The sequence below is a fragment of the Temnothorax americanus genome, unplaced genomic scaffold (assembly GCF_048541705.1).
Source record: "Temnothorax americanus isolate GAGA-0224 unplaced genomic scaffold, ASM4854170v1 Scaffold2, whole genome shotgun sequence".
Taxonomy (NCBI): Eukaryota; Metazoa; Arthropoda; class Insecta; order Hymenoptera; family Formicidae; genus Temnothorax; species Temnothorax americanus.
Genome location: NW_027509338.1, coordinates 6,393,999 through 7,308,998, shown reverse-complemented (window position 1 = coordinate 7,308,998; position 915,000 = coordinate 6,393,999). Strand labels below are relative to the sequence as shown.

At 39.9% G+C, this 915,000-nt stretch overlaps 39 protein-coding genes and 4 long non-coding RNA genes across 98 annotated transcripts in view; 25 read left to right on the top strand and 18 right to left on the bottom strand.

Annotated features, from left to right (window-relative positions):
- Carpb (Carbonic anhydrase-related protein B) overlaps positions 1-57,683 on the top strand; it is a 114,829-nt gene extending 57,146 nt beyond the window's left edge. Inside the window, exons 1-10 of one of the 6 annotated variants that reach the window (XM_077405843.1) lie at positions 8,823-8,846; positions 53,381-53,492; positions 54,051-54,101; positions 54,222-54,550; positions 54,797-54,892; positions 54,990-55,056; positions 55,829-55,983; positions 57,110-57,238; positions 57,314-57,359; positions 57,599-57,683. In XM_077405843.1, the coding sequence (XP_077261969.1) occupies positions 53,429-53,492; positions 54,051-54,101; positions 54,222-54,550; positions 54,797-54,892; positions 54,990-55,056; positions 55,829-55,983; positions 57,110-57,238; positions 57,314-57,359; positions 57,599-57,615 (954 nt within the window). In that variant the 5' untranslated portion in view covers positions 8,823-8,846; positions 53,381-53,428 and the 3' untranslated portion in view covers positions 57,616-57,683. Of the gene's footprint in view, positions 1-8,822; positions 8,847-48,276; positions 48,402-49,466; positions 49,854-49,917; positions 50,463-50,785; positions 50,923-53,380; positions 53,493-54,050; positions 54,102-54,221; positions 54,551-54,796; positions 54,893-54,989; positions 55,057-55,828; positions 55,984-57,109; positions 57,239-57,313; positions 57,360-57,598 lie in introns of those variants that run through there. The other 5 variants (XM_077405844.1, XM_077405841.1, XM_077405845.1 and 2 more) reach the window with 5 other exon arrangements.
- A 1,411-nt stretch (positions 57,684-59,094) lies between these two features.
- LOC143897293 (leucine-rich repeat and fibronectin type-III domain-containing protein 3) lies at positions 59,095-66,375 on the top strand. 2 transcript variants are annotated; one of them, XM_077405837.1, is made up of 3 exons: positions 59,095-60,849; positions 60,923-61,172; positions 61,716-66,375. In XM_077405837.1, exon 3 carries the CDS (start codon positions 61,874-61,876, stop codon positions 63,902-63,904), a length of 2,031 nt encoding a protein of 676 aa, XP_077261963.1. In that variant the 5' UTR covers positions 59,095-60,849; positions 60,923-61,172; positions 61,716-61,873; the 3' UTR covers positions 63,905-66,375. The 2 variants fall into 2 exon arrangements, with proteins under 2 accessions (XP_077261963.1, XP_077261964.1); XM_077405838.1 differs by having other exon boundaries at positions 60,923-61,196.
- Positions 66,376-66,856: 481 nt separating this feature from the next.
- Positions 66,857-70,520, bottom strand: LOC143897297 (CAPA peptides). Of its 2 annotated transcripts, XM_077405848.1 has the most exons (5): positions 70,335-70,520; positions 69,409-69,450; positions 68,381-68,641; positions 67,659-67,808; positions 66,857-67,157 (listed from the first exon to the last, which is right to left on the bottom strand). In XM_077405848.1, the coding sequence occupies exons 1-5, from the start codon at positions 70,393-70,395 to the stop codon at positions 67,075-67,077; spliced, it is 597 nt and encodes a 198-aa protein (XP_077261974.1). In that variant the 5' UTR covers positions 70,396-70,520; the 3' UTR covers positions 66,857-67,074. The 2 variants fall into 2 exon arrangements, with proteins under 2 accessions (XP_077261974.1, XP_077261975.1); XM_077405849.1 differs by lacking the exon at positions 69,409-69,450 and having other exon boundaries at positions 70,335-70,517.
- Positions 70,521-73,017: 2,497 nt separating this feature from the next.
- On the bottom strand, positions 73,018-75,384 carry LOC143896879 (WD repeat-containing protein 18). Its single transcript, XM_077404998.1, has one exon. The coding sequence runs from the start codon at positions 75,120-75,122 to the stop codon at positions 73,854-73,856; it is 1,269 nt and encodes a 422-aa protein (XP_077261124.1). The 5' UTR covers positions 75,123-75,384; the 3' UTR covers positions 73,018-73,853.
- A 424-nt stretch (positions 75,385-75,808) lies between these two features.
- Positions 75,809-80,261, top strand: LOC143896880 (uncharacterized). The gene is made up of 6 exons (XM_077404999.1): positions 75,809-76,340; positions 76,417-76,582; positions 76,661-76,878; positions 76,963-77,124; positions 77,447-77,625; positions 77,717-80,261. The coding sequence occupies exons 1-6, from the start codon at positions 76,231-76,233 to the stop codon at positions 77,854-77,856; spliced, it is 975 nt and encodes a 324-aa protein (XP_077261125.1). The 5' UTR covers positions 75,809-76,230; the 3' UTR covers positions 77,857-80,261.
- A 5,770-nt stretch (positions 80,262-86,031) lies between these two features.
- LOC143897208 (protein kinase C-binding protein NELL1) lies at positions 86,032-161,185 on the top strand. 4 transcript variants are annotated; one of them, XM_077405655.1, is made up of 14 exons: positions 86,032-89,011; positions 128,481-128,693; positions 134,850-135,000; positions 136,316-136,598; positions 136,865-137,020; positions 137,298-137,520; positions 137,970-138,161; positions 138,999-139,118; positions 139,628-139,888; positions 140,670-141,047; positions 141,159-141,418; positions 141,627-141,869; positions 145,103-145,123; positions 148,190-161,185. In XM_077405655.1, the coding sequence occupies exons 1-14, from the start codon at positions 88,636-88,638 to the stop codon at positions 148,991-148,993; spliced, it is 3,681 nt and encodes a 1,226-aa protein (XP_077261781.1). In that variant the 5' UTR covers positions 86,032-88,635; the 3' UTR covers positions 148,994-161,185. The 4 variants fall into 4 exon arrangements, with proteins under 4 accessions (XP_077261781.1, XP_077261780.1, XP_077261784.1 ...); XM_077405654.1 differs by having other exon boundaries at positions 145,103-145,152; XM_077405658.1 differs by lacking the exon at positions 138,999-139,118 and having other exon boundaries at positions 145,103-145,152.
- A 1,371-nt stretch (positions 161,186-162,556) lies between these two features.
- Positions 162,557-165,533, top strand: LOC143896951 (uncharacterized). 2 transcript variants are annotated; one of them, XM_077405144.1, is made up of 6 exons: positions 162,561-162,955; positions 163,389-163,549; positions 164,191-164,325; positions 164,497-164,704; positions 164,902-165,046; positions 165,241-165,533. In XM_077405144.1, the coding sequence occupies exons 1-6, from the start codon at positions 162,865-162,867 to the stop codon at positions 165,428-165,430; spliced, it is 930 nt and encodes a 309-aa protein (XP_077261270.1). In that variant the 5' UTR covers positions 162,561-162,864; the 3' UTR covers positions 165,431-165,533. The 2 variants fall into 2 exon arrangements, with proteins under 2 accessions (XP_077261271.1, XP_077261270.1); XM_077405145.1 differs by lacking the exon at positions 164,191-164,325 and having other exon boundaries at positions 162,557-162,955.
- A 169-nt stretch (positions 165,534-165,702) lies between these two features.
- Positions 165,703-170,970, top strand: LOC143896950 (mitochondrial amidoxime-reducing component 1). 3 transcript variants are annotated; one of them, XM_077405141.1, is made up of 7 exons: positions 165,703-166,729; positions 167,292-167,396; positions 167,976-168,202; positions 168,679-168,930; positions 169,019-169,151; positions 169,661-169,866; positions 170,160-170,969. In XM_077405141.1, exons 2-7 carry the CDS (start codon positions 167,388-167,390, stop codon positions 170,347-170,349), a joined length of 1,017 nt encoding a protein of 338 aa, XP_077261267.1. In that variant the 5' UTR covers positions 165,703-166,729; positions 167,292-167,387; the 3' UTR covers positions 170,350-170,969. The 3 variants fall into 3 exon arrangements, with proteins under 3 accessions (XP_077261267.1, XP_077261266.1, XP_077261269.1); XM_077405140.1 differs by having other exon boundaries at positions 167,091-167,396; XM_077405143.1 differs by having other exon boundaries at positions 165,703-167,396; positions 168,005-168,202; positions 170,160-170,970.
- A 695-nt stretch (positions 170,971-171,665) lies between these two features.
- Naglu (N-acetyl-alpha-glucosaminidase) lies at positions 171,666-177,648 on the top strand. The gene is made up of 14 exons (XM_077405101.1): positions 171,666-172,128; positions 172,349-172,512; positions 172,614-172,792; positions 172,886-173,104; positions 173,184-173,411; positions 173,661-173,724; positions 173,795-173,940; positions 174,134-174,218; positions 174,579-174,728; positions 175,245-175,387; positions 175,595-175,754; positions 176,008-176,198; positions 176,663-177,048; positions 177,404-177,648. The coding sequence occupies exons 1-14, from the start codon at positions 171,975-171,977 to the stop codon at positions 177,511-177,513; spliced, it is 2,379 nt and encodes a 792-aa protein (XP_077261227.1). The 5' UTR covers positions 171,666-171,974; the 3' UTR covers positions 177,514-177,648.
- Positions 177,649-177,698: 50 nt separating this feature from the next.
- Impe3 (Ecdysone-inducible gene E3) lies at positions 177,699-181,554 on the bottom strand. 2 transcript variants are annotated; one of them, XM_077405103.1, is made up of 5 exons: positions 181,335-181,554; positions 181,110-181,276; positions 180,597-180,677; positions 178,574-179,328; positions 177,699-178,217 (listed from the first exon to the last, which is right to left on the bottom strand). In XM_077405103.1, the coding sequence occupies exons 2-5, from the start codon at positions 181,152-181,154 to the stop codon at positions 177,836-177,838; spliced, it is 1,263 nt and encodes a 420-aa protein (XP_077261229.1). In that variant the 5' UTR covers positions 181,155-181,276; positions 181,335-181,554; the 3' UTR covers positions 177,699-177,835. The 2 variants fall into 2 exon arrangements, with proteins under 2 accessions (XP_077261229.1, XP_077261228.1); XM_077405102.1 differs by having other exon boundaries at positions 181,110-181,208.
- A 2,105-nt stretch (positions 181,555-183,659) lies between these two features.
- LOC143897053 (uncharacterized) lies at positions 183,660-185,673 on the top strand. The gene is made up of 3 exons (XM_077405350.1): positions 183,660-183,766; positions 184,230-184,448; positions 184,996-185,673. The coding sequence occupies exons 1-3, from the start codon at positions 183,722-183,724 to the stop codon at positions 185,359-185,361; spliced, it is 630 nt and encodes a 209-aa protein (XP_077261476.1). The 5' UTR covers positions 183,660-183,721; the 3' UTR covers positions 185,362-185,673.
- A 3,888-nt stretch (positions 185,674-189,561) lies between these two features.
- On the top strand, positions 189,562-261,555 carry LOC143897209 (calcium/calmodulin-dependent protein kinase kinase 1). Of its 3 annotated transcripts, none has more exons than XM_077405661.1 (11): positions 189,562-190,026; positions 200,478-200,948; positions 216,362-216,431; positions 239,404-239,987; positions 240,359-240,505; positions 240,599-240,789; positions 243,727-244,087; positions 244,803-244,999; positions 253,442-253,804; positions 255,356-255,552; positions 256,039-261,555. In XM_077405661.1, the coding sequence occupies exons 2-11, from the start codon at positions 200,909-200,911 to the stop codon at positions 256,091-256,093; spliced, it is 2,205 nt and encodes a 734-aa protein (XP_077261787.1). In that variant the 5' UTR covers positions 189,562-190,026; positions 200,478-200,908; the 3' UTR covers positions 256,094-261,555. The 3 variants fall into 3 exon arrangements, with proteins under 3 accessions (XP_077261787.1, XP_077261786.1, XP_077261785.1); XM_077405660.1 differs by having other exon boundaries at positions 240,569-240,789; XM_077405659.1 differs by having other exon boundaries at positions 240,359-240,789.
- Positions 261,556-261,762: 207 nt separating this feature from the next.
- On the top strand, positions 261,763-274,988 carry LOC143896915 (uncharacterized). Its single transcript, XM_077405080.1, has 4 exons — positions 261,763-262,169; positions 263,342-264,013; positions 271,099-272,484; positions 274,892-274,988. Exons 1-3 carry the CDS (start codon positions 262,140-262,142, stop codon positions 272,404-272,406), a joined length of 2,010 nt encoding a protein of 669 aa, XP_077261206.1. The 5' UTR covers positions 261,763-262,139; the 3' UTR covers positions 272,407-272,484; positions 274,892-274,988.
- LOC143897210 (uncharacterized) lies at positions 264,750-270,461 on the bottom strand. Its single transcript, XM_077405662.1, has 5 exons — positions 270,054-270,461; positions 269,660-269,914; positions 269,305-269,553; positions 268,237-268,725; positions 264,750-268,146 (listed from the first exon to the last, which is right to left on the bottom strand). Exons 2-5 carry the CDS (start codon positions 269,849-269,851, stop codon positions 267,604-267,606), a joined length of 1,473 nt encoding a protein of 490 aa, XP_077261788.1. The 5' UTR covers positions 269,852-269,914; positions 270,054-270,461; the 3' UTR covers positions 264,750-267,603.
- On the top strand, positions 274,707-281,847 carry Jhbp-1 (take-out-like carrier protein). The gene is made up of 6 exons (XM_077405663.1): positions 274,707-274,988; positions 276,046-276,138; positions 279,523-279,673; positions 280,145-280,278; positions 280,746-280,895; positions 281,476-281,847. Exons 1-6 carry the CDS (start codon positions 274,934-274,936, stop codon positions 281,622-281,624), a joined length of 732 nt encoding a protein of 243 aa, XP_077261789.1. The 5' UTR covers positions 274,707-274,933; the 3' UTR covers positions 281,625-281,847.
- Positions 281,848-286,614: 4,767 nt separating this feature from the next.
- LOC143896954 (uncharacterized) lies at positions 286,615-288,829 on the bottom strand. The gene is made up of 3 exons (XR_013256802.1): positions 288,702-288,829; positions 287,774-287,956; positions 286,615-287,702 (listed from the first exon to the last, which is right to left on the bottom strand). It is a non-coding gene; the product is annotated as an uncharacterized LOC143896954 (long non-coding RNA).
- Positions 288,830-308,086: 19,257 nt separating this feature from the next.
- LOC143896872 (GAS2-like protein pickled eggs) lies at positions 308,087-370,206 on the bottom strand. The gene is made up of 8 exons (XM_077404988.1): positions 369,687-370,206; positions 357,903-358,092; positions 345,958-346,455; positions 319,724-319,925; positions 319,554-319,638; positions 318,453-318,855; positions 317,889-318,258; positions 308,087-312,156 (listed from the first exon to the last, which is right to left on the bottom strand). Exons 2-8 carry the CDS (start codon positions 358,071-358,073, stop codon positions 311,210-311,212), a joined length of 2,676 nt encoding a protein of 891 aa, XP_077261114.1. The 5' UTR covers positions 358,074-358,092; positions 369,687-370,206; the 3' UTR covers positions 308,087-311,209.
- A 980-nt stretch (positions 370,207-371,186) lies between these two features.
- On the top strand, positions 371,187-374,784 carry LOC143897274 (uncharacterized). Of its 2 annotated transcripts, XM_077405796.1 has the most exons (6): positions 371,187-371,761; positions 371,878-371,981; positions 372,236-372,502; positions 372,864-373,509; positions 373,787-374,008; positions 374,082-374,784. In XM_077405796.1, the coding sequence occupies exons 1-6, from the start codon at positions 371,538-371,540 to the stop codon at positions 374,140-374,142; spliced, it is 1,524 nt and encodes a 507-aa protein (XP_077261922.1). In that variant the 5' UTR covers positions 371,187-371,537; the 3' UTR covers positions 374,143-374,784. The 2 variants fall into 2 exon arrangements, with proteins under 2 accessions (XP_077261922.1, XP_077261923.1); XM_077405797.1 differs by lacking the exon at positions 372,236-372,502.
- A 3,752-nt stretch (positions 374,785-378,536) lies between these two features.
- Nipped-b (Nipped-B cohesin loading factor) lies at positions 378,537-389,749 on the bottom strand. Its single transcript, XM_077405786.1, has 3 exons — positions 388,964-389,749; positions 387,964-388,154; positions 378,537-387,737 (listed from the first exon to the last, which is right to left on the bottom strand). The coding sequence occupies exon 3, from the start codon at positions 387,729-387,731 to the stop codon at positions 380,964-380,966; it is 6,768 nt and encodes a 2,255-aa protein (XP_077261912.1). The 5' UTR covers positions 387,732-387,737; positions 387,964-388,154; positions 388,964-389,749; the 3' UTR covers positions 378,537-380,963.
- A 1,492-nt stretch (positions 389,750-391,241) lies between these two features.
- Tgo (Aryl hydrocarbon receptor nuclear translocator homolog tgo) lies at positions 391,242-427,060 on the top strand. Of its 6 annotated transcripts, XM_077405794.1 has the most exons (13): positions 391,242-391,516; positions 392,626-392,674; positions 408,648-408,728; positions 417,292-417,452; positions 421,517-421,834; positions 422,076-422,279; positions 423,260-423,451; positions 423,566-423,724; positions 423,854-424,022; positions 424,123-424,280; positions 424,664-424,842; positions 424,917-425,061; positions 425,516-427,060. In XM_077405794.1, exons 1-13 carry the CDS (start codon positions 391,480-391,482, stop codon positions 425,728-425,730), a joined length of 2,067 nt encoding a protein of 688 aa, XP_077261920.1. In that variant the 5' UTR covers positions 391,242-391,479; the 3' UTR covers positions 425,731-427,060. The 6 variants fall into 6 exon arrangements, with proteins under 6 accessions (XP_077261920.1, XP_077261914.1, XP_077261917.1 ...); XM_077405788.1 differs by lacking the exons at positions 391,242-391,516; positions 392,626-392,674 and adding an exon at positions 394,187-397,802 and having other exon boundaries at positions 424,138-424,280; XM_077405791.1 differs by lacking the exons at positions 391,242-391,516; positions 392,626-392,674 and adding an exon at positions 394,189-397,802 and having other exon boundaries at positions 423,299-423,451.
- Positions 427,061-427,514: 454 nt separating this feature from the next.
- On the bottom strand, positions 427,515-430,159 carry LOC143897273 (U3 small nucleolar ribonucleoprotein MPP10). Its single transcript, XM_077405795.1, has 4 exons — positions 429,964-430,159; positions 428,402-429,740; positions 428,055-428,163; positions 427,515-427,969 (listed from the first exon to the last, which is right to left on the bottom strand). The coding sequence occupies exons 1-4, from the start codon at positions 430,035-430,037 to the stop codon at positions 427,599-427,601; spliced, it is 1,893 nt and encodes a 630-aa protein (XP_077261921.1). The 5' UTR covers positions 430,038-430,159; the 3' UTR covers positions 427,515-427,598.
- A 2,325-nt stretch (positions 430,160-432,484) lies between these two features.
- Kst (spectrin beta chain, non-erythrocytic 5 kst) lies at positions 432,485-497,927 on the top strand. Of its 4 annotated transcripts, none has more exons than XM_077405717.1 (30): positions 432,485-432,854; positions 461,648-461,898; positions 462,182-462,349; positions 478,549-478,774; positions 479,355-479,632; positions 480,046-482,649; positions 482,740-483,056; positions 483,248-483,625; positions 483,820-484,485; positions 484,618-484,903; positions 485,653-485,871; positions 486,021-486,463; positions 486,720-486,773; positions 487,169-487,574; positions 487,641-487,841; positions 487,912-488,512; positions 488,600-488,943; positions 489,056-489,340; positions 489,649-491,382; positions 491,508-491,876; positions 491,998-493,080; positions 493,193-493,419; positions 493,505-493,608; positions 493,706-493,936; positions 494,018-494,295; positions 494,485-494,974; positions 495,114-495,263; positions 495,370-495,444; positions 495,963-495,997; positions 496,286-497,927. In XM_077405717.1, the coding sequence occupies exons 2-30, from the start codon at positions 461,779-461,781 to the stop codon at positions 496,526-496,528; spliced, it is 12,615 nt and encodes a 4,204-aa protein (XP_077261843.1). In that variant the 5' UTR covers positions 432,485-432,854; positions 461,648-461,778; the 3' UTR covers positions 496,529-497,927. The 4 variants fall into 4 exon arrangements, with proteins under 4 accessions (XP_077261843.1, XP_077261840.1, XP_077261841.1 ...); XM_077405714.1 differs by lacking the exon at positions 432,485-432,854 and adding an exon at positions 456,852-456,984; XM_077405715.1 differs by lacking the exons at positions 432,485-432,854; positions 486,720-486,773 and adding an exon at positions 456,852-456,984.
- Positions 474,027-518,048, bottom strand: LOC143897241 (uncharacterized). Its single transcript, XR_013256887.1, has 3 exons — positions 517,489-518,048; positions 516,891-517,345; positions 474,027-476,182 (listed from the first exon to the last, which is right to left on the bottom strand). It is a non-coding gene; the product is annotated as an uncharacterized LOC143897241 (long non-coding RNA).
- On the top strand, positions 498,418-500,097 carry Thoc7 (THO complex subunit 7). The gene is made up of 4 exons (XM_077405730.1): positions 498,418-498,561; positions 498,699-499,123; positions 499,218-499,394; positions 499,850-500,097. Exons 1-3 carry the CDS (start codon positions 498,489-498,491, stop codon positions 499,347-499,349), a joined length of 630 nt encoding a protein of 209 aa, XP_077261856.1. The 5' UTR covers positions 498,418-498,488; the 3' UTR covers positions 499,350-499,394; positions 499,850-500,097.
- Positions 499,437-500,810, bottom strand: LOC143897239 (putative RNA/DNA demethylase ALKBH6). 2 transcript variants are annotated; one of them, XM_077405728.1, is made up of 5 exons: positions 500,632-500,799; positions 500,380-500,556; positions 500,122-500,229; positions 499,857-499,955; positions 499,445-499,771 (listed from the first exon to the last, which is right to left on the bottom strand). In XM_077405728.1, exons 1-5 carry the CDS (start codon positions 500,677-500,679, stop codon positions 499,514-499,516), a joined length of 690 nt encoding a protein of 229 aa, XP_077261854.1. In that variant the 5' UTR covers positions 500,680-500,799; the 3' UTR covers positions 499,445-499,513. The 2 variants fall into 2 exon arrangements, with proteins under 2 accessions (XP_077261853.1, XP_077261854.1); XM_077405727.1 differs by having other exon boundaries at positions 499,437-499,771; positions 500,380-500,810.
- Positions 500,869-506,944, top strand: LOC143897236 (lisH domain-containing protein ARMC9). Of its 3 annotated transcripts, none has more exons than XM_077405720.1 (16): positions 500,871-501,489; positions 501,586-501,747; positions 501,846-501,975; positions 502,101-502,132; positions 502,305-502,526; positions 502,669-502,907; positions 502,982-503,360; positions 503,450-503,623; positions 503,705-503,953; positions 504,111-504,422; positions 504,571-504,701; positions 504,921-505,005; positions 505,084-505,322; positions 505,919-505,986; positions 506,446-506,476; positions 506,732-506,944. In XM_077405720.1, the coding sequence occupies exons 1-16, from the start codon at positions 501,445-501,447 to the stop codon at positions 506,850-506,852; spliced, it is 2,619 nt and encodes an 872-aa protein (XP_077261846.1). In that variant the 5' UTR covers positions 500,871-501,444; the 3' UTR covers positions 506,853-506,944. The 3 variants fall into 3 exon arrangements, with proteins under 3 accessions (XP_077261847.1, XP_077261846.1, XP_077261844.1); XM_077405718.1 differs by having other exon boundaries at positions 500,872-501,489; positions 502,071-502,132; XM_077405721.1 differs by lacking the exons at positions 504,921-505,005; positions 505,084-505,322; positions 505,919-505,986; positions 506,446-506,476; positions 506,732-506,944 and adding an exon at positions 504,848-504,878 and having other exon boundaries at positions 500,869-501,489; positions 502,071-502,132.
- Positions 507,131-509,318, bottom strand: LOC143897237 (uncharacterized). Its single transcript, XM_077405722.1, has 3 exons — positions 509,222-509,318; positions 508,763-508,817; positions 507,131-508,437 (listed from the first exon to the last, which is right to left on the bottom strand). The coding sequence occupies exons 1-3, from the start codon at positions 509,228-509,230 to the stop codon at positions 507,239-507,241; spliced, it is 1,263 nt and encodes a 420-aa protein (XP_077261848.1). The 5' UTR covers positions 509,231-509,318; the 3' UTR covers positions 507,131-507,238.
- LOC143897242 (uncharacterized) lies at positions 508,099-509,589 on the top strand. Its single transcript, XR_013256888.1, has 3 exons — positions 508,099-508,166; positions 509,186-509,400; positions 509,507-509,589. It is a non-coding gene; the product is annotated as an uncharacterized LOC143897242 (long non-coding RNA).
- On the top strand, positions 512,083-516,439 carry LOC143897238 (C3 and PZP-like alpha-2-macroglobulin domain-containing protein 8). 4 transcript variants are annotated; one of them, XM_077405723.1, is made up of 6 exons: positions 512,083-512,381; positions 512,819-512,979; positions 513,091-513,230; positions 513,348-513,472; positions 513,542-513,687; positions 513,866-516,439. In XM_077405723.1, the coding sequence occupies exons 2-6, from the start codon at positions 512,970-512,972 to the stop codon at positions 514,354-514,356; spliced, it is 912 nt and encodes a 303-aa protein (XP_077261849.1). In that variant the 5' UTR covers positions 512,083-512,381; positions 512,819-512,969; the 3' UTR covers positions 514,357-516,439. The 4 variants fall into 4 exon arrangements, with proteins under 4 accessions (XP_077261849.1, XP_077261852.1, XP_077261851.1 ...); XM_077405726.1 differs by lacking the exon at positions 512,083-512,381 and adding an exon at positions 512,396-512,591; XM_077405725.1 differs by lacking the exon at positions 512,083-512,381 and adding an exon at positions 512,396-512,743.
- Positions 518,049-518,305: 257 nt separating the features above from the next.
- LOC143897308 (uncharacterized) lies at positions 518,306-520,565 on the top strand. 3 transcript variants are annotated; one of them, XM_077405878.1, is made up of 2 exons: positions 518,306-518,867; positions 519,188-520,565. In XM_077405878.1, exon 2 carries the CDS (start codon positions 519,279-519,281, stop codon positions 519,687-519,689), a length of 411 nt encoding a protein of 136 aa, XP_077262004.1. In that variant the 5' UTR covers positions 518,306-518,867; positions 519,188-519,278; the 3' UTR covers positions 519,690-520,565. The 3 variants fall into 3 exon arrangements, with proteins under 3 accessions (XP_077262004.1, XP_077262003.1, XP_077262005.1); XM_077405877.1 differs by having other exon boundaries at positions 518,309-518,867; positions 519,191-520,565; XM_077405879.1 differs by lacking the exon at positions 518,306-518,867 and adding an exon at positions 518,961-518,983 and having other exon boundaries at positions 519,191-520,565.
- Csn4 (COP9 signalosome subunit 4) lies at positions 520,443-524,910 on the top strand. Its single transcript, XM_077405866.1, has 8 exons — positions 520,443-520,579; positions 520,649-520,728; positions 521,265-521,383; positions 521,478-521,614; positions 521,688-521,802; positions 521,887-522,076; positions 522,147-522,524; positions 522,615-524,910. The coding sequence occupies exons 1-8, from the start codon at positions 520,497-520,499 to the stop codon at positions 522,746-522,748; spliced, it is 1,236 nt and encodes a 411-aa protein (XP_077261992.1). The 5' UTR covers positions 520,443-520,496; the 3' UTR covers positions 522,749-524,910.
- Positions 523,109-527,065, bottom strand: LOC143897307 (voltage-dependent anion-selective channel). Of its 4 annotated transcripts, none has more exons than XM_077405876.1 (6): positions 526,905-527,065; positions 525,764-526,086; positions 525,556-525,677; positions 525,207-525,315; positions 524,911-525,119; positions 523,109-524,506 (listed from the first exon to the last, which is right to left on the bottom strand). In XM_077405876.1, the coding sequence occupies exons 2-6, from the start codon at positions 526,081-526,083 to the stop codon at positions 524,415-524,417; spliced, it is 852 nt and encodes a 283-aa protein (XP_077262002.1). In that variant the 5' UTR covers positions 526,084-526,086; positions 526,905-527,065; the 3' UTR covers positions 523,109-524,414. The 4 variants fall into 4 exon arrangements, with proteins under 4 accessions (XP_077262002.1, XP_077262000.1, XP_077261998.1 ...); XM_077405874.1 differs by lacking the exon at positions 526,905-527,065 and adding an exon at positions 526,523-526,674; XM_077405872.1 differs by lacking the exon at positions 526,905-527,065 and adding an exon at positions 526,505-526,663.
- A 1,213-nt stretch (positions 527,066-528,278) lies between these two features.
- LOC143897303 (SET domain-containing protein SmydA-8) lies at positions 528,279-532,012 on the top strand. 2 transcript variants are annotated; one of them, XM_077405865.1, is made up of 9 exons: positions 528,279-528,437; positions 528,795-528,853; positions 529,263-529,482; positions 529,739-529,989; positions 530,067-530,234; positions 530,522-530,748; positions 531,072-531,282; positions 531,457-531,602; positions 531,724-532,012. In XM_077405865.1, exons 1-9 carry the CDS (start codon positions 528,423-528,425, stop codon positions 531,912-531,914), a joined length of 1,488 nt encoding a protein of 495 aa, XP_077261991.1. In that variant the 5' UTR covers positions 528,279-528,422; the 3' UTR covers positions 531,915-532,012. The 2 variants fall into 2 exon arrangements, with proteins under 2 accessions (XP_077261991.1, XP_077261990.1); XM_077405864.1 differs by having other exon boundaries at positions 531,682-532,012.
- A 147-nt stretch (positions 532,013-532,159) lies between these two features.
- On the top strand, positions 532,160-535,765 carry LOC143897302 (SET domain-containing protein SmydA-8). Of its 2 annotated transcripts, none has more exons than XM_077405863.1 (7): positions 532,160-532,765; positions 533,163-533,355; positions 533,651-533,878; positions 534,051-534,335; positions 534,607-534,894; positions 534,965-535,175; positions 535,331-535,765. In XM_077405863.1, exons 1-7 carry the CDS (start codon positions 532,716-532,718, stop codon positions 535,630-535,632), a joined length of 1,557 nt encoding a protein of 518 aa, XP_077261989.1. In that variant the 5' UTR covers positions 532,160-532,715; the 3' UTR covers positions 535,633-535,765. The 2 variants fall into 2 exon arrangements, with proteins under 2 accessions (XP_077261989.1, XP_077261988.1); XM_077405862.1 differs by having other exon boundaries at positions 534,950-535,175.
- Positions 535,760-538,509, bottom strand: LOC143897305 (erlin). Of its 5 annotated transcripts, none has more exons than XM_077405867.1 (5): positions 538,430-538,509; positions 537,942-538,069; positions 537,672-537,861; positions 537,327-537,585; positions 535,760-537,213 (listed from the first exon to the last, which is right to left on the bottom strand). In XM_077405867.1, the coding sequence occupies exons 1-5, from the start codon at positions 538,455-538,457 to the stop codon at positions 536,793-536,795; spliced, it is 1,026 nt and encodes a 341-aa protein (XP_077261993.1). In that variant the 5' UTR covers positions 538,458-538,509; the 3' UTR covers positions 535,760-536,792. The 5 variants fall into 5 exon arrangements, with proteins under 5 accessions (XP_077261993.1, XP_077261997.1, XP_077261996.1 ...); XM_077405871.1 differs by having other exon boundaries at positions 538,489-538,509; XM_077405870.1 differs by having other exon boundaries at positions 538,365-538,503.
- Positions 538,510-538,963: 454 nt separating this feature from the next.
- On the top strand, positions 538,964-541,167 carry LOC143896977 (trafficking protein particle complex subunit 13). The gene is made up of 10 exons (XM_077405209.1): positions 538,964-539,133; positions 539,315-539,483; positions 539,572-539,656; positions 539,763-539,890; positions 539,981-540,098; positions 540,189-540,285; positions 540,352-540,578; positions 540,641-540,741; positions 540,817-540,964; positions 541,031-541,167. The coding sequence occupies exons 1-10, from the start codon at positions 539,091-539,093 to the stop codon at positions 541,148-541,150; spliced, it is 1,236 nt and encodes a 411-aa protein (XP_077261335.1). The 5' UTR covers positions 538,964-539,090; the 3' UTR covers positions 541,151-541,167.
- Positions 541,152-543,643, bottom strand: LOC143896980 (GPN-loop GTPase 2). Of its 2 annotated transcripts, none has more exons than XM_077405222.1 (7): positions 542,969-543,643; positions 542,785-542,892; positions 542,355-542,654; positions 542,078-542,283; positions 541,885-541,999; positions 541,595-541,739; positions 541,152-541,510 (listed from the first exon to the last, which is right to left on the bottom strand). In XM_077405222.1, the coding sequence occupies exons 3-7, from the start codon at positions 542,473-542,475 to the stop codon at positions 541,273-541,275; spliced, it is 825 nt and encodes a 274-aa protein (XP_077261348.1). In that variant the 5' UTR covers positions 542,476-542,654; positions 542,785-542,892; positions 542,969-543,643; the 3' UTR covers positions 541,152-541,272. The 2 variants fall into 2 exon arrangements, with proteins under 2 accessions (XP_077261348.1, XP_077261347.1); XM_077405221.1 differs by having other exon boundaries at positions 541,595-541,790; positions 542,969-543,630.
- LOC143896913 (proteasome assembly chaperone 3-like) lies at positions 542,492-543,036 on the bottom strand. Its single transcript, XM_077405078.1, has 3 exons — positions 542,969-543,036; positions 542,785-542,892; positions 542,492-542,654 (listed from the first exon to the last, which is right to left on the bottom strand). The coding sequence occupies exons 1-3, from the start codon at positions 543,034-543,036 to the stop codon at positions 542,492-542,494; spliced, it is 339 nt and encodes a 112-aa protein (XP_077261204.1).
- Positions 543,644-544,502: 859 nt separating the features above from the next.
- Positions 544,503-560,647, bottom strand: LOC143896976 (polycomb group protein Pc). Of its 2 annotated transcripts, XM_077405207.1 has the most exons (6): positions 560,294-560,647; positions 558,108-558,266; positions 551,606-551,649; positions 551,394-551,523; positions 549,267-549,680; positions 544,503-548,923 (listed from the first exon to the last, which is right to left on the bottom strand). In XM_077405207.1, exons 2-6 carry the CDS (start codon positions 558,165-558,167, stop codon positions 548,288-548,290), a joined length of 1,284 nt encoding a protein of 427 aa, XP_077261333.1. In that variant the 5' UTR covers positions 558,168-558,266; positions 560,294-560,647; the 3' UTR covers positions 544,503-548,287. The 2 variants fall into 2 exon arrangements, with proteins under 2 accessions (XP_077261333.1, XP_077261332.1); XM_077405206.1 differs by lacking the exons at positions 558,108-558,266; positions 560,294-560,647 and adding an exon at positions 554,533-554,739.
- Positions 559,738-734,776, top strand: LOC143896978 (ras-related protein Rab-37). 11 transcript variants are annotated; one of them, XM_077405215.1, is made up of 10 exons: positions 559,738-559,960; positions 588,545-588,590; positions 670,003-670,111; positions 672,534-672,812; positions 683,756-683,866; positions 729,090-729,200; positions 729,696-729,804; positions 731,648-731,758; positions 732,343-732,484; positions 732,758-734,776. In XM_077405215.1, exons 3-10 carry the CDS (start codon positions 670,043-670,045, stop codon positions 732,873-732,875), a joined length of 1,050 nt encoding a protein of 349 aa, XP_077261341.1. In that variant the 5' UTR covers positions 559,738-559,960; positions 588,545-588,590; positions 670,003-670,042; the 3' UTR covers positions 732,876-734,776. The 11 variants fall into 11 exon arrangements, with proteins under 11 accessions (XP_077261341.1, XP_077261339.1, XP_077261340.1 ...); XM_077405213.1 differs by lacking the exon at positions 559,738-559,960 and adding an exon at positions 588,141-588,298; XM_077405214.1 differs by lacking the exons at positions 559,738-559,960; positions 588,545-588,590 and adding an exon at positions 655,084-655,361.
- LOC143896981 (uncharacterized) lies at positions 620,485-631,405 on the bottom strand. Its single transcript, XR_013256808.1, has 2 exons — positions 628,972-631,405; positions 620,485-626,022 (listed from the first exon to the last, which is right to left on the bottom strand). It is a non-coding gene; the product is annotated as an uncharacterized LOC143896981 (long non-coding RNA).
- A 2,595-nt stretch (positions 734,777-737,371) lies between the features above and the next one.
- Positions 737,372-744,279, top strand: LOC143896878 (uncharacterized). Its single transcript, XM_077404997.1, has 4 exons — positions 737,372-737,828; positions 739,083-739,229; positions 739,318-739,416; positions 739,492-744,279. Exons 1-4 carry the CDS (start codon positions 737,634-737,636, stop codon positions 743,218-743,220), a joined length of 4,170 nt encoding a protein of 1,389 aa, XP_077261123.1. The 5' UTR covers positions 737,372-737,633; the 3' UTR covers positions 743,221-744,279.
- Positions 744,280-747,649: 3,370 nt separating this feature from the next.
- On the bottom strand, positions 747,650-830,343 carry LOC143896975 (uncharacterized). 2 transcript variants are annotated; one of them, XM_077405205.1, is made up of 4 exons: positions 829,989-830,343; positions 813,425-813,487; positions 770,298-771,274; positions 747,650-769,400 (listed from the first exon to the last, which is right to left on the bottom strand). In XM_077405205.1, exons 3-4 carry the CDS (start codon positions 771,026-771,028, stop codon positions 768,665-768,667), a joined length of 1,467 nt encoding a protein of 488 aa, XP_077261331.1. In that variant the 5' UTR covers positions 771,029-771,274; positions 813,425-813,487; positions 829,989-830,343; the 3' UTR covers positions 747,650-768,664. The 2 variants fall into 2 exon arrangements, with proteins under 2 accessions (XP_077261331.1, XP_077261330.1); XM_077405204.1 differs by lacking the exons at positions 813,425-813,487; positions 829,989-830,343 and adding an exon at positions 796,224-798,433.
- Positions 830,344-915,000: the final 84,657 nt, after the last annotated feature.

Sequence of the window (915,000 nt, the reverse complement as noted above, 5' to 3'; positions counted from 1 at the left end):
GCACATCCTTCAAAAAGTTGGGCCCATAAAAAGCGCAGGACGAAGGGTGGGGAACGATGCCGAAGACATTCTAGGAAGATCCTCGATCCCCTAAGGACATTTCGCTCACATCGAACGTCCTTTCCCTTTATCGCCCCTTCCGCCCTTCTCGCTCCTTTTTTTCTTTTCGTCGTTCTCGCTCCGAAAGAGGACACGTTAGAATCCTTTGCCATGCACGTTCTAACGCGCGAGTATCCCCTCCGCGCCGTAGTCGTCAATTCCGACTTTGATATAACACCTACCCCTTTGTACGTAACTCGGGGATCAGCTTCCTCGAGCGAGCGGGGTGATTTAGGCGCTGCCTTGGGAAAAAGCCCACGCCGGCCCGGGGTTGGAGACGGATGCGAGAGAGGATCGGCGCGATTCGCGAATATCAAATTGAAAAGTCGAATTTAAGGGGGGGGGCGAGAAACGGCCGTCGACGACGAAGTCGGCGGAGTGCGCGACGACGAAGAAGGGTCGAACTTCGGCAATCTCATTGTCAGTAACTCAAGCTCGAGGCCTCGCCGCCGTTTCTTCAAACTCGCGGAAGGTAGTAACAAGCGGGGCATCCCTTCGACTTAGGGAACTACCGAGATGATTCCGGGCTCGCGGATAGATTGGACCCTGGCCATTTGCCTACTTTTACAGCCGGGAATATCTGCGATTATCACCCGGAAAGTTGCTCTATTTTGGACATTATCACACCCTCCAGAAAATTATCGAAATAAGTTGAAGGTATACGCTGACGTGAACGGATCGATTTTTATTTTGCTTTAATACAGTTTGTATCTGAAGCACGATTACATAAACGAAACGAGTAATGGCAACTATATTATTGATGTTGAATATTTTTTACTTAGGATCAAATTAGGTACAATGGATTAATAATAATTTTCTATAAAGTTATAGTGGGTGGGTATAATAATCTTCCAGTAAAAGGGTGAAATACTGTAACGAATGGAGAGGTGTAAAATTAGGATGTGAGTTTCGTACTGAGACGACGATACAAACATGAAAAAATCGATCTCACGCTGCTGGAGTGGCCGGAAACCGGAGTCGGCAAAGGTACGATCGTGTGCCGGGCGGCACGGCGGCGCGCGGAACGATATTAAAATCGATGCCGGCAACAGATGTGCGAGGATAGCTTTACGACGTCGGAGCCAATAACGAAAATCATTAAATTAACCTTAACCACTGGCCGCGCCGAGTATTAACGGCGTGATAATTTTATTATGTGGCGTTTACACAAAACTCGCGGATAACCGATCGCGATATTTAGACGACGCCCTTTGTATCCCGGACGAATCGTTGCTCCTCTTTAACTTTTTGCACACTACGTCCATTGTTATTCCAACTTCAAATTTCTCATCAACCTAAATTGTGACTTTTGTTTTTATTTCTATATTTTTTGAACATTTCTATGACTTTTTAAACTTAATAAATATCTCATTACATTAGCGGAATTTCTTAATTAACACCTGACAGATATAAAATTACAATTTTATGATTAATAGATAATTATGTACATTTTTAACCATTCTCTAAATTTGCATTTATTAGTTTGCGCTATTCTTTCTCTCTCATTTAAATTTCACCAGGAAGCTTCAGAAAGCAAGAAATGAATGCTGCATTTGTGAGAATAATATTTTCATGTTTAGCAAACATGGCAGAATTGGAATAATTAAATTTTTATCGTGCCTACATTAATAGATTTAGCTTGATTAAATTAGAGACCGGGAACCATCAACGGCTGTCGATCTTCGCAGTTGAGCCCGAAACTGTGATTTAATTAGCAGCGGGCTTAAATTCGCTTCGGCAAGCAGGACTCGTCTCGCAGGACTAATAATAAAATGCATCCTCTCCGTGACGAGCCTTCCCGTCACGCAAATTCTTCCTTTTTCCCCCTATCGGCGCCCCGGTATGTTGCAAGTTGGATTAAAACTTCGGAAGTTTCTGGGATGGCGCGACGTGACGTGACGCCACCAAGAATCGGTACATATACTCGACACACGAAGGAACCAAGACGAGAGAATCCTCTGCGCTTTTTTCCCCCGTGATGCTACGCCACTTACAATTAGTTAATCGTGGAAACGAGCATTTTTTTAACAATTAAAAACATTATTGCGGCAGGCATTTTACGAGTTTGAGCATTATCACGCGAACTTCGTAAAGAAATTACTTACGATAAATTATTTTCGATTTTTTTCTAATAAAATTTTTAATAAAATCACAAATTTTTGAAATTTATAAATTACGGTTTATCTTTGTGTGTTTCCTTATTAAACTTATCTAATATTTTTAACAGACTTTTTTATTAATATAAATAAGAAAATGTTTTCATTATTATATAACAGGAGCTACAAAATTTCACGTTACGGATTGTTACGAAAAACAGCTCTTAGAATAATAAAAAAGAAAAAGAAAATTAGAGAGATGAATATATTATATGTAACGTAATACGTAAATCGCTTTATTTAACTTACAATTAGCATACCGCAGAAATCTCAATCGGGTCGAATTTGTCACTTTTTTAAAAACACCATGTACTGAATTGACATTTCGCTGTCAATATTGAAATCGTATTAATAAAGTAGACTGATATATTTTACGATCTGACGCGTTTTTCCGGTCATACAATTGTATTGCACAAACTTGCTTCAGCAACTCCAGTACGCTTCGAAGCCTTAAGAAAGACAACGCAAACTAGTTTATAAATAAATATTAGTAGACTTTTATTTTCTCTTGAAAATCACACATCTTTGTACAATCAGTTTTTAAATACTCACCTTATACTCGTCGGAGAGTTTGAGATTATTTAAATTATCTTTTTTATTGCGTCGCTGAAGACACGACTAAACATCATAGATTCAAAACGTACGATTTATAAAAAGAGCATGCGTGCAAAAATAATCAAGATGCGAGAGATTTTCAAGGCAATTTCTTTTCAACTTAAAATAAATATTCGTTGCACAAATATAGAGCGCATTATATAATCATCAATTTTTTTTTTTTTCAACGAAACAGAAAACGCAAAATATATAAAGTCAGCGGTCGCAAATTGCGATTGCACAATCAGCGTTTTAAAAATCGTCCGTTCAACGGCGATTCGTTCCCCTTGTCTCATTTCGCGTTCTCTGTAACAAAGACAAGCGCGGATAACAGGAACAAGTAAAATGCGAAACGATACGTTTCCGATATCAACCCGCTCGCGTGGAAATTAATTGAAACGGCGCGTCATATCGCGCATTTAACTTCGGTGTGTCAAATTTTACTTGAATCTGCGAACATGTCTATAATATCGAAAACAGCAGCAATTGCATCGTTGCAAAGATTTATGAATACAAATGATTCAATAATCAATATTATCGATATAAATAATCAAATAAATAAAATGTGAAAAGGACTGCGATGTAGCCTACATGCCATGGTGAAATTTTTTGAAAATATTATTTTTACAATTATTATATACCAAAAAAAATTAAATGTATGTTTAGCTATATAATAATTCCAGTCATAATTAACAAATCTACTTGCAGCCCGAAATTATTTAGCTCGTCATAACAAAATATTTCGCGGTTCAGAATTATTCGGTTTTCCAGACGTACAAAGAGGAAATGCCGTTGTAATAGATACGATGAAGATTCACAGTGGCAATACTTCGGCTGGAATCCGGGCCGGAATGCAGATCACACAAACATTGAGAATACTTATCCTTTGGGTATAACTCCGGCAGCCAAAGGACTCAGAAGAGGTGCGCATACCGGAGTTAATAAACGAAACCGACGAAAAGAAGCGCATGACGACGACTCGCTGGGTTGCGACGGGGAAGGGTGGGAGGGAGGGAGGGGGTTGGCGGCGGTGACGAAGGGGATGGCGCGTGACGCGCGGCTCAAGGAAGCCGCCGGGTATATACGTGCGCCGATCGTTCGCCTCTTTAACAATTCGCGGCGCGTCCGCGTTAACAGCATTACGACAACAAGCCGGAGTTGTAGAAACTTATAACGAGAAAATAATGAACCCGGTTCACCGAGTCTGCTTGGAATGCGAGCCGGGGTGCCGCTCACTTCTCCCTCTTCACAAAAGCCCCCCCTTACCCCCCGCGCTCGTTTCGCCCCCTACCGCTTTGCCTACCTTTTCAATCCTCCGTCTCTGTCTTTTCCCAATCCCGTCATCCTTTTTCCCTTCGTCTTTTTTTCTCCGCTGCTCTGATGCCTTTGGCTTCCCACCCTTATATAGGCTTGCTGATCACAGAGAATTTTTCGGAAGCGAGTAAGCTTCGCTATATAAATGCTGACGAAAAGAAAGGAGATTTTGCTTTTCATATTTTCGAGGATCTGACGAGTAATGTCTCTTGTATACGTTAATAAGATAGTACGCGAAGAATAAAAATTGTAGTTTTAATTTTAATTAAAGTTTTAATTTTAAAAAAGAATTTAAATTTTTTAAATTATGTGTCAGGTGATTAAGCTGGCAATAATATTTAAACTACATTTAGTTTCAGTTATCTACATAAATAACATAAAAGATGACATAATATTTTACTTGTAAGTCATAAGTGAACATCTATTTAAATATAGTTTCTAAAATTGTTTTACAAATTGTCGCAGCTAATGATTATGCACGAACTACCCTATACATTATCTGTCAGTATTTCTTCGCATTTCTTTCACTTCCGCAAAATTCTTCCATCAGCTATTCTTCAAGTTCTCTTTTTTTTCATTTTCACCCCCTTTACATTCTCGTTTTTACCCCTCTTCCCGTTCCTTGCGCGCTGCTAATTTTTCTCACTATCAGTCACACCCTCGATTTCCTCTCTTACAAGCTACGGTTGCTTCTCTAAACGTTTCTCTCTCTCTCTCTCTCTCTCTCTCTCTCTCTCTCTCTCTCTCTCTCTCTCTCTCTCTTTCTCTTTCTCTCTCTCTCTCCTCCCCCCTCTCTCTTTCTCTCCGCGGCATATTTCTCTCCGTCCATCTAGCGAGCCGACACACTTTTCGATCACACAAATTACTGTTTCTAGAGCTACTTTGCATCCCGATGCGCGACATCCAGTTGCAGCTGCATACAGTAGCCGGACAGCTGTAATCTTCGGGCGCGTCGAACAACAACGCGCTTCGGTGCTCGGCACTCGGCAAATGTTACCCCGGGTTTTTTTGTTTCCCCGCCACCGCTCCTCTTTCACCCTGCTATTGTTTTCCGCGAGTGTTTTGCGCTTTTCGCGTGCATGGTTATCTGGAATGCACCCCATGTCCCGGAGCGCTGCGGACCTCGTTTGTCGTGATATTTTTATTTACGCTGGAAAGTTGGACAATTCCATGCGTTATGCTCTTTGAAGTCTTTGTTTTTGTAAACTCTTCGTGTTGTAATCTTTTATTTTCGACTGTGAAGTTTTGCTTTTCAATAGTTTTACTATACAGAAAAACGAAGATTTTCGCAAAATGGATACTGTAATCCGTGATTTTATATAGAATCTGTAAAATTCTGAGTCAAATAATTAGGAATTAATCAATAGCATATACTTAATTAAAGAATGTATGACAATATGATAAATAACACATTACGAGTAACTAATCTTCAATTTAAATAAATTCATAAGGCTAATTAAAAATTAGTCTTATTAATCAATTAACCTGTTACGATTACTGGGGGTCCAGTGGATCCCAGACTAAGTTTACGGCTACATATCTGTAAATATAAAAAAATATTTATTTACCCTATATCGCTTGTTATATAAATCATCTTTATTTTTCATTTTTTGTCAAAATTCATTATTTCAAATTTTAAAATAAATATATTTTTTTTAAACCCACTATAACACTAATTTTTATACGAAAGTATATACTATCTCATCAGAAATACACCCTTAAATTGTTATCGGAAAATATAGAAAATTAAAAATTTGATGAATATTTTTCTATAAAGTCAATTTTTTCAAAATTTTTTTATTTTTTTTTTATTATGTTAAAATTAAAATTTTTTTGAAAGAAACTGTTGGATCATAAGCAAGAGACCTTCAGCAGATATGTCCAGTTTTTTTTAAACGAAATCTCAAATAGCATTCAAATGACGACTGATTTTTGACGAGAGATCCAATGAACCTTGTGTGACCTTTATGTAATTATTTGGAGCTGTGACCGTATCGGGGTAATTATTATTAACTAATAAAAAGCAGGCAATGCTATGGAAAATTTAAATTGGTGCAAATTGGAAATGTTGCTTTAAAAAATCTTTAGAAGCTTATTGTTTTCAGGGAGAATGAGAGAAATGCATTCTAAACACACATCTATATTTTATCTAAAAAAATTTTTTGTTCAGAAATTAACCATATCTTTTTAACTGTCGTTGGAGTTCTTTCGGCGATGATACGGTGAGTGTATCATTAGAACGAGACCCGAAGTCACTGAAAAGTCTCTCTCGTGTTCCGTGCGGTTCCAGAAAGTTTGCCCGGGCTAGCCAGCCGGGAAAGGACGGGATATCTCCACATCCGGAAGTTCGCTCCAAGTATCCTTCGCGCGCGACGTAGCTCCGGCGTTCGTTTCCATCCCTTTCCCCTCCGCTCCGTCTCTGCGTGCTTTGATCTTCCGTGAAAGTTCCGCAAGATGCGCGGACGACGCGCATATACTCGGGTGACTAAGTCGATGAGATACTTAACTTTTACCGCGTCGCCGAGCAGGGAGGTGAGAAAAGCAATTTTGCGTCACCGTATAGTGACGTCCTGCAAATTGCGGCGATTTATTCCGCGACGAGAGAGAGGAACGCCTCGCCGTCGTCGGGAGCGTGGAATTTTCGTTGCGTTTCTCTCTCTCATCACCAATGTCTATACCATTAATCAATTAACATTAATCACTTTTTTTTCCACGGCAATGTTGCCGTAATTGCAATTACGTTTTATTTCACTGTTATTTTAACCGAAGAAAATTTGCGTAGGAAGCACTCGCAGGTGATTCTGCGCGATTCATTCATTTGACTTTTGCGAGAACCGAAGATCGAAAAAGACGCACCGAATAATTATTCCCCAACAACTCTTCTCATTTTTATATAAGTATACCGCGATATTTACTCATTGTACTTATTTTCTCATCGATCAGCGATGTTGGCGAGGTAACCGGATAAATTCAGTGAGGCGCGATTATAAAAGGCATGGCATTCCTTTCGTATCGTACATTACTTTCCGCAGTCGGCATTATTCTTTATAATTGCGCGCGAAGCAATTTATCGCGTTTAAATAACATTACCTTAATAGCCGCGCGCGCGAGAAGCGAGCCTTGTTGCGGGCATTAAAGTAGCTCGTGGTGTGCGAAATGCGTTTCGCATTTAGTTCTCGGCTGGAGAGACGACAATGATCGATAAAAGCCGCGCGCGAAACATATTCATCCCGGTTGCTCGTCGTATATTTTCATACGTCGCGAATGCGATCTCACGCGAGAAGACATTAGCGCCGCTGATGTCTTGCAAACGTTTCCCCTTTCGATCGCTCAATCCCCTGACAGAGTCTCTCTCTCTCTCTCTCTCTCTCTCTCTCTCTCTCTCTCTCCCTCTCTCTCTCCCGGTCCGCGTCTCCCGTGCCAAATGCACCGGGAATGTATTGCCGTTCCTTTCGTGTGTTTTCAATTTCTTTTTTACTAACCTAAAGTCGACTTTTACCTAACAAAATTCCTACGTGAAAGACGGCTCGGGTACGTCCTGTGGGACGGCCCTGTATAATCTCGGTTATTTTATGCATATACTTCTTCGAAGTATGCGTCCAGCATATTTGTATGAGGAAGCACGAGGAAATTATATATCGAGCACAAATTGCCATACACGACGTTAGAACGCCTTCGGATAGCTTCATAATTCCATTCTGTAGGGCGGAAAATTCTTTAGATGCTCTTTTATCACTGTCCTCTCTGCACATTCCGAAATAATCTTCCTTTTAATATCGCCGCGCGACGTGTGTGGCCGTGCGCTTGAGCGAATGTGCGCGCGCGTGCAATCCTACGCTTTGTAGTCAGACTGCGGTGTATAACATGTTATGAGATTACAGTTATCTTACTTACTAAACCTAATTTCTGTACCTAATTTCTTGACAAAAAAATAGTTCTCGTATTCAAACTACTTAAAATTCCAACCGTGTTCGAAATCTTTTGAATTTACGCATTGCTGAATCTCCCTTGTCGGCAGTATTGTAACCGTTTGCAACTACCTGTTTTAGATGCTTGAAGCAGATTCATCCGGAAAGCGCGGAATAAATAACTCTTTCTCCCTTCCTCGATCTTCCGCTCGTTCGCTCTCTTTCTCTCTCTCTCTCTCTCTTTTTCTCTTTCTCTTCTTTTCCTTCCCTCCCTTTTTCTCTCAGCGGAATATTTGAATTTCGCAGATTCCATGTTACACCGACGCACGACGCTCTCCGGAGGGAAAGAGAGCGGACGTACGTCGAACGGGGACAGTATTTGTATTAAACGCGCGAGCGCGTGAGCGAATCGAGCCGAGGAATTTCTTCGGGGAATCTTCAGGGCCCGGACGTAGCGCGAAGACACAGAAGACTGATGCCCCGCGCTCTGTCGTCGTCTCTCTCGTCGCTCTCGTCTCGTGTCCTGGCGATAGGATGCCAATAGGAGGATGGCGAAGGCGTCGGGGAGATGAAGGGAGGGGAAAGAACGAGGGGACGTGGCCGTAGCCAGGAGCCAGGATGGGTTGCAGGATGCCGAAGGAAGTAAGGAGGATGCCGTAGGTATCCGGAATGGATTACGGAATCAGATGGGATAGCAGCCCGGAGAAAAGCCCTCTCTCTCTATCCGGGCACAACACCTCATCATTCCACCACGTTCGTCGGTGCGACAAAGGGGGTGAGTAGTGGAGGGAGGGTTAGGTTCGGTATCCTTCGACACACACCGCGCGTCGATCCTCCCCCGAGTCGTGCACGGTGATTTAAGTCAGTGTTTACGTTTTCGTGTTTTCTGCGCGTCCCTACCAACACACAACATCCGAGGATGCTTGGCCTCCGGTCTTGCAGAAGGTCTCTCGCGTCGGAATCCCTATTCCTGGCACCGTTGATTCTGCAACGCTGTATCACGCCGAATCTAGATCCGGGACATGCTCGATAAAGCCCCCGCCGTCTTGTATTCGCATTCCGCAGGAAACGCGAAATATTTAACACTATATAGTGTTACTTAATATATATATTATATACGTGCCACTCAAAAAATAAGCTTTTTTGTAATTAATAATATATATCCTAATTGACCAGTATTTATATAAAAATATCTATTTTGCAGTATAACTTTTTTTTATTAACACGTTAGTAATTCTATTCCGCGCATTTCTATTGATAGTAATTTTATTTCATGTCCAGATGAAGTTTCTCGTGTAAAATACCGAGATCCGGAAAAGGATCGGAGCAAACTAGTTTTCCTATTTACTATCAAAATTCTGATCAGTTTATCGCTCTCCGGACTTGATTTGGTGTGAGTGGATTTCATGTCTCTCTTTGCCAGTTAGTTCCAATTTTCATTTCTAGTCCGAATATCTTGCAGACTATGAATATTAGCAGAATTTTTCTGGCATTTTCTCTTGAAAATTACATTATTCTTATACATTCAATTTTTAAATACTCTGCACATACTCGTCGGAGAGCTTGAGATTATTGAATTTATCCATCGCTGAAGATGGCTCAAAGTAGAGTCAAAACATACGATTTATAAAAATTATTAATTAAATGTTACATAGCGTTAACTCACGCATAACTAATCGGGTTTGTTTAACTCTCAAAGTTCATTTTTCCATGTTACTTATTACTTTTCCTCGTTAATTTTTTAAAATTCTTTATCGATGAGGATATAAATGTTATTTAAAGAGTTAGTAAAAGTCGAAATGCGGTAATTACTGTCATATTAAATATTCCATTTGCGTAAGAGTAAAATTGCGGTAATTCATTACCGCAGCAATAATTACATATTTTGTTGCGCTGTAATATGCATATTGGGGTAATTAATTCGCATATATTATGCAAATAAAAGTCTGAAAAGATACATTTAGCAAAGAAAAAGAGAGGAAATTTAATATTATTTACTTATGTCGATATAAAATTTTATAACAGAGTCAATACATATTATTTACGATAAAAAAAAGTTATAAAATTCCAGGATAAAGGATAATCGTTTATTAGAAGAGAATAGAACGTCACATATATTATTTTAATAATTTTGCTTACACAGAACTTTGAATGAAATGCAGTTAGTGTTATTATTACAGCGTTTCCAGCTTTTATCAGTATAAATAATTGAATGCGTATATAATCAAAGCGCTTGTCTCCGTCAATGAAATTTCTAGAAACACTTTAGCGCAAATGCGCTGCAATTAAACTGCAGTTGTTCAAGTAAAAGCCTTCCTAAATACTTTCTTCGGTATTATGTATTACTCGGTATATGTACGTGACTTTAAAAGCTTTCTATATCTTGGCTCAACCTTGAAGAACCTGTCTGTATTGTTCCACTGGATAATTTCCGTCTGATATTCCCGTCGTGATTAACCGTACGTCCGCGTCGCGTCGTACCGTCCACGCACTTCCTCCTTCGCAAGTTTATTAATAATCACGTTACAAAAAAAGATTCGATTGATACCATGGAAGAATGCATCTAAAAGGAGCTTTAAATACTAATTTGTTTAAGGAAACATCCGCCGCCTCCAGCGTCCTTCAGCTTTTTTCACAACATTCTTTATATGAGCATTCAATAGATTACTTTATTTTAATTCTTTTTAAAAAAGTAGATCAGTAGAGAGAGAGAGATATATATATATATATATATATTAATGATTTTAAATAAATTACATACGTAGGATGTATACTTATTGTTAGTATGTATATAAGCTCTACGTATATAATTTATTTTAAATCATTAACCACTTATGTAATCGTCGAATTTACGTCTTATATATAATTCATGAATATAAATATTTTAGATTAATTGTATACGTCTTCTAGTGACTACAATTTTATTATTATATATACTTTCCATAGATATATAATAGATCGGAGATACAAGTGATGAGATTCCTATTTAGATTCGACATCAATCAAATGAAACACCGCGCTGTACGCGTTCTAGTGAAAACCGCGAGAACCAAAGTTTCCACGAATCAATAAATGAACTTCATTTCGCTCGAATTTCCAGAATTAATAGTGCACCTTACTTTTAAGATGCTTCATTATAGCTGCGCGTTGACAATACTTGCCGCTTTATTTCTCTTTGATTTCATTTAATTTATTTAACGTAAAACGTAACTTTTTTTTTTTTAAATCTTCAAGAAAAGATATTGATAAAATATTGATAAATTGAAACGGGATACTGCTCGCTGTTAGGCTATAAAGAAAAATGGTAATATAATTATGTATTTTATAGGGAGATTATTTACGCGCGCGGCAAAAATACTATTATCCGAGCAATGTAAAAGGATGTGAAACATATCAAATATACATCGTGTACAAGATATCGTTACGAGACATATACGTTCTTTTGTACAAAAGAAATTCCTGCATAAAATATTGACGCTTAAAATACTTTATAATATTAAAAAAGATTCTAATTAGCACGACGTTCTTCGGTGGCATGTATATATAACCTATTTCCCTTTAAGTTAAGTAGTCGCGCGCGTCAACCTCCTTTCCGACCGGCACAATCTTGATTCACCCACCCGTTGCTCTTTTCAAGTTTTTCTTCCACCCTCCTCATTGCGTTTATTAATAAGCGACCGAGCGCCTTTCTTCGTGTGCCATCTTCCTCACAGGAAAGTCGAGTCGAGATACAACTTGTCGAGGGAGAGGGCGATACTCATGCACCTCATCATTTCTTTACGGCGCCCTGCGGGATTATCGAGGAGCCATCCGGGCTTGATATACCGTGCCTCTCTTCTTATCGAACATGGAAGGACGTTATACGATCCTGAGGACGAACGTATCCTCTTATGTTCCGCACTTCTACTTTTTCTCCGGCAAACTATATACTACTATATACTATATAAAATCTTCACACTTTTGGGGCTCAAGCTACGCTCCGAAATTCATATATTTTATACTTAAAGAAAACGTAATTTTATTTATTAGATTCTAAAATGATTTTCGGTATATATGGAATTAGATATATCAATATATATAGATCTGTATAGATATAATTTTAATTGTAATGAATAATTTTACTAAATATTATATTGGATAACATTAAATTTATGATTTATCACCAAGTAGAGACTATACATTTATCGTATTTACAAATCGGTTGTCGTGTATGTCAATCGCGATTTAAAGCGCTTTTGCCGCGATATATTAAGCAGTCTCGCTTTATTTAAGCATATTAATACACATTAGATACAGCGATATGCACTCGCGTGAAGACTCGACAAAAACGCGCATTTGCGGGCGCGACCATGCCTGCCTGCCGATTGATTTCAGTTCAGATTAATCGCCTCGGGATTAAAGGGAAATTCATGCGTACCACTGTCGCGCGACAGTCGTTCTTTAAATAAAAGTGAATAGATGGTTTTTAGTATTTTTATTACCGATCTCGGCGCGACGGAGTTGCGCCGGACTGGAGGGGCGCAAGAGGCTTCCGCCATAATTAATATACTCGCAGCGAAATCGATTTGGTAGCCGCGGTCCCTGGGCGATCGCGCATATCCGCGAGAGAACGTAACCAGTCGTCAGACGCGTCAAAAGCAAAGCGCAATTATCAACAGAGAGCTTTCCCTTCCTGGCAGCATCCGCCGCGATATTGCGGCGAGCCGAATAAACCTCTTCTACTGGGTGTGTCTGACCAATTCGTGCTTCTTTTCACTTGCAAGTACGCACGTATAACTCTCTTGACCCGAACACGAATAAAGCATTCACCGATTGCTACTTCGTTAAGAGAGTGCAATACCGGAGAACGCAAAAAGTAAAATAAATAAAATACGTAAACAAAACGCAATTTTTTTGCAGCTGATAAAATAGCTCTTAGATTTTTACTCGGATTTTTATTAAGTAAAAGCCTGAGTAAAAGTGCAATCAAAAATATAGCAAAATATCTATATATATAAGTCGCGTCGTCTGTCTGTCTGTCTGTATGTACGCGAACTACTCATTCGTTAGTGGACCAAAATTTTACCAAAAGTATATGAAATAGGGGTAGAATTTCCCGGGGATGAAAATTTCACGGCCAATTTTTTGCTACCAATTTTCTGGATACCGATTTTTCTAATTTTTCTAATTTTTCGGGAAATAATTGACCGAATTTAAAAGAATTATATATGAAACAGGGGTAGAATTTTCCGGGAAGTGCTATAAAGTGTATAATTTTTTGTTGCCGATCTTTTTGGAAGCTGGTAGCAGAAATTATTTTTCGGGAATTAACCAGTCACTTCAATTCGTGACTGTCGCGAACGATTAAGACCGGTTTTTGGAAACCGGTTATGAAATTTTTCCAATTTCTCGGAAAATAACAAGTAGTTCGCGGTCAGACAGACAGACATACAGACGTCAGGTACTTATATATATAGATAGGGGTAAAAAGAACTAAAGAGAGAATGTAATAAAATTAGAAAAATTGCTAATAGTAAAGTGGTTTACAATTTCTGTTAAAAAAAAAAATATATACGTGATTGCTCCAATTTCCGCAAACTTTGAGATATCAAGCTGAATTTCTTTATGGATAATTTTTTTAATGAATAATTTTTATGGATAATTTTTTGTTACCAATTTTTAGAAATCGGTTTGGAAATTATTAAAATTTTGAGAAATAATAAGTATTAATTGACCGATTTTTTTTAAACCAGTGCCAAAATTTTGAAAATTTTTGGAAGATAAGTTTAACTTTTTATTAATGGATAATTTTTTATTAATGGATCGCTTTTCTTGAAACCGGTGCCAAAATTTTTTTAATTTTTTGTTGATGATTTTGATAAAATTGGTACCAAAAAATTACTAATTTTATGAAGATTGGCTACTATAGAATTGAAAATTGGGTTTTATGGGGTTCTATTGGTGCTTTTAATTAATGAGTGAGTTTGGGGAGAGGGGAGTAGATCTTGAGCCCGCGCGAAGCGCGGGCAAAAAATCTAGTATGTAAATATCATATGATCGTTGTACAAGTGATTAATTCGGCAAATAACGTATATGAATATCGAATTTTGTATTCGGCAATCAAAAACTGATGTCTCGCCTCAATGCTCTTCTCAATTACTCGTGCAGCATGCAATTTTAACTAGGTTGACTAAGAACACCCTGTACGCGAATAAGCTTCCTGTAATATCGTGCATATAATATACACGGTGTGCGCGCGGCTCGCGTTCGTATACGTACACGACGAGCGGTGCACAACGCTGGTGTCTGTACGATTTAAACTTGTCAAAGGCAGATATTGCCGCACCGCAACGAAGATAGTCGACCGTCCTTCCTCCAATAAATAAACTTCGTGCTCGCTATACAATGTTATATGCGAGACCGTCTGCATTAGCTTATATATTTGCGTCTCCTTATTTCGCCGTCTGAACTGCCGTGGAAGAATTTCTTTTGGAATTGCCGCAAAAGAAAGCGATTGTCTGATCGATAATTATAAATTGAGCTATTTTTTTAGAACACATTTTCTCAGTACTTATTTGATTCTTTATTCGTATAAATATCTAAGGTAAAAATTAGTATAGTCAGGCAATTATTCTTATACAAGTCTTATACAAGTATATACATGATTTTATAATAATTTATTCAAAATGCGTTTGCAATCTAGAGCTTCGTGATAATTCACGACGTGCTCTTCGGTTTTATAGTGCGAAAAGCACTTTGTTTCACTCAGTCCAGCCCTAATTGCTTATTCTAACTAATGAACCGAGAAACAACCAACAGCAAACAAATCAGGGACAAGATTACCAGAGGATTTCCGCCTAACAACGTAGGGTAAACAGCTAATGTCAGCGTTAGCGTCGGCGCCGCGCAACGATGCCACGTAAATTGCGGGATGCGGAAACGGGAGCCTGAATTCTGACGAAAATCCGAAATATCTCGGCGTACGGCGAACAAAGTCCGCGAGAAAAGCTCGCTAAGCTTTCATAGCGAGGTCGAGGACGCAGCGCGCCGCGGCGCCGTGGTGCAGAGGGAAGTGGAGGTGAAGTCCTCTCTGTGCGGGCACCGCGACGCGCCGCGCCGGCGTCCCTAGTGTCCCGCGGGAAGAATGAGCACGTTAACTTTCGATGTGGAGCAATTTAAGTTTGTAACAAGCGCGGCGTGCGGTCGCGAGATCGCGGAGCAGAAAGACCAGTGAGGGAGATAGGATAAGGGAAGGACACGGAACGAGGCGAAAGGAGAGAGATGGGGGCGGCGGGGGTGGCGGAGACCGGCGGCGCGGATTGACCGTGCCGTGTGGCGCAACTTGCCTCATGAATTAATTCCGCGACGGAATCGCTTGTATACTACATTAACTTTTAATTTGCTAAACGCCTCTCGGCCTCGTCGTCCCCGCGCGGTATTTATATATCGATCCTCTCTTTCACTTCCTTGCACCCCTCCCCAACCGCCCTCTCCTACCCTTCTTAACTCGCGTTACATTAATGGACCGCCGCGGGAACGCGGTTGTCCCTGACGGCGGGCTTATTGCCTCTTTCGTCTCCGCGAGTGCTCCATCCACTTTTTACGCCGTAAGGCGTATCTCATCCTTCTTTTCGAGCTTGAAGCTACCCGCGGGCGTACTTCCGGATCGTCCGTCCTGATGAGGTTTCCGGAAATTTAACAAGATCTTGGAACGGATCTAGCATTTAGATACCTTTCTTCTCCGAGAAAAGGGAGAGCCTGATGAGTCTGACACGATCGAATCTTTTAAAATATAATCCGTGAATTGAACGCGGTCTTTTTCTTTAATAACTTTGCTTTTCTTAATAACACAATCATGTATGTTACAAGAATTAAGCTGTCACCGCAATTTTTATATATTCCACGAAAGCATCTAAGTTAGAAGTTTTAGTCTCTCGCGCCTGCAATCTTCATTTTCGAACAAATTCCATTTACACTCGTGCAAACAAGACTTTCCTTTGAATTATAAGTATCTTCCATTTTTCGTCCTTTGCATCGAGTAATCTGAACGTCTAGCGAGTTTACCGTCGGAATAATACAAACAAAGTGCGAACGCGCGACTTATTTACCGAGCTAATAAGTCTCGAAAGGGAGTCGGCGCCCTTGGAGCAGTTACGCAAATATCGCAGCGAGGCGCGACGTTCTTAAGATGCATAAAAAATTTCTAGACCCGGCATTCTCCGCTTCGTATTCTAGGGAAATAGTCGATATCGCGGGAAAGAAGGGCTTGGCGATACCGTAGGTAACACGAGGAAGAGACTAGTCTTTTCGTAATAAAATCACTTGTTGGATTTCCGGCGATCCTGCAATCGAGCTTCTGATTTATGTTTTCGAACCGCCTTCGCCTCGGTATACGGAAAAGCGGAAAATATATCGCCGACTTTTTTTCACAGCTATATCATATCGGATGCGCCGCACGTCACTTTGAAACTTCTGACTATGGATTCTTATAATTTTCAGACGCATGCACAGCACATTTTTGCAATAAATTAAGATTAGCAATAAACTGAAAATTTGTAAAACTTTTATTTTTACAAATTTTTACTTTGTTACTAATCTTACGTTTATTTTTTCTGTTTTTAATGCTTCAAAAATTAAGAAGTTTTTTAATTAAAAAGAAAGGAAGAAAAGAATCTTTCCAATTCATACAAATTTCTTAATTTTTTAAGGCGAGGACATTGTAATTCTTATAATTATTTGCACAACTTTTCTCTCAAGCTATTTGAAAATTGCATTATCTTTGCTAATGATAAAAAAATATCATGTGTATATAAATAATGTAATCAAAGTTTATAGGAATATGCAGTTATATTTTGAGACACATCGCGACGCACAAAATTGATATTCTGCTTGTTTTTGAAAACGCGAGTGTCACAGTGTTAAGCAGCCCCCGTCGTGCGCGAAATTTCATCTCGAACTCGGCGCGGCGAGCCGGGAAAATCCGAGGAAAGCGCATTATTCTTTTTCCCCGGTTCTCGCGCGCGCGGCGTCCAACTATTCTCGACCATAATTACGCGCATCCGTGACCCGTTCCGTTCGTTTGCACGCTTTCGCGCGCGCACTTCCGCCGCCGACAATCTCCGCCGCCCTCGCACGCGCGCGTATAATTAACCCGAGCCAGCCCGTAACTCATCCCCCGTAATCCGGTTTTTTTTTTTTTAATAACATCGTAATATCTTCGCCGAGCCTCTCTTTCGGAATTATCGAGCCCATCCTCCGTTCTCTAACGCGCATAGAAGACTCCATTCCTCCCCTCTGCGAGGCGGAGGATACATCGTCGGGATTGGCGAAGGAAAGAAAAATCGTGGGGAGCCGGATTAAAACAATTACCAGCCGCAGAATGAGAAAAAGTGAAAGTTATAAAGCGCCGATCGCACCCCCGCAGATTTCTCATCTCCTATTTTCCGCCACCTCGAGCAGGTTTGACTATATACGCAGTATACACGCGAGGTTGTTTTAACCTATACCTTATACCCTCATACGAATTGCTACCTCTGCTGGCGCGGGGGCGCCCACCCAACCCCTGCCGTCCTGAGGTCGCTTAGCGCGCAATATAACCGACCGCAATAGCATAACTATGATATATACGCACAATTTGGAGTAATTCCGTTAAAACAGAATAATGTCGGCCCGAGGAGGAGGTTAGCGCTGCTGATGTTGGCCGGGAAAGGAGGGTGTAGAGATTCGTTTCGCGTCGCTTCGTAGGATGCACGAACCCCCGCGATACAGGGCGGCCCAGATATGCTGTTACGAGGAATGTCAACTGAAATGCATGCATTAGAAAAAATCTCTAAATTAAGGAAAGTACGATATACTTGAAAAATTCTGTATAAAGTATAAACGAATTTACTTATGATTTTAATACGATTAAAGTCATAACTTTAGTGAATTGCGTATGATTATACATAATATGTTCTACATAATAAATTGCACTTTGCTAATTTTACTAACATGAGGAAATAATAGATTATTGTGGATCACAGATATAATACAAGTATAATATTTATTTTGTAATGTTGGTAAGATTTATTGGAAAAACATTAGTAGAATAGTATTTTATTATATTATTCATACGAGTTTAACAGAAGTCAACAGGAAAATTGAATCGAAAAGCTGTTACTGATGAAGCCAATGACAAACGTTATGGCCGGTTGCAGCTTGCACAATACTTGACGAACTGTTATTTCTGAAGTGTATTGTAAACACACGGCGGAGTGTAGGCGGTTCGCCAATTGAGGTGCAACCCTCAGTTCAAGAGGGCCGTATATGAGAGCCGTTTGACGCCCTGTCTCTGCAACGGCCGTAAATTAACCCTCAGATGCGCGATTCAATTTTCACTTTATCTAAAAGGGTTATATGCATGCAGTATTATCACTTTAAACCATAATTAAATTTTTACATTATTTATGAAGTAAATAAAATGAAAAATAAATTACATCAAGTTACTAATTTATACCCAAAATTGTATCGTTAAAAATCTAAATATTTATATCGCACATTACGTCTTGTTTTTTATTCGAACTTCCAAGAAGCTCTGTTTCTTCGCAATTATATCTCTCCAATCATCCGTGTCACAGAGTTAATTTTTAACTATTCATACTCATTACTCATTTAAAACATTACCCAAACGTCTATCTCTAAAATCTTTTTCATTTGCAAAAGGAAATATCCATCTAGCCGGTCGTCGACGTTCCAACTTTTCGCGCAACCCTCTTCTGCTTGCCACGAATGCATTTGTATCGGTGACATATAGGATAGATATAAAATTAAGTTTTTATTTTAAATGCAATCAGATTAAATAGAATTCTTATTATCCAGTACAATTTTATCTACTCACAATCTGGTTTTACCACTTATATAATCAAACAGTAATATTTAAAGTAATATTAAAATATTTAAAACACTTGTGAGATTTTTGATTTACATTATAATTAATTATTGGTTTTTATATTATGCTCGAAAATAAAAACAATATGCTTATACAGTTACAATTGACAAGATTTAATAGTTAATATAATGCGATTATTATTGGTAAAGCTCTTTCTGAAATGAATTATGCTGTCACAGTTTTTGACGTGACTGTCGATATCGTTCAATTGTTATAAGAAAAACCATTACAAAAATAAAATGGCACTCCGATAACTCTATAAATATTGCTAACATTTTCCCCCATTTATGTCTGTATTAATATATCTTTTACACTGATTAAAATATATTCTTTCATATTTGCTCTCTTTTATGCGGAGTTCTTCTATATATAAAACGCTCAATTAAGAAAAATTGGGTTAATAATATTAAAATAGATGTCCACTGGAGATAATTGAGATAATAAAAATCAAGATGCACACACACACACACACACACACACACACACACACACATACACATATTAAACAATAGGTACGTATTATTTAAAAGTCATGCATGCACATCAAATTAAGATACTTTCTGTATCTTGAATTGAACACGATTTTAAATAACATGCACATAACGTTATTTCTATACTAAAAATTGCCAACTCAGACAGTTTGATCAGATTATAAATTTAAATAAAAAGAAGTCTGTCAAAATATCCGTCAAAATTAACTTACATTACTATTTTTACAATTAGCCCATTTGCTAAGCGACAATACGACACATTTACGTCCCGCGCATTCAACCTTCTCTCTACTTATCTCTCTCTTGTGTGTTGAAAAAGTGATCATTGCGTTATTCTCTCAATATTCGGCCGCGCGCAAAGTCGCGTCTCGTACAAACGAAGACATGTCACGAAGTCACGGCGAAAGTCAAATTTCGCAATTTTGCACGAGAGCCGGAATTTACGTTGTCAGCGGCACGAAGCACTCGGGCTACAAATTTATGGGTCGGGGTCTTCAAACAAGACGTACGTAGAGCACGATTCCCCGTCCGTTTCTGAGCGCGGGAGTAAAATTAATTAAGCAGTCAAGGACAAACTATCTGCTAGACATATCCAGGGATGTGAACCCGGCCGCCCAATTTTCAGTCGAGGCATATTGCGTTCCCCCCCCTTTCTCTCTCATCTTGCCCTCAATTTCCATCTACCTCACTTCCTCCTATCCTTTGTCGTTCTCCCTTTCTCCTTGTGGGATTATTCAAATGTCATCTTGTCGCGTGTCATCCTCGAGAATACTTTCCAAATTGGATGTCTATTAGCATCCCCTGCCCTTTTTACCGGCGTATTTTATTTTTATTGCGCCAATTCTCAAGGGACTCTGGATGGTTTCGTTATTGAATCCTTTAGAAGTCGATTGGCCGCGCACCGCCGCCGTTTAGCGCCGTATCGCGCTACCTCGGAAACTGAGCGTTAATTAAGACATAAGTCGGGCGAAAATGTTACGATACGGTCTGCGGAAATCCTTCCGCAAGACGCTGTAGAAAATGAAGATATTCGACGCAATTATCTTGTAACAATGAACATTAACTCCACCAAGAATATTGTAAATACTAAAATGTAGAACGTAAAATAAATTTCGCTGTTTAACGATAAAAACTTTATAGTCTTCAAGTTTGCGAACATGCGTTGTCGAAAAAAAAAATTATCGAAATTTTATTGGCCAAGGAAAATCCTTTTTCCGATACTAGATTCATTATTCGTGGTGCAAAGTGAATCAAGGGAGCCACTCTTACGGTTTATTTTTCTGTTTCGCGCGAGTTCACGTATTCCGACTTTGTTGTTCGCGATGCATCTTTTCATTTGCATTAGCCTGCCTTAGGATAAAACTAAGATTCCGACCTTCTATTTATCATTCCCGTTGGAGATTCGCTGTAACCGCTGTAACGCGTTGTTGACCGTCAGCTCCTCGTTATAATTTTGCGCGACTTCCGCAGACTTAACGTGATTGCGTAGAGAATTCTTTCACGTGAGGCTTTCGTAATCTTGCTTGATGATTTTGATATTTATACAAATCTATATCTATTGACATCTATATTTATAGAAATATGGCGATTATTATTTTTTATTGATTATCGGAAATTTTGATAAAAATAACTTGCGCGCGTGCGAATAATATCGATCATCGAGAATATAGCAATTATAGCTACTTGTTTTTTCTGTAAACATTAAATTTTCCTGTTAACGGTAAAATAAATTGTCGGTTATATCAAATTTTTTATTCCTTTAAAAATATTTTTTTTAAAACAATCAATAAAATAAAGAGAAAAACATATAATACTAATCCACGAAATTTTATATACATAACGTAAAAGTTTCATATTTCTATTTTTGCAGGACATTTAATTTAGGTATACAAGTGTATAGGTATTTTAATATTAGTTATTAATAGATATTAGTATATTTATTATATTAATTTAAAATAATGTAATCTTTTTTTTAAAATAAAAACAAAGAATGTAATTAATTATATTATATGTGTATATATATATATATATAATATTCGAAATTAAACAAGATCCATCGAAAACTTGTTCTTATCAAAGGTAAATTATTAATAATGTCTTTGCACGATGTCGTCTCAGCACGCATTACAGTCAAAGCATGCAACAGTGGAATATCGTTTTCAGCCGTTACAAGTATAAGAGAAACTCCTCTAATAACGGCATCCTCTTCTCAACTATCGTCATTAATCGCGTTGCTTGTCGTTCTTATGTTAAACATTCTTGCGGGAGTGCATGCATTAAACCCGCTGGCGTTTCTTGCGCTATCATTAGCAGCGCCTATCATAAACGTCGCGTACCTCGTATTGTTTTCCCGACATGTGCGAGACGGCCGGGCATTAACGTATATGATAATTAATAGAATGTTGTCGTGACATTCGACGTGCGAGAGATCTTCCCGTCTATAAGTTTCTATTACATACGCGCTACGAACTTCGGCATTATTCCAGCATCCGCGTTTTCGATCGTTCTTATTGTATTCCGCCGTATCAGTTTATACCATGCTCCCTTTTACATCGCAAAGTAAAAGCGAAGAATCTTCTTTTCTCCCTTCCTGATAAGATGTAATCAATAATGCATCAGATGTACATTATAAGCGATTCTACTCGCATCAAAGAGAGGGACGCTTTTATATTCTTTACTTCGAACTGCTGCTATAGTCGAAGGTTGTTGTGATCAACATTTCATTTTGTATAGAATGATCGAAATTGAAATCTATTACACACTTAAGCTAAAAATCTTTTAAGCTTTTGGTCTCCTCAAAAATCCTATAGATTATGTTGGGACAAGACGTGCATCCTTCTTAGATACGAGCGCAGATCCTTGCCGTATCGTCGCGACAACTCGCAAACACTTCCAGAACCCACCCTTAAAGTCCCATAAACGAGCGTAGGATCGTCAAATTGTTGTTGTTCCGCGATGATAACGCTCGAGAATCCGGCAGTTCTCAAGCAACCACCGACAACCCCGTCCACCCGACGGAGCATGCCGCGGCCAACATTCAGCCCCTTGTAAGTGAAAACCGAGAACACCCGGCGATTCCCCAAGTTTCTCGAGCGACTTCCAAGTTCTCCCCCCCTTCGCGACCGTCTTCTTCCCCGTGTCTTTCTCCCCTCCGTCCCCTACTTTACCTACACCCCTCGCAGGGTGCATCCCTTCGCGCTTGCATTCATCCCCCGCCTCCCGAGATGTGCAGCACCGCCGCGCGATGGTACCGCCGCCAAGTTGCGGCCTCATCTCCAGCCTTCTCCTCTTCGACCGTGCCAACCCTTTCCCCTAGCCCTTTCCAGCCCTCTCGGTGAACGGTTTCCACAGACGTGGCCCGTATATATAGTGTCTGGGCCGTTCCTTTCCCTTTCTCCCTCTTTCTCGTTTTCTCCCCGTCTCCCTTCTGCTTTCCCTTCGATCCTGGGATCTATCCGTCTTTCCGCTCACCCTTGCGCTTCTCGGCGCTTCGAGGGGGTTGGCCGACTAGCTGGCTGTTCGCCTGACTGCTTGCCCGACTGCAAATCCTCCCCGCTTCTTCCTCCTCTTCTCGGCATCCTTGCCCTTCCCCATCTTTGCTCTTCTATCTTGGTGTTTTCGTCTCTTTTATACCCCCTTAGATCTCCACTTCCCTTCCTCTACCTCTTTCTCTTTCTCGTTTTGGTTCTCTCTTGCTCCGTAGCTCGTGCCTGTAGCGCGAGCACTGGATATAATACGATTCGAAATTAAACTTCCGAGGCACGCGCGGCATCCGAATAACGCGAGCGGCTGCCTAAAACAGTAAAGATATTACGTATTATTACGGCGCTCGGCTACGGCCATCGCCGTGGCAGTGGTAGGTTTATGGTGGAAAACACGGAACACAGCATAACGTGCATGTTGCGTCATGGGTGAACCGCGATAAACAGGAAATCTGTTCTTCCTGATACGTTTGCTTCAGCGGCACGGTGCGTTGAAAATCTTCCGATTTAATCCTAAAAACGCGGCAAAAAGCTTAAAAAACTTCCAAGCAAAATTAATTTTCTACGTAACACTTATTCTTATTATTCTAAAAAAGTAGAAAAGGTTCCTCGCTCTCTCGTTCAGCATTTCTTTTAAAGCAAATACTTAAACGCTTCTTTCTTTCTTTCTCAAAATAAATACTTTAAAGTACATGTTTAAAATAAATAAAGGTTGAAAATAGAAGTTTTGGGAGAAGACAACTTTCATAATAAATCTTTAGTACTTGAAACTGATGCCGACGTTATTATTCGTCATTTTCATGAGAGATAAGAACAAAACGTAATTCAATTTCAATATTTTCCGATGAAAAATGAATAAAGCTTAGGCTTTTGATCTACTGAGAGTCCTATAGAAACTCAGACTGACGTCTCCCAATCCCACGTCGATCTAGAAATGGCAGTTTGACACGTGATCGATAATCGCGGCCGAGTAGCCCAGATTCCAAACTCATTAGCCGTATATTCGAAGAGAGGTGAAATCCATACTCGAAATCCGCCGTGGCTCGCGACTTGCGCCGAATGCACCGCGCTATACGAACGAGCGTCGGTTATTTGTTATTTAACGCGGTCGGAGTCTCTCATCAATCAACGACAACGAGCGCGACGTGTCGATTCGGCACTATTAATTTGTTTCCAGTTATTCGGAACATTACCTATATCTGTGGTCCGAATATCCATTACTGAGAGACCCAATTAGTTGATAAAACCAAAATTTTTTTGGTTTCTCAGTGATGTAATTATAGTTCAACTTTTATTTATTTATCTGGAATATATAAAATAGTAAAAATTAAGCATTTACAATCTCCGTTTACGTTTCTATTTCTCCTCCGAGAATTATTTGTAACTTAGAATCCGAACAACCTAATCATATTTCTTGAAATAAGTCTCTGAGAAAGTGAGAGAGGCGCCGTATACGTGTTTATGACGAGCAGAGAGAAGTAATCCTGATTGTCATGAATAACGCGCGGTGATTACGCAAAACCGCCGGCGAAATCGACTCGTGAATTAGACGCGATCGCATCAGTTAATCATTGATGTAATCGCGCCGCAATACGCCGCATATGCCGTTTCGCGTACTCACGCGTGTTTATTCGCCTATTACATCGCCGTCTATCGTTCTGCCATCCGCTTGACAAAAGTCCCGCGGAGGATTTACGAACTCTACCCCCTTAAAGCCTTCCTTCCCCGTCGAACAGCCCGTATACGTATTGCGAGCGCGGAGGTAGATGGGTAGAAATTATTTACACGCTCTCCCGTTGCACCAATGGCTCGCCCAATACCCAGGTCAGAGTGCATTAACTGTTCGTTCGTTTAAAGCGACCGAGTCGAAACCAATATCGCGGAGAGCGCAACGTTTGCATGCCCGATACCTATAGGGGGCAACCCGGCGCTAGTAAATCTTCCGATTTGCGCGCGAGAAAATTAAGAAGCTATTAATCCGATGGAAACCCGGCACGCACCGCCCGATCGATATACAGGGTGTAGCGGAAATCGCGCGCTCGCGTTCTCTCAATTACGAATTCTCCGACGAATTTTGCCGATCTCTTTTTCGCGGCGAAAAGTATCGTCGCAGAATTATTTAACACTGAAAAGAATCGTGAGTTGTCGACAAATTTGGTCCCATGGTCCCGCGGACGATAAATATACACACATTACAATTTAAGTACTAGCAATTTTCCGAAATGAAATTTAAAATGAGATTCGTATAAGATTTACGTTTTTAATCCCTCGCGAAATAATGTTCTACCGTCGCGTGAATTGAACACTGCAGTTTATTAAAGAAATAATTTTAAGTAGGCGGCGTATTAATGCGAATTATAATATTTGCAATTAAATTACTATTATAGCCAGCAAGAAAGGGCAGCTGAATTAAAAATAAACGAAAGTAGTCGCGGATCACAAAAAAGATAGCGCAATAAATGCGTTTCACGCGAAAGCCAGCAATTTGTACCGCAGGTATTGTTGAACGATGAAAAAAAAAAAAAAAACGATGGAACAAAAAACGCATTAAAGTCGTGTGTGCCCAAGCGCGATAAAATATCCGAAATTTCCACATTCGCGACCGTTCCCCGGGGGGAAAGTTTCGAGCGATGTTCCGGCATCAATCGCTAAGCAGCAATAAATACGCTCCTTCCAATTTCCGTAAGGAATTCTCCGACTTTCGCGATGCCGGGCGCTCACGACACTGCGGATTCATGGATTTCGGATATAGCAGGGGAGCGGCGAATGGCCGTTAGCGCGAACTATATAAGAAGCCGAGGAGAGCGGGAGTATGAAACCCGGGAGCGCAGGAAGGCTCAAAGCGCCGGAACTTCTGGGTAAGTGTAGTTTCCGGTACCATTACCGGGACGTACCCGCTCCGTTACCCCCGTCCGTACGTTTCTTCTTCTTCTTCTCCTTCTTATTCTTCTCTCGTGAGTTCGTGACTGGTGCGTCGGTTACTCTCTCGCAAATCTCGGGCTGCCAGATCTTGCGCCAACATCGGCTTCGCTACACAGGCTGCAAAATTTTCCCGCATTGATACAGTTTATCGGACAAAACGGAGGTCCATCTGAAAAAAAAAAAAACGGTAATATATCGCGACGTTCAGCCTGTGGTCTTTAAAATTGTATCATTATTTTTATATTACCATCAAAACATTCTTCACCAGTCCGACGTTATACCCAGCTATAAGAATATTGGCTTGCCATTAATGTAGCTCCGTTAGTGTGCATTCCGTTATATACGTAGGTAACCATATTATATATAATAACCAGTGAAAAATGGGGAAGGGAGAAAGGGCACGATTTGTGGGCGAATAAAGTGACCTGGGAGGAACAAATTGCCTCAAACGAAATTAGATCGGGTCCGCGTTTTTATTAGAGCGAGTCGAAATAAAAATGAGGTACGTGCGGGGAAAAGGAAGTCGCGAGGCGCGTACACGTCCGCGTCGGACCACCGATGCCGGAGCAACAAACAGTTTCTGGACTGTTTCAAACTGCACCGGACGGGGAACTTTGTTCCCGCAACCTCCTCTCGCTCGCGTTGCTGCGTTTGGTCGAGCCGCGCTCTTCATCTATCTAATCAACGACCTCGGGGACTGGCTTCTCTCTCTCTCTCTCTCTCTCCGTTCAAAAGAGAGAGGTAGAGAGGAGGAGAGAAAAAGAGAGAGGCAGCTGCTGCAATTTCGTTTCGCTTACATTCGCATTCGGGATTCGGGGCGTGTTCGATCGACATCGGCAACTGCGCTGCGGCCGCCAACACGCCGCCGGAAACGAGATCATCTTATTACTTGAATATTCTTCGCGATACACCCGGCGAATTTTCTACCCCTTTTATCGTTAGCGCGTTTCCCGACAAAGGGAGATCGAAGCGAAGAAAGTCTCGGGCGCATCTTCGAGCGGTATTCGAGGAGAAAACCTTACCGCGAGAGAAGCCTTCTCTTTTCGAGTTTATATTTTTCTATTTCAAGCGTAAACGGTGAACTCGTGCTGATTATCAACAACCGAGAGATTGTTTTATTATTATTAAAATTATATTTTTATAATATATAGATATTAAATATATTATTAAATATTATTATATTTTTTTATTTTTATACGCAATTCTGTGTATTATATGCCGCAGTTTTTTATGAAAAATGTTATGATAAATTCAGAAACTATAATACGTTTTTACCTGTTTGATTATTACAGAATGTTTATAAGATTGTCTGCGCTCCTTTGAGAAATCCTCGTAAAACACTTGTGGGGACTAAGAGCGACCCGTGACAATTTTATTTATGTAAAATGTAGTTAAATAATTGTAGGCCACTTTGCACCATCCTCTGATCTGCTTTCGTAGTAGCGCTAGATTCGAAATGGAGTATCGAGCATTACGGCATAAGACTTGCTAATGTCGAGCTGAAAGCTCGTTTCGGATTTGAGCGAAACGGAGCCAAAGGGGAGAAGTGGAGGGCGCACGTATATCCGCCGCATACGTCCCATGGCGCGATACGCTGCGGCCGTCGAAACGCGAAACGCGGCCTGGTCCGCATCACCCTTTCTCCAAAGGGCGGCCGGCCCTAAGTGGTTATGAGCCAGCAATTCCCATGCGAAATCCGAGGAGTGAGCTTCAAAGTTTTGTGTTGTAACTTATTAGGCGTAATGCATCTTGCTATTCCTTTCAAATCGAATTCCCGAAGTGAATGTATACATGCGTGTGCTATTACAATATTTCTACACGCGAATCGTCTCGTGAATATTTATTTTAAAAATCTATTTTGATTGTTCGCAACTTTAATTTCTCTCAAGCCACACTGAAATTAATTTGTAATTTACGTTATCAATTTGTCTTTTCACTTTATTTACTCTAATTTATGCAATATAATATTTTGTATAGATCTTTTTTGTAAATGCGAATACGAAAATTTAAGTGAAATAGAATATTTAATGAAAATCCTCAAAGAGGATGGAGAATTTATTTTCATAAAATATAGCCGGAAAAATACGCGAAATAAGCATGTATAAAAACGAGCCGCGCATTTACAGGTCGGCAAAATATATACCCTTTAAAGCTCCCGGAATAATTGATATCCGCGAATCGCGCGAAACCCTTTTCAGGGATATAACTAATGTCCAGACTGAGCGTTATAACACGAACGACCGAACACGAACTCAATTTGGAAACGTCCGTGCCCGAGCTTAATTGCTTAGGCGATCACTGAATAACACATGCGTTTCGTCGTTTGGCAGCACAATCATGAGGATTAGAGGATAACTCGATACAACTCGCAGAAGCAACATAGAAATTCCCTCGGTGTTTCACCTTAAAACTCGTCGATAATGACACTCTGGAAAATTAACGTTTCGTTTACGACAGCGCGGTATTTGCGAGTGTAGTATAAATGCGCGCGGTATGAGCATATCGCGAAGTATTAAACATAATCTGTGTGAAGCTTTGCGAAACAATGTGTCTAGTAACCTCGGTATATCAGAGGATCAACGACCACAGGAGACGCACACAAGCGCGTGTAAATTTCGGGATCTGTAAATTCAAGCGTAAGTAGAGTTCGCAACTCCTATGAATCAAAGAATCTCTGGTTTTAAGTGCCTAACGAATACGTTTCTGTGAATCAGTTATAAATTTAGGGATGCGAAACTTCGAGATTTCCACGTATGTAATGATCTTGAGAATCTATGTATCCATAAATTTTCGTCGATCCGAAGATTTACGAATTTCGGAACCCGTATTGAGTTCAAATTTCTGAATTAGGAGTAAATTTAGAGAGCAGAGCGCGTGTAGAAATATCTTGGAAATCCCGGAGCTTGTAAATCCAAAGTCTAGATTACACATCCGAAATTTGGACAAAGCTATACAATAGGATTTGGAGATCATGCCAAGATACTGCGGATTCAAATACTTGCATATTAAAGAATATTAACGTCCGAAATGAGTTTATGGATTTGTTAGCGTAAACTTGATGAAATATTGCATTTTTAGAATTTTAGTAATTATATGATGGAATTTTAATTCTTCTGTAAGTTTATAAGTTATGAATATGCATTTTTAGAATTTTAATACAATTAAATATAGAATTTAATTCTTCTGTGAGTCTATGAATTTATATGTGCATACATCTATTATATCAACAAAATATAAAGAATTGTCAAAATGTCCAAGAACTTTGAGATTTTTATTTAAAAATTCTAGGAGATTACTCTAACTTTGCCAAAAATTCCTAAAAAGAAAATACATGAATTCAATCTATTTATATAAACACGAGACTCTCTCTCTCTCTCTCTCTCTCAATAAAGTTCTAACGAATATACATATCCGCGCATTATACACAATTCTCGATGAATCGTACATTATTCCCGCAACGTCCGCGGAAACTGATATCCCTAAGCGCGATCGTGTTCCACTTTAGTACCGTCGCCGTCTCCGGGGGAATTGCCCGCGTTAAGTCTTAACGTCTCGCCGCAAACGAGTCGAGCGCGGCACGTCCGCGTGCCATTTGCTCTTGTCGCGGCAATAACTCGCCGCCGCTGAAATACTTGCGGGAATTTAAAAAAAACACGGAGTACACGGGGCGCCGGTTAACTTCCGTAGAAATTATTAAGCGGCGTCTGTGTTACCAGCACAAGGAGAGTTGTGCGCGAAACGTGCTCTCCGAGTGTAACGATCGCGAACGCGCCGACCTCGCGTGATCGCACCGTACGTCTCTCGTTCCTCTCCCGTTCTTCTTTCCTTCTATTTGTCCATTCTCCGATTCGAATGACCCTCCTCTCCAAAGGATATTGCGTCTCTTTGCAAGAGCGTTCTCGCTCATTCGACTCTTCTCGTTTCTGCTCTTTCTATCGAGCTCCTCGATACCCCGGCATAAAATGTCCACGCTGTTCTTCCGTGATACGTAAAAAAATGATAGGAATGCGAAAGCAATTTTATGGTAAATATTCCTTGATAATAGATAGTTCGGAAAAATTCCGTTATTATAAAATATTTTTTTAGCAAAAACATGCTCATATTTATTATTTATATATAATAAGAGATCAAATAATAAAAAGGAATGTCTTAATAGTTGAAATTAATTTATAGATATCTCATTGTCTGTCATATCCATATTATATATAAAATGTCACATATCAAAGTATCACATATAAAATAAAAGTAATTTAATTATATAAAGATCTATAACACTTTCCTTAAGAATAAAAGAGATACTTGTGTTATTAGTTATGTCTAAATTGTCTGAAATATTAATACCTTAACCAACTAAACATATTACATATAAATATCACTATTATTGTGAAATGACATTGCGGTGTGTCAGATTGCCGTTCCGTCATCATGTTACACTTGTCGATTTATCTGTACACGTATATCTATTCGGGCAGCTCGCTCGCTATTTACACTGAATCGTTCCCCGATGTTGGTCGGACCGAGCCACTCTCGAACGACCCCTTTCCGACGTCGTTTTCTTCATCCTCTTTCCCACTTTTGTCCAGAGCGCGCTCTCTCTTTCCCCCGATCTCTTCGCCACTTATACCGACAATTCTCTGCTCCCTCTTCCAACACACATTCGCATAGAGAGGCGAGAGGCCGCTACAGCTTTTGCGCCGAGAACTTTGCCAAAGGCGCAAAAATGAGCGCTCACCGCCGGCGAGTCTCGAAGGGGCGAAAAAGGCGAGCCTGCCTGTGAATGAACGATAACGGTTCCCCTTCTTTCTCGATCTGTGAGCCTCCTCTGACAGAGGTGGACCATGTGTGCGAGACTCAATTTGGAAGATTCTTAGGTTTTTCCCTCTTTCCGTAATGAAGGGTCGATGATGACTTAACATGTCGTCGAGGCGACATTGCTGATCGATTTAGCAGTCATACATATGTATTAACTTAATTCTCGATCCATTTTACAAAGTGAGGAATGTTTCTTATTTATTCACGGGATTTTTCCTTTTCGAAGATCTGAATTATAAATGATTTTTTTTATTTTACATTTTTTATAATATTTGATAGAAAAAAAATTGTTCTGCTTAATCGGAACCTAGCCCTATTTTTCATGTAAATCCAGTAGATGAAGACTTCAGTGCACCGAAATGTTGAGTTTATTTTATTACATGACAGCAAAAGTTACATGATGTAACAACACTATACATTTCTATCGTTAGAAATTTCGTGCAACCCAGTAACTCTATTTCAATTTTTAATGAAAAAATGTAGAAAAGAACTCTTTTTCTGCTCCGCAGATTTCACCGTACTCATGCGAAACGCAAAGATAACTTCAGTACGCCGTGTATTCGCGGTACTCGCCCGAAACGTCAAATCCCGGCGGTACGTCCGTTTAAAGCAGAAACGCGTAACATATATAACGTATATACTCATTAGCTCTTTTAATGGCATCCCGTCATATTTCATACAGTTCGCATGTATCCCGCCGTATCCCGAAAGTTCCAAGTCGCTCTCGCATAAGTTACAAGTCATGTGGGAAAAAAACTCCGCAACGCTAAAATGTTCCGCCTTGTTTCCCCCGCCGCATGGTACATCATAAAAACATGTCTTTATACCGCCCGAACTTTTAATTCACCGTTGCCGAATAGAATCGCGGCGCGTAGCTATATCTGTAGGTGTGTACCGTATTTAATCAAACTTGTCTAACTTCACGTAGTTGCAAAAATTTTAATCTGTAATACAACGTTTATTAATTTTAATATGCCTATAATTATATAATACGTAAAAGCGATTTGGATTTTTATAATGCAGCAGAAAACACCTTAATTGAAACGTTATGTTAAAATTCTCCGAGAAATTATTTTATATTCGCATCGCTTTGTTTTCTCAATATAAATATACATATACTTATATTGTCGCATAAATATGATTCATGATCAAGGAACGTCGTTACGCGGCTTACCCATCTGTCAATAACATTTTCCAGAAACGAATGAAGCCATGGTGCCCGTGAACTATAATTACCGTTAATGGCTAAATTGATAAATTGTCCAGCAGTATGCGCTCTAGTCACACAAACGTCAATTATTGCACCAATATAATCACAATAATCAGGGAATATTATGATGAATGGAAAATCTTTGAATTTGCGTGGACGTGTAACGTATTTTATAAATCTAACATTCTATTATAAATTTATCACAGTAATATATACATGCGAGACGATATATACGTAAATGTACAAGATAATAGAAGCGAATTTTTTCATTTATATGCGGAACCGCATCGACGTGGCGGTTTGCCCCAACGCAAAATAATAGCAACAATTAACGTCCGCATAAACGCTGCGTACTCGATGATCGACCGACGTCGCGTAATGACACCCTCGGCTCACGACGGTAATATCAGGCGCGCTCAGCTCCGGGGCGTGGTGACAAATGATCCACGAGGAGCGGCTCATTTACCACCCGTCTCTCGCAGGGAGCGACGTTATTTTTATTTATTCGCGGCTATACACCGTCGGCTCTATCCTCCTTAACTCGCTCGCACCTCACGCTCGATGGGGTGCGTTTATACGCGAAGAAGATACGCGAGCCATTTTCCATTCTTTAAATCCTTCGGGAGCCGTGGCGAATGCCGTGGCGTTTCCCCATCAGGAGACTCTTCGATGCCAGTTACGCGGGACGGCTTTAATATCGGGGCCGCGAAAAGGGAGTCCCCTTCATCCGACGACTGTACCACCTTACGTGTCACCCTTCTAAAAAACTCCATCCTTCTCTTCCCTCTTCCAACCGGCGCCGTCGCTTCTTTCAACCCTTCTTTCGCGCGCTGTCGTGCTCACGGGTCCCATCACTCCCATCGGCACTCGTTAAAGCGCCGGGCACAATGGAGATCGTGTGGAGATACGGTGGATCGATGACTCTCGCCTGGCCAAAGAAGATGGCCATGCGGCGAGACATGTTTGTTAACGCGCCATTTGAGATAAGGTTCCTTGTTGTTTAATTTCTTGTTTAACTTTGTTAACTCAACTACCGTAGTTAGATTTTATAATGCGGCAACGCGTTATATACGAGCTAGGTCCGACCGAAATAATGAAAACGCTTTCGCGTTTCGCGTTAATATGATTAGCAAGTATAAAGCTCTATTTTTCGTTGCCCGTCTCCGTTATGAATAAGAAAAAGATCGTCTCGCTTAACTGCTTAACGGGGATTTTCGAGGTTTCGATGGGTACGACTGTATCAACTGATGACTTAAATGCAAAATCCACGTGGCTTTAAAATGAGAACGAGAGAAGTCCATCAGGTGGCTCACAGCTTTTTTTTCTGCAATTTCCAAGAATAACGGATTATGCCGTTTCACTTTTGCCGCTGAAATGAGGTTGATGGTTCTCCGCTTATATTCCAACTATTCTCATCTTATCCTTCGACGCGGCATCAAGTTCAGCATTTTTTATCGCTTTCTCGAATAATACATTCAAAATCAACGCAACGTTTAATAACCCTAATACTCGCAGAGCTTAACCGCTTTGCCTCTCCGGTTGTAATGGTAAAATGACGATAACGATTGTTTATACGGCGCCCGGGGGCGTGCGGCGCGCTGTCGAAATCCTGCATCAAAGGATTAAATCCCCTCTTATATCTTCGCTCGAAGTGGCAATTTTCGAGAGAGTGCGCCGCTAGCCAACGATCGCAAGCGGAAAAGCCAACGCGGGGGCTTCATTTCGGAGAGGTACCTACGGCACAAAAATAGCCGGGGTGGTGCACCGCTGACCCTCATTCTCTCGTCGGCGATCGGAATCAAAGCTACAAAAGCTGCAGTGATATATTCGCTAGTCGACCGCAAAGCCGATCCCGGCAAATCATACGTATATACCGTATACACAGGCGATCGCGCCGCGTGTGCGATCTGCGTTCGTGTGTGCGTACGCGTACGTATATACCGTGCGCGGTTTACGTCCAAAGCCACACACGTAGGTACATACGCAGATGTACGAGCACGCAAGAGGAACGTCCCGCATCAGACAACGATGGCATCGCGTTCGTGGCATTACCTTAGTCCCAATTTGCATCGCTGCTCTCAGTCTACAATTATCGATACGTTGTTTGCTTATGTCATTTTCGATTGTTTGCTTATCTATACAAAGAGAGGGGGGAGAGAGAGAGATCGCGCTTTGATACCTAGCGTTGTGTAATTGGGAATTTGTTATATGTATCTTGCGAACGCGCATAGCAAGATTATTGTTCCCCTACTCGCGATATATTATAGTATATACCTATAGCGTAACGCAAACTACGTTCATTCTCGTGGAAATTTAATTTCGCGAGAATTTCCTAATCGCATGCAACGTTGTATCGATCGTTTGTCGGCGACAGACTAAAACAAAATTGAAATTTTCGCATCAAGTAGATACCATATTTTTATAAAGTTATCTTGAAATATATTAGGTATCTTTGATCTCTCTTTTTTGGATATTTCGCTTCTTTAAAACAGAGAAAATATTATTGAAACAGATTTACCTTTTTTTTAATGTTTTTAAATTTAATGTTTTTATAAAATAGTTAATTGAAATTTCTGAAAATAATAACACCGTACGTGTTAATAGATGGAATTGTGATCGGCTTGTATATATGCGCAAACATAAATATGCGGTTGTGTAAAAAAATTCCACGTAAAATGGTTATATTATTGCAATAAAGCAATTATTATGGTAAGCGATAAATACGCGGTCGAGATTATAGAAAAATATGTTACGGGCTAGTTATATAATACCGTAGCTCGTGTACACAACACATATTTCAGACAATACATTATGGCATTATGTGTTCAAAAGTTAAATTATTAATGTTAAATTTGTTAATTAACGTTAAATTATTGATGTTAAATTGTTCATCCCGTTTGAATGTATGTATTTACAAGTAATGCTTAAAGAAAAATCAAGGACAATAATTATTTTATAAAACATGTAAGATTATATTGCTTTTCTTCTCACTAATGTGTCTTTTTTATATATTTTTTGTAATAAAATATTTCGTGCATATATAGAAATGATTTTGTTAACGCAAAAATTAAAACTAAAAATTATTAACAATATTGAAAAAAAAATCAGTCGAAAGAGCTATGAGATACTTTGAATGACATCTACCATCTTCCAATTCAGGTAAACTCGGTAGATCAAGCAGTTGGGAGACTCCATTGGTAAATTTTAAAGACTAAAATTACAGTGTAAATAATATATATAAGTAAATACATTTATTTAACTAACGCGATATAAAACAACGGGTAACAAAATAAAAAATTGCGACGTCAATAGACATCATTTTTTAGAATATACAAAAAAGATCGTTTATCGGTACTTCCTACAGCATGAATAAATAATATTACTATCAGTCGAGAATATTGCGCGATAGTAGATAAATTTATATAAGTAAAATTTATAATACTATGATGAATCCGTGCCGCAAGGTTCCGCCATCGATAAACGTGCATCTGCACTTTCCACGTGCTGGAAAGCGAATCCTCGGTGTTTGAGTCGGTCAAGTCATCTTCGTTTTAATTAATAATAAAAAAGACAGGTTGAATGAAAATTAGAGTACATTCGGCAATTCTATAAACTCTGTACAAGACAGAAGTCGGTCTACCAACCTCGCGCATGCATCTGACAATAAGCTAAAGAGCCGACATTGCAGCTGCATACGCATATTTGTTCGCTAAGATGATTTCCGTAATTTGCCCGTTAGATCGACGAAAGGTTAATTAACCCGAAGTTCCGAACTGGAGTCAGCGAACTCCCCGGGAGATTGGTCGATTTGATACCCTGACATACGACTAATTAATCACGCGCTAATTAACTCTCGAGTGATTAACTGCCTGGGATTTTTTCCGCATGCAGATTTCACCGAGAGAAGAATCAAGTTTATCGCATGCATGTTGTATCCTCCCCCTTTTATAAATCACTCGTTTGTATTCCCACTGCGCGTGGAGATGAACGTGTAGGAGAGTCACGCGTGAATACATTAAAAACGTTTCCTACTGTAGACGCGATCGTAAACGACGATAAAAACTTTGTTAACGGAAATAAAACTACGACGATAATTGCCACGGCAAATTTTTTACGTGCAACTATATAGACATAAATTCCTCGCTCGACGGTATCATGGCATAATTTCGCGATGTTAAAATTAACTCGTGTAATACGAGAGAACGAGAACGAATTATTTAACATATATATTTCTGATAAAATTCCGTTGATAAAAATATTCCAGTTTAACTAAATATTGTATTTTAATCTTATAAATGAAATATCTATGCTCGAAGGAATTAACGTGCGGCGCTAACATGAGAATCGAAAATTGTAATCAATCTGCTCTTCGCCGCTATAAAATTCACACTCGCGCCGTATATAAGTTTTTATGTTTCTGATGAACGATCAACATGGGTGAAATATTTGCGGTGACCGTTATACGCCGCGGCATAAAAAGCGCATAAATTATCCTATAACGACTTGCAAGCGCGTGAATGTAAATTATTTAAGGACTTAATGAAAGCACCGAGCGAGGAATTAAACTTTCCACGTTGTCATTCGGTGAATGCAATTTCCTTTTTCGGAAGTTGCATCGGCATCCATGGGGGCGATATAAATGGCCCCTACGTGTCGCCGATCGATATGTGCAAATATTGGTAAATTGCATGCTTAAACAGTCTGATTTGTTGTCCCATAATTTAAGGTCATTACCAAGCACATAATTATGAAACACGATGGACTTGGGCGCGATTAAATTAAGGTTAGCGTAATTAAACCCCGTCTGCCATCGCGCCAACTTAATCTCTTGATCGCCATGGACTTTCAGAAATAAATTAGATCGTTTATTCTAATTAGAACGCTTCAATAAAATTGTTGATAAAATTATCTGCCGTGGAAAACGAGATTTTAATCAAGTTTGTTCACAAAAGGCCTATTATTTTAATTTATAACGTATTACTAAAAAAATATATAAGAGCATTACATACTTAAGAGTAAAAATCATTCAATATATTACAGCGATTTCGATTGGATGCACTCAGTGCGCACTGGTGCACCAGTAAAGCCGTCGTACACAAATAAACGTAAAGAGAGTGCATGTTTAAATATTATATAAACGGATTAAATCACGAAATCGTCAATATTCTTTGCGCTATTTGGTAGAATATGTATTGGACGTTTTAAGAAGAAGAGGCTACTTTTATACATTTGCGCTTTCAATTTTAAAAATTTAATTTCATCTTATTTTCGTATCGTTTATAAGCATTATGTTTCCTTCTATTTGAATTTCAAATTACCACAAAAGACGTCTCGCCAAGAATTCCCAGCTGTGAGATCCGCCCGAACATGCGGCAATAACAAGTAGTAGCTGCAATAAAAAAAGAGAGAGAGAGAGAGAGAGAGCGGGAAGGAACAGCCTCTCGAAGTTACTTCTTCGAATAGTAGCGATGAAACATTCTTTTCAGGAGTCGAATACAGAAACGTTGTCGGTCGCGAAAATCCAATAAAGACGGTGCTGGTAAAGCGAGGCAAAGAAAAGATTACCATACCGACGACAATAATGCACTATGTAACACACGATGGCGAATTATAACGGTAGAACGTCGTCACGTTCTTGGAACGTTAAGAAAAAAATATGACTTTTTAAGCTGCGATTTTATGTAAGACTGAGCGGGTCCAACGATTTCTGCCGCCATAATGTCCCTCGCGTGCCATTGATTCAATCTTCAAATAATTTGCACACGTGTACTAATCAAAAGATATTTTTACAATAATTTTTTTAACATATCTTTTTTACATTGTTTATAATTTTTTTACATTGTTTTACATTGTTTACATAGCGTTTATACATATAAAAAAATAAAAACCAAAATTTGGGTTGAAATATTTTGAGCTATACCTAAGCTATTTCGCTTTGAGTTATCTTTCGTTGGTATTGTTCCCTGATTTTATTTATTTTAACTTCTGAAGTATTGTGGCTCGGAAATACGACCGGTCGATATGCCGTACATAAGGCTACCGCGGCGCAATGTCCCTTTATGATTTCCTCTTTTCAGCAGCCACCTATACTATACTCTTCCCGGACTCCGCGCTTGAAAAAACAAAACACGCGAGTGCACATTTACGGATTCGATGCGCGGCACGGAGCGCGGAGGCGCGAGCCTAACTTGACAAAGACTGTGGGCGTCGGAAGTGAAATGCAGCGCGATATAATGGTGCGCCAGACAAATGTCGATGTGCGAGCAACAAGTGCCGAGAGGGCCGTCTACTTCTGACAATGAGCAGGAAATCTGGCCGGCTCTCCTGCACAGATATACGCGTGCAAGTATGGAGTGTAGGAGCGCGCCGCGCTGATGGTCGCAAAGAGGCATTGCAGTCACAATCACAATTAGCGATCACGCAAATTTAGGTCTCGTTCCATTCAGCGACAGCTCTACTCTATATATATGGAGTCCCCCCTCGACACTCGTACGTACCTATATCGCACGAGGCGACGAGTCGAAAGCGCCGCGAAGCACGAGAGCGCATTGTTGTGTAAGAAACGTAGTGGTGGAGCGCGAATTGAATCAGTCATTCCGAACGAGCCCTGTCTTCAGCGAAGTACGTTTTACGTTAGGAGGCGGAAAAGCCGGTAAAATGAACGATAAAATAATGTTCCGGTAACATAACGGAAGCGATCCGATGTCTGAAAGACAACGCTGGAACTTTTCATAAAATATATATATATATATATATATATATATATATATATATATTTGTGTTGTCTATATCGATATCAATAAGGAAAGGTCACCGAAACATCATCAATTCAACATATCTGAAACTTCGTAATAATGTAAATAAATTCGGATATGCAATTATTTCTTGCAATTGAAAAAATTATAAAAAGACAAATAATTATATTTCATACACGTATGACTAAAAAGTACCATTATTATCTACTTCATTGATTGATTTTTATTCACGAATGTAAAGACAATGCGGAATGTTAATTGTTTAATATGTATGTACGCACTTCCGTCGCGAGTATGTGGGTTTTTGTGCGCGTGGAGAGCCGTGTCATGAACGTTATAATTGGTAATTGATAATTGAGGAAATACGCGGCGGATGAGGGAAACAATAGCGCAGCGGCGAGCTTTGCGCGGTATAGGGAAGTAAACGATATATTAATCCTACAAATGTATACGCTTATCTACCTTCTCAATCGCGTTTTTACAGTTTACACGCGATACAGTCATTAAAAGAGAATTCGATATGTATCGCCGCGTCATTATTACACCGCCCGATTTATCGCGTACCCCCGTAACTCTCGTTTTATATTCGTGACAGGTGTAATTTAGAAATCGAACGGGTACTTAGTGCGGACCTCGGATGCGAAATATCACCCGGGGATCGTAAAAGAAAACGCTATATACAACGGCAGCGAAATTCCGCTGGAGCTTATGCGCTATATTTACTCAGACGTGAGCGGCAAGCATAAATAATACGGAAATAATGTTTAATTATGAGACGGCAATAAACATATTCGGAATGAATTAGGTCCCGCGAGTGTAGTGTAGTACGTTAAGCAGTAAATACCATGTGTTCCCCTCTCGACAATTGAAAAAAATTAATTACTAATTTATGTCAAAGTGTCAGCAGACATAACATTACCGCGCTTATAAAGTGTATATAATTACGTTATTTTAAGACTGATGTCGACATCGTGATTTACTTGATAAACATACTAGTATATACTATATGAAGTAGCTACGAGTGTGTTGTAAATTTAGCGAAGCACTGCATAGAATAACGAATAATTGTTTAATGAGCAACACATTTTTGCACGTCAAGTGATATTAACATCATCATAAAACGTATAATTACGTTACTCTTTGACACGTCACGATAAGTATGTACATCGTAGCGATATAGCAAGAATGAGTTATATCTTGTTCCATGAATATAGGTTGAAAGCCTTAATGATAGACGAGTCACGATTGCCAAGTCATATAGCTTATCGCGAATAATTAAATTTTCTCAGAGCCATGCGATCTGAATAGATAAATATTCTCCGTTATTGAAATTATTATGATCATGAATGTGTGTGAGTGAAAAAATAATATATCTATGAATCTTTTATTCCTTAATAATAATCTCAAAATTTTAGAGAAATTCAAGAAGATTTTAGAACTTAAGAATTATTGATATACATATGAAAATGTGAAAGATCCTTTGATACTTTCTGAAACCTGGAATTTTATCGTCAACGACCTTCTATCCGACATCGATTTTTCACTACTACATGATCAGGCGGGCATCTAATAGGAACAGTTATGATTTGCCGAGAGTCCGTTCCATTCCATTCTGATGATGGTGTCGTTTCGTTCCATTCCGGTGCCAAGGTCGGCGGGATCATTTCGGGCTCGGTGGTCGAATGTTGGTCTCGGTGGTCGAACAGGGAGTCGGTTCTGATGGTCTTCACGGTATCCTTGATTGTCTGCCCGATGTTGTTCAATGTGTTTCCGATATCATTCCAGACGGAACGCTTTCCTCGGAGGCTGCCGGCTTGTGCGACGCACGTCAAAGCAACGAGCAGCAGGAGCACGCTCGGAAAACGTTGAGGGAAATAAAATCTCATTTCTGTATCTTTCCTTGAAGACGCCGAGAACTGTCACCTTAAACAAACTTTAAACACATTCGGATACGTTATCGTGAGATATTTCCGCTATAGTATTACGTTGAAAAATCTGTCGTCTAACATTTTGTTGTTTATTTACACCCCCTTTTAAATTCTTTAATTTCGAACTCTTGCGAGTCATGAGTTATCGCGACGTTTCAACATTAAAACAACAATCGTCTCTCTTAGTTTATTCTCGAGTTTCCTAATCAAGAGGAATAGCGCGATAGTTGCGGAATACTCTAATGGCTATATACGAACATCTGTAAACACTCTTAGCAGTAGATTGAGTAACCGTGATATGATTAATGTTATCAATTTATTTCGAGCTTCTTAATATATAGGAATAATATGGGTACCCGAGGGTTCTCGAATGTAAAATTCGAGAAAGAAAAATATATTACATTATTACATTAAATTATATTATATTAAATTGAAAAATTATGTATTTTAAAAATTTGCTGTAGAAAACTTGGAGAATTTCATACTAACAAAAAAACTGTCGTAATATGCTGTACAACCAGAAATTGCAAACTTACAACATTTGTAATTATGCTTGGAGGTAACTGCGACAAGTGATATAATAGAAAACGTACAACTGTGGAATAGAAAATGTGTACCCCCGTTTTCTATATCTGTTCCGACTGCGTCTGAAAGTGGTGCGCAATCGTGGATAGAGTAGGTTACGTGCCGCGGAAAACGATGAATGGGTTGTCAGAAATGAGTTGTTCGGATCACGGTGGTGGAAGGTTCTTATCGTGCGGAATGAAGTAAAATACGAGCCTGTTCAGAAACATTTATGTGCACGTGCTCAATAATGTTTCCTCGCCCCTGTCTGCGCCTAGTCACGCGATTGCGCTCTCTCGTCTCGTCTCGCGCCCCGCGCCGCGCGCGCCCGCGGATTCTCTGGTATATGCAATATAATGCACACCGTGTACTTTCTGTGTATTATAATACAGCCGTCGAACGCGCTGTAATGCGAAACCGAATGTTATTGTGGCATATCTTCGTCCGTCTTCTCGCGAAAACAGATTTTGAGCCGCAAAGATATATATGTTACGCAATCGATGTTAATACATAAAATTGTGTATTGCCGCGCTTTCTTAACATTTATACTTCTCAGTTAACACTTTTTCCTTCTTTTAAGTATTAAAAGTATCTAAAATTTTGAATAGCAAAGCATAATCATGTCCAAATATTGCTTAGAATAATAAACAATTTCAGAAAAATCAGATCAGCGTTAAGTCGAAGCACGGCGTGAAAAATAAATGCAACAAAACTTGACACACGAGCATCATCGAGATAACTTCAAATTTATTCGCATGTTTTCACAAAGATTACGAAGCGTAATCGGTATTTTTGCATTTTCTGAGAGACTTTATGTTTATTCATTTGTCTCGTTTCTGCGTTATTTGATATCAAGAACTGATCTAAAAGCAATGAATGTTACCGTGAAGAATTTCTCACTTTTCTCCGAGCAGCTTACTTTTTTAATCACGGCGTTACAGTAATGGTAATTACATAGTCGCGAGATATCGATCAAGGCTTACGTGCCGAGGGTTTTAAAAGGAGAAATCAACACCACAGCACACAGTTTTTGACATATTTATAGTTGGCCTATTCTTAATATAGTTTCAGTTGATAATTAAGTAAATACTTATTTAGAAAATGCTTTAATAAATTTTAGATGAGTTTAGTAAATCCAGCTTTAAAAATAAAAACTGCAAAATTTAAAATTTTCTTGAAAATTTAAACTTTAAATTTGAATTTGACCCCATTTTATCGCGAATTTGAATTGACGTTTGATATAATGAAAAGATTACTACGCGAGATTGGCAATCTTTTTTTCGCAGACATTGACAAGTAATTAAATTTTCTCTTAGGAGAAATCGATTTGTTAAAGAATTACAACATATATATATATATATATATATATATATATGTTGTAATTTTTTAACTTATATATATATATATATATATGTATATATATATATATATATATATATATATATATATATAGCGATCCATTATTGCCACTTCTTCGGAGCGGTGAAGGTTCAGTTTCAGCTATACGAAGGTGTTAGATAAATGATGAAGATAAGAAAGCTGTGAAGAAGAGGACTGTATACGTCTAACGTACGCGAGAAAGGATTCCCTACCTGGTTACGTTTTTTGTACTTTGTATGCCAACGACGTTTTATATCCTGCCGGTGTCTAGCTGTAAAACCCCGCGTAGTGTCCGCTCACAATGTAATAAACTCACTTCCAGAACGAATAACGAACGTTATTCACGGGGGACGCAGCCGTGGCGAAGGCTTTCTTTGAGCGACGGCGAGACGTAAATGCGAGAGCTTTCTCGACCAAGTCTCGCGTTCGTCTTGTCGACGAGAACGTATCGTTTCTTTTTATTTTTTAACGAACGGGTTAAAGGGGCGTCGTTTTATCTAAACACATGTGTGAATCTGGAACGCGATAGACGTTATCACATTTTGCTTTCTCTCTTTCTCTCTCTCGCGTTTCCCATGCTTGAACCTTGCTTCCATTATCGGTTGGAATTCCTCGTTATTAGTTCGAGTAGTAAATTCCGCTATCTCCTTCTCGATTTTTCACGACAGATACGCGTGTGTAATAAGACCTGGAATGCTCTTACATGCTCTTACATGCGCAAGACGCTTTAATCAATCTGGAGTCGCTTTTGCGTAAACGAGGGAATGCCGATAACACCAACTAATAATAACTTTTACGTAAGAACAAATGAGAAAATAATTCAATTAATTATTTACTTAACCTCAATCTATTTTAAACCAACTTTTATTACTTTGAGAGGATATACATATTCGGAATTGGATGTTAGTTAACAAAAATCATTGAGTGGAATATATTTTGCTCTAAAAAAATTGTTCGTGTAAATTGGCTAAAAAATTTGTAGGCGAAGCAGAAATTTGTATACTTTTAATGAATGCGGTTTTTTCCCCCCTCGTATACGCAACGTGTTTCGTATTAAACGAACTTTCATGCATAAAAAAAATCTGAATTATTTGGTACAGCGGTCAAAGAATTCAGGCCGCTTGTTAAACCGTGTTACTTAACCAACGTGTACGTTTTTATTGTTGGATATCTCTCTCATTTTTGCCAGCCGTAATCTGACGCGACTGCAGGTCTCGCACGTGTATTACAAAATCCGTGTACACGAACAACACGTACCCGCATATTGAAAAGCAACTAAAGCCGTGCAGGTAACTATACGTCAGTAATAACTGTGTTACACTAACCGTGTGCAACGCGCGTTCGTATACATCGGTGTATCGGGTTTCACGTGTACCGCACAATTTAAGCTTCCGATATCATTGAAATCCGGGTGAACATTTTTTATCGTACAGATCTTATCAAGTTGAGACCCATAAAGACCGTTCATGAAGTCGTTAGGCGTCACTTAAAATATATTACAACGTTGTAAACATGTGCACACGTGTCACTTATCAAGAGGGGCGATAAAAGTGGCATAGCTGATTACACGCGAAGTAACGACCTTCAAATATATATACGACTGCGGAACGTATAGGGGAAAGATGCCGTGGAAAGAAAATAAATGTTTATAATTCAACTTCAATATATGGATCCGATACGTCCAACGGACATATTAATAAAATGTCGCTCAAATATTGTTCGCGTTAAAGCAATAACACATATAGTTTCCACTCGTCGTCGGAAGAAGCAGTCGTATCAATGAATATTGCAACGCGATGCGAAGTTCCGCGCTGCGAACGAAGATCCGATAAATAATGCGAGTTCAGTCTTCCGTGGAAGTTTCTTAAGATGTTTTCGCAAACGTCCGTTCGATATGCAAAATATATATTTCGCGCGTATTATTTTTTTTCTGCAGGAAACTCGTCATGCGCGATATAAACAACAATTTTTTTTTTGCTCTTCAGGCTTGTTTTGCAATTATTTATAGGCCAATAAAAAAATGATATAAAAGAATTATATATATATAAATTACTTCAATATGACCCCTTTTCATCGTCAAAGCGAACGGAAACAGAAATCTTGTGCTCGTACCGTTAGATTCGTTTCTCGCAAATTAAAATTTGTAGTTTTACCACAGCAAATATTGCTTGGAGACTGTGGGCATGCTAAGCGGAGTCTGCTCTTTATGGTCGTCCAACCGCCAGATAATTTCTTATAGCGCGCTCGAGAGCGAGAAATTTAATTGCCCAAGTTTGCTGCTTCACAACTTTTGTATCTTGTACGTTTCAAGTATTGCATCAAAATGTTTCGTTGCGCTCAAAACGGTTGCAGTCGCGACAAGTTTTGCGCGAGTTTTTCCACAGAGCGCGGTGAAGTAGTCGAAATTTTTGAGTCATTATAGAAACTCTGCCGACGCACGTAACTTTTTATTTCTAATAGCGAATTCGATTGGATGCACTCAGTGCGCACTGGTGCATATTAAAGCCGTTGTACATGCATTGATTTAATCACTGATCTTTAAAGTAAAATGCAAATATCTCGACTGATAAAACCTCTTCTATGAAAATTGGAGATCTTAAATTATCAGAGCATCTCGAAATCTGCTCTGTTTTGATTGATGCATTCTTTAGCAAATATAAAGTCAATTAAAGAAATTTCGAAGAACGTTATATTTGTCAGCTATTCCGCAATAAATATCGCAATTCTTGTATAAAATTCCGAGTCTATTTGAATTCAGATGGACCATAATAATTCATTGTTTACTTGCATCTGTTGAGTAGTTGTTCTGGAACTTCTCTTGGGAACATTTTGGGAAGCGTGCTGTCTACAGGCACGTATCAAGATATTTCGGATCTTATCCTGGATGTCTAGGTAATTTTCCGGACATTACCCATGACTTCGATTAACGGTTGGCTTCTAGTATCCGAGTTCAGAATAAAAATAACATCGCTCTTTGATTTAAAAACGGAAGAAAATATGTTACCCGTACAATGTAAAATATTAATTCTTTAAGTTATAAAATGTCGTTGCTCGGTTTCGTCTAAATTTAGCAAAGTTAGTTTGTAAATATGTAACTTATTAATATGTTTGAGTTATAAAATATTTAAAGCTTTAATACTGAAATAGAAAAACTTCAGGAATATTATAATTACCATTAGCTTGCTATAATTTGATCTTCGTACGATATTTCCATATGATATCTCCAGCTTGCAGGTCAAAATAAATATCTTTTTATAACAGTTAGTAAAATATAAATACAAATTTTATGCGATTTAAAAGACTTACGTTGTAAGACAGTCTACATAATTTTTGTGTAAAAAACGATACAATGAATTATTTTTACGCTGAGGTCATTATCTCTTTCTCTTATCCGTTATTCTTTGTCTCACTCATCCGCGAAATTCATATTTGCATTCTGCGCTGGATGACTATTAATAAGTACGATATAGGAAACTGATAATAATTAGATCGTTGCAGTCAAAGCTAATAATAATGCACGAATTACTTTCATAAGCCGCGCCATGCTTGTAGCATTCAGTTATAGCAATTACGCGCTCAAACGATCGTTTAAAGAGTTGAAAGCCCTCTGAGATATTTACCGTCCCCCGCGGCGGAAAAGCAGGATGCATGAATTGCCTAATTTAACTTCCAAAATTTGCAAGGTAATCACCAATCTAAACTCATACTTTCGGCTTGAGTAATCATATAGTAGCATTTTAGAACCTTGGCAAAATATATACGATACGGAAACGTTGTAAACGTTAATAACGGTTCTAAAGCTGCCCTAAAGTTTTGGCAGAACATATAATGTCACGTGACACGGCTAATTGCCTCTTTACATTTTCACAATGATGAACCGCTATCTCTCATGTAAGTGGAACAGTCTTGCATTAGTCAGACGAAGCCGAGGAACCTGCACCTATGATAAATACAAAGAAGTAGCGTGCACTCATAATTTTCACGCAAACGTTCATTTCTCATATTTTCTCGATCAAATTTTTTCGCTCGAACAATTTTATTTATGGAAAAAATATTATATGTAAAAAATTATCTATCCTATATTTTTCTCCTGTACACAATTAAGTACACATTTTTACGTATTAGGTATCAAAATTATGTAAACGCATCAAAACGTTTGCATAATTTTCTCTCCTTCAACATCCGTTTCCGCTTTATAATAGTTCCATAAATTTCCTCCTCTCGACACCTTTACTGCGCAGCTCCCTCTTTTTATGCCGCCTCTCGTCGTTAGACTATCGGACATCGACCAAAAACACCGCCCTGAATTTGTCCGATGGCCATAGGCTTTCGGGCCCCGGTGGCGTCTCTCGACGTGTTCTCCGAAAGAGGCGAACTAGTTTGCTCACGCTACGGCGACACGATCGCCGGTCAAACACTCCCGCCCACGTTGTCTGGGGAAGCGCTTTTTTACATTTTTGCATATCCATGAGCGTCCCGGTTCGCGCGCGGGGCGAGCTAAGTCCGCAATATCGATAACCCATAATCGTCCTCGCTCGTCGCCGCCGCCGCCGCCGCCTACGGCCGTCGTCGTTGTGGAACGTGCCGACACTAGGCTCGGACATAAGTCTCGCGGCAAATCCAATATCCAAACAGGCATGCACGTGCAACGGGCAATCAGATGCCGCCGCGAGAGTGCATCCGGACATTCGGACGCGTCTCATCGATTTGGCCGGTTGCACGATCGTCCCCAAAGATCTCCCTCTTTCCTCGCCTCTGTCTCTCGCGTGGACGACGACGAAAGCGTGGAGGACGACAGTGGTTCCGACGACGACGACGACGACGACGACGACGACGGCGACCTGCTGGAGAGTGGCGTTCGCGGGGGGGCAATGCCGCTTTGAAAATCGATAAGCGCCTCCGCGTAGAGTCGACCAGTCAGGGGCTTTTCGGTGTATCCGCGCGCCGGAGATCCTGGCGGGGGTGCCCGGTGACCTCGAAACGCCAACGCCAGAGGATCCCCGAGCGTAATTTCGCCCCGATGTGTCTATCGATATATACTCACCGGCGGTGCCGGAAGTCGCCCGCCGTAAAGTTCCGCGCGGAACCGATGTCGATGACAGGATTAACGCTAGGCGATATGCCGCCTACATTCCTGCCGGGGAGGAGCCGAAAAGAGTCGGGGAGAAAACGCGGGGAAATTCACGGAAATAGAAGCGCTTCGGCGAAGTTCCCGTTTCAGTGATATTCTTGGACCGTGGAATTAAATAACTGTTTTATTCCGGGCATACCGACAAAATTTAGAAAACGAAAGTCACTTTTTGTAAAATGCACAAAAAATTTATTCAGGATGTATATATATATATATATATAGGTATATAAATTTATTCGTTTGTGCTGACCCATTAATTACATCAAATGCGGATCAGTATCAAATGTCTGTATCAGTAATATTATTAGTAACAAAATACGTGTTTACATGTAATTGTAATAACATTTATCATAGATATATCTGTAATATTTTTCATAAAGAATCTACCATTTAATATATATATATATATATATATATATATATATATATATATATCCTGTATAGTTATAACCTGTTTCGCGTAGCATATAGGTACGTACAAAAACACATTAATAATCCACGCCCGCTATTAATAAATCTATGCCGATCAATTTAATTTCCGCAGTGCGATAATTATAATTCAAATATCCGTTCAAAGTTGTATATCTGTGTTTGTGGTGGTTCAAGAAATATCCAGGCGGGACGGGATCAGTTTGCCGATATCCCCGACGGATTCTATAAATTCCTGGCATACTTCTCCGGAAAGCGGGAGCAACCCTGGGATCGACCGACCGAACGCCCGATATAATAGCGCGCTCTGGTTACGCGCGGTAAGTCCCGAGAAGAAAAGAAACGCGAATCCGATGGTGAGAGAGGGACGAAGGGTAGAGGCGAGAAGGAGAGAGAGAGAGAGAGAGAGAGAGAGAGAGAGAGAGAGAGAGAGAGAGAGAGAGAGAGAGAGAGAGAGAGAGAGAGAGAGAGAGAGAGAGAGAGAGAGAGAGAGAGAGGAAGAGAAGAGGGATATGCTCCAAGATTTTCCAACCCTCGATCCCTCTCCTTTTTGTGCAATCGAGCGCCGCCGCTTGCATACAAAGGGAAGGGAAATTGAGGAGAGAGCGGCTTCGAGGTCGCGCTCTACGACATTGCGCCCTTATCCGGCTTACGATTCCGGACGCTTCTCGCAAGAACGGGCTCGCTCCTCCTGCTGAAGGAGCGCAGCCCACTCCCTTTAAGGCAAATAGGTCAATTCGCCGTAATTCGAGCCGGCTCGCGCGGGATTCCTTCATGACTGAAGGAGAAAGAGAGAGAGAAGCGGAGAAGCGTCTTCGAGGTGTCCCTTTCCCTTCGTGCTTCCTGCCTTGCTCATTCCTCTCTTGTCCCGACTCACGTCAGCAACGGCGTTCGAATGCGCAAACGTCCTGACGACGACGAGGACGAGGACGAGGACGACGACGACGACGACGACGACGACGACGACGACGATGGCTGCGAGCGAGCGTGCGAGCGTGCGAGAGAACGGAGGCGCACGAGGGAGTCGCGTCCCCCGTGTCCGGACGCGTCGATGCGGCGGCCGAACAAGCGCGAACGTAGCGAGCGAGCCGAGCGGGACGCGCAGGAGGAACGAATACGAAATAGATCGCGCGCGCGAGAAAGGATGAAGAAGGAGAGACAGGGGGGGAGAGAGAGAGAGAAGATGAGACAGACAGAGAGAGGACGGAGAGTACGCGCACGCGGAAGGCAGAGAGGAAGGACACACCTGGCGCGTGCGCCACGATACCCGTTGGGGGTGAAAGAGAGACCGCCGAAGATCGCCAGCGTGCGCGGGAAAGAGAAAAGGATTGCGCGAGAGAAGGGGGTGCCGGGGGTGAATACGCGCGCGCGAGGAGGGACGTATACAGTCGCCTCGTAGGGCAGTCGTTCCTCCTTCGTCGTTCCTTCGCCGCTGTGCGCTTTTATAACGAAATTATTCCGTGATCGGGGAAAAAAGAAGTCAGAACAGGTGGAAGTGGAGGAATAACGGAGGAAGCGGTGAGAATATCGAGGGAATAAAAGGACAAGGGAGTATCCGCACGGGAAATTCTCGGACGCCGGGCGCCGCGAACCTGCCGCGACGCGCACGGCGGCATCGTCCTCCGGCGGCATCGTCCTCGTAGGGGACACCGGCCTGCGTGGCGCGCGTCGTCGTGGCCGCGGTCGACGGCAAAATCGGTGGAAGAAGTGGTGCGCCGGCGGAGAAGGAGGAGGAGGAGGAAAGGAAGACGTCGTCCTTTTCGTCGTCCACGGTCAGTATCCCCTAGCGGCCTTAAGAGGGAAACAAGAGGCGTACCGTAACACAGGGGGGCTCTCTTTCTCTCTTTCTCTTTCTTTCTCTTTCTTTCTCCAGGGGATACCTAGAGTTTCTTTCGCCGGCTTCGCGCGCGCGAGATCGACTCGTCGACGACCGAGACCGGAAAGCGTCAGGACGGCCACGGGGAAACATCGCTCCCGCGATCGCCGCTTATTGATTTCCGCAGGGGAGACGCCGCGCGCGTTCCCCATTTCGCGTTCTCGTCACGCGAATTTTCGGCCGCACCGTTCGTTCGTCGCCGCGTCGCGGCGTTTCGCGTCGCGGACCCTGCGATCGATTCGCGCGCGCTCCTGCCCCCGTCGCACCTGCGTGTACCTACTCTCTTTCTCTATCTTCCTCTTCCTCTATCTCTTTCTTTCTCTTTCTCTTTCTCTCTTTCCCTCTGCCTCTCAATCATCCTCGATCAGTAACCGTAGCTCGCTTCCGTGTCAAATGTGTTGAAGACGGTTTTAGTTACCGTTGACAGGATAACGTCAGGATGTGTCTTGGTCGCGTTACTGCGCACGGCGTCGCGGAGGCGATATGAGAAGGCAAAACGATCCAGGTATGGGATAACGGGCAATTGAAGCATGAAGGTATAAGTAGAAGTCATCAAGTAAAAACGGGGGTACGAGGAAATGGGAAATAGAGAGAGACGTGTGGGGGGGGAACGCGGTGTACGAGAATACAGCGTGTATATAAAACAGAAGCCGATTAAGGTATGAAGGAATTGCGATTTACGAGAGGGAAGCAATCGAAGCGGAAACCGATCGAGAGATGTGTGCGAGAGATGTGTGCGAGAGAGAGAGAGAGAGAGAGAGAGAGAGAGAGAGAGAGAGAGAGAGAGAGAGAGAGAGAGAGAGACGATCGATATCCCCGGTGATAAAGGTAGGACCGTTGCTGCCACGCTCTTCTCTCTGTGCGAACGAGACACCCACGTCGTCGAGATTACCACCGCGTTGTCTGGGATTCGGAACGCGCGGATGGAATGTTTGTTGCTCAGGATGGAGAAGCTCGCCGGTGCGGTGGGTATACCGTCGTTCGATTAATCGATTAGCGGTGATAACAATTTGAGTTTGGCCATTCGCTCGGCCTGGAAACGCCGAAGCAACAAGAGACGAATGCTTGCGCTCTGGTTAATACGGTAAATCGATCAAGATTCCTCTACGCGCGTCGTTTCCCCGTAGGTCCGTCGGACCTTCATGAAATATCGAGTTGATCCCTTTCGAGTCACCGAATAAAGTCCAACGAGGCTGAATGCGTAACAAGTGTCGTTTAATTAATTCGAACGATAAAGCGATAATTGGATGTTCTTTATGCACGGGTAAAGTGAATAATTAAATCGACCAAATTAGATTAAATGATATCATAGCATAGAATTTTTCTGATTATGAACGTGATATCTTACAAAGAAATTATACATCTATAATTGATTTTCAAAATAAAAGGTTTACACACAAAATTAATTATACAATGTAATGATAAGTATAATTGTCATTGTTTTCAATAGTTACTGCCGAAAATGATATAGATAGGTTTTGTAAAATTGCATTTTTGTCAAAATTTGAATAATCAATTTTGTATTGTATTATTAGTATCAGTCATATAATATATACAATGTTTTAAAATAAAAATTAAGTTGTAACCAAAAAATCTACTTTTCCAAATATTACTGACATTTCTCTCAATTCTGAATTATTTATCTGATAGAAATAAATATGATGATGATAAATTAAAAAAAATGTCATAGCATCAAATGACATGATGCTATGACATTTGAAAAATGCCATAACATTGTGTCATAATATCAAATTGCCATCAGTTTTAAAACATATCACTTTAAAAATTTACACGATCGGCCGTTGAGACAAAAAAGAGCGTCAAATAATATGGCGGTGATTAGAGAGAGCCGGTTTTATCGATGCAATTAAGGATTGCTTTTAACCCAGACTAGTTTAATTCCCTTTTTCTATTTATATCATGGATAATTATAATATACCATAATATAGATAGGATATTATACAATATTTTTAACCGAGCAAAAGGATCAGTTTATTGTTAATTCTAATTTTAATCAATCCAATTGGTGTAAACGAACGGCTGCTATTTTCTCGTTGCACTCGTGTCTCCTCCCGACGGAGAACCATGAGAATTCAACAGTGAGCACGAACTTCTGGCGTTTTGGGAGAAAGTCCGTTTGTATCGGTCGATAAGCGACTAAAGCAGGATGAAGTGGCTACGTGCGAAGCACGATCGATGGGCGCGAAGGCTTGAGATATTTCAGCGGCGAGTTTCGATGCGCGATAAAAGTATCTATCTCGAAGACACATCGGCGAAGTCAAGGCGAGAGAGAGAGAAAGAGAGAGAGAGAGTGAGAGAGAGTGAGAGAGAGAGAGAGAGAGAGGGAGAGATAGAAGGAGATAGGGAAGAAGAGAGAAAAAGAGAGAAAGTAGCGCGGCTGACGCGGCGACGACGAAGAGTGGCCACCCTTTGAAATTCACGAGCACACGGAGAGCACGTACTCTCTCTTTCTTTCTCTTTCCCTGTCTATTTTCCTCTCTCCGGCAGGACTCTTCTTTTTCTTCTTTTTTTTCTTCTTCTTCGCGTGAACGGACGTGTGGAGATCCGATCGATCGATCGAAGCGAGCCGCGCACTCGAGTTTTCCCTGACCTAAGAATACACCGGCTCGAGTGCCGTGGAGAAACCCCGGGGTGGAGTGGACTCCAGAATGGACCAGAGTGGGGGATCGAACGAGAAGAGAACCCCGCCCCCGTTTAAACGACGTCGGACAACGATGACTGCGGATTTTGTCTCTTCTTTCTTGCTCGCATTTGCTCGGACTTGCGCCACACTCGGTACTTTCTTTGTCGCTCGCGCTCCACGACAATATCGCGATTAGCATTGCAAGAAAGAGAGAAAGAGAGAGAGAGAGAGAGCTTTTCCTTTGCTGAAGACAACGGATGACCGATCTGGTTTCGAACTCGTTGTAACGGCACGCCGATACGCGAGAATTCGCACGAACGACGATCGCCCGGCGAGTGTTATCGTGCCGCGCGATAACCCTCTCGTGCGGAACGAGCGTCGGAGATGCAAATTCGATGTCGATGTTCGTCGGCGACGGAGTTGTCGCGTTGCGTGACGCCGAGCGATTACTTAGATTAGAACCCGACGACGGCAGTTCGCGGATTTTCTTCTTCTTCTTTTTTTTTCTTCTTTTTTTGGGAGGGCGAGGGGGGAGGGCGACGCAGTTGACGGATCAATTACGTTATCGTGGATCGTCAAGTTTCTCTCCCTCGAAAGTTACCGGGCTCGTCGGGGTCTCTCGTGGGTGGGTTCGCAGGCTGTTGAAGTTACCCGAGAGGGCGAAAGTCGCGACCTCCGCGGGCCTCGGAGAGGAGAGGCACGTGAGAGGGTGCGCGACACGCGAGCACTTTCGTGTCTAGCCAGTGAATCAACTGGTTCTCCTTTTCTCCGTGTCGCAGAAACGAGCCGAATGATGTTCAATTGACGAAGACCGCGCAGTGCTAGGAATGGCCCCCTTCAGTTCCGTCTTCCTGGGTGTCTGGGGAGTGTTTGTTGTCATTTTGATAAAAGGTTCGTATGTCGAGCGCTGCTATGCGCTCTCTAATATTTTTCAACGCGCGATCTTACCCAAAAATATAGAAAAATCTTGAAAGTTTCGCAATCCTATAATATCAACTTTTCACAATATTATTTTTAACGCTTGCCGTAAAAATATCTTTTCTTTTTATATGAAACAGTATATTAAAATAAAACAAATGTGTATAAAATCCGACGTATAAAATGTTATTTAATTTAGCTGATATTGTATTTTAATTCTGTTACATTCATATGCACCTAATTAAATTTTACGCCATTATTATTAAATGTTCGCAGTAAGAAATTCGAGCGATTAAAAACTTATCGCTTCATGGAATTGGATCATATTTCGATGAATGAGTAATGTCCGTACTATTAGAAGCGATTATGAAGTCCGACATATTTACTTAATGCGATTCGATTTGCACAAAGAGTCCTTTGTCCCTTCCCTCGGCACGATACAATGCATTTGTGCAGCTCTCATAAAGTTGTGCTGAATTATCGAATTTCTCATGGAGATTATATCGCTCGTTAATAACAAAACATTTGCAGAATCGACACCCGTTAGCTGGGAGGAATGGTGGACGTACGACGGTATCTCCGGTAAGCCATCCGAATCCGGTTGTTCTTATAAATTTCTATCTCGACGTCGTTTTTTTTTGTCGACAATATTTCCTCTGTTATTTTAAATATATCTCCTTAAAAAATCCCTCATTCGCAAAGGTCCTGCCTTCTGGGGTCTCATCAACCCGGAATGGTGGCTCTGTAACAAAGGTCGAAGACAATCACCGGTCAATCTCGAGCCTACCCAACTGCTTTTCGACCCGAATTTACAACCGCTTCATCTCGACAAGCACAGAATCAACGGCGTACTGGCGAACACCGGCCACAGCGTCGTGTTCGCCGTGGAGAACGACACCCGCCATCCCGTCAACATTTCCGGCGGTCCGCTCAGTTATCGTTATCAGTTTCACGAGATTCATTTGCACTTCGGCGCGGACGATCGCATCGGCAGCGAGCACACCGTCGACGGACACGCATTTCCCGCCGAGGTACGGAAACGAATGGAGACAACAAACCTAAACAAAATATTTAAAAGAAAAAAGTACCGACATTCCTCGCGATCTTTTCAGTTTCCAACTTCAAAGCTTTTGTTTGTAGAAAATCAGGAATTTAATCCTAATTACATTCTCAATGATGCGTTAAGTAAAAGGATAGTACTGTTTTGTTGAAAAGACAAGAGAGTTCTTTAATCTTAAGTCTCTAAATACGTTTCAAAGCCCCTTTTGTTCTCGCAGCTTCAGATATTCGGCTTCAACTCGCAGCTCTACAACAACTTTTCGGACGCCCTGCACAAAGCGCAGGGAATCGTGGCGGTATCGCTCCTTTTGCAGGTACATGCCCAATCTCTCCCGTAGATGCCCTTATCACACGTCGAATAAAGATCGGAATGAGCGACACGTCATAGGCCGTCTCGATTTTTTTTTTCAGTTGGGCGATCTTTCGAACCCGGAGCTGAGAACGTTGACGCAGCAGCTGGATAAAATCAAATACGGAGGTGAGAGATTCGATAGCGTAACGAATGCTGGGGTAACAGTGCGACGCGGGGGAGTAGCGATCAATTTAGCAAAAACGATAATCTAGTTTTAGCTGGCGAATTTTAGCCGCGCGAGTTTAAAAATTCTCAGGGAGTTCCCATATCAGTCAAGATTAGCATATTGAATGAATTAACGCGGGATTATATTTCCTTTTATAGCGACGGACGAATATATTTTTAAAATATTATTTTTTGCACCGATACCGAACAGCGATGTATTTAATTCAAATAACATTTTAAAGAGGAATTATTCTTCGCAAATTAATAATTAAAAAAGACTGAAACACACACACGCGCACACATATGTATGCGTGTGTGTCCTTGCTTCTTCTTTTTTTTTTTTAATTTATGTCTTGATATAAAAATACAATTTGAATGAAAAAGTTGCAAGATTGATGTATCCTTCGAAAGTCTGATGGCGGCATGCGTTATAACTTTCTAAAAACTTCGCGCGAGGTATTGTCGCCAACTTTTTCGAGAGAAGATAAATCGATAATTATATACCATCATTCTTTAAGGGAGCGCGAGTGTTCCTTGACGTATGCAAATACGATCGAGCGGTATGCGCGATAACTTTAGCGATATACGTAACAATATACGTATATCAGCTGTGTGTACCGCGGTGGCGTCGGGCGGCAATCGGGCAGTATAACACGCGTATACAACATCGCACGTGTATTCATACGTGTATACGTGAACGGAGTTGACGTTATCGATCGTATGAATTGCACAGGGCAGGCCATGGAAATTAAACGTTTCGGGGTGCGCGAACTTCTGCCGGACACGAAGCATTACATGACGTACGACGGCTCCACCACGATGCCGGCGTGTCACGAGACCACCACATGGATCATCCTCAACAAGCCTATATACATCACCAAGCAGCAGGCAAGTATCGCCGTTGCCGGCTTTTATATAAAATGCACGCACACGCCTTCCCCTTCCCCCCCCCGCACTCGAGCGCGTTCGCGCGCGCGACGTGAAGTACGGCGGCCCCCCTCCCCCCACTCAATTATGCAATTCCGATCATTAAGGGGGACAGAGTCTTTGAGACATCGGAGGAACGCCGTGCTTCGCGAGTAGCTGAAGTAAGTTGCGAAATAAGGGTGGAAATGAGGCACTTACTAAGCTCGTATCTTGGAGCAATGCTATCATAAATCACACTCAACGGGTTTTACGGGAATCTCTAAGAAAAAAGCTGTATTTTATATTTACTCGTTTGTTCTGTCAAGCGTAAAATTGAAGGAGAGACATTTTGACTTTAAGAATAATGAATGAATCATTTATGTCGTAACAATAATGGAAATGTATAAAATCTAATTATTTGCGATAATCTTGTTTTAATAATGCATAAAATATGCATATTGGCGAATACATAATTAATTCATCGAGTCGCTACTTGTTTTTCCTCAAGTTAATAAAGTAGGTGACGCACACACACACACACACTTTATTGATAGAATTGAGTTTTATAAGAGATTTTATAAAAATAACTTCGCGTGAGAAAAACGGCAAATGTTTGTTTATGATGTATAACTTGAGCAACTTTCCAGTCATACAATAATATTTGTGTTGATCGATCATGTATTTAAATTAGCTGTCCCATCAGACTTGCAAATATTGCTATTATTGATATCGATCGCATTCGGCGAGGCAATAAAATCACTTGCACTTCATATACCATGTTATTCACTGACGAATATTGATTCGGATTAAGGATGTTTTTATTTTTATCTTTTAAGCATAATATTTATATGATGGCCAAGCTTACTCGTGAACATAAATACAAAAAAAAACAAATGCATAGTTAAATACAATTTTTTTATATAAATAAAAATATATTTTATTTATTTTAAAATGTTATTTTAAATTATTTAACAGTATTTTTTTTCTTTGCTTATTTTATACCCCAAACCCACTGTAAAAAAGCAATGACGAAAAAATTAAACTCTATGTTATTTATATTACGTTTTATTTTATAATTAATTCTTGCGTTTTTTCATAATTATTACAGCTGCACGCTCTGAGACAATTAATGCAAGGGGACGAAAAGCAGCCAAATGCACCACTTGCGAATAACTTTAGACCACCACAACCCCTTCATCATCGTCCCGTTCGGACAAACATTGATTTTAATGTTCAGGTGCGTCATAATAGCACAACATGTATCTTCTCTATTAGAAGAATAATCGTGCTAATTTTTATACCATGTGTTTAGGGTCCGAAGAATTGTCCGACGATGAACAGGGACATATATTACAAAGGTATTAAACAAAATTAATCGCAGACTCTTAGACAGACGTAAAAAATAGAGTTAATATCTATATACATTCCAATCGTCGCAAAATTTTTAAAAATTTTTTTAAAATTATTTTTTATCTTTAATTATGAAAATTTTTACTGGTTTATCAATATAATCTTTTTGCTTAGAAACTGGCACAACTTATAAAAAAGCATATTTTTTCTCTAATTATAATCTTATATATATTATCTGCTTTTTTAGCCAATAGCTGGAAATAATACCCAGCACTGCCGTGAAATCGACATTCGCAGTAACTACGCTTCTCCCCGGAACGAGCTGGAACTTTGCTGTAAGAAAAAAAATTGACATATCAATTACAGGCGGGTGACGCCGGGTCACAAAAAAAATTTACAGCAGATAGAACGCGCGAAGAAGACGACCGACGACGCCACAGTTGAGGTCGAGATTAAAAAAAAAAAAAAATGCTTCGTTGTACTTATTAGACGTGAATTGCCAAGTATGTTTCCAGTTAAATCAGAAGAAGAAAAACCAAATATACTTATAGATCACAAGTTAGACGAGATAAGCTAATCGTAAGATCTATTATTATATATATATCGGTAAACTATCGAAAAAAAGCTATGACTATCGTGGCCTGCGCGAGGGGTTGAGAGATGCAATTATATGTATAAAAATTCACGCGCAACGGAGAGCGCTATCGCGAGCAAAAGTTTATACTATATTCTTGTAATAAAAGCTTGAAAAAAATGCAGAAAACGAGACGTTTCCCGGCGCCTTTGCTTGATTCTTTTTTCACCAACCAATTAGCCGTTTTTATTCTGTGAAGGAATCGATTCTTTTCATCCTCATCGCACGCCCCGCGCTAAATCTGTTGTTTAAAAACATCGGCTATTTATCGATATCCTGGAAATGTTTTGTAATAGAAGCGCGGAACAAGTCGCACTTTGACTAGCGCGATTGAGTTCCTCTATCATCTCTAACTAGTCCATTTCCTATCATCTGCCATCATCGACTCTCCTTACTCCTCTCATGGATTTTGTTACCTAAACAATAGCTGTCCATTTATCTAGTTTAGATATTGTTGATAACTACGAAGCTATCCGCAAAGTAGTGATGCTACTGATAGGTCAGACCGAAGTCAAAGTTTGCAGGGACATGAACTCGTGAGTGCGCCTAGTCGATAACGCAGAATCCGCGGGCAGAACCCGGTTAATCTATAGCTCGACGTTCAAAACGTAGCCTTAATGTCGCGGCGGTTCCGAAGGGAAAATCGATCTCTCCCTTGAACGAAGTAGCTGCGCCGGCTGCGCCTGCACCAGTCAGACCATTATCAGTTTCCAGCGGATTCCGCGCTGTCGCGCCTCCATCGCCTCTGTCGTTCTTACTGCGACCAATTCCGCTGAGGTACGTGAAGTAATCTTGGCGGAATCCTTGCCCTCGCGTGAGATCAAGGCGCAAAGAAAGGTCTCAAAAAATGTTGAAGGGGCAAGTGGGAAGGGGCTTGAATCTAGGGAAGGGAGGATATTACTATCATTGAACCGCTACCCAAAATTCGACGGTGCTGCCCGCAAACAGTTATGCGACTAGGAAACCGGAAAGGGTGAACGGCACACAACGGGGGTGCACTGAGAGGGCAAGAGAGAGAGAGAGAGAGAGAGAGAGAGAGAGAGAGAGAGAGAGAGAGAAAAGGGGGATGCAAAGTGGGAAAGTTCGTGGAGGGGAAAAGGGTGAACGCAGGGGTGGAGGGTGGAAAACGGAGGGCGCAGAGGAGAGGGCGCCGCGTGCGCGAGAGAGGGACGGGTACGCGGATACAGATCCGTCGTGTCGCTGCGGCAAATCTGCGGCTCTCCGCGGCCGATCATCGAAAGACGGGGAAAACGAGTGATCGAATCGGGATCAGGGCACCCGGCCTGGATTTGGGTGCCGGCCGCGCTTCTCGCGATCGTCCGATCGGTGTCGCCCGGAGTGTTTCTCTCGAGCAGACCCAAGCAAGACTCCGTTCCCTCCCGGATGCCGAGGGATGATGAGGTGCTCCGATGATGGAGCGATCTCCGCGCGATCTCTGTCACGTCCATCGCGCAGTCCCTCGGCAGAGATCGAATTTGATCAGAGCGACTTGTGCGGACGCCCGTTGTCGCCGCGGCTCCGCCGGCACGGAGATTAATTGATCGGAGCGAAGAGAGGAAAGCGCGTTGGAGGACATCGATGTCAGTCGGCGACTTCGTGGCGCAGGTGGGGGATGCCCTCCCGTGAGAGCAAATACGGAGAAGTTCACGGCGGAGGATACGCGCGTGGTGAGGAGAAACGTCGTCGAGTGCGTGCAGCGACGTCGGAACGCATCGCCATTTGTTTCGGAGGAGGAAAGAAGCGATAGAGCGTTCGCTCCTTGCGTCTTCCGACGCCGAGGACAGTCGCGTCCGCGAAGATCGCTCGTCGTTCCCGATTGATCTCTCGGCGCGCGATCGCGGCGTTCGTCGTCAATCGGCGAAGTTTACGAGCAATCGCTGGACCGAGAAGCGGAAAGCTGCGGGAAGAACGGCTGCGCGACATGGAGTCGATGGAATTTCGAGGGTGTGAGAACACAGTGTACGCTCGTCTTTAAGGTCGGTGGGAGGCTGTAAGCGGTCCCGTGATTGGTTAAACGCGTCCGCGGGAATCTTTTTCGCCTTGTTACATGCGCTAATTCGCGTTTCACGAGGCGAGTTTACGTGCCTGAGGTAAACTGATGAGGGCTTGCGGTTGATGGCCGACCGACATCGCGTTCGTCAGGTCAGCCGAAGATCGGGCCGACACCGTGGGAGAAAGGGGGACAGGCGGAGGAGGGGGCCGAGGGGGATCAGTCCACCCCCCTCCCCCAGTTGATCAGCCGGAAGCTCGGCAATCGCGATCGACGTCGCTTAATTCGCGCCGTGACGATCTGTACGAGCTAGATGGACTCTGATAAACTGGAAACTATACCGCCACTGCTCGCCGCCAATTTGACGGGAAACTTTCGCCCAACTCAATTACGCCGCAGCCGTGTCATATTCCGCGCCTGCGAAAGCCAGCGGAAAGGTGACACCGACTTACTCTTTCGCCGCAACTAGGCTGCATCAGGCTCGTGTTCCATGAAAGGGCCAATCGTGATACTACGGACGCTTCTTCGCGATTAATTTATGATAAGTGTAGTAAGCCGCCTGGTGTGGATTACGACGCGCGCCGACGGAGAGGTGGACGGGGAGAGGGGGGAGAGAGAGGGTTGTTAGTAGCCCCGTTAGCGGATTCAGCAATTAATATGGCGAGACAGGCATATTCCCGTCGTTGATTAATATGCTGACCGCATAGAGAGGAGCACCGAGGCGGGATTTAAAATTCATATCGCTCGCATAATCGATAGCTTGTCACGCGCGCTCTCTTTCTGATTTCAACTCCACTTATGTGAGCGGCATATTAAATAAACAGCGTCGTGCGATCGTCGCGGGAGACTCGTCCCGGTGTACCTCCCCACGCGAGTAAGTGTTCCACCGATTCCGGCGATAACGTTAAAAATAGGATTTATATAAGACTCGTATAATCTTCTTCCAGATTAAGTCGCGGCGGCAGTTATAAAGGAGAGTGGCTGGCTGGCTTAAGAACCGCGCGCGCTTGTGGCGCTCACTTAATCAGGATGAGATCTGAGAATTCGCTGACAATGCTGCTGGTGCGACGGAACCCGGCGAACTGGTCTGCGAAATGAATACTTTTGAGGGAAACAATGGAAGCGTCCACGCGAGCATGACGGCCTTATTCGGTGTCGCGGATGGCACGCTTAGACGGCCAGAAACGAGACCTTCCAGTAAGACTGAGAAACTTTATACCCGTAATTCTGTTTTCTCCCTTTTGTTCCACTTGCGCGACATTGCCCGACGTTTCCATACATTCCGGAATCATCCGTTTTAAACAGCTACACGAACTTTCGTGCAAAAATATTAAGTTCTTGAATATAAAATTTGTCTTGCATATAGAATTACAGATTCGCTAGAAATCGAGGGTCGTGATGAACGATCGTTTTGTATTAGCTCTTTCCCGGCTCGAAACGATTCTTCTCTAATCTGTCGCGAGCTATCTGTTATTCCAGCAATGTAATATTTCTCCTTTTATGCGCGACATCTTTTGTACGCCGACGTTCTATTCTTCCGCCTATATTAAATTCCTATTTTCCGGTAGTGATAGCAGTTCGCACTCGCCTCCTTCTTTCGTTGAAACTTGTCTAACGGTGATCAACGACGATAAATTCGAGCGCGAATCTTTGATGAGATGTCGCGACAACCACAAAGTATCGAGTACACAAACAATCGATCACGAAGCAGTACGCTGATACGAGGCCTTTGTTTCGCAGGTCGTCAGTGAAACGAAGAAGTGTCGTCGTCATCATCATCGTCCTCGTCGGTGTCGCTCTGTTGCGGTGGAGCCAGCTGCCTGTTCTCGCCTCGAGGCGAGAAGAGGATCGGACGGGATCAGCAGATATCGGGTAGACACCGATAAAAGGACGGTGTTATGTTAGTGACAAGGCCTCACCCTCTAGGAGGGCGCATACTACTCGCCCTCTTCCTTTTAACGGGGTGTTTCGCCTTGCTGTCACGGGCGGCCGCCTTCCCGGACTGGACCGACTGTCCCGCGGTGTGCCGATGCAAGTGGACCTCCGGAAAGAAGTCCGCTCTGTGCCCGGACGCCGGCCTGACGTCGCTGCCGGCATCCCTCGACCCGGACATGCAAGTGCTCGATCTATCGGGCAACAGGATACCCGCTCTGCAGGCGGAGATATTCAAGCTAGCCGGCCTAGTGAATCTGCAGCGGGTGTTTCTGCGTAACGCCGGCATCCACAGTATCCACGCGGACTCTTTCAAAGACATGAGGATACTTATCGAGATCGATCTGTCGGACAATCACGTGACGGTCCTGGAGCCGAATACATTCCTCGGGAACGAGCGCTTGCGCGTTCTGATACTTAGCGGGAATCCGCTCGGTACTTTGCGTAATCTACAGTTTCCTATGCTGCAACATCTGCGGAATCTGGAGCTGCAGCGGTGCTCTTTAACCGAGGTACACGGACAGGCTTTCGCCCAGCTAGCCGGTTTGGAATTCTTAAAGTTGGACACTAACAAACTAGAATATTTGGAAGCCTCGGTGATATCCGGCTTGTCTCGGTTGAAAACCTTAACGCTGGATGGCAATCAATGGAGATGCGATTGCAGACTGCGAGATTTCCGCACTTGGCTTATTCCCGACACACCCAGCAAGCTCTACTCCGCGCCGCAGATCTGTTCAAATCCACCAAGACTGCAAGGCCGCAGGTGGGAGGACGTGAAAGCTACGGAATTCGCCTGCGAGCCAAAAGTATTCGTTCTGGCGAGCAGCATACAGGAGGAGACCAATGGTAATCTCAGTCTAGCGTGTCGAACGAGCGGCGATCCCGAGCCAGAAGTTTGGTGGCAACTAAACGGTGGACCGGTCAATGCTACGAAATCGACTGATCAACCTTACATGGGGACTCTCGTTGTTTACACAACGTCCGAGGCCGCGATACTTTCCAACGACAAGTCTGCGTCCAGAACAGTCGCGGACCGATGGAGCAATCTGACCGTTTACAATGCCAGCGACAGCGACGCCGGTGAATACGTCTGTTTTGCGAAGAATATCGCCGGTCTCGCGCGAGACACGGTCAACGTGGCGATACCTCGCGTCTACACGGCCCCGACTCTCTCCCAGAGCGACAACTGGCTGCTCTGGGTGAGTCTGGCCGGAGGCGGCGCGGCCGCCGCGTGTGCTTCCATCTCGGCCATACTGCTGGTTCTTTGTTTGTGCGGCGGAAGTCGACGGCAGAGCAAACGCGAGAAAGTGAAGCTGCAGAGCAGCGGCAGTTTCGGCGACCAGGAGAAGAAGCTGCTGGATCTGTCCGTGACCACCACGACGCCCGGCAACAGCAACGACCGCGGCAGCAATCACGACAGCCTCGGCGAGGCGTGCAGCACCGGTGACCTCGAGCTGGCGGAGCGCGGCTCCATTTGCGACCCGATGGCCGCGGCCGCGGTCACCGTCGAACGATTGCGACCCGCGGACAGCTCGGTGAACGCCATTCGCGCGGTCCCGTGCGCGGCCGCCGCCGGTGTATTTCCGCCCCCACCGCCGGAATTTACCACCGGTGTCCTGCCAGCCGGAATCTTCGGCAACATCTTCATCTCCGTGTCGCTCCCGCAGGATGCGTCATCGGAGCGCTGTTACCCGGACCTCCTCGATATCCCCGTCCACGCGGTTAGCGGTACCACGGCCACCGTGTCGGCCAGCAGCAAGACCGCGGCCTTGTCGTCAGCGGCGATCAACGTTTCTAGCTTCGCCACGCTGCCGCGCCGAGCCTTACGCTCCGCCGAGGTCGCCGTCGGCTCGCCTTACGACAATATGGGGCCGCGCATCACGGCAAACGGCAGTTCCGCGTTCTCGCTGACGGACATGACGGATCTGGACCTGCGGCTATCGCCGCCGCCACCGCCGCGGATCATTCAGCCGCCGCACGAGTTCGTTTCCCTCTAAAGCAGCAACCTTTCTCCCACGCCGATCCGTATTGTCGCGCAATATACTGATTTCGTAATCGATAATATTCCGCTAATGGCGTTATCCCAACATACTGCGGAGCAGTATGATGCGGAGCAATATAATATCCATTATCGGCCGGGTATTATTGGATAACAACAATTAGCGCGCGGTAATATTAACCGCGTCAGGAATATCGCTCACCGATCGACTCCTCGAGAATGCACGCGAATCGCTTCGAACGGGTGATCCGTATACGCTCCTCGGTGGAGTTTCAAAAATATGTCCAATCATTCACGTGTCGCAAATTTAACAGTGACATCAAATTAGAATCACATTGATTGAGGACTTTTGATCCCGGCGTTATGCATTCGCTGGATCATTAAAATGGACATTAAAGATTTTGCAGCGTCAAATATTGATCGCAACTCTAGACTGCCATTTATATCAAATCAAAATTTCGAAATATCATTTTATTTATAAAGATAAGTTACATAATATTTTAGCAATTAAAAGTTTTATCGTTAAATGTCGAATATTAATTGTGTCGCTTTTTATGCATCTAATCTCTATTTGTTATATAAATTATATAAAAGACGATATCAAACTCAATCAAACATCTGAGTAATAATCAAATGCAGATATAACTTGAATATTTAAAAGACATCGTAAAAGTGTCTTTGATATTTTTTCATCACCTTCTGGATTTCCGTACTGCGTTTAGAAAAATATAATGAGTATAGCATATCTCTAAGTAACTTTTCTCGAGTATTTCATTATACATTGACACAAGAAATATGTAAACAATTTCCAGGAAATGGTCAACATATGTCGATATACAATGGGTGTTTTCCATTCACATAATTTATAGTCTACTTGTCTCGACTTAAATTAGCATAAATACGATAAATGGAAAAAGTTATCACGCGCGGAAATTAGTGCACTTGTATACACAATATGTATAATGTTTCGAGCAACTTTTAAAATGCAGAAAATTAATTAAATTTTATAATAACGATATAATAGCAAATTGCTTTATAATTCCAATTGTATTTTAAATTTATTTATATATACTCGATTTAATTATAAATTATACTCGAAACATATATAATATTTATAAAATTCAAACAAAGAGCTTGCGAACTAGCTGGATGTTTGTGCTACCATAATATATTTTGAACAATAAAAATAATAACAAACATTTCGGCCATAACGTTATATTAAGCGAACACTCTACTAATTGTTTATAATATTTATTTTGTTTTTTGTAATTTAACAAATTTTTAGATTTTTTAAACAGATAAGTGAAGATTATTTGCTAATAATATGATTATTGACAAGTTGTCGGAATATAATCGTTTAGGTCTCTTTTTCCCTTTCCTTCATCTTCACTATCAATAGAATTAGTGCGAGTCGATTCGTGACATGGACTAAATGGGAAGCAAAAATGACAGCTCGGACAAAGTCTTGTTAATTGATTTCTATTACTGAATGGAAAGCACTCATTTTTGGTTGGCCACTTCGCAGATCGCATGAGTAGGTAGTTATCAGCGGGTAGCCGGACACTCCCTTGGGAAAGCGACGAGAGAATGTAGTCGTGATTAGACATCTCCCGCGGGTGCAGTCGACATGGTTCTTCCCATACAGCGCGAATGCGGAGAAAGCGCCGAGAGAGAAAATCGATATCACACCGTGTCGCGGTCGGCGTGTCACCGAGATTAGTATACGGAGCGTTCGATCGAGGGGCTGATATCGGCCACGATTGTCCGACCTATCGAATATCTGTCTGTCTCTATGCTTGTCTGCCTGCCTTGCCCGCTTGTCCGGCCAGCAGCTGCCCGCGGCCGCTTGCGCCCTACAATGAATGCGTGTGAATGATTGACGGGATGCGTGATGAGGAAACCTCTTAGGATCTAAGTCTCTTCTAGTCTGCTAACAATAACTCCTTCCCCGCGAAGCGAGGCGAGACTGTTTGTATATATTTCACAACTACTTCTTCAAGACGAATGGACCTTCGATTAGCGCGAGCGAATCGGCCGCGTCTCCATTATCTTCCCCTTCCATTCATTCTCCAAAGTGTATCACTAGTTTGTTACATATTCTCTACGTGTGTACATATTTGTTATTACATCACACAAACACACACACACACACATACACACACATTCGTGTACACCGCGCGACCTGGACGTTGTAAAATCGCGCGCGCGCACATGCCGGCGCGTTATACACGGAAATATTCATTATAAACACTTTGTCAATTAATAAAAACATTGAATTTTACATACATCTAGTTACTGTTGTGTATTGTGTCTCATTACGTTCGTTGTGCACTCCGTGTGCGAAAATGATGTATGGTACCGTATTATGTTCATATTCAAAGGACAACGCAAGTATTGAAAATTGGAACAATATGGCATTGTTTTTCTGTACCCAATTTATACGCTAACAATAAAACGAAACTATGAGGATTGTTTTTTTCCTATAAAACTTTACCTGTAATATATATATCATATACCTATATATATATATATAGGTATATATATAATTGGCCACGGTTTTTATTATGTATTAAAAGTATTGTACCAAATTTTTTTTTCAATTACCATTAGCAGTAGAATCTGTTTGTAAATTGTAAGTTGTTATATGTAATCAAGTAATTATGAGAAATCAAAACACACCATTTTTAATTAAGTTTCTCAAAAAATATGTACAAAACAGATCACCAATTAGCTCAGCGTGATGTAAATCAAACTTTTATTTCCACTATCCATTATTTTCATTTAAAAACGAACATTAAATTGAGTATCTCGGGATAGAAATCTGGGGGGTAGAATAGCATGCCGAGTCACGTCAAGATCGGGCCGTTCAGGGCTTCAAGCAGCTCCGAGAATTGCTATTTCGTGACGATACAAGGCGAGAGGATTGCGTGTAAGATTATAAACTACAGTATTTAAGTGTAGATTATGTATTGTGTTGCATAACTTGCGTACAATGTGCAAGGATAAAGTGGGTCGCCTATGCAAATAGGGGAAAAACAATCAGAAGCACCGCACGTTACGTTCCTGACGTATTTGACAGTAAGTTCCTTCCATTGCCTCTCGTCTCGAGTCAACGTCCGTCAAATCCGCGAGGCGCGAATCGTGATCAGAGAGATGGGGCATTGCAAGTTACAGGAAACCCGCAGCGTCGTGCTCATTCTCGCGACCCAGTCTCGGAGTGTACCCTCCTTGACCTTGACTATTTCGAGAACCTGAAAAGAGATCAATCACGTGACAGAGCGGAAAAATCGCACGTGGACCGTCTAAAATTTCTCGCACTTAAGGATTAATGAAGCAGTGACGCTCACACGAGACGCGTTTCTTTATGGAAAAAGCAATTCGCATAATGTCAAAGAACGAACATGACGTCGTGCATGACAGTCGATATTCGACATAGCGACGTGTCCCGAGTATTCCGAGAGAATATATTTAATTTAGCGATAATAATGTAATCAATACCGTCTGTAACATATAAAGATGTGTTCATTATTGCGAACGTACTGTTAGTCTTTTAAACAATGCATATATAGGGTTGAGAGGTAAAAATTTCAATATTTCAATTTTAACAAAGTCAATTTAAGGAACCAATTGATTATTTTCATAAATTTTAAATCGCAAATTGCGTTAATAAATCACGGTCTAACTTGAATCAATGGTTTAATTAACATTTTCGTAATGAAGGGTAAATGGAAAGGGGATCCTTTTATTCATACCTCGTAAAATAGAGTAGTACGATCGAGGCTCGTCGATTTTTTGTGCGAAACGAAGATCCCTGTATCCGTGTACGTGATCGGGCATTAACCAGGAGCCGTCTTTCTGAATTTTATCAGCATGTTTAAATGCCATCGGTCTCTCCGCATAGTCTGCATAAAGGAGTTAACAATTAAATGAATTCCCATTTGACAAAAATTATGTCTATATATGTTTCGTTGCATGCGCTTTATTTAAAAGCGATAAACGAGATCCTGAGGCGAGATCGTCCGTCGCAAGCGTCTCGTTCAAATCAACTCGTTAAAAACTGCGATCGCATGCGCGCATGCCACGTAATGCTGCATTGTTTCGTACATATGTATACGTTCGCGTTCGTATTTTTCCATAAATTTTATTCAATCCGCTAAAAGCCGTTTTAATTAATAACGGCATCGCGCGGATATTGATCTGACGTGAAATGCGTTAAACGTTTATTCTATACGGTAACATCGGTGCATTCGACGTTTGCATGCTAAAATATATTTTGCGGCAATATCGTCAAGCTTCCAATTTATTTAAAAAAAAATTCGTTGTTAATAATATTATTAAAGTTATTCCTATATAAATTCTAGTAATTCTCGTTTATAAAGATTATTTCTTCCCGATAATCTTTCATATGACATAATTCTTAAAGGTTCAATATACTTTGTAATATTTTGAAATTTTCTTATAAAGCTCCCCACACCTTCGTAATCAAGATTCAAGAGAACTTCGGGCTCCATGTCGCGTGCAATGTAGAACTCGATGTCAGCGTCGGTCGGTAAATCGTGAAATCGATTCAAATTGCCCAAGCTCGATTCATCGGATCGTCCGACTCTGGGCTTATGTATTATTCCGAAAGTACGCTCCGTTTTAGGAAAGCTCGGTATTTCCGAATTTCGGCCAATTCTTGGATAAGCCACCAATCCGGCAGATCGTCTATCGTTGATTTTCAATTTCTGGCCCTCTGAAATGTGAAGCGAGACTGACCGATTAAAACATCAATCGTTCGAAAATTATTTTGCTGTTTTTTCTTCGAAAAGTATATATAACAATCTTTTCTTCTTCCTGTGCTAACAATCAATTATCCAAGTTTATGCATCTAATCACTTTCTCATTACGCAAATAATACAATAACGTGTAAAAGTATAAAAAAGGAGACATTACAATTATTATTTTACCGAATAAATTATTTTCACAATCAATTCATACAATAATTAAAGCGAAATATTTTGTGCGTGTGCTATTATACATATATATGTGCTTCTCACTAAAAAGCATTTAAGAATAATATTTTATATAAAGGATAAAAAAATATTATAAATGTGTGAAATATATTAAAAATTATTGGAAGTGTAAATAACAATATTAAAGAAAACAAATAATTATATTCTTTATTAAAAAAGTTCAAATAAAAATTTAATAATTTAAATATAAATATATTTGAATAAAGATATAATTACTGAGTATTTATAATTTAAAAGAAATTAAATGTCACAATCAGCAACACGTTCAAGCGTCACAAGAAGTTAAAAGACGTCTGAAATACATTAAAAGAAAATGTAAAAGAGTAAGAACATCCTTTTGATTGTGACAGTAGTTAGAACGTTTGTGTGTGTGTGTGTTTAATATTTATGTATAAAATAATAAGAAAAACTATAGTCATAAAAACTTATGTCATAAAAAATGCCACAAAATTATGAAAGTATGGGGACACTCATGCGAGTTTCTTGCCTCTGGTGGATTCGTAGTGCTGGCCGATCGAGCATCTGGCAACTGCAAAATAAATAGGACGTCGTCGACGTTTTTCCATCAAAAGTCGGACATCATAATCCCTAACAATTTAATCTACACTCGCACTCGTGGCGCTTAACGATTTCCTGCGGGAATTCAGAGAGAGAGAGAGAGAGAGAGAGAGAGAGAGAGAGAGAGAGAGAGAGAGAGAGAGAGAGAGAGAGAGAGAGAGTATAATACTTTTCTTTTTTCGTCGCTACGGCTTTTTTGCACTTTAATTCCCCGTCCTATTTCATTTTTACTTCGCGTTGGGAACTGCTGCGTCCAAGTTGCTGTTTGGCCTCAATGAGAATGAATTATCTAACATATTATTCGCAAGAGAATAAAAATTGATGTGACTTTTAATACTAAATCAGAAGTTTTCTGCTCTGTCGCTCATTTTTTTTTCATTTACAATTTCTATGATATCAACCATTTTTAATGACAATTTGACACTGAATCGACTATTTCTACAATTTCTATATATTTCTATATATTTAGCTATTTTGAATTAAGGGTCGAGTTAAAATCCGAATTTAGTATCCGGACCAGGTGAATCGATTTTGTCGGTTAATTAAAAGTTAAAGCGTCTTGATAAATTAAGATCAGCTTAAATTGATCTTAATTTATCAAGACGCTTTAACTTTTAATTATGTAACTTATAAAAGTAATTAGCTATTATTCAAAAAGTTGTATTATATAAATATTCAGTATTTTTAATTAAAAAAAAAAAATCAAGTTTGAAAATTTTGATATAAAAAAAACAATGTTTCTCCAGATTCTTCTATTAAAATGTGCGACTTAATGGGACCAAACGTTAATGACTAAAGGTCAAAAGAGGAAATATATTTTTTAAGTTAATTGCAAAATTCACGATATTGACTTACGATTTAGCGACGTAGAAAATGCCAGAAGGATCACGAAGATAAAAAACCGGTTGTCCTGCATTTCTATGACTCCCGGTGATCGAAATTCTAAGTAGCGATGATGTGAAGCTTAGAATCGCACCGACACTGAATGCCTCCTGTTACCCGACGTCCGATTTTATACCTTGCGCCTCTCCACCCGATCACGGAGTTGCCACCCCACAGTTCGAACCCCTTGTCGCAGAGCGTCCGCGTGTGTCCTCTCACCCCTACTCTTTGCGAGACCAATGTATTTTTCGCAAGAGCGTCCCGTTGGCGCACATTATATATGTATAATTGTATAATATATATGCGTTTATGCACATATAAATACATATGTTTTATTATACATAATGTGCGCTATATCGAGATATGCTCTCTTTTTTACGATCTGCATAACACGCCATTAGATCTTTTTCAAGTAAAAAATCAATATTATCTCATCTCATCAATCTCATAATTTCGAAATCCAAAACGAGAACAATCAGAAATTATTTATTTAACCCTTCAGTGAGCGCGTGAAAATTTGAAACGTGCGTAGGTGTAAATTACACCTCACATTTTTTATGCTATAAATATATTAAACCAATTAATATTTTTTGTTTTCTGTTTAATATTGTTCATTGTTGCACATATCTTAAAATATATATTAAAACAGGTTGAAACTTCAATTTTAATGTTTTTTCGATAATAATCGGTTCTGTATCGAAATAAATCTAGAACACTTGTTAGGAATAAAAACCTGGGGTGTAAAATACACCCCACGCGCTCACTGGAAGGTTAATAGCAGAATTTACAAAACGCGAAATTATTGCCTTATAAAGACAAATGAGCCGATTTGCTTGATCAAATATAAAGACACACAATCAGCATGTACTAAAATAATACTTATAGAGTAAAAAAAAGTAATAAGGTAAAATAAATATAATATGGCGAAGACTCTGATAGATAATGATAATAATAACAATAATAATTGAATTATTATAAATTTTTATTTAATAAATACATACTGCGGACGTGTAATTTAAAGTTGGCAAAATAATAAGATTTCGTCGGAAGCAGCTTTTCAGTAATTTCGATGTAATTTTATTTCATAGCATTAATTATTATAAAAATTATTAGTATTACGGTATTACATTTACAACACTATTATATGGTAATCATCTTGATTGGTCTTACATATGACATAAAATTATAAAATACGAATGGAATATGTAAAGATATAGAATACATGAAAATATAAAAAATTCATTCTACATTACAAGGATATTTTCATGCGAGAGAACGAGCAATTTTTTTTCATACCGACTAATAAAGTCCATCTTGTTTTTGTCAATGTAGTATATGGTATTTACAACATTTCTGATCTCCGAAAACTTTTCGTTGACACGTGTCCCATATATGTATATAGCAATCGCGACTTTATACACAGTCGTATGAAGATATATATTATTAATTTTCACGACACGGTCGATTTTGATATAGCACGTGCGGACCCTCAGGGTCCTATTTATTATAAAAAAAAAAAAGTATTGATCCTTAGACGCACTTTCAAATATTCCAGCTAAAACGCCGCATGCGTCAAATGCGTCAATTACCGAGTATTACAGTAATTCGGTCGATGCTGACGTAGGTGTAAAAAGAGCTAGGCTGCAGTGATGCGGGATAACATATAGATTTATAAACGCGTGATAAGATTATCGCGCGACAGATTATGATGCATTATCGTGCGTGACATTTTCTCGACACGTTTTCCCGATCTTCCCGTCTCAGGATAATCTCCCTAACGTGTGTGAACGTTCTCGCGATGCTTTTTCGCGCTATTTCTGCAACATCCGGTCACGTTGGGTACATCCGACTCGACGGAGAAATGGAACATGGTTCTTCAAAAATGAATGGAAAAAATGTCAACCGGCAAAGCCAATTTACCCCTACGAAGATTAGGAATTTATAAAACTTTAGGTAAGGCATAAATAATTTAATTTATGTGGGTATTGCCTTCTCAGAACTGACACGTGTAAACGATGAAAAAAAAAATATATATTATATATTAAATTACACAGGGGTGATAAATTAATTTCTCGAAAAATTCTTTATACGCAGAAAAATTATTCCGTGAGAATTTTTCTCAGGAAAATTCATTTCGCTTTACGAAGAATTTTTCGAAGATAAGTGAAAAATCAATTTACTAACAGTATGAGAAACAAAAAGATTAATGATCGTTCTGCGGTTGATTGTAGTTTCGAACGAAATTGTGAGCGTCATTCATCGGTTTTATTATCTAACGACTGTCTTCCGGAAAAATAAATAAAAGCATGGTACGACTGATACGCCTAACATTTGCAAAGTCACGACATACCGGAAAATTAGATGAACTGATGGCTTATTGTCTCGTGTGCGAAGATTCCGGTCTCGCAGTTTAATTTATCCGCGATGGACGCGCGACATATACTGCTAGTGAGCGTTTCATTTGTATGCGCATAACGACTCATTTAAATACAAAGGAGCGTCGATGAGGATCGTATCTAACGTTTAGCACCAGCTTGCCATTTAATTAATTGTACACGTGTATTCTCATACACATACACGGATATGAATAGGGGCAGATATGGTGACATGCGACATGTGTTTAGTGAATTTATTTCGAGCGAAGAGAGTGGTGCAGATTGAGCTTTTCAAAGATTTAGAAGCTTTAAATTTTTTTTATTTTTTTTTATTGCGCATTTCATCAGCCGCTAACTTTTTACATCACTAAAAAAGGAAAATGCCGAAGAGATGGCGAAGAACAACATTGCTCTACCGTGCCGATGGTTCATTCAACATTGCAGGAAATAATAAGTATCTCTTATTCGTGCTTGGCAATAAAATGTTATTTTCGCCAATGCCTTAATTTTGTTGCGCATCAATAAAGGATTAATTATAATATCGTATTTTATGTGGGTTGATGAAGAACAGCTTCTTGGCGGATCGTTCGTCAGAGATATTAATTTTCGGTCTAGTATTAATTAATACAGGCAATTAGCTACATCCTTTGTAGATAATAATAAGAAAACGTAAATATCTCGCAAAATTAATTTGGATTATTTAATCTAAAATAGATTTTCTTAATCTATATTTGAGTAAATCTATGAATATTTAAGTATTTCTTTTAAAAAGTTATAAAAAGCATACTATAGATGGTAAATAATAAAATCTATCCATTTATTAAATTTGTTGAAAACGTAAAACAATTTATAAATAAAAAATATTTTCAGGTAAAAAAACAATGTTTTAATTTGTATTTTTAAATCTTTTTTATTACAATGTATAAGCTATTGCATATATCTTTCAACGAAATAAAACCTATTTTCATAGAAAGAAAGTCGTGCGTCTAACACATCACACATCATCCTTATATTATCCTATACATATATTTTACAAAACAAATTAAAATTTCAGTCTCGTAGAAAAAAAATATATGAATCAACGCGATCCAATGTTTCCTCTATTAATCGATTATCTTTAAGATGTGTTTAGGATATGCGTGACGCAGTACTTATATAGGCTGGCATTCTTATTCTTCAACTTCTGAATCTCTTTCTGCAGATCCTCCAACTTCTTCGACGTCTCCTCCGACCCTCGAGAATCGCCGCTGCCTTCCGCATAGGATTCGAAGTTCAAGATCTCCGCCGGGTTCCGTCCTCTGGCGACGACCTCGACGACGCTCTCCTTGCCACCGTCGTCCGACGTCCTCTGCAGATTGTGCACCTGCAAGCGCGGTTTGAGAAAAGGGGCGCGAAAATTGTCGAATCCCCTCGCAAAGAAGGCGGCGGTGACCGGTCCCTTGTGCTCGAACGTCCTGAGCACCTGCCGGCTGGCAATGTCCCAGACATGGGCCGCACCGTCGGTAGATCCGGACACCAGAGTGGAGCAGTCCAGGGATACCGACAGGGCGGTCACGTTCGACTTGTGCGCTTTAAACACAGCGCTCTCTTCGTCCACGTTGCTCGAGCTCACTGTAACGTGATGCTCGACACCGCGCGGCGGCTCGTGCAGATTACACAGGAATATCTCGCCGGTCGTGCAGCCGACGAAGAGCTCGCTCTCGCGGGCGTTGACGGTGACCGCGGTGAGCGGCGCGTCGAACACCACCGAGAGCAGGAGAGCTCCGCTGCCGAGCTCGTAGACGTTCGCCGTTCGGTCCAGCGAGACCGTGTACAATCTCGCGCGGGCGTCACCGTGGCCGAAGTGCAGGTCCCTGACCGGCAAGCTATGGTTGGAGAACGCGTGAACGGGGGAACAACGCGCGTCGTTGAGCGCGCCGTAGAGCGACCACGCGAACACCAGGCCGTCCTCGCCGGCGCTGGCGAACAATGAACCGTCCCTCGTGGTGGCCAGACAGGTGACGGTCTGGTAGTGCCTGGCCAGATTGGCCAGCAGCCTGCCGTTGCACGTCTGCCAGACGAACAGCTTCTCGCCCACGGAAGCGATTATGTAGGAGCCGTTCGGCGTGCAGGCCAAGGCGTTGACCCTGCCCGGCGTGGTCAGTCGGACGTTGGGCAGGGGCGTCGGGTTGTTCAGCGGCCAGATATGTATACGAGGCCTCGTGGCGTCCGCGCCCAACGCGTAGCTGTCGCTCAGAAGCTGAAGGCTCCGGTGTCCCAGCGCCGTCGCGTGCTTGTACGCGGACAGCAGGGAACCGTTCCGGGGATCCCACACCGCGGCGCTCCAGCTCTCCCCCGTGGCGTCGCTCGTCAGGATCACTTCTTTCGCGTCGGTTACTCGGTGCATCTTGGAGAGAGCCTTGCAGAGTTCTTATGACACCACGCTACACGTACCGTACCGTATCAAATGTCGATTACGGCCGGCTGAAGCCGACTTTGTCATTTCTTTCTTCGGTAATTCTTCTTCTCTTACGAATGTCAGTCGTCACTACTCCTTCGAGTTGTCGTCAATTAGATTTTCCAACTGCGCAGTGCGCCTGTGAACAATACGAACCGGTACGAGCACACTGAGCACGTGGTAATATGAGTAGGTTAGGTCTCGCAGATGATATTTAATTCAGATGGAGCTACCGCGCTACTACCTCGGTATGGCAGAGCGACAACCGGCCGCCGGCGTATTGTCGTGTCTGTCGGTCACAATCGGAATAGTTTAGATTTTAGAATACTTCAACTCTCTTCTATTGAAAGAAAATAGTGAAAAATACTGAAGATTGCGAAACAAGGACAAAAAAAATTACTTTATATTTTCGGTTGTTCGATTTATTCCCTTTGTTTTTCTAAGCAACTCTTATAAAAATCGAGATACCGCGGCGAGCCTCGAAGTTTCAACTTTTACTAAATTTTGGTAAAAATTGAAACTTTGAGGCTCAGTATCTCGATCTTTATACCGCAAGAGGTACTGAAATTTATACCACGCATAAAGCACACTTAAATTAACGTATATTCACAGTTTCAAGAAAATCCATAGAACTTCGATTTTCTCTAGTATAAGGACCAGTGAACGTCCTTCTTTTCAATCGCTTTCAAAATAGTATGTACACAACAGTGTCACGTGACATCTCTAGGATTATTATATTTCGAAATTTTGTGTGTGTGTGTGTGTGTGTGTGTGTGTTGTGTATATATTTTTTATGTGTGCTTACTTGCTCAGTCGGTTTCAAATCCCGTAATCTCTTGCAAAAACGTCGAAGGGGGAAGGAGAATTGATTGAAAAGTGATCTCTTAATTAATAACGCTGCGTGTCCGCGTAAAAACCGATCGCGTTTTATTATTTATCACGCAATTCGACTCCGAATTCGACCGTTAGGTTATGTCATGATTACGTCGATTCTCTTGATCGTTTTCACTTAGCCAAAACCTATCGGAGGATCTCTTCTTGGCGTCTTCACTTGCCCATGGGATTTATTGACGATGAATTGCAAGAAGTATCACAGCTTTGCCACAATGTCGTCGACGGAAGCCGCCTCGTCTCTTGCGTGCGGAGCATGGTCCGCGTTGAAATAACGTAAGAAAACCCCGCCTCGAGCTAACGTCAAAAATCGCTTCTCAACATTGTTATCTGTGATTTGTTTATCTTGCAGAAAGACACCGTTCAAGCAACTTGTTGTGTGCATTCAGTTCCAAGAGGATTATCCCGCATCGCCGTTGTTCGTCGAGTTAAAGAGTAAAACTCTGTCCGCGAAGTTGCTCGATGGATTAGCAGGGGTCTGCGAAAAGGAGTGCAAGCGTTTCTTGAATAAAGCACAGGTTTACACTTGGACTTATATATAGTAAACATCTATGTTAAACATTTATATTTTGCACCAAAAGTTCTTGCACTTGCAGATCTTGCCAGTTTTGAAGTTTATCAGGAATTTCATCGAGGAGAATGCTCTTATCTGCTGCTACGAGGAAATATCAACTCTGAAAAAGCTTTTAGGGGATAAGGATGAGTTAAAGTTAAAGCAGAAGAATTCTTCCATTAATTTAACACTGCACCAAAATTTGTATCATTTTAAGGCCAAGCTTGAAGTGCCGGATAATTATCCCACCAGTTGCGTGACGTACGTTCAGTGTTTTTCTGCAAAATTAATGCAGTCGTAACGAATTAATATCCAGTGTGATTGACTTACATCGTGTGTTTGCAGTTTTGGTAATGTTGATACAAATTTTCCACCGCTGTTCAATCGCTATCTAATTGGACAAGGAAGGGAATTAGCAAGGCGATGTGTCGAATCACCATTGAGGAAGCAACAAAAGCCGTTTACACCGTCACCATCATTAAACACAGTTGTTTCTTTTCTCATAAAGTAATTTTTTTTCTTACCTAAGCATATTTTTAGCTGTTATGGCCAGTCTACAATGAGTCGTTAGTCGTTGGTCGGATGTCGGAAGAGAGTCGAAAGAAATAGTCACAAGCGTATCGTAAGGCAATTGGAAGTCTGTAATCGGCGATCGTAAGCGATTGCCCAAATGCCATCTCTTATGATCACCGATTACAGACTTCCAATTGCCTTACGATACGCTTGTGACTATTTCTTTCGACTCTGTTCCGACATCCGACTAACGACTAACGACTCATTGTAGACTGGCCATTACAGTTCTTTTTAATTTTATTATGTTTTAATTTAGGAGTGTGAAAGCCTTTCCACTGGAACCCTGTCAACGCTGCAAAGTAACGTGCTTGCCAACGAATCCAGAAGAGGTTGTAACCGACGAAAATGCGGATTTCCACGCCGAAAGACTTTACTGTGGTCATCTCTTCCATTTAAAATGTCTCGTGACATACATGAAGACTCCGCCATTCCATGGTAAAAAATAAAATTTTTATTTAGACATCAAATTATATTATGAAACAATATAGAGAAAACATTCTTTTATTCTTTTATTATTTTGTTGTAGGGGGTAAGAAATGTCCGAGTTGCGGTCAACGCGTTTATCACGACAAATGGGGATTATCTGATAAACTGGCAGAAGACCGTTGGGCCCATCATGAAGCACGAATGAGGGAGTTGACGGAAGTTGAAGACTTTTTCAACTAATACACTCGCAAACTTGGGGAATGAGTTTCACGACAAACTTACTGGAAGTGCTATATATAAATATGAAGTTCTATATATATATAAAGTATGGCAACTAATATTTTGAGCGAAAAAAACGCAAACTAAGATTGAAAAAAAGAAACCCATCTTCAAAATAATAATACTATTTTTTCACAATAATATGTAAAAGATATAAATTTCTGGGTCGAACGTTTCTCAAGCACGGAGATTTAAAAAAAACTGTAGGCAAACAATATTTTTTGGTGAATGCCATCAAATTAGAGTTGTCTTAAGTGATTAGTGTTTCACGAAGGAATAAATCCGATCTAAATGATTTTGAAAGCTGGTTGAAAGCGTCACTATTACTTTTATTACTACTAATATTATTTTTTCACAAACTTGTACGATATTTGTTATATTTGCAAGAAAAGGGACAAGAAACATTGAAAAGAACATTGTAAAGAAAAAATACTTTTTTAAATACTTATTCAAAATAGGGATACTTATCAATTTTTAAATGTCAAAAATATTTTTGAATCAAGAAATCGAAGATGAAACAGTATCACTATAGACAGTAAATGGGCATTAAACTAGGGCTTAGTCGATAAGAATATCTCTTTAGTGGGCACATCAAGATTATGTTGCTTCATGTAAAAGCAATAATTATACATGTACACGCATGTTTCCAATTTTTTCCCCTTTTTATATAGTAGAAAAATCACTCAGGATTATTTACCAATTTCTATGATATTTTATCGGATCGGATAGTGATTTATATCTGAAAATTCTTTATAGGAGAATTAATATTCCTTTATTAGAAAATCTATCTTTAAATGATACAATTAAAAGCGGAATGATTTTAATAATAAAAATGTTAAAAAGACGACACAGATATTGGGAAATAATACACGTATAATTTGTTTTAATGTAATTAAATCCTTTCTTTTTTGATCATGATTGGTGTGAAAAGTAAGTATAGTTTTTACCAATATAAAACAGATAAAGTAGTTTAAGTACTTCCTTAGGTTATCAATATACAGGGTGTAATATAAATGTAGGCCGCTACTTCAGGGGTGTTCTACTCATCAAAATAAACAAAAAAATTATATAAATATACGTCCAAAAATGTTTGGACATACATATCGTTTTCACGTTACGATCATGTTTAAAGGGACACGCAAGATGGTTCATCAGTGGTTCCCTGGTGTCTACATGTTTTTTGGGACATCTAAAACAAATTGTCTACTCCCGGTTTGTTGGCAACATTAATGATCTTTGTCAGCGCAATGAAAACGGGTTCAATGAAATACGCAACACGGGTGTTTGTAAAAGAGTAAGAAGATCGCTAAGAAGACGGGCAGTGTATTTTGGCTGGAGGCGCGGGGTCACTTGAAACATTTGCTTTAAGATTTATTTTATTTTCTACTATTTTGTATTGTAAAAAATAAAATAATACGCTTTGTGTAATTGTCTTCTTGAGTTTCAACTCAAACATGTCTGTAACGCGAAAACGATGCATTTTTGGACATACGTTTACGTAAACGTACAAGACAGGAGAAATATCTGATAGGAGATTTATCTATAATTTATAACGCACAAATATTGCGAACGTTCTCTATTGGACCAAATGTAATGAGAATCAGGAATGCCTAAACCCTTAAAATAAATGTGAGAGAAAGAGATTGTCGGTCTCTGATCTGTCTTGTGTATTAAGTTATTATATATAAATACAATGTATATATATTTCATCTCGCAACATTTAATCTTGCGTTGACGCGCTATGTGAAGCGAGCCGACTCGGTCGATGATGCAAAATTATGATATAATATGCAGAACAATTATCTCAGAATATGATGGTCGGTATGGGGTGTAGTCACTTGTGTGTATGCACGAATAGTTATGACCGTGTTCGTGACGTATTGATCCTCGGTACCGTCTATAGTGATATTTTCTCCGTCTCCCTTTCTCTCTTTCTCTCTGGCCTCTCGTTTTCGTTTATTTTGTCGCGCGTTCACTTTGCCACCCCTTTCCTAACGGTTCGTGTTCCTTACGCGTATGTCCATTGTGGGACAATACTTCCGAATATATATATGGTATATTAAAGCAAAGAGAGAGAAAGAGAAGAGAAAGAGATGTTACGACACATATGATAGCCGATGAGTTACTGGCCATAAAAATGATTCTAGAGACTGCTTCTCATCGATTTTAATTACTATAGAATATTTGATAGACTTATGTAGTTAATAAAGGACACATATTTTTTTGTATATGTGCCTTAATATAAAATAACGTAAGGGTTGAAAAAGTTCTTTATAATAAGCCCGAATTAACTCGATGTACTTCAAACAAACAGAATATTGACAAAATTATAAAATTTTTGTGAAAAATAAATTCAAATAAAAATATACATTCTAATGAAAGAATTTTGTCATTATATATTATATTTTTTAGAAATATTATATTTCTTTAAAAACTAAAAATCTGAAATCTATTTTTTTCAGTTGAGAGAAAATAGTTCTTAAATATTATATTTCACCGTGCTGAAATTTCGATTGTTAGACGAGATGCAGAGAATACAAACAATTAAATTCATTTTCTCTCATTCATTAAGTTGCATATTATAATTTCTATCTAAAATTAATATGTTTATACTTACGCTTTTTGATAGATATTACTTAATCATTTAGCGCGCGCGGTTCTTCTAAAAGCCTTCAGCTTTTGAAGGATATTTCAAACTCCTAGATAATTTATAGTATTTATACACTTCTCTTGAAATTGTTTCTCGTGTTCAAGTTTCAGTCCATTATTTGTTGTTATTTGAATTGTCTTGTTTACACAACTTACAGTTTTCCTCCCACTATTAATGGCAATCGAGATAATGGAAAAGCATTATATAAAGTTTTCATATTTTATAAAAAAAGCTTTGCGAATAGAAATTAAATTATGATGTTAATCGATTGTCTCTTTCGATATTTGCAATGATATATAAACAGAACTCGCGCGAATACGCACGCCTTCCCCAAGGGCGATCGACTAAATTTTTCTCTTGCCGTACGCTCGCATTTAATTCTGGGAGACAGCCGGGCAGACTAATTCCCAGTTATCGATTCCACGCATACGTAGAAACGTACGCTCGTGTCGTATACTCATGTAGGGCGGACTATCACCGTATTCCTTACACCTGACCGAAACGAGCGATTACGATAACGATATTATTGGCAAATCTCTCTCTCTCGCTGTGCGAATTCGCTGAGAATAGCAACGTAAAAAGTACGTCGAACTTATCGTTCGATCGCGCCGGGAAGATTTCTGGATCGATTTCTGGGTCGATGGGCACGTCACGCGGGAGAACGTGGCCGCAAATTTCACGCGTCACGTGAACAGTTTCATTATCGCAGCGACGTTATTAATCTACGTTTGTGCTCGCATTTGGGTCGCTTCCGACCGTATACACTGTATACAGTTTGCGACTGTTCACCGGCTACGGGTTTGCGAACGATTGCGAGGGGTTTCCTCGGTGTATGCACCTGGAGTCGTTCACACCGATTTATCTCGCGCCAAGAATAGCCTGGCGTCTCTTTTCCATGCGACTAGCGATATATTAATATAGCTCGTGTTAATGTCAATGTTACGAAGATTTATATTATTAATGTCACTGTACCATCATAAATACGTATAACAAAAAAACATGGAATGTCCGAAAACAAATGTAAGATATCAGTTATTGGATTGCAATAATTAGTTTGCAATGTTATTTCTCGGAAAACGTTGTGGCTGTGAATGTGACAATAAATTCAAATGATAAAATAACTTTGCTAATATAAGTGATCGAACAGTTTTAAAGCCTCCTTGTATAATCAATCAAGGATCAGCGTTTACAAGGCTAATTTGCGCGACGCATTTGTGAGGCTCATCCTTGCGGGACGAGGATAATGCGCCCGGTGCGTGTTATATACACACGATACACCTATAATTGCACGTGGGGCAGCTTCGTCGTAACGCTTCGTGGATCGATAGCCGGGAAATGGCCGGAAGCCAAGTCCGACGACGACGTCGTTTCGAGTTTTGCCGTTGTCACAGTGCGCGAGGGCCAACCCCTTTCGCCACGCGAGTGTCCCACTTCTGTTTCAGAAACCCCCGACGCACCATTCTTCACCGCCCCCTCTCGAAACTGCCCCCCCTCTCCGAGAAGTCCTTCCCGTCGTCTCGTACTTTTTCAGACTGTCGAGATGCAGCTTGATATTCGACGACGATGCTGAAATGGAACTCACCCGAGGCTTGCACACACACACACGCACACACACACATGTTCGCCACAACGGAAATTAAATTGTTCGCGGATGTCTTATAATGTATTCGCGCAGTTTTAACAGATTGTTGCAGCAATCTGGTATTCGTATGGACCTTGTCGACTATTCATCATTTTACGAAGAGCGGATCGACCAAAATTTTTTTTTACAACATGCTTGAGAAAAAATCTGTCGAGAGAAAGTTTATTATAGATTGCGTTAGATTATATGAGAAAAAAAATCTGTCGAGAGAAAGTTTATTAGCTTGAGTTAATTTATATGAGAATCTACCCTGATATTATTGAGACGTTGCTTGATTTTAAATAGGTGACCCTACTTTTACCGACTTATTATAATGCACGCGATGTGCATATTTTTACGGTGAAAGCTGAACATTTTCGCAACCTCATTGTCATTTCTGTCAATGCGGGTACGGTAACATAATTTGCATGACATTTTAATAATTAAAGCTTCCGAATAGTCTAGAATGCATGTAATTATAAGATTAAGAACGTTCTCTCGTCCTTATACTAGAGAAAATCGATTTTCTTAAGATTTTCTTGAAACTGTAAATATACGTTAATTTAGGTGTGCTCTATGCGTGGTATAAATTTCAGTACCTCTTCCGGGATAAAAAATCAAAATACTGAGCCTCAAAGTTTTAACTTTTACTAATGAAAAGGTTTTCCAGGCCAAACGGTAAGAGATACGAGGTTGGCCAAGAGGACCAGAGTTGCTCCTCTCGTCGAGTTCTATAAGGAAAAAATGCCAAAATTAAAAAAAATTAAATTTTAAATTTTTTTTGAAACTTTGAGGCTCAGTATCTTTATTTTTTATCTCGGAAGAGGTACTGAAATTTATACCACGCATAAATTACACCTAAATTAACGTATATTCACAGTTGCAAGAAAATCCTAAGAAAATCGATTTTCTCTAGTATATAATTCTTATTATACAATAAAAACTTACGCACATGAGTTATGTATACATGTGAGCATAAATATCGAGTTTAAAAACGAGAGAGATGGGAGGTTGCTACACCACATTTCTTGAATCCTCGATTGAAAAGTCAACGGCTGTAAAAGGAAAGGGGACGTTATGGCGCGTGCCACACTCCAAGAGTATCATCCTCTTCCTTATTTTTGGAAGATCGCGTGACACAAGGTTTCACGCACTTCTTTCAGCGGTGTGATTGTACCTGAAGGAGGTGTCATTTCAGAATAACGGCAGCGGGTATACCGTAAATGATGCGTGAAAGCATGCAGCTGGTCCTTCGAGCTCTCCGTCTCCGATAGCGATCTACTTTTATTCATATTCGCGACGATTTAAAATAAAATTATGTCAAATTATTTGTAGAAAAATGTCGCTCAAGACACGAAAAGTAAAAACAAATAGGCGTTAGCAAAAATGGACTTTGGAATGCAAAAATAACATGTTTAGAGGAATTTGCTAACTGAACGTTACCGTTGCGAATAAATAAATAATTTTTTTTTCATTATTATTGCCGTTAAGAAACAGAATTAAATTGAAAAATAAGATTAGAAAAAAATGCTATGATATATACAATTTCATTCGCTGCGATGCAACTTAATATTGGTCGCAACTGCTCGTTCAATCGGTAGTTCCATCTGTTTCTATATCGCCCTCTTCACATCCACCCCCTTTTCGGCAAAATTTCAATTTTCCGATTTAAAATGGAAAACCCGATGTCCTCGCTTTTACGCAAAAATAGGAATACCGATTTATAGTGTCCACATACACAATCGTGAGTGTGGAACCACGCGAAAGAGGGTACGAAGAGGAGAGAGAGATGGTAGGAGGGCACATAATGGAGGGAGAAAGAAGGCCCACGTAGGTCGCGGGGTCCCGCAACAACAAGTTGCAGCCACCTGGCGAGGGTGATGCCGGCCACCCAGTGGTCCCTCCAGGTGCTTCCCCTGCAGAACCCCCTGCTTCGCGCTGCGTGTGCCTGCTGGCCGACGCTGACGCCGCCGCCGCCGCCGCCGCGCGCCGCAACGTGAAGCGGGGACGAAGACAAGCATGCACGAGGAGTCGCCGGTATCTCAAAGAACGAGGCATACGATATCGCGTTCGTTCGGGGATATACGCGCGAATCGACGACATCCCGAAATCGATACGCACATCTGCCGCAACGGGTCTATTGACTCCTGTTCGAGGGAACGGGAATCCCATGCGAATTTTGGAAGTCCGAAATTAGCCGGGAAATGCGCGTGTCGGAGTACCATCGTGTTTTGTTTTTCAATGTAGAACGTTTCAGCGAATTCGACGCTTCATATAATTTTTTAAATATTATATTAACTAAATCTTATATAAGATACGGAATTGATTCGCTTCGACAAGGTCTCATGCAAGTAGAAACGAAATAAAGGCATGTTACTTTCAAATCCACACATGAATCAATTTATAACAATTATTATTTAACTTTGGATATTATTAAGTGAACCACTCAGCTCTTTACTTCTTTAATTTGCTTAATTCGTTCTTTATATGAGAAGTTTAAATTAGAGAGTAACTTTCGACTTGCTGCAGTAATTCTTGCTGGCAATATTTCATAGCTGCAGACAGATTCTTTTTCTTTTACGTGTAACAAGAATGTTGCCAAAAATGTACGAATAAAAGAATATCTGTAGGTCGATTCAGTAGACTGCGAAAATAAGCAAACATCATCATATCCTTTCTAAAAAAAAAGCATGTTAAATCGATACTCTTTCGAAGTCTTCTCGAAAGTCTCGAATTGCTTTGTTGGCTCCTTTCCGCGATGCTGATTGATTCTGTTGCTGCGCTAACTTCGTAAGCGGCTGTCATAGCATATTTTGACAGTTGTGTGTAATATTAAAGCTAAATAGCGCGCGCAAAGCGCGCGTCTGTGATGTCTAGTATAATATAAAATTGTGATATTATTCTTATGTTACTTTCTTATCTTATATTTTATCTTTATATATTACTTTCATTATATATATTCCTTATTTACTTTTATCTTTATATTACTGTATCATTCTGGTCGATCAGAAATATCCTGAATATTCAAATCGAATTACTGGCAAAGAAATATAAACAGAAACGTTCTACATTTGTCGTCACATGCAGCAGGGGTACTCGTATCACCGTTGAAATGCAACCGTATTGCATTCTCCACTCTGTTGCCTCGCGCAGGGTTGCTATAGTTTCAGAAAATTCTATCGCTCCACCTATATGCATATTCACGCGATGCGATAAAAAAAAAAAAATGAAAGAACTTCCCTGCAAACTCCGGACTCAATATTGCGCGAGCTGCGTATATTACTTCTTATTACCCGCATATATGTATGCGCGCATATTATAGATTTTTTAGGAAGAAAGTTCATATTTTAAACATATCTGCGCAATATACATATATGCGGATTCCAAATTCAAGAATCTATAATTCGAGACAAAAAGTGCGTGAATCGACAATATTTCTTTTTATATCTGTTCAAAGATGGGGCTTTTCTATTTGACAAATATAGGGGGAACTCTCTATTTTTCTGTTGAGTAATACGCTACTCATCATGTAGGACGAGGCAATGCATATTTAAAAGCAACCGATAAATCGAAAGAAATTCCTTCCTCAGGATCTCGTCTCCTGGCACGTCTCTCCCATCCAACGTTTTCAACGGATCCATGTATTTGTACGTGCGTCCGACTTCGATTATGCATGAGTATACTTATGTATGAGTACTTCGATGGGGATAATGTGTGCACTGTATTGCCACATGCTTGTGTAACACTTCATACACGTACAACGTGACCAACCTTACACATAGCCATAAATGTACATTTATGTTGGTGCAATATACGTTTACATATAATATCAAGTATTAAGTGTTCACGATCTTCGCGGACGAGATTGTATGCATGGGGTGTTTTAATTCTATAAAACCAGAGATTTATATTTTCTAAAAGTGCGGAAGTACAAATAAAGCATAATTCGGGAAAATTTGGGGTGTTTCATATTACACTCTGTATTATATTAAAATTAAATAGGGAGAAAGCGCAAATAACAACAATTAATTATTCCATTTTACAGTTTAAATTATACGATTGTTCAGATATGCATTTTTCACAAGTTATTGTATGCATTTCTAGATTCCTCTAGCATGGAATCTTTTTCAAACCCCATTTTATACAATTGAAAAGGTATTTTAAGTTATTATTAAGTTTTCAAGAAATGAGAAGAAAGGACGGCTGCAACTTTCCGGAACATTTTCAAACATTAAACGGCCTTCGTGCAAGCTGAAGAACGCCGCGGGGCAAAATAGGACACCCAGTATCCCCGCGCCGGGGGTAAGGCGTGTGTGGTCGTGGTGGCGGTGGTGTGTGGCACAGGTCGCGGGGGTGCCGCGTTTCAGACGCCTCGTTGCGGGGCATCGATTTCGGCCCAGGCCGATGGCATCGACGGGGCGCTCCTCCGCGGGGCCATCGCGACGTCGTCGTCGCAAGCGTCGCGGCGGCGCTGCTGCCGCCGCCACCGCCGCCGCCGCCTCCACCACCACCACCGCCGCCGCTGCCGTCGTCGTCGTCGTCGTCGTCGTCGCAGGGAGCGAGAGAGCGAGGAGAACCACTCGCTGCCTCTACCTTAGCCGGCAACTGCTCGCTCGTAGCTCCGCCGACTAACGGCGTCGTCGCCGTTCCGCTCGACGCACGCCGACGCCGACGCCGCCTGCGCGCGAGGCCGCGCCGCGCCGCACCGCGCCGACACGGGCGGGCGGGCAGACACACATGCACTTACGGCAGTCGAGGGCAGTCGAGAGGCTGCCCGTCGTGCGTGGTGCTGCTTAGTAGCTGGCCGTGTGCTAGAGAGCTTCGCCACTGCTCGTGCTGCTGGCCTGCTGGTAGCCGGCGCGAAGGCGCGTTACCCCCCAGTCAGTGAAGCGAGAGAGCGCGGCAGTGCGCGAGCGAGAGTTCACGGTGACGGATCGCGGTCTGCTCCTCTGCAGACAGCGGAGAACGGAGCGCACCGTTTAAAGAGAGGGAAAGAAAGATAGTAAAGAGGAAGAGAGAGAAAGGGCAGTCGACCGGATTTTCGCGAAGAGACAGACTCCAGCTGAAAAAGGGGGCTGAATTGTCGGTCGAGACCGTCGTGAAAGAGTTGCGAACGCAAACTCCGGCGAATTGTACGAACTAAACTTTATAGAATTGCGAGAAAGGGGGGTAAGCTCCCCGCGCACCGGGTAGATCCCGCTTAAACGAACGCTGAACCACTGATTTTTGGTCTATACGCTACTTATTGTCTCTATTACCACCACCGTGCACGAGCGGAGCACAATTGCTCCGACGCGCCGGTGCACCACCAGCTGCAGCTGCCACCGCCGCTACTACCGTCTTTACGGTACTACCACCACCGCCGGTGCTGCTGCCGCCGCTATTGCCGCTACCGCCGCCGCCGCCGCCGCCGCCGCCGCCGCTGGCAAGACCTCGCAGAGGTGTCCACCTCGTGGCAGCCGACACTTCCTACCGGACGGTGGTAGTGTCCAGGCGCGCTGGACGACGCACGAGCTGTAGCAGTCAGTCGTTCGCTTCTCGACAGAGAGGGTGGAGGAAGAACGTGCCGATGGCGCTTGGTGGTAGTTCTTCGTCGCGCGAGCAAGGGTGGTCGTCGAGTTTCGAATAGAGAAAAGCAAAAAGGGGACAAAGACGATCGAAAGACTGAGAGAGAGAGAGAGAGAGAAAAAAAAGTGAGAGGGTGCTGAAGGGGACAGAGACAGTCGAACCCTTCTTTCCTTTCGCGCTCGACGCGTGTCATCGCTAATACGTAGCGCGTATATACGTTTGTAGGGTTTCTTCCCTCCGACGCGGCGGATATAATACGCGGATTCCTCGAGGCCTTCACCCTCGTCGGTGCGTCACGCGTCACGGTACTACGGCACTCCGGAGCGTGTGTCACGTGAAAGGAGCAGCGCGGCGCGCCAGGGTCGTCGTCCTGACGGCAGATTCGAGAACGGGAGCGCGTCCGTTCTCGCGAAACGGACTATCTTGTCACACCGCGGTCGTCCGCTGTCATTTCGAGACACGCGTTTACCACAGGGATAGTAAAACCGTCGAGATATAATCGCCGGCGGGAATACAGTGATCGGTAGCGAACTCGGCCAGGACCAGAGAGAGAGAGAGAGAGAGAGAGAAAGAGAGAGCGGGGGGCACTGGAGATCAGTGGTTGGTTGATCGGTTCGATTCGATTCGGTTCGGTTCGGTCGGTTGGTTGGTTAGTTGGTGCTGCGTGTGCCCGGTGGCTAGTGGTGGCTCGGCTCGGACGGCCCAGGTAGCGGTAATGCCTCGTAGCAGCGATCGTGTCGCCAGGTCGCACGGTGTCGCAGGCAGGGTGAGGGACTGGGCCGCCGAAGGTAGTACTGGCGCGGGTGTAGTTGCGGGCACCGCGGGCAGGATACGTTGACGAGCGCAGCCGACCCCGGTGGCACGTTGTTGGCCACCGTCGTCGTCGCTGCACCCGCAGGCCATGTATCGAGGCGAGCCGGCGATCGACCGTGCCGGCGGCGGCGGCGGCAACCGCAGTGCCGGCGACCCGCGCCGGGCGAGATCGCCGCGTCGACGTCGCGCATCGGCGGCCGCCGACCTGCCCGAGGACGCCGATGGCGAGGAAGAGTCCTACGGGGAAGAAGAGGAGGAGGAGGAAGAGGCCTACGTCGTTCTCGATGTGCAACCCCGACGATCGTACGGCGATTCCGCGGCGAGGGTGTGCTGCAACGACGACTCCTGCCGCTGCCGTGCCGCCCAGAAGAGGCCCGGCAGAAGACGGCGCGGCTCGGGAAATGCGCTCAGGATACTATACGTCGCTGCCGCCGCTGCCTTTCTCGCGCTTGCCGTCTCACCAGGTATGAAAACGACATATATAAATCCTGATCGATTGCAACATATCGCCACGAGCTTTGTTAAATATATATAGGATATGCACGTTGAGTGAGAATGGAAACGTCTTAGGCTGCTTTAATTTGGCAGAGAAAAGTTCCGTAGCACCTGCGTGAGAAAAGAATGAAACAATTTTACAGTTCTGTCGGGTACATTTCTTTCGTGAGGGAGAATTTGTTAGTGTCGCGAAAAGTGAGAAACGGAGAGACCAATATTTTTCACACGAATAATTAGAAAAATATAAAAATAATTGCAGTAGCAATTGGAACTTCATTATAATTTCAGGCTCTCGTTCAGAGAGGTCTTTATTGAATATTTAATAAATTATATTTCCGTGTATTTTTCAATAAGACGCGAGGAATAATTTGCTTGATATTACATTCGACTTCCGATGAACTTAAAACGCATGAAATTTGTCCAAAAAATTTATATTTCTCTATTTTATTCCGCTATTAACAATAAATAGACTTTCCTTCTTTTGGTACCTCATAAAAAAGGTTTTCTCTGCAGTGCTGTAACTCGTTATGCGTCGTTATGTGCTCATAACGACAGTTGCACAGCTTTTTTATTATATAGCATACCTGCGCAACTGTCGTTGTAAACACATAACGACAGCATAACGAGTTATAGAATCGCACTACTGGTATCGGTCGATTATTTCACTAATCCAAGATGAATACTTTTCGAATTCATGATCATGATGAATATCTGCTCGATCTTAACTTTGCTTTCTGATTCTTTGCCTGCCGAGTTACATTTCTATGCTAAAGAATAGGCAATAGAAAACGTCGATTTTTTTCTTCCAACGGCATCCAGCTGCGCGCCATAAAAGGTAGTTTCGTGAAAAAACAATAAAGTCGATACTTCTGTTCATCGGCACAAAAATTTTCGGAATACGAGCATCTCTTCTACCCTTTTACTGCTCCCAATAAATATTATTCATTGCTTTAACGGATTAGGTGTGTCGCTCATTGATTTTTCAAACATTTCTCAACGTGGGAGTAATCTTTAAAGCCGATTTCCACCAACGATCGTTCAATTCGCCGAACCGAATTGAATTGAATCGGGATTGAATGTTCGTATGTCTCGCGCAGTCGACGAACGACGAACGGCCATGGGATTTATCTATGATTGATCAGATCCCACGATCGAAAGATGACGTGTATCCCGATTTCCATGAAAATTCGTCGCGATACGATCACCCCGGGCCGACGACACACTTCACCCCGGTCTCTTACAAAAGAGACTCGCGAGAGCCCCAAATCGCGGCTCGCTCGAAATGCGAAGGATAAACAGGGCGGCCTTTTATCGAGGAAATAAGACAAATATTCGCGGCATACCGTGCGTCTGCATCGTGTCCACACGCGAGTATGCAGACACGTGTGTTATTAAAACACCGACGGGGCGAGATTCCCCGAGATATTCGTCCGTTTCTTCTACAAAGAATTCCATTCGCGCATCCGTACAGCCGTATCGAAACAAACCGCGCCGACGCGACGTCGAAATCTCGATGCGACTGCCGATCGAAAGATCAGAGAGCATCACTCGGCATTTTGCTAAAATAAATTATCGTTAACGTAAAAATTGTAACGATTAGAAGTGATAAAAATTGATAGAAGAGATATTTATTTCGGACAATTATTGTTTAATTTTGTAAATGTCCGAAAGATTCTAGGCATATTATCCTTAGACCGTTCTGGTCCTGAAGCGGGTAAATGAACGACGATCGCATGACGCATTGCGTCAGAATTCAATTGTGCCGGTGGTGTGATTCGAGCATCTCGATTTCCGCTTCCATTCGACGACGACAGAGAGGAGTTGAACGATCTTCACATTCAAAATGTATGAGGAGAAATTAATTAATCCTTAAATGGTTAAATTGTTAAATTTTGACATAACATATAGTTACCTTCAAAAAATGCAAGGAATTATAGCAATAAATTAATAATTTCTGATTGATAAGTTGAAAGATCCAACTTTATTTTTCATTATTTTATTTCTTAATTAACAAGATCAAATAATCATTGATAAAATTATGAATTTATTAGAATAGCATGAATTGCATAAATTGCTTTAAAAAAACTACGTTTTTTTTTTATATTTCGTAAAATGTCGATGTAGATGTCGAGTAGTGTAATACACTCTGTAAGAGTATATGGCATCATTATACAAATCAATGCGGAAAGTTATTTAACTACTAAAAGTTAATATCTCCCAGATATATATATATATATATATATATATATATATAGTGCATCTGCGATATTTATTAAAGAAACGAAAAAACAATGTAAGAGACATCTCTTTTGTGCTTTCCATGATTGAAATAAATCGTCATTGTATTCGATTGTTAAATCGTCGTTTCACGATCATCAAAATATACGCGACGATAGCCGCCTTGCGCACAATACGCGCTATATTTATTGGCTATAAATTATAGTTAGTCCGTAATTTGCCACCCGTGAGCTAATGACACGACGTCGTATAAATCACAAGACACACTCGGCAAGTCGCACTTCGGCGATATACCGGATGATTCGCGCTGTATAATGATTCATAATTGGCAATTCAGAAGCTATAATGCGGATTAATTCCAATAAAGAGATCACACACACAGTGCATTAAAACGAAAACCATTCCCATTTAACTGGTACACAATTTATTAATTCTATTTTATTTTTTCACTTATCGTTTATCTATATATATGTGAGAAGTTATACAAAGCCTGCGTTCGTTTATTCACATTAAGAGCTATTGGGAAAATAAAATCTATAATACACGTTATGTAGGCACCTCTTCTTTTTTTATTAAATAAAGTAAATGAAATAAATAGTTTGTGCAACCTATTTTTATTTATCTTCTTTTATTGCCTCTCTTCATTGGCAAGTGAAAATTCGGTAGCAGAGGCCCGACAAAAAACCGAGATGATTATCCAATTAAAAAGAAAATCTATTAATTTTTCCGCGTTAAAGTCGCTGAAGTTAGCTCGTTAGAGCTTGAGACGGAGCCGTAGCTAAAACAGCTTCGCTAATCAGGTGAGATTTTTTGACGACCGCGCGCATATATCACTCATGCGGGGCCGCATGCACCCCTACGGTTCGATCGTTAATTATGCCCTCTCCTACGTTCCCCTCTTCCCCCCCCCCGATGCATTCACCGCCCCCGTTCGTCGCGGGCTTTTCTATTTATCCCGACAACGCATAAATATCCCCGCGAGACGACAATCAAAGGGGGACTGCGGAGTAATCCCGTAAGGGCGACGCGCATTACTCCTACCTGATGCGCCATTAAAACGTCGTCGATGCACTTAAAACGTGAGTAAGAACTCTCCTCGTCTGTGTAGCACCGGCGTGTTTCCTTCCTCTCTCCCTTCCGCTCGCCATCGTTTTTTCTCTCTCGATCTTTCTTCCGTTCTCGCGCCGTCCCCCTCACGGATTCGTATGGTCCGCTCGCTCAATCCGCTTAAAACGTGGCGTGTGGCCCGTAGACATCGTCGAGGCGCACCCACGCACGCTATTTATCTCGTCTGCCGAAGCCGAGTGCCAAGAGAGTATTTTTTCGCATGCCGCCTCTCGGGGTCTCTTTCTCACTCTCTTTCTGTTTCTCGTTCTGGTTAATGCGACCGGGACCCCCGGGACCCCCTGGTCGCGCTTCTACGCCGCACGCTATCGCTTTCGCTCTCTTCCAGCTTCAACGTTTGTCTCGCCGCGTTACGAGGAAGCGCAGATGACGGGCCACGCGACGAAATCGTATCGAAGAGAGGAGTGAAGAGAGATAGTGGTGCCACTTCTTATATATATAAATTTAGATACTTTCTAAGAGGTATCCTGCTTCATCAACTGCTCTTAGCTGAGTTGAGATTGTACGTACAATTGCGAGAAAAAAAGACAAGGAGGTGAGAGGAGGGGAGAAGAAGTGTGTATGCGCGCGCTAAAATAAAAATAAGCATCTTTTATTTTGTAATTTTAAAAATATCTTTGATTCGAGCTTTAATTGAAATTTGAAAGACTCGGATCGAGGTACCGCAGCAGCCGGTGATCCCTCGTTTTCATTGTCATTCATCGTAAAAATATCATACGATTACAGATCACGTGACCACAAATTACTGGGCGCTACCGAGAAGCAACCGTTTCCTCATATATTTTTACCTCGTGAATTTATTTACGAGGAAAATCTAAAATAACGCGAACCCCTTTCTCTCTCCCCCGCACATGCGTGTAGCAAAGAAATGCAGGGGTCGTGCAATTAATAATTTCGCGAAGTCATCCGTCTTTCTTAAGTATCTTCTTTCTTAAGTATCTTCTTAAAACCAGCAGGCTGCCGGTCGCCACGCGGAGATGATCGTATAATAATCGCCACTGAGAGAAAAGTCCGCGCTCGTAAAGCCGCGCGTGTCGCGTGTCTCTCCGACTTCGTTTCTAGAAACACGATAAAACTGCGACGCTTGCACGCCGCAGAATTGCAACTCGAGCCACGTGGCTTAAAAATCATCATGGTGACAATGTACGGTATACCTATTTATAGATCTAGCGGAAAGATCACTTCCCACGTTAGAATGCAACCGTTAGCTTCGGCATTACCCCCCTATTCCCGGGAGAAAGCAATTAGTGCTCGTGTTTAGCGCGCCGTAATAATAAATACTTTTTCTCCGGGATTCTCCCGCGTCCGCGTGGAGGAGGATCTCTGAATTTTTATGAGAATAAGGTGAACACACTCGACGCCCATAATTCTCCGGATGACGAGGGTGAGTCAGAGGAGGACGCGCCATCGCCATCCCCCTTGTTCCTGTCTCCCGAGACCGCGGGTTGCTTTCCCGATTTTACCTCGTCGTGAATTAGTTACGCACACACGCGACGCGAAACGTCGATGGCGAGATCCGTATCGCGAACGCGCGATGCGCGATCGAATTTCATATTGTCTCGCCTTCGAGTGCCTTGAAATCTAATTGAACGCGGGCACCGCAATGGCTCTCGATTTTCAAGGAGAGCCTTCGATTAAAGCGGAACGAAGTGTTAACGGCAGTTATGTGTGTGTGCTTTATATCCGTCACACTCCAGAGTACCCCGGACTCGCACCCTCCTTCAAGTTCAAACAAATACGTGCTCGGATACGTGTAAACGTTTTGCTGGATGTAAATTAACTCTTGAAATACAGATGCATATTACACGATACGGCCTTGAGAGATGTTAATTCAGTCTGCATGCGATATAACGATGCGGATTTAAAGCATCGTAATGCCACAATGCGACGCTACGTACACGTATATTTGTAAAAAATATTTGGTTTTTATTATCAAGAATAATTTAGGAAAGACATACATAAATTTATGATGTACGAATAAAAAAATTAAACGTAAAAAGAAAATGCATTAGAAATTAAAAAGAATTCTGAAAAAGAGGTCATATAACATTAAATTAAAAATTTAGATAACAAAAAAGTAACAACTCTGAAATATACTAGGGGAAACCTTTACTTAATATAAAAATATATATTATCATTAATTTTTTACTTTCGTGTAAAATACTCATTAAGTACGGAAAGTCGCATGTATGTAAGTAATATGCGTCAGTTCAAGGAGACGCAGATATTGGGTGGCTCTGCTTAACGCTGCATTTCCAAGACGCGTAAGGCTATTACGACAGCTAACAAATATATCGTTAATAATTGCATAATTATTGAGCGTTTACCGATATTGCGGTAAGACCTCTCTTTGTACGCCCTTAGGCGCCAGACAAGCGGCGGTTACACTATTGCGGCTCTACGCGCATTAACAATCGCGATCACTGTGCTCCCCTCGCCCTTTATAATTTTATGTTCGACTTAGCTTCATAGATATCAGTGTCGTTCGCACTGAGATTGTGCCTTTCAGAGGCTACTTCGTAATTGGTCATACGCTATACTTTATCGTCGAGTAATACGAAAAATGATATCTGGCTTCTTTTTCGGAGTATTTGATCATTTAGTGCCTTCCATTTCGATTCATAAATCATCCTTATTACAGTAAGAAGACAAAGACTCGGCCGACGTTAAATCGGCCTTCGGCGGCCGAAGAAATTTCTCCCCACGCCTTTATCCGGTCGGCATCAGAATTACGTTAACTACCCCTTGGAATTGCATGCGCGGCGTGCATGCCGATCGGTCTGGCGGGCGTTTTCTCGATAAACGACACGAATTTTCGTGGAAGAGGAAATTGCTCTCGTCGTCGGTCTGCGCGCCGCGTGATGAAATTACGCACCCGCAAAGCCCCGCTCGCAAAAGACGGCACTGTCTCGAGGGTTTTTTTCGGGGTGGCATGACGTGGACTGCGCTGCTCTGCCTCCACCCTCTCATTTCGTCCCTTTAGGTGTATATATACCCTTCACGCACACCCGTGCGTTCACGAACAAACGAAACGAAACGAAGCGCGCGGCGATCGCTTGCCACGGTGCCCTTCCCACGGCACGATTTCGAAGTCTTTCCTGACCCTTAAGTCGCCCCCCCCCCCCTATATCTTCGTCATTGTTCTTGAACGATTTGTCCGCGGGCGAGTTCAGCTGTATCATCAATGCGTATCTCCCGTTTAGAGATACGTGAAGGAGCAGTTTTGCAATGTCCCCTCCGAAGGAAACTGGATACATATATCGTAATCCGAGATGTAGATATGTAGATATATGCAATATGAAAGAAGATATATTCGTGTATATTATACTTTTTAAAATATTATACTAATTAATTAATTTATTTATTTATCTCGGTTTTCACACAACAGAATCGATAATTTAGAAAGAGAAAGAGAGAGAGAAAGGGTACTTCATTTTCGTATCTTTGTGTTTTATTGCGTCTAAATGAATTTTGTTCTAATTGTAACTTTTTTTACGTCAGTTAATTATCTGACACAAATAATGTATAATATTTATAATTTGTGACAGATTTTAGTGGAATCGCAGTTCGGTTCGGCTCAGCGTACCCGGTTCCACATTTAGCGGCCTTGATTTGCCTTGGCTTTGATTCACTCGTACGATTTAATTCGAAGAAATGAGTAGTTTAAAATAGTACGCCCGGTATATTTGGACACTGCCATGTGTTCAAGGAAGTGAGCCGCTTATATATATATATATAGACGGAACTATCCTATTTAATTCGAAATAGTAAAATTTTTCAGCAATTCTGTGTTTTTACGGAAAAGAGTTTTTACATACTTATATTTTAATCGCGCATATAAATGTCAGATACGGGAAATCTTTTACGAATCGCGAGAAATGTATTTTACGAAGATAAAAAAAAGACCCGTGTTAATGAATGTAATAATTATGACACGGCCGGAATGTGCAGTCGTCAGTCGAGAGTTCATGTGTCTCCGTGCTTTCTCACATTATATAACGTAATCAAAGAAAATCGTACGATGCCCGTTTCGAGAGGCCACACGTTGATCCAGCTCTCGGATGTTCCAGCTCTGATTACTGTCGGGTTAGCATAAATTCTAGTGGCCTGATCCGTCAGCGAAACTGAAGCAATGCCTTGAGTTGCCGAGCTGCTTCGCGATTAATGTAATTCCGAGATGAAATATGAATCAGAATTTCGGTTCATGGCGATTAAAGAAGTGTGGAATAATTTATTGATTCAAATCTTTAAGATCTTAGCATTTATTTAAAAAAGAGAGGGAGAGGGAGATTTGTGTGTGTGTGAAAACACTTTCACTATTTTCCCTAAAGTGCCTATTTAACCAAAGAATTGTTTCGGTCAATAAAAAGACTGAACGAGAAGTGCTTATCAAAATTCAACGACAGTACAAAACAGTATAGAAACTTTCGTATTAGAACTTTTCTCCTTATCTCATGATAGTGTTTATAGTTTTCTATCGCGGCTCACTACAATTTAAAAGACTGCACTGCTCCTGCAAAGAGAGCATCGTTGTACGTCAAAGGAGGAGGATGCACTCTACATCGAGAAGAGGGAGGGGGATAGAGTTTCCTTTATTCGCATTCAATGCAGCTTCTCCTCCCAAAGTGTTTGAAGAAATGCAGGTCAACCCCCTTCCGCTAATTCAAACGGTGTGACCCAAATTCAAAGTGTAATACACGATGCGTCCTAAAAATGTAAAATATCGTATCTGAAACAAGTTAATCTAAAAATGCTACATTTGAGAAGGATATTTAATTATTCCATGACAGACATCCAATTTTTAAAACGCTTCTTTTATAGATCCAATCCTAATTATGGCATTTAAATTTAACCAGCTCACGAATTTATATTAATTGATAAAAAATATTTGTTTTCGGATTCGAGAGAATTGTACTCGAACCAAATTGCACAGAATATTATATCGTAATTGAAAAATCAAAATATAAAGCACGAGAGATTGCAAGGACAATGACGCATAAAATAGACGGATAGAGAAACGAGACAAAGAGGGCGAAACACCTGCAAATACGATGCCTATAGGAAGCGTCGTTGTGCGATATCGAAAAAAAAAGAGAAAAATGGAAACGCGGTACAATGGTGTTCGTGCGCTCGGTATATGACAGCTGCTGTCACGGGTAGTGCTCCGACCATGTGCTCGCCAGTGCTCGGTGCACGCCGAGCATTTCCACCATCCTCCCTCGACGCATTGCGAGAGCGCAGTACGCCTCAGCTATGATGAAAATCGCGATTGAATCGGGATTGAATATTTGATGCAGTTTATTATATCAAAGTCTGTGTATTATCATGCGCATGTAATTTTCTGTGCATTAAGTGCTTAACAAATTCTTGATCAAACGAAGAGGAAGCTTCAAATCCGTCAAATATTAACAGTGCTACGATGCGATGAGAATAATAGTGCGCCCTGTCATACGAAGTAAATTTTGTGCGTGTGAAAAACGTGAGAAACACTATATGCAAAATAAATTTTCCGTTGAAACCATCATTTCGCGGAAACAATCGTATGTTAGAAATGGGTTTTGGCAATCATGTTTATATCGCAGAGTGCAAAATAATTTATTGTTGTCTAAAAATAAACGTAGCCAATTATATATAGCAATGAAAATGTTTACGTGTTCATCCGAACGTTAAAATTTATCTGCCGATATTTATAAAAATATTTATAAACGACTTGGTTAACGCAAAAGCAGTATTCTGCGAGATATTGAGATTACGAATTCGCAATCGACAGCTAACATTTTCATTGAAATTGTCATAATTAGCCGCGAACTCTTCGAGACTCTTCCAGTCTCGTTTCAAAGGTAACAGTCAAAACCTCATCTCGATCGCGTTTGTTAAGTAGGTTGGCGATTCGACGGAAGAGCTGCGGGTCGATTCCAGCACTCGCGCGGCCAGATAGGATCTCAATTCCATAATTGCAGAGGCCTCCTCGCTGCCGCCCACGCGAATATGCACAGACCAATAGCGTCCGCACCCCTAGTTACGCAGGGCAGTGTTAGGAACATGGAACGATTCGCAGTTGGTGTTGCAATCTCAACTGGATTGTAAACAGCGTACCGATATTCGATCGATGCCGAGCTTTAGCATGTTGTTCGTTTCATTAGTCACCGTAAACGGTTCTATATTGATTGTTAAATTACCATGTAATGTCCTCTAAATCTCTGAAGCTACGTGCTTCCTCGAACCTTTAAGATCTTGAAAATTCAGATTTTTTGAAGTATTTTTTTTCTGTATTTCACATTTTGAGAAGTATTTTAGTTATGATTTTGTTTCTTTGCGTAATAAAGAAATCGTTTCTGGCATCGTAAAGTTAGCGATGATTGCTACGTGTATTTAATATCAGCAATCTCGGTGCGGTTGTAAATAGCGTATCGATACCTCTCCGATCGATGCCAGCTTTAGTGCGTTGTTTGTTCTATTAGGTTCCGTAAAGTCTCTATCGATTGTTAAATTATCGTGTTGTGTCCTTGAATACTACGAGCCTTTAGCCTCTGAATCTTCAACTCTGTAGTTACTGGGATCTCTTTGAATCTTTAATGTAATCTTTAATCTTGAACTCTTTAAAAGAACTCATTAGAAGTCTCCCGGTATATTACAAATGCATTGCTACAAAAAAAATATACAAAATTTTTATAATTACGGTAATTAGAACGTCTGTGTAATGAGTCGAATTTTTTTTGCCAAGTCTTTTAACCACTCTTAACGTTATTCATGATTCTAAATTACAACGTATTGCCAGTTTTTACACTATTCTCCTCAATAAAAGTTGTCTTCCTGTGTTCATTTCTGTGTGTGTGCCAAGTAAGTGATATAAATTTACATTTCCTACCGTCGGAATCAATTCGGTTATGCTCGCTCTCATCGACAAATATAGAAATAGGTTTGGGCCTGTTACTATAGTCGCGTATCCTGTTGCAGGGGTGGTTGTGGTTCTAGATAGCTATGCCACTGTGGCCTTGCTGGAGTCGGTCGTGTCGGTAATGGTGGGGTTGCTGGTGGTAATGCGTATATAGCTATATAGTGGAGAAAGAAAGAAAAAGAGAAAGAGAAAGAGAGAGAGAGAGAGCTTTGACTGGTCGCTCAGGAGGGTTGCATAATGCAGCGAGCGTCGAGCTGGCAGGGCGTTGACTTTATGCAGCATTACGTTTCTTTACCCTTTGGCTTTCTCCCTCTCCACCCTCGCCGCCGTTATCAGCTACGTTGCTCTTGTTTGTCTAGTTTTAATGCACGCGATAATTTACGCGCACGATCATACGGAATGTGTCCGAAATTGTTTTTACCGGACAGAATAAAATTTCCGTTCTGTTAGAATCCTTATTGCTCCATAAATGAAATAGTTAATAAATGATAAGATAATAAATAATAAAAGAAGAATTCTCTCGGTATTAATTTAAATAAAATTTTACTTTTAATTTTATAGCTAAGTTAATATTCATTTATCTCACAGAAAATGTATTTATTTCATAAGTACATTGGATCAATAATTATAATAAGTGAAAGTCTTATTACAATTTCAAATAATTATTAACGCAAGAATAATATGAGTCTGTATTTCATTTATATTACCAGCTATCCAGAACACGTTGTGCATTATGCTAATATATTATACTGACGCAATTTTCTCCAACAGTGGTAACAGTTATCATTTATCATTATCGATCCCCCGCACATAGTTTTTGTTTAACGAAAAGTCGGTTACGTAACGGGAGGAATGTCCTAAGACTTGACTTCCTTATGCACGCAACTGCATACAGTCCTTAATCTCCCTTTCTATCCACTCCGCTTATATTATCATTTTTATCGTTCCCATTTATTGCTTAACAGAGATAAATGATCATAAATTACTCCGAGTCGCGAAGTAGGGCTGGAATTAGGTGAAGTTAAAACTAGCCTCGACAAGTGTTCCCGAGAAAGAGAATAGCAAATAATATATATATATTATTATTATATTATATAATAATTATAACTTATTCAGAAAAAGAGATTAGATGAGCATTATCAGATCATCACACAAATACTAGAAACATTATTTACACATATCATTCTAGACCTCGGTCTAGACGGAATATGTTGAATCACACAATCTTGAACGCCAAGATACGCATAAGTACGAATCGTAACTCAAATGGAAATATCTCCGGCTTATTGCTCCCAAGAATTCATCGAGATGGCAATATTGCTTCCATTCTCTCGCAATATTGCTTCCAAGAATTAATCGCCGCGATTAATCGCTCTCTCTAGAAACTTTCGCATACGTATAACGCGCACCGAAATTTGTGCCCCCTACGGAACCATTGTACATACCCTTTCTCGACCGTTACCACCCGGGTTCTAATCAAACGCTTGAAAATCGCCGGGGTTAACAAAAGGGCCACGCCAAGCGATCGCCGATAATCCTAATCGTACTATCGCGCTACCTTTTCGCTCCCCTTCTCTGTCGGCGTGGTATGACGTTTATCGGCGTGCCCGCTCCTCCGTTTATTAATTTAATCGCTCGCGTCACGTCGTTGGTGACTTTTCGACCGCGCCGAATTCCTTCGCTGATACGTCTCGATACGTTCCGCGCCCGGCCTCCACTCTCTCTCTTTATCTCTCTGTCATATATCTTTTCGGGTGTTCTCACGACTCGATACGAAACGTGACATCATCCGCGCGGAATTCAGACGAGTGAGACGTGCTTTGATTTACCGCCAACCGACGACGGTGCGGCCGTTCGATTGCCCGTCAAAGACCGGCCCGGCCTCCGGACCAATATTATCGCTATTTAAGAGCGTTTGCCGGCCGGCAACCTCTACGCGGAATTCTTTTGAAATCAATAAGTAATATGACATCCAAGGAGGACACCGAGCTCGATTGTCTCCTTGAACATTTATCCTGCTCATTCGACCCCGAGTTTTCACTCTGATTGTCCCTAATGGCCCCACCGCACCGGTTCGGTCGGGCCATTTGGTCGGGTCTGTTCCTTTGGGGGAATTCTTGGGATTGCAGATTAACTCCTGGAGAATGCTTTCCGTTACATGCATTATTCGGGAGGATATTTTGTTCACGATTGTTTCGAAAGAGACGGCTATGACGAAACTTATCGAGTTATTGATATTATGTTTTTAAAGAGAACTGGTGCAATCCCGATATAATCGTGACGAGAGTCACGTGTTTGATACAATCAATTGGTAATTTTTCATCGTCGATTCCCCACGCTATATTACTCACCGTATACGTGACTTCAATATTGAAGTATAGATCTATATCTATCATTTGCAAAGCCTCCACGGTATCGAGAAAAGCCTCCATTCTCAACGAGACGAGGTCGAAACGTATCGACCTCTCGTCTTTAGCCGGCGCTAAAAGACCCGCGTCTTATCCCAACCGCATTTCTCATTTCGTTCTTCCTCTCGCCCTATTCTCCTCGGCCGAGTGCGCGGCGATCGCATGCACGTGCAAGTCGCGCTATTTGCACAACGTCGAATACGGGAAGAATGTACACACGACACGCGGGAAGAGAGCTACGTATCACATACTCGCGAACTCGTGTAACCTTCTGCCCCCGACCCAACACCCCCTGCCCGTCGACCGACCACCCTTCGCCATCCCCTTCGAAGCATCCGCCCCACGGCGCTCCTCTCCCTCCCTCTCGCCTCCTAGGCACCCACCACCCCAGGGCTTTTCCTCGGAGGTTCATCGATCGCCCCCAATCACCCGCACCTGCCATCTTGCCTCTCCATTCCCTTGAAAACCTCCGAAAGCTCCGATATCTCTTTGGCCTCCGTCGTTCTCCCTCGGGCCCTCGCCTCTCTCGCTTCATCTTCATTCGCGGCTTTTCGGCTCGCTTCGTGCGCGCGCGATAAAGCTCTTCGCGCGAGGCCCCCTCTTTGAGCCGGCCTTCCATCGAAATTAACTTCTGCGATCTCGGGATGACACTCGATGTCGCCCCTCGCCTCTCTCTCTCTCCCCCTCCTCCTTTGATCTTCGCCGCGCCGCGCGTTTCCCTCGGCGCACGTTTCTGCCTCTTTACACAGGATCGTGCTGAAAGGGGATACCGATTGCTTTGGTATCTTCATTTTCGCTTTCTTTCCGGCACGGGGCTTTTATCGGCGCGGTAGGAAATTTTCGCAGCTTTCCATCTCGGCTTTGGTGTCTTTTTGGGCGTCGAGCCTGGAACACGAGATCGCTCGGTTTCATTAAAATTAGTTTTCATTTCAAGTCGCACTTTCTTCACGTTGTCACTGGTCGGCTGCTTTCAAAAACGGAAGCTCGATTTCTTGCTTTTAGTTTCTCCTTTCAACGTCCTTTCGTATCTTACGATGTTGAACTTGGCATACAAATTTGCATGATTTGATATTAAAATAACACCTTTTTTTTCACTTAAAATATGAAATCGTTAATTTAAAATATTCCTATTCTTTAAGAATGGCTTCCAATAATTTGTAATTAATTAATCAAATGTTTCTTTGATGACACTGCATTAAAACTTCATCGACTTCGCCGTAATTCTTCTTGTTCTTGTAATTAACTTGCGGACAAGATCCTGACTAATTCTGTCAATTCTTTAGATTTTCGCGTCACTTTGACCATCTCTAACAAGAACTCGACCCTTCGGAGTCCTTCCAATTTTCAACGAAATTGCATTTAGGCACGCGCGTCCCGTCATCTTCGCCCCCCTCTCTCTCCCTCGATCTCATTACTTTCGTCGATTTTCCTCGATCTCGTTGAGCTCCATCCAACGATAATCCGGTGCAGCCACCCCAATTAGATTTACCGATGCATTTCTTTCGGCGAGCGGTCGATTCCGCGCTTTCGTTCGTTGGCTACTTTCCGCGATTCCCTCGAATTTCCCGGGGATATTAATTTCCGCTCGGGGCTCCGCTTGGAAGCCGTCCAGAACGATGATGAAAGAAAAGGAATTGGGTTGGAATGGAGCACCGGCACACACCGGCGCGGGGGGGTACGCGAGTCCGAATGCTCTAGAGGTTCTACACGGTTCGTGAATTTTCAGAGGTCTCGTTACGGCCCTGACCTTTCCAAATGCGCCTAGGCCTCGTGTGTATGTGCATGCTATGAATATGTAACGAAGAGGATATCGGAACTGAGGGCCGCTCGCGAGCGATACGACTTTAGCTTTCGACTTCCGCGTCCGCAATGTGCGATGATAATTGCTTAATTGAATGTTGCAGCGAATAATATTAGAGAAACGTAACGCGAGATGCTATAGCTCCGGAAAACGATAAGTATACACGGGGTGCAAACTGAAGAGTACAAAGGTGAAACGCATTTCTTCTGAGCTTGCACTTGTAGCGCGCTAAATTAAAAGTCTTTATAGTGGATTTCAAATAGTTGCCCACTTGAACTGGAGATATATCGTACACGAAGTCCAGATCAATATAGAGCGCCAGTAGCGAGAATGAGAATTTGCAAGAAATACTCGGCTCTTAATTCCGATTGCTATGTTGCCATGAAAAAAAAACGCTTGTACACACGCATAGCTTCGATCTCTAGGCTGGCACTTTATATTTTTAATTTCCGTCATATTATTAATATTACTATTATATAATCAGCTCCATATAGATGTAATCTTCGCAACTGAAATCTTGCGAAACTGTTCCGATAACGAGCTTCGTACAAAAGAAATCGCGCAGAATAGCCTAACTATAACTGTCTCTTTAAAAAAAATATGGAAAAATATTTTTTTTTCTCTCAAGGCTGACGATCTTAAGACACTCCACATAGCGCGATTGCCGCATCGAGTTCTTGCCTTCTCGTCTAATTTTCCTTTCAGGGCGCTCCTGACATTTAACTCGCGTCTTAATTATGCGGAATATGAGAGTAGTGCAGTGCGAGAAGCGTCCGGTCTGCGGCCCCCAACGTCCCGTACTATACATGTCCCGGATACGGCGCACGCAATTTTCTAGGTCGGCACGGCGGCAGGGAAGGTCAGGATTGGTTCAAGTCCAAGCCCTCGAAGTGGTCGTCGTGTTCTCGCCGCCGTCGTCGTTGTCGTCGTCGTTGTCGTCGTCGTCGTCGTCGGCGGCGGCGGCGGCGGCGTGAACGCGCGCCGCAGCGTCGACGGCAGTAGATCTATAATTAGCAAAATATCCGCGCAGCGACGCGGCATGACGGCGCGAGACGGGACCGAAAGGTATCGAGGTATCGCGCCTTCATCGGGTTGTGCGGGGAATCGAGATTTGACGGTGACGCGAGATTTAGACCGATATCCGCCTATTTCTCAATAAAATGCACGAAGAAAATTAATATAAAATTTACATAAACTTATTTAACATAAAATGATATATAATTGCACGTTTCTAAATATAAAATATTATTCATATATAGAACATATATATATACGCGAAAAATCTTTTGTCTGAGAGAAATTGATTAGATTCTATTCATTATCCGAGAATTAGTGGAACTTTCTTTAATTTACAAATTTTCTTAATAATTGTGTCGGTTCTGTGCTAATAACTAGAGACAGATTGCTGACATAACTAAACATTTAACTCCCTTTCAACTTAAACTCTATGTTTATTATCTTTATTAATTAACATGGGTGTAAATAATTGCTGTAATAGCAAAGTCGTGTCGATACTCTCGTTGGAATCCTCAAGATTCAGCTTCAATCCCGAAGATGCATTACTCCTTTGCTGTTCCTTTCTCCGCGCTGCGCTTGACGACGGATGTTTCCAGTCAAGATTGCGAACATGGAATTCATGAGTATTTGGCCACAATCATTTGCTCATGTTGCATCGCCACGAGAATGACAGCACATCTTTCAGATAAAAGACGCCGTGGGTTTATTGACACTATAGGTTGATTCTACTCTCGTTGACACGCGCTGTCTCGCATCGTTTCCGCTTTCTCCTCATCCTTCTCTTCGCGTCATCTTAGCGATGAGAGTCTGCAAGTGGCTAGGTCGCTAAAAAAATAAAGAAAAAGTACACTTTGCCTTGCGGCTGTCAGCCGACAAACGCACAATATGAAGAAATATTAGAATTAGATTTCAGAAGGCCAACAAATCCTAGGTTTTATTTCGCATATTGTATTATTATTATATTCAACATATTATACATATTATTATTTGTATAAAATCAAAGAAAAATGTGGAAATTTATCGCGTCTGAACGTTCCGCAATTCGATTCTTTCTCGAGCACCCTTACCGGCCTGATATACGGTCGATCGATCGCGCGTTGTATCTCGCTCGAGGAACCAGGTCGTTTCGTGCATGAGACATTGTCGGAGGAAGCTCCGAATTTAAAGCCAACTGGAACCTTTCGATCCGCAGTAATCACCTAGATTACAGTCCGATAAGACTACCATTTGAATAATGGCTATATCCGTGCGATGAGCCTTCATGCAAGAGGCCAGAGGAGGGTAATCAAAGAGTAACCGGCAAATAACAGAAACAGACGAGCGAGGAAGGAAGGAAGGAAGGAAGGATAGGACCGGAGAGGACCGAAAATAGGCCTAGACGTTGCGTATTTCCCTTTTCCGTCCCGCTCGATTTCTCCATCTCTCTCGAATATTTCTGTTTCGCGCGACCGTCTACGCGATAAGAGCCGCTCTGATCTTCCAGACCTGAGAGATCCGAGATAAATGACCGGCCCTGAAGCTCCCTGAAGTATATGACGGAAAAGGAAGAAATTCACGCGTGGCGCCGAGCACGACTCGAGAGAAAGCGCCGCACGCCGCGCGCCGTTGCGGTAAGATATTTGCGCCTTTCTCAACAAACAATAGTAGGTATAGTTAGCCATAACAATATTTCGGCCATTATAAATAGAGACAGGGAGAAACAAACGTCCGAGCTCGGCACGACGCAGTTCAAATAGTTCGGAGTAGGGTACGGCGGTTTCGGTAAAACTTTACATCGTAAATTTCTGGACCGTGTCGCCAATGCGCTACATGAAGAATGCGAACGCGAAATGTGAAGAGTGGTCAGTGCGCAGAGACACGCCTTTTAAACGCGGGGCAACGTGAGAGCCGCGCGGTATAGCTCCTTTAAATATGAAATACGAAACTATGGGCGCGCTCGCGCCGGAAATTTCGGTCGTAACCCAGAAACATCGTAACATGTAACATTCTACCGGCGACGATGCGTGAGTAACGGTGCGGCGGGAGTAATAACGCTGCTTAGCTGGCCGCCGCGCGACGGCGAAACCGTTGCGCGACCACCTTAGTGCAGGATATTTAAAAGATCGGATATCTGGCGGTTCACCCGCCCACGACCAGAGGGGAATAATCGTGCAGGATTAACAAACGCGCGGCGTATACGGCCACGCTGTGTGATGCCTGCATGCGGCATATAATATCACTCACCTCGCGCGCGGATCGTGGATTTTGCTAAACTGACCGTCGACAATGCGCATTCGGGAGATTTCTTTCGCAGCCGGTGCGCGCACAATTCGCGAATGTAAATCATCGTTCTGTACATCGTACACCTGGTACGCATCGCTGACCATTAACCTTGCCAGAAATATTTCTTATAGAATGAAATCTTCTACTTATTGTTTCAATGTAGCACACAAATTTCTCTCATTATTTCACGCGTTCAAAACGAAAAGCGACAAAATATCCTATCAATAAATTCGTCGCAATACTCATTATAATAAAAAAGTATATCAAATTCAACAGAAAAATTTAACACAATTTTTTTCAAAATTTAAAACTGAATTATTTCTAATAATATTCCGGTAGGGCATGACAGAGAAATTAACGTTCGTTGTCATCGTTTGAAATGATCTTTGAGCGTAAAGGTTCTTTTAACTCTTGCTTTCCGCATTTCACAATCCTTTGACGTTCGTTTATCGGACGAACGGTAATACCGTCAATGTAGGAATATCGGCCTCACGCGAGGGCGCATTGAGGGTAACGCGGATCGGGGCGCGATAATTCGTGCGCGCGCACGCGCGCGCATATGTGCGTGCATGTGCTCGGCGCCGTCGCGTATAGTGGTCCATCAATTTCGCCGATCCGGACGTTTACGAGACGATCGTAAAACGGACTCGTAATAGGCGTGCACAACTGTACAGACCGCCGCCGTCGCCGCCGCCGCCGCCTTCGCCGTAACCGCCGGGTGGCCGGCCGGTCGGGAAATTCGATCGAGCAAAGGGTTTTACGTAAGTCGAGGTCCTTCGATCGAAGATGTTTCCGCTCCTCCCGTAGGCATTCAGCGAGGTCCTAGCAGCTGTCGATCAATTTTACATGTGGCCCATCCGCACGACGAGCCATCGATTTCACGTAAATTTTTCACGGCCCCCTTTTAGCGATTTATGTCTTATTTTATTGCGAACGATAATGCGGTTGCATGATGAAGTTCTCGAAGGTCTCATTCTATAATTATTATATAATTATCATAACTAGGAGAGTATTCTGATAATTCAGTCAATCTTCAGCGCGTGTTGTATTATTTACTATATTATTTACAATATGTTTCTTTATGAAATAATTTATTTATCACTTTGCGAACAAAATTTTTGGATTTCTATATACGTGTGAATCTCGTGTGGGAAATTTACTCTAAATTTACTTTTAATCCATTTGTATTTGTTGCACGCGCGTTTATATGCTCGCAGCGAAAATTCGAAGTGGACTCCCCTTTGATTCTTTTTTACTCGCTTACTCTAGTACCGGGGAGAGAGCCGCGACTCCAAACACTTCTGTCTCGCTATAAAAAAAGATACAATCGTTCGCGAACGAGTGATCTTACTCGACGAGGCTCGTAGACACCTTGATTATTTTCTGGTGACTTTACGAGTGGGACGGGCTGCCAGACGCCGGTCAGACAAACCGCGGATCGTTTAACGTAGATAAATCCAACGGCACCCACGCTGGAGCTTCGGCGCCGTATAGGAAGACGGGGACGCGAATAAGAAACGGAGACGCGAGAGACGCGCGGAGTCAGAGTCGCATAGATAAATTGAGTGTAAAAAGGAGCTATATTTGTCGGTGTAAATGGCCGATCTGATCGTTTATACATATAAACTCGCGTTGCGACCGCCGCTTAATAATCGCAGCAATTACAGATACCTGTTACAATCTTCGATTAACAGTATAACGGATTATCATGTGTGTGTGATTACTCGTTTCTCAATTACTAATTGAGGTACTTTGGCGATGAAAGATTGATTGTATTACATCAACAGTATTTAACCCAGAGATTATTACGACTTTACAATGAAAAATTTACCGATTTCAGCTTACTTCTGACAAAAGTCAACGTCGTTGAAAACGTATTGTTTATAATACTCGTACTCTCTTGCTGTCACAACACAGGCCAGCTACAAATTTACAACAGCTAACATCACTAAGTGGCAATTATACTCTCGGTCGTGTAGAACGAAAATAAGCGTCCTAGACGCGGAAACAAAACTCGTAAGAGCCCCAAGAGCAACTCTTCCCGCGGACAAAGGCCAGAAGGAAAACGTACGCCTCACAACGAGGACTCTGTGCACCTTGCACGGAGTTGCACAGAGGCCCGATTCGCGCGAGAGCTCGGAGCAAAGCAAAGATGCAAAGAGGCGTCGAGTGAAATGACGAAAGCTATTCCGAAAGCTCTACATGAGGCAACAGCCGTCGACGACGTCGCCTGATATCTCGTCTCGCGTCGCCGATTTCTTTCGTGGAGTGGCGCCAGAGAAACGAGCAATTTTTCTTTTCGCGACCGATAAACATATATTCGCGACGATTCTTCTTCTACGTTTACTACCTCCTCCCGCGCTTGTTCGCTCTCCCCTTTTTCCACCCGTTCTTTCCCCTTTTCTTTTCAGTTTCTTTCCCCCCTACTGCGCGATATGAGTAATCCCGTCGAGACGATGCGTAATGATGGGCGACAGGTGTCCTCTTCTGAATATACGAACGTTTCCATCGTCGACGACGAAAACGCGTCGCGTTCTCCGGCGTATACACTCGACGGAGGTCACAGCGGAAAATTTACGATACATTACGATTTTAAGACAAAATTAAATTAATTTTCAAGAATCGTTTATTTCTGTAGTAATGTGTAGTAATTTTTATAAATCACTCTTTTGTTTATTCACAAGGTGTGCGAATAACGTATTTAATTATTCTGACGATATACGTATAATTATTTCATAACGTAAAAATTTAATGAGATTTAACGGCAGAGTTCGTAGATGTAAAAAAAAAAAAAAAACACACAAAACAAATACGTTGCATCTTTCTCCGGGAGAGAACATCACCTCAAGAAAGCACTCTGCGACAACGAGAATCGCAAGAGGCGCGTCGCCTAATTGGTGTATTTCATGTAAAAGCAGTCATGCTGCGATAACAGCAATTATCGCCAGCGATTTTATTGCACTCGGCAAAAGGAGAGTCGTCAAGAATCATTTCGCCTTTCCTTATGAACGGTAACGGTGATTGCCAACAGCTGGTGGCACCCTCGAACGGCCTTGTCTGCTCTCGTCAGAGACGATCTCCGTAATCGTCGAGTGAAATTTTCATGGACGGCGGAAGACAATCCCGGATAATGCGACAAGATGTTCGTGGCCGGACCTCGGTCGACGGGGGGGGGGGGAGTTTGTGATGAGGTAAATAAATTATACTTACAGATCTCATCAGATGTAATTTGCCGCGACCCTTGCGCGCTCGTTTCAAGATCGCTTCTTTTCTCAATTTCTTTTTCTTTTCAAATAATCTTGGACTAATTAACTGATAGCTACGCAGTTACATGTGAAACAGGTGACTTTTACGTCGGCGAAGGTCGGCGCGCCGTTTTGTGAATGACGCAACAACAACGTTGAATACATCATGATGATGCTTATCCGTCTTTTGAGACGCACTCGATGGGGGACAAGTAAATAGAAATAAATATATCTTAATAAAAAAATATATCCTAAAAAGGTCTTAATAAAAAAAATTACTATATTAGGAAAGAAATATCGAAAGTTTATAAAAATAAAGATTTTATTATTGTGAAAAATTAAGAGCGTAGAATTTGATGCGTAGAAAATTACAATCTCGATAATCAGAAATGACAAGCATCAGAAAGAGATTATAGGAATTGACATTAGGTGCGAAGACCGTGCTCACTGCAGAAGCTAATTGTCACTGACTGACTCGCTCCTGATTAGCGGTGGCTAAAATTTTATCAACGAGTGACGCGTCCTGAAAACGCACGGGGAGAGTCGGCTGCACGAAATTAGGGCCCAGTGAAGCCGAATACAATTATTTGGAAACGAGGAGACGGGAAATAATGAATTTAAGCCTCGTTTCTCTTTCTCGTTTGATCCCGAAGCGGAGGTGGCGGAGAACTAAGGGAGAAAGGAAAGTTCTGAAAGAGGAAGCTAGGATTATTCTGCGCCGCAGAATAACTCAGCAACTGCGACCTATTTAAATTCCCCGTCTCAAATTAAGGAAGCCTCGAATCTTTTCATGATCATCAAAATTAAGTTGAGTTGTCCATGATAATTGATATATCACAGTTAAACATGTGCAGCGACTTACAGCTTATTTTATTTGTTTATTGTGCATAATGCTTGAATTTTACACAAATAAATAAAATTTCAATGATGTTAAGAAAGCCTGGTAAATTGTTTTAAATATTGATATTTTAAATTAATTATTAAAAGTAACATCATCGAAAGTAACCGAATTTCTCCTTCTCTATAATGTATTCCATATACAATGCTTTATACATAACATGCCATTAATTCATGTGGATTCCAAGAGCGCACCTCCTGCGAAGGCAGGTGTTGGACAGGTAGATCGCACGGATACGCCGACACCTGGCCTGCCCCCATATGACGTTCTATACGTATAGTGTACACACCACTAAGAACGGACCGCGTTGTCAGTTCGAGAACGCGATACGACGGGATGTCGTACGACTCGTACGCGCGAATTAATAATTTCGGCGGTATCAGAGACCCGCGCGCAGCGTGTCTCCGTCAATTAGCGCATTCGTAACGGGAAAGTGCTAACGAATGGAGGACATGGGGTATCTGAGTAAATTCCCACGAACGTCGTAAAGTTCTGAGAACTTGGTTTTCCAATTAACAGGTCGTCACTTGATACGTCGAATTTGCGAAGCAACGGCGTTTGGATGACGGTAAAATAAATTTAAATTAGTCTCACGTTGGGCGAGACGTTGGGCGCCGTGAAGGCTTCGGTGTAATGTATAGGGTAGGTCATCAAGTTACTTGTCTTTCTAAGTACTCGAGCATCTTATTTTTTTTTATTTTCCTTTCTTCAAGTTGTTGAATTGCGTAAAGATTAACGTAATGACAACAGCTTTTTCTCTAGGATGTCAAGGCTATCTCCATTATTTCTGGTCTCCAAGTGGAACGCTACCACTTACGGAACGGACCACGGAGTAGAAAGTTTTACCGCGGAAATAAAAAAAAAAAAGATAACGCATCTAATGATCTAGAGATTAATATCAAGGCATTTCACATTTATTACGTCTCTTCTGTTCATCATATTAAGGGTAGTTAGTAAAAGTATTGTATGGCGTTTTATAAACGTTGGAGATACGAGACAAGAGATTCTCAGAAAACTTATTTAATTTTTGTCTCCGAGTTTTTTAAAGCTGTAGTAAATCCGTAAATAAGAGAAAACAGCTTGAGAACTTAGAAAACATTTTGTAGGAATATGCATTTAAGTAAACAACAAAAAATATAAAGAATTTATATTCATATAAAATTAATTAAACAAGAATTTTACATTATTGCAATTTCGTAAATCTTATTTCTTCATAAAATGAACAAAAAAATCGATACTTAATACTTCAATCAGTTATTATTTAATGTGTATCTGAGCTACTTCACAAATCACTCGAAGAATTTAGGAAAAACGAAGATAAACGACGAGAGAAGTAGGCAGTAAGACTCTTGCTGCAAACTTCTCGTAAGATTTACCGTTTCAATGGTGCATTAGAGATAGTTTAACGAATAAATATTGCATGTGAATGATGGCAAGATCCCTAAAATATTTGCACATTTTAACAGCTTTTTCAAGCTGTTATCTCCAGCGGTAAAAAAGTAAAAGAATTGTAAACAAGCCAGGTTCTTAGTTCTTACTTTCTGAAAAAAAAAGGAAAAAAGGCCAACTTTATCTAGACTTACATGTGTATGTTGATGAGATCATGGAGATGATTGGTGGCTTATCGCTTTTAATTTTTCGCACACTATTTTTGGTCGAATTTATTTTCCGAGGCTGATACGAGGGTGATCATATACGCACATACAATTATCGTATTTGGATATTTCTTTATTTTCTATCTATTGTGTACTATAGATATTTGTATAGACATTATTTTGAAATAGTAGCTTTTTTAACTGTAATTATCACATTTTTTTAAATAATATGGAATTAATTTGCGTCTCATTCAGGGTTTTATTAACTGTTATTAACTGTCATTTTACTCACCCATGTCATTTTAATATAAATATAATGAACAGGCGTATCTTTTATATGTATTATAATAATTTAATTTGAAATGCCTAAACGAAAGAAATAATGAAACGTATAGAGTTTCCAACATAAGATTGGATTTCGTGACTATATTTCCGTGCTTTCCTCGGCGTTTACAAACGAAATAGAAATGTTGATACGATCGCAGTTTATTATTCTGGAAATGGTGTACGGTGATGAATAACAATGTGGTATGGAACTCCACTCAGTTCCACTCGGAGCTTTATGTAATCCTTTCGTTTCATCGTAAAATACACGCCCACGCACGGTGAAAAGAAAACAAATAATGGAACTTATACCCGAAATTACTAAGCTGATCACGAAACTTCGTCCGACTTCTTCCAACCCTTTATCCTCGCAAAAACTTCGAAAATCGAAATACTAACTCAAGGGAAAATCCCATAAGAAGAGAGGACTCGAGAGGCGATAATTCTGGATGGAGACAGCAGCAGGACAAACGAAGAGATGGAGAAATGGAGACGGACTGATACTACTGGTGGGTTACGTCCGGGATTTCGTCGAGTTTACTGGCGCAATGCGGGGTGGCCAGACAACATGGCGCGCCCTTCTTCCACGCACGTATATACTGCACACCACACACTATGGCTCGTCGAGAGCCACATGGGAATTAACGTACCGGCACCTCTCAGTTGCTTTTTTTGCTCCTTCTTGATAGGGCGCGTGCCTTCTTCCGTTTTTTTTCCTCGAAGAACCCGGCACGCTCCTGTCATAGTTCCCCTTTGGGACAGGTGCGAAGTGCTTTGCAGGGAGCATCCCCTTACTCGTAATTAGATATTCGCTTTCGAGACGTTATGAGGATCGAGCTGGAAGTGTTTGTTAATTTAAAAGCCCGTTTTTCGTTTGTTACGTCGAATTATTAATAATTCTCTCTTGAGTTTTTTTCATAATTTTCATAATTTTTTAATAACAATTGATTATAAGTTAAAATATACCGTATGAAAAATTAAAAATGCTGGCTCAAAAACATAGCGGATCAAGATTTTAGTTTCTGAATAACATCTCACGTTTGTTGTAGTTAACACCCTCTAATAGAACTTTCTACAAAATTATCATCGTACCCCGATTTCGATCAAAGCGCTCGCAATCAACGACGATTACGCTTTCCAGAAATGCGGAGCTTCCACCGCTTAAACAGCCCTTAAGACTTACAAAAGGTTCGAATGAGCAAGATTTGAAAAAGCCGACATCCCGAGGGAGATGAAAAGTGTGGGTGATGGGCGACCGAGGGTAGAGACAATTTTCGCGCGATTCATTCTCGCCCTCGGCGAATCCGCAATTTCGGGGGAGTTGGCCCAGGCTCCCTTAAGCGGGGCCACACCACCGTGCCTGTCTCCGGAGGAGCCGCCGTGAAATCCCGACGGGACCTCGACGCCCCTTGCACGTCCTGACCACTCGATAATGAGCAATTCGCTCACCATTTCTCAGCCTTTTGTGTGCTCCCCCACACACGCGTGCCGACTCGACCCACATGCGCTTGCCAGAAGGGACGCCGTATGTTCGTTAGGTTGTTTCTCGGATCGGGCCTTTATTCGGTCGCGTTAGTCGCAAACCTGGCGGAATCTTAACGGCGGTCACCGGCGCCGTTTCCGCCCATTATGAATCAAAAAGAATGGCAAATTGAAAGTGTACATGATAACACTCCAGTATATGAAAGAAATTGCATATGATAGCGCTGATGGAGCTCGAGCCTCAATAAAATAAATTTATGCACAATTACTATTGATATATTAGATAATTTTATTATATTCATTATATCGCAATATTCTTAGAATATCTAGGTCAGGATCTTTTGAGAAATAAACATTGCCATTACTGAAACGCTTAGTATATATTGATCTTGTATTTAGATAATGAGAAGTTAACGATTATTCTAAAAATGATTTAATGTCGAACTTCATTTGTAGTATTTAAAAAATTTGTAATCCGCGTTTGTCGCACCATAAATGTTGGATCTTATCCTTCGGACCTTCGAACTCCACAATTCTGGTTCGATCAGTGGAAGCCTGCATTACATATGTATCCGTTCAACTTTAGAACAGAAGAATAAATTGTTTGCGCGGTAATTTACTTTCGCTAAAAACGTGAGCCGATATATGACTCTCATAAGGGTGGCATCAATTATTTCTAGCTTGATCTCGTGGATTATTTATAGGGCGACTCGCGATTTCCGACGTTCACGAAAGGCCGTCAGGCCTTAGGCCTCGTCGATTGTCCTCGATCGACTGTAGTGGTAGAAATGATGACTGGCAGATATGTCGGTCGATGAATGTGCTTCGCAATTCAAATGCGATTAGGTGTACAGATACACCTGTATAGATATGCGGGCATTTTAATTAGTTAGCAAATATCGATGAACGGAAGTGGATAGTGTGTTTCAATTCTGCTTACTTTCCGTGATAATGATATTAAATCTTGACATCAATAGAATATAAAAGGAAGTCAATAATTAAAATCCAATAGAGCGTTTATACGTATAAATTGTATGATAAAAGATTTTTTAACTTTTTTCAGCAATCAATTACTATAGATGTCGTTTTCTTGAATAAATTGCTTAATTTCTTTAAGAAATTGTTTCGAACTGCGCCTCCTTGCATCTCCGAAAACCATAATGCAACTTTTCCAGTGACTTCGTTGCAATTGCTTGTTAGATTCTCAAAGGTTGCATTCGTCCTCCACTTCGCCGTGTATGATCAATCCAGTTTCGGAGTCACCCCCGCGTTTCTAGCCCATATATATGATGAGGGCGGAGTGTAGCGACGGAAGTGATTCGTACGAATTTACGAAAGTGCAGCTCTTCACGCGTATTTCACTTCCCTCGAAGCCGGGCCGGTACCCTTCGGCGGCAACCACCCCCGCCGGCCTCTTCTATCGATCCGACCCTTTGCACCCCTTTTGCCGGAAGCTGTATACCCGAAAGGAGAATGACTGTCGATACGCGGCTCTGCGCTTCGTTCTACGGAGTCGCGGCTTAATGCACTCTGATTTCCTTATTGCGCTTCCTGGAGACGCGGGTGCGCCGGCGAAATGAAAAGCTGAGTCATGAAGGATCGGAAAGAAATCGGGTATTTCCAAGTGTTGTTAATATTAATAAATTGTCTTTGTAACACATATAACTTAGAATATATAGTAGCGTTAAAGATAATTACATCAGCAATTAAAAAAAAAAAAATTATTTTCCTTTTACCGTAGCTCTCTTTTATTTTTACAGATTTTTTCAAGTAAATTTTTTAATTTAAATTTTTATTGTTAGTCAATTATCTGTGATAATTTGTAATTGTGTATTATATATAAATAAATACAATGTTTTAAATTTTATTTAAGAATTGTGGAGAACTTGGACCTACTAGGTACTGTGACTAATAGTATTGTATGAACTATAAGTAAAAATTATAAGTAATAAAGTACATAGCGATACACAATTAATAACAAACTATTCATAATGGAAACGATCATATTTTACAGAATTTTCGAAAACGGAAGAGAATGAATGTTTAATCAGCGCTTTGCGATTTCGTGTAAACGTCTCGTATAAGCTTACGTATTTTTAGGTTCATGCATTAATCAATTCCTTTTTCTTGTGGGCCGTATTACTAGAATTTTATCTAAAAATATCCATTTTCATGAGAAAGGCTCGTGCCTTGGCGCTTTCGTGCGAGGACGTCGATAAAATCAGCTCGTACTAGGAACGTTCGACTTTGAAAGTGCTGATATTACATATCCTAAATTTTATAAGTATTGCTTTGCAGCAAGTACTTAAAATAAATAATCCTTTTGGAATCTCTATTTCCGCTTTCGTTATCAGAAATGACAAATCGTATGACGTTTGCTTCGCACGTATATATAACCAATTCTCACTTGCGAACTTGTCCGCAAAATAAAAAAATATCGATAACCACGTGGCCATAAATATCAAATGATTTACGCTAGCTTTAACACTAATTTAGTTCGCAACAAAGACAGTAGCGTACGTTCGCATCGATGAAATATAACTGATGTTCCGCGACAACATGGCACCTATAAATCTAACGGCTGCATGGAACTGACATCGAATTCCTCGCGGAAGTTATTAATTTCTCGGCATCACGCATTGCGGAAGAATTTTGACATTAACATCACCGTTAAATCAATCTTTCCAATGACGCATGCGAATCGAGCGACGGATCCTTAGCACGTGACAAATAAATTCGTTCGCTCGGAAATGCTGACTTTACGACGGACGCAAATTTACACAGTACTCTCAGCGAATACACATTTAACTTGGCGCATTTAATGTTGCGCTTCGCGCTTCTCGCAACGAATTAAACGAAAAGTGAGCAGTCTTAAATCTCGCACAATTGTGCAGTTTGTGTCTACCGCAGCGGCGTGATTTATCGCGAAATATATTACATGTAGCGTTTCAAAAATTAATCATACGCGTTCGTAACAGATTTGAGACCACCCTTGCAAATTAATAATTTGTAATTGCAGCAAATATTTCCCGAATTAAATGTAAGCATTCATTAATAAGATAATAAAAATCTGTTTAACAGAATTTTCTCCTTTAATAGTCAAGTGTTTAGTTAATTTCAGGACTAATATTTTTCAGGTAAATTCTGTTTTACATATAAAAAAAAACACAAAACCTATTTCAAATGTTCAAGTATTATATAATCAAAGTGGCAAATGGGAATATGGAGATCTGAGCAGGGTTAAGCGATCGAGCGAATAGGGCTTTGATCACGGAGTGGAAACATTGCTATAAATCCTCGTCGAAAATAATTTTCATACCGTCTCTCGAGTTATGTCTCAGTTATCCATTTTTCTTTCATCTCTTTATTCTTCCTTTCGCATTCTCGTTATTTCTTCGACTGGCGCCTGTTCCAGTCGGGCAATTTCCTTCCACTCTGGCGTTAACCAAGACGCATGAACGTTATTATATTTCTGTTTTTGCAATATTTTTCTAGCGGAGACACGCAAATTCTGAGAGGCTGGAGATGAATAATTGCTCGTATCACATTGTTTTTTCTCGGTTATGTAAGGTTATTATGCAGCTTCTGCTGTAATCTCAAGGAAATCTTTTCGGGGGTAACTGCCCCCCTTTGTGTGCGCGATTGAACGCATAAATGAGTTAATATAAGTATATGAAATTCTTTTCAAAATAGAAATACTTCTTTGTATAGTAATAATTTTAATAAACAGTATATTATTACCATTAAATATACATATTTTGACATTATTTAATGCTCATAATGTTAAAGTGAAAATTGAAATAATAAATTATAAAAATAATAGAAAATTATATTGCTATGTATAAAATTATAATTTTCAAAAAATCATAGTAAAACGGAACTAAATGTTATATTTCAAATTTCTCGATAATATTCGCAACACATATAACATAAAAAATAATTTCTTCCACAGAGTAAACAACAAAAATGATTAAAAGAAAAGTAATACGTCTATAATATAATATCGAGAAGTTGACTTTACAGTTTATTCAGCAGAGGTGTGTATAGTGCACGATTATATGAACGCGTTCGTATGTGAGCGGCGCCAAGGCGTCGAGACGCTGCGCGACCGATCGGTTGATGTCTCGTGAGTTCGCTATAATCCTTCCTTCCGTCGTACTTAAGTCGCAATTAATCCCCAAATATGAGAATTGCATTTGTTAAACGCCGCTCAAATTGCAGAAGAAGCGATTTTATTAATTTGCAAGCAAAAGAGTTGATCCTATTTTCTCTAATAATTTGATTTAACTTTTTTTGCAAATTAATTACTTTTTCAACAAATATTTACTTAAAAAATAGAGGAGACAAAAAATAAAACTTTTACTGGCTTTAAAGTAAAAGTCTGTTTTTTTTTCTTTATAGACACATTCGTTGGCTTGTGTACTTAATTCATTTTCCCCTAACGCGAATCGATACGCGCTTTAACGATTTCAGTTTGTCAAGCAACTGTGCGTCGCTTCGCGCGATAATTTGTTGTGGTCGCAGGGAAGTTTGCATGATCGTGAAATATTAAGCAGTCAATTAATAATACTCCGTAATATATTGCATCGACGATGATGACGATATTATGACCGTGAAGCAATACTTGTTACGAGCGTGTCCTCGGCAACACGCGATACGCGTGGCGCGGCGCAAATGACAATGGTTTTGACGCACGTATCATATCATTCCCGCGCGCCTCGAAGGCACTCGGCATAAAAGCGGAGCACTAGTTTCATTGCTAATGACGCTTGGATTTACGATATCGTTACCGTGTCCGCGACAGGAGCAAAGCCAACCGCAGCAGCGGCAACCAATTACAACGTCGTGTGCACTTGACGCGCTGGAATATAGATCGTCGCGATTCGTCAAACCGACGACGACTCCATCCAGTCTGATCGTGACGGACCACGATATACGAACTCGCTGTGAAACGATGAAACGACTATTAATCCCGGGACGATAACGGAAGTTCGGGAATAAACTTAGGGTGCCATCTTCCCCTTCGTCGCTTAAGATTACCTAATCGTTAAAGGGGAGAAACGAATTAAAAAGATTCTTAATTTAATGAGCGACTTAAAGAGCACAGACGAGAATACGAAAGAGTCGCAATTTTTATACGATATAAAAGCGCGGTCTAAGATAAAATCGCTGATCCTAGAAATCTCGAATTACACAGCAATGGATTGTCAATCTAAAAAAGGTATACGATATATCAAATCATAGATCTATGCCTGTAATTTAACGATGCGACTGCACGACGATGTAGAGATATTTACATCGCGGAGACACGCGGGCGTTTCTCACGTGCATCGTTGTAGCTGGCTTACGAGTTGTCGCAAAAATAGTGGTTTGGAGGGCTCGTAAAGCTTCACGCGTGATTTTGTTGCCCGTGAAACGCGCCCTATTCCCATTCCCGCCACCCTTTTATTTGCCCCCTCCCTTCTCCCCCTTTGCTATAATCCATTGCGAAACCTGACAACTTAACCCTTCATTATTAGCTTCACGACACGCCCGCGCTTTACCGAAGTGTGTACCGCGGCTTATAATATTCGTGCCTGAGTGACAACGTTATTTCGGGAATGGAGCAGAAAATGCGTCTCCTGCGTTTTATTCCCTTTAAATTAAAATATATTTCTGCGGGTGGAAAATGGAAAAGCTCTGTTTATACAATCATTATATGTTCGTTGCGTATCACTTTGTCGCGTTATTGATATAATAGCGCGACGCTTTACAGAGTCTTTGAATTCGATTATTATTATCTGTGCAAAGGTACTAAATTCACATACATTCTGAGTAAATTGGTTATATATTTAATTCCTCAATTATGCCATCAAATATCACTAGAAATAATCATTTCTTACTTTCGTAACTTTCGTAATGCTTTAGAAGTCGTAACCGTGAGTTATTGTAAGAAATTAACCAATCACATTCGAAGTTAAGGAGAATATTCAATCTGTGATTGGTCAATTTCTCACAACTCACGACTACGACTTCTATGTAGAATAACCTTAACGCTTCGTAACCGCCAGTCGTTACACATATAAATTAATAGCATTAAGTTCGTGACCTTTAAGACATCTATAGAGAATTTCCAGCAAATTTCGCGTATAAATTGCACATGTAAACAAACCGGCGCTCTGATTTCTCATAGTTATTTTCGTCTTTATTTTTATCGCGTAATTCGATGATCAGATTGGAGAAAAATCGTCGGAACTAAAGAACACGGGGTTACTGTCCTTCACCGCCGGAATCGAGAAGTGATATAAGCGAATTATACAGCCGTTACCTCGCGACCATCCCTTTAATTAAGCAAGGATTAAAGGGGTCGCCTCCATGATACATAATCCTCATCGAGTTTCGATTAAGCTCATCTAGCTAAGTAGATATACGTGACTGGAATATGACAGTCGACGATATATATTAACGATAACATATTAACGATATACATATATAATTTATTATACAAAAACGCTGCATTACATTAACGTTTAACGACACATTTTTATTTTATGAATTTTGTAGATTAGCTATTCTAGAAAACTTAAAGAAATAATTGCAATAATATTGTCGTATCAATTCTCGAATACGTAAAATTACTTATTAATACATTTATCGATAATGGAGAAATATCTGTGAATATACCAATAAATATCTCTGACTCGATGAGCTTGATCAATAGCCGACATACACGGGATGGTTTTGCGATGGAACGTAAATTGTTCGGTTGCTCCGCGTTTCGCGATTGGCGCTTAAATATTTTAACGCGTTAAGAACTGACGCGCGTAAAAATAACGCGAGATTCCTAATTGTGATTTTATATCTCACCTGTTTACACGAATGAATCATTCCGGGACGCGTGTTCAATTGCTGATCGAGTAATCCGATAGAAAGATGCATGCATTATTTTTCCACCGTACTAAAATATTGATATTTCTCTTCCGATTTTTGAATGTTTACGACGCAAACAGCGCTAGCTATATTCCTCTATCAATGTGCTGTATAAATACTTTTATATAAAATACAGAATATTATATTCGCGTTCGCGATATATTAAATAAATAAAATTATCAACTGCCTGTTAAATTTTAGCATAGCATTGAACTAGACGGATATCGCGTAATGTCATGTCTTTTACGTGAAGATGTTGCATATGCGGGATGATGCTTCTGTATAAAAGCATTGTCCCATTAAAATTGGACAGCGCCAGAAGAAAAACGAGTCCGTGTCGTGCGTGGGTTTTCCTTAGAGAATGGGCCTTCGATGCCGCCATAAAGAACGAATTCCCCCGAATTGCTCGAACGAAGCCGATCGAGCAGGAGAAGTGGAGAGAATCTCGCGGCGGCACCTCTATTAAGAATAGAACGGGGCGGATTTAGATATCCTCGCGCGCGCGCCGCACTCAGTCGCGGCACCTGACTGACTGGGGATGTCCACGCGAGAGAGAGAGCGTGGAAAATAGCCTAATCTCGTTTAGACAAGGGAGCCAGCCGGAGCGTCAAACATTGACGCGGCGCGTTAACACCATTGTTCGCGGCGCGAACGTACCACTAATGGATTCTTCGCATAGTTTCCCCATTACGCCCTTATCTAGTCGCGCGAGCTTATCTCATCGGGATCTCAGTGCCGAGATTATTTGAGCCAAGGTAGCTCCGAGCTGCCTCTCGTTGGATGTGTGTTTGCATAACGCGATAGCGGTAATCCCCTTTGTCACCTTTTCAGCCTTTGGTACCTTTTGATACCAGGGAGATGCACTGGAGTATCGTAAGAAAAATGCATCTGAGTTTCTTTAAAAATAGAAAAGCAGATTTGATCAACAAAATACTGTCTCTCTTATATTTAATTAAATTCTTAAGAAATTAAATGGTACTCGATATAAACATTTGTTAATTTTGAATAAAAATTTTATATTAATTTCCCTTTTGTATGTAACGTTATATGGTGTATATACGGTGCGGTAACGTGCATAGATATAGCGATTGCGTTATCGCACAGCGATTAGGTCAACGTGGCGAATCGTTGTGTCTTCAGCGCCTGTTGGGTGGCAATTCGTATGATAATAAAATCCATGCGCTATATTGGCTTATTTATAATATTCTGTTATTCGGTCGTTATGGCCGACGTTATGGCAACCGTATTAATAAAGGGGTCGTGCGTGTGTGTGTGTGCGCGCGCCGTAATAGAGGATTAGGCCTCCCCTTCATAGTGGATGCTCACCATGTTACGCTTCGCATTTATCCTGCCCTGTATATAATCTGCCGTATAAATTTCATTGCACAATCGTATAATCTGAGCCGCAAGCTCAATTCTCTGCATACCCAGCATCCGCATTGCGTCATGCACGTGAATTACTCTCCCTTCTATCAAACGTCGAATATAGAATTAAGATCGAACAATGTTTTCAACCGCGAAATATATTACACCCTAGATAATTCGATAATTAGCTTTAAACGCGTGCAGCTCGAAACGTAAATATTGAATTCTCCAAGACTATATTCTTATACCGTTCAGCGTGACAGACGTATGACATGTTCATGTACCCCCGTACGTACTTGATATTGCTAGATATATGCGCTATATTGGATAGACGTGTGACAGATTCCTCAGCCGTTGAAATATTGAGTATCAGACAAGCATAGATGAGCTTATGCCAAGTTATACCTGCATGCATAATGTTGCGTGCTGTTCTTCTGGGAATGCATTGTAATACGTCCTGAGAATTTCATTGCGTTTCTACTTAATCTATAATTCAAAATATTTTTCTTTCCCACACACAATCGTGGGATTGTGTCGGGAGATTCTTTTTGCGCGTATCGTAGAAAACTATTTTCCACTTTATAATATATTTTATTACCCATAAAAATGGATTATATCGGGCAACAATCGTGCGATGAATCATGACAGTTGTTTCTATGTGTAAATGCATCAATCGAACAGCCGCGGTGCAAGAGCATCGGTGATTGAGGGAGAAATTGGCCTTTGGGTGATTCGTTGCGGCTTTTATGAGGCTGCAAAAGCGATTACTGCAGATTGCTCTCATTAGAGGCGGCCTTGTCGACGACGCCGCGGCCGTAACCGCGGGCGTTTCGCATCAAAACGGATGCCGCGAGTGCAATTAGATTTAATGCAAAATTGAATTACGCGGAAACACCGATCGCAACGCGCCGCATTGTTTCACGACTAATCAACTGTCGCGTGTGAAACATATCGCAAAACTATATCGGAAAAAATTGCGATTTTTTAAATTAGAAAGCAAATATATTTTTAAAATAATCAAGATTTTGAAAAAAAAAAGTTATTCGAGCGGAAATTCTTATCTGCTTTTCTCGTAAGATTCTTTCTCACTCTCGCTTTTCTCCGCGACGTGAAAAAAAAAGGAAAATATCGAGGGAAGAGGGGCAACTCTAGCGTGAGGCGAGTCGTCGACCAACTTAGAGCCGCGACCTTGACCGTTTGATGATCGAATGAGCACGCGCGAGCGCGAGGTGGCGGCGGCCGCCGTATTATCGCACCGGCAAAATTCGACGATCCACTGCCGGGAAAATCGAACACGCGGCGGACGTCCGCGTCGCATCGCATGGCGACGGGTCGGCTCGTGTGCGAGACCAGACGTCGCTTTTTTACGCTGACGCCGCGAAATACCGTTGCCCGGCCGGCCAGGCGATTTCTGGCCTGCGATCGAAGAATCCCCCCCACCCCCTCCCCTGATGCCGAAGTCAGTCGATCATAAACTACCTCGATGGTACAGCAAAGGCCAGATTTCGCCGGCGATCGATCACGGTTTGTCGCGATGAGCGACACGCGGTGTATATCATTGATGTTCTGAGGTGACCGGTGGACAGAATGGGGTCGTGAAAATAATGGACGAGCTGGATCTCAACGGAATTTGTTATACCTTCGTCAATTTCTTTTGTTATGTCTTTCGCTTTAACATAAGCGCAGAGAGCACGGACAGTATTAAGTATTTATTTTGAATTACATCAAATATATATATGTAACAAGTAATATATAATAAAAAGCTAAAGAGAGTGAGCGAACAATCGTCATGTGATTATAAAATAACTATGTCGTCTCTCGCGTTGAGAAGAACAGTGTCATCTTGGTGTTTTCTTATTCTTGTGACAATAGTAACGGGACAGTTAAAGATAGGAAAGTTTAACAAACAGGAAGATGTCTTCAAACGTGAGTACTTCCATCTAATATAATATCAAAATATATATAATAACATAATTTCTAATTTATCAAAATCATATTATCATATACTTACGAATTGAAATTTTATCATATTTATGTATTAAACTCTACTTCAACAATTGTTTTAAAATAATTATTTATAAAATAATCGCAGCTTTACTATTATTATTTTGTTGGCAACATTCTTTTTAATTAATCAATTGATCAATTTAAACAAGACATAAAAAGAAGTTTATAACAATTTTAACATAACTATAAATTCCATATTTTATTACTTGTCACCAATAAAACTCGTTTCCTCGAGAGTTAAAGAAGCAAGGAGATCCTGTCGTTACACAAAAATTCCGGCGGCAATGTTTTCAGGGTGAAAAAGTTTGCCAAGTCTTGTAACGCGGAAAGCATGGAAGAACGAACATCTCGATACCTAATGTGCGCTCGTGCGTATCTGACGAAATTCATCGCCGCGCGTTTCGGTGTTCCCCGGTCTGTCTCCCCAGTTCCGGGCTTCCGGGTTTCCGGGGGCTGCGACCCCCTCGAGGAGCCGACCGCGAGACTCGTGCCAAGGGGGACCGCGGAGGTCGCGGAGGAACGGAAGGTGTCGATCGATGAGTCGTGTGCCGTGTACGTACATACGAGGACGGGTTGGTTTCCGCGCGGCTTGACCGTCGCGTGTTATCGATTCGCGAACGAGCACACACAGTCTCTGCATGGCATTCGGTACCGCCTCGCTTCATCGTCGCCGTGAATGAAAGACACGGTCATGCGACGATCAGCCGGTGCGATTTAACGACTTGATGTCGAATGGGTGTGATCGGTAACAGAGATAGGATTGCTCTTCAGCATGAGTTATTAAGCGAAACACGAACGTACAAAAATGAAAACATAATTTCGGTAATTGTCAGCTTGATATCTCGATAGAGTTATCAACATTTCGAATTATATTTCTAACGTAAATGTTATATATTAAATTTTCATCCTTGTGAATTATAGATATTTTTTATATCGCGTAATGTGATCCGACACATATAGCGTAAAAAAAGGTATAATTTTATAAATTAATTAAACTTTTATATTTACGAGATGAGAACGATGATGTCGCTCGGCTCTGACGTACTTACTTATCGATGTAATCGTAGCAGTCGTTGTGAATGCCAGAAATGTGACGGTGACGGTCGTGCCAGGAGAGACAGACACCACGTGTCACGTGTTCTCTCTTACTCTTTCGCTCTCCCTCTCGCGAATTTGACGATAATGCCGCGTACGGTTCGATACCGGGCGTCGCGACGCCCGGCAGTCTGCCACTGTTCCGTCCATCCTTCACCCAACGTCATCCCGTCTTAGAAGACGCTTACACGCGTTTTCTAGCACCGACGAAATCTCTTGTGTAACGAGTCACATAGGCGCCACCATTTTCAGTTTAGGTTAATAGAAAGTTACAGATGGCAATTTTACGAGTGCTATTATATTACTAGAGAAAGAGATATTTCATAAATATTCTATTAACTCGAAATACAATAAAAATAATAAGAATGATAATATGACAAAAATATTTATAATATAATATCATATGACTATATAAATTATTCTATTTCCAGCTGTACATAAAAAATAAACAGATTTTTAATAAAAAAAACAAATATACATTAATTTCCACTTCTATTCAATTATCGTTATTATATTAGATAGGAAAAATAGTCAATAATAGTCCTTCGAAATGTAACAAAGACAATATCTACAAATGGAAGTTCCGTATATATGATGTAATCATTGCAATAATCAATCGTGTTATGTACTCCCCTTAAATGTGGGTAGGTATTACATAAAATTTTAATATAATTCTATATTTACATAAAGTGTATAATAATTCGAGCTCTAACCACGGTATTGATTAAAAGATTCGTAAAATATAATTGTTAAATTAATCAAACATTTCGTTTATTTTTGCACGGAAATATTTTATTCAATTTAAGCATTATTATCATTAGGCATAATTATTATGTCTCTCTTAAGAAGGTTTATCGTATTCAATCAAAGAGTAGGAACATGTATTATCAAATTATTTTCGTAAGAAATTGGGTCTATCGTTTATGATGTAAAGAAACATTAGTTTGATGTGTTTGCCTAGCGATGTGTGAATCTCGTGGTGTTCAAAGAGGAGCGAGGAGCATATGTGCGTAAATAAACTTTGAGGACGCGAAATGATCGGCGGTGAACCTGCTTACAGACACCTGCCTGGTGTTTTCTTAACGCGGGCTAAAAATATCATTCTAGATTTCGGTGACTGCATTTAAACAAATCGTACTCTTGGACGCACGCCTTCCTGTTGGCGGTGAATGTTGCCAACACTGTTTATGTTCTGATTTATTAACTTCGCGTTTTCCTCCGCATATCTACTTATCTTTGTCTTCGATATTATTACAACGAATGCACTTGATTGAAAAACCCTCATTGCCGATCTCTCTGACATCGTTATTTTATTAATTCATTTATATTATCCAGAAGGGAGAGAGAGACAAAAGTTCTTAATTTTTAAATCATTAGAAAGAGTTGTAATTGGATCACATACGATATCGGTAAAAGTATTCACATCTTCGTCATTATTAATGTTTAATTGATTTTATACTAGTGCATACAGCCAAGCCAACAATTTATCTATTAGATTTAATTATACTGCTACTTTAGTCGAATTAAGCTAAATAAGTTATAAAACTATAAAATAAAAATATGTCAGAATTATTTTACGTTGTAGAAATAGTGATTTTTGCAACCTCAGAATAAAATTTCATTCACGAATGTATTCAAATTCTTTACGAAAAAAATGTTAAGAAAATGAATTTTTCAGAATAATAAATTTTGTAAAAGAATGAAAGATTTATATTAGATATTATTTTTAAAAAATTTAAACAATTTAAAAGCATTTGAAAGAATCAGATTTAAAAGAATACTTAAAAGAATTTTTTGTCTTCCATCAACATATATAGGATACCCCATTATAAATATCCGCCTTCGTCGTATCAGTTCTATACATCTTATCCATTAACGTTCTCTTTCGACTTTCCACCAATCAGTCTTTGTTAGAAGGGAAAAGTAGGTTTTCGTGGCGACCGTGTGTCTCGCGTAACTGAACATCAAGGGTTGTCGCTCATCGCGAAAGTAGCAGCCAGTTCAGCTGAGGGGTTGTCCGCCCAAAACCGACAGATCAAAAACTTTTTTTCACGGGACTTCAATCATTACATTATCAACGTGAAGTCAGCGCGACAGAGGCGGAATTGATTTCACTTATACAGAGAGAGAGAGAGAGAGAGAGAGAGAGAGAGAGAGAGAGAGAGAGAGAGAGAGAGAGAGAGAGATGCGATAGATAAAACAGGCTGTTTACGGGGCGGACGGTTTCGCGGAAGGGGTTGAAGGTTTCATGGAACGGGGAAAAGCACGGAAACGCCGATAACGAGCGACGCTGTGAAGAGTCGATCAATACCACCATTTCGAGAAGTCTACGTCATCTATGATCGTTTTCTTCTCCTTCTTCTTTTCTTCTTCTTCCTTTTCCTCGTCTTTTTGATTTGATCTGATGAAAGATTAGTTGTAATTTCATCGGAAAATTAACACTACTGGGGGACTTTTCCTCGCTAACGAATGTAACCGAAATCGAATAGTTGAGAAAAAAGAAGATAAATGAATAATTGTCCGATGAACAAAACAAATTCGAAGTCCTTTTATCGCGCAGAGATAAATTTTTGCATATTAGATCGAAACAATGTGATGTTGCTCGATTTACATAACATGAATGCGGAAATCTTAGAAGTGGGATAGAATTGTCATCTTTGATATAATTGACTGTCGTCACTGTCGTGTCATTAAAGTTTTTACGTAGCAGTGATATAACAAAATAATCAAACGATTGTTATAACAGATGTCTTAAATTAACTGTTTCAGTGTCTGGAACGACGAATAAGAAAGAGGAAGAGACGGCGGTATCTTCGGTCACGGAAGGACCTACCATAGTCCTCGGCACGAGAACGAGGACAGGGAGCGACCCTGGAGGAGGTATAGATCTATTAACAGCCCTACAGCTTCACAATACTACTCGACAGGGCGTTACGCAGGTGCCGGGTCTGGTTAGACTGAGACCAGCCTATTATCTTCAGGGTGAGTCAACTTTGTTCGGTATTTTCGGCCCGACTCGACTAAATTTATTCGAGATATTCTCAAAATCTTTAATCATCGTCTGCATGATGATAAAAAAAATTCTCGGACATCGCGAGATAGCGACTTTAATCTTAAATAATTGATATTCTGTATAGAAAAGAATCAATCAATAATCAAACATCACATGTTTCTTTTCTACGGATTCTAATTGAATTTCCCGCAGACAATTTAATTTCTCGACAAGAAGTTGCCTTAGAAGGAATGCAATTTTAAAAATGTATCTTACAAATGTTTTAATATTTGAAAAACATAATCGAAATAATAAGAAATGGGTTAAGCACGCTTTGTGCAGTCACGCTCGTATTGCTACAGATATAAGAGGAAATAAAACCTTTTACTTACTTGATTCACACCCCCTCGGAGCTATAATATATATTGCGCGATAAATCGTGGCTCGTACACGAAGCTGCCACTTCGGTAATGCTCTCTTAACCTGAATACTCTCTTAATTTGCATATCGCCGAGGCGTTCTTTGCGCGAGCGATTCTCCTCTCGCTCCTCCGTGTAGCACACATTGCAATTATTATGTCTCGTAAAGACGATGTTTGCGTTCTTTGAGTTATAACCCACGAAACTTATCTCCGTGCCACAAAATCCACCCCAGGAATTAAGTTGAGAACGACGGCATATAAAAAAAAATAAAGCACAAAGCAAATTATCTTGAAATAAGAATTCATAGAAATTTTTGTGATTTGATATCACATAAATAATGGCATCACGCGTTTTATACTACGAAATTATGATATTTAGAAAACAGTTTATGCATTTTGCAACAATTCACAAAATATGGAATATACATATATTTATATCTATAATTTCTTGTTAGATTTTGCATTTTCTTAATTTAATGCCATGTAGTAGGTACTGTAACGAATTGCATAAAATTTACGATTAATTTGCAATTCAACGGAGAATCCTGTTCCAAAATTAGTTGCTTGAAAAATGACGAACAAAAATTCAACGACAAGCAGGCTACGTTGCCTCTTGATGGATGCATTTGCCTCTCATTACACGATGCTGGTTATGCAACGTGCGATTAATCGATATTGCGAAAGGTCAGTTTGATAGCACCGCCTACGCGTCGTCTCCGCTCGCAGACGCCAAGAGGGTATTCCCCTGTGACGAGTATATCGATTGTTCTCTCGAATTTCAGAAAGTTACTCGTTTCAGAATGCTTTTGACAGCCGATGAATATCTAACTTTTTATTTATTTATTTATTTTTTTTTTTATACGACTGACATAATATAAACAACAATTATTCAACCATTGTTAGTTTTTTTATCCGTTACTTTTGCACGTGACGCGGCATGTGTACATGCTTTTTGAAACTGATCGCGCTCGCGAAAGAGTTAAACGATGTTCCTGTTAAATGGGCGACCCTTCACATCGACGAGCACGTCGTCTATTCAACCCCGTAACATGGTGTATCCAATTATATCGGGGCATCCCCGCGCCCTTCGGCGGCGGGTGGTGTCCAAGCCACGTGGATGTGTGGGCGGCAGTGCAACGGCCGCGGAAAGCGGACTTGGAAGCGGGGAGAGGGAAAGAAGTTGAAGTCGTGCCGCGGGAGTATAGGGTTTCCCCGAAAGAAATTTCAATTACACCGACGCCCTTCCTCGAGCTGCACCCTCATAGAAACGCTTTCGTGGAAGTTAGGCAAAGGCTCTTATCGTGGTTCGCAACATCGGGAATGTATAAAAGGGGGGAATCCTTTTTTGTTCCTCATATCGTCTGCGAGTTTTTGACGTTCCTGGTCCTACTCTCCCTCTCTGTCGCCTCTCTCCGTTCGCTCTCGCACGCACGTTTTCCCCCTCATATTAGAGAGATACCAGATGCAATCGTAATATAGTTTCTTTCTTGTGCCCATGCCGTTTGTTTTAATTCCATCGAATTTTTGTTATCTGATTCGAAAGATGACGAGCGACGAATCACGAATATTTATATCACAGTTTGATGACTGAACTCTTCAGTTAATGAACGAGATGAGATTTATCTCCTGATAAGAATTAAAAGCATCCTGCCGAGATTAAAAGCAAAGCTATTTGTATCATATCTTGTACTTTAACTGAATTGCTTCAAAAGCAATCATACTATTACATTAATAACACAATCAATAAACGTTTACAAAATTGCAATATTATAGTTTAATTTTAAAATCCACAATTAAAAATCGATTTATTGCAAACAGTACCAAGTTTCTAAAGAAATTTCATAATTTTATCTATCGAAAACAAGCCGCGATAGCAATGAAGAAATATTCGCCCCATTCCCTGTAACATTTTTATCTTTCGCTGCCGCATGCTTTCCCAGTTAAGCCTCTCACCCCATTTCGATCATTCTGGATGGACACACAGGGAATAGGAACTTCTTTGGGATTAGATTTATCTCGTATGAACCGTTGGATCTTAACAAGAGCATTCGCCGCAGGACAAAGGACTAGAATGATATACAGCGACACGTGTCGGAGTTTTCTCTGAATTTGGAAAATTGGATCTAGCGACCCTCCTTTATGCTTGGATAAGGGGGTAGGACGATCTGATGATTTCGGCGATTCGATTGAGAAAACCACGAAATTCTCTCTCTGACACGAATATTCATATTTTATTTGTCACCACTCACAGAATTTCTTTGACTATTTTTTGTGATATCCGGAATAAGGTGATGTTTCATATCAGCAATAAATATTTTCTTTTGATGCTTATTCAATTCTAGCGATGGAGTCACAGAACATAGACGCCGACAGAGAAAGAAAAAGAGAGAGAAAGAATAAGAGAGAGATTTAATCGTTTTATAAATATTTTACGACGCTATCATAAATTGATCAGATCGAGACACGCGAGCTTTGCGTTGTCGCGTTTAGACGATGTCTATCGATTGCTTGTAAATTTTATAAGTTGCTCCGACTTGTAAAGGAATGATATTATTATACTAGTAACAATAATATAAAAGTTTCATTGCGCACATGCAAATAATATATCTATTAAAGATAAAAATTCATTTTTAATTTATTAATGCAAAATATATGTCTTCTAAACGTTATAATAGCGCAATTTAAATTTCAGTGACAAAAAAACGTTAAAATTATTTTTGCTCTTCGAATCTGTCGAGTTTCATCGAAATCGAAAACGAGAGACTTTTTAGTTCTTTGTAAACATTTCGAATGCTTTCCTTATTTCCGCAATGCGCTAATACATGAAGGGTAAATAACGTTAACCCTGGCTAACTTACCCTACAGGAAACGATCATTTTTCCGCTGCTCGAAACTGCAGCCAGTCTTCGCGTAGCGAAAACAAAATTTCACGGTCAAATTATGGTTTCTGCCCGTGTCAGCTCGAGTGCAAGGGTTGGCTCGTGCGTGCCAATTCGCGCGGAACAATTCCCTTCGAGGCGAACGAGCAGCGCCCGGTAGGGGCTGTTTTCTCGCTGATCGGCCTAACCTTTCTCCTCCGCTCACCGAGGCCGGTGGTATTACATTATAATTAAGCGTGCGCGTACGTAATTGCTCGACGACGTTGTAGCCGCGGATCGACTGCCCCTCGGTTCGTCGTCGTAGGTGGCAAGACCCACGGGCAGAAAGGCACCGACGTTTTATTATCGGTCGGGGTATCCCGTTACTCTGTACACACCGGCGTCGCATCTGAAATTCGAAGCGCACTTTGCGCCGCGAGAAGCCAGCCAGCGGCAGTCCGTTGCATTTTGCACGCGGCAGTCGTGTAATGAGGTGTCCCTTATTTGGACAGCTCCTTCTCGTGAAGGAAACCAAGCATCGCTGCGTTAAAACTGAGCCATGAGCCATTAAACCTTCATCAAGAAAGTAAACGCAAAAATCTTGAGAAAAATTACTTTTTTTTTACGAATATAAGAGAAACGGGCTAATTATTTTTTTAATTGTAATTTAAATCTTGATTTATTCGGTAAACCGACGACAGTGAGATTGAAAGTTTAATTGTTAGGATTAACATCGTACGCGTGAATGCAATTAAATTTAAAAAGAGAAAGAGATGAATTTAGAAAATTTAAAAACCCACAATTCCGAAAGATAAAACCATTTCCTATTATATTCATCCTCTGATTGTGTGTGCACAGCTGCGGGATTTCTCGTTTGTACGTGACACATTACACGAGCTTAATGACAATGATATTGAAGCCGCGATAGACGGACAGTAGGATTGTCGATTGCAGTGGCTTAGTTGCGGTGTAATTTGCCAAATGGCCGTATTAATCTGTCTAATGGATAGCTACTCGGACAAGCAGTAACCATTCGGACGCGACGTGTTAATTGAATATCCACAAAGTATGGCTATGATCGTTGCACATTGCGAGCTTGGTGGTAATGATAAAATATTAAAATGATTTTTTATCCACGAAATAGGACACTTAGACAATACCCATTAAACTTTAAACTATTTTTCTAATGCCTTTCCATAAAATATAATGTCATTTTTTTTGGAACTTTAGTTTTTTGTTTTGAAACCGAAGTTACATATTTATGACAAATAAAATATTTTATAAGTTTGTGATGTTCTCATTTATAACTATAATTAAATTACGTTGATCTTAACGTTCCTTATAATAAAATAAAAAAAGCGCTGACTTTTAAACAGGTAATTATTTATAAAATATCCCGCTTTATTAAATGATTTTGTTATTCGATCATTCATTTCGTTAAACGTGTTTTCGTAAACAGGAATATGAAAGTTGCGAACAATAGAATTTCACGTCAATACGATTACGTAACGGGTGCGCAAAGAATCTCCAACTACCCTCCAAAAATTCGGGGTGGCCTACATCGCTATGCTATAATCTCTGTCGACGAGTCGATAGTCCAGTTCTCGCATTACTGCAGTCAGCAGGCGATTCGTCTGTTCCGCTATAACGCGTATGATGTTTTACGTAACATTAAAAGTGTTGTTATTTCACAACAACTTCGTGGGTGGAATTCTTTTGCTGTTTATTTCTTCGCTTACAGGCACTAAAGAAAATATAGTGCAACATGATAGAAAGTTATAGTTCTCGTAAAATTTTCTCATTTATGTGAAAAAACGTGTACCAAAGAAATTTAGTACTCAGTATAATATCTATATTTTTTTTAAAAAGGCAGACTGAATAATTAATTGAATATATATATTCATACATATTATTACTATTCATTGCACAATATCTGATGAACATTTGAATTTCATGAGAGAAACATATTAACATTAAGTTAAAAAGAATATTAGTAATATTGAGCGGTATTTTATATAAAAAAAAGACCCCTATTATGAGACAGGATCCTAATATGAGATATTTTAAGCTAAAAGGCCTTATATGGGCCCCATCTTTTGATCCCACCATGTAAAAAACCCGCCATCTCATATTAGGATCCTATCTCATAATAGGGGTCTTTCCTCTACCTCTGTCCAAGAAGATTTAGAAGATACATGTTTAGAGAGAGATATTATATAATTAATTCTTAGCGTTAACCGCTCGCTAATTACATATTAAATAACGCACACTCTCTCAATAAATTGTAGAATGAACAGTAGCCATAAATATATGCAACTCCGATTTAAGCAGTACCTTCTAGAACCCACACGTACTCGCTCAGTTCATCATTGTATTATTAAATTTCAATATCGCTTTCTTTCTCTGCACGACTGAGAAGCATATCTTCCCTCATAATATTGCTACGTAAATAATAGTCGCTCGCCGTGCTCTAAATTCGAGGCGGACCACTTTCCGGAAGGCGGTTTAACCTTACCTGGAAGCGGCCAGGTTAAAAATTCAAATCAGCCCCGCATCGATTTCGAGCACCGCATGCGACAGGCCTTTCTACAAGACAAGATTGCATTTAACTTCCCAAAATTCTCATATACATGTCTAATAGGGTATAAGCAATATGTAACATCTTTACTGTTTCTGTTTTCGCTTCAATATATCTGATTGGGGTCACAGAATAGAACTTGAGAAAGCGTCAAAAAAGTTATATATGTTGGATACGAACTCCCGCAAGGAAAAGAACGGTGTAAAATATATACAGTCAATAAATACAGAGCGCAGTCAGTTGCGTATTCCATCTTGCCGCACCGATCATCGTGTTTTACTACTTCCAGGCGAGGAGAGGGAGCTCCGACTGAACGAGGAGAACTTCGAACGGGCGGCCGCATTACTCCGGCGGGTTCCGGAATTTACTATAGCTGCCGCGCTGCGCCAAGAGGAGGCCAATTCCGGGACGATCGTCGCCTTTTCGCACGGGAACAATAGGTACGAAATACCGAAAAGTTCTTCTCCCCCCCCCCTCTCTTTCTCCCCTGTGTTTCACAACGCCCTTCGAGAATTTCGGGTGGTTTGTTCTAACTCGATGGTTGGAACTAACGACGAGCTGTGACCTATTTCAAACGCCGAGAATGATATAGATCTAAGCCGCATGGAGGAAAAAAATCTATCGTATTAATTAAGTGTATCAAAGGTTCAGATCAATAAATCAACTAAAGAAAGTAAGGAGTATAGAGCGCAACTTGATGCTCTTTCGAGCATATTATTTTATATTATAGAATATATAAAAAAATATGTATACTTGTGCGTGAAAAATGAGAGGTGATGATACTTTTACGGACTATTAGAATTCACGAGTGAAATGGTTGCAATACGATACATCTTTCATGAGTAACTGTAGAATATTCTGCATTTTATTATTTGATGACATCATCCTGCCCTAATGCAGCACAATAATTCTGCTGTCGTTTATATTTGAAATAAAGACGTCTGTATTACTCGGCACACATAACTAGGACAAAGAATTATTGCCCGCTCGACAATAAAAAGTCTTTACGGTTGAATAATATTGTCGTAGCCAGATTGTCAAACAATTGTACGTATGCTACATGCATTTTGTTTCTCGTATCGTCGCGCTTTGTTAAAAAATGCTTCTCAGTTTTATTTCTCAGCTCTATAGCTTTGTCGGTATGCATCGGCTATAAAAGAAGTTAGTGTGTCAATTGTTGAACGAGAGTGAAGGAGCGCTCAGCTCAATACTGCATCCTTCGTCCGCGGTACTCCGAGAATGCGGTTTACCTGTTTTCACCTAGCTGACACAAATTGGATAGACTTTCCCCCGTATATAGTGCACGGTATAAATTAAACGTGCCGCAACTCGGATTAATATAGATGAAAACTCAATAAGCTTCTTAAAGGCCAATAAGTTTCCCAGAATTTAATTACGCGCCGCCTGTAAGTACATGCCATTAGCGGCGACAGCATAATCTAATTGTTTTGCGATAAACACGTGAACCCGGATTGTGATGTATAAATTAAATCACTCTTAATAGAGTTTCAAAATTAGTATCGTCATGTTATTGTGATATTACTAACAGAATAATGAATCGAGAAATTTTTAATTAACAAGATAATATTATAAATAATATTATAGAAAATGTGCTAATTACGATACTTAATCCAATTTAAAATATTACATTACATTATATTGCGATATTATATATTATGACAGTTTCAGATTAAATCCTGAATAATCATATAAGTCTACAATCATCAGCAATAAATAGAATATAATGTGCGTCAGGTATTTGGAGCTGCAGAGCAGCGGACGCAAGGACGAGCTTCGACTTCATTACGTATCACGTCGCGACGGAACCGTACACGTCGAGGCGTTTCCTTTCCGACTTGCCGATGGCGCCTGGCACAGGGTCGCTCTGAGCATAAGCGGCTCGCAGGTCGAGCTGCTAGTCGACTGTCACCCCTTGTACAGGCGACTGCTGAGACCTGGTCCACCCGACACCAATTTCACCCTGCCGCAGCTCCAGCTCTGGGTAGGGCAGAGGAACGTCAAGCACTTTCTCTTTAAGGTGAAGCCGCACGTTTTACTGCACCATACGTCTATTCTTTTCTATTTCTTTTCTATTTAGTTGCAGCATCCAAGACTGATGTCAGTCAGTCATAAAATTTGATTTATAAAATTAGTATTTATAAAATTAGCTTATACTCCTGCTAATTCAATTTGTATCAGTAAAAACACAACCCGTTTTCTGTTTAGTTTAGTATTTCTTGTAATATTCACACATGATGATCTCGCACCCTGAACTAAGCTTTCCGTATGATTCTCGCGCCGCAGGGTGCTTTGCAGGACGTCAAGTTAATAGCGGGACCTCACGGTTATCTTTCCCAGTGTCCTCAGCTCGACTCATCCTGCCCCACATGCGGTCAATTTTCGATATTACAGACGACCGTCGAACAACTAATGCACAATCTCAACGAGTTGACTCGTAGGGTAAGTAATTTGCACGTTTGCACAAACTGGTGTTAAAGCGATACAAGATTCAGTTCAGTGCCATAAGTTGATGTACAAATTATGTAAATCCTATACGCACATATTGCCATAATTTTATTGTATAATTATGTATACAGAATGTTTTCTTTAATAATCTTCAATTTTCTAGGAAGTGCCCTAGTATAATAAAAGAATGCTCAACATATCGTTATTTTTTTTTGCTCATAAAATATAAATAAGGCAAATTGTTTTTGTTCATGGACATCCTTCCTTTCAGCTAGCCGCTGCAGAGGGCAGGATAAGCAAAGTGGAGGAGTGCGAGTGCCAAAAGTCCTGTAGGGTGAACGGTACCGTCCACGAGGATGGCGCAACCTGGGTAAGGGATTGTCAACATTGTTCCTGCGTTCATGGCGAGATTGAGTGCAGGCCGACGCTCTGCGCTCCGGTCACCTGCAAGAATCCCGTCATTCTTGAGGGACAATGTTGCCCGACCTGTCTCAGTAAGTGGAACATTATACTCCTGTCTTTTTCGTCCCTTTATCTTCCATTTTCAAACGTCTTTTCTTAACATTCCATAATCCGTGATAATTTTTAATAAGAAGATATTTTTTTTATTAAATGCCATTAATTCCTAAATAATTAACTTCAAAGCTTGACAAGAATCCTACAACATTTAGGATTTTTTTTTGTCTTTTGCTTAGCGCACAGTATATATAGTTTATCATTCATATTTCATATATTTCTTATCTTTAGAATATCGTATAAATTCTTGACATTTGAGAGGACAACTCTCTTGAGTAGTCTAATGTCGCTTTCACATGAGAATCCGTCTTTTACTTTCACACACGCAATCGACTGATTAATTGACGTAGAGTATTTCGTGTTCAGTCGACCACTTCCGTCTCGTGCCTCACGTTACTTATATCGCCATTCATGTTCGCCTCCGCAGAACAATGTTTGTTGCACGGCGTAATTTACGATCACGGCGAGAGGGTCTCACCGAAGCAGTGCGTCGAGTGCAAGTGCTACGACGGTATCTTCACCTGCACGAGATTCGACACTGACACCAAATGCCCACCACTACCGTGTCCACCCAGCGAGCAACTCAGCGTGGCGGAGGAATGCTGCAAGTTTTGCCCAGGTACGTTTTCGCTTGGAAAGCTACACGCGGAAACGAATATATATTCATTTAAATCTCATTTCTAAAACAAAATAACAAAGCATCTAATATTTCATATCTGTGCTGTATGATGTTATAACTCAGTATTGATAGTTTCGTCAAGAGAGTATTTCTTTCTTATAATCCACAGATTCTTATTATAAAAAAAAAGAACAAAAAATTACAAACATCTGCAGACATTGAAATTTAGTAGATAATTTTTAAATGGCGCATGTTATAATATTGGATCTGAAAGAATAACAAGAGAGCATGGAAAAGCGACAGCAAAAGCGTGGTTCGCATAATTCGTGTATCATTAACTCGTAACCCTCTCGTGCATGGAATTTCTTTTAAGCCTTCTTCCCTTCCGCTAATCTGAATAAATGCATATTATATTACGCTCATATAAACGCTTATATTAAGAGAAATAAATCGCTATGTATAGAGACAATATGAAAATGGATATAATAACTACTTATACTAATTACCCATACTAATTATTTTCAATTATTATGATAATTAAAAGTTATAAGATTATTGAACACGTATATAATATTATAATATTTTTAATTCAAGTGGAATGAGATAACATTAATTCATGAAATTGCTACTCTCTGTTACTAATTAATTATATTGATATCTATCGCTAATTACGATCTCTATTACTAATTAATTATAACTATAATAATTATAATCTAATACGCATGGGAGGGTTACTAACGTCAAATCAAGCGACAGTCTTTTATCTAAAACCGCTAGATCGCTAATTAAATCTTCTAACCGTCCTACGTATTTGCCTGGCTAACACAATTTAACCAGGGGTGGACTACTGCGCGAAGGGCCACGACTGTCATACTAACGCGTCCTGCATGAATCTCCAGACGACCTTCGCCTGCCATTGCGATACCGGTTTCCAGGGGGATGGCCATAACTGTCACGGTACCTAACGCTTACCTAACTTTACTTGCAATTAATCGTCCGTAACGTACCTACATCGGACTTGCTCTCGTACGAGAAGCATGCAAACTTTATGTTAAGTCAAATCTTCACATGATTTGCGCAAAGCTTTTATCTTGTTTTAATTGAAAACGAGTGTTCAAAAATTCTACTTTTAATATGTATTTTTACTTTACTATCTACTTTTGTTAGTTAATAGATGAGTACAAATTTAAAAGCGAGTTTTAGTGAGTTTAAGATAAACTGTTATCTTTTTAATTGTTCTACCTTTTTCGTAGTCACTTAATTTTTCAAATGAACCATTTATATTTTATGAAACTTGGTACATGTTGCTTTCCAACGTCATTTATTTTCCTGTGATTTCGCATGTTGTAATTAACCAGTTTATATTTTATTTTTAATACATTTTCGGAAGATGTTAAATATAATTATAATTTATAATACGATTTATCATACGACCAATGACGCTTTCTTTTCGTCTCGTCACTCAGACGTGGACGAATGCAAGCAGCAAGGTGGATCAAACGGTCACTTTTGCAACTCGAACACGAAGTGCGTCAACGTGATCGGCTCTTACACGTGCGAGTGTCTTCCGGGTTACTATAGAATGGACAAGTTCAACTGTGCCGAGCTGGACGAGTGCGCGACTGGTCAGCACTTGTGTGACGAGCACGCCACATGTGTGAACACTAACGGTAGCTACTACTGCATTTGCAAGGACGGCTATATCGGCGATGGCTTCACATGCAAACGTACAGTATATCGCTTTTATACAATAATATTATTTTAATCAATAATTTCTTGATATTTGATGTGATTACAATATATCATTTCAATTTTTTTTGCTTCGTTTTAATATATATATATATATATACATATATATATAAATTAATAAATCTATTAAATAAAGAAATAAATTTGTCTGCAATAAGACGCGAATAAAATAATAATCTTTATTATTTAAATTTATATTAATTAATCTATATAATTTGATATTTATATACCATTTTACAAACAAACTTATATAATAGTTGTGAGCAATTTAAGTGAAATGATTATTGAGTAAACATGCCAATCTATTAAAGACTCTTACGATGTTGAAAATAGAAAAGAAATCGAAAAGAATCAAATATCTTTATTGAAAAATTTGCTCTCCGAGTGAATGTGTACACAAACAATTGTTCATCGCGTGAGTAAATCGGTGAAAGAAGATTTGTTAAAGTGGAGAATGTTTATCTTTCTCCGACATACCATTTCGCAAGGAAACTAGAAGCGAGAAAAGATCGCTCTTTAAGGTTGGTTATTCGAATATACGAATTGAGTAACCCCTCTTCTATTCTCAGAGAAAATTAGTCTCACAGAAATAAGAAATTATTTCTAAACTAAATGATAATAAAACTACGTTGAATCTCATTAAAAATCAAATGTTAATTTAATTTCAATTAAAAAATGGCATTGGAGATATAATTGCACCTTTATTTTTTAAGGAAAAAAAGTCTGAACTACAAAGTAAAACTTATCTTGTCTTTGCAGCTGTGTGCAATCAGACTTGCCAGAATGGTGGCGAATGCGTGGCACCCGGAAGGTGCTCCTGTCGACGCGGTTACATCGGCAATAGCTGCGAGCTCGACCTGGACGAGTGTGCCAGCGATCTGCATCGATGTCATCAGTCATCCACGTGTTTCAACATGCCCGGCTGGTATTACTGCCGATGCAAACCTGGCTACAGGAGCGCTCTGCACGACAGTACTCAGGGCACGCAATGCGTCGACATCGACGAGTGCACCGATCGAACTGAAAGGAGGCACACGTGTCATCCTACCGCGAAGTGCGTCAACACCGAGGGCAGCTATGAGTGCGTGTGCCCGCCGGCGATCGATTTAGAAGAGTCCGGAAAAGAATGCAAACTCAGTGAGTTCATTCGTCGCGTCTAAAAAGATGCTTTTGTCTCTTAGAGTAAAACTACTCGAAATTGTACCGAGAATGCAAAACAATTGTTACATCGCTGTGCCATGATTCTAGGTTGCTGGTTCGAAGGTCGCGAAGTCAACAATGGCGACCCTTTAGTGCCATCCGGAAATCCTTGCAGAAGATGCATGTGCGAAAACGGTGTGATCACTTGCAGGGATCCCATATGTGACTGCAGCGTTCCGGAAAGTCGCCAGGACAAGTGCTGTCCACAATGTGATCCCGACGCGTCCTGCAGGCATCAGGAACTCCATAACCTAGTCTTCAGAAGCGGAGAACGTTGGATATACCAGTGTCAGACTTGCGAGTGCCTGGTAATAAACCTGTCCGAGCTACAATACACATCTGTCCGCAAGCACGACAGATTTGTGAATCAGAAGAATATTTTAAGCAACCAAACCCTTCAGCTCGCAAACCCCCCCATATCGTAGTTCCACTATAAGAACGTGATTTCTTATAACAAAAAAAAATTACAATAACTGATTTCAAACTTTCCGCGAATTATCACACGGTCTATTGCAGTACGGCGAAATAGACTGCTGGCAAATGGAGTGTCCACCGGTGACCTGCTCGAATCCCGTGACCGAGGAGGGCGATTGTTGCCCGCGCTGCGAGGACGATCCCTGCGCTCGTGAGGTGCCGGCGAACGGCACCTCGTACACGGTTCCTAGTCGTCCCCGGCCGTGCAGCTACGCCGGCATCATCCACGAAAGCGGCAGCTCCTGGCAGGACCCCTACGACAAGTGCACCACGTGCGAGTGCAAGGTAAGAAGAAGGATCGGACGTGTCATCACGCGTGTCCGTCACGTCGCAGGACCCGCGATCGGTCATTGAACCCGATCCCATGCGAGATCCGAAGGATACGGATAGGATAAAGGGGGGAATTAGCCGGAGAAGGACGACGTCATGGGCACGGAGGAAGTGAGGATGGTCGTCCGCAGAGATCTGCCGAGTCCTTTCCATATTCCCGTAAATTAACAGCATTCTATTTAATCTCGATAATACGAAATATGTTGTACAGTGCGATGACAATTAGTCTCACTTTTTTTTTCTTTTTTTACACGCCTTCAATATAGTATAAAATGATGTATTTTTCATGTGGTATCGCAAGGAGATTGTCCCGGTCATAAAATGGTGATGTATATTTTCGGTTTTTAATTGTTAACAACGCAAACAATATTTAAACAACGACGATATTGAAACTCAGACCATCCCAACGAGATCTTGGTACCCATCGCGCTTACTTCTCTCGCGAATTCAAGAACTCAAGGTCAGTAAATGAAAGGAAATATTGCCTCAATTTAGCCGTGAATCTGTCATGTGCCTATTAAATTGCGCTCGCTGTTCTATGCCGACGTAAGATGCAAGAAAATTGCTGTGCAGGCGTCCATCGCAGAATATGTATATGTATATATATACATGGCGGAGCATCAACGCAAATCGTATCAATCTATTTCATTTCCGTTCGTTGCGCATCTGAGTTTTTCCGCGATAAAAATTAGCGTTTATTCCCATCAGCGTTACCATTTTCGTAACAGAATGATTTTTACTCTACTCTAACGCACTTAAATACCATCACCAACCAAATTACGTGTTAACTCTGCGTATTAGTTTCTCTTAAGATGAAGAAATATTCCTTGTAAAAATATATTCAAATATTCAAATAACGGGAAATTAATTTTACTTCAATTGCTACCGAATCATACTCGCACATTTTACAATCCATTAAATTAAAGTCTCCACCTTCTTAGTACATACGATCGAAATTGCCCGCCATGCAAACATGAAATTATACACACAAGCATCCATTTATCATGTTACTTTTACTCGCTCTCTTTACACTCTGTCTGTCTGTTTTACTTGTCGTCAGTAGGTAATCCTCGAATAGTACAAGGTAACATACTGACTGTTCTTTTTTTTTTCGTGCAGTATGCCGTTTTTTTTTGCGGTGTGTATTAACGCGAATCGATTTTGCAAAGCTAAACGCTGAAATTTTATTAACCGTATGCTGAGAGAAGAGGAATAACGTTTATAACGTATGTTGGAAATCTGACTTCACATTCGCATGAATTTAACTAACCAAATTAAACTGGAACGCAAATGTATTTATATAAATTATATATAAAAAATATATAATATTATATTAATATAACCAGTATTAATATTATTGTACCCAATATTATCTTCTCTCTCAGCGTGCTCTAATGCGTCGTGCTGGCCTTGTCATTATACGATCTCAGCGCTGTACTCACCACTGTACATTATTCAAACTTCCTATTTTTATATATTGTTAGACACATCCAGGGGCGTCCCTAAGCTAGCCTAAAATAAACGTTATTTGTTTTTCGTTGCCTGCCTTGCACGTGGCAGCATTCGTCGTTCGTTTCTCCATGTGTGAGAGGAGAAACAGATATTAGATTATTAAATCTATATCTTAGATCTTAGATTATTAAATGACTGTCTCTTCCTAAAACCGTTTTTAAACCCGATTTTTATAATTTTATCATATGATTTATTGTTCTTCAAGGCTCATATCTTTATAACGCAAAACATTGAGAATTTATTTAATCCTCTCATGTCTTTAAAAAAAAAAAGCTGAAATGTCAATAATCTTATCAGCAAAATGTAAAGAAAAATACTGCAATTAATTGAATGCAGATGTAATCAGGAATCTAGAAGAGCATGATTTGCAAAATAATTCCTTACGTATTTTCCAATAAAAAAGAATTACTTTTTATGTATAGACATTGTAGATATGGAATGCGATCGAATACTGCCATGGCCGTGAGAATCCCGGTTCATACATATAATCAAATCTCAAAAGAAAACGCTGAATTTCGAGAGAACTCGTTGTTTCGCTTCTTCGCCGAGTGCTTTGCTCATCGTCATCCTATTGCTATCTCGAATATATAAGACGAGGTGTCCGTATTTCAGAAATCTCTGCTTAACTCAAATTTCAGTTGCAGAAACTATAAATTGATAATAGCATTAATAGCATATGGTTTGTCACGGATGGTTTTAACAATAATTTAACAATTTATAATTTAGATCGTTTATGAAACTTAAGAAATGCTAAGCTTATACACACATACACACATACACTTTTGTATAATCTCTATAATTTTTTTTTTAGATTTCATAATTAGGGTGACGATGAAATATGTATGGTGTTTCAACTTATCGTTTTATCTTTCAGACCGTATCCGAATTCGCGATCTTTTCTTGATATAAATTGAAAAATGTCTATTTAATTAAAATTTTTTTGAAAATTAATTAAGATCCGATCTCTGTTACTTCTACGGCTTAATTTCCCTTGTTTTGCTTTCAACAATAATTAAATTCCCAGTCACCGGCATCGAAATATCAATCATAAATTCTCCCTCTTCAAGTGTGGCTGATAGATAACATGGTAAATCCGGAACACCTCATATACGCCAAACCGAGATTGAGCCGAGATCTCACGATCGCGCGTGCTTCGGGTCGGCCCTGCATGGATCATTTTATTAGTGTTTACCGCCCGGCGACGATTAATAGAAAACGGACCTGACCCCTCATAGTGAGCGTGCATCACGACCTTGACCCCGCGCCGATCCGATTCGCGATCGCTTGATCGCCGGTCGACGACAGTTTAGTATATCGTGCCGCAAGTTCAATCAAGGGGATTGAATGGCGTGTGGGCACGATCCGCACGATTTCATCAGTGGATGACATTGGCAACGATTGGCCGGGGACTACCAGAGTGGAATTCGACTGATTCCGCTGGCGCCTAGGCCAATCATATCGATCTTTTAAGCCGCGACGATCGCGAATGTGGATCGACGTGGCGCACCAGAGAGGGTCCTGATCACGCATAGAAGAAATAGCGAGGGAGGGATATAGGAGGGGAGAGTTGGGTCGGGGAAACATTGTCTGCCTGTGATTATGCTGTTGTAAATTAACCCCGCCACCTTGCCCGTGATGACTAACCTCATATAGCCTAACAATGGGTATCCTTGCAGGTGCCGTACTGCGCCCAATTGGTGAGCAATAGCGCGTGTTGTGTGCATCGGTAATCACGTCACTTCTATCTCACCTATAATCTCTACTACCTGCCTCTTCTCTTCTGTCTTTATTGTGTGCTGATTAATGTACTACGACTAACGGAGTGCTCGAGTGCTTTCTTGCCCACCCCTTCCCCCTCTCCTCTATTCTACCTGCTTAGGCTGCGTTCGGAAAGCGCGCTATTAGCGCTATTGCATCATTCTATCTTTATCGCTCATCAGGTGTGAAACAAGGATAAAATAAGCAAATAGCACTAATAGCGTCTTCCCGAACGCACCCTTAGACGATCCTGTTTTTTTGTTAATTCTGACATTTTCTCTCTCTCTCTCTCTCTCTTTCTCTCTCTCTCTCTCTCTCTCTCTCTCTCTCTCCTGCTGCCTTTCACTTTTTTGAAGTTTCTATATTTTGCACCTTCGCTCGATACTTATTAGTGGTTCTTCTTCTGAGCCTTTTCTTTTCTTCTTATTAGGATCTGTTACCATCTGTTATCACCTGTTATCACTACGTTAATCGCCGCACGTTGATCACCAAAGCTTTATCACTATTCAATAATGGATATAATGTATATATATGGACATGGATATAATAACAACGAATATAATAATATAAATGTATCGCAAGCACGGAGCATGTGCATCTGGTCGCATTCGAAGGAGAGTGTTCTCGACGTGACGTTGGACGATCTTTTAGATTTGAGAGCGGGGCGGATTTCTAATTAGTTCGGCAAAATTTCTTATGACATTCATGTATCTACTAAAAATCACTGACCATTCGACATTTAACTATCGTGCTGCTGGGAAAAGTTCATCTTTACGATCTAATCTTATCATTCCGATTACACAGACAGTTGATTAACGGTACCCATTCGTTTGCTTTGCTAATTCCTTATCTGAACTCCTCATTTTAAATATTCATGTTGCTAAAAATAGCGTCTGCACGTGACACGCGCCGCGAAGAAATAATTTGCATGCCTTTTATCGCGTAAAATAAATTTTGGCCGACGGATCGAACGAGAATACGACGTATTGTTTTATCTCGTCCGTGGGAAGATCGATTGCACGTTTCCGAAATTTGCATGCGTCGACGCACCTCTCACGCATTCTACTTCCTACTCCCCAACGTTGCGCACTCTCACTTTTTTCTCTTTCACCTTTTTTTTTTACTTACGCACACTCCGAGACGCACGGTCGTTCATGCAAAAAGATATAAGAGAAGGCGATCGTTTCGGTCGGCGGATCTTTCTCGTGTCGATCGAGGAGCATGGCGCACGAGGTGGCAGACACATGTAACATACATACACATATACATGTGCACACACACATATACGGACTGCGTCTTGGATCCGCGATTATGTCTATTTTTATGTCTCTTTCTCTTTTCTTTTTTTTTTATTTTATTTTTTCAAAGAGTCGTTGTCGCACCTAAGCCTCCACTGCACCCTCCTCTGATCTGCATTCGAGATTCGGTAGACGCACCCCAAGAGGTCTCTTTCTTTCTCTGTATCGATTTATCAAGCGCCGATTCTGGCAAGACGGAAATTACTCGCACAAAAATGCAAAATGCGAACAATAAAATACTGAATACAGCAAGAAATTATAATGAGTAAAATCTCAGACTCTGTTAGACTTTAAATTAAATTTTTTTATTGAAATATTTAAGGTTGTCAAGTATTATTTTATAAACATTGTGCGAGTATCATGCACATATTATATACACGGAAGAAAAGGATTAGCTATATACTATAGCAAATATCTAGTCGTAAAATATGGGATAACTAACATTTTTTGTAGCGAGAACTATAATTTAGCAACAGTAGCGAAACGAGCAGCAAAATCTTTTTGCAAACTAACAATAAGTAGCAAAAAGTTCAGCAAAACTTTAACAAAAGGTTTTGCTATTGTTGCAAAATTATAGCTCTTGCTGCAAAAAATGCTAATTATCCCTACAATAAATGTAAATAATATAAACGTTAATTATCATGTTTTACGACTAGATTTGCTATAGTAACTAATCCTTTCTTTCCGTGTACATGCTATAAAAGTGTCCTGCCAGGATCGCAGCGGAAAGTAGTGGAAACTTAGAGATTTGTCGCCGGGTATCAAAGACATACTATGGAAATTCATTGTTTTGCCCCCTTTCGAATGTCAGCATGAGTGTCCTTACAGTTATTGTAATTGTGATCATGACCATTTACAAGTCGTCTTCTTGACTGAGAGAAAAGGGCGCCGCCGATGCGGGTGTGAGGAACGTCGCAAGGGAAGTTTCAAGGGAAGTAAAAGCGGGGGTTGGATTCTTGCACGTTGGTTTATTATCTCGCCACGGCGGAACTGATGCGGTATTGTTCCACGAAACAATGAATTACATACTATGGACACAAGTACCTGCCTCATTATTACAGGTTGGAAAGTCTTGGCGCGCCGAGTAATCGATTGATAGTTAACCCATTTGTTATTAAAATACTACGTCCGTGGTATGTGGAAAAAATAAAATTGTTTAATCCATTTGTTATTAAAATAAAAATTCTTGAACACGTATGTAAGAAAAACATAAAGAATGGCACTTATTGGAAAAAGAATTGATGAAATATAATCTGATCTATTGATAAAATTTTTAATATATTGCAAAAGTTACAAGGAATGGGTTAATTATGAATTTTATGATTCAAAAGTTTCTTTTTTTGTGCGAATATTAGAATGGAAAAGACTTCTTTTTTTGTTAGAAGCTAATTCAGATTAGCATAAAACGCATTGATATTGTAATACCGCAAAGAATAATTTCAAATAGGAATCAAGAAATATTCAGTTTTTTTATACTGTATATATAATACACGATCGGAAAGCAATTTCACACTCATGTCGTTTCATATAATTGCATTTTTCACTTTTGATGTATGTCATTCTTACGACGGTACCGCGTGCTCTCGTGAATCACGTTGGCCAAAACTTTCCAATCCGAAGTCGACGGACCAAGTCGACAATTACGAACAAAAAGCGCTTGATTCTCTCCGCCGTGGCTAACCCAGTCTCCCACGAACCTCTCCGTAGGACGGGCAGCTTTGCTGCAGCTACGATTACGGCTGCGCTGGCGATCTGGGCGACGACAAGCAGCAACATTCTCCAGTCGCTGTTCCTGAGCCTCTCGTACGCCATCCACCAGACCCTGCGGTCCAGTCGCTGGTCAACGGTGCACCGGAAGCAGCTCTACCAGCGGTCATCGGCACCCCCGGCACCATACGCACCATCACCACCGTCATCACCACCTCCGTCGCGAGCACCACTTCCCCCGTCTCGTCGCCCTCGCACTACTCGTCATCCTCCAGCATCAGCAACGACAACCCCCACGATCTCGGGCAAGGTTACGCAACGGGCTCGCACATCTCGGTCATGTCGCAGGCCCAGCAAACAGACATGGCCTATCATGCCGCCAGATCGCAGCAACAGCAGCATCAGCAGCAAGCGTCGCCGACCACGAGACACCAACAGTACGTCGAAGGCTCGACGACGTCGTCGACGACATCAGAACGGTCCGCGGCGCCGTCGGCGACGACGGCGAGAACGCCGTCCGCGACGTACATTGGCGGCAGGTCGACGACGTCGCGACGCGGCCCGCCGTCGAACACCGTCAATAATCGCGGCGGTGCCGCCATCGCCTTTTCCTCTTCCTCGTCGTCGTCGTCGCCGACTCTCGCAGTGGCCCTGGCAACCTCAACGATCGAGGAACCTGATCTACCACCCGCGAGCGTCCCCACGCAAATTCGCCAGCTGGTTAACCGCCGTCGGCCAGCTGGTTGGTCGCCAGCTACTGTCAAAGACAGAAGGAAATCTATGGTTCTTGACAGCGCCACTTGAGGGCCGTGGATCTAGAGGAAGATAGAAAAGAACGAACCCGACACACTTGGCAAGGCATTCCAGACGGGAAACCCGAAGGGTCTCCCGGTCGTCCGACGCGCGGTTGCCCGTCTATTATATCGTCGACGAAAAAGGGGAAAACGAGACCGACAGTTCGCGAAGAGCAGAAACGGGATTGTTGGCGGTACGGCCGATGTTTGCGGAGGATCGGCGTCGCCCGCGTTGCCACGAGGAAGATTCGTTCCTCTTTCTGGAGGAATTCCTGTTTCCGGAATTCGTGTTTGGCAATTCCGAAGCATAACGGTCAATACTTAATCAACGGAGCTAGATCGACGATCGCGTCGCTGACCTCGGCCCTAGTCCCGCTAGGCTCCAGGTTCTAAACGCTAAGATCTAGATCATCGATACTGTCAAACCTCGTCTCGTTTGCGGGTGAGATCAACGTAGTCGTTATTGACATTCGAACCTAGAACAGAAGCCGCGGGCCGGGCTTATGGCTGAGAGCGCGTATGCGTCCAGGACGTTCGCTTTTCCGCTTGAATCGCTCGCTCGAGCCGCGGTGGCCTTCGCCTTTGGTCGCCGTCATCAGACGAGCGTCGAGACGCGACGCTAATCGTTCTTCGAGAGATAATCGGTGCGGGAATAAATTTTAGAATCAACATCAAGAGTTTGCGCACGACGATCAACTTGCAAAATATTAAATATGATGTAGATGTATAACAGCCTGTGGTTCTACCGAGCTAAAAATGCAGGTTAATCTAAATTGATTTCGTTTGTAAACTTCCGCTGAAAGCGATATTGTCCACATATTGATTCCTCACAAAACTTGTTTGTAACTTCTTAAAGCACATTACATATATAAAAAGAGCACTTTATATTGTTGATACGAATAAATTAGAATTAATAAGTTAAAGTATTTAAATAAGAGTGAATATAAGAGTGTACACATCCAAGAGTTGAAGGCTATTTTTTGTGAATCTTCTATGAGATGTGTCACGTAATATGCAATTCAAAAACGAACGAAATTTGCTTATAATGATTGTTTTCCTTACATAAACTCTGCGACGATCACAATGGAACGACCGTAAAACTGTTATTTAAGGAAAAAAACTATCACAAGCTTACTAATTTACGTATAAAAAGTACTGCATATTTTGCAATTCGTATTTTTACGATTAAATCATACCAAGCGTAAACAATGTATCGTCGTATTTTCACGTAATTATCAAAATTGCAACAAGACGCATAAACTCAATAAATCACGTAATGTACGACTATCAAGTAGGTGTCATAAATAATTGCGTATAGCTATAGAACATTTCTGAATACTCCAAACAGAAACGTCTCGAATTCACACGAATTGATAGATTCGTAGTAACTATTTGATGATGTTGATCTTCAGCACCGATTATCGATCGAAGCAGCGCGTCCTTCGTGGATGATCGAGCATGATCGAGCGAACCGAGAGCGCAGATTCGCTTTCGCAGAAAAAGCTCCTTTCGCGTATTTGATTGAACAAGTAGCGCACAATATTTGGGCCTTATAAAGTAAATTGTTGATGTTCCGCTAAACCACATAAACACTTGTATGTATGTATGTACGTAAACGATGGCAAAGCAGGGGCGATATATATGTTTGTCGTAAGGAATTGATCCCCGACGGAGGGGAGGAGACACACAATAATGTATGTTATATGTATATATTATATGTGTATTATATACATATAATATACATATAAAGAGAAGTAAAAAAACGTATGTATTATATTATACCGTGTACTATATATGAGTAATTCCCGCGAATCCATCGATATCTCCAACCGAATGCACTGACTATGTCAATCGTTAAACGCCAATGATAACGCGGGTGGCTCTATTACGCTAGAAATATCCACTATGGAGGATCATATCTCGTGACAATATAAGCGATATGAGGCCCCGGAACATATACAATCATTGTAGCGTGCGTATCCGGCGATAAAAAAAAATAGTTACGCTTGCGTGGGAGAGTACGTTAAGGGTAATAGGGTAGATCGCGATCTTTAAACCCAAAGAGAAATTCAGTCTATCTTCTGAGGATTCGGCTTAATCCGATTCCCACGTTTATCCTTAGTCATCCTATGCAGGAAACGGACCTATGCTCGATTTACGGCTCTTGAATGAGGTGTCGGAATGCGCCACCGAGAGGCAGAGTAGCTTTCTAACTCACAGTATTAGCAATAAAAGAATTTCTAGCATCGTTACGTGGTACAATTGTTCACCATCGAGGTATCGAATTAAGAGTGGTGGTAAGTAACAATTAAACGACACAACACAGTTTAGTTCTTATATCATAGTTGTTTCTACGGAATAATGTCAATTGAAAAAGCGAATTTTGTAGATATATTGCATACTGTAGTTAAAAGGCCATCGTAGAAAGATCGGGCCCTTGTGGCCCTTCCTATGTCCTCACACGAGGTAAAAAATCAAGTATGTCCGCTACTCCGACGTTTCCAAACGACGGAAGGCTAAGCCTAGACTTTTCCTACGTGCATTTTGCGATCCGTGAAATGCGCGAAATCAACGGATTTTAACCTCTTGTCCGCGCTGTATAATTAAGCTCTCTCGGTGCTAAGTTCCGCAGAAAGACTGCCGTACTTCAGCATTTCGCCCGTTCGCAAAGTGTGCATTTGTAATAGAGTTGGTTCTTGCAGAGTTAAGCGTAAGGTAATTTTTCGTAGCAAAACGCGCGTGCGTGTGAATTGAATTCACGATATAGATATACGATGAATATTCCCCTGGAAAAAACTTAATTTGTTATCGCTATTTATTTAATATAACGAGTTAATGAGAGAGATAATTATATATATATATATATACCGAGTCTCTGAAAAAAATATCATTTTGCGTTCTCTTTCTTTCTTTCAGCAACTCGTCATTAATATGTTATTGACTGCCGCATCATTTTACACATTCACAGATCTCAGAGCAACCAAAAGCCCTAAACACGAACATCCACGATTCACATCAACGCGTAAACGCGAGCTGGTTATTGACGTCGTCGTAGACACTATATCTAATAGACTTTCGAAATTATCACAATAATTCGAGCGTAGCGCCTATTTGCAACTCGCCTACGAGCAATAGCCTAAGCGATCTTAATTATTAATCGAGATAATCAAGAAACGCGAGAACAGGCGAGAACACAACCCCACCTAATTTTAGAAATTACGTCTTAGCTGTAATCGCATAAAGAAGGGCCTAGCTAAACGTAATCATTTAACTTTGAACTCCTGTCAGTCAGATACCGAACGATCAAAACCGGACGTGTGCCGGTATGAACGATTCTTTATCTCGCTCAACCCTACATGACCACTACAACTACATTCCTCCTTGACTAACAATAAATAGGCACTAATGAGAGAGAAACATATATATATATAAATAAATAAATGAATATGCATATGTAGTCGCTCTATCACTTACGTCGTTCCTTTTTGCAAATTCTTTGACCAACTTAAAATAGCTCGTATATTTTGACTACTATCATTAATTACATTTTTAACTAAAAGATTAAAGCGAAGAATATTAATATAACAAGGAATATTCACATATAACATTATATATAAACAAAAATTTTGTCGTCTGAATTATTGTAATTTAAAAATTATTAAATTTACCAAAGATTCGCTGAAAGAAGATACAATAGAGAGAAGCAGGGGATCCTACATATATATATTCATATTATTGTGTATAAATACATATGCAACACACGGAGGATACGTACGAACGTACACATGTATACATGGACACAACGGAGAGAAACGATAGGAGGGAGAGAGTTAATTCGTAATTAAGTAGGACTTAACGAATCTCCACAGGCCGCTATTTACGTTCATTAAAAAGAGAAAAAGGGATCTTGTCGAATCTGAGGACTCAATGTAATTGTTCATTCAATGTGCAATAATTTAATAGTTAACACCACTTAATTTGTAATCGACTATTTGGATCGGAGCGATGTCGTGACCGGACGGACAATTATGTGTGAGGAGAAAAGGACAAGAAAAGATGAGAGATCGGAAAATGTGTCGACATTATTTCTCCGGCTCGAATTTGTCAACTCTATTGTCATTATTTACGAATGAAATAACTAAACATTACAATATATCTATCCAGAGAGCCTTTAAAAAATATAGAAAAGCGCTAAAATCAAACTTCTGTCAGCTGTACGTTATACTCACGACAATACGAAACAATATTGTATGTTTAGAAGTTTGAAAAATGCTGCCAATTTGAAATACGATTTACCATTATCTTGTCAGAGAGAATGTCGTACATCTATCAATATAGATTTTAATTGCTTAAATATATTTTAAATCATTTTAAACCGAGTTTACTTCGTAAAAGTTTAATATAAGGGACCATCATTTGTCGCAATCTTTTATTCGTTAACGTTCAATATTTTGATAACTAAATAAGCTCTTTGTGCAGGTAAAGAATAAAGTAAGCCTTTATCGATTTACATCTTGGAATATTTAACTCATTGTTAATTTAATACTTTGTTTAACAGAAATTATTATTGTTCTTGATACAAGAAAATGTTTCAATTCTCAATGTTTTAATTTTTTATTTTATCTTTCGTTATGTGACATTTAAATACATACTGCGAGTTTTGTATCCTCTGTGTAATTTTTATAACGTGCGATACTATTGCAGAATTCATCGGAACAAATGGTTAGAAACTGGGAACTTAAAATATAATCTTAGAACTATATCAAGTCTAATTGGCGTCCTGAACCAATTCGTCTTTAACTCAATTCTAGCATTACCTGATTTGGTATAATGTCCCCTTGCTTGTGTTCTACGATCTTCTTTTTCTGAACCATCTTAGTTCGCCAAGCTCTTGCTTACAGTTCTAGTTGACTTATTATCAACCAATCAATCAGCTACTTACCTGTAAAATAATTACAAAATAATTAAAACTAAATTATAAAATTATTTTTAAAAAACAAGTCACATTTTACAGTTATGTACATTTATCTTGCAACCATTTTCGTGATTTACGGGAGTTAAAAAATTTACGGGAATATTTCTGAAAGAGAAGAAAAAGATAAAGAAAAAAATCAGGGAGAAATTCGAGCTGAAAGAATATGAGTGACAGCAAGCGACACACGAAACACACATATAGACACACATAGACACGGTTGAAAACTAGAGATGAGCCATTATGTCCCAAAATCAAATTCTTTCGGAATTGGAACAGTCAATGAAAGACTGATAGATTTGTTAGTAGAACAAAATAGAGAATCTCACTCTTTTCAAACTCTCGTATAAGATTTTGCGATGAACCTTTTCAATCGGATGATACGAAATGCATTAAGAGATGAGCCAGTGTCTTAAGAAATAAAACGAAGAAGAAAGTCAGTTTAATTCTTCTTCATTCTTGTTTTATATGTTAAGTAACGGCAAACGTAAAAATATTAGGACAACTTGTCTGCAAACAATAAAACAACTAATCCATATTATAGAATCTCACGGACTTCCATCAGATTCTACTGACAAATCTTACTGACAAATCTTAATGATGGGATATAACGGGTTGTACTCTGCGCCTTAAGCACTTCGTACATGTGCATGAGCAACATAGCGTGATAACGCAGACACGCCGATCTATTGAAAAAGAAGGATTAGGCTAGAAGAAAATGAGAAAAATAATAGTATAATAATAATTATAATAATATAATAACATTATTAATATTATTAATAATAATATAACGATAACGATAAATAACACTGTTATTCTGATTGTATATATAGTCCTGGTAATGTTATAGTACCATATAGGAACGCGCGCGCGACAAATATACATATATTATATATAGTATGTATACATATATGTGTTAATATAATATATACATATATATGTATATATATTATAATTAATTAAATACACCACATACACCAGGGCGCGCACGTGCGCGAAACGATCGATAACGATTAATCATATGCTCTTAGCTATTATACACAAGATAAAAAAATTGAATCGTACGAATTTACGTATGGAGCAAACGATGGGAAAGGGAGAATAGTCAAAGAGGCTCTAAATCATTGCCGGTGTTATGTTATTTCGTATGACGATGTCGTTCGCCTTCCGGCTATTTTCTATGAAAATCGTCTTCTTTCTCGATGAAGCGTTTTTGTTTCAAACGGCGCAATGTAGCCGATGCTTATCACGAAGGGCATAAGTATAATTGATATTTTATACAGAACAATATTTTTTTGCCATAATTTAAATATTTAAGTAATTTGTGCCATAATCAATTATCTTACGTTCTGTTAGAAATTTATAATATCATAGGTCGCTTAATTTTTATTATTATTTCATGATTCATCATATCATCGTTTGACTGCGCAATCGGTTTCCTTCATATCATTGACATATAGTTAAGCATCAATAAACGTAATTTATTAAACATATCAAATAAGTTATTTTACAATACGAATTTAATATCTTAAGACATTAACTTTTTAATATATAATTGGCTTTTATATTGCGATTTTATTTCGTTTAAATATTTTGTTGTTATCTCTCTCTTCGAAGTAAATCCTAATTACAGAAAAAAAATATTTTATTCTTTTTGCCTTATGCCCTTCGAGTAATATTCAATTGTCTACAATTTAAGTAGACATGTGACTTAATATATTATCAATATACGTGTAAGTATAAACGATAAATGATTTTCGAAACGCCAATTTATCGGTGAATGATGGTTGACGATGGAGAACAATAGAATTAAATGATTAGTGCTGCATACTTTATAAAGTCAATAAATTAGTAACACAGAAATCGACCTCTTGTTAAAGAAAGACGTGTATTCGAAACAATATAACTTTGTTCCACGAAGTAAAAGAAATCGAGGGAAATCTTGTCGCCAACACAAAAAGAGACACGAAAAATCTTTTGTACGATTTCGAGATTGTGTGTGTGTGTGTGTGTGTGTGTGTGTGTGTGTGTGTGTGTGTGTGTGTGTGTGTGTGTGTGTGTGCACGCGTGTGTGTGTGTGTTCCTTGTATATAATACTTAATCAAAGGCGAATTTTGTGAAAATTGTACGTGCAAAATCAACAGTTGCTATATACAAACGGCGATAATTATTTCGATTTGTGTATTAGCACGGATGTAATTATTTGGAAAGAAAGAAATTACCATTACACCAGAAAATAATAAAATCATCGATATAAAGTATTCAAAAGTTTAAAAACATCAATCAAACGTTCGAGTCAATTCTATATAACGAATAATAATTTCGATTGTAAACATATACCAAATGTTGACCTCACATAATGAGAATTACACCTGAGAGAGTATGTCGGCCTCTTCAGATTAGCAATTTGTAAATTCATCTAGTAAGGTGATATTTTTAGACAGATAAATCAGGTAGGTAGATCGATAGATAAATCGGTACCTAAAATCAGGACGGCGATAGACAGTCAAATTCACTTATCATAGTGAATTTCTATGTACATAACACATTCATTGTCGCATATTTTGGAGCTTGACCCCTTAAACGGAGTTGACAAATATGCTCTTCACGAACTCAACACCGTATTATGTAAAGAGTCAATAAGATCGTTCCGAAAATTCCTCAATCTACACGAATATGTTTTACATAAAATAATATAATCTTTGGCCGTAGCTTAATCAATGACATAAAAATCAAACGACGAAAATATTTTATTAATCGGTCCACTTTGAAGGTTGGACGGAAGTATAACAAAGATAGATTTTTCCCTCAATGGAATTAAAAATCGGCTTCATAAACAGAAAAGGGGAGGGAGAGAGAGAGAGAGGGAGAGAGAGAGAGAGAGAGAGAGAGAGAGAGAGAGAGAGAGAGAGAGAGAGAGAGAGAGAGAGAGAGAGAGAGAGAGGGGATACGTTTCAAGGGGAAAATTGATCCGTTCGCCTTTCACCTTACGGTGATGAACTCGAGTCATTTGTGCAGCCTAGTGAAAGCTTTACGCGTGCCTCATACGATCAACATTACTATCAGTGCAAGAATTATATTACTGACTGGTTTCTATTTAATGACACAAGTCGACACAAACATCGTTCTATCTTTCTTGGCATTTAATGAGTAATAAAAACAGACGAGTCTTGTGTGTCAGTAAATGAAAACCACTATGATTACGAAATAAGCTTTACGCGATCGGTAACAGCCTCGATAATCAAGATTGTCAAGACTGTTGAGCATTGACAGTAATCGAAAGCGTTCGAAATTTCGTAGCTCTATTTAATATTAAAAGATATACTGTTACGTTTGATTAATAGTATGCCTAATCAATACCACAAACAACTACTACAACGACTACCAGTAAGCGCTTGTTGTGCAATTCAAAGAGATCAACTATCGAGAACTACTATTCCTCGTTCACTTTTCTATCACCTTCACATTGTCTAAGACAGAAAACTAATGGAAGTTGCTCTCATTATCCTGACAAAGTGGGGAATGATCGTGTCTTCTATTATACGGGAAGACTATACTTACAAGGGACATTGTTCAATTTGTCCAATTGTGTTTCCTTACAATATGTTATTAAACATTTAAGAGATTCTGTCCTTTCCTTACGCATGCCTAATTACAAGCTTAAAAGGCGAAATAACCTTCTAAAATTTCAAAGCTAAGATCCTTTTTTGACACAATATATTTGTGAATTTATTTACTTCGTTGAAAAAATTTAGATTAAAATTTGTTTAGTTTTGATCGAAAAGCCAAAAAGAATTATAAAATTATTATTCCGTGTTGATTTCTAATTTTTATCTCTCTGTTTTCCCAAAATTATTTATATATTATTAGAAGAATAATATAGTACTTTTAATTACGAAGCTAGCTCAAACAAGTTGATTACATATTTTTCGAAGAATAGGATATCGCAAAAAGATAACTCTTTGTAAATATTGCTGATGATAACAATCACTGTACGAAATCTAGTATGATGCCATATAAGTGCATCATGAATTATCGCAACTCTAATAACATGATTTGTTGCGGTGAAGTAATCGGCAAAAATTATATTTCAGACGAAATTCATATAACATTAGAATAAGCGTTGAATTAATGTATCGCTTTTGAATAATTTTACATATAACAATTTATTAGATATATATTAATAAATTATACACGTAAAATAAGTAAATTGCTTTTGCAATTAAAACTGTTATAACTTTTTTCTAATAAAGTTAATATATTTTGGAAAAACACAAATGATATTTTCTATAAAAAAAACACGAGACAAAAATTTTGTTATTTATTTGACTTTACGGTTAAAACTAAACAACACTGTTCTAAAACATTTTCGATTTAATAAATAGCATCAAAAATATCTCACCAGAAGATTTTAGTTTCAAAATTTTAGAAGAGATTACTTCAAACTTAAACTTAATTGAACATAAAAAAAATCTCTGGAAGTATCTCTTGGATCTTCATATTTAATAACATTTTCACTTATTTATTATTTAATAACATATTTCACAGATAGAAAAATTGCCGTTGGACATTTAGATAATGTCTCTTGTTGATAGTAATTGGCATTATCATCACTGCCGGGACTAATATACCGCTTATCGTGTTAAGTTACATTAGAACATCAATCAAAGTACAAGATCGCCTCGGAGATTTCCTCGGAAAAAATTATAAAGCAGATTATTAAAATGTAATATTGTTTCCTGCACAAATATTCCGCTATCGCGTACTTCATTGTCCCTTGCGGAATTAAATCCGCAAGTAGAATTGAGTTAATAAATGTTCAATTTTTTATAAATAATAATCAATACGTATGAGTACAAATTAAGCATTCAAATATCATTTTAAATTATGATAATTTCTATACTTTCTACGTAACAAACTAAAAAAAAAAAAATTCAATTATTCAATGATCATTGCTAGCTCAACTGTAAAAATGAATAGAGTGATTCGTATATCGAGTGAACATGATTACGGCCAATTAGCGCGCGAGCTTTATCCAAGTTACTTGTATCTGTGCAACTATTTCAAATCTTTTGATATTTCTGTGTGTGTATTATGTTCTCTATAATTAAATTAAATCTCCAGAATGCGCAATGGATATAATTTCATTTAACATTTAATTTAGGAGGACGATCACATTTACATTTCTGTTAAGATAATTATATTATAATGTAAATGTTAAAAATGCGTGTATCTAAAATGTCATAACTATCCGAACTCAAGTGCGAACTCAACTGCGAAGATCAATATATTCAGTACAAGTTTTGCGTAAGTCAATGATAAATTTTTGACCGATCGTTCCAGGGATTATAGAGATATATATAATGTAATATATTTAGATTAATAATACATAATTTTATTTAAATATTGAGAAAAATCTGTCATGCGAACCCTCAAGAACAAATGGTGCGCGCATTGTTGTGTTCTAGTCTGTATACTATATCAAATATGTATCGTTGTCATCTTTATACGACCATCGCGACGATTACCTATAATCATGATTATCATGGATAATCATATAAATAAAAACAAAGCGAAGATATACTCAGAAAGAAACTATGTCACTCTTATACAGATGCACTTTAACTCGATAATGTCGGCAAGAGGAAGAGAAAAAGCTGACGTCATTCGAAAATGTCTCGATAAATTTAACATTATGCTTGGAAATATAATAGGAAAGTTTGCTTAAAGAAAATTAGGAGTATAAATAATTTCGTAAGAGTTAGATTAATAATTTTCCGTATAATCGAAACCAAAATTAAATTAAATTGTCATCAATAATTATAGCTTATAAATCTTAAATTAAATTATTTAATTAAAGATAATTTGTACATATAACAAAAATGTTGTTCGTTATCGAGATTCAAGAATAATGCGATATTCATATAATTTGCGATTACGTGACGAAATGATTCTTACGCTCACATGAGTAACATGAATTTGTCGGCCACAGTTGATGGTCGACCTTGTCGACAATTGTCCGTCATATCATCAATGCAAGGCTTTATCAGAGTTAACCGATCTCAAGCCTCCTCCCTTCTCCCATCTCTCCCTACGTCGCACGAGTCTCTTCGGGCAAACAAAATGTCCTTGGCCGGCTTGGGATGTTACAAATTGCATTTACATAAAACAATTATCGGGCTTGACGCGCGCTGGGGAGGTAATTTATGAAAGATATACTTATAAATTGTGCAGATTCACAAAACATTGGAAATCGTAGCGTTTTGTGAAAAAGCGTGTCGTAATCGTCGTCAATTGATGGAAACAAAAATGATCGCTGATTTAAATTCGCCGCTACTTTTCAATTTAATTTTTATTTTATCGTTACCGTTTTACCGATTACAAACATGTGCGCTATTTCTTAGTGATTAAGTACGACATATCAGAATTAATAATATTTCCACATTATAGTCGCTTTTGATGATACAATATGTTATTTATGCACGTGATACATATTGATTTTGTCCCCTAATAATTTAAAAAGACTTAAGATAATATTCTAACTTCATTATTTTTAATTTTTCTTTTGAATAATATTTAATACAATATTATTAACTATTAATATATGGTCACTTCTAGAAATATATCAATAAAGACTCGTTTTTTGCAAGAGATATTTTATTACGTAATAAGAATATCCAAAGTATAATTTACAGAATGCATTATCCGTCAATTACGGCGACGTTCTCCACGCTTCCACGCTTGTTGCGCGACGAATGTTTCTATGTACGTGTACAATGTTAACCCGATAGCCTACGAATTGCTGTGCGGCGAATCGCGCCGTGTAGGAATATAATGGGGTTCATCTCTTGTCTAGTCAGGGTTATGGATAAACAAATTTGTCACTTAGTCATTTCACTTTTATCGCTGTGAATACGTAAGATATCGTTTTTTTATTGTTCGTCAAGAGCCCGAGCGAGCGGACGAAATTGATGATGATTTCCATACGTCGAAAGACGACGAGAACGATGATTAAACGTATGATGCGATTGTCCATATTAATGTATCGCCATTGATTGCTATTATTATTACTTGTCATTATTATTATCGATTACCGATTATTATGATTACGATTATTATTACTGATTATTAGTTACTATCACTACAGCTATATAATACCTTTGTAAATGAGAATCAAGACACACTGAGGGCTAGGGAAAAGAGAAACTTAATAAATTGAAATTCTATTAACCCAAAGGCGTTCGATTGTTATTTACGCCTAATATTTTATCCCCAGAACATGACTCAAGAAATCGAGGGATGAAGAAGTAAAAAGATGAAAGGTAAGTTGCATGCTAGTATTGTATGAGCTACGATTGAAATTATTTGCAAATAATTTTTTAAATTATTTATAATTAGAAGTATTTAAGATACAGCAGGTCAATTCTCGTGAAAATTTATTATTATCGTTTGTAATCTATGTAAACCATTTCGACCTAATATATAATTTTCGCCTTACGGCTTTCTATACTGATTTACATAGATCGTGTCCCTGCTTATGCATGTCAGTTTTAAGATACATCGCTGCAAAACGGCGGATGTATTATACGACATTGGTTCTTTGTGCGAAGACCTTTAAAAATTCTCCGAAATAATTTAAAATTCTAATTTGTGCGTTGATATCCGAAGAATTAAAATATAAGTATGTATGTTGAAACGCGACATATTCGTTAGTCGTTCGATTGTCGAAAAACTCGTCAAAGCTGCAATGTGGTATTGTTCGACTGATAATGTCGACATTATCGGTACATACTTATATTTTAATTCTTCGGATATCAACGCACAAATTATTTTTTAGATGTGGCGTAGTTTAGGCATTATGCTGAACTAATAAATAATTTGTATCCATACGCTTGAAAAGAACCGAAATAACGGTCGAAACGTAGCGTTTCAAATAAATTTAGCCATGCAGTTGGGTCGAGTAAACGACACTTACGCTGATTTTTTCAATATACACTGGCGATTTAAAATTCTCATTTGGTTGTTTCTATAATAGTTCTTTAAACGTTATTTTATCGGAAAAGAAACGTTCCATCACACACAAACGTTTTTCGAATGGACATTTTTACTAATGAAAAATGTTTCTAAAAATCGGTTATAAAACGTTTCGGAAAAATGCTTATAAAACATTTCTGAAACGTGTATGTGCTACCTGGGATACATATGTATACATATTTTCTTGTATACGCAAGTATGTATATTGCGTTTATATGGAAATTTGCGTTACAAGTAATTAACAGCAAAAATTATCAGCAATTGTATTATGAGCTATAAAAATTTAACAAGTAAAAAATTTTATGTTGGAAGAACATTGTGAATGTCCGAGATTTGCTGTTATCATTATATCAATATAATTTTTATCAATGGATACATATATCATCAAATTAATGTATTTGTTGATAACGCTGTTGATATAATGATAATAAATAGATCCAATATTTCTCTCACACGATTATGATCTTTCTACGTGTCCTCTCGTTCATTATAGCAATTCACATCTTCCACAGCATGCGCTGTTGGAGCATGCGCAAAGTAATAACTCGACTTAACTCGCGAGATTCAGATTATCGTTGGTGACGTCAAGAATATATCTACGTCGCGCATGTCGCAGACATAAATAACGCAAAAGTTGTATAAGTGTTCGTATAGACTTGGTCGTCAACGATGTTATCGAAAACACTCAGTATTGTAACTCGTATTCTTGCCATTTGCAAGGTTCACAATACATCGGTTAGATAGTGTGACAGTTCTTAAAAGTAGCCTCTGAAAGTTTGACCGTCCAGGAAGTCTCGCATCGTTGAGAGAATAGGATTAGGACCGCCACTTGAATTAGTACTTTAAGATCAAACGAGTTTACAAGACAACCTATCATGTCTAAAACCAAGGATATTACCAAGTTCTCGGCTGAACAATTGCGGGAGTTTCTAATGTCGTTCGACACAGTGATGTGCGACATTGACGGTGGGCAATAAAATTCTATTTTTCATAATGTTTAAATAAATTTGTGTGTGTGCAAATTGTAGAAACGTTTTAGAATGTATTTACGTTAATTTATAAGCCATTGATTTTTAGAAAATTATTAAAAATTAGAAAACTAAGAATTTTTTGATGGAAAATATGGCTACCGACTGATGCATTATGCAGATTTTTGGAAAATTGATATATTTAAATTGATAATACATTTATAAAAATACCAGATATTTTACAAAAATATATAAAAATACTAAATATTTGTAGAACTATATGTAATAGTTTCACAAAATACATTCTGTAATCGGATTTTAGTATCGTTATAATCGTTATATGTACATCTATGCCTGTGAACATATTTTTTCGGATTAAATAAATTATAAATAAATATAATTTCGTAAAATTAACAATATTCATTCTCTAGGAGTTCTATGGCAACTCAATAAACCTATTGAAGGTACTTCTGAGTCTTTAATGAAATTGCAAAACCTAGAAAAACAGGTGTTTCTGGTGACAAATAATAGTACAAAGACATTGGAAAATTATATTGAGAGTGCTCAACATGCCGGTTTAAATTTAAGTTCGGTAAATATTTTAGTATTATTAAAATATTTGATTAGTTTATATATTATTATCACTTTACATTATAAACACATAAATAGTTAAAAAAAAAAAATTATAAAGTTAAATTATATATTCTAATAATAGGAATTATAAAAAAATATAAATTATAGTTTTAAACCACTTCTTATATCACCTAATCAATTTTTTTAAAGACGAGAATAAGAATGAGAAAAAGAAGAATAGAGTATTTTGATGAGAGGATACATTAAAATAAATTATTTCAAAGATTCATGAATAGTCCATTAAGCAAAGTTTGAAAAAAAGTATTAGCGACAAACATCTACAGATTTTTTTGTAGTTTAAAATCAATGTTTCAAATTAGATGTATATAGTCATAATTTAATTTGTCCATCCTGAGACTATTCTTACGCAATGCAAAGCGTAAAAATTTATACTAAATAATTTTTAAATGGTATTTTTTAAATAAATTGATAATAAATACTTAAAAAATAGCTGTCAATTATTAAATTTTAGCAATATATAAATTCTTCATAAAATTAGTCACACATATCAACGCGTAGAACGTAAAATACTAATAGATAATTTACAAAATGTTAAAACCAATGTCATTAAAAACATTATTAATCAGTTGTATTATATAGGATCGCGTAATCAACACCATAAAATTAATTATTTGGTACTTAAAAAAGATTAATTTTTGCGACGAAGTATTCGCTATCGTTTCGGATATATCTCAGAAAATGTTAAGAGAGGCAGGAATACGATTAACAGAGCAAGTAAGTAAGTAAGTAAATAAATAAATTGTGCTCCCATCTTTTCTATAAACTCTTTCAAAAGAATGAGTTCCATGCAAATAACGCTAAAATATTGTAGAAGTTAATTTGTCTAGGATTATTTTTTGGTCAATCGTCTATTTTGTCAATTCTGATTAACTTTTTATTTTGCAGCCAAAAGTTTTCCAAACAGATCCAGCTGCAACTTTAAAACAATTGTTGGATCGACCATCCATTAAAGCTGTTATTGTTGATTTTGATGTCAATTGCAATTACTCAATGCTAGCATTAGCTATATCATGCCTCCAACGTAAAGACGTACTGTATATAACAGGAATAACAGAGGAATGGTTACAAGTATCACCTCAAATTAAAATCTTAGGTAAATATTGTTAAACAATAAAAATAATTTTTACACAAATATTTATATTATTATCAATGTATAAATTATAAATAAAATACAATAAGTGTATTTAACAGAGAAAAGAATTATATACGAATCAATGTATAATATATTTAAATACTTTTTTTAAATTGATAGAAAAAGAAAAGAAGAATACCACGTTTTCTCATCCTCAGGTCCTGGACCATTGATAAACCTTATCAGCACGCAGAGCGGAAAAAAACCAATTTCATGTGGCAAACCTAGTCAAAATTTAAAAGATTATATTTTAGACAAATGCAACGTGACGGATCCACAAAGATGTTTGTTCATCGGTGACACGTGAGTGAAAATTACGACAAAATATGCTTACTTCGTCTGTTTACTTCAAATTTTTATAAGTATTTAATTTTGAAACTCAATTCATTTTTATAATTATTCAAAATTTATATACTAAAATTATGTCGCATCCATAAAATTATCTTTGAATTTATACTGCAAAAAAATATTTTATTGATTCGGAAATATAAACGTAGGGCTAATCAGGACATGAAGTTTGCCTCGATGTGCGGATTCATAAAGCTTTTTGTCGGCACGGGATACGATACGCTGGAACAGGCACAAAAAGAAGATGATACCTGCCCGGATTACTATCTGCCTAATTTAAATCAACTATTTTCCGCCTATAATGATCCACGACGTATCGCCAACCACAAAAATAGCTAATATTTCATGTTTCGATAGAAAATTAGTTATCGAATCAATGAAAATATAAGTTGCTCAAATCGGCAATGTTATTTACAAATAATTACAAATTATTATAAATACATATAGTTAACATATTGGAATATAATTACTTATACCATAAATATTGAGTAGTATTTTTAACTAGTAATTTTATACATCACATTATTAGAATACTTTATATCGTACTAAATTTTGAACATTGTATCAAAAAGTGGTATAGATAAATTGTATCTTTTCTGTTACAAGTTTTATACGAATAATTTTTTTAGAATAATCGTATTATGCTATATAAAAAATATATAATTATAATATTAAAATGCTGTTAAATTATGTTAACTATATCATTCGTAATAAGGTCTAAAAATTGCCAACACAAGAACATAAAAATAGTGATAAAATAAAACAACTCTATTTTTATTTTTCAATACAATTACCTTTTTTCAGTACATGTTTTAAGGCCCGGTGCCCACGATGCAAGAACTGTGTCCAAGTTTCGGTTTAAGCCAATCAACTAGCAGCTCTTACAGAAAAGTAGCAGTTTCATTAGCTTAAACCGAAACTTGGACACAGTTCTTGCATCGTGGACACCGGGCCTTAAAATGATGAATTAATTTTTCTATACAACTTAAAAAGTATTCTAAATTTTTGTCTTTAAAATGATTTAACACTGCGGAGATCCTTCATCTATATATAAATAAATTCTTTTCCACGCAAATCAGACCTCAACTTTAAAAATAGAAAATAACTAGAAGCTAAGTCAGAGCTGTAAGACGAAAGATTTAGTTCTTGAAAACCATATGATTGAAACAGCCTTTGCAGCAACGGAAATATGCAGCGGCGCATTGTCGTGCATTTTAGAATACGGAACAAATAGGTCGATCTTGTCTCGGCTTCACCGTTATAAGAGTGCAGGTACTAAATTTCAAACACACCATAACTAGAACCTAAAGTAGGGATTCGACGTAGTAGTACCTGACTTTGTATTCGACTTATTCATGGGTCAGAACCTTTTAAATCTTACTACCTAAATAAGTAACAGTTCTCTAAGACTCACGTGTATGTGAAATTCTCTCCATAAAATGTCAATATATCTGAAGATACCGTTAAAATCAATACTTTTACGAAATATTGATAATGTTTACAATTTGCACGAATTTGTGTCTGTAAACCTTCAGAAGTGTTTAGTCGTGCATAATTAACTCATGATAAGGCTGCGTTCCATAACCACGCTCTTAGCGCTGTGAGCGTCCTATAAGCTCTGTCCTTGTTCAACTTTCCGTAAGTAATAACAAAGATAGAACGACGCTTGAGCGTTATGAGTGTGGTTTTGAAACGCAACTATAGTATACATTGTATAGCTATACAATACCGATATGACTTATTGGCGATTACACAAGCTTTATTAAACGAGAAAAGATCTAATAATGTAAAATCCTGTAAAATGCATTTAAAGATCGATGTTTAGATTAAAATCTTCATAAAATAATTGCCAAGCTGTTATAATTTATGTAGATAAGTGTATATCTCTGTAAGCTAAATCTCACTGTCAAAGATATCAAACGTGCTTCACCTTTGTATGACCACCTTTTCATAAGATATAAACAGCAAGAAAAACACCCAGGAAAATAAAATATTACAGACAAAATAGAATAACAAGGACAAACATCCAGTACGAAAATCACATTTATTGTGGAAACATTTATTGTGGAAACTCGACTGATCGAAAAGATATTATCATCAAATATAATAAGATCGTTGAAAGAAAACGAAAAAAGTTTTTACTTTGCTTGTAACCTGTTAATATTATATGTTTGTGAGATTACATACAATAATTTTACAGTACAAATCATATAGAATTTAAAGCGGAAGAGCAGAATGGTTAAAATTAAACTGGCATATTGATAAAATCTATTATTTCCTCCTAATAACCGTTACAATGTCCAAGGTATGTATAGATCATATTTCTACTTTATCTATTTTTCCATGTTTATTTATTTAAAATTTTTTTTATTTTAAATTGTTTATTTATATATATTATAAAACAAAGTGGTTAATACATTTTTGGAAATAATAATTTTACATAGTGCAATATATATATATATATATATATATATATATATATATAAAACTAATTTAAAATAAAATAATATATATCTAATATATTATGTGTATGTGTGTGTATATATATATAAATATTAAAAAATTTACTTGTATAATTTTGCAATAAAGATCGTTTGTTATTTTTTAAAAACATATTTTAATAATAATGTTTAACTATAGCATTTTGAGAGACTTCTTCTCTTTTTTATTCTACTTTTAACAAAAAATAAAAAATTATTTAAAATTAAAAAAAAAATGTATAAAAGAAAGATAGAAAACTGAAAAATCCTTTGAAGGTAGCAAAATATAATATATGTGTAACAGAACTTTTTTTATTAAAAGCTAAAATATCTATCTCATATAGAATAATACAGACAGATCCTAAAGAGCCAACTAATACGTTGTTAATTTAAAACAAATTTAGAAATTTTCAGACCAAATTTTGGTTAATAGGCAATCTGTTAATATACAAGATATTAACGGTCATCCACAATTATTCGATAAAAATTGGGTTAAAATCGGTCATGTTACACAGTTGTATATGTATCCATTAAAATCGGGAGCAAAAATATCCATATCATCTACCAGATGTAATCAATATGGAATGGTCAATTGGAATCAACGAATGCCGAATCTACAAATTTGGGACGGGTTAGTTTAAAATAACGAGGATATTGTTCAAGATGTATAATACATTATTCAATATAATATTTATATATTTGATAATTGATTCAAAGTATTATTTATTATTAAAATTCAATGTTATTAATTTTTGTAAATATAATTAAAGTCTAACTTAATTTTTGAAAGACCGACGCTTTACTGACTCATCATTGTTAAATAAAAGGAAGACATCTGTTTTCCTTATAAAAACTGACTGAAATAGACTAATAATTGCATTTGTTAACAAACATCGGTAGCTTTTGTACAATACTTGAAATCGATAACAGATACTTCGTGTATGACGATTTGTAAGAAAAAGAAAAAATATTGTAATTTAAAATGTTAATACAATATTTATTCACAATAGCGGACGCAAGTGCTTTTATAAAGTGCAATAAAAAGAGTTTATATTACACAATTTATAAAAGTAAAAATAACATCAAACTTTCATTATGCATTGCTAGGATGTTCCTAGTATACAATCAGAAGACTAAAACAATTGCGAACTTTGCGAATTATTGGAAATTGCTTTTGATAAACATAAATGTGAGCGAAACGTTCATGCAATTCAGCGGTATAGGAATAGAGAGTTTAAATATCGATATAAATAAACTGGCCAGAATTTCTTGCAAAGTCTTCTATTATTCATCATGGTATGGCGGCACACCGATAAAACTTAGAGATTGCGGCCCCAAAGCTGCCAAGTGGATAAACGAGTATGTAACAATTTTTAATATATTTTAATGCTCAACATTTATATTATCCGTAAAGAACATTAAATAACCAACAAATTAATATATGTAGGTATTTAGGAACCTCTGATGATCTACGTTTAGTTCAAAGAGACTGTAATCCTTTACTTGAAGAACAAAATTTTATAAGAGAAAATTGGACGGAATACAACATGATATATTCAACTAAGGCGGAAGAAAAGACAGTAATTAATATATGTTTCTAATTATGTTTATTTTATTATTACATGTATTATTTATTAATTAGGATTTTACTATTTTAATTTTATAACTTCCAATTGCCATATGAAACACTACTACCAAAAAGTAAACATCTTCTAGAAAAACGGGCATGTTTCAAAAATAAACTAATTAACTAATTTGCAATTCAAAAGTCAAATTTATAAAAATATATTAAAAACGTTATTTCATCAAATTTTTGTTCTTAGCAATTTATTTGGATCATATTTAATCGTATCAAGCAATAGATAGTACGCATATCTGCAATTATGATAATCAAACAAAATACAAATACATATATATAACTTACAAAAATAAATTAGTGATATAAATAGTAATATAAATAATCACCATTAATAAAATATTTTTTATATAGTTTAGTACTATGTACTAAAAATGTTAATTAGATTTGTTATTCAAAATAATGCCATATAAATATAAAAAATTTTAACCAAGTAATTTCTCTTCATTATAGGAAGCGTTCGCGAATGTAACGCGTTGCGTACTCATGACAACATCTACGTTAGATAAACTACAAAAGGAAGTAATACATGATGATGAACATCATTTGATTCGTCCAAATATTGTTGTTTCGGCATCTTCAATCCCTTATAGCGAAGAAGACTGGGAATGGATCAAGATAAAAGATATAATCATCAGGGTAATAAAACCGGTCCCGAGGTAATAATTACACCCATACATATATTAATTATATATTCCTGATTTCTTTTTATAATCAAATCTCTTACAGATCTAAAATAATTTTACTAAGTTTTGGATTTTACGGTTATAAATCTGATCGACCGTATAACAATTCCATTGATCTAAAAATCTTCTAATCATATTAAAATATATTTTTAGATATAAATTAATAAATTTATATGATTTTAGTTTCTTCGCATTAGTACTGCTGCTACTCTATGCTCAATTAAAACAATTTTTTAAATATGTAGTTTTTATTTCTTTAATTTCAGGTATTTAATAAAACCTTTTGCTCTACGTTTTTTGACCGTCTTTGCCCACGAGTTGTACACAAGAAACAAAGAAGAAGAAACAGCACATTTAGGAGTTTATTGCGCCTTGTTCAGTCCTGGACATTTACAATTAAATGATGACGTATACGTTTATAAGACTGACAAAGGATTATTCAGTTATAATTATTAGTAGTTTTTCGTTTAACATTAGCTCGACGCTCGTTTAATTTTTTTTCTATCTGTTTGTTCTTGCGCTTATACAAATCAAATTAGTGCTTTATTCAATGATTGTTTATATACGCAACTAAACATAATCTTATTTTAATAATTGTTATTACCAGTATCTTATTTTAGTTTTTTCATGCAATTGTCTGCTAATCCAGGTCTTTAAAACAAATATGTAAGATAAAAGGAAGAGAACAAAGAAAGACATTTTAAGATAATTTTGTTCTAAAGGATGGCCATCCTCGCGATCTGAAAATCCTTTCTTCAAATAAACTTTCTTCTCTTTAAATAAACCTTCTTCAAATAAACTCTTTCATTATTTTAATAAAATATCACTACTTTTTAAAATAATATATATAATATACCTTTTCAATTTTCAAAATTAATTTCTTTAGAAATGTGGTTTTCTATGATGAAATTATGCCAGTCATAAAATGTCTCTCTTTGCAATTTTATCTTGTATATTTTTTTTGAAAAATTTAGTTTGATAGACAATTGTATGGGAAAACTAAAGATTATTTTATAATATTTTTTAATTATTTATAAACTTGAATTATTTTATTTAATATATTTCTATATAACAGTTATAAATGTTTAAATTTAAAAAATCAACTCTTCGTTAAAGAAATAATAAAATATAGAACATATAAAAAAATGTATTTATATATATAAAATATAAAAAATATAAAATATATATTAAAAGTTGGCAAAGAAATTATTTGCAGTATAAAAATCGATTTCTTTTTTTCTCAAAAATAATGTATTTACATTTAATATTATAGTTGTATAGTCGATCCCAATAACCGTTTTCAAATCAAAAATTTATCGATTAATTATACACTATAATTAAAAATTTTACGCAGATATATAATATGCAAGTAAGATTAATAATTTGATTTTTTATTCAAATATATATAACTTTAAATTATTTTAAATTATAATTAAATCAAATTATTTTTTAAAAAATATAAGGGTATATATATAGTAAATAATATTTTAATATAATTTTTTAAAAATATTTTGTTATATTCTATACACAATATTCTCCAATATATTTCTTAATTCATAATAATTAATTATTACATAAACAAAATAATAAATTTAATTACACAATATATTGTATATTTATAATAAATAATTCAATTCGTAAATAGTGAATGAGCACTGCGAATACCGTATCATGAATGTAATTGTATCATCATAAGTCATTGAGAGACGGTTGTTACGTGGTCAGAGGCCTCAGATAAGAAAGTCAAAGTAAGAGTAGGGATGATAATGTTGCGTGCATGCCGCCTGGTATGCTCTCGGACTCCGAGCTGAAGCGTGCAACTCGTCTTTCCGTCAAGATGCGAAACATCTTTAGCAACAAGCTGTATTGATTTTAACAACAATTGACGGATTTTGTCTTGAGCTGCTGGACCGTTCAAACATGTGTCCGCGCTCTTCTGTGTCGCGACGATAATAAACGCTGAGATTGTTTTTCTATTAAACCGCAGTGTTTCCTTTATTTCCACGAGCGTCGAGAGTGCGAGCGCGTGAGTGTCTGTGTGTGATTGAGCGACGCGGCCAGCGCAACAATAATATATATATATGCGACAACGCACGATCGCTCTGTGTCCCTACTTCTATACGTCAGTCGATATACTGAGGTTCATCAAGATGGGTATCACAACATCGTGGTTTCGATTATTTATAATAATATTTGGATTGCTTGTACTGTTCTGTCAATGTCGCAATTTGGACAGTAAGTAGAATGGATTACGTTTTTATTTCAATGTGTGCATGTTCTTTTTGGAGTATAAAATATACCGAAGTATCAAATTCTACAAAATGTTTAATAATTATGCCTCTGAATAAATTATTCGATCAACGTACGTTGCATCTTTTATTCGTTATTAATAATTAATTTAACTTTTTTGCAAAATAACACTTAAAATTTCAGGAATATCTGAAAGCGTGAGTAGTGTTTCAGGATACTTTGGGGCATATAAAATCACGTACGTCGCCAGAAATTCAAGCAAAAGCAGCTAAAGATGTCGCGGAAAGACTGCTGGGCAAAGAGATATCTAAAATGTTTATTATGATGCTGGATACCGATTTGGGACCTGTTGGCAAAGATACTTTCAAGGTGTTCGTTCTCAAGTGCAAGAGCTACACATTCGTTCATGAATACCTATTTGCAAAAAAAAAATAATCCGGCATTGTGTTGAGTGACTTCTTTTTTGACAGATAACAAAAAATCCTCTAGGCGAGATCGAAATTCGCGGTACTTCCGGGGTGGCGATCACATGGGGTTTGCATCATTATTTGAAAAACTATTGCAATGTTCATATATCATGGGACGGTACGCAAATTGCGCTGCCAAACACCCTGCCGGAAGTTTACGTTAAAGTTATATCGAACGATAGGTGAGAACAAGCGATATTTGATTTGTGATAATCTGATATATCGAATCGCCCATGACACGGCGTATGTATTTACGTTATTCCGTAACTTTACAGATTCAGATATTATCAGAACGTGTGCACTGTGGGTTATAGTTCAGCCTGGTGGCAGTGGCAACAATGGGAAAGAAACATCGATTGGATGGCCCTTAATGGGATTAATCTTGCCCTCGCTTTTACCGCGCAAGAGGCGATCTGGCAAAAACTCTATCGAGAATTGAATCTGACGAAAGAGGAGATCGACGAGCACTTGGGCGGACCTGCTTTCTTACCCTGGTCGAGTGTTTATATTCCCCAAATTTCTCCACATAAAATTACAATAAATGAATAAAATATACTTATTGCGATAACGTAGGGCGAGGATGGGCAATATTCGTCGTTTTGGTGGACCGTTATCATCAAATTGGCATAATCACACCATACGTCTGCAGCACCAGATTCTTCGGAGAATGAGAGATCTCGGAATCGTTCCAGTATTACCGGCATTCGCCGGTCATGTACCGCGAGCTATTGCCAGACTTTTTCCAAATGCTAATATGACGAAGATCGACCCATGGAATAAATTCGAAGACAAATATTGCTGGTACGGTCAAAATAATCTGGTTATATTTCGTGCAATTTTCTCTTTCCCAATTGTGATCTTATTTAAAATAATTTCTCGTTCCGCAAAATATATTTATAACTATATAGCTAAAATGTTGAAAATATATCAATATTCTCATATTTGCTATCTATCGGATGAAAATATCTCGATAAAAACTTGTGTTTAATTATAATAAAATTAAATCAAATAATAAATTTTCGACTTATCTAAAATAATTGTTATTTTCAGTCCTTATTTGTTAGAACCGACGGATCCGCTATTTCGTATGATCGGAGAAAGATTCCTTCGAATGGTAAGTTAAAATAATTTCGATAGAGATGAATGATGTTCAGAAGTGAAGACATGAAATTTCATTGCTACAGTACATTGACGAGTTTGGTACTGATCATATTTATAATTGCGATACTTTTAACGAAAACGAACCCAGCAACAATGAACTTATCTATTTGAGAAACGTCGGCTACTCGGTTTTCTCGGCCATGAACGCGGTTGACTCTAAAGCGATATGGTAAGTAGGTAAATTGAAGAACATCAGATAGTTCTCGTTCCTCTCTCTCTCTCTCTCTCTCTCTCTCTCTCTCTCTCTCTCTCTCTCTCTCTTTTCGACATAAATATTAATTAAATATTATATATATGTACACAATATATATAATATAATAATCATGTTTCTACATCAGATACATCATGTGCGACTTTTCTAGGTTAATGCAAGCTTGGTTGTTCGTGCACGACATTACGTTTTGGACGAAGTCCAGAGTGAAAGCTTTCCTGACCTCGGTACCCACGGTAGGTTCGGAATATTAATAAATATCGATCGTACCTCATTGGCAAGTACGAAGCTATAACGTATAAATGAATAATTCCTGCAAGATACAGTAATAATTATCTTTCATGTTTTGTAAATTTATACTATTCATATAATAATCTAATAAATTCAATGTATCTTGCTAGTAGGACAAATTTAATATGTAGGACAGAGAAAAACAAGGTACTGATACAAACAAAAAAAATAGAGAAAATTATTTAAATACATATTTATCTGTTTTCTTTCTCATCAATTAAAAAATATTTTTTGTATATCGGCACATTATGTTATTTTACAACATTTAACGTGGCTTTAAATTGCTGTACTAAAATCAACCGCAGGGACGAATGTTGGTATTAGATCTACAATCGGAACAGTTCCCACAATATGGCCGATTAAAATCGTACTACGGTCAACCATTTATTTGGTGCATGCTGCATAATTTCGGCGGCACCTTGGGAATGTTTGGCTCCGTGCAGATCATTAATCAGGTATATTAGAAATCTATGTTGTCCTATGTCGCCTCAGTTCTTTTTAAGAGACTAAGAATATGATTGCCTTTCGCTATTTGCATTGTTATTTGCAAAACGCATGCCAAGATATAAAAGAATTATTTCAAAACTTTAACATAATCAATTCTTTTTCTTTCTCTCAAACGTATCTTAACTTTTATAATTTTATAAAAGATATAATTCTATATCGCTTACAAAATGTTTTATATTAAAATAATTAATCTTTTTCTTGTGCCAAGCATCGCGACAAACGTGATTAAACGATCGCTTTTTTTTAATATTCAATCCTTCACAAATACATAATTTGCTTAATATTTTATATATCTTTATTTAATAGTCAAGAATTAATAATCAAGAATCAATTCAAGAATCTTTTGATAATAATAATAAGCATTAAATTCTGGAGCATTAAAGAATGTCCTATCACATAGCCATTAGGATAATGAATTAGGTAGAACACAGATTGCAGAATAATCAGTCAACTCTTTCTTTCAGCGCACGTTCGAGGGTAGAAACATGAATGGCAGTACCATGGTGGGTACCGGTCTGACACCCGAGGGTATCAATCAGAACTATGTAATTTACGAACTGATGAACGAAATGGCGTATCGTCACGCGCCCGTCGACCTCGACAATTGGTGAGGACGCGCTTCTCGTGTAATTCAGAAACAGTAGATGCGACGACCGGTTTACGTTGAAGAAGCGTCGTCCGTTTTACCGCGTCTCGATAATCTATCGACAGAGTCGGCGTCTAATTCGCGATTAAAGCGAGGTTACGCAAAAAGCTGCTTAAGCTCGTTTGATCGATTAAATTGATACGACAAGAGGATCATTGTGATCGGCAGGTTCGAAAGTTACGCTACTCGAAGATACGGCGCATGGAACGAATATGCGGTGGCTGCTTGGCGACACCTCGGCAGAACAGTTTATAATTTTATCGGCACGCAAAGAATCAGAGGGCATTACGTTATTACCAGACGGCCGAGTTTAAATATTTCATCATGGGTAGACACATATATTAATAATCACAACTGATTTACGATCGTTATAGGATTATATAATTGCATTTCCAATAACGCGACAGGACATATATGCAAAAACTCGTTTTCATTTTAACGAGGGACAATTAAACGAAAAATGGAAATTGGTAAAAATTACGGGGACGTTGGGAGAAAAATTATTTGTATTAATTACATTATTTAAATTGCGTATCAACATTAAATTAAATTATGACATAAAATGATTTCCTTTAATGCAGATCTGGTATGATCGAAAAAATTTCTATTCTATGTGGAACGTATTTCTAAAAGCGAGATATGGTAGAGGGAATAATACTCTCTACAGGCATGACGTGGTTGATATAACCAGACAAGCTCTCCAACTAATGGCCGACGATATCTACGTGACTATATTAGACTGCTATAACAAAAAGAATATCACTGCTTTTCGGTGAGTATATTGATACAATGTAAATATATTTCACAATTATATAGACGTAATATTTTTTTAACATTTTTAAACACAGTTTAAAATCGAATATTATATACTATAACTTTCTAATGCCCATTTCTACCAATGTAAATTAACTTTAATATTGGTTTAACTTACTTTCTATCTTTTTCTAACTTTTACAACTAGAAAAAGATGACAGGTAAGTTAAACCAAGATTAAAATTAACCTGCGTTGATAGAAATGGACATAAAAGAGAGATTAGAGATAGGAAAAGAAAATCGTTAAAATATGTAATTAATATCATAAAATAAAAATATAATAAATATCTTTCAGTACGTAATTAACAGCTAAGTCTGTTAAGTTATTCGTTTAGTCAGCACATAATCATTGTTACATAAGAATATTGAGAATTCGCAATATATATTTGAAAAATGCTTTACAATTTTATAATAACTCCATAGATCGTCCGCGAACGCTCTGTTGGAATTGTTCGACGATCTCGAATCTATTTTGGCGTCAGGAAGTAATTTCTTGCTGGGCACTTGGCTAGCCCAGGCGAAAGATATGGCCGTCGACGAAGAGGAGAGACGATCTTACGAATATAATGCAAGAAATCAGATTACCTTGTGGGGCCCAAATGGCGAGATCAGAGACTACGCCAACAAGCAATGGTCGGGGGTGATGGCGGACTACTTTAAGCCTAGATGGGAGCTTTTCCTAAAAGCCCTCGAGAAATCACTAGTCCAAAGAACCAAACTCAACATCACTGAGATTAACGACAGAATATTTCACGAAATCGAACAGCCTTTCACTTTTTCCACGAAGGTTTATCCGATAGAGGCAAAAGGTATTTATAACTTTTTAATTTCGATTTTCCACGAATGTTATATCAATCATTTTTATTTGACTAGCAGAGTTCTTCGTTACTCTATTTCTCCGGTTGTTCAAATGCATTTAATTGCTTGCACTGTTTTGCATCAATTTTTTTGTGGATAACAATTCAAGTTATATCATGTTCCGTTTGTTTTATAAGATTATTGAAGTACAGTCTTTACTTATAGCAAAATATCTATTTAAAAAAATAGTAAAAAATATTAGTTTACCAACATTTAAAAAAAATTAAAAAGTAGCAAATAAATTTTTAAATTTATTTTTTATTAACTTTTCGAGAATCTAATCAATTTTACTTGCTCTCTTTTCAGGCGATACTATTGACATAGCAATGAAAATAATTTCCAAGTGGTTCAAAGAAGAATCAGTATCATCATCATTATCATCATCATTAAAATCATCAAGTATAAAGACATGCTAAAAAAAGATCTTTTTTCTTTTTTTATTTAGATATAAGATAAGAATTATATTTCAAAAAATATATCCAACACGACATAATATATATATAATAAATATGTTTAATAAATATATATATATATATTCTAATATTAATAAAATTTTTTCAGTGAAGTCGAGGTCATACTATAAATACGCATTTCCTAAGCTTTCACATTTACATTTATTGATCCATAAAAATATAATAAAAACCTTTTTATTTTATAAAAAAAATATTTTTTTTTATTGCAATGTTCGAAACCTTTATTTCTAAAAATTACAAAAACGTTGCATTTGTTTTAAAAAAATTAGAGCGTATAACGTAACGGAAACAGACGTCTCAGATCCATATTGAGCGCACTCGCAGGATCGTCCAGATCACGCAGCGCCTGCGACGTCTTCATCTTTGCGTCGTCTCTGGTCAGCTCGTTCCGCTCTACCACCTTCTCTAACAGCTGCTTCAGCTGCGGTCCGACGCCACCCTCGGCGGATGACTGCAAAGTTTTCAAAATATCATCCGTATAGCCAGCATACCGCGCGAATCCTTGCTTCCGCGCGTCTTTGCTGAGAGAGTCATAAAGGTTCGCCAGTTGTTGAAGAGCCGGCTTAGACGGCACTTTGGAACGCTTTAAGTACTGATTCAAACTTGGACGCGGCACTTGAGCTACTCTCTCGCCAAGTAAACAGAATCTGTAGCGACAAAAGCAAAGAAAAGCTTTATTAAATGTAATTTTTTTTTTTTTTTTTAATGCTTTTTGATAACAGAGTATTTGCGTACTGTTGTGCTTTCTCTTTCTTTTAAAGATAACACTTAGATTAAATCGTTCTTTTTATATTTAATTATACAATATACATTCTACTCATTTTTATTTCTAAAAATAAAAATTAGATACTTTTAGATGTAAATGCAAAATGTATATAAAGTTATTATATATATATATATATATATATATATATATATATATATAAAATACAAGATTCTATCCTTGAATCGTCTTCCTCTTGTATATGTAATAATTATAATTTTATAATAAAAACGCTATCACCTTGTTTCTTCTTCTTCGTCCTCAATTTGCTCCGACTTTTCAATCGATGTTCCCACACTCTTCGACTCGTCGCTACCGTCAGATTCCTCGCTAAATAAGGATGTGGTTGTCCTCACGATTCCGTGAATTTTATCCACGACGCTGTCGACGGACGGTTCCGTCTTTTTCTGATCATCCGACACTTGCGTGACAGAAGCCTGTGTCGATTGTTGTTGCGATACAACGTCGTGTCGCGGAGTTTGTGTTGTCGATACTTCGCCGGAGGAGCGTTCAGTATTTGGTGATTTTTCGGCGCTCTCCTCCGAGACTTCTTGATTCGGTTCTTGGGTCTCCTGTACGGGCTCCGGTAATTCGTGATTCGTTTCCGGAGTAGCCGGTAATTCGTAATTCGTTTCAGTCGTCTCTTCGTTCACTTCAGGTGGCTCTTTATGGTAATTATCGGATACAACGCTCGCTGTCGAAGTTACGAAGAGTTGAGCGATTTCTGTCAAATCGTCGTAAATCTTAGATGATCCTTGACTCGATACCTTATTCGCCTGAGTCGAAGTTAATACCATGGGAATATCTGTCTTCTGGTCATGGACTTTCGCGGTCGTAGCAGTTGGAATTATGGAAATTCCCTGAGGTGTCGTCGATTGCGGTTGCTGATCTTTCATCGACTGGGTCGTCGATGTCGGCGAGGCAGTTACTATCTCTAACTGCAATAATTCTTCCGCTTGGAGCAGCTTCAATTGCTCGACCGCATGAAAAATTACCTGATTCAGAAATGGATCATATAAATAGACTGGCTTTACCAATATTATATATTTTTTAAAAACTTGATGTATACAACATTTTACTGAAGTAAATAGAGATATAAAGATAAAAGAGTATACAGAATCCATATAATACTTTTACACCATTTTAATAAATTTTATTTTGTTATACTATATTAGATTAAAATTTATTAGAATTATATAAGACTTATTCAAATTTTTAACGTTTATATTATTTACTAGCTGGTTACCCGGGCTTTGCCCCGGAGGACATATGTAATAAGACACGCAAATAGTCTCTCTCTCTCTCTCTCTCTCTCTCTCTCTCTCTCTCTCTCTCTCTTTCTCTCTCTCTCTCTCTCTCTCTCTCTCTCTCTCTCTCTCTCTGTCTGTCTGTCTTTGTCTCTCTCTCTATCTCTTCGAAAAATTAATACAATTTTTGAAAGGTTGGTAACGAAAAACTATACAGTTTATAACACTTCCCAAGATATTCTACCTCTGTTTTATATACAATTCTTTAAGATTCGATCATCCTACATAAAAAAATAAATTGTTATCAAAAAATAATACGCATCATGGCTATTGAACCCATCCTCAAAAAATTAATAAAATTTTTGAAAGATCGGTAACAAAAAATTATACAGTTTATAATACTTTCCTAGAAATTTTACCTTTGTTACAATTCTTTAAGATTTGATCAATTATTTCCCAAAAAATTCAACAAATTTCTGATAATAATTTCCAAAAAATCGGTAACAAAAAATTATACACTTTATATCACTCCCCGGAAAATTCTACCCCTGTTTCATATATAATTCTTTAAGATTCGGTCAATTATTTTGCGTAAATTAAAAAAATTAAAAAAATCGGTTTCCAAAAAATAGATAACAAAAACCTATACACTCTATAGCACTCCTTGGAAAATTCTACCTTTATTTTATATGGTTTTAATAAAAATTCGGTCCAATAGTTTTCAAGTTATTAACATTCAAACATACACCACCCGTAAGGATTTTATATATTAGTGTATATATATAGATAAAAAAGTATAAAGTTAATAATAATATCTATCGCTACTAAAAATAATTAAAGCAAGGAGAAAATCAAATATGTATGATAACGATAACATGTTAACGAAGAAATATAAACACATAAAATATTTATACGGATTGTTACGCGTGAGACAAAAAATATCGCAATTATACGCAAAAGAACCTGATACGTTCAGAATTTCTTATCAAATTTAGTATAATGAAGTAATGACTCACCTGCATGGCAGCGGGGAGATACGAACTCGAATATACTGGTGTTGAAAAGGCCGGCGGTTTCCTAACGATTCCGGCGATAGCCTGAAGGAATGAGGAATTTTAATTAACATTTCCGCTAAAGCACGTGAATACACGTAGTTCTCCAAGCCGTTAGACGCGATTATAGCTGTATAAACAGGTATTTAAATAATTAAGCATAAATTAAGCGAGATTTATTACTATTTACGTTAAATATTAATGTTAATATTTACAGCGTAAAATTGTGCAAAATTAATTTACAAGTTGGATTAAGAATAAAAATTTACATTTTTCATATAAACATCTTAATTTTTGTTCAAATTATGTAATAAATTTTGGTTATGATAACGCTTTCATATTTTCGATATATTAAGGTATAAAAATAATTATTTTCTGTAATTTGATATGCAGCAATGCCGCTAAATAACGCAAAATCTCACTGATGCGAATATTAAATGTTAAAAACATATCATCGTAATAATAAATATCACTTACCTGCCGGAGAATCATTATCACCATCAAACTAGATAATATCTTCATGACGATTTATTTCCTTTATCAGTCCAAAATAATTTCCACGTCTTCAAAATGCACCTTTTAAAAGTTCACGAATTTGTTATATTCTCTAGCATAAGCTTATCACAATTCAGTAACAAGAATCACTAAAAAAAAATTTTAATGCCTAAAACTCAAAATTGATGTAAGATATATCACACTGACCTTGAAAAATCTCAAATCGAGATAAGAATTGATATTCGTGGACAATTCTGAAACCACTCAAATTAAACAATTTGAATCTGAAATATTTTTAAATTGTTTTGCGAGAAAATATATTTTCGAAGGTTTCAGACGACCGCCTTAGAAATCCACGATTTTCACGGACTATGTCGAGGTTCGCAGGCGGCCGTTGAGACAAGACTGGTCTCGAAAAGACTCATAACGGTCCCGGGTCGTCCTCGGCGTCGCGCACCTCTACACTCTTACGCGATCGCATATGTAAACGAGCGGGTCCCTATACAGGATTGTTAATTGCGTGACGAGCCGGCTAGGCGCACATGCGGCCGCGAGCCGGTGTTTATTGGTGCCGATGGGTAAATCACAGCATGATGCCTAAACTAAGCCATCGTCCGTATGCCATCCACGTTTCGCGACGCGGAGTTGACGTACTTTCCGCTATGCACTCGTCCTCGATCTCTCTCCAACTGAAATATACGGTTTTATATCAGAAACTGTGCATATAATTAGAATTGCATACACGCACTGTTGGAATAATATACCTAAAGCAACATTATCCTGATCAAAATCGTAACAATATCAACAGCTTTTTAAGTTACAATTAATTAAACATTTAGAAAATTTTGCAAGATATGCTTGGAAAATAAGAAAATTAGAAATAATAAAAGTTTTGGATTCCTTGTCCATAGTTTTAAAAGCGATTTTAATATTTATGATAATGTAATTATTTTATTGCCTGAGATATTTAATAAATTGCAAATAAACTTATTAACCACTTTTGAAGATAATTATTATATTTGTGCGAAGCCAATGTTTAGCAAAATAGCAAAAACAAAAAAGCTAACATTACTTTTACGTAGTGAAAATATGTATTCGCACTCTGCGCATGTACTATTATCGCTGATCTATAATCCAGTTATTCCCATAGCTGTATTCGCTTCTTCCATTTCCCATTTTAATTAACTCCGAGGTTTAATAACTCAATCACTTCACCCTTCCGAGCGACAGCATTGCGCTTTTTTGTTGCATTCTGTCGTTTTAACTTTTCCTTTATGGCACAAAATCAATTTTTTTGCCAAGTAAGCTACTTCGATACAAACCGATTTAAACACAGTGAGATCAACGCAAAAATTACAAGACTTTCACAATATCATATCAAACTTCTTGTAACCAGAAGTTTATAGTTTTTTTTTTGGTGTCTTTATAATTTTTTTATAATCTCGAAACTTTTGTTTAAATCTTTGAAAACTTCTGTACGTTTTCTCAAGCAGTCATTTTTACACACATTTCGGATACATGTCATCTCTACTTTAAATTAGCCATGAATCGATGGAGTTTCGATTTTCGACCTTCACAACGATTTCGCGAGAACGGTCCAATAAGAGTAAAATTTCTCGGCCGAAACTCTTTCAAGGAGAGTCGGTCACGGCACTTCGTCCCAGAACAATCGAGAAAAATGACCCGACCGGTTTTTCGAGCGACTCACGTATCATTCTGTTGGCGACTTCGAAAATGTCGTTGTCTTATTGAAGACTGCTCTGTTTTCACGAAATTCGCGAGATTTCATAAAAAACAGAGTCTCATATCTCTTGTTCCGCGATTTAAAAATATTTCGTATTAAAAGCAAAAGTTGATTCTGACATGATAGAACAGGCAGCTAAAATAAAATATTCTTTTTGGGTTAAAAATTTATATTGCAACAAAATACTAATATTTAATATAATAACATGTATTCGTTAAATATTGCGTGGTTATTAAATTGTTAAGTAAAAATAATTTTCATCTTACTCATGCAGTTTAACAAAATACAAAGAAATTTCTTCAATTTTTGCTATTCATTATTGTACCAGATGTCTTGTTCCTATCGTTAAAATACATTTGTGCATGTCATAAGATAAGACACAACTATATTATCCAAGTCACCAGTTCGCTTCGCTGTTGTATTTTCAATCAGTTCAGCTGCATGTCATTTTGGTGCAAGGTTGATACGAACGCGTTATTCGTTGTAAAGTTAACAAAAACAGCGTTCGGTATTCATACATTGACTTTTCTCAGAATGTGTGCAATGACTGATATTTTTCTTCGCGCATTATTATCAAAAGAGAGAAAAATTGTCGAGCTAACGACATTAAAGTTACTCAACAAAATACATTTCATGATTGCGACTTGATGTCTGCCGCTATAACACGCACATGTGGGCGCCCTTATGCGATTATATTCTGCTTATTACGCGTGAGACGGCATATATAAACGGTGTTAAAGCATATATACGATGTGTTGCTCGTGAATTCTAACCGGTATAGGTACTCTGTATCGCGAGAATAAGTTACGTAGAACACCGTCAGAGCTTCCTTACTACAATATTCTATCTAATGATGGCAAAAGCGACAAGATTTATGTGCCTGTTACTTGCGGTGGTAAGACATTAACCCGTAATCTCAATAATTTGCCTTAAAACTTGACAGCGTATCATATGGACCTCTATTAAATTTTTTTGTCAAGATCAATAATTTGTTCGTTAATTAAAATAAAGTTCTAAATTTATGACGTAAAGTAAATTAAATTTATCTGTTTTCAAATTTATAATTACTCTCCGTTTTACGAATAAATATGAAAGTTTGTACTGTTTAAAATATTTATGAGTTGAAAAACGTTTTCTCTAATATAATTTTAAGTTCATCTATATTTTATTACATTACATTTAAAACTGCTTTTGTCATCTATTTTATCATATTTAAGCTGCTTTTTTGAGTTTAATGGGCACGTGCTTGATATTAATGACATTGTCGATATATGCAGGCATTATATTAAGTATAAATTAACTGACTCTTCGATCATGTGCTATCGTGCAATAATGAAAGTAAATGAAAATTTCTAAAGGCTGCAATAGCGCAGGCGAAACCGCTGAATTCATCGATCGATGAATCCATCAATGAGATCGATCATGATAACGCGAATCTGCGAAAAAATCCATTCGGATTGAAGAAACAGCAACGGAATTCTGCTTTGCCGACTAACGAGGCATTAATAAAGGCGACCACGCAAATTGATACTACAAACTCGGCAGCTGGTACCATGATCGACACAACCGTACAGTCCGTAAGCGTCTCTTTGTAAATTGATATTAAAGTCAGAGTACTCAGAATTTAGATTGCAACTTTTCCGTGAGACAGTGACGTCTCACGGCTCCATTCCACTAATTAATTATATTTTTAATGAGTATATTGTTGACTTCTACTTTATTTCAGTAATTGGATAGCTTTATTCGCTAATTTCCTTCGCAGAAATTACTCGTCATCAATTTGGCTCATTAACTAATTAATTAAAATCAATCTGCCGCATTCAATTATCAATTAACATATTCGATAATTAAGATTATATACGTAATTATAGCATTAGTATGTCTATGGTATTAGTATGCCTAGTTGAAATACGATAAATTAAATTGATAACAAAGCATATATAGTTTTTCCTTATACTGAAAAATCTCTTCATATATATATTGCAAGTAACGTATTCTCGAACTAATTAACTTCACAAATAAAAAAGATTCTGTGTAACTTCCGTAGTTTCCCTTCGTATCAAGAAACCATGTTATACAAATGCACTCGAAAAATACTGACGTAAAATCAACTTTTTCGGCAAGTTCAAGGAAAATTCCACAACAAAACCGGGTCCATTCTCTTGGTTCCTGACACCGTTAGCGCAAAAAATACAGTTTTCACCATCATTCCTGCAAGATCGCCTGTTATTTTTGAAAGAGGCGCTAAACCATCTGGGCATCAACGTGCTACAAAACGTGACAGCGAAACAGCTAACTGCACCCACCGGTTTGGTGCATTTCTTGGGTCCGACTGACTCTGGTTTCTATACGAATCGGCTGGAACCGGCCGGTTTTCTGGGTGGTAACGGCTGGTTCGCCAACAAGGGCGGCATTCTAGGCGGACCGGGAGCTATAGTTTCCACCGGCAGCCTCCTCACGGATTATCCAACTGCTTACAGAAAGAAATAGGACGACCTATCGTTTATTCAGACGTCTGTAAATAATCGAGAAGCGAAAACTACGCTTTTGCATGTAATATATAGTTTCGATTAAGCAAGTGTTCTGAAAATTTCAGATTTGTCAAGTAAGTCACTTACTGAATGTCGCAGATTCATCATCTTACATTTTAATCGAGACTTCAAAGAGCAAAAAGCAGTGATATTAAAGAGCAAAAAGCAGTATTTTTTCCATAGCTTCTGTAAAAAATTACTAGTGAAAAGCTGTGATGAATTAAGCTTGAGAAATGCAAATAGATGATATTAAATTATTCAACTCAAACACTATATAACACATTTTTATATATATTTATAATATATTATTATTATTATTATTATTTATGTATTCCCGTAATGCAATAAAGCAAATTTGACAAACTAAAGCAAAAGTATCGTGGGATCAGAATCAATTTCTATTTCCTCGCATACTACTCGCAACAGAATAGTTATCAGATGTTATCGTTAGCGTATATTTTTTTGCAATTCTTTCGACAACAGCAACTCGACTCGCGCTCCGAATAACTTTTAATAAAACGCGATTCTCGAGTTACCAAAGACGGGAAAACGAGGGAGAAAAAGAAAAAATATATTATTAGCCGCGCGAAAAATGTGCAGCAATGCACAGCAATGGAGAGCGCGATACGTTATTGGAAATGCATAAGATATCCGATATCTCGCGAATTCACAGGGAACGGCTACGCGCTCATCGTACTTTACCGAGTTGGACGCCGCGCAAAGCGGAAGGAATTTCATTTCTGCCAAATTGCGATTCGATCTTTCAAGCCCGGCCGATGGTCGACGGTCCCCGACGATCGGTGTACATACTCCTCTCGTCTATACCGTCTACTATACTCCCAATGCGATTCCACTACCTGTAATCCGACCATCCTGAAATATCGCCTGTTACACGAGCGATCGCGTGCCGACATCTCCAGAGACGAGGTTTATTAAAACCGATGACTGATTTGTGCGGTTGGTATCGCCGAGGAAAAACGATGCTCGTCACGTATGTTTGAGATGTTTGATAATTGGTAATGTGACCGATACGAGAACAATTTCCCTTGATGTAAAAACTAATCTGATTTTCAAAAGTAATAACAATAATATAACTTTCAGTCGGATTCTCTTCATTATTCAGAATTTTCAAACTTTTTATTATGTTCACGCATTGTGTATGTGTGTGTCGGATTTTCTATATATATATATGTTTTTTTTAATTATTATTTTAAATTTATTGTGTTTCCTAATTTTGCCAAATTCAGGATTGATAACATTTTAATTAAAACAGTTACGTGACGGACGTACATAAAAGTGAATAATAAATTGCGGGAGAATTTCTCAATCGAATTGAAATTCGATCTGTTTAATCCGGTCAGTAGCCATATTCGTCGTTCCCAGCTAAGATTAAATATCTGTTTACTGCAATGTCTAGTTCAATACGAAGGAGGAGTAGCACTTGATAAATTGGCAATAATACGCTGCGCCCCGCGCCCGTACGAGCTTGTGTGTAGCTACACCTGTATAAGCAGCCGTGATCGATGAGAGTGGCGACGCAGTTTGCAGCGCCGTGTGTGTCGCTTATAGATTAATTCTGCATGTCAACAGTTTGCCGTCACGCTTTTATTGACTCGTTAATATATGATTACAAATTATGTAAGCTTTTCCTGTTCAAATATTCAAGAATATTTCGAGCGATACGGCTGACATTGAATTGATTAAGCTGTTGCAATTGAAAGTTAATTATTCTAAAAAGACCGTGTATCACGGTATTAATAATATGCATTAATCGTCTTCTATCCTGACTATTTTACGTTGTTTACTTCTACGGTGCGTTCAGAAATTTATTACGTTGCTATATAATTAAGTCGTAACTGGGGCAATGTTAGATGTGGATATACTTAGAAAGTAATCTACGATGCACGCAAATTAAAAGATTTTTATAAGATCTGTAGCTAAGAGGCAAAATAATTATATTGGTATGTAGATCATTCTTGATATAGTTCTCGATAAGATCAATCATTTATTTAAAATAATTTTTTTATCACCTGCACAATAATTTGCATTTCGTTATTAATAAATGCTCTACCGGAAGTTCCCGATTATCGTCAATAACAGCACGTAACCTTTGAACGCGATTAAAAGTAATATATCAATATATATATCTATGTCTTTAATTCACAATCTACGATTTACTAAAACTATCAGTGACAAGTGACTCGAAAAAATTAATAACTCCTATACGCAAAAGCATAATTTTTAATTCAGAAGCCGACGAGAGATTAGATTTATTAATTGGCTGTTTCCGTTGAAAACTTCGGTTTTCCAACAACTACGATGCATATTGCCCGTAAATCGAAGTGTCATTATTAACTTTAATATAACTGTGATAACTATTGCGATGGTTGCTACTATTACAATTGCAAAACGAGAACGTGGACAGCTGTGCTGACCAACGTTGTGTGCGTGAATGAAACTTTCCCGAGCCGAGCTCGACTGGAACACGACGAATCGTTAGTGCAGCTCGCTTAACTTTTTAATTAGCGACAACAGAGAGAGAATGTTACAATGGAAAATCCGCGTCGTGCGATTGGACGCGGGCACACTCCTACTGCCCGTCAGTATCTCGAATCTTTAAACCGCCTGAAATGGTAATCGATAGATCGTATCCGAGAAAAAAAAATGACGTGGACTATAAACGGACTATAGCCCGACTGTGTCCGGTAAATCATATCGATGTTTCGAGGTTGAGGGAAAAGGCAAAAGACCATTGGGAGACTCTTTTCGGTATAACGATAATCGCCACGAAGAATTTATACAAGGTGTGTTAGGCAAGGTCTTTCGATCCGCGAGTAGGCGGATTAGCGACCGCCCCGCGGCTCACGAAACCGACGATGATACCGCTCACGATCGCCTAGAATTAGGTGGGTCAACGAACGCCCGCGAATCGATGTTCGTGACGTAAATACGCCGCTATTTCGCCCGTAACCCTGAACATAAACTTGAAAACTGGTTTGTCTGCGAGCGAGGGAAATTTTTCGCGCGATATATGTACGTGGTTGACGTAGCGAGGAAAATTTTGCTTATATAATCTTCGCAAAGTTAGCACACCGTTTTCAGAACTTTGAAATATAATATATTTCTATCAATCATATCGCAATCCTGAAGATGGAATATTTCAAACTTTACTTCAGATAGTTTGGGTAAGTAAAAAAAAACTATAATCAAGAAAGAAAATTATTAAAATGTAATTTAATTATTGTGTAGTGTATAATATAATTAATATTTTATTTAAAAATCTGAGATAATTATTTACTGATAAATAAATTAGAAATAAAAAATGTTTCACTAGTTGATATAAGAATTTTGGGTCAACTTTTTATCATAAAGGTGAAACTTTTCAAATGCTGGCACATTGTGAAACTCTCAGCCTTCAACAAAGTCGAAGACGTAAGTCCTCTCATATATCTCTATAGGTAGTGAGAATTTGCCTGTAAGTACTTTGGGTGATGAAATTGGGCACAGTCATTAGTTACATAAAAGAGTTTGGCTCAAGTAATTGAGAGGTTTATAAGGCTTAAAACTTTACACCATAAGAACAATATTCAAAGGTGCATACATTTCTTTTTTTCGGTTGACTTCTACGGTGATTGTTTTAAAGGAGCTGCAGTCATATAAATCAAACGTATAAACACAATAACTATTTCTGTAAAAATAAGCATAATTACATATAAATGTATGACTAATTCAATCTTAATCAATCTCGTGTTATAATTTCAGAGGCATATTGCATGACCCTGGAATTACAACACGATCATGAATTTGAGATAAAATTATTGCACCGTAAAATAATTGTACTTTAACAAAAAACTCTTTAATTATCCAGGTGACAAGATCGGCTGTCAATAACACTGTTAATAACGTTAAGCCGACATTGCTCTTTTTAGACAATTATTTTTGTAGGAAGGAACAGACCTTTAATTGATCTATTGATGATACCGGTCAACTATCAATTACATGGTCAACGACTAGGCTTGCGCTCGCCCTCAACGTTCACGCACCCCCGAGCATCTACGTCGGATCGCGAGTGGGTGTCACGAATGGGGTTTGTCGGGAAGAGGGAGCCGGCGGATTCTGGTGGGGATGGAATAAAATCTCCGAGTGTACGGGGAGGCAGTCCAGTCAAACCAGTCAGTCGACCGAGCGACGCGGGTAGCGACGGTCGATCGTCGTCGATTTCCATTTCCAATCGACTCCGCTCTAAACTCTCGTAGAAAAAGCCCTGCGAAGGACAGCCGAGGAAGGCGGAGGGAGGTTGGTGATCATGCGTATACGTAGGGAGAAGTAATCTCGCGTCAAGTACGATCAACGATGCCGCGAAAATTCTCGTTCCAAACAACCCTACGACGACGACCAACGCGTATCTCGATCGGCTCGCACCCCTATCGACGCGTCGCGCTTTCGATCGTGAGAAAAAAGGGAGAATCCGTCAATCTGGTCGACTATTCTCAGCCTATCGGTGTCCTCGGCGAAGGGCACTCTTTCTTTGCTGGAAGGAATTTCCCGGCGCGATTAGTCGGGAGAGAAACGAAGAAGGAGCAAAGTTCCTGTGAGAGATTGCTACCCTCGTCTGATATAGCGAGTAAGTAATAAGAACATTACAACCCGAACGGAAAAGCTCCCACCCGCGCGTGTTGCACTGCTCTCGATCTCGATCACGCTCTCGCGTGGACCGAAAAGGGAGGACGGACGTCCACGTGTGCGTGACGCGTAGATCGCGAGAGTCGCGTTTGTTTACGGATCTGTTGCACCGACAGCAATACAGTTCTGTTCAAGTGGCTTTGATTGACCAATTCCGGCTCTCTTCCTACACAACCCTAACGCTAATAGTTACATAAAGTTTACCTAAATTGCACGAATAAAAGTCAACTTCGCGCTATTTTAAATAAAAATTGGGAAAACAAATTTTCAGCTCGTTAGTTTTTAATCGTACTTCAATAAATTTCCACAGATATCAAATTGTTCTATAAACTCCGTTCTAATTTACCGAAAATTTTCTTCTTCTTTCTCTCGCTGTCAGCTATTTTAATCTTTGTGCATCTATATAAGTGGAAATTTCAAATAAGAGCTTCTTGCAATATGTGCGCTTGACATAAAAATCTTCCTTTCAAATATCTACGAAGACATAATGCACAAATGAGATGACCCAGAATCAATATTTACGTCGAGTTTTATCGTTTCTCCTTTTTTCCTCGTTTTATATTTATTAAATGTAATATTATATATATTATCTGACTATATATTTTAGATGTATTTAGTATTACAACAGAAACATTAGTACAAAAAACATTAAGATTATTATAGCTAACTGGCATTAATGTAAGAAGCGGATCTATTCTAAACATGGTTCTCACGTCAGCCTCTTGATTATTGCTCTAACAATTCTTCCTTTTCACTTTTCTTAATGCTTTATTTGTTTATTTTATCGCTTGAAACGATTTATCATATCAATCTCTCGCAGGCGAAAAATCGCATTTTGTTTAAGGGACTTTTTGTTCCTCTTGTACTAATCAAAATAATATTTGAATTTATGTATATTGATAGAGATAAGGAGAACGAATGAGAGAGAGAGAGAGAGAGGGAGACAGAGAGAGAAAGAGAGAAAGAGAAAATATCAAGACGTTAGCTAACTTATGGTGAACATGAATAAGGACAGATGTATAGAATGGATGGATTTCCTATTTCCTAGAATTAATTATCTTATAAGCAGCTACCGCGCGTTCCACAAAGATTCTCTGAATTTTGCATTTGGCCCCCTTTTTACATATGACAAAGCATAATCATAAAGACAAAGCTCGAGAGATAAAAGAGAAAATTCGTTGAAAGTCTTCTAGTCTTCGTAGAATAAAACAATGATTCCGTGTTTGTGTGTGTGTGTGTGTGTGTATATGTGAAACGCTTTTTACTCTCACACTACTTATTATAATTACAGAATACAGCACGAAAAAGCAATTTTTTAAATAATAGTTGTTAATACGCAATGTCATATATCTACATGCACCGTGCATGCATACAACAAAATTTATTATTAAATGAAAAGAAGAAATAAGTTAAATCGTTCTAGAAAATCTAATAAAATAAATATTAAATTATATTTCTTTTTTACATCAATTGAATTAATGTTATAAAATGTATTATCTTATACAATTACTTATTTATATTGTTAAGTAATTAATTAAGATATGATTCATTGTTTAAAACTAATACGTGGTTTCAGTATTGTCATTAAAAAATACATACATATACCAATACTTTTCCCGGAAATTTTTACTGAAAAAAATTTAATTTTATTCCTTTGGCTTGCGTCACAACGTTAAATTACGCAGAATATTTCGTTACTCTTCTAATATCATAAAATTCTTTTAATAGCATCTCTACATGTTATTTTTTTTAACCTTTCAATTGATTGACTCACACAAATAACGAAAACTAAATAAAAGATTTATATAGTAAGATATAGATTATCCTTTTCTCACGGATATCCTTTATTGACTATACTCACTACAGTAAATTGCAGCTCTCTACTATCTAAATATCTAATAGTAAATATTCTGGTCACTAAACTTCAAGATAAATTTCTATTAAAATAAAGTTTAGTTAAACTAATCGATGGATATTTACATATTCTCTTGAAATTTGGTTCACAAAGATATTTAAAGTATTGATATTAAACAAATACATAATTATTAACGCTAACAATAAGATATTAAAATAGCTAGTATTTCGTTTAATACAGTTTTAATTACCACTGATAAAATTATGCCCCATTATCTCCTTTCCGTAAAAAAAAACATTAAAATTGAAGTATTGCATTACATGCATTATATGGAAAAAAAATTAAAAACTGAAAGGATAAGCATACGCGGCAGGTGAATAAAAATATTATTTCGTACGATATTGTATATGTGAACGTGAAATCCATATATACGCAACAAATTGTCCGTACATTGCAATATGTGAAACATGAATAGGTATACCAACGTATTTTTAAAAATCTGTCGTATTATATAATTAATTAAAATAATTAAAGTTGAAGAAATATGATAAACAAGGTCTGTGTTAACGTTCTCGCTAAAAAAATTTTTCAAATTTCTATTTTAAATGATAAAAGAAATAATTTTGTGGAATATTCTATATAATGTATAATGTTTTATGAAAACAGCTAAATTCTCTCATGACCAACTATCATATGCATTATTTATTAATTAACTATCAACATAAAAAAAGCAATTGCATTACATTTGATGAACACGCTAACGATAACAATTTTTTTAAGAGCTAGTTATAAATTTTGAGATAGCTGAAACAAGTTCCATCTATAATAACATCATGTCTTCACTAATTATTAAAGTATCCATGTCAAACCTCGTTAGAGAGGTTTCCGTAATTCCGACATCTGATTAAGAAAGATATTCCTAAGAACTCGAAACTTTCGAGATCAAAAAATGAGAGACCAGATTACGTTAAAATGTTAAATCACGAATGAAATTTGTGTTAACAAATGCGAAATAACATTTCGTGTTTATTTTACTATTATGTAAATGTATTGCAAACAGAACATGATAATATTATCGAAATTATTATATATTCATTTTACGGCCGTTTCTCTAATTCACCAATGTGAGTAAGCCGTGTTATATCATCAATTTCTACTTGCAAATTAATGATTTTGCTCCCTGCAAAAGTCATTAATACAAATTACCATTATCATTTCAATACATGTAACAAGTAGCGATATAAAAAGAGACAATAGAGAAGAAAATTTTAAAATAATATCGACCATCAATTTTCTTTTCATAAAATGAGATGTAATATTTGTAATCGTGAAAATAATGTAATGTAAACAGTGTCAGAGAGAAAAAGGATTCTTTCATCTCGATTGAACTTCGTCTCGAACCGAACACTTGACTTGTCCACATCTAATTCGCTATTATCCCTAATCACTCGATCTTCCAGGACGTATAAACTCTAACCTTGTTAAAATTAAATCAAGATAATCTCGATGCTTCTATATAAATTTCGCATCTTTCCTTCGCGCGAAGAGATTTTCATATCAAACGACATCGCTGCAAATCCAAGTGTGTTGTTTTAACTGAAGCCCTTCTTACACATTTCTTGCCGTTTCAAATCACGTTATTTAACATGGTTGAAAGTATTAACTTTTAATTTAATACGATTAAACGTGTCAATTTAACACGTAACAAAACATATAAAACGGAGCTTTAGTCAAATATGTTATTTCTAGACATATGCGTGTAGAAATATAACACACTCTTGGATCTACAGTGATATTTTCGAGTGTTACGCAAAAATCAAATCATTCCAGGTTTAATCACGAGAGCCTTATAATTTTTAATTCAAATCATTCCCTCTTCACCAAAAGAACCAAAAGAACCTTGCTTGACATTTCGCCACGGTGACAAGTAATATGACGTAATTCATTGATGATTGAAGAAACGTTCGATCGGTATCGCGTGAGACACATCCTAACGTCGCTGCGTCGCGTAGTTTTTGTGTCAATAATATCCGTCCTATACGTCTGTTAATAATAGAAAAAGTAGGCTTATATTACCGCTAAACGGCGCAGCCAATTCCTTAATAATTTCTTGAATTTGTGATAAAGGGGCAATAACCATTCCACTCTCAAATTAGGAATGGAACGTACATCCTTTTGTTATATCTTCTCAACGCCGCATTTGCTTTTCCGTAACAAATTCGTCCTAGACAGCTTTTGCCGTATTTATTTCGCTTAGACGCGTAATTATACCCGCGTCACCGCGTCACCCGAATCTCTCTCTCTCTCTCTCTTCATTCTTCCCAGCCATATACTCGGAAATATAATCCGCTCGGTGAACATTGCAGGCTCGATCACGCAACATTATTATGCGGTGGCGACGAATTGCGAATCAGGGAAGTGACGTAATCTCGATTTTGGATTGCGCAACTTGATCTTCGTAGAGATCCAACATAGGTACACCCTATTACTTCTGAATTCAGTCAATTACATCTCATTGACTTTACCAGCACAATATCATTCGCGTAGGCGTCGCATCTCTACACTTTAGCTCTTCGTTATTCCGTTATTATTCAGGGCGAAACATATATATATTACGGACGCCCGCACAACTCCCGTTTATGTAGAAAACCCGAACAAATTCGCGGCCGAGCTTCGCAGCACGCAATCCAGATCGAAGATGATTATATATCTCAAACTTCTTTTCGATAATAATTTGATTATATATTTATAATATGTGTTCGATGATTAACAAAAATGAAAACATATCATTGAAAACAATATTATAATCTGAGATTAGCAGAGAAGCCATCCCCTTATCGGTATTTATATATCTTCCAAAGTAAAAAGGTGATCATTTTTATTTCACAATTTTTTAACTTCTTACATTAAACATCTCTGATAATTATACATTGAATTAATAAATGATCCGCCGCTTGAAGTTTATTTTGAGAGTCCTATTAGTTTTATTTCTTCTATAACGGCCTTAAAATTTTATCAACATTATGTTGCGGCCAGTTGCGGCATTTTGTTTCCTAAAATGTTTTCGATGCTTATATTAATGACAGCAGCTACACATACATACTCTTTACGAAAGTAGTTTAAGTTCAACAACCGGTGAGATTACAGGAAAAGTGAATTCCCAAATCTCTCTGAGAATATGTTTTTGCTCTTCAAATAAGATGCTCAAGAAAATCGATAGGCGCGTCAAGGACAGTTTCGCGTAAGATACATCTCTTCTAACGCGCGCTTCATCACGCCACGCCGCGCCGCGCCGCGTGTTGAGGCCGGCCTGCACAGAATTGCACGTGCAACTTCGTAATGAGCTGTAATAAGAATCGACCATGCACAGAACTGTGGTCGATTAAATCCCATTACAACTCATTACGGCTTACGAAACGACAACCGACAACCGCGAGACGCAAAGAACAGTATATGAATGGTTCATGATTATTCAGCTATATTGATTCAATTCATATACCGCGTATGAAATAGACGTTTCTATTGATTAATCTTTTCGTTAGTGTAGACAATTTATCTTCAACTGCATGTAAGCTCGATTCGCCAGCAGGTGTGAGGCAAAACAAAATGAAGATAGCGCGGTTTGAAGTTCGGAAAGACGATGACTAGGCATCGGCGGTCGTAAACCCTAAGATTCTTTGTGACTATGTAATAAAAGGCATAACGCGGAAGAGAGACCCGTGTGTATACGAGCCGACTGGTTGTCGCGGTTACGTAGAGTAGAGTCGTCCTAAATCGATAGAGCCAGAAGCGAGAGCATTGCCGGCTGGGACACACGACCGTGCGTCGTCATATGTAAAGAGTAGACTTAGACTTAGACTTCCACATTTCTTCTTCACGCGTTTACGCGTCAGTTTTACTCACAATCAGTCTACTTTTTCCATACACTGTCGTTTCATTTTACATTTTTATTTAAACTCAAACTCGTATCCTTTGTTATTTTACTAGGACGCATGTATTACTGATTATATTTCCATCGTGGTAATTACAATCAAAATCTAATATATAAGAGCATATACACTGCACACATAACATTTTTTAATAAATTAAAATATAACAATTATTAATGCAATTAATTATTCGACTGTATGCAAAGAATTATTTTCATGAAATTGTTGTTAATCAATAAATACATGAAAATATCATATTTTAAAAATGTACATTTTAGACTAATTTTTTATAAAGCCGAATAACGAATATTAAAATAACTGGAGCATTTGCAGAGACAGAATAAAATACGTAATAAATATCTTTGATTAAAAAATATTGAAAGTTCATTTCAAACAATGTCGATATTGCATGATTAAACATAGCGTGCATAACTGTAGCTTTGCTCGAAATTCTGGATGGTGTAAATTATTCGAGGCTGCAAATGCATATTTATACAAAAGCCGCGTTTATATAGGTATTTCAAAAAGGTCACGTAACTACCATGCGAGACAAACGCGGACTGCAAACGAATATATACCTTTACAATATGGTCACCATCAGAACGTATCGTTCTGGAAATGGGCATACGACTATCTCTCTAAACTCGGCCCTTTCACCAATTTAGACACATAATAATGTGCGCGCAATCGAACTATAACGCCACGCGTCGCCGACGCGACGTGACGTAAAAGCCAGCTCCTCATTTAAATACATATTACCAACTTCGGACACCTCTGTATCTGTTTCCATCGACAGATATCATTGTTCTGTACATCGCCGCGATACAATGCGACAACCATAACAAACTAACGTGGCTATACACGCGGATATTCCCCGTTCTGACGAAGCGTGGAACCGTTAATAAAGAGTATTTCCCTCTATGCGTGCTCCCTAATATCTATCCAGCATGAATTTGATGGTCAAATATTTTCTTTCTTTAACAATAAAATTCCAGCTTTTAGATCATCTTTTTTTTTATTATGTTTTTTATCGTTATTATATTATAGCTCGTACCCTTTATTCATTATTGCACTTTTCGTTTTACGTTCTTGTTGACGACGCAAAATGTCTGCAATTTCGTCTTAAATAATCGACCATTTCCCCGTACTCCATCAGCGCATACTTTACGCCGAGGCTGAAATGAGAGAGCTGGTTAAATAAATGCTCGCGTTCGCGAAGTAGTCGTAGATAGCGACGTAAATTGCTAAACGCGAAATGTGGAAATAGAGTTCCACTGCGTCATGCTGCATCAACTATTTGCGAAGACACATCGTCGGTACATCAAAGGCACGCGTCGAGAATAGGTGCGCAAATCGGCGACCGGGTTTGGTCCTTTGAATATAGCGCCCGAGGAGGTTTACGTAAGCGATGACAAAACTGGCAGCCTCTGTATTTGCTCACCATTTTGGTGAAGAAAGTTTTTAATGCTGTCTCACATGTCTTTGCAGAGTTTCTTTCTCTTGGTTTTTTTAACACCATATATTGCGAGAAAGAGAATCCGTTATGCTTTTGCCATCAATTTTATCTTGATTTTATTAGGTGATAATAGTCATTTTTTATGATAAATTTTTTAATTTGTGAAATTCGCTATAATAGTACGATTAATTTTAAAACCTAAAAAAACATCATAGAAAGCAATTAGAAAGAAAACATTTCTTATAAATATCAAATCTAAAAAGAGCATGTAATCATATAATTACATTACTGGCATTATCTATGGTTGATGTGCTATATCTGTGATAGTAGATGCGCGGATTTTCTTAAGTGCTTCAAGCCTACGTATTTATGAGATGCGTGGCCTTTTATATCTTGTACTTTTCGTAGCGATGACGGCAGCAAACGGAACGAAAATACTCTCTTCCGTTTCTGCGTTATTAGAGCAGTCGCCATCTTTCAGTCACGATTCAGGGAGCAGGGTAGTATTGTTTGCCTGCCCAATATTTTCCGAAGAAAGATAATCTGTCTAATGGCGCCATGGAGAGAGAGGAGCTTCTCGTAAAATTCTAACATGAAAATCAGATTAACTGTATCAGTTTTGATAGCTTCACGACAAAGCTTTATAATATAGATTATAATCGCTGTAAAAAGCAGAATATTAAGCTTTTCCGCGACACTGTCAGACGTTTTCTTTAAGGACCATCTTATGTGACATTTTATTTTACTATAGTAATATGTAGATATAGCCTTGAATTAAAACGTTACAGTATATGATTCACAGATAAAAAAAATAGAAATCATCTATTCTTCCAAGATTGTAGATTAGAAGCACGGTCAATATTATTTTCTTATATAAAGATGTATAAGAATAAATATTTATAAAAGCAAGCGTAATTTTTAGAGTTTAGAATATCCAATGTTTTTTCATGGCATGAAAGAATAGTATTTTTATGTACATACATATGTAGCTCGGAAATCCGATGTGATTCTGTGGTTTAAGGACGTTCTCTCGTCCTTATACTAGAGAAAATCGATTTTTTAAGGATTTTCTTGAAACTGTGATATACGTTAATTTAGGTGTGATTTATGCGTGGTATAAATTTCAGTACCTCTTCCGGGATAAAAAATAAAGATACTGAGCCTCAAAGTTTAAAAAAAAATTTTTAATTTAATTTTTTTTTTAATTTTGGTATTTTTTCCTTATAGAACTTGACGAGAGAAGCAACTTTGGTCCTCTTGGCCAACCTCGTATCTCTTACCGTTTGGCCTGGAAAACCTTTTCATTAGTAAAAGTTAAAACTTTGAGGCTCAGTATTTTGATTTTTTATCCCGGAAGAGGTACTGAAATTTATACCACGCATAAAGCACACCTGAATTAACGTATATTTACAGTTTCAAGAAAATCCTAAGAAAATCGATTTTCTCTAGTATAAGGACGAGAGAACGTCCTTAGAGATAAATACACGAATTGTGTTCATTACGTTCAGCTATTTCGCTTTACCTCCAAGCCACAGAATGACGCGGGTTGTGGTGGCTCAACGCTTTACCTAACATATACTCTAATTCTAATATACTACCTAGGGTAAACATATCAAGCGCAAAATTAAACGCCCGCACAGAATTCCAGGTAGCCCTAAATCTACAACCAAACCCTCATATAATTTTACTTAGTTTTCACTTCACACTCTAGTTTACACTTGTTATATATACCTTCTGCAAATAATTAAGTTCTATTACAGATTTCGTTTACGTAATAATTGTGCATTTTGACACTGCGTCGAATATTTCAGATATACGCTTATTTCATTAAAATATATATACCGCTGGTATATTCTCATATAAAAATTAAATTAATAATTAACGATCATTAAATACGTAGTAAGATCATGTATATGTTTTGACGTAGGTAAAATGCAACAATCTTCCCGCTTTTATATATATGTATATACGCGTTATATATTATCTATGATATTGCATCAAATGTTTCAATGCTATATTATATCTGATTAATAAGATCCAATAATGCAATTTTTGCACGTGTTGGCGGCGCGCCGGCAAATATTAATTCCGAAATAATAATCACGCGAAGCAGGAAAATCGCAATCTCGCGTTACGAGCGCGATACAATATAGGATTATGCCCAACCGGAGCAAAGAGCACGTTGGAATTGCCGGAATACATTTGCGTCGTGTTATATGCTTCTCAGTGCATTCGAGAGGATCATGTAACGCGTAGAGATACCAACTCTTAGAAGCACCGACACGTTACGCAATGCACGTAGCTGAAACGACCGATTGAATCTGACAACGCGCGTATACCGCAGTTCGCATTCGCAGTTTGCCAAACTAAATCCCTTAATTAGATCGTCAGCGCGGTATTTCGAGATACTTTTTAGTCCGCCTGAAAGAAAATGAGATGCAACTGCATGCAATATTTAATTTTCGCAAAGCGAGCGAGTTCCGGCAAGCGTAACCTTACCCGTTTCGTTAAAAATTCGCGAATCTTGCAGAAAGCGGCATCCGTCCGATTGCTGTATTATGCAAGCGAGAAAAGCGGAAAGCTGACCACTCGTATTAAGATAACTTCCATACTACCCAGTATGGTCATGATACGTTAAACGCAACAACGTTATCTCACTGGCGCGTGGGTTATACTTCCTTCCAAAACATCTGCGGCATAGCTCGTAATCAAGTCCTTATTATCCTTCTCGAAAGGTCAGCAACCATGTATTTCCAACCCTAAACTAAAGCTGACACAGATATATATATGTATTGAATATTACCACGCTATATTATCCTCTTCATTTGATCCTATCAATTTTCAGCACAAATTATGCTTTGAATTTAGTACGGAATTGTTGCAAACCCCGCGCGTGCAAGGTTTATAAATATCACACATAGTACACAATTTGCTGCGAATTACATCGCGCAAACATAATGCAAAAAACGTTTAATTAGCATACTCCATTTAGAACATGTATTTCCACGATCTATTTTATTATTCCAGATTTATTTTACAATATATCCGGATATACATACGTCACACAGTCGCATTTTTCACGTTTTAATTTCCGTAATCTTTGATGATCAATAACTATTAAACTTTAACCAGCGTCTACTTCTGTTTTACAGAGACGAACGAAGCATCCCCCTCCAGAGACTATCAGAGATAGATCGTTTCAGGACGTATTTGGCACGAAGAATTGAAAGAGCCAATTTCGTCGAGCGGCGACTTCATCGTGCGTTGAAAATCGAGAAATCGGTATAGAGATCCAACCGACAGTTTGAAATCGTTTCGCGGAGAGTAAATGTTTCGAGTCCAAAAAGGAACGTTAATTATGATCCATCACACGATTAAGATTACACGCGAGTGACAAGTGCACGTGACAAATCAACGAGTGTCCGCGAATAAACGCGGCGAACGAAATAATTGAGTTGTCAAATCGAGATTAAGTGTGAAGAAACGAGAGAAAAAATGAAACTTAGGCGATTAGTGTCGAACGATGTTAATCGGCGCTTAATGAGTGCCGCGTGAGTGTGCGGAAAAAAGGACCGCTATCGAGATGAAACTGGGAGTCCTGGGAGATGATATGACTATGGAAGGTGAGTAAATTCTGGCTAGAATGATTGACATATTAGTTATTTTGCCGGCACGTCTGATGAAGAATGATTTGTCAAGGTATGCGATAGTTTCTTAATGTATTATGATGTCCAATCTAGAAGTGTCTAACAAATTATCTCTAACTTGCTGCTTATCAGAATAATATCGGATCGGAGACCCATCTGCTTTTCATGACTTTTCATGACTATGAAAATAATGGAGTTTCTATAATTTCCGACGAATACTATAATTTATTTGAAAAAAGTGCAAAATCAACAACTAAACTCCTCCGCGTAATCTGGTGTCAATATTAATCATGGGGTGCGTTCCGTTTCACGCATGATGCGCATAATGGATCGAACACACCTCTGGATAACTCATCGCGTGAATTGGTATTTAAATATTGTTAGAAACATTAGATCAATCTTGAAAATTTTTACAACTGCATCTGCGGAAGTGAAATTTATTAACTGTTCACACTTCTATCTCACTGTCCACGTGTTTCTTTTCGTGGACGTGATGTTTGTCGAAACGTGCTTCAAACTCTTTGACATCAGCTTCTCTCGCGCCACCCTTGATCCAAGACTGAATCCGGCAAGATCGTGCAACATTTGTCAGGCGTTAAACATGCGGATACGACGAGAGCTAGTGAAATACACGAGAGCACGTCAGGTTTTCGGCAGCAAGACGAACAGCGCGATTAATTTTGAGCTTGACAAAAATGAGGAAATAAACTCAAAATTTATATCGCGCTGTTATCAGTTTTATTTACATGCATGGGACATATTTTATTTTATATTCCAAATACGCCACATGAAATTTTCTTTTGAAATCGTCAGATAAAATAAACCTGACGGGTTTTAAGATTAGCTCGGGAAAACACGATATAAGGCGACATCTTGAAGGACGTTTTATACTTGCACTATGCAACTATAAACTCAGTTTATGCTCAAGCTTGTCCTGAATATGCCACGGCATGCTTGTGGATCGTGAATATAAATAATTACAATTTTATTTATCGAGAGCACATAGGTATATATATATATAACCCTTGGAAGATAATAAATAATTCATATTTAAAGATGACGGAGCGGCGTTAACTGTTTATAATATTCAAGCGAGGGTATGTAGACTAGTACGAGCGTAGGTGTTTGCAGGAATATTAATCAATACTCTCTAATTGGAGAAATAATTATATCATTATATCATTTGCTAATCGTATCTCGAAAATAAAAAAAAATTATAACATATACAAAGTATCCGCAAATTTAAATATTCCATTCAAATTCTAAAGCATTTTATAATAATTAATTTAAAAAAGTTTATATATATATATGTAGATTTATGTGTCATTATATATACACGTTGTAGATTTGTATGTTTTATTTAAATAAAATCCGATTATCATTCAATGCACGATTTCTTGTTAAATAATCTATCTAAATATTTTAGCATATATCTTTATCTCTATCAATAATTTTATTATTATTAAAATCTCAAAAAAATTTGTATTGTGTAAAAATTATATTTAATCTATATCTATAAAGGAAGATGTCCTGACTGACTGACTGACTGACTGACTGACTGACTGACTGATTGACTGACTGACTGACTGACTCATCAACGCCCAGGCCAAACCCCTGAACCTAGAGACTTGAAATTTGGAGGGTGTATTCCTCTCATGACGTAAGCATCCACTAAGAAAGGATTTTTAGAAATTCCACCCCTAAGGGGGTGAAAAGAGGTAAAATGTGTTTTTTTCACGATTGTTTTGACTGACTGACTGACTGACTCATCAACGCCCAGCCCAAACCCCTGAACCGAATTTTTACCAAAAGTATATGAAATAGGGGTAGAATTTTCCGGGGAGTGCCACTATGTGTATAGTTTTTTGTTATCGATTTTCTGGAAACCGATTTTTTTAATTTTTCCTATTTTTCGAAAAATAATTGATCAAATCTCAACAAATTATAGATCAAACAGGGATAGAATTTTCCGAGGAGTACTATGAAATGTATAATTTTTCTACTATGAAATGTATAATTTTTCGTTACCGATCTTTTGGAAGCCGGTATCAAAATTTTTTCAATTATTTTCCGAGGAGTACTGTGAAATGTATAATTTTTCGTTACCGATTTTTTGGAAGCCGGTATCGAAATTTTTTCAAATAATTTTTACCAAAAGTATGACTGTCCTGACTGACTGAAGAAATAAGGGGGTGAAAAGGGGTAAAATGTGTTTTCACGACTGTCCTGACTGACTGACTCATCAACGTCCAGAAAAAACTTTATTTTTTATGAAAATATTTTTTGATTTTAGAAAATGATCAATCTTAGTAGCGTAGAGTCAGGAGATGGTCAGGTATTTTTCTTAGATGCTCCAGGTGGTACTGGGAAAACCTTCCTCATCAACTTACTTCTGGCGAGGGTAAGGAGAGAACGTGGAATTGCCTTGGCTGTTGCATCGTCAGGTATCGCTGCTACTTTGTTGGAGGGAGGGAGGACCGCTCACGCTGCTTTTAAGCTTCCTCTGAATTTAATTCAAACAGAAATACCTCTGTGCAATATTTCAAAACAAAGTAACATGGCTAAAGTACTACGGGATTGTAAGCTCATTGTTTGGGATGAAAGTACCATGGCACATAAGGGGGGTTTTGAGGCATTGAGCACAACCCTCAAAGATATTAGGGGTAACGATGGAGTAATGGGGGGAGTGACCGTGCTGCTTGCTGGAGATTTCAGACAGACTTTGCCAGTAGTGCCAAGGGGAACTCGAGCAGACGAAGTTAAGGCGTGTGTAAAGAAATCACATTTGTGGTCCCTTATCAGGAAAATCTCTATCAGGAAAAACATGAGGGTACACTTGAAAGGTGATGTTTTTGCAGGGCAATTTTCAAAACTACTATTAAAAATTGGAGATGGAGAGTATCCTGAGACGGAAGGAAAAGTGATTATTCCTGCAAATCTAGGTTTAGTAGTAAAAAGCCTAGAGAGTCTTATTAATAAGATATACCCTGATATTGCGGATATCAAAGAAAAATCTATGGATTGGCTGTGCGAGCGTGCCATTCTGACCCCTAGGAATGATAAAGCTGGTGTCATTAATAACATTCTTCTTAAATCATTCGAGGAAGGAGAAATGAATTACAGATCTGTGGACTCGGTGGTAGATACGGATGACGCGGTCAACTACCCAGTAGAGTTTCTTAACACAATGAACCCTCCTGGCTTACCAGCCCATAAGCTTTTTCTTAAAGTGGGGGCACCAGTGATGTTGTTGAGAAATTTGAATCCGCCAAAACTTTGCAATGGCACAAGGCTTCAAGTGAAGGCTCTACATAGAAATGTTATCGAGGCCACAATATTCACCGGATGTGCACGGGGAGAGACGGTATTTATACCACGCATACCACTAATATCGTCAGAGTATCTTTTTGAGTTTAAGAGGTTGCAGTTTCCTATCAAAGTTTGTTTTGCGATGACTATCAACAAGTCCCAGGGGCAGTCGTTAAAAGTAGCAGGAATTGATTTAAGTGAAGACTGTTTCTCACATGGGCAGTTCTATGTGGCATGTTCGAGAGTGAGCTCACCAAACAGTCTTGTGATACTAGCGCCTGAGGGGAGAACCACTAATGTGGTATACAAAGAAGTTCTAAAATAGAAAAAAAAGGTTGTAGATATTTTTGGAGCATTTTTAAAAAAAAATTATGATAAAAAATATAATGTTCGCATGAGAGAGAAAAACATGTATGTGAAAGACATCATGCCTGTTTGAGAAAACAAATAAGGAGAAAAACATGTGTGAAAGAGGTTTATATAATTTTGCTAATTTTTATGGAAAAAATGACCTAATTTTAAAAAAGGTGAGAGAGTAAAAGACACCATGTCTGTAAGAAACACCATATCTGTAAGAGACACCATGTCTGTAAGAGATACCATGTCTGTGAGAGACATGTATTTAAAGTAATTAAATACGGGAAGAAAGCACAGATTTCTTTACAGTGGAATAGGCCTACTGGGGAAACCACTAAAAAAAAAACGCATTTATAATAGTACCTCAAGGGTGATGCGGAAATCTATTGGCGTTAAATGTAAATATACGCTATCATCTATTTGCGTGTCTCATTAAATATGTCTTTCAGGGCGTGTCCTCCGGGGCGAAGCCCGGGTAACCATGTATAATATGTATTATATATATATATATATATATATATAATATACACACACTAAATTTTTACATAAAATATGTATGAGGCCTTCGCAAAAGGTTATCTCTCCAAATGTTTTCTTAGCATCATATAATTTTTCAACAAACGTTGCAATCTACAACTTGCAAACTACAATAGATATATATATAAGTGAAATTCACAGTTCGTACCTCGAAATAATTAATTTAATCGCTAGACGGCGAAGAATATAGCATTCGATGTAGTACAGCGAAGCAGTTGACGCGCTTCGCTGAGAAAATATTCACCCGTAGTAAAACGGATAAAGCATTTAAACGAGACGTAATTTACTACGACTGTAAAATGGTGGTAAACTACAAATGTTCGTGGCGCAAAAATTATTTGGAAAAAATCTAAATTGCCAGTACATTTTACTGCCAGTAAAACGTAGAAATAAAATTCTATAATATTGTAAAAACGTCAACGATTTCTTATGCAGCTTTCAATATTAGAATCCACATTAAAATGTTAAAATGCAATAACTTACTTAAAGTTATTCTAGAAATATTTATATAAAGCAAGATATAACACGGAAGGAAAAGAGAAGGTTTTTAAGAAGCTTCCCTGTACAGAAAGCAAAAAATTACATTATTGTAGCGAAGCAGTACTACTTTTATTTCACACTGGCTGCAATTCTTGCACATATAAAAATGATTGTTTTTTTTTTTAATTAGTTTTTCATTCCGTTTTATATTTCCTTGTTGCTGTCTTGATAAAGTGTGTTATTTCCTTTTTATGCAACGTTGCTTCGACAACAGCCGTCGCAAATAGTAATTTTTCTACCGGTTATCTAAAGTGCAAGTCGCGTTAGAGCATATAATTTTTACAAACCTCAGCTAATATTAATTTTAATCAGGCGTTCAGATTATCGTACATGCGTCATAGATATTACATTGATACTTTCTTGATAATGCTGACAATAATGTTTGCGAACCGCAGAATATCGCGACATTTCATATCTATGATTTGAGTATTAAAATTATTTCATCAATTATTTTAAGTTGAAGAGATAAAAAGTGTCAGATAATATTTTATATTCAAATTCATTTACTTCTTAAAGTTTCATATTCTAATTCATATAATCAATTATAAAGCACAATTAATATAAAGAAAATATAAAATGCAGAAATAGTCGCTTTAAATCTTTGTCTAATTTCGCTAATATAAACAAATATAAAAATATCGCAAAAACTCAAAAATGCAACAAAAAACTAAATAATAACCAACTAAAAAATCAGCATGCAAATTTGCCGAATTGCTTCAAAAAATATGTTCCACGATAAGTTTCTTCGTTGACATCGTCAGTGACCCTGACGGGCTGCGTTCGGAAACGTCACCCGGGTACACACGGGTATACTCCCTTCTCCTTTTAACTCGCTAAGATAGAAAGAGAAGGGAGTATACTTGTGTGCACTCGGGTGACGTTTCCGAACGCAGCCCAGAATGTCGGAAACCTCTTTGCGCGCGCGCGCGTTAGCAATCTAACTTTTCTCTGCAGAAAAGCTGCAAAAATGCTCCTTGTGATGTTTGAGGATCGTTCTCGACGATCCGGAAAAGATTTCGCGACTGTTAAAGGAAGATCTGTTAAAGGAAGAAAATTCTCATTCAAAATTTTTTTACGTTTCAATTTACCTTATAGGAAATAAGTTTTCCATTGTTTCTCTTATAAGTTTTCGCGTTGTAACAAATATGATTAAAATATCAATAAACATAATATTCTTTTATTTTGTAAATTTTGTTAAAAAATTATATCTTATTTTACTTTTCGCGAATTCAAAGCGACACGTCATTATAGTTATAAATTTAATAATATAAGCTTTAATTTCCCAGAGAATATCGCGCTTATCCAAAAGCCATTGTTGATATATAATTTTGCGTTGCACATACTGGAATTACCTGGAGAATATCCCAAGTAACGTTTCAATTACATTGCCGCGAAGCAATATATGATTAACGAAAGTAAATCAGATTAAATTAAATCCCAAAATTCCTCGCTCACGAAAGAGAGAGAAGGGGAGAATAGGGCGAAGATCGGCATATCACGACTCTTAATTAATCAAGTTTGCACTGATTAATAGTCTCGCTGTCGATTGCAAACGAACTATACTTCTCTCTTTTCTCCCTCCCCCTCCTCCTAGCTCTCTCTTTTACTCTTCTTCGTTTTCTATCATTCTCTCTTTTCTCTCTTTTCCCACCATTTTAAATACAACGACGAATTCAATAATATCATTAATGATTCGATATTGCCATTTTTTTCTGTGCTAGAACGATTTTGCTTGAACAATATGTTGCAATGAACGATTATTTTCATACGCATTCAATGCACTAATTAGCAGCTGCACGCAAATGTTATTAGCGATATACAATAATGTAGTTACATAGTTATCTTATGTTTATGTATAATACCTATAAAATACTTTTAAGTAATTAAGTTAATTTTCACTAATTTTTCTATTGTTTCAAACAATTTTTGCCGCCAGTCAAGAATTTTTCTTTGGATCGAGTATAGGTATACAAAATCTAATAGAAAATAATATAATGTAATTTTAATATAAATATAAATGTAATTTTTTGATAAAATAAATTAAAATATTTGTATGCATTGCACTTTTGTGCCAACTAGCTTTTGTATGTTCAACATAATTTATATTTCTGATATTGTAATGCGAGACGTATGTAGATCGTTTTGCTTAAAAAAAAAAAAAAAAGATACATTTTTCTGCTCTAAGTTTGATAACGTTTTTCTGAAAGTAGCTGGCTTTCGGAGAGCTAGTTCGTAACTCTGTTGTGCTGATAAAACATTCACTGTGTAATACTTCGTCTGAGAGCATCTAGAGCATACAATTTAATAGTTTTATTTCCAAGTTCTACTTATAAAACTTCGGCGGTCCTTGTACAGAAATGTTTAATCTTACCGCAGGTACGCGGTAAGCCGAGATCGAAGTGCAATTTAGTTCGCCCTTTTTCTTGCGCATTACTCAGAAGGAATTTCATTAAAAAGCTGTCGAAGTTATCAGAGAGATTTGACTATTACGTCACAAAAATAGCGCTTTCGTTGTTTAAACATTTTTAAGATTCTCTTTATTTGATAAAAATAAGTGTGATCCTTATTTATAGTTTTTTCTCCCTTTCTTAAATTTCTAGTGATTAACCCTTTGAGTGGTAGATAAATAAGCACCAAACAGACCAAAAATGGCAACATAAAAATTCTGTCCGATATTCATGAAATTTGATATTAATGAGTTTTTTGGGTCACTAAATACGAATCTGGGGTCAAAGTTTGAAAATTCAAATTGGCTAATCCAATTTCTTATAAACTAACTGATCTCTTTTGAACTTGATCGACAGATTTGACAGACTGACTTGACCGAGGGGTTGATCACTCAAATTGTAAGTGAGATTTCAAGACCTCTTGGACTAAATCCGCCATTTTGAAATTTTGACAGCAAATTCGTATTCAGCAACCTAAAAAACTTATAAAATCTCCTAGTACCAAGTTTCAAAGAAATCCGCTAATTTATAAAAGTTTTCGAAATTTTGGGCCGCCATATTGAATCAACCATTTTGAATTTTGTAATTCTGATCCCAAATTCGCATTCCGCGAATTCCCCAAATAACCTTTAATAAGTTGCAATTTTCGTGACAATCTCGCTAACTGGAGAAAAATAAAACGATGTGTGCATTATGCGTCAATGCCACTCAAGGAATTAATAAGTCAGTTCGCACTAGTTTGGTGTTATATATGAGTTATACTGTGTAAATAACAGACAAATTCTCGATGACTTTGAAAAAGATTAAAAATAATTGCAGTCAATATGTTATATGAATTGTGCGTCAGAGAAAAAGCCATCAGCTTTTTTCCAATTTCCGGACACTAACAGTTTGCAATATATGGAACGCATTTTTATGAAACCAGCTACACGTCCACCTACACGTTCTTTCGACGTACCGAGTCAACGTAATCACAAACATTAAACAAACCCGGCTTTTGACATAAAAAATAAATGTTTCTCAACACGACAAACACTCAAATGTCAACAAGTTATACTCTCTCTATTCTCGGAGTCATAGCTTGTGACAACAACATTCAGGTAATTTCACATAGTTATTTCACTAGAAATTACAACAGAATTTCTGTTGTCAGAATAAAGATTTTCCCAAAGTTAAAAAAAATAACGAAAAAATTATCTCGCTTCTAAAGTCTGTATCTGATAATTTAACATTCTATCTTTTAAATTAAACTAGAAATTATTAATAAAAAATGAGACAAATTTAATGCTAAATTAACTTTTAAATTACATTAAAAAGACAGTATTAAAGATATAATAAGTAATGATTGGCATCAGGATAAATACTCGTGTTTCCTCGAATTTTATTATCTACGTACGTTCGTTTTTGCATTTGCGCTTCTATAGTTAAAAGTTAAAACGCGGTAATTTGCCGTCCGTATTTCGCTTGTGCTCTTCTACTTTTCTTCTCTGACAAAGTCTCAAGGTCTCATTACACTTAGAAAGACTTTGAGAGCAATGCAATTGCAATGTCGCGCAAAAAGCAATCCCGCGAAACGTCTATAATATAAACGGCAAACACACTCCCCCTTTCGTTTAACCTCTTCCTCGGTTCCTCCATCGTTATTTCTCGACAACGTCATCCTCTTATATTACGCTTTTTCCTAAAGATCTTTCTTTTTCGCAAACGGAAAGACACAGAAATGTGACACGCACGATATCATTCAGATTAGCAATGTTGCATATAATAAAAAATTTTCTTCTTGTCAGATGAGCGTCATCAATCATTCTAGATAATTATTTCGTAATATATATAAATAGGACTTTTTACATCAAGAAAATGTAGAACTGTTTCTCACAATAAATTTGAAAGAAAATTACTTCGACGGGTTCAAAAATTATTACTCTGAAGAATACTTTCTGGAACGTTACTTTAGTACATCCGCGTCGCAGTATTTACATTTCAATTCCCATTAAAAGCCAAGCCCACAAACTAATCGGATTGAAAATTTTACGGTTAATTAACTTTTTCGTGTAACGTGCTAAACGGCGTAAATTATTTCCCAGTATAGATTGTAAGTAGGTGCATAAACATGACGCAAATAGCACGCCAATTTGTCGACCCTTTCGCAGCCTGGCGCTCGCTTTGTCTTTATTTCATCACCGTTCCAATGCGGCATCACTTGCCGCAACCATTCGCTTTCATCCCGATTGCTCTTTCTGCTCCGACCTTTATCGATCCTCTCACGGCTCAACTTCACACCAAACGTCGAACGAAAAAGCGGATCTAAGTCGATTAACATCGTCTTCCAGGTATTCGTCACTTCTCTGCTCCTCGTATTTTCGTGAAAAATCATTTCTCGCGGTTGAAATCTCAATTTTGCCACGATTCGTCCATTTAAAATCTATCTTACTTTATGACTACGCTTCTTCTGATTTTTTAGACATTTAATTGTTTTTACTAAACAATACACTTGTCTTGAATTACACTTTCAAAGTCTTAATAAATGTTAGTCACTCGAAAGCAAAAATAAATTATAAAAATAATCGTTTTAATTATGTGCATCCTATATATACTGGTATATTGCTAAAAAATGTTTTATATTTATTTTTAAAAATGATAATTAGAATTTTCAATAGTTAGAATGAATAAGCAAAGTGCAATTCTTGTCAAGACTCGACGATTATAGTGGCGACGATGACGCTTCATTTCCGCGGCTATCCCGATCAATATCAGGTGTCACCGGAATAGTTTTGCCGCGGCACGCCAAGGAGTTAGCGAGAATTGATTATAACCAGAAAGGAGGATATGGCCAAGATATATAATACGGATGCGCGGTCACCGGTCTCTTGACGATTTAACAATTGACTTACTCATGCGCCTACGAATCGTCTGTCGGATAATTGAACACGTCGAGATGCGCACACACTCTTGCACTGTTCCCTCTCGTATTTGCATTCTCATCCAGATTTCCTCGCCTAACTGCTTCCGCCGCCCGATACCCCCCTCGAGAAAATCCCAGACGCTTTCCAGAATCTTCCGCATGAAGTAATTTGTTCTTCAAATCACAATAATCATACGGATTTCGCTTTTATGTAAATAAAGTTACCATTTCTTTAAAGATAAAATATTCAAAACTTGCATTATTATTATTCCATAGCTATTATTAACATTATTATTATTAATAATATTAATAAAATATAAGCTTGAAAAAATATCAATAAAATAAAGTTTGAGAATAAAATATTTTGAATTTCTAAATTCAGAAATAAATTCGTACAATTACAATTACATATACATACATTTTCGTTTGTCTATAATACGCGTGTACAATCATTTTGTTGGAATATTTGAATTTTACGCTATTTATTATAAGCTCGCTTGACTCCAGTATTCTTCATCCTCCTTCTTCTTCCGCTTTCTCTGCGGTAAGTTCAGTTGTCTGATGGCTGACGAAGTGTACAGTTCGAAGCGTGTAATCAATAAAACGAAGCTTATTCCAAAGACGAAATATCGAGTTCTGGTTTTTTTGCTTCTTCCAACCAAACAGAAATGTCAACACATTTTCTTCATATGTTTTTTCTTAAGACGTTATAATTAATTAACGCAGTGTAAGAAAGACTAGAAAATATTAGACCTCTAGAAAAAAAAAGAGAATAAAAGAATTTATTCGCCATATAACTTAAATAAAAGCTGGTAGGAAACAAAAGCTTCCGTGCTTGGGCTTAACATCTAGATAACAGTAACAATAGCATTAAAAAGTCCTACAATTGAGCATTAAATATTTTTATGTTCTTAATGTGATTTATGACTGCGTTTTAAGAATCCTTTCTACAACGGCGATATAACGCACAGTGTACCAAAAAATAGTATCACTTATTTTACATAAACATAAATCAGCGGAACTACAATTTACATCTTTTATTTAACATGTACATTTATCAAATTAATGCTGTTTCAATGTTTTATAAGAAAAAAATTAAAAAATAAGAATTCTTTCTCTACTATGGCGATGTAACGCATAATTGTGCCAAAAAATAATATCACTTATTTAACGTAAAGCCATCATGAAATTACAATTTACATATTTTGTTTAACATGTACATTTATCAAATTAACGCTGTTTCAAAGCATTTCATAAAAAAAATATTAAGAAATAAAATATTGCGAAGAATTATTATATAAATATTAAATTATTGTGAAATCAATTTATATAATATTTCAATTTCAAACTTACTTATTTATTACTTCTAAAAAATTGTAAAAATGCATTACGTTTAAGAATATTAAAATAAAAAGAGAGAAATGAAAATAAAAATACATTTGATAAATTTCCAATTTTATAAAGAACTTAATTATTTCAGTTCGATAATTCAGAAATAATCCTGTGTTATCTCTCTTTTACCATTAATTATCCCATATGCCCATACAAGATGAGAACCGTCAAGCTTTTATTTTCATGCATGTTAGCAATTAATTATCGCCTAATTATTAATCAATGTACGCAGTAACGAAGTCTCGCAACATGTAGTGCGGCAAACTATATTGAAAACAAGTATTGTAAATGTACACCTTATTCGATGAAATAAAGCAGCCATCGGTATATACATATATTTCCTAAAACAAAATATACACTCCCTAAAACAAAATATATACTCCCTAAACAAAATAACATCAAAAAATATTTAAAAAAAATTGAAACAAAGTAATAAAAAAAGAATTATAAAGTTTTACAATTTGCAAAGTTTCATGATTTTTTCACTTATTTACGCAATAAGCGATATACGTTTCATAATAAACAATAAAAATAATTCCAGTGCAAAATAATGAATTGCAAAATCTGTTATAATATGATTTGTAAAACAGATTATCACAAAAATATTTTAAAAATATTATCTCTCCGTTTGTACATTGTTCCTATGTTTATTATGTTATTTGAGTGATTAAAAATCCAACTTTATTTAGCCAACAATAAGATAATTATCATAATTTCACTAATTAAATGATTGCGGAAAATTTTGCTAGCAAGTACGCTCACGTATCAATAAAACAAAATTACATGAGAGAGGGAGAAAAACAGAAACAGTGACGGAGAAAGAAAGAGAAAGAGAAAAAGAGAGAGAGAGAGAGAGAGAGAAAGAGAGAAAGAGAGTTCTACCGACTAGCAATTAATTATCTCTCGACCACGAAATTTTATGACTCCCAACAGGGCAGTCAAAGAAATTAAAATGTTTGTGAAATGATGCAGTTATCAAGACCTCACCAAATTTCTAGAGACACGATTATTCTTATCCTGTAATTTTATACATAAAAAATATGTAATTGTGTAGTTATATATACATTGCAAAATACAATAATAATATTTTCGAACAAATACTCGGATGTAATTTTTAACTTACAACAAATAATAAAAAGCATTTTTTAATATTATTATTGGTCTGCAAATTTAATTTAAATTTTAAAAAATTTAAATTGTGTAGAAATAGATGGCGGAACAACGAACTGTAATTAAATGTTCCGCTAAAAAAGTATATCTTGATTTTTTTTCGGATTCGTGTACAAGTATTGTAATTAATATATAATGTGATACATTTTGATGAATTCATATAGATTGTCGAGAGAAAGGGATAAGATCTCTAATTGCATTCATATAATATAAGTGAGTTTAGAAAAAACACAAGCTGCGGCGCGAGAAAAAAAATTACTGAATATGAAATTGCTGGCAGTCCGCAAACTGACTTGTCAGCTGTCGCATCGCTATTCCAATAAAAAAAAAAAAATTTCCGTAATCAATAGTAGATTTATCGTGGTGATAAAATTTAAGTGTCAATTCTGCATTACTTTTGCGTTGTCAACATTGGATGCAGCTCGACTAATGAATTTCGATAATTGCAAAATACTTCCTATCTTCCATTTTATTTTTCCATTTTTATGTAATAAAAAATTAAATTGCCATTTTTTTTTAAAGCTTGTTTGCGTCTCGAAGAACAGTGCAGTGTGTTTAATATTCATGTAAAATTGGAGTTATTAGTAAAATAATGGTGTAAAAATTAGCGTAAAGAGTTATCAAAAAATAAAAGATTAATGATCGTTTAACGTGCGCCGTAGGGCAATTTCGAAAAATTGCCTTATTTGCGAAAAACGCAAGTTTGCAAATATCAAGCGCACGTGCCACACGCGCATTTTAATCGCTTGTGTTTGCAATACATCAGGAATTACTGTAATTAAAATCATACGCAATATACATAATTTATATAAAGTAATGTAAAGGCTATTTATAGTAAATTCAACGTCAACATACACTCATTAATCATTGGTCATCGCAAACATATACGTCGTATGGTTCACAAATTATATTTTAATTAAATGTTTAACGAATATATACGTTCTCTCTCGTGTATATTAAACTATAAATTTAGCGACGCAGTATTTTTTAATCGTAACGCACACGTGCGTATCGGATATAAACAGTGAACATAAAAAACTTTTTAACGATAATTTTAAAAAATGCACGTATTGTACTTTAAAAGTAATAAAAATTTCGGAAATAGAAAAAGAATTTAAATATTTTAATATAACGCGTATTTCTATAGTGTTTGCGAGAGAATTGCGGTATTGCAAAGATTAAATCGTTCGGTTGCATACTCGATTATGCCTGCATAATCGATATCACTTCGTGACTTTGTAAAAGCGGAACTTTATAATTAGCAAATGTCGCTCGTGTAACAGGGTGAACCTTTAATATCCGTTACAGGGCGGTATTCTTAGAGCTTCGATTAAACTTACCGTACTTGCTTTCTTCAACGATTCTTTCAATATTACGCCTACCTATTTGCTCTTAAAAAGCTCACGAGATTGTTTACTTCACGAGCGGTTGGAAATATTGGTCAATTTCTATAAATTTTTTATATTTATATTTGATAAACAATACTATATGAATATAAAAATAAAATCTGTCACTAATGCGCACTAAAAAAAAAAAAATATATAAAAACTTCCAAATTTTTATTTTGGAGTAAATTTTATCGATCGCATATACGGGATACACGTACAACTTTTTCATGATAATAATTTCTTTTTTAATTTAAAGATAAATATTGAGGAAAAAAATTAGAATGCTACATGTATACGATATGTTCTGCAGAAATATTATTTCTCAAGCGGAATTGTAAACTCATGAAAGTACACTCAGCAATCAAACAACCGATCTTCCTCATCGAGATAAAGCCATAAACTGAACGTACGATGCGATAAACTCAGCAATCAATATTAAACTCAATTTCGCTGGTTCACCCGTTCCATATATTACAACAAGCTTTCCGAGGAACAAACTCTGTAATGAAACATTAAGAATGATAAACTGAGTTAAATAAAACAAATTTAAAAAAAATTAAAATTATTTTTTTTTATATCTGATATCAGTCACGAAATTAATCGCTGATGAAATCTGCATCTAATGCTGATAAAGTAAATAAGTTCCTTTAAATCAATCTCCTCTAATAATTTGAGCATGTAAAATTGTTTGCGTTTCACTTATTAAAAACTATCGCGATTTGTATGGAAATGAGAAAGCGATATATAACATGAAACACAATTATGCTCGATGCCCGGAAAAGGAGCTGAATTATAGGAGGCAAGCGTGGAAATGTGCCCATCTCGTGGAATTGATCCGCATATAATTTCATGGTTATGGACGGAGAAAAAACGCGCATCCGCAAGAAACATTCACCAGATGCTAGATAGCCAGAAAACTATAGTAGCTTCCTTCGATACACGCAAGTTGTCACGAATTGTCTCTATATCGCGAATATTCCATTTTTCGCACAAATATTCGCTATTTTTGTACAGTTCGATAAAGTCAAACTAATTGATTCCATAAAAAAAATTGCCGTTTTATAGTTCGTTTGAAATTGTGAGGTAATCTATTTTAATAACTTACTCTGAACAATGTAATATTTGGGAAAAGTTTTCACGGTGCTACATAGAAAGGAATAAATAACTATTTTAGACTTTCGCAAATATCACATAATTTTTATAACTTTGATTTAACAATGTTTAATGTTGAGTGTGTAATATTCAACTGGTCTATAATTCTTTCATATCAATGTTCAATTTTGCGCAGCAACGCCACGCATTAAAAACCATTACCGCGTTAGCTCAAGTACTTTTTTAATTTTGCAGCTTGCAACGTATGGAGCGACGTGGGTAGTCCGCGAAAGTATCGGCCACCGCGAATCGGCGACATTCCACGGTAAGTAATTTCAAATTGCTTCTTCTACAAATAAAACTCGAAAAATCTTGATCGAAACTTTCTAACGTGAAGAAAGTATATTGATATGATGTAACTGCATTATTTAGCTGTCTCGAATGATGATTATTACGATAGCGAAAAGTCCTATATATTCCATTTGCGCGTCATGTGTATTCTTATATTTAGAATAGCTGTAATATATCGGAACTGCCCGAACTGTTTATGTACACGGCATACTGTTTTGCGACGTTTATCATTCATAACATCGCTCATCGGGTCGTTTAATAGCTAACTAAAAAAAAAAGTATCTTTGTTTCGAGAACGGGGTAATATACGATGACAATGCACAAGAACATATGCGATATAAATGCAGATGTATTTGAGCGAACATACGTTCACAGACGTGTGCATATAATACAAAGTGGATGAAGTGCGCGTGGTATTGTGACAGTATAGAAGAGATGAACTATGCAGTTTCCGCTCTTGTAGAATAACGACGTAACGCATGTCCCAGAAGATTGACGAATACCTATGTCTCTAGATGGTCCTTCAGAAACAGATGCATATGCACATTTGGACAATAGTTTCAATTAATATCTCGATCAATGTTCCAGGTGCATATCTATTAATCCGTACGCCGCGATGGCCCAGTTTCGATATAAATGTAACTCACAATCAGTCTAACTTGCTTTTGTAAGCTACACGAATATGTATTGTTCTTTATTTCATCGATACTTCCAATATTCTAAATTTTTACATTTAATATAAACACGAAGCGTTTTACTTTTGCTAATAACTATCCATTGATTAATCCCGACCTTCGACACCATCGTCCTGCAACTGATCGAAGAAAAGGGCGAAAAAGGAAGTTCAAGGAGGACGGCCTAAACTGCCATAATGCATCCAGGCATGCGAATAGATATTTTTAACCACGTAGCTGAAGCCGATCGATATGTACCAAGGCGGCAGAGATTTGTGTCTAAATAATTGCACCTTTGCCCTCGTTAAAGGCAGAAACTACGTTGAGTTATTTGATGTCGCTTCCTTGAAGATACGATATACGTTGCCTTTCTCTCTTCTCTCTCTCCCTCCCTCTCTCTCTCTCTCTCTCCTCTCTCTTCAAAGGAGTCCTTAAGTCACTGGCAACTTTATGATCGATTCGAGAAGAAATTTATTCAAAAATTCACGAATATTCACAACGATGCAAACGATTCGTGAAAGCGGAGTTTTCCTTTAACAAATAATAGCTCTCCGTAACAAAGGGGTTAACGATCCTATCGATAAACATTCATTTGCCCGAGTTAATGTTCCCGACAAACATCGCCGTTGCGGTACAGACTGTACAGAGACTACAGAGCAATGCACAGAAGCGATGGGAAAGAAAAATAAGCGCTGGGAAATCGCAAGAGCGGGCAACGCGAGATATTTTAAACTCCAGCCGAGCGTCGATCGATGGCCAGGCCATTACTACTTAAATTATTGAATCTTGCGGGACTAACCGATACGAGGTACGAGCGCAACTACGCGAGAGGGTGAGAGCGAACGCAGCGAATGCCATAGTGATCGGCCAGATTTTTCCTAATAAAAGGTCGTCTAATTTTTCCCGTTTCTTTGTGTTCTTCATTTATTTTTTTCCCCTATTGCTTGCCGCTCTCAAAGTGCCGCTCACGTTTATCTCACCGCAACACGAAGCGACAATGCATTGCGCAATACTCGCCCGCGTATTCCTGCGGCGACGTAGCTTCGAAATCGCACGCGACGGCGACGTTCCGAATGCTATAATGCCCCATGCCGCCTGCATTGTCCGAGATAGGACAATCGCAAGAGTAACGCGGTTACGAACAACTGTGTCAACAGGATTTCGTCGATAGGCGTTTCGTAATATCTGTATCGCGCCGTGTATTGTTCTAGCTAACAGCTGAATTGTTGATATATACATATGCATGCGTCATGTCCGCATTGTTAAATTATAATAAGATAAGTAAAGGCTATAAGGGTCAGACGCAGATCTCCGTGCGTAATATCATCAGAAATAACTGATTTATTGGTCGTTGTGATTTACATCGATCCGTACGCTCAGCTCGACTTTGAGCCATCTTCAACGGTATAAATTAAAATAATATATTCAACGTTCTCCGTACCATATTGGTGAGCTTACTGATTCTAAGTTTCAGAAACTGTGTTGGAAACATAGACCAATTGATCTATATCAATCAGTCTAAAAAACGTGGAATTAAGAGCCATATACGCAAGATGAATATAAACTATGGCAGATAAAAATACTCTCTGCGAAGAGACTTAACGATCTTGTCGACACGACACACAACAATGATGATATTATTTTAATTTATACCGCTGAAGATGGCTCAAAGTTGAGCTGAAACGTACGGATCGATGTAAATCACAACGACCAATAAATCAGTTATTTCTGATATTACGCACGGAGATCTGCGTCTGACTCTTATATAGCCTTCACTTCTCTTATTTTAATATTTCGAGGGTTCTCATACTATTTTATTAAATTATAATGTTAAAGATTAGCTAATCTTGAATAAAATTTAAGGATCGCCGATTCTCACGGATTCTCGATTGACAAAATTAGATTAATAATAGTTTTTATCATATGTATGATATATATACTACATGTTACAAACACAAGCACGCACGCATACAGAGAGTCTTATTAAAGAGTAAACATACTAAACTCGAGCTTAGTATCCTTGAAAAGATACTCAAATTCCTACGGGTAAATTGGAACGCGAACAGTATCAATTGCGGAAAACACATATCATGAATAAATACGAAATGTTTCTCTTTCAGGCTATTAACCACGATATTTTAGCAGCAGTATATACAGAGAGACGGCATATCATTGACACTCCATTTTCGAGAATCATATAACGTATATCAACGGGTCAGTTTTAGTTATGTCCTCATCTCAATAACAATTTTCTTTGATGTTATAAAAATGCTTCTACAATTTTCGCATAAAACCGTCATATTCTTCTATGTGTCCGACACAAATGTAAAATTTGACAATTTGAAAAAGACTTGTGATTTGAAAAAGTTTTTTACGTATACTTGCGTACAGAATGTGATATGTCATATTATATCTTTTTTGTATAAAATATTTGTTGACAAAGTTGATACGAACCGTGTATAGAATGCATCGCAAAATCCTGAAAGATTATTATTAATGAATGTTCAGTATGATCGTTATTTTGTCTCACGATCTCTTGGAGGCGGACTCTTACTTTATATAAAATTGTATGACATTTTGTGTGCTCCACTCTATATAAATGTACAGCAAATATATGTTTTGTATAATGAAAGCAAATGTTCGATTTCATTCACGTTCTGCATATTACGATATTTTCTTTTTTATTTTCTTTCAAAACTTCGGTTCTCCAGGAAGAAAAATCTCATAATCAGTCTTGACAGTTCGAATAAATAGTGAAAAAGCTATACGAAAGAAATTTGCGAAAGAGGATAGTAAAACGATAAGAGACACGCGGGGAAACAGGAAGAGGACGGAAAAATGCACGGAGTTTAACCGCGCGCGCGGAAAGTCGTTAGTCTCCGCGCTTCGTTGAGCTTGCACTCGCAGAACTTTCGATTCGCTGGAGCGCATCAAAACCGAGCTTTTCACAGACGGGGGTCAGCCTGCATCTGACGCGCACTCACTCCCGCAATATGGGCATCGCCTCGGGCATCGCCGATTTTTGTTCGTTATTTCTCGAACGAAACGAAACGATATTGAAAATATCAGTCCACTGTTACTTTCAATATTCGGAAATTTTAGATTTATTTCCATCGGCAAATCGCCTTCGTCGCGTCGCCATTGCAGTAAGTTATTTTGTGTATGTAAAATACATGTGTATTTTTATATGTGAGTATTATATAATATATATATATAATAACTTGAAATTGAGTTTTTCTTAAATTTCAGTCCGTTAATTTTTGTTAACATATATATTATCTATTTAGCAAGCCTAAATATAATAATTGAAATTTGTAGCAGTCTATTTTGCAACAAATTGATCGACGTGTCAGAGACAAACGATTTTTCGAAGAGATCCTTAAATATCGAAGAATATCAATTTGAAGATATTCTGGGAAATAAAGTATCATTTCACGCATCAGTGCGCAATCTGCCAGCGTTTGTAATTTGTGTGAAATTTATTCGAAAACTTCGCATTTGCCTCAAAGAGAGTTGACCCTTCAGTAGAAATTGATCCAGTCGATATCCGATTTCTCCTACCGTGAATTATAGTCTCGGTGTACAATTACGAGAGCTCTCTACGTCTATACGAGAGATTTGAAAGACGAGAATTATGAGGATATCGAGATATAAAGAAGAGTGAGGAACACGCAATGAGAATACACATATATCTGTTGTGTGATTAATATTTATAATACGTATGCAAAAGTTTTCTTTTGAAAGAGATCTTTTAATTCGTTAGAAAATAAACAACTTTAATTGAAAGGTGTTTTTATTGTATGTCAAGTATTTTTGATGAATTCTTATCTTCAAAATATGTACGCTTTATCAGAATTCATGTTAAAGATTAAAAGTGTTTTTAAAGAAATATTTATACAGCTGTCGAATATAGAAAACCCGCATATTTAAAAAATATAAAAATGTTCCTCTCAGTTATCAATGTGTATTTCTTCTTAAGGCAAAAGTACACTTAAAGTTTGAGACTGAAATCATAACTCAATTTGATAAACGTCAAAAGATCGCAAAAGATCGCGCGGCTACCGTATAGTGTCATTGTATAGTGAATAGTCTAAATTCAAGCCAGTGCGAAAGGAGTGCTTCGGTGCTTCCGACTTGAAATTATGACAACCTCATCTTCTTATACAATATAATGTCTTTTCTCTCTAGTAGCTCTCCTCGTCTTTTACCTTATTCAAGTTTCCGTTCTCCTCGAGGCAATGCACGCTTTCATTACAGAAGCCGCTGCTTGTCAGAATACCGAGAGATTAAATTCTAGAATACCAGATTTGCCATTCTCCTTCGTTGTTTCTCATTCTATCGTCACTTGTTTGACACACCATGTAGATTCTACGAATTTTGAACTGCATTACAAATTTAAAGACACTATTGGCATATTCTGCTATATTCATAAGGTATTGAAAAACCTAGGTAAATATTGAAAAACAAATAAATAAAGAACAAATTTCAGTTTCGATAAATCATATAATATAATGATTTCTTTTGTCTCTTTTTTATTTTATTTTTGTTATGTTACTCCAACTGAGAGCCTCTGCACAAAACTTTCGTATGATAACGTACTTAGTGTAACAAAACATGGGTCAACGCACAAGAAACGTATCGGTTACGACGTTGTACGTCAATACGTTTCTTGTGCGTTGATCTACGTTACGTTACCATATGAAAGTTTTGTGCGAAGGCTCTCACTGTGGAGTAGTGAGGCTCCTTTAACCCCGTCTTTCTCTTTGGATTATCTGGCTGTCTCTTGTTTATAAAACTGAACGGTTATATAAAAAGTTAGTAAAATGAGATAAGTATCTCAAGACCCTTCAAGATACTTATCTCATTTTGAATTCCATAATGTACATGTATTATGGTGTTTTTTTATGTTTAACAAAAAATGATATCACTTTTACGCCGTCACAGAGAGTCCCAAGAGAAATTCGCCGAAATGTGAAAATTTCATTCCACGGAATAGGTGGATCGCAACTAAATTATTTCATTAAGCCTTTGGAAATTGATTAAGAGCTAATAGCCTTTCTCTGAAGCATTAGCATCTTTATATCTTTTTTTGCAGTATCGCAAAATATCGATAATAGTATCTCGTTTTACAGTACCGCTACCAGTGATTAATCGCGAGCGACCATTTAAAGAGAAAGAGAAAGAATGAAGAGACATATTGTTATATTAAATTATACTCAATTGGAATCTATATCCATTTTTAACATTAAAGCAGAAAAAAGAGTTACGTGATTCTAGCATACATTAAAATAAAAAATGTATTAATTCATCGTACAACTCTCTTCTATATTAATAATTTCTAGAATAAAATTGAATAGTGTAACTTTCTCCAAAGTAATTAATTCCATTATATAAGAGCTATAGTTTATTATGAAAAGTTTATTTCCATAAAATTATCTCTTTTACTAGTTTTCGTTGTATTAATTAATTTTATCCTATAACAAAATTAAATTAATTTCTGTTCTCATGTTACATTTCCAATTATTGCATGAAACTCTATGAAACTCCCACCACGAAACGTGCATATATTCTCGAATTATCTTAGTTTGGAGGTTTCGAACTTTGCTACAGTGTATTGCGCGATATACTACCAAATTAAATGTGCAAAGCGAGACATTTTTGGGATGTGTCGAAAAGAGCCTTTCATTAAACGGTTTCATATGTACGAATAATTAAATTTCTTTTCCTCTATGTGCAAAGTTCTTCACAAAGTTCGCATAGTTAAATTTCAAAAGCACATTGTCTGCCGAGATTGGAAATTCGCTCGCGAAATATCGACTGGATTTGGAAATTGGATTGGCTTATCAGCCAACATTCTCCGAAACTTTTCGGTTTGCAATTTCTTGTGTAAGAAGTAAACTGATAATAAAATTTCGCACATTAGAGGTCTACGAGAATCATTTCTTCCTTAAAACTCATCGAATAAATTTAAACAACTGCGATATTTTAGGCCGCCATGACGTAAGAATGTCTATTCACAAGCTGTTAATCGTGAAGATGTAGAAGGAAGTTTGCGGCGGCGTTAATAATTATCACACATATAGGAAGTACGATGCGGCGCAGTTACTCAGAAACATCTGGTATGTTTTGCCGGATGCGTATGTAAATGGGCATATATTATCTCGACGATTATTTTATACGATCGCTGCAGCTTTATCGAAAGGAATTCTCATCGAAAATTTAAATATTAGCGATCTTTTAAATGACTTCTTATTTTAAAAATGTGTGTTTATATCTCGTACATCAATTAATGACTAAAATATGTAAAAGATTTTATATTTTTAATAATTGCGTAAAGGGTAATATAATGATTATTAGTGCATGGTTATTTACTCAAAAACATCTCGACTATTTGATAAAATATTGTGTTTCATATTTTTTACATTAGTTATGAATCATTATATCATCACTAGTTCTTAAAAAAATAATGTTAACTATTATAAATAAATTACTATTGTTCAAGATTTCCTATTCCAGTAGTCCATTAATAATTACTTTTTAATTTCATTTTCTTTCTCTTAATGTTATGAACTAAATATTAAATATAATTCAATAAATTGATGTTGTGGGAAGGCTTCAAGGCATTATGTCTATTATTTGATTTATTCAATTACGTTTAGTTTTTTTATAAAATTAATCTTCTGCGGTATTTCTAAATTTTGCGCGAGAAAATCGAACATCGCCTGCCGTGATTAACTGTATGGTCGATACGTGTTTGGCAACCATAAATATATCAATGATTTGAATTGTACAAGTTCCACAGTGGTTGCCAACAGAATGTCTCAGCATAATTTACATCGCTGCGACATAATAGATGCAATAATGACAGCGTTTCCTACGCGAATTACAGTGGCATATTGCCAAGAAGGTCAAAGTTATAAATTATCGCTTTTTTCTAGCAAAACTGCATAACTATTATTGCCGTATCGAGACGTTTTGATATTCCTCACGCGTCTTAAAGCGATTCTTTCGCGACCTTTCTCGTTGAGGCATTATTGCAAGCATGCGACAATGCGAAGTAATTACTTTCGAGTCACTGAGGAATGTTGCGACGAAAAATATATATTCTTTCTCGAGAAACTTTCCGAGTTCCTCGTATCACCATAGAACTTCGAGCAAATTGTCCGGAAGTGACAAAAAAAATCTTCCGTAATTTCAAGTACAAGATATCTATAACCTGCGAGTATATTTATATCGGCACAAGAGTGTTCACCGAATGTGAGAGTTCGCAAAAACATCCGCACATCATCGAATAAAAGAACTGAATTCTCCAAACAGCGAGGCTTACGAGCTCAAATGCGCCCACACACGCCCATACTTCCCAATATACGCATGTGCCACATGGAAATACGTCGTTGCAGAGATGACGCAGGTCAGACTGGTCGAAAGATCCAGGGGATACCCCACTTTCTACGATCAGAAAGATCGTTGTGGATCAAAGACGAGTTCAGGCACGTGCAGACGAACGCGTTACAAAAGGGCACCAAACACAAAAACCGAATAATAAATTTGCAAGAGAAACACGAAACCCGCTTTACATAAGCTCAATCGTTCACCGTCTATGTGAAGCTAGTCGTTCGGAAATAACTGCATGCTTTTTGCAAGATCATGCGTTGAACATATATCCATCAAGGACAAAAAAACAAATTGTTGTGAAACATCAAATTCTTCTTTCCTTTATCTACGTTACTCTTTAAAAAATTGTTCGCTTATATATATATTATTACAAATATAATTTAATAATACAATAATTTTAAGTCTTTTTATTAAGCCACGTAAAACGTTGCCAAAAGTTAATATATATATAGTTGCCAAATCTTCCCGGGAAATTTTCTCAATTGTCAATGGTAAAATGAGAACGTTTTGCATATTCTTTCATATTTCGAATCGGCCGGATCAGGGCTCTATCGCGGATGCTGCACCTCCGTGCGCGCATTCTCTTTCTTTTTCTCTCTCGCTCTTATTCTCTATATCTGTCATTATTACGCAACACGAGATCGGAGCGGAGCAGACGGGTACAATATACGACTGGAGTATCGGGCCGAAAGGCCGATGGTGGGAAAAACACGCGGTCGGTCCAAACTCCACCAGAGTTGGCATGTAGTCGGCGGTCGGAGCGGAGAGCAACGCGACTGAACAAACGAGTTCGTCCCCGGAATCCGAAGCGGATGCGTACGAAGCGTCGGAAATAGAGTACGAAAATCGCCGGGTGCAGTTTTCATATTATGTTTTACTCTTTTTCGAAATCCCGCTCGCAAACGTGAGTGATCCAATTGATCTCTTCGCAGCTTTAATTAAATATCGCGTACGACCGAGTGGCCAATGCTATCGAGCGTGAAAAGTACTTGAGACATTCATCAGAAGTGTTAGGGAAGAGATCATTCCGATGATGGATTGATGAATGTTTGTGAACCATTGATAGATTGCGGCGACAGATCGACGCAGATTGGAAACGCGTGCAGTTATTGGAGACTTTTTCGATAAGTAAGAGATTTTTGTATAAACGAGGAAGTAACAAAGTTCCAGAGTAGTTTGTATGTAAATCAAATTGGGATTATATTTAACCGCTGGTTTGTTTATCCCCCAAATACGATGGTCTTTTTCATAAAAAATATGCAGCGGTTTTTATAATTCATACTTAAAATTAAAATTATATAAAATATACTGTTTTGAAAAGATGAGTATAAAAAAAACTCCAATGAAAAAAAAAGAATAATTGCAGAATAATTGGATAATTGTCTATTATAATCATAAATTATTAGCAATTTCAAAATTCTTAGAATAATTTGACGTTATTGTGTATTTCAACATTTTTAAGTAATTATTTACGTGAAAATATTTGAAAGCTGACATGCATAATTCGAACAATAAATAATTATTAGAATACAAATTATTATCCGAGAATCTATTATGCAAATGAGTTTCTATTAAATTAAAAACTTATTCTGTTTTCGCAAAGCTCCTCTTTTCCGCATTTATTATTTATTATGCAAACAAAATTATATTCAACACTGTTGACAAAAGCGCATAAAAGTTTTATCTGTACGATCGTTCGTAAACTCCCCGCGCGAAATCCTTCTATCGTATACATTGTGAAATCGGATAATCTCGAAGCGTGTAATTCGTGATGCTTCAAAAGTTTTATGTCCGCAAACCGCACACAGTTGCAAACGAGTGTAATAGCATTGTGTAGCCAGGTAACAATCTGGCTAGCTGAGAACAACTTCGTGATACACGTGAACTGTAATGTCAATCAGGATCAATTAATAGAACTTTATTAATTCGATCCGGGCTTTGAAGACGTCGCGAGTCGTGCGCACTCGCGTATAATGCGATAAAATGTGTCGCGTATAACTCGTCGACAATGAGCAGTCTCACCGATTAATAAGATTAATCGAATGTTGCGGCAAACTGCGGAGAGTTACTATGCGCCATTTCGATATACGCGAGGATTACATGCTGATGTATCGCCGATAACTAAGGAAATGTGAAATATCGATTTATAGAAGTTATATACTTATGATAATTACACAATATTTTATTTTGCCAAATGATAATGCTGTAAACGATAATACAATAAAAAATAATGTCAATGAATAATATGGAAACTCAAATATTGGAATGGATATATTTATATGTGCATATATTTTGTTATTAATTACCAATATTTTTAAATTTGATACATTTTTTTTATTATAACAATGTAAATATTATCATAAATTTTAATTTTAATTTTATAAATAAAGCATACAAATGCACATCATCTCGCATAATATCCTAAGCCGAAACGGAAGAAACGCAACAGATTAGTCTGACTAATTGCATTTAACCACAATTAATTGAGCTGTTGATCGCATTAAATCCGACCGACACAATTCATCCCGTGCCATAAACATCTAATGCAAATTAATTGCTGAAGGATAATTATAGCGCTTAAATGTTCACGAAATAGCACGGTAGATAAGAAGATGAACATTATAACTATAGCGAGATCTAAAATTTAATTAGCAAAGGATATATTTATGCTTTATCATGATAACGATAACGCTTTACTTTTAATATCCTCTTCATTGCTTCGAAAATCGTTTTAATTATGTTTGCACAATAAATCCAAAAAGTAAGTAAACTAACAATTAGACAGATAAGTGCATATTGTTTATACAGAAGGATAGAAATTTTAGATAGACTCTGAAGAATGCTAATAGCGTGATGATTCTGCAGGAATCGAATGCAAAAGTCTGGAAATGTAATCGATTTAGGAAAATACGAAGCAACGAGAAATGTTGAGCCGATATTGTATCGAAAAAAACATATGATTAATTTAAGACGACTTCGCCACGAGCACCGGCAAGACCGGTGACGTACTTATCGCGGGATCATTTATAGTCTAAAACGTACCCCGTGTGCAACATGCATCGGAATCGATCGGATTGCAATATCGATTTGCGTCGACGATAGTCGCAAACGAACGTGCTGGTCGACGGCGCGACGCATCATTAATTCAGTCTGCCGGCTTGGGTAAAAGGAATGAAACGGAAGAATGATGCACGCGATCGCAGTTCAAAATGTCATACTCCGAGGATATATACGTCTGTGCATCTCCATTTAACGGAATCGTGTGTAATTCCGAAGTGATGCGAGAGTGGTGCGATACGACCGTGATATCTGTGTCCGGTAGCTTCAATACTAAAAATTTGTGTGGGTGTTATTAAATAATATATATCGTATGGACGCGCTTGCAGAATTTATGAATCAAATAGTCGTATAAGTTACGTTGATTTCAAAGTTTTCAAAATTTTTAAAAATTTATGAATAAAATAATTTGTAAAATGTGCGATGTGCAATTTATAAAAGAATTAAGTAATTTGTAAAATGCGATGTACAACTTTGGAAATTTTTGTGTAATTCCACGTAAACAGCTATATATATAATCGCAAGCTTCCCATCCCTTCGGGTTTATAACAACAAATAAAATGTTGTCAAAGAGCAATATTCATGACCAGGTGTTAACGATCACGTTATTAATGGCCGCTCAATTGTTCGTATGACATAGTGCAATGGTTCATGAAAGTGATGTATAATCATTGGACGTCCATGAGCTTGTACTTTATCACGTTAATCAAAGCGCTTTAAGCTAACCGTTATTACAGAAACGTGATTAGACGCTCTGTTATTTCAGTTTTTAAAACTTCTCCCAGGGTCGAGACTTCACTTTGTGTTCTTTCTTAACTTCACGAATTTCATTTTACGGCGACTTACCAGCAAACAATGAGTCAAACAAATATATGTTATGTTTGAAATAGACAATCTTTTTACTATGACTCCTTTACTCTATCCAGTATAGAAAATAAAAACATGCAATTGTCTTCTTTTAAAAACTTTCGTTTAAAGCAAAGTGAAATCAACGCTAAGATACTAAATTCTTTCTTCATCCCTTAGAAATTATTAATAGGTACCTATATACCTATAATAATGCACGAAGAATATTGCAAAACCATATATCTAGTTTTCTTTCATTATTTTCATCTTAAATTAAATAGAGATATATTAAAATATATTAAAAGTAATTTCTTCTTTATAATATTATTATATATATTCTCTTAAAAGCAGAAATTTTCTTTAAAAATTTGCATCCGTTAATTATAATTAATTCGAGTACATCTTTCTTTTTCCGAGCTAAAAAAGGTCGCCTAACGCATTTTGTGATCCCTATCGCGAAAAATGACACGGCCCTCTAATTGCGAATGATATTGATCGTTGATGCACACCGCTGTAACAATGCATGAAAACGATACACATTACAGGAGCTATAGGGAGTCACGTACACAACCGTGTCGTTAATAACGCCATTAGTCGAGACACCGTCACGTTAGTAACTGACTAATAGCCAGCAGGAGACACTTCGGTCTCCTCTCCGTCCCCTTGACTCGACTCGCCTGTCTGCATTATACCAAACTTAACATTGTTATCGTGAGAGATATACCTACTCTTTTTTTTTGTGCGACAGTTTCTCGTCCTCTCTTTTATCATAATTGACTCATAGCATTCAAATAGTTCTGCCTGAATTACTGCAAGAAATAATTAATTATCTTTCAGAAATGTCCGACTGTGTGCGTTGTTACAGAAATTTGAAATTAATATAAAATATCAGACGTCTCCTGAAACATTACTCCTCGGAATATTTAAACAATTTAACAGTTTTTATGAAAAATTTAATCTTTATCAGAATTGAATATTTTAGTAATAATTCCCAATTTATAGAGATGATGACCGTATTTTTCGTAGATAAAAAGTAATAATTTTATCTTTGTTACTTTTATATGCGTATTCAGTTCACAAATTATTAATGTTTTATTCATATAAAATAAAAAATCCTTTCTATTTTTACCCAGCATTCACAAAATGGAAATACGAAAGTAATATTTTTGCGATAATATTATTATGTGTAAAACATCCGTTTTAACGATGTTTATACAAAACAGATATTTTGTATAGAAAAATAATTAGAAGAAAGGATATGTGTAATCCAATATGAAACTCGGAGTAATCCGGGTTACGAGAGATATCCACACACACACATTGCGACGAAATATATTGTTTAATACGAGATTCGTGTTTCTCTCTCAAGAAATAATCTCTTTCCACAAATTATAATAAGTCAATTATTCCGTATCATATCAACGTTTACCAGTGACGACGAGACTGGTGAAGCAAAAACTTTAAAAACATCCTGGATCAAATTGATAAAAACATATTGATAAAATACTTAAAAAGATACGCATGTGAATGTTGATGTTAAAATTATCGCTACCATATGCATGTAGAATGTGATTCAATGTCAAGCTATTTCAGTTAAAACTTCAAATAATAATGATAAAAGCGAAAATAATATTTTAGTTATATAGATTTATTATTAAGTAATTTTTTGTAATTTATAAAATTTTTAGCTAAAACAAAAATTAGGCAAGATCTAATAAAATCGATATCCCACTCGATATATGCAAAATGCGTTGATTTTTCTTTAACTTTCTAGTGAAAAGAAGATTTCATTCACTTCATATTTTTTGTTTTCTTTGGTCTTTCAAAAAATTAACATTTTAAGTTTTGCAAAAGGCTTTTACTTTTATACTTATTGACTGTTCGTAACGAAATCTTTTAGCCTTTATTCTATAGCGGAATGTCATTTTCGTAACTTTCTCTGAAATTAATGAAATTCTCTTACTCGAGGCTTCTCGAGTAACTCGACACTCGTCTCGTCGAAGTTCGCTAAGGACCGCGTTTAGTATTTCGTGCGCTTTCAGAAAAACTTTTCGTAGAGGTTAGCAAGACCGAAGTGTAGCCAAGTTGAAAAAGAAGTTTATTCGTCGATTAAGGTTCCGCATTGCGTTTGCGGTTTCCCAAGTATTGCGTGCCAAACAAAAATCGTGAGATATCTTGAGGATATGTCAACGAACCGATCATAAAACTATAATCTACAAATTTATCATAATTTTGATGTAATGCATCATATATATTTCACTTGAAAACTTGAAATGTGATATTTCAATGGACTAATTTTAGTAAGTGACAATAAACTATATCGACAGATGATTGATTGAAAAGAGACATAAGTCATTGATATAAGATTCGATATCTTTTGCAATAGTTTTCGAAACTCTATTTTTTTAATGTACGTTATTCTAAAAAAAAACTCTAAAAAAACGCTAAAATATTTAATTAAATACTTCCATAGACGTATTTATGGATACTTCGATATAAAATTCCATCGTAAATAAATGTTAATTAACATACAGCGTTTTTTTGGTTTCAATTGCACAAAGTCGCATTTAATTTTATATAAAACACTCACGTAATTATATACCGATAGGTTCTGATACATATTCGATCACATGAATTATTCTCGCGATCGAGAAACCTTTCAGTAGAACAAACTCGTTCGATCAACCGCGATATCGGTCATCATTATTCTCTTCAGCACAAAAATGGAGACTTATAGAGAATTTATGTTGCCGTTATTTCCCTCTTTCTTTTTGATTTTCGCGAGAGCCGCACATATACTTCGGTCTCCACTTTATTTCAAAGTCAAGAATTAGTGCGACGTAAGATTTTTCATCCTTATGCATAAATTCTTTAGAAAATAAAATTCCAAGAAAATACAGTCAGCTTGAATTTAAATATAAAGTCGTTTAATTGTTTTCGAGAAATATTCAAATTACGAATAAGAATTCCTAATTCCTGTCGCTTACTTGAAAGTTATCGATGTTCCGAATGACGCCTTAATATAGAAGAAATCTATTCCCAAGCAATAAAAGAAGAATCTGCATTTAAAATTAAGCCCAGCGTTTTTAAGAGATACTATACTAGAAAAATAATGGATTTATGGACTCTAGTGCTTCGTATATTTTAGTAAAAGGTAGCTGCGTCGTTGTAAAGGTTTCTCTTGGAAACCTTGTGTCAGAAGTCACGATACAAAATATCAGCAGCGCGAATAAGAAAATAGCACGGCATCCGGCAATGCTTTGAAGGATTTATCGTATATTGTATTATTTGCTATACCAACTGTGCTATATGAACCGTGGTTCACGCATCGTAAAGCGGCAACGTATGGTTCCCTGATGCTTTTGTTTTATGTCAGAAGCAAATAATACAGCGCATTTGCAAAAACTCGAGACCCGCGGGAGTTGCCGTTTCTACCGCGACCAGATAGATCCGCATGTCGATGGAACGTCTGAACGTTACATCGTAGGAGCTTTCAATAATTTAAAGGTAGAATTACACGGATGGCATTAATTAATGGACTCCGCTTGATTTAATGTCAAAGGTACAACTGTCATCAGTCAACAAAAACTTTTCCGCTTCGCATTTTAGCTCCTCTGAATGTATATCCTATGAATGGTATCGTATTATGTTATGATATAACGTAAAATTATAAAAATTTATATCCACCATTTTCCATTTTGTCAAATGCTCTATGCAGTCTATACGTTAAAACCGTAAAAATATCATGTGCTGCAATTGTCATTTCACATATTTCCCTCACATTTACTTTATTAAATTACAATGAAATTTCTCAACGTAGCAGGTTTGGTGTTTGCATTGACGACATTATTTGCGCGATCCTAAAATTGTGCACTTTCGAGATAATTGCGCCAGTAAATAAATCATACTTGTAAATTCGATGATAAACAACGTGCGCTCAGTACGTTCGTTTATTAGACACCCGCATGGGCGAGCGTGTTGCGTGACGCGCGCTGTGAGTACGCACAATGTATAATTACAGTTTAATTAATATATTTTGGTTCAACACCCACCATCATCCTAATTACGCCGAGCTTGTGGCCGATTTGTCCTTCGGATAAAGGAAGAATGTAAGTGTGTACACCAAACGCGCAACGTGTATGCTCATTCCCGGAATAACAATTAATTATTCGGAGCTGCTCGGCATGCCGTTCGCAGTTGATTAATGCCTCGCAGGCATGAATCTTAATTAAGACACGTCCAGATCAATCGCGGGGGACACTTTACGACCTCTCTTCGATTTAAGAACTTTAACTTTCGTTGCGCAACTTTTTCCGATCGTTTCGACAGAAGTAACTGAAGATGCACAATTGCGCCATTGCACGACTTCAACTCTCTCAGCATGCAAAAATATACATCATAGTCATACTGATATATTAAGAACAAAAGTTAAACTCTGATATTTTGATATTGAAATATTTCTCTGTAAAACGCAATTTTTTTAAGACAATTATATTTTCCTATGTATAATTTTAAAAAGTAGTTAATTAACGATTAATACGTATAATTCAACATTTAACTTTACTTTATAAACAAAAATTAAGACTATATTACGCAACAAAGGATAATTTTAAAAATTGTAATTGCTACTGCTCGGATATTAAAATAGATACATTATCAAAGCATTAACTATAAGAAATATCAAGGAAAGGCTAGGAATTATCTAGAAATGTCGAAATTTAAGCATGTAATATCAAAGCAGAGTGACGCGAAGTAATTATGAGAATCCACTTATTAACTATTTCTTTTACGACAAGTATGCATATTATATTTCTGTAATCTAATAATTGAGAAAATCTTTCAAGTATCGCATTCGTGACTGTCACATGCGTAAAAAAACGTAATTCATGATCACGCACAATCCGCGTTACCTCACGAAACTGAGATTTACAATAATGTACGATTAAACGAGTCCTGTTATTCCTTATATTTTATACATCCGTCAGACGATGAGATATACCAAAATTAATTTATGCTACTAAAAATTTTAATTTTCTCCGATTTAAATTTAAAGAGATATATTTAATGCAGAATAACTACATTTAAGAATTGAATAAAAAACGAGAGAACGCGCTAGAGAGAAATTACACGAAAATATTCTGAAAAAATTGGAGAATAAATTACCATATATATAGTTTTGAAAATATAGCTTTGAGAAGCAAGATATTTTTGGTATTATATTTGACATATCGGGCGAGCGAACATTTGTTTGTCGTTGCAGCATTTATCGTCTGTATATACGTAAATTGTTCCGTGTATTGGTGACAGTTCTAGCAAGAAGTTTACTCCTACCGTGACAAAAATAGTTAATAAAAGAAATTATGCGATGGTTAATAATATTCCTTGTATTATCCATGCATTAGTACCACATCTGCAATATTATATGTACATTTTTCTATGATGACCCGATCCAATTATCGATCTTAGGGTCAATTTCACCAACAACGTCGATTAACTGTAACCTTCGATTAAATTATTAAATTCACTCTTTATTTCTTTCTAACTGCTCCCTTAGAAAGAGGCGATGAGTGAATTTAACCGAAGGTTACAGTTAACCAACGCTGGTGAAATTGGCCCTTACACATATGTATACGTACACATGGGACCAAACTTTTGGTCGAGGTTATCGCGGAGAAAGTAGTAAAAGCCGAATGATCAACCATTTTGTGATAAGATTATTACAAGTTATAATGTTCTTATCGCATCGCTTATGGTTTTTGCAATATTGGCCGTAGCTAGAAATGAATAAACAATAAAACGAATTATTTGTCTGCGAGCGATATATGGAAATGCGTTTGACATACTATTGTACGTAACAATTCACAAGTAATGAGGCAGTTCCAAACATGGTGGTATACTTTTATCATTTCTGCGTTACGCAATTTACCCAGAGGAACGCGAGATTCTCACGTTTTCTTACGCTTTCTCCGCACGACCGTATAAACCAACTGATCGTTTCATTATTAACGTTCACCCGTTTTTCTCCTTGCATCATCTTTGCTCGCACTACTTCCGGAAGTATAAAACAACAGAAAATATTAATCTTTTTGCTAAACTTTTATTTTAAAGATAAATTCACTTTCCATCAGTAGAGGACTTTTTAATCATACTAAATAAGCTTTCATCTTTCTTTAAGCAAAATCATCTCTCAAAGCAAAAGAAAAATAATATTTTAACACGCAAAGGAGTGTTTTCAGAAGAAACATATTACAGAAAAATAACTTTTTAGGAAACTAATTTTTTTTTTAATTACAAAATTAAGTATTGATGATAAATTAGCTTTTATATATATCCCATTTTAGAGGTAAAAAAATCTACAACGTAGGCAAATTGCTTGGCTGTCGAGTCATCTAAACGCCTCTCGATTCTCATCGGCGCTACGCCGACCGTGTATTGCAATTTACGTTGCATACGTGCGCGTATCGCTCATTTGTCGGTCGGACGCGGATGCAACGGCGAGACAAAATGTAGATAAATACGCATTCCGCGGTCGTACGTGCTTCACGTACATAAACAACGGACACGTGTCGCCAAGTTTTTGCGGCGATCGCGCGATCTCGAGATCAAAACCTGTATGTTCATACATTCGCTCGTTGGCATTCGCGGATCGTTCGCAGCCTCATCGAGTGTTAAAGCGTTTTTCTGCGGAACGCTGTTACGTTCCAGCAATATTCCTTGCTGATCGTAATAGGTGACAACCGGTTGCCGACATATGTGTGCGTTTGTGCGAAGAAACGCGTGTAAGAACAATTTTCCTCGTTCGATGTGTTCAATTATAAATGAAAACTTGTCTCGACGCAAAAGTGTGAAAGATTTTTTTTTTCAATCTTACAGCTGCGCAATTTCCATGAAAAATGTACAATAGAATTCTTGAAAATTTACGAAGAACTTATGACGAAAAAGCTTACACGCATGTGTATATGTTTGATTTCATCTTAATTACGAGCCATTTCAATACAAAACTTCTTTTTACGTAGCTTTACATTATTGTATCAGACACTCGTAACACAGTCTCCTCAGTGTATGACGATGCATGTATATAATTCTTCAAATGACATACATGTTCTTACGCGTAAACATGTGTCACTGCGGCCAATTTTTGTTGCAACATCGCACATTTCTTGTGCATTTTTACGGTTCAAAAAGTTGAAAATTGTATGTAAAAGTATAACTTGTATAAATTGAACTATTGAGAAAGGCTAATAATACCTAACAAGTTTAGTAAGAAAAATTCTTAATAACGAGCAAACTTAGAATTCGAACCAATTTTTCAACACATATCTTTCTTGTATAAAAAATAATCTCTATTTACAATAAATGTAAGTGTGACTGTCACAGAAGCACAGAGTATGTGTTTCCTTTTTCATTAATACTGAAAAATGTTATAATTATAATTTAATTGATTTTATTAACTTTAATATTAATAATAATTTAATATTACTCTATAATATTATGGTTAAACTTTAAAGTTGCTCATGTTTAATTTAAGATAGCTAGCAATCTATTTATTTTCCAATAGTAAATCGCGATAATTAAATCCACCGTTTGTTACGTCAGAATAAATGATATTGAAACATCAAAGTTATAATTAAAGCAACACTCAAAATTGTAGTGTGCAATTCTGAATCCAGTATGCAGTTTGTGCGGGATAATACGGGAATAGTTTGATAGGTTTGCGCTGAACTACGCTCCCCTTACTCGACGCGATTTGTAAGCGATGTTGCGCGCAACTGTTCCCTACGCGCTTGTGTAAGCAAATTGTCAAAGAACGCTTCAGCACACCGTAGTGGGATTTAATTTCACGAGGGAATGGCCAATTATGGCGAATTCCGAATAGTTATCTTTATATTTTGATCCTCTAAGGTCTTTATTATACATATAGTAGAAATAAGAAGAAAATACGGAGAGATAAATCTAAGAGAATAAAGATAATGATCAAATTAGGGATGTTTCCGTATATTTATTTTATCTTTATTTTCATAAAAAATAAAAATTAAAAAATACAACCTTCGGTTGGCAGCAGTCGGGAGTAAAAGTTCTCTAAAATTAAACTATGCTTAATTATGGATGAACAGAAAATGCTTTTTCTATCTAATTGCTATGAAAATATACATTCACACAAACAGTCTAATAATATAATTTCTTATCTTACCCTTTTCATTAAATTATTCTTTTAATTTTTAGAAATTTTAATCGCATAATATATTTTTTCGTGCAAAGGGATAACATTCATGTTATATATGTTAAGTACTCCTTTGTAACTTTATCAACACAAATTTAGAAAATTGATAATTGAGTCGAGAAATGCAATATCACGATTCTTATTAGAGTTTCAAGTTTGCCCATCTCAGACGGCGCCATCGCTCACAACCCCCTTCGCGTCGAAGGAGCATATTTTGAGTTTGATGCAACTTTGTCCATGCGGCGGCGAATGCGGATCTTGCATCTCGCTATTGCATTCATTGGCCTAGTTTGGACCGTACAATTGATCCACATACCCGAGCACCGGTTTCGTGTCGAATCGCACTTCACTCCCTGGGTGCATCAAGCGGGCAGCAAGCGGCGCCTCGCGTGCCGCAAAGTATGACGTTGGGCCTTCCATTATTCCATCATCTATATATACGAAAGATGAAAAATGGACTACCGCGCATTATCGGTGTTTTGACTGTCGACTTTTACGCCCGCGAAAATGCTTACGATGTAGACGTAGAATTACAGTGCATGCTTCTCCACAGGAGGCGAAGTGAAGTTCTGACAAGTTTGCACCGTCACGCGAAAGAAAGATTTAATCTTGACCAAGTAATAGTCACGCGACTCTTGTTGAAGTAATGGTTAACGTTAAATATTATATCACATGTGTGTATACCTAATTAATAACTAAATATACATTTGTTATATTATCTATTTGTGTGCAAAAGTATCAAAAGTTGTAACTATGTTATGGGCTAAACGTTACAAAACGATATGATACATAAAGATAATATATTCTTCCTTCATCAAATTAACCTGCTAAGTTTCTTAATTTTCAACATAAATAACTACATAATATCGAATTTAATTTATTAACGATGTCACGCGAGATCCAGTAAATTGGATTAAAATGTTTCATTTAATCACATCCTAATTTTGCCTCACTTTGTGCAAAAGATATTCCGGAACCTTGTCACATACAACACGAACGAGAGAAAAGCTGGTTGCCATTGTATTGAAAAGAACGTGAGCTCATCGTCGACACACCACGTGTCGACGATTTTATCTTATTTTGCTCCACTTTATCTCAGGGAGCTCAGGGCAAGCAGGAGACCACAGAGCCGATTTGTCATTTAAATTTCATATTTTCACATTACAATGCGTGTGACCGCATCGCTAACGAATCTCAATTGCAGATTGCTCGTCTCTGCCGTGAACGAGCACATATTTATACGCGACTCCGTAAAATTTGAAATTTAAGGAGGATTTCACCGCTCGACTCTTCAGGGTCTCAATGTCTCAATTTACATGATGTTAAACTATTATCTTAGTTACCGTGTCCGCACATTGACTTAATTTAAGAGCTTTCTAGCTTTATTCGACATCAGACGCAATTAACGTTTGGCGTTTACTGTATACCAAATCGCTTTAATAGCAATTATCATAATGTCACTATTATCATTCTACACGGCATTAAACATTATTAAACACACACATACAGACACAAATATATAAATACTGTTTGTAGAATAGGTACTTTTTTGTCTGTAATGTATTTTCCAAAATTGATTGAGAATCTTAAAATTAACAAACATAATCCAAGACTAGTTCAAAGTCATACATGTCACGTTGCACTGTTCCGTAAATAAGACAATAAATAAGACAAAATCGCGTTCTTATTCTTTCGTTGCATTCTTTTTATTGAATGCATCAACCACAAAAATTAGTTTTCTAACAATAATATTGATATTACATAAAATTTCAGTTTTTTGTAGCTTTTTCGTTCAGTTACGATCATTTTCTCAATGTTATTTTATCAGTAATAAGTCCAAAAAATATAATTATGATTCACATAGTTTTGTACTAATTTAATATCTTGTTTGTATTGTGTGTGAAATTATTAGAAGATATGCGGAAAGAGATATATAAATAATTCTTCTATAAAAGGATACGACTTTTGCGCAACTGCAATACCTTTCATTGATATTATCAATGAAAAATATAAGAAACGCTATTAAGCCTGTTAAATGAAAAATGCAAGAATAAGCAAGGTCGTTTAAAGAACACCAGAACCGTTATCTATTCTCGACTTTGATCTATCGGTATTTTGTGCCTCGTTATCAACATAACGCAAGCCAATAAATGAGCTGTTCATGTATCACGTCACATGAGATTTCATCCATTATTAAAGCTCTATTTTAGTCGTTCGTGGTCATTTAAAGGCGTCTAATCGCGCGTCGATGACGTTCTTTCTCCCGTTCCGTGATTATTTTATGACGTCAAGTATCGTACCGATTATCTCGATAAACGATAATCCACTACTGCGCGTTGGCTGTCTGACATTTTCTTATCGAGCTGCAAGTATGCATTTTTAAACGCCACGGCGCAATAATACGGAAATAACTTTGATAAAAAAGATCTTATAAATTTTATAAATGGTATACAAATGACATATGGGGTATAACGTAAAATTTTTAAAGTAAAATTTTACTTATCATAAAAGAAACATAGAAAGACATGCGTACTATTAATAACACAATTTTTTACTACAGAAAAGAGTTACGTCAATCCGCTGTATTGTGAAAAAGTATAATTTCCGATGACAAGAAATGGCGATAATGTAAAAAAAAAAAAAATGCTGCAGGATATAAACGTAGTTTCTAAATGTTAAGTTTTATCGTATAATTGTAAAAGTTTTCAACAGTGTTGCACACATAAAAAAATTCGCTCTTCTCCTTCTTTCAGAGGTTCTGCGGTCGAGAGCTCTCCCACAAATTCACCTACTACGAAAGGTACTTCTGACGCTGAACAATTATCGACGGATGCGCCGGGTCCATCGAAAGTACTGTCGAGCCCGGAGTATATCCAAGAAGTACGCAAAGACAGCGCCCTGTACCTTGAAGAGGGAGAGGGTACGTTGAAGACTGCGACACAGGCCACCACTGATGTTCTTCGAAGACAGAGCAGCGGCTACGTGAGCCATCGAGATAGCTTCGAGGACAATAGAAGAAATTCCGCAACGGGCGGTGATACGCAACAGCAAGAAAAGGAGAGACAAAAATCGAAACCGATAACTCTTGGAGCCTTGATTAAGGATCTTGCTGGTAGAAAAGAGGAGAACATTGAGGAGAACATTGAGAACATTGAGGCGTCCACAGATACAGCAAAGGGAATGCCGACGACGGAGATACACAGAAAGGTGTCGAGCTCCTCCGGCCTCGACATGCCCAACGTTGATGAGGCAAAGGAAGTCGTCAGAAACAAAACTCTACCGCGGCAGAGGAGTTTCCAGACCCAAGAGATCAATGATGGGCTGACAACGCGTCTCAGTAAGTAAACGTCGCTACCAATGCGATCTATAATAGATTTTCAAATTAGATAGAGCGAAATTCTTGAAATTCGTGGAACGGGTAATTAGAGAATCCTCCGGATAAATATCATGGATGAAAAGATTTAACAAGAAACGGCCTAAAATGTTCTTATATATATAATCAATTTTCATCAAATATACATTATTTTTATTTAAAACAGATTACTTGTATAATATAATCTTATTTTTATAAAACTTATATTTTTCGTCCCTCTCAATTTTATTACTTAATGGAATGCTTAATGGTAAGACAAAAAATGACGGCATAAAATGTATACTTTCTTCAAAATTAATTTGTCAGAATTTTCACCGTTGTCAATATCTTCTTAGGCGAAATCCAAGTGACGTCTATCTTCAGGAACCCCAATATTTATCTTCCGTGCAATAACGACAAAAATGCACCATCAGACGAGGTGGACACGATTCAGCGAGTGGTCGACACAACCATCGATCATTCTGCTAGCGGCAACTCGAATTGTAAGAATGTGCACAAGACAAACGTGGAAACTATTATTGCCTCGGATAATAATCGGACTATAGATTTGAGAAAATTATCCTTACCCGACGAAGCAGGACCGAGCCAGCGACTGTTCGAGAAAGCTGATGTCACCTACAAATCCGTTCATTCTCGCTACCCTCACGCCAGCCCTCATAGATTGCCCAGGAAACGCATCCGAGCGCTCAATAGGGAATGCTCCGTCGATAGCCAACATGACGGCCAACAATTGAATCAATACAAAGTGCTGAACGAGATCGGAAAGGTAAGATTTTAATTCCACTAAAATCCATTCAAAATCAAGAAAAAGAGATAATTATGTCATTTATATTTGCCCCCAAAATATTTATATACCTACGTACACTTATTGTTAGTCGTTTATATAAAAACTATTAGAAATCGTATACAAACATATCTTTGTTAGAAAGGAATTAGTTTTAAATTTGTCAAATCTATATGGAAAGATAATACGAAATACTACCGTAAAATTTATTTACCAAGATAATACGAAATACTATTATACTGTAAAATTTATTTACAAACTTACTAACAAAAGTAATAAATAATTTTTCAATTGTTAAAGTTACGAGAAAGTGTGAAAATTTCATCTCTTTGACCTAATCTATATAAGTGAAAAATATTACAATCTATCTTGCGCCAAGTCAATTTCGTGGTGGACATTGGACAGTTTGCAACAGTCTATACCTTTTCAATTATGATCGCGGCATTTTAACAATCAAACTGTATTTGTCGATAAGAGGATCAACGTATCGCATTCCTCTCATTGAAGAGCGAAACCATTTCACGTAACAAACGAGAGAATGATATATAATTATCGATATCGAGCACGGACGCTTCCTCCAATAACCAATAACTCGTGCCGCGAGTCATCATTTTCAGCAATTTCCCCTTCTGCCCATCCTTCGTACTTGTTAAGAAGTAATTAACAGCTGCGCAGTTACGGAATTATTGCCGATAATCACGTTATATCGCACCCGGTAACGCAACATTGCCTGTAGGGAACGGAAATTCGAACGACGCAGAAATTATTAAAATCAAGGCTTTTTCCGCCGTCTTTATGCGCATTCATTCGCTTAATCATTATAATTGTCGATGTATTTACGAGATAAATGATTGCATTTTTTTTTCCTGTCTATCGGTCTACGCTAATTTGCTGACGCGTTTTCTCAGGAATTGTTTGCTGTGTAACTTATCGAATGAGTTGAATTTCTCTGTTTGGAATATACATTTATTTTTCATCTCTGGCTTGACTTCTTTTCTGTTGATCTTTCAATTGATTAAATGAGGACTCAAAAGCGACAACTTAAATAAAAACGTTTAATCGTCATCGCGCGAGAATTACCTAAGAAAATAATACTGAATAAACTTGAAACGTAGAATAGTACAAAAAGGTTAAAAGTCGCTCGCGCGTTTTAGAAAAACAAATTCCGTTTGATGTAAACGGTGCAATTCCCTCAAATGAAAACCCACACAAATGCCCGCGCGAAAATAAGACTGTGGAGCTCAATACTTACACACCTAATATAACGTGATAGGATTCAAAATAAATACGAGAAAGGGAACAAGACAACCGCCGCAATAACTTCGCACTTTGCTATAACTGAGTGAAAAGCGCGAAACTTCCAACTGCGAGAAGAAGTTTGCTGCGCACGATCTTGAGATTCGCGCCAGGGATTCCAGAGATCGTTTCCCTGGAGAGAGAAAGAGAGAGAGAAAGAGAGAGAGAGAGAGAGAGGGGGAGAAGAAAAAGCAGAAAAAGAGAGAGTAAAATACTTTTTACAAACAAGGGCAAATGTCACTCCGCGCGTGAGATTATCTTCGATGAGCGGCAAATAGAAAAAGAGAGAGACAGACTCGCAAAGTTCCACGATTTAATTTCTCTTCTCTTACCGTATCGTTTAAAACTGCATTCGAACTCGAGATTGAATTCCTCGTCGAGGTAAGAGCCATCGATCGGAATAGAGTTTAATGCCGACAATTAATTACTTCAACCCCGTGACATTGAAATGTTCGAAATCGCGCAATCGCCGCCGTCATGCACTTATAAATAGTATATTAATGTATATCGATCTGTTTCCTTCTCGGCAATGTCGTTACATCGATCCTTCTTCGCTATACATAATTATACGGTAAAGATCTTATCGAGATAAAAAAAACCAGATAATCATTATACCAAGTATTATACATTGTGTCAACAACTATTTCTGATAATTAATTTATATCTCATGAGTGAATTAACTACCTCTTATTGATAACTGCGTAGGTGATACGAATAACATTCTAATCGTAACAAATCATTTTGGCAAGCTATCCTTGTCAACTAATATAAATTTTCAAAACCACATAAAGTCAATCTTGGAAAGTTATAATCATTATTAGATGCGATATTAAGATGCATGTTATAGATACGTTATTAAATTTTGCTCTCGTCGCTTATACATATATTTATAACGAAATAACGACCACGACCGGACGTGCTCAAAGGTGACCATACCGTGAACTATAAAATTATGCTTCCACTCCCGATAGCATCGCCGACAACCTTCGACCTAGTCGCCACGGTGATATAAAGCGCATTATGATAACAGCGCAGGTGAACCACAAAAAGGGTTGCAAGGTTAAGGTAAAAGGATGCGGAGAGAGTCATGAGATTATCGATATAAAACACACTTCCTCTTTATAGAAAACCTATTCATGTCACAGAGTATTACTTAATAATATTTTTCGTATCAATGTCACTGTTCCACCTGAAACTTGCGTCAATGAGAAATCGTTGAAAAGAAAGAAAATATACTCTCTAACAATAAAAATAATCTTTGTTAAAAGACAAATTAAATACGGTATTAAGAAATATTATTATATTCCATTGAAATACTTAAATAATTTACTATTTTTATCGAAATCAAATATCGAGTTGTAACTTATTGCAAATAGACTATCTACATCGCGTAAATAAAATTGTTCATCACGTTGACAATGATCTTCTCAAGAACCCTCAATAATGCGTTGGTTTGTCAAGAATGTCGAGAGAATTAAAGGTTGAATTAAACAGTAATAATCGACAATTCCACGCAAAGAAAACCCCTGAAAAATTCAAATGTCACCTCGCTTGAGTACAGAAACGCGCTGTCAACTATGTGCTTTCGCGTCTTCACTTATGCATCACTTCGCACGTGCACAGGGCTCCTTCGGTGTCGTGAAAAAGGTCTTCAACGAGGAGGACGGAACGTATTACGCTATGAAGATAGTGAGCAAAAGGAAATTAATGAAGAAAACGGGGATATTTGGGAGGATACCACCGCGTAGAGCCGGCGCCGATCCCTTGGCGAAAGTTTACAAGGAAATCGCCATCCTGAAGAAACTCGATCATCCCAACGTCGTGAAACTTGTCGAGGTGCTCGACCATCCTGACAAGGACAATCTCTACCTGGTCTTCGAACTGGTCCACAGGGGTGAAATTCTCCTTATACCCACCGACAAGCCTCTGAATGAGGCAACGGCCAGGCGTTATTTTCGCGATGTTGTCATGGGAGTCGAATATTGTAAGTTATTGTATCTACATATATTCTGTTTTCTTAGAAATTCAGATCTATTGCAAAGAAATTTTTCCTAAAAAATCCAAGAAGTTTTATACATTTCGTCAAATTATTTATTATTAAAATTAAATTCTACACGTGCAGGGGAATAATAAACGCATGCAACGTTTTGAAATTGATTTTACTCGTGTTATCACACATCGAATAATAATTATTGAGATTTAAAAATTTATTTTTTTTTTCAATTTCGTTTTTTTTATCTCCTGAAAGGGGATTTAAAAAATGTAGAGGATTCGCATTTTAATCACATTGCGTAGTATATGTCCACATTTGGCATGCACCATGTTTATCGCACGTACATACGTTCATCGCGGATCAATGACGAAAGAGGCGTCACATGCATTACGTAAACCCAGTAACCGCGTTAGTATACTTTACATGAGAGTGTAGTATAGTCGCGTCAGACACTATTCAATAAAACATAAAGCTGCTTAGATAATAATCGACTTAAAAACTTGTAACACCGGTATAATTTCACGAGAGGGAGGGGGGATAAATGAGATGTATTTATTTGTTACGTAAATACGATGTCCAACCTTATCTAGAAATACTCTATGTAACTACAAATATCTTCAACATATAATATTCAAATTTTTTTAACTGAATTCTAAAATCACGTTCGTCGAAAAAGGTATTATATGGTATTTACTTGTTTTCACAGTGCATTATCAGAAAATAGTACATCGTGACATAAAGCCAAGCAATCTACTGGTGGACAGAGACGGCAGGATTAAAATCGCTGATTTAGGCGTCAGCACGGATTTAAGAGAATCTGGAGAGTTATTGACAGGACAAGCTGGCACGCCGGCCTTCGCAGCGCCCGAAACAACCGTTGCTAATGCGCAGTACTTGGGACCGGTGAGTATTCGCAGCATTATATTATTCACACAATATATAATGTACGATTGATGTTCGGTGTCTACAAAGAAAATCTGGATCAAGCGGAATATGAATAATGTAATCCTCCATTTTAGAAATAAATCTGCAGCGACACATAAGTACTTATTTATGAAGTAATATTACTTTATTTATGAAATACTAAATTATTGCTATATAAGTTGTCGTTATCGTTATATAGCCATACAGTAAGTAGAAAACTGTTGCGTGGCCACATGAAAATATAGCAATAACTAAAAATTATTGCCTCTGATACGGAAGAAAAAGAATATATACTATTATTCGCAATTTTTTTTTAATACGCGCCCATTTTTTATCATATAATTCGTATAATTGTTCCAATCTCTCTTCCTCTCTCTCTTCTCTATTATCTCACTTATTAAAATCGGATTTTTCTGAACGCTGGACACGCGACTCTGTCGCGCTCATCCATTCGCGGAATCCGATACGCTCGCGATACACATTCGCAATATTCACAACGAGATTCACAACGGCGCGGGGCATTGGAGCCGCAGTGAAGCAAAGCCGGACAAAACAAATAACGCATGTGCACAGCGTGCATCGTGCATCCAAGCGGTCGATCTCGTTCCGCGGGATTAAAAGTCGATAAATCGGCCGGCTATTACACGTCACTTCCACCCGCAAGCAGTGATCTCTCAAACCGCGGAGCCGACACGTGCGGATTGACCTACATGCATCGGGAGAGAGAGGCTCCCGACCAAGGACCCCTCGCGCCACGCATAAACGTTCGTGTGATTTATAGATTATAGCAAAAAGAAATTTTCCGACCGCGTCGCTCTCAGGCGTCGGTCGATTGATTGAATGCGCTTCAATTAAAGTCGTTGAACTCGCGCGCGTCTCATCGCCTGCCCCGAATAGTCTCCGTACGAACTGAGCGCAGTGATGCAATGTTACGAACCGACAAAGAAAGCGAAAGAAAGGCGCGACAAAGTGGCCGATGCAGCGACGAGGCAATTCGCGTGTCCCAGCTGGCGTCAAGTTCATTAGGTTATACAAGCTAAGGCTCGGGGGAAAAAAGAACGGCGTCGCGGATTAATTCTGAATTTTAGAAAGTTTTGCATTTCACAAGCGGGACGGTTTTGTATTTAACAAGAGTGTCTCAATCAGCGAAACGACAGGATTATACGAGATACGTATATTCAACGTTACAGGAAATGACTTTTACACAAAATACTTACGAAGTACACATCAGCCCTCTCTTTGTTTTAGTCACGATCTTCTCTCGATCGAATGGATTTTTCCTGAGCGAAAATTTTACAGCACAACCAGCTTTTTGTTATTCGCGAATAAACTTGATATCGATGTTTCACGGAATGAAAATATGTGCTCGTAATACACACGCATGTACATACATACATTCGAAAAAACATGGAGATAGTAATTGCCAAGCTTGAACGGTTATATATTTCAGCCTGGTTTTTCTCTTTTTCTTCAATCAACGCTTTACCATGCGATACAATTTACGCGAGTGTATTCCTGTGAAGTCTGTGAACATTGATTGCAGCAAAAAATAATCGAAATACCGCGATTGAATTTTAAACTACGATATATCATGTTACGCGATAAATGTATATATATATTTGAAAAAAAATATTATAATAAATATATAAAAATACATTATTTCAAGATTATACTATTATCGAATGGTCGTAATTTTTCGTATTGTTTATCTATAAATTTACCTGTAAAATCATATCGTTGTTTATAAATTTTGCAATTCTCTTATAATGCATGTGATCGTCGCTAATTTCTCTGCAGTTATCTTAGCCCGGCTATGTTACAGTTAATCGAATTAACCTTGATGTACGAGTAAGATGTCTTAATTCTTGCTTTACATGCAACGTATTATACAAAAAGCTGAGCCAACTGTTATTTTTTGCTGTCTCTTTAATGCGCAACTATCAGGAAAGGTCATAGTTCAGTTATCTCTCAGTCTAGATCACATCAACCTTCTATTCATAACTCTAATATAATCATCAAGGTTTTCTTATCAACGTCCTTACTGTTTTTTTTTTATGTCTCCGGTTTCCTCTTTTCGTATCTCTCATTTCTAATTATATCTTTTGCATCTACCTCAACCGCCAATTATAGTAACATATATTTCGTCAACGTATATGTATATGCTTGCACGCACGTTAAAGAAGTATAGCACGCGTACCAACTAAATCAAAATGTGTTTGATTGTGTTGGAAAAATTGCCGTATCGTAACTATGTCGCAAAAACGATACAAATTAGGTTTGGTTAGAAGCGAGCATAAAATTAACACTGATCAATCTTGTTATTATTCCTTTGACCGTTCGAGAGAGAGAGAGAGAGAGAAAGAAAGCGAGATAAAGAGAGAAGAGTATAATTTAGCACGGCAACTATAATTCTGTCCCCATATATCTTGAAGATACTTGGCCGAGACTACTGTTATCGCGTGACCTTATCGACACACCACGGCCGATCGCTTGAATTTCCGTTGCGTCGTCGTTGAGGAAAGGCGATATCTATAATAAGAGACTCACGACCCGCGAGACCACACGCTCGATTACGCTTAATCAAGTCGCCGTGGCAAAATAAATGGCCACCCGCCTGACGGAGACGGCGGTGCTTACCTGAAAACGCCAGTTTACAGCAATACCCGCGAAATCGTTCGTGATCCTTAAATAAAAACACGTACAGCCGCTCGAAATCTCGTGAATTTCGATGGAGATGCGAGAAAAATGGGAAGATCATGATAAAATTGGAGCAATGTTCCGCCAAGCACTCGGAATCTAATAAAAATATTTTTGTTTTTATATCATTTGAATATTGACTATGTACTTTTTCTATTGGCCAGAAATGTCAATTAATTTTTATTCTGCATAACACATTCAATCGAACCTCGATATTTATAATTTCCTGAAATAATAGCTTCCGCAATTTCGCATTCTCGTTAATATTTTTATTTATTTAATTCTCGCTTTGATTTTTCGATTAAAAAGGTCATCGTGAAGTAGCAAACATCAATTATCCCCGGAAATTTAATCAATAAAAATTTTTATTTAACAAAGTATTGATTGAATTAATATTATTTTGACTAAAATTTGAAATAAATCGTTATCTTTATATATTAATTTTTTTTATTTTTTGGTATAAATTAAATTTCGTATCATTAATATAATGATACATATTTACATTTAACGTTATTAATATATATATATTTACCCTTATTTATTAAGATATTAAACCAATAAATCCAACATTTACAATACTTTTTCAGATAAACCCCTTCATGTATATATTTTTAAATTTTATAAAAATTTTATATTTTTCGTATTCTGTGCTATTTTTTTTATTCGCACAACGTTATATTTTAGTCTAATATTTTTTCACAATATATACGTGGTTCCGCTTTTTTAGTCGCCAGTTTCATAATACACTTTTTCCGCTCATATTTACAGATATCGGTTTTAGATTTTATCTTTTTTCTCAACAAAGAATGTTTTTAACTGATTTTTATTACCATACTTCATGTTTACGACAAAAATGTCTCGAATTTTTCGAATATCTGGATTCTCAATTTATTCCACGTATGTTCAATACGAAATGCTTAACTTTTATCGTAATTAAAATACGATTTTCAAGCATCTTCATAATTTATTTTACATTTGCTCTTGAAAAACGCAGAGATCGATGGACCTATATTTACTACAAAACCGGCAAATCTATTTAAGAATGCGTTAGCTAATGGAACGGATGTGATAAAACATTTCGTAGGGAAAACTACATCTTCCAGAAAAGTTCAAAATTTAATAACACAAAGCAAGTTTTCGAGATACACGTATTATAGATATAAGAAAATCTTATTAGTCGGATAATCTTAAGTATGTGTCGAACCTTAACAAAACCTTACACGAGGCAAGATAAATCTTTACTAAACAAGAGTTGCAAACTATAAAGTTTGCAGCTTGCGCGTTCTCTTAGGAATTTTCATCTCAATGCAAAAATATATGTTATTCATTCATTCTAACAAAAGTGTTATTTCAATTGCAAAAACGCGCGCGACAGAAAGAGTGACATACAATAGAAACACGGAACATTTGCAAATCAATTCGCACTCGTTTACCGCGGCGCGCATATTTTACGTTTCTACATTACTTATTGAAATACCCGGAAAAGCTTAACTAATTTGGCGGTTAGCGAGTTTGTTCAATTGAGGAATATAAACGTACGCGGATTGCATTACGAATTCTGAACCTTATTCTCGGAATAGTTGCGCACTTGCATTTGGTTCGAGGTGTTTTCTTCGAAAACCATGCGGGTATCGCAAAATACAAAACCGTTTTACGGAACGATAATGTATGGCCGACGATTTGAAGTAGATGGGGAAAGAAAATAGTACGGGAGTTAATCTTTAAAGATCAGATAGATATTTTATTTATGCGTCATTTACGCCTGACGCGGCTGAGAGATTATTTTTTAAATGTCATAGTGTGGAGTTCACGGACGTTGAGTTTAGCTTTGTGAGACAGAGGCTCGATTCCCGTAAGCTTTTTTTTATACATAAGAAACATTCCCTTTATGGATCTAATAAACATAGAAGCTTGACATTTACATTGCAGATTTACAGATATGGCACGCGCGCAGAAAAGATTTTTGTAAAAATAAAGGCAATCTCTTTATCAAAGTAAGCAATTAGCAGGATCGTGGACAATTAGCTGAATGTGGAGAATTCTCATTCTAGGAAAAAAAAATCGACGTGAAAATATCTTAATGCAAGGAAGAGAATATATATAGACATTCTTACCGTGTTACTTCGCTCTCGTGCAACGAAGGGACTTTCTTAAAAGGATAAAAGCTTTTTTTAGTAAGCTAAACAATGGAAAGAGATAATTATCGTTTGTGTCCCGCTCCGCTGATTTCACGCGGCGCGTTTGCGTCGTCCGTGCCAGCGTTTCGCGCAAACCTCGTTTAATTAATCGCCTTTAATTATGTGCCGCTGACATCGCGTCGTTTGCGGGATCTCGCGATTTTCGCCGTCGGCGACGTGATTTCCGCAAATGAACCATCCTCCTCACTGCGTTAAAGCGCATTGTATTCTATTCTCCGTTTTACGGTAATTTTGCGCCGCGCATCGAGATGTATTTTAGCTAACAGTTTCCTGATGGTGTGCGTCGCTCATTTAATGGCATTAATTACCATATTTCAAGAGCTGCTACACTGAACACGTTTCATTATTCTCAAACGATCGCTAACGAGCCTCAATGCTAAATTATCGAAATTTGTACGGAGCTTCCGTATATAGATTGTTTAAGATTTTTTAAGATAAAAAAATACTAATTTCAATAAGATATTTTCTAAAATGCGAAAATTATATCGAGATTAAATTTTGTAATCAGTTATGTTTAAATTTTACGCAAAGTTTAACGAGCCTAATAAGAATCTTTCCATCGTTTAAAAGATATAAATAACAAATTAAATATCAAAGACTCAGACGATTAATAAATCAACTAAAGAAAGTAAAGACATTGAGTCGCAACCGGGTGTTAACATTGAAAACTTGTATTCATGATAAAATCAAAACTATACATATTATACATACGTTTCAAATCTGTTATCAGATCATCTTCAGTGTAAAATTGATAACGTCAAAGGTTAACGGTAAATAGTCAATTTTGCACTGAAAATGGTCTGATAACAGACGGAAACGTATGTAATTTTGATTTTATCATAAATATAAGTTTTCAACGTTAACACCTGGTTAGTAGACTCTACGCTCTTTACTTTCTGTAGTTGACAAACAACAAACTGTCTTTTATTCTAAAAATAATCTCGACAATATATTGCCTAGAACCTCTTAATCTTTATAGCAAAATAACCGTGGGCCGTGGAAGATCGGAGAAAAAAAAGGGAATATCCCTCTCTCCTTGAAAAAAAAAAATTCCATCAAGAAATAAGCGAAGCACTCACCGTCTCCCGGATATCGCGCCGTCCCGCAGCCTGTTTTGATTTCCGCGATGATCCGTCGGTACTCCTCGATGCATATCAATGCTCCAAACGGTCCACTCGATCAACATTGAATTCGCGCATCAATCGGCGCACAGATTCGCCCGGCACTCCCGACTCAACGATCGATATCGATCACCCGCGCGAAACGATCGCGATCGTCCGCAGACCCGTCCCGACACTTTTTTGTCACGCGCGACCGACGCGACGCGTTCCCGAGCGACGTGAAAATCCCGAGGAAGTGGCGAACCCCGACGACAATTATCGGCGGACGCGAACGCCGACCGGTTTTTATCGCAGGGGCAGGGATCACTCTGTCTCGTCTCCTCTTGATCCGGCTCGTGACGGCTCCTCGGGCCCTTCGAGCATCCCTCGAACGTTCTTCGACCGCCTCGACGCTCCGGATTAATGACACTCGCGACTCGCGACGCTCGCCGAACGAACGGGGATCACGCCGGATTATGCGCGCGTTTGAAAAAACGGAGCCTCTAGTGAATATCGGAATGCAGCCGGAATATGCGAAGCGGCGCCGATCGCAAACGCGTCTCACGAATACCGGGAAGGTGCACGATCGCGCCAGGGTGAATCGCACCAAACCGAAATCACGCCCCGGATAATCGCCCGAACGACGCTAGGTCACGGTATAAGTACGGTACGTTCACCCATGCCGAAACCCGCGAAGTGGTTTGCACACTCAACAATATGGCGGTCAACGAAATGGAGAAGGAGAAAGATCGTATGTCGGTCCTTCTCCACGAGCGATGGAGAAGGACAGACATATACGATTTCCACACTCAGCATCATGGACCATTTCACTTCCGATCAAAGGTGCCAACGCGCGAGTGAGCGTACTGTATCTACTTATATACTGTGGCTAGGTCGTTATGGTACTGGCTCGTACGCGAAATTCTTCCGCGACGAATGAACAACCGCGCGAGAACACTTGCGTCACCGATCAACCGATCGCCGGATGCCGGATTGAGGATGCGGGACGAGACGCGGCTCTCTCACGGCATTTTTCTCCTCTCTACTTACGCACACGAAGACAGTCGTCACACGGACAGACAGAGCGTCTTTGGCAGTCTTTGGGTATCCAGTATCAAGTATCACTGAGCGAGAACGAGAACGCCGAATGACCGCGATTCGTCTACGTGCCGCGCCGGAGCAGCAGCGGTGACGCCGGTGACGCGCGGTGTGCGGTGTGAAGTAAGCGGTGCGTACCCCTACGCGTGATCGCGACCAACTTCGCGCGGCCATCCGCGAGTAGAGCGTCCAGTTCGAATTCTTTAGCGACGTGATTAAAGAGAATATCTTAATTATTAAGATAATTCATGCACAGAGAAGAATAGATTTGACACTTCTTTTTTTATTGTTATCACCACTTGTGAAGCGATATGTGAAAACCTGAAATTGGTATTCTTTAATTAATTTTTTAAATTAATCTTTCAATTATTGTTTTCAATCAAGAAGAGAGAGACTATAAAATTTTTAATTGTAAAATCGCTTTTATAACTGTTACACGAGAAAAGTTAAATTTTGTTGAATGGTTATTTCAGTGCGCAGCAATTCAGTTTGCTGACTCATGCAGTTATACAGATTTATAAATTTTCGGTAAATAATATCACGCTCTGGTTATTTACGAAAGAATCATCGAGTATATCACTTCCAAAAACAGAGCGGGAGAAACGATAATCTCCCATATATTTTCTCTAGTTTAATAGCAATGTTTTTAAAAAACTTTATTTTCCACTCTCTGATGTAAAATACGCCAAAAAATATGTTTGATGCAAAATTACAGAGAGAAAATATTGCGACGGTAAACAATAATTCGATGCTTCAGCCGACATGGTTTTTTCGTATAATCGAGCGATTTAAATCGACCCACGCATTATACAAATTCTAATTCGCGTATTGTATAAACGGCTATTATAATGACCACCTGGTTGAAATTCCCTCACGATATTTTTCCCGCTTATCACTATTATACCTATTGATTTTCGTTTGGCTATCGCATTGTAGATATAAAAATCGTTTATTTAAACGTGAGAAAAATTGAATTGCATAACACAAAGCGTACATCACGACTTGGATACGCTTTCAAATTAAACTCGTATCGAATGCTGCGAATACGAGATTAATTTCACCATTCGATAAATCGGGCAGATATCTCTGCTAAATCAATTGTGCATGATTTATCTAGAGCACCAAAAATATTACTCCCCGTTACTAAATTATCAATATATGTACTAGAATACTTTACAATTTAATAATTTATCAATAAATATCTTAAATTTTTAAAATAATAAATACTAAATATCTTTCAAATAAAGCGATAGAAATTCGACTATATTTCACGCATACATATCTACCTAATAATTGTAAATTAACGATAAAATTTTATTTAATTTCAGCCCTGCGATATATGGTCGATGGGGGTAACGCTGTACGCGCTTGTGATCGGAGATCTTCCTTGGCGCGCTTCCGATAGCACAACCATTCAAGAGGTCGTTCGTTCGAAACCACTCATGTTCCCCGATAATCGCTTATCTTCGGAATTGCGATATCTAATTGAGGGAATGCTGGATAAGTCGCCGGAAACCAGGCTCACGCTCCCGAAGGTAAAGCAACATCCATGGCTGACAAATCACGGAACTGAACCACTGCCGGCCGAGGTCGACAACTGCCGCTTACGGGTCACCGTCACCGAGGAGGAGGTCATAAGACTCGGCACCCTGCTCCTCGTCAAGAATATGCTGAAACAGCACAGCTTTCAGGTGAGTGGAGAATCTAGATTTATACATATAACACGACAACGCTATAAAAATGATCTTAAAACTTACGCAAACAAGAAGAACTGTGAACAAAATACTGAATAACGTCTATTTTATCTTCGTCAAAAAATGCGAAATATATTCCTTTTTTTTCCACGACAGATGTGAATACGATACTAATACATTGCTGACATCTTCCACGGTAGCGATAATCATCGTTAACATAATCGTGGCCGTAGCCTTTCACGAGCAGCAATACAAAGAGCGATTTGTTCATAGAATGCCGATTATGATGCTCGGATATCAAAAAGCAGCTAGTCGCATTTCTATCGCGGAACAATTTGCGTTCATCGCATTCATTCAAAAATGGAAACGGAGATGCCATCGTGTCGCGACGGAAGGACCGGATCGCGTAAACCTATGACCGTTCTCGCGAAATGTCGCAGTAATATATTCCGACTTGTTTAAATTTGACGTAACGCTGCGCGCCCACGTGAATATTACACGACGACGGGTTTCGACGGGTGCGCGTCAATATAACGTATACATTTAGTGTTACAAAACATGAAGAACTGATGGCGACATTTCGCGCGACTGCGTACATTCGTGCTCTTTAATAACATCGAAATTACTACCGAAAGTGCAATCAGCTGACAAATGTCAAAGGACAATCGTTTAAATGTATTTCGCTTTCGCTCGTTTTCGCTCTCACTATCCGTCTTCTGTTAAATCTAAAAAAAAAACGTGTCACTGAAAATATTTATCAACTTTTTCTATGATAACATCTTAGGATCAAGAAACTCAGACTGTGATGATCAACGGATGATTATATTGAACATATTGATAGATATGCTGAACAAACCAGACGATTCGATGCTTAACATACCGATCGACTTCTTAGACCGAGACCAGTCACGCGGATCATACCATCGTTAACAATACAATTAAACATGCAACGTAACGCAATATTTATACGGGTCTTAAAAGACCAAACTGGCCGGATAGACTATTTCATCTACACTATCCAATGATACATGTCTACATGATAATTTAAAGAATTATAATTGTAAGATTATGTAGAATAATGACACATTTTATTATAATATTTTATAAATAAGTATAGAAGTCTAAACACTGATTTTTTTCTGAAATTTCTGATAACACAAGAGTCCAAGTGAGATCACGGGAAAAAAGCAACGATGTGAATAGTCGACTTCAAGTCATTCAAGCTTTTCTTATAAAAATAGAGATGACGGACAGTCGTAATTAGTTAAGAACGTGTTTGAATGACCTCAAGCATGAAACCATATTCTTATACGTTCAAACTGACGGCGGTATCGCTTTTCACGATCTGTCAGGGACGCTTTTCCCTTCCTCTATCATTCATGTGGATTGAGACTCGCGCGAAGGACCAGCCATTCGAATTTACATTTTTATCGCCGATGCGGATGACCGACTTGCGAACTTTACGAGAGAGAGCTCGACATCTCGTCCCTTAGGATTACTAGGGCATAAAACGGGGAAATAAGCGCGCGAACTATATCTGCTCCCTAGAATCCATTTCTGCCTAAGCGGCTCGGACGGACAGCGGACAACGACGCCGGCACGGAATCCCCGGCGGCTGGACCAAAAAGCGGCGTATCTCCCTCGGCGCAGGGTGACACGATGAGAGACGCGAAAGCGGAACGTTTCCACGAGGCCGGGAGAAGCAATTCCGCGCCAGATTCCTACGATTGGCACATAAGCGGCAGGTAAATACGTTACGCTATTCGGAAAGAGGAAAAGGGAGTCCTATATATTTTTCAAATATCGCTTTAAATTCTCTTGCATCCGTTATGTACTGTAACTGTAGAGCTTTATTTAGTAGAATCTCGCTGAAACAGGCATTTGCCGAAGTAAATGCAAATATTCGACAGGGGATTTCTTTTTCGAGCGATTTGTTTAAAAAGGTTTCTCTGCAATCGTAAAATGTTTTCCGTACCCGAGATATTTTATTCAATTTGTAATACGCATTGATGCTTTACATTAAAAGCGAACGATAATACGCAATTTATTTTTATGTTTATACGTCGAAAGAATAAATCGCGCATAGCTATTCATGACATAACATAAACCAACCGATAGTAATAAAAAGCAGTATTATATAATATGTATAGTGCATTAGCATCCCCTCGTGCTTATCTGTCTTTCAATAATTCCTTCCTTAATTAATCCCTCTTTTATTTGCGTGTTGGCAGACAATTATCGGTGGAAAATCCTTTATCGCCTGTGACGGAAACTGAAAGGAGGTAGTGCCACTGTCGATAGAAGTAGCACAAAATCGAATCCCGATCGAAAAACGAGCCGACGTCAAACGGAAGATAGAGTCGGGACTGATCATCGATCGCGATTCGACAAGCGACCGCGATATCAAAAGGCGAAATCGTCGAACGAACCAACGAAAATTTATTCTTCCAGAGAATCGTTATCGATTTCACTCTCTCGTCGCTTGTATCGTCAGAATCACGGGGCATTGCCTTCAGTTTCGCAGGTAAGAGCTCCGTGAGTTATTTGTGAATACGCGAAAATTTCTAACCGGCGAGGCTGACAAAAACAGCGGATCGAGGATTTGTTGAAAATGTTTCTGCTAGATCTCAAATGTTTTTATATGATTAAAAATGTAACGTCGCGTTTAAAACGTTCCGCATTATATTACGGTGATATTCAGTGTACCTTTGGCTATTGTTGTTATTTGACCATGATAGAATAAGAAGGATGTTATTTACAATTAATCATCTCGCGCATAAATAGCTCCATCATACATTCCTAAAAAAAAAGAGAAATATAGAAAAATTATTATATTTACTTCGCTATTGACTGCCAATATTTTCTATTTAAATGAAAAAATTCGGCAAAATTTTTTACTACAACATAGTAACGTTCGGTATAAAAATCGACCAAATATCATTTTGTTTTTTTTTCTGCTTTTTATCTGGCAACATCTAAAAGCAATTTGTATATCAATAATTAAAAAATGACAAAAAGACACGCGGATCGCTATGCCGTTTTATTATAGATTGACGAAGCGATCAAATATTTATAAACGTTATAGCCACGTGTGTAAAATAACGTAAGGTAACGAAAGTAGATAATACATTTATTGCGGAGGATGATCCGAAATTAAGACATGCCTCGCCGAAGGTTTTCATTCCATTAATATCTTTAAAACAATATGCGTCCAACGCGCATATTTATAAATAACTTCAAAATTAAAAATTGTATATATCCAATCCAGTACTGAAGAGAACCACTGAAGAAACATTTTATTTTTTTTGTACGTCATAATATAAAAATGTCATGCCAAAAGCTTAGCAAGAGTAACATACGAATTGAAATAGAGAAGAGATTTTTTATATTAGTAAAGAAACACTGTAAGAGAAAATATTTAATTACTACTTAAGCAAAACAGAAACAAACTGCGTATGTTTAAAATCAGAAAATTCATAAGAATAAAATTTTTTTAATACATAAGAAAAGAGAAGAGATTTCTATAATAATTTTCTGATTATATCCAATCATATAGGTTCTCTTCTAAACTGGACTGGCAGATAATATTATAGATTAGCGATCGTCTCAAGAGTATGAGTAAGATTTCTTGCACACGGGCGATTTTCTCGCTCTGCAATCAACTTGTATATACGAGCAGCGAAAGAATTTCTTATAAAACAGTTTACTTATATATAAAAACGTATTAGAATTTAAATATTTTTATATATTTATGCAAAATAATTAAAATTATAATAAAATATTTTAAAAATAAAATTGATGAAAAACTGAGATTGGTCGTATTATATATATATATTATACATTAATAAATAGAATATATACTATATACATTTAATTATGCATATTATATATATACATTAATAATATATAATATATATAATGCTACATATATTATATATAGATAATATGATTAATCTTATATTATAATCTTACTAAATAAAAACGTAATGTCTAATATAATAACATAGTATAAATAATAATATACGTTTTTAATAAAATAATTTGTTATTACACGATTTACATATTTTACATATTTTAAAATTTTATACTTGAAATATATTTTATTTTTTATTTTTTGTGATTGTTTCATATTTTTTAAATTTTGTTCAAGATTCTCTTTCCTTTCGTCCTCTTAATTTGCATGTCATACAATCTATTTGTATTTAATTGTTCGGCAATCATTTAATAATTGTGTAACTCTGAAATCGATATTTTTTCACTACCCGTATATGCATATCGCGTATAAACATGCACGGTTTATAAACACCAACGCGAAAATGGAACATGTTGCGTTTTTGCGTCGTGACAAAGTAATCTCTCTTGTGTATACCTATCCGTACATAACAAAATATTCTATTGAATGGACATATTTTCCGCTGCAAAATAATCATGTGGGAGTGAGAAATCGCTCATGTGCCTGAGATTTTATGATCGTTGTATCTTTCGCAGTTCACTTATTTCGATTTACAAGGTGCGTAGGTTGCATAGATATTGTATATAAAAAGTGTACGTATATTATATTCATATTTTATATGTATGATATTCGTATTTTTTAAAAAGTAGGCTCGTAAACGAAAACCCGCGATACAACGACGCCCTTCTTTAGTTCGTGCCATTAAATATACGGATGAGCTCTTGTTTAATATTAAATTTTGTATTATGTAAGTTATATACATCATTTATGATATTGTTTTTATATATTTTTATGATTATAGAATATTATATAATTTTGCATAATTATATTCATATAAAATTATATAATACATATATATAAATATTATACAATAATATGAAACAACGTAGGTCTCGTTCATTTATATAGTTTAGTACTTTAAGTTATGGTATTTACACTTTATATCTTGAATTCCAGTTATTAGAATAGTAGAATTATAATTGCAATTTATAATTCGCTTGCGTTCTAAATTTAAATAAACTTTATTTTAATTACTTAATTTTAATTACTTTGATCATTTAAATGGTGAATAATTTTTATATAAACAAACATTTCTTTTATTAAAGATAAATTGTCTTTTAATTATTTTTTTTATTATCTCTTATTTTCAAGAATCTTAGCGTTAAATTACAAGTAATTAGTAAACTGGAAATGATTTCATTGAATTCAATTTATCGTATTCAAAATTTATGATTCACATTAACGGCGCCGAACGCACGACCAAGAAAAGGCAACCAAAGAGAGACTCGTGATTTTGTCGAACCTTATTGAGACACGGGGGACCACAATACAAACGTTATGAATTTAAGAGATAGCTTTCAGAGCTCACGGTAGCGGACGATTCGAGACGTATCGTGTCCCGAGCCTCGCGCGTATCTCACTCTATTTCAGCGCATACAATTGCCACTCGGAGACTGCGACGGACTTGTTATTCGATAGGAATAATTATTGAGCACACGCGTTTTCATGACTTTCATTTGGCCGTGATAATTCCAAGTCTATGCAAACCGACTCATCCTCCAGATTATTGCATAGGCCAGGAATAACGAGCCTTATGTGGCGAATCACCACGAAGAAAACCAATATACATACACTTCCTAATATGTTTACATTTACTAGATATATTCGGCGCCTCATAAATTAATTTCTGCATTGCATCGTCGCGTGATTAATCCTAAATACGTCTGTCTAATTCAAAGCGGGGGCAGTTGCATTTAGAGTTAAAAGAGAGGATGCTAATGTGGATCCAGAAATCCTTCCAGGAATACGGATGAATCGCCTACTGATAACAAATGCGCTGAAATTATACCATATTTATTATTATGTGCAATATTAATTATTTTAGTAATTAATTATTCTAATAATTAATTATTCTAATAATTCTGTTCTACTTTCTATTATATTATGCTATTATATAACTATTTCTCTACGCTCACCAATTTGTAATAAAATATAATTTTGTTCAGTTTGTACATTCAATGATTAATTAAATGCATTTTGATGCGTATTTCGATGCGAATTGTTGTCAGTAGACATTTTCCGAATTGTTACGGGTATACAATTATTGTTATTTAAACGATTATAGATATATGTATATACATTCGTATGTGCATTTTACGATTTGCGATATACTCTTCATCACAGAGTGCACAAGATATTTTATATTCTGTATTAGAGGCGCACTCTCTGTTTCTAAATCTCGCTGTAACGATTAAATATAGTATACACACTTTATGCAGACTAAGTACATCTTAAACTTAGATTACTATCAAACGATTTAGATGTGACGAATCTCCGCACTCCGATATCGCGACCAAAAGTTCTTGTGATGCTCAACCGAGGCATTAATAGATCTGATTAGAATTTGATTTTACTCGACAATCAATATATTATGATATATTATTTCGATACGTCTATTCTTACTTATGTAATCGTGAAATCCTTCCGTTGTCAATTTTCAAAGATCCACGACTCTAGAGATGTCTGTAGAAACTTAAGAAGCTGCAATTTTTATCTTCTTAACACTTAGATGTCACACGCTTCGATTATCTCTTTCTCTTTCTCTTTCTCTCTCTCTCTCTCTCTCTCTCGCTCTCTAATGTTAAATCTGAAATTTTACAAAATTTTACTTACTAAATGACAAATTGTGATCGATTCTTGCGAGTCACGATTTCACATAATCGTAATACTTTAGATATCGTGCAATCCACATTGAAACACATCAGTTCTTCCCTTAATTAAATTGATGATATCAATTTATATATGCATTTGCGAAAAATACGAACTGTTAGCTTTAATATTTCAAACAGGGATTGCACGATGCCGCGGTTATCGCGCACAAAATTTTTGATCTAATACGAGGACAAGGTACGCGAACAAGAATCAATTCTGCACGCTTTAAAAACATTGTACTGTCTTACTATTTGCTATATCTACGATAACTTTCCACAAAGTTTTCGCTTCTAGCTATTTGCGATCCACCGTGAAAAGGTCAAAATTCTTCTTATGCACATCTGTAGTAACTAAGTACTGTAATTGTTCGTCTGTGTAATAAATCCTTTTTATCTTTCCATTAACGTCATTTGCCTCGTAAAACTCGACTCAACTATTAAATCTTTCGTGATTTATCTCCGAGTGCTACTGCTCTCCCTTGCGCATCCAGCCCCTTTCATTAAGCCAACGTAGACTCTCGTAAAAATTTTATTAACGTACCACTTTAGCACACCCTGCAATTATTTCCTCCCCTCCTCCTTTTCCGTTAATTGAAACATTATCTTCGATAATCTCTCTTACTCGCCGTATTATCGAATCGATACGTAATGATCGAGCAAACTCATAAGCAAACGCATTCCTTAGTCGTGTCTCAATCGATTTATATTTTACATTTTAATGCTCGCCAAACCACAACGAAAGATTCTATTGTTCGCAAGTTGATGAGTAAAACAATTTCGTAGAAAGACACGTAACTCTCTCCTCCTCCCTCTCTCTCTCTCTCCTCTCTCCTCTCTCTCCTCCTTCCTTTCTTTATATCGTACCTACATCTAAGTGTTCGAGCATAAAGGTAAAAAACGCACAAGATCAGCTTTTTCATCAAGATAAAATAATCCGCGATCTCGTACAAAGGAATTTAAATTGTATCGTTACCGCCAATGATCTAGATAAGCATAAAAACTTGCCCCCCCCCCTCCTCCCCATGCCCGTCGGGGTTTTTATTGTAAATTTATACTACATGAATATATAATATATATATATTTTACTTACGTGTACATTCTATTATCCACAAATGTTTTGTTAAATAAATCACGCATTCTGATGATATCAGAGGCAAAAACGAAACCGTCCTCCCAAGTTTCATTTCCTCCCTGTGTACGCTGCAGTTGGTATTTCATGAAAAGACGTGACGTATGTAACTTCATCCACTGAAAGAAGCCATTGAATATAGTTATTTCGTTTGCGCTCGATGCAAATTTTCGCACTACACGAATTTGATATAATGGAAGCGCTGACATAATTGTGGCAATACCTTGACCTGCCATAAAAATCGGTGACCAATATCGTAAACTGTTCGGACGAGCCGAGCCGATTTGGCCACGAAGCAACCATGCGTGCCACGACTATCAATTCCGTTGGGCAACTCCATGGGGGACGGGTTCGCAGAGGCGCAGGCGAAAGACAATGGACGTAAGCCACGAAAGCCAATGAATCGTGGTGCACGCTTACGCTCTTGCATTGCACATAAGTATAAAAAGGTTTTGAAATCGAAGGAGGCCTTCTCAGTCGATTGTCCGGACCGTCCAAGAAAGTCGTTAATCATCCATATCAAAAAATATCTTCTGAAGCATGAAGCTTTTGGGATATTGTCTTCTTTGCGTAAGTACCTAATTACCTCAGAATTGATTAATTTCAATTTATCGAAACCATAAAATTCTTCCTGTAATTTTTACACTTTTTGTGAACAATATGTATTGTATATCAATTTATCGATATTAGAGACAACACAATAAAAGACTCTTTTAATTAATTTTTAATATAATATATATATATATTGAACCATTTTTTAATCAATAAAAAAATTTTTAATAAAACATGAAATTCTAATTTTAGAAAATATTAAATTTTTTCTAGTCAATATAGACTTCCAGGTATAAATTTTATAAAAATTTATGAAAAGCTTCCGGAAATTGATTGTCCAAATGTTATCATCTTTGCTAAAATCATATTAATTCCAACTGCAACCTTTTATAAATTATTTGTTCTAAATCTAAATTCTACCATTTTATTTCTAGTCGATTTTATTTGTAAGCTGCTTTCTTTATAAGGTTGTAAATTTGTGATTTTCTACCATCAGGACATCCGCTAAAATTTACATTAACCGAGGATTTTCCAAGAATTTCTTTACGATCAATTTTAATAAACTATTAAACTCTTTCTGGTTGCACTAACAACATATCTGATATAAAATTTATGCTTCGCACGAAAGCTACGTGAAAGTTTTTGGCGATTTTCTATTGACGGAATATTTTATCAAGCAAACTTCTTAATACCACCAGAAAGAACGTCGTATGCTAGAAAAGGTTTAAACATAATTATTTCTATTTCGTAGTGACAGGTTCTTTCCACTAAATAACATTTTTATTCTTAATCAGAGCGTAAAAATCGCCAGTTGCAACCGCGATTGCAGACGCGACTTATAATTTTCGTGAAAATAAAACTACCGCGTATATCGCTGGTATAGATCCAACGAATGAACGTGTTGCAACGCACGATTATGTGTTGTATCACCTATCCGCGGTGTTACAACATCACGCCTGATAAAATTCATGTTATGAAGAAGATTCACTCGACTGTTGAACAATATTTCTGATCCTGATAACTTTTTACAGGAACCTGATAATCTCTTTAATAAAGATATATATATATATATATATATATATATATATATATATATAGATCTCGTATATGATTTTTAAATATAATATATAGAAAATGCTCGTGTGTCAAGATATGTAAAATTGTAAACTCCCGTAACTTTTGTCTCGCAGCTCTTCGCCACGAGAGTGCAACCAAAGCCACAAATAACGAAGCTATTCCCAGCGGAAGGACTAGCGGCGTATCACAAACAATTCAACGACACCACGAAGTCGCTGGATAAATTTTGGGAAAAACTACGCACAACGTACAACTTTGTTTTCCGTCAACCCGGCAACACTAGTAACGTAGAAAAGACCCTGACGAAGAACGCATCGGAACCTAATTTGCAATCCCTAAGACTAATCTGGGCTGACACGCTAAAAGCAGATAACTATACGAATCTCAAGTATCCCAACAATAGCTTCCTAGATCAGGTAAAGTCATTGTCGACAATAAAGAATCACAGTAACAAGGCAAATTCGAGCAATCTCAAGGACTCAACCATCGAAATAAAAACGAACGAGAACAACGTGACTTCTACGAGTTCCAACAAAACGAGTTCCGATAAAAGGAAGACACTGCCTGACGACGATTGGTTCAATGACATTGAACCTTTGGGGCAACTGGAGCTGCAAGATGAAGAACTGGATAAGAAAAATGAAGTGGAAATCGTGACGCCAGGCACGACACTTCCGACGACGGTGGGTCATCACCTGCTCGAGTGGCTTGGATCTCTTTTCGGCCTTACCTACAGCATTTATACGAAATTATCGAGCACTGCTTGTGGCAACGAAAAGGTGACACACTGATACAAAACAACAGAAAAATAAAATAAAATAGATCAAAACCCCTATGTTATGTTAATTTGTTGTAAATGTAAATCTACTAATTGTAAGTCCAAAATGTACGTAACATATATATCTGCAATTATAATTTATATCTAATATAAAAATTGCGTTCAAATATAAGTAAATACAAAGTAAAAACATTTACATTTACAATTAACGCTAAATGCACACCAAAAGTACGAGAAAACATGAGAATCTAATCATCAGTTAAGAGTACGTTTGGTATAAAATATAATAAGAGGAAAAAGGGGGAGCGAGAGGGCAGCACACAGATATCAAATAATTTTATACCTTTGTACTGCTGTCATATTCCGCTCGCGTATTCCGCTGTAAAAATATATAAAACATAAAATTTACGTTATACGAGATTAAATAATGGTGCTCTTTATACTTTGCTAATTCTCGAATTATACGAGTGACGCAATGTGGATGCTTATATTGTACGAATATAAAATATTATATCGTCCCGTTGAAGCTCCAAGTGCAAAGAGTTCGTTCTGAAAGCGACATAAAGTTCAACGTATTAATATTTTTGCGTTAGTGTCACAGACGATCATTTCGTTGTGTGACATTGCGTAAGACTACATAACGCTATTTTCTGCGGCGCTCAACCACAGACTGCACACACTCGTCGCACTCGATGCACTCGTGAGAAATACATAGAAATAGCTTGCAATCATTTATTTACATTATATATATTTTATTCAAAAATATTTCGATCTGAAAAATACACGTCATTTTTTAGCTATCTTTTTTTTGCTGTTACTATACAATAACAATTCTCTTGCTGAATAAATGCATAAAGTCTTGTAAACGCACATCTTCACTGCCCAAAACAGTGCTTAAACATGAGTCCTATAAATGCACATTCACTGTTTAAAAAGTTCTATTACCTTACATTATCTCTAATCTCAATGAGAAAAATTGAGAAAAACCATCGTGAAAAAATCATCGCTTCATCTCGAAAAAGATGTCCCATCGATCCTTTTTCAAAGATCTTTCATTCAATAAACATTATTAAATTATCAGAATCTTACAAAGAATTAGAAAAAAGACCCCAGCGCGAATGACCTAGAATACTGCTATTTAACATATGCGTGTGTGTATGAAGTCTTTGGTAATATTAATGATACCAGAGAGTTCGGTATATGTGTTTTTAGTACCGTCTTCTAATTCATATATCTAATGCATACATACATAATCGCATATGTGTCGCATACACATAAGAGAACGTTAGAGAACTATAATTATAATCGCGAATGCACGGTACATGGAAGTCCTTCAACGAGCTCTCGCTCTAGTACATGTATAAATTAAAATTGAAGCGCCGAACAGGCGTTGGTATTCTAAAAATAATACCAAATGCAAAACGTTCGTTTACATTCAATTATCGATTTAACTTTAGCCACTCATGCCCTTTTTCACCAATGTCGTTTAACTTGAACCTTAGTTCAATCCAAAGAGACAAAGAGTGAATTGAACTAAGGTTCAAGTTAAACGACGTTGGTAAAAAACGGGCATTTAATATCTTTTAAAAAAGAGATAAGGAATGATAGATTTAGATTTAAAAAATTATCTGAATAATTGACAAATCAATGCAAATGTCATTTAACGAAATTTCGATTAGTGTATATTTTTCATGTATAAGAATACCAATTTTGAATTGTAAAACTGTAGCATTCATTTTATGTTGTATTTGGAACACATTCTTGTATTATGTAAACATAAATCTATAAACATTATTCGAGACATTTAGTAGGATAAAATATTAATTTCTTAGATATTTTCGGTCAAATTATTGCTATTCTGAAAAAAATGAGCCTCGACACTCATCGTAATGAATATTTTGCCAGATAGATATTGTGTTCCACCTGACAATAATGTACCTATAACTTTTTAATAAAATTTCTGGCAGTATATTATTTCCATTTACCATTGACAGTATCTCAATCCTCATATCGAAATGTCTGCTAATATATCAGTTTAGTCAGAGTGTGTCAGAATTTGACTAAATTCGCAAGCATTATGCTGTTATCATCTGTCCATATATTTATTAATAGATTTGTTTTCCGAATTCAAGATATGAATAAAAAAATATATGCAACAAAAGCACTACATATGAAAGAGCGAGAAACTTCCGAATATCTGGACCACGGAATAAATTAGTCAATGGCATTCCTTTTTAAAAGGAGACATCTTTTATCTATCGGCAAACTTGCTTCTATCGATTCGATATTTTATAGCAATATCTCTCATAATTATTCCTATTCTTAATTATTTACGCAAGGTTTATTTTAAATGCGTTTTAGTTATCGCGAAAGTCCAAATGTCCAAAAGTCTTTGCATAAAGCAAGTAACTATTAAAATTAAAAATAACGACAATGGACTAGAATTGTAGATAATAACTAATGTTCCCTATGGCTAACTTAAGTAAGGCAGACAAGCATGCAATTACATAAATTGGCCTTCTCTTACTTGTTAATTCCTCTCGTCAACTTTCTATTCGCGTTTTAAAATGTTCATTTTATATAGGATGCAAGAAAAATCTTAGAATAAATAAATTTTTAAGAACCAAGAGTAGGCAATTAGAAAGTAACAATTAATAATTAAGGCAATTAGAGAAATAGTTAATATATTAACAATAATCTGTTAATGTATTAACAATTTCTCTTTTTTTCGAAATTTATTTAAGAACGCGAACGGCAATATGCGTGCGCTCGCATGAATGTGATTCATTAGTAATGTTTACGAAAAAAATTATAAGTTAAGACAAAATTTTATCAAACAAATGCTTCTCACATTTTTAAATATTAATTTGCAATCAATATTTTCTTGAAACTGTAAAACTTAATTTTCGAAAAATATAAAAATGATACGGTGAAAAGGAGACGACGAGGAAGGATGATAAGAGATAATATAAGGACAATGATGATAAATTCAGGTAATCACAGCTTATCTCATAGCTTAGTATAATTATTTCCACGTTTTATCGCATTAAAGGTTTGTGAGATTGCTATGTATGATGTACAAAACTCCTCTATTCTAAGTTTTCCTCTACTCTAAGTTAGCTTCCTCTAAACTGAATTTCTCCTCTTGTATTGCTTTCCCGCAACTTGTATTACATGATCAGATAACATATTATGCTACAAGTCGTAAATCAAGCGAAAAATAGATCGTGCAAGAATATCTTCATATCTGTATACGTGATATTAGTATAAAAATGAGGATTCAGGAGAAATTGTAGACTAGAGAAAATGTGCTCGGTCCCGATTATTTTAGAATAGAGGAGATATGTATGTACGCGATATCTGTACGATATCTTTATCGCGATACGCAATATATATTTTTTTTATTTTTTTTTCAATTTTTTATAATTTTTTACATATGCCTTTAATCCGATGTTAAAACGTCCCGACGTATTATAATTAAACTATAAATAGTCATAGTCGTTCCAATAACAAAATACGAATTCGAAAATTGAAATTACCTACGGCGGCCCCATCACTTGCCATATATTGCTGCTTTGGAACATATTTTATCTACAGCTAAGATGGCATTAAATATCTTACGTTTTCATTCGTATTACTGCTCTGTGCCTGTTCAAACGTATTTACATCTTTCATCACATGTTCCTTAATGGAGGCAAACAGAGACGCATTTTTTGAACAATTCTGCATGTGCTGCAGAAAAGTTTCCTGCTTCAGTAACAAACTGTCCTTCAGAACATGACTTACCTCCTGCTTAGGCGTCACCGGGAAATCGGTGTTATCGAATACTCTTGTTGTATCTTTTTGATCGACATAATAAGAATCCTCCTTCATTTTATTCTTACGAATGCCAAGATGCGTTTGAAGATGCTTGTTCAAGTGATCTTTACGCGAAAACGCTTTCTGGCAATAGTTGCACGGAAAATCCTTGTTGCCGGAATGGATGACGGTGTGTCTTGTCAAATGTTCATTTCTCTTGAACGCCTTCTGGCATACGTCACATTTATAAGGTCGCTCATTCGAATGACCTCGCATGTGCTGATCGAGATGCTCCTTTCTTTTCAACATGGCACCACATTCTTTACACTGATACTTTCGTTCCTAAAATAAATTAAAATTTTTTGCTAAATACATGATATTTTTTAACAATCTTGATCTCCGAGAATCAAAGACAATGAGATATATACATACTTGTAAGTGGGCCTGTATATGTTGTTCCATGTCCGCCTTGTCTGGAAGTCCTAAATTGCACTCCGGGCAACAGTAAAGCGTAGTGCCATCGTAGCTAAAGCTGACCTTAATCTCGCCCATTTTCGCTCGAAATTTCGACTTTTTCTCGATTTTCGGCAAATCGATTTGTACTTGCTGCTCGACTTTTAGAACGTGTCGCAAACTGTTTTCAATCTCTTGTTCATTTTGCAAATTCAGATCATTCGGATTAATGGTCACCGTTATCTGATCCGAGTTCGCGAAATTGTTGCCATTTTGTAAATAGATATTCCTGATATTTGGTATGTTTAGAATATTATTCTGCGTGGGCTCTACTTTCTCCTCCCGTGTCTTCTCCTTTTTCGCTTGTTCCACACACAGTTCGAATGCTTCCCGCATATCAGGTGATAATTTCTGGAGATATTCGATCATAGCTGCTGTTTGCTGTTGCCTTACCAAAATATCAGATTCCTGACAACAAAAATAAATAAATATAAATTTAATAGAGAAGCTAAGTAAAAAGATCAACGGCCAAAATAGTTCTATAATCTCTGGTTAGGTATCAACATATTCTCGCCTCTAAACAACGAAAAATGCTTCAATATCATTGATTAATTATTGATTTAATCCATTTATGTACACTTTACCCTAATGGTCAATATTTCTATTTTATAAACAATGGCCGACTTTCACCATAGTTTCTCATCAAACTTGCTTTTGTTGTGTTTTCTATTCTGTATTTACTCATTGTTACATCATGTAATTTCTTATTTTGCTTTCTGTTTATACGTCTTCTCTTTCTTTTCATTAATTTTTGTTCTTGATTTTGCCATCCATTTTTGCAAGTAAATTATTATTGCTGAAGAAGATTAAGTACATTCAAAACAGTTCAATGTTTTTATTCAACTATTGAGAATAAATTAGATATCACTTTAATTTAACATCCTTATTTTGCTCATATTTTGGCCGTAGATCTTTTCACAAGTAAATACATCTTTGCATTATGTAAAAGTTATTAAAAAATTTAACCATATTTACAGAATACCTTACCTTATCTAAATTCTTCTCTTCTTTAGGCTGGATATCTGGCTCTTGCTTTACAGTATCTGCCTGCGACGTGGAAGGTAGGCATAGACTGTTGATAAAACTAAAATTGCTTGATTGTGCACCGAGTGTCCCGTTATTTTGACTATAATTCGGGACGTTAATTGTCTGATTAAGGACTTGCTTCTGACATAGTTGAATCATATCCTGCCAGCCGTGTAGGGGCGCCGCAAAAAACTTGTTGAACGTACTCGTCTAAGAAACAAGAAAAATTTTACATATTAAATCGCAAAACAAGATAGGCAAAACTGATGAGAAAAATGAGAGGAAATGCGGCGCAAAGAAACGAGGGAAGACTCACCGACGTACGGTCCTGCGGGAACGTTACTTGGGCAGTGGTTTGCACCCCCTGCGACTGCATATTACGGCCGTCGGCTGCGGCGATGGCGGCAATGGCGGCGACGGCAGGCATCGAGCATAGCTCGGAAAACTGCGGTAGCGTGCGGGGACATTTAATGTGATCGCGAGACATCCCGCTCCCAGGTAAATCCATGATTGCCGCGTGTAACCCGTGCGGAAGATGTGCCCGCGGCGACGTCCTAACGGCAAACCTAACCTAAAAAAACAAAGCGCGTGGAGAAACGCGATCGGATCGTGCGATCATCCGCATCTTGCGTAGCAGAGCCACAGAACTACGCGAATTAGGATATCACCTACGGTGTATCGTCGCGCGATACATCAACGCGGGGTCTTACCTAGTTAAATTTAGCTATGTCTAAAGAGTCTAAAGACCGCGCAACACGTCCATGGACGGCGTCCCATATGATCATGGCGACCAATGGCGAATGGCGACTTGGCGACGGCGACGCGTGCGCGCGCCGCGCACTCGCCGCGGCACTCGCGGCAGTGAAGCGTCACGAAGTTGTCGCGAGTGGAATTTTTTCCATTTTTTTCCGTACCGCGGGCAAGCGCTCGAGCAACAACGCGCAATTTTATATCACAATCTCGACGAAACGCAACGTTTTTCTGATTAACGACAAACGACAATCGAGTTGGATGCCTGAGAAGAATGTGTCTTTTAGAGTTTGGCTAGCCTGGAGCGTCCCTTTTTGTTTGTTTACAGTGGACTGGACTCGCGTCTAATTTCGCGTCGATGGCGATTAGTATGTATCCGAAGTTTCGAAGCATGCATAAAGTACGTTATTGAGAGCGAAAGTTCATAAGGGTACCATGATTTAATTTCAACTTAATTTCAATGGGTTTCTTGCAGAAATTGTGAATGAATGTTGAATAAAACAAAAAGCTAGGTTAAGAAAACCCACCCCATACAATCATGTATATATTGCATTGCATATCCGTGAAAAAAAATATTTATAATGTTGCAATGTTACGCGTTCATATTAATTTTAATTCACACGTGCTTGGATCATTAAAATAGCCTTGATTATTATTAATAATTCTCTCATGTTTACATTTAATTTAATTGTATTAATATTTAAACTGGACTTCTAACAATGATATATTCTGCATAATTAAAAACGATCCAATTTTGCAATATAATGTTAATGACAATCCGCCTTAAACTTTAAACCTGTGGTAGAGACGATGAATGACAACACCAAGAAAAATTACAAGAAAGGACAAACTTGAACACGTGTTGAAGATTTTTAAAGAGTCACAACGTTGAAGTGAAAAAGTTACGTTCGCAAACGCTGTAAGTATATTTTGCGTACAAGTAGAAATATGAATCATTCTTCAAGTAACTTAATTTTCATTATTTCTTTGCAGATCTTTGATTGACTACAAGAGTCAATTAGAATCCAGAGTATTTTCAGTCCAAAACGTGCAATCATACTAGTCTCAGATATGTTAGCATCTGGAAAACTCACGCTGATGTCTAAGAAGCCCCGAGAAGAATGCTCGAAAGTCGCACCTAGAAAGCCAGTAAAGGGTTGTTATTGTCATTTCGGGGTGAACGAGACGCATGCAAGATCGTCGAGAACTCGACACGAATCCGTGTCGCCCTGCCGTCATTGCCGAGACGAGCTCGTCGTGAAAACCAACGGAGAAACTGGCGACAAGGCGGCAAGACTGACTTCGCCGATCAGCTGCGAGACGCTCAGAAGAGTTCAGAAAATCGACTACGCGCCCAGATCTCAATTTCTTCGCAATGTACAGAGCAAGATCTGCGAGTTACGGGCCGCGGATCAGGGAGACTGTTTGCGGGCATGTCCGCGATCGTCCAGTTACCACCGATTCATGACGAGCGCGAGGACGCGGGATACCGACAAGAAAACGGCATTGCCGGGTGAACGCAAGCGCGTCGACGAGAGGCGGGAATCTCCGACATCCCCGACGGCGCCCGCAAATTCACTGGCGAGCGAACAAAACGGGTCCGACGACGTCGCCTGCGCTTCGAGCAAAAGAACTCAAGTGTCTCCGCGAAAGTTGTCAAAGTCAACATTACGAAAGACTATCGGATCCAGGAGACAGATACCGGAGTCGAGCGAAATACCCGCGTCGAAATCGCCGGTGCGAGGTAAAAGAGCAGCGCAGTTGCGCAAGCAAGATTGTCCTTGTTGCTGCAGAAGCGAACTGGAGAGGAAGACTGCGAAGCTTCGCGGTGATAAGCGTGCAGAAAGACGCGATTTACCGGAATACTGCGAACGACGAGAACGATGTTTGAGGCACGACGATAGTCCCGAAGTTGAGGATTTGATGGATGAGGAAATGGAGAATCTGAGAAGGTTTCGAGAGCAAAATTATTTTGAGACGCATGGCTCGAGCAATACCTTGACGTCATCCCGATCCTCGGGATTGTTGCAGCAGTATCTGCTGAATGAGCGATTATTCCCGGAGCCGATAGGCAGGATTCACAAGCAAGACTTGGTGGTGACGGTGCCGCCGTGCGCGACGACGCAGAGGAAGCGCGTCCATTACTTTCCCAGATACGTAGTGCGGCAAGAGAAGAATGCCTGCAATACCAGTTATAGGCGTAAACGATACCCGAGCTGTCCTCTCACCGGGCACGCGGTTGATCTCGGAATCCTGAAAGTTAGACCGCCGCTAAATAGCCTGGCGCTCAAGAACCAGAAAAGAGCTCTTTGATGGAACCGAAGTGATATATGATGTCTTCAAACTTTGATTTTTATCATAGGACTCTAGGGCTTTGGGATACAGAATAAGGTAGCTTCTTTTATCTCAAAGATTTTGTAATAAAAATATCAACACTAATCGCGCGTCTTAACTTTTATATATTTACTCTTTTACGGTGTGTGTGTGTGTGTGTGTGTGTGTGTGTGTGTGTGTGTGTAAATATATCTTGAATAAAAATGCATTTTATATTGCTACTTTATTTCTAATAAAGAAGTGACGCCGTAATATCAAGATTTATTTTGGCATTTCCGTTTGACAAGTCCATTCCGTTTATCACACGCGTATCTATATATCTAATTTTTTTTTTATTATCTTATTTCAAACATTTAATATTGTAATCTACATATATTTATTTTTAAAAAATTTACATAATTAACATAATAAAAATTTTATTTTACACACTCACTGTATCTAATAACAAGCTTATATATCAAGCTTATATTTATTCTGTTAATTGCTGCGCAAAAAATATAGCTCTTGATTACATGTACTTATTCCAAAATATAAAAATCAAGAAAAGCAATAAAAAGTACAAATTAATGTAAAAAAAAGACATTAATATTTAATTTGCATCTTTAAATATTAATTAATTAATATTTAACTTGTATAGAGAAATTAAAGATTTCTTTCCTTTTTCTACATGTATCATTTTCGTAAATTTGCATGGCGTAGGTATATGTCTTACTGGAGAGTGACTCATAAACCATTTTTAAAAAATGTCAAGGCCAATCTGAAATTTTAAGGAGTTATTCTGTTGAATAAAGCAATACGTGCTTTTCACTTTGAGTTGAGACAGATAAGTCATTTAAATATCGCAATTAAATTCACACACACATTTACATCTTTCAGTAATTTAGAAAAAAAACATGCACATACACACGTGCGAAATAGAAATTGAAGTCTAAATTAACTTTACAGATTATTTAAATAAAATGCAATTGGAAAATAAAATTACAGGAAGACATTAGTACCATTAGTGAATTTAATTTTTAAAATCTTTAATGTATTAGCACAATTATACATATTAATAATTCTGTATTAAATATCGTAACTTTTGACATTTCTCTTCTTTGACATTTATAATATTTTAAGGTAAAATAAACAAACACAAACTATCTTTTTTCTCATTCTATATATTATTAATTTGACAGTTCTCATTAGCTTATTTCGTTTTTGCAAGAATTTTTACTGCAGATTTTTTCGCTTTTGACATCACAATCTGTGATAGTAGTACTGACTGAACACGAGTCTTCGCAACAGTAATTTAAATAACATAAATTATTAATTAGTATATAAATTTGATACTATGGCCTCAGAATCGTTTTTGTTTTACCAAAGAAAAAGAAAAGAGTAAGTGAGAAGATTGTCAAATACTACTAAAGTAAATAAATATTTTATTATAATTATCTAATGTAAAATAGCGTTAAAATAGAATAACGTTGTAATTCAAAATTTTTTACTAAAAGAAATTACAGAAGTAATTAATCTGTGCTAACTTATTTAGCGTTCGGAGAATATGTCTAGGATCGTACTTACAAGTCGTAAATGCATAAACGCGTCAATGACAACCTTTTGTCAAGATTCAAATTCGGCAGAGTAAACGTACGGATGCAGTAGGGGCTTACAAATATCATAATTCTGAGAAAATCCATTCGCAACGCTATCTGCTACACGTTTGCAATTCTTTTATTTTTTTTTCCACTTCCGGTAACACTATGAATCACTTTAAACTGTCAATCCTACAATCACATTTCGAGGCAAGTAGGCAACTTATTTCGAGTTTTCACCTGTAGATTCAGATTTGAACTGAATAACTACTCGAAATAGAGCATGACTGTAATGGACTAGAGGAGTAGAAAACATTAAACATTTCAGTTAAAATTTCGATTTCTTGCTACGCGAACGGGAAAATATTACTAAAGCAATTTCATAATTGAGCGATCAAAAGTAATCGTGTTCTTTATCGTGAATATTCTCATAATTTTTTATATATTATGTTTAGATTAAAAAATCGCAAAATCAGGATATATTTTGCAAGTAGGTTGCAAGTAGACATGAATGAGTCTTTAAGATCGTTCAAATGATGCGTGATTGATTTCTGTTACATTAAATATAACATTACATAAAATTACCTTTATTTAATATTCATTGGTACGTCTCTCTCTCTCTCTCTCAAATAATCACTCGAGCGGATAAGTCACGGCGACTGATAGTTGACCTATCCTGGACATGTTGGTGGACAATAACAGGTGTTCACTTTCTATGCCTCACCCTGAATGCATGTGTATACATATAGACATATATACATACATATACATACACAGTATGTATAAACGATGTACAGTATAGAAACTGGTGGGGCAAGCAATACTTAAACAGCCTGCCTGGATTTGTGTCTTTCAGTTCATAACTTTTAACTTTGCTGAATATTTCCCAGAAACTTCTTATTTGCTCGAGCGGAGGATAAAATTCAAGAATAATGAGGACAATTCTCTTGATCGCAGTGATTGTAAGCACGACGGCGTTAGACCTCCGTAAGTAATATAATTGTACTTGTACACCATGTACCTTCCCTTTCAAGACATTTTTTCAAAAATATTGCTATGAGAGCTTATCGAGCTATTAAATATTAAATATGTTTGAAGTAATATATATATATATTACAAATACATGTGACAAATTTTGAGATTTTTAAACATTGTAATAAAATATTTTAAATTTTTAGTATAAATTTTAGATATGTTGAATATTTTTATATTTTTTAATATTAATAAAACATAGATCACAAAAAGTTTATTTTATTTTAATTTTCTCGTATATTAAATTGTTAATAATAATATAATCTAATGACACTTTAATTGTATTGAAATTAGTCATGATTACTCAGACTTTTCTCAGTCTTTGTCCGGGTTTTTCTCGGCCATAACCTGTCTATCAGTTAAGTCATTTCAAGTCATTTCATAATCAATTGCTAGCTAAAGAGGTTCTGAGTAAAAATCAAAACTAGTTTTTTATGATTTAACTATAGACTACTTCGTTAATGTTATTTCAAATTTTTATTGAATTTAACACAATAAACTTTGATTTAAAATATTTTAAATTATTTAGATAAATTAAAATTTATATATATATATATATATATATATATATATTTAATTAAATTTTCGTATATCTAAAATAATTTTAATAATGGTACATGTAATAACAATAATAATTACATGTATATGTAAATTTTTATATTTTAAGAAATATATCATTAAGAAAATTATATAATAATAAATTATTTTAAAACGTGGACTTGTCTTACAGTTCTCAGCCAAATACAATAATACATTTTCAACCAAAAAATCAGTCACGTGCTGAATCATAAATAGTGTCACATCGAAATCAATAATTACATCCATTGGTGATCAATTTTATTGCTTTTATTAAATTGAGTTAAACTGTTGACCGAAATTGACATGCGTGCAGGTTTAAAGAGAAAGCAGCAACCGTTTAAAGAGTAAGCGCACGCAGGTTTATATTGGAACTGCAGCAATGCAGTCAGTTATATAATAACTTACGACAGTTTTCTCTCTTTTTATTTTACAGCCAGCAATTTCAGGACTTGTAAGACATCGGACCCGAAAGTACTAGAATGCATTGCGGATGCCGTTAAAGACGCAGTCGTCTCGTTGGCGAAAGGTAAATATATATGTGTCATTTCTTTATCACCAAGCGATATTGTAAATTTGAAAATCTTAAGAAAATATCCAAGAGAATTATATGCAATTTTTTTTAAAATTGTAGTTTTAGGGCTTTCTGTGCACACATAATGCAAAGTATGTTTTTACATATTTTTTTCCTAATGTTGAATAACTTAATTAGAACAAATTGAGAAAAAAGCTTAAAATAAATTAAATCTATAAACAAACATACAGTCTGTTCTTAGAAATGACATATCAAGTCGATATTCACATTTCATTGTAAGACATTGTATCAACTTTTCTGCAATTCCGATTAATGTTTTTGTTATACACTTATTTCGTATTTTTAACCCTTGAAGCGCACATGGGGTGTAGGATACCCCACTTCGAACTTTGTGCTCTGATATGTCCCATTAAAATGTCTTTTTCAATAATTTTTTAAACAATGTTAATTTTAAGAAATTGCTATAACTTTTGTTTATCCTTAAAATACATGACTTTAACTTCATTCAGAAATTTTTATGCAGTAAAATAGTCAATAGCGTCGTTACAGTACATACTTAAAGACACTGGAGTATCTCATACCCCCAGTGCGCTTTACGTAATTTTTCGGAGGTGTGCGCTTTAAGGGTTAACAATTATCACCGCGGAAATTCTAATAGTTCAACTGTTCTAACAGTTCAAATGTTAAGAGAATTCATAGAAGTGTCAATAATTTTATTCGCGCTCATTGTTAAGTGAAAGAAATTGTAATATGCTCATCGATATATACTCATAATTAAGAATGTCTCTTGGGTTTTCCAACATTGTAAGTTCAATGTACAAATCTGTCGCAAGCAAAAATTCAACACAATGTTTTTCACATTAGTCATTTCTCTTTTAGAAAGATTAATAAGAAAACGCTATTTTTTTATTATTTTTAATAAATTTAATTTTTTTCCACAAAATCTCTATAGTTTCTAAGTTAAACCATTAATATATTCTGGCTCAATGAACTTTGCGAACAAAAAGAAAATTGTCCACTTATTTCTTACAAACAAAAAATAATTATATAAATATATATCTATAAAAGAAATACTCTACATATCATAGAATAATAATAATTTTATTACATATACATATATACCAAGTGTGGAATTGGAAATATAAAATTTATTTCCGTACGCACGTATTATGTTCGTAAAAGTCATCACTTTTGTGTGCATTCCTTCTTAATCTATAAGTAATGGTTAAACCGCAATGGTTATTTTCCAACACTATTACCTCAGCAAGAGTTATAAAGAGTCCATAAAATCTCATTGTCTATAAAATTCAAATTACATTGACGTGCACGGAAATTAAACGAGATGCTTTATCTTCTACCGTGAATAACATAACATTTCTTAATGCGAAAGATATTTATTGGCTCGTCGTAATAAGACATGTCACGGCGAACTAGCAGTGCGTAATGGAATATCTGATCGTCATATATAATTGCATAAGATAAGTTAATTTATTTTCAAATGAGCTTGTGCAATTATAGCAATACTACTTTGCAATTTATATTGCCGTAATTAATTACACTGAGTAAAATTTCTCTGAAATAGGTAAATATCTTTTAATACATAAAAAACAATGATTAATAATAAATTGCAATATGTTGCATCATTAGAATTTCTGGCTATTAGATATTCTAAATATTGTAAAACTGTTTGTAGCATAATTTCGTACATTATTTGATAATAATAATTATAGCATATTATAATATTTGATAATAATTTAGTTTATTCGTAATCAATAATGTTATATAAAACTATTGCTTGTAAAATCTCTCATCATGTTTCACTTTTGAGCATATAACAATTAATCAAAATCTTATAACATAAAACTTAATAGGATATTTTAAAACTGGACTAGCATTGTGTAAATGTTAATGTGAATCCCACTTCTGACTGTAAATGGGAATGTTTCTTTTGGAATGTTAATTGTTGTTTCACCGGTATTCTCGAAGGAATATGCAGGACGACCTCGACGACGTGGCGCGGGTATTGTACGACACCGCTTATTACGAAGGAAAACGAGGGTGGTGTTGAGGGGAAAAGAAGAAAAGGATAAATAACGCTTATTCAATTTGTATTTCACTTTTACATCTTCGCGAAGTCCATTGCACGCGCCTCGCGCTCGCGCCGTTACACGCTCGCGTAAACAACTTGCGTCATCGCCAGATCGCCACCCGACCAATCATATACGCACTCTCCGATCGCGCGTTGGCAGCGGTGGCCAGCGCCTCTAGCCATCATAGTTACCGCGCCGCTCGCATGCGACATGTGGAGCCACCTATCGGGGTAGGCCCCCTAAGCCCCCTTCGATTTCTTACAATTGTTTCAAAATTGTACAGATTTCTATAAATTTTTTTAATAGAAAAATTATTAGTATATTTCGTTATTCATTTTTCATTAATGAAACATCATATCTCTAAAAGCACAAACAAATCCAGACCGTTTATGAATGTATAAGCTGATCATTCGAATAAATTTATTTTCTAATTAAATATGTATCACGACAATCTCAGGTTCTTGTTCAAGCGAGCAAATATTTTTTCAATGATGAAATCATCATTGGAAGATAAATAACATCTGTTTCCTTCGAAGAAATATGTTTCATGTGTAACGGAAATTTTTCTTGATCCGTTGATCCTTTTTTTTATTAGATCTACAAATATACATGTATGTTAATGATGTAAGGAAGTATAAACCTAGACAGACAGATGTAAATATAGACACTAATCATTTCTTAGCTTATTTCAAGAAACGGTGTCAACAAAGTAATTAAAACTCATTTCCTGCTAACAAAAAAATTTGCACGATTACATACTCATCAGAATTACAAAAGTCACAGTAAATTTGCGTCATCAGATAATCTGTAATTTTAATCTCCATTCACTGTCGTGAATTATTAGATATAATGCTATTTAATGCGTCTAATAAATTTCTATGACAATACGCATAACTACAATTGCGTTAGATGGTATAAATTATGCAAATTAACGCTTCTTAGAATATTTTTATAAATTATTATTATAATCGTTATCATGTGTTTGCAGAATACAAATGACTAACTAATCCGCTAACACAATAAGTAACGATATTATTATTTATATAATGATTTTTGCTAAAAGTTGTATAGACTATGATGTGCAATACAATAATAAAGCTATAATAAGCTATGATAACTTTATCTCTTTTTAATTGCATTATTTTTATTGCATTATTTTTATCGTGCAAATATGTATCATCTTACAGCTGTATATTATGTATGATGCTTAGTTAAATGCAATTAAGATGCATTAGAATGAAATGCATATTGAAATCGCATAATGAGTACCTGTCGTGTTCATGTTTAGGTCTGAAAAGCTTCAAAATTCTGCCTATTGACCCGCTAGCGGTTGACAGCCTGAAAATCGGCGAGTCCCAGGGCTCGGTGTCACTCAAACAGGAATATCGGAATGTCAAGATACATGGACTGACAAAGGATCTACAAGTTTACAATTATACGTATGTAATTTTCTGCAACTATCAAATCATTCTCAGTGCAGAATCAATTGGTAGGTATACATAACAGAAAATGCACTTAATTAAATATTATACTATATATGTAAAAGAAAAGAAAACTTGATATTTCCAGTGAGTAAATTAAACAGAAAACCTGATTCATATTCTGCAAAAAACCCAGAATCGCAAATAAAAAATAATAAGTTTAAATTAATTTATTTAAAATTTTTCAGTTATATATATATATATATATATATATATATATATATATTTATAACTACAATATTATATGTATAGATTTAATTAGAGTTTCAAAATATCCGTCTTTAGTTTTTTTTATATTTAAAGACACAAATCTTTCGATATTGATTATAGTATATACTTTATAGATTATTAGCCATCATCAGATTAATATAAATGGTACTATTAATTACATAATTGTGATTATAATATATCGATCTTCGATTTCTTTAGAATAGACTGGGACAATTTAATATTTAGATCGGAATCTTTCAATCCTCAAGTGGACTTTATTGCCGATTACAAACTTGACGGCAAAATTCTGCTCCTACCAATCCGAGGAGAAGGCAAATGCAATATATCTATGCGTAAGTATTATTATAATGTATTCTCATAATTGCATGTGATATTGTATCATTGTTTACGATTTAAATTTACTTTAGATGATCTATAATTTGCGTTAAATTTAAGGATTAAATTTTATTTATAATTTGATATACTATGTATTTTTATATATTTTTATATGTACGCATTTTAATATATATTTTGTATGTATGTCCCGACTCTCTTCAAATTTTTGTATTGTATGGCACATATAATATAAATAGAACTTTTTGTTAAATTATGACGCAAGTTATAGATCGTCTAATAATTACTTTGGGTGCGTTCCACTTAACGTTCGCAACGCTCGTGGAATTATTTCATCTTTGCTGTTTGTCAAATGTCAAACAAGGACGAAATGATACTCGCGAGCGTTGTGAGCATTAAAAGTAGAACGCACTTTTTTAATTCTTTATTAGCAAAGTCAATTTATCTTTATTTTACTCTTTTTCAGATGATTTGATAACAAAACACGAAATACATTACGAAAAGTTTCTAAAAGATGGAGAGACTTATATGAGATCGACGAAATACATGGTTAACTTCATACCCAAACACGTATCTCTACATTTCGATAATCTCTTCAATGGAGATAACATTTTAGGTATATTTATTTAATTATAATCTTATTTGCCCAATATCTTAGCAAAGTAATCGATATATTATTTTGTTACAAACAGATGAAAACAAAATGTCACAGATTTATAGCATACATTATACAGATTTTGCATAAACATAAGGTAGTTGTATCGCGACAGTATTAGTAAAAAATAATGGTCACACTGCAATACGATAATGTACGGAAAACTCTACTTATATCTGTGTAAAACTTTTGACTGAGCTTGTACTGTTTTTACTGTTTTCACTCGCGTCAGTAATGTCAGTATACCATCGAGATTAACTCGCGACCCTCGCGACGCTCGCGTTAGTATGCTATCGAGGTTATTTTGAATAAATAGAAGAAATAGAAGCGAAAATATCTGTTGAACATTACAAAGGAAGATTAATGAAAAAAAAGTATTAAAGAAAAGACATAAAGCTTTAGCGGCAATGTCTGAACTACATATATATCTAATCTTCATATGCGCAGTGTTGCAAGATTTTTACAAGAGATGATAAATTATAAATATTTATTTTATATTATGTTCTTGTATATTAACTTTACTATACTTCGCTGATTACAGGTGAACAAATGCATAGGTTCCTCAACGAGAATTCCGATTTAATTTTCAAGGAGCTTGAAGCACCTTATGAAGAAACTTTCGGATTGGTCTTCACTAAACTCACCAATGATGTTTTTAGCCGCGTGCCAATGAATAAGATTTTTAAATAGAAAAAGTATTACTTTTTACTGTGACATATTACTTTTCTATAGTAAATATAATTTTGTAGTATATATAATTTTGTAAGAAAATCGGGTAAAAGTATACTAACGTGCCAAGAATTGTATATATACGCGATATTTGACATGATGTTTAAAATAAACAAATTAGCGATAATATTAATAGATAGTATGTATTCAAAAAAATGTAAAAAATGTATGTTGCATAACATAATCCTCATGGAAATTTCTTTTGATAAAACATTCCCAATTTATATATATTCTTTTACTATGCATATGTACATAACTGAAAAACTGTAAGCTTCTCATTTTTACTTTTATCATCTCAAGAATTAATTATTAAAATTATTTTTAAAAGAATTTTAGATGTCTTTGTGAAAAAAAGAGCCAAAGTTTTTTTAATTATATCGAAATTCTGAAAATAATCATAACTTCACGAAGATAATATCGGCTTTTAAACCAAATGCATTTAGCGGTAATTAACAAACAATCTGTTACAGAATGATATAATCAATAAGAATCAACAAGATATGAGATACAACTACAGATAAAAAATAAATAATATACGTGAATTTAATGTACTCTGTAGTACTCTGTACTTCGAACATTACAGCCGATGACTAAGGTGGAATAGTATTAATGGAAAATATATGATACGCAGAATATTTTACAAACATCTTATAATATTTCAATTGAGTGTTCTAAACAATGTCTCTACTAGACTTCAAACAAAATTATTCTTAATCGTTAGCTTAATTTTATACAATCATTTTATACGATCTATAATTCGCGTCAGAATTCAAAATAGAATCCCATTTATAAAATTTTACGTGCCAGGTGTCATAAAAAACATTTGAAGGATCTAACTACATGCATATATATATATACATAAAACGTATATTAAAATACACACGTACATCAAAATATATCGCACGTAGAATTACAAATAAAATTCTATTTAAAAATCTAACATGAATATATAGATCCAAACTTCAACACGCTGAAAGATCCATAAAAACGTGCGATGAGAACACGTAAAGATTGCTTTGAAATGTAACGATTAGGATATTCCACGTAAAAATATCTTATAAAAAACGAAATAAACATTTCGTCGAAGCGCGATTTGCGGTAACGGTCGGCGAGCGTTTGTTTTGAACGTAACGGCGCGGCGGCCGCGCGCGCCGTGCTGCTGCTTCGCGCGGGGCACGAGGCACGAGCCGCGCAAGGTCGCCGGTCGCCGCGCTATCAGCTATCATTCATACGACGCGACTCGAGCGAGACGGTAGCGACGCGTGCCGCTCCGCATATCGTAGTCTCTCGAGACACGATTACACGGTAATATTACAATATTAACGATTACCGGCTAAACCGGCTTACGCGACTGATTAACCGCGATTGACGATACTGTCGAGTGTCGATTCGCGAACGGATCGACAGTCATGCGTTTGTCGAAGCAACTTTCTCGCCTATTCTCCATTGGGAAAAATCGAGTCAATAGAGGATTGGCAATTGATGTAAATTACTGATGTTTAATCGCGATAATCACGGGCGATAATCGTCTCCTCAGTGACGCCCAAGTCGAACATAAAATGTATATACTTGAAATTTCTCGCCAATCCGGATTTATGTTGAACCTAATAACGCAAGTAACGGGAGGCATGATAAGAAGTCGGTCATTTATTAATTCATATGCGTATACACTTTAAGTATCATTTAATCTAAACGTTTGAAATGTGTTACGCGAAAATCATATTGGAATTTCGATCGTGTATTTTCGGACACAATCAACCTGTTTATTAATCATGAATTTGGTTCGCGTTGTACACGGTGAAGTTGCCGGCTTTCAATTCGTCGTCGTCGTCAATCGTCATCTCGCAACTCGCAACGTACGGGAACATGTATCGTCTCCGAGGCGAGCGGCGCGTCGCGAGACATCTAATTAGTAAGTTCAGTCATTACCAACTCGGTATCTAATCGCGTTTTAGAATCCGATTATCGCGACGCGTAAATTCGCACATCGATGACTCGTTAAAGCATGTATGTACATACACGACACATCCATCGCAAGTAACCAACAAAACGACAATCGTATATTCGAACGTATTGCGTTCCGCGGATATCTATTGTTTTAACTATATTTGAATTGCAATACGGGTAAACAATCGCCGTGAAACGCGAGAGTATATAATTTGCTTGTTCAAGATACATGAAAATGCGCGGCATTCAGCTAGGAGCATTTATTATAGTTCAGCGCCGGCGGCCGGCGGTACGCATCGGGTACACGCTCCCTGGCGCGTGAAGTTGACCGCGAAATCTCCGAATTCGCTTCGCCGTTCGACGTCATCATTCGACGTCGCGTCGCCGTGCTAAATTCGCGAAACGTCGCGAATATCGAGCAAATTGCTTGACGCTTCCCGATGCGACCGTATCGCGTAATCTTCCTTGTTAATTAATCTTTCAGGTCGCATAAAGTCGCACGTTTAATTAATATATCGGGAGTGCCGTACGAAAGTGCCGAGCGATTGTCGTATTTCGAAGATGCGAGCGGCCGATCGTGGTTAACCGTGTTTCCGCGAGTGTGTGTGTGTGTGAGTGCCACAGAGGACCAAAAGCAGAGGAGGAGGAGGAGGCCTGGGAGAGGCATTGGGCGACGGTGGAGCAGCCCTCAGTGAGTAATATGTTATTTATTATTTATTTGTTACTTTTGCGATATTAATGAGCGTTCTCCCCGCGGCGGTTGCGTCGGGCATTTAATACATTTAACGCATTTTGCAAAATGCATATACATGAAATATATTATTCCGAGATGAAATAATAATTTAGTAGAATATTTAATACTTAATGTTTAATATGTTTATATAGTATGTTCAATATGTTTATGAGAGATGAAAATAAAATACTTTATCTCTCGATTAAGAGTAATGATTATTTAAATCACTTATATAAATTAGAGACAAAAATTAGATATTTTTTTTATCAAACTCCATACAAACTTATGCTTAACAAAATTTTGTTTTTTTAAATTATTTAATTCTTTTAATGATTATACAGCTTAGAAAAAAATGTAGAAAACATTAAGTGCATATAACAATTGTTTTACAGATATTAATTATTATTTTTTGTGAATATTTAATTTAATATATATATTTATATTTTGTTTCAGTGCGGACAATAACGCTACCGCTGCGCATCGCACTGGTGAGTTTTTAATTATTTTTTATTTTATTGAGAAAGATATATAATATAGACTTATGTGTGAAAATTATATTAGATATAACTAGCAACTTTGTACATTATATACAATATGTTTTGTTCTCTCTCTTTTCTTACGCGGTAAAAAGTAATGCATTGTAAGTAATTGCAACTATACAGCATACTTTACCGACGAGTAAAGTTACATGCTGTTAGTGAGAGTAACTCGCAATAGGTAGAGCCACTTGTCTGTTAGAACCGTTTATTGTTTAGATTTAGAAATTGTTTACTATAGTTATTTCAAAATTTTAATTGTTAATTGGAATTGCATATATATGAAAAAGATATGAATTACTGACATCAGAAATATATGTATAAATATGTCTCAAATATATTTTTCTCGTAAATATTATTATTACTTAAAAGATATTAATATAGTTACTAATTAATGTATGTCAATAGATAATATCAGAAATACTTGTGCTTAAAATATCAGCACTTCAGAAAAATTACAATAATAAAATAGCGTAAAATAACGCCAGGAATTGAGTAAAAATAAAAGACGATAAGAGAGAAACATATTTGCAGATTATCACAACCGCTGCAAATTTATAGAAGCAAGTGCATCGCTAGCGTGCAGCAAATCGCGTCATAAATAAAAAACTGTAATGAATAAAATATGCAAAAGTAGCTAACAAGTATACCTTTATGCTACTGTTATGGTTGTTTTTCTCGTAATTAAATTTCGACTCCGATGCGATTTGCCAGCAATGCATTTATTTCCATAAATCTACTGCAATCTTATAGTAATCTGCAAATATATTTGCTACCGTTTTTTAACTGGAGATTATTCGAGATTGAAGCAAAATATAATTTATTTTCAATTTATATACACATACCTATAGATACGTTTTTTTGAAAAAAATTACATTTTTTCTATAGTAGACTTATTAAAAAATAATTTTCTATCAATGATGAAATAAATATTGATATTTTATCGATATAAAAATTAATTTTATGCAGATATATTTGAAAATTGCAACTTTTTTGTTATTAAAACGTACACATTATTAAAACGCCCTGCGACATCAATGGAGAGACTATCGATCTCCTGCACAAATTTTATAGATTAATTAACGAGCGAACTCTCTACTAACAGAATACATTAAATAATTAATTTTTTATTAAGTAAATTGATTTGCATATTTAATTGATCTCACCTATTTATTCCCATTCAAGGAACTTAACTCAGGCACAGAGAGAAATTAATAAGATACCACACATTTTGAAAATATATTACTTCATATATTTTGCACGATATATTATTTAATATAAAAAATCAGCTTCGTGATTCGTAAAACATAATCAGAAATTAAAGATTATTTTGTCCACATATTAGAAGTTTTCAACAGGAAATTATATGTGAGGAGCACTGCGAATAAATATCTTAATTTTGCCATTACCTTAATATATCTGATCAATGCGGTGAATTCTTGTTCCCCATCCCGGTCTGGATGCTACGCTTGCACCAGGTGAGCTCGTTCGTGCTTTTGCAGCTGCAAATTGAGCAATTCGCATGCCGAATCGGTAATGAGCCCATCCGACGTCTGATTTTTCCATTCGGTTGATTTTACCGGCGACAACGGGTCTTTCTTTGGTAACGCTCGCTTTTTCCTTGCATCCTTCTCTCTTTTTCTCTTTCCGTCCTGTTCCGTATTTTTTTTTGTTTTCAATCTGCTCACACCACGGGTGGCGTTAACCAAGAGAAACATAAAAAATTACCCTGAAAACACATCGCCTTACATAGCGCGCACATGATTACTTTTATTTGCGTCAGAAATATTCTAATTTATTGTAATTAAATTAATAACTTTATGAAAATTATAGACATACATATTATATCGCACATTATTAAGAAACTTTTTAATATCTATTTACTCCATGTACCTATCGTTTTGACAATACGATCCTTTCTAACTTTTATTTGCTAAATTACTAAGAAGATAAACAAATCTTTTCCGATTGGAGATTCTCTCTTCGCGATCTTCTCCTTGATTCGTTTCGAATATGGATTTGCGTTAAATTATTCATGCACGCATCGCAAATGTAGTAATACGGAAAGACGCTAATAGTAACCGCCTCGTCGTTATCGTCGCAATCGTACTTAGCGATGACGATTTCACAATGCGCTGCTACGGCAGGCTGGCAACAAACAATTGTCTGCCGCTCTATAGGCTACTAAAACGCAGGTGTTTTCCTACGTACGCCGCGCGCCGGTGCGCAAGGCTGAGAATATATTTCTATGCGTGATTTATCTCTGGCAAGGACATCCTGCTTAGACCAGATCACCCCAAAGATGGGATCAAGTTCGCGGCACGTGTTAGATTAAGTGTTGCGGAATTGAAGATAGAACCGCGTTCAAGATTATTGTTCTTTTCTCGACACTTCTATATGAATTTATTGCACAGCTTACAGTTAGAAAATTTTTGTGGACTTCTATATTACCGTTATTTGAAGCGTAAAACACAATAAAAATTTAGACAAAATAATTAAATTTAAAAACGAATAGAAATTTAATATTCTATGTATCTCGTGTTATGATTTGTTAAAATTAATCACGAGATTAATTAAACTTTTACTAGCATTCATTAACGTTTTAAATCAGACTACCTCAGAAAAAAATATTAAATGATGCTATTGAGAAATGATCGTTCGAGACGCTCGAATTTTGCGTGCAATTTTTCTCAGTTTTTTTCATGACGCGAGTTTCGCTCGTACTACTTCTGCCGAGTGATAGAATCGCCTTTTGCCGCATTCTCGCATTCTCGGACTCCTAACGCGCGGAATGAAGACGTCGTCGTCGCTGGTACTCCATAACTGTAAAATTGTGCAGATCTGAAGAGCAGGTTCGTCACTTTGATCGATCGCAACCGTACCACTGAACTTACCGGAGACACCGATGTTTCATTACAATATTCGCGTCAACGTTCTGCAAATCCGATTATGCCATCCTCAAATATCGCGTTTCCAGGTTAAAGATTATTGTCGCTTTCATTAAAGCTCCGGCTCAGGCATCGTGATTATATAGAATTATGGATGTCGGAAGCGAGACGTCGCTCCTGATTTTCTTCCTGTGGCAAATAAATTTTCGCACGTCATTATTCATGCTTGAAACGCTCCTGGAACTAATTTCCTATTAATATTTCTAATATAATATAAATAAACAAAGCAACAGCATTAATATCTTAGGCCCAGTTTCACAAACGTCGGTTATATAACTTTCTAATCTTCTCGGTTAACTTCGGTTAACCTTAGGTTAACTCACTCTTCGTCTCTTTCTAACGTCTCTCTTATGTCCATTTCTATCAACGCGGGTTAATTTTGATCTTGGTTTAACTTACCTGTCATCTTTTCCTAGTTCTAAAAGTTAGAAAAAGATAGAAAGTAAGTTAAACCGAGATTATAATAAGTTAATCTACATTGGTAGAAATGGGCATTAGAAAGAGACGAAGGATGAGTTAACTTATTAAGGTTAGAAGTTAACCGACATTTGTGAACCTAGGCCTTAATCGATTTTATTTATTGGGAAATTTCCAATTTTAACTGAATATATACATACATGTATATATAACGAATGAGTTTGTAACGAATGAGTTAATAAGAAAAACGTCCTCGTTCGCGAAGTACGAAATACTAAGAGCCCGTTGTTGAGAGATTTCTGGTATTCCTTGAGCACCCTATATAGTGCTACGATTTACCCTAATCCTCCTTGGAGCGGTCTATAAGTCCACCGGCCGCGGCGCGCGACGTGACGACGATCGGAGCCGGCGTTCCGATATCGCAAACGGTTTCGCGGCATCAAGGCCGCCTCCTTACCCGAGATCTTGTCTCGCCTCGATGACTCACGCCTAGCTTGGCCGCTGCTTGCTGCCTCGCCACTTCCTTCCACCTTCGAGGTTGTCCGAGAGACCGACCGCGGCCGCCTCCGCCGCCGCTTCTTGCGCTTAGCTTAGCATACCTTGTAGAGAGACCAAGAGAGACGGCGTCGAGAGACGGTCGACGGCGACTGTATAGCCCCGCCGCCGCTGCGCGCGGCCACTTTTTTGCCCGGGGAAATGGAGATCGCGCGATGGGAAGAGGAAGCATTGCCCAGCATCGCCACGCGCGGAGGTCTGTTTTCTTGCGATACGTTTAACCCTTTAGGCCTGGCAAGTAGTAGTGTGGTGATGGTAGTATATAGTAATAGTAGTTCCACCCGGAAGACTCGGCCTTCTGAAATTCTACCTCGAGTCGCTGTGGTAGGTGGTAGTCCCTGGCGAGATGGTTTCAGGGTGATATCGCCGGACTTCAAAGTAAGAAATCGGTAGACGTTGCGATGAAGCCGAGATGACGATCGATGGCGTGTTTAACCTTTGACACGCATTGTGTTAACAGTTAGTCGGGGATCATTGTGCAATCTGTCCTGTATATCGTTGAGAAATGAAACGTAGTTTGTTTTCTATGACAAAGAAACACACACACACATTGAATTGCTACGATAAATAAATTTAAGTAAGATATAGATTCGGCGGAAACGCAGATAGAACGGCGGGAATAAAAATCTCCATTTCAACTTCACTACCTATTCCTGTTTTTTAGCAGTAAGAATTACGAGAAACAATTATTAATCTAAAATTAGAATTTTGATTAAAAAAAAAGTCATAGTAAATTGATAATAAGGATAGTAATTAGACTAATTAGACAAGTACTGAAGCCTTATTTCCCATCATCGCGAGTTATATCAAACAGTATGTCAACATGTTCAACCACCTAGACACAATAATCTTACGCGTACAATATAGAAAAGCGGACTCATACCGGCGGATAACGACGACGGTACAGAGAAAGAGGAGGACTTATACTCGTCCTCTTCGTGTGCACGTTCATTCGTCATAATGCACGCGCCGCGGTAGGTATAATAGCTACACCCGGAGCTATAGCGATGCTTAAAGGCATCGCCAATTATCGCTGTGCATCCTCCCGACGAGAATCCTGCCCATGAAGGCGCATATACGTTCCCCCTACATCCCTCTCTTTTACGTTCCTCTTTTTTATTCACCCTCCCCCTCCCCCTCGACCGTACACCGTATAGTCCGTCCGCGTCATGATGACGACCATGCGTATCCATTAATCCGTCCGGTACAGCCGCGTTGCATGCTCCGGAAAAGGTAGAGTGACCGTATCTTGTACTTCAAAAATATATTTACGTGATACAGATTGTATCAAAAATAATATAAATACCCCACTGAACGTTCGTATTTTTTGAACTTGAAACTTGGTAACGTTAATCATAAAAATTGTCATATTTTAAATAAAAAGTTATTTGTATACTTTAAAGTTCCTTAATTACTATATTTATCTTTTATTGTGGCGTTTGTGTGAAAAACAATAAGACGTATAATATAGTACGTCGTTAAAAACTATTAGACAGTTCAAGTTTCGATTTTAGAGCACAGACGATTAGTGAACCGGCTCACTATGAAAATGTGATACAAGTTATTCAGCTTTCTTAATCGATATAATCGCTTCAATTTACTCTCATACACATATAGAGATCTATAAAACATTGCGAAACTAAGTGAACATTATTTTGAGAATACACGTGTAATGATTGGGAACGGAATAGTTGAAATACACTAGCGTAATTGAAGGATGTGTCTTTAGACCTCCCGCGAGCGTCGGAAGGAGGGAAACTGGTGCAGGTGCGTGCCTTTCTGAGAGCCGATACGGGATTAGAGCGATCATCTTCTCTCGGCGCGGCGAGTTAATTGGCCGCTCGTACACGCGCGCGGAAGACGATACTCGATCGGGAATGGCATGGTGACACGCACGTGGCAGCCGCTGCACGCCGCTTCCGGCTGCCTGGCGGATGACGCGGTTTATCGTAATAATCGGCGAGTGCACCGATTCGTTGCGATACTCGGGCGCGATTACGTCGAGCTGATGTAACTCTCCGGAAAATGTAACGTTATCCGGGCTCGTAAAAGTACATCGCGATGTTTTTATTCGATCTTCCTCTCGTAATGAAGAAATTCTAATAGCTTGTTGCGGAAAAATTCCAAAGACAGTCTCGAGATTCCACAAGGAGGTACGTAAAAGCAGAAAAACATAAATATTATATATTCTGCAAGTTATTTGAGCAAGTACTTGAGATTTTTATAATTAAATTTAATTAAGATTATACTTGCTGTAATATCTAGTACTGAATTGATTAATTAAATCTTAAATTTATAATGACTGAAATTATTTTTATTTTCTAACACAATTCGTGTTTCTTTTATCGTATAAAAGAAGCATTTATAAAGTAATTTTGAAAAAGTTTCTCGATGTCACAATATTAAAAATTAAAAAGTATCACTACAAGCAGAAAAGAAGGTAACTTGATTACATTTTAGATTGAAAAATTTTCTTTGTCCGCGATATTCTTGCAAATTTTAATATTCTTTTTTGTTTTATAATATTGTATACTATTGAATTGGAATTAGTATTATGTTTATGTGTGGCTATCGAAATTTTGTAAATCGGCCCTGCTCACGCTCGATGAAAAACCAATATCTATAAAGGAGAGCAAGCGCGATCTTTATAATAATCGTTTGCAGTGAGCCTTCTGCAGCTACGTACATAGTTTTACACTCTTAATCTCGAATATACCACTTTGTCCACTGTAGTCGGTGTAAAGCGATCACGGCGGAGGTATACGCCGTTCCGTACCGCTCCAAATTGCAGAGTTTAGCGAAGAGATAATAAAAAACAGAGAGAGAGAGAACGGATAATCACGGAGTTACGCGCGAACGAGTGATGCCCGAAGGCGAGTACCATGATGAAAATCAGAGTGCCGATAATCAATGATGATCAGCGCTACATGATAACGGGTATTGAAGAAAACGTGGTTTTGCGAATAAGTAAACAATGCGATATTGAACATTTTTCAACCTATCTCCTAACTTTGACGATCTTCAAGGCATTTGATAGCCTTCTAACGGTCTTAGGAAAAACATGAATGTTGAATTTTGTTTTTGTGACGTGAGAATAAGATTGGTCAAAGATTTCATGCTAGTGCAATTAAAAATTATATGAGTCCGATAATAATCGTCTTTTACTACTAATTCTCCCGACTGCTGCCAACCTTCGGTTGGCGAAGACGAGGGAGTATGCGTTTTTTCGTACAACTTCACAGATTCTAAATTACAGAAAATAAACTTTCCATTGTAGAATATTGTAGAAAATAAATTTTCCATATAAATTTACGATTTTCTTCAAAGAGTTAAAGAATATTGCGTCTATTTCTTCAATTACAGACTCATGAAAGCTATTCAAACAAGCAATAATCATTCGCTGACTAATGTATACGATTTACCCTATAAATGTACAAGTATGTATATGCGCATTCAAAATCTTTTCCTGCGAAAGATTGCGAGTCGCGGCGGTCTTTTCGCGTTTCGAAACGACGACCGGATATTTCGGAAGTGACCTTGGAAATGTTGCGGCCAATGCGAATCTCGTTGCGACCGGTTGACCCGCGAGTCAGTATGTCTTAAGCCTTATACGGCGAGTCACGGTGGCGCTTATAGGAAGTGTATCCTTGCCGGTTGATCCGTTCTCGGCCTCCGTCGGATAATTCCGAATAAAAAATTCTACCATCTAAGGGAGTCCTAAGGACCCCGCGATCGGCCGCATCCATGGGTTCACGGCGTTCTCCATATGCCGTATTAACGTTGCCGGCCCAAAACAGTCTCACCGCGAATCTTAAAATTAGTCATGCACTCGACAACGAAGGACGGTGTCGATGACTCGCGCGAATGTCCGACCGATTGGACAACAACTTGGCTCCTTTGTGAATTGCCTATTTTTTTCTTTCTACCTTTCGCGCGATGCATTGAACGAACTACATTATTCTTGTCTTTTAAAAGCTTTGAAACAATTCGATAATAGCTTCTTTGTAGTCTCACAGATAACTTTTGAATTAAATGTTGAACAGTGAAAAAGACGAACGAGATTTGATGAGACAGGTCGTAGATATTATATTGTAATAATCATAGTTAAAAAAATGCAAATATCGGCACGAAGAGAAGGTCTAATATTGATCCTTGAGTTTTGAGTTTGATGATTGACAAAAATCTCCGTATGAAATATTCCAAGACATATTCAACGGCCTTCTTACGTTTCTCGAGGTGTCTTTCACTTCACGGCATTTTAACATGCGCAATCTCAATTTCCCTTTCGCAAGCAACAGCAGGAAGCACGTTGAAACGCCGCGTCGTGCATCGCGCGCTATTAATTTCCCGCGTAACGTCCAGAAGCGGCGCGAAAACGCTCGTAAGTAACATCGTCGTCGCGCCTTCCTCCTGCGCGATTTCGCTAAAAATCGGACATTCTATATCGCCGTGATGCACCGGGTCGCGCGTAAAAGCGACGCTCGTAAGCGGAAGTGCACGACACGCTTAAGTGTTTCTCCCTCTTTCTCTGCTCGCCACGATTTCCGGATCCGGTAAACATATCCATAATGCAAGACGCAACGCACACGTTGTCAGAAATCGTCGGAGAAAAGTCAGATACGCCCTTACACACGTGTATACGCGCGCGCACGTGAGTGCGGCGACATCGCCATATCACGGTAAGCCTGATTCTATTACTGCTATTTGATGTTGCACCCACAGATATCGCGGCTATTTATACGGCGACCTTTGCTTTTTCCACCTGTCCTACTTGGGTAGATCCAAGGTACATACTGACTGGATACGTACCTACTCACTCGAAGATTGTCTTCCGCGTGCAATTTACCCTTTCTTGTAAGATTGAAGATTATCGTGCAGATTATAATTAAGTGTTCTTCATTATACTATAAGTACCATATTTTCCATTTTATTCTCATCATTATCTTCTCGTCTCTTATTAGTTGACAGATTGTCTGATAAATATACAGAACTTTTTTTCCTATTATTAAGGAAAGTTGTAAGCGTATCATCTTTTATCGCAACTATACGTCTCATCTTGAGCAATTAGATTGAAGATTCCATTATGGGGATTAATTCATGATTAAGTTTTATGATCGTAAATAATTTGCTTATAACCTTATTTTATTTGAATATTTAATATCTATTATATATACACACACAATATATTATAGATGTACATGATTGTGTATGACTCTATATCTGTTTTTCGGTATGCTAAAACCGCGCTTGTTCCGGGTCAAAAATAATCGACGTCGGTCATACGAACTTTCGACCTGTGGCGTATGCGGGGCAACTAAAATCAGAGCGTGCCGAAAGCAAGGTAAAGCGCAGCTTCGCATTCCATGAAAGCTTACAGAGCTTTCGTAACTTTAGCTCTCACCGAGGCTCTCACGTATCAAGTTCTACTCACTATATAATCTTAGTCCGGGAGAAAATATAATATCTAAGAAGTAAAAATAATTGCGTGAAAAACATTTTGACGAACCGAAAAGTGGAATATACAAAATTAAATTACAGATAATTGTAATGAGTAAATTTATCTCAAGGGAGAGAAAGAGAGAAATAAAAATACACGGCAGCATTTTTCTCTTTTGGAATAAATTTCCTTCATTATAAAGGAGTATTTTATTTTCATTATTGGCATCAAGATAACCATCATTATCGATTTCTGGTGGATTACACGGGTCGATACGCGTGTCGGACCTTATATGTTTCTGCAAGGTTGCTGGACCTTTTTAAAAAGTGGCACGTCGATACTCGCTCAGACGGAGTTAACACGCCCGCTTTATCATCCTTATCCCCCTTTTGTAATATAATTCTCTTTCGTGACCCCGCGCGTTTACTCATCTTCATTCTAAAAGCGGCGCGTATCTATTTCGATGTGAATCACATCTCGCTCTTAAGAAAGCATAGTTTGCTCTCTCCTGCCTGCGTAAATCAAACGATTCTAAAACTGTTCACGACCGCCGAAATGCGAGTCACGCTCGCGAGTCTCGTACGTTTTCGACAAAATAATTCATGATTCAGACATACCTTCAGACTATATTCCACAAAAAATGTATTATCTATAGATAAATAAAGTATTTCTCCCAATGGGACATGAAATGTATTCCTCCAAATCTACTCCGGCAATATTAATTACGATATGAGATTATAATTCGCAAAATTAACGTACGTAAATTTCATAGTTTTTTTATACGACTGCTAAATTAAAATCAACAGGTATAAAAAAAAGATGATTTATTATTATAATACTCTTTTTCTTTGATGCTAAAGAAATGTAGCTCATAAATCATGTCAAAAATTATTCGTCGTCGACATACGAATCATTAAACATGACTAGTATCCAATTGTGGCAATGTCACATCTGCATAAAATTTGCTTTTGAAGCGTATCGCTTATCCGTTGGATGTTTAAAAAGCAAAATTTAATTGCGCAAAATGCAAAAACCGCGTGGTAGGCGTTCGTGTGACGGATCGGTTGGATCCGTAAAAAGTTTATTCTGAAAATCATCGTTCGCCCACCGCGTCGCATAACGTTACATCGAACTTTTGCACTGTTTGCAAACAACTTTTTCCATCGTACCGCGGATATTTATTCATGATTCGCGTCGTTCTCATTACGCCGGCAATCATTGCTGGCTCTCAAATTACTCGAACAGAACTCTGGTAATGCCGTGTACCAATCACGATTGACCGAGCAAATTCGAACGGCGCGCTTTATAACGGCGCGACACGAGGACTCGTCCCGAAATGGCGTCTTCAAGGCTCCGCACTTCCGCGTGTCTCTCCTTTTTTTTCTCTCGCTATTCCTCCGTCGCCGATCTACTTTTGTTCTTCCGCAATTGCGATTTTCATGTTTCTCGCGTCTATCATGATATCCATCGTGATAAGTCTCGTCACGTCGCAAAATCGCTCTAGTCTCTACTTTGGATTTACCGACATCAACAAACTGGCTCGAAATTCGAAATCGTATTCCAAACATTTTAATAATCTTCTCTAATAATTCTGCGGTACCGTTTATTTTATACCTTCTTCTTTTTTTATTATGTATTTTTATCTTCAAATTTCTAATATTTATATGCATATAGTTTTCGATATAAAGTAATTGTATAATCTTATTGTATAATCACTGCGTAAAAAGAAAATTCTGTCTTGCCAGCAGGGCTTAAAGCACGACGACTTCTGGGTTAAAACGAGATCGATATTTTTCTTTACTATATCTATTATTATGCTTAAAGGAACTATCGCGTTTCTTGTTAGTTCGACACGAATAAGTACTGTGTTGGAACAAATGCGCCGGAATGTCACTAAATCGGCGGCGACGTCGTAAGTGTCGCCCACGAGCCAGATTTCCGAACAATACAGCCACGATGCGGAACGGAAATGCTGTCGCGCGGCACGGGGTTCCGCGTATATAGAGATAGCGGTGGCTATATTTATATATCCGGAATATATCCGGGGGAGATATATATATATATATATATATATATATATAAATATATCGCGTCATAAAATCGAGGCGCGCCGCGCCGCACCGCATTCATCGTCAATCAAACTGTGCACCGCGGCTGCGGCATAATTAAATGTAATGCCATACATGGCTATCGCGTTATATCGTTAATAAGCAATCGACGAACCCGGCGGTAGGAAGTCGTCTTTTCGCGGCTCTCCGAACACGCCTTGAACGGAGCATTCGGATAAAAGTCATTACTATTAATTAATGTATTGATCGTCTTGTATGAGATGTTCCATATATACCTAGTAGGTCTTTTCAGTTCACCGATTTTTTTAGATGAATTCTGAGTTAATTTTCAAAGAAGAGAAATATAAATGTCAAAATAGATTAAGTTAAAAATGTATCTGAAAATATTGAATTTTTCTGCATAAACTATTGAACATTTCAGATTCATTATAAATCTGATTTCTAACGGTTTAATTTCCAAGGTCTATTGCCATTGAAACATCCTGCAGAAATGTACATAATTCTGTGAATGCAATTTAAATGTATAGAGCATAATGATTATAATATAATAGAACAGTAACTCATGATGAATCCATACGCGAAGCTTATTAATTTATTATTTTATTTCTTAAGAATGTTTTATAATTCCCCTGTACAATTAGCGCTATTGAACGGTTATTCAATGAAAAGCATTTCATGATGAATGATCCTTTCCTAACGTCCCTTTCTCAGATCAACATCAGAATGATACGCAATAATGATCGATTAACATTTGGTAACAAGTGATCTTTCGTCTTACAGTTAAGCGTTCTGTCGTTTAAAAAATATTACGTAACTGTTTCACAATAAAATGATTGTTTTTTCGCCGCTTTTTAGATCACTTATTGTAATTGATTGAAAACGATTTGTGTACCATTAATGTAGCAACGAATACCAACGCGATATAGTTTCTAGAAATATTACGAGAGACAACGATTCAATTACCGAAGTTTGATAATTTTATGTATACCATCCAATCACCGTCGATCACCGGTCTTATTGACTGCGTCGATCTCTCGATCGCGAGACACACGGAAAAGCGATTTAGGCGATTGACGTGAACTGAATCATTGAATCGGTCGTCGTTTAAAAAAAATCCTAATCTCCGCGTGGGTTTTGCGGTCCGATCGTTCCCGTTATTACCGATCCCCGGCGTTCGCCATTGTTCCGTCCGTCAAGCCTAATTGCACGCATGCGATACTCACATCGAAGCTCGCCCGCTCGCTCGTTCGCTCGCTACCGGCGGCGATCTCGCGTAATCGCGTGAGCATTTATCGCGCACGTAGCATTAATCATTTCCAAGCACCTGGCGAGAGTAAATCGCCGCGCGAATTTTGCGACCAACGTGCGCGCCGGATTATTTAAAACTCTTTTGCTTTCAGTACTCCCGATCGTATACTTTTTCTTTCACTTGTAACACGCATATAATTTGTTGTTGTGAAATGTAGTTTCCAGCGTTGTTCTTCCAACTCGTGATCATATATTCTGAGTTATGATTTAAATCTTTTTAATAGTGACTTGCCCTTAAGCTAGACTTGACGTCCTTGACGATCCTGAGAGAGATCACAGTCTTCCAATATCTAATACGCTTCTAATCGCTTGTTTAAAATTAAAATTTAAATAAATATTAATATATTCTGTCCGCCTCTTTCCGTAATTGTTTCCTACTTTTGTTTATAATGTTATATATATGATAATTATTTTTATGTTAGACTTACTCATCATTAATATTTCAAAAATCTGAAAATTATTACTTCCGATTATTTTGTCTACGATTAATTTCAATCAAGATTTTAATATTTCTATTCAATCACAGTTTCTCAAAATAGTTTTATATGTTAAATCCAAGACAAAAATTATAAGTTTTTCTCTTGCTATAGATAAAAATTAGTTATTGAAAGGGTTAATTTGTTCAGGCAAATTTCCCTCTGCACGGCTCGATTACAGTCAACGTGTGCGGCGTTTCGTTCTTTGCTCGCTCGCTCGCTCGCTCCTCGCTTAGCGATTTATGTTTATTTAATTTTACGTAATGACGAGAGGAGAGCGCGAGAGCGCGGTAAACGCCTAACCGCGTGTCAGCGCCAAAGAAGTCGTGTTGCGCCGAGAGGTGTTTAGTAATGCCCGAGACCAGTTTCTTCCGCCGTGTTTTTCCCCCCTTTTAACGAGCTCGTGCCCGTGCGAGCGAGAAACGCCATTCGTGGACGGTAGACTCGCGGACGTCGGGCTCGTTTCGCGTTTAACTGAACTTAATCGCACCACGGAATATTTCAGTAGCGACTGCGGCGCGACTTAGATCATTAGCGGCGCACATAAAATGGCAATTTTATTCACGTCAGTTAATAAAATTATTATTTTGTGATTAATGGCACACGCTGGATTGGCTCGTAATTAGCTCGGGACAGGCATACCCAATATAACTTTGTGATTTAGAAGCGGAAGAAAGAAAATGCCAGCTTCCGGAATCGACTATAACAGTCTTAACAAGAGTTTAAATCGCTCATTACAATTTGGAATTTTGACACTTTTTTCTCAAAGAATATCCGCCCGAGATATTGCAATATTTTATACATAGTTTATTTCACACACCAGAGAATTCGTGAATTAATGTTAATAAGATAATACTTTCTCCGTGCGCGAGCCAATTTCGCGAACGTGGACGATTCATCCATCAGTGAATTAAGAAAGAGTTGCGGAACGCGCGGCTCCCTTTTGCATTACGCGGCAAGGAGCTCTTTAGCAGCTCGTTGCCCGAGTGTCTGAGAAGACACTCTCGACGCACTTCCACTTCAGACAGACACCGACTGCGCCATTAACTTCTCATTAGCTAGCCGCGATGAGCGTCAGTGTCTTTGTCTTTCGCGATTCACTCGCCGACGCGAAAGCATTGTATGTACCAGAGATTTTTTGTGTGCGCATTAAGATTAAGAATTTTTTATTATGAGATCCCTATGGATAAAAATTTTTCACAAAATTTTTTGGGGAATTCTAACAGCCTTACTCTTTAAAATAAAAAATAAAGATGCAGCAATTTTTCGATTTTTGAATGATAATATATTGTAGGTTTTCATGAAAGAAAATTGTCATTTGGAAATGTGACATTTTCGTAAGAATTTTAGACATTTTCAAGGATTCTCGTCATAAATTATTAAAAGTCTATTCTAAAATTAAAAGATTAGGAGCAATTTTTTCACAATTAACTCTTTAAGATGGAAACTGAAACTTTATATTAAACATATCGATAAAATTTGGAAAATGCGGTGCTAACTTTTACAAAGAAAATGCACAAGGCATTTATGTTTATAACGCCAGAATTGATACGACGCGCAGAGCAAATATTTCTTATTAACTTTATCGTCGGTTTGATTTACGCGAAGAAAGCCCGCGTCTACTTCGGCTATTAAAGTAGCATTATTCCGTTGTTACATCTATCCGTGCGTTTCAATCTTCGCGCGCATGTACATATTATTATATCGTAATCAATTTTAACGACTCCGCCGTCTCGCTTCACGTACACCGTAAATCCTATCTCGCGCTCGCGACGGATGTGGATCCGCAACGAAGGATCGTTACGTCCTGACGGGGCGCAGGTGATCTCGAACGATAACCATCCGTCTTGCGCCGAAACAAGGATTGCCCTTTCTCGTCTGACTCGTCATCCGCGCGGCGAAAAATGCGATAAAATTCGTATTCGCGGTATTATTTCTCGCGGACTTATACCCGCATGCATGATTCATGCGAAGTAAGAGAACGGGTACGGAGGAAAGGGTTTAAAGCATCCATATATATACCTTACCTGCGTGCCGGTGGGCGTACGCGATTCTTCTGCGGACCTTCGTGGTGCAAGGACCTTCAAGGTTACCTGCTGTTGCTATTTCGATCGATATGGCATGCACGTAACCTACTCTCTAAGCCTCATCCTTCAGGACCTGTCATCAGCGGTCCTGGGAACGAAGCTCGAACTAGTCTAGAATTCCCCCTTCGCCTCTCTCCCCTTCTCGTAAATTCTCCGTCTGGAGAATTCCGCTTATAACGGATAGATCTTGGCAAATACGAATTATTTCTCACTATAATATAACAAATACTATACGATAATTCAACATTTAAATGTAAAAATAATTTTATTAAGACTAACTCTTCTAAAGACTTTCTATCTAGACGATTATTTTCATAACTAATATTTTTTTAAACTGTCATATATTTAAATCTCGCCTAATGCAAGATTTTGTTAAGAAGGTAATATAATAAAATTTGTGCGTGCGCTTTTGGTAACGCTGTGCGTGCTTTTACGATAATCTGTCAGTCTGTCCTCGATAATGTTCCTGGATCTCATATCCTCACTTTGCCTTCCTTTCACTGTTTCATACTTCACCTGGCGTCATACGGTTCACTCGAGACTGATGAACGTGCAAATTGTATTTTCGTGCAGGTAATTAAGACTACACAGTCGCGAGTCGTCGCGACAACAAACACAGCGGTAAACAAGTTTTTCTCTATATGATGACTAATGATTCGTCGCGCCTTTTGTAACGTGATAAAGAGTGAATGCGTATCCCGTGCATTTTAGTGAAACAATTGCGACCTACTTTTTGCGCCGGTTCTGAAACGTTCAATGCTGAAGAGAATAACCGATCGCGACCGATCTCATAAATTAATTGCAGCGTTAAGACGAAATTGCTTAGTAAATTATTGTTATCGTTAACGACGATCGCACACGACGATGCGGCCTCGTCAATCTATTTCGGTTATGCTTTATGCCCTTGCACCTCGTCGAAGAGACCGATTATTGCTTATTAACGAAGCGATTGGTCGCCGGCAGAGAGCTATTGGAAGCGCGCCGTGATTGCATTTAATCGACATTTAATGGATCCGGAGAAGCGATCGTCGCGAATGAGATACACCCGCAGCAGTCGGAGAAAAATCATTTTAACGATTATTCTCTTATTCTGTCGCGTGGTCGCACCCAATACTCGTGCAGCATGTATAGAGAGAGTGTTCCTGGAATAACGAACTATATCAAACATGAGAGAATTTAATAACACGATCTTCTCTATATGTATATAATTTTTGATTATATCGATTATAAGTCTACCGAACACATTCTTATTAAATTTTTTTTTTATTTTTCGCAAAACTACGCGAAATTATTAACTAGCGTCGTAAAAACTATAACGTGTCTCTCCCTCTTCGAAGAATCCTCGATATTTCTTTTGATACTAGCGGGTCGCCATTTTCCCAGAGGGTCCCCGCAACGGGCCCCCTGATTTTTCACGGTTGTTCGACGAGAAGTGCCGCGAAGATGCAAATCGCATACGGCCGGCTATATCGCGTCCCGTTCCCGCGGCGATTTGCATATTCCATGCTTTTCGATATCTGTCCGAGCCGGTGTACCACATCTGGCGTTTCGAGGTAAGTATCACACTCTCATGGCGGCGAAACGTAACCAGCCCAGCAGTGCCATTTCCCACCGATATATCTGCCCATCGCGGCTCGGACTCTCGCGGACGATACCGCGCGCGCACAACGATTTTCCGACAAACGTACGCATGCCGTTTTCCCCTCGTTATTTTTTGTTGCACGCAAGAATCACGTCGGCAAATAATTTCTAAATTTCCGTCCTAAATTCACCGCACTAATGATAAATTTTCACGCGAGATTTCCCGCTCGCCACGATCGCATTTAATGACGATTTTGCACGAAAGATTTTCTACGCGCCAATGACGATTTTCTATGCCAGGTTTTTTTCGCACGGCGATTGTCGATGAAACTGGTTCCGCTCAATATATATGACGCACGCGAGCAACAATATCGCGCTAATACCAACACAGCACGCTACATTTTTCCCGCGAAATTTCCCGAGCGTCGAATTTTTTCGCGATTTCGCTCGCGCGAAAGGTCGCGAAGTTAGAAGAGCGCGCGTCGTCGTCTGTTGGAGTGCTAAGAGCGGAGCGGAGCAAAGTCAACGACCGGCTGTTAATCGACTTTACATGATAATAGGCCGAAGCGAATCGTGCCACGGTTGCCTCCTCTAGAAAGTTCGATTCGTGTGCAGGAAAGTCGATTACTCCGAGAGACAAGAGGCTGCTCGAAGACCTACGACGCTCCGATAGAGTCCCTTTTAAGCCGGACTTGCCGCAACGAGCTCCGCAACGAAGGAACGCGAGCACGTCCCGTGTTCTCCGGTCTCCTAATCCCTCTCAGTATCGAACCTTTATTTATTAGCTCCGCTGTGCCGTTCGAGTTTATACCACATCCTGACCTATTTCCGCATTTTTAAACTGTAACATTTCTCTATGAGTTATTCATTCTAACATTTTCATACTTTTTCTTACTTTTTATACTTTACTTTTAAGCTTTTACTTTTGAATTCCTCTTTTCGTGACTTATGCATTTCTATGATTCCGCGAAAAATTAACTATATTTAATAAATTTTTAAGACAAATTTTTCTCAAATTGTTTTGTTGATGATATATATTATAATAGAAATTTTTTCGGATACATTTTATGAGCTTACTCCACGTAATTGAGCCAATTTCATCAGCAAAGAATTATTTACGAACGCAAGCACAAGAGATTCCTTCCCTTATTTTCTGACGTAATAAGACTCTTAACTCCGAGAAGATGAGGTAGCTCGTAAACATCGCACAAGGAATAAATTCGTAAATTAAAGGGCAAGTACTAAGTGGAGAGCCTCTCGAATACGTGAAGCACGTATTTGAGTAATTTCGCAACACCGTCGTATGCTTGCGTGCCACGAGAAATACGATTTTTATTTTCCCGACGAACGTAGTTTTCCGTAGCAATTAACAGTCGCACGTTGACTGACAACCCGTTTTTCATTAGCATCGTGAAATTGCTAAACTGTAGCATCTACTTAAGTATCATTGAACCTTGTAATATACATATGCGCTGTTGGGCACACAGTTTATTGTACTTAAAAAAATAGAGGAGTTTTATTAATAATTTTTTAAATATACAAAAAGAGGAATCAAAGATAATTATTATTTAAAATTTTATAATATTGACTATTAAGAGTACATTTTTGAATAACATTATTATAGCTATTTTGTAACAATAAAATAATAGCCTTATTAATAATACTATTATCATTAATGCTGCAAATAATATTATTAACTTGCTTTAAAATTATTATAATAGAAACTTTTGTGCGCGGTGCTCCGACGCGCGAGAGAGTGAGCAGAAAACTTTGGCGTTTGAGTCGATCGCCGGTCTCGCTGGTATTCAGTCGTTACTGGACCGTGGTGAGCACCAGGCATCAGGTGGGCGTAGGTAGTACCTACGCACTCTCCGGGAGAACCCGGAGGCACCTGCGTGCCGCCCACGAGGCAGCCAAGGCACTTCGGGCAAGAGCGTCCCGGACAGCCGTTGCCTATTCGATTCGATTAGCCGCGGCGAGCGATGAAGATCTTAATGTTATTCGCCGCGTAATCGCCCATCTGAAATCTCCGCTCTTCTCGGCGGAGATATAGATAAATGGGAAAACGGCGCACGCGCGCGCAGATAATGAAGCTTCCGTATACACACTGTGGCAGATGGCTCGTAGAAGATGCCAACTGCCAACTGCCATTTTCTGTTTGTCCTTCGAAAGAGGCTCTTGCGGGTCATGCGGTTAAAACGCGATCGTCATGAATCACTCCGGGATATTACTACGACGATGAACATTTCGATTTTACGACGTATGTATTTTTCGGCTTGTTTTATCTTTAACAACTCTGATGAATCTCTACTCATGATGAATCTCATATCTGATATCTAAGCTTCTGAATCAGGAAGAAAAGTGTTCCGCAGGCTTGATCAATAAGAGACAAAAAAAAAACGATCGTCGCATCGATAAATTCAACTTTCGAAATACGTGCGTACTACTCATAATGACTACAGGAAGTGATGTTAAAGAGATTAGACCTTGCGTGTGGCTTTCGCGATTTTAGACGAATTGCCGCCGGCTTTAGTTTTTTAGGTTCTATACTTGTGACTATATTATTGCCGAGAACGCCTTTCCTATCAAATTTGATGAATGTGCGCGCGCGATTGGCTATACTAAAGAAAAAAAGCGCAGATTTCTCTTCTTAATGAAGTTCCACGCGAACGCAAAATAAACATCATTGAGAGACTTATGTACTCTTCTAATTTCGCACTTTCCCCATTTCCACCGATCATTTTGACAAAATTCCGCTTCGCAAATCCCCTTTACAAAACTGGTAACGACAATTTTTTTACATCCCACAAACTATTGTCTTATACTTATATTTATATTATTATGAAAATTTTAAAAATTTTAATTGCCTGCTTATAATAAATTGTATTACATTCTTCTGTAATTAATATTAATTATTATCATTTTATAAATATTTTTTTTTAAATGTATGAAGAACTTTTTATATATTAATATGCGGTATATTATTTTAGGGACTAGAAAGAGGCTGGACCGTCTGATATAAAATTACGCCTATATGATATAAGACATAATCGTTCCAAGAATCATCTTTCTAGGCAAGATTCCGCGCCTCCGCATTATTTCTATAAATCATGAATCATAGCCTTCGTAATAGGTTTTGAATCGTAAATCAACACACAGCTTGGTATTTTAAGGTACTTCGATAATCGTATCATTATATTCGCCTTATTATCTAGCATTACGTAAGTCTAAGAATCTTTATATAAATAAACAAAAGAGTGTGGCTTTTGCTGCTTCATGGACGTGGGCTAAAAATGTGTCGCCGACAAAAAGTCACGATTACGCCATTTCCCGAAACCGCAAGTGTTTGAATATCCTCGCGTCCACGACCACTCACATCACTCATTAAAAAAATGTTTAAAGTGTCCCGTTAATACGCGCCTTGTATTCCACGCGCAATCTACGCGTCTCGCCTACCTTTGATTATTTATCGAATAACTAATTGTGTAAATTTGATCGTATCGAAACGGCAGTGTCATTAGCGCTCCATGATCCACGCGTTATTACATTCGTACCGCAGACGCATATGAAGATACACACAACAAGAGAAAGATGTAGCGTGACAAATCAATTTCGCTAATATATCCGCTTCTAAATATACCTATATATACGCGTCTCATATTTTATATTACATTATAAATATCTGCGTGAGTGTCAGTAGTTAAAACACATACTACTAATCTTATCGCATTCTGATGTCAATGAAAAATCGTATCTGGCATTAATTCGAGAATTGCGGCTGTAATTCCGACTTCGCAAATATTTATTTTGCAAAGTAATGATCTTGGAATGTAAATAAGATTGACATAGATTAATTTCATTTCCTTTAAGATATACGTGTGTATATTTTCTCACACAGGTGCAAATGATTGCAATGCATATTTGATATTTTTTATCGTAGCACGTTTTACGATTATTTCATGATATATTTTATTGTGCGTCCTTCGACGACACAAGGGCATCTTTTCTCATATCTCATTTTTATAGAAAATGTAACGCGTCCCCCGAGATGGGACGATCTTGAGCCATTTTTTCTTGTTGGGAATTAAGATTTGCTCACGCGTCGTCACGTAAATAATTCTTACGAGAATGCATGCGCGCGTACGTGTGCGTGAGTGGCGCGTTCTATTTATACGCAATCCGCGTGTTCGCCGGCAATAAAATCGTGGCGCAAATTTGGATGAGGTAAGGTCATCAGCGTGAGAGCGTGGGAGTACTTTCACCGCGACGTAAACGTTATTACGGCCAAAGCGAAAAACGCGAAACATATAATACCGCGAAGGCTGGCTCCGCTAAGAGAGGCACCCGTTAAAATTCCACACGTTGACAAAAATCGCGTGTCCCCTCCTCGATACTCTCAGAGTAACGACAAAGCGCGCGATACCCGGTCTATCGGCGTTAATCACGATCGAGCAGCTGGACCGGTACGAGTATTATCGCTTGCAGTCAGTCGTCTAATTTTTTTGCCAGATCTCGTTTCTACACGTATTCGCCCGTTAAATCCTCTGTCTCCACCTGGGCCTTTACAACCCGTATATCTATTTGTTACGTAATATTTATGGTAGATATAAAATTTGCCATAAAATTGTTATGCTCCGACGCAAAGTTCGCAATTGAATTCCTGATGTTAAAAAATCACGTATATATTACCAAAAGTAAATATTTCACGGCGCGCACCCGCTCATGTAATCTAAATACCTTTTCTCTTAAAGTAAAGTGGAAAGTGAGACGTGAATTTAAGTATGACTTTTATACGCGACGCCAACGTTTAACGATCCCCGGTTAATAATGTAACATGATCGCCAATTAGTATTAATAAGACTTATGTATGACGGCAAATTATAAGACTATTGCATGGAAATAATATACAAAATAATTTAAAGATTTATCATTGACAGTTAGCAAAAATTTTAATGATTATAGTAAGCATTGGTGTAATAATTCCCTGCACTAATACGTAATACTTTTGCGGACATATAACACTATTACGACTATTGTGACTTTAAATTGTTTATCTTTAAATATTCTGGTCACCGGTACATTTTATTTAAATTCTTAGACAAAAATTCACGGGTGATTTTTCTCGTTTATTCCAAGCCGCCGCGAGACAATTCTTTTTGGAGTGATCAAAATCACTTGGAATTGACGAAAAAAAGAACTCTCGTTGACCAGAGAAAATAGATACGAGCGCTCTCGCGCGGCTTTTATGCTAATACCTATAAACTCCGACCCAATCGTCGCTGTTATTATCGAGACTACTACGGTCGATCGTAAATCTCTCGCACGACGGCTGGACGTTTCAAAAATGGCTCCTTCCGAGATTCGCGCGCACTCGGACTCGAGGGGAGGCGTGTGTGCATACTAATGCACACACATACAGGCAAACATACACCGCTCTCGTATACACCATTGTTGGTACTCTCGAGGAGAGCCGTCTCGCCATATGCGGCAAGGCCGCCCGTCCGTGTGGTACTGGACCTCATAACGGGCTCCGCATACTCTCTCGCCTTATTGCGGAAAAAAACCCGGAAAATACGACCAAATTTCGTATGATTTCTCTCGGTTCCTCGCAAGTAAATATTTAAAAAAATCCTATTTTATAATATTGTTAATCATATATTTATTTCCCGAAAAACATAAGTAAATTGCAATAAAGACAGAACTTACGCCAGGAAAATATGATTTATTAACGATATTTCATTGAACTTATTATGTCCAGTCTTCTGTTATGGCAGCGGTGTAGATCGACTAAAAGATAAAGTCAATGTAAAAAGAGAGAAAATTAAAATGGACAACAATTGTGTGTGGGGTTTTTGTTAAGGCCTTTTATTAATCTTTTTATATAGTTTTTGGTCAATTTACAACTGTTCGTAGATAAAATAATGTAACATAGGCAACGTTGCATATAATAATAATAGCAATTAATCTTCGTTATCCTCTTGATGACAATAATCATAATGATAATACTAATAATAATCGTCGTCATCATAGCGATAGCTGCAATAATAATATTAATATTGGGATAATCATCGATATTGCTTAATCGTTGACGCACGGCCGTGAAATCGCTGGGGTTACAAAAGCTTAAGACTAAGGATTAGCCGTCTGGCGCTTAAGATACTGCGCGCTGTAACGAGGAAACGAGTAATATTTATTTCTCTTATTACCAGATCATTCTGGTATGCTCTTACGGTGCTATGACTCTTAAGAAAAGCGAAACTCGGCCGAGCGCAATTTTCGCGAAAACGCAGGGACTGTCTCGGATCGACCGGGTTATCGAATATTGATGCGCGAGTACTCGAGATTTCACTGCTGCATTGCTCCATCGTGCGATTCCTCAATATGTGAACAAATATAGGTTTTTCCAATATTTAGGCAAATATAGTTTTTTATTTGTTTTTCCATATGCAGATTTATTGTTCCATATGCTTATTTCTTGTTCTATCTCAGAATTGAAAAATACGCAGATGATAACATCAATTAAATTCAAACTTATAGGATTGATGCTTTAAGAAAGATGGTTTGAGAAAAGTATGACTTTCTTTCTGGACAAAATCAACGCAAATATCTTACGTTTGCTCGCATGCATGCAATATGAATCTCTCCAGTGCTCGGTTGCCTCTGATTTTCGCTGAGAATAGTGTTCGGTAATAGTCAGTATTTCGCATATACTTAACCCTTCAACGACGGATACTCAATTCTCCGTGAAAATGCGAAGAATTATCATGGGATATGCGCACGCCACATAACATCGACATACTTGCATTATTATTTAAGCGCGACTTTTGATTTACTTAATATAGCTTCCAAAGAATTTCTCCGCATACTACGCTAGCGTTCTACGTATCGAGAAGTTCAAATATAAAAATACGTATTATTTCGTTCGTTTTTTCGTAAACTAACGAGATGCAACAAATAACTCGTGTTAATCGCGACGATGATTATCGAAGGGTTAAGTCAACTTAACTTAGCAGAATATATTCTACGCTTAGAAAACGAAGATATGCTTCTAACAAACGCATTCGTTATATTTACATAAGATGGAACGGAACGCCTTGTCCGCGCAGCACCGAACTCCAGTCGCAGGTAAGCCGTGTTTCCCCAACCATCCGTTACGTGTATGTGTGTACATTCACTGGACATCATCGTAAGCCCTTTCGAAGCGAGCTAAGTGGTACACGCAATGGCCGTCTACAGACTAGAGATCAATTTAATAATTATAAGCCGGGCAAAAGATTTGTTCACAGAAAATTGTTTGCAGAGATTATTTACAGGCAATGTTAGTTTGCGTATATACGTGCGCGCGTATATATAAAACACGATACACGTCATTTATACGCGTAAGACGTACATAGGAAATCGCTCGAATTCCGAATAAGGCAAGACGGCTCGAGTCTGGCGCGAATAATCCGCGCTGTATCGGGATATTCGCCTCGATTCTCGCGTGTTTCCTATAGTGATCGACCGTAAAACGTACATTTAGCGGACAATTAAAGAAGATTTTCCTAAAAAGCTCCGGCGGCGGAAACAAACGGAGAAAAGACGGACAATATCATCGTCCGGAATATCGGAAACGTTTTTACTCGCAGCCGTCGTACATGACCGTCTACTACACACACTGTGATACTAAAAAATATCCCTCTTCCGTGTTATTTGTCGATAAAATAAACCTTTTTCTCTCCACCTTAATCCGTTACTAAGACACTTGGTAAAAAACTTGGCGCTACGCTTGCGTTTGGTATAAAAAACAGTTAAACACTGGAATGGCATTCGTTCGACGACACACGTCGCTATCTACATAATGCAGTCTGCTCCAGATTGAGCGGATGGGGAGGGGAAGGAGGGTACGTTTGATTTTCCATTCAAGGGATTTCTTATTCGATCTTCAATGTCTATAATCAATTCCTTCTCATCTTTCTCGTTCTCTTCCATTCTTTTCCTCTTCTTCAGCGAGATCGTTAACGTATAATAAATCATCTTTGATAAATATATCCGATAAACTATATAATTGTTTAAATAAAAATGATTAGGCGTTATCGGGAACGGTAAAAACAATTGAGCGTACAATTGCCACGCTCCTTCGACGATTGTTCAAATTTTCCGATCGCGTGATCTTGGAGATCGGTATCGTCAATCGATCGTATCAACCCTTAAAGTATCACACTTTGATTCATTAAGTAAAATATTTTAGGGAAAAAATGATCAGGATTTTCGATATATATTCTCAACGATAATTGCTTAACAATGCAATTTCTGTTTTTAAAAAATTTGACGTGCTAATCTAAGGATTATTGTTTTAAGGCCAATAATCAATAGCATATGGGATGCAATTAAATGACTGGAAGTGAATTAATTGGAAAGTCATTAACGCAAGACTCGTCATAGCTAATTGCCCACTTTTGATTGCATTGATCAACTGAAAACTCGTTCACGAGACGAATTTCCGACTCATTCCACCCTCCCTTTGTCTCTGTCTATCTCTTTTTCAATGTCTATCGTAAACATCGTTTCATTCTTCAGCACCATCTAAGCACCACCCTGATACGCGACTACTAAGAACTACTAACTGATTGACCCCGTACCGTTAAGGCCCGTTAAGTTTCTCTCCGGTCGGACGTCTTCGATCTGCGATGATAGTCGTTGAAGGTAGACGAAGAGCAAAAATAGAAAGCAACATTCTAAACATCGAACCATTTGCCGTGACGATAATTCAAGCGTAAAACACAAACATTTAAACGACAGGCAATGTTATTACAACTTTTCGAGATTTAAACTTCAGAATACCGAAACTTGTGGAAGTTTAGATTTTTAATTTTTGGAAACACCTGATTTAATAAATTTAAATTTCAAGTCCTTGAATCAAAACTTTATGGAATTTTACTTGTCAAAACAAAAGTAATTAATTTGTAATCTTGTAGTCTAATTTTTTATATAGAAAAGCATTGACTTTTCTGGAAGATAATATATTTAAAAACATTTTTTTTTTCAATATTAAAAGCAAGAAAAAGTAGTGTTAATTGAAAATTATCATTTTAATGTTTTATCTTTAATACTGACCGAAGACCAAAAATGATCAATGAAATTCAATCTTCATCATCATACTCGATCTTTTCTTACTCGTCATTTCTACCAATCTGTAGGTAAGCTATAAATCTTTGAATCTTTTAAATACTTTTTTATTAAATTGTCCAGCTATAAAATATATTCCTATCCTTATTGTGATCGAAACGTCCGACCTCAACTATTAAATTGAATCAAGAATCAAGCACGGCTTGATAAGAAACGTAATTACTACGCGCGTGCCTGGTTGCTCTCATTGACGTCAGCATCTACTTGAACAGTCTAACTTAGCCTAACACGCGAAGGCTACTTGGTGTATCTCGATCTTCATGGTCGAAAGGGCAGAACCACCCTCAAACGCTGTCCGACGCCACGGACATCGGTCTCTTATAGGAGAGAGCACGGGGTACCGGTATCCTTGAGCATCCTTCCTGGGGTTTCGGATCCTTTCTAGGACTTACCGATACCTGAACGTCCTGGGGCACTGTCATCGCACCGTTACTATCCACCCACACTTTGGCAAAATCCATATCCGCGACACCGTCAGTCGAACTGGTCTGGTAGTCCCTCAGGAGGCCCTGCAGCTTCTGCACCATCTGACGCTCGTCCTTCAAGTCGCCCAGTTTCTGTAAGATTTGATCGAGTAACGGATTCGTCGCCTTAGTGGGCGACGACTGAAGGGAAGCGGTGCCTGTAGCGGTCCTGATTCTCCTTCCATTTCTGTCATATTGGACACCGAAATTCGGGCTTGGCCGGGATTGCAGGCTCTGTCTACCCGGACTTTTTCGCGAGAAGCTCGGCGTCGTGGCGCATGTGACCGGCGTAGATCTCGGATCCAAGAAGGTGTCCGTTTGGATGCTGGCTCGCCGCCTGGTCTGTCGGCCGTTCCATGTGGCACTACTACCGACTGGCGCTTTGGAGGACTTGGGTGTGGTTATCGGTGACGACACCTTGCTGAGACTTCCAGTCGGCGTTAACTTTCGTAGCGTCCCGTAGCTTCCGTTGGCCTTGCTGCGAATCGAGCCTCCTCGGTTCAATGGGCTACCTTCCGGGCTGGAATTGCTGTCCTTAGGCGTTTTGCTACCGGACGATGCTTTAGATAAGTTACTGTTTTCTCGCGCGATAGAACCAGCGCGGGGAGTCCTGTCGCCTGTCGACGAGGATGTCGCGCTCCTGGACGGGGATGAGACCCGTAAGGGACTCACTAGCCTGTCTTTCCGGACTACCTTGCGCAATCCAGTCTCGATGCTGTCGGTCTCCACGCCAGATCTTTCCTCGGGTTCCGCCTTTGGAGGTTGCTCTGAAACAGAAAAAGGGAAGACGCGTGTTTACGCAGGAAATCCTTAATCCATAATTAATTAGCTATTTTGCTATTTCGACATTGATTGTAAGACTCAAATGATCTTAGAACAGATCAAGAATAATATTAAAACGTTCATGAAAGACAAATCAAATACTAAATAATTTTATCTCCAGTAATTAAAAAATAGAAAAAATATATAATTTAAATATACACCAAGCATAATCACATAACTAATAATTTTAGCAAGTACTGATATAAATGTAGGTAAAAAACGGAATCAATTTTTTTTCTTCTCTGAAAAGTTAACTTTAACGTTTTCATTATTCTCACATAACACAAATCTTTATAGCATTGCTATCATTATCATGAATTGTTATTATTATATTTATTATATACTGTAATTGCAATGTTTATTAAAATTCATTAGTTCGTAAAATTCATTAATTAACCGCAACAGCTCCAAAAAAATGTCTCTGTTCCCATCATTAAAAAAACTAAGAACCACGAATTACATAAGTAAAATGTTATACAATGTGTACAATTTTGTAATTAGCATTTCAATCTCGTCGTTTCCGTGCGTAGCAACCTATTAGCGTATCATTGTAGCGACATTTTCGACAACCACGCGCACAACACTTGATATTCGGGACTAGGCCTAATTTTTTTTTTATTATCGGGAGGTGTTAATTTTCACGAACTCGTGTGATTTAGAAGCAATATATAAATGACCAAATTAATCAATCTCTTCGTTCAGCATACATTTATCATAAGCAAGAAACAGGTCCTGACATAATTGAGAGTGTTGATCCTCTCGATTTGCATCGAGATACACGTGCGACGAAAATAAGTATAAAATCCAAGACAAATTAAATCCTTCATCGGGACTTCCAGGAATGGTTACCATAAATTTTCTACTGCTTTATGTAATACAAGGCTTTTTCTATACAATGTTTATGTAACTCGTTACGTAAAATTTTATATAGATGTCACCGTTATGTTCCGCTGACTTTACATAATTTATGTTACATTATATAATAACTGTTATTAATGTTGAGCTCATCAATTTTGTTCAGGCATGTAAGGTTTCTATTATCAAGCTTCATAAACAATTTTTATCTACCACTGAAAGAGAAATGATGATAAACAAAATTACACTGCAAATTTTCCCACTGAATTTGCACCATTTATAATTATAAGAAATGCATATTCCTCACATAAAATATTGAACTTGGAAGTTACATCTTGGCATGTTGCTATATGAAATTAGAATCGACTATCGTGTTGTTTCTCATGAAGTGATGTCACTACATTGCATTTCGTCCCACATTTCATTTTCGCACATTTTGTACGCACCCACGTCTAAACCACAGAGAAAGTCCATTCTTCGCCGAAGAGGAGAAATTAGATTTTTTAATCTCTGTATCGATGTCACGCGTGAAAATGGCAGAATGGCCATTCGAAAGGTCGATTCGTTCTGAACAAACGTATAAATGGGAAAACGATCATCATAAAATCTCCTTCGCTAACTCTGAAAGAAAGGAACGACATCCCGAAATACGGTTCGCCGATCACGTTGAATTTAATCTTCGTTAGTTTAGAAGAGTCGATCAAATTCTCGATAACGCATTGCGTTTTTTAATCCGGTCGGCAAACCGACGTTCGCATAAATATTAACGCGTCCGGTTAGAGATTGTTGAGCTACAGTGTGGATATACGTTTCGCACGCACGTAACTTGTAATTAAAATCCGAGAATCGAAAATCTATTTCGAGATCTCGTCCTAGTAACACGCTGCTGGTCAAACCGGATTCAACCTTCATCGATCTAACGAGTCCTTGGAACTTGTTATTAAAATTACGCAAATGAATTACGAAGTGCAGAATTTGTTGAAGAAACCTGCGTTGACGTTCTTGCTATAAACGCAGTTAATATTAGGTTCGATATCACGGTATCCGTTTGATATCGTATAAGATGTTTATAGCATATAAAAAAAGTACGTGCATAATTTACGAGATTTATGGTTTATAACGAGAAAATTATAGATTTCTTTAACGTAGCCTCTAAATCTTTCATCTATATCAGTAGATCTGCAATTTTATTTTCACAAAAGAGATTCAATTCTAAGAGCGAGCTTATCTTTCATCTACGAAAAATTCCACTAGCAGGCTAGTCAGAAAACATCAGTTTCACATCTAAAATTTTAATCATAATATAAGAATAAGTGATTTTACTGGCAAAACAAAACATAACGAGAGAAATTAGCCGCCTTGTATTTTTATCTCATGTAGGAACCTATTAGCCAAGTATAAATTACTGTGTTACGTTGAATATTGTCACATGACGACGACACGCTAATGTTGGAACACGAATTCAGTGAAATCGTGAAATTCTTTTTGCTGCTTTAAAAAATTGCACATCGTTACCAGATCCCATTCTCGACAATACTTTATGCACGACGTGACAAATGAGCATGCATGAGATCGTTTCTTGTAACTTTCAATCTTTTTTTAATTTTTTTATATTCTGACCTGTTAAAATAAGACAATGATTTACAATATTCAAAATATACAGCACGCGATTAAGATAACAGGAGGATAATAATTGTAAATTTTCTTCTCAGAAGACAGCCTTCCAACAATCAATTTAATCCTTTGAACGTCCGAAAAAGACTCGTAGCTCTTAATACACTTTCACGGTTGTCTCGCCTGCTTGTCTTAATCGTCGCGCGATTTTGTTTTTACTCTCGATGCCAGAAAGAAGTTCTCTCTCGCCCGAGTGAACGCAGATCTCCTTCGAAACCGAAGCGAAACGCTCGGTATCGCGAACGTGCTGACGCGCATCAGAGAGCACATCGCGTGCATATCTCATTGCCGTTAAAACAAGTCAAGTGCCTCGATGCATGTTTTTGAAATGTACGCGTGCTCTAGCGTCGTCGCATAAATTAGAGATATCGATGTAAATGAAGGAATCGCCGGAGGTCGCCTCTGGCGGCTTCGCGTAAATCTTAATAAAATCCCGCAGGGATGACTGATCCTCACAGTCATTTGGGCTTAGCGAACCCACGGACCTGAGCTCTGAGTACACACTGCGGGCATTTACATACATTTACACATCATATATATATATCCATATACACGTGTTTTCGAGTGATAGCGCAATAAACATTTGAGAAAAAGTGGAATTAAGATACGATCTAATCTAAAAATAATAAGAAAAATAAAAATAACGAGATAATGATTCTTGTAATCAGATGTGGTATGATTTTTCTGCAATTATTCTGATAAATTCATTTTGCTCGAAAAGAATAGTAAGATACATCTCATTATGTGATTCTATAGATATTATAGTTATAAATATCGTTTGTGCCTTATCTAGACAAACAATTTTGTTCCATCGATTGTGTATGAGAGTATTTAGATAACAATCTTTAAATGCGATAACTAATAAAAGAAGATATGGTCGAGTTCAGAAATAATAAAATCAGACATTTTTCAAATAAGATAGAAAATAATTATAATAATAAGTCAGAGTAACTATATAAATGTACTTTATACAATTTTTCAAGAAATTTAGAGACGCATTTAACCGGTTACAAACACACAATTCCAAGTTTAGTCAGAGACAAACATCCTGTTATGCATCGCCATGTTTTGAACCAAACTGGAATAAATTTTACTTTAAAAAGTTTGTTGTTTTCGCGTCACTTTCTGTGTCCAGGTCACCGGGTTAAGTTATAGTCGTTCCAGTCCGTTCAACTTGCTACGAGGAAAAGCATTCGGGACGATCGAAGCGGGTCGCGTCGTGCCGCGGCTGGCCGCCGCGAACTTTTTCCACTTGCGGCAATGCGTCAACTGCGTCAAGTGAGTCGAGTGCCTCGAGTACACACGATACTCGAACGCTCGCGTGTGTTCAAGGCGATAGCGTACGAGAGTGTTATCGAGGATCGACCGGCGGCGATTGTTCCGAGGACAGGTTGTTGGAGATCGCCCACGTTTCGAGCGATCCCTCGCATAATCGACGGTCGTAGCACCGGCTAAATGTCAGCCCGGCTCAGGCGGAGCACGGTTTTATAACGCGCTCTGCGTGCCCGTGTACTTTGAATATTAATCGTCAGCAGGGTGGTCCAAATGTCGGGCCAGGTACCCGCGGAACGATTTGCAGAGAGTCCGAGGTAATTCGCGGGACTGCGTGTCCTCGTGTGTTCTCGAACATACGCGAGACACGAGTGTGCGAGGTCTTTGTCACGTTCACGACTGACAGGACGGTCTCGATAAATCGATAAAGGCCCGCCCGATCCCACGTCAACGGCACGTAATTAATGCGAGACGTTCAAATAGCAAAACGTATACGCACGGCGTATACGTGTGCGTAGATTCGTATAAATTCTCAATAATTTGTGCACATTGTATGTAAATCGCGTGGGATTTATGCGACAGTTCGATCGAGCTAGAGATGCAAACTAGACTTTCATCACGCGGGATCATAAGATAGCTTTTACCGGCTCGTTTAAACATACGTATGAACCAACGGGACTCTCGGATCTTTACAATTTCTGCTCGTTATCGACTGTTATTTCTTAGTTTAACAAGACATTAACAAATTGTTTTAGATCATGAGAAAATATACCATTAATAAACCATGAGATTGTGTATAAATCGAGCTGCCGTTATCTCTGACGAAATCTCTAAGGACTTTCCTTAAATAGACGCATCATTATATTTATAAATGGCTTTAGCAAAAGGTTATGAGAAAGATAAGTTAATTGAAGAAACAAGGAATTCGTATATAAACAAATCTTTTTTCTACTGTGACATTACTATATTAGAAACAACACAATTTAAGAAGAAACGTAAACGATCGATCGATTTCTAAGATTTTATTTTCAATGTGTATCACGCGATCGTTTTTTTTTTCCCCATACAAATCAACTTTCTCTGTACGTTATTTTTTTTCTCCCTTCTTGACAGAGAAAATTTATCACCTCTATCTACGGTCGCGTAAAGCACCGCCTCAACAGACGAATTAATTCGTCGTTGTCGATATACCTGCGAGATCGACAGGCGGAAATAAACGTCGCGCGCGCGGCAAAGTATTAAATTCCGCTCGTGAGCGCACGCGCACGCGCGATCTCGTTCTCTCTATTTTCGCGCACAAAGCACCTCCTCGCTCCTCCGCCGCCTAATCGAATTTAATCTCTCGATTCGCATCGGTCGAGTTTTTTTTTCGTCCCTCACCCCAACACGCGACATTGCCTCCATCGTTCACCGCACAATGCGCGTTTGTTCGTCAAGCGCGGCCAGCGCGGGGCATGCATCTACACATCTCCCTCTTTCCCCCCCCTCTCTCTCTCTCTCTGTTTCCCTTCGTCTCCCCGCTCTCCACCTCTCTTTCTCTTCTTCTTGGTCCCTTTACACTCTTATTAATTTCGATGACTCGCTCGCCGACGATGGCGAGTGCACGTCCAAAACGCGCGTCGGGCATATGCACTCGAGCCTGATCACCGTATTCACTCGACAGCGAAAACGAACGTCGCGAGACCTTATCAATCTCCTCGAACAGAAACGATCAATTTTATCATCGGATAAGATGGTGCCGTGTCTCGGCATATATGTACATAAAAGGACGAATGTTTTACTTTCGCTGTTGCGAAATACGGAGCAGCGGTTTCTGATTTAAATCCCGCGCGGGGGACGCGATATCAAGAATATATTGTATACAGCATCCACTTACTTTGACAATCGGCAACCGTGGGCGAGCCCTGCGTGCTGACGGAATTCCCGTTGGCGGTGGACGACTGAACGGCACCGAGACTACGGTAACCCTCGTCGGACACCTCGCTGCAATTGTCCGAGTGCTCTCCGTCACCGTGCGGCGACTTCTGGGTGTTCGCCGTGGTGTCCTTGCCGAAAGTCTCGAGTGTTGGCTGCTCCTCCTTGCTCGGCGTCGGGCTGCGGCTGCCGCTCGAATCTTCGCTGCACTTGTAGTTGTAGATGGACGGTTCGTACTTCGGCGTTTCGTCCTTCTCAACGGCTCGGCGTGCCACGCCGCCCTCCACGACGTATCGTTTCGTAAACTCGCCCGGCACCTTAAGACCGCTCTCCTAAACAACGCAAACAATTCCCGTTCCAATTTTCTTCTTAATGTATTTATTATTAAAAAATTATGAGCAGCACGTGAAAATTATCATAAGTTTCGCGAGATTCGAAAAAAATATTGAAAGTAATTCCACTTTTCCTTCAAAAAAATTCAAAATCTCTGAAAATATATTTTTCTCGTAGAGAAAAACGAACTTACTCGACCATTTTCCTGCGGTTTTCCATGATACGTTGGCGACCGTGCCTCCTCGTTGGCATTTCTTCTGGACGAATCTGTATTCTTCCGCGGTGTCGGGCTTCGCGATCTCAGATTCGCCCTAGGCGTCGGCGACCTTGATCTCTGCTTCGCCAAATCGGTCTGCTGATTCGGGCTGGCCAGCAATTTCCTATGTGGCGTGGGACTTCTCGAGCGTTTCTTCTGCTCGTCGCACGATTGCTGCTGATGCTGTTGCTTGCTGCCGGCTGTCGGCCGGTGAGGTGTGGGCGATCGCGAGCGATTGCTGGAAATGCTTCTGGGTGGTGGGTGCAGCTGCGCCGATTGTAGATTTTGCACCGAACCGACGCTCGACGCGGAACTCCGTCGAGTTCTCGGAGGTGATGATCTGGTGGCGGAAACAATGACCGGGGCGTTACGGCGGAATTGATGTCGGTCGTTACCCGGATCGTGCCGGCCGGGTGTGCATCGGGGAATTTTCAGTTTCCGCGATGGCGACGAAATGTCACGACGCGTACAGTATCGGCCGTAAGTTCGCGAACTCGAGATAAGATCGGGGATATTTATAGGAAAAATCGCCAACGTTAGTAAATTTACCTCGCCCTTGTTTCTCGTAAACGTTTATAGAGGAGATGTAACACACTACGCGGTATAGTCTGTTTTCACAAAAGGCTATTTCTCTTTCATGTAAATCTAACGCTGTTTTCTGGACGGGGTACTGTAAGCTACATAATATATGCACAAACGCGTGTTTATGCATCCATGTATTTTATTACTCTATACAGTGACTTGCGATAGAATGTCCATAGTTCAGGCAGCGTAGCTAACGCATCGCATTTACAAACTGGATGGTATTTACACTCAAAATGTAGAGATAGGCGTATCGATAGATAATGATAATCCTGATCGTACATGATAGGCATTAAATGTCAGATAAAAAGTACTAATTCCGAAATGATGAAAATTATGTTGTTTAGTCCTTTTAAATTAGCCTCAAAAACAATTCACGCAAGATAAAATATGACCAAAAATAAGACGAAAAATAAATGTGTAATTAAAATTGTTATAAAAAAGGAGAGTACTTACCGTTCGTAATGCACCTGCGCATTGCCTAGATCGAAGGATCCACCGGCTTTTTGAATGAGCTTCGCCGAGACCATCGAGCGATGTGCTGAAAAAATAAAAAAATTGATTAGATTCATTATAACGCGACTCGTTTAGCACGAAGGGATTGATAAAACAGGTGCGATACTTACAGTTTCTGCATCGGCATGGATCGTGCTTCTCCAAATAGTGGCTGAGGGTATCCCATCCGCCGCCGACACGCACCATTACGTGACTACGCAAAACCCGGACGTAGATCGTAACCTTGGTGTCGCCGATTCGATACTTGCCCTCAGCCACATGGATCATCGGGAACTGTGTAGGACATGTGCACTCTTCTACGATATCGCGAACCTAAAAGCAAAAAATAATTGCGGACTTGTAATATATGTATATATATAATACAACATTTTATATATTATATATTACAGAAAGAGAAAAATATATAAATTTTATTATTTATTTTTTTAATATTTGTGACACTAAAATGTTGAACTAGATTTTTTCATTTTCTTTTCTTGGTGTATCGATATATAACATTCTTCTTATAGTACACATATTTAGCGTTTCCTATATAAACTTTCGACAGTCAAGTATATATTCAGAAATTTTAATATCACACTTTAATATTTCGACAGATAAACTTTTTAACTCCAAGAAATAACATGGATGATGTATTTTTGGATTCAATCATAAACCACAAACATAGTAAAAGTATACATCGACTAATTTCTTTTTTCTTTGAAACACTAAACTCCGCCGAAATAAAGACTCGATATGCTTTGTCCATTGCTGCATTGTTTTGCGGAGAAAAATATCGCCGGACCGAAAGGGGAGAGAATATATAAAACGCCTCCGATAATTAGTAGGAGCGAAACGAAATTCTCGGAAGTCGTGCCAAGATGGGTTCCAGTGGACGTCCATCGTTTGGTTAACAAGGCCGCAGGGAGCCAGGTAAAACCGCTCGACTTCGTCTTTCGAGTCGCTTTTAGCGGCATTCGTTCGCTGAGTCACGCTGAACAAAAACGCGGAGTCGCTCGTGTAAGATCAATTACCAGCTCGGGAAACCTTGCTTTTCCTCACGAGAAAGTCGTTCCTGCTCGCGGCGTAGGTAATGAAGGAAAGGTCGCGCGTCGCGATTTTGTTGGCCGATTCGCACGTTGTGAACATAACGATCGCCGATTTATTTACCCACGTAACACGAATCTCTACAGTCGTAACTTCTTACTATCAGTTTTTTCTTCAGTTAAATAGATACATTTCTATGAAAATTTGTAGAATAAAATAATCTCTAGAATCTGTACCAATTCGTATAGCTTTATATAAAGAAATCATCAATTTCACAAGTTCTAATCTCTCACAAGTGCTTAATTTCTTCATTCGTACGCTTGACAATCGGCATTCGAAAGTCTCGTAAAGTCATAAATCCCAGAAAGGGCGGGTTATTCACTTGACAACCAACAGAGAAAGGGATTTTCATTTTCACAGGCGTCTCGCAAGCGCTCGAATTAGAAAGCAGAGATAATTGCGCACATTAAAGTCCTCAATTCTTCAACATTAAAGGAGCGTCCCTTATTGTGAAATGATGAGCTCGTTTCACCTCTCCGACAGAAATACGAGAAAGAGAGATGCGCGCGACTTTTTTTCCTCTATCTCGGGCGAAAACTTTCGAAACGCCGAGTTCAACTGAAAGGAAGAAGTGCAAGCGTGCAAGATTCGCGTTTCTTTATCGTCGAATAATAAAATAAAATTGTTCCTGTAAGGAAAATTACGCAACGATTTATCCTCACGGTACGTCTCGGTATTTACGATCATTACGATCATTACGATTATTGCGCAGTCTTACTTAATTTCCACCAAATAATTACAAATTGCGAGCGCGTTTCGTGTTTTATAGCTTAATTAAGAAATGAAGAATTATGTAATCATACTTCAGAAAATCTCTAATTGTTTAAATTAAATCGGACTCTAAATTAAATCGCATATATTCGTCATATGAATAAGGAAAACTATTCTGAAATATTAGAGAAAAAAGCATATCAAGAGAACTCATTATTTTTATCTTGAACTTTTTAAATCACGATCAATGAAATCTTTGAGCGACAAAATAAAATTTAGATTCGTATAGTTGAAGAATAGATAAGTATGCTGTCAATTATACTCCAATTATATTCTAATTTCAAATTTTATTGAAATTTTAAACCAGATATATAAGACAAATATTTTGTACCGCGTATTAATTATGAAATAATTGGAAATCGTAACCAATTTTAAACGATGATGGCACAAATAGAATCTTTATGTGTGTCAAAACACGAATTATTTTTACATGTATGATACAGGCTATAACGTAAGAAATTGGAGAACCATCTGGTAGCGTACACGAGTGCTTCTCTACCACTGACCGATTCAATTCCTCAACACCGTCAAAGTGACGTCCCCGTCGGCGTCGCTGACGATTTATTGTCCCGCTGTGCAGGTACACGCCCGCGATCGATGGACCGATCGCGATACCCGTGACTTCCTTTCTCTTCTTCTGCGCGCGTTATCGATCGAATCAGCCGATAAGCCGGGCAGATCGATCGATCCGCCGGCGTGGTGTCGCAGAACGACGCGCCGTGTGGTGTGTGCAGCGACTTTCGCTTCATATTGATCGCGGCCGGTCTCTGGTGGCATCGCGGTCGCAAATCTCGCGCCGCGCCGATACAACACGCGAACACGCGTGTCCTTGGGCGTTCACGAGGTGCAGGCCACCCACTGCACCGCGCGACGTCACTGCGACGTAATCGTTTATCAATGAGCGCGCCGCGCGCCGATAATCCCCGCCGGAAGTGATCATTAGCCGGGGGTATCGATGATCGCCGATCGCCGAGATCGGCAGTTTATCGACGCTTTTATGCGCGCGCGCACGCGCTTATCGAGTCATCGAGACCGCGATTTACGACGCCGAGGGTGTTCCGTTTGTTTCTTGACCTGGCAGCGCGGTGGCACGGAAGGTGTTCCATCTCATTGTTATTTTTGTGCGTCTCGATGAGGAATTGTCTAAACGTGCTCAGCAATTAGTTATGTTTATCGCGGGGAAGCTATAGCAGCGCGCGAGAAGTGCTACCTCTTCTAGATTTTCTATACAGATAGCTACGCTTCTCCTTGGAAGCTGAGAAATCTTTTCCTGCTGCCTTTAACTCATCGTGCTTTTTATTTTTATATTTTTTTCCCACGCGTATGGATTACTTATAATTCGTTTTGAGAAAAGATTTGACTTTGCATTCTTGCGCAGATAATTTTTCAGCCTTTGATGATTTTACTTGATTTTTGATAAACGTGCAATCTACTTGGGCACCTGTACTTCGGTAATCACATTTATTTATCATCATCTTTATCAATAATTTCCTCGGTCGACTTCATTTTGAATCGCTTCTCGATAGTTCGAAGATCGGAATTTTCTCTGCAACAGACATTAAACCGGCCACGCTATCGATCACTCTCCCTTATCGCCGAGTCGGATCACACCTTAAATATACAGGATGTCTATGGGAGATCCAATCTAACTCCAAGAACATGTTTTACTGGTTCCCGCAAGATCGACCCAGATCCAAGCATCATGTACATGTCCGTATTTACAATCAGTTACGACTGTTGAAATTCAACATTTACATGTCAGACAAATTGTTCGGACAGTTGGGAAACCATGTGTGTCATTTTATACGCGTTTTAATCCCTTCTAGGAATTCTGATGAGCAAGATCGTTTATATTCAAAGAAAAGCATTATCGAATTGCTTCGTAGAATGTTAACACCCATACAAAATTTTGACTGGCCAGAGACTCAGAGACATCGTTATGTGCCAAATCGAGTTATCTCATACTTCCATTGCAGTTAACGTACTCTTGAAGATTTCTCGGTAAACGCTTAGAAGTATTGCGTATGCTACGTATGTTATTATCCGTGCGTCTACGTTCAGCAGCATGTTTTTGACACTCGCAGCGATGAAAAGTTATTTACCGCTCGCGTTTGCAACGTGTAACACAACACGTCGTGTGAAATTCTTGGTCACGGACCGCTGGAAAGCGGACACGTGGCCAGAACGCCGCGTTTTCTTGCCACGAGTGCCGGTGACACTTTTTCAAAACGGACGATTTATATGGACCGCTCGATAAATTAACAAGCGTATACGCGGCGCGGCCGCTCGCGTCTGTCGCGAGCGGAATTTTCTCGATGATGTAAGACGAAGCGAATTTTTTTACTCGTCGTATCTCGTCGAGGTGTTAAATAATCGCACAGAACATTACGTCGTGCCGAACGCAAATATGTTCACGGCGAGAAGAATACAACATCCGTATACAGTAGTTGTGACATACGTTGCACATGGCTGCATAGCTGCAAGTTTTACGGAGAAATTGTCGTATCATGTAGAACATACGTAATTAAAAAATTTAAAAGTAGACGAGATATATTTAGCAAAATACCAATATCGTGTTGATATAAAGTCTTTATCATGTAACTTTGTCACAGACTATTAATAATATTATGTAAAAAAAGATACATGAAGCAGAAAATATATCCAATTTAAATTAGAATTTTTCAGATAAATGTTCTCAGAAATCTCAATATAAAACTCCATTAAGTTGTCATATTATGGTTACAGGTTTATTACCTCATTTACCTCCTAATTATCATAAAGAGTCGATCGATTTTGTCCTTCGAATTTCGTGTGACCTCGAATTGTTATGCATTAAAAACTTCACGAATGTCTTCAAACGTCCTATCCCACAACTTTGATTCCAATCACGATTGACAAATTGACGCGTTACGTAAGATGGAATTGAAAATCCCGATGTTTGGACGATTCGTGGTCTTCGTGGAAGGTAACGACGATGGCTCGGTAAATCATCGCGAACGAGCGTCCCATTGCGGATTCCGAGGGCGTTCCGGCTGACGTCGATTGTAAGCTTCCACTTACGTCACGTTGTCTCTCCTTCCAAATATTTAATCAGGTCGCGGAGTCAGTTAACGAATTCAGTCGCGTAGCGATGGTACCGCTCGATAATTAATAAGTTGCGGATAACGTTTAAGTAGTGGACGTTGTCAGATGTTTTTCACAAAAACGTCAGACGACGATTTTATTAGATCTTTCAAAATCTAAAATTAACAATTATTTTCATATTTATGCAAAAAAAGGTGTACTAAAAATTGCACTCGACATTAACTACTTTATTATTTTTACTGTATTATTTTACATTTAAACAAAAGTGAGATGGTATAGTTTAAGAATTTTCTTCTACGAAAACTCATAAAGGAATTACAGACACATATTTTCCGCTCACGACGCTCGTGGCACAAACTTGAAATAATGAAATAATAAGACAGCCATGTCTGACGCTTTTAGCGCAACGCAACACGCAGTGTCTTAAAGCGGCACGCCAAGAAGCACGAAAGAATATAAATCGGATCGAACTATGCCGCTGTGAGCTACTCGTGCGTGTAGTTGGAATAGTTAAACAATTCGCGTCGACCACCAGCCGGTATATAAGCTGCAAACACATACGGAACGATTTGCAATTAAGAGGCACGTTAACGGGGCAGGATTTCGTCGGCTTTACGACGAACGCCTTGACGCAACCAATCGGTGACTCGAGCCTAATGGCGCACTGCAGGGCTCAGCGCGCAGATTTATTTACTCCGCCGATTGCGTTATCATTCTGCGCCGGCCGTCGAGGAGAACCCGTTTCGAACGCTATTTTAAGAATCAATTATACAAGGTATTAACTCGACGTCATTCGCGTATCATTAACGCGTCGCATTAATTGCGCGCGCGGTGGATCGAATAAACGGAGGGAGGAAACGGTTGCCTTCTATATGAAAGAGGCGAATTGTCGATATATCAAAACTGAGAAATAGCTTTTCACTTTGCCTACAACATCGTAGGTATACGATAAATGAAATTGTTTGAAAGATCGAATAATATAGAATTTTTTGCGCTACGACATTTCAATGGTACAAATTCTTCTAAAGTTATGTTATAATCCGATTCCCTGTAGCATTCTGCATTTTGTACTTTCAGAAATTACTCAATAGGCCGTAGAGAGTTTATACAATCCGTGTCATCCGTGAAGTCAACGGAAAAAGAAAAAAGCATGTGATATGTATTATTTTGCAAAGAATAGCAAAAAATATGTGTTAATATATAATCGCATGTTTCATATGAGATATACGTTTAGAGAGAAACTTCATGACAAAAGGTTTACTTTAACTGACTTGACGAGTCTCACGAGATTCATCCATCTTAACAAATGGATAAATTATCATTAAATGTTATTGAAACGGGCAACGCGTAACAACGTTTTGCGTAATGTGCGATCCTTCGTTCATTACGGAATAACGAAAGTATCAATGACGATAATGTAACCGGTTCGACGACGATTTTCTAATGGCCGTTAAGTTAATGCACGTTAGCGCGGCGACAGGCGAAATTTATGGCGTTTATTAAGCGAATCCGGCTTGTTATCCTTTTAGCCGGCAAATATGTTATGGCAGCGAGACTAATGGCGACATTAGCGGCTCGTAATAAACACCATCAAATATCAATCGCGAAGAAATATCGATTGAGATTATATATATTTAATTGCATCGCGATCTTGAATCATTAGATGCCATTTTCCGATTGTGTTGATAATCGTAAGTCGGGATTGGATCTAGGACACAATCGCCATCTTCGGCCGACCTCTTTCGCCGTCCTCGACCGTTTTGCGACAGACCAATTGTCTACGAGCTACTGAGTTTGTAGGCTACGCGTTTCCGGTTTGCGACTGCGCTACAGCTCGAATTAAACCACGCGATTTCATTCCCGTTTTGCAACAAAAGTGACGCATCAATTCTTTAATATGCAGCTTTCCATTTCCTTTGTTGTGGCCACGTCCTCTCTTATTTATTTCACAAAGTCTTAAAGCAGCCTTAGTTTCTTTTTTTAAGTCTTATTGGTGCCTTATTTACAGTTCTTCATGAAATTTTAACAAAATTATGTTTCACTACTCAATGTCTGACAATTCTGCTTAATTATAGATCTGGAAATTTTATAACAATCAAGATGTATGTAAGTATAACCCATAAATCCTCATATTTTTCGCTTATCGAATTCTTAATCAAGTGGAAATATTTTTTGAAATTGCTATACGGAGCGACGTTGAATTGTGGATATCTGGCGAACCGATGATTGGAAACCAATAGATTGATTTTACGGATCGTAGCATTTTCTTTGCATTACCCGAATATTCCGCGCAACTTTGGCGTCGATATGGAACAATGCTCTGCCATTGACAAATATATACATTTAAATATATAAAATATCTCAAGAAATAAACACACTTTCTAATTATTTATCAAATTCAGAATTGATTTTTTCGAAATATTTTTAACATTGTTAACCCTCAATTAGCACACCTCGGTTAGGCCACCTCAAATGCCACACTAGTGCGATTTGAGATTTTGACAACTTTTAACTGTCGTATCTCAGTCATTTTTAATAAAAATTTATGTAAAATTTTCCTGGCAATCGAGTAGTGCATTTTATTTAAAAAAAAAGAAATGATTTTTATATGAAAAATTGAAATATATAAAGTGCTGAACGAAAAAAAAGTGGTGCGAATTAGCACATGTGTGCTAATTGAGGGTTAATTTTTAAAGCGATTATCTTGATAATTAATGCTCAAATTAAAAATATCTTAAAAAAGCTTAACTTTGAAAGACAAAATTATGTTAACAGATATTATACTAGATGAAAGATTATTATCTATTTTCGTTTTCTCAATTAACTTAACTCGCAAAGCCCTTCACTTGCAATCGCTTACAATTACAAAGCTATATCGGTACGATAATATCGGAAGAAGTGACAATTTTCTCAGCTCGTTTTCCAATGTCCAGTTAGTCGCAAAAAACGCGCGATGATCGGGGATATCCTGTATATCCTTGCATATATCTATACGTATACATATCGCTCGCTCGGGACAAATTGTGTGGCGCATTGCAGGTGAACGGACAGGATGAATGGTTATGATGCTATAATGCAAGGCCGTCATGGCTTACGTAACATGACCCAACCTAGCGATACGGAGTACGGATTATTATCGGTGTATTCGTTTAGAGGGAACGACAAGCAAGGAGGAAAAGGGAGGGAAAGAGAGAGAACGAGGGAGAAGAAGAAAGAAAGAGATATCACAGGCATGAGTTGTATCGCCCACGCGTATCGAGATTCGTCGGTCGGTTGCGAGAATTTTTGTGGATATCCATATCGCTCTACGTGCGAAATGACTTCGCGATGCGATGCACGCTCTGAGCGATGAAAAACGCGCGATTCTCGTAAAGACGTAAAGCAACTTTCTCGCGCGCGCGCGCAAATCGGATGCAGATAGAGATCTTTGTCCATGTAGCGTGCGCACTAATGAATTTCACGTAGTGCATTTGTGCATTCAAAGCTAAAGCGCCTGCGATAATTTTGAATAGCCGTCGCGGGATTTTATTAATCTGGTTTATGCAAGAATCGTAGCATCAATAATTGCGACAACGTCTCAACAGATCTTATATATCATTAAATTGAATTTAAACAGTATACAAAATCACGTTTTTACGTTAAGTATCACGCAATCAGTATTATGTGGTCCGCACACAATTGAACTACTAATATTACTGAAATTAAAACATGAAAATTACAAATTGCTACTAAATTGTTCGTTAAACCGTTGTGAACGAAAGCTGGCAGTTAAATTATTTCTCTTTGGCATGCACATATACAGTTAGACAGCCTATATAGATAATACATAAATACTTTAATATAGTCCGTGTAAGCCTAATCGTCCTGCATCATGCAACAATCGATCAATTATAATAATTTATATTACTCATGCATATTTATTCATATATACCCACAGGGCAACGAGCTCCCTCACGCTCACCTGTTCAATTATATATTGTAAATGCGAATTCTATTATATATAAGATTTTTCGTTACCGACCCATAAATAATCTGTACAAGCGGCCTGGTTATTCCCGTGGTGCATATCTAACGAGTTAATTCGAATCGTTCGCGCGTCTACGACATAAGGGATCGCGCGCGTTACTTGTGTTTATTAATTTATAGTATCGTAACTTACATTATCGCGACTTAATGAACAGCGGCGGGTACGCCGTTTAATTACTGCCGTGTACCATTACATGGTGTATTTTGTAAGCGCTACCGTCGTACGCATTAAAAATCGACATGAACGGTAACATATCGCGCAATTACGATTCGATACTTCGTCTTCTCCTCCCCTCGTTTTTGTCTTTCTTTTATTTTTACTTATATATACTTTCCGTTCTTTATAAAATTCTTAAAAAGCGATTGAAGGTTTAATCGTTATTAATTACACACGATATAAGAAAGCTCCGGGAATCTAATAAGAGAAAAAGAGTGACGAACCTGAAAGATCATCACTCTTTCTCTCTTCCTTTTTGCCTGCAGCACATCGATGACTTTCTAATTCCGACGACGAATCCGCGTGACGCATCGAAGTGGAGGGCGACGAATTAAAAAGTCGCGCGGCAAGTGCACTTCCTAGCTGTGATGAAACGCGCCAACGAAAGAGCCGGTCGCGGTAAATCCTTTCCTTAATTGACGACCATTAAATCTTTTCACAGCGATCGATCAACCGTCCTACATACTTGCGCGGCCGTTTCTTGTGACACTGATACGCTTCACGTGTAACGCCCGGCGACCGAACAGAGAACGATTTCAATCGACGCGTTCGCGGTACACGCTTGACAAATGGAGACAATCGCATCGAGAAGTTTATGCCGATTTTATTACATTGTCAGAGACGCGCAGTCTCATTGACATATATTTCTTATGTCATCGAGAACTTTTGCCATCCATCACGACGTTGCTCGAGGAGACAAACAGGCAGAGTGTCCGTGGTGGAATTAACAATAGAAATCTTTCAATTCACTACGCAATACATTTTCTACGAATCGAAAGAAGTGTCCTTTCTTCGCGTTTGGCAAAGAAAGGACACTTCTTTCGATAAGCAATTATGGTTTTCCAAGGCGATACCGCGACGGATACACAGCGTCAAAACGGAATTACGCAGCGTGGATAGATCGTCGAACGGAAAGCCAGAAGAACGGGTTTGACTCGGAAAAGGTTAATGCGACGAACACGTTTCCTCGATGCGGAAAATAAATCGCTAATTACCCGGAGGGTGTCTTCTTTTAGTACAATTAATTTATATAGACTTACATAATTGTCGGCTGCCGAGGTAGGATCGTATATTTCTCCAGACAAGCGGAATGATTCCCCGATTTTACATCAAACATACTTTATTGGCACGCGATATTAATATAATCCTTATTTATTATCCCGTATTAATGTTAACTAAATGTTACAAAGTCTTACTAATCTGTCTTGATCGCCTTGGAATGACTTACAGCTAGTCCTGATTAATTGGCTTTGATCAGCAATACTACTATATCCTTTCGTAAGTTAAAGAGCTATTTTAATATAGAGAAAAAAACAATTTGAACAATGCAGCTAGAATTAATTAATAAATTCCACACAAATCTAACTCTAAACTAAACCAATTTTATCTTCGACTACTCTTATCTCTGTTTATTTCTGACTATCGAAATATCATCAAAGAACTTTAGGAATAATAATTAAAGATTTGCAAGAGAAAATTAATAAGAAGTAATCCACATCAGATATATATTTACGTACATATATATATATATATATATATATATATATATATATATATATATATAATATTTCAAGATACACACACACACACACACACACACACACACACACACACACACACACACACACACACACACACACACACACACACAATATATGTGATTTTCGCTATAATCGATTCAAATATATTTCGCAAACTGAAAAAGGGTGACTATATTAGGGTCCGCCGCGCCGGAATCTGCATCCCACAGGCGCGCGTGCTCTCTCCTTCAGGAGTTACTTTTGCGCGAGAAAAGAGTAATTCACTCGCAAGATCGGGAGATCGCCTGCTCGACCTGCGTAGATTGCGGCGCGGATTGCGCCGTGGATTGCGCGGCATGCGCCGTTAGTATGCAGCCGCATTTAAGAGGACGACGTTGCACGCGGAGAAGGAGGCACGCGCGCCGGGGTCACGCGAATGTGGACCTCGAAGACGGTGATGGAAGAGAAGAAGTAGATAGTGGAGGAAAGTTCCTCGCGGGCCCCGGCGGCGGCGGGATTAATTTTCCTCGCGTTGTTATGTTAATAGATACGTCGACACGCGGAAGTATTGCTGGGGTATACGAAAGGTTGCGCTGAACAAACGAGAAGTGTCCTGCGGCCTTTTAATGCGCTTGTCAGCGACGTTACTGCGCTTGAACTGCCATCGATTTTACAATGTTACGCGCTCGCGAAGAAAGTTGCCACGGATCAAATATACGGGGTGTCCCGAACCTACCTAATCCTTTTCGAGTGACGAGAAACTCCTAGATTCCAAGATTATCATCCATTGCAATCATTTCTTTCGTGTGTATATTAATTTTTTCTATGAAGTAGATTCAGTAGATAAATAGTAGGAGAATGTTTTTAATTAATTATAGATAAATTTTTATATAATTTTAATCTAAGATATATTCGACATGTAAACAAATGAATTCTACACGTTATAAAGTTTTGATAAATAATGAAGATACAAGTTCATAAAAGAATTCTTGGTTGAAACCGGATTTAATAGATTCCAATGTCTGGTACAGCAACATGCTATATACAGACATTGGAATGATATATAGACATGGGATATAGTTCCACAAGATATGTGCCGGAACTCTTCGTGAATGCGATCACTGGAGCGTAATGCAAAAGACTTAATTGTGTGGACTTAGAGCAATAGACAGTTGGAATACGCGGAATTGAAGTTTGGCGACTGAAAGAAATACCGTGGTATGCGAATACATGAATAAAACGTGAAAGCTGACAAGCTTATTTCTAATGACGTGATATAACAATGTTAGAGCTCTATCATTTATCTAGATCTGGAGTTTGAAAACTTTATATACAGATATAAAATGTGTATATATATATATATATATATATATATATATATTTATTTATTATATATATATATATACATATATGTATATATATATATATATAAAATTCTGTCTGATATATTAACGTTGACTTCTGCTTCTCGACTTTTACTACTTTTACGAGAATAAGAGCAAAGAATTTAATTCTTTCTTCTAAGTATACTAATTACCAATTAAACTGATACTTTGTGAGTCGCTTTAAGTTAATCTACAATTGCGCAATTTGAATGACGATGCATTCGACGAGGAATTGTTTGGGAAATTCGTATATATCAGCAAAGGATCGTAATGATAGAATCAGCGAGGTGTTGAGAATGATCAAAGTTGCATCACCGGTTATCGCCTTTGAGTCTTATTTGCAGACTCGATCGAGCCGAGACAAATTTTATAATCACGGTGTCTTGTCGTGTCATATACGTATAAGAGTACGCGCGCAAACGAAAGTAGCGGAAATTTTATTTATGTCTCTCACCATTACGAGCTGACCTATACAACTCTAGGAAACTCGAGTGTCCCCGCAGTCGTTTAAAAATCTCTCCAGCTGTCGCTATTAATACACTTGTAGCTAAAATTTGCATTTTCCAGATAAAATTCTGAAGTAATGTCAACTTTAGAAGCTTAGTAAAGCGACATTACAGAAAATTTCATGTAATTATTGGCACTACATTGCTTACATAATTTTATTACTTTATAAGCAACAAATTTAAATGCAAGTAATTAAAATCTTCTCATGTTTCCCATTTTTATTGTACGTCATAAATAAGTCAAACAGTCAAATACAAGCGCTTATCATTGTATTTCTTTTACTGATTAATTTTAGTAATAAAATTAATAAATTTATTTTTGTCGTACAGTAATGTGATACCTCGTTTTAAAATCGATTCTGAACATCAGAGTGAAAGAGAAGCGATTGCTTAAAAATCACTATCCAGCCGGTCTTCCTACTACATAATGACTATGAAGAAAAACATCTATAGCCCACGGGCGCTTTGAAGAATATCGATCTCGACTGTAGACATTAATCAACAACACACCGTGGTGCAATGATCAAAAGTATCGGACGAGTGACTCAAACGAGGTTACGTCACAAGTGTTGACTTCGTGACTGGTCAGAAGATGTTAGGAAGGAACTTAAAAGTCGATCGCGTCGGGTCACTTCCTAATCACGGCATCTGATTTTATTGTGACATATAAATCGTTCCACAGGCAAAGGCATTATGAGCTCTGGAGTAGATAATCGGTGGGATGGTGGGAAGTGGGAATTCGAATAGAAAGATTTACGCAAAAATATTGACGTGATCAATTCACAGAAATCAGAAAATTAATAGCTGCTCAGATATGGAATTATAGATATAGAGACTTGAGGGTTAAATAATTACGAAATAATTTAACACGATCTGTCACGGAGTGTCACCGATCTGTAAAAAATTCTTCTAAAAATTGATGAAATTACAGTCGATAAATTATTCATCGAGAAAGATTAATATACTCGTATAAATGTCTTCTCAAAGCGAGAGTTTGTTCTCTAAAGTACTCTCGACATTATTTAATATATCTTCTTCTTGCGGCTTCATATTAACTGCACAGAACTGCACCTTCATTTATATGAATTTTTTCCTCCGGAACGATATCCTGCAGCTTCCGCATATATGACACTTTTTCCTGAAACACTGTGTATAGATGTATACACCGCGGAGAAAGTGATGGAACCTCGGACGAGATACTGATCGCTATCTTGGCATTATCATCACCGACCGATCTTCCCAGGATCGTGCGCGCGCGCGCGCGCAGGGGAGGCTCTCGTGGGAAGAGAGGAGTGCGATCTGCGAGACGAGATCGCGATTCGTTTTAGCGATACTGGATCTTGATCGCGAGAATAGAGTCCGATCAAGTCGCGAAGATATTTCGTGCTTTTTGTTCGACGGTGAAGGATATCGGGCGAAAGTAAGAATGTTGTTCTGTTCTCGTCTAGTTTGTCTTTCCCTTTTTCTCTCTCCTTCTCACTTTCCATGAGACATTATTTATTAACGATCGATTATGGCTTTACTTACAGAAAGCTAACATCTTATATCCTTTAATAACGATCAGTTAACGGCTGATCATGCGAGTCGTCGAGAAAGGTTACAAGTGAGGTTACATCTCCTTTTCGATTGAATTTTGACAATTACTGAGAAAGGGTTTCAAAACGCATGACAGGGGTGTCAATTACTGTCCAATTCCGCTAAGAAAGACGAGCCTCATAACCTGCAACTACAGTGATTAGCCAGCGGCTTGCCAAGTCTTCCCAACCTTACCTCGACCAAAAAATGTCTGCTCGATTACCGCATTTTCACTAAAATAAACTAAAAAATTAGCAGCGAAATCTCCGGTAAACTATATATTTTATGGTTGCATCGGATTCTTCGAAATCTAATGTACAAAAAGCAATGTTTTTTCTCACTTCATCTAATCGAAAAATGCGAAAAATATGTGATTGAAACCGTGATAGAGCCTCCTTTTTCTGGCCGTCTGTATGAAGTAATGCAAACGTTGTGATTTTCGAGATCGATTTTCTAGAGTAAATAGTCGGTAAGGAGCCACAGAAAAAATCGACTGCAAAGCTGATCATATAATTTGATATAAAATCCAAAATCGAAAACTTTATCTAATACATGCCCTGACGAGACGACTACCTTAATATTATCGATACTTTATTTTATTCTTAAATGCATACTTATATTAAGTAACTTGTATTAATGAATCGAGGTATAGAAAGATTTAGTAGTAAAAAGCATTTAAGACGATGACGTAGCAAAATTAGAGATAAATAATTCTAATATTGATACAGATTTATTCAATCGAATTGACCTCTTAAGTGGCAGATTTATCTACTATTACGTATCATAAATCCGATTCACATAAGCTCATTGAAGAAATTATTGTATCTGCCAATCCATACCTGCCCATAAGATAAAACCTGCAATATTTATAAAGGCACTTAAAGTAAGTTTCATATCCTGGCAAATTCATCACGGTGTCTATTACAAACAGAGATAATCGCACCCTATATGTGTTCGCGAAAATGTGTGTTCCGACGCAAATTAGGCCTTAAATAATCCTACAAATAAATTTCCCCGGGGGGAGAACAACACGTTGTAACCACGCACATTGTAATCGATCAAGATTTATGGCAACCCGATCGTTGATCGCCCATTACATTCGCGATACATTGTCTCGTTTCCGACTTTTGCTTCATACGTAATCCAGAATGTGAAACTGCGCGCGCGTACGGGTGAAATTTATATCTCGAAAACTCGCTCTATAAAGGCGGGCGCACCGCTGTATTTGCCGAGGATCGATTAGGGGCGATTACACGATCAAGGAAATCGTCCAATGAAACGCCGCGGAATATTTCAACCTATCGCCACGCTCACTTACGTAATTGATGGACGCACTTACCGCAGATAATGTAAGACTCGCGCAACATTCGTAACGCCCCATGGCGGTAATAATAAAATTAATCTCTCGCCAAGTCTATATCCATTGAGAGAAAAATCGGGAATCAATTTACAAATTATTTCTATATACAAAAGAAGCATTTTCCAAAGATCGTAAATAACCCAACCAATTTTGAAGCCTGGTCTGTTGATCGTGAACAAAGTAATTGAAAATGGTTTTTATGTTTATATTTCCATATTTTAAATTAGTTAATTAACTTTTTGTTTAATAACACAATAATTTTTATGTAAAAAGCTTCCAGTTATAAGATAAAAAGTGAGAGACCTTAGCAATAATCGCGCAGTAGGTCAAGCTTCTCCCTTCTCCCTATTAATTATTTTGTTCAAAAATCGCGGACGGTGTTAAATGACCTCAATTAATGCAAAATGCATCCGTGCAGAATGCAACTGGGACAGCAGTGATGCTAAAATTGCATATTTACGCATCACAAATGAAGAAAAAGTATGTCCATGATTGAGGACACTGGCAGCAGGAAGGGTTAATTAGGAGGTCAAATTAATTCTCCCGCAATTTTATTCCGCCTTCGGCTAACGCCTCGCGATTTGCGCGTCATGCGATATGAATATGCACGCTGCAATGCGAATGTCTCGTATTGCATTGATAAACGCATTAGGAGTTTATTAACGACATTTCAAATTAAAAAAATTTGTCACGTGTTTTACTCGCTATCTATTAAATTTACGTACGCGCACGTCATTATTAGAATAAAGACAATTATTTTTTATAACATGTGAAAAAGAATATCAATATTTCTTGTAGATTATAATTTTAGAGAAGCGAAATCAACCTAAAAATTTCGCTACTTTGTCTCAGAGTATTTTGTCAACAGCAATAGTTTGTAGTATGTAAAAGGTGTGACCGTCTTACGTCGAGATCAATTTATGTACGCGAAATACCGTCGTAAAAGCCGTCGTAGTAGCTGTAGGAATATCGCTGCCCGAGCTCGTCTCTTACACGTGTCTTTTTGTACTCCCACGCCCGTCGTTTTTAGATAAAGACAGGCAATATTCGACCCGCGACCGGGACCATTCTCGTTTAACGACGTCATGCTCGTCATTGACAGTTCGGTTTGAGGACCCATTGCGCGGTCAGGGACAAGTACGGATTTCACTTATCTCGTAAATTCTGAATGTTTTCGAAATACACGCATATCACTATCGGCATAATCGTCGTGCGACCGATATGGTACATTTATGATGCAATCGCGATACCATGGCATCCACACAAAAATATCATTCGTAATACTAGTTGCGCCATTAGCTACATCGTTTATAACAAGATACATCGTTTTATTTTTCAAAATATATTCTTTTCATTGCGACTGCTCCAAGGTATTAATGATTGTCAACTAATGAAGGTAGTAGCAACCCACGCTCGTTCCACAATAATCTATCGTTCGCTAAAGCAGATCGGAGTACAACACCGGCTTAAATGTCCCAACTGCGAAATTGCACAACCGGTAACGTGTAGGGGAAAAAAGAAGGAAAAGAATTCGAAAGGCGATTGCGAATGGGAAAGAAAACAGTTATGTGGGCGGGCCGCTTCGTCGTGTCCGCGCGACTCTTAATAATCGCCTCGATTTGTCAGTGCGTCGATTCTAATTAGAACGGCCTCCTCTTAAGACATACATTGTGCTGCTTTCTTTTTCTTTTCGGACGTTAAGGGACTTAACTTGGTCAACAGCTCGTCTCCGCGATAGTTTTCAGCTTGTCGTGACCAAATTAAAAAATACCGCAGACAAAATGCACCGTTGTCATTGCCGAAGGCGCGTATTGAGTTATTCGATCCAGAAGCGCGTCGACATTTTTACGCTCGCAGCTGCGAGCTGCAGTAAATTATCAGTGGCGAATTTCAGTTAACGATTGATGTTAGGTAGTCGGGGCGAAATGGCGTTGCAATAAACCTGGTGTAAAATCAAACTAAAATATTGCAGTTCGTTAACAAACGAAAAAGAATACGTTCTTAATGCTGTTATATTATGTATAAGTAATACATGAAATATTCTCTCTCTAATATATGATGTGTAATATATTTTAAAATATTTTACATTCAATAACAGAGAAAGAGAGAGTGTTATTTACGTGCGATATGTTGAAAAATGGTATCGAAGAATAATGAGAGATCGTGCGAAGCGTCAGGAACTCTCACTCCGAAAGAGAGCATAATTTCTCAAAGAAATTACCCGCGGTTTCAACATTCTAATTCAAAACGTTCAACAACGCGAGAGAGACGGCGCGGCGGACTCCTCCGAACAAGGTTCGCCGCTCATATATCTCTCTTGAGGCGCTTCACTCTTCTCCACAATCTCTGGAACACACCCTAGAGCACCAATTAGCCTAACGAAAGAGTGTAATGCCGCGCGCGTCGGAGCACCCAGATCTTACGTAGTCGCGTGAACATAAACGCGTCGCGCGCGTGAAAGGAAGAAGCGAAAATAAGCACGGCTATGGCTCAGTGGCTGTGGGCGATCCCCCGGCAAGTTGAAGCGACGATTCTTCTAACAAACACACACGCGTGCACACACGTGCGCGGCAGGTGAATTCCGGGGAATCGCGGCGCTTTGAAAGCGCAGCTTTTACGGCGGGCGTCCCGGCGCGGCGTCGAGCCGCGCCGGCGTCCCGGCAATCAATACGCGAGAGAGACGACGTCCCGCAGAGCTCTCAGCTGTTCCATTCCACGGCGACGATGGCCACGCCGGCCGTGCTTTTCCGTCCCCCGGACAGTTTTATTCTCGTGATTCTCGGACGTGTGATTTGGCAAACGTTTACGGTAATTGAAAGCCCCGCAGGAACGCACGCTTCGACGAAATCGCCCCCGTCGCGCCGCTTCACGAGAACAACTTGTCACGCCCTTTATGCAGCGATCGCGCTCTCACTTGCATCCCGGTCCGTTGCAGTCCGCCAGCCTCATTACATTGAGGCGCGAAAAGGCAATTAAGTTTAGTGATTGTAAAATAGAATCTACGAAGTTGGGAAATTTGCCACGATTTTTCAATCTTTCGTAATTTTGAATTTAACGTTACTAATCACGTAATAAAAAATGCAGATTCTAAATTACGCCCAGAAAATTGAACTTTTGAAACGTTTCTGTCGGATTTATATCGAAAAGCAGTATAAGCCTTGATTTTCAAGAAATAAATCTTACATATCTTGATTTGTAAATATCTCGATAATTTGAGAGAAAAAAAGTAAAGATCCCAGACATATTATTTTTACGTAATATGCACAAATATAGATATTCTCAAAGTAGTCTTGAACTTTCGGGATTTCCGTGAGTTATTTCTACGATTATCGCGTGTGTTTAACGGAATTCGCGACTTCCGGTCGATACGCCCGACATCAGCGTAGTGCTTCGGGGGTAATTGACGACGTTTAGAAGCACTTGAAATGCACTTTATTGGAGTAACCTACATGCGTGCCGCGATAGAGAAGTTCACGCAAGATGTCGACGTTTCAGGATCCCCGAAGAATTTCTGCTGAGGTTACTGGAACGTGCACCCCCCAAATTTTCTTTGAGCTCCCTTCCGTATAGAGCTTGATTATTGACGTATCGATTTGGCGCGTGGTACGGTTCTTTCGTCTAAATTTAGGTGACCTGTGCACGACTGCGGAAGAAATCATCCATCCGGAATTATCTTATTATTGCCAGCACGGTTGTCAGGCTCCGAAATAATATAATAAAAGAAGTTCGATAGAATGTTATGCATTAATAAGATTTAAGAACAAATGAATATATCAAGTAGTATAGAATTAATTCTAATAAGAATACTGCTGTGAAATAAATGATTAATAAAGGTATATATTGTCTCTGGTACAAAAAATATTAAAAAGTATCAAAAAAATAAGAAAATAAATCTAGCATTTACGGAAATCGTGGCTTTAAGCGTTTGTAATAACTTTCATACTGATATTTCGACTGAATCACGTATCAAAACCCTTACGGCTCCCTCGAGGTTACTTCACCCTTTCCAGCGGTCGCGCTCTCTAGTTTGTTAGCCAATGTTAACTGATCGGCTCAATGATCAGCCGTTCGTTCTATTTGTATCCTCGTTTCACGCATATCAGACGTCCCAGCCTAGAAATAATTATGCTCACTTACGTCACGCGGCCACGTATAATTACTGACCGGCCCCGATCCCGGTATTAAATTTCTATAAGCCCATTTCTTCGCCCCTCTCTGCTTTCTCTCTCTCTCTCTCTCTCTCTCTCTCTCTCTCTCTCTCTCTCTCTCTCTCTCTCTCTCTCTCTCTCTCTCTCGGTTTAATTCGCTCTCGACAAACAATGATTAGCTAAGCGTTAGACCGCAGGCAGACCTTGCGCGACTCCGGCAGCCCTCTCTCTCTCTCTCTCTCTCTCTCTCTCTCTCGACAGCATCTCAGGCTAATTGTACGTAATAACTGAGACGGAGACTCGAGGAGAGCTCAACGCCATTTATGGTCGTCCTATGCGAAGAAGCGAGCGGATTCCTCTCTCATTCTGCCGGACAAATAGTAACTCTTTCTCTCGGATCGTAAATAAATCGCACGACGATCGAAGGCCGATCGTATAGCCGAGGAGAATTCGGAGTGACCAAAAAACTGGTGTAAAAAACACTCGACATGGTATCTGATGAATTTGCTGTATTTACTCAATGGTTCACTATCAGTTATTTTTAGCGAAGCAAAACTTGATTGACAAGTTACTGACTGTTATATAGACTCTTCGTTTCACCACATCAGTGCCTTCATTATGAACGATTATAAAGTAACGTTATGTGTGTATTTCTCGATATTATTATATACTTCACCTCTATTTTTGAATATAAAAACGATTGTTCAAATATTATATGTGTGAGTAACGTGTGTGCAAATATAGAATACGTGGTAACTTTGGACGACTCGAAGAGGGCTGCAACTGAATCATACCTTCCCGAAATACACGTCATTCTCAATGTAACGACAAAAATGTTTCATACGTACTTGGAAATTAGCTCCACAATCCAAAGAATATGAGATAAGAATTGCGTGATGACCGCGTGACCACAATAAGCCTCCTAATTATATTACAAAATAATTTAATAATAGAAACATTATGATGGAAAATAAAAATTTTAATTTTTAAATACTAAAAGAGTACTAAGAATGCCTAATACAGAGGTAACAAAATGGTAAATTTTGGCATTATTAAAGACCGTACAAAATGTAGATTAATAACTGAATAATTATGCAAAGCTCAAAAATAAACCGTTTAATAAAGAATTAATATATTTCTCAGCCACAAAAGCTTTCATATAAATCAACGATAAAGATAAAAATATTTCGGTGTAAATCTGAAAATGCTGAAAATGTTGAATCTAAATTGGAAGCGAAAGTTTTCAACAGAAGCGAAAATATAGAACAGAAAAAGGGGACGAAAACTGACGGGAATCCAACGGTTTCTAAATAAAAAGAAACGACACGTTCAAGATTTCATAAGAAGTGCGCTTATCGCCGGAAATGAATCACAACGTCACATATCGTACTGAAACGAACGAAATAGACGGCGAATCAATATTTTCCTTCGATAACCTTCGAAACGTTGATAAGATCAGATAATTAGCACACATACAAAATGCTAATTGTGATATACGAGTTGCAAAAGGCAAGGTCGAGGAGGTTGAAAAAGACGGGAAAATAACTAAAAGAAGGCACATCGTGAATATCACCTAAGAAAAGGACTCCCTCTTTTGAGGTAACTTCGTCGACTTTGCTCTTGAACTTGATACGAAATGGGCTAACGGCGATCAATACGAGCTTTCGGTTCGGCGCTTGCGAGGCGAAGCTCGGTCTGGTACGGGTGGCGGTAACTTCCCTGAACATTCGCAATAGAATCTACCGTGGGTTTCATGAAATATTTACCTTGGTAATATTTTTTTCGCTGAATATCATCCATTTACGATAAATAAGCTGTCTTATACGCATAGAGAAATATTTATTAGCTGGTTTATTTTTTTCTTTTTTTTTTAATTTATTTAAATCTGATTGCAGAAAGTAACAAAGCTAAATCTTTGTAGAAAACAATAAACGTAGTTTATTGTTCTAAATGTATTATTTACAATAAAAATTCAATAAATATATATCAAATTTCATATTAAGTAATTCATGTTAAAAGTTTTAAGTAAAGAGGTGAAATTAAAGAATGCAAAAATATTTAGATAAAAGTAAAGAATTTCAAATATATTTTCTAGCTAACTGTGCAATACGCAAAAGGTGTATCGCGCGGTGATTAAAGATGCGCGCTGAAATCGCATCAGGCTCGTTAAAGTGACGCGAATAGAAAATCCTTAATCCATGGCACGGTGCGCGAACTCGCGGCGCGGCTAACTGTTCCGCAAGATGAAAAAAATATGACTGCATATAAATTAAAGAAAAAAATTCTCCCGTCTTCTCGCGCGCCGCGAATCCGCCTTTCGTGATAAGTGAACGTACTGGCGGCAACGACAACGCGCAGTTTCGCATTGCGCCAACCGCCCGTCGAGGGTACAAAACACACACGCGTATATACCGCGTGGTGGTATAGAATTGCACAGTTTACCTCGACTATCGATTAGATTCAGCCTTGTTAAACGCGCTATCTTATCGCTGCTCGCAGAAGACCGCGGAACTCATCGCCGCCGAGTCATTGTGAATCATGGAAATCACCTGTGAGCGTGCGAACCGAAGTTCCGCAAATACATTGTTAGGATTTATCAGATTTATATCTGGAGGACGACGCCATAAAACGTAACACGATTTTGATTATTACTAGCGAAACCCATCAGATAAACGGAAAACGCTGATGTAAAAGTAAAAGCAAAACTACAACTGTAAATAAAAATTTTATATAAGCTTTTTACGGATAAAGAAGCGAAGTTTACGGATTGATGATTATAAATTTTATGCACTTGGCTAATTATTTTCATCATAATTCTTTCTTAAATATAAGTAAAAGTAAAATAAAAGAGATCACGTGAGTTTTGCGTGAAAAATAAACTGTCAATTTTTCGTTAAACAAAAAAATTATTAAGGATCTATAATAACGTAAAAAATAATATTACATTTTGCTGCAATATTAACATCGCTTAATCAATAATTATTAACCGACGACAAAGATAGGAGTTATTCGACGGATAATTATTTATCGTTAAACTTGATGTAAGAGCTCTCGTACAAATATCTCGTTTACTACAAACTCCCGCTGTAGAATGTTATCATAGCGATTTGCGATTATCGCATCTCGTACGCGATTAGGCGAGTCGCGGCCGCGGAGTTGTTTATATCAAACGCGGCTAACAAAGTCGTAACGCTCACGATAAGATAATACGCGTGACAAGAGCGAGTCTAATCGATGGACAGCGTAAAACACGCTCTTACTCCACGGCTCCACTCGTTTTCTTCTCTCTCCTTGAATCATCGCCGCGCCGCCGCCGCACCGCCGCGAGGAAAGGCTTTAATGCAAAACCGAACGCTCCGGAGAATGCACCTTCGCGTCGTTGTGTCTTGCGGCGCAAAGAGAGATTAGATTAATTATCAATAAAGCGGCGAGTTGCCGCTTTGAACACTCCGACACTTGACACGAGACGACGTAATCGTCCTTTCGATTCAATCGCGATTCAACATGTTCTCAGCTCAGGGCCGATTCTAATGAGCAAGATCCGTGACATGGTGTAAAAATGTTGATTCTTTACATTTTTACAATCCAAAAAAAGACGATTAAAAGAAATTAAAATTAAAATCAATATTGTTCAAACTACTTCACGCTGAATTGTTTCAAATCGTGAATCTTTCTCTTTTTATCCCCCCTACATCTTATATTTATATAATAAAGAATTAAGAACTCAGTCCATGTAAAAATCAGGAAGGAATTTTATTGTCACCCAAAATTAATTTACTTGCGACAATGGAGAACCCACGTCCTGGCATACTTCGTTATACTTTCGCAGCTAGGACGCGGTAAATATTTCTGCTAATTACGGAGCCCGACAAAGCCGGCTTCAGCTCGCCTCTCAGCTCGCCTCTACTTTATTGGAATCGGAGGGCAACGCTTTCACAGTGTATTACTACTTGAAGCCGACGTGCGCGGCGTCGCTCGGCCTCCCCGCGGCGCAAAGTGAAATTTATCCGGCGATATCGGCGACCGATCGCGAAAATCGACGCACAATACGCTCGAAAGGCGGCCGTAATGACGCTCCCACGAGATTTACGGCGGTAACACGCGCGTTCGGCCCTACTATGCAACCGCGCTAACGCTTACAGCGCTTACTCTATCTACTTAGGGATGTTAATGCTGTTACGATACTATCCAAGTATCGATGTCGCCTCAACTTCCCGCTTGGTATCTTGCTACATATATATTATCGTTCGTATCACCAGAGATTGTGCGATGCGTATTACCGTCCCATACTGTTCTATAATAACATCGTGCAGCTATATATTTTCTCGAAGCATATTACTTCTGAGGATCTTTCTTAAAAATATTAATTTCTACATTAATAACGTGATGTCGTTACTTAAAAATGCCTCTGTCTCTCGTATTAAATGTAAAGTCTGCAGTTTAACAGAGTTATTCCAATAAGGAAGCGGTGAAAGAAACATTGGAATTCTTGTATTTGATTTCAATATTGAGAAGACATCGATTCATTCCCTGCATCATTTTCACCCTGCCGTGTGGCGTATCTTTCACTTCATTCACTTAAAGTACAACGATACGACAGCCCTCTCTTCCTGTTCCCGTAAAAAGGAAATATTTATTACAACGAGCAGATTTATCGTAACATTCTACGATTACGTCGAAATTTTCTTTCGAAAGATAAAGCGATCGTAAACCTTCTACAAGGTATACATATACGCCACGAGCGTTTGGTGCCACGACATCGCGGGAAAGCGTCCTGGAATTCCTGTATGCGGCAAAGCCGCGACGTTATCGCCCGACCGTGGCGCTGTAAGCCCTGGGGAAGGAATTATTCCGCTTCGTGAAATGCCGCGATTTAGCCTCGCAAACACGTATGCCGGTCGCGTGTATCGCCGCCGGTAATCGCCGCCGTTAGACACACTCGCGAGTCGGCTAATCCGACATTTTTAGTCGATACAAGCCGGTCTCTCGGTCGAGCAAAATTATTATCATTATTATATATTGCACTGCCCTTTAATTGTAAAAATAACATGAAGTTACATTAATAGACAATCATACAATAATCAAACATAATTTATTGAGTGATTTGCTCGGTAATAATTTACCAGTCAAATTACAAGTAATAATCGACGTAAGTAGCACAATAACTTTAAATGTTATATATTTAAAATATTTTCAAGTATTTTCTCTCTCTCTCTCTCTCTCTCTCTCTCGTTTCTTTTATTTCGAGCCTTGTAGATACTGTGCGGTGCAGTAAATAATAGAAATGTTGCCAAAGATAAATATCGCAGTTCTGCCTAAAATTCGTCCGCGGAAGGAAGGGCGAGGGGGAGAGGCCCTCTCTTTAGTTATGTCATTGTTTGATGATATCGTGATGTCTACGACGGAAGTGTAAAGAAGATACGGAACAGCCGGTCGACAAGCCTGTGAAATATAGAGAATATTATGTTTCCATCGTCGCGGAGAGGTATCGGCCGATGTGTCGCGTTCTCCGCCAGCGGCAGTGCAATTAACGTCGCAGAAATGGCGTTATCGCGACGCCGGGCCGTCAACGCGATTCGCGTGCACGACGAGACATTTTAACGCGCCGTGCGCGCGCGTCATCGTTACCTGTTAATTTATAATAAGCAACCGACAATAAAATCTCGAATAGGTCGGATCGCGCGCATATACGGTGGGAGCGGTCGACGGCTTCGTCCTTTCTTCGCCAAGACGTGTACATGCGCGCGAAAAGAAGGAAAAAAAATCTAGAAAAGCAAGACGTGACACCGCGATCTAAAATGGTTTAAAAAGTAGACTCATTTCCTTACTTAAGAACACAATAACTCTTTTTTCGCGATATTGTTGCCGCAATCAAAATTAATGATAAAAAGTAATTGGTATCAAGATCATTGTAATTTCGAAGTGTAAAATTCGTTTAAATACGACAGTCGCAGGATTACGCTAAATTGCAGAAACCATCCTTCTTGACTATTCTTTTTACGATATCACCGCGCAAAGTGTGGTATCGATCTTGCGGTACCTGATACCGAACGAGCGAAACTATCGACACTCCATTAAATTTAAGCATCGCGATATCCCTTCTCTTATTTCCGATCGCGCGATATTCATGACCCGACGTTGGCGAGTTAGGACCGCCATAAATACATCCGGATGGGTTACGGAGTTATTTTCATAGCCGCGGCACGTTACGTTCGTCGTTGGCAATGATACGCGACGAAACCCGCGATTCGAATACGTTCAAAGCCGTCGGGATTTAATCGGTGAGCCATCAGAATCGGCGCCATGAATCGTTGAGAAACTTCCAGGCTACCGAGAGATTCCGAGAAGCATCGCAAACACGATGATCGTTATTCCGGACTTCGAAGCGATGCTTTGAGAATAAAAGGGATCGAATTCAGAAAATTCATAGTATGAGAGAGAACTAATAGCGAATTCGATCGGACGCTCTAGCGCCCACTAGTGCGTCCAACCACAAATTCGCTATAAGTTATAATAAGTAAAAAATTTTTGCTCTTTTATAAATGCTGATTTTTTTCACCGCGTGTACCCTAACATCCGGTCATCAACGGAGGCGTAAAAACGTCACTCCTCGCGTCGAGATCTATATATTTATTCCAAGTGTACCAAGATCATATTTTCACTCACCAACTCGTGGAGAGTCTTGAGATCGTTCGTGACGATCTGCGGCTGCGGCCCGTATATGAGGCAAGGTTCCTCTTCGTACTCGTCATCGCTCTCCTCGTTGCCGGCGCCGTTCGCCGCTTTGTTCTCGGCGGCGATCTCGCGGTCGATCTGCCTCTCCATCTGCACGAGCAACGGCGCGAGCATGCCGAACTTGGCGCCGCGACGCGCCACCTCCAGCAGGCATAATATTACGTGTCGCTCATTCTTACGCATTATCAGATCCTCGGTCTCGAAGAGTAGGCACTCGATGATGCCGAGGCTGTTGCGGCACCAATCGATGAAGTTCGAGACGTTGTCGCGGGCGAAGAAGGTGCCGGCCTTGGCGTTGGGCAGGTAGGGCACGTCGCCCACCTGGCTCATCGGCAGCGCCAGGGAAGTTATCGAGCGTGTCATCGGCATCTTGCGGGCCTGACGCCGGACCACGTAGTCCGTCGCATATTTCCGCACGTTGTTCGCATGCTGGAAGCAGAAAAAAGTCACTTTGCATCATCTGATACGGGACAGAGATATGACAATTTGGTAGCGAGAATGATAGGAAGAAGAATCGCGCACGCACGCGTTTTTACTAATTTAATTGGCCTAAGAGAAACGTGATTACAATACTTTTAAATCTTGAAGTAAATTTCCCTCTTTCTTGCTCTCTCCCTTAAAATTAATATTTATTAAATCATAAGTATTTCTTCTCTCTAATATCATAATGGCATAATTTAGGGCGTCCTGGATTACGATTCATAATACTCACAATTTAAAGTGTGTCACGTATGCATCAATGTTTCACGACGCTTATAACAAATGTCGATATTTTATTTCTGTCGCCTGGAGTGTACGCGCGTAAAACACGATATTTCATTTCACGCTATTCAACACTTTCTCATATACGTACGTGTCGTCTCCTCTTACATCATGCGCACACATATACGTTATTCAGATGCGAGACTTGACGCGGCATCAAAATCCTGGATTTACCGCGAGCATTGAAATGGCCAGATGGCATCTGATGACCGTCATCCCCCGAGAAAAACGGCCTTAATGCAATATATCACGTTATTGATTTAGATGAGTGAGCAGCTAAAAAGAGATTCGGGATGCGCACGCCCTTGTATATATGTCAAATATCAACGGGGAACAGCGATGATGGACAGCAAAGAAGTCTGATCGCAATATGAATTAAACAAAAGAGATATAAAATATTCATTTTTTTTTTAACTTCTACAAGTATAATTGATAAATTGCAATTTTAAATATTACAAATTTTATAGCTATAAATCTTCCATTACTTTTTTAAGACAGGAGTTAAATAATACCTAAATAAGAGGAAAAATTTAGTAACCGTAACTGACTCTTCGCTTTGTTTTTCTTCGGAACGTTCTGCTTTTCTTGCCTCCAATTTGACTACAATCAGCACATATATCACTGACGATAGTGTTATTTCATCCCTTTAATCTCTTTCCGTTTGCTCAACGCTCGTTTTCCGCCGAACATCTGCTCAAACGACCGTGTCAGCTAACTGGGTGCTCATTTTAATGACAGTTCGTTGAACCTCCTCCGCTGCTCAAACAGAGTTGACGCGAGATGACTCGCCGAAAGATATTTGGGTTACGTTGGAAAAAGAAGAGACCGCGCGCAGTACGACCTGGAACAGTCAGCCCCGCTAGAAAGTCCCCGGCTTGTTTAAACAAAATCATATTTCGTCCGTGCAAACATCGCGCCTTGCGCGCAGGCAGCGTGCGTCCGCTCACGTGCGACGCCGACGCATCGAGTTTCGATGTCACGTTCACGCGGCTAATCCCCTGTTACCAATAATTCTTATTCTTCAGTGACAGTTTTATAAAATTATTAAATAATTTGCAAAAAATGTTATTATCTCAATTATTAATCAATAATTAATCAATATAATTCTATCTTATATTTACGGAGTCTTTGTAGCGAGCCTTTTTAGTTTTCTATCTTCGATATCTATATTATCTATATTTCAATTTCTTTCAGTAGGAAGAGAAAGATTCTAAACATTTGGAAGCAAATTTTTATAGTCTGGTCCGTCAAACTTTATTTTTTGCCCAACGGCAATCAATTAATTGTGTTGTAAAGTTCAGATTGCTAAATCGTCGGCTATTTTCACGCATCTTCAACGCGAGATCGAAATCAAGCCTTCTACGAAAAACCTCCGGTTAAAACGAGATCACGACGCGCATTTTACGCGGACAGGTTTTAGGGAACCCTGTGAAAATGTATTTCTCGTCTGCACGTGGACGCCATAAGGTTGCGGAGCTGTTTACGCGCGCGCTCCTCGACGCACACTCGTAAAAATCACATCTAACGGCATCCGGTTGTTTCGTCGGCCTGTCTCGATACTTCCCGAGGGATAATATAGAGATTAGACGAGAGTCCGCCAACAGGCAGTTACGACTGAACACGAACGACGATAATGACAATTCAACAACCGGATCGTTTTGTCGAGGACTCTTAAATGATGACGAGAATGTTCATCAGGGAAATGTACGATCAAACTCGGGAATGAAAACGATACGAATGCATTTTTTTATACTTAAGATAAGCTGTGTGCGTATTTAGAAAGTAAAAAAGATAAAATAAGCCATCTTTTGAAAATTTTGATGATGAAAGAAACCACTCTAAAGCAAGAGAAGTCATTTCTCTCTTACATTAGTGTACCTGTCTTTAATCATCCGTATAGGCGAGCTGAAAAATTAACCAAAAGGATAGGCGATTCATAAAAAAAAGTTGATTCCCGATAAAAGTCGTCCTCGAAGTATTTAATTACTATTTTGTTTCTTCTTTTTTCGTGTACTGAATACTGAAAAATGTCAGTAATATATTACGTTTATCTGCTCGACCGACATTATAGCAATACTTTTTTTCTTTTAACTGTACCTTCCAATCGCAATCCGATCTCAAGCCTTTCGATATTGCGTTGAGCATCACTGGTGAGAGGAAGAGTCGCGCTTATAAAAGACGAGAAGTGGCGCATATGGTAATACGGTCGGCAGATGAAGCGACGGCGGGATGTCACATTACGTGGCCCCTGACCCCTCTCGGTATCGTCGTCGCCTACCACGGACCAATATGTCTAATGAAAATGGCTGCTGCACATTCTATGTTTGTAAATTGGAGCGGTTGTGCGAGGCGTTTCATTGCGCTCGAGGGGGAACGCATACGAGTTAAAGCGTAACGCTACACGCGGTGTGGAAGGAAGAAGGAAACCAATGAGACGTAACCAACGAGAGCGCAAGTAACCATTACTCATAACCCCGTAACTTAATTTAGTCTCCGGCCGGGGCCAGGGCTTATACGCGATAAACCGTTGTGGAAATTTATGGCTGTTCGCGGCGCGGCGCGGCGAAATGAAGCGGCGAACGCGCTATCGAAAGCGCGACCACGCACAGCCTGATCTAATCTAATTAAAATTATTATATCTATTGCGCTGTATAGACACCGTCGTGATAACGAAGCTGTTGATTATTACGTGAGTAATTTACGTGTAGAATTGCACCCTACAAAACTATTAAGGATTGCGAATCGATTAAGATTACGACTAATTATACTAACTTCAATATTAACCATTAATAATTTCAGATTAAAAAATAATCAGTAATAATATATTTCTAATGTTGAAAGAGATAAAAAAAATTTTTGATGTTAACGTTTACCAATTAAATGTATATTCAACACGCATAACTATACCTATACAGGGGAGGAATTAACGGTTTTATAAATTCTAGCGAGCAATCACCGAGAGGATTACGTGTTGTATACAACTGAAATTGACTCGCGCTCAATTTAGATTCCTGAACAAAATTAATTACTTTACAGCCAGCCGTTCTTATAACTGTACGTGACGAAATTCTTTGCGAAGAGATACCCCGCTAGGATTGTTCGCGATCCTGTCGTTCCTGCGCGCCGGAGGTTAATAAACCTCGACCGTTTGTACTCCTAACCAGTAAGACCTCGCCCGGCACAAAAGCGTCGTGAATCATCGTGTGTTCTACACGCGCGCTGTAAGATGCCTTCCAAAGCGTCGCACGCGCGAACAAGTATGTAAAATCGTGCGAACGTGCTTTCGCCAGTCTTTATGTGGCTGCCAACGACACGTCGCGAAGTATTGTACTCGCCAGGAAGTGATTCGCGTGTCGCCGTTAAGGTCAGAAGAAATGATAGATCGACGATAAATGTTTCGCAGTGAATATTCACGATAAAAATGGTGTTAGTGAAAAAGGAGAGGAAAACGAATATATAAGTTAAATTCTTTTACAAAAATAATCTTGATCGATTTATATTTGTGAACATCTTATTGTTAATGGATGACAACGCGATGTAATAAAAATTATCGGCATTCGCAACAAAACGGCCTATCAAAAAAAAACTCCATTGGCATTACAAGACAAGGCATATCTCCCTTCTTGACTGATCGCCTGAATTACTTAATAGACACTTAATGTCGATTAACTGATAGCCGATAGCGAGGGAGAAATATCTACCACTGTCATCTCAATGAATTATCCCGTTATCATCCACGTGATAATTTATCTAGCAGTTATTCCGAAGGCTACAAACGATCAGTTTCATTCTCAATTATTGCCTTAAGAAAAAATATAATATATAGGTTCAATATATTCGTCTATCAATAGCACTAAAAATTCTAATTGTCTTTTTGGTATGTGATTCCGAAAAATTGATTCCTGTATATAAATTATAACATTGTGATACTATTTACGTATGTAGAAAATACCGCTATTATTTACATCGATTCACTTTTCTCTGTTGGTATCTTCCGCCCCTTGAAAAGAAACGTTCCGCCGTCCCTGAAGCAAACCTATACTGAAAAGGTACAATGAACCTCTTTTAAGACCGCGAGCAGTTACGTCCACGGACGTCGACATTGGCATTAAAATGCGTCGGGACTTATAAAGGCGATCTTCGAAGGTCCTAGACCGCCCGTCGCGTCTCGCAACTGTCGGCGCGCGACGCGTCGTGGCGCCCGCTCGATTTTTCGCCGGCTATTTCCGTCCGGTGTTTTTACGACGCATCCCTTGCACCGCATTTCGGAAGCACGCGGGGGATACGGTGTATATTTAGGCACGAGGTTGAAAAAGACCACCCCCGTGCCACTCATCTCCAGTTTCGAGGGATTATGAAAAAAAGCATCCGGTCGCTGGATCCGTACTTCTAATCTCTGAGACAAAAGGAGTCGTCGGCGCGTCTCCGGCAGTTTTCGTTGCTTGTGCTCGAACGCATCTCGATGTGCATCCGTAAACCCTGTTCTTTCAATGTGTGTGTATGTGTGTGTGTGTGTGTGTGTGTGCGTTCCCGGAGAAATTAAAATATCTCCCATATTTCAGGGTTATTTGTGGGAAAGATGAAATGCCCCGTCATTAACTTTCCAATCTTCGCGGGGATTTATCGTATGATTCATTATTCGGTATATATAATTTAGGCATTTATTAACTTCTTTCGTTATTTATATCATATTTTCAATTTTTACAGGTTTTATTTATCGTATCATTATACATTCGGTGTAATTTAGACGCACTTATTAACTTCTCTCGTTTATTTATACCATATTTTACATTTTATGTGGATTATTATTTATCGTATCATATTTTACATTTTTACAAGTATTATTTATCGTATATATATTTTTAATTATTATTTAAATCTGACATTGAGAGACGAGAATAATATTAATAATAATTTCGAGATTAAAGTACTCCTACTGTAAGCTTATGTAAGCTTGTGCGAATGGTCCTTCATACTACCGACGTTTCCGAGCATAAACAAGCTAGATAAAGGACTAGGAACTCTCAATAGAAATGCTAATAGAAGACGGCAGGAAACGCTCTTGACCTCGCCTGTGTGTAATGCGTTTCCTTGGTGTGAAATACGCAGAACAAACGCGCGCGCCAGCCAGCGTTGCGCTCCGTTTTACGACTGATCTTCCGAAAAGGATAATCAGTTTACAAGGACGCGAGCCTGCGGTTATTTAACACGTGCGCATCGTATCCTACATGATACATATAGAAGATAATATGAGGTTCACCTTCGTGCCACAGACGTGTGAAAACAAAACACGATTCTAACTTACTTTATGCGCAGATGGATTGAAGTTTGCTGTCCTACTTCTCGCGCAATTAACAATTCTATTCTAGATATGATCTCAGAAGAGTCTCGCACTTTCTCTAAAAAATAAACGTCGGACTATACTCGCGAGAAAAATGGCAATTGCTTCAATGTTGATTAAGTCTACAACTACAAACTAATGAACATTTTTTTCACGGGAGTTTATTTTGTGGAAATAGAAAGATAAGGCTTTAAGTTGATTTTAAAATTGATCCGATTCCACGCTTTTCTACATCTCGCAACGTCACAGAACGGCACCAATCACCATTCCATTTACGGCATAATTCTACGGCGGAATCGAGTCTCATCAGCTTTCCACTCGATTTCAATTAACTGCAAGAAATTTCAAGGTCGCCGACCTGAATTCAGCTTCCTCTTCCAATTCCTTTTTGTATCTACGTTATGATTGCGCCGCACATATAGATCTTCCCCCCGCGATCCGGATTATTTCAAATCTGAATTTTTCATAATTTTATTTGTGGTTATTTGTGGTGATTAACAATATGGAATAAACTTCTTTTATAATAAATTTTTATAATGGATACCGCTAAATAATCTCTTTGATCTCATTGTCAAATGGGCTACACAAATATATTTTATTTATTTTCTGATATAAAGTTACTCTTGTACAATTAAAATGTTGAAATTTTATTAAAATCTTTCAATATTTACTAAACATTTAAAGGATTTAAATTATTTCTTATGGGATACAGAACTTATCTTCATAACAGGAAGGATCACTGTACATACATGATCGATTGCGCGGATGACATAAAAATTGCCGATCGGATTTGCATTCATCATAGCGCGATCGATAACGCCAACTCATTGGAGGGAAATCGCCGATCCCGTTCGCGTTTAACAGCACTGGCTCTTTGGATAACTGATAGATACGCCGATAAACTCGGTTAACGAGCGACTCGTCGCCGAGAGGTAACCCGCTCTGCCACGCGCGTCAGAAAAGTCGACGGACAATCGTCTTGTCGGGAAAGCCGAGCTCGTAACTCTTCCATTAATTGGCTCATTAATGCGTCCACAGCTTCCTCGGATCCTCGGGATCGACCCCGATCGCGCGCGATCTCGACTTAACGCGTTTGACCATCGATCCGGTTAGCCCATTAATTTATCCAAGTAATGGCCTATTAAATCTCGGCACCGTCATTTCAAAATCGTGCCGCGTTCTTTACATGGATATTACCAAGAATATTGCAGTCGCAGCTCTTAATGTAGAAAATTATATGATTATAGCATATAATTATTAATAAAAATACTTATGCATTAGTATTAATGTCGATTCACTATTGCTTCTAAAATTACACTATCTCAAATTATACAAATTGTATTATCTCAAGTATTCCACTTATCGCGTAAAAGCAACATTTTATTTTGTCCAAAATGTATGTGAAAATAAAATAATAATAAAATAATATTTTTATTTAGGGAACAAATTTTAGTACTCTTTAAATTATGGATAGTCTTGATGGTTACTATCTACTTTCACGATTAAACTGACTTGCTTAAACAGGCTTTAAGGTCTGCAAGGGACAAGCATCAGGGATGCGCCCGATATAGTGCCCGCCATAAATTCTAATTCCGAATGAGAGAGAGGAACGAGCGAAAAAAAAGCAGATGGCGACAATTGCGGTTAATTAATCGCGCACGCTGCGCATCGCCTGGAATTCCGCGACATAATCCGGAATCCGATAAGAAGAAGGCCTCTCTTCTTCTTCTTCTTCTTCTTCTTTTTCTTCTTCTTCTTCTTCTTTATATAAACATGGTTATATGGGATTATCATTGAAACGGCGTGAAACGGCATCGACTCGGTGTCCTTGTAAGAAAATCACGAGATAATCTTCAAATTGCGCGCTATGAATGTACACTATTAAAAGTAGCACGTAGGATATATTACTCTTAAGAATAAAAATCTTACGCGGCATTATGCGTGAATAACTTCAACTCAAGAAGAAGACATGCATGTCACAAATAGGTATAAGACGGAGTGATTGATTATTTTCATTGAATGTTCGTGACATAATTGGTTATTATTTTTAGATCGATAACGCATGGCGGTACAGCGCTCGGAGATAGTGCCAGACGATTTCTATATATGGTTCACCATCGGGGCGCCCGGTATTTGTCATTTCCGACAGGAAAGGCCGCGCGCCGTCGCTTCTGGCTCCTTTCGCTTTCGGGATATATCGCGCGATCGTGATTAATATGGATTGCCTGTCGACCTTTAACCGTATGACAAGTGCCATTCTCGAATTTGCTTTGAAAAACGTACGCTTCTTGCGCAGCTACTTCATATCGAAGGCCTCTCTCTCTTTCTGTACATCATATACAATTCACCGGACCGTCAGGTTTATTTTTGGACGATTGCGCGAAAAACATCCTTTTAATTAATTGTAAAATAAATCATTATTATGTAAAATAAACTATTCATTATTGCCAAGAATCGCAGGAAAAATTTTTTGACAGTAAATGTATCCATTCTTTATGACAATTAATTTTTCGGGAAACTATAGACGTTATATTAAGATTTTATCTCTATAATCATCATAAAAATATCATATTACTATATATAATTCTCCGAAGTCATTACTGTTTGTATAAAATTAGAAATAGTCGTTACGAGATGGCATAGACGAAGGCGTCAGTATAAAATATTAATTTCCAAGCAGAAAAGAATTAAGATAAAAAAGTCTCTAAAAAATTAATTTTTATCTCCTTAAATTAAATCTCCGTAAATATTACGTCGCGAAAGCAGTGTTATACAAAAAATAATGCGTTATCATGCATATAAAAAAATTGTTATTAAAAGATTATAGGAAACAAAAGGTTCGGGCAATTGAAATAGGAAGCTACAGCACGTATTGCATGCAGGCGCCTGAACGTTTCCCCCGCCGTAAACAAAGTACAATAAAAATCGCAGTCTGTAAAAGTTAACCGCGAACGATAGAAAAGGGAGGGAAAAGTAGAAGAGAGCCCCCAGAAGTGCCAGTATCGAGAGCAGTAGGATTTCTTATCGTCCCTCGTCGCGCACCTTTATTATACTCCCCGTCTCGCCACTCGTCACGGCTCGTAAAGTCGATATATGCAAAAGCACTGCTCCTTCCCCTGCATCGCGTGTTTCTGTTCGACTGCTGCAACCCAATCCTATACCCCCCTGCCACAGGTAAGAAATTCCAGTACCTCACCGCCGAGATCCGTCGTAATCCTTAGGCCCGATTCAGGCTTGAAATGCCTCGCGCCTCGTTCTACAGTTCGAACGTGCCTAATGCTAAATCTCGGGTCTTACCGTTAGCTTTTCCATCATCACTTGATTGCGTAGTTTCAATCAGATTTAAATTGCGTACCACATTTCGACATAATCGGCATCTTTTTAATTTCTTCTCCCTTTTTCTTGTTATTCTTTATGACCTTCGTTTCTTTCGAAATCCGATAACCGTGCGGATGCGTACGAATTAATGTTAATAGTCCGATCTAACGTTGATGTAAAAATCGCACTATTGCCTCATCGTAGCCTGTATCGGGCTTTAAGGCGCATATACTCGATGCACCGGTGACTTTGTCCGAGTTGGCACATAAGGAGCGCGTTGCACGCACCGCGAACGAGCTGCCGCGGTTTTATCGTCCTCTGCCTACTCTAAATATTTCTCCGGCATAAATTTATATAACGACAACGGTGGCGCGCCGCCGCTAATAACGAGCACGGTCCGGCCGATATCCCGCGGCATTTATACGAGCGTACGTGCTCCGCGCCGATCGGATACCCGTCGCGGATCCGGTGGGCATTATGGGCGTGCGCGACGGGGCCCGTGGCGATGAATGGAGCTCGTTTTGGTCGACTCGAGTGGCCGCGGTGGATCGTCGTCGGCAGATCAGTGAAAGTCGTCGACTCGAGCCTCGATCCGGCACGCGGGCCGATCCACGCTGGATCGCGATTGATCGGGCGCGGTATCGTTACAGGAACCATTAACGGATCGAGCCGTGATCTGGCATCGCGGGTAATAAAAGTGTAAAAATTCACGGCATTGGAAAGTCATCTATCGAGCAACAAATTTTAATTAGCGTATTAATAATGACGCATTGTGCTTACGGCTCTTTTCCCTTTCTCGCGTTCCCAGCCATGAATCAACCGATAATATTCGCAGCCAGCGCTGTTCTATCGCTGCGGCACTTATCTCGGCTCGCGATTGCATATACAAACGCGCAAATCTTAAACTCGTAATTTCCACGCGCTCGTGATCCGGCATAAGAGCGTCGCGATTGCCGGCCGCATTAATCGGGTAATTAAACCATTATTCATTGTGTCTTATATTTTTTCTTAAACGCTCCAATTTGCCGTGCCCTTAATGACTCGTTAAAATTGCTTTAATAATGCCCGAGCTAATAAGCTGACCGTGTACACCGTCGACAGCCGATCGGTCACGCTACGAATGACTACTCTATCCGTCGCTGCATATGTCGAGTGGCATGGTCGTGTGGGAGATACAGGTTGTACGTATGTACTTTTTTTTTGTTTCAACACCGCGCGTCAATAAGAGCCAGTGATTTTAGCATACAGGTTTTACTCGTTGTCGCTTATTGACGAAAAAGTAACATGTACGCGCGTGCTGTCACATGCATAATTTCAACTTCGTTTAAGTAAACATCTATATATTACGTATGTCACGGAAAAACTCATTTTTACTATAAATATCAAAAAAGAGAAAGAGAATATATACATACTCTCTTCGCGCATTGATTTTTAAAAATATAAATAAGAAAATTTTTTTAAATAATTAAATAAATAAAGAAATGATTATTTTTTATAATCACGATTCTCTATTAATTAAATTAAATTAGATTATTAATTAATATTATCTTTAATTATGTAATAAGCAAAAATAGATTTCAGGTTAAAAAAAAATCATTGAATTATCATAACAAAAATTATGTTATTGATGATTTATAACGTGCGCGAATTTTTATTGCCAGAATAATTGTGATATTTATAACATTTTAATAAGGATGTAGACAATAAACGGCCGGAGAAATAAAAGAGTTCTTTAATGACACGCTGTACTCTTCCCACTCGCATTAAGTTCAATCATAATTCACGCCACGCAGGACGAAGAGCTTCCGCTGGACGTCACCCGCATCCTTCTTCCTCCTTGTCGCGGTGCACACGTGCAGCTTTTATGCATCTTTAGCGCGTGCCGCGTGTTGTGCCGTGTGTTTGTGAATGACGCCAGCGCGTTTCGACAGGAAACTTCATATCCGAATTTTAAAGAGGAACTAATTTAGCATGACCAAAGTTTTTCCCGCACTTTTAACTCGCATTCGCACTTAATGCTCATATATAACTAACGTCAATATTGCTGATGTCTATTATTCAGAATTATTTCGGCTTGCGTATCGCTTCGAATAACAAGTTGCCACAGAATGGATCGCTAAAAAACGCGTACTTCTAAAGGAATCACGTCTCTAATGTACGTATAGCCGCACTTTCGCGGTACTCCATCTATAGGCGGATGTTTACGAACCGGCGAGAAAATAAACGCGGAACGAACGAGAGAACCGTGACAACCGTGTTCGAGAATTGAGGTCAACAGGCATATCTCGATCGCAAGGGAAAATTTTTCGACGACGATAAGTCGCGCGCGCGCGCGATAAGGATCGCCTCGTTACGAGCGCTGTACGGCGCGCGGCGCGCGCTAAACCGCACGGACAATCGTGCTTCCGCGATATAGCTGTAAGTTGACAGGCAAATCATTGTGACACACACTCACCTTGCATAGAGCGACGCCCGTGTCCAGTCTGTCCATGAAATTGTCGAGATTGATCCTGAGCTCCGGATACAGGGCGTTCAACCATTCCGCCAGGTCCTCCTTCATCGCTATCAGGTACTCCTCCGAGGATTTGAACGGCCTGTACGACCTCCCTTCCAGTAGCACCGACATGATTTTAACGATTCGAAAACTGAAAATAGACATTAAATTATATTGAATTAGAATGTGTATATATACTATATATATATTAAGTTTATCTTTATATATAGACAATTATTTATTTCTTTCTCTTATTCTCCTTTCTTTTTATTTTAATATTACAAACTAAACAGATAATATCTTGAGCACTTTTAAATTACTGTTAACTGATATCACATTTGCTTTAAAATTTGAAGATCACATAATAACTTAATAAAGTATATCGCATTACATTTATACCGTTTTATATCGACAACGAGTTTTAAGCTGTTTGACTTTATACTCTAGATTTGGGAGCTCTGCGGCACATGCACTTTTTCACATCCGCTTATTTAGGATGTTCGGCGAGAACTGAAACGACTTTGTTAGGTGCTATTACGACAAAGGACTTCCGCACCTTTTTAGACCCACGTGAATCCTAAGGGATCAAATGGGATCTTTTACAGGTTGCTCATATGGGACACCTTTTAACACATAATTTTCAGATTTTTTAAATTCTTAAAATCCTTGAAGTTTTATCAACTATTCTAACTGTTTGACTTTTCAATCAATTAATCATAATAATTATTTCCCTAACTTGCATTTATCATTATCTTTTCTTATTAATTTCTTGTCTTTAATCAATTTTTTGTCAATTATTTTTCTATCAGTTTTACTTTTCTTTTCTCCTTCTTTATTCGACACTTGGCTGTGTACATATTCTGAGTGTAAAAATATAACAGTATAATTTAAAAAAAATCAAATTTATATAAATTAATTGCGTTTAATATTTAACTGCATTTATCGCATCAAATTTGCGATATGCGTTGAGTTAAAATTTTATGATTTCAACTCTTGAAATACTTATCCCGTATCATGATCAACGATTATTAATCGTTCCGACGAAAGCTACGTTCGCCACGCACGGGAATTGCAATGTGCCGCTAACGGGGCCCCGATTCGTTTTCTCACGCGATATTTCCACGTCTAGATACCGTTGCGTATGCAAATCCGCGGGCATTATTTCGCAGATGCGAGAGGCAGATTATAAACATCCAATGTATAAAAATCGCGGGGCTCCGCCAGACAATGGCCACTCCGGGTGTCGCTGTTGACAATGGCGCGGTCATCCCCGCGATATTTTCCCCCTATGCTCGTCATACAGCCACCCCATATATATATATATGTGCGTACTGCACATTCTGCATACTCCCCATACATGAAAATCGCCATTGTGAGATTCAGATTAACCGAAAACTTAGGTAAATTCTATTTACGAACTTTGTTGTTAAAGTACGTGCATATAACTTGAATTATTTGTATGCGTATTACGTAAGTTTCTTCTTTTCAGCAAAATAGCACAATATTCTCTTTGTTCCAAAATAGAAAGTTTAATTGTCTGGAACTAGCGCTAGTCTCATTTGGCCAATTGGTCCAATATTGTAAACAAATACACATAGATTACAAAAAAAATGTTATTGACTGCCAAAAAATTGAATAATATTCTTTCAATATTTTTCCTTCCGCGCTGTTTAACCACAATACATGTTTATTTCTGAATAAATAAACACGCTTTACATACGTTCACGTATGTCACATTGAGTCATTTAGTATTTAGTTCCTGCTACATTTCCACACAGCGACCATGTATATAAATCTCCATCAACAGCATTGCGCGCAACTCGTAGAGTGATGTACAGGTAATATCGGGATCGGGAGCTCTCGTCGAGACTCGGCAATGTCGCAAGTGAACTCATTGTAAGACATGGTCGCGCCGATACAGCGACTGAAATTCAGCGCTCGAGTTTCGCTGAATGGAAATCTCGGTGACGAACGGGACTTTGGTATTTGATAAATAAGCCTATACGCCGCGCGTCGCGGCGGATTAATGAGTAGACATTGCGCCAGCCGAACGGGCACGAATGAATTAATGCGCCTGACTGCGAATTCAAAAGGAAGTGCCGTGACAGGCGCGGGATCGGCGACCGTCAATAAATTTCAGAATGTTTGCGTGCCGATCTGCGTGAATGAGCGGAAGGTCGGTTTCCGCATACGCTAAAAATGTGTCATCGGAGACTGTGTCATTTCCTTGAACTATTAATTAATGTTAGTTTACACATATAATATTATACTTGTTTGAGAGACGGCTATTATAGGGCAACAGATGTATTTTATCCTTCCAACAATTCTGAGGTCATTGACTAGTGTGCGAAATTAATTATCCTCTTTCGCTTCTTAAACATCCTAATTTTCCAACCACCGGCATGCGCTGACCAGAGAGAAGATAATCGTGGGAAATCATCCGTCACAGGCGCGCCGCCGACATAATATATCCGACTGCGACAAAACACTCCATTCATGGGACCCCACAAAACCTCGTTTCCATGCGGTCTGGCCTCCCCCCCTTAACTCGACGTCAAGGATTGACCGAAACGAGCTTGAGAATCATTTTCGAGATCAGAAGAGGAAAATCTCTTTCTCAGTAATATACGATATGGCACGATAAAATTTATTTAGGAGAGGGTTAATTGGATTAGTTCGGAGTTATGAAAAGTTCAAAGTTGAGGAATAAAATATGTCGTCGTCTGATCGAACTCTAAAAGGAAATATCAATTCCGATTTTTCGAAGGAACACAAATGAAGATAGACGCGGCGAGTTTGGAGCCGACATTTCTCATCCCTGTGCGTTCAAGCCTATAATTTATTAACGTCTACGGCATTATGTAAAGGACGACGGAGGGAGGAAAAAGAGAGAAGGAAATGAAGAGAAAGATCGGAGGACATGAGAAAGGAATTAGCGCGTAAAGGGGACGCGCGGGAGCGGTTCGTGGAGGCGAGAGGGATTGAGATGAGGGATTCCTTCGCCGGCAGCCACACGATCGCGGGATCACGATTTACGAAAGGTGACTGCGAAATGTCATCGTATCGTGTATCCCCGCGATACGACGCACGCGCTCCTCGTTCGCGCGCGTCTCGCCTCGGGCGGCAACACGCCCCACGTCGTCGGCGCCACGCGCATACTGCATCGGGTGCATTATTATGCACACACAAGGATTGAAAATGCCAAAGTTTAAGTCGATTGCGATACGCGGACCGCGGAAACGGCTCGTCTAACGGAACGAACAACTTGAGCGACGCCTTATCGACCCTCCTTCGGCGAATGCGCGTGATAATTTATGATACGCTTATCTCGTATCCATGCATGGAATTCTGTATCCAGATACGCTACGGACTTGATAAAATGTATCGCGCATTAAATGAATGGCGCGATACGGCCGTACAGATTTAATGATTTTAATTTAGTGACGCGAGTGATCAAAGGCACAATTTGTTATATGACACGACGCGTTATTGAAATGTTTCGCATCAATAAAATATTTTAAAATTATGTTGTCACAAAGCGAAGAATAAATTAAAACGCACTCAGCGGTATACATGGTGGATGAAAAACGACCGAGCGTCCGAAGGCGACTGATGGCTAATTTACGAGCTAATTCGTGGCTTTTTATCACCGCACTCGCGAAAGGGCGAAAGCGGCAGTTGCTGAATCACAGCGGGGTTGCGAGCGTGTAAAACGTGTCGTTGCGCTTCACGGAGTTCGCCGTGGCTTTCATAAATGTCGGCGCAGCGCCAAGGAATCTATTAGGGATGCACGCGGATGCACCGTGGAATTTAATCCTTAAACGTGCGCGATTCACGCGCGCTATCTTTGCAGCCAGGCGAAAGGCGCGTTCGGGAATTGATAGCGCGTCCTCCTTTATTTCGCAAAGTGGTTAACGGGATTTTATGTGTTCCTACACACGGATCCACGGATGAATAATCGATGACTTTGCAAGTACTAAATAACGAAGCGCATTTCCAATTTGACGCCGGGGTAACACAGATGTCGATTATCGTTATGCGTTAATGTTGTCAACCAACGTGATGGTATTTCATTTACCGGCATAGCCAGCTTCGCGATTGCCATCTACATAATTGCCGTGTTTTTTCAGATGCGAAATTCCGTTATGACAGACACTAATAAAATCGGTATAAATGGGCTGAAATTACAGCCCGTTGCTTGAAACTTGAAGCCCGAAACTTGAAACCAAGTCACTGAAATTTATAGAATGTGGAATTTGTAGAGCGTGGAAATAACATTTTTGGGTTGTATTGGAAAAAAAATATTAAACAGACTAGGAATGTGTACGGGATAAAAATACTCAGATTGATGCTAAGGAGAACTTGATTTCCCTCAAGATTCTGCGAGACTATATAATCGCGCTCCCGACTTATCTGCGTATGCAGCTCTTCGTGACATCGCGTAGACGCGACGTGATGCACCGTTATGTCAGGTGTAACGCGCCTTTAAAGTACGCTCACGTAGGTAAACTTACGAACGCGCTTTCATATAGGGAACAACCGTGCGCGCGATATCCGTAGGGCAGCAACTTCTTAATATTCCGTCCCTTACGTGCCGCTCAATGGAATAATAAGAAGCCGACGAGGCTCGTGGAACCCTTTCTCGACGAACGTCTCAGCGCGAACAATGAAGTCGCGTTTGATGGAAAATGAAATGGCGCAAAGCTAGAAAAACGTACGAGCAACGTCGCGCTCTTCGGTCTCTCTCGCGGGCGTTAAACCTTTCAGGACGTCCTCCTCCGCCGATCGTGTCGCTGCATAGCAACGGACACGATGAGACGGGTGAATAGAATTAAAGGCCGAACCGGATTAAGTAAAAATATATATATATCTAAACGTCTTTACGAGTCGCCCGGCGACTCAATTCCGACCGCCTCGACTTGCTTCGTCATTTTTATCTGTCGCCCATGCGACGTTTACGAACGCGCGCACGTATATATACAATTCCGATCCCCACGACTTATTTTACTGACTCTTCTAATCGCCAGGAAGCAGTTACTCTTACGCTCTATTACTATAATTTCTCTGGGGCGCGCGCGAGTTAAGTTCATATAATCCGATTCATCCTCCCCTCATTCATCGTCGATTACGATAAATATTATGCAGGATGAGTTATGTAAAAAGTAACCATGTAATATAATAATCGTGCGTGAGCGGTGACGTTTTGCAGAATTACACGTACCTGTCGCAGACACAGGTAGCGTTTCTTTCACAAATCCGTATATCGAGGTCCCGTCTTAGGTAAGGACTTTATGAGTAATTACGAACAATTTTCTGATGCTTTATTATATTACCCCGCGTTCTCCGGCGATTTCACATTAGATCCTTTATAATCTTGCAATTTATAATTATAAATACCGCGTGTGTGATATACATACGCGCAAGATGTGAGAGGCGTACGCGAGTGTTGTTGCGCTCGATCGGCCGCCGCCGGCCGCGCAATTTAATCGCGCGCGCGTTAAAGTAATGTTACGTTATACGCGAGCAATGCGACGACAACATTCTTGCGTCGTACCAAAGATAGCACCGATATATTATTAAGGGAAAACAAGATCGCGATAAATTGAAAGTCTCGCTGGCGTCGTAATTATGGCGATGGCCGATGTGATAATTTCGCGAAAGGTAAATATATATAGAAAACGAATCCGCCCGGGTACGTATAATGCTTCGTTTCATGCAAGCCCAATGAGGCGCGCCGCGCAATTAACGGTCATTTGCTCTTTTACAACCCATTAAATATCAACTATGTTCGCGGCCTTTTTTTTCGCCACGAGAGTCGTCCCACGTCCCAGGATTCCGCGTGATTATTCGCGACTCGACAAGACGCATCCATTTCATTTTCGATAAATGTGCTCCGTGGCAGAAGTTTAAGCGTCCGTGTAACGCTTTAAAAACAAAAAAAAAGCTACAAGAGATAAAAAGTTGCGTGACGGTGCCTTCGTCATAGATTTACATAGCAGAGATATTCTACAGATCTGTCAATTTTGTCAGACTTGACCAACTTTCCTAATTTAATAGAAATAGGCCGATATATATACATACGTTTGTGCTACATATATTCCGTTCCTCCATTATTCATAAAATATTATGAATTATCTGTTTGTCGCATAAGATATGCACAGAATTTTCGCAACGACACAACGACTTTCGAATACATCATCATATAAGATACTTCTTCTCAGGATATTTAATACCGCAAACTGTAACACTTAGCTTTTATCGCGTCATAAACATTCTACGATTATTCTATGTAGGTGCTATTTCTTCATGTACCAAGAAGAGATACTCGGAGAACGGGAGGCAATGCAACCGTAATGATTACATCGCGGGGTGGAAGAGACTCGGATTCGAGATATCATCGTCGTCGAGATATTAAAAGCCCACTCACTTGCATAAGAATGACAGCGTTTCTTTGTCCGAGGAAACGGTTTGTTTTAAAATTCCTTACTAGTATAACGATGCTCTGAAGTGTATAAATATAATCCTGCACGAAACACACATCGCGATATATAGCGGCATTTGTGTCTCCAAAACCAAAACAAACACAACCAAACTGGTAAAAAGCCGGCGTCATTTACGCCTTCCCGTCTAAAATTAAGTATTTCTGGCGAGAAAACTATATTTAGATCTTTACACACGATAAATTCTTCTGTAATCTTCTGACAAAATAAACCTCGTACAATTATTTAAAAAAAAAGATCATTCAGTTTCGATTTACATAATAGATGTCGCGAAATCGTCGAAAAATAAATCGCTGATTCTAATAACAAACGATATTACAGCGTCCCATTCAATGTAAAGTACGGACAGTCATCTCGATGGGCGCTGCATATCCGGGAAACCGGATGTGTCTGCCGGCGCCTGTTCCCTCTCGCGCGCAACGCGCGTCGAGTTACGCGACGCATAATTGCGCTCGAACGTGCACCGATACCGGGATCCGATAAGCGGTCCGGCGCGGCGTCGGCGTGTTCGTAACGCCTAACGATTTCATTCATTTCGCACGACGGAATGAACCTGTTCCCGGCGACGACGACGAGCACGACGAGCTCGGCGCGGCGCGGCGCGGCGCGGCGCGGCTAACGCCCGCGCGCGTAGCCGAGCGCGAATGCAAATCCGCGTCGCGCATGGTCGCGCATGGCCCGCGTTGCAACGAGAAACGCGATATCTTGGGACTACGCGCGGGACTCGATAACGTCCGGAGCACCGACTCCGAAGTCGTTTATCATTACGCGCCGGCCCGTAAAGTTAGCTTCGAGCGCGCCGAGATTGATCACCTCCCGCCTCGACCGGACTTATTGCCCTCCCCCACGCGTCTTTCGTCTGCTCCTTTTTCTCCTCCGCTCGTGGAGGTCCATTTCCATAAGCGTATTGACAATCGCGCGCGAGCACTCGAGGCTGAATCTCGAGGACCCGCGAATAAAGGCGCCGGTCTTCCAGCTGAGCACCCTCTAAATCACGAAAACTTCAATTCCAAGTGGACCGAAGAATCCGTAGGCAAGACAAAAATTCGTTTCAAAATCAATGCCTGAAATAAGAAAAAGCAGCTCCGCGCTTCTCTGACATCATAATTTCTCCCGTGGGCATCCTCCGCGCACTTTCGAAACTAAAGGCTCGGTTTTCGTCATAATCTCCCCTCGCAAAAATTACACACTCCTTGATCGCTCTAAGGATCGTGCTGTCATCGTGCGGGATATCAAAACGCGCGTACGCACTGAAATCCAACTTAATCCGATGCACGAGGCGCATGGCACGTCTCTCGCCAAACGCATCTCGACAGCGCGTATAGCCCGGCGATATACGGGCAACTGATTTTCCGGCGATGCAACGCCGTTGACAGCCATTCATTAATCGTGATGTTCGGTATACGTTGTAATCTGCTGGCCGGCGTCGAGCGCGAGCGAGAGATGGGATTAACGAGAGAGAGAGAGAAAGAGAGAGAGAGAGAGAGAGAGAGAGAGAGAGAGAGAGAGAGAGAGAGAGAAAGATGTTTCGGCCGCGTTATCGTCGCGTTTTTTTAACGATATTAAACCTTTGCAAACCGCGTAAGGGCCTCTCGTGTTTCTCCGCGAGATAAGTCCGACGTGTATCCCCCTTTCTCTCATTCTATCCGAGCACTGATTTGTTGCGGCCGCGTATATTTTACAGATTTTACGATTGGTGGTATATTCCCGAGCGACGAGATGTAAAACTAGCTAGTCGGCTGTTAGTTAATCATTTTCTGTATATGTCAGCCGGTTATTAGAGACTCCCATGTTTTCGTGCGGTTAACGCGCAGTTTATACAGCGTTAATCATTTCGTCGTCTTTATATATCAGCATTAATTAATTCTATATTACACGTTATTTAATGTTCAACTTCTGTTTAGAAGTTGTATACATAGTCAGATTGCAGCGCAATTCCGTTGAACATTTTGAAGAGGTAGCAATCAATTTCCCGTTACGCGCACAGAGAGAAGTCGTCGAGGCATTCCCGACACGAATATCCACGATAGTTTGGTCTGGAAAGTTAGATAACAAACTAATAGCGTCATTAGTCCTCAACGCTCGCTGTTATACCAATGTGAAATCGTTAGCCATTTTTCGATCTTCGCGAAAACTCGTTTACGCGAAGCGAAGCGGGCGCAGGAGAGCGAGACTATAAATATTTATTCCGAGACCCTCGTTTTCGCGAGCTTCGTCCTTTGATCGAGAGATATTTCGCATTAGCGAGCGTGATAAGTTGCATGTCCAGTCGCTGCAAAGCGCATCCTTCGCGGACGCTCGGCGCTCGGCGCTCGGCGCTCGGCCGAAGCGAGCGAGACTGGACACAGAGCGAGCAGGGAACGCACGGCTGGTTCTCGCTGCCCCTCTCGAAAGAAAATCTTATGAATGAGCGGGTTCCCCATTCACTTTTAACCGGAGAACAGCCGTAACGAGCAGCACACGGTGTTCCGAAGCCGCCGATGCTCGCGCAGCACGCAGTGATCTATCGCACAATGTCGAGGCGCAACAATTCGTCTATGATGTACTTGATAGAGCAGTAATAGCACACTGCGAATACCGTGTTATGTTTACCGGATGATTACAATTCCATAAGATGCGTAATAACGGCATATCATTTATTGCCTACTCGAAGCGCGAAAATAAGCTATGCCATTTGTTCTACATTATATAAATTCATTTCCGTCAGATAGTACTGTATTAACATAAAGAAATCAGTAGATAATAAAATATAGGTATTAAAATATCGAAACTTTGATGGCAATATTAGAACTTAATATAAAAGACAGAGAAAAAAACTGTTTCCACGAATTTTTCAATCACCAATCTTAAGAAATATTGCTTATTAAGACCAAATCTATGTTTTTTCCGGTAAAACCGTTTCTGCGCATACATCTATTACACAAATGAAGTATTTTTCTAAGGCAAATAGTCGTAAAAATGATGCCAAGGTGCAAGGTGCAATATGTAACGTATACGCGAGATCGATAAGGATCGAGCGAAAGTTCAATGCCGTTCAACAGTAATCGCGACGCGCAAGCATCGTCGTGCGTCGCTTATTATGCACCACGCCTGCATTTATTACTTATTGTCAGATGAGAGTATCTCGTTGCGCATCGCGCACAACGACATCGCACAGTTTGAGAGACTGACTATCTCACGCGACAAAACGCTTTGTCTCCGTCCACTTATCTCGATCGTCTTTCGCTCGCAGGAGTGTTACGCCTCCAGCGAGTAATTGCGTCGGCAATTCAATCGCCGCGAAATTATCGCGCCATTACTCGCGCGAGCCGTCCCGCGGGCGAGTACACTCGTCAACCGCGATCTAACTCGCGTACCGTTGATCTGGATCGATTACTTTTCCAAATTCTTGACCTTCTCGTCTGGTTCTTCCCTTTTAATACACATTTTTTTGCAACTTGTCTTAATACATAATTGATATAGTTATATATAGGAATTAATTAAAATGTAGTCAATAAAAATTTTTTTCTGACAGAAAAATTGGGGGTTTTTTTGAAAATATAATTAAATTTTAAATCTATGTATATTGTCAAGAAGTTACTCAATCTACTTCACTTCCGCCATGTATCACGTAGAATTATTTACGTAAGGAAAGTCACGCGATTTGTATTCTGATTACACTAATGACTTCTAATGAAGTTACTACGAAGCAACATTTCCTTACAATGGTTAGAACAATGAAGTTTTCTAATGTAAAAGTGATTTTAATGAGTGATTAAGTAAACGTAATACCGAGGAATATCCGTGGGAATGGTATAAAATTGCGATTACTTATAATTTAATTATTGTCCACCTATCGCGAATAATTAGTTATATTACGGTATTGCAAACACAATTACTCATAATTGATTAAATCATTAAATGATTACGAAGCGGAGCCTCCTTGCGATCGCTCGAACAATGAACAACTTTCTCTGGTAAAAGCAACTCTAACGGGTGATTAAGTAGCCAGAATAGGAAGGTATAATAGCATAAAATTGTATAAAATAAGGCTTTAATTAATTATTGCCTATTAGGGACTTACAGCGGGATCAATATATCGTATTATATATATGGTACTATATCATAATGCACGTTATATATTATGCACCATTATTTAAATACAATCATATCATACACATATAAATCATGTATATATACCTATAAGTATATATAATTTATAATTATTTTACACGCGCATATGTGTGCACGATGATTATAAATGAATATAATTTTATGATAATTTCACATGTGCGTAATTGCAATGCTCTCCGAGGAATTTATCTCGCGCGTTCTTCATATTGCTCGAGTTTATCTACTCGCTTGATTATCATCTCGAATATCCATTTCAAGTCAAACATTAACATATCGCGTGCCATGTTTCCTTATCAGCGTCGTCGGATAAGGGAACTCGCCAATGAGTCATCTTTGCAATGCAACAGATGCATCAGTTATTTATATGTCCTGCTGCATTGCTGGATGGTAGTCGAGATGCTCCATTTTCTCATTTAAATGGCCTAACTACCTAATTACAGGGTGTGTCGCGAGGAATTTTATGCAGACGATTCTAGCCACGATGATATTTATATATATAATCGTTTCTTGTGCAGAGATACGTTTTTTACGTATATATATAATTTTATTATATTAATCTCTCTCTATAGAAATTTTTAAAGTATCAAAATTTACATATAAAACAAAAATTGAACTAGTAAATATCCAAAGGTTAAATATCAATATAAGTCTTCTAACGCAAATATCCACAATTTAATTCGTTTTTCTAATTTTTAAATCTTTCGAATATATAATATATTAATAATAAATGTATCAATTATATATTAGATATTTAAATAAGAATAAATTAAAATTTAGATTTAAATATAAATTATATACATACATATATATTACTTATTTATATATATAACCACAATTGTGCTATCGAAATATAAAAGATACTAATATTCTGTCTTATACGATGAATCTTTTATCGCACAACGAAAACGACTCAGAATACGCCGATCACAAATCCACCTGCTTATTAATTCAACTCGAGCGTTCCGCCTTCAACGTCAATCGAGATGACGTACCTCGATTTCCTTCGTTCAATACCTACCCAATACCTATCGCGTCCTCAATAAGCATTACAAAAGCACGGTTATAATGACGTACATGCACACGGTTGTAATTTACAAAAGCGCGCATATCGAGGATGACTCGGAGTACTTACGCTTGTGCCTCGCGAGTCCCGGGGGAGGAAGTCTCTTTCCCAAATCACCACCACCAGAATCACCACGAGCGCGCGGCGAGTCCCGATCGCGCGCGCGCGCGCGCGCGCACAGCGATCAGCTCTCACGGCAGCGCGGCGGATCTTTCACTCATCGAGCGGAAAATCGAATGTCCGTCGACGCCGGTGGATTTCCCGGCGACGTACGCGCCGGGGAAGCGCACGAACGGCGGCGGCGGTGAGAAAGGGTTGAAAGATGTCAAAGATCTCGGCGAGCGCGCGCGAGATTACGGAGCCATGCAGACGGAGGAGAGGATGAGTCCTCCACGTCTCTCTTATCGCTCTTTTCCTCTTCCCGGTCGGGAGCGGTTTTCGTTTTTCGTTCGCTGCTGCGCGTACGTCGTTCAAGCGGTTTTAAAACGCGCGATGCCGCTGCGGTATACGTCTCGCGGGGTACGCGCGAACCCCATGCTCGCACTCGTCGCGTCCCAATCAGAGACTGAGGCGCCTAGAGACAGGCCGCCCGTATAAATGCGCCGCCCGCCGCCGCGCCGTGCGAGCTGGTCGAAGTGCCGCGGGTAGAAAGGGGGGAACCGGAGACCGGAGTCGATCCGCGGCGCACCGCCACGAGGGGTCACTACATCGCGATATCGTCGATACAACAACCGTAAACATAAACAATCCTTTGAATCCTTGTCAGCGCGTGTTAACGAAGTTTCATCTTTTCCTCGATAAAATTCAGATTATTTTTATTTCAATTTTTCGTAAAATCTTTATTGACATTTTGCGTAATAACCGTATATAAAATCTAATAATAAGTATATTATTATCTTTTTTGGTGGAGATGCAAACGTTTCTCCTTCTTCTAATTTTCTATAAATATTTATTATAATGACGATTATTTTCTTTTATTATTCAAAATGCACACCTGTTTATGTCGCATAGTTGATTATACCGACCAGATCGTTTTCATGTACCCGTCGATATCACGTGTTTGTAGAATACCGCCGCAAGTTTAATCGACTTCGGGTAACAAAGGTTTATATTTTTTTGTATATATAATTTATTTATGTTTTTATAAAGATTTTTAGTGCCTTTAAAAATTCTTTATGCGAGAAATAATGACTAATTAGCTACTTAAAGTTGATTATATGCGATAATAATTAAGATATATTTTCGTTATTTAACATGAATGCACATTGCGCAAGTAACAATTATGATAATAATAATGATAATTACTATAGCTAAGAAGTCAATCAATTACGATAATAATAATAAATACTAGTTAAAAAGTCAGTTGGTTGCGATAGTAATAAATATATAAATATTAAGTTCAAAAAATCATTCAATTACGATAATTTAACAATAATAAATACTAGCTAGAAAGTTAACTGGAAGTTGAAGTGAAAGGTAATATTTAGTATAATATTATACCAATTTTTTTTTAATAACGAATATGCATCGTGAAAAATATTTTATGCGGCAGCTTTTTAACTTAATATATTATAGATATATATCTTTACAATATTCTTCACATATAAAATATTTATACGCGAATAAATGCGCTTTTTGCTCTTCTTGCGCTTCTTGTGAAATTGCATAATTATACATACGAGTTTTCTACTTGATCAGCAGGTGCGATTGCACGGGAAGGGAGATATTTATGTTGAATTGCTATGGAAACCCATATGTGTGTAAAACTTTGTCAGGTCTCCAGTGAACTCTTTACGCAAAGGCACTCTATTGACTCATAAGCTTTTAGATTAATAAATTTATATTATAGCAATTAACTTTATTATAGCGATAAACGACAATAAGTTTCCCAGACGAAAATATCGCAGTTGTGTGTGTACAATGAGCGGAATTATTCACAAAAGAGATAAGAGAGAAAAACGAATCCCGCCGTGTGGGAAAGTGCGCTCCGCTGAAAGCGCGAAGTGCAGGAAATCCTTGTTGAAGCTAAAGCAGCAAGAGTACCTGATGGAAAAGAGTCTCGCCAACTTGATGGAGAACATGAAACTGGAACCAGAAGTTCTACGACCCGTTTTGCATAATATGAGTGACATCTCGAAAAACAGGTATAGGCAGCGAAAAACGAATCAGTCGATCTTAGATTGCGTTATGCATATCAAGTCCGCACGGCATCGTTCCGCAGCGTTTTTAACTTCGATAACTTCGATATATGTCTTTAAAGGCAGATTTTTTTGGATAATATGAGAAAACCCTTGGAGGAAATTACTGAGGAGATGCAATCGGCGCAATCAGTCACGAACTGTCCTGAACAGATCCAAAAATTAGGTGAATCTTTGCATATCTCATTTACTTTCCACTGATAATGTACTCTCGCTTTTATTTTCATTCTTATTCCCGAATTATTTTTGTATTTTAATCCAAAATTTTACATATTATTTCTAATTAAACGCGTGTTGCAATTTCTATTCGTTAAAAATTTATCCAAAAAAAAATTTAAATTCTAATCCAAACGTATCTTAACGATTAAAAAGAGATAAGTTAATTCGGTGTTTAAAACCAGAAAATAAATTTTTATTTAGATACAAATGCATACAAACTACGGCTCGTGAAATTGTCGCAAAAAATTCGGGACTTTCAGGAGACCTGCCAACTGCAGACTGCGACTTTGTCGCAGGAGCAAACTGCTCTCGAATCTGAATTACGTGAATTTGAATCGAATTTGCATAAGTATGAGAATGCAACCGGTAGTATCGGCAAACCGACGTCCGCCGCGTCTTCTAAGAAAAATAAAAAGTGTTACGATTATAAGGAGATCGAGAACTTCCACGAGTTAATTGCTAAAACAGGTATCGAACACATTTGCATTCGCCTGCGTTGGCAATTAAAGTGAGCAGTAAAACATAAATTATATGACAGTTGCGTGTTACTTTATAACACGTAATATATTTGTGTTAATCGCCTAATGAAATGTTTTATATTAATCCAATCAAGTAGTAGATATAAATAATAAATCATACCTTATTCTTAATTCTATATTCTTAAAATTCACTTTTATACTTACACACTAGCTTGAATTTTTGCTCTATTATAACTTTATTATTAAATACAATTAAATGCATTCCATCAATTGCTATATACATTTATACAGAGCGTATTAAAAAAAAAATCAGTATACAAAGCATATTAAATTAAAAAGTTACGTCGCAGGCCACACTGATAATTGGAGCGACGAGGATCACCTGTTGTTTCTAAAAATGCGGAAGAAGTGCAGCAACATCCCTGCCTTGGTCGTTGCCATTCGAGTCAAATGTCCGGATCTAACAGCGGAAACTATAGTGAATCACGAGGCTTGGTACAAGGTTTATCTGAGGCTGCGTGAAAAGCAACGCTCGAGAGTTACAGAGTGGCGCAAACGAAAAGAAATGGAGAAGATGAAGATGAAGAATCGCGAGGATGAAACCGGGGCCGAGACCATGGAAGCAATTTCGCGAGAGAGAAGCAGGCACTCCAATATCACGGAAGATCTTTCGACTTGCGTGATGGATAAATGCAAAGGATCAAGGACAACGAAGAGTGGCAATTCCGTTGATGACAATAATCAGAAGAAGAAATTAATAAGACGGTGGAAAACGGAAAGAGAGAATAAACGTTTGATGGACGAGGAGCAATCGAGGATTCTAATGGAGTCGAAGCTTGCCGCGCAAGATAAACGTAAAAGGGAAAGATTGAAAAGACTTCGGGAAGTTCTGGCGGAGCATCGTGAGAGAAAATTGATGGAAGTTTCTTCCGAAGCTTCGAAAAACGACTTGAGCGCGGAACCAAAGTACAACCCGATGTTGATTAAAGCTTTTAGGTAGAGTCAGCTGTTTTCAAAGTTACACGAAAAGAATATTAACGTACTAAATAAAATAATGAGAAAAGTATGAGATTTTCGGCTAATTTTTATCGTATACAACTTACTTCATAACCTTAATAAAAAAATCATAATATTTTAACAAGTGATACTTAAATAATCTATCTATCTAGATGACTAATATAGATGTAGTTTGTAGTATAATATTGTTGTTCTAAATCTTAATTATAAAAAATTGCAATTTTTGATAATATTAGAAATATATAAATACTGATAGGAAGCAAGATGCAGAATATACAAGAAGAAAGAAAAATTTGATAGCGAGACGGAGGTTGATTAAAAATCAAACGATAAAAATCATAAAATCACAAATCGTTAAAAAGCAAGATCACTCGACTTTGTTGAATTCAACTGAAGTATGGAGAGAAAAATGCAGACTGCGTGATCCTAACACGAGGGAGCCAAAAAAGCTGCAATATATTAAAGACGTTCCACGTTTGTACGTTTTTTAAAAGGAGGAATGCTCTTATTTTTACGTGTCTAATTTACAATTAAATATTTCGTCTTTTCAGATATGTCCAATGGAGAAACAAGGAATCGTTGGAGATCAAGGATGCTCTGACGTTTCCTTGAAGTCAAGAAGCTTTTCTCCTCAGCCAAAGTGCATTTACAGCTTAACGAAGAAGGCAATAAAGAAATACAAAAAACGTTGATATATATACTTGTTTATTTTTCTTTATGAACGTACTTTTTTCCTTCAGACAATGAACATAATAAGTTATAAGTAAACGAGTGTCGAATTTATCCAGGATCGTCATTTCACGCGTGTATTCAGCTTTACAAGTATATTACAAATCGTACTTCTTTCTTTGTGTTTGTTTCCGTTACTTTTATTTTCAGTAGCAAAAAAGGATCAAAGAAAAAGGGAGAAAATTACCGTCGTCAGGGATAACTTCAACCCTCGATAGCTTTTTACTAGCTCAAATATATATATATAATATATATATATATATATAATATATATACTTTCTATATCAATCTCTTTTTCGGCTCGTTAATTCGAGATATTCTTTCGTTTAGATTACCAAATACAAAAACACATAGGTGTAATATAATATATATAATATGCTATGATACAAAAGAGTGTCTCGTATATCGCGCCGAATATGATAAGCTCGACGATAGCTCGACGGTTCGCCCGCAGTACTTTTAAATTCCTCTTTAATAATTATCACTATATTTATTTACGTATCGCGGGATAATCTTACACGGCGTGATATGGCGACACCTCTCACTCTTCGTGAAAATACGCGCAAAGACCCTAAAACATACTCTTCTTTTTTTTCTCTCGCTTTTAGACAGTACATTATATTTATACTCTTGTTTTTATTTATTTATTTATTTATGTAGAAATATAATTATTCAGAGGAGTTTGTTTTATTACAAACTCGAACGATAAATCACGTTTTAACGTACATTCTATTTCATTCACGCTCTCTCGATTGACACACACGTCACTGCAGCTGCCGCGATTACTTGTTTATCACTAACCTCTGTCCAAAATCCAAATAATAAATATATACATGTGTAAACACATTTGTACAGCGAAGCCTCCTTTTCATCTCCTGTAACCTATCACTAACATTTGTTTCCTTAGTCAACGGTGAAGTCCATGTGTACTGCGCTGTCTCTCGTCTCGGCAGACTAATTTTTGCCTGCCATTCTTTCGAATTATAGCAGCTCGTTTCACAATAACGCACTTCCTTTCTTGAGTATGAAAATCGACTAGACGATCATCAGAAAAGATGTGAGCATATCTTTTTTTTAACGAACGCTCCGAACAGACGTTTTACGAGAAAACTTCAAAGTGAAAGATAATCATGAATCCTAATATAAGTTTCTTTCTATATAAATGAACCCTATAAATTCATTAATAAAATAAAAATCTGTAAGTCTCTTCGGTAAGCGAAATGAAATATGTTTAAATTGATCTAATCGTGTTAAAATGTTTGAATTAATATATTATGGATAATGTAAGAAAAAACGGTTGGCGAAAAAAAAAATCTTTTCTGAGAAGGTTTTGAAGAACGCATAAGTTATTGATAAATTTTATTAGAATCTTTACATTCGTGAATTATTTACAGATATAATTGCATATGTATATATTTATATATATATGTATAATCGTAGCTGTCGTTACGGTTTCGAAAAGAAAGACTTCCTCGAATTTTTCGTGACAATACTGAAGAGGCTGACTTTGGAGAGAACTGCTATCAAAGCCGCGCGAGAGCATATACAGCATATAGCTTCCGTTTTTAGAAGTTTTTAGCTTTTTTTCACGCTCTCCGCGAGGAGAGAACGCTTCAATCAATTATAAAAATATACGGTAGAAAAACGGTATAAAAGAACCACTTGTCTTCAACCGATGTCACGACGACATTCGGAGTACGATTTAGAAATTGTTTCGGCATAGTTACCAAGTGGAGCAATATATTCATCATTTTTTTTTCTTTCGCGTGTAAAACACTTTCGATTCAAATTGCGATATTATTAAATCGTCAGTCTGGGAGAAATATTCTTGCAGGTATTACCGTATTTTTGGATATCCATTATTATCGAATTAAAAAATACTAAAGAATCTGATTTTCTCTTATAAAGCTCGCTCATATTTCCCGAACATAAAAACACTTAGACGAGTATCTAGTTGATAAATTATTCTTTCCGATGTATTTTCCGTGAGAGAACCGCACGCGTCGGGAAATAAGTTCTCGCTTAAACTCTAGCATTGCACGCTTCGAGGACGGTACAAATTCGGAAACAAGACCCCACGGTTCGCATCGTGTGACTTGCTGACAAAAGGTATTCGTAATACGTGTGATAATATATAAACTAATGAAATTTCCAATGTAGGTTTAGATAATCACAGTGTTCGCAATACGAAAATTGTAATAATTTAATGTTACGTAGAAAAAATGTTACTATTTTTACGTACAACGTTAAAATTATAACATTTTTTGCAAGAATACTTATATTGACAACAATTATGAATATTGTTGTGAATATAAAGGTATATTTTTGCACAACTTAATGCCCGACAAATTTGTATCGCAATTGTTAGAAAAATCAGACACTTAAATTATTTTGTGCACATATTACCGATCGCGTTGCAGTTATAAAAAGAAAACCTAGTCCCTCCGCAATCAAGCCTCTCGCGCCGAAGTCTAATTAACTGATTCGCCGATAAATAATAATAATGATATATATATATATATATATATATATATATATATATAACGAGGCAAAGCGAATCAACTCATATAAAACTATTTGATACATTATATAAAACTAATAAATTAATAATAGCATCTTGGAGAGACCTCATAGTAGAATACAAATTTTCGGAGTTTACTGACTACCGAAAGTTTTTACCACGATTTCGCAATCCCCCCCTGCGATAAGAAAAGCTAATAAGAAAAATGCGAACGGTTATAAGAAGCGACAAAGTCACGTGCGCAAAATCAAATTTTCAATCCTCTGAAATCGAGAAAACGATTTTACGACGAATAATTTTGTGCGAAAATTCGCGGGCGTTGCGTGAAACAACGCGCAACGGTTACTACATAATTACGGTTCGCGTTTTGCCTTCTCCCGGATCCAATAGTTGTTCGTAAAAATCTGGTGTTATGCAGTCTTCTATATAGTATTTAGCATCTCAAATTTCTATCAAGAAACGAGACAGGTCATTTTTTTTCTAAGAGAATTCAATCACACTTAAAATAACCGAATTTCACTAATATCTAAACGTCAGAAACGCACGTGGTCCGAGTTAGCACAGTCAGACTGATTTCTTTCTATAGACGGCATAGTTGCCAAAATATATTTCATGGAAAAAAAATTAATCTGCAAAAATCAAATGATATTGATCAAATAAAACGCGACGAAGTTTTTTTCCCTCCGGATGAAATTCCAACGTGCGCTTCTAAGGTCAACGCGCATCCTTAATGCTAAACGAATGAATTCATACACGTTTTGCTGCCAGATTTATTGACGTGATATAGACGGGTGTACATCTGGGCCTCGATAAAGCGCGAGTTTAATCGTAAATCAAGTATGCGAAAGATCTTAGATTTTATATTCGTCAATAAAGTTATCAAATCCGCAAACAATGCGAAAATTTGCGCATTGTTAGTCCCTCGTGATCGAATATAAATGCATCGCGTCGCTTCGCTAATGATCGGATAAACACTTTCTCGAAAACGCAATAAAATATTTGCTCCACGAAATAAGCTCGCACAAATCGCATCTGACAAAACTGTTAATAAATTTAACAATTATATGTAAAATCAAAAGCTATAAATTAGTTTTTTGTTTTTAACAAGAGAAGTTGAGACACGTAGCGATAAACTTGAATGAATTCCCAACACGATAAAGATAAGTTTAATAATTTTCTTCTACGGTTTTCGTTTCCTTTTTAAGAAATAAAGATGTTCACAAAAAAATCTATGTAAAGTAATATGTAACAAAAGTTTCTCTTGGTGTAAATTTTCAAAAGGAGGAAAGCAAGTTTGAAAGAATAATATGATGGATCAACATTCTCTGAATACATATTAGAATCCATTCAATTTTTTCCCTACGCGTTGTGGAAAATATGAAGGCTCCGTATAATCGTTAATTACCGCGAGACATATATATGCGACAACGAGCCGTCGTTAGCAAATTCCTCGAAACGTTCGCTACAAGAGAAAACGAAAACAATTTTGGAACAAGAACGGAAGCGTTCGTTTGATCGTCGTCGTCGTCGTCATCGTCTTCGTTTCCAAGCCGAAAAGATGTGCGTACTCCACTAACAATAAGATAAATCTTAAATTATTCTTGATACCAGTATTCGCGACATCCTGAAGTCCCGATGGATAGAAACTAGATACTAGATACTTGTAGCATCCGAGTTTGATTTAGTCGGGCAACGTGAGCACAATCAGTATACTTCACGTTTGCCCGTCTCTGTGAAAAAGAACGCGACGATCACCTTTTTCCTTTTTTTTTTTCAAGTACTATGTATACTTGTAAACTATAAATGTATAAAAACGATTACTCGTCGCGATGGAAAGAAAGTGTAACACAATACAATTTCTTTATGATTCTCGAAGTCACAACTGTTTTTAAATTTACTTGGATTTTTAAGCACAAGGAAAAAGACATCTCTTTTGCTTATGTATTATGCGACAAATCAATGATACCCTTCATGGAGTGCAGTAACGACTGTCGTATACTGGCAATGGAAACGAAGACGAGGGCGAAAAATGCGATCCTAAAACTGTATTTGTATTAATTCTGTGGAAAATAACGGATGCGGAATTTTTTTTATCGCTTTTTAGATAACCGAGTATTGCATCCTACAAATGATTTCTCGAGTATATCTTTCACAAATATTTATAAGAAATATTGCTAAAATTTTCTTTAATTTTTGAATTTACAAATGTGACATCAAATTTTAGAATCGCATCCTTCAAGTAGTTTGCATTACACTATGAGTTTTTTCTCTGTCGTCTTAACGCCAATAGATCCCGCTTTTCGCTTTCGTCGAGAGAGTACGCCATACACACACACTATTGTTTATCTCTATAAGCTTGTATAAAAAACGATATCTCTTTGTTCTGTTCTTTCCTTTTTTTTTTTATCGTTTTCGTCGTTTCGTACACCAAGGACGAATGAGTGCATGAAGCAAACTATATTGGGACAACATGAATTCTGAATAAATACTTAATATTACAACAAAATCTTAAGTATTCTTCGTAAATGTCACCGCTATATAGTTTGTAAGAAAATAAGATACTTTACTTGAAGATTTGTATGTACAGATATTACAAACAACGTTTCGTAATGCATAGGCAATGCGCGCGCGCGCGCGCGTCCTGCTACTCTATTATTATACATACTGCAAAGGAGGACCTTTACAAATCCGCCCTCTATCGAAGTTCGATTCGTGTTGTCTGCAAAATTTTGTGGACCTTCGATATTTGGTATCGTCCATTAAAAGTGAGTAATTGCCGCTTATGTCGATAATACTGACCTAATCTCTGAAACTTTCGGACATGCTTGATTAAACACGAGATTTTCTACAACCTGATAATGTGCTTATTTAGTATCACCAATTCTTGCTAAAAATAAATTTTATATTGAATTTCTAAACAAAGATTTTTTTTATAGAAATTTTCTCGTATATGTATATAATAAAATATTACATAAATATTTATTATAACTTACACAGAAGATAATACGTATGATATTACTAAATAAATATTGAGATTGAAACGGCTCAAACAAATTTTGTAATGATCAATTCTTTGTTCTACTATAATCAATTAGATTATTTATTATTGGACCATAAATACAATTTATTATTGTATTATCAAACGTCCTAATGCGGGAATTTATTTCATTACTTCTTTACACGAAGTTTGAAATATTATTGCAAACATTAATATGAATGTTATAGTAATCATCACGGAAATATTACTTGTATCATTTCATTAAATTTTAAAACAAACGCAGGTAATTTAAGATATACATTTATAAATCTTCGGAATAAATGTATCTAAATTTTAATAAGTTAGCATTATCGAAACAAGCAGCGCTTACTTTACTCAAATACAGTCTGAAAAGAAAAGAAGAGGAAGCAACGACGAATTAAACTGATAGTGTTCAAACTGCACATAGTTTTTGTAGCCTTTTCCTTTTCGTATTAATTTCATCCATAAAAAGAAATTGATCAATTATTAATATGACATTATTTACAAGTGAATTTTGTTCGAATGTAATTTATTGTACTTAATTTCTCTCGGAGAACTTGGTTCGTAGTATTTTCTTGGATTTTTTGTGACTCCCAACGCTTCTCGCCTTTTATGCCATTTCGATAGAGTTAAGCAATCGCCAGAAGTTTTCGCTCGTCGGAAATGATCGTATTGACGGCGTACTTTCGCTGGGAAAGAAACAAAAGATAATTTGAACGAACCACGTTCCCGAGCCGGTCGCACGAAATATTTAACGAGCCGATCTCGCTATCAACGACATGACGGATCGATAAACCTCACAGACGCCCGCCGTTTCGGCCAACAACACGCTAATCCTACCTCAACGTTCGATCGCACTTAAAAATCTCTTGCTACCATTTTTATTGAAGATCTCTTTCTCTCGCTCACATGCATTCCCACATAGTTATAGTCTCTATGCAATTTTCTGACGGAACGGTATCTTGTACCGGAACCGTCTTCAAAGTCGTAGCACAACTTCGACGATTTGAGGGAGAGAATTGTCTTGAGTGAAAGGGACAGTCGCGCTATAATAGCGTCCGAGTTTTGGCTACGCGAAACGAGAGTTATTCCAGCCGACCGATCACACGTGCATACCATCGCGAACATTTGTATATACACACAGGACGAAATATACCACCGCACTCACACTAGGAAGTCAGGGTCACTGTAGTCCTCGCCGCTTTCGCTGCTGTCGGAGATTCTTCTCCTCTTCTTCTTCTTGTGCTTCCTCACTGACTTGTCCGTCTTGTGCGTGCGATGCTTCCGGTGCGACTCCCTCGAGTCCGGATGGGTGTGTATCGTCAGCTTCGGCACCCGCGGCGTCGTCGTCGGCGTCCCAGCGACCGTCGTTGTCGCCGTTGCTGCCGCCATAATCGGCAGCGAGTTTACTGAATTGTTCGGATGCTCCATCGGAGCGGTCAGATTCGATTGTGGCGGTAACTGGAACTGCTGCTGGCCAGCCGTGATGATAAAAGCGGCAGCATCTCCCGCGACCGCACCGTCGGCTATCGTCCTACCGCCAGCCTCGGAACGCGGCGGTATCCTTGCCGCTTGCGGATTCTCCGCACTGTGCTTGCCACCACCGCTGGTGTCGGCAGCATCGTTGCCACCATCGTCGTCTGGTTCCTCAGGATCAAATTTCAGCATCAGCTGCTTGAAATCCAGATACTCTTTCACAAGCTTCATTCTGCCGTTTTCGTCCAGCTCCTCATTGATGGTCACGCCATCCCGCAGCCTCTGCAACGTAGCCTTGGGCTCGAAAAGCAAATTATTCTTACGATTTACCGCCTTCTCGTAGACCTTGGCTGCTTCCGACGGCGAATATTGACCGATCTTTGCGTCAGAAAAACCATAAAGGTTTTTAAGATGCTGCCGAAGTGTTAATAGAAGCAAGAAGCCTTGACTGGCGGTAATATACTCCCTGAGCAAGGTGGTATCGCCTGGCAACCTGGCTAGAAGAACTTCTTCGTCCTCCTCATCATCTTCTTCGTCCTCCAGAGCTGACAACAATTGATCAGATTTTGGTTGACCATCCGGTCCTATCGTCGTCGTTTGTCCCGCTGGCTGCCCCATTGGTTGACTGATCGGCTGCCCCATGGGTTGACCCATTGGCTGACCCATCGGCTGTTCCATTGGCTGTCCCATCAGCTGTCCTATCTGCTGTGCTGTCGGCTGTCCCATCATATGCCTGGAATGCCCAGATTGCCCCGCGCTGCTCTCTTTAGGCAGCAAAGCCTCTTTAAAAGACTGTAGTAGATTCGTCCCGGACATAGAAATGATAATGTCAATGTGATGGATGATGAAGAGCGGTTCGTCCTGTACTTGATATGTAAAGTAGGCGAGATTGTCCGCCAGGTATAGCATCTGCGACAGACTGGTTTTGGCAGCCTCGTCGAAGTGCTTGAGAAAAGACAATACGATCGCCCGCCTCTGCTGTTTCGTATTGCGCAGGATCGTATAGAGGAAACCGTTGAGCGCGCTCGGAAACTCGCCCTCCTTCGTTCGCATACCTCTCACCGTGATGTCGTTCTGCAGGATTTTCTGCAACCGGTAGCTCAACTTGATGCCAAATTGCGACTTCATGTGAATGAAGCCCGGATATTTCTTCTCGATATCCTGTAACTGCTTATCCGCGCTGTGGCTCACGACTTTTTCGCAGTCGGTGCTCATACAGATCAGATAGGGCACTATCTGGACGGGATGTACCAGACCCTGCGCCAGGATCAACTGAATAACTTTGAGAGCCGCATGTCGCACGCTTACGTTGACGTGCAAGAAGGACTCAAGGATTTCTTTGATATACAGCTGAATAACAGTGCTCGCCATCCCTGACGACACGTCACCCATCTCCTTCAAGTTCTCCTGCTTTGACAGCTTGGCCCATTCCAAATCCTGCTTAATCATCCTCTTCTCCTCTTCTTGCAGATATACCTCGATGTTGTTAAGCACTTGAATTCTCATATGGACCAATGCGTACTCCGATGTGAGCAAATGATGGTAGAGTTCTTTTAGCTCCGGTAACATCATAAACTCATAATGTCGTATGCAAAGAGAACCTATGGCCGATAGTGTGAAGTGTCGGATATCGTCGTTATTTAAATGAACGAAATAGCTGAGTGTCTCGAAGACCTGATCCTTGATGTTATCCGCTAGGCCCTCTATCACCTCTGGATCCATGAAGTTAAAATGACGTAGCAATAAGCCGACCGTGAAAAGCGCTCGTCGGAAAAACGGTCTGCACCTTATTAACATAGGATTCGTCGGATCCTTCTCGTAAAATGATTTGTACTCCGTCAAATGTCCGTAGTATTTCTTGAAGCAGTCTCGTATCAGTTTGTAGTTTCGTGTGACGTTATTGACTACAGAGCCCAGACACGATAGACAGCTTGCAACCACCGATCTGTCATGCTGCAAGATCAGCTTCACCGAATCTTCTTCCAACTGTGCTAAAAAAGTCTCGCTGGGATGTTCCATTAGAGGCACCACTAATTCGAGTGTGTGCGCGACGCTACTGATGATCTGATAATCGCCCTGTGTCTGACATTTCAAACTCAGATAAGGCTGTAGAGTGATCGCGTGATTGACCAACAGTCGTGGGCGTATCTTCGCGAATAGATAGAGCGTTGTCAGGCACGCGACCAATCTCTGCGACGAACCTTTCTTTTCTGATTTCTCCGAGTCTAGATTTGTTTCCTCAAGCCGTAATACGTTCTCAATCAAGCAGTCCACGATTTGCTTGCACGCTGTCAGCAAAGCCCGCGGCGGCTCCGTCTGCATTTTTGTGCTGTCATCCTTGTCCTCCTTCGGCTTGAACAAACTTACCAAGAGTTGCTCAAACCACTCGAATCCCATATCCTTGCTGGCCGCTACAACGTCCGTGATGTTCATCACTTTTCTCAACAGAGATTCTGAGTCAAGAGTGGGACGCTCCCTTACTGGGGTAAACCACATGTTTTGGAAAACCTCCATGACGAGCTTCCGAATACCTTCTTCGTCATTCACCCTCCTTATCATTTTCACGCATATTTCCGGAATTTTGGGAAAGTCTGGACACTCCATGCAGATATCTTTGAGAATTTTGATTACGCGTTTTCGGACACTCACACCGGTATCTAGAATTCTCGCAGACAACATATCATAATATTTGTCTATCAGTTCGGGTCTACTCAAAACAAATTTTCCTACCAAGTCAACCGCTGCCTCCCGTACTGACGTTGAGTGATCGAGAAACGAATGCTTCACACCCAGCTGCATGTCCACCCTCGCCAGCACGCTCGGATCGGCCTCGACGATCATCGTTAAACACTTCATTGCCTTGGTTCTAATAGCAATTGACGATTCTGTCAAAACATGGAGAATCTGCTTCAAATATTTATCAAAACTCTGTGAGAACGGTCTCTTGGACGCGAGATACTGCGAGATCAGTTCCGCGGAGTTGTAATCAATATATGTCTGAAGGATGTCCGGTTTCGTTCCTGTGCTGCAAGGCCTTATTCTACTGACAATATACTTCTTCTTCTCCTCTATAATTCGGTAAGCTTCCGAATTCTTCTGCTCGTTATTATCGTTTTCGTCTGGGTCTTGCTCGTCCAACTCGGATTCGGTATCTTGATCGCTGCTGTGGTGCCGATTTTTCTTCTTCGACCGTTTCTTGTGCATCTTCTTGCTCGGACTGTTTTTCGACTGGCCCACCCGGGACTTCTCCATTGCGCAATCTCGATACCATTGAGCCAGATAAAAGTGACGCGCATATCCGAGAGCCGGATCCTTCGTCCCGTTGACGGCTAGATAATCCAGAAGTACCTTCTGCAGAAACACAGTCCTTTCTTCATCCTCGTTTAGTCCTGCAATCTCCTTATCCTTTATCTGATCGTAGTCAGAGTCCTTTTGCTGCTCGAGCTTGATGTCTCGTATAATTTGGTCGATGGTCGACAATTTGCACTGCGAATTGACTGCATCTTTGCGCAATCTGGCCGCTACCACGCCGAGATAATCGATGGAAGCTACTCGAAGCGACATATCAGAGCTCTTATTAGAAAAATGTCCTACCAACAGATTACCGAGAACACTTAATAACAATTCAGCAGCGGGCCACTCGGGTTTATTCACCGTCGCCAATAAGTCCTGTATGAAATTCTCAAACAATGGTCTGAAATCAATCTCTTCGCCCTTGCTACCGCATTTGTTGAGAAATACCGTTAAAAAATTCCCGGCGATTCTGGTAGCGGTCTCGTATCTATTGATAATGAAAACGTCAGCATCTACGTGACTCGGCTTCTTCTCGTCGTCTTCCTTTTTCGAATCCGACAGAACTACTACGCACTGAATAAGCTGTAGGACCAATGCGGTCAACATCTGTATATAATCTTCAGAATTGAGCCTGTACGTGCGTAAACTCCTTTTGCTGCTGGGTAGTCTCGCAATTGACGCCAAGATGTCGTCCAGTAGTAGTCTTCTATGCTTCTCGTACTTTGTAAATATTACAGTGACGAGCTTCAATGCGCTCAATTGCAGATCACTCACCGATTCGACGAAAAACGGCGCAACACCCAATGACGATGCATGCAGAACACTTGTGTCCGTCAGAACCTGTATGTTCAATAGCTCAGCCAACAGACCTACCAGCTCGTGCATCTTATTGTAAACCTGCAGAATACTCTTCTCGCGCACTTCCTTCATATGTCCTCGCTTCTTGCGTCCGCTAGAATTAAAATTGTCAGTCTTATTCTTTGTATCTATCTTATATACGGGGTCGAAAGAAGGATAGATCGTGTTCTGCAGCTGAAACTTCATGAAAAGGACTATTCGATCAATCACATCCTCCAGATAAACCGTCTTCGGCATATTGCTAGAGGTCATAATGTGCAGCGCGACCAACGACGAATCCACGGCGCGCTGTACCCGTTCCATCGCCAAGTGCATCCATAAACGCCCTTCCTCCACGTCATCATTCGGATCCACGAGCGGCGACACCCTCGCGCCGTCTCGTATGTTCTTCTCCAAGATGTTCAACAGCCTCACCAATTTATCCGTAGGTATCGATTCCATGGCGCCCAACGTTTTGAGTTTGGCTGCTTCCGTACAAAGATCATGTAACTGATACTTGGGAATAAGCACCTCCGCAAGCACTTCACCGTCGTCCTCCAGATCGGCACTCGCCAAAGCATCCTCAGTATTCTCGAAAATCGTCTCTATGGTAGAATTAAATCGTTGATACGTATTGGTCTCCATTAATTCCTCCACGCTCAGTTTGGCTAATACAGGCACTAATTTCTTCTCAATCTTGCGTATTTTCGGTTTCGTAGGCGAGTACGATGCATCTCGTTTATCATCATCCTCTTCGTCGTCCTCCGTCATTATCCTTTTTCGCCTGCGACCTTTGTCCTCGCCTTTCCGCCGCTCCGCTTTCTCTTTCTCTCGTTGCACTTGCCGCTCTTTCGCGCGAGCTTTAAAATACTTGTTATTCTTGCCGATCTCCTCCTCGCTCTCGGAATCGGTTTTCGACGCGTCGTCACGATTGGAAATGCCCATTTTCGCCGCGCGACTCGGCGATTTCTCTGCAAACGCCGCCAAACTCTTCTGCATAAGTGCCTGGTCAGCCAACGATAATCTGTTCAACATAACAATGGGCTCTTTCATCTTTTCTGTTCCAGCCAATTTCATACTCTTCTCCGAATTATTGTTCTGTTGATGTTGCACGTTGGGCGCTATGCTAGCCGCAGCCGGATCTAAAACATTAACCATGTCGGTGGCATGTATATTCGGATAGGACGTGGTCTGAGGAGTCGGTAATAAATGTTGTATCGCATGATCGACGCTTTGCTTCGTGTCAATGTTCTCCATCGGCAGATCGATATCGGAGAGACCAGCTACCGGATCGAGAAGGAATTGCTGATTCTCCTGTACCGCATTATCGATATCTAACGATTGACCGCTGCCTAACGCGTGATGAACTTGCTGATTCATCATGGAATCATAAAGGTTCTGCTGCATACCCATGGCCGGATGTTGTTGCAGAGGCACATTACGCATCGGGGATGTCACGTGCATATTCTGTTGTGGCGTCATACCAGCCACGTTGTGCTGAGGTGTCATATTGGTGAGAGATGTCAGCGATGCATTTGGCGAGCTCATATGAGCTGGCGAGTACATGTTTGGTTGAAGGGCTACGTTCGATAGGGGATTCATACAGTTCGTGTCCTCCTGCATATGCTGGGGTGTCGTCAACGTTCTCGTTTGTTCGGTCATAACGTTACCTCTGGGCGACGGAGAAGGCACAGCGAAAGGGGACATCTGCGAGATGTCTGCGTGATTCTGCGGAGTGATTGGCATCCGCGGATGTTGCGTGTGAGCAATACCACTGGCCACCATCGGCGGAAGTACGGACCTGGCTGCAGCGGTTTGAGCCGGACTACCTTGGGGCGTTTGCCTGGAGCCCGAGGAGCTCGAATAGGGCGGCGAGAAACGACCATAGCTCGCCGGCGATTGATTCGCGTGCAGCATAGGCGCACCTTGCGGCCAGTTCCTCGGAGAATTGTGCTGGGTTCCTCTGAATACGTCAGGGTTTATCTGCAAGATCGCCTTGAGCAATTCGGGCGTGTTTTGCTCGTTATCCAGCGATTGCTCGGTGTTCGGGTAATTATCCTTGAGTTCAATGTGTTCCGACGATGTCTGCGACAGTGACATTATCAACTGCGGTACGAGATTCTCATCGCGAAGGCTCAGCAATATCTTGGCCTCTTCCGCTACTCGTGGATGAAACAGCAGCGATTTGTTAGTCAGAGTCTGCGGCAGCGGAGTTGGTAGGGGCATTTCAGGTAACAAGTCTGTGAGACTCGCGATACCAGCGAGGGTAGTTATTGGCACACTCGGTACAACCCCATTCATTTTGAGTTTGATTCGTTCTGGCATTACAGCCTGGACAAAAAAGAAAGAGAATCGAAATCAGTTTTAGTGTTCCTAAGCTTCCTCACCTCGTAGGACAATACAATGTTCTGAACGCCGCACAGGCATGCTACGAGTACTCGCTTACGATATGCAGTAAATGTAAATTAACTGAACGTATCTAAATACACTGTTTCCACAAACGTCTAAATAAATCATTGTTAAAATTTTCTCACTATGCATTTCAAGACATACTGACACAAATATTTCACCGTTGAACCAAGCAGTCTCTAATCCTCTTTGTCGAACACTAGCACTAAGGCAAATATTGGGAACTCAACAACAAAGTCTTTTTAAGTTCCCATGTTGCAAATGAAAGTCTCAACCAAATTTTGATGAAGCCCGTGGGTCCTCCAATAAGCGATCCATGTTTATCAGCACTTTGTTGTCCTGCAACCAAAATTTGACTTGTGTAATTATTCTTAAAAATGTATTATAATAAATATATATTATCTTCAAAAAATTAAATATTAAAAAAAATAGAAAATATTTAAATAAATAAAAATTACATACTAAAATAAATATATCATAATAAATGCAAAATAATGTATATAAAAACAAAAATAAAAACATCTAACCTAAAATGTGTTTTACGATGCATGTAATTTACATTGCTATAATTAAATGTTTTCTTATTTAAATGTAAACATTAAATCTAATTTTTAAAAGCAAAATTGTTTTACACGCGTTTCATAAAAAAAAACCAGAATTATATTTCTTTCTTAATTATTCTGTCTTATAAAAATTGAATTTACTTTCAAATATTTAGGCCATTGCTATACAGAATTTTAATACGCAAAAGAAATATAAATATTTCACATTTAACGATAAAAGAGATCCATATTAAATTCACACAAGTCATATATAACATTCGTAGACTAGATACAGCTTCTCAAATCTCACTACCTCAGCATACCGCTACTCAAAACACAAGCATTAAAAAAAATCTTCCTGGAAAAAAATTAATTCGTTAAATTTCCGTTAAAAAAAATCCTACGTGTTCGCATAAAACAACCAATCGTTGGACAAAAAATGCACCGTGATCAGCTGACGCACGCTAACAAATCAGAGTTTCTAGCGGCACAGCGAAACCGTACACCGTGGAATACTACAATAACATTCGTTGACCCGACTCCGCTGCTTTTCCAGGATCAAACTAATATTAATAATCATCACGTGACACAGGCATATTCCTTTACCTTCTTCGAATTAACGTCTACCATCCAACGTCGTGCAACACCCTCGGCGGGACCACGCGAACAGGTACAACAACACAAAAGGGGTAGAGAAGGGGGCAAAGGGGGTAGAGGGGGGAAGCACGAGATCCTCCTGCGGACGATGAACGTTGAACTCTCTGGCGGGCAGGCGAGAAGAATTGGCCGGATCACTCGCGCGGAAAAGCGCCGTCGCGCGCTGCGGGGACGCAGCGCGGATGACGCGGACACGGACGCGCGGCCGCGGCCGCGCGGCGCGACAGCTCCCGTGCGCCCCGCGCTTACCCGGGACTATTTACGTCGCCGCTTCGCTCCGTCCGCTTGGCTCTCCGCGGCTGGGGTTTTTGGCGGGAGGCCGGAGCGCCGTATCAGCGACTCCGCGTCGCTTGCGGCCCGTCGGCGGGACCGTCCGGCACGTCGTGGCGACTGGCGCGTCGTCGGCAGGTCGGGATACTCGCCGCGGTCAACTCCGTCGTCCGGGGGATGCCCGCTCAATTGTCATCCGCGGGGACCACCGCGGGGTCTGGCCTACTTGGTTGGACGCGTTTCCACCTCGGCCACGGCGGGCCGCGGTCACGACTCGCGAGCACGACACTGCTCTCACACGCGTTTCACGCGGCGCCGCACGAGCATCGTCCCGTCGCAGGCGCTGCGTCGCCCCGTAAACCGTATTTATAGTGGGAATCCGAAGAAAACAGACACAAAGGCGTCCATTTTGCTCAGTGGCGAGCGAGCGGAAGTGGCGTAGTAGTGGGATATCGCTCGGCCCGAGACGCAAGTATTTACCGGCGGGGCGCTACGCGGCGTCGCGCGAGCAGCGCTTTGCTCGGCGCGTTTGCGTGGGGAAACTCAAAAGGTGCGATTTCATTGACGCTAGAAACCAGCGGCAGCAGCGTCAAGAAAATGTAGTGGGGGAAGAAGTTCGGACCGTCTCAACTTTTTAGCGTACCGCAAAATTCAACGGAACACGGAACTTCTTCCCCCACTACATTTTCTTGACGCTGCCGCTGGTTTCTAGCGTCAATGAAATCGCACCTAAACGCTTGCCCCCCCCCCCCCCGTGAGTGCCCTCAAGCGAAAGTGGCGAGTCGTAAGAATTGACCAACCACAATCGAATTTGAGGAGAATAATCGACTGTGATTGGTCAATTCTTACGATTCACCGCTTTACGGCCGGTATTCATAGTCGGTTCTTATATTTAAGACCATCTTAAGTATGTAATCTTAACCAATCACAAAGCCGTAATAAGCTTGAAATAAGATCTGATTTTGGTCAGTAGCTTACTGCTACGTCTTACTGGATACTCCTGCTGCCATTGTAGACGACGCTTAAGAAATTGACCAATCACAATGGAATGTGAGAAGAATACTCGATTGTGATTGGTCAATTTCTTATGGCTTAAAGCTTAAATACCCTTAAGGCCATTGCACGTAACAAAGTTTTAGTTTTAATCGTAAGGCCGTAAGAAAATAGACCACGCACACTCGATTATTTTTCAAGCGCGAGGAGAATAATCGACTGTGCGTGGTCTATTTTCTTATAGCCTTTAAGCCGTGATCAGACTACGGATTGGGATTGAGATTGGATTGAAATTTCACCAATTAGAGCAAAGTTCACTAAACTTGAAGTTAGTTTTCTTTATTCTGATTGATTAAATTTCAATCCAATCTCAATCCCAATCCGTAGTCTGATCACAGCTTTACGATTATGACTAATATTACTATTATATATATTACTCGTTTACGCGGAGTAAATTATCGTAAGTTACTACAAAATCTCGTTTACGCGAAGGAATTATCGTAAGTTACTACAGAAGTAACGCTCGCGTAAACGTAGTATATGATGCTAATACGGCTTTGTGGTTGGTTAATGCACTCGAACGGGCCCTTCGATGACGCACCGACCGGATCACGTGCTCATCGCGGTCGGCCAATGGGACATCTGGACATTCTGGACGCGATGCGTCACTGGTCGACGCGTCGAGACTCGGGACATACGCGTACGTTTGTCGGCGAATTATATTCGTTGCCAAGTTAAAATAGTCGAATTCGCGTGATCGGAGACGTTTCGATTGAGTCGGATATCGCGATAACGATATTCAGATTCGCTGATTCGGAGTGAATTCAGACATACATCACGACAATCGGATCGTCGCGATTTCTATCGTATCAACGGATTTATCAAATAACAGGCCTCGCGGACGGATCGGCTTGCGGCGCGTAGTCGCCAGATGGCGCGCCGCGCGGCGTTTCCGTCGTTCCCCGCGGCGCTTCCGTCCGTGTGCGCCGTGCGGGGCCCCCGTGTGCGTGCGTGAAAATAAAACCCCGGACTCCGTACGGAGCCGAGTGGAAACTCCAAAATGGCGCGACTGCCAAGTGTAAACACCCAGTTTTGATGTCGGTGCGAAGTGTCGTAGCCGTCATACGTCCGCGTCGATATTCCCACGCGTCCCGCGCGCATCGTTTTTTTGTCGCATCGTGGCAACAGGAAATCCCGGCTGAATGTTCACGGTATCCTCGATCGCCCATTCTATTCCAGGTAAATCCATGCAGCCGCGGGTTTTGTTACCGCTCTCGTCCGTCTCGGCCTCGAGACGTTCCGCCCGCGTTTCCCCGGTCGACGCGGCCCGAACCGAGGCGACGCGTCGAAACCACGCTTGCTTCCGCGCGTGGAAAACTCGCGACGGATCTCTCCCGAAAAAAATAAGGGAAGGATCCGCTTTTTCCTACGATTTTTTTCTTCCCCGTACGCTCCCGCGTGCACGCGCAATCCAGGCGAGACTACTGCGTCCACCTAAATTGCTCCAGTTTTGCCGTGCGGAATGCGAGGCCGAGCCGTAGACTGAATTCTGTTCGATCAAATTGTAGATAGTGATCTTTCGGCCGCCTTCGCATTAGGCGCGATAGAATACATAAAAATCTTGCTGCTGTGGTTAGCGTTGCTGGTTCGATGCTGGCACAGACTGGTAAGAGTTGCAGCGGTAGTTAATAAGCTATTATGAGCGAACCGAATCCTTTCCTGATTCATAACTTTAATCTTAAAAGTTCCAGAAGGTAGAAAGATTGATTACAATAGTTACATATTAATCAACATTGATGTGACTGGCTACTCGAACCAAGTTGCGTCAGCAATCGTAGTTGCCACGTGGTCGTTGATTCTTATTGCAAGATACGAATTTTCAAGTAGCGTAAATTACATAGAGAATGTCCCGCAGAATTAAATGCAAATTTTAATAGAACGAAGATTTTGAACTTGTTGAGTTCTAGTAATCTTTGAGTATTTTATATCTAACGATGAGTCTCTCTCTCTCTCTCTCTCTGAGTGAGCTATAGATAGACTATACTGGAATGTGAATTCTATGCTCAGCGCCTAGGCGGCAAGAAGAAAAAAGCGGGTAATTAGGAACCATTCTGTTTAGCGAATGTTGATTGGTCAATGGTTTTCAATTGTTCTCAAAGAGCACAGCAATAGAAAAGGATGGCTAGTTATAGTTCTCCACCTCTTTCCGTCTCCTTTTTTTTTTCTAGAGTTGAATTCACATTCCGGTATAGCAGTGATTCGCCGATCTAAATTCTGGGCCGCATTCAAATCGAGTCTTGTGAGAAAGTTGTTTATCGTCATACTAATGTATATTGTTTTACATACAGGGAGTGACCCAAGCAAAATGGCACAGAAGCGAGGCTCTGTCCACATAGGGTGAGTCATAATGCATACTTAATTTTGCATGAGATAATTTCTACCAAGTCGTTTAAATGTAACCGTTTAATCAGCCTATAGGTATTTAAATATATCGTATCTTAGATATAAGTCTAAATACACAAATGGAGAGACTTGGGTATATTTTTCTGAACCAGGATTTGATAATATATTTATTTAAAAGCATATGATACAGAAAAAGGCATTGAATAGAATTTCAAGAAAAAATATTGGTACGCACGACGTTTCGCTTGAAATAATATAAACAATTCTTACGTGAAATTTGTCCATGTGCGTTTGTATTATACTTTTCGTATCGAGTCCTCGGATCGCGCGAGGGGAGCGAGAGAAAAGATCGTCTGGTAAAGACGTTTGAGACGACGAAAATAGCTGGCTTCGGCGTTAACGATCGCCGGTGAAATTTCGCCGTGTTACCGGTTTACGTGCACGGCGAGAACTTGGTGTCGCGCGCTTGATTGACGCAGTTCCGAGAAATGATGCAGCGCCGGGATCAGTTACGGCGTTCGCCACACATAACACAGTAGGCAATTCTCCGCTACCCCGGCGTTCCCGGCTTACAAATGCTGCTGCTCGGCCAATACGCGCTGCGCCGCGCGCGGCGTCCGGCGAGAGCGGGGCCCGCGCGTTGCGACATATCGTTCAAGAAAACGCTTACTTTTACCGGCGCGCGGAGTCTTTCTCGAAAACACTTTTCTGCCGCGCGGCTTCGGCACGCGAAGCAGGCGCAAATGTCAACCCGCCGTTGTATCAACACACTCCCGCGACCCTCTTTAATATCGTGAATTTCCGATCTGTCGGACCCGGCCGGCACGATCCTTTCGGCGCGATAAGACTGAATACGTCCGCTCTGCTTTCTATTGCCATTCCCGCACTCATTCTGATATATACATATGTATATATATTTACTTTTATCAATTTTTACTGTTGCGTGTGTATCGCGTGTAAAGAAATCATTCTGAACATTTACATTTACAATGTCGAGGAATTTAAAGATACTTAATCGAAAAATAATTCCTGGCGGGTTTTAAATAAGAATTCCGAAGATAAACTCTAGACGTTTATTTTCTTTTGCACCGAGAGTGGTCTCTCGTGAGATATTAAGAAGTTCCGGTTCTCCAGTTGCGCCCTTATCCATAAAGAGCGGCAGAACACATCCGAATGAAGAATTTAACTTCAGATACGTGTTAATATACCTAATTTTTGTCACCGAACGAATGTGAGAAATTGAAAAAAGTCGAGTCAAGGTCCGGCGACAATAAGATCTTTCGAATTAATCTCGGAAAGGGAGTCCCCCGAAACGCCTACTCTGTGCTCGCTCGCTCGCTCGTTTGCGAGCGGCGACGATGCATCCCGGTTAAAAGTCGTGGCTTCGCAACGGTGGCTGTCCGGGGCTCTCTGGTGGGAGAAGTGATAGTCCTCACCGGGGTATACCGCAGCAGCACATTATGCGGCTATGGTGGAATCAGTCACTAGCGAGTTGTGGGTGGTGGCTAGTCGGCGACCCATCCGTCCGTCCGTCCGTCCATACGCACGTCCGCGAAACGTCTGTCCGCGTCACTTCGCCCGCGATCTTCATCGATCGTGATCGAGATCGCCGACGCGCCATTATCCGAGAGTGCGCCGCGAGGAGAATTTTGGCGCCGAAAATTGGACGCCTGGCCGCGTGTGTCGTCAAACGTTTTCTCGTTTGGCTCTCAGTGCGAATTAGGCTCATCGTTGAAGAAAAAATCGATCTTGATTAATCGTAGGATTTTTAACAAACGTAGCTGGAAAAACTTGAAGATTTTGTATAATGAAATATTTGAAAAATGTGAACTATTTTGGTATTGAAAATTAATTATGTGGAGTTCTGTGTTAAATATGAAAAATATCGAGTCATCTGATTGAAAAGGCACGCTTTAATTATCGTCGAATCGCGGCGAGAATTTTAGTCGTTAATTTCTGAGGAAAGATCGGCCTTTATTGACTTTATATCAGACACTGAACTTTAGACGAGCAAGAAAAACGCGCACGTATCACAATAAGGTTTTATTATTGATTTTATTACTCATTAAAGATTTTAAAGAGAAGAAACTCATTTTTTCTTTGCTGGTGACCGCGGTGTTGCCGAGGAATTTTGTGGCACGGTTTTACGCGGGAATTTGACGCATCCGTGATTTGCGTGCGTTTCTCGTTACGCGAGCTCAGCCAAGTTGATTTCGAACGAGCGACGAGTTCATTTTACGATGAAACAAACGTAACGCGTCAACTGCGGAGAACAAACGTTTCGGAGACCAGTGATCACCGTTCGCCATATGATTTCCGGTACGACGAGGATTTGAGGGTGCGCGATTAGATTCTCCACAGTCAGCCAAGACTCCACATCCTAAATATATAAATAACGATTTTGGAAAATAATCGAGCAGATTGGTAAAACATCCCGAGGGATAAGAAGCTCACGGACGCATCCTGAGTGAAGCAGCAGGAATTCGACAGGATCTAACTCGACAGGATATCGTAGCGAAATTGCTCCGCAGTCATTTCGTTTCGAAAATAAGCTAATTCGCCTCGCTTAACTCGCCGTGCGAATCGATCGAATGGCTTTGAACGGAATTCTTTGGGACAAGTGATCGCGACGCGCGCGAACCGCTTCAGCGATGGCCGTCGCTCTAAGGAAATCGCGAGACGAGGGAAAGATTAGCGCGATTGTCTCGTGGTTCGTACGCGACAGTGCGACGAAAGGAGCGTGCGGAATTCGGCGCGAGTGCAACGACGGCCCGACGAGATCGAGAGTCTCGTGACGTTCTCGGATTCGCGATCAAGTTCTGGGAACCCGGGGGAGACCCATCAGAGAACTTTTCTCCGGGAGTGAGTACCGCTCTCGTCGACTACTGGAAGAGCGGAAAAGAAACAAACAATAGAGTTAATAGAGCGTAGGCGGGCAAACTTGTTATTGGCAAGCGAATATAGAGCTCACCTCGTGAAAGTGGCCGATTTGACGCTTTCCAAAATCGAAATCACCGCCGCGCCGGAGGCGCACTTCCGCAACGAGCTTCTTTTGCTTCTCCCGTACTTTCTTTCTTGGTCGATTAATCGTGCCGTGTGCCGTCGCGTTGACTAGCGAAACACGAGGAGTTTATCTATTAGAGAGGAGCGACTTTTATTCGAATTGCGAAATCCGCCGTGCGGGAAAGAAGGTCGCTCATTTGCAGCGGCACATCCTCATGCGCCAACTTCGAGGATTCTTCATGATACTCCCATGGAGTAGATGAAAGCAACGGAAGCAAAATTATATTTTGTGCGCACATCAAGAAGAGGGACATATCGGAAAACGTTGGAGCTTCTCAGTCGCAGATAATGACAATTCCGGGGGGGTGGGGGCAATCCTAGATAAAACTCCCGTTTTCGCTTATCTTTGTCTTCGTCGAAAGATTGCCATACAATTCGTGGACCAAGCGTACGCAGTCTCGAATGATTAATCTTTAATGGAAACTTCCATTTTATCTGGTAGAAACAAACACATATTTCTCTCGTCAATTATTATGTTAGAATAAATTTTCGAAGTGCGCAGATAAAATAAGCGAATATAAAATGATTAAAGTATAATTTCTATTAAAATATACCATCGCGCGCTCTTTTCAAGATCGGTGAAGAAGTAACATGAGCGAACGTGAGTAGAATTTAGATACAAAGGCCTTCGAAACTGGGGAGCCTTCGAAACTCTTGAAGTATCCCCGGCTAACGCTGAAGAGGGAAACGCGAAGTACAAAACTGCTTGGTAGACCGATGGTAGATCTACATCTTGCTCCGGGTAACGAGATGACAAGATAATTCGGTGGAAGGCGAGCGCAACATAGTCGAACGAGTTTCTGTAGCAGGAACCTCGAAATCGTGCGCTCGAGCTATTAAACCGTCAAGATATTTTCTTTTTTATTTCACGAAGATCGAAGCGCAACATGACGAGATGCGATCAAGGGACGAGGGTGAAAACTACGTTTTATCGCGAAATTCTTCGTGCGATCGGGGTTAGAAGAATGTGACGTACTTGGCGCATATTCTGCCAATTCGAAGACTGTGTATAATGAACTGATAACAAGGATAGAGTACGGATACGGATGCTGTGCGGAAGCTGTGAATGAAAGCACCTTGCGTGGACGAATTATCTACTGTGTCAGAATAATTTATATCGTGCGATAAGTTTTTGGGGAGATTTCTAACAGATGGAAGTGTATTGTGGTAACGCGCGACTTTCGCGAGTCCTCTCTCGAGACTCGAAACAAATATGTTGAGTATGTGTGTATATATATATATGTGTGTGTGTGTCTTTAAGAAGCGAGCACCAACCTGGTGCGACAGAGTCGTTACCGAATAGTTCGAGAGTTAATAAGCCTTTTTTTTGTGCTGTGTGAATATAAATAAATAAGTTCGCGAGGTCAACGATTATTCTCCAATTCCATACTTTCTTCTCGTCCTAAATCCGACAATATAAATTTCATTAAATGTACAAAAGTGCGATAATCTCGGCGCGATAAGTCGACAAGTCGATAATTTAAGAATAATGTGTGATTAACTTGACAATGGACGCAAGCATACGAGTATTTTTATAGAGGAGAGGAGATACAAAAGTACATCGGTGAATAATCGCGAGGTAACAGGGACAATTCGGTAACGCCGGTAATTTAAGCGCGATTCGATAACGATACGAAGAGCGTGCAACGACGATCTCCGTGAAACTGCGACAGTGCGCCGACGAGTAATCTGCAGCGGCGATATGGAGTGTTAACTCGCTGCGGGTGACTCCTCCGCGAGAGAGTGATACACGTTTTATTCTCCGACAATCGAGTTGGCTGTAGCAAGAAAAAACCGCCAAAATAGAGTATCCCGGTAGCAGCGGCATGTACGGGGGCGGGTCGGCGGGCAGCGCGGGCTACGGGGTCGGTCTCGGACCGGGCCCCTCGCATTACGCGGCCCCCTCCGCCACGGTGGGCTACCAGTTAGGCCCGCCACCGCCGCCGCCGCCACCCCCGCCCGCCTGTCCCGTCACCACAGGAAATCAACTTCTGTCTTACGGGCCCGACCTATCGCCCCATCACATCCAGCAGGCCCAGCCGGAGTCGAAAAGACGGAGGTAAAAGGGCACCGTTTTTTATTTCGTCGTTATATTCTCTTTCTCTTTCTCTCTCTCTTTGGGACATGCACATTTCTGCGCGCATAGTGAATTTTTTAATTTACATTTTCCGTGATATTTTATCTGTAAAAATATGCACTGGGGTCGGATAGATTATTACTCGCATTGTTTCAGTCTTTTTAAATCTTTCAATATACCGCGTTTTATATACACACATAAACATACGATATGAAAATACTTTTTACAGCGTGGTTATCGGCTTGATAATTTTTATGACGTTTATCTCTGTCGTGCTTTACGTGAGTCCCTCGATTGCGGCGAAACTTTCGTGAATATAGATTCTAAGGCGTACAAACTCTCAGCCGTCTTAATTACCCGCCTTCAATTAGCGCTCGTTACATTGCAATTCATCAGCCGACGAGTCATTCTGACACGATGCCAACAATTCGCAGAATGCGCTTGTTTCGCGATTGCGCGGAAGAAAAAAAAAGAAAAAAGAGAGAAAGGAGCGTAGCGCAACCTCCTTTGAATTGAGATAGCTCGATTATCGACAAATTTCGGCGTAAAAGGTGGCATAAAAAGCGAGGTATTTATCGGTTAAAAAATTTTGAAAAGAGAGATGCTGGACTACATCCTCAATGATATTACTATCGACTAATATATTCTAAAATAAATGAAGCAAAATTAAGATTATAAAATTGATATCCAAAAATAAATTAATTAATTTGAACGAGGACTTTCGCTAAAATCAATATCGTGTTTACAGTATTATTTAATATATCGTATATAGTTATATAAAAATTCAAATTTGCAAAGAAATACAATCTATTAAAAGCAAATCTATAAAATGTTGACAACACAGAAATGTGTTAAAAATGTAAAAGTATAGCTTTACGTCGCGTAATTTTATTCCATGCCCGTCATCGTCGCGTATTATTGTTGGTCTTTATACGGAATGTTATTGCAGAATCAGCAAGTTTTCATCCGCATCAGCACGTCGACGGACAGCTCGCGTAACGATTTTGTTTTTCGCTGCAACTTAACTGGCTGGATATTTCAATACATACATACATCGAATATGACGTATATAGGAAAAAATTCGACGTACAATCATTTCCATGCAGAAAAACTTGCACGTTACAGTTATACTGATTACGATATCTTTCTCATTTTTTTTCTCAATTTTATCTTTTATTTGCTTTCAGATAAGATTCAATTGTGCTAACTATTTTTTTCGCACTTCACCGATATGACGTGCCGACTATATTTTTCTGCGTATTCTAGTCTAAGCCGTAACTTTCCACATTCGCGCGTTTTCCGTTTAGGAGCGCGTCCGTGCTTCGGTATTTCTGCGATGGGGTGAAAGGTCGATCTATCGAAAATAGCAGCCGACCCCGCTCTGGGGTGAAACGAGTGCGAAGGGGAGCGTTTTTCCCCTTCTCTCCCATTCAGCCATTATATCTCCTCCTCACTTTCGACGAACCCGACGCAGTCACGCGCCATTGATCCCAGCTTCGTCTCTTAGCGGTCGGACGTACGCGTGTCACGATATTCCTGGCCGTTTCGCTGGCAGCTTTAGACTTGCAACATTGCTGTCCGATTCGATCGCGCGGCGACGATTCGCGCGGACTCGAGGATCCGTGGCGTGCAGGATGTTTACTCACTTGTTGCTCTCCTTCCGGGGAGATGAGCGGCCAAAGTGAGAATTTTCAATAGATTCACACCTCGTTCTCTCACGACTCGATCTGAATTATTTTATTAGATATCGAACCGGCGTTGAATTTTTCTTTAGAGAGCGAGGCATAAGAATTCACGAAAAACACGAAGGCAAACGGTTTGGTAGACTCTAGCTGTTGTAGACGGTCCTTGTTTTTTATTAGAATTAAAGCAACTGTATTTAACTGTCAAATGTGATATTCTGAAGAGTATATTAGTAATATGATTTTTGTAATTAAAAAGACAACAGAAACATATACACTTTTTTATACAATTTTATACAATGAAAGATAATCTTTCCTTTTAGCTTCTTGATAGTATTTTCGATGAAGAAAACGTTCTCGATAAAGTAATACGATACGATCAAGGTGTCTTGCTTCCTCGCTTGTGTCGGGCTCGAACTGCATTTTTAATCGAACTCGCGTCGCTCCGTTTCCCTGCGATGTATTCCACACAAAGACACGTGTATCTTGTATAAAAAAAACTTTTCGCGCGCGCGGCCTTGAATGAAGCGATACTTGGGGTACAGTCATCGAAACAACGATAACGATAATCTCTCGGAACCATAACGAAACTCGTGGCGAGACGATATTACGAGAAGGATACTCATAATTATAGTCCAAGGCACGTGCGGCGCGATAAGCCTAGATATCTAAAAATATGTATTAACAAAAATGCCGTCGCGCGATAGGTGCGAATTTTATCGGCAATTGCGATGAAAGTTTTTACACCGTCGCCGATAAATTTTATTGACAGATAAAACGGGATTATTTGGCGAGATTAAAAAACTTCGGTCTGTATTAAATACCACGTTTGCCGAAGAACAGTAGCGCATCGGGAGTTTTTACGATGCAAATGTAATCCAAATAGCATTCGCATAATTAGAACGAACGTTAAAATGATTACTGCGCGCAATTAACATCGAACAACAACAGAGAGGGCGTGCATTTAATACGTGTATCCTTGCACGCACACGCCATGCAAAACAGAGTACCTACGTTTACGGGCGCACGGACAGCTCTGAATCTCAAACCGTGAAGGACAAACAAAGGAGCGCTCGGCTTTTCATAAAGATGTTATTCAAGTTATATATTAAAAGTCAATTAAAAAAACAATGAATAAAATAATATATAGCTTTCTGTTCTCTTCAATAATATTCTTGATTAAAGTAATAGAAGGATTCTTCCGTTATACGTAATCGATAATCGTTCTTTATTTTGTCCTTCGAATATTCTTTTTCATCACATTTTCAAGAGAACAAAACTCCAGTAAGAATGATAACTGTCAATGAAAAGAAATCTCTAACGGATATAATGAAAAATTGATACGCGTTCGATTTTTTTTGTCGATCAAGCACCGCTGCCGCACGTGCCGCGCGCTGCTGTTACAAAAGCGAAAGAAATCTCGCGACGCGGACGGGCGGCGCGCGGCCTTACTTCCGCGAACGCTAATGAGGTGTTACGCAGCAGCAGCAGCGTTGCTGTGCGTTCTCGATTTGCTCGTCGCCCTCGTGCAGCTTGCAGCCGCGTGGTGCGACGCATCGTTCGCCACGGAGCAAACAAACTATCGTCGATTGCAGAAGCGCGCGAACTAATGCGAGAAGCTTAGCGCCGCGCCGCGCGTGCGGATGGTGCACTCACGTGCGGGCGCAGGCACGCGGCAAAACCCGCTCGTCGCGGAATTCGTCACGTAGCGGAGATTTGCGGCCGGCCCGGTCCAACGCAAATCCACGTGACCGATTACCAGATCATTACGTTACGCAATAACATCGTTTCCCCGAATCCCGCTGCCTTGCCCGGCAAACTCGGCAAGTGGGCGAGTTTCGTCGTGAAAGAAAGAAGACGCCGGATACTCTGCTGGCATGCAGAATTATCCGGAAAAAATTGAAACATTGTCAATTAACGAGAAGGAAATGTGAGCTTTTATCACCTATTTTATTATAATTTTAGGACTCTGATATTTAGTTTGAAAAATCGCAGCGTTGTGGAAAGAATTCTGACGTTCGTTCGACTTTTAATTAACACAAATCTAATCGACCGATTATCGACGTCAGCATGTGACGGAGAGAAGAACAAGCGAGCGTACAAATTGCTTGGCCGTGATTGTCGGCGTCATATTCGTTCTCGTGTGCGCGGGCACGATATTTTTCCGCACGCTTCTGCCGCAGAGGAGTCGTTGAACCGGATGGCTTGACGCGCCGAGGAAAGTGTGTTACGAGATTGAAGCGCGCGTATTATTTTCATTCATAATTAAGACCCTGTTAGTAACGCTCCGTACGCGCGGGCCGCGATGCATATTTATGTCATACACGATCGACATGCATCTGGACGCGCGCGCGCCGTTGAATGGGGAATCACAAAAGGTAAAAATAAAACAAACTGACAGCAAGTTGAAGTTCTTCGTTTTTCGCCATCAAAATTATCGTAACAGAAACTAATCTCTCAACATTCAATATTTTTTTATTTCTCTACTTTACTTATTAGACATAAATTAGAAATACACCGTTAAAAATAACGTGAAAAATAAAAAAGAATATCCAGAACGGAAGGAAGACGAATAGAAGCAGTCAGTTGTACATATTACTGTTTGTTATACGCATAGAAGTACTAAACGGCGTGCGCAATTAAAGTTCATTTCTCGTTTCCTCTTCCTTGTGTGTCGATTCGCGTGACTTTCCGCTCTAGGCAAACCAACCCGCCTTAGACAATAAGGATTTTCTCAGGCGTGAAAACGGTCGAGTTTCTGATCCGTCCCGTGCCGGCGTGCGATGGGACAAAATCGAATAACGAATCTCGATGTCTGTCGGCATTTATGTCGCCCGACGAAGTAAATACTTGGGAACTTTGCGAATTAATACAAAAAAAATAACACTACAGTCCCTTAAAATCGAAATTACACAGAAAACATGATGTACTGAATTTATGAAGGATTTACATATTATTATTAGCGTTAAAAATAATACCGAGAGACTTCGCGGCTCGCGTCTATATAGTTTTCTAGATTTCGGTACGAACCGTGGCTCGCGGAACGGAAAAAACTTTTGGCGTGCGCGAATACTCAAAATCCGTGGCTCGCGGACTTGCGTAACCGAATTAAAGACTTTGTAAATACTGTAAATTTAGACCGTGTAAATATACTATAGATTTAAAGACAATTTCTTGCATTAAGCTCTTCTCACGCGCCTCATCTAGTCATCTCCGATTCCTTCCACCGCTCGCGCACAGACAGCAAGATGCGATACCGGCAATCTATGATTTATAGAGATCGCTAAGTTTGCGGATTTGTAATATCACAAATTTATAATATCAAGATATTGAGGATCACAGAAATGCAGGGATTTAACGTGTCAAGGATACATGGTATTGAGAATCTATGATAATATTCGGGATACGATGTAACAATGAACACAAGGCTGTAGATATCAATCTCTGATATCAAGAATCTACGTCGACAGAATATTGCGTGTGTAACAAAAGTAACATAGAAGCATGTGTATATAGCAAAGAATCTCTTGAAACTGCCCAATAGAGAGCCAAACTTATTAACAAAATTAGTGTATACATAAGAGAGAAATCTTATTAAAAATTACTCGATAAATAAAATGTTATTGAAAGATTAAATTTTCTTTCATTAGAAGGTTCACATTTAATCTAAAATAACCAAATTACTTCGCGCGTTTATTAATGACTCATTAAATTCATCTCCGTATATATACGAATTCCCGATAAATGTATATAAATGTATAACAATATATTTCTCCCCCGAGATCGAATTGATCACGTAATGCCTCGGGCATTCAGATCGCCTCGGCGCCGGCGCCGCGGCGCCAACGAACGTCCAACGATGGTGCGTCTCATAGCGCTGATCGGCTATCTAACGCCTAAGCGGCTTGGTGACGTAATTTTTTCATTACGAGAACGGTAATGCCGGCGGCCAGGCTTGCATATTAAGGCGAAAACAGCGTGGCCATTGGTGGGCCTCGCGCACTACCGCCGGAGCGAGGGGCGGTCCATCGTTCTTCGACTCCGCGACTCTTATCCGTTCTCCAGCGACCTTATTGGTCACCACCTCCTCGATCGCTCCTGCCGACCCTCGTCGTCGCCGATCACCGTGACGATTTTCCACGGCCCGCGATCGATCAGGATGCATCGCACTACTGAGATCTTCCTCTTCTTCCCTTATTATTTTTCTCTTCCGTTTCTTTGCTCGCTAAAAATCGTCCGGCGATCCTCCTCCGAATTGAACGCGTGAAACTCGGACAGATTTATAAAATAAACGAAAATGATTCTTCCGTGTTTTCTGTTTCTATTGATATATATTCGAGTTTATGGTCATGAAAAATTGAGAAAAATAACAGGATTGAAGTATACGTATTTTATGGAAATTTTTATGCAAATTTTATCGTTTGTAACTGAAAAATTATGACTTGTATTATCTTAACAATTTAATTAATAGATGTTTAGATATTAAGCATCTATATAATATCATCTTGCCTTTCTTTACCAAATAGAGTACCTTCTCTTTTTCTTAGGAGGTACTTGGATATACATTTGGCGTCGTGTAAAAAGAGTAGTTGTAACACGTGAACCTTAAGGAACGACAAAATAAGTACGATCGTGGACGAAAGAAGGTTGGGATAGAGGGAGACGACAGGGTCAAGTCGTGACTTTGGCGCCATACGCCGCGGAAAAATGCAAAAAGGCGCCACCGTACTGGACACGTCACACGAATTTCTCTTCTTTTTCTTCTTCGCAAGAGTATCGTATTTTTTTCTGGCTCTTTAAACTCTCAAAAGAAAGGTGCAAAACTGACGACAGAACTCAGAAACACGTGCATCTTTATGACGATCAATGTCCGTCAACTTTTTTTTAATAATGTGAATTTTTTTTAATTAACGCATGTACCTTTTTACGATTAATAATTAATATGAGAATTTAAGTAAAACTTGTGTTTTTGATTGAAATAACTAAGATATAAATAAATTCATAATCATAAAAAATTTGGCAGAAACGTGGCTTGTATAGCATAATTGAAAAACATCTATTTAACTATATACAGTAATATTAGTCAGTGCAATAATTTGAAATGTTTTCATTTTTGGTTATAAAATATTTTTTTACTTTTAAGTAAATAATTATTGGTTCAATGTCGATCTTATTTATTAAATATTCTCTAAATATTCTCTCTCTCTCTCTCTCTCTCTCTCTCTCTCATGCTGTTATTATCGAATTGTAAACGTTTATTGTCAGATAATATATTGTTCGCCACTATTAAATAATTATGTTCAATCACATATTATTCGCATATATTCGAATTAAATACACTCATATCTTCTAATTATCAATTGGGAAAAATTAATAGCAGACATCACATTTCGTCATATATGACAAACAGCTTGAACATTCGCGGGCTATACTTATCGTCTCGCTAAATTATTAATCCATTATACCTAAACGGAAATGCATCGTATCCGCGTATGCGCGTATCGCAATAGCGGGTACATGTGTCCGCTCTCTCGAGCGACGCCGACGGTTCGTTATTCTCGCGCAACACGGCTACATTAAAAAGATACGACAGTTTACGACGGTATACCGATAGCGGAGATAACGATCGCCGCGTACACCTAAGTATCGGCGCTTTGTTCCCACGGTTTTCGCGACGTATACAAATTATCGGGCGTTCCGAGGCGCGTAAACAGGGAAATAGAGCGGGGGGGCTGCCCTGACCCCCTCGATCGTGTTACGGGGTCTACTTATAATGCACGTGGAGAACATGAAACGAGAGAGAGAGAGTGTGTGTGAGAGAGAGAGAAAGAGAGAGAGAGAGAGAGAGAGAGAGAGAGAGAGAGAGAGAGAGAAACCCTTTCACCGTAACTGTGCATTGCGTCTGTGTCCAGTTCTTCAATCGGCGCCGCCGAAATTCCGAACTGGACTGCCCAAATCGCCTTCGTGTCAAAGGTCAAACTACCGTAATGGCAGAGCGGCGTCAAAGCCGCGTATCTTCTCTCTCGGATTTGCATCCAATCTCAGGAATGCATTCGCCGACGTGAACGCAGATTTAAATTTGTTTAACCATTTTTTAATTTCTCCCCCCAAAAAAAGGTTTAGTTGAAATAAATCGAAAGATTACGATTTAACGTGTTGCTTGCCCTCCTGAAGCTTTATTTAACAATATAATTTCATTATACATATCAAAATAATTTCATAATTATATTCTTACTCTTGTAAAATTACAGAGAAAGAAACGTGCTGAAATTAATGGCAAGAGTTTTTCTGACCGAGAATTGCTCTCCTCGCAATTGTAGAGGAGTGCGGTGGAATTTTCTGATCAGCAATCACTAATATTATACATGTTTATCGATATAACATGCAATCATAGAATATGTTGAACATGACATTTAATTATAAATTAATACTAGCATTACGCTCCGTATAAAAGAGAATACATGTCAAATATCTATATATTACAAACTAATATCTGACAATATAATGATCATATCATAAATAACAGTACCCTTTCGTAAAAGCTAAATAAGGAATTGACGCATTCTTAATCGCGATTTAATCGTAATTATAAGCTAAACCGTTTTGATAAAATAAAATCAATCCTTTTTTCACAATTTTTAAGTTGCAATTTTATTCTTGAGATTATTTTAACAGCATGTATAGACATTAGGTATTGAAAAACTGCACTCTCCTCGTTCGTCGTAAATAAATCCCGTAGCGAATAGAGTCGCTAAGCCTACTGCGCGCGATTTTCTATTTGCGAAACACCTATTAAGTCGACGTGATATTGCGCTGCGCATCATTATGCGCTTCATACATCTCCCTGTCACACATTTATCTCTCTCTCACCTTCGGCTGCCTTTTTCCCCCATAATTTTCACTTTATCGTTGCTCTACCTCGGATACTTTTCTCGCTCCAGGACCGGGGCAGGGGGGGTCGAAATTTATAGCTTTATTTTCCTCATATTCGCTTATGATGCGTAAGCCAAGGATTTTGTATACAGCGGATGTGGATTGAATTAAATCAGCACCTGGTACGCAGAATCGACGTACCTCGTTTAGAGAGAGCCGATGGGAAATATTATAAATTCGAATGCAATTGAAAAATAACGAACGAGATATCTAAGATAGGTATCTTGGATGCGGAAATAGTTTCACTCTTCAATCGTAGTACGTAAATCGACTGCAATGTTCACGATCGATTTACGTACGCGACCATTTCTTTTTTCTTCTTCTAAAACTTCAGCCCGAGGCTTTGCCCGCCCGCCGCGAATACCTCTCGACGTCGTCGACTTCATCGCTTGCGAAGCACGCATACGCGTCCGTTAAGTCGACGTAATACCGCGGGGCGCATCATTATGTACTCCATAAGTCTTCGCGACTCCCCCTCTTCTTCTCTTTTCTCTCCCTCTCTCTCTTTCTCTCCATTCCTCTCGCTCTCTCGCGAGGAGGAAAAGGAGCAGGAAAAAAGGAACGCGGAGAACGTGGGGACGAAGGGAACCGAGAAGATTCCCGCGCAGGAAGATGACGGAGAGAGAGACGGAGGAGCAAGGGGGGCTCTCCCTCAAACCCTCCTCGCGCTTGCGATACCCGGATACACTCACTGCCGGGCCCTACACCATCCCTACCTCGGATCCGTTGGGTCCTATGGACTTTGCGACGGGGAAACGAAAGAAGGGGAAGAGGGGGGGTAGAGAGGCCGTACACCGTCTCTTCAACGCGACGTTCACCGGTGAGCGAGCCTCGCGGAGGGGCACGAGCGGGGTACGGGCGGGATAGGGCGAAGCAGAGGAACGGCGGGTGGAGGGGCGCCGGTAAGTAAAGGGGTCTCGCTTTTTCGCTCAGGGTCAGAATCGTACATCACCCGCGCGGGCGCTGTGCAATACGAGACTGACGATCGGCCGGATTTCTGCGCGCAAGCGTCGAGCTCATCTCTGCTCTCGCAATGAGAGCATAATTTTCTATCGCGTTCGGTAGAGACGGTACACGCGCTCTCCTACACCGGTAATGAGACGATTGGTGACGGATTTATCGATCCCCGATTTATCTATCTCCGTCCCTCTTCTCTCTCACCGTCCTCCAAAAGCGAGGACTCGTAAACGCTCAGCTCGCTCCCGGGTTTCTTCGGCGAATTCAAAGCGCGATATCGACGTGATAATCGCGCGCCTATTTAAATCTTTTCAGAGATTAAATATACATGTACATAGAATCTGATGAATAATTAATTGATTAATTGATATTGTATGTTTATATTATATCGTATATTATTGTATTATAATCGTCAGTTCGTATGGAACTGACGATACGGATTAAGAGAGATATCTGATGGAATTTCTTTACGTGATTTCTTTACATCAGATAACTGAATGATAATCAGCTGTTATCCTTCTATCTGAGAGATCTTCTTATGATAACAATGGGCCAAAAATATCTTTATATTATGGAACTTACGATTGCGAATTGAAAGAGATATCTGGAATTTTTTCATGTAATATGTCATATGACTGAATAATATGATAACCGATTGTTGCTCTTCTTTCCGAAAGATCTTGTTAATGATCATAATGATCCAACGATATAGCTTGAATGGAAAAGCCGGTCGAATGAATGATTGTGAATATCGCGCATGAGATTCTCGTCGTCGCTTACTGTTACGGGCGCTCCAGATTTAAGGGGGGAGAAAGGCCGGCGACGCCGACGATCCTACCGTTGACCAATTTTGGAACGTACGCGGTCACGTTTGGCAGTCCGGAAGCGATTACACTTTACGTATCGGTGACGCGACGCACGCGGAATTTCTATTATTCGTTCCTTTCGGGTGCTGAACTCGGCTATCGACAGCCATTTGTCCTTAACGGATTGGCACCTAGAATATATTCTTTTACCGTTCATTTAACTTAATCTGCTTTCAAGTATCAGTGATTATCACGTGGACGATTACGAATGGACAGCGTTCCATGGAATGTTTAAACGACAATGAAATGAAGTCGAAATGATTGACGAATTATTTATAAGCGATTATTAAAATAATCAATGCCATAACATTCAATAAGAATCATTCATTGAATCGAAGATTCATAATTACGACTGATATAATTAACGTATTTTTTTATTTATTTTATAGATCTGACGAGGATGATCCGAGTGGTTGTAAATATAGGAGATTAGACGATGACAATGTACAGGACAAGGAGAGATTTGCCAGGTAAGTGTTTAGGCCTAATTCAATAATATTGATTGTTCAAAGGTTTTCGAATACTTTTTGACATGTTATGCGCAACCAAATCTAATATAATTTTATCTTTTTCGGTTCACCGCGATATCGTTATTTTGTTTAATATTTGCGCGAGAATTTTTATAATCAATGAAAGTTCCGACTAATATTGTAACAATAAAACGACGTTATATTATAATAATATTTCCATCGAACAACTACGTTTCCGCTATTCAATCCACTTATTTTTGATCCACTTTGCAATTTCGCCGTGACATTTTCAAGCCAACTAAACCCGATTACATTATTCGGACACTTACGAAAATTACCTTCGAAGACACTTTTCTCTCTCTCTCTCTCTTCGGCATTTGTTAATTCGCCTCACGAAACCGCGGCTCAATATGTTTCACCGGTACACCCTGTACATACGCCTTCTTCTTCAAGTACGAGAAGGTACATACATACCTACATGATACCGGGCAATGTGAGGAGCCGATAGCGGAATGGGAAGCCCTCGAGGCTGCTCCAGCGTGGGAACATAAGGTACTTATACGCGCGCCGGAGTGCGCGTCCTTCAAGTCCGTGTACAACGAAAGAGACACGGTATACTTTGATTCCCTTCCGAGATATTTCGGCTGGCACGGGCATTAAATTCGCCGGACAAAAGCCGGAAAATAATGTACAACGTGAGACGCATAACTTACGTATAAAATATAGCTACTCCCCGGACGCCGTGAATAAAAATCTACGTCAAAATCCTCGAGGAATCTTCTACGTCTGTGTATACAATTACGCGGGACGTGTCGCAGAAACACACACGTTGCGTGTCTCTTCTCTATTATTTTTCTTCGATGTACATGTATACAATTCTTTTTTAATTAAAATTTTATGACAGATTTTTAATCGTCAAACATCGGTAGTTAAAGAGCGAAGTTTTAATTTTATTTAAGATACTTAATTTTCTAAATGACGCTTGATATCAATGTAAACAAAAAAAAAACATCATGTTTTTACTTACATTTATTAGAAACGAAAATAAATCACGCGGACGTGATCGGATAAAGACGATCGATCTTGATTGATTGACTGATCAATAGACAAAAAGCAAAAAAAAAAGGATTGGGAGGTTGAGCCTACCGCGTGTAACATTGATCGGTCGTGACTCAGCCCCCTGCTTTGTGTAACGTGACTGTGTATGGCGTTACGTCTCTATTAAGCACCAGGCCCACGATGCTTCCCTACCTGATCTAATCATGGTATAAAGCTGATCATAGGGAACGTATTCGAAAAACCGAGTATAAACGCGATTCCGTGCGACTATAGCCATGCCAAGTAGGATTTTTCATTGATCATAAAAATTCTCACGCATTTTCTTGTTAATCACGTTAATTACATGAAATATTAAACAAAATAATGATATCACGGTAAACCGAAAGAGATAAAATTATATTAGATTTGGTTGTGCATAACACATAAAAAAAAAAGTATTCGTAAACTGTTAAATATATTACATTTTTCTTCTTATATCTGGAGTTGCAGGGAGTTCGTCGGTTTTTAATGCGCGCTATTATATGCATGGTCACACTTATGTTCGTGTAAATTTCGCGTTTACTTCTTCTGCATACTATATTTCCACCGTATGCTTGAAGCTATTCGACATAAAATGTAACGAAGTTACATTCCTCTCTATATTCTTCTGCAACTGAGATGCAATCATCTTTCGTTTCACTAAACGAGATTAGAGAACGCCGCATGTTTCTATTTTTTTTCTCTCTCTCTCTTTCTCATTTTACGATTTTTATTCGCTGTTTGCAGTACATACTTGCGAAATGATAGTGCGGAAATGCTCGCGAGGGTTCTCGCGTTGCTCGATCTGTCTGTTCGTAGAGGGTCAGCTAGAAATTTCTCATCTTGTTAATTTCATGCACGCGACGCGAGAAGAAATCACATGATTTACCAGGTTTACCTGATTGGTACCATATTATGTTTATCTACATCGTCAGTTGTATGTTATGACGATCCACTCCGGTATCACCTAATTAAGGATTAAATGCTCATACCGTTCGAAACGTTTGTCACAGTTCGTAGAAAATTCATTACTAAATTTTATTTCGTAAAAAAAAACTCCGTTACGTGTCTTAGGGCTCATGCACAATGAGAGGAATAAGGAACAAGGAATTAAACATAGAGAGAATTCCGTGTCTTGAAAAAAAAGAGAAGCTGCGTCTTGAAAAAAATGCGACTACTATGTTTTAATTCCTTGTTCCTTATTCCTGGCATTGTGCATGAGCCCTTAATGTTTCGTCTGCGAAACCATAATATCCAGTCAATAAAATAGTTTAATTCTTGGTAATCACCTAATTTGAATCTGCAGAAAGTCTCGCCTCAATCCAGTCGATTACCTCGTCGAAAAAAGCGCTCTGTTATTTTTTAACGTCGGCCTATCTGAAGACTGACTGTCGATCCGCCATAATAGCAAATAACGATATCTTATCCATGGTCTCTCATCGCGTGCCGCCACGGGTGGGTCCGTGGTGGTTCACCTGCAATTCCGTATCCGCGCTGTCGTTTCGCAGGTATATACGGTGCCGCGAAAGAATACGCGGACTCCGCGGCAAAGACCGACCGGCAACATTCTGATGTCGCGCGCTCTTTCTCTCTCTTCTTTCTCCCCTTTGTCTCTCTCCCTTTCTCGCCCCCGGTCCTCTCTCCGGAGAACCTCACTTTTAAGTTAATAACGCAATTACTGCCTCCTGCCGCAAGACGCGCGCGCCTCTCCTTGCCGCCTTGCCCGTAACTTCTCTCTCTTTCTTAGGCCTCTTCTTGTTTTCCTCTCTTTCCTGTCTCTCCCACTTTGGGTTTCCTCATCCTCGCATTTTCTCGGCATTAATGCAGGTGCCGGCACTTTTGGTGCCACGATAACCACGAAATAATTTTGTCGCATACCGGCGGTCGCCCAGAGTAGAATCTCCCTTTTTTGTGCTTTTTATTTCCCTTCTTACAGTAGTGATCCATTTTCTCATTAAGGGATTTTGGAAACGTGATTCTTCATCACTAGCCTCTTCAACATAACGCATTTTAACTCGACTTCGGCCGAATGTCTTCCGCAAAAGTTATTATTAATTAAAAAAGGAAGACACATACCGAATTTGAAGAGATAATTTCTTTTTTAGTCAAAACAGCTTTTTGTAGGAAAAGCAATTTTGTAAGAAAAAATTGGATAAGAATTTTAAATATAAAGTTTTAAAGAATAGACTGCCACTAATATTTACTAAATTTTCGAGTGACGTATAGTAGTATGTCATTTAGAATTATAACGGAACAGAAAGTGAAAGAGAAATATAGGGGAAGGTATCGGAAAAAGGTTGTGACAACACGGTGTTGCAATAAATTCAAGTACAGACATCGTTTATAACGCGTGGTGTGTCCGGCGAACATTGCGCTTTTGCGATTATTCGTTCACGGCAGTAAATACGTTACACGGAAATTTATGACTCGACGCGCTGCCGTTTCGCGCGCGCGATTATAACGTCTTCGTTCAGTTTGGTAATGATTTAAATAACGTTCGATACATGGACTTTGTGCGTCGTTAAAGTTTATATTGGGTTCATGCTTGACGCGTAAAGCGAAGAAATTGGAGTTAAAGATCACTATTACACGATTTTTTATCACGATCAGCTAACACGTGTCTCGATACACAAGATTTTTTTAATATTAATTAATTTTCCGGCGCGCTATTTTATTTTCATTCTATCTGGAAAAGCCTTCGGTGTGAAATAAAAAGAATATGAGAGAAATAATATGAGAGAAACCGAGGTATTCTAAAACGGTAAAATCACCGTGGCGAACGATCATAATAACACCAAGCCTTCGCGAATTGCAAAAGTTTACGGGAGGATGTTAGAATCTCGCAGAAATCAGAATCGCCGTAAGGAGGCTCTCGAACGGAGGAGAGATTATCTCGCGCTACAGTGAAAAGCACGTGCCTTAAACGCCACATAAGGAAGAGCAACGGTGCCTCGCTATACCACTACCAGAGAGCACATGATGCAGATCGTCGCGCAGATTGCTCTCATAGGCCAATTAATTAAAAGGCCTCTTCTATGGCGTAATAAGCCGCGGAACGGCTTGAACGTACGGGGAAATTAACTAGAACGCTAAACGAGAGTTACTGGATCAATCGACGCGCGAGGACAACTATCGCGATTAAAGTTTATCTAACGTTTATTTTGACGCGCAGAAAGAAATGCATCGAATATCAGTTTTTACGAATGTGACGCATAATTACAAGAAATTCGCGCGGGATTCGATAAGAGATGTCGAATTAGAATTCCGAATATAAATTAAGAAGAACAGCAAACAAGATGCAAATGCGAAGTAAGGAAGTTACGTTGCCATTAAAGTTTATTCTTAATCACAGGTAATACGGTTACAGTCAGATGCATATATAAGTATATAACGCTGTGGGGTGTCCGCCTCTTTATCCGTTTCAGTAACGAAGACAATGCGAATACACAGATGACTTATATCCGTTTGCTATATATGTTATTCCTACATTCCTCTATCAATGCAAGGGCGTAGCGAATACGTTATTTATTCGCCGATCCTTAATTTCATGCATATCGATGCAGTTAGGTGCGGGAGGCAAATCACAACGAATAAATTGTATACGATTGAGTAACGACGTTACAACTCTGTTTCACAAGTCCATAAATTTATGCATACGAGCGTTCGGGAATTTCGAATATGCGGGGCAGGGGAGTGTCATTAGACGATCTTGTGAACAGACGTTATAAATTGCATGTACGAATCGCATTGTAAAGCGTCGTACAATCATGTTACGCTCGTTCGGTCCGGTATCTATATAGCTAATATCGAAGATAAAGCGTGCCGGAAACCGATGATGTCAGAGAAGTATGGAGAGCAAACTGCCTATCGTGGCATCGCGAGCATCCCTAAATGCGAGGCAATTCGATGATAACTCGCGCTTTCTTCGCGATTGTCTTCTCCTTTGTACACCGGGAGGATTTTTTCCCCTTCGTGGGGCTGTGCTGTGTGCGGCGTGTGTGTGTGTGTGTGTGTGTGTGTGTTTCTGAACCGACATTAGATCACCACGGCATAGAGAGCCTGTGTACAGAGGGTACCGGTGCTATTCCGACGATCGTGACTGACTCTCTAACAACTGGAGCGGCTATACTATAACTCCATATCGGTTGATGCTTGATCGATCGTTGCGCGAGAATTTTAGAGTCTAGAATTTTAAAGAGACGCGGAAGGAACAATCTAAGCGTTTCTCACAATCTTATTTCTCATGGCTGATTAACAGCACAGATGGCGTCGCGCGTCCGCGATATTAGATTCCCGTTTCTATCTTGCAGTTTTAAGTTCCGCGAGACGTGCACACGTCGCATTTTATTATACATTTAAAATGGAGTCACGCCGGATAAAGGGATCTCTGTTACCTCAACCTTCAACTAGTATCCTCTTTTTCAAGTAACGTGACCGGTGTCACGGGGTCAGCGTTGACCCCCAGCCTAGGGATCAGGCACTTTTACCGTGTCGTCCGCCTCAGCATCCGACGACCCCTGTGTATCGAATAGCGTGGTAACTGCGGTGTCTCGGTTCATTGTGAATCGTCGTCGGCGTATATAATCATTGTTGTGCCGATTAAAAATGTAGCTTTTGTAGCTTTTTGTATTATCTTCTGTATTGTTTATTTCGTAAAAAAAAATGATATTTGTGGCCACTGTTCGTCGACGAAAAATATTTAATGCATTATTAACATGTACATTTTACTTTTATAACATTTTATAATATTTTATAATACTTTAACCAACACGCGATATAAACTGGGTAGCTTCTTTTATAATTATGCAGCGTAGATGTTATTCCAAAATTATGTCTTCTACATAGCAGTGTATCTATAATATTGCTTATTGTTTGAAAGGCAGATACTTTGTTGAAATATAATAACGACTTTTGACCGAAAAAAGTTCCTACACCCAGTTGAAAGAAACTTTGCACGGATCGATTATTCAAGAAATAAAGTGCAAACGTATCGCGACTTCGGGATCAGAGGATCGGATCGGAAAGAAGCTGGTGTGAGGTAGTACTGGGACACCCGGTATGCCCCGGTACACGGAGCTTGGACCCACGGAGCGAGCGGGCAACTTCGGAGCGTCTGACCTCTGACCCAGGAGTTCTCTCCCCGTCCTCCTCTTCACGGATCGCGTTCCTCCATCCCTCCATCCCTCTCCTCTCTTGCCATGCCACGCGGTGCATACTCCGCTTTATACTTGCGCTTTAAGCGCCGTGGCCTCTTTTAAATAGCGGGCCTCTGCCGGGGCCATCCACGACGTCGTCGAGCGTTACGGATTCCCTTGGTCCTCGGGACGAGATAATAATAACGATAACGATCGTCCGCGCGCACAGCTCGACGAAAAAAATTGCACCGAATCGTATAATGAGAGGGAAGTGAAAGGCGATCGGCATTGACTTGAATCTCATGACGATTTCTTTTTCGACCTGTCATATCCTTTTCTCTTTTGAAGTTCCGTTTTGTTATAATAAATAATTCCTTATATATGAAACTCACCGTTCAAGAAATAAACAATTCAGAATCTTTATTATTATTCTAATGACAAGGTAATTAAATTTGATGTATATTATATTAAAGCGTCTTTGGGAATACATTATATTACACAGAAGAAAATTTTATGAAATAATGCAATATCTATGCATGTCACATGTCATGCCTTTCACATAACCGATCAATAGTAAATTTACACCGGCAAATAAAATCAGATTTTTATAATATTATATTACATAAGTATGATAAATATTTCGATCTTTTACAGAGCTAAAATTGTATCAAAATTCAATAACTGAATTTTCCATCCGATGTTTATATCCAAATCAAGGATACCCAAAGAGTTCTAATTAAAATTCATTATAGATCAGGAAATTAATTCTCAGATATAAATATAACGAAATACAATGACACGTTTCGCACAGACACGGCCCAGTCCTATTTAACGGATCAATTTTATTTTTCAATATTTCATATCGCGGCCATCCAGTCGCGGGGAGTAGACGCCGCGAAAAAAAAGTTAGCGCAAACCAATCAGCATATCGATATCAAATTTTAATCTCGCACCCTGTGTATCCGGGTAGGATATCGACGTTACGGTCTGATCGCGAAACTATCCATTTCACGGACTGAACAAATTTTTTATCATCTCGTGAACCGATCTCCTTCCTTATCCATTTCAGGGCAGAGATCCGTTCAGGAAATATAGCGATCAAACTGCCTAGTTCAATAAAGAACATGTCAGTTGATACAATAATTCCTTCCGCAGGAAGTGCTTTCTATAGTTATTATACACACAAATACGCGATGGGTAACAAGGAAAGATAGTTATAAGTCATTTACTCTCGAAGTATAAGGAATAAAATAAAAAAAAATCGCTTCGTGCCTGGTCCGGCCAATCGCAAATATTTGTTTGTATCTCTTAACTTACTCCGCGGAGCGTCGTATAGAACAGGCAGAAAATGATCGATCGTAAGCTAGACCGGGAGGTTCGGTTCGCGAAGAATTGACTTCGCGAAATGATTGGTTTCGCGAACGGGACGTAGCGCCGATAGCGAATTAAACCGCCGCTCGATTTGCGCATCGGGGAATCGAGCGGGAATCCGGCTTACGTGTTGCGTGCAATGCGGATCCGCGCGCACGGGGTCTGCCCTCGCGAAGTTTCTTGGAAAATTGTCGCGAATTAAATGCCATTAAATTTACGATTTGCGCGCCGGCGATTACGCAGCTCGCTCGTCGTGGTAAAGGGAGACGTGCCTGGCCGTTACCCGCGGCGGTTACCCTCTGGTAGCGTAATAACAGGGGAGGCCTCAAATTGTGGTCTCGCCCCCATATCCTCCCCCGTCTAGGTGGACTACTCGAGAATTTATCGGCCGAATCGATCATGGCGCCAACGACGTCCGTAACCGAGTTAATTTTAGGTACATTTAGGTGAAGTTTTAATTAGAAGCGCGATAGTATATATCGATGCAAAAACTTAAGGCGCTTGCTAATGAGTATACATATACGATCGTGATTCGTTTCTTTACGTGATGATTTAATGAACGACATTAATGATATGTGTTATAAAAGGTGATGAAAACTATTGATATATAATTATTTATTTATTATTAATAATTATTCAAACTGAAACATAACATTATGCTGACACAGCGATACATTTCGCATGGCAGGAGGTTAAATCCAAGTAGCGCACTTCACATAAAGCAATAAGGCTCGCCGATTGTAAATAAACGCAAGAAGAAGAAGAAATTTAACGCAAATTGAATACCGTATCGCGCGAACGTTATTTCACGCTATTTTCCTGCGACGCGCAGGACGCGCGAGAAACTCCCGTCTCCACGGCTGTTCGGCGTTATTTCAGCTTCGTTGTTCGCGCTTCGTTTTTAGCTATAGTAGGAGAAACCGCACACTGATGGTTCCTTGAACTATGTAATTACCTCGGTTTTGTCTTGCGACTTACAGCAGGGAGAATCATTGCGAGATCGAGCGGCGGCGGCGGAACAAGATGACCGCCTACATCACCGAGCTCTCCGACATGGTGCCGACCTGCTCAGCCCTGGCCCGCAAGCCCGACAAGCTGACGATCCTGAGGATGGCAGTGGCACACATGAAAGCTCTCAGAGGTGAGTAACTTTGATTCTACGGAATCTTATTTACGATAATGATCCTTTTGTTTCTCCTCAATTATCTCTTCCAACGAATTTAAAAGGCTTCAAATTAAGTTTTCCGAAGACTAATCTTTTTTAATTATAAATATAATCTATTTTAATTAAAATAAATTATTCATTTTTAATTAATTAAATTGATAATCAATATTTTGACTTGTAAATTTTTTTCTCGGATAATATCAGGTGAATAATATCATTTTATTTGAATAGAATTTTTTATTCGAGAACTGAGTTGTTAGTCGTTTAATATCGAAAATTGTGAAAAAGAGTTAGGAAAATCGTTGCTTTCAAATGATCACCAAGAAATACGCTAAAAAATACGTTGCAGATGTTGAAAAACCGCCTCCCATTGTTCGAAGTAGAAAGTTCTCTAGTGGATTTTTCGTCGAGAGGTGAAAAAAAACCTCGAGTGTCGATAACTTACGAGCCACTCGCAAGAGAGTCATAAGCCACTTGAATTTAACTTAAGTCTCGAGTTCTGCAACTCGCACGCGCCGCAAAGTCGGCAAATACTAGCGGAGAATTTTTTTCCCCTCTCGTTCCCTTTCTGTCGGATTACGCATTTTTTTAGATTGAACTTTCGTGCATATATCGACAAAGCAAATCCATTGCATTTTGTGCATTAAATTTGCTTGCGAAAAATAATGAGATTATAACTTTATTCTCATATATATTCTCAGTTTCATATTTTATTTACTCATTCTTAGTTGACTCTGTTTCGCTTTTTATATTTTATACGCTGTAATTTCGTTCCAACGAGTTTATTTATAAAATGCGAGAGAACAAATTTCTCACTCTCGCCCTCTCTCCTTCTTCTTCTTCTTCTTCTTTTTCGTCCTCCTCGGCCGTCATCGATAAGGAACAGTGCAGTTTTCGAACGCGGGACGTGACGATTAAGTTGCAACGATGTTTGAGTTATCCGGCACGAGCGATGCAATAACTTGGGCGCAACGCGAGATCGCGGTGCCTTAACGTGAAGCCGATTAAATTACGGCCGCGTAGTTGACCTGCCGTACGTTACGTTACGTACCGACGACTATCGATTACGCGGGGAAACACTCGCCCGCGAGTCCCTCCCGGCTCGACGCGCGAGAACGCGGCTGGATCTCCGTCTCGACAGGAGGCGAGAATTTACGAGCGCTTTTAGGATATACTTACACTGCCGACGGTGTAAGTATCCGCAACTTCCTTGTTAGCTCGAAGACGAAAAGGCCGAAGATGTTTCCGCCAGGTTTGCGTCGTGACTTTAAATAACTGCGCATATCGGGCGCGTATATCTTCAATTAAATACTACAATTGTATGAAAATTTTAATGCTACTAGATCGCAATTGTTATTATCTTCCAGACTCGAATGTTGAAATAATTAAACAGATAATTCTGATTGATTTTGCAGTTAAAGAATCGCGTTAGAAGTTTGCAGAAAGAGCATGCATAAAATTGTTTCGTGCGAAATTCTTGTTTAAAAAGATCGAAATAATTTTCAGCGTCAAAAGAGAGAAAACGATCTTGAAATTTTGCTAAAAACTTTAGGAATAAATACTCGTTTACGAAATTTCATATAAGTTTCGTAAAAATTCCATTAAAAGAAAAAGGTCAATGATAGATGATAGGTTAAAATTTGAAGATTCCACGGATAGCTATACAAATTTCCATAGGGATATCTATATAATTGATTAACGAGGAAATTCTGAGAGAAAGACAAGGTGGAGGAGATGGAACGAGGGATGCACCGGAACGATCGTAACGTTGCGGTGGGTTTCGAGAGCCGGTGACGGTCATATCGAATGCAGCGAGCGCGATATATGCTTCCGGTGAGCACGATGGGCGGAGTTGTGTGTCCCGTCCGTCGGCGGCTGTCCCTTTGGTAGGTCTGCCGGGTATCTACCTATCTACCTGAGCCCGAGGGAGCCTGCGGCCGATGGACGCGTGCTGCGTATTGTATGCGTGAACGCGCGCGTGTATATGCGCGATTCCGCCGTGATTCCACCTAGGTATTGGTGGTGCGTCGCGTTGTTTATAGCCGCTTCTCCTCTTTCCCGGCGACGAGGGACGCTGCATACAAATCGCTCTCTCGCTCGGAAGAGAAGGAACTCTATATCTCTTTCTTCTCTCTCACCTGCAATGTGAACTGTGACGAGAAAGAGAGGGAGGAGGAGGACGCTCGTTTACGCGCGTGAACGCCCCGTGCGTGCGCTATGTAGATGAGTATTACGCGGTCGCGACGAAAGATACAGCAGTACCGAGCCGAGCACCAGCGGGATTTTTTATACGACCCCGGAACGCCACAGATAAAAACTGATGCCAGAAGGTTGAAGAACCGTTTGGCGAACGTCGATTAGGAAAGACGACGCCGTTTTGTCGCGAGAACAATGTTATCGATGCTTAAACTCGAAAAGGGATCGTCATCAATGTTAAATACGCACTTTTTACTCTGTAATGCCGACCATGTTACTTGGACACTGTATCATTTATAAGTGTCAAAATTTGACGAGGAAACGTTCTTATCGTTTATCATTCAATATATCAGAAACTTGACAGTGTCAAATAATTGAATATGACGAAAAAATTGAAAATATCCACGGCAGGAATGCTGGATATCCCGTCGATCACAGTTGTTGTTGAACGTTAAAATATAGTGGTGCGTTAGAACGCCTAGAAATGGAAATTAAACGGCTACCAGCGTGAGATTGCATACTAAAAATGTTGGATGTATCGAGTAGCATACATCGATCTCGAGCGAATCTTTTTATTGATTCAATTTAACGAAATCTTTTTAACTGCGTAAATATTCACATTATTACGGGGAAAAAATTCATGAATTTGAAATGTTTTTTGAATTATTATACGTTTGTGAATATGTATATTTATGTATTATTTTTTTAAATTTATATTTTAAAAACTAAAATCTATATATAATCTCATGATTTTTTCTATTTTATCTCTCTCTTATTTTCTGTTTTATCTATCAAAAATTACGACAATTTTTTCTGAATATATTATAATTGTGCAATTATCCTTGTTTTTTGTGCATGTCGAGGCTCGTTAAAAAAAGAGCAATCTTTTTGTTCATAACGGTATCTACACGCATGTATAACGGTATTTAAAAGTTCTTCTAAATTTCTTGAAAACAGGCATTTAATTGTATAAAGATTTGATATTTAAAAATCATCAATAATGAATGACGGAAAATGTATACAAATTCTCTTTGCGGAAGGTGTCAAGGTAACCACGGCGGTAACGTCGGACCAGATATATGCCACGTGGAAAATAATGGTAACGAAGGTCACCAAGGGTCTTCCATAGATCTTGTTTGGAAGTCGTTAAAGTACCTCTTCCCGGAATTTCTCCGTATATCGGGGTAAAGATCGCATCGCCGCGCGAGAGAGCCACTCTCTCTCTCTCTCTCTCTCTCTCTCTCTCTCTCTCTCTCTCTCTCTCTCTCTCTCTCTCTCTCTCTCTCTCTCTCTCTCTCTCTCTCTCTCTTTTTCTCTTAGGATCCGCCGTCCGCTTTGCAATTCCGATCTTGCACCTCGATAGTTACCTCCGCTGGCGAGGTGCCCCGTCCTCATTTTTGGTACCGCGCCGCGGTCTTCGCGTCTCTTCGGAGGTCAACTTCGGAAGAAGCTATTGAGAGGCGATTTCAATATTCGATAGGACACGACTTGCTTAGGAATTCGCAGAGTGCTCTTCAAGGTTTTGATCACGCTTCAGAAGGCATCGCTTTCTTCCTCGATGAATTTAGTGTCGAATTCTTTTCTCTCAAAGACTCTGCTCAACCGATAATTTTAGAAGTACTTCGTTAATACGAAAGAACCGAATTTCCACGTATAATCAAAGCACTTGTAACGAGTCAATAAATCCGACATATCGTTATGACGTTCATAATAAATCCAACTGTATCCAACGTATATAAAACTTGTAATAAATCTGAATAGGACATATCCGGATTATTCTCTATAAATCCCGTTATCCTGTCGTCGTGACGAATGTTGTCAGAGCGAAATGGAATGTGTCGCAGGCACCGGAAATACCGCCACGGACAACGCCTACAAGCCGTCATTCCTCACGGATCAGGAGCTGAAGCACTTGATCCTCGAAGCGGCGGATGGTTTCCTGTTCGTCGTGAGTTGCGACACTGGCAGAATCATCTACGTGTCCGACTCGGTCGCACCGGTGTTGAACTACACCCAGAGCGATTGGTTTGGCACCAGCCTTTATTCGCAAGTTCATCCCGACGATACCGAGAAGGTGCGGGAGCAGCTCAGCGCGGCGGAGCCGCAGCACGGTGGCCGAGTGTTGGACCTCAAGACCGGAACGGTCAAAAAGGAAGGTCAATGTAAGTAAAGAAACAAATTTATCAGTCGATTACTCGACAATTTTGCAGAGTTTCCACTTCGTTGAGCCATTTTATTATTAGATTATTTTTATTATTAGATTATTTTATTATTAGATTATTATTTTATTATTAGATTATTTTTATTATTAGATTATTTTATTATTAGACGACCGATCAAGATACTCGCCGTACTTGGGAAAAATATGCTCGCGGGATGAAACGATTACTTTTCCAATTGCAGCGTCGATGCGATTGTGCATGGGCTCAAGAAGGGGCTTTATCTGCCGCATGAAGGTCGGGAATCTACAGACTACGGGCGACATGGCAGCGGCTCACGGGCTGCACCGTATGAAGCAAAGGAACTCCCTGGGACCGCCGGCGCGGGACGGCCAGAATTACGCGGTGGTGCACTGCACCGGATACATCAAGAATTGGCCACCCACCGGTGAGTTTGACACGGGTTTCGTCTGTGCCGAGTTGAAAGAACGCAAGATCGTACGTCGATGTGCCACCACCGGGTAACGGTGGTCTTTTTCTTTCTCTCTCTCTGTCTCTCTTTCTCGGGCGCGACGTACAGCAGGCCCCGGCTTTCTATTTTAAAGCGGGGGAGACGTCGCGCCCGAGGAATACGAACGAACCGTTCCTGGAACACGGCGGAACGCGTATGCCACGTGTATACTGTAAATTAAGAACCGCTTCGAGAGTTGCCGTGACTGAATTTTTCGACTCTGCGTCTTTCGTCAAAAATATTCCGTATTTAATTGAACGTGTCGTATTTACTGTCGTTGTGCGGAACGTAGTAACGCAGAAACTGAAAGAACATTTGCATGTTCGAACGATAGATCTAACCGATAAAGAAAGAGAAAGACTAAGAAAAGAAAGAATTATCAGACGCTTTTCTCAGATTTTCCGATTTGAAATACTTGTCCCTTCAGAATAACTCGTTTAACCGATGATTGTGAGTGGAAAGTCGTCAGTATTAAGAGTCGCGGCGAGGTAGTTATCGGCTGTTAACATATTTCTTTAATATTCATGATCACGTGTGCGCGTAGCTCTTTTTGTTCCATCGATAGCTTTGTGGCAGCCGCAGATTAATTCAATCTTATCGGTTATGTTAAAAAAGAAAGATATAGCGACACCTCTCGCGCACATTAAATGCGACAGAGGCGCAACAAATCGACCGCTTTGCAACTTTCGAATTTCAAAAAGTACGATATCGATTTTTTATTGTAACGTCTTGACACACATTTTAATATATAGTTTTCAATATGTAGTTATAATTCTAAATTACTATTGACTGTTATTTTGATATGTCGATATATCAGTATGAAATATTTATGATATATAGCGTGTAGTTTTAGTATAAGAATTTCTTCAAGCCGATCAACGGGAAATCATGGACTGATTCATGATTTTACGCTGTAGGTGATTTTGTTCCCCCATGTGTACCAGGTGTGGGTCTAGGTGACAGAGGTCCTGGGGGTGTTCAAACTGGTCCAGACGGCGTGGTCACAGATGAGAATGCCTCCACGCATTGCTGCCTTGTCGCCATTGGGCGATTACAGGTCACTAGCACACCAAATAGTAGCGACTTAACAGGTTCCAATAGCAATAACGGTAAGTATCGTCTTATTAAAAATTTAATTGGAAGTTTAAATTAAATTAATTTTATCCAACAGTACAGGCAGAGGCTAGTTATAGTTTCATAAATTATGTTTTTGTTTGTCGTAGAATTTATGTCACGTCACTCTGCAGAAGGTAAATTTACCTTCGTTGATCAAAGAGTGTGCGGAATTTTGGGTTACAATCCATCGGAGCTCTTAGGTCATCCTTGCTACGAATTTTTCCATCATGAGGATGTGACACATATGCGAGACACTTTTGAACAAGGTAAGGCTCTGCATTATGTCTCACATTTTTATGTTCTTTTTTAAATATCCCTTTTTTTATATTTTTTTTATTTTTTATTTTTTTATGTTTTTTTAATGGCATGTTAACAATGTTAACATGTGCCTTCAGTTATGAAACTGTTTCCAGTGTTGAAGCTGAAAGGGCAACTCTTGTCTGTGATGTACAGATTTCGGGCTAAGGACCGCAATTGGGTGTGGTTGAGGACGTCAGCATTTGCGTTTTTAAATCCGTTCGACGAAAACTTTGAATATATCGTCTGCACAAACATGCTAGCAAAGTAAGAATAAAGCTGTATCTAAAGCTTCAAAGATATCTCGTATTATGGTTCTTGCCCCTTTGTTTCACATGGAAAAAAATATTCACATGTCTTTATTCAGGCCATTTCATCCTAGTAGCGACGGTCAAACGGAGAATGAAGCTGTACCTGCATATGGACAACCTGGTCTAGATTATTCCCTTCAGAGACATCCTACCAGGGATCCGCTCTACTCCGCGCATCATATGATGCAGCATCCAGCCACTATAGCTACAGCCAGTAAGACGATTACAGCGTATTTTCTATTATTTTTATTTTTATTTTTTTAATGGCGCAACAGTTCGAGTCGGACCTAGGCCTCCCCCAAAGTCATGTGCTTGTGGTGCGCACGCAGGTTGTACACAAGCACATGGAACCTACAGTTTAACGCCGAATCCGAACGGCAAGGTAGAGGGGGTTTCGAGGCAAGGGATACTCCTGACGGGCTGCCATTCCGTCGAGGAGGAGAGACAAGCGATACAATTTATCTATTTTGATTCTACCAGGACTGGATTCGAACCTGAGATCTTTGGTTTAGCAGACCAGTGCGCTGTCTGCTAGGCCACGCTTGCTCTCATTATTTTTATTGCACAGTCAAATAGTTGAATGCATGTCATTTGCAGGTCCGCAACAACCAAGGCCGTCCAGTACACAGAACGTATATCAGAGTTATGAGACGACACAGTCGCCGATAGCTTATGGGTCACCTGGACAACAAAGCGCGTCCTCATCAGTCTTAAGTAGGATTCAAAAGCCGGCTAATACATCTCCAACTCCGCAAACATGGGCGATTGGAAGACAGGTACTTGATTCTTCGTTTTTCAATAGATTCGAAAAATTACAAATATCTAAAACTTCTACTACATTTTCCAACAGCAACCTGTGACAGAGGGCTACCAATACAGTCAATTAAGTCCATCAAGGTCACCGAGCGGGCCGACGTACACTCAACTCAGTAGTGGCGCTAGAACTCCTGCTACACAGCAATATCATGCAGTCACAACAGTGCCTAATAATCCTGGTCAGTCTTTTGATGTTACTATGTTTGGGGATAGTGTAGTCGTGGATGATGGTGAGATGTGTAGATGGAATGCGTGTTATATATAAGTCCCCAAATGTACCATGCAATTCTCTGCGAGTCGCACTAAACAACCTCTCGCGAGAAAGTGCGTTTTCACTTGCGCGCGGTTGTTTAGTGTGGTGCCATGTAGGTAAGGGCACACATGGTCACCACACTATGTATTCCAGATATCATGCGAAATTGCAAATAATTAAATGTGCAAATATGGAAAACGGGCTAAGAACCAAGCGCGATAAATGATGTGCGAAAGTTTTATTAATTAATAATTAATAATAAAACTTTTGCGCATCATTTTTACCGCGCTTGATTATTAGTTAACCCGTTTTCTATATTCGTATATTTCCATTAAAGCCTATACTTCGAATTCGAAAATTAAATGTGCATTTGCCGTTAGGTATGTGGGGTTGGCAAAGTCAACAACATCAAACGCAGCAACCGGATGGACAGACCGGCCCTCAGGTGCCCGCACAAGCTCAACCACCACATCCTGGACAGGCCGGGCCCGGCACACAACCGCAAGAGCTGTCTGACATGCTGCAGATGCTGCAAGATCAAGGCGGGTCGTCCGGCTTCGAGGAACTGAACATGTTCAATACTAATTTCGAGTAGCAACGAGAAAGGCGGTATGCCTCTGAGAAGCAGCTTCTACTTTAGAGGAATTCTCTCTCCGGGGCTTTCCCCGGCTGTTCAGTATCACTTCGGGGATTTGATCTTGGGCATCCGTACCACGTCAACATCCGGCGGATTATTCACGGAGAAAAGAGAAACGCGATTTAACAATTTAGCACTGCATATATAGACTTTACGCAAAAAACGATCGCACTGGGATTAGGACAGCCTAGTCTACCGGATTATTTACATATTATACATACGTATTATAATGAGAGGTTTTTTATTCATTGTCATGGATATCAGAAGCTACCGGGTATGATCGTCGCGTTATGTGCTCTGGTTGTTTAAGATAATTATCTGAATTGATGAGCATGGTTTCGCTGCGAAAATACCATTAAAAGGCGACTGTATCTTCATGACGATTATTGACTAGTGCTCGAAATGAATTATAATGCGCATGCACAGATGGGCTATCTACATTTGGCATAAAGCTATTAAATATTAAATGAAATTTTACATGTGAAATTAAATGCGCAACCGACGAAGATACTAGTAACTGATAAATGCTTTCAATGATTTATATACAGTTGTATTTAATGAGTCTGGAATTAAATTTTAAATTTTTAATTTTAAAAATTAATTCCAATGAGTAGATTTATCAAATCTACTCATGGCGGTGAAAGCTATTTATAAAGTTGATTGATTAGTGAATGGCCTATAGATGAATATTCATGGCCTTATTACAGGTATTCTAAACATATTTAAGCATCTGTGCTTATTATACAAATCAAGTGACATAATTTTAATTTTCATGAGAATTTTAAGATATCATGCGATTCGACAAATACTTAACGGAGAAAAAGAAAAATGAAAATAACACAGAAGTGTACTCTAAACAATAAGAAAAAGTATTTTTAAAAAACTTCTCAATCAAAAATCTATACACAAATCACGGTAATTTTAATACCAGCTTATCGTTAGATTTGTAAGGTTAGCTTAATTATTTTAATTTAGATCTTTGTAATTATAAACAGTGCAATCATAAACGAAGACGCGATAAGAAATCGTTCGAGACATTGACAATGTACAAAAATTGCGTAATCCACCTTTGCTTCTCTGTGCAAGACACCGTTTTTAGATATTCTTAAAGAAAAAAATATAGATAATGTTACACATACGAATAATTGCATTTATAAGTAACCACGTGTGACTTTGCGCGTTTGTACGTGTTTTAGCAAATTTTGACAAGCACATTGAAACGAAATTGCAGCATATCATGATGAATTGGGAACATTTTTCACTAATACATATATGAACTATACATATACGCATGATTTTTTTTTTAATCATCCTAGATCGTGACGAGAAGAGTACCATCACTTTTTGACAATAATTAATATATTGGGCCTGGTGCAGGCGTCAATATTTATATGCGAGTGTTAAGTATGAATTCGTCTCTATCAAAGGAAAAGATTACTTCACAAATCCCTTATCCACTGTTATATATTCCTTTGCACAATATCCACCCACGTATTATAGCTCCACGAGAAATCGCGATTCATATGATTTAAAGAGCGAAGGGTGTTAGAAATGCATACGTATATCATGCAATAAAAGTATAAAAAAATATCTTTTTTAGTGTACATATGTATCTTACATTACGCAGAGTGTAAGGGACTTACATCGCTGTAAGTTAATTCTCGCTAGTTGCGTTCCTTGCGATTATAATCAATGATGGCACAAAAAGAGGCAACAAGATATAATAACCAAACAGCATGAAATCTTCAAAGTGCATGATGAAAAATATAACCAAATTTTTCATTTTAATTTTATTTAAACAAATTTAAAAATGTAAACTACATAATTTACAATTTTAACTTAACAGCCGAAGCAGCGCTAATATTTTTCTTTGACAAATTGTCTTTTTTAATTTTTATTTTACTTTTTGCTTGATCTTGCAATTGCGTGAAAAATGCAGTAGAGGACTTCGCGACTTTGTGCGTTGTTTCGTTTAACTTTGTAACATTTTTATCCTTCGTCAATTTTTTAAGCAACGCAGTCTTTTCTTTCTTATCTTTATACTTTTTAGCAATTCCTGGTTGTAATGCTTTGAGTTTCTCCTTCTTTTCTATTGCCTGTTGTTTAGCACCCTGCCTCGACTTCTTTCGCCTTCTCTCGCGCTTCATATCGGTTTTCGTCCGTTCTGATTTACCGATAAGATTGCCGCGTGGTTTGGCTGAAAATAGGAATTATAAATAAAATTTTAAAAATGCTGTATCGTAAACCAACGATAACCATATTAAATATAATACGATAAATACTTTTAATTTCCTCAGGTGCTAATAGAGTAGCATCAGTGGTCGCGACAGGTGCCACCTCTTCCATGTTAACTGCAGGTATATTGCTAATGATTTTAATTTCTGGTTTAGCCTGAAATAAAAATCACATATATTATAAACGTTAGGAACCATTAGGAGTACCTCAAAATGTAAACATTTTGTAATGAGAGTAGAAAATTATTTATACAAACTGCAAGGATAGTCTCTAACTCAAGGAAACTTAGAAACATTTATCTCAGAACGATTACTTTCGATTGTAAATACTAACTATAAGTTATTACTAACTATAAGTTTGATTAATTTTTAACGTAAATCATGACAAATCTTACCATCTTGGGAGTGTAATGATAATTGGATAACGCGTCTAATTTAGAGACCAGAGAACGCATCATTTGTCGAATTTCATTATGCAATTGTGGCATTTCCTCTTTCTTCTCATTGTTCTCTGGATCTAACGCTTGCTTTTGCCTCAGATATTCCTTTTCGTAAATTTGCGATAAGCTTTCCTTGCTCTTTTCTTGATCTAGTATCAACTTTTTCTTATATTCCAACGGTGTCTCGACTGGCTTGAACTTCTTCTCGACGTCGTCCCAAGCCTTATCCTTAATCCGCTGCTTGATTATATCTTCCAGCTTCATAGTAGTTTCCTCGGTGATCACAGGAGCCGGCCTTGTATTTATATCAACCATCACAAACTCCTCCAGCAAGGAATTCTGCGGTCGATTTGGACCACTTACCTCGCCCTTCAATTGCCATGGCTTCTCACTGACTGCTTCCTCTTCCAATTCTTTAATTCTCATTTGCAGCCTTTCTTGACGAGACTCTAAAGTGGATTTCGGCTCTATGTTTTCCATCTTTTCTTCTTTATCCTTCTTATTATGATTCACTTTATTCTCCAAGCTATCTGTCTCATCTGAGTCATTAGTAAGATTAAATCTCACTTTTCTGACTGTTCGATCCTCTTCGTCCTCTTCGTCAAGATCCATCTCTTCATCCTCTAATTCTTCCTCTTCAGAATCATTAATACTGTGATCTGAATTTTTACTTTCATAAGCCTGTTCATTCTCACTTTCGGGAGTATCGAAGAAATCTGCATACTTCACGTATTTCTTTTCAGCGTTATCTCCATCTTCTTCCTCGGAATCATCGTTAAATAAATCTACTGATTCGTCGTCAGATTCAGTATTTTCCTTTCCTTGTTTCTCTTTTCTCTCTTCTTTAGTTAAATATTCATCGAGATCTTGTAACTTGAAGAATTTGTCATCTACAATGGAGGACTTTTTATGTTTTCTCTTTTTTGAATTGCTTTTAGTTCCTACATCCTCGTCTTCTGAGTCTTTCTCCTCGGACATGCCTTCATCCTCTTGATCTAAATTATCATTTTCAATCTGTATAGATTCAGGCTTTTTAGAGCTCACCGGAACCACCAATTTCTTACTTTCAGATAAAATTGTTGGGATTTTATTTAAGAAGTGTGCTATCTCGCCTTCATTTTGCAGTTCCAATTGCTGCCAAATTTGCTCCTCATCGAAGCCTTCTGTGACTAATTCTGGCAATGCATTCGTATTTCTATAAAATTTATCCTCTTTACAGGATAGCTCCTTGGCAAAATCATAAACATTCTTTGTAACGGCTTTGTAAAAGCTTACATCGATTTTATTTTCTCCACTGAAATTGAGAAAAAGATTATGCTCTCAAAACAGATTTTTGCTCAATTTTTTATGTTTACGTGCAAACTTTCATTTTGTATTTAATGTGCAAATTTTTGTAGCATTGTACTTCTCATTATTACATTTTCCTCTTTTTTACGGTAATAAAAATTATTTTTCTCATTTCGGAGCATCGTAGGTTAACGACTAAATGACATCAAATTTCGTAAAGTTTTACTAACCTTTTTATTTGTTCTGGCGAGCGAATACCATCAAAAGTAGATAAAATATTAGCAAGAATCTCGATGTTGGCCATTTTCCATTATATTAACGACGAATTAATTAAATAATAATTTCATAAACGATGAAAAATCAAATCCATGTGACCAGATACGTGCGTTCCAACCATAAAAACATGACGAATCATGAACTGTGGGCACAAACGTAGAATGGATATGCACGTAATTTCGAACGCCACAATTGCTTAAACTATGTTTTCGATAGATGCACAACCATTGATAAATCTTATGATCCCCAAGTAGATCCAATGGGTTTTTGAATGATTGGAAGATTACTTTATTCGATATTAAAAAGAAACGTCTGGATGCAATATTAGTTTTATAACATATCCTAATGTTTTGTAAAAGTGTATATGTACATTTAAGACAATATATAACATATTTCTATGAAATTTTATTCATATATTTATCGTGCCTAATATGCTTATTTAAATTATTTTTTTATTTTTAGTCTGACAATGTTGCCTAAAAAAAAGTACATAGTAAATATACATATTATAAATTTTATAAACAATACAACAAATTAAAAATGTCCAATGTCCAATAAGAATACTTGTTATCTAGGGATAAGAAATATTTCTAGCTAAGGTCCCTAAAACATACTTTTTTATTGGACACAGACTGCGGTCCATTTAATGCTTTAAAGCGTTCTTTGTCTTCTTCTTTCTTCATTGAAAGAAAGGAGAAGAATGCTTCGAAGTAGTGTTGTGGACCGTAGCCACAAAGAGTTTATATATGCATGGAGATGCTTTTTCTCTATCTCTCTGTATTATACGTAGAGAGAATAGAGAAAGAGAAAGAGATATTTTCTATCTCCTTGTTTCTGTACGAAGCGCATCTCGAGAATAGAGGCATCCAGAAGTACGACCGCTCACCGAGCCGCCAAGTAGCAATTGAATGTGATTGGTTCTTACCTTTGGATCCAACCAATCACACTTAATTACTACTAGCGGCTCAAAGCGGTCGTGCTTCTGGATGCACCCAATAACGTAAATATCGCCGACAATTGTGTACATATGCTTAATCGCGTCAGGTAGTTCACTCTAAAAAGATAGTACTTGTAAATTGTGTGATGTACGTTACAAGAAAGAGAATAATATCTCTTTTAGACTTGTAAGGCTGAGTGTTCACTGAGTGCGTCACGCGTCGCGTCATTCATCGCACAACCAATCAAAACATCTTATTTTATTACATTATTTGTGACGGGATGTTTAGATTGGTTAACGACAGACGACGCGACGCGTGACGCGTGACGCTGTCAGTGGAAACTCAGCCCAAGGGCCCGAACACACACTTCTGCACAACGCATAATACGTAAGCATAAGAAAACTGATTGGTCTTATTTCCATTTGCTTACGTATTAGGCTGAGTTTCCACTGAGCGCGTCACGCGTCGCGTCGTCCAAGTTGAACCAATCAAAACATCCCATTTCGATCCCGTCACAAGAATGTAATGAAATGGGATGTTTTGATTGGTTAACTTGTGACGACGCGACGCGTGACGCGCTCAGTGGAAACTCAGCCTTATGCGTTATGCAGAAGTGTGTGCTCCCCGCTTAAGTACTTAATAATTGGACATCCCCACGTTCAAAAGACCTCCAAATATTGACTAAATTCTGTATAAAACTGTAAAAAAAAATTTATTATTAATATTCAATGAGATCATAAAATCCGAATCCATCTTCATTCTTCATACTTTATGATTCAGTAGCGTTTTTATAAATTCTGGTACCCTTTTGTCATTATTGAAAATATTCTATTTTTTTTTCCTTTGCCATGTTATTTTTAATAATATCTGCTATATAAGTAGTTTCCAAAATGTTTTTCGCTAAACTAATATTTTATTATAGTTTAATATTGCAGGCCTAAATGTAAATGTATAAAGATTTTGATAGACCCATATGTTATTGGAGTGTGATAAAATTTAAAGATTTAAAACTGTGTTTTCTTAAAAATGTGTTTGCCAAATTGTAAATTTCATTTGTTCGAGATATAAATTGTATTTGACATAAGTATATAATCGCGACAATAATTAGTTTGAACGTTAAATTACAATTGCGCGTGCTACTTATTTCTTCCAAATTAAAATCTTATACAAAAATGTGTGGAAAGAAAACTGGCCCAAAATGCGCGATAAACAAAAGCCCAAGGACCCTGTAGCGTATCCAGAAGCAGATACGACGAAACGTGTTTGCCACGTGGAGTGGGGAAACTCGTTCGCCACTCGGCGCGGCTGGTGAGGAGAGGAAGAGGAGGGAAACTTGTTCGTCGAGCGGCAGAGTGGGGGAACCCGTTTTTTTCGATGGGGAGGGGAAACGCGTCTGGCGTGGCGGAGGGGGAAAGAACGTCGAGGGCGAGCGAAGTAAAGGGAAGGGTTGTGCCGGGTGCCGGGCTGCGGCGCACGAAGCGGCTCGAAGCGAACGAAGAGAGCCATCAGGTCCGTGGCCGCGCTGAGGCATTGACGCAGCACGCCGGTTCACGCGGAAAGAGAGAACGCGAACTCTCGACAACGGACGCAGAAGCGAGGCGTGCACGCACGCGCCGGTGACCGTGTGCGCTGTGCGCTCTGCCTCTTCTCGGGGTACAGTTCGAATTTCGAAAAACAAACAGAAAGAGGAAAAACTTCCGCGGCGAACTGTGCGCGAGTGTATACGATAACGAGAGAAAGAAAGAGAGAGAGAGAAAGAAATTTCGGAGTGTACATTTGGTTTATTTTTCTGGTGGATTTTTCTGGTGATTCTCACACGGTGCGCCACGGTGGTTCCACGATACCGATCGAAGAGAGTCGCCGCTCCGGTTTTCGGATAACTCGCACACGCGCGTCAACGGAGGAAGGTGTGTATTTACCGCATGTGTAGCCGCGTGTATAGCCGACGGAACTGTACCACGCCGACGACGATCGCGGGCCGGTTATCAGCTATCGTCTCAGCTCGCGTATTCATACCCCGGCCGATCGATCGTTCTCCAGGTCACAAGCTAAACTCGCTCTCGTCCGCGCGGACGAAGTGCGCCCGTGGAATCCAAAATTGCGAAATCGGCGAACGCGGGCGACCGGAACGAGTTTCGACCGCGAGAGCCGGTAGCTGTATACGAGCAGCCGCTATACCTTTGCTTCTACCTGCCGAGAAAAATCATGATGGATCCGCGGGATCGTATCTATAATCGAAATCCAATTAGGAAACCGGTTTGACGAAATGTCACGTGATTCTGTTTATCACTCCGGAACACATGCCGACTTGTAGGAAAAGCGAATATAATTAATTGTAAGACGAAGGCGTGCTCGGTAATTTCTAAAGCAACTGATGAGGGGTATTTAGGTCGCGACACTTGGCGATAGCGGGCTATCGCCGATTAGCCGTTAATTGATTGCGACGTGTTGTTTATTGCATATAGAAAACTTAAACTTTGTTCCCGATCGATATTGGTATTGCGACAGTGACTGCTTTTCAATTGTAGTGTAAGTCAAATTTTTTAAAATATTTTCTCGTATGCATAGATGGAATTTATATATTGTACCGATTGCATCTATGCACGCGAGAAAATATTTTTAAAAATTTGACTTACATCGCTGTGGTTTTTACCCCTCCGTATATACATATACATGTATATATGTATATATATATATATATAATCTCTACTTGCAAAATTTTAATAAATATAAACAAACTTAAGAAGACATTGATTATGAACTGAATTAATAATTCGTTATTTAGTATCTGAAGTATCTATTATATTATTCAATTATCTTTCAAAAGAGAATAAAATTTTTGTATATCCAAAAATATGTAATTATAAATATATCTGTTGTTTAAAAGATCATATCGCCGTTGGCACGAATTGCTCGAATCGAGCAAAAATCATTTGCAAACATTTTTCGGTGATATAATTGGCTGAAGCATAAAATGATCGTCCACGGCGATTTTCCGTGACAAATGTTGCGGTGATGTTAACGGAATGATCATCGGGACAATCCGTCGTGATCTGAACAGCCACGTAACGTGACGTTTAACAATTTTCTGCGCCCAATTGATCGATTTGATACCTATAGACGTCTCGCTTATTTCACGTTCGAATCAGCGCGTAGAACGTAACGTTTCAATATTCCACGAAATATTCTGGAATTCAATTCGAGAATTTCTTAAGTACGTATATACTGGGAACTACCTCTTTCCTACGGCCATAGAATTTCCTCGAAGCGTATTCTATATAAATCGCCTTTGACATAATAACCTTCCGATACCTTGCGAAATTTCATTTGATTTCTAAAGAGCGTATGCAAGAACACGAGTTTCCTTTTTATTTAGTCACGTTCACATATTTTTCTGCACTTGAAACGTATTCTGTCGTTACGGACCGTGAACATATAAATTACAACGGTGTTGTAGAAATATTTTAATAAATCCTTCGTTGCATTAGCCTAAAAAAAAAAAAATTGTACCGCGTGACTCGCAGTTCGAAATTATTCAGTTCATATAGTTATTCATAATTGTGCAAATATTCTTCTTTTCGCGCGTTAAAATTAATTGTAGATTGCAGTTATAACAGGGAGCGATGCTATCTTATGACTTAGAGATAAAAACAAAAACGTACCTTGTTACTTATTACATTGAGTTACAGAACGGTTTGACGTTTCTTTTTCAGTCCACACGTCACGTTAGACAGACACGACATGCTTTTAAACTGCTCGTACTTTTCAATTATCGAGGAAATTGATCGCAGGTAAATAAAGAATAAAATATCCGGTGAACATTTCTGGAAAAGGAAGAATATTTGTCGCCTCGGCTAGACGATATCTCTCACAGGCGCGACGAACCGGGACACGGTGTGGAATCTAGAAAAAAAAATATACCGGTCCGCGAGTTTTCCTTTTCCTCGCCTCGAACGAGTTCTCTCGGCGGGCGATTATAACGGGTGCGGATCTCGGCTTAGGTGTACGTGAAATTAGAGCGGTACTTCGATCCTTCCACAAACGGTATTCGCGTCAGTATCAACCTCCGGTGCACGTTCCACGAGAAACAATGAGTGATGCAATCGCGAATCGCAGATACTCCGCCAGGAGGAGAAAGAGAGGGCATCGTCGTGTAACGAAACCGCGCACCTGCGTAACAAGTGATTCATAGGTTCTTAGAAAGAGGAAAGGAGTGAAGGGGAAGAGAGAGAGAGAGAGAGAGAGAGAGAGAGAGAGAGAGAGAGAGAGAGAGAGAGAGACAGTTAATGAACTATTGTATCCTCTCGACTCTTCCGAGTAAAGATCGGGCGTAGTATTGGCAATAATTTTTTGCCAAGGAGAACTGTCAGATATATTGAGTCTGATTACAGAGGAATGTTAAAAAACGATTTGTCTTGCTGCTTGTGTGCGATGAGATAAGATTAGTTAGCCAAATTTACAGAAGCAATCTGTCACGCGATGTAATAGAGTATATATATATATATATATATATATATATATATATATATATATATACACATATATATCTGTGACTTGAAAACAAATTGAGAGAACGTATCGTAATATTTGAGAGTTCAAGTCACGACATCGGACTCGCGACTTCAGGCTTGTACTTGAAACGTGGGCTTGAAATTCGAGACTTTAAAACTCGCAGGCTAAAATTTTAGAAAAACCGAGGGTCGAGACTTGAGCGAGAATAAAGAGTCACGAGGGTTGAAAGTTGAAGATTAAAACCTGGTAGCTATAAGTTAGATGTCAGAATATCGAGATCGACAGTTAAGAAACGAGAGTTGAAAGTCGAGACTCGAGAGCTGTGTGTGAGTACCACGCGTGCGTTCACGGGTGGGATTTGTAGTTAGATTGCATTTAAACGTTGCTAGACGGTTCTAACAGATCCCTCCGGGGTGCTTCTCCGCGCTTTATAATAAAATACGGTATTATATACCGTAACTCTCTCTCTCTCAATGGATCTTTTTTCGCCAGTCGACGCGGCGCGGCGTCTCCGCGCGCGCGCGATGCTGTAACTCCGTGAGAGGCGGAAGCTGTGTGTGCGTGCGGTAGCGTGCGTACTACCGCGAGCCGGAGAGTAGTACGCACAACACGTGTGTGTGCATACGCTCGCGCGCGCGTAACCGCATGCCTGTGTTCTATGAAGTTGCTGGACCGCTCTAGGAGCCTGTACTCGCGCGTCTCCCCCTCCCGCCGGGATCCGGAGTCGAACCCGGAGGGATCCTTGAGACCTATACGGGGGCCCCGAGACGGCGGCGGTCGACTCGGGTCGGGTTACGCGGTCTTCAAGGCCCATACGATCGACCCGACCACCGCCTTCCGTCAATCGACGATTGGCGCGGGGTCCCCGCACGACGGAAAAAAAAACCTCGTGAACCGCGGCCTGTCTCGAATATTTTCCAAGGAGAAATTTTGCGGCAATGCGCTCGAATAGTCAACCGGCTTTCCGACGCAACGCTTTCGCGCGTGCAATAGCTCAGGGTGCGTCCTATAGTTGCAAATTACGCTTTGGATTACTTTGGTCATTGAATTTTGCGTCGCTGACCCATAAAATTAGACGTTTGATTTTATGGGTTACGACGACCATTATGTTTATGTTCCAAGTTTTTATGTACACGTACCGGTTGGTAACATATGTAAACGCAAATTTCAATATTTGCAGTTACGCGATTTTCAGATACTCTACAATTAGATCTCTTTTCTTTTTTAAACCGAATTATATTCTCTTCTCGTGCTCACTTTCACATTCCGCGCATATCGAGGATAGTGGCTGTAGTGCCATTCCTGTAAGTTTGCACGCTTAGCTAGAAGTAAAATTGTTGATAAACATACCGAGAGAGACAGGTATCAACGGTATTAGTTTTCTTATGTCAGATTCCAGACGCCAGAAAGGTCAAGCCAAGCTATCGAGACTACTTTCAACGCGCGCGTTGCAAACTATCGAGTTATCACTGCTGTTCCTGTACTCTTTCCATCTTGTTGAAATCTTTATATTATGTAACAACGTGTCGCGCGCGCGATCACCGACAATTCCGCGTTCGAATTTTAATTCGGGCGGAATTAAAATTCTGCCTCACTCTATTTTGTTACGAAAGTGTTATAAGGAATGGCAATATTTGCATCTAACGTCTCGTATAGGTATTCCCTGTTAGTAACGACAATAACTCGTTGCCAGCAAACACGGAAGATTGAACCAACGGTTTAATTACGGCACTACCAACGGCGCGATTAATTGATCAACGGTGCGGATCAAGTTCATCGACATACAGCTATGATTACATAATGGAATAATTCCGGATAGTCCGCGACCGTTCACCATGACTCGTGATCGAAGGGATACTTACCTGACGGCGCGCGACACAGAATTCCGAGGGATTCGAAAGCGACCGTAGTTCCATTAGACGTGCCGCACATTCCAAGAGGCACGATAAACTCGCGACCTCGCGAAACGACCATCGATCTCATCGAAACCCGCGCGAGGTTTCCAGGCATCGCCGGGAATTCAAGCGGCTCGTCGATTTTCACAATCGCTCTCGCGCGCGATTAGGCAACCCAGGTGTTGCTTGCACATTCGAGGCCTCGAGGATTTTATTCCCCCCGCGTTGGAAAGCGATATCCTCGGCGATATCCAAAGAAAAACGTTCAGGCTCGACATTGGGAATTTTATGCAGCCATATGCATGAATTCAACGGTGCTCGTACAATTAATTGTATTATGCAGCGCGAAGACGCGATCTAACGATCTGACGATCGATTTTGATTGTTTCAAGTACAACGGCGCACAATTAAGAACGGTTACTACTTTCCAATTAATTTCCCATGCGCGTTAATTAATACGGCTTCCTACCGCGAACGAGAACACGTGAACTAAGAAACTTGGCGTATAATTTACGAGCGCTCACATGTGGCAGGTATTTAATAATAAATTATATACACGCGAATGCTTTCACCTCTTTGGCAAGCCAAGTGGCAAGCCGTGGTCGCGAGACGCGTTGTCGAAAAGGAAAAGAATCTGTTTCACGTAACGTGTTTGCTTCTCGATACGTTATCATTCGCGGATTAAGTGAATTTATGACAAATTATCGCCGACTTGTCGGTGCCGTTTTGTATATCGGTAAGTCGCGTTTGCACCAGCTCTGCGCCACACGAAAAGAGATAACGTGCAGCTACATTTATGGATCGCGATATAGTAAAGACTCTATCATAAAGACAGGTAATTTGCGGTAACATTACGAACATCAATGCAGAATTTCTTTCCAAGGCATGATCGTCGAGTTTAATTTATTTCGAAATTAAAATTCCAAGGATACTCTTTGAGTATGCTATTACTGCGCCGCGACTCGCGAGAAACGATCCATCGTCGAAAAGAAATATTTCACTTTCGCATAAACAAATATGAAACGGTAATAAGGTAAAAAGATTGGCATCAAAATCAAAATAATAATGTCGTCGAGCTGTTTAACGAACCAGTTACATAAATTTCCGGTCGAAATCGGAACCGGAAGAATAATGCCCCACAGATCCCGGCAGATCGTCCACGATAGCGCCCTATCAGGCTAATTAGCGACAGACCCTTTTTCGACGTGACCCTCTTCGCGCACGGCGACGGAATACGGTATGAAGCAGCGAGACACGGCGCTTTATTTGGCTCACGCGACGAGCAGGTTGAAGCCGTTCGCCGGCACGATGGTGAATGTAAAATCGCCAGAGACACATGCAGGAATGTAGATTTTTCTTGTCGGCTTTCTATCCGTCCGTGACATCAAGCCGGGGGATCGTTATTCGATGCATTGTAAACTGTCCGTCACATATGGACGCAATGAAGAAGAGAGAAGGAGATACTAGAGGATAAATAGCGAGAATTATTATGCACTCGACAACATGTTGCGATCGGCACATTCTTTACGCAATCGATATACAATGGATATCCGACGTATGGGTCTCTGTACGCATAGACAGCAGAATTGGTAGAATATATGTTTCTTTGCGTTTGATCACAAAAACTCGCTGCTCCATCGGCAACGGAATTTTTTGCACGCTACCAACTCATGGCGTGACGATGAAAGCGCATGTGGTTCCCGTCTGGCGTCTCGCCATCATAATTAGTATCATACGAAATCGTTCGTAATTACAATAAGATACCAATCGTCGGAATGCCATCTCTTTAGATCCTTTAACGAATTTAATTTTTTATTTTCAGTAATTAAACGCTAGATGAGATGTCTCTGTTAGAGACTTGTGGAAATATATTTGTTATAAAATATCAACATTTTAAAGTAAAAAAAAACCCCGAGCACGCATATTTCTATTGCGTTTGATTTACACGAAGTGTATGTCGTAAAAGCTATGCTCACCGGTGCGATAAATGACCTTAAAAGATGTAACGAGGGGAGGGAGGAAGGAAATAAATTTTACGGCGATGAATAACGTGAGAGAAAACAGTGCGACTGCGGAAGGAGAGAATAACCCACATTCCCGCCGCATATTTAGCGCTAAATGGGGCCATCTGAAAAACGCATTCAATGCTAACGCGGGATGGGAATCGGCGCCTTGCCGGCCGGGGCGACGGATCCAGAATAGCTCGCAGAATAGGCAGGAACAGGTGGTTGATACGTGCGATTCTAGGCATAATTAACGATGCCACGTCGATGACAGATCGATGAACGGTGACAAACACCTCGGCACATTTCGCGCGCCGCAATAAAATAGCGAATAAATGCGGCGACACGGTTGAGCGCGGCTGGATCGCTCGGTTTGCTAATGCATAATTCAGACATATTATATCGATGCGCAATAACTTAACGATAACGGTCGCCGTCGATCGCGATAGGCGCAAACCAGAAGTATAAAACAACGTATAGGCCAAGAAAATGACGCTTAATAAAAGCTTCGCATGAGCAAAAACGTGTTAGCATTATAAATAGCACAGAATATTTCGCTCCTGTTTTATTCCTTCAATTCGATATTATCTCGACAAAAATATCGAGGTTTTTATTATTTTTCGAGTAATTAGCGTTTGAAAGGGTTCACCTTCTGGCAGACCAAGCCTCGGAAAACAAATTGCAAAATTGTATTCCTTACAATTAATTAATTTAGAAAGTGGACTTTATTTCAATCTGCAACTTAGATATACGAAAATATACAAATGTGAAAATTGGACAGTCGCATCATGTAATAGCTAATGTACAAAATTACCTTTTTTAAAAAAAAGGTAAAGAAAGGCGCCAAGTACACGCATAGTAGTGTATATGTTGTTACCTCGAAAAAAAAAAACAGTGGTAGTATTATACCTTAAAAAAATCTAAGTAACAAGTGGTAGACGAAATCTTTGTATCTTGAAAAATCTCGAAAAAACCTAAACAGTGGTATCTTCACCTAAAAAAAAAACAAAGTAGTAGTATTATACCTCGAAAAAACCTAAGTAACAAGTGGTGGACGTAAGCTTTGTATCTCCAAAAATCTCATCACAAAATTACGTTACCTTATCAAAAAATGAGTCGCGCTTCAAGTGATCTATTATTACAATTACAAAAAAGAAATGATATCTCTTTTTAAATTACAGCGCCAATTACAGAGAACATACACTGAGAAAAAAAATTTGTCAATCCCAAGAAATATCTAGTCCGATACGTTCAACTAAACATTTTAGTTAGTTAACTAAACATTAGTTGAATTAATTAATTCTTGATTAAAGAAACGAAATAAATTGTTGAAACAACTAATATTTAGTTAACTAACTAAAATGTTTAGTTGAACGTATCAAACTAAATATTTCTTGGGATTAACAATTTTTTTTCTCAGTATATTTTTCGAGATACAAAGATTACGTCTGCCACTTGTTACTTAGGTTTTTTCGAGGTATAATATTACTACTGCTTTTCTTCGATTAGAATAAAAAATTGAATCATGAAGAATTACACAGAGGTAACAGTACAAAATACAAATATTTTATTAAAATATTTAAACCCAACAAGGGAATACAAGGTATTTAAATACAAAGTTTATATATGTATTTTAAAAGATTTAATCGCATCGCAAAGAATTACAGAGGTAACAGTACAAAAAATAAAAATATTTTATTAAAATACATAAATTTTTCTTGTCAAAAAACTTGGCGCTGCTAGACCTTAAAATTAGGTCAGCTTGGTGTGTGTGTGCGAGCGAGTGGGTGTGGGCGATGTGTGTGTGGGCGATGTGTGTGTGTGTGTGTGTGTGTGTGTGTGTGTGTGTGTGTGTGTGTGTGTGTGTGTGTGTGTGTGTGTGTGTGTGTGTGTGTGTGTGTGTGTGTGTGTGTGTGTGTGTGTGTGTGTGTGTGTGTGTGTGTGTGTGACGGTGAATAATGCGGCTTATTATTAAGTATAGGATAAGTTAGGATAAGTTTAGATTTTTAAAGCGATTAGAATTAAAAGTATAGAATAAGTATAGAATAAGTAATATTTACATTTGTAAAAGGTCTCTCTCTCTCTCTCTCTCTCTCTCTCTCTCTCTCTCTCTCTCTCTCTCTCTCTCTCTCTCTCTCTCTCTCTAGCAGCGCCAAGTTTTTTGACAAGAAAAATTTATGTATTTTAATAAAATATTTTTATTTTTTGTACTGTTACCTCTGTAATTCTTTGCGATGCGATTAAATCTTTTAAAATACATATATAAACTTTGTATTTAAATACCTTGTATTCCCTTGTTGGGTTTAAATATTTTAATAAAATATTTGTATTTTGTACTGTTACCTCTGTGTAATTCTTCATGATTCAATTTTTTATTCTAATCGAAGAAAAGCAGTAGTAATATTATACCTCGAAAAAACCTAAGTAACAAGTGGCAGACGTAATCTTTGTATCTCGAAAAATATACTGAGAAAAAAAATTGTTAATCCCAAGAAATATTTAGTTTGATACGTTCAACTAAACATTTTAGTTAGTTAACTAAATATTAGTTGTTTCAACAATTTATTTCGTTTCTTTAATCAAGAATTAATTAATTCAACTAATGTTTAGTTAACTAACTAAAATGTTTAGTTGAACGTATCGGACTAGATATTTCTTGGGATTGACAAATTTTTTTTCTCAGTGTATGTTCTCTGTAATTGGCGCTGTAATTTAAAAAGAGATATCATTTCTTTTTTGTAATTGTAATAATAGATCACTTGAAGCGCGACTCATTTTTTGATAAGGTAACGTAATTTTGTGATGAGATTTTTGGAGATACAAAGCTTACGTCCACCACTTGTTACTTAGGTTTTTTCGAGGTATAATACTACTACTTTGTTTTTTTTTTAGGTGAAGATACCACTGTTTAGGTTTTTTCGAGATTTTTCAAGATACAAAGATTTCGTCTACCACTTGTTACTTAGATTTTTTTAAGGTATAATACTACCACTGTTTTTTTTTTTCGAGGTAACAACATATACACTACTATGCGTGTACTTGGCGCCTTTCTTTACCTTTTTTTTAAAAAAGGTAATTTTGTACAGATATCACGCCTTTTTGTAGTATTACGCATTGTATAAACAGTATGTACAAGGTGTTATTTCGAGGTATAATACTACCACTTTGTTTTTTTCGAGGTAACAACATAATACATATGTACTACTATGCGTGTACTTGGCGCATTTTTTTACCTTTTTTTTGAAAAAGGTAATTTTGTACGGATATCACGCCTTTTTGTAGTGTTACGCATCTTAATCTTAACAAAAAAAATTACACCTTATAAAGAAATGTGTCTGAAGTTGTAAATATATATATATACACATTGCCGGACATTGCTTTTATGTATAATATGCATGTATATTACGTTGCTTGTATAAATTATTTCTTACCAACTTTTTCCAAAAATTATTTTTACGTCAGACATAATTTTAATTCATCCAATTTTTATTATGTCTAAACATAATTTTTGTCCAATTTTTATTATGTCTAGACATAATTTTAATTCAGCGATTTTTATTATGTCATGACATAATTTTAATTCTGCCGCTAAGGAAATTTTAAGTCGATTTTTATGAATCAAGCTTGAATTCAATGTTTAGGTGTCCCAGGTTGCCGATGACGAGGTCCACATAGCGCGCTCTATAGTTTTCGGTGTCCAGGTGTATTAATACCTTGAATTTGATGGCCACGTGTTCCAAGTTGCCGATGACGAGGTCCACATAGTGCGCTTCGTAGTTTTCGGTGTCTACATGTATTAATACCTCGAATTCGATATCTACGTGTCCTACATTGGGTGCGTTCAGCCGATACTTTGCTAGCCTAGCAATCGTGAGCAGTCGCTCGTTTTCGCTCGTTTCCTCTTTTTTGACTTACTGGATTAAAAAGAGAAGAAACGAGCACAAACGAGCAACTGCTCACGATTGCTAGGCTAGCGGAGTATCGGCTGAACGCACCCATTCAGATTTAAAGTTATTAATACACCTAGACACCAAAAACTATGAAGCGCATTATGTGGACCTCGTCATCAGCAACCTGGGACACCTAGACATCAATTTCAAGGTATTAATACACGTAGACACCAAAAACTACGGAGCGCACTATGTGGACCTCGTCATCGGCAACCTGGGACACCTAGACATCGAATTCAACGTACAATTACACCTGGACACCGAAAACTATGAAGCGCACTATCTGGATCTCGTCATCGGCAACCTGGGACACGTGAACATCAAATTCGAGGTATTATTACACCTAGACACCGAAAAATACGGAGCGCGATATCTGGACCTCGTCATCGGCAACCTGGGACACGTGGACACCGAAAACTACGGAGCGCACTATGTGGACCTTGTCATCGGCAACCTGGGATACCTAGACATCGAATTCAACGTACGATTACACCTGGACACCGAAAACTATGAAGCGCATTATCTGGATCCCGTCATCGGCAACCTGGGACTCGTGGACATCGAATTCAAGATATTAATACACGTAGACACCAAAAACTACGGAGCGCACTATGTGGACCTCGTCATCGGCAACCTGGGACACGTAGACATCGAATTCAACGTATTATTACACCTGGACACCGAAATCTATGAAGCGCATTATCTGGATCCCGTCATCGGCAACCTGAGACACGTGGACATCGAATTCAAGATATTAATACACGTAGACACCAAAAACTATGGAGCGCACTGTGTGGACCTCGTCATCGGCAACCTGGGACACGTAGACATCGCATTCAACGTATTATTACACCTGGACACCGAAAACTACGAAGCGCACTGTGTGGACCTCGTCATCGGCAACCTGGGACACGTGGACATCGAATTCAAGGTATTAATACACGTAGACACCGAAAACTACGGAGCGCACTATGTGGACCTCGTCATCGGCAACCTGGGACACGTAGACATCGCATTCAACATATTATTACACCTGGACACCGAAAACTACGAAGCGCACTGTGTGGACCTCGTCATCGGCAACCTGGGACACGTGGACATCGAATTCAACGTATTATTACACCTGGACACCGAAAACTATGAAGCGCACTGTGTGGACCTCGTCATCGGCAACCTGGGACACGTGGACATCGAATTCAAGGTATTAATACACGTAGACACCGAAAACTACGGAGCGCACTATGTGGACCTCGTCATCGGCAACCTGGGACACCTAGACATCGAATTCAACGTACGATTACACCTGGACACCGAAAACTACGAAGCGCACTGTGTGGACCTCGTCATCGGCAACCTGAGACACGTGGACATCGAATTCAAGATATTAATACACGTAGACACCAAAAACTACGGAGCGCACTGTGTGGACCTCGTCATCGGCAACCTGGGACACGTAGACATCGCATTCAACGTATTATTACACCTGGACACCGAAAACTATAAAGCGCACTATCTGGACCTTGTCATCGGCAACCTGGGATACATAGACATCAAATTCAAGCTTGATTCATAAGAATCGACTTAAAAATTCCCTAGCGGCACTTTCTGCCAAGCATAGAGAACCTACTTTTCCGTTGACTCAATATTTATTATATATATACCTAATTTTTACTTAAATAGAAATCTTCCTCCTGACCGATAAGTTTATCGACCTAATTTTGAAATACGCGCGCGATATCGAAACTGGCGATACCTGCGCCGCCAGCGTCGAAAAAGTGAAAGTGACGTTTCTCTGATGACGTCATAATGAATGCGAGCGGTTGACGTAGAAGAAAGTATCTTAAAAAAAATTTTTGACATTTGGACTTTGCGTCGCAATATCTCCGCTCGTAGGGCACGTAGCGGAATATTATAAGAGAAACCCCCCCCTAATTGGACCCCAAGCTATCGATCAAGCCTAATTAGAACTTGATCCGTTCACTCGTTATCGAGATCTCAACATCTCGTATACTCGCAACCCGTCGCGTCGCGTAAAAGAGTCACGGTGCGGTCTCGCTTCGCGTGTACTTGGCGCGAGACACTACCGTGTCTCTTGATAAAAAGAGAATCGTCTTCGATCGCATCGATCCGTCAGTTAAATGGAGTGACTTGTGCGGTCTGTGTATTTCGCATAAATTATTTATAAATTGATTCTAATGTAATTTATTATATCGCCAAAGCTCTTTTCCACGACTGATGCATCGCGCGGATATTGTGATTCATCTTCGATATCGAACGCCCCGAAGTATCGTGACCCTGATGTGAAATTGAAGCCGTCGCTCTGAAGCCAGAAATCATTACCGAACACGCGCGACGATGCAGAGAAGTTGCATACTCGTAACTGTATCATCCCGTGGAATTGTTCGCATGCACGTAAAGCTAACGGTCCCGTCCGGATGCATCTCTCATTCTCTCCCTTTCTCTCTCCCTTTCTCTCCCCGTTTCGGCCGCGGAATGCGCATTGGCGCGTGCAGCCTTATGCATTTCGTGCGGCGGAGATGTTCCGAGGGAATTAAGTCGACGGAGCGGAAACTTAAATCGATCGGATTCTTCACGCCAGGATCGCGGGAATGATTTTCTGCGAACGGTGAATCGTTGCACGAGGCACGATGCATAGACGAACGAACATATTAGGTAACGATGCATTTTAATGATTTCTTGATGAGTTTGAAATCAGTCTGTTCCAGTGAAAAAGTCGGGAGGTCATCATTCCTTATAAAAACACTGAGAAAAAAATCCAGGTCTAAATGATTGTTCGAAAATTAACAAACGGACAATTCGACACTTTCAATCGGAATAATTAAAAAGCCGATCAATTATCAATGATATCCGGCTATCATTGATTGGACATTATTCTAATCTTGATCGGCTTTTCATAATTTTGATTAAAAATATCGGATTATCCATTTGTTAAGGTAGTTCGATGATGAAACAACTTTTGCCAAAAGTGATAGGTTTTATTTTTTATATCGAAAAAAGGAACTCTCCCCTGAATCGATTAAGCCCAGAAAAAAAGATAATTCACCGTCCCGTTCTCGAGATATTTAATTTTAAAATTAGGTGATTTTAATGATTTTAACATTGGTCTAATAGGAAAAGAGGTTATTTTCCTATGAATAACACGAGTTTGCGAAAAATCTTTTGCCAAAAATGTCCGAACAATATATATCGATGCAGAAAGAAAACACTGTGAGGAAGCCATAACGTATACGTTTATTTTGAAAGCGGCGCTGAGGAAATTATGATGGATGCGTTACCGGGACAGGGCGCGTTTGTGTTTCTTACTTAATTAATTACGAAAGCCGCGGGTTGCCGACCTCCGGCTTAGAGGCGTTTATTACGTGCGTTGCAGCCCGTTCACATATCGTATACGTAAGGTATATAACGCGCGCGCGCGCGTTACGTGCACGGCTCCTCATCCGGCCAGAATCGTTTTTACACGACGACGATACGATCGTAGTATATACGCTCGTCACTTTCACTCCGGCCTAAGCACCCACGCATCGTATCGTTCGCAATAACGATGTTGTTAGCGGTTTTTCCGCATTTTCCTTCGTACATCGATATTACTCATGGAGATTAATCGCCGCGAAAGGAAGACCGCGATTATACACCCATGACCAACTGCGCGCCTTTTAACGACCGGAATTGTCAAGAAAAATTGCTTGCTTAAGATGCTCGCGGTATGGTAAACAACTTTTTGAATATGAATAAATTAAAATGAACAGTTGATGACACCCATATATCTTTACGTATTCCGCAATGTAACGCACTGCGTCACGCTAATTCGTGATTGGTCGTTATTCTATCACTGTCTATAAATAGCACTTCGCAATTCGGCGATATAACGTGGAAATGTCTACATTCCAGAAATTAATTTTTTCAACCATAACTTTTTCCAACGATCGAGAGAGAAAGAGAAGAAGAAAAAAAAGCAGTCGCGCGTCATAATATATATTGTATCTTATTTTAAAATTACCTTCAAGTATACGTATTTCACACGAGACAATAAAGAGATCACCAACTAATCTAATCGTCAATGAAGTTCTAATATCATTCGATACGGACAAAGCAGCATCATTAGGCTAATGAACGCCTTTAAATTAGAAACTATTCATAGATACTCGTGAGAAAATATATGCGCTCTTCGTTAGTCCAGATTTCTATTAAGAAAGTATTCCGTTAATTTCTATATGGCCTACTTCTTCGGACAGACGTGCAATTAAAGTTCAATGAAAATCAATGAAAAGCAGTGACGCTGCTACGTCGTGTCGCAGCAAACTCGCTTCAATCCTTTTGCGAGCTATTGATACAGCCGGCGAGACTTCTACTCGGCATGACTCTTTATTCATTGGATTTTAAGTTATCTGTTTACATTCGCGCGTTATATTCTATATTGTATTCATATCGCTGAACGGAATTTCAGCCTGATATGCAGCTGCGATTCTGCCCCATGATGCGTTTTACATGCACGATTCTAAAATGCGAAATGTCGGACATTGACAACAAATCGTATAAAAATGATTCAAAGTGGCAAAAATTGCCAGGAATGGAAAAAAAATGTGATCCGTTTCTTATCTAATATCATTAAATTAACAATTACAAGATTCTTCGTATCATTTTTTAATGTCTTAAAAATGACAATTTTTAAGAATCTAGCAAAAATTAGTCGGGAAGCTATTAACTTTGGTCATCAATTAGCTTAACTAGCGTATTAAGGAAATGTCTTACCGTAGCCGGTTAAGAAAAATTCAAGAAAGAAAGATTCTATTTATCACCTTTTATGAGATAATTTGTCAAAATTTACACATTAATTGTTTCATTACTAAATACCTCCACATTATACTATCAAAATATTGTTAAGCAAATCGCACAAGGAATGCGGACAAGCCTCTCCATATTTCATATACCATAAATACCTTAAGGTTATACTTTCCGTAACTTTACGAATTTCGCTCACGGACATACTTATTTCACGCGAAACATTAAATCCCCGCCCCGGGAAGAGGAAGGGAGGAGGGAGACAATAGGTCGGGTTAAATACAGCCTCGTCGAACAGGTATTAGATGGTGCGCGACGCGCATAATGGAGGAAGAGGGAAGACGAATGTGGCACGTGGGAGTATAAAGGCCATTAAGTCGAAATTTACAAAGGACACCCCGTGTGTCGACGCGCGTTCTCGTGTGTCTCGTGTGCAAGTGCTTGAGATACCGCGGCTAGATATCGCTGCATTGTGCTGTACGGCATTTTCGTGAAATAGCACCTTCCATTCACGTCGGCCGGCGAGCCTCGCCGACCCCCATCGTCAGTAACCTGTTTCCGTACTACGTATCGCGTAACAAAGGGTATATCAACGCATCGTCTCCTTCGTTCTTTCCTTTCGCGTTACTTTTTCCGCGAAGAGCTGAAAATATTCAGGGCAAACTACAAGACCTTAATTGTTAATTAATAAGAAAAAGACAAACCCATCGTATCGAGAGATATTTAAGTAATTGCTTTTCCTGCAATGGAAATTATTGTTAAAATATTTTCCCACTCCTTCAACTTAAACGATTTACTGCAGTATAATTTGCAGTAAGAAGTTTCTAACGAAAACACATGCAATCAAGACGTAGATACATAAATGTCCGTCTTATTAAGAAAAAAAAGAGATATGTTAATCAATTCTGTGCTCATTTCGCTCGTTACGCATCGCAGAAAGGTAATTGACCGGTTCAAACGCGCTTCTGATAGAAACACACAGGAACCTTAATAAATCCTGCCAATACTTCGTTACTTAATACGTTTCGTGCAAGCTCGGGTTCTTAACGCCTGTGCGGGAAACGTTACCAGTGATTCATTCACACGCCGTAATATAGGTCGCGTCTAGGAAGAAGTCGTTCGCCGCCGCAGTAATTATATAGTTAATCGTCGTCGTAAATTCAAGTCGTTCGAATATAACATAACGTTATGTCCCCTTAACGTTGTATCTCGCGTGCTTACGAAACGCGTCGCATGCATCTATGCGTATCTGCATTTACAAATTAGAAAAAAAAAAGAAGAAGTTTTGCACCCGTAGTTGTCGTAATATCGCTACTTTTAGAATTTCTAATGAATCATTATTTCAAGCAAAGTTGCCACACTCGGCAATTAAACAAGAACGGAAAAGACGTTGGTGCGCTTTTACGGAATCAAAACTCCGTAACAGCAAACGTGAGCTCACGAAGAATTTATTATTTCTTGAATATGTCAATTATAATACATAATATCGGATTAGTCAGATGGTTAATTAATTTCCTTGCCAAATTGATCCGTGGATAAAGATTCTATCCGCAATATTAGATCTCATTACTTGACCATGAATTTAATCCAAAGCCGACAGTCGCAAAACATAAGGAAGATTATACATTCCATCTTTACACGGCGACCTTTTTCTCGTATTCAACAACTTTTGCCGGTTTCCGTGCAGGAAACGTCGTCGCAAAAGTGCACGATTCGTGCCGTGCCGTAAGAACTTGTTCCGCGTGTAATCTGCGTGTCCGGGCGAGGGGGGGGGGGGGTGTGTGTATTAAGCGATTACATTACCGCATCGTGAAATTAACAAGTTATTAACGCGATGCCGACCAGTCCGCCGACCGGTCAGTGGTGTTTACGCGAAAAAGGAAATCGCTGCTTGCCGCATTTATGCACATGTTCGATGCATAAATTCTGCCGCGTCGACTCCGAAGTCGCGCCAAACGTAAAATTTCTAATGATATGGCTTTTAGTCTTAAATGATATATCTATACATATTTACAATAATAAATATAGCTATTATAAAATGCAATATTTTTTTCCGTAATTAAACATTTTACAAAGTTGTCCCGAAAGTAGTATTTTTATTTGTATTCTCATTACAACCTGTGTATATGATGCATGCACATTCGTTTAAAATGTAATTACGAACTTCAAAAGGTCTTTAAGTTCTGAATACTAATTTCTAAAAGCACAATCTTGGGATTTAACGTTTATTATTACCGACTCGATATAAAAATCAAATAATTTTAGCTTATGTAATCTATTTAATTCACGTCTGTATTTCGTAAAATGGAATGAAATAGGATCGATATGAACATAGGGCGACGGGTCTTTGAAACAATTATCTCTCCTCCTTTTTACTGATTACTGGTAATAAGTATTTCCTGCATCCAACAGCGGCTGCTTTGTCTCCGTCGCATCTCTGTGCGCGCAGAATGTGGAGATTACGGGGCCGCGGCAATAAACGAGTCGTTGTGCAAATGTTACGGCAATTACGCGGAGATTGCCGCGATTTTCTATTGAGGTATGATACGCGATAATAGATATTGCAAAGTAGGACAGAACTTCTTGCAAAAGTATAAAGCAAGAAGTGCAAAAAAAAAAAAAGATTTCACCATTACGCTTCTGAAGTCTTACGGGCTTCAAGTAAAATATCTTCTTAAATATCATTCGGTTATCAGTACGTACTTAAAAGATTCCGACATTTTGTATTTTTTATTCAACTTGACATTATAACCGTTTTAAAGACTCGGAATTAATGCTGATGGACTTCAAAATGTAAACAAAAAGTTAATCCGCAGTTGCACGCAACATGATAATACGATAAGATATATCAGAAGTAGCAATGAGGTAATAAAGGTAATATAAACAGATAACATGGCAATGAAAAGTAATAATATTTTTCATTTTTTACGCGCACTTATTTTTTCATATATTTAAGTCTTCGTCGCAATATATAAGTTGTAGCGCGTTCTTTTTAGTTTCGCCAACTGCTTGAGAAGCAGTTCACGACCCGTTCGCGACCCGTTCGTAATGGGGGACGTCAGCGCGTGCTTGTTTACCGGATATTCAAACCGTTTCTTAATTAGGCGGAATAAAGTAGACTTATTGGGGTCAATTCCAGCCGCGAATTTCACCGGCGGTTCAGATTGACAAGTGGAAGATCGTTTCGACCTTGTACGGGCGTTACTCCCGCACCTTAATGAACGTTGAACAGCAATTAGACGATTTTGACGAGAAACAAAAATCATCGTTCAAAAGATCGATCGCATCGATGTGCAATTATATTATGCGCGGCACTCGATCGTTAATAAAAGCCCATCAATCTGTATGCTATAACCCTTTCGAGATTAATTAGGACATTATGACGAGATGAGAACATGTTCGTCAGCATTATTATATTAATGTAAAAATTTAATTGGAATTTGTTGCAATAAAGAGTACAAAATCGTGGTATAATGTATTAATATGTTATATGTTTAATTATTGATAATCTATCTGAGGCAGAGCTTAATGTGATTATAATTTTTTATATTAATTTGAATAAATTTTTATCTGCAATTGCGTTTAACTGTTAGCTAACTTAACATAATTTTTATTTTATATTATTTCACGCGTATTTTATTTTTATGCTATCTGTACAAGTATATTTTTGTATTGTTATTTTGTGTATTATTACTTTGTGTATCATTACTAAAATTTATTTTCTGTATATGATATTTTGTCCTTTTCGCCAGGGATAAGATTTCGTATAGTAACATGACAATTAAAAATGTTCCAATCGTCAGTTCGTTGTCGGAACACGTAAGATAAATATTTAGGGACAAGAGGATATGTGTGTCATCATAGTCGTCACGTCCTTACTCGTAAACGTTTAGCCGAAACGGAAACCGGCCGAAGTACCGACAACATCATAAGTAATGTTAAGTCATCGCGAAGATATTTATACAATCTTACGCAATATTTGTTCCACGAGATAAAGCCGAACTTTATCTTCTATCTAATCAACGTCTGAGTAATTGCAGAACGTAAAGAGCGCGCACATAAAGTCGGGCCCAAATAATTTTTTGCAACTGTATTTTGCGTTTGGAGCCGGTTTTTTATGTACACCACCCTGTATAAACCTAAGCTCCTATATTCTCATAGGAATAAAGGGATAAATCGTTATTTCGGGAGATCGTAACGAAACACAAGAAAGACTCGCTGCGTAAGATATCAAGCAGTTTTAGGAGATTATTCGAAATTTACAAAATCGGCTTATATGATGCTAAATAGACGCTCTATCTCACGGCGACATTATATAAATAACGAAACGTTATCCGGTTTTTCGCGCAACGACTTTCTAGCGCCAACAATCTGTTATCATCGACTTATCGAAACGATCTCACATTCCAATCCGACGTAGATAAAATGTCCGCGATATTAATCTTTCGGCCGTAAAAGAAAAGCGGAGTAAAACACGAGCGTTCTGCCCGCGAACGGAATAATTTTCTGGTAAATTATTGCGATGTCTGAAAATTTATACGGAGATTGCAATCGCTATTAAAAACAGATTTCGAGTGTGCCGCGGTGACGTCTTAATAGCGACGAATCTCGCTGATGCTCAGCAATTCTATTGCGCAATCTGGATTCGCATGAGTATAATACGCAAGTCTCAAACCAAGAACGCTCTGACGTTCCGCGATCTAATGGCTGAGTCATTTGAAGCGCGTTTTTGAACTCTTAGAAGAGCCACGTTAAGGCTGTTATATGCGCCGGCATGAGCTCGCATATGGCTTCGCGTCGGCAACGAGAATTTCTACGATACTGAAGTACAATAAAATGAAGCATCGAGCTCTTTTCGAGGAACGCGATTACTTTGTCCGGAGTTAAATTTCCCTTGACGAGAAGATGCTGAAGCGTCAGCGATCTTTGACTTGTAAACAGTTGAAAGAAATATGCCCTTAATCAAACTTCATCAAACTTCATCAATACAAATCTGCAGATATAGATAACAACTTGTAACTACGAATTGACATAGTTTTCTAATAACCATTTGTATGTGCTTTCGCCTAATTACTTCGCAAGCAATTGACACAATTACACCCGCTGTTTCGCTTTAATCCGCCGACCGTAAAGTGTCAGGACGAGTTATGGTTGTCACGCCCGAGAGTATCGGGCCACGACGGACTATTTATAACTATGCTTACGTATTCATTTATGACGTTTTTGTACGAAACTGCTTTCATCTGGAGAGCAGAGTTTCACGAGGTGAAATTGAATTACTTTCGGCGCACCAAGTGGAATGTCGCGTTCCAGTCGTTATAACGACTAGTGTAATTATGGTTCGTGTAACGTATACTGCCTATTTCTTTCATTTCTCGGAGTTTTTTTTTAGAAATTGAGACAAGTATGAACATAAATTACCAATTGAGTAGCACATAATGTAGAGACGACACGAGAAGCCATGTGTATTCATAAAATGTATCGAGGTGCACGTGCTCACAACGAGATAGAGTATAATAATCATTATGGAATGTTCAATAAAAGATTATACATTTCACAGAATAATACACGTATGTGATCATTGTGTTAAAATTTCTATCTGCAGAAGTAGAAAAATATCTTCTCGTTTATTACCATTTCGCTCTCAAGGTGTTACGCATAATTGTAAAGCAGAGATGATTCAACGAGGTTCGTCATTCGCGAAGGAGGAGCAACGCGTAATAGGAAAAATATGCACTTTCTGCGTCGCAGCGTCCGTTCTGTTTCAGACACGAACAAATTGCGGAAGGATTTTGACATTAATTTTACGACACGTATAACGGCACACTAAATAACTTAACACAAATTTAAATCGAATTTCATTACGATTTTGTGATAATTAATTGTACTCGTCGCTTCAATATTTCGCAAAGTCGAATCACACGCGGGGCGTCGAAATGAATAGTAGCTTTAACGCCGCAATAAACGCTCGAAAAATATGACCCAAGTTCATTTCCAAAAATAGTCATAAGGCATGTCGTCATCATCATTTGAACTTCAAAGTTGTTATTAGCGTTTATTTCTTTGTATGAACACTCGATACAAGAATGTGAATCAGATAGCACGGGTTATCAACGCCAATAGAGAGGCACACACATTGCGAGACAACGGTAAATAAATTAATTAGAGTATTATTATTACTTTAGCAATTCAATTGACAATTAGATTTCAGTTGTTCGATGATTGCTAAAATTTTATTTCATTTTATTTTATTTAAAATTACGCGTGTCTCTGTTGTTTCTTTTACGTTTTACATGCAAATGAGCATGCAGGCCGCTAATTGAATTACTATTACTTTAATTTCTCGAAACGTTATTCCATCCTAACATGATTAATGATCCGAAGTCAATCATTAATTATACTTTACGCGAGTTCGTGTTCCTTATCAGGTTCTTAATTCGTGTTCTTTATCAAGCGCCACACGTTAAAATGGGTCTTTAATCAAAAAGACGCATTTCTGTTTCATGAAAATTTCCAATGTAATCATTTAATTACATATCTGTATTAAATCGTATTTTTGTGCGATTAAATTTCTTCGTTCCGTCGCGAAATAAGAAGAGGGCGACCGAATGTCGCTATAAATTCTACACGCTACGGTTGCCATGAAACTCGCTTCTGCCTCGGACACTCGGTTACATATTATACGCGCGGTACGACGATATACGGGAATGAATTAATGTTTGCCTCGGCTATCAGTGTCAACAGAGCGAGCTGGCACTTTCCAGGCAGGACGAGTGCCGATAATAATACGGCTCCGATTTCACCTGGTCCGCTAGTCTTGCAGCTCCTCTCTCGGCTCTTTCGGTGCGTTCACCGTATTTCCGGTGCAATTCTGCGCTTCCTGCCGGCAACAACAATGCCCTTTCGAACAGCATCGGTATATCTTCCTCATCGCACACACGTTCGATTTCTAGAGCGTTTCAAACCGATCGAAGTAGCAATTTGAAGCTAAATTTAGAAATGCTGCTGAAATTTTTCGCGAAACCGGAATTGTTCCGCACTAAATATAAACTGACTTTATTTTTGAAGCTACAAAAATATACTCTTTTAGTTACAAAACCGTAAGCTTTAAAACAAATAGTCAATAATTATAATTTTTAATTTGTAATGCATTATATAACATGTAATGCTACGTCCATCATCATTATTACTATTCTTAGAGCTTGTTTTTATTTCTCATTGACGCCTTAATCTAATCTAATTTTGTAAGCAATAAATCAATCGTGATGTTTTTGATAATATCAGTTTTATTCGCTCGTTTCATTGGCGCAGCTTTGAATTGACAAAGTCAACTCCCACATCATGCGAAGATGTCCCCTGGTAAAAAACCCGATCCCACTTCAGCGCAATCGCCGTATTTCCGCTGCGATTTCGCGCTTCCTGCCACATTGACGGCTCCACGATTAAAGGGCTGGTATTTAATTATCTTGTCGGTATAATATCGGCGTAGTCGATCGTTCTCAGATTGTAATTTTAAACTTGACATTATGAGCGACAATTCAAATTCACTGTTGGTCTTCCGCAAAAGTTCAAGGTTATAGTGAGACAACCTTTAGCGAAAACATATATATATAAAACTGGGTTCAACCTTTCTCTCAATTATTATTCTCCTTGAAATAAAGATACACAGAGCGTTACATAGTTACGGGGGAAACTTTATAATAAAAAATTTATTGAGCTCAAATATATAGATTCAGGAAAGTTTGTTCAATCTGTCCCAGTTTGCCTTAAAACATTTTTGTATCCGATCTGCGCACAAATTACTCCAGAATCTAAACTCCAAAAAGAATTTTATATTAAAATTATTTATCCATCAATATTAAAGCTACTGAGAAATGTAAGTTATATCTATAAAGGATATATTAAAGCTTGCGGAAATTGCTCTGCAAGTGTAATTATTCGGTGAAATGCGAAATGGTAATAAAAGGGATCCGAATTGTAATGAGAGATCACAGTCTAATGTCGTCTCCCTAAAAGATCCCTAAATATAGAACGAAATAGATTCTTGTATCCCCAACTCCCGCGTTATTTTTCGCACGGATTCGCGCTGGAATCAAATTTGAGGCCGCGCTTATCGTCACGTACGTGTCGTTTATAAACATTCCGTAAGAGGTATCTCTTTAACGACATACCTACTCTTTAAAAATCTCGGATTAAGTTCCACGTATCCGACCTGCTTTTTATGTGCGCGATCGCGATCCTTCACACCGTCCGTTTTTATCTTTTTACGTGTTTTATATACGGCCTGTACTAATCTCCTTATTGTAATATTGCCACAGAGAGTATAAGTACCACTTGACTTAAAAATTCAGACAAAATTGTAACGTATTTTGTAATATAACACAATATATAATGTCTTATTACGATATAATCTGTTCGCTATTTCACAACGCACGAGATTGATAATCTAATCTTGCAGTTCCAGTTTTCCGTAGTCCCAAGTTTGATCGTCAATTTTCTCGTTCGTTTCCCCCAGTAGTATATTTTTATTTCTCTCATGGCGAATTCTTCTCTGAAACGTTCCTACGCCTATGTAATTGCCACACACATGTAAGTGCACTTAGCTTCTGCTACATAAATAAGCCAGCCGACATAATACATACGCAATACGTGATAAGAGTCCTGTCAGTGGTCTTCGACTGGTAACTGAATCAGTTGGGTGTCACCGCTCGTTTGCGCCTCACCTCGCCTCGTGTTTTTTTTTTTTTTTTACCAGTGTTTCATCGATTTACGTAAAAATCAACGATGAGAATCGCGCCGCCGATCGGAAGAGCGATAAGAGGATAATATCTCGCGTGTGAAACACCTCAATGGAATACAATTATCATTATTATTCTGGTAAATATATAAGATGAGAAATATCATTGTCTGGTGCTCCAAAAACCTCCTCTGTGTTCCACACACACACATATATTTTTTTTGTTACGTAATTAGCTTGCGTAATGGAACGCTCCTAGTCATTATATACAATTAGTCGCGTGTTAGTGTCTAATTGTAATCTAATGTGTGCGCAGCGTTAGGGATAATTTTATAATAGCCACACCTGTCTATCGTCTTATCTCCGCAGATAAGAAAAACCGGGCGGAAACTTTGATCTATACCGTTCGTTCTGACTAACTGATAATCCACTGTCAGAGATATGTTCAGATTGTCCGGCAGTTAAGCCGTTCGTTGAAATGAACTAAATTACATTTATAGTACAAATTAATATCTCGAGAGTTTATGTAAACTGTATATATATATATATATATATATATATATATATATATATATATTATCTTAAAATAAATTTAAAATATATCTAAATGCACGTTTTCGATCTTACAATTATAGTGACGATTAAAAATCACTTTATAATAATATAATAAATATAATAAAATATAGCAGCGAATCAAGATCTTATAATAATTTAAACACGAACTATTACCAAAATATTTTAAATGTATGATAAAAGAATTGAAAAGGTATTTATTCAAGTTTTCAAAAATAATTTGAGAACAGGGAGAAAAATCGAGAAATTACATTCTTCAACCCCGAGATTTGTCGAAGCGTCTAGCATATGTAGCTTCAATTCTCACGGGGTTAAACAGTATACCACTTTCGTTAGAGGCATCGCTACCGATGTACATACGTACACGTTTTATCTCGCTGTAAGCCGCGAGCTCGTGCGAAATGTACTTAACGCGAGCGGCGAGAGCATATGTATCGCCGCGCGCGTCACGCTCGAGGAATTCGTGCTAAGTACGTGTGTTACAGTCGCGTTACATGCGTTCCGACCGCGCCGTTAGAAACACTCGGTGCGCGAGCACCGAACGCCCAAGTACTTTAATCAAATCCGCCGAGATGCTACTTGCCATTGCCCTCCGGGGCAATTTCCTTCGTTCGATACTTACATGGATCCTCCACAATACAGATGTTTGGCAACTTTATAAATTGCTGTATCATAATTCCGCGCCATTAAGATCTTCGGTTTTAATGGGGCCGTGTATCTGGCACTACTTTTTATTAAATTTTTTTATGCAACCTATTGGCAGATTCTCAACATTGTATATTCATTACCATCGGTATAGATGCTTGATATCATAAATCTTTGGCGTCATTGACCTGGTGGTACTATATAAATTGTCGACACCGTAGATCCTCGGTTATCGGCTAGATGGAACCGATAAATCATTTGTATTATAGATCCTTTGGTAGCGCAGATAGATCAAGGTACCGCTACCTCTATATAGCATCTTCGATGCCATATAGATCTTTGCAACTTATATCCTCGGTATCATAAATGATATAAAAAAATATAGATTCTGGTATAAAAAATCTTTGATATCGCAGGTTTTCGATATCATGATTCTCTAGTATTTTGCAATATTTTGTACAAGACCTTACTCTACGCTTACCGCTAGCCAGGGTATACCTTTCCGCGCGATTGCAATTCTCCAGCTTCCGTTTCTGTCAATTGATATTTATATACGTCTCCTTTCGCGTTAATTGATATGTGAAAGTGCCGCTCGAGACACGATTCGTTGCGAAAATGTCGCATTTAATCCACTTTCGAAATGCGCGTCTCACAAAGCAGCAGACGTGCGAACTGGGCTTTGGACATGACATCACACGCGGCTGCGAACCAGACGATGTGACATTTAAAAATCTCATACGCATATGTAAACGAATTTTGTCGGCTCGTGAAAGCGTGTCCTTTAAATCTGCATTCGCCGAGGCGCGTCCTTGATCTTCCGAAACGTGAATAAGTTTCTTCGTTTCTTCGCGGGACGAACGACCAATACGTTTACGATTTTCTATTAGCGGACTTTCTAATACCTTTCTCTGGAAATTGACAAGAAGCCTCTTTTTCACATACATACAAAAAATTATCTCTAAAAAAAAAACGAATTACTGAGAAACATTACTGTGAATCAACTTATAGCAAAATAAAAATGCAAATGTCAAATAAATTCTACGCAATCGCGTTAAAAAGAAAAAACATGACACATTATCGATAATTAGTAATCTACATTATTTTTACGAAATATAATTTCCGAATATAAGTTTACCGGTACTTGAATTTTGACCCCCCCCCCCAATGCTCAACTTTCTGAATTTTTTTAACTTTAAATAGTCTCTATTAGCGCTCCAGACTTAATTAAAAGTCTATTAAAAAAATTGAACATATGCGCGGACGTGTGTGAGACTTATATATTTGACAAACTGACAAGCTTTGAGAAGAGCATTTGGCGGTCTAGCGTTAAATCGCATGGAGCATGGAGCTACAAATGCACGCGCGCACGCACGCACGCACGCACGTGCACATTAACTATCGTCCTGCACGTGCAGTCGCATACACGCAGCCGTCATAATTGACACTTCAAAGTTGCGCGTGCTTTTTTTTTTAGCGTGCGCCCTTTTCTTTCGCGCTCGCCGGGCCAATTTACGCTCGCGCTCACGTTCGTGCTGGCGCGTCCTTTTGGAGACTCGAAAAAATTTACGACAACGTCTATATACGTAAGTATTAGCCGGAGTGACAATAAGCGAGGACAATAATCCCGCCGAGTCACGAACGCCCAGCAAGAAAACGAGTCACCCTGCCTCGAGTGCACGGCCGTCGTTTGTGCACTTGCTCTTATTATCGGGTTGTCGCGGCATGAAATGTGAGTTTTGCGTTAGCGTTCTCGAATAATCTCGGAAGAAATTAAATACGGTACAGTATTCTTCCGTTTTGACACTTGCTTAACTTTACGAAACGCCATAGCGCTTCGTACGCGTATAGCGAAAATTAATCGAGGTATTTTTTTTCATCGCTTTTTATTACTTAAGACATTTGTTTCATCGAGACAATATGGCCTATAGATCTCTAGAACAAAGTAAACGCTGAAGCTTTTAAGAATCATTCTAATTGATTTGGATCTAAATCGTCCCGAGCGTCAAATCGCCGTTCAATTCTTCCGAAACGACAAATTATATTAAATTACTCCCATTAGCACTTCGATACCACGTAACAGCTATCTTTGTTCAGAAGCATGATATTTACGAGCCTCGTCATCGTAAAGAACCTAATGGCGCGGTATGCCCGGTCATCCCCGCCCATATTTATCGCTTTGTCCTCATCCGAGAAATCATCATAATTTTCAATATTTGCGGCTACGCTCTGTTCCCGCTTGATTTAATCCATGTAATCCCGTAAATTTGGATTAAGGCTGTCGCGAATATTTTCACACGTCTGCTTCGAATGTTGACTTCGTACAAGCTTCGATTCGCCCGTTTATCTGCCTGCTGCGTAAATACTGCCGCTCGTAAAAGTTATCACGACTCGTTAATCTTCCCGAGAAGGATGCTCGTTGTTCCTTTCTCCCGCGCGAGAAAAGCCAAGCTGCTCTCTCATCCTAATGCGATATCCACGCCTATGGTATTTCCTATCACCCTATTTTTACGGTACGTAAGTACGGTCTTATCGCGTCTCTCGCGTTTCTATAGATATCGAAAAAGACGATACGACGGATGTCTCTTTACAGCTTTCGCCTCTGTAATTATCTTAAATACCAGCTGTTCGAAAAAAGTACTGAATAAATACGATTATTGGTAACAAAAATGTATCGAACCATTTAAGAGATTAACACGCATTGCACGATAAGATATCTTTTATCTGTAACTGTACTTGTATATATCTTGTCATGGGTATTTATTTTTTTAGACGTTTTTTTGTATTTTTGTTAATAATAGAAAGCACACCACAACTTGAATCTTACGAGGTCAAATTCCATCAAGAGTTCGATAGTTTCTTATCGACGTATGGCTATTCAATACATCACGATGAATTGACAGTGTAATATTGCAGCGATTAAATGTTAGTACGTTCTATATCAAAATAACGAAAGATCATAAGTTACAAGAGCTATTTGCGTGTATACGGGTCTTTGCCTCTTGATTTCAATTATTAAACTACTGCCCCGCCTGCGAATCAACGATCAATAACTATCATAATAGATACCTGTCGTTCGAATTGGAACGTGGAATCGATTAGTGAAACGACTGTAGACGTAACTTTCTTAAAATATGAAAAGTTTGCATTATATGAACTTCTAAAATTAATATTTTTATTAATCTCTCAATTTTTCGTTTTTTTAGGAAAAAAAAACACAATATTGCTTTACAATCCCTTAATAAGTTTTTCTACTTAGAATAACAAAAATTCTGATTTTAAACATCTCGATCTTAGCTCTGCTAAAATGGCTATTCTGAAAGTATCCCTTACATCTTAATTTTGTTATTCGTCGCTAATTAATTTTAACTCCTATAAATCTGTGGGGCCCGCATGAAGCTTATGAAAAGGATGCGAGATTTTCAAGCACGTGCTTACTTAGAAAGGAAATGTCACAGATGCTAATCGCGCACGAGGCTTCATCTGGAGAACATTTATGGCCGTGTTTCCGCCTCACGTATCTTGTGTTTACGCCACGTTTACGCTAACAGAACGGGTTTCCAAAAGCGGACGCGATTTCTGTTTCAGGGGCGCAGTATGTGCCCGGCGCCGGGCCCAGCGCCGCACCCCAAGAAAAGATCCGTAGTCTCGAACACGCCTCCGCATATTCGCCACCGAGAGTCGACAGATACAGGGGCGGTGCGCAGATACAGAAGAGAATGACTCAGAGGGAAGACGTTCTCAAGTTCGAGCAGGGCCGCATTAAGGCCCTGCAAGAGGAACGTCTTCACATCCAAAAGAAGACGTTCACAAAATGGATCAATTCATTTCTGCTGAAGGTAATGCTGTATGAAGGGTCTAACTGTATATATTAAGTAATTAAATATATCTAGCGTAAAACAGATTACAAGAGATGAAAATTTACATTCAGATATGAAATCCATGCATGTCTAAAAAATATTCTCATAAATATTAGTGCTTATATAGTATTTTTCCGCATTAATTAGCTCTTGATGTATAAAATTACTTTCGATGAGTAATAATTGTCTACAATTACAATATCTTTTCGTGTATCTTTCTTTCGATTTTGAATTGAATTATATCGGAATCTGGGGTTTTTAGGCGCGCATGGAGGTGGACGATCTGTTCACCGATCTGGCGGACGGCAAGAAATTGCTCAAACTATTGGAGATCATCTCCGGCGAGCGATTGGCCAAGCCCAACAACGGGCGCATGCGAGTTCACAAAATCGAAAACGTGAACAAGTCTCTGGCGTTCCTCCATACCAAGGTAATACGTATTCCCGAGAGTATGGCTTGCCTTCTTCTCTCTCTCTTTTTTTCTTTTTCTCTCTCTCTCTTTCTACATCTCGCTCTTTCGGGGTCTCGAGTGTGTGTTTCTCCGGACGTTGCTCACTCTCGAAAACCTCTCGAGAACGAACGAACAACTGCGCGGTCCGGCGCGGTTGCACGTGTTCAGCGCGCGAACAACGTTGTTCGTCGAGGAATAAATATAAAGGCCCTGAAAAAACTTCCAAGCGAAGTCGAGAGCCGGGTAAATTAGTGGGGCAACAAGCGGGCCCGTTAAGTTCCGCTCGTAATTTCTCTGTTGAGCCATAGACCGTAGGCGTTTACATCTCGATGCAAATGCGATCAAGATAGATGCACAATATAAAATTTTTGACAGAACGACCTATATACAATTTAAACGAGCGCGAATTTAAAGATAATAGATATCAATATTACGGTATTAAATACTGATGTTTAATTTGTCGTGGAGATCCGAATGGTAATGCCGATGACTTGCACACCGTAATCACAAGTATCACCGTATTAACGCACAGAATCATCCGAACGATTAATCTAACAGCTAGTGCTAGCCGTTATTTCCTATCTGTCTGGTAGCCCACACGCGTCAGTATACGCGCTGTCTATCGACGAAGCCGAAGAAATTCTAGATCTGACAGATTAGAAACCTCTATGGTCAATCGTCGCGGGCGGGTTCGCGGACGAGGCGCGGGTTGAAGAAATATGATGTGCGACGCGTCGCTTCCGGTAACACGAGGATCGGGGCCACCGCGTGATTCCTGTTGGTCTCTTTCGAACCGACGGGCCCCGATACGAACGCCGACGCGTCGTAGGCGCCTGGTCAGTCAATGCCTCCGCCCGCGCTCGTCTTACGTTGCGCGGGGCTTCGAGTTTTATCCTGCTCCTCTCTCGCCCGGTTCCGCAGGCTCCTCCTCGGCGGCGTGTATACGGGTCGCGCGTAGTGAAACTATTATGTCACAAGCCACGGAGTATAAGAGGCCATTCACGAGGAGTTTACACTTACCGGGCTTCGTTGCGGCGCGGCGAGCCGGTGCCCACCGGAGCGCGCGAGCCCGCTCGAAAAAGAATACCGCGGAATGCCGAGGCGCAGCAGCAGCGTATTTGCGTATTTGTTTCAAGTAACGTGGAATAATTAAATTTAGATAATTCGTAGATTTGTAAGCGAGATAAGACGGGACCGAGAGCGCGCGATAACGCCGATTCTCGGTAGCTTCAGCAAATAACTATTTCCGCAAATAGCCATTTGCGCAAATCGTAGATAAAGTTTACGGACACCTGCTGGCGTAAAATCAACCGGAACAGATCCGGTGCGATAGTAATTCGCGATATAAGATAATGGCGGAATAATTAAGAAAGTAATTGGATCGCGAAAAGAAAATAAATGCTTTCCACCGCCCTTGTACGAATGCGTAACAAATTGCGAGGTTCCGATCGCAACGCGTGATGCAGCCTTAACGCGTTACCCTTTACGGAAACATATCTCAGCAGCGAAATGATCGTGATGCTCGGCCGTATACTTTTTACTGCGCAAGTACGTGTTTTATCGGTACCGCGGTAGTACGAACGTAATCGTTAGGCATCGTTATGAAGTCGTGCGTTAAATCGCCGTGCTCGATACAACGGCCGTGGGCCGATCGCGTGCGATGAAAAAACTCATTGTCCTTCGCGTATAAGGTATCGAGCATGCGACATCATTAATCCATTTAAAGAAAATTTATTATTTTTCGGAAACCATCAAGATAATTCACGAAGGCGATCAGATAACTTGGAAAGTCACATTTCGAGTTTTATTTTTTCGCAACAAAGCGTACTACGAATCGCACAGTATAACTTAATAATAAATTATTATAGGCTACTCCACGCGGCCACAATACAAAACAAAATTCTAAGTGAATTAATACCTTTAAGAATGATACTAGATTTTTATCAGAAAAACTATTATTTGCAGCTACGGCAACAAAGGCTTAATTTAGGCACGTCGAAGCCCGTCTACCGTAACGTTACGAGCTAAAAAAAGGCTCCATTCCCGCGCAGATTATTTACGCGAGCCATTCGCATAATTTCGGTGGGCGGAATGCGATTGCATTTGCGAGCAGTGATCCATGGCGTTTGCTAAATAATGCGTGACGCCGTTTACCGCCGTGTCTTGACGTCGAAGACCATCACGGTGCGTGTTTCCGCGGTGCAACTTTTTGCAACTCCGCGATCGGCGAACCGAACGGTACCCGGCACGTTGCGCGTTGCGCGCGCGATGCAAAAGACGATTTTCACCGGTTTCTCGTTTTCCCCATTTGGATAACGGAGGAAAAGCCACGTTTGGGTACTCGCTTACTTCTATACCTTAACGGTCTTACGCGCGTAAGTCTTCCAGCAGCACGAGCGTTTCTCTATTCGTATGACCGGCAGAGACTGGCATTTTTACAACCCAGTATAAGTTTTAGACCGCGTAATTATAGCGAGAACACTAGTAATTTAGTAATGAGTCTTTCTGTACAGGAAAGTTCTCGTATTTTTTATGCTTCTTTTTTCAAGAAATAAAAATAATTATACAATTATTAAAATTATAATGAGATTAATGCAGATAATAGAACTAAATATAAAATTAATTATAACAGCCAATTAATGCTTTGAGATTACTCTTATTTATTATGAAAACATTCTAAGTTATAACGCTTAAATCTTGAATGAAATACTTGTTAAATTAAAGTAGAACTCATTTTAAAATTAATTGGAATATACAAGACTTCTTGTGTATATTCCTCTATTACTCGTATCTCTAAAGCTTGATTCGCCGAAACGTTTTAATTGCCGTCAATAACTCAAGAAACTTGGCGTCGAGGCGACCGTTACTCTTCTCTCAGTTCGGCCTCTATATCCCCGCGAAAGGAGAGGCGTTTACAAAAGCCATTAGACGCGAAAGGATTAAATATAAAGGCCACACCGGCGGCCACGCCCGAGCGTATGTCAAATTTGGCTCGTGCGTTCGAATGCCGCGTCGCGCGAATCGATCACGGTCTTATCGCGCGGCTGTCTTTACGGTGACGATCTCACCTCCCACCGCGGACCCCTCGAAAAAGGACACGAGTTATTTCTGGAGGATGATACGACGATGCCGTCCGTTACGAGCAAACATTCCGCGGGCGAGTGCGTGCTTCAACGAATCCGTCCTCGCTTTCGACTAAGGACGCTTTGACGCTATCAACGATTTGGTTCCGATATCAAGTTAAACCGAATGATAATTAAGACCAGACGTGGAAAAGGATCATAAGTAGAAACTCTGTTTTAAATAAAACTAACTCATTTGCATAGAAAAGTATCAATAGTCTAAGTTTAGGCACTCTCTCTTACTTTTCTTTTACTGCGCACGTTTACATAGAAAGTCGAGGAAGTTTTCACGGTCCGGCATAATCGATGAAACGTTTGTGTTTTCACGTCGAAAGGTATTCACGAAGAAAAGTCACGATCTAGCGCGAATTTTTGTTCCTGCCTCTCGCACGATGTCGTAATAATAATGACGCTGATCGGTAGACGAACGATTTAAATAATGAGCTCTTGTTATGGCAGAATTAGCCGCATTATGCGGGTAATATCTGCATAAGGTTTTCTTCAAGTGGATCTTAGAATTCATGTTATACCAATCAATAAAATTCTTTAAATCAACAAGACTCTTGATGTAAGAATAACATAAGAATGAAGAGAATTTTGAAATGAAACGATATAATGTTCAGACATGCATTAACATTATGATTGTAACATAAAACTTACACATCAAGGACTGTAGAATTATTGAGAGAATGCTCGATCAATGTCTAGACATTTATGGCACTTAGCATCACTTGTCACATTGCAAAGTACAGAGTTGTCCCGAAAGGACGAGAATCGAGAAGACGAGACGAGGAGAACGCGGAGGTTTGGAATTCTCGAGAGGCTTGCGCCAGAAGTGCGGCGTCACGATTCCTGTGTCTCGCCCAGGGGCGCTCTTCTCAGGCACCCACAGGAATCCAACCCCGAAGTAATTAGGGAGGTATCCGTTGTGTGTGTGTGTGGACGTTCCGAGAAGAGACGATCCCTCTCGCGCGAAGCTGTCGGCGCGCGTTGCACGCACACGTAGGAAATCCGCGCGAGGAGGAGAAAGGAAGAAAGATGAAACAGAAAATACCGAAGAAGAGGAGATGGGAGAAAAAGGAGAAGGCAGATCGGACTCCCTCCGAGTTTTCCTGCTCCTTTTCGGCCAATTTTCGGCGATCCATAAATCGGAAGGCAGGACCAGAAAGTGCAAGTGAGTGCGACGAGGAAAACGCGAGCCCGATAAGTGCCGAGGAGGAAGAACGGGAAAGACAAGAGTGCGGGGTAGTCGATGGAGGACGAGGGAGGAAGAAGGACGAGAGGTGGAGGTCAGCGACCGGCAGGCGAAACTTGCTAGACCGTCGCGAGGCCTTGCAGATGTGAAATGAAACCAGACGGCACCGCCATAGACAGGAGAACACAACAAGAGGGAGCACAACGGAGCTGCCTATTTAGATATAAACGGTACGAAGTCGGTGAGAAAAAAGCGAAGCAGGCTGTGTTGAGAGTGAATCGTGATTTTGGATATCAGTTTCTTCCGTGGCTTGTTCGTAAACTAAAATGATCAACCGTTATGTTATTTGAACTGATTGTAACCGGTGTATTCTGCTATATTTTTATTTATGAATTAACGCATGGAGATATCCGTGAAAATTATATCCTCGATCTGAGATTTTTAATTTGCGGTGGCTCTCTGTTGTCTGATGATTTAGGCTTCAGACACGTTCCACAGACCGCAATTTCCTGCTGTCCCTCGGGCTTCATTCCCCTAACGTTATTCTCTTCGTTCTGTTGTATTCTTATGCCCGCAGACACGTCGACCTATGCTGATCTTCGCGTGTTAGACAATAGCGTTTAGAACTGTTTAGAGCCCAACCTCGTCTGAACCACGTCCGTTACGTCTTCACCTTGACGGGACGTCTCCATCGCGGTTGAATGCGATAATAGTCTAAAACGAATACAACAAACCAGGAAGAAGAGATTTTATTGCGACTATAACTATATGTTTAATTTAGCTATTACATCAATTTCTCGTTATAAATTTTCTAATCCAGAATAAAATTGTTATTTGACAATGAGTTGAAAAAAAAATTGTGGTTCTTAATTTATCTTTTATTTCTTGTTTGTGTTTATTATTATCATTATTATATTATTTAAAATTCTTACAAAATATTAAATACTTTGCTTCATATTATCTTTAATAATCGATCAGCAAAATTAATCGCTAAAGATTTCATTAAGCTTCAAATTCTTGCGTATTTTATGCACAAACTGTGCCACGGTTTTTATTACGATAAAAATTACACGTGATATAAAAGTTATATGGACGCGATTGATCGACATGTTGATGTAGGATGTCCGTGATAACCCGAGACATCATCCCATAAAAATTCACCGAGGAAGCTGTTAAACGCAAAGTGTTTTCAATATTCAAGAAACAAAACAATCGATCAATTGATCCTTGCGTGTTAGATAATAACGCTTGAAAAAGTCTAAAGTCTTAATGGATGTTATGAAGAACATATACACATTAATAATGACACGTAGTCGATCACGTAGAAGTAATAATTCCTACTAGTTTTGATTGATCACTACACGCGTCAATCCGTTACTCTTTTAATATTAAGCATGTAACTCGATGTAATTTGTTATGCTAATACGATTATTTAATGTCTTGTGATCTAAATGATGGCTACAAAAATGTTTGGCCCAAAAGTGAATTTCTACATATAAATAATTCTATTTGTTCATTTTGTTAAAATAAAAAATTTTAATTGCTGAACGAGAGATAGCAACTTAGGGACAGCATAATGCAGTAGTATCAGCTTGAAAAAGTTGGATAAAACAAGTCACTGATAGCGCACATTGCAAAAAACTCAGTAAACTAGTTTTATTAAAAAATTATTCTTATAGGAAATCAGAATGACGTGCAAAACTGGGATGATTGCATTGATATCAGGCATTGATTGGAGGATATCAATAAAAAAGTAGCCGATGATAATTCTACGCCACTTCCATTGCGACGATAATAAGAGAAGATTGTTGTTTGTCCGATTTAACGCGTTATCGAATACGCGTGCACGTATTTAATAACTTATAGATAGCGTTATCTACGCACGAAATGTGATATAGTTGACCAGAGAAGTGCAAACAATAAAATGGAGCAATTAAATCGTAACACGATTTTAGTTTCCGATATAAACGAAAATTTAGAAAATCTTGAATAATTTAAATCATTTAAATAATTATACTTACTGTAATTTAAAAAGTTTACTGCGACAATAGAGTTTAGTCCAAATACTTTAAAAACTTAAGAAAATTATTTTAAATTTTATTTATTTTAAATACATGCAAAGTATATTAATTTGTGTAGAAGTCTAAAAAACATTAGACTATTATTGTACCAAATTTTTTAATTGTAAGTATTTCTAGATTTTGTTTTATTAAATTAAACGGGACCGATCAACTAGCATGTCTTACAATGTCTTAGCTTGTAGTTTTTCGCAACAATCCTTTAGTCTGCCTGACAGGGCAAAAGAACAAATTGAAACGCGAGGCAATCGCTTAGCGGAGAGCAATCGACAATGAATTATCGCAAATACGTATTATCGCCGATCGGCGCGCCATGTGCCCGAAGAAGATTTCGATAGCTAGCCTTCTGCCCTTTTATATCCGGCAAATTGCGCGTTCCAGCGGCGCGAACCAGCCTCGTCCTTTACGTATCCTCTACACGCGCGTCGTTCCCACAGAATCGAATCACGCAAATTAAGAGCGCCGTTCCGAAGTACCATCCGAAACCCGTGATTACGTTAATCCCGCATGATGGTGCGCGGGATGGTATATGCGTGACAGACATTTGATTTCCGTTGTTACGCGGCGGCCGCATGCGTTTGCATCACGAATGTGAACTGCGTGAATGGCGAACGTTGGATGTACAAAAAGATTAAGAACCAGATCTACGGGCTTTCTATATAATTAGATATTATAAAATATAGAGTTATTATATACGGCGCGCACGATTATATCGATGATTCCGATAGCGATGATTCACAAGAATCACGACGAAGACGGAAGCGGTGAGAGTTGTGCGAAATTGTTTTTGCTACTGTTTGCGAAACTTCAATGAAACGGAATTAATCGGAAACATATGAATATCATATTTCCCGAAATAACGCGTTCGTACAACGCCCCCGCATTATGATAATAAATATTCGGCGGTGCATCGCCCCCGCCTTTCATCGTAGATCTTTAGAATAAATAAACGGAATCCCCTTTTCTTTCTCGGCGACGTATTTTGTCTTCAAATAACGAGGTGCCAAATATCGCTGCAGAGAAAAATATACTAACGAAAAATATACCAAGTCCTTTTTCGAACTCCGCACTTATCAAATTGCCATCATTAATCATAAATAATTAATAGAGTGCGTTACAAAGAACAATATCTCCCAACGACTGTTTTTGTTGACTTCATACTTGATGATAGCTTACTGACCTCGGAAACATTAAATCGAACATTTAGATTAGTTGATTGTTTTCGAGGCAACGTAGATAATTGGCTGAATGTGTCGAAGAGCGAAAAATAAGACAGAAAATTCATTATCTCCGCGATTATGTTGCCTCTCCGTTTGATGTTACATCTCGCATATTCTACGCTATCATTATCTATACTTATCGGGAATAGAAAATGGCAGAGAAACGGGACGACGCGAAGACCGCATGAAGAAATCAAGGACTTCGCGGGTCGAAAGGGAGATAGATGAATCGCTGGAGTGATGTGTGATCGAAACTTTCAGGATCCCAAGATATTCCAGCCGCCGGCGAACATCTCTTTGAAAGATGTTCGACGATCGATATCGCAAATTTGCATATGTTTCGCTTCCTTTTTCTCGTATGCGCTGCACGCAGGCTTCCCACGTTTCTCTTTTAAGCAGAGTAGTCGCACAGAGAAAGCTTTCTACGTGTCCTCGTTCGACGGCATCGGCTGCGCCCGCCCGCAGAGTTTCCCCGATTTTACGATTCCAACGCCATTTACGAGAGCTCTTCCTCTCTCTCTCTCTCTCTCTCTCTCTCTATTTTTTTCTCTTCCCCTCCCTCTCCTAGAAACTGCACCCACCGGCTCTCGTGAGCCTTTACGAGACGAGCAACGGGTTCCGCAAGGATGAGATACGGCCGTAAAAGCCAAGGGACGTCTCTTCTAACGGGCTCCACCTTGACCGCCCCTCTGCCCCCGCAACATCCCCGCGGCTGCATCATCATCCTTCAACCGTCGCAGGCGGACACGTTGCTCAACCTTGTACTCCATAACCATTCACGGAAAGCGCAAAAGCCGACGGCGTGCACGTGCGCGCTCTGAGACTTGAATGACATCCAAACTCACCGGCGGAGTATGCTAACGCGAGACATCCGTCGTCAAGGATATCTCGAAGCAGCCGGCGTATTCTTGTCCAGTTATTCCATTTGAGAGAAGAAACGTGCAGTTGATTGCTCTCGACAGAAGTTACAAGAGTATTTTTACCGCGTGTAATGCCTTATCTTAAAGAAAAACGAAGTTCTGATAAAAGATATAAAATTCAATTATCAATTGTCGAAATTTTTGTGTGATTTCTCTGTCATACAGTCGAACACAACATACGGTCGAATTAATTCTATCACAAGCAAATAAATTTTGTTTCAATTCTGAAGGAAACGAAAAAAGATAATAATAATAACAGATATAATAATAAAATTAGCATATATACGAGTCTGAATTAATTCCGAAGGAACAACTTAATTATCCCACATTTATTAGAGTGATACCAATCAGATTTAGAATCATGTCATTTTTCTCGACAACTCGACACGATGTTTACGATAATGTTCGCGAGATTTCTTCAGCGAGACGCGCCGTACCGATAGAACGAAAAATAGCGACGTAATCGGCTTTTTTTTTTTTTTTTATTACCGCGCGCTTTATTGTAGCATAAATCTTAACGCGCGACACTTGTATTGAAGTCAGTGATCGTTCGGAAACCTCGTTCCGAGAGTTTCATTAACCTATTTAGACGGAGCGGCCGAGAATTCCGCGGATTTAGTTTCGCGCGTTTTCTCGAAACGGTGACGAAACACACTGAGAATCTCGGTGATTAAATGTCGCCGTAAGTTAGAGGAGCGGGGAGTTTCCTTTTACAAATGTCATTCCTGCATGCCTGCGATCGATATTCCGCAGCCCTGCCAAGAATGCGCTGTCATTAGGAAAACCGCTACGTGGCCCCCGATCCGTCCCGACCGGCCAGCATTTTTCCAGCAAAAATTCTTGAAGATCCTACTCCTAAATTCTTTATTTCTTTTTACGTTAATCTTATCGTAAAACGAGGGCTCAAAAATATTATACATTTAGTTAGGCTTTAGGCCTTTTGTAATCGAGACCTGCCGGAGATTAGTGGACCGTCCTTCCTTTTCTTTGCTTCCACTTGCCTACCTAGAAAATCACCGCCACTTTCCTCGTAAAAGGAAGTAAAAAACAGATTAGCTAAAGTGTCCCGTTCAAAAGAATAAAGCTCATCGGGACGCAGTTAGAAAAGTAAAATATAAATAACATGGAAAGAGAGAACGAGATATATGAATCTATTGGCGAAGGATTGCGAATTTGCTACCGTACCCGAATGAAGAGTCAAGTCAACCACGTCATCTTATAAACACAGTCCGTTGCGTTGCATTTCCACGGTGCAGTTACTTACTGTCTTGGAGAAGCAAGCACGGTCGAGCGGATACCTTACGGCGCGGCGCACCGATCCAGTGAATGTCCGTATACGTAGGAGTCGCATTCCACGGTAAATGCATTAGAATTGCTATCCCCCATTCTCGCCGACGTTACGGGCCTCGCAACGCTGACCGCGTTTTATTACCGCAACCCCTCGCGAAATTAATTCCCGCGAATGTTTCTATATTAGCTCAGCTCCGTACGAAATCGCGTCGCGCGGATGCATTCCTCGACGACGGACGACGCCAATAAATTCACGGCTGTTTCTTCCGCGAGTACTTAACTGTGAATTGAAAGATGCGTGGAAAGGCCTTTTCGTTCCGCTTCGCTTCGGACAGAAAGTCACGTTCGACTCGAAGATTCATGCGATGACCACGAAAGGCTGTAATCTTCGTCATCATTGTTGTTCAATAATATTAACTCGGTCGAAATTGTATTGAAGTGTAGAGTTAAAATACAAGATTTTTAAAATTTTCTCGAAATATAACGTTAAATTCTCTCTACTAACTAGCAAAAAGCTTCTAAAAACGTCTAAACGTTAAGTCATCTTTTGAACGTCTTTGTGATGTCTTTAAAACGTTTTTTTAGAACGTTCTGCTAACTGAGAAGCTTTCTCACACCTCTTGGTTGGGACCACCGTGCGCTTCGCGGCATTGAACGACTTGGCGCTCTTTGCTCGTGCAAAACGGCCGGCTCGCGCATTATGCAATTATCAATTGTAGCGATCGTATTTCATCGGGGCGACAGCGACGGCGACGGCGGGGTCGAGGTTCGAAAATTTAATCTACTCGATCGAGCACGCTTCGGCACAATACTTCAATTAGGGGGGCTGTATACCGAGAGGCGCTTGAGGCGCTTTAAAACCGCGCGCAAATTGCGGTCGGGCCCAATGCGCAACGCGCAAAAAGCGATCGTCGCCGTCGTTGCCGGCGGAGAACGGACCCCTCCCCCCCCCACCCCACCCGATCGGGCCGGTTGAGTTATTTAACGCCGTTGCCCGTTATCGACACCCGTGCGTGTGTCTCCCAGTCTCCCTGCACGAGTTTTAACCGTACCCCGCATTTTAGCCGACGACGCATAACAGTATCGCGTTCTCCGGCGTTTTGCTATGCAACCACACGGCGCTCATTCATTATTCATGCGCCGCTGAAACTCGACTTGCAACAACGTGAGTGCACGCGCCTCGGCGTGGCGAAAATTCGAGGGCTCGGTGTACCGCCCGTTTTACTGCCCCCCCTTTAATGCCTTCGTTGATCAACAGATAGTGTTTGTCATTGTAAAGATAAAAACGCGGCGAGAAAAAGATTTGTCGGAAAATATTGATCTTGCCACGCAAATCATTTAGAAATTAGAAAGATATTGATGTTAAAAATTATCGAGATTGTTGCAAAATGTTTATCTCCGGAATATGTGCTTGTAATTTTAATTTGCGCATAGACTAACACAAAAGCGACGAACGCTGCGACAGCTATACTTATAACGATGAGTGCGCTGAAAATAAATTGCGACGCCGCCCTTCGTCGTAAAAACGGGAGTCAATTATTTCATCAAAGGCAGTTTTCTTAACGTGTCGCTTATAGTAACTTGTCACGACTGCGCTATATTTATCCTATTCCTTTCTTGTAAGACTTCTCAGATCCCGTGGGGTCGTTCAAAAATACCTCGTGGTTAATTTCGCGAATCGCTGAGTGCGACTTGTGTCGCGCATGGTGAATGGGACGGTTAAACGCATACGGCGATTTTTGCTTACACTTGGATTTTAAATTTAATTCAATCGTTCATTTCATAACGTTCGACGTCCGAACATCATTAAGTACAGACTGTGTTGTGATTAAATGCAGTGAACTATTGCTGTTTCTTCGTTTTTATCGTAATATTTATACATATTATATATTCATGTAAATACATTCGAGTGTAGCATTTTTTCAAATGCGAATATTCTGTTTTATGTAGGGGTTGTCATAATACATTTGATTTGATTTGATTTGATTTTACGCAGAAAAAATCCAACTGCGCTTTAAAATTAGTATTTTAACACACTTCGCTGCATCGCATGATCATGCCGCGGTAGAAAAACAACTATACTTGTCTCGGATAAAGTTGCGTGATGATACACTCTATAAACTGTTTCGAGAAAAAAATTTCTAAAAAAAAGACAGTTTAACAAAGAACCATAAAGCGATATACGAAATATAATTCAACTCGCATTCCACATTTTGATCCAGTCTTGTTTCCATATGCATTTTATAAGAATTTCGTGTAATTTAGTTCACATTTTGTTGCATTTTATATTCGCGAATCGCGTTTGTCTCGAGCGGCTCTGCGCAACGTTGCATTGTCCTGCAGGCTTCGTCGCTCGGCCGCGCTTCGCTCCGAATTGCATTTCAGCTCGCGATGCACCGTTGAGCAGCGGTATCGCTCGGGCCGTATCGCGTATCGGTTGACATCGCATTAGAATTCCAAAGTTAATGACGTGGAGGAGGGAAGAGGGGACGCGAGATCAGCTGATCCGGCTGGCTAACCGATCGTTGCACCGCGGTCGGCGCGTAAGCCGCACGTCGTTACGCGAAGCGTCGCGCTATCATTATCGAATGGATACCGCTCGCTGTTATTACGGACGAGGTGCATAATGCGCGCGGTAGCTGCAAATTGCACGGTGACAGCGACGGGAATACGCTTGCCCCCGTGTTCTCGCCACACGGTTTAGCCTAAGTAGATCATTAGTCGTACGTCCTGTCCCGTTATCGCATGCGGTGAATCACGCCGGAAGGGATGAACTTTTTCAGGTACGATAAATCGGTTGCGACATTCCGCGCGCGTTCGCTCAGCTTAATGTGCCTTGTTCGCTATTTGTCTCGCCGAGAGGACTGTCTTCCCGCGTATACATGTAGGAAGCGCATGCGAATGCATCTTTGAGAAGACGTATATTTATCATAAGTAACAGTAATCGTCAAAAATGATAAGACAGATATTTAACGAATATTCTTTCTTCGTCTTGATGATATCGAGCAACAAAGTAGCTAATGAAAGGTCAAGAAGCGAACAAAATGTCACATAAACGCTGAACAGAATTCTTAATACACTTATATTAAAACTCAAGTGGGAGTAGATAAGTTCATTAATATCTCCATATCATTAATATAATTATATAAAACATAAATAATAGAAAGACTCGATCTTAAAGCAACAAATATGAGTCGAGAAATGCAAATGATAATTTCTCTTCCGCGATGAAATGCAATACTATTCAATATCTTGCTGAGATAAAATATGAGGCTGAATTTTCACCGACGATTTAATTAAACTAATTGAATTCTAACCGGCTTTTTGCTTTATTTTCTCATCTGTGGTGGTCGTGGATATAATACTCGACTTATGTGATTTAAGTTTATTTCACGTTTCACGGTTTGAGCTGAAAGAAAGTCGAGTTAAATAATAGCCGAGTCCGAGGTGGGTAACCGCCCCGCTCGGACATCTGGCAATCGGTCGCCGCGAAATACTTAAGCCGAGATGAGCACGTGGCTGGAAGCCTGCGGGAGATGAGGAAGTCCGGTCTGGTCGGCCGAGATGACGTTGAGATCCAGCAGCACTCGTCGTCGGCGGTCTCGACCAGACTCGGCTCATTAACTTCGTCCGCGAAGACGTTGCCGGCGACGACGGCCGCGTATAACGGTGACGCTACGCGTCCTCTTTGTTTTGGATTTCGCGAGCTGTCAGCCGCCCCGGCTGACAAACGCCATAATTTCCATTTCCCAGCGGCCTTGATAGAACCCCCGGCCCCCGGCACAAGTGATCAGACTGCATTCCAGCAGCAGCAGCAGCAACAGCAGCCGTGCGCGGGAAACGTCCGTCGCCGGCGTGCGCCGCGATTAACTATAATAGCGTGGCGAGAAGCATGAGCGAGACTGATGTCGATCTCATTCGATACTTCGCGGTTGATGTCGTCAAGCTGGCCAAACGTGAACTTGCCTCAGAAGGTTCGAGCGGTTCCTGTAACATTATAAAACATGTTTAGTATATATGTTTCTGATTTGTGCGTTGTAAAAGTTTTACATTTATAGCATATTATTATTACGTCAATTATGATAATATTATTATTATACTACGCATAATATAAAATAGAGTCAATCATCTTTATTATATAGCGATATAGCGAAAAATTCATTAAACATATTTTTTTTTTATCTAACTTTAGATGCATCCCCTAATTAAACTTTATTTTTAAAATACTGCCAAAGCAACATTTTCCTGCGCCGGAATGTAATTGAACAACGCAAACTGTTAAAAGAAGTATTATATGCCTTCTACTTCAAGCGTATTCTGATGACTTCTCTGACATCGCGATATCTAGCTGCTGCGAAAAAAGCGATACTCTCCGAGGAGGAAGCGTTTATATACGCCGCGAGTCTGTGATCTTCATATATGTTTCCCATGCATATACCGAGCGCGGTACCTACAATTATATCATCAGCGTCTACATCCGCGAGCGCTGAGGCATCAACCATTAAAAACACATTGACTATCATCGCAAAATTATTAGCGATCGGCAAACATATAATAGCGCAGATGTCAAATGATCCAACGTTCTACTTTCACCATCGACAAGAGATTATCAATAACGGCTCGGCAACCCGTGGTTGTGCCGTCGTGTCGCTGCCGATTGGAAGTAACGAATGCTGCATTATCAATAAGGCCCTATTATGCTTGAGTGAACCGTAATGTAGTGACACGCACTGCAATCGGTTGCCACTGGCTGCAGTGAGCGCGAGAATAATTTTACTGACACGAAGAGATTCACGAGCGGAATAATCGAGCCATTAATTATCATCTTCGGGAATCTATAGTATCTTCAGTCTCTCTCCGGTGTCAAACTCTCAATTAGAATATATCTCTGTGTAATACATTTGCAACTTGTTTGTTTCATCTAATTTCTATCATTACTTACTATTCGATCAATAAAATGCAAGTTGCAAGTTGCTTTGCATGTTGACGAGATAAACTTTATCCGAGAAACAATTGCTACATAATGAAGACATCATTTTGCCTAATTTGTACTTCAAAGGCTTAATAATAAAGGCTAGCTTTGTTATTTTGTATAATTATAAGACGCGAGGCCGTAAAATACGAAACCCAGGCCGTGTACGGAGAAAAGAGGCCAAAAAAGATTTCTGTGCCTGTTCCGCATGCTCCTCGATGACGCGGAATAAAATGCAATTATTAAATCGCATCAGTTGTAATTCATTATACGGCGCGGTCGCATAATTACTTCCGCCGAGTCGGCGCTCTCAACGGGATTTTGCGCGCCTCGAAATTAATGGCCCGAAATAAATTTCATAACCGCCGCGCATCCATGACTTAAATAAAATTAACAGGAATCTCGTGAGAGACTGATATTAAGTACCGATGTTTGTATTCGTTTCTTTTGGACCTTTTGGACCACGCCGACCACGCGCAATGACAATCAATTATCAAACACATCGCCGTTAAGATTTACGCGTCTGACACACAATTGTAATATTTTGACGTTTCGAGATTTTGATTCAACCGTTCATTTTTATCCAAAAATTAATATGACGACTTTGGATTTTATTCTGTAACATATATAAAATCTATACATTGAAAAAAATTTAAAATACAGCTGCACGCGGTTAATTAGTTTAATTAAGCTCTATGACAAGGCGACTTTATCCAATGTACTTTCTCGGTGACACTTTATACGATCGTTACACACAGCGCAGCGCCTTGATACTCTCGATTACTCAGAACCGCGATTACGCACAGTTTTCTATTTTTACGAATTACTCAATTATTAAAACCTGTCATTTACGCAACCTGCTTCGAATGCTGCGCCGTGACTGTGCAATAGATTGGAATGCGAGTAATCATGCGAACGGCGGGTAAACGTCGGATAAATTATACGGGCGCATTGGAGGCATTATTCACTCGCTGATCGATGAGTTTCGCGAAAAAACTTGCAGGATCTCGCCGCATAGCGTTAGCATATTGGAATGACGACGTTCTAAAATGGAGAAACTCGGAAATATATTACTATGTTAATATAGAGACGTTATGAGAGAGAAGTTTTGAAGAGAGAAAAAGAAAATTTAGTTAAGAAATCCTGGTGGCGTTTTACGCCTATGACATAACTATGTATAAAACATAATTTCATTTACTTCTATAAAAAAAAGTATTGGTATCATTTATTAGGTACTAATCGTTGTAGGCTATTTTCTAATGTTAAAATATATTTCGCCTAGATTCGAGAATTTTTGTAATACTAATTTATAAATTCACTATTGTCTTCAATTTCTTTTCAATATTTTTCCTAATCTCAAAGATTACGTTCTCTCTTGCAGGTCCGTCTCGAGAGTATCGGTGCAGAAGATATCGTGGATGGTAACCCCCGATTGATTCTCGGTCTCATCTGGACCATAATTCTGAGATTCCAAATCCAAGAGATCGAAATCGATGTGGACGAGGAGAATGATAGCAGCGAGAAAAAGTCTGCCAAAGATGCTCTGCTACTCTGGTGCCAGAGAAAGACAAATGGCTATTCCGGCGTTAACATCCAGGACTTTACCGGTGAGTTGAGTTCTTCGCCTTGTATACAATTACGCGGCATGAATATTCAAAGTATCCGAATGACGTAAAAAGAAGTTTGAGGAAACCCTGTAATATTTATGAATCTAGGAAACATTTAGTATAATCTTACACGCGAATCTTCCAAGCTATAAACAGTATTAACCTTCATCCTGTACTTTTTGAAGCGTTTAAAAATTCATAAGACAATTGAGAGAATAATTAATATATAATCAAGAATTATTATATTTTATATAAGTGTACCTTTTATAGGAAAATAAATATTATACGAACAGAGAAGTCTTGTTTTAAGCAAAGCTATATGAGAAGGTCAACGATCAAAATACGAGCAAAATAAGGATGTTAGTTTAAAGTGATAGCTAATTTATTTACAATAATTGAGTAAAAATATTGAAAATAAAAATATCACTTTTTAAACTAACATCCTTATTTTGTTCGTATTTCGACCGTCAACTTTTTCACTCAACTTTGATTCTTTAACTTAAATATTGTATATAAAGATGTATAAGAGAAATTTAAAATACTTTAAACTATACAAAAATTTTAAATTATGTACAAATAGGCTCCTGGAGAAACGGACTTGGTTTCAACGCTCTCATACACGCTCACAGACCGGACTTGGTCAATTGGTCGGAATTACAGCAAAATAAGAACATCGATAATCTCAATTATGCCTTCGACGTTGCTAATTCAGAACTCGGCATACCGCGGCTGTTGGACGCAGAAGACGTGGACACAGCCAGACCAGACGAGAAGTCCATTATTACCTATGTTGCGTCTTATTATCACACATTCGCCAGAATGAAGAACGAAATAAAGAGCGGCAAAAGAATAGCGAATGTACGACTACTTGAAAATCTCATTTAATACATATAAAATTGTAAAGCAAACTATATTTTGAAAATCTAAAGACCTGATAAAAATCTAAGAAGTTGAGAATCTAAATATCATTCTGATAATATTAAAATTATATCGAAGAATCTTAAATATTAATAAATTTTCTAATGTAAAAATTTGAGAGAATTTTTAAGAATTTCTTCAAAATTTAAATAAATATTTTTTAACGAAAATGTCTCTATAGAATATCTATTTGAATATCCATATGTTACATTTCATAATTAAAACATCCTGTGGTTCGAAAAACTACAAATTCAAGAGAGAATCTAAGAATCAATTAAATCGATTAAATTTAATTAAATAATTAAATTAAAAATTTTAACAGATCTTTTGATGACTCTTTTTTGTACTCACAGATCGTTGGCCAGATGATGGACGCCGACAAGATGAAGATCCACTATGAGAAACTAACGACTGACCTTTTGGAATGGATCAAGATGAAAATCGAGGTTCTGGAGAGTCGAAGCTTCCCGAACTCGCTCGAAGGTATTCAACGGGAACTCCTAGCCTTCAAGCAATACCGAACAGTGGAGAAGCCGCCGAAGTACAAGGAACGGTCCGAGATAGAAGCGTTGTATTTCCACATAAACACCCAGTTAAAGTCTCTGAATCAGCCGGCGTTCACCCCGCAGGAGGGCCAGCTGATCCACGACATCGAAAGAAATTGGGTAGAATTGGAAAGATCGGAGCACCGTCGTGAAGTCGCCCTGAGGACCGAGTTGTTGCGACAAGAGAGGCTCGAGCAACTGAATTACAAGTTCGAGAGAAAGAGCGTGCTCAGAGAAGGTTACTTGAAAGAGATGATTCAGGTCCTGACGGATCCACGATACGGCAGTAACCTAGCGCAAGTAGACGCCACAGTAAAGAAGCACGAGGCCATCAGTGCCGATATCTTGGCACGCGAGGAGCGTTTCCACGACCTGACGAACATGTCCGAAGAATTGGTGCGGGAGAACTATCACGGCTTAGAGAGAGTTCGCAGCAGAGAACAGGAAGTGTTGCAGAGATGGAAAGAATTGCTGGCTTTGCTGGACCATCACAAATCCAATCTGGTCGCGCTCAGCTCGCTAATGACCTTGATGAGAGAAATTGATACAACACTGGCTTCCATTCAAGAGCTCCAACTGAACTTTCAGAGCACTGATGTGGGCCCGCATCTACTGGGAGTCGAGGATCTTTTGCAGAAACACAGCTTGCAGGAGTTGCAAGTGACGGCTCTAGGCGAGAGCCAAAGACGACTCGGTAGACAGGCCGCTCAGCACTTGGCACAGCCGCAGAACAAGGAGGCGCCATTGCTGCAGCAAAAGTTGGAGCTACTGAATGGCGCTTATGACGAGCTCGTGGAGAACAGTAAGGAGCGTAAAGCTCGGCTAGAGGATGCCAGGAATTTCTTTCACTTCCTTCAAGATCACGAGGACGAAGAGTCGTGGCTGGTGGAGAAACAGCGAATATGCAAGGCTGGCATTTCTGCGAAGGATTTGCGGGCCGTGATATCGCTGCAGCAGAAACATAAGGCCCTGCAAGATGAGATGAAAGTGCGCAGGCCGAAATCCGAGCAACTTTGCGATGCCGGCAAAAAACTGATAGCCGATAATCACCCGTCGGCATTGGAGATACAGAATCGAATAGACTCATTGCAGGAACATTGGAGAGTCTTGGAGGAACTGGCGGCATTGCGGAAAAAGCAGCTGGATGACGCGGCCGAAGCGTTCCAATTTTACGCCGACGCAAACGAAGCGGATTCGTGGATGAACGAGAAAATGGCTTTAGTGGCCTCAGAGGATTATGGAGTGGACGAACCGAGCGCTCAGGCCTTGTTGCAGCGGCACAAAGATTTGGAAGGCGAATTAAATGCCTACAATGGCGATGTGCAGTCCTTGAACACACAGGCGGAAAAACTGATCAAATCCGGCATCTCCACCCTGGAGTTATCCGCCGATCCTGAACCGGTCGCCGAGCTTGAGCAGGAAGAATGGAGCAAGGAGATCAGATTGGTGCCGCAAGACGAGTGGGTGGATGAGGTAGTCGAACGACTCGAGCCGAAAACCATTCACGAGGATAGATTGGTACCGCAAGTAAAAAGTTTATATCCATTTAACGGTCAGGGCATGCACATGGTTAAGGGCGAAGTAATGTTTCTGTTGAACAAGACGAATCCCGACTGGTGGAGCGTTAGGAAAGCTGACGGTACGGACGGATTTGTGCCGGCTAATTACGTGCGCGAGATCGAGCCAAAAGTCGTGCAAGTGCAGGTACGCAGACCTGAGAAGGTCAAAGTGACGCAGCGCGTGAAGAAGACGAAGATGGTGAAGCAGGTAGTGCCGGTCCGACGATTAAAATCCATCAAGTCTACCGTGAAGCCGATCAAGCGAAAGGCGGTGAGCGACGGTGATAGCGTGGAGAAGCGACAGAAGAAAATCAACGAAACTTACAGCGAGTTACAGGAACTCGCTGTGAAACGTCACGCGTTGTTGGAGGACGCCATCAGGCTTTACGGCTTTTACCGGGAGTGTGACGACTTCGAAAAATGGATCAAGGACAAGGAGAAGATGTTAAGAGTCGACGATCCTCGCGACAACGTCGAAACGGCGAGGAGAAAGTACGAAAAGTTCCTAACGGATCTGTCAGCCTCCGGGAAACGGGTAGAGGCAATAGACGCAGCGGTAGACGAATTCGTTCGTCAAGGTCACAGTCAGCTGGACAAAGTCAAAGCCAGGCAGAGGCACATTCATCAGCTATGGGAACATTTGAATTGGTTGAAAACTCAGAAAGAAAAAAGCTTGGAGGGCGCATCCAGTGTTGAGTTGTTCAACAGAACCTGCGACGAAGCTCACGATTGGATGCTAGAAAAGATCACTCAATTAGACACCGCCGAGTTGGGACCTGACCTGAAGACTGTGCAAGCTCTGCAGAGGAGACATCAACATTTGGAACGAGAATTGGCACCAGTTGAAGAAAAGGTTAAACAATTTTAGAGCATTTCACAATAAATTTAATAAATAACAGAAAATAATGACTCTTAATTTTTTCATACAATTTTATTTTCTCAGGTACGGAAAGTAGATTTATTAGGCAACAGCGTTAAGAGTTCGTATCCACACGAATGTAACAACGTCAATGTGAGACAAAACGAGATCAAGGATCTGTGGAACAAAGTCCAGACGAAGGCCAAGGAGCGACGATCTCGTTTAGAAGACGCGGTCGGCCAACAGATATTTATGAATAGTTCGAAGAACTTGATCAACTGGGCCATGGACATACAAGAGACAATGAAGGCTGAGGAACCAGTGAGAGACGTTGCCACGGCCGAACAACTCAAGAAACAGCACATAGAGCTCGGAGAAGAAATACGAACCAAAGAAGACGAGTATGTAATCGCTATCACTGTACAATCAGCTTTTTATTAAAAAGTTCTTTAAAATTTAGTAAAAATAATTTCTCAATAGTGGATTTATTAAAATAATTTTTATTATAGTATTGTTATTAAATTAATCAAGAATCTTGTTAGTAAAAAATCTAGTTTTTTATAAATTATATTTTTTTTTCGTATGCTTACAGATTCCGCGAAGTTGAAGATCTCGGTCGAGAACTACTACGTCGTAACCCGACATTGACGGATGTAGGTGAACGTCTGGACAAGCTAAATGGATTGTACCCAGCGGTAACAGCCGATTGGATGGCAAAAGAAGAATGGTTACGACAATGTCTGGAATTGCAACAATTTAATCGAGAAGCCGATCAGATCGAAGCTACTACCAGCTCTCATGAAGCTTTCCTTGAGTTCACCGACTTGGGCGAATCTTTGGATGACGTCGAGGCTCTATTGAAACAACACGAAAAATTCGAGAACACCCTTCACGCGCAAGATGACAGATTGAAGGCATTTAGTGACACCGCAGACAAGTCAATCGCCCAAAATCACTACGAAAAAGATTAGTAAGTATCAGAAGAACGATTTGTCAGATTGATTGGTTACGAATAAAAATATAATGACATATCGCATGAACTTGAGTTAAACTGAAGTCACTGAACTAAAATGAATTTAAAAACTTATTTTAATCACAATTTTTTTTTAATATGTGTTAAGGAGTTGCTATTGTATTAGTTACATAAACCTGATTTATATCTAGCATCAACGAAAGAAGGAACCAAGTACTAGCCCGCCGCATGGCAGTGAAGGACGCCGCGCAACGTCGAAGAGCAGCTTTAAAAGCATCCGAGCATTATCAACAATTCTCAGCCGAAGTGGATGACTTGCGCGATTGGTTGGGCGACAAGATGAAGACCGCGGCCGACGAAAGCTATCGCGACTTGAATAATCTCGAGCGCAAACTGCAAAAACACGAAGCTTTCGAACGAGAACTGCGTGCCAATGAGGGACAGTTGAGAGCAGTCAACAAGGCAGGCAAGGCGCTCATATCAGAAGAAAATTACCGATCAGACGACGTGGGCAAGACTTTGAAGGATCTAAATGATCAATGGGACCGATTGGTAGCATTGTCGTTGGAGAAAGGTCGTAGACTGCGACAAGCGGCCTCGCAACACGGATACAATCGCACTATGGAAGACGCTAGATTAAAACTAGAAGAGATAGAGAGTTGTCTTCAGAGTAAGCAAGTAGGCACGGATCTCCGTAGCTGCAAAGAGTTGCTGAAAAAGCACCAGACTCTCGAGAGCGACATGTGTCAATGGGAACAGAAAGTGGATGATCTCGTGGCCATGGGTCAGGAAATGGCGCACGAGGGTCACTTTGATGCGGTGAACATCCTGAAGTCAAGTCAAGCCACCCAGAGAAAGTACGTATGAAATTTTCTTCTCCAATTATGTTATACTACCCTTTCTTTTAAACTGATTGTTTAATGATCAACCTGATTCATTACCGAGATGATCGTGGATATACAAATGACGAGGTTTATTATATTTGATAGATTCCGCAGTCTGAAGGAACCAGCTAAGAAACGTCGAGAAGCATTGGAGGAAAGCCTGCGTTTCCACAAATTCGGTTTCGAATTGGACGCAGAGTTGCAGTGGATCAAGGACCACTTACCTCAAGCGTCGTCGACGACGCTTGGACAGAACCTGCATCAGGCCCAGACTTTGCACAAAAAACACAAGAAGCTGGAAGCGGAGATCGCCGGTCATCAGCCTATGATAGACAAGACTCTGGCTTCTGGACAAACGCTCATCGATCAGGCTCATCCAGAGAAGAAAAAGGTAAATTACGTGGATTTCTTTGCCAAATAACTATTTTTTTCTCATGGTTTCGTACAATGATCGGCTGATACGAGACTGGAGTAAGAACTTGTGATTTTTGCATAGCTGGAGCTTCTCGAAGGGTATCGCGTTTACGAAGGTAAGGTGGACACACAACAACGCATGGAAAATGTTGTCACAAATGTTTATCGCTTTTCTGTGATCAATGATAATTATAGCAGCCCAGATATCCTAGACATCATGTAATTAACAAATGGTTTTTATAGGATGTTAATAGTTATACTTTATTTCTGTAGCTTAATTTCTAAAATTACCTGACATATTTGTATATATATTTATATATGATTAATTCTTCATACATAAAAATTATTTCACAGAATTTCAATGAAATTTAATTTGTTTATTGTAATCTCAATTGTTTTGCAACTGGAGGTAAAATCTATTATTAAAAAATATGTGATTTATACAATTTTTTAGTTGCAACAGACTTTCTGATTTTATTCTATTGCTTAATAAATAAGTCTTAGGAATTATAAGATAGAAGGTGCATATGTTGTTGCATGCAGACACAAACTGATACTTTTGCCACAGCGATGGAACTTTAGGCAGTGTGTCAGCATTGACATCAGCGATTAATTACTTAATAATTATTAATTTGTATTTGTTTTACACGAGTAACAATGTATTGAAAATGTCGTTAATTGAACTAAATAGCAATAAATAATTGGTTGCATTAATAATTTTACTAGATCCAAGAACTGTGCGATATTCTGGATGATGCGTGGAGGGATTTGCAAGACAAAGCGGGAGAGCGTAGCAGAGCATTGGACTTGTCTCTAAAAGCACAAGAATTCTTTTTCGAAGCCGGCGAGGTTGAAAGCTGGCTGAACGAGAAGAACGATGTGCTGAGCTCTACCGATTACGGCAGGGATCGCGATGCCGCCACGAAATTATTGACAAAACACAAGGTACGTATTTTCTAAAACAAAATGAAAAATGTAATCAATCAAAAGTAATTCACTATATTATTCGATCGGAATTTAATCGGAATGTAATCGGAATTATTACAATTAACTAAAATGTTACCGACTATTCATGTTTGGCTTATAATTTACAGGCTGTTGAGCTCGAATTAGACACATACAACGGCATCGTAACAGAAATGGGACACACAGCTTCCACAATGATCAACTCGAAGCATCCCGACAGCAAGGCGATAGCCAACAAGCAGCAAGCGATCGTTCAACAAATGCGCGCCTTGCAGCGACTGGCTACCGTAAGGCAGCAACGTTTAATGGAGAGCATGTATCGTCATGAATATTTCCTGGAGAGCAGAGAGTTGGAGCAATGGATCAAGGAGCAAGAACAAGCAGCGGCATCGGAGGACTACGGTCAAGATTACGAGCATCTGTTGCTATTGCAAACGAAATTCAATGACTTCAAGCATCGAATAGAGGCTGGATCCGAGAGGTTCAATCAGTGCGAAGAATTAGCCAGAAAACTGATCGCGAACGAGAGTCCTTACATCCAGGATATCGAAAAACGCCAGGAACAATTAGGGTACACCTTTAACTCATCTTATCCAATAAGGATCTTTTTGTCATTATTTTCGTTTCTGCTATTTTATTGTTTTCTTATCACTCTCGTAGAATATTAGGATCCCGTCACTTGCACGCAATAAATTAACAAAATGACGTAATTGGTATAAATTAATATCATGTAATATAATGTTCTTTGTGATTTACAAATTTATTTGTTTATTTTTTTTCTCGGTGTTGGGTCACTAACTTTTTTTCCGTATACGTATTCAACATAGATCCGATGAAGACGATCCGGCGTTACAAGTACAAAATCAACATGCGGTGATGAAGTGAGTATACACTTGGTTACTTGGACTAACTCATGTATATATAGGACGTTAAGTTGTCTCATACTATGATTCAAAGCTTATTTATCTTCTACGCTTCTTTTTCGAAATTTCGCGATCTTATGCCTTTGATCTTCATAGTTCTTTAGATTGCTTTTTAAAAACTTCGTCTTAAAACCTTCTAACTCTAAAATCTTGTAATGTAGAAATTATTATGTACTAACTGTTCAAACTTTTGTAAATTTGTACATACTTGTTAATATCATATATCTATCTCTATGTTACAGACAAAACTATTTTTCTGAATTTTTCTGAATTGTGCTTTTCTTCTTAAAAATTTTGCATAATTTCCAAAAAGGGTAAAATAAATAACTTTGAAATACAATTGTTTATCGCAGAGAGTCGTGGCAGCATCTATTGGGTCTCATCCGAAATCGCGAGCAACGATTACAAGCGGCAGGTGAAATTCATCGATTCCATCGCGACGTGGCGGAAGCGCTGTCACGAATACAAGAGAAAGAGGCTGCTTTACCAGAGGATCTTGGTCGCGACTTAAATTCCGTTTTGGCGTTAATTAGGCGTCATGAAGGATTCGAAAATGACCTGGTCGCTTTGGAGGCTCAGTTGCAAGTCTTAGTCGAGGATGCCTCCAGATTACAAGCTCATTATCCAGGCAACAACGCGGTACACATCGATCAGCAGCAACAAATTGTTGTTGCTCATTGGGAGGAGTTGAAAGAAAGATCCGCTCATCGAAGGGATCAGTTACAGGCTAGCTGCGACTTGCAACGATTCCTCACTCAGGTATTAAATTATATACTTCTTATCGTTTATATTTGACGATTTATTTCTAACGAGGGAAACGTTTAGGTAAGAGACCTAATGAACTGGGCAGCTGGACTCCGCGCTACAATGTCGACGGAGGAAAAGGTTCGAGACGCGGCCAGCGCGCAGATCTTGAAGGCGGAGCACGAGGCCCTGAAAGGAGAAATCGAAGCGCGAGAGGACAGCTTCAGCTCGGTGCTTGATCTAGGCGAGGCCATGGTGCAAACCGGTCACTATGCCGCTATGGTAAGTCTACCTATCGAAGATAATAACGACTCTTGCGAATGTTTATTAATCACATCGACTTACTTCTTAGGAGGTTGAGGAAAAGTGTAACCAGTTGCTGGATGAACGGCAGAGGCTGCACACCGCTTGGCAACAAAAGAAGGTGCATTTGGATCAATTGATCGACTTGCATTTCTTCCTACGAGACGCCAAACAGCTCGATACCTTGTCCAGCACTCAAGAAGCCGCACTGAGTGGCGACAACTTTGGAGTCTCAGTCGAAGAGGTAGATGCGCAGATGAAAAAGCATAACGAATTCGAGAAGCTGTTAGTCACCCACGAGGAGAAGCTAACGGCGCTGCAAGAACACGGAAGTAAACTTCTTGCTCAGAATCATTTCGACTCATCAACGATCGCTCGGCGATTGAACGAGGTTATTCAAAGACGTGCAAGAATCCGCGACCTGTGCGATGCACGAAGAAGAAGATTGGAGGCTAGTTTGTTGCATGCACAATTTGTTAGAGACGTAGGTGAAGCCGAGTCCTGGATAGGCGAAAAGCAGAAAAAATTGGAAGCGGAAGCGTCGAAAGGCGAGGTGTCCAGCTTAGAGGACAAGATCAAAAAGCTTCAAAAACACCAGGCGTTCCAAGCAGAGCTGGCAGCGAATCAGAGCAGAATTGAGGAAATTAAAGGTATTTGATGCTCAAGTTGCCGTTATCGCCCACATAATATTCTCACTTGCATCAAAAATTAATAATAAATTTATATTTACAAAATAGCAAAAGGAGAAACGTTGTTAGCGCGAAAACATCCGGCGAGCGCAGAAATTCATCAGCAATTAGAACATCTACATGCGTCCTGGCGGAAATTGTTGTTGGAGTCTGGTAATCGGGGCAGAGGTTTGGAAGAGGCTCAAGATATCTTGGAATTCAACAATCAGGTGGAGAAGATTGAAGCGTGGATCAGGGATAAGGAAATGATGGTCCAAGCTGGTGATACCGGAAAGGATTATGAGCACTGCTTGAGCCTCCAAAGGAAACTCGACGATGTAGATAGCGATATGCGAGTGGATGATTCCAGAATAAAAACTATCAATGCTTTAGCAGATAAGCTTATAAAACAGGTAAAATCTTTCACATAGAAAACTAAAATAAATATTATACTGAAGCGTATTGCTGAAATATAAATGTTATTATTTAAAATATTCATATTATTTTGCTATATTTTTCGTATAGGGTCGTGATAATGAATCAAAAGCAATTCAACAACGGCGCGACAACTTTAATAATAAGTGGAAAGGTTTGCAAGGTGCGCTAAGTACGTATCGCGAAACATTAGCGGGTGCACTAGAGATTCATCTATTTAATCGAGATATAGACGACACAAACCAAAGAGTTATTGAGAAATCAGTGGCCATGAACACGAGTGATACAGGAAAAGATTTACCCGCTGTCGAACAGTTACAAAGAAAACAAGAGGCTATGGAACGAGACATGACAGCAATAGAAGGCAAATTGAAGGTGAAGATTGCATCAATTTTTTATTAATTTTTTGCTTTAGAATTAATCGTAAATTTACTAATAATTTAAATAACGTAATGAAAAATTAGTACAGCTGTATAGTATAGCTCTATATTTTTCGTTATTAAGTAATTAATATACATTTAATATATTTTTAATTTGTGTATATATATTAATAGAATTTTAGTAATTGCACAAAACTCACACACACACACACTTGCATTTCATATTTTGTGAGATCATAAATATGTTTTTAAATATAAAGAAAATTTTATATTTCAATTTCTTTATATACTAATATATTTTAGGAGCATAAGGCAGAGGCGCGAAACTTGTCGCACAAGTATCCAGACAAGGCATCCGAAATAAACGGGATACTATCCGAGCTTCAATCTAACTGGGATGATCTGCAACGTGTGACTCGACATCGGCGTGAAGCTTTGAATCAAGCCTACACATTGCACAAATTCCAAGCTGATCTGCATGAATTGGACATTTGGGTGGCAGATACTATTAAACGCATGGATGAATCCGAAGCACCGACCACCATATCCGAAGCCGAAGCTGTACTAGAACTGCATCAAGAGAGAAAGGCAGAGATCGATGGTAGACAAGACATATTTAAAGGGTTAAAAGATCACGGCCAAAAGCTAGTGTCGATTAACGAGGATGTCAAGGATAATCTTGAGCATTTGGAAGAGCTCAGACAAACTTTGGGAAATGCCTGGGACAATCGCAGGCAGAAATTAACGCAAGCACATCAATTGCAATTGTTCAAGGAGCAAGCCGATCAGGCTGACAGCTGGCTGGCGACGAAAGAGGCGTTTCTCAACAACGACGATCTTGGCGAATCGCTATCGGGCGTCGAGACACTATTGCGTAAGCACGAAGAATTCGAGAAAATGTTGGCGTCTCAATTAGGACGTATCGAAGAGCTGGAGAAATTTGCTAACGAAATCCTATCTCATGGACATGCGGACGCGGGTATAATAAAGCAGCGACTCGCCTCAGTCTGTACCAGAAGAGACAAACTGAAGAACAGCGCGACAGCCAGAAGGAAGAAGCTTTTGGAGAGCCACCACTTACATCAATTCCTCAGGAATATATATGAGGTGGAAGGCTGGTTGCATCAGAAGCAACAGGTGGCGAGCGACGAAAATTATAGAGATTCTTCGAATTTGCAAAGCAAGATACAGAAACACGCCGCATTTAAGAGCGAGTTGATGGCAAATAAAGGGACAGTCGCAGCAGTAGTCAACGAGGGAGAAGCACTTATCGAGGAAAACCATTACGCCGCGAAGGATATACAGGAACGTTTGGACGAGCTGGAGGCAGAATGGCGTCTTTTGCAAGAGACTAGCGAGCTGAAGAAGAACCGGCTGAATGATGCGTATCAAGCCTTGCTATTCGGTCGTAGTTTGGACGAATTCGAGACGTGGATGGACGAAGTGGAAACCCAATTGCAATCAGAGGATCACGGCAAGGATCTCTCAAGCGTGGCAAATTTGCTGAAGAGACACACTAATTTGGAGAACGACGTGCTCGGTCACAATGAAGCGTGCGAATCTATCAAGGACACCGCCGCCAGTTTTCAGAAATCGAATCATTTCTTGAGCGATGAGATTCAAAAAAGAGCGTTAGTTACGATCAATAGATACCACAGCCTTCAGGAACCGATGCAAATACGCAGGGACAATTTGGAAGACGCGAAGTTACTGCATCAGTTCGCGAGAGATGTTGAGGACGAATTGCATTGGTTGTCGGAGAAGGAACCATTAGCCGCGAGCAACGATCTGGGCAGCTCTCTGACTACTGTACAGCGATTGCAAAAGAAACACCACGCTTTGGAAGCGGAATTGTTATCCAGAGAGCCTGTAGTAGCTTCACTGGTTAGCAGAGCGACTGTGATGATTAGAAGTGGACATTTCGCAGCGGATAAGATTGATGAGTTGACCAAAAAGTTGCAAGAGGAATTATCACACCTCAGAGATCTGGCAAGTGTCAGGAAATTGAGATTGCTCGACGCTGTAGAGTCACAAATGGTAAGAAATTAAATGTACTTCTATTGATGTGAAATTATTATATATATATAATTAATGTAAATAATTTCAATATAATTTTAATTATTTTTGCATACACGGTGGAAAATAAAATTTGCGTTTTATAGTTTTATGCCGAAGCTGCAGAAGCTGAGCAGTGGATTAGAGAGAAACATCCACAACTGACGTCATCTGATCATGGCAAAGACGAAGATTCTGTGCAGTCTCTGCTGAAGAAACTAGAAGGCATCGAGCGTGACTTGTCTGGTTTCGAAAGTACGATTGATAATCTAAAGAAACTTTCGCGTGGCCTAGTCGAGCGGCATCACTTTGATAGCAAGAATATCGCGCAAAAACAGGCGGATATCGAGTATAAATTCAAAGAACTGCAAAGATTGAAAGAATATCGACTGCAGAGATTATCGGAGAGCGAGAAGTTTTACAAATTTATCAGACAGGCGGATGAAGTGATCGAATGGATCGGGGACCAAACAACGGTAAGATTGGATAATTAATAAATAATTATATAACTTTACCTTTTCATACAGTAATATCTATATTTCTAATATATTATTATAAAACTGATATTAATATAATTATAAAATATTATAATTAAAGATCGCTGCATCAGAGGACTATGGTTGCGACGTAGAACACGTGGAACTGCTGATCCAGATATTCGACAATTTCCTAGCCGCGTTGACGACCAGTGAAGGACGTGTATCGGCTGTGCTTGACGAGGGGCAAAGGCTGATCGACCAGAACAATCCTGAAAAAAGCAAAATACTCCAGAAAATTGACGAAACAAAGCAACAATGGGAGGACTTGAAGGAATTGGCGCACGCTCGACAAGACGCGTTGGCGGGCGCCAAGCAGGTTCATATGTTTGACAGGACAGCCGACGAGACTATCTCCTGGATACAGGAAAAGGAAGCGGCTCTCAGCTCGGACGGCTACGGTCACGATTTGGAGACAATTCAGGCACTAGTAAGGAAGCATCAAGGATTCGAGACTGACCTGGCGGCTGTGAAGGAACAAGTAGAGAGCCTGATGGAGGAAGCGTCAAGGCTGATCGAGCTGTTCCCGGACGCGCGTATACACATTAACGTGAAGCATCAGGAGGCAGAAGCGGCCTGGGCTGAGCTACTGGAGCAAGCGGCGCAGAGGCGAAGCAAACTGGCCCAGGCGGAACAGCTGCAGGCCTACTTAGGCGAGTACAGGGAGCTGATATCTTGGATAAATGAGATGGTAGCCAAGGTAACGGCGCCGGAATTGGCGCGGGACGTTCCTGGTGCCGAGGCACTGCTTTCAAGGCATAACGAGTACAAATCGGAGATCGACACGCGCGAGGAGGCCTTTGAGAAATTCTATCGAACTGGACAGAAGCTAATCGAGCAGGGACACTTCTTGGCGAAGGAGATCGAGGACAAAATATCGGTGTTGCAGCAACGCCAGCAGATTTTGAAAGATACATGGCAGCAGAGAAGGCACATTTACGAACAGAATTTGGACACGCAACTGTTCAAGAGGGACGCTGAGATCCTGGAGAACTGGATAGTTAACAGAGAACCGATGCTGCAGGAAGAGAAATTGGGAGAGAGCATTTCGCAAGTGGAAGAATTGATAAGGAAGCACGAGGACTTTGAAAAGACCATACAAGCGCAAGAGGAAAGATTCAGCGCGCTTAAACGAATAACGATGGTGAGTTCAATATAATGATTTCAATATAATAAATAATACAGATAAAAAATTGTTGACTATTTATTGTTGAGAATTTACAATATAATATTTAATATTACAAACATTCACACAGCTGGAAGAAGCCTTTCAAAAGCAGCAAGAGGCGGAAATGGCCGCACGCCAAGCAGAAAAAGAGCGTGTGGAACGCGCGAGGATCGAGGAACGGAAACGTAAAGAGGTACAAAGGATAACTGAAGAGCGGAAACGCGAAGAGGAACGTAGACGGTTATTAGATACATCTCATCGCGCGCAACACGACGAAATTAACGGCTCGGTCGATGAACATGAGTCTGCGAACAAGTGAGTAAAAATTAAGATTCAACCCAAGACTCAGATATTCGAAATAATAATCTGATTTCACAAATATCATTGGCTTATTCATCAGGTTATCTCCGCTGAAAGGTGCTACTGCTTCCGAAACAGCAGAATCTGCGACACCCCAGAAGCCGTACGGTTTATCGCACATGTTTAGCGTAAAATTAAGACCAGGTACGTAATTTTGTGCAAAGAAATCAATTAATTGCGCTCTTGCCGTCAATAAAAAGATCTGATAAATGATTGTAAAATTATATACCAATTTCTTCAGCAACTTCGGATATCAAGAGAGCTGAAAGCATGAAAGTGGATACGAAGAAACCAAAACGGACTCCGAGCTTCACGACTAGACGAAGAACGCAAAGCTTCCGGAAACTGCAGCGAATGGAGAATATGGACGCTCTTCGCCCAGTCGAGATTCAAGGTCTTCTCGAGCGAAAGCACGAGCTTCAAAGTGCCGGCAAAAAAGCAGCCGTTAGATCATGGAAGCAATATTACACCGGTATCTAATCATTCACGAAATTAAATAGACGTAAAATGTTTCTTTAGCCGCAAATTTATTTTTATTTCGCAACTATTTCAGTATTGTGCGGGCAACTGTTGTGCTTCTTCAAGGACATGGAAGATTTCTCGTTAAGTAAAGCGACCACTGCCCCTATAACCATTTTCAATGCTATATGCGAGAAAGCGGACGATTACACGAAGAAGAAGAACGTATTTCGACTGAAGTGTACGGACGGTTCGGAATTCTTGTTTTTAGCACCAAGTCAAGAGGAGATGGAAGACTGGGTTAATAAAATCTCGTTTCACGCGAAGTTGCCACCAAGTCTACAGCTCTTAAGCTACGACGAGTCTCAGAAGGTTTGCAATAAAAACACTATATTTTTACTATTGTATTTCTAAACTTCCTCTCTTTTTGGAAATATTACTATCTATAATTATCTATTCGATCTTTTAGTCTTTTAATCCTATCATATCCTAATCAGACACTCTAAGTCCTTCAACTATAAGACTTGAATTGTAAAGAGAATCTTTATTTCTCAAAATCAGATGCAACAGGAAGGCTTGCAGAGGCTGCAGAGTTCGAGGCTCGAGCACGCGGACGATAACGCATCGACCGGAAGTAGTCGCGCTTCCACACCGGAGATGGAGCGCAAGAATTCTGTGATCAGGCGCGATCCCACCTCGGCAAATCAACACTCGCCCAGTTCGGTACAAATAGAGTTCCTGCAGATGCACCGGCACAATCAGCAACGGCGCAACGACGCGCAGAATGCCGAGGCATTCTTGGCGTCGCAAAGATCCGAACCGCAAACTCAGACGGAATTCCTGCAGATGCACAGGCAGCAGCAGTTGCTCGCGCAGCAGCAGCAACATCAGCTGATGCAGCAAGAACAATTGGCGGCTCAGCGAGATCAGTATCAACAGAATTCCGCGATGCTGGGAACCGACAAACCGCCCATACCGCCACGAGGCGCTCCACCACCTGTCCCTATGCGAACACCCAGTTCGGAAAATATGGTGCAATACAGGCGCAATGGTACGTCTTTTTAGATAAAATTTACTTTGCGCGTCAGTTTTGTATTTAATAATTTTTTTTAAGTATTTATTATATTATAATCCATAATCCTGTACCTTTATGTATCGATAAAGATTTGTTTAAATGTTATTATATATAGATGTGGAACACCATTTGCCACAAGGAAGGCCCAACTATGCGCAGCAACGAAGCGCAACATTAAATCACAATGGGTCCGGCCAGTATTCATCGAACGAGCCACCGGTATGGCACCGACAAAGCAGCGTGGATCTTCCTCCGCAACATCAAGGTACGTCATTGTATAATATAAGTTAAAAGTTAAAAGATTCAGAAGGTTCAGAAAGATTCTACTCGATATTCTCGTCGACACGTGAACATTCATCGTCATTTTATAGAATTAGCACCTCCATTGCCATCGAGTGCGCCTCCACCGACTAGAATGGCTCAGTGGAAAATTCCTCGTGATTCTGGTCAGTCATTACAAAACATTCACACTCGATAAAAGAAAGATTGATGTGAAAATCGCATGCAATCATTCTGCGTTTATACATTTGTTTTCATCACTCATTTACACCTGCATCTTACCGAACATTTTTTTCTCGCATTTGGCAAATTGCTTGGCAAGGGATGTAAAATGCTGAAGCAATGTGAAGCAATTATAATACATTTATAAATGTATTGTAAAGCCATAACCCCGAAACACATAGGCATATCTCCAAAGGATTAATACTAACGGGTTCCCGCTATTTGTTCATAAGCACTTCATAAAATTTTAATTTAATATTCCATTTTGCTGATACGTCTGCACTTCGATTTTCTAACTCTACAATTTATAATTTACTCATCGATAATAACAATTGTAAATAGCTATTTGTTAGACGATAACAATTGTTTTAGTTATAGCTGGATTTTATAATTGAATGCTGCAATTTGTGATCTCATTTTAACGGAATGAAAATTTCTTAATTGTATTTTTCGTCTGTTACAGCATACGGGAATGTATCCATACCAAATATCAGACAGGTGTGTTCCTAATTCTCAAATTTCTATTAAAATAATTTATGTTAAATTCTTTGAGAATTAAAAAGAGATAGAACATTTTTAATTTACTTTGTGAACCGGAACTGTAACCACTATTATATTGTCGAAGATGTATATTTTAGAATGTTGCTAAAACTTATCGATACATTATATGTATTTCAATTAAGGCAGTTGTGACAATCATAACGATTTCTTAGCGCAATTGCAAATCTATAAATCTCACTGTTTTTTGTTTATAAGCCCGAATAATGAATTCATATTCTTTTACAGGGTGTACAACAACAAAACAATACTTTCACTGGTAGACCGACGTCATTGCCGCCTTATGTCGCTCCGCCAGCAGCTCCGCAAACGACTCCTCCAAACATTGCGGTGGTGGATAATAGAAGAGCGTCTGAGAGTGGATCAGAAAGCGAGCAAAGCTCAGGCGGCAATCGGAAAGATCGCGATTACAAACGAAGTTCCGTATTGAGTAATCTATTCGGAAGACGTAAAAAACCTTCTCAATCGTAACGCAACCTCCGGGAACTTTCACACGAGCTATTAATTTAAATGTGGGTGCGAGGAACAATTTTTCTCGAACGACAAAAAAAATAAAGCGAACGACAAAATTCCTACATCATCGAAGATTAAAATACCGTAGCACTTTTGCTAAACAGTACATAATAATTTATTTTTCTTCTTGTGAGGAGTATTATAGTAATTTCATTATCAAAATTTGTGCAATGATTTTTAATATGTTGTACTTCGATACCGCAAACGTAACTAAATATGTAATAAATTTTCGAATATTCACGATCGAGATTGATCGCTGATTATAATCAAAATATATTCCTACTTATAAATAAGTAAAAAATCAAAAGTCATATCAAAGAGTTAGAAAAATATAAAAATTAAAATTCAGATTTTCATCAATATAAAGTTTCATCGTTCAGAAATTCATACTCTTCAAAAATATGGAGCTCTTAGATAACATCGCGAATTATCGAGATTCCCAATCTTATTTTGATGGATTTTGTATATTATTTATGCAAAAGTAACATTTGTGAGAGAAATAATATTTGTGTTCCTAAAAATAAAAAAATTTAATTATTAACCGTCATAATCCAAGGATCAAATTACGGAAATCTTTAAATTATGAAATATTTTTTACATTATTTTGAAAGATTATTATTAACATTAGATAATGTTTCACATTAATTTTTTCACACTAAATAGAAAATATACAAAAATATGCAGTATACACTACTTATTTTTGTGTATTTATTAATGATCCATGAAAAAGACATCTTTCAAGATATCTTTTTTTATGACAGTTGAATGATAAAAAATTTCAATTATTGTATTGAAAAGAACAAACATACTTTTTTTACACTCAATGTGAATTTCTGATCTAATAATAACTCTCTGTTACGATTGTAATAACAACTGAATGATGAATTCTGATGTGCTGAAGCTGAAGACTTACGAGAATACAACGCAACGAATACAATGACGTTTTGTAATATAAAAAAAATTACAATTCCGCAAAAGAAAAAGAGGTGACCACTACCGGGTTTATTCGAGATGTACCTGACTTAAAGAACGAAGTGTAGGATGACTTCTGTTTTCGGAGATTTATCTTTTTCTTTTTTTTCCTTTTTAAGTTAAAAAGTATCAACAGAGACGTTAAAATGTCAGAAGGGTGTAATGTTTAAGTTGTAGATGTCATAATATATGTTGCAAATATTATATATTTGAAGACCCACATGTGGGACCAATGATCTTAATGTGTTAGATACCAGAGACAGACATATTTTTTGACGAGGAGGACGAAATATTATATATTCTCGAGCGTTGTACCATTTCTTATGATAATGGTGATGTTACGAAATGTAAAGTGTATTTAATACAATAAAATTTGTGTACTGTGCAGGCGTTTTATCGCCGTCCCTCATGTAGTTATAGAGAGAGTGAGAGAAGGTCAAAATATAATATTATACAAACAAAAGAGAAATTTATTTGCAAAATCCGAACTACATTTATCTGCAATACCTAGGAGATGCATTATTTAATTTATGAACCATATTAATTCATCAACTATTTACAAAAATAGGCGAGTAAATAAACAGCAATTATTTACATAAAAAATAAATAAATTTTAAATTTTCAAAAACTATGCGCAGATTTGCACAAAGTTTTCGTAATTTCATTCAAATCTAATTATTAATTGTGTAAGTTTATCTAGATAAAAGACAATTCCCCCTTTTTCTTATTCTTTCCATGTCCTTTTTGTAAATACCTCTTTCAGATTACAATTCTAATAATCGATATATAAAAATGTAAAAGTATTTTTTTTTGCGTTAATATTTGTTTTTCAAAAATATATTTCTTTTCTCGTTACCATCCGTACTCGCATTTTGGCTTGTAAGTTCTCATCCCAGGCGTACAACACTACGCCAAGATGGCGTATTTCATTGATGCAATCGTGTAAATGTACACAATTACGTTCAATTGTTTCTTGGTTACAAGTGCTGACAAGTGCACGCGTCTAACAATGGTTGATGGTAAATAGCATTTCAAAAATAATATAAAAATATATAACTAGCCCCCTCGGGCAATAAAAGATTTTACGCACATTTTTCTTTAAACTGTATATTGTGCAGGCGTAATATATCGTATGTGTAAATTTTTCATTTTGCAGAAGAAGTAATACGCCGGCGACTGCTCATAGACGGCGATGGGACGGGAGACGATCGTAGGATTAATATGCTATTAAAATCATTCATAAAATGGATCAACAGTTCCGACGTGGACAACACGCTACACGAAAGAATGCTGTCACAATTGGCACAATGCGAATTTGCACAGAAGAAATCCAGGCTAGTCTCGAACATGAGTCGAGAAGAGTTAAAAAGCTACGAGCAACTGTCGAAGGAAATCGAGATACAAATAGAGAAGGCCAAGGAAGACATAGAGAAAACTAAGGCGGAACTGCAGGATGCCAAACGCGTGAGGAAAAATAGGATAGAGTACGATGTACTAGCCAAAGTCATTAACGAACAACCAGACCGATTGGAAACGCACATCAAGCTCGATACATTGCAACAAGAGCTGGGCGCTTTAAAGGTTTGAGGATGCGTCACCACCCGTATAACCGTTTCTGTTTGAAATAGTAGTTATAAAAAGATTGGTTAATCTCAAAATCATTTTTCACACGCAGGAGAAGTCAGAACAGCTGGAGCACAAATTAGAAATGCGTCGTAAACAATTCCACGTTTTAATATCCTCCATACACTCTCTACAAGGAATGTTAGACGAAGGTGATGAAGAAATGATGGACGAAGGGATGTGAGCCTTGAAAACACAGATGTACAAATATTGCGCAACAATTCATGAAGCAAGTTTACCTCACATTGATTAGGCTAGGCAACAATGATGCAAGACATTTATATACGACGGCATTCCGCGCCATTATTTATTATAGGTTTTTCAAATTTCAGATAATGCACATATGTATCAAAAAATTTTTAATTTCAGTTTGCTAGTTTTCGGCACATGTCTAATAGTTAAAGACAATCTAGTACCACGTTTGATTACCTCTTCCTCTGTAAACTTTTCAGCACACATGTGTAGATTTTTTATCGAAGATTCCGATACGCTATCCGCATCTCTTTCGGCTATAGAATGCAAATAATTGTGATACAAATCCTTCTGTAGGACTAACAGACTTCTGCGTTCTAGTAGCAAACTGAATTCTAACTTGGGTTGTTGTTGCTGCAGGAATAATATACATTGTATTAAAGTATATATTGTTACGTGACAGTCCTCTTTATTGACCATTGTATATTACAGTATCTACCTCTGTCGTTTCCAACCGTTTGTAAAAGTCGAGGAATGTATGGGAACCACAACTGATAGTGGTTACAACGGGATAAAAAAGCGGGCCATCTGAGTGTGCCTGACGAAGATATTACATTACTGTTCAGTATGTGCGCTATGTATATATTCTGTATTTTCTCTATTCTGATATATAGATAGATAAACGTAATTTGTACTTTATAACAAAGAAAAAACATACAGTACAATGTACTTTCACTTTACACAGCCTTTCATTCGCAACGTACCATTATTCCTTGCCCAGATAAATATTCGTTAATTAAAACGTGATTAGGCAATACTCCTTTTTCAAAGGCATTCAAAGCTGCCACTTTATCAATGTATCTCTGAAGCCACTAAAATATCAGTGTCAATATTTAATGCATTCACTCAATAATAAATGTAAATGATGCGTATAAAGTACCGTTGTGACAAATATAGAGGAGCTTTCGGCTTTTCTATATTTCTTAATCAATTCCAAGACATTTCACGCTCTGTCTACCTACATCGGGGATCTCTTCCGCTATCATCCCTTTGGGATGCGGTATGCCACCCCAGTTCTGCAATCTACGGTGGCTTAATTGCGTCCATTTTGGTTGCGGTACGCTGTTTACGCATTTTATAATCTGCCTCTCCTCCTCCTCGGTAATAAAATTCGGTATGTAACGCGCAGTGTCAGGTATCTGTGATTTGCAAGCGGATTCCCAATGAGATATAACCTCCGAGTTAAATGTACGAATCAAGTAACGAGAGAAAACCTCTGAAACGACGGCGTTGCGCAACGGAGAACCCTGCTCCTCGGTCATTTTTTATAATTTTCCTAAATTGTAAGAGCCGTGTACTCCGTGTAAAAATCTCAAATCCCGCGGATCGATAAGTGTCGAAGACGGAAGAACGATAATGTAAACAACTGTGACAATCGAGGACCGCGTGCACACGTGCGCGTGCGTGCGAATGATTGATGAAACTTGACACAGCTAGCAGAAGCCTCCGCGGTTGTAGTAACGCAGCCGTAAACGTCAAAACGTTTGTTTTCTTCCGCGGATCACATGGCAATGGCAAATTACTAACTCCGTTTACGCGGATGTCGAAAGGTCGCGATACGAAATTCGCTCGTGACAAACGTATCCCGTCTAACAAGCGCGAATTTTAATTGTAAATAATTGGAGCCCCGTTGCAACAATCCTGGAATACGCGTTGCGTTGCTGCTGAAATGCCGTATGCCGATCAATATAGTGTATTTGCATAAAATCGATTAATGAAGCCTAAACTGACACATTCTCTGCGGCATGAGTTTGTCAGAAGAATACCTGTCGAGTTACGTGTGTCGGAATAAAGTGAATAATAACCGAATGTCAGTGGAGTAAAAAAGCAAAACAAAGATATTAATTAAATGATGATTTAAGTATCACCATTTTGATACGTAGTTTGGATGCATAGACAGGAGTTTGATAAATATATTGTTTAAGTGTTGGTTTGCGAAATATACAAAATTTACTTATAAATTTTACAGTCCTTTTTTTTAATGACGACTTCTAGGCAGAGCAATATACATATACTGAGTTGTATCCATGAAGAATCAAATGGCTGATAAAAACATCAAAGTAATCCATCAGGTATAATTAATAATATTTAACTGCAACAGCTTTAATATTATATATTTAGACTGATCTATGTTTTTCTTTAATTTTAATTGAAAAAATGGTTCGCAGTTTCTTTTGGATCATGATTTTGAAAGCACTGCTGAAGCTTTAGTTCAAGAAGCTTCAAAAATGGGCTTTCAAAATTTGGGACATAAATTAGGAGAAGTAACAGATCCCTATGTTCAACTAATGTTGTGCCACGATACTGGAGATTATTCAACATTTTTCCAAGTAAAGAATTTTTACATATTAGTTATTAAAAGTTATTTATATTCCAATTGAATATCTCTGATCATATTGCACTATTATATGTGTATATTTTCTTTTAGTTGTGGAATGACTTGTTCTCTGATAATATTAAGCAATGCGAAGAATACAAAAAGCTAACATTTTATTTACACGTACACTTTGCTGTACTACCTAAACGTAAATCACACGCCGACCGATATCAAGAACATGGTAAAAAAAGATAATTCTATATTATACATATATGTATAATTTTTTATATATGTTTAAATAACAATTTTTAATTTTTGTTATGGATCTAACATCAGAAATAAGTACACTGATATTGTCTTCAACAGAAAAAGATCTTATTTTGGAAAAATGCAAGGAGGTAATTTAAAATTTTTTAAATTAATTATTTAACAAAAATTACTTTCTGTGTTCTTAAATAGTTTCTTATTATTATATTTAATATAAAATGCTTAAATTTAGTGTGATAATTTATACGTTACATTCAATACTTAAAAAATAATTAGCCTAAAGGTATTATTAATGACAAACAGAACAATGCCACTGAAGTCGAAAAAAATAGCATGAAACAATTGCAAGATTATTTGAATGGGAATGGCAAGGGATTAGAGCATGATACAGAATTACAAACGTTTTACGCACTGCCGTTTATTGAAGATCTTTATGCAGATACTTTTTTCTCCAAAGTGTTAGAACAAGATTGGTTAGATGAGTTATCAAAAAATCTAGATTCGTTTATCACACGTCACAGACAAGTAAGCAAACTCATGATCAATAGTTGAACTTTATATTTTAGATTTATATACGATATACGATATAATAATATATACGATAATATATATAATTAAAAAATATTACGTAAAAAAATTATAAATATATATAATACGAAATTTGTAGGAATTAATCGATTTAGACAATATAAACTTTAATAAAGCACAATCGCAGAATCTAGTACAGGTTCATACAACCATGCCAGCAACAAAAACAATAACCGTGGAGTCGGATGTTACGCAAAATAAGATTAGAAAGAACAATGTGCCAATTGTGCCAAACGACAGGGATATACCCATATTTCTAGAAGACCATGACAATGAGGAGCAGTATAGTTTTTTTAACAAAACAAATTTAAAATCGAAGTAAAATACCTTTCCTTCGATATGCGTCAGTAAAGAGCTTGGAAAATGTCTTATTCGTACATTGTCATTTACAGAAGCACACAAACGCATGTCACTGGAAATCAAATTGCTGTCAATAATTCACGAGAAGATGTATTGTATCCGGGAGAAAGCGTTAACAGTTTGTCGAAGATCATGCACAAGTCAGATAAAAGATTGATTCGATATAATCGTGAATTAGCGTTAACCAAGTCTCATTTATACAGTATTCATACAAATTATGAGAAATTGAAAGTAAGATTTCACAAATTACACGCGGACTATCATAAACTGATAGACGTTGCCGGGGAATTAACGGTGGCGTTGGAGAATTCAGTGAAAGGGCAAGAAGTTGATGTGCAACGTACACTCGAGATCTGCATGAAAATATTTCCAGATTTGTTTAATCAAAACATAAGAGAGACTTATTCGTATGTAAGTAAAACGGAGAAAGAAAGAAAGATCATGGCGTATTCTTCTATAAACTTTTCCTTTTTAATGTATATATAGCTATTTTTTGATAGCCGTCCTTGTTACAACTCGATCGTATTGACGTAAAAACAATTGCGCTGCCTAAACTTGATGTCTCATCAGTAGCGCCGGTACCTCCCAAATTATTGGATTATAAAAAGATCAAGTTACATCTAATTAACGGGGACGTAAAGACAAAGTTATTGCTGTTACAAGCATTGCGTTGGGTACTGAGATGATCAATAGCTTTACGTACAATGGCGACGGTATCCAGTCATCTTTTGCAAATCTCATTTATATTTTTTTAGAAAATAACGCTCGTGCAGTCGGCAGAACAGGACGAAGTCCTACACGAATACATAACTCGCGATTTGTTGGGGCTTCACGGACAAATTGCCAGCGACAATGGCAAATCGATCCTACCGTGTCTGCTGACCGCGGGAGAAGCGTATGCCAGACATCTCTTGCAACAATTCACCGCACGATTGCTGAACACCCTGGCATCCTTCAGATGCGGAAGAGATTATCTGTCGGTCAGATCCACTGTCGTAAATGTGGTACGTTTCTACGTAAACTAACGGATGTAAACCTGTCTTGCGATTATTTAAAGAATTGGAATCAGACAAGTTTTGATATGTTTATTAGAAGTTGCTATAGAGATCATAAATTGATGGATGGCGATAATAAAGAATTACGAGATTCTCGGTATTTCAGACCTTTACTTGTCTCGACAATAATTACGCTGACGGAGTGGATCCTTTCGCGTGTGACATGATGGTGGCGATGTTACAAAAACTATCTTTACGTAGACAGCAACGGATAAACATGATAGAGAGCGGACTGCTGGAATGGTTGATCAATCACCTACACGATAAATGTCGCATCATAAGTTTATACAGGCTCGAATACGCTACCGCACTTTTAATGAACCTGTCGTTACATCGATTAGCACAAGCCAGAGCGTCCAAAATATCTTCGTTACTCGTGTCTACTTTGCTCGTCCTTCTCTCGATAGATCATACATCCGTGAGTAAAATTTACACGCGTATTTAATGAAAATATATTTGTAGAGGAGAATAATTTTGTCTACAAAATTTAATAATATATCTTTAAAATTTTTCTGTCGTTTTTATATATATATATATATATATATATATATATATATATATATTAGTCACTACCGTACATCAATGGAGCACTAAACAATTTTTTAACCAATCCTATAATTAATGAGGAAGCAAAAAGAATTAAGCATTCGAATATATCGGAATATCTTGGTAGTAAACAGAAAACTGCGGAAATAAGGTACATGTACATGCATAATACATGTTTATACAAAATATGGGGGTTCTAATACCAGGACAATATAATTTTCGCATTTAAATATATTTGATATACATTTGCAATTCTTTCTTTTTATCGAAATTGCATATCTTTGCTTTAATATTTAGATATTTATATTCATAAATACGATTAAAAGATAAAACTTCTATCTCTTAAACGATAATAATTTCGGTATGACAGAAAACACCTAGATTATGTATTGAGGGTACAGAGATATGAAAATGTTAACACACCGCAGAATGACGAAACCGGGGATGACGATAACGTAAGCGAGTATACGATGCGAGTACAAAAATATCATATAAATTTCGAATGATTTTATAGACATTAAACATTTCCGTAGGAAGACTTGGATGTGTTGGAAAGTGAATTAGATGAAAACGATCCACTGCAAAATTATATCGGCGAATTGAACGGAGAAACGTTGCTTGCAATGTGTTACAGTGTTTCTTCGAAAATTCCTCAAGAGACTGTAAACACGGATACGACTCTACCGCAAATATCTACGCTCGATCCTATCGACTTTTACGACAATCAACGCGATAATCGTGTCTGTAATAAACATCCATATCCTGCATTAAGGTATTCATATGTACAGAATATATGTCCTAAAATTATAGTTACTCTTTCTATGTACACAGAAAGTTTTTCTATGTACACAGAAAGTCTTTCTATATAGAAAGTCTTTCTATAGGCTAAACTGGTCGTATAATATCAAAATGCCTATCAAACGCGATCAGAAAGAGCAAACATAATCGATACGAATTTGATTAGATAATCACGATAATCAACTTAATTAAGACAGAAATTAATTTAAGGTTTAGAATAAATAATAATAAACGAGATCAATTAAAACTACGCAGATCGGAGAATAGGATCAATGTAAGAAAATTACACGACGGAAAATTCAGAAAAACGGGATTAGAAAAATTGCCCACAGAAACGATAAAATTTCCTAAGCGAAATTTCTCTGAAAGAATACCTAATAACGATGCAATTTATTTATATGAAAATCAGACTTCCAAGTGTGTTATTAATTAATTAGAATGATTTTTGATGCAAAATAATTTGATAAAAAATATTATAACACAGTTTTTAATTTAACTTACTTCGTAATTAATCTTGTAATTAACTTTTTATTTTTAATTATTTCGTTATTAACAGATATCGATTTACAGGGATAGCAGTGAAACCGCAGTGACATCTTCTACGACTCTTGTATCCGGTCACGAGAATGGCCAAGCAGGTACGTACTTCACATTCTTAGCTGCTATTTGAATAATAGCATATCCAGTACACTGCCACTCGTTTTGAACCGACTTAAAAATGATGAACTTGGCACATTAAGAGAATAATTCACAAGCAGTAGTATTCAGTGAAAGCTTTACAACTTTCCCTACATACGCAGAACCTTGAGAAAATTGGAGCACACACAACACGTAACGAAAGTGATGGAAACTCAGATAAATATTAACCAGTTAGATGACACATTTCAAAATTGTTGCATGGAACTATTTAAATTAAAAAACACTTCGCGTCACTCGAAATGATAGTTTAGAATATATCATTTAATACGAATTAATTAATCTACATTTTTCCCATTATTTATGTGACATTAAAACATGAAAATAATATCAAAGAGAAATAAAATAATTAATATCTTACTATATAAATTCAGTAAAATTTCAAAATCTTATTTTTACAGAAATGGAGAAGTTCAGTAGCATAGCATCGCTGTGAGTAATACTTTATGCAATCGTTGCAGTTATGCGGTTCATCTTTCACTTTCACAGCTTTTGAATATTTATTTTTTGAAGCATGTGCTTTGTATTATTTGTACATATAATATTGTCTTTTTTATTATAGCTACTTACGTATTTTTATATACCAAATGATGATATTGAATAAACTTTATATTTATTGTTTGTTAACAATGCTTCTGCTTATTTCCTGGCTATTACAAATCTATTTAGTGACAGAATTGTTTATAGGAATAGTAATAACTGTAACAGCAATATAATTAATGATACTTCATGGAAAAATGATCCAGAACTTGCCAAAGAAGAAGAGGCATTTTTAGCTAAGCCTAAATTATCAAGGACACCTCCGTGAACATTACGTCAAAAAAATGTTGAACATTAAAATATCATATAATTTTATTATATCAAATTTATAGAATTAGATGTGTGTGCAGAAGTATATAATAACTAAAATATTTTTATTATACAATATCAATGCCTATAGTGTACTTATCATAGATAACATACAAATGTATAATTTTTAGATAGTATTTAAAAAATAAATACAAACAGATCTTATATATACAAATGTGTTTATTTGCTCAACATTTTTATTCTGAATAACATATTGCATGGAGAAATCCCTATTATAAAATTAATAAAATACTTATAAAATAAATATATATACAAATCTCTCAAACACACATATCGACGTGCTATACTATTTAAATACGATCTTAAATCGAAAGAATAAGTTAATTAAGGATAAATAGATTTTTGCAAAAACATAGGACCACTGGTCCTGTATCGTCCAACTATAGCGGGATTGTCATCGTAAGTACTACTGCCAATGTATCCTTCGAAATTCGGCGAAGCGGAGAAACCATTCGCAAAACCACTCTTACTTCTGTAGCCGCTTACGCTGCTGGCAGCGTAAAGCGGGTCGTCGGAGTAAACACGACCGGTATAACTCGGACTGCTATCTTTAATTATGATGACTTTCCCACTACCCTTGCCGACAGGCATATAATAACCATCGCGTTCCCTTGGCAGGTAAGTTACACCGCTATTCGGAGCGTAGCGAGACAAGTATTTGTAGCCGTATTTACTGGGTTTACCCGACGAATAGATACCGTGCGTCTTGGGGAAATTACTACCCAGAAATGACTGTCCGGAACTTGTTGACATGAACGACGGTATGTCGCGATTATAGCTCACGTGCCCGGCGCTTCCTCGCGTGTAACGCGTCTCGGACGGAATGGAAAAGATGCCGCTGTACTTGTTGCCTCCTTTCAAGTTCAACGGGTCGTTTTTCAACTTTCCAAACGAGTATTCGCTAGTCAGACCGCTTGACGAATAAGGCGCGTAGATCTGATCAGCACTTTCGGAATAACTTGAGGAGCCGGAGGAACCGAGATATCCCTGTACGCCGCTATCGGTAGAGCCTTCGGGATAATTATCCGATATCCGGGTTGGCCTGTATCCGGAATAAGCGGGTATTCTTTTACCGCTGCTGGTGCTGCTAGCCGCGTACTGACCGAAATCAGAGTCTTTGTGAACCAAATCACTTGTGTACGCGCTAAAGGCCGACTCCCCGTTATTATTACCGCCAATATATCCTCTGAGCGGCGTATTAGACGTTGCGCGAGTGGGTGTATTGTAAGATTCACTAGCGGAATTCTCATAGGTATTGGAATATCCTGCATATTCATTTCCGTGATCGTTAGCGGAATACCCGTTGTAACTGTTTCCTGCGTTACCTCCTCCTATATTATCCTGACTACCGGCGTTAATTAACGAGTGACTGCTGACATGGTTGGATAATTTATGATTGGTGTCTCCAGCACCGTAAAAGCTTCCACCGTTTTGATAGCCATCCTTCGATCCCAAGTATCCATTACTAGTAACGGTGTTACTATAATCGTACCCATTGCTATCGCCTGCGGTAAAAGAATAGCCTACAACGAAATCGGGTTTCTATTAAAATGTGTGATACAATTTATTTCTAATTGAAGATTTCAATATATTGTTAATATTCTAAATTCTCCAAAAGTATTACATTTATGTCCATTTCTCTATCAATACGGATTAACTTTAATCTCCGCTTAGCTTACTTTTTATTTTTTTCTAATTCTTATGAAACTAAAAAAGAATAAAGAGTAAGTTAAATCGAGATTAAAGTTAATCTGCATAGATAGAAATGGACATTAATCTTAGTCATGCATAAGATTTTTTAAAAATATATAGAAGGCAAAACCTAGATGCAACTTCATCAATACGTACTGTTTAGAGGCGGCTTCGCATTCGCAACTATCATACAACAAATTATCACTGCGCTCTAAAAAGATGAATTATTTCGTGAAAAACTAATCGACCTAATATAAAATTGAGAAAATACTGCCTGTATAATCACGCGTGAGTTATTCTAACAGAAATTTATTTCAGAAGCAAAGTAATATACACGACTCCAAAATTGAGGCAACGAAACAAAGCTTTATTTAAGATATCTTCTCTAAACAATAACATACCGTAATAGAACATTATGTAGACTATGAGCAATTGATTAAATATAGTTAAAGAGAAAATACAATATTTTTTTTATTTCTCCAATTTCATTCTTAAATGCCGACAAATAATACACGTAGCATTACACGCGGATGTATAATAAACGTGCTAAATTACTTTGCTTTTCGAAATACTCTGCAGATATCCTCTACGTTACTTGAGTTGGTATCTACTTACTAGCAACATACTGATTCTCGCCACGTTTCAACAAAATCAACAATAGCTCAGTGTCAATCGAGTAAAAACTAGACACCTTTCTGGTGTCTACTAAAATGGAACTACACACATATTGGCGGGCAAAAGCGTTGTTTTCTGTTTTATACCCCCAGCAGCCCACTCCCTCGCCTCACGAAAAGGTAAAAGCGATCTCGGTGCGCACATACTGATGTGACATTGGTCGGGACCCGACCATACAGAGCGGAGAGAAACGAGTCAACCTGATTTAGCTCTTCGCTTTTACAGGGAAAGCAATGGGTCACCTCTCTGTGCAACCGCATAGTGAAGTACGAGGTGCAGTATTGCGACCTACCTAACATGCCTAATGCACGAAGGTTCCACGGAATAAATCTAGGAAGAATTGTCCCCGCCTTTACTCTACTACGATAATCAGCTGTATCATAGTATACTCTTTACATCACTGTGATTGCACGACATAGTAACGAATAAGTAGTTCTCATAACGGCCTATATGAGAAAGGATATATCCTTAGTTACAAGTTCCCGGGTACAGCAGTGATCAAATGCACGCATGAATTACGTATGATTTGTACTATTAATAGGTATACTATTTCTTCAATAGAGCACAGAAGATATATTAGTGTGATTAATCATAGACTGTAAAAAGTATAAAATAGTACGATAAAAATCATTCCCATACGATTTTTTTTATTTTAATTATTTTTTTAAATAGTATGTGTGTGGTGTATATACTATATGTATATTATTTTATTTTATTTGGTACCAACAAAATATGAATAAAATTTATAATACTTCTTAAAGATAATATCGAGATATTATCTATTGTTAGAAATAAATTCAATTTCAATTATACATGTATAGTTATAATTGCTTAATTTAATTAAATATAAAAGTTTCATGTATACACGATAACAAATTATTCATTTATAATCGTTTATCATGTAATCGATTCGATTTAATTATCAATTAATGAATATCTGGATATACGTTTACGGAAATCTTAGAGTTTAACTTATTGAAATTCCGGCCGGAGGATATTTAAGATGTACTTTACATACATACGTAAACCGAGTATCTCGCTTGAATAATAATGCTGCTATCTGGAAAAGAAAGTTTTTCTCCATTCCCTTAAATATAGCAAATTTAATGCGGGAACTTTATTTCTCACGGTTTGAAACTTTTACTGTAGAAAGCGTTGCATTTTCACTCACAAACGTTTAATTTTCTTTTTATTATTCACAGTAAATTAACCATATCAATACTTTGTATACTTAACATTTATGTGTTATTGCGGCTATCGCAAGTCTTTTTTATTATTATTCTGTAAAAGAATAGTCTGCAATCTCAAACAAATTAAATAAAGTAAAATTTAATAACATCCCATATCAATATATCATTCCTGATAAAGAGTTAATCGATAGATTGCAAAATAAAAAAGTGCGTAGGAAATGAATCTCGATTGGAACAATTCGCGTGTGTCTGTACAATTGCCGGATGTATCTGCGGCGTTTCAAGTTCGTGCAGCCAGCTCGAAAGTTCGTAGACGAAGCAGAAAAAATTACAATCCCTTGCCACTTGTTCACGGAAGTCGAAATAGTACGTATATGTCTAAGTACACCTGTCCAATGTCCAGCGTTTATAGTTTTGCTCGTTGTCCTTTTTAATGCTTTCTACTTTCCGCGCGCACGCACGTGCGTTCGCATGTATTCATTCAAGCGCACTGATCCTAAGTTAACCAGATGTATTTTAATAGGTACTTGGACGGCAATGACCCAGGCAGTTGAATGTAAATGTCAATGTCTCTATTGTTTTACATGCGTGCTATATTCAACGTTAGCATGCGGATAACGTTTGATATAAAAATGTGTATCTTTTCGAATCGTTCGAAACAATTCGTATATCGCATATTCGATATTAACTAATTAATTTTTAAGACAAAGAAGGAGAAAAAAATATGCGCATGATATTAATATTAATAATCGAATAAAATTGAATATTTTTCAATTTGATTTAAATTCATCATTCAAATACATTTAAATACACGCCAATTAAAATTAAGCTCACTTTATATGATTTACAATTCAGGTTAGAATTAGAAAAATACGTGACATATAAATTAAAAAATAAAATGCTATATCCTTCTTATATAAAAATTGAACGCAGAGATGTAATTACAGATGTAATTAAATAAGCTTTAAATTAAATTGTTACAAGGTAAGTAGTTGCTTTAATCGATGTAATTATCATTACGCATTATTCTTACGCGCGGTTATTAGATATAGATGTGCTTAAGTTGCGTTTCTTGATGATTAAGAAATTGAATAATTTATAAGCTTTTAGTAACACCGTGTACTAAAAGCCTGCGCACGTCATAGAGTACAGAAAGTAAAATCGGAATGGAAAGTCGAACACAATTAATTCCAATCACGAAACTCTCTTTAAGCCAATGCAAGTAAAATCTTGACCTTCGAGAAAAAGTAGCTGATACGATCGTATATCTTCAGGCGAATATATTGTACGGTGTTTAAAAAGCCAACACTTTATTTGTATATCTCCGAACAATATCCCGAACTCTTTGACTTTTGGCGCGCGATATATATCGCAAACCCAAAAGACCTTTTATTTCAAACGGGGATACACCGTCGACACCATCGGTAATCTGATATCATAAGCTGTTAATAAATTAACGTATCTTCGAGCGCTTACAGCTCATTGTTGACAGAGGACAGAAGTAATCGGTAATTTTTGCGGCAACGGGCGAAAACTACCGGCGCGCTAATTTATCGCTGGGAACATCGAGAGGAAAGTATATATCGATACGTCGACAGAATCGCGATGTTGTCGGCACTCGGCATCCCAACTCCCAACATCCAACATTCCCAACCCAACAACTGATTGTGAAACAACAGTGGGACCGTACTGTGTGGGGACGTCCGTGCGCTCGTGTGGGAGATGTGACTGACGTGAGGATTGAGGATCGCGAAATTCGCGATTCGCGACGCGATCACCCGCGTGACGGTCGTCCGATCGCGTCTGCTCGATTGGACAGGGTCGCTCGCTCTCTCGTGCGTTCCCCGTATCGCGTCGCAAGCGTTTCCGATAAGCGGCGACGATACCAGCCGGAGCTGTCATGCCTATCGGTGAGTTCACGTCACGGACGTGTAGTGTGAGTTTTCTCCTCGGAACGAGCAACGAGACAGAGGACGAGCTCGAGGCTCGAGCGCGAACAATCGGGCCAATTGACGTTTCGACACGGCCGCGCGTGCACGTGCTCGAATTTCGATGTTGCGTCATCCGCGCAATAATGAGACCTGCTGACCTGACCACTCGGAGCTGTCCAAAATACACAAGTTCACGATCGTTTTTCGATGCCATCGTGTCTTTTGTCACACGACTTACGTTCCTTTTGCACGAATACGATGATTGTTTTTTACGGAATTAAGCGTCTTTCGAGATGGGGGATGGAGACAATCTCAAACGTTGCACTAACATTCGCGACACAGTATTGATCATCGATAGCAAACATTTATACATTTGTACGCGGAACTTTAAACATGGATTATTTATTTGTTTTAAGTGATAAACCGATCGAGATAATGAGAGATAACGATTCGTCAGATGCGTGGACGACGAGGCGCCATGGAAATGCGAGCCGTGTATGACTAATATGAGTCATTTTGCTATATTGATTCCTGTATACATTCAAAGAATTCTAGGCTCTTCAAAAAATGAGTCCAAGTGAGTTTCGTTATGAATTATATATCTCATAATTATTGAAAGCTTGGGCTTTTTTTTTTAACAGAAAAATAATTATCCTCACGATTATACTGTCCGATGAATCTTTTTCAGTCAGAATTACCACTGCGGACAGTCTCGATTACCGTTACATACCCATCACAAAAAACAGCGTTAGTTTAGGCATTAAAGCTAGCCACGACGCAAGGGTTGCCTTACGGACACACCTGGGGGGCGACTCCAATGTGTATGAGGTAATGCTATCTTGTTTTATGCGACAATTAATTTTGCTACGTTTACGTCGTATATTTTTAATAACAATTTTTAAAGAATAAAAGTAGTTTTTCTTATATAATTTTGCACTATGTCAGATTATTATTGGCGGATGGGGAAACACTATGTCGGCGATAAAAAGAAATAATACGGAACCAGATGTGGCAGAAGCAGACACCAGGGACATACTGAACCCTGATGAGATATGTGATATTTTCATACAGTAAGAGAAAATGATACATTTTCATACATGAGACTACATTTCCCATTTTAATCGGCTTCCATTCTACAGATGGTCTTGCGATGGACTATTAAGTGTTAGCCGCGAAGATGATTTTGACACGCCGTTCATGTCTTATAAAGACAGAAGCCCATTTGTCATAAATTATATAGGAGTTAGTACTGCTTGGGGTGCAACCGGAGAATGGATAATTGAAGGTACGTTAACTCACTACGATACATTATTGTAAAATTTGTTTTACTATTTTTTTTCAATATTGAACATTCCTAAATTGCAGTATAATCAAACTCATAAATGTGCGTTAACGTCCTATACGGATCAATCTAAATTGTGCACGAAAAAATGTAAATATTTTTTCAACACTTGTGCTACCAGAATGTCAGTTCACGTCACTCGCCATCAGGCAGCAACTGATGGACACGTGCCACTTCTGGGTGGACTTTAACGAGGCGTTTGGACTGCCTCGGAACGCGGTAATGGCCTCCGAGGACGGTCTGTACATCGGCCGAGCGCATCATCAGGGCACAGTGACACCGGGCGGCATTCGCGACAACGTCTGCACGCTTGCCTGGGGCGGCAATGCCCACGAGAAGCGACAATTCCAGGTGCTGTGCGGCAAGGACGTGAACTGGGTGAAATCCTGGGAGGGTAGCGTGCCTCTACACGCTTTACCTGCCGGCGAAACCGAGGATGGTTACGCTCTGTTCGTCGGCAGGATATTGCACGAGGGTATCTATCACATCGGCAAGATACAACCGAATCACCAAGTGTGTTATATACCGCTGAACGGCCAGGAAATGCCCTACCTTGAGTACGAGGTATTGGTCATACATGACAACTACGGGGTCGAATGTATTGGAAGGTAAAGCGTCGGACGCGCGGCTTAGAGACAGAATGTATTTATTTTTCCACGAGATGAAATATTTTCCGCATGCTACAGCTAAATGCGATCGAGCCTCTCTATAAAATTTCAATTGGAGTCATTTATATTCATGTACACATCAATTATTCATAATTCAAGATAATTTATAACATGTTTTTTGTGAATACAAAATATTGCGAATGATATTACTTGATATCATTAGTGAGACAGATATTGATCTTTGGAGGCTGTATTTTAACTTGATATTCACTAAAAAAATGTAAAAATATATTTCTTGGCAATTTTTTATTCCATAAACGTGGTATAATCTAATGACTCCAATTGAAAACGTAAAAGTAGATTAAATCGCATAAGTATTAACAGTGAGTCATTGGGAATCGGTCAGAATTAAAAAAAATCATTTGCCCTAAGTACGTTTCTTGGCATCAATTTTTATCAATTCTCGCCAATTCCAAACGTAATCTAAATGCAATTGTATGATGATTATATATTGACCTCAATATGAATTAATTGTATGTAATTTGTAGTCTGTTACGATGTGAGCGCAATTCAAAGACATATTTTTTTATGAATACCGTACAGAAAATTATTGCAAATGGTGTTGGTTCCATTCCTATACACAAACAGGCTAATATATATTATATTTAAACCTGATATTATTTGTACAGACACTAATTAGCAAGTGTAAATAGTAAAATGATATTTAGCTACTAAAAACTTATAATATTATTTAGCTAAGGATAGAAAAAGACCACAGATAATTCCGATATAGTTTATCTCGTATCCTATTGCCAGACTATACATATATTATAATAAGTAACGGTATTAAATTATTGCGAAATTTACTTTCTGCACATAAAAGAGAGAGAAGATACTTATCAGTTTAATGTTAATTCTGAAAATATTTGATATTGATTTATGGATCTTTTAATCTTGAGATGACGAATATGAGACGGAGAAGCTAGTTGTATTATACTTGTTTAATTTAGCGACTACTCAGGGTTTTGCAATTATAATCCACAAATGACGGCCAATTTAAGACGTAAAACAGAAACCTAATATTTTATCTATGATATTGTGATATGATAATAAGCCGACAACAGAACGACGCGAACAAAAGAAGCACTCACATTGATCTAGGACAATTTATATATAATAATGGCGAGTGTTCGTACAGTATATTAGTATCCGTAGTATACGTTTCTCTTTGCGCTGAGCATTTTTTTTCTTCTTTATTACACACAACGTTATACAAACGCTCAGATGTTACATAAGATATATGCGTTATTACGAGCAAGGCTGCACAAACAGCACAAATTTATCTAGAACGATTTTTATTAATTAAAGTAAAGTAAAAGTGCTATTTTGATGAGAGAGCACAATTCTACTTTCCTATCTCTGTTATTTGTGTATAAAAAAAATATACGTAGCTTGTAATATAACAAGTGTAATTAATGGTGTAATTAAAGCGCGATGTAAATTTCTGCGAAGCATGTACCACAACGAGTGTACTGTAGCATACGATTCATAGAGCAGCAAAATTTTTATGAAATTTATTACACGTATGTAATAAATTTGTAGAAATTCAATGTGCAAAATTAGTTTCTGTCTTTTATAAATGAAAATTTATAGGGGATAGAAGCGCGATTATATGGCTAATAGTTTTTAAACTTCCTTCAAGCGCTTGAAAGGTGAAAAAAATTCTTCAACGGACAAGAAGATACAGCGAAAGTCTTTCCACATTTATCTTTTGCGATTATGGTTATGTATTAGAATGTTTTCCGTAACGTAACGTTGTACATCTTGAAAATATTAGAAGTAGGACAAGATGTTGAAAGCCTCAAAAGGGTTCTAAACATAAAAACGTTTCTAGAACAAACGTTACAAGTATTAATTTCTCTCTAGATGGAAGGTATCTTCCAGATACCAGATTCTTTGCATGTATATACCATAATATATGTATATTACGCATACGCAGCGATGCTACAGTAATTTATTATGTCATTGTTGCACAATGTAAGTATTATTTCCTTTCAATATATATTGCGCAATCATACCACAGTTAATTATGATAATTTATATAATCAAATCCAAAACCTCAACTTCACACGCGAGATATATATATAAACTCCTTCGCGTTTGATCTACCGTCATGGATCGTTATAGATCAGTGAGATATTTAATTAAACAGAATTTTTAATATCTAATAACAAAATTAAAATTGTGTTGTATTAAATAATAATTGGTATAAACAAGCAAAATAATTAAATGAATGACAATAAAAGAGACTCAAAGTGCTCTCACAGAAATTATTTTCACCCAGCTAAACGGAATATTTTGACCAATATATAATTATACTTCACGCACTAAAAGTTTCCGGACATATTTGTACTTATTTGATCACGGCGAATTAGATTAGATTTCGCTTAATCTCGCTGCATCGGGGGGATGTATATATATTTGCGGCGACTTTCGGAGAAATAAATTCGAGAGTAACATCACTGTCGGACCACTTACCTATGCGTATCCCCGGCTAGTAGTTTTTCCCCGTTCGACGAACTCCGGATCTCGCGGCTACCCTACTTCCAGGGTTCCAGGCGCCACGTCGTCCTCCACCTCGTCTCGTCCTCGCTTCGCCCTCGTTCGTCGCCGCTACGATGCACCGCTAGATGCGCGTGAGGCGAGCACTCGCGATCCACCGCTTATTCGCGCGCGAATCCGACGATCGGAGTCGATTTTCAGTAAATTGTTTAAGCGAGCGAGCCGTCCGCGTACTAAGTAGCTCGAAAAGTTCGAAATACGCGTCGCTGATTGGCCGGGAGTTCGCGGATCGTCACGTCCGCGTCTCTGATCCGCTGCAACTTCAATTCGGTCAGTTTCACCGTACGTAGCGTGACTTTTTTTTTATTTCGAAGTCTTCGAAAAGAAACAAAAGTCCAGATGCCGCCATGCGTACTACAACGCTGATATTACTATAGGGAAAATAAATGACTGATATATCGTTTAATTACATCGTAGTACATCACCGGGTATTTTATCGAAAAATTAATATCGGTGTCTAATTTCGCCGAGCTCGTATATTTGGATACCATCATCGGCACGACGTCATACTTACATCGTACGCTTATTGTAATTTCGAATAAAGCGCGATGCTCGACAAAGGCTGCGCGGTCCACTTGACGCTACAAATTCTTCGGAGCGCGTTCTTCCTTCTCCTTCTTTCTTCATCGAAGGAAAAGAGAAGAGGAATGCTTCGAAGCATTTGTAGCGTCAAGTGGACCGCAGCCAAAAAGATCCTTTCTCGCGTATTCGCAGCGTTGCAGCGTTGGGGAATCAAATCACTGATGTGTAAATCTCGCCGACTATACGAGGTCCGAATCCCGCGAACGGGGCGTATTACCACCGTTCCGTTTCTCACGTTTTTATCTCGTGCCACTTCGAAACGTGCGAGCGTTGAGGAAAACGAGGCGATTTTTTAGCACGCACGACGAAGTAAATCGGGGCCGGCGATTATGTCGACGTCCCGCAAGCGGCTCCTCCGCGAAATATCGCGGACGAAAAATTTCCGCGCTCGCGCAACCTCGCCTCGTTTTCAGGGTCGCATTTATATACGCGTTTTGCTGATTAACGCTTAACGTCGACTGCCACACAAATTTTGTACGATTTACGCTGGGAACTACAGCAGAATTTTCATTATCATGATTATAATATATATATATATATATATATATATATATATATATATATATATAATGATAAAATATTAAATAAATATATTTGAATAAATAAGACTGTATATTTATATTAAACAACGCACTTTTTACATTATATTATTGTTATCTACCTGTGTTATTTAAAATTCTGTATTTTTGATGACATATATTTTTCACGAGTGTCTTAAAAAATTTAATAGCGCCGGTCATCAGTCATCAATGACCACCATAGCAGTCAACGTGTTAGCAACACGGAGAGGACTCGCGTGTTCGCTCTTAACCATCGTAAAACACTTAAAATTTCGTTCATAAAATAAACAAAAATTTGACAAGACCAAACTATTGCGTCCTATCCTATATACTTCTATCGATTTCTAATCGGAGAAGGATATGGGGAATTAAGGGATAATTAAATGCCAGTAAGGTTTTAAGGAGTCGCGCACAATCAGTCGCTCGCGACGTTAAAAGATTTAAAATCGCTCGCTTGCTTCGTAGATTCGGCCCTGGGTGATTCTAACGCGAACATGACGTGTCCTTCGTTTCTGACATTTCCCGACGTTTTTCCGAGTAGCCGTCGGAGACGAGACCTTATACAAAGCTGACATGTGAAATCGAGCACGAGCAAACGTGTCTCGCTCGTTGTCCGATGACGGACGTGTATTGGAGGTGTCGCACGATTTACAACCCTCCTCGCCGGGTAGGGGCGTGTTTCTCTCTCGTGTATAAGACACGCTAAACGAGGAACTGTCGTCGGTTTGGATCGTAGACCGTCGTGCCGCGAGTAAGTGCAAACCTTTTGAGAAAAATTTCAAGATATTTCTGAAGTAGATTCTCACGCTATACACAAAATTATACAAAATTAGTCGTCTTGTACAACAGGGGGAAGCTTCGATCTCTGTAACTATCATAATTTTCAAAGCTAATTTTACGCATACACAGTCATTATCGTATATTTCCGAACAAAAAAATATTGAGTCGTAGATGAAGAATATGTCCATGAGATAAAAAATTCCAATAAAAAATATATTATTGTTTTTATTTATTATTATCGTGTTTCATATCGGTTATCATATGTTTTAAATAATCAATTTTTTTTTTAAGCAGGACTTTTACTATTTAGAGCGAGGCCAAGTAAAATAACTGAACGATCAAGCGAAACGTTTTTCATCGTTGCTTTTGGAAGCGCCTCAACATGCGCGGAAACTCGTTGTGTCTCCTATTATTGTTCGCCATTCTGACGAAAGCCTACGTGAAGTCTTGCAAGTACTGGTGCAAAATGGGCAATCATCGATACTATTGTTGCCCGAACGGGAAAGGCGATTCCTCGTCGGAGCACTCGTCGGAGCACGGCTGGCACTCGTTTCTCTTTCCCTGGCTTTGGCTCGGCATCGCCGCGGAGCCGCACGTCGAGCAGACTTGGCACGAGCTCGTGACGAAGTGGAAGCCGAAGAAGCATTGCCCGCCCTTGAGGGCCCACTGTCCCAGGAGTTACGAGTGGTATAAGCCGCCTAAACACTGCGACAGCGATCACGAGTGCGACGAGTGGGAAAAGTGCTGTTACGACGTGTGTCTGGAGCACAAAACGTGCAAAGACGCTGAATAGACGTTTCTGGAGGCTTCTAACGTGTGTTGTCATATCGACAAGAAAGTTATTATTAATAATGAGATATTTTATTAATGTACCAATTAAGATACGATACGTGAAAATTGTCGCTGATCATACCGCATGCATTCTAGCTGTATGTCGACGAAAAATGGATCCTGTCTTGACATCTTGGCTGCCATAATAAAAAAAAATTTAATAATAATATAAAAATGTGAAATTTTATGTCATGCATAATTTTTATACCCATTTGACCACATTTTTTAAATATTATTACCTTTGTAGGAGAATAAATTAATAAAAAATTAATTTATTGCAGAACATATTAAGCTGAAGAAATAAAAATAAACGACAAAGGGAGCTCTTTCCAGCAAGCGACGCAAGCCGACACAATTAAGTGTCGTTTTGTTTTTGTTACTCTCATTGCCAAAAAAAAAAAGAAGGATAAGAACGACGTTTGTGTCGACTTGTGTCGCTTGTTTGGAAGCTCTCAAAATGTGGTAGAAACCCATTTGATATGCATATATAATTGTCGCATTATTGATTTGTATTATCGTTCATCACTTTTGCGAACGTAGCGCGGAACGGAACCAGAAGCTACGCGCTCGGCACGTTACCCATCGAGGATATCGTATCGGCGGTATTCGGCTACGTAGTTCCCTGCGTAATTGAGGCGCTGACGAACGAGCCTCCTGAAATGCGAGATGCGAGCATGTCCGCGAACATCTTTCGGACCTCTTTTTACACGCGAGCCACAGAAGTCGGCAACAGCAGCAGCAGTGGCAAGTGATATCATCGCGCGAGAAGATGGTGGTGACGGTGGCTTCCGTGCGTCAACAACTCAGTAATTTGGCGCATTCCGGCGGGTCCCACAAAGACCAGGCCGAAAAGTACGTGCGTCGAGTATAACCGAGCCACGCTCCGATCGTACATTCACGAGCGTATCGTTCTCTGTTTAGATACCGCTCAACCCTGGACACGATATTGTTGTCTTCCGGCGAGGAGCTAGTCGATGCCTTGAAGACGTTCATCGAAGCAAGTACGTTATTTTTGTCCCGCTGGCACTTCGCGCGTACGCGGAGACGCACCAGAACCGTCGCTCGCACGGGCACTGTAATGTCATCCGAAAAAAATTGCGCTTAACACGCCGCGCGGACAGGTTACGAGAGGAATGCAGACCTCTGGTCTAGAAAGTGGACGCGTGAAGGATAGACAGCGCTGCGATTACTAGAACCATGATAGTACTTTGTTTGCAAAAAAATTATCTGTAATCGAAACCTAATATATTGTTCTATTTTGATATAATATTGAAATCTTCGTGTAATAATAACGTAATCATTTTTGAGCCACGTGAGACAAGATTAGTGGTGTGTACTTTTTAGTTGAACTTACACTTTCTAATGTGGAGAAAAAAAAAGGGGAAGATGAACGATGTAAAAAGTTCTATTAAAAAGTCAGACCTCGGAGTACTGACCGTAGTTTAGCGTTGGGACGCAGACGGTTGATGTATCGGTTTGTCAATGCATACATTCTACGTTCAGAGAAATAACCCTCTTAAATAAATTTTTATTATAGTTGTGAACGAAAACGTGAGCCTGGTAATCTCAAGACAAGTACTGACCGACGTCAGTAGTCGTTTACTGTTCTTGCCCGATGAAATATCAAAAGCTGTGTCACATTACACGCTGGACAAGGTAAATCTTATTCTTCGATTGATAATGGGGCGGAAATGAGAGTAATTTAGATATTAAAGCGTATTTTGGTTAAAATAACGCAATGTTTGTACAGGTTCAACCACGTGTGATCTCTTTTGAAGAGCAAGTAGCTAGCATAAGGCAACATTTAGCTGATATTTATGAACGCAATCAGAACTGGAGAGAAGCTGCAAATGTTTTAGTTGGCATACCACTGGAAACAGGACAAAAGTAACATATACGTACATCAATCAACTTCTGTTATTGCTTATACACGTGACATTGACGAAATTAATCGTTTCAGGCAATATACTATCGATTACAAACTCGAGACTTATCTTAAAATTGCTAGATTATATTTGGAAGATGACGACCCAGTACAGGCTGAAGCGTTTATCAATCGAGCATCACTTTTACAGGTAGTTCCTTTGTTCTCTCTCTCTCTCTCTCTCAAACTTATTTTTTTATGTTTTAGTTATTTAATTTTTTATTGTTCCATATAGGCCGAGTCTAAAAACGAACAGTTACAAATCTATTATAAAGTGTGCTATGCAAGAGTACTAGATTATAGAAGAAAGTTTATAGAAGCAGCTCAGAGGTACAATGAGTTATCATATAGGTCCATCATTCATGAAGATGAACGCATGACTGCTCTTAGAAATGCATTGATTTGCACAGTATTGGCTTCTGCAGGCAAGCGATTGATCAACCTTACACGCGTTCCATTTCTTAGACTGGATTATTCACATTATTCTTCTTACAGGACAGCAGAGAAGTCGGATGTTGGCTACGTTGTTCAAAGACGAACGCTGCCAACAACTCCCCGCTTATTCGATTCTTGAGAAAATGTATCTGGACCGTATCATTCGGCGCTCTGAATTGCAGGAATTTGAAGCATTATTGCAACCTCACCAGAAAGCGTCCACTATCGATGGATTAGGTTCCACTATACTCGACCGTGCCGTTATCGAACATAATTTATTGTCCGCTAGTAAATTGTACAACAACATTTCGTTCGAAGAATTAGGTGCATTATTGGATATTCCACCTACTAAAGCGGAAAAAATCGCTAGCCAAATGATTACCGAAGGCAGAATGAATGGATATATAGATCAAATCGATTCCATAGTACATTTCGAAAGTAAGTTGCTTTAAATTCTTGAATTTGTAAGTATTTATCGTTCTTTACGCACACAAATTAGAAGTTAATATGTCTTATTTTTCCATATAGCGCGCGAGACTTTACCTACATGGGACAAACAAATACAATCGCTATGTTATCAAGTGAATCAAATTATCGAGAAAATAGCTCAAACGGAGCCAGAATGGATCGCGAAAGCAATGGACGATCAGATGGTGCATTAATATAGATTTTGTTTAACACGGAGAAATGTCAAATGAGGAACACGGGAATCATTTACAATATGTACACGATACACACAGCCAGCCAAAATAGTGAATATTTATATAGCTCATTGTTGAGACACAAATATCGCCCAATGCACGTCATCCATTATATTTGATTATTTTCTACGTAAAATCTTTCGTTCCAGAAATATATCCGCATTGTTTTTGGAATTGACAGTAATCGATATTGTACATTTAAAATACGTTAAATGTATATTACATCCTTAATGCTTTGCAATATCAATTCTCCATCATTTCGTATCACTCGTTAAAAAAATGTAACTCAAAATCAATTTTATCGCAAATGAATTCAGAAGAAACATTAAAATGGTTGTTTATTTGCAGTCGATTTAGATAATGTTGTAGATGAGAAAAAAAACAATGTAAGTTCTTCTTGTAAATAAATCACATTCGTACTTCGTACAACATTCTTTACTGAATCCACACATAACAACCAATAGTTAGGAGAATAAAAGCCATTTTTATCTCACACACACACAAACAATTATTATTTCTTATATAAAATAAAGTAATGGAATTATACATATATGAATTACTCGTCATGTCTTTTGAAAATATGTGACCATTATCATTTATACATACGTGACTACACATGTGAATTCTGTAAAGGAATATACTTTGGTTAACATCTGAGACAAACGTCATAATTTAGCCAAACTGGCAGTACTTTTTAACAAGAAACAGACATGGATACACCTGTTCCTTATAATAAGAGAATGGCATGAATAGTTTCTAATTTTGTAATCTCTACAAGTATAATTGCATTCTTTATATGAATTAGAGAAGGCATCATATTTTTATATCACTTATGTGATAATACCAAAAGAAAGAAATGCGCATACATTTACTATCAATCGCATTATTAACACTATTTGATTGCATAAAAATATGCACGTCATATACTCTAATCTGGTCCTATCCAACAAGAGATAAGATACGTGATTTGCAATGTCAGTTATCTGATTAAAACCATTGTAACGTTTCATAAAAATATTTTACTTTGCTCGAAAATTATATTACTCATATATGAAATAATATGATAATCGAATACAAAGTATAATACAAAAATATTCTTAATAATACGGACATTTATGCACATTTACTGCAAACGGACAAAATTTTTCATGTTAAATATCTCCTTTTCATATGTTTTTATTAATATCAACTTTTCTCATACTATTGCCTAACTATTGCCTTTTCTCTCTTTCTTCCCTCCTCTTCACTTTATATTACCCCAGCGTATCATTTTCGATTATGGAAAGAATTTCAGTCAACAGGAACTGACAAAAAACTGCGTGTGGAATTTCAATACGACTAACGGTACAAACTTGTATGCGTAATTGCGATGCCATATTGTTCACAAGAGATATTGCTGATTCATGGTCATAATTATGTATGATAAACTAATGCGATCGTCAACTAATCTCAAAATGATATTTTGTAGCATCTATTCAAGGATCAATCTATCTACATGTTATAGGTAATATTTTATTTGAAGCGTGTACTGTCACGCCGATTTTATGACAGAAGTCACGAAATATGTATTCGTATGGGATAAATTTTTTGTTTTCTCGTAATAAGCGTTACTTTATATGGTACGTATTTAAGCCTGGAGATCTAGTGCGACGCCATACTTGTGGCCACCAGAGCCAAAGTTCTTCCCGTCAATGTTTGTAGAAAGCGTCAAAGTTACACCTGTAAATGGATATTCAGTTATTTAGCGATTTATTAATATATAAATTTGCTTTCGTAAAAAGATTTATTAACTTAATATCTGTATATTGCATAACTCATTACTATAGACCATTGCGAAGTTGTCACTCCGCCAAAAAGCTTATTCTCCACATAGTGTGAATACTCAGAGGACACTCTCAGAGCATAAGTTATTAATAGAATGTTTTGCTAGTACCGTGAACGAAAAACATACTACGTACTTTTTCTCATTGCACTTGCGTACTATAATATACCAAATATTTTTGAATTTATACATAAAATTATCTATAACGGATCTACGCTGCATCATACGCTTACACAAATGTTAAGATATTTTCCTATTGTTTCAACCTTTAAAAGGAAATATATTTGGAATTATTACTCACCGTCCCGCAGTTTCTGTTGGTATCCCAAACCTATTTGCAGATTAGAATTCACTTTGGCTCTAATGTTAGCATCATTATCAAGATTATACTTTGCGCCAATACCAAATTGCGTTACATTATTACTGGAATTATACGCCAAGTTAATTGCTCCCTCCAATTCCGGCTTTATTTTATGATAAATGGAGCTACTAAACTCGCGACCATTATCCCTGAAAACATATTAAATATCACGTTAATCAAATGTTAATCAAATCGAGAAATGCCTCACAGTATTACATTTTTGTTATTATACTTACACAGCGCTGTGAAGAGTGAAGTCAGAAGCGGTAAATCCAAGAGCAAAGTTGTTCCTTGTAAGTTTGTTTCTTTGTGAGTCAAAGGATGCCTGATAACCACCCAGCCATCCTGTAAAATATAACAATACGTTGATCTAAACAACAATCTTTCAGATAACGCACGTAACATTTGAATTAAATGTGTGACACAGGCTTACTTTTTTACTCATAAAACATTCCACTTGTTCGGAATAAGGAAATATGTATTTGGGACAAAGGGATGGGCACGTAAAAGATCTAAATTGTGTGTCAAAAAGATATTGTCAAGCTTCGAGAGATACCAATGAATGTATTTAATATTTAAATATACCTTGATAACCCACGACAGCCGAGGTGTAAACTAGAGGTCCAGCAGACAGACTGAGATCAAAATCAGCAGTTGCAGACACATTTTCATGTTTATAAGTCGTCTTCAGTTTTCCGGTCTTGGAACTGCAAATACAAAAATAATAGATTCAAATATATTACTACAAATCGCGGAACATTCAAGTTTTTGATAATCACAAACTCTATCTTACCCGGTTTGTGGGGAGAAGGTACAGCTGTAGCCGACCGTGAGACCATTGAGCAACTTATTCGCAATGCTGACTTCGGTCCCAAGAGTATTGTCGGTATTCCACTTCTCGGTAAACGTCAACCCATGTTCCTTGAACTTGTACCTGGTTTCCAAGTTACCGAACACCTTTCCCGTGTCCTGATTGGACACGCCGCCGCAAGAGAACTCTACGTCGGAATTAGTCTTGGTCTTCACATCAAGTTTAAACAAACCGAAGTGGTAACCTTGACCAAATACGTCACGAGCGCTCTTTCCTAGGTCGTTGTAAGTCGGAGGAGCCATGTTCTGCAACGCAGTAAAAATATCTGTTTAACGACTCGCTATTGTCGCCATTCACAAATTGATCTAGCCCAGAACAGATTGGAAAAAAGGACAGAAAGCTCGATATAGATAACTACAATAAAACTGCAGACTAAATTTAATTCGAGATACATATGCCAACAATGTATACTCTCTGTATTCTATATGATAAATACATATACGCGTGTACATTGATCCAATCGTGGAACGGAGCAAAACGTTTTCACACGTATAGGGGAATTCACTGGGCAACTTGAAACGTGCCACGTCCGCAAATCTTAAAGAAAGCAGCGGCTCTTTCAGGATCATAAAAAAAAACTCAAAGTCACTCTGTCACGAGAGCCTAACGCAAACAAATCCCCGGTGCTACGGTATCGCGTAACGTAAGCTCCAACATACGTACGAACGGAATAGTATTGACCTGCCTCTCGCGATTATTACATAAGCCCGACAATGGATGTAGGAATATCACATCCATGAGCCCGACCAACCGATGCCGCGATCGTTCAGGATTCTAACTTAGAAGTGTCGCTCCGCACGTCGCCGCGCGTCGAGAAATCAGCCTCCGCTCGCCCGACAACGCGAAAGTCCTCCCGAAACGGCGTTCTACAAGGCCACGGCAGACGACATTGCGATCGCGATCCCGTACCCGTACCGGTTTCCCCGTGACGAGGACCGCGAACCCGTTCTTGACACGCGTTCGCTTCCCTCCCACACCGCGACCGTCCCGTGAATCTCGGAGGTTCGCGACGCGACGGATTTCCCGTCGCGGGGGTTGAATTCCGCGGCGATGATGTACTTACAGTCTTGGTGGGCACGAGACGGAAAAATGCGCAACTCTCTTTCGCAGGGTACGTCGCGCAACGTCGCGAGAGACGAGACAGAGAGAGCGCAGGGACTGCAGAGTTGCAGAGTGCAGAAGTGCAGAGAGAAAGAGTCCGCGACGCGCGACCCACGGACGGTGGGCGCGCATGCCGCGCATGCGCGCCGACGTTGCGCGAGAGAAAAAAGCGCCCGGCCTATTTCTGCGCGAAGGCGGCGTTCCGCTCCGCAACCGTTCGCAACGCGTCCCGACGCGGCGTTTGGATTCGCGATTCGCGAATTGTGCCGATCGAGCTGGGAACGTTTGAGAACCGGAAGCGATCGGGACGATCGAAAACTTATTGGAGCGTTCCGACGAATCCGAGCGAGAAATGTTTTCGTGTTCGTCGCGAGACTCGCGAGCGGTAAACGAGCTCGACTTCGACTCGAAGTCAGGTCCGATAGATCGAACGGTTTGACTGTTTGAATCTGAACTAGGAAAAGATGACACGGGGTGACTCGATCAACAGAGTTGTTTACAGCAAAATTCCTACAATCTATTATAATTATAATTTTTAACTATACAATTATATAATTCGTTATTCCTAATTTTTAATCTTCCTTCTCGCGTTTCGGAGAACAAAAATTGATAACTTGGTTATCAATTGATAATTGTTATCTATTGATAATTGTTATTTGACAAGTTAATTGAAATTTGGTCGAGGTCACTCTCAGGCTTCGAACAGGTTGTCGATTTATTAAAAATTCATTTATAGAATTATTAATACCTTATGAAATTAATATGTTAAACACATTTCGATATATGTGCATGGATTCGTATGTCAACGCATTAATGGCGTGTGCATGTAATAATTTAATCATGCATGCTGTTCGATAACGTGAAAATTCCGAGAATTTGCTTGAATTAGAGAATGATCGAACGCCAAGACACACACACACACATACACACAGATTTGAAAGAGGTATTTGTAAACAGAATAATGTAAACAGAAATAACCAGAATTTATAATTGCGTATTCTTTTCAATTTATTCTTGTCAGGCTTTTGGTCTCAAAGTGTTTTACTATTCCACGCAGTTATAAGGTCCGATAAACATCACAATTTAAAGATTGGTGCACGTCGTTGAGAAGTAATAATAACATCAGGAAAATAAACGATAAGTTGCGGTAAATAAGTATGTGGAAAATGATGGAAGCTTTTAGATCCTTCTGTACGTTTAGAGACCCAAAAATACACCGGCCGCGCGATCGCGACGTATCCGAGCGCAATGCATCGTGTCTGAAAGCGGCACAAATCTCACTACCCGCCTGGTACATACTAGATTGTACCATTGGCAAGGCTTGCGCGTGATATTTTTAATAAGCCGGGAATATAAAGCGTGCTTCAAGCACGCTTTGGCTTAGTTCAAGCACAGGCCAGCACAGGCCTTCGATCGATGCAGCATCAGTGGCTCATTGACGAAGAAAGCTACTTTTTACCGGCTTGGTTCTCAATCGACCATGTCGCAAGAATCGGTACGTTTTTGGACCAAACTCTGATTGACTTGATTAACTTGTTAAGTGATACCTGTACTATGCAGATAATGTTTTATCTCTTATTTCAATTGACATATGTGGAAAGAAAGATTAAGGACGACGAATCGTGTAGTTAAATATTTTGCTACAAGCAATTTTGTCGGTTGAATTAATCGCCGATCGAGTTAAGTGGAATTTAATCGAGATGGTCTCTTTTGATGATTTTATCTATTTTTATCTAATTACAAACGTCTTGACGAGAGATGTAAATATTTGCGACATTAGTCCGCGGTGCAACTTGTAATGTATTTCAATTCTAGCGATAAATGGTTTTGTTACATTCTTCGAATATTTTAGGAAAGTGGTGCATCCGCGTCGCGGGCGTACGAAGTGCTGCAGAATGATCAAGTTGGCAGGTGAGAAAAAAAGAAAGAGTGAAACTGATAAATTGTTCTAGCTGAGGTAAAATATAGGGTCAGAAAAGTCCATGAATAATTTTAAACAGGAAATATTTTCTTAATGAGAGACTGCGCGGTGCATTAAGGCTGGAATAAATTAAACATTTGCAGAATCTCATCAGAGTAGTCGGATAAATTAATGAATACGCATGTGACGTGATTTACATGATGACGATATAAAATTGATATATTATATACTTATTAAACTACAAAACAGAAGTCTACAAATGACTTAGAAAAAATTTAATGTGATTTGACGTGGAAAAAGTTATATCAATGTTTTTCGGGATTAGAATAATATAATTATTTTGATCACGTGTATTCTAATTAAACGTTTATTTATGAGAATTGCATTTGATGCTCCCAGATACATGGTCGCGAGTAGGGAACTGCAGGCTGGTGAAGAAATCGTCACAGAAATGCCCTTCGTCGTCGGACCGAAGGCATGCACTTATCCCTTGTGTCTCTCCTGTTATACACCTTGGCCCCCGGAACCGGATAACAAACCGTTATGTTCTAAGTGCGGATGGCCTGTCTGCGGCCAAGACTGCGAAGATGCTCCGCGACATAAAGATTACGAGTGCCAGGTAATTATAAGACTTCAATTGAAGAGCTTTTTCTATACTTACTGTCTTAAAAATCCTACAAGAAGCTATGGCCATAAATCTGCCTTTTTAATAAGAAGATTGGACTATAGGGAAAATTTAAAAGAACGCAGTAGGCGATCTTCAGTCTTTAAATCCGTAAAGCCGTAGATAGCAACGGGCTGTTTTTAACTGCGCAATGTTTGTCTTCGATATTGTGTTTGGCAGTGTTTGTCTAAAGATCTATTTTCTTCGATAGGTGTTTGCACAGGCGAACGAGAAGTTTAACATAGACGCCGCTTTGGAGGGGAACAGCGAAAACGGTATTCCGCAGTTAGAATGCATAACGCCGTTGAGACTATTGTTGGAGTCGGAAAAAAACGTCGAAAGGTGGAACGAGGAAGTGAAGGATATGGAGGCGCATAGTAAGATAAGATGTCAAAAACCGCAATGGAAGTCAGATCACGTCAATATTGTGGATTATCTGAGAAAACGGCTCAAACTTGATAGGTATGTACTGCGGTGCTTTATCACAACATATTCCTTTGACTTGAAACTGTTCTTGAAAATGAATATTTTGGACGCAGATTCTCAGAGGAGTACATACAAATGGCATGCGGTATCTTGGAAATTAACACGTTCGAGGTTCGAACGGCGAAAGGGTTCAGCGCACGTGGTCTCTATCCGACAGTCGCTTTGATGAATCACTCGTGCGTCTCGAACACGTCTCACAGCATCTCGCCGGTTGATTACAGGTACATCAATTAGTGACCGTTGTTTGTTTGAACAAAGACACGTAACGAACACATAATTCTTTGTAATGATAGACTATAGCTATCATCGGCAAAAGGTCTAAGTGGTATCTTAAGCAGCAGCGATCTTAATTTTCTTACTTGCTACACGCTCATGCACAGTCCTTCCTCAATTAATTCGCGCGTTGCGCGCGATCCCCAGGAAATCTCACGCGGTTTATTATGCTGATGAAGATACGCCCCGTATTAAATGCGAATAACAATTATGCACGAGGTTCTTGCGTCCACAGGATACGGCTGCGTACCACGCTTAAAATTCCTGCGGGCGGTGAACTCTACGCGAGTTACGCGCACTCGTTACTTCCGACGATGCTACGGAGAGAGCATCTGCTCGAGGGTAAGCACTTCGCGTGCGCGTGCCCCCGATGTTCAGATCCTACGGAACTGAGCACTCACATGTCTTCACTGAAGTGCAACAAATGCGACAACGGAATCGTTTTGTCGCTGGATTCTCTAGGTACCGCAATATATATTATCTATTAATTAATATTTTCTTTAAGTTGCGACATTAATTAAGCAGAAATCGAGAATTGAAACGGGTTTATTGAGTTTAGAGTTTTAAATATCACAATCGTGCAATAATGATTATTACATTTAATTACGAGTAAACAAAATACAAGAATTAACATAAAGTTTCTTCAATGTCAGGAATTGAAATTATATTAATTTTAGTATTTGGCAATAATGTAATATTTTAATAGCATTTCTAATTTTATTATATTAATGATTGAGAATGTATAAAATAGCGATTGCATCTACACGATCAACAATATTTTTCAGATCCGCAAAGTACATGGAAGTGTACGCATTGCGATTTTTCCACCAACGGTCACGCAGTACGAAAAGTTTTCCAGATAATTCAAGCGGAAGTAGACGCCGTTGAAGCCATCAGCGGAGCTGACGGAGCCGATGCGATTAACGCAAGAGAGACCATTATGAAAAAGTACCGATCGGTTTTACACCCCCGTCATGCCTTTCTTTCGATGTTAAGGTATATATACGGAACACACAGTTGCCAGATAATAATAAATATCTTTAATAATGATATAAAAATTAATTAAATTCGACGAAGTCAATTTTACCAAACTTAATTATTCTCGCATATACTTTTCACATTATATATTGTTGAAAATTCCTAAATTGCGAAATATATAATATTTCTTAGACACTCATTGACTCAAATGTACGGGCGGGTTGACGAATATTTGTTGGACGATTTGCCGGATGTCGTATTGGAGCATAAAGTCGAGATGTGCCGTTTATTGCTTCAAGTATTGGATGTTGTAGAACCTGGGTACAGTCGTGTAAGAGGTATATATTTCTTATAGATTAGAGAAAATTAGAGAAAATATGTATGAATAACTTTATTGCTTTACCTTTTTGGTTGTAGGCATGACGCTATACGAGTTACACGCACCGTTACTATTTTTAGCGAAAGGTCAGTGGAATGCCGGTGTCATTGACGAGGCCGGACTGAAGTCTAAAATGATAGAAGCGGCGAATATTTTAAAAGAGGCAGCTACGATATTAAGCTTAGAGCAACCAGAGACGTCCGAGGGACAAATAGGACTCGTCGCGAAGGAATCTATAGTTCAACTGGAACAATCCATAAATGATTTATAAGTATCTGTTGTAAAATCTCGTTATTTGTATAAATTTATTATATATTAATAAACGTCATGTTTCTTGAAGTCTCTCGAGAAACCAACAAGTGCCAATTCCATCTGATTATATTTTGCAATTTTTTAATTAAGGAAAGTGATTTTATAAAACAACTGAAAGAAAAAATTACATGGAAAATGTTTGCATGTAATTCGCAGGAAGTTATGACAATAATGATTACATAAAAATAGATAATAGGAAATAGGGTACACTAATAAGAAATATCATCCTGAATATCCCAAATATATATATAAGTGCGTCTTAATTTCTTTAAATTATTACGCAATATATATATATACAATGAATTACAATGTATTAATTATTATTGAATTATTCTCATATAGAGTAGAAAATGTCTTAATAAAAGAATACAAATTATAACAGAAATTTGTAATTTTTATTCAATATTCTAAAAATTTAATTCTGATTCTGTAACAAATCTATGCATGGTGTGTGTAGAACGGAAAATTTACATAAAATTTCTCGGTATTATGAATTTTTAACGAGATATCTTAAAAAAATATCCAATAGGTTTCTTTCCCTCTCTTGTTATATGTATGTTTATGTGTATATATATTGTGTTGCTAATGCGTGCATCACGTACTGTACTAACATTACAGGTTGCGCGCGATGCCACGCAGTATCTAATAATACAGCCCGTCGCGTGAGTGCCTAAGGAAGACGGTTCATATTACTAATGCCTGCTTGCCAATGCTAGTTACGGGTCGACAATCGCAAACTTGAAGGAAGTAATCTGGAGATATGACGTCCACTGCGAAGTACAAGGTTACGCATTCGAAGAAGCTTGGAAGGTATAGTCGCAGCTACAATTTAGCATAATACTAATATGTCTCTTTGTATAATTTACATACTAATTACTAATTATCGTATAATCAAATTGTGACAAAATCATAAAACACATGTGCTTATTTGAAAACATTATTTCATCATTTGCACACTCTTTATTTGTTTATACAGTTGTCATTGAAACTTTTATTAAATAATTTTAAAAGAAATAGAACCAACAGAAAGAAGAAATAATTAATTCTTTACGTGTTTATGATTTCATCTTTAAAATAAATTTGACATTTCTCTGATGCATTTACAAAATAAATACGCTTGCGCTATGTATCGAAGCATATGTGTACCTATTTAGTTTTGCACAACCGTAATTATAATTGTTGCAAACTATAATCTTTTGTTCATAAGGTATCTCGTATCAGCTAAAAACATAACGCCGGGGGAAGTTATAATTCGAGAGGAACCGATCGCGGTCGGTCCCATGATGTACAAGGATTGTTTCTGCTTTGCCTGTATGCGCACATTACCAAAAATTGTCAAAGGGAGACAGTATGCTTGTTCCAGATGTAACTTTGCACCGCTGTGCAGCGTAGCATGCGAGGTAACAAGTTACGGAGCACGTTACACAACGGCGATTCTCAAAGAGACGTACGTCTCAGAAAGAATTTGTTATCGGACGAAGGAAAAAAGCATTTTCGCACGAGCCGTTGGATAAAACTTAAAATCTCCTGCGAGTGAGATTATTTGTGAAAAATGTACTCAATCAGTGATTTTACGAAATTTTACTCATCTAAAAAGAACTGCAGGATGATAAGCTTGAGAATCGCTGTGTTACGCAAAGTTATGTCACTTTCGAAATAGCGCACTTTTAATCTTCTTTCACGTATCTTTCGAAGGCACGAACGAAGCATCACAAAAATGAAGAATGCCAAATATTTAGAGATAATCGAGATCTATTGACGGAAAACGGAATTGATGCGGCGGGAATTTTACTGGCCTTGCGGCTATGGCTAATAAAACACAAGGATCCAACTGTGTGGGAGAAAATAGATCGTATGGAGGCACATTTGGATAAAAGGATTGGCACATCCATTTGGAGGGACAGAGAAATCAATATCGTAAATGTGAGTTTCACATAAATCAGATTTTTACATATAAGAATTGAACGTTTAATCTAATCATGCAAAGCACAAGAGAACCGCATAAATATTTTCAATATATTTACCTAATAAGTTTTCTTTGTTCGAAAGCATCCAAGGTGTTTTAGTTGTCCCATTGTACATGTATGTGGTACAGGTAATTCGAAGGTTTCGCATGCCCGCTGAGATCGAGCCACCGAGCGCGGAATTGATGCACAAATTGTGCGGCATTTTGGATGTGAATGCCTTCGAGTTGCGATCACCTGGTGCTGTTGACGGTCTTCTTCTGCGAGGTTTATACATCGAGGCGACCCTGATGGCTCATGACTGCAGAGGCAACACTCACCTCACCGTGGACGACAATTTCCAACTGACCATTTATGCGAGCGTTGCGATTAAACAGGACGAACCTATCCTATTTAATTATACTTCGTCGTTGCTGGTCAGTTAGTTGCACAATTATAACAAAATTCTAACAAAATTAATATTTTGCTTTCTTTCACTAATATTTCAATATCACTCGATGATTCAATTTAAGTTAATTCAATATTATCTAACGATTCAATCAAAGACTATATTTTTTACTAAAAATATGTTTATTGTTGTTAGATTTGAAAGAGACACTTATTATTATTTATGTACTGATTGTGAGTGAACTTTAAAAAGCAATATTTCCTAATTTATACACCAATATTAATATATTTAATTATTAGGGTACAGCTGACAGAAAAGAGCATCTTCGAGAGGGAAAGTATTTCGAATGCGAATGCTCTCTATGTACAGATCCATACGAATTGCAGTCGCATTTAAGTAGCGTGCTATGTCCGCGTTGTAAAAAAGGATTCATAGGCATGCAAGATGATACCTCCATCGTCGATCCATACGAGCGAAGTCGATGGCAATGTCAGATGTGCAAGAGGACCTACGGCGGTCGTCTTATCAGAGCTACGTTGAACATATGCAGAACACTTATCGACGAATGCGAGGACGTTGACATAAAAGTTCGTAATTATATATTTAGAGCTTTACATTTTTTTTCCATAATCATTGCAGCAGCTTAATATTTTTCAGAGGATAGACAACTTACTTAGGAAATTATCCCAATCTTTGCATACCAATCATTTCCTAATGTTGTCTTTAAAGCAGAAATTGTTAACAGCCTGCAGAAAAGAAATAACATCTCCTAATCCTCAGAAAAAGATTGTACGAAAAATGTTGGATACGTGTAAGGAAGTCTATAATGTCTTAGACATAGTAGAGCCGGGCATATCACGTTTAAAAGGTACGAACGCATTATTGTTTAGACTGCATAATATTCCGATAACATAAATTATAAATATCTGGAAAAAAATAATATTCTGACGTTATAAGTTTTTATAAAGAAATTTTTATACGATTAAGAAAAATATTTATCAATATTATAAATATTGGTTTCAGGCATAATGTTATACGAGATGCATTTGCCAGTAATAATATTGGCGAATCGATCTTATTCTGCACGTGAAATTTCTTCAACGCAGTTGGCCTGCCAACTGGAAGAAGCCAAGGATCTTCTAAAGAAAGCACTAACTATGCTTCTTTTGGAACCGCCGACTACGCCAGAAGGGAAATTAGCTAAAAGAGCGCTGGAAGAATTACGGACGTTAAATCAGAACATAAGCGATGTTAAATCTTTACCGTTGGAAGAGCCTAAAGTTCATATGCGTAGAGCGAGAGAACATCGTAAAAAAATCAAATGACATCTCATCCCATATATTTCTGAACTTGTATTGATACGAAAAATGGTTTAATTTTCCTTGTAAAAAGAGCAATAACGTAATAATATATTATGCATGGAAATTAAATAAACAAAAAAATTTGTTCACCTTTAAATTTGATATTAATTTTGTCTTTATTCTCTAATTAATAACATCAGAAGAAGATAAATAAGCCAATTAATACACCTTTATATATGGAGGGGTAAAAGCCATAGTGGTGTAAGTCAAATTTTTTAAAATATTAACTTGTGTGCATAGATGCAATTTATCGTATAGATTGCATCTATGCACACACACGAGTTAATATTTTTAAAAATTTGACTTACATCACTATGGCTTTTACCCTCCCTTATAAAAAATCAAGTACAGTCGTAAACAAAAAATTGCATAGCTTAATAAGAACAAAAACCATTACAAATGTTTTGGAAGAATTATGACCCTAACACGAATGAAAAACATAATTTAAAAATGTAATTTAAATATTTCACTTAACAATTTTCTTCTTTGGAAAAAAAATCGATGCTAAAGTAGTTATTGGAGCTTAATTGTAACTGAATCAAAATTTTATTTTAATGCAGATTTCTAATCGAGATATTACTTTTTATAGTCATTTTTTATGTTAATAATTCAGGATTGTGTAATTATTACATTTTACATGCTTGTGTAATTATTACATAATCACCTTGTATATATTGAAGAGAAAACGTTTTTCATTATGTATAATAAAAAAACGGATCATGTAAATGTATTCATAATGTATCTATCTATCTATACTACATAGATTTAATAAATACATTCATACAAAATTTTAATTCCACACAATTAATTTGGAGGAATAAGTAACACTCCGAAATTCTAGAATCGTCTGTACAATCTATGGCTGATATTCACAGTTCGGTCTTATATACGGTCTTGAAATAAGAACGGACCTATGTAATAAATACGGTCCTATGTAACACAATATATGCTTTCTATATAGAAAAAAATGTCCCTGCGCACAACTAGAAGTTGTAAATTTTCCAAAGTTTTTCGATTCTCTTATCGTAAAAGTACTCATCCAAAAAGATAAGATCCATCACGTTTCATCTTGTGCAATAGTAATCATCAAAATAAGGTATGTGAATTGCACTATCTATTGTTCATCACTTTTGTGCAATATTGGTATTAGATTTGCAGTCGGCATCGTTCAAGCAACTACCAAATGCAAACATTCTTGGAATGTCTTGCCCGTAATATATTTTGGTGTTGTGTGCCAATGCCTCATATTTCTTGAGCTCTAAAAATTCCTTAGACAAAAGTATTTTGTTCGCCTCGGCTTGCATTTTCATCTGGTAAAATTCGGCATCTGAACGGCTTTTTTGCCTTGCTAAATGCATCTCGTCTTCTATGGCAGCCATTTGTTGTAGGGATTCTTTCTCCATAATCTTTTGATTGTATTGAATCTTTGCAACTAGCGCCTCTTTTTCAGCCTCAATGATGGCCTTCTTGCGATCGGTCTCAGCATCTTTCTCTACTACTTTCTGATGTTGCGTGGATATTAATAGCTTCGTTTTCTCTGCTTCCCTGGATAATTCAAAATGTTGTACAAAAATAAATTAATATATAAACTATATAGAAGCATAAAGAAAATTGAACTGTACAAAGCAACTTAATTAATTAGCAGAGTAATCCCTTACATTAATTCGTAGTTCTTCCTGATTGTTTCAGGAATTTTTGGTTTCGTTACTCTTACAGCTTGTATATTAAGACCAGGCGCTAATTCATTCAAGTCCCTTTGAAGTGCAGTCTTCAGATTTTCATCAATTTGATCAAACAGATCAATGTACACTTCGTGTAATGTGTGTACAGAACAAAATTGGTTTAATTCATGATGCACTTTGTTAAAAATTAAAGTGCGGTCGTAATCCGCTGTGTAATTTCTCACCATGTTGTAAACTACACAAAAATGTATCTGTTAATATATACTTTCACAAAATATATCAACATTTTCAAAAATTAGAACATACTGTTCCACGACTTACCGCTATTCGCATTTAATATATTCACAACTTCTATACGATCAAAGTAGATAATAACACCACCGCTGGTTCCACATGGCACATTCTTCACTTCGTCTGTCTGCAGAGTTACTTGAACCGAACGATAAGTGGTCAGAAACGGTATCATCATGTGAAATCCTGGATTGCTCACTTGGGGCAACAGTGCGCCACCCTGATAGATATTCATACAGTTAAAAACAATAAGATTATTGAAGATAATAGGAATAGGATCCATCGTTTGAGACAACTCACTCGAAAATACACCCCCACATGGCCTTCCTCGATCCGATGAAGGGAAAAGTTAAATACTGTTGCCAAGCACATGACGAAACCGAGTGCTATGATTCTTTGGTCAAACATAGTCGCCCGTTCGCAATATTCTGAAACACGTATGAAGAAAGATGTGTACGAGACTGAATGCCACGTGTGTGTAGTGGTTATAATATATGCAAAATTAGGGATGAGTAAAGGATAAATACATGTGATGAATCACGAGTACGAGCGGATTGAAACAATATCGCGCGAAGCGATAGTTACGTAACATGCAGACATAAAACTGTAATTATATAGCGTACAATTAGCAAATCCACCGGTCGCTGGCACGATTCCCCGAAAATCAAAACACCGTCGAAAGAGGTTAGCTTTTCGATAATCGTATCGAGCAAGCAAAAATACCTTGACCTAAAGGACGGAAAGCGTGTTACAAAGCGGTAATAGATATGTGATTATAACATAACTACGGATCACAACATGGTCCGTTAAATTCATATTTGCGAAACAGATCCCTTGACATTATTACTTCATCTGGTATATATAGCCACAACAGAGGTATCGACTTAGGGTAATCGTCGAAAATGACGGAAACTGCATTAAATTTGATGCCTTTTTAAAAAAAGATACACGAATTAAATATATTATATATCATTATATCGTTATATATTTTATCTTCCTTTTATTATCAAATAAATTCTCTATAAGCCTAAATTGCAAAGTAATGAGAATTATCTTAACAATAATATCATTATATGTAAAGATGTCGAATTAATTAGATTTATTTAATTTATTAAGCAACATTGCGAATAATGAATAACCCAGTTCCTGAGCTAAAAATAAAGGACTAAAAATTCTGTTTAAATCATATATATCGAACAAATTTCAATCATTTCGACTTGAATCGATTAGTTCGCGATTTATCGATAAGTTTGTTCTTTGTATCCGAACCTTTTGTACGTTTGAAGTGCAGAAAGTACACTATATAGTGCAGCTACAAAAACATTTGACATGAGATAATGAGGTTAGGGTTCTAAAGTGACGTTTATCTGACAGCGATACACAAATAATTTTTAGATAATTCAACAGCATTCGTTTAATGTTTCTTTCGTGATTTATTCGGACAAAAAGATGGAAGTCAAGACGAAGAGTGAACACTTGCTGGCCTTAAAAGGTAATACATCACGAAAGAGCAAGAATATTGCTCTTATATTGCTTGTTAATTATTGCTTTTAGAATTAGAAACTATTAACTAAGTAATTACTTCAATGCACGACAATCTTCTGACTGGAATAATGACGTGGAAGAGTAATTATATCCGTTACTAAAATTCCAAATAAATTTGTTTTCTACAGTAATGAGATTGACACATCCAATCCTGGCGAGCCCTATGGTTGTCACGTGCGATTCTACAGACTTGCCAGGCAATACGTTAAACAACGAACTTAAGAACGATTGCACGGCATTGCAAGGCATGGAGGCACTCGCCATAGGGCAGTTTATGGTACTGCCTCAAAGTTTTGGGTATGCCTCTTGCCCAGAAATTTTTCTTTACGCTTAATCTCGACAAGCCATGAGTGCACAAGATTGAAAGTGATGTTTATTATTTCAGAAATATATATTTAGGAGAGATATTCTCTAGTTACCTGTGTGTTCATAATGGCAGCAATCAAGTAGTAAAAAATGTTAATGTGAAAGTAAGTTTGAATTATATATGTTAAGGTTTTTCTCTTTAGATGACCCTATTTGACATCCTATTTTATTTTCGTGTTTTCTAACATTGGGCGTTTATGCATTTTGTAGGCAGACTTACAAACGAGTACACAAGTAATTCCACTCTCCGCCAATAATCTGGAAGGGAAAGAATTAGCACCCGACAGTACGGTGGATGAAGTTATTCACCATGAGGTTAAGGAAATAGGTACTCATATGTAAGGATGTTTATAAGTTCCTACATAAGTGTAAAACAAAAATTCACTTTTGCCTTCAAATGGAAAATATATCACTTTTTGTTTCTCCAGATTGGTTTGTGAAGTGTCTTATACAAATCAGATTGGACCCCCGCTATCATTTAGAAAGTATTTCAAGTTCCAGGTGGTTAAACCACTAGATGTGAAGACCAAGTTTTATAACGCAGAAGTAATATTTAGATATCTATTGTATTAACGATACTTTATACGATTGTTATTGTAGTCTGATAATGTGTTTTCATGATAATATTTCTTGAAGTCAGATGAGGTATATCTCGAAGCACAAATACAGAATCTAACATCTGGGCCAATTTGCTTAGAAAAAGTAGCTCTCGAGTCGTCCCACTTATTTAGTGGTAAGTTTTTACTAATTATGACAATGTTGAGTTGGAATCTTAAATTCAAAACGCGTCATTTTTCAGTAACTACGTTGAATACAAACGACAAAGGGGAATCTATCTACGGAAGTGTAAATCAGTTAGATACAGGCTGTAGTAGACAATATCTGTATTGTTTAAAACCACAGTCAAGCTTATTGAAAGATTCGAAAATGATGCAAAATGCTACAAATATTGGCAAACTGGACATCGTGTGGAGAAGCAATTTGGGAGAAAGAGGAAGATTGCAAACGAGTCAATTGCAGAGAATGGTATGTTACGTTATTCCTCAACGAATATGATTATGTATAAAATTGTTTCAATGTTGTCTCAGGCACCTGAATATGGAGATCTAAGGGTTATCATAAAGAATATTCCTTTAAAAGCTCATCTTGAAGAACCAGTTAATTGTACATGCCATATAATAAATACATCGTAAGTACGATTACATCAAAAGAATATATAGAATTATTGTGAATATAATAACAATTTTTTCACCCTCTTCTATAGAGAAAGAAGTATGGAATTGTTATTGAGTTTGGAGTCGAATAATTCCGTAGCTTGGTGCGGGATGTCTGACACAACGATTGGCACTCTGAAACCCGGCGCTTCCATGGACATACCTCTCTGTTTCATTACTTTAGATACAGGCATTATCGTAAGTGATTTACGGGAATTACGAAGATTACGGGGATGCACTGTACTAAGTATCGTTTCTTTACAGACTATTTCCGGTTTAAAACTTACGGACACATTTTTAAAACGAGTCTACGACTACGACGACTTGGCACAAATTTTCGTCAATCAGATTGAAAAATATGCATATAATAAAGATACTTTGTAAATAATAAGAGTACTCAACTACACGGCATTTATTATTTATAAACATAATAAAAATTACATCAAGATATTCTTACATAAATACGTGTATGGATGTATGTCAGAGTTACTCCAAAGTGAGATCGTTCATAAATATTCATTGAACGTTGACATTTTTTCAGCTTCGCTGACTGCCCCTACCGCACATGCGAGTAACGTTTGAACGTCTCGCGGTTCATTACCACCGAAAACATATCCATTGGCTTTATCCACCGCGTTCTTTACTTGTAGCAACATGGCTTTGTTGTTAACGTCCAATGGTATAAAACTGACAAGACTGTAGTTCTCGATTATTGATACCAGTGCAGCATTAAGTTTTTTGTATCTATAAAACATTAGACCTGTTTAAAAACTTTCTGCGTATTTCGGTTTTTAATGAAATATCTTTATTTAATTACGTTTAGCTTACTTTGCAGTAAAGGGATCTTCATCCAATCGTTCCAAGAGATACTTTAAATCTAGTACTTCAGTGTAGTAATCTATATTGAATGCTAGGTGATCGCCGAACTTTTTCATCTCGTCAAACTTCGTCATGATATTTACATGAGGTAAACCTATTTGTAACATCACCGTTGTGCAAAGAGTTAGAGAGGACAAGTATTTTCCTATAAATTATAATGATTATATTGAGCAATGAAACGCTAATAATTTCATATAGTCGGTCATTTAACTAATTCGATCAAGTGCATTAATGCCTACCAGGATCGCTACAATGATGCGAATCCACGAGATGCACGCTGCATAATCTCACTAAATTCTGATTCAATTCCTCGGCTATCTGGCTCACGGATTTATGATGCGTATATAATTCAACCTAATCACATTAAACGCTATTTGGCATTATCGGACATAAGATAGAAAAGAATAATTTTGAAATAGGAGAGCAACCTACTTGACCAGGACAATCAAAAATAAGGTAGTGATCCTTTAAATTCAAGATTTTTGTGATAAGCCATTTGACGTTGATTGCCAAGAATTCCATGCAGTAAATTAAAGCTCCATTTGGTCCAAGTTCACAGTGCGTCATGGCCTCTTCGTGTTTAATTAATTCAGATATATCTGCCGCTGGAGTGTACTCCATATTTTCGTTTGCCGGATCTAAAAATGCAACGATTGCGTGCTTTAGATTTAGTCAGGAAGGAAGCAATTAAAATATAACATTTACACACCAATATTAATAACAGCCACTTTTCTCCCAATAGACTCCAAGAATTTGGACATTGCATTGCAATACGTTGTTTTCCCACTGCCGGGTGGGCCGATAACAAGTTGACCAAAGATTAAGCTCATGGCGATTCAATGATTACTATAATTTTATCTGATTTACAGCAGCGACGATGGATTTCAAGGTCTCCAGATTATAATCTTTTAGTGCTATTGACAGTAGCAACGGTTTCTCAATGTTTATTTGTTGCGCTATGTATCTAGCGGCTACATGAACGTCATTGTTGTCGCTGCCAAAAACTGTCCTAATTTTAAGGGAATATTAATTTAGATAGATATAATGCATTAAGCAACGCGGTGAACTATTTTACTTACATTATGATAATATATTAATCGCTACATTGTTGTTAAACTTATAATAACGTTCTTACTTACTTTATCGAGAATACATCGCTGTTGTAACCGTTCGCAGCGGATTCGCGATTTATCGTCAATAACGTCCCGAGCTTTTTAAAGTGCGTCACAATCAGCAGTGTGCGATTGCTGTAAAAATAAAAACGTGATAAATAAATATAACCGTGTCCCAACAAGAAGACGCGTACAGATCATTGTCCAATACCTGTAGGATTTTAAAACGATATCAGTGTGATGGCCATTTGTAACGATACCGCAAGCACGTTCACTCATATTTCGTTAGCACTAAATTCCGAGGTCTTGCGAAGAGCTATCATAACCTATCTACTCCAGATCCAGACTGTGACTCCAGCTTCCTGATGACATGACCAATCAATCACAATCAATCTTCTTCTTCTTCTTCTTCTTTAATTTCGTTGGCTCCTGCCTCTAACCGAGGACAATACGGCCAGCTTTTTCCCCTGTTTGATTACTAAGTCTGGTATAATGTTGAGTGGCGAGGTCTAATTGGCAATTGCTATGCAGACAGTATCAGTCGCGGTACTTCAAAAAAGGTTTTTCGTTCGGGTGGAACACGTCCGAACACGTTTGATCGTGTCGTCCGTGTCTTCACGCGAAACGCGAAACACGTCCGAACTGATCGGCGTACGTTGGGCGAATAATCACAATCAATTACAAAAAATGCATGTGCATTGTGCACACGTTACCGCGGAAAGCGCCCTCGAGTGGACAAACTATACCGCACGTGTCCACGTGTGTGTAAAGCTTGATCCACACCGATTTATTCGATGCAGTCGCAATGAAGCGGCTAACTTTAACAAAAACGCCGGCGTTTGTTAGGCGATTAAAAAAAAAAAAAAAAAATGACAGCGCTCTTTATACGAAAAAAAAAACCGCCCGAGCTCTTAGCAGTTTTAAAGAATCCGCACGGGGTATCAATTAAATCGCACATGCTTTTAAAAAAATTACACGCGGCTTCAACAAACCCGCCGCGGTATAAAAAATCCGGACGCGGTTTCAAGAGAAAAACACACGCGGTTTTGAAAAGATTTCTTCAAAATCGCGCGCGATATTAAAGGAAACGCACGCGAACTTCAGTAATTTTTTTTAAACGTGTAAAAAACTGGCTATAGTTAATACTTTCTTTTTTTAAATAATTCTGTGTTTTAAATTCTTTTGTTATTAATAACTAACTATATTTATTTCATATTGCTTAAGATGATTATAATTCCATCGATATATATCAATTATACTATGAGCGTTCCTGAAATGAAGGATAAAGCACCCACGCTTTACTTACACGTGTCTGGTGGCTCGATGATGTTATGATACGAATGTCGAAAGGGAGATGGTAGGCGTCGACAACGAAATCGGCTCGAAATGTTCAACCAAGTCCCAGCTCTGTTGTAAAGTACTTTTTATTCACTAGTTAATTAAAAAGTATATGTAGAAGAAATAAATGGAAACTGTCGTCTCACTTCTCGTCTTGATCACATCATCGTTTTGTTTGCTCAAGTTCGTAAAACTCACGGGTCGAAAAGACGAATTGTACGCAACTATTGTACGAATTGTGTATAATTATTATGTACAAGGCAACATACGAGTTATGCGTAACTTATTGTATTATATTATACTTACTTATTATATGGATACAAGGCAAATGTATGACACTACGGCACGCGCGAGTGCCACAGAGATTCGCGAGGAAGAAATAATCTAGGATCTAGAAACAGCCTGACTTCAAGTAGAGATTTTATTGAAATATAAGGAATCTGTACCAGACAGAACTAAAATTACCGTTGAATTTGGTGCTACCGGGGTTCACGTATCGTATATGCCTGCGTAGTCACTGCGTTATCGTTTCGTGCCCTTCTTTTCTCTCCCTTTTTCTTCTCTTTTCCTCCTTTATCGTATAAGTAGTCTGAATATATTTATAAGTACAGAAACAATATCGAAGGTACGCGCACAGTCTATCTCGAAGTTCTAAAGCTAAGAAAAGGATTCCTCTCTCTCTATATGTATAGACTTGGTTGCAATTTTACGTTTACAACTAAAGGGGTAGGGGGGAGGGGCTTCCGCTTCTCTTTCTCTATGTACAACTGATAATTCAAAGATTTATATAAGCCATCCGTCTCACGCGTTCCGCCCGCTACGGCGAAACGTACAAGTTTCATCCAGTTATGTACAATTTTTTTTTACAGGAAAACGCTTTCCATATATATATATACAGTGGTTTAAATTACACAACAATTGAAATGTATACCTCAATCTTCTGCATTGATAACCGCAACGAATGTGTCAATCTAATTTTACGCAAGTGGCCCCGTTTAAAAAAAAAAAGAAACAAACATGCAAACACACAGATCTATTTCTTTTGTCGTCCAAGAAGAAGTCGTCGGAATTTCCGTTTTTGATAAATTACTCTAAAACCTCGCCGGATCCCAACGGTACGGTCGTTGGGATACAGTATAATCTGATGCGATAGCGTGCTAAACGCAGGACATAACGTTGTACCGATCACGCTGCGCTCTCAAACGAGACACACCGCGCATGTACAGTCTAATTACAGCTACATTAAGGATGTACAAATCTAAAAATCTTCGTATTAGTTACAATAAATAAGCAACGTATATATTTAAATTTAACATATTATATATATGCATATTAAATATATATTAAATCCTACGCATTTAATATATATTTAACCTGAGAAACTTTTTTTATTTAATATAACGCTGTCCACACACACACACACACACACACGCACACACGCACACGCACACGCACACGCACACGCACGCACACGCACACGCACACGCACACACACACACACACACAACAGGAGTCCTACCCCGCGCTGTCGTATGCCGCTCCAACAAGCAACCGCTACGCGCTTCAACGATGCTGTAAGGTAAAGGTACATATTTTTTTAAAGGTATCCAGACACAGATACGTGTCCAGGTATTGGTACATTTCCTATGCTTAAGTGTCCAGGTATTGGTACCTTTACCTCACGTGCCCAATACACGCGTCAAGAAACTGAACCAAGGATTGACACCGGTATAATTTCGCCCAATTTCCGTTGGTATAAATACGCGAGAAAGGAGTATATGGCCGGTACTCAAAGTTCTTATTTCAAGATCGTCTTAAGTAATGTTTTTAGATGTTATACGATCATTTTATTGGCTGGATGGAGACTCAAACTTAAGACGTTTTTAAATATAATATCTGACTATAAATACACTGGCCCATTACTACGTTTACGCGAGCGTTACTTCTGTAGTAACTTACGATAATTCCTTCGCGTAAACGGGATTTTGTAGTAACTTACGATAATTTACTCCGCGTAAACGAGTGATATATCGTGAAGTTACTACAGAAGTAACGCTCGCGTAAACGTAGTACATGTGAAACATTTCATTCGTTCGCAAATAAACGCAAGTGTTCATTTTGCTAGACGCGAAACCAGCGAAAGTATATAGATGATTGATCTTTACTAGGCGCACAGAACATCTTCCGGATATGATTCCTGTCATATCGGTAGCCGATGAAAATTACTAGCTTAATTATTGTATGTGTGTACCTGTATTCTTACAATCTCTTTTTGTCTTCAAACATATTCCTTCATCTGTTTCGAATTTAACTCGGTAATCAGGATTCTTTATTCTTTCTTACGTGGCTTCTATCACACTACAGTGCATGGGATTTGCTCCGTATAGAATCAAATAAACGAGCTCAATTAGAGAATTTAACAATTGAAGAAAAAATCAATTTTTAATAAGAAAAATAATTTAAAAAAAAATAAAAAATATAAGAAAGGATAGGAGGATATGGTACACTGTATAGTACGTTTTTTCAAAATGTATCAAAATACGTTGTTTCTTGAATTCGAGAAAGAAAGCAATATCAATCTGCTGAGACACAACGTCAATCATGGCGCAAACCATCCGTAAATCACAGTTTCTTTCTAATTATTTTTCTTACTAAAGTTTTATAGATTTATTCTCACAAATCAGTGAATAGAATCTTCTCATTTATATCATCACGAAACAGTCTTAAGCTCTGCTGCGTGATAGGAGCGTTTACCACGGGAAAGAATGGGTGCACTGTAGACGAAGTAGTGATAATGAGAAAGATTAGCCGATGTCAATCTTGGATTGACAATATAGATTAAACTATATCATCCATGACTATGAAAGCGCGCGTGCAAAATGCACCATGCAGCATCGCTAAAACGAGGTAACAGAATTCTGAGTAGCGTGTAAGCTTGGAATATAATCAGATTTGGATTGTTGTACTGATTTCAACGTTCGAGACGCGCCTTTATGATCAAAGGAGGCGTCCATTTGGTGATGCTTGATCGGAATCCACAAATAAAATAGATTCACTAAGAGATATGCAATGATCTTGCGGGACTGTCAATCGATATATACGAGACGTCCTACACTAAATAAAAAATACTTAATTATACACGAAAAATAACACAAAATTAAACAAAGCACTCGATCATACGGAATTGCATCTGTCGTCAAACGGATACTGCACGGATACTGAACTGAAACCGGGAAAACGCAACATCACTGATAGTGAAATACTGTGCGCAATTGTGCCTTTCTGTGAATAACATGATATCTTGTAATCGTCCGCGAAATTCTTGAATCATACACTTTCTTACGTACATTCAAAATCTAATTTACACATTTTTCTTTCGCGATACTCTATTTCCCAGTACATAGCAAAAATTCATTGATGAATGGATACAACATTGTATTGAAAACTATTTTCTTTTTTTCCTTCAAAATAACTCGGAACGTCTCCCACCCCCCAATCGCTTCCGCGAAGCAGTTTCAATATTCTAAAAACGAATTAGAAAAATACTTCTTTTTTCCTAGGTATATCTCGTATAATAATATATATCCCGTAGTGTAAAAACGAAAGCTAAGATTTTACTTTATAGCATTCTCTTAGCGTTCTAAGACAAGCAAATGATAAAATCAACTAGAAGATACATCCTCTAATGTTTTCCAGATCTTCAGCGTGTGGTTAAAATCTACCAAGCATTTTAAAATATGTCGTGATAGCAGGTATGATGTATATTCGGTAATGAACTTGTCATACCGACGTCGTCTAGTCTTTACAATCAATTTACACAAAATCGCACGTCTGGACACACCGATTAATTTTCAGTTTGGAAAAAAGATTCGCGAATTTTCATATCGAACTCTGATTGACCGCATTTGGTTTCAGCGTCTATCGATGTTCTTGAGACTCCAATCGGTGCCTCAAAATTGTACAGATCTTTGCGCGATGCCCGACTGCTTTCGTCATTTTCATAGCAACATTGAGTGACGTCGTCACTCAATTTACTCATTGCTAGAAAACTTCCTTGATATCATGATTACATCCTCGTCTTAACATCCGAAGACCGAAAATAATTTATATTTACACATTGTAATTCAATACAACTTAGAGCGGATATTCCCGATGCAGGACCGTCAAAAATGATGGTTATCATTCTTGAAGCTCAAAGAGTTTCTTTAGGATCCCTCTCTCGAAAGAAACCCTTTTCAGTCTTGCATTCCCTGATGGTAACGGTCTTCAGATTAACGGTAACGTCTGTGATAAACACTTGATCAGCCACGGGATTTCTCGCGTGCCAATAATCCGTGCCGGGATTTGTGAGTGGAACGTAGATCTCTGACTTCGGAATCTCGGTTTGCTTGACGTTTGAACTAGTATTATTATTGTTGTTGTTGTTATTGTTATTGTTATTATTGTTATTGTTAGGGCTGTGGTGTCCATTCACGACAGTGGGTAACCTATTGTTATTAGTGTAAGAGTCCGTGGGGCTGGGTGATTTGTGACCGTTGGCTTTGTCCGCAGCAACCGCGTTCGCTTTGTCCTGCTTTTGCTCCGATAACTGCCTCTTCTTCGTTGCAACTTGCTCCAAAGGTGTATCTATTTGAGGAGACAGCGGTGCTGGCGGTGCGCGTGGAAGAGAGGGTGGCGGACCATGAGGTACATCAGCTTCAGGACGCTTTTTGTCTTGTACTGCCGGTGCCGGCGTCGTCGGCACTGCCGGCAGAGGTTCCTCCGGTGTTGACTTCACATTGTTGGAGGATGACGGCCTTCTCTGATTTTGACCATTGGCTTTGTGACTCTGTAACGTAAAAATATGTTGCTTCTGTATCAACATTTTTAATTATTTCTTTCGTGAGCGTTATGTGTGTCTGTCAATGATATTTTTATTCTTTTATCTAAATGGGTCCTTTTACCTAATCTAAATGGATTACAATTTATGTATGCAAGTTACGTGAGTTTTGTATGTATCAGACATTTGATTTTTTGATGCAACATTAGCTACAATTTAACAGTCTCATTCATATATTTTTAATTTTTTATAGCATGTAGAAAATTAAAACATCCCGTAATGTCATAATTTAATTTTAGCATGGCATTCAACGCGGCGACAATAATTTATCGCACAAATTGTCGAAACTTACGTGATAAGAAGGATTTGTGGGGTTGTTTTTTAAAGGCAATAACCGAGGAACTTTGCTCGGAGGTGGACTACCACTGCCACTACTAGGACTGCTCGTGGTAATCGTCACGCCGATTTTGCCGGATTGAGCACTAAGGACCTCCGCCTTCCTTTTCATACGTTCTTTTCTAGGCAATAGGGGAGTATCCATACTGCTGTTGGAGCTGTCAGAATCGACGCTGTATGCCGATGCCAACTCTGGCGGCGTTGGAGACTCATGGCTGTCTAAGGAACTTGGGAGCGTGTCCTCGTCGGGGGCTACTGGATTTAAACGAGACGCCGAAGTGCTGCCCGTCGTCGATTCATCCTGACTGTCTTCGCCCACCCTTTCGTCTCCGCCGGGCTCCTCGTCGACAACAAGATTAGACAGTTGTTCCTGAAAATGAGGATTGTCGTCAATTAAGTTATGCGCAAGAAAACACGTCTCTAATCCAACTTTATGATCCTATTAACCCTCGAGTTTAAGTTACGAATGTTTTACAAAATGAAGAAAGATTTTAGGAGCAGCTATATTCAGCAAAGAACACCATAAAGTTCGCTGAGATACTAAGCTATTAAAGTGATTCAGTGTAATGCGGAAGTGATAAATGATCTCTTCAGTTAACTCCGTAATCCACAAATTTGCCACCACATGGTAGCAGTGTATACTGTATACAGGGTGTATAAAAAAGTAAGGTCAACCAATTAGGAGTTGAAAAAAGAGTTTAAGTAGAATACATAATGATAATGTATATAAACTTTTATATTCTCTAGGGTTTAGTAAATACAGATTTATACATACGGTGTATGTTAGGTTTTATATCTAATATCTGCAAAATAAGCATATCTTTTATCATGTCTGTTCCATCCTTCGAAGTAAGGCTTCAAACTATTCGCCTATTAAGAGTGCGTTCCACTTGACGCTCACAACGCTCATGAGCATCATTCGTCCTTGTTTAACATTTGACAAACAACAAGGATGAAATAATTCTGAGAGCGTTGCGAGCGTCAATTGGGACTCACCCTAGAATGTCTTCGTCGCGGAAATCGCATCTGATATTCCCACTCAGCCGCAGCAGCATTGCATTGCCATGCTAATTTAGCTAAATTAATTTAGCAATGAGAAATAGCAATATAAATTATCTTTATGGGCTTTGTGATGGCAATGCTGCTGTAATCGAGAAGGAATATCAGATGCGATATTTCCGCGATGAAGACATCTAGGCGAGTGTTTGAAGCCTTACATCGAAGGATGGAAAACATGATAAGAGATAATGCTTATTTTGCATATGTAAAACCTAACATATCGTATGTACCTATAAAACTCTGTACTTACTGAGTCATAGCGGATACACAATAGAATATTCTACTCAAACTTCTCTTTCACCTCCTAATTGGCTGACTTTATCTTTCCATACACCCTGTATATAAGTATACATATATGTATGTATAATAAAAATTTTAAGCTTAAGGTGATCCTAAAGCCGTGATTCTAGCCGGTTTTTTTCGGTTTTTTTTCTTAGCACTAATCTTTTAATTGGTTTTATAGAAATGCAAAATTCTTGTCTAGAATTAAAGTACGCATCAAAATCTAGGTCATGGTGGTCGAATTTATACGTGGTGGTCGTCACGTATAACCAAACATATTAATTTTTTTTTTCGTTTTCGATATAAATTCGACCATCATGACCTAGATTTTGATGCGTACTTTAATTCTAGACAAGAATTTTGCATTTCTATAAAGCCAATTAAAAGATTAGTGCTAAGAAAAAAACCGAAAAAAACCGGCTAGGATCACGGCTTTAGGATCACCTTAAATACCTAAAAATAAAATACATTCTGTGCATTGGAGAGAACTTGCGACAAATAAATGACTGTCTTCATTAGAAAAATATACATACTCGATGATAATTTTTTTGCAGTTTGCATCTAACAAATGTATTTGTTAGAAATAATTAATGCATAATCGAATGCGGACGAATAAAGTAACTTACGTAAAAAACCGTTGCAAACTATACGTATAAATAAAAATGTTAATAAAATTTATCCCGCAATTTATTCAGAATAGTAAAATATTTATACGAAACAAATGTATAGTTTTTTTTCTTACACTGTATCTAGTATCCCTTCGCCTCGGCCTTCTGGTGGGCACTACTACTTCCGCGTTCTTTTGATTCTCCTCGTACAATTCGATTAATCTGACATCCAAAATATTTTCTTCCGGCTCCCATGTGTTATATCTGAAACGCAAGAGAAATTGCACATTCCAATCACGATCGTCGTTCCTTCCGTCTAACGACAAATCTCCGATTTTGTACTCACTTTTTGCTCCATCCTTTCCATTTGACAAAGTACTCGATCTTGCCCTAAAAACAAAGAAAGAACGATTAAATTCTACGATCGTCGACCATGGTTGTCAAATCGTACAACGTGAACACGTGCGTTTTAATGAACGACCGAGAGATCAAACTGCGGACCGCTACGCGGCAACAAAAATTCACGAATATATTCAAGCCGAAATATGAGAGCACGAAGAGAAATTATTGAATCATTTAATACAATCGCAAATACGATAAGCGTCACCGCGTCGAGCGACACGTGAGGAAGCGGGCGCGAGTTGTCGTTTCATTATTCTCACAATTATCGCGGCGTCACCACCGTGGATATCTGTCTGTGCGCGAGAATTTGCAATCAAACTGCTATGTTGCGAAAAACGCGAGAAAGAGAGAAAACATGATGGGTATCCGTGTAAAATATTAACGTCGTATAAAATAGCGACAATTGAAGGGGAAAAAAGAATAAAACGGGAACGAGAAAAATTCCTGAGCGGAGGACGCATTACATTTTTCTGACCCACGTATATTTAATGTCTGTAAACATCGCAAACATCGCGGCGTGTTTCGCGATGCGACGTTCGATCCCTGCGGCATCGCTCCACGCGCAACCGCCACTGACGCATGTAATCGCGCATTAATCAGTTTCACATTTGCTCGTAATTAGATCTACCATTATCCCGTACCAGCTACGCATCAACGTCAGAATTACGTCGTTGCGTCCACGTGTTGCGCGCCGTGCGTACGCCGGACGGATCGTAACGTCGATAAGATCGGCCATTCTGTATAGGAACCGACTCGCTTATCGGCACGCGTAATTATGGCCATCACGGCGGGATAATTAATTCGACGCGGGAGACGCGCCGTTACGATCGATCCTTCATACATGTTTTGTCAATCGTCGGTCAGATCGAACCGGGTGATCGGTGAAAGCTCGTTTTCGCCGTCATTCAATGAGTTGAAGTCAGGGAGAGATAAACGCGCGAGATTAAATATTTGTATTCAGAGATCGACGGATCTCTTGACGGCGCGGGTAAAAGAACGAAAAGAACAAACTGCATGACAGCTGATCGTTAAGAAGGAAAAAGTGATGAGAAAAACTGAGTTAACCCTTAGCTGGCACTGTGGGGTGTTAAACGCCCCAGCCTAGTTCAGCTCCAATTTAAGCCTCCCTATAATACGAAAATGGTACTAAAAAATGGAAGAGTTAAAATATAAGAGCTGATAATTTTTGAGTGAAAACATTCATCTTTTCGTTTTCTTTTACGTTCTTCAATTTTTTTCATACTTATAATATTACATTTTATCAAAATAACCTATGACATTTGTTAACAACATTCAAAGACTATCTTGGAATTTTTTTGAAGTAAAAAAAAATCAATAGCTTCCTCGCAGCAAGCATTTTAGTGGTGGGGTCTGAAACGGCCCCAGAGTGCCAGCTATGTGATTCTGGTGAAGTGTGCCAGCTAAGAGTTAAGTCAGTGTAATGACTTCAGTAAGTTTCAAGCAACAAATGTATGGAATTTAGCTTTACGTAATAAATGAAGTAAACGTATGTATGTACATACGGAGTCATAAATGCCTAAATACATGAATTTGCTCGCGTATCGGGCGCATATTCGAGATGCATGCTTCCTGTTTAAATGACTATTGGATTGTTCGAGAAACCGCAACGCTGTTTCAAAACAGCTAGAGATGATATTTCGCGGTTCGACGTATCAATATTTGATGAATAGCAATAATAATTAATTATATAACAGTAATAATGGTTTCTCGGATAATTAACAGCCGTGATACGTGAACATTTAAATAGAAATTTCACGCTTTGAATATGCTCCGAAATGCACGCAAATTCACGTATTAAATCACGAATGTTGATCAGGGAAAGGAATGAAAGAAATCGCATTAATTCAATATACGATAATTTCAATATTAATGTTAATTTTTTCTTTATTCATAGTTTTAGACTAAATTCAGTTTTTTTCTTCTATTAATATATTTGTTAAATTCTTAGATTAAATATCACGTTTCACTAAATCTTGCAAATTGAAAAATAGGAAATCTTAAAATTTTCTTATTTAAAAAAATTAGAAAAAAATGTTAAATTAATATATTTGTGCTTTAATATCTATTAATATTAAATATATATTGACAATCTTAATGATTGTCAATATAAGTCAATACAAGTTATAAAAATGTTGATTAAAAAATTCAGATTAAATGGTAGCCTTAATACTTCAAGCAATTTGTTCTTTAAAAAGTCAAGTTTTTCCTTATTTTTTATATTCATAACTATCTACGTAAGAAAAAATGTAAAATTTTCAAAAGATGATAATTATCTTGCTAGTAAAAACTGTCAAAAAACCGTTAATCGATCAGATGAAAAACATCTAAAAATATGCGCATATCCAAGTTAAAACATTTGGTTTAAAATTTTTTATCAGAAGCACCATCTTGAAAAATGCAGTTTTGAGAAAAAATTACTTATTAATTTCATCAATTTTCCAATCGCACAATAAATTCTATTACTCATTGTCCCATGAAAAAAATTTCCGAAATGTAAATTGTAAAAAAAACGTATCTTTTTCAAATTTTTACAGTGGAGTTTTTAATTAGAAATCCATCAGGACCAATCAGGACAGAGTTCGGCAAATCAGACTGAGATTAAAGTTATCTAAATAATCGAATTCTAATTTCGTAATCCAATTCGTAATCCTCTTCGTAATCTTCAGCATGTCTGGTACATACGACCTTATCGGTTGATGTCCTCGAATTTCTAAAATCGATTAAAATACGAGAAAAAAAGAGAGATCTCGCTCGAGCGGATAGAAAACGAATGTAAATTTTCGAAACCGTCTCGCGACGCGGAGAACGGTCGATAGCACGGCCGGCTCGATTGTACCACGGGCAACTCACCCAGTGGCGGTGGGCCAATGACAGAAACGGCACGCCGCTGTCCCATCGCGATGCACAGGCGTGACAGTTGGAAAACAATGACACGCGCGATACGTCCGCGTCGCAAAACGCGGCGCGAATGAGATCTGTGAAGTTGGCACGACATTCTACGAATTTCAAAAAAATTATAAAAGTTCTGGTAGCACTTTTCATAGTTCTACAGTTCCTGATAAAAATTAAAAAGAGTTCCGCATTCCTTATATTAAAAAATCGAAATTGAAATAATGTCGTGCTAACTTCGCGAATCTAGCACGACACTTTTCCTCTAAAGTACCAAAATGCGTTGAATATTGTAATATTTCACAAGAGTTCCCGATAGTTCTAATCAAATTCCACACATATATACAATTTTAGATCGATATTCCACCAATTAACATTTTTAAAAAATTATGATGTCCGCGCCCAGCGTGACGGTTAATGACAAGTGTCGTGCTGAAGATTTTCCGCGGTTTAACGATTATTTTTGACAGTTCTAAGAGTTCTGTGCCTTAGAATTAGTCGTAAAGAAAGTTCCGGTGATTAACAATTTTTTAAACAATTTTAACAGTTACGTTCAGCACGACCCTTAGTGAATATGTGTCGTGTTGATGATTTTCCGCAGTTCTGAATGGAGTTCTCGGTAGTTCTAGCGGAGTTCTATGATTTAGAATTATTTTTACAAACAGTTCCGACTGTTTACTATTTTTTAAACAATTTTAGCAGTTACGTCCAGCACGACGCTTAGTGAATATGTGTCGTGCTGATGATTTTCCGCAGTTCTGAAAGGAGTTATCGGTAATTCTAGCGGAGTTCTATGATTTATAATTATTTTTACAAACAGTTCCGACTGTTTACTATTTTTAAACCATTTTAGCATAGAACTCCGCTAGAACTACCGAGAACTCCCTTCAGAACTGCGGAAAATCATCAGCACGACACATATTCACTAAGCGTCGTGCTGAACGTAACTGTTAAAATTGTTTAAAAAATTGTTAATCACCGGAATTTTCTTTACGACTAATTCTAAGGCACAGAACTCTTTTAGAACTGTCAAAAATAATCGTTAAACCGCGGAAAATCTTCAGCACGACACTTGTCATTAACCGTCACGCTGGGCGCAAACATCATAGTTGTTTAAAAATGTTAATTGGTGGAATATCGATCTAAAATTGTATATATGTGTGGAATTTGATTAGAACTATCGGGAACTCTTGTGAAATATTATAATATTCAACGCATTTTGGTACTTTAGAGGAGAAGTGTCGTGCTAGATTCGCGAAGTTAGCACGACATTATTTCAATTTCGATTTTTTAATATAAGAAATGCGGAACTCTTTTTAATTTTTATCAGAAACTGTAGAACTATGAAAAGTGCTACCAGAACTTTTATAATTTTTTTGAAATTCGTAGAACGTCGTGCCAACTTCACAGATCCGCGCGAATGAAGCCCTAAGTACGAATGAAGCTGGCGGGGACGAACGTGATCGACGTGATCCCCTTCGCGGGACGCCGGTTACCCGATATTGTTACTTGTCGATAGCGTTAACAATCGGTGTCATCGACTCACGGGGAGAAAATACGCTTTATGACACGTTATACGCGCGGCTAGTCGTCTCGCGAGCGATCGGTTTGTTTGGTTTTCGAAACCGGACGGTGAAACGGCGACTTGATATGGCATACGAAGCAGACGACGCGGGATAATTTTCAATTGCATCGCGAAAGAAAGGAAATCTCGCAAATGCGACCCGAATAAAAAATCGTAAGATCTTTCCTCGATGGCTGGATTCGGGGAGCGCGCTATTAGCGCTATTTGCTTATTCTATCCTTGTTTTACACCTGATGAGCGATAAAGACAGAATAATGCAATAGCGCTAATAGCGCGCTCCCCGAATGCAACCCAAGTAGCCCGTCAGTTTCGGCGCGAAGTTAACGTCGTTTTCCAGCGATTTCAAATTATTTATCACAAATGAACCGAAGATCATATGTATCTCGTTCTCGTTTTAATCCAACCGGCGAGTCTAAAGCCCGTATCACATTATTGAGATTGTGAGACTGGATTGAAATTTAATCAATCAGAACAAAGAACATTAATTTCAAGTTTAATAAACTTTGTTCCGATTGATCAAATTTCATAGCCTGATGCGGGCATAATACGAATCAAAGAGTCTTTGTTGTTATTTGAGAGAATTTATGAAGATTCCACGAACGTAGCTTGCCGAGATTGCAATCGTGCGGCGATTTAAATGCCTGAAGAATCATGCGGAAGACTGGCGCGAAGCGCTATGTCGAGTCCACAGGACCGCAAAGGGTTAAGGCGATTTCGCAATTGTTCCACGACGTTATCGCGCGACTTAAATCACGACCCGGCAAGTTTATCGTCTTCGCGATTTCCGAGTGAGAGACAGGGAGACAGTTTACGCGACAGTCTCGCGAGGAATTTTTTACGAGGAGTTTTACATTCGCTCGCGGCGTGGAGTTGCGACGGCGCGCACATTTCATAGAAACGCGCCACCGGTCGCTACCAGCTGATCGCCATGTCGCGCACGGCGAGCCTTTCTCCTATCCGTCAGCGAGCCCACCGTCGTCGTCCGCCTCCGGAGACTCCCGTTAACCAGAAATTGTATAGTCCGTGTCAGAATGCGTGGTTGGGATAGCTCCTTTTACCAGCGATCTTTCGCTCAATCTGCTGGTTTAACCGAGGACAATAATATACAAGACGCGAGCAAACGTAATCGCGTATTCTCCAAGCCGAGCCGAGACCATCATATCATATTAACGTTTCAATGAAGCGCGCTAACGACGAATGGAAAAGTTCCTCCCTACACGATTGCGTGATTATTTGTATCGCCTTCAGCAGATGCGAGCAACCATTTATCAGACGCAACCTATTCGGAGGCGGTGCCTGTAACGTTTCTTCAATCGTGAGCTGCGCACGGTGGAGATGAATAAGAAAAAAAATATACATGATAATCGGAGCTGCTCCGAGATCTTATCGCGCGCGCTAGAAACGAGCCGCCTTTCGAGGAAAGTTCTCTATTCGCATTTTACTCCCTCTCACCGTTCTCGCATCAGCCTTCGTTTTACGTTCGAAATAACGGAGAACGTTTCGAAAGGGTCGCGCCGTTATTACTCTTCGCGTCAACGTCAACGGGGGTCGCGAGCGTAACGGGCGCGGAATCGCGGAATTTCGTTAACGGGAGCGAATCGATAATCTCGCCGATGGAAAAAAAAACCGTTGGTGGATCGGCGACGATCGATGCTCCGTGATGCGTGCTCTCGCGATTCGACGAGAGTACGCGACGCGAACGGCATTGTGTTACGGCAGGTAACAGGGGAGGGCCCAGTATATCTGTCGGCGCACACAACGTCCGATATCGCCGGAGCCGTGTGGAGCGTCGCGGAGGAAGCGGCAGCCGCGCGAAGCCGGCTGTCAGCGAAAGAGAGAAAGAGAGAGATAAGAGGTGCGAGGTAGGAGGAGGGAGAGATAGAGGGGCGGTAACGGCGCGCGGACGGATTCCGGCTGGTGGCGCCACTTGGCGGCCGCGCGCGATACTAACCCGCTTTTCCCTCTTTTTCGTGATCCGCTCCGCGGCGTAAACTCTGTCACCCAGCTCCATGGTTCTCTGCTTCGACGGAGGAGCGGTCCTTAATCCTGGACGTACTTAACCCGGACGATCCTCGTTCGGTCCCCGTTCGGCTCGTGGCTGCGTATCGCGCTAGGTATCCCGCGAAACACCATATGTATAAAAACCGGCACGACAAACAACACCGGCGGCACAGACGGATCGATCACAGACACGCGCGTATGTGTACGCACCGACACCAACGCAGACGCGAGCGCGCTCGCGGGTGTAAGTCGAGCGTCGAGCGCGATCACCGAGTGCACGTGCGCGTCGTACGTTGCGTCGCGCGAGAGGACGATCGTCCGCTCCGATCGATCGCGGCACCTCTGAGCGCTGCGTGCAGCCGGAGACGCGTGTGGGACACGTGCGCGATCACCACGTGGCGCGATCGTATCTTCGAGTTGACGATCGAGTCAGTTCGTTCGCGGCTCCGCGTCGCGCATCGTCGGACACGCGTCGTCAGTCACGACGGGTCGCCGTCGTCGCCCGATAGAGCCGTGCAACGTTGCTCGGCATCGCCCGGATCGCTACTCCTTTTTCCGGCGAAGCGATCGGTCGCGCGCGGCAAGTGCGTTTTTACAGAGAGAACGCTAGCGGCGTGACGGCGGAGAAACCGGGGAAGAAGGTGACGCGCGCGCGATGCGCGATGTTTTTTGAAAAGCCAGTAGCGGCGGTGACCACGGCGAGCGAGATCGGCGGGTTCGCGCGTCCCATCGGAAAAGAGGGAGCCGGACAGCGGCGCCCGGTGAGCGATTCCAGTTTCGCGCTACGCGAGCGTACGTAAGTATACGCGCGCATACACGAGACGCGACGACGCCGGTCCTCTATCGCACGGGTTGCCCGTGTCCCGTGTCGCGGTTCCTTATTCGACGACGGCGCTCGTTGTGCGCGGGCGCGCGCGACGCGTATCGGCGGTGGTGGGCTACACCGGCGTGGCGCGGCACGTTTTTCCTCCTCGTCGTCGTCGTCGTCGTCGGTTCGGCTTGCCTGTCGCTGCTGCCGCCCGTCGTCCGTCGCCCGTAGCCGCCCGGTCGCGTTCGTTCGGCCGAGATCGGCCGCTCGCGCTCTCGTCCCGTGTGACGTCAGCGGCTCCCCCTCGCGTCGTAAACACCAAACATGGCCGTCGTACGGATATACGCCGATCGAGTGCGTCCCAGGCTGAACGGGCAAATTGGCCGCAATACGGACTGCCGCGGGCCGCGGCTATGCGCAGGTAACGCGCAATGGCATTCGCGGGCCCCACGACGTACTCGCGTATGCTACGGCTCGCGTATGTCCGTGTACCGGAGCGATCGACTCGCGGCGTCTAACGCACTCCGCGGATCGAGGCCGACTAGAGACGAGGTCTGCCGAACACCCCTCGCAAGCCTAGTGGACTCGCCCGATCCGTTCGAGGTAAGGTGGGGAGAGGGGGTAGAGAGGCAGAGAAAGAGCACGGCAGGGGAAGGGAGAGGCTCTCAACGGTACGTGCGGCATGAGCGCGCGCGCGCAAGAGAGAGAGAGATAAAGAGAGAAGCCGAGGAGAGGGAGGGAGAAAGGGAGAGAACGAGAGCGCAATTGAGTTGACCGAGACAAGGGAGAGGAGGCAAGAGGGGCCGGGGGAGAGGAAGAGTAAGCGCAATGGAGGTAGGAAAGAGAGACGGCGCGACCAGGAACACCGTCCTCGGAACAAGAAAGCCGTCTGCCTGGCCTGCCCTGTTTGCCCGTCCGCTAGCCTGCTTGCCTGCCTGCCTGCCTGCCAGCCAGCGAGCCAGCCAACCAACCAGCCACCCCAAGTTCCCTTCTAGGTACGTGTATACGCGCGCGCGTTTGTGTGCGAGGGCAGAGCGCGACGTTGTCAAATCTGTTTCATCGATAGCACCGCACCGCAAATGTCACCGTGGCGCATCGCCGCAACCGATGCTCTCTCGCGAATACGCACGGCGGTGTGGCGGTGTGGCGCGGCGGCTATACGGCGGCAAACGCTAACAGCTCGACGATTTTCCACCTCCGGCGAACGAGTCGAAATCGATCGATCGACGACGCCGCGCGCTCTCTCTCCCTTTCCGTCGGACGCGCGCGCGTCCCTGTTCCTCTCCTCGGCGGCCTCGCCGCCGCGCACCGTACAGTACGCTACGTACGCGTATTCGCGCCTATTACATCCGGCAACGCCGCATCCTCCTGCGACGTTCTGTCACACACATACGCACACGTACACGTACACGTCCACCGTATACTCGACGCGCGCACACACCAGCGCGCACCACGGTTCGTAGTAAGGCGCCTGTGTATCGCGTATCCCTGCGGGCGGCTCGGAACACGCTCACGTTCGAAAACGAAGCGAAAACGAGCGCGCCGTTTCACCGAGTTTCCGTGAAAACACAAGAGCGATACGCGCGTAACGCACACCCGACACTTTTCTATCCTGTCCCGTGGAGAGAGCGATACGCGTGCTGCCTCAACGGATCCCGAAACGAGAGTGTCCTCTCCTGCCGCTCCTGCGCCGACGAACGCACAGGGAGAGCGCGCGCGAACGGGACGGAGAGTGCCCGTCGCCCGGGTGCGAGCGAGATACCACGGTCGGCGGGTAGGGCGGGAGGGATATGGGGAACCGTCTTCTCCGTCCTCGGCGTAAATAGCGGGATAAAAAATTCCCGGCGAGAGCGCCCGATTGGCGGAGCCTACGAGGCGCCACCGCGGTCCCGCGCCCCACTCGTTTCGCGCGTCCAATCGCCGCCTGGCACGGCCCAGTCCGGTTCCCCTCGACGTGGCTCGAAGGCGGGCATTACCGACGAACCCGTCGGCCACGTTCGGGCTCTCCCTTTCCCCTCCCCAATCTCCCCCGGACCGTCGCGTTTGAGTAAAGTCTCCGGTGTTTCTCTGGTTTCTCTCGACGAGAGAGTCTGCCCCCTCTCCACGCCGAGAAGAGAGACAGAGAGGCAGAAGTGGCGGAACCCCCTTCCCCTTGGCCCCTCTTGCACTTCCCCTGACGCAGGAAAAGCCGAATAGCGGCGCTCGGCTACCGTGCCGTCGAGGGCTCTCTGTCTTTTTCTCTCTCTGCCTCCTCGCTCGTCGCCGAACGACCGTGTAAAATCGTACGAGACGCGAAGCGTGTGTACCGGCCGCGAAGGGCGGGCACATAGACGAGGGACGCGGACGGGCGACGGGAGGGGACGTATATAGCCGCGCGCGTGTATATGGGCACATGAGGCGCGCACACACGTATGCACATGATATATATACGTGGGTTGCGTTGCTCCGCGCCGCGCCGCGCCGCCGTCGTCGTCGCCGCCGCCGCCGCCGCCGCCGCGCTCCCCCTCCTCGTATGCAGTCCCACGTCGGTGGCCGACCACCGTCGGTATTGAAATATCCTGGCCCTGGAGAGCCAAGTAGCCGTGCGGCGATGCCGCTTCTTTCCACGAGCATTACCACTTACCACGACCATTGCGCGCGCGATTCTCTTCTCCCGTACCTTCGCTCTATTCATTGTTTCTTCCTCTCGCTCTCCTTCACCCTCCCGCCGGCCATGCACCTCTTCCCTTTTCTCGTTCTCTTTGTGTTCATATCTTTCCCGGCTCCTGCGCCCGCCGACCTCGCACAGCCCTCTTTCTCCCCCAACCCTTCCCGTACTTCGCTTTCGCGTGTCATCTCTCCGTCGCTCCCGTTTCGCGCCGTTCGTTCGTGCTCGCGCGTACCCCCTTTCGCTCCCGCTCTCTTTCCCTCGTTACCCCTTGTCAGCCCTTCCGCCCGCTCCACCTACTCGGGCGCTCCCTCCGGTACGAGATTCGCCTCCCTTCGGAGCGCAATCAATCGCCGTGCACGAAACGCTGCGCAACCCCGCGAGCGATGCGTAAATTGGAAAGCGCCTATGGGCGACACAACACGCATTTCTCTGCGCTTTCGGCCGCCGTTGTGTCCGGCGCGCGCGCGGGCGTAAGCTACGCCGAATTGCGCAACCCTGGAATACACGCCGGAGTCAGGTCCACGTAGATGGCGTATCGCGTGTATGTGTACGCACGATCGCCCCCCGCGCCTTCCCCGCCTTCGCTCGGGCCGGACCGACGCGACGTTCCCCTTTGTTCCTCGACGACGTCGACGCCCGCCGTCGCCGTCGCCGTCGCCGTCGCGCACGTCATTAATCGCGGCTTTTTTACCGCGCCTCGCCTACTTCACTTCGTGCCTATCGCGATGTTCCATTCTATTGCAATTGCAGATAATAGATTTTTACGCAGATACATTACAAACTGCGTGATCAAATGTTGCAATAGAATGCGTTATATACGTTGAATAAGGTATGAATATTTCGAACTGACTCCGATACGTGCCAAGTGTTACATGTTTAAACTATGTCAGACTGTGTATAGAGTATAGTATCGGACGCGCGCGTGATTAAATTTGTGTTGAATTGTTAATCACACAAGTGATGATCAGATCTTGCTTGAGTACATAATTCTCATGCGTGGAATATAAGGTCGGAAATGTATACAAGCCTCATAAAATATATCGTATTCTTTGCTTGATAACTCGAAAATATTAGCAATATATATATATCATGACATTCCACGGCTCGCAAAACGTATCGTAAATAATACTGTAATCAATATTAAAATATTCTCTGTACTCCACATTTTTCTGATTATTATAACTAATTAATTATCGCCATTTTTTCGCAGCGGGTTCAGCTTGATTTGTTCAACCTGCTTAACTCACGGAAGGAATTAAATCGTTGTTTGCAATCATGTAACAAGCGTAAAAATTCGTAAACTAAACAGATCTACATTTATAAATCAAAATGAATATTTTCAAGTATTTACTTTGTTTCGGAACAGTCAATGAAAAACGCAGCTACGTTTAAAAAACAAAAAAAAACAAACGGATGTCGGAAATGATTAAAACAGATATATAACGGGCGAATTTGTCGGTATCTCGATTACTGGAAAAGTCAGCGACTTGCTTTACGATTCTATATTATCTTACAATTATTTCGAATAATTCGCAAAGTTATATGAACTTAAGTATATCGTTGAGTGAATTTCCTCGATAATTAAAGGCAGCCGACAATTGATGTAAGAATAGAAAATTGCTGCGGTTATGTAAAAACAAAAAGGCGACTCGGAAACGTCAGTGGTTCTCTCGCATAATACGCGAATTAGTTAGGATATCGATTTGAACTCGTTCCGTAATCTACAACGTATATATACCATATCGCGACGCGACTAATAACTCTTTTTATAATAATATACATGCCGTACAGTCATTTTTCCGAAAGTAGCAAACATGTAATGGAAAATGTCGATTGAACTACCGCGCCACTTTTTATCGAGAAAAACACGTTACCGTATACCCTATGTGCGCGAACCGCTATGATAACCAATGCTTGAATCATGAAGCAGCACTATTTATTGGCGTAAAAAGTTTATCTTTTCTCCATAAAGTTTCGTGTTAAATAAAGTTACAAAACCGGAAGGTTTTTTGAAAAAGGTATTGAAAGAGGATTCTCTCTCGATGATGGAAAGCTTCACTGAAATTTGTTTGTCAAATCTTTCACGTTAATCTAATACATTTGCAGTTATAATTATTATATCAGATCGCAGTTTGCCGAAAAAAATTAGTTAATTTTTGTTACGCTTCCTATACATGTTGCTCTCCTCTTACTCTTTCCGTAAGCCGAGCTTGTTTGTGAAAAAGCGAGAGAATACAGCTAAAACAAACGGATTCTAGATATGACGGGAACAAAAGCTAATGGAAAAAAATATAATCATCCTCGTGTGAATCGATATCGTACGCGATATCGTTCAAAAATCGCGTATAGCGCAAACACGCTACACAAAGACTACATTTGTAGCTGGGAGTGAGAGGCCCTGACACGCTTCTGCCGCGAGCGACGTCGATGGCGCGCGCGTTGCCATGCCGAGAAGAGCGCCCCGTGCTCTGCTTCGCGCGCCGCTCTCTCGCCAAAAGTGGCCATTTAATATCTCGGGAACGGCGCGAGATATCGAGATGAAACCTTCACCGGACGATTCTCTACCGTTTGTCATGCTCATTTATTTGCCCGCGGACCCGATCGCGCCGATAGTTTTCGCGTGAAACGCTTTCCGAGGTTCGCGCCCTGGCGACGAGACGCATGCGCCCTACGGTGAACCGACCGACGTTTTTTTTTTTTCGACTTTTCGTCTAACAACTTCTGGCGGACGAGAGATGTATCGGATATTACAACGCGCGTGTATCCGGGGTGGATATTTTGTTAAAGCTGACGCTAAATTATATGCGCTATTGCGCGATTCGCGATTCGTAGTGATTCGTCACAAAAGTCATTATCTGCCATCGTGGACCCTCCATACTGTTTGCAATTCATATTTGATTACTACTTCGTACTGATTCGTGATGATTCATTTTAATTTCGTCGAAAAACCGTTCCGCTGACGAATTGACGCGAATGCGAATTTGGCGAATTTTCTCTCCGCACTATTCACAAATTACACATACGAATTGCGAATCATGAATCACAAATACGCACATGATTTGGCGCCAACTTGAAATGTAACTGGCGTTCGCGTGTTTATCGTGCATTCGTCGTTATTCGCGCACGAAGAATGAGATGGCGTCGGGAAAATATTCTTGAGTAATACGCGAAAATAATCCACGCGGAATTTTTTCATAATAAATGGCGCTTATAAAATAATTACAAATTCTAGTTTATATAACATATATGACATGTTTTGATTTTTCCCATACAAAAATCTCAATTAGCTTCCGGTTTCTTAAACATTCGCTTCTTTCTGAAACCGCTTACATTTTACACGAAGGACAAAAGCCTATCGGGGAAAGCAACGAAACATTCCATTGAAATGTCGTGTTTGGATCCTGTTACGAATATTCGATCGTGCTTCTTATACTCGATGAGGCTCGGACGAGGGCTCGGACGAGGAATGATTTTAGCGTCGAAACGGGCTCTCCGTTGAGGAAGCATCACTCATATACCGGGCGATTTCTCGGCATAACAAGGCACACGAAGTGATTACTTGCTCGCCGGACTGTACCAGTATACCAGCTACACGAGCTGATCGAAGAGAAATAAACGAAACTCGCCGACAGCTTCAACCGCTTCAACCTATGCTTTTCCAACGAATTATCGATTTATCGTCAGATCCTTCTCGCTCTTACGCGAACCCGTGCTTTCACGTCGGCCGAGAGATGTGTGCCGGATGGTTCTAAATATGCAGTCGCAAAACTTTCATCGAAGCGCGCGTTGCGAAATTATGCGGCCTTTGCGTGCGGCGACGCGACGCGGCGCGAACGTAAAAAGTACCCCCTGATAAAGATAATCGAGCGATTTAAACGTATCGTTGCGCGACCAAACGGAAGATAAAACCAAGGCGAGAATTATAATTCTTTCGATACTCGCTGTCGTCAATTATTTTCATCGCCGTAACGGTCACGATCATTTTTATAGACAGCCTAATCTGTTATAAACAAAGTAATATCACACAGAAATTTGTGTATAACTCTATCGGATTGAATCTTTTGTGAAGAGGTCTTATCGTGAATTTTATTGGTTTCTCTGTCTAGATATTCCAGAGAATTATTAAATTACTAAGCGTGCTATAGTACTTTTTCAATTGATTACAATCGTGTTTGTACAAATATGTTAATTCACATACGATAACATTATCAGTTCGAATTTTACATATCGAAAAAACAATATGTCCTCACAATTAGAGTAAGGTCCACTTTTTCATTTGACAAATAATCTAGGCAAAAGATTCATGCAATTGAATATTGTTTAAACAGTTCAAAGAATGGAAACGTTCAAAGTTCCAGCGCAGCTCGAGCTAAACCAATAGCCATTGAAAAATTTGAGCGAAAATGGAATGTATTCACCGCAAACAGGAATAACCATCAGCTTTTGTTTGTTCCGTTATTCAGGTGAATGTATTTAATATACGTTCTCGCATTTCTATTATCGGAATATCTTTTGTCCCCTGGATATATTTTTCCTAATCTGCAGCCTTAAAATAAATAATTGTAGATTTGACCAAAGAATTCGAGTTGTTCGAAAGTAATTATTAATTGATTGAATATAAGATCAATTTGGTAGATCATTTATATATCGTAAACCTGTGGGCGCCATAATGTTACAAGTATAGATATAAGATTACTGATTAATTTTATATATGAAAGATTACGTGGAAGAAAGTACTGGCGATAATAGAAAAATATCACGGAAAGATATATTAAATAAATTCACTTCAATAATGAACGATTGAATCTGTTTATTAATTCATTTGACGAACGAAATACCTGCGATTTATCCGGGTCTCCCGAATCGGAGATTATTTTGGGTACAATGAATTATTGAAAGAAATAATTATAGCCCGTGTATGGACGGTTATAATATTCATGGAATTGTGACTGTATATTCGTCAAATAGCGATACGAATACGGCGCCGAAAGCGTGAATGCAAAAGCAAGAGAGAGAAAGAGAGAAAGAAATAAATGTAACCTTTAGCGACACGGAAGATACGCGGTGCGTAATAAATCGCAAGGACCGATGATGCAATTACGATCGCGCCGGGATGAGGCAATGCGCGCCGTCACATGTACGTATACATACATATTCGTGATATTTCTCTGCAGATTCGAGATATTTCCCTATCCATGAATCTCGCTGAGCACGACGCGGTCCAGCAACATGGGCATTAGCATGCGACTCCGGCTGGCGTACTCACCGGCATTTGTGGGCTCGGTTATCCGTCCCTGCCCTCGGGCCGTATCGGCACTCCGAGGAGGGACCACGTGCACTCTGAACGAGTATACTCCGCGCTTCTCTGCTCCGTTTTCCTCCTTCTCGTTTCGTCTCTCGCTTCCCTTCTTTGTTCCGAGAGTGCCGAGCGGAATACCTCATCACCCTTTGCACGAGCTCTGTTCCCACTGTTCTTTTCGAGCGAAGAGCCGTGCGCGAGGAAACAAGGATGTCCCGATAATAGATAGATTGGGAATAAGTAAAGTGCACGAGGTGGTGAAACGCTAGACCTATGTTTTCGTTTAACACATTGACTGCTATATATGGTAGTCATCCGTGTCCGCCACCTGACTTTTCAACGATATCCTAGTAGTCACTGATCAACGCTATCAAAATGTTTTAAAACTTATAAAAAACAAATACCAATAAAATAAATCTTCTACTAAAATTAATATAAAACTTTAAATGACAGATATCTAGATAACAATGTAAAAAGTGCACATATTTGTGAGGATATATGATAAAACATACAAATAACCCGCTGAGCAATGTGTTGGTCGAAACTCGTAAAATTTTGTCTCTCACGGTGACGGTGGATTTGTCCTTCAGGATCCGTAAAGCTAGTCGCGGTATATGTTTGAGCTAGGACAAAGCTCAATTTGAATATTCCCAAGGACTCAAAAATCCGTATGAATGACAGTACAGATTAGAAATCCGACAAATGACACTTAAGTCGTTAGTAAAGTTCAAAATTACCGAAGCAGGTAGTAAGGATAAGAACCTGATGTAGACCCTTACGACTTCCGTTTACAGAAAAGGTTTAGCCGATTCCTCGTCTTTCAAGAGTAAAATATCTCATTTTGATCAATCATGGATTTAAACGACAGGCATGCTGTGCGAATAATGTAAGCTTCAATTCAGCAATTTAAAATGAAAGATTTTTTAATCACGTTAGGGATTAAAGACTGTTTGCGATGGCTTCGGTAACGCTTAATTTTCGCACGTTTTTCGTTGTCCACAGACTAGAATTTAACTCAAACCGGAGAATTCAAATCGTGCCACCATTTTGTATGACAATCTCAGAAGGGGTATAACTCAGAAAGTATAACGGAATGCGAGCGCTTCCAAAATAGGATTTGGCTAAAGGTCCTTGCTACCGCCTCGATTCATCGGCGTGCAGCCTGACGGCGAAGCCTGATTGCGTTGTGCTATTCCTTAGGTACAGTGTTGATTCACATATGGCACGTACGCCACGTGTACGTGCACGCACACATGCGCGAGCGCGCGCATCTATTTGTAATGCGGCTGCCCGCGGCTCCGCGTCGTCGCGTTATCGGGCCTGTCTTATCGGACTCGCCTCGCGGCATTTAAGTACGCTTGCTGCAATGCAGCGAACGCGACGATTCTCGTACAGTCCGCTCGGAATTCTAAAAAAGGGGGAATTCGACGAAACATTGGCGAGCTATATTCACCGGAAGGCGCATATACAATAATCTCCGCTTTAAAAAACCAATGAATAATGAATATGTTATTTAAAGCAGGAGACTTTTCAGCGAAAGGTTTCGGAGATTGAACGTTCTTAGAAGTTTTAATCATATTTTTAGTACGTTAATTTATCGACTTGTTATAATTTTTGTCTGTTCTTGTTGCTTGTTTACATCATATGAGATCATAACAATAGGGGAATAGAAATCTGGATAAGCATAATAAAGATCTTTATTATCGATAAGAATCGGAAAGAATAAGACGGAAATTTAAATGGCCATCTTGAAAATCGCGGTACAATAAAGGCACCGATATATATTTTCAATTATTCAATCCTCAAAATTTCTTTAGTGAACTAGCCATTTACGAATGACCGTAGTAATAATAATAAAATAATTTTTTATTTATCAAATTTTAATCAACAATATATCGACAATGATACCGCGCAACAGTCGTCTACTATGATTAAGTCTCGACACATCCCGCATCGAAATCCACACGATGAATACTATATTATTCTTAACGACCCACTGAATATTGCTCAATATTGCTGTAATGAATAATCAGCGCATTATTCTACGCTTCTTTAGACTCGACTCTTCGCAAGATTCTGATATGTACGGCGAGACTCGCGGCTCATTCTCGTTTGCATTCTGATGCATACTCGCCGGGAGCGATCTGCTGCTCATTGTCCTCATTGGGTCTCGGGGCCGGCTGGGTCCTACCATTTTGTTGGCTTAGCAGGTCGTCCGGTCCTTCCCTCGAAATTCATCTGCGCACGAATGCGGTAGATCTAAAACGAAGTGGTGCTTCCTTTCTTTACCATCTGTCAACGACTCTTCATTTTCCTCGACCTCCGCGCTTTTCTCTTTTGGCTAGCAGAAATATCGCTGAGATCTAAGAAATCTAAGAACATGTGACAAATCTGAAGAACTGAGACTTTTTTTAGGTCGACTATGGTGATTAATATCCTACGACAACGTACGATACTTTCATTGATGTCCTCACTTTGCCTCAATTTGAGAAGCGGAAACAGAGTCTGAGGAACTGGACCCTTTCAAAAATGATGATGCTTGACACGTGTTTGCGTAAATATGAAATATTTAATGATAATATACAAAATAGATAGGCATATACCTACACCTTGATTTTTTCGATGTATGCGCGCTTGAACTCGGGCGTGAATCAGTATTCGACGTTTAAGCGATATTCGGTAATATTTGCACGCGGTAGCAAGTTGTTAATAGCGTCTTCATTAGTCATCAAACTCTATCTGAGTGTAAAAAGTCAATAGTTATGAAAAACATCGAAATTCGTCGCGCACACGAGGCCGAAATACGGATTCCGCGCGATCGCTATAATTCGGCTTCCGTCGGTGCGATCGGGATGAAATTTGAATGGTAGAGCTGCGAAATGGTGTAGAATCGTATGCAAAAAGAGCGAAGTCGCTATCACGTCTGGAAGCCGAGATATAAATTGGCCGTTTTTCGTCTGCGCGCGACGAGTCGAAATCGCGCACCCCATCGCGCATGTTGCCTGCCTCTCTCGAGCGAGTGGAACTTTCCACGGCGCGAGACCCGACAACCTCGGCCTCAGTATCGATACCTTGAGGTGAGATCATCGATCCGATTCTTCCCTCTTTCTTCCCTCCCTCTCGGAGTTATACGGGTCGGAATTTGACAATTTTTGAATCTCCATATTGTCGAAAACGCGCGAGAATTACGTTCTACATTGTCGGGCTTTGTCCGAAGATCAATAGCGATTAACGATGTAAAAGTATATGATTTCTCTGAATAAACGGAGAGATTTTGCCAAACGTACGGCTGCATTGTTATTTTGCGAGAATTTTACGAGCGAGAGTTAATCCGTGGAATATGTTGCCGCGGAATATGTTGCTGAGAGACGTACGTTTAATTAAATGTGAAATTATTTGATATAGTAATTAATTTTGAAACGTGCGCTTTTAATTAGTACGATACAAAAATTTGCAGGTGCGTTTTATAATATAAACAGCGTTCTTTGTTAGTTTCTATGACTGATGTATGTATCTATTACACAGATGACAGTCTTTCTTGTTTTTGGCTCGTTATCGATATTATCATCAACAGTATAGTATTCTTATAAAAATATGCGCGTGAACCAGTTCGTCATAATCATTGTAATAATCTTTTATAGTAATCGCGAAGTCTAACAGGTAGAGAGAGAGAGACAGAAAGAGAGAGAGAGAGAAGAGAGTTACGCGAATGAGTTACGAGACAACCCGGGAAACGTTGACTAGAAAAATTCCTGTACATTCATACCTTTCCATATATTTGTGTCACATGAATATGAAAATATGAGTGCTGATGCAACGAATTCGCGCGCTGCAGTAAAACATTGCTTCTCGCATTTTCCCGCATGCTTTTATTCGCTTCGCGACGCAACATCGGTAATTGTTACTCTTGAGACATCGTCATTTTGAATATTTTTCTGCCTAGCCAAAGTGATGAGAAGTATTTAAATGTATATAGTAGGGATTTATAGTGAAATATCAAACCGGAACCGATCGTAAAACAGATCCAAATATAATGAATATCTATAAAATACGCTGAAATTTTACTGATATCTCATATCTATTCTTTCAATTTTCCTCCTTCCTCCTTTTCCTTGCTTTCAATGCCTGATTATACACGCCATTTTAAACACAAGAAAGATAAATATAATGCTACTATTATGCCACAAAGAATCTCTCAGAATTCTTAATGGAGATTCCTTTGGATCGTGATAGAGGACGATCTCGTGGATACCCCCTTATATAGAACACGCGTCATTACAAGCAATAAATCGAACAATGCAAAAGAATAACTATACATTGTCGCTTTCACTACGACTTCGATAACGCGTTACGGAATTGGCGAGCCCAAGTCTAACAGATCACAGTGATCACGTTTGCTCGTTAGTAATCAGTGTTGTAAATAATAAACCATTTGCGAAGCACGTCCACCTTTTCACCGAAGCCATTACAACTGAACAAAGTGCGTTCGTACATGGGCGAAGATTAAAAATAGGAGGATCATATGGCTTGTAACCTTGTCATTCCTTAGATCGATAGCCCTGGTTGTAAACGATCTCTTTCGACGGCGACTTCTCGCTATCTCCTTTCTTCGAAACGTTACACGCGCATTGAATGAACTCCTACGCCGAAATTCTTGTATCCTACGTCTCGCATACATTTTGTCTTAATAAAATGTACATTTGCAATGAAAAAGAGATCCGCGCTGATCGCACAGGAATGGATATCCACGAGTAGTCGACTTGACTTAGGCGAGAGTGCTGCGCTTCTGCGGAGAAATTGATGCTTGAAGTTTGATCTATCGCTAACATTTTTATGTTTTTAGAAATAGCGATTACTGTAGATAATCATTTATTTATCCAGCTAGTAATTTTAGTATGTTGTTCAGTATGCGGCCTGATTATTAATTACATTATTCTTACAAAATTAACCTGATCACTGGTGATGTAAGAGAGAGAAAAACATTTGATACTATTAAATTGAGTAGACAATTCACGGAAAATAATCATATTTCCAAATTGTCATTCGTATATATTTAAATAATAAACAATCGCGATTGGAGTCGCCAGTTCATAGTCGTCAGTTTCTGTCGCACTTAATACAAGTCAAATTCCTCGAGTATTCGCGAGACCTCGACAAGCAGAAGAATCTTCGGTTGATCGCCACACTGCGCCATCCGCGACACTCTTTTTCGCCGTGTCGCGGTAAGAAGAAAAAAGGGGGAATTCTTTCGAGGACCAGCGACGAAATCAACGTTGCAAAATCAGAAGTTCACCACGACGAGAAAGAGAGGAAAACCAAATCCGAGAGGGAAGGAAAGAGAGAGAGAGAAAGAGAGAGAGGGGAGAGGAGAGACGAGGGGTTTCCCCCTCGTGCGCTAGGCCACCCCTGCCGGTAATGCCCGTCACCATAGAAACACCCCCGAGGCGTCCCCGCGTGCCAAGCCACCCCCGCACCGCACAAACACCACGGCCGCTCTCTCGGTTTCCTCGGTACTCACCCTCGCCTCTAGCCCCCCTCGCCTTCCTCCCTCCTCGTTACTTCTTCCACCCCGAACCCCGTACCGAAGCCCCCCTTCGCGCGAGTCCACCAGGAACCCGGTATCGATCCGCGGACGAGTTCGAGGTCCTATACGTATTCTACGGGGAGTGCTACTGACAACGAGATCGTCTGCTATCACTCTCGCGCGCTTTCTCCCCTTCTCTTTCTCGCTCGCGCGATCTCTCTCTCTCTCTCTCTCTCTCTCTCTGTTTCCCGTGCATTCGAATCTAGTGCCTCGTTCCACTCAGTTTCTCCTAAGACTCCCCTTTTCCCCGAGTTTCACGCCACCGTCAATTTTCTCCACGCCTCCCTATTCGCTATTAAAAATCACGCTTTATTGGATCTCGGTTTGTTTCTCGCTATCATTCGCCGTTTACGCGAGACTTGGTTGCATTGGTCGACCTTGCTCGTTAATGCGGAGCTTCCTGCGACCGAGTATAAAGTTCTCACTGCGAGGTTGGTTCCTTCCGCCGGTACAAATATACATAGTCGCACACCGTTGCACGTGAAAAGTACCTTGAAATTAATTTACCATCATGTCATGAAGCAGTTATACTGGATGTAAAATTCAACAACATACAACAAGAAACTTTGAATACCAAGCTGAAAGTTTCACGAATAATTATTTGGTCGCACGCTACACATCTGATTCTCGAAATTTGCAACCAACACAGATGTCAGAGTTTAACTTTCAAGTGATTGTAGCTTAAAAAGTGGTGTATACGAGTGATCGCGTAATTTATACGATTATCCGTGCGCGTCGAAATACCTAGATTTCCTTAAATATCTCGCGCGTTCTATTTTCGCGATGCTTGCCACGTATAAAATAACGAATTTAGTTCGCTGGGAATGTTGTTCAGTCGCAGACTTTTTCGTCGGAGTGAAATATTAAAAGGAAAGACCGATGACGCGTTTTCCATCTGATCGCAGTCGATATACCGTCGTGTTTTCCAGACGTCTATTCCGCCTCCGGTCGTGACTTCGGCCCCGGCTGCATCGTAAGCCACGAGGTGCGCGGCGTAATAAGGTCTAACCTTCCCAACCTCCCGGTTTTCCCACCACCTCCTCCTCTCCTTCACCTCCTCATCTTGTCGGATCCCTCTCGTCGGTGCCGCTCAGCCGCGGTTTGCTCGTTGCTCTCGTTCTATTTCGCACATACACGCGAACGCTCTGCTCCCCCCCGCTCTTCTCTCTCTCTCTCTCTCTCTCTCTCTCTCTCTCTCTCTCTCTCTCTCTTTCGCGCATCTCTCTCTGGCTAGCGGAATTCTAACGGAGCGGCCGCGGTCGTCGCTCGTTGTTGCGTTTGGTGCAGATTCAAGGACTTTCTCGACCGCGCGAGACATCTCGCGAAAATTCGCTTGCCGAAATGACATGTTTGCAAAATGCGCGGGTAAATAACATGCCTAAGATAACTCTTACAGAGACGACGAAAAGGAATTTGGCTCTCATTAGAAACCAGTAGCTCGCTCCGACCTTCACATATGTGGTAGCCCGATATAAAAGAACCTTTATTGAGCGGTGGCTTCATCGCGGTTTTGCGATAACGCAAAGAGATGATAAGGGAATACATCAGAATAATACTTTACCTACTATAATACTTCATTATATGCTTAAACATCGCAATTTTACAAATAATATTTGCGATTACAATTGGTCACCCTGGTCAAAAGGTATTTTCCGCGGACATAATACAGGTTCCATAGACCGTTCAAAAAATTCGTATCTTTCTCTCTGAAATGAATTTAATCATACAAATTTCCACTCTATCTCGTTTTTCGCCAAGTATCCTTGTTGTCGGTAGAATTCTGAAAGGGTTGAGTATCGATGCGAGTATCGCGTACGTAAAGGTAAAAGCGCGAGAAAGTTTAGGCATAACAACAACGCGCGGACGCGTCGTGCAAGAGCGGCGCAAGAGGAGGCGGGCAAGCCAGCTTTACGATGTTCCACGGGTCTCTAAGCGTCAGTGCGGGTAACGTTGGCGCTTTCATACACAAGCAAGCGCGCGTACGTACACAGAGACACGTGCGCGCACGCACACACACACATCCGCTCTCGGTGTATTATCTGTCTGCAGCTACGCCAAGAGAGCGCGAGACCTTCGGCTCTTTTGCCAGCCCTCTCGGCTCTCTCTCGTATTACGTTCGCTCCTCTGTTTCACTTTGCTCGTATTGGCCGTCTCTTTCTCTCTCTTTCTCTCTTCCTCGCCGCTTCGCCAGTTTCCTTCTCCAGTCCGCGTCTCCTTCCCCTTCCCGTCCGTCTCGTTTCTTCTCGTTCCTCTGCGTTTCGCCGTAAGAGCCGCTCTCCTTCTTTCTCTCTCGCTTATATTGCGCGCGGAGGCTTTGGAATAATCTTGCAGATGAACTTCGCAATATGCCCCTTCCGTACAGAGTAATTTTCACGGAAAAATTGCGCGAAATGTTACTCTCAAAATGCCCGAATAATCAGTTCCATTTGTTACGGTATCGTTGTCATTCGAGGAATTGTCGACAGAGAAAATCTCCGCTTTTTTTTACACTGTAATAATGTGCAGTAATTAGTTTATTGCGTAATGAAGTCATCGATTACTTGGCTGCCGCACCAGACACGTGAACTATTTGTGTATATTCTTATTATACGTAGCTCTATTTATGTCATCAAACTGCTCTCAGCCTATTAATAAACTGCATCTATCTCTTTTCATCTCTCTCTCTCTCTCTCTCTCTCTCTCTCTCTCTCTCTCTCTCTCTCTTTCTCCCACATTCTCCTCTGTGATCAACTTTGATGCCGGTTTTACTTGAACGAAATTACTCGAACAGAAATATGAAATATTATTCATACCCCTTTATTCCCTTTTACTTTCCAAATTGCATGTGTACTTCGTAAATGTTACCCTATACACTTATCTATCCTCCATATCTACCATTTTTACGTCGAACTCTTTCGTAAATGAACGCGTTTGCCGTCTCTTTCACTCCGGTACTTTTTCTCCGACCGGCACTTCATCAGCCACACGATAAAGAAACTCTTGTTTCCATCTCGCTCGTCCGCCCGACCGTCTCCCTCGCTTTCACCGCGTACGACGCGATGCGATGAGCTCCGTTTGTTGCAGGATTCACGGGCCGAGCGCCGACGTGCAGAGAGAGAGAGAGAGAGAGAGAGAGACGGCGCGGCGGTGGTGAGCGCCGAGAGGCTCGTAGTACGAATATCTAAACGTGAAGCGACCCGACCGTGGGGACTCACGACTAATATTCGTGTGTGTATAAATTGTGTGACCGCCGCTCATTAGATATGCGGAGTCTGCGAGCGACCGCGCGAAGAAAGTTAGCCGAGCCGCTAAACGCGCCGAGATCCGAACTTTGTACTTTTATTTTTAGCAGCGCTTCTTAGCGCGCCACAGAGAATCGCGTTTGCGTGCGAAATACCTTAATCGGCCCACTGATCTCGTCGACAGTGAGCTCAAAGATCTTTTATGTCCCATTTTAGCCGGACCTGGGGATTTCATAATCTTTCTCTCGATCTGCATGGCTTTATTATGCAGAGTATTTTTGATCGTCTTTTCTGGCTTGGGGCTAAGTTTTTAAATAATTGGATAAATAACAAGGGACTATATATATATATATACCGACCATGAAATTAACAAGTGACAAGTAAAAAAGGGGCTTTGAGGGTTCAACGCGGTTGACTGTGCGTAAGTTAACACGTTATACATTGATCTTAAATAACTAATAAGATACATAATTAAGTATAAATCGGACGTTTTGGCCCCGCTTTGAGTCTTGAATCTTCAGTGATGCGGTGACAGTTGAATCAAAGTGATTTCACGTTTTCCGACGAGAAATAAGTGAGTAACTTCAAAATTTGGTGATCCAAAAACAGTGTAATTTTCCGTGAGGAAATCCAAGTAAACTTGGCTAATAATCATAGTTTATTATAAGATTGAAATTAAAATGATAGTGAGTAAGTGACTTCGCTTCTCTTTTTGCTCAAGTTAGAGAGTCAAGACTGTCATTTTGATTTCGATCATAATAAACTATGATCATTAGTCAAATTTTACTTGATTTTTCTCGTGAAAATTACGCTATTTTTAGACCACCAAATTTTGAAGTTACTCACTTATTTTTCTCGCCGGAAAACGTGAGATTATTTTGATTTAATCGCTGGAAAATTATTCAAAACGGAACCGAAACGTCTGATTTATAATTATGTATTCTATTATTAAAGATCGATTAACTTACGAATCATCAACCGCACATTGAACTTTCAAAGCCCCTTTTTACTTGTCACTTGGTAATTCTTCTTAATTCAGAAAGATCGAGGAACATTTTGGGAACATCTTATAAAGGCCCTAATTTTTACAGATTTATTATTAAACAGAATATTTTCAAGCAACTTTCTTGATTCGGAGTTAAAAATTATTTTTTTAATTGAAAAAGATCGAAATGGTTCACATTGGAATAAAGATGGTCTAATTTTTATTATGCGCAGTATTTTCAAACTTTTCTGTTCTGGAATTAAAGATCATTTTTTTCAACTCCGAAATATTTCAAAGAAAATTTGCGTTGGGATGAGATTTGCGCTCATTGCGTGAAAGAACTTTTTGTTTGGAACGCTTATTGTCAGTGCCTTATAGGAATTATAGTATTTCTTGTGATGAAATCTACAAATAATCTGCGAATGCATTTTCTTTTCACGGGAACTTTACGACCATATTATGCACTTTCCGATACGTCGCGCAAGTTTCAAATTCCGCGTCTTTCACGTCTTTTTAGAGTCGCGTGTTATTTCACGCGAGATAAACGTATAAGACCTATCGAAAGTAGCAAGAATTACGTCGTCAAATTTCATATCCCCAACTGTTTTACTGTATATTCTAACAATAAGTAGACATGAATGCCTATAATAGGAATAATGTTTCACGATTGCATTCTGTTTCGAAATTCTTTTAATCAGAATACTGAAGCGTATAAATAGTTTGTGTGCCTAAATAAAATATTTCTCGGTACTATAATGAACGAATCTGGTAAATCGCATATGTAAATCGATTGATTTAATATAGTTGTTTGTTGCTAATCGATGTCTCTCTTCGACGGACGACGACATTGATCCTTATACTTTGACACATATATAATAATGATGGCTATATCGGAATTGCATATGGATGCGAGGACTCTATTTTTCATTCGCATTCGTATTCATTCATTCACAGATAGCGTCAATTAAATAAGATCCTTAGCTGCGAATGCCATTGCCTTCAAGAAAATGCGGATGTGACTTGCATATACGACTGTCGCGTGACTGCGTTAAGTTACTATATATTTGTAACGCGTTCTCATTAGATAATTCCTACGTTGTACCATTCTCAAGGCTGAATAACGAGAGTCGGATGGGAATAAGAGATGTTCAAATCAAGAGGAGAATCTATCAACTTTATGAAGAAACTACTCGTATTAGGATGGCAAGAGGTCTCTCGAGCGGGAGTTTCAGACACAATCGCTTATCGTGGAAAATTGAAGTTGCGATAGAGGATTGTTTTTGGAGTACCTGCTTCTTGACACGTCTTTACGGGCTCGATCATGCTTGCATGTTCAAGAACATTACATTGATTTGTATCATAAGATATAATAATAAGGATTACCAATTAGCGATTTAACCTTTCTTTGTAATGCACAATATACGAAATGCTTCCAATAAACGCATTTATTTTTCGTATCTGCTAAATCGTGATTCCTAAAAGACGCCGCAACACATTATTAAATGCATTGAAATTCCATTACATTAGTATAGTATATATTATAGTTTAATATAAAAGCAAAATTGTGTACTCAGTAAGTAGGATTGTAACGGAAATAATTCGATATTTAGCGAAATGTATCAATCGAAAAGCAATCCGTTCGAAGAATAAAGACAAATGCGGCGAAGTCGTTCGGCAAACGAGGTCACCTGCGATTCTCGGGGAGATGAGAGAGATTAACGATGGGACCTTGGGAGAAGATCGGAGAGAAAACCCACCAAGCCGATCCCACTAATCCCACGGGAACGATTCGTCATGATCGTCAGTCGGTCGTCTGGTTGGTTGAGCCGGCATGGAAAGCCATTGTTACGCTCCTATGAGTGGCACCCGGCAGTCGTCTCTCCCTCTCTCTTTCTCTTTCTCGCTCCTACCTTCTCTCTCTTTCTCTCTTTCGGCCGCGACTCCCCCATCGCGAAGCAACGAGCGAGACGGAGAGAACGGGCGAAGGAGAAGACAGACGGAGAGAGGGGACGATAAGAGAAGAGACATGCAGGGACGCTTATAATTACCTTATAGCTTTCATGTACCTTAGCTTTTATAAATATATATGTAACGCGAGAATCAGGGAGGCTCTCGCAGCAGCCTGTCATTCTTTTTCTAGCTTCCGGCGTTCACTCGCTTATCTTCTCGACGCTCCTTCTTTCTTCTCTCCCTCCCTCCCTCATCTCTCACTCTCCTCCGCGCTCGCAGCCTCGCGCGCGGCCGCGGCGGCGGTTTCCCTTTTTTCTTTTTCTTTCCGTCTGTATTTTTCTTACGCTCAGCCCTCTTCTCATGGTTGGAGCCAGCGATGCGTCCGCGTATGAGCGCGCGCGTGACGAACGCGAACACGAACGGACGAACGGACGGACGGACACAGGCGCATGCATACCGGAAAGCCGAAACGAAGTGCACGCGAGTGAACGAGAGAGTTAAGTGACCCGACTCGCTCACGTGACCCCCTCGTGCAACGAGCCGCCGCGCTCTTTCCACCCTGATTTCTGTCATTTCCCCTCGGCGCGCTCCACGCGCGATTTTATCCCGCGTCCCTGCCCCTGCCCCTACTCCTGCCCCACGCACCCGCATTTGCTTTTTTCATCAACGTAAAATATAAAATCCAGCTCGTCGCGTCTGACCGTACATTTTTCGTACGGTTTCGCTTTAACATTTGATTCGAGCGTGAAGCAGAAAATTATGTAATGCGCGCGTGTTACTTTACTCGGGCACTCTTTTTTTTTTCAATTTTAACGTGCAACGCTCCGTTATATAATCACGGAAAACGGTGAGTAATCCGGCGAGTATCGAATCCGCGTCGTTTTAATTACCGCTCGCGCGAGTGACGCCCGGTCTTCGATATCATCGTAAAGCTATAATATAGGTTTCCAAGGCCATTTCGCCGTTAAGACACGGGCTTCCTCCGGCACCGGCACCGGCATACAAGCCGAGCATCGTATCGCTTAATGGAACGATGAGACAGACGGGCTGTCTGCGGTTTCGCCGACAGACAGGCACAGTCCGACTGACTTGGTTCACGAGCTGTACACCGGGGACCACCGGAAGCGGCCCATCACCGCCCCACATTCCCGACTTCCGCTCTCGCGCTCTTGTCCGCTCGAATCCCGGGACTTCTTTTCACGCATCTCCTTACCGCCTTTGTGTCCAACACGTCACTTAAGTAACGTCAGTTTTACGACGTTACATAACTGATGCGACTGAAAACGGCTGGAATATTTATACTCAATTATCTTCTTCGATTTAATTTTATGACATTTCGAGCGAGCTTTTACTTTAAACTTTGAAAAAACGAGGAAAAAATCGACGATCATCGGTTCTCGTTCCTCATTATATACGACGCATCAGAAACATTTAAAAGTATTTTCGGAGCAGAAAAATTTCAAGCCAATGCCTTCTTAGCAAAAATTTCCCACGAGATAAAGTTAGTAAATATTTTATTCCAATGGTTTTACGCGATTAAACTTTACGAATGTAAATGGATAATGGAATTTTGCTTTTCGTTTAAGTGCGCGCACAAATTTCGTTCTTAAATGCTGAAGAATTTAATGTCGCGGATTATAAGAAAGGGACAACAAGCACCAAATATGTGAAAATAATTTTCGGTCGGTCTGGGATACCGTGTATAGGGAAGAAAGAAACGAATACAGAACGGACGTGCATATGTAAGAGCAGGGGCCGCGCGAGGCGAGTCCCGAAAAAATGGCGACCCACGCGCGACGGCGACACCCACGTTCGTGCCGCTCGAAAATCTGTGTCTCAACAATGTTACGCATCATGTCGCGCCCGCGAGAGCGAGCGTGTCTCTTGGATCATCTCCAGGTGCGGTCGCACCGCGCTTCCCCGGTTCGCCGGCCGTGGTTATATGCGGGCAAAAAGCAGTCTCTAATTTGGGAACGCTGCGTTTTTGCGTGCGCAATGCGCCGTCGGGAATAATATAAAGTATATATTTTCGCGCAAAAGATTAATACGATCGGCGTGCATATCGGGCTTACAATTAGGATACTTTTCGCACTTGGCGCAACCATCCTCTGATTTTCGTCTATATCGCGCCGAGAACGCGAGAATTTTGATATAATGGTGTGAAAACGTGTTAAAACCTTCAGTTCGAGATTTGAGCAAGGATATACATATATTAGGATCTTATAATTATTCGGTGTCGTTAAGCTTGTATCAAACTATACACATTGGGATTGAGGTTGGATTGAAATTTAATCAATCAAACTCAAGTTTAGTGAACTTCGCTCAAATTTGTCAAATCTCAATCTCAATCCGTAGTCTGATAGGGGCTTAAGATGGTATACGTTTCCCGAAAAGTTTGACATGAAGTGAATAACATATATGTTGGTCGAATATAATTTTACATCCTTGGACCAATATTGCGCATCATTTTTAATCATTCATCTATTTTATAAATCCTTATACAATAAGGACTGAATAAACTTAGAATATTTTCGATGACAGAGTAAATGGCGACAATGGCAATATCTCATATATGAAATCTTAAAAACGATCAATTTGCACGAGTCTATTTCTCGGATATTAAAAAAATCATGAACTTTTCTGCTAACGCCTCTCTCGTCAGATCTCTTAACTCCAGGCTCGAAAGGAGCAGCAATGATTCGGTGCGCGCGCGGCATCGCGAGATTCGCGAGTAATGCGGCTTTCGGGCCGGCCGGGCGGCCGTTTTCGCAAATCACGCGTATTACGGGATCGTTCGGGGCCGCGTGCATGATCTATTAAACTTCCCGGCGGTCCGCCTTCCAATCATACGCGAAGTGGCCGTCCTAATGGCGCATTATTCGCAGGTTCGGCCGTTCGTATCGATCGCGATCTTCCCGTCCGGGGCCGCCGGGCGTAAAGATGGCGACGTCGTGGTGGGCGAGATTAACGAGGTGGCCCGGGGTGAAACACCCGTAGGCGAGAGGCCGTGCCGGCACAATAGCGTTACCGCTAAGGGAAAGCCTCGCACCTCGCACGCCGGGCAGGTGTACCTGCCTGCCTGCCTGCCTGCCTGCCTGACTGCCTGTGCCTGCTTGTCTGCTTGGCTTGGCCTGGGTCGGCTAACCGGTCGATACCTCGCTCCGATTATAGAGGAGCGGCCGACACTGAATTCTGCATGAGGCTTTTGTTCCGCTCTCTTTCGCCACGGCCAATCGGATTTTCTATTTTCGCGCCCTGCCACTGGGGAGAGACAATTATTTATCCTCACCTCATCCCCGCTCGCTCGTTTCCTCTCACTCTCTCTCTCTTTCTCTCCCTTCCCCCTTTGCCTCCCTCTCTCTCTCTCTCTCTCTCTCTCACGACGACGGTTTAATCACAGCTACGCGAAAGTTAATTGCGCGCGTATAACGCTCTTGGCGCGTGCTGTAAAGGAACGTCGTTTTTACGACACATCGGTCGGCAAAACGCGCGTGCTGCGACAGCGCGCGGAAACGATAAAACGTATAAGACTTTATATTTTTTTTGCAAAATTTTTTTCTCTCTTTCTCAACGCTTGTCTCTTTTTCTCTTTAGAGAAAAAAGGGACTTTTTCTGGGATAAGCATGCAATAATTTTTATATTTTTATTTTACACAATGTGCCTGTAATAACGGAACGTACGTATAAACATTTAACGTTTTATTCAAGCGATGCGAGGTCAATATACCGTAGCGCTCTCGACATTATATCTCATCTTTACGAATTAAATATTTATCGGATAGATAATATGTAATGTAATCGAAGAAATATATAATCTTAATAGCGATATTAATAGAAATTTTAATTTACTGTCGCTATGTTAAGTAAACCAGATAGCACTTTATCAGATACAGCGTGACGATGTTCAGTCCTGCGATAGACTGCACTAGATGCAAATGGCAATTGAGAAAATCATACACGCAATAACGTTTCTTTTTATTGTCATTGCAAGTGAGCCGCGGGTGCGTTTATTAGGCACCGTAACGTTAATATAGCTTGTTAAACGTGAATCACGTCCATATATGTCTCCAATCGAGATACGTACACCGCGGTTTATCCTTTCGCGACGGTCGTATCTTTATTGGCTTACGTTTAATTAACGTGTGAAATATCACTGCCACCCGTATCCGGTTGCCTGTGTCCACTGTACAAATTTCATTCGATGTTGAACTTTTATTCTTGTCTCTTGTTCCCAAAATTGGGAATCTGACGCACGATCGTTTTCACATTTTTAAAAAATTAAGCTGGTTTTAGTGCGGCAATAAAAATTTGAATTTTTCCACTTTCGCGAAACGTCTGCGTTTTATATATTTGTTTTTTTTTTCCTGATGATTAAGTGTCACGTACCATTACGTGCGCAAACGAAATAGTGGTCATTTGATCGTTCCAGTTTTCAAGAATCAAGTTAAATCGCATCGATTTAATCATTTTTTTGCGCGACAGAGAGCGACATATCTCGACGGGATCATCGATCAACGCGATACGCGGCAGTGGATTCTAACGTGCAAACACTTTCGAATGCCGGCAATCAGTGACGTAATCAGATAGCATCGTGAATATTCATGAGAGCATGCGTTCTGATGCGCCCGCACATATGCTTATTAGCATAACTCGTCCGCTTTTATCCATTAGCCATTAGTTGGGGACTAAATAAGCGTGCTACTGTACTTAACTCGGTGTCTAATTAATACGGCTAAAGACATAAAGAATGGTCCCCGATCGAGCGCCGACTTTGGTCCAGGACGCGGTAAAATATGAGAACAACTTGAAAAATAAACCTGCAGAAATACATATAGAATATTTACAATTAGACTAAAGAATTTTGAAACGAAGGGAAAAAGCTACTTTATTTTGACGTACACTGCAAGAGAAAATTTATATTGTATCTTATTTTTGATTTTATAACGTGATATACCTACATGAGAGAGCAGGAGCTTCAAACGTGCTTTTTTTTCTAAATATAAACGTACTACGTGTATTATTAAGCACTGTATTTATAGTCGTTATTTGATTATCGTTTTAAAAGCATATATCGTATGAAATATTCCGATGAAAAATTAGATTTTCCAACCTGATGCCTCCGGGGCCTCCTCATCTTTGCTTCTTGTTTCTTCAGGGCACTCGCACACGACACTCACTCGCGAACACGTTTATTAATTACGCACGCGTAATTGATGACTAGAGTACGACGACTGCGCGACACTTCGTACGACACTCGACGTTAATCGCATGAAAATGCGTATTTTATGCTATCGTAATGATGTACGAAAATCGATCATGCGACACCTCGCAGCGAATCGAATGACGAAAGATTATAACAAATTACCGAATGCCGGATTTATACGAGATAAGAATAAGTAAAACAGGACCGATATAAATCGTACAATTAATTAGAGAAGATGCCATTTTTGACTGGATCTTGGTAGTCTAATAATTCTACTTTAAGAATACTACTTTATTAAGTTGGAAAAAATATACAAAATTTATATAGAAATAATATTATTATAATATTATATTACCAAGATTCACAGCCCGACTGAAAATGGCATTTTCTTAAATTAATTAAATGAGATAGGTATATATAACAGATATTCAAATACACGTTTAATTATAATTGTACTCATTATTTAAACTTTATAAACGCACTGTAACCATTATTCAAATTGGGATTGATCCTTGTGACTTTCCATTTATGTCGGGAAAAATTCGGAATAAGCGTTGGCACTTTGATATCTTATGGGAAGCCGAATTAATGTCTAATTGCGAGATGTATTGTTCGGAAATATACCATATTGTTAATAAACACAGTCGATATTCCGTATATTTATTAATCTCTCCGTACATTTATCAATCCCGATCTTGTATTACATTCAATTGAAAGTATTAAAGTTTGAAATTAATAGAAAACTTTAATAAATGATTAAAGGAGCTTTTGTAGAGTTATTATTATTATAATACTATCAATATGAAACGGCTTACAATGCAAGCAGTAATCTATAACTCTCACCCGCTATATATATATATATATATATATAACTTCGATTTCTATTTCAAAAACGAGTCGCGCGAGATATCTGTTTGGACAGAAAACCTCAATACGCATTAACTAACGCGGTAGATAATTATAATTAATCGCGCGGGTTGATAATCGCTAACGGTTCGTAAAAAAAGAAGAACGATCGCGTTTCGCGATCTCTCAATATATACCTGTTCGCGAAGGATAATACGGCACGCGGAACGATACGCATCGCTGCCCGTCTGCTCGAAGCTCGCCAGACGAATGATACCCACGGCGACCTTGTTGTGTACACACGAGAGTACGTTATACACCGCAAATCACAGCCGACACCCGACACACACGGTGCGCCGAGCGCCGTACTGTTGCGAGTACACAATAAGGCCGCGGGCCGCCTCTCGTCATTCGCGCGACGAGCTTCGGGCGGACGACGCGTGCCGCGTGCCGCTCCGCGTATTATTTCTTCGAAACGCGATCGCGACAAGTTCCGGAGCAAGCGGTTATTTTTTATACCGGGTGCTTTCCACTTACGTCCATTTCTGTCAATGCAGAGATTAACTTTGGTCGGTTTAACTTGGTTTTGAGAAAATTAGAAACAGATAAGAAGCAATAAGTTATAAACCGGGATTAAAGTTAATCTATACGAAATCTCGAAATGGACATTAGTAAGACAAGTCGACACACAAATGTCGTTCTGTTTTTCTTACTCATTGAATGCCAATAAAGATAGAACAACATTTGTGTCGACTTGTGTCATTAAATGGAAAGCACCCATTATAATAGAGTTAGCGATTATACGAGCTCGCGTAATTATTTTCCATTTGGACTGGTCGTTCGATCGTAAACTTATCGAGGCGTGCGAGACGAAATAAATTTGAAAAACGCAGGGAACGGAATATTCTCAACGTTATTACTCAATATTAATCATAACTGATTAACAATAATTGATGTATCAGTCAAATTGACTTCGCGACTGATATTATCGCAACATATATCTCGCGCTTTATATTTTGCGGATTTGTTAACGTCACTTCGAATAACGAACTTCGCTCGATTGAGAAAATTTTGGGGCTATTGAAAATATTATATTAATCAATTAACACTTAAATTATTAATTAGTTAGATCTTCTAGTCTGACGAGATAAATAATAGAATCGGGGAAAGTAATATATGTAACGGGCGATTGTAACGTTTATAATAATAATCAACGCGGACGAATAATCGCGGGAGGTTTCTGGGTTGCAAGCTAACCGGCGATTTTTTGTGTCAAGTAACGTGGACCCCGTAGACATTAGTCGTTCCGACTGCGTAACGGATGTACTTACATCGCGCTCGCGGAATTGGCTCTGTTTTTTCGCTTCCATCTCGCTGAAAGCAACTCCGAATCGCGACAAGTAAGCGCGGGGAGTGCTGGGGAAATTCGCAGAAATAATCGGTTGCGTAAAACAAACTTTATCGGACATTACGTCGCGCTAATCGGTGTTATTACGATTAATCCGCGCGCTTCTCGGATTTACGAAGGTTATTCCGCGCGTCGTGCGCAAATATAAATTCCCTCGATTGCAGTCTCTCGGTAATAATGACGCATTACTGTGCCCGCGGTGGACCTCGTACTCGTTTCTCGTCAAAAAACAGGTCGCGTCGCGAAATGAGTAAGCGTCGCGGAAAATAGCGCGAGTAGTAAAAAAAAAAAAAGAAAAAAAATGGAGTATCGCGCGATTACAGTGGCTTGATGAACGCGGGCGAGTAACCGGGCGTCTTTTGGGTTGCAGGCTGGATCGCGAGTTCGTGCGCCGAGTGGTGTTGACCCCGTGCGTGCTTACGTATACAGTTACAGTTTACAGTAGTCGAGTAGTCCTTCCGATCGCGTCAAGCGATATACGCCACACCCACACCCCGCGCGGCCGCGGATCTTTCCCTTTTTGTCCTCGCTGAAAGTATAAAAGTAAGTCGGAGCGCGATACTCCGCGGCGTAATGAAATAATCGGCCGCGCAGAGTAAAGCGATCGAGCGGATCTAGTCTTTTCGGCACACGTCACACGTCGCGCTAATCGTTGCGTTTTTCGACTTCGCGAAGGTTTGCGGCCCCCCTCTCCCGCATCGCGCCGCGCCGCGCCGCGTCGCGCCCCGCAAGCCCTGCTCGCGAATCAGTCGCCTCGATGGATACCCGATACCTGACGCGTCATATTGCGCCCGCCGGTGGACCTCGTTTCTCAACAATCTCAACGAGAACGGATCGCGACGATAAACGTCGTGGAAAGTATCGCGAATGACCGGCATGGATCATTAGCCGTAATGTATTAACGAAGGCGAGTAATCGAGCGTCTTTTGGGTTGCAGGCTAGATCGCGAGTTCGTGCGTTAAGCGGTGTCGACCCCGTGTATAGGGCCGTGACGCCTGACGCCCGTGACAGTAGTTCGTAGTTCTTTTTCGATCGCGTCAAGTGATACACACCGCGGAATGCCGCGGATCTCTCCCTTCCTCCTCGCTGAAAGTAAGTCAGCGCGCGATATTTCGTAATGAAATAATCGGTCGCGCAAAGTGAGGCGTGTCGAATCGTCGGCACACGTCGCGCTAATCGTTGTGCTGTACGATTAACCGCGTTTTTCGGGATCGCGAAGGTTATGGAGCACCCGCGGCGCGCCGCGTTACCTTACGAAATTCCGTTCGCGAATCAGTCGGCTCGATTGTCCCGATAACGCGACACTGCATCTCATTTCTCGACAAGAACGGATCGCGAAATGAGTATAAGCGTCAAAGCGTCGCGGAAATTTGAGTGTTGTGAATGGCGAGCATAGGGGATATAGCTATAGTAATGTGTTAACGAAGGCAAGTATAATCGGGCGTCTTTTGGGTTGCAAGCTAGATCGCGAGTTCGTGCGCTAAGTGGTGTCGCCCCCGTGTCCCGTATGTATATATACGGTAGTTCTTTCGATCGTCAAGTGGTACACCCCGCACGTCCCGCGGCCGCGGATCTTTCCCTTTCTCCTCACTGAAAGTAAGTCAGTGCGCGAATGTTACTCCGTGATGAGATAAATCGGTCGCGCAAAGTAAAGCGAGTCAAATTTTCGGCACGGCACGCGTCGCGCTAATCGTTGTTGCTGCGAAGGTTACGGAGCACCCGCGGCGCGCCGCGCAAAAAAATGAGTAAACGTCGTGGAAAGCATTGTCGCGTCTTTCGGTTGCAATAAGCTAGGTTGCGAATATACGTGCGTCAACGGCGTCGAGCATCAATCCTGCGTACAGTAATCGTTCCGATCGCGTAAACAATACATTGTACACGGCGCGCGCTCATGGAGTCGGATTGTTTTTTGCTCCATTCTCGCCCCTCGCGTTTGGCGCATAAAATCATGGACGCATTTTTAATTACATCTCATTCGTCAGAGGCGAAACGTGTGCTCGTAAACACGGAGGAGTGCCGAACATTTGAAACATCGCGCGATGATTGTGCCGCGTTAATTAATTCGCGATTGTTATCGGTCGATTCGCGTGAGCGTGAGCGCGCGTACATGTGGCGGAACGATCAAAATAGTGAGCGAAGTGAAATAATGCTGCGGCCAGGATGAATGCGACGGGCGGCGCGATGGCTGGTAAGTATCGAATATCAAAACATTAATTGTGCGTTTGCGTAATTAATTTTTTATATTATTGCTCGATCTCGATACCTCCGTTGCACGATATCGCGAAATAATTCGTAATTCAAAAACTCCATGTCTCTGTCAAATAAAAGCAACGTGAAAACGATAAAAAGCTAGGTGTAGTAAGCCTCGCGCGCGAGAATGTCGAGAGATACGCGATGCGATAAATTTTGATCGTATAAAAAAATTGTTTTGCAGAGGCAGTTCGAGAGACGATAGCGACGCGGCGGCGATACAACGATCGGTGAGTGAACGTATGTTTATAATTTTTTTGCTTGGCGATGATTTGGTTGTGAGATTGCACTTTGCCTTATTTTATTGCATATGCGAACAGATCGTCAATTTTAATCGACAAATAAGATTTATTCTCGCCTCTTATTTGGCGATTTGAGCAAAAGAGACTTCGTTTCTGAAACTCCGACATTTGATTGCGAGTGAAACAATTAAATCTGCACTTTTTTGAAAAATAATATTTATATATTCATATTTTGTTTATTTTTGATGTGCGATTTTGCTTGCGCTTTCCGCGAGATTTCGTCCCTGAGATCTTTCCACTTCCGGTATTCGAATTTCGACATTTCTCTTGTCAGAGATGTTTTTCGTGATCTCGACATGTCGAATTAATTTTGTGAAAGCTTTAACAATTAATACGTAACGTGGATCATTTATAATCACGCCTTGCCGATGATGGGCCGATCGGGCCCGCGATATCTCTTCTCGCACTTTGAAAGATATGTGAAATAACAGACGATTAACGAGGGGGGCAGAACGCGTTGGGCGGGATATCATTAACTTGCACCGCGAGCGCATAATTATGTAATCACGGAGCTGGTTCGCACGGGGCATGATTAATAAGAAAACCGTGTTTATCACGATACTGCCTCGATTTTGCCTCGTCTGTACGTCGCCGGAGAATACTCAAAAGCAGAATCGCGACTTTAAGTAGATCGGAATGCGCGATGCGACTCGCCTCGGAATATCCGATCTTGTTTTACACTTCGATTCCTACGGCGATCAGGTATTTTTCAGCTGATCAGTGACGCGCGAACGTCGTGTGTATAGTGTATACATCCCGTAGATACGTGCGTGTCTACAGGATGTGCTGTTATAGAAACATAATCGTGCCTAGAAGACGTGGGAGCAAAATTTCTTAGATTCAATGAAATATCGCAAAGCACTCTATTAAAATCATATTGAATTTATAGATCTGTTTATTTAAAAAATACATTTGTTATTTATACATCCTTGTGATACGCGCAAATAAAAATACGGCACATATACACGATGTTGAAGATAATCGGCGAAGTAGAGAAAATGATAACGATAATCTTCATAAAGATATCTCCGTGTTTCCGTATTTGCAAAATGCAATATACCTATTGTCGGTCTTTGTCGAGAATCTTGTTTTCGAAATGAATATGTATAACGAAACGTTTTCGACGGTGCCTCGACAAATCGGTTCGAGTTCGGCTTTTTCGTCCGCGTCGCTCGTAGAGGGAGAGAAGTAATAGAGCCGGAGAATGCGAGGCGTGGCTTTGAGCACGACCCCATAGCGTTTCACCGTATCCCTTTAATTCGGCGTATAACGCGACTCGATAACGACTCACGGCTCTCTCTCACCCACGGGGACCGTTTTCACGGCATTTCCTTCGGGACCGGATGCGCGGCGCGCGCGTATACCTTCGCGTGTCGCTTCGTCAATAACGGTTGATGAATATTCAATAATTCTGCATAAACGTCGACGAGAGAGAAATATGTAACTCTCTCTGGACAACCGCCGCTATCTTTTGTCAATATTCGCACTCTTTTCGCTGCCGATCAAATGTTTTCGTTACGGAAAAGCGCAGTGTTCGGATACAATTAATTTTTGACAATGGTCTTTATTTCTATGCTTATATAGGGTATCTCATGTTGATCTTTATACACGTGATTACCTACCAAACTGTATTCGTTATTTGAAAAAATGTTTTAAAAAAAATTTGTGTCCATCGTAAGATGTCCCTCTCGAAACAAAGTGAGTTTTATTTGAAACATTTTTTCGAATAATGAATAGTTTGGGGAATAACCATGTGTGTAAAAATTAAAATAGGACACTCTGTATGTATCGAAATAAAATTCTAAAAAAATTTATTGCCATCGAGATATTTGTAAATTTATTCTTATTCTTTTCAGTATCAGTTCAGAGAGCCCATTTTAAAAAAAGAAAACTTGTAATTGATATTAGTTATATCGATTTTGCTTTGTAACGCTACGAGCGAAATCAGTTTCCCTTTTGCTGTTAAGTTAAATTTTTTAGTAACCGGAGTACGAGAGTCATCTTCCCCTTCTCGATTGTCTCATTAAACATCGATGAGTGCCGAAGGGTGAGAGCGTGAACGCTAGGGTGCCACTTGCCGTCGTGGACCCTCGTGACGTTCATCACCGCGTTCATTTTCGCGAAATTTACCAATAGTTGAAGCTCCCATTGAAAGCTTCCATCAGTCGCTGCTTAATTAGCGTTGACCGATATTAGTGTCATGATTCGAATTAATTTATCATCGTCGAATGAATTGCTATCGATTAATTTGATATATTTAAATATTTTGTTTTAACTTTTTAATTTAATATTTTAATCGTTACTATATTATTAACAAACTCGGGCGCGCGTATGTTGTTTAAAATGCATGACGGGCGAGATGACGGGGAAATAATCGCATTTTTTAAATTTAATTTTAATTAAATATTCGATTTATATATTTGGAAGAAGAAACGGGGAGAGAGGAAAGGAAACAAAAAATGAAAACTATGATACAGAATTTGGTGTTTTCAAAACGTGGCAATCTCGAGAACTGAATTCTCCAGATTAGAGTGGTGTTATAGGGCACGTGTTATCCACATGCCGTGACATTGTGTCTTTGTCTGCTTGTTTGGCCGTTCGTGGTCCTCGTCATGTACGATTTGTGTAAACACAGTTAGCAGTTGGGGAAACGAATCTTTTTGCAGATAGTAGGAAAAGTCATTAGAAAGACGCTTAACCCTTTGCACTCCGAGCATTTTTTGATACGATCGACCAGTAACTCCGGCACATTTTTGCAGTGAAACTTTTAACACCTAAAAGTTTTGTCTTGAAAAGAAAAAATTATAAATGTTTATGAATTTATTTATTTTTATTTCTCAAATTACGCATGTCGCCGTAGTAGCGCCAGTGGCGTGAAAAGGGTTAATCAGCTTTGTCGGAAGAACTTTGTTTTTATCTACATTTTGCTCGTTTTTATAATATTTATATTTATTATTTATTATTTTTTGCTTACGAAGTTTTTGGAAATTAGTATAACGAATTATTATATAAAACTCATTATTTCACATTCAAGTTTCGATGTCGCGACAAATATTGACACCGAACGGACGTCAAAATGCACGTGTTTGTTTGCATTAAGGGTAAAAAGCTATCGTGAATCGGAATTTTACAGGTTACGCCTCAGGAACGTATTCGCGCTAATTCCGAGACAGTAATATAATAAAGAAGGAAAGTAATGGTCTTTTATATATATATTAGTGTATATATTTTTATAAATTAATATTAATATTAATGTATTGACATCCTCGTACTCGATCAGTGAGGCGATCGAAGTCGCGAATCGTGCGAGAGTTACTTAACCTTGTGACACCATCTGTGCCTGAGTCGATGCCATTACGGTAATTAGGATGTAATTGGGCATAAATTGTGCAGCGGCTTCGGAACGAGCCAGACGGGGAGAAGGCGGGATCTCAGGACGACGGGGGTGGTAAACTAGGGAAGAAAGAGCGGCGCGATGCGCGTGGATGTACGCGCGCTCGTGCGTTCGTGCGTGCATGCATGCATATGCGTGCCGACACGCGCGTGCACGCGTGCGTAACCTTCTCCGCCCTTAACTCACTCCCTCTCTTTCTCTCCAGTATCATCTCGTTTACTGTTTACCTGCATGTTCTATATTTATATGATACTGAGGATAGTACGGTATTGCTAATTGCCGTAAGCCTAGAGCGTTGTTCCCTTTGCTTTCATCGTTGTTTATAACAATAGGTATGTGTGCCTCGCGCGCGCGGGTGCGTAGATCTGAGAAAAATGAGAAGAAAATACACGAGGAAAAACGTATCGATTTAATTTATTTTTTCTCGCATACTTTTTTTTCAGCTTCCTTGGGCACACGCATCCGAAATATATATTACACTTGCAAAATGTATAATTTACTATATCTGACATGTGTGTAAATCATACATCTTGTATCGTCTCGAGGGACACAAAATCTTTTATAAAACGGCTTTTTCGTGCTTCCTTGCACTACTCCTTTTTATTTCGTATTCTGTCTCCTATTGTCCTTCTTTGTCGCACGTTTTCTCACTATAGAGCGTACAATTTCCAGGAAAACGTGCGTTAAACGGAACGATTCAACAGGTGACACCTTGCCGCTGTGTGCTGTTGCATCTCGATTACAACAAGTCGCGAGATGTTTTGTGATTTCTCGAAATCTTGCGAATTTCAATTATCCGCATTTTCTGTTATATAATATGAAGAGAAAGATATAATTTGCAAGAATATAACAAAACCAAATCATTATATTGATAATTTATTAAGTAAGACGTTAAGAGTAAAAATTAATTGAGATAATATGTAATCAATTTGTATTAATTAATTACGCGTTTACGCTAGAAAAAATATCGAAGGATTTCTATATTTAATTTTTATTTAAGTATATTTGTTATATTTATGCTCTCTCTCATATTCATTTTATACGACAATTATTCACTAATTGCTTCGAATTACTTATTTAGTTTGTTATACGTTTTATAAAATAATTTAGACAGGCTTTTTATAAGTCAATTATAATCGCGAAACAGTAAAAATTAATAATGGGCTTAAATCTCTATTTATTTTGAATATTCTGTAAAACTAAAAGATTTTTGAAAATTTTTGAAAATCTTGACTGTTTAAAAAAAATTGATTTTTTAACACTAGTGTAAAACATTTTAATTCATTCTTTATTTTATACACAGATATAAATATAAGAATTTTAAATGTTTTAGATATTTGAAAATAGATGTTTATATATTTCTAAGAAAATATTTTCGAGAATTTTAAGATATTCAAATTGTTATGATTTTTCTAGACTTTTAAGAATTAGTTTTGAATAATATTCAAAGCAACTCGAATCTTTTAAAAACCTTGAGAAAAAGAATTTAAATGGCTATCTATATGACTACGATTACACGGCGCCGTTAATCGGGTTTAGTAATATCCATAGTTATAACTACCGATAACGCTAGTTACACTAGCGTAACTAGCTGTAACTGGGGTTTATACGACATTTTACATCGGTAGTTATAACTATGGATGTTACTAAACTCGATTAACGGCGCCGTGTAATCGTAGTCTGTTAAGAATATGCAAGTTTGATTTTCTCATTTTCTATCAGGATTCGTCTTTTTCATATGAGAGCTCAAAAGAACAAATAAAACTAGTTATTTCTTTTCCATTATGTTTCACAAGGTTCCGCTTATATAATGAACATTATTGATTTGTTGCCGTTGTATTATAGTATAATGTCTGGGTATTTTGTAAAATTTAAAATGACAAGTGTTACGACCGCAATGTATCACTGCGTGTTTTATGGAAGATTCTTGCTCTAGATATCGCAATTTCACAATGATTTAGTTGATAGTTTACGATAATGGTAAACGCTTCGCTCTCGAAATTCGACCGCGACGGCCACTTAAAAACCATCGTGTCTGCGGGCGACAGCGGAAACTAGCTTGCGACATTTATTAGACAGAAATCGTCCGCGAAATTTACTCGATTTACTGGAGCTCGGCCGGGATTCGTTCGCTCTCTCGTCGCGGCGTAAGTTTTACGGCGAGGCGTAAAATGAGTTACTGGCCGGATAACCAAGCAATAAACTTCCGGCCGGACCTCCCACGCGGGCGATCGTGCGGGTTGCTCATCAGGAGAGAGAGTCAGAGATATTACCGTGACGACGTCGGTGCAAAGATATTTATCATGACCACCGTTTTCGGTGAACCTTGTTTTTTTAACGGTCAAGCCATGCACATATCTCGGTCGAGCGTTCTTTTCATTGAGAGGCCTTTTCTTTTCACTTACTTTCATTGACATGTCAAGATGTAGCCAACATAATAGCGCGGCTAACAGACGAATTAATTTACAAAGAGAAAGAAATTAGTTTTGACACAATAGTATTTTTAATCGTGTCTAAAAAAATTAGAGTAAGAATTAGTTCATTCTTATCTAGCGCATTTTGATGAATTTGAAGAGTTAGATTTTTATTCAGATTGCCATATAAAGCAAAGAAATCACACTGTGTATATCACGCATGTATGTACAACAATTGTAACAATTTGATGTCCTTTATTCTATATTCTTGCGATTTTGATGGATTTCTCTGCATACATTTTACGTTATTGCGCATATTTGTACAGATTAGGATTTTATTGATAGGGAGAACTAAAAAAATACATTAGGTTCTTGTAAACTTAATGTATTTTTGTAGTTTTCGATAGATAATTTAGAAAGACGAGATAGGTATAAGAGATAGTGTAAATTGTGCATCGAAGTAGCTTTCGCTCTGGTCCATCTGGATATATTATTTGCCTATTTTCTCTTTCACATTTTTGTATACCTGATTCGAGATAGGAGGTCCTGGAGGTCGCTCAAAGAGGTCGCAATTTACAGAAAAAGATATTATCTGCAAATCGTAAGAAACCGGCTCTTTCAAAACCTCCACTTTTTGACCTGTGACTTTTACAAAGTTTGGTACACAATAGTTTTCATAAGGTTTAGCGCATACAATCGATTCGTTACATTATACATACAAAACTATTGCTATGTCAAATTTACGATAATAATTAGCTATACAAAACGATTAATAAAGTGATTTTTGTTTCTATAATGTTTAACAAACTGCAATATTCAATGTCTAAGCTTAAATAATTCGATTTGATTATATCAATATCAGTGTGGAGCATAAAATGATACATATTGTTATTCAAGACACTAATATAATTACTAGATAATATGGATAATTATCATTAGTAGCGCGTAAAAATAAAAAAAATATTGTTACAACATGTTTGTATAACATTGTATAACATATGTTTTGTTCTGCTGTAACATGTTCTTTAAATTCACATATGTTCTCTACACTTATCGTTAGTCGTAAATGGAATGACTTAGGCATTTTTCACTTTTGACAAAAGGGACCTGATATAAGATAACGCGGAACTGTTCGTTTGATATAGTTTCCAAATCCGTTATCTTTAGAAATTTTACTCAGGAAATTGTTGTTTGCTGTAACCGTCAAGGCCAAGCGTATAGTTGAATCGTATCATTCACGAGGAATCTTTAAAAGAGAAAAAGAGGGAAAAAAAAGAGAGAAAAAATGATAGTATATCGGCGACGGTATTGGTAATCGCTAACGACAGTGGCGGAGCACGGCGAGGAAATGAGCGAGAGAATGGGACGCGAGCGGAAAAGAGACAGAGAGAGGGAAAGAGAAAGAGAGAAAGAGAGAGAGAGAGAGAGAGAGAGAGAGAGAGAGAGAGAGAGAGAGAGAGACAAGCAAGAAAGGAAGGGAGAGTGAGGAGTGAGACGCGCGGAGGGCTGTAGTTATATGGGAGTCGCTATAGAGCGGAGTAAGCATTGTAAATCAATATCCCGACGGCTGCCGGCGCTTCAAACGCGCCCCGTGCCCCAACATGCCAATACATCGGAACGCGTACCCTCCATCGCTCTGCTGGATACCAGAATACAACTAGGCGGAGATACGAGGGGAGAAGATGTAGGAGAATTGGAAAAGTTGGCGTGTGTTGCTTTCTCTTGACGCATAAGTGTCTCCTCGGACGTAATCTCGTAATCTCTGTTCGAGCTAATTCCGAATAATTAATTACACAATAAACGAAAATTACGCTTCTATCTTTCTCGCAAGATCAGATTTCGTGTGATTCATATGTGTGTTTCATCTGTATGTTTTATTACGTAATGGCTGCAGACAATCATTGTTTTTGAATAGATAAACGTACAAATTGAGAGATTCGCTTAAAAGAAAAACAGTTTCAAATTATCGGTTTTTTTCATGGATTTAAATTGTATTCTACTTTTGGGTTTAAAATTGATGCTTGTAAATTCATCGATCAAGATAAGGAAGATATAATGTGGAAAAAAGTAAGTTAAACTTGGGATCGATTAAATTACGCTAATCATTGTTAAGCACAATAATCAAGCTTAATTCGCTCTTTACGCATCTTTTATTGGCGCGCGCTATCAACTTTATTCTCATGATGCATTAAGCGACATTTTAAGCCTCATAATCATTAGTTATTAAATTATACCGTAACTGTAACGCGCCCGCCGAAAGTACGCTCGATTTACATGAACAGACCGCGCTCCACTGTGCCGCAATTTCGCGCATTAACGGCGATACCATCGAATCTCCTAGCAGTCTTATCACGTAGCATCTTCGCGCGCGCGCACGTAAGATGTTCTTTCTCTTTCTCTCGATGTGAGGGACGCGATAAAAATTTTCTTCGCGGAACGTCGCTTCGCTTCCGGGGCCAGGTGCACGCCACGTGAAATCGCTCATACCGGGACTTCCTGGCCCGGATCCTGCCGATCACGTCGCGATCATTACTCGTCCTGGCACGGCACGGGTCAAAAATTCGGCGCTCTTGAGCCTCGCCGATGCCACGAGATGAGCACGATGTTGTTGCCGGCGTCTCGAGGGCAGGTGGAGCTATTTGGAGAACAGCCCACTCGAGGGCCCACCGTTTCGTTCCCGTCTCTCTTTCTCTCTTTCCTTCTCGCGTTCGTACCCCATCCTCCCCCTCGCCGCTTTCTTTTTTCCTTGTCCCTTTTCTGTCGGTCTGTCCCCGTCGCTCTCTATTTCTCTCTGTCCAGCACGTTCTCCTTCGCTCGGCTGGTTCATTCGTATACACGGCAGTGCCGCAAGCTCGGCAACGTCGGGACCAGGCGACGAGGAAGGACCATCTGGTCCTATATATCCTCGCGCCAGCTGCGATGATCCTGTCGACGGCTTTCAAAAATATACGGAGGCCGCGCTGAATTAGCCTAGAGGAAAAGCATGATATGGCCCGATAATCGCTTGTCTTTTCATTCTCACCGAACTCCTTAAAAATGATACTTCGATTTTGTATATTGAAGACAACGCCTGTATATCGCTGCCGAAATTCCTTGTTCTTTTATACATTAATTTCCCAGTATGTATTTTCGCTGTCTTTAATTATCTTTAACTTATTCATACGAATATAAGCGATTATACATACGTGACAATTTGACATCGTGAGTGGTTGATATTTCATTGGTTTAAAACTGTCATAATTGTCAGTAGAAGGAATTAGTTACTTAACAAAGCATATCGAACATTTTATCTACGCAATTTAGTATGTCGCTATCACGAACACAGCGTACAGACGTGTTTAGCGGATATAATTTTTCGACTATTCATATATTGTAATATGGCATGTCTTAACACGCATTTAATCCTCTAGCGCGTACTTTGTAATAATTTATCCAACGAATATACGATGATCCAACTAATAAAATACTGGTCTCGCAAGGTCTCACGCCAATCAACGCCCCGGTCACATACGATTGCCATGGATCGACCATGGGGAGCAAGTCGAGATGTACTTGCGAGGGGCACGACCCCGGCATCCATTTTGAAAAGCATGTACCTTATTTGCCGACTCGTGTCACGATTGTCTCGTGTTGTATCGTAGATAACGGCGCGTATTCGACGCTCGCTCGCGTCGTGCGACTCTTTACCGTATAAATGCGACTGGGATTCACTAGAAAACTCGCACGGCAGGCTTATCAGTAATCAAGGACGCGACCGGCTACCGACGATCGACAAATAAGTTCCTCTCGATGATAAGAGAGTCCATTAGCGGTGCATGCCTTTGGATCTTTGGACTCCTCTTATCAATAAACTTTTTTGTTCGCCGCAACGTTCACAATCGTATCTTCAACGAATCCTGGCAATAAATCAAGTTATGTCGTGCAATTATAGATAACTGGCGCGCGTACTAAAAGCGATTTTAAGTTCCCAATTTTGACATCGAAGTTATGTCTGTAAATAGATAACTGGGGCGTGAAAACAGAAAACCACTTGAATTTTAAATAAGTGAAAATACGACCGTACATGATACACAATCAAATTACAAGGGAAACGCCATAATCGGTCAGGACTGGATCTTGATTGCCTGTAATATTATTTTTGAGTGGGCTTTACGTACCATTCTTCGCCTTGGCAAACCACGCGCCGTTACTTTCGGATAACGCAGTCTTAACCAAAGCTAGAACACGTGGTTTGCCAAGACGAAGAATTTCGATTGTACGTAAAATTCACTTGAATTTTGATATTTAATGCTTAATTTTAAGATAAAGAAATAACTGCACAATTAATAGATAAGAGATTATGAAATTAATAGAAAGGTGTCAACGCTCGGTAGAAACTAAGCTATGTGAGAAAATCTACGGCCAAATGACGAGCAAAATAAAAATGTTGATTTAAAATAAAATCTAGTTTTTTTTGTACAAGAGTGAATTAAAAACATTGAACGTTTTGACTAAACTTACAATTAGTCTTTAAAACAGAAATGTTGATCATAAGAATAAATTAAAGTGCTCGCAAATACATTGAGTTGATGAACGATGTTGAAGCATTATTCGTCGTTTGAAGGCGCGAATATATTGGTCCCATATGACATTGAGATGTCCAACAAAGTTGAATTTAGAGGAAGGACCTACACACAAAGTAGCAAGCTGCGTAGTGCGCAGCATAAGACCGTCTAGACCAATGAGCATCTAGCACAAAGTGTAGTCAAGATTTTTAGCTAGATGCTTATTGGTCTAGGCGGTCTTATGCTATGCATGCTTATGCAGCTAATGCCATTTTGTGTGACGGCCCTAGAGAAATTATGAGTTTTGACGATTCTGTTTTGGAAATAATAATAATAATAATAATAACTTTGTTGCAAATAGTGGAAAGATATTTTGTAGTCTATTATGAAAATGTCTTATAAGAATTAAAGTATAATTTGTAGAATGGCATTTAGTCATTCTTTTTATGTTGATGCTTCTCAATGCATTTGCACTTTAGCATACATTCTATTCAGAATAATGAAACAAATTTTATGCCGGGTAGTCTATTATTAATCACGTTTGCATGAGCAGGTATTATAATGGCTATTGTGCGTGATGGTCGAAGGTCGGTCGCTAGATATTTTCTCGTTCTCCAGTTGCGACATCGTTACCGATTTCCAGTGTAGTTGACACTATTGTTGCGAAGAACAGTGTTGTTCAGCGTCATTCATTGTTCTCGGTTAAACTTCCGATTTTGTCTCAGCCCTTTCAGGTTTTGTCCTCGGTTCTGTCCTTAAAATCGTTACAGATGATCTTAGTAGATGATCGAGGTAACAAAGAAGGGTGTGAGCCACGTTTTCCAGCTTTGAGTCTTCTCTCGCTTTTATTCTAGTAGTCTTAGGGCTTGTAGGCGCTAGTATGATGGATGCGTTATCGCGATGCGTTTTTGAGTCGCGACCTGCTAATGATTATCGCGCCCTAGCTGCGACCCACGTTTCCCCTTTTTTGTGTCACTGTCGTCCGTCGTGTCTCGCCTGCCACGACGCCTCCGTTTGCCGGATTAATCAACCTCGAGCTAAAACCGACCGCGAGAGGTCCGGGGTACGGTGTTTGTTGACGAGAGGGAGAGAGATAGCCGACAACGATGAGGAGGCGGCAACGAAAAAGAGAGCTAAAAGTGAGAGGACGAGAAAGAAAGAAAAGAGAGAAGGACTCGCTTCAAGGCGATTTGCTATTTTAACTAGCACGATGTCTGCATGGAATCTAGATTATTTGATCCGAATTTCAGGGCTTAGAGAAAACATTGAAAATATGTGTCGAGAACGAATAGCAAAATATTAATTAGGTCGATAAATATTATTTTATTTATGTTTAATTTAATTGTAAAGTAAAATTGCTACTATTGTAAAAATACATTTTTAATTATTAACCTAATATTATTAATGATATTTTAATAAATATATATAGAAGCTTATAATAAAATGCTTTCCATATGAAACAACGTTGAAGAAAAAAAGATTGAGAAATAATACCGCGTTGCGCTTCAAAGGATTAAAATCTATCGATATAATGATTATTATTGTTGCAGATCCGCTATAGTTGGTCTCATGCAAAACTTGCGCGTGCGATAAATTTTTACGAGATTTCTCATACCCGTTTCATATCGTTCCGAGTCAAACACGCGTTTTTTCGTTACGTAAAATACAGAGAAATTTTCGCGCGAACGGCAACTGTTTTTAATTTGTTAATATTACAGAATGCGCTCGATACATGCGGACATCGAGTGCAGCAAGTTATTGTTGGAAAAAAAAATCAGCTTTTATATAGTTTACTGTACCAATACATTACGCCGTGTGGAACGATGTGTGAATCCGATAAACGCGAATGCCTTTATAAATATTATTGAAAACAAGCAGAATTTATTATTTCCTCGTTTTCGAATATAGTTTATAGTTTTATTTCGTAATTTTTTTTCTCCTATAGTTAAAAAAAATTAAAAAATTTTTAAGTTTCTTAGTTATTATCGAATCAACGTTTATTAATTATAACCTCAGTAAAAATTAATAGATGCAGAAGTGATAGCGAACAATATGAATGAAAGACACCTTTATCTTACTAATTAGAAGAATGTTGAGTGAACTTTTCAATCTGCGTAGAAGGAACCTTCCGCGAAGGTCAAACCCACCACCTGTTGCTCGATCAAGCAAAAGTCACGCATGAAAGGAGATTTAAGTCTTTTTCATAGTAAATTTATAAGATCTTATAATTATCTCTAGAATGCGGTGACTCTTTTTTTTATTATTCTTAAAATCTTGGTTTGTGCCTCTCTTTCTGTTCCGCTTTATTCTTCGATTGAATGATTGCAACAAGAAGCTATCGCAACATTTTATTGTTTTAACGTGCGTAAAATTCGAGCATTTAATGCAATTTTTATTTTTTTATCGCTGCATTTTGATTGCAAAAGAATTCAATTTTATTAGTATTGCTGAAGAGTTAGTTGATAAATTCTCTCACAAAGACCTTGATAATTTTTCTATTACTTTTAATATTTCAAAAGAATGCGTTTTCTCGGATAACAGAAAGACCACTGCAGACTGACCGCGTGCCAAGATTAACCACGTAGACGTAACTTTCCAGGAAACTATTACGATAGAGAACCGGGTACCGTATAGCCTAAATTGCTGCGTTCGTGGCTCCAGAGGCGATCGATCGTATCTATGGCATGGTACGCCGCTGCGGCCTTGCTCGGGTGTATTACACTCACATTCACACAAGAGGGAACGAGAAGTCGACACGAAAACAGAGAGCGCGACATGGTTGGCGGCACGTGCCTTTTCATATATGTATTACTAATTCACGTTTATTACTAATTCTGTTTTCGTATCTCCAAATTGCGATTGTTGCAATTGTCAAATGTCTTTACAAAATCTTGTTAACAGATTATAAAAAAGATATAATTAAATCTTTTTTTTATGAAAGTGCCCTAAAAAATGAGTAAATAGATTGAGTTAAATAGATCACTTTTTTTGACGGTTTTTTGTAAGTTGGTGACTGAAAAGAGAATGGATGCGGAAAACGTTATCCGAGAAATCCAACGACGATTTAGTTTTCAGATGGTCTATCGTGTTTTCTCATTAAGAATCCATATGCTCTACATTCCGTACCAAAATATATATGATGTCTCTCCGATGTTTTGAAGATAGTAATTCCGAGACTGCAATGTTTTTCTTGATTTTCATTGAATAATGTAACGCGATTTTTTTTCCTTGGAATTCTGTTTGCCAAAAATAAAGCTTGAATTATATACATCGTGTCGACAGATACTTGTCGCTCACCAACGTTCGTATAAAGTACACGTTCGCAAAATATGTTTATCTATTATAAAATACCGCGATTCGTCCCGGTTGTTTGCGCAACCAATCATTAGGAGTCAATAAATCGCAATTGGAAGAGTACGTAACGTTAAACGCATCGATTAAGATTTTCTTGGCGAATAATTCGATCGTCGAGTACTTCGCACTGGTCGCGCCGGAAATCAATGCGTCATCCGCTCGACTAATAAACTACCGAAATTACCGGGATGTACGCGGTCGCTAATAATAAAAGACACTACACTGGAACATCGCCTGGCAGTAGTATAGCAAAGAAAATAGTACGCGCGTGTGTACGGGCATGTGGACGAGGAATGTAACCTCTAATTTTCATCGGGCGATGCACGCACTTATTAACGAAACCACTGTGTCTCGCCGCACAGCGACGAGCAGTTTGCCCAGTACTTTTTTGTACGATAAATACCGCCGCCGCCGCCGCCGCCGCCGCCTATTGGAGATGCTGCACGAGGACGCGTCCTTAGAATTTGCTTTATGATCCCGCGCGATCCCATTACTGCATTTTATTGGGTACAAATACAGTCGACTTCTTTCTCACATATATTACTTTTTCTTTTTTTTTTTATTTCTCGAGCCGTATATCGCGAGTACGCCCGATTGCCTTGGAAAACGGGTTATTCGCTCATCAATTATTTCCCGCGAAATTGTATCTTGCGATAAAAGCTTCCTGCCATACAATTAAAAGGTTGTCATCTGATGACACTTGACAAGAATAAAAGTATTTCACCACGGTTGCAAAAATTGCAAGAATGATCTTCTTTTCTGGATTTCGATAGGTAATTCGAGGAGGTAGCTTCGAGCTTCGAGACGAGTTCAAGTCTAAATCCGAACTTAACTGCAGCTCTCGTATCCGCGAAATGAGCAAATTAGGTATTTTGCATGCTCTTATTTATTTAGCTGCGTTCTCGTTGGATCTATACTTGCACACACGTCGCTCGTCGACTACGAAACGTAGATGCGAAATAGACGGTTCGTCTTACGCAATGCTCGAAATTGGTACGCTTGAAAGACCGGCGATTCCCCAGCGATTAATTTTACTCCGCGTAGTCCGATCCTGCTCGCGTTCCAGCCAACACACTCGAAATTCGCTCTATAATTTGGCCATTTCGAACCTTTATGCGCGATATATCCAGCGGGCCCCTCCGCCACCCTCCCCCGGGGACCGTTTTCCCTCTTCCCCCTTTTTTTCCACGAACACAATGAAAGGACGAACCGGCAGCTGCCTCCGGTGACACGCGCCAATGACGCACGGTCGCAGCTTGTACACGCGAACGGGCTTTTCCATTCTATACTCTAGCTCCCGTTCGTTTTCGAACTTTAACATCCATCCCGGTTAGATACTTCTACATATGCGCGCGAAGTATAAATACGTACGGTATTAGACACATTGCAATGGCATGCGTGTAAGTTGAAGCGGCATAATCTTTGAAAAGCCCCGGATCGCGCATCTCCGGAGCTGTCATAGATTATATAACTCTTTCTTCCTTAATCTTACCCTGCGCGAAGAAGGGTACGCTGATGCGAAGATCGAGCGGAGACTGTATTTATGCATTATAGTTTGAACATGAGTTATTTTGAGATAGCAAATAAGAAATGTTGTTTCTTGGACGATGCTATAAAAATTTGCACGGAGTCACAAGTTTAAGATTACATTTTTTTCTTATATTATTTTATATTTTTTGCATACTTAAAAAAAAAAAAAAATTTTGATATTCGGATTTTTACTTTATTTCATATATTTATCTTACCTCTAATAGCTTCTTTTCTTCTTTGCTCAGAAAATCTATATAATGTGTAACTTTCTATTTCAAATTAAATTTTGTGTACAAGGAAGAAAGCAAAATATTAATCTTTTTCACAAAATTGCAACAAATGCAGCTGTCGATTTTACTAGGTATTTTTCTAGGACGTTTTTTCGTGGCACGGGCCAAGAATTTACTAGTGAGATCTTCAGGTAGTCGTACGCACACACGCGTACAACGAGGAAATGCTTCGGCACGGGCCCAAAGTTACAATGGGCATCACAAGGGTGAAGGGATATCTATAGACTCGGATATCGTAGCGAAGGGTGTTAGTCGTAAGGGAAGGGAAGTTAGTCGAATGAATTTAAATCGAATGAAAACTGTATACCGTACACAAATGCACTCGTTAAAATTGTGCACTAACAAAAATTCCTCGAGATAAGGTACATCTCAATCTTACGATTTTAGTTTTAACTGTCAATAATCTTTCTTCCTAAAGTTTTAGAGAAGAAACTGATATCTTGCATATCTCTTTAATATTCGGCGCAAAATATTTTGACAATTACGCGACTCGCGTTGAAACTGAAATTATAAAATCTGTCCCAATTGTGAGGAATGAGTTTCCTTCGTACGACCTTTCGAAAACATTTTCGATTTTCAATTACATAAAATTTCAGAGCTATTCGCTCGTTTCGCGGTTAAAGTTAGCTAAGGAAAAATTGATTTTCCGATTGCAGAAAGTATATGTATCATTTAGTGTGGAACGACGCTCCGGGACGTTCTATGTCTCACTTACTCGGCTCACAGATGATCGAGTATGCGAAATTCGCGCGTTTATTATTCACGATCGCGCGCCGACACACTCAGCAGAGTGCTTTAATGATTTTTTTTTTATGTGACAGCTACTAGTCGCCGTTCCTTGCGGTACCAGTCGGGCGACATTATGTTGGCTAGATGTGCCTGGGGATAGGATTACTCAGCGGACACCGGAGACTCGTGAAAACCGAGCATAAGACCTCTAAAGTCCTCGCCTCGCGAGGGACCGTGACGATTGCGCGCAGCGTCGCGTCGCGTCGCAGAATTACGCCGCGCGGCGTTTCACCGCAATAAAACGACCGATTCTTGAATGTTATCTCCTCTTTTCTCTTTTCTCTTTGTTCGCACGTTACGTTAGGTTTACCACCCGTATTCGCGGCTCGACTATTTCTTCGAATATGGTCGCGTTCGTAGCTTTTCTATCGCGTCTTCGATCTTCGCATCTTTGATCTTTTCAAGTGCAATATACTCTGTGCAAGTCGGTTATACGTGACGTAGGTATATTAGCACAGATATGTATCTCCACGGCAAAGCATAACCCGTCCGTTTTCTTACATTTGCATTATTTATGAGTGATATTTAATCGCGTTTTGCTGAAGGCGATAGAGCGTGAAAATTCTCTCGCGAACGCAAATATCGGCTGGTGGATTCTATTCTTTTCATTCGCGTGACCATTCTTGCGCTTCGAAATAGCATCCAGTAAATACGTCGCTTCAACATTCCAACACTCGTGCCTATAATAGAGCTCGTTACCTCACATCTTAATCCGCGAATCGTCCGTCGTTGGAAAAAGAAAAAATTATACGATTGCTATAAATATTTGCCCGGCAGAAAATATCGGTGATCAACTGTCGAAGAATTCACGACAGGGACTCTTTTAGCGCGTCTGAAACGTACTCGAAATGTGACCTCGCTTACCCGTGTGGACCCCACTTAACCAATCGCTTGGCGATACCCTCTCCTTCCCTCTTTCTCTCTCCTTTTCTCTCTCTCTCTCTCTCTCTCTCTCTCTCTCTCTCTATCTATCTCACTCACTCACTCACTCACTCACTCTTTCACTCACTCACTCACTCACTCACTCATTCACTCACTCACTCACTCTCACTCACACACTCATACTCACTCTCATATCTTTCTCCGTTCTGCTGCCCCACCCGGTATATCTTGCCCGCTCTTTCTCTCCCGCGCCAGCGCGGCGGTACTCTCATTCATTTGCCGTCCCTGTCGATCTCTGTCTCCTCTCCGAGCTCTTTTCTCTTTCTCTCTCTTCTCACACTCTATAATACGTCCGTCCTTCTACAACGCCCCTGCCACTTCATCTCCCTGCATTCCGAGGCGCGAGCGTCGCGAAGAACCGTCTCTATTTAGTAAGCTGTAAATCAGAGCAATTCGCCTCTTTGACTAACGATAGCAACTTGGAGCAGCACCCTTTGTGGCCGTTACGTTTCACAAAGTTGATCCAGTTTACATATTTTTTTCCTGAAGATTGTTGAATTTCAACACGACGCATAGAGATCGCACGATAAAAAAATAAAAATAATTATTGAATCAAGTTTATTTGTAAATATAAATCATCATTGAGAAATTCATTCGTCTCGATATTAACTTACCGTCGAAATTTTTAAGAATTCTGTACATGTTTCATCAAACATATCTAAAATAATATGTAATTGGGATCTGTAAATTGGTATATTTATTATGTGATTTTTTAGCGAAATTGATTATTAATTACGTCACATCCGTAATATTTAGAATTAGAGTAGTTGGTTCTTCGAAGAGAAACAATCCTTCGTGAAGAGAGGCAAGAAATTAGGTAGAAAAGTGCTTTTGACAGTGAAGAGGTTTACAGATCCCCAGAGTATTCCAAATCATAAAATTCAACAAACTTTGGACATTTAAAATTCTCAGCAAAACCAAAGGCGGAGAAAACCCTTCTTAATCTTTTTCACGCAGGTATACGAGTCAATATATCTTGCGTAGGTGTATCGACACACCCTATTGTATCCCGAAACACCAGTCATGCGGCTTGCCCGGAAAGAGAGAAGGTCCCGATCCCTTCATCCGTTCATCAGGGGTGGAACCACCCTCGTCCTTACCGACGAATCCAACGAATGCGTGATCGCTACTACAAATAAGTCGCGCTTCTTGGAAACCCTCCCGGGTTCTTCGCGTACCGCACTTCCCTTCCTCTATGAGTTTTTCATGCACCTTGAATGGTTCACTTGGAATTTAATTTACTTAGAACAAGAAAGTTTGCATATTCTCCGAATGCACGCAGAAAATAGATAACGATACACATGAACGATTGTAACGGATTGTGAATAACTGTAAGTAAAGAAGCCCCAGTAAAAACTTATTAAATACAGAGTTTATAATTATTATATACATTACACATTATGGCATCTGATATTCGACTAATATCTATTAAGAAACGCATCAATCGATCTCGAGATGAATAAACCGACTGTTATCAATAAACCGAGATAATTGTTTTATAGACATCTATTCATCGCGCAATTTAAAAAACTACGATTTGGCGACTGTATTTACAGTATTCACGTATTTGCTCGTGTTTTTGACTTTTTTCTCTTCGCTCGGAATGTTGTAGCGCCATTTCATTCGTTTCAAACAGTAGCCTGTAATCTCCGCCGAACCAGTTTTTCCTTCGTGAAAAAAAAGAAGGTTCTTTCGTTTTTCTGCTCTCTATCGTGAATGCCACTAGCCGGCAACCATTAATTAGACATACTGACCATTGTGGCGATGAGAATGGCGATGACGTGGCGATCTTTTCTCGCAGTGAGAAGAATGGGCTAAAAGAAGGAAAGAGAGACAGAGGGAGAGAAAGAATAAGATACAAGTAGCTCTCGAGAGACGTCGAGAGTGCGAAAGAGTTGAATAAACTCCACGTAACTGTCCTTTTGAATTTGAACTTTTAATTATCGTGATATGTCAGTCATTCGTAGCTCGCCACGCAATATTAATAATGTTACGGAATACACACATATAATCAAAACGCGTAGCGATTGTGGACAGTTGCGACATCCCGATTATTTATCATTATTAGCAAAAATAGATGACCGTCATCCGTCGAACACTGCGTAGTTTTTTCCGTAATTGTTTAATAATTTCGCAAATTTAACATTTCACGTATAATCGACCTCGAATAGTTCTGACATTTTTGTTACTTATTTTTGTATGCTGGAATAAGTGTTAAATTTTGAATGACTAATTACGCTATTATCGGGGGTTATAACAATGCACGAGAATAGATCGAAAAGAGGTATGGACGTGTATATGTGTCAAAAGGGAATATGTGTATTGGGGGGACGGCGGGCGCGAGACTCCATTTTGACGGCAGCGTCGCGATGCGCGTCTTTGGCGAGGAGTCTTCGATACTAACGAGTCGCAGATAACTATGAGGATCTCATCGATCGTTGAGGTAATTAGGTACTACCTGGGGATCGGCTCTCAGAACGAGATCGGCGTATCCTTATTCGTCGATCACGACGATAATTGATCTCGTTTACAATTGCCGTAATAGCCGTTCTCGCCGTTCTTCTTCCCTCGGCCGTCGTCCTAGCTCTCGCGGCTCCCGCTGTCCAGCCGCGAAGCAACGCGACGCGACGGTCGAGGAAGAAGGAAGTGCAATCAGCGATCGTGATGCTTGATAGCGCGTGACGAAATGACGTCACAATCCATAGTCGCGACTATGCGCTTCATAGTTGTGCGCTTCGCGCACCGTGCCAGATGGCATAACGGTGCGCTGTTCCCGTTTGCTCGCCCTCGTAACTTGCACGATTCTCCTCGCGGCCTTGTCCTCGAGGAGGTCGATTAACGTCGAAGAAGATTCGCTGATCGTTATAATTCAATATTGCAATGAGACCTAATGCAGTAAGCGAATTATACGCCTATAATAATAACCGTCTAAATGGCACTTTCTGATGTTCGAGTCGTTTGGAGCAAATTTTTTTTATTTAAACGGAATATCAGTAGAGTGCCTCATAATGCGACACTTTTAATAAACTATTTATTCGTTGAACGTCCTGTCTCTTGGAATATTTATCGAGACGTATTTGAGCGCCATTTCTCGAACAAGCAATTAATATTCTTGGGGATCGAAGAATTTCTATTTAATTCTCGCGGTACCAGAGATGTGAAGAATTCCGCATTGTGCCGAATTGTATCTATATGATTGAAATGTTTGGTGACGTTTATCGAGATAAGTGAATTGTCATGACTAACAATAAGCGCCATGAAGAGATAAAACCGAATTCTTGGGAGAACAATGTCGATAGTCGACAAAATCGATAGCGCAGGTAGATATAATATCGTAACTTTTCTCTCTAAAAATACTCCTGCAGAAAGGGCAGAATATAATTGAGGCAATTATATCGATTACACCATATCTCATCTTATAATGCCAAATCAAATTGTAAAATAGAATCAGAGCGCATCAGAGAATCAGAGCGCATCTTTCATCGCTTATCGTTTCTATAAGACACGTAACTCGGTTTATACATTATAGAATTATATACAAAGATCTGCCAATTTTTTATTATTTTATTTATCTTGCAATCCGTAAATCTATTCTTGTACTGCATATTATCACACATTTCATTCTATATTGTTAGTTGTTAAATAATTTTTTGGAACATAAGGTTTTTCGTTATTTTTCTACATAGATATCCTCGCAATTACAAGTGAAATATATAGTAGGCAGTTATGCCCAATTAACGCTTTAAACATCGCATAAGCATCCACACGATATTCTCCGCGTTCAAAAGTTGGAGAGATTCCCATTTTCTTTGGCATGCGACTATCGTATCGTGCATTTCTCCCTATCAGAGTCGGATGACCAGAAACGTGAGTAGTTGATGGAAACGGTAGCAGGAGACGGCGGCAACCACAGGAACGACCGAGGCTTCGGATCTAAAAGGATGGGGACCAAGGACAAGGAACGGGAGAGCATTTAGCTAAGCATGCGACTAGTTTTTGTCGTGTAACCGCGAAAGGCAGAAAGGGAGGAGTGGGAAGAAAGGAAGGAAGAGAAAGATGCAGAAGCAGAGAGAGGGAGAGAGAAAGAGAGAAAGACATCTCATCGCCAGGTGGCAAGTGCACTCTCGGAACCTGCACTGTACGTGCTGAAGATCTTTCCACGATACGAACCTAACGAGGTCGCGAATATCAGATTTCCAGCGTGCGCGTCATTAGATTGTGTTAGCGTGCCCCCTCCCCCCCAAAGCGTTCGGATCTGCTTGTTAGAGGAGAAATGAACATTATCAGTGATAATACTCTATGAATATAATTGATATAAGGAAAGGAAATGGAACTCTTCACCGTTATCATTTGATGCTTCTTGTTGTGTCAATAGATAACTATAACTGTAGTTTTTATCTACGAAATGACAGCGATGTTGATCCTCTTAGGCCGGTTATACAATCAGTCGTATGTCATAGTCAGACGTGTGTCGGAACGCAGCCGATGGTCCAATGAGAGAATTTTTTTTTTCGAAAACGAATTTTCTTTATTGGACCATCGGTTACGTTCCGATATCCGACTTTGACGTATGACTGATTGTAGAACCGGTCTTACAGAACTTATCCGTGGAGAATGTTGTCGTTTCTAAAGTGGAAAGTGTTTTTTTGAATCCTTGGTTTGGTTCAAAGTGATAATTGACTGTATCTTTTGGATTAAATTGTTATGCAGGAACATATAAACTGTTGAATGCTATTAAATTGATATGAAAGGTTTGTCATTTCTCTATCGACCTCTGTATCTTAAAATTAGAAAGTTGGAATTATTTGAATAGGAGATTGAAAAAAGTAAGAAATTTATGAAAAGCATAAACTGAAATTTTGTTTTCAATTTTATTTGACAAATATGAAAAATCTTTTATATCAATTTAATGTCTAAATAATATACAATTTCTGTGTGTCGAATAACATAGATAGGTACATTTAACACGGAGATACATTTTTTCTGCTGTTTGTGTCTTTCATATATCGTCGTTGTTATCACTGTTTTCTTTTCGCAAGATATTATTCACATTTATAGTCAGCATTTATTTTTATGTTTTCTAAACAGATAATAATATGCGTCATATTATTATCAATTTGCGGTATATTTAGAAACGAGTGATAACGAGATTAATATATAGGCTTCGTGGATTGTATTCCATGTTTTCGATCTACATTCTTCAGGCAGTTTGAGTTATAGAACCATTTTGAGAAATGAAGGAATGTCGACACATTCCCACCTGATCTTTCTCGTTTAAACCAGGCTGAAAGAGATTATGTATATGGGTGGAGGCAACGGGATTAGGATTTAATATCATTTTCGATTTAGCTATTTGTTGACACACAAATAAACGAAAATTCGGAGAGGAAGATTCATCCTGCCCGAAAGCCGCGCGCGCGCATCGGCGTGCCAAGCGCGGCGAAATAAATTCTCGCGATTGGCCGTAACGGAGCAAATGTGTATGTCGGTGCGCGGCGTTGCGAAGTGCGAAATACGGGCCAACGTGCGGGGACATTTTCCGAAATAACGGCCAGCGCGCTTAGATCTCGAAATTACGGCCTTGGCCGTAAATCGGTGGGCGCGGTGACGCGAGCGAGTACGGCCCGCCGTCACAATTTCGCGCGGACGTTAATCGTAGTCGTTGTCCCGGCAGTTGAAATATCGTCGCCGGCTTAACGAGGCCGAGGACGTGTGTCGGATGTTCCGGTGACCGGCCGTTGAGATTCCGTAGAGTGGCGCGTGTAGTCGATCGCGTTCATCCACCGGTCGTCATGTCGTATTGCGGTACGCTGTAAATTACCATCACGGTCAATCATCTGTTTTGGACTGTTCCGCTGTCCCTCGAATCTTACCTGCAAAAATTGCGCATGGCGTTTATCTTGTAAAGATGCCACGAAACCACGAATCGCCTTGTCATACCTCAGCAAAATCCCTGATTCTTTGTTGGGGGGGGGGGGGGAAACGGTGTAGACAATTTGACGCGCTGCTTCCTCCTCGACCGCGGCCGGACTATTGATTTTTCTCGTGCAGCTCTCGCTGATGTACTTTGCATGTAAGAGACAGCACGTTCTACGAGATGCAGGAATTTTGGGGAAAATAGGAGATACGGTTATTGAGTTTTAAGTCGAATTCTTCTTTTCGTCTTGTTAGATGTTAATAATATACTTCTTATCTTTCTGCGTTTACCTATCTTTAAATAAAACCTGACGTATAACTATTTTATTTATTAAACGAAAATAAGACATTTGCTAGTTAGGAAATTTGAGAATGTAATAGAATTATTTCAATAATCATGCAACTAATATTCAATTCAGTGTTTAGCTCGCATATTTATCATTGCGTGTACTTGGCGTCTTTTTTACCTTTTTTGAAAAAGGTAATTTTTTGCTGATTAACTAAACTGCACCGTTGTTTCTTATTTTGATGTCAAGAACGCATATGTACAGAGTTTGTTCAGTTTTTTCTTCGAACAAATGTTTCATGGTAATTTTCCCTTTTTTTCCGCGCAAAGTGAAAATCGCGAGCCGCGATTTATCTTGCCGAAAATACTGATGAGAAATTTGTTAGGTTCCCTCGTTACGGTAGCAAGATGAGACAGAAACAGCAGGACGAGATGGACTGATATTTGGCTCCGCTTTGTTTGCCGTTATCCTTTTTGGCTTGTTATTCAAGTCAGGGTCCACCTCCTGGCGTGGCGGTGGTACTTATTGTAGGATAAATAGTTGGCGATTTTCGTTCTTGTTGCCAAAGGATCGCAGAAAGTTAGCAGGATCCGAAGATCGTTATTGCCTAAAATGGATCTAAAAGTAGATACCTGTTTTCTTTAGCATTCTTTCTCTTTATTTATTTGAACGAAACCAAAAATTCTTTGGAGTTATTGCCATTTTTTCGTTTGCGTATCATTGCCGTCAGATTCGTGACAAAGTTTGATTGTGCCTTATCAATTTCTTCCAATGAAATTTCTCGATTCCTCGCGATAATAAGTATTCATAACGTTGAAAATATTAATATAACACATGACTTTTAAAAAGATTCCAACGTAACACGGTTGTCCATCTTTGCGCTTGTTGAATTAGCGCGCGAGATGACACAAAGTGATCGTTATCCATATGTCCGGAATCGCCATCGACGCCATCGATTATTCCCAATGAGCTTTTTCGTTGCGTACTGCAATTACGAACATCGGGATGGCCATTATAATAGCTATCCGATGTGTTTTCACGGCGCTTTTGTGACTTCCGTTCTCTGGGGCATTTCTTCTCCCTATCTTCGTTTTCCTGTCTCTCCTTTTTCGAACCGAATGGCCTCTTGTATCTTCACCGAAGCTCTTCAGTGCCTTTGTGGGTACCATCGAGAGCCGATTGACCAGAGATTTATGACTCTCTGCCATCTTTGACCCTTCTGACGACGTACTGTAATCGTTCAAAGGACATACTTCGTATACGTATGAAGTTACTCTGCACTTTTCGAATTTTTATTAATAATGATATGTTACATGTTACATTTGTGTCGCAAATGAGAAATTGATAATACAGGTCGCACTAGAAAAAAAAAAAAGAAAAAATCGAATCTTTATTATAGTTGCGTTTTTTCATTTCTGCTGATGGGTCTTAAATTTTTTTTGTACACGATGGCGCCGTTTCATGCCGCGTTGTGCCATTTGAGAAATCTCCTTTGTGTTTAACTAAAAAAGAATTTCTCTGAAATAAGTATAATATGTACAAATCTTGTTGGAACATTTATCATATTTCTATAAGTGGAACTATATTAAACTGATTTTTGGAAATAAAAACGAATAAAAATACCGATAATTTTTTAATATTTTTTGTCATTTATTCTTTTTTTTTTTACATTTGTAGAATATATTCGCTATTCGTTAAAAAATAATTATATTTGTTTAAGGATCGATGTAATATAGTTTTGTGTTTTGTATATTTTTGAACGTGCAAATTTTTCGACAAAAGTTTTGAAGGTATAAAACGCTTTATGCATAGTTATATTTTCGGTTTATCAATATGGAGTTCATGCCTTTCTGTTTTTTTTATTATTATTATTTTTTATATATTTTTTATATATCAATGTTGGATATTTTGTTTTCATTAATATCGAATTTATATGCGTGGCATAAATAAACAGATAATATTGAATAAAGTTGAATAGGTTTATCAGTATCGGGACACCTCTGTGTCTTCGATTATTTAACATGATGAAGACGTTATATGTCATCTAATCGTTAATCATAATCACTAACGCTGAGGGGGCGCATATTACCGCTTATCTCGGCGTTCCGCCTTACATTACCGTTTGTCTAATGTTTGCGCATTCCTGCTATTTATCTGTTTATCCTTATCTCTCTCTCTCTCTCTCTCTCTCTCTCTCTCTCTCTCTCTCTCTCTCTCTCTCTCTCTCTCTCTCTCTCTCTCTCTCTTCTGGCGGACGATGAGATTTAGCTCTGTAAGCCGTAACTTCTCTCCACGGTAGGCCTCTCCTTCCCCTTTCGGTACTCCATCCTACCCGGTTTCCGTCCTCCTCGTCGCTCTCCTCATCTCCTGCCGCTGCGCTGCCTTCCCCGACTCGGAACTTCTAGGAAGGCTCCAGAAAGAGCGACGCGGAGAGGCGCGCAGAAAGCGCGGCGTAATAACCCCTACGCCGCGGATTCTCTCCTCCTCGTATGTACGTATATACACAATAGCGCCGGCACTCACGATGAAAGTTATCCACGACGTTGCGGGGATCTCTCCACCGACCCTGCGACCTTCGTATTCAGGTGGTATCCGCGTTGGCGCGGATATCAAGTCCCGCAGGCGCGCGACGTTGACTCCCGGCTCTATGTACTTAAACAGCGCATTCTAAGAGCAGCGATATTCGCGCGTGAACTTTCGTTCGTGAGACTACTCGGGCAAAAACACGGAGGGATTAGCATATGCGAGGGTGAAGTAAGCCTATAATTTGTAAACGGAGTTCTTTAACATATAAAGCCGTACCTCAAACGGGTCTTGTAAATTATGGATTCACTTTGTCTCTACATTGATCATATTTTTCCATTTTTAAGTGAACGAAATTATGATTGCTTTCCGAAAGTTCACAGTTGAATAAAGAATAACAATCGGAGTAAGGGAGATATTTGCTTGCGCGATGCTCTAGCGAATGAAATATTTCTACATATCGAACGTTGTCTGCCAATAGTGTGTCAGATTAATGTTTAGGAATTCACAGTTAATTTCTGCTAGGCGAAACAATTGATTCACGTCAGCTTGGCCCGGTTGTGTCTCGTTTCCACATAAATTCAAAAACCGGTTTTATATTCATTTGACTGTTTGTTAATCTTACGTGAAAGTTGCGCAAGCCCCGGTTCCTATATCACTAACATATATAATAATGTATCATGTATATTGTTACACAATGTTTAAATGTGCTGTATATTACCTACTTGTCGCATTTAATTTTTACCTAATCGTATAAGTAGTCGGGACGTCGTCATGCAAGTTTCTATCGCATAAAGCTTATACGGTTAAAATATATTATGCCTTGAAGCGAGGAAAAGAGACTCAGACATTTACAGTTTCCTGTGCGATATGACGAACTAAATACTGTACATATTTAAGTCGTAGATACTTAATAATTTCTAATATGTTTTTTAAATAACGAAAATGTGAAATGGACAACTAGGATTTTAGACCATTCAAATTTTGGAACAAACATTGGAAAATCGTCATTTTATTTCAGTTGTAAAATGTATAATTCCAAATTTGGAATTGGAATGTATAAATTCCGTGCAAAAGATAAAACGATGAAAGACATGCTTTTGATAACTTTAACTTTACAACCTTGAAAATATAAGTTTTTTGCACATAAAAGAATAGGTACGTTGATACATAGGCCCATTTAGGAAGCAATGAGGTACCGCAATGATCATCGAAGAACACTACGAAACTGTCGTGCAGATAACCGCGACAGTTCGCGAGATAGGTCGATATGTCTCCTTCAGAGGATAAAATTCCTCGAGAGCCTCTTATATATTCCCCGTTTAGCCGAGTCGGAATAAAGATCGTGGCAGATGACACTATCTCGTCGATTCGCATGAGTGCACGTCCGTATGCGACGTATGGTAGTGCTTCGGCGAATGCCACTTCGTGAAACGAACGCGACGCTGTTTCGTCCCGCCGATACGTCGCGCCGCTCTAATCTGCAATCTTTTGCGGATATGTAAAACGCGCGGGGAACCGGTAACATTCGTGCATCCGTCGTAAAAGAAACGTGAAATCGCTTGGCCGATATGCATCCGGAATAGCGCGAGGAAAGCAAAAGGATCGCTAGATCGTAGATCGGGAATGTGAAGTATTACAATCACGCGGCGCAATTAATGGGGAGAATCACGTTGTTTGGACAATTGAGGCGATCCGCATTACTCGTGAAAGCTGGAAATACGACGAAATAGCTCGCCTTCGATAAGTGCGCCTTTGCCGCTTGACTGATGAGACGGAATATTAGCGCACGGACAATCAAGAGACACGGTAGTGTCTCGTATCAAGTATACGCGGAGAGAGACCCTTTAAGATACTCCAGAAACGATGAAAAAATCGCCAACCATCCTTTCGATCTCGAATTGAAATGTTATGATTAATGTATATCTATATACATATAATGTCGTCCGGTTAATGCCATGCAAGATAACTTCGATTCGATCGAAGTAATCGAACGGAAGTGCACTTAATCGTAAGATGATCTAACTAATGAATTTTATCGGATTGAATCGATCATATGTATCAATTCAAATTTAATCTCGCTCTCCTGATATGCGGCACATGATGTTTACTTATATTTGGTATTTAGATATTAGGATTTACTTTAAGATATTACAGATAGGTATGTGACGGAACCATATTTAGATTCTTTTTTAATATCTGTGTTTATTCAACACGTAAAAGGTATGATAAACACATGGCATACCGTATATTTAATCTCGAATTTAATTGCAATACAGAAAGTAATGATTTTACGACAAAAGGAGAACAATATCTCTTTTATTGTCGCACCGCATATTCTTTTCGCTGAATATGTTTGTCTGAATTTTGATGCTACGCGTAGAATATTATGTATTAAGGATTAAAACAATTTCAGTCTAGTAGTGGTCTGATCAGGCGATGCTCGATAATTGGGAGAAAAATCTAAAGACGCAACGGTTTGCGAGGGGACTTCGATACGACGACATCGGGATCGGAGAGGATCTCGGGGGTTTGGCCGTCCCTTGTCCACGTCGCCGCGTTTACGCGCGTATAAATGCGACCGTGACGAGTCGCTGCACGCGCGCATACATATATGTATATGTACGCGTAACGCACACGCTTGAGGCATCACGAGCGTCGCGTCGCCCGTGGAGACACGCGTGCGTATTTCGTTGAGCCAAGGCGAGGTTGGCACGTACGCGTCCGAATGAATATATGTGTATGTATGTGTATATGCGAGAGAGAGAGAGAGAGAGGGAGAGAGAGAGAGAAGGAAAGAGAAGGAAAGAGAAGGAAAGAGAGAAGAGAGGAGTGTTAGTAAGAATGGAGCGAGAGGGTACGCATGAAATACAACGCGAGAGGGAATGAGTAGACGAAGTCGTCAGATATATCCGGTGAAATGACGAAGACAGAACCAGTCGAGAATAAAGAGAAGGGGAAGAAATGTGCGCGAGGGAGACTCATCTCGTGAAATAAAAGGGAAAGAAAGAGAAAGAGAACTTTACCTGACTGAACGATAGAAACAGTCCCCGAAGAGGAGGACTAACGCAGGAAAGTGACGAGGGAAGAAATACATCGGGACAAGAAAAACAGAGAAACGTGTCCAACGAAAAAAAATGCAGTGCGACAGCAAAAGGAAGAAGAACTTACGGATGGTGAGATGGAATGAAGAGAGAGAGAGAGAGAGAGAGAGAGAGAGAGACAAGGAAAGTACTTATTAAAGAGAAATACGGTTCTAGAGTCACTCATTGGACCGTTTTTACAGACGAAGTTAGTCCAGAATTAAGGAATTAGACAGTCGAAAACAGAGATACACGACAAACCAATGCTATCATCTCTGATCGACAAAGAAAAATGCATGATGCGCGCGTGAACTCTCTCTCTCTCCCTCTTTTTCTTTCTTTCTTTATTTGAACAAAGATGAAGCGAGAGGGATGAGATCGAGTGGAACAAAGTAAAGAACAAGTGAGCAAAGAAGAAAGAGCGTCACGCTGACCCTCTGCTGCTGAAAGAGGACGACCGCAGCAGGCTGCTTCGAATCTCGAAGGAGGGAACCGGCCCGACGGGAGTGGAACCCGACGGTACGACCCTCGGAACCTTCGGCGACAGTGGTGCGACGAGGACGGCGAAAGCAAGAATAGCTGTTGCGGCAGGAGGTCTATGCGAGAGTATCTCGAGGTTGGGCGGTGGAGGAGAAGGAGGAGATGAAGGAGGCGGTGGAGGAGAGAAGAAGGAGAAATCGGACTCGCGTGGGAGGGGGAGGTGCGCGGCGACCGCAAGGTGAGACGAGGAGCGATCGTGTGGAACGAAGACACGTCGATCAGGTCTCTCTCTCTCTCTCTCTCTCTCTCTCTCTCTCTCTCTCTCTCTCGCTCTATCTTTTCGCGTTTACGACCGCGGTGAGGTCGCGGTGAGGCCGAAGAGGAGGCTGTGCACGACGAGCGGCGCGCGTGAGGGATCGTTCAGTCGATTTGGAGAGGGGCACGGAGGGATGGTGAAGGGCGGCCGAGGGGCCCAAGGGGGGATGCTTATCGGATCGTAGCATCGCGAAGCTCGCACGTACGGGCGACCGCAAGGCGCAACACCGAGGGATCGACGTAGGAACCGAACCGGCCGCGGCGACGCTTCGACTTTGCGTGCACTCGTGCGGCACAGTTGTTCCCTTTCTCTCTCTTTCTTGCCTCCTCCTCCTCCTCTTCCCCCTTCTATATATATTCTGCTCTTTCTGTTCACTAGGCATCACATTGTTGGCTCCGTATCTGATTATGCTTGCAGTCAAATATGATGACATTGGTGATCGAAAAGTTTCCTCATGCTTGTCTCCGTTTTGCGGTTGACTCCGTAAATGACGAACGTAGTTTAGGGTAAATGGTCGATTTGAGATTTAAATAAAATTTTACAGGTATCTATTGTTTAATAATTTTATACCGAAAATATTTGGATTCTATTTAGCAAGATACACGCGCAGTTAGAAAGAAAATACACTGGCGACGTTTTGCAACGATTTATTTTAGTAAATTGAAAAACAATATTGCTTCTATTTTCCAATATCCGCTTCAATATTGAACGAATAAATAAAATTGTCCACAAATTAGCAAAGATCTTTTTTATATCTTTTATAAAAATATTTACGTTGGAGATCGGTTCTATATAGTTAGCAATTAGTGAGATAAGTATCTCTTAGGCTCAACCGCTTTCGTATTCTAAGTTTCGTTTTAATATCGTGAACTAAAGATTATCTAATGTCTCAATCAATAGCCAATTGCATTCATTTTTAAAATTTGTACCGCATGCTGACATTTTTTATTTTTTATTTATCCGAGGAAAAGAAATGTCATATGAATTGTCTTCCTGTTGCGAGAAAAGAGATTGCCGTGACTTTAATGAGTACAATAAATCAACGGCATTAGAGTGAGTATGCATTTCGCAGATTTTCGCAGTCTATTATCTCCGCATTGTGAACACTCGAGGATATGTAATCTTAACTTAACACACACATACACACACACATACATATGCGTACGTTGGAAGTTTACACGACGTGCATACCGGCGCGATCACGTGGACAGAAGTGACTTAAGAGAGTCGAAGACGAAAGTAGACAAACGCGGGCGGGAGTCGCATGATTTATCTAGTCGACGGCTCGCGCGAGAGATTTCGAGTTGTTCGGAATTCCCGTTGCCGTTTATAGGGAAAAGCCAGTGTCGGATGAGGGTGGATAGGGGCGAAGGAGAGCGAACGAGGGTAAGTCGATCGACCGGAATGGCTCCATGGGACGAATCGATCTCTTTCCGGATTGTTTATTTTGCGTGTGCGATATTTATAGTGTCGACGTTTCGAGGTTACTTACCACTCCGCGGACGTGATTTATAACGCGAGAAACCGTTCGCGACTAAGGTTATTTCTGATGCGTTGGACACCATTGCGTGCGACGAATGAGCAAAATTGGAAGATCTGCAGGAGTCGAAAGTGAATTTTAGTTTTTATTATCGAACTAATAATTTATGTATTCGTCGTAAAGTATTTTACAATTAACTTCTAACCACTAGTAGAACATTTACGATAATAGATAAACACGGTGAAGGATAAACATTTTTCTCTACGTTGTTATATTACATTTTTATGCGACGAACTATTGTACACGATTTTCATCGGATTTTATGTTGATGGAGATCTTTGAAATTCATGATTCACGATCACCGGCTGCGAGTCTGGCAATCGTGCGTTTCCTGCGAAACGTCGTCCTACCCAATATTCAACTGGTCACCTGTTGATTGCGAGACATACGAGTTCCCTGTATGTCGAAAATAAAAACAAATTCGATACTTCCGACTTTTCGAGCTCATGTTCTTTCTCGTGTTATGGGATTCGTACGGTCACGAGGATCTTTTTCCGCGCAATTCAAATTGACTTGTCATTTATGCGAGCTTAAGAAAGTCAGAGACACGCGTTACCTCATACAATCAGTATCTGAATCAATCATGGTTTACTTTTAATAATTATTTGAAATTCATATTGCCAACTGATGAATATTTTTATCTCATGGTCATCTTAAATACGTTTACTTTTATATATAATTATAAAGGAAGAATCTTACACTTTTAATCATATTGTATTTATAAGATGATACTGAGATGTGTGTGATACTTGATATGAGATGATAATGATCTATATTATTCTTTTTCAAATATGCTTTTGGAATAAAATTTGTATATTTATATCCTTTTAAGATCATATGTTTACAATTAAGCATGTAAGAGTTTCGAGAAACAACATTTCGATCACTTCTTCGTAAAATAGCAGATACGTCGGCGAGTTGTCCTCCTTGGGAATTAAGAGCATTGTAAGAAAGTCTCGCACGCTTTAATTACCATTCAGGCCGGAGGGCCGGAGGGAGGCCTGGCTCATGCAAGTATAATTCTCTCCCGAGTCTCGCACTATACTCTCGAATCATTCCTCGCCCTCCCCGCCTCTTTCTCTCCTACGTCTGGCTTTAGACTGGTATTCAAAAGGTATGATCGTATATCTCGCACAAAGATATGTACCGAAGAAAACAGAATTTGCGTTTAATCATTCACGGCATTCAATGTTTTGCATGCGCATAATACGCATTAAACAAATTCATTTAATATGGCACGTTATCGACATGCGACTTAATGTGGCGTACATACATTAAACAGCCACGGATAAAAATAGTGAACCTCTAAAAGAAAGAAATGATTACGCGAGTAGTACGGTAAGTACATATTAGCTCTATATTGGATGCGCTTTTTTGCGCGTGCGAAAAAAAAAAATGATTGTATGTGTGTGAACATGTACTTTTCGCTTCGCGTATATACAATCTGACGGCACGGGATCGTGCGTATAAAAAAACAGCACGCAATGAACCGCGCTCGTTAATGTTGGAAAGTAAGCACCCGCATATATAACGTACACACTCTGCGATTTTATGATAAATCTTGTTACATAAACACGATCGGCGGTGGTGCATCGACGGTGCCGTGCGTGAAAACGTTGGACGTGCGCTCGCCGCTGTAGCTTATTGCCAAATAGGATGATTAATTTCGTAGAAAGCAACACAATCGAGTTTCACTTTGCTACCTTGCGCCGAATCAGCTCTCGTCGATTGTGAGAATTGAGATTGGCCATGGTATTTATATGCCTTCTATTATTTACGTATATGCAAGCGATTAATTAAAAGAGAACGAAAGGATTAATTGTGTACATTAATTGTGTAATTACATTATCTTGTATATAAAGTAAACATATAGTGTAACAAAAATTTGTGGAATATTGGCAGTTATATATTATTCATGTTAAAATTCAAAGATAAATTAAAGCGGGGAAAAAACAACAGGAAGAATTAGGGAATTTGAGGGAAAAGGATTCGAGGCTTTTATATCGATAATTGAGGGAATTAATGGAACATATAGTATTTACGCGTGTTGCATTAAAAAATAACTGACATTGAAAATAATGTAAGAGAAAAACATTTCTCGGTTGTTGCACTTACAATCATGTCCGTAATGATCGCGCGCAACTCCGTCGAAACTTTTGCACACGACTGCACTCGCGGTTATTCAATCAATTCGCGACCGGCATTTGCCCGCTGGGATATAGGCGTGGCTTTTCTCCACAAAAGCGGTATTACTTATTTAAATTATCATTTGTGAGTGTGATACCCCGTTCTTCGATCACGAGCGGGAATGCCACATCCGGAGATGCAGCCAAGTGTGGCGTCAGCCTTAACGCGCCCGTCGCTGCGTGCGTCGTCGATGATGCGTGAAATCATCGGCGGTTAAATTTGCCTACGACTGTCTGAGCTTACAGGCGTTACAAATATGTTTCAGAGAAGCGTTATCATTCGGAAGATGGTTCCGATATACGCGCGCGCGGAAACAACGAATATCGAATCTTCGTTGTTCCGAGAAAGATATTAGTCACCTCTGCTTTATCTTTGTTTTATAAATTCACGTAAACGGTAATATCTTCGGGCAATAATGAATCACGTTTAAACGTATCAATAACGCAGTTTTTCTATATTTGGCTTCAACATCCACAGATAAATTCGCTCGTCGTAAAAGTGGATTTGTTCGAGTTTTCGAATATTTTTTTAATAATAATTTCACGCCTTGTTTCTTTTCTAAAGTCACCTTACGGACCTTCCACTGAACGCGTCGCCTTGAGGGACACGACCGGAAAGCGATCGGAATTATAACTGGAAACGGATACGGATAATTTCCTTCGTAATTGCTCCATTATTACGCGAAATGAGTTACAACGTAACGAGTCGCTTAACGACGGGCGGTGAATATTTTCCTCGCGACTCATACGGCTCGCGACCGTACAGTGTTAATTGACGCGAGAAGATAAGATCGCCGCGAAACTGCATTCGTCCTTCCCTCCATAGGCGTGTCCCGCGATCGCACAATTTATTTAAATCACTCACGCCGATAGACGATGGCTCTTTGAGTGGGGACGAACGACAATTAATTAATCTCTTTGCCGTGCGCGCGGATGGCGGAAATTATCGATGCGAATAAAGCGGGCGAAACGGTTACATTAATATATCAAAGCGCATACAATATTACTATCGGGATGATAATTTTACCGACGTTCGAAATATTCAACAAAATCCGACAAAATAGCGCGATGTAATTAATTTCTTAAGATGTATTGGTAATGTGTATACTGTGTAACTTTCGAATTATTATAAGGATGGCACCAAATATACGTTCTATTACATACATTTATATAAATCTATATAACGCAAGTTGAAATTGCGGCTTATATTCGATCTGTTGTTACAATAAATCTCGTTTACATAGGAATAATAATAATTAGCAAATAATCATTATTTTCAATCAATTAAGAATAGGGATTTTGTATCTCAGTCGCACCATGAGCTATCATTCGCGAATGGTAATGTAAATAAATGATACGTCTAGGAGCCACGCCCATCGTAGACGATGCGCAACCCCTCTCGGCGATCTTATCGCAGCTGTAAACGCGAGCGCATCCGAAAGGAAATAAATCGACTACCTGCGGTTCGGCGCACGATGCTCGTGCGCTAAACGCTTCATTTAACGGTTCAATGTTAAGCATTGTAAACAACGGTGTAACATCGACGTTTTACCGTGTATGCGTCCTGTATACTTGTTTTTCTATGCTTTTTCTATACCGTGCGGTCTTGTTGTACGAACGCATTTAAGGTAGCAATAAACGTGTCATGACGATTAATCGCTTGGTGTACGTTATTAATAGGAGTTTGTAACACTTTCTGCTGTTTCAGCAGTTACAGTATGATTACGTAAGAGTCGAAATTAATACGTTCTTTGTCTGAAGAAATCTGCGCCAAAGTTTTCCTAATCTCAATGACTCAAACTAGTAAGACATAATTTTATTAATAATTACTAATAACTAGCAATATATATGTTTATAAATATAAATATATAATTATCGATAATTATATACAATACACATGTTTATAAATATTTTATATATTATATATAAAGATGATATATATGAATGGAAAATTAGGCTATAAAGATTATGTCTCCGAATTATTAGCATATGCTGTAACAATAAGAAAAGTTGAATTTTGAATAAACGGGAGAACGTATTTCTGTTTAACTCTTGATTCTTTTATATGTAATTAAATTTGATGGCGTTCCATGATGTTAGATAACTATTTTAGAGTATTCCGATATAAAACTATGTAAATCTATACATATGTGTATAATTAAGAATCTTATTGTTAGATAAGAAGATATGAGCATGTCTCTCTCTTAAGAAACAGCGGTTAGATTTGAGAAAAGAATTCCAAAAGAGAAAGACATTAGTCATTTTCAAAAACAAAAATGCGTCACAATCTTTCTCAGAAATGGTCAAGATTCAATTTTCCTCCGGGCTTTTTTTTCGCGCGGGTTGTTAAACCGTCAGAGTGCCAATTTAATGGAGTAACCAGGCGATCTCTCTATTACTGCACAGTCCCATACACCGAAAGTACACGATGACGATGCGAATCGAGGCTGGCCCGCTGCCAACGAGAATTCCAGAGGGTTCAGCCTCTTCGACCCTGCCCGCTCCCTATCCGCCCTCTTTCTGCCTTTTTGCTCCTTGTTGTCGATTTTTCGCGGTGCACTGGATATCGAGAACGCGCATATAAGCTCGACACGATACATGTTTTGAGGTGTTATAATTTCAAATCGCAAACCGTAACTATAACAGAATAATTAACAAATTACAACACGCAAACACAACACGCGCTATAATGTTATAATTACGAAGAACTTTGAGTTCTAATAATTACGTTAATTAGAGTATAAATTTCATCGCGTGTTTTATTCTTAAAAGTCAAATCTAACTTCAAATATTGATCAGATCTGACCTGTGATAATTATAAGCAGGCAAACGATGATAGCTGTCTGCATCGTCATCATAGCTCTTCGAGAAACGCCCACGGAGATAATGGGCGATAAAAACGACTCCTAAAAATTGTGTGTCTCCAGCCATAACGTACGATATTGCGTTACGCATAAATCGACCCGCATTTATGCATACACGCGTCGCAATTACATTTGCGCGATATGAGGGGTTACACCTGTAATCGAAATTATAGCGAGTGTAAGTACCAGCATGCGAACCGAGTGACTTTTGCGGTGACGAGCGCATTTGAGCATTGATTATTCAAAGACAGGCATCGTCGCGTCGCCTCGAATGTGCCGAGTTTCGCGCGAACGTCGAAGCGCGAATCAGACAGCGAGAAAATAGCCCGAAAGTTGACTTCATTGTTGCTACAATCGGAAATGATGTCGAACTCGTGGATGCGCAGGCAAGGTCAGAGGGCGGGAAGGCGGAAAACAGGGAAAGTGAAAATGGAAGCATGGTGTTGGGTGGCTTCAAAACGATCTCGCTGAATCGAATTTGACTGCACAGAATTGGCGGTGATTTAAATTGGTTGCCCTCTTGACCTGCCGTTTAACGCATTTACGATAGCACGATCGTTGATAGGCTTTCTCTCTTTTTCCCTCCTCTCGCCCCCTTTCGCTTTCTCTTCCTTCCTATGCCTTCGGCACCTCCGCCCCCTCCTATACTTCGCCTCATCCTCCGCTGTGTTTTCCTGGACTGGCTCGGCTCGTAGGGCCGTCCACTTGTTCTCCGAACTTCGTTGTCTGTCAGTCGCATTTATCCTCTTTGTGGCGCGGTTCGATCGGACTTTTAAAAGCTGCAGACGGGGCGCGATCGGTGCCGGTCGACGACGGAAGGGCGGAGGGAGTTGACTGCTTTTTCGGATCAAAGGAGATCCACACTCTCACGAAGTAATCCGCACCGCGTTTTGCCTTCTTCGTTAGACCTGTTGAGTTTTAATGTACGCATGAGCTATTATTGAAAGCCACTGAATGAGACGCTTCTCAATGACCCTTCGAGTCTGTCAGCGGAAAGATTCTGCGAGACGGAAACGCGTCGCGCGCGCAATTGCACCTACTGTTGCTTTATCTTCTAAGATTAGGTAGCGTGATTAATTAGCGATAATTACCTAAGGTTGTTTTCATTTGCAATAACATATATACATATATATTAATTAGCATATATATAATATGTTAAAAATAGATATTTAATAAAATAATATAATGAAGATAATATTTAATTCTTTATTAATCTTTTTTATATATAAAACATCATTAATTATTAACTTTTAATGTGTAAAAATAGATACAAAATGGATAAATTATACTAGTTATAGGCGTGTTTCTCACGAGAATTCCAAATTGTTTTTTTCTTTATTCTTCTTCTCATCAACGATTTGTCATAAAAATAGATATCTTTAATTGCAAATTAAAAGAACGTGAAGGAATAAGTGACGCAGAAAACAAGCAAAACGTTATGCGGTTGTGCGCATCGCGCAAACCGCGTACCCGGTCGATAAATACACAGTAGAATCTATCACGAGGCCGAAATGATCGGCTATCGAATCTCTCGTCGAGAACTCGTTCTCCTAATTGAATGTTTAAGAGACTCGATCATGCGGGAAAAATCGTGTTACAATATCGCAGTTTTCCAGGCATAATAGATTCTATTACCGGAATAGCCATTTTGGCGCATTATAATACGCGTACTTACGCGTTTTTGATGTCAAATAACGCGAACAAAATCAATGATTATCACAAGACGATCATTACGCATTATACGTATGTGTTTTCTCAAATTACGCGCGTCACATCATTGAATCACTCTTACGTGGAAACGCGACAACTAGCTCGAATAATAAATAAAGAAAAAAGAAGTTTATTGACACAAACGCTGTTTTCCATTCCTCGAAATACAAAAGACGCAACGCGAACTTTTCGCTGCGACAGAATTTCATTAAATTACTCATCGATATATCCAGGCAATACGCGAACAAATTGCTACAACGATGTTTTAGTACGTCAAATTCAATTTCGAGTCCCGATAGAGTCTGTTTAACGAGATTCTAATTAATCGACCAACGTGTAGGAAATTTACATGCCCGCGCGATATACATTCTGTCTCCTAAGAGTAGAGAGACGCAGCCATTGATTTCCGGACGGAGAACGGGCGCGGAGTTAACAGCCGATGTCGGCTTTCGCACGCACCGAACAATCGATTCCCGAACGACGACATTACGACGATGACCAATTACGGTGCGACGCGTCAATTAACGGGAAATCGACTTTTACTCCCGGCACTATAGCGGACAACGTAGACGCAAGGGCGATTAAACCTTGCTCTCGGTATCTTGTCTCTCTCACTTTATGAGTGGCGTTTCGTATGATTCCCAGCGCGAGGGTTTATACACGTCGCTTCGCTCTCGCATCGTGAGTAATTTTTTTTCGTCACCAGAACGATAAGAATAACAAGAATGACACCGTCGTTCTGAGCGCACTAAGTCGTTAATGCCCGGTGTTCGAATCCATGGGGAATCAATCGATGGATATTAATGAACCTCGCGGTTAGCGCGATCGATTCGTCCGACACGTTACGGAACGGTTTAAAGAGCAATTTTTTGCAGCCGGACGACCAAGTGTGAAAATGTGAGTGCCGGTGCTTTTTTACGTTGAATTATTTTAACACTTGTATTTAATTAAGAGGAGTTTTTGCGTTATGCTGCGAAGAAGAATCACTTCACTGCGGAATATTGCGCTTTTTATATCGAGGCGACTTTGATATAATAATCCTCATTTATCTTTTTTGCACTACGTTCCTCATTGTACGATAATTCGAGGCGCATTTTTCATAAAGAAGCATTCAGTCATATCGTTGAATGTATTCGCGAATGTGTATCTTCGCGATCGGAAGCATAAATTATATTACTCACATAATATTTAAAAAATTGATTAAGTATGCTCTAATTTATGATCGTTTTTATTCCATTTGATTACTATTTACAATTCAGACGATTTTTTTGAATTTTGAAGAGAGATTGAAGTAGACCAATTTATTAATTTCTTAATATTTAATCACATTTTAAATTATTAAAATACTATTTTAGGCCCTTTTAACTCTTTTCTTGTTATTACAATTTTGTATCAAAGATTTATTTTTATTTGCTCTACTAAATTATGATGATTATATTTTTAGAATGTTAGTAACGATTTATTTTCAATTTAAAAATACTATAATTTAATGAAGAAGGAGAAATATATAATAAACGGTTTGCATTTTCAAGATCTCACTTCATATGGATACCCATTTGAAGAATCCGCATGGATTTCCCGCACGCTACGCCGTCGTGAAAATCGGATCGAAGGTGCGTTAATTAAATGCAAGCCGCAAAAAATGGCAGGTAATTTTGTTATTTAACGCGGGGCCGGGCGACTGGCCGACGCTTCTGACAGGCATCGACTGTCGATCCTCTCTCGGCATGGCCGTTATGTTTACGGGCCGTTGATTGCGCAAATGGAATTAAAGCCCATTTGCTGAGCCCATTTGCTGCCAATTACGGAACGTTGTGACGCAAACGGCCACGGGCGGCTTTGTAACGTGCGATGTGACATGCGGACGGACCGCGAAACAGCGCTGTTATTCCGGGAAAAAAAAACAGCAGTAACACGCTCGATTCGATCGTCACGACGATGCGATACGTGTCCGCGCGATTAAAAAGTAAAAGAGAATGGAGAGAAGAGGAACAAGTGTCGTATGTGATGTCGCTGATGTTATATATGTTAATGCAAGTCGGATCGATCTAACGAACCAATTAATCGAGACGCGTATCGATTATTCGGCTGTCGCCTGTCCATAAGATAGATTACGCGATATTGTATAGATTAGGCCAGAAACTCACTTCGAAGCGTTTAATTCAGCGTCAAGTAACGGACATTTCTCCTCTCTCCCGCTTTCACAATGATAATTCTCTCTGCGGCTTCTCGTCGTATATACGTTATAACTTATTCGCTGCTGTGATCACGCCGACGCCGTTCGCCGCAATTTTTACAGATTCGACAGAGCTTGTCGCCGTTACGCCAGCTCACCGAGTACATTATGAATCTGTGTGTGCGTCACTGCAATTAATTACGACGGATGCGGCAATGGCGCTTCCGCTTATTGTTTCTCCTATCTTCCACTCTCTCGCGTTCGTAGGGTAGTACATCGGTGACATTTTTTTAATTTTCGCCAAAAGTAAATATTGCTTTAGTGCTTCAATATATATACTTAAACTTGATTTTAACATTTCACACATGATAATATTAAGTAACATTCAAAGAATTATTCTCTTTTATAAAATTGGAGTAAACCAATCAGGACTAGATTTTAGGAGCTAAATAATGTTACTCGCGTACAATTCTTTGCCTTAATTAACAAACTATATTACTTACAGCCTTAAAACGCATTCTCAACTAAAGTTAGCACAGTACAATTACATAATTGATAATCAGTTTAATCACACTAACACAATTTAAAAAAAATTGAAGATATACGGGATAAAATACGAAATATATATGGGATATGTTGCGAGAAATTCTGTTTATTATTCATGAGTTTCAAACATGACGCGAGAGAGATTAACACCATACAATATCGAGTATAGTTATTTAATTTTGTATATACATATTACATTAATTTAAAATTTTACGTATTAAAGTATTAAAGTTCAAATGGTCGTATTAAAGGTGCCAATTACGGAAAAATTATGCAATCTTTTCAAGACAATCATTTGAATTTATAACCGAGACGACGCATAATGCGATGTCATGTATTTGGCGATGCAGCACCGTTCAGTTCGCGAAAGGAAACATTAAATTCCGTCGATGAAATGGTATAATGAACGCAGACTGAGCTCACAAAACGTGCGGTGAATATCGCGTGCGCGTATTTTCGAAAGGGTCGACATATCATCACGTCGTCGTCGGCACAGTTTTGAGAGCGGGACGGAGAAATTTTATTTAGTCGCAGAAGTGTCGATGCCGCTCTCTCGCGGTCCATGATACGCGTGCATTTCGTTATGCCATCAGAGAAATAATTGCACGCTAATTTAGGTTCCGCGTGTGACGAGGAGAGTATGGAGGGCCGGGACGCGTAGTCGTTTAATGGAATTAGTAAGGCACTCGGGCGTGCGGGAGGGTGCTCAAATAGAAACTAAACTCCCGAGCCCCATGGTATTTCGATCTGTTTTGTCTCCGCATCCACCCTCGGTGTCTCTGGTAATCAATCTTGTCTCTTTGTCGGCTCGCTCGTTGCACAGCTCCTCTCTGTTCTCTTGCTCCACCTATTCCTCTTTCGCCACTTTTAATTGGTATTGTCTGCTGTGGCGCAAATCGCGTCTATCCGGAACGAAAAGGCTCGCATGGTAATGGATATTGCGTTTTAAACGACGTATCACGCGGACCGCGGCAAAGTCGCGTTTGCGCTCTCCATGCCCAACTCTGGTATTAACTTCTGTCTTTTTATCGAATAAATTGCAATACGCATACTGGCGCTTTTGCACAAAGCGCGTACAGCCGTAAATTTTCACTTCAATACTCGGGGCGATAACGCGACAAAGAAATTGGCATTTAAATATAATAATACTTAATTCTATTTTATCGCAGTTGTATATTTTTAAGCTCCAATAATTTTTTCTCGCTTTGATGTTGTGATGTTGTAAATGATAATTTACGATACGTTATCATCGTGACATTCTGATGCGGTGTTGTTTTAGGCAACGATTTTGTCAAGCGTGTCGTATTTTGATCGAATAAATTGGCGTCGATTATCGGATGATGATATCGTTATCGGTCGTTAGTCGATGATGACTCACAAGGAAATGATAAACACGGCGAAATCTAGAGCGTCTTTTTTCAATTGCGCGTTTCGTTCCGTACGATCCTCCTATCTGGGTCAGGCGTGTGACCTGACTTACGCTTGTATACGTACATGGCCGTGCATGGCGAGAGGCGATGCATACACATATACACGTGCCTCGAAGTAAACCTTGAAATATGCTCACGACGTAGCACTACGCGTTTTCATTTGAATGAAAAGCATATTGCAGCTAGAGCAATCATAAATAATATCGATTTGACTCGATCGTCACGCTAAGCCACGACGTGTATCGCTGAGTATAAAAATAAAGTATTTATTAAGAAATATTTTTTACTCATGTTACTTTTTTCTAAGCCTGCGCTATGTCCCAGAACTCCATTTTTATTTTGTATTTATAGTGCTAAATACGTTTACTTTATATTACGCTTTTATTAACATTATTGTATTAATACGGTACTATAGGTTTTTTTGATTTTAAACGCTAAAAGCCGATGACACACGGCTTCCCATGCGTGAAAGCTGATAACAATGGCTGTATAAATGTTTGTCGTTATATTATATAAAGTATTAATAAATCGGATGGTTGCATATGGCATGTCGTTTCTACATAAACGATTTTCAAATAACATTCGAGGAAATAAAATATATAACTGACGAAATTTAGTAGTGTTTTTTACATTCCTCAGTGCAGAATTTTTTATAATATTTGGGTTGAAAATAAAATAATATTATATAAATTATTTTATTTTCCACACTAAAAAACAAAAATCGCAAACATTTCGTACAAATTGCGACATATTTTTATGAATTCATATTACTTTGAAATGATAATTTTTGACGTTAGAAGACATTTATTTTATATGAGAGTTCCATCCAATTTTCCGGATGCGACATTTTACATGCAATATGCTAATAAAAGATAATCATATCATCTCATTGCACATATATTATTATCTATTTAAATCGTTTATTGTATTAACGAGATTTTTCACGGGACAAATGCGAGAAAATCAGAAGGATTTTTCTGATTGCAAAGCGGAACTCTGAAGATTCAGGCGTCGGAATCCGTTTTTCAGGGCGTAGACATTGTTCTTCTCATATGTTTGCATTTATTCTCATTCAGAAGTCTGAAGGATATCTTATTCGGCCAGTTTTACACACCCGCAGCTATACATAAGTGCAGTGGAATGCTCGTTCAAGACATAGCTGACGATGCATTCGAGGCATATACAAATCCACACGCCTAGGAGTACGCGCGTGCATGCGCGAATGCACGCCGGGCTACGCACACGGATGCTCGTGCACACGGGGACATGTATATGCACACGCACGCGTACACGCTCAGCGACGCGCGCGCGGCTTGTTGTGCAGGTATGTGGCAAGCGCAAGGTCGTGTCGGGGTTGGGAATTCGGACCATGAAGGGTTCCCATCCCTCCGTGCTGCGCCAGAATTCTGACACTGCCCGAGCCTGGAGGGAGACCCGGCTCGTGGAGAGTGGGAGAGACGCAGGGAGAAAGGAAGGGAAGCAAAGAGGGGAAATCATATCCTCTCGTTCCGTTCCGAGGTTATCCTTCGGGAATATCTAGCGGGTGATCCCGAATAAATATGTCTAGTAGAGTGAGAAATATTTTTTAAGACAGAAAATGGGGAGTTTTCAAGAAAAAAAATGACGGTAGTGAGTCTTTGTTTGAAAGTGAATAACAATGTACATTGGTACAACAATTGAAGGAAAATAGAACCCTGATTATTCATTATTAAGCAATATTTATTAACAAGTAAATGACAAATTGAGTGACAGTTGATGGACAAGTATACGACAGTAACAAATACAATAATTAAGATATTTTGTGGTAGAGTAATAGTAATTAATGAAATAATTTTCAGCTTTAAGTAAGGTTGTATAGTGATATATTTTAATTTAGTCACCCGTTATATATGCCGACCGATCTGTTCGCGTAATATTATAGTCCGGTGAGCAGTAATCTGGGTTACGCCTTCCCCTCGATTCATAAGAACCGCGCATTCGAGTGGGAGAGAGCGTGATTTCTCTGCTTCTCTTTTTCTGGCTCCCGGCGCCGGTTTTCTTTCTCTCTTCTACTCTTCTTTCACCAACACAATTTCCATCGTCCTTCCTCTCTTTCTCTCGTTTTCACCTTTGTCCCGGTTACCCTTCTCTCTTGATCCTTCTCCTTGAAGGCACAATCGATTATCTCGTAAACTAATTCATAGAATGGAAATCGCGAAATACTTCAAAATGCGACGATAGACAAAGAAGAATGATGAGAGAAAATGTGATTAATTTTAAATATATATTTTATAGATTTTTTAAACCGCAATCTCGACATATGTCTAATATACATCGAATGTCAATTATTAACTAAATATATCAATATTTAAGTAGAAAAAAATTTGCGTATAAAGATACCCTACTCTGATTAAATTAATTGAAATAATTTATTATAATTTTGATAGAAACAATGCCGGAAATGTCATTTTTGATGGAAGGCACTGATATGCCTATCTCGCGAAGCTTAATTATACCGCATCTCGCAGAACAAATGATATATGTTTCTGTCGACTCGGATATTGCGCTATAGCGTGCAAATTAAAACGATTTTATTGACAGCGACGACATCCCCTCGGAGACACGTAGCAAATTCCATCTATATACGTCGCATGGGACTTCTCCCCTTCCTCCTCTTCTCTTTCCTTGTGGGTCAGAAAATTACCATTCTTTCGAAATTCAAATTCGACTCGCATATTATTTGACAGCGCATGCGACATCGCGATGTCGACTGTGACGCGGAATATATGTCTGTTTTTTGTCCGTTATTATCGCTGCACCAGAACTTTACAGTGCGTCCATTTATCCTTCATCCTCTCTTGCCCCCGCGCACGTGCTCCATTCCACCACCTTCTCGCGTTAAATACACGTACATGCCAGATATATTTTCCTCTCACTCCTCTCGCCTCCTTTTCCATTCAGGAGGGATTAAATACAACGAGAAAGGCCGGATGCACCAAGCGAGAGAGAAGAGTGAGATAGAAAAAGAGAGAAAAAGAGAGAGAGAGAGAGAGAGCCAGGGTCGAGGATATGTGAATTGAGGAGAAAGAGAGAAAGAGACAGAGAAAGAGAAGGAGGAAGAGTGAGAGTTCTCCGAGAAAGTCCGGACAGTGAAAGAGGGGAAAGAAGGTTGCAGAGGAGAGAGGAAAGAGAGGAGAGAGAGAGAGAGAGAGAGAGAGAGGAGGGAGAGGGAGAGAATCGTCGGTTCACTGTGGGAATTTATAATTGCGCGTTCCTTCTGCGCAGAGGGGACGATCGGAATGGGAAGAGGGAGAAGGGGTGGATTTCGGGTTGAAATAGGGATGCGCTGGGGAGAGGTAATTGTCTATTACGAGCGCGAAGATATCGCCTCGTATCTCGTCGGGGCAGTCTATATTAGAAAGCTTAATGAGACAGCACGTTAATTTTAACACGCTTGTCATTCCTTTTGCGATGTGGATAAAATAAATTCTACTACAGAAAGATTTGTTTACGCGAGTCATATACGAGAGAAGCGCGGTGAATTCTTTTCTTTCATTGATCTTTCGATCGAACATGCGGCCATAGACGTCGCTCGGTCTCGATCATATGAAAATGCACGCAGGAGAATACCTGGAGTAAGAAATAGTAACACTAATTGCGTAGAAGAGTACAAGGACCTAATGAAAAGTAGACTGCGGTTCTCGTGTGTAGACGCGTTTCAATTAATCTTACGCGGGATATATAAATCACTGATCTTATGAATAGCCATTAGTTGCTCTGAATTAACTCTCGTGAATGATCTAGAAATACGAATCCCGACACAAATACAGTATTTTAAGATGTTAAGTCTTAAGTATAACATCCAACGTTTTCTTAATATATAATCGTGTAATTAGTACATTAATTAACGCAAAAGTATTCTATTTATAATATTATTATTAATGTTTGAGAAAAAAAGCTACACATAGTTGCTAATATTTTCGAGTGCATTATCTATCGTGTTAAAACGTATATTATTTATGTCATTTTTTTTACAATTGTGAACAACGATGAACATTGAAGTAACGCTTGATCAGTTAATAATGTAAATTGCAATGCGCGTTTTTATCATTACTGACACACTTTTAATCTTTAACAATCATTAAAAATGGCGAAGCATGTTGTATAGTTTGGCGATTATTCTTTCCCATCTCTTTCCCCTGAATAGTGATTTAACATTAGCGCAGGACCGACAATGAGCGGGCGACATGTTAAAACCGTTTGTTTAATCCATATATTTTTCATAAGTCATCCGTGCTCTCTATTGTATGTAAATATGCAGGGGGTACTTAATACTTTCTCGCGTCTTCCTCGCGGATGTCTGCAACTCCCAACGCGCATATCCCCGTGCACGCTCGCGCCGCGGCGCGTTAATAAATCTCTCCTGCCGAGAGGAGAGAAAGAGAGAAACGGGAACGGATGTCTCGTCGGGAAAGAAGAACGTGGAGGAAGAAACGAGCGTGGCGGAGAGCGGTGCGGCGGATGCACGCCACCGCACACGAAGGGGCGCAACCAAGCGGCGGCATCGTTTGCGCTCGTTCGATCGGTTCATTAACGTCCGCCGCGGTTCCGCGGCGTATAGAACTTTCCGCGGTGTGTCTTGCGACTCGCGCGATCCTCGGTATCGCGAACCACCACGATTTCAAGATGTACAGAGACGAGCGTAATCGATTGTGAGAGAGCGATCACATGCCGCGAATGCTTAGGTATATTTCATTGGGATTGCTCTACGATTGTTAAATGCGTATTGCGTACGATATGACAGCACAATAAGTACATATAATCTGTATTATAAATATATAGTATATGCTTATTATGATTTTACGCATAAGCTAAGAAAAATGGATTTATAACGTGTATTCCACGTATTCTGTAATAATTGTGTACAATTTGACCATTCGAAATGTCTCATGAGAAGAAGAGAATTTTTCGTGATAACTAGAAACTTTTTATTTAGCAAAACGCATAATACACACACACAGACACAATCTTTTTTTGTGTTACATAATTAAACTTTAGAGTTACATAAAATTAATGATTATAACTAATTAACTCTGGTACTGCAGCGCAGCACAGATTTATTGGTACAGCAAGTATAATTTACTGTCGAAATTAATTGAAAATGTGGTCTAAAATTTCAACCGAACATGTTTGTTGAGGTAATGCATTTTTCATTTATAACATTACATCAAAGGAAATTTGATATGGCTTTGATTGTAACAAAGAAATTAATTGTTCTAGTGTTCAAACGTCATTTTTGGTTGTACCCAGTAAATCTATTAATTATAAATGTTAAAAGTGAGATATGAGAATACTTTATATATAGAATAACATAATTTTGTACAATTGACAGTATTGTATAACTGGACAAAAATGAAAATTTAACAATGTACATACATTTAACATGTACGATACATTTATTTTTGGATAATTTTTAAAACAAAATCATACGAAGATCAACAGTAAGCATTTTAAGCTGTCCGGTGAAAACAGAAACATGTTTTTCGATAACAACGAGCAAATTAACATTTTTCTCGGTGTCTTATCAACGGCAATCGCTTGAGTTCTCGCGCAGACGTGCCGATCGTAACTTTGGAGCACTATCGTGCGAGCCAAGCGGCAATAATAAGCCGCTTTACGCTATGCCTGTTACGCGACCGGGTATGCATATGAATGAGATCTGAATGAACGCACCCATCAAGGAGGGACGAAGGAGCAGGTTTCGAGGCATCTCAGTGATTACGTACTTACGGCGAATCTTGACCGCGTATCCTCCGGAGAAGGGAATCCTGGGAGAGTAACGAGTGCCGTAAGGTCGTCCGGAGGCGGACGGCAACCGCTGTAAAATTATGCGGGATGACGGTCGAGACGACACGTTGTTGTAGGATCGTCGGAGCAAACGCGAGAGGACTTAGAGGTCTTATTTTCAGTTTTAACAGAGTGTGAAGATAAAAGCTAAAGCTTTTTTCTTTAGCGATTATTTTTCCACCTCTAGTCGTGTTATAATAATTTATGAGCCACTCGTCGCGCTATTACAATCAAACAATTTGTTGAAAATAATTTTTATTACTTTCATTACTTAATTGTTATTGGAATAATACGTTTGACGGTAACCACTTTTGGCTAATTTCGTTCGTGAAAAAGGTTGAAGAGAATTTTTCTTTGTTAAGATAAGAGCTTTAGGATGCACTTGAAGACATCTGTATGGAGACCATTCAATCGATAATCTTGGAAGGAAGTGGTTATTTATAAGTCGCTATAATTGGACAATTTTTTGAAAATGATTTTTATTATTCATTATTGGAGTAATGCATGTGTTCAATGTCGAGTACTATTTCGGCCAATTTTGTTCGTGAGAAAACTCGAAGAGAATCTTCCCGTTCTTTTTTCTCTTCTTTTTTTTTATTTTTGACCTTGTCGAAAGGGGATTGGCAGATCGTGGGGAAATTTGCAGATCCGGGTGTGAGTGACATATGTCAGGAGGTGCGTCGAGGCTGACGTACCCCTCGTCGGGACCGGGCTGAAAGTTAAGCCACTTTTTTTGCTAGTTACACATACGGAGAGACAGTCGCCCCGGTGTGTCGCATTGTAATCGTTCTAATACCGATCGAATATTTTTTCTCGCCGGCGCCGGATCAGGTGGGAACAGATATAATTCCAGTACACAATGTCGCGTAATTGCAAGCCGTCGGGTGCTGAGAACTCGTCGCTTCCCATCGTACCATCCTCACGATCGCGACACATGATAGTGCTGCATGTCTTACATATACAGGTGTAAAATTCCAAAGGTAATCTGGAACTCTGTGATTAAAACTATGTGGATTATTCGTGGGTACCGTAAATGATCTCTCTCTCTCTCTCTCTCTCTCTCTCTCTCTCTCTCTCTCTCTCTCTCTCTCTCTCTCTCTCTCTCTCTCTCTCTCTCTCGCTTTCGCTCTCTCTGGAATATTTTGTGATCAAGCATTAAGCCTAGAATTGTACGTTGGAGTTTATTTTCGTGGCTTATAGCTCTTAGAACAAACAATGATAGATATTTGTAAATGCTTTTGTTATTTATTATTATTATAATTTATAAAATAAAACGGAAGGTGGATAGGAAGCAACATTTTTCCGAGTTTTTAAATGCGTCGTGAGAATGAAGAAAATATTATTTTATGCAATGTGAATACTATTGATGAGAAATAATGGGAGCGCGTACGTCAGGTGGCTAAACCAGATTTCATGTCTTCCACCATCATTGAGTACACACCTTTGTAAATCTCGGGACCCTCGGGAAAACCCTCGCTGGCGACAAATAAATACAAGTGGCGCAGGGGTTGGTCTCCCTCGCGGTAACGTTGCGCGTCGACATCGATAAGATGATTTGTAAAAAAAAAGAAAAGGAAAAAAGCAGTTCGCTTTACAGTACCTTATTAGGGTCCATTCCTCTTCCTTTTATTCGAACAGTTTTTCCCTTTCCCATTATCCGTTGGACTCTCGTTAAATTTAACGAGTCGATATGTCGCCATCCGGAAATCTATATATTTATTTGAATGCGCAGCCAAAAGATTCCCGTTTCTTGAACTCGTAAAATATCGCGTCTATTTTATCTCGCGATGGCATCGACCTCTCCTCCATCACCGTTCGCGAATATATTCCGCGATAATCTAATTATTCCCGCTCGAGAAAAACCTCACTCGGGATAAGCCGCGCGTCCGCGTTATCGGTTGGGGACTTCATTTCGGATTGCTTGAAAAATTTATACCCTCTCGATCAATTTTTACTATAGTCGCAGAGTTGTAGTATTTTGGTCCATACGCTAAGGAAAGCACGATTGTGTCTAAAAGCTTTCAGAAAGTTTTATCCATGCTCTATAATCGATATCAGCGACAGCCCTTATACAAATTGTAAGACCATCTGGTTCTTTATTGGGTGTAGTTTTTTTTATTATACAACAATATATGTCTTTTCTTTCTTTCATATACATCAGTATATATCTTAATTTAGTAATTATATCTAATATTTTTTACATTTTTTAATATTATAATGACAAAATATTCTTGCAAAAAGATATAATAATGTTTGTCACAAAAATAACGGAACAACAGGAATCGCTGAAAAAGTGAAGAATGCTCTTATTGTTAGATAAAAAAAGCAACTTTGCAAAACTTGATTCTCGTGCTTCAATAATTGTGTGCGTCATAGTTGTTCGATATATTCTTTATTTCTAATCAACGCGTTCATAGTTTTATGGGTACCGTGGGTCACCCGGTAGATTACCGTTCTCATGTCAATACGGTTATCGGACTACTCGAAGATAATAGACCACTCGACGAGTCGACTCAAGTGGGCGTGCGGGTGGTTTTACTAACGTCGATTTTTTTCTGACATTTTTATATACGAAAGCAGTTTTCTAAGGATATGATTTTAAATTGGAAAAATTATCTATAAAAGTAACATAAATTTCTTATGGATTATTGTATCGTTTTACTTAACTGAGAATATCAGAATATAAAGTGATAAATATCCACAATAATTTTCAATGTATTATCATTAATTGTATCTGTTAAATATTTTGCGGCGCATGCATTTTGTCGGAAGTTCTTTAGTGATTTATAATCAGTTTCTTTAGCTGATTAAATATATGCAATATAATTATATCCGCGATCCGTTGAAAAATCGATCGATTGTTTCGTGAATAAGCTGAATCGCAGTCCCCGTAAAAGATACCATTACGTTTTGAATCATATTCCTATCGCAATGTGAATTAAAAATCCGCCGTGTTCTCTCGGCAAACGGATGAATATTTATAACACGCGTGCATCATGCGCGGACTGTATTTATGACACGTCCGCGTTAGAAATATGGTTCAAAGTGTCACGTGCGTGCGTTTCGGCCACTACTATAAATACTCGCCCGGTACGAGATTTTCTATAATTTGCTAGGCTCTGAGCTCGCCGTAGTGTCTCTCCAGATAATAATTGTTCACGAATATCATCGCGGAAAAATATCGCGCGAACGATCGTCAGCGAGGAGGAGACGATGACGTGCGTCACGCGGCGGGAACCAGCGAGATCTCGAAGCGTAGGTACTTTATGACGCGCCCGCGGCATCGTCGATCGTTTTCGACATTCCTCGAATTATCGCGTTAGCTATCGGGACGGTGGGAAAAAATAATTTATCGCGCTTTCACCGAGGAGACGGGAACGCGGTGCACCCAACGTCAATCATCCTCGACTCGAGCTCTGGCTTTATGAGCGACGTTGAGACTCGTCTCTTCCACTTTATTTCTTCCTCTCTTCTATTTCTTTTCATCTCTCGCTTTCTCTCCCTGTCTCTCGGAATCTCTCGTCGACGCAATGAGTTAAATTATCACGAGTCTCAAAACCGCGAGGGTTCTCGAGTCTAAGCAAAGTCGATAGCGGCGAGCACGTAGGAAGTCGATGGACGTTGCGGTGTCCCGGGGTCGAAGGTCGCCGCGAGTGGAGGTAATGTACGAAAGCAATAACTCGTTCCCATCGCGAAACCTGTATAATAGATGCCAATGTCAGGTCCCCGGCGAGAACCTGGATAGACGGTGAACGGCGTCGATCTCGTGCCGGCAATGACGATCGTCTTTTACCTTCTCTGGCGAGTGCGATGTCAATTATATGCGCTTAATAATTACGCGAGTCACTTATGCGGATGTATTCGCGTCCCGGCGAACGATGCATAGGTCGCAAGTCCGAAAGTTATTTTCATAGGAAAATTAGAACCAGTTATATATGGATATATTTATATTTTAAATGATATAGACACAGTTTTTATTTTAATTATTTAATCTTGTAAATAATGTAAATAATTGGTTGTTTGCGCAGAGCAAACGAACACAACTCGTGTTAAACTATAATTTTTTATCAAGTGTTTGCGTTAATTGCAAGATAAAATAATCACAAATTCGTGCATAATATTGTAACAAAATATAGATTTTTAATTAATAATTGATAATATAATACACAGAGTTATAATTATTGTTCTTAACAGATCCAAAATAATTATCTCCGATGATTATTTGTCTTACGTAGGTCGGTGCCATTGTAACCGAATACATTTTTGTAACTCCAGAGGCGTTTAGAACTGTGAGACGGTGTACGAAAGGGGCACCGTGGTGAAAGAGGCCGTAACGCGAGCTCGGAGTCATCCGCGCACGGTAAACAACGTAACTCGCTCGCGACGGTAACGCTCGCGGCGCAGATTATACGTGCGCCACGGGCGTTTACGTAATAATTGTGATTACGTATCCTTGCCTTAAACGCAATCCAAATGCAGACGTATCTCCAGCCGGTACGCCTCAGTTCGTCCTCAGTCCGTCTCGCTCATCTGACCGCGCGCGGTATCCGCGTGTACGCACAATCCGCGCGTGTGCGTGAGCGTATACGCATATGTGAGACGCATCGTTTGACGTGCGCCATTAGTTACAGAATTTTCTACGGTCGTCCGGTACCGGCCACGCCGCATAATGGCGTATGCAAACTGGGTGGATAAAAAAAAAACCGGTTCCAGCGGCGCACGAAAGTCGTGGCCGAGACGAGAAAAATATATATCAGCTCTTCGAGATTCCGTTTACGCTGACCCGCCGGACGGTCCTTTTCTCTCTCTTTTCTTTCGTCTTTTTTCTCGTCGTTTTCCTCGTTTCTGGTTTCGCGCTACGAACGGCTCCTTTCTTCGCCCTTTTTCCCCTCAACCGCACCTACGCAACGCATGTAACACTGCGATGCATTATTTTCCGGTTACGACCGGATGTCGCTGGTGATGTTTTCTTGGGAGATTCCCGCAGGATTATCTGATTATCTCCGCATTCCGTCGATACCAACGTGGGGTTGTGCATGACTGTGAATGGCGTTTCACATTTAATGATGACTTTAGATGATATTTAGACATAATTGAAAACCTGTCTTCAAGAATTAGTCTCGTTTCTTTTGAATAATATTTTTTAATAACAATTATAATAATTACAATAACACACATAAATTAGATTGTAAAAAATACTTAATTGTGCAAGTTTTTAGCATTGATACAGAAGTCGCAGGGATTTCATGTTTTTTTTTTTTGCAAAATTCCTAGAGAATATACAAAAAAACTGGGATATTGTGGAATATTAAATAAAAATCACACACTCTTACTAGAAAATTTCAATAATTTTGAGAAATTTTGAGCTCTGTCAGTGAAATTGTGAGTTGAGATTTTTATTAATCTATATTTATAAATTACATTTATAAATATAAATTTCTCTACAATATCCCGGTTTTTTGTGGATTTTCTAGGGATTTTTCAAAAAACGAATTACACGAAATCCCTGCGACATATTAAGCACACATATATGCTATATACTGTTGTAGATATATGCAACACATACACGTGTAATTTTTTTATTGCCCCAATTATTTAATAGCATGCACTTATGGAAGGTCATATATTTGGGGAGATTATCTTTGTATCATGAAATTTGAGCGTGACAAATTGGAGTGAATCTTTTTATTTGAAATATTAAAGCGCTATACGAAACGTATATATTATCATGTTGCATGTTTCTATTCGCAAATTAGTGACGCCCTAGATACGTTCACGATAACCCGCGCCCATGGAATTTGCGATTTCAGGAATCGGGCCAGCCGCCCGCTCTCCATTCTTTTATCTATTCGGTAGTCTCCAGATATATCTATATCCGCGGAGGATTCCGCGAGGAATCCCCACGCAACTTCAAAAGAAGGCATACATTATCCTCTGGCAGTCGGCCAAGGAAATCGGTCTATGTCTGGCACGAGTTCGCTCTAATATGCGACTAGGCAATATTACGAGGACACACATGCGATCTTCGCCCTGCCGCACGCAACGTCATCGTATAACTGTAGATTTTCGTAAATTAACGCCACGTTATTCACACCCTCGCCGGTCGGCTAATGTTGGACTCGTAAATAACATGAAACGGTTGTTCACGGATCTTAATTCGTTCTGTTAGAACGTGTTGATTTCCGCGTTGCTTGTCAGACTCATTAATCTGCTCGTGCGAACGTTTCACCGAGATTATTCCCCACGGCGAATTTAACATCCGCATTATCCGGCTCATTTTCAAAACAAGATCATTAATTTTATATTTCTCACAAACAGGGAAAATGCACGATGCAATAAAGTATTCATTTTGCCAGGTTCGTAGCATCGACGATCCGAAAGACAAAGCGTCGAGCCAGCATGGAAATTCGAGGGAATACACCGGGCAGGTTCTAGATAGAATATACATATATTCCACGCGGATCGTGTTTCCATTCATGTCTCGCGTGTCGCTTTCATTAATTTTAATGGCGAATCCGGCTTCCCTCTTTCTATCTTCTTCGTCGATAATCCTATAGGTAGCTCGCTCGCTTCCCGAGTACGACGCAACGCGCGGACGCTTGTTGTGTAGGCTTTGTTATTAAATCCATCGGAATTCGTCGGGAAAACGTATCTGAGAGATGAATAACAGGGCATTAGTGTAGAATTTATGCTTTACCCTTTACCGTGATAACGTTCCACTTGTATCGGCGTGTCCCAGAGACTGTCGCTCAAATGTGATGATCTGCGAAAACGATATTGAAGCAAACGTACAATTTTTCGTGCCGTTACGCAATATTATATGCGAAAGCATTTTATATATTATAGTAAAAAGCACGGTGAAGAAATCAGAACAATATAACGCATCGTAATATCGCGATTGAATATTATTTTTAGCGAGTGTGGATGAGGGAACGGCGATCTATAATTATATTCTCAGATCGTAGTTTTGACAAGTTTTGCCTGTATCCGTATAAACCAATGTGATGTCTGACAACGTAATTCATCTTGCCCACGAGATACGGCGTATAACGAGCCGAAGAAATATCGCCCAATGAGAGGCAGGACGAGCGTCCCAGGCCTCCCGATGCGGTTACATTCCCGGGCACATTCCGTCTACGTCTATGGCGATGCCGTCCATTCCTAGGAAAGAAAGTTCGTATATTAAGTATATATCGGCGCGAGATAATCGCGGCCCCGCGCGCGCCAGTTGATTAAAGACGTGGCGGACGTGGGGGAAGGCAGGAGCGCCGCGCGCAAGCGAGGATGTCCTTATTTCCGCGGCAGGAAATCGCTCGGACCGACGAATGAGTTTGGTGGAGAAAGAGAGAAGGAGAGTGAACTTATCTTATCCGGCACGTACGACTACCGACTCGAACTGCCGCGCCTTCGTTCGACTACCGGCTCTTTTATTGCCCGACTCTCTCTCTCTCTCTTTCTCGGCTCCTCGCAGTTGACTACAATATGGTGACCGTTCTCTCCTACCGTCGTGTTTCATCTCGCGAGCGAGAGCGACCTACGGATTTCTTCACGACTGCATCTGCGCGAGAACGAGTAGATCTCTTTCACAGAGAGCTCCGCGGTTACTAAATCGGCCACCGCATGCAGACGATTAAAATAAGAAATATCTGATAATACGATTGGAATTAATTAAAAATTTAGTTTAATTCTGTTAACCTACTAGATACTTATATCAAGAACGATATAAAACGAAAGATATATAATTTTCATCTCCAAAAATGTAGCAGAAACATATACCTAGATTTTAATCGCATATTAAGAGCTATTTGTTTAAAATACGTCGAAATTAGTTGTCCTATTAGTTTATTCTATATCTAAAGAATCAACATTTATTTGTGCAATGGCGGAGGAAACAGCAATCCTGTGGCATCTAGAACGACTTACTCAATTATTAGAGTATTTTTTGTGTTTTTACTGGTTGTGAGAGCAGCTAAACATTTTATGTTATAAGAATCTAAACCGAATATGCGTTCATCCAATGATATTTCAACGTGTAATTTCAATGTCGTTTTATTGCAATATTGATTATGTAATAATGATTAAAAAACGCGAATGCGATGTAGCATTTTTTTCAAGTCGCCGAACCATCGCATTAATTGCAGGCACATAGAACTTTGCAACTGTTATATTAATTCTGCTTGGGCGATCATTATTTATTTCGTATTTTCGCGCGACGAATGACCGACGCGGCATGCAGAGAAGAAATTAATTTTTCTCATTGACGCGCGCCGGTAAAGGTTAACAGCGTTCGCTCGTAATTGATTCGACGTTCGTCGATCGCGAATCGACTTTCACTCGAGTGCTTTTCAGCGTCAGATATCGTCACAGTATCGGCATCGGCGAACGAACGAACGAATTGCACGCGCAAGAGAGGGCAATGCCGTATCGGGTAACGCGCCGCGTAGTGTAAAATCTCGCTCGTTATCGTTGTCGCTAAATAACAATAATGCCGATGGAACGTCACGCCCACGAGCGCTTATCTCGTTGAACAAACCGTCGCGCGCGCGTTTGCCTTGGGCAAACTGCCTCTACCATGTCGATAGTGCGGAATAGTAGACAGCAGTATATATAAAGAAACGTTATTACCTCTTCTAACAATTCCCTCCTGTACTCTTCGTAAACCTTTCCTCTATCCGTAATTTCCACACCTACATTTCTACTGCTCGAACAAATGACGGCTTGTAATCGAGGCGCTAATTAGCTAATTAGTGATAATTCTAACTTGCAAACTTCGTAAAAGAAAATGAGAAAACCTTCGATCTCTTTGTGTGAACAGATATATCAATAAAAATAACATAATAATAGGATATGATGAAAAGTAGCAATAATAAAATAAATAATGACCGAGATTAATATATACTATTTTATTTGTCAATATATTATTATTAATATTATTAATATAAGATACACGGAGAGAATTTTTTGTTATATTTTACCCTTAAATTCACTACAAACTTGGGACAACTTGGCAACCAAGGACATTTTAAAACTCGTTTTAAAATATACAAAAGACATTTTACAAACAACGTGATAAAAATTACCAAGCAGATTGGTAAATTTTGAAAAATTATTAAAATTTCCTAGATATATTTCAGTAAAATTAATAAATCATATTTTATATTTTAATATGTAATAGATATTAATATTTTTCATTATGGTGGATATTAATCAGAATAGCTCGTATAAAATTCTTGGTAGTACACGTTGTCCCACAACCACCATGATTTCAGGGTAAATTTTAAGAGAAAATTCTCTCCGTGTAGTAATACTATAACTTGTTAATTGCAAATAGTAGTATTTTAATCAGATCATCGTCAGCATAGTAAACTTCGTATAGCTTCATGGAAGTTTCATTTCGGTATAAAAACACCAATAGAATTAAGAAAGAAAGCTTCGCTACAATTTATATCCATGTCATTTTATCGCTGCGATAAATTAATTTCACAACACTCGCAATGACAAACTAGAACATTACAATAAAGCAACAAAGTGTTTTATTATCCATCATTCGCTCATGTGTGATGTACGACAGATCGAAACGAGATCGAGATAGAGACCGTTCGTTCTCGTGTGAACTCCATCATTCTTAGGCGTGTCTCTCGTAATGGAATTGTGTGCGACAAACGCGATTGATAATAGTCTGGTTGAGTGAATTGTGGAAAAGCGTAACTTATTTATCGCCAATGTCTTGTCCGCGTACTAAGGAGCGTTGCTGGGCGATCGATAAGTTCACGTACTAGAAAATTGCGCGCGGGCACGAACACATATTCCCTCCTCCTACTCCTCCCCCTTATCGACTTGACGCTTTCGTATCCACTCGCATACCCGCGGCGGTATCGTTTCAGCGAAATACTGGCGTTAAACGTTGCGCTTGCAAGCGCAGCCTTTTTCACTGGCTAAGCGTTTTGTTACCAGATAGAGGATACTTGTCATTGACCAGTATATCTCAAGTGTGCGCGCGAACGAAATTGCGATTTTTCTATATTTTCTACGTTCTATCCTCGACATTCATGCTTCTGGATTTCAGTATCAGTTCTGTCGACATTTACTCATATAAATTATAGCTGTCGAACTCTAGTGGTTTCAACGAAGATTATAAAATATCTCAATTTATTACGAAGATCTATTTATTAGAGCTATAGTTACTTTATTACTAGCTCTTCCTTGAATTTCCCTGAGCATTTGATATTAATTTTTTTTTATAAATGTAATAAACGTATTCTGCGATGCGTATGGTGTTTGATTTACGTCTCGTTCGGAATTAAAGTGAAAAATGTTTCTGCCGCGGCTGGGATTCTATATGTCCTCTCCCAGAGCCCGCCACAGTATCGAAGCTACGCCCTGTCAGGATGAGTTCTCTATATACTTTTTTTGCTACCGAACGTGAATTTATTTGACACGCGATGTGCCCGCGAATATATGGGTTACTGCAATTTGAGCGCGACTGCATTAATTTCGTCCAATATCGGCGAAAAACGCGCAATATCAACGTTATGGGTTACGGCTGCCGTGGTCAGCGCGGTCGCGCTCGTTCGCATAATGAATTATTACGCGGTATTATTACCGGCGATGCCCGCGAAAGAGATCTCGAAATAACGTGTTATTGTGACTTGTGACCTCGATCGTGTTCCATCGTGATGCGTTTCGGACGTAGTTTCGCTCATTGCTTGGCTCATCGCCCGATCTCGTTCGATCGCCTCGCCGCGCCGCGCCGTTGCACGTTGTTGCGCCTTTGCAGCTGGATATACATATATGCCGTATGTCAGACCGCTTGTAGACGATATGTCTTCTAACGGCGATAACAAGCCAAGCTTCTAGTACTGAGAACGTGCAACGCGTTCATATTATCACGAGATTAATCCTTTCGTCGCTACGGACGTCTATAGGAGAATTTTTTCTTCATATTTCCGGAAACGTCTATATAGATCTTCGATTACCATTTGTGGTGCTATAGACATCCTATTAAGTCGTCGCATATAAAATATCGATTTTATACTAGCGATTTCTATATAATCCTCGTGGAAACAAAAAGCTAAGTAAAAATGAAAAGATATAATCGAAATAAAGCGTGAAACGAAAATATGTTACGTGACATAGAGGACAAGAAAAGAATTGTAAACGTTATCTATATCTCAATATTATATTGTAACAATTATTAACATTATATGATAAGCGATTTTATATATATGCCATTATTACACACATTACATATTAATATTTATTAAATATGATACTATATTAAAAAATACACTAATATTATTTTATTCATCGCGTATTGTGGGTGGTATGTCTGTTTCCTTTATAAATGATTAACAGAATCTGTGGAGGCTTACAACGATCTCAGAGTTGTGCCACTCGAGGGCGAGCATTGCAAAAGCGATACGTAATTAAGATTTGCCGAGGAACGCGCTCGGTGTAAGCGACCGTAATCGCTTGATTAGGGCAATAATTAGCGGCGTTACTCCGATTACGCGCACGCGGTGGGTGCTCCTATATACTCTTCGATCTGGACCTCTATAAACGGGACAGACACTAGGGGGCACTATCGATGCGGCGCGGTGTAGTGCCGCCGTCGCGGAAAGGGGGTCGGTATCGCGTGACTCCGGGCCCCGGGGAATCCTTCGATCCGGGAACCAATAAAAGGGGAGGCCCCCGACCATATTTAAGGCTAACCGGATTCATTAGAATAAGGAACGAGGGGATCGCACGATCTACTGCGCGCTGTGGCCGTACGTGGCGCGAACCGGAGAAAGGGTCTCGGTTCCCCGCTACTCGGCTCGGGTGCCTACCGGGTGTACTCCTACGCGTGTATTCAGTGGCGTGTTGTGTCAGACATGTTGAACGATGACGGACCCTTCTGAGAAACACTGGACTTCGCTTTTGTCTTTTTTGACGGAAGACAGTTCGGTGAAAAAAATATTACGATAGTCGGGAGAAACAGTTATTGTATGTTAGGAAAATTTAGCGTCAAATCTTTTTCTATTGATTAGCTACGGTTCTTTAATGAAAAAATACTTTAAATATTAAGAAAGAAACATGTCGCATGCCACGAAATATATCGATTCTTTGTACCACAATAATAGTCAGCCATAACAATAGTAATAACAAGTTCAATTATCCGGCATTTAATTCAAATTTTATTTAGATGTTATTCAATTATATTTACTTTGTTTTTGTTATTTGATTAATTTTGTTCATTTTTGCTGTACACGCAGAACGTGCTTCCTATAGAGAAAATATTCAATATAAATGATAAATCAATAATTTTACATATAGTTTAATGCAAAAGAGGGAATAAAAATGCCTCGCACATAATTCTTTTCCGAAATCTCAGTTTATTTATCCCGAGTTTTCTCGGTATAACGCTCTCGAGTATCGATTGCCGGCTAGCTATTTAATTCTTCACTCGTTTCAGAATACCGAAATATATTTGTCATATCCGGTGCGGCGCGGCAATCGTGCTGCGCTATCGTTTATTTAAATGTGAGACATAATACGCGGACACATAATACGATTAAGTCCTTGCGGAATTGATTAAAAGTCGGTCGACCTAAGGCCGACGTATCATACGACGCGTTCGAACGAGACCCGAATCGGGGGAGGCATCCCCCCTGTTCCTCCAATCAGCAACGTGCACGAAAGCGCGGCGTCGTTTCGTATACCAGCCCAGCGTCCTGCTCCTCTGATCTTTCGCCAAGGATTCTATTGTCCTTGGCGATCTTCGCCACGAGCACGTTCTCCCGGTCCGCTTATCCTTCTAACTCGGCGTGTCCTCTCCCTCCTATCGCGTGTCGAGAGAGGCGAATCCTTTCTCCTCTTATTGCCGCGTTCACAGGCTGCCTCTGACTTCTGACCACTCGGTCCCTACGCAGGAGCAGAAATCCTCTCTCGTGATATCCTGGTAAATATTGGCACGTGGTAGCGCGAGGAGCGAGTTCGAAACTGTTCCAAACCCGAGAGAGACCGGTTGGGTTCACGAAGGTCTACTCGGCGGCGCGTGAGTGTGAGTCTCTCTGGGAGGGAGGGGCGAGAAGCACCTGTTATCCTGCGCCAGGAGGACTCCGCGCTCGTCGGGGCTTCCGGATCGATATTGCTCAACCGCGCGCGAAGTTATTAAATACGGCCGAGCTACGCGTGAATCATTTTTTTTGCAGCGTACATCACTGTATCGCTTCTTTTCGAGAATGTTTGAATTAATTGGGATGGAATTCGGAGGATAAAAATTTTGGGCTTTGTCTCCTACGCGTTCCGTTTATTTTCAGCTTATTACTTCTGTAGGTATACTGCGCTTCGTGTTTATGTCATCACGATTGACTAATGAGTTCGACGTCTGGGAATTTAATAATTCATTGTGTGAATACATCTTAATAATTTCTATACGATTATAATTAACTAATAAAATATTATAGACAAGTAAAAAAGTATTTTAAATATCTCACGGAGAGAATCGCATTTGTTGACGAATCAAATATTAAAATTTCAGATTTAAACCATGTATATTGAAAAATCGAATCAATAAATAACAAAAAACATGTGTAGAATCTGCATAGCAAATTTCAAGATTCGCAAAATTTTCAGCAACGTCGCTTTTCACGCGTTTAAGACTGTCAAACCTTCGTTATTTTGCTCGCAATAATTAAGGGTTCTTTGGCGAGTAAGGTTAACGATTCGAGCTGCTAACGAGCAGTCGCGAACAGAACGATTATCATAATCAATGGCGCATAAAGATGGCCGTGAACGGGTGATTTCCTCTTTTGGTATGCATTTTTATAGAAAACCGTTATAAATTATTATTAAATAGATTTTATTACAGTCGATCATTGCTTATTCCAAACAAATCTCCAAGTATTTTCGCTGGAAATAATAATTCTAATTGTCAGCGTTTCGTATTTTGCACTTTTTTAATAAAATAAAATTGTAAAACAATATTAACAACATTAACTGTTACGCGTAAAGGAATTACAAATTAAAAGGATCCTGTTATATTTACAATAAACTTTATTTATGTTATATATAAACAAGAAATAAGGTGACTCTTTTAGAAACTTTGACATATTTATAAAATTCATGTTTGTTTCATTACATTTGCTCGCACATAGAAAATGTGCGAAGAAACGGAGAAAGCTTACATGTACATATATTAAGAACAGCGTGATGAATATCAGGATTAAAAGTCATGTGTATTCATCAGAAGTATTCACAAGTTTTTTTCTTTCCTAATGTTAGCCGTTGTTTGAAGTGCCTTACGGAGGCCACCAGTAACACTCTCCACCCTCGTAAAGCCTGAAACTTCTCTCTTTTTTCCATGGAAAACCGCGGTCCTCAGCGTTGTGCGGTTTTAATGAGTCTCGTGCACATCCAGCTGCTCTCCAGACTCAATGGCGTAACTTTAAGCGGATGTCTCTTGCTTCCTTATAAGGACACCTTTGTGTGTCGCGAAAGCAGTTCTGTCTATTAATTACAGTTACAATAACAGTTTTGTTCATTAATTAAGCCGTCAAATAACAAGTAAACAGTGCCACTTCCAGAAGGTGTCACGGATATCGGACAGATAAGTAACGTGACAACGTGTGTTAACTCTTCCAGTTACATCGTTATATACATATATCTTTTTTTGGCGGGTCTCCCTTTTTTCGTTAATCATCGTCTCTGCAAGTTTTCAATATTTACATGCTCCATGGTAATCTATGTCCCGGGGAAGAGCTCCGACGGCACTGGCAACGAGAACAAAGTAGCTTCGTTAAATGCAAATCGCTTCTGGAAGCGATCCAACAAAGAATATAAAGGACGTATACGAGAGTAAAAGGCATGGCTGGTGATATTTCCGCTTGACAGATTCAGGCGTCGTCTTCGAGACGCGATCATTGACCGATGTTCAGTTTCGCCTGAATTCAGACAGTTTTATATTACCGAGACATATAATATCAAAGTTATGCGCGAGTTAGAGCAAAACTTCCACACATAAACTATCATAACATAATTAAAACATACATTTTTCGCGAAATTATCATATTTAGATGTTTCATTCGAGTTCATTAGTTTTCATTCGTTCTTACCGTGCGCCATTTATTCGACATATGTCCGTCTACACAGGCTTTAAATGAAATAGACAGCGACAGAGAGAGATATAGGCGCGGTGTAGAAGATGAACATGGGGTCCATGGGGATGGCATAAGCGCCGGCGCCTACGCGTCGATTCAGTCGATAAACATCGAGTCGAGCCATCCCTTCGTTCGCTGTAAAGCCCAATGATGTAAAACGCAACAGGGGTGACGCGGAACCCATACGTCATAAAGGCTGAATGACGATGAATTCGTGAATGGAGGGTATCCTTTAACCGCAATGAGGTCACTATCGTGAGATGTCGCGGAAACATGTCAGATAGACAATTTGATTAAAAAAAAAACCTATTATATTAACCCCTTAACGCGCACAAGCTTTTGCCACAAAATGTCGCAAGAGAATCTTTTTTTTATTCATTGAAATTAATAATTTAATATAATAACGCATAATAACTTTACTTTTAGGGATAAAAAAAAGGACAAATATTAAGTCAAAAACAATATTTTAAAAATTAATTCTATAATAATGCACTCATAAAATATTGTATGTCTTTTTACTGAACGTATCTGACGAGACGTCCGTCTATATTCATCAGATACGAATACATAAATAACTTTAGTAATTATTTTTTTTTATACCCGAATTAACACGGGCGTGTGAATCATGATAATATAAAATAAAGCGCTGCTCGAGTTAACTCGGACTTGCGCAATTCTGCCAGTACCGCTTGTCCAAATTAATTCGGGCTTGCGCGTTAATGATAATAATATATTATATAAAAATTATTGAATTCTGAGGAATAATCTTACTTTAAAAGGAATTATTGCTGAATTACATAAGTAATCAAGTCAAATTAGACGGATCAATCGCAAGCTTTCTTCTCCTCTGTATGTATCGGGAGAGTTCTCTTTTTTTTCAGTGTAAAGGTCGTGGCTGGTAGCTCTTCTCCCTAGCCAACTCTCCGGTCATAAGAAGACGCGCCAAAGTGCGTCTCGATGTGCCACACAAGGCGATTTCCTAGTTTTCGACTTGTCCGAAATTGGGATATCTATTTGACCATGGTGGAATAAATATTTGTTCATGCGCATATATTTTTAACAGCCAATGAGAAATTGATGCCAGATACCTCCATCTTGCCGTGATTGTTTGAATTCGGCGTTATGTCATTATAGTGTTTTATTTAAAAATGGCTGCGTCTGGTTAAGGCCATTACACGTAACAAAGTTTTAGTTTTGATCGTAAGGCCGTAAGAAAATAGACCAATCACAATCGATTATTCTTCTCGCGCTCGAAGAGGTAAGGCCGTAAGAAAATAGACCAATCACAATCGATTATTCTTCTCGCGCTCGAAGAATAATCGACTGTGATTGGTCTAATTTTCTTACGGCCTTACGATTATGACTAAAACTTTGTTACGTGCAATGGCCTTTACGATTTTTTATTGGTCCCGTCATATGTTTCAGCCAAGTTAGTGAGAGTGAGACAAGCTGTAAGTGGGAATGAGACAATGCTATCATGGTCGCCATATGCTTCAGCCAAGAAGTTAGTGGGAGTGAGACAAAGCTATATAACGGTGTCCTAACTCTTATTGTAGGAACTCTACATCTGGTATCTGCGCAGAACCGTACGAAATTCATCTCGAGTATGAGCACACCTGTATTCTACCATCATGTATTTGACACATGGTTCCATTTCATATAGTTTTTTTTTTTTAACAGGATGCGCCTCAGAGGTGCATGACGAGGAGCAAGATGAGTAGAGGGGGTACGAGGGAAAGAGATAATCAGAGAGAGAGAAAGAGAGAGAAATAGATGCGAGGGTATATAAAGCGACGCACGAGTCATTTTCGTTTTGCTGGTGGGATTCCTCGTTGGCGATGCACACCGCCAACGAGGAAAACTACCAGTTCAAAACTAATCTCGCTGTCCTTTCGGTACGGCGTGTAGAGGAAGTTACTTATAATCGGTGGTGGAATGTCATAAGTAATCAAGTCAAAAAATCGATAGTGTACAGTTGAAGAACTTATTTCCAAAATGTTTTAAGTCTTTATCTTTAAAAAAAGAAATTTATAATTTTGACGTCAATTATAATACCTACTCTATATAACTTTGTGAAATAAAATTTAAAAATTTTTCAAAAATTTGGATCTAGAACAATTAGAATGTAAGCTTTTCGATTGTCAATATCGTGACATTATTTATAATTTCGACTGAAAATCCGAGATACATATTTACAACACCTTCGAAATCGTTTGTTTCTGTTTTTTTCTTCTTTCTAATTGAAAGTACGATGCAATTTGAATTGGAAAAGAAAATAGAATGACCGCGATTTCTAATATCCTTAATCGTTCGCGAGACAATTGGCAAGTTCTCAGGCTCACGCCAAAAGTGGCACGGCATCGCGGTGGTCGGAATGTAGGACGTCCTAAGTCTATATGGTAACGCGAACATTGTCCTTTTTCTTTCTGTTTCGGGACCGTAACGTTTGCCGTGAGTTTCATCCAGGATTCCAAGCGTGTCCGTCGAGTAAACCGAGCAATTTAGCTCACCGCGGCGAGCATAATTACGTGCAGAATTACCTGTACCAGTTCTTTTACATATATTACAGCAAAAAACGCTTTTTCTCCTCGATATTTACTTTAAACCGTTTACTGGTCAATTTTTCGATCGGCGTTATATTTTGGATTTCTGGAGTAATAAACCCTATCTCCAAAAGGGATTCATCTGAGATTAGTTCATTTGATCGTGCATTTGATATCATGAATGAAGCTTATATTTAACTATAGAACGATATATGTTCAAAATGCAGCATTTTCTATATAATAAATATATACATATTGCATTTAGATTGAAGACATTAAATTTTTTGAGCAATATTACACTACCGTTTCACGAAAATCTAAAATATCAGAAGAGTGAGACAACATTTTTCGAAGCTTTCACAAGACGAATTTCCAAAATTAGTTGCGTCTAAAGTGTACATATAAAAGCTAAATTGCTTCGCATTACGGTGGGTGCGTCGTCGTCACCTCGCCCGGTCTTCCTGCAATCCGGAAATTAGTTGTTAGTCGCTAACGACGGTTAAAGAGGGGGGGGGGGGTTAACGAGGGAATTTACGCGAGTTTCCCTACGCAGAAGCGACGACGGAACCGGGAGGCAAGCAACAACGCCGATGCGGGACCGAAATAACTGAGATTTATTTCGCGAGGGGTTCGGAACCGTTTGGCGCTAAACCCCGTTAAATGGTGCCCACGCATACATGAACACGCACTCGTGGCGGACGCCTTAACGTCGCATATCTTCACGCTCTCAGTGCAACGCCATAGGCTTGATTTATCGTGCGGCTTGAAAGTCACCGTAGCTTCATACTTCTCCAATCGAAAGACTAACTACGGAAAGGAATTTATTACGATGTGGATTGTGGATGTCTCGGCGGAAAATGTGGAGAACGCATGCAGGTATCGTTTCAACATTTTTTGTTCAATAATAGAGATTTTTTAAACAAATTTCCACTTTTAACGCGAACGGTATCCACCGTTTTCTGTGCTCATTTCGACCAAAAAATTGCGATTCGGACGATCGGCGCGAGACGCGGAGAGTTAATCGAATTTTTCGGGAAACATCCCGCGGTTGCACGCGAGTGCCCGTGAATCACGAAGCACTCGAGATTGCGAATTGTGGGCGTCCGGGGGATCGAGGGAAGGCTCCGTGAAAGGGCCCGCGCGCGGTTGGAGTGGGACGACGTGTGGGACGGCACCGTGGTACCTGCGAAGGTGGTACGGGGGCCAACAGTTAGCGCCAGACGGTCAAAAACTCGCCGGACCGGCTGCCACCGCGCGGGTCTCTCCTCTTTTTCTGCTCGTCGCTCGTCCTTTTGCGCCGCGCGAGCTCGGCGTTATATATCGGAAACGCTCATTCATCCCGTCTTACTTTCCAACGTGCACCCTTGGAGAAGGCGCGATCGCGAACTAAAAACTATTGCTTGAGTCCTGTCGACTTCAAGATATATCGAAGTTGTTTCTGTCATTATTATCGTACACGCGACAAGCGAATTATTGTTATTGTTTGTCGACAAATTTCTCTCATATATCGGGTTTACGATTAACTAAATTACAAGTAAATGTACGGATTTTAATTCTCGTAGCCTCGGGCATCATCAGCGTCCGATATTATGAATAAATCAATGGAATATTACTCTCACATATATCGTTAATTACTCTCTATGTTAAAGATGTGCACATGGTTATACGAATCATATTAATTATCATATGATTAATATTGATAATATGAATGTGCATATTGCTGTGCAAAATTAAGATTATACTATAATCTTGCTGTGCAAAATTAAGATTATTATAGTATAATCTTAATTTTGCACAGCAATATGCACATCCATATTATCAATATTAATCATATGATAATTAATATGATTCGTATAACCATGTGCACATCTTTAACATAGAGAGTAATTAACGATATATGAACACGGAACCATGGAAGTAGACCTTGAACTAAATTAATTAACGCTAACGCTAAATGTGGTTATTCTTTGCTTGGTAATACATTTTTTTATATAAAGTAAGTAAATTAAGAAGTAAAGTGAAGTAAAAGAAAGACAGACCTAACGCACATTTAGCGCTAAAAATTAGACAATGAAAATACGAGTTCAAGTTTCTTCAGTTTTTTGTCGGATTAATTTCGGCGAGTATGCGGAGTCCTAAAATGAAAGGATGCAAAAGGCATCCTCGCGGTGACATTGTAACCGACCGAAAAGAGCCCTCTTTGTGTTTATGGAGCCGATACGGGGAGGGAGCCCGGGGAGAAAAAAGCGAGAGAAAGATGGAATGGGATGGAAAGAGTGGGACGAAGCGACAGGAAGAGCTAGGCTCCCTTTCCTCTCATGATTCTCCCCGAATTTGCATGCGAGGCCGTTTTGGACCGGTCGAGATATCGATTCGCAGGTGGCTGCCAGGAGGATCGCTTACATGGCTTACAATACGATTTATTACGGGGGACCACCTGCTCGTAGAAATCTCAATCGCGCTGCCTGAACGCCGCCATTGCCGGCCAATGACGGATGCGCTTCCTTTCCGCTTCCCACGGATCTTCATTAAGACCTCTCCTTGATCTTCGCGCGTCTTGCGAAACCAGCTCCTCTGGATCGTACGCGCGCGATCCTTTGTTTCTGTTTTCAGAAAGTGCACACCTGGGTGTCGATCTAGAATTTCTTTAAATTGGCGCATCCTCCGTTATATATCGCTCGATAGTTTTTTCGAACAATTTTCAATGTATTTGAGTCAACTGTATAGAAGAAAACAAACAACGTATTAAGTATTGTGCAGTTATCTCGCACTGAACATAGTAACGACGATATAATATCGTATTTCAACGGGTGGGACCTGAGAAGGAAGCTCCGATCTCTCTCTCTATGGTTAGGCACGCTACGCGGCAATATCATTTTCAGGACTTTATAGTTATTGGACTTTTTAGAGGGAACAGGATTTATTTTCGAAGTTCAACAGTGACAGTTGTTCCTAATGCTCAATTTGACCGAGCATTGTAATGATCAAGCGTCTTCCACCAAGCAGTAAAGATCTTATCTTTCTTGGCTGATCGAAGCATATGCACAAAATGTATGACAAAACGGTTTTACTTTGAAGACTCAGTGATTGAAAATACTAATCGTAAGTTCTTTGCACTAAAATGTAAAAGGACGTAAAAGACGCTCGCAGCGTGTATTTCCATCGAATTATCCATCCGTAATTGTAACTTTTGCACTGTAACAAACTCAGCAGCATCTCGTATATCAAGCGTATCTTTGCGAGCTACTTCGATCTGCAGAAAATCGAGCGAATCTTCGAATCGATGAAAAAGGAAATATTTTCTCGAAGAGGTTTCGAGAAGAGGAGGTGGCGGACAGGTTGACGAAGCGAGTAACCGGTACATCAGCGTGGACTTGCAGGGCAGGGCGGTATCGTCGAACGTCAGGAGGCCGCGACCAATTTCTTTTTTTTTTTTTCACGTCGCATCGAACGCAGACACGGACAAATCGATATCGCTACTCAGCATGGTGCAGCGAGTTTCGCGTTTTCCTACTGCGGTCGACCGACCCCGCGTTCGCTCTCGGGGTCACTGACACCCCGACGACGCCAACGGCCGTTTGATAAAATTGCAGCCGCCGCCGGAAATCTCGTCGTCGGCTGCACTGCACGGGCACGGCCACGTCAAAAATACCGTAAACCGATACCGCGGGCCGGTCGTGCTTCGGTCTCGAAGCCGCGTTTCCGCTCCCTCGAGCGTCGACCTCTCCCAACGTTCGCAAATTTCCGCGAGTACGACGCGCACTTTTTTTACGCGCGATGATCGCGATTGTCGAGTCGAATAACCGTTTTGCTCATCCGCGTTCATTCACTCGTTCATTATTCGTGGTGCGAACCGTCGTTGAAATAGGTCGCGAATCGCGCACGCTGCGAATTTCTTTGTCGATGAGTATATCGATCGCGGTGGCGATATATGCGCTTTTTTAGTATGTCGTCGGGAATTATTTTCCATTTCCAGCGAGATACAGCTCGGACAGACGTTACGGGCGACAGAGCGACGTTCGTGAAAACAAAACCGTTGAAGTTGAAACAGATCTTGGATGAACGGAAGTCCGCGCGTAATATTTCTAGTTTCGTATTAATTTTTCACCACAATGTTTTGTATTAGAAAACATTGCTTCAAATTTCAATCACTCGTTTATTTCTCTTTATAGCGACACTGGATGCAACAACTTTAATTGGATATAAAGTTAACGTACGTGATATCTTAATATAGTGTTTTAATCAGACGTTTACTGATCCCATCTATAAATTTTGAACACTATCCTTTCTAATCTAATTAGTTTTTCAGAAAGATATAGGACGGATAAATGAGGAATATTTAACAATAATAGTATATTTTCCAATCTCGCAAGAATATATGTATAATACTCTTGATGCATCTCTACGCCATTTTGCTACATTTTTTATTTACTGCTTTAATTTATAGGTGCTCCAGTCTTAAATTTCCATATATTACATCTTTCGGTTTATACATCTTAACTTTTCAGCTTACACATGACGTTCATTTCGTTTAAATGCAATTTACACGTACTCCTACATCTCATTTAATTTTTATCACGCTTTTAGGCATAATTAGCTACGTCTTATACGTAAATTAGAGAGAAACCACGTCGCTACCACCTACCACATATCGCGTTTAGATCGCTGATAAGCGTGGTCCTCGCCCTTGGCGGAATATTGTTCGATCGCGGAACGCTTCGCGATGCAACGAGAAGGGGGGGAGGAGGAGAATTGTGGACGGCCGACCTTAATCAGCCATCCGTAGCCCGTAGGACCTAGTCGATCGTATGAATAAGCTCCGAACGACTTCTTGTCGCTCCTGCGATCTTGCTCTAGCACAGGCTCTCTCCTCGTTTCTACCGTGTAACACGGTAGAGAGAGCGTGACTCTCTCCCGCGTGGCAGCACCGGTTTGGTCTTAACGATCCCACGAGGAGGAGGTCGCCCGCTCGCGCTCCTTTCCAGCTCCGCTTCCTTCTTCCCTACACCGGAGTAGACCTCCATCATTGCCACGTCGGACGTGTTCTCTAGCACGTAACGGCGTGCATGCGACGTTACGGTACGCCCGTCGTACGTCTCCATCGAATCCGGCCATCACATCCGCATCAGGCTGTCTTATCTAAATGACATAACACGGTATATGTGAGTTCAGACTCGCGATGTTATGAAAAACGACGAAATCTCTACGTTAGATCGCGTGACGTTAAATAACGGCGATAAACGATATGAGGTACACCTGGCCTGCCTTTTGCTAGAGCAGCGAAAAATTGAACTCCCCGATCGCTATGTTATAGTAAAAGCGCGGCGTGAAATCAGTAAATGTATACGCTTACTGGTCAATGTATATATATTTACATATCGATTTCTATCCCGGTTTCCGGACATCCAGCAGAGCTCTGTTCTCTCTCCCTCCCTCTTCCTTTTTCCCTCTCTCTTCCTCCCATATGTATGTACATGTATGTGTATACGTGTGTGTATGTGTTTGGCGCGCATGCACTTCGCGGTTACAGTTGGTAACGAGGAGGTAACTCGCCTCGATGACGGGACGGCCCCGCGCTCTTTTGCCTGAGCGACGATGTAATTTTCTCTCTCGGCTATTTCTCTCGGCGCGGCGTTCGCGCGACGGCTTGGCCCGCGTTATGTTCGCCTGGTACCATGGGCAGCCGGACGCAGACGTGCAAGATGGCACGCCCAGCTGTCGCCACGCAGACGCCGTCGACGCTTGGCAGCCGCCACGGCAACAGGATCGCATATGCCGACCATGGTGTCTCATCGCGGTGTTCCCGCGATCACGCACGGCCTTGCTATCGCGAGTGACGCCGCTAGCGCTCGCATGGCCAAGCTAATAATAGTGATAATGCCGCCGCGCGCGAGCTCGCGCAGCGCCGAGCGATACCGCGCCTTCGTAGCGCTGCGGGTCTTGCGATCGCGCGACTCGCGACGAGACCGTATCAGAATCGAGCCTCGCTTGCGGAAAATCGATTTTCGCGCTATAGCATGATCGCCGTGCGATTCCAATTTGATTAGTTCAAAACCAGTTTTTCGGATTATCGGGGATCGCTGTGGATTCTAGAAAGGCAACTGCGTTTAGGAGGAAAAGTATCTGGTGTAGTATATAATACATAAGAAAACTAAGGCTGTTTCGAGAGTTTTATTTTTACGATGCAGATAAGAAATGAGTGCTAATCGTAAGGATTAACTACGCTCATACCAAATATGTAATTTGAACACTAAAACTACTGACGATTAATTTCTTCTACTTAAGTATATTATGTCTTTGGAAAACGGGATGGGAAAAAGTAAATTGTTTAATTTAATCATTTATATATTGCAAAAAAATTCAAGGAAAAGCTCAGAAAATGCACTGTTATAAATTTCAGTAACTAAAAGGAGTTACAAACCAGTCATTGTGTGTGACTTTGATAGTTCTAGCGTTAAAGAGATCATTACTACAAGAGTGCACTACTACACAGAAGATTTTTTTTCTTTAGTCTCTACGTACGTTAGTTTTTATTTAAAAAATGTAGATGTAGACTTTGGTTATTTAAAAATGCATGTGACAAATTTGTTATTTGAAGAAGCAAGTTGGATCGTTAGGATCTATATATATTACAGATTCTTGCCAGCACTACGTAAATCTTTGAAAACTTTTGTGATTATACGTTAATTAATGAATGATAGAAATTATCGGGCTAGACATTTCTTTATTTTTTTTGAATGCGCGATACGTTTTCTATATACCTCCCGAGATTATTTTAGCACAGCCAATTATGTATTCTTATATTTTACCTATTTCTTTATTGGAGATATATTTGATATTATATAAACGTCTCTTTATATATTATTTTATTCGGAAATTTATAAATGCAACACATTTATACGAGATTTTTTAATTATTCTTAACGATTTTTTTATATTAAGTATATATGATGACAGTTTTATTCATACTGTATATGTACAGTAAATAAGTGAATCTGAGCACGCTTGACGCCATTTAAAGCCCAATATTTTATCTGACAGAAATGGCGAAGAAAGGAGGATAGGAAAGGATCAAGTATTGCATTCAAATAAGAAAAGCAATGCGGAAAAATATGCAGTCGTACTAAAAAGTATCTCGCTCGCCAATCACGACTTCGAACTCTTCTTCGAGAGTCTCTATCTATAGAATTTCGGTTAAATCGTTAAATCTATCGCTCAATTGCGTTGTCTCCGCACTTATGCTAATTGGAAAGCTTCCATCGCGAGCTTTTTTTGGTCTTCCCTCTGCGCATTCGACCGTTCGATTTTTCCTTTGTTCGCGGTCTTGACGATTCCTCGGCTGCGCTGTTCCCCCCTTTCGGCGCACAAAACGCCACTCTCCGTGGACCTCGACGTCACGTCGCCGCCACTCGCGCGGTCGTACAATTTACATCTCTGTGACATGCATATTTTTGCGATATGTAAATCGTTTCTTTCCGTTGTTGCCGCTGTAGCAGCGGCGTTGTACCACACCGGCGGATTTGCATAATTGAGACGACGGACGGACAAATCTGCGACTCTCCTCGGAGATTTCACGTGTCGACGCGTCTCTTCCTTTCGGCGCGACCAAAGCTCGAAGATGCGCGAGATAAATAAAAGAGAAGAGTGCGATGAAAATTTAATACATGCAGAGAGACTGCGAAAATAAAACTTCGCCATCATTAGGTATAGAGGGAAAAAGAGAGATAGTGTTGCTTTTATTTAAATTTTACGATATTTGTAGTGCAGCATTAAGCAGGATAAAAGATACGATCGCAGATTTGATTTAATAAATCGCGTATGTACTTCGGTTACAGGTATGTATCGAAGACATATATTATATCTTCAAAAGGGTCGCGAATAAGTCTCGCGAGCGGATTGTTAATGACTTGCAGATCACAATTTATCGCCAGTATACTGACCGATGCGAATATATATTTTAATTTTGATTTATTATATTTATTTTCTAGCAGCTTATTTGTGTTTAACGAAAGACTGTGCTTGTTCGTTACAGCTTGGAGACATACAAGCTGTACATCAATTTTGCTGCTTATAGATGCGCAGTTGCGAGCGGCTCGCGAATCGAGATATGTATCTTATTAATCTTTCACGAGTTTCCGTCTAAGCTGCAAATTTTTCGTTTTTCAGTTATTTCCTCCGCAGTATCGCGGAATAAAAAATTAGGTGGTTGTGCGCATTTCGATGCGATCGTAGATCGTCGGCGTTTGCCGAGATCGGTGGCATCCCGTTTGTCCGCTCGCCTGCCTGCCTGCAGTGTTTGCATCATGCAATCGTTGCGCAGCTGTGCGTCTGCATAATGTATCTGCCGAGTTGCGTAACGTAACATCGACGTCGTTGTCGCGAGAGTGAGGAACGCGCCGTGTCGAACGGCGATTGGGAGGAATGGCCGAAAATGGCGGGCGTGCCGTCGTTGAATTCTAGAAACTACGGGCTCGGCCCTCGTTTCTACCACCGCCGATTGGCCGATTCGTCCTTGGTCCTCGCAGGGGGTCGAAAGCGTTTTCTGCCGTGCCGGAGAAGCGTCGCCATCCTGTGGCGAGCCTCCAAAGCACAGAAAGCCCCGCGCAAGCAAATTATTCGTCAAACCCACCCTCCGCGGCTGACTCACCACCCTCCTCCTCGGGCTACCCCTATTTCGGGGCTGAGGGGTTGGTAATTTCTGGCAAGAGCGCGATTTTATCGGCCGCGAGTACGTAAGGGTTGACTTGCGAAAAAGCTCGCGGGGGATGACGATGGCTCTGCTTGTCTCTCGAAGGGGCATTTAATTTATAAAGTCAATATAAATTTGTAAAACTAAATATATTTTTCCATTTTACGAGTTTTCCATTCTGCTTGAATAAAAAAACGCTTGAAAAGTATTTCGTCTCGACTAGGCCCAATTTCACGTGAATCTGAGATTATTTATTTCTTTGTCGTCTACTTTTTAATAGTGCAAAAATATAACCGTAGAATTCACTACGGTTTTTGCAATGGAAATTTATAAATAATTGAAACCAATTTTTATATTTACAATGTCTTTTCTCTGTTTTACACCGTATCGATATTGTCTGATAATGGTTTTTAAAAATGTTTCGCAAATTCTATCGAGATCTGAAGAACTCCCTAAATAATAATGAAGATAAAACTACAGGCTACTTGTCTGACTCTAAGATAGCTTTGGAAAACTACAGGATGGTTAGTCTCATCAGTAGCTATATACATAATTCATGATGAAACGGTATTAAATTAACGCGGGATGTTCGCAGTCGTTCGTAAGTTTGATCCATGCGAATCAATGCACTCGGAAAAATGCAAATATTTTTCCTATTTTTTTAAGAAAAAATTATAAGCTTTATTTAGTAAATAATTAAAAAATAGGATTAATTGCTAAATTATTTTCGTGAAACGCTTATTTTCTTTAAGTGTTAAATTTTCTTGCTAGATTATTTATCTTTCTCTCTTGTTATTAGTCACATTATGAAATTTTATTTATAGGTGCCATTGTGTTCGACAAAGAAGCAAATAGCTCAATTTATATGGATAGAAATAAAAAAAGAAAGATTTGCGGAAAATAATGATCTATCGAAAAAGCTCTATGTCACGATAAGAGTGCTATCAACAAGTGAATTTACTTTTTGGCATTCTCTTTACTCTTGATTGCATCATCATATTGCCAAGAATCGATCTTCTAGGTCTGTTTCTTTTAATTATGTTTTCCGCACTTGTTATTTCTTCTTCAATTCTCCGGAAAAAAATTTAATTTAAATAAAGAAAAAACTAACTTTTCGATTTTCAATTGGATCTCAATACATCTCGCGTATTCTATTATATGCAAGTTTGGATCACGCGGAATTGTCATATACATATGTCGAACGTACGCGTCTGACCACGTGCGCGCACGCATTCGGTGACGCAACATGTACACGGTGACGTAACGGTGGTCGCGCGTGTAAGAGAGAGACAGAAAACGAAAGGAAAGAGAGGAGACGTGCGCGATATCGAGTCGAGGTAACGAGTAACGAGTCGACAACAACGGAGCACAACGACGATGACGCTGCGGGCTGCGCTTGCGTGCGCCCTCGTTTCTCTCCTTTTAATGCACACAAGTAAACACGCATCAGGGATCGCGCGCGAGCGCGAGCGTGTTCTCATCGTCTTTCACGCTCCTTGCACTCCGCGGGGATAACGTCTCCCGTCTCGCGGAAACTCACATCGCCCTCGCGTTACGCGGCCCGTATACACGTATACACACAATCGTCGCGCTCCACCTCATTCCGTTGCGCTGCCGGCCGTCAGACAGCTGCGCGACGACCGTGACTGCCGCGAGTGTGCGTCGGTCAGACCTGTGTGTTGTCACGTGACAACGACGAACACCGTCGCGACGAGACTTGCCCCTAAGTCTCAAAGGGTGGAGGAAATCACCCTTGTCCTCCTGGGGTGTCGCGAACCATCGCGCCGACGTGACACCGTGCACCGTGTTCAATCACTCGGGTCCTCGGGATGAGATTTTATTCGGCCGAGGGCAGCGGGACGATGTAAATACGCGGCGAGATCGATAAGGGAACACGAGGGAGCGCGGAGACTCCCGTATTTCGTTTGCCGTTCGTCGGTCGTTCATGGGAAAAGTGGGTCGACCTACCGCACGTTGGTTGGCAGGTGAGTGTCTCTCTCCGTTGTTACGTCACCGCCACGTTATCGGCCAGAACGGAGTAGCGTTATCGCGGGGAAGTGACGCGGGTGAAGCGAGGCTCTCTCGGTTAAGCCCGAGCGCAGGCTCTCCGGTGAGAGGAGAGACTCTCTATTCTCGTAGGTGTGTCAACGTGCGATTTCCAATTGGGAGGTACATACGTGCGCGTTGCCGCAGCGAATTCCGACAGCGCGCGCCAGTAGGAGCGCGATCCACCAGAGGTAGGGTCAATTAGGATAATTACAGAATGACTGAAGCATGTGACGTCATTCTTCGCGTTTCTCCCATTGAGCTTCTTGGTGCGCCCTCCTTGCTCTCCGTGCGATAAGCAGCTGTCACTTTTGACGATTTTAAGGCCCTTGCACAATGCTAGGCAATAGGCAATAGGAACAGGAAATAACCAAAAAATCGTTAATTACAACCTAAAAAATTCGAATATTATGATTGGTTATGGCATCAGGCAATTTTAGGCACATAATTTCCAACGTGACGGAAACTCTGTGTCTATTGCCTGTGTCACCACTGTTTATTCTGAATTTATACATGATTTCTTATTTCTATTCCCTGTTTCTATTGCCTGTTGCCTGGCATTCTGCAAGGGGCTTTATGTCACACGTGCGTGGAAAGTGGCCCATTCCGCGCGCGACGCGCGCGTGATAGACCACTTTCCACGCACTTGTATATTAATATAAAATAGGGTGTGTAACACGTGCGTGAATTTTCGTCTTTCCGCACTTGTTACACAAATAACTATTACGCTCTCTTCTTTCTCGTCGCTGAGAGATATTCCGGTGTCGCGAACGAACGATTATCCCGAATGACGTTACATCGCGCACGAGTGAGCTTATGCTGTAAATGCGAATACATATATATATATATATCTCTGTGATCGATGTCATCAGGCGTATAAGAATCGGCGCACAGTTGATGGTATCCGATAGCGACTTCGGGGTAATTCCTTGACAGAAATATCCGGCGAAGAGATGCATTCCGCGCGATAGCGTTAGTTCAGGCGAGATTTAATCTTCGGCTGTGTTTGCCCCGCAATGCTATCGTGTGCACGCACGTAATACTGGAAATAGAAGTTCGTAATGTTAATACGCGACCTTGGCTTCGCTGCTGTCGATGGAACGGCACGCATAGGGACGGACGTAGACTTTCGTAATGGCATTTAATCAATATCGAAGCGCTGTTTCAAAGTCACCGCCTATGCTCACGCGGTATACATCTCCTGGCAATAATGTAGAAATAACGAAGGTCGAGCGAGCTTAATTTATGATATTTAATATATGTAACTTTTTATATTTGATTTAATATTCTATAGCTTAACGTACGTTTTTAGGCAATTTTTATTTTCTCGTTCTGATGCTTTTAATTGGACGTATATTGAAGTTGTCCAAGTCATTATATTGCCACCCATAAAAATAGAGGACAAAAGGAAGCAACAAAACAAGAAAGTATATCACACGTTACCTTTTGTAATTGTGGTAGTTTCCGATAACGCGCATGTGCAGCGAAAAGTGTAACAAGTAGTTGAGCATTCATAACTGCAGCTCAGGCGCTTGACCGAGTTTCCGTTCGTTACAACGTAGTTTTATTTCTCTCGATTTGAATTTAAAATAAATAAAAAATTACATGGATAAAATTAGTGCAATAAAATTAATGCGTTGAAGCCTCTTTGAGATGCATGTAAATACCGGAAAGTGATCTTCGCTCGTGACGATCACATCGTAGCGATTCCGATTACCTACTTCCTGGCTGCGCCAATCGCAGTTCTAAAGACGATCGATCGCAGAGAAATCTCCCTACGGGCTGGTAACCGGACTGCATAGTCTCGGCATAGCGCATAGATAGAGGAACGTGAAATAATTTATTACACCGGCAGAGAATCTGTAGTTAAAAGCCGCGATTCACGGTCGTATTGCAGATGCAGATTAGAAAGCGCCGGTCGCGGGTGCGCTGCGCCGAGGTCGTAGACGTGACTTCGAAATGACGACAACAATAGGACTCGATGCGATCTCTCGTTCCCAGAGATGTTACACGCCGTCGTTAATTTCGTACCCCCGATCGCGATAACCTACACGACACACACGTGGCGAATCGTACCCGTGGATAAATCAATATCTGAGACGCCATGACGTCACGACCACGATCGTGCGTCGAAGAAAGAATCTCCGAGATATTTGGACAAGCGGTCATTGTGCAATCATTTAACGCGACGATCAATAAACTGACCTAGTAATTTGCGTCGCGCGACAATTTCGCGACGCGTGTAAACATAATGAAAACGCGGCACGGACTCGTAAAACAAACGAGAGGGGCAGCGATGTAGGTGGAGAACATATACGAAGCCGTGGCTAAATATAGAGAGAACTTTTATGGTGCGCGCGAGGACCCGAATGATCCGCCGGACCCCGATGGCCTTTACTCGATCGGAGGCTCGCGCTCATTAAGACCAGCGCGAGCGTCGTGCAATCAAATTCTCGACGTGATTTCGTAGCGCGAGATACGGAATCGCCGGTGCGATTCCGCGAAACCGGAGTGTACGGTTAGTATTTATGCGTGGCGTTTTTGCCAACGCGGAAATTGATTGAGGAAATACGAGATCTGCTCTGGAGATCATTTTATCAAATGTTACCAAAAATATCGAAACATTTATACGTAGCGTTTAACTGTTTAGGAGGAATCTAAGAGAGTTTGAAATTTTTTTAGTTTTTATAACAATGATTTTTTCCATAAATAGTTCTATACCTTTAATTAGGTTAAAGGATTACGGTGTACTATAGATTAAACGTGATATTTTTAAAAAACTTCTGAAGTTCTCTTGGATCACTTAACACATTCTTTTGCGCGAACTTTAATAAATATTTCAATATATGTATTCTCCGATATTTTCTTAGGACATAAAATGGATAATAAAAATATTGTACTTGTTGGTGAACCATATTTACTAAAATTGTTAAATATATGAAGCATTTGGTTTCTTCGATCGCTGTGTGTTGATTGAGTAAACACTTAATCAACAATCCAATTCAATGAAATCCATCTTGCGTTAAGCGCCTTTACAAATTGATAACTTTATCGATTAAGATAATGACATCCTTTGTTTTTCGAGCATACTGATTCTAGTAATGTTTCCGACCATGAGTATACGTTTCGCTCGACTGGCCGTGAAAATCGGAGAAGAAACCAGGAGACCGAGAAAGCGTACCGAGGATTGACTTCAAGGACAAATAATTTCCCTAGAAACTCAACGAAGCATTCTATTGGAAGAGACACTTTTTGTTCTGATCTTAGTTGCTCCGCATTTTTGAGAAAAAGGATTTAAAAAGAGAATTTATTTAAAAAATATCGATTTTGGAGTGTATGGTAAATAGCTCTCGCGTTTCGAGATGTATAATAATTTGCGAATTTACGCGTGCGTAATTACTACTAGATATCGCGGCGGTAATATATCCGAAGAAAAAAAATGCCCCTTTGTCTCATTTTTTCGGATCGGACGGTCGGCCGATCGGTCGGTCGCCGAAAGATCGGCCGATGAGATAAGCGAATCGCCTGCTTCCCGATCTGCAACGGATGATCGGCCGGCGAGAAGTGTGTGAAAGGTAACGTGGGCGGGTGGAACTTATTGCGGTGGGTGGGCCACGTCGAGAGATAGAGAGAGAGAGCGCGTGACAGAGATGAACGGCACGCCGGTCCCTCTGATCGTGCGCGTGACAAAGAGGACGAAGACCCGTCGTGGCGCGAGAGCGAGAGCGAGAGGACGCGGGAGACAAACGATGAAACTGAGCGTGAAGATGCTGCGGCTGAGAGAGCGAGCGAGAAAGAACGGAAGAGTGGTCCTGTTGTCGGGCGTGTGACGAACGACACTCGAATGTAGTTAGGGTAAGTGTGTGCACCTGAGAGGGATAGAACGTCATGCGGGACGTTTTATGTGCGGCGTGTGTGTGTATGCATGTTTGAATGTCTGAAGTGAAGATGATGCGTGCGTGATTGCATGTTGAAGATGGCTGGGGCGAACAGGACGATGAGAAAGCGCACGTGTTGAGGGAGGGAGAGAGCGGGATGGCAGGACGAGCGGACGAAGTGTAGAGCGCGTTAGGCTGTAAAATGCGCTGATGAGGGGAGAGAAGGAGGAAGAGAGAAGAAGCGAGAGAAGAAGCTGTGCTCCCGAAAGAGAGATGCACGTATCGATGGGAGCGCCGATAAGAAGAGAGATAGAGAGATGATCTCACGAACGCTTATTTTGATGTTGCGTGAAAATCCGCGCGTGTTTGCGTGACTGTAAGTCGAAGGAGGGTTGAAATTGAATGAAGAATTACTCATCGGGCGGAGTGGAGTACCTCGCGGAATACAGTTCCTCGATTTTCCTTGATCGGGATTAGAATTGACGCGATCACTCCGCTACGGTGCCTATATATCTCTAGTCGAACTTTGATCTCGACAGTGCGAAGCAAACTCGCACCCTTCGAGATAGAATTTACACTCGAACTAGAATCAGTCGCCTAGAAGTGCGATAACGCCTTTGTATTGTATAGACTTCTCGCGGAAAAGAGGATGAAGAGATTGAGAGATAAAATCCGATCTCTTTTTAACGTGTTAAAATGTTTGAAATATTTACTGTAGTAATTATGTACTGTAAATATTTACTCTGTAGTAGCTATATTTTATTTTTAAAACATTGGGGAAAGAGAAGAATATTTCTTTTTAAGTTACATGATTCTACATAAAAATTTCTTATAATATACTGTTCATTTTTATTTATTGATTAAATAGACCATACTAACGGATGGCGTCATTTTGCTGTTCGCAGTTATCCAATGAGAGACGATATTCGCACTTAGAAGAGCACGATGAGAGGTGGTGCTGGTGATGGTGACGGTCCATCTATAGTTACCGTTCCCGCTTCGGCGTCCCTTAATGTAAGTACATCTTTATTTAATGTACAGTAACTCGTGTGATTGATCAAGTGTTTCGAAAGTTATAAGACATTTATTAAGAGCCCATTATTTTATTTAGACTTTTTTTATAATATACGAATTATAAAAATTTATTTTGTACTACGTTCTTTCTTTTTTCTTTTTGCGGTATCAAAAACTTGTATGAAAATTTTAAAACATTTGATCCATTTCATGAGTGACTTGTGGGTTTATTCTTGGGAGAATCGATCGACCACGCGAGGTGTCGTGGTATCGCGACGGTGCTTTCGCAACCCAATTATCGCTGCCGACTTTATCACCGGTATATGGGCAACCGTCAGTTGAGTAATGAGCGTGGAGAACCGGTGCAACAAGTATCCCAAGAGTCCGGTAGTCGTACGCAGGTCACCATCGATTAAGCATCTGGCTCGATCAATAGTACATTTTTAAAGCTGTAATTTTCATCTCTTTTTTTTTTTGCTTCATCGATTCTTGCCTTTTACACACACTGAAACAGACTATTTCGTATTTCGGTCATCCATTAGCAGAACTGCTTTTCCAGAAGTTGTGTCAATATTTGTGCGCACAAAAGCGTCCATTCTAATACTATAGAGAATTGATAAGTATTTTATTTTATTTATGTAAGTTATATGTTTCCCTCTCATATGTTAGCCTATATTATATACACGATAAAAGCAAGTCTATTTGACATTAATATTTGAATTGATTTCGTGTAATCAAGGTCGCATGTCACATGACATTCTCAGAGAAGGGATTAATGCGGGGCGATCTATGGGGTAAAGTGAAACAGAGGGCAATTAGTTCGGAAGGGAAGCGACTTCGGAACAATGTGCGTATTCATTACCATGACACCTCTGTCACTATGTTCCATCATAACATGCTGTAACTATAGTGTAAATTAATTCAAATCTTGAGATCAGCATATAGTTCTACAAATCTGATATCATTTTACATATCGAAAGCAAAAAAGAAAGATAAAAAAATAGGGGAAAAATTATATATAGGTATGCAAATATATAATAAAAAATTTGTGATATTTCTATATCACATAAAGAGAATGACAAAAAATATATACTTTCATGTAAAATATCTTTCCACACATAAAATATACTCCGATATAAAGTATAGTCCCGAGATATTAAATTTCTAATTTTAATAATCGAGATATAAAAGCTAATGCAACGACGATAATAGTAATCTGCCGCTACGCTATCATTTGTACGTGCTATCGATAAAGGCCATTAAGGCGCGCGACGTGAAGAGTCGAAGTAGTCAGACGTCGCTAAAGTAACCTTCGTGGAGCGTATATATGCCCGCTAAAATATTCAGCGGGGAGCTGGCTACCCGGGAGATTATATCGGACTTCTTCGGTGCCTCTTCGTGGGGAACAGTGCCATAAATCATGTATGCCAATCGCCTTCCGCCGTGTAAATTTATCGATTCCACGCTAGCCTTTCAATTTCAAGAGACGACGCCGTCGACGTCACGACGTCACACGACGTCGGGACGGAAACGTCACGGACATGTTTACGTGACAAGTTTTTTACGTTATCATGCTTCGAATAAAGCGTCAAACGCTTCGCTATATGTGTTGAGAGTCCTTATGACAATTTTAGCCTGATGTAATTGAGTCCGTGCGATATTCGCGATGACCACGCGAGTTAATCGTCGCGCATTTGCAACTTCATAAAGATCCAGGTATACCTTCCTCGTGTCACTTTATGATTACACGCGACCATGCAGCGATCTAGGCACTATATTGGGACTGTCGGGGACTAGTTACCAATTGGCTTTAAGTACTACACAAGGCCGTGGCGTTACGGCACGTTCCTCGAAGATGGAGATGTCGGTCGATCGAAGGACAGTTATTTCAGCATTCGCTGCGCGGCAATGGCATTTACGGAGAGCATCCGCCGAACTGGTTTTCTCCGGTAGGCTTCGATAATGCGACAAGCGGCACTCGTTCCGCGGAAAGTTATTGCAAGGGTAGAAATACCGCGAGCGATTTCTTCGCGACCGATATGACAGTCGAAAACGATCAAAGAGTTTGAGATTATATTAAAATATGTGATGATTTTTTTCTCGACTGCCCGTTTCGACTTCCACGAGAGTTGTATACTTGGAATTTGAGCAGCTAAATGTTATTCTTATTTCTTAAGGTCATCTACGTTAGTTAATTTTGGATGGCACATTAATGATTTTCTCTGTAACCTAAACCATATATATATATATATATATATATATATATATTTTTACAAATAAGTTTAAATAATTAAAAAATTTTTGAAATTAAAAATAATTTTAATTTATTTAAAATGATTGGTCACAAAAAATATATATATGATATCGGTTACGTTGACACTTTCAGAAATGTTTAAAGGTGATTTTGCGTTATTATTCGCAGATTCTGACGGCCGAGGATAGCATGAGCGACGACGTATTCGAAATGGACGACGATCGCTCTTCCACCGTCACGAATGTCGTTTCCGGAGGCCTCACGCCCGCCACCGTGGAACGACCCCTCGAGAAGACACCCTCACCTACCGGATATCGCGATTATAAGCCACCTGCCGAGGTGCTCAGCAACAACTACAGCACGACTTTTAGGACAACGAGCGACTTCGACAACTTAAGAAGCGCTTTGAAGAGGGACCAGGAGAAAGAAGATAATTTCGCGCACAAGGTATGTCGCTTAGCACGAGTTCTTAAAGAGATACGGCAAAATCCAAACGAAATTACTCTCACCTACAAAAAATAATATTAAGAAGTTAGTTCCCGTCTCGTCTCTTTTTGCGGTAAAATAAATCACATCTTGAGGTGATACCGAACACGCGTAATTCGGTGGCGAAATGTGCGCGCGTTCGCAAAATCGACTCGTCGATCGGTAGATCACCACGCTTCCGAGATGCAGTGGGATTAACCTTGCCTTCCGTGCCAAGGACAAGCCGGCCTCCTCTCCCTTGGCAAACCCGTGGAATAATGATCGGGAATGCCAGAGGTCCGTGGTAGCCGTGGTACGGCCCCCGAGACGATTCCCCCGTGCTTCATTTCGCGTCTTTGTCTTCTTCTTCACTCCTCGCAGCTTCTCCCTCTCTCTCTCTCTTTCTCTCTCTCTCTCTCTCTCTCTCTCTCTCTCTCTCTCTCTCTCTCTCTCTCTCTCTCTCTCTCTCTCTCTCTCTCTCTCTCTCTCTCTTTCTCTCGCCATCTACTCTCTTCCGTCTTTTTCTGCACTTCATCACGTCCTTCTCCTTGCCTCTTTCGCGAGCTTCCAGCTCGTCGTAAGATTCCTCTGTCTTCGCCGTCTTCTTATCTGCTCCTTCGTTGTCTTCCATCGTTAGATAACATCCATAGCGTCCTAATTTAAGCTTCGACTTGCTTGACCGTCTGCGGACAAAATCATCTTTCTCAATGATATACATTTTTACAATTATTCTTACTTTTTTCAAAATCCGCAGCGTTCAGATATACTTAAAAAATTTTCTTTTTGCTCTTAATTTTCATATTTGAATAACGAATGCAAGTACAAAGTTGAACGGAACGCGGGAACAGCGCGATAACAAAAGAATACAGGCATTATCAATGTATGACGTGGTAAAAAAGAGAGATAAAATGTTAAACATGTTTCTATTATTATAACGAATTAAAATAATTATTATATATTAGAGTTATTCTACAAACAATAGTTATTCTACAATTATTGTATTATAAGGATTGTCCAAGATGCTTAATATCTTAATTCTAGAACTAGTGAGACTAATTTTTGAAATTTACAGTCCTTGATAATTGTATGCGATGTGTCGCATTATGCGCCCAGCCGCTGAGATCCATCGGAGCTGAATTCCCGATCGGTTTCAGCTCAGATCAGCCAAGAGCGATAACGTTTCGCGCGCGACAGGCGCTAAATATAGGACGCGATCGGGGCCCCCGTTGCACTTTTCCGCGCGTGACATTTAATTTTATGTTCCGAGCTGTATGCGCGACTCAGCGCGCAATAAAGTAGAACCCAGAAGCCATCGAGCATTTTTTTCCGGTCGCCCCGCTGCAATTAAGGAGAGGGTTCTCCTCTCGTGACTACTCAACGTGGGACGGAAGAGCGGTGGGAGAGGGGGGTCAGAGAGGGGCTGCGGGTTTGAATAAGCTACTACACAGGGGGACCAAGTAAAACCGGTAGGGGGTCTACCATCTCTCGAGCCGGTTCTTGCCTTGCATTTTCTTCGACCGTCCGGGCACCTCGTCAGTACTCACTTCGTACCGCCTATAAAGGATAATTGAAGACCCCAGCGCAGCAACCAGCTTGATTTTTGCAGATTCTCCCCGGGTAGGGGAAGATAAATATCGAATTAAGGGGAGAAAACCACTTAAGCCTTTCCCCTCTTTTCTCACCCACGTATGTTTCATCTTGTTTTGCGTTCAACGGCCTCGATTATGTTCGTCTTCTTTATCTTCCCGCACGTTCTGATAAATCCGACAAAGTTTTAATGAAAATCTCGCGTATCTCGCGTAATTTTCGGTCCCAAAGGATCGGTGGAATCGATATTGATTTTCCGAGATTTGCGGGCGGGAAGCGCGCGCGTATATATTTTTCTCTTTTTTTTTTTCACGATACAGCACGCATACTCGGTTGAAACTCGGCTAGACAACGCACCGCACACTGACCTCAACGGCGGTCGTGCATCTGGCGGGCTCGCGCAGTCGCATACCAATTGAGTTAGCGGCCGTGTGGTAATGCAGAAAGACGGCGGGAGGACGAAGCGGCGAGACCAACGGCATGTACACATAGACACCGTGGCATTCCGTACGCGGGGTGAGCTATCTCGGCAAAGCCGATTTCCGGCTTTACACTCTGGTCCACGTGCGTATCGACGACGCCGGAGAAGACTATAAATGCATAAAAATCGTAATCTTATTCTCGAAAGTAGAATAGCAAGAGTCCTGAATTTTACTCATTGTCAGACTCAACCGAAACATGAAATTAATTTTATTTTTTTAAGACGAAGCGGTCTTTTTTAGTCGGTCGCGAGCGAAAAATCCTCACGAGAGAATTTTTGCCCGAGAATGCAATTACGAAATTTTTTATTAATGACTGTTGATACGCCGCTGAAAGAGAAGGGCAAAGCCGCGTCGAAGAGCGACCGCATCCACCGCGAGAAATTGTGTGCAACGTCCTTCACGGTTTTACGGTTGCCGCGAGGGAGATGCGCGATCTTTCCGCGTACGCTCGTTAGATCTCATGTCGTCGGTCGTGACAATAGTAACGTCGCTGCGAACCGTCCCCGGAAATGGCGCGACGGATTTTTCGATAAGAGAACTCACGCTTGTAAATACGTTATCGCGATTATGGTAATTCAGGGGTGATAACCTCAGCGACAAAATGAAATATATTAAGATTTTCTGTAAACGTCACTTGATTCGCGCTTGGGATTCATCGGAATGTTCACAGGAAAAGTTTGCATTTTCCCAGATGTTGATCGATGATACTTTTTGTCGGGGAAGTTTCTCGACTGAGGATTACAGCACACGAGAAATGTGAGCAGTGAAACTTAGCGAATCGAACTTATTCTCCAGAACAGCAAATAATAATTTTTAGAATTAACTCTTTTATGCACAACTGTCTAATAAATTTTGAAAATACTCGAATAGTATAGAAGAACGATTTTGATAATTTTCAATTGAATGCTATCGATAAATAGCCTTGAAATTTCTCTGACAGTTATCTAAATCTAAGATAAAAAAAATGAAGATGTTAGAAGAATATTATATAAAAATCCTGCGCAGCCTTCAAAATTTCTTTTATGCATTTAAAAGTTAAAATAAAAGGAACGTTCGGCATTAAGTAGATTTGCAAGAGGAAGCTTTCTGAGAAAACAGTAACCTAGCGATACGTCTCTCGATCGTTTTTATCGATAAATATCGAAATACTAGGGTGAATTTTTAGGCGGATTGACACGATTGATATTCTGGTCCGGGTTTGTCGAGCCGAGAAGTTCGGTAGTTGATAAATTATTCGAGCTAGAGTTGCGTATGCCGAGCAAGGAGCGATAAACATATTCGCGACGTGTCCTTACCTTAATCATAATCATAACAGTATATTTTTATGACAGATATTTACCGTGCGGTTTCGAATACGCGAAATAAGGAAATCCCAAGTTTTCCTCTCGTCGATTCGTGGGAAATAAACATCTCTCTCGTTTGCGATTTCACCTCTCGTTCAAAGAGAGGACAAATTGGCTCTTTAATAGCGTGCGAATGTTTAATGTAATTCTAAACTTTGTAAATGACACTTCCCTTCTATCTTTCTCTTTCCTTTAATGGTGCCGAGTTTGTTCCGTTTGCAAGAAACGCGCGTGGCGATACTCTCGATCGCGCGGACTCGAGTTCATTTTGTGCTTGGCTGATTCAATCCCGTTCGGTAATAATCTAACCACCCGCAGCTGTTGCATCGAGGAACAGCGAGCCTCTATTAAACAAGCGCTCGACGACCGCGACGGTGAGGCTCGAGTTATTTTTATCGCGCACGGCGTTGTCTACTCGTAAGATTTCTCGACGACGAAGAAGGAAGAGGAACTTGCGTCGCCGGCACTTGGTACTGTTACGTGCGAAGCGCTACGTAATATTTGAAGGGGTAAAATAAAACGAGAAGTTGTCCTCTTACTTTATGTCTGTGGTGACAAATATATAACTTGGGAGGGACTTATCGAAACAGTGCTTGTATGCTGAACGCAGAAATGATTGCTGCGAACAACGATTTTTACCTTCGAGAAGGACATAATTTCTCTTAAATCATTATAATGAATGGCGCATTCGAGAGACAAAACAATTTTAATATGTTTCATCTGAAAGGAAGTATAATAGCCGAACAAGGATTAGCAGATACAAAGAATCCGTTGAGATTAAGAATTTTATGGCGTTACGGAAATATTTAAAAAATGTAGGAATTTAAAAGAATCTTAAAATTTTGAGATAAGATCACGACTCAAATTGCAACATCGGAAGCGTTCGTTATTCGAGGAAAATTTTAGAGGTAATATTGGAGATCTCATATTTCGAAATAAAGATTGCGGTATACATTGTAAAGATAAAATGTTATGCTGTGTAACAATGAAAAATTCTATTACGAAACATGCAGCATGTAAAAATATGCGTGACAAGCAAAGCATGATTCTCATGAAAATTATTTTCGTGATATTTTTGACACTTGACATTCGACGTATCAATCTTTTAGTTGTACTAAAAAATTCTCGGAATTGTGTAAAAAAAATAAAAAATTAAAATATGTGTGCCTTAGGGGGAGATTACGGCGCGAGAATTAACTCCCTTCGATTTCTACGAGAGACAAATGAATAAACACGAATGACAAATGATGTCGCAAAACTAAATAAAACGTATTATAATAGGCGCGTATATGTGCAACGTATATGTGCGTATTACGTGCAGCGATGCGTGCGCCCATTGCCTCTCCTCTCGCGTCGTCGCCGAGCCACCACCAAGCGCATGCACACGTGCACTCGCAAATGACTCGATTCATTGCGGCTCTGAAACCGATCCACGATCGCGCAGCTCGTATTCGTAATCGCAAAATACCGTTGGGGTTTTTAATACCGTAACCGAGCACCCCGGCACCGAGCTTGCACCGGATAACCACGCGCAAAATCGCTTTGACAGCGGACGCCACGTGATCGATCACATTTTCACGTGTTTACCGACGACTGCTCCGTTTACCTTCCAACATAGGGGGAGGATGTTAATCTATCCAGGCATCAGATTTAAGAGTCCTAGAGCAAAATTTTTCTAATTTTACGGTTTTCATAAATAGAATAGTATTTATGCTTTTTTATTTATGAGAATTGTAAAATTCGAAAAATTCTATTAATATACGTGAAATGTACATTGTATGTGTAAATGTCTGGGAAGTCAATGTATGATCTAGGAATAGAAAAGTCCGCGACTTACGATTTTAATAATGGATTTAGCTGCTGTTAAAATTGATTTACAATTTATCTCCGATTTAAAAATGATTATTTAGCTTTGAAATTCAAATAACGAATATGTTTGAATATTCATTTATGTATGTCCATTTTACGTTTGTATGCCAGGACACGCGACATTAACATTTGCATCGATTGTTTGATCAATCTGCATTACTATGTGACGCACTATTGATGCTCAGGGAAAACGCGAATCACACCTTGGGCGATCCACGCTCGCGTTTATCGGTCGTATCGCCGCGCGAATCGTCGTCGTCGTCTCCTCTGTTTCGTCCGCGCGTTTTTCTCCTTCTGCCTTGTCGACGATTAGCATACGAATGTACACGACCTTGTCGCACCATTGGACGTCGTGACACACACGAAAAGCGGTATTATGCGCGGCACTGTCGCGTTTAAAAGCCACTGGATATGAAAATGCGAACGAGATCAGAGCCTTCGAGAGTCTTTAGAATCGCGCATGAAAAACCCATGGTAATAGGAACTATGATAATACCACCTGATATATCGATGATATTATCCGACAAAAATATTTTGCTAACGATAGAATTTATTCTCAGTGGTATTTTTATTATCAATTGGTATTGATATAATGATTCCGAGATAAGGATTATCGTTATTTTTTAAAATAACTCTAAACTTTTATATGTAAAAAAGATATTCTTTCTTTTTCTCTAGACTATTCTTCTCGCGGATATTCTGCTTTCCGTATAAATACGGTATCGAATATTCTGAATCTATATATATGTAGCTGTTCTCTGTATTTTTCTTTATGGTAGATTTCGCGCAACCAGAATGCGAAACATAAAATCATTCGCTCCAACTGGAATTCCCGCATTCCCGCGTTGCCTTCCTTTGTTCCTTCTCGCGCGTCTTGCGTTCTCTAAATTTCCGTCGTGAGCATTTATCCTTCGCGGCGAGGTTTCCGGTCGTTCCGCAAACGGTGCAACCTTGCCGACAAATCTTTATCCATTGACAAGACAAGTCCCCCTCGATCTATTTATCGGATGAAGAAGATTTCGTACTGCTTGCGCGCGAATGGGGCTTGTGATTTTCCCCGTGAAATACTTACTGTCGCGCTGAAAAACGTGCGTAGGATGACTTCTTTTTTTCTCCACATTTATTTGCCAATTTGATGTCCACGTTCTTCTAAAGAGCGGTGCTTACTTTCGCACGCCGTGTGCCGCGCACGTTTGTGTTTTCTTTCTCCTTTTTTTTTACGAGCTCCGAGTGCGTCGCCGTTAAATGCGCGCGTAACGCGATATATCTCATGCGTTCTCGAACGCGACTGCCGCTGCATATGCACGCTGCACATGTACACGCGCACGCACCGCGGCCGCACGTGCACATGTTTAAACGCGAACGCCTCATGCAAATCGCAACGCAAGTAACGAAACTCCGAACCCGTATGCCGTATGCGATACGTGGCGTGTATTACGGCGTTCGCTTGTTAACGACTCTTTTTCGACTTCTAGGATTCTCTGAGGAACTCTGACGTTGCGTTTCTGAAAGAATGAAAGTCCTTCAAAACCTACGAAGATATATTCACTATGTAATTACTTTTTTTTTTTCATAACAGTACTCTAGAAAAGAATTCAAAACTTAAAAGGTATTCGCAAAGGTATTCGCAATGTAGTTATATTTTTTACGGCGCTATTCTACAAAAGAATACATTCGTACTTTCATATTTCGTTAAAATACCTTTTACCGTGCGAATCACGCAATATGAAGCTCGCGCTTACGACAAAACGTTCGAGGGTCACAAGACGGTCCTTCACTTCATCGGAAACCGTGTAGAAAAGGACTCGTTCGGCAGGATCCGAGTTCTATCGGCGATCGCGACAGCCTGCGAATCCCGCAACATCTCGTTCGCAAATCTTTACAGCTTGTCTTCATGGTACGTCGGTTTTACGATCGCACTTTTATGACGGCTCCGTAGTAACCGATCGCGTACCCAGCTTTACACTTCCGTCGCGGTTACGAGCCGTTTCGAGATGTACCCGACTACGAAAGGTCTGCATATAGGTATTATTAATAATTGACAGTTCCGCGCTCTCACTGGAAGAACCAACAGGTTTAAGGCGGATTAGCCGACGATTACGTCGATTATAACTTACGATCTTAATTATAGTACTACGTTATTTAGTGTATAATCTCCCGTATAAAATCGCGACGTTACCTGCTAATTAAATTTTTATTAATTTATAACATAAATAATCGTGTCGCAGGTTAAGCTACGAAAAGCAAAAGTCTTTGATTTATTTAATTTCCACTTTGATGCGTTCTAATGGCGCGATACATGTAAATCTTTATTGTACGATAATGAGCACGATCGTGAGAAAGATAATTGTATATTTACGTACTTTGAAAAGCATGACCGTATAAATCGCCATGGATTGACGAGATGCGAACAAACAAATGATCGAAACTGATTGTACGAGATCGTTAATCGATAGTGCTCCGGGGTGGCTGCGAGAAACGCGTTCGTTGCAAGAAGTGAACGGTATAGCCGGACTTTATAGTCGCCGATAAATTCTCCGTCAGTGATAAAGAGAGGTGAAGTCTGTTTGATCTCGTACTCTTGTCCGAAGAGCTAAAAATTCGCTCGGTCTTTTGCATAGAAATTTATCATCGGCACTCTATAATAATGGACTGTTGTTAAAACTATCAGATATTTTTAGAATTCTTTAATTCTTAATTAATTTCTTCGGTGAGAACACCGAGATAGTTTTCGCATAATTGACGATTGAAGATATAAATCTTTTGGCGAACTAAATTTCAAATGAGAAAATAGACACATGATAATAGATTTATCATATTATATCTTTAATCATATAATCCTTATCCTTAATAATCTATTTAACTTTTGAATAATTGACTAACGGGATGCATTATTCGCCGCGTTAATTGATATTAGAGAAAATATTTGACTTGTGTTATAACGATTTATAAAGTGAAAAATATTACATTTTATTAGCGAGTCATATAAGATTTTGATGCCACGGTCGCTAATTTTTTCACCTTACGTCTTTACATTTTATCTTCAAGAATTAGGTTATGACAAAAATAATCTTCCGGCCATCCAGCTCACGGTATAACAATTTCTAAAAAGCGTTTTCACGCAACACATTATCACACAACGAAATCCTTTCCGAGTCACAGTGAGCTTTTAACGTTCGCTCACCTACCGCGATTACCGGCAATTAATTGAAAACGCGCGGCGGCGGCGCAAACATCTACAAAGAAATAATGGGGTTCCACTGAGGGTGGAGGAAATGGGGAGAACACAGAGGTAGATTACAACAGCGGAGAGAGAATGAGGGGGGGGGGAAAGAGGGAGAGAATGGGAGAAGGAGGCGCAGGAGGGAGTGAGAAAGAGAGAGAGACGGGATAGGGAGGGCAGTGAATTAAGTTTCTCCGCCCCTGAGGCCGACACATTCGCCGACACTCGTCACGACCACCCCCTGAGGGTATCGCGAATCTTTCAATAGAAATTCTGTCGCGAAGGGGATGCCGCGCCGCCTCGAGGCGCTCGGAGATTATAAATCCACGGCGACACGGTTTAGGATCTTCTCCGCGGCTCGGGAATGTTCTCATTTGGAAAGCGAGATTCTGACAGTCGATTCGAATCAGTTTTGTAGATTTTGGCGGTTTCGCACTTTTCTTCGCCACTGCTCGCGCATTTTTTATTCGCGCGTGGCCTTTTGCGAGCGCTAATCACGATCTCAGAACGATAAGTTCCGCTCCTTCGACGGAGGTTGTTTCCGATAAGACGAGAGATGAAAAAAGTTTTTCCATGAGACGGGAAATTGAACGTCAAGACCATGCCTAGCTTCGTTTTCGCAAAACACAGTTGCGGTTATTATACATATATATATATATATAGTCACGAGTTTAATCTTTCTCTTTTACACACGCGAGACTCTTGCGGTTCCAGCAATTTTATTCTCTAGGATATTTAATTGAACGTCATGCTTTACATTGTAGTGCTTTGTACATTCGTTCGGTTATTCCGAGATAATTTATCTCCGAGCGTAAAACGCGAATTCACTATCAATAATAATGGCTCGCTAAATATTGGACGCGGTGGATCATATACAAATTCGAGAGAATCACGCGACGCGACACGCGAATGTCAGGTCCAAAATGATACCCCCGGCATGTCCATAAAAAAAGTGCATTTATATTTCAATATCTGGCATACATAATATTTCTCTCTCTCTTTTTCTCTCTCTCTCTCTCTCTCTCTCTCTTTCTCATTCTCGAAAGCAGTAAAACAGCGAACGATGTACAGGGGTGTCAAGAGCACATTTGTGTTATTTAACCACTTATTACCCACTCGCTGACATTTTACGAGGAAGGGACAACTATTCTGCGCCTCCATCGCCAGAAGAATGGAGGCACACCTGCTAGACCGTCGGTGGCATCGGTGCATCATGGCACAGCCGTACTTACCTGCGTTATTGCAACCCTTGTTCTTTGTTCCGCTGTTACCGCTGCATGGCATTGATATTCTCGCGCACGCGGCGCGAAAACACTCGAAGCGCATGTATCAATCTTCTGTCAGAGCTGCCATTGTCTGACGACGATGGTGGCCCCTGGTACGGAACAATAAGTGGGAGAGATCGTTTCCTTTCTTTTTTTTTTCCCTAGCAGTTATATATTATTTGCCACGAAGTTGTTATATTCCTCGCTTTGCAACGCATACGCTTTCCCATATTTTAGCCGAGATACTCACACATGATATAAATCGTGAATAATATATGAATAAAAAAAAAGAGAGAACACAATCTTCGTATCGTACGAGATGGGATAAAGTAGATGGAGTCTACATTAAACTCCGTCGTAAAAAATTTCATGTTGATCAAATTGTGGCGCCACCACTAAATTTTTAATTTAATTTTCATATCAAGTCCGATATCGAGCGTACCGTGGCGTATACTCGCGGCGTTTAAACAGATAGCCGCTTGGTTCGCTATCGAAAACAAATGTTGATAGTCCCGCAGCATCGATCCGTTTTCAACAAGCGTCTCTAAATTTCGAGCCAATACGAATTGATATTGGGTGGAAGATGGACTCCGGTACGTCGCTACGCTCGATCGCTTATCGTCGCAATCGACTTCGACATTGCTATACTGATTGCGCGAACTGCCGCGGTTTATTGCACACTCGGTGCACTATCACTACGTTGTTTCTATTTCTCTCTTGTTCGTTGGTACCGTGTCCAATGGACAACACAATTTCAAAATAGGATCGTGATTGCGCTCGGAGAGCTCACCGACTTGACTAGAGCTAGAAAGCTGATGTAGCTCCTTGTAATTGCGTTCGCGAACGCTTTTTTGCATTCCATGCTTGTTCTCACCTACACGCCGAAATATAAAATGCAATTGAGGAAATATTCACGAAAAATGGGAAACATGCGAAAGAATACTTTAATTGAAAATTAAACTTCTGAAGAAGTATCCACAATGCGGTGCGGAAGAAATGGGAAACGCGCGCGTACGTGTGTATATTAATTAAAAAATGAACTTAAAGATTCGTGATCGAGATATAGATTGCATCGCTTTTTATTTCGTTGCAACAAAATAGAACGTTCCTATTTCATTAAAGTTTTCTTAAACTAATCTAGCGTGTATGCTTGCAGACAATTCTCCTCGGTGATAGCGGAGTTGGTAAGACTTCGTTATTGGTCCAGTTCGATACCGGAAGATTCCAGCCGGGAAACTTCGCGGCCACCGTGGGTATCGGTTTCACGGTAAGTAATATTACACCGAGATATTTAATTAAAGCTTTTCAGCTCGATGAAACCGTGGAATGCAATGAATGTCTCTCACTATTATTTTGCGAAGTTAAATTCAGCGCGGAAGCCTTCTCTCTGCATTTAATTTCCCTTTCCACATTTTTTTTTAATACGCTCCTGCAGTCATATTAGTGACCTACCATCTTTGTCAACTGGTAATTATTTTCAAGATTAATACTTAACGTACCGTATATTTTAAAGTTACAGTCATTATTTTTGATAATCTACTTTACATAACAGTGCGAAACCAATGTACGAGCTGGAAGGTATTAGTGCGAACTTCTATGGTTATATGTTCTTTGTCCGGTAGACTATTAGTTGCGATACCAACACATGTCGAGCAGAATTACAATGTCGCCATACGATGACGTATCGACGTCTGACAATGTGAGCAACGCATTTATGCACGAGTCTAACGGCCATGAGATGCGTTTACGTATATGTTCTATGAAAGCTTTTTGTCTCGGCACGTTATGCATTAACTGCGACTTCGGAAATCTCCGATCACATAACGAGATATAGCATCCAAATAAAAAGTTTGAAGACAAAAGGAAATCCTAACACGACACATTTGCTCCCTTAAATTTAATCAATAATTAATTATTTATATAAAACCGAAATTTTTTCCGGAAATCGTAAGAAAACTATATTATCTGCGATGAATCTTAATTATTTTAAGCGACTGCATCTTTTATATTGTCACTCGGATTGCATCACGAATGCGAATTTTATCTATTATTCTACTATCTATAATCTATTATTCGACATATCTAGGTAGAGATTCTTAAGGCTGAATTATATACGTTCGCGTATATACGTTTAACCGAGCGTTTAACTTTCGAGTTCTTAACTTAAAGTAAACTTCGGGTGAGACAAGAAGCAAAAGTAAACGCGCACCACTTGCGAGTCCCTGTTTCGCTGCAGGTAACGTTGGCCATTTTTATGTTCCAAATACCTACGATACATCATTCGCCATGAACGGCTTAGTAATCCTCGCGAAGGTGAGGGGAGGAGAGATATCGCTAACGCGCCGTTCTATGCATACTACAGACATCATGTAGATGCTGCACGCGCTCGTCTGTACGTCATCTAAAACGTTGGCGTCGATTGTCATCGTAGCGTCGAATGAATATTTATGGCATCTCCTTTGGTCTTTCTGTCAGAGAAAAATTCGATTTATGGTTACGTGTTACGTCACCAATTTGAAGGAGTGAGAACTCGAGTGAGAAAGAACGAGAAACATTGCGGGGCTGTCAGAGTGCCATTTGTATTTGATATTTTCGCGGCCGGGCCGACGATTATCGGGGGCACCAGCCACGAAAAAGAGTCGTTTGAGCGAACAGGGGCCCCTCCCTTTTGTTCGGCACTCGATTCGCCGATCGCCCCTCACGGCACGAGCTTTCACGAGTCGCCGAAAAGATGAAGGGAGATGAAGAGGCAAAAGAGAGAGAGAGAGAGAGAGAGAAGGACGACAGGTCGGTGGGATTTACATAGGCGTTTGTATTGAGGTTTTCAGGTGGTTGGCTATCCGCCTTTGATGGAAACGCCGGCACAGAAAGTCTTTGTGATAAACTATGCAATTACGGGGGAGGAACGTCGGTAGCGGCCGACTTGTGAATCGTCCAGGGAGTAGCTTCAACGCGACCTTGGCATTTATCAAGCGCATAACACGCGTCTGTCGGTATGCGGTCGGTCATAATTCTTCATCGTCGACTCGATTATCCGAGGAACGATTCGTCCCACGAATCTTGTTGACAGAAAGACATTTTGCGCGTGAACAGAAAAATGTCTCGATAAAAGAGTCAAGTAACGGAGAGATTTTTTTCGAAATGTAACGGAGAAATGTAAACCCACAAAACTATTTGTACGTTTAGGCAGTCGATTTGTGTTCTTCACGCGCGGAGGACTTCGTTGTGTTTTCGCCGCAGGAAGTTTTATTTCCGCGATGCATGGTGTATCGCGAAGCATAGATGGATGTTAACCCGTTGATTATAGGGCATCGAATCGCTGCACTTTCCAGTTACGAGAACACGTCTCGCACCTCCGCCTCTCTCGCGCGCCAACGACCGACCGTCGTTTCGCTAACAGTTCGAGAAAGTTGAAATTGCTCTATCAAAACGACCGTCCCGCTGCGGATTTCTCCGGTAACGCGAGAGAGTCTATCTTAGGCGCTCTCCCGCGCCTGAAGGTTTCATTTCATTGCGAACTGAGGAACGACGCATCGCGGACAGACGTATGCGCGATACCCATCAGAGAAATCGCTCGTACGATTTTCCCTCTCGAGGTGATTAATATGTAATTAAAAAGTCCGCGTGCATGCGACTGGAATAAATTGTGCGAGTCTCATTTTACGCTGGTCGAAATTGAATATCATGTTCGAGCACTTGTGGAGCACAGCTTCGAATGAACTACGCGATTACGATTATTTCTGTGTTTACTGAGATTTCGCGTAAATAGAATCATTGTTATGCAAATTTTTTTATAAATGGTTTTACCTAGCTGTATTTTAAGCCCATTAAAATTTACAAATGGGCGTTCGCACAAGGATGTTAATTATGTGAGCTACTATTTTAATTCAATATCTTATATATGTTTTTACAACAGCTCCAGTTTTGTGTAATAATAATCATCTCGTTATGATGCAAGAGAGACAGAGAGAAAGAAAGAGGGAGAGACAAGTTGGATGTGTCTTTATAATCTGTATGGGGTGGAAGGAGGGGAAGAGCGTCCCTTTCTATAAATTTAATCCGTCCTGAGGAAGGGTCGATGGTCAGAGCTAATTAATTACTGCGAATTCCAGCTCAAGTTAAAGACCGTTATAGTCAATCAGTGTTCACTCAACGAGGAAGAGTCCGTGCAGTACTAATTAAACGCTTACGCGTACCGAACGTCCATCTTGTTAATTAATCCCGGCTCGGTCAATTAAGTGTATCTCGCAAAGTCTCAACATTACCTTTAATATGCATCGTGTATAACACGAGTGTTATTACTTAAATACGAATACGCGATTATACCCGTTAAGCTTTGCCTCGGCGCGGCGGTACCGAAAAAAATATAAAAATATCAATCGATACATATCAGTCAGTGCATACACGTGAAAATAATTAGTATTGCGCTCGATTTTGGAATTACGTTAATCGGCTCTGAACGATTCTCATTACGTAATTACTATCTGCATTTGACGGTTATCCGCGTTCCGCGATTGATGCGAATCTGGCTGAATCCATATCCACGGCAGTTTTTATTACGTAATTCGCACATTATTTAGCTGCTTGGCTTGGATGAAAAAAAAATTAATGCATTTCCTTTCAAATTAAAATTTTGATTAACACACACACACACACACACACACACACACACACACACACACACACACACACACACACACACACACACATCGCTACTTTATTTTCATTTTTAATTCTTGTTTCTTAAGAATGAGCACGAAATTCATTATAAATATAGAGGGGGAAAGTCGAATGCAAAAGTCTCAGCTTTGTCTGTGCGCTTTACAATGACAGAAAGTAAAATAGACCGTGATCACATTGAAGCTTGCCAGGGTATAAAGCAGAGAATGTGAGAAAACGTCGGATCTTTGACAAGACGCGAAAGAGGAGAAGACAAAGCGTACGCTGGCGTCCGCTTTTGCGTTCGCATTGAGACTTAGGCAAAAAGCTAAGAGAATCGAGGGATTGCGGGCAGGGGATCATTCCCCTTTATTCATATAAAGGGATGGATCGAAGGAAGTCGTACGCGCGATATTAGATATGGAAAAAAGTGGTGGCCTCCTTTCAAATGCGAAAAATTGTGTGAGATATCTCGGAGAAGTGTGTCTAAAATGAGAGGCTCAAATATGTTCTGCCGTTCCTGTCATTTCAAATATATCGCGTGATAAGCTAAATCTAAATATGTATGTATATATATTTTTTCTTTCAGGTAAAACAAATTAAATAGGAATACAGTATAAAGCAAGCGCGATTCGGTAATACCGATTATGTATGGAAACTTGCACGCTCCTGCACAATTTTTCTGATATTGATTCTGCGGCATAATATCAAGTCGCGCCGGTAATCCGCATTCCCCGCGAAATAAGGAGTGAAAGGCGGGAGTGAGAGAGTAAAACTGATTATAATTTTAAGAGGCGGTCAAGATGGAGGTAAGCGCACACGCTCTCTCTTTCTCTCTTTCATTGTGTGCAACCGGAATATCGAGGGTTAAAGGAGCGAGAGGAAGGTGAGCAATAAATCACTCGGGCCGACATTGCCAAGTTAGGCTGCGCCACGTGACGAAGCAAATTCGGTCCTTCTGCTCCTTTTTCCTGTTTCAAGTTCCTCTCCTCGCGCGTGAAGGAAAGTCCCGGGACGAAACCGTACCGATTTCCATGATATTTATCAAATTGCCTATACTTAGGAATATCAATTTCGCCGCACATATTCGTTAAAGTTTCTTCATTTTTCATCGAACGCTTAAAGGAAAAGTGACGCTGCGAATAGAAATATAATTTTTCATTTTACTATTTTATTATGTTATATATATATAGAAAAAAATGTACATATACATGATGCGTTGATGTCTGTTTAAAAGTCTGTTTATCTAAAAGCCTGTTCAGTGAGCGTTTATTTACGCTTATATGATATGAGGGACCCTCATACAAGTACAATGTAATCTAAAGTAACTGTAATGCGCGTTGTCTTCTATCTCTCTTTTTTTAAGTTTTTTTAAATTCTCCATTAATGAAGTTCATACCGGGCCGAGAGTACTCGAGTACCACAGAGATTGAGGGAAATTTCCGATCTGCTTTACGACATCGAGGTGTGATTATAGGGATCGCTCGAATGTTCGGTGATGGCTGTAAAAAAGATTTCAATTACGCGCAATCTCGCTGATCTGTTTGAGGCGATCACCACGATCACGCTCATCGGCATTTGGGGGGGGGGGGAACGATACGAAACGCATAATGCGAGAAAATCGAGAGAGAAAACGCCAGAAATGCACGTCAAGACGTGCGCCTATCATGCTTAATTAGATTGGACGTTGATTAACCGTGCTCGTGGCACTTTAATAAAATCATTCCCGATCTCCGGCTTGATTATAAAGAGCTGTATCAAGCGAATACCAAAACACGATGTGGAGCAACCACCCATGGAATTTTCTCCCCGGTGGGGAAAATGGATGTCCGCTGGGACCGACTGGGAGGGATGTGGGATGCGCTCGTTACGTTAGCGTCCACTCGTTTCATGTCGTTTCATGTGATCGGAATAATTGACTTCGCATTTAATCGCGGCTGTGCAAAGAACAACGCGGTTCGTCTACCTCGTATCCGAATTTCACGGACTAATTGCATTCGTGTTCCGCGCGTCTCATTATTCGGGCTTGCTTGCAAGTTCGTAATATAATCTATCTTTGGTTATTACTACTATCCGCAGGTAAACCCGTGGCTTACTGAATTCAGATTTATCACTGGTCCACGGTGTACGCGTTTTTGATCGGCGATGTTTACCCTCCGCTTAAATCCGCTTCCGTCCTAGATTCGCCTATATATGCGTCTGTTTCCCTCATAGCTTACGCGGTGCAAACTGCAAAGGCGAACCTCCCGTTCGCTTTCCGCTACTACGAGATAGTCCCAAAGCGCGATTTATCGGTGGTCTCTTTCACCGTGGTGGTTTCCCTCGGTGCGGAGCGCCTCGCTGCGAGAGAAGCGATGCGCATCTCGTGATATCCAAACGCGCGGTTTGCGCAGTCGAGTCGGCGAGGATCGTCGACTCCGGGCGGTGCCGGTGTTGCTCGGAATCGTTTCGGATCTTTTGCTCTTGCATGCACCGGCGGTACGAGAGAGGCTTGGACGTTATTCTGGTCACGAACTCGGGCCCCCCTTCTCGCTCTCCGTTCTTCTTGCTCCACTCGGCTCCTTCTTCGCTCGTCGTGTTCTTCCACTTCTTCCGTTGATGCTGCGACCGCTGCTTCGTCGTAGTCCCGCTTATCAATATTTATGCCGATTTGTTTTCGTCAAAATATCCACGCGCGTCAAAGAAACTTTTCGATTCGTTGTTATTTCATCTCCGAATGAACGGCCGTTTAAAGGAAAGGGAAAAATAAAAAGGAATGAGAACAAAGAAGAAAAAGTAAAAACTTCCGAAGTCAAGTAATCAAAGTCTTGGGTAAATGATTTCTCGGAAAGAGTCTTGTTTATACGAGACGCAGCAGTTTTAGACAATGCACAGTTTGCAAAGTTTATGTCGAGTCTCGTTTCAACGCCGTGAAAAACGCGAACGTTCGCATTTTATTGAGACAAGATGATTGTAGTCGCGTCGTTATCCCTCAAAGGTCAGTGTCGACCGAGAGGGCATCGCGTACATATTTTTCACGTTTTTATCGACGCGATGTAATATATATAGTTGGTCGTTTAGTTTCCTATAAATCATCAATGCAAAACGCGAATAGCGAATTCGCGCGGAACGGAACGGAACACGAAGGAAGGTGCGAGCGCGCGATGTGTGTCCGCCGCTGCGTCCACAATATCGAATTAATCTTTCACAGGCGGCTTGAACGCGATAAATTGCGCCGGGGATTAATACCACATCTGCCTGTTGCTGCTCTGCCCCGCGTAATCTAATCGAGGCCGAGTGTAAACTACATCGCTGGAAGATCGGACCGCGCGATCGAGGGCGAGGAGACCGGCACGGCAGCGGGCGGGCGGGCGTCGGACACCATTTGTCGTTGATTATTGGTTTTCGATATTGTTGCTGCGCGCCTTTCCGTAGCGCGTCAACCACGTTTTACCTCGAAAATAATCGGCCACGTGCGGCCGCACGGCCGTATCGATTAGAGGGATTAAATTAGTGCCGCGCGCTTTGTTTGAATCGTGTACCATTGTTTGACGGGTGATTTCGTCGCGTAGTGCACGCGAATTTCCTTGTTTACGAATTTTGCCCTCTAATCGGGTGGGCGTTTGATCGAAGTTAATATATTTTACTTTGACCTGTCGCACCGGTCGTGTTGCGAACAGCTTTATTTTTCGCGGAAAAAATTTTGTTTCCCTGGCGTCGCATGAACGAGCGATATTCGGGTCGTCAATCGTAAATAATGCGCGAAAACTTCTCTCTTCAATCTTTCCTTCTTCGTTGAATTTATCATTATACCTACCTGCTCTCTCTTATTCGTGGCATCGTTCTGCTATATGGTTTTATATGTGTCAGCTTTGACTCTTCTATTTCTCAGTTCTTGAATTCTCATTAAAATCCCGTTACGTGTGTTTACCTTTCATTATCGCGCGCCTGGACGACCGCGAGAAGATGATTGTGCAAACTGGAGACGACCGTCCAAGCAACCGTTTCGAAACGACTTCCTCCCACTCCGGCGGACCCCATGGATTCATGCGTAAGGCCCATCGCTCCTATCCCCTCGCACGAAGCCCACGATGAAAAGGTCAGGCGTGAACAGTCGGAACGGCCCACGCCCTTAAGTACTTTGTACTTCTGCCATTTTGAAAACAAGCGAGAAAGGAGAGACCAAGCGGGAACGAAAAACCTGGCGGGCCCGTGTCAGAAAGACATCCGACATCTGCCAACAAGGGGTGGCACAAACGAAGTCATCTGACCGCTCGCGGTGTGCAAATAACCGCTCTCTTACTTCCCCTCTCCCGCGTTTCCCCTTTTCCCCTTTCCAAAGGAGACCTCGCTCGTTCCCCTAGAATATATCCGCGATAGAGAAAACACATTTCGTTTATATGGCTGGAGGCGCCCCTATATGTTTTCCGTGTATTCCGAGTTCCATGTTGTTAGCTCGGCGGAAGGGGACGGGATCTCGGTGGGGCACCATTTCGGTAGCGATGGATTGGAGTCGTTCGTGATAGATCAAATACGAACCTATTTTCGTTCAGAACGATAATGTTTGCTGATAAAAAAAATACCTACAGTTTTTGCGATACTAGCACAACCGCATTCTTCTTCGTAGAAAGTATTCTGTAACAGAGGTCGACGCACCGCCGCGCCGCGACGACTGGTTTCTTCGAGTTGCCGTTTTATTATTTTAGCATCGAGTTTCTGTATATGTTAGTGCAGCGGTTGGCCTTTCGTACGTTGTTGAAATCAACAACCTTCAGTCTACCGTGTCGACCACGCCGCGCCGACGTATCGCGCGCTCCTACCCTCCTGCATTTATGCCTTATTAATTTTTTTAGTTGATGACACTTGTCTTTTTATACGCGTTACTACGTCACTGCCATCGCTGATCGGGGGTTGAGCTAATAAACTCCGGCCTCCGGGGTTACCCTCGCAGTGGGACGCCCGATAGCAGACTTTGCCCACTTCGTCTTCTCCGCTGTGTGCGTATGTGTGTATGTGTATGTTACATGTGGTGCGCGTACATTTAAATAAGACAAAAGGAAGAGTCGGGAGAGGAAAAGAGAAAAAAGAAGCACGTATATTAAAAGTCCTGACGGCGTGTCCTCCGTGGATACGTATACACTGAAATTTCCGGGACAATTGACAAAAATGCGAGATTGCATTAATAACGAATTAAAACGTATAAAATAATAAGAAAACGGAGATATAATGAAAAAGAAGGTCTATAACTTTGTTTTAAATAAAGCGAGAAAGAAGTTAAAGAAGAGATGCGATTTGTAAATGTATAGGACAATCAGGATATGAGAAAACCAGATATAAAGATTAATTGATCGTTCTAACTGGCACTTAATGGTATTAATTATACGTGAAGTATAATGACGTGTCTAAAGCGAAGTACGATTATCCATGTGTAATAAATGGGAATAAAAAGGGCGAGGGATATTCAGCGGTGGAAATACTCGGCCGCGCGTTGTAGTAGATTGATGCAAGGTGTACAAAACCCGAGCTGGGAGCTGTCAAATGCATAATTTGCGAAACTACGAGGTTCGCAGATCGGAATTTGTTACAAAATGGGTTTTGCAACAATTTCGTGGCAAGAAGCTGTGAAAATTTAAGCACTGTTATGCGGTTCGAATGTTCGTCGCAGTTCTAATGTAACTTTGCGATAAAAGCTCATAATGCAAATTCAACATCGTCGATTTTCCGTCTTATTACAGATTTTGTTGCAATAAGTTCTGAATTTTTATGCTTTATACTGAATTTTCGTCTATTACTTACGTGACAATGTGACAATCCAATCCAAATTTAATCCGAACTTTAGATTATACACTTGGCACTTTTTATAGTTTGTTCCGAGTTATTAAAAAATATGGATCAACGAAATTGAAATAAAATTTTCATTTTTCATTATATCTTTGATAATTATACGAAAAAATTTACTTTATTTTAAGTTATATAATTTTAATTTTAATGTATTTTTCTGGACTTATTTTATATTTATTTATTTTTTCCATACTTATATAATTTTATAAAAGTCTTAAGGACGTTCTCTCGTCCTTATATACTAGAAAAAATCGATTTTTTTAGGATTTTCTTGAAACTGTGAATATACGTTAATTTAGGTGTGCTTTATGCGTGGTATAAAATTCAGTACCTCTTCCGGTATAAAAAATAAAGATACTGAGCCTGTTTTAACTTTTACTAATGAAAAGGTTTTCCAGGCCAAACGGTAAGAGATACGAGGTTGGCCAACAGGACCAAAGTTGCTCCTCTCGTCGAGTTCTATAAGGAAAAAATGTCAAAACTAAAAAAAATTAAATTTAAAATTTTTTTTTAAACTTTGAGGCTTAGTATCTTTATTTTTTATACCGGAAGAGGTACTGAAATTTATACCACGTATAAAGCACACCTAAATTAACGTATATTCACAGTTTCAAGAAAATCCTAAGAAAATCGATTTTCTCTAGTATAAGGACGAGAGAACGTCCTTAAGCATAAAATTGAAGATGAGAGTAAACACAAACGATAGGCTCAGGCAGAATATTACGGATTTAGATTGGCATCCGGTAGTATTGGTTCCTCGAAACATTCGATAATTTCTGTTGGCGCCGCGCGTTTGAAGCAGGCTTAGGTAATGTTAGTACGACGATGCAAGCTCGCTCGGTCGCTGTGCTTCATTGCTATTGTACTAGACGCTATTTGCAACGTTGCGTACAATAATTGTCGGACTTAAGGACGTATTAGTACATGCGCTAGACTCACGTAGTAACATGACGCGTAAATGTCGATACTATTGATGCGTACGACAATTGCTGGCTGCGTATATGAGTAATCGCCTTGAGATAGTATATTAAAGCTTGTATAATTAGGATTGCATAAACGTTCATGGCTGCAGCTCAACGTGAACTAAATTTTCAATCTATATCTGTTTATAAGGGAGTTGCCTGTGGAGTCAGCGGTAAGTCGATTTGCATTGTATAAAGCGTAAGCAAAATTTAGCAGTAAGCTTTAAGTTGCAGTGTTGTTTATGTGCAAGTTGAGCTGGAAAATATGATTAATAGCGATTTTGTAAATTATTAATATCGGTCGCATTTTATTAATTAAACGAATTAGAAAACTCTATTTTGAATAAGATTGTTATTTTAAATAAGATTGTTACAATCCCTACGCATAAAATTTAATTACAATTTTAAGCACAGTTGTATATTTTAATCTGTTGCATAAAATAAATCTATAGTTGTCCCAGTAGGATTTATTTCTTCCATCGGCGATGTGACTTCGTTGCGTTTAACTTCGTATTGCGTCATTTAACATATATATCTTATAAATAATACTTATAAATAATATCAGACATAGTTAAGATTTTAAGGTGATTATTAGCGATTTATCTACTAATTCTTAGGTTAAGAAATGTTGTAAAATATGGTTCTAATTAGCCGATTTTACACACCTTCTATACAATACAATTACAAATGTCATGCATAAAAGAGAGAAAGAGAGAAATCCCGCATATATATATATATATATATATATATATATATATATATATATATATCAACAGTTCTAAATAGTGCTCATTTCGTAATGACGGATTGAATAATTGAAGCGAGATTGTACACATTCGTACAATTATGATTGCCATTATTCATGCGGATATGCAGCTCATTTATTTAACGAGAAAACAGAGCTATTGATTGTAAATACCACAGCATATATAATTCATGCTTTGCTAATGACATTGCGTTTCGGAAAATGACTAATATTGTGGCACTCAAGGAAAATTTCATTGCGATTTTTACAAAAAAAAATTTCTTTTTTATAGATGACATTTCAATCTAAAATATTTGCAGATTAAATGAAAAACGAAACCGGTTATTAACGTTCTACGGAACTCGTATATATATGAAATATTTAAAACTCAAGAGCTGTTCAAATATTTTTCAAATCGGACGAAAAATGTATCGAATTCAAATATAACATACTTTTATTAAAAATACGATTGCTTGCCGAGAATGATAGGTATATACACACACACACGATACTTTTAATTATTCTATTAATAGTATAAATGATCTATTATTTTACAGATTTTCTACGAATCGCTTTTTTATATACTTCGAGAAAAATTCATAAATATTTTTCGCGATTTTCATTCCGGAAGTGGCTTATCTCCCGTAAAAGAAGAGATCATATCCAAAAGCAAAGTTTGCATTGTAACTTTGTTTGCTTTGGCAAGAATTTTATTTGAGCGACGATCGAGGAACGAAGATATATGAATTTCCCACAAGTGCGGAAAGAGCAACATCAGTTGCAATCAGAAACCGTATAAATCGCTTCGGGTATCGCCGAGAAGAAATGAGTCACGAGTGGCTTTTTTTACTCCCGCGCGGAATGAGGAAAGCCGGAAAAATGATTTCCACGGAGAAAGATTCGGGCCAATTTGTTCGCATCCTACGTTCCCCACGGATGTCGGCAAGGAAAAACGTTAATAGACGAAAGGCGATTTTTTTTCTATTTGGTACTTTGACATTCTAATAGATGTATCGATCTCTTCAATGACACAGCCATTCCTCTAATTCGTCGCTAATTGAGGTTTGATGATTCCGACATATATAAACGTCGGTACTAAAGCTCGCGCATTTTTTTTGTTACATTGAGAATTTTCACGTGTGCTATTAACAAATTAATTATTACTATCTTGGAATAATTATTTTTGCCTGATTGTGAAGAAATTTTGTTTTAAAAAGAAATTACTATCTCAAAGCTGTTAATTTTTCTAGAACTGTTTTTTCTAGTATAATTATATTAATAAAAAAATTAATAATAAATTAATTTAAAAAACTCCCTTCTTTCATTATTAGAAACGCCGGATGCGAAAAAATGTTAAACGTGCAATGCAATCGATAACAATTTAGACCTTGATTACAGAAGATCTTTAGAGGATTATTGCGTGCGACATCTTTGAAAGAACTAATGCTTTAGTTGTAATCACAGATCTCGTTACACAAACAGAATCAGTATACCATCAGTAAGATCGATATACCAGGTGGTCAGCAAGAGTTTGATTGAAAAAAGTTCAATCAGGAGAAAGCATTTCAGGTGTGTGTATATAAGAACGCGAAACCAGTTATCTAAATAAAAAGTCGATTTATCCCTATAAGTGATTTATCTTACGATATCTTTCGATATATCCATGAAATTGCTGGACAAAGTACGCAAATACAAGAAATAATTTTTTTTACATTAGGTATTATTTAACATTATTATACATCGTACACATATTGTCTCGTATCCATTATTAAAACAATACCAGGTACACTTGTTTCGCATTTATTTAATGATACGTACATACGTTTCTTGTAACGCGCAAATCGTTCTAAAGGATAAATTAATAATTAATTTCTTTTTATAATTACGGATTTACGATTGTGCTTAATACATTAATCATCGTGACTACGCAGCACGCGTAATCTCCCATGAGAGCCAATAAACCGCGGATTCCGCGGAGAATCGATGGAGGAACGTGCGTGCGTGCTGCAATCGTGTCAAGTACGATCGCAAGGTCCAAACCTAAGCGATCGTATATGGCGTTGAAGTGCGGGACTGGTCAAAGGCGTTCTCCCTTCGTACCTGCCACTTTCTGACCACCCTTGAGGGTCCGTTCGCTCCCTCGCCTCCCTCAAAAGACCGATCTGGAGAAGATCATTGACCATGTTACCGCCTACCGATCATTGCCGAAATAATGACTATAGGGTGACAAGCATTCAGATGTTTTTTTACTCTTCCCACAACTTAACTTTGCTCTTCCTCTTAAGGGGATCCTAAAGCGAAGGCTGAACTTCCTCGATGTCGGTAATGTCAACATTTCTAATCCTGTTTTCTATGTCATATATCTATATCTGTCTTTGTCTAACGAGAGGCATCTGTCCTTGTTTCGCGTGCCGCGTCATCTCTCGCTACACGCAATATCAACCCGAATGTGCTTTTGCACATATAAAAGTTTATATAAACTAATCTTTTTATCTAGGCGTTGAATCTTAGTTCTATTTACACAACATTGTTCCTACATGTTGTTCCTAGGTTATGCCGGTCTAATTTTGTGGATATTGATTGTGGAATTTTTGTACAAAGCAAATATTGTCGTCACGTTTACCAAAAATTTACAAAAATATTAATTTTTTTTGTTTTCGATATAAATTCGACCACCATGACCTAGATTTTGACGCGTACTTTAATTCTAGACAAGAATTTTGCATTTCTATAAAAGCCACGTAAAAGATTAGTGCTAAGAAAAAAAGCCGGTATTACAGACGGCTTTAGGATCCCCTTAACGGTCGAAATCGAGATGTCGACGATGTGTGTGTGTATGTTTTCACGTCGAACGAATATTCGGGAGTTCTTGTGAATTATCCCTGGTCATTTTCCTCGCTTCGCCTAGTTTGAACGCCGGAAAAGAGAAAATTCGAATAATCGTTTTTACACGGTTCTTTTCTTTTGAAACCGTTTTTGAATAGATAGAGACCTGTGTATAAAAAAATATTAGGCCACCGTGACGAATCAATTTTAAGATTTTTATTTTAGAAATTAAATTTTAAATTTGAAAATGAAATTTTCGTGATTTTTAGTATTAGAAATATTATTAATTATTTTTATATCACATTTTACACAAAAGAGTCGAAAAATATTATAGTTATTAACATTTGTAAAAAAATCTATGGTGGTTTTCAAATTTGCTTTTCGAACTTTTCTTTAATCTTTTAATAGTTCTAATGAGTTAAGTTGTTTAACATGAGAGCTTTTTTTCTATCGTTATTTTTCAATAGTATTATGCATTATAACGAAGGCACCTGAACTCACGAGAAATTCATAAGAATTATCTGTATATTTCGCGAAATGTATCCATCAGAACAAGCCAGGTGGAAATAAATTGAAGATGGAGTCGTAAAGTTCACCGGTATCCTCGCCATATCATCAGCAACTCGATTTAACCCCTGAAAAAATCCCGGGCTACAACTTGTCGCCCTGAAACTTTAAAGAGAAGGGCTTGGGCATCTTCCCGCGCCCGCAAACCCACCTCGATATCTCATCATAATCCCTGCCCCTGTCCCTCCGCGGTATACATCATTTTCTCGAAAATCATATCACGAGGCCACGATAATCCAGATCCTGTCGCGCCGCAAACCCACGATGCGGTTCGAGATTCCTCTTGTTAAGTTCTCTCTCTCTCTTTCTCTCTCTCTCTCTCTCTCTCTCTCTCTCTCTCTCTTTCTCTCTCTCTCTCTCTCTCTCTCTCTCTCTCTCTCTCTCTCTTTCTCTCTCTCTCTCTTTCTCTCGGCTCGTCGATCTATATCGATCATCCGTCCCGATCCCGGTATCCGGCTGTACGCGATTCCGGGCAGGCCGCGCTTCGCAGCGCGGGATCCAAAACCTGTTGCCACGAGGCACCCGGTGGCGCGTGCGCTCGCGAGGGTGCGTTGGAACGACAGGGCTGGTTGGGAAGAAAGGGGATGGAATTGCACGCGTGTCGTCATGGGAACGTGAGCGGTTCCTGGGCTGATGAGCGCGGAGAGTGCCGAGACACTCTTGTTGCCTACGTGGGTGAGCGGCGGCGAAACGGGCGCGGAGACAGAATCTCCCTCTCCTTCCCTTGCCCCCGAAGGGACATCAGGTGCCCGGCGCGCGCTATAGGGGGGGGGAGGGGTAGGAAACCCCCGTCGCACACAGAGCGCCGACAGTTTCCCCGAACTGTCGAAGTCGGCAGTTCCCGAACTCGCGCCCGTTGCGCGGCATCTCTCGCGGACTCTCGCGCCTCCCGATGCTTTCTCGCGAGGCGGAGAAGGCATATCGGTTTCTCCAGTTCTTCTGACGCGGGTGACATGTAATGCATGGATTTAGTCATAGATTTTATTTGTTAATTAGTCGAAAATTTTCGTGCTTTTTTTTCGTATATTGAAATATTTGTTGGGTAATCAGTGTAAGTTGTGCCCTGATTTTCCTATTTGTTGAAAACGTCTGTTATAATAAGTACTATATTAGAGATGTAATATGTGATATTATTCTATTTTATATATAGTCTCTGTTTCAAGTAATTAGATGATTATTAGATGTCCATGAAATTTATTAAAGAATCTAACGAACACGAAATTTAAACCTCCAATAAGCGTATTTATGTAGATTTTTTTTTAGCTACGCACATTTTTGGTACTTAATTTTCTTCGACGGCGCGTTACGCTGATTATTTTGAACAGCATGCATATTATAATTCTTCCGGTGTTGAACATCGCAACAATATTTTCTCTTCATATTTGATTAACATACGTACAAATATCGCAATTGTATCGTAATAGATTTGTACAGTGATACAATAATGATTGATGAAAAACCATGTTACATTTATATCATATCTTATATTGAATATTACAAAACTAAGTATAGAATTGAGAGGCGAAATTGCTCACGGAAAGATTTACGGTAATATGGAATATAACGGGGAATATTCATTGCCTGCTCGCGAACGCTTACGGCATCGGAAGGAACAGGAGAAATGGGCAAATTTTTACGTTTTTGAGAAGCATTGAGTTTCGCGTGTTCTTAACGCCTGCCCGATTAATTCCGAGTTCGAGGTCGACATTTCGTCCATTTTACCATCGCGGGAGTAGCGATAAATCCTGAGTAATTACAGGCTGCCGAACTAACTGCTGAAAGTCAGGTGCAACCAGTTTTTATCGGTCAATTTCGCTCGATCGATGTAGTTGGCAATATCAGTCAGTTTGTCGAAAGTTCAAGACGCTCTCGAAAAGCTTTCAGACCAAAACACGTTACGAAGATAGAACTATCTTGTTTTCCTGACTTTAACGATGTTAATCCTGACTAATTGTACTTTGCCTGGATCAAAGTACGCCTGCGATGAGACGCTTCTCAAAGCTTTTACGTTGTTAACGGTTTTATAATTTTAGAAAGGGGAAAATTCGCAGAAATTATATTATAATTAAACCGAAATCATACATATTTCTCTCCATTTACGTCTGTTATCCTAAATATTAGATATTATAGACAAAATGTGTTTATTCATATATTGAAGCTTCGAAAATATCCATTATTCAGGATGATCTACATTTTTACATCAAGTTTTGTTGGGGAAACGTAATTAATGAAAATTAGAGAGAACATACAATATTATATTTCAGAGAGTGTGCAAACATCGACAAATCGCCTTTGTTCGCTCGGTGAAAGCATTGAAGGTTCTCTAAATTAGTCTTTCTTCGATTACACGCGAATGATGAAGTTTGTCGTTCAGAATTTGACAAAATAGATGATTTGATTAAATTTGTGCGACGAAGCGTGCATTTTTCTTTCACCCGGTGCGACTGTCCAATTCTATTCACCGCTCTATCGAGATCCATGCAGTTCCCTCAATTTCTGGACGGATTGTAATCGTAACTGATTCAGTTGTCGAATAATTCCTATCAATCTGAGTCCCTAGGGTCGCGTCAGATCCGTTGAATTCGCGGATTAGTTATTATTTCAACGTTCGCCGAGTAGGACGATCATCCTGCCGGAAGTATCATACGAGGCAGGTATATAGTAAATAGCTGTTACGATCCACGATCGTTGGTATTTACCTTGATAATCATGTATTCAAAGCTTTGCGTTTGCAAGATAAAACTGCAGACGCTGGCACTTTGAGGTTCAATATCGAACGTATGCAGCAATTGAAATTTGGCCGACGTGCAAACTCGTAAACGCTTTTGCATTGTAATTTCAGAGATGAATTCAAAAGTTTCAGAATAATGAAAATTCATTTATTCATTACATATTGTTGTACGTTCAATAATTAATTTTTCACTAGATCGCTTGTTACGCCGTGTAAAATTCAAAACGTACGAGCGCGAAATATTTACAATTTTATCGCATTGTTCATACGTTATTGCATCAATCAATTTTATACCTTCAAACACACAACTGTTATAAAATATCGGTGAATTTTATCGCGTGCATCTCGGCATTTTGATATTATCATCACTCAACGGTGTTTTAGCGCCGATAAATATCTTCTCGCGATCCGCATCTCAGCGCGGTACTATAAATACAGTTAAATTAAAACGAAGTAAAAAAGAACAAGGAATTTGAAAAATTCCATCCGCAAGATATCATTAACGGATGTATGGCGATCGGTGTCCAATTAATTACTCTCACAGTGGTCAGCCAAAAAAAAAAACGACGAGATACAGCTTGGATGTGTGCGCGGCTCTCGTCGTCGAAAACAGTACAGGCCGGATGAACTTTGGGCCAATTACCATTTCATGAGCATCTTAATTAGTCAGGCGCGGGAATGGAAGCAGCATCGATATGACCGGTTAAGTGTTAAATCGCGAGATTCGTATATCAAGAGTTGTTAATCGACATCAAAATGACGCGATCACTTTTCCGAAAGTAATTGAAGCGCTATATGGAACATAAGTAAATTTATTCACAAATTGGCCTAAAATCTTCATTCAGGATCAGGATTGCCATAGCCGGGAAAAGTCATAGAAATTTAAATTGATCAGGAAAAACCTGAAAAAATCAGGGAAATATATAAAAGAGCCTATGGCATTTTCAACTTTGTTCGTAATTCTCTATAAATACTCTAATTCTAAAGAGTACTTATAATTTTTTAAATATGATATCCAACATTTACAGTTAAATGCGTTCAAGACTCGCGCATTTTACAAGTTATTCCTACGTACCGTATTACTACGAGGAGACTCTTTTGAGACACTCTTGTGTCCATTTCTTGTGTGTTTCGTCTTCCCCTACTTCTTCTCTTATGATGTTAATCAACAAAATAATTAAAATTTATATTTTATTTAGTGCTTTTATTTAATCGTTCTTTTCTGTCATAATTGCATTCTTTTTTCCAATTCTCATTTACTTCTTGTTAACCTGAATTTGCATTATATATTATGTTACTAAACTTCCAAGTTTGCGTTGCTTCTAATAACATATAAGTTATCTTTTCTGCAATTGCTGCTTCTAAACATTAAAATTTAAAATTACATGGAAAATTCTCCATTATCGTCTGCAAAACATGAAAAAGTCAGAGATTTTCAAAATTCAATTTCTGTGGCAACCCTGTCATTACTAATCCTCTGACAGATTTGTGTGATCGATTCTACCTACGAGACTCGAAGTCTCTGCCTTAGTTTCCGTATAACTTACGAAAGTAGACTTTTGCGGAAGTAATTTTTGGAAGAAAGAAATAGATGACAAAATCATATATTTTTAAGTTACGCGAGAATGGTTTTCATTTTAATGAGATTTTGACGGAGCACGCAGTCATAAAAATGTAAATATTAAAACTGTAACAATATCAAGTATTGAAAAGATGAGGATGATGGCTTACTTGACAGTTTCGATAAAGAAAGATCATCTTCAAATCGATCAGAAACGTCGCCGTCGTGCTTTAAAAAACATCAGAAGGGACAACCTGTATAGGGGTGTAGGTTGAATTGGCTTGCACAAAATTGAACACCTGCGTCTTAGCTATCGGAAGTTCTTCAATTTTCATTCTCGTGATAATTACGAAAATGTAACAGGAATCGAAAATGATCTGTTACTGTACTGTTACTGTATCCTACATTCAATGCCGTTTAGATTATAGATACGTGGAGCGCAGCAGAGAACTTTAATCCATAAATTTCATCATATAAATATGCATATATGCTTCTGCTATGCGCAGTAAATTATAAATTGCACGGTAACCGCTGCTGCTAATTTTCCTGAAGAAGTAATCGCTAATGTACGCGAAACTCCCAACAGATATTACTATGGTTATGGATTATTACTGTAAGCCGGCACTCGGAAGTTATTAAATCAGGATTAACGTATTCCGCTGAGCGCAAACGGAATTCTCGCACGATCAGTGCGCGAAGCGGCGCGTAATTTCATCGCGCCCGTCGCCGTCGCTGTGAAACATTTGTCACGGACGTTACGTGGCAGGCTATCTTTTTATCTCGTTATACGCCGAGGATGTAAAATCAGGGCAAAACGCGGAAAAGAAATCACCTTGACGCGGTTATCGCTGCAAGCTTCCCGCGACTCGTCACCGATATACTCGGCGTTCCGCAAGCGACAGATTCAACGCATATGTAATAACTTATAATTGACAACTTATAATTTCAGAGCGTTGTGATCACTCTTGGTATCTTTTCTTTTTCTGTAAAGGACTATTTCGTCCATTTGATAGTCATGCTTGAACTCGGACCAGAAGAAGTTAATCTATATGTGCACGCGTACAGCACTCGAAGCTGGACTAACTATCTGACTACCTATTAATTGTAATTTATTTTATAGTACAATTATTACGTATTGTTTAAATTAGAAATTATTTATTTGTACGATACATTTATTTAAAATTCTTAAAATAAAAAATAAGACGCGATTTAAACTATCGAGAAATATGTATAAGTATTAAGAAAAATAATCGTCGTTTGACTGTGCGGAACACCTTGTATTACGCGAGTTATTTTTTTTTTTTTTTTTTTTGGAGATTACGTTTGTACGGATACGCTTCATTTTAAATATGAAAATATCACAACTCTGATGAAACGGTCCGAGATGAAAAAGACGGGCGACCGCGCACATGCATGTGCATATCGTGGTTGTGATAAACAGTTAGCGGAAATTGTGATGCAAATCGTGACATTCCGCGCTGTTTGTGAAAGACTTGCAACTCCGTGGAACATAAACAGTTCGCTTTAACGGCTGAACTTTGCCGCTTGCAAATACGCAAAATCGATGACACTTTGCTTGCGAATATAAAGTTTCGCTAAATCGCGAGTTCTTGGATTTATTTGCATTTTCAGGACGGCAAATATTTTCCCCGTTTGAAAATTGCGTTATGCCGGTCGTAACGTTTGTTCCGAGATATATATGGTCCATGGTAGAGAGATCTCACCAAAAATTCTACACTTAATCTATGTAAAAATTGAGAGATATGATCTTTGATACTGAACAACTTCCACTGAATTCTCCAATTATTATAACATATTTCGCATTTCTCTCTCTTTTTTTAATACGCTTCGCAGCAAGTTTTCTCGTGATTTTTTCTTCCTTCGCCGACGTATTTCTCGCGGAATAGGAGCATGTCGTCATCTCTCGCGAGCACTTTTTTCTCCCAGGCAAAACGGAAACTTTGCCGCGCTACGGGCGACGTGTTAATTACCGCATGCACCTTTTCCCTCCTAGATGTGACTGTACTTGGTAGGGGGAGGGGGGGTCCCCTCCGCGATCGCGTCATAGAGACCGCACTTCCTGGTTCTTTCTTCGAGATGAAAGGGCTTCGACCTTATTGCTCTTTCCGGGCGTTGCATTTCCAAGGGGTGAGACTGCCGACACGGTCGCCGACCTTGCCGTACGCATCGCTGTTCTGTCATCACACTTCTAGAAAGGCGTTTCAGGTAGTAGGACGACCATTTTTCAGGCCGCCTCCGCCTTCCGCGCAACACTTTATCCCGCAGGGATCGCGATCGATGTAAGGACGAGGATCGGGGAGGGTGAATAATCGCGGAGCTGACCCCCTCGGTCGCTCGAAATTTATAGCCGACGATCGTCGCGTTTGGCTACCGGCCATGATTTTGGCGACTGCGATTATTTTTCCTAAAGGGACGACCCGAATACGAATTTATTCGCAAATACGTTCGCGTTCGAGGTTTTGTTGTGATTGACGATAAAAGCAACGGTATACAAAAAAATGCCGCAGGAGGCGACGTTCCATGCATCACAATATTCGCGATGTTATAACGAACTTTGATGAGAGAGAGAACACAGGAAAACTATTTATCAAATAAATTGCCGGAGACATCCGGAGGTTTATTTTATTGTAAGCTCCGGCTGCTTTCGTAGCGGATATACAATAACTACGTCATCCGCACATTCCCGTTGGGAGGATTTCAACTACAGGATTTGTGCGCTCACACAAAAAGGTAGATATATATATATATATATATATATATATATCGAATATATTTATTGGAAGACGAATGTGGTGCTCGGTATCGCACAAAGAGCGCTCTGCGGAGAAAGATATAAAGTTAAAATAACGAAACGAATATTTTCGAATTGAATCTGAAAATCGATTTATACCTGCAGAATGTCAAAGAAATATTTATTGCTTACTTTTACACGAAACATATTTGAATTTTCCCAACACATATGGCATCTTTGTGTCAACATCCAAGACATAGTTAAATATATTTATTGTTAACCTGAGGGTATTTCGATAAATCCGACATAAATACGTTTATTCTTCTATTCTCAGTTTACGGATTGTTTGTGTTTATATAACTCGACATTATATAACTGCGTTAACAAGCAGAATTAAATGGAAAAAGGAAGCACTACAGTTATGTAAGTCTTCGAATTCTTTCTCTTCATTAATTAACGAGATTTTCGATAATTACAGTACGAAATAACTTATTGCTCACAGTAATTAATTTAAGAATTGATTGCCATTTAGGCGAAATCACTTCGCGATACGAGCATATGAAGTGTTGTCTCAGATTGCTGAAATTGATCTTGGACATTACAGATCATTGTATAGGTATTAATCTGCTTGTATTATATTCGGCCAATAGTAACTAGAATCATGTATATGTCAAACGGAATTCGATAGCTTCAGCAACCGTAACACCGATTAAGACGTTGGAGATGTCACGTGAGTTCTGTAATTGAAATTAACTACGAGAGAGAGAGAGAGAGAGAGAGAGAGAGAGAGAGAAAGAGAGAGAGAGAGAGAGAGATAAAATGTATATGTGTGTGTCTCACAAAGTGACGGCTTTGCATTTCAACTTATTACATAGCGGAATTCCTGTATAAAAGTGAAATCCGAGACAATCTAAATTCTTCAGAGAACCACCAAGTTTTCTAACACGACTACAATGGAGGTATAGCAGATCGTAAAATATCCGATTTCCGGCTTGAAAACTCTCTTTCCATTATTATGCACAATATAAACATCGACCGTTGAATACGGCAAGTCGAAGCTATTTTTGCAGTGTATTTTCACATTGCAAGAAATCTAATATCTTGTTGCTGTATCGCTGTACATGAGAGATGCATTGTAATTCGTTTCGAGAATAAATATTTCCATTGAATATAAATTACGCGTTCTCCTCGCATGGTAATTATTGCATTAATCATTCACCGGTGAACGGTAATATGTGTTTGCTTATAAATCGTCGATGCGACGCATGGACTCATCAAGTTACGGCGCGCGTCTCTCTAAGTTGCAGCGATCCGGTCTACGATGCGAAACACCGCGGCACTTATGCTTGCGAGCACGACCACATCCTGTCTCATCCATCATGTAACAATGGGGTGTTTGCCTCCGGAACCCCGAGCGCACACGGGATATATCCCGAGGGATTTTCGGACACATGTGTCTTGGGAGTTGAGTCTTCTTCTTCTTCAAGAGAGGATCTCCGGAGATCCGCCGCATTTGTTTCAAAGAATTTCTCCGGCGATTGAACGCGTACTTCGCGTCGATGGCGTATCCCCGAGGTATTGCAAATCGATGCCCTTCAATTTTACGATGCGATCCGCGTATATCGCTCGATCCGCGTCTCGACGCGCGTATAATGATAGCATCTTGATAGGAAAGGAGCTTTGTTTCGATATGCTTGTCGGGTTCCCGCATTCGCCTTTCATCGATCGCCTTTCAGGTATCGCGATCGTAAGCAGATACGAGCGACAAGAAGAGCAAGCGATTTGAATTTACTCCGACGTGTTTCTCATCGACGCTTTTGCGAAAATATCAATACGCTCCTCGATTCGATCGAAACTTTATCGGTGATACTTAAATTCGCAACCGCGTTATCGATAGTCAGGCCTCGCGTATTTGTTTCAGACGAATTTTAAATGTAGATTCTCCCGTTAATGTCGATCGTCTATAGTCGAATCCCTTTCGCGAATTATGGTTTATCATATAAATTGCAAGATTTCTCCGTCATCTTTATACGTCAAACCCGAGCGGTACCTTATTTCGTAGACAATAACTTACTTTCACAAAGAGATAAGGCCGTGCCACGCTTGCAGAGCCCCGCAAATTTGTTTTCTCCCGTTCTGCAAATAGTATTGTTTCGCCTTTTTAAAAACTATATTTCTTCCGCTCTTGCCGCGACATTCACGCTTAACCTGTTTTTAGGGATTATCCGTCATGCATCGTGTCCTCGTTTTAATGGTACAATTCTTTGATGCGATATTTCAATCATGTCGATTTTCGCAACGATATTTTCTACAAGTATTATCGTAATTGGTGCATCAATAATACGTCAAGAATTCACAGAAATGATGAAAAACTGATTAAATCTCGCAACATGTCTAATTGCAGATTTGTGACGTTATTAATTAATAAATAATAAAAAAATTCGGAGGTTTATTCGTCAAAAGAGCAGAGCATTAGAGACTACGTAATAGGTAATATGTTGGACGAGCTGTCGGGGATGGCTGTTTGGACCGACCACAGCTAGTGTGAATGCGATCGTCGGAAATCGGTTTTTGCTCGCTCGTACAACGCGAACAATGGGCAATAAAGGTGATAAGAGTTAATTTCATCGGCCGGCGCACGCTGGAGAGCGGCCACTCGAATCGCGTGTGTCGTCAGTTTGTGGCGCGAGGCCGGTCGGAGGGAAGCATGCGCCACCGTTCGCGTTCGCATCAGTCGCGCGTAAAGCAGGAAACGCGTACCGTCATCCGTCTTCTCTCTCTCTCTCGCGATCGTCGCAGTTTCGTTCGTCGGGAAAAAACAGACACGTCAAAGGAACACCGATTCGCGAAAGGGGTAAATTGCGATCTATAGTGCAACGATATCGCCAAAATGTCCCGTTCAAATTCGATCTTCATGTAATTAACATTCGTGTTACGCACCGCCGGCGTATAATATGAAATTTTTATCTCTCACGTTTTTGTTACGATATAACAGTTAGACTCTTCTGTTCTATTTGGACTCTTCTGGTTCACAAGGTTTTATAAGCGTACTAGCAATCATTAATTTTCGACATTCGGTCTATCGATAAGAACCAATTTTAATCTTCTCAATTAACATGTTAACGTAATGTTATTGACGAGGTGATGACTCGACGTGTTTTTACAGAATGATATTATAATCTTTTTCTTTGCGATTAAAAAAATTTTTTTTTATGGTATATGATGATTGTCCTAAACAAAGAAGTATTCATCGCAATAATCCTCGCGCGAGCAAATAAATAAATGTATTGATGAACCGGATATTTATTTTCGCGCGAGATGGGGGAAAATATTGCATATATTGCAATTAATCGGATTTCCTTTCGATCAATATTTATGAAATTGCTACATAATAATAATTGCGTTCGGTTATTGACTAATAACTAAATACAATATAAGCAATATATTTCACGAATATACTTTTGATGTGAGTGCAAATATTCATCGTAATATAGCCGCGGGTACACAACGTATTTTGTAATTCACGTGACACACTCGTTACAAATAGTACGAATAATAGACGATTTATGCCTTGCGGAGTTAAATTCTAGATTTAAACCGCTGTCACGACAACTGCATATTACCTCTGCCTGCCGTCCGCATTATCGTATAAACCCGGATAAAACTGCTATAAAACTCATGAAACGTCAAGGCGTCAATCTATCTCTGCTTCTGTGTTATTTTATATCATCAAGTATTAAAGGTAATGCACTTTTATGCCTCAAATATCATGTCACGTATACTTCAGGAGAATTTACAATCATTTAAGACAAAGTTATCTACAATCTGGGATGTAGGCGTCAGTGGCGTCACTCGTCTCTCTCAGCAGGACTTTTCAGAATTATCTGTCTTAACTTTAATGATATTTTTCGGTCAACTTTGATCTATAAATTCTATATACACTCTTTACTCCGATTAACCCTCCAGTGGGCGCCCCTCTAGTGCGTGGGATGTATTTTACACCCACAACAGCTTTTGTAAAAGATAAATGTTCTGAAATCATTTCAATACAGAACCGATTATTATCGAAAAAACATTAAACATTAAAATTAAAGTTTTGAACGTGTTAATATACTTTTTAAGATATGTGCAGCAATAAATAATATTAAACAGAAAATAAAAAATAATAATTTGATTTAATACTTACAGCATAAAAATAATGTGGGGTGTAATTTACGCCTCATGCGCCCTTTTCAAATTTTCACGCGCCCACTGGAGGGTTAATATTCAGTACATTCAGTAAGTTCCATCGATAATTATTTTATCTCTTTTTTAATCCGGCTAATTTTCTCCTCCTTTTTTCGTTCTTTGTTCAAAGCGCAATTCAAATATATTAACCAGAGAGTTTCTCGTCAGTCGCCAAACTGGCTGCGGCGATTCATTCGCTCGTAGCGGCGAAGAAAAGGAGAAAAAAGGAGAAAAAAGAAAAAAGCGTTAAAAAATGAGTGGTAGGGAGAAAGAAAGAGAGAGAAAAAGAGAGAAGAGGGTGGAGCACTTGAACAACGCGTTGCGGCGTCCGGCAAACGCGTCCTGCGACCGACACATTTTCCGTGCCGATGCGCTTACCCTCGCCCACCCTCTCCGCGCGCGTTGCACCCTATACAATACCGACGACGACGATCTACCCCTCCGTGCGCTCCCCCACCCCCGTCCTGTGTCCCGTCACACTTGCACACACACACCATATGCTTCCTTTCGTCCGTCACCCCACTTGTCTATCCTTCGCTCACTTACGAGTGACGACGCCTGTCTCTGGAAATAGTCGCTACAAAGCGATTCACCGTGCATATCGTGCCGTTGACGTGATTGCCGGAGCCGCTCTCTTTCGTTCTTTCGTCGTCAAAAAGGAGTGGCCAATGACGGAGATTTCGGCGCGAGCGACGCGAAGATGATTTTTTTGGGCGCGGGCCGAGCCGGTGTTTGTCGACAGAATTTTGCGGCCACGCGGCGAAATTCGATGTAGCGACGGTATCGCAACGAGGTTTAGCGCAAGCTTTTAAAAGCGACGATATTTCCGTTATGATATTACGCGCGTTATCAAATTGTGCAACGATAATGACAGTGCTTGCCGCCTTTGTTTGGATCTCTATACTATTTGTCCTTTATATGTGCATCGTGAAACTCTATCCTCATCGCGGCTCTTGGCTTCCATTCATTTCGACCGCTTTTAATCGGCTTTTGAAGAGAGTGCACTTCTATATCTGACGGAATATTCGGCGTGCCTGGAATGAAACCTGCTGAATTTTATCGCAAACATGCGGCACGACGCAGATCTGCGAGCGGCGAATGCGACGACGACAAGTACACGCAGAAAAGGTTGTGAAACTATTTAATGTGAAATTATTTTCTTAGCGAGTTAAAAAAAAACTCATTGCAATTTTACATTTCAAGATAATCATCCGCTGCCGAAATGTATACAAATTTTATTTATAATCGAATACGTGTTTCGTCTGGTGGCATAAGTTTCTGTTTATCGACGTTAGGACAACGATAAATATAAATTTTTCATCTTATAGTTCGAAAGATGAAAAAATTATATAAATATTCTTTCATTCAGTCAGTCGAAAATCGACGAAGTGTGAACGATGACGTTGAGTCAGGCGTTGAATTCGTTACACGAAACGAATGACAGTCATCACGAGAGCGATCACGGTTCAGCCGGAAAGTGAAAAATGATTCCTCGCGTACCTCGTTATAAGCGAGGGCACACGTGGATAATCCAGTGAGCGATGTACGTTATGTGCCGCGGTGATTGAATATCGCATCGCTGCCGCCACGCGTGTTACGACAGTCTCTTGAGAAGAGAAGTGGCACTTTATTCATATATTATTCGCGACTATATAGAGGCATCGATACACCGATAATCGGATACACGACTGCGCTCACTCGAGCGCTCGGGATCCATGTCGGAGATGTGCGCTCGTTAGTCGCTGGGATGGATAAACGGACGAAGGGAAACGCGTTGAAGAAGCACGCAATCTTCTCTATGTTAATTATCTCATAGAGTTTCTTTAGCAAAAATATAGAGATCCATATGTTTAGATGAAGGATAATGAACGGATGACAAAAATCCGCGTGAACCACTCGATACATAAACCGAAAGATAACTCGGAATCGCGAGAATTAGCTATCAGATTTAAGATATTTGAGGTAACATGAAATTTTTTTATTTATGTGAACATAATCGATAATACGCAGTATTTGATATTCGATTTCCAAGAACCGTGCGTATCGGGGGTGTTGATACGTTCCTATATGCACATAATATATGTGGGTAGCACGCGCGTGCTACCCGACATCAGACGGACTGTTAATGAACCGCAAGCGGAATCAAAACGACGTCTCTCTCTCTCTCTCTCTCTCTCTCTCTCGGTTTTTCTCTCTATCCATCCTCCATAGATAATGGAGGGGTTGTTTGTGCCATCAATTTCTCCAACCCCGTTTGCTTTGGTCGCGACGCGGAGCAGGAAGTCTGGCTCGAAACCAATGACAATCAGGACGTGATAAAGGGTGGCTCGCTGCAGCTCTCTGGGTTTATCGTACGCCTGAGGGTGAGCGAATAAAACGCCTTTAAACCGTCATAGGTGTAAAAGGGCTCATACGATAATCACCGAGAGTTACGACATGGATGATCCGGCGTTGTTTCTCCGATAAAATCTCGGCTTTACGATAAAAGCGCCGCGTGTGAGTGGGCGAGTTTTCTGATGGGAGCGATGTCAAAGAACTTGGCTGCTTTAGCAATCAATAGCCTAGTGAGACGTCAGGATCGGATAATTAACGAATTGTGAAACGAATTGGAAGATTATATTCCTATTGAAAAAAGTGCAATCAATTAACTGGAGGAATTGATGAGAAAATTAATTTAGAGTTTTGTTACGCGAGGATTAAGGTGCGTCGTGGCGCGCTCGCCAGTCTGATAAATTAGGAGTCCATTAGGAGTATCTTTTTTCACTCGGGAAATACAACAGGCGAAATTTCCGTTTATTCCAATATTTCACTCCGTGTTTCTGCTCGCTTGCAAACGGTAAACAAGATGCAGCAGCAGCAGCGAGAGTTGGGAGCCACTTCCCAATCCCATCCCGTTCACTTAACGAATTAGCGTTTAATTTTAATTAACGTGTACGTCGTTGTTGTTACACCGGGACACCTCGCTAGTCTCGCGAGAGTTTCACAATTTGCACAGTAACGCTTTACAGGATTTGCCCGTTTAATTCGATTTGCCTCTCCTGGACTGTCTCTACAGCCGCGTCGTTTGTTTGCTCGCGCCGGTCACTGGATAAACTTTTGTATCTTCTAATTATGTCCCGCTCGCCCCCTCTCGTCCAGAGTTTTTCAACGTGCGGCGCAGTGTGCACTTTTTGCGTCGAGAAACGCGAAATTGTACCACAATTTGTCTTGCATTAACCTACTTTCATGTAAGGCAATCGTTCCATTGATCGTTACGCCATTATCCAATTCGCGTGTTCGCGATAAGGCGAGCCGCGATCTACTTCTTCCGATTCGACGAACAGCACATTCAGAAATCGTATATTTCACGAAGTTAATTTGGAGATTATTTCGACCGCAACTTAGACAGCAATCGACCGTTTAATTAGCTTTTGCTTTTACGCATAGCAAATATCGTAAATATTATAGCGAGATTGAATCGAGGTCAAATTATTTTATATCCTTTCTTATACGCTCAAAGCATTAATTATTATTATAGTACTTGTTCTATATTCTTTTGTTTGTACTATGTCTTGCACTCTGTGTAGATAATATACTGTACATTCGTCTCTTTATATTTAGAAAATATTAAATTGCATATGAACAGTTGTGAGAGAGATATAAAGATTAGCTTCGAAATTAAAAACCTGCTTTAATTCAGAAATATTCAAATTCAGTTCAGTTTGAACATATCCGAAAATATCAAAAGAACATAAAATTAGTTATCTGATTAATTTTTATCTGGCAGTCCGCTAATCGTTTTTATTGGATTATTTTTGATTGTAATTTTTGCTCCTTTCGAATGATCGAACAAACATTAATATCTGTCCAATAAAGAACTAGTACTTGGAATTTTTTATATAGACATGCTGAAGATCATTAGTTAAGATTAATTTCTGATATAATACGAAGACACAATGAAGAATCATAATGGTCTCACACCCTTGTGTCGCATATGGGGTCAGATGTGACTATCTAAGGACGTGACTAACGATTTATTTGACGAATAAAGAGAATGAATTTCGTGTCCCTAAGTGCCGCGACGCATCTGGCTGCACGTCACTCCGATGTGCAGCGTGAGACTGCGAGAACTGCGATGCACGTGACAATATGTGCAGTGCTGCACGCCGTGGTCTTGTACGACGTGCCGCAGCGTCGTAAACGGTGGGGGACCAGCTGGACGTGAACGTCTCTGCGAACAGCCTCGCGTTAGACTTAGAGGACAGGCGGCACTTGTTCAAATGTTGTCACACGTGGAAGCGTAATGAAAGCACGTGTCATCGTTCACAGCTCGGCGTCATTACGCCTTGAGGACGTAACGATATTTCAACACGCACTTTTTCACGCGTTTCAGAGTACGAGACAAGAGAGTGCGAATTAATATTAATTCTGTATAAGTACATAAAATTTTATCTGAATTTTTTGGTGGATATACGATTCATTGTTTATTTATCTGCACAATTACGGTGCAATATTTGGCGACTATGCCTCTCCGAAGAATTACTTTGAGATCGAAGTTTAACTCTCGACGCGCGCTCTTTACGAAACTTTCAGATTCCGGGAAGAAATTTCTTATCTTGCTATACACATCCTTCGTGTTGCATTGCCATTGCTCGTTCATCATTTCTACATGTTCGCGCGCACTCGTCAGCGTCTTTCGACTTCACCGGTGCTCCCGTGGTAGTCGACTTCCCACAGTCTTCACCAAGGATCTGCATTATTCCGGATCTTGAGAGCTCCATTATGGAAAGAGGGAAATATTAGAATATATCCTACGAATACGTCCGCGTTTGTGACGAATGTTTTATGCGTCTTAAGGGCTCACGCAACCCACGAAATGGTGTACCTTCGATGATAAATTCACAAAGGGAAGGAGACATTTAATTTTCTTAATATACATTATTTCGTGCTCCTTCGCGAGCAAACGTGTCAGAAAGTCAAATATTTATCTTCCTTCCTGTCATAAATCTTCGGAAATTTATAATTTAGTACTGAAGACAAAATTAAGATAAATTCTATTTTGAAACAAAATTCTAGCTAAGTGCTGACCATTGTAGCGCAGAAGAGAGCTCTTACTTTCAGAATTTTTCTCATTTATCGTTTTTCGAGACGCACTTTCCAATCGATTCGAATAAGGAACTTTCGCGTGACAAATTGCGCCGAAGTATCTTCGCGTGCTGTTCGAGATGAACAGGAGCACGAAAACCGGATCGGGCAATCTTGTTACGCTCCTTTTAAAATCCCAGTGCGGTCGTCTATGCACGACCGTAGCGGTTACTTTTCATTTATGCAGAGGCGGAGGCGAGTCTTCGCGCGGTTTACGCAGCTTCCGTAAATTACAATTTAGCAATTTTTCGTTTCGCAATTGCGCGCACGCAAAACAGCAAACTTGTAAAATCGTGCCGTCGTTTATCACTTGGTCCGCGATGCTCGCGCATTTAAGGAGGCTCTTACCTCGATCATAATATGACAGATCTTTATGAAATTAATATATGTTGTAAAGTGAACCACAACGGACCGATGCCCAAAACTTGAGCATAGGTTGACGATAAAAACTGTAAAAATATCAGTATTGAAATTCGCATTTTTAACACAAGGCATATGGTAAACACTAAAATTTTTGCCGGAAGTGATGTATTTTCTTGGCAAGTTTGCGAGCCAGGTAAACAAAAAACTAAGGAATTGTAGTTAAAATAATAATCTTTCTAATGATAAGAAGAAAACTTGGTGTTGACGATGAGTTATAAAAGATATTGTAGTTTTAATATGACGTACGACAGGTTAGGCGAATGATCTTCCGAGTGTCAAAATCGCGCCAAGTTTCTAACCTCACTTGCACATGTCTTTTCTCTGCGCTGTATGGTAGCGGCATAATTATTCTCTCGCGCATCGACAACCTTTATTTTCGAGAATTTTCCTTTCATTTTTCCTCTCAGCATTCTCACGTTATATATCTTTCTTTTGGCTCCATCTCTTCATCGCATCAATCGCTACAACGCTACACGGCTACACCTCACTTAGCTACACACTGCTGCAGACGACGTTGTAACACGCGCATGTTATTATTCTGCTCTTTAGCACTGACGTAGTCAACTGACTTATTGTATAAATTTTAATATTTACACTAATAGAACATATAACTTACTCTTACACTATGTAAAAATCATTATTTATTTTTTTATTTAATTTTCCGATAATTTTATAACCAATTATTAATGATAATTTTTCGGTTGCTACATTGATTAGAGCAGCCGGGTAAGAGCCTCCTTAAGTTGTTTGCAATAGCTCGTTCCATCGGTACACCAGTTTTTCCTGCTTGCCGTTTTTCCTTTTCGCCTATATCCCAAAGAACGCAAACGTTTTTTGCCTACGGGAAGATATCCTCGTGTTTTCCCTTCTCTTCTTCCGGTACGGCCAACCGGCGCGTGTTAATACGTGAGGCGGCACGAGATAGTTTCGTTTAATCACAGTTGAGGCCGATTTCAATCGCAAGTTCCCTTTCTCTCTCTTTCTCTCTTTCTCGAACGGCTCCCGTCGGCCTTAACGAGTTTTTCCCATTCGGCGCCAGGCGACTTTTGCTTCCTTTCTCACGGTCCGCCGGTCAGCCCTCTCTCGTTAGCCTAAAGATATTTTGTCCGATGAACTCTTGCGGCTCGAGCGGAAAGTCCGGTCGCTCTATCCATTGTTTCGATCGTCGACCGCTCGACTGTATAAGAAGAAAACGTTCGATTATCAATTTCGATTCTATCATACAAAATTGTTGAATACGTTGTTTATTAAGTATATAATGATAAAATACTATATAATTTAATTAAAAAAATAATTGTTGAATAGCACACTTTTTATTTTATATTGTCATCTAACTATTTATGTGATTCAAAATTTTATATTAAATAGTATTTATCTTTTATATATATATATATACAAGGCGTTTGAAAAATATTTTAAGCGCCGTTCACCGATAGCTGTCACCCTAAGGAGATAGGGCGACACTTTGTCTTATATACGTTTACGAAATTCTCTTATTCCTTATCAAACAAAGTGGTGATTTTTGAGTTAACCGTTATCAGGAGCACTATGTGTTAAATCGGCTGAGTAAGTAACAGAACTTCGCATGAGAGATAGGGCGGATGATTTAATCGTGACTCGTGAAAGCTACGAATCTCTCGCGAATCCATCAACTGCGCGCTGAACAGATCACTCAGCCACTCAGATAATGCCCTAGCAGTTTCCTTATCAGCTATTGATTCTTCATCCATCCAGGCGCTATTCCTCCTCGGCGAATTAGCATAATGTTGCCGCGGGCCTTGCATATTCATCTCACCGCAGGTTGTCCGCGCCGCCGCATCGTATCGTATCGTATTATACGTAGAAAGTAGATCGCGTTCGATAAAGTCGCTTAATTTCGGGGTACCTCGTGACGTTTTAGCTCTCACCACGGGAAAAAATGTCTTGACGAGCCCCCCCCCCCCCGATAATATCGCGTGAACGCAAGCGCACGCACGCTCGCTTCACATGTCGCCCCAGGCGACAGCTGTCTTGTCGCGGGGCACTTGATATTGCAAAATATGTATCCTCTATCGGAACGGATAATATATTAAGCCATCTCTCGCTCGTTAAACCGTCGAATAACGTTAACCCGTTCGATATCCTTCGCGTAACTCGATGTCCGCCCCTCCGAAATTGAATATCGATTCCTTGCCGATATCGATCGTACCGGCGAGCCACTTCGCGATTTATTAAATGCCTAAATTGACTTAAATGTCACGTTTGAGTCGAGTAGCGCGATTGAGAAGCGCGCCTTCCGCGCTACCGTATAGATCTCGCGTTACCTCGGAGGCTGCTCACCAGGCGCATCGTCTATACTCCTGTACTCACGCTGATAACGACGTTGCGATATACAGCTACAGATTATAGGCTAATGTGCGTCAGGCTTCACAGTCAGGCATGTTAACGCAATCGCTCCGGCGGTAAGCTCTCGGCACTTAGCTTCTCTGAATATAACGCAGCCACGACTGTTTTCAAAACTACGCGGGAAAACCACAGAATGGCTTCCCAGCACACATTCCCGGAAAACAAGAGATTCCTCGCACAAAAACAAGTTGAAGATGTATAATTAATGTTTTCATATAACGATAAAATGTTCTATCTATCTGATAAAATAGCCATGATTTTATGGACACGTTTATTACGTAACTTCGTGATATTTTTATAGGTATCTCAAATGCATATTTTTTCGAGTATAGGCTCGCGATTTAACGCTATAAATATCTCTAATATCGAATATATTTATATAGCATTTTCCCGCAATAACGAGGACAACCGGGCTTGTTGAAGAGGAACTTTTGTTACTGATTCACAGTTGTAGACTTTGAAGATTGTCTAGAGATTGTTGGCGGTAGTTTCATGGTGATCGATAGTCTTAAATTTCATCGTACGCTTATGTCACTTCAGGGAAGGAACGGAGAACACGTAACTATACAGTTCGAGAATTGCTAGAATATATAATATTCTCGAATGGAATTGTACCCAATTTCGACTGAAAATTCATTTTCAGTGTTCTCTGATCTTACGAATGAGTTTAGATAGCAGAACTCCGCAATTATGCTGTAAAACTTTATGCGGAAAAGAAAATATCCGCCGCCGCGTCGCTTAAATCGAAATATTGTCCTCGAGAGCAAAGAAAACGCAGAATGTGCTAGAATGTGAATGCGCCACAGTAGCTGCATTCTCCTGGGAGACCTGCGCAACAATTTATGCCACCCCTCCTCCTATTTCTTCAGAGCCTTTAAAATTCTTAAATCGTTGGATTAAAAGTCAACTCACAACCTTCTGGGACAAGGTTATTTCGCGTTGCGTGGAAATCGCACAAGTTGCGATTTATAAACTTGAACGTAAAGGGACATTTGCGCGCTAAATAAATTTACGCAAAATGTGAAATATAGGAAGAACGCCGAATGCAAAAGACTTCTTTTCTTTCTCTCTATCTTCTAATCTGTATTCATGTTCTCGCGATCTCATTTTGCTACTTTAACGTGCCGGCATCCATTGAGAGTTCAATCGTCGGTGATAGTTGCGCTACTTCTTTTTGCCAGAAGAGCGCATGCCAGATTCATTATCGTCTCTAGAGACGATGAGATAACGGAAAGAATAGAAGTCGATCACGTGGAAGCGCGGCGCGGAGCGCAACGACGACTCGGAGTGACGAGCAAAAAGAGACGAGATCGAGAATCACGGAAAAGTCCGTGAGAGAACCAGTTCTCGTGGAACGAGTCGGATAAGAGCGCGAGCCAATGTCCAACGCATTAATATGATTTAAGGCGATAATTACCCCCGCGCGTAACGATCTGGATGCCGCGCGCGGTGCAGTGACACATTTCGAATTTCTGAAATCACGCTAATTAGCAACAAGGCACTTTAAATATTTCTCTCAGAACTTTCCCGTATACTTTATGCACTTCTTAAAACGCTTTGCTGTCCGTATTTGCGACGGATAATGGAAGAAAAACACACTGGAGAAAATTAAAAGTGATATTTTCACTCTAATTAGATTAAATTGGAACTTTAAAATATAAAAAGCATTTTCAAGCAACATTTAACGTTATTTAATATCACGATATTATATTGTTATGACTTATAGACAAACAAGTTAATCTCGTGAATATTTTAATTTTGAAGTAATAATTCCAGCGTTTTAATTTTGAAGCAATAAATTCTCATGAACGTTTTAATTTTGAAGTAATATCTCTCGTCAATGTTTTAATTTTAAAGTAATAATTCTCGTCAATGTTTTAATTTTAAAGTAATAATTCTCTATAGTTATCCGATAATTAAACAACATTGAATCAAAAACATCTGTCATAATTTCGGAACCGACAATTTCCGTAGATTATTTTGCCAAAACACATTAAAGAGCTGTAATACGGCCTTGATTATCTGCACACGCAGACTGTACCTGCGGCGGTCAGTGCAAAACGCGTAAAATGTAAAATCTACACAGAAGCTATCGATTATGTATTTGCCATTTATCGTTAGCAGCCAGATTTGTCTATGTCAATCGGTTCTCAGCGTGGCGACGTACCGAGCACTGTCAGCCGGCACGTTACGCGAGTGATTTATGAAGGGTCCTATACAACAGAAATTACGCGAGCGACTCTTAACTGCTAATGCGGGGTGTGGCCGCTCTCTCATTACATAACTTGTCGACTTAAGTGATTGACTGCATTTCGCGTTGCACCTTTCCATCAGGAAGTGCAGGTGCCACGTGGATTTGGCATTCGCCGCACCAAATTGGATTCTTATTCCCTTTGGTTTATAACATTCCGCAGAGTCCTAAAGAGGTTAGTGAAGTAAGGATGATGTCCCCCTCTATTAAGCGAAAATTCAAACCCGGGCTAAATATTTATCTGTATAATGTTCTAGCGACTGACAACACTCACAATTAAGGTTATGATATATTTATCAGAAATTATTATACGCGTTAATAAATATCACGGAAAGACACAAATTAAAAGCGCGAATTATATATTTCCGAATTTACTAATGAATACGGTATCAACAAATTAGTACAATTAATTATACGACTGATCATTTATTATATGATACATGCATTTTGTGTGCATAACAAATAATATGTACGTGCAATGCATCCTTATGTATCTACCCGTATACTTCATGTTTTATTTATTGTTTATAATATTTATATGTCGGATCGGACCCGATAATCGTGTTACATTACACCTCGTTATCGGCTAACAGTGTACTTCACAACACCAGTGCATTAAATTGACATAGATAAATGTTAATGTGACTTTATCGTCAACTGCCGACGGATTTATTGCAACATTCGTATAGGTAATCGGCTGATGACCAGGGTGATCGATCAGACTGACAATTGCAATTAATTTCTATTCATGTCACATTGGCGGTCACGCGGTCGATTGAAAATTATCACGTAATATGTAAATTTACATATGAAATGCGGCAATTCGCCATTTGCCCGAAAGCAAATATTATTTCCGGCATTTCCGAAATTCTCAAACGCATCTATATACATTTTCCATGTGACAATCTCCTGTTTCGCATATCAAATATTATTATTTCATGTATTATGTATATCATTACATTTTTACGATGTGCATTGTAATTTTTCCTAACGTAATTAATAAAAAATGCACTTACAATTGTTTACCAGTTTTCATGTTATAATCAATCTAGCTTTATAAATTATTGTAAAAAGGAGTATGTTTTTTTTTGTATAATCAAGAGACACGGTAGTGTCTCGCGTCAAGTACACGCGGAGCGAGACCGACCGTGACTCTTTTACGCGACGCGACGGGTTGCGAGTACCCGATTTGAATTACAGCAATATTTTCTCTGCGCGTCAAGTCGCATATTCGTGTTTATACGAAACAAACTGCGAATTTATGATAGGAAAATAGGATACACGACGCAAAGTGTCTCTTACAACATATTAGCTAGGGTTTGACGTCCGCGTTTTGATCGCGATAAAAAGAAAACGGAAGGAAAAAAAATAGCCACGCGGGAAACATCGTCACATCCTTGATAACGTACATCACAACATGAGCGTCTGTCAAAAACGTCAGATATAATGTTATACCTATTCATTCATCAATCCTGGATTGATATCCACTCCGGCGAGCGTCGTCTATCGTGCCGGCACGCGCGATGGCCGATTCAGGCTTTTAAAAATCCGGTGATTAATAATTTTGACCGAAGCGACCGAGTTGCGGAACACGCTCGCATGCACGGACAAAAATATCTATACATATTTTCCGATTCGATGTCAATCGGGAAACTAAATGTCGATCCGGACATTCCGGGCAACCACAATATGTTTCAACGCGTCACATCGCGATTGAATCAACGGTATCGCTCTCGATTTCTATGTCTCGATCAGTAACAGCCATTAACGGAAGATGCATTCATATTAGAAACAGCTAATTTTAGCGCTTCGATAAAAAGATTTCATTCTTAAGTAACTAGTGAATTTAAAAAGTTATTCATTCAACCCTTGCCAATAGAATTTTGTTACATTTGTGAAGCACTGTATCGAAGTAAGATCGACGATTTACGCCTTTTCAATAATCGGTTCAAGTGTGTCTTCATCTTTCGCGGCTGTCATAAAAAACGCATGCGAATTATAAAACAGACATCCGTTATAAATTGCCGTAAATTGTAAGACAAAAAGATGCGATACGAAAAGCGTATCGAAACTAGAAATTGTTGTGGAAAAGTTCCTCGAGTGACATATTTCATTGAGGCAAGATTGAAATCGCGAGACAGCGACCGTATATTTGTTCGCGCGCGCGTCCCGATTAAAATTCGCAATCCTCGCACGAGATACGGTTCATACTTTTGCCGGTGTCCCTCGGGCGAAATCCCCCGGCGGACTTCGATTCGTTTCAATTATCGGAGGTAATTTAGTTTCGGTTTATTTTCCATTCGTACACGCGCATACGCCGGAATTTCCGTCGGCAACTTATCACATCCAATGCTCTTCCCCTTTCCTTTCTCTCGATGCCGTACGAACGATTATAGCGGTGATAGAGTGAGCAGATTCGGATTATAGCTATATATATATTATTTTCCGGTATTATCTTATTCTATTGTCTATTTACATAAAATTAATTTTTTTACACCAGAGAAGATTCTTCTTTACGATTATTTCGTAGAGTGAAAGATTTAAAAATATCTTGAAATTAGGATATTTAATCAAACATATTAATATAAGAGTTTTGTTATTAATATAATATAAATTTATTATATATTAATAATAAATCACATGTATGTGGACGCAAAAGATTTGTCATAAATTGAAAAGAAAATTATATACGATTTTTATAAACCATAATAATAATTATCATTATGCTTTTTCCATCTAGAAGGACGTTTTCTAAACTTCTCTTCAAAAAAATTTAATCAGTAATTATGTATAAAACAGAACTTGATGAGAAAACGACAAATTCTTCGTGTCAATTTAATACAATGAAATATAATTCACAGTAGTTTCAATATCTAAAAACAGTAAGAACACAAATATCTGTTAAAATTAATGAAACTAATATAGTACGTGTTTTTATGTATTTATTCTCGCTTATATATTATTTCTTTATCAATGTAGTTTCATTATTGTTATTGTAATTTGCTTCAATACGTTTCTTAAGAAGAGTTACCCAATAGCCATGTTTGGCTGTGCAGCCAGCGTGCGTTGCTGGCAGCGTAGTACTCTGCTTTCAGAGTCGTAGGTTCGAATCCCACCGCGCCGCGTTTTGTGTCTGATCTCTCTCTCTCTCTCTCTTGTTCGAGAATTTCATGCGATGATGATACTTTAATCGTTTACTCGAGGTTTTGACGAAACCGATGGTTTCGTTGAAGTCAGTGAATTTGAGAATTGTCATAGTTACTCTGAGCATGAAATTCATTAACAATATTTTATAACGGTTTTGAAAGAAAAGAATGCTGCTTAACGTTTTTTTTATTCTATATTACATTATTGCGTATTATAATTCGCGCGTATTATTTATGCCAGAAAGCATATTTCAAGAATGTATTCACATAAATAATATTTTCCAACACGCTGCGCCTCGATTATCGAAAGTTCTGTATAGAATTTTCTTAATTAAGGATTATTTCATGAAAAAACTGTCTAAAACAATAAGTTGAAATAGAGGAAACTATGCGGAATGGACTAAAGAAAGCAATAAATGAAGACAAATGCCAAGAGTAGTCGGCGTAATCAACACGTTAATTAGCATCGTTCTGCTAATTAGCGTCGTTCGTAACGGCTACCGTGCTAACGGCGATGTCTTCGCGAGCTGACCTTTCGTAAGTCGACCTTAAACTTCGCACTCTCCTTCTTCCTCTTCGCCAGGGCCGAGGCCGGAAGCAGCCAACATCAGCTTATATTTTATGCCGGTAGTTACCTTCCAACTGTACGGTTGATGCGTCCGTAATGTTCAATGGCACCCTCCGAAAGGGCGTGATTAATTCTCATAATGGCCGCTGCGTCGACTTAATGAGTGCGCTTTGTCGGACGGTCGTTGGCCGTCAGCCGCGCGGGAGAAAAATGAAGGGCGACACTTTTTCGCGGAGATAAATACGGTCGGTGCATCAACTTGCAGACGTTGTAGGCGGCTACCGACTTTGATAAAGCAGGTTTCCGGCAAGTCAGCATACTGTGCCGAGTAGAACGTTATCGATACCGTGACTAGGCGGGCGCGATAAACGTTATCTAACATCTCGGTTCAATGAAAAAGTCGCGAGATCAAAGGGAATGACGGAAAAAAGTTCTTTCGTTATAACGAGTCGCCTTTTTCGCGTAGTAATTCCGTCGCTCTTATCGAAGTATAAAATCGCTGTTACAATTTTCGTGGATTTTTAGGATGTAGGTGTAAACGTGAATATAAGCTCTTTACCACTCCGTAGTGATGCTGTTTACCTCATCTTATCAACTGTCATTGGGTCGTGAGTCAAGGCTGATGCGAATTCGTGTTTTGCGGTTTTTTTTTTTCGTTCACGCGAGGCCACGTCTTTGGATTTATGGACAGAGAAAATGAAATTGCAAGCGAAATCGCGCGAAAGCGTAATAATTTGTTATACTTACTCGTTAATCGGCGTGACAATTAAATGGTGTGACAATTAAATTAACCGCGAGAGATCTTGATCGAATTATTAGGTTTAAAATTTATTTATTTTTTTTTTTTACTGCATTATCTTCAATATTCGCAGAGTGTGTATACGAGTCGATTCTTCTCTTCACGCCTCGTTGCGAACATTCGTGTTCTTGTTACGTCGAGCACGTCGGCACGTGTCGGGAGCCCCACGTGGACTGCCGCGATCGCAACTGAAATCAGTCCATCGGGTTCAACATCCTTTCTTTACCTGGCTGCGCGCCGCTTACATAAAGACATCCAGTTACATCACAGATCTTTCGTTTTTATTAGTCTACGTGAATTCTTAACCTTTCAACTACGTGGTTTAGAATACATCACACATGCTCGCGCACCGTGCGCTTCGTCGGACTTTTCTCGTGTAATGTATCTCACAGCAATGTATCAATCGCGATATATCATAAAAAAAGGCCGGTGTATTATCTAATCAGTATCGATTTTTAAAAAGTAAAAGTTTTAATTTTTATATTTAAAGAAGAAATACGAAAAAATGTATCTTTGATACCATAATATATAGGTATACATTAAAATACATGAAATATATTAATGTGGGTATATGATATGTAGGTATATATATCAATATACACTTTTTAAATATATAAAATACATGACAATGATTTAATAATCTCTTATCAAAAACATATAACATATATTTTATATATTTAAAAAAATCTATATTTTTGTATATGAATATATTATATACATAATATATAAAATTTCATGTATGTTTTATACATTTTATTTTTTATATGCTAATACATATACAATAACGCATTTATTATTATAATACAACAATAAATAAATAATTAATGAATTTTCTAATGTAAACCATTTCAAAGCATATGTAACTGCCCGATGTGTGTAAGTGTTATGCGTGTTAATTAAGTGACGCTAGAATGTTACCATCGGAGTCGGGAAAGTCGAAGAATCGCATGGGCGGTATGGGAGAAGGGAGAAGCGAGTCACCGCACCGGCGCGTGACTTTCCTTGACGCAATTTAGAGTCACGAGAGGGTCACGCGAGAAGATGGTGTCACTAACCGACGGTGTGCACGGACAATTCGTTCAGTGGCTCGATTAATCACGCCGCTGAACCGCGCCGACATAGTTAATTAATTAATCGCGCCTGGTGATCGTGACGCGCGTTCGCGTGGGACGTGGGGACGGCATCCCGTTTCCTCTCCGAGGAATGCTGTAAAAGGGCGCCACCAGTCGGGTAACCGGGTTCACGGTACGAGCCTTTTCGGTCTCGGTCGCAGCGTGGGTGGGCCCAAAGCGGTACAGTAGGCTGGGCCTGCCGGCCTCGAATCTGAACCATGATCCGGTTTTTGCGACGCGACCAATGCCGACGACAAAGGAATTTCTACGAGACTCGGCTCGCGTTGCGCTCAACTTCTCTATCTTCGGTAACTCTAACTCCGGAAAATTCTTCCGGAAAATTTTCCTTCAACTTCTCGCGGAAAGTAATGAACTTGCTTGCACCAATCCAAAGAGTAACATTGGGTCCCGCGTATATGAAGATTTTGTTCTGCATTCGGATAATCGTGAATGAGAAGTTGTTAATTATTGGGAATATTTTTCGCGAATATTTTCGCGTTTATCCGCACGATATATCTTGTACTATACATTATTTGAATACGCGCGGCGCGTTCGCGCGTTAAATTATTCAAGCCAGAGCTTCCAGTCTCCCCTCAAAACGAGCGCTGCAAATGGACGGATCAGGCATTCTGGCCACCGAACGCAATCGTCGAATCGACGGCGGTCTCTTTTCCGCGATTGCACGACCGCGCGAATTCGCCACGTGTCGCAGTCACACATCGAGCGAACGTCGATTGCCATCGCCCGCGCGCTATTTCGTGCCCAATGAAGCCGGAAATGATCGAGCGGTCGGGTGTGAGTTTTAGCGCCTGATGGCGAGAGTCCAGCTCGATAAGCGTCGTTCGGTAAACAGGCGGAAAAACAGCGATGGGATGCATGTAACGCATTGAAATTATCGCGGGTAGAGCTAAATCGCGTGACGGAATCGCGTCTTCCGCAAGTTGCATGCATTCGCACGTTTTCAGCATCTTATGCGCTTGCGCTTCACCCGAAGTTAAAGAGCGCGCTTTATTCCCGCCGGATATACGTTACTCCCGTTCGCAACGGGAAAACGAAAGCTTTCACTTCCCGTCGTTGCCGGAGCGACGCGAGCGACGGCGAAAGGTGCATTTTACTGCCGCGAAAACAAACACCGATAAATAAAAAAAAAAACTAGAGACGAGTACGCAGGACGGTATTGTATCGCGCGATATAATAAAAGCTGGAAAATAATCAATACCTGAAAATTCGACGGCGAATATCGGTATTATTTTAGGCTCTGAAGATTTCGGCGGAGAGAGTTTTAATGCGTTATGGCGTAAAAACGATCGCCGATATATCGATTCGCGAGAGATGGGCCGAACCGGAGACGATTCGCGGCGGCCGACGAGTTTTACCACTCGGGTTTTTTTTTTACGAGGGCGATAGAAAACGCGAAGTGTATTTCGGAGTATGATACCATCAGCATTTTCCTTCCTGCGCTACGACGCGACACGCGTATCCATTATTATCGAATGTCAGTAATTTACGAGAACGTAAAAGAAACCAGCTATAGGCCGCCGAGTATCCATTAGTGCAGATGTTTCCTTCGAGAAACAAAGACCGTTTCCGCTCTCGATTTACGCGCGAGGCAATTCGTTATCGCGGCCAGGCGCTTCATTACACCGCGACGGGCCCGTAATTGTTTCGATCTAGCTTTGCTGTAACACGGCGAAAGACGTCGGCTGTACGAGGGATTAAGTCTCTGACGAAGATTTAATCCTTCGCGAAATCTACGTCGAAGCTGACGTCGTTTGCGACGCGGTAATCTCGCACATTTTTATACACACTCAACGCGAACGAAATTCGTCAGGTGCTGCGCTCCTCCGAATGGATTAATCGCGTCACGATCGATCTCGATCTCCTGGGAAGCTCGTTGCACGCGACTGTGATTGACATTCCTGTGTTTCATTAAAGCCACTTCGCGCTTACGTTTACGTAACTGGTCGTGACGCACTCCGGACAGTTCAATCCGTCACTCGCTCGCTGTGTGCAAATTGCTGTCCCTCGACGGCGCCTGACGCTGCGAATTATACTCCAGTTCGTCAAATGTCGGGATATTTCAATAATCAGAGATCAAAGAGAATACTTTTCCTTTTGCACTCATCGACTGGATTTCCGTTTAATATTCGCGAAATCGCAATGTAGAGCCGATAGGCCGGCCGGCCGGCCTCCATTCAAGCGCCGCGCGCGAGGCCGCGCGGCTATTCACGGTGACGAAGCAATTTTACAGCGCAAAAATTTTCCAATCTTACTCCGATTAGCGATCGCTCCACGTTGGCGCGTTGAACAAACGCGTGCTCCATCGCTATGTGTAACAGGGCTTTTTATGTTATTTTAACAATATTTGATTGCGTGTCCAAAGCGCACGGACAACACCAAGCGCGATAAAAAATATTTCTCAAAATTTTCGCTCTTGATAACATAACGTTACATTTCTCTATTCTGGTTATAGCAGAAATATTAATGCCAATAGTATATGTATATAATGGAGAATTATCCTGGAAATTTGCACCAACTTAGGTGATTGCATTCCGTGACTCATCGTGCAGCCGGACGGTTCCGCGGAATATTTTCCCCGTGTTCACTCGATCGCGCCGGCACGGCGCGGGCGCTTCGTTCCCGCTAAAGTAAGGACTCCTCGAAAGTGCCAGATCGCATTTGCACGATTCGAACGGCGGACCGTACTTTCACTCGATCGACTGTCCCGTACCTCGTCGGCACGTCGCGGTCGGGGCTCTCGCCGCCGTAAACGCAAAGAGGAGAACCGCTTTGGACGCGGAGCGGTGCGACGCGAGAAGGGAGAGGAGACTCCGGGCAGAAGGAGAAACGCGAGAAGAGGAAGCGGACACGCACGCACGCACGCACGCACGTACGCACGTACGGCGGCGTACGTACATACGTAGCACATACGAGCGAACGAGCGAAACGAATCGAGTGGGCGCTCGCGAGTCCGGGGAGAGGTTTAGTGACCTCGGCGTGTCGTCGTCGTCCTAAGGAGAAGCAGAAGGAGTAGGAGGACGACGACGACGACGACGAGTACGAGCACGGGCGCAAGCACGAGCACGACGACGCTGAGGCGCAACGAGACGACGAGGAGTGGCCGAGAAGAAGAAGAGCAAATTGGTGCTCCCGGTAGCAGGGGCCCATGAGCGCCGTGGAGGAAACATTACGCAACGCGTCGAGGCGCAGCAGATACGGCACGCGCGGCAGCGGCAGCGGCAGCGGCGGCTCGATCGGCGCCGATTGGTCCGCGCCGGCCGCACGGGGCCCGGCCCAGCCGACCCCCGTCGCTGCGCCGGCCGCCACGTCCACCGCCTTCACCAGGCCCCAGGATATCACGGGCCCGACCAGACGCCAGTCCTCGCGCGATAACGTCGATTCCGCCGGCCAGCACACCCCACCTGATCACACGGACCTTCTCTTCAAGGTCCTACCTTGCCCCCTGATACCCGTAACCCGCTTCCTCGCGCGCTCGCTCATCTCACGCGACGATACGCCAGCATTTCGTTGTTCTCTCTTGTTTCTCTCGCTCGCCGAGCGCGACCAATCCCTCCGCGGACGTGATCGCTTTTTGTAATCTTATTAATTTTCTTTTGTTTATTTTATTTTAAATTTTTTAATGTTACTCTTTGGAAACTGTGGCGTATTTTTAAATTTGGATGGTTAGTGTAGGCCGTATTGCCTCGCTTTCTCTTTTTATCTCTTCTGTTGAATTAGTTCGGTCGAAATTAAGATTTGAAAATTACGCGAACAGATGAGCGAGCTGGAATAAGAATGAAACGATTATTTGAACAATCGTTGCTCAATGCAGGTGATGTTACTCGGTGACAGCGGCGTTGGGAAAACCTGTCTTCTGACGCGTTTCCGCGACGGCCGCTTCCTCGCGGGAAACTACATAACGACCGTCGGCATTGACTTTAGGGTGAGACTTTAGGGTTACCATCTTGTATTTATTCACTGTGTGTTAAGTATTAAATATTAAAGATTGAAATTTTTAAACCAATACCTTAAGTTAATAACATTTTGTTATTTTTTACTACCATATGTGTGTCAAAATTTATTATTTTAACATAAAACAGTATATTATTTTAACTTTATTGATTTTGTTTAATTTACATTGTTTTAGTTAAATTAACGATAAATTTTTTTAGTAGGAGCAGTAGCGATCTATATAAAAATGATTAAAAATGACTGGAATTGAATATAATTTGACACTACGAATTTAACAGTGCATACGCGATTAACAGAGAATGCTCTCGTGCCGATAAACTTTCCATTAATGATTCTCTGACAACGAAGTGTATGTTGCTCACATTGGACGACGGTACCTTCGTGATTTATAAGACTGGCCTTCGTGGGATGTTAAATTTAAGTAAAATACACAAATACAATAGAAATGTCTTTCCTATCTTTGCAGAACAAAGTTGTCACCGTCGACGACACGCCGATCAAGCTGCAGATATGGGACACAGCCGGCCAGGAAAGGTTCCGAAGCGTAACGCACGCTTACTACCGAGACGCACACGGTAAACTCTTTTCTTTCACGTCACAAATCTGCCTTGATTCAATAAGGCGCGGAATATTCGCCCAATACAAATTAAATGGATCGAAATTGAAATTAGGAAAAATTAACGGAAAATGAATATATAATTTTTTTTTTAAATTTGAAATATTCATTTTTTCGCTAGTATTATGCAAACACCACGATAAATCATACGATATAATATATTACATTTGGAAATTATATGTAGGTATACATATATATCGCAATTAATTTAACACACTAGGATAATCGCGACGTGACGACATTCTTGATAAAAACGTGTTTAACACAGTAGCATCGTGCTATCGATAAATACGAGATTGTTGGTGATGATTCTCCACACGTTGAATGCAATATCTCGTAATTATTTTCAAACGCCGCTACGATCTCAAAGCCGTGCATACGTTTTACTGGTTCCGCGTTTTACACAGCGGAAAATAATGAGAAATATCTCTCCCGGCGAGAGATAACGCGCTTTCGAGCGTCGGGTATTTAATGCATGCTTGGTTTAATCGAGGAGCTTTCCTCTTACGGCAATTACGAAACGCGAATTTTAATCCGATTATTGTTCGTCAATTGCCTTGCGCAAAGTATTCCAGATTCTCTCCTTTGAATTGTTCTTAATTTGCGAATCCGACGATCGAATTAAAATCGACTTTTCCGTAATAAAATGGTGATTTGGCCCAATATATTTTTTCTAATAAATTTTCAACAATTTAAATATTGTTAATTATATTTATGTATAATTAATTAATATTATAATTGATTTTGAAATGTAAGATGTGTGTATGAAGAGCACGTGTAAAAATAAATATAGGCAATTTTAAACTAACTTTTGCTGTAGAACTCGAGAGAGAGAGAGAGAGAGAGAGAGAGAGAGAGAGAGAGAGAGAGAGAGAGAGAGAGAGAGAGAGAGTTTAGTCCTTCTTTTCTGTCTTTCTCAAGGCGACTCATCTATACCAAATTGGGTTTTGGGAATGGGAATTTGAGACTTCTTGTGCATGTACTTAACGAACTTTCCGAGTAGCATAGAATAGCAGCGTTACATTGGTGCGGCTCCGGGAAAATCTTAATTGCTCGACTTGGTTATTCACATTCGAATTCGAAATGTCGGTTCGTTTCCAGGCTTGAGAAGATCAATTTGGAACGTTACCGCCATCACTCCCGGCGAACTCGACTTTACAATGCATGAACCATTCGTAACTTCCTAACCCGAGCCCTAGCCGTTGTTCCCGATTTTGTTGCTCCGCCAGTTCTGGCCAGATGCCAAACTCGATTCGCGTATATAGATACGGAGGAAGGATTGTCTGAAGGGGGAACCTCATTGTTTATCCGTCTGACAGTTCTAAAGTTGTTGCGACAATAATGCTGCGTTGCATCTCAACTTCAGAAGTATAATCATTCCGGTCGAGTGAATTCGACGCAATAATTAGACGCGTCAACCATCTAGAAGATTAGATCGCGACCATTGAGATCGCATTATATAGAATTGAGGCGTTTGAGGCAAAAGTGAAAATTGACTTTATAATTCGCGAAGCATTTTAAACTATATAAGCTAAAGATTTAAGTATAACATAATAAGGCTCATTCCCGAATAATGTCCAAAAGTGAGAGAAAATCATGTATTCACAGATTATAATATTTTTGCGCTTTTGTTCTGAATTCGATTATCGTTTAATGTATTAAACTTTCACATGTATAAGACATACACGTATATAAACGGATGCATTTACATACGTCGTAAAAAGCTTCTGACCGTCGCGTGACGTAAAGTCGATTAAGTAGTCAATGAAAAAGAAGCAATTCACACGACTGGCGTGTTCCAGCGCTTCTGCTGCTGTACGACGTGACGAATAAGACGAGTTACGACAACATCAGGGCTTGGCTGAGCGAAATCCGGGAACACGCGAGCGAGGATGTCGTCATCATGCTGCTGGGTGAGTCGCGTTTATATTTATAGTTTCCGTACCGATACGATAGATCTCTGCCCACTTGGGATCCTCACGTTTAAATGGGGATTTCGATTTTCGGAGAGCTATCTGGACGACCTACATAAATTTGATTTCAGCAGCATCGGTCAGATTGTCCGAAGTTGATATACATCCAGCTATCGAATCCGATTTAAATCCAGAGATTGAGAACCAACAAAATCCAAGTTCCGGGAAAGATAAAATTCAACTCGCTGCGTTTCCGCTTAATGCAATTTGGCTCGCTTTGGAGAGCAATTAAGACAAATCTTCGCGAATCCACGTTCGACTAGAAAAAGCGTTTGATATGAGCGTAAGAGGAATATGAATATTTTCGACCGTCCGCAATTTTACGTGTAATTTTTAGCTTTTAATTTGAAATCCTATTTCGATCCGAATGTACATCGTATGGACTGTCGGCTCACGCAAATTGACCTTGATTGCTCACGGGCAGTCCAGATCGCATCGACCGAAAACACTATTAGCCTCGGAAAAGCTGGAAAAGCTGGATATTTTGTGGTAATTTATTTTCTCGTCGCTGTATCAAACTGCAGGTAACAAGTCCGACTGCGGAACGGACCGTGCCGTTAAGCGAGAAGACGGCGAGCGATTAGCGCAGGAGTACAAAGTGCCGTTCATGGAAACGTCTGCCAAGACTGGCCTCAATGTCGAATTGGCGTTTCTCGCCGTTGCACGGTACGGTTTCGATAAAATCGACGAAAGTAGAATAGTGTGAACGAACGATGCTTGAAACTGCACTGATTTTTAGTTGATTTCACGTTAACGCTTGATTAACTCCAATCTTAGTTTAACTGTCCCTCCGAAAGGAGGAAAAGTCTTTTTAAAAACAGATAAAAATGAGCTTATAAAATAAAAGTTAGTCGAGTTTTTGCAAAGTGCTTCGTATATTTTTGAAAGAAAGACCAGCACGATAAATCGATAGAACTAAACGACACCGATTGATTTCAGAGAATTGAAGGCTAGAAAAAGCGACAATCCTGATGGGACGAAATTCAACGTTCAGGACTACGTGCGTCAGCAGTCGCAGCGAAGCTCCTGCTTCAACCCCAGCTGCCTGACAACCTGAACTGCTTTCCCTTTTTTTTTACGTTAAATTAAGAGGATACGCGAACTGGAACCGCGCATTGGTCGCGAGGAGATCCGGCGCGAAATTGCCATATCGTGAGCCAGGCATTCATTTGATTTCCGCGGGAGAGAACATCGTGTAACATTCGTCGCGGGACGGTATATACATTTTATACTCGATTCATAGAGTAACTTATTTGCGAATAAACCACAAAGCAGGCAGATCGATCCAGATTCGTCGGGTGAATCAGAATCGGAACCGCGGTGGCGGAGAGAGCGGTCAATATGTTTTCGAAAAACGCATTATTTCGTTCAACGGGGAGCCGTAAATGTTAACGCAAACCGCGATATCGAAAGATCGACGAGTACAATCGAAATTGCTTGCGCTCTTAGAATAATCAGGGTCAGAGAGTTGAATTTCTTTTCAAGATAGCGTCAGGGGAAACGCGGAGTTGTTGTTAAACGTTATAGGCAAACATGTGTCAATGATTACTCGCACACGCTGTATATCAATGTGAATAGTTCTAAGAGGATAGAGAGAGTTTCACACGCATCAGGATACCCCCGTAGGTAAGGCTTTAGCTTGATGGTTCTAATTTCGCGTACGCCACATCCGCGTACATATACCTATACATACATATATAATATATATCATTAAGCGTTCGGAGCGATTATTAGACGATCGTTGAGCATAAGTTGTAACGTCGATTGTCGTACACCAATTCCGTAATCGTTCGTTACCATCGTTGTGCTCCATTAGCGCTCGCTGTTCGCAACAAAGGAGCGCGAATAATCTTCGATTTGCATACAATATGCTTGTTACGAGTTATAGCTCGGTGCGTTTGCATTTCTCTCGTGGTGCCTGCGTGAGCGAATAAAACGTCAATGCAAGCTCGGTCGACGTACCAAGTTGCGAAGTAGTGCGTGTCGAGAGAGAGAGAGAGAGAGAAAGAGAGTGGGAAGGAGGAAAAAGGAGAGAGAGAAGCTACATCTCGTAGGAAGAACGTGAAAACGATTCGCGGTCTCCGTCGAACGGAGTGACGTGCGAACACGCTCAGGTTTTCCTAAAATCCCTTGCTTTTTAGGCCTTCCTCTCTTTTTGCCCTGTTTTCTTTCTTCTTCTTTTCAGCCGAGAGAACGTCACGTCTATACAAACATCGCCAAACAAACTGCTAGTTATGAAAGACGAAAGTGAGGCAAACGAGAGGAGGGCAGCGGTCATTTTTAACGAGTCCAAAAACGTCGTCACCGTCATCACCGAAATCTTTTTTTAGAGTAGACGGTGCGTTTACTACCAATGATACTTCGTCGGATGCCGTTTGCCTCGGACCGACTCGTGACTAACCGTGACACTGTTGGCAGTCTGTAGAAATCTGGTGAATTCGTGATCGTGGGCATGTTTTGTAATCGACAAACTGATATTTATGTAATATTAGAGAAAGAGATACCGATGCCAATTGAGGGAAGAATGGTTATCCGCAACGTAACGTAGGAATCAAGGAAATTTATCGATCGTTATATCATGTCAGAGTTCTAAACAAAGTTGAGGATCGCTGTCCGTTGAAGAGTCAATAATAAGCTTAACACTTTTTAAATAAAGTTCTATCAATGTTACTGCGAAGAACCATTTGAGCACTCTTGATTTTTCTAAGTCCCTATTTTGCGATAGAATTAACGGAAGTACCGGGGACGCGCGCAAGCGTTGAACGTTAATTTTATAGCGAACGGAAATCCGAGAAGAATTTTTAGAGTCGGCGGAAGATTGAAGGAAATATATCACGTGTGTTACATCCTGATGTATGACATGCAATCTGTCTTACCTGCAGTGTACAAATGACAATTTCGTGTATCAAATGTATATTGAAGAAATATATGAAATAAAAGTCGACCAAATGTACGATATATACCTTTTTAATATTAATTTCCCATCCTGATCACCACAATTCTCGCGAGCAAAATTTGTTTTGATGTAAAATCTCGAAAAAAAACACAAACGCCGAATTTTATCTGTTGTTTGTCTGTTATTATGGAAAATAGAAATATTTTGTGTTTGAGATTAAAAATACAAAGAAATTTCATCGATCGGTTGTTTTTAGTAAAAATGACCTCTTTCTGCAATCTCCTCAAACATGACAAAAAAGTTTCATCGCAAATGAATCGTTGATGGGAAAATAAATTTATATCGATCCTAACAATTTTTTTATTTTTTGGTCTCAATTAATCACGCATTGAGATATATTCCAAGCGTTCAAATTTAGGTGGGAAAAGAGGGAACAAAACGCAAGAGATGCAAATAAAGCAATCGGATGATTTGTTATACTTAAATTAACGCGCGAGTTCCTTTTTTAAATGACATATTTATGTATAATTTAATATATAATATATACATAAAAATATTTTTATAATATTTGATTTGATTATTTAATAATGTATAAATAAAAAATAAGCTTCAGTTTTCACTGTCTCGTTTCATCTATCACGCATATGGTACAGTTCTCACAAAGTGGCCGTAATCAAACTTTGATTATCTTAATTGGCAATTAAGTTAATCGGAGTTTATTTGAAATCTTATTCCTCTTATGTCCATTTCCATCAATGCAGATTAACTTTAATCTCCGGTTTAACTTACTTTTGATCTTTTTCTAATTCTTAGAACTAGAAGAAGTAAGTTAAACCGAAATTAAAGTTAATCTACGTTGGTAGAAATGGACGTTTTTAAATTACATTGCATCTCATTTTTTTTTCTAAAATGTTGATCGTTCATCAAGTGTATGTATATGTAAGTATAAATGTATACGAACAGAGAGTGTCGAGCTCGGATCCGTGGGCAAAGTCTAAATGACCATGCGAATCAAATCAATGCTGGAAATCGAGGGAAAAATCACTCCGAATGGAGAGCGATATATATGCGTAACGTAAATCATCGACCACGTGGTCGATCTCGACAGACTCGTGATATTGTCTAGAGTGTTCCTTGTAAATTATTTACGTTACCACACAAATTACTTACGTTTTTTGTCATTTATATATATTAAATATTATATTAAGCATATATATATATATATATATATATATATATATAAAAGTTACACACGTAATGTGTTCCATAAATTATTCAAAATATTTATTGAATTAATACTTATATGTCTATTTATAAAATATTCATAACAGTTTATATAATTTGAATTTTTTAGTAAATTCTTTTACCTTTTATCAAAATATTGATATATCTGTGGTAATTAAGTCTGTTGCTCACGCAATAAAATAAATTTAATTATATTTTTCTTAATATTATTAATTATTTCTATTAAAGGTCCGGGCTGGATCTTCGTAGCCTAATAATAATATACGTTTTATTTTGTTCTTTTATCTCTTTTTTTTTAGAATTTTGTATATTTGCTCCATCTCAAATGCACAAAATATAAAAAAAGAATTAAGAAGAGTAAATTAAAAAAATTTAGATAAAATATATATTGCAATGCACTCTCTATTCCTGATACACATGTCCAGTTTTCGACAAAAAAATTAAATTTTGAATTGATTAATTTCTTGATTTCATACAATATTTGACCTGTATTTACTAATAATATTGTTAATTATATATTGTTATTAGACTACCAAGATCCAGCTTGGACTTTAAATGGCAATTTCTCTAATTGATTGCATGTAATTACATCGTGTCCTGTTTATGTGTCGTGTCACATATTATTGTTAATTATTTATATCCATAAATTGTATACCTATTTCATAGGAGATTTCTCATTAAATTATTTTTTTCTTATTTTCTCTCTAAAGAGAGTTATATATAATCTAATGATACTTATTCTCACACACACAATAGTAGTCTTACGTACGCAACTGGGTCGTTCTAACGTTTGCCAGCGTTCCTTTTGCCGCGCAGGTACAAAGCATCTCAACAAAACATACGGGTCGGGACAGAGGAAGCGCAGAGAGATACGAGATCGTGTAGGAGCGCGCTAGCGGAGTCGAGAGAGGAGAGGCGAGAGAGGAGGACGAGAGAGAGAGAGAGAAGAGGAGAGCGAGAGAGGAGAGAGGAGCGAGCAGAGAGAGAGAGCGAAGAGAGCGAGAGATGGAGAGAGAGGAGAGCAGAAGATGAGAGAGAGAGAGAGACGAGAGAGAGTAGAGAGAGCGAGAGAGAGAGAGAGAGAGATAGAGAGAGAGAGAGAGAGACAGAGAGAGAGATGAGAGATGCGAGAGAGAGAGAGAGAGAGAGAGAGAGAGAGAGAGAGAGAGAGATAGAGAGGAGAGAAGAGAAGCGAGAGAGATAAGAGCGATAGATCGAGCTAGGATATAGATAGCTCTTATCCTCTCTCTCTCTCTCTCTCTCTCTCTCTCTCTCTCTCTCTCTCTCTCTCTCTCTCTCTCTCTCTCTCTCTCTGAGACTCTGAGCGCGGGTTTGCTTCGCCTGCTTCGCCACCGTGAGCATCCGGTCGCGCCATCTTGGTGCGTCACCGGCAAGTTGGACGCGCGGAAACAGTGTACAGTGTACAGTGTCTAAAGTGTCTTCCTCGCCTCTTTCCCGGTCCCGGTTCCATCAGTGAGCACTTGAGCAGGAGCAGGCCATTCTGGCGGTGTCTGGCGGCTCTGGCCACTTCCGATTTCTCGTTATCCGCAAACAAAACGCTTGCGTCCCTAACCTGAGAGCTCATCGCAAGAGGGATACGTAGCGTCGGTGTCGGCGACGGCGTCCTGGTGGTCGTGGTGTCGTCCCGCGCCGGATCAGAGTAGCCTAAGCACGATGGACGAGGACGTGGTGGAGATGGTGGAGAACGTCTCGGACTTCGGGAACGTGAAGAACGTCTGCAGACTGTGCCTTTCCGCGGACGGGCCTAGATCCTCGGTGTTCGCAACGCAGGAGGACGAAGAGACGGAGGACTCGTCCGGCCACCGCGTGCCGCTGGCCGCCAAGATTCAGGCTTGCCTGTCGATCCAGGTGCGTGCGACTCGCGCGATTCGCGCTCCTCCCCGCGGTCCCCGACGGCCGCCTGATCCGCCCGATTATCTCGTGACCGCGGGCGGCGAGGTTTCGGCGGAGTGCATCGCCCGACGCGTTTCGAGGTTATGTTCGGACGGGTGCCGACTCGGCGCAGACTTGAGAATCATCGCGGTCGGGGCTGTATCTTCCAAAAGTCGCGTTTTACTCATATACTCCGTCTCGCGTTTAATCTTTATCTTTCCTTCGCGCTAAAACGCAATTACAACATCTGATTTTCGGTTGAATAAGCGAGCGAAGCATTTTAAATGCTTTTTAGAGAGAGATACGTGTCCTCTCAGATGTTTGAAGTATGGAGTAAGAGTAAGGCGTTTAGATGTGACATGATAATGTAAACAATATCAGTTAATATGAAATCAGAGTGTGAGCGTTACATTAGTAAATATAGCATTACATTAGTAAATATATTGTAAATTGTGTGAAATCGGGAAATTAAATAAGTCAAAATTTAATTTAAATATTTTGGTTGAAGAGAGTGGGCATGTGTATCAGAAGAGCAGAGGATGCAACATATTTTATCTAAAATTTTTAGTTTACTCTTCTAAATTTTTTGAATATTTTGTGCGTTTGAGATGGAGCAAATATATATATAAAATTCCAAAGAAGAAAAAAAACCAAAAATGATAATAATAGAACCACGATATAACCAGTAGGTAGTGGCACTCTGCGAAAAAATACGTAGTCGCTAAGATACAGCGGAGCAGGTTCTGTTTCTGATCTCGGATTCATTGAAATACATATACGTGCCCACATATGACCAGCCAACTAAGCCAACTAAGTATCCATGAAAATCGAGTAAAATAAAGCAACGTTATGTTAAGTACAGTCACTTTTTTCAAGAAAAAGGGTGACTATATTATTACTTATGATAGAGCACTACCACTACTTCTTCTAATCATGGAGATCAAAGGTACCGACACAGAGCTGTCACTGCTGGACTGCGTTCGGAAATTTTACTCGGGTGCACACCAGCGTCGTTCTGTGTCTTTGTTTTGTTCAATTTTTAGTAAGTAACAAAGATAGAACGATACTGGTGCGCACCCAAATGAAGTTTCCAAACGCAGCCCTGGTTATATTGTGGTATAGTACAGAACAAAACGCTCAGCTAGATTTGCAATCTTGTGTATTTGACTTGTGATTTAAAATGCTTGTCGAGATTTTTACCTAGATTATATAATGTGCTTCATTTTTTAGATTTCAGCAACCGACAGGTTGTCCACATTGATATGCGCAAATTGCGTGAAGAGCGTTAATCAATGGCACACCTACAAGGAGTCGTGCCTGCGTTCCCAGGACAAACTGCAAGAATGGCTGACAAGTCAGTTGCAATCAAATCCTCCGGTATGTATTTTTAAATGTACTAGGACACGATAGTTTGTCATTTTTACTGTTATGTTCTTGTATTCTCATATATTTCCAATATTCGCAGGTTATTCCAATATTCACGATCAAGGACGAACCAATGGACTTTGACGAAGATAATAATGTAGAATCTATCTCGGAGATCACCAATAATGTGGAGCAACCAGTAAGTATAATCTTATCATATTAAAACTATTATGATAAAAAAGATTTCTCTACGTAAATATTGTCTGTTCTCCAGCATTCACCAATTCAAACAGTGGAAAACGATGAATGCAATAGTGAGAAAGTGCAAGAAGTAACGAATACCAGCGATGCGAAAGTACAAGAAGTAACAAATAAGAGCGATGCGACAGTACAAGAAGTAACAAATAACAGCGATGCGACAGTCCAAGAAGTAACAAGTAAGAGCGATGCGACGGTACAAGAAGTAACAAATAACAGCGATGCGACGCTACAAGAAGTAACAAATAACAGCGATGCGACAGTCCAAGAAGTAACAAGTAAGAGCGATGCGACGGTACAAGAAGTAACAAATAACAGCGATGCGACAGTACAAGAAGTAACAAGTAAGAGCGATGCGACGGTACAAGAAGTAACAAATAATAGCGATGCGACAGTACAAGAAGTAACAAATAACAGCGATGATACTAACAAAGATCCTGAACCAGTCCCACCTGCGGTGGAGAAGGAACCTAATAAGGAAGAAAATAAAGCGGATCAGCAGGATCCTGTAACTCTGTGTTCCATTAAAAGCGAGCCACAGGATGAAGACGATACCTATAGTACTATAGAAGTAGAATCCACGAATAGCAGTGAGTTGCTGTTGAATCCCATGGTAGCCAGCGGGACAGAGGAAACGATCATGGAGGCCGATTCCACGCAGAGGTCTAACGCGGCCGGCGGACCGCCTAAGAAGAAATTGAGACGCGGTCCTCATACCCATTTTAGAGGAGCGCGTGTTTTTAAGCAGAAATGCCATCACTGCCAGATATTCCTGCACTCCAAGTACACGTACATGAAGCACATGAAGCGGTTCCACAGTAAAGAAAACGGCATTGACAATTCGGGATCGCAAAACGACGACGAGGAGATTGAAGATGTGGAAGATGAACTGATCAGCATGGAAAAGGACTCACCGCTGACGCAAGTCCAACAGGACATTATTAGTCAGCTGAAAACATTCTCTTGTTACATTTGCGAACAGACGTTTAACGATCGACGCAGCACTCTCTCTCACATACGTCAACATATGCCAGATTTGAGACCGTATACATGTATCGCCTGCCTGACGGAGTTTCCAGATCGATCGATGTATCAGTTACATTGTGGAGCTTCCTTCGAGTGCGCCATGAAGATCGCCCTAGTTATACCGAAACATGGTAACGAACAATACTTCACGTGCAACATGTGCCTGCGCTCGATGCCTGGTAGGAAGGAATTACTCAGCCACTTGTCGAAGCATTCTGACAAACAGTACGAAGAGATGATGTCGCCAACGCGAGCTCCGCCCAAGCTGAAACCGATGGCGCCGTTACCATCGAAAAATAACCTTCCCGATAGGATCATTAAAGGACCTTACAAGAACGGCGATCCGGCGCATAATCATGCCTGCGATCTATGCGGCATGATCTATCGATACCAGCCCAATATGGTCAAGCACAAGCAGATGTGCATGCAATTAGATCCGGAAAGCAGAGTCCTGTACAGGTGCGTACATTGTTACATGACGTTCCTCGTATTTAAGAAATTCCACTACCACATCACGGCCGACCATAAAAAGAAGGATTTTACTTGTTTCGTATGCTTTTCCGTATTTCGATCGCCGAGTGATTTCCTGACGCATCACGAGACTCATCGCTCAACAACAACAACGCAGGCTAATCGACAAGTGCAACACGACGATACCTCGCAGAATGCAGCTCAAGCGCCATTGAAGGAACGCAACGCTTACGAAGCAAATGTCAAGTCGAGAGTCAGTTCGCGAATATCAAGTCAGAAGTATAGCTGTCCCCTTTGTGCCCAGACATTCTCCACGAGGGTCGAGCTGAACGAGCATCGGAATCTCCATCTCAAAGTGAAGATATATTCGTGCGTCATTTGCCGCAGTATGTTCAGCAGCGCCGGCGCCTTGGAGATACATATGAAGGATCACGGTATCGACGACCCGAACGAGAGAAACGCTAATGTTTCCTGCATGGAATACGGCAGCTTGGACGAGGACGTGAGGATCGAGAAAGATTCGGTGAATACAAGTGCCATCTCGGATCCTGGTACGCAGATTCACGAGTGTGGCGAGTGCGGTAAGGTGCTATCCAATTACGCTAATCTCCGGCGACATGCTAAAATCGCTCACCGAAACTGTAAGATGTACGATTGTACCGAGTGCTCGCGTATGTTCATGCGTAAAGATCTATATGATCAACATATGTTAATTAAACACAACTCTGCGAAGACAATGCTGCAGTGTCCGCAGTGCCCTAAGAGTTTCGTCTTCCAATCAAATTTCACTTATCACTTCCGTACCGCCCACCTCGAGAAATCGCAGAACGGTTATGCCTGCGACATTTGCGGCAAGGTCTTCGTCGAGGAAGCGTCTTTGAAAATACACAAGGGCTGGCACAACCGTGCAAACTCGCGTCTCAGCACTCGATTCATACTCGGCAATCAAAAGGCGGCCAACGGACCGCAGAAGGAATCTAGTAGCGTCGAGTCTGGTGAGAATTCAGAACGACCGGCGAGAGCACGGAAGTCTTTCCCAAATCCTCCACCTCAATCACCGTCGAAATCGGGAAGTTTCCAATGTCAGGTATGCAATGACAAATTCAACGATGTCACAGAGCTGAGGACCCATCTGTGGGACGTCCACTGCGCTCGTAACAAGGCGGAGAAGAGTTTCTCCAACGACGATCTTCAGTGCGAACTCTGCACGAACATTTTCCCCGATCAGGAGACCCTGGCATCTCATATGCAATGGCACAAGGCCAATCCCATTCTCAGCGACATACAAAAGACATTCTCCTGCGACGTATGCGGCAAGTCTTACAGTTCGAAGAAGGTTTTGTGGAAGCACAAGAGGCTTCACAAGGCTACCGCTGTGGCCTCGATCAAATTCCAATCCTTAGCCAGAAAACCGATGGCCACGCAGTTCCTGTGCAACTTTTGCCGCAAGGTCTTCTCGAGCAATCAGTCTCTGCAACGGCATAAACTTTCCTTCCACAGTAGCGAATCGCAGAACCAACAGCGCGCGCAGCAACAACTGTATAACAGCAATCGAATATCGTCGTACGAGGACGAGCCGAAAGCGAAGCGCATGAAGTTCGAGCTTGAAAGTGAAAATTCGCAGGCCAAGCTGTCGCCTTTCGCCATGGACTTCGCCGGTGAGAGAAGGAAGCCAGTCATGTGCCACGTTTGCAAGAAAATGTTCCTCAATATGAGCGTGCTGTACAAGCACAAGCAAACGGTCCATAAACCTCGTGTAAAAAAAGACTTGACGCCCGAATGCATTCCGATGTCGACTCAGGATGGCAAGTTTTCATGCAACATCTGCTTCAAGGAATTCCCCGGTCTGTCGAATCTGCGACAGCATTTCACGATCAAGCACAAGAAGACGGCAGCTGCCGAAGCCGGCAGCGGCGCGTCGAGCAATGACAGACTGGTGCTCCCGACACCGGCCAAGGCACCCGAACGGTCAAGGGAATTCGAAGTGACCTACAATAACGTGATGTACAGCTGCAAGCTGTGCAAGCAGTGCCACGTCTTCAATAAGGAGTCCATCATGAGCCATATCACCAATGTGCACAACACAGTGTACCAGGCCGACAGCAAGATGTTCCATAGAGAGACCAATCTGGGCGCTTACATAGTGAAGGACGCGATCGGAGCTACTTGCCCGCTATGTGACGTCAAGTATCCTAATAACAGAGCTCTGAAGATACACTATATCAAATTCCACGACGATGCCGATTAAAAGTCTGGATTGACTGCGCCAAGCAGGAAGAAAGGTTTTTTTTTTTTAATTATAACCACAAAAATCGATAAACCTCAAATCATGATTTTCTTCGAATGCTTAGGCGATATGTTTCCGAGACTGCGTCGACCAGCTTTCTGATGCATAATATTCTGATAAATCGATTTCCTTGATAAAGCGATATTGTCTTCGGATACGATTCCAAACCTTGAGATGAATTCTGAATCTTCACACAATCAATATGTAAAATCAAGTATACTCTTGCAAGTATATTGCAAGTACCATTGAGCCACAGTTTCATGAGATTAAATGAAACCATAAGAAGACGAATACTTTATCTTCAAATACAGGAAGTGTGTTATTTTAATTGCACACTTCAAATATGTATCTTGGTTGTTTATTTTAGAAATATTTTTTCTAACTTGAGAAACGATTGAAATATACTTGGGGTGTGCAATTAAAATTTGATTATCCTGTACATATTATTACGTTGATCAGGCTTTCCTTTTGCAGATACTTCTACAAGAGACGATCGCTTTTACTATCGCGAATAATTTGTTACCTGTTTCATATAGCTACTGTGTAACTGCGACCAATGAGGTGTGTAAATATCGAATCGAATAAACTATATGTATGGTGAGTTCAGGAAACATGGCAGCCTCTCGGTGTAGTTATAAGTTGATCGCTGCGGTCAGGTATGTGTCTACGTGACCGATTTTCCCACGAGATTAAACTTTTAAACGTTTGTTCACGTGCTGCACGTGCATCATGTTACCGTCTCGCGATTTTTACGTGTGTATATGTTTCTTATTCCCCCTTCCCCCGCCCGTATATATGCAAAAAAATAGAATAATTTTAAGCATAATTAAACAATTGTCACCGACATTTCGTTAGGCTTCCCAATATTTTGGTTTGATTGCAGCGATAGAAACGATAACAGCCTTGGGGATACTGCAAGAATCGTTTAGGTTTCTTTATCTATACTATAAGATATATTGGGTATAATTACAACTATTATTATGTACGGTATGCAAATAAAAATCGTAAATATCTTGCTTACATGTAACAGTATTTATTAAGAATTTCCTTTTATCGTTTCGGTTGTTTTGTTTCCGCTTAACTTGACAGTTTACTTACGTGTCTGCCATTCCTCTCATTCTTTTCATAGCGCGATGCGTTATATTAGTTTTATTACTAACTGCATACTTGTATTTCGAATGTACGAATTATAGCAATAAAAGAAAATTAAGAATTGCTGATTCTTGTTATTGAATTACTGGGATTAATCGTTAGATAGATAAAGTTCCAATTATATTCTCTTCTCTATATATAATTATGAGAATAATTTTATTTTAAAGAATAATTCTATTTTAAATAGTAACTCAATATTAAAAAAAGAAATAATTGTTGCAATCGAAAAAGAAACTGCGACAGGATAGAGAACTTTGAAATTTTCAAAAAGTACATAAAACTAAATAAATATTAAATTATAAGTTACTATGTTTCATATTAATTTACTTTATTAAGGGATTATCGTTATCAACTCGGTTACAATCCGAGTGGAGCCTTGACCTCTTGAAGAAAAGTCGTTCTCTGCAGACCTTGGCTTCCTCCTGATTTCGTTACAGTTGCAATTTTTAGATGAGGTTGTAAACTTCACCAAGGAACAGCGCACTTGTTTAATCCTAGTTCTTAGTATTTTGTTTCTATCACAATTGAATATTTTCTCACTCGAAATTCCTAATATCTTGTATGCGGAATGACAATTTCAAGAATCGAGCCGGATCTTTTGTTTGATAAACGACCGTTCTGGCACTGAGCTATCCCAGCATCCCGTGAAATATAAATATAAATACAGGTAATCCTCGAATAACATGCTACTTGAATTTCACGAAGTGCATAGTAGTGCTCGAATAGTACGATAAAAAACTGACCCTTCAAAGGTTTTTTTTTTAATCCCTTGGTACCAAATTTTATATGGATCTAGATGAGTCTTGAATTGCACGGTTTTCAATAGCACGGAACGTGATCTCCAAAATCGTATGGATTCTAAATCTCGAATAACACGATTTTCGATAACAATCGGAATCAATTAATTGATTCGAGAGTTACCTGTATATCTGTAATTTAAATATCAACAATTTTTCAAACTTGTCTCGAGTCTCATTGTTCCTATGAGCGATACATTGAAAGGCAAAAACGTAATATTTATAACGGTATATTTGGCGATGGTAAAGGTTCACGCATGGATATGGCAGGGATTAAGGAGTAGACAGGCAAATAATTTATCACACGAATATTTGGTACTTCCTTTTTTTATGAATGCACAAAACATTTTAATATAAACTTAAAAATTCGTACAACAATATGAAAAATTATAGACTATTATACACATGTATATAGATATATGTATATATTTATATGTCGTACTTTTTATTTTTTCCATTTTTCGGGTTTATCAATATATATATATATATATATTTATTTATTTGTTTATATTCCTTTGCTATATATCTTTTTTTTATTAACGGGATGGAAAACTTCCGTCTCTCACTAAGTTATGTATATTATGTATATATTATTATTAGAGTATTATATATATATATTACTATCATTATTATTTTTATTATTATTATAAGTATATATTAATGTAGAAATATAAAGTGAACCGTTGCACGATTCCGCGTCGTGTCTTACAATCAGAGTGTATCAACTCGCTAAATTCAGAGACAATAATTGTATGTCGATAATCGTACTTGCGGTAACGCCGACAATTTAATCATTAACAACGACAGTAATTAGCGATGAGGAGGAGGGGGGTCGGGGTACGCGCATAGTTTATCTCGTGACAACACGTCGGGTAAGTATTTCTCTCTCTCTCTTTCCCTTTTTTTTTTACTTTTTTTTTCCTTCTTTTTCACGATAGGATGACGAGAAAAGGTGCGCGAACGTCGCGCTCACGCTCGTCGGATCGTTCGTATCGCGAGTGCCCTCGCATCTGCATGCGTCCAGGGTGTGTGTCGCAACACACCGTGCGTGCGCGTGTGTGTGATCATCGCCGGAGTGCATTGAGAGTCACGTGTCCGTCTGTGCGTGGTACGCGTTAACGTGTGCACGTGTGGGGCGGACGAGTGTGCGCGCGATGTCAGATGTCAGGTGAGCGCGCTGTTAACGCATTATGCGGTATATCTGCACACAGCGGCGGATATACCGCCGGGCGCTCGGGGATTTTTAATACAAAACGCCTCGCGCGCTCTCCTTACCGCTGGGCGTGACACACCGCACGACACGTGTACACCGCGGCGACACATGGATTAAACAGTAGATTATAAGATACATAGATCGATAGAGACGTAGATTAGGCCAAAAATCTTCTCTCTGTCCCACCGTTTCGTGTTCCCGTCTCGCGGTGCTCGCGCCTCGGCGCGATTGTTGACCATTTTTTTTTTTCAACCTGATATATGCGAGTCTCTCTCGCGGTTGCGGTCGTATATTGTTGTTCCGTCTCGTCCTCAACCGTAGGTGTATCCTTTCGAAATGGAACGGTGCAGCTAGCGTTTGCCTTTAGTTTAGAAATCACGAGGCAACTTTCCTCTCGAAGTGGGAAATAATTATTTCGACAAGGTTTATAAATTGCGTCGCAAAATTCAGTCTGACAACACAGACTGTAATAGAACTTAGAAATACATTTCGTAGATTTCTCAAGGCTTTTTTTGATTTTTCACAAGAATTGTTTCACTTTCAATTTATAATGATAAATTTCTCGTCGCGATTCCGTCTTTCTGATTTAGTTTAAATTCAGCTGAGCTTCTTTCAAGCTCACGATTCATTCAGGTACGAGTCAACGAAATCGCTTAGATCTGATTTAGCTTTAGATCTAGATCGTACAGCGCGCGATCGAAAGATCGGGGACTCGAAGGGATACACCTCGCGTATATATATGCGTCTTCGAGATCGCGGTTACCGAAAAATTTCACTTTCTCCCCCCCGAGTACGTTAGAATACGCTACATACAAAGAGCTTTACGAGTTAAAGAGGAGAGGTATGTCGTTGTGCTGTTATCAGGCTCGGATGAAAATACAGAGAAGTGAGTCGCGTGTATCCCTCACTGCAATCGGAAGGATAATCAGGCTGGAGTATAGCGGAGCTCGAGCGAGTGAAACGTTCCCGGACGTCGGGACGTAAACACGCCGCGAGATACGATTTCCAGAAAATAGCGGTTGCCATGCAGCGGTAACAGAAGTCCGGATAAACGAAAGCGATTTTTCAGCGAAGAACAGCCGCTTGCGGTTTATAATGAATAAAAAACGCCGTCACGTCTCGTTATAGCTTAACCGCCGCGGCACTTCGGGGGTGCCCGAAGTAGCGCTGACGGTTTCTTCTTCAACGGAAACCTGTACAAAGCGAGCGGGAGATTTTTTCCAAAACGAAAAATTCTCGATTTTCACGTGGAATTCGCTACACGTTTCTATCTTGGGAAATCACGAAAAGTAGCCCCGTTTTTTAACGACCACGTTATCCGCGTTCGCTCTAGCGTTTCCGAGAACGGTGCCCGGGGAAGGGCCCTCTCCATCGCGATTTAATTATTCAGCATACGGGAGTTAAGTTAGAGGCGGCCTATCGATCGAATTTTTAACTAGTCCGCCGCATGCATGTAGAATCGGCTTTCTAATCGCGCAATCGTCGTTCTATCGTCGTTCCCTTTACACTTTGATGATTTCCGGCCCACTTCCGGTTGCCCCCCGCCCGTAACATTAGCCGCCGTCCGCCTCGTTCGGCTCGTGTGCAACTATAATGTAAAACCGCGGCCGCGCAATCGATAAAAGCTGCTCGCGAAAATACCCGTGTATAGTAGATCCCGTTCGTTTAAACGGGAACGTTTGCACTCGCGGGAACGTTTCGCTCTCGCGGCGTTTTCCTTCGGTCGTTTAGCGAAGCTGAACAAATATTCGCTCGTACGAGAAAAGTACATCTAGGAATGTGTGACACACAGTATACGTTATATATACACCAGAGATATATATTAAACGGTTTCGTCGACGGTTCTCGGGATTCTAGATTGTTCGTTTCTCTCTCTCTCTCTGCGCTCTCTCTCGCCTCTGCGCATTTCCTCGCGTTTCGCATATTTTTTTCTCTCTATTTCTCTGGAACGGCATCGCGCTGAAAAAGTCCAGGAGAGAACGCAGTTTGCATACAAAGTGCCGTTACGTCACCGCCGTCCGATCGTGTCGAGGCTATAATCCGCGATGTGATTTACCGCGAGAGAGAAATCCGGGTGTAACGAATCGCGATGTTACGGGCGAATTAAGGCTTACAGAAAATTGATTCGGCGTATCCCGAATCAATCGTGGTATCGTATATATTCGCTGATGAACTCTCCCGTTGGAAAACTCTCCCGAACGAAGGAGCTTACGCGCTGCAGCTGCAGCAGCCGCACACGGTACCGGCTTCAAATGCAATATAAATGTAAAACAAATTGTAAAAACTATATAAATAAAGTTCAAGATAAAGTGTAAAACGCTCGCGCGGAAATACGGAATAATTATTTATTTCGACGCGATCGACGACGTCGGCGGCTGTGTTTCACGAACTCCGTAATTACATATCGGATAGTCGATTATCGCGAAGAGTCGACTTTTCGCCGCCTAACTTTAATCATTCATTACCTATATAGCGTAAATGTACTTTAACCCTTAAGATCATGTACGAGATGTAGCTGCGCTGTTCGAGACTGCCCGATTAATCAGGCGCCCTTGAGTAACGCGTCGTGTGTCGCTGCTTAATTAATTGATCGACGCCGCGCGAACGGCTGTACCCGTGTTTAGTTTCAGCCTACGAACATCGCGCCCTTAATACTTGACGGCAAGCGCTTCGTCGAGAATAAACTGCTGGAGGATTTTCTCGCGGCGTATACAATTAAACATTTTAAGGATACGTATCGGTTTCCGATTACACATGTTCGTTTAACGATCTTTATTAGTTAATTATCACTCCTTATTCAGCTTTTCTCCGACCTCTATCGCGTAGGAAAAAAAAATAGGGGGGAAAAAAAAGCTAACACGACGATTTACGCGAGGGCAGTTTGCAATTAATCATAGCGCTATTAGGTATACGCTAATAACACTGACTATCGAACATTATTACGTCACACTCATTAATTCTAAAGAGATCGCAATTTAGATGTAGGTAGATGTAGATGTAGATACGACATCGATATATCGAATCAACAGTAGTTTTCTTAAAGGTAACGCGATTAGATGTTAAGTGTAGGTCTCTCTCTCTCTCTTTCTCTCGTGTTTTTTTTCCCCCTATCCGTCCGTGTGCCTCGGTGTGCAACCGAGACCGGACATAATTGCGCGTCATGACAGAAACGCGTGATTGATCGCTATTGAATGAGAAACGATCGCATATCTCTCGCCCGATATATTTAATCACGACGTATCTTCTTCTCCCTCATTTTTCATTCGCAACAACGTCGAAACTCGCAACCTCTCTGAACTCAAAGAATGTTCACGCGCTCTCGCTCGACAAGGGATCCCCAAGTTCGCGTATAATTTTCGTGATTTTACATATATTAGCGCGCACTTCCTAAAAATTATTACAGAGCTACGAACGAGTTTTTTGATAACACAGTGTGCGAGATCGCGGCGAGTTCCATCGATCACGAAGGAAAAAAAAAGGAGGAGAAAAGAATTAACGCTCGCGGCCCCACGAATTCGACGCCATTGTGGCAGAAAAAGGGGCCGCGGGGCCCGACCTCGCCATACTTCTGGCGAGTCTTCTCGCATTGGAGAACGCAGAAACTCGGTCCCCTCGGGCGGCTAATGCGATCGCTCGCCGTTTTCTCTCTTTCTCTCTTTGTTCCTCTCTTTCATTTTCTCCTCTCCCTCTCTCGATACATCCGATACTGTGACAAGGTGAGCGCTGATTAATCGATGCTTGCTAATCATACTTTGAGCGCGGAGGTCGCTTGCGAAACCCGCGCGCGTTCACGTATCCTACAGGTGCGCTACATTTACGCGTCCTACGAGCGAGTCGGGATCCTGCGGTCGAAGGACGAGCGAGATAACTCGAGCGAGATTTTCACACGGTTCTTCATTTTATGATCTTCTCTCGCCGGGATCTCTTTATCGGACCGCTGTCGGGTCTCTCGATTCTCCGATCTTTGATCGCGAATTATTTACGAAGATTGGCTTGCAAGCCGATCCGGATTGAACGTATGTACCAGTTTCTCGCGGCGCGCTTCGCGAGAAACAATCGGCTGATGCCGGAACGACGGGTGAATGGAATCGAAGGGCGAACATGTGTGTGTGTGTGTGTGTGTGCGTGCGTGTGTAAGATCAGACGCTCGGGTTTCCTCTACGGAGAAAGCGTAATGATGGCGCGGAAAATGAACTGTTTCTCAACGATTATAGAGCAAGATGAGGAGCGAGCCGCTAGCCGTAAACTTAAAAGTTCGATCAATCTCTCGATTCAATTCACCTGTCGTACCCGTAGTAATGAGCCTAGCGCTATGATTGCGTTGAAACGACCTGATAGAATCGTATAGAATCGGCCAAGATATATCTCCTGCGTGATCGCGTGATATACGGTTGATATATATGCTGGATCGCGCGTTCACTTATAATGCTACGTCAAGCCGCTTTAAACTTATTTACATAAAGTATTCTCGCTACACACATTTGCATATAATATTTAATTAGTAATACTGACAATCTAACTCCACATGCAACTCGAACAAATATGAGATCCTCAATTCTAAACTAAGTCGGCAAATTATTTTAGTCGCTGCAATTCACGCTCGACGAACGCAAATTTTTACATAATAATTACTCAACAATACAGATTTTGATACTTTTTTCGATTTCTATTTCGAAACGATCGGTTTCCTCTCAGCAATACATTCTTCAATTAAAAGAGTTTACGAACGATAACAGCATAAATCGAAAAATGTTATTTTAAGAAAGCGATTTGGAGACGTAAACAGCTTTAACGCGAGGTTGTAAATCAAGTATAAGATTTACGTGGAATACATAATCTGCTGTGGAATATGTACGATTTTTAGCGATCAAATCGATATTATCGTGATCGGTTACAACAGATACTAAAGTTTTGGATTTTATCCTGTTCTCGCGTTCGTTTTCTCTGTCTCTCAGGCGAAGACAAATGACGTGAACGCAACAGCGTCAACTATCACGATACTAATTAATGTTTCCTGGTTTTCACCACGAGCGAGACAAGCCTTCGTCTCCGTGGAACATCCGTTCTCGAGTGACGCTGTTGCATTCGAATAAGGATGCACGAGCGGGCGAAGGCTGGATAATTAACGTCGAAGGTGTTTCGACGCTGTCGCACGCTCGCGCGTTTATACTCGTCGAAGGAACGACCCGTTTCATCTTCTGGACGAAACCAGATTCGTTTTCCGATAGTTCATCATTCGGACAATAAGCCCGCTTATCAGCTGCATGATGGCGATCGATATTCGCGACTGATTACAGTAATCCGGGACACGTGAAAAGAAGCATATCAATTAATACATCAAGGCTTAACCGTGTCAGCTAAAACGGTGTCCAATTACTTCATAATGTACATACGTCGTGCTGAAAGAAATGTCGAAAATGGACAAGAATAATTATCCATGGAAAACGAATTTGTGATTCTCGGTCGCTCCATTCAGATGTTATTCTTGGAGAATTATTCGGAAAATATATATTTCATCGGGGATTCTCTTTCGCGAGGTCTCCGAAGTTAAGAGTATCGAGGAAAGTTGTTCATATACGGAAATTATAATGTATTAGCATAATAGAAGAGAACGTAAAATCACAAATACATATATACACATACAGGCACACATACGCGCGCATAAGGAAATCCAAACGCTAAAAATATTTCTTGAAACGATAAATAGTCTTCGGTCGATCAGCGATGTACTTCTGACGTTTTACTTCAGAAAGTTGCTCTTACAGTTAAGTCGCCCTTGGCGTTCTTTGGCACTTAGGGTCTTCCGGATTTCGAACTTGTCGTCGTTTGATCACTATCGTTTTACTCGCTATCTGCTATATCCGCTAGTGCAGATACTTCCTCGGCTCTCATCGTTCTATCGCATTTCTCACGTGAACGTTTTCGCGAAAATAGCTGCGATGGCTAATCGATTTTCATATCGGAATGATTTCCACGGTGCGAGCTTTTTCGTACCATATAGAGAGAGTCGCTTTATATTGAAAAAGTATAAGATACACGCCATCCTTCGTTTCCTTTTTCTCGCTTTGCCGTGCTTATATTCGTCTTACGAGAACACGCGGAAAGTTTTCCTATAGGAAATTATCGCTAAATTCCTACGTCCCCCGATAGAATATACGCGTATTATATATATTTATCTGTTTATTTTAATTTATTTTATACTTATTTTATACTTAAGGGTAATAATACTTACGAGCTACGAATATCGTACAACTATTTAAATCCGTGAAAAAAGTATCTAGCTGCCGTGTCCAGCCCCACGGCTTCTATTATAATCTCTCTCTTTCTCTATCTCGCTCTTCTGGCTTCTGCCCCATTTTCTACTGCTTTCCATCGTGTGAGAGTGTGCTTGTGTCTGTGCGTGCGTGTGTATCGTATATATGCACTTCGTGTTCTGTCATTTTCTGTCTACACAGAGACTCGTATATCTCGACATGTATAGCTATAAGATACATCCTGAGGATTAAAAAGCGCTGAGACAGGTGCTGTTTGATCAGTCCAGGAACTCCAAACACGACACTGTCGATCGACTGAAGAGAAAACTGCATACAGGGTCTCTTAGAGAGAGTGCTCGTTTTTTTTTCTAATAACTCACACGCGCAAGTGGCGAAGTAACTAAACTCGATAAAATATATACAGAAGATGGATTTCTCCTTTGGCGGACATTTGTGGATTCGAGTCTACGGCGCGGAATAAGTGATATCACAACAAATTATGGTAAACTGAGCGACTGCGGATAGACTATGATAGATCGCAGCGCTACGTGTCGTCGAACGCTTCTCGAATTTTTTTCTTTTATTTTCCGTCTTTGTAATAGAATTCCAAAGTCCTCAATCCCGCGGGTTTAATCCCACGTAAATCGATATCGCGCAGGTCGCGCGAGATCGTTTTACATCCCCGCGACTCCGCGGAGTTCAGCCAGGAGTCACACCGGCATCGGCACCGTTCTCTCTTCAGCCGACCTGTCCGATTGATTTATATATTTTGATTTCGTAACGACACAACAGGTATATGCGAGTGTGCGAGATTGATACAGGCGGGTAGGCAGATAGATATGGGTACGTAGGTGGACACAAAACACAGACACGGTACGAATATTATACAAGGGACACACATCTCTCTTCTCGCAGCAGTATAGAACAACGTTCGTCATGTCGCGAAAGTCGCGCGGCGCGACTGACCTCTGTCGATTTCTCAAAATTGTGGGGAAAATAACTTCCTTAAATTACAAAATTAAGCATCGAAGTACCTTTAATATCACGCGCATACGAAATGCTTTTATCTTTTTAAAAACACAATCCTGGTATATAAATTTTTTTTATAATTTCTGGCACGTTATACGTGAAAAAGTTGATAAAGTAATTCCTTTGATCGATCTAACAATCAAGTGGCGATTAAGCGAGTAACTTTCAAGCACTTACGAACATTGTCAAAAGGGAGAATAATAAGACTTTCAATTTCCGGCGGAAAATATTTGCAGCAATTTTCTTTACCTTTATCTTCCCGCATCAACTGAGAGAGATTCGATAGATTTGGCTCAATAACGCCGAAGGTATATTACATGTATTCATAATACTCGCATGTTTGCCCTCGCATGTCTAACGGTAAAGTACACGCCCTACGGCGTAAAAATGTATGCGTCCCTTAAACGTTTACTTTAGAATATAAAATCGAATATGCCTGTTTTTACATCGTAATACGAGGGTCTTGCCGGAACGACGCAAAATAGATTTTCCAGCGCATTCCCATATAAATATATAATGTATACGTGCAATATTCACGCGAAATGCATCGTTACACTCACATACTCAACCTTGCACGCGGCCGTTCTAAACTAAACGATCACTTTCATCCGACGATTCTCTCCTTCTCGACGCCTCCTCCACCGAGGTGAAAAATATAACTCGCTTAATTTTGTCCACCGCCGCTCTCTCGCCCTCTCATGCATTCCACCGGCGCAGTTACACCGCAGATAATTAAGTTTCAAGAGGTATATATAAATGTACGCAAGAGTAGGAAGGATGAAAAACGCGTTTCCTTGGCCATTGATACTTAATTATTTCTCCTTTATCTCACTTTTAGACGATAACGACAGGATAACATGTACAACGTACGAAATACTGGTTCCTTTTTTTTGTTAGCTCGATTTTTGTTCCTCCGTTCAATCATACCCTTTCGTGTTCCCTTATCTATGTTTTTTTTTTTTTTTTCAAGTAGCCTAATCACCTTAATCTTTGCATGTAGAAACACAGAGCGTAATCGTAAAGAGCTGAACAAATGCTATATGCTGGAGGATAAACTAGAGGATTTTAACAACTACACGAAGCATTCTCGTCATTATATACATATTATTTACGAAATGAAAGCAAGAATGAATTTTTAAATTAGATAACATCCAAGGCGTTGCGCATTCTGCTATCGTTTGCTCGAAAACGTGGGTTCGTCGAGTCATTGAAAATCGAAAGTTAGTATCGCATGACTCAATTTACAGAAATTAAATTTATTATTAAGTCTTGAAAATTATATGATACAATATATATATTACGCTATAAAATATCAAAAATTAATTGCTCATGCAATTAAATTAAGATCGGTCTGTACAATTTTAAAAATATCATTTATGAAGTATTATCAAAGAGAATATATATAAAAATGATATTAAAAAGATTAAAGATCTTAAAAACTATCAGTATTGCTTCTATATAACTTATCGAGACATAAACATGAAAAAGAACATTTCGAAGAAGCACTTAAAAAAAGTTGCTTCGCGAATATTTATCGTGTTCCATTTTAAAGATATCATCACGGTTATCAACATTATCGTCAAGTTACAAAAAGATTATATTCGATATAAAACACACCGATATAACAAACGGAAATTAATAGATAAGCGCATCCGTGACTAGCATTACTGTAAATATTACATGGCTAATCTAACTTACTGCTCATTAATTTTCTTCAAGGATAACTGGCATTCCGTTGCCAATTGAATTATACAACGCGACAAATAGCTCGATGTACTTAATAATGACTCGAGGAAATCGGAAAGGAAGAACGTAGCGCGCTACAGTTAGACACACCGATAGACACACAGAAGAAGAACACCGCCGTCCACATCCGGCTTAAATAACAACGTGCACAGCGTCTTTTTATTCAGTAGCTTTTTTATTGTTTTAATTATAAAGAAGTAACAAAGAGAATAATAATTTTATAATATTGCCATACACTCTTTCACGCTCGCACTTACTCTCGCATTCTATCACTCTCTCTCTCTCTCTCGCTTTTTCTCTCTCTCACTTTCTCATATATATATCTATATTTTATATATATGTCAATGTTATATATTCAATAGATATACTCATTCACACACATATTTAAATATCGTGGCAAATATATAGATAAAGTTCTCGTCTACCACTCGCACGTCGTAGACAGCGACCCTGCGAAGACGCGTCTCTCTACGTCGTTTCCATATTTACCGATCGGCCATTCGCAATGCACCCCATCGTCCCCATCGGAAAACTTTCGAAGAACACCTCGTAGAATCTCTCACGCCTCCCGGTGAGCGATGGGAGGAATAACGAACTCGCTCGGAAAGTTTTCGCGCGGAACGTCGTCGGAGCTGAGCGAAGTCTCACCGTTCCTCGGCATTGTCGTTCTTTCGCCGGATCGATCAATATTGTCACCCAAACAGCTTTATTTTTTTTAATTTCTATTATGTAATCGTGTGCAAGGAAACCATAGACAGTTTCGTCTCTTTATGCTCTATTATTTATTGTTTTCGCAGAAGTAATTTATTGAGCGGAAGTTAGAGATTCATTGGATCTTGCTTAAGTTCGAAGTTGTAAACAGGAAAACAGTCCTGTTCGTCCAGCTCCGCCGAGGGACGACGATTCTAGTTTCTAGGTGAGAATCCGCTATACTGAACAGTTGCCGGAAGTATCCGGTACTCCAACACTCCGCACAGACGCTATTAGTAACTCGAAATCGCCGTGACTAACCACACACATCGGTGACGAGGACGAGTCGAGAATCGAGGAAAGCCTGAAGCTATACCTTCGAACTTTGCTGGATAAAAGCCTCAAATTGCTGTGTCGTTATCGGGAATTTTATGCGAGAGAGAGCTACCTGTTTGAAACAAGAGTCTCGTGTAAAAGTATACTAAACATCTATATTTTATCCATCCTTCGTGCCTAACTGTCTAAACATCTATTTACTCTTTTCAGAAAAGGTTTTCAGAAAAGGGATTTCAATAAAAGTCTTCCCGTAATATATAATTTCGCTATTAAAATTTATAAAGCTAAATTTGCTATTAAAATTTATAAAGACTTCTGAATTAATGGTAATAACACATGTAGCACGCCACTGATGAGAAAAGTGGAACGAACGCATCTATGATATCTTTATCAAATTTTGTCGCTATACATAATTTCGCAAGTATTTTTATTAGCCAGTATTTTTGCAATAATTCGAAAAATCTGTCTCGCTCGTACTATCCGCTTGTCGATCGCGGATATACATATATATATATTTCTATATTAGCCAACATTATCATCTTTATTCAAAGTTTCCTGATTTATACATCTCCATATAGCTTGATGTAAGTGTGAAACTCCTTACGCGACTTTGGTTATTTCCTTTTATAGCGATCACACACATCGTCGCGGGCGGAGGGACTCGCGCGTTAATTAATGCCCGCGATTTCCGCGTAAATTAATTAAAAGTCCGCGTCCATTTCAACGGAAGAACACACCGTGTAATTAGCGCGTGGAAATTTACGGCCGGGCGTAAGCTCGCGTTAAGGGCACGCTAAAATGAGCGAACGGAACGAGCGAAGCGACGTGCAACATCCGCGCTAACGGTTTATCGATTTACCAGGCGGCGCGGCGGCGGCGGCTTTAGCGAACGCGATATTACTGTTTTCAATAATTAATGTTTAACGCGCGTCGCAAAATCGCCAAGTTTCATATTCGCCAGGAAAATTTCATCGCGGCGCACAAAGCGCATCGCGATTTTCAGCGCGAAGTGCCCTCGTCCTAAATCGTCCCGATGTTTCAGCGACGAGTTTTCCGATTACCGCGCTCCGATATTGAATTCCCATTGAAAACATCTCGTACTTCCAGCCGAATTAAATTTTCTTTCAACCTATGTAATGTATATAAAACACTATATTCGCACATCGATATCTAGAATATATTTTCTGAACAATTGTATAAATAGTTAATTTGTCGCTCGGTTATAGCAATCGCCATCGCGGGTGTGGAGCCCTCCAGCTTTCCCCTAAATTTCTCGCGTTCTCCTCGCCACGCTCAACTAATAGAAAACTCGACAACGTTGAACTATATCGAGAATTATTATACCTAGACTATAAAATTCCAACAACTAATTGGGCGCCCCCTCTAGCCAAAAAACTAATGTGTACTAATACCAGGCGCCCTGCCCTTCACCTCACCGTCGACCATCGTCCTGGATCTCGCCCTTTTAGATCGCCGTCGATCTCTTTTCGTTTTCTCTCGATCCCTCGACGCCGTTCGACCGATCGGTTTCCGCGGTTTCGAGTCTTAAAGACTTATCGTATGCCCCTAATTTGTCTAAGGATAAAGAATTTTGCCGTACGAATTTTAGACTATCGCTAAACAAACCTTTATTTATGCTCTTTCCAAATTATCTCTGATCTTGATAATTAAAGACTAATGAAGTGCAAACGATCTCCCGTCTAGCGCGGAGATCTCCAGTCTCGTGTTCATATGCCTTGAAAGGAAATCGTGACACGTGCCGCCCGTTTTCCTGTTACCCTTCGACGATCTCATCGATCGGGATCATCGCTCGATCGCCAAATTACAGCTTTTAGACTCGATTAAAGAATCGTGGGAGACTTCGAGGGATTCGCTCGACCAACGACGCGACGGCGACGTCGAAGGACGACGAGAGATCGACCGACGATGGTTTTGATCCAAAACAATCGAATCGAACGGCAACCACCCTCGTCCACCGTGCTTGCATGAGAAAACTAAGAAAGAATTTTCACGAAAAATATACATCGTAATCTCTCTTTCTCTCTCGCTCTCATTTTCTCGTTGGCTCTTGTTCTCTCTGTCTCTCTCGCACTCTCTTTCACACAGGCACGCACGCTCAAACGCGAGAATCAAAGATCTCCCGTTGCTAGCTTTCTTTGGCTCTCCTCTCGTTTTCCCATGCGCGTGAAACGAAATTTCTTGAAACTTCTCGACGGATCTCTTCCAAGCAGATTCTAAAAGCCGACTCAAGGATGGAGGCGAATTACAGCGAAACGACGACACGCGAATCGCCGCGCGTACGCGCGTTTTTTGATTATTAATACTTCAGCGGAGAGACTTATATATCTTGCCGGTCGTGATGGGTTCCATCGAGAGAATCGCACGGCGACGTATCGCGCTATCGGCCGTAGCGAGAATCGCGACAGGCGCTCGCTCGCTCGCAGGGGAATACAAAATCGATTAGGGGGTTTATTTCGTTATGAGATACGAGACAATTATCTGTCATAATTACTCAGACTCCGTTGCGGCTTGAATGGCGGTTAATTTACATAAGGCCGATAGCATCTTACACGCCGCGAGGGTGCCCGCGCGCGAGGCGCTCCGTGGCCCCGACCGGCGAGGAACGATAAATCTTTCTCCATGTGCGCGAACACGGAATCCAACCCCCGACCGCGGATACGTGCCGTATATGGAGCATTGGTGTCTCGGGGATGTACCAATTCTCGACGCGGCTAAATATTTCAGTGATCAAAATTACACACCGAAAATAATTTTGGGCTCTCCGTTATTATCGTGAAAAGTATCTCGTCTAGCCGGTGCTGAAAACCCTTTCCAACTCGTGTTTGGTTTCGTACTTTCGTATGTTCGGAACATTACGCTGGAAAATAAATCGGTAATGTAATTATACGCTGTGATACATATAAATAATGTTCGGGTGAATATTGCGATAAGGATCTATATTAGCGAGAGTATGGAAAGGGTTAAAATATTATCCAAAGCCGCGGTCGAGGGTAACTGGAATTCAGCACGTAACTTTCTCAGTTACTTGCTGTCCGATCGTGTCTGCTTGATCTTTGAGAAAAATAATATCTGGCACGCTATTATACTAACAATAAGTTGCTTTGCGAGGTCACCAACGATCGCGAGCGAACGGCCCGAGATCGGCGCCGGCCGTGGCCGCACTTTCTTTGGAGTTGCGTTGCACTGTGTCCGTTGGGTTGAAATCATACAGTTAAAGCTCGCATCCCGGCGACACGTAAAGAGTAAGACTGGTACAGAAAGAACGGTGAATTAATATTTGTAAGGTAATGTAATAATGAACAAAAAGCACTGACAAGCTGCAAAATACATACAGAGAGGTTACAAGTAATCGGGAACAATCGCAATCTTCGGGGCTGGCGTGTCGTATTAAATTAAACTTTGCGCCGTGTGTCTGTCTGTCTATGTGTGTATGCACATTTGTGTGCACTCGTTTTATAGTTTTACAAACGTTGCATACGCGCCGTACGCGATTTTCTGGTAGTCGTTCGGATAATAAATCTTCTTGGCGCCGCTCTCGATCAACGAAAGGACTGTCAGCGACTGATTAAGTATCGTCAGTGTTAATTAATGCGTCACGAGGATTTTTTGTTTTCTTTTCCCTTCCTTTCATCATGAACGTTCTCTCGTCTCCGATGCATTCTCTCGCTCCCTTTCTCTCCCTCTCTCTCGCTCGGTCTTTCTTTCTCGCTCTCTCTCTCTCTCTCTCTCTCTCTCTTTCTTACTCTCAACTCTCTTGATTTCTCGCCGTGCGCATAACACTGTTCCGCGACTCTCTTTTGTATGCTTTCGTTATTTATATATGTATATATATAAAAATACAAAAAATAATTTACAAAATGATATTATAAGTTATATTACACGCGAGTTTCGATATTCAATATTTCGTGTCGGAGCCCCTTGTAAAGTCGCTCGACAAATTTCAAGAAACGCTTCATTGTCGCTTCGTCACACTGTTAAACAAAATATAATGTAGCGGTATATGTATATATATATATAATCGATATTTATATATATATATATAGGTATGTATAATATGTATAATATATATATCTATGTATATGCACGTGTGTCTATCTATGTATATTCACGGGCCGTAAGAAACAGAGAAACAAATTCATTATTAACAGGCTAATGTAGTTATCAAACCACTGTATTATTAACAAAAATATATATTATATATATATATATAATATGGTAGTATATATATTTATATATATTATTTCTCTCTGACGCGCGACACGCGCACGCCGGTATATATAATGAAATATCATACAAAAACAACAATAACAAACTATATCAAAAGAAGGATTGAACGATAATCTTATAAGCGAGCTACAATTATAATATTCATATATATGTATATATATAGGTAATATCGACGACGCGTCGTCGTCGATGTTGCGTTTTCGTACAAAAATAAAGGAACAAAATCTAACGAGCCGACAGAAAATACATCTCATAATGTAAAAAACAGAAAAAAATAAACGGACGAAGAAAAAAGAAAAGAAACAAGGTAAGGTGAGAAAAGACCTATATACAGATATATATATATATATAGGCGCGCAGTGTGTCTGTCTCTTTTTCTTTTTCGTCTAAGAGGTGAAGATAATAATCATAATCGTAATAGTAATAATCGTAAGTATACGATCTATACATAACAATCATAGGCGTGCAAAAATCATTCGAAAGGATCTCCATTTTTCCCATTTTGCACCCAGGAAAAAAGTAACTAAGGCGAACGAACGTGTCCTCACACTCCCATACACATGCACGCGCTACCACGTAATTAATCCATACAGCCAATCGCTCCGTCTTGCACGCATATATCTTTCTCTCTCTCTCTCTCTCTCTCTTTCTCTCCCATACTCGCGAGTTTTCTTCTCTCTATACAAATGGCGTGGGTTGGGGGGCTTTGGAGTAGGGGCAATTAACAGTTACATTTAGGATTCACTTACACGTAGTGTGACGTAGTTTTTTTTTCGACACCGAGAGTGTAACTTGGGCGGGGTACAAAAAGATCTCGCAGAAACTCTTCCGCTTTCCCGAGGGGAGCGGCCAAAGACGGGTGCCCGTCGCTCGTTTCCGCTCCGGCACGTGATCCGCCACGACGAGAGACAGTCTCCTCCTTTCCCCCGAATGTTTACGTTCTCGCTCCATTCCTCTCGATTCTCGCGAGCTGCGGCCGAGCCGGAAGCGAGCGATCGCGTCGATGAAAGACGCCGCCGAGAGTCTACCGGAAGACACCGAAAAAATCGGAGGACCATTATTTTAGCCGATGGTTCTCCCGAGGATTTCTGTTTCTCGAGGTGATCCTCCTCATATTTCACCGTTTTAACGTTCTGTCTCAGCGTTCCCTCAGAGATTCTCTGCGAAGCTGCTTTCATCGTCGCACCCTTCTTCATCCTCACGCGCGCGCGATATCGCGCGCATTAAAGGTGTGTGTATGCATATAATATATATAATATATATATAATTATATGTATATAGTTTACATTCAGCAAGTAGTTAAAGTATTGAAAAATATATATGTAATTAATTACAAATCTAATTATCATCCTCTTGTTAATTCATTTTACTTGGTAGAATAATCGATAGTTTCTTTTTTTGGATCTCTCTTTGTGTACTTTGTGTGTCTAATGTGTGTGTGTGTGTGTGTGCTTATGTGCAGTGTTTCATGTGTATCCATGTGATATCTCCATGCGCGTTCAGTAGTATCGAAAAACACGCCATTTTTTCTCTTCTCTCTTTCGTTCAGGATGATTCCGATGGAAGGAGGACCGATTCAATTCTCGCGATGGCATTTCTCCGATACTCCTCGACGCGCATTTTACACGATTTTTTCGGGCTTCCCGCTGTCTGCTCTCGTCACATAATATCCATCGTATGTTTCGCCGTTATAAATGTAAGAATATATATTATGTCATTATATTGCAGAGTGTTTGTTTATCGCTACCTTACACGACGTTACCACGGTTATTTGTATTTTTTTTGCCATTTATTTAAAAAACAATATCGATCGCTATAGTTTATAGACACATGATACTTTAAAGACAGATTACCGATTTCATTTTTTTTTCTTATAAATTCTTATGTGTACCCGAGTGACTTCGAACGCATGTGTGTGTATATATGTATGTATGCGCGTGCTTGCACGTGTACACTCTTTTTGACCGTCTGTCTGTGTGTGTTCGTGGACCGCGTGTGTATTTTCTGTCTGAACTCTCCCTTTTAACTTAACGAATTACATTCATTACGGGGGTAATGGAAAACTATGCGTAACTTTTTTTTTCCCCTTTGCTTACAAAGTGTTCATTACAATCGTATCGTAAAACGTATAATATTATATGTTTTTGTGTATCTCAATGTGTATGCTCTATCAGTATTAATTAGATTCGCTTAACTTCTCTTTCTCTCCCTCCCTCACTCTCTATTCTCTTTCACGTTGATTCGCGCCGCTCTATTCGCGCCCCGTTTGCGCACTTTACGCGTTGCGCGCGCGTTTCCTAGTTTTAATATCCCCCTTTTTTATTCTCTTGTCTCTTAGTTTCACTTTTGTTTTGTTTGTTTTAAAGAGTATACATCATGTTTGATTCTTCGCTAATCTGAGCCTCTCGTCTCAAGCCGAGATCCATTTGATTCGCGACTTATTGCATTGAGTTGCCACCCTTTACCGTTCTCTCTCTCTCTCTCTCTCTCTCTCTCTCTCTCTCTCTCTCTCTCTCTCTCTCTCTCTCTCTCTCTCTCGTTCCACCCTCACCGTTTCGCATTTTGCGCTCCGTCTTCTCCTGCCGCCACCTCCTTTCTGTCGCCCCCGCGTACAACGCCATAGAATCCGTCGGAGCGCGAAAACTTTCAGATCGCGTACCTGACCGTAAGTCGTCGGCCAAGTTTTATAAACGCTGCCGCCGACCGGCCGGCCGGCCGATCGCGTTATTCGCATTCGAGTGCCATTCGAAAGTCCGGACGAAACCCGTTTAAAGTCTGCGAAGTTTCCGCGGTCGCAATGATTTCGAAAGTTTCCGTCCATCGGCTTCCTTTCATCGCCTCCTCGACTTCAACCGTCGTCGTCGACGTCGTTGTGCCCTCCGTCCAACTGCCCCGAACTGTCAGCGAGGTGCGACCGCGGGCTGTCGAAACTTTCGCGATCTCGCGTCACGAAGAAAGAATCTCTCTCTTTTCCTTTCTCGCATGCCTATCCGGGATTTCCTCTCTTATGCGAGAGACGTTACTCTCAGATTGCGACGCGAGAAAACACGACCGACGGATTTCCTGACCGGATCTGATTTTCGCCGCCGCGAGGCGTAAAAAAAATCTACGCCGCTTGTATACCCGATCGTGCGCGAGCGATTAGAAAAATTACAAGAATTAACAACGTCGTGCGTGAGTTTTTGACGAGGCACGATCGTACGCTGATGCGGGGCGACGGAAACGAGGGGTATCTGCACGTCGACGCGAAAAAAACAAGATATCGTAAGACAGACTTTAGATTGTTTGCTCACTGACAGAACGCGGTGCGAAACTTGTCTCGATGCACAATGACTCGAGTGCGTATCATAAAAAAAGTCGACATTTATATCAAAAAGAGCTACAAGTCTATTTATAAAATCAATTTTATAAAACCTTATAAAAAGACATGTTAATATTTCAAGTTGACAATTCTTTCCAAGTTCAATATTTTTTACTTTGTAATAATAATCAAATTAAATTTGGAATAAAATTATGATTTCGAAATATTAAAAAAATACATGCAACCATGTGAAATATAAGAAAATCATTGTAAAAGTCATATCGATGAGCGAATGTCGACACGCACTGAGGCTCTATGCTGTAGTTCGTATTTTTTTTCCAGCGGCATTTCCCTCTGTTCCTTCGATCGTCCCTACCTTATTCGCATCACTTTCTCTTTAACAATAGCAGGTACTAGCATAGCTACCACAGTCGTACGTATCGTTATAATAGTTATAATTAGAGTTTAGATATTACTAAAGGGTTCTGTTCTTCATCAGCGTTTTCTCACGTCTACTTTAGTAGTTAGTTCCACGGTTAAAACTTGTTTTCGCACCCCCCGACCCGTCCGGAGACCACCGACCTGTCGACTAAATCTCCGAATGTACGAGTCGACACAACTTGACTAAATTTTCGACTACATGTTTCACTTTGGACCGAGGTATCATATAAAAAACGATTCTTCAACCTCCCGAAATTCGCAACGAGAATCGAAAGTTTCGGCGCGTTAAGCAAGACGCAGGTCCGTTATTTACAACATTAATTTTTAGGTAATCGATCCCGGATTTAAGATCGGATCTCAGAAATTGTGAACTCGCCTCGTTTCTCGCATCGAATCCTTCGATTCGGACGCGTTCCGGGAAGGTCGTCCAACATCGATCCCGCTTCGAACCGGGCCGCGACCGGGTGCGAGGATAATTTACAAAAAGGCCTATACAAAAGTCCGTAAGAAAGAACGACTAAACATACATACCTAGAAATTACACGCTAGACATTTACACGCTACGGCTACAACGACGCGCTACGAGAGTGTCGTGGGAAATTAGTGTCTAAGGATAGGACGCGCGCGCGGACGCGACTGATCGGTAAACGCGGGATCGATGCCGGAGTGTGGTCTCCGGATTGTTCTCGGGCCCTGTAGCCTTGCGTTTTGTCCCACGGTCACAGGATTAACACTTTTGAATACTTTTAGCACCTAGTGTCCGCGGCCCGCGGCTCGCGGCACCTCCGCCGCCGTTACTGTCACGTCGAAAAGTCGCGGGACACTCGTCGGCGAGGCTCGACTTGCGAAGGGGATTAAATACATCGATAATACGCGAACGATAGGAGATTTATCGCAAAGTCAATTTCCGTGAAATGTTTAGTATCGAATTTCGTGCCTCGTATACAAATTTTACTACTCTCCTCTCGAGGATTGGCGTAATTATTAGCTCGAAAATTACGAGGCGTATTATTGAATTAATTCAAGCGCAAGAAACCGAAACAACCGCGCCCAACTAATATTCGGGGATGATTTGGCTTTGAGGCTGCAACACGGATGGAATATACAGAGCATGTTCATTTTAAAACGCGACCCATAATTCTCTTCTTTTGTAGGCGATTTTTGAGTGAGGAAGACGGTTCTGACGTACGAAAGCGGAATTTTCGTTGTAAAGCGTTATCTCGGCATTTATTTACTTTATACTAAAAGTTTATAGTGACATAACATTACGAAGCGAAGCTTCGGTAGCGTTTTACGATGAACACTCTGTAGTTCAGGTCGATTTCTCGTGCCGACTAAAGTTAAATCGCAAATTCTCAAGCCTTTTAGAAAATCAGCATTAAAGTAGATTCCTTAAACGCCGGAAGATAAAATGACTGCTGCTGAAAATTTAGTGCATGTTCTTTAGAATGCATTGAAAGATCGATTTATTTTTGCGACCAAACGAGCCCGTCGCCTCGCCGACAAGGACAATAACGCGCGGCCTTTTAATTACGTAATCACCTAATTAACCTCGTGAACGATAAGCGACGACGTTGCTCCCTCGAAACTATCCCACCCGCCGTTCATCCTGCTTCTGATTGACTCTCGTTATCTTTGTACTTGACTTTTTTCTTTGTTAGCACCGCTAAAGCTCCGCGGACGATTCTGTTTGAGAAAAGATAGGGAAAAGATACTATCAAAAGGGATCGATTACACTACAAATTATCGTTAAGCCACTAATTAATGTTCTCACATTCGAAGTAATTGATCTTAATCGACGAAGATCTCATCAACCGCTTGAAAAACTTGTTCTTGTTTGCGAGCTACTCGCGAGCGGTGCCTACGGCGATCGGGAAATAATTAGAAAGAGTTTCCGGGTTCAAAGTTTAAAAGTATAGGCGGCAAGGAGCGTATTGCCGAGGTTTAACGATTCGAAGAGGTTTCCTCGACAGCTCGGAGGGTCATCGACTCCGGATGTCAAATCGAAAGGTAATATCTCGAAAGGAAATCGATTCCCGATGGTTTTTCTGCGGTGGACGGGCGGGCGGGGACCAGCTCGCAGGCGCAGCCGAGCAAATATCGAGGGGCCTGCAACGATGCCACTTACGTCCCTTGCGAACACACCGGCTGGCTCTTTTTCTATCTCGCCTTCTACTTCTCCTCCTCCCCTTGCATATCACTCGCTGCACTCTCTCTCTCTCTCTCTCTCTCGCTCTCGATTTTCTCCTACATTCTACTGCATTTATTATAAAAATAAAATGTAAAATCGTACCGAGGACGAGTTTTCCAAACGGTATAAAACTGCGAGCTCGTTTCTCTCTTTCTCTACATTATCACTATACTCGCGGAAGGATCGAACCTTCGTTCCTTGATCGCATTGTTCCTTCTCGTTTTATTTACTCGTCTCGTGCGAATGAACGGGCCGTCTGCCGTAGATTTCTCTCGGTTTTTGTAATCTCTCAATTCGACGTAAAGGGTCCTCCGCGCGAAGAAAGCTATTCGCGATCCGATCTTCGATCTCGTTTAAAGAGCTTCGCGCCTTTACGTATTTAGTGCCTGAATAGCTTTCCACGTTGCCTAAGATCGCATAGCCGGCCCGCGATCCTCGCGCGAAACGAAGCGACGCCGCGGCGTCGCCTCGTATCGGCGCCTCGATCGATGGAGAAAAAAGACTTTGGAGAAGACACCTTACCTTTCCGATCTTTTTTTTATCGGTCCACGGGTCTCTCGCTCTCCCGACACCGACGACGGCCCGCTCGAGCACGAGAGTTTGGGGGACAAGTGTGTAGTTCCTACCGTTTCGCGAGAACCCGGTGAAGAGTGAGTGCATCTCGAATATAATACATAGGCTCTACAGATATATATTCATTATTCAATTCTCCGACTATATATATACCAGTGAAAAAATAAATTATTACACGTTGGTAATATCTGTGTGGGTCAATGTCGCGTATATGTGGTTTTCCTCTTCTTCTTTTTTTGTTTCGTTAATACGTACATGAGTGTGTGTGTCTCGTGCATGGGTAATACTCGCGTATGGACGTGTGTGGTGATCTAAGTGTGCCCGCGTGGATTCGTATTCGTATGGCATGTACGGGATGTATATAAGGAAAGATCGGTATAATATGTATATCTCTGTGTGTTTGTGTGTGTGTGTATCCCTATAATGTGTCGAGTATATTTTTACTGTCCCAGATGCGCACTCGACGCGTCGTTCGAATGTCCGCCGGTGTGCTACATGCAGTATACCCTTGCGCATGTGTTTATGTGTACATATATATATATATGTGTGTGTGTATGTGTGTGTGTGTGTGTGTGTGTGTCGTAGGTAGCCACACGATGGCTTCCATCTCGAACGAGCGTCTCGCGCCATCGCCAGTCGAGTCCTTATCGGGTTTTAACACATATACACGCTCTCGTTAGCCATTAGCCGCTTCCTTCCGTCTCCTCTTCTCTCTCTCTCTCTCTCTCTCTCTCTCTCTCTCTCTCTCTCTCTCTCTCTCTCTCTCTCTCTCTCTCTCTCTCTCTCCTCCACGCCTAAAACGTTTCTGCACGCATACGCTACCTCGCAACCAGGCGTACCTTAGAACCAAGCATCGTCTTCACACGCACACACTATGTCGCTCGCTCGCTCGTTCGCTCTCTTTCTTTCTCTCTTTTTTTCTCTTTTTCTCCGTCCTATCACGTTTTCTTTCCTCGTCTCGATCGCTTTCGTGATCGTCATCGGTGCCGATTGTTCGGCGGCTTGTTCGCTCTTTCTCTCTCTCTCTCTTTTTCTCCGCTCTTTTTCTCTATCTCTCCCCCGTTCGTTATAATATATATACAAAGTATCTCTCGGACTCCTTGGATTAGGAAAGATTGAACGAAAGAGCGTTCTCTGAGAAGCGTCTGGATGGGGATTACGGGAGAGGACAAGTTGGGTATCGTCAACCGTAACCGGTGGACTCCGATCGGGAGAGGAGAGATAGAGTGGGACCGACTCGGGGCTGATGGACGTGCGTCTTTAGGAAGCCGGACTCTGGACAACGTCTCGACGACGGAGTCTCAGAGGTGACGGCCTTCTCTCCTTCTTGCCCGCCGCCGGACCAGCAGCACCGAAAACGAGAACGTTATTGTTACCGCCGCCGCGGGACGCGACGGCGGTGCTTTTAACGACTTGATGTGCACGCGCGAGGTATTAGTTGGCCACGAGCAGGTGTTGATATTGGCTGGCCGGATAGGGCGCGACCGAGCCGAGGCCAAAATTGTTGAGGCCCTCGACCAGGGCGTTCTTGTCCTGCTGCTGCGCCGCGACGGCCGCGCCGGTGTTGACGTTGCCGTTGCTCGTCGCGGAGCCGATCGGGCCGAGGTTACCGGCGCCGGCGCTACCGACTCCCTGGGTACCGGCCCCGGCGCCGGTGGTGCCGTTTACAGCGCCGCCGGTACCGGCGCCGGTGCCGTTCATGCTACCGCCGTAGAACTGATGGCCGGCCAGGGTAGTCGGGTCGAGGTACGATGATGGGAATTTGGTACTGGCGTAGAGATCGGCCGGCAGGTAGCCGCCGTGGCTCGCCGACGAGTCGAAGATGTTGCGATGGGGGAATTGCGCGTGGTACGCCGCTGCGGCCGCTGCCGGGCCGTGCTGGAAGAAGTACGCGCTCGGATCCGCGTGTTGCTGCCCGGCACCAGCAACTATGCTGCCGGGCGATAGGCTACGACTGCGCGGCGAGCTCTGCGAGACTGGCAATCCTGCGCCGGCCGCGGTCGCCTGTTGCTGCTGTTGCTGCTGCTGTTGCTGTTGCTGCTGCTGCTGCTGTGGCTGTTGCGGCTGCGGCTGATGCTGCTGTTGCTGCTGATGATGGTGGTGATGGTGAATCTGCTGCTGCATCGCTGCGCGCTGCTTTATATAGTTTGAGAACTCGGTGGGCGACATCCTGAAACCGAGCGGTACCGTGCGGTTCATCAGTGGCTCTGTGTATACACGCGTGTATGTGTGGATCCGGGATTGGTAGATCGTCACGGCCTGGTTAGTATGCGCGTTTTGTTCTGTCGTGCTCGTGTGTGTTTCGAAAAACGGGGGATGACGCGCGCGCTAAAATAAAATCCTATCGGCAATGTACGATAGATCGTACGGTTCGTTACGCGTTGTTCTCTAATTTCGAGCATGCTCAGCTATTTCTACGGTTATTTGCTTGCGAAGCGAACAATCATCCACCTAATGGCGATCCCACTGTTCAATTTGCTTTTTATACCGCGGGAATTGTAAGTGAAGTTAGTTTCTAGCGATGGTAAATGAAGATATACCTGAGACAATTGCAAGCAGCATTCCACGAATACACATACAGAATGTGTTATCTAGGAAACTCGAGAAGCGTAATATCGAAAGAATATAAACGATCAGTTGTCGCAACATTTTTTTTTTAAATGAATAATACTGCGTGTAATTTGTTAAATAAATTACCGTACCATTTTTTCAATGTGACACTTCTCGAGTAGCAACAAAATTTAACTATTTTGCATACAATTATGTTTATAAGTGAAAGAAATAATTACTTTCATTACAAAATCTTCCGTCGCATAAACTCGAGGTAATCATCACTTGGAAAATTAAGGTTTATTTGTATTCGTCATCAATTTTTGCACCGATTAATCATATCAAAACCATCCGTTTTTAAACGTCTCAAACAAATAAACTTTATTTCCATAATGGCAGCAAAAAAAGTGAAGACAAGCAAGCATTATTTTAAATGTTCATAAGCTTTAATAATAAGTTGGATTTTTAATTTGACTGATTCGAGAACGGGAAGAAACATCAAAGGGCATGTACCAACCTGTTGGCGCGTTTGCTGCTAGTCTTGAGCTTGGTGCTGCCAAATTTGGTCTGGGCGAAGGTAGCGGTGGTGAAGGTGAGCGGGGCGGTGGTACGCGGGATGAAGGCCGGTACGGGGCTGGGCGAGCCCTTGAAGGAGCTGGTGATGGGCGTGGGTGAGGGCGCAGACGAGGAACCGGATCCGTGGCCGTTCTGCTGGTTGTTGGACGAGCCGTTGCTGGCGTTGCTGCCGAGGGAGCTCGAGAACGGCGAGGTTGACTTCGGGCTGAGGCTGAGACCGCTCAAGGACGTGCTCACGGCCTCGATCGGTCTGAAGCACTGCGCCTCCGGATTGAAGGTCTTGGTGACCTCGCGATCGGCCGAGGTCTCGTCGTGCGGGTCACCGGTCTCCGAGTAGAGAATCTTCACGGCGTTCAGCTCGCCGATACGGTAGCTCACCTCGCCGGGATCGACCCAGACGGCGAGCTCGGCCGGCAGATTCTCCAGGATGTCTTGGATCGGCACGCCGCTCTCTTTCGCGGCGCGCTCCAGCACCGGATCGACCGGGTCGCCGGTCTTGAGGCACCTGAACGCCGAGCCTTTGAACGGCTTCTCCGGATACCAGTGGCCCTTGAACTTGTCCTTGAGCGCCTTCTCGAGCTCCTCGCCGAAGATGTTGACCCGTCTGCGCGGCAGTTTATTGTAGAGGTAAGATATCACGAAGTTAAGCGCCACCTGCACCTCGATATGCATCTTGACCTTCGGTGGGAGAATCTTTGAGCTGTTGTCGTCGCACGTAGCGGCCGCGCCGGGATAGCACCGAGGACGTCCGTACGATCGGCCGTCTTGCCACGGGCGGGAGATTGTTCCGGGTGGTGGTGTATGTCTGGCTAACGGAGCTGCTGGATGCTGCCGACGCTCCGCGATCCGACAGCCGATTTTTCAACGCGCGCGGACTACCGTCCTGCCAGTTGCTACAAGTAGCGAATATCCGGAGATCTGCAACATCCACAAACGGAGAAATTATGTTAAAAGTGTAACGAATTTTTATCACATCTTGGGGATTCTTCGAGAGGACTAATTTTCGATTTTTCTTTGATAAAAATTAACTTAAGATGTATATCTACACTCTCGTAGAGAATCCTATCGTATCGACGCGATAGTTGACAAATTCAATCGCAAACGCACTACGACGATCTATTCTACTCCTCGGCTGCGAATCTTAATTACCCGCATTCGTCCCCCCTCGATTCACAAATGAATGGCGAAGTTTGTTGACTGCCGAATAGGAATATCGCGTGGAGCGTCTGCTCGCACGCATTATCAGAGGCCGACAATAGGTCGTGCGCCCGCACCCGCACACCTTCCCTCTTCCCGAGTTGCACGCGGAAGAACGGGGTGTTCGTCGTTCGCGGAGAGGATTCCGTGCGGGGAAATGCGAAATCGCGTCGAAGGAACGCGCTCGACTATCTCGCCTATAAGGAAAGGGCTCGCCTCGGCCGGCTCTCGGTCGACAAGCGTTATCGGTTCCTTTCACGAGCGAAGCTCGCGCATTGAAATGGAACACGGCTTCCGGTTACTCGCTCCCGCCGTTTCTCGACCTCGCACGCTCAGGGAACCGAGACAGAGCCGGCCCCGGATCGTTTCCCCGCCGTTTTCCTTGCAAAGAGAAGGGTCCGCGGGAGATAATGCCTCCGAAAACTCGCGATTATCAACAAAAGGCGGATCTTCCGAGGATCTCTCGAGAATTATTCTCATTCATAATTTAACGAGGAACCAGTTTGCCCCTTCATTATCGCAAGTAACTCAATCCATCTCACGTGTATGAGTTTAATCATTAGTTATTCTCGGTGAGGATATTATAGATCCATATATCGTATATGAGAAATGAAATAATAATGTGAAATGTTTATTTTGCGAAGCAATATAATACGTTACGCTAAGTGAAATGAATGTTAGGCGATCCAGTCAAAGAACGATCGAAGATCGCTTTGTTGGCATTTATTTTTTTCTTACGACCCAACTTACCGGGACTTGTACGCGGTATTATTTATAGAATAGACCAATTGAGTTTTATACGTGTCTACTTTATCTTCATTTTCGCTACCGTTCACGAGCCTGAATCAAGCTCTCGCAATTCTGTCGTTCTTTTACGTTCCGTCGCGTTCTCTTTACTTTCGAGGCTGTTTACGCGCGTCGCCGAGCGCACGACGCGTAAATTATGCACGCCGCGAAAGCGACGCACGCGTCATACGGCGTTGGCCGTATAAAAATGTTCACGTCCGCAAACAGTCCTGTGACGCAAACGAGGGAGAAGAAACGAGGGGGTGAGAGGTGATAAAAGAGATTGCTCTTAGAAGCGACGAGATTGCGCAGGCGACTATCCGCCATTCCGCGAGCGCAGGCCGCCGCAATTGCGGAAGTCGTTCTTTCTCTGAATGGCACCGAGAGCGAAAGGTGTTTCTCTTTCCTCGATATTCTCTCATTCTCTTACTCTTCTCTTTCTCTCTTTTCACTCTTCTCGCAGAGATTCTTGGGCGCCTATCAAAGGCTCCTCTACGAGTACCGGGTATATCCGGCGACCTCGAGCTGAGAATCTCGGAACTCGATTGCCCGTTTTCTCTTGATGGCTTCTTTCCTCCAACCCGCCCGCGACGTCGCGGGGAAAAATGGAGCTCGATCCGAAATGGAGAGGAAGAGAGGAAGAGAGAGAAAGGGGAAAAGAAAGGCAAAAACCGCAAAAAAGTTTTTCACGACTTTCAGGCCGGTGACCCTCCAAAGAAGCGAGACTTGGGTGGTCGCGATATTCACTTCTACCAAGTTCTTCCACCTTTTCCTTTTACACGGATTTTATTTCTCAAAGTATTGTGTGTAATATAATTTCGTAATTATCATTTTTAGAGGAATTTAATGATTCAGAATTTAAAAAACATTGGAAATTTTTTCCCGGAGATAAGTTACGGTGAGTTATTTCAATTCCAATGTGTATCTGTTCCGCATAAGATACTGAAAGATACTTTCGATATTCCACCAGCTTGAAATAGTCAAATATAATTATTTAATAAAAAATGTGGATTACATTTACTATAAACGTTACAGGGATGGAAGCAATTTGCATTTCACGCGCAACGGCGCGTGAATCGCGATGAAATATTTCGACGGGGCAAGATAGCGGAAATGGATTTTCCAACTTTCTTATCGAGAAACATTTCGTTGCACTCGGCGGCCCCGCGGCTCGTTTCTCGCGGGCGGCTTTACTCGGCGCGCATCTGCATCGCGTACCCGCATTTTTTTCCCCCCGGCCTCTTCTGTGCACTTGACTCGGTGGCAAGTTTCCACCGGTGGCGGTGGGCTGCCGGCCAGGGGCGGTGGGTATGTAGGTTAAAGTTAGCGGCGGTCTCTTCCACTTCTCTAGCAGTAGTACACGACGGCGAGACGGGGGTGGTTGTAGGTATTGATCCCGCGGCAGGGTTGCCGGAAGGTTCTCAGGTTAAAAATATACGGCCTTGCGGCTCCCGTGCCTGACCAAGTGCCTCGCGAAGTGCCCGTAATTTCCGCCACCTTGATTTTCCCGCGATATTTCTCGACCGCGATGTTTTATCCGGAGTTCGTCGAGTTTGACATTTGAAAAAACAATCGCGTCACATTAATCTTCTTATTCTTTCCCGTCTTTCTTTCCTTCCGTCAGCTATCTGATAAGAGTTTTACCTCATCTCGTGGTAAATAAGTTATATTTTCAACGAAGTAAAAATGGGACAAATTCAATTTTACGAAATTCTCATCGCTATGCAGTTACGCTAATTTTATTATCGTCCGTGGAATTATCCACGAGTCGGCGAGATCGATTCGCGACAGGTGTCAAAGTGTCAAAGGGATTTTTCTCAGCCAGTCTCTCTCTCCCTCTCACGGGAGTGCAATCGAGTGCTCGGGGGGTGCCGGCGCCCTTTGTATTTACGCCGGACTGAATGGAGGTCGCGTGGTAGAAGAGGTGCCGATATGTGGGCCGGAGATAAAACGTCCTTCGGCGAACGAAGTCAATGGAGCGCGGGGGAGTTCTCCGGTACAGTCGACGAGTGATCCTCGATATATTCTCGACGTGTGCGCGAAGCGGCGGGGCAACGGGTCGACACGCGATCACGCCGAGACAAAGAAGCGGCGTATCCCCGGCTAATTATCCCGCTACTCGCTCGCAATGCGAGCGGCCGTTTGATCGCGTCGGACGTCGATCGATGCACTCGAGCGAGATACCCACGCTCGACACGTGAAATGTGACGTGTCGCGGCGCGACAAAGACGACGCGAACAAGGTGATTCCACTGATTCCCGACGTCATCTCTACTCGACGTTAAGATGCTGATAAAAGAATAGTAATTGCTTGGTTATCTACTTTATTAAACGTAGAATGCAATCGAACGAAGGGATATTATTGCGGCTTAAAGGAAAAAAAAAACAATTTTTAGTTAAGAAGGAAAATATACCTTCAGAAATACTTTCTTAAGACAATAACGCTAGATGCTTTTATCGAGTATTTTTATATATAGATTATATCTGTCATTAGGTTGAAAAATATGTAGATTATTACTTATTAGTTGGACTTATCTAGGAGATAACAGATTCGATCACGAGAAATAAAAATTCCAGAAGTGGAATGCGAAGCCTTTTAGTTTTATAGATCTTTAAAGAGAAGAGTATATTTACTGAAATTTTTTTATTATAAATATCTTTTCAAATCATATAACAATTGTATATTATTTAAATAATTATTATTGACAATAAAAGAAATAAATATTCGATAGTTAAACAATATATTCCGTTATTTAAATAACATCCTTCAACACTTACGTCTTATATGTGAATTGTTCTAAAAGCAGAAACGAATTAACCGTGACAATAATTTTCCAAACTACGCACCTGACTTGCAAGCGCGCACTTGATTCCAAATGCCTGAGTCAATTATAGTAACAGAAAGAACGGCCTCCGAATTCAGAATTCAGCGGAATGGATTAAATCCGTCAGTGCGCGCGCTCAGCTCGCGTATATATACATATATATGTATATATATATTCGCTTAATCGATCCCCGAAGAAACAGCGGCGAGAGAGAGAGAGAGACAGAGTGCGCGCGAGGGAGAGCTGATTTAATTACACCAGCCTGTGTAAATTGGGTCAAGACGACGCCCCGCCGCCCAACGACGTCCCGGGGCGTCGCCGCCCGTCCCGGGGGCGACGCCTGTATCCTTCAGATCGGATAAGAAGCGTCGTCGTCGATGAGGCTTTAAGTGAACACGCACGAGAACGAGAAAGGTCTGAGGTCGAGCTAGGAGACCCTATGGAGAGGGTGCGCGGCGTCGCGCGATCAAAAAATTCGTCGTTTGAGGATTATTCCGGCCTACAAGTCAGAAAAGGAGGGATAGGCACGCGTTCTTGCCGAGAGCGGCGATTACTCTACTCCGACGATGAATACGACGGGAGGAAACCGTGTGGAATCACGTTGCGTAACCCGTCCGCCCGAGTTATACAACGAATCGACCGTCGAGTCACGTGCGCGCATCGTAACACTTATCGTTGCAGTCGAGATATGGTTAAAAGCTCGCCCGATGAAGAAACGCATTCGTTCCGTAGATTCCTGACGACGGAATTTTCGTGAATATAGACAGGTCTAGTCGATCAAGTGTCAGGCTGGCTCTATTTTTAATCGAAAGTGCTATCTCGACCGAATAGATTCAGAAAGAAACCGAACAGACTGCAGACGAGTGAATCATTTTTGCAATTTATTCACGGTTTAGCAATTATTATCTGCTTGGAGATATCAAGCGCTTTTGAAGAAAAGCAAAATGCACACTCGGCCGTGTCTCTTGGAAAAGCTTATTCGCATTTTATACGAGGCCATATTTATTTATGTAGTTTTATTTTTGTCGAAACAGTTTTATCCGCAAACAATGGAGGAATCCCTTGCCGCTATCGAGAAACCCTTGGACGCGAACGGACACGAATCCTCACTTTGCGCGTGCAATCTTTGACATTCCTCTCGGGCACGTGTCCGGCCCGGCTCGCGTGACGTTCGCCCGATCTCGTTTTCCATGCTCGACGCAGGCGAGTCGCTCGGATTGCGACAGATTTCGCGCATAATCTACGTCGCGGTGTCGGCGTTCGCGACAGCGAACGTGTAATTCTTTTCCCCGCCGCATTCGTAATGAGTCGAACGCAATCTCTCGCGGTTTGTACGTAATGTGTAAATAAATCGGGAATTCTCGACGACGTTCCAAGGGAAAACTCGGTCACCGGCGGCGCGAGCTATCCCGCAAATTATACGCGGGATAATAAAACACTCCGCGCGGAATCTTCGGAAGCGTTTTTCCTCATAACGCTTATTGGACGTCTTATTTATCGAGAATGCCGGACCTCCATCCAACCCAGGCATTATATGAATCGTCCTACCCCACTCTGGAGAAGATTCTTATTGAACTTTATTGTGCATCGGGTTATAATAAGCCGCGCCTCGCCCCCGCTCGGACGCTACCCCTCGTCCTCCTTCCATCTCCCTCCCCCTCTTCATGCCCCTATCTTCCTGCCGCTCGTCGCTCTTTCTCGAGCGCGGTGCCAGGCGGACCGACAGATCAATACGACACAGGCGCTGCTGCTCCAGATAGCAAGGCGAGAACGCGGACCTGCCCTATAAGCCTCCATTTAAATAGCGCCCCAAATACGTGTAGGTAGGTCTGCCCCTCCCAAGCAGCCGGAGATGCCGAGCCCCCTCTGAAGGGCCCCCAATGAATACCCGGACCTGGGCTAAACTGGCATTATGTTGTTCCTTTTATCCCATCGCCATTGTAAGCCCTTCTGGAGCTAATCTTTTTGGAAACATCTTAACTATTATTTGCATGTATATTAATTTTATAATTGTAGCTTTTAATTTTCAAAAAGTGAAAGAAATAAATTGGAAAAATATTTATATATTTAAAAACATTTCACGAACACACAAAATATATATGGAACTATACATTTTTAACATAAAATGTATGTCGTTGTATTTCTATATAGAAGTGAAGTTATTCATATTCTAGCCGTTTATGACGAAAATGCGAAATAGATGTTAATTACTTCCGAAAAATATCAGGCAAAACCTTTAAAAGTCTGTCGCTTCCAGAACGAACGATTCGTTCGCAATCATTCGTTTCTACAAGGCACGCGATTCAATTAAACGCCGCGCCGTTGTCGCACGACAATTGAAAAAAAATAAAATGCATTTCGTTTGCGTGCGTGGGCGCGCGAGCTTTATGAATCGTTCGAGTGCAGGAGAGCAGATTTTATAGCTTGCGCTATCAAATCGAATGGCGTTGTATCGACCTTATTGCACGCAAAACGACACTTGTAACGCAACGATTTAAACGACTTATCGTTTATTTTGCGCGACTCGCACAAGCGGGATTAAAATTAAAAGTTCCGACACTGAGCCACGAATGAAGGTGTTTCGCAAAGCCTCGCCAAACACTTGTCCAACGAAGATAATTTACCATAAGCGTCGAAACGACGACCCCAGCAGCGTACGAAACTTCCGTCCGCGTTCATCGTCAATATTTGCTTTACTATTCCGATCGATCGATAAGAACAATCGTAATACGCAATAACGTCGAGAGCAAGCGCTTGATTAAACATGCCTCGCAAAGAGCAGTGCCGTGAAGAACGCGCTAATATTGACGCAAGTTTTTCGGAGTCAGTTTGCAGGATTATGACCAGTCGACATTTCGAACTTCGAAAACTATACATACGTCTAAAATAGCTCTCTGGAAAGTTTGACGTAAGCGGGCAAAATAGTCACGTAATCGTTCCAGAATTGATGCTTTCGATATTTGTGGCGTAATGAAACGAAAAGAAATTGGTAAGTTATCAATTGAATGGAAATTGATAGCTGGATTGATAGATGAAGATATCGGCGACAACGAAATCGCGAGAGGAGCGCGATGGGGACATTTTTTTTTCATTTCCGGGAATGAAACGGCGATTTCTACGCCCAGGTTTTTTCATCGGCCGGATTGTGACACTCGTGCGGAATTAATTTTGGCGGGCGAGTGCGTTCGAGTGCGGCGCTTGTACGACGAAAATTTACGGCCGACGCCGACGCATGCGGAAGTAAACCGAGCGCGCCGCGTCTCTGCTCGCCGATAATTTCGTCGTCTGCGGAGAACGTCTGAATCGAGCAAGGGAACTTAATGGCGAAGAAGCAGCTGAGGTCGAGAGGAGAGAAGAGAAGAGGGGGCAGGGGGAGAGAAGAAAAAGCCAAGAAACCCATTATCCGGCGAAAATACGGCCGGTTGTCATCCTCAGAACTCGCCCGAGAGAGAGAGAGAGAGAGAAAGAGAGAGAGAGAGAGAGAGAGAGAGAGAGAGAGAGAAAAAAACAACGTGATTCGCGGGTTATATCATTCTCTTTCGTCGTGGCGCCTTTTAAGAGGAGAAACTGCATCGCCGTTTAGGGATTTTATGACCAATTTGTTTCGACTACTGCATGCGGGACGATCTACGGCCGTACGGTGGCCCTCCGCTAACTCCTCGCTAAAATTCACGTATTTGTTATCTCGGCGTTATTACGGCGCGGCTCCAAGTATCTTCCTACGTTCCAGATAATCCACGTAGGCAGTCTGTTGATTTTGCGATAAAACGAAATCTCGGAACGAAATATCACGCAACTGTCAGCCTGGCGTCAGTCTTCGAGCTTCCAACTTCCAACTCGCACCATGTTTCCTGCTTTTTTTGCTTCTTTCTTCTTTTTTTTCTTTATAAAACCTGCTGCGCAAGATTACGACGTATCGTTGATTGTATCGTCGTTTTTTGCTGTTGTTATTAGATACACGTGTGGAGGAAAGTGCGGGCTTATCGTACGTGCCTGGAGAATGAAACCTGGGAAATACCGAGCGAGATACTTTTCATCGTTCGCGGTCGACGCAAAAACCGTCGGAAAACCTTAATAATGATAAATGTGCGATCAATCGTGTTTAATGCGAGAAAAAACGCTACGCGTTGAACGCTATATAAAAAAAGTACGAAGTTGTAATAAACGTGAGTCACGATCAAGAAAATCCTATACGTACATCAATTATACACATTAATAATTAACGCTGGTGAGCGTTTATTATGATTTGGTTACGTCGCAAAAAAATGCGCGTCGTTGTTACATAAAAGACGAGTTTAAAGTATTAGAACATTCGATAAGAATTGCGCTCACCAATTATATCCTTCCCTTCTTTTCGTATCGGCTTCTCTCGGAATTTCCGTTTCGCTCGAGGAAATGATTACTTTAGCGCTTATGTTAAATGTTATCCGACAACTGCACGCATATAATCCGATTGGCGTGTAAAATAATTCCCAGGAAATCTCTCATTAATACGTAAATGTTTCTCCAAGAAAGAAAAATATTTCTCTTAATAATTTAAGTTTTCAAGATTAAATGTGTATTTGATGAAAGCATAATTTTTACCTGGATGCTCAGAGGCAAATCTACAAAGTTATTAAAAGCATTAGAATATTTTAGAAGTATAGCGTTAGAATGTTTAGAATTATTTGAATTGTTTCGTGTTTTTATTTTTCAAATCCAAGAGAGCCATTTAAATTCTATTTCTAATAGAATTTAAATGGCTATATACACACGCGCGACAATTAATGACATTTAAGCTCCTCTTCAATTATCCTATAATTTAATAACATTAATAATATAATACAATAATATTATCTATAATTTTTTAACATGGTTTCTGACCGACGTCCGGTTTTCATCACATAAAACACGAATTCAAATTTATTTTGTTCCTCGCTCGCAACAGCAGAGACGGAAATCCTCACGAAGATGAGAAAATTCCTCCTCTCCAGGAGGACCACTATTATAAAACGAGTTCTCCGTACATGTGAGGTTATTTAATATCACGATCTAAATGTCACTAAAGAGCCTTTGCTTTTTCTCAAGTCCGCGCCGATCGACGATAATCGCGAGAAACAATCGTACGGGGAACCCCGCGACTATATGTATTGGCCGTACACGGATACACTCAATTGTTCACGGAATACTGAAAGCGCGAAGCGAAGACATGCCTTTTTTTCTCTCTTATCCGTCCAGTAAGTATTTCTATCCTGATACGCTAGAGCAGACGCCAACAGGATTTCCTCGAGCAGCTTGGGCACGGATGAATGAAGAATTTCTCTCCACTGATCATCGTTTACGACGCAGAACTGCCTTTCTTTTGATTTTTATGTATATCAGCGCTTTTTAATATTTCCAGGTACTACAATTTTACACTTTCACCAATCGCCGTTACAGTATTGATTTTTGCCCGATCGACCGTGTTTCGATAGTTGATGCGGCTGATATATTATTCTCCCGATGTATTCGCGTTATTATTATAAGTAGCAATCGCTGAATCGAATGAGATAATAATTTGAAAATTGATCATGTACAAGATTATTGAGAAAAAAACGAGATTTACGATAATTATTGCACAATTCCATGCAAGATTACATCGAGCACTATACATATGGCGTACCAGTTTTAACTCTGTTAACATATTATGTATGTAATCAATAATCATTTCAATAACGTGTGTCGTAAAATACACATTTCATATTTGGTTGCTTACTGATTCATTATTTTTGATGATTATATTGTAGTTATTGTAATTATTTTGTGTGAATCTTTATTTTTATCTTATATTTTTTGCTTCTTTCCCTTCTATTGTGCTCATGCGTGTCTTGATTATACTAAAGGATCGTTTTCTCATTAACAAAAAAAATAATAATAATAATAATCTTGCGCATAAAATCCATGTAAATTCCAATCGTTAAACCGTAATATCACGTTTGTTATCGCAGATGGGTAGAATGCACTTTTAAAATATCGAAGGGTACAATACGAAGGGTCTCCGTGTATGTATGTAAATTATATCCGCTCGAATATGGTATCCAATGTAATCGCGATATTATATTCGACCGGACGAGTATATTGTGCGTGTATGCCGTTCACTTCGTTGCCTTCGTTGTCGAATGCATAATTAACGAATTCAGATATTCCATTACCGGTTAATTTACTTTAATAAGCTGACGTTATGAAAAATGAGGATCCCGACGAGAGCACGTAGCGTTACTCTCGAGGTTAGCCCGTTACGTCTGTGTTCAATTGTGTATTACGAACGGCACTGTTAAAATAGAAAGAAATTATCAAAGGCTCGAGATCGCAACGTCATAAATATGAATTAGTTATAGCTTTCACGACGCGACTGAAAACAACAAACGAAACGAAGACGAACGTTCGATTAGTTGCGTGTCGGCTACGTAATCGTACAATAATAATTTCTACTTCGACGCATCCCAATAACTTCCAAGAAACGCTTTTCTAAATATCTCGCACAAGCGGAATAGTTACCTCCTAATATTCTGGACGGAGTAAGTCATTTCCGAGAGAGGAGCTGAGTCGCGTGTTTTCCCGTGGGGTCCGTAACTACACACGAGGGTAGCCGGTGCGCGCGTCCGACAAAAAGCGCTGTTTTCGGAGCCGCGAATGTTCGTGCGGTTTCCATTGCGAAAAGCGGAAAGAAGAAACGTGGGCGAGGTGGGTGATCGATCGTCGGTGGCCGCCTCCGCCCTCCTACCCCTTCCGGGCGAGGAGAGAAAGGGGTGGAGAAATGGGCGAGAGAAAGGTGCTCCCGCAGGGGAAGCGAGAGAGGGAAAGCATGTAGTAGCTATAGTAGCGAGAAAGAGAAAAGGGCGATTCGACATCGGCGATATCTCACTGATATCCGACCACGTTTCACGATCTGGATTTGCGACGAGGCACGAACCAAACGCCGCCACGGAGCTGGACCAGCTCCGATTACTTTCGGGATTTCAAGATTGGAAAATAGATAGAGAATCTCGGTCTCGTCGAACGGAGCCGTAATCTTGGTGGCAGCAAGGCTCTGTATCACTTTCCCTGTACTTAATTTGAAACCATTTTATTTGTGATATTAACATGGGTTGTTAATACAAAAATAATATTATTACAACAATAACAAAAATATTAAAAAAATTTCTAAAGCCATCGCCAATTTATTTCTATCACGATGTAAATATCGCGAATATACGCTCGTATATCCAACATTTTCTCAAAGGAGAAACATGGGAATGAAGTATTAAGTAATACAATATTTACACGACGTTGGAAAGAATCCGTGCTGCAAGATGGATCCTTTCCTTGGGAATATTCCTCCAAAGGATTAGAGTTCCTCCTATGAGAAAGTATGGAAGGGGAGCGAACGAGGAACTACGTGGCAAGCAAGCGGATTTTGGAGTCACCGATATTTCAACGGTAGCACCGGATCGAGATTTGCGATGGACACGAGCCAACGATCTCAGGAGGATCGCACTAACTCGGATTACTTTCACCGAAACATTGGGCGAGCCGCGAAGATTGCGAGCAGGTAAAACGCGAAAATCTTTATCGTGTCCTTTTAACAACCATCTCGGTCGGTAGACGTTTCCGATCGAAAAGCACCGGTTATCTTCATCTGAAAGTTATCTGAACAAAAAAAATTAATACACCGCTCGAGTTGAATTAGATCAAGAGATCAAGGGTCCCAAAGGTTTTATTGTCCGTCTGAGATCGCGCGAGCGCGCGAGAAAAAATGCGACCGGAAGGAGTACGGCGGGAAGAAAAATAAAGTGCCTCGAAGACATAGACCGATCGATACTTCTTCCCATGCAACGGACGCACCCTGTACCGACGACGACGACGACGACGACGACGACGGCGTAGCGACGGTGCTCGGCTGCAAATGCGATCTTCTCTCGCGAGTGTCTTATTCGTGTACTCCGCGGAGTCCCTCGCATTAAAATTCCACGGGGCTGGATCGGCGCGCATTAATAAAATGTACCGCGAAAAGCTCGTTGCTCACGAAGAAAACGAAGAGCGGCTCTCGCGTCTACGCGTCGCATAAAATATTCATAATTACACGAACAGCTTATTTTTTAGGGCGTAATCTCGCGCGTAATTTGGTTTCTTCTTCCTCGATGTCGAGCATTTTTTATCCGCTTTTCTTCCGCTTGCTCTTACGATGACAAATGGAGGATATGTATACGTTGTCGCTTCTTCTCTCGATCTTCCTGGTCCAAACGTTTCTCCACTTTTATACACAAATCGCTATAAACCATGAGAGCTCGGACGGGATCAATAATATGCCCGGCGTTACGTGAATATTGGCCGAATTTTCCTGCGAGTCTAATTGAACGAACTATTAATGCCTGATTGCGAAATGTTCTATTCGAAGACGAGAGAAATCTGCGATTGTGTGCGGCTTCGTGGCGCGCGCGCGCGCGCGGTATCTTTATAAACTATAACTAGCTCGCGCAGCATATTTCCAAGCCAAGGTTAGAGCCTGGTTGGCTGGCATTTTAGTCTAAGAATTTCTGGTATTTCCTACTGGCAATACGCGCGCATAACCCGGAAGGGCATCGATTCGGAGGGCGGTCTTTCGAAACGCGCTCGCGGGTGCGTGAGACCGTAACCGCTCGATCCGCGGAAACAACTTCGTTCTACGTGCTATAACTTGTTTTATTCGCGTACTCGAGAGCGTTTTACCGTGGCACGTACGAGCTTCCTCCGTGTAAGGTAAAGGCGAAGGCGTGCGCACGGGGGAGCGCTAAAACGTGGAAAAGTGTTGGTAAACAACGGCAATAATGACGATGGCGGTGGAAAAGTGGACGCGCGACGGGAACGTGACCCGACTATCCTCGTCCGAAATGCACTTTTTCATTTCCTCGCGTTCGTATTTTTCTCCCCGCGAATGAAAATTCCACCGCGGTTCGACACGAGAGCGTAGGCATTCATCGTGCGCGGCGAGCCAGCTGCGTAATTTTCTAGTAGCCTGAACCTTGGGAATTATACAATATGTTCCTCGAGTTAATTGGCTACTTAAAGCTAAATTGGTTAGAGCCTGATATTTATCTCCGAAATAATACTGTCGTTAAAAGATTAAATCTAATTAACGACGTACATGTGTTGCGTTCGCGTATGTTACTTTCCTAATAAATTATGTACACTTTACGAGATTTTTCTCGTTACCGTAAATATCTTCGTTAAGTACATGGGTATTACAATATTATGCCAAAGTAAAGGAGGATTTCTCGTTCACGGGTCACTTCCTTATTCGTTCAGCCGTGATGAGTTCGGGCCGCGTCCTCAAGACCTGTTTACGTAAGTATGAATAAGACGTGCCGCATTCTAACGGTTGATCTATTTACGTCCACTGCTCCCCGAAATCCTAGCTCGCGCCCGGCCCGAACGCACCTAATTTTACATTCGGAGCAAAAACTCCGGCACCGCATGGTGCCAAGTGGAGCCCCGACAATCGATCTCTCACCCCGCGTGACCTTTCCCGCATCGGGATCGCGTCGGAGGGGAAATATTTGCGAGGATATAAAAATTTCAAAGTTTGCGCAGGATTTCGAAAACGGCGGCGTGCGCACGTCCGACGACGACGATTCGAGACTGTTGAAGTAAAGATGAGAGCTCGGGAGAATAATGGCGGATCAATCGGACGACGTCGAGGAAAAAGGTGGGGAACGTTATAGGAAATGCGAGTTCACGTGTCTCGACCTAATCCCGTTCCGTCGTAATTGGATCACGTGGAGAAAGAGCGAGGTCGGGGCTCAGCTTAGCTGCGAATTAATTCCGCTGACCACGTGGAAAGTTCCCTCGCGTCCGAGGACAGCCCGCGGCGAAGCCCATCCGGAATGGGCGATGGGCGAAGTTCCCTCTCTCCCCTCCCCCTTCGCAGAGCGGAGTCACGAGGGGGGGGGGAAGCAAGATGACGCACGTCGCCCGTAAAAATTTCCCCCGTTGACTGAGATAATCGCTCCGTATCTCATAGATTTATAACGGCGACTGCCTCGGTGCGACAATGGCGCGACGCCCGGTACGTCACGGAATTATTGCAAGATAAGATTTACGGATTGTACAAAAACCGGGAGTGTACTGTTGCTTTTGGCGCGTTTGTCTCCGCTTTCTGCGCGCAATTCGCGCGGGTGACGCGAACGCGTTTCTTCCACCGTAATACTTGAAACGCGCGACGGATTTGGAACGGAATATTAATCGCCGGGGAATGAGTAATACCCCCGAAAATACGTTTCGGTATAATTAAAGCGGCCCGAGTTTATCGACCACGATCGTCGAGATCGAGATCGAGAGGCATCCTCCGACGCGTCTTCATTGTTATTATCGTCATTATTATGTAATTAATCATCATTATTATGTAATTAATTGTCACGTAATGTGCCCTGTTCGCGAGACATATTAAAATCGTATAGAAACACCGCTCCAGTTTTCCCGCGCTCTCGTTTAACGATATTTCAACGCAGACCGACTCCGTATCGGTAGTTTCGATAATTCCAGAAAAGCCAGATACCGCGCATTAACCGTATTCTATGGATGTAACTTTAATTAACCGCATGGTTCGATACGCCGGCGGGGAAAGATAGTTCCCGCTCAATATATACTGCCGATCCTTTAGAAATACGACGCCGAACATGTCGAAGCGTAACTCGAAACGATATAGAAAATGTTGTTACTTTAAAAGCTGCACGGGATAAAATCGTATGAAAGGTTATGGGGCGATTTTTCCCAAATGGAAAAACTACAAAGTTTCAGATGTCGTATAAAAAACAGCTCGCATCAAATTGGAAGGTTTTTTAACATACGCGTTTTTATTATTTTCCTTTAGAATTTAAATGGAAACTTTTGTTTCATCGAAATGTGTAGCTATTGTTGAATTAAAAATAAGCATGACGAAATCGAGCGCAAACGGATGTTCGCCGAAAATATTGAAAAGCAAGTCACGATCGCACTGATATAAACATTCCTTATCTACTCGTTGAGAAACGATAACAAAAGCTTAATTATCGTTTGTGTTGTTTCAGTTTGTAATCTTCAAACTTCCGTTTGCTTGCAAAATAATAATAATTATCAAATTATATAACAATTCTAAAAATATTAAAATCTTAATAACTCTCGTGACACATCTTTCTACGTATGTATCTATATTCTGCCCTATATAATTTTCACCATCGCAAGAAATGCATGTCGAGCATACACATCTCGGCGAATCTCTCTTTCTTGCTATTTTGTTTTCATACTATCTTACTCGATTTCTCCGTCGAAGGTATCCGACGATTTCAACCGGCGCGGTCGTGCATGTCGATTAATGAACGGGGTCAATGGAAAGTGCGAGTATTCGAGAGATCAATCCTTTCGATTTCTATCGGCATTGACCCTGTCCGCTCGCATCGCGGCGCCGATCTATTTATATCGCACACGCGAATCTTAAACGACGTCGCGGCAATCATCATTAAATCACGGATCACAACTCGGATTAACCCCGTTATCGGCGATTAATAATCATATGCGATTCGAAGGTTCAACGCGCCGGTCGAGTAATTGGCCACGGTTCCATCTGTGTTGTACAACGAACGATGAATCGACTGGATCGGCGCAGCATCCGCTCCGCGATGGAAAATCACAAATGTGCGATCTTCGATCGCATCTGGCTGACTGAGCCGACTTGCTTCGTCGCGGAAGTATCGGCGACGCCGATAAAAGCTGGTTCAACGGTCGCTCATCGGAGAATCGTGCTTCTGGCGCTTCCTGCGTCGGCCGCCGGTTGGCAACAATGAAAGTGCTCGATTACACGCTCGTTATATAATTAAGATTGTTATGTGTGCCGGCGGGAGTAAGCGCGCACAAGCGCTATGTGTTACCTTGCAGCTGGATGCTGCGACGGACGTGTATCACCCACGGATGGATTCTAGCGTGCTTGTGGCGCGGAATTTTAAAAACGTTAAATGTAATAAGAGAAAATGACAAAGAAAATAATACAAAAAATAAATGTAATAAATAACAAGAAAGAACAAATTAAGTTTAAATATTCATTATAGTCTTTACCAGATAAAATTATTTTAGACGTTTGTATATCTCATTTCATAAGCGCATTAATTTATTTTATTTCTGTTATTGAACCTGATATATATTTTAATTATATTTATTAATTATTTATATATCGTTGGCGTTAAAATCTTCAAGTTCGTGCATTATCTACTTGCACATTTTGTATTTTCGCTGTTCGTCATTGCGATCGTTTTTTTTTATTTATAAAAGGATCAATAACAATAATAAAACAATTTTTAATGCTTTCGTTATAATTCGGCTTGAAATTAGGTGTGTATATATAACTTACGATTACGTGTATATAACTTTTCTGCCAATATAAGTATCTATCTTTTTATTTCTCTCTTTCACATTCGCGCAATTTCAATATTTGCGACAATTTGCGGAACGCAGAATTTCCTCGCACGAATACGGCGCTTCCGCCGAAAGCCTCTGCCTTATTTTTGAAACCAAGCACAAGGTGAAAATTATTCATCCGAGCGGGAGTTTATCGCGGCGCTTTATGCGCGTGCACGCGCACGACGGTCATCGCGATAATGGCTTTATCGCGATTAACGTCGCCCACCAGCGTCCGATATTACGCAGTCGCGGCTTTGGATCGGAACCGAAGGGCGGGATAGACCGACAGAGCAAGCACACACAAGGAGGACAATGTACACGATTTAAGCATCACATGCGCCGGCGATCCCAATTTCCTGATATCCATCGATCGGTTCTTACACGCGAGAGTCCTTAAGCCCTCCGCGGGAGTTATCTATTCCGAAGACTATACATACCGTTCCACTCAGCGCAACATTTTCGCAACTGATAAAGTTGAATCTATTTCCGCGAATAGAGACAATCACGGAGGTGCACGTCGATTGGCTGTTGCATCCGCGAGATGCTCCTCTACTCAATGTGATTACGTTATAGCTCTTGTAGTGCTTTCTAAGTGCCGCTGCTAATGACTTCCGTCTAGTCTGAGAGGATACCGCCACACGACATTTCCCCTGCTTTTCTTCCAATTTATTATCCGCGAAGAACAATGTGACAACGATCTAATTCCATCAGCAGAAAAAAAAGATGCTCTTCTTTAAATTTTTTAAAAGACTCGCTTTTTCGAAAATAACTACGGTTTTCTGAGGTACAAACTACGCTGTTTCGGACAATATTAACAACATTGAATTATTTGTAATTTGTTAAACATTTCCAGTCTTCAATTATCTCCTACTTTTCTTTGAGATATGAAAGATATTGCAAACAGGTGAAGATAAGATACAAGTAGTACGTTGACAACTTACTCGAATCGAGCGTCACAATTCAAATAAGTATATTCTCGGAATATCCGTAGTATATAAATGTTTTAATCGTTGTACACGTTCGTACGTTGTACACATGGACATATTCGGTAACGCGTCTTTTTTAGCTGGCGTGTCGATTACGGAGGTCATTGTCCGAATAATTGCTATTTGAATATTCGAGCGTAATGCGGATGGAATATCCGCAATACGAACAAAGGCGTATCGTTGCCATCTTTTTGCGATTTTAAAACAATATATCCTATATAGCAACATATCCTCGAGCCTTTGGCAACAATATCGATTCAGCTGGCAAAGGGGAAAGAGCAATATAATTATACGTCATAGTGTGTAGAATGACATATGTCCCATGCTATAATTATACCATGTAATTGTGAGACTAATATTATAATTATTATTTTATCATCGTACTCGTTGACATCGACACTTTCGTTAACAATAAAATAAAACAGCTAAGTATTCCAATTCGCGATAGTACTCCAATTATCTCACGATAATACTGCAATTAACGTAGTAATTACGGCATTCAAATATCATTATTCTTATCAATAAGCATAACAGGCATTCGCCGTCTTAATAATATACTCGACAATGACACGTGCGAAGATCGCGGCAATTACATATAGTTAGAGCTCCACGTGCCTGTGTTTCAAGGCTCCATAATTAATCCCGAAGACTCGCGATTGTCGTACTACGGCGTATTACGCTCACGCTGACAAATTGTTCAAACAATCGTCGTCGGCTTCGACGAGACTCGTTATCTGTGTCCGATATTTGTAACTCGTGACGCGAACGCTCGCGCGTATGAGTTAGCGGAAAGGAAAGGAAAAAAGTGATAACGCTGCGACTCGTGAAATTTCACCTGATATACCGCTTGCGTTGACGCTATATTCCAAAGGAATTTCAACAGAGGCGATTAGGACGCGATACAAATTCCGATAGTTAGTAAGTTCATATATAGATATTATTTCCAATTAACCGCGTTCATACTTGAAATAGCCATTACGATCGTGTTTGTTCAACCTTGCGCACATACAGGCGCGCCAATTTTAGACCGCTGTACATAGGGATCTCACGCGATGCGCGATTTCATTTTCGTTCGATATTAACCGCGATATACATGCCTATACGGCTAACGTGGCGGCCAATAATGCTCGCCACGCACGACTTGTTCCAACCACTTTGAACTTGGATCTCGCAAATCGCATGGAAAACGGGGTAGTAGGTCGCTCGATCATCGGCTGCTGCGTTCGAGAGGCATCCCGTTTGGCATTTCTCCGAGCCGGCTGTCCCTTTCTATTCCGAGTCGCCGCTTTTTCACGACGTCGTCGAATCGATACCCAACAGAGGCGATGACGATGGCGAAATCGCGCGATCGGACGACGCGCGATAAATAAATATCGCGAGAAAAGGAAATGGCGCGCGCCATTGTTAAGTCTCGCAAACACTTCGAAAACGCGACGAAGTAACGAAGTAATTGAAAATCTTTGCCGTTTGTGCCGCCGAAATAGCGGCGTAAGAGTACTTCGAGGATAAGTTGCGGCCGAAAATGCCGAAGGAAACCAGGGTTCCTTGATGCGAGGGGTTAAAATTACGTTTAACCACAGGGCAACCGAAGATTCCTTTGGCCACCCTGTCGTTTCACCTTAGAGAGGGCCCTTAACGAACTCTCTTCTCTCTAACTTCGCTCCGCTTTCTCCACACTCATCAAAAATCCAGATCCTCTTCAAGCAAGTCGAGGGTGCAAGCCGACGATGCCGAAATCTCGTAGGTACGGACTTGCGCTGTGTACAGAATACGCGGTGATGTCGGCATATTATCTGCGAACGCGCTATTACATTGTTCGCATTATATATCGCCGTGATTGTCGCGACAGCTGCGCGACGACGTCAAGTACTTGTCAGCTTAATTTCCGCGCGTTCCGAGAATTTTTATCAAGTCCTAATCGCTCCTTTATTATCGAGATTATAGATTCCGTATGATATAACGTACGTGATAAATGTTCCGTAATTAGTTGCACAATTTCTTTTTCGTCTTGAAAAATTTTCAAAGTTTATTTTCTATAAACGTTTCGTATATCGGGCGTAAATTTTTATTCCGACTCTCGTGCAGCGCTCAAAGATCATTTTCGAATCATTTCAAATTCGATAATTTTTGAAATACCGAGGAAATTATAATTTAAGAGATTTTCAGCAATCATATAAAAATGCGGCAGATATCCGTGTAACTATGTGCATTTGGGCTCCCGCGCTGGGATTCTACGAATCAATAAAGCTCGCTCGCGTCACAACCTGCTGGATCTTAATGCAGCGTGCCGCCCGCAACAACGAGCGGATAAAACGTCGCGCACAATGAAAACACTCGCGGAACTCGGGTCGCAGAAACTTCCGACAATTTTCATAATTCGCTTTGACGGTCGTCCAATCGACTCTCGTTTCTCTGGTTACTACTGCCTCAATAAAGGTACGGGTCTCGTCCGTCAATATCAATAATCGTTGAAAAATGTGTTCCTCACGACACGATAATAATCATAATTAATACGTAAATATATCTATCGAGAATTCGAATTTTTAGTGCTTGAATTTATTATTCTGCGTTGCGATACGATGTCATAATCATCTAATTGGAATTTATTATGCAAAAATGTTGGATTCAAGTGCGGTGACAGTGTGATGACAAGCGTAGACAGTAATACGAATTTAATGAGGTAATTTCGCGGACTGACACCGAATCTACGATGTCTGTAAAAGAAAAAAAAAGCATGGAGCATTAAATATTCCTTTAATGCTCCATGCATAAAAAGATTGTCGGCGAGTCTCATAAATATGAAATATATCAATTGTAAATAGAGATTCGAATCAACAAATAAGTCTCGGGCGAGATGATCGTCGATCGATCGGTGTGGGACGCGCTGACGCAAAATACGCGTCGTCGTAATCCGAAAAGGAAGAATGCGGCGATAACCCTTTCACCGATATAACGGAGACAGAAAAGCGGACTTGCGAGCCGCGGCTCTCGCAAGAATGGAAGATTAACGATCCTCTATTGAGGGAGTGCGAGTCGGTATTCCGCTTTCGTTCGACAATGTTATTCTTAGGCAAAGCAGCTGCGAAATTAATGAAGGCACCGCCAAGGAAGACAGAGAGAGAGAGAGAGAGAGAGAGAGAGAGAGAGAGAGAGAGAGAGAGAGAAAAGCAGAGCGTGAAATAATCTCCTGCTGGAGTTACACCGGCGCGCGCGTCACATTGCACAAAAGGATATTTCGCGCTTCTCAGGCGGAAACGTCGCCTAGGAGTAGCGATTTGCCAATGATGGATGAGAATGTTCCTCGGGCTCAAGAACGAAAAAGTTGCCGTTCAAACGGAGAGAAAGAGGGAGAGACAGAGAAAGAGACTTTCCATGATATCACGTCGAAGACGCTTGACTTTCACGCCGAGTTATAGCGATTTGATACTTTGTATAGCATCCGAGAAGCGTCGGAGTGAATGCGATATCTTCACAGGCTTGCACTTATATTAGATAAAGTAAATTTATTACCGTAATCAGGTTCAGATACGTATTCTTTTTGGTTCGTTCTACATGCGTTCGATATAATTATATAGTATTTAATTATAATTACGGCTGACGGTGTATCTCTCTCTCTCTCTCTCTCTCTCTCTCTCTCTCTCTCTCTCTCTCTCTCTCTCTCTCTCTCTCTAAATGGCGCCAAAATTAAAACCGTCCCATCGCGGTTGGCGATCAAAGATCGCGGGGTTCACCGAGATGTTCTCGATAATGCGCCCAAAGATCACTCGAAGGGTGCGCCGGGAAATTGTTTTCGTGTACCTCGAGTGAGGGTCGATCGATTCGACTCGCCAGCGCGAGCGACATAGCCGGGCGATGCAGTTCGCATATATTACGTGACTGCCACCGATTCCGACGACCCATGTATTTGCCTACCACGGGCGACGGTATTTGCGCGCTGAGATTTTCCAATTAAACTGTGATTAATTCCGTGACGGACGGTCAGGACGTGCGCCCGGTTGTTTACAGCGGTAAACGAAAGAAGTCGAGGGGAAAGGGACAGAAAGATAGATAGATAGGGAAAGAGAAAACGCGGAGAAGATCGATGTGTACGGGAAATCGACGTTAATCTGATTTCGGTAGTCGAGCGGGGCGAGCAATTTGCACTCCAGTTCCCGGAAAAGCGCGCGCGTATACGCGCCGCGAAGAGATATACGTATACATATAGCGCGGATCCCGAGCGTTTACTCGATAAGCGACGTGTTATCCCGTTAATGCTTTAACAACGCACGCACGGAGTTCGGCGCGGCCGAACGGAATTTACGGTACATCAAGCCTTTTTTTTCCGGCAGAGACAACGCCGGCGAGTGCCGCGAACGCGGTGGGAATGAACGGACGCGAGTACACGCGCGAGTACCGCGTAACGCGATTGATGTATGTGTACCAGCTGTGCAAATAAATTCGCGTATCCGCTCGCGGAGCTCGCATCGAGAGCGCGTCAGTGCCCGCGATTCATTCTCGTTACGATCGCCGTTTATCGGAGAAAAGAAATTTCCACTTTCGTGAAACAAGTCACATTTCATCTTCGTTAAATGAGTCACTCGGATTGTGGCATAAAATAATAATATTGCAAAGAACCATCGAGAATATTATCACGTCGCGTGATAAGTCGATGGCGCGATATCTTTGGAAAGCGAACGACACTATTAGTTGATCCGAGTGATCGCCGAGTGACCGTCGCGTATGTCGACACGTGTATCTTGATAGCAGACGCTATCGCGAGAGGCGAGACGGTAAAAACCGGCTTTTCGTCGCTCTCGATTTTTAACGTAACTCGCGCTGTAATGACCGCGTTCGCGTGTAAAGTGAGTAAAATTCAAGGTAGGCGTCTCGCTACGTGCTAGTCATGTGACTGTTTGTATAGGTTTTCACGTTCAGAAATATGTTTCAGGCAATTTTTGCTAAGGAAAAAATAATTTTATGAGTTATGGTGTAAAATTTCATACGTGACAAAGTATATGTTACTTTTTCCAAATTATGTGATTTTTCTCATTTGACTCCGTTTTGATCGGCTGATCATGCGAGTCGTCGAGAAAAGTCATCATCTCCTTTTCGATTGAATTTCGACACGTACTGAGAAAGGGTTTCAAAACGCATGACAGGGGTGTCAATCACTATCCACGTCGGCTAAGAAAGACGAGCCCCATAACCTGCAACTTACAGTGATTTAGCCAGCGGCGTAGCCAAGTCTTCCCAACCTCACCTCGACCAAAAAATGTCTGCTCGATTACCGCATTTTCACTAAAATATACTAAAAAATTAGCAGCGAAATATCTCCGGTAAACTATATATTTTATGGTTGCATCGGATTCTTCGAAATCTAATGTACAAAAAGCAATGTTTTTTCTCACTTCGTCTAATCGAAAAATGCGAAAGTATGTGATTGAAACCGTGATAGAGCCTTCTTTTTCTGGTCGTCTGTATGAAGCAATGCAAACGTTGTGATTTTCGAGATCGATTTTCTAGAGTAAATAGTCGGTAAGGAGCCACAGAAAAAATCGACTGCAAAGCTGATCATATAATTTGATATAAAATCCGAAATCGAAAACTTTATCTAATACATGCCCTGACGAGACGACTACCTTAAACCGACGACAGGCGCGCGTATGTTTTGCTGTCTCATAATCCGCGAGAGGGAAAGCGAATTTAAATGGATCGAGGGAAGAAATGGATTTATTTCACTCCTCCCGCGCGCACGCCGCGCGCCGCGTTACTTCGCGTAAACCGGTTATTCGATACCTAAACTATTCACGCTCGCGTGAAAGAAAAAATTCCGATACAAGCGAGGCGGAAATACACCAGTGGTTTGCCCGTATTTAGTATCACGCTGATAAATTAAGTCACACTTTGCGTTCATTACCAAAGATGTTTTAACGAACAAATAATAGGAAAATTTAACATCATATTTGACTGCGTCTCGCAGGATGAACGAGTTTTGTTATACCTATCTTGATAACTAAATCGCAAAAATACGATCGGAATTCACCCGATTATAACTCGTCTACCATCGCGAAAATTACGATATATGTGGTAGACAAGAATTAAATAAAAAGAGTAATTTATCCGTTTCAACTTTATCGCATTATTTCTAGCGATCAAGATGCATCGAGTTACTTCAAATATAGAGCGAAAATCTCGAGAAACATTTATCAAATATTATAATTTCCGAAATTCTTATATATAATATTTATATTGGAAGTTTTAAATGCTCTGAAAATATATTTTCTATTTGAGGACATTTTTTATGTTATTATTTTGATTTACCCTTGTAGATCTAGATCATGCACTTTATATATTTAAGTATTGTGAACGTTTCAGATATTAAAACACGAGTCTTCGAAGCAACTCGAGTCTTCGTGCGATTGAAAGTTTAGTTTTTAAAAGCTATTCGCAGGAAGAGGATTTTCGAACGTTCAGCACAGTTATGTCTTTTTCGTGAAGCTACGCGATATATGGTATCAAGGCCGCGACTGTCGTCACCTGTTCTTGCGCTACATAATTGCGGCCGCGGAACGGAGTAAAATCGAGCAGCGGCGACGACGGGTGTATTACGCAGATATGTATGTACGTACCTACATACGTCGTCGGCGTGGCACGGAACTCGAGCCGCGCCGCGCGCGCTCTAGTCATCACGTAATAGCACGCGACCGCGTGCATGCGCGCGCCACGGCATCACGCTGCGCCGCGTCGTATCGCACGCGTGCGAGGACGCGACTGCTTACGCACCCACGTCCCACGTCGCGCGTGACGGCAAGTTTGCCTCCGTCGTGAGCGATATTATTCGCGAATTTTCGACTCGGTCGAGCGGTTCGAGTTCGCGCGAAACTAAGCGCGCCTCTTCTAATTATTTTTAGAGATCGGTATCGTGAAACTGCGAAACAGTTTTGTACATCCCACGTCCCACACGCGCAGGATGCCGACTAAGGACACACGATAACAATTGATTGACAGTTTCTCGATAACCGTCGCCTATCGCCGTTCGGGATAATTAGTCTCGATCGGCCAATTTTTCGCGGCGCTCCAGAAATTCCTGTCGAACTGGAGTTTGGCAACGAGATGACGAGTCTTCGGAGCGATAAATGTCACTCGGTCAGCTTTCTGCGCAATTAATTTGGTCCGCGGTCGTAATTTTACATAAAGTTTGTAGTTTGGTCGCGAGCTTATCAACATTCATGGGTGACAAGCCGAGGAGATAAGCGCGGTTGAGGTATCGAGTGGCGCCCGCGCGAATAAATATCTATTTCGTCGCAAGTTCAACTTTCCGCGAATCGAAAAATCACGCGAAAAAAAAACGGAGAATCGTGGAAATTCCCGCGTAAGAGATCGCTCTTTGCTTCGAAGTCCATCGGCAACCTAAACAAACATTGATTGACGACGCAATAACATTAACGATCGCGTCGTTGCTCGGCTTTGCTCCGCGACTTTCGCGGTAGCCTTCTCGACTGTTCTTGAAAAAGAATAGAAAAAAAAAAAAATAGAACGCGCGGTACGCGACGCGTACGTACAACATCGTGCGTCTCGTCGCACCCACGCGCGCGCGCGTGTCAAGATCATCCCGCGAGGAGACCTCGGAGCTCTCGGAAGGCCGGAGCCCGCGAAACGATCGGCACCTCGGAGTTCTCGGGATACTCACGTGTTTCTCGATAACACGTCTTCTCCGCTATCCCGACGACGAGAAGGTCGTGTTCCTTTCAATTTCTCCTCGCACCTGTCGCGATTTTTTTATCCACACCGCGCGAGTTCCTCAGGGAACGGAACTTCCTCCTCCTTTCTCACACTCTCTCAAACACTCGCGCCGAGACGAGGGATGGACAGGTCTGAAATCGGCAGGCAGGTACTTCCCACTCGAGGTAATTCCACACGCGTCGAGGAGGCGAGCCGAGTTGATTCGTACAAAAGTAAAAAAAATGAAGGGGGAGGGCAAAAAAAGGGATAAAATGAGAGAAAGAGGGAAGAGCGCTAATGCGGGATGCTGAGTGGGCACGGAAACGGCGGCGGACCGTTCCTCTCCTCCTATCACTCCACCCGATTAAAACTGTTCTTCGGTCTTCGGCGAACGTGGCGATTCGACGACGAGGTCGCGGCGGCTCCGCGCGAGGCACTGAAAAGGGAACTCGTCGCGCGCGCACGCGTACACGTAACGTACACACACGCGCACAATGCACATACACACCGGGGCCTCCCCCCTCCCTTCTTCGGTACCTGTGCGCGCAGTGTCTGGTGGTTACGTGGGTGTCTCTCTCCCTCCGCTGTTCCCCCGTGCGCGCGAGAAGGTAGAGAGAGAGAGAGAGAGAGAGAGAGAGAAAGAGAGAGAAAGAGCGTTTTATCGCCCCTTCCTGCCCGCCAGGCGATCTGTCCGTACCGCGTTACCAGACCAGTGCGCGAAACAACGCTCGCGAGTGCCGCTGCGAGACTGGAACGCGGGGTAACATGTGCGGGCTCTTACATAGCGCGGCATAGTGGTGGGACTCTCTGGAGGAGAGGGTGGCGAGGCTGGCGCAGTAGGGATGGTCGGTGTCCCCCTCTTTGAGAAGAGAACTCAGAACGGAGTAGGGAGCTGGCAAGGACGCGGGGTTCCGCTCCGGAGTCCGGCGACGCGTCGGCCGCTCGCTCTCGGCGAGCGCGCTTGACTCGTTGCCGCTTCGGTGCACGCCTCGCACACTGTCTCTCTCTCTGTCTCTCTTTCGCTCTTTACCCATTATCTTTAATTTTTGATTATATCCCGACTTTTACTATGTGTGCTGTCTGTGTTGTCCTCGAATTTTTTTTGGAAATAAAATTTTAATTTATTTCTATCTACCTTGCTTTTTTTTTTTTTTCTTTCTCTGTCTCGATATCTCGGTTTTTCTTTTTCTTCTCGTTACATTTCGACATGTATATATTTAACTTTGACACACGCACACGATATACAAAAATTTTTAATATTTTTTTTATACAAATACACTGTTTAAATATTGAAGGATGAAATTTAAACAATACCTTGAGTTGAATAATATTTTGTTATTTTTGACCACCATGTGTATCGAAATTTATTATTTTAACTTCATTGATTTAGTTAAATTAACAACTTAGAGGTAGGAGCAGTGGCGACATATATAGGAATGATTCAAATTGAGTATAACATTATGAATATCAGTGTATGCTTGACAGGAAAATTATGATTTCTAAAGCTTCGTGTTTCACAACTTGGCGTGCCACGAGTATTTTGATATGCCTTGCAGAAATATATGTTGAAAGAGGAACGCTAAGTGTAATAAATCCGCAGAACAATGAATCACACGAAAGACTAAGTTCGAAACTCGGCTACGACACAGCGCGAGAGGATTACCGCAAGTTTGCATTACGGTACGAGCCACTACGAGCGGGTGAACGAGCAACGCGGCGCGCGTAGACGTGTGTCGCGTCGGGTTCTTTAATTTCTATTTTCCGCCGCCGCGACTTGGCCTAGAGCCGCCGCAAGTAGCGCGAGTCAAAGCGGCGCTCGCGAACGCGAGAGGAAAATTACCGGGCGCAGGAAGAAGATGCATATCGGGACTTCCGCGATGAACCTAAGACCCGAGGCGGGAGGCGGAAGGTGCGCGCGCGTGATTGCAGGCCGACTTGATGTCCGCCCTGTATTCAACATTCAACGCCGACCTGGAGAAACGACTCGCGCGGCGGGTGGTACGGGCGGAGAGACGTTTTGTCTGTCTGGCGATAACGAGGGAATCCCGTGCTCCGCGCGCGCGCGCGCGCGCGACACGCTCGCCACGGAAGCAATTGTAAAATCGTTTCGGCGCTTTGTGTCGCGCGAGCGTTAACTCGCACCTCAAGCGCGCTCGCCATTTCACCCGCCGCGCCGGGGCCTTTGTCGTTCGCGCGTTCGCGCCACGAGCGGGGACAATGACGCGAAAGCGACGCTCCTCGGATTACGATCGCGGTATCGTCGAGACGTGCATCGGTACGTGCCGTGGTCTCGGTAAGCATTCCGACGATTTGTTCGACGCGATAAACCTTCCTCCGCGAGGCGGAACACGGAAAGAGAGAGTCACCTTTTCACCGACACGCCCGCGACCCGCGATTGCGTCCCGTACTCGCGCGCGATGTTTGCGCATATAATCTTGCGAGCGCGGAGAGTTCGAGTGGAAAGTTCGCCGGGAAGCGAGCGCGGTGTTTTCTGATTTTACCGCTCTTATCCTGTTGTGTTGTTTGTTCGCACGCTCCGCGTAATATTAATTGACGGCGTGAGCAACACATAGTTCGTGATTTCGCGTTGAAGCGGGCATGTAAAATTATTCCAACGCTTCCGCACGTGTATACGGTTGAGTCGCAACTCGCAGGTTTAAACGACATCTCAGCGATTTAATTTACTCGACGAAATTACGTCGGGTAGGTAGATATCGGCAACCGATTTCACTGGGAATTAGCGGCGGTCTTTACTCCGATTCGAATAACAAAATTGACAGCTCCACGGACACCAGTTTGACGTCCCTTGTCGGTCCCGGGTATCTCAAGCACGTAATAAGGTAAAAGCGACGATCTCGCTCTCGTCGTGGGAACGAGCTACCAACAACGGTACAGTGTTTCTATTTTTTTTTCGGCCGAAATCGTCGGGTAATTTCGCCGTCACGGCGCGAGTCGTGCGTCCGCACGCTCATCCTTAAAATTTCACCGCACATTTTACGGGGTTGAAGGTGCCGTGGAAAAACAGGCACGTGCTCGCGCGCGCGCGCGCGCGCGATGTTCGCGGTATCGCGCATCGCGCTGCCCATCACCGCGGTTGTATATCACGTTTAACGGAGCCCCCGCTGTGGCCGCCGCCTTATCGCGCTTCCGCTCACGTCTTCCTCCGCCGCCCGTATACATCGCGTATACGGTTTCCACCTTTCTTGCGATCGTAGCGTCGTCCCAGGGCCGATCCTACCCGCAGGGTCGGTAGTTACGACTATTAAGGGCCCTTCGTCAAACCGGGGAATGTTTAGTATCTCCAATAACGGCTTCGGCCGACCAATTTAGATTCGGGGCTGCGGCCGATATCGTCCCGCATCAGTTATTTTCTCGCTCTCATTTCTCCCCCTCCGCAAATACGAAAAATAACGGGTCGATGCCTCGACCGATTTTCTCCTCGCGATATTGCAATTTGGTTTCCGCGGGGCAATCCGCTATCCGCCGATGCCATCGGGAGAAAAAAGAGAGAAGGGGGGGAGAGAGAGAGAGAGAGAAAGAGAGAGAGAGAGAGAGAGAAAGAGATTCATCAACCGCATCAACGTATTCGTGCGCAACGCGCATTTTTTCCGCGTGCACGCGCTCGCGACAAAAATAAATTGAGGGAAATCGCCCGGCGGGCAAGCAAGCAAGGGAGGCGAGACGAAAAAAAAAGAAACGGGGGTAAAAAAATACGCTTCGGGATGCGGGAAGTGAGCTTCTCGCGTGCGAATATAGGCAATGCCAAAATATTTGCACGTAACAATTGCGTGTCGAAATGCAAACGTGGGTCACGTGCGCATTTCGACGGGCTTCAGTTTGTGCTCGATATAAACAAAAAACAAAAAAAAAAGGAAATAAACAGAAAAATCGCGAAGATTAAAATATTTCTGTCGTCTGGAATGCAGGCGCAAATATTAGAGTTTTAAAAATTGCCTGCAACCACACGCTGCGATCATGACCATGCGAATAATCTCGGCGAGATCGAGAATACAAGATAAATCATGAATATGAAAATCATGTTTGACAAGAAAGACAAATGTCGCGTGATCGAAGTGCAATCGTGGCGCGCCTCGACCATCGCCGAGTCGCAAATGATTCGGAGGAGGAAACGAACGGATAGAAAGAAACGTTCGATATGCGACGCGGGTGTATTGCTTATGCCAGTACGTGAATAATTGTGAGGAGTGCGCGCGAAGATAAGACCATTGCAGTTCAAACGATATGCCAAACGATAAGGCCACTTCACGGCCGTAAAACGCGAGACAATAATACATGCCCGCGTCTCTCACTTGCGCCACCGTGTTCACGCCAGAAATTTATACGCTCGACGATAACTCGAATTGTGATTACGTCTCGCCTCACGCGCTCGTTTAATCCGCGTTCGAGAAACGATCGACTTTTCTGCGCGCGGACAAATCTTTGCACGATCGGAAAAAATACGAAAAAATGCTCGATCGCGTGTAATCAAGATTACCCGCGTATTGTGATTCATTCAATACTCACGTGAAGTCCCTGCAGCCGATAAATGTAATCGTATTGCGCCGATAGCGCCGGTATTAATCGTTTGTAAGAAAGGCATAGCATAATCGCGCACGTTAAGATCGCATTCTAAATTGACGCAACATTTATTATTAATATCGACATAAAAAAATTAACTTCACTGAGTCATATTTGGTACGGTGCGCAACATAAAAAAATCTAAGCTGAAATAATTATCCAGGAATAAAAATGGATCTTCAAGTCACAGTTGATAATCATGACGAAATGAAATCAAAAATTTAAGAAGAGTTTAACGCAAACCTCAAAATTCTATCCAGTTGTCAAGACAATACATAACAACAATATTTGTTCGATGAGACAAATGTGATACGATTCCGATTTAACGTTCCAGCTCCATTGAATTATTCATTAAAGAAATAAAAACGAGAGTCTTTCGCCGACGCGGCCGGCGGCGCGGCGGCGACGGCGTGGAAAGTACCGGAAAGTGCAAGCTGGAAACGCATCGTTTCGGAACGTCCGATTGTCGCAAGGTGCGCAGATCCGAGCGCATGCACGAATGCGTCTCGTTTTGCGTCGTCTTACGTAACGCGATACCGCGCAACGCGCGAGAGGAACGGGGCGTTTCTGCCATGAACGGAAATCATATCCGCGCGTTACACGCGCGTTGCGTAAGAACCGTAAGGAACCGGACGACGACGACAACGACGACCACGCGACAACGTAATCGTATCGGAAGCATGGCAAGTATATGTATACGTGACATACGCAAACTTGAAGCGTTTACGACCTTCGAGTCCTCTCTTTTCGATTGTCTCATCCCAATTCTCACGCTCGAATGCAGAACAAGACAGTGAATGAATCCAGAAACGGATATTGAACCCGTCGCTGATCCTAAATATCTATCTGTTCTTTCTGAAGAATTTTATAGAGACTATTTCTGAAGAGAAAGAGAGAGATTTTATCTTATATCGAGATTATTATATACAATGAGGGAGTGATCGAGCACACTTCGTGCACGCAGACATTCATATATAATACGCGAGCATATTTTAATATTTTACGATCTGTGAAGCGCAAATAGCACAGACGAATGTTCTATGGTTCATCTTGTACATATAAACATGCTGTAGAAATTATTCAAAAGCTGTCGACGGACAAACTTATTAAAGATTTGATTGCTTTTAGTTACTTAATATTCCAGGTGTTATTACAAAATTTAAATACATTTCATGTTCATTCCACGAATATCGCTGTCGTCGGATACTCGATGATGTCGGCAGTGTTCGGCTTCGGCGGAAACCCGCGCGGCAATCTGGACTCACAGCAGGACGAGAACGGATCGCGCGATGTTGAGACACACGTGCGTAATTCGGACGTAACGCGAGAGGCCACGCTTCAGCGAGTACGCACTGGCCATTCATGAAGTCCAGACCCGAGACGCATTCTTCAAGCGGCTCGGCTCCGCTCGGATCGGCCGGTTGCACGCGTACGTGAGAGCGAGCGCGCCGGCCGCCGGCCGGTCGGTTCACTCGATTTCATTCATTTGCCGGATAATCGTCGTGTTCCTGTTTGCAGCCCAGGGACGTACCAATGAGCGAGCGCTCGCGCTCAAGGTCCTGGGTTCCACGAGCGCTCGTCGAACAGATCCCGGAGTACCGGTCACCACTCGTCATTGTCTTCCTGCAGTTATTGCTGCATCGTCGCTTCACTAAATGAGCGATGTTTGCCGTGCAAAGTTGCTGAATCGCGCGCTGTTACAAAATGACAAAGCATTCTCTCGTCGGCCTCTCGTGACGATGCGAGCAAGTCATCGAATTGCTCCGGCGAGGCTACTATAACAATAAGCTTGGATGCGTTTAGCGTCTGTTGCATTATAGAATTTAAAGTGTACGCGTTCTCCGCGTGGTGATTAATATATTCACAATAATATTAAATCGTGCTTCTGTCTTTGAGGGAACTACGTTGTGAGAATTTAAATATCGTAATCCTCATATACGATAAATGGACATATCGCATCACGTAGGATATAAAAGTGTATCTCACGTTCTTCACAAACTGAGAATAAAGAATAATTTTTATTATGTTAGAAAAGAAAGTCGAATTGTACGATTTTCTTTTACGCAATTACATTACGTACGTACTTGATGAACTATTAAGTTTACTTCATATATTTATAATTTCATATTTTTCCAAAAATTAAAAAAATTGACATTATAAATTTCTAACATCCCTATTTTTTCCGCTAACTGATTTAACTGTTTATTGTTATATATTATATAGTAATCATTGTTTTTTCGATTTCGAAGGAGATCGAAGGGGGAATTCCATTTTTGCCGCGATGCATCATGCATGGCCTCACATGGCGCGAAATTGACCGACTCTGCGCGCGCGGAACACGATGCGGCGCACGTGTGCACGTAGACGCGGGGGGCCATGTCAGAACCAGTATATTACCGGCGTATGCCGGCTCGGCCACGGTCATCTCGGGACCTTCTTGCGCAGCCACTCACACGCACGGCCCGCGCGATACGCGTACGCGTACGTTCACGAGGCGGATTACGCAACGGCGCGGCGGTACAATTGCGAGCGTTGCGCGTAGACTGCAACGCAACGCAACGCAACGGCGCGGCGACCGGCGAGTTTCAATAGCCGACCGGCCACCTCTCGCCTTCCCCGCACAACCTTTAATAGAATCTCTCTCGCCATTCATAAACGGGAACAACGGCGGACAAACTACAAAATTTCGCAATTGTTGAAGCATCGTGTCCGCGTGACAATGTTATTTTTGTAACTTATTATTTTATTCATATCTGACGGAAGGAAAGAGCCTCGTTGAAAAATAGCGATAAGTCGCTGGTTGAGTTCTCGAGTAACTGCGATGCCGTCATTTTTCAAAAGCGATAACGACGGAACAATTTGTTCGTACCGTTTTTGCGAAGGCACAATGTACGTTAAAAGTTATTAGTTACCTCGAACGATTCTTATATCGGAAAAATGTAGATTGATACGTAAACTGCCTCGGAGGAAATGGCTAATTTATCGACAACGATTTGGCCGCCGATTGCATGCGACGAATACGAGAAACGCACGGGAGATATGACTCTTATCGCGCGGTAAATTCATTGGTAAAATTAGGTTTTTTTCCCTCCATTCCGAGCAATTCCGAAAGCGCCCGGGGACGTTGGCGATAAAAAGTAAAAGTGTTACAAACGCGCCGCGCCGACACGGGACACGGGACGATCCATCGAGCGGTGATGTCGAGCGTAGAGGAATATAACAGCGCGCGATCATGCAGCAAACCTGAAATGCGATTATCGATTATTGGCGCATACTTATCAGAGAGCAACCGAGCTCTTGACTCTCGTCGCGTCGGCGCGCGGGCTCCCACCGCGAGGTTCCTCGCGAAAACGACCATGGCGAATGCCGTTGCTTGTCGCTTATGTAATTCGGAGCGTAGTATCGCTCTCGCGATTTAACGACGTTGATACCAACGCGCCACTCGGTATTAATTAAACGTTCTTTTAACTCGGTGATCGTTTAACGGCGACGCCAACGTAATCTGCCAGATTTTAAGAGCTTCTCGTTAAAACATCTGTATCGATTTAGATTTATGAATACAATTCCGTTAAATTATATCCTATTAGACGGACTCCGACTGAGGGTTGTTTGTGTTTTTTCCGTACGTTAAGACGGCGAAATTATTTGAGGCAAAAAGAAACTTAACATATAACAAAAATTATTTTGAATAAAATAAAACAAATTGGTGACTTTGTTAATAATTTTACAAAGTTAATAAAAGATGCTACTTTGGCGCTGAATTATTTTTGTTATACTGCAACGCGAGGTGTAAACGATGAAGTAGGAGCAGCGATGTGTCGCGCGACAGCTATAAAAAGGAAAGTTACCATTGGCATCTATGGATGTGTCACTTGACTCGCGCTAATAAATCGATCGGTTGCCGATCGACCTTCGAACGTTGAAATATTGCGATAAACGGTACCTGCGGCAGTCCAATGCGTCCAAGGTCCCACGATTAGTGGGTCACAGTGTACAATGCATCGTTTAGTCGAAGGATTGTTTGCGACACAATTAAACGTGACGGATCCAATTAACCAGTGCGAAATTAACGAAATTCGTATTTAACGGCAATTGCGTAGAGTCGAAGAAAGGCGCGAAAGAGCAGAGTTAGAACGTACGCGTGAAAATAAGATTAGCGGCGCAACTCATTTTGACGTCTCTGTTAAATATTTATTCTTTGACCTGGCGATACAAAGATATAAACACTTCGCTCATTCGTCTATCGATCTCTAATAATTATACGGGGTAAGAGAAATATACATTAATTGAAAATATAGCGCGTGTTGATGGTGTAAATTTCGTAATATTTGTCGAATAAAGTTGAGAACAAAACTTTAGCAAAATTGATGCGACAAATCGCCATCAGGAGCTTCAGCATTTTGTTTTATTAGTTTTATAAGAGAAATTTTTGTATTCCCTTTCCATCAAAGAACTTGAATTTTCCAACTTTGTTTAATAACAAAACTTGCGATGCAAAAACGGACAAACGTTTTCCACCAACGTAATAAAAGAGTTCGAAACTCTTTCGATCACTTCATCTAATGTAATACTCGAAACTTTTCAAGAGTCCCAACCCTCGAGCAGAACTCGTAATAAGATATAGCTTGCAAATGTGTGAGATAAAAAGAGGTAGAACGATATTTTCCTGCATGGTAAGAAATATGTAAAAAAAGAAACTTTTCGTTCGCGCGCGCGATCGAGAGCGGATACGATTTTCAACTTTACTTTTTCAAGTGATAACGAATCCAGAACTGACTAACGAATTCTTATTGAAAGGTAGTCCGGCGCTCTCACGGCCGGGCATTTACTGTTATCGACGCGATAAAACTCGATTTATTTCGTACGAGAAATAGATTAAACTACTATACGGTTTGTCGTACCTCTCGGTGTCCGTGATGGCTTCTAACGATCCGTACGACGATATAAGTTGTATCGCGACGCGTCAAGTCGATCGCAATTATTTAATTTGATCATTCGTCAAAGTAATACAAATGGTTTTTTTTCCCGAATTCTGATCTCTCAAAATAGCATATCTTTTCAATAGGTATGTGCAAATTATCTCGTACTTTGCATCAATTAGCTTTGAATCAATGTTTATCGTGTATTAATTGCAAATACGTAAAAGATTGTTGCGAATATAATTTGCAATATAAATTATAAATTATATTTCCATTAGAATGTATCATGAGTTATATATAATTAATTGTTTATAACGTTACATTTATGATTATTGACCGCTGAATTAACAGCAGCGTTATTAATATTGACATAACAGTAACCAAAATTAGTATAACAGTAAATCTGTTAGATAGAGATCGCGGCAAAGTGTGAAAAATGGAGCATAATAAGGTAATTATTAATTCGTGCCTTCGTAACGAGTAGACGCGTACACGGAAAGACATATATTTAATTAGATAAAAAAGAGAGAGAGAGAGAGAGAGAGTTTAATTGATACGTTATTATGAGACGGATCGAACTTTGCGTTCTCGCCGCGCGTGAACGACCTTGAGCTGGTGCACGCTTGCAGTCGTCCTGGCGATTATTTAACGCAACGGCATAAGCGTCGTCGACGTAACAGCAGCATAATTTACGATGTTACGTTATAGCGCGGCGTGTCGACTCCCTCTCCTCGTCCATATCGTCCGTCGCGCGACGTGGATCGGCGTCCTTGAATTTTTTCCTTCCGGTCGTGTCATAAATTTTGACAGTAGGAAATAAGCCCGTAACGTGGTTGCGATGCGTCTATTGTTAAGCGCCTACGAAAGGAAATTATGTCATTAGCTACGTATTTCAACAATATTGTGGTAAGTACCGCGAGCACGTTCTCGTAAAGCCAATTGTTTTCTTATTAGCCCCATCTTTTCCATTGTACACACGCGGGGATATCGCACGCGAGGTATATTAAATTCAGGATATATAAGTAATCATCCATGAGAGAGAGAGTAGAGAAAAAAGGATCGAACATCGATTTTAATCACAGTTAAAAGATCTATATACGCGTATATATTTCATATATTCGCAATTTTTCTAAACATATTACGACAATCTGGAATGCGCATGATGTTTTTACGATGTCCCGTTTCCTTGATAATGTCTCAACAAATTCGATTTGATCGAATATAAAGTCGACGCTGACAGATTTTCGTTGTTTCGTCACGGCTCGTTACGCTAGGATAACACGTACGTCATCTAATTCACGGCGATGCTGCAAAGTGTCATTTTGTACCTGCAAAAAACGCGCAAAAGGCAAGACTCTTCGATCCAGTGGAATAGTACTGGCTACTGGCAGCAGCCAGCCGCGATGTGCAATAAAGCGCAGAGCGATAAAAGCGGGGTGGCGGCTAGATAGTGGTGGAATAGTCCGGTAACGATTAGCCTGCCTCTTTCTCTCTCTCTCTCTCTCGCAGTCGGACGCGGGTATCTTAATTCAGCGCGTAACGACATCACTTATTACGAATTTTCTTACGATGGCACGTTTTCACGCGACGTTTTCCATAATTATTCGCCGTCCATTACACAATTTCCAAGAGTTGCTCGTAAACGGTCCATATAAATCCGGAACTTTAACGACGCTCTTAAATCGAAATTAATTCCCTTACGTATTGCGAACATCCTTAACGTTTATGACACGACAATTATGGTTGGAATCACAAAGGCTGTAAAAATATTTTTCTTCGAATCATTTATAATGGTTTATACACGTTACACGTTATACGCGAATATTGCAGAATAAAAAAAATATAATAAAAATATATTCATATGGTATCTAAATATTCCCTTCAACGCGATCGAAATACTTTTTAACGATTGTCCCCGATGTATTTTCAATCGACTTACTTTGGGCACGAGGTCGCACATGATTAGAGATAAAATAGCAGACAACGTGGCGCTACTGTTACGTCAGAAAGAGCAGTTTCTTTGCTGCAAAATGTGACTATAACAGTTTGCTGACATATGTATATTAATCTGCATGAGCTATATGACATTATGAACAGAGTGACTAGGTTTCTTTTCTGTTGATAAATAAGATTCGATAAATCAGTTTCTTTGTCTAACAGATAGCCTAAAGTTACAGGTACTTCATGTACTGTCAGTGAGATTAATTTGATTGACATCAATTGATATGGAAAGAAATTTAATGAATCTGTCATTACGTTGCATGAATATATTTTTCATCAAATCGGCGTTAAAGCAATTATGACGCTCCTCTAAAAATATCGGTGCTCTAAAAATACCGAAAAATGTATGGGAAGCCAGACAGACTTGCGATTGGTCAATCGAACATATTGTCGTGGCAAAAGAAGAAGAAAAAAAAGAAGAAGAAGATGATGGTGAAGAGAAAGAAGAAGCAGAAGGCGGTCGTTCAGAGTGAACTACAGCCAAAAGCAGCGGTGTGGCAATCGCTGCGTTCTTTAACGCTCTACTCAGCTCCTCTGACCGTTTTAATTTAAGACCACCCCTTCAAATGTCACGAATACGCATTCCGTTCCGCGTCGCCTCGCGGCGAGATTGAAACATGTAGGCAGTGTAGGCACACCAGGGTTCTCTCTGACGATTGCACGTCGATGTACCTCGTACTCGATGGTTTCTGTCATCCTCCTCGTCAAACGCACTAACAAAAGCCAGATTCCGCTTGTTTGTTTTTGACAATGGTTTCGCTATGTGAAAACATGGTCTACATTCCGTTAGAAATGTCTCATAAAATTCTCGACGAGACGCAACGTGCGGACAACACAGGCTTTATCTTTTATTCGATTATGGGATTCAATCAATTTTACCGCAATACATTACTTTGGTCGAGTAATAAAAAAAATGTAATTAATAATTATGACGTTAACGAAGCGAGCTCCGATTATCGTAACACGCCGGCGCGCGCGTGCTTGATGCATCCATCGATTTATGAAAAAAATTTCCATTTTTTGCAAAAGCACAATGAACACGGATGAACGAGCGAGCGATAAAAGAAGCAAGTACATTTGTCGTGTCGGATTAAATGATGCGCGTAACGCCAAAACGAGAAGTGCCAAAAACAACGCCGCTACTACTACTACTCGGCATTTTAATAGGCTTAAGGAAAGACTCCAGAAATCTCCCGAGCTTCAACGAGAACCCGCCCGGCGAAATTCGTGCCAATCCCTTTTAATCGTGTTTACGAGCTGCTCTCTCTTTTTCTCTTTCTCTCATGACTCTTTCGCCCAACGCCCGTCCCTCGTGCCTTCACGCGCGAAGCAGAGGTGCAATTTCCAGTTACGAGCGAATGCGACTGACGAGAACTCCTCGAGGACTACGCTAACCTTGTTGCCGCTACCCGACGGCGTAAAATATAACCGCGCCGAGCGAATTAGAGCGAATATATTTTTCTTTTTTCTTTAGGGTACGCTTCGTGACCGCCGTCACTTCTGCGAAAGTTGATGGCCCGGCAGAATGGCGATGAGCAAAGACGGCCGAGGTAACTCGTTTAGAAAGTTCATCCGCGACCACACACCGACGTATGCAATAATACAATACAGACGACGACGACGACAACAATAAATATAGAAAGAATTTGTTGCAGAGACATTGTTTTAAATAACATCGGATGTCGTAAATGGGGCCAATGCCTGGCGATATAAGATGGGATGGAAACCGAGATACTGAAATAGAACTGGAACTTTCTTTGAAGAGAAAAAAAACACGAAAGTTTGGAGAATGCGCATATGAGACGGGTCATGTATTATTTATGTTTACAAGAACGTATATCTCATATGTTTACTCTTTCCTCTATCTTTGACCGATAGATAACGCTATTCCACTCGCCCCACTGATTAATTCGCCGCCCAGATTGACAACGGCGTTCGCAGTCACGCGCGCGCGCGCGCGCGCGCTATCTTTAGAACTTTGAACAACGCGAAAAAACGTTTGATCCAAAAATCTCAGATCGATCCGGCGCGGGCGTGGCGCGACGGCCCGGCTGCTATCTGTCGCTGTTTCCGCGCGTTCCCTCGAAGCCGTAATAATAATGGCGAAACGCACCGTAGAGTGCCACGTCGACCCATATTTATAAATAGAGAGGTCTCATCTCCGACGAGGCGAAGGTGCGCGCCGTGTGTCATCCCAGGAATATCACGGCCGACCGAGTGACCGGCTATGCCAGCGTGAATGAGACTCCGCTGGTGCATGCGTGCCGTGTGTGCGTGCGCGGCAACAATGCGAAACTTGCTGAATATACATATATGAAAAGAGTACCTCTTTTCTGGCTATAATCACACAGTTAATCTATAATTAGTATCGGACTAAAATTAAATTAACAACATATACAGAAATCACGTGTTTCTACACCGTTAAATATTTAAGGATGAAATTTAAACCAATACCTTGAGTTAGATAACATTTTGTTATTTTTAACTAACATGTAGGTATATGTATGTCGAAATTTATTATTTTAACTCCATTGGTTTAGTTGAATTAACATTGTTTCACAATCAGTTAAATTAACGACGTATTGAGTAAGATATATAGGAATGGTTAAAAATGACTCAAATTGAATATAATTTGGCATTACGAATTTAACAGTGTATTAAATTGGATAAATTCCGTATGTGCAAATAGCCGCGTTTTGTCGTATAAATCTGTACGCGTGCGCGAAATCCATAGCGAAAACCCCGTGAAAAATCGGACTTTAGATATATAGCGCGAAAACAATTCCGTAACGGAATGCGTAACGCCTCTGTTGTCTTTGGCTATGCCACGTCGATTACACAACGAACGCGGCGAAAGAGATATAGCTCACAATCATGGACCATGCGGTCGATGAGAAAAATTGATGTCGCGAACAAATATTAATTATTGTCTTAAATATCACGGAGAATATCGCGCGAGCGGTCTCTTAATATCCTATAACTGAATGACAAGATAAAGAATAATGATAAATTCCTAATCATTTTTTGTTGCGTCGAGCGAACATGGAACCCGCGTAGATCGCGAGCGTGTGTCCGTTCAAGAGAAGAGAAAATCGAAAGATTTTCGCCAGCTCTCACGGCACTTTGTGCGCGGCGATGCTGATGGTGCGAAAAACACCGCTATGGTGATTTATCGTCGCGCCGCTTGGCGATACAGCTGAAATTTAAATCAACGTGATGTGTCTCGTAACGGCCGCGAGACCCGCGATCCACGAGAGATTGGGGAAGAACGACCTCGCCGTATTATTAGAGCTATTATTATATATCTGCATTACGTGACGATGTATACGCGTGTCTCTTCGACGCCGCGCTCCGTTCCAATCGCGTGCGTTGCATAAACCTTCGAAGTCATTGCCGGGCCCGGGTGGACGAGACACTTAGGTCCCGCATGCGTGTTTTACGGATTCGTAGCGTAGAAAGAATTTCCTGGGCGAAACAATCGTTAAGATAATAATAAAATAAATAAAAAAAAAATAGATATATTTCTTTGAGGGGGAGGGGGATAATATATTTCTAGCATGTGTTTTATATTTTTTACTGTTTGATGGATCACTCAATGGACGAATAGTCTGACAAGTATGAGGTAAATATTTTGAGATTTCTAATGGATCGTGGCTGTTTTATTTGGAGCAATTTTCTCCACGGTCCTTTTCATACAAATAGCGAAAGTAGTATATTGCTGTAGCAAGACGTATGATATTAAACGTTGAGTACGGCGAACGTTATAATACTGTTTATATACGATCTTTTTCTAAACCTGAGATTTTTATAGTTTTCTACAATATTAAATTTTTTGCAATAATAAAGACGAGTCAAGAGAAAATTACAACCATATATAAGTTAAACTTGTGAAATATTTCACATCTATTAATGTGAGAAACATCAATTACAAACTTTACTCCTAATTCGTCAATCTACGTTCAGATATAGAGAAAGATTATGCGCAGAAAGAAATAAAATTATAATTATTAATGTGTTAAGAATTACTCGAGTACGTTTGATTTATTTCTATCTTTCATTCGCCTCATGAAAGTAGGTACCAATCTTTATAGGAAGAAAAAAAAAAAAAAAAAAAAAAAAAAAAAAAAAAAGTTTATTCTCGATAATACGTAATTAATTTCAGTGAATTCAAATTTTCAGTTTAATCCACGAATATCGATTGAAATAAATTTCGCACTAAAATACAAGTTGATTCCACCCCGGCCGATTGGCAACGTTGTTTTTCCTTCGCTCACGTTTTTTGCATTGTGCGTGTGTCAAATGGGTCATCGATTGTCCGCCGCTCTGTTAACTTATGCGCCACAGGCTTAACGTGGATGTGAAAAATACCATCTGGAAGTCAGCCAGTGAGACTATTTCCAGAGAGCAAGTGGCATAAATAGCGTTGTTGTGGCGAACGGATGCTCGTAGTGGCCCTCGTGCAAAGTAAGAAATTATAATCAGCGAGGTACCAACGCGATAGTACTGGCATGAAATAATGCCGCGACATGTGCCTTTAGATGAGGAATAATGCATGAGTGCAGCTGATGTAAAACCGCCACAATTGTGTAATTTATATAACAACGTTGACTAGTTTAATAATATATTTATCGAGCTAAATTAAAATGTTAAATTTAACTTGTTAATGAAAATTTTAAAAAATGTTACAGTATTTATATAAACCATTTTATATAAACCATTAAATAAACCTGCTTGATTATAAATAAATATATAATTAATAAATTTCTAATTCTAACAAAAATTAATGAATTAATTTAGTAAATTAAAAATCCACTTCACATCTCGCGCTTTATGAGAGACAATGCGTTAACTATACACCTACAGTTTGTTCATACTCATCACGACAATCTCCACAAGGTATACGCAAATAACTTCGCGGATATGCGCGGTGGCCTATGCGGTTTAAATATTGTATTTTTGCCGCTGATAAGCAGCATATATATATATATGATCGAGCTCATAAATTCCGCTTATCAACCGAATGTCAAGTTGGTCAACTGGAATTGCGGTAGACCGAGATCAATGGTAATGTCTCGCTGGTTAAACGTTTTATCAGAAATCGATAAGTTGATATATCAAAGGCGCGCCGTACTGCGCTTTACTTCGTGTAATTACGCTTCATTTTCATACTTGCAAATCGGTCTTATCGGACCGATATACATGCCGATATACTTTTTTCCTTCCCGCGATACAAAAGAAAAAAAATCGTCATCATTATAGCGATCGGCTCGTTCCGACAGCGAGCCTAAAAAAGTGCCGTTTATCGCATTAAATCATGGATTCAAATCGATGATACCGGTTGCCATTTCCGAGAAGAGATCGCAATGATAAACGCTAATGTGTATCATTGTGATCTCTCCGCCGGGATTTACATAACGTGGAATAAATCCGCGTCGACGCGATAATGACGTGCGCTAATGAGCGCACCACGAGGGCGCCAAAGGTTAATTGCAAGGCTTTTCCGTAAGATAATCCGTGTATTTCGTTATCTTGTAGGAAACGCGCCTCGCGCATTCCGTCATCTGACAATGAGAACGGCGAGATCGAACGCGAGAGAGCTAGTTCCGCGGCTCTTTGTACACGCGACGCGACGCGACGCGGCCATTCCCATTATCTGCGGCAGAAAAGTTACCTTATTGTTCGCCTGTGGAGATCTGCCTCTGTTCTATTCTTGAGTTTCGAGCACGTCCTTCAGCTGCAAGCACACACAAAGAAACATTTGCGGCGTTAACACGTTAAACTCGTATATCGATTATCAATCGCATTGCACGCATGAGCTCACGAATCAATTTTTACCGCGGCGGAAATAAATCGCGACTTTGCTTAATAAAAGAGCGTAACTATATACACACTTTATTCGCTTTATGCACCGCCAGAGATTTTTTACAAGGCGCCATAAATCCCCGAGATTTAATCCCCATGTTTTTTTTTTTCCCCCGCCATCATTGACGAAGTCGCGAGGTATTCTCGTTCGCTCGTAGCAGCCGACCAATTTCGAACGTGTGCGCCAGATTCTCGCGAGTGCAGAGAAGTCTTGGCAAGACATAACAAATAACATTTGTTGCACGCTGTTCAAAATTGCAACAGACACAGCGGAGTCACAAACTATTTCATTTTCGAAAACAGTAAACTGTTTAAATTGGATCGAGCGAGCTAATGTCGAAGAATGCGTAAAGTTCCCTTAAAAAAAAGCTATTCAACAAAAATGGGATAAAGTTGCTTAATCATTGAAAAAAAAGCAAACGCGGATCCCGCGGAAGGCTTATAATTACTGCGACCGTGAACCCCAAGTAGTCGTCAAGTGTTATTAGTAAAGTTCACAAGTTGAAGTTCGTGCGACCATGCGTGCGTATAGTCGCGTGTTTGCGGTTACCGAAGCTGTTTACGTGATGCATTTGTATGAATATAATATAATGACTACGAAACATTCTCGTTAAGAAAAATGGACAATATACATGCCGATCTTCCGAATTCTTTTTTTTTTCGCTAATTTCTCTTTAATTTCTTTCTATAAGATTCTTATATGATATTTTAACTGATGTGCAATATAAAAAAAAAACAAAATTTATTGATAAATTTCAAGAATTCTAATAATAAATTCCAATATTAATACATAAAAGTGATACTTGAAATAGTTTAAATACCCTTCAGAAGAAGGACTTTTTCAAATAATTTCTACAGAATTTTGCTTTCACAATAATTTAATTTTTGCAACATTAGACATTCTTTTTTCCCAAAAATTTGCGAAACACATACATACATACATACATACACACGCATACATACACACTCTTTTTCCTTCTAAAAATTTGTGCAGGAACATTTGATAAAATATAGGAAAAACTTATTGACATAAGTTTCTAATTCATTTATAAAATTATGAAAAATATAAAATATAGAAAAAAGTTGTTGACATAAGTTTCTAATCCAATATGTTCAGTGACATCTGACATACATGGGGTGCGTACATTCGTTTCTCATTTTCGATTTTACGACTTTCTTCGCGAAAGCATCAATAGTGATTCAGCAAGGCGTGTGTCAATATAAACAATAGACTTCCCGTTATCGCTTGTTTGCGCGTATTATTGGGCCTTTACGAAGAGCAGGTGATGTGGCAGCGGTGCCGCCGACGCTGTTAAAAAACAACGGCTCTTAAGGGGATCCTAAAGTGAAGGCTGAACTTTCTCGACGTCGGTAATGTCAACATTTCTAATACTGTTTTCTATGTCATATATCTATATCTGTCCTTGTCTAACGAGAGGCATCTGTCCTTGTTTCGCGTGCCGCGCCATCTCTCGCTACACGCAATGTCAACCCGAATGTGCTTTTGCACGTAAAAGTTTATTTAAACTAATCTTTTTTTCTAGGCTTTCAATCTTAGATCTAATTGCACGATATTGCTTTTAAATGTTGTCCCTAGGTCATGCCGGTCTAATTTTGTGGATATTTATTGTGGAATTTTTGTACAAAGCAAATATTGTCGTCACGTATACCAAAAATTAACAAAAATATTAATTTTTTCTCGTTTTCGATACAACGTCGACCACCATGACCTAGATTTTGATGCGTACTTTAATTCTAGACAAGAAATTTGCATTTCTATAAAGCCACGTAAAAGATTAGTGCTAAGAAAAAAAGCCGGTATTACAGACGGCTTTAGGATCCCCTTAATGCGCTCTCGTGACGTTTGCACGGAGGAATGCCGTAATCTTCGCCCAACGAGTCGTCGAGGAAATTTCGCGAAATACGTCCGTGAGTCACGTTCCCCAGACGCGACTGACCTGATCCAATTTCGAAATAATCCCCGAAAGAAGGAAAAAAGAGAACTCGCGGCCGCGCGACGAAATACAATTCGTGGGGGGAGAAAAGCGGATACCTTCCGCGAGATTCCGAAATAACATATACTACGTCTAACAATAAATATTCTTAAACGGTGGAACGTGGAACATATGAATGCGTCGTGTCATCGGTTTACCGAGAAGAAGCGACGCTAAAATTTCGGCCCAATATTTTTAAACAATCGATATTCTACAAGAGAATTTAACACCATTGTAACCAACCACCGGGGAGAAGCTTGACCGACATGATATACATATCTGATAATTTCGAAATCGATTCGCCCGAAATAAACAGGAAGTCGAACTACCGCTGTTGATGTAATATCGCCGGTCACACTTTCGTCGCGCGAAATTCCGGGATTTCATGCAAAGTGGCAACGATCGCTTTCATAACAGTGAGTGTTACAACCGTCGCGATGCATTTCTTGCCAGACAAGTTTCAAGCGTGAGTGAGTGACACGGCGTTGGCGCGCGGGAAAGTGATCGGCGCGGCGCGGCGCGGCGGTCCGTCCGTCAATGAAGTAGAATGTCCTTTTTTTTTTGCTGTCGCTGCGGTATGATACAATCGTCTGTCGACAGTCATCGTCCGATTGGACAATGGGCTTCGTTCTGGATCTGGGAAATAATTTCATTTGTACCACGAAATCGCATTTTCACCGGTGAAAAAAGAACTATCATTTCCGCCCGCGGTTCTTGCCTATTTTTCGTTATTGCCTATTTTTCACGACTTGCTATTTTTCGCGGATGACGCAAGGGCAATCGATAATCAGTTTTCGACAGGCTTCTTTGTAGGCTAATCACTAGACTGGATACTAAGTAACATAACAATCTGTAAAATATAGAAAAAAACGTGATACATAAAACACAGTGATTGTAAATAATATTAACAATCATAATAATAATGATCTACGCTTCTAAAGCATACCCATTGTAATCCAATAATATAGTCTGAGGTAATTATAAGAAAGTATCTCTTTGCGTAACGGGTATGAAATACAGGAAAGTCACGATTCTATTCTCGTGCAGCAACAAATCATGACGCGACATGACGGACATTCGCAATAATGGCTCGGAGTGGTCGCGTGCAGGCTTTTGCAGGCGAAAATGCAAGAGCCATCTCGCGTAATCAACTTTCTCGCACTCGAGCCCTCCAGGGTCAACGGTACGTCGCGTCGGGCAGACGTAAAAGAGGCCAACCAGGCATCAAGGCTGATCTTCACGACTCGGCAATAAGGGAAAGTACAAGAGGCTTTTGACGGAACGACCCTTTAAGGAACACGAGGGTAGTCCCCGACAACGACGGTGCGGCGGGGAGGAAAACCAGGGGGAGACATATTGATCGTACGGAAAACATTCGCCCCAGAAACGGGATCTTCTCCTGCATCTCTCTCGCCGGTGGCAAAGGAAAAAAAGAGAAAACCACGGAGAGGATCTGGAGCTGTGGATCGTATATATATCTCGCGAGAGAATTTATTCGAACACGGAGTATCGACGTACCCGAATCAAGTCGCTCCGACTACATCGCCGTGATTTAAATCAGCGGCGACAGCTCGTCGAAATCTGTCGTGAGCGAGGGCAATCTAACAGCGAAAGGTATTTGCTCGAGAAAATTGCGACACACAAATTGTACATAATGGTTATTGTAGGGTGGCGGAAAAAAAATGAGGAAATGAAGCTTCCATATCGACGTTACGAATATCTCACTGGAAATGACTTCGGGGGTCGAGTGTAGCTTAGAAGAAAAAATATATATAATTCTCCCTTGCCCGTTACGCGCGTTGTTGCTCCGCGACGAGCACGGTAGTTAATTGGTGGGAAAAATTCGTGTAATTCTTTCTTAGATACGTACCATGAGACACACGTGTTGTCGTTAAATACTTCCGAGTGTCCCAGATATTGCACGCGCGCGAAGGGTCGAGAGGGGGGAATTATGAGGAATCGTTAAGGGTGCTCGTGTCGTATTTAGACGTATACGAACACTACGAACGGAGGTCGTACGAGGGTTGAATTCTCAAGGACACGGCGGTGACGTCGAGAGGGAGGGTGGTGGTCTATTTTAACGGGCGGACATAGGTGATCGATCGCGCGCGGGCATTGTACCAGCCTCCACGTAAAAGCGCCGGGGGCTGGCGGAATATTTCGTAGCTGCTCCTGCTGCGCTATCGCGATCTTCCATTTGCCTGGTGTACCTCTCTTATTCGCAATTTCGGCTCGTGGCACGCGAGGTTATTGAACCGCGTACGGTCACGGTGCCGAAGAGTAAGTTTCACTGCCGTCGAATTTAAGTTCTCCGTCCGAGCCGAACACGCCCGCATCAACCGAAATTGATCGGAATAGCGAAATTAAGCCCTGGAACGGTGGCTGCCGGCAACTCGATTCCACGTGCACGTCCCACGGAAATTCCCTATTATTTCATACGCGAACTATTGGGGTTCAGTGTATTCCGATGTCTAACATTATGTAGGCAACGATACGGTTATTTAAATGGACATAAATGTACGATAAATATTAATGGCTATAACGGAACGTTCTAGGCGATTCTTTATCGACAAGTTTTTTTACCAACCACTTAAGATGTGGTCAGTTTAGTTTATTAGTCTTTAACATTCTGCATCTTTAATATACAGTGCTCTTGCATCATCTTAATCAGATGTTCGATCTACGTATACATAAGATGTTAACAGAATGGTTCAGAACATGGAAAGTAAATAATACTCATGTACAGTAAGAAATATCCAATCAATGTAGACTAATTAGCAAAATTAATCTTGTTAGAGATTCGAATGAAACTACCTATTTTTTTTTTCGTAAATCGATCCCTCTCATTATTCTGCATACAAAAATATTAAAAGATCATCGAAAAGTGAATACTTAATGAGATATTTCACGTTTTGCTTTAGAATGTAAATCAGAGTATGACGAACGATTGTCTTTATATGAAAAATAAGTAAAAGAATTAATTTGGAAGAAAATCATATACGAATCAAGTCACTTATATTATCAAGAACAAAATTATTTCTACATGGTGTCCCGTAAAAAAACCCTAACAACGTTTAAGGATAAATTCCTACGAATAAATTCTTAAGATTATTTTAAGATAAAAATCTTAATATCAAAATAGGCTACAGATGAACAAATTGCGCTTGTCAATTTGGTGAGTACTATCTGCTCTCATAATTTTGAATCTTTTATTTTGAAGCCTCGAAGACTCCATTATATTAGATAAAATATTTTATCTAAAGAACATCCATTTGGAAATCATTAAAAAAAAAAAAAAGAAAATAAAATAGTTACCTCGCGAGGAAATCTAGAACAGTCCGATAGGTCATCACGGAGATAACACTACCGGCTTCTTTGGAGGCACTTCAGCGAGCTTTGACTGTTTCTCCTTTCTCCCTTTGGTAATTCTCTTCTCTATCTGCGCCTGGGACGTAGTACGTAGGAAGCCAGGTCGCCGGGAGCTTTTGTAACGTGGGCGGAAAAGCTGAGATCAATATCAAGCGCGAATTGGAACGTTACGTTGCGAAGATCGACCCGTGACCCAGTATGGACCCGCCCGTAGGTAGGGCGGCGATGGTGGCGCCATCCGAAAGATTATTTTACACACATACGGGTGGAGGCACGCACGCACGCGGAAAGTCGGTCAAACGCGATGCATTTCCCGGAGCGAATTTTTCCGGTGGCAATCTCGCATCGCCGGGAACGCGCTCGCATATTCCGGAATAAATTCGCGTTAACGACGACGGTTCACATAGCTACCGGTCAATTGTTAGCGATGGACGATCAAATCGGTCTGGATTCGTTTTTGAATCGAAATAGAACATTTTCAAAAGTCTTGAATGTTTTGGAAGTCTTAAAAGCTCGGAAAAACTTTGAATGTCTGGAAGGGAATGTCTGTCTCCTTATACAAATATTTAAATGTCTTCGGAATGTCTAGAAAAGAATGTCTCTTTCCTTACACAAATATTGAAGTATCTTAAATATTAAATAAAGAACTTGCGACTTTTACATTCGAAACGATTGCTTGCATAATACTTTATATATACGATTACAAAAGGGCCCACATTAAAATTCACATTTTACAAATAAAACCAGAGACGATTATCAAAAAAATCGAGACGACGAATGAGCTCACAATTGATATAAAAAGTCGAATCTTCTAAAATGGATCACGCTTTTTTCTCTTCCCGTAAAGCCGATTATCGTTTATGAAAATTGACGCAACGTAAAATCGATCGCGCGTGCCAGATTCCGACCTCTTTCTAACGGGTGGTGGATTAAACTCTCGACGTGACAAAGGCACGGGGCACGCATCTCGCCTATATCTATTTGAACAGAAAAGTTCGAAAATTACGTCACACAATGCCACGTAGTAAGGAAGCCATTTTGCGAATTACTATTTGCTGAGCTAAAATTAATTCCGTGCTTCCCAAATTAGAACAGAGATTTCGTTAGATTTTACTGGGTTTCCCATTGTCAGCTCGCTCCATTATCTCTTTCATTGTCGGTATCCTGTTTAATGTTTAATCATTTCTCTTTAAGCGCTCCCTGAGATAAGATTATAAAGATAAAATAAGATTAAAGCTACCTCTCTTGTCCTGAGAAACGCGAGAAACATATATCTCTTCTTCTCGCGACAGCACAATCCGACAGTTGGTATATTATATATTATTCAAATATATATCACGTTAAAAGAAAAATCGAATATCACAAATAAACTAATGTTGTAAAATTTGATAAGTAAATTCGCCAGAGAAACGGCGAGGAAAAGAGGCGCGAGAATCGATTAAGACCTGCCTTACGTAACGCGTCGGGGGAGAAAAACGTGACATTCGCGGACGACCTTGGGAGAATACGTTTGGCAGTGCCGTGATGCATCTCGAAATAGCGGCGTCGCGTCGGCCTCGGAAAAGTTGTTATTGCCCGTTGTTGGTTCGGCTCGAACTAGTTTCTCGTAACGTCTACGGTAATGCAATTTGCCTATTCATGCGCGCTCGACGCACATACACGCGCTACAGACAGTCACGCACGCACGCACGCACGCACAACTCCCTCGTATGTATATATACGCATTGATAACGCGCGTAAAGATGTATGTACACGTGTTACGGTGACGTATCGTACGTGACGAGTGGAAAAAAGCAACAGTCACGGTCTTGATTGAGATGCGCATAATTTACTGGGTAAATCGCCGCAGAGATATACGCGAGTGATTCGTTCGAATGGTGGTCTGCGCTCTTTTTTCCTCGATGAATACATTACCCCAGCTAACGTTGGACGGATTTTCATTTCTGCTCGTAGAACAAGAGCGAAATGTTCTTCCCTGATGATATCTCTACCCCCCTTTACGGCTAAATATCCGATTGTAATAGCATTCCATGACATACGACATGACGCGGCTCTATCGGATAAATTATTTCGCGAAGAGCGAAATTTTTTTACATCAAACGATATTTGTTAAATATATATCTGACTTTGATGCTGGTTAACGTAATGCGTATTTGTACATACCTCATCACATTATTGCTAAGATGTTTAGTGTTTATTCGCGAAATGACAGTGCATGAAAATTCAACGGGTTTTTATATCAAGTATATGAGACATCTGTTTCAACATTAACGAATGCGTTACATTTGTCGCACATACTGCATAATGAAAACGTTTATTCAGATATAGAAAACGTTACGTACTTAACGCACTACACTTCGTACAGAGTACAGAATCGACGATTGTTTTCCGCTCAAGAAAAAAACGCGGTAGACGTAATATTTTCTCAGAATCTGCAAAATTTATTTGTCGAATTAAATTTGTCGGAAAGGAGTTAAATAAACAGCTCGTAACGTGTAAATGGTCCAAAACATGTTTGCGTCTCATTACTCAGTATTTTTTTTCTTTCTCGTAGTTATCGCGACCATTATTGTTGATTCTAAGCTCAACCATTTCACATGGTTAAACACTCATCGGGAAAAAACCAGAAAAAAAAAACAGAGAAAAAAGGACCTCTGTTTTCGCATCGCGTATTCATATATCCTCCTGGTGGCTATGCTGGCTTTTACTCTGATACTTCGAGAGTTTACGCGCGAAGCGTAAATCTACTGCGTCTTTTAGAGAAGTTCCGTGGCGAGGAAAAGAAAGAGGCGATTCCGCGAAACGTTGCATGCAAACCCACGAAAAAATACGAGGTTAACTCAGAAAGAAATTTCAACGGCCGAATGAAACCGAGAGTAAAAGAGCACGGCATCTGGCAGCCCATGTCGCGCGAGTGCGTTACGCGCGCGTTTATCAAACGGCAGACTCAACACAAATAATTAAAATTCGCTTTGAATTCGATTTGGATGGAACGCGATTCATATAAATTTTTCACACTTGTTTAAAATTTATTTATTGAGAAAAGCGCTTTTACTTTACATAAAAACGTTTATACTTAAAATAATCGTTTATTTATAAAACTGCTTAATATTTATCTTTTTAGAATAAATTTCATATTAAATATTGAAGTCATTTGAAATATTTATATTTTAAAATATTAACGTTTTCCGGTAACGGCATGTGTTACACAAATTCGTTCGTGAGTCAAACGTCGCGACCAGCTATTCCGGGTATATGGCATCATCGATTTATTCCGTCAACCGTGATTGTCACTGTTTTCGGCAGGGCTTCCATACTAATAAGGTTATCACAACAGCATCAGGAACGAGTGCGCTGCGCAGATAAGTCCTTTATTTATACAAGGAATTAACGCGGATTCGCGCGCCACGCACACAGACTCGCGCGCTATATATTGTCCGCTGAAGGCGCACACGCAGCAATAAATTTCGCGAGGTAATGCGTACAGTTCGGAAGAGTAAATCTAGATTCTAGAGTGAAACTGCCACTCATCGTCGTTATCTGGGATACGTTCTTCTGGTTGCCGCGAGTGTTTCTTAGATACCCGGACGACAATCGTCTTTTGGCCTTGCGCGCGAATGTTGGTTTAACGACGCGTAAAACAATTATTACTTTTAGTGAGCGTTCGGCGCGAGATGATTTTACTGAAACGCACCACGTTTATGATCCGCGCTGTAAAACGGTGCTCCTTGTTATCGCGCAACGCTATTATACGCTCGAACGAAAGATATTGTCTATCGCCGAGACGATAATTTTATATCGCCGCCCGGATTTTGATTAACTTCGCGAAAACCAGATTGAGAATTCAATATGTTGTACAATTAAATAGATGCAATTCTGTGTTAAACAAATATTCTGATTTGATTTTTTCTATCCTGCCTGGGAGAGAATTTTCTAAATACATTTGATCGTGTTTTACATGAAAAATGAATTTTGAAAATATGCTCTATTAGCCACAAAGTGATTAAGTTAAATATTCCGTATGTATATCGGTCAAATGTCAATATTATAATTCCGATTATCGTCCATGTCCATCGCATAAACTATTGGCATCTAGGTGGAAATAAGCTGGCTCTACCGTGGTCTAAATAAAATATACGCGGAAGAAAATATCTCGCTTGCAGACAAACGAATAATCGTTAAGAATATTCGCGCTTTACCTTCCACGGTCGCCTATTTGTTACCCGTATTCGTTGTCCTCTATCCGGAGAAGCGCCGGTTGATTTAAAGAAACACTCGGTCGCATATCCGCAGTATTGATGGCGTAATATCACGAGCGCCGGTAGAGAATTCACGCGGCACGAGAATATCGTTCGAGAATAAATAGCGAGAGAACGATCCAGTGGTCGGTCGCCGGAGAGCGGCGCCGTTTTGTTCGATGCACATGCACCGTGCACGCTCGCCGATTTCGTGCAGGCAATGCAAAATATCGGCCGCCATAAATTCGCGCGCGGATATATCGCTCACCCGATTCTCCTTCCCCTCTCCTCCGGCCCTCCTCACCGCGCCAAACTCCATCGACGATGGAGCGGCTGCTCTAAATGCGCTCGAAAATTATGGCTCGCCGGAAAAGACGATGGACGAGGCCGAAACGAAAACGGAGCATCTCGGGCAACGAAACGCGCGAGGGATCTTGTGTAGCTCGTGTATGTATGTACGAGTCAACCGGCTCGAATGGGCTACCGTATCGAATCGATTAGGTCGCCGATCGATTGTGTTGCTCGCGGAACGCTCGTCCTGTCCCGGAAACTCGGCGCTGTTGCTCCGCTTTCGATGGAACATCCGTGATTTCTTCGCTTCCCGTACACATTGCTCTTCACCCGTGCCACTCGCGCATAATTTTTCCTCTTCATCCCTCTTTCACTCTGCCGCACTCGACCCTTTTGAAACGCGTTTTCAATTCCGTTTCGCACGAGGGATAAATGAATTCGGTGTCGCCGCGGGAACACCGAAGGTCGCGCAGTGCAGCAGCAGGAACTAATCCAATTTTCTTCAGAGCTTGACAAAATTATTTTCATTTTAATTTTACATCTAATTGTCTACAATTCTCTACATTTTTCTCAGGGTTTAAACTAAGCTTGATTCGCTGTTAAAATCGCTAATTCGTATCTTGCTTGAAAACTAAATGACTTATGTCCATTTCTACTAATGTAGATTAACTTTAATTTCGGTTTAACTTACCTTTTATCTTCTTCTAACTCTTAGAACTAGAAAAAGATAAAAAGTAAGTTAAACCACGCGATTAAAGTTAATATCTACATTGGTAGAAATGGACATTAAACACGCAAGAATTAGGTAAAACCTGACGTCTCTTTCGAAATGTCCGCTAGGACTTATTGTTAATCTTTCACTTATAATATTACGGTATTTTAAAATAGATCCAAGAAACTGATTTTGAGCACGCGCACGTGACTCAACTCATATGACCTAAAGTCTGATAAAAACCTAACGTCGCGCGGAGCAATGGATAATTTCTTTTCTGCTATATAATGCAGTAAGCCACGAGGAAACCTTGGGTTTCGCACGAACAAACGTCACGTGCTGACGCGTCGTTGTATAATTACAACGTGGTCATCACCGGAGACGCGAGAAGTGCGCGAAGCGAATTCGCCTCGCGCGCCGTGCCGTTGCTTCATGCTATTTCGTTCGCGCTAAAAAAAAAGCTAATACGTTTTCCAATTAAGTCTACGGTGATGTATCGACCAATATGACGACGACGTCGCTTCATAACTTAGCCCGTTTGCAATAACGGCGTCGAGATAGCGTTACGTAATCAACGTTACCGTCATATCCGCGCGACGGTAAATCGATTATTCCGTTTGCTCCTCGATCTTGCCGTGAGACTCGCGAGAGACTTCGCCGAGAGAAGCCGAGAGTCGATGCGATCGCGCCGCTTGTCCGTGCAATTTTGCACGTGTCAAATACGCGTGCTGCCCGACTACGAGCGGGGGATCTCGTGCCGTCGCGGCGTCGTCGGTGCCGATCGATAGATGCATTACCATGCCTGAATATCGCTAGCTTTCATATGTTAAATGCAGCAGACTTCGAAGAAGCGGAGCAAAAGTAATAAATAAATGTTCGTGCGCGCAAGACGGAAGGGAACACAAGTATCGAGATCGCGACCAGTGACTCTGATAAAAAGTCTCTACTCGCGGTCCTTAAATATAAGATAAACTCTCGTCTCAATGAAAACTTTTGAGAAAAGAAAAGTGTAAAGCGTTATTTTCAATGTTTGCACAAATTTAATTTGCACCGAGTTTTTCTGAAGATATAAATATATTCATCTGTTGCGTAAACTATATACGGACGAGAGAATCCCGACACGTGATATTTTTGTGTATCAATCACGGCTTATTCTTCTAAAAATAGAATATCTGCATTTGTACAGAAGCATTAAAAACCTGCGGGTGTCGTAAAAAATTTATGGATCAATATCTGACACTGATGTTTCCACAAGATACAAAGATATCTTACTGTATTAACATAGTTATTGAATTATATAAATAAGATATTAATTATTTTTAATTTACTAAATTGTTTATTATACTACGTTTCGCTGTTCACCTTGGAAGAGGCACTGTAATTTCATAATGACGATAATAATCGTATTCTCGACATTCGTTTTTAAATGCGCGCATATGAAAAGACAGCGCACAGCAGTATATGCATCGTAATTCGTGCGCATATAGGACAGGTGACCGCAAGTGCGCGAGTTACTTATGCGCGCAATTTTTAAACGCCCTCACGTCGCGGCGTCGCCGGATTCGATTGTGCGGATCCGCGCGTGCGAAGGATATAAAGGAGAGAATGAGAGAAATAAGATGAGAGACGGGAACGAGGAGGGACGGTGGGCGACGAGAAACAGTGTGTCGAGTGTATAATTGGCTAAAGCCAAGTTCAAACGATCGTGTCTCTGATGGTCGGACGACATTCCGCGAGCAGACGAGTCTTTGGTATGCAAAATTCACGGGAGGCGTGCATAAGCGTAGGTGTGTGTGCGCGCGTATGCACGTGTGGATGCAAAAGAGACGAGCGCAAATAAACAAAAAGAGGCACGAAAGAATATAGATGTCGTCGCGAGTGTTTTGCATCGACCTTTTACACCGATAATTACGCGCGCATAATCGTGTGAATAAGAATAATATAATCTCTACGCAATATTTCTCTCTCGCATATCTTGTAACAAAAATTATTTAGATTGTTTTTGCTTTGGCGATCAAATAACAATAAATTGAAATATTAAAATCATGGTGTTGGCTAAAAGGCAACTAGCAATAAAATTATATTAAAAAATCAGAAATTGAATAAAAATAATTACATACCGTTACAAAATTTAAAAATTAAACTTGTAATTTAAGCAGCGTGAGTCTTAAATGTCTTTAAAGTATTTCTTAAATAAATATAAGCAGTTTTGAATAATATTGTATATTGTATGGTTCAATTGTATCACGAGCGCAACCCGGCAATCTGTTTAAAAAGTCGATTCAACGCGACAGGCGCGTTCGCCGTTGCTCAATTCTCTTTGTTTCGCAAAGAGACGGCCACATGCAAATACGATCCCGATGAAACTGCGTAATTGCAATTACTTAGCCGACAATTAATTGCGTTGCCTCGGCGTTTTCCGGGATGGTCTCATTCTTTTGCATCTTCCTTGCATTCAAACGCGGGAAAAATGCAGCATGTACGAGGCACGTGTGCAGCCGACTTTGAACGCAGCGGATAATCGTCGTAATAGCGTCACCGCGTGACGTAACATTAACGATGATAGAAAACAACTTTGGTGCAGGAAAAAATGATAACGAAAAGACGGAATCGACGCGGTATAATCCAGCGATGCCCCACTTACGTAACGCGCGATTATCAGTGGAAGATTCGTTGAGCGAGATATATATTATTTCGAGAGAATGCTCGTAAGAAAACTCCTTTCCCCCCTCTCTTACGTTAACAAACAAATCGCTCAAAATCCCGCTAATTGAGTTTGCGAGTTTCGCACAATTGGGAGGAGAAAGTTAAATTTTATCAATTCGAGAAAATGTAAAATGTCACGCGAATCAATCGAGTGCTCTCCTTTCCTTGCTCGATTGTCGACGAAATCGGGATCTGACACCGTCATTCTAGACATCGATATACCGATCCGGCAGAAACCGTGGCGGTTTCGTCGGGCTTGCGAAATCGGTCCGCAGCTGTTGCGGGATATATTTGCGCGCGCGAGACAGTCTATTGGTAAATTACCCGGAATCTGGGCCAGTTACAACACCTGACGGGCAACACGGCGAGGTGCAATCTTTTGACACGGGACGAGAGTCCGACTAGGACGATGAATCTCAATCGGCGTGCCGATGCCAAATTTAAATCCGCCGTTCGCGAACGCGGGATCGGGAGATCGCAGCTTGAGGTAGATCACGAGCGAAAGTGCGATGGATTAATCGGGGTGCATTGTGTCATCGAGTCATTTCGTGGCCTAAACCAATTTTGTTGGCATTACTATAATACGCGCCGATTGTATCATCGCGAGGTGCATGGATATTTTGACGCGACGGTGCATTCATAAGAAATAGTGAAGTAAGGATAAAAATAAAGATAAAATTTTCGCATACGACAGCGTGATGTGTAATAATTATAGAACATTATATAAAATTCTTTATTTTATCCTATATAAAAATATCAGAAAGAATATTACAATGCGACGTGCTTAGGTCCTACGTCAAGTTTATTTATGAACTTCTTTTGTATTTCGAAAAAAGGTAACGGCAGTTTATGAGGTTTAATCTGTGGATGCAGTATAATATAACGCTGTATTCGACGATCTCGCATGTAACGGATGTACATTGTGTTTCATTCGTAATCTTTCTTCGAGTAGTATCGTCAACTTCGTGACTTCAGATTACGCGGACAGGGCGACGAGACACGCGTGTAGTACGAATGTGAACTACGAGCGAATACAGTTACAGCCGTCGACGGTTGCTGAATACTCGTAAAGCGCAAATGATGATCCGAGCCTCACGCCTACTCGACTGTAAGTCAATATTTACGAGACAGTTAATGCGAAAGGGTAAGGCATGCTCGCGCGCTCGCTTTACACTGGATCTGTCCGAGCGAGGTCGAAGTAAACGAAAGCAAAAGAGGTGCAGGTATCTGGAGAAATTGATTACAGTCTTACGATGTAACGTATGCCTATACGAGTAGATATATGCGCTACTGATTGACTGACAGAGCAACTCGAGAAGTTGACAGATTTTTGGAAATAAACTAATAATGTGAAGAATCCTACGAAAAATCTATGAAAAAATTATGTATATGTGCAATCAATTAGTTTCTACAATTATTTTTTTTTCTCGAAAACAGAAAGTATCTTGTATACGAAAAATTTCTATTCCACAATTTCCGACTAATAGTATAAAGAGTTAGCTATTTCCTGTTTATATCATTTACATGTTGCGATGCATTATTATCGTTATACACATACGTTAATCTTTTTTATCCTTATTTTTACCTTTTTATATTTTTCATGCTTAATGTTTAGATTTAAGTATATTATTTAATCTATATGCCCTTGGCATTTTTCTAAAGAGAATATATATAGTAGATAATAAAAATAAATAAATAAATTGAACTACTATTGTTCTACTTTTTAATTATCACAATGTAGATAACATCTCGTAAAATAAACGTGCTTAAAAATTAGCATTAATATTAAGAGCTGAATGACAAATTTTTTGAGTTCATAGAAGTATCGTAAAAAAGCGGAGGCTTTTGGACGGGAGGCTTTAATGAAGTGTTACAATGATGGATTTATTACGGCGAGGTTGAGATGGAAACACGCTATCCATGTCTTTAAAGAGGCACACTCACTCCACGGTTAGGCCCGCCGAGGATCGATGAGAACGCACAAGTCTGGCATAGTCGACTGATACTTGGTGACAGTTTCGCACACCTCTGAATCAGCCTTGGGGTCGATTCGCGGTCACCTAACACGATTATCGTAACTTTTGACCAATCAATCCTTGAGGCTGATTAAGAGGATCTGTGTCACCTGGACCACGGATCACACTTCACGAAAATGGGATTTATGAAAATGATGAAAAATGCTGATCGAGTCGAAGCGTAGGGTGGATCTTAAAAATCGACGCTTCGCGATCTCGTGATGTCAACGTAAGCCATTAGATCGTCGTTTGATTATAACTGGACTGGACTGATACCGATTGTTGATTGATTTGAATGAGATCGCAAGGATTATAAATAATATTTGATAGACGCAAAAAAAAAAAAAAAAAAAAAAAAAAAAAAAAAAAACAGTTCATTCAAGAGTTCGGAGTTTTGATCGAATGTCATGTTCGTGACGAATAAGAAGTTTCTGTCGACGAAGTAAACACAGGTGAATTTGATCGGACTGATACGATTGAGCAAACGGAATAAAATTCGTCGGCGAGATGCATCGCGACAGCTGTTGCTTATATAAGGATTAAGACAGATGTTGAGATCTGTCACTTCACTGCACTGCCTAATAACGTCAAATGTAATTAAGATACCATTAAAGTTTAATGACATTAATAATTCATTAAGATGACGACAGAAAAAAAGGAGTGACGTTCACAGACGACGACGGTATCGATCGAAGCAACCAGGACGTCAATCAGATTGTATGACAATAATCGATACATGCGTACGATTAAAAAAAAAAACAGTTTAGAAAGGTCATCAGAAATTCGATAAAAAGCTTCAGTAGCTTCAAGAAAAACGATTTTATTTATCTCAGCGAGATCTCTTAACACTTTTTTCTATTTCATTCTCTCTCTCTCTCTCTCTCTCTCTCTCTCTCTCTCTCTCTCTCTCTCTCTCTCTCTCTCTCTCTCTCTCTCTCTCTCAGACGCATACGCATGCGACGCTCTAGACGCAGCGGCGCGGCGTGTAGCGCTTTGGTAGTCACAAGCGCGAACACGTGCGCTCTACCGCGCGGCGATGTATACACACCTGAGTAGGTGTTACTCCTCGAAGCCGCCACTTAAAGCACCCACACACACGTCCCTGATAAATCCGCCGTCTCAACGTTACACTACTAGACGTATCCCGGTGATTCCGCAATTCCGCGACACGTGTGTACGCATATACGCGGCGGTCGCGCGGACGCGTATCAGACGGTTGAAAATACGAGAGCGGATCTTCCTTTCGCTTTCTCTTTCTCTCCCGTCTCTCCTATCCTTCGACTATTTTTCGCCTTGTCTCGATTTTTCCTTCTCTCAGCCTGCGCGACGAGAGCGCGTACGTGGTAAACGGGGAAAGAGCAAGCACGCAGCTCGGTGTACCAGCGGAGACTGGCGGCTTCCCCTCGGTCTCGTCGAGTGCCGGCCGCTATAGCGGAATAGATATATAGAGCATCACATATATATCGTGTGTACACGGTGTACCCCGCCGTGCGGCAGGAAGGGAATCGCGGGGGAGTCGGATCCGTGGAGGTACAACGATAGGTACCTTTCCGGGAGGAAGCGAGGAGAGAGAGAGAGGGGGGGGGGAAGGAGGAAAGAGGAGAGCAGGTCGCACGCTCTCGGCGTTGTGACGTAATTCGAGTCATCCTGGATGTATATTGCGTAGAGAGTTGAGAAAGAGAAGGAGAGAAAGGGAGAGAGAAAAATGGGGGCAAGGGGCGTCACCGCGCAGTGGGGGATGCGATCCCCGATGGTGGGAAGAGGGCAAGGGCGCGATGGTGGGGTACGGAAGCGTGAGAGGAGCGAGAGGGGGTAGGATGGCGGTCATTAGTGCTACTGGGACACGGAAGCGAATTCTCGGCGATACCCTCCCGTGCTCAACCTTCGCCGGTACTCCATCCCTCCTACCCTTCTCTTTTTTTCTCTCTCCCCGCGCTGTCTTTCTCCCACCACGGCCACGGGTACCACAAGAGCCACCCGAACGCCCCGCCTGTGCGTCTCTTTCTGTTTCGGGGGTGCGAGCACGATGCAACCCCACGGAGTGCAAAGCAGCCCGGGGGTGCGCCTGCACTCTGCAGCTCCCCGTGTATACCTACATATACCTATAGAACTCTCCGCCGGCGGAAGCGAGCCTCGTCAGGGGTAGCTCGCGTGTAACGCGGTCGGCCAGGGGGAGGGAAAGAGGGAGGGATTAGGTCGCGCTCGCGACCTCGTCCTTGTCGGGACAAGATCGCGGACGTTCTCTTTCCGCGGTCAGCGATTTCGCATCGGCGCGTACGCGCGGAATGAGCTACATTCGTGCGCGCTCCTCTCCCTGTCCCCCTCTCTCTCTCTCTCTCTCCTCTCTCTCTCTCTCTCTCTCCCTCCCTTCCTCCCTCCCTCCCTCCCTCCCTCTCTCTCTCTCTCTCATCTCTTTCTATCTTTATGTCTCTCTCATAGTGGAAAACTGAAGTGCATGCTTCTTTTCACGTGTCTTTTGAAATTTGACAGAATGATTAGTTTGCACGATGATGCGTGACGTTTCACTTAATGGAGTTGTGTACCGAGTCAATCGATCACTTGAAAATATATCAAAGGTTGTCGAATGAATTTATAGTATTCGCAGCATATTGATATAATCTGATTTCCTTGCCGGACTCGGTTACAACATAGTGGATCAACGTATTTGCAATAAATACGGGCGCGTAAATATACCGTCGCGTATGGTCATTAATTATTCCCCTGTTGACAAAAATACAGTTGTATCAATTTTGCTGGAATCTCTACATGCTGCGAACACAATATCGAACCATTGCAAATTTTACAACAATCTTTATGTTGATGTATAATTGATATAATTAAAAAGTTATATAATACAATTAGAATATATAATTATCTCACTTGTGAAATTATATGAATTACTAACCAAAACAAAACGCCTCGAGTAAAATTTTTATTAATCTTATGGCTTTAAGGCCTATCTACATAAGACGCAGAACGCAAGTCGCAAGACACACGCACAGTCTACATGTCAATCTAACAAAGAGGTTAGGTTGACATGTAGACTGTGTGTGTGCTTGCGACTCGCGTTCTGCGTCTTATGTAGATAGGCCTTTACGCGCGCGCGCGTGTCTATTCACTTCAAGTTTCGATTAACGGAAATTTTGAGACATCTGAAGAGCAAAACTTTCGGAACTTAAGGTAGGTTCTAATTACTCACTTACAGTCTTAATGGATGACTTGTAATTTCAATCAAAATTTGTCACGAAGATAATTAATTCTGTATTAATTCAATTCCGTTACCTTTTGCCATTAATTGTGAAAAAAAGTTTCAATCTCCATGGCAATATTTAATAGTAACGCACACAATATATTGCCCTTTTAATTACATACATTTGTTCTACTTGAATTGTCTTGTTTTGATTTTTCAAAGTACAATGATAACGTGAATTTTTAAATGTCGGAAAATTTGTCCCTTTTCGAATTTTTCGCGCATTTTTCAACTGTCGTTAATTTACGATCGTAAAGAGCCGCTGCTAAGTGAAAATTACAAATTTGTTTCCACGTAGGATCGTATTCATAGCAGCGGAGCGGTTTTCGTGTATAAATTTGCCAGCGAACTGCCTGCGACGTAATTACGAAACTTCCTTAATTTCCGCGGATCCTTTGTACTTTGATTTACGTCCCGTAATGGCGGCGTAATCGAAATAATTTTCCTGCGGATTCGTACGACGTATCATCATGATCCACGCCGTGGAAAATTCAGCCCGTGCGAAATCACAGCGAAACACAGGCGAGCCATGATCGGCCGTTATATCGCTACGATACAATAAAGAAACGTATCCTTCAAAGTTGCCCGAAGAGGCAATATTGATCAACGCTATACTGAACTCTGACATTTGGGATTATAGCCGGGCGGGAGCCCCGGAGCTCCGCTCGTTCGCGGAGCTAACCCATCGCCGGGGATAACGCATCGCCGTGCTAACTTGCACCGGAAGATCATAGTCTGACAATACCTTTGGAAACCTATTCGCCTTTTCTCTCAAGAGTTAAAAGAGTTCTGTTCATATGTGATAATAAAAATGTTTTCTTTATAAAGTTATATTTCTTATTTTATTTTCTTTACTTTTCTTATAAAGTTATATTAAATGTATTTTATTTAAACAGACTTCTCTCTTTATATAAAAATAGCATAAAAATAGTATAAAATAACAAGTATAAAAATTCATGTGCTGAAACTAAATCGCGAATTCGTTTACGGTGCTTCACAAGTACTATCATTATACTGTCATGCCTCTAATCAACGAACCTTTTGGCGGAACTATCACGCGGTACCGTTTCCTTCGTTACGAAATTGCCGAAGCTGCTCTAGCGTCGATTGCTCTAGCATCATGTCGGGGTCAAGGCTTCTCCTCGCAGCGATATCGGTTTTGGTGGTCTATTCACGCATCATCGGAACAGCTTGTTCCGCGCGCCGTGCAAAGCGATCGAATCGGCATTGCAGTTGTTTCCATGCTGAATATTGTATCAATTTTAACACCGCACGCGCGGAACGAGACAGGTTGAGTCAATACACGCGAATGTCGATATACAGGTGTGACAGCCAACTCGATTAAGTGTCACGCTAACCTTCGTCGTGTCGGACCGTATTAGTTCGGATGCCGCGCGTCTCACAGGTGTGAAGTGTCAAAAGCGCGACACCGCGAAGCCAAACACGGCCCGGACTCAGCGCGGCGTAAAGCTGACGCCAAATGTCACGAGATGCGTTCGCATGACTGAAATAATATTCGCAGAATATTTTAATCAGCAGGATGAATCAATTGTAATATTTTACGACAACTACGATCCAAATACCATCAACTACACTATATATATATATATAGTGTAGTATATATATATATATAAATGCTACTTTACTTTCAAATAACAGGTTCAACAAAAATGATAATTGCGTTGCATCATGTCTTTATCAAACTTTCAGATTAAAGCTACCTTTAGTTATTAACAAATTAATGTTTCGAGAGGAGAGATACAAAAATATGATGAAGGCTGTACCTAATTAGAAAGTTCCATCGTGTGTTTATCGAGTCGTCTCTTAAAACACAGCGCATTTCCTCTCCAAACATTATAAAACTAACTAAAAACTCGCCCAAGTCTCGAGTAAAGTTTGTTTGCCATCCCGCGGACTAAGCTCGCGTAATCGCCGTCGCCGTGCACCAAACATAAAATGAATTTTATCGACTTCGAGACCGGAATAGGTCGCAAAGCTGTGTCGAGTCCGTCGTTCGATTGCTCTTCAATGAGAACAGGACTCGTCGACGCGACGTGACGACAATGAGTTTCGAAACTCGACGTGCTGGAGTCTCTGGTTGGCGGGATTCGCGAAAGGGCACCTTCGGCATTAAGTATAAGGCGAGCAACGAGCCAGGAAATCGACGTAGTATCCATATAAGCATCCATGTTTCGAAGCAATTCGGGGATCTCCGAAATCCCGTAATAACGCGCTCGCGCGTTTGGTTTTGTGCTGATGGAAAATCGATATATCGTAATTCGACGAAATTGTATCAAAAAGCAAATTTGATAGCCATAAATCATCTTATCGCGATCGCTAAAAATGTAAAGACACGTAATTAATTTAATAATAAAAATAATTTGATAATTAAAAAATATATACATATATGGTCTGTAAACAGCCTTTGCAGATTATTAAATTGACATTATTCTCAATGATACGTTTTGATACTTTTATAAAGTAACACGGCACATATATCTCGAGTGGTTTATTCACGCTAATAGCAATATCGCGCTACACGATTTTTGCGATTTTCTCGACACCCGGAATGATACGACCGAGAAATTCGCGGAGCATCCGAGCAGGAGGACGCCGTTGGGAATTTTGCAGCCGATTGCGCGGTCTCTCGCGCGCAGGAATGTCTCCGTCGCACACGTGCCCCGCGCGTATAGCCTTTGTTCTACAAGTGTTTATACACGCCGCACCGGGTTGTCGGGCGACGCATACCATTGCGCGCACACTAACGAGATGTTTCATAACGGCGGATTTAGCGGGGGCGCAAACCCGGAACGGTTCCCTAATCACCACGGCGATGGCAATTAATCCCGGGATGTGCGGGCGGTAGAAACGTCAGTAGTCGGGGCCCGCTGCTTCGATTTACGGCGTCTCGAAATTAATTTCTCGCCTGGCGCTCGCGATCGGCCGCCGTAAACGACGTCCTTCCCCCCCCCCGCGTGATTTCATTCTCATTCCTCGCGGCTTGATAAATCGCGGCTCGTGTAATTGCGCGTGTAACGCCTCGCGTTGTCGAAAGGTCAAAAGTTTCGGGCGCGCGCGTTAATTGATATAACAGCGGGAAAAAGTTGCGGTTGCCTGACGTCGCAATAAAGGGCATTAATATTACAAAATTAATGATACTTATTTCATTGGAGCTATTTAGGAAGCGGAATGTAAAACATCGTGCCATGATATCATTTCGATGATTCACGAAACAAAAAAAGTTGGCTTTCTTCGCGCAAAATTAATGTCGCGATATCACGGTTGCACATCAACATTTTTAAAGATATTGCTTTTTATATCGAATGTAGCACGAAATTTCACTGATAATGTTAAAATATAATAATTATAACTGTATGTGTAATTGACTATTGCATATTCATGACGTCTACACCAAAATCGGTAATAATAATCGAAATAAGGACAGAAAGCTGCAACATCTCTTGGTTTTAATCTGTTCTCCCCCATTCTCTTAATATATGATTCAATAAATGTGTCAAGGGACAACCCAAAGGGTTTACTTGCTGTAATATCACGGTGTTTGTTATAATAAAAACGGCCGATCTATGGAGGGAGAAACTTGTAACGAATATAAATCGTGCTATATAAATTGTGATAAAATTTTCCGCCCGTTAATTGTATGACTAATCGTATATCAAAATTATCTTGCAATTCCTTTCCTGTTTTCGCGAATTTTACTTCTCATATCGCTTTTATTCACATAATCGACAGACATAAACGTATTTCTAGAACGCTCGGCTTATAAGAAATACCTTTGCGAGAGTTATTCAATTCCGATCTGCTCGATTTTATCTCTCTTTTTCGACACGTTCAATCCAAAATTTGATTTTACACGTCGAATTTCGTGCGACAGTTCGAGGTCGTTTCTAGACTTGCTTACAATTGAGGGCGAAATATTGCGTTACATGTTTCGAACAAAATACGCACACAAACGAGAGAAACAGCTCGATCTATTGCCCGGAGCAAAATGGAAATGAACGCACGATGTATATGTTGCAATAAAAAAAACTTTAAATTGTTATTGAGATTTATTCATCCTCGACGTTATCCCAATTTATCGGGACAATTAATTGGCGAATAAAAAAGCCGCGTTACAGACGTCGCTATACGAAAGCGCAAACTGAAGTTTTATGAAACTGATTTTATTTCCTGCGTGGAATAGAAGCCGACTTTGTCCGCACAAAGACGACAATTTTACGAGAGAAGAGCGTGGCAGAGAAATGAAATCTAGATTTGTTCCCGTTGTATTAAGAAATACCGACCGTACATCCTGAACACGCTTGATATCCTCTGATAAATTCGCGGATAAATATCTCGGTACCGGTCCTTGTGACTACATCAAGCGACGCACAGCTCCGACGTCGCTTGCTATAGGCGCATTTAATTATCGGATTAAACGAGATGGTCATGCGGCCATCAACGTCATCGTGCGCGAGCCACTTCAATTATTTCTAGAAATTTACTGTTAAATTAGTAACTCTTGCGCGTACTTGAATAGCGATATCACGAAACTTATTTTAGACATATATTTTGATCAGAATAAGATAACACATTTATAATATATTCAATCATGACGTAACACTGAATATAAGTAAATTGTTGAATGCAGATTAACAAATAGAAATTTATAAATCTATGAAATGAATATTTAATGGTGCACATTCGCTGTCGTGATGCAATAAACTGCGCAAAGCGCGTTAGCGTGCCATTTAATTAATCTAGAATTCTGCAGTGGATCATTATACATATATATATTACTGTTGCATAAGATTCTGTATGTACATTAGTTCCCGTGCGCGAACTAATATACGAGGTCGATTATTATTGCTTCCTGTAGATCGATTTAATAATGTCGTTTAATCATGAACATTTCAGTTATCGGTTTTTAACGGCAAATCAATAATTCGGTCGCATTCCGAATATAATGGCAAATGGAACGGTCGTAAAGATAAAGATGCCACGGCGTAAGTAACGCGAGTCCTTTAACAACCTTCTTTCGTCGATAAATCAATCGGCGACATCGTATTTAATGGGGCACAGCTATATAGTATAAATGACATCTTTATCTTTATTAAACCCTGAAAATAAGTATAGTCCGCGCCGAGGGAAGCTGATCGTAATAAATTCCTTCGAACGTCTTGTTCCGATCTGATAGAACTTCTCATTTTTAACCCAGTTCCACGGAAAAATTATATCTCGGATGGTTGCGACGGAGACGCAATCCGATCAACTTATTTTAGAATCGCATTCAGTAAAAACGGATGATGAAAGAAACATACAGCTCTTTTAATAAAATAAAGATTGAATATTTTACGATAACCTAAAAGAAGAAATTAATGAATTCGATATTTTCAGTCAAAATTAAAAAATCAGTGAACTAAAAGTGATAACGTTATTTTATTCGATTCTAAAAGATCAAGGAGATTAAGGCCAATAATTCACTCGCATTAAAAGGAGGAAAATAGCTGATTTCCTAGATACCTTTATCGCGGCGATATCATAGAAATTACGTAACGTTCCAGATTACTCTACTCTTTCAGTCTCATCGCAATCCTAACATTCTCCAGCAACGATCTAATAACCGGCTGCTGCCGGTAATCTGAGCGAGACGCGGCAGAGAAAAGAATCGTGCGCTCTGCAACAAGAGCTTAATCTCCGCGGCTGTTTCCCCTCTTTCAGGAGAATGCGACCGCTTATAAATACGTTCTTGGATATTAATCCGCGAGGAGCCGTTTCGTTTTATCTTTTCCACAAAAGGGATTACCCTTAATACAAGACCATCCTACTCCGTCCGATGCGGACTACCCCACTGAACAATCTTTTCTCTCTTTACTCGCCGGGGAACGTAGGAAACGCCCTCGTGAAGAGACGGCATACGGTCGCCCTTTTCGCATCGTATCGCATCGCCACGGGCAATAGTTATGCGCGATGTGCGGTATGGCGACCTGCCTACCGACGCGAATTGGGTCATCGGTGGGTATATCTGAGACAGAAAATACCGGGAAAAAAGAAACGAGAAAAGGGCGGGGAATATGCGATGCCAAGCAGTAAGGAAGACTGCGAACATCGATTTCAGAGATCCACGCTACCGTCACAAATGTTTTTCAGAAAACTAACTGGCTGATGTTTATACAGTGCAGTTTCCGATCTGCAAGCGTAACTTACAAAAGCAAAAATAATAAAAGCAATAAAAGATTTAAAAGACTTGGACCCAATTTTTTCCATCTGATGTAAAAAGAATGCCCGAAAAGTTCTCGATAATGCGTTATTAATTTTTTTATTAGCTCCAAAAATTAGACAATAATTTTCAATCACTGAAAAAGAATAGAAACGTTTCGCCTAATGCAATTTATATAATATTTCCTAATGTGTAAACTTAACTTCAGAGAAATAAAAATGCAGCGACAATAACGTGAGGATTTCACAAAGAAATTTTAGGTTCAATTATTTCATTTAGTGAAAGAAGAATATTCAAAGGCTTCTCAATACCGCAAAAGATTAATATCCATAAATTAGATAATAATTTTCAATTACTGAAAGACGTGACAAGGAACATTTCGTCCGTTGAAACGCATTGCGGACGTCATCGCGATGAGACGCATAATCCTCGCTTATTTACGATGAGATTGTGGGCACGCTGTGAGGATTCACTGTCAGACGTGGACAGCCTCCCAATGAGGAAGTCACAGGCCAAGCCGACAATCTTCTCGACAATGCTCATATTACCATAAGGAAACGGTGATGGCGGCGGCGGCGGCGGCAACGTGGTGGCGTAGTTTTACATTCACAATTATTACAGCGAGCGCGAAACCCATTACCGTGATGGTCGTGTTCGCGGTTCCACCATCGGGCCTCCTCCTGTCGCTTCCTCTTTTTCTTCACTCGCTTTCTTTTCAAAGAGATCCTTGTTACAGAACATCGGCGCGCGGCAATATCGACATACGTTAGTATTTAAGACTCGGTTGTATTTTACTTCAACAATTAAATTAATCTCACATTAATTATTAAGAATTAATGTTAGGTTAATCCTACTATGATCAAATCCGTAGAACTAAATAAAAACGTAGAACTTTTTATTATATAATCTATAGCAGCGTGGGGTTTGTATAAATTTTAGATGTAGCATAATTGATCGAAAATCCTACAATGAAAAGTATTTCGATTACTGGGATTAAGGCGGTGAAAATAGTTTTCTAGACTTCTCCGAGACAAAAGCGAATTAGACCGATTAACTATAAATAGCCACCGATGAGATATATGTGCCAACGGAATTCGGACATTGTCGCCGGTATTTACGCTAGAATAATGTTATTGGTGATCCCCGCATGCTGCATTACATTCGGGCGGGCGGTCCGGATTAATTGGCAAACTTTCCGGAATAGCACTTCGGGCCCCGCACCATCGTCATCAGATGCAAGTGCGAACGGTTTAGTTATGCGCATAACAGATGCACCGCATAGTTCCCGTGTGCAAATTAAGTGGTGACTGTTCAACGAGCGCCGCACGCCGTTGGGACTGATAAAATATTGAAGGCTCGAGATGAGATATTTCGGGCGTGCCGAGTTAAATTTCCGTACCCGCGATCCGCGATCCGAATTATTGCGTCAGTAATTCTTAGGCATGCAAAAAGACGAGATACTACGAGTGCGTCGTATATCATGTTATACATATCATCGTAATCGGGAGTCGGGGACATCGTGTATAACTGCGATACCTCGAATCGCAATGGCCGCGGCGACAAAAAAACAATTATAAGGAATGTTATGAACGAATGAAATAATTAGCAAAAGAAAATTATCGCGATTATTCCCTGCCTTTTATTGTTACCGCTCGACATTTTTTCGTCGAAAATATACGCCGACTTCGCGATTGCTTTATTACAACATACGCGATTCTTCGTGATGTCACCGTCCGGAAAATTATGTCCCCTAGGTGCCGAACAAATTTGCGAATAAAAAAAATGATAATACCAATAATTGTAGTAACGGCAAATCAAAATTTCCATTTTCCGTTTGTCAGCACCGTGTGACATTTTTAATGCATACATTCATGAAATGTAGGACCCCTAACCTGGATAAACTGCATTGCGTTGAACGGCACCTTGATCCCTAGGCGACGATATTTCTCTTAACACGTAATGGATACGTCATAAAGTAGAAATTACGAGTTACGAAACTGTGAAGCCATGTGAAACGTATACCCTATAAAAATACACTGCGCGCGTCAGCGGTCGTATAAAGCTGTCGACAACATTTGAATGCGGCTGACACGGCCATTGTATAATACAAAAGGCAAATCGTTTACGAAAGTAATATTACCGTCATCCGTGAATTCCATCATATCTCGCAAAAAATAAAGAATTATTTATGTATGAAGGTATATTTTATCGATCTTTCAAATTTCAAAATAATTTTTCGACTTAAATCAATTAACTTACAAATAAAACAGATAGTTTTTTTGTTCTCGTTTTCATTCAATCAAAGAGAGTCGCGTTTATATATATATATATATATATATATATATATATGTAGGTCCGGAAGTATGTTCCGGGACTTTTATTTTTGATATCGGTATATTCCGGGACATTTGGCAGTTTCCAGGACTGTCCTGGAAAAAATTGATGTCCTACGGCAATTTTCGGGACAGTTTTTTGAATCTGATTACATATATATGCGTTATATTCCAGGACTGTACATTTCAAAAAACGTAAACAGTCCCGGAACATACCTCTGGACCTACATATATATATATATATATATATATACTTGTTAAAGATATGAGTTACGTCTACAATTTTAAATCGGACACCGTCTCCCTATTTCTTAATGTTTAGTAAAAGGCTCTTTTTCATTCAATTGTCAGAGAAAAGAAGATGCAAATCTGTATTAGGTATCTTATAAAGGCAACCTCGTATTACTTTACTACACTTGAAACGACTCCAAGAACATCGGGGGCGGAAGATTAACTTTGTTATTCCGATTGCCTTTTTACCTCTTTTTCGACCACCAACCGGGGAGAGGGACAAGAGGGAGAGGGGAAAGGAAGGTTTATAGTTTCATAACGCTTCCAGTCCTCGTCGCGGAAACCATTAAAGAGCGTCTTTCGCAGTTTTCCGAGAGGTCCACCTCGAGAAAGCGATCGATAAAGGGGTTGGAGCAACCCTACCCGGCGCTGCTGCCACCTCGGGACACTCTTAAGCGAGAGATCGTGGGACGGGCGGTTAAAGGTCAAGGTCGAGCTATTTCCTGCACGAGCAAATCCCCAAGTCTTTCGGATTACGTACCGAAGAAACGAGAGGGAGAAGGGGTTGAGGAGGTTCGGTCGGGAGAAATCGACCAGGATGGCAGATACAATGGCGGTTTATTACTTGGCACAATTCTGGACGATGGTCCTTCTCATGCTGCTCCGCGAAGATCGTTTCGTGATCCATCATGGACGATAAGAAAGAAAGAGATGGAAGAACAAAGACGTAACCTTGATGAGAATCACGAGATGGGGTCAAATGGCACATATGGTAGTGGTAGATGTAGGTTTAATTGCATCACGCACCCCACGTTTTCTTCTCCTTGTTAAAACACAGCGTCGTATTACTTGTGTAGGAGGATATTTATGTCGGGAGATATTTAATGTCTCGCGCGGGATTATATTCCTTTTTAAATATTTATAAATAGAAATTAAAATTTTCGACGTTAATTTATTTACTAATACCGCTTCGAGTGTGTATGTATGTGTGTTGTAAAATTTAAAATTTATATTAAATCTTGAAAGAGCAATCAAGACGCAAAGTGAAAAAAAAACGGTTTGGGCAAATATAAGAAAAAAGAACTAGATCAGTTGTAAAAAGCGAGATTGCGAGAGGGCTGGAATATTTTAAAACGCTAGAAAATACAAAATTGTGATGAACAAGCCAACGAACATCGTCTAGGCAGTCCCGACGTTTCCCAAGAAATGCGAGATAGAACGAAACGAGAAAGAAAGAGAGAAAAAGAAAATAAAAAAGTGGAAGTAAACGGGAAGCAAGTATATTGCAACTGTCGAGCATCATAGTGGTCACAGAGCGCGAGAAATGGGCGTGCGGCTATACCTAAGAAAAACATTTGTATTTTACATTGAACTTCGCGCGAACCATCGTTCAACAAGTTCGGTTCGTTTTATTTGCGATGAAGGTTAGTCTTTTCGCCGCTTTTGTCTTTTATAGCCGTCCGTTTTTGCATCGTTTCTAAGACGATTATTGTGTCGAGACCATATGGATCGTTTGATACGCGTTATAAAGCTCGCCCCCTTTTACGATATTTACTTGATTTTACGAAATATGTCGCTCGTAATCACATTATACTGAAGCGTTGCGAAAATTCGATCGGCTTCTTCAAAGGATTCGCTTTCACGATGCTTGGCGTAATATAGTAAAAGATTATTATTATTATTACGCTAATATATATATATATATAATTTCATATATAACACAATATATGATTAACTATGCATAATATTATATTTTTTTGCATAATTTATTGTTGTTTGCATCAAGTTAGAGGGTATCCATTGCAAAAAATTCCAAGCAAATCTCCTTGTAACGCGTTCGCGCGACCGCCTGTACTTAAAGTTTTTCACTGAGGGGTGCGTCATCATCCCCCTCGCTACAAAGTGCGATATAAACGAGACGATTTAGTTATCCTTGTCCGGAGCCCTGGGAAGCCTTTAAACTGCCAAGATGGCTGACGATACATAGGTGTACGCCCACGTGATCCTGCACAGCCACCACTCTGCTTTTTCATCCCCTGCCTACCACTTTCCTTCCCCTCTTCCCCCGGGCGCATTCACCCTTTTCGTCCGTCTCTCTCTCTCTCTCTCTCTCTCTCTCTCTCTCTCTCTCTCGCGTCTCTGCAGCCACGATCTCTCTACCCCTCGCCTCTTACCTTGCTATACAACGTATCCATCCACATCGGCGCCTACAAAAACGCCTAGTTTTGCATAAGTGGGGAAAACACTGGCCGTCCAGCAGCCGAGTATCCCGATTTTGGCTAATGCGAAAGCGATGTAGCCGGTTCGCGCGCTTTTTAGGAGTCTCGCACTTCTAAGGGAGTAGTAAACCCTCTCCCTTTTCCCCCCGTCACATCCGTCCTGTGTACGGACGCGAACGTGGTGGCCGTGCGTACGGTCAGTATCGTGCAGGGACCGACCCCTAATCTCAGGCTCACGTCAGAGGTTTACGTGCAAAATCGAGTCATCTCGAGAATACCAGGGGTAGACTAGGTCCAGCTCTTTGCGCGTCTCATCCATTCTGACAGGCGTTTTCGTGACGTGCCCGCGCGCATGCGGGATCTATACCGAGCGGATACCAGTTGACATCTGTGCTCTATATCTGGCAGATCGCGATGCGAGATGACATCTCGCATTATGTACACGCGCTCGCAATCGGAATTCCAAGATGTCTCACTTCCGCTCAACTGAACGCGAATGCCCCCCCCCCCCCCCCCACTCCCCACACACAAGGCTCCGCGAAAGCGTGCAGTTACAGATCGATAAATTTGCACCTCCGTGCGAAAGCGACGATGTAAATTTGTCGCGACTCGATCACGAAAACCTCCTCTCCTTGTTTCGCCAAATAACAATACAAAATACCCGAGATATTTAAATCGAAAATGTATTATTCATAAAGATCGCTGTTTTCAGGAAAGCGTTTCCTTCTCTCTGCGCAAGGCTGCAGCAGGGAGCTACGGGTTTGTTTAAGCTCGTATGCAAATTCGCGGCAGATTGGATTCTCGTATCGCCCAATTCAATTTCATAGTATCGGCCGCGAGATCGAGACGGTGATAAATCGCTGTCAATCATGAATTACGACGCCAAGACGAACGATGGATGATGATGATGGACAGGGCGGAACGAGAGCTACAGAGAGAAATGCTGGAGGTAGAGACGAGCGCGCAGTTACCAAATACGGGTCACAGCGCCTCGTCAATAACGGGCGCGTTACGTCGATGCGGCATATCGTCGACAACGACGACGACGACGTCGACGTTGACGAGACCACGTTTTACGAACACTTTAAGAACGCTCGAATCCGGTAATATGCGGCTCATGACAATGGACCCACTGACACAGTTTCGCGAACATCCATCGTGGATCCTTTCGGACTCGCGTCGTTTATCCACGTCGATTTGTCACATCGATCGTTTCGTCGTTTCGAAGCGCAGGGAGACGGCGAAAGAGGGAGCGAAGTAATGGCGAAAAAAGCGAGAAGGACAGAGAAAAAGAAGCAAATCAACGATGTTATATTTTCCGACGTCTTTTCTCCTGTGACCGCTTTCTCGTCCTCTAGCTTCGATCGTATCCGCGTAATTTTATCTCGGTTCGAACGACGATACGGGTGACGTTTCTGACACAGTTCTGACATTGCTCGGGGGGGTAGGAATCCGCGGCCACTTCAGTTTAATCCCCAAGTCCTGAGGGTGCGAGACCCATCGCTCATAGACACCTGCTATTCTCTCGCAGTGGTCAAACACGACCGAAGGGTGTGATTCGATTCGCTCCTCCGATTTTGGAGATGTTCCGTGGCGGAGAAAAGGAACACAAAGGACGGGAAAAGAAAATAACGTGACGGCGCAAATATTTCACGACACTGTAAATAATAACGGCGTTCTATTTTTATTAATAATAATCGACGAAACCGCCGCTATTTTTCCCCCGTTGAATAAAGAATATAATAAAATTCCAGAACGGCGAAGGTATTACAGAAACATATGAGAACGATATTAGAAATTCTACATGCGTATCGGATATGAAAATTGTCGCTCCTGGTGCTCTTTTTCGTCCAAACGTAAACCATAGAGAAGAAATATCGATATAACACCCGTACTTCGAAATGGAGTCATACATCGCGGTCTCGACTGTGCCCTGATGAAGAATGGAGCAATTTTTCGAGCTCGGAAGAGCTCGCAGAAATCGCTCCTACGAAAGCCCCGATCATATCGACTGGCATCTAGAATCACCGGCATTTCCTTCTCTTCCATCTCGTCGGCATCTTTCAAAGCATCCGCGTAATATTCCCACATTTCACTCGCAAGATATGTATTTTCGTATATTGAATGTAATCCCACACATAAAGTATTTGAAACAATTTGATCTCTGGGTTTAAACGTGAGAACAATGTTCATATCATTTTAAATTAAACATTTACATTAAAAATATATTTCTTTCTAGCCATAGAAACGTCCAAATAGGATTAAAAAAAGCGAATCAGATTTTTAATTTAAAATTCTTACATAGCTCTTCACTTTAGAGTTACGTAATAACAGGCATCAATCATATTGCACCACGACATCATCTTCTACTATTATTACGATATCAGAGCAAACTGGAATAAAAAATTGCCAAATTAAGGACGTGTTCGAGACGAGCGAAAATAAGTTCGTAATTATTTTTTAAGAATACTCCGGGGTGCATTTAAGACCGTGAGCTTACGGTGAGTTTATTCTTGGTGCGCCGTTGGATTCAGGCGAATTCATCATCGGGGAGATAAATTAATGTCAACTGAATGCCAGAGCGCCGTCCTTCGGCCTTGTCAGAGCCGGAAACTTCCAAGTCCCACTACTCAGCGAGTTCCGGGCCCGACCTGTCTAAATTACTTCGAATCAAGTTGCTCTCGAAGGCCCCGCCCTCCCTCCTTTATAGAGCCTATGATGAGAACACGAACGTTTATATGTATACCGCGGTAAAACTTCAGCCGGTTCTTCAGTCAATATGATCGGGTTAGGTTATCGATTTTATCGTCGAGAAAAATAGTTGCTTGTGTAAAGCGCGCTTCGGAAATTTATTATATTAAAAGGACGCTTCTTCTATTTTAATGCAGTTACTGCAAATTGCATCCAGTTACGTGAACTCAGGTTTCCCTACTTTTCCCCCGCCCCCATTTTCTATAAATAAATTTTTTACTATACAGAAATTCCTTTACGCGAAAATTATTATTGTTCCTTCGTTCTGTTTTTTACGTGTATATATTTCTTATGTATATAGTTATTTCTTTTTCTCTCTTTGTCCCAAAAATGTTGTTAATTTTGACAAAAAACGATTTATTCTGCTTGTTATCAAAAAGAACTTTTTGATCGCGAACGGATAGTGCTCTTCGCACTTTCTCCCTCCCTTCTTCCCTAGCTTCCTTGCTCTTTTTCCGTTTATCTGGTTAACGCTTTCAACGTGGACGTGATGACCCTGCGATTCGCGAGAGAGGGTTTCTGACAGACGTATTTTACGATGGCCATTCTCGATTGCTGACGGGCAATTTTCCTGCCTCTGGAATTTAATCGACAATTTGTGCGCCACATTTGATCACTATGCCCGAGTAATTAAATTCAAGTTTCTATAGAAACTGATGGTCGCCGACGCGGAAGAAGCTATAGAATGCGCTGCTACTTTCTTGGATGACAAAGCGCCATCCCCGAGTCTAATTGCGGCAGTATCCGGGAAATATTTAATTGGAGTACTTTAATTACTTCTTCGATCTCGTGAGATATAATTAACTGCCATTAATACTAATTACGGTTCATTATGCGAATAAGGGAAAATATTAACCGACGTATTACATACTACTTTCTGCGAATTTTATATCCGCGTATTTAAGTATAAACTATATAATATAATAATAGCAGCTAAAAAATTATACAAAGAGAAAGTCTAATAATGTGTTCGACATATTTATGTTCTTTTATGTATATTATTATACAATATAATTAAAATCCAATTGTTTATTTCTAAAATATACACATATCATTTTGAAAGTAAACAATTGAATTTTAAGTCTGAGTTTAATGGACTAATCGATTTAGCAATCTATACCGTTACGATAAAAAGAACGTGTAGTTACGCGCGCTAAGATGGACATTTCCGTCTTTTCGGCAGGCGAAACGGATGATGCGAGTTTTGTTCACGTACAATAGTAGCATTATCTCAGTGGTGGATTAAGAGCTCCCGCGTTAATCTTCGCGGGAATCGTTCGGTGTGCGGGCATGCGTCGGGCGCCGCTAGTGAAACCCGCGAATGAACTTGGCTATATCCAGTTCCGGATCGGCGATATCGGTCTCGAAAATTTAAGCCAAACTCCACTTAAGCGTTTCCTCGTTGCTGGCGCAGACTCTGGGCATTCCGTTTCGGTCGGCAAGCACGTTTCTGCGGTCACCGCGAGACCGTTTCGATCGAATTACCATAATAAGTGCAGTGTGCTGGTCTTCGATTGACCAATCGCACTGCGATGGTACGCTTAGCAAAAAAACACGAAATAGAATAGCGTAAACATGAAACCAAAGATGTTTAACAAAAATTTACAAAAAATGGAAGAATAATTTTGTTTAATTTTTCGCTTCAAAACCCGTTAACGAATTATTCTTTTTTCCTTGCAATTTTTCGACAACACTTTAGAATTTTAACGTTTTATTTGTGTAACTTCCTTTTCTCTAATCTAGAATACGTTTTAAAATGTATGTTGCCAAAGTTTGACCGTTTAATTTGAGAATACTTTGTACAACTGTCGCGCTGATTGTGTGAGTCTTTTGCCAATATCTCGCTTGTAAAAGAATCCGATGACTCAATTTAACCGCCCTTTTTCTGTCTCCCAAATAGCCACGTTGTATTCCGGCTGAATTATATCCCTTGACCTACTCTCCCACGATCGATATAGCATTCCGTGAAATTTTTAGGCATGACATAAGCACAAAACGGTCCACGCCGCCGCGCCGGTGTGCCACGTGATAACGAGTAATTTACCGTTATCTCAGTTGCGCGATAAAACGTGTATTTCTTATCTGGAAAGTACATATATGCTTTTACGTCATGTTGAAACGCGTCGACTTTCCTGCAACAATTATCGTATCGCGATGTGCGCAAGAAATTGTGCTAGCAAATTGGAGATAAATTGGATACTCCGTTAAGTATCACTGAAAATAAACGCTGTCTGTTTTAAGAATATTCTTTTTCTCACATTAGCGATTATCGAATACAGGTTTTCCCAAGAGATGTTTCGGGTACAAAATAATGCAGACGAAGATGTGCAATTTCGCCTCGTGCTTTCCTAATATAACCGCAGCAGAATCGAATACAAAATAGGCACTGGACCGCTTAATTTTCGATTTGTTACAAAATAGGCACGTACGAGAAGAGAGTGGCACGGATCACCTCGCAACGATTGACAACCGCGCGAGCGCCAAAGAATTAAAAGGTTTCCTCCCCCTTTCTCTTAAGTTTCTCCTTCATTCCGTTCACGAAAACTTTGCTCGTTAAACGGCGACATGATGCAGGAGCAACGGGTGATAAATAATAACGGGCGTTATCTCTAGTGACCCAGTTGTACGCCGCGCCTCCTCCCCTTCTCTCTCTCTCTCTCTCTCTCTCTCTCTCTCTCTCTCTCTCTCTCTCTCTCTCTCTCTCTCTCCTTCGTTCTCAAAAAGTCCCCGCGGCGGCTGTGTATTGCCATTCGTATCGATCTTCCGCACGGGGCAACGGGGTACGGTAATGTATTTGGACGGCTTCCATGTGACACCTCGCGCCCGTTCGTGTATCGAGGCGCCGCGCAATCAATGCGAGAGCCGAGCTACAAAGAGAGCAGGCGAAGTGTAGGACGGGTTTATAGGGAGCATGCGTGGGTGCCGCTCGCTCTCTCGTCCCGAAACCACCCCGGTTTTATTATCTTCATGACCTTTCGCGTGTTCCGCTCTCCCTCCCCTTCCCATGCCTCTCTTTCTACCTTTAGGACAAGAGGCATCCGTGAGAAACATCCAGAGATTACCATCCCCGGTATCGCTCCTCCATCGTAGCACGTTTAATAGCGCGGAATGTGTTAAATAATACGAAATAGGGATTGCTAAAGATAAGAGAGATACACGTTGGACGGAAAAGGGCTGAAGAATACCCGGCATCATTACCTTTATCGTATCCCTTCCGTCGTTTAGCACGTTATGAATATCCACTTTGCAAAGTAAGTAGGCGTGAGAGAACGCGTACAGTCAAAAAGCTATATCGAGGTCCATCGTATAGACGTTTGCGCTATTATTTACTCGTGGCAAAAATACATTTCTTTAGAATATCTTTTTATAAAATATGAGATGTTTCTTATATTTTGTAACGAGACAGCGAGACAGCGAACGAGTTCGAGAGACCCTTCCTCGCGCGTGCGATAAAACTTCACACGCAAAGAATACCTCATTTTCGTTGCGTCTGCAGTTTTCTCGGCGCGTTCAAAATTTTCCTGCGAGATTCGATCGAGGAATATATTTAAACTAGGGAGCTGCTCAGTTCGTTGGTAAATCGAAAATCGAATTGAACGTAGCTATGGAGCAGAGAAGCCTCATGGGAAGCTTTGTAAGAAAAATGCGAGGAAAATTACCGGAGAAATTCCCTTGGCCCTTTTCGAAAGCGAGTTGCGGTAATTTTTTAAAGTACCGACAATTGTTCTTGTGTTATGGCGCAATACGTTTCTCGCGATAGAAAATGGACTTAGTAACGTTTCGCCGATACTTATTCGTTGCGTTTCCCATTTCGCTTTGCCATGAGATATCTCCACCGTTACTACTAACACATTCTAACAGAAAAGACCGCGATACATATGGATTACTTCCGCCCAGCCATAAATACTTTTTGCACTTTACCTAAATTCATATACTGGTAAATGATTATTACGATACGCGCCATTATTTGCTTCTCCAAGTTTTACTTCTAACAAAAGATATAATAAATATGCCAATGTGCTTAAATATTACTCAATTGTCCCTATTATCTCATTCTATTTTATTATAATTAGCTATATCAACGATAGCATTAGCAAAATAAATCTAACTATATTAAATTAATAAACAGAACTTTCTTAACGAAAGTCGAGCGCTGTATATATAATAACTACTATATTTTTAATATAAATAACCTAATGTGTGAGAGAGATATCCAGATCAAAAATAGAATAAAAAATCACGCCAATAAGCATCGAGAGAATGTTTGTACATCTGATCGTTATCTCCACTTGCATGTCTTCTCCATTTTTAACCAGTTTTGCGCAATTGCGCTCTCAAAATTGTTCTTCTCTTCTCGGCGCACGTATTGTATTACCGAAAGCTATGAGCAAGAAGAAGATACGACGAAAAAAGCTTTTGAAACAAACGATTTCTAGGTCGCGCAAAGGATTTCGAGGAATTCTGTGACTTCGAGATACGAAAATCCACCACGTACTTCCTGTAAATTGGTCTTAATCGTCGCAAAGTATCGGTATCTCGAGAACAAGATGAAAACTTCGCATATAACAACGATAATACCCAATATAAATAAGCGATGTCACAATAGTATTGCTATTTATAATTCTGTGTACAAATGCTTTCTGTTTTTCAATTAGTATTCCTAATAATAACAAAATCATTAAACACGCAAACAAATTTCCGATTAAAATAAGAAGAGAAATAAGATTAAGATGCTAATACGGCCCTCTGATTGGCTGATGACGCCTTCAGACTATACTTAAGACGATCTTGGATATAAGACCCGACTATGAATATACCGGCCTTAAAGAATTATATATGAAATAGAAATAGAAAAAAGATTGAAGAATATAATAAAATTAAAAATAAACCGATATTTTAAAATTTGCGGAAGTTAGAGCTATTACAGACATTTTTCTAAAAATTAGGGACCTTTGATCGCGTATAAAGCTGGGTTTAATCAACCAAATCTTAAAGAATTATATATGAAATAGGGGTAGAAAAAAGACTGAAGAATATAATAAAATTAAAAATAGATCGATATCTCCAAATTTGCGGAAATTAAAGCATAAACAAACATTTCTGCAAATTCAAAATTTTATTAAAAAAGAACCCCTTGATTATATTAGCAATTTTTATTAATTCTATTATATTCTTCAGTTTTTTTTCTACCCCTATTTCATATATAATTCGTTAAGATTTGGTTGATTAGTTCTGGAGTTATAGAAATTTCGGTAAATTTGGCACAACACACACACATACACACATACAGACATTTTTTTAAATTGCAATTTTTCGACGTTTTAGAACATTCTGAACACATTCAGAAAAACAAAAAAAAATTTTTTAACGAAAACAAAGCTTCCTCTATGAGGAAGCAAAATCAGAATGCTTTCTCATTTATACCGGAGCGATATAGCGAGTGTTGAATTGGAACACTCTCGGTTCTATTAAAACTTCACTTGGCGGGCTTCACTTAATCGGCAGATCCTGTCGTCGCGGCGAGGATACTTCGCTAAAATAACAGAAATACGGCCAGCACTCCTTAAATAGAACACAAGATTTAATCGAACGAGTATCATATCTTGTGCCGCGTACCTACTTATAGATCCGCCCTCTACTCTCCCACAAATCGTTCAATCGTATAGTAATCAATTCCGTCCGATCCTCTTCGCAAGGACGCGGACCTTTATCCCCGTATTATCTCCGTACGAGGTAATTTTCGTTCGCCTTGACCTACGTTCAATTTCTCCCTCACTATCTTGTTAAAATTCATCCGGGAGTGGTCTTAAAGTCAGCCACGAGAGACCAGAATTAACTTTATTAAGAGCCGGGAGATGATCCCCGGTGAATACGGCCACGAACACGGAGAATTACTGTCGTCTGGCATCAAGGATAAGACCACAGTGTAGCAGATAAAGAGTAATTGCAAACATTTTGCGAGTGTTACACGAACGTCAAAGAACGAGAACTACGAACTTCGAGCTCTTCGAGAGACGAGATAATTTTTTCGGGCTAGAGTCTTGTAGTTTTTTATGTTGCTTATCTAATCACTGTATGTGTGTGTGTGTGTGTGTGTGTGTGTGAGATTCAATTACGAATTTCTGCCGACAATTCTTCGTATGATAGATCCCCTACGCTCGAAAGCCAAGTGCGCGACTTAAGCCGTGACCTATGATCCTCATGTTACTCTTTTTTCCAGGTAAATTCATTACACGGGCGCGCCGGGCGAGACGAGATACTCAGTAATATCCTGAAGGGGGAAGGATAAAGAGTCGGCTTCGTTCTAATCTTCTGAAAGATACGCCAAGGACAGATGTAATTCGGACGCTGAAAGCGCTAAGCGACCACCGTAAGGTCGAGAGACTTTTGATGAAAGTATTCGACGGATGGGAATTTTTCATTTTCAGCGCGGACGTCTCAACGATCCTGTGATCGAGCAAAAGCATGATTGATGTCCGCGGGACTATACGAATTTCCATGTTTATTTAAGAATTGCATCGTTTATTTTTCATATGAGAATTAGAAAATTTAATTCTATAAAGATATGTACAATTGCAATAGACGCACGGCATAATAGAGAGCAGATAAATGCAAAATTAATTTTTAAAAATATCTCGCGGAATCTAACAAGTAGTTTGCGGTAATCCAAATTGAAACGTACTGTAACGGATTAGCCGGATATTCTCCCGGAAATTTCCTCGGAACTTGTCCTTTTGTCGGGTGATTACGCGCCGGCGTCTACGGCCAATGTCTACGGTCCTGATGCGAGCGATCTGACCGTGCACGTACCGTTCCTTTCTTCCGAAAAAGAACCAATTACTTGGACGCCGGACGATCGCACGAACGGAATCGCACGGGCGGACCGAGAGATGGTGCTTGACGTTATCCAGGGTCGGGTACTGCAATGCAGCTCTCGCCCCTCTTTCGTTCCCTCTCGCTTCGCCATTCCTGGTGCTCTCGCTCCGCTCACCCCGCCACGCTGGGCCACCACCGTTCTAGCTTCATTCTTCTCCACCACCCACGCGTTCGCCACCCCGTGACCACCGTCGCTCGTGCACTCCCATTTTATGTGATTCGCCCTTCTCTATCTATTTTCCTCGATTTGCGCCCCGCTTTCCTCTTCGAATGTCACCTCGTGGACGATTAACTTTTGCGCTTACCGCTCCCCTCTCTATCTCTCTTCTTTTTTCACTCTCTTGCTCCGGACCCCCTTTTCACGGCCGTTTGATTGGAGGGAAACTCTTGACCACCGGCTAGCAGCCATTAGCCATTCTCCCCTCGCCTTCGTGTTGCCGAGTGTATCTTTCGTGCTATTCTTTTTCCGGTTCATTGTGGTTACCAGCCGTGCGGCCAATGTACGCTTTTAAAAGAGATTCAGCACGCGCTAAAATTGACGACTTTCGTCGCAACGTGATTCTAACGCGGAGATGCTACAATTGCTCTTTTCAAAATTGCACATAAGTTCAACTTAAATAATATACTTGCAAAATTATTGTATAACTACTTACTGCAAAGTAATTAACATAAAATAATAAAATTGTAACATTTGCTTCAGCTACGATAATTCTGTTATCACCAAGAATAACATCCTTATAATTTAGTAGCAAGGGAACAAGCCTTTCCCGCTTAAAATAACTGCTCGAACATGCTGCGCGTTGCCCTTTACATCAATTATGTTATTGCGCAAAATTCTCTCCGCGGATACGGGAGAAAGCACCGCGAATGCATTTTCGGTGTGCGCCGAGAGCGCACTTTCCACGTGTGTTCCATTGGCGGAAACGAGATATTTCGAGATGTTACGCGATCACGAAGCGCCGTACCGAAACCGGCCGCGGCGCCACGGTCGGACCGATGAATGACCGGTGACGGACGAGCTCGTAAAGAAGACGGATAGGGAACGCCAGGAATAGATACGCCCGCGATTATCTCGTGACCGCTTCTCCACGTACATCCCGCGAAAACAAGATGAATCACCCGAGACTATCGAGTCTTATAACAATTGCGTTCTCGTTTCTCTTTTTCTCTTTCTTCCTTCTTTTTCTCTCAAGTGTCATCTGTTACCTATTAATATATTAATCTTTCTATTGTCGCAACGATCATACACAAATCGCGGTTGTATTTCTCGCATAATACTCCATACAATCAACGAGCTTGTTCCTCGTCTAATCTTCGTCTTGTTGTTCTTAACATTACTGACACATGAGCAAAGAACAAGACCATGAATTAAACGCGAAATAAAGATCGTATCGCCGATCGCACCCTAACTTGTCAAACAAACATAGACGTCATTCGCGCGCGTGGCAGTCGAAGTGTTAACAGCCTGAGTGACGCAAAATACGCCTCGCTGCGAAATAGCACGGCATGAAACGCATTATCCTTTTTAATCTATCCCGTATAAAAAAAAATTGTCTACAAGAAGCACGATTATTATTTTTTCCCGCGCCTACAATCCCGGAATAAAGCAATTTATCATTCCTGTTCGCGTAATTACTCGGCTCGCATTTGCAATTTATTATTTGCGATAAAACATCGTCATGTGTTGCATTGTATTATCTCGCGGTTATTTGATACGCATAGCCGTCACATGCGTGCGACGTCACGCGCTCGTATAGATCGCGGATGACGAGGAGCACGCGAGAGGTGTAATTACCGTTCATCATTCGAATATTCCGGACTAATCGGGGCCCTATCCTGCATTAGACGATAATTTTCGAAAGCGTACACGCGGCATCAAATGACTATCTCGTAACTGGTAAACTACCAATCATTAATCACTAATTGCACGCATGGGAATTAATATAATTTCACGCGTACCCCAGTGGCATCCTGGAGGAATTGCAATTTGGAAATAATTTGCAATCTAAAGGAAGGTTTAACCCAAAATCCGTTTTGCATATCGAGCAGTCCCGCCAGAGACGTTATCACTTTATGAATTTACGTAATTTGTACAAAATCACCCAAACCGCCGTAGGCGTCGTCGAAATTCACCCGTTCTTCAGCTCGTAAAAAGATTTCTATTTATTCTCCGCACGAAACGAAAACAAAATAGTTTCACGTGCTTTTCTTTTTCACATCAGCCACCGTGTCGACGTCGAACGACGTATTTCGAGAATAGCAGCCTCGCCCTCGCGCATTGCGCAATTCCGACCATCACGCGTGTCAAAACTGTTTGTTATTCCGGCCGACGCGCGCCCGGCACATTTCCTTCGTACGTGTATTTATTAAAATATCTCGTACGAAGCAAATATCCGCGTGTCGATACCGCGCGGTGAAGCATTTCGTCATTCCGCGACGCTTTTCGCCTTGAGTTTGTCTTCGTGCAATTAGCGATCGCCGCGTTCGCACCGAGGGGAATCCTTAATAGCGCGCATGGACAACGCGAGAAACGATGTGATAACGTGGTTATCGGTTTAAAAATAGCCGGCCGATGTAGCGGTAGCAGGAGCTAAACGGTGCACGCGCGCGCGCAGGTAGACCTACATTTCATACGGTAGCGAAATAATTTGACGTTTGTACGCGTATAATTCAATAAAATTACAAGCACCAGATGTAATCGCGCACGTAAATTATGATGGTCGTTATTGCGCACTCCATGCGTTGTTAAATCACCCCATTTGGGGAGGAAGTCTGCTATTAAAGTCATAAATAAAACATGACGATCCCGAGATGATAATTGCCTTCTCGATTCAATTGCATACCTCTGCTTCGATCGCCGCCGCCCTACATGACGCTGCGCGATTGTTGAATATTTACCACTTTACGGCGATCCATTCCAATACGTTGCATTTACCTCCCACGCAATTCGTGTAATTCACTATAAACTTATGACATAAATTGAAATACGAAGAATAAGAGGCAAGCAATTTTACGAATCACGCAAATGACAATGTAAATTTTATTTCTATAATATTGTTTCTTGTTGTCGATTATAAAGATTAACCTACTCGCTTGACGAACTTTTGTTTAGAATTTATGATTTGTATATAATTTATAGTTTTTACGTTTAATAATTTGTTGATTTACGTTTAACATAAGTTGTAATATATTGTTGAAGAATCTGTTATAATAAAATTATAAGGCACTATAGTGACACACAAATTTACGCAAATATTATTCCTTCGTCAAATCGGATTTCCGATCGGCACCATTAATTTGCAATTCGTGTCCTTTTTACTTGACGGTAATAGCAACCGATCACGCTATTTTTAGGTGCAACCGACAGAAGCGATTTGTCTACATAAAACACTTGATTAAAAAGTTCATCGATTTCTCAAGAAAGTGTGTTATCGAGCAGTAATCTCATCTCTTATTTACGCGCGGTACGTGTTATATTACCCTATAATCCACGATTTTATCGCGATTCGAAATATACCCCTATCGCACGGTGTCCGTGGTATCGTGTACAAGTATTACAAGTGTCCCGATACAGGCGAGCACGCCGTAAATTAGGAGAACACCGGAAGAACACAGGGACCGGAAGTGGGTCGTGTTCGCGCGATCGGCCAGGTAGAAACGGGGCGGACTTTATGGCCTGTAGGTGGAGAAGCGCTGTGGAAGATATAGAGTAGAACCGAGATAAAGCAGGAAAACCCAACGCGGTTGGATAACGATAGCGCATAACGCCGGAATTGATTTTATAGCCGCGCGTAAAAACGCGGAGGGTCGAGGGTTTCGCCGCGCCGCTCGTGCCGATCGTAAAATCTGCCCTAGTTTCGCTCAGGACCGAGTTTTGGATGCAGTTTGTCTATCGCGTGATCCACTGTTGACAACTAAGTTTCCGTTTTAGATCGATCAAAGAACGCGAAATGAATTTGAAGGCACTCGTAGCAAAGGAGTAGTAAACATATTAAATATAAAGTTGTGAATAAGAATGAAAAAAGTACGAATTAATTATTTCTCAAGGGCGAATCATTACGCCCTTGTAAGGGCGTAATAATTGAGACCTTGCAGTACACTTTTCGGAAAATAAGTAGGTTAATGGGATCTTGAAAATAAAGCCTGGGATTAATAAATCGCACACATATTGCAGACTTTTCCCTTTTTGAAAATGTTCCGCATCGCTTTGAAGATCGGTAAACTCTTCTTAGAGCGTCTATCTCGTTCGGTGTGTATCGTGAAAAACGGATGAAAAATCTAGGACGCCACTCAAGCTTATTAACTTAACGATACAATAATCAATAAGATTATACTGTCAATACATGCATGGTATCAAGATATCTGGCAATATGACCGTCAATAAGATGTAACGTTGATGATTCTCTCAGTGTCTCCCCGTTTAATTTTTCAAAGACGGTCGCACTTTTTTACATAATCGAACTTTTCGCTGACTTCTCACCGCGAAGTACCCGCTGAATTTCTCTTTCTCACGTTATCTCGTATACGCTATCTATACCACTGAAAAGAGCTTTAAACGTCGCTTTAAAGGTTTTAAAACCTCTGCAAAATCCACGTTCCCTTAAAGGAGCCGTAAAACCCGGCAGTTAAATTCGTTCCTGCCACCTGCACGGAGAAATAATTTACGCGATTCGCAAACTATCACGTAATGCGTCGTGAAAGGAATTTACCGATAATTTCGATGAATTTATAATATTACAGAAATGAAACGCTTAATTCAACATTGTATCTTTGCATAACGCGTATGGCGCGATTGCAATAATTGGCCAGAAAATTAAAAGGCTATTCTAACGTATCTTTTTCGAATAATTTATTGATGAGATGAGAATAAAGTCAATCGGTCGTAGATCAGAGTTCATCGAAATATAATTATCTATATCCGTTTTCGATATCATCGAGAGTCGCCTATCATCGGCAAGAGCGCCAATTATATCGATAAACTATTCATCCATGGCTCATTCGTGGATTTTCGAACGAAAATCTAATTAAGCTTTTACCAATTATACAGATTTCACCAATTGCATGGAATATCGTCGAAGTAAAGCGAAATTAATAAAAAAAGACGCATAATAAAACATAAATAAAGTAGATTCTGCGTCATCAAAGTTTCGGCATAATGTCTCCCGTCTTTCTTGGCTCTCTCCTCTCCGACTGAAAAAAAAATCAAAGGAAGCAGCCTTTCTTCCAGCGCTTTTCTTTCTTGGCCAAACTCGTTTTATTTGCCGGCGCGCCTCGCGAACTTGCTAACGGCATAGCTGCAAGCGCATAGCTGCGTCGCTCTCGTCGCGCTAAAACAAATTAAAACTTGGGAGGTCGGAGTGCACCTTAAACGCGCGCGCTACTTCACCTCGTGTAAACAAAACCGCAGAGAGGGGTTATCGACCCGAACTTGCAATCCCCGGCAACATCACCCTCGACGTGGCCCGTATCTCAAGTTCGCGCATATAAAATCAAGTACTACAGCAGTTAAACCAAAAAGTTTACGCGCGCCTGCTGTCGAGAGAAAAAAAAGAGAAAAGGAGTATTCGGCGAGCGGAGCGTCGTACATTCACCAAGTTAGTGCCAGGGCGAAGCCTGACGCGCATACCCGGTCTGGAAATGAGAAAATTCTTTTCTTTTCAATGTCTCGGGTGGCGATTTAACACGCGCCACGTTCGCTCGCCCGGTTGCTTCAAAATTTAGCGTGCCAAATGCATTTTGCGACGCGCTGACCTTTGTCAACTGACGCCTCCACACAGTTCCTTCGTCAAGGAAATCTGAAACTATGGACCTGTCACCGTAGCTATATCGGACTATGACGTCAAAGCGAGAAAGTCTGAAAACTTCTTTTTACTCGTCTATGTCAAAATGAAAGAATGAAATATACCATTGTATTTCTCTTTCTTAAAAAATAAAATATTCATGAGATTATTTTTCCCCAAAAAATTTCACTTCCCTTTTTCATTAGATTTATGCGTCAAGTAAACTAGCTTCTCGATTTCGAAACTAGTGTAGATTTCAAATAAATAAAAATAAAACATGATACGCTTACACACAAAACACGGCACGATTAACAACAAATCATAGGTGGGAGAATGGTCAGACGGAAACTCGTAATCTACCGTCGTATAGCGTTTCCGACAAAACTTTTCGGTATTCGCATATATCAACTTATTAAGAAACTTAGCGAGCACGGCGAAACTTAGGAATAATTACGAGTTCCGAGGGCGGCTCGGCTTGCGAGGCGCAGATAAAAGATGCTGCACCATTTCTACGCGATGTCCTTTGTGAGTTTCCTTCTGACTTTTATTAGTTAAGTTGGTCAACGTGCTGCGCGAAGGAATATCACTCACTCGTTTATTGCTCGGAAAAAAAAAAGAACAATTAATTCTCATCGTCTCTTCGGCTATTTAATATGAACTTTTTCACGAAGTAGACGCGCCTTTTTCACGAAGATACTGAAAGTCGAATGACAGAACGAAAGAAAACAAAGTCAAAAGAAAAATTCGTAATCAGCAAGATGAAACCGGCCGAGTCAATCGTTTTTTTCTCTTTCTTTCGACACGTATGTATATATATTACCTACTTCGACGATTGGGACACGTGTGGACTTATATGTAACGGATCTGATCGGACAGTTTCGGCAAAAGCTCTCGCTAACAGTGTATCCTTTAGTGAGATTACGCGAGGAAAGCGGACGTTGATTAAATCCTCGCAAAAAAGCGTGGAATTAAAGCTTTTTGCCAGAGGTGCCATTTAATCTCCCCGGTGCGTTTAGCCGCGCGCGCGCGCGCGCGCGCGTGCTTGTGATTCTCGCTGTCCCAACTGATTTCCCTAATTCGCAGTTAGAGATCCCAATTGCGTCACAATCCATCGTCATTCCGTGTCCTCGAGCGAAGGCAAAACGATGTTTAGCAAATCTTGACCATTTTTTGAAATAGATCATGTATATACATATTCAATGTCGATCTTCCGCGCCACGATGTTCTCAACTTATCTCTTTGTTATCCCGCAGCCAATCCATCGATATAGATTCATAGAAAGTCTCCTTCGTAGATGAATTGTTCTTTTTTTCGCGAATACTCAAACCAAATATGCTTGATTACGATATACATATTATACCTTTTCATATATAAAAAATGATTCATGAACTATGTTCAGTGAACTATAGTGAATAATGTAAAATTAATAAAGGTATGATTGCGACGTTAAACTTTCAAGATTAAAAATTCCAAATCGTAAAAGTATAACTAAATCATCGGGGGATATTCGGAACAACGAAAATCCTTTGCCGCGCTGATTTCAGCGAGTGACATACGTCGGATGACGCAAAAAGAGAGAAAAAAAAAGAAAAATACAACAAAATAACGTCGAAGTAGCAATCTCGTGCGAAAAATTCAAGGATTGCTCACCCGACGCATCGAAGCACGAATCGACGGAAGCTCTTGAAGTAAGTAACGCTCGCACCGATATTCCACGACATTTCGAGGCAAGAAGAAGGAGAAAGCTGCTTTTTCATCCCTTCTTTGTGGGCGCAAATTGAACGTCGAAGTCAAATGACGAAGCGAAATAAATTCTTCCCTTTCCTTCCATTCTCCGCTCTTTTTTCACGTAGCACCTTGAGAGAGCACAGTAACGACGGAAAAGAATATACTTCGCATGCTGCATTAAAATTGCATTAAATCTCACTTCCATAATTCATTTCGCTTTATATATACGATATACATATATTATTTTTCCACGCATTATTTTATTTAAGCGTGTCGTATCTTGAGAAATTCTAGGTAGAATCTCGTCCTAAAATTCTACTTGAAGTAAAACGCCGTTTACGATAAGAGGGTTCGCTAACTATCAGCGAGAATAAATGCTCTCGACGAGAGAAATAGAAATGCTCAATATTCAAAGCCAATCGCTGAGGCGTACTTAATCCCGAGTATATCGAAGAAGCGGAAGCACGGAGGGTAGGAAAAGTACCAGAAATGGAAAGAGACAAGGTCGCCCGGCGGGATAAGCGTGTACTATGTAACACCCTATACAAATTTCCAGGAGCAGCCAATTTAAATATGCATGAGAATGAAAAGATGGCAGCCGAGTTCGGGTGTGCCGGGAAGGGAAGAAGGTGAGGACTGGCTTGTTTCGCGTTAACCTCCCGCAGAAAGCGCGGATCGTTGGCGGGAGGGGGTGAGATTGAGGGAGTCAGGGCGCGAGAGATGCCGCTGATGGAGGAAGATGACGAGAGTGAATCTCCTGGATTACCGTGCGCAGCTGTAATCAGCTTTCCCCGGCGAGTGTCGCCGGATCGGTATGCCGGGAGAGGGGGAGAGGGAGAGAGAGAGAGAGAGAGAGAGAGAGAGAGAGAGAGAGAGAGAGATTGTCGAACGCATATCTGCCGGGAATGCTGTAGAAATTGACGTCAGCGGGCTCCGGTGTCCTCGTTTAAGCCGGGACCCGTGCACGCGAATCGATATGATCGGATCGGCAAACAAACGAGCCGTTCGCTTGCCTGTCCGTCGCAGAGAAACGCTCGTTTCTTAAATATACGCACGGATATACGTCGCTGGACCGAAACAGACGAAGGTAGACGTTTTGCAAATCCGATACGAACGTTTCGTACGAATAATCGCTCAGTCAAAAGCGTTTGACGTTTTGATTCCTATTATCTCAATTTGCGACGGAGTCGCGAGATCATCAGATTCTCGTGTATTAAGGTTCCTCTTTTATCATGATTATTCCATGATATCTACTTCTGATAAAACAAGGACATGTCGAAAAATAAAACTAATACTTCTCTAAAGAAACAAATTTTACGGTTGATAAAATATTTTCCTCTGGGTCAAACTTACCGAGGTTTTTTCACGCCATTTGTTTTTTCTTTCTTAATTTATTGATATAGGTGTCGCGTAATTGACGTCAATACAAATTTTAATGTAAATCAACTTTCTTTTGTGTGTATACGTTAAATATAAAATAGATAATATAAATAGAATCAATGGATGGATTCGTAATTGAATCTGCCACTTTGTTCGTTTAGAGAAACGGTATAAGTAATTCGCGTCAAAGCGTAGGTAAATAACGTGGCAAAAAGTTGACTAAACTTCTGCAGCACAATCCACTCTCGAGGGACAGTAAACTCCTGAATATATAGTCTGATCGCGTAATGGTATCATGTGTTACGTTGACATCGTTCGCGGCTGATTTGAAAATCATGAGGGCAACAGTACCCGAGCGTCACGAAACTATTATCAGTATGCGTAGTTGATGTCTCGTGGTGTTAATAATAGCGCCTGGCGCGTCACAATGACGCTGACTAAACAGCCTCATTCCTATATGTTAAAATACATATTTCGTTGTCACCATCGTATCGCATTTACGTCACACACGGGCGTGTCCAATGTCACGAAGCGCCGTAATTCGCGTATAAGAGTTTCCTCGTTTTTCTAATTAAAAGCGCGATAAAAAGTGGACACGAGCGAAAGCGTAAAGCGACGCCGTCGAGCGACATATTCCGGAGATTATGCGAGGGGACGAGACGCATCTCTGTCTGTTAATTTATCCGGATGCAGACCGCCGTGCGGTGATATTGATTAACAGGTGGTATCACGTTGCTTCTTTTCTTTGCGAGCCAACGACTTTGAGTTGATAAACCATCTTCGTTTGCCTTTTATATACGATAAATATTCTCGGGATTATACGCGCGCGTGCAGATTCGACGAGATCATTGTACCACATGACGGATTATAAAGTATCATATTGCTCTTCGTTCTTTTGTTCACGCGTAATTTTACCCTCATACGAATCGAAAACAGAAAATCTTCAAAGAAATAATAATAATTAGTGAAATTGCAGCGGATTAATTGGTTTCATAAGAGCAGAAAGCGTACCGGTAAAAACAAACATATCAAAATATAGCGTTCTGCAAAGTAGAAAGTGTAACCGAGATATGACCAATTAGCTCCTTTGGTTTTATAGAGAGAGAGAGAGAGAGAAGTGAAAAAAAAAATTAATAAATTAAGATGATGCATCTTTTTCGTAATTTTAAAATAAGATTCCATGAAGTATAGTAGTGGGAAATATATGTATATTCTAACTGTTTGCTATAACACTTTCTTTTATACATAAAAGTTTTCACGTATTTTTGTTAAATCTAGATAACGTTGCGCATACATAAGCGCAATTTATTATCCTCGTCATAAAACGTGATTGTCCAACGGGGAAAAAATGAAGAGAAATTAATGATGCGCACGAGGAAAAACTTGCATCGTCTTGACGGTTTACAGAAGGAAATTCGTAGAAGGAAGGAGCGATCCAGCTGATACGTAAGACGAAGCTGTGCCGAGTCCAACGGGAGCCGCGAATCGCAGATGTGCGGAAAAGGCAATCATAACTTTCAATTATTCTTAAGCTACGGTTAGTCCCTTCATCACGCTGATAACATCGTTCTCTACTCCCGGGCCCGTTGCTTTCTCGTTCCCAGCTGTCGCTACCTCCTCTCATTTCCACTATCTGCGAATATCTCGCTGATTGTACATATACAACAGAGGCAGCTGCCGATTTTTCATCCACGGGCACTTTTTCCGCGTGCCCGTGGCGCGTTTATTACGAACGTGACTATATACGGACTCTCTCAGCAAATACTTAGAGACCGCGGAGAGACTTGCTCAGATTCGAGATATACAATGCAGTCATGCGTTTTCGTTAAAATTTAAATTTACACTTTATTCGTAAATACTAAGAAGTAAGAATAATATTTAAACTTTTGATAATTAAAAATCATCGCTGCGCCAAGAAGAACGAACATTAAAACTGCACACGAGAGAAAAGCTTTTATACATTTATATATATACGGTTCGTTATTTTTGGAATTTTAATATCTTGCCAAAAGCAAAACGAACGTTCGCGACATGGGCGTAAAATCTCGTTAGAAAGATATTTATCTCATATATGAAGAGAATCGCGCGGGATAACCAAGTTTTTCTACTTTCGCTCTAATAAGGTTTTCTACGAAAAACACGGCGCGCGTAACAGCAACTACATAATTGAGATTGTATATATAGAGCAAGTCGTGGAATGTGTGCGCAGCGAGATGCAACTTTCTTCGATAGTTTGCCGGGAATGCGAGGTCGGTAAAATGCATTTTCAATAAAGCAATTGCGCATTCTTAGAATCCTGGCACTGATCCATAAACAGGTATCTTGTTAAAATTCGTATTTAATCGACACACGGTGTTGGAATTTCCTCTGTTACCATATCAACTACATGAGATAACGATAGTGTGTTGCCACTTTATTTCAAAGCTGCACCAATATAACGCATATTTCACGACCTTGCCACGCATTTAAGTAAAATTTTCTTTCGCGCGCTCCGTTAAAAATTACTATCGCGTGCATACGCGTGCAAATGTGTTGGATACGGTTACGGTCTAATTGTACACTTTAAATGGATTTTCTCACACATGAAGGGGATATAATGAACAGTGAAAATAACGGAAGTGTAAGTGTGATCATCATGTATGCATCAAATATATAATGTAGATGTATTTTATCTCCGTATGAAAATATTAATTTATGTAAGAAGTAATAGCCGCTCACGTAACTTAAGCGAATTCATAGATCTGCATTTTCATCGACTCGGCAGTACGGTGAGAAGCAAATGGGACATATACGATATAATTGCGCGATCTAAATTTTGGTGTATACCCCCTTTGTGTTTATAATTAAATTGTAATCCTCGCTTTGTGCAAGCGAAATGGCTCTCGTACGAGAACGGTGGCGGTTGAATTTCTATCGCAAAAGGCTATTTGTATCGCCCCCCCCCTTCCCGATGCAATTAAATATAACTTTGTGAATAAAGTGAATGCGATGGCGAAAATCAAGTTATCCTTACAGAATCGCATTAATATTCATCAGCCCCGATGCATTGTGTACCGCAAGCGTATTAGAAGACTAAAACACGTCCAGCTCAAAATGAATGTTTGAAGCGTTTAATTTTAGTAACAATATTTCATGTCTCTAACTTTTGTCTTTTATTCTCTCACGCTGTTCACAGGATATATATATTTTATCGATATGCAAACATAAATTCCGCGATAAACTTATCCCCATCGAGTTGCATCCGCGAGCGTTTGTACTAACAAAAGAAACGGTCGAATTTGCATCAGCACAGCATCCTATCGAGATGCACCCCGCCATTTTTCTTCCTGCGTCTCATTTCGCTTTGTTGCGCTCACGTCTTGCGAGAGATCTCTCTCGCGCGTGAAACGGGTGGCAGGCCCGTTTCGCCGTACAAACGCTCCGTCGAGTGAGTGAGAGAAAGACGCTTTCATCCGCGACGAGGATTTATTGGCTTGAAAGAATCGACCCTTTTGATGCAGCTTACGGTGCACTCGCGCGGAGCGCGTACGCCTTTCACAGAATATATCCCCGTCGCAAATAGCTCCAACCGACCCGCGCATCAGAATCTTGCGCGCCGCACACACACATTCCTCGATTCCCGCTAATTCAGACAGGCATATAAATCCCGCTACGAGAGGATCCAACGGAGGCTCACACGCGTCGCGTTTTGCGCAACATTCGTCGAGTACGATCCCGAGTATCATAATTAATTATTCGCGATGTTTAACCCCTGATTAAATGGCGCTCGCGCGATTTCACGATGATCAACGCGATCCTAGGTTGAACGAGCACGCGCGCGCGATTCCGATCAGGTATATTTTCTCGTGATGATTATACTCTTGTTAAAAAAGCTTTTGACCAAGCTACGCTCCTTATCATCGGCCCAAACGTTTGATAATACAATTAATGTATAAATTTTTTAATTTATTAATCATAACACGCGGATATATATATATATATATATATATATATATAAATACAATCTTTAATTCATATATGGATTTATTTGTAATTTCGCATTATTTATGTTCGCGTATTAATATCGTGTATAAATAAAATCACGGTAGCTTCTAAATAATACGGAGAAATTTTGCTGAAATGACTTTTATTTAAAACATTTTTTTTAACATTTATTTAAAAAACAAGCAGAAGAATCTTTTCGTTTCCCCTCGCCTTCCTCTATATATTGGAGTGTTTACGGAAAGATCACGAAATCGCGTGCAACATTCGTGAGTCGCGTGATTCGTCGATTAAAAGACGATTCCTGACGTGCATACAGGACCTGACCTTTGACAAACTATTAAAGGAAGCGTTTAAGTGAGAGTCATAACTAGATGTTATTTCGGTCCAACAAGGATGCAAATCGATAGGAATGTTTTTCACGATTTCGCCAGCGTTGCATGCTAGCAGCATGTGAATACTAAACTTCCGATTCCGCATAGCAACAATAATTGTTTCTCTGATTATTATCAATTTATAATCCCGATTCGAAGATTTTTTCTCGATATTGAATTATATGTAATTATAAGACTATAAAATTAAATTACTGGGAGAAAATACATCATAATTTATCATCTTTCTAAATTTCTAAATTAGAAGAGCGGAATGTTCCGACACAATTGGCACTGTGTCAGGAGAACATCTCCTGTCAACTTCACGTCAGGTGTCAAACTTTTCAATATCCATTAAGTCTTCATCACATTTGTTCAAGTCACTCTGTTGTATTTAAGATTTTTGTAAACTAAACGTCTTCCTATCATTAAATATTGCATTTTAAGATAGAGACGCGATTCCCTCGAAAAGTATGTTTTAGTTTCGTGGAATATTCTTCAAGTTACGCTAAATTTGCGGAAACTTAAAATATTGAGAGAACCATATAACGTTATTCCTGATTTTAAAGTCGGATGAAAATTTTACGCTTGAAATGAGGTCGTAGAAGTGAGTTCTCGTTCTGAGAAATATGGAAAGTCGCGCTGCAGTTGGTTTTTTTTTTTTTTTTTTTTTTTTTAAATGTATATGCTCTGCTTTTTCTCAAAAATTACCAGGAAATTGTTAATATAAAGTTGACGATTCGTATATACGATGACCTGATAAAAACCGCTCCTCGGTCGTTCTAACTGTGCAAAACAAAAGGAGAAAAAGTTCTTTGTGGATTACCTGTATACATATACGCTTTTACGTTATTCATGGCAGAAAATATCCGCTGGAGAATATTTGCATACGCTTAAATACGCAAATGTGATCTAAATCAGCTTTCTGCCGAGCTTTGACTTTTATACCGAGCAATTTTTCCACACGTGCTGTAACGGATGAATAAAGCGACACGAAAGGTCGGGATGAAAATTAATAATGTCGCGAACCAACGTGACGTTACGCGAACGCAAATCCGGCGACTGGATGTCTCGCACATCCGCGCGCCATACGCAAATGCGTACGCACGAAATGCCATTATGCATTCGGCGATAACGCATGTCACTCGCAACCGGCAGCACTTTGCTAATGTTGACTCTGTTACATGAAAAATGTAAACTACGTGCGGTTGCCTTTAAATAGATTTTCGCGTTACGTTACGCAAATACCCGGCAGTTCTTATTCACTTCCGAGAAATAACCAAGTTCCTATACAGATGGAAATAGCTTCTCGAAGGAATCCCCGATGCTAATTGAAAACATAACGAATCGATTTATGAAGCCGAATATATTTACATTCAGCGTTAACCTTTGTATTTCGTTTCGTGACATTTTTCCTTCACACACACACACACACACACACACACACACACACACACACACACACACACACACACACACACACACACACACACACACACACAATTCCCGGTTAAAAGGTAACTGCAAGTAGTATTAAAACTGTCGTCAAAATGGTAAGTACGTGGAATCAAAGATACTTAAAAGTAGCATTAAACTTAATTAGAGACGCTCAGTGATGTGGCGAACTTAGGGAGGACTTGTGACATCACTCTAAAAGAAAAAAAGGAACAAGAAGAAGAGTAATGTTGCGAGACGTTGCTCGATTTATAATGTGACGCTAAATGACGGCGGTGTTTGCGACACGAGCGCAACAAACTGGATAAGCACGCGGTCAACCGCGTATGTACGTATCGAAAATAATTCAATATCTGCGTGACGAATGATGAAAGCACAATGCGTCAAATGCGTGTAATTAGCAAATACAATGCGTAAGTATCGGTCGTTGCAACGCGCGCTGCACCCGCCAGCCCAACAGTCGAAATGATCGCGTCGACAAATAATTGCGTCCCCCCGTGCCTCCCGTGTCTTCTCTGTCTCTCGAAACCCCGCCTCGAGTTGCACAAAAGCGCGCGATTGCGCGCCCAGAGTGACCCGTCTAATTATAATTTGTAATTATGCGGCGCGCTCGGTTGAATTTGAAATCTCTACCACGCTCAACGTTCGATGTATTTTACGGGGAGAAGCTCTTGCCGCTCGTAATATAGGATACGTTAAATTAAGTTTACGTGTTTCATCGCCGGGCGATATAGCGCAAGTGTATACGCGAAAGTACGTCGTTACGGGAAGCCGAAAATTCCTCCACTTTCAACGGGAATTTCATTCACCAAGAGTTAAATTTAATCCGCTATAAACTATTGTAGTGATGATGCGATTTACATCATAATTATATCCTTGATAGCGCTTACATTCTGGGAAGGAATTTTGGATCCATCGCTAATTTTATAGCATAATTATTATTATATCGCATCAGCATATATTTGATTTCTTTGATATTTTGACTTAAAATAAGATATGTATAGAAATTCTAAAGTCTGTCTGCCGCGGTCGAGCTATTTCGCAAAAATAACAGCGAAGTGATCTATAGCGTTTATATCTCCATAGTCATTTGTATCTCAAAATCAGCAAACTCACCGGATTATTTATGTTACTCGCCTCATTACATTTTAATTCGACTGTTCTTTCTTGCATTCTAACATAGAGAAGCGGTGCATTTGATGTATAATAGATTCCGTTCAGAAAGTCAGCCATGTGAACTAACGACATACGCGCTCGTCAGGTTCGCGTGCAGCATCGTAAATATCGCGCCAGCGAAACTGCCTGCGTTTCCGCGCATTCCCGTGCGTGCTTTTATCTCTGTCCTCGTATTTTTGTTGTCGATCACTGTGTGCCGGGAGAAATATTTCCGGCAAGCGGAAATGCACTATCGATATTTGGTCGTACAATATCAATACGCAATAGGAGAGTAATCTCTGTGCACGGGCTGTGCTTTCCGCGCGTTTTCCGTGACGCCTAAAGAAAATTTTAATGATGTCCGTAAAGAACATTGTAGCTTGCAGGCACATTTGTGTACCGACGACATGGAACATCGAAAGACATTATCGTAATCCGTGCTGCAGAACAATGACGTAGATCGACATATGAGGATCGTAAATTATCTCTTTCGGCGTTTACAATTTTGTTGAATTTTGAAAATGCTTCGATTTTATAATTAAAGAATTATTCATGCAAGATTTCTGATATTTCAATATCGGAGCAGAATAAATTTGAAACATTTCTATGATTTCATATATATTCGGTAACGTTCGATTTCGCTCTCATTACGGCATGCGATGCGTTCTCCGTTCCGCAAATTCGCAATTAAACGGATCGCAGAACTCTCGAAATTCACGCCGGTTATTCGCGCTTTTTTCCCGACTGTCACGCCGGCTGCTGGTCAGCTCCGCCGCTCGCCGCGGCTCCAATTGTTCTCCGGAGAACAATTAATGCTCCGCGCTGCCATGGAATCGTTAACGCGATTACTGAAGCGTCTATGCTCCGCGAAGCGTAGGTAAATTTCGAAATGTACGAGTATTAGTAGAGAGTCACCAGTCATCAGCGCGTAATCAATTTCTCCGGCATGACAATGGCTGAAACATAATTAATCGCTGAAAATTCCAAGGGGGAATTTGCATCCTCGCGAAACTACCTCCTTCTTAACACCGTTCAACCAATAGCGCACTATAAAGCATAATATACGCCTTTCGAATGTAATTAACCATCTAATCACGAGTTATGGCGTCCTCCTCGTATTCGCGATCAAGTTCCTCTCGCGAAACTTCGCCTCACGCTAATATCTTTGTTGATTATATAAACGGCGTTCATTATCATCGCTATCAACAAGTGACGATAATGTTTATTTAAATAACAAATGTGCCTCACAGCAATAATAAACGATTGTTATCGTACGTTAATTGTGCAATTATGCAAAATATAAGTATTTTTACATCGGGAAGCTACAAGCGGGAAAAATCTTTTTTTGCAGATCTGTCGGAAACAACAGTCTCGCGTTTTTAATTTTCGCAACACATCTGCGTATAGAGAGCACCTGAAATTCGTTCTGAAATATCGAATTTGCACGGACGTAAAGGCGCATGATCCGTTGCGGCATACCGCCTTGAATAACAGTAAATGACGGTCGATGAATACAAATCGAATGAGCTATCGCGACGTGGCATTGCACCTTTGAGACGTCTCTCTCCTTCTTTCCACGCTGCTACGCGCACGTATCTTCCACGAGCGGACTTCAAAATTGATAAAATACGACGTTAAGCGTATACATGACTGTCGTCACATGTTTGCTTCGTGCGTCACCCTGTGTATGTAAGCTACATCGTACGCGATGTGAATTGCGCGGCGATACAACTTTCTTACGTAATACGACGGTATATCACTAGCGTGCATTAAGGGAAAGAAAAGTAAAGAATTATTTTGAAATAAATTTCAATAATGACTACAAATCAATAACTAATACGAGGATTTCGATAAGAAATGTGAGAACTTTATCTTGGAGAGAAACAAATATTTTTTTTCCATTAAATAATTTTCCTACGAGAAAAAACATGTTTACGATAATATTTCAATCGAATAATCTAACCTTCGGTTTTAAATAACTTGTTATCTATTTCGAACAGTTAACACTATTCCATAATATAATCAGTTATTTATTTCGAATTAGTCGAAAATAGTAGATATTTAATCGCATATACATTTTTTAGAATCAATTTTTAAGTCACGCGAAAGAGAGAGATGTGTATATCCAAAATAATGACTTTAAAAAAAATTAAATCGTACCAATTTGATTCAATAACAAAGAAACGCAAGAATTGAAAATTTTTTTTATCCAAAATAGATGCCCGATTCTCGCAATACTTTTCTTGGTGATTTAGTGTTGTTTGTACGATGCAGTCGACGAAAGAGGTAAATGCCGAGGAATCGTATCGCAGACGCGTACACAAAGTAGACTGTAAATCCTCGTTGTGGTAAACGGCGGAAGAGGCGGCGAGTCTCGCTACACACGTCGCGAAACGTGATTACGCGGCGATAAAATGTTTTGCATCGCGACGCGCGTGAGAATATGTAACCGGCGCGGCGGTACAACACGATTCGAGGACGTTGCGGAAGTTTGCTTCGTGCGTGGAAGTTTTGAGACGCCGGGATAGAGAAACAAGCGGCGCGACAAAACGTGCCCGTCGCGAAAAAATATAGCGTACGACGTAAAAGAGAAAGAATAGACGAATGAATGTATGTGAGTGTGTATACGTGAAATTAGCCATAAACAGATACGTGATATGAGGTATCGAATGACGTAAATCAAACCCAGCACCGTGGTCGACTGGTTGACCCGCGGGTGAAAGGTGTTCTTCTGATGAGTTTTGTCTGGAGACACGATTACGTTTTTCTCTTTCTCTTTCTCTCTATTAGCGCAGCTCAATTATTATAATAATAGTTGTTATTGTTAACATATAATAATGATGACGGACTTGTAATCGCTTCCTTCAAGCGCTTTTTTGCGCGACCTTCATGGACAGTCGGACGGCTGAAAATTAGCATCCTGCGTTAGCAACTGCAGATCTAACAAAAGATGAAATTCACGGCGTTGCTTTTAGCGGCGCATTCTCGTGACGTTTCGTATATATCGCAAGCGAGCGATGTTTGATAATAACTAAACGCGCGCCCGTCCGGACGTTTATTGCGATTTTAAAATTGTATAATTACCTGCACGTGCGCGCTAAGAATACATTATGCCCGAGGTGTTACATAAAGAAAGCATGGGCTGCTTTTTTTCAATCCGTCGCCTTTCAATACCGCGAAGGCTTCCACATATTACATAAACGGTGCATTACGGAAAACTGCGCCGACATTGTTTAATCGTCTCTGTCGGACGATACTTTTACGACGCGTTTAAACACCGACGTTCATAAACGCGTTAAATAAACGCCTCTTTTTGCAGATTCCATCGCATCGCGCGGACGCGTTATTAACGCCGCAAAATGCCGCCACAAAAATCTCATTACGTGACGTGATTGTTTCGTTATGAACGCCCGATCGTGTCTATACCTTTACGTTCGATAAATCCGCAAGCACGAACTCCCGGTCCCGGGAACCGGATGTCGCCAGAAAAGGAAAAAAGACCGCGCGATTTGTCCCTTCGTTTTTCACAGGTATATTAAACCCTTGCCCACGTTCGCGCGAAACACGCGTGTTTTCTCGCCCGTCATTATCGTCACACTAGACATTTTTTCTCGAAAAATCCCGCGATACAGAACGGCTTTATATTTCGCAAGAACGAACGGACTGAATCGTCCGTAATTACGCGCGCTCTCAGTCTTTTTCGACAGACGGAAAATATAATTCTCCCATTGAATGCTAATTAGAAGCCAGAAATGAAATTCTTCGCGGGATTCGCCCGATGCGCTTAATTGCGCCAATTCGCAATGAAGCGCGCGCAAGAGAGAGAGAGAAGAGCGGGCGCGTGGACAGAGATGGGTCCGTGGCACGGAAAATTAGGTTACAGCGGTTTCGATTCAATCTGCTCCCGTGCGAGCGCTCATTATCCAACATTATCCTGGTCGATCTGTACCGGTAACTGTATCTGTACCTGTACCCGCCGTTCTGGTATTCACCGCACGCGGTACAATGACGGACCACGCAGCCGATTGCCTTCCACGAACTGTGAAGATTCTGCAATTTATTTAGACGCGGCAAGCGCGCGCGCCATTATTGCCCGACATGAGATTTCGACTGTTAACTGTCGAGAGGCACGACTGGTGCAGCTAGTCACATGCAGTGATTTAGTAGTAATAACAAAAGTAGCAGCACTAGCCTTATCCCGCCACTCGAGCGAATTACTGCGCTCAAGCACCAGAAACGAATAATTACCTAATATACACGTATATGTATAAGAAACTAAATCAAAATTAGATAAATCTGTAAAATTAAGCATAAAAGATATGAAACGTGCGGAGAATGGCATATGACAGGCGAAGGGAAGAAAATATATCCACGCCCGACAGATTTTTACGTGTAATATCGCGAAACTAAATCAGCGGAAACGTTACAGTCAATTGCCCGATCGTCAAGCGATGTGCCGAAGCGCGATTATTGATTCGACTGGTACCAGCCGTACACGCGGGTGGCAGCAAATTGTACTTTCGTATAGTCGTCACACGAACGTACACAAATTCCGGTATGTCGTATCAGTCGCCGCCGATAAGCCATCGTTGCTGCGCGGCCGATTAGCATAATTTCAGAAATACCGGAGTCATCCTGGCGCACGTGATGCCGTTTCCGACCGATATGCCGAAGAGCGAAAGCATACGTTGCACCTCAACACGCGCCATAATGCGCGAATTATTCCGAATGCGGGGAATTCCGCTTGGTTAGATATACCGTCTCTCCGACGGCATTATTCCTATCCCATTTCGCTCATAGGTGATTGTCGAAATTAATTAGATATAAAATTTTATATATCGTGCACTTCCGTACATTTCACTCGCCAGAGCCTTTTAATTACGTTTTAAATGTCTAGAATTACAGTGCAATTAAATTTCATTGAAAAAGATATGCGCTTTGATATTAATTCAATTTAATCATTGTTAATATTTCGCTAAAATCTTATGATCCTTAATGGTAATGAATAATTTCGCGACTATATTATTAAAATAATAACTATTATTCCCCTAATCGTTCTCAATGTTTGTACTGATAAAATCTTTTGAGTCCCTCTAACTCCCTATAACAAAAACTATATTGACTCGGGATTGGGATTAATGTGTAGTAACGTTAATTACTACAATTTCACTCAGTAATTAATTCAATCGCGTCATCTTCAACGTACTTAGCAGTAAGTATATGGCGCGAGTGTAGCAATACTAACGTATCCCTAGCCGCAAATCGAGCGCCGCGAATACGAATAATACCGCTGTATACCTGGTTATTTGCAGAAGAAAACGTTACTCAATGCCTCCGCTCGCTCGCTCGTGAAAGCGAGTCGACGGCGACGTCGTGGTATTACGTCGTTTGACGTAATTAGCAGCTTGTCATTAATTCTCGCCACACGCGCGTTCTACGGAAATACGAGTGGTTTGACCTTTATTGTGCGAACATTTCGCCCGCCAGTAAGGAACGGTAAGCAATCAAGTCAAGTGTGATACGAGGTCGATCAGATATGATTTCATATGTTATTCATCGTAAACGACGTAAACGACAGTATTCGCCGACATCGAACAATGTACTTTTTACGCTTTTCTTCTTCTCGAAAATTTCTTAGACTTGCATATTCTCGTTGCACACCGTAAAAATGGAACTTCACGGAGAAGCGGGAGAATGTTATAGAGACGCGAATGCGCGCGGTCTAATTGGTTTTATCGCCTTCCGCAGTGATCTCGTTCTGACAGAAAGATACGTAGCAGAAATCGCGGAGGTAAGTGCTTGTCATGTAACGGTAAAATATCGTCCGAAACGGCCTTTAGCTCGGCAATAATCGGCGGAGTATACAGTAAGAAGGTACGGCCGGCTTGACGTTGATTTATCGTCGGTTAGCCGCGGCGGTGTGTATATACTCGGCGTCTAATATTTTTTTCACCTTTGAACGTCTGAAACTCCCCGTGAGCACATTTTTGCTCCCTAAATGCAGCCCAAATCCGACACTTCTATATCGCGAGGCTTGACGTAACGCGATTCCCGCGATCGCGAGTACTCGAATGCGCGATCGCAAACGCGTAAATGCAACAGAGAATAAACACACGCGCGACAGTTAAACGCGCGTACGCGATAACATTTACGTAACCTCGTTTCTTCGCGTCTTCTTATCCTTGATACCGGCGGTGTATTCTCTCTGTGACATATGTCGCGGTCGTCATATCTCATTTCACGATTCGCCGACGTCGAATGACGTACTTTTTATGTTTTTTTTTCTTACACTAGCATCTCGACGATTTTTACGCTTAACATCTTAGGCCCGCACATTCTTGCTGCACGTTTAGCGCCGAGTGGCCGAGTGTGACTGCTGGAATTCGGAATATTATTTGCGAATGTATGAGGATGCTCGACAAGAGAAGAAAATCAAAAGCGGCTATACGTTTAGCGGAAAATTTACGGGCGAGAATATGTACTTCCTCGTGTGCATTTCAGATCTCGTCATTGTTGATTATATATACGCATGTATCTCGAAAAGAGAAAAGAAAAAAAATATTGCCTGACAATATATTTCACTCTTCTCCGAACCTCCGACATCGCGTCTCGGAATCAAATTTGTAAATATGCAACCATGGAGCGGCGGTGACTGACAACATCCAACTCCGCCTCAGCGCTTATTGGCCTCCACTCGAATTTTCCTGGATATGCCGCGAATTCGCTCTCGTATCCTTTTATTTGCATATACACATCGCCACAATCTTTCGAACGTTTTGCACGACGTCGCCTTCCGCGCGTGTATCACTGGCGAAAAATATTCTTCGCCGGGGTTTCTGCCTGCCAATCGGAATTTATTTCGTCGCGTTGTCGCGCGTTATCAATATTTTGTTAGCCGGACAAATAATTTCCCCGAAGAATTTCCGACGAGAATTTCACGCGGCGATCGCCGTAAAAAGTCTCCCGACTCTTAGCGACGAAAGAACGGCATACGACAAGAACAGCGAAAATCATTAATAGTCGCTATCACGTCGACGGGCTTTCTAATCAGCTTCGGACCGAGTTAGTTACTTCGCCGAAGTCTGTAATCAACGCCTCCATCGGCGACCACCATTAAGGCCAGGCACCGTCAGAACTCTCCAAAAGTAATAATTGCAGCATTCGGCGGAGGTTGAATATGCAAAGGCTGCGACGCGGATTTTGTATATATAAAGCATGCAATCGCATGAGTAATTCCGTAGAATCTTGGCGAGAAGCTCGTGGAGAGAGACGAGAAAATATTTTATTAAGATAATGAGTAAACGATGTGTAAACGCTCGTTCAAAGGGTCATTAGGCAAGTAAACTTTGGGAACTTTGCGACTCTGTTTGCCCATTAATATGATTATTATCTTTAACCTTAACATTATTGTATATTCGTCGCATAATGATTTTTTCCCTTTCAACAAGGATAAACGATCTTGACGTGTCTTTTTGCAGTATCTCTGAAGCCCTCACTAGCTTCTCTTTACAATCAGTTTTCGCAAACTACACGAAAATTGAAATGTTAAAATATTTTTACGTAACGTAATCATAATATGTCGTTACTATATTTCCTGAACTCTCATCCGCAATGTATTGTTTTAGCAAAATAATTACAACTCACTGTCTTAAATCATCACGGAATACAGAGAGGGCAAATTGAATTTAATAGAGCGGTCGTAATTTTTCGGGCGTAATTCCAAAATACCATCAAGACTTCGTCCAAGTTACTTATTCACCTTTCCGGGCGAGCGCGGGGTCGTGCGATGGCGCATGTAATTTCCCATAGAGATTAACATGCAAAACTATACTTACTAAGCGTCGCGTCGTCTAGATAACCAGATACATACATTTAGAATGCTAATTATTTCGAGAGTGTGTCGGGGGCACGGTGATAAAAAGTAACAAACCTACCCGGCCACGCCGACCTTCCTTAGAACGTGATCCGTGATGACCTGTTTTGCTCGCTTGTAGTACTTCCGTTTTGAGTAGGATTTTCCAATTTCAAAATGCCTCCAGTGAAATGTTCGCACTTTGTATAATGTCGTCTCGGAAGGACGACATTACAAAAGAAAGGTTCTCGCTTAACAGACTTGCTACTTTCGTTAACGATTTATGATTTCGAAGAAGAATTTCATACTGTTATTTCGCATTTAGCATCGTTCGATACAAATAAGGGTTAATCAATGCTGTATTTCGCATAAAAATATTGAATGTACTTTGATAAGCATTAATATGAATAATTTTACAATAAAAAAAAATATTTCAGGAAATTAATTAAAAGAGATTTTTAACTTATTGAATTATGTAGAAATCTTATTGAATAACTACATAATTGATACTAACAACTAAATTATCAATTGTATAGTATCACCTGGCAATATGTTGTAACCGCGATGCATTTTTGCTTTGCTATTTGGAAATTGCAAAATTGTAATTTGGCGTACCGTAACTAAAGGTTAATAAACTACGTCCCCCTTATAATTATTACATTGCTCATTATCTAGCGAGCTAGTTTGTTTCGCATAACATTGCTGAAATTATTAGCGAATCTCGTATTTCGACGTACAATTATTATCGGTTCGGCAAATAGTGAACACGTGCGCATACATTTACCTATGGATTCATTCGCTGTAACCGGTAACTCCCCGAGTCGCTAAATTATGATATCCGCGCGACCACTCAGCGACTACATCCGCCGATACTAGAAAGTGTGCACAATAATCCAAAAGAGCCAAGTGACCTCCTTTGATAATGGACATAAGTTTCCTACAATCCGCCCGACACATGAGGCGACGAGAAGTAATCGAACAAGGCGACATCAAGATTTTCCTCGTAATTTTCAAAATTGAATAATTAGTAATTATTAATTGTGAAAATTTTATACGTTTTCTCCATATTGCATAAATATGGTATGCAGACAGACTTTTTAAAATTAAGACAGCAAAGTGTATTAAACTGTAGAAATTACTTCGTTTCATATTTCATCTCAATATATAAAGATTCGATTTTTTAAATATTTCTGAGGCAATACTTCTAATGTTTTCAGATCTGTGTAAATAATTGCTAAATGTAACAATTGCGAAACTTAACGGCCCCCTCGCGATGTTTAGCGAAGTAATGCGATTACAACTCTATAAAAGGTCCATAAACCTTTTCGGAGTCGATTTAAAATCTCCTATAGAATTAAAATTCGCCTGGCAAGATAAAAAAAAGCTATTCGGCTTGAGACCTCGGTCCCTGATGCGCGGCCATAAAGTTGGCCGGTCCTCTTAAAACGTTCACTCTCGTTTACCGAATAGAACGGAGTGGATCGCGCAGTGTGTACGCAGATTAACGAACCGTGCCCAGCTTCCTTCCGTCTCGCGGAGTCGCTTAAGAAGCTGTTTGCGTGTACGCAGACCGCTAACTTCTTACGGAGTGGATGGCGGCGACGAGACGGAGATCGAGAAAGAGAGAGAGAGAGAGAGAGAGAGAGAGAGAGAGGAGAGAGAGAGAGAGAGAGAGAGAGAGAGAGAGAGAGAGAGAGAGAGAGAGAGAGAGAGAGGAGAGAGGGGAGAAAGAGGGGAGAGAGAAAGAGGGAGAGAGAGTTCGCAGGCATTAATTCAAATCAAACATAATTACCCATGTAAACGATCGAGGGACCGTAAATACGTCTACCAGCTGTAAATACACCGCGTACCTGCCAGCTTTCTTCCTTTACGGTCCATCTTTCAATGCTTTTCATCAGTCCCATTAAACAGTTATATGTTTTAAATTTTTAAAGTGTTTTTATAAATGCGAAAGACATTTTTAACCTGCTGCACGCGTCATTGAATTATATTTACTACTAATGTATATGCAATCTGATTTAATTAAGATTATATTTTTATATTGTACATATATCTCAAGAAATGTGAAAAAATTTCTCAACAAAAAACATGTCAAAATCTCTCAAATCTTCATGGATAAATATAAAAAAAAACATTGAAAATAGGAATAAAAATAAACGAATTCGTATATGATATAAAAAAACAACACACAAAAAACAATACGTAAAAAACAATATAAAAAGAAACAAATAATATTTGCGATGATAACTATGCTAAGGTATCCATTAGGATTATATTAAGTATCATGAATAAAAACGGAATTTCTCAGACATGTGGCTAAGTATTTCTCCATACTCCGCGAATTTGTCACGTAGTTTCGAGATCGGTAAAACTTGTTTCAAGAAGTTTGCGATCGTGGATCCGGATCGTAAACAGCGCCTTCGACTTCGCGGTAAATCGGCACGGCACGGCACGATGAACGAGACAACTCCGTTACACAGCGTAACAAAGTTGTCTCGTTATTTTGCACCCGGACATTCGTTCGTTTGGGTTTTGCGATCGACCGGTCGCAACAATGACAGAGAAGAAGCGGAACGGCGTGGCGCGGCACCGCTGGCAATTATCGCTCCGAGTGCAAACTCATTAGTGCGCTTTATAGGTGACCGTTACGCCTTCGCGGAAGCACGGCGAGCGGCAAGAAGAAATGGAAACATATTTGCCGCGATAACGATGCCGCCTGCAAATCTCTTCTCGCGAGCGACGAGGAGGACGATGCGGGACGCGGGACGCGGGACGAACCATTATTAATGCCAGAAATAAAATATACGACTTCTTTTATGTACCGTGCAGCGACTGTATTCGCGACACCGCGGCGGCGTGTTGCCCGATTCATCGGGCGAATTAATTACACGATGTCACGATGACAACTAATTAATTCGTCTCGACCAAGATACATATAGTTACCTCTCGCGCGCCCGAGACTTTTCGCTAATTAGCGAAGCCTCTGTTACGTGTATTTATTCCGCGTGATCGAGCTTGGTTATATAGGAAATATTGCGTAGCGGCGTTTCCGCCACACGGAAAAAGGTATTCACCGTATAAGATCATGCAAGGCGGACCATGAAACGCGCTGCGCCCTGCCACTACGCTGGGCCGTGTCCCCCACTTTTTTCCGTCGTGCGCCCATGCAACGTCTTTCCTCGTACTAAGCACGGTATTTTTCCGTGCATTGCACCGGCTTTCGCGTTGCGAACGTAGCACGTCGTATCTTGCAGCGCTGCGCAAAGTACGAAAGCCGGTGCGATGCACGGAAAAATATCGTGCTTAGTACGAGGAAAGACGTTGCTGCGCGGCAGCGTGTTTTGACATGGGCGCACGACGGAAAAGAGTGGGGGACACGGCCCAGCGTAGTGGCAGGGCGCAGCGCGTTTCATGGTCCGCCTTGCATGATCTCATACGGTAAATACCTTTTTCCGTGCACATCGGGCGCTTGATTGATTTTCTGGATGCACATTGCGAAAATCGAATAAAACTTGAGAATTAATAAAAAAGTCTTATAATTTTTAGCACGAGAGAGAAAGAGAGAGAGAGAACATAATGTAAAAAATGTATAATAAATTACATTTGGTTATATACAGGTAAGTTAATTATTATAATTATTTTCCCTACCGAGATCTTGTCCTTATTACTGTTTGCCTTATGTAATTTTAGTTCTGATTCAATGTTTTAGTTTTTTTCTAAAAACAATGAAAATTTCAAATAAAAATATTAAAATTTATTCAACGATCGAGAAACATGTAATTGAATATCATGACTATATTGTTATTTTCCAAACATGTATCTGTAAAAATTGAAAGGTAGTCGAGAAAAACGCGAAACGATGCGCGTCGCGAGTTATCTCCGGAAATATGTGCGCGATTTAAAAAGAAAAAGAAGAAAATACACGCAATCTCGTACGAGCCGGCTCGACGCGGTTGCTCCCGCAAATATTTGCGCGCCGGCGACAACGAGCATGCTAGCAACAATTTTACTGGGACTCCCTCGTGCTAATTCGCAGCCACGGTAGACGACATCACGAAATCGGGCGACAGAAGAGCGCAAACGAGCGTCAACAGAGTCCACCTTCGTCGTTCTCGTCAATGTTATTTGTTAGGAATTATTTGCACGAACTGGCGCGAATGGCGGTGGCGTGCGTGCATTCTCAATTATTGCGAACCGCAACGCGTTCGCCAGCGCGGTACCCTATATTGGCGTATCGAGTTAACGCGCTTGGGGACGAAGGCGAAACTGCGAATCCTTCGAGAACTAAAGCATACGCGGGAGGACCAGTTGGACGATCGCCCGAACGAGACGGTCGTGTATCTGTGAGAACTGAAAATCCGCAAACCGTAAGGTAACTGTCATCAGACCACGAGACCGGTAAGTCCGCGTTTACGTTTGAAATTCACTCAAAGGCAAATTGAAATCCCGTTGGAATGCGTATACAGAGAAGACGCAAAATCGCCGGAATCGCTCATCGGATGGTCTTCTAATTTTCTCCGTCTTTCCCCCTCCATGCACCTCTCTACGAACTGTGTTTTTCCTACGCGAACGTTTTCCTCGTTTGATATCGCATTTTCCGACCAGGTCCTAGAAGCTTTCCCCGCGCGCTCAAATCTATACCCGCATCTCGATCTTCTTCCATACCTCTCGCGCGTTTCTATTACTCAGTAAATTGGTTCTCGAGTGCGCGTCCCGTCCTACGCTCGCTGAAAAGCCCACGGCGGATAAGAAGCGGAAGACGGAAGTACGCGGCGGTGAGAGCCGCCCCGATGAGGATAGACGAGAGAGGGGAGGAGAGACGGGATCGCGGGGACGGGAGAGGCCAAAGAAGGCGGTCGCCTCTCTTTACTTTTCGCACGAATTCAATTTCCAGCGGTTTTTGCTTAATTGCGAATGCAGCCGGTAAAAAGAGAGAAGGTGGGCGCGGCGTTTGGCCGAGGCCGCTGCTGCTTCTCGGGAACGCTTGGAGTGCAAAATTTTGTTTACAAAAGGAATCACGTGCGGAGCTGCTCGCTGTACTGCTCGCAATCACACAAATGTATGCGGTTATGTGTATATGTACGTATGCATATCACTTATTATCGCAACAAACAAAATAAGCCGAATCGTCAAGATGTAACTGTTTCAAGTAAATTATTTTGTATTTTTTCATTTCGCGGATTAACCCATCTGCATGGAATATATCGCTCGCACCGTTTTGAAGTATGATATTTTTTTTTCTCTCAAACAACATTTACAAACATCTGTAGGACATTTATTATCGTGCTCTCGCGACTCTTTCCCGGACGAATGTTTGCACGACGAGCACGTATGAGACTATTGGGCCCTCTTTTTTTTATCAATCGTACAAATATGCACGCGCAGGTGCCAGGAGGACACGTGTGTTTGCCTTGACACACTAGTGGCCTGATTTGCAGCACAGTCATGCACGGCCCAGCCTCCACCAGCCGGGCATAAGTCAGCCGATGATAAAAATTGAGACTAGGTCATGGTGGTCTAATTATCGTGTGGCATTACACGTGCGGCGAATAAACGAAAAGAGTGCTTGCAAAATATTTATTACGCGTATTATGTAACGTTATTTAGCCATTCAGCTCGATATTTTCAGTTTTAACCCGAAATAATCTTCGATCGATTCATATGTATGCTTTTGTCCTGTATTTATAGAGATTTATTCGCGACAAGAGAGAATCTGATCGAGCATACTGTTGTATAATTATGCAAATAAAAACGGTGTATATTTACACATGGGGTAATCAATATTGATACGATGAATGATTATAAACTCTGCAGACGTTCGAATTAGCAGATCTCTCGTCAGAATCGAAATATCGGTCAAGTTTGTAAAGATAATTTGCGATCAATAGAATAAAATTTCAAAATATATTACGGAGTAATATATCTATCTTGAAATGATAGATTGGACTGAGAATGTCGGAACACTCGGCTCGGGCTCCCTGGCGAGTAATTGCAGCGTTTCTCTGAAATTATAACGACGTGGCGCGCATAAAAAGATCGGTCCCGAATGGATATTATGCAATGGCGATGCTTCGCAGCGCATTTCAGAGTGAGATATATATATATATACCTTTTTTTTAAATCACACTTAATTCCGAAACACCAAAAACACCATATAGCTATATATGCTGCCTTGGAACTTAAAAAACTTTTCGATATCCAATAGTTTTTAATTGAAACGCATTGCTGATCGTATAGTGGGAGTGATTTTATAAATAAAAAAAACCATAATTAATGATGCGTAAAACATGTTGAAGGCCGAGCCTAATTTTATGTTGTTACATTTCGAGGTCTTGCTTCTTGTTTCGTGAAGGTTACATCCGTGTTTCTATTTTTTTTTTCACGTTATTGATAGCGAGAAAAAATGCATTTATATTGGACAAAAACAGATTCGTACACAGTATTATCTCTCCAAAACGCCAGCGAGGCGTTTGCAACTCAGACTGACAATGAGATCCACTCAGAATATATTATTCCTTTTTCTCTCGTCTAAAAAGTGATTGAAATAAAATGATCGTATCCGATTGACACAAAAATTAAAGTTGAATTAACAAAATGTTAGCCTTTATAGCCACTATTTCTGCAAAAAGAAAGAAATCTAAAGACACCAACAGCGACGACAATGATGGTGATAACGATGACAACGATAATGACAATGGTGATGGCGACGACGGCGGTGAGAACGAAGACGACGACGACGACGACGAAGACGACGATGGAGACGGAGGCGATGATTGTTCAACAATGCTGACAATAAAGTGACGGGTGTAGTAATTCCAGTGAGAGCTGATTTTGCGAAAGCCTCTTGCGCGCAAAACTATTGGACCGCCCTCCCAATATTTGTCGCAATATCTCCCTACTGCGAAATCCCATCCGTCTTCCCTCCTACGTCATTTGCATTCCGCCGCAAAATTAAATCTTTCCAAATTCGCATTTAAACCACCACGTGAAATCCGTACGGCGTTCAACCAAAAGGTCGAGAAATTTCGCATTCAATTACAGATAGTGGAAAAATTTTATCCAAAGGAAGTACTTATCACTTATTCTCAAACATTTGCACGAAATAACATAATTTTCTACAATCTACATAAAATAAGGTTACATATTTCTATATTTCTAAAATAAAATCTTTTATAAAAGAAAATGTAATACAAAATTTTGCAATAAAAGAGATTTTCCAAGATGTGTAATTTTTATGTACTAATAAACATTTTAACGTTTAATTATTATTATACTATTTCTTTATTCGGCGCTCAGTGTTATCATAACATTAAGGAATCCTCGTTATCATTTATAGTTCTAAGGAATATCGACAGCTCGCTTGGAACAATCCGCTTGTTTCCTCGTACAGGACTTCCCATTGGTTAAAAGGGAAATCTCCGCGCGCAACAAGCGGCGTGTGTTAAATGGATTTAGCCGAGTACCCAACCGCGCAACGTGACATTGATAATTTGCTACAAAGACCGAGAGTGGACGAGGAAATGTAAGAGACAATAGGGTCGGTTGGCACTGTATCCTTCCTGTTTCCGCAACGCTTTACACTCTCCGCAGTTATACGATCGAATCCTTTGATTCGTTATGATTCAAATAATTAATATTTATTACTGATATGACAATAAATAATCATTATTATTAGCCGAGTCTAAATTATTGCAAAATTTAATTTAATTATATAACATTCGCGATGATTTTTTTATCACACAAAATTAATTTTAACGTTATTACATATATGATATCTACGTATTGTTTTAAGTTTGGATGTTTATGTCGTCGAATTTCAAAGGATTTGTTTCTATAGAAAATAAATGTAAGGTACAGCATATAAATCTCTCTCAACATCTAAGAATTGATCCATCTCCCGTCGGTGCTACCGGACGTAGATATTGGTGTTTAAACGAAGTTGTTTGGCCCTATCAGAGGTGGATCCTTCCTTTCTTCCTGGTACCGGCAAATATTTTGTCATTGGTAGTACGCTGCCAACTTAGCACAGACCGATATAATTTATCCGTCGGTTCGGAATATTCCGTCTTCTTTTTACAGAAATTAAGTTTGAGTATGTTTTTCGACTCTCCTTAGATTCTTTCAGTTTCTATTCATACATCGCTTATGATTCGTCTAGATTCGTATCATTTGGAAAATTCAATAAGAATCAGGAATTATCTGATTTCATGAGTAAAATCTATTTTTACTCACGAGTAGAACTTTATATGACGTAAATATTTATATGTAATCTCGATCCGTTATAGTGTAGAAGCTTGAATAGTCTTTTTCTAAAATTCCAATAATCGTAAATAGAAATTTCTGTTACACAATTTTATGTTGGTAACCGGGTCTCGTTTACGCAAAGCGTGGCAAAACTGTCGCAGAGCTTGTACCACGAAAAATGTCGATAAAGCCTGTCACACGGCGCTTACGCAATCCACGGTAAAATCCTTGTAAAACTGGCGTGGTCAAAATGTCCGTAAATCTTGCGCAACCGCGGCCGCGTACGATCAGCTCCGACACGCCGTCGACCATTTGCTATTCACTTGGCGAAATAAGTGTACATGCGTTATTGTTTTCGGCCCGCATGCGGGACTCGAGCTGGCGTGTATACGTTACTTCGAACGCCTATAATTCAATGCCGTTTGATTGAACAACATACGAATTTTGAAAACGTATTTCGAAAGCAATGCAATAGCAATGCAAGTTGTTTTGCGAAACAGTAATCAACCATGAAAAAACGATGAGCACGAATAAAATAATAAATATGTAAGCAATAAACAAAAATATTTTGATACGATATAAAACTTTCTATTGAACACATTTACAAATTCCTTTATGTTTCAAAATACGAGAAATATTACTTGCACAACTTCTAAAATTTCTAATCGCAAAAACGCTAGATGACCCGATGAGTTGATCGGCACGCCAGATGGAATCATCCATAGAGAATTACGAATCAACCGTAAGGTAAAGTCGCCGCGTTTGACGTATGGTTATGCTGTCCCTATTTGCGAAGCGTCACCATAAGCTGGAACATTGTCGCGGAATCGCGAAGAACAGTTGGGATTTGATGACCGGCCAACCGGCGCTGCCGCAATCTATGTGTGCTCTCGCTAATTGCGTAACGGTTGGCACAATCGGTGCTCCGGTACACGGACGGTACACATCGAGCACGTGCTCACCTGCGATGGCAGCTAACACTCGAGAAACTGTTGAAATTTTCCGCGCGTGCAACTATAGTCGACGACGCTCACGGGCTGTCGTTTAGGCTTTATTCCGAGAGGCGTGCTTTCGTAGCAACAAACTAACTTTCCCGAGATGATTAATAGCGCCGTCGTTTGTTCGCAACACTCGTCACAATCTAATTTTTAATTAACTCCATTGTAAAGTGTGTTCGAGGTTGTCTGCTCGAGAGAGAAAGAGAAAGAGAGAATAATCGAGAACGTTCGCCGAAAATACATCCGGGGGGCGACACACCTACACTCCTGAGCTTCCGAATGCGCTTTGGCAGCAGCCTCCGAAAGCTCTTGCGGCAATCCTTCTTAACCCGATCGCAAACACGAGGCATCCCGGCGCGGTTGGCGAAGCCAATAGCGATTCGGCACGGCGCCCTTGCCTTTTCGGTGGCATCCGAAAATATCCGCGGAAGCTCGCGCTAATACTGATCCAGGAATGGATGAACGCGGTATGGAGTATTGACATTTTTTTTAAGAACGTCAAGGAACACCAGAAATCGATTAATGTCTCTCTGTTCGCTATTCCGAAGTCGTGAAAATCACCGAAGATCGCGTAATACACGAGCTAGACGAACTGCGTCGCGTTCGTAATTCAATTCACTGCACGTGTAAAAATAAATTAAACGAAAGCTGGTATTGAGTGGAGTAATCGGAATTGTCGGGCAAATGAAACGATAATGATTTTCCAATAAAAGAACAATACTTAACAGTGTCTATTAATTTTAGTATCGAAAATTTATCGTCCGCGCGTTCTCGGATTCCACACGAATCGATTCTTGTATAACATCTATATTTGAAAATAAAGATTCTTAAATTAGTACAACACGTTATTTGACATTTTTCCCACGAATAACTCGATTTCTATCGTTCCCATTCGTCTTATACCTCGCGTGGTCGCGGTGTCGACACGTGAAAACGGTTTGACAGGCCGTACCGCAGGTGTCGCGAGTCTTTATGCGGAATTACCGTGCACGGTATACCAGCGCGGCGCCAAGTGCATACACGCCATTAAAGCACGTGCAATTACCGTGCATGTACACGCTCGCGCGCGCACGGGCTCTCTTCTCCGCGCAATCCCGATCTACGGCGTTATATAGTAATTATTACGGAGTGTCTGCATTCCCGTGGCGTATAGCGCACGCACGTTCGGGCATGCAAAATTGCCGGTCTGCAGCCGCAACGTGGTCATCCGCGCTGACGTACATTTTCATTACCGTCTAATTGAATTAATTTTCTGAGCGCGCGCGGAGAGCACCCGCTCGCGCGCCGTCTTCCCTTGGCGCGCCACCAATGTTCGGAAATACGATGACCCATGTCGTAAACACAAATATTTGACACGGGAATGGAATCAACGCCATGCATTTTGGGTATAGATACTCGACGCCTGCAAGCATTATCCGGCGAGTAAAGTTCAAGAAAAATTGATTACTTATTCTCGAGAATAAACTGCTAATTTCTTACGTGTATTTTTATCATTACTATTGCATTTATATATGTTACAATTATGCTACAATTTTTTATTTATACATTAAGGAAAATCGATATACTTTTAACAATACTTATAGGAATATAAATCCTAGGAGAATTTTTAATTGAGCCTCTGATTCTATCATTGTCATCTGATTCAATTGGACGAGATAATTACAGAAAATTGAAATATTTTTAATAATAATCAAAAATAATCCTTAAGAGGATTTTTAATTAAACCTACTCTGATTCATTGTCACCTGATTCATTATCATCTGATTCATTGTCACTTGATCGGCGAGACAATGTCTCATTAAATACGTTAATTACTGCTCGTATATATTAAAACACTTTTCGTTACGATAGTTTTCGTTCCCCCACAATCGCGTTACCACGAAAACACGGCTATCAAATCAAATCATGTTATCGATTGCACTACGGCGGTAAGCCCGGAATTGTGCGGTTTTACTGTCACCGTCATAAAATACCACCGCAGAACGTCGACCGTGAAACTGTGCCAACCGGCGGAGATTAGGTTAATCAACGAACTATTAAGGTACCTCGAACGCTCGCCAAAGATTTTAATGAACCACTGATACAAATAAAGTTAACAACGTTCATAAAATTTTCAGATATCCCAATTAAAAGTGCACAAGTAATCCGGTAATACGGTATACGATGACGTCAATAATAATCTGTTTACGCCAACTTGGCCGAAGAAACCTGCTCTTCTATTATTCTGGTCTAAATAAAACTATAAGTGCGCGAACAATGGCTATGCGACGACTCTTATTTCCGGTCGAAAGTCGAAGTTACGCTAGCTCCAACCCGCAGAACATTATTGGAAATCTTTTCAGGAGAGATAGCACATGCACGTTAAAATGTAAGAGTAAATGCCGCACGATGTATTCTTGGATCAATCGGATGTTGAATATTAAAAGAAACTGAGCCAAATCCTGTTCCCTATCAATATATATTGTAGAGATCTATTCGCGAATTGATTTATTTCTTATTTTCATAATACAATAAATAGCCAATCACTTTCTATCAATAACAGATATGAATATAGACAGCTTTTCACGTTATATAAATGTCTCGAATAATTTGATTCCTTTATGATTGCAAGAGAAGTAAAATATTCTGACCTAATTACGCACCTTCGCGTATTAAAGAAAATAAATCGTCACTACCGTTTTCTAAAAAAAAAAAAAACTTAGCATTTTGATCGAGAAATCCATCTCTCTCTCAGCAAATAAATATATCTATTAGATAAAATATATATTTGTATATCAAGTATTCAAACTTGCATGATTCGCTTATTAACGTCGAGTGAAAAATTAACTGATAAACAAGCGATAAACATTCGTGCATCTCGCGTCAATCGATAGAGCTAATATGGGGTGAGGTCTCGGCATCCACGAGTAGACGCGATGTAGTTGATTAGTTTAAGCGAATGTAGAATCGTGCATCGCGTGCGCAGCGCGCCTAGGGAAAGAAAGAAAGACGGGTATGCGTAATGTTTTTTATGCGCGTGCCGTGTGCCGTGCGCGCGAACGTATCTACGCGCGAGCGATCATACATAATTCATGCTGCTATCGTTACGCTATACAGTAAATAAGCGATCGGCAGCACGCACGCGTACTTATGTTACAAGTCTGCTGTAGTTACTTGTTTTTTTATTTTGTGTGACTTTTAAGAAGGACACAATCGTGGCAACTTCTCGATCTGACCCTTTCCCAGCACCCTCCTCTTTCTCCTTGTCTGAAAAATTTATATTTATCATGTTTAATTGTATCTTCAATTTTATAATTGTGGACACATTTGTGGATTTTTTTGTAACTTCAATTTATATCTATAATTTTTTTAATAAGAGTCTGAAATTTATCAGAAATGATCCTTGTTTATAAAAATATTAACTAAACTAACAATAAATGATATTGATGCCAAAGATATTAGAAAGTGACGAGTCAACCATGGTGAAATGATATCAATAACCTCAAATAATTTTACGATGGAATGTTGTACGAGTGCATTTTGCAGCTTCGTGAAATAATTAATAAAACATAGCTTTTTGTATATACTTAATAAACATAGCAACTTTATAGAATGTGAGGTTTAAACGAGTTCGATAAAATACGACCACTCTGCAATCGCACGTAACATTGCCAAGAGAGATAGTGTTACTATCTGAAATTCTGCCAAAACGCGGAACACTTAAATACCTCTCGCGCGATCTTTCTTTAATATTTCATAGAATACTTGCAAAGTTATATCCCTGCAACCGTTATGTATCCTGGCCTTGCAGAAAATCTTCGTACAAAAACGTAATTTGATATGTATGAAGTGATTAGATTATTTCGGCAACTACGTTAATCGAATTTAAATTTCGGAATATTTAATTGATTTTGAAATCCAATCCTAAAATAAATTCAACGTTGTAAAAATTGTATAAATGCACGAAACTCCAAAAATGTAACATCTAGAGAGATGGAGGGATATTACATATAGGAGGATATAATTTGAAATTAAATAAAAACGAATTGTGCGTTGTGAGACTAAATAAAACAGAATCATGTCTATTTATTGCAGTTTTTGACTGCAGTTAACACGTGGAGTTTATCAATCAAATAGATCGTGCAATACAAACTTTTCGAAATTTCCCTATCACTCCATAGTCGAGAGGTATGTTTGCACTGTCCTACCACACAAATGTACTCACTCTGATCATGTAATGTGCAATTGCCTTTTGCTTATGTGAGAAAGATATAAACAAAATTATACAATGTATTTTATACGATATATGTGTATATGTAAATTTATGATAAACGTCGGCAATTTTTCCTTGGGGAGAAACGCACATTTGTATTTGGAGGGTAGGACGCATAGCGAAAAACACCCCTTGACATTTACGCGGTCGAGTCCCAGCCTCTCTCTCTCTCTCTCTCTCTCTCGGCATTGTCGCCCGGATCTCGGCCCAGAATCCCAGAACGGAGCGCGTCGACGTCCTGGGACATTTCCCGGATTTTTCAATCGATATTGCGACGAGTCCTGTGACGTCACGGGAGTGTACCCGTGACGCCTACGAGCGCGAGTTGGCGCAAGCGCGCTACGCTACTGGGTTAATAGGTTGGTTATCGATCAGCAAGACGTCCGACAACATGTAGACCCGACTGCTCTACCCTCTCGCAATTCAATCTGACCCACCCTCGGTGGGTGCTTCCCCGCCAACTTCCATCACCCTCCCCTTCGTTCTCCTTCGACCTCCCTACCTCAACAAACCACTCTTCCCTTCCATTCGTCTTCATCCCCCACTTGCATCTTCGTCTCCTCTCCTCTTGCTTCCCGGCCGCGATCGTCCTAGCTACTCGATCACTGACACTTTCAGAATTTCCATGCACCCTTTTGCGCGCCCCGGACGGAAAAGCGTGTATCGATTTATAAAGCCGCCTTTTTTCGCAAATTATTTTTTTACATCGGAAAATAATATCTTGTTAGTTTTTTCTGTCAGTGAGCATAGATCGATTATATAAATGAGAGAGAAAAAATAAATATAATGCATTTTTAATAACGCGAGAAAAAATCTGAGAAACTTAAGATCAACCTATCAACAAATTTAGAAAAGCAATTCTACAGATGTGTATATATAGTTTTAAAAAACTCAGTAGTAGATATGTCTCAGTTATTATTATTACGATTAATATATGTTTTGAATGCAATCATATTATATTCGATAAGAATATGATTTGGATGACTCTTCCATAATTTTAGAATCTGAGCAACTATCATATATAGACTAGAAATTCCGTCTTAATCCTCTCTTTGCAAAGATAATCCCGAAGAATCCAATAAAAATAATTCCCTTGATTGAAGTTTTCGCCCACATCGATTCTTAACCGAATTGTTTGGTAGCGGTAAAGCGTGTATTTAAGGATTCCCACCTAAACCTGTTGATCCTTTTGTCCCGATACCCTCTCCTATTGGAAGACTCGCATTCTTCACGGCGAATTGTCTTCGTAATCAATTTGAGCCCGTCAGTGTAAAGACCAAAGCAAATAGCATTCGTTTAGAACTTTAAATTTAACCGAGATTTTATATTTGCGTGATAAAATACAATCTCTTTAAAGCAGGTTTTGTAATGGATAAACAAATGCGAACAGTTTCCAGAGTACAAGAGACGGAAAAGTAAGACGCTACTTCGTATGTCCTTCTATCAGAATGCGGATTTCCGTTTGTTACACCTTTATAATTTCCCCGGGGATGTAAAGCGCCATGCAGCTAAGACGCGTATTGATATTTCTCAGAGGCGGCGAGAAATTTCGCGACTGCGCGACTTTCCTGAAAAGAAATCTCGGGATTGCGTAAACGGACACGCGGACGTAAGTCAAGGGTCAGCTACAACCAGAAATATCTCATCAGAAAAGCGGCCTACCGAAATAGTGTTGTCGCGCGATACATATACTTACAGCCGGCACGGCGTTTTATTCTGGTACGCAAACGCGTCCAAATTGGAGAACGAACGATGACAGAGTAAGCCCAATAATTACGTTTCTCGGAAGGCCGCAAAAATAACGCCGGGATATAACGCGACTTGAATTTTTATTTTAGACGGTGACATTATCTTCGATAAATATACCCGCATCAAGTCTCGTAATGTCAAAGGGTTACATTGTTAACAACGACTTGCAATAATAACTGCACAGTAGCAAACTGGCAAATTCACACACAAATATAATTATATCTAAGGTATAATTTACTAAATTGTACTTATTTGTTGCATCGTGCGTTAAAGGATAATTAGCGACAGAACTCTTTACGATAATTCGCATCATTTTGGCTTGTTCGGGATTCTCTCGTTGAGAAATCGACGATCGCGTTTTACCCCGCGGTCGTCATAAAAGACACGCTATAATTTTTATTAAATGAAGTGCGACGCCGAAAGTTGCGCGAACGTCAGCAAAGATATCATCGTGTTCTGGGTGATATTTTTCGTAAACGGAATACCGGCAGAGGGAGAGAAAGAGCGTACGGGGGAACGGGGAACAGGGCGGAGTCCCGGTCGATATCAACCACGCGGTGGTCTCTGATGCTCTCCGCTCCCATGGGAACGGACACGAAAATTATATCGTCGTCGTCTACCATTTATGAAAATAGCATCGTAAAACACGACCTCGTGCGCCTCGCATTGAACGTGATTGTGAACTTGTCACGGTGCTTCCGGTACCGGAATGTTTATCTTTGCCCTGTGCACCGTGGCTGCACTTGCGCGGCATCCCAATGCGATCCTCAACGAACTACAAAAGGCGCTTTAATATTACAAACAAGATAAAACCGCACGACGAATTCGGGATACAGTCCGATATGGAAATGCTTTGCGGAAGTTACGAGTCGTCGCGACCTTATACGATGCTGATGAAAAGTCTTATACGATACTGGTGAACGTTATAAATGCAATATGTGCAATGAGATGTAACGTTGTCATATAAAGATAACAAAGAAGTCAGAGAAACTGAATATCGAAGAAATAGTTTTTAGAATAAGTAATGAATTTTATACACCGAAGGTATTCCTATTTCTGAATTTAAGTAAACAACGACAGTTTCATTATACTCCTTCTTGCGGTTAAATATTTATTGTCCGTAAGAATATACAAGAATGGAAATTACACCGAGGGCTCGAGTCACGTTACGACAATTTGAATTAGCGGTACTCTCTCAACTAGCGGCACGAAATTATTTTTCCTTTGCTCGTTCCGCTCGCCGCGGCGAGAATCGCCGTTACATTAGCCGCATTATAAAAACGTACAAAAGAGAATGTGACAGACGGTCAAAGGAGTTCGTCAAGTACTTTGCATTCCGACCCTCGTAAACCAGGAAGCTGCGCATAAAAGGGGCATAAATGAATACTTAACGCCGATCGTATTATACAGAGCTATTCTTTATTCTTTATTTAGGTCGAAATTTTTAATGTAGATTTAAAGCAACGAGTTCAGAAAGTTCTCGCCCGATCTCTTTGACGGAAGCTTCCTCTGTCGAGTCAGAAACGTTCAACTTGACATTTGAAATAACGCGTATTCCACGATCCTTTGTTTTATGAGTTTAACGTCGCGAGGGCAAAAATTTCTATCTGAAAAAACCCGACGTTCTAGATAACCTTGGCGTCATTGTAATAATATCGCTACTACACGCAATAATTATAGCGTGTAGACGCCTAAGGAATATCGTGAATGTCACATTACTTTTATAGTCAACTCGGTAAAAGTATCTGATATTAAAACAGAATGGCACGCTATTTAAAGGTCTGATTTATTAATAAAAAGAAATCATCAAAATTAAAAGAAAATTGACTTTCTTTGTTATAACAATTAATATCGAGATTAATATCTTTAACAATCTTTTAATCCACGTAATATCACGTAATTATATCATATTTCCTATGGTCATACAGCCGTTCAACGACATTTTTATGCTCAACGATGTCCGTCTGCTTTTCAAAAAATACGCGATCTTGTCTCTAATATATAAAGCTGTAAAAAACCGGAGAACCGCGCGATAAGTTCGGAAGATCAGAAAAACAAGGATGTGTCATGTATGATTTGTCATTCGTTATACACCGATTTTATCCTCAAGCGATCTTTTCCTGTCTTCTCCTCCTCCACCTACATATGCACCGTCTTCTTCTCTCAAACACTTTTTTTCTGCAGCGGTTTCTTCCACAACTTTTATTACCCACTTTCGAAGTCACCTCACGACCTTTCAGACCCTCTGTCATCTCCCGTCGCATAGGTGGATCGAAGCCGGGAAGAACATTTCTGCCGGCGCGAGGAGGAGAGAGAGAAAGTCGCCGAGGGCATTTGAAAGTTCCGGGTGTATTCCTACTTCGTACAGGCGTAAACCTAGTGCTCGCGGAGGATAAAATGCCGGATGACGAATGTCGCACCGCGCGCGCGGGAAACCCCCACCGAAGTTTCGCGATTACAATTAAGCCGTCTGTGCATAAGTATATGGAAAAAAGCGTATGCGTCCGCTATCTTCGCGCGCGTTTATCAACCTGGAGCTACGCCCCCTTCGCGCTTCGTATACGAAAATTTTATTCTGGCGCCGCTTAAAGCTTTGAAATATGTGCACGGTGCGGATGAACGTTTCACGGTACTAAATAGCGGAGAATATTTCGGGAAAATATTCAGGTATCGCGTTAGTCATTATAATTCAACGCGGGAGTATCAAAGTACGCGCATTAGCATGCGGAACATAATACCCCTCGCATATTTTTGAGCATGCGGTTATTGCAAGCCATTCTACAACTTCGGCCTCAGTTTCGTTAAAAGTCATTCTTCCCTAAAAGGATCTTGCGATAAAGAATTGAGTAATTGGATGAATGTTTATCACGTTGCAAATTATTTACGTTTTTCAATAATTCAAGGATCACATATAAAGTGTAAATAATATTAGTATAATATCATTGTAATGTATATAATGTACATAATATTAAAACATATTTTGAAAAAGAATATCTTTTATAACACGAATATCTAAAAGTTGACCAGTCGGCCGCAATATGCCAGGGACGGTTTCGGTAAATCCGAACGTCAAACATCGACTACGAAAAGGTAAACCACGACGCAGCTTCGGACGACACGCGAGATTGCATGAAAAAAAAATGTTTTCGGAAGTCGTCGACGAACTCCTATTTCCGCGGCGTGTATCGCGCGCGAACGTGGTCGTCGCATGCGAGCGAGTATCCCATGGGATGTGAAAAGAATGCGATATAAAAAGAGAGAGGAAGAAAGAGAGAGAGAGAGAGAGAGAGAGAGAGAGAGAGAAGCGACGACCCTCCCCTATTTTCATGAACAGGTCCCTCTAGGGTAGTTTTCGCGCACGTGGATCGTCATATACGGTATAGCCTCTTCCCGTGGCTTAGGGACACGTGCGAAAGACTTCCACGATGCAAACGATCGTATCGAATTGAATTCACGAACTACGTCCTTCTTTCCTGCAAATCCGACTCCGGCATGGGAAGATGGGAATAGTAAGATCTCCTTGGAACCATCCCTCGTTCTTTCTCTCTCTTTCTCTCCCTTTCTCTCCTTCTCAATCGTTGGTGTGTTCCCCAAAATGGAGCAAGGACGAGGGACTTCTCGATCCCGGCGATCTGTCACACTCGCGAAACATCTATTTGAAATTCCCCGAAGGGCTTATCTCGCCCCGGCCACAAATCGTTTCTTCCCCCTTCCCCGCAAACATAATAGTTAATGAAATGAGACTCTACATCTTCAGGGAAGAGCGAATGTCGGTCATGGAAGTTAAAGTAATATGGCTTGAGAATTAGAAAAAACAATTTAATTATTATATTGCAACATTATTCTCTTTTTAGATTCATATAAATAAGTGAATTACGTCACTATAATACCTTCAATTAATCTACATTTTCGATGGAAAATGATGGAAATACAATCCAAAATCTGATTTTTATCGATATTTTAAGCATAATAGAAAGATAATACACAAGATTATTTATGTTTAATCTAATGTTAAACTATGTCATTTTCGCAATATGTTCTCAACTGACGTTACTTTACAACTCTAGAATGTATTTGTTTTCTTCATATACGAAACGGGGCACGGTCTAAAAATAGAGTGTATCACTTATCTTAGGCACACATAAAGATATGAAGGTACCAACGATAACCTGCATATGATTCTCTTTTAAGAAACATCTGCTTGCATGATATTAATCTTGCATAATGGCGCTTACTTGGAATAAAAATTCTTAGATAAAGACTTTATTTACCGCGTGAGATATATATATACACATATGTCGTTCAGAAAATAGAATTTATTTAAAATTCAATAAAATTGTACTTAAATAAATACCTATATATATTTCATATTTTATAATTTTCCCCTAAGACTGACACAAGTACTATCTCAAAATTAATATTTAAAATAAATATTAAAAGATTTCTTCTCAAACGTTACTCTTTCTATACGACACGTCATGCACACTACGTCATCGTCACGCCACGTCTGATTAGAGCTAATAAATGCAATGATATTTCATATGAAAGAAAATATTTGCACATCAGGGAAGCGAACCAATTTAGTCTTACGTATGCAATGCATACGTAAATGTACATCTGATAAGTGATAAGAATAAAACACTTAAATGTATTAGGCTAGTTTTAAGTGTCTGTTATTTAGAAATTTGCGATAACAAAGTGTAATAGTCATCCACTGATGAAAATGTGTTTTAGCAAGAACGTTCTATCAATTTTCAGATTCTGTATCATCTCTTTAATCTCTTTCCATTTGATAATATAAGTTTTAAAATGTCCTATATATTATATTCTTTTAACCAACAAAGTAATGTATATTTTTACATCTGCATTTTGTTTTTCAAGAAAGACAACAAAAACAAATTTTTGAATAAAACTTGTTCAGAAATTTTTAACTCCACGTTGCGGCAAATTCGAGTAAATGTTCTATGTAAATTCATCTTAAACCAATTTCTCATCGCGCCGAAGGAAAGGGTCCTTGAGGAAGAGAATAGATCTTGATGTATTGATAAACGAAACGGGCACTGGAGGAGTTCTATTGAATCGCGGTAAACGTTTTCGCGACTCCCGACATTTACAAGGTCGGCGCTGAATGAAAATCTATGTAACGCGGAAAAAGGGCTATTCGCCGTAAGTAAAGCGTGACGCCTGAAAAGAACAATGAGCACTCGAGCTTCAACGAAGTGCATAGCGTTTAGCGCAGTTGCTCGCTGAAGTGCTATTATTATTCCCTTTGACACGTGAACTCCTTTCCTTCTCTCGTTATTCTCCGTTAGAAGACTCAGCGAAAACGCGTTACAGTTATATTTTCGCATTCCGTCACATCAATGGAAATGCATTGTATATCGTTATTATATCGTTATTTATCGAACGTGTTTTATAATCGAGATAATATCTATAATCACACACTAGAGTGTGATATATAATTTTCACACTCGTTTTCACACGATAACGATACGTCACGAGCGTGTTTGAGAACCTAAGGCTTGATACGACGAGACTGATAAAAAAAAAAAGCAAATTCTTTAAGAAAGTCTAAGAAATTGATAAGAATCTATCTTCTCGGTTGTTTCACGCGCGCATCAAATGGGGGTATCCTTATCTCGATGTTATCAGAAATGGTTACGGAACTTTACCCCCAAGAGATATTCCTCGAAACTTATCTCGCAGGCAGTTTAGCTTTGTCGTTTCTCCGAGTTTCTATGTTGTTCTAAAAAAGAAAACGAATACACAATTTTTGAAAGTACAAAGCGAACACCTTGACCTCAACGATACGATCATCACGTTTCGTACCAGAAATCTGAATTTAACATTGATTACGCGCGGACGCATTCATATAAGACAACCTTCACTTTAAAAGATTGCGACATGTACGAAGAAAAATTTAGATGGAATTAGAACGTAGCGGCTTTGGATGCGCTTCTTCAACGTGAAGAGACTATCGACGCTGATCCCGAGGCATCAATTTATTCACGATACGTTTGGAAGATATGTATCAAAGAAACCGAAGAAAAGAGAATTATCATGCTAACGCGATCAATGATTTTTTTTCTGCCTCGGCGGCCGGGCGATGTGACGTTAAGGTTAAAATTAGCAATGTAAATGCTTAGCACAAAGTGAACGAGCATGCGGATAACAAGATGGGCATCGGTTCAATGGTGAAACTGCATAATCGAAAACGTTCCCGCTACAAGTATCCTTTGGTCCCTTTCAACTGGAGTGACGCATCTCCCGAAAATCACTGTCGTTAGATGCTATACGAACTGCATATTAAATCGAAATTAAAATTAGCTGTCAAAGCGGAAATTTTTCTACGTGGAATCGTAGCAAACCTCACGCTCCCATCTATACGAAATCTTGACGCTTTTAGGATTAATAGAGCGGATAGAGATGTAATTACGTATAGGCTATGCCGAAAGTTTGCAGTGACATAACTACGCAGCAATATGCAGGAAAAGAAAAGAAAAGGCAGTAAGAAACTACATAAAATCGCAGAGAGTTGTCAGCAGCTCGGCAACTATCGAGAGACACGAAAAAGGGGATGGCTCGCTCGACTCTTCGATATCGGATCGATAGCTCGGCCGATCATATAAATTCAACTGCGGGCCGAGAGATAGAGAGAGGGTAGTTACCGCTCGTCAGACTTTACCGCCGACATCATCATGGCGACAGGATACGGTAGATTGGGATGTGCCCCGATCGTGTTCGGAATCTCCTCCGCGCTCATTCGCGCGATGAAATTCATGAGCAAATGCGATCAGATATGACGGCAATAGAGTTCGTTCCCGTCACGGTATCGCCATGCCGACCCACCCGTCTTTTCATATTTCGCAACCTTGTCTCGCGTGCATCTTTGCAGTCCACGATTCGCGCGATATCCTCATACAATATCCCCATGCTAAAAATTCTTCGTCCAAACGGTTGTAACTGCTAAGTATCATTCTTTTGGTTGCGCATTTATTGAAAATGTGATTTAGGTGACATTTTAATCGTGATAATAGAAATCGGGGCATTGATTCTGCGGAAGGTACGCGCATCGCAAAAAGATCGAGATGAATGTTTTTACACGAGTTATGGCAGAGACCAACGTTCGCGGTCTCGCATTATCACATACTCCCTTATTATAACTCTCACCCGAGGATAGAACGCGTTAAGTGGCAAAAAATCCGGCGAGCACGCGAGAAAACTTGATCGATGGACGGTTCGTTACGTTCCGTTATGGCGATCTAATGCGACCGTATAGACCGGGAACACAGTAACAACGGTATGAAAATTCGCTTGAATCCGTATGCAATGCGGAAAATTGCGACTTTTCTCATACCTCTTCCTCTTTTCTTCGAATTATTTATCATCATAAAAACCGAAATTTCTTTCGCCACCAACCGGAATATATTCAGGTGTTCCACTTAATTTATAATTTTATTCATGCAAAACCTTCCTGGTTCAAAAGAATAAATTTTGCACAAACACAACTGTATAATTATAAAACGCATGAATATATACCGACTAGTGGCAATAACAAAATTTCAACTTTTATAATCATAAATAATTCAAAAAAATATTAGATTGTTTTACAATACTCCCTCCCATAATAAAATACTTCCGTAGCACAGTCTAAAGACTAAAATTAAAAAATCCTAATACGAAGGTAGTAATCGAGATCAGATTTCAAATCATATACACAAAGTTGGTAGCATAAAATTCGCGGACTTAAATCCGTAAGAGCATTTACACGCATATCAATATTGATAAATAATAATTTCATATAACTCAGGTGACTTTATTCGGCTAATTTTGCCATTTTTTATTTGCAGAAATATATTATAGAATATATTATAGCAATCAGCTGATATTGATTATTAATAGCAAATTGTAACCGTACAAATTTTAATTTTAATTTATATATAGAAAGATGTATAATATTTCTCCATTCATGGAGAAATTTTGTCTAATTCTTCTCATATCTTTTAAAATAAATTCAATACAATTATATAATTATTTTTACCATCGTAAAATGTATGTCAATGTATTTCAACTTTATTTCAACGTAATATAAAATTGACGTGTCAAAAATATGGATAAATAGACTTAAAAAGATCAGGATAAAACTGGTGCATTATAAGAATAGATATATAATTAATAAATAATGCTTTCATTATATTAAACATTTAATTAAAATATGTTGATTATTATTATTTATCAATTTTGCTATGCTTATTCTATCTGTGAAATACCTGTTTCTTCAAATTAAAAATTGTCAGTTTATCTTTTTTCACGATTGATGTATCTTGTAATAATTCTGTCGTATAATATTTGAGGATCGTAACCTACATATTTGTTTTAAAATAATAAATGAAAGGTGTTTTATAATATTCTTATATTTTTTATTTTACGCGCATATATATATTCATAAATTTATTACTTCACATTAAAATATAATAAGATAATTCGACTCACCGATACGATGCGCAGCAGCGGAGTTCAATTACGCGCGTTGAACTGTAACATACAAATACATTCAAATTATAGAGAGCTCAAAATAATAAATATTGCCAAAAGTAATTATTGCATGCACATAATTATAATCGATCGATTTCTTAACAAAATAATAAATAAAACATTACTCACCTCATGGTTGCTCCGCTGACGCCTGATGCCTCATCCCAGACCTCCTCCTCCTCTCTTGTACAACCGTTGTTTCTTTATATCACCCACACGGTATCTACTCGCGAAAGTTTATATTGCGTACTGATCGCGCGAAACTTTGTATGACTCTTCCGTACCTAACCCGCGGTTTATCACAGCTTTCATGTATCTAAATTATTCATTTTTGCAATTCGTGCGCGTTATTTCGTATTTTCAATCCAAAAGCGATAGGCAAATTACATTTAAATCGGTGAGAAATGTAAAGCACAATATGTACTCAAAATAATAATAAAAACACATTGTGAGCATTATTCTAAATGTCCCGGCAAAACTGTAATCTGTAATTCTCATATTGCTTCAATTTCTGAAACGAATAAATCGCCCGAAGTATTTATACTTCAATAAATAACCATCGTTCCGATATGCTTAGACGTCGGTGATATGCGGATGTTGATTAGTCATACGTTAATTGTAGAGACAGCTCGCGTTTGACATCCTACTTGTCGCGATCGCGTTTCGAGAGGTAATACATGGAACTCGGAGCGGCTCGCACCGCTACCTGCTTGCTCGAACGTTGTCGTACGAATGATAACGCGGCAACCTTGCGTAAACACAATAGCGCGCGGTAAGCCGCGTTCAAAACAAACGAGTCGAATGTTACCGCATGTATTACGCCGCGCAATAAAATACACGCAGAGAATTTATTCCCTATAGTTATTCCCTATAGCTCAAATTACTCAATACTAAAACAAGTGATATATTACGCGGCTTTCCATTCCGTTGATCACTCGATCCGCTGTCACGTCGCTCTCATCAATCCTAGAACATTAAACAAATTGCTTAATTAATTTAACCCGACAAAAAATTTAAAGCGCGATAAGAGATACATTTAAATTCAAGCATCAAAGGAAAAAGTTAATTTTATATTGCATGAAACAAAGTTAAAATAAATTGAAGAAATTAAAAATATTTATATACTATATATATATACACTTGTGTTAAATTTATTTTTAATTATAAAAAGAGCAGAAAAGAAAATTTTTTTTTTGTAATATGTATATGTAACATATAGAAACGTATATGTATTAGATAATTTACGAATAACAATTAAAATTAACTTAACAATATTAGCTGAATAATAAAATTAGTATCATCCAAACTGCAAAAATTTGATAATAGATGATAATTAGTAAGGGCATTTATTTATGGATTTGAACGCAATCTAATTTTAATCATTTATAATTCAATCGTTAATGTATACAATGCAACAGCATTGCGAACTTATTATTTTCATATAACAAAGATTTCTAATTAATCTTCAAAATTCGTTCTTAAATTATTATACAATAATCGAAGGGCATATCACATGCACTTATTAGATATATTGAAAACTTACATTTCTTGTAATAACACGAAAACAGCTTAAATACAACAAATCATTCAGGATTTATAATCGAATTCTCACGTAATGTTAGTATCCGAATCCGATGATACGATTCACGATAAAAAGATATATCTTTGTGCAAGATTTTCCATATTGCGTGCACATTTTCGATAAGAACCAAAGGAATTAAAATCTCTTCGCGAGCTTTTTCGCGTTTGATTATCCATTGTTAAGCCCCGTTCAGCTATCCACTTCCGCGATTATTATACGCGCCACGTTTCGAATGGCGGTCCGCACACAAGACCAGAATCGCGATTTCCGTTGAAATTTATACTTTTCACGAAATATAAACTCACCCTTACGTGCGCGCAAGCTTATGTTCGTTCACGTAGGGGCGAGAAGCGAATAAAAACGAATAGGACAACGCTATAAGCGGTGGTTCCGGCCAAATCGAAATCCTCACGTCGTTTTCGCAATTTTCTCACACACCGGTGAATCCAATCGAAGGATAGAAAACTGCTGACTACTACGACTACTATACAATCGAGAATGTCACGTGACGATAATTTGCGGAAAACGAGAATGAGGCGAGAGTCAACCCGTAAAAGCCACTTTCGATTTCGATGAAAATTGTCATAAGAGAGAGTCCGGTTACGTTAAGGTTGACATGATTCGAGTATAGGGGAGATCTTCGAGTACAATACACAAATATAAAAGGCAGGACATTCGCAGTCTCATTGAACATCTCGTTTCTTTTTATCACTTCGATATACATATACAGGCGTCATAGACTATAGAATTAATTTAATTTACTAGGTACATCTTCTAAGGGCATTTCCGAAAAAATCACGAACATATCTAGTTGATACGTTACATTTTAAATAATTCATGAATAATATATTTGCAAATAATAAATTGCGAGGCATATTACATTATAATACAAGAGACTTGAATTGTTTTCTAAGACGAAATTAAAACGAAGTATTTTTACATATTTCAGATATTTTTTGCCGGCCGATAAAGCGCGAGATCTCCAATGAGATAGATTCATATTTGTCCTCATCTATCATTCGCCTTCTATGAATTAATACAAAGCCATTGTATCTGCGTGTGACAGTTTCCAAATGGAAGGGCGAATCTCGGTAATCGTGCGCATCGTCATTCTTCTCGTAAGCACGACCGCATTATTACCGAGCTATCAAGCCACGCTGAGTGCTCATGAAACATGTCAGTTAAAACATTTTCTAGAGACGATCTGGGAACGTAAATAAATTCCAAGTACGTGCCCCGGAGCACATTGAATTTCAGTGGCGGTGCTTCCCCACATTTGCAATATGCATTTCAGCTGATCCGATAACGAAGAATGGAAAGTTGTGACAAAAGATACAAATCCGTGCCAAAGAATTCATTCGCTATATTTCAATTGTCCGGATCTTGTATATGGTCAATTTAAATCTCGGTATCAGACACGTTATCGTTACTTTCTATACTGACGACGCGCCAAGTACATTTTATCTAACGCATCGAACGCGCTCTCGACCTTTCCGAATGAATTCGTGCTATTCCTTTCCCATGTCGGGAACTAACGTAATCCAAAAGTTTCCGATTACCTACCTACCGACGCATCGAAACTTTCCTGGCGAGCAAAACTCATTCCTCGGATTCTCCTCGCGGTTGCATGCTTTGGTATCAATGGTATTCTGTTCGCCGTAACTTGCTATTCTTCAGCTTGATATCAGTTCAAAGAATACTCATAATTCTCAAATTCCGACAACGTCGAATATATTCTGTGTCATCAAAAACTGATATCACATAAACTATTAATATTATTAGAATCGTATTAGTATTTCAGTAAAAGATAAAATTATTAAAATGTTGTTTATAGTTTATATAATTGTTAATTATAATAACAGCTATATCCTCAAGTATCAAATAGAATTTGTTCTCTTTATGTTGGAGTAAGTTGATCGAGTTCAAAGATCCAGTTCAAAGATCAGTTACTATAATAAAGGACAATTACATTTACATAAATTATATATATATATATATATATATATATATATATATATCTCGTAGTTTATATAAATAAATAAATATATATATATAGATGTGGATGTGTGTATTTCTCGTGTTGTTGAAAACGTCGAAGCAACTCGCGAGCAATTCACCTGTAATTGAATCGTGCGTCAATGTCAGATGCATTTCATCATCAGAAGCAGTCTGTTACATCTTAGATAGTTTCAGAACTTCGCATTGCGCACATCACAGATAGCTTGTCATGTTCAAATTGTACAAGTACCGTCCGGAAGTTATGAAATTATTCGGTTATGCATGGCACATTGATCACGTAGCGAATTTTTCGTATATACCGAACAACAAACTTGATAATTGTGTGAAAACATAGTGATTAATCATTGTTGGAATGATAATTTGTAAATCAAGAACATGTATGTACGCACGATTTTTATAGAGACACATTGTCGATATTCAGTCATAAAAGCTCACGCGCCGATACGCTTTGCGCATTAAATCAATTTTGCGAGCGATGTGTCAGCGATGTCACGGCATTTTATGCAAAACTGCTTGCCAACGATTAAACATGGCATCGACATTAAAATGAACGATAATTCCATTCATGCGAACGCACGTAGATAATCGGAATCGACAAGCGTATCGCAGCTGTACACATTACTGGCTGGAATATTCTTTCTTTTATTTCGGCCTCGACATAGACGGCTGAATATATATAGCGATAGCGGATCTACTCGTCCGTTCACGCTTAAAGTGTGCGCGGATCAAGGCGTGACATCGCTGAGGGAGCCGATTATATCGCGTAAAGTACATCGCGTTAGTCCGAACCACGAGAGTGGGTTTCGTGACTAATTGCGCTAATTTCGTCGGATAACACCGGAGATAGAATCCGGCTCGTCCGGTCAAGTTGCGCGTGTCCGCTTTAAGCACTCGATTTTCCCCGGGAGAATAAAAAACGATCCCGGCTTTTGCGAGCTTGACAATCACGACCGATGTAGCTCTCTGTTTACATTTGGATTCGCGCGAAAGTTCCATTCGTCTTCCGGAAAGGACCGTTTTCCTCCTACGCTTTTCCAATTGGAAGAAAACGCTCGACCGAAATTTAAGTCCAACGACGGTCGCGCGTGCGACCGGACGGAGGGCGGACTTTTGTTGTCGCATAACACAATAGCGCCGCGGAAGAAACGTCTCGTTCATCATATCGGTCGGACATAAATAATCCTACCGACCCGCGCGGCCGAGTCTCGCGCGGCGTGAGTTATGAAACGCGGAATATAACGAATGTTACATACGTTACTTTGTTCTAGCGTATACGCGATGCGTGCCGCGCATGCATTCTCGTGTTGTCGCGTATCCCGAGTATCCGGGAACATAACGCACGGCTGCATCGAGCTCGATATCGTTACCCGATATCGCTCGGAATCTTCGCGAATTCTCCAGCGAAATTTCGTTCACGGGATACATAACGAAAGAGCGCGCGCGCGCGCATCTCGCGTTTCTATATGTATTCCGGCGTGCCGCCGCGCGAATCGATCGCCGACGGGCGATATGTAAATGCGAGGGAGTCCGCTTTGCCGAACAACCGAACGGCCGTAACTGGCGAGTTAGTTAGCTGCTGCACGTGTCTGCGCCGAGTTAGTTTGCAGGAAAGGTCGCCGCCGCGCCACGCCGCGCGCGAATGCCGTGCATCACGCGGAATTGCACGGAAACGCCGTTCCGTAGGATTCAACCGATCCGCGATTATTCTCGGAGCATGCTCGCGAATATCACGGATTAATAGACGCCAGACTCGAACGCTCGCGGCGATGAAAATACCGTTCTATGCAAATATTTGAGCGAAATTTGGAGAACGGTTCAACGAAGTGTTCGGTAAACGATATTGCAATATCTCTGCAAAGTTGTCGAAAAATATATATGGGAATGATTTAATTACAAGATATTAGATGTATTGAAATTTCGCAAAAATCTGGCAAGGATCGTTTAATTTAATATTCGTGGCGATTAAAATCAGCAAAATTATTAGTATTATTTGCTAGAGCTAATTAGATAATTATCTAGAAGACGGAGTGTAATTTCAACAACAGATATTTCGCAGCTGCGAAACATCAAATATAGTAATATACACACATATATAGATGTATTAAGTAATATATAATGTGTAATTACATAATACATTGCTCATTATACACAATGTGCAACGTTTTGTTATAGCCCCACATAACCGACCGCATTCCACAAATATTTTATGTTTATAGCATTAAAATCTAGTAATTCTCCCCATGTTAGGCATATGTCGTTGGTAGTCGCATTCATCTTTTGTAACATGCATGTTTAACGGAGAACCACGATATAAAGCACGCAATATTTCATGGACTGCGCATAACCAGTTCCATAAACGGCTTATGCTAATAACAGTAATAAGTTCCATTAATTCTTTCTATTGTGTACACATATTATTGACAGTTGTACACAAATTTTGTAATGTGCATCTATCATTAACTGTAATATAAAATGAGTAACATTGTTGAATTCTTCTGCAACTACTTATTATTTTAAAATAATTCATGCTCATAAAATTAATTTTAGCTAATTGTTGTTGATAAATTGACCAAATTATTAATAAAATATTCTTTTCATTTTTTCATTAAAGGAAAAAACAGACAGTTTTATTTTTCTTTCATTCTTCCCTCAAAACAATAGGTACATTTGTTTGAAGTAGAAAACAAGAGAAAAAAGAAAACTTTTCTATTAATTTTTAAATTAAAAAAATGTAAAGCGCGCATATTATCATAAATTAGTATTAGTTGATGATAGTGCAAGATATAATCAATACTCCACTTACTATAAAATATCAAAAGTCATATGTGTGAGAAAAAAATCTGATTTATTTACTTCTACATTAATGATCAGATATTAATAATTTTTTTGCAATAATATAAAAGTTTGTTGCGTGTTGGAGCTTTAAAAATACACGGTCCATAGGCGTGCCAATATTTTTGACGAAATAAGAAAGTTTTTTAATGTAATATCGTTGTAACGCGTGTCGCCATTGGCTACATTTGCCATTTATAAACAATCTAACCGGCTTAGAACCGGATTGTAAAGTTTAATGAACCATGGACAAAATCTATTTTACTCCCTTTCTTCCCGCGGCGTGCAAGCTTCCGTTAATCTGCACTCAGGAACGCAGCATCCTTTGTAATTACAACCGATCCTGGTTTGCAGTTACCTCCCGGACATTACTCGAGTACCTCGAGTACATAGGAAAATCGAGCCTTCGCGAAGACGGGACGAAGGGAGGACGAGAAACTTTGCGGTCGCGCCGCTCGAAGTGGCGTGCAGACGGGAAGAGCGTTCGCGGGAGAGCAGAGAAAGCCGAGAAGATGCAAGAGAGGATTGTCGGCTCTCCTCCCGATAATTGGCAAGCCGCAACAGTCGCGCCGATTGCAACGGCAATAACCTAGATCGGGAATGGTTGCGGCGCGCGCGATAACCCGCACATATATACAGTATATACGTCAGTATCGACGAAAGGGGTCAAAACGAGAGGGTCGAAACACTCCCGGATTCGGTTCTTGAGCCCGATACTCGTAACCAGCATCGCCACAAAGCTGGATTAACCGCGGTGATCCCTCGAAATACCTCGTAAACGCGTTAACCTAGTAGATGGCCCGAGGATATACCGGGCATTTTAACAACGCGGCGTGAGATTTGTTTACTTTAAAATTGCAGCACACAAGCTCAAAACTGTCAAAAGTCCAAAGAGCTTCAAAAGAATTTGCAGCTCCGAAATTAGAGAAAAATAACTTCTCATTTAAGCAGCACAGCAAGAATTAGATTTTCTTTAGTTTTTTCTTTCACAAATTTTCCATCATTAATTCAGGTTTGAAAAAGATATGCTCGACAAGAAGATGTCTGGCAATCGAAACTATACTAAACTTCGCTCTTAAAACGTTAACGCTGATTAGCCAGCGCTGTGCATCTCGTGGATTACGATTTATTTTATTGGATATTTTTGCTGATTTGAAATTTCGAGGGAGATGCGCATTCAAATTAACCGGCTTGAAATAAACCGTCGGATGTGCAGCGAAACGAAAGAGAGCCATTAAGTGAGAAATAGGACACTGAAATAAAAGAGTACCTATAAAATAAAACGCCAGAACGATGCTATCGAATCGGTCCGCGTGTACCGCTCCGGCGCTCTGATCCAAAATTACATGTAAATTAACAGACGATCTCACAAGGCTAAGCTTTAGCGGGATGCGTCCATCGATTTGCTATAATCGATGCGCATGATAGCATTGTCATTGTTCGCGAAAAGGTCATAGGTTAAAACCGCCCCGTTGCCCATCGAAATTAAGGTATGAAGACACTCGCGCATATAGATGCTGCGAATATATAGTCAAATTCGCACGGACGTTGTATACATTTTTACGCACCTTCTAAAACGGATACGAGCGAGTGGCATATTATTGCCCGCTTCGATCGCGAATTGAGCTGTTAAAAGTTCACGTTTTACGTTTTATCGTCTCTTCCTCTTCATTTAAAAAATAAAAATAAAAAAAAGATAAAAAAAAAGCAGAAAATTTTTCAGTGCACTTTTGAGTTTTACTGTCTGTTGTATTTATAAACTGTAATATATACGTAGGAAGTGTAAAATTTAATCCTCCCAATTGCGTATTTTAACAACTTGACCCACTTTACTCTCCTCTCTCATAAATCGAAATATACAATGCATATTACTAAAGTACCTAAGGCATTTAGATCTGAAATAAATTGCTAAGGGACCGCGGAAGGTATTTCGTGACTTTGATTATTGTTAACGTGTTATCGTATTTGCATGAATAGAAACATAGAAGTTCTGAAGCTGGGAAGTCGATGCAACAGGAAGTTAATATAACAGAGCGTTCCCATGCAACTCCACTCTGCGTTATTCCGCGTTATCGTTTCGACACGATCGAGGTGGACGATTTCCGAAATCAACATCTCGGTATACGAATACACGCCCGAGGTGGAGGGTGAGAGCGCAGTCCTATCCTCGGGTCGACGATTGGTCCGGGGTAGCGCGTGCTGTACAGTCGTGACGTCAGTCCGTGACGTCATGCACTGTACGGTTTCCTAGCAACCGCGGCTGAAATCCCAGCACGAGCACGCTGAAACCTGGAGCTGCACGTATATGCAACCGCGGGTACTCTTCGGGGGTGAGAGTGAGAGGCCCATGCCCGGGCACACAGTGCGAGCTAAACTTACCCCTCCCCCTCTCCCTCCCCCCTCGCCCTGCATATACACCCACACCGTTCCCTACCATTTCTCGATAGTGTTGCGCGTCCTTCTCTGTCGTCGCCCCAGTTTGTGGATCCGTCTCCCCGAACTACCCTCGCACCGTCGGTCTCCGTTCACTGCGTTTGCAAGCAAACTCCCGGGAGCGAGATTGCGTCGTGACGTCACGACGACCAGCGGAGAGAGGGAAGAAAAGGGGGATGACGGAGCGGGGAAATACATGTGCTGTTTGATCCTCGCTTGTGTCGCGTACAGGTGACAAACGCAGTTTGATTATGTGGCCATTTATATCGCGGCACACCCTTTTCGTCTCTTTTTAAAGCGGAAGGTTAGAAAAAAAGAGAATCGATTTTGTAAAATAGCAAAGCATCGATCGCCTTCACTAATTTTTATAATATATCGTTAACATTTTGAGGAGAGTGACGTGACAATTTATTTCATTGTGATAAAGAAAATTTTGATACAAGGAATAAAGAATTCATTAATAAATTCAATTGTTAAAGTATATGAAGTTTTATCGAAAAGAAACAGCGTACAGAAGAAAATCTGTTTTATAGCTACCACCTACATAGTCGGGGGTATGTATTCGACGGGTTGTTAACCCGGGGGTTGTGGCCCAAAATTGAATCGCCGATGGCACCGCGCCAAAAATGCCACGAATCTTCACAAGATTTAGATTTATTACCAGATTCATTGTGCTAGTCTCTTTCCGTATCTATTTTATTGCAATACCAAACAAAATCCCATTGGCAGAATTTTGACAAATATATACTTCGCGTTAAAAATATATTTCAGTTACCTATTAAAATATACGACAACATCAAAGATACATATTTCGTTCGCGCTCGGATATATGTCGGTATACGGGTTAACGTGTAATTTAGTTAACGTTAACGTTTCCCCAACGTAAAAGATACTGCGATGCACTTGTGTATATATGCGCGCGTGTATGTGCGCGCAACGCTTTCAGAGATAATAAAATTAGGATGGCACTGGAGTATATCGTGTGATTTGTTAAAGTATGCGTACCACGCTGGTAAACCGCTAGTAAACATTTGATGCAGAAATTCTATATGGAAAGATTTACCGTTATATAGGTCTTAAAAGAGTTATGTAAACAAACTGAGGATGTTTTCCAAGCAACGGTAAAAAGATTCTCGAGCGAATGTATGAAGACCGAGCAGATTGTTATCGGTCCCAATTGCTCGATTTAACTTTTCCACGATCAAGAACCACAAAAAGCGACGCTTCTTTTGGGGAACCTGAGAGAAACAGAGAAAAAGAAGAAAAAAGAGGAAAACAAGGAAAACAAGGAATTTTCTTAACGGCTTTCTCTTAATTAAGATCTCGAAGTTGGCGGCACATCGTGAATCCTTAATTAGTATATAGTAATGTTGCCCTCCGCTCGACTACTACCTCGTCAAATCTCGCACTCATTAGTATACATACTAGACTCCTTGGCCGACTCGAATTGCCTCTTTTCTGTTTCAAAGGTGGTGAAGCCACGAAACTCAAGTTCGTCTCTCAAGAAAGTTTTGCCGAGCGAAGAAAAAGGAAATGACAAGGAAGGACTTCCTGGTTTTCTTAATTAGTTTCGTAGTGAATTACTCGAACTGTGAACTGTTGGTTTAGGCACACCGGTCAGATAATGCAAATATCTTTTATTCTATATTTTATTAATTCTGTGGATCAAGTAGTAAAATAATTCTCTTGCGATAATTTAAACGATATAAAAGTGATTTAAAAAAAATAAAAGCAATATACGATGTAAAGAAACAGATTTTTATATATTTTTCTACCGAAAGTCTTTTAATATAAAAGCAAATATTCTCCGCTTATAAAATCACTTGTCAAGCTCAAAATAAATAAAAACTGCATTATATGTATTGTAACTTTTTTTAATCGCTGTAAATGCGGGATATATCTGAAGTACTTAATAATATTTAGCTCTTTTTTAATACTTTTCACGTAAAACTTTTCAAGTAAAACCGATACCGGTTCATTATTACGTAAAATTAAATCGTTTACATTCTTATTCCCCTCTCGTGAATTTAAGAGCTCACTCGAGTAATGTTTCAAAACGGATGTTTCTGCGTGTTTTATTTTCGGCCTTTCCGTTTTCCTACGGGGGCAGCTGTTTTATGTGCGATTTCCTTTATTTTCTCTCTTAACTCCCTGGTCTTAAAAGCTTTCGCGTTTTCCAGCATTGCACGGCGCGGCGGCGGCGCTGGATTCTATATTTCTGCGCTCGCAATTATAAAAATGTTATTGCGAAACGCCACGGACGAGAAACGGCGAAGCGATGGAGAGCGAAAGAATCGATACGATGTGAAAAGAATGAGAAACAGCGAACTATAAAGAAAGTTGTACGACAAGGCCAGGCGAAAGGAAGGAGAATAGAGAAGCGCCTCGATTTAATTCCGTTAATCCTCGCTTGAATTTCCTGAGTTGACTATATTTCGTATTACCTTGCAGTTACACTCCGCGAGTTGACTCATTGACTGTATTACATATAATTTTAGCTCAAAAAACGCTTTTACTTAGTTCCCCCAAATATAGCTGAATCAGTATAAATATCTAATTTCATTCTATAATTAGCGCAATTGTCACATTTGTCACGCGATCATTGATCAAATTGCGAACGTTCGATTCATCGTACGAAGAGGGCTGCGACACGGGCTGAACTTCGCATAGTTGTCCTGGTTACGATCCGTTGAAGTGCCGATGATACATCCGTGAGTGGATCGTAATGGCGAATTATTAGGCTACTCGGCAGCCTCTTGCGGTCTCTCGTTATTGAGTCTTGCATCCAACAAGAGGGTGCAAACGAGACGACGAAAGACAAGTGGGAGGATAACATCGGTAATCACAATTGCGAGAAATTGTCGTACTACAGTTAACGACGAGTAAAAAACAATAAAACGGCATCTTATTTTAAGTGTCATCAAAATCTAATAATTATACGAGAAAGATGTATAAAAGAAAGAAGAGGAAGAAAAGAAAAAGGCTCTGAGAAGAACTACAATACTCGGTAAATAGCTTGATTGAATTTAAACGTAATATTCCATCTAAATATAAACTGTATAGATTGCATATTTTAAGCTGCGACGTTTCAAGATTCTGACTTGTGCTGACGCATCATATCTATATTTATTGCGAATACTTATACATAGCTAATAATTTTATCTTTCTTTAATTTATGTTCACTGTTTATTTGATAATTTGAATTAAAAGATAAATAAGACCTGCAATCATGTTCAAATATGCCATGGCAAAAAAATGCAAATATTTGTATATGATTAATGTAATGCATAATCATAATGTTATGTATTATTATGAACATAATATCACCATTATTATTTTAATATGCCACGGATTAAGCATTGCATAAATTGAAACTAAAAAAGACAAACGGAATACTGCAGCATTGTAGGTCAACTGATACGTTAACACATCACGCGTTCTTTTTCTCCAAAAATAAATAATAAATATTTATTTTTATAATAATTAAACAAGAAAATTTCGGTATGATTAAAGTTGATTTGTTAAAAAAATGACTGAACGCTCGATAAATGCAAGCCAGATGGATGGATTGAACAGTGAACAGATGCAGATCAAGATATGTATAGACACGCTGTATTGTCCCGTTAATCGTTGCAAGGTGACATCGTTTATCGATGCGTACTAACGAGGAGGCGGTATAGAGATGGAATGAGAACCCCTTTGGCGGTAATTGCGAAGACCCAATTATATATAAAGCCAATCTGGAGAGAGAAAGAGACAAACGGAGAGAGAAAGAGAGAAGGAGATGACGGAGGAACAAAGAGGCAGTCGAAGACAGAATCAAACAAGCATTTGAATGAACTTCAACGATCATTCATCGAGTGTGTAAAATTATCGATTGAATTTCAATTACATAATTTATGATTAAAATTTTTAAAAGCTCAGGTTATATTAGTACAAATTATTAATAACTAGATCACATACCATGTATACATGGTATGTGTGTATGCCAAATATAAACTTGGAAAATCCGTAGAGGTAAATTGTGTAACGCATTAATTATGCAGTCGCGGGAAATCGGATGCGTTTCTACTGTATGAAATAATTTTATAACAAGATCAAACACCTCGTATCTCTTCGCACTGCGACTGTTATTCCAACTGTGACAGAACGCTTCCTCTTTACGAGAGATATATAGTTTAGCCCATAAGTAGAAGCGCCCAAGCTCTACTGAGCCTGAGAACTCCATCGTATACGAATTAATAGTGAATGTAAATGCCACTGTAAATACTACCGTCGCGTCGTACAATACGCTGTATTATCGAGAAATAGCAAGTTAAAGTTGCAGAATTTAGATGTAAATCGCGAGTCACGAAGAAACAATATCGCCCGCATTTTGCATCATTGAAAAGTATCGATAAGAATAATATTCCGAATATTGTCTTTATCTATATATCATATCCCTCACACAATATTAATACACGTATACCCCTCAAAATTACGTGGCAAAACACGGATTCGAGCAAAGAAAAAAAGAATCGCTGTTTCGCTAATCTGCAGAGAGGCTTTCTACGCGAGGTCTGCCTATAATCCTAACTTAGAAAACCGAATTTGTATGATAATACCGTTACTTTTTACTTCATGTAACCAACTTTCGAAGTTGACGTGATCAAGTTCCAGCTCTGTTGTCCCGTGACAAGTAGATTTCGGTAAAGAAAAATTTACCGAGAAGCTGTGGGTCTTTCCAAGTTAGAAGATTGTGAAGTATCAAGTGACTAGACTACTGATTAGTGAGAATGAGGCCTGCTTTAACATAAAGCTGAGTCGACTTTCGAGAAATTGCGATATCCAAAGTTAAATTAATTAATGAAGATCTTGATGTAATTTTTATTTAATTTTCTTCATTTCTAGCTACGATAAGTCGCAACAGAAAAATGTCGAAACAAATGTAAAACGTCAAACGAACACGGCTTATCAAAAAATATATAGCGACATAGAAGAAAAAATTTTAATTGGGCGCATCCAATTAGCACGTATCACTGATCGTTGGCGTTATGCAACATTCGCAATAATTTTGTCTGGACATCTGCTGATGCTTTTGTTTGCATATCGTTCTATATGCACAACAAATATTTGTTATATAATAACATTTAACACAATTTTAAGTAATTTTAAATAATCATTATAAATTGTAAGTAAAGAGATTTGCATTGTACAAGCGTCTGTAAAGTGTTACGTTGTTTTACATGTATTTTTACCTATGTGTTCTGTAGTTTTAACATGAAAACGCTGTTACAATTTTTTCGACAGATTCAGACAATAAGTAACATGAAAATTCTCCGTTGGAATGTACACGTTCGCGAGCGTGCTATTGATTTTTAAATAGATAAGGACGCAAACGCGTCCACTCTCCTGCGTTGTCGCGCGCAACATCGGGCCGGTTCTCTCGTTCGCTTGCTCGCTTTCGTGCCGATCCGTTCGAATGCATATATTCCTTCGGTAACAAGAACACGTTCATTGGTATTCCACGAAGGAGACGCTCGGTACGTGTCCGACGCCATGGCGGTAGAGTAAATGCAATTACTCCGACCGTCTCAATTACCGATCTACGTCAGCGATTGTAACGAACGGAATGGCGAAGCAGGCGTCACGATCCAGGCGTCGCCCGATTAAATAATCGATCGACGAAATTTAATGCACGACAAGAGCGGTATCTTTCCCGACATTAACGGCATATTTCTCCCGAGTCGCGACATTAACGTTAATATTCGACGATCACGCGATCACCGAAAATCGTGAAGCAAGACTTATAAACGACGGAATTTGTCCTAAATATCGTTAAACCATCGAGGACAGAA

What these genes read in the sequence shown, in the direction of transcription:
- LOC143897293 (XM_077405837.1), top strand. Translation starts at nt 61,874, where the DNA reads ATGTTAGTGACAAGGCCTCACCCTCTAGGAGGGCGCATACTACTCGCC.
- LOC143896951 (XM_077405144.1), top strand. Translation starts at nt 162,865, where the DNA reads ATGTCTAAAACCAAGGATATTACCAAGTTCTCGGCTGAACAATTGCGG. An exon ending in AGTGATGTGCGACATTGACG is followed by an intron (nt 162,956 to 163,388) that starts GTGGGCAATAAA and finishes TTCATTCTCTAG; the next exon opens with GAGTTCTATGGCAACTCAAT. An exon ending in TGTTTGTTCATCGGTGACAC is followed by an intron (nt 165,047 to 165,240) that starts GTGAGTGAAAAT and finishes ATATAAACGTAG; the next exon opens with GGCTAATCAGGACATGAAGT.
- LOC143896976 (XM_077405206.1), bottom strand. Translation starts at nt 554,724, where the DNA reads ATGAAAAGTGCTACCAGAACTTTTATAATTTTTTTGAAATTCGTAGAA. An exon ending in CATTGGCCCACCGCCACTGG is followed by an intron (nt 551,650 to 554,532) that starts GTGAGTTGCCCG and finishes CTTTGTTTTTAG; the next exon opens with GGCAAGATCGAGTACTTTGT. An exon ending in TGGAAAGGATGGAGCAAAAA is followed by an intron (nt 551,524 to 551,605) that starts GTGAGTACAAAA and finishes CTTGCGTTTCAG; the next exon opens with ATATAACACATGGGAGCCGG.
- LOC143896913 (XM_077405078.1), bottom strand. Translation starts at nt 543,036, where the DNA reads ATGAGTGAACGTGCTTGCGGTATCGTTACAAATGGCCATCACACTGAT. An exon ending in ATCGTTTTAAAATCCTACAG is followed by an intron (nt 542,893 to 542,968) that starts GTATTGGACAAT and finishes TTATTTTTACAG; the next exon opens with CAATCGCACACTGCTGATTG. An exon ending in AGCGATGTATTCTCGATAAA is followed by an intron (nt 542,655 to 542,784) that starts GTAAGTAAGAAC and finishes CCTTAAAATTAG; the next exon opens with GACAGTTTTTGGCAGCGACA.
- LOC143897208 (XM_077405654.1), top strand. Translation starts at nt 88,636, where the DNA reads ATGTATCGAGGCGAGCCGGCGATCGACCGTGCCGGCGGCGGCGGCGGC. An exon ending in CGCGCTTGCCGTCTCACCAG is followed by an intron (nt 89,012 to 128,480) that starts GTATGAAAACGA and finishes TAACTGTTTCAG; the next exon opens with TGTCTGGAACGACGAATAAG. An exon ending in GGATGGCCATAACTGTCACG is followed by an intron (nt 139,119 to 139,627) that starts GTACCTAACGCT and finishes CTCGTCACTCAG; the next exon opens with ACGTGGACGAATGCAAGCAG.
- LOC143896872 (XM_077404988.1), bottom strand. Translation starts at nt 358,073, where the DNA reads ATGTCGGTGCTACTGGAAGGGAGGTCGTACAGGCCGTTCAAATCCTCG. An exon ending in TCCATGCCGATGCAGAAACT is followed by an intron (nt 319,639 to 319,723) that starts GTAAGTATCGCA and finishes TTATTTTTTCAG; the next exon opens with CACATCGCTCGATGGTCTCG. An exon ending in AACCGCAGGAAAATGGTCGA is followed by an intron (nt 318,259 to 318,452) that starts GTAAGTTCGTTT and finishes TGCGTTGTTTAG; the next exon opens with GAGAGCGGTCTTAAGGTGCC.
- LOC143896980 (XM_077405221.1), bottom strand. Translation starts at nt 542,475, where the DNA reads ATGAGCTTAATCTTTGGTCAACTTGTTATCGGCCCACCCGGCAGTGGG. An exon ending in TTTTTGATTGTCCTGGTCAA is followed by an intron (nt 542,000 to 542,077) that starts GTAGGTTGCTCT and finishes TAATGTGATTAG; the next exon opens with GTTGAATTATATACGCATCA. An exon ending in GAAGATCCCTTTACTGCAAA is followed by an intron (nt 541,511 to 541,594) that starts GTAAGCTAAACG and finishes AATGTTTTATAG; the next exon opens with ATACAAAAAACTTAATGCTG.
- LOC143897303 (XM_077405864.1), top strand. An exon ending in ATAAAGATTACGAGTGCCAG is followed by an intron (nt 529,483 to 529,738) that starts GTAATTATAAGA and finishes TTTCTTCGATAG; the next exon opens with GTGTTTGCACAGGCGAACGA. An exon ending in TGGGTACAGTCGTGTAAGAG is followed by an intron (nt 531,603 to 531,681) that starts GTATATATTTCT and finishes TTTTGGTTGTAG; the next exon opens with GCATGACGCTATACGAGTTA.
- LOC143897238 (XM_077405723.1), top strand. An exon ending in GCGACTCCAATGTGTATGAG is followed by an intron (nt 513,231 to 513,347) that starts GTAATGCTATCT and finishes GCACTATGTCAG; the next exon opens with ATTATTATTGGCGGATGGGG. An exon ending in CGGAGAATGGATAATTGAAG is followed by an intron (nt 513,688 to 513,865) that starts GTACGTTAACTC and finishes TTGTGCTACCAG; the next exon opens with AATGTCAGTTCACGTCACTC.
- Impe3 (XM_077405103.1), bottom strand. Translation starts at nt 181,154, where the DNA reads ATGAAGATATTATCTAGTTTGATGGTGATAATGATTCTCCGGCAG. An exon ending in TGATAATGATTCTCCGGCAG is followed by an intron (nt 180,678 to 181,109) that starts GTAAGTGATATT and finishes TCATTCCTTCAG; the next exon opens with GCTATCGCCGGAATCGTTAG. An exon ending in ATCTCCCCGCTGCCATGCAG is followed by an intron (nt 179,329 to 180,596) that starts GTGAGTCATTAC and finishes TTTCTGAATCAG; the next exon opens with GTAATTTTTCATGCGGTCGA.
- Naglu (XM_077405101.1), top strand. Translation starts at nt 171,975, where the DNA reads ATGCGACAACGCACGATCGCTCTGTGTCCCTACTTCTATACGTCAGTC. An exon ending in TTCGAAGACAAATATTGCTG is followed by an intron (nt 173,412 to 173,660) that starts GTACGGTCAAAA and finishes TGTTATTTTCAG; the next exon opens with TCCTTATTTGTTAGAACCGA. An exon ending in AAGAATATCACTGCTTTTCG is followed by an intron (nt 176,199 to 176,662) that starts GTGAGTATATTG and finishes ATAACTCCATAG; the next exon opens with ATCGTCCGCGAACGCTCTGT.
- LOC143896878 (XM_077404997.1), top strand. Translation starts at nt 737,634, where the DNA reads ATGGACGAGGACGTGGTGGAGATGGTGGAGAACGTCTCGGACTTCGGG. An exon ending in AGTTGCAATCAAATCCTCCG is followed by an intron (nt 739,230 to 739,317) that starts GTATGTATTTTT and finishes CAATATTCGCAG; the next exon opens with GTTATTCCAATATTCACGAT. An exon ending in CCAATAATGTGGAGCAACCA is followed by an intron (nt 739,417 to 739,491) that starts GTAAGTATAATC and finishes TCTGTTCTCCAG; the next exon opens with CATTCACCAATTCAAACAGT.
- LOC143897237 (XM_077405722.1), bottom strand. An exon ending in TGCGAAGCCGCCTCTAAACA is followed by an intron (nt 508,438 to 508,762) that starts GTACGTATTGAT and finishes ATTTCGTTGTAG; the next exon opens with GCTATTCTTTTACCGCAGGC.
- LOC143897209 (XM_077405659.1), top strand. Translation starts at nt 200,909, where the DNA reads ATGAAACTGGGAGTCCTGGGAGATGATATGACTATGGAAG. An exon ending in TGGGCTGACAACGCGTCTCA is followed by an intron (nt 239,988 to 240,358) that starts GTAAGTAAACGT and finishes ATATCTTCTTAG; the next exon opens with GCGAAATCCAAGTGACGTCT. An exon ending in ATGCGCAGTACTTGGGACCG is followed by an intron (nt 245,000 to 253,441) that starts GTGAGTATTCGC and finishes ATTTAATTTCAG; the next exon opens with CCCTGCGATATATGGTCGAT.
- LOC143897308 (XM_077405878.1), top strand. Translation starts at nt 519,279, where the DNA reads ATGCGCGGAAACTCGTTGTGTCTCCTATTATTGTTCGCCATTCTGACG.
- Csn4 (XM_077405866.1), top strand. Translation starts at nt 520,497, where the DNA reads ATGGTGGTGACGGTGGCTTCCGTGCGTCAACAACTCAGTAATTTGGCG. An exon ending in CACATTACACGCTGGACAAG is followed by an intron (nt 521,384 to 521,477) that starts GTAAATCTTATT and finishes ATGTTTGTACAG; the next exon opens with GTTCAACCACGTGTGATCTC. An exon ending in CCACTGGAAACAGGACAAAA is followed by an intron (nt 521,615 to 521,687) that starts GTAACATATACG and finishes TAATCGTTTCAG; the next exon opens with GCAATATACTATCGATTACA.
- LOC143897053 (XM_077405350.1), top strand. Translation starts at nt 183,722, where the DNA reads ATGATGGCAAAAGCGACAAGATTTATGTGCCTGTTACTTGCGGTG. An exon ending in TGTGCCTGTTACTTGCGGTG is followed by an intron (nt 183,767 to 184,229) that starts GTAAGACATTAA and finishes AAATTTCTAAAG; the next exon opens with GCTGCAATAGCGCAGGCGAA. An exon ending in TCGACACAACCGTACAGTCC is followed by an intron (nt 184,449 to 184,995) that starts GTAAGCGTCTCT and finishes TTTTTCGGCAAG; the next exon opens with TTCAAGGAAAATTCCACAAC.
- Tgo (XM_077405787.1), top strand. Translation starts at nt 397,570, where the DNA reads ATGTACGGGGGCGGGTCGGCGGGCAGCGCGGGCTACGGGGTCGGTCTC. An exon ending in ACACATGAAAGCTCTCAGAG is followed by an intron (nt 417,453 to 421,516) that starts GTGAGTAACTTT and finishes AATGTGTCGCAG; the next exon opens with GCACCGGAAATACCGCCACG. An exon ending in GGTCAAAAAGGAAGGTCAAT is followed by an intron (nt 421,835 to 422,075) that starts GTAAGTAAAGAA and finishes TTCCAATTGCAG; the next exon opens with CGTCGATGCGATTGTGCATG.
- LOC143897236 (XM_077405718.1), top strand. Translation starts at nt 501,445, where the DNA reads ATGAAGAATCAAATGGCTGATAAAAACATCAAAGTAATCCATCAG. An exon ending in TAAGAGAGACTTATTCGTAT is followed by an intron (nt 503,361 to 503,449) that starts GTAAGTAAAACG and finishes ATTTTTTGATAG; the next exon opens with CCGTCCTTGTTACAACTCGA. An exon ending in GATCCACTGTCGTAAATGTG is followed by an intron (nt 503,954 to 504,110) that starts GTACGTTTCTAC and finishes TCGGTATTTCAG; the next exon opens with ACCTTTACTTGTCTCGACAA.
- LOC143897302 (XM_077405862.1), top strand. Translation starts at nt 532,716, where the DNA reads ATGACGTCCACTGCGAAGTACAAGGTTACGCATTCGAAGAAGCTTGGA. An exon ending in TGTGCAGCGTAGCATGCGAG is followed by an intron (nt 533,356 to 533,650) that starts GTAACAAGTTAC and finishes TATCTTTCGAAG; the next exon opens with GCACGAACGAAGCATCACAA. An exon ending in GCGAGGACGTTGACATAAAA is followed by an intron (nt 534,895 to 534,949) that starts GTTCGTAATTAT and finishes TCATTGCAGCAG; the next exon opens with CTTAATATTTTTCAGAGGAT.
- Jhbp-1 (XM_077405663.1), top strand. Translation starts at nt 274,934, where the DNA reads ATGAGGACAATTCTCTTGATCGCAGTGATTGTAAGCACGACGGCGTTA. An exon ending in CACGACGGCGTTAGACCTCC is followed by an intron (nt 274,989 to 276,045) that starts GTAAGTAATATA and finishes TTTATTTTACAG; the next exon opens with CCAGCAATTTCAGGACTTGT. An exon ending in CAAATGCAATATATCTATGC is followed by an intron (nt 280,279 to 280,745) that starts GTAAGTATTATT and finishes ACTCTTTTTCAG; the next exon opens with ATGATTTGATAACAAAACAC.
- LOC143896879 (XM_077404998.1), bottom strand. Translation starts at nt 75,122, where the DNA reads ATGCACCGAGTAACCGACGCGAAAGAAGTGATCCTGACGAGCGACGCC.
- LOC143896880 (XM_077404999.1), top strand. Translation starts at nt 76,231, where the DNA reads ATGGGATTTATTGACGATGAATTGCAAGAAGTATCACAGCTTTGCCAC. An exon ending in ATGGTCCGCGTTGAAATAAC is followed by an intron (nt 76,341 to 76,416) that starts GTAAGAAAACCC and finishes TTTATCTTGCAG; the next exon opens with AAAGACACCGTTCAAGCAAC. An exon ending in TATCCCACCAGTTGCGTGAC is followed by an intron (nt 76,879 to 76,962) that starts GTACGTTCAGTG and finishes GTGTGTTTGCAG; the next exon opens with TTTTGGTAATGTTGATACAA.
- LOC143896977 (XM_077405209.1), top strand. Translation starts at nt 539,091, where the DNA reads ATGGAAGTCAAGACGAAGAGTGAACACTTGCTGGCCTTAAAAG. An exon ending in GTCGTCCCACTTATTTAGTG is followed by an intron (nt 540,286 to 540,351) that starts GTAAGTTTTTAC and finishes GTCATTTTTCAG; the next exon opens with TAACTACGTTGAATACAAAC. An exon ending in TGCCATATAATAAATACATC is followed by an intron (nt 540,742 to 540,816) that starts GTAAGTACGATT and finishes CCTCTTCTATAG; the next exon opens with AGAAAGAAGTATGGAATTGT.
- LOC143897210 (XM_077405662.1), bottom strand. Translation starts at nt 269,851, where the DNA reads ATGGATTTACCTGGGAGCGGGATGTCTCGCGATCACATTAAATGTCCC. An exon ending in TCCCGCAGGACCGTACGTCG is followed by an intron (nt 269,554 to 269,659) that starts GTGAGTCTTCCC and finishes CTTGTTTCTTAG; the next exon opens with ACGAGTACGTTCAACAAGTT. An exon ending in AAGAGAAGAATTTAGATAAG is followed by an intron (nt 268,726 to 269,304) that starts GTAAGGTATTCT and finishes TTTTGTTGTCAG; the next exon opens with GAATCTGATATTTTGGTAAG.
- Kst (XM_077405714.1), top strand. Translation starts at nt 456,957, where the DNA reads ATGGAATACAATTATCATTATTATTCTG. An exon ending in CAATTATCATTATTATTCTG is followed by an intron (nt 456,985 to 461,647) that starts GTAAATATATAA and finishes TTTCTGTTTCAG; the next exon opens with GGGCGCAGTATGTGCCCGGC. An exon ending in TAACATCCAGGACTTTACCG is followed by an intron (nt 478,775 to 479,354) that starts GTGAGTTGAGTT and finishes ATGTACAAATAG; the next exon opens with GCTCCTGGAGAAACGGACTT.
- LOC143897297 (XM_077405848.1), bottom strand. Translation starts at nt 70,395, where the DNA reads ATGCAGGACAACCGGTTTTTTATCTTCGTGATCCTTCTGGCATTTTCT. An exon ending in ATTTTCTACGTCGCTAAATC is followed by an intron (nt 69,451 to 70,334) that starts GTAAGTCAATAT and finishes TTTATTTTGCAG; the next exon opens with TTGCCAGATGCTCGATCGGC. An exon ending in GTACTACTCTATTTTACGAG is followed by an intron (nt 67,158 to 67,658) that starts GTATGAATAAAA and finishes ATCTCTTTTCAG; the next exon opens with GTTCTCGAAATAGTCAAGGT.
- Thoc7 (XM_077405730.1), top strand. Translation starts at nt 498,489, where the DNA reads ATGTACACAATTACGTTCAATTGTTTCTTGGTTACAAGTGCTGACAAG. An exon ending in GCGTCTAACAATGGTTGATG is followed by an intron (nt 498,562 to 498,698) that starts GTAAATAGCATT and finishes TTCATTTTGCAG; the next exon opens with AAGAAGTAATACGCCGGCGA. An exon ending in AAGAGCTGGGCGCTTTAAAG is followed by an intron (nt 499,124 to 499,217) that starts GTTTGAGGATGC and finishes TTTCACACGCAG; the next exon opens with GAGAAGTCAGAACAGCTGGA.
- LOC143897239 (XM_077405727.1), bottom strand. Translation starts at nt 500,679, where the DNA reads ATGACCGAGGAGCAGGGTTCTCCGTTGCGCAACGCCGTCGTTTCAGAG. An exon ending in TAGCGGAAGAGATCCCCGAT is followed by an intron (nt 500,230 to 500,379) that starts GTAGGTAGACAG and finishes CTGATATTTTAG; the next exon opens with TGGCTTCAGAGATACATTGA. An exon ending in AACGGTTGGAAACGACAGAG is followed by an intron (nt 499,772 to 499,856) that starts GTAGATACTGTA and finishes TTATTCCTGCAG; the next exon opens with CAACAACAACCCAAGTTAGA.
- LOC143897305 (XM_077405867.1), bottom strand. Translation starts at nt 538,457, where the DNA reads ATGAATTTAACGGACCATGTTGTGATCC. An exon ending in AACGGACCATGTTGTGATCC is followed by an intron (nt 538,070 to 538,429) that starts GTAGTTATGTTA and finishes TACGTGTTTCAG; the next exon opens with AATATTGCGAACGGGCGACT. An exon ending in TATATTAAATGCGAATAGCG is followed by an intron (nt 537,586 to 537,671) that starts GTAAGTCGTGGA and finishes ATTTTTGTGTAG; the next exon opens with TTTACAACATGGTGAGAAAT.
- LOC143896978 (XM_077405215.1), top strand. Translation starts at nt 670,043, where the DNA reads ATGAGAGGTGGTGCTGGTGATGGTGACGGTCCATCTATAGTTACCGTT. An exon ending in CCGCTTCGGCGTCCCTTAAT is followed by an intron (nt 670,112 to 672,533) that starts GTAAGTACATCT and finishes TATTATTCGCAG; the next exon opens with ATTCTGACGGCCGAGGATAG. An exon ending in GCGTTTCTCGCCGTTGCACG is followed by an intron (nt 732,485 to 732,757) that starts GTACGGTTTCGA and finishes GATTGATTTCAG; the next exon opens with AGAATTGAAGGCTAGAAAAA.
- Nipped-b (XM_077405786.1), bottom strand. Translation starts at nt 387,731, where the DNA reads ATGCCAGAACGAATCAAACTCAAAATGAATGGGGTTGTACCGAGTGTG.
- LOC143896950 (XM_077405141.1), top strand. An exon ending in GCTGCCAAGTGGATAAACGA is followed by an intron (nt 168,931 to 169,018) that starts GTATGTAACAAT and finishes TAATATATGTAG; the next exon opens with GTATTTAGGAACCTCTGATG. An exon ending in GTAATAAAACCGGTCCCGAG is followed by an intron (nt 169,867 to 170,159) that starts GTAATAATTACA and finishes CTTTAATTTCAG; the next exon opens with GTATTTAATAAAACCTTTTG.
- LOC143897307 (XM_077405872.1), bottom strand. Translation starts at nt 526,579, where the DNA reads ATGGATGTGATATTCCTACATCCATTGTCGGGCTTATGTAATAATCGC. An exon ending in GGCTGTCGTGGGTTATCAAG is followed by an intron (nt 525,316 to 525,555) that starts GTATATTTAAAT and finishes TATATTTTACAG; the next exon opens with GATGGCTGGGTGGTTATCAG. An exon ending in CCAACAGAAACTGCGGGACG is followed by an intron (nt 524,507 to 524,910) that starts GTGAGTAATAAT and finishes ATCCATTTACAG; the next exon opens with GTGTAACTTTGACGCTTTCT.
- LOC143896915 (XM_077405080.1), top strand. Translation starts at nt 262,140, where the DNA reads ATGAAGCTTTTGGGATATTGTCTTCTTTGC. An exon ending in TGGGATATTGTCTTCTTTGC is followed by an intron (nt 262,170 to 263,341) that starts GTAAGTACCTAA and finishes TTTGTCTCGCAG; the next exon opens with CTCTTCGCCACGAGAGTGCA. An exon ending in GTGGCAACGAAAAGGTGACA is followed by an intron (nt 264,014 to 271,098) that starts CACTGATACAAA and finishes ATCTTTGATTGA; the next exon opens with CTACAAGAGTCAATTAGAAT.
- LOC143897274 (XM_077405796.1), top strand. Translation starts at nt 371,538, where the DNA reads ATGAGCGGAATTATTCACAAAAGAGATAAGAGAGAAAAACGAATCCCG. An exon ending in AGTGACATCTCGAAAAACAG is followed by an intron (nt 371,762 to 371,877) that starts GTATAGGCAGCG and finishes ATGTCTTTAAAG; the next exon opens with GCAGATTTTTTTGGATAATA. An exon ending in ATGTTGATTAAAGCTTTTAG is followed by an intron (nt 373,510 to 373,786) that starts GTAGAGTCAGCT and finishes AAATACTGATAG; the next exon opens with GAAGCAAGATGCAGAATATA.
- LOC143896975 (XM_077405205.1), bottom strand. Translation starts at nt 771,028, where the DNA reads ATGCATATCGAGGTGCAGGTGGCGCTTAACTTCGTGATATCTTACCTC. An exon ending in AGCAGCAAACGCGCCAACAG is followed by an intron (nt 769,401 to 770,297) that starts GTTGGTACATGC and finishes GCTCGGTTTCAG; the next exon opens with GATGTCGCCCACCGAGTTCT.
- LOC143897273 (XM_077405795.1), bottom strand. Translation starts at nt 430,037, where the DNA reads ATGGCCAACATCGAGATTCTTGCTAATATTTTATCTACTTTTGATGGT. An exon ending in TCGCCAGAACAAATAAAAAG is followed by an intron (nt 429,741 to 429,963) that starts GTTAGTAAAACT and finishes TCTCAATTTCAG; the next exon opens with TGGAGAAAATAAAATCGATG. An exon ending in ATCATTACACTCCCAAGATG is followed by an intron (nt 428,164 to 428,401) that starts GTAAGATTTGTC and finishes TTTTTATTTCAG; the next exon opens with GCTAAACCAGAAATTAAAAT.